Source organism: Sciurus vulgaris, assembly GCF_902686455.1.
Source record: "Sciurus vulgaris genome assembly, chromosome: 14".
NCBI classification, from domain to species: domain Eukaryota; kingdom Metazoa; phylum Chordata; class Mammalia; order Rodentia; family Sciuridae; genus Sciurus; species Sciurus vulgaris.
In genome coordinates this window covers 32,935,133-34,088,565 of record NC_136475.1, presented here as the reverse complement: position 1 = coordinate 34,088,565, position 1,153,433 = coordinate 32,935,133, and the positions used below count along the sequence as shown (strand labels likewise).

The 1,153,433-nt window shown below is 34.0% G+C and overlaps 1 protein-coding gene and 1 long non-coding RNA gene across 6 annotated transcripts; one reads left to right on the top strand and one right to left on the bottom strand.

The window, feature by feature from the left end:
- The first annotated feature begins 187,689 nt into the window (after nt 1-187,689).
- On the top strand, nt 187,690-975,594 carry LRRTM4 (leucine rich repeat transmembrane neuronal 4). Of its 5 annotated transcripts, none has more exons than XM_079110896.1 (4): nt 187,690-187,950; nt 188,215-188,365; nt 190,191-191,737; nt 974,659-975,594. In XM_079110896.1, exons 2-4 carry the CDS (start codon nt 188,362-188,364, stop codon nt 974,878-974,880), a joined length of 1,773 nt encoding a protein of 590 aa, XP_078967022.1. In that variant the 5' UTR covers nt 187,690-187,950; nt 188,215-188,361; the 3' UTR covers nt 974,881-975,594. The 5 variants fall into 5 exon arrangements, with proteins under 5 accessions (XP_078967022.1, XP_078967023.1, XP_078967025.1 ...); XM_079110897.1 differs by lacking the exons at nt 188,215-188,365; nt 974,659-975,594 and adding exons at nt 204,778-204,875; nt 206,868-207,234; XM_079110899.1 differs by lacking the exons at nt 188,215-188,365; nt 974,659-975,594 and adding exons at nt 204,819-204,875; nt 206,868-206,892.
- Nucleotides 551,710-554,549, bottom strand: LOC306644209. Its single transcript, XR_013759202.1, has 3 exons — nt 554,288-554,549; nt 553,581-553,664; nt 551,710-552,030 (listed from the first exon to the last, which is right to left on the bottom strand). It is a non-coding gene; the product is annotated as an uncharacterized lncRNA (long non-coding RNA).
- Nucleotides 975,595-1,153,433: the final 177,839 nt, after the last annotated feature.

Genomic DNA, 1,153,433 nt, shown 5'->3' with positions numbered 1-1,153,433 from the left:
CAGAAGACAGCTGCTCTAGGAGCCCACCCAAACAAGTTGCAGGAGTCTGTCTCCTAAAACACAGACAGATTAGTGTTGGAACAGTTCAGAGACCAAACAGGAAAGAACCAGCAAATTAGCAAAAACTGCTGATAATCTTTACAACAATTATTATACAGCCATATGATGGAGTGAATGACATATAGCTATGCATATTATATAAAAAAAGCTTGTAAATATTTGAGATATATTTAAAATCCATATTAAAGCACTTTATACTCTTAGAAAATATGATTTGAATATTATTTGTTTATTTTTTAAAAAGTCATATTACCCTTCTTCTACACCCTCCCTCAAAAACTAATAAAATAAATGGTTGGGTACATACTTGAATCAACACCATGTACAACCATAGAAATGAAATGATGTATTCCATTTGTGTACAATGAATCAAAATGCAGTCAGTAAAATAATTTTAAAAAGAATAATAATAAAATTTAAATAAATAATAACAAATAAGGCAGTTTTATTTTGCTGTATATTGATAAATGTAGAGGGTGTTGTTTAAATGGAATTGACAGGAGCTATGTATCCTCAACACATATAACAACATACTTGATTAGAAGTTTTCAGCAATTGACAAGGAGAAAATATCTTCAAAATAAAACTAGCAAGTATGTTGATTTAGCATGTTCAAAGCATTAGACATTAGGTTAAAATAAACCTTTCAATTTGAATTTGAAGGTTTTGTCAATACAAAATTTAGGAGACTATGAAATTTGGACTTTATCCTTTCAGAGACTTAGGAATCTGCATAATTTTTAAATGGATTCAGCAAGACAAACCTGTGCTCTTGAAAGTTCATATTGGTTGACTTGAAGGTGGAAGAGCAATGGGAATAATGAACACATTCTCATCATTGTGTGGTGTGCTTATGGACAAAAGATCAAGAGTTCATTATGAAAACTGCAGAAGGAGGGAAAAGATAGGAGTCCGTGGCTGAGCTGGCTTAAAAGGGATCCCTGATAAATGCAGAACAGTGGTGAGGAAGTCAGTCCCTCTGTTTAAAAAATATTTTCTCGAAGTTTTATTGTGTGAAAACACTGAAACTGTTTCAACATGTTTATCAGTACCATTTTCAAAGAGTTTTTTTAGAAATGTTTTAATGTACCATAATGTCATCTTCCCATACCTGCCCTGCCTGAATGCCAGGGAATCTCCTCTTACCTACCCATTCCACTAATCCTGAGTACCATGAAGACTCCTGTTCCTGATACTCACAAAGCCCTTCTCCTTAAGGGTTTTTGATGATTCTCTGGGCACAAGACAACCTGTACCTTTATGTGCAAGGGTTGTGTCCTCTCAGCCCCTCACTGGTGATCAGTTCCTTTCTTATTGCAGTGGACTTTTAAATAGATCTTTTAAATTATCTACTAAAGTTTTTGAATTCTGAATCTGTGGCCTTAGTTTCCATAATAGTGATAATAAATAAACTTGGAGAAGGGGCAATAAGATAATGTGTTCATATTCTGACATATCAAATTTGGTTATTTTAAAGAAATAGCCAAGTGGAAATATCTTGTTTGAAAATGCAGATATAGAAGTAGTTCCGATTTTTAAATCTCTGACGGTGAAGGTTGGTTCAACAGTGTCATAAAGATTGTGTGAAATAATTCCAAATTTCTGATGGCTGTTAAAAAGTACATTAGATTCTAATTTGCCTCAAGACATTTGAGTCTTGTTCATTAAAACAAAAAAAAAAAAAAAGAAGAAAAACAGTGAAATGTGTTTGTACCATCCCAATCATTGCTAAAAAGAAATCTATAAGAAGGAATAGCACATGTACACAGCACACTGAAATCTGCTTTGTACTACAAACTATAAAATATTACAAATTTATCCAATATGTTTTCTTATAGAGATAAAATTTTTGAAATTTTTTTTCTGATTGGATGCAGAAGCAGCGTTTTCATCTTAAGTTCTAGGATATATGAAGTGGAATAAATATCAATTGTTCTCAAATAAAATCTTTAATTGGTCTGACGTTAAAAGAAGCAATCCCACAAATTTTTACTGAGGCAAAAAAGAATACTTTTAAAAGCCATAAAGCTATCTGGACAAACAGATGGCTCATTTTGTTTGTGTGAAAATTGTCATCACTTTGACTTTTTAGAGAATTTGACATCTTCAATATATGTAATTTTAAGTTATAAATTAATGAATGAACATACTCTTTTTATAATGTTCTATATTACTTTTTCTGTTTATAGATATTTTTGAGGAAGGAATTAAATTAGCGCTCACCTTCCTGTTGTAAACCTCTGTCCTTACCAGAAGTGACATAAATGTATTTTTCTGCATGCTATGAAAATATAAAGAAATCAAAACATTTCATTTTCTACTTTTAATCTGCATACAAGGCAAATACATTTTCATATATGGTATATGATTGGATTCTATTTGGTTAAATTAATTAAATGTTTTGATGGAAACAACTTTATGACACATCTAAATAATGAACATTTTGTTGTTGAGATGTAACTGGTCTTTCTAGATTGTACACCTGTAGGTTTCTGCATTTCTTTTGTATTTATCCCCTGACCTTTCATTTTTCCTAACGTTTTTATTTAGGCAATGCCAGGCACTAAGTGACACAAAATATGTAGCACTGCAAATTTGACTTTTATATCTCAATTGGTTGCTATAAACAAAATTGATATAAGGAATACCTTATAATTGCTATGTAACCTAATATTTACTGGCTTAAAACTTTTTTAAAGTTATAAAATATATAGAAGTTTTAAAATAAATACAAACCTTGAATTTGGGCTATATGCTAGTAAAAATAATTTTTTTTTTAAAAAAATAACTGCCTGGATTTTGTATGGACCAAATTTATTCAATATTTGAATACAATTAAGTTGTAAAACATGACTTGGTTTTGTTTTGGTGTGAAAAATTTTAAATCAATATATTACAAAATTCTAATAAGCATTTATACTTACCTAAGAAATTTCAAGTAAAAATAACAGTGAAAAGAATAATGCTTCACTTAACACATACATTCTGGAAAATGCATTGATAGGCAATTTCATGCAAACATGACAGAGTATAGTGAGAGAAATTTTAGATGGTATGGTCTAATACATACGTAGGCTATATATTATAGCCAACTGCTCCTAGGCCACAAGCCTATGTAGCATGTAACTGTGCTGAATAGTTTAAGCAACTGTAACCCAATGGTAAGTATTTGTATCTAGACATAGAAAAATTACAGTATAAAAAGTAAAAACCTGGTACATCTCTACAGGGCACTTTCCTTGAAGGAAACTTGCAGGACTAGAAGTTGCTCTGTGTGTATCACTGAGGGAGAGGTGAGTTAATGTGAGGGCCTGGGACTACAGTGCTGCAGACTTCATGCACATGGTTTAATTAGGGTATGCTAAATTGATTTAAAAATTATTCTTGCCTTAGTTATAAATTCACCTTAGCTTACTATGATGTTTTTCTTTGTAAACTTTTAGACTTTTAAAGCTTTTTGATGTTTTTAATAATACTTAGCTTAAAACAAAAATGGGATAGCTATACAAAAATACTTTTAAAAATCTTTATTCTATGAGCTGTTTTTTTTTTTAAATTTTAAATATTTTTATCTATAAAATTTTGTTTAAGAACTAAGACACAAACACACATATTAGCCTAGGCCTCTGCAAGATCAGGAGCACCACTGTCACTGTCTTCCCCCTTCCCCTCTTAACCAACTGGAAGGGCTTCAGGGGCAGTATCACACATGAATCTGTCACTTCCTATGGTAACACCACCATCTTTTGCAATATCTTCTTAGAGAGCTGCCCAAAGTTCTTTTTAAGGAGGTATCACTCTTTTCAGAAAATATCCATGGTGGTTTGCTTGTTTTTGTTTGTTTTATGTCATAGATTGTCTTATAAACAAGGAGTACACCATGAATTCTCTATTAAAGAAAAGATAGCCTCTTCAACAAATGGTGCTGGGAGAATTGGAAATCCATATGCAACAGAATGAAACTAAACCCATATCTCTCACCATGCACGAAACTAAACTCAAAATGGATTAAGGACCTCGGAATCAGACCAGAGACCCTGCATCTTATAGAAGAAAAAGTAGGTCCAAATCTTCACCTTATTGGTCTAGGATCAGACTTCCTTAACAGGACTCCCATAGCACAAGAAATAAAAGCTAGAATCAACCACTGGGATAGATTCAAACTAAAAAGCTTTCTCTCAGCAAAGGAAACTATCAGCAATGCGAAGAAAGAGCCTACAGAGTGGGAGAATATCTTTGCCAATCATACTTCAGATAGAGCGCTAATCTCCAGAATCTATAAAGAACTCAAAAAAACTCTACACGAAGAATACAAATAACCCAATCAACAAATGGGCTAAGGAAATGAATAGACACTTCACAGAAGAAGATCTACAGGCAATCAACAAACATATGGAAAAATGTTCAACATCTCTAGTAATAAGAGAAATGCAAATCAAAACTACCCTAAGATTCCATCTCACCCCAATTAGAATGGCGATTATCAAGAATATAAGCAACAACAGATGTTGGCGAGGATGTGGGGAGAAAGGTACACTCTTACATTGCTGGTGGGGCTGCAAATTAGTGCAGCCACTCTGGAAAGCAGTGTGGAGATTCCTTAGAAAACTCGGAATGGACCCTCCATTTGACCCAGCTATCCCACTCCTTGGCCTATACCCAAAGGACTTAAAATCAGCATACTACAGAGATACAGCCACATCAATGTTCATAGCTGCTCAATTCACAATAGCCAGACTGTGGAACCAACCTAGATGCCCTTCAACTGATGAGTGGATAAAGAAACTGTGGTATATATATACAATGGAATATTACTCAGCCATAAAGAATGATAAAATTATGGCATTTGCCGGCAAATGGATGAAATTGGAGAATATCATGCTAAGTGAGATAAGCCAATCTCAAAAAGCCAAGGGACGAATGATATCGCTAATAAGTGGAGGATGACACATAATGGGGGGGGAGGGAAGGGTTAGTGTTAGGGTTAGAGTTAGGGTTAGGGAGGGGGGCAAGTATGGAGGAAGGAAGGACTGTATAGAGGGTAAAGAGGGGTGGGAGGGGTGGGGGGAAGGGAAAAAATAACAGAATGAATCAAACAACATTACTCTATGTAAATTTATGATTACACAAATGGTATGCCTTTACGCCATGTACAAACAGAGAAACAACATGTATCCCATTTGTTTACAATAAAAAAAAATAAAAAATAAATAAATAAATAAAAAAAAAAAAAAAAAAAAAAAAAAAAAAAAAAAAAAAGAAAATCTTTTGGTACTGATGTCCATATTTTCAAAACTTTTAAGGCATTTGCCAACTTGTACAAAAGCTTCTGCTAAACCTTTTAATGTGAATTTTTTTTGTGTGGTTCTTCTGAGTTTCCTTGTCTCCCATCTCTTCTTCAACTGTGCTGGCAATAGGAATTTTCAATTCCTTTATAATCTTTGTATGTGATCGCTTGTTGACTGAAACACTGTTACAGGGCATGACTATAGGTGTTGCTATGTATTTCTTTTGTAAACTATTTGAAAAAATGATTTATAATTAAAATGAAAATGTTTGGAGAAACATCAGAAAGCTTTTCCCTGGTCTATATGGCACTATGTGATCTGATAGTTAACTTCCTTTAAAATTTTATCACATTACCTCACCCTGCCCCACAAATACTGGTCATCTTCATGTCCTTTCAACATGTCAGGCTCATTTCTATCACCAGGTCAAAATTACATGTGATAGTGTGGGTGAAATTACACTTTGTCTCATAGTCTAGTATTAATTCTAGAATAAAAATAACTGTTTTCTCATTGTTCAACTATGGCTATATATGGTCACCCACAAATATATATACATTAATCATTCACACATGTATTCACTCATGCAAATACTTTAGATTTAATAATTCCTAAGTTCTTCATACAACTGTTTGTAATAAAAATAAATTATCTGCCTAGTTTCATATTTATCAAGAGTTTTTTTAAGTTCACAGATAAATGATTTAAGAAGTAGGAAAGTAGTATTAAATAGGAAAATATATTACTGACAGAGGATATGTTTGAGAACTCCATTGGACACCAGATTTTTTAAATTCTTTATGTAAAATAACAGTATTTTTTATAACACATGCACATCCTCCCATATAGGTAAATTAAATGATCTCTAGATAGCATGATACCTAATACAATGTAAATGCTTTGCAAGTAGCTGTTACACTGTAATTTTTAGAGAATAATAGCAAGAAAAATATCTGAACATCTGCAGTACAAACACAATTTTAATGCCCAAATATTTTTAATTCAAGCTTGGTTGAATCAGTGGAGGTGGAGCCACATAGAGAGGAAGGGCCAACTGTGTAAAAAAATGATTCATTTTATTATCACTGAGTGACATAATAAATTGTACATGTTAAAATATTTTAACTTAATATTTATATAATTTGATTAATACAGATTGATATTTAAATTTTGGTATTATCATGCCAGTGAAAATAGTGTTTTCTAGATTTTATGTCACGATACTAATATTAGTGCTGTTAGTAATGAGATACCCAAAGTTTAAATTATTACATCACTAAATATTTTATTCATATAAATAAGTTCCCAGGCTTAAAAATGAAATGGAGCATTAAAAAATGTTTTTACAACATTTTACAATGCTAATATACAAAATCCTGATAACAGTGCAGTGGAGAAAGATGTAGGCTCATAATTTATAGAATATAGGTTTACAAACAGCAATATGTTTGAATAAATGTTATTAAAGAGTGTATTAACAAAATAATTTATCATGCTTGAAACATAAAATATCTTAGGAATTCACAGTGAGATCAATAGTAGAAAGTATAGTAATTCAACCACTCAGTAAATATTTTTATTGAGTACCTGCTTGTGCTTTGCACAATTATATGCCCTTTGGACATTGCAGATAAAACAATTATCTTTCCTCCTTGGATCCTCATTTTAGATAAGGGAGAAAAAAAAATGATCTTAAGCACAATATTTAAGTTAAAAAGTAGGCTAGCAGGTTATAGTGCCTTAAAAAGAGATGGATTGGAACTATTCACATTTCTCAACTTGAGAATCTAAGTATGAATATTGATATATTCAGTTCAAGAAAACATAGCAAAAGGAATTTTAAAGATGAGATATTTATATCAAGAAGAGAAAATACTGGTATAACAGGAATAAAAGGATAGTTTTCTATCATGAAAATGTCTCTACCTATAATTACTATCAATAGAATTGTATACTTTTTGTCTTGACAGTTTTTAACATTTCTTTGTACATTGTGATAAGCTTGGATTGAACACCTGTTCTCTGTTAGCTGGAATAATTTTTCTACCTTTACATTTTCAATCTTGTATTCACATGTGATGAGGGAGTGGTAGAATGCAAATTAAGAGGGAGAACAGGGAGACATTTTGCACAAGTCCTTGTGTGTTATTGTATGGATTTTTTCTTTTACCTTGAGCAGGATTCAAAATTATTGGATGATTTTAAATGAAGAAAAAATAAAATCAGGCTTTTATGTTAAAAGAGTCACTCTCTTATTTTCACTCATGGATCAAAGGATAATGAAAATATTTTATTGCAAAAACTACCTGACATAATTGGTGGGAAGTATCAAGATATTAATTATGTTCCCAAAAAGTAATAGATTCTAAATAGCGAAGGTAGATCAAGAAGGATTTCTTGCAATATTGGATTTGATATGGAAGAGCAAATGATCAAGACTGAGCTGTAACAGTTAGAATAAGTTGTCATCAGCTCAGAGGGGTAGATTGTATATGAAGGAAAGTCGGGAGGCAATGCTTCAAATAAGTCAATACTTAAAATTAACCACTCAGTGAAGCAGCTACAGACTTGCCAATGTCCTCAACATGAAGAGTGGAATGGTGAAAGCAAAAGCTTGATTTGAAAGGGTCTAGGAGATAATTAGCATAGAGATATTAGAGACAATCAGTAAAGATAATTCTGTTATGGAATTTGCTCTAGAAAGGAGCAAAGAAATGCATATAACCTGGTAGGCAAGTGGAGAAATAATAGCATGCTAATTCATTATAAAATTGAAAAAGTAACAATGTATTCCTATGTTGATGGGAATAATGAAATAAAAGGGAGGATTTACAGAACAGGAGACAGGAAGGGTCATTGAGGCCACTTCTTTAAGTAAGTGAGAAGGGATGAGCTGTATATAAGTGGAGATATTGGCTTCACATAAAGCACAGATGGCTCACTATAGTAACAGGTGGGAAGGTAGAAAGTTAGATGCAGATGGTGGAGGGTTGGTAAATGAAATTGTGGGAGTTTGTGGACTTTTGCTTCATTCTTTCAGTGAAGTAGGAAGAGTTCATCAGCTGAGATTGAGGATGGGACAATGTGTGTTATAAGGTTTTAGGATAGTGAACAGGTTAGAAATGTCCAGGGAAATATCACAGTATTTAGTAAGAGAACTGAAGTGTAATCTGTGTTCATTTGGTTACCACTTCATGATCATGGTCATGATTTAAAGAGACTTGTCAATAGTTTTATTTATTTCTCCCTATGACCACATTCTGTTGCCTGGGTGTGGGTGTAGAGTGGGCTGAATTATATTTAATCAGAGTTGTGATTTCAGAAAATGAGCATGATGATACAAGAGTCTATCTGAGCTTGGGGAAAATGAGGATTTTTGCAAGGAAGTAATTATGGTGCTGGACCATGAAATTTAAACTAAGTAAATAGAAAAGAATCAGGGTAGGGAAAGCATGGTGAAATAAAATATTGAATATGGTATTAGGCAAAGGACTATGGAGTTAGGGTAGAAGAGGGTATGAGAAGGATACACAAGGATTTTGTAGCCAGGAGCAAGATCCACCAAATGAAACTTATGAAGGACTATAGCTACTGGAAAATGATTGTATTGTATAACTGGGAGACTGCATGGTGAAGCCTGTGATGAACAAAACCACTGAAGGAAAATGAGAAGGTAGAGAGTTGGAAGGAATATTCATTTGAAGATCCAAATCACTGAGAATTAAGACATGATTTAGATTGGAAAGATTATCAGTGACCCAGAAAAAGAAATCATTCACAGATTGGGAGAACGCATCAGAGGTAAAGAATAGCAACAACATAGGGTATGCTACCCTCTTGGACTGAAGGCTATGCAAGTTTTAGTGGAATTATTATTGTAGGAGAAAATGCCCCACCCCCTATTCCTCACTATCTTACTATTTCTTTAATAGCATTTTTTTTTTAAACTGAAGGTTGAACCCAGGGGTGCTTATCCACTGCCAAATCGTGCTTGTTCCTTTTCATTTTTTTTTTTTTTTATTTTGAGACAGGGCCTTGCCAAGTTGCTGAGTCTGACTTTGAACTTGCAATCCTCCTGCCTCAACCTCCCAATTCCCTGGGATTACAGATGTGGGCCACCATGCCTGCCTGCAATAGCATTCTTTTAACATCCTTTTCATCTTCCTTTCTCTCCCTATTTGTTATTTCAAAAATAAACACCATGGTTTATGTATTCCCTCCATGTAGTGTAGGATCTTCTGGATTACTTTCTGCTTTTAATGTTTGAATACATTATTATAGATTATTAATGTAAGTCCGTGCATGTTAAAGATTTTGAGTATGCTTGTAGATACTTAGGTACATAATCACATTTGAAGGGTGATCTGAATACATATAGAATCACAGAATTAGTTTGTTTTTTCTTTGCACACTTTAACGTCATTTCATCATTTTCAAATTACATTGAATATTACATTAGTGTAATATTCAAACATAATGATCTGGATTTTGTTCTTTTCTAGTGGACATGTATTTTTCCTTTAAACTTACAAGAAAATGTGTCTCTATAATCTCTCAGTGTATTTAAATGCATCTCGGTTGAATTTTGCCTTATTTCTTATTAGTACCTCTATGCACACATTCAATCTGTGGTTTTCCATGTGTTTTGAATTTTGAGAAATTTATCATCATTATATCTTCAGCTATCTATATTTTAATTTAAAATTTTTCTACTGAGATAGTGATTATCTACATAATATCACTGTTACATTGTAGTGATTTTTAGAAATATATTTTGATTCCTTTATTATATCACCTATTTTGTTTATACACTCACTTTTTGTATGCAGGCAATAAAATTAACTGTAAACAAATGTGATATTTTTTTCCTTTCCTGACCTTTCGTGCACTACTTATTGTCTATATTTTAGCCATTGGCTTGTAACCCCTAGAAATTGCTTTATAAAATAAATTGTATAAGCCAGTTTACTCCTAGAATTTGAAAAATTCTATTATTATCTTTCTGTTTTTGTGAGCTTTTAATATTGGGAACATGGTAAAACATGTTCTAATACCTAATCTTTAGATATGTGAGGTAAATCTAAGTTAATCTTGACATATTTTGAATATACACTTCTGTGTCAAAATTTCCAAAATTTTTCTACAATTATACATTCCTTATGGAAAATGTTCTGAATCATTACTAGACCCAAGTCACTCAGTCCCTAAGTACTGGAAATGCCTGCTGTTAAGAGTTCAGGTAGACTCCTCTATGCATATGGATTGCATATGGGATATGTTAGCTGTTTCTCTTAAAATTACATCCCACTGGGAAAAGCTTGCAGTGACCAGGATACTGAGCTATAGTTCCTTTTTCTTGGTGTCCCTCAACTCCAAGGGAACTTCTTTGCTCTACAGTAAACCATAGGATTATCTAATAGTCAAGTCTTTCTACACTGATCCTGCAACAGTAATTTCTTACAAATATTATCCGAGGGCTTCTTTTGTTCCCCAAAATTACCATATTGATACAAATTTGGGAAAAGTATAAATTTTAAAAAGGGATATGGAATTTACATCATGTCTCTTGCTGAATGTTATCAGTGCATTGAATGAAAATGTATGGGTGATTAATCGCCAATTTAAGGTGATATGTGACAACCAGATTTTCATCTGCAGACTGAGGACAAAAAAGCCAAGGATTGACTTCAGGGATTCAGTAGCTTAATTCCTGAGAGTTCAAATTCCAGTCTTGCCATGTGTGCTATACCAATGTCAAGGCCACTGGAGAGCAGAGTACCCAGAGAGATTGGGTGGGGATATCTGGGTTGGTTCCATCCAGTATCTTAGGTGCCAATACATGGTGGAATCCTCTCAACCATATGTTCCATAGAAATGGTCCAGATCCCTCTAGTAAAAGCTCATACTCACTCATTACTTGAAAATTGCACAGAAACCTCTCCCTTATTATATATATAATTATTAATATTATATAATATTTTTGTTTATAAAATTCTTAAATATTTATTTATATATATATATATATATATATATATATATATATAAATCCATCCTCAACACATTTATCTCTTATTTTTTTTCCAACTTTTTTTTTTTACCAGGGGTTGTTCTTAGGGGCACTTGACCACTAAGACACATTCCTGGCCCTATTTTGTATTTTATTTAGAGACAGGGTCTCACTGAGTTGCTTAGTGCCTCACCATTGGGGAGACTGGATTTGAACTCGCTGTCCTCGTGCCTCAGCCTCCTCAGCTGCTGGGATTACAAAGTTTGCACCACCACATTGTGTCCAATTTTTTTCCCCTGTGTTATTTATTAAATAATTTCTTCATGTTTACATCCTAATTTGCTAATTCTGTATTTGATTTACATTTTCTTTTTAAATAACTTACTAGTTTTAAATTTCAAAGTAGTTTAAGATCTGCATTTATTTCATATTTTCTTGTTTTTATAGATTCTAATGATTTACTGGTATTTTAGCCCACCTTTCCTTTTATTAACTTTTATATATGTTCATTTTCATTTTTTAAACTAAGCTATTTAAGTTTCCATTTCAGATTTTTTTATTTGTTCATAGACTGATGTTTCCCTTTTCGTTTCTTTACTCAGGGATCTATGTTCTCCTTTGGGTAATCTGACAAATCTTGGGTAAGGCTGTATTCCTCCAGAGAGAATTTGCAGTTGCTTCTGCTTATTGACCAGGAGGAATATCAACATGGGACTACTTTAAAATGGTTTCTGGAGTGGACTTCAGATCACAGAAATAATGTATGTTTAAGTTGTCAATAGACTCCCAAGACAGTGGTTACAAATTCTTGTAGAAAATTACTTTTATTTTCCTTTCACATGTATAGCTGAGAAAATAGGATTCTTCCAGAAAGAAGGTGTTTTCTAACCTTCTCTTCCATTGTGCATTGAAGGCATGGCAATTTTGTCACCCCTCCTATCGTTGGGCTACAGATTTTTGTCAGCAAATATATTTGGGATAACTGGTTTTATGTGAAGTTTGCACTGAGGTGGGGTAACTCTGGTTTTATGTGAAGTTTGCACTGGCTGGTCACTTTCTACACTCTCAAGAACTGAGTCTTTGTGTTGGTGTGGAAGGAGAGATCTGTGTGTATTATTCAGTATTTTCAGATGTTCTATAGCTAGCAAAGTTTCCAGAATTTATAGTATGCTATTTTTCTGGGGTGTATAAATCCCACTGATGTCTGATTTTTAGTATTGTGGATGAGAAGTTGATTCTTATGCTGATTTTTTCATATATATATATGTATATATAACTTTTTTTATACATAAACTTTTCTCTCTTCTATATATTTTCCTTTATCAGATAAGTTCATAAATTTCACCAAGATACAGGGGATTTTTTTTTTTAAAGTTAGTATATCTGACACTCAAACTTTTTAATCTGAAAACCTAAGTTTGTCATGTGGGGGACTTTATTCCCTTACTTATTTCTTCTATTTTTTTTTAACTTCTTTTCTATCTAATCAATTAATTTCTTCAAGAACTATTTATTTTAAAATACTATTTTTTATTCTATTCAAATAATCTCTGTCTCTAGCAACTGCTCACTTGCGGTTTTCATATCTTCTATGCTGATCCTTCATTTTTAAAATATTTGATCTTTGATCTCAGACATACCTTTTGGTTAGTCATTATTTTGATTTTCACTAGATCTATTCTGCTATCTCATTGCCTTTGTGGAATTCCCATGACATCTTCTAGAAGATAATGTTTCCAAGACACATTCTTCTGTGTCTTCCCAGAAGACTTTCCTTTCCTGTTTCTGCCATGTTCATTTCTATGACCCTGGGATCTGATTGCTCTACTTTTATTTTAATTCATTAAATTAATTTGCTACTTGATGATTGCAACCATCAGGTTAGTTTTTAGTGTTGAAATAATTTTCTCCCAGTGACCCTCTGTTTCCCAGAAATGGAAACTTCTTTACTTCCACTGCCTGTTTTGTTTTTATTGTTATACTGGTGGTGGTGGTTTAATATTCTCAGTGAATCAAATATTTTTTTTAAATCTGATTAAAATCATATACTTCGTTATATTTGCTCCTATCAGAGCTTCCAAAATAGTAGCTTTGGGTCCTAACAATCAGACAGCTTGAGAACAGCACTGTGTCTTGGAGGAAGAAGTCCTTCTGTAAGAGGGTGAAAGGGGTTAGTCCGGGGACAGGCATAAGAAAAGTGAATTCTGGCTCCCTCTCAAGAGCCTCTGAAACTCAGTTTCCTTAGCAGTGCAGTACCGAGTTCTCTGGATGCTTCAGCATGTGTGTAAGCAGTATAGTTATAAGTAATCCTTTATATTTTTGCAAGTAGTTTGTTTTATGAAATGCTAACTTAATGGGTCTTTCTTAGCATACAGAACTAATATCAAGCTTTTGCTATTGATTTAACATTTTGATATAGTTTGATGAGTTTTGTAGAAGATTATTTCATATTCCTAATAAATTCATCAAGATTTTCACTAGAATTTTGGAGGGACCATACTGGGGACAACCATTCAGATGCCCTTTGTGGAAAAGTTATTGTTGTGTGTGCATGTGTGTACATGTATATGTATATGCTTGTGTGTGTGTGTATGTGATGTGTGTGTGTGTATGTGTGCATATATAATAAGATATACCTTAAATCTAAAATTCGATTGCCTCATTTGGGGATTGAATTTCATAACTTTTATTTCCTCTTACATTTCTTAAATGTCTATTTTTATAATGCTTGAAGTAGTTTGTGTTTAAAAGTCAATATATTTCTCATAGGTAGGAGCCAAATAGATAGACTTTGTTTGAAAGAAAAATTAACATAAGAATACCAAATACATTTTAGTGAAACACAGGGATAGATGTCAGAGATATTTGACTAATTTTCAAGATATGATGTTTAGAAGTCCTGAAGGTAATATAATATTTCAATTATATCTTTAGAATTTTTATTTTCTAGAGTAAAAGTGAAATATCAAAAATTAGTCCCACACTTTTCTCCTGCAAAGCAAGGTTTGTTTGGTTGTTTCCAAAAGTAAAAATGGTGAAAATGGTGGAAAGGGAGAGTAGATATAGATGGGGGAATGAAAATGCATTATGCTTCTTTGTTAGAATTCTGTCAACCTCATTTTATAATTCAACTGTGATTTTACGAAACACATTTGGAGCAACTACTCTTCCTTTATTCTCTCTTGTCAATTCCATGTAGTTTCTGAGGCTGGAATTAAGCCATTTTTAAGAGTAGACTACAATGATAGTCCTGTATTTGTGTAGGTGTAAATGTATTCAAAACAAAATAAAAACAAAAGAAGCATCAGTAATGTCTTTAAGACGTGAAAGGGTTGCTTAGACACTGACTGTTGTTCTCTTCTCATTCTTTCCACTGCTTAACAGTCAGAGATGCAGACTACATGCCAGAAGATTTTGCTTAACTGGCAGGCAGTCATAAAAGTTAAAAATGAAAACAGTGAATTTTTGAAAGTTTAGAGAAGTTAAAATCTAGTGAGACTAATATTGTGTTTTGGATTTAAATTAACTCATGAATAAAATGAATAAAATCAATATATAGCACAGACATACATTATCCATATACACGTATACATGAGTGTGTACACACATGCACACCCACCAACACACATGCACACCCACCATATTTGTTCTTTAGGGAGATTTTGATAGGTAGTTGGAGTTGTTGAATTGTGTTACTGTCATTTTAGGCACAGTATTCCTTCATTCTTAATCCACTATTCTTTATTTAATGGCAAAACAAGTTCTTATCAATTTCAAAACAAGTTCTTAAAAGAAATTCATAATGATCATAAAATAGAATGATATTAATATAACTTAACAGTGTAGTCACAAGGACACAAGATAATTGTTTCAGAATCTGCAATATTTTGAATCATTAAATGCAGAATAGAACCTGCATCATGATTGTTATGAAGTACTCAGATAATAATCCTACTCCTATTATTGAGCATCTGATCAGTGATCTTACCAAATGCATTGGATGTCGAATTATGTTCCAGTTATTTATTGCATCATAATAACTGTGCCCAAACTTAGTGGCCTAAAACAATAATCACATTATTTTATATCATTGATTTGTGGCTTTTGAATGAGAGCTTGATTCTGTAGGAAATCTTTTTATTCCAACCTAAGGATCACTCTTTGTTGGTCTAGGTTGTCCTAGAAGTTTCCATTTGTGTCTGGTAATTAGTAGTGATGATGGGAAGACTGGGATCAGCTGGGCCCTTCTTTTTCTCCTTGTTTTCCCTGGATCTCTCGTATGCTCTCTACAATAGGATAGCTGTACTTCTTAAATAGTATCTGAGGACACCAAGAACAGATGTTCCCAGAAAACCAAGTGGGAGCTACATTCTTCATGTGCCCCAACCTCAGAAGTCTCGTAATATTGCTGCATTATACTGGTCAAGCAAGTCTTCAAGGCTGGGCCAGGCTAAGACAAGGAACTTTCAAATTCACTTTTAGTAGAAGGGGCAGTGAATTTGAGGCCACCTTCAGTCTGATACACCTGTGTGCTTAGGTTTTATCTAAGATATCCTAGAAATGTAAATATTTTTACATTTCTAATAGCAACTGTTTTTAAAAATTGATATTTTTTAGAAAAGAACTCCTGGTGCCACTTCTCAGAATCAACAGAATACATGAAGTTAAATATATAACCTTTCCTTTGAGGGTGAGAACATTATTAGGCAAAGCAATGAGAATTCTAAATTATGAGGTGGAAGAAACTGGAGAAGAAGTGAATAAAAAAACAGTTGTCATGGTGAATCTGAAATACATAATGGAAGGAGAGAGTGAAGAGGTAAATTAAAATATCATGAGATTAAACTCAGCAGTAGCAGAAAATTAGATCCAAACCTACTCATCTGCTGCTTGGAAACTGTAGCCAATTCATTTTTCAAAAGTAAGAATTGCTTTCATAAGCAGGACCCAGAATCGTAGAGCTTGGTTACAGTTAGGCTATTATCTGTTAATAATAATGTAATTGTGCACATTTTACTTAAAGGCTTAGTATTTTTTAGTCATAATTTATATCATTTTAGTAACAGCAAAACTAGTTTATGGCTGGAGAAGTTGACAGAGCCACGTATAGGTTGCAGCTTCTAGGCCCAACGTCGTATAGAAAGGGTGTTGTCCACCCAGGACAGAATATGGTGTGTATATAACATAGTAGGCTGTAAGGGTCAGAGCAGAGTGAGATATGACGGTCAAAAAAGAAATCATTTGAAGCCCGCAGCTTCTAGGAAATGGGATATTAGCCAGCTTCAGAAATCATTTACATTTATGTAGCTGTTTGGCTATCAGGAATATCCAATTCTAAAGGGGAAATGAAATGCAGGTTCCTGTAAACCTCAAAAGTCATGTCTTCTTCACTAAAATTTCTGTCCCCATATCCTATGCCTAAATTGTTGTTTCTTTATTTATCAATATGTAGACAACTGGAGGCCGAAAGAAGTGAACTGGAAACTCCAATTTATTGACCCACAGATAGAACACAAAGCCAAAGACAGAGGCACTTAATTTCACTATAGTATACCTAGATTACCAGGACAGATTGTAAAATTTTTGTGATTGGAGGAGTTAAGAAACTAAATTCTTAAGTGTATATTTCTAGCCAGTATATAAAAGAATTAGGACACTGCATGAGAGATTTACTAATGTATATTCTTAATTATTAATTTGGGTAAAATATTTCTGGATAAAATCTTAATATTTAGTTGATGTATGTATCATGCATCAAGTTCCATACTAGGTACCATGTACTGGATTTGATTTACATAGCTTGCATCCTAGTCAATGAAATTGTTCTTAAACAAGAATTGACTTCATTGGGTCTATGAACACGAACTAAATAAAGCATGAAAAAGCAGAACTTTTAGTGTTTCATTAAAGGCATTTCATGTAACAGTTGTCAAAAGACTGTTTTGAATTTTGAAGGAACTTGGAAAATATTGTTGAATAATAGTCATATAAAGATTAAGAATCACCATGTAGATGACACAAATCACAAAATAAGGAATTTGTCGAAAATAGCATTTTAATGATACTATGTGAAAATTTTCTTTATGAGCCATAATATTCCATTTATTAAATTCTTCAGAAGTGTTAAGCAGGAGATAGTTGTCTTACTCAGGAAATTAATTTTCTTATCAGCAATAAATCATATCACTATCTTAAATTTCTTTAATAATTTATAATTTAAATTTTTTACATGATGCCTCTTAACATATTCAAAAGTCTTTTAATAGATACTTCCAATTTCATAGATGAGGAAACAGACACAGAAAATACAGGTTCTGTTTAATATCACAGAGATGGACTTCAGATACATCAGACATAAAGTTAGACATATTTTAGCAAGAGACAGGAGCTTATGAGCTCACCATCTGATATTTAACACTACATTCCACTGTCCATATAACAAATTCCTTTATAAGTTTTGCCACTTGTTTAGATAAATAGAAATTTGTATAGTCTGGCTAGGAGAACAGAAATACAGTTCAGAAATATCTTTCTAACATTTCAGAGTTATCTTTCAAAATGCTTTGCCAAATAATCTAATAGGAGTTGAAACCCAGCAGCTAACACAGATCCATTCAGATATGCATATTTTCTTCAAAAGATATTGATTTTAACGTGTTCAGGCAAAGTGGCACATGCCTGTAATCTCAGCAGCTAGGGAGGCTGAGGCAGGAGGATCACAATTTCAAGACCAGCCTCAGCAACTTAGTGAGGTCCTAAGCAACTTAGTGAGAACCTGTCTCAAAATTAAAAAATTAAAAAATAGTCTGAGGAGGTGGCTTAGTAGTTATGCACCCCTGGGTTCAATCCCTGGTATCAAAAAAAAAAAAAAAAAAAAAGACTAATAAGAGTTATTGTTACTTTTTTGAGGGATGAAAGTACAAGTGGGTAAAGTAATATTAGAACTAAAAGCTCAGGTCTTTTGAAATGAATTGAAATAGCTGTGGAGTCTTTTCATCTGGAGCTGAGTCTGGAAGAAAGGGCTGTACAAGGGGTCTCAAACTACACCGATTATGTAGCCAGCACCTGAGATTCAGTCTCAGAGAGTGAGAGCATGAAGTTACTGTCTTCTAGACTATTACCAGTGCTTCCTGTTTATAAAATCAAGGTAAGAGAGAATGTGCAAAGAGAAGTAAATTTAGTTTGCAGGAACATGTGGTAGAATAGAGGAAGTATGCTTAATGAATATGAGACCAAATAAGCATACAGGGTAGATGATTATATATGATGTAAAAGTCAAACCCATTGTCTAACAAGCAGTCATGACTAGAATTTCATTTATTGTGAAGGAGTTATTTAGTGTTTTGAGCAATCAATTGATTTTACTTGATTTAATTACATTTCACACTTCATATTTATATAAGAATTAGATCATAAAGAATGAATCACTGTATTAAGAGATAACCATATAGCTAAAATCTGGTTTTGTTGCTTAGCTATAACTTAGGTCCTTACTCAACAGTTCATCAATGGATGTTTGGTACTTTCAGGATAAGGAAAGAAGTTATAATCTTTTATAATGCTTTCTCTTTTACTCACAGTGAATTATGCCACTCTTCAGTGAGAAGGAGAGAAAAAGAGAAAATAAAAAGCTCTAGAGATTGAGATTATTACTTGGGAATATCTAAAGTGCAACATATGGAAAATCAGTGCCAAAATAAGACCATGATAACAGGAGTATGTTGATGATTTTGGAAGATCAAGATCTGGCAAGATAATGGCCATAGAATTTAAATTGAAATACCACATCTAAAGTTATATTGATTGCCTTGATTATAGAAGGACATCTTTGCTCTCACATTATAGAAGGGATAAAGGTAAGTGAAGGGAAAGCAAGGCATAAACATCCACTGGTCATTGTTTCCCTCTCTCATCATTAAGATCTCACCTTAGGATGCTTGTTCTTTTCTTACTGCTTATACAATATCCAGAGGAAGAAAAATACATTTTTACTGTACTGTAGTCTATCAATATTAACTCCTATGTATTCTGTGCTAATGAAGTTGTCCTTTCTTTCGAATGGTCATTGAAATCAGTGCATGCTTTTTTCCCCTGCAATCCTCAAAATTTTCTTTTTAGCTACCATCTGCTTTACTGTAATGTGTATAGTCATGGAGTCTTCATCCATTTTAGGGAAGATAGTGTTTTGCTTAACAGAGGTGTTTTATGGAAGATCTAAGATGCCACCATAGTCGAATTCCCTTTCCAAGGCTTCTAATTATTCTGTTTGGACCCAGCAACACATGGCCTTTAAATCATGGGATATGAAACTGATAGTTGAACACAACTGAGCTTGGCAGAGGAATTGAAATGGTGCAGTCATGAATAAATTTTGGTAGATAAAGGAGAAACTACATTTCAGTGTGTTTCAAACCATCTGGCAATAACAGAATGGCAACCTCACACCAGTTGAAATTCCTCAAGGAAGTCTTCAAAAGAGCAGAATGTTATCTGAGAATAGTGACATTCATCGATGTCATAACATAAACTGAACTGAGATTAGAACCAACAACAACAAAAACTCATACAAATAGGTAATTAAAAATAGTTGTTAAAATGAATGGGGAGAAAGTGATGGAAATCAGGTCTAATTGTCAAACTCTCACTAAATTTAAATTACTTCTTCTAAACTAATCTCATTAATTCAGTTTTTGAAAGTATCAGCTCAGTTCAGTACTGAGCACATTCTATAACCTAACCCCAATAGGCATACCTTTTCAAACACTTTCTCATCCAAAAATTGGGTATTAAGTAAATGAAGGTTTTTATCTTTTTCTTTTTTCCCTCCTAAGGAGAGGGGAAAATTGAAGGTCATATTTCTAGATTTTCATTTATAGTGAAAAGTTCAATTAACAGAAAATTATTCTTCTTTACACACTAGTTTAGTTTCCAACTTAATTATTAAAAGATAATGTAAGCTGGTCTGTAGTAGTTTCTACTGAGAAAGGTGTTTTGAAGAAAGATTAGATATTGGGTGAAATGATCTATCAGATTGGAATAGATGAGGATTATTTTATGCATGCAGCATTTAGGATAACACCTCAAAGGTACATTTTAAATTCATATTTGAAGCCTGAATTTTATGTCCCATAATAAATTTTTCACAAGTTAGAAAAATAGGATATGTAAGGAATTTGTGATTGAATATTTTGGCCTTTAAGATAGAGTTACAGTGAGTGAAATGAGACAATTCCTAAGAGTTGTGTTCAGTCCTATGTAAATGTTTTAATTGAGACATAAGTGAGTTAGGATGTATTCCAAAAAGAGGAAGTAGTAGCGTAAAGACACTCAAGATTGTATACATATAAGATGTTATATAACTGGGGTGCTCCTCTTCTAGAATAGATGAATAAACAAACAATGCATGACTATAGATGCTTAGGAAAGAGCCTGCAAGAAAGAAAACAAATTCTTTGTGGCTCCAGATTGCAAGTAAGAATGAGAGACTAGAAGTTACAGAGCATACACTTCTACTGAATTAAAGGAGGAACTATATAACAATAAATAAATAAAAAATTATAATGCATCTTTGGTGAATTGCTTAGAAAGAATATAAACACATGTTTAGGTGCTACCGGGAGAAAGAAACAATAGACAGATAACTAACACTAGACAATGGTTAATTTCTTCACCTCTCTTTCTATACTTTGGGGAAATGACATACTCAAAGATACAACTTCACTTATTTATGAAAAACTAAGGATAGAAAATTTAGACAAAACTCTTATACATAGCATATTTTATATGATTTTTAACCTATAGGTTGTAAATTATTAATAATCATGAAACCAACTTAGTAGATCAGAAAAGCATTTTCAAATGAATGAGGTGTAATAGATTAAATGTGATAAATGGAGAATTTTCATTTCATTTTCATTTATAAAGAGAAAGTTTTGCTTTGGAAAACAATTTGTGTGTGTGTGTGTGTGTGTACGTGTGCGAGAGAGAGAGAGAGAGAGAGAGAGAGAGAGAGAGAGAGAGAGAGAGACTGAGATTGTTTGTACTGTCTCATGACACATATTTTGCTCTGGACCATGTTATACCACTTTTGGAAAACCCTCACAGACCATCTCTCTCCATATATAATTTGCACAATTTGAATTAAAATTTAAAAATGAAGTAATAGGTAGATTATTATATAAACAAGTGACTACTTGCCTGATTTTTGTTAATACATTAGTTTATTCAACTTACTATTACCATAATTCTATATTAGTAGATTTCTCCTATAGTGTCTTCCTTTTGAATGTTACCACAATTTCTTTGAAATGAGATGAAGATTCTCTCCATCAAAGGAATGCTTGGGGACCAGTGTCCAAGGTAAGAAAAATTAAATGCCTGGACCTATATGCTCTTTTTATTTTGAGATTTGATGCAAACTCAAATAAAGAAGAATTGGTAGGAACATAAGCTACAGAACCTGGTCTACTTGGATTCAGATATTAATTAGCTCTTGCATATTATTTAATCTTTTTTTTTTTATTGTAAACAAATGGGATACATGTTGTTTCTCTGTTTGTACATGGCATACCATTTGTGTAATCATAAATTTACATAGAGTAATGTTGTTTGATTCATTCTGTTATTTTTTCCCTTCCCCCCACCCCTCCCACCCCTCTTTACCCTCGATACAGTACTTCCTTCCTCCATACTTGCCCCCCTCCCTAACCCTAACTCTAACCCTAACACTAACCCTTCCCTCCCCCCCATTATGTGTCATCCTCCACTTATTAGTGATATCATTCGTCCTTTGGCTTTTTGAGATTGGCTTATCTCACTTAGCATGATATTCTCCAATTTCATCCATTTGCCTGCAAATGCCATAATTTTATCATTCTTTATGGTTGAGTAATATTCCATTTTATATATATACCACAGTTTCTTGATCCACTCATCAATTGAAGGGCATCTAGGTTGGTTCCACAATCTGGCTATTGTGAACTGAGCAGCTATGAACATTGATGTGGCTGTATCTCTGTAGTATGCAGATTTTAAGTCCTTTGGGTATAGGCCAAGGAGTGGGATAGCTGGGTCAAATGGCGGGTCCATTCCAAGTTTTCTAAGGAATCTCCACACTGCTTTCCAGAGTGGCTGCACTAATTTGCAGCCCCACCAGCAGTGTATGAGTGTACCTTTCTCCCCACATCCTCGCCAACACCTGTTGTTGCTCGTATTCTTGATAATCGCCATTCTAATTGGGGTGAGATGGAATCTTAGGGTGGTTTTGATTTGCATTTCTCTTATTACTAGAGATGTTGAACATTTTTCCATATGTTTGTTGATTGCTTGTAGATCTTCTTCTGTGAAGTGTCTATTCATTTCCTTAGCCCATTTGTCGACTGGATTATTTGAATTCTTGGAGTAGAGTTTTTTGAGTTCTTTATAGATTCTGGAGATTAGTGCTCTATCTGAAGTATGATTGGCAAAGATATTCTCCCACTCTGTAGGCTCTTTCTTCGCATTGCTGATAGTTTCCTTTGCTGAGAGAAAGCTTTTTAGTTTGAATCTATCCCAGTGGTTGATTCTAGCTTTTATTTCTTGTGCTATGGGAGTCCTGTTAAGGAAGTCTGATCCTAGACCAACAAGGTGAAGATTTGGACCTACTTTTTCTTCTATAATCTGCAGGGTCTCTGGTCTGATTCCGAGGTCCTTAATCCATTTTGAGTTTAGTTTCGTGCATGGTGAGAGATATGGGTTTAGTTTCATTCTGTTGCATATGGATTTCCAATTCTCCCAGCACCATTTGTTGAAGAGGCTATCTTTTCTCCATTGCATATTTTTGGCCCCTTTGTCTAGTATGAGAAAATTGTATTTATTTGGGTTTGTGTCTGTGTCCTCTATTCTGTACCATTGATCTACCTTTCTATTTTGGTACCAATACCATGCCGTTTTTGTTACTATTGCTTTGTAGTAGAGTTGAAGATCTGGTATTGCAATACCCCCTGTTTCACTCTTCCTGCTAAGGATTGCTTTAGCTATTCTGGGTTTCTTATTCTTCCAGATGAATTTCATAATTGCTTGCTCTATTTCTGTAAGGTACGTCATTGGGATTTTAATTGGAATTGCATTGAATTTGTATAGCACTTTAGGTAGTATGGCCATTTTGACAATATTAATTCTTCCTATTCAAGAACATGGCTAATATCATTCTAAATGGTGAAAAACTGAAAGCATTCCCCCTAAAAACGGGAACAAGGCAGGGATGCCCTCTTTCACCACTTCTATTCAACATCGTTCTTGAGACTCTGGCCAGAGCAATTAGACAAACCAAAGAAATTAAAGGGATACGAATTGGAAAAGAAGAACTCAAACTATCCCTGTTCGCTGATGACATGATTATATATTTAGAGGAACCTGGAAATTCCACCAGAAAACTCTTAGAACTCATAAGTGATTTCAGTAAAGTAGCAGGTTACAAGATCAATGCCCATAAATCCAACGCATTTTTATACATAAGTGATGAATCTTCAGAAAGAGAAATTAGGAAAACTACCCCATTCACAATAGCCTCGAAAAAAATAAAATACTTGGGAATCAATCTCACAAAAGAGGTGAAAGACCTCTACAATGAGAACTATACAACACTAAAGAAATATTATTGAATCTTGAGCCTATTATTACACCTTTCAGATTCCCAACTTCCTACTTATATGATGAAGATACTTCTTTCAGAGTTTGAGTTTTATATTATGTTCCTTCCCTAATCTAACTCCATAGTAGATATTTCTGTCACAGAGAACACAGAAGCCATGACACTTTACGGTGGAGTCTTCAGAAAAATAAATGGAGTGAAAATTCCTTCCATCTGAGGTCTGTTACCTCATTTCTCATAGAGGAAAATGCATCTATGTAAATAGCAAACCCTCTCCTTCACATGAGTATTTGAATCCAAAATAAGAACAGGTAGAAAGGAACCAAAGAGAAACTTGTTTTATACCAAGAATTTTATTGAGGTAAATGGGGTATTTGCCAGTGGTTTTCCCACAGCATTCCAAGGTAGTATGCCAGCTAGAAATTTCAAACAGAAAGGTTCATCTAAGAATTAAGAGTATTATTTTGACAAATGAGAGCCATATCATGTCTCTTCAGTGATCCCAAATGTAGTTACAAGTGGCAATAAGCTGTGGAGATTTGGAAATTCAGTGTTCTGGGTCTTGAGAACAATTTCCTAAAACTAGGCATGAAGCACTAAAAATACCATTTGCAAAGTCACATTTATTTTAATCTTGACTATCAGGTTAAACGTAGATAGTTGGTATTTATAAACCTTAAGGCTGATTACCCCATTTTAATTACAATAGTGTAACTTCAATAAGACATGTGCACAAATACATGTATACGTTAAAGGGTATAGTAGCATTTAATAGCACATAGGCACAAACTTGAAATTGTTCATAGGAACCATTCTTTAAATTTTTTAGGAACTTTAAGTATGGTTGTAAAACAGTCATTTTTAAAAATTAAATTGCATAAATGCACATTTTAGTCATTTTTAATGACATAATCCCTCAACATTATCAGACACATCACTTTTAATTATTTCATTACATTTTATTATTATCTTTTACTTTAGTGGTTATTTCAACTGTTTCAGTATATTGTAATTTTTATAAAATATAATAGTATAATATTCCACATCTTTCCCTAATGATCAGTGGTATCATGCTACATAGATATTGTTGGTAATATTTGTATCACAGAAATTGACAAGCATTTAAATATAAAAACCAGGGCTTTTTTACAGGAGGTTTTACACAATTATCATCTAAGAAATGAATTTTCTCAAAATATTTCAAAAGAATTGGTGGGTAATCCTTGTCTGGGAGGCACCAAATCCTGAATTTCTGGCTATTTTAATTTCACTAGTACACTCTACTTCACTAGTACACTCTACTTCCCCTCCTCAGTTAACTCCAGGAACACCCGCCCTGGGAGGTCTGAGGACTCTTATAGGACTGCTAAAGGCTCAGATATATGCATCTCACCCAATGTACTGTTTGAGAGCCACTGCAGGAAGAGTTGCTCTTCTCTCAGATCAGAAAAAGAAGAACCTGAAACATCATTCTTGAGTATGAAACATTTTTTTTTCATTTTGAAGTAATTACTGTTTTCTGTTAAAATGATTTTTGTTTTGCCACATGGCAAGTAATTAGCTCTTTTACAAATATAGTTTGAAATTCAAATAGACATGGAATGGAAAGGAGATTTCCATTAGCTTACCACTGCAACATGGTTGATCTGTGAAAATGCATTGCCTTTCACTCATCCACTCTTCACGCAAATTTTCACTCCAAACAACTTTGTCCTAATATTGAAATTCAACAAAAAGACTAATGTATGATTACATAAGAAAATCTTGATTCAGTAATGGGGACCCTACATAAAGCTACCTAACCAAGAACATTGATCTTTATGCCAGCTAGAGTTCTAATGTTGCATCAAAAGGGAGTCCATGTATGGGGGATTTCTGTCTATTGATATGGATGTATAAATCTGCACTACTGAAATACAGTGAAAAGAGCATTTTGTTTTGTTCTCCAGGGTGCAGGATGAAATGAAAATCAGTGTGTTAGTTGAGGAAGTAAGAGTCTTTGGCAAACTGCCTGTCATGTCCTCTGTGGAGACAGCTCTTAATGCAGTTTATTATTATCATTTATTTGGAAAAAATATATTATCTGAGGTGTAAGAGATTCAAAGATTCATGATATTCAGTTGTTCAATTCTAGTAGATGAACATCTTTTTCTCCGTTAATATGCACAGTTTGTTGTCTTCCCAGGGATACCATCAGGATAATACTTTTCCATTAACATAATTTTTAGACAAGTTCTGATTTACATTGTAGAGTAGAAGTTGTAGATTTCTCATAATCCACTGCCTCCACACAAGGATAACTCCTCTTATTTTAAACATCCCCTATCAGAGGGTGTTTTTTGTTTTTTGTTTTTTTGGTTTTTTGGGTTTTTTTTTTACAACTGACGAACCTGCATTGACATACCCTTATCACTCAAAGCCTATAGTTCACATTAGGTTCATTCTTGGTTGACAGTCCATACTATGGATTTTTTAAATATTATAATGCTTTATAAACTCTGCTTCTAAAAAAAAAAAAAATAGGCCAGATTATTTTGGGCACACTCTACTGTGAGATATATCACAAAGACTGAATTTAAAATTTTACTAAGCTCACCAAGAAATCGATTTATCACCTAATCTTGTCCCTGTATGTTATAGCCGTAAAACATTCAAAATGTGGCAGGGGCTTCAGCACTTTTTCAGAAGTGAAAAATGTCAGTAAAATAGTTATTTATGCTTAGTTAAAATGAATGTAGTTTGAAGCACTCTGTAAGGAGTTATAGATGGATTAGAAGTCTTTGCATATAGGGGATGTCTTAATACATTTTTTTGTTGTTGTTGCTGTGACTGAAAGATGCAATAAGAACAATTAGAAAAGGAAAAATTTATTTGGGAGCTCGTGGTTTCAGAGGTCTTAGTCCATAGATGGCCAACTCCATTCTTTGGAGCCTGAGGTGAGGCAGACATTATGGTGGAAGAGTGTGGTGGACGAAAGTGGCTTAAGACATGGCACCAGGAAACAGACAGAAAGAGAACCCCCCTCCTACAAACAAAATATATACCCCAAAGACACCTCCCAGAGACCCACCTTCACCATCCACACCCTCCCAGCCTATAGTTACCACCCAGTTAATCCCTATCGGTGAATTAATGCACTGATTGGGTTAAGACTCTTGCAACCCAATTATTTCACCTCTAAACTGTCTTGCATTGCCTCACACATGAACTTTGGGGGGACACCTCATCTCTGAACCATAACAGATGATAAGAGTCAGGACATTCACAAGCAGTGTTCTCCAGACATTTAAATTCATTTTCCCTTTCACATCTGCATGCCTTTTCATTGCTCCTTAGTTTCTATCATGAATTTTGGTATGTTGTATAAATCATTCTTTTTGTACAAATATTAATTGAAGACTGAAGTTTTGGAAGGATCTGAAGCTCAAGTCTACATCACGATAACATTTCATAACCCTGTAGTTTGAATATATATTTGCAATGGGAAGGGAAGGTGAAGTTATTCCAAATTAGCATAATCATTGAGAAAGTAACATTTTTCATCTCTAAGTTTTGTTATTAATAAGTTAATATGAAGATCATTTGTTTCAAATGTATTTGTTTTAAATTAATTTAATTTTAAAATTTCTTCTGTGGTGATGGATCAAACCTAGGGCCTCATACTTGCTAGAGAAGTGCTCTACAATTGTGCTATATCCCCAGGTCTGTTTTAAATTTAGATACATTTTGCTTTAGTTTTGTAATCTTCGTAGTAGACATATAAAGTGTATTCTCTGAGGAGAATACAAGGGTTAAATCTGAAAGTCTGAGATATAGATTCTACTCAGTAGAAATACCTTTTTGTTCCTATTACATTTCTGTTACATTCCTTTTTTTTGACTGGATAATATTTCATGATATCTATGCCCCACCTTTTTCTTATCCATTCACTCATCAGTAGATACTCTGTGGCTTCTACATTGCAACTTCTGTGACTAATGCTTCTGTGGACATTGGTATACAGATATCTATTACAACTCTACTGTCAATTTTTGAGTTTATAGATCTGCCCAGAAGTGGAAGTGATGAATCATACAGTAATTCTGTTTTAAAATTTTAAAGGAAATAGTATTTATATTATTTTGTATTCCCAGCAGTTGTGTATAATTTTATATGAATTTTATAATAGAATTTTCTATTTAAGAAAAATAAAATCATTGAGATTTTATTGTTCTCTTCTCATTTCCTTTTGTGCATATTCTATGGTATTTTATTATTGGTTGCTATATAGAATAATTTGTCCCAAATTAATTTGAATTTATAGAGACTTGTCTTCAATAGCATACCAAAATTCTGGTCCTTTCCTCTTTCATTTTTCTCATGCTTTTGAAAGTTTTATTATAACCTATATCACTGTGTACCTCTTTGATCTCATTCTATTGAAATTCTGTTGCTCTTCTTAGATATTCATGCTCATATCTTCTATCAAATTTCAGAAATTTTTACTGAGTTCCTCCTCAAATATTCTCATTGCCCTGTTCTCTTTCTTTTCCTTCTGGGAATTACATAATGAATATATTGATCAAAATTATAGTGTCACGTTGGTCCATGAAGCCCTATTCATATTTATTCAATTATTTTTGTTTCATATTGATAATTTCAATCTTTAAGTTACTATTTTTATGCCTTTTCAAATGTATCTTTGGATCTCAAATGGTGAACTTTTAACTTTATTTTAATTTTCAGCTATAGAATTTCATTTTATATTTTTAATCTTTGTATTCATGTTTTCAGTTCATGAATTAATTTTTATTCTCCATTGTTTTCTTGACCTTTTCTTCATATTCCCTTAGTTCTTCCTTAAAATATTTTTCTCTAGTAGATCTTCCTTCAGGTATTTCTCAGGGATAGTTTCCGTTGGCTGTCTTTTTTATTTTTCCTTTGAATAAACCATATTGTTCTGTTTCTTTGTAAGCTTTGTGATTTTTGTGAAAAGTGATCATTTTAATTTCACGATATAGTACACCTAAAAATTAGATTTTCTGCTGAACTAAGAATTTGCTGATATTTTTGTTAAGTTTTTGATTACTGGAGTCTATCTTTGACCTGATATATAAACATAAGGTCTTTCTTAAAATCTTTTTTAAATTTTTATTTTTTACAGACTGCATTTTGATTCATTGTATACAAATGGGGTACATCATTTTGTTTCTATGGTTGTACACAATGTAGATTCATACCATTCTTATAATCATACATGTACATAGGATAATGATGTCTGTCTCAATCCACCATTTTTCATATCCCCCCTCCTCCCTCTCATTTCTCTCTATGTAATCTAAAGTTCTTCCATTCTTCTCTCACCCCCACCCCCACTCCCATTATATATCATCATCCACTTATCAGGAAAAATATTTGGCCTTTGGTTTTTCGGGATTGGTTTATTTCACTTAGCATAATATTCTCCAGTTCCATCCATTTATCTGCAAATGCCCTAATATTATTCTTCTTTATGGCTGAATAATATTCCATTGTGTATATGTACCACAGTTTCTTTATCTATAAGGTCTTTGAGAATATTTTCTGAATTTTTCTCTGAGTATGGATGATGACTCTGATTCTTCCCAGATATGTGGTTAATTTTGAATGTCCAAACTTTAATATATATCTCCCAAAAGGGGAAAAAGAAAAAAAAAAAAAAAAGTGTATCAAAAGGCACTCATTCTTTAAATCATCTGGAAGCTACCTTGGTTGGAGGAGGAGGGACACATAATAATGGAGGGAGATGCAACAGTGCAGCTGCCTTACTGAGTGTGCATCTCCATGATCACAAGCACAAAATAATGACCAGAACATAGATTCCTGATACCAGGAGATCAGTTTCATTAAGGTTCATCATGGCTCCTGAAAGCTTAGTGCAAACCTCTCCAGGAACAGATGCACAGCTGCCTGCCTTGAGACTTCAGTGTGTGGATGTCTGTACAGGAATGATAGGCAGTGTCAAGCTAGGAGTTAAAATTTACAAAAATTAGCCTCGATTTACCGTCCATTCCTTCCTCTGAAAGTTTCAAGTCCTCACTGGATTTCAGTGTCCCAAAAGAGTTACATCAGATGACTCTGCCAATGTTAATATTATCTTGATTAAAATATAGCTTTCTAATGCTTCCCTTTCCCCATCTTTCCATAACCTTTTGGGCTTTAACTGTTTATTTCTCAATTTATCATATAGGTAAATAGATGGCAGAAAATCATATGTACATATGTCTTATTATAAATATTTATTGTCTTAGAATTTTAAAAAATATATGCACAAAGGATTATAATGTAAAACAGTATTCTCATGATCCAACCTCTGCCCCATCGGTCTGCCATCACAGAGACAAACTGACAGGTATTTCTAATTGTATTGCAACTATTAATTAAACCTGTGTCTCTAAATAAAGTTTTGAAAATATAATTCTTACTTCATTACCTTTATGCATTATCTATTCTTTTTTGACATTGAGGATTTGTATATTTGATTTTCTCCATTACCCTCTATTATGCCCTGCATATTCTTTTCCAGGAACTTCTAGAGTCTATATACTAGATGTGACTATAAAACATATTAACTTTTCTTTGGACTTGGTTTCACTGTCTACTGATATCTGTGACTTTACCTTTGTTTTCAAATTGTTTTGCATTAGGTAGCATGAATGAATGGCAAAAGATCATACTAAATAAATCAGCTCAGATACAAAGGACTGTGCCATCACTTCATTTATGACATTTTAGGAAAGGCAAAACTATATAAAGGCCAGAAAACAGATTGGTACTTGACATTGATTACAAGTGGAAAGGCAATTAACTTCAGAGTGCTCTATGTGAATATCTGAGGTGATAAGTGTATTCCATATTTTTCTTTTGGTGGTGATGATAAAATAATAACTGTATACATATGCCAAGATTTATTTAATAGTATCATTGAAAAAGATGGATTTTTATATATTATTAATATCTGAGCTTCAGGTAACTAGTGTTTTTTAAAGTGCTGTCTTATTTCTTGTGTCATTTCAGATATTATTACAAATGTCCCCAAGTCACCAATATCTTAAACAAAAGAGATATTTATTTTGTTTCTTGCAAAGTCCAAATTGGTATAGGAAGCACCACCTGCTATCCCAGCCTTTCATGGTTGAATATGACTGCTCTAGCATCTGCAATGCTGTGTTATGCCTTATTTTAATCATTAGCAAAGGGTTGGGTTTCAGAAAAAACCCAATCTATTTCTTCTGAGGCAAAAATTAGCATTTTACTTGACATTTCCTATTGACCAGAATGAGGAAATAAGCAAAGATAACCTAAATGAGAACAAACATAGGATATTTATTCAGAGGTTACAAGGGAGTTAACCACCAATACTTTCATTTAGATTCAAAGACAGGTAGTGCAGGGAGCCACCTATGACTCATGGGAGAACTAGGCTATTACCCAGGAATATCTGGCCTCAGGAACTCACTGTCGGATATTGACTGTTGGAGAATGCGAGTCACTTGGTATTCTGCATTAGCTCACTGCTCAGGGTCCAGCACAAACATTGGAGATGGGAGAGTCCTGCTAGAGCCAAATGACCTGCTTACCTCCATCCCCTATCCTGTTTTACTCAAGTTCCTATCAGTCGCCTTTGATCTGTACCACTATAAACAAAGCAAGCATAGCCTCCTTCCTTTGTTAGAAACAGCCCCTTCTGGATGGCTCAACTGGTCTCTTAAGATAAATTTACCTTCTGTCTTTATTTCTGATAAATAAATTTCATAGCTTTTATTTCATAGCCTGCCCATTCCTCTGATTGAAACCCTTTCCCTTGCCCACATGGGACATGGTAGGAACTGAGAAGAATTTCCAGTGAAAAGAAGGAAAGATTCAGATAAAATCTCATTGTTTCTTTCTAGCATTGGAATATTAAAGACAGGCTAACTAGATATAGGCATCTTATTTATATAGAGACTGACTATTTTTGTTGTTCATCTTGACTTAGATTTAAAGACAAATTTAGGGAAACTGGCAATTGTTGATGGAGCCCTGATTTTTCTTTCCCAGTAGCTACAGACTTAGTGACTTAATTTCCTAAGGTGTTTGCTACAGATTTTTTGCATCAGATTTCTTCTGTTTTTCATATGTTGACTGGTCATGTATAAATTTGTATATTAAGCCTACCAAAAAATTGATTACATGGTAACATTCTGATAAAAAGGATACTGTGCAATATAGTTTGCTTTTTGTCTGGGTGGAAATTGTCCAGGTAAAATTATATATCTGCCTAAAATGAGAAGTTCCACAGTCAGTCATTCTGCACATTCAAATATCTGTCCATATTCTTTCTTCTTATGTTCAGATGACACTCAAACCAACCCTAAGGGAGATCATCTCAAAGTACAAACCAGTAACTACTTACAATGGAGTCTCTCCTATCTTTCACTTATATGTTTGTTTGTTTGTTTGTTTGTTTCTTTTACAGGACCATACATAATTTCTTCTTGGTGAAGAAATCCATAAACCAAACTCATCCAACATAAGTGAGTTAAAGCAAACATGCAGTAGTTGAGTTAAAGCAAACTTATTTCAGCTAAAATTCCTTTAAGAGAATGAGAAATACATAATTGTCACCATTGAAGGACATGATCAAGTCCTCTAATGAAGAAATTTCCAGTAACAACTATTTCAGAAATAGAATAAATTTCTTGGTTAGCACATCTAGTTGCCACTGATTATGTTCACTTGCTGTTAGGACTGCAATCATTTTTTCCTCTGGTTCCTAGCTTACTCAAATGCAGAGTAATTCTTTGTACCTAATTTTTTCTGGCTTATCCAAAGTGAACATTGGAAAACATCTTTTGACAATTTTAGCCAATTTTCAAGTTACTATTCAATCTTTGGGCCTCTTTGTTGTTATTTTAGGGATCCTACAATCAAAGTCCTTCTCAAGCAAAACTAGTAATTTCTTTAAAACATTATTAGGATTCCATTTGGTTCTGCACAATTTTAAGGCAGTGATATTTAGGAATAGTTCCTAAGCCTAAAATCTATGGTGTTTTATATACTAGTTCTGTGATCTTTTTATCACAGTCTCTTTCAGTTTAATCACACATAACTTGGGGCCATTGGAAACAATAGGTTTCAGTGAAAGGAAAAGACCTTTATTCCGTTTATGGTGCTTGATTGTCTCTTTATCTGGTAGAAAACAATTACTAGGATAAGTTTCAAAAAGCTTAAGGGCATAATCTTATTTCTGGAGAGCCATCATCAGCTTCCGTATAGAGCTAGTCCCCCCTCCCCCATTTCTGTGGACCTCAGTCATCTTGAAGTTCAAACTGCAGGCAAAAGGGCATCCTTAACAGAACTGTTAGCATAATGGCTTACATAAGGGCTAGATTTAGACTACATTCATTCCTAATTTAAAGAACTTTTGTACAGAGAAAAGAAATCATGCACAATTAAAATATTTTCCAGTCATTTCCCCTCTAGTTATAGATTTTATTGGCTCCTATTCTATCTTTAAGATAAACCAGGTATCACAGGCTCGCTAGTAATCAACAGGCTTCTACACTGTGTCCTCAATGACCACCATTCTATGTCACATATTTTAAGTTTTGCTATATAACAGCATTCTATTTTAGGTACTCAATTTTATATTGGTTAAGGTATCATTTCAGTTGACATAGAAGAAATTCAAATTTTACGATGTAATTAAAATAGCTGCATATTTTTTATATAAAAATTGAAGCTCATAGGTTAAATTTCCATGTTGGAATTTGATGTGGTTCTAGACTTTCTCTAGTTTTTTGCTTTTCTGTTCTTAAGATGGGGCTTTTGTTTCACGGTACGTGATGACCACTCCTGTGTTTACTCCACTCCAACTGGTTGGGAAGAAGAAAAGTCAAGAACTGGCCTTGACCCATCATATTGAGGGCACAGAGATTGTGTAGTAGCTAGATTTGCTGATATGTCTAAACTTGTCTGGAAGTTAGTTGAAAAGTTTTCATCTTTATTGTACCATAGAAGTTTTATTGCACATCATCTAAAACCACACAAGCATATTTACCAGGCAAAATGTAAATGATACTATATTGACACAAAGAACATTAAAAATTAAGATAAGTAGAAATGGCAAATGCTCAGGCAAATACTTTTTATAAAACCTAATTTCTTGAAAAACAACTAAGTGCTGAAAGCCAAAATTAATAGTAACATGTTGTGAGATATAAGATATATGTAGAAATAAAATATATGAAAATTTTTTCTTAATGTAGGGTAAGATGCTAAAAAAATTATAATGTTATATATGGAATGACATTATAGTACTTCATTATGCAGAGTAGTTTAAAGAAGCATGTAAATCTTTACATCTATAGAAATAAGAAATAAATATATAACAAGTCAATAGATGAGATAGATAAAAATCAGTTATAAAATAATTAACTGATTCAAAAGGCAGATAAAAAAGAAACATTGCATGAATTTTTCACTTCTAAAAATGTTTGTTTTAAGGAAAGAGTCCAGCCAGTATCACAAGAAGTGGTTAAAAATCAAGAGGTTAAAAATCAAGAGGTTAAAAATCAAAAAATCTATTGTCTGTCTTACTCTAATCACCAGAGAATACAAATTAGGATGACTGCCACAGCTGGAAAGGAGGGAGATTTCCTTTAAAATAAAGCAGAAGGCTACTTCTTTCTTACCTGTGAACTAAGTCTAAATATTAGTCTGATCTGTTAAGTACATATGCCCAAGTAATATTCCAAGCAGCACTGCTGAATCTCACAGAACGGAATTTTTTGCTACTAACCACCATAAAAGAAACAGGTATTCTATTTCAAGGATATGCAAAATATTTTTCTATTAAAATAAGCACACAACAAATTAAAAAAAAAAAAACCCAGGAACTTCACAAAAAGCATAACACAATCCAGAATATCTATAATGTGTCATTCACAATGCCTAGTATGAAATCTAAAATTATTGAACATGTAAGAAAAAAAATATATATAACCCTGTCCTAGTCCTTTTGGACTACTCTAACAAAAATACTATAAGTGATATTAGCATATAAGAAAAAGAAGAAATTTATTTCTTATATTTTTGAAGGTTCAAAAGTCCATAATGTTTAAGGAGGTAGATGTTTTTAATCTGATTGAAACATTATGCAAGGTATTTGTGTACTGAAACATTATACAGTCCCCCATATGTTTATCAGTTAAAACTGGATCCTCCTCAAATTTTAAAAAAAGAACCAACAGGAAATTATAGACAAAATGTATAATTCTTGAAATTAAACACATTCGAGGACAACTGAAGAACAGATTGGAGAAGATAGGCGTGTTGAAAATATTCAACAAACTTAGAAGAAAAGAAATGAACTGATCTAAGAAACAAAGAATAATGGGAACAAATACCAAGTCTACCATACATGTTAGTTATGACCTAGAGGAGGAGGAAAATTTCTTTGGGAGCAATAATGTAGTCAAAGAATTAATGGGCAAAAAAAATTCCAAATATACTAAAAGACATACATTCATCAACTCCAGACACTCAGAAAATCATAGGGAAAACTGAACATTCAAGGCAGAGGGAAATATCTTGTAAGAACAGAGAAAACTTTGCATTGAATAAAGTGAATGGCATTATTAATTACTGTTGACTTCCTATAGGAAACAAAATGGACCAGACAGTAGGGAAATCAAATACTAATATGATGGGTATATTTCAAAATATATAAAAAATTATGCATAATGTAAAGGTATTCAACAATAGATGTATATAAAATGAGAGTTTGTGAAACTGTATAAAACAGTTATTTGTTGTTCACAAAAGATGTGAACAGCTTTAACTATGGCTAAAATTAAAAATAGGAATGAACTATGCAATACCATCTTTAGGAAACTAAGGTTGCTATATTAATAATGGACAAATGCACCCTAAGACAGAGAGTAATATCAGACAAAATTAATAGTTCTCTTTAGATAAAAACAGTAAATTCATTAAGGGATAATGCCAATGAAGTAAAATCAATAGATATTCAAAATACGTGATGTAGAAACTGGAAATTCACATATGCATTAAGAGATTTCTAGCATCCATTTCCCAGTAATTGGTTAAGACCAAAAAACTCAGTGAAGATAACACATTTAAACAATTTTAAATCTAAAGACAACTATGAGATATTATACTCAGGATTAAAAAAAAAACTTTTTAAAGCATAAACATATGGTCCAATGAGGTAGTATTCCACATACTGAATGACTTTTTAAAAATTCTAACAAAACTTTAAGATTTGAAAATTTTGCAGAATGTGCTCTCTCACTATAAGAACTTTAAATGGCAATTAAAAACAAAAGCATCTGGGGAAATTCTGGATATTTTTCAAATTAAATAATCATTTTTAACAACTCAAACAGGAAATCATGAGGACATTTGGAATATATTTCAAACTGAATGAGATTTTAAAACATTCTGTTAGATTATATGGGGTCCATGTGTTTAGAAGGAATTTCATAGTTTGAGTGTTTGTATTAGAAAAAAGGAAAAGTTTAAAATGTATCATTTAGATATTCACCTCATATTCTAGATATTATGTCCAAAGAAATAAAAGAAATAGTGAAGATATGAACATGAAAAAATTAAATAGAGACAGAAAAAGTATATCAAAGCAAAATATTGTACTTTGTAAAGATGAATAAAAAGGACATATCCCTAAATAACCTGATGGGAGAAAATGGAAGAAAAGACAAATCGGCAATGTCCTCTTTAGAGGGTACACCATAGTAGTTCCTGTCTAAACAGATAGACATCTCTAAATCAAGAGTTGACAAGTTCAGTCTTATAAAACATATCTTTTCTGCAGCCTGTTTTGTGAACAAAATTTCATTGGAATATAGCCATATATTCCAATTGTTCATATGGAATTAACAATATAACTGAAGAAATATACAAGCAGAATAATCTTATATGTATTGAGAATTTGAATTCATAATTTAAAATCTTCCTATAAAGAAAAAGCTAAACCTATTTTCCTGCAATGGTAAATTATATCAAAGATTTCAAGAAGAAATTATAATTTTATTCAAAATCTTAATAGTTGGAAAGAAAATACTTTCTAACTTGCTTTAAAAGTTTATCACCTTCATGCCTAATACTAAGTGCAGAAAAGATGGTAATATATTTAAAAATACAGGTACATGCCCTCTTAAATATAGATGCAATGATTCACTACAAAAGATTAAAGACTCGAATACAGAAAAAAAAGATTATCCAAGGAATGCAATGTTGACTTAACATTCAAAATCAGTTTCATGTAATTCTTTTTATTACTATAATAAATTTAAAAATTCTATGATCACTGTAAAAAATGTAGAAAAAGTTTGTGACACATTTATCCTTTGTAAATACTTTCAGAAGAATGTAAGTATTGAAATTATCTATAAAATTCCTATGGAATAATTTGTTTAATGGTGAAAAATGATTACTTTCTCCCTACCTTTAGGAAAAAGAAAATACATGTTTTCAATACTTCTACTTAATATTGTGAAATTGGTCCTAGATAGTGCAATCAAGCAAGAAAAATGAATTAAAACATACTGCTTGGAAATAAGCAAATATTTGCATTTGTTCACAAATAAAGTTTACATAGAAAATGCTAAGAAATCTAAAAAATTAGCACTAATATGAGGATTGAATATGGTGTCCAAATATCTAGTCAATATATAGAAATCTGTTATATATAATATTAATATATCTGAGAAGATGAAATTTAAAAAAAATTATTTAAAATCACATTTAAACTATAAAATATGTGGGGGTAAATTCTATACTAATGAGAACTTATCCTAGAAAACAAACATATAGAATTGAGTCTATGTATATTGGGATTGACATTGTAACTGGTATTTCCATTAGTTAATATCCATGTAGACTAGAATGATATTTTAAATTTTTATGTCAGAAAAAATGTGCTCATTGGAGGGTTATTCTGAAAACTCAAATTCCATGGTAACCATAGCTATTGTTTGTAAATTAAGGGGATAAGTATTTTCCCATATGATTATAAATGATAATATTAATCCAAATGACCATCCTACAGTTTTTAAATATGACACATTAATAATCTCTAGCAAAATTCCTGGAGCATTATTTATAGCACTACTTTTGAAGTTTCTGACATACACCTTCTCAGATCCTTCATCAGTTGCTCTAGAGTGAGAATTCACCTTCTCAAATGATGCAATACTATATTGACTGCACCAGACCTGGCAGCCCAGGGGACCCCACCTTGCACATTTGATGCTTCTCGTATTCTCTCATAAATCTGTTTCTCCTGTAATCTTCCTTTTTCATTTAAAAACAGCATTCCTCAATTGTTAACAAGGTGGGCACACACACACACTGATATAGGCTGATCAGAATTGGTTCTTATTTAATATTGTCAAATGAAAGTACACTGAAACTCAATATGATGTCAAATGTTCAATTTCACAAAGTTTATTATTGTTCTTTATATTCTTAATTTTTTTAAATGAATGAACATTAATAATTAACATTCACTAAGTGCCTACTATGGATCAGGCACTGCTCTGAGTTCTTTGTGTCTTCATGTGTGTGGGTGTCTGTGTGTACATTGTTTTTTACTAAAGAGAACTTTTCATAAGAGGCACTATTTTATTATCTCTGTTTTAAAAAAACAAGGACATTGATATACAGAGAGTTTATACATTTCCCAAGGCAAAAAAGTCAAGAATTATGGCACCAAATCCATTACAAGTCATTTGATGTCAGAGACTATATACTTGACTGTGTTATTTACCTATTGTTTTATAACAAATCACCCCAAAACTCAGAGCTGGAATCATCAAACATTTATTATTTGAAAGTTTCTCTAAGTCAGGAATCCAAGCCTTGTTTAATGGATGCCTGTGATTTAGAATCTCTCATGAGGCCACAATTAAGGTCTTCACTAGAATTATGATTTCCTCTAGTCTCCATCGGTGTATGCTCCTCTTCCAAGGTCACTTATTTGGCTGCTGGCTGTCCTTAGATTTTTTTTCTGGCAGTTAGCCAGAAACATCAACTCTTTGGCCCATGTGCCTTTCCACTGGGCTATACCTTGTTGCTCTTTCCAAAATAAAGGCCCTGTAGGAAAAGGAAAGCAAGACAGGATCTATTAGGGGAATAGTCACAAGCTTTTTATGATTAATTTTGGAAGTGACATCGCATTTGCCATTTTCTTTGCATTATGTGTGTCCCTTAGACTGGTCTAAGAAGAAGGGATTTTACCAGAATTTAGAGAATATATATAGCAGTAATCATTCTGGATGTATAGGTGAGTGAGTGAATGAATGAATGATATTTTGCAAGAAAAGTGGAATAATGTTCTATATAACAAGAATGCATTTGTATAATAATGGTTAAAGTTTTACTTATGAGTGTATATATGTCTTTAGTCCTAAATAACTTCCAGGAGTTGCAGGGTATATTATCTGTTGGTTTGTAGAAAGAGAGGGAAAAAAACAGTTTATTGATCATTTAGCTCTTAAGTCTTTTTTAGAAATCTAGGCATCTTTTATATATACATTGTAGATGTCACTGCCCATTATTTACAGTTGACTAAAAGTCAGTTAACTGTAAATGAGATTTGTTTATTGAACTCAGATTGGTATTGGTGCTCTTATAAGAGAGACATCAGAGAGCAAGGTAGCCCCCTTGGCCATGAGAGAATATAGAGAGAAGGCAGCGTCTCCCAGGAAGGAACCTATGCCAGATGCCAGATCTGCTTGTGCCTTAACTGTGGACTTCATACCCTCCAGAACTGTAAAAAATATGTTTCTTGTATATTAGTCACAAAATTTATAGCATTTTTGTTATAGAAGCCCAAATGGACTAAGAAAATATGCAAACAATTACAAAACAAAGTTTATTGTACTTGGAGATGGTTCATAATGAAAAACTTAAGGGGGAAAGTCACAGCACTGAAGCTTTTTAATACTGAATTATTAAATTTAGTCATGAACTACAGAATGTTGAGTTGAAATAGAGGTCCATTTTCTGATGTAAATTGGTTTTAAGAAAAAAAGATGTAAGGCAAAAGTTAAATTATTAATTTATGTGGGTAATACACTGTTTCTGAACCTATATAAAGCAGAGGGTAATTTCTGTGAATCCTTTCTTCAGAAATCTATAACACAACCACTAAAGGCAAAGTCTGTTGTAAATAAACTCTTGGGCACATTGAGTTCAACCTATTTGCCCTGCAGTACAAAAGTTAGTTAGAAGATATTTTCATAAACAAGGAAAGTATATTCCCTTTATTTGGAGAGGGGGACTGAGGCCTACTGTATTTAAGAAAAATACAGGCAACACAGGAAGAGGACCTTTGCCATGGTCATCAGTAGTGTCCTGAAAGAAGAGAAAGATGTTAAAGGATAGATGCTTTGTTATGTAAGAAGGTGTAGAAATTTAGGAATTTGACTGAAGAAAGATAAAAGTAGGAGAACTATCAGAGATCAAGTGAGGCCATAGGCTTGAACAGAAAGAATGTTTGGGACACACCTAATAAGACAGAAGAGTGAAGACTATTAGGTAGCTACTACTGCATAACATACTATTTCAAATCTTTGTATCTTACAGTAATAAACATTTATTATCTCATGGTTTCTGAAGGTTGGGAATTTAGGGTTGGCTTGACTGAGGACCTTTGAGAACTTCCTGAATTAGAGGCTGAATTGTCAGTTGGGATTATGTTCTTATCTAAAGATTCACTTCAAAGAGTGTATGTGAGGGATGATGTTCTGTGTTCACTCATGTGGTTGTTGGTAATCATCATGACCCTGTAGGTCATACCACAGGACAGTCTCAAGCAGAAGGAGGCCTCCTGCAGAGTGAGCCATTCAGGAGAGTCTGAGAGAGAAACTAAGATAGATATCACTGTCTCTTTATAAACTAAATTTGAAGGTAAAATTTTTTAAAAAATTCTTTAAAAACAAGTCAGTTAGTGTAGCTCACACATATTGGGAGGGTAGTATTGCTAAGGATGTGGATATTAGAAATTAGGGATAATTAGAGGCCATCTTAGAGACTATCAACCACAGAATGCTCTTAGCATTTTCCAACTAGTCTATTAATAAAATAACAGCTGGTATAAAATCAGAGATAACCAAGAAGACAAATCAATGTGCTAGAAAACAAGCACAAAGAAGAAACAGAAAAGTTACATTGGGTAGTGGAGTTTTTCAAAATACTAGTATTATTTTGTAGATAAAATATCAAAATATGAAAATTCCATTAAATAATTAGAAAATGTAAAGTTAGCATTTTAGATGCGAAAAAGAACTATACAGAATATCAACAAACACAATAGTGATTTGATAATGCACATAACAGACGAGAGCATTAATGTTCTATCAGATAGGTCAGATTAAGATACACAGAATCAAACATGACAGAGAAAGAAAGAAGATACACAAGATATAGTAGAAAAAGAGTCAATGAAAAATGTTACATAGTTAGAGGCTCAAGAAAGGAAAGCAAGAACAAGGATGATATATTTCTAAATGGATTAAATTATTAGCAGCAAGGAAACAATGAACCGAAAAAAGAAGTAAAAGAGAAAGCAGTTCAAGATCTGTTGACACAGAGAGGATCTTCAGAAACTCAGAGCAAAAGAAAAATTTCAACATTGGTCAAAGGAAGAATTACCTTCAAAAGAACAGACTTTATACTGTTAATTAATGTTTGAAAAGAAATAGCAGAAGCCAGAAGATAATGAAATTATAACTTCAGTGCGCTCACAGAAAATAGTTTACAGTTTACAATCCCATACACAGTGGAAATGGCCTTCACAAACAATGATATGAAAAACTATTTAGACTATTGAAAACTGAATTAACTCACCAATACAGAACCCACACTTGAGTTTGCATTTAAGAAAAAAATAAAACAGTACTATATGGTAGTTCATAGATCCAGGAAGTAGATAAGCAACAACATTATATCTATGAGTAAATTTAAATGTATATCTTATATATGAAACAATAATGATGTTATGAGAGTTTTGAACATATATTAAAATTTATTATGAAAATAGCAAAGGTATTGGGATGGACATAAATGGAGACAGAATTTTAGAAGGCCTTCATTTTTTTCTCAGTTAACCAAAATATCAAGTAATATTATAGTTTAAGTCAAGAATGCATTTTTTTATATTTTTAAATTTATTTTATATTTTTTCTGGTAGTGGGAATTGAACCTAGATCTCTGCACCTGCTAGGCAAGTGTGCTACCCCAGAACTACCGCCTCAGCCTTACGAATGCATATTTTTTAATGTTTCTGTGATTATAAATACAAAATAGGAAAGTAGAAATTTTCTGCCAACTAATGAAAAAGTAGAATAAAAAGAATAGATAATGAATAGAATAGAAAGTGCATAGGAAAGTAGTAGATTTAAATTGAATGTTAATTCAAACATATTTTGGGCATGTGGATGTATTCCTATAAGCTACATTTAATTATGTGGATTTTTAAAATTTTTGTTGCTCTTTTTTATTTCCCCAAATGATATGTAATTGTAAGAATTTTTAAGTCAAAATGGAAAATAATTATCAAGGAGGAGGAATAGGAGAGGCAGCAGAAACCACTTTGCAACTTTGATATAAAATTTATAATAATAGAAGATGCACAATGTAACATTTTCACTAAGAGAATTTTTAATTTATGCATGTTAACATCAAGAACTACATAGAGAAATTATGAGGAAAATCTATCAGGCAAGAGATAAATTTGATACACAAAACATTATTAATGTCATTGTTATTTTTAATTGTTCTATATAAATTAAAGGAAAATGTTATTGGGAAATTCAAGAAAGAAATAATGAACAGTCCAATACAAATTAAAAATATTTTAAGATTAAATTATATCACATATGGTCTACCTCAGCTCCAAGGTTTTGGATTTTTCCCTCTCTCTAATTCAGACTGACTTTTGTGAATCTGGTGAAAGAGGGCCTTCAGACATTGCACTTGAGTTGAAGCTGAAACAGACTTCCTGAGTGTCATTTAGCAACAATTCAAAAATCTTAAAAATAATTATATGTTCTATGGATCTCCAGTGCCGGCCAGCCCAGTGGGATAACTACAGGTTAGCCACTGTCACCAACTTGGGATGTGACTACTTACATTCAGGGACATCAGCCATGTCCTGAAAGACCATCACCAAGGGCCCTACAGGCTTGGTTGCATCTGAGGTATCCCTGCTAGGTGTACTAATAGCCACCATCTTGCTGGAGAGGGAGGAGAAGCCTTGCAAAGGGTTGGTGGGTGAGAAAAAGGTGTGAGGGTAACTTGATCATGGCTGGTCCAGACAACGAGCCCAGCACCCACTGGGATTGTAGAGAACTCGAGAATACTTGTTCAGACCCAATATCAGCCTAGTCCACGACTCCACTGAGCATCCAGTCCTGCTGGTTTGGCAAGCAACAGGGCCCTATGGCTCTTCAATCTTGTCTCCCAGTCATTCCCTGTCACCAAGTGACCCAGTGCCTGCAGTTATGTGGCTGGCACACAGATTTTAATGCCTGGTCCTGATTTGCCCAACACAGAACAGCTTTCTGAGATAGGTGCCTAAGTTCCTGCGCTCAGCCTTCAGGACCTCCAGGGAGAGAGGTTCCTGGTTGGAAAGTTGAAAGGGCAGGGGCAGGAGAGATACAATTTAAAAACTAAATTATAGCAGGAATTGTGGGGTCCACAAGTGCAGTAAGGGGCTAAGATCAGGATCCTGTGTCACACAAATGGATCCCAGAGGAGAGTCCTGGGGTGCAATCTTCCAGAAGGATTGGCAATTGTTATTCCCTGCCTCCAGGAGTCCAGCCTCCAGGTCTAATTTTCTCATATTAATAACTGTTATTACCCTGAGGGTGGAGTTACCAGCAAAAACCAGAAAACCCTGCCTATCAGAAGAGAAGGGAGGCAGAGAAGATATTAAACTGCAACAGAAACAATTGTTCAGTTTTCATTCTTTCCTTTTTTCTTTTCCCTTTTTTTTCATTTTTATATTTTTGTTTCCTGCTATCATATCACCATCATCTTTGAAATCAAGTACCTTTCATGCATCAGGCTATTGAAGACTCAGAGGTTTGAATAGTATATTACAGTATGATTGTAGGGTTTTTTAATATTAATATTTTATTTTTTTTATTTTTCTCACTCTTTTTTCCTCTTATTTATCTGTTTCCCTAGAGTCTCTTTCTCCCTTTTTCTCATAACAACTAGCTTCTTTTGATTCCATTCTCACTCTCCACATGATCTAGAACCTCTATATTCTCAATTCTTACCTCATTAACATTACCTCCTACACCCCTCCCCCATCCTCTGTGTCCACCATTAGAAATTGTAGACCTTATTGCAAACCTATTGCTTATGCTGTAGATAAAAATTGAACTTGTCATCTGTTTATTACAATACTGTTAACGTCTTAATTGGGGCTATTTGGTTTAAGACTGCATATTGTTTCTATTGGGTGCTGTTAATATTGATCTCCCCCTTAAAGGTGAGGTACTGGAAACCTGCAGGGACTCTATAAACTTATAGGGGGGAACTAATACCTTGTATCTGCACTGCTAGAGAGGAAGATGCACAAACAACATGAAAAAACAAGGGAAGAAATTGCTCCAAACAAATCAACATGCTATATTAATATAATCCATTGACAGCACAGTAGAAGAAATGTCAGTAGTTTAGAAAGTACATAATTAAAATGACTTGTGAGGTAAAGGATGATATAAGAGACCAAATAGAGGCAATGAATGATTACTTTGATAAAATGTTAAAAGAGTAAATGCAAGAAGCAAAAAGTTATTTCAATAAAAAGATACAGATTCTGGAAAAAAAAAAAAAACAGAAATCCTTGAAATGAAGGAAGCAATAAACCAAATTGAAAATTCAATAGAAAGTATCACCGACAGACTAGATCATTTGGCAGGCAGAATCTCAGACAATGAAGACAAAATATTTAATCTTGAAAATAAAGTTGAACACACAGAGAAGATGGTAAAAAATCATGAATGGAAACTCCAAGAATTGTGGGATATCATGAAAAGCCCAAATTTAAGGATTATTGGAATTGAGGAAGGCACAGAGCTATAAACCAAAGGAATGAACAATCTATTCAATGAAATAATATCAGAAAATTTCTCAAACCTGAAGAATGAAATGGAAAATCAAATACAAGAGGCTTACAGAACACCAAATACACAAAATTACAACCAAGGCACATTAAAATAAAAATGTCCAACATACAAAATAAAGGTAGAATTTTAAAGGTTATTAGAGAAAAGAATTAGATTACATATAGGGGGAAAACAATACAGATACCAGCAGATTTCTCAGCCCAGACCCTAAAAGCTAGGACGGCCTGGAACAACATACTTGCAGTTCTGAAAGAACAAGGGTACCAACCAAGAATCTTATACCCAGCAAAACTAACCTTCAGATTTGATGATGAAATAAAATCCTTCCATGGTAAACAAAAGTTAAAAGAAATTACAAATAGATTGCACTACAGAACATTCACAGCAAAATATTCCTTGAGGAATAAATGAATAATGGAAGTCAGCAAAGGGAGGAACTACCCTAAAGGAAAAGCCAATCAAAGGAGAAACCAAGTCAAGTTAAAAACCAAAAATAAACCAAACTGAATACAAATCATATCTCATTAATAACCCTGAGTGTTATTGGCCTAAACTCATCAATCAAAAGGCAGATTGGATTAAAAAAGGAAGACCCAACAATATACTGTCTTCAATGGACTCATCTCATAGAAAAAGACATCCACAGACCGAAGGTTAAAGGATGATACTCATTTAAAAAGCAGGGGTTTCCATCCTTAGACAAAGTGGACTTCAAGACAAAGTTAGTCATAAGGGATAAAGAAGAACATTTCATACTGCTTAAGGGAAACATAAATCAATAAAACATAACAATTGTTAATATTTATGCCCCAAACAATGGAGCATTTATGTATGTAAAACAAACCCTTCTCAATTTCAGGAATCAAATATACCACAACACAATAATATGGGGTGACTTTAAAACACCTCTCTTTCCACTGGATAGATATTCCAAACAAAAACCAAACAAAAAAACCTAGAACTCAATAATATAATCAGTAATTTAGATTTAACAGACATATGTAGAATATTTCATCTATCAATGAGCAAATACACTTTTTTCTCAGGAGCACACAGATCCTTCTCTAAAATAGACCATATTTTATGCCACAAAGCAACTCTTAGCAAACACACACACACAAAATTAGAGATACCACCTTGCATTCTATCAGATCTTAATGGAATGAAATAAGGAATCAATGATAAAATAAGAAATAGAAACTATGCCAACACCTGAAGACTAAATAATATACTATTGAATGATGCATTGATATCAGAAGACATCAGGGAAGAGAGAAAAAATTCTTAGAGGTAAATGAGAATGACGATTCAACACATTAAAAACTCTGGGACACTATGAAGGCAGTACTAAGAGGAAAATTCATTGCATTGAGCTCACTCAGTAAAAGAATAAAAAGTCAACAAATAAATGCCCTAACGTTACATCTCAAGGCCCTAGAAAAAGAACTGCTCAACATCAAAAGTAGTAGAAGAAAAGAAATAATTAAAACTAGAGCTAAAATCAACAAAATTGAAACAAAATAAATAATTGAAAAAACTGACAAAATAAAAAGTTGGCTCTTTGAAAAAATAAAATTAATAAAACCTTTGCCACACTAATGAAGAGAAGGAGAGAGAAATTCCAAATTACTGAAATTCATGATGAAAAATGAAATATCACGACAGACCCTATGAAATGCAAAACATAATAGCAGTTATTTTGAAAATCTATACTCCAAAAAGTAGAAAATCTTAAAGACATCGATAAATTTCTAGAGACATGTCATCCTCACAAACTGAATCAGGAGGACGTACACAATTTAAACACATCAATTTCAAGCAATGAAATAGAAGACACCATCAAAACCCTAGCAACCAAGAAAAGCCCAGGACCAGAGGGATTCTCAGCCTAGTTCTACAGGTCCTTCAAAGAAGAAGTAATACCAACACTCCTCAAATTATTCCATGAAATAGAAAAGGAGGAAACCCTTCCAAACTCGTTCTATGAAGTTAGTATCACCCTGATACTAAAAGCAAAGACACATCAAAGAAGGAAAATTTCAGATGAATATCCCTGATGAACATAGGTGCAAAAATTCTTAACAAAATTCTGGCAAATTGCATACAAAAATATATTAAAAATATAGTGCACCATGATCAAGTGTGGGTCTTTCCACAGATACAAGGTTGGTTTAACATCTGGAAATCAATAAATGTAATTCTTTGCATCAATAGACTTAAAGGTAAGAATCATATGATCATTTCAATAGGTGCAGAAAAATCATTTGACAAGATACAGCACCCCTTCATGCTCAAAAAACTAGACAGAATAGGGATAGTAGGAATATACCTCTATGTGGTAAAGCCTATCTGTGCTAAGTCAAAGGCCAACACCTTTTAAATGGAGAAGAATTGAAAGCATTCCCTCTTAAAACTGGAACAAGATGGGGATGCCGTCGTTTACCACTTCTATTCAATGTAGTTTTTGAAACTCTAGCCAGAACAATTAGAAAGACCAAAGAAATTAAAGGGAAATGAATAGGAAAAGAACAACTCAAACTATCACTATTTGCCAATGACATGATGCTATATTTAGAGGATCCAAAAAATACCACCTGATAACTTGTAGAACTGATAAATGAATTCAGCAAAGTAGTAAGATATAAAACCAACACTCATAAATCTAATGCACTTCTATTTATAAGGGATGAATCCTCGGAAAGATAAATTAGGGAAACTACCCCATTCACGAAAGTGTCAAAAAACATAAAATACTTGGGAATCAATCTAACAAAAGAGGTGAAAGACCTCTACAATGAAAACTACAGAACACTAAAGAAAGAGATTAAAGAAAACCTTAGAAGATGGAAAGATCTTCCATGTTCTTGGATAGGCAGAATTAATATTGTCAAAATGGTCATACTACAGAAAACATTATACAGATTCAATGCAATTTCAATTAAAATCTCAATGATGTACCTCATAGAAATAGAGAAAGCAATTACAAAATTCATTTGGAAAAAAAGAGACTTAGAATAGCCAAAGCAATTCTTAGCAGGAAGAGTGAAACAGGAGATATCACAATACCACACCTTAAACTACACTACAGAGCAAAAGTAAAAAAAAAACAGCATGGTATTGGCACCAAAATAGGCAGGGAGATCAATGGTATAGAATAGAAGACACAGAGACAAACCCACAAGTATCTCATACTAGACAAATGTGCCAAAAACATACAATGGTGAAAAGATAGCTTCTTCAACAAATGCTGCTGGAAAAACTAGAAACCATATGTAGGAAAATGAAATTAAACCTGTATCTCTCACCCTGCACAAAACTCAACTCAAAATGGATCAAGAACCTAGGAGTTAGTTCAAAGACCCTGCACCAAATAGAAGAAAAAGTAGACCCAAATCTTCATCATATCAGCTTAGAATCAGACTTCCTTAACAAGACTCCCAAAGCACACGAAATAAAAGCAAGAATCAATAAATTGGAGGGATTCACACTAAAAAGCTTCTTCTCAGCAAAGGAAATAGTCAATAATGTGAAAAGAGAGTCTACAGAGTGGGAGAAAATCTTTTCCTCATGCACTTCACAGAGAGCACTAATCTCCAGAATTTATAAAGAACACAACTTAACACCAAACAAATAACCCAATCAATAAATGGTCTAAGGAACTGAGTAGACACGTAACAGAAGTGTTGCCACCGGCGGCAACAATCTCGAGGTAATTTTTCGGAGGTGGACTGGAACTTGTTGAGAACAGGGTGATATCTGTGCAGCTAACTGTCTTAAGCACCAGGATGCAGGCAGTTGCGACCTCACCTTCAAGAGCCAATACAGCGCAAACAGGACTGCTGGGCCCCCGTGCTATTCGAGGTTGTTAAGAAATATTTGTCTGAGGAATGTGCAGCTGCCTAGAAACCTTATCTATCAAGGACAGGGGAGCCTAGCCCCGACTCATCTCATAGTTCACTATAGACTATTTTCTCATAGTTCACCCCTTCCCTCCTCCCTTCTTCCTCTAGGACCATTCAGTTCTGGTGGGACCCAATGAGAATCAAATAGATTGGCAGGACCCAACCAGAGGAGGACTAATGTTTAGCTGTTCAAATGTTAACCAATTAAAAAGAACACTGTAAAACTGTTTGCTTTTCATTATAAAAGGCCTGTTGAACAAAGGCTCAGGGCCTCTTAGCGTCACTGGTTACAGAGTGTGCGGAGGACCAGGCTGGAGCTTGCTAATAAATGATTCTTTGTTGCTTTCATTGATCGTGGTCTCTGGTGGTCTTTGTGGGGTCTTGAGCCACTGGGCACAACAAACTGAAGTACTTCTATTATCTTTATCTGGTAGGCTGCTTCCTTGCTTGCTTGCTTGTTTGCTAGTTTATAGAGGAAGAGATGGCTTTGCTTACTTTTAGTTTTAGAAGAAGAGAGGCTTTAGAGGAAGAAAGACTTTGCTTAGAGGAAAAGAGACTTTGCTTAATTTTAGAGAATGCTACTCTTTCAGAGAGGCTACACTTATCAAAGGTCTACTGCTTCTTAAAGCTAGGTCGCTTCTTGGAGGTGTGGCATGCGGCATGTGGCCTACGTCCTACAACCTGTGACCTAGAGTTGTCTGCTTAGTCCTGCATTCTGTGATCTTCATTTTGCAACCTAGCACCCTAGAGGTGTGTTCTTAGTTCTCCGTCATGCGATCTATCAGAGGTGCTGCTTATCAGAGGCGCTTCCTATAGGTACATGTCTTATATACCTAAGGCAGCCAATCAGGTTTAAGTAGCACAGTTGGAGCATGGGCCAAGGTATCAATTAAGAATGAATGAGGAACATCTGTTGACCACTAGCGCAGAGGAGACATTAACTAATCAGGCAAAAGTAGATCACGCCTATAAACACTAATTATGCACCACCTCTTGCTCAACGCCAGCCGCCATCTTAGGGTTACCCAAACATGTCTCTGCACAGAAGAACTACAATTTATCAAGAAATATATGAAAAACTGTTCAATATCTCTAATTAGAGAAATGAAAATCATAAGTACCCTAAGATTTTATCTCAGTCTAGTTAGAATGGCTATTACAAAGAAAACAAGAAAAAATAGGTATTATGAGTATGTGGGGGAAAAGTACACTTATGCATTGCTTGTGGGATTGCAAATTGGTGCAGCCACTCTGGAAAGCAGAATAGAGATTCCTCAGAAAACTTGAAATGGATCCACCATTTGATCCAGCTATCTACCTCCCCGGTTTATACCCAAAGGACTTAAAATCAGCATACTGCAGTGACACAGCCACATCAATGTTTATAGCAGCTCAAATTACAATTGCTAGATTGTGGGGCCAACCTAGATTCCCTTCAATAGATGAACAGATAAAGAAACTGTGGTATATACACACAGTGGAATATTACTTAGCCATAATGAAGAATAAAATTATGACATTTGCAGGTAAATGGATGGAGTTGGAGAATATCCTAAGTGAGATAAGCTAATCCCCAAAAAAACAGACTTAATGTTTTCTCTGAGAAGTGGTTGCTGATCCCTAAGGAGGAGTGTAGGGAGGTAAGGGAAGAATGAAGGAACTTTGGATTGTGTTGTACAGAGGGAAATGAGGTGGGAGGGGCAGTAGAAGGGAAGATTGTGGAATGAGACATTACCGTCTGCACTTGTATGATTACACGAATGGTGTGACTCACATTGCGTACAACCCAGAGAAGTGAAAAGTTGTACTCCATTTGTGTACAATGAATCAAAATGCATGTTGCTGTCATGTATAACTAAATAGAACAAAAAAATTAAAAAAATAATTATATATTCAACTCAATAAATTTCCTTTTTGTAATTTACCCTAAAGTAACAGGGATCGTGATCATAAAGATTTCTGTATGAGCATGCTTATTGACTTGTTTTATCAGAATTCTGAAACAGTGTAAAGACAGAGATGAGTCAAATATAAATAATAAAATCATTTGATTTTGTTCAATAGAGTTTCATTAAGTCTTGTGTGTATTTTTTGTCTGTTTGTTTTGTTGTTTTGGTACTGGGAAGAGAACCCAGGGTAGTTTGTTCCTGAGCTACATCCCCAGACCCCAACCCCCTTTTTCTCTTTTTTGACAGAGTCTTGCTATGTTCCTTCAACCTCGATAAATTGCTGAAGCTGGCTTTAAACTTGCTGTCCTCCTGCCTCAGCCTCCTAAGCAACTGGGATTACAGGTGTGTGCCACCATGAATGAGCAATCTTCTGTGTATTTTTAATGAATATGTAATAATTATAGAAAATGAAAACACTGTCAGTTAAATTCATAGAAATTCAAAGTGAAATAAATCAAATTTCAATTTTATAACTAATATGGATAAATATTTTAATTAAATGTAATGAATATAAGCAAATATGTAATGATCATACTTTGGGTGTTGGATTTATTACTAATTTTGTCTTTTGCTTGCATTTTACAGACTTTTAATTGAAGCTGTATAATTAATTATATAATGAATGTTCACTGACAATTATCACAATGCACTGTTGTTAAAACAAAGTGGTGCTCAGTCTGCTAAATAAATAATGTGTTGGAAATGATGTGTACTGGCTTCTGATAGAGTCCATTTGTGTGTTTTCTTCTGAAACTGCTTAGAGATGTCATATTGGTAGCTTAAAATTGGCCAGAGGGAATTTTTACACCATGGAAATCTGAAAACACTACAAATCTTAGCTTTTTTATTATGGAAGACTTGTTGTTAAACATTTACCATCACACTCTAGTGCTAGAAAAACCAAATAAAGATATTTCAGAAAATGTATCCTGTAAACAACTCACAATTCTCCTGAAGAGAGTTTGATGTCTGTACATTTATTTCTTCAAAAATAATAGCTTTCATATATAATAATAGTTAGCAGATATCTTCTTTCCACACTCTTATTCCATGGTGCTATATCATCTTACTTGCCACTTAAGTTATTATTTTCATTTATTCTTAAGTCATTTTTGTTTAATGTTTATCCTCATGTAATTATGCAAAAGAACCTGGTAAGATTCACACCTCTAGCAGTCAATATTTATGAAGTAAACAGGTCCTAGAGCAAGCTATAGATTTGGTTCCACATAATAACATCATAAAATAAGAGAGATATAAATATAACACATATTAATAAAACTACATCTTGCTGAGAGAAACCCAGGCTTTTTAAATCACGGGTGCTAATGAGACCATACCTGCTGAGAATGAGAGAAGCTGAACATTTTATGTAGATATATGGGTATAACAGACACTGTGAACTTTATACCACTGTCAGCCAGTTCTAGCAATGAAGATTCAAAAACCATACAGGGGAAAATTGTATGTTAATACTTAGTAACCATATGTTACTATGGTTTTAAAAATATTTGTGTAAATTTCTAATATCTACAGTTGTATAATTCTATAAAATTATGTTGTATAAAAAGAAGGCTTAGTTTTTTGCCTTGTAAATAATTAGTACTATAATACATTGTTGCACAAAGTGCAAGGATGAATAAGCATTCCCTAGGAGCTTGTTAGAAAGGTCACTTCTCAGGCCCAACCCAAACCTACTAAAATAGATCCTGTATTTTAATAAGGTGAACAGGAAGTACATATGTATATGAAAGTTTGTGAAGTAGCATGTTATTCAATACTCAATGTCATCTTTGTAATTTATTTTTACTTCTTTTAAGATTAACACGACTATTTTAAATAAATATGATTAATAATTACATTATTCACAACTTTATTTTATCACTGTAAAATTGTAAGGAATGATATAGCTCACATACTGTATATGAAACTATATTTAGCCAAATTGTTGTTGTGGACACTTCACATGTATTTTATACAATTACATTTATTATATTATTTGGAAAGTAAAAAAAGCTATGTCCTTTAGGGTAAGATTTCATTTGTATTATAGTACTAATGCTATTTAGGTATCTCTGTGTTTTGATTATAAATTATAGGAAACATTTCATATATTTTGAGGAAATTGAAGTGAACTTCTCAATAAAATCTGGTGACATATCAGTTTCTAGAAATCTGTTAATTTGATTCTACTAATATCTAAACTTCTGATACATCAGAAATCTTGGCCTTTCCTAATTCTCCAAGTCAATAAATATATTAGATGCATGTTTTGATAATTGAGAGCAATTGTAGAAAAAGTTAATTAGAACTATTATCTATAACGTGAGTCCTTTTAACCATACTACTAAAACAACAAGATGTTTCTATTAAACTTATGTGTTAGTTAGCTTTCCACTGCAGTGACTAAACTACCTGACAAGAACAACTTAGAGAAAAAAAAAAATTTTTACCCATGTATCCAGAGGTTTTATTCCGTAGTCAGCAGGCTCCATTGTTCAGGGCCTGAGGTGAGACAGAACATCATGATGGAAGGGTGTAGGACAGAAGCTTCTCAAGTATAGGAGCAGGTAAGCAGACAGAAAGAGGAAAGGGTCAGGGGGACAAAGTAGAGTCCCCAACATCACACCTCCTCCAACTAGGCCCCACCCACCTATAGTTTCTGTCACATTCTTGTAGTCCATTCATCTATCCATAGGCAGTCTTCCCCTGAGGTCCAAGTCCTCCAGTTGCTTCCCAAGTATCCCCCCTCAGGATCATTACTACACTGGAATCATGTCCTCAACACATAAACTTTTAGGATAATTTTCAGATACAAGCTGTAATAGTCTAAGAAAGAATGCTTCATTTGATCTGCTCACCCAAGAAGCTTTAGTTTCCATATGGAATTTTTCAAATGTTGAGTTATTTTGGATAGTATTTAAGGAAAAGAAAGCTATAGAACTTGAATCAAGTTTCAAGGGAATAACTACATTGCAGTGCTACAATATTATTATGATTTAAAAAATGTGAATACAAAGAATTATTGAATCTGATCCATAAATAATCTTGCAGACAAGTTCTTCTGGATTCTTTCTCTGCATATAAGATGTTTTGTTCACAGATTCTTGGGAGGTAGAAAGCAAGAGTATCTTAGATCTTGATTGTCTCTCCTACCATTTAAATTATAGGATGTTGTTTTTTTCTTAGTTTCTCTAACTTCAAGTCATATTTAAAATGTTCACCATGGGTTGTTTATAATAGGAAAAATTTAAACAATAGGAATCTTTAAATATCTCAGATATAAAAGTAAAATATTATATATTAACACATGATGGAAGTAACGAACTATGAAAATATAAATGCATATTTCCTTTTTTTTTTTTTTTTTTTTTTTTTTGTTTTGGTACTAGGGATTGAACTGAGGGCTGCTGGACCACTGAGCAACATCCCCAGCCCTTTTTTCACATTTTATTTAGAGACAGAGTCTCACTGAGTTTCTTCTTAACATAGCAACTTATTTACATTTTTATGTATTATTCTATCTAGAAGAATATAAAATCAAACTAATAAAAGAGGTGATCTCTGGTGAAAGGTAAATAATTTTTTTAAAGTTTTTAAACAATTTTTTCAAAGAATAAACTGATATCACAGATTCTATAAATTTTAGTTTAAAACAAAACCCAATTTTAAGTTTAAAACTTTTGGCAGATGAAAATATCACAAAAAAATTCCTAGGCTTAAATGTATTATCTGCACTCAGTATGAAAAAATGTCATTTGTTTACTGGTTAATAAAAGATAGTAAAAATACTTTAGAGTGTTACAACTTTCATTACAGTATGGATCAAAATCTTGGTCCTATATTCCTATGTGAGAAATGGTATTTAATCTCTTAAGAAAAAAAGTAGCTTTGATTCCTTTCTTTGTTGGAGTTTCTCTCATGTAATATCAATAGCTTAGGTATGCTTGATAACAAAAATAATAAAATAATAAATCAAGATAATGCATGGCAGAAAAGTGAGTTTAATTTTTCATAAGTAAACTTTTCCCTAATATAATGCTTTTATGAATTAACAAATTGTGAAATTGAATCTTACATGAAACTAGTAATTTTACATAGTGAATAAAATTAGTTATTATATATATTGAATATTACATATCAATGATAAATCAAAGAATGTTCACCCTTGATTTAATATTACTTCTGTGATTTGAAGAGAATAGGAAATAGTATTTGTGATTTGCACAACTGACAGAACTAATTTATTTGAACATTTGGAAAGGGGCTTATCCTTTTCAAATAACTTCTACAGAGCAAAGCGTATTTCTTCAGTAGAAATATATTTGAAAATAGTCATCAATTTTTATGCAAGTTCTACAAAATTCAAGTAGATCAAGATCTATTCTTATTTTATGAATATGTAATTTTCCAATTTTCACAAGGTCATACAGTCATTTAGTATTGTGGTAAATCTTACTCTCACACTTATGCTTTCATGTATCATATGCTTTCATATACATTATTTCTTATAGTCTTTTAATCTTTTTTCTATCACCCTCCAGAATATTCTAGTACAATACATATCACTTAATGGCATAACTTGGCATTTTAATGAACTGAGTGAATACTCACTGGGCAGTTAGTAGAAAAAATAATAATTGTCAGGACTATGATTCTCTAAATGAGAAAGAAAAATAATAGCAATCATATAAAGATGTTATTAAGCATTGAAAGACTACACAGGCAGCATATTATTAGTGTCTGTTATGGTTTACATATGAAGTGGCCCCCAAAAGGTCATGTGTGAGATAATGCAAGAATTTTCAGAGATGAAAGTATTAGATATGACAGGTATAACATTATAAGTGGATTAATTCACTTCTATGGATTAACTGGGTAGTAATTTTGCACAGTAGGATGTGGCTGGAGGTAATAGGTCACGGGTGTTTACCTTTGAGGTTTACATCTTGTCTCAGTGAGCAGAGCTTTCTCTCTGCTTTTCTATTATGTTCTCAACTGCTTTCCTCTACCACGCACTTCTGCCATGGTATTCTGCCTTGCCTTGGGCTCAGAACAGTGGAGTCAGATGTCTATTGACTGAGATCTTTGAAACCATAACCCAATTTAAACTTTTTCCTCAGTATGTCATTCATTGTCAGGTACATAGGTCACAGTGACACAAAACTGACTGAGAAAAATTGACTGGGCATGGTGGTACATGCCTGTAATCCCAGTGGCTCAGGAAGCTGAAGCAGAGGAATTGCAAGTTCAAAGCCAACCTCAAAAACTTAGTGAGGCCCTAAGCAATTCAGTGAGACCCTGTCTCTAAATAAAATACAAGAAAAAGGGCTGGGGATTTGGCTTAATGGTTAAGCATCCCTGGGTTCAATACCTGGTACCAAATTAAAAAAGAAATATTGGTACCAAGAAGTAGAGTCTTTGTTACTAATTTGATCATGCAGTTGGAAGCTTTTTAAAATTTCAGGAGAGGTTTTGAAAAGTTTAGGAATGCAGGCTGGAAAAGTGTTAGAATATTGTGAGCAGAGCTTAATGTATGATTTTGTTCAGAAGACCAGAATGCTGATAGTATTGTGGACAGTAAAGACTGGGCTCATAAGGTTTCAGAGAAGGAGGACTCATTGGAAATTGTACAAGAGGCCATTCATATTATGTTCTGGCAAAGAAGTTGCTTACATTTAGCCCATGACCTAAGACTTTTTGTGAGGTTGAATATTAAAGTGAGGGACTACATAATCCAGTGGAGGAAATGGAAAGGCAGCACAGCATTCAGGCAGTAGCATTGGTACTGCTTGCAGTTTTAGCCAAGTTTACCTTAATAATCCAGATCATAGAGCAAAGCAGAGAGATTACAAAAACTTGCAGTTTGCCCGAAAAGAAGGAGTAAAAATGGGTGTTTTAATCAGATATTTTTTGCTGCTGTGACCAAAATACCTGATAAGAACAATTTTTGATGAAGAAAAATTTAATTGGGCTTATAATGTCAGAGATCTCAGTCTGTAGATGGCCATCTCCATTGCTTGGGCCTAAGTGAGGCAAAACATCATGGTGTAAAGGTATGGAACCAGGAAAGAAAGAGAGAGAGAGGGAGAGAAAAAGAGACAGGGGAAGAGATATCCCCTCATCCCAGACAAAATACAAATCTCCAGGGCATGCCCTCAGTGATCCACCTCCTCCACTCCTACCCTGCATGCCTGCAGTTATGACCCAGCTAATCCTATCAGGGGATTAATGTGTTCATTAGGTTAATGCTCTCATAACCCAAGCATTTCATTTCTAAACTTTCTTGCATTGTCCCATATACGAGCTTTTTAGAGGATACATCATAACTAAACAATAACTACTAGGGATAAGGAAGGTATGGATAGGTAAGGAAATTATAGTCACTAAAGAAAGGCTAAGTATTTTACCCAGAAGTAATAGAAAATATGGCTTGAAGGCATCTTAGAGATTGGCAAGACTATACCCATCTCAGATTCAAGAGTGTAAAAATAAAAATTTATTTGAGTTGAGACCATTGGGCACAGGGGAGTCTAGCAAGTTGTTTCATTTAGCTCAACTGCTAGGAACTCAGAGGATGATTCAGCCATGTTTCCAGGAGACTTGGAAATTGCTTGATATGGTGGAAAGCCTTGGCATAAACTGCATGATTCTCTTTCTACAGTAGTGCAGGAGACTGGAGTCAAGGGAAGGAGGCTTCAGTGAAGATTTCAAAAAAAAGTCTGGGAGGCCTGGCAAAGGGTAGGAGGTTCAGAGTCCCACTGGGCTGCCCCTTAGAGGGTGATGCATGAAGATAGGAGAAAGAAGCCAAAACTGCAGTGGAGACCCCCAGGATTACTAGATGCCAATACCATGGGATGTCTTTCAAGGAAAGCTGAAGGAATACAGATTTAAAAAAAATCAAGAGTGGCTGTGTGGGCTGCAACCAACAAGGTCATAAGGGAGAAGCCACACCAGTCATTTGGAGCAGACTTTATGATGCACGTGCTCAAGATGCTGGACATGGTGGTCCATAACTTGTTTGCCTAGCTGGATTTCAGTCTTTCTATGTTAGCATTCCCTTTCTTTGCCCCTATTTTCCTCCTGTGGAATGGAAATATTTACTCTGTGCCATTATATATATTGGATATATGTCGCTTGTTTTGAATCTTTACAGGAGAGAACCATGCACGAGACTGCCTTGAGTCTCATATGAGATTTTGGACTGACTTTTGAGTAGTGCTAGAACTGTTAAGACTCTTGGAAATGGACAAAATTAATTTTGCATTCTGAGAAGGCATGAGCTTTTGGGGATCAGTGGCAGAATGTTATGGTTTAGTTACGTGGTATCCCCCAAAAGCTTGTATGTGAGAAGCACATGAATTTTCAGAGTGACATGATCAGATCATTAAAGGTGATTGTGATCTAATCAGTGAGTAAATCCACTGATAAGGATGTAATTGAATATAGGTAGTGTGTGGCTCAATGTAGTAGGTCACTGGGGATTTGTCTTGGAGGTTTACATTTTGTCCTTGGTGAGGACAGCGCTCTCTTTGTTCCTTTCCTAAGCTCCTTTCCTTCACCACACCCTTCTGCCACAATATTCTGGCTCATCTTGAGCCCAGAGCAATGGAGTTGGCCATCTATGAACTGAGATCTCTGAGGCTATAAGCCAAAATAAAATCATCATGCTGTGTTGTTCTCATTAAGTCTTTTGGTTAAAGCAAAATAAAATAAAATAAAATAAAATAAAACAAAAGTAAAAACCTGACTAAAATGGTGCCCTACATTTAATTCTAGTGCATAATTTCATTAGCAATACAAAGCATAAATTCTAAAATAAGTGTAGTAAAATGTAATTCAGTCATTCTTCTTTTATTCTTTTGTTTAAACATGTGGATTGAGCACAGTACTAAACATGTACAAGGACTTGTGGTTATCAATGTGTGCTATCAAGAACAAAACCATATCATTCACAAAATATTCACTGTGAAAACAAGACCTAAAGCAATTATAATGACCAAGATTTAGAATATTAAGTATTAGAAAAGAGAGAGAGATAGCTGGGGAGATAGCTCAGCTGATAGAGTGCTTGTCTCGCAAGCACAAGGCCCTGAGTTTGATTCCCAGTACCACAAAAAAAAAAAAAGAGAGAGAGAAATAAAATTATTGTAGTGGGCATTTGCAAGAGAAAATGGCTTTTTCCCTATGGAGAAGGGACAAAGTTTTAATAACACGAAGTTTTCCAACTGTGTAGGAAGACTCTAGAAGATGAGGAACGGAAATTTGTCTATGAAAAAGAAAGTATAAGAATCTCCACTGTTTTATAAAGCATCTAGTGACTTTTACATTTTGATTTCAAGAATCAGCTATGGCTTTTATAATTAGAGGATAAAATTATTTGTTGTATTGCTTGATTGCTAGATTCTAAATTGTAGGTCTCATCTGCCCAATTTAAAATGTTTTGTAATTAAAGCCCTTATGATGTCCCTGTATTGTGTATAATTGATTATAAATTCTACTCACAAAAGGTATAAAAATACGACTTTCTCAAAATTGAAATGTGTGCCTGCCACAGTAAAAAACTGTTCAGTGCATGAGGTTAAGGTTGATGTTAACTTTTCCACAAAGCTGGTCAACTGGGTTAATTGTGAAGATTGTGAGTGGTAGTTTCACTTAAAGGGAATTGTAACAACACTTTCTGAGTAAATGGACTAATGTTCTCAGTTGATTCAATGATAAAATAAAGCAAAGCCATAAAAATTGGTAATTTAAGAAATAGTGATTCATAAAAGTACACTTCAAATTCATACATTTTAGTGAAAACTTCATTGTTTAATTGAGAGATGGTCTAGAATTATCAATCATATTTGGCTTTTTTTATGATCAGAAAAATTGTAATATTTATGTTTTCTTCTTGCAATTAGTGGACAGTTGTAAACATCATTACTAGAAACAACAGATTTTGTTGAACATAAAGGAAAAGTATCCTGATTACAAAGTTACAAGTTTGAAATATACTAGTTACTAGTTGCTATTTTTCTTGTTCTCATATGGTTACTGGACATTTTCGATCTCATTTGATTTCAGAAATTCCTCAATAAAAATACCTGAATCATTCCAGCCCAGTATTTTCATCAACAATTGAATAGTATTTATTTTATTTAACATCAAAATAATTATAACTAGTTCCTGTCATCAAATAAATATGTGTATTAGGAAATAATTTTGGCATGCATTTGCATAGTAATAACAAAATTAAACAATATTAAAATATATAACTTTGCATATTGAAAATACTTGGTTTTCTTATAAAATCATTAACTTACAAGAATTTTGATATTTAAATAGGCTATATCTTGTTAAAAAACTACTATTATTGACCAACATGCTGGTTGTACCTTTTAGCTAGATTGGGAAGAGGATACATCCAAGATTTCAGTAGCCAGTGTGAAAATTTCAGAAAAAATTAACCACTAATCAAAGATGAAGTCTACAACAAAGGTCACTATCTCAAGTTCCATTCTTTTTTTTTTTTTTTTTTCAGAAAATGTAACATAGCATAAGAAGGTGAGATTTTCAGACTATTAGTTAGATGCTCCTTGATTCATTCCAGGAATGAAGGCAAGAAACCAAAGCTAAATTGCATTCCATAGCAGAAATGAGGATTTAGCCATGGTAACATCATTCTTTTAAATTCTTATTCAACTAGAAACTCTCTTAGATCCTTTTATTTCCCCCAGAAAATTGTTTTGTAATTGCCATGGATACATATTTAATATTTGGCAAATGAGTATTATTTATTACCTAGTTAATAAAAAAGAAAAGAAGGTGGCAATCTAAGACTTAACCAGAGAGAGGCCCTAGAATACATATAGGAACAGTTATTGAACCTATGTCTTTAACTTGGTAATCCAACATAAATTAGTTTGTTTAAAAAGAAGATTTTAAAAACAGGTAGTGTGAGGAATTGGTCAAAACAGAAAAATTCTTTAGTTATAGGAACAATGGATATTATTATGTGATTCTTTATGGCATAATTCCAGTTCTATAGTTTTTCTTAACCATATTTCTTCTACTTGGTGGCAAATATTTTATTTTTAATATATTCACTTTTTTCTATTAATGCCATTTGCATTGTAACAAAGCACAAAAGAAAAACACAAGCCAAATGCCATATATCAGATAAAGCTACAGTTAACAATTTGCTCATTTCATACACATTTTTCCTATTAATATGAAATATTGATGTTCATATGCATATGTGAGTACCCACACACACTGGGAGAACCCCTTTCTGATTTGCTATTTTTCTTCTTAAACTTATATAATATGACATGGCATCTCATTTTAGTGGCCTCACTGTTGCCCATTATGTAGAGGAAATATTATACTTAATAGAGGATTATCATCTTTTATACTTCCATGTTTTATTCCGATGAGTATAACTTTTATTTTTATTGCTTTTTAGGACTACTTAGTTGAAAAGTAATGGTTTAATTAAACAAAATGCACATTCTCAACTGTTTTTGAGAGCTGTCAAATAGACATCTGGAACGTTTGGCAGTTTTTATTACTTTCAAATATGAACATTTTTCCATGCCAGTTTATTATAGTCAATGCTGGGTATTGCAGCATATTTACTTTTGATTGTTGAAAGGAAAAATGTAATCCCCTGACATTTAAGAAATTCTATTAATTTGATAATTTACTGAAGTACAACTTTTCCTTAAGTGTCTATCACTCATTTATTTTATAAATTACTTTCCTGAATTTTTCCATTTTTGTACCATTTAATATTCTATTGGTTTGTAAGAACTCTTTATAAAATAGTAATATTGACCTTTTATCTATCATACATATTGCAAATATTTCTAAAATTCTTACTTGAATTTTAGTATTAATTGTTTCATATTGAAATATGTTCCATGAATAATTTTCTCCATTTTAAATATTACAAGTTCCTCTCCAGCCAAAATTTTATACATAAAATTTTGTACACATAGTAAATGCTGAAAGTTATAATAATTTTTCACCTGTCACATGTGTATATTTAGTCTAAACCAAATCTAGTTATTATATTTTAAACCTAATTTTAAGTATTTCCTATATATCCAGAAACATGTAAAATCATCCACTGAAATATATATTTTTATCTGCTTAAATTAAGATATTTTTAAATATTTTTGCATTATTCAACCAGAATGTATGTTAGGATTTTAATAAAATTTTGTCTACTCAATAAATTAGTGAACTTCCTTCTAGTAAAAACACCATGGTATCATTCTAATAGCAATAATAATAATACCAATAATGTTATTTTTATAATCACATTTTGCTTTGTATATTTGCCTCTTAAAAAAAACTTGCAACATAAGCCTACTATATGATCTTTTGGATTCTCAAACGAATATTCACATTGTCAGCAAATCGAATTATTTCTCTAATTTCAATTATTATATTATTTCTTTTTCCTCGTTTATTTCGGTTTTTATAATTTCCAAGAACAAAGCTCAAACGGTTGTTATGCCTTCAAGAATTGTGTTTCTATTCTAAATATTACTAAATATTAATATTATTCATTATGAAATAAAATTAATGCCTGCATGATATATGTTCACTTATATAAATGTGGTACAAATTTTGAAGTTTTAATCATCATCACAGCCACCATTAAGTTTTCCTATGTTTTATTCATAGAATGCATTTCATTAAAAAAAATTTCTGTAAGTTGAAATGTTCTTGACAGAAATCCATACGTAAAAGACCTAAGTAAATTCTTAATAGAATACTAATTTAATACATATGTATAGCCCCAAATATTACTAAATAACATCTTGTTCTGTTTTCTTCCTATTTAAATTGTAGTTGTTTCCTGTGGGTTTTTGTTTGTTTGTTTGTTTGTTTTTTGTTTTGTTTTGGGGGTTACAAGAGATTGAACTCACTGGTACTCAACCACTGAGCAACATCCCTAGTCCTTTTTTGTACACTTTATTTTGAGACAGGGTCTCACTGAGTCACTTAGCGCCTTATTTTGCTGAGGCTGGCTTTGAACTCATGAATCTCCTGCTGCTGACTCCTGAACTGCTGGAATTCCAGGCTTGTGCCACTGTGCTCAGTTGTTGTTTCCTATGTCCTATCAGACTTTGAATCATTAGGCGATTAAAATGTAATTGGAAACTTTATGTGATCTGAAACACATTAAATATCATGCTAAGTGAAATAAGTCAATCCCCAAAAACCCAAAGGCTGAATGTTTTCTCTGACATGCAGATGCTAACTCACAATAAGGAATAGCAGGGTAGGGAAGAATAGAGGGACTTTGGATTAGACAAAAGGGAATAAAGGGAAGGGAGAAGGAATGGGAATAGGAAAGACAGTAGGATGAATTGGACATCACTTACCTATGTGCATATAAGATTACATGACCATTGTAACCCTACCTCATGTATGATGAGAAGAATGAGAAGTTATACTCCATATGTATATAATTTGTCAAAATACATTCTACTATCATGTGTAACTAATAAGAACAAATAAAGAAAGAAAAAATATCACAAATTAGCTAATACTAGAATATTTGAATTTAAGGATTTCTGTTTTATTTTTATTTTATTTTACCTTTAATTGACACATGATTGTACATATTGTGGGGTAAATATGATGTTGCAATTGATTTATACATTGTATAATGATACAGTTGGGGTAGTTAGCATAATCATTACTTTAAATATCATTTTTTTGTGTTGAGAATATTAAAATAGTCTAAAAATATTCTAGCTATGTTGAAATATACAATGCAGTGTGTTAAACTATTGTTCGAAGGATCTTTTTGACATCTGGGATTCACATTTGTAACATACATATATTTATATATATACACATATATATAATATGCATCATATAGAAATATGTATGCACATACTGTCAAGCAGAAGTAGTTTAGCTCTTTTTCTCTTAAAGGAGTAAGTTGTTATATAGCAATTCCATTCATCCTGCCTTACCTCCTCTGCAAATGGCTGTTTCTCTTTCTGCTTCTCCTCCATATTGTGATGCAACCAGGGTTCCTTTTTAAATGATGGTGATATCCTCTGTTTTACTGTCCAGTCTTCAGAATCATGAGCTAAATATACCTTTTTAGTCTATAAAATTTCCAGCTTCATATATTTTGTTATAGTGACACAAAACGAGGAACACAAAGCAGACTGAGACAACCATTTTCGTTATTTTCATTTTCATAAGAATTTTATCATAGCTTTTCAGTTAATATTTAAAAGTCTACTTAAATTTTTATTGGGATTGTTTTAATAATACAGATAAATGTGAGGAAAAATTGATATCTTAAGAATATTCTTTCAATGTAGAAGCTAGATATCTTTTGATTTATTTAGGTCTTTTTAAATTTCTTTCACCAATATTTTGTATTTTTCTGTGAACAGATCTTTTACATATTTTGATAAATTCTTTTTTATATATTTCATATTTTTAATGCTATTACAAAATTCAGGTTGATACTTCTAGGAATTTATGCCAAGTTTTTAAATTATACAATTATTTGGCATATAATTGTTCACAGTAGTCTCAGAATCTATTTCTTTGGTATCTTCTCTTTTTTATTTATAACTTTCTTTGAGTTTTCTCTTTCTCTTTTTTTCTTGGTCTAGAACGTTGTCAATTTTGTCGATCTTTTCTGAAAACCAACTAATTTTATTGATTTTTTTGCTATTATTTTATTCATTTTTCCTCCATTCTTTATTATTTCCTTCCATCTGCTAAGTTTGAGCTTAGTTTGTTCTTCTAGTCTCTTCTGGTGAAAAGTTATTTAGTTGATAACTTCCTTTTTTAATGTAGATATTTACTACTACAAACTGTAATAGTACTGCTGTTGCTACAACTCATAAATTTTGGTGTTTCTATTTTTGTTTTATGTATGTTACAATATGTTTTCTAATTTCCCTTTTGATTTTTTTACCTATTAATTATTCAATAATTTTAAAAATATAATTTCTATATTTGTGACTTTTCTAGTCTTTGTCTACAAAGTTGTAGCCTTGTTCCATGTCAATCAGAAAAGACAATGATATAATTATTGGCTTCTTAATTTTTAAGACGTATTTTGTGGCCTGAGACATGATTTGCCTTGAAGAATGTTCTGTGTGCTTCTAAGAATATGTATCTATTGTTTTGAAGAATGTTCTTTATATGTCCATGTTAGGTTCAATTGGTCAATAGTATTATTTAAGTCTGCTGATACTTTGGATTATCTATCTGGTTATTCTATGCATTATTAGAATGGGGTATTGAAGAATCTCACTCATATTATCTTCTAGTCTAATTCTTCAGTTTTACAATATTAACCTTATATATTGGTGTGCTCTGATGTTGGATATATGTGTATTATATATAATGTCATGATAGCTTGATTGTTTTGTTCTTATATGTTGTTCTTCTTGTCTCTTGTGTAAGGTTTTGACCTAACATTTATTTTGTCTGATTTCATGATGGCTATACCTATTCTCTTTGGTTACCATTCACATGGAATATCTATGGCATTCTTTCATGTTCAGACTATCCATTGTCTTAAAAGGGCTTGTTTTTCTTTTTGTTATCTAGTTGACCATTTTATGATTTTTAATTGGAGAGTTTAATCTATTTACAGTAAAGTACTAACAGGGAACAATTTACTATTAACATTTTCTTAATTATTTTCTGCCTTTTTTGTAACCTTATTCCTTTTTCTCTCTTTTGTCTTTATATTTCATTAATAATTTGTGGTGATATACTTTGATTCCATTCTAATTTTCCATGTGTAAATTTTGTAGGTATTTTCCTTGTGGTTACCAGTGATTTTCCTTAAAACATCTTATGGTGATAACAAGCATGTAAGCTGATAAATGTCAACTGCATATTGAACTGCACTTTTACTTTTCCCTCACCCAGGTTATGTTATTGATATCACAAAATTTTTCTGCATTATTCTCATTAACATATTATTATAAGTATGGTAATTTTTGTACTTCTTTTTGACTCTAAACTATTAATGAAGGGACTTTACATATTACCATTCCAGGATACTATAATCTATATTTGTTTATACATTTGTTTGCTAGTAACTTTACAAATCAGCAATTCTTTTGTGATGTTTTTGAGTATGCCTGTGTTTCAACTTTAAAATTGCCATTTAGGATTCATGTAAGGCAGGTCTAATTATGTTGAACTCACCTTTTGTTTTTCCATGAAATTCTGTATTTCCACTTCATTTTTGAGAGATTTTTGCTAAATTTATTTCTTGACTGGAAATATTTTTTTTTCCTTTTAGTATTTGACTATACTATTCTACTCCCTTTTGACCTGGCAACTTTTAGTTTAAGATTTTGATGATCATCTTATAGAGGTCCCCTTGTATATGATAATAATTATCTCTCATGTCTTTCAAAATTATTGGTCTGACATTTGAAAATTTGAATGCAGTATACTTCTTTGTGTATAATTCTTCTCATATGTTCTAATTTCAGACAATTTGACTCTTGAATCTGCATACACATTTTCTTCCCCTGATTTAAGATTTTTTTTCTCTTTCAGCAATCAGTTCATCTGAATATTCTGGTTGTTTCTCAAACCTTTTGTGTAGATGCGCCTTAACTTATCTCTGGATTCCTTATATACAGTATTGGTTCATGTATTGCTGTTGAATTTGCATTTCATTGGTTGATGAGAATCTGAGACTTTCCATTCCATTATTTTGTGACTATTTCTACTATATAATTTCATTTTTAATGGTTGCTAGAAAACATGTAGAATGCAAAGAATATGTTTAAATGATTTTATAATGAGTAATTTATGTGAAATCATTTGTTCTAATATCTTTTGGTATATTTCGTAGTATATCTTAATAAAAAACAATTTTACTTCTTTCCTTGTAATCAATAACCTTTTAATACATTTGTTTGTCCTTTGGCACTCTCTGAAATAGCCTCTACTATGTTGAATAGACATAGTAAGAGAAGACATCTAGTTACCTTTGCCTTATTTCAAATCAGAAGTGAAAGGTGTTCAGACTTTCACCATTTTGCTCCTGCAAGATTAGGGCCATTAGTCTTGTGGAACCCATAGATATGTGATAGGAAACATAAAATCTCATATTGGTCATCGGGAGTGAGAACATAGTCTTATTAGTGACATAGCAACCTCCAATTATTTATAATCTGATAAACTCTATTATGAATTGGCACCATATTTCTTAGAATGTTTCCTCTGAAGTTGTGATGCATTTATACCTTCATAAAGCAGTTGAGATCAAATAAGATTTGAATAATCTAAAAATAATTCTCCAAAAAGATTTGATCTTTTCACATTATCATTTTCTTTTCATATTTTCACAATATATTATTTACTACAATAAAATGAAGAGGTCAGAGGAATTACCACATTTTTAACTTTTAAAAATGTCGAGATTTTTTATTAACCTCCATAGTTCTATATGGGTTCTGACATTGTTTGTAATTAACTGGGCGGGAGGATAATGTCTATCATAATAAATTTAACCTCAGAAGATAGTCATTATGAGTATTCTCCCAGATGGTCATGTAGCCAACATTAAAGAGAGTTGAAAGGCTGAAAATTCCTACATGTAATGTAGAAGAAGGATTCCAAAGATTCAGGGAGGTAAGAATGTTGCATTTGAATTACGGACCAGAGTTTGAACGAGGCGCAGGCCAGAAAACATGCTTTAAACTGCCACAGAATTAAGCCTGCCTTGTTTTAATGCGTTGTGTGAAATCAAAGAGAAAACAGGAACTGTTGACTTTCAGGGATGTGACCATTGATTTCACTGAAGAAGAGAGGGAATGCCTTCAGCCATTTCAGCAAAACTTATAAAGAGATGTGATATTAGAGAATTACAGAAACTTGGTCTTCCTGGCTGTTGAATGAAGAAAACCTACCTCTGGAAGCTTTCTGCTTAAAACTCCCTGCTTTCACTCAGGGCAGTGTCTCTCCTGTTTTTGGACCTGAGAAGAAATACGGTGCGATCCAAGATGGCGACTAGAGGGTGACTGCACCTCCAGTCATTCCAGAACCCAGGATCAAGAAGGGGAGGCATTGAGACACTCGGACTAAAATAGAGCCACGGGAGTCAGCCACAAGTCCCTGAGCCAGCGGAGAGCTCCGACCCGCAGCAGCATCTGGGACCAGGGCAGGGCAGTCAGAGACTTCTCCAGGCGGCCCTGCCCCCCTCTGGCTGCAGGCTCTTTCCACGGATTGATTCAAGATGGTGGACTAGAGGGTGACTGCATCTCCTGTTGCTCCAGAACCCAGGATTCAAGAAGGGGAGGCATTGAGAGACTCGGACTCAAATAGAGCCACAGGGTGAGTCTCCCCGACCCAGTGAAGCTCGGCCTAGGCCGCAGGCACGGATAGGGGCAGCTTATCAGAGCAGGGCAGGGCAGCTAGAGTCTTCCCCAGGTAGCCCTGCGCACTCCAGTGGTGGGCTGCTCCCACAGGGCCAGCTTCTTGGAGCAGGCCCCCGGGTGAGAGCCTTTCAGCACAGAGCCAGCTCCAAGCCCTGGAACCAGTACTGGGCTAGGGGCAGCTTTCTTTGGAAGCACTGCATTTTCAAGTTCCTCCAAGACTTCAGGCTACTAAAGGCTGTGAGGTGATACACTGGAAATCTACAGGGACACTATAAGCCAATAGAGGAAATCTGCAATATCTCAGAGTCACATTGACATCTGACCAATATGAGAATACAAGGGAAGAAAATGTCCCAAACAAGCCTAGATACTATATCAATAAAACCCAATAACAGCACAGCAGAAGAAATGTCAGAGAGGGAGTTCAGAATGTACATAATTAAAACAATCAGGGAAGCAAACGAGGAGATGAAAGAGCAAATGCAGGCATTGAAGGAAGAGACAAAAGAGCAAATATAGGCATTAAATGATTGCACCAATCACCAGTTAAAAGAGCAAATACGGGAAGGAAGAGATCATTTCAATAAAGAGTTAGAGATACTGAAAAAAAAAAAACGAAACAGAAATCCTTGAAATGAAGGAAACAATAAACCAAGTTAAAAACTCCACAGAAAGCATAACCAATAGGATAGAACACCTGGAAGACAGAACCTCAGACATTGAAGAAAAAATATTTAATCTTGAAAACAAAGTTGACCAAACAGAGAAGATGGTAAGAAATCATGAACAGAATCTACAAGAATTATGGGATATCATGAAAAGGCCAAATTGAAGAATTATTGGGATTGAGGAAGGCTTAGAGAAATAAACCAAAGGAATGAACAATCTATTCAATAAAATAATATCAGAAAATTTCCCAAATCTGAAGAATGAAATGGAAAATCAAGTGCAAGAAGCTTATAGGACTCCAAATAAACAAAATTACAACAGACCCACACCAAGGCACATTATTATGAAAATACCTAACATACAAAATAAAGACAGAATTTTAAAGGCCATGAGAGAAAAGAATCAAATTACATTCAGGGGGATACCAATAAGAATATCAGCCGATTTTTCAATCCAGACCCTAAAAGCTGGAAGGGCCTGGAACAACATTTACCAAGCCCTGAAAGAAAATGGATGCCAACCAAGAGTCTTATACCCAGCAAAACTTACTTTCAGATTTGACGACGAAATAAGATCCTTCCATGATAAACAAAAGTTAAAGGAATTTACAAAAAGAAAGCCAGCATTACAGAACATTCTCAGCAAAATATTCCATGAGGAAGAGATGAAAAATAACAATGCAAATCAGCAACGGGAGGAACTAGCCTAAAGGAATAGCCAAATACAAGAGAAACCAAATCATGTCAAAAAAAAAAAAAAAAAAAAAAAAAAAAAAAAAAAGACTCAAATGACTGGGAATACAAATCATATCACAATAATAACCCTGAATGTTAATGGCCTGAACTCATCAATCAAAAGACATGGACTGGCAGATTGGATTAAAAAGAAAAATTCAACAATATGCTGCCTGCAAGAGACTCATCTCATAGAAAGAGATACCCATAGACTAAAGGTGAAAGAATGGGAAAAAAACATACCATGCACACGGACAAGGCAAAAAAGCTGGAGTATCCATCCTCATTTCAGATAATGTGGAGTATCCATCCTCATTTCCGATAATGTGGACTTTAAGCCAAAACTAGTCAAAAGGGATAAAGAAGGACATTACATACTGCTTAAGGGAAGCATAAATCAGCAAGACATAACAATCATAAATATCTATGCCCCGAACATTGGCTCATCCATGTACATCAAACAAATCCTTCTCAATTCCAGAAATCAAATAGACCACAACACAGTAATACTAGGCGATTTTAACACACCTCTCTCACCACTGGATAGATCTTCCAAACAAAAATTGAATAAAGAAACCATACATCTCAATAACACAATCAACGAATATACCATCCAACAAAGAACGAATACACTTTCTTTTCAGCAGCACATGGATACTTCTCAAAAATAGACCACATTTTATGCCACAAAGCTACTGTTAGCAAATACAAGAAGATAGAGATACTACCTTGTACTCTATCAGATCATAATGGACTGACATTAGAAATAAATGACAGAATAAAAAACAGAAAATTCTCCAATACCTGGAGATTAAATAATACACTATTATATGATGAATGGATAACAGAAGACATCAGGAAGGAAATAAAAAAATTCTCAGAAGTAAACAAGAACAAAGACACATCCTATCAAAATCTCTGGGACACTATGAAAGCTGTACAAAGATTTATTTCATGGGGCACATTCAACAAAAGAAGTAGAAATCAACAAATAAATGACTTAACACTACAGCTCAAAGCCCTAGAAAAAGAAGAGCAGACCAACACCAAAAGTAGTAGAAGACAGGAAATAGTTAAAATCAGAGCCGAAATCAACAAAACTGAAACAAAAGAAACAATCGGAAAAATTAACAAAATAAATAGTTGGTTCTTTGAAAAAATAAACAAAATTGATAAACCCTTAGCCACACTAACAAAGAGAAAGAGCAAGAAAACACAAATTACTAAAATTCGGAATGAACAAGGAAATATCACAACAGACATGAGTGAAATACAAAACATATTGAGAAGCGATTTTGAAAATCTATACTCCAACAAAACAGAAAACCTTGAAGACATCAACAAGTTCCTAGAGACTTACAATTACCTAAACTGAACGAGGAGGACATACATGACTTCAATAAATCAAATTCAAGCAATGAAATAGAAGAAGTCATCAAAAGCCTACCAACAAATTAAAGTCCGGGACCAGATGGGTTCTCAGCTGAGTTCTACAAAACCTTTAAAGAAGAACTCATTCCAATACTCCTCAAAGTATTCCATGAAATAGAAGAGGAGGGAACCCTCCCAAACTCATTCTATGAAGCCAATATCACCCTGATACCTAAACCAGACAGAGACACATCGAGGAAAGAAAATTTCAGACCAATATCCTTAATGAACATCGACACAAAAATTCTCAACAAAATTTTATCAAATCACATACAAAAATATATTAAAAACATAGTACACCACGATCAAGGGGTTTTATCCCAGGGATGCAAGGTTGGTTCAACATCCGGAAATCAATAAATGTCATTCACCATATCAACAGACTTAAAGTTAAGAATCACATGATTATTTCAATAGATGCAGAAAAAGCATTCGATAAAATACAGCATCCCTTCATGCTGAAAACACTAGAAAAAATTGAGGTAGTGAGAACATTCCTAAACATTGTAAAGGCCATCTAAGCTAAGCCCATGGCCAATATCATTCTAAATGGGGAAAAACTGAAAGCATTCCCCCTAAAAACTGGAACAAGGCAGGGATGTCCTCTTTCACCACTTCTATTCAACATCGTTCTTGAGACTCTAGCCAGAGCAATTAGACAAACCAAAAAAATTAAAGGGATACAAATTGGAAAAGAAGAACTTAAACTATCCCTGTTCGCTGAGGACATGATTATTTATTTAGAGGAACCTGGACATTCCACCAGAAAACTTTTAGAACTCATAAGTGAATTCAGTAAAGTAGCAGGTTACAAGATCAATGCTCATAAATCCAATGCATTTTTATACATAAGTGATGAATCTTCAGAAAGAGAAATTAGGAAAACTACCCCATTCACAATAGCATCGAAAAAAATAAAAAACTTGGGAATCAATCTCAAAAAAGAGATGAAAGACCTCTACAATGAGAACTACAGAACACTAAAAGAAATTAAAGAAAACCTTAGAAGATGGAAAGATCTCCCATGTTCTCGGATAGGAAGAATTAATGTCAAAATGGCCATACTACCAAAAGTACTATACAGATTCAATGCAATCCCAATTAAAATCCCAATGACGTACCTTACAGAAATAGAGCAAGCAATCATGAAATTCATCTGGAAGAATAAGAAACCCAGAATAGCTAAAGCAATCCTCAGTAGAAAGAGCGAAGCAGGGGGTATCGCTATACCAGATCTTCAACTCTATTACAAAGCAATAGTAACAAAAACGGCATGGTATTGGTACCAAAATAGACAGATCAATGGTACAGAATAGAGGATATGGACACAAACCCAAATAAATACAATTTTCTCATACTAGACAAAGGTTCCAAAAATATGCAATGGAGAAAAGATAGCCACTTCAACAAATGGTGCTGGGAGAATTGGAAATCCATATGCAACAGAATGAAACTAAATCCCTATCTTTCACCCTGCACAAAACTCAACTCACAATGGAGCAAGGACCTCGGAATCAGACCAGAGACCCTGCATCTTATAGAAGAAAAAGTAGGTCCAAACCTTCATCTTGTTGGCTTAGGATCAGACTTCCTTAACAGGACTCCCATAGCACAAGAAATAAAAGCTAGAGTCAACCACTGGGATAGATTCAAACTAAAAAGCTTTCTTTCAGCAAAGGAAACTATCAGTAATGTGAAGAGAGAGCCTACAGAGTGGGAGAATATCTTTGCCACTAATACTTCAGATAGAGCACTAATTTCCAGAATCTATAAAGAACTCAAAAAACTCTACACCAAGAATACAAATAATCCAATCAACAAATGGGCTAAGGAAATGAACAGACACTTCACAGAAGAAGATGTACAAGCAATCAACAGATATATGAAAAAATGTTCAACATCTCTAGTAATAAGAGAAATGCAAATCAAAACTACCCTAAGATTTCATCTCACCCCAATTAGAAAGGCAATTATCAAGAACATAAGCAACAATAGGTGTTGGCGAGGATGTGGGGAAAAAGGTACACTCATACATTGCTGGTGGGGTTGCAAATTAGTGCAGCCGCTCTGGAAAGCAGTATGGAGATTCCTCAGAAAGCTTGGAATGGAACCACCATTTGACCCAGCTATCCCACTCCTTGGCCTATACCCAAAGGACTTAAAATCAGCATGCTACAGAGATACAGCCACATCAATGTTCATAGCTGCTCAATTCACCATAGCCAGATTGTGGAACCAACCTAGATGCCCTTTGGTTGATGAATGGATAAAGAAACTGTGGCATATATATATACAATGGAATATTACTCTGCCACGAAGAATGATAAAATGATGGCATTTGCAGGCAAATGGATGAAATTGGAGAATATCATGCTAAGTGAGATAAGCCAATCTCAAAAAACTAAACAACGAATGATCTCGCTGATAAGCGGATGAGGTCATATAATGGGGGGTAGGAGGGGTTAGCGTTAGGGTTAGGTTTAGGGTTAGCGATAAGGAGGGTGGTAAGAATGGAGGAAGGAAGGACTGTATAGAGGGAAAAGAGGGGTGGGTGTGGTGGGGGGAAAGGGGAAAAAAATAACAGTATGACTCAAACAACATTACCCTATGTAAATTTATGTTTACACAAATGGTATGCCTTGACTCCATGTACAAATAGAGAAACAACATGTATCCTGTTTGTTTAGAATAATAAAAAAAAGAATGTTGATTTTTTAAGAATTTTTTATTTGTTCTTTTTTAGTTGTAGATGTCAGTAGAATGTATTTTGACATAGTGTACACACATGTATAACTTCTCATATTGTACATGATGTTGAGTTACCCTGGTTACATATTCTTATATGAACATAGGAAAGTTATGTCTGATTTATCTTACTGGCTTTCCTATTTTCCATTCCCCCCTCCCTTCCCTTTATTCCCCTTTGTCTAATCCAGTGAAATTCTATTCTCCACCCCCCATGAATATTAGCTTCTGCATGTCAGAGAGAACATTTGGCCTTTGGTTTAGGGAAATTGGCTTATTTCATGTAGCATGATTGTCTCTAGTTCCATCCATTCACCAGCAAATGCCATAACTTCATTCTTCTTTATGACTGAGTAATATTTCATGGCACTGAAAGAATCCAATTATGCCCCATAAGAGAGCATGTCACATAATGTATTTGCCAAAGTTTAAGCAGTATATATTGTGTGGGTAGTATAGGTGTTGTTTCTATTACTGTTGAATATTTAGTTTTGGAGAAAATAACTAGAGGTTATTCATAAACTCGCTGGATTCTCTTTGAGACGAACCAAAAATAAAGATCCTTTTATTATTCCAACCCTCTTAACTTCCTACTTTAACCAATATACTGAAAAGATGTTCTGAGTCTATCAAAAATAGAGTTGACGATCTGGCAATTTTATTCTCCCTTAGGGCCCAGATACCATGTAAATAACCTCTGTTCAATTTGAGGCACACTAGAGGTATTTAAGAGTGAATAGGAAGAGGGTACTGCAGAGACATTCCTCATTATTATCAAGTTCCTTTTTTCATTGAAGAATATCCAGCACTGTGAACTAAATAAGATTAGAAATGAAATGAAAAGTGATGAATCTTCCCACTTAAACTTCCCTTGCCAGGATTATTTTGTTGTTGTTGTTATTATAGCTTTTTTTCTTTCCAATTATGGAGATGAGACTAGACCTTAAGAACTTTTCATGTATTTTCTATCCTAGGAATACAAAGAACAATTGACCACCAGCTTGTATTGCATCAATTTGGCCCATGGGGCCCACTGTATTGTATGATAACTGCTGAAGTCCTGGCCTTTAATTTCTGAAACCCTAGGTTCACATCTTCCCTGGAGAAATGAGGAAACCCATTGAAGTCATACAACTTCCCATTTATGACACAGACGAAAAGTAGTGGCCACTACAATTTTATCTCACCAAATCTTCAAGTATGAATTATCTTTCAAGTCCTTTTATGAAACTTAGCTAATTTTGAGTTGATTGGTCCACAGAATAAATAAAATCCAGCTTTCCTTAATATTTTGGACTCTATCCTCAGCATTAAAATTAAATTCCTGGCATCTCAATTTCTGTCAATATTGGCCACTGTGGAATCTAGGTTGTACTTTTCCAGTTGAGCAGAGATACAAGATTGTTCCTAACTGGTTTACCTAAAACACATATGCAGTACCTGATAAATATACCCTCTTGACAAATTTGACATGATCCAAAATTTCATTTCTTTAGTTTTAGTCTAGCATCTTTAAATCACATTTTGCATATATTTTGAGGTGGATCTGATAAATTTCAAGTAATTAAGTTCTATAAATGCCACATGCATAATCATTTCTGCTTTTAGATTCTCAGATTCCCAAGAAATTCCTTTACTTTTATATGGGAGATCTGAAAAGGCTGTAGGTTTGTCATAGTAGTTCAATAACTCACAGCCTCTGACTTGATCTGTGTTATGCCATTAATTCCTCATGCCTAAAAAATAAAGAAGTTGCTTTAAGGAAGTTATAGAGACTCTTTGGTTTTCTGATCATTCATGGAGACTTGCTATTACCTTACCATTTTTTAATTTAAGGTTTGATGACTATACCTAATCCACTTTCCAACCATGTATCCCTAGTTTTTACCATCATATCAACAGAGAATTCACTATCATTAAAGGGAAATTTTTTAATGATTCTTTTTTCTCTATGTGCCATGGTATAAAAAGCTGAATGAGTCAGTCATGTAAGTGGAATCTACATAAGCATTTCTATATTTCTCTATTTTTGTTTCTTAATTTTATATCAGTTTATTTTCTTATGAAACAAATCCTAACTGCCTACAGAGAAATTCAACCAAATACCTCATATTGGATTTTCTAAGTGGACATATTAGTGCATGAATTTTTACCTTAAATTGTTGAGTCCTTTATATAATAATCATTTAGCCGTTTGAGAAAATGTTATATATTACTGTTATGATTGGGTTTTGCTGCTGTCTTTATTGCTTTCCTTCTGTTTCTTCATTACTCTTTAAAAATTCCTTAATTATGCTTAAAAATGGCTATGACACTCCACTAATTTACCCATTCAATTGCCCAACAAATAATTACTGAAACAGGAAAATTAACAGACACAGACACACACACGTGTGTGTGTGTTTGTGTGTGTATGTGTGTGTGTGTATCAATGCCTGTAATAATGTTAAAATATTTAGAAGAATGTTATTGAATAATATGAGCATTTTTTAAATTTCTTGATGTATAGGAAATGCCATGAACAGCTGATAAAACTGCAGTTCCATACATCGTGTAAATCACAGTAAGACAAATAACCCAATCAATAAATGGGCTGGAAAGACACTTCACAGAAGAAGATATACAAAATATATGAAAAACATGTTTAACATCTCTAGCAATTAGAGAAATGCAAATCAAAACTACTCTGATTTCATCTCACTCCAATAAGAATATGGCAGTTATCAAGAATACAAGCAACAATAAATTTTGGTGAGGATGTGGGGAAAAAGGTGCACTCATACATTGCTGGTGGGACTGCAAATTGGTGCAACCATTATGGAAAGAAGTGTAGAGATTCAGATGAGAATATTGAGGTATACTCATAAAATGGATTTTTATTCAGCAATAAACTAAATACGCACCAGTGTGTTAGACTCTGAAAACATAAAATTGAGTGTACTATGGCCTACCTGAACAATGCGTAATACTTATTTTGATTTAAATTAACTTCCAAGAATCAAAATTAATTATCATCTTTATACATTTAAATGCACAAAGGGTGACAAAGCTCTTTCTCTTCCTCTCTGTCTCTTTCTCTGAATGAATAAAATGTCAGAAAAATAATACTTTAGATTAAGTAGAGTGGAATGAATTTTGCAAAGCAGCATGCAATGAGTAGGTTTTGTGTTTGGCAGTTTTCTTTCTTGACCTGCCTAGTGCTACATTGCTATTCACGTGATGATAACTCCTTTAACTGAACGATTTGATTTATGCACTTTGGGATTATGAGTATTTTATCTTATGATTAAAAAGAAAAGCATCAAAATATAATATTGCAAACTTCAAGTTAAATAGGACCATCATCAACCAAGAAGTGAGAAAGATAAAATATGTTTCAAAGAAAATGAGCTTTGAATTAGTAACTCTAGAGAGAACCAAAGGATTCTATAGAATTCAAACAAGACCAGTGGGATGGGAGTGTGTACTGAGAGAGAGAGAGAGAGAGAGAGAGAGAGAGAGAGAGAGAGAGAGAGAGAGAGAGATTAAGAAAGAATAAAAGCTCTTCAGAGTAGTTTTTTGAAAGTAAGTGTATAAGAATTAAAAAGTAAGCTGGGCACGGTGGCGCACACCTGTAATCCCAGCAGTTCTGGAGGCTAAGGCTGGAGAATTGCAAGTTCAAAGCCAGCTTCAGCAAAAAAAAGGTACTAAGCCACTCAGTGAGATCCTGTCTCTAAAAAAATACAAAATAGACCTGGGGATGTGGCTCAGTGGTCAAGTGCCCCTGAGTTCAATCCCCAGAATCCCTCCTAAAAAAAATTTAAAAAAAAAAAAATAACAGAATTATAAAGTATAATAGCAGAGATAGTTATCACACTAATCATGTGAAAAATCTGAGATGTCAAAAAAAATCCAATAAAATAGAAAGACAAAAATTATGAAAGAAATCTTGAAAGATCAACAGTTGATTCATTATTTCTGATATTCATTTTTTTTAGAAATCCTAAAAGAAGAAATTTGATACAACACATTTGTACTAATACAAAAGAAAAATTGAGTTTAATGCCCACAGAGATGGTGTGGCCATGCATGCCTCTGATCCCAGTCACGCAGGAGGCTGAGGCAGGAGGATCACAAGTTAAAAGCCAGCCTCAGCAATTTAGAGAGGCCCTGAGCAACTTAGCAAGACCCTATCTCAAAATAAAGAATAAAAAAGATCTGGGAATGTGATTCATTTGTTAATACCCCTGGGTTCAATCCACAGTACCAAGAAAAAAAAAAAAGGCATTAATGAAGAAAATGTGCCAAAACTTAAGAAAAGTTCATGGAAAGATACCAAAGTATGTAAAAAAAAAAAAAAAAAAAAAAAAAAAAAAAAAAAAAAAAAATTAACACAAAGTGAGATAAATACATTAACAAGAATAAAAATATTACACTCAAAAATAAATATGAAGTTACTCAGCATTCATCAATTTTCAGGGGAAAAGGGAATATTTTTACACAGGAATGAGTCATGGTTGTTTTCATACGGTTTACCTGAATTATATCATACTGATCACAGTAGATCATTGCTTTCAAATCCTAAGAGTAAATGTTTGAACTTAACATCCCATAGATTGCCAAACTTTTGATCAAGTAATATCCAAAAAAATACATTCGTGACAATTGAGGATTCATAAAGTTTATATCTCATATACCCATTGTGGGAAAAATATGTAAGAGACATGGATATAAGAAACACGAGGAAGAATGTTAAAAACTAAAGCACATAACTAAGTCTCAATAACCATAGAGGATTCATTTGAGAAACTTAAAGGAACTGTTAAAGATTCCAAATATAGAAAAGTCATGTTTGAATGAATGACTTCTTTTCTTCCCCCTAAAATATATAAACAGAGAAAGAAAAATGGCTGAGGCAATGTTGATAAAAGCAGTGAAACAAAGACAAATTTTAACATCACGTAATATTATTAAACTGAAATGATGATGACATTTTAACAAGATTTACAGTACAATCCAACAAGATTAAGAGCATAAGTCTCAATAAAATGAAAACATTGAACAATAACAATGAAAAATTATTAAACATAAAAAGAAAACAATCCTGTGGGCATACTTAATAATCCTCTTTCAAAACAGGCAGATCACGTCAACCAAATGAAGTCAGAACATCTATAGAAATTAAGAAAAGCAAAGTATATATGGATATATTTAGATGTACTTGGAGTTTTGTGAGTGAATCTACCAATGAAATGAAGTAATTTTTGTAACATATACTACAGCTCTTTACATACTCAAGACTGTCTCTTTCTTCTTGTTCTGCTCCAATGATTGATCTAATAATTTCTGAGACACTATCAAAATGGCTTTATCATTATGTCTTTAAAGTAGAAAATAGTGACCAAATATAAATTATTATTATTATTTTCCATTAAAACTTTCATTATTAGCTTTGCATCATTCTAACTCTGTTGAATACCTAAGGTGATGAAACTTGAGAGGAGGAGAACTTTATCTGTAAATAGCTAAACATAAGGAAGTGTTGATGGTGAAGTTAGTTGGGCCATCCATCCTTTCAACATGCTTTTTGCGTCTCAGTTCTCTCCTGTGTGTTTGTTTCTTATTTTACTCTGGATTATGAAGAGTTTTACCTTAACAGCAAACCTAATAAATTTGAGCCCGGAACTTCCTCCATTATGTGCCCTTTGTCAACATTCTTTCATCTGCCAGCTTTTCTCAGAAATGTGCTGAAAGTTCTTGTCCATTATTGCTCACCTCCACTGCCTCTTGTTCATACAGATTACTTCCCTTTGCAATCTTTTAAACAAAAGTAAGTGTAGTCAGTAGAAGTTGGAGCATGACCTTCTTTTTACATGTGGAATTAAATCTATATGTGTAGAAATATGCTTAATTTGTATTTTGTATTAGGAACCCAGTTGTGAAAATCTTGGTAGGAAAGTAACGCCAACTGATTTACTTAAGTGAATTTATTTTTATTTGGGTATATGTATGTGGATTGTGATTGGTTACCATATATACTATGAACAGTTTTGCTTTTATTTTTCTACTTGTTTTTCATTCTAATAAAGTGGTTTTAGAATTCCATATAGAAAACTGACAATCAGATGTACAGTTATTCCTTCTATAAAATACTATTAATGATGGTAAATTCTAAAATTATATTTCAAGAAATATTCCTGGAAAGACTTGTGATAATTGAACAAATGATCAAAAAAAATTTTCGTTTATAAACTATAATTATACATAGCATAAACATACTTATTATAATAAGTTTTTTAAGACCCTTTAAAAACTTATTATTCAATGAAGAGGATAGGGAATAGTCTCACTTAGGCATTGTCTAATCTCACTCTACTTACATCATTTAATTTAAACATTATCTGAAAAGGAGAATCTGAAGAAAAGAGAGGACCAAAGGCATTAGCTGGTCAGTGTTTGCGAAGGATGTAAAAGTGAATTCCTTTCATTAAAAACCTCCAGAAAATTCATTATTATTCCATTTTACCAGAACATAGGAAGAAAGGAACTGTAGTTTACTAGAAAATTGACTATGTAGTCAGTCAAAATTGAAATCATGGCTCTGGATCTTCCAGTTAGAAATTTTTTAAAAATGGACTAATTAATTAGCATGAACATGAAAATGGACATAGGTTAAATGTTGTCTCATGAAACTTATTTATTTCGTTCACAATATTCAATTATCCCAGTTAATTCAATGGAATCACAATGATTTCAAGGAAATGAATCCACTAGCCCTTTTACGCTTATCTGTGATAAAAAGGTCAAAAACAGACAATATCCATTAAGTAAAATGTAGCCAACTTTACTGATTGACTCTGTGACTATTTCTTATTCATGTAGCAATATGACACAAGATGAAATAATCTGGTGCAATTCATTGGAAAATATCTCAGTGATCTTTATGGTAAGAAAACTGGAAGACTTTTTATTGGTTGCTGCATGACTCTAGCACCACAAATGTTAAACTTCCTTTTCCTGTCCAATCTATACCATATGATCCTATTTATTCCTGGTCTAAGAGTATTCCTTCATTCTGCAGGGAATTTAGAAGACTTGCTAGACTACATATTCCCCACACTTAATTTATCTTACAGCTTCTTCACTACCTATATGCAGTCTTGCCACTTCATAGCTGCACCCAAGGTTATTTCCATGTGAAGGTTTTCTCATTTCTTTCATGCCTTTGTTTTCCCTTCTGGAAGTTCTGCAGTTATTGTCTATCACTCTCATTTGTTGAGATCCAATGCTATTTTTTTCTTTGTGTTATGTCTTCCCAGGCAAATCCTAAAATAAATAAATAAAGGCTGTGATTTAAACAGCCTATCCACCATGACACCTCATACAGTTCTGTACACAAGCAAAGCTTATGATACAAAATATAAAATGCAAATAAGCAAGATTTAAAACCAGGCATTTTCATTAAACATGGCACCTGCAAGTTTGGCTTACTTTATAACATCTGGTACATTTTCAGCTATAAAAATTCAGTGACATTTACATTTATAAATTCTCACTACTATCTCACAAAAATGTTATTCTTTTCTTCTCATATTTTTAAAATAATGAACTAAATAAGATTTGATTAGCATATGCTTTGATTTTTGAAAATCAGCATATTTCTTCAAAGCTGAGAGAACTATAATAAATCTATGAAGAGATTTGTAATACTATTTTTATTTCTTTCCCAGTCCATATTCTGAACATGATTGTACATAAATTTGATAAATTATTTCTATGACTTCAGTTTAGATGTAACCTGTGGTATTTAATGTAAACATCCATTTATTTATTCACCCATTTATTCATTGAACTTTTCAATTAACATCTATTGCTTTTATACTATGTATCAAGGCCACTAGTAAATTATAGGAATAAACTGTGATGTGATATCTACATTCATAATTCTTACAGCTGTATAGAGGAAAAATTATATAGTTACAGTGGAACTTCATAGGTTTGACAACGAAAGATATATGAGATCTTTAGTAACCTGAGTTTATATCATGTATCTGAGGCTGATTACCTCTGTAAGTAAGCCATTTTAGCTGAATCGTAAAGGAATTATTCCTTGGAAGAGAAGAAACTATGTAGACTCCAAATCTGCCAAGAATCTCAGAACTTTCATGAAAATAGAAATAATTTAACAGATCTGTAAGTGAAGAATGTGAAGGATGTCAAAATATGTGACTGGAAAAGCATCTTTGTAAGTCTTGCTAAGGTGTTTGGGGGTTATCCAGAAGGAAGCCAAAGACCACCAAACAGGACAAATCAGAGATTTCTGTGATTAAACTCATAGTGCAGTATGAATATACTGGTTCTGGAGCCAGCCTGCCTGTATTCCAATCTCAGCACTGCCACTGAGATGAATTAACTATGGCAAGTAACAACTTCTTTATGCCTCTGTTTGCTGATTGTGAAATTAGAGTAGTAACGCTAACAAGTTCTTAGACTCATTAGGAGGTTGAAATGAGTTAATATTTATGGTGAGAAAGTTTATGGTACTAAATTAATGTTAAATATTTTTACTATTTTTTGGAATATTTATTAGAGAATGGAGAGTAAGTTAGGATGCAGGAAACAGGAAACCTAGAAAAAAGAAGGATTAACTAAAACAATGTCAATGTCAACAAAGCAATAAAAATGTTGGTGGAGCCTCCGATTACTTCCTTTAAATTAGAAGTAGAGGCTGATCACTCCAGTCTCTTCATATCACTGATACAACAGATAATAAATGAGATTATGTGCTACCTGGGGTATTTTATCCTCATTATTATAGGGAAAGAGGATTATACTCTCTAAAAGAGAGTAGAAAGGGCTTTCAATAAGACCCATTTCAGAACTAGGGCATTTCCAACATTACTGTATCTAGTAATGACACTGATTTAGAAGTACGTAGTAAAATAATAACAAGTTTTAGATATTGGAACAACCACGTTTTGATTAGACTCACTACGTAGAGAATCCCAATGAATTAATTCTCCTGAGTAAGAAGAAATTATGAAATAGGTACTATGGAAGGGAATCATAAACCCAACAATGGTCTTGTAACTACTTGAAGAAATCAGGACTAAAGAGCTGCCTTTACAACTTTTCTTTATTAGCATATGTACATCTCTGTGTATAGCGAATAAACATAAATCTAGGTAGAGGCAGATGTACTCTAACTTATGTGCACATATATTAAACCATATGTATGATTCTGTAGTTAAATTATAAATATGTAATGTGTTTTTCCATTTGTTTTCTTTTTTATGATTTCACTTGGACATTGTAGGTCATAGTTAAAATTTACTTTGTGAATTATAAAATGTTAATATTGTGATGTGATTAAAGGAGAAAGCAAACAAGACAGAGATGCATGTAATAACACGTGAGACACGAGAGAATTATTTGTTTGAGGATACATTCCCACGTGCTGGAAGCAATAGTGCTGATGTGGTGGTGATGGAGGTTTATTTATCTGAAGGTGCATTTGGTGTGGGACAGCCAACCTGTGAGTGTAAAGGAATGCATTATTTGAGGATATTAATGAATATTTGCTATTTTAAAATTTCTGTAGATATGGGTATATCTAACCCAACTAGAGCCCAATACACTCAGATTTTCTCACAACACTAGTGCATTCATATAAGTAAGTTCTACCAATCTGGTACACATTTTCAAGGGTTGGGGTTCAAAGCAATATAAGTAATGAACGGGAATTGATCATTTGACAAGTGTCGTCAGTGTGGCAGTCAGGTCTTTGTGGGTAACAAAGTAAAAAAGGAATGGCGTTCTCCTAGTTGGATTTTGAAAGAATCGCTTTCTCTGTGTGTAAGTGAAAGGCTGCAAGAGGGGTAAGAGTTCATTTGTTTGGAACAATTAAAAATCATTTTAGTGCTAAAAAATCATTAAGTACTAATTTTATACACAAAAGACAGTGGTGATTTGGACTAGAATTGGGAAGGTAATCAGGCAGGGAAGTATGCTGATTGCAAAAGAGCTCAAAGATAAAGCTGGAAAAACTTTTCAAAGAACTACTAGGAATCACAGGTGAGGGCATGTAGGTGGAAATGATAAACCCCAAACCTAAGCTCAACTAAGTGGGTAACTCATGAAGTGATCAGTCCTATGAACAAATTTTACACTGCATTTTAAAACATTATAAGTGGACTTAAATGTACTGCCTGTGAATAACGAAATAGATATGAAAAATCTTTATGAAAATAATCTACAGTGAACAGTGGAAACATAATTGTTACAATGTGCTGGAAGTCCCCCCCCCCAAAACCAGTGACAGTGACAGTTCTTTTCCACCAAGTCTCCATGTAGATTCCTCTGAAATACTGTTGCTCTAAGAATCACTTTTAAAAACAGAGCCAAAAGCAAAGAAAAACAAAATATCATATATCATTTGTTTTTCAGAGTTTTTTTAATGGGTAATTTTTCATCTTTAAGTCAATTATTTTACTTTGAAATGAGTTATTTTCGTCAAGAAAGATGTTAATTTTGCCATTAAGAAATTAGCTAATTGACCAGATTTTTCAACGTCAGTAAGAATTTTAGTTCCTCTTCTCAACAGGATAAGCATAAAATAATTAAAAGAGAGATTATTAGAGCAGGTGCTGGCCTAGAGAAAGTCAAGTTGTCCACTCTTCTATGAATTTCAGAAATTAGTAATAATTATTTCTCCCTTTTTTGATACTTTTTTTTTTTCATGATTCAGTGTATGGGAAAATTACTTGTTTGTAGAGAAGATGAATTGTTGCTTTAACAGTAACTTCATTTGCATATTTCCCTGCTTAACAGGATTTTAGCTTTTTGCAAAGCGATTTTATTAGCAGTGTGTTTAAGAAAACTAAATACGATGGAAAATTTTAGTATGAAAAATAGAGATCTCTTTTCACAAAAGATCTTACCATTCACAAATAATACATAGCACATCCATATTTAAATCTAAGGAATTTGTTTTGATTATAAGATTCTATACAAATATTTGTTTTTTAATTTTAATATTTTCTGTATGTGATTACACTGATATATTCTTCATATGCATCTGCATAATCATTAGAAACTACATCTCACGCAATTATTGAATTTCAGTGTTTCAACTTATCATATATATTACAAATCCATTAAAACTGTATTTAAAAATTTAAATGCTATAAAATGGTTTTGTTTTGAATTGACTTGGTTTTGCCAAATAAAATGGTGTTCCAGCTTGGTTATTGTGTAAGTTTCAGTCCGTACCTTCTTGCTCTTCATTGTAAAAGCTCATTTTTGTAACTGTATGTTAAAATTCATACACAAAATTTGCATGTTCTCTACAAATGGCTTATGATAATTTATAAGATAATGTGTTCATTAAATCTGAGCACATTTAATGATAATTAAAAAGATGAACAAAATAATATCGTATTAAATTATTAATTTTAAAAGTTAATTTAAAGTGGTATAAAACTAATGTATGAATAGTGACTTTTAAGCCAAAATAACTGATACATTAATACTCTCTTAAAATTTAGGCAAAGTTTTATCAGTTATTAAAATAATAATATTACATGCCTCATCTTACCAAGTTTCTTTCTACTTTTATGTTCCTTTGTACCCCACTTTTCAATCTATTTCAAACTAGTACTGTTAGCATTGCAATAGATCTTGCTATCAGATTGAAAAAATGTCTTATGCTTTAAATATCTGTTCAATTATTTTCGAGAAATTTTTCAAAACTATTTCATTTCATCCAAATACAATATCTTTTTCATCTTGTTCTGCCGCAGTACATATATATATATGTGTATATATATATATAGAGAGAGAGAGAGAGAATATTACATGTTACATACATTATATGTTATATATATATATATATATATAAAATATGTTATGGGTGACTGTATGTCTATATATCTTTGGCACAAGATTTTAAGCCAATGTGGCTAATAGGCTATACATTGGTTTTTGCTCCAAAACATATTATTTAATGGAGGAATTAAATAATGACTTATAATACCAACATGTGTTCTATTCTCAGATTATCTTTATCAGTCTTACAATAGATGTCATGATTTGATATTTTGAGTTCATTTTGGATAAAAATAGGCTTGACCTGTCTAATCATATCTTCACTATTTCTAGCATGCTCCTGTGATTTTTCTTCACCTTCTGAGTGTTTGAGAAAAGAAAACTAACACTTCTGAAAAATAATTAACTATCTAAGATATTAAGACAAAATTCAAATGTCTATTTTAGCATTTTCAAATATGCAGTGCAGAATTGGGTTGTGGGGAGGAAGAAATCAGGGAAACCAGGAAGTAGAGAAATATTCTTGTCTAAGTGAAATGGGATTTGGAAGGCACCTGGATGTTGTTTCAGCCAATTTGGCATCTGTCAGAGAAAGTTTTCCCAATCACCAAGTGTGCTAATCATCTCAAGAGTAGCCCATTCATAGAACCTGAATCTAAAGCCAACCTTAATCTTGAATAATTTGAATAATTTGGGCAAGTCCTGCATTTAGTTTCCTTTACAGTAGGGACAAATATTTCAGATCATGAAATTGTAAGAGATGAATTAGAGTTTATAAATTGTGTAGGAATGGGTTCAGCAATTATTATTATTATATGAATTTCTGTGAGTCAGGATTAACAGCATGAACTCCATGACCTATCTTCAATTAGACTGTTCTTACCTGTGTTGTTTGTACAGACATAATCCAGGCACACAGCCTCACACCTTGGAAGTGAGTATGTGGATGTGGAAAGCAGCAGAAGGCAATGTGGGTATAGAAATGGAACTCTGGATACACCACTCAGGGTCATTTCTGATGCTTAATGTCCCTGATGTTTTACAATACCAACTTCCTTATCTCACACTTGGCTTGTTATTTGCCTAGATTGTTCTAATATTCCTCAGAACTGAACTAGCTGCTTCTGTGAATTTTCTATCTGACTCATTAGTATGTTAGTGCAACTAAAAATTAACATTTACATAGGGTTTCACAGTAATTAAAATTCTTCTAATTATTTCACTTTTACTTATCCTACCTCATATATAGACAACCTGATTCCAATAGAATCATTACCAAACTTTTCCATTATTTCTGAACTATGGTTATGAAGTTTTTTACTGTTTATTTTTTAAGCTCATCTTGATAACTTTTACTGAAAATTTAGGAAATAAAAATATAGTGACCTTTAAGTACAAGAAGTAAGATCAAGAACCAATAAATGGGATAGATTCAAACTAAAAAGCTTATTCTCAGCAATGGAAACAAAAGAAAGTCTTACATAATGGGAGAAAATCTTTACCACACACACTTCAGATAGAGCACTAATCTCCAGGACATATAAAGAACTAAAAACAATTTAACACCAAAAATAAAAATAATCCAATTAATAAATGAGTGAAGGAACTGGACACTTCACAGAGGAAATGCAATTGATTAATAAACCTATGAAACAATGTTCATCATCTCTTGAATAAAGAAATGCAAATCAAAACTACTCTAGGATTTCATCTCACTGTAGTCAGAATGGCAATTATTGAGGATATAAGCATTAAGTGTTGACCAGGATGTGGGGAAAAAGGTACACTCATACATTGCTGGTGGGACTGAAAATTGGTGCAGTCACTCTGGAAAGCAGTATGGAGATTCATCAGAAAACTTGGAATGGAATCATCATCTGACCCAGCTATCCCCCTCCCGGTTTATACTAAAGGACTTAAAATTAGCAGAGTACAGTGATATAGTCACATTAATGTTTATAGCAGTCAATCCACAATAGCTAAACTGTGGAACCAATCTAGATGCCCTTCAACAGATGAATGGATAAAGAAAAATGTGGCACATATACACAATGGAATATTACTCTACCTTAAAGAAGAATGAAATCATGGCATTTGCAGGTAAATGGATGGAGCTATAGAATATCATGATATGCAAAATAAGCCAAACCCCCTAAACCAAAAACAGAATGTTTTCTCTGATAAGCAGATGCTGATCCATAACTGGGGGTGTGGGGGACAGTGAAGAATGAAGAGATGAACATTATTACCCTATATATATGTACGATTACCCTACCAATGTGACTCTGCATCATGTACAGCCACAGGAATGAGAAGTTGTGCTCTATTTGTGTACAATGTGTCAAAATGCATTTTGCTGTTATGAATAATTAATTAGAACAAATTAACAAATTTAGAAAGACCTACCATTTTGTCACCATGCTATCAGCATACTTCTTAGCTTTTATGTCCAAACTATATTTTAGCCATTTTAAAATTACATTTTTACCAGTGAAAGCCACAATTTTGTTGCGCGTTAGACAGTTGAGTCAACAGCACTTACAGAATAATTTTATTACCTAGTTAAAACTTTAACATTTTCATAGTCAATATTAGAATATGCTTTCCTGACTTTAAAAAAAAATTCTCTTTTCCCAAAATTTACTTTAAATCTGGTGTCAGATAGTTTTAATTACTAATATGTAATGACTTATTTTAATAACTTAAAGAATAAGTATTCCTTGTGGCTCATCCAGTTTATATTTCTGGGAATTTCCCATATAAATAAATTTCTTTGTTATACAGGAAGCCTGTGAATATTTATTCATGCACAGGTATGTAAAGAGGGAGAGTTAGATAGGGAATAAAGTATTGAAGAGGATGTGGAACTGTTGGAACTCTTACATATTGGTGAAGAGAATGTAACATGGAGCAACACCTTAGGTAAATGTTTTGACATTTCTCCCTAAATCTAAATGTAGAATTCCCAGATAACCCAGCAATTCCATGCCTAGGTAGATACCCAAATAAAATGAGAACATACACATAGAAAAAAATTTACATATATGTTCATTGCCAGGTTGTTCGTAATGGCGAAATGGTGGAAACTGAAAGCACCCAGAAACCACTCTGGAAGCAGGAACTCATATAAGAGATTTTATTAAGCAGACAGGCAGAGCATCTGCCCACAGGGTGAGAAGGAGAGAGAGTGAGAGAGAGAAAAAAAGAAAATGGCAGGGGATCTGTTCTTAAGTAGTAGAATTGTGTGGGCTAATAGCAATTGGACCAATGGTTGGTGAGTAGTTTCACAGGCTAACAAACTGGAACAATGACTTGACTAGGAAGTTCGTGAGCTAGCAATCTAGGTTGTAAAATGGTGTGGGGGAGGGAAAATAATGGCAGCAGCAAAATAGCAATCTGATGCTAATATTCCTCCGTTTTTGTTTTTATAGATACCAGGGGTGGGATGCTGGTCTTTCTTCTGTAGCTTCTTCCTGCTGGTTAGGGGCAAAGAGTCTTATTCCTGTAAAATAAGGAAATTAGGAAGGGTTTAGATGGGAGCAGATTTTTTTGGAGCTGGAGGAGTCAATAGTGAATCACAGGTCTCGGCTTTGGGTGTAAGGAGCTGGTAGTCTTGAAGGAGAAGCAGTTGATTGACTGATTGGTTGGTGAAGTTGTGTGTGTCAGCCAGCTCCAGAACTTGTGTCTCTGATCTTGTAGGAACTTATGTAGGCAATTTAGCAGGCATGGGCCTGTTTAGGAAGATCTGTGGACCTTAAAACAACCCAAAATTTCTGACTCTGGCAGTTTTTCTTGATAGTTATCAGGCACTCCTGCCTAAGAATCTCTTTTGTAGCCTCCGATGTTACTTATTCTTGGGGCTAATACAAGTGTAGATCTTAATTTCCAATAAAGGAACTATTGTCTTTCCTTTTAAACTCTGTTATGGCTATATTTTGGTTATAACTAGTTTTGCTAGATGTTCAAGACCAAGCTGATCAAATTGACCTTGTTCCTATCTGCTATTAAGGGTCAGCTGAGTTCCCACAGGGGTTACTTGTGGAAAACTTGAGAGCAGCTTCTTAGCTGCCATTTACTAGGCAGGGTTTCCTTGATCAGGTGGCTTTCTTTGGAAGCATCAGGGATGTTTCCCTTTTTCAATGACTCTCCTCTTTGCAGCAGGTGCACTGACTGGCTTTTCATCCTGTCTCTCATAAATCGTCCTGATCAGGAGGTCGAGTGGCCCAGAGTTGCAAAGCTCCTTAGAGAACCCATTCCCTGGATTCAGGCTGACTCAGAAGGCAAGAGCCAAATACTGGTTTCTTGACCCTTTTGTGTTAATCTGGATCTTAAACTTGATCTTAAACATCCAGCAAGCCAGTCTCACCAGTCATAAGGTCAGAGTACTCAACTTTAACTCTAATGTTTATGACTTTACAGTTATTTACCCCCTTTTATTTAATCGGGGTCTGTATTATCTGTCCTATAGGTGATGACTTATTATCTCAAGTCAATTTAGATTGTTTGTCCTTTAAGCAGTACTTCTGCAAAACATTAATCAGGCAATACTTATGGAGTTTACAAGGAAAATACAAAATGGAATTAACAACAGCAAAACATTTAGTTTGTGAAATAACTATCTTGAATTTTGGCTGAGCTATACATTATATCCACTGTTTGAGATCACAGTAATTTTACAACAAAAAACAATCTTTTGAATATAACTCAAAATAAGTTGAAGTATGGCTTATTTTGGAGCCATTCTGACATGCTGCAGGGTGGGAAGGCAAAGTCTTATCTCAGGTAAGGCGGGTCTCTTAAATGTTAGGTAAAGTGTTCTAGTTCACAAGTTGATCTTTGCCTCCTCTTTAAACATTATTTTACAAAGTTTACCTGTATTGGTTCCTGAGTCTATGTGAATGTTAGTTAACACAATGACATTACATCCAAAACATAAATCAAGGAAAGGCTGAGAGAGCTTTTAACTTTCCTTTTGTGTGACAAAGTGGCAAAATGCTTTCAAGTCTCAGGATATTAACCTTTAAACAAATCAGTATTTAACAGGTCCTTTATAGAACATTAAATGATATAAATAAATCCCCAATACTATCTTATTGACACAAAAGGGGCAAGAGTGAAGAGAAGAGAAGGTTTGAATATAGGGAATCTCTACCTGCTTGCTGCTGTGGTGACAGAAGTTGTATAAGTCCCATTCTCTGGTCAAGAGGAGTCATTATCTAACTTATATTGGGTCAAACTGTGTTGCAATAGAAAATGAGCCTGCAAGGTTTGATCTGGAGTAAAATAGAGAGGCCGAATGTTTTTGAGGAGATAGCCAAGCAGGTGGGGGTAGATTGGGCAGAGAATTTTAGATTGGGCAGAGTCCATTGCTAAGAGTTCTCAGGAGCCCAGAGAAGGGAAACAGGAGAGGAAGGGGCATCCCTACAACCTGTCTGATTTCCCACGTAGGAGCAGACCATCAGTGAGGGTTGCCAACGTCCCTGACAGATCTGTGACTGAAGTTGAGGAAGACCCTGATCCAGTGCTGGGGTTTTCAGAGAGAGAGAGAGAGAGAGAGAGAGAGAGAGAGAGAGAGAGAGAGAGAGAGAGAGAGAGAGAGTTCAGGGCCATTGTAGAAAGAGTTCTGAGGACTAACCACCAGTAGGGGGAAGGCTGTCCAGAGTCTAATTCTCTGGTGGGTGAGGAGTCGGCAAAGGCAAGAGACAGAAACATCTTATGGTGCATTTTGGCCAGAGGAGAGGGCACAGTCAAGGCAGTTTGGATCCCTGAGAGGGGAGAGCCAGCAGGCAATGACCGTGGATCACATCCTGGGTTCCATCACAGAAAGATTTTCCTACCCAGAGACATTTTCATCTCTCTTCTACTAAATATATTTTTATATGTAGAATCTTTTATTTTTCTTTCTTATATGTTGACCGTTATTTATGTCAATTTTGTTATCATGTACATACATAGAAAACACAATATTAGACAATACAATATACACATAACACAAAAGCAAAGGCCTTGTAGCCTTTTATAGGTGAATCTCCATTGCAATATAACAGACATTCACAAATAACTCTAGAGTTGAATAAAAATAGAACTGATCAAAAAACCATTAACCTCAGTATGTAGGATCAAAATTATGAACTCAAAAAATATAGCATTTAAGAAAAACAAAAAAAATAAGAGACCTAGAAGAAAAAATGATAATGGCTGTTAATTATTTTAGTAAAATAGCATGAGAGCATGAGAAAGAGAAATGCAGAGAGAGGGAGGGAGAGGGAGAGAGAGAGAGAGAGAGAGAGAGAGAGAGAGAGAGAGAGAGAGAGAGAGAGAGAGAGAGAGAGAGAGAGGAAGAGAGAAAGTTTGGGTTTGCAGGAAAAGCAAAGGTCACAAGAAAGAGAAAACTTGAATGTAGGGAAATCTCTTTCCATTTCCCTGAGTACTCTCAGAAATTAAAAAGATCCCTAAAAATGTTGGAATTAAAGTGCTGTTTAATTTGAGGTCTGAGGTGAGGCAGAGGGACTCTTAAATTAACTAAGAGGCAACCCAGGGGGGTATGGGTGGGGATTGAGAGTGAGCTGCCCATTGTGAGAGAGGAATTGGTGAATATAGAAGTGAGGCATCCCCTGGCCCCCAGGGAATCACCCGAGTGAAGGACAAGTTATCCAAGGAGTTGTCACTACCACTAGATAAGCATCAAGACTAAACCCGTAGGGGTACCTGGGTGCCCAGTGCTGGGGCTTTCATAGAGACAAAAGTGTCATAGAGAGAACCCAGGACCGAAGTAGGTCTCACAAGAGACAGTCTTCTTAGGAAAGGGTCCCCTGTCAGCAATAATTGCTCCCCCAGCAATCAGTGTAGAGATTCAGCTGTAGGAATTGTGGCTAGGGATTCCCCTGACCTGTGGAGAGCCTCCAGGGTGACAGATGCTCGATGGTCATGTCTTCAGTCAGCAGAGGAGGGTTTAAGTCAACCTAGGGGAAAACTCACCAATCTGAAGCCGGTGGTGGATGTGGAGGAGAGTGTCCGGGCGAATGGAATGTGAGACCAGCATCTCAGGGACTGGGGTGGCAGATGGGATTCCACCCACCTAAGTAGCGGTAGAAGGGCCCATCTGAATCACAGCACCAATGAAAGCACCCAGAAACCACTCCGGATGCAGGAATTCACATAAGAGATTTTATTAAGCAGACAGGCAGAGTGTCTGCCCGCAGCGTGTGTGAGAGAGAGAAAGTGAGAGAGTGAGGGTAAGAATGAGGAGAAGAGAGAGAAAATGGTGGGGGAGCTATTCTTAAGTAGTGGAATTTCATGGACTAATAGCAATTGGACCAATGGCTGGCAAGGAATTTCACAGGCTAACAATCTGGACCAGTGACTTAACTAGGAAATTCAAGGGCTAGCAATCTAGGTTGTAGGATGGCATGGGGGAGGGAGAATAATGGCAGCAACAAAATAGCAGATTTGATGCCAATAGAAACCACCCAAATGTCCATCCAACTAATGAATAAACAAAACGTTGCCTCTCAATATAATGGAAGAGTATTTAGCCATAAAAAGAAAGGAAGTACTGATAACATGCTCTAAAATGAATTAACTAGGAAAATCTTACCCTGTCTTAATGAAGTCAGATGTAAAATATCACCAGGTATGATTCCATTTAGATGATATGTCCAGACTACACAAATGCAGAGACAGAAAGTAGATTAGTGGTTGCCAGGAGCTGTGGAGAGAATACTAATGGATATGATGGTGAGAAAAATATTCTGGATTATTAGTGATGATGGTTGCATTTCTTTGTGTGAAGATAATATAAATCATAGAATTTAACATAAAGAAATTAAAAATAAATGTATAAATTAGGAATTACACTTCCTTTTTAAGAATTAAGTCACTGTATGTATCATTGTATAACAAGGTAATTTCCCACACTGGTTTATCAATTCTTGCTGCATGAAAAATATCATCTTTGACATACTGACCCTACTAAATATTCCTTTGATTCCATAAATAATTAAAACAACTAATTTTATATATTTAAATTTAGTACTCAGTGGAGATTCTGCATGCTAAAAAAAGATCTAAGACAATATGGAAAATGTGGTATTGGCAGAGCACCATCTGGGCTCCCTGGGCAGATTTTTGAGGTGGTAGGTAGTTGTAGGCTGCAGGGAGAAAAAGAGCCAGATGTGCAAAGAGGATACATTTGGGGATTTCTTTCTTTTAAATGCAGAACATCCATTAATTTATACTATTCAGAGGCAGCATTGGAGAACTCTCCTAATTATAAATAAACCTCAAATTTGATATTGGCATAAATAATGAATGCCTGCTTTCTTCCCTTACATTGTCATTTAAATGTATAAAATGCATGCTCTGTCATACAGCTATTTCATGTTAGAACTGAGAGCCACTGTCCTTAGATTACTAAAAGAATGAGAGCACTACCATTAAATACCAACGTAAAGATGGTCAGTGAGTTGCTGACTTGAGAATTTTGGTTAAAATATTTATGTTTCCACCTTGAAAAAAAATCCCAGCATAAAATTTCCACAAAGCCACTGTTTTATGTCACATGTTGCATTTGGTGATAGCTCCTGGATGCATTAAGATGCATCATTGTAGCTTAGCTTCTGAGTTTATCATATGTATCAGTTGCAGCAGAGGAATGTATTCAATTTTTCACACTATCTGAGCAAGTTTTGAATATTAAAGAACAGACACAAAGAAGGACCACACTACTAGAACTGCTGACAGGGCTTTGGGTCCAGTTAATTGCTGTAAACAGAACGATTCCTAATGCTCTTTTTAGTTATGTGTCTGTGGCTGCCAGCAGTGCTCAATGGGGCCTTTATAAATTCCTTCTTTATCTGTGACTCCAGTTGATTGACAAGTGAACCGTGAGCTGGTGGTGTTTGAAGAAGTGCACTGGATTTCTATAAAGCTATGAATATTTCCTGAACCATACACAACCAGATCTAAATACTACAATTTCAACTATAATTCTCTGATGCCTGAAATCATTGGGCAGAAAACCCAGTAGAATAATTTTATGTCCAATTCATTCTTTTATTTATTGAAAATGCATTCAGTGAGTACAGAGTTGATGGTAGGGGGTTTATTATTCTGTATTTACTAACAAATCTTTTTACCAATTTGCCCATTTGTATTTTAATTTGTTAGGAGATGAATAATGTTTCTATTTTAATTTGTGTTCTCATTTTTAATTAATTGAAAATATTCTCAGTGTATTTTTTCTTAGTTTAAAATTATTAAGGTTAAAAATAAAGTCATTACTACTGATTTTGAAGAAATGCTGTGATTTTTTTTTTATAAAGAGGAGGTATAAAATTTCTGATTGTATTTGGTTAAAAAATACCAAATTAGAATATTTGTCTTTTTCTCTTTCCCTTCCTTCATTCCTTCATTCCTTCCTTCCTTCTGCTTCTCTTCCTTCTGTATTTTTCTGTACCTCTGTGTTAGCTCACTCTACTTAAATCAAGAAGAAATTTCAACTATGTATAATTCTGTGAAATGCTGGAATAATTCTATTTATAGGAATGGGAGTTTTAAAATCTATATTATGTATTTTGGCCTAAAATTATCCATCTTAAGTCTGTAGAAATATCTCATCTGAGAGAGCATAATTAAAAACTCTATTTTCTGTTGTAATAATCTCATTCAATCTTTCAAAAGAAAATTATGACAAGGTGTTCTACAATGTGGTTTACAAAGGTAAAAAATAAATTAGGTGGTACCACAGACTCTCTTTTACTGTGTAGATTGCAATGTTGTGTGGCTAAGCTTTTTGAAAAGCAACTTCAAAATACTTCTTAACAACTGTACCTTTACTTTTCTTCTGTTCCTTTGCAGTATAATTTTTCTTCTGCTTTTTGGTATTTAACCTTTTCATAGACTGATTAAGCATAAGTAGTTTTTAAGTGTCTGCAGTGAATGTGGACAACAAAGTAAAATAGTACTCTCCAACCATGGACTGATATTTGATATTTTCTTTCCTAAAAGAGCATAGATTCTGGGTATGGTTATAATTCATCTCATTGTATAAAACATTGTATGTTTTCTACATATTGTTTGGGGACTTAGGGTTCATTCCTTGATTTGGTCCAATCATTGGGCTAAACAGAAAATATTCTCAGAATTTAACTTACTACTCAAATGAAGTTAATATGAAACTTTTTAGCAGAACAAACTATATGGAACACAAACTTACTGATTCCAAGACCTCTTATTAGGTCAATTATGCATGATCACCACATGATGAAAGGTTTGCTGGTTGGTATCTCCAGGTCCCAAATTCAATGTAATATCTAAAATAATGTGTTAGAAAGCAACTACCTCAAAGAGCTTATTAGTCTGAAAGTACATGATTTTTCAAAATGTACTGAAATTTAGCATGCTAACTTTGTTAACTTTTTTCAAAATGGTGCATTATTGTTGTACATTAAAATAGAATTCATTGTGACAACTTTAAACAAGCACGTGACACAGTTTGGTTAATTTCCTTCTATTATTCTTCTGCTTTCTAATTCCTCTTCTATCCATCTTGTTCCCCCTTCCTCTATTCCACTGTACTCCCTTCTATTTTCATGAGATGCCCCCTCTATTTTTAGTTCATTCTTTCTCTCTAATTTCCACATATAAAACATTCAACCTTTGACTTTCTGAGTCTGGCTTATTTCTTTCAGCATGATATTCTTCACTTCAATTCATTTACCAGCAAGTGACATAATTTCATTCTTATTTATGGCTGAGTAGAACCTCATTGTGTATACATACCACATTTTGTCTATTCAATAGTCTACTGATGGACACCTAGGCTGGTTCATTGACTTGACTGTTTGCATTGTGCTGCTATAAACATTGAGAAGTGTGTTTCATGATAGTTTGTTGATTTTAGTTCTTTTGGATAAACACGAAGGAATGGTGGGATACACTGGGTTATATGATGGTTCCTTTCTTAGTATTTTGATTAATCTCTATATTGCTTTCCAAAGTGGTTATAATAATTTTCAGTCCCACCAGCAATGCGTACTGAATCATTTCCTGCCTATTTTTACCAGCATTTATTATTATTTGTATTTTTGGTGATTGCCATTCTATTTGAAGTAAGATGAAATCTTAGTGTAGTTTTGATTTGCATTTCCCCTATTGCAAGTTTGTTAAACATTTTTATTTCATATATTTGTTGGCCATTGCATTTATTCTTTGGAGAAATGTGTTCAGTTAATTATCCCATTTATTGATTGAGTTATTTGGGTTTTTTGTTTTGTTTTGCTTTGTTTTGGCATTAAGCTTCTGAGTTCTACATATATTCTGGATGTTAATTTCCCATCTAAAGAGTAGCTGGCAAAGATTTTCTCCCATTTTGTAGCTCTCTCTTTACAATATGAATTATTTCCTTTGCTGTGCAGAAGCTTTTTCATTAGAAGTCATCCCACTTACTGATTCTTGATTTTATTTATTGAGTTTGAGAAGTCCCAAATATGTTGGAGTATTGACCCAATTTCCTTCTAGCAGTTGCAGTGTTTTTGCACTAATTCCTAGGTCTTTGATATATTTTGAGTTAATTATTGTGCAGAGTGAGAGGAGGGGATCTAATTGTATTTTTCTGCATACAAACATCCAGTTTCCCTGGCACTATTTGTTTAAAATGCTATCTTTGTCAATGATTAAATAACTGCTTTTATGTGGATTTGTCCATGTGTTTTCTATCCTATTCCATTGGTCTGTATTTCTGTTTTTATGCCAATAGTACAGCATATTAATTTCTAAATGAGAGAGTTATCCTCATGTTACATAGTCATGTTGGATAGTAATATCTTTGCTTACTTTAATATTGTGATCATATCATACGAGGGTATTTTGAGACTTATTTCATAAGCCATCAGTTTCACAGGCACTAACAAAACAATGAGAATCTATTTAGCTATATGACAGTGATGGAAAAGTTATTGCATGCTGAAGACTAAAGGCTCTAGTCATGCCAAGGAATCTACAAAAGTAGTCCAAGAATACTTATGCTAATTTAACCTACACCTGTACTCTGAACCTCAGACCCTTAACTAGAAGGAAGCAGGCAAAAAAAATAAAGAGTAAACTTTTCATTTGGGAGTTTTATTGCAGTGTACTGCATCCAATCACATCATTAAACACTGTGAAAAGGAAATCCATATATGCATAAGAATTTCTGTATATGTTATATATATACACAAATTATATATATAATATGTATAAATATTATACATATGCACACACAAAATTACAAATATATACTCATGAATGCATGATTTATGTATAGATGTACATTTATAGATAAGGATACAATCATGCTGTCTACTTAAAGATTATTTGAAAAATGCATTTGCTCTTGATAAGCAAAAAGGCATACTATTGAGAGTCTGTAAAGAAAAGTACAAATGAATTTGATTAGATGAAAATAAATTAAATTTCAGGTTGTGAAAACATGGAAATTCTGAAAAATCAGCAAACAACCTGGTAGAATTTATTTGTAATATTTTTAAATCAATTGATTAGAATATAATTGCATAAATATTGCTTTCAAAGAAAATAGAAAGTATTCAGTCCCACCAAAAATAAAAAAGAGACCTCTCAAAGTTTACAAACTGTCATTAATATGGACATGAGTCAGTTAGTATAAGAGATAATGCAAATGATCTGTAATCTAAGTAAATGCATTAAAATATTCACTATCTCAAACAATCTCTGAGATACAAATTAAAAGACATGAGAAATTACTGTTTAAGACAAAAACACTTGATAATTATCCAGGTTATGGGAAGCACTCATTCCATAAATGATGTTGGAAGGTTAAACTGGAGCTGGTCTTTTGAATTATTTGGCTACCAGATATAAAATGCATGTCATTTGATCTACCACTTGCATTTCTTGTATTTATCAGAAATACTGGCACCAGAAAGCAAAGCTATACATAATGGCATCTGTCTTAACTTTTTTGTTGCTGTGAGTAAAAGGATCTGACAAGAACAATTTTAGGAGGAAAAGTTTATTTGAGGGCTCAAATGTTTTAGAGGTTTTAGTCTTTGTCCATAGATGGCCAGCTCTGTAACTCCGGGCTGGAAGTGAGGCTGAACATGGTGGCAGGAGGTGGGGACAGGAGAGGGTGGCAAAGGGAAAAGGCTTACATCACGGTGATCAGGAAGCAGAGAGACTCAACTCTATAAATACAAAATATATACCCCATAGCTAGGCCCCAATTCCCACCTGCTCCCACCACACCCTACCACTTTGGTTACCACTCAGTCAATCCCTATCAGGGGATTAAATCACTGATTGGGTTAAGACTTTTACGATCCAATCATTTCTTCTCTGAACCTTCTTGCATTGCCTTGCACATGAGTTTTGTGGGGACACTTCATATCTAAACCAAAACAGGCATCTAATATTGCTTATAATGAAGAAAATCTGAAAGAGTAAGGTCTATCACCCGGGAAAAAATTTTGACAGTATTCCAAATTACTTAAAAGAAAAATGATAGGTCTATTTTTTATACAGGGAAAGATATTTTTTTTGAACCAGGAATTGAACACAGGGGTGTTTAGCCACTGAGCCACATTCACATTTTTTTTATTTTTATTATTATCTTTTTAAATTTTGAGACAGGGTTTGGCTAAGTTGCTTAGGACCTCACTAAGTTGCTGAGGCTAACTTTGAACTTGAGATTCTCCTGCTTTAGTTTCCAGAGCTGCTGGGAGTAAAGGCAAGCACCACTACACCAGACCAGGAAAAGATTTCTAAGACACAATTTCCTTTATGTAAAATCAAAATCTAAGTAAAAAGTTATAAGTATGTGGTACATGGAAAATTATCTGGGAGGAAGCAGTTTCCAAAGTGTCATGGTCCTGGTTGGGGAACTCCTGGGAATATTTTAACTTTGAAAAACTTAAAATTTGGTATTATTTGAATATTTTGCCATTAGTAATCATAATATTAATTTTCAAAAATATTTTAAGACAATTCTTTAGTGGATAGTGCTATTGTTAGACTACACCAGTTTGTGCTTTAATATGTACTGACAGAGGTATTTATTTAATCTGTTTATATAAACTACTCTAAAACTATGATTATACATATAATCTGGTTAGCTGCTTAAGGCAAAGTCTTTATCTTTTCATTTTCATTAAGAAAGAATAACCTGGCACAGATAAATTTTGAGGTGCCAGAATTTTTTTTAAAAATCCACGATTTCTTAGGCTGTGAAGAAATGGCATGGTTATTTTCCATAAGTAACAAAACATCTGCAGAATCACACAGATAATATTGATAGACTATCTCAAATAAAAACAAACTTCTGTAAAATTGAAAGCTTCATCACTGTAGTAAACATAATATTGCACTTCTATTCCAATACCAATTACCTATATTCATATAAGTAAATGTTTAATGTCCGTAATTCTCAATTTATTTGATCATCATATTAGATGATAAGGAATACCTGCATTTTATTCCAGCTTTTGTTTCATATTTGTTCAACTTTGTTTTCCAGAAGTTCATTTAATGAAATCAAACCCTAATGGCCTCCTCAAATTCACAATCACACTTCCTTCTTATGTAGTAAGATGGGAGAAAAGTAATACAGAACCAATAAAAGATTAATACATAAAAGTGAAAAAACTGAGTCAAGCAGTAGGCATATTTTGAACTCAAATTTTAGTTCTAAATTGTCCTAAAAACCATGTACCAAATAATATTACAACATTGTAAAGAAACAATCTCTTCCTCTTTTGCTATCACTGAATGGTGCAGGATTATTTAAAAAGTTATTATAATCTGAAGATGATATCTGATTTTTAAAATTTTATGTCATAATTCCAAAATAAAACTAAATGAGTTTTAATACTAACTCTTGTATTTACTAGCTCTAATACAGAATATCTAGAAAATTGGACAGTTTCTTTTTTGGCCTCAACCAGTTAACACATAGAAGGAGAAAGTAATAGTGACTGATTCTAGTATGCTTGTGAGGACTGTAAGATAATTCAAATGCAGAATGTAGATAAAGTCTGGCTGAGTAACTGCTCAGTGTTTGTGGTGTGTATTATCATGAGTTCTGGTATCTGGGTTTACTGCTTTCCTTATAGTAGATTTCCAAATAGGTAATCAATAAATTCACAAAGAAATGTATTTTTGGTACTGTAATATATCTCCTAAAACCATTTAGAATGTAAACATGTGCATACCTGCAGGTTCCACAGTCATGAATTCAACAAACCCAGATCTATTAAAAAATAAAAACATGTATTTACTTCACATGTATAGATTTTGTTCTTGTCATCATTACCTAAGAATACAGTATAACTAACACCTATGTACACAACATTTACATTGTTGCTGTTTTTCTAAGTATCTAGAAATGACTTAAAGTGTAATGTAGGCTATAGCAAATACTAGGACATTTTATATTAGGATCTTGAGCATCTTTGGACTTTGGTATCCAGAGGGGATTCTAGAACAAATTCTCTGTGGATACTGAGGGATGACTATATTCTTTAATATGGTCTCAGGTAAGGATATATGTCTCTGCCCCAAAGGATGGATAGTCCATTTTTCCCACATTTATATTACATTTCCCCTTCAATATTTCCTAATAATTTCTATAGCTAAATGTATCTGCTCAATTTCTACTAATGAAAAAATTAGGGATCAGAATCATGAGAAAAAATTAGTATTAATTTATAATCTGCATCTGATATCTTAAGACTCAGATGTTGAGGGATAATGTCATAAGCTTCATATTATGAAATTTATGTTATTCCATTTAGCAGCACTGAAATATTAACTGTAAACATTTTTCACTGAAAAATTTTCTAACATGAATTTTCCTTCAGAGTAATGTTATTTTAGCTACTTCGATTATATCATGAACAATTTTAAAGGCAGCAAAAATTTAAACAGTGATTCTAAAAATATACCAAGGAATGTAACTAGAAGTTCAGTGTGGTTCTTAATGAAAAATTATGATAGAAGTTTTTTTGAATTTTCAGTTTTTTTGCACCATCTGTTTCTGTATACTTTTCCCATTAGATTGTGAATTTTGGATAGATACAAGAAATCTCATCATAATCTCTGTGCATAGTAGGTACTCAGTAAATGTTTACTGTTTTGAGATTACATATGCAGATTCTATTAGGATAAAATGCCCTGGATTAATCATAGTAGAATTACTTAAAATGTCTGCCTCATTGAAGTCAGAAGCATATAATAGACTGTAGATTCCTTCATCAATATTATCAATCAGAATTCTGGTATCTAAAAAAAACAATAGTTTTAAACAGAATTTTTGTGTGTCCTCACCACTAAAATATAGTCCTCTTTCTTCCTCATTTCAGCAAATGAAAACTTCATTCATAAGTAGCTGGGGTCAAATGTAGTGAAGTCATCTTTATCTCTATAATTATATATAAATTAATGTATTTATTTACATATAGAAATAGAATAAAAATATTATAATATTATAATAATAAAATAACAAATAAATGAAATGATAGGAAGTTAAAATGGATTAATAATAAAACAGTCCAACAACAAAACGAAGAAAAGTTTTTGAACAAATGAAACAAAGAGAAAAGAAGAAAGATTATGGTTGATTTAAATCTGATTATATCAATGGCTGCATTAAAACAAATAGTTTAAATATCCAATTAAAATTCAGATATTTATCAGCTATATAAAATATTGATGTGAAACTATATGCTGCTTAAAGCTAACAGTTGAAATAGGAAAATATCATGAATAGGTTAGAAGTAAGAGAATGGGATAATGCAAAAGATCTAAAATATGCACACCTTTTCACACTAAAAAAGACACAAAGAGATAAACCAGTAAGTACATAAAGTGCCTGAACAAATCTGTCAATCAATGTGACCTTATGTATACATATGTAACACTCCATGCAATAACACAGAATATTTACTGTGTTCAGGTGTATTTGAACCTTCACCTAGATAGATAATATTCTAGACAACGGAACAACCATCCATAAATTTAAGGCGATTGAAATTATAAAAACAAAAGCATTGTTTTGGGAAAAGGAAACTTAACTAAAAATCAATGTGAGATAATTTGTTCTTTGGACAAAAATAGTATCATCTTAAAGTTTCATAAGTCAAATAATCTCATATTTCCTTCTCAAAAATTTTTCTCCTCTTCTCTTGCTCAGAAAAATCTTTTGATAAATACTACAGTCTGTATTTTATGTGTTAGTTTGGGAGTAGTAAAATTTTGCAATGGAAAATTCCACAAATGTGTCAACTATTTTCACTTCGAATTTATCCCAAGACCTCCTTTTGGCACTACTCAGCAATAACAATATATTTCTCCCAAAGGCAATCGTTAGAGTGCCCAAAGATAATAATTTTATACCACTTTCTCTCTGTTCAAACTCACTCTCACTCCTCCACTCTTAGTGAATGACTGTGCATATTAAATTATTTAGGAAGCACAAGGTCTGAGACTTCAACTCCCTAAATGTCCTACCATAAAACAAATGAAATGATACTGTAATATTTATTGATGATATTTAATGTTAGAAAAGATAATTAATGCCTCCAATTATTTTTTAATTCATCTCTACATTGCAACCTAGAAATTTACATTATCAAACTAAAATTACAATATCTGGTTTATAAATTGCGTGTATGTTCAGCTTTAGTTTGGGTTTATTTTTATTCTGTTATGTTTTCATAAGGGACTTTATATAAAGAACTGAATTAAAAAAAAATTAGAATGTTAAATAGTTTTCTAAATTGCTTTCAACAAGTTGTACTCCAGTCAATGTGAATGAAAGTTCAAGTTGCTCTATGTTCTTGCTAGCGCTTGGTATCACCCTACTTTATTTCTGAACATTTTAGGTGAAAACATACACAGTCATGTGTCACTTGAAAATGGGAATACGTTGTGATAAGTCTATCAACAAGGCAATTTCACCACTGTGGGAACACTGTAAAACATACTTACATAAACTAATATTGCCATAATATCACTGTGCAATATAATCTTATGGAACCATCATCTTACATATGGTCCATCACCAACCAAAATATTGTTATGCAGCATATTTGTTTATTTATGTGTGTTTGCATGTGCATGTGTATATATAGTGTGTGTGTGGATATCTGTATCTTTGTCTATGAAATGATAACTCAAATTTTAGGTCATTTTCCTGATGGGTTTTCCTTTTTGTTTTCTATCTAGGTTTCTTTTCCATGTTTTGAACATAACTTTGTTCTTTTTATTTCAACATTTATGGACTAGCTACAAGATATGGGAGGAATGTGATGATATTCTTTGTATCCAGGAGCTCACAGTCTAATAGGAAAGAAAAAAACAAAACAAAACAAAACAAAACAATATAGATAGAACAAATTCTCTTTTGATGCTCAACAACTTTCTAGATCATTTTCACTAATTATCATTTCATACTCATGATTGCAGTTTATAAATTCCTTCATGCATCTGTGTAATATTATTTTTGTAAGATCCCTCCACTGAATTCCTAAAATTGATCATTGTTTCTTCCAGTTCTAGAAATGATACTTAGTTCCTTTAATTTTTAATGGTACCGAATACATATTTATGGGGTACAGCATGATATTTCAATCCATGTATGATGTGTAATGATTAAATCAGAGTAACTGGCATGCCCATCATCTTAAACATTCATCCTTCCTTTGTGATGAGAACATTCAAAAGCCTGTCTTCTAACTATTTAGAAATATAAAGTAAATTGTTGTTAACTATATTCACCCTACTGTGGTATGGAATGCTGAACTCCTTCTTCCTATCTAATTTTGTCCCCTTTAACTGACTTATCCCTACTCCCCCACCTCCTAACCTTTGTAGCCTCTTAAAATGATTCTTCTACCCTCTATTTATAGAAGTCAGCTGTTTGAACTTCCATTTAAGAGTGAGAACACGCAGAGATTCTCTTTGCTTTTGACATAATGTCCTTGGGGCTCAGCCATGTTACCCCAAATAACAGAATTTCATTCTCTTTTATAGTTGATTAATATTAATTGTGTGTACTACATTTTCTTAATAGATTTATCTGTTTATAGAAACTTTTAAAAATCAGTTATATTCATTTAATGGTTTATTTTATATGTGATAGGAGTCCATTAGAATGCTTTGAACAGGAAGCTATATCTTCTGACATACATTTTCAAGGAATTCATCTGGCTTCTATATGAAGTAAAATAACTAATATCAAAGGGAGTTTACTGTGTGCCAAGCACTCAATTAAAAGCTCCATATGAATTATTTAGTATTCACAATAACTCATGGATAGACAGTATGGCTGGCCTCATTTTTACAATGCAAGAAATTGACATATAACTAAGTAATTTTCCTAAAGATACACAATGCTGATTTGATAATAAAGAGGCTCTGGGATTGAAAACAGAGCTCTTGGTCAGGAGGCTATTATGATCATGCAAGCAAGAGATGATTGTGGCTTGCACTAGAGTGGTCCAAGTAAAACTTATGGCATGTGGTCAGACTCTAAATATATCTTGAAGATCCAATCTGATGAAAGACTGACCACAAAAAGTGTAAGTACCAAAATTTTTTAAAATGATGACATTATGGTTTTGTGCAATGGCAACTTAATGAATGTACCACTGTAGAAATGAAGGAGTATGGAGAAGAACAATTTGGGGGTAAAGGGAAGAATTATTTTTCGAACCTGTTAGGTTTCCAAAGTGTATTATGCATTCAAATCAGAATCATTAGGTCATTCACTAGGTTGAACCATTCAGAGAGCAGATAAACTGAACATGGGTTAATTAATCATTTTACACCTGGAGACCACTAAAAATCTCACTCAGTTAGTCACACAATTATGATAGATCTTATTTTTCCAAAGAAATAGGACATCCTTTTCCAACTGTTTGTTTTTTTTTTTTCCATTATAGGAAATTTTGTGCATTCTATGCCTTGCTTTGGAGGTCAATATACTGCAAAAACCATAGCCTAGGAGAGTGTTGAATGCAACTTCTCTGGTAAGGCATATTTAGCTCACCAAATTGAGCTGGATGAAGGAAAATAATATTAACACTGTCACCAATGCCCTTTTTATTTTCAAAAATTCTAAAAAGAGTTTACAGCATATTTTTTCTTAATTTGTTTGAATATATGGGGCAATAGTTCCTTTTTGCTGTTCTCTGCATTTTGCCACTAAATCATGTTGAGTACTAATCATTTTTAAGTATATAAAATATTTGTTTATTAAAAAACTCAACTCAGTTTAGATAAGCTATTATGGGAGAAATGACTTTATAATGTCTTACATTATAAAGATCATTTGTATATTTAAATAAAAGAGACGGGCACACTCATATGTTATAAGTGGAAGTGAACTCAAGGTCACCCCACATAATATCCTGCACAGCAGAGATGGCAACAGGCAAAATGACCTCCCAGGCTCTTGAACTGGAAATGGATGTTTGACAGGGTTGTTTTCTTGCTTTCTTTCTCATTACTTGAAAGACAACATTGAGTTTCTTTTGGGGAACTCCCTGCTAGGTGTTTGGATGCTGTCAGGTAGTATGGCAGGTATCAGATATGACAACATCATTGTCAGGCTTCACGAGCTAGATGCTGGTACCTAGAGGTGCTGTTTCTTAGCTGATGGTACCCTGTGCCTACCCTGTTGGTCAATCCCAGGCTTTTTTTTTTTTTTTTTTTTTATTGTATCCAAGAAGGCACTGAAAATGGTCCTATCTGATAGTCAAGGCAGTCTAAATTGTAATCAATTTGTGGAGGCCTCATTCTAAGAAGGACAGCTATTACACAAAATAGGTCAGATCCTAATACTACTGCTTACTGGAAGCTGTGATGCTAACCTGGCTTTTCCACTCGGGTCTCAATTTGCTTGTCCTTGGTGCTGTTGGAAATCAGATACTTCATGATAGTGTGAAAAGGCTTTTCTTCCTTCACCCTGTTTGTATAACCTAACAGTTGACTGACAGTATCTGGGAAGAGATTATGGGTTGCATTGGCCTTGTACAAAGCTTGCTGAAGAAGTTTAAGTTAGAGTAATAAGCAAAGGCCCTGAGTCAATGAGTAACACAGCCATCTTGCTCACCTGACTTTTCCCTTTCACTATGTCCTATGAAGTCAACTGGGTCATCACCAGTCCAGTTGTTTTCTTACTTTCTGGGATGACTATTGCAGTCCAACATATGAATGCAGTGTGAGGGGTCCACTAGGTTGTAGGAACAAATGGTCAGATCCCCAGTGGCAACTGTATCAAATCATTTCTTAATTAATTAAAAAAAGAAAAACATGAGGGGAGTGTTAAAATTTAGATGTGATGTGTCCCCCAAAAGCTTGTGTGTGAGACAATGCAAGAAAGTTTAGATGTGAAATGACTGGGTGATGAAAACCTTAATCTACTCAGTGGATTAATCTCCTAATAGGGATTAGCTGGATGGTAATTGAAGGCAGGTTCAGTGTATCCGGGGCAGGTGAGTCATTGGAGTTCTCTCTTTCTGCTTTCTAGTGTCATGTCCTGAGCTGCTCTCCTCCATCATCCTCTTCTACCACATTGTTCTGCTTCTCCTAGGGCCCCAAAGAATGGAGTTGGTTGATTATGGACTGAGACGTCTGAAAACTGTGAGCCCTAAAATTAATTTTTCTTCCCTAAAATTGTTCTTGTCAGGTCTTTTGGTCACAGCAACAAAAAAGCTAAAACAGAGTACATTAGTACAAGTATTATCTTTCTAGGTTTTTTTTTATTTTATTGCTGTTATTGTTTATTGGTTTGCTTTTAAAGTAAAAGTTCTCCAGGCAAGGGAGATTCAATGTCTTCACTTTTTTTCATAAGTTTTCAGGGCTTAAGGTTATCTAGAATCTCTGAGATTTTAAAGACATCACTTTTCCTATTGTTAATATCCTGATCATTCTCTGTTAATATCCTAAGTTTCACACTCACATGCGCATGCATGCATGCACACAAAAATAGGAAAAATAGTACAAAAGGGTGTATTTCACTGTTGCTATATATATATCCCAAATTTTGTGAAGTCATTTGCTGAATTAATAATTAGTAAACTTTTCTATATAGGTTTAAACACTTAGATATTTTTTCTGCCTGAGTCTTTGCATTTTATTCCATGCCTTGAGGCAAGAATTTAAGTTGGTACTTGTCATTCTCTCCCTTTAAATGTTGCTGTGAGTGATCTCCATTGGTGTAATAGGAAGGATAATGATCAAGTTTCCTAACAAAGGCCAAAATAGCAATGGCAGAACAAGATAGAATTTTAATGTTGTCTCCAGTGTCATCCAAGTATAAGTAGCCTCAGGCTGCTGTGGATGTTTCTCAGTGTAGCAATGACAACCTAAACTCTTGGAAACCATATTGTAGCCTAAAATTGCTCTTTCAGTTCCTTTCACCAAGTGTATTTTGTAATCATTGAATGTTTGGAAGAATAAGCAATGAGCATGCCCCTTTGCTTGAATGGCATGACCCAGAAGTGTGACATGCACTTCTGCTTAAGTACCATTGACTGGACATCAGAAATATGGCCACATCTAGCTGCAGATTAACAAGTACATGTAGTCTTTGGCTGATGAAATCCCCCAAAACATCTTGTGGATCTTAAAAAAATAATAGGAAAATGGGTTTAAAGGGAACAAAAAGTAATAATCTATCATAGTGGCATTATTCCCCTTTAAAATAAATTATTTCCACATGGACCCATTAATCCCATCTTTCTGTCAATGAATATGTGGATTTGAATTTCTGGTTCAATATTTGAATATCTGGTTCCCCAATATATCCTGCATAATGGTATGCCATCCAGAATATGTATATCAAGATTGCTGTATGTCATCTAATTTCTTTGTAATAATTATTTGTTAATTATTCCTCATTTCACTTGAAGTCATTGTTTTAGAGGTTTGGTCCATGGTTGGCCAACTTCATTGCTTTGGGCTTGAGGGGAGGCAGAAAATGACAGAAGGAAAAACTGCACAGCTCATGGAAGCCAGGAAGAGGTGGGGGGAGAGAGAGAGAGAGAGAGAGAGAGAGAGAGAGAGAGAGAGAGAGAGAGAGAGAGAGAGAGAGAGAGAGAGAGAGAGGTTGATTTTGTTTGGGGGAGAACAAGGAACAAAACATAAAGCTTACAACCTGAGTTACTTACTTCCTGCAGTCATGCCCCACCTGTCTAAAATTACAATGCTGTAATCCATCTAAATTCTTAATACATTAAATGGACTAATCCACTAATTAGGCCATAACATAATCACTTCACCTCTGAACATTCTTGCATTGTCTAACATGAACTTTTTGGGTATACCTCATCTCCAAACCATTGGAGAGTCCTTTGCTTACATGCTTCTTTCTTTATCCCATAGATTTATTTTTATGAAACAATAATCTATCTGGTTAACTAAATAAAAATAAAGGATATTATTGAAAAAAGAGTAAGTATCTCTCAGAACCAAAAGATGACAAGCAGCAAACACCAGAGGTATATTTTTTCTTACATTAATCCCAGTCATTCCTACCTTTCTCTTTTAAAGTTTTTTTTTTTTTTTTTTTGGTCTCGATTAAGAGCAATCAAATTCTTCTGTCATTATTTTATCCTCTAGTCTTTTGCCTAGGTATCTTATTCTCCTTGAATATAGTTTTATATCTTTAAAATAAGATTATCCTTTCCTTGTATGTTCCTTTGTGTTTCTACATTAGTTAATTGCTCTGATGCCAGTTTTATGTCTTTAACATATCAGTTTTGCACCTATTAAATTAATATGTATTACAGATTTATTTGCTTTTAGTTTTTCCATTTTTTCTTACCTTTCTGGCATATACACAAAATTGTTAACTCATTAAGATACCACATATTAAGTTTTTATTTTCTAAAAGCTTAATTCAGAGTTAAAAATTCATTTATCCTTCTATAAGTACTCATTCATGAATACATGCCTGCATTTAAGATTTTCAACTACCTTTGTTCTTCTAATTCCTCAAATTTAAAGGATAAGAAAGAAGAAACTAACTTTATAAAATATACATCCACAAATTTACAACCTGTATGTGTCAAGTAAAGTTGATTGTTCAAAGCTATGGAAAGGTTGACTATGTGGGGTTTTCAAGTTTTCACTGAATGAGATTCATTGAGAAAGTTTGTCCTGATGAATTAAGGTGCAGGCAAGGTTACGACATTATGAATGATTACTTAACAAAAGACCAGGCATCCCAAACTGCCCTGTGCAATGGGAAGTATTTGGAGAAATTGATGAAAGGTAAATTCTATTTCCTAAGGTCTGGGGTAGAACCCAAGATGATGCATTTTTAACAACCTATCAGCAATATGGATGCTGCTAGTCCACAAGCTGCACTTTGAATACAAATGTGATAAATGCTCTCTAATCAATTAGACCATTTCTCATAGAGAAGTTTCTTTAGCTTACATAAATAAATATTCATGCATGTATGTAACATGTATTTATTGACCCTTCACTATATACTGGGCAATTTTCTAAGTGTAGAAACACAGACATGATTAAAATGAGTCATGTCCTTGCCTTCACAGATCTTGTATATGTGTGTGTGTGTGTGTGTGTGTGTGTGTGTGTGTGTGTGTGGTTTTGTGTCTGTGTGTTTTTGTGTGAAAAAAAAAATGGGGGGAGAAAGAGACAAAAAGAGAGAGGACGAGCGGGGTAGGCCAGTGGAAGAAAAACAGTACAGAAAGAGAGAAGAATGTTAGAAATTAAACAAGACAATAAGTCCTTTAACAAAGCCCATCTTGCACTGGAGTATTTATTCCAACTTCCCTTATCAGTTTAGGAGCTAACCTCACCATTTGTTATTCATAAAATGAAAAAACTTAAGTTGTTCTTTAGCAAATATGATAGGCTGAAATGAGTAAAGAAAATATGAGGCATTCCTGAGATTTTTCCAGTCCAGGTAGCTCTACTTATTCTGCCTGATCTAAGTCATGATATGACAGCATGGATTTCAGTAGCAGGTGCTAGAACTTTAAATGGTCACACAGGTCAGCTGCACTAGAACAATCACTAGCCAGGTCCAGTGGCACATGACTGTAATCCTAGTGACTAGGGAGACTCAGACAGGAGGATCACAAGTTCAAAACCAGACTTAGTGAGGCCCTAAGCAACTTAACAGGACTCTGTCTCAAAATAAAAAATAAAAATCACTGAGTTCAATCACTGGTACAAAAAAAAAAAAAAAAAAAAAAATCACTAGCCCACTGAAGAGTCTAGACTTCCCACTGCAGAGATAAGCCAGCATGCAGGCAACATACAGCCACAGCTCACCATCCCTTTATATCATTATGATGAAAGTTCAGTAAAAATGTCACCACACTGCCACCATAGAAAACAGGAGGACTTCAGAAAAGTGGAAGAACAAAAGTGAGTGTTCAAACCTGAAAAGTGTCAAGACAGAAATTATGAAAAGGGACTATTTTAACCAGTGTGAAGAGAAGGACTATGGGTAGAATTAATATTTAAGGTAAAATAAAAATGATTAAGCTAGGAAAACTGAGATATTGTTAATTGGCAAGCCTAATGGTGTTTGTTAATCCTTAGAGTGTGGGAGCTGATAGGACTGATAGAGAAGTGGCAAAAAAGTTATAACTTTTTTATACATCTGATTGTAGTGTGGGGAAATTAATGATCACATTGTATAGCCACAGACTAATTCATTAAACCCTTCTCTTTGAGTCAGCCTCTACTGTAGAGTTCTTTTATAATATTATCACTCAATTGGACACTGATACTGTATAATGGTAACTTATGAGTCCAGGAGTTCAATACCAACCTGGGCAACATAGCAAGGCCCCATCTCAAACAAATTTTATATATCTTTATACACAAATACACTTTGCTCTTGGAAAAGGTGAAATGTTCTTTTATTTGACCATACTCCAACTAAAATCTAAAGATCTTCCTGAATCCATTGCATAAAAAGAAATTCAGTATAGTGGCTAGATGACTATGATTATTGGAAGTGGTTTCTTTAAGAGGCAGCAGCATCCTCTGATCTCATCCTCCCTTCCTGGGCTACATTATATCCTCATATCATATATGAGGTAACAGTACTAGGCAATTATTTTTTACCCATTTGATAGCCTTAGAAGGGTAAATGTTCTCAGAGAGTGTAGTAGTACACCTTCTTTTAAAATTAGAAATAAAAGTAGCATTTTTACCTAAATCATCCATATCTGAGTTACCTCATTATTCATAGCTTCAAGAACCCTTGTGGTGGGGTTTGTCATAAATCCCCATAACTTCAAAGGTCCATCCTAACATTGTATAACCTAGAGCAAAGTGAGATACTTCCTCTGAATGATTCCAGTCTTTAACCTGAAAACCAGGCACTCTTTCAACACTAAGTAATCAGTTTTCTAGCTAAAAGTAAAAGTTTCAGTTTACATTTTACTAAGCAATCCTTCAACTCAAGTCCTAATTTTTCCTTCTTTCTCCCTTCCTCCTTACCTACCTTCCTTCCTTTTCTTTTTTCCTGTTTTCATTGTACTGTGTACTGCTTAGATTAAAATAAAAATTATTTTAAAAACAAATGGTATAAATAAATGACTTGTAGCATATATATTTTCATTTTACAGGACTATATATACTGGCAGTTTGTAAAAATGAAAAACAAAAAACAAAAAACAAAAAACTTTCTCTCTATTCTGCCCTTTCCTTCATACCTATGAAAGTAGCTGTATTCTCTACATTATTTATTTTGCCTAGAGGAATGACATATAAGAGTCCCCCTGGCACAGACTACTTAGAAAAGGTGGTCAAGGCTAAACACTGTTCAAGGTAAAGCAGAATTCTTGAAAGGTTAAAAAAGAAGTAGGAAAATACACATTCTATTATTTATGTGAAAATAGATTTTTTTTATTCAAAGAGAAAAAGGAATTGGCCCTTAGGGCTTAAAGGAAATGTTAAACTCACAAAAGTCAAATGAATGTTTCTTCTAAAGTTTAAATAATATAATTATCAATCGTAAAAACAATCATAAAAGTCTCTACATTTAATATCCTATTATACTTTCTAAATGCTTTCCCAGATGTTTTCAAATAATTTTGTCCTCATAAATATCCTTGTAAAGGAGGGTGGGGAGTTATTAATTTTCTCCTTTATTCTCAGAGGCAGCCCCAAATCCTTGCTGAGTAGATTAAATATGCATAACTTCATTTTTCATTCCCTGACTGATTCCAGAGTCAATATCTTAATATTGCTAAAAGAAGTTGCCTTTCTTAAACTAAGGCCTCGGTGATACAGAGAGAATATTTATAAGGTAATAAGTAAGGCATTTTTATGAAGGGAAGCCCAAGTATTAAGAAAAAAACATATTTCCCCTTTATTATATAACTTTAATTATTGGAGGGGAAATGTTTCAACCAGGTGCCCAGGAATTTTTCCATAAAATAGTGATATAGACTTTTATTAAAATGCATTTTCTTTGAAAATAAATTTTTGTATGCTTTAAGATTTAACTCTTGCCCATGAGATAAAATTCTGAGTCTTGCAGATTCAGGAAAACTTTGCCTCACATATTAAGAATCTGTAAAAGAGAGCATCAAAAAGCTGGTGTCAGAAGTTATGGTTTCTCCTTGTGTACCAAGGCCTGGAACTGAAGTCAGGGATTCTGTAGAGGTAACAAGCTTCACAAACAAATAGAAGCCTAGAGGGAGGAGAGGAACTTTAACTTCATTGACATCCAGGTCAAAAGATATTAAAATAAACCAGGAAAAAATTGAGAAAATGATGATTTTTATATAAAACATGAATATAGACCTTCTGTCTAGGAAAAAGTTGTCTAAGTAAAAAAGAAGAAAATCCACATACATTTCTGCCAGAATTACTGTCTAGGACTCTCATAAAAATCACTCATCACTCAGTTAGTCAGAGGTGGGATTTACAGATTTGGTGCTGAACATGAATGTACATAAATATACATTACTTTCATATTTACTTGTCAATATCTAAATCTTTATCAGTCTATTCTATCCACATATCTAGGACAGGACTTGCAAGTAGAAATTAATTGTGAGCCACAAATGCGAGGAAATAGACAGTTTGAAGTTTCCAATGACCCAATTAAAAGTTTAAAAGAATCTCTTGAAATAAACCCCATTCGACCTATTATGTTCACAATAAAATGATTTTAAAACATGTAATAGAGTATATAGTTATATGTGATAATATGTATAGTCAAAATAAAATATAAGGAAACATTCTTGAGGAATGAGAATGGAACAAATGGGACAATGTGTGTGATTATTTCTGTTTCCTTGTTTATTTGTTTTCCTTCTAATAAAAAGGCCTATGCCTTTTGAACCTGGGAATGGAGACATCTTAATTCCATCAGTTATATTCATGTATTAGGAAAGAATGTGAAAATTCATTTTCCAATATTCCTTTGGGTAATTAATAATACCTGAAACACAAGTCGAAAAATAACAATATCCTTTTATCAGTCACAGAGAATTCCTTTGCAAAATTAAACAAATTAGATTAAATTTCCTCCATTTATGATGCAAATTATACTTGCTGATCATCTTTGTGACATGCCACTGACTGAAGGTGAATCAAAATATTTGAAAACATAAGTCATGTGAAAAGAAGAATTTACAAAGAAATAAAAGAATAGCTTTGACTAAGATGTCAGGCCACTCTCCTTTTCCTTCGTGTATTTGAGGGGGAAACGCATGCAGGACGCAATGGTTCAAAATTGAATATGTAACTGGGTAACTTTCAAGTGTCAACCTAGTGGAGTTCTATAAGACTTGAGTATGCTAGAGAAAAGAATAAAAAATGTCAAGCTCTCTCTAAAGGGTAGAGAGTCCTTATTAGGTCACAGATGCAGTCCCATACCTTTGTAGACTGTAATAAATAGATACGTTTGTGTGCATTCATGGTGGAGAAGAGGGTATAAAATCTGTCCTTTTCTCAATGTTTGGTATTCTGCCAAGCCCCTTTTTCCACCTCTAGAGACAGCATCTTTGTCTCAGTCGGGGTAAAAAAAGATAATCATCTGCATTAAAATATACAGAATCTCTACTCAATGCATTTTATTTTCCCAAATACAATAGTCTATGAATTATTTAATGATCATTAATGGAAGCAAGTTGTTATGACAAAATTATATGCAATGATTTTGGATGTAGTCATTGTGGGAAACTAGGTAACTGATTGTCACAACTTGTTTTTCTTCCCTTACTAGGAAATGTCACGTAACTATTGCAGTGCTATGACTCAGATGGTCAGAAACAAATCAGTTTCAGTCACACATTTGTTTGGACAGTGATCAGTCTAGATTTATTCTACCTTGTTCAAATTCAGAAATTAGAAGGCAGTCTATTAAAGTACCATAGAAGGAAAAGAAGGAAAGAAAGATCAGCATCAAAAAGACTTTGAATTGTTTAAAATAATTCACTTCAACCTCCAGAAGACGACTTGGGAATAATTAATAGACTCTTCATGAGCAAACTGAGATCAACCCTGTCAAAGTGGTTTTTAGGGGAAAAGGGTAAAATGTAAAGGAAGAAAGATAAACTACCAAGACAAGAAGATAGTATCCAATGTAGAATGGTGAGACAGGGGGGATCTTCTGCACACTGAAATGTTCACAAAAGTCATTTGTTGGTTAGGGAATTAATTTTTAAAAAAGTTTAGTCTTGCTTTTATGTTTTCTGAAAATCTGCACTGTATATGCAATAATTCATCAAACAAAATCTAAAAAATAACATGAAATACAAAGAAAAATTACAGAATTGAAAACACTCTTTTCAAAAGTGAGGCTCCACAGTTAATAATTTCACTTATTTCATGCAGACTATGAGAAAACAGACTATCCTAAACATGTTCAAATTACTCAAAAATGCTATTGCACAACCTAATGTACATTTTCCATCATGGTATCTTGTAACTGTAGCAGGACTGTCGCTTGTACACATAATTACAAGCATAAATTATAACCAAAGGTAACAACGATTAAAAAGTAAAAACATTATTTACTATAAACCTATACATAAAATATTAAATATGAGTAATTTAAACATTCTTAAATAATATTTCAAAATATTAATTATGTAAGATTTATTTAAGTAGCATCTTAATACTGGATATGGAATAAAATGTTTTCTTAATATAACCTCATTCTAGGTTACTATAGAACCAAAATGGAAGGATTGGAAAACCAATTCAAAAAAAGATAGTGTTTTGTTTCATTAAAATTTCTAAGTAGCTATGTCTTTCTTCCATCTGATAACTATGGGCTCTGCCCTATCTTTCTTAATGTTAATGCTAACTTTTTATCTTACTAACATGAACCAGACCTTCTGTAGTAATAGTAGCAGTAACATAGGCATTATTATCACAACACAATTTATAGTATTTTATATTTTGAGTAGTAACCATTTTTAAAATAGGCATTATGATGATAAAGTAGTAACTATTTTTAAAATAGGCATTATGATGATAAATGTTTCTATTTTACTTTTTCTTAAAAATATTATTTTATTCCATTAAATATCTGTATCACATTTTAAAATTAATATATATACACATATATACATGTATATATATATTTTAGGGTCTTTATACTTGATGAACTGTTTATAGAATTATCAATAATAATAGGAGAAACAAGCAAAGATAATAATTTAAAGATCTTTTATATCATAGTGCAAACTCTATATACATATTGTTTTTAATCTGCTGTCACAGTCCTATCAGAAGTATTATTAAACTTGTTATAACATTTCATGTCTTTGTTATGCTGTGTAAGATGGGAAGAGCTTTCCTTTTGTGATGCTTTGGTTGGGTGATTTTTCTTTTTGCCTTTGCTCTTTACTTATGGATCTCTCTCTCTCTCTCTCTCTCTCTCTCTCTCTCTCTCTCTCTCTCTCTCTTTCTCTCTCTTCTCTTTTCTCCTCTCACTCCATCCATCTGCCACTTTTCAGGAAGCTACACCATCCTCCTCCTTTGGAGCTGAAACTTCTACTTGCTTCAGAAGTTAAAACACATAGAGTCAATAAAAGATTGTATTTATCACTTTGACATTATAACTACTAGAGTATTCCTTTGTATAGGCAAACCATTTTTCTAGAGCAAATTTTTTATTGGCTCTTCTTGGTTACACATGACAGCAGAATCCATTTTGATAAAATTATACAAGCATGGAATGTATCTTATTCTAATCAGGACCCCATTCTTGTGGGTGGGCAGGATGGTTGGTTTCACTTAGGTATTTTCATATGTGTACATAGGAAAATTATGTTAGATTTATTCCACTGTCTTTCCTATTCCTATTCCGCCCCTTCCTTTTGTTCCCCTTTGTCTAATCTGAACTTCTTTTCTTCCCCTCTCCCCTTCATTGTGATTTAGCATCCACATATTAGCAAAAATATTAGACATTTGGTTTTGGGGAATGGCTTATTTCACTTACCATAATATGTGATTTTTGTCTTTCAGGTATGATCTTGGACTTCATTTTTGTCAAAAGTTTAGTGTTAAAACTAACACTATTAATATATTTGTATATGTTTAAAGGCAAACTCTTATTCTGTCTGAATTTTCATCTTTATTTTAAAACATAACAATTTTTATTATGAAAATATCTTCCAAGTAACTTAATATACTTACTACTTTATAACAGCAAATAAACTAGCTAACTACAAAATAAATAGTTACACATTATATCTTTGACACAGGGATGAATTATTAATGCTAGAGGAAAACTAAGGCACTATGATAGTAACTAACTGTGGAGAACAATCTTAAATCAAACCAGTTTTATTTTAGCCACTTTCCCCCTTTAAAAAATTCCCACAGAGGAAGGGAATGCAGAGCACTTGTCTAGCATGCAAGAGGTGCTGGGTTCAGTTCCATCACAATGAAAATATATAATTAAAATAAAAACAAAACAAAAAAAAAGCAAAACAAAAACCTACACTTCTAAACATTGTTTTCTGATTATAAATAATTAATCCTATAATTAATCCTCTGTTTCTGAAATGACTAATGCAAAACTCACAAGCACAATTATTGAACCCAATTTAAGTCCATGATTACAAATCATGAGTTCAACTTTGCTGCCTCCAGGCAACCATGCCATGAGTCCCCAACCCACTCACACTTTTATTTTTTCTTCCCTTTTCACAGATTTTTCACCCTTTTTCTCTATTCCTTAAGTCCAGTAAATCCTCCATCTTCATGCTCTGGCTTTGCCCTTGCTTTCTGCTTCACTGGAAATACAATTGAAGCCGAGGGGAAGGAAATCAGTCTCCTCCCCTCTCACCAACCCATCTACCACATGGTCTCACGCACCATTATCTCTCCCATGGCTTTCTATAAAGTCCTTCCAAATAGCTAGTTTCTCTGGTTTGTCCTCTACAGTTGATGCATCAGTTTCATGTGAAACTTGGTTTACTCTAAATAGGTCCCATGGTAGAGAACTAACATAGTGACTACATCAGAGCAGACTCCATGGGGTACCACACCTGTGGGTTCCGTTTTGTGAGTAAATCCTTGTGAAACTACAAGGATTGACATATAGAGTGTCTCAAAAAGACTGTGTGAGTCACTACAAGTGGGAAGAAAATAGCAAACTCCCCCAGGGTGATATGCAAGAAGCAAGTATGCTCACAGACTGTCACTTTAAGGCATTTGTCCTTGAGAGTCTCATTTGGACTCTTAATTCTCTCAGTGAGGTTTTGACAGTTTATAATCAATGGCCCTAGAACTGTAAAAGTTCCAGATGTGTCCAGGTTCCTAATATTTTGACACTTGAGCATGTGCCAAACCTATATCTGTCTTTCCAAGCTAACCTGCATCCATAAATCAAAATCCTAAATTAAATACATGCTATGTAGCAGATAGAGAAAATGTGCTTCTGAGTTTTATATATCCAAATTACCATGCTGACTGAAAAACAGGTCTTGTCCTGAGATAAGAAAAGGAGTACATTGTGGAAGAAAATGTACTTTATTATAATTGACTTTAAGTAAAAAATAAATAAATAAATAACATGACTCCTTAAGCTAGAAACTCATTGTAATTTTGTTTTTACATATATTTCCAAAAAGCATAAAAGACATTTTGAGTCAACCAATGCCAATTTCTTTGCTCTAAATTGAATGAAACCAGTAGACAGATTGCCATGTGTTTCAAACATGATTAATATTGCCATCATAAAATGTATCAATGTAATTCACCAATGGTATATTTAAACTCTTATCCTCCAAATCATGTTTTTATATGAACATTCCACTATGACATTATCAAGATGAGGTAGGCTTTGAAAAAATAATAACTAATTCTTTTTTAGACACAGTTTATGACAGCAAAGAAAAGAAATAGAGACATTGATCATGCTTTAATTGGTTGGCACATTTCTTTTGATCTCCGTTTTTCAAGGTGATGGAAATGCCCTTTCATTTTTGCTGATCTGTCGTATACTTTTTGAGTGTTGCAAATTGCTCAAAGGAATCTGATGTTTAAGAATATGATGAAAAATTATCTTTCATCTGAATGTAATGTTGCTACGATTTCAAACCCAACCTTTAAATAGTGCATTTAAATGCTTTAGACTGGAATCTGCATCACCCGTAACCTCTAAGCTAAGGAATACCCTGGTCAAGAGGGTCTGGAAAATTCCCAGAGTTTTTTATTCTTATATTTTGTTTTCTTTCTTCCTTTCTTTCTCTCTCCCTTATTTTTTTTTTTTTTTTTTTCATTTATCATTACAACTAAAGACATATGCCACCTTCACAGTTTAAGAGATTTCCTATCCTACAGTCTATGTGGAAGAACCCTCCAAAATGTACCTGCTGTGTCTGGTGACTCAGGGGACCTCGCTTGTTTCTTCACTCCATCATATCTCTTAGACATTCTTATTCAAGGTCATCCTCAACTTTGAGATTTGTTCTCATATGTGCATGTTCTCTCTAAATGTGGTTTCTGTTTCAATTCCAGATTTTGTTTTATGGACAAATTTTTGTCTTCCTGATCTGTATCCTGTCCTTCCCCAGGACTCATCCCTTATCTCCCTGGCTTTGCTTTAAAGGAGTGTGGGGAAAAAAAATGAAAGAAAATAAAATGAAACTTATATTAATAGCTTTTTCTTTGATATACTATAGAAAAGGAGGTGAAGTTCGGACTGCAGAAGCTTTTGAGATTAGGGCAGTAAATTTTAAAGTGATATTCCGTAAGTTTGACATGAGAGACATGTACAAAAGAGATTTAAGGAAAGAAAATGCTGGAAGGACAGAGCCCAATTAGGAAGCCATGTGATCTGTAAGTGTGCTTTAGAGTTAAGTGCTATCAGCAAGATAGACTACTTTTCTCCTTTTTGAAAAAATATACTGAATATTCCAAGTCCAGTACATAAAAGATAAATGAATAAGTTTTTAAGTCTTATGCTCTTGATTTAAAAATAATTAATGGATTTTCTTCAAGTTTATTTGATTTATATCTCTGTATTTGAAAGAAAGTACTGATTTCTTGAAAATTGTTTCCAGGGATTCAATCTGCACATCTATACCTACTGTACCTTGAATTTTCCAGCTTTATAGTCCTATGATTATTAATATAAATTTTGATAAGATATACTGCATGCAAATATTTTCTCTTCCCCCCTTAAAATTATTTTATGAAGATCCAATGATTAGAAAGTGATCTCTTTTGAGTACTTATAACGTTTTCTTACTTTGTTATGAATTATATATCTTATCCATCTTTAGGAAGTTTAAAAACTACTACAGATCAAAGGAAGCAATAAATTTGGTATCAAAGTGTCCATATGAAACATGATCAATTTTGTGCTCTGCTCTTTTGCTCAATGTGATAAAATAGGAAAAAATTGAACTTGGAGAGGAAGGTCAATATTTTGTTTTGTTTTGTTCTGTTTTCTGTACAACCACTAAGTCATTATGTTTCAGATATTATAAATGCTTTGCCAAGCAAAACCTTCCTAGTTACAGGCATATTACCAGAGAATATCTTTATAATTATAGTAGAGTAATATGGAAGTGTTCTATAATCTTACCATGTTTGAATATGAACTTGTGGCTCCTTATGTTTCAGGACTACTTTGTAATGAAATGTGTAATTTTCAAAAAGGGATGGAATGTGAGAGGAGCTTAGCAATCATCCATCCCAACAAGTTATTTTATTTTATAAGAGAGAAAGATAAAGATGAAAGATGTTATTTGCCCAATGTCAGCTGGACTTTTCATAACCAAACCAGAACCAAAGCTGAGGTCTCTCACCTCAGTCTACTTCAAATATCACTCAAGCTAGTCTAATTCATGTATGACATCCCTATGTTTTTTTCTGAAAAGTAGGGAAATAATTAGATATCTTTCAGTGTTTAAACATATCACCAACATGCAAGTTTTGACCATGCCTTGGCATAAATATTACCTTGAAAAAGACACCAATATGTTCTTCTCTCATACCACTACCTTACTGTGTGCTGTGTAAAATATTTCCATATTTCAAGTACTGTTGTTAATTATACTGTGATATAGCTATATAAATTTTTGCCTTATATATTGAAGTCTAATTTTCAAAACTCATTCTTTTTCATAAGGAAAATTTTTAAAAAGTTTAGACTTAATTTAAATAACATGACAAAGTAATGTTTAGCAAAATAATTCTGTATGTGTGTGTGTGTGTGTGCGCGCGCGTGCACATTTGCATATAAGAGGGGATTGAACCTAGGGGCACTTTACCACTTACCTACATCCCCAACCCTTTTTATTCTTTATTTTGAGACAAGAGTTTCACTAAGCTGTTGAGGGTCTGGGTAAGTTGCTGAGGCTGACCTCAAACTTTGATCCTCCTGCTTCAACCTCCCAAGTGTCTGGAATTATAGGCATGCATCACCACACCTGGTACAACATAATTATTTTTAATAATAAGTAATGGAAGCCAGGCCCAGTGATGTATGCCTATAATCCCAGTGACTCAGGAGGCTGAGGCAGGCGTATCACACTTTCAAAGCCAGCCTCAGTAACTTAGCAAGGCCCTAAGCAATTCAGTGAGACCATCTCTAAATAAAATACAAACAGAAACAACATGTATCCCATTTGTTTACAATAAAAATAAATTTTAAAAAATACAAAATAGGACTTGGGATGTGTCTCAGTGGTTGAGTGCCCCTGAGTTCAATCCCTTTTACCATCCCACCCAAAAAAGTAAGTAATGGAGTTTATTAATTTAGTGTTTTTAAAATAGGAAGATATATCCATGCTTTTGGATTTTATTCTAAAAAGTGTTGTCTATTCCAATATGCCAGCACATATTTTTTTAATTTGCAAAAATGGTTTCTATAATAAATAACTGTTATAGTGTTAACAGGGGTAGCTTTCCTTACTTTGGCTGTGGTTGTATGTGCAGACAAATGAAAGAGTATAAGACAAGACAATTATTACTAAAAATAAAATAAAAACACTAATTCAATTAATTTTCTAACTAACTCATGCAGTGTCAATATAATCTAATCTATATATTATGTGTTTTGAGAAGAGAGATTAATTTTTCCCAGCATTATTTACCTTGTTTAGTTTAAATATTATTGGTGAGATCAATATGTAAATACCTAAATACTCTTTCAAGTGATTTTATTCCAGGTCAAACTTTAAACATCATCTCTCTGCTCATAATTCCCACAATGATGATTGAAATGACCAAGTGTTCTCTCTCTTTTTCTTTCTCTCTCTTCATATCTCTTTGTTTCTCTCAGTGTTATGGGGCACAATTTAAGATCACCACTGAGAAGTCCAAATTTGAGAGTCTTTATTAAGCTGGCCGGCTGACTGTCTCACACAATGCCCCCCAACAAAGGGCTACTGGGAGAACAGCACCGACCACAGGGTTGTAGGGGTTCTTATACCAAAAATCACATCAATCATAAGTGTCTGTTGCTATGATTTTAAATTACAAACTAACATCATGAGATCATCGACATAGGGGGAAGTGTGTCACCTAGGTACAAACTAAAGAATGGTTACTAATAACCACACAATTACCGTTTACGTGTTACATTGGTTAGGAACAATAGGGATCAAAAGAGAGCAATTTTTTTATTACATAAGAATTGTCATTTTGTATTGTTAAACACATCACACTAAGTAACTGATGATGAGTACAGAGGTGGGGTGTTCCCATGGGAGAAACTTATTTCCTACATAACATGGAGTCTCAGAGCAAAATGGAGTCTGTTTAGTTATTTCCCTTAGAGTCTGGCCTATAACATTCTCATGGAGCCAAATCTGTCAGTCCATCACATCAGCTCTTACTAACTGCCTATTTCTTATGTTCACATGCCTGTCTAATTCAGGATTGCCAGATATTTTCTACAATGGGAAAACAGTAATTTCTACAGGTTTTGTGGACCATATATTGTCCCTTTCACATATTCTTTGATTTTCTATCAATTCTAACAAATGTAAAAACCACTTTTACCTCACAGGCCATATGAAAACAGGTCATAGTGTGCTGACTCTTGGTTCAAAAAGATTTGGTCTGATAAAATATGATGTGACCCATGAAAATTTTTAAATTTTCTTATTGTTCATTTTAACATTATAGGTAATTCTGTATATTCAGAATATTACTCCAACTTATAATTAGTATAAAATTTTTGTTTTGGTTTGGATGTGAGATGTCCCCCAAAAGATCACATGTGAGACAATGCAAGAGGTTTAGGGAGGAAATGATTGGATTATAGCCTTAACCTAATCATTGAATTAATCCCTGATGTGATTAACTGGGTGGTAACTGGAGGTGGGTAGGGTGTGGCGATTCATTCCGGGAGTGGCTATGGGGTATTATTTTGTATCTGGAGAGTAGAAACACTCTCTCTGCTTACTGATCACCATGTGAACTGCTTCCTTCTGCCACAATCTTCCTCCATGATGTCCTGCCTCACTTTGAGTCCTGAGGAGTGGAGCCTACTGTCTGTGGATTGAGACCCCTGAAACTGTGAACACTCAAATAAATCTTTCCTCCTCTACAGTTGTTCTGGTTGTGTCATTTATTCACAACAGCATGAAAGCTGACTAGAACAATTATTAACATGATATTTGAGATGCTTTATCTTCCTTTAATACTAGGTTTTTAAAATCCCTTGTACATTTTTTACTTGCTATCATTTTAATTTTGATTTTTCACATTTTGATTGCTCAAGAGCTACCTGTGATTAATGGCTGCTATATTGGACAGCTTAGGTTTAATCATGTGAAACATTGTGTCCAAAGCAGAATACTTGGATTTTCCCTATAAATTTGATTCATAGTTTCCCCTTACTCAATGGGGTGTATTCCTCCAAGTTACTCAGGCCCATTTGCTAAGTTTTATTATATCTCTTACCTTTTCTATTAATCTCTCAACCGATTCCTGCAGGAACTGACTCCCAGTAAAAAGCTCATCTACGTTTCCCAGCCTCCATTCCAGAACACTTGCTTAGTTTCAGTGACCATGCTTCTAAATCTGCTCTGATTGTTTCTCACTATCATGGTATAATTTATCTCTAAATCATACCATATCATCCCTCTGCTTTAAGCTTAAAAATAGTTCTAGCAAGCTTTTGTGCTGAGTCTTTAGGGATTTTTTGTAGATTGTGTTCATGTCATCAGCAGAAAAAAATTTGTTTCTTTCCTTTGACTTGGATGCTTTTCTCTTTCCTTGCTAATTGTTCTGGCTAGGGTTTTCAATATTATGTTGAATAGAAGAGGTAAGAGTGAGCATGTTTGCATAGTATGGGATTTTAGCAAGAAAGGCTTTCAGATTTTCCAGATTATGATGTTAGCTGTGGGCTTTTCATACATGGACTTTATTGTGTTGAAGTAAGTCCCATCAATGCCTACAAAAGATGGCAACTATTGGCAAGAATATGGAAAAAAGGGAATACTTGTACACTGTTGGTGAAAGTGTAAATTGGTATAATCACAGATAATAGTAAAAGATTTTTGATGAAATAAAAAATACAACTACCACATGATTCAGCAATCTTAGTTCTCAAATTTGTCCAAAGGAAAAGGATTTGATATCTTAAAAAGATATCAAATACATATCAAAATTACATATTAATTTTGACAAAGATATCAAAATTACATATTAATTTTGACATTGTTTACAATTACCAAAATATGGAAACAACTTAAGTGACTATTGATGAATGGATAAATACAGGATATCATTCCGTCTTAATAAAGGAGATGCTGCTATTTGTAGCAACATGGATTAATCTGGAAGACTTTATATGGAAAATAAGTCAGACACAAAAAGATACATACTACATTTTCTCATTTTGCATGGAATCTGAAAAAGTGACTTCATACAAACAAAGTAGAAAAGTGGTTATTAAGACTACAGGTAGGGGTGGGTATACACTGTATGCAGATATCAAAATATGAAGTTGTACAAAATGATCATATATATTATATATATTAGAAATACAAGTGTGTGATTTTATGTATAATGTATATACATATGCACATATATTTATGTATTTCCTACTTGTCAAATATACCTCCCTTAATAAACTTGAAAAAAACGTGAAACTCATCCTCATCAATCTTAAAATCCACCCTCCTTGTCATAGCATATAAGATCATATGTAATGTGGATTTCTTCCTTTATCACACAGTCTATGCCATAAATTAATTGTTGTAAAGATAAATTTACCTTCTGGACATACATAGTTATGAATTTTTATTTTTTTAATAATGGGATTGAACACAGGACATTCCACCAGTGAGCTATATCCCTAACACTTTATTTTAACTTTTTAATTTGTTCAAATTAGTTGTACATGTCAGTAGAATGCATTTATACATTTTGATGAATCCTACATAAATGGAGTGTAATTTCTCATTTTTCTGATTGTACATATTGTAGGATCACTTTGGTCATGTAGTCATATATGTACATGAGGTAATAATGTCTTTTTCAATCTACTGTCTTTCCTACCCCCAAACCCCCTCCCCTCTCTCCACTCCTCTCTACCTAATATAAAGCAACTCTATTCTTCCCTATATCCCCACTTATTGTGAATTAGCATTCACATATTAGAGAAAACATTCAGCCTTAGGTTTGGGGGATTTGACTTATTTTGCTTAGCATGATATTCTCTAACTCCATCCATTCACCAGCAAATGCCATAATTTCATTCTTCTTTAAAGTCAAAAGTCAAGTAATATTCCATCATTTATACACACACACACACACACACACACACACACACACACACACACACATATATATAAATATGTAATATTCTCCACATTTTTTTATCCATTTATCTGTTGAAGGGCATCTAGGTTGGTTCCATAGTTTAGCTATTGTTAGTTGAGGTGCTATAAACATTGATGTGGCTGCCTCACTGTAGTATGCTGATTTTAATTCCTTTGCGTATAAACCCAGGAGGTTGACAGCTGGGTCAAATGGTGGTTCCATTCCAAGATGTCTCAGGAATCTCCATACTGCTTTCCAGATTAATTGCACCAATTTGCAGTCCCACTAGCAATGTATGAGTGTACCTTTTTCCCCATATCCTTGCCAACATATATTGTTGCTTGTATTCTTGATTATTGCCATTCTGATTTGAGTAAGATGAAATCTTAGAGTAGTTTTGATTTGTATTTTGCTAATTGCTACAGATGTTGAACATTTTTTTCATATATTTGTCTATCAATTATATATCTTCTGTGAAGTGTTTGTACAGTTCCTTAGCCCATTTATTGATGGGGTGATTTGTTTTGTTTTTTTTGGTTTTTTTTTTTTTTTTTTGGTGTTAAGTTTTTTGAGTTCTTTATGTATCCTGGAGAGTAATGCTTTCTCTGAGATACATGTGGTAAAGATTTTCTCCTAATCTGTAGGCTTTCTTTTCACATTATTGGTTGTTTCTTTGGTGGAGTAGAAGCTTTTTAGTTTGAATACATTCCATTTGTTGATTCTCGTATTAACTTCTTGTACTTTAGGGGTCTTGTTAAGGAAGTCAGGTCCTGGGCCAATGAGGTGAAGATTTGGGCCTACTTTTTCTTCTAGTAGTCACAGGGTCTCTGTTCTAGTGCCTAAGTCTTTGATCCACATTGAGTTGAGTTTCAGGCAGGGTGAGAGAAAAATTTGTTTTCTTTTTTTTTTTTTTTTTTACATGTGGCTTTCTATTTTTCCCAGCACCATTTGTTGAATAGGTTTTCTTTTCTCAGTAAATGTTTTTGGCACCTTTTTCTAGTATGGGGTATCTGTATTTATGTGGGTTTGCTGCTCTAATTTTGTAACTTTTGGGTCCTGTAAGCCTCCTGTATTTGATTTTCCATTTCATTCTTTAGGTTTGGGAAATTTTCTGATATTAAGTCATTAAAAATATTGTGCATTCTTTTGGTTTGTATCTCTGCTCCTTCATCTCTCCTGATAATTCTTAAATTTGGTCTTTTCATGTTATCCCATAATTCTTGGAAGTTCTGTTCATGGATTCTTACCATCTTCTTTGCATGGTCAACTTTATTTTCAATATTAAATATTTTGTCTTCATTACCTAAAGTTTGTCTTCCAAATGGTCTAGTTTGTTGGTGATGCTTTCTATTGAATTTATAACTTGGTTTATTGATTCCTTCATTCTGAGGATTTCTGCTTGTTTTTTTTTTTTCACAATCTTTCTTTATTGAAGTGATCTTTTACTTCCTGTATTTTCTCTTTGATTTCACTCTTTATGCCATCCTTTGCTTCTCAGACCAGTTAAACTATGTACATTATAAACTCCTTCTTGGATATTTCTTCTACTCTATTGTCAGTAGACTCTCTTATTGGGTCATCTTAGTTTGTTTGGGTTGCTTTGTTCCCTTGTTTTTTCATGTTGCTTGTGTGTTTTCTCATCTAATTGTATGGATCTGAGCAGTATAGATTCTACCCTGTAGACCTATGTTGTCCCTGAAGATTTCCAGTATCCCACTTTTAAAAGGGAGACCACTATCAACAGCACCCAGTGTAAATAATATGTATCTTTAAATCTGATAGCTCCCGCCAAGGCATCTAGTGCTTTCTGGCTATACACAGTGTTCAATCACTGTCTACAAAATAAACAGAAAATTTGGTAAGGGTTTATAATTTCAAATAGTGGACAAAGAGTGAACAGAAATTGTGTAGGACATGATGCTCATGAGGGAGAAAGAAAGAAGCTAGAAGTAAAATTCACAGGAAGAATGAAAGAGGAACCAACAGAGATTGACTATTAGGTAGAGACAAGGTAGAAAGGGAAAACAGGAAAATGGACAAGTGAGAGGAATAATACATATAAAGAGAAAAATTAAAAATATAAGAATATACAGCAGAACTGCAAAATATAGATATATACACCATATATATACCCCTGTCCTCAGCAAACTTATACATGAAAAATACCTAACTATAAATAGGGTAGAGAGACATGTTAGAGAAGAAAAAAATAATATAAAATAAATCATGGTGGAAAATTGAACAGCTGTCTCTGTCAGTGTTCAAAGGTTTCTCAGCCCTGTCTCTTACTTCTCACAAGATTGCCTGACCCAGACTGGCCCTGGCAGACCCAGTAACTCTCTCACCAATCTGGACTTCAGATGTCCTGGGTTTGGCCATTGCAGTCCCCAGATCTCAATGACACTGGAATTTGGAGCGAGACTTGAACTTACTATTGATTTTCTATTTACACTGAGTTGTAATCATCCTTATTTGACTTTTTTACTTACCTGATTTTCTGGATATCATATCTGATCAATCCTGAGAAATAGTAACTACATGGTGGCAACCAGCACTCCCAGAAGGAAGCCCATGGGTGCAGTCAAATCTGCAGGCACCCTAACACTGAACCTCCAGGTCCTGGCCACTGTCCCCAGACAGGGGTGGCTGCACCCCAGGTGGCAGTGGCAGCGAACCCACTGGCCAGCATCTCAAGATGGTTGCAGCTGCATGCAACCAAACCTGGAGTCTCCCTGACAGGAGAACTCTGGGCGGTGGTGGAAACAGTAGTGGTGGTGGTCCCTGGCAGCAGGCAGGGAGTCAGCAGCAGTTGCCTTCATTGGTGGTGTTGGCAGCAGGTGGGGTCAGTGGTAGCAGCGGGAGTGGTGGTTGTGCAGTTGCAGCTGCACCCAGAGAGAAGACTTCCAGGTGATTTCTGGGAGGTGGCAGTGACTTTGGTGGCAGTGGTGTTTGTAGTGGTGGCTTCAGTGGCAGCAATGTAGATGGCAGCTATGCCCAGAGAAAAGAACTTTAGGTGTATGAGGCAACATCTAATGCGGCACAGTGCCTGGAGAAAACACCTCCAGCCATCTGCGGCAGCAGCCTTGGGGGCAGCTACGATGGGAGAGATGACCTCTGGGCCATGTCAGCGGCATCTCTTTGAGTCACTGTCTCCCTAAGTTGCCCTGTTGAATTGCTGAGGCTGACCTTCTTGAATTGATAAAGTTGACCTTGAATTTGTGATCCTCCTGCTTCAGGAGGGATTACAGGTGTGTGCAGTGATGCTCAGTCTAAAATTATTAAAGTGTACACTAATGCAATTTTTTTTCTTGCCCATAAATGAGAATCCTGTCTTACCTTTGGTGAGGGTAAAGTGTTAATGTCCATTTAATGGAATCATCTAAGATCTGATCTGAGGAAAACTCAAAAAGAACATGGAACAATAATGGACAATCCATATTTTTTTGAGAAGGGAAGCAGTAGAGGAAATTTTCAGCAGTATATTATTTAATGATATAGTAAAATTAATTCCTCAACACCTAAAACTCACTGATGGGAAACATTTGATTTTCAATATCACTTCTTTTTTAAACTTGGTGCTACTTCAATTCCAGAAACAATGTGAGTAGAGGAGCTTAAATATGATTTTCTTCTAAGCTTTGGACAGGAAAAGAAAAAAATTCACTGAAATTTCGTGAATATTCACATTATTTTATGGCATTGAACAGTTTAAAAATAACAATTTCATGTATTTCACATGACGTTAATATGTATCTGAAATTTAAATACAATTTAACACCACAGTTCATAAATATAAAAAAAAAAAAAATCCAGTAAAGTCTATTTGTCACTCAGAAAGAACTGTAGACTGGGGGATTCAGGTTAGTGACAGAGCATATGCCCAAGGTCTTAGTTTCAATACCAGAATCACAAACAAATAAGTAAATAACTAAAGAACATAACTGCAAATATTGATTAAGTTTTTGTATTATCATTGCAGACTCAGGTCAAAGACAAAATATCATCATACTTCTCAGATCTAATTTATCTAGTTTCATTAAAGAGAAGTTTTCTGTCTCAGTTATCAGACTCTAAAAGCCAATTAATAGCAAAATGTCTATTCAACTTTCTTGTTCTGCCTAATATAGGCACTACAAAGAATATATGGCCTTTGGTCAATCTGTTATGTAAAGCTATTTCACAATGATTATATTTAAGAAGGCATCAAAATATAATTTCAAATTTTAATGTATGATAGAACTTTGAAGATGAAGCTAGTTTTTAAGTATAAAGATTCATTATGTAATGTGTACTATTCACATATCTTTGGGAAATATCCAATTAATAGAAAAATTATTATGTTCACTCAAATATTTTAATTGTAATATGAAATAGTTTTATTAAAGTCAGCTTAGTTAAGCAATTGCCCTATTAACACAATAACATCACCAAGGAGTTTTACTACAATCCACATATGCCAGTTTTAATTACCACATAGTCTAAAGTGTTCTAAATGGTCAGTTTGTCCTTCTGATTATTAATGATTCTTTCTGTGATGGCTTTTTTACCTGTTTAATTACTACTCACAAATTTGAAAATAATAGGGATAACACATTAATTATGGGCAATAAAATATGATATCCAGAAAATTAGGTGGGTAAAAAAGTCAAACAAGGGTGAGTACAACTCAGTGTAAATAGAAAATGAATAGTAGGTTCAAGTTAATAAAGATATTCTGTGTGAAATTCAAGCATGTCACAAATTAATACCTCCGCAGTTGCATGCTTCTCCCACTAAGAAGGAAAATATAAAAGGAGCTTGTGTGAAATTTGGCTGTGCAGACTGTTATTGGCATGACTACCAAATATTTTAAAGATGAAGCAACATTGTGGTAAGATGTAGAAAAGTTCAAGAACTTAGTAATTTCACAGGATGAATTCTTTCTAAAATATGCCTTTATCATTAGAATTCAACTTTACTGCATGCATTTAATACAGTTTTTACATTTCTATAATGTTTGATAGTTTATAATTTATCAACTTTTACAGAATAGAAATAGTGGTTTAGAAAAGCAGTTAGGACTAGATGGCCCTTATTTATGAATATAAGCTGGTAAAAAAATCAAACCATTCTAATTCTAAATACCCTTTTCAGTAAATAATATAATTTGGTACAATCAATCTACTTAAGTATTTTTTAAATTCATCTTTTGTGGTGAGTTCTGATCTTTTTTGTTTTGAGTGTTGCTATGTCCCAATACTCTTCTTTCTCTTAGTGCTAGTGGCAACCCCGTGAAAATGATTATTGAGGAAAAGAATCATTACTAATAAGGACAGATTGCCCAAGAGCACCAAGGAATACATGGTAATTAATTTCAGGGTGTGCATACTATAAGAATATTAAAACAACTGTAAAACATCCAAGAGAACTTTGGATTTCTGGTTCCACATGTAAACAGTTTGTTCAAGTTTTAAAAATCATATTTTAAATGGAAAAATTAGTTTTTACATTTATGATTTATATCCTTAAAATTTAAAGTTTAAATGTAAAGAGTTTGTTTTAAGTTTTATTACCAAGAGTTTGTTAAGGATATTAATAATATATTTAGCAACATTCTTAAAACATCCAAGAGGACATTTTAGTTTCTGGTTCAATATATTGTTACTACCAAATGCACTACAAGAAAAAAAAATGAACAAACTGAAAATCAATATCACATTTTGTATTAATCAGAATTGAGGTCACAAGAAAAGCTGCTATTCTGAAACTCAGACATGTGAATACAGAGAATCAGAGCTGAGTGGGAGAACAGTTGAAGTCTGTTAGGAATGTTTAACATGTAGTTTGCAAATTCATAGACATTGAAAATAAAGAAACTTGGGAGATAAAAATTCATTACCACTCAGATTCAAGAGAGTCCTCAGATGTTTGCAGTACCTGTTGAAGCCCAACAGCTTCTCAGGTTGAAGACTGGTGGAAAAATTCCCTACTGCATTCATTTCTGCAGGAGATAGAGAAACTAAGCTATTCTGAAATACACCCAGAACTTTTCGTTCTCATTAGCAAAGACTCTCAAGAAAAGCATTTTACCACTCAGCCTAGCCAGCTTGGCTGATGGGAAATACCCAACTCTTGTCCCCTCTAGAAAAAGTATTGGTAACCTTGAAACCCCATAGTTGTGACTGGTGTCTGTAGTAAGAATAGTCCTATGAAATGGATCTTTAAATTTGTGGATTCTGACACATTCTGGTGTGTTTGTGTCAGAACTGCAAGAGCAGTATAAATTGTAGAGACCAAGTTAGTGTCCAAAGAATGAGTCACTGGTGATTTAAGGTAAAGCCATGGGGAGAAATAAGCCATGCTAACTTGAATCAAAAGATAATTTCAGAAAAGAACATATATAAGAACAAGAAAATTATCACAGACAAATTTTTATGATATTACATAATAATAAATTAAACTTTTTTCACAAAATGAAGGAAGCCTGAATGTGGATGCATCTAAATACAGAATGTCAAAAAAATTGTGAAACAATAACTGATAAAACTTCAAAAAGAAATAGATAAATCCACCCTTTCAACTGGAGAATTCTATATGCCATTATTAGTAATTTACAGATATAATAGGCAGAAAATCAGGGAAGGTAGTTGAATTAAATATCAAAATCACTCAACTGGATTTAGTTGACATGTATAAAATACCTGTGCAATAACATCAGTAGGATACACATTCTTCTAAATTGCAAATCAAATAGTCACAAAGCTAGACTATAGTCTGAATCATTGGGCACACTTCAACAAATTTAAAAGAATCAAAATCATATAAAATATACTGTCCAAACATAATGGAAATACACTAAAAATGTAATAACAACTGAAAAATTCTAAAATATCTGGAGATTAAATAACACAGTTATATATAACACATGGATGAAAGAGGAATTCTTGAGAAAAATTAAATAGTATTTTTAACAAAAAACAAAATGATAATATAATATCAAAATATGTAAGGTATAAAGAAGGTAGTTCTAAAAGGGATCATAACAATGACTAATATACATATATATTCATATGTATATGTGAAGTATATGAAATCAATAACATAAGCTTCTACCTTAGGAAACTAGAGAAAGAAGAATAATTTCAATGTAACAGGAGAGAACAAATAGTAAAAAGCAGAAGAAATTAATGGAATTGAAATCAGTAGAGAAAACCAATATAACCTAAAGATGATGCTTTTTATATGATTTTCAAAAACTAGTAAATTTCTTGCCAGGCTAATCAAGGAATAAAGAGAGAAGACACAAATTATTCGTTTCATAAGTAACAGAAGAGCTATCACTACTGATCCTATACATGTTAAAAATAATACAGAAATACTACGAACAACTCTATTTCCAAAATTGCATTAATTAGATGAAATGGACCCTTTTGTTCAAAGATACATGCTACTAAAACTCAACAAAAAGAAAAAATTTTCTGAATAGTCCTATGATGATTACAGAAATTTAATAATACCAAAATAGAAAACACCATATGAATTCTAACAGATAATGAAGAAACAATAACAATTTTGTTCCATAAAATGCTCTAATACTATAAGTAGACAAAGATATTAGAAGAAGAAAAAAAAAAAAACACAAGACCAGGATATTATGAGAAATCCTCAACAGTATATTAGCATTCTAAATTCAATAATATATAATTTTAAATCATATCTAAGAGGAGGTTTTTTTCCCAGATACTCAAGTTTGAGTCATCATTTGAAAATAAATTAATGTAATCCATAACATCAAAATAATAAAGAAAATCAAATGATCCTATTAGTACAGTAGAAATAGTGTAACAGTAGAATTATCAATAGTTGAAAAAGCATTTGACCATATCCAAGCTTCCTCCACCTGATAGACTAAAGATTGTAAAATGATACCCTAGGTACATGTTAGTTGATGTTGATTAAAAACTAGAGTTTTCTCTCCAAGACTGAGTATGATTGTCTATATAGAAAATCTATCCCAAATTAAAAAATATGCTAGAACTCATAAACCATGAAAGTGTTTACATGATTTAAAATTTACATTAAAATCTAATTACTTCCTAAAATGTTATAATTTGAAATTAAAAACAGGACTGGTTATAGTAAAAACAAAATAATGGAATACTTAAATGTAAATGTAACAAAATATATATGAGATATGTAAGAGGAAACCTCTGATTAAAGAAGAAACTAAAGATTTGATCTGTAAATGCATAAATATTTCATAGTGAAAGGTAGATTTGCGATTGTTAAAATATTAATTCTTGCTAATTTTATTTGTAGAAACAATGCAATTTCAATCAAAATCCTAGTAAGTTAATAATCTGTTTATATTGAGAAATTGATTTTACAGTTTGTATAAAAAGTAGAAGATTAAGAATAGCCATAAAGTATCAGCAACAAAAACAGCAAACAGAACCAGAAGAATAGGAGCACTGGATACTAGGAGACTTCAAGACTTACTAGATGGTTATGGTAATACAGATAGTATGATATTGGCAAAGAATCGACAAATATTATCAGGAGAACAGACCAGAGAGCCTGGAAATTGATCTACACAAATGTAATCAATCAACAGTTGAAAATGGAGCTAGATAATTCAGAAGAGAAAGAATAGTCTTTACATCAAATGGTTCCAGGACAACTGTGCATCCACATAGAAAAGAATATATTTTAAACAGACTTTACACCTCTCACAAAAACTAACTGAAAATGTGTGAGATATAAATGTGAAACATAAAACTATAAAAACTCTAGGACAGAAGATAATTTAAGAAAATCTAGGTAATTTGAGTTGGCAATGAGTTTCTAGATATAATACCAAGAGTAAGATCTATGAAATAAAGTTGAAATTCATTAAAATTAAAGTTTTCTCTGTGAAATACTGTTGAGAAAGTAAAAATACATGCCAAAAACTGGTAGAAAATATTTCTAGAGCATATATCTGATTAAGGACTGTTATAAAAAATGTGATACTTCATAAAAGATGTACAGATGGCAAATAATCATGTGAAAAAGAACTCTAAAATACAACAATGATATTCCATTACATATCTATTAGAATTGCTAAAATCCAAAGCACTAGCAACATTAAATGTTGGTAAGAATGTGAAACAATAGTAAATCTCATTCATTTGCTTGTATGAATGCAAAATGGTGCAGTCCCTTGGAAGAGTTTGACAATTTCTTCTAATTTCCAACACAAATTTAGCATGCAATCATATTCCTAGATGTTTTAGTCAGTTTTACATTACTGTGACCAAAAGACCTGAAGAGAACAATTCAGAAGAGAAAGTTTATTTTGGCCAACAGTTTCAGGGGTTCATCTATGTGGTTCCATAGATCTGAGTCCAACATGAAACAGAACATTATGGCAGAAATGTGTGGTGAAGGAAAGCAGCTCATGTCATGGAAACAAGAAAGCAGTTCCACCTACAAAATATAAATCCTGAAGGCACATTCATAGTGACCAATTTGCTCCATCCACTACCTACAGGCCTACAGTTACCACCCAGCTAATCCTTATTAATGAAGTAATCTGATTTTTAGGATACATGTCTAATTATCTAATCATTTCATCTCTTGCATTATGTTACACATGAGCTTTTGGAATGCAATTCTTATCTAACACATTCCATTTCACCCCTAGATCCCAACACTTGTGCCCATCTCACAATGCAACATATGTACTGTCCATTTTCAAGAGTTTTCGTATTCTTAATAGTCCTAGCATTATCCAAAAGTTCCAGTCCGAAATCTTATCTAATTGTCAAATTCATGGATATTTTCCCCTGTAAATAACAAAAGCAAGTCATATATATCCAATATATAATGGCACAAAGTAAACATTTCCATTCAACATTGGATATGTAGGGACATATGAAAAAGGGGAAGGGATAAAACAAGACTGAAAACCAGCTGGCCAAATAGGTCCTATAGCTCCACATCCTGAATCTGGGGCACATGCATAGTGATGTTTTCTCCAAAGGGCTTGCGTTCCACCATTATGGCTTTGCTACTTACAACTCATGTAGCTTCTCTCTTGAATGTCTTGTTCAAGTACTGCAACTTTCCTTAACAGTTGTCAATTCTCTTACTCTCAGGACTCTCTATGGCAGCTTTGGCTTCCTTCTTACATCTTCATGAATGACCCTTTCAGAGGCAGCCCAAAGGAATTCTGACCTTACTACACTTTGCCTCGTTCTACAGGCCTTCCTTTGAAATCTTAATGGAAGTTTCCATGAGCCCCTAACTCCAACATCCTTCATTCCTGCAGATCCATCATCACATGGTTGAAGCCTAGGTCTGCCTACTTCTTGAGCAGTAGCCAACACCCTAGTGCCATGACTACAATACCTTTGGATTGTCTGAGCAGCTGAGCATGGTAAAACAACTTCTAAGGCTCCCCTGTGCTAGTAGGTACTCCCATAGTCTCTTTTCAAATGAATTTTCATTTTTACACCATTGAACCTGTGATGGGTGCGATTTGTCAATTCCTGAGATGCCTTCAAGCCATCTTTTCTATTATCCATGGGTAAATAAATTAGCCCTTCTTTAGTGTCTGTAATCACTTTAAGAACCACAACTTCAATAACCCCAGTTTTATTCACACTTTTCTGATCAAACTGTGAGTTTATTAAACATCTCTGATTTGCTTTCTGCTCCTGATTATCAAAGTAAACTTGCAATTAAAATTGCATGCAATTGTAGCAATATTCAAGTCACCACCTGAATACTGGCTGCCTTGGAACTTCCACCACCAGATTAATTTAGTTCATCGTTTAAAAAAGATTTACACATTCGAATATGATTATTTATATAAATTCTAGAAAATGACAACTTATCTACAGTGAAATGCAAAATAGTGGTTTCTGGGGACCACTAAATAGTGGAATGGGGTGGCACAGAAAGGGATTTCTAATTGACAAAAATGTTTACCATTATGATTATGCAACTTGCAAAGGTATACACATATATCAAAACTTACCAAAATGTTCACTGTAAATCCATGGAGTTCATTGGATGTCAATGATAGCGCCCCAAAACTATTTTAAAATAACAATAAAATTAATGAATGAGTTTAACATCTTTTTTATTTGTTCTTTTTAAATATACATGATAGTAGGGTGTATTTTGACATATTATATGTACATGGACTATAACTTCCTAGTTTTGTTACTGTACATGATGTGGGCTAACACTGGTCATGTATTCACATATGAACATAGGAAAGTTACGTAGGATTTATTCTAATGTCTTTCCTATTTCCATCTCCCCTCCCTTCCCTTCATTCCCTTTTGTCTAGTCCAAAGAATTTCTATTCTCCCCCGCCCCTTACTGTTTGATAGCATTTGCATGTCAGAGAGAACATTCAGCCTTTGTTTTTTTGGATTGGCTTATTTCACTTAGCATGATGGTCTCCAATTCCATCTATTTACCAGAAAATGCCATAATTTCATTCTTCTTTATGGGTGATTACTATGCCATTGTATATATATACTGCATTTTCTTTATACATTCATCTACTGAAGGGTACCTAGGTTGAATCCATAGCTTGCCTATTGTAAAGAACTGTTATAAACATTGATGTAGTCATGTCATTATTGTACACTGATTTTAAATCCTTTGGGTATATGCCAAGGAGTGGGATAACTGGGACAAATAGTGGTTCCATTCCAAGCTTTCTGAGGACTCTAGTCCATCATTTTAAAATTCAGCCTCCCAAAAAGTTTCAGGACATGAACAAAACATAGACAACTTTTTTGCCAGATTTAACGCAAATGGCCTCTAGTTCAATTTCCAACAGAGTTCTCTTTCTTCTCTGGAATCTCATGAGCCCTGTCTTCACTGTCCACAGTCCTATCTGCATTCTGGTGTTTTGAGCTCCTTGCCCATTAATCTCCACACACAATATTCTAAAGATTTTACAGCTTGTATTTCTAAATGTTTCAAAATTCCTTCTACAAACTAACCACAAAGACTTCTGAACCATATGGTCAAGTTAGTCACAACAATGACCCCATTTCTGAATATCAATTTCTGTTTTAGTCACCTTCTGCATTGCTATGACCAATGTTCCTGGCAAGAAGAAATTAGAAGAGGAAAATTTTATTTTGGTTTATAATTTCAGAGGTTCAGTCCATGATTGGCTGACTCCATAATTCTTGGCCAATGTGAGGCAGAATATCATGGCAGAAGGGTGTGGTGGAGGAAAGCATCTCAGTACATGACAACATGCAAGAAAAGAGAGAGAGAGATAGAGAGAGAGAGAATTCTGCTTACCAGGGACAAAATGTAAATCCTTAATGTATATTCCCAGTGACCTGCTTCCTCCAGAAACACCCTACCTGACTGAATTTGCTACCGTGTTAATAGTGGAATTAATCCACTATTAAGGTTATGGCTTTGATAATCCAGTCATTTCATCTCTGAAAATTTTTGCATTGTCCCAAATGTGAATTTGTGATGAGGGCACCTCATATCTAAACCATAATGCTAGATATTTACCCAGATGAGTTATACATTTACATACATACAAAACCTATAAAGAAATATTTCTAGTGGTCTAGTTCATAATTGCCAAAATTGCAAGCAACCAAGATGTCCTTCAGTAAGGGAATGGATAAGCAAATTGTAGTATATTCCTAAAATGGAATATTATGCAGTGATAAAAATAAATGAGCTACTGAGTCACTAAAAGTCATATGGCAAATAAAATGCAAACAGTAAGCTTAAAATTTAATTGAGACAGATCCAAGATGGTGGACTAGAGGGAGGCTGTGATCCTTGACGCTCCGTAAAGCCGGATTCAAGCAGAGGATATCTGTTTCTCGGTGAGGCAGTTTTTACTGCTATCAATCCCCTGGTGTTTACCCCATTTGTCTGCTGTGATGACCTGCAATCTGCCAGCATATCAATGCCTTTTTTGAGCACAGATTGCTCACTGTCAGGTGTCTATCATCCGCTATTTGCCTGCCTCTCGCCTGTCCATCGCCTACCTTACCCCTATCCATCACCCAACGCTCGAGGTTCACCTCCCGATTGTCTGACAGCTGCCAGCAGATTGACCACAGACCGACAGTGGAGCACCAGCTGCCTGCTGTCGCCTAAAAGTTCACTGTCACAGTACCTGCAGGTTTGATTACACGTGGCTGCTGACATTTTGAGACAATAGCCAGGCCCCGTAGGAACCCTGGCCGAACTGACTGAGTCCCGTCTCCAGGATCCCTCAGCCCGACTGATCACTCCCTGCCTCTGGTGCCCTCACATCAACTGACTGCTCCCTGCCACCAGGACCCCCAGACCAACTGACTGCACCCTATCACCGGAATCCAGACCAACTGATTGCACCCGACCACCAGGATTCCACAACCACACCAAACACACCAGACCTGCAGAACCCCTGCCGGACCAACTGCATCCCGTCTCCAGGACCTCCAGCTGACCACGTCCACCCCTGAGCTGCAACTCCCCATTTGCCAACACATTTTGAAGCCAGAGTGGCCATCTTGGATAATCCTGGAAGCTTTAGCTCCGGTCTTTGGGTGGGGCAGATCCCATCCTGCGATGCCCGCTGGAGGCTTGAAGCTCCTTGTCAGGTACCTTTCATGCATGAGGCTACTGAACACTGGGAGGTTTCTTTAGTATATGACTGTTACACAGTAGATTTTCTTTTTTCTCCTTTTAAAAAAAAAAAAATTAAGTTTTTATTTCTTTACGCTTCTTGCTTTCTTATCCTTTTGTTTACCTGTTCCCTCAGAGTCTCTTTCTCCCTTTTTTGCATGCTAACATCTGATTTCCTTTGATTATACTCTCACCCTTTCTATTTTCTAGAACTTTTGTATATTCTTTCTTATCCCATTAACAGCCATATTCTACATTCCTCTGCATCCTCTTTGTCCTCCATTAGAAACTGCAGACCTTATTGCAAACCTGTTTGTTTTACTGAAGATAATATTTGAACTCACTCTGTTTATTATGACAATTTTGTTATTGTCCTCATAGGGGCTACTTGGTCTAGGATTGCATAGTGTCTGATTTGGGCACTGCTAATATTGATCTCCCCTTAAAGAAAGGATTTTGGAAACAAATAGGGCCACTATAAGCCTATAGGGGGAAATCTGCAATACCCCAGATCTGCACTGCTAGAGGGGAAGATACATGAACAGCATGAAAAAAAAGGGGAGAAAATGATCCAAACAAATCTAGATTCTATAGTAATAGAATCCAATGACAGAATGTTAGAAGAAATGTCAGAAAAGGACTTCAGATTATACATGATTAAGATGATTTGTGAAGTAAAGAATGAGATAAGAGAGCAAATGCAGGCAATGAATGATAATACCAATAAGCTGAAAGAGCACCTGCAGGAAGCAAAAGATCATTTCAAAAAAGAGATAGAGATTCTAAAAAAAACCCAAATGGAAATCGTTGAAATGAAGGAGACAATAAACCAAATAAAAAACTCAATGGAAAGCATCACCAACAGACTAGACCACTTGGAAGACAGAACCTCAGACAATGAAGACAAAATATTTAATCTTGAATGTAAAGTCGCCCAAACAGAGAAGATGGTAAGAAGTCATGAACAGAATCTCCAAGAACTATGGGACATCATGAAAAGACCAAATTTAAGAATTATTGGGATTGAGGAAGGCACAGAGATACAAACCAAAGGAATGAACAACCTATTCAATGAAATAATATCAGAAAATTTCCCAAACCTGAGGAATGAAATGGAAAATCAAATACAAGAGGCTTAGAGAACACCAAATGCACAGAATCACAACAGATCCACACCAAGGCACATTATAATGAAAATGCCTAACATTCAAAATAAAGATAGGATTTTGAAGGCCTCAAGAGAAAAACATCAGATTACATATAGGGGGAGACCAATACGGATAGCAGCCGACTTCTCAACCCAGACTGTAAAAACTAGAAGGGCCTGGACTAACATATTTCAAGCTCTAAAAGAATATGGTTGCCAACAAAGAATCCTATACCCAGCAAAACTAACCTTCAGATTTGAAGATGAAATAAAATCCTTCCATGATAAACAAAAGTTAAAAGAATTTACAAATAGAAAGCCTGCACTACAGAATGTTCTCAACAAAATATTCCATGAGGAGGAAATGAAAAATAACAATGGAAGTCAGCAAAGGGAGGAACTACCTTAGAGAAAAACCACTCAAAGGAGAAACCAAGCCAACTTAAAAACCAAAATTAAGCCAAATGACTGGGAATACAAACCATTTTTCAATAATAACCCTGAACGTTAATGGCCTAAACTCCTCAATCAAAAGACAAAGACTAGCAGAATGGATTAAAAAGAAAGACCCAACAATATGCTGCCTGCAAGAGACTCATCTCATAGAAAAAGACATCCACGGGGTTTTCAAGATGGCGGCCTAGAGGGTGGCTGCATTTCATGTTGCTCCAGGACTCAGGATTCAAAAGAGGAGATATTGAGACACTTGGGACCAACTCAAAGCAGCCAGGTGAGTCTCTCCCATTGGGGAGGCGTCCCGGATGGGACAGTGGTCCCGGAACGCAGGAAACTTTGTGAAGTAGAGCTGCCGGTGAGACGCCCCTCCCCCCGTTGGAGCAGTGAACTCGGACAACTAGGAGCGCCGAAAAGGAGGCCGCTCGGCACAGCGCTGGGACTCGGAGCAACCACTGGGGCTCCGGCGGCTGCCCAGGGGAGGAGTGGTGAGGAGAGCTGTGTGGACTCAGGACACCGGGGCCTGCCCTGAGGAGGAGGAGGAGGAGCGTGGCCGCTTGGATTCGGAGTGACTGCACCAGAGCTACAGGCGGTTGCCAGAAGAGAAGCTCCGCGGCGAGCTGTTTGGACTCAGAACGACGCTTCTGAACCCCGGGGCCTGCCCTGAGGACGAGGAGGAGGAAGAGGAACGCGGCCGCTTGGATTCGGGGTGAGTACACCAGAGCTTCAGGCGGTTGCCAGAGGAGAGGCTGCGTGGCGAGCTGTTTGGACTCTGACCACTTCTGAACCCCGGGGCCTGCCCGGAGGAGGAGGAGGAGAAGCGCGGCGGGTCCTTTGGACTCGCAGTGACTGCATTAGCGCTCCAGGCGGCTGCTCAGAGGAGAAGGCAAGTGGTGAGTTGTTTGGACGTAAAGTGACAGCGCCTGAACACAGGGGGGCTGCCTGGAGAGGAAGTGTGGTGGGTCGCTTGGTCTTGAGTGGCCGCACCAAGAGCTCCAGGCGGTTGCCTATAGGACCCGTGCAGCGGGTCACGTGGATTCAGAGCCACTCAGAGCGACCACTCCTGAACACTCGGGGGGTTATCTGGAGGAGGAGGAGGAACGGGGAGGGTCACTTCGACTCGGAGTGATTGATTGCCCAGGGCTACGGGTGGTTGGTGGGAGGGGGAGGCACGCAGTGAGTTTCTTGGACTCCTAGTGACCACACCAGAATACTGGGCAGCTGTCTGGAGGAAGAGGCGTGTGGCAGGTCTCTGGGACTCAGAGAGATTGTACGGGGCCCCAGGTGGCTGCTCAGAGGAGGGGCCGCATAGCCAGGCAATTAGGGGCAGAGCAGGGTCTCAGGATCTAGGAGGCTTCTGGGTGGAAGAGCCGCACAGAGACAGGCTTAGGGCGGAGCAAAGGTTCCAGGCCTGCGGGCATATTCTCTGAGGAGGGGCAGCCTAAGGAGATTCATCTGCGAAGGGTGAGGCTCCCAGGCCCAGGAGGTAGGGCCGGGCCCCTGAGAACTTTGCAGAGGAAGGCAGCCCAGCCCAGGCGGTAGCTGTAATTGAAGGGAACCTCTAGGAGGGTACTGACCAGCGAGACCTCCCCACCGGGTGAGTCTTCCCTGCCGGGTGAGGTTTCTCCACAAGGACGGTAAAACTAGAGACTCAGGCCCAAACAGGCCTTGCCTCAGCCCGCAGCCTAGGTCCCCTTTGGATGACCATTGGTCAACAAGTGGAGGCACCTCTGCCCACTAGCAGGGATTATACCCCTCCTGAAGGCCACCACTCCTAGAGAGGCAGCTTCCTTGTGGAGCTCCGCATTATCAACTTCCTCCAAGACTTCAGCCTACTGAAGGCTAAGGGGGGATATATATAGAAATCTTCAGGGACATTGTAAGTCAATAGAGGAAATCTGCAATATCTCAGCGGTCAACTGATACCTGAACAATATGAGAAAACAAGGAAAGAAAATGCTGCAAACAAATCTAGATGTTACATCAATAAAACCCAATGACAGCATGGCAGAAGAAATGACAGAAAAGGAGTTCAGAATGTACATAATTAAAATGATCAGAGAAACAAACGATGAGATGAAAGAGCAAATGCAAGCATTGAATGATCGCACCAATTGACAGTTAAAAGAGCAAATACAGGAAGCAAAAGATCATTTCAATAAAGAGTTAGAGATATTGAAAAAAAACCAAACAGAAATCCTTGACATGAAAGAAACAATAAACCAAATTAAGAACTCCATAGAAAGCATATCCAATAGGATAGAACACCTGGAAGACAGAACCTCAGACATTGAAGACAAAATATTTAACCTTGAAAACAAAGTTGAACAAACAGAGAAGATGGTAAGAAATCATGAACAGAATCTACAAGAACTATGGGATATCATGAAAAGGCCAAATTTAAGAATTATTGGGATTGAGGAAGGCCTAGAGAAACAAGCCAAAGGAATGAACAATTTATTCAATGAAATAGTATCAGAAAATTTCCCACATCTGAAGAATGAAATGGAAAATCAAGTTCAAGAGGCTTATAGGACTCCAAATACACAAAATTACAACAGACCCACACCAAGGCACATTATAATGAAAATACCTAACATACAAAATAAAGACAGAATTTTAAAAGCTGTGAGAGAAAAGAACCAAATTACATTCAGGGGGAAACCAATACGGATATCAGCAAACTTTTCAATCCAGACCCTAAAAGCTAGAAGGGCCTGGAACAACATTTTTCAAGCCCTGAAAGAAAATGGATGCCAATCAAGAATCTTATACCCAGCAAAACTTACCTTCAAATTTGACGATGAAATAAAATCCTTCCATGATAAACAAAAGCTAAAAGAATTTACAAAAAGAAAGCCAGCATTACAAAACATTCTCAGCAAAATATTCCATGAGGAAGAGATGAAAAACAAAGCAGCAAATCAGCAAAGGGAGGAATTATCCTAAAGGAATTGTCAAATAAAGGAGGAAACAAGTTGTGTCAAAGAAATAAATAAATAAAATTTAAAAAATGAACCAAATGACCGGGAAACCAAATCATATCTCTATAATAACCCTGAATGTTAATGGTCTGAATTCATCAATCAAAAGACATAGACTGGCAGATTGGATTAAAAAGAAAGATCCAACAATATGTTGCCTGCAAGAGACTCACCTCATAGAAAAAGATACCCATAGACTAAAGGTGAAAGGATGGGGAAAAACATACCATGCGCATGGACTCAGCAAAAAAGCTGGAGTATCCATCCTCATTTCCGATAGTGTGGACTTCAAGCCAAAGTTAGTCAGAAGGGATAAAGAAGGTCATTTCATACTGCTTAAGGGAAGCATAAATCAGCAAGATATAGCAATCATAAACATCTATGCCCCAAACAGTGGCTCATCCATGTATGTCAAACAAATCCTTCTCAATTTCAGAAAACAAATAGACCATAACACAATAATACTAGGTGATTTTAACACGCCTCTCTCACCACTGGACAGATCTTCCAGACAAAAATTGAACAAAGAAACCATAGATCTCAATAACACAATCAATAATTTAGACTTAACGGACATTTATAGAATATACCATCCAACCAAGAGCGAATATACTTTCTTCTCAGCAGCACATGGATCCTTCTCTAAAATAGACCATATATTATGCCACAAAGCTAATGTTAGCAAATACAAGAAGATAGAGACACTAGCATGTATTCTATCAGATCATAATGGATTGAAGTTAGAAATAAATGAAAGAGTAAAACACAGAAACTATTCCAACATCTGGAGATTAAACAATATGCTATTATATGATGAATGGATAACAGAAGATATTAGGAAGGAAATTAAAAAATTCTTAGAGGTAAATGAGAACAAAGAAACATCATATCAAAATCTCTGGGACACTATGAAAGCAGTACTTAGAGGGAAATTTATTTCATGGAGCGCATTTAATAAAAGAAGTAAAACTCAACAAATAAACGACCTAACGCTACAGCTCAAAGCCCTAGAAAAAGAAGAACAGACCAACACCAAAAGTAGTAGAAGACAGGAAATAGTTAAACTCAGAGCTGAAATCAATGAAATTGAAACAAAAGAAACAATACAAAAAATTGACAAAATAAATAGTTGGTTCTTCGAAAAAATAAACAAAATTGATAAACCTTTAGCCACACTAACAAAGAGAAGACGAGAGAAAACCCAAATCACTAAAATTCGGAATGAACAAGGAAATATCACAACAGACAGGATTGAAATACAAAACATAATTAGAAGCTATTTTGAAAATCTATACTCCAACAAAATAGAAAATTTCGAAGACATCAACAGGTTTCTAGAGACATATGAATTGCCTAAACTGAACGAGGAGGACATAAACAATTTAAATAGACCAATTTCAAGTACTGAAATAGAAGAAGTCATCAAAAGCCTTCCAACAAAGAAAAGTCCGGGACCAGATGGGTTCTCAGCCGAGTTCTACAAAACCTTTAAAGAAGAGCTCATTCCAATACTTCTCAAAGTATTCCATAAAATAGAAGAGGAGGGAACCCTCCCAAACTCAATCTATGAAGCCAATATCACACTGATACCTAAACCAGACAGAGACTCATCAAGGAAAGAAAATTTCAGACCAATATCCTTAATGAACATCGACGCAAAAATTCTCAACAAAATTTTAGCAAATCGCATACAAAAACATATTAAAAAGATAGTGCACCATGATCAAGTGGGCTTCATCCCAGGTATGCAAGGTTGGTTCAACATCAGGAAATCAATAAACGTAATTCACCATATTAATAGACTTAAAGGCAAGAATCACATAATTATTTCAATAGATGCAGAAAAAGCATTTGATAAAATACAGCACCCCTTCATGCTCAAAACACTAGGAAAAATAGGGATAGTGGGAACATTCCTTAACATTGTAAAGGCCATTTATGTTAAGCCCATGGCTAATATCATTCTAAATGGTGAAAAACTGAAAGCATTCCCCCTAAAAACTGGAACAAGGCAGGGATGCCCTCTTTCACCACTTCTATTCAACATCGTTCTTGAGACTCTGGCCAGAGCAATTAGACAAACCAAAGAAATTAAAGGGATACGAATTGGAAAAGAAGAACTCAAACTATCCCTGTTCGCTGATGACATGATTATATATTTAGAGGAACCTGGAAATTCCACCAGAAAACTCTTAGAACTCATAAGTGAATTCAGTAAAGTAGCAGGTTACAAGATCAATGCCCATAAATCCAACGCATTTTTATACATAAGTGATGAATCTTCGGAAAGAGAAATTAGGAAAACTACCCCATTCACTATAGCCTCGAAAAAAATAAAATACTTGGGAATCAATCTCACAAAAGAGGTGAAAGACCTCTACAATGAGAACTATACAACACTAAAGAAAGAAATTAAAGAACACCTTAGAAGATGGAAAGATCTTCCATGTTCTTGGATAGGAAGAATTAATATTGTCAAAATGGCCATACTACCTAAAGTGCTATACAAATTCAATGCAATTCCAATTAAAATCCCAATGACGTACCTTACAGAAATAGATCAAGCAATCATGAAATTCATCTGGAAGAATAAGAAACCCAGAATAGCTAAAGCAATCCTTAGCAGGAAGAGTGAAACAGGGGGTATTGCAATACCAGATCTTCAACTCTACTACAAAGCAATAGTAACAAAAACGGCATGGTATTGGTACCAAAATAGAAAGGTAGATCAATGGTACAGAATAGAGGACACGGACACAAACCCAAATAAATACAATTTTCTCATAGTAGACAAAGGTGCCAAAAATATGCAATGGAGAAAAGATAGCCTCTTCAACAAATGGTGCTGGGAGAATTGGAAATCCATATGCAACAGAATGAAACTAAACCCATATCTCTCACCATGCACGAAACTAAACTCAAAATGGATTAAAGACCTCGGAATCAGACTAGAGACCCTGCATCTTATAGAAGAAAAAGTAGGTCCAAATCTTCACCTTGTTGGTCTAGGATCAGACTTCCTTAACAGGACTCCCATAGCACAAGAAATAAAAGCTAGAATCAACCACTGGGATAGATTCAAACTAAAAAGCTTTCTCTCAGCAAAGGAAACTATCAGCAATGCGAAGAAAGAGCCTACAGAGTGGGAGAATATCTTTGCCAATCATACTTCAGATAGAGCGCTAATCTCCAGAATCTATAAAGAACTCAAAAAACTCTACACGAAGAATACAAAGAACCCAATCAACAAATGGGCTAAGGAAATGAATAGACACTTCACAGAAGAAGATCTACAGGCAATCAACAAACATATGGAAAAATGTTCAACATCTCTAGTAATAAGAGAAATGCAAATCAAAACTACCCTAAGATTCCATCTCACCCCAATTAGAATGGCGATTATCAAGAATACGAGCAACAACAGGTGTTGGAGAGGATGTGGGGAATAAGGTACACTCATACATTGCTGGTGGGATTGCAAATTAGTGCAGCCACTCTGGAAAGCAATGTGGAGATTCCTTAGAAAACTTGGAATTGGACCTACCATTTGACCCAGCTATCCCACTCCTCGGCCTATACCCAAAGGACTTAAAATCAGCATACTACAGAGATTCAGCCACATCAATATTCATAACAGCCTAATTCACAATAGCCAGACTATGGAACCAACCTAGATTCCCTTTAATGAATGAATGGATAAAGAAACTGTGGTATATATACACAATGGAATATTACTCAGCTATAAAGATTAATAAAATAATGGTATTTGCAGGCAAATGGATGAAATTGAAGAATATCATGTTAAGTGAGATAAGCCAATCTCAAAAATCCAAAAGAGGAATGATCTCACTGATAAGCGGATGATGACACCTAATGGGGGGTAGGAGGGGGACAAGAGTGGAGGAAGGAGGGACTGTATAGAGGGAAAAGAGTAGTGGGAGGGGTGGGGGGAAGGAAAAACATAACGGAATGAATCAAACATCATTACTCTATGTAAATATATGAATATGCAAATGGTATGCTGTTACTCCATGTACAAACAGAAACAACATGTATCCCATTCGTTTACAAAAAAAATTAATTGAAAAGGCTATATTTTGTATGATTATGTAATAAATGACATAATCAACATTATGATGTTCTGGAAAAAAAGTTCTTGAGAAGGTAAGATCCTAGTGATTTGTAGGTGTTTGAGGAGATGGAAAAAGGGAACAATGACTATGTGGAACCCTGTGGGTTTTTAGGGTGGTGAAATTACTCTCCAGTTGACTACAATGATGGACTCATGACATGCATTTGTCACAACTCATAGAACTCTAGAAAACAAAGAGTGAAACCTAATGTGAACTTCTAATTTTAAGTAATAACACCATACCCCTACTGGGATATTAATTATGGAGAATGTACCACACTAATGCAAGATGTTAATAACAGGGGAAAGTGTTGGCATGTGAAAGAGGAGGGGAGAATATATGGGAACTCTGTACTTTGTGCAAATTTTCTCTGCAAATCTAAAACTTTTCTGAAAGACAATGTCTACTAAAATTTGAAGATAAATGTATATTTAAATGTATATTTTTTAAAAAATCTAGGACATAAGCTAAACAAAGAAGCAGGACTCTCAAAGTGGCTTAAGGTCCTAAAACAAAGTCTCCTTATTTGCTCTTTGTATTTCTTTTTAAACTTCATCTTTATCTTGAAAATATCTAGAAAACTCTGATAAAAATGTCATTTAGAATCACGTATGAAGATAATAGTTCAATATATTTTCCAAGATTATGAAAGTCTTGTTTTCCTTATTATTCACTGTGAAAGAAGATACTGCTACTAAGATGATTCTAAGAGACAGATTATTTATATGACTTCATTTTAGTGCATGGAGGTGGAGGTTATAATGAAGAAAAATGTAAGATTGACATTTTCTTGAGTTTTTTAAATGTAACAATCAACTTTAAAAAAAACATCTAGACAATAGTAAAGAACAGAAAAATATTTACATTCACTTGGGTAGTGTTTGGTGGCAAAATTAAATAGTGCAACTTAATATGTAACTTTTCAATTGCTTGCTGTTTTCATATAAACAGAGTTAGAATGTGTGCTTTCCTTTTATAGCCTGTAAATTTGCTAAATGTAGTGCCATATATTCTCCTCTTAGTGTGTAATAATCTGTCAGTTAAGGGTCTGAACATTTCATTCATATCAACAGTTTCCATGTCATTTGCATATATTGTAGACAATTTTATTTCCCTTGGAGAAGAGGTACTCTTAAACACAATTACTCTTTGTAAAAGATATGCTGTTCCAGCATTCTGTGATACCGAAGTTTAAATCCACCATATAGCAAGCCTGGATTCCTTCTAAGAAACATTATGTAGATAAAATTATTAAAGTAATGAAAGCAAAATTCCACTAAGTTGCTATCTACACCTTGAGGAAAATATTGGAAGGGTATCCCTTCCACCAAATTTTTCTGACAATCTTCAAAGTGAATAGTCCTAACCAAACATCCCGTCCTTCTCAAAATGGTATGCTAACTAAATTGTCAATCTTCATGTTTCTACTATCATAAACATTTCTTCTTCCACTGATATATGCTCTTTTTTCGTTCCCTGTTAGATTTAGGATCCAGGTTAAAAGCTACATCCTGCCTTTTATAACTATGTTTTGCCAAGTCCACATACGCTTTTCTGAAGATTGAATTTATCACTATGATAAAATATTAATATTTTTTTAATCCTATACTGTTTAGTTCCTCTGTTATGTTCATAAATTAAATGATCAGCATAAAAGTGTGACCAGCCATAACTGTAGGAAGCATTATTGGCAAAACGAGGCTGGGAATTCTACGGTTCATGGGAGCATGTTCCAATGCATCTTGCAGCCCCTGTAATTGAATTTCACTGCCTGCAGTGTACAGCCTATCTTTAAATGATGAAGGTTCATTACCCCACAATGCATTTCCAACTTTAGCTATAGGATATCCTTATTAAAACTCATAATTGTGTGCTCGTTACACTATATACTTGAATGTTTATTATTGTAGTCAATGTTATGTCTTGTTCTGCAGCATGTCACATCCTATTTGCTCTTGGCAGCACCACATATCAATCAACTTAAAATGCTTATTTCCCATTGTATATTTCCTACTATGGTAATTTTTTAAATCTTGCATGTGAGTACCTTAATTACATATTGATTCTGTATTCCTTCTTAAACAAGTTTCCTAGACAAACTCTTGGCTTCAAAATTGAAAAAATCAAATCTATATAGGTTAATTTTGATCTCCCTGAAAAATTACACAAATAATATAATAAAATATGAATCATATCCTGGGTATATAATTCAACATTTTAAAAAAAGGAACTTCTGGTTGAAAAGATACACAAAACAATCATGCAACCAATTGGTGTTTCAAAAACACGTCATTTTTTTTTTTAAAAGTGCCTTCAGTTACCTAATAAGAAACTTTCTTATAAGTCTTTTAACATCTGTAGTACTTTCAGTTTTATTTAATGCCCTGGGAAATGTATGAATTCATAAATATTTGCCAGAACAGAGTTAAAAGTGTGTACAAATAACTTGCCATTTTGAAAACCTGAGTCATTTTAATAGGCACGAGAAGGACTTCTGGCTCTACAGCCAGACTGTCAAGATTTGTATCCTAACTCCACAGTTCCTACCTGCATGGCTGGGGTAAATAACATAATTGTTCTGTACCTCAGTATCCCTGTGTTCTGAAGCAATAGAAACTCAAGACCTATTGTAATGAAAACTGGTGTAACCCAGCGTTGTCTCCTAGAAGGCATTTTTCAGTTCCGCCCATGTGGCCATTGCCCATGGCTGTACCCCTTGGGTACTTTTCCCCATGGCTCATACTTGAACATTCTTCCAAGGAAAATCCTTAGGAAACGGAAGCTACCGAACACTAAGATGCTTGGGCCTTATACCTGGCCTTTGTTCCTCTTCTTCCACACCTCTTTAAAACCCTCTCCTTTGTGGGACTTATAAATTAAAAAATACAAAACCACAAAAACCTCCAGTCAATTACTGGACAGGAACAAAAGCTGTGTTTCTTTGATGCAAAGAAGGATTGAGGTTTTCGAGCAATTTACCAATAGAATCCCTTTGAGATGAAGTTTACTTAGATCTTCCTGAACCCATATTCTTGCATAAGCATAACATTTATTTTCCCTAATCCTGCTTTTCTCTTTTTCTTATTGGATATGCACAAACCTCTCCTGTAATAGAACACGTATTCACAAGGCTTGTTCTCAAGACCCGTTTCTGACGAACCCAATCTAAATGAGTTAACATTGAATCAATTAATTTAAAACATCTAAAACTCTTCCCGACATACTGTAAGCAAACGATAAATAGTCACCTGTATTTTAATGACTGATATGGTTTAAAGAGAAGAAAAATCATATATTATTTAAAAGGTTAGTTTAATTTAACCTGTAGGAGATGGTGAGGATGAAAATTATATACAAACAAATCTAGTGAAATGATTAATCTTAATGAATTATTAATGATTATTTTATTAAATAGCCAATTTCAAATATGTCCTAGTGAAAAGATTAATATTATTTCTCTTAAGGATTAACAAAAACTGGTGAAAAATAATAAAAACCAGTAGGTTACTGTCTGCAAAGAGTGTTAAGAGCTATAGGAAATAATTCTATTCAGAATGCACTGGCATGTAAACATTCAAGATTGTGCCATGTTAATTACACCACCATAAAAATGTGTACAAAGTTAAAAGTGTCTCTTCATATTCATATGATATAAAATGGGAAGAAAAATATAATGAAAGAAGAAATGATCATCTTTAGTTATTTCTGTGTTTTACACTGTGAAAGACTAGATAGGAAGGTATGCAGTGTGACGAGTTAGTAACCCAATGCCTTGAAAAAACTTGTCTATAGAAGTTTCAAGCATTTTTAATAGAATGCTATCCATCAGAATATCATTAACATTTTACCAACTTGCAATAGGTTTTAATGCCAGAACTGAGTCAATGAGCTCCATGGTTTGTGAAAGGCCAGAGGAAAGTCTGAAATTAGTCTCTTTTAGTACTGCCAAACTTCATAATTAAATAAATGATTTTACTTTGCATCAGCCAAATAGCAAAGTCAAAATCTCAGTGTGAAAATAATTAAGTATTACTAAATCAATATTTATTCACACAAGTAATTTGATTTTGTGCTATTATATTTTAAGGGCAAAATTTGTAGAAATGAAATCTTTTATATTTGATAAAAATCATATTTGATTGAATATAAGTTTCTTAGTTATGCTTGGTAACTATTCATTTTCCAAAAATAGTCATACACAAAATAAAATTGATAATAATCATAAAATATTATGCTACATAGATATAACTATAACAATCTTTTGTGTTGGACATTTCTCTAATAATTTGTTATGCATATATGCATTGTAAAAGATAGCATAACTGTATACTATTCATAACATAATTAAAAATTTTTTTGTATAAATATGAACAGCCTTTTGTATTGTTACATACAATCTGTTAAGAAAATGATTATAGTGTTCCTTGTTATGATGTCACTATTTCATTCAGACTTTTTGCTCACAATGGCTATTTGTTCTTTTCTTGATGTGTCATTTTTAAATTTTTCTGAGATGTTGATCTTTAGGTTTTGATGACCAAATCTTAAAGTCTCTGTGTTTTAATTCTGAGAATTTACTTATTTGTATTTATTTTCATAAATCTTTTATCTGAATATGCCACCTGCTCCTTTTTTGAAATGTTAAAGCTGTGTTTATAGAACATATGATCAATCATAAGTTGCATTACCCCATATAGCTTAAATAATTTTTATAATAAATTTCTCATTTTAGACAACTTTTAGATGTACATAAATGGACAGTATAAAACCAGGTACAGTGAGGTATGCCTGTAATCCCAGTGGCTTAGGAGGCTGAGGCAGGAGGACCGTAAATTTAGTCAACCTCAGCAATTTAGTGAGTCACTGAATGACTTAGGGAGACATTGTCTCAAAATAAAAATAAAATGAGCTGGGGATTTGACTTAGTGGTTTACTGACCCTGGGTTCAATTCCTGGTATTAAAAAAAAAAAAAAAAAGAGAGAGACAGAATTGATTCCACATCTATTTTCTTCCATTATTATTTCACCTTTACAATTAATGAACCAATATCATTGTTATTATTAATTAATGCCAGTATATTTTTCAGATTTCCTTAGTTTTTAACCTAATGATCTTTTTTTTTTTTTTTTTTTCTGTTCCAGGATTCCATCTAGACTCATTACCTTTTGTAACCATGTCTTATTAAGATCACTTTGGGACTGGGATTGTAGCTCAGTGGTAGAGCACTTGCTTAGTACATGTGAGGCAATGGGTTCGATCCTCAGCACCACATAAAAACATAAATAAACAAAAGGAAGGTATTGTGTCCATCTACAACTAAAAAAAAAAAAAATTTAAAAAAGATCATTGTGGCTGTTAGTTTCTCAGACTTTCATTGTTTTTCATGATCTTCATAGTTTTGAGGCATAGTGGCCAGATATTTGCAAAATGTCCTTTTTTGGTGTATTTCTCATTATTAGACTAGGCTATATGGTCTTGTGAAGAAGACCAACAGAGGTAAAGTGTCATTCTAATTGCATTCTATCAAGGGTGCATATTCATCAGTGTGATTAATCACTATTGACTTTGACCTGGATCATCTGATTTGTAGGTAGTATTTGTGAGGTATCTTTACTGTAAAGTTTATTTTTATTTCTCCCTCTCCTTATTGTACTTTTTAGAAGGAAGTCACTATTTTTTTTTCTTTTTAATTTTTGGTACGAGGGATTGAACCCAGGGAAGCTTACCCACTGAGCCACATACCCAGTCCCCTTTTATTTTATTTTTTTTTAACTTGTTATCTTGAGACAGTGTCACATTAATTTACATGGGGTACACTAAGTTGCTGAAGCTGACTTTGAATTGTAATCCACCTGCCTCATCCTTTAGAGTGAATTACAGGCATGTGCCACCATGCCCAGTTTGGGGAAGTCACTCTAGTGTGCTACCCACACTTGAAAAGTCGAGAATACTGATTTCAGAGTAGAATATATATATAAATTATTTGCAATTGTTCTGCATGGGAAATTTGTCTCCTACCACACTAATTTACTTAATCAATTACTTATTTATATAAGTTAGGAACTCATGGATATTTATATTATAGTTTGGGTTATAATCCAATATTATGTGACCGATACTGTTGTTCCAATCATTCCAGATTTCACTATTAGAATCTCTTACTTCGTTTCCTATGTCACTTTTACATACCCTACCACTGTGTTTTTGGTTCCACTGTTGTTGTTGCTATTATTATTTTGACTACTTCCCTAATTTCTAGCACTAGAAAATGTTTGCTTCATCTACAGATTTTCTATATAGCAGTTGTTTTTCCTTGGGACTCTGGTTCTACTTTCTGTGAAGCATTGTATCATAAACCAAGGTCTGAGTGTTAGCTACCTGTAAATCTTATGTCCTCTCAGAGCTTAGGAATGTGTGTACTGGCCTTTGTATATACATATATCTGTAAACTTATCTATGTATATCAATGTTATGTGAAACATGAGTTCATACTGATGACTTCAACTTTACTCTATTACCTCATCTGTCATGCCAGCATTTTCTGCTTATTTGTCTGTTACCTCTGACATTGAGAAACCCAGTTCCCACCATGTGCAACCCATGTACATTGTTTTTGAACTTTAACCTACATATATAGTGTTTCGAAACTACTAACCTATAGTTCCATGGAAACAAGCAAAAATCTTTCTTAACCAGTGTGTAGAGATTCCACATAGCTCATAAACAGGAACCTTAGCTTCTTCTCACTTGCAAAATTATTTAAGTTTCTTCAGTGAAGCTCTTTCATACATTTATAATACACTGAGATTTTTTTTTTTTTTTTTAATCACAGTCAGCCTTCTCTATCCTGGGATCCCATGACATCATGAATGATTTTTAAAATTGCCATAGGTTAAAGCTTTCTCTTTCTCATGTAAAGTTTTATGTGCTTTGTCAAATGTGTAATGCACTAAAATCAGTAGAGTTTCAAGATCCTAAAAATCTCCTACTATTTTCCTATTACACCCTTTCACATCCCTAAATCCACAGCAACCACTGATTTGCTTACCATCTAATATTTTTGATTTTCCAGGAATTTGTGTAAATGGATCATAAATCATGTAGTCTTTTAAGATTATTACCTGCATTCGTGCTTTCTTAATTGTTTCTTTTCAGCTATGATAAATTTTGTAATTTTTTTCCCCTTCCTTCAGAATGTCATTTGACTTTTAGTTAAATTACGTTTTTCAAATACTCATTTGAAACTCTTCTATGCGGAAGTCAATTTTAAACATAAATTAATTTTAAAATAAATAGGATCAATTTAAATCTACATAAAATAAAACTATATTTACCCTTTTCATTAGATTAAAAAGAAATTAACCCACTTTAATTTTCACATTTTTATCTTGTTTTATTTGCTTGATTTTTGTTTTGTGTTTGCAGCACTAGGCATTGAACCCAGGGTTTGGTGCATGCTATTTAAGTGCTCTGTCCCTGAGCTACATTCCAAGCCCTCTCTGTTTTAGTTGCATATGATAATGTAGACTATGTTTACATAATTTTATAAGATATTTTGCCGGTTACAATGTTAGTAATATTTTGTTACTAGTTAGCATATTAATTTTATACATATATAATTTCTAACTACCTATATACTCTTAAATGTTTTAAAGTTGTGTTCTTTTTAAGTCCTTTTAAGACAAATTTTAAAGTCTTTTGTAATTGTATCTTTCTTGTTTTTAACCAAAATGTTTTACAAGATTGTTTCCTGAATCCTTTGTTGAATTTGCTTTTTTTCACTGTTTATATATTGATTCTTCTCATTATTTTCAAATAATGTAAAATCATTCCACAGTCTATCCATGTCCAGAGATAATCATTTGCCAAAGATTAGTGTCTGCCTTCCACTGACTACAATACTGCCTATATTGAGATCCAGTTGCTACTACTTCAGCTACCAAATGTTAAGGGTTTGCTTTTATGTCCCTTTTCACCAAAAATAAGAGTGGAATTATTAGACATTCTATCAATTTGTCAACTTTAAAAATAGTTTTAAATTATGTGAGTGGTGAAGCATATTTTATGGTGATTTTCAGCATGGAAGCATCTCTTCTTTTTACTAAATTCTTTTAAAAACTTATATGAAAATTTGGAAGTTTAGAGTTCTACAACCCATGGGTTTACATTGCTCATTTTTACTTGAAATCAAAATACATTTTAATTTTATCTTCCTGAACCCTGATGAAATTTTATCTTTTTTTCCCCTGTCATTTTGTTTTAAAATTACATGCTTAAAGCATGTTTTAAAGAACAGAGGGTTGGCGATTTTTGATTAATTATTATCAGGAGCTCTGCACAAAATATTTAATTTGTATTTTTATCCTCTATATCCACTGTTCCTCTGCCAAACCCAAAAAGGAATTTGTGGTGTGCTACCAAACCTAATATTTGACCTGATGCTATTAGTTTAAGATAATTTATAGGGTGACATTCATTTTCTTGTTGTTTTGTTTTTTAAATACAACACTGGGAGAGAACAATATATTGTGTTTTATTTGTATATGACTAAAATAATGGGGTAAATTATAAAATAGAGAGGGATTTAAGAGATAAGAGCTTAAAATTAAAAGAGCTCCTCTGAGAGAAAAAAGAATCTGACACTGTTATAATGTTTAATAATATTGCATGATCTTTTTCAGCATTTCCACTTGAGGCTAAGAGACATTTGCATCACTAATATTTCACAAGTGTTTCTTTAAGGGATAATATTCCCCAATCTCAAAACAGATACTAGGATAAAAATTTGCTATGAAACACTAATTGGACCCATGGGTAAAAAAAATTTCCATCTGTTTTAAAAGGACATTTGTGTGTTAGCAGCAGAGTATTTAAACTATAAAAATATATTAATTCTAAGAAAGGTATAGATAGTAAAGTTCTAAATAACCATTCATAAATTGTCCAGAATTCTCTCTGGGCTAATTCTAAAATTCTTACCTCATTAAAAACTGATGATTAACATGATAATCCTGAAATGTACATGTGTTAGGCACTATAAAATAAAAATTATTAAAATATTTTGCGTATTAATCATAATGCATTATAAACATTCAGTGAAAAATGGGCCAAATATGTTGTATATCATGTATATCAAATTTCACTGAGAGAAAACTAGATCCATAATTTATTGAATTATAGAGTCATGACTTTAGCCAGTCCCATCTCTCCCCCCTCTCTGTCTCTCTCTCTCTCACACACACACACACACACACATACAGAAACACACAATACACATACACAAATATGCACATTTCATGATTTAATAAATTATTTGCAGATATTGTTTCCATTTTCATTGTAAAACCTATTTTCATATCCCATTATGTTCTCTTCTGACTTCCCTTTTCTGTTGTAACTTAGTGAAAATACTTGTCATGAAAGCAAATATAAATATATACATATATTTTACACTTTAACTTTTTACTACTTCCTATAGTGTCAAGAAAGTTCCCAAGAAAATTCAACTTTCATTGCATATTCGGTTTATTTTTATAAATCTTGGTCCTAAATTTTCTTTGTAAATTCTACCTGTTATCCTTGATTTTATAATGACTTTGAACATATCATAAATTTCAAGGAAGATAGAAATGTTCCAAAAAGTTTAATAAGTAAACTTCAACCTCAATTTCATCATCACAGAACTCTAATCAGCAAAATGATCAGATTTGTTTTCAATATATATGTTCATTTGCACTTTGTTCTACAAATGGATGCAGGCAAATTAAGCCTCCAAGTGAACTCCACTCATGGGTCTCACTTATAGATATCTCCACCCCTGATCCTGATCTCTCATTTCATAATAATGACTAAAGTTCTGTAAATTGGGTCAACCTAACTGTTTAAGCACAAAAAGTAGAGGAGAGTGCTTTGGACGTTCTAAAGCATGAGCCCCAGTTCCTTGACATATTTCCTGACTTCAACAGTTTCCTCAAAATCTGCTCATGCTTATGACTGCTTCTACCTCTATGTACTCAATGATGCTGTAACTCTCTAGGGTGGGACATAAAAGGAAAAGAGGCTTCTGCTTGTTCAATTAAAAAGCCTGTGATTAGATCCACCAGCTATTATATAAAATTAGCCCAAGTTGACTAAGCCAAGAGGGAGCCAAGCCACTCAGAGAAACTATGTTTGGTTCAAGAAGGTATTCACAGTGTTCAAGCCATCCAATCCCAGTTGCCAGATGGAGAGTGAACAGCCTTCACAGTCAACTGTTCCCATCCTATGTAGGGAGTTCTCAGCAGAAGTTCTGGAGATTGTAAAACAGAGAAAAGCCACCCCTGCTATGCCCTGTCCAAATTTCTGTCTCCAGAATCGATGAGTTCAACAAAGTAGGTGTTTGTGTTACTAAATTTCAGTCAATTTATTAAAAGGCAATAGTAGCGTTAGCAAATGCCATCTACCTACAGAACACTCTTAAAAATTCTTCAAAAATGTACTACACCCAGGTTGAGGAAAAGGCAAATTAACACCAGGATTCATTTAAAGTTCATTGTGGGATAAACAAAAGGGAAGCCAAGAAGAACTGTCCTGACACTGTTAGGACATCAGAATAACAGACAGAAGTTAGGAATGAAGGAGGGCTATAGACAGTGGGCATGGAATGATCATGCTGAAGTTTGAGAGGAGCAAATTTTAATGTTGCAATCTATTCCTGAATGGATAGTCTTCATCAGCACAAAGTAAGGCACTGTTTCCAACTTGCTTTGTATTGATCTGCACTTGCTGTAACAAAACAACCTTGTGCAAGCCTCTGATGAGTGAGGATTTGACTATTTGAGATGCAGTCAAGAGTCTGAACTCACCACACTCTTCTAAAGACATAACAAAGAAATATGTGAGCAGGCGTATCTTGTTTCTGACCTAAGATTACATTTGCACTGCCCTCTGAAGAAGGAGCTAGTCCAAAAGAGCATTCAACACAGGAATGACATGGTCTAGGTACATTTTAAAAATATCATTCTGGCCGTTTTACATAGGATAGAATGGAGAAAAACAAGAGTAGAATTGCAGAGGTTTCTTTCCATAGTTCAGGTGAGTGATCACAGTGCCTTAGATGAGATAGGTCCTAGGGGGTAGTGACGGTGAAAGGTTATTCTTTTCTGTGTATTTTTCATTAATCTTATTATTCATCAGGGAAAACTTTTTTCACAGTTGTTCTTTGAGTTGTTTTTGTGTGTGCTGACGTCTACATCTTTACTTTTCTTAAGTCATCTACCTTCTTTCAATGATGACTTTAACTTAATTTGACCCTTATTTATCTACTTGAATGAATGAACCCTCTTACTTTAATATACTTTGCAAACACTTTCCCTTCTTGTCGTGCTCTCGTTTACTTTTGTTTATAATGTTATTAAATTGCCATTATAGAGTGTAGACTTCATTCACAAGTGTTTGGCTTAACAAAATGTACCACATTAAACATGTTTTTATGTCTCTAATCTAAAGCTAAGTAACAAAGACCCGTATAGACCCTCTGAAATAATTATCCCCCGTCAAATTTCAATACATTTTAAGCAAGTTAACAGAAAATTGCTTACAGAATAATTTATAACATCAAAGGATTTGCCCAAGTGAACGTGTCTGGGTGTGAGGGTTCATGCTTATAAACCCAGGGACTCAGGAAGCTGGGGCAGGAGGAGTGCCAAGTCCAAAGCCAACTCCAGCAACCCCGTGAGGTTCCAAGCAGCTTAGTGAGACCCTGTCTTAAAATAAAAATTTTAAAAAGGGAGGGGAGTGCTGGGATGTGGCCCAGTGGTTAAGCACCCTGTTTACAATACCCAGTACCAAAACAAAATATTTAAAAAAATGAATTTGATTTCTGATTTTCCAAGAAATATTTCTACTACCAAAACATCAAATTGTTCGGAAGTCTTGACTCCAAGCATTTTTGGTTTTGCTTTGTTTTCCCCAAAACAACAAACCTCTATGTTTAACATCTGATAAGCTGTGTTAGAGTCCTTTTTCAATTATTCCATTCTCTGGATTTCTACATGGATAAAGGAAATGCAATGAATCTCAATGACTCCCTTTTATTTTCAACTGCGTTTGATAAATATGGACAAAGAACAAATCATGTCTTTTAGCAGAGCCCTTTCCAACTCCAAATTCTGAAGGAACAAATACTTCCACCCACACAAAGGGAAGAAATGATTTCATATTTCCTCGTACATGTCTCTATGATTTTTACCATCCCAGAGTGAGCTTTGACTCAGGAACTTGGTCAAGACATTGTCAATTTGCATATCTTGAGTGAATAGATGAGTCTTGTGTTGATTTAGATTTAGTTACGAAAGGACAGTTGTATGAATATTTGATTATTCAAAATTACACCAACTAATTATTAGTAAATGTCATTGGCTTGTTCAAAATGTGATTAATTAAGAAATCTTAGGGACCACATATATCATCAGCTATGTCTAGGAAAATATGATTTATCTCATGGCATAAGAACAAAGGGAAGAAATTTGAGAGTAGACTCATGTCTGTATTATTATGTGGAACTAATATTCATATCGACAGATATTTACTTATTTCTGAAAAAGCAAACAGAAAATGTATGGCTACCTGACACAGCAACCTCCCTCTTACTGTGTGTGGATCCACTCCACTGTTCCTTGCCTGGGACTCCCAGCTAGCTCTGGCTCTGAGTGAAGCAGATTTATTTCAAGGCAATGAGCCATGACAGAGCCCAGGCTGGCCTCCCTGGACAGGGGAGCACTCCCAGTGTTTGTTTACACACCCTGAGCTGCTGCAGCAGAATCAAGGTCATCTTAATTATCTTGGTTTAAAAAAACATCGAATATTTTCTTTGCTATATCACAATTTATTAATGGATTAAGGCAAGAAAACAGCATCCTTTCATATGTTTAATTATGCTATCAAAAAGTTAAAAAGTAATAGTGGAATACAGTTTGGGGCCATTCTTCTGATAAACATAGGGTGATGTGCATATGTATTTGTAATAACAAAACATTTATATGCAACTGAAACCATACTAAATCTAAACAAGAAAAATGTATAATCTTCATCTCTCTTATGTGACTATCTTTTCTTCTACCCTTCACAGACAATTTTATATAGCTATTACTATATAATGGCTGTTTATGTATAATTTGGTTGTTTTTTTTTCTTTAAAATTATTTCCCTTTTATTTTAAACCAGTTTTTACCTAAAATTGTTATTGCTACAGAGTGTTATTCAGTGCTAGTTAAAGATTGTATAGTATGTTATTATATTTTGATTGAAGCAATTAACCTAAGCACACATGAAATAATAGTTAAAAGATTAATTTCATCTTTAGATGATGTAGCAATGTGTATCTTCAACTTCCTGAAGTTTTTTCCTTACATTTAATTTTCACAAGAAAAGCCAATAAATCAAAAGTCACATATGGTTATTGATAAATTTTGTGAAATTCATTTCTAAGGTGTTATACTAATTTATATCTCTTACCAGAATGATTCTCCATTATATTAGTATTCACTGTTTTTTAATAATATTTTTTAGTTGTTGATGGACCTTTATTTTATTTATTTATTTATATGTGGGGCTGAGAATGGAACCCAATGCCTCACACATGCTAGGCAAGAGCTCTACCACTGAGCTACAACTCTAGCCCTAGTATTCACTGTGTTTTTACTACTTAAATTCATGACTGTTTTTCTTTTTTCAACTTTATTTGCATTTCGCAAAAGGTATATTTTCCCACTTTCAGAATTCTCAACTATATTTTGCACCTGAGAATTGTTTTTTCATGCCCATTGCTAGTATACCTACTGGGATATTGACATATATTTTGTCAATATTTAGAAGCTCTTTTCATAAAATATATTTATAAGTGTATCTCAAAATTACGTATTTGCTGCATATGTTTTTCCTTTAAATTTTTCTGATAGGGAAATTGCTTTTCATTTTGTGTACACAATTTAGTCATGATTTCTTTTATTCCTTGTGCCTGTGTGCCTAATAAATTCTATATATTTTTTATTTGAAACAAAGTTTTCAATACTTTTGTGTCTGTTTGTTTGTTTGTTTTGTGTCTATGTTTATTTTTATGTCCTAGGATAAAGTGTGATTTATTATAAAATAAAATTACATGCAAATTTTCAGGAATTTGTTTTTTTAAATGAAAAATCTACATATAATCCCAACCAAGAAATTGACAGAACTTGGGAATAAAAAGGTCTATAATCCTTCCTTTAAAAAATAATTTTCAACAATTATTTTTATCACAGAAGTGGTCACATTTCCTGGTTGTCACTGACACCGGTTTTCATTTGCAGAATACTGAAAGGCTGTGTGGAGTCTTTGGATCAGCAGAGAATAGCAAAATTTTGGTGGAATTAAGGCTTTTCTTTTTGAAAGTAAAAAGAAAGTAAGAACAGGCATAGTGGGAGATATTGCAAATTCAGTTCCAGACCATGAACATAAGCCTAATATTGAAATAAAGTGAGTCACGTGAATTTTTTGGTTTCCCAGTGAATATGAGTCATGTCTACACCATACTGAAGTTTATTAAGTGTGAAATAGCAGTGTAGCTAAAAAATGATGTAGATACCATAATTTAAAATATTTTACTGCTAAAATCTCCCAAGGAAAGCTGGAGTCTTCAATGTGCTGAAGGAATTTCTTGCCTTGATGTTGATGGCTCTTGATTGACCCACGTGGTAGTTGCTTAAGTTTGTTCTGACTATGTTCATTTCTTAACATTGGATAAATTATTTTGTTAAAAATTTCTCTGTAGCAAATGATGTTGCTTGATGGTATTTTATCCACAGTAGAATATTTTCACAAAGCTGGAGTCAGCCCTCTTACATTTTCCTACTTTCTTATCAACTACATTTATGTAATGTTCTAAGTAGCCACTATTCATTGTGATCATTCCAACAATATTCACAGTATCTTCTCCTGAAGTAGATTCCATCCAAAGAAACCACTTTCTTCATTCTATGGAAGGCATAGCCTTATGAAATTTATTCCCCAAGTAATAAGACTTGAAAGTCAAAATCACTACATAATCCATGTACTGCAGCATGCATTTTGTGTTATCAGGCATGAAAAACAAAATTAATTTCATTGAATGTCTCCACTGGAGTTCTTGGGTGCATTGTCAATGAGCAATAATATTTTCAAAGTTATTTTTTTCCTGAGAAATTCTCAGTAGGGCTTATAATATTCAATAAACCACATTGTAAACAGATGTGCTGCCATCCAGACTTTGTTGTTCCATTTATAAAGCACAGGCTGAGTCACATTAATATAATTTTTAAGGGCCCTACGGTTTTGGGGATGATAAATCAAGCATTGCTTCTACTAGAAATTACTAGCCTCATTTGCCTCTGAAAGAACATCCTGTTATAATGAAACCTTGAAACCAGGCATTGACTTTTCCTCTCTAGCTATGAATATCTCCAGCTAGGGCAACTACTTCAAATATGAAGTCATTTAAGATACACTGAAAATCTATTTTTTACTTTAATCCTCACCAGTTATCTTGGATATAGCTAAAACTTCCTTCAGCTTCTACATGAAACAGTAGTTACTGTTTCATCTAGCTCTTCTATATTTTGGAGCTGGTTTATTTTTATTTTTTTAATATTATAAACCAAATTCTACTAGCTTCAAATTTTCTGATGTGTCCTTGCCTCTCTCAGTCTACAGGAAATTGAAAAGACTAAGGGCCTTGTTCTAGATTAGGTGTTGGCTTGGGTAATGTTGTATCCCATTTGATCTTCTATACAGATCAGTAAAAACTTTCTGCGAATCAGCAATAACACTATTTCATTTTCTTATCATTCATTTATGAACTGGAGTAACAAATTTTATTTTTCCTCAAGAAATTTTCTTTTTCATTCATAGCTTGACTAATTATTTAGTACTATAGGCCTATATTCAGCCTATCTCAGCTTTGGGCATGTCTTCCTTGGTAAGCTTAATTGTGTCAAGCATTCTGTTGAAATTGAGAGATATGTGACTTCCTTTCACTTAAACACTTAGAGGTCATTAGGGATTTATTAGCTGACCTAATTTTAATATTGTTGTGTCTCAGAAAATAGGAAGAGACGAAGGGAGGGACAGAGACAGGCTGGGCAATATTGCAGTCAGAACACACACAACATTACTTGATTATGTTCACCATCCTTTATGGATGTGGTTTATGGCAACACCAAAGTTTACAATAGTAATAGCAAAGACCATTGGTTTCAGATATCCATAACTCATATAATAATAATAACAATGTTTGAATTATTGCAAGAAATTTCAAAATACAAAACAGACATGAAATGAGTGCATGCTGTTGAAAAAGTGCTGTGACAGACTTGCTTAACACAGGGTCACCAGGAAACATCAATTTGTGGAAAACACAATATCTGCAAAATGAAGTGAAGTGAGATAAAATGATGTATGTTTGTGTGCATTGTGGAGACATCGTAAAGTGGTGATTCCAAAGTGTGCATCCTGGGCCAGCCAAGCTACCATCACCTACTGCTAAAATTGCAGATTCCTGTAGTACTCTAGACCTATCCAATCAGAGGGTACAGGATTCTATAAATTGCGTATATTCCTTATTATCTTCTGAGGTTTCAGTAGGCACAACTTAAAATACCAGTGTTTTAAGTAACCTTATGGAAAGTGCTGGAATAAACTGAGGGTAGAGTTCTGCAGTCTCTGTGTTAGTAAACTTCTCAGGCCATTGTGATGCTTTAGTTTTAAAAACCAGAGAACTACTGGTACACAAAGCTGGACTTATTATATTTAGCTTAATAGACAAACAGATCTTTGTCATTTTCCATTTTCACATGCCTAAAGATATTTTATTGAATATTAACTTCTTGCCTGGGCATTCATTTTTATAAAAAATAACTCCTTTTACAAAACCATGATATTTTGAAAGACATTTAATTTAATCATTATTTGGTGTTTCAATGATAATGGTCCTTTTAAAATATAAAGTTAAATCTGTAAGCTTATTGCAATTTATAGGTTCACAAAGATATTATACAGTCTCTAACATGAAGGCATTTATAACAATAGAGAACCAAGGAGAGTCCAATTAAGTAGAATATTTTACTTGATAACAGGAATATGAATGATTATATGAGAGAAAAAAAGAGAAAGGAATGGAAAGGGAGTTTCTATGTGTTTTAAAACTTAGCACGTAGTACTCAAATCCATAGAGGCAGAAAAATTATTACATAAACACATAGAAAACAAACTATGCAATGTAATTCCTGTTATCCTTCTATATTAGAAGCTATTTTAAAAAGTTTTCAAATTTTATCAGAGTTCTGAGATTATAAAACAGATTTATGTGTGTGCATATATGTGTACATATTTAAATTACATCCTAGCTACTACATAAACATTTCTAGTAATATTCTGGAGACACTGCTAAGTGTCTTACTAAGTTTGTGTGAGGTTTAAATAATATTACATATGTAAACTTAATTATGGCAGGTCCTGACAGAAACACCAATGCATAAATGTTACCTATCATTATTGTACTAGCATTATTTCAAAAGTCATTTAGAGGAATGTGCATGACTAAAAGAGGTTTCTAAAACATATTTAAATAATATTAAAATCACAAAAAATGTGTATAGATGAAGAATATGTCAACTGAAATTTGATGGCTGCTGTGCCATCTCCTATTATTATTTATGTATAGTATTAGAGATATAATATTAGAGAGCCTTGGTTCCAATTGCCAAAGTCTTAATTATTTAATAAAAGTTTGAATATAATATATAACATAATAGAAGACATATAAATTTAATTTTAGAGGCATATTTTCATCCCATCTCAAACTCATTCCCTTGATGTTAAATTCTGGAAGCAGTTCATTGTTTGGATTCTTTCTCAAGAAACATCTGGAAAAGTAATGGCTATCTAAAGATGGTGTTTGCAAAATAATAAAAAGCACTGCTCAAAGCAACACTTGTATACCTAATTATCTTTAAGAGATAGAATATTGTGGAGAAACAGGATTCTATAAATTGCGTATATTCCTTATTATCTTCTGAGGTTTCAGTAGGCACAATTAAAATACCAGTGTTTTAAGTAAGTAACCTTATGGAAAGTGCTGGAATAAACTCAATTCATACACACATTATTTTGAAAAAACTATTGACTACCAACAAGACCTAGTCGGCTCCTAAAGATGCCATTTCTTCATGCTGTCCTCATGGAGGTTGGGGTTAGATTACGACATATGAATTCTGCTAGGGGGACTGGGGGCTGTATATTCAAGTCATAATAGTAAGGTTCACTTTCATTCTTTCGTATGTAAATAGTCAGTTTTCCCAGCCCCATTTATAGAAAAGACTATCCTTCCTCCAATGAATGGTCCTGGCATCTTTGTCAAAAATCACTTAACTATATATGCAAGGGCATATTTCTGGATTCTCTATGTTATTTCGCTGGTCTATATGTCAATAGCCACAATTCCTATGCATCTCTATGAAATAATTTCTTGACAATTTTGTATAAAATTTTAAGATTGATAGGATCTATGTAACTTTGTTGCATTGTATAATTAGTTCCTTGGAATAAATACTTAGAAGTCAAATTGTTGGGTGAAGGAGAATGTGTATTTATTAATTTTTCCAGATACTCTAATAATTACATTATTGTAGTGTAAAAGTCTGTTTTTGTTAAACTCTTATTTTCACTGAATATTAACTATTGAATGTTTTAACATTTGCCCCATTGCTATGTCATTTGACTTTTTCTGTTAGTAAATGTGTAAGTATATACTAATTTTATTAAATTGTAATTATCTACCTATTAGGAATATGTAATGCATGCTTGAAATTTTCTTTTAATAAAAATTCATAAATATTAGTAATAGAAAAAAATCACACAAGCATCATATTACTTATAATGGGTGCCAAAAGGAATCTGATTGGATTCAAGTTCCCCTTCATGTAGAAGGGAAAGAAAAGAATAATGCAAAATTTAAGGTGGAAAGATTATAACTGCATACTTGTAAGTTAAGGAAACCATCATTCTTCTCTAAGTTCCTCATAGAGGATTTTCTAACATGTGAGGACTCCTTTAGAATGCCACCCACACAACAATTCTGGAGATAGTACATAAGAATGTGAAATTAAAGAATAATAAAAAGCATAATGTGGTAAAAGGAAAGGACATAAGGCAACGGAGCTAGTAAAGCCTGGTTGTGTCTAACTGTAAATTAGAGTACAGAAAAATAAGTGTGTAACAGGTTAAATATGTCATAGAAAGTACAGTAATCAGAATCTGAAGCACATCATTTAATTATGATAAATTAGAAATGCCTATTTAAGTATAGCTTGCCCAAATTAATTCCAGTCTTCAAGAATGGTAAGCTTAAAAAAAGAAAATATAATCATCTGAGTCCAAGTGAAGAAGATTTGAAATGCACCTGTGGCCTACAAAGAAAGTGCAACCAGTTGCCAAAACTAAATGTTTATGTGAAGTATAAAGGGAAGTGATCAAAAAAGAATAATCAAGAATTGCATTTCTCCATCTCAAATTTTTGTGAATGCTATGTAATATAAATTAAAATGTGTTATTAATCTTTTTCCTTTCATAAAACAAAACAAATTTTGGTTTATCCTGGTATTTCAAATATCAGGACAAATTAAAATGTTAATAATAATGACATTTAAAATGTCACAATCGTTTTTGAGGGCTCAACTACAAAAAAACAACTCACAAACTTTTAGAGATGTTGTTACATGTGTATATGATAAATGAAAAAATACAAAATGTTTTTTATATATATTTGAAACTATTCAGTATATATTAAGCTCCAACAAATTTCTAATATTTTTCCAAAAGTTGAAAGACTGAACACCTTTTATCAGAATGAGTGAGGCATGAAATAATAACAATAAATTAAATAATTTTAATAAATGACAATTATTTTAAATAATTTTAATTAATAATATAATTACTATTAACTAAGTAATAATATTAATGATTTTTAATAGTTTTAATAAATGATAGTCATTTTAAATAATTTTATTAAAAATTAAATAATTAAAACTGAGGAAAAATTAAAATTGTATTTTAAAGAAATAAACATAACACAGTTAAGAAAACTTAAATGCCAAAGAGGAAATTAAAGTTAGATGATTATAAAAACACAAAAGAATAGCACAACATTCAAATGTATAGTTCTATTTAACAGTAAAAATATAGCTCAATACAAGGCACCCTTGAATATAATTCACCATACCAGTACTGCATATGGAAAGAAAATAATTTGGTTATCTCCATTGAGGCAAGATAATTTTAAAATTAAATTTTTTGCTTATTTCTTGGAAACTGATAGAAGTCTAAGGTCTAAGAATAATAAATAAAAGTTAATCCTACTAACCAATTGTTCAAACTCCAGGCCCCAAGCATACTGTTTCTGATCCCAAAGAAACAACTTGAAGGAATCATGGGAGAGATTTTTTATTACTTGCTCATGACGGGCTGCAGGCCAGGATTCAATGGAGGGCCATGCCATGCCTACAAGCTGGGGGAATATATAGGATAGATTGCATGTCCCCGCTGTGCAGGTGGCTCTTTTCAGATGATTTATGAGTATATTCCTTTATACAGAAAGTCACATTTAGATCCTCTCTCAAGAATTAGAGAGTGGCCAGTTCCCCGTCTCCATTTCCCTTGTTACCACATTCTTTAGAGACCCTATAATTGCTACAAGCTGTCCTAGGTGCTGATTAGTGTTTAAGCTAACACCAATATCATACTTAATGGAGGAGCATAAAAGTAGTTTTTAATACTCATTAACAAATGTTTAACATTTTTTTCTGTAATTTCTGATTGTTGGAATTGAAAACAAAATTATAAATGAGAGTAGAGATATTGAAAATCAAAAAGCTTTTCTGAAAATCACTTAAAATTTTAAAAAACAAAATTAAATATATTTTGGTATATTCCATTAAGAAAACAGTGTAGAAAAATACTTGTTGACATGAATATGAATATATATATATATACATATATATATTTGTAAAAATGTGTGATTCAAAAATACAGTTTAGCAACTTTAACATTTTTATAAATTATGTAGCTATGATTATCTGATCATGAGATACTTTTATATTTCTACTGAAGATATTGCTAATGGTTATCTGTAGTGGAGAGTATTATACAAAATGCATTTTTAAAAATTTTCAAATTGCATCTATTGAGTACTTGTTACTCAAAAAAAATGTCAAATGTTATAAAATAAAAGAAGATACGTTGCTAAAGTATATAAAGAGAGTTTCTTATCAATCAGAGGAAAGGAAACTGACTTAACATAGAATGATGTCAAAATTTGGTAAGTGAGCTCTTAAACATGACTTTTTTTCTTGGGATTTTGCTTCAACAGCTATGATTAAAAGAGAAGGTTTAAAATACAACATGTAGTTTCAGGCATTCCTTTTGTATTTGGAATCCCGATAGCTTATGGCATTATTTACTCAATTTATTAAAATTTGTAATTTGCTCATAATCTCTGAATTTTGTATCATTCAGGACTTTCCTTGGTCCTATTTTTCTTTCTCCTTCTTTTTTTTGTACAATTACTTTTTTTCTATTTTTTAATCTCTTTTTTCAGTCCAGTTTCTCTATTTCAATAGAGAACATTTCAGAGAATGACCATAAGTTCTATCAATGTTCCAATAATTAATAAATCTGGCTTGGTCATTTCTTGTCACTCCATGTATTGGCTCTACTTTATTGAAAGCCTGGATACAAACCTTGCCCTAAAGTTTAACAGTAGTAACAGAAACTGAACTCTGTATTAAGGTAAATGTTTTGAAGGCTTACTGAAAGTAGAAGAGAATTGTAGCCAGACCTGGTCATTACATGTTTGGTCTCCATTTGGTTTATATTCCATGGAGTCAAAACCTTACAGAGACACATCACTTTTAGCAGGTGAGAATGACTTCCAGGACTATCACATGTCCAGTCCACCATTCTAGCTGCCTACCTACTAGTATCCTTTAGTTTCCATCCCAATATCTGCAGTGATGTTGACTCTGTTGAGATTCTTATGACCTTGTACCTGGGGACTTCAGGACAATCTGTCAGAAAATAACAATCCCTATTTTTCACAACCATGCACTCAATTACTCAGAAATAATACATGTGAGGCATCAGCAAAATAGTCCATACTTATCTTTTGCATCTCTCAATCTATTGTCCGAGAGTATGAAATAAAATGTTCTTCTTCATCTCCACTGTGCTCTGGTTCAGATCCCTTGTGTTTTACTACCTGGACATAGCACTTTCCAAAATAATGAATGATTTTCACAATCTAATAATAGAGGTGAAAGGCCTCTACAATTAAACTACAGAACACTAAAGAAAGAAATTGAGGAAGACCTTGGAAGATGAAAATACCACCCATGTTCTTGGATAGGCAGAATTTATATTGTCAAAATGACCATATTACCAAAAGCAGTGTATAGATTCAATGTAATTCCAATCAAAATTCCAATGATGATTTTCATGGAAATAGAGAAAGCACTCATGAAGTTCATTTGGAAACATAAGATACCCAGAATAGCCAAAACAGTCCTTAGAAAAATAAAGCTGGAAGCATCACAATACCAGACCCTAAATTATACTACAGAACTGTAGTAACAAAAATACCATGGTGTTGACACAAAAACAGGAAAGAAGACACATGGATCAGTTTAGAAGACAAAGAGATGAACTCACAAAAGTAGAGTTACCTCATTACTAGACAAAGGTGCCAAAAACATACATTGGAGGAAAGATAGCCTCTTCAACAAATGGTGCTGGAAAAACTTGAAATCCATATGTAACAGGATGAAATTGAACTCCTATCTCTCACCCTGAACAAAGCTCAAAGTGAATTATAAACCTAGGTATTACACCAGAAACCCTGCACCTCCTAGAAGAAAATATAGGCCAAACTCTTTAACACACTGACTCAAGAAATGACTGTCTTAAGACTCCTAAAGTACAAGAGGTAAAATAAAAAAATTAATAAGTGGGATGTCACCAAACTAAAAAGCTTTTTCACAGCAAAGAAAGCAATCAAGAGCATGAAGAGAGAGCCTACAGAATGGGAGAAAATCTTTGCCCTCTGTACCTCAGATAGAGCATTAATTTATATATAAAGGATATATAAAGAACTCAAAACTTAACAGCTAATAAAGCAAATAACCCAATCAATAAATGGGTAAAGGAACCGAACATATACTTCACAGAAGAAGAAATATGAATGGTCAACCAATATATGAAAAAAGATTGAACATTTCTAGCACTTAGAGAAATGCAAATTCAAACTGCACTGAGATTCCATTTCACTCCAGTCAGAATGCAGTCATCAAGGATACAAATAACAATAAACGTTGGGAGGATGTAGGGAAAGAGTATGCACTCATACATTTCTGCAAATTGGTACTACCACTTGGAAAGCAGTTTGGAGATTCCTCAAAAAAACTAGGAATGAAACCACCATATGACCCAGCTATTCCACTACCTTGCATATAGTCAAAGAGTTAAAATGAGCACACTAGATTGATGCAGTTACTATAGTGATTGCAGCTCAACTCACAATAGCTAAGCTATGGAACCAACCTAGGTGCCCTTCAACAGTGAATGGAAAGAAAATTTGGTATATACATAGACACACACACACACACACACACACACACACACAAAATGAAGTATTAATTAGCCATAAGGAAGAATGACTTCATGACATTTGTCAGTAAGTGAATGAATCTGAAGACTGTCATGCTATGTGAAATAAACCAATCCAAAAAAGCCAAAAAGTTTCAATGTTTTCTCTGATATGTTGAAGCTAACCCATAATAAAGAATGTGGGGGAAGAATAGAAGTTCAGTAGATTAGTAATAGGGAATGGAAGAAAGGAAGGAGGAATAGGAAAAGAAAAGACAGTGAAATGAATGTGGCATAATTTTTCCCATGTCTATATGTGAAAACAACACAGTGAATCCCACCATTATGTATATACAGAAGAATAGGGTCTTAAACAGAATAAGATATTTTCCATTCCTGTATTAAAGTAACAAAATGGATTCTACAGATATGTATACCTACAAAGAATCAATGATTAAAAAGAATGATTTTCAGAAGAAGTGCAGTCTAACTCAAATATTGGTAATAAATAATATTGGTAATAAGAAAAAGGTAATAAATATGCATCCTTTATAGCCATACAGTAGCCATGACTTTCTCCATGAAGTGCCGAAAGTTGTGTCATCCAGAGCACCATTAATGAACACACGTGCTTTCTATTATTTGAGATCTTTAATGGCTTTAGTTTTATGTAAAAGTTGTAGAACAAAGCTTTTGAGCACTTAAATGCTACTGAGAATTAAAATAAATATACCAACCAATGTTTTTCCTTTTGAAATTTAGCCTATGTGTGATATGTTTATTATTTCCCCACCTGCCAATCTCAACTTGAATATGTGGATAAAGGCAGCCTTAGGGTTAACATCTCATTTTAAATGAATGGTGCAATAAGGCATCTATCAGCACCCCACAGCAAGAAAACACACAGATAGTGTGTGGCTATTCTGTCTGAGTAATTCCTGAATGGCTTGAGGTGGTTGCAATTCCTTATTGTTTTTTGAAACAGTTCTATTTAGAGAAATCTAAGGCAACACCCAGGGAGAACAGCATGAGGCTTATCAGTGGGTCTGTGGTACATCACAGACATGTTTAGTAAATCTTGTCTTGATTTACAAATTGACACATCTTGGCTTCCAGAAATGCCAGAAGTTTCATTTTCTACTCCACAGCATAAAGGAGCACATGCTAATGAAGTAATTGAATACTGCATATCTCATATGTTTCCTTCCTAATAGTATTAGGAATAAGGATAAGTGCTTTCTTAGCCTATTGAATTGTTCTGAGGCTGACACAAATTATAGAGTTTAAATTTATTAAGAATTGCCAAGTTTGAATTATTTTTATGGCACTCTAGACACAATTAACTAACTCTGGGCTGATCTTTAATATAAATGATAATTTCTACAGTATAAGAAGAGAATGGAGTTTGTGCTGGTAAATGTGAGTCGTTGTTAGTATCATTTTATTTAAAGACAATGTTTAATTAAAACTCTAGCAATAAAACAATGTTTCTGATTTTGTTGTAACTGTGTTTACTGATTTCAAGAAAAGAGTGATTAGTTATACTAATAACTAAATTAGTGTCTGCTCATCTTTTTAATACTATTCATGTGCTTTATTGGAATAGCCAAATAAGATCTTTTATTTAAGATATATTTTCCCTCAATTAATTTTCCATTTTAAGTTATTGGTAACTAAAGAATGCCACCATTGATAATGTGAGAAATAATTCATTCTCAAAATGTCAGTCATTTTCAGAAACAAAATTATGCCAATCTTCCATTTTGAAAATTTTACAAGATAGACTTTGAGTGTCTAATAATTTAGGACCAAATGAAATTGTTAAGAACAGCAGTGTTTGCACGTATTATGTTTTCCTAACTAGGAAACTCAAATTATTTAAACCTGTATGACTAAGTAACTTATTTTCCACCTAAACTTGATTGACTTTTGAAAGTATATATGTTTTTAAACATTTAGGCTAATTATTTTAGCATAATAAAACACAATGACTTAAATTCTTCAGTATAATTTATATTCAATATTGTTTCCTGTGCCCCAAGAGCTTTCTAGAAAAATTCTTGTGCTAAGATCCTGCCTTTGTTTTGTTGTCTCTAAATTTCTTTAGACTTATTTATGTACATAAGAAGGAGAAATGGAGTGTATTTTAATAACAGGGAATAATTAGTATTATTTGCAGACATATTGGGTGGTTGTAATCAGTGTGGGGAGCTCTTACTTTTAACTAGTGAGTAGAGTTAGGGTGGAGCTAAATAGTGCAATGTACGAAACACCTCTTACGGAATTATCTGGTCCAGAATGTCAATAGTGCCAATCTAGAGAAAACTTCTACTCAAGTATTAGTGTGTGTTCACCAAAAATCTAATCTTAAACATGAACCCACAGAATTTCCTATAAAGGCTACCCCCCAGAATTTAGACATCTTTGGTGAAGGCTATTTCCAATAAGAGGGTTTAAGTGTTACATTTAATCAAATCATTTAACTTAATGAGTCAATCAACCACATTTCACAAATCAATGATAAAATCATTAGTTCCAACATTTTCTCAAAGGAATACTTTTCAAATTATGTAAGTATAAATAATGCCATGTATGTGCAGGTATTAGGAGGTAAAAACAGAACTCTGAAAATATGCAATTTTGTTGTTTTGGAAATATTAAACATATTGTTTATTAATCAAAAACACTTTTACTCTGTAATTTATCCATAGGTTTTTGCATTGTTAAAAAATGGAGTTTGTGCTTGCCCACTAAAACTTACAAGCATATTAAGATACCAGATGTTACTTAATATAGCACTTTCTCACAAACATAATTTTTTGAAAATATAATGAATGATTTCTTCTTCAAATAATATCCACTTTTTTGTAGAATAATATATATAATATATATTCTATACCATATATATGTATATGTATACATGGTCATAAATGTATGCATCCATATTAGTATAAAAAGGCAATATCATGCAAAAACTTTCTCAAGACTCAAATTAGAAGTTAATATTGAGTAGAAATTTATCAAATTAAAGCTCAGGTGTTTCCTCTACATAGTGATTACTTCTGTGAAAATTTGACCTAAAAGAACAGCCTAAGTAAAGATTGAATTGTTATGCAGCCTAAGAAGACTTACATTAGGAGAGTTTTGCTGACATTTCTGTTGACAGACAAATGGCTTCTAGCCTTACAAATTTGTTCTCTGTCAAAAGTTGCAGGAGCCACAGGGTAATTCATAACATTCATATTCTACACTTTCAATACTTGGTTTATCACACTCCTTTGTAGGCTTTTGAGCATGATATTAATCTATCTTAAAATTTACAAATTATTTCTTTTAGAAAGAGAATTCCTTGAAATTTTAATATGTATCATATTTATTTGTATTCTCAATCCTAATGCCATTCATTTAAATAATGAATAATGAACATTATTAATAATAATGAACAAATAATAATGAACAAATAATAATGGCAAATAATAATGAACATTCATAAATGTTCGGTCATGGAGTAACATATTCTTACCTTTACTAGTCCACCTTGTAGTCAATGAATTACATTTACACAGATATGTAACTAGAAAGAGAATTATTGAACTTGAGATCAAAAAGAGAAGTTTCTCCTAAGTCTTAGTTTTACCTTTAGTTCAGTTGCTTGATTTAAAATGGGCATGTGTGTGTGTATATATATAATTTTTATCATATATACACATATATATGTGTGTGTGTGAGTGTATACATGTATATATATGATAAAAATTCTGTTAGCCCTCAGTCCAACAAACTTTCCATCATTTGGTCTTGCACCTCCAGTTTCTGCATAAATGACTCTATTTTCTCCAGTTCCTGAAACTACCTTTAGAAGCAGCTCAGCATCCTCCATTGTTTCCCTGAAGGAACTAAACTGGTCTTAGCCCACACAAACTCAGTGTTCAGGGGTCGATGTCCAGAGATTATTGCTCTCATTCTTTTTTTTTTTTTTTTTTTTGGCTCAGATTGAGTTAAATGCCTAATGAACTTGTATGTTTGCCATTGTCTATACAACTTTAGTGTAAAGGACAAACCTAAACAGGGCTGAATCTACCCTCCATTGTGGATGGGGATTTATATCCTTGCCTGTGTTCTCTCACACCCTCAGGATGAACTAGTCTAGGACATTCTGTGATAAAGGTAAAAGGTGTGGACATTGGAATCCAACTGCCAGGGGTATGATGCTGGCTTCATCCCATATTGTCTGTGTAATGCTCAGAAATTGACTGAAAAATCTGTGCCTTAGTTTTACCACCTGTAAAAGAAAAATAATAACAGTATATGTCACATATGTTGTTAAAAATAAATTGTTTTAGAGCAGTGACTGGCACAAGGAAACAAAGAGATTTTAGTTTTTACTTTTATTATAATGATTACTATGAAATCTGATTTTGTAGCCTATCACAGGCAGAGGACCGACTGCTCTTCCATATGCTCCCTCTTTCAGTTGTACTGCACATCTGAATAGGTCCAACAAGCCATTTTGGTGTCCTAGCATCTATGTTGAACATACATCCCACCCAGACCATTTGTCTTTGAAACAAATTCTCAGGTCCTAAAGCCAAAGTGAGGTACTCAGAGTGGGAAATCTGTTTGGATCCCCCTTGAATGGGGCATATCACCTGCTAAAATAAATCCTCTCCCTTAAATTTACAACACAAGTCATAATCTTTAGAGAAGCTTCTTAGTTGGGAAAGTTTCCAGGTCCATGTACTTTAATCTACCAATACTTATTCACTTCATCCACCATGTTTATTAAATATGTTACAATTTATAAGATATAGGCTATGTACAATTTATGTGGTCCTGAGTTGTGAAAGAGAGAGGGGAAATTTAGACTCTGAAGAACACTAAAAGCTTAGAATCACATCACTATGGCACAGCCTTTCAAGTTACTATCTTAATTTCTGGTGACATCAAAATTCCATAATGGTTATTTCCTAATAGCAATGACCAATTATAGGTGTTAGATGTGAATGATATTAATTGGAAAAAGTATTTTCAATACAAGTATATTTTCCTGGGACATAATTTATGATAAATAAAAATTGTACAAGACATTCTAAATATTTGTATGAGTGTGTGTGTGCATGTGTGTGTGTGTGTTTCTGTGTTATGTGCACACATTATATGAAAAATCAGCATTTCTAGTTCAGAATTATTTCCTGGTAGAATACATGTTTTGGGATATCTGGAGAGTTCTTATTTCCATTCTAATAATGTGTTAGCCCTTGTACTCTGTGGAGATGGGAATTACAGTGATAAGCATCTAAGTCCATGTTGCCTTGTTATTTATGCTCCTGCATAATGGAATAAACTCTACTCTCTCGTGTACTCTTTGTTGATGAAGTATGTTCGTTCTGTTCCATTTACTATTGCCATTATTAACTGCATGCTGCCTGCTTTATAAGACAATGACTTGGTGATTTGGGGACCTTGTGAAATCAACTTATATATCTTACTACCCTGAACACATTCAATGCTAACTCTGAAGCTGTTACAAACTAGGTATAAAATCCACTTTTAAGTTGTTATGTTTCATTTGGGCCCTATATCTTTGCAAATAAAGAGAGTTTACATTTGAGATATTTAAGTTTATTTATTTTTTCCTATGGAAGGGTTTTCTTTAAAAAAGGAGGGGTAATTTGTAGAGTCACCAATTGACTTATAAACGTGTCTCAATCTGAACAGAGGTCAATTTAAGTTTTATAATGTACTAAAAAGCGATCATTTAATATTTTCATTATTATTTTATATTGTACATAAAATGAAGGGATTTTTAATAACTTTTGGAATAACCCATGATAAATCCAAATTTTTCAAAGTTTATAATAACAAGAAAGCAAGAAGCAGAGTAACCATTGATTACTTGAACTTTTCTGATAGAAATATTACATTTCTTTATTATAATTCACATAGTATGTATTAATTAGAGACTATTTACATATCAAAAATGCCCTCATTTATAGAGAAGGAGGGAAATCAGCTAAATTGAAATGTTTCTAAGGTCATTTTCCACAGTGCTAGTTGAGCTTGGATCATATACACCAGGATGTTATTGCCCATGATATAAGACACATTTGACTAAAGGTCTTGAACAGGCCTGGTGATTACTAGCAGGGTTAGTCAATAAAAAAGAAATATAACACATTTTTCTTTCAAGTAAAATTGATAGGAAAAACTTCAAAAATATATACAGACCGGCTGTGTCAAATATGATTAAATCTATCCGGGAAGAAACTGAACATGAATTAAATAAATACAACTGTATTGATTCATTTATCATAATGGAACTGATATGAAAATTGTTTTAGTTTTTTTATCTCTGTGATCAAAGTTCCTGTCAAAGCAACTTAGAGGAGGAAAAGTTTATTTTTGCTTGTGGTTTCAGAGTTTCAATCCATGGGCCCAAGGTGAAGCCTTCCATCAAAGTGGAAGGGCGTGGCAGAGGACTGGGGCTCCTCAGGACAGGACAAACAGGACACAGAGCAAGAGCTCTGTTCACCAGAGACAAAATACGAACCCCAAATGCACACCCACAGTAACCTAATTCTTGTAGTTTACTCAACCTGCTTACAGTTACCACCCAGTTAAGCCATATCAGTGGAAAAATCTACTAGTTAGATTACCCATCTCTTTGTCAAATCATTTCACCTTTGAAAATTCTTGTGTTGTCTCACAAATACGGTTTGGGGGAACACTAAAATATTATATTTGCACTAAACATTTTTGCTGTTAAATATATATTTTTTCCAATTATTTGTTTAGTCCTCAATGTCTCTATTATATAAATTTGTGTCACCATTCCCTTGCTGATAGAAGATAAACATAATATGTAAAGTATAAGGAGATTTATCAGCCTGGTTCACATACGAAAGTAAGATTATATTGAAAAATACCTACTCTAACGAATTACCTGCCTCCAGCAGATGTCTAATCGAAGGTGTATTTCATCAGAAAAGGCATTTACAGTTATTCAAAAGAGTATTCTAGATAATTCTTTAATAAAGTCAGGAATGTGGACTTATAAAATCTTAAATAATTTGCTGTAATTTAGGGTATAATCTGTTTTCTTCCATCTATCTGATTCAAAGTGGTCGTAGAAGGAGAATTTTACATACAGAAAGTATCCAAAGAGTTATAAATTTCTCCAATAAATATTTTTCTGTTATTTTACTGCTTTTTTTTGTATATATTTTTACATGGTTGTAATCATTAGATGAATAACATTTTACTTTCCAATTTTTGCCTTTGTCTTAAAAATTACTTCTATATTTTAGTTGGTATTCATTAAAGGATATATCATACTTCAGTAAAATATTCTGTGTTGTAAACTTAATGACAGTTTTTTCTTTTTCTTTCTAGTAATTCTAGATAATATTCTTGTATATTATACAAGAATATAAAATTACACATTCTTTTGCCAAAGTTCCCTCTTGGTAATAAAATTTTCTGTCAAAATTGGTTATAAAATAAAGAGTTGCCCATGTATATATAAACAACATAATGTCATTGACCATGCATAATTTTCTATTTATAGCTCTAATACTAAATATTTGTGAGACATTTAGAAAGTTGATTTTCTTAACTCTAGATTCTGTGTCTGTATATTTATATAATTATTTATGCTACATACGCTGAGAGATTGTTCAAATACATAGTTATCAGTATGCTGTTGAATAAAATTAAAGCATAGAAACATCAGGGAAGTGTTGGTTTATGAAAAGTATTGTCAATTCAATGAAATATATTCCTTTCTGTACATGATGGCGAAAATATATGTATAGATATGCATATTAAAACCCCACTAAACTACATTTTATACCCTATTGTCTTATCTGGTTTAGTAAGAAATTCTATTGACTGTCCAATTTCCATTTAAATCTGTATTTAGAGTAATTGATTTCAGTTGCTGTGTTTGTAGGCCTAGAATTCTGATCTGATTTTTGTTTTCATATTCTACTTCTCTGCTGAATTTATCTATATTGTAATATATTTTTTTTGTCATAATAGTAATAGTCATTTTCAAATCTTTCTGATAATTCCATTTTTTAATCATCTGGGAGTCTATTTCTATAGTTTTTTTTTTTCTTTGAACACACCAACCAGTCATCTCTCTCATTGTTTTCTCTGCTATATAAATCTCTTTGCTAATTTTTTTTCCTGTTTCACACCTGGTTATTCTACAGATCACACAAATATTGGTAAATTTTCAGTCCACAAATGTAGGAGAGTCATTTATACGAATGACCCTTAAAATATGATTTTTCAAAGACCCCTTTCCTCATGTTTTGATATGAATTACGTCTCACTATTGTTTTATAACATCCTCTATTTTTTACTAACATTTTTCATAGCATCTAAATTATATCATTCTTGTTTTTGTTGGTTTTGATTCTAATTTCCACCCACCATAATCTCTACTGAGCTGTGGGATATTTATCACAAGTACACTATCATTATCAACTCATTAATATCCTAGCATGTATGATCAAATTTTTATTCGATAAATTAATTTACTGATTAAGAAAATGAGACAAAGAATCAATTTTTATGTGTCTGCATTTCAGTAGTTTTTGTTGTGACTATATTAACAATATGAACATGAATTGTCTTAATTAAAATACACTTGGAGATTACAGGTTTTGAATATGAATATCAGTATTCCAAAATACAGCTGAACACTTAATAAAATTTTACTTTTTTTCAAATTTTTACAAGTTAAGTAATTATTACTGTTGTTAGAAATGAGAAGTCAATAAATTATGATGAGTAAATTGAAAAGGTGTAAAGGGCATTCATTTTGCAAAAGATGATTTGAGATTCTTCTCGCTGATGAAACTGAATTATGTACATAATTAAATGAGTCTTAAATATTTTTTAAGCATGAGCATATATGATGTGGGTTTAAGTGTATGTTTATCTGTTGGGGGGCAGCAAAAATATTAGTTATGTCCATTTACCATTTGAAGATTGAAGTGAGGGGTTTCAGAGGTATGTAGTAATGCAGAATAAGGAGAATTTTAAGTATGAGAGTAAGGAAAGAAGAAGCACCATGTAGATATGATATCAGGGTTGAGCAAGAAGACAAGAAGGGTACTAGGGATTGTAATTCTCAGTTATTTTTTTCCTTGGTTTTGCTCTTTTAACGTAATTGTTTCTGTTTGGTTGGTTTGTAATTTATTTGCATGATATATACATATATGTGCATACACACACACACACACGTTTTTTCTCAGGCATTGTCCATTATTATCCATTATCCCATCTTTACTAGTAATAGAAAAAAATCCGCTAAATTTAGTAGTGTAATAGGGCTATAAAGTTCTTAGCTTTAACCAGAGAAAGAAGAAAGAGAATCTTTTGAACCATCTTGCTTCATAGTCCATGGATAAGAATTAGTTACATGGTTCACACAGGGTATGACCCTGGCAGGGCAGTCATTTTTTAATGATTACTTTCTCCTAGGGATAGAACCGGGGCACTTTACCACTGAGGTACATTCACAGTCATTTTTTTGTTGTTTTATTTTGAGACAGGTTCTTGCTAAGTTGCTGAGGTTGGCCTTGATCTTGTGATTCTCCTGCCTCAGCCTCCCGAGTCACTGAGATTACAGGTATGTGCCACCATTCCAGACCAGTCTTTTTTTTTGAAACTATTTCTCACACTAACCTTGGAGAAGAATCCATAAGCTTTAAGTAAACCACCCAGAAAATCTCATTTGGCTGGACATGAAAATTCATTTGAGGGTGGGGGAGTACTAAAAGGCCCCATTAGGGTTACTACATGCAATGAGTTGTGCATTTGTTCTTCTGAATCTAGATATATATGGAAATGAAACTACTAGAGATATCTTGAAACTAGAATTGATTGGAAATGACACATTTGGAAGTTAGGTCTAATAAATAAAACCAAGGTAACTGTATACCATGATGTACTTAGTACTTGATCAAGCTATATTGAGTATGGAATTTTTAATTACATAGGATAAAATAATTTTTCATTTTACTTTTAGTTTGAGTTGAGATTTCTTTCACTCATAACTTCAAATTTGTTAATTGACACAGAATTTTTGTCTTTTATTGGGGAGAACTAATACTATTTTGAGAAAGAAAGTATTGAAGCTATAGAAGATGACATTGATAACAATAATAACAACTGATTACTTGATCAGTTGATTGATGGTTGCCAAGATACTTGATTAACTGATTGACTAATTCATTCATTTTAAAAACATTTTATGGGCATCTACAATTTGGCAATGTCATGTTAAGTGTAAAATGTTTGTGTACAAAAGAGAAATCTCACATGATGCTACCAAAATATTATTAAAATGTTAGAAATACATACATATTTGAATGTTCTTGATATTTCAGGTGTTTAATAGAAAGTAAAATGTAAGCATGAAGGGGCAGAGTTGAAAAGAAGTCGCATATTGATCACATGTAATAAATGTTTTAATGTATTTCTCATGTAATAAGTGTTTTAGTGGATTTGTTTTTCCTTTAATACTACATTGAGTAGTATTAATACTACATTGATAGACGTAGATTCCTCAAACCAGTTCAGCATCTGCAAGTAGTTGTTAAAACTACTTCACATTTGGAGTAATACATATATAAACCTTAGGTGCAGGGGTGTGCCAGTAAATGTTTACCAACTGACTCTGAATAAAATCACAACATGAGTATTTTTTGTCTTATATTAATAAGACAAAAGTGACATGATGTAGAGACATGTTGAAACTTCATTTCCTATTGATGATGTGAATGACTTATTTGCTCAACCAGCAGATAGTTTTCAAATATTGGAAAACTATTTCTATATTTTTGTGATATCTACAATTAAATAGCTACAGACTTAGTACACTATTTTCTTTTTTAAAATGTTTTTATTTGTTCTAATGCATTGTACATGACAATAGAATGCATTTATACGTTTTGATAGATCATACATGGAGTGTAATCTGTCATTTTTCTGCTTATACATATTTAGGATCACATGGGTCATGCAGTCATACATGAGGTAATAATGTCTGTTTCACTCTACTATCCTTCCTACCCCCATACCCCTTTCCCTCCTTTCACAGACACAGTATGCTTTTAGGTTGAGTTTGTTATTAATATTTTCTTGATCACTTTCTCAAATCTGAAAGCGTAACCATACAATAAATTACATATTTGCTGATTTCTATGTTAGAAATACTCTCACTGTGATCAATTTCAAGTTACCAAGTTGAGGTCACTGAATTCTTTATGAGGTAACAAAAATTGTGTTATTTCCTTAGTTCATAAATTCTCAAGTCAGTAAAAGCAAATATTAGTTCCACTATATTAGTCAACTTTATACTTCATGTAAATCTTGATTATTTTTCCCCTAGCCCTCAGATAGGACCAGTTGCTGGTGGGCCTGTGCTACCAAGGAGAAAGGAGGAAGGTAGAGTCAGCTTCTCTCATTCTTGCTTCTTACCTCCATACATATAAACTGCTATTTCTGACCTTCCCATGAGACTTCTGGACTGATTGAAACTATTGTGAAAAGGATTTGTGAGATCTCTGAACTCAGAGATATTGAAAGGTATTTTTTTTCCCTTGGATGCTCTGATAGACCCTTAACAACACCATTAACAAAAATGGTCAAAGATGATACATTTTTCTTCATCTTTCTGGTGCCTGTTCACACTTGATTGGTTTCTGTTTGTGTTTTGTGCTTGCTTTGGCAGTGCAATCATAGATGCTTCCTGCTGGGGAGTCTTGTCAAGATTTAAAAGGGCTCCAAGCTGACTTACTACACAGCCATCTTCTCTTTCATGAAAAGCATATGTACATATGTTTTTCCAGACAAATTCTGAAAGTGAAAGCCAATTCCAACACAACACTTAACTTTCCTTCATTCTGGAGAACCCATTTATTTTTCTTTTGAATTGTCCCAACAGGAATCACTTTTTCTGCCTGGTGGACTCATTGTTGGAGCCCCTGTCTCTACACTTAGGCAGAGACGCTGACATACCTGCCTCTTTTCCTTAGGTTAAGGTTGTGTATGCGTGTGTGTGTGTGTGTGTGTGTGTGTGTGCAGGTGATGTAGGGACAAAAGAGATACCAGCACAGCTCTTTTCAAACACATTTCCCAGACAAAATTCTCTGCCACTCTCAGTTCTCTTTACCCAACTATATCCTCACAGTATGTTCAAGACATCTGAAACCAATTTAGGTCTATATTGTTTGTAAAATAATACATATTATCTAATATTACCAGACCCAAACCCACCTCTTTGTCACTAAAAAACCAACAGATGGAGAGGAAAGTTGGGAGGAAGGAAACCGGGTTTATTTAAACTCTGGGTTCTAGGAAGATGGCAGAGTGTTATCTCTGTAAAAAAAATCCACAGAGCTGAAGTGACCTCAGCAACTGGTTGCTGTGATCTGTCAGCAAGGATTTCAAATAGGTGGCACAGAGTTACAAGCAGGAGTTTATTAGAAAGAAAGTGAGATAAGCACACAGTGCAGGCACTGAGTGGACATCTCTGGAGAGAATGACACAACTCTTACAGAGTCTGGGTTTATAAAGGAATCTTGGTCCCTCTGTTCTTGCCTTAGTTTCTCATACCCCTTTAAGTGTTATATTGCCTTTTGTATAACCGTTAGCAAATTTTCTTTTTGAGATTCCTGATGACCTGGTTACAAGGAGTGGCTGTGGCAGGGTGTCAGTGATGACGTGGTTACAAGAGATAGTTGTAACATGGGTCTTGAAACAACAGTTGCCATAAGGGGTTATAATCAACTCTACTGTGGCAGGGAGAGGGGTTGACATTCCAATTTCCATTTTCCAGATATTTGTCCCTTTAGATCAAGTTTTCTGCTGTCTAGTTTTGTGACTTATGGGCTCTCATTGATGAATATGTCTGATGTCCTCCCTGTGAATTACTGTCCTTCATCATCCACTCCCTATGAACCTGCTCATGGCTGACTATCTACCCAATTCTTTCTTTCTGAACAAAGGCCATCTTAGGAAACTCAACTGCTGAAAGGGGCTTTTATAGAGAAGGAAGGTTGGTAGTGGGATAATAGAAAGACTGCATGAGGAGGGTTGCATCCAGATTCAGGAACCTTCTTCATCACTCAGGGAATGTTTTCCTTTCTTTTGCTGACAGTGTGATAATAACTGACCATTATCTTCTAGGCCAGTCCCCATAATTCTTTATCTTTCCCCACAATTCTTTAAACAAGCACATATCTCCCCACAGTTTAAACATAGTTCCACTTTTAATTAAATAACAGGATTGGCAAATGCTTGGCTTGCACTTTTATGCTATTTGAAGACTATCAGATATTCCAAATTCTGAAAAACGAAAGATTATGGATTAGGAGGTCCTGGGACCATGGTTTTTCTAGTTCCTTTCCTGCAATAGCTAAAGGTTGCAGTTAGCCTCTCAGTCACTTAAAGGCTTACAAAATGTGGGTCACAGGGGCAAAATGAAGAATAACTTTACCAGGGGCAATTTGCAAAGTAAAACTAATCTAGAATAGGGTAACATAAGACACATGGCATTGCCAATATCACTGTTATAGTAGTGCCTACATTGGAATTCAGTCTCTTTCTTGATATCTCACACAAAACTTGCATTTTACCCCATTATTACACTATAAACATGAAGATGATGGTTATCATCTTCAAATGTTTTTTAGTCTACTTTAAAAGCTATTCTCATATCTCAATATTTTTCTGCTATCTAAAGAAAACTTATACTCACATGTGGATATAAAACTATCATGCATACAATATGTTTGTTATACTTAGAAAAAGAGACAAAGTATTTTTAATAGGCAAAATCAAATATATCCTGGTTAAATCTTCCAGAAAAATCATCTCTGAACATTTTATTTTACCCTCATGCAAATGAAACTATGAATATAGATAACCAGATTCTTCATCTTCTAGTTACTTGAGTTTTCTGTCTCTGTCCTCCTTACTTTCTACATGGTGGTCATACTTTTCCTGTTGGCCAATTCAAAACTTTATTGTAATTTCAATGGTGGCATCCACTCCTTTTCATTTTTCATGAATATATATATATATATATATATTTGCTTAACTAATCAATCATCTACTATTGAATATTTGGGTGAAATTTGTTTCTATGTAAACTGCAGTACTTTGAACAAATTATATGTGTATCATTTATATTGATTTATTTCCTTTCAGTAACCACAATAATATTGCCTCTTGTGGTGTGCATTTGCATTTTAATAGGTATTAAGCCTTAAGCCAAAGGCACACATTTCTAAAATAGAAATTCAGGTATCAGTTAATGGGAAAAGGATATATTTGAGGGACATGTTATCCCTTTCTGTTCCTGGAGAAATCTTAGTAATTAGACAATTGCCTGTGACTGCCTACTCATGAATCTCAGTCAAATTATGTGTGTTATTCATTTGATAAGCCTCTTTTAATTATTAATATTTTGGCAAATAATCTAAAACCAAGCTATTTCTAAAAATATTCATTTGCAATGATCCACAGCAATTCTAGGTGCTTATGTAAAATTCATTTAAAGTTCTCATATCTGTTGAATTAGGTTAGCAATCTTACTTAATAATCTCTCTTCTGCATTCCATTGGTTTATTCTCTTGGATTATTCCAAAAAGTTGTTATCTCCCAGAGAATTACGTATTAAAGTAGTAAAAATAGGGAACAAAATGCAGGTGGTACATTATATTATTAGGATTTTAATAGTCCTTAGAATTTTAAGAAAATCATAGATTTTTTAAGTTACCTGTCCCAATTCTGAGGATTTTTAGAAATTTTAGAGAAATAACATAATAATATAGGATGGAAGTGCTTTTATTTCACTGGAATTGCACATTACAATAAATCACTTGCATAAGAAAAAAGTGAATGAGTTTAAGAATGTTACACTAAGAATTCTGAGGTGAAATTGTACTCTTGTCAAACTTTTAATCTCTTAGTTAATGTTCACTTACGGTAAAAAAGTGTATATGACAATTGCCTTGAAACTAACTTTTACAAAGTCACATTCTACACTGTTCAATAAAATGCACAAAATTAGAAAATGTATGTTATTGTTGAGTGCTGAGAATTTTTAATTAGACTTTAATTTTTTAAATGTAACTATCTTCACAATTGATCAAATTGCATCTCCCCCTGCAATAAGAATGCTTTTATGTGGTTAGTTTAAAAATGTAAATAATTACAAACCAATGACAATATTAAATAAAACTCAAGTTATTTCTGTCATTGAAGAAATGATGATAAATCACCTGTGATGTGAAGGAAAAAAAATTGGGGTCAAGACAACTTTGTAAAAAGGACTGTGTAATATTTAGAGAAGCAGTATCCTGCTTAATATTTGCAGTCACTAGAAGGAACCCTTTGGCATAAATCTTTCATAATTTATATTATTGGAAAGGGAAAAAAGTGATCCTGTACCTTTAATTTCCCTTTCTGAGCAAGGGAAGGCTGCACACCACTGACAAGCTCACTTGTTCCTGTCTTTAATGTGCAATCTGTTTTCTCCAGCGGAGGGCACTCAGTGTATCACAAACTCAAGCATTAGCACCAACAAGCTCTGAGCATCATCAGTCTCTGGAAAGCCTTCTGAATTAGACAAGGGCTGCCTCTCAGCACAGCTACAAAACACTTTAAACCTGACCAGCTAAATGGATAAACCTAGCCTGCATAGCTTTTAAACTGGGGTCTCATACAGCACAGGAGGCCTGCTTGCTTCAAGAACTGAAAATCCAGAGGATGAATTGCTTTATCTGGGAATGGCAAAAGCCAGCACAATAAGGAATGCCAGGTATTCTGAAGATTTTATTTTTTTCCTCTCATTTCACAGAGAAGTTGGTTACCTCCGAAATGGGCTGTAGCTCTTTTGCACAGATTGCCAATTACTGCTGATGGGTCTCTGGTGAATTACACAATGGTCCTCAGAGCCTAGAGGCCCTCCCCCCTCGCCCCCCCCCACAACGCTTCCTCCTCCCTGCCCCTTCATCCCACCCCGTGCTGATTTTTTAAAATATATATGTATATATATATTTTTTGCCTGTCTTCTCCGGGGAAGTTTGTATGGGGCTACTAGCTCACATGCGGGATCAGAATGGTGTGAATGACAGCCGCACTGTGTCATGAAGGTGGTGGTGATTTCAGCAAGAGAGACCAAATAAGAAGAAAGCTGAGAGAGGGGGGAAACGTTTTTGGATGACAAAGGATGGGTAAGTGAACTTTTGTTGTTTCCTTCTTAGCAAAGCTGATCCTCTAGCTTTCCTCTCCTCAGTCCTGGCATTAGCTGATAAAAGACGTGGAAACAGGCAAAAAGCGGCAGCCTTGAGTTTGCCAGTTGACTCACTATAGTTGCTATTATATTTTTAGATCATTTTCCTTTTTGCAGTGTTTTTTGTTTAATCTATAAATGCATAACGCGGACTTAAACAGACTCCTGAGAAATATCTTTAAGACCGTCTCTGCCGCCTGCGTATCCACAGCTTGGGAATTGAGCATGAGATAAATATTGTGTTTGCTTCTGTTCCTTGTTAATATTAGCCACACTTGTATTTCTGGTTGCTGTCAGGAAGATTGTTAACACTTTACTGTGTGTGTGTGTGTGTGTGTGTGTGTGTGTGTGTGTGTTGGGGTGGGGTCCTTACTTTATCAAAGGTTGCACAAGGGCTTGTCTTATCTTTGAAGCTGTATCCTGAACACAGCTTCCAAATTTCCAGCAGTCATTTGCCAGTCTTATTTTTTCAAGTGTGACTGGCTCCCCCCACCCCCCTTTCTACTGTCTGGGAGAGCTGGAATGTATTTCAATGAGTCTGTAGCTGGCAAAAGGACAGAGCAAGATCGAGTTTTAAATTTAAAAAAAAAAAAAAAAAAAAAACTTAACTGTTTGAGAAGAAGGAGGGTTTTTAGATTAGGGGTTTGGCTGAATGCCTCTCAGTTAAAATATGAATATTAAAGAGAGAGAAAAAAACTGCAGCACACGGTAGTTTTTTTTTTTTTTTTTTTTTTCTCACCGTTAAGAAATAATAAATCTACTGTCGACAGAGGAAAGAAGTCCCTTAACATGCAATGACTTGGAAATGCAGCATAAGTGCCAATAGATTGCAACTTTGCAGGCTTTCTGAAGTTAATGGAGGCAGGGGGAAAAAAAAAAGTCAGTGAGAAATGTGAGCAGGTCCGGATGGTGGGGAGGGGGTCGGTAGTCTGCTGTTTCTTTCCTTGTTTATCCCTTAAAATTTGCAAAAGTGACTCTGAAAAATAACAGCAAACTAATATGCACAAGATTATTTTGCATTTTATGCAAATATTTAGTAAGATTTTGACAGTCTTAACTTTGGAGTGTTGTCTGATAGGGGTACATCTGTCTCCTAGCTCATGTGTCACTGGGGTTGGAGTCACAGTACGCAACAATATATGCTTATTAACAAATTGAGAGTACCTCCTGCTGTTATTAGTCTTCATACCATGCTTCATGGGCTGCCTATGCTAGACCCAATGCCATTTTTCAGAGCTCATATCTTTCCATCCCATTACGCAATAAGTGTACGAATTCAGGCAGGACAAACTTGGATTACCTTGACAGCTTCCTGAAGCTCGTTTGCTAAATCACAGGCTCTTTGCTCAACTAGGAAAGATGTGCAAGTACTGGGTTTACCAAGTCACAGTTTCGCAGTAGTACATTTCTTTTTGGTACTGTTATTCAACACAGTAACTAGTCAAATTTTATTGTTATTAAAATGTCAGCTTTCAGTGAAGAGAAAGGCTCTGTGCTCTTCTGTGTTGAGATACGCAGGAACTCCTGAAACTCGGAAAGCCTTTTCTTAGTTCTACAGCTCTGTGGTGATTTGAAGATCAAGGAAGAAAGAATGAAACCTAAACAGCAAATATGCAACACTGAAGAAAATGAGGCTTTAGTTAAATGTGTTATTAAATCAACTGTCCCATTACTGCCCTAGACAAAATGCCCTGATATGAGTAAGCTGGTGGTGCTGTATTTTAATAGCTTCACAATGTGCATCTGTCTTCTTTTTAATATTGTAGGTTTCCATTTAATTACGCAGCTGAAAGGCATGAGTGTGGTTCTGGTGCTACTTCCTACACTGCTGCTTGTTGTGCTCACGGGGGCTCAGAGAGCTTGCCCGAAGAACTGCAGATGTGATGGCAAAATTGTGTACTGTGAGTCTCATGCTTTCGCAGATATTCCTGAGAACATTTCTGGAGGGTCACAAGGCTTATCATTAAGGTTCAACAGCATTCAGAAGCTCAAATCCAATCAGTTTGCCGGCCTTAACCAGCTTATATGGCTTTATCTCGACCATAATTACATTAGCTCAGTGGATGAAGATGCATTTCAAGGGATCCGTCGACTCAAAGAATTAATTTTAAGCTCCAACAAAATTACCTATCTGCACAATAAAACATTTCACCCAGTTCCCAATCTCCGCAATCTGGACCTCTCCTACAATAAACTTCAGACGTTGCAATCTGAACAATTTAAAGGCCTTCGGAAACTCATCATTTTGCACTTGAGATCTAACTCACTCAAGACTGTGCCGATAAGAGTTTTTCAAGACTGTCGGAATCTTGACTTTCTGGATTTGGGGTACAATCGTCTTAGAAGCCTATCCCGAAATGCTTTTGCTGGGCTTTTGAAATTAAAGGAGCTCCACTTGGAGCACAACCAGTTTTCCAAGATCAACTTTGCTCATTTTCCACGTCTCTTCAACCTCCGTTCGATTTACTTACAGTGGAACAGGATTCGCTCCATTAGCCAAGGCTTGACATGGACTTGGAGTTCCTTACACAACTTGGATTTATCAGGGAATGACATCCAAGGAATTGAACCGGGCACATTTAAATGCCTCCCCAATTTGCAGAAATTGAATTTGGATTCCAATAAGCTCACCAACATCTCACAGGAAACTGTGAACGCGTGGATATCATTAATATCCATTACCTTGTCTGGAAATATGTGGGAATGCAGTCGGAGCATCTGTCCTCTATATTACTGGCTTAAGAATTTCAAAGGTAATAAAGAAAGCACCATGATATGTGCAGGACCTAAGCACATCCAGGGCGAAAAGGTTAGTGATGCAGTGGAAACATATAACATCTGTTCTGAAGTCCAGGTGGTCAACACAGAGAGATCGCACCTGATGCCCCAAACTCCCCACAAGCCTCTGGTTATCCCTAAACCTACCATCTTTAAACCAGATGCCACCCAACTCACCCTTGAAACACCAAGCCCTTCACCAGGCTTCCAAATTCCTGGCACAGAGCAAGAGTATGAGCATGTTTCATTTCACAAAATTATTGCAGGGAGTGTGGCTCTGTTTCTCTCGGTGGCCATGATCCTCTTGGTAATCTATGTGTCTTGGAAACGCTATCCAGCCAGCATGAAACAACTCCAGCAACACTCTCTTATGAAGAGGCGGCGGAAAAAGGCCAGAGAGTCTGAAAGACAAATGAATTCCCCTTTACAGGAGTATTATGTGGACTACAAGCCTACAAACTCTGAGACCATGGATATATCGGTCAATGGATCTGGGCCGTGCACATATACCATCTCTGGCTCCAGGGAATGTGAGGTATGAACCATGATCCTCCTAAAAGCATTTCTACTTCGGGGAAGGAGAGGTAAATGTTTGAAGCTCTAGAGGTGTCTCTAATCACTAGAAAGATTAATGACCCTTTTGCTTTTGGGTTTTGCTCAGTGTGAAAGGTTACTTAATTAAATTACAACCACCAGGAAATTGACTGCTTTTTTTTTTTTTTAATGGTTGAAACTTGAAGGAAGTTCATTCAAGGATGAGATTAAGTTGGAATAAAGCATTATGTTGAAACACCTGTTTTTTTTTTTTTTTTTTTAACAGTTTGTATACAGGGGTTGGACTTAAACACACACACACAAATGAAACTCTTTATATTCTGAAATTTATGTCTGGTTCTTGGTATTTGACTTTTGTAATGAAGTAAAGAAGGAGGGACCAGCTTAATTTAAAAACAAAGTAAGATTACCAAAATTTCAGGAGGTAACAAAGAAGATTTAAACCAAAGAGCACTTTACCCAAGGGTTGATTTTGTTGTAAATTTTCAGTTTTAATTAAAGCATGCAACAGGGATCTCATAGCCCTGCCACTTGTCATTTAGTTATTATACCAGCATAGAGAATGTCAGAGGCCTACTGTGTAATTGTATCAAGCTTTTAAGGATCCTTCCTTCCTTCCGTCTCTCCTTCCTTCCCTTCTTCCATCTTTCCTTCCTTCCTTCTTTCCTTCCTTTCACCCCTTTTTGTTATTATTTTTTAAATTACTGGGACATAAATCACTTTTCAAAGGCTTTCCCCCCCACTGCTGGCTATTTGAGTGTAATGAGAATGAAACTTCAATTCCATGTTTTGGCTTTGTCCCTGGTAACTAATATCAGGAACAGTGTTGTGGATGATTTAGCAATAACATAATGACAGGCATAATAGGTACTGTTTGTCAGTTTTGCTGTCATCCCCAAAAGAAATGACATGTTTTCTTCTTAATCTTACCCAAAATTAAGTGATGCAAATATTTGCAAATAAAAGGAGTAAGGTTTGTTCTGGGCATTCTCCCTTTCTGTAGCAGCCTTGAACAAGGGTATGCATTTCGTGATATGCTATTTTCATATACAGGAGAGTAAATTTGGAGTCAGTTTCTGATTATTATTTAATTTTAAAAATCACTTATAGGAATGTGTTAATGATTAGAAAAGTAGTAACAAGCTTCTGATTGTCAATAAGTGACACTGGATGTAATTGCTCTTTTCTTGGTAAAACTGATCATAATGTTGAAAAGACTGTGACTGCCCAGGCCTTGTTGCTGGAATAAACTAGTGAAGAGAGGTTGTGCTCTGGCAAAATGCTCTTTTAGAATCTGATTTTAGATGATTACTTTTTCAGAAGAGTTTTAATGAGCATTTAAAGACTTTGCCCTTTCTAATATTAGTTATAACAGTTGGAAAACATGATTTTCTCTTTGATAATATATATTCAATTTTTTCCATAATCCTATATACAGATGCTATTGAAAATGTTTTCAGACAGAGCACTGAATTTGAAACAATATCCAACTCAGTACAATTTGAACTATTGAACTGTTCTCCATAGAGTCTATTTTCTCCTTTTTTTGTGTATCAGTGAAGAGACGGAATCTCAGATAATAAATCCCTGAAAAAAATCTGTATAAGCAATTGCCCTTAAAAATAAAGGAAATAAAATATTTCTATAAAAGTCTAATAAAGCTTGATGTTTTTCTTGCAGGCCCACATGGATATAATGTGAATATAAGTAACACAAAGTCATACTGTTTTATTCTGGGTTCTTCTTATATTTGTGTTCCTCTTAGAGGATAGTAACATATAAAACAAAAGGAAAATCCAGGTCTCTTCATTCACTTACTCTTGACTTCTGGAATAGAATGGTAATCTTTGTGTAGTAAAATCACCAAGAAGGTAGAAAGATTCTCAACAAATTAGGGCCTAAAAACAGGTGTTCTAAAAGTTTTCCAATGTTTAAATAATATAGGTTATTCCTGTAAGACTCTAGGCATTACCAGGATAGGAAAAAAAGAAAAAAAAAAAAACAAAAAAAAAACAAAAACCAAACCTGGTACTCTGTGTATTGCATAGGTGGAGTATAAGTTTGTGAAATTGCTCTAGCATTGTTGAGAATTAAGTGGTTATTAAGGCATTAAACAATTAATAATTCTGTTAACTATTGTAATGATGCTGTTGAGTCAAAATGACAATGACTAGGGCAGATCAAACTCTCCATGCCTTAAAAAGTGGAAAATGGTAGGCTATCCATTTAACCCCATTGCATTCACTTGGGAAGGTACAGGATGCCCTAAAAGCTATACGTAGATGAATATTAACTTGTTTTTTTAAACATACACACATTAAAGCAAGCAATGCCAACAACCATCGCAGTTATAGGTGGAAAAAGAATAAGGAAAAGCAAATTCTAAGAAATTGTTATTACAGAAATCCCCAGTTTATCCTGACTTATTTGTTGACCCAGCGAAAAATTACTCCTATTGAGAAATATCCCTGTAGAGAAAACTTTTCTACAAAATGGAATCAAGAAAGAAGAATGATTTTCCTAAGTTTAAAATTATTTTAGGAAGAGTAAATGTATGTTGAATTTGAACTCTGCATTGTTTGCATAAATTTCAAACACTGACAGTTTAGAAGCTAAAGAACAATTAATCCAATGTAACATGATTTTATGAGATAGTTTTTAGAATTTAAACTCAAATTCTACCCAATAACACCATAAGTATTTTACTAGAAATCATAGCAACAAATGTTAATTTTCTAAGATTGTGCCATGAAGAAAAAAATTGTATTAAATTGAAAATTTCACTTTCTACTTAATTTTGTATTCAGTTATGATATCCTAAATGGAGTTAAAATATTCATTGTAACTATTTCTTTAAAATTAGAGGTGTTAAATTTCTTTATTGAAATGACATCTGTAAGCAACTGCATACAAATAGCATGCAATTTTCAAATTAAATAATTTTAATTATTTAAAACTTGGCAGGTTTTAATTTTGAAAAGCCCATGTGCACATATCATACTGATAAATTGAGAAAGAATCTTATAATAACTTAGCAGTAAAAGTTCTTGTATCTATAAAACAGGAATAGAGGAAGATAGTTATGAATAATTAATATGATTAATGGAATGAGTACAAGAGACACATACATCTCAATCATCATACTCTGAGTGGATCAGTGTGCTTGGTTGAACTGAATCATTTAATTTGTCCTCAGTAAGTACTCAGAAAAGAAAACTGAAGACCCACAGGATACCTCTTGGCTTAAAACTTAGGTGTGTTATTTAAAATAGCGAAAATTGAAATATTTACTTTGAAAGTAGCTTATGAAATTATAATTTTGATTATAATTATATCTCATTAAAATGTTCATAGATTATGAAATTACAAAAATCTGTACACCAAATTTTCCCTTACATGTTATAAAGAATAAATTGTAAAATTAGCCAGTGTGAATACAGGACAAAAAAAGACATTTCTAGTTTTACTTTTACATTTGAAAAGAAATACAAATGGTGAAATGTTAAATCAAAGTAGTCTCTAAAGAGATTCTCCACCCAAATTGTGTTAGATATTCAATAATCAAAATGTAATATTTTATTTTCCCATAATACAGACAGCATGGCTAATGAGAAAATAGTAATATAGGTGATAATTTAGGTACATATTTTACAAATATTTGACATTTTGATTTCACTCTTCAAAGTAAGTATGGTAAAGGAACATATTTGTTGACAGGCTTGAACTTTTTAGTATTACTTTCACTGCTCCAGTGGGTGGTATAGGCCAATTCACATTTATATTTATTGAAGGCATTACATCAAGTTCAAATTACTGATTTAATTGTAATATTAACTTCTTTTGACACCTTAAAAGTTGTCATTTTACAGTGTACTTGATGACTTTCCAAGGACTCTAAGGCACATTCTATGTTAAAAGAGGATTCTGAGTGGAACAGGTCCAGTATTGAATTTAATTAATGCTATAGAAAGTGAGCTTTATTTAGGTGGTTGAATATTGTGTCACCATAGAATGTTATAATTGAAACCATACTTTATATATTCCTATAGGATATATTTGTACATGTGTAGATGTATGATTTGTATGTGAGTTTGTATTTATATTCACATATGTATTTGGGGCAGGGGATACAAGATGAGAAAGAGAAATATAAATTGTTTTCATTAGAATTAGTGTCCACTTTGAATCTTTGGAAATATTAGTAAAAAAAAAAATCTTGGGTTACAAAAAAACCAGGATTTGTTAGTTAGGACTATACTTAAGTTAAACATTTTATTATCTTAAATACTATTTTTCATCTTCACAGTCTACAATTCTTTTTTAAAATAATTAATGGTAGTTAATTCTGTACCTATACTGCATATTGGCATTGTTGTTGCAACTTTGGGTTAATTACTTAATTTCTCTTTGACCAGTCACTCAATGAGTGTCTGTAGAAGACTAGGACTGTATTTTTCCAACCCAAAGCAATCCTTAGGTTAGTAAATTTTTAAAAATTTCTCTATTCATTTTCAGGACTAAAAAAAGTGAGATGAGGTATTGAGGAAAAATGAGCTATTTATGTTCATTTGGTAATGAGAATAGAAAGAGCTTCTTGAGTTGTTAAAAATTGGTGTGTTGAGGTGAATAGTCATATACTTTATCCATGCTTCAGAGGAATATGTAACATGCACACACAGTGCACCTGAGCACATGTGTGTGTGCTCACACATACTTGTCTCTTAAATTCTGCCAAGTAGCTACTTGTTGGGAAAGCACTTAAAACTATAACTGCTTTTAAAAAATTGGTTGTCAGAATTTGATCCAATTAAAATCTCTTTTTGAATAGCGTTTTCATTAGAATTTGCAAATGGTAGTGGTGAAGAATGATAGCTGCCAAAAAGGTCTGACATGGCTAAATTAGGAAAGATTTTCATACTGACTAAAACTGGTTCAATTAGTTTTTCTAGAATTAGCTGGTATTTGCATCTCGTGGGCAGAGTTTGAATAATTGGTTGCTCTCTAAAGATTCTAAACTGTGAAATCTGACTACCATCTTAGGAATGTACAACTTTTGAGAAAACTCTATAATCTCCACGTGATTATAGAACTTTAATTCATGGAGACTTTTCTACACTCAAGAACTGCATTACAGACAGTGTTAAACTTTAGAAGCTGTTCGGTAATATTATTGGGTACTTGGGTGACTCATTTGAATTTTCATTTGAGTTTTTCATGATTCACTAAATCAATGTGAAAGAGTGGCAACCTGTGTGTATCTGAAGACACTAGAAGTTTTAAAAACTAGGTCGTCTTTTGACCAGTGAAAAGCATGAAGTGCTGTTGAATATATTTTAAAAATTAAAATTGCTTTTTATAGTACCAGAAGAACCATCATTCATGGAGTCAGTTTAATAAAAATCTCAATATTCGTAAGAGGGAAGAGAAATTATGGGGCTATTTTTCGCATGCTCTCCATAAGCCATTAAAATTTTAATTGTAAGTTGAGGAAGGTTGAGTAAAACACAGTATTTCCTATGGTATCAAAAACCATTGGTTTTTAAATGAATATCTGCTTGATACAGCTAGATAGGTACAAAGCCCATGTATTTAAACTCCTGCTCCAGGGTTTAAATACTATCAAGAGAAATTAAGATCTAGATAAATGCAAAATGAGCCCTTTGAAAAAATATTTGACTTCATCAACTATATTGCAATATTTACAAATACAAGATTTGCAAGTGAAATGACAGCAAAGTTTATACACATTAAGAAAAGGTGGGAAAATGATGAAAATTTAAAAATCTTCAGATATATCTTGTACAAAACTTATAAAGAAGCATGACTAAAAGAAAAACATATATTAAAACTGATGCCTGGCTTATCAAATCAAACAATAAAAAACACAGGCATAACCAAGGTTGTATTTAGAAATATTGTTTTCACATGAAAATGATTATCCTAATATCTTAATGTTACATAAATGATACCCTTCAACACAAATATAAAAGTAACTGAAATATTATTGTGTTTAAAGGGACACATCAAACTAAACACCCACGTCTTATGTAACTATTTCTAAAATGCTGAAATATATAAAATCAGTAGAGTAATACATATTTGATTTTTGAATAAACCTAGCTCTATACTAACTTGTCAGGTTTATATGATTTGTATACAAAGCAAATCCTTTGACTAGATATATATGAAAAAAGGAATTTAAAGTCATAAATTGTTTTTTTGTTGGCTCTGTCATTGCCTCAGTTCAGTCTGTTTTCTGAATTTTGGGATCTCTACACTTACATCTCTTAGAAGGTTGTATTTTCTGCTTTAACAGCTTTTACTGAATTCTCAGACCTCAAAGATAGGGTCAAAGAATTATTCATCAAATCTAGCAAGAAAGATCATCTTATTCCTTGCCTTATTTATTGAAAACACTTTTTTTCTTATAAAAATTAGTTACAGTACAGATTTTAGTCAGGTTTTAAAACAAAATTCTAAGTTGAAGAAAGAAAGTATAAATTCAAAACCTCTAGCACGCATGTTTAATTTTCATTTTTATCCAATATTTCAATTATTAGAATCTTCAAATCTCATGGAACTTAAAAATGGAAAAAAAATTCATTATATTTGAATGTTTATTTGAACAGCAAATTTGTTTCAGAGCATACAAAGTTGAATATTGATAGGCTAAGAGAAGTTATTCTTTAGGATCTAGGTAAGCAATGAAATTACAGTGATTTTATTAAAACAAACAAACAATATTTTTCAATTTTTCCCTCTTTCTTCAAGTCACATTTACTGACTCATTGGTTCTTTCTTCTGCTCCTCGACATCTACATAATTGAGCTATTGAGAATTAAAGGTGTGATTTATTATTTCTTGTAATAATTTAATAAATGTATGAAGTACATTTGTGTTCAAATGAAGTCCTAAATACATCATTTGTTTATTACATCTTCATTTTGATCATGATGCATCTATTAAAATATTTGATATTTATAAATTTAAATTGATATCAATAGTCATAGAGTATTTCTAAAGGACTAGGAAAAAATGAAAATATGAATTAATGATGCCTAAGCCTTTTTTTGGTCATCTTAGATGAAAAATTGATATTCTCTTCTGTGTTTATAGATCTATAAAAGTAATAGCAGAGAGGTCAGCCTTGAAGGCCTTCAGGTTGATGGTCTAACCACAACATGGACTGATATTGCATTGGTCCAGTGGTTGGATCAAGGGTGAAACAGAGGTCTCAGGTTTGAAACTGATTCACTTTACTTCTCTAATATTGGACAAGTAAATATATATCTGACCTTTCTTTGATATAAATTTTTCTATCTATTGAACTGGGATAATAACTTTCCAAGTAACTTGCTGAAATGATTAATGAGGTATTATTTGAAAAACCACTCTAAACTCCTTCATAAAAGAGTCAGTGTAAATATAAATGATTATTAACTATATGCCCTATGTCTACTGAAAAATGCAAAAATTCAATGTGGCTGTATTATTTTCATTGTTATTACTAGTTATAATGATGCTTATAATCCTCCCTGATGTAGAAACAAGTATTGTGGTTACATTTTTACTGAAGTGAAAAATAAACCTGACCTTTCAGTCCCTTGTCTGAGCTGTAATTTAGTTTGGGTACCTGACACAGTAATATTTAATAATACCCCAAGATTTGTAAAATATTCCCTTGACTGAACATTTTATTCACCTTTCTCAGGAAGCAAAACTTATAATTCTTTTATTGTTACTAACTCTGAAGATGAAATGGGTTATAGAAACAACTTATAAGTTTCCAATCTCATCAAGTATTGCTCTTTCAGTTCATTTTCTTAACAAGTGAAGGAAGTTTGAATCCTCCAAATGTTTATGCATCACAAATAGGAACTTTCAACAATATATGGAATATCCCTTATGGATTAAAAAGTTAATAACTAATTTCAAGAACTGACAATTCTGAAGCATACACATACACGATCATTGCTTAAAAACAGGGACATGTTCTGAGAAATGCTTCTTAATGGGGATTTTTCATTTCATCATTGTGTGAGCATTGTAGAGTACCCTTACACAAACTAAGATGGCTAAACTGTCACTGGGGAATGTCATCCTATGGACCACCGTCATATACACAGTACTGCATTAACTGAGACATTGATATGTAGCATACAGCTCTGTGCCTGTGCACACATATACATATACATATATAATACACATTTAATGCTTTGATGTGTGTAATTATTAATAGTAATCAGTTCTTATTTTTTGCAGAAACACATATTGCATTGTTCTTATTTTTGTGTCCTTTTAAGTTGACATACATTTCTAAGTTTCCTTGTGGATTATTTCCTGTGATACCCTTGTGTGGTATTAAATAGAGAGGGCAACACTGGGAAAGGTCCTTAGCAAATTCAAACTCCATACAAGCAGAGCAAAAAGACAAAAGAAGACTCCTCTCTTTGCTAGAGAAGAAAAATGGTTTGCTTTGTGACTGGAAAAGCAGATTATTCCAATATGGGGAATTCTGTTTGTTGATATGACTATTATAATTTGATTTTATGGAACTGAGGAAATAACCACAGGATGGCTTCAGGGACCCACAACTTACTGTGAGATGTACATGAACTAAATCTCCAGTCATCACCTGACCTCCTTAAGTTTTTTCTCTGACTGGAGGATCACAGTGATGTTTTGCATCATCAGATGTTAGTGTCACTTCAATAATTGTCCAGTGAGTCCCCAAATCTGTTTATTTCACATTCCTCAATGCACAGTCACCTTGGTAAACTGCTGCAGATCCCTATGAGGTGAAATTGGAGAAAGGAACACTATAATTTTGGTAGAGTAGCAGATCATTTGCTGAAGGTGATCTGGTCTCGGTTTCATTCAATGTATTGTGTGTTTGTAAACTGGCTCATGTCTGGGACTAGCTTGTAGAGTTGTGATTCTCTCTTGGTGATTCAAGTTAGAATTCAGTTACTTCAACCTGGAATTCTTGTGCTTATACAAACCAAGTAAGAATTTAGTAGACTGCCCATGCACTTCTTTTCTAGGGACAATGTGGTCCACTAGCCAACATCTTATGTCTCTTGTGAACCAGGCTATTCTTATGGCTTTGTTGTCATCCTGGTAACTATGCCTACCTTGTCTATGGTAATGAAGAGCTCAGCCAGGACTCTGCAACCCTGGATCCCCTTGTTTCCATTACATTTAAGGATCCCAAATGCACCTGTTCCCACTGCAATTTCTGAACCAAAGAGACCAACCACAGAACTGCTAACCCTAAACCTTCTTTATGCAAATATTTTTTCTCCCCATCTTGGGTCATGGGCTTTAGTGATTTAGTCAGAATTTTTTTTCATTCTAATTTTTATTTAATTTTGAGAAACATTGCTTAAGCCAGGCAGTGTGGTGCACACCTGTAATCCCAGTGACTTGGGAATCTGAGACAGGAGGATCCCAAATTCAAGACCAGCCTCTTCAATTCGGCAAGACCCTATGTCAAAATTAAAAAAAAAAAAAAAAAAAAAAAAAAATAGGATTGGACATGGAGCTCAGTGGTAGAACACCCCTGGATTCAATTCTTAGTACCAAAACAAACAACAATAACAAAATACTGTCTAGATCCCAACCTTGTAACTTGTAACAGATTGTAAACTTTAAATATAAAATTTTCACCTTTTGCAAATTACAATTCCTTTTGCTGTCTGTCCACGATGATGTTCTTTTCTCAAATGATTGGAAGGTAAGAGATGATTCAAAATCAGTTTCCCAATATGTTTCCCCTTCAATTTTGGTATAACATCTTTCTTGGGAATAAATACATACAAACATGTACATATGTGATTCTTCAACAAAAAATGAAGATTCACAAAGATTATTGGAAAAGAAAATAATTTCTCTTTCTCATTGAAATTTTTCTGAAACTTTATTGAAACCTGGTGATTAATTTTATAAGCAAATATATCATTGTGTCATACAACATTATCAAACTAATTTTTACCGTACTTATAAAAACACTTAGAAAGATAGTTTATTCTGAAATGTGGACACATAATTTTGTGGATTGACAATGGGTTTTATCTTCCATTGTTTTCTACTTATAAAATAAATGAATGCATCCATACAAAATTTTGAAGTATTGAAAACATGAAATTATTTATAAATGAAACAAAACTGTTATTAAAAAAACATTATATGCAAAGATAATACTTTAGAAATTCTGGTGTATTTTCTTCTCTTATACGCACAGGTATGTGAGTATGGGAATTATACAAAATTTTCTGATATTGGAAATTATGTAAGTTTGTATACTGCTTCTTTAAAATTCACATTTTGTGACATAGAGGAGTATTTATTAAAATTCTTTAAAAATTTTAACGCTAAAATGTGCCATATTTTACTTAAGCTTTTTTTTTTTCCAGTGGACAGTTATGATTCTGTTTCATGGTCATACCTATATCTTAAATAAACTCCTCATGAAGATACATTCCTCGAAGGGAAAAACTTGACCAAAAGCAATGAAAGTTAATCATGTTGCCAAACTGCTTTTAAAAAATGTACCTTTTTGTATTACCCCATGTTTTACAAGAGTTTTCATTTTTCAGCATATATTGCCAATAATATTTATCCATTTTATAACAAGTTAACAGGTTATTTATTTATTTGCAGTACTGAGGATCAAATCCAAGGTCTCATGCATGCTAAGCATATACTTTACCACTGAGCTATTTTCCCAGCTGGATAGATTATTTTTTGGTGTTTATATCTTTGAATCTAAGACAGTAGAATTTTTTAAAAAAATTTGTGTTATGTGATTACTTATTTTGACATACAGCATATGAACAGTCCTTGAAATCCAGTATAATAAGTTTTCATTATAATTTGTTAAATTGCTTTTATTTTCTAAAAGACCTTTCCCATCATGGGTATAACAAACATACATTATGCTTTGATAATTTCCTCTACAAGTTTATTTTTTTACATATAATTCACGCTCTATTTAAAATTTACTTTGTATATGATACAAAATAGAGAATTAACTTGTTTTTCCCACTAAATAATTATAATTTTTCAAGGATGTTTTATATGACAGTAATACAAAATTTTCATATACCCAAATCATTTTTGCATTTTCAATATCTTCTTATGGATACACTCTCTACTATTGTGTCATTCCCATATCCTTAAACAGCATTAAAGTTTTACAATATATTTTAAATTTTATAAACAGTTGTCCTTGATACAACCAGCAAATTATACACATTTTAAATTGTTTTAGGGTTATCTTTTGCATTTTATTTGAGATAAAATTTTGTATCTCTCTATTGTACCTTCCATGTACACACACGTTATTTTATTTAGGGTTATATAAGCATATGAATTCATTTTTAAGTGATGGAAATCTTTACCATTGTTCTAAAGAATCTTTAATAATAGTATAAAAATGGGCATAGAGCTCCATTTGTATCATTCTCATGAATCCAGAGTTGATTTGCTTTATTTTTAAATTCTAAGAGATATAATGTATACTTATATAGGTATAGATAGTTATCAATATTTTGATTATAACTATTAATTTTAGTAGATTTAAGTTAATGCTTTTGAAATTTCTAGTTCAAAAATACTTTGTAATATAGAAAATATAAAATTATAGCACTTAACTTTCATTTTTTTATAGTTCCATATTCTATTAACTAAAGGTTTTAGAATAATATTACATAATTATTATGATGTGGTGGAGCAACTATTTTTATTCTTAATGAAATGACCTATTGTATTTCATTCATTTTATCTTTCTTCTTCCTTTTTTTTTTTGGTACTGGGGACTGAATCCAGGGGTGCTTAACCATCGAGCAATATCCCAGCCACTTTTTGTGTGTCTTCATTTAGAGACAGGGTCTCCCTGAGTTTCTTAGGACCTTGTTAAGTTGCTGATGCTCACTTTGAACTTGGGATCCTCCTGTCTCAACCTCTTGAACCACTGGAATTACAGGCATGTGCCACGGCACGCAGCTCATTTTGTCTTTCTCTTTATTCATTCACTTATACATAAAAATATATGTTTACCTATATTAGTATTCAGTAACATTGGACTTAATGCTATTTTCACAATAATGGAAAAAAATCACTTTGTTTAGTCATATCTAATTTATTACAATTATCATAAATAAAATCATTTATAAAATACATATTTACCAGAAAGGACACTGAATTTTATTAAAGGAATTTTTGTCATCCTGGTGGCTTTTTTTTTTTTTTTTTTTTTTGGTGAGGCATATCTTTTTATCACATACTATAATTTTTACAGTATGAATTGTTATGTTTTTATTTTATAATATCAAGTGTTATTTGAATTTCTAAAATAACATGGTCATTAATTTGTTGCATTATTTTCCAGATTAACTCTCATTGAGTTTACTTTTATTTGGAATTTTTATTATTCAAATAAGGCAATCAATATTACATTCTCTTTATCAGTGAATAATATATAGTTGTTTGTCTTTTTCTGGCTTTGAAATGGTTAAAATAGTACGCAAATTATTTTTCCTTGAAATATGTAAAATATACACCAAAAACTGTCTTTGTAAAGTTCCTTATTGAATATATTGAGCAAATATTATAAATTTTATATCAAAATTACTGTTTCTTAAACACCTTTTCTTATTTGTTTGTTCATGAAATCTTATGGACCACTATACTGAAAACTGTAAATGAGACTCAATGAACTCCTTGTATCTGTACACACACAATCCCAAATAAGATTCTTGGCTCATTAAATATATTTTTTTCTTTAAAGTGGTAGATTCCTTCAAAATGTATTTTCCTTTAGTCTTGCTTTCTGCATATCAATTTTGTTCATTTAATCTTGTTTATAATTGCTAATGATGTTCAGATTTGTAGAGTTCTTTTTAAAGACCCTGAGGAGAATAGTCTTCAAATTATAGGTAGTTTTATCTGTGTACTACTTCCAAGAGTTTAATACTACCCATGTCTGAATGACTCCTATAATACTCTCTTACTTTCTAGGCAATTTTACCCTACTGCTTACTTCTCTGTTTCTTATATAGCCAAGACATTTCTTTGATCTGGAGCAGAAGTCAGCAAACTCTTTCTGAAAAGACAAGGTAGTAAATATGTTAGACATTATGGGCTATATAGTCTAGAGCACACCAACTTTGCCATTGTAGCATGAATGAAGACATGAAAAATGTATAAATAATGAGTATATCTGTGTACAAATATAAAGGCTTATTTTAAAAAAAGGCTGAATTTGGCACATGTGCTAGAGTTTGCTGACTCTAATTTAAGTTTGCTTTCATAATTGAGTCTCACCTTTCAAAAATGAGGCACAGATTTTTCTCCCAACCTGAACTCCTATTCTCCTCTTTCCCTATCCTTTTTCTCCATTTCCCAGAAAATCATTCCAGAAGATTGTCTCCAGTCTACTTTTCCCCATCAATTTCTCAATCTCAATTTCTTTAACCCAATACAATCTATCATCAGAAACTATCAAGCAATCAAAACAGTACTCGCTAAGCTTACCACTGATTTCATCACCATTAAATTCGATAAACTTTTTATACTTTGTTTTATTTTGATATTTCAATAATATTCAACACTGAATATGTTCTTCTTTCTTCATATGTTCTCCTCTTGGGGCCTCTAAATGTGAGATAATTCCTTTCCATTTCCTTTATAACCTTAAATTCCTCTAAGTATTATGTTTTCCTTATTGCTGTTTATTTTCTCTCTCCTCTTAGACTACTAAATCATGTCTCTCCCCCTCTTTCTTAGTCTTTCTTATTTGCACATATGGAAAAGATTGCAATTTATTTACTAATGATAGAGTATTTATCGACTTCTTCTCTATGGTCCCCACATGTATGCCAATTTCTTATTTACAAATTCAAATATTTGTATTCAAATATTTTAGCGGCCCCTAAAGTCCCTTTCCAAAAGCAAACTATGATCTTTCTTTCCAAACGTGTTTTTCTTCCCATGTTTCTCGTCTTTCAAGTGAAGCTGCCAATTTAGGTAAGTTGGTTATAGGAATTTATCCTTGACCCCATCCTTGCTCTCCCACTCCTAAAGTAACTGCATCCAGTTGATTTTTAACTCCTGAATCTCTCTCCACTCCCTTCATTTCTCTTTACCTTTACTAGTGCTACCTTGTTGGGCTGTTTATTCTAACTCAATTTTTGTTCCATCAGATTTGCTATCTATACTGCAGATAGGGTACAGTCTTTCGAAACAAATGCTTAGTCTCTTCCTTCTCCTTTATTTATTTAAAGACTTTTAGTGGAACCTTTTAGAATGAGAATCTAAACCATTAAATAACCTAAAAAACAAAAACAACACCAAAAACTCAGAATAACCTGGCTCTACCTTCCCAGACATTCACATCACTCTCTCTTTGCTCTCAATTCTCCATTTAAGGAGTTCTCTGCCCTCTGCACTGACCACCTTTCTTGTACCTCCTATTTGTAATACTGCTTACTTAGATATCTTGGTATAAGCCCCACTCCAGAATAATACTCACCTCCTCCCCATACTTTCCATTCATCACCTCCCAAGGAAGATATTGCTGAAATCCTCATGTGTTTAAGCTTCCTTCCCTGTTTCCTTCTTATTCTCTGCCATCTAATTATCATGTATCATACATGTACAAATGATTTCTTTAATATTTGACATTCTTACTTAAATCTAATCTACCAAAGGAAGATAACATGACGTTTATGTTGAACTTTAAAACTCCAGTGACTTACTCCATGTCCTATATATAACAGGACTTTAATAAATATTTAATAAATGGATAAGTAAATGCATTCCCAAATTTTAACTTCTGTGTCATTTTTCAACATTTTAAACATAATTATATTCACTTCTTTAAAAATTTCTTGATAAAATTTGTCTAGAAATTTAGTAAGTTTACTTCATTTTCTAAAGTACAAAACTATAGATTAACTAATTTTGATTTGGTCAATTTTTAATAAACATATTTATCACAAACTATTCTTGCTAATATAACTTTTTAATAAAAGTATATGTTCAAAATGAGAAAATGCACAAAAGTAAAAGTGAAAAATACCTTTATATAATTTTTCTTATTTTCCTAGTATATGTGTATGCATTATTATTGCCCCCAAATAATGTAAGTATCCACTTTTATTTACTATTTTGTGAGCATATTTCTGTATCAATAAGCATTCATGTGCATATAATCTTAGTGAATAATGTTACTTTACATGGGTTCTAGTTCTATTTTGTTGGGTATGAAACTATTTGGGGAACAAAAACATGTAATATGATAATCTCTTGAGCTTATATTTTTCCAAAGCACTTAATGATTTATCACTTGTACTGATATTTTAATTCATCTTCTCAATTTAATATTTTTAGTTGTTTTTACTTTTTGGTGATGTTTTCCAGTCAAGCTCATATGTATTTTCCTATTCTTTTGATATTGGCCATGTTGATTACTAATGAAACATAAAACTACTTTTTATATTGTATATTATAATTTCTGTAATTTATATTCATTTTCTTTGCCTGTTCACAATTTTATTGACTAATAATAGAATTTAAAATAGTTTATTAATTCTTTTGTTTCAGTAAACAATGAATTGTTTTTGTTTTGGGTGGAATTTTTACTGTATAGTCAAAGTTATTTTTATTTATTTAACCTATTCTATTTATGTTATTGTTTCTTTGTTGCATGATACCAAAGTTTTCTACAGAAAATATTAAATAAATATTCACTTTTATTTTCATTTGATAGTTTCATGATGGTTGCTTTTTATTTATCATTTTAGCATGAAAATCATTAATTCATCTGACTAACTTTTAAACATTTCTCTTATTCTCCAAACTCATTTGTCATTTAATTACAATGATTAAATATTTACTAATTTATAAAGCTCTAAGTAGCTACTTATAGATTTTGTACATATATGTTTATGTAGTATGAATATGGATTATGTTTTCATATATGTATTCTACATATATACAAATATGTAAGAAGACTTCGTTTTCTATTAAATTTTCTAATTTGCTGATGGTTTTGTCATATTGTTCAGTTAATCCAGGAGATTAAGTTATATTTCATTGTTATTATTTAAAGATTTTTTTGGCTATAATTTTCAGCCAATCATTGACAAATATAAACATACACACGGGGCTCATTCCTACTCGATTGCCTTTCATCTTCTCTAAATCATAATCTAGAAATATGTAATCTAGCAACAAATCAGTGTTGATACTGTATTTGGTGTTCTTCTGAATAGTTTCTATGAATCCATTTTTCTTTTCTAATAATATTATATTAGCTATATTCATCTACTTCCTGTTTGTCTATATGCTTTTATTTCCCATATTATACTTTGGACTTTTTCCCATGACAGTAAACAGAGACTTATCTCTTTGTTTTTAACTTACTAAAATAATTCTCTAGTGGTTGACAAGTGAGATGTTTGAGGACATAAAGATGATCTTTACAATTATGTCAGCAATCTAATAAAATGTCTGTAATATATTTGTTTGAATTGTTTTATTTTTAAAGAACATTCTAGAGTGAATTTCTAATGTTCATATTCTAAATCTTTCACCTTAGTATATGACAAAACTATGTGAATTTCTATTTATGAGTAAAATATGTAGTAAAACACTAAAATGCTATGCATATTGGAGAAATTTTATTTTTAAATATGTTGCATATTTTTATGACTTTTGTTCATAATATAATATAATGCATTTCTTTTTCAATAATTTTTTGTATTTTTCTATAATGCAAATTTTGTGTGTATGTATTTGCATGTTATATTAATAATGTGCATATTACAACCAAAAATAGTAATATACCAATATTAATTTCAATTGTGCTTCAAATTATTTTCTTTCTTTAATAAACAATACAGTCCTTGTCCCTGTCTCCCAACCCATTCCCATCAATTAAATTCACATTCTTTATTTAATTTCATTGTCAAACTGTTGAAATGGTGTTGATCAATTAGAAGCTCTGAGGCTCCTCACCAACTTCCCCTTCTGTTGCTTCCACAACTGGTCTTAGAAGGAAAAGCATTACTGTGGATTATTTGGGTCAAGAACATGGAACATTCTAAGCTATGGAAGAGTCTTTACAACATATAACAAGACTCCTCTGCAAGAAGAGGATGCAATGAGGTGGTTTGGCAGTAATTCCCAATTAAGTGTCCCTACCCTGGGGAAATAGAATTAGAGAAGTTGCTCTGAACTATATAGAGAAATATCTTTCCTTCTTTATTATATTTCACTAGGGTTCCTCCAGCTCTTATTGTCTCTGGAGTAGTGAGAACATGAAAGCCAAAATAAGCATGTGAGTTTAGGAGAAATTATTAGGTATGTGCTCTGTTTAATTTTGACTATAGATTACTTTTAATTAAGCCTAGGCAAACTTATATGTGTTCAAGGGTAAGAGAGGTAAGTAACACACATGGTACACAAAGTGGCAATGTATAAATAATAAGGATTATTACTCAGTGTGGACCATGGAGACCTACAGTTTGCATTGTGTCTATAAAGACAACCAAAATGTAAATACATACTGAGTAAAGAAAATAGGTTTAATTGAAAGTTCTTTTGTGACTGTCTACTTACAGTGACTGCCTCTAGGCTATAAAGGGATGAAAGCAGTCTGAGTCACATGTTGTCCACTCTAATTTTCCAAAAATATGGTTAGGAATAAAAATAATAACAGAACTAGATAGCTAATGAAGTTTATTTTTAATCCTTTTTAAAATTTTTTTTTTTTTTTTTACCTCACCTTTGTCTTTTTGCATCCCAGAAACAGGATTAACATCTGGCATAGCTGGACAGGTTCAGGTAAGTGTGTAGAGAACTGAGACCAGGAAAATATTTCATTCCCTCCGAGACTTAGAAATGTCAAGTCAGCTTTTCTTCTACCTACATTCCCATACAAAAAAATAAAACTGCTAAAATAGGAAAGGACCTACTGAAAGGTTCTTAACACTGTTGACATTTCAGTCTAGAAAATTGGTGAGGAGTGGGAGTGAATACTGTAGGCCACATGCCTGGCCTCTGGATTCCAGTATCAATCCTCATTCTTTAATAGTGACAACTGTGTTGCCAGATCTTGCAAAATGACCCATCAGGGAAGCAAAAGCAAAACAACCATGATGGAGAACAACAGAGGTAGTACATATGTGGTCTTGAAGAGACTTAGAATGTATTTCATTAGCCTAGGAAGTCTCACTGTGAATCCTGAATCTTCAAAAGTCAGATGTCATACATACTGATCAAGGTATAATCTGTACAGGGATAGGTAGGTATCTCTAAAGTTAACCGAGACCCAATTCAACCTGTGTGTAAGTATTTCACTAATTGATATCAGAATTTTGCTAATAATATAATATTGTTCACTTATCAAGGTTGAAGGATTGAGAAGTTTCTGCAGATGACAGACAATATAGTATTCAAGTCCCAGGAAAGAAGGAAAATAAATAAATGACTTTTTTGTTACCATCTTGGTATTATAGTCATAGAGAAATCAGAATGAGTATCAACGTAGGGTATAGTACATGGTAGAACTTTCTGCAGGATTTGGAAAATACAAATAGTATCCTCCAGCTTTGAGAATCCTTAATGTGTAGCTAGGAATCAGTGAATTTAGGAATATGTCTTTACTTGCTTACCTATTATATGCATGGAAAGGGAAGAGAGCTGAGTGAGAGAGTACCTGCACTCAGTTAGACCTTAGAAACTCTGCAGAGAGCAAGAGTAAGGGGAAAATTAAAAAGGAAATAAATGGTTTTGAGCACAGTGAATGAAAATGTGCAGGAGGAAACTAGCCTCTGGGAAAAAAAAATTTGGAATCTGGCAAGACACTTCTGTAATTTTCTACACTCTAAGAAGAGTTTTTCAGATGACATGCTCTATTGGAGGAAGCAATTTTCACGGATGGTAGAATTTTCTCCTATTATATGGAAGAGATATGGTTAAACTCTTGATGAAAGATTTCTTCCAATTGAGTTTGAGGCTAACAGGTAATGAAATCTGAACAAATCTGAACAAATGCCACAGACTGACATGGAGAGGCTAAAATTAAAAAGAAAATACTGTTTTTTTTTTTTTTTTTTTCCCCTTCTTTCTTTAGAAGAAACCTAGGACTCAAATACTAGCCTTGCGATATTTAGCTCTGGGATCATGGACAGATTATGTTTTTTTTTATCTATAAAATAATGATTCTCTTTGTCCTACAGGGTGATATGAAGACATCAGGTAGTAAAGAGCATTACATAACATAATCTTTGGTACATAATGACTTTTGGTACATAATGACAAATGATAGCAATTATTGCCATGTGTTATTCTTCTTGTGATATCCAAACTTACAACCTTAAACATCACTAATTTTGGGTGATATCTATTAGTGTTAACAGTAATTTGAGCCTAGAATACCATATGCGGTATAAAAATTGCAAAACATTATATATGTGTATGTATATATGTGTATACATGAATACACTCTGTGTGAATGTAGAGATAGACTTAAACTTAAGATATTTGTTCTCTTAAATTCTTGAGACTATAGAAAGATGTGATATGCAGGAGACATGGAAGAAGATCATGACTACAGGCTCTGAAAAAAAATAAAATCACTACCATAAAGGGAAATTTATAGCAATATTTGCCTATATGAGATAAAAAAGAGATGTCTCAAATCAAATTACTAAGTTTCTACTTTAATAAATTTATAAAAGAAGAGTAGCTCAAACCCAAAGTAAACAGAACATAGTCAATAAAGAAAAAGTTGAAATTTATCAAATAAAAAGCAGAAAGATACAAATAAAGTGATGAAATTAAAGACATTCTTTGAGAAATCAATACAATTGAGAAACATCTAATTAGGTCCGCAAAAATTTAAGACATGTACACAAGTTATCAATAAATGGAATGAGAGAGGTGAGATCTCACACTTCAAAGCGTAACATGGAATAATGAAAACATGTTTTCCCAATGAATCTGATAATTTAGATAAAATATACCAATCACTTCAAAGACACAAGTTACCAAAGTTTATGAAAAAATGATTACCTGAGTATCCCTATGTCTTTTTTAAAAATTAAGTATGTACTTGTAGAACTTCCATAAGTAAAAATCCATGTGTTGGTAGGATTACTGGTAAATTGTACCAAACAAAAAAAAATAATACAAGTTCTACACAAAATTAAGAAGACTGATGAGAAAATTGAAAAAAAAACAAAAGTTCCAACCCACTTAAAAAGAACTCATTATACTAACATCAAAAGAAGTCACATAGATTACAGAAAAAAAAAAAAAAAAACTATAGGAAAATGCACCTCATGAATATATGTGCAAAAATTCCATACACATTTTAGCAAATCATACTCAAAAGTATATAATCATGACCAAGAAAGATTTATCCCAGAAATGGAGTGTTGAAATAGCATCCCCAAATCCATGTAATTCTTCATATAATTTGAATATAATCATCTCAATATATGCAGATAAAACACTGAACAAAATCTAACATATATTTCTAATAAAAATTCGGCAAACTAGGAGCTCTAGGAAGCTCTTTATGTCTAATTTTGAAAATCTGTGAAAAATGATTATTAATATTATAGATAAAGGAACTAACTGATGTTTTTCACCAAAGATCAGGAACAAGTCATAGGTATTTGTTATCACCATCTATTTAACATTATGTAAAAGTTTTAGCCAGTGGAATAAGTTGGGAAAAAGAAATAAAAGAACTATGATTTAGATAAAAAATATATAAACTAATTTTATTTTAAGATGATATGACCATTGATTAGAGAATATAATGAAATCTACAAAACTACAACTAAAATTACAAATATTAGTAAGTTTATAGAGTACAGATTATTAAGAAAACAATTTTATTTCTGTGTTAATAGCAATCAAAAATGGAAGCTGGGCCGGCAATATAGCTCAGTTGGAAGAGTGTTTGCCTCACATGCACAAGGCCCTGGGTTCAATCCCCAGCACCACACAAATAAATAAATAAATAGAATTAAATTAAAAATGAAAATAAAAGCAATACCATTTACAATGACATCAAAATATAAAATACATACAGATAAATGTAACAAAAATGTCTAAAATTTGTCTCTGAAAGCTACAAAATATTGCTGAAATAAATTAAGAAAGACATAAATAATGTTCAAGATGGATTGGGAATATTTAGTGTTGTTAGGATGAAAATTTTCTCAGATTGATCTATAGATTCAATAAGTCCCAAACAAAATCCCAGCAGACTCCTCTTATGAAAATTAATGCATTTTAAAGTAATGAAATTCATCCTGAACTTTGAAAGACCAAGAATATCCAAAACAAATTTGTAAAGAAGGAAGTAATTTGAAGGGATAAGACATCTGTATTTCCAGTCTTGCAAATCCTTATTACCTGACACACTTTAAAACTGACATCAAGATAAACAAGTAGATCATTGAAACAGGATACAGTCCAGAAATAAACTCTCACATACATACAATTGGCCTTTGAAAATAGTGCAATGCAGTTCAAGGGAGAAAGCAAAATCTTTTCAATAAATGATTGACATCCATACATCAAACAACAAAAAATCACCCTACACTCAAATCAATTTGATTCTATGTATTATAGACCTAAATGAGAAATCTAAAGCCATAACACACATAGACCTAAATGAAAAATGTAAAACCATAACACCTACATAACAAAGAATGGGAGAAAATCTTTAAAAACTTGTCTTAGGTAAAAATATCTTAGATATGACAACAAAGGCCCAATTCATGAACAAAGTAAAACTGGACATAATTAAAATTAAATCTGATATTTTAAAGGCATTATTAAGAGAAAGAAAATATAAGGTACAAAGAGTAGTAGGTAAAATGGAAATTATGGATTACAACAAAAAATTGACAAAGGTATGAAAGAGTTAGGGCTTTCATACATTGTTCATGGAAATATAAAGTTGTAAAATCATTTTCAAAATGTATTCGAGAGTTTTTTAAAACGTCAAATGTGAATGCAGTCATGTAACCTAGACATTCTACTTTAGGTATTTAATGGAGATAAGGAAAGTGTATGCCCTAAAAAGACTGTACACAAAAATATAGTGGCTTTATTTCTAATATCCAACTGGAAATAATCCAAATGGCCATCATCAAGTTAATTAATAAATTATGGTGTCCCCACGTAATGGGACACTACTCAATGATTTAAAAAATAACATAGTCTTGAAACTATGATATAGTTTAATCTCAAAATATGCATGCTGAATGGAAGAAGCCAAATGAAAAAGAAAAACTTCTACACAGCTCCAAACAATTTCTAGTAAAACCCTAGGATATGCAAATTGACTTATAGTGATAGAAGATGAGTTGTGTTCTGGTAAAGAAGGAGACTAGTGATAAGAGAACTAAATAGGGGTGCAAAGAATGTTCTCAGGGAGGTGACTACATTACCAGTTGTGATTATGTTATTGGTTTCATCAGTGCATACACTTTGCCAGCCATCAAACTGTGCACTTTAAATATGTACAGCATATCCTATGTCAATTATGTCTTCATAAATTGTTTAAAAAATTCAACCAGTCTTGAAGAAGAACCTCTGGATGGACTCAGCAAAATAAAAAGGAAAATAGGAAAGGCAGTATACAGCCCTGGAGATTTTTCTGTGGCAAGACCTTAGAGCAGCAAAAGCAACAGGGGACGAAGCAACCTCATTTTCCATCCCCTTTCACTCTTTAATCTGAGGGCCTTTCTGATCCAAAGATTTCAGCCGATGGAATAGAGAGAGAAATTTAAACGGTGAGCTATGGACTGAGGGACCAAGCATTACCCATCGCCCACCAGTGTGTAGGACATCATGTGCAGCAGTAAGCAAGATCAAGGATGATTTGGTTACAGAACTAGGGAGTGGATTGCCTGGGGAGGGACAAAAACGAAACTAGAAGAGGTTTTTTGAAAGCTTATGGTTCTTCATTTTTAAAAATTTTAGTTTATTTTTCTTCTTTTGTGTTTCCAACCTCAGAGGCAGAAGTTTGGTTGATCATTATATACAACAATAGCAGTTGATTTGGCTGTAATCTTGTTTACCATATCAAACACACACTCTATGGCCATCAATTTATGATTTTCGAAGAAATACATACTAAAGTTCATTGCCTTGTTATGCCACATCGATGGAGATGATTTCTTTTCACTCAATAAAGTAGACTTATTTTATGAGGTGTCCTAATTTTCAACCATCATTGTCTTACTACTAGAAACTAGGCTTAGAAATTTTATTTCTATTTCATGAAGCATAATGGAAATATACAACTGAAGTAAATTGGTTATAAAATATTAAGTATCTGTACCAATAACTCTAAAGAAAGCAAGTTAACATTTTTGCCATTTTTATTACTGAAATTAAACATGATTTTAAAATTATATTGCAAAGCTTTTGGTTATTTTCAAATCCTGCTCTATTTTAAACTATTTAAAAATGGAAATAATTCCTTGATTTTATCTTTATAATTCTTCAATACCATAATTTTTGAGAGGAGATACATTCTTAATCATTTTTATGTAACTTCTATGGTCCTGAATCTATTGAAATAATCCTTCTCTTCCTGAAATACTATTGAAAATATCTATCTTTCAGAAATGAATCACTTTTAAGAAATTCAACATTACAATAAAATTAGTCTTTCTATTTACAGTCTTATAAATAGTTTAATTTTCTTCGGTTTCATATCTTTCTTAAGTGCTGGTGTAAAACTTGACACATTGGCACACACCTGTAACCCTAGAGACTGGGGAGGATGCAGCAGGAGGATCACAGACTCAGCCATTTAGCAATACCCTGTCTCAAAATAAAAAGGACTAGGGATGCAGTAAATCACCCCTGGCTTCAATCCCCAGCACCAAAACAAAAATACAAACAAAAACGCTGATGTCAAATATATATATTTACATGAACATACACACATTCCTTCTTTCTTGATTTTGCTTTTTGTTTGCATGTATGTATTCTTGTTTCAAAAATGACTCAGAGAGGTATTTACTGAATATACTATGTCTCCTGATTTCTTATTACGAACTCATTTTCCCTATTTAATAAGTTGTATCTTCTAAATATTTATTCTTATAACATTTATATTACTAAAGTTTACATTTTAAAATATCCTTTCTTGTACGATAATGAAAGTATATAAGGTCACACTCTCAAATTCTAATGGGTACAGTTCTGATCATTGATTATTTCCAAATTGATTTTTATTTGCTGCTTGGTTTTCTAGTTTGGTCCTGCATTTATTAAGGAGAATGCTATGATTTTGCCTGTTTGTTTGTGTTGATTTATAAAACTTTTGAAAGCAATGTATTTTCTAGTTTTTTTTAACATTAATTTATTTTTACTTGTGAGATAGATATGTATCTAGTTGACTAATGTACAGACACTTTAAGTATCACTAGCTCTAAGAATGAAAATTTATTATTTATTTTTGTGGCACAACTTTCAATACATAAACCCTCCTAATAGTGCTTAAATGGTATAATTTCTCCTTCCTTCTTGCTTATTGATCTCCCCAAACTGAGAACTATGTGTTGGTTTTGTAAATAATCCATATACCTCGATCTTTAATATAATAATAAATTCTTACATCTGATCCTTTCCTTTTTTAGGGTGGTTAGGTTTGTGTATATAGCAATGAAACTTTGTATTATTTCAACTGTAAAATTTCAGCAAGTTATATGTCTCTTCAGAATACTATTAGAAATAAATACTGTGACATTTTTGTATGTGAAAATAATCTTTAAGTGCTATTTCAATTGCATTTTAAATTTGTTATCTTGACTTTCAAAAAATTTCCAAATATATTTCCCTAACATATTTTTAATATTATGGCTATTATTTTTAAATGTGGAGTTTCTTCCAACTTAAGGTATATAAAATATTTAGATTTATATATAATTGAATTGGATTTTAAGGACCACTAGAAATTATTCTTACATACAATGAACTCATGTTTTAAAATATATTTATATGCCTTCTATCTTCAGCCTTTCTTTTTCTTTCTTTTGTTATCTAATTTTGCACATCAACTATATAACCTTAGTCTCATCCTCTTTACTATTTTACAAGGTATAAATACCTTGTTTTGTGATTTTCAACAAAGAGTTCTTTTTATTTAATAAAGGGATTTTTAAAAAACATTTTATTTCTGTAATTATGTGAGTAAAACCCAAAGAAATACAAATTATTTTATGCCCACTACCTGAGATGAAGAATTTAATAGTCTTCAATCTTTCCCTCCTCTTCAAAAATATATTTTTGTGATATTATTAAATCTAATTTTGTTACTCTTATTATCACATAAACTTCAAATTATTTTTCATAATGCATTTTATTTTTGTTTTCCTTTGGAATATTGTGAATTGAACAACAGTGCTTTCCTTTTTTTTTTTTTTTTCATTTTGAACTAATCCTTGCAACCTATTTTATTATCACAACTTAGCATTTGAAGTTGCTCATTCCAAACATGATAATGTTTGGAATGTGATGAGTCACCAGTATGCCCTACTAACAAGAATGTAAGTATCTGTAGAGATATTATACTTCTTCTTTTCCATGTTATTTTCCTTTTAAATTTTGCTTTAACTTTATTCCCTATTTATGAATAAACACTTAACTCAAATATGCAATATACTGTCAGCGCTCCCTTTTTTTTACTTTATTACACAATTCTTCATTTTTTGGTTTTGTTTCAAGTCTTATTGGATACACTCAATCTTTGAGTAATTGTTTAAAGGACTGCACAGATATAAAGGATGAAACATTTGGATTTTTTTTATGTAGAATGTCTTTCTGTTACCTTCATACTCAAGTTATCAAGACTGAGTCCAAAGTAATTTTTAGTCACACACCATTCTACTTCTGATATTTGGTCTTGCAGATATGTAACATGTGTGAGAATCATAAATGAGAGTTCACTGGCTAGTTTTCTTTGTGGTGTAGTTTCTGAGTCTCTGAGAACAATGGTGGAAAGTGAGAAAGGGATTTAATGTTTGTCTGGTTATTTATGGGACTAGTATTTCATGACACAAAATATATTCCATAATATAAACCTGTATATAATAGTCTCACTCTGGCTCCAGTGTCTAAGGGTTTCAGAAAAACATCTAATATCTGCAAAAAGATGATTTTGGTCCTTGCTTTCAATCCTATTTTAAATCTTCATAATTTATGTCCGTGTATATTTGGATGATAAGTTGGGAGAACATGTATCAGAGACTGCTAGCCATATGCCATTTTATATTTACAAAAAAGCTCATGCGTGTAATTTTATATCTACAAATATCACATTCAAGTGTTATTAGTTTCTTTGGTCTGACCTACCATTTTTAAAGTAAACTAATTGAACAAGGTACTAAATTAGGTATGACATCTTCTCTAATATAATATGTTTATATAACAATTGAATTATTTCAAATTTTATTTAATCTGAACATATCTAAAAAATCAGGATAGACAGCATATTCTCTAACAAGAATCTGATCTCCTCCATTTTACAAGTCTGTAATTGTTCTTTAAATATCAACAATACCAAGGCAGATAATAGATGGGGGAATTACATGAAAGAAGTTAGAACTAAAAGACCTAGGCATCTGTGGACTATTCTTATCATATTAGTCCATCTATCTACAATTCATACATGTTGTTTTCTTAGAAAAATGAATTTATTTTGGCATGTTCCAAAGCTTACTATAATTATTTCTCAGGCAAAATATTTCATGTTGTCCAAATAAAGAAAAATCTTATAGTTGCATGTTGTTGTAAATGTTTAATGTTTCTTGTAACATGCTTATGAAAACAAGGAAATAGTTTGTTTTCATAAACAAGCTATTCTTGGTATATTTCCGTTGATTTGTGCACCCATACTTCAGAGTCTATTTTAGGAATGGTGGTTTAAATATTTTGATTATCAGAAGCCAATACAAATCACAGTAATAAGCAGACTTCTAATGAAGTGGTAAATAAGTAGCAAATATGTTACAGTTTTGTGTAAATAAAATTTTTGAACCAGCAATTGAACTCAGAAGGACTCAAACACTGAACCAAAACCCCAGCCCTATTTGTAATTTTTTATTTAGAGATAGAGATAGGCACTGAATTACTTAGTGCCTCACTTTTGCAGAGGCTAGCTTTGAACTCGAGATCCTTCGGTCTCAGCCTTCTGAGGTTCTCCTGGGCATTGTAGTGCCCCGTCTCTAAATAAAAATTTTAAAGAGTACCTATGGAAATAACTTGTGTGCTATTTGCTCCCAAAGAGTGATATTTTCACAGGTTTAGACAGATTTATAGTCTACTGGACAAGAGACAATTTGAAGATATCAAAAGTAAATATCATAGTATTACTGAAAAAATAAACAATGTATAGAAAAATCATTTGGTCATCGTTGTATTTATTACTTACCTATATGCTTGTTAGAGTAGTAAGCTTTGAGTAACGGCGTATTATAATTAATAGTGTCAGAAGTTGATATGGACCATCAAAGTCCACCTCCTACCACATAGTTCAGTGCCTTATGTAAGACCCTTTTAGTACCAGGTGCCAATTTGATAAAGATTGTAAGCAAGTAAATAAAAAGAGAAGATGTAGGTCATTACTAGTAATTATAACATTGATTATGCTATAGTATTAAAATTAATTCATATTTGTTTATACTTTGTACTAAAAAAGAATCTGTTAGTTTGCTTACAAAACAAAGGTCTGAAAATATGTCACTTAAATTTCCATTAAAGTTCCAACATGTTGCTCTTTCCATTAAATTTTTAGATTTTCGTTAATTAACTGACATACATGAAATTAAAATGATCTTTTGATGGGCTTTGAATTATTTGTACACATAGGCATATTTAGCTATTTAATTTTGTATTCTTCCCGCATGCTAAGTTATCTCCGACATGCTGCATGAATTCGAATGAGAGGAGGTCATTCCTACTATAAATCTGATATTCTTAGATCTTTATCACAATAGTTATAACTGGGCAATAACATCATTCTGAAACAACAAATGGCATATGTCTTTGTTCATTGACTTATTTCTTCATTTCAGTGCAATTTTGTAAACTGTATATGGGGCAGTAATTAATCCCAAAACATGTAAGACAGAGTAGCTTATAGTAATTTTTCTTATATACCTAAGTATTAACTAAATTTATAATAATATTTGCATTTATCATGTGTAATTAAAACTGATATGTCCTATGTTTGAATTTTTAATCTAATTATATAAAAATAGAAATTGTACATATTAATCAGGTACAATGTGATATATCAAAACATTTATACGTTGTGTAATACATAAGGTTTAACATAACTGTCTTTTCAAGAACTTATAATTTATTTTTGGTATAAACATTCAAAATCCTTACTTCTAGCTTTCAAAATGCAAAGTATATGATTGGTATTTAGAGTCACTCTTTTAAGCAATTGCATATGAGAGCTTCTTATTTCTACCCGGAGGTAATTTAGGACCTACTGACTGACCTTCCTTACTCCTGCCTGGTACTCTCTACAGCCTTGGTAACCACCATTCTGCTCAAAACCTCTGTGAGATCAATTTTTTTTTCGATTCCACATATGAGTGAGATTATTTAGTACTTTCTTTCTGGACCTGGCATGTTTCATTTAACATAATGATCCCCTTCTCCATTTGTGTTGTCACAAATGACAGGATTTCATTGTGTGTTTTTGGCTGAATAGTATTTCATTGTGCAAATGTACCACATTTTCTTTATCCATTCATGGGTTGATAGACACTCAGGTTGTTTCCATTTCTTGGCTATTGTGAATGGAGCTGCAATGACCAAGAGAGCACAGTTGCCTCTTCAACATTCAGATTTCATTTCCTTTGTTCCCTGTTTCATTTCCCCAGTAGTATGATTACTGGAACCAATGGTAGCTCTATAGTTTTTTGAAGCACCTCTATGCTATTTTTCCATAGTAGCTGTACTAATTTATATTCCACAAACAATGTGCAAAGCTCTTTTTTTTTCCACATTCTCATCAGTAGTTGTTATCTTTAGTCTTTTTGATAATAGTCTTTCTTACTGGTTTGAATTGGTGTATCATTGCTGTTTAAAATTTCATTTCCCTGATAAGTACTGATGAACAGTTTTCAAATATTTGTTTGTCATTTGTATGTCTTCTTTTGAAAAAATGTCCAGTTTGGTCTAGAGTCCTTTTGAATTGGGTTATTTCTGGGGGTTTGTGGAAGGGGGTTGTTTTTTATTTTTGCTATTGAGATTTTAGATTTCTATATGTATTTTAGATATAAATGTCTTGTTAGATGTGCAAATATCTTCTCCCATTCTGTAGGCTCTCCTTTCACTGGTTTTTGTTTCTTCTGCTATGCAGAGGCATTTAGTTTAAGATAATCATATTTGTCTATTTTTGGTTTTGTTTACTATGCTTTTGGAGTATTGTCCAAAGAAATATTGCCCATTGTAATACCCTGCAACACTTCCCTTGTGTTTACTTCTGGTAGCTTCATTCAGCTGCATGTGCATTTGTAAGAAAGAATGTTGCTTCTACAATTTGGGTTCCTAGCACCTTTGTTGAAACTCATGTGACTACAGATGTGTGGGTTCACTTCTAGGCTCTCTATTCTTTTCTAAAGATCTATATGTCTATATTTATGCCAAAGTCATGCTACCTTGATTGCTATAACTTTGTAATACACTTTGATGTCAGGTAGTGTGATTGCTCCCATTTTGTTATTCTTTCCTAAAGACGGCTTTGGCTGTTTAAGATTTTTTTCCATACAAATTTTAGGATTTCTTTTTTTCCTAGCTCCATGAAGAATGGTTTGGTGTTGTTACAAAGATTGCCTGAGTCTATAGATTGTTTTAGGTAGTATAATCATTTTAAATATATTATCTTTTTTTCAATTCTTGAACGGGGGATTTCTTTTTGTATTTTTTTTTTTTTTTTTGGTCTTCTTCAATTTTTACCATCAATATTTCATATTTTTCATTATAGAGATCTTAGATATTTTATCTTTGTTTATTTTATCATAGGTACTTTAGTTTTTATAGTTATTGTAAATGCTTTTCAGGTTTTTATTTCAGATAATAATTTCTATTGGCATATAGTAATGTTCCTAATTTTGTATGGTGATATTTTATCCTAAAAGTTTGCTGAATAATTTATTAGTTCTATTTTTTTGTGTGCAGTCTTTGGTGCCTTCCCCATAGGATATGTCATCTAAAAACAGTGACAATTGACTTCCTCTTTTCCATTTTGGATGCGCTTTATTCTTTCTCTTTCCTTATTGTTCTAGCTAGGATTACTACTATTGTAGTGAATAAAAATGGTGAATGTGGGCATCCTCAATTACTCCAAATCTCAGAAAACTTCCAGAGTTTCCTCATTTGACATAATGTTCGTGTCTTATTATCAATGACTTTTATTCTTTCTATTCCAAATTCATTCAGTGATTGTCTTTATTGTAAACAAATGGGATACTTGTTGTTTCTCTGTACATGGAGTAAGGCACACCATTTGTGTAAACATAAATTTACATAGGGTAATGTTGTTTGATTCATTCTGTTATTTTTTCCCCTTTTCCCCCACCTCTCCCACCCCTTTTTTCCTGCTATACAGATTTCCTTCCTCCATTCTTGCCTCTCCCTAACCCTAACCCTAACAATAACCCCTCCCACCCCTCTTTATGTGTCATCATCTGCTTATCAGTGAGATCATTTGTCCTTTGGTTTTTTGAGATTGGCTTATCTCACTTAGCATGATATTCTCCAATTTCATCCATTTGCCTGCAAATGCCATAATTTTATCATTCTTTATGGCGGAGTAATATTCAATTGTATACATATACCACAGTTTCTTTATCCATTCATCAATTGAAGGACATCTAGGTTGATTCCACAATCTTGCTATTGTGAATTGAGCAGCTATGAACATTGATGTGGCTGTATCTCTGTAGTATGCTGATTAAGTCCTTTGGGTATAGGCCAGGAGTGGGATAGCTGGGTCAAATGGTGGCTCCATTCCAAGCTTTCTGAGGAATCTCCACACTGCTTTCCAGAGTGGCTGCACTAATTTACAACCCAACCTGCAATGTATGAGTGTACCTTTTTCCCCACATCCTCGCCAACACCTATTGTTGCTTGTGTTCTTGATAATCACCATTCTAATAGATGGAATCTTAGGGTAGTTTTGATTTGCATTTCTCTTTTACTAGAGATGTTGAATAGTTTTTCATATATCTGTTGATTGATTATACATCTTCTGTGAAGTGTCTGTTCATTTCCTTAGCCCATTTGTTGATTGGATTATTTGTATTCTTGGTGTAGAGTTTTTTGAGTTCTTTATAGATTCTGGAAATTAGCACTCTATCTGAAGTATGGGTGGCAAAGATTTTCTCCCACTCTGTAGGCTCTCTCTTCACTTTACTGTTAGTTTTCTTTGCTGAGAGAAAGCTTTTTAGTTTGGATCTATCCCAATTGCTGATTCTTGCTTTTATTTCTTGTGCTATGGGAGTCCTGTTAAGGAAGTCTGATCCTAAGCCAACATGTGGAAGATTTGGACCTACTATTTCTTCTATAAGATGCAGGGTCGCTGGTCTGATTTCGAAGTCCTTGCTCCATTGTGAGTTGAGTTTTGTGCAGTGTGAGAGATAGGGGTTTAGTTTCATTCTGTTGCATATGGATTTCCAGTTATCCCAACACCTTTTGTTGAAAAGGCTATTTTTCTCCATTGCATATTTTTGGCCCCTTTGTCTAGTATGAGAAAATTGTATTTATTTGGGTTTGTGTCCATGTCCTCTATTCTGTACCATTGATCTACCTGTCTATTTTGGTACCAATACCATGCCGTTTTTGTTACTATTGCTTTGTTGTAGAGTTGAAGATCTGGTATAGCAGATCTATAGAAGATCTGCTTCGCTCTTTCTGCTAAGGATTGCTTTAGCTATTCTGGGTTTCTTATTCTTCTAGATGAATTTCATAAGTGCTTGCTCTATTTCTGTAAGGTACATCATTGGGATTTTAATTGAAATTGCACTGAATCTGTATAGCACTTTTGGTAGTATAGCCATTTTGACAATATTAATTCTGCCTATCTAAAAACATGGGAGATCTTTCCATCTTCTAAGATTTTCATTAATTTCTTTCTTTAATGTTCTGTAGTTCTCATTGTAGAGGTCTTTCACCTCTTTTGTGAGATTGATTCCCAAGTATTTTATTTTTTTTTGAAGCTATTGTGAATTGGGGTAGTTTTCCTAACTTCTCTTTCTGAAGATTCATCACTTATGTATAAGAATGCCTTGGTCTTATTATTATTTAATATTGTAGGATTATTCTTTAAACCACTTGTATCTTTAGTATAAAGATTAAATAAAACAATTAAATACATAAATGCATTTAGCTATAAGCAATAAAGAAATAATTTTTAAAAAATGATTATCAGTGATTAAAATGAACAATATACCATCAAGTATATGGTCTTATAACCTGCTACTTTACTGAATTCACTTGTGAGTTCTAAAAGTTTTCTGGTGAATTTCCGGGTTCCTCTAAATATATAATCATGTCATCAGCAAACAGGGATAGTTTGAGTTCTTCTTTTCCTATTCGTATCCCTTTAATTTATTTGGTTTGTCTAATTGCTCTGGCTAGAGTCTCAAGGATGATGTTGAATAGAAGTGGTGAAAGAGAGCATCCCTGCCTTGTTCCAGTTTTTAGGGGGAATGCTTTCAGTTATTCACCATTTAGAATGATATTGGCCATGGGCTTAGTGTAGATGGCCTTTACAATGTTAAGGAATGTTTCCACTATCCCTATTTTTTCTAGTTTTTTGAGCATAAAGGGATGCTCTATTTAATTGAATGCTTTTTCTGCAACTATCGAAATAATCATGTGATTCTTAACTTTAAGTCTGTTGATATGGTGAGTGATATTTATTGATTTCCAGATGTTGAACCAACCTTGCATCCCTGGGATAAAACCCACTTGATCGTGGTGCACTATCTTTTTAATATATTTTTGTATGTGATTTGATAAAATTTTGTTGAGAATTTTTACGTTGATGTTCATCAAGGATATTGGTCTGAAATTTTCTTTCCTCAATGTGTCTCTGTCTGGTTTAGGTATCAGGGTGATATTGGCTTCATAGAATGAGTTTGGGAGGGTTTTCTCCTATTTCATGGAATACTTTGAGGAGTACTGGAATGAGCTCTTCTTTAAAGGTTTTGTAGAACCCGGCTGAGAACCTATCTGGTCCCAGACTTTTCTTTGGTGGTAGGCTTTTAATGACTTCTTCTATTTCATTTCTTGAAATTCATTTACTTAAGTTGTGTATGTCCTCCTTGTTCAGTTTAGGTATTTCATATGTCTCTAAAAACTTGTTGATGTCTTCGAGGTTTTCTGTTTTGTTGGAATATAGATTTTCAAAATAGCTTCTAATTATGTTTTGTATTTCACTCGTGTCTGTAGTGATATTTCCTTGTTCATTCTGAATTTTAGTAATTTGTGTTTTCTCGCTCTTTCTCTTTGTTAGTGTCGCTAAGGGTTTATCAATTTTGTTTATTTTCTCAAAGAACCAACACTTTATTTTGTTAATTTTTTCGATTGTTTCTTTTGTTTCAGTTTCGTTCAGCTCTGATTTTAACTATTTTCTGTCTTCTACTACTTTTGGTGTTGGTCTGCTCTTATTTTTCTAGGGCTTTGAGCTGTAGTGTTAAGTTGTTTATTTGTTGATTATTTCTTCTTTTGTTGAATGCACTCCATGAAATAAATCTTCCTCTAAGTACTGCTTTCATAGTGTCCCAGAGATTTTGATATGATGTGTCTTTTTTCTCGTTTACTTCTAAGAAGTTTTTTTATTTCCCTCCTGATGTCTTCTGTTATCCATTCATCATATAATAGCGTATTATTTAATCTCCAGGTATTGGAGAAGTTTCTGTTTTTTATTCTGTCATTTATTTCTAATTTCAATCCATCATTATCTGGTGGAATACAAGGCAGTATCTCTATCTTCTCGTATTTGCTAACAGTAGCTTTGTGGCATAAAATATGCTCTATTTTAGAGAATGATCCATGTGCTGCTGAGAAGAAAGTGTATTCGTTCTTTGTTGGATGGTACATTCTAAATATCCGTTAAATCTAAATTGTTGATTGTGTTATTGAGATCTATGGTTTCTTTATTCAATTTGTGTTTGGAAGATCTATCCAGTGGTGAGAGAGGTGTGTTAAAATAGCCTAGTATTATTGTTTTGTGGTCTATTTGATTTCTGGAATTGAGAAGGATTTGTTTGAGGTACATGGATGAGCCAATGTTCGGGGCATAGATATTTATGATTGTTATGTCTTGCTGATTTATGCTTCCCTTAAGCAGAATGTAATGTCCTTCTTTATCCCTTCTGACTAGTTTTGGCGTGAAGTCCACATTATCTGAAATGAGGATGGATACTCCAGCTTTTTGCTGTGTCTGTGTGCATGTTTTTTTTTTTTTTTTTTTTTTTTTTTTTTCCCATCCTTTCACCTTTAGTCTGTGGGTACCTCTTTCTATAAGATGAGTCTCTTGCAGGCAGCATATTGTTGGATTTTTCTTTTTAATCCAATCTGCTAGTCTATGTCTTTTGATTGATGAGTTTAGGCCATTTACATTCAGGGTTATTATTGTGATATGATTTGTATTCCCAGTCATTTGACTCATTTTTGTTTTTTGACATGATTTGGTTTCTCCTTTATTTGGCTATTCCTTTAGGCTAGTTCTTCCCGTTGCTGATTTGCATCATTGTTTTTCATTTCTTCCTCATGGAATATTTTACTGAGAATGTTCTGTAATGCTGGCTTTCTTTTTGTAAATTCTTTTAGCTCTTGTTTATAATGGAGGATTTTATTGTCAAATCTGAAAGTAAGTTTGGCTGGGTATAAGATTCTTGGTTGGCATCCGTTCTCTTTCAGGTCTTGGTAAATGTTGTTCCAGGCCTTTCTAGCTTTTAGGATCTGGATTGAAAAATCTGCTGATATTGTTATTGGTTTCCCCCTGAATGTAATTTGATTCTTTCCTCTTGCAGCCTTTAAAATTCTCTCTTTATTTTGTATATTAGGTATTTTTATAATAATGTGCCTTGGTGTGGGTCTGTTTTAATTTTGTGTATTTGGAGTCCTATAAGCCTCTTGTACCTGGTTTTCCATTTCATTCTTCAGATTTGGGAAATTTTCTGATATTATTTCATTGAATAGATTTTTAATTCCTTTGGTTTATTTCACTAAGCCTTCCTCAGTCACAATAATTCTTAAATTTGCCTTTTATGATATCCCATAATTCCTGTAGATTCTGTTCATGATTTCTTACCATCTTCTCTGTTTGGTCAATTTTGTTTTCAAGATTAAATATTTTGTCTTCAGTGTCTGAGTTTCTGTCTTCCACTTGTTCTATGCTATTGGTTATGCTTTCTATGGAGTTTTTAACTTGGCTTATTGTTTCCTTCATTTCACAGATTTCTGTTTTTTTTTTTTCAGTATCTCTAACTCTTTATTGAAATGATCTTTTTCTTCCCATATTTGCTCTTTTAACTGTTGATTGGTGCGATCATTTAATGCCTGCATTTGCTCTTTCATCTCTTCCTTCAATTCCTGCATTTGCTCTTTCATCTCCTTGTTTGCTTCCCTGATTGTTTTAACTGTGTACATTCCGAACTCCCTTTCTGACATTTCTTCTGCTGTGCTGTCATTGGGTTTTATTGATATAGTATCTAGGTTTGTTTGGGACATTTTCTTCCCTTGTATTCTCATATTGGTCAGATATCAGTGGGACCCTGAGATATTGCAGATTTCCTCTATTGGCTTATAGTGTCCCTGTAGATTTCCAGTATATCACCTCCCAGCCTTCAGTAGCCTGAAGTCTTGGAGGACCTTGATAATGCAGTGCTTCCAAAGAAAGCTGCCCCTAGCCCACTACTGGGTCCAGGCCTCGGGGGCTGGTTCTGTGTGGAAATCCTCTCACTGGGCGGCCCTGCTCCTAGAAGCTGGCTATAGACAGAGCCTACCGCCGCCTGAGGGAGCCAGGCTGCTAGGGGAAAGCCTCTCCCTGTCCTGCCTTGGTCCGCAGCTGGATCCGGGCTTGGGGTTGGCTGTGTGCGGAAAAGCTCTCACTGGGCGGGCCTGCTCCTAGAAGCTGGCTGTGGTCAAGCCTGCTGTGGAAGGGAGGCGGGCTGCTTGGGGAAGTCTCTCGCTGCCCTGCCCTGTTCTGAGAAGCTGCCCACTGTCCCAGCCTGCCGCCGGGGCCGAGCTTCACCCAGTGGGAGAGATTCGCCCCACGGCTCTCTGTTGGTCTGAGTCTCTCAATGCCTCCCCTTCTTGAATCCTGAGTTCTGGAGTGACAGGAGATGCAGTCACCCTCTAGTCCACCATCTTTGATCTCCCCATTCAGTGATTTTTTAATCATAAAGGGAGGTTGAATTTTATCCATTGTCTCTTCTGTATCTACTGAGATGATCATATGGTTTTTGTCCATTCTGTTGATATTTCATATCACATTAATTGATTTCCATATATCAAACCATTCTTGTATCCCTAAAATGAATCCTCTTGAACATGTTGAGTATTTTCTCAGCTCTTAGATTTTATTTGCTGGTATTCTGTTGAGAAGTTTTGTCTCAATGTTCATTGAGGATATCGAGCTGTAGCTTTCTTTTTCTTTTTTTTCTTTGTTTTTGTTGTTGTATTCTTATTTGGTACTAAGGTATTTCAGGTCTCATAGAATATGCTTAGAAGAATTCCTTCCTTTTCTATTTCTTTGAATAATTTAAGAACAATTGGCATTAGTTTTTTTCTTTAAATGCTTGGTAGAACTTAGCAGTGAATTTGTTTGGTACTGGTCATTTCTTTAATGGGAGACTTTTATTACTGATTTGATGTTGGTACTTGTTATTGGTGTATTCAGGTTTTCTATTTTTTCATGATTCAGTGTTGGAAGGTGAACACATACAGAAGTTTATCCTTTACTTCTAGGTAATAAAACTTGATGGCATATTGTTCATTTTAATCACTGATAATCATTTTTTAAAAATTATTTATTTATTGCCTATAGCTAAATGTATTTATGTAGTTATTTAATTGTTTTATTTAATATTTATACTAAAGATACAAGTGGTTTAAAGAATAATCCTACAATATTAAAGCTGTCTTAATTTGTATAGTTACTCTTATCAGTGAGATTTAAATCTGCTGCTGTTTCCTTCTAACTCATTTCTCTCTCTTTCTACTTGAAAAACTACCTTGAGCATTTCTTGTCAGACAGGTTTAGTGGATATATTCACTCAGATTTTAGTTGGAAATATTTTCATCTTCCCTCCATTTCTAATGATTAGCTTTGGTGTGTACAATATTATCTGTTGGAAGTTTTTTTCCTTTCAGTACTGTGAAAAATCTTATGCCACTCATCTGTCCTGTTAGGTTTCTGCTCAGAAGTCTACTGTCAGGTCAGTTGCACACCCTGAAGTGTTGTGTCTTTTCTCTTGCTACCTTGAGAATTTTCTCTTTATCTTTCACCTTTTGGAAGGTGAATATATGCTTGGGGTATAACTGGTTGAATTGAATCTGACTGGTGTCTTCAGGCCATATTGTTCCTATTTGTATCATTCTCTAGGTTTGCTAAACGCTATTGTTATTCTTTTAAATAAGCATTTTACTTCTTTTGCATTTACAAGGACCTCTTGAACCTCAACAAACCAAATATTTGTTCTTTTAATCCTGTTCCAAATTTTCCAGAAGCTTTCATTCATCTTTATTCCTTTGTCTTTGTTCTTCTCTTTATATTTTGAAATAAACTGTCATAGTGGTTATTAATTTTTTGCTTATTTGTTTGAGCTCTCCCACTATTAATGCCTTCTGTCCATTTTTAATATCACTTAGGATACTTTTTCACCTCAAGGATTTCTGGTTTTTTTAATTAATACTTCCATCTCTTTGTTAAGCTTCTCTTTTGGAATATTGAATCACTTCCTTTTTTATTATTTTTTTTCTCACCAAGTTTCTTTAAAATTGATGTTTTTAATTCTCCATCTGTGAGTTCTCTTATATTGTTTACTATAAAGTCATTTTCTGGTACCTTATTTTGAATAGTAGGTGAAGTCAGGGTTACCTGAGAGCTCTTGATGCTGGTGTGCAATGTTTATGCATTGAAGAATTAAGAATTTATTCCAGTTTTCCTTATTTGGTTTGGTTTGTGTTTGAATTTCCAGAAATTCTAAGCAGGCTGCTTATTTTCTCTAAGTCTAGTATAGCTTCCATTATTTCATCTCTGAATGGGATCCAATTTAAGTTTGCAACTAGTCAGCTGTTTATGTGTTGTCACTGCAGCAGACTAAATGTTGATGCAACCCAAATTTGTCCCAAATCTACAGTTTTGTTGTTCAGAATGAACCAAGAGAGTACCTATAAAGCATAATCAATTTTCAGAAGCCTCTCTCTGGGACTGGTGTAGGTCCATGCACCTTATCCACAGTCACTGTCCTGTTTCCAGACACTGTGATATTCTCCACCATGGATGGACCAGCCCAAGGTTATATCACATCCTGAGCCCACAGCTTGACAAAACCAGTGTAGCACTGGGGTAGGACCAAGACCCATGCTGCTATGGTGTGCCTACTGCTGAAGTGAACGCATGGCCAAGATCATTATCATCAACCACAAGTAAAAACAAAAGAATAGACGCCTTCTCTTCTGGTCACAATAGACTGCATGTTTCTCCCAGCCACTGGGGCTGTTTCAGGGGCTCCACTTATAGGCATGCCTGGGAATTGGGACTGTCAGGATCTGCGCATGTTAGTTAGGTTTCACCAACTTGACACTATTCTGGGCAACATTCTGTGCTTGCTACTCTTTCCAGCCCCCAAAGAATGGGAACACGTTCCATGCTATGCTCCATAATTTGGAGAAGTGTTGGTGAAGGCATTGTTGTGTCCAACTAGGCTGAGGCTGAACTATTGCACCTAAGTCTCATAGTTGCAAGGACATGCACACTTCAGGCACATGCCAAGGCTCATGCCAAGTCCCATCATGATTTTATTGTATCAGATTATAGATCACTGCTTGGTGCCAGGGCAGGTTTTTACCTCTGTCTTTGAGCACTTACCTGACTATAGCTGTGCTGTGCTGCCTGAGGTTAGAGAATGGGTGATAGATACAGACACTTTATCACCCAAACTGATGCAAAACCTAGGTCATACCTGAGGCTCTCAGACACAAAGACCTACACAGTCTTAGGTGGTATCTTCCCAGGCCAACTCTAAGGCTGCCAATGCTGGAAGCCAAAACTCAAGTCTGTCTTATGAGTTTGCCCGTCTGCCTGATGCCGGTGCACACCCAGAAGTTCCATCTGTCATCTCTGGCCCATGCACAGTGTTCTTGGTTTCTACCTTGTGTTGGGTCACCTCTCCTGAATTCAGAGGTGAAATTCAAGACAAAATTTTGTGCTAGCTTTCTTGTCCTGATTCATAGCAAGTTAGTGTCCTGTTTGCCTCTCTGCCCCTCAAGGCTGAGGGTAGTCTCTGCTGCATGGTTACCAAAGTTCTAACAATTTGGTGGTAGGGGTGATGTGGTTCTACCCAGTAGTAGGTTTCACTTAGTGGCCTGGTATTTGTTTTAAAATCTCGTCTGAACTTAAATCCCTCTCCCTTCCCCATTTCTATATCAGATGATGTCTCTCTCGAGGCTGCGTTGCCTGGAGTTGGGATAGGGTGACACAGGCAATTCTTCCTTCCTGACTTCATGGATGTATCTTTTCAGTTTGTGATACTAAGAGCAGACATTATGATCTGTCACCCAATTTCTGTAGCTCTTTTGCAGGTAGTTTGATATGTGAATATTTGTTTATCTCATTTCTGTTCAAAGACAAACTCTAGATAGACGGTCTTAGCCATCTTGCTTCTCCAAAGAATTAATTTTTGTAACTTGGTTAATACTATAGCCTATTTCTTATAAGAAATATATGATTATGTTGGACCCATCTTTACAGTCCATAATTTTTAATTATGCCATTTCAATGTTATTTTTAAAAGAAGTACATTCTGGTTTCTTATATAAATTCTACTTGAAAGTATGTGATAAAAACATTATTTTTTTCCAAGAGAGAAATATGAAAAATGGAAATCAATATTCTTTCTCCTATTCTTTTTTAATTAGGGAGAGAAAGGGAGCCTAATAAATTGCTGAAATTTATTTCCAAAATCTTGTCCCACCCTGACTTGTATACCTTGGCTCTCTTGATCTTCCTCTAACATCCACACTCCCAGTCTCTTTATAACATGATTTCTAACCTGTTCTCTTCATTAAAGTCCTGTTAATATTCATTTTTAAGTATTATTTTTCTTTGCAGCAGGAGCTCATTGGTCCACAATTATACAGGAATATTAAAATTTTCTTCACTCACTTTTTTTTCATAGTTTCCTCTTGATGTAGATTACAGTGTCCTATTTTGTCTACTTGCAAAATCACTGTCATTTTAGATCCAGCTTATTTTATCTTTGATCCTCTAACATTTGGTTCCCTTTTATGTTTTCCCAAAGTTCCCTTGTTTTCTCTCTCCCTTAATTATATGACCAACTCTATAAAGTTTTGTTTACATACCACTCTTTGCATTTGAATTTGAGCTTCTTATATTCATGCTCTGTTATATTTTATATCTAAGAGTCTAGTAAATTTTTCTGTCTCATGTAAGCTTGTCCACGATAAATTTTAAAAGTAAACATCTTTTCATAAATATTTCAACTCATTAAACAATCCAATTCTGGAACTTGTAATTCTACTTGAGGTCTTGATTCATTGAGCATTTTTTTTTTTACCCTTAGTGTTTACATTCTTGGTGCAAAGATTTGATATCTAGATATTCCTTGGTGCCATTTATTAATGAACATGCTATTAACTCCTACTTGTGCTTGGGGAACCATGAGTTACAGTAATTAAATTCAGTGATCCCATGATTATTCTTTATAAACTCTTAAAAACAATAAAGGGAAAGTGAGTTTATCAATAAAGAACAGAAAACACACAACCCCTGAAAATATTTTTAACATAATAATTTGTATTTAATCTTATAAAAATTATTCTGAAGTTAGTTATATTTTCTAGAGTTATAAATCACTTTGTGGATGTCTAGAGCATGCATTTCACATGCTAACAATAAGAAATGAAAGCAAATTTTATTACAATTGCTAATGCTTTAACCCTAGGCATTATCTGTGACCTTGACAAAGAGGTACTTAAAAAAAATTATAAAATTTGAAAGACAGGAAACTAATTATACCATAGTCTAACACTGAATCTGTGGCCACCACTTTTCATCTCACATCTGTCTAAAATACAGTAAGTCACTCAAATACAGACAGTAAACCTTCTGAAAGTATGTAAATAATTTCATGATGTAGTATCATGTGATCTGCCACAAAATACAGTGGAAAATTGCCAGGGGAACAAAATAGAGCATAGAGAATGTATCAAAAACTAGCATTAGATTGTAAAAAGTTTTAAATTAGACATAAATTCTTGATTATGCTGTGGCCAAAAGTCCTGATTTGGTGCCTCAAACACTCACATTGTCTATCTATAAATGACACATTTCTTTTTTAAATTTATTTTTATTTTTAATTTTTTTTAGATATAAATAACAGTAGAGTATATTTTCACATATACATACATGGAACATAACTTCTCATTCTTGTGGTTGTACATGATGTGGAGTTACACTGGTCATGCATTCATATATGAACATAGGAAAGTTATGTCCAATTCTCAGTGACACAATTCTTAGCCTAGACTCCCTTTGGTTTGACTCAAACAAGTCAAATAAATGAGGCCCATTTGTACTTCACTATGCTGTGGTTTATTGGTAATGCAACATATATGATTTGTGATCTTAGAAGAACTTTTAGAATCAAATTACTAGTGATGAAAATAAAACACCCACTTTGAAGTGTGAAGATAGAGTTTCTATATCAAATGATAGACAGAATCTCTGAGATAAAATAGGTGAGCAATAAATTCAAGCTATTTTAAAGATAATTACCATCCAGCTATACTTAGATGATTAGCTTGCTATACTAATCACAGTTACTATTAGTACAAGTTATTAGATAGAAGTATTTTTCACATCAATCTCCCAACATTTTCTTAATCCCCATTTGTTTTTCAGATTTCAATTTACCCTGTATGTCATTTTTTTTCTCTAGCCAATTAGATTTTTCATAAAGAAAAACTCTACTCAGTTCTCTTTCCAAGATTTTGTCTCCCTTATATTCTATAATCACCATCTTCCAACTAAATTTTTTAAATTTCCTATAGTCTTCTAGATCTTCATCTAAGGTGAAGAACAAACTTATTTTACATAATTTGTTAGAGGACATACATTCATTGCTGCTTAGAACCTCAAGGCATTTAATCTAATAACATGAGGTTATATGCTAGCTGAAAAATATTTGGGGCATACAAATAAGTTTTATTTATTTTTCATTTAATAATAATTAGTTTAGTCTAAATATACAAATTGAGAAACTTTTAAAACCATCTTTTGATAAAAATTACCAGTTATTTGTATTAAAATTACAGATTGAGAAAATATATTTTGCCATGACATCATACATATAAAAATGTGTCAACCATTATATTATGGAATGACTTTAAACTTCTTTTAAATTTATCTGCAATTATTCTTTTCCTCTCTCAATCACTTCTTTGTGGGATCTGTGTAGTTTTATTTTCTAATGTATTTAAGTAGTTTAGAAAGTTAATCACAGGTAGATCCTGGTGTGTGTATGTGTGTGTGATTAAATATTACTATGGATGTTTTTACATTTAAAAATGCTTTATCTTTTATGGCAGTTTGTATCTCTTGGTTTTCTTTCTGTCTTTTCAGTTATTTCCTAAAGTCTCAAAAATCTCATGTAGGGTATTCGATTTATAATCCAATGCCTTGTAGGAAATCAAATGAGAAATGAAGTTTCCTCTTGTTCTCTCACAGTTGGAAAAACCATACTGAAAGGAAAAAACCCAGCAATGTCAAATTAGTGAGAATCATCTATGGTGGTTTAAAATATGATTATTCCATCTATTATTTTCTGTTTTAAGAAAGGTACTAATTCAATGTCAGGAAAAGTTTAGCCATTCATTGACCCGAAACATATAACATTTGATTTGAAATTTTATAACATTTTTTTATTACCTACATAGAACTTGTTAGAAAGTTTTAGTTCATAAAAATTACAGAAGAACTTTAAAGCAATCTATGCCTGCTGAGAAAACTGGTACATTTTATAGTTAGTATCAACTTCCAAAATAACAAGAAGGAAAAAAATAAACAACCTCTGCCCCATTCTTATGTTTGTTTTGTGAAACAAGTTAACACAGAACAGCAGTTTCCTTCATTCCTTGGAAAATTGTACTGTTTTTGCAATGGGACTTTCTATTTTGTGTATCCATAGAAAGAAACTGACAAGATGTTTCTAAGACAAATCCCAAGCATGTCCAATCTCACAGCCCCAAACTAAGAAGCAAAGCACTAGGAAGGGGAAACTAAGAGTGGCTTCTATAACTTGGGAAGGCCTGGGATGGTGGTTTCTCTGCCCTGGACATGTTTTTCCAGGGCTTCACCTAGATCCTAGGAGATGAGCAAGCTCAAATAGCTAAAGAACCACTAATTTTGCTCTTTTAGTATTATAAATCCTCCATATTTGTGTTCTTGGGCAAAGACAGAATCCACCTACATTAGTCTGCTCATTCTGCAATGTGCAAAAGGGAGGGGAAAGTAATGGATTTTCATGCCAAAGCCAATCCATTAGTTTCCCCCTCCTTTGATAATGTTCATGGTTAGGAAAGCATCGTCTGCAACCAGATTGCTGCATTTGAAGTTCAGTTTTGCCATGCCCCAGATCTATGATCCTAGTCAGGTTATTTTACTCCTCTGATCCTCAATTTTCTTCACTGTAAAGTGGACATAACAATAGACCCTGCCTCAAAGAACTATAGTAAGAATTCAATGGGTTAACATGTGTCAGTTTAGAACAATGCTTGACATAGGAAAAGTGGTTAATACGTTTAGTTAATATTTCTAATAGGTTCAATCAAGTGAGGTAAGAATGAGTAAGTCTAGTGGAAGAGTTGGGAATTACTATATGGAGAACCTGAAAAGGTTGTTCAGCACTGTCTTTCCACACAGGTCATATCTGAGAAACTGTCTATCAGTTCAAAGCTTTGTCAGATGTGGCAGTTTGGGACGTGTTGAACGACTCAGTCATGTTCTGCTCATTTGCATGCAGTATCCAATTGTAAAGGAAAAGAAAAAGGAAATAAAAACTTATATAAGAGCTAATCCAATAGTTGTCTCCCTGTCTCTCTCATACATATACACCTAAAAAAAACACATATAGCAAATATTCCTTGTGTGTCAATGTTGGAGAGCGATGCTGAATGACTCACATGGGTGTTTGTTCACTCTGAGCTTTTATGCTTGCACTTTCTTTTTGCCTCCTGCTGCTAGCAGTGCTTAATTTGCCTGCTTCATTAATAGTGGCAGTATGGAGTAGGCAGAAAGGGATCTATCTACGAATTGAAATGATACATTAATCGATTTGCTTAAGCCTGCTTCTCTTCACAATTTGAGTTGAACAATTGTCCAATAAGCAGATTGCCCTTAACCCTGGGTGAGGCAGTTGCTAATTTTCCACAGGCTGTGCTGTCTTCTCTTTGCATTGCTAACTCATTTATATTAGAAGTAGCAAACCATTCCATTGGGAAAGGGACAGGAATTGGCACTAAACATCTCTAAAGAAGACTGAACGCTTTCTGAATCAGTTGAAAATCTGCTGGCAGACAACAGTGCTGGGGATATTTTGCAAGGCCTTTGCCTCTTCTCTTCTGTGGCTCCTTAAACGTGGCAATCTTCTTGTCAAGGTAAAAATCCACAAACATCGACTTTACCGATTAGGCAGGATTTGCTGAGGTGGAAAATGGGAGGCAGCGTAGCTTCATGGAAAGAGCACTGGCTGAGTCAAACCCCATGTCTTCCTTACACCAAATCTCAATCTTGCCAAATCTGACTGAGCACTCTAATTCTGGGAAGTATGCTTTCTTCTTTTGGTTGTTGATGGCATCACCATGATATGCCAGATCAGACTAGGTAGGGATTAGGGTGAAATAAGACCTTAGAAGGAAATACCTAGTATGGTATGTTAAGTACTACTTGAATTCAATATATTTCTTTTTTCCTAAGCCTTTAGCCTTTTCCTGTTTCTGTATCACTTGAATAACATATGGTTGAAGATGAAGTGTGCAATCGTTCTGAAGGGCGTGAGGAGCCAGGGACATGAGAGGGAGAGAGGGCAGGAAATGACATGTAGGACTGGCGGGATTCTTCCCTTAACCCTGAGAACCACTGTGGCTCAGGATGACTTGCAGGGCAGTAATGTACTGTGTACTTCCCGCGGGTCACATTGCTTTCCCAATCAAAGTCACCTGTCTGTTAGTTATCTTTGTTTAGGAGTCTGGAGAGATTAGCATCCTGCTAAGGTGCACACTGTCCAGTAAGCCCTGAGGACTTGCTTTTTGAAACCTCCAGAGCTTTTACAAAGTGGACTGCCTATTTGATCTCTTTTTTGTCAGTTGTACTTTGTTAACAGAAAAATATTCATTTCTGGAGTATCAGACTTTCTATACAGTCTTATGATGAGTGCTACAGAGCCTATTAAGAGACTTTCACATTTACCTTCATGGGAAAAATTAGACTTTGACATTAATGAAAAGGTCAACAAGGAAGTTCAATTACTTATGAGACAGAAAAGTTCTTATATAAAAATAAATACTGAATTACATAAAGATCCTTCACCGTAGAGGATGGCTCAAGACTAACACTTTTTTTTTTTCCTTTTTAAAAAGATAAAACTTGTCAACTCCTATGTTGCAATTATAGCAGCCACTGTCTTCACATCAGACACCAGTTACATCTCTATAGAAGTAATTGCCTCTAAAATGACATGAACAAATAAAACTTCATTTTATCTAATTGAAAATCTTGAAAGCACAGATTGCTTTCCAGGAAAGGCATTAGTGTATAAGTGTCAGTAAATGCGTACAGAAGAGTGTCTCTGAATCAGCAGCCATTTGTGCAAAGTTTGAAAGTTGATCAACGCTAAATTGTTTGCAAACACAAAGTTTCTCCCTTTAAGAAATCCAGTAGAAAGAAAGAAATATTTAAAATACTAACTAGCTGCTCATCTAGGGAACTATATGCTTAGATATGTAAACTTAACTAAATAATCTGAGAACTATAATAAAGAGGAGACTACAGAATAAGGAATGCATATTGGTCCTGAATGAGTGAAACCAGAACTGTGTTTTTAAAGATAAGTAGTATTTGCATAGATACAAAGTTAAAATTGCAATTAAAAAATTTTATCTTAGATCACATTTTGGGTATACAATAAAAAAATGAAGGTTTTCCATGAATAAAGTTTGAAATGTGGTTTCCATTGTCTCCATGGAAGTCCTAATGAAGGTTGATAATATGTGAGATACAAAAGAAAATAGTGGGGAAGGAAAATATTGAAAGGGCAGCAAGTAATAACAAAAACAGTAGCTTCTAAGGCTGCTGAAACTGGAATTTAACTAATCTACTAATTCAGAATTTTTGTAAGCTTAAAGAAGATACTAAACATATTTGAATGTGAATCTCTCATTCATAAGATGAAATTATATTTCTTGCTTCATGTAATTGTTTAAAACAACTACAAAACATCAACTATAATTTCCAATGCTATATAACTTTGATACAGATGCATTTCAAGATAGTTTTTTTTTTTTTTTCCAAAATGGAAGGAAACAGGAACATAATTGTTCATTTATACCTATAGAAAACTTTGAGATAGTGTTATTTTTTTAGAATGGAGTCAATGCTTTAACAAATCTCATTTTAGGCTTTCCTATGAGGACGAGTATTTTTAATTCAGAAATATATTGTTTTGACATGGAAATAGGAATTTTTCAGAAGCATTGTATTATGTACTTTTATTTTCTGTGATGGTTCCTGATTTTCTCACAATTGTTTTCATAAATCCTCTGTGAGTCTTTTTTAATGTCAGTGTTGGATTACGTGACTTTCTGTCTTCCTCTATATCTCTCTCCTATACAGGCTTTTATCAACATTTCCCTTTTCCTGTTTCTGGGGAAGAACACTGAAGGTCTAGTAAACCATCCCTATGAAGGATAATATTAACACACTCCTTCATTTGTGAGATAAAACACTTACATGCATACCCCTCTCTTAAAAATCATTATTCCGTAAATTCCTGAATTTATTTTTGTGTCTTTTAAGGGTGATGCTGTTAGATGATAAATTAATATTGTTTACCAGGAGGAAAAAAGAGTGAATCATCTGTAACTTCATCCCGTCATTTGCTTATTTTTCTGGTAAAATAGGCTACAATGAATTTTTTAGTCTATTAATTTTCAAAACTTAGGCAATTGCTATTAATAATGCTTATAACTGGCTTTCACAAAGCAATCGTTACATTCAGGAAATATTGTATTATAACATTATTTGATGATTGAATGTTTTTCCAAAATAAATAAGGTTTTGATTATCAATTGAATTTAACTCAGGGTTTCTAAACTTTTCATTATAGTTTGAGGGTTTTGTAGATATTTGTTTTGGATTCATTTCTCTTTTGTGCAAATTATTAAGAATGCTTATTTTTAAACTGTGAAGATTTGTTTGCCACTAAAATTAATGTGTGGCTTTTGTTGCATTATGAGCAAATGATTTGATTTATATATTAACTGGTTTGAACTTTCTGTACTTATTTACTTTTATTAATTTTGCAAATATTCTAGGAGTATATAAGAAAATGTCCTCTCTGTATTACACATATTTCTAAAATAAATCTGTCAACTATATTATTTGAGTTTTGAAAAATTCACTTATATTTAACAATTTTAATATGTCAAGTACTCCCCCTCTCAAAGAGTAGAGAAATTAAAAATTTGAATTAAAGGTAATAAATTTATGTGTCGTACACATATGCACCAACAATTTTTTCTCTGTGAGAAGTAGGCTAATAGTTTAATTATTTTAGTTTAAAAAGAAGTAATTTATTCACAGTACAAAAATAATGCTTTACTTAATAAATGGACATATGAAAATACATGATATTCTGAAAGAAATAGGAAGTGTACAAGTAGATATTTAGATGACATCATTGGAAAGAATATTAGAGTTTGAGCATGGAAGAGATAACATCAAAGAAAGGAGCTCTTTTTCACTCTCATAGTCCATTAATGGGCTCAGGTGGTTCATGAGTCTTTTTGACCTGTAGAAAACATTTTTCTGGGTACATTTTTCCTTGAGAAAAGACTTCATTACTTTAATAAGATTTCAAGTATGTCTACGTTAGAAAAGGTCATCATTGATCAGTGGGGGAATAGAAAAGTTTACTTTCTCTTTGCATAATCAAACCTTCAGCAAAATCATGAAAGAGAATATGTAGAATAATATGGTGAAAAAATAAGTTTATTAAATAGAAAAAGTGGACCTACAGATAAAATTATCAATGATACAGTATCAAATATATTAAATAAAAATGGGCAAAGAATATGAACAGGCAAACAAAAAAAAAGTTGGCAATGTTTGTAAAAATACCTATATTCAAATGTATATAAAAGACATTCAAATTATATACTAAATACATCAAAGTTAATTAACTTTTTTTATCTTGGCAGAATTAATAAATGTTTTAAAATTATCACTCTAATATTGGTATGAACATGAGAATATATATGTTCATAACATGTAGAAGGCAATTTAGAAATATAAAATACTTTAAAAATGTGTATATTTTTAAATTTAAAAGGATATATCTGACACATTGGCTCAACAGTGGGAAAAAAATCTATAAAGAGGGAAAAAAATTCTAGATGAGTTTGCTGTATATTCTTTCAATAAAATACTACTACCATTTTAAATAGATGATATGTTTGTAAAAATTACTTTAGTCATTGTTAATCATTTTAGTAACTTGCAATGTCTAGCAGTATGCACGGGCAATAAAAGTAATATGGGCTACTTGTTCAAGTTTGAAGCTTAAAGTTGTTGTACCCCCCACCCCATTAGGAAGAATATTCTCCGAAATTAAAGCTCAAGTGCCCATGAATAAATGGAGTTATAAACCCAGAACCTCCTATGCTTCCCATGGACAATGTATTTGAATCGCTTTAACTGTATAATACATTTGCTCTATTAGGGAAAGAACAATTTTTCATCTTGTATACATTTTGGAGGAAAATTGGTGGTCTCAAATTTTTTTTGATACCAGTTTTTCTGACTTTCAAGAAATCAATTGTCTATAATATACTGTCTCCCCCTGTCCATTATTTTAAACTTATTTTAAAAAGTGGAATTTGAACTTTTCGGTATTGCCTTTAATAAAAAAAATTGTATGTTATCCCACTGAGATGTTGCCTGGCAGTCAATGACTGGGTTGTGAAAACATTAGAGCTATTCCTTTCACAAAAGTGGGTATTGATTATTTGAACATTCCATCATAGTGTACCTTTATTACTTTATAAGAAGTGCAAGGGAAAAGAGTTGCTGATCCCACAAACAACATAAATGACTCATAGGTGATCATTGCTCCGAACACTGGAAATAGACTTTAATCCTTGGTTATGAACATGTTTTATTAAGAGGCTCAGATATGGGTTCATTATAAAGGTAAAAGAAAAAAACAACTAAAGGGTAATTAGTATTTTGTAATTTTATTTTAACAGTTTGATATTAGATTTCTTAAAAGATTTATTTGAATTATGGTCATTTTATTGTCTAGATTTAATTATGTTTTTTGTTAAACCAAATCTAACTACTGTGTTGATACTGTTGCAAACTTAGCCTTTACATTGTTGTAGCAACTCTATTGAGAAGTAGTCACTGAATAGTCATCCTTGGCCACTGTATATAAAGATACAGTAAGTCATCTAAGAATTGGTAGTTCTCAACTCATTTAGAAAGCCATATGTATAGGTCAACAAAGCAAGAAATGAGATTGATAATTTATGTTAAAAAATCTTACCACAGTAGTAGATCTCGAAATCTACTAAATCTCCTTTGTTTTTCTCTTCTTAGCTGCTACCACCCTCTTTACCACATGCTCCTTCCTCCCTCCCTCCTTTCTTTTGTGTTAGACAGTTCATCCACATGCTAATTTTTAAAGCGACTTCCTTATTTTTCTATGAAAAAAGAGAAAAAAAATTAATGATCTTCAATGTCATTGTTAATATATATTATGTATTATTGACCCAGAAATAACCAAAAGAAAACACATTTCTGATTTAAAAAAATCAGAAATAACAAAAAATTAGATTTCCAGTTTAAGCTATAATGGATGATAACTAAATAGGAACAAAGCTTACATCCACCTGGCTCACATTCTAAGCAGGGAGTAACAATCAACATATTCTAAATTGTTAGGACTAATTGAGTAAATGATTACTTGCAGGGGGTGAGTGGGGGTTGGGAGATGTACAGGCAGGTTTGGCAAGGCTGTTGCAGAGCTTAAAATTCCACCTGCTAAAGAAAGTGGAGAAAACCCACAATGGAAGGAAATTTCCTTTTCATTTCTTTATTAGTGTCACATATACTAGTGCCAATAAAGCTGTCAGGCAGATGTTTTGGCTTAAATACCCCTGGCAGTAACTTTATTGAAAATCAACACAAATCATGGTCAACTATCAGTTCTTACTCCCTAAAGAAACAATTAAGTCAAAGTGACAGCTCAGAAGCCCTCATGAGGCAAAAACCAAAGCTGAAGTTGGCGTAGAAGCTGCTCTGTGTCACAGTTGTCAGGTAGCAGTTAGGTCAACGGCCCTCTCTTTATTTGATTTTACTTATACTCCAGTCTCACTCATTTCTAGAAAGAAAAAAAGAAAGGCTAATAGAGCTATCAGGTGAGCACTGTGCATAAAAGCAATCTCATTAGCCAGAAGGAAAGCAAAACTCTTTTGTCTGAGTGATGCTGATTTGTGTGTGTGTCTTTGGTTTCACATGATTTCTTGTTATGTCAACAGGCTTGTATATTTTAAAACTGCCTCCCTCTGACTTCCTTGATAAATAGTGGTTCTAAACTATTAGAAGAATGCTTAATGCTGAGTAATGGTTTTGCATGATTTGAATACATCAATAATTAGTCATTTTCAAATTGCTTTTATATTCCTGTACTTCTTGTTTGCTTTGACAATTCAGGAAAGTGGGCAGGGAAGATTTGTTTATCACAGTGTTCCCTAAATTCCAGAAAAATGTATCCTGAGACTGGAGTAAATTTCAGATTTTCTGACTCTATTTCCTTGATCTGCAATTTCCTCTCAGCTCCTTTTAGGTTTTGATTAATCTCTGCATATATCTACTTAGCATTTGAATTTATGAATAATAATAAATCTTCATATCACAATTTGTTTTATAACAAGTGATATAGACTTGTCTCTGATGAAAAGATGATAAATTCAGATTGTAATTATATATACTTAAAATTGAACGAATTGTTATTTCATTCATTCATTTATCCCTTCTTTCGTATCATTTACCTGGAACATAACTTCATCATGAACAGTCCTACAATAGTTAGGAAACCCAAAACACTGCCTGTTCCACATCTTACTACTGACAATTACCACTGTGTGACCTTAAGCAAGTGTTCACTTCCCTGTTATAAGCTTCTTCATATTTAAATGCATGCAATAGCCCTACAACATTGTATTTCTGGAAAGATTAAATTATATAATCATGTATTATTATTACTACTGAACTTCATTCCAGACTCAGGTCCTGTGTTTATGGAGTGTCCTACAATCTAGAAAGGTTATAACAAACAAAAATAAGCTAATATAGTAGTTGAATCTCATGTCCTATAAAGTAATCCACAAACAGAATTAGCACATGCTAAACCGATGATCCCAAGAGAAACACAGGGTAAGTCCCTGTGAGCCTCTTGTCACAATACTTTCGGGAACCCATCAGTATATAACTTTTTTAATACGTGCTTCTGTTTAAAGACACCTTATTTAATATATGTTGTTGTTTGACTGACATTGAACTCACAGGCAGCATTACTCTAACTCATGCCTAAACAATGCTCATCCAACATACATATTTTCTCTGTAGGACATAACAGTTTTCTTACACTTTGTAACACTAGACAGCACTTCAGTGCTACATTTGGGGGTAATAAACAATAAAATTAACAATAAAGTTACCAGCAAAAGAGCACAAAAATGCAAAGAATATGGTACAAAATAGACCATGGAAAGGACCCTTGTTTACCATCAAAGTTGAAAAGTGAAGACAGAGTCTCCTTGCCCTACTCTCAACTGGGAATGACGCCCCAGGTGATGCAAATTTCTCCTAGCTCCCTGAATGCCTGAAGTGACCGCGAAAGCACCGTATTACATTTGGTTTTACACATACATTTTAGTGAGGAAGCAGATCTTTGAATACGGAATTTACGAATGATTGACAGATTATTTGTATGTGTGTGTATCTAAAGTATACTCGGTGGTAAAAAGTATTGTAGAAGAAAATAAAACAGGGCAAAGGGGTCAGGCGTTGCAGCTGGTCGTGAGGATGAGTGTGTAGATGTAACTAGGGTGGTTAGAAAAGACTTCTATGAAAAGCTGGTTTTGGAAGAAAGAACTTCAGAAAATTAGGGAGGATGCCAAGTGGGTATTTGTTAGAAATGACTTCTGGGCAAAGAAAGACAAGGAGAATGACTTGAGTCAGTATCTTAATGGGCTCATTGGAGGATGAGCAAGAAAGCAAGTGGACTGAGGTGAAGGAAGTGGGATTATAAAGGAGATTGGGTCAGAGAGGTTGCCAAGGGGCAGGTCATGTGAGGCATTAGAGAAGGAAATCACAAATCAATCAAGGAAGGCTTGAGAAAATGAATGACATAATCACTTGTACTTAAAATGGATCACCTGGCTTTTGTGGAGAAGAGAGAGAAGCATTCTAAAGGGCAAAGTCTTCGCTTAGGGAACTATTAGAATTCTGGATTTTTCTGAGGTTGTTTGGCTGAGAGGCGATGATACTTTGGATCAGGATGATCAGGAGTAGTCAGAGTTAGGATTATGTTGGAAAATAGAGTTAATAGGATTTATCAATGGTGTAAAATTTATAGGAATAGAAGAATTTATGTTAAGTATAACTTTCTGAGTAGCTGGGAAAATGGAATTTCATTAATGAGAGATAGAAGCTGTGTGAAGAGTGATTTATGGGAAAGGATAATAATCTGGTTTTGTATATGTCACGTTTCAGATGATATACATACATACAAAAATATATGTATATATGCACACACATTTATCTTAGGAATTGGCAAGATATGAAAAGTTTTTAAAGCCAAGGAACTAAAGGGATTACTAAGTATAAGCGTTGTAAGAGACCCTAAAAGTGAATCCTACACATTAAATCAATATATTTATGGTTTTAATAAATGTTTATAACTGCTGTATTGGTATTAATTTAGTCCCACAAAATTCCTATGGTTTTTGAGTCAAATGCCATGATTCTGTTGTAGCCTAATTCTTATCATATAAATTGAGAAGAAAAGTTGTCCTTTGGGGGAAAAAAATCAGGTTCTGTTTTAAAGACTGCACAGTGTAATTCTGTGTTCTGTAGCTGCAAACGTACAACCTTCAGAAAAACATCCTTAAAAATAAGGTGAAGTGTTAGCTCTGATCAGAATCCACCCTATGGTGCTGGGGTGCATTTAGATGAGCTATCAACAACCAAAATTTGTGGTTGAACCTGAAACATTCTTATGTTACTTGATGCTACAGTGCTTGGTTCCATCTAAACCATATACATCTGATCTAGATTCACCTTTATACTCATTGTAGCTTTTTTGGGTAGCAAACCAAATGCCTTTTTGTAGGTTAGTATTTTAGTTATTCTAAAAATATGTTCTCATGTCTTCCTTTTCAAAACTATTCCATGCTTTCGAACACTTGCTTTGTGTTATTTGGTCTCTGTTTTATGTGATTTTCAACAGATTTGGCATCAACTTGGTGTGCCTTCCAAAATTCTTATGTCCATCCATCTGCTTGTCCATATGCCAAAACTAGGATATATGGCTCTTAATCCTTAGCTCTTAAGGGGAAAATTGGATTCCTTAGGATGAATTACTCTACCTTGCTATATGATGTGTGATCATGAATGACATACCTAACAAACTTGTTTAATATTATACATTTTAAAATGCTTTTTTCCTAGTCTCAAACATGTGGTCTCATTGTCCTGTAGTATTTTGTATCAGTTCTAAGAAACTATGCTTTATGGAGCCAATGCAAATAGTGAATGACTTTTATTTCTTACCTTTCATGAACAAACAATACCTTTCAAATCAGTTTATTATTTTACATTTCCAAGAATATAAATTTATTGTGATTAACTGCACTTCTAAAAATAGGAAAATTTTGTTATAATCAATTAATATACTAAACTAATCAGCACTTAAAAATGAGATAATCATATCTACCTTATCTGCCCTCAAGAGCTGCGTAAAAACATTATAAAGAGTATAAAGTGCTTTAGAAAAAGATGATTTTGCTTGAAAATGTATGAATTATAATACAGAATATATTTATGGAAATATATGAATTCATATATGTGTTTCAAATACATACATTATATACATATATAAGGATTTAATCATCTCTCTTTTTCCGAGGGAGATTGATATCTTTAGTTTGCTGCAATTCATCATCTCTCTTTCTTAAAATCTTTTTATATATTCATCAAAATTAGGGCCTTTATTCTAGAATCAGATGGAAATGAAATAAAGTCTTTGGCTTTCTCATTTGCATAATTGCAAAATTTTGATTTATGTGTTAACCTGGCACTAATTCCCATCTACTTCTTGGCAGTGTCTTTACTGTTAGCAGCAAGCTTATTTTTTCAGTACATTAGCTCTCTATTACTGAATTTCAGTTTGAATTCTTTGCAGGATTTTTTTCCCTGCCCCCTGACACATTCTCCTTCTCCATCAAACAGGCTTCTGTTTTAGGAGTTTATTAGTTGCCTTCTGTGAAATAAAGGCGCTTCTGTGTGGACTGTGGTTTGCCTGCTGCCTTTGCTTTCAGAGGCAAACCCTTGCTGCTTCTTTTGCCCAGGCATATTCTACAATTTTAGAGATCTACAGCGCAGTCTTAACTACTTGCCTCAAACGTAAATGCTTAGGCACCAGGCAGGCCAGCAGAGCCCTGTCTTGTATTCTGCTCTTCACTCACTTCTGTCTTTCCCTAAGAAAGCAGCTAAAGTTGGGAGCTATGGTGCAATTCTTACCTGAGACACCATCTACACAGGGCACAGTTTGGCCACTCCTAAGTAAAAAGCTAGATTTGTTTTCAATTTCAGCAGCAATGTGGCAAAAGCAGGCAGCATACTAAGCATTTCTAAGTCATTAAAATCTCAGGGTGGCCTCCTTTCAACAGATGTTTTCTGTCATGTCCTCTTTGTACTGCTAAGATGAGAGAAAGGAAAAATGATCAATTTGGAACTTAGAGTAGTGGATTGTATGGGGGTGGGTGTCATGTCATTAAGCAACGCACTGGAAGTAGAAAGAAAGGCATGGTAGTAGGTGAAATCATCCAGAGTCCGCCAGTCAGAATGAATGTCTCCAAGCCTGGGCTAAGAGCAAGGAGGATGGCACCAGAGCTCTGTCCCAGAGATTATTCCTGGACACATTGTCTTCCCCTTTGGACTCTAAGAACAATGTGGATGTGGTGCTAGATATCTCAGTATTTGAAGATTTTCAATATTTGAGGTATAAATAAAAACTACTTCAAAAGCACTTTAATTTTACATTCATTTTATAGCACATTGTAATACAATGCTCAATTTGCCTGACTTTGGTCTACCTGTGCAAAAGATGTGTATAATGTATCTTTGCATTCTAACTAAATGACTCTGAGTTCATAAGATTCCATGGAGCACAACATAATACTAAGCTCCTAGTGAAAATTAAATATTTGTCACACAAGGACACAAATAGAAGAATGAAAAACATCATCATCATTATTATTTGTTATAGTCAAGCATATATATAATGTAGTTTTTTTGGAAGGGTGGTATTGGGAATCTTAGGGAAAGACAGAAGTGGGTGAAGAGGGCTAGGGTGCTTCACCTCTGAGTTACATACCTAGACCTATTACTTTTTTTTTTTTCTTTGAGACAGAGTCTTGCTAAGTTACCAAGGCTGGCCTCTCTCTACCTTACCATCCTCCTGCCTCAGCCTCCCAAGTTGCTATAGCTTTGATGAAGGAGTTCTCTGCTGTTCTCTTATCCTTTGGTATTTATTCTGTGGAGAAGCAAAAAAGGAGGGGTATAAAATGGATACTACTGTCACTGGCAGGTTATTCCATGGTGGATATTGATAATACAATAGATATTTTGATGAAAGCAATTAAAATATAATAAAACAAAAAATAGAAATAAATAAACATGACACAAGTGACATGGCTTTGTTTCAACCCCTTGACTGGCACAGAGAACTGTATAAGTGCCTTTGATTGAAACTCCAGAAGTAAACAGGAATAAGGGAGAAAAGGAAATCAATAAATAACTTCTAACATTGAGTCAAAATATTTTTTTCAGAGTTGACACATTGATTTTATGGCACACAAAATGTAGATTTTTTTTCATAAATGTCTTATCATTTTTCTCTACCATCTAAAATCATCATCATTTTGTCTAATTTTTTTCTTAAAATATATGATGTTTAGAACAAAATTTCCTTTTTGAATGTGTCTAAAGACACTGCTGCATTATAAATACACTCAGTCTCAGATTAACTAATAATCAGCTTGTTGTCCTTGGTCTTATTATTATTTTTATTTTTTTTTTTACATTTGTCATTCTTAGAATATGTTCAAAAGACTTTTCCTCACTGTCCTGGTAGTTAAAAATGCAAGTATACAATTCTATACATACACACATGCACCCATACCTGTGTGAATTAATGTGTGTAGAATCCTGGTCCATCTGCATTTCATCTAAGCAGTCATACCCTTAAAGGAATATGAAAATAACTAGCCAGCTTGAGTCATTCATAACAGTCCCTGAGAGGTAAGAAGCAGAGCAACAACAGCATGACTTTTGTCCTTTCTGAATTCCATACAATAGGGATGTCATAGCTGGAAGAGGACTTAGTCTTGCTGTCACCCATGAGGGTGGTCATTCCAAACTCAGAATACTTGGAAAAGAGAAAATCAATGTGCTGATTGCTAGGCTCAATGAAAAACCCAGGGGTCGGAGAGGTCAATGACATAATATCTTCTATCGCACGGACTATACTCCTCTCCTTAACCAAAAAGTCAGAACAACAACAAAAACAAACTTATTAATATAAAAGCATACAACATTTAATCTTTAGTTTTGGTAACAATAATGAGTTTACAAAAAGAAAGTCAATTTGCTATGGTTTGGAAGTTTCCTTTATCTAGCATCAAATATATTATTGGAGATAGAGTCTTCCAGAAACAAAGGATAAGATAAAGGAATTCTGTTGGGCTTTTGTCTTAAATACCAGAATTTGCTGAATTTTAACAAATAAAATCAATGATGTAAATGCGTATTATCACTTAAGTGTTAACAATAATATAAAGCGAAAGAATGTTTTTAAAATGAACCAGTAGATGGATGCTATTGTTTATTAAGCGACTTTAGTAAATCGCATCAACACCTTCACTTCCTTGTATAAAGGCATTTCTCTCAGACCATTAACCTCATCTTTGAAGTTATAAAATTCAAAATACTTATACTTAGCTGCCAGATATTCTCATTATTTTATTTTTCCTTGCTCAGTGGTAGCCAAGACAAATTTAATTCAGACTCCCCTGAAGTAATTAATTTGGGGTCTTTTAAAAATCAGAATTCTGCAGAAGCAGGGTTCTTTCCACTTTCTTTCAATTAAATTCACAAGCCTTTAGTGTCCCCATATGCCCCTTTCTGATAAGCTTTGTTCAGAATTGAAACTCTGTGGAGAGCTGATCTGAATTTAATTCTATTGTTTCTAAGAAATGTATCCCATAGTTAAAGTCTTGTTGTTTTTCTCCAAAACAAAGATCTTCTCCTTACATAAAAAGAGTCATGGTTGCTTAGGGCCAGAGTTAGACAAGTTTTATGTTCTGTGAATGGATTATAATCGCTAAGCAAAATAAAATCACAATGGAAAATAGTCCGTCCTACATTTGAGAAGCCTGCTGTTTTTACCATTACCTTAGGTGCCAGCTGCCTGTACGTTATTGTTCTGTAACACCAGTCTAATCAGTGCAGAGACCAGAAACACAATGTCTGTGAAAACCAGAGAAATTTTGCTTAAAACAATAAATCCAAACAGAAACTATAACTTTGGAACTGCTGCATTCTGAAAGAAAATGCTATTCAGGATCACTTTTTTTCCTTTGGAAAAAGCAAATGTGTTATTATTTTGAACCAAGTTTAAGTGCATGGGAGAATGGTAGCAACCTAGCTATATAATAAAATTGGAGGGAATTTGCCTTGTCCTCCACCATTGTCACCAGGCAGAATAACAACTATTAGAGCAACATCTTATAGACTGAAAAGGATCTCATTGAGTATTTGCTAGTAAAATGCAAATCGGTTTGGGGAGAGAAAATATAGCACGTTCTTTAACACTATTGATGTTATGTACTTTTTTCCCTCACAAGAAAAATGGACAAGCAGTGGGGAAAGGTGTGTTGAATAAAGTACATATACTCAATTCTCATTCATACAATCTTTCAGGATACATATTATGTTCGATTTATGGATTATTAGAAATAACTTGGGATACTTGGAAATAGTCCACTCAGGAAAAAATTCCATTCATTCATAAATCAAATCTCTGTTAGAGAATTTCAATTTCTGAGACGAGATGTTCCATTATTTTTTCCTTCACTGTTCTTCCTTTCAAGGGAAACAGAGATTAGAAGTGATTTGATGATAAAATGTTAATGGTTTCATGTAGTATCTCTCCTTATACTATTTGTTTATTTGGAGAGCATATTCTTTTTTAAAATTTTTTTTATTTTTTATTTTTTTATTGTAAACAAATGGGATACATGTTGTTTCTCTGTTTGTACATGGAGTAAGGCATACCATTTGTGTAATCATAAATTTACATAGGGTAATATTGTTTGATTCATCCTATTTTTTTTCCCTTCCCCCCCACCCCTCCCACCCTTCTTTTCTCTCTATACAGTCCTTCCTTCCTCCATTCTTACCACCCTCCCTAACCCTAACTCTAATCCTAACACTAACCCCTCCCTCCCCCCATTATGTGTCATCATCTGCTTATCAGCGAGATCATTCGTCCTTTGGTTTTTTGAGATTGGCTTATCTCACTTAGCATGATATTCTCCAATTTCATCCATTTGCCTGCAAATGCCATAATTTTATCATTCTTTATGGCAGAGTAATATTCTATTGTATATATATGCCACAGCATATTCCTAAGTAAATTTTTTTGATCACTACATAAAAATTGCCAGGTTAGGATTTTTTTCAGTTGCAGTTTTTAATGCCAAATTCAGAGTTTCTGATTTAATCACCTATGATAGAAGATGATTTAGTAAGCATTTGAGATGATTCTAATGAAGGTGATCTATTGGCCATACTTTGAGGAGAAAATCACCCCAAAGAATTGATAATTAACATTGGTTACCAACCTTGATACCAGTCCCCAGAAGTAAAGACTCTGAAGAATAAAAGATCAGTTCATATTTAAGAACTGCTCTAACAATTCTTGTGAAGTTGGAGCCCTGAAAGTGTGTGTACTCAAATTGAGGTGGGCTGAAAGTACAAAACTCACACTGGATTTTGAAAAGTTCCTATGAAAAAAGAGAAGTTACATAGCTCAGTGAGAATCCTTTTTTATATTTTTAGGATGCTACTAGAAATTAAAATTCTATATGTGGCTCATGTTTTCTTTCTATTGAACTGTGCTACTTTAAATATAAATGCTTATTCACTTGAAAAAATAATCTGTGGAAAGCAATATCACTGTTATCTTGAACTTGTTTCCCAAGGTCAAATTACTACATCATAGGTTATTTTCTTGATTCTTGCTTGGTCTTACCCACATCTCCTGGCTATAAGGTCAAGTGCTCTCTGCCCTTGCTAGGTTCTGTATTGGCCTACCTACAGGTCATGTGTCTTGTCTTTCCTTCTGAACAAGAATACATCTCAAGTATTTGGCAGTCCTACTATTTCATCAAGTTTAATTCCAATCCCATCTTCTCTCAGAAATAGTTCTAATTTGCCTGTACTTATATAACTATGTATTCACTAATTCATTAATTAACTAAAATGTTATTCATCAGTCACATGGTACTAGTAACTGTGGAAGACACTGTTGTATAATGGTGCAGTGGTAATATTTCTCATCATTGTGTAACCAGCCACATAGTGTAACAGCCATGCAGTGTACAGAGGAGCTGTGCAATCACCAGCTCCACTAATATTGTAAACTATGTCACTGGAGCTGGTGCTATATTACCACTACAATAAAATATGTACATTAACTTTATTACTCATTATTACATGCATTTCAAAGGGGTTCAAACAGGATTAATATGACAAGGTCTGTGAATGAATACAATCTTAGAATCACTTTCAGGACTTTAAAATGTGTAATAACTTATTATTTATATAAAATGTGGTCACTGTTCTCTGGTGGGCTAATTCCAATCACAAAGATGCACTTGGAAGCTCTGAACATTTTCTATGGTGTTGCGTTATAATGTCAGTATTTTTATGCTACTGTGAATTTTGCAATTATGAACATGTGGGAGATTTTGATATATTGCTTAAAGAGAATATTTCTATTCATGCATGATATTTAAGGTTTGCAGTGTACATTTTATTTATACAAATACTTGGACACAGAAACAGAGGTTTGTTATTTATTTACTAGAATGACAAAAATCAAACAATAATTTGATTCTTTATGGTTTCTTAATCATCTCTTCTTTGAGCCTATTATAGTGTTTGCCTAGAGTGTTCTTTATTAATTCATGTTGTCCTTGCTCCTCAACCCCAATGCACACACATACCAGCACAATGAGTCCTTTCCAAGTGTTCTCTTAAAATAAAAAAGGTTGCCCTAGTCTCGCAATTTTAAGAACCATGTGTGCACTGATTTCTGCACAGGTAGGCAATTTGTGATTTTATTTTTCCTTATGCTGATTGCTAATTAGGGTGGATGCAAGACCTGTTTTGTTTCCATTTAAAAGACTTAGCCTGGGAGTATTTCATCATCTGCAAATCCAGCAACAGCATGAATATCAAAGAGAGAGCTGTTGGTAGATCTTCCTGCCACCTGTTTTTATTTTTTTATTTTTTTCCTGGTGAAATGGTCGTGAATTTCTATATGCTAGAACATTTCCTTATAAGGGTTCCTTATTTTCAAGGCAGGCAGTTTATTGACTGGTTAGTGAAAAAGAGGATGAAGAACAGGATTGTATAAAGAAGAGTGAGGACAAACCTGGGCTCTTAATAATCCTTGTTGCCCTTTTCTGCTGAGTTTATGCGAATTTCTCCAAGGGCAGAGTGGTTAAACCCCCATAATTCCTATGTAGAGGAAAACTCCTCAAAGGATTTGACTGATTACCTTTTTGGCAGTGAAATTAATTATCTTGGGAGATTTGGTTGGTTTTATTTCATTTGGTTGTTTTCTGGTGCAGGGCCTTGTGCTCTACCACTGAGCTCCATTCCCAGCCCACTTGGTTTTGTCTTGACAATGTCTTCTCTCTGTCAGATGCTTGAAAGTTCTACTGGGAAAGCAATTCACAAACTGTGGTTTTCACAATACCGAAAGCAATAGTGAACAAACTAAACTTTACAATAGGTCACAGTAAATATTTTGGTGCAAGAGTCATTGTTGGAACAGAGTATATATGAAGCATTTAAGCTTGACTTTCCAAAGAAAGTGTCAATTGAGCTGCTGGGTTTAATGAATAGATGATTAGGGGAATAGGAGACAAGATGCTCTCAATTTCAGTTTGCTCTCAAAAAGAAGAGAATTCAAGATACTTTTTATTTAAATGCTCAAGGGTTTTGAACTGACTAATGTTAATTAATATGTACATAATGGCAAAAACTACCAATAACATTATACCAAAAGAAAGCAGAAAAATAAAAGAAGCCATACGAGAAAGGAATAGCAGTTAAGTCAGCCATTTGAAGCAATTGATTGGAAAATCATTCTCTTGATTGCTCAATATAATTCAATACCCTCAAGTTGAGTGGCCAAAATCAGCCAGAGCAGGACAAGTTCAGTGTAAAGTCTCTAATGTTCCTAAATCCTCAGAATAAATCAGATTATCAATGAAGAAGTTACTTAAATTTCTATAAAGGAGCATTATGCATGAAATTTTTTTAATAACTTTATTTTATTTGGTTTTGTATGTGGTGCCAAGGATTGAACCCAGTGCCTCACACAAGCTAGGCAAGCACATACCACCACTGAGCCATAATCCCAGCCCATGCATGTAATTTTTTGAAAAAGTTATTTGTTATTTCAGAAATATCATAAAAATACTTCTCATTAGAAAAAATGATATCTTTTATGATTATTGTACAGTAGTATACTATATTTGTGTCTCATTCCATAAAGGTAATTGGAAACATTTTAATCCATATGACTTCTGAAGTTCTTAAACACTGCCAGGATAGGAAGCTGTGTTCATCCAGTTACAAATATGAGAAGATATTGAACCAACACTCAAAAGAGCAGAGCCAGGGAAATCCAAATACCGGCATTGCCTGACAATACTGAATCGGAATAAATTTTTCTACACTTGAGGATAGGCACAATAATCAAAAAATTAAATACCTGTAGCAATGCATAACTCTGGGTGATTCTTAATCTGTTCATCATGTGACCTCAACAAATAAACCACCTGGGGTAACTTTTTTTCTTGGGCTGGGTCAAATGGACATGCAAAAGATATTTATCAACATCATCTTCAGATTAGTAGCTATAAAGTCTTCCCTTTTACTGATAACAGAAAGCTAAGAGTACTTAAGTAATTTAACCAGAATTATAGTTAACAAGGGTGAAAATTCAGCCATTTTAGTCCAGGAGTTATACTTCTTCTACCACACATAATTAAATGTGATCAATAATATATATTCTTTCAGAAAGACAAAATAAAACTGGACTTCAGTTTTAGGAAACAACCTAGGTTAACCTGAGTATGTAGGAGATATTCAGATTATCAGTATATTAAACATATACAGCAGCTATCTCAATATTTAGGCATTCAGTTAGTTTCCATATGTTTCCTTGTATTCCTCAGGGTATTGTTGGAGAATGTAGATGTGGAATTCTTTCAATTAGTTCACTCAAGTGGAAAGAGAAATGTGGTATTTTGATTATCGTTTTCATCATGATCTTAAGATAGATTGGGATTTGATGAAATGGTCATTATAAGAAGAATTATGTGTCTAAGCATCATACAAGGCAGAAGCCCATGGCTAGAAGGCAAGATTAATTCATGAGCATTCAAGATTCCATTATCATAAATGATTATTCAAAAGTCACATCATTTGAATGGTGAGGTTTTGCTTTTTTGGTTCTTTTTTTAAGTCAAATTCACTTGTACACTAACAGTATGAAGCTTTTAGAATGCATCTCTGAAAAGGAATTCACTTTTTTTTCCTCTGTTTTACCAAAATGTATTTCACTGGAGTTTCACCAGGGCGATGATCAAAGGCTAAAACCTAATTTAAAAAAAAATCCGAATTTGTATTTGTCAATAAGAGCTTTTGTGTGGCCGGGTGGGGGGGGTGGGGGGGGGGCGACGGGGAATTGGGGATTGAAGCCAAGGACTTGTCCTTGCAGACAATTCTCTGACATTGAGCTATACCCTCAACCCAACAAGAACTTTTAAATAAGGATCATGGGCGGACTCCCATTCTTAGTTGCTATATTTGTATATGTGATTTATTTATTTAAATATTGAAAATTATCCTAACTTTAATATGGTGGGTTGGGTTACACTGAAATTATCATCTTTTTTGGTGATAATTTATTTCTCCTCAAGTGATCTACAACTCAGTACTGAGTAACAAAGGTTAAGTCAAATAGGGCACACTATTCCCAAGAATGAGACTATAGAAAAGCTGAATTTTTTGAGGTGATGGATAATATTTCCTTCAAGTATTTGGAGTGGAGTGGGGGTTATTATTTTAGTGTTACTACAAGTTTTAGAGTTGCAAGACGAAGTGACTCTCTGAACTTTTGAAAAAATAAAAACAACACTGTGATATGTTCAAGATTTTTAAAGTAAGAACTCCAATATAATATTATAAACTTTTAAAAAATCCATGTAAAAGAGAATATAGTATGAGAAGCAATGAAGAATCAGAGGACATGGTGTCATGAACCCATGGAAAGCTACTACAACTTTCAATCACCCATGTATTTAAGATGTGTATTTTAAGATGGCCATTGGAGATCTTGTATTTAAATTTTCTTCCTTATGTTTAATTTCCACCAAATGACTGAATAATATAATAAAAGTGAAAATCCCTAACAATGTCAAAGACTAGGAGAGCACACAAATATGGAAAATTTTCTACAAAATAAATTGTAGACGTGAACATTATAAAAGGAAAGCCAACCATCCAAAGAATCTCTGCAAGGAAGGAGAACTCCACCCAGGTGATGTCCAGTGCAGGAGCTGTACTGTGGAATCTCCAACTAATTGTTCTCTGCCTTGCCACAGAGGAAGCCTGAGCCACGGGCAGCCTTTGAACAGTGGCTGAGAAGCAGGAATTGACCTCATTATTCCCTCCAGATTTATACCAAATGCTGGAGTGAGTTCCATAGGACAACCCTGCCATGGTGCTGCCTCCCAGGTTGCATTGGCATGTGTGGCATTTTAAATAAAGCAGGGCAGTGCTACAGCTGGCTCTGAATGAAGGATGTGGTGCCAGCTCTAAAGAGTGCCACTGACCCAGCTAATGCCTGCTGCTCTGAGAAATACAAAAAGAAACGGCTTGGCAGAAAGGTGAAGCACTATGTCTCTGCACTTTCTGGCTATAGCTCCCTTGCTGCTCCATCCTGGCAAGTGAAAATAGAGCAACTCTAAAACTTGTCCTTTATTCTTTTGTCTGGTCCTGAAATATTTGAACAGAGATCAACATAATCTCTGATAGATCTCATCTCAAATCCCAAAGCTGGAAAAGTACCATTGACTGTTTGTACTCTTGTAGGGGTGGAAAAATATTGGACATATGCAAGGATTAGGTTTTAGAAAGAGAGTTAATCTAAGGATTCAAACCAATGCTACCTATGAGGCAGATTTGGCATTTCTCTTACCTGGATAATTTTAACTGTCACCAAATTGCACCCCTAGCTTCTCATCTGTCTTCCTTTCTTGAAATCCCTAATGGGCACTGAAGCTGTGCCCGTTATAAAACTGTGGCAGGAATACAGGGTGATCCAGAAAGATCATCTCTTAATGAAAACTGCTGAGCTGAGGTAGGAGGAGCAGAAGAAGGTGCCAGGTGATGGTATTTTGGAAGACCCTTCTAGACAGTGGAGCCAAAAAGTTCAAAGCATTAATTCAGGAATAACATGTTCATGATAGAAGGACAAAAACAGGTACAGTGACTTCCTAGCACTGACAGAAGTGAAGAAGTTACAAAATGAATTCAGGGAATTAGCAACACAGCATTAGGAAAGTTTGTTAAGATATTTTAGTACATGATATTGAATGAGGACATTTTTAGAAAAATTTTTATTTGTTCTAATTAGTTGTACATGACAGTAGAATGCATTTATACATTTTGATAGATCATACATAAATGGAGTATAATTTCTCATTTTTCTTATTGTACATATTGTAGGATCACATGGGTCATACAGTCATATATGTACATGAGGTCATAATGTCTGTTTCACTCTACTATTCTTCCTACCCCCATACCCCTTCCCCTCCCTTCGCTCCCCTCTACTTAATATAAAATAACTTTATTCTTCCCTAGCCCACCACTTATTATGAATTAGCATCTGCATATCAGAGAAAACATTTGGCCTTTGGTTTTTTGGATTTTGCTTATTTAGCTTAGCATGATATTCTCCAACTCCATCCATTTACCAGAAATGCCATAATTTCATTCTTCTTTAAATCTGAATAATATTCCATCATATATATATGTATATATATATGTACATATATATATATATATCACATTTTCTTGATCCACTCATCTATTGAAGGGCAGAACTAGGACATTATAAAGGGCAATATGGAAAGCTGTTATCTGTTTCTAACTAAGAGACATAAATGATATGATTTATATTTTAAAATATTCTAGCTTCCATATAGAAAATGAATGAAGGTAGGGAAGTTGGTGTGGAAAAAGTTGTCACTGTAGTCCAGGTGAGCAGTGAAAGTGATTGAGTTGGAACTGAGGCTAGGAAGGGGGATGGTATAGAACAAAACTCCGGAGTTTGGGGATGTGTGTTAAGAGAGGGAGACAGTGAGGGAAACAAAAACATCAGGATGATGTTTAGCCTAGTCCACTCCCACTTACTAAGAAATGGAAATCTGAAGCAAAAACATGTTTTATGGTGAAGATGTGGAAATCAATGTGCTGATGACTTTTTAATTTTAAGATGTTATTAAAACTCTGTGAAGGAATGATTGGGATTGGGAATGTGGTTTTAAATGAATCAGTATACAGTGGGTATTTAAAAAACTACTGAGCAAAAAGAGAACCGAGGGAAAAGAACCAAAAAGTGCTTACCATGTGACCCCAGGGAGGAAAAAAAAAGGTTTCAGAAAATAAGGAGTCAGAAAAGATCAGTAGGGAGAGAGAACAAGAGAAGATGGAGGATGGTGTTACAGAAAGTTAGAGAAGGGAGTGAGCCAGTAGCAGGCTGTAAAATATTTGTGATCAATATTAAGCATGACAGATAAGACAAGATCAGGAAATATACCAGGGGTCTTGTGAATTGATGTCCCTGGTGGCCTGATAAGAACCTTTTCAATAGAGTAGAAGTTTTACTGAATAACACTGAAAAGCAGCCTGTTCTAAATTGGGGGGAGGGAACATTAGATTGAGGGGGGGGGTTACTTGAGATAAATGACATTAAAATGTATCTGTAGGTAGATGGGAATAATCCCATGGAAATAGAGAAATTGTAGATGTTGTAGGAAACAAGGATAATTTCATTCATAAAGTCAATGGGTAAATAAAAGTTTGGCGAACAGATTTCAGAGGGACGGGTTACCTCTATTATGAGCATGGACATGTAACCTACTTTAATATGAGAATGCAGAATATTTGTGGAAAGTAGTAGGCAGGCTTACCCAATAAGAGAAAAATAAAATACATCATCATTTTAACCATTTCTCTACAAATAATTAGGAAACATTAGTAGTTGAGAACATGATTCTGGGGAAAGGTATTAAAGATTTCAGTGAAGTTTCAGGGTGGAATAGTAAATAAAAAAATAGCAGACTGCAGTAGGATTTTCAGGATTGCTAAGTGCCTTCTTGAAATTTATAAGCACAACCATAAAGTGAATTCAGTCAGTAAGGGTTTGTGATTTTCTATAGCAATGTTCAGCTGATTGAGTATAATTGGTTCTGAGATTTTGACTACAGAGTTCAAGTTGGAAGAAGTGGAGGGAATCAAGTATGTTGACAGGCGTGTACACCAGTTGTAGAGAGTGTATGCCAAACGAGGTGTAGAGGGAAGTGGGGTCATAAAGGAGGTGCTGCTGATGAAAACAGTTGATTACAGGCAAGGGGATATTCAGTAATGCCATGAAAGCAAGTATCCTGGAGTAGGGGCGAGTGACATTTAAGAGTAGGTTATTCCAAATACAGATTGCATTGGAAGTGCAACTTCCAACTTAAAAAAAATAGCATATAGCAATACGAGTGGAAGGCTAATGCAAAGTGCTAAAAAAAGATAAGTGGGTTGCAAGAGATTCAGGAGCTAAGAGGCAATGCATGTGAGACCCATAGTACATAAATGAGAAAGAGTGACCAGCAATTCTGAGATAATGAGGGAGAAGGGTTAGAAAGGAAAACAGAAGTTTGAGAACAGTATGAAAGAAAAGGGTAAAATGGGAGTGAGGGGTGTATTTATCCTACCTTAGGTTAGAAGTGTGTGGTTTGTGGGGGACAGCCCATTTTAGAAAAGTCTGCAATGAAGGGTCATTGTGGGGCAATCAGATTTCAAGTTGGATAACATGAAGGAGGTTAAATACACAAAAATGTTACTGAAGACTCACTTGAAATTCTAGCCTCTTGTCTTTTGATTTTTGGAATGAACATTGAAATACTTATAAAAATTAGTATAAAAATTACATGGCAAGGTTGTAGGGGGAAAAGTACAATTGTATATAGTTGGTGGGACTACAGACTACTATAACCACTCAGGAAAGCAGTATGGAGATTTCTCAAAAACTAGGGATGTAACCACCATATGACCCAGCTATCCCACTTCTAAGTAATTCCTCAAAGATCTAAAACTGGCATATTATAGTGATACAGCCATCTTAATGTTTATAGTAGCACAATTCACAATACCTAAATTATGGAATCAACCCAAGTACCATCAATAGATGAATGGATTAAGAAATTGTGGTATATATATATATATATATATATACACACACACACACACACACACACACACACACACACACACACACACACACAATGGAGTTCTATTCAGCCCTAAAGAAGAATGAAATTATGGCATTTTCTGGTAAATGGATGGAAATGGAGAATATCATGCTGAAAGAAATAAGCCAGACTCAGAAAGTCAAAGGATGAATTTTTTTCTCCTATGCAAAAGCTAGAGTAAAATAAGGGAAAGGGGGAAGGAAAGCTAGGACAAAACAAAGATAAAGGGAAGATCGGTAATATAGAAGAAGGAGATCAAGAGGCATAGCAGAGGAATAGGTAAGGGGGGAAATGCATAATGTGTTCTTTAAAAATCATGTTATTTACATATATAAATACCACAGGAATGTCAGCTTTCTGCATTAGGAGGAATTCTAGTATAGTAGGAGAAGAACAGAAGATTGGAGAGAAAAGGGGGATCATGAAAAGAAATAAAAATTCATCATGTATGAATTTGTTGGGATGAACCCAACTACTATGTATAACTATAAAGATCTAATTTTAAAACAATTACATGCTCATCTAGCATCATTTTAAAAGTATAATAAAATTGTTAGGTATGGACTTTATTGCTCAGGATTAAATAAAAGTTCAGCTCATTCAGAAGAGAAAGTATTTGGAGCTTTTGGTGAAAAGAAAACAAGAAAACTTGTCGTTTATTCATTCCATCTTATGTGTGAAAGATTATTTATATGTCCAATACTAACCTGCATGCTGGTGATACATTATAGAGCAACACAAAAATGTTTTCTAACTTTACTTAACAAATCATCTAGCATTTCTAAACTTTTGTAATTTAAATCACTCACAAAATAAAAACAACAAACAAATAAAACCCTTTTCTCTCTTTAACGTTTACTAGACTGTGATAGCACTCTGAATAATAGCAATTAGTTGCTACTCAAGTATATACCAAGAATTTCTGATGCAAGGAGTCCATTGAGCTTATTTCAAAGTGTGTTGTTCTGTCATTCTTGATTTGTAATGATACAATTTAGTTAAATATTCTCCAAACCTTGGAAATTGTTTATTCTATGAAAACAAACATTAATTTGTTAAGATATGTGGTTAGCAGAGATCACTACGATCCTCTGCCATATGGAATTAGATGTGATTAGGACAGTTCTAAATGACTGAATAAAAGCTGTAAAAATGAGGACCCTCTTCTCATATTCCCTGGCCAGTGTGGATAAGTTACTCTACCTCTTCTTTAAGAAAAAGAGGTGGAACTCCATCCAAATATAAATGAAACTACATTTATAGATTTTAATTTAAAACTTTAAAAGCAAGTTTTGTTTATATTATTTGATGAATATTTGCTTTAACCGGTTTTATAGAGTAATCAACCAGTTACGATTTCCAATTCCCAACTGTAATTAATCAAACATGTAATTGCAAATTATAACACCGTATTTTATAAAAGCCTGATATGTTGCAAGAAGAAAAAACTAAGGGAGGGGTCATTTCTGTGAGGTATGAAGAGAAACTTGGTGTTGAAAATGAGTTCTAAGCACATGCTAACCAGGTGAATCAGAAGGGACATTGCTCTGGAGAATCAGAATACTGAGAAAATTTAATCACTATGGAAATGCTAGTGAGAAAATAAGAGCAAAACAAAAGAAAAAAAAGTAAGTAATATCATGAAAGTATAAATATAGCTATCAAAATAAATGTGCATAGATTAAAGAATATACAGGAAAATAATTCAACAATTTGCATCTTGCAAAAAACTACACCCAAGACAAAATACCACAGAACAATCAAAGACAGAAGGATAAAAAAATTTGACAAGCTGGAGACATGCAAAAGATAATATGGATTTAGATAGATATATTGATATTAAGAAAATTAGAATCCAAGACTAAAAGAAGTTATCAAATAGCATTGATAACTATTTAACAAGGATCAAATGTATCATTTATAAGTTAAGATAGACCACAAGGGAATCTTCAAAAAATCAATGCTTTAAAATCAACATTTGCAGAGAAGGTAAAAATTTAAGAAGTTGACAAAATAAAATTGTACTGGATTATTTTACAAAGTTATCTACCTTTGACATATCATAAAAATGACAAAATGTAGATTTACAAGATTTAAACAATATTAGTAATAAATTTGGATTAGTATTTCTATATCAAAATGTCTATACTATATCAGAAAATGTTTCAAAATGTGCATGGAATGTTTGCATAAAAGACCATATAATTACGTAGAAATTATCAACAGATTTGGCTTAGACACTTGGAAGCAGTTGATCTTATGAAAAATAGCACTGAATAAAGACTTAAAAGGTGAAAATGTAAATCTTTGCTCTCCTCCAGTGACTCTTGGTACACTGAATCAGAGTTATAAAATCTTGGCTTAAGAAACTACTGTCAATTCATGCCCTAAATTTACTTTCTCTTCTTGAGCATGACTCTCTGCAGGACTCACTGCAAAATGGAAATGCAGGACCTCTTCTTAAAAAAATTGTGAGAATTTTGAGGAATACTATAGCTGGATCATATAGTGATTCCATTCTTAGTCTTTTGAGTAACCCCCATACGGATTTCTATAGTGGTTGTTCTAATTTATGTTCCCAAGAACAACATATAAGAGTTCCTTTTTCTTCACATCTTTGCCAGCATTTATTGTTATTTTATTCTTAATGACTGGCATTCTAACTGAAGTAAGAATAAATCTCATTGTAGTTTTGATTGCATTTCCCTGATTGCTGAAGATGTTGAACATTTTTTTTCATATATTTGTCAGTCATTTATATTTGTTCTTTTGAGAATGTCAGTTTAGTTTATTTGCCCATTAATCCAACAGGTTATTGGCTTTTTTAGTGTTAAATTTTTTGAGTTCTTTATATATTCTGGATATTATTCCTCTTTTGGAAGAGTAGCTAGCAGAGATTTTCTTCCATCTTTAAGCTCTTTCTTCACACTAGTGTTTTCTAAACAAAGGATTTTTAAGTTGATGTTATCCTATTTATTAAAACTTAGTACTATTTTCTGGGTTATAGGAATGCTATTGAAGAAGTCATTGCCTGCATCTGTATGTTGGGGTGTTTTCCATATGTTTTCTTCTAACAGTTGCAAAAGAATTTTACATTAGGGACAGCAAAGTTTTAACCAAAAAAATGGTCCTTGTGAGCATGGGGACTATGTCACTGTGCAGATTTCACAGCTAGTCTCCCTTAAAGCACTTTTGTCTGCCTCCTAACCTCAGTTAAAAGGAGTTAAAATGATTTTACCCTGTTTTCTTGCTGTGGATTTTGTATACCGGTCCTGAACTTTCCATTACAAATACAAAATATCTTCATTTTTAGAAATGTCATTAAGGTAAGCCCATGACATATCCATTTTCAAAGTCTCAAAATTCTGTTATGTATCTAAGAATAAGATCCAAAGTCCTTACTAAGCCATCAGAACTTGGCATTGATTTCATTCTTGTCCTTTACTTCCCACATATAGCCTGTTAGCGAGTTCTACAGGTTCTACCACCCACAATAGTGTAAATTTGTCAGCTTCACAACTCCACTGCTATCCTCCTATTCCATGCTACATTGGGACCACTACAGTAGCTTAGAAGATGGTATCCTTGGATCAGATTATGCAGACTGCACAACTAGTCTCCCTTTTCATTTTTAAGTAAACCCTTTTTGACACAATTGTAAAGTAAATTTTTAAAACTGTAATTAAAATCAAAAGATGCCTTTCATTAAAGCCTTTGGTGGATTTTCATTGCATGTAACGTAAAATCTGAGTCCATCCCATGTCTCCTCTTTCCCATGCTTCCACCTCTTCAATCCTGCTTCTCTGTCCTTCCAGTAGCCTGTAAGTAAAGTTTACTAGAACATCAGAAATTCTACTTTTAACCACCTGGCACTCATTAAGGACTCAAGCCTCTCAATTTTTATACATCCCTTTGCCTGAAGTGCTTCCCAGAGTCCACAGGTAGCTCCTTCTCACTTTATCTGTCTCAGTTCAGGATCTTATCAATAGATGTCACACCTCAAATGACCTTTTATTTCACAGCCCCATGGATTGTACTCAAAGCAATTGTTGCCATCTGAAATTCCCTCATGTATTCATTTTTTAGTAATTAGTTAGTTAGATGAAGAGTTGTTATGCTTCCAACTATTTTAAAGATCTATGAAAAAAAGCATCTTCTCAGCTCTTAGTGTAGTACCTTGAACGTAGGGAAACTGCAAGGAGAAACAGTGCAAGTTTCATTCTCTAACTCCTGTCAGAAAATTAAAAATTAAGCATTAAAAGAATGAGCAAGCATATGCAAGTGTTTTCCCCACATCCAAAATAAGATGCATGTCTGATTTCGTATTCTGATTCTCATCTCTAATCAAGTTCACTGAACCTCCATGTTTCATTTTCCAGCTCATCAGGAAGAACAGCACTGATGCTCGATTGCATCTAGAAATCAATTGACAGATACTTATTGATTGCCTCTTTTAGTCATTGAGCAGGATTAGGTGATGTGGGAAATTAAAAAGTATAACAATATTTATTCCACCTATTATAGGGGACTAGATGCTATCTAATGTCACCGATGGGACACAATAAAAAAATAACAAAATTCATGAGAAGGAGATTGGAGTGACCAGGGATGACTTCAGGAAGAACTAGTCTTCAGATTCTCTGGACTGGGTTTTAAGAACAAGACTTGCAAATGAAGATATAAACTTCCTTAAAGGGATTTTGTGCCACAGTGTATGAATATTTTTTTTTTAATTGAAAAGTTTACATGAAGAATCCATGAAAAAGAAATTGGAGATTTATGTTTAAATTGTGGAGCTGCTTCAATGTTAAATCCATTTAAAAGTCAAAATGCAGGCAATGAAGATCCATAAATCTTTTTTGGTATGGGTGTAATATTAGGGAAAGTGATACATTAGAATTTAATCTACAGAAATTTGTAGACTAGGCAGGAACTTGGAGTTGGTAATAAAAGTTAGATTATAATTGTCTAGATATAAGATGCTAAGTGCTTCAACTTATATGTTTACAGGGGAGGATAAAAATAGCAAACTTTTGGTACATGACCAATTACAGTTTCTTTTGAAAGGACAGAAATCAAATGTTTGGTTATTGTTTCAACTCTCTGTGATCTGAAGATGAACAATAGATGGAAGCTCCTAGTATAACTTGATTTCTGCTTTCCTAGATAGATATGCTTCAATTTTTTGAAGTTTCTTAAAGTCCTGTCCAGGGCCAGTGCTGATTGTAGGCAGTTAGGTGAAGGATAATACACTTGTCTACTTTATTAAGTTTTATTACCAAAGTGTTCAGTTTAAAACGGAATCAAAAAATGAATAAAGCTGTTCTCTTCTTTTGTTCCTGACTTTAATTGAAATTCAGATTTAAGTCCAAAACAGATAGACCAGGGTAATGCAGTCCCTGATTAATGATAATTTTTATTAGGGCTTCTGTAATGTTTTACCTAAAGGAGGTATGTGTGTGTGTGTGTGTGTGTGTGTGTGTGTGTGGTTTATTATAACTCCCAAACTATTGATTAACTTCTTTCTAAATTAATTATGAAACCACCAAGTGGTGTTAGATGTCATTAAAATATTATATCAAACATGTTTAATAATGATTTTTATACCAAGAAACAATTTTTATGACTAAATTTTATCTGACAAATATGTTTGAAATAATAATGGCAAGCCTTTATCTGTTGAGCATTCATTTAGTGCCCACTCTATGCTAGTCTGACCTAGGTGCTAGGAATGTAATGCTGACCAAGTCCTACACGATTCCTGATTTCTTGGAGTTAATATTCACTGTTACTATATACTTGGTACTGCTTAAGTATTTAACATGTGGTGGGAGTCAAGGTTATTCCCAAAGAAAGAGAAACTGACTGAAAGTTTTCAGTAGGATTAGAATTCATTAACAGTGGAGATGGAAAGAGAGGATTTGAAGTGACATTGCCAGTAGCGTTGTCCAAATTCATGTCAAAAGAAATGATCCAGTGAAGCAACACTGGTTGCATGTGGCACCAAAGGCTGAAGCTGGCAACACCAACCCCACCAGCCTAGCTCACTGGACCCTAGAACTGCCACTTCTGGGAGTAGATGTTGTTGTCACAGTGGCTGCTGCTTTCCACCATAGATTCTCTACAGTCCCTGCTGCTTTATATCCTTGGCTTTTCTTTCCAGGTTGGGGAGGATGCATCAACTGGCAGAGTCTAGTCAACTGAATATGCCCTAGTAATGAGGGAGTCTGAGAAAGGAGGCTGACAACCCAGCTTCTACAATTTCAGGAATGCTTTGCCTCCTGAGGTGGAAGATCTACTAAGTAGAAGATGTTTCACGATTCTGAGATGGCAAAGAAACAAAAACATCAAACTTCAACTGTTAACGAGTTATCTAATTAAGACTTGCCACAACACCAATATTATAATTATTTTTAAATAACATAATTGGTTGGCAAATATTAAAATTAATAAGCGGAAAAGCCAACCTTTGAACTAGTCTAACTATTCTAACTTCTATTGCAGTGAACCTGTGTTGCAAAACTTTTATAAATTTACCAATTTGTAGACTTTTTTCTCTCCTTTATATTTACAAGCTCTGCCATAGACATGTTTCTTAACTCTCCTAAATCTTGATCTCATCATTTTTACAGAGACAGGGAAAGAACATTGGTCTAAATTTGACTGTTAGGTTTCTTTTTTCATTTTTAAATGTAAATTAAAATATTAAAAATGACCTTAAGCCTTTAGCCTGTATTCTGAGTCACTGAAATCATCAGAATTCATAAGATTCTAAACTTTTTATTAATGCAAAATTTCTGACAGGAAAGGACCATACGAACTTACAGAATAATTTGTTTCTCAACTCAGTTCACTGCTCTTACTTATATTAGTGATGTATGTCACATAAATACAGAAGAAATTGTAAAAATAATTCGAATTTACCTATGTTCAAGATGATTACATTTCAAATATGCCGATATCTGTTGCAAATACATTAAAATGGCTTAACCATGCTACTTTTCATAAGTATGTGAGGATCATTGCCTTGATATTGTTAAATTTGAATAGTCTGCTAAAAATTAAAATATATATTCTCAACTTCATTAGACACACTAAGAAATAATGTCCTGTTTTGATTCTTGGCAAAGATCATTCACCTTTTAAAAATATAGCATGCTATACTGTGGGTCACTGTACAACCTAGTTTTCTACTTTTAAAATTGCATCTCAAAGAAATTCTTGCTCATGTACTCACACGAGTATAGAAATACCATTCATAATAGCCCAAACTGGAAATCTTAAAGACATCTATTAATAGAAGAATGAAAAATTGATTTTTGCTTTATAGAATAGAATACTATAGAGCAGGAAAAACATTTTATTTTTACTGCATTTTATATGATATTTTATTTATATTGCAGCTGCATACAACAACATGAAAGAACTTCAAGGATATAAAATTAGGTGAAAGGAGCAACTCACAAAAATCTAAACACTCAGCAGGTTTCAATTTATATAAATTTTGAAATCAAGAAAAATCTAATAGAATCTTATTTTTATGTATCAATAATTGGAAAATTATTAAAGAAAAGATTTATTTAAAAATTACATAGAGTTTTTTGAGTTCTTTATAGATTCTGGAGATTAGTGCTCTATGTGAAGTATGATTGGCAAAGATTTTCTCCCACTCTATAGGCTCTTTCTTCGCATTGCTGATAGTTTCCTTTGCTGAGAGAAAGCTTTTTAGTTTGAATATATCCCAGTTATTGATTCTTGCCTTTATTTCTTGTGCTATGGGATATACAGCCACATCAATGTTCATAGCTGCTCAATTCACGATAGCCAGATTGTGGAACCAACCTAGATGCCCTTCAATTGATGAATGGATAAAGAAACTGTGGTATATATATACAATGGAATATTACTCAGCCATAAAGAATGATAGAATTATGGCAATTACAGGCAAATGGATGCAACTGGAGAATATCATGCTAAGTGAGATAAGCCAATCTCAAAAAAACAAAGATTGAATGATCTCTCTGATAAGCGGATGATGACACATAATGGGGGGTGGGAGGGGTTAGTGTTAGGGTTAGAGTTAGGGTTAGGGAGGGGGGCATGAAGGGAGGAAGGAAGGACTGTACAGAGGGAAAAGAGGGGTGGGAGGAGTGAGGGGGAAGGGAAAAAATAACAGAATGAATCAAACAACATTGCCCTATGTAAATTATGATTGCGCGGATGGTGTGCCTTTGCTCCATGTACAAACAGAGATACAACATGTATCCCATTTGTTTACAATAATAAAAAATGAATAAATTTAAAAAAATTTTGTGCAGAGTTGCAGTAGCAGGTAGAAATAAGATAGTCTCAGAAACTAGTACAGAGGGGGTCTCGAAGGTACTAGCAATGCTTAATTTTTTAATCTGGGTAAATGCTATTATTCCATTTATGGAGTAAATACAGGTGTTATACACTATTATCTACATAATATAGTCACATTTGAGGAAAAAATGACAAAGAAAGGTAACTGGCATATAATTCTTTGTACCAAAATTCAAAATCTTAAAATCTTTGATAGTAGGTAATAGCTTTGGAGAACCATGAATGCTATTCTTACTGATTCTATGCAGAGTATTTGGGAATGAACATGTAACTTTAAAAATTCTACCCTTTCTACCTCCAACCCACTGCCACCTTTTCCTGACATGAAACACAATGCATATCCTTTATTGTTGTCCCTCACTCCCTGTCTGCCAAGATATTCATTTCTTCTCTTTGTGCCATACAGCGATCAATTAGTCACAAGCAACAGTGCTTATTTCTGACCTTCCTTTTCCTATCTCTCATATAATATTTTATTAATATTTTACTGTCTTTTAGTTTCTAAGAAGAATAGGTTAATTCAGGTAGTATACACATTTGTTCATGTATCAGCACTATTTTATTAATTAAAGTCATAATTGTTACATTTATAATCAGGTAGTTATTTATGAGCTCTTTTTGATACAAGAAGGAATATCCATCATTTTAATGAGTTTTTTTTTCTGAAAACAAAGTACTTTATAATTTTTTTTGACAATTTAGGTCAAAATGATTTAAATTTGGCTCTAAGAATGTTTTATTAGCATGCCAGTTACTACCAACCCTGTCACTATTCTTCTTATTCATCATATGGTTCTGCTTAGACATGATTCACCTGACTCTTATGTTCAGAAAAGACTTAGAATGATAATTACAATGAGTTTAATATTTGTGCATGTGGATGATCATTATATAAAGAATTAAAAGAATTAATATAAAGCAAAACAGTTCAACCAAAGAAATTTAGACCCAGGATAATGAACCTACCTTTACCTTGTCAAGTTAATCAGGATAAAAAAAAAAAAAAAAAAAAAAAAAAAAAACTATAGTTTTTATTATGGATTAGATATAAGGTATCCCCCAAAGGTTCATATGTGAGACAATGCACAAATTTTCAGAGGTGAAATGATTAGATTATGAGAGGTCAAACTTAATTGGATTAGTCCACCAACATGGATTAACTGGGCAGTAACTATAGGTTGGTAGGATGTGGCTGAAGGAAGTAGGTCACTAGGGGTGTTCCTTGATGGTTTGTATTTTATCCTCGTTGAATGGAGTTCCCTATGCTTCCTGGTTGCCATGTTCTGATCTGCTTCCTTGTGCCAAGCCTTGCCACCATGACATTCTGTCTCTCCTTGCGCCCAGAGCTATGGTGTCAGCTAACTATGGACTGAACCTCTGAAACTGTGAGCCAAAATAAACTTTTCCTCCTCTGTGTTGCTCTTGTCAAATCTTCCAATCACAGTGATGCAAAGCTGACTAAGACAGTGATAGTATGTATACACACATGCAGACACACACACACACACTTTTAAATACACAAGTAATTGTTTTGTGTACCCCCCACTATCCTGTTGAATCATTTAGATGATGCTATCCTGTGTGTTCAGCATGATCTCTCATTTTTCTGTTTTTCCTTCAACTCAGAGGTGCATACTGCAAAATATGGGCCACATATGGTTTACGAAGATGTTCTGTTTGGTTAGTTATGCTATTTAAAAATCTTTGAATTAGTTATCAACCCTTAAAAACTGGAGAACTTCACATAAATATTAGGATATCCAGTGTTACATTCGAGTGTTGCATTCAACTGGTACATTGAACCCAATGTGCTGCATTTCATCCTGGATGAATGTATTCCTCCCCAAGTCTGAAGTCCCACATAGCCTTCATGACCAATCAACAAATATTATCATCTATAACTTCAGACTGCCTTTCAATGCTATTTACCTTCCCTACCCCCAGAGCATTGCCACTGCTTTTGATGTTGATATCTTTGTTGATTGGCTGTACTATATCCAGAGATCTCTATTTTCCTGCTTACAGTCCCTCCTCATTCCCATCAAATGTGTAAGTATTCCCCTACAGGACAGGTTTTTAATTGTAGTACATTGAATCTAAAACAAACCTTAGATTGCTATCTCATAGAGGACAGTTACATTCATTATGGACGAGCCTAATTTCAGAGCCTCTTCTACCACCTCATTCTCCCACATGTGATTCCATCTTGCAGCTCCCTCTCTCTCTCTCTCTCTCTCTCTGCACACATTCTCTCTCTCTCTCTCTCTCTCTCTCTCTCTCAGTCTGAATATTTCATCACTCTTACCTCTGTATTCTCCTAATTAAGCCTTAGGGAATTTTCACTACTTTACTTGTCCCTGTGTCTATGAAGCTTTCCCTAACCTCCACTGTGGCGTTATGTCCCCTTCCTCTTTGGTCTTTCAAGCATTGTGTGCATTTTTCTTCAATCATATGGATTATTGTCTTATTTATTCCTTATTTTAACTACCTTAACATCTTTTTTCAATTGTGAAATCCTTAATTGCAAAGATGATTTTCTAGCTATCTCCCTAATCTTTAGTAAACCTAGAGAAAATGCATCTCAAGTTAATTTTCACCCCCAAGGGGATCAGTGAGCTAAATTCATGGAAATCACTGAGCATTTGATCCCAGTGTCAAACATGCTTAGCAAAAATCTCTGGAAGTGGGTCTCTGAATAACTTCTTTACTCATTGAAATGGAAGAAACACAGACCTAAATAAATATTTGTTGAGTGTTTCTGTTTCAGTCCATTTAGACTAAACTTAATTCTGTGTTTAAGTCTACATTCCAGTTGTATAGTCTACATTAGATTGTATATCTATTTTTTTTATAAAATATGTTTAGCAATCTTTAGCATCGAACTTAACGACCAACAGCTTCAGAACTCTATAGAGGGGCATTCCTCCTAGACAGGAAGACTGAAATTGCAAAGGAAACATGAAAAGCTTTGTAAAGAACAAATCTCATGCCCAGCACTAAAAAGTGAATCTAACCAGTTAGAAGTTTTCCTTAACTAAAAATTTTTGAACTGATTTTAAGTCATTAAGTTCTATGAAAGTATTACATATTTGATCAACTTTGTTTGAGATCTGGTGAAAATAGTTTTGAATTATTGCTTAATATACACAGGCATGTGACCTGTGCCACCCTATCAAATTTATTTACTCAGAATCCTTAAGAAAATTAAAAGTGAAATGGAACTATTTGTGTCCATTGATACATATCAGCTACCTCCTACACATTTATCCATAATCCCCATCCTCCTAAAAGTAAAATAAATATTTTTTATAATGTCACTGTTTAAGTTCATGACTAAAATGCAAGGTATTTCATAATGATAAGAAAAGGAAAGTTTGGTATAACAAGTACTGAAGTTTGATAATTATTAAGGATGTGATTTTAATTCCGCTGAAGTACATTATATCCAAGCACATAGAAATTTACAATATGTCCTCATGTCTCATTTCCTCAGGGTTTCTAAAGAAGTCACATGTACAGCAAGAATAAAAGGAGAATCAGAAAAGTTCTTGGTAAACCTCAGTTCTCAGTTAAGATGAAAGTGCTAGAAAAGTCAGAGTCAGAGCAAACTGTTTGGAATTGAGGTTTATGTAGGTATCCTCGATCCTCCATTTCTAGATTTTAGGATACCTGTGCTCAGTTGTGTCTGTGGGGACTCGAAGATGGCCTTATCTCAAGCTATGATTTTGGTCACATGAAATCGGAAAGACAGGGGTGTGTCCACTTCTTGAAGGTGTGAGTCCTTGTTGTTGGGGAGACTGAGTAAAGTCGTCATCAGTATCTTCCCAGTCATGCAGATCTGGGTTGGTAAACAGAAAGAGACTTAGAAGATCCCATGTTGGAAGCAAGGAACATGAGGTGAGAGAATGAGGAGATATGGGCCAGGCATGGTTTCTTGTATTTTAAGGCAACTAGTAGTAATCATGGCTCAGTCAGGGTCAACTAACTGATGAGCAACTTCCCCTCCCTTGAGGAAGAATGTAGACAGGGGTAGAAGGAAACTAGGATGGAGTAGGCAAGCACACACAACTTCCCCGAATCCTTTACCCTGGCTTCCTCTTCCTCCTCCAGTTTTCTTTTTTCTCTTGACCCTTTGAAAGTAATGGACAGGTAGGAGAAATGAGGCTCTCCACTGGGACTTTGCCACAGAGGAGACTAGAAACTGAATGGGAGTCAGGCAGTGTTGTGTGGGGTACTGTTATTACTCAAGTGCTTAACAGAATTTCTTTATAGTCAGTGCAAGCCCCTGAGGAAGCCAAGACTATATCCCTAAATTCTCCACCTCAAAAATTCACCCTGAATTTATTTCCCATCTCAAATAATTCACACTTGTTATTGTGCAGTCAGACTCTCCAAAGATGATATGATGAGTCCTCCATAAGAACACGGTTCAAATAATGAAGAAACATCTTACAGTTGAGCAATATGGGGTCCTACAACATTCATTAAGCCCAAAGAAATATAAAACATCAACTAGAATTTTCTTTTCCTCTCTCCAATATAGTGTCCCAAAGAAGTTGAAGTCCCCAACTGTGATCATAATAAACTCAGCATAACTTCACATTCATGAGACTCAGGATAACAGCCTAGCAAATGATGGGAAGCATGGTTTCTTTGGCAAATCACTTAACTGCTCTGTGCTTCTATTCTCCCACCTGTGAAGCATGGGTATTACTAAAGTAAGGACATAGTGAATGAATACATGTGAGATGCTTGGATATCCCTAGTATGTACTAAGCGATTACTATCATTACTCTTGGCTTTAAATAATCAAATTAGCAAATACTGCCTTTCTTCTACCCTATGTGAGACAAAGGAAGAAAGAAGAGGGAGTGGAACCAGTACTGGAAGAGAGTGGAAGCTTTTCACACTCCACAGCTGTGATGTCATTTACTCCAAGCCCCACAATTTTCTATTGTTAATACAAAGTACAAAGGCAGTGCAGTTAGCAAAAACATATCCAGCTGGTCACATTTACTTTGTTATATTGATATGTGTGTGTGTGTGTGCGTGTATTCAAAAGAATGTTACTTCCATTTCTTATGGAAAAAATGGACCTAAAGAAGGAAGACAGTGAGAACAAGAATCATTTTTATGACCTCCTCAGTGCTTTCCCCATTAGAACAGTCCAGAAAATGTTAATTTCAAAATTCAGTCTACAGAGAAGACCAAGAATTCTTGAAAAAGAAATTTGATATTTTTGATAGCACAATTAGAATGATAACAGATGCAAAACTTTAAATTATTTTTCCCTAGAAGTTTAGTTATTGTGCTTGTAGACAAAAGAATAGCTTAAAGTTGAGCCTGGGAGAAGTATTATGTGTATGATGAACAATGATTTCATCACTTTTGTGAAGTGCTGACCTCTAACAGAAGCCTGGTAGGCTCAGAACCTGCCAGCTATCTCCTGGTGTCCACAGTTACACTACAGCCCCGGACAGGAGGTCAGAACTTGCTGAGCTATCCTCATCAGGACAGCTGATTCATATGCAAAATTATACTGACACTGACAAAAGAGCTAATGCCACCTTCTGTGTAGTATGGCACATGTCTTACTTTTTAACCCCTTTAGAGTAAGAAATTAATTATAGAATGATTAATAAAAAGGGATATTTTCATAGTTTGTTTTCTTTTGTATCTTTCTCTTCTTTTCCCCTATGGTTCATGCATCCAATTTTTTCTTTAAATAAACAATGACTTTTCTGCTTCTTATGTAAAAAGGGAAATGTATAAAAAATAAGTTGTACTAATACAATGCTAAAATTCCACATTCGACATTCATTACTAAAACCTTTACGTGGTAACAGTGAACTAAATCCAGCAATACTAAGAATGTTTGCCAACTCTGTCTCGTCCAGCGGGTACAACGAAGACTCGGCTCTCAGATGGAGTTTTAAGGTCTTTATTTTTATGGGAGAGCTTCTGAGCCGAGTGCCTGGTTCTTCTTCCTCCACCGCCGTCTTCTTCTTCTTCTCGCCATGCAGCTCTCTCTCTTCTTCTTCTCTCTCCCCCAGCTGCTGCTTCTCTCTTCTCGTGGCGCAGCTGCTGCCCCTCTCTGCCGGGAAAAGTACGCAGCTTTATGGGATGTAACACCCAATCACCTAACGGGTCAGGCGTTTGGCTCGTGGACACTTAATGGTGGGTAATGAGGACATGTACTGATCACGAGCTAAGCACAGACGCGGAAGAGATCAGCCAATAGAAAGCACTTCCTTAAAGCTGTTTTTCTTTGACGTTGGGATTCTCGGCGCCATCTTAGGGCGAGGCCAGCTACCACTGCGGGCCCTACAGGGCAGCGGCCTCCAACACAACTCATTAAACTACATTTGGGTCTTCTGTAACATGACATATGTGTTCCTAAAAAAAATTGAGCTATGCAAAATTGTGCAATAAAATTCATAGGGCTGGTGAGAAAATGAAGTTAAAGGCATAACACTCTAAAACTTTATCAATGACAAGTAAAAAACAAATGTATGAACCTAATAAAATTATAGCACACCTTTAATGCGTATTACATGGTTAAGAAATACAGAACTAGGCACAGTGGCACATGACTGTAATCTCAGTAACTCAGAAAGCTGGAGCAGGAAGATTGCCAGTTTAAGGCCAGCCTCAGCAAGGTTGTGAGCCCCTTTCTGAAAATAACATAAATAAATAAATGAATTATAATAAAAGACTGGGAAGGCAGTTCAGTGGTCAGTGATAGAATGAACCTGATTTCAATCTCCAGTACAGGAACAAGGAAAGAAAGGCAGGCAGATTACAATAATAATGGCACATAGCCTTACTTGTGGAAATGAAAGAATAATTAAAGTCTGTGAGTTATTATAAAGTGTCAGAAGGAAGGTTATTGAAATTGCACACAAAATATGGATGGATGTGGCTCAGATTAACTGATAGATATTTATTTGAAGTTTAAGTGTTTTCTACTTGGCTGCGTTCAGCCAAGTACAGTTTTCTGTGTCTGTTTAGTGTTTTTGAGGACACAATTGCACATAAGCAAATATACTTATATATGTGAAATAAATACCCTTGTAGATATGCTTGCCTTCTAATTAATTACCATGGAACAAATTTGCATTTCCAAAGCAAGTGTTATAACTTACCATATTTGGAGTTATTCAGGTATTGATGATAGATTCTTCTCCCATAAATATCCACATATACACTTATGCATTCATGCATATTATACTTGCAATAAATACCCATTTCTTATCTCTGTTTCTTGTAGCATTTTTCTGAAAATTTCTTTTGCACCATTTGATTATGTACTCCCTTCACTTTTACTTTGTACTTACTAATCAAAGTTTGGCAGTTTGGAAACTGTCTAATGGAAAACACTTATTTAGTCAAAGAAGTTTCAAGTTCATTCTCAAACATGTTTCCATAACTATAGACACTTTTGTGATCTTGAAAGCCTGAGTTGCTATTTATATTACTTTTATATCCTCTTAGATAGAAGTGGTAACTTCACCAAACATGGGTTAAAGAGATTCCCAGGATATTCTTTAGGGAGAAAAAAAAAGATATTTACTTGAGTAGTATGCATAGGCAGGTGGTTATACTTTTATAGGATTTATATTTAAAGTGTTATTTTGTCATGGATAAATTCCAACCACTGATTCTGGTTTACATCAATAAAATGAAAGAGTAAAATCAGTATGGTTGATGTGAAATCTTAATAGAGAAATAAAGGTGTGGGTTTACATTGGAACTAGACAAAATTACACTCCACAAAGGGCTAATTATTGCAGATCATTGATGGTACTGTTAATCATAAGGATAAACTATTTTTTAGTATTCGATGTAATTATATTGTGTTGAAGATACATCACTTCAGATCAATATAAAGCAATTGTTCTCAACCAGAGATAATTTTTACTGCCCAGAGATTTTTGGCAACTTGTGGAGACATTGTTCCAACTGGGTAGAAGGTTGGGCAATTGGTGTCTAGTGGTAAGAGACTGGAGATGCTGCTAAATAGGTTATAGGTCACAGAACAGCTCCCCACAAGAAATGAATTATATGATCCAAAATGTCAGTAGTGTCAAGGTGGAAAAACCATAACGTAAAGGAAATACACCATTTTATTTATTCAATTAAACTATAATTCATGTTGAGTGGAACATTTAATAAAATATTGGCCTGTGCTCCCTATAAAGATTATGTGATGATGATGTTGTTTTGAAATGCTTTTATTATGTATCAGCCTCCAGCCCATCTCAAAGAAATGCAGAACATGCATTATGTTTTCACCTTATTGATTACATCTTATATGGCAAAATAAAATTAATAAAAATATTAATAACACCAATAAATAACCTTCACTGTTTAACATGTGCTACACAGTTTTGAATATTTTTACAAGTTTTATTTTGTTTAGATCTTATAACAGTCTATGAGATAGGTGTTTTTATTACTGCTTTGTACATAAGGAAACTGAGAAGTTAAATACCCAAGTACACAGCCTGCCACCAAAGAACTAAGAAATGGGGAATTAGGATTTACTTATGAAACTATTTTTTGTAAATCTGGAACTTAAGAATCTCAACTTTATTGCAACTGTGCCAAATTGTATTTTGTTTGGGAGTGTGAAACTGGTTGTTGAGATCCTGAGCATATTCAGGATATATCTAAATGTGTTTCTTTGATGCTTAGAAAAGGAATAAACTGTAATTGCTCACTTTCATCCCTTTATCACATAGAGATTTAGAAATCATTTGAAGATTCAGAGGAAAATATGGTTAAATGAATGAAAAAATAAAAGACAGGAAAGGAGAAAGAAAAGGAATAACAAAATATGGTGGACATTTGATGTGCCAGTGGTGCAAGAAAGGCACACCAGTTTTAAGAATTGAGAAGGAAGCTTCCCCAGAGACCAAGAAAACAAAAACTGTTATCTCCTAGATATCAAGCTTTCTTCCAAGTATGTTACATTTGTTAATTCACATAATTCTCACAATATCCCTCTGGGATGTGTGTATATATTGCTCTTATTTTAAAAATAAGAAAGCTGAGGCACAAAGAGATTAACTAGCTTGTTCAGGTCATGCAGATCAAGCAACTGTGACCTCACTGGAACCTGGGCACTAAGGTATTACCATCCCTGTTTACAATCACACTCGGAGAAAATGTTCAAGACCCAAACAGGAAATATCAGGGTTTAGGATATCTGGACAATTTTTAAGCATAAATCAATTAGATATTATCCCTTTCCGTTGATCATCGGTCTGTGTATGTGTGTGTGTGTGTGTGGGTGGGGTGTATGCACACATGCAATGCCTTTGTGTCTAAGAGGATAGAGGTAGTGCAGCTGTCTACGTACTGCATAGTTATATACTTAGATCTCACTTCCAATAGAATCGTAGGGGTAAATGGCATGAAGATGTTTAAGACTGACGTGTTTTCTGGTATTTTTCACAGATAGAAAGCTGAAGCTCGAAGTAATTTATGAAGGAAATTGTTCAATATGCTGTTAATTTGAGTCTAGAAATGATCAGATTTGGTACCTACTGATATTAAAATACCCTTACATTTTTAATTTACTTTATTGACTTGATGTTTCCCAACTTTAAAGTATATTTAACTAGCAATATATGCCTATTTTATGAAGCAAAATAATAAGGACAAAGAGATATATGTAAAGGGAACTCCATCACACATATCTCCTCATTGATGTTCTCACCCCAGAAATAAACAATTTTGTCAACCTGGAGTATGTCCTTCCACATAATTCCTTCACAAAAATAACACAAAAATGCATCCACAATCTTAATGGTAAGTGATTATATCACTACCATGAGAGGTTAAACTTCAAATATGAATTCCTGAGGAAATGGTCTCTTAGAAACTTTATGACTATATGAGCTGGTTGGTGTGCACCCACATCCTCTGCAGATGGACAATATATTAAATATCTATCTGTGAGCAACGAGCTGTTATATAAATCTTGGAGTAATTGTGTATTGTTAAGAAATAATTATAATTCCTAACTATCATCTTCTTAAAAGTCCCTGAATTTTGTTATGCTAACCTTCTTATAGAAGTATCTAGTTAACTCTTATTTACCTGTTCAAGTGGCCTTCCCAGTCATTTCCTAACTGAATTTAAGTCCTTAAAATGAAGATTTTATGTTATGATTAAGTTGTGATCAGTTGGCTCTTGTCCCTGTATCTTTTGTCAAGCTTCCCTCTTTCCACCTACTTATTACTCTTTTTTTACCTTTTTCCTAGAATTCAACCCAAGAGTTTTATTGTCATGGATGTGGGGTTATCTGATACTGCTATACCTATGGAAAAATTAGGTGAAAACATTTAATTTAGAAAAGAATCAATCTATAATTTCATACCAAATGTCTATATTAGGAAAGTTGTTAAACTTTATATAAAATATTAAGAGATCCTCCGGGGCTGTGAAAAAGGTATATTTTTTATGTTGCATGGTTTTCTTCCACTGAACTCAGAATAATCCACAGATGTATGTTTTATCATTCCCATGTTTCATTTAGCTGAGAATACTAGTAAATATAATAGAACAACTTGTTAGCATTTATTGAGTGTCAGACATTCTGGGACTAGAATTTCATTTATAATAATACCCATTTTAAGGAAAAGGTGCACAATTTTCAAAGTCTGCTAAAATAATAAAATGTTTATTGACTACTCTATGGGTGTTTTATCCTCTATGGCATCATCCTTTTCTCTGAATAGCCAATACCAAAACCACTAATTGATAAATCTGAATCTGGTGTGACTCCTTTCCAGTCCCTGTGGCTCACTGAAGCAGGAAGCATCTTTCAAACACACAAATTTGGTCAGTTTATCTTTATTCTCCCCTTTAAAAACCTTTTTTTGAATAATAATAATAATAATAATAATAACAATAATAAAAAGCATAAAAAGCACAGAATACGCCTGGCTAGATTGGCTTCCACCTGTACTTTCTAGCTCATCTTACAACATTTTCTTCTTTTTCTACTTGAGCAACACTGCATTTCTTGTTAACCAAAATCTCTGATGGCACAGAGCTTTGAGTATGTTGTATTTCTGCTTTTAATAATACTACTAATACAAATATCACTTACTGAATGAGCCTTTACTTTGTTCCAGGTGCATACAAAGGTTCTAAACATGAATTGGGTCATTTAGTCATAATGGATATGAGTGACACATAAATGCTTAAGAAGATCTCACTCCACAGTGTTAAAATCTTTTTTCTCATTCAGAATTCCACCCAAGGGCCACTTCTTCAGGAATATCTTTCAGCTAATATAGATGTCATAATACAGGGTGCTTTCTCCACATAAATTTGAGCACGAGATGCTGAGTAAGAAAAGCGTCTTTGATGGCTCCTATTGAATTTTCAGTTTCCCATAGGGTCTAGAATATAGATGGCTACTCCAAATATTTGCTTTACCAACAATATATATTTTACATGAAGTGTCAAAAAAAAAAAAATGGGACACATCCTCAGACTTCCTGATGTCTTCAACTGACATTGTTAAGAGAAGAGCTTGGTGCTCATGCAGCTTTGAGGGAAGTCATACTGAAGGTGATAATGGAACCACTATACTACTTGGTTGGTGGTATCAGTGATAAAATTCTTATTTCTAGAAGAAAGAGCAGTTTTGAGTTGTAGTACATAAAATTTCTTCTTACATTAATTCAAATGTCCTGAAAACACTATTACATTTTAGGAAATCTGAAATGCTATCAATTGTGAGACTCACCATTGTTTTATATACTCCTTAGAATGATACATAACTGCCAGTAGAAATACAGCATGGTGCTCACTTGTTTGAGTCTTGTATATTTCACTAATGAAATAATATTTCATACTCATTTTTAATGAAATGGACATCGATAAAAGGAAAACACAAATAAATTGGTCAAGACATTTCTGAAGGCTCTTTACATTAAAAGCCCTTCTCTTTATCAGATTGTAAGCTAGAGTCCTCTGTGACCATGTCTTCCCACACAATACTGTTCTTTAAGATGTTGAGAAGGTTGCTGGTCAGGAATTTCTGTCTCTGTTTTTTTGTTTGGTTGTGTTTTTGCACTGTCTTCTTTTACCTCTACAAATTGATGATTTCTAATCTGCACATTTCATCACTTTACTTAACAGAAAATTAGAAGACTTCTAGCCAGTAATCAGTGCTTATAACCTATGTGAAATATTCTTTAAATTGTTTCTTGACTAGATTAATGTGAAATCACAATTGTGCAGCTACACAACCAGAAATAACAGTTAGACAGTATTCAAATAAGGAAGACTACCCTGCTTCCATTTGGGTTGACCATGATTATAAGATGGAAAAAAAATGTGCTGTGAAGGTTCATTGAAATTTCACTTGTTTAGTTTTTCTATATATCAACTATATGTCTACATGGTGATAAATATTTAAACTACTTGGGTTTTCATCATTATTTCTCACAACTCAGGCCAGATAAGCTTAGTATCTCCATTGTAAACATGAGGAAACAAAGGCTCACACAGAGAAAAAGTTCATAAAATAACTAGTAAAAAATTAATTCAGAATCCCTTTTCTGTAAATGTGGAACAGCAAAAATATGAACTAATTTGGTGATTGTAAGTTTTAAATAAGGTAATATACTTAAAATGTTTAATGTGATACTTTAAAAATAGTAGCTATCTAATAAATATTAGCAATTTTACATCATTCATTTATTTGTTAGGCAAGTACTTTTTGAGCACCCACATGGAACCAATTATTATCCTAAGCATTAGGCAGATAGCATTAAAAATATTTTAAAAAGCAAACAAATAATAATAAAAAAATAGTCACTCTCCTAGTGGACTATTAATGAATATGTAGTTTTTTAAAATATGTAATTTTTAAAAATATGTAATTTTTTAAAAAAATGCTAAGGCTTTTGTGAGATTGCGAGACAGCAATATAGGAGCATTTAGACATTAGACTTTCCACAGATATATTAAATGTTATACAAATTTATTAACAAATCTGCTCTTAGGCCATTTCAGCAGATTTAGTTCATTGTGGGAATGATTTCTATAAGAGTAAATAAAACTCTAACAAATACAACTTTCATAGTAATGAGACTTCCTCCTTATACATGGGAGAGGACCTCAATTTAAATATGAAATGGTCAATCAAAATTGTTCTATTAAACTATTACATGCATTCCTGCAAAATCAAATCTGTATGGCTAAAGAAGTAAAATGTATCTAAATTTTCCTAGGGCATCTGAATTTTTCCAGTGTATATTTACTTAAAGAAAATTTCTTTGTGAGCAATTTGGTGTTTTGAAGAATATTATTTTATATAAGACACCACAGTCATTAAAAATAAATTATATTTGCACTTCCTTTGTGAGAATCACTTCAGCATCAGTTAATTAATTCATAACCACTGAATTGGTACTGATTTGCAAGCTTTAAAGAAGCTGCTGAGTTTTCGTTTATTTGTCATTAACATTCTGAGAGATCAATATCTAAAATAAAATGATTTTCACAGCAAACATTTAATTTGTTATTAAACACTTTAAGAGAAATATATTTCTAGTTTTTTTCCCCTGTAGATCACGATTCCATAAAGTATTCTCTTTAGCACATGATTTTTGTTACATTCTTCAGCCTGTTTGAAGAATATTCAGTTTCATCCATTAAAAACAGTTTTTATTGTTATTTTAATTATTATATGTTGAATGCATTTTATTATTTCATAGGGCAGATGTAATTTTTTGTATTTATATATGCAGTATAGTCTTCAAGGGCACTATCTATGGGGTCTACCAGCTTGGTTCATTTTGTACTAGTTGTAACATTTAAAATAATACTCAAATTTTTCCTTTCTCAATTGATTCACTTATGTAATGACAAAAATATTGCCTTCTAAATAGTTTTGTTCTGAGGATTAAATAACACTGGTAAAATAAAACAGCAATGGTTTTTAGATTTGGCAAGGTAAGTAGTATCAGCTATAATTATTATTGGTTGATTCAAGCAAGTTCATATGTTTCTTAACATATTAACATTATTAATGTCTAAATATAAACCTGTTTGGTTTCTGATTGCTATTGTGCTAAATTTAGACATTAATACTGGGAAAACAGGAGTCCTTAAAATAACATGTTTTAGAATAATTTGTTAGAAAACAGAAAAACATTTTACACCCATGACTATGCACACACATATATATAATATGTATATAAAATATATGTATATATATATATATAAATAGATACATATGATTTTCTTTGGTCATATTTGGCTTTATTCCATGACTTGAAATTATGATAGAAGGAGGAGAAGAAAAATGAAGGAAAGCAAAAATAGAGGAAAGAAGAAGAGTATGTTATTTAAGCCTTAAAAAATCATTTGATATAGGCCTACTAGGAACTTTAAGTGGAAAATTATCTATTTTTTTTACAACGTTCTTAATTTGCTCTGAGTTTCATTTCCTTTTTTTGCAGAGGGTTATAGAATCTTAGACTTAAAAAGAATAACTTCTTCAGTTTTACATCACTTTAGCATGAATCCAAACACCGTGAACCGAACACTGCTCTGTCTTGGTTTCTTCCTTTCTAAAGAGCCCAGAAGGGCATTTTGAGTTATTCTGTCTTTAGTCACTTGCAGGAGTGTTCTTTACCTTGGAAAGGGCAAGGTAGTGTGGTTTGCCTTTGTTGTTAAGTTCTGGTTCTATTGCAGCTAATCCGCAAAACAGCACTTGTATGGTTTACACTTGTGATTAAGTTTTGAGGTTGTATTTATGCTGAAAATGAGACTTCATTTGGTAAAGTAGTCTAAGTTTCACAAATGGGTGTATATTAGATAATACCTTGGCTTGTCTTTTGTGCTTTGTATTTTCTAATTTTCATTATCAAAAGCAAAAAGTAACGTTTTCATTTCAACTTGTTTGACATATACTTTACTTCCACTCTCCCAACAAAATATTTTTTCAAATATAAAATCTGAGTTTAAAAACCATGTTATTATTCTGTTGATTTCTGTATTATATAACCTATGTCAAGATTAATGTTTTTATTTTATTCAATTCTGCAATCTGATTTGCTACTTTAGTTAAAACCATAACTTTAGTACATTTCATAGTTTGGCAAGGTAGTCTGTATATATTTTATTCATACTTTATAAATGATGTTTTACAAGCTCTTCAATGACTTAGCTATCTGTGACCAAGCTCTTCTGTGACCTAGCTATCTTCATTTTAAGAAATTCAGCACAAGATGCCATTTATACAATAATTTTACCATCAGTTACAAGACTTTAAATTTTTGTAACAACTTGATAATAATCTTGCTAAAAACATATAGAAAAACTATGCTTTATGCTTAAATGCCTAGTGCTAATTGTTTATTATTATTTAGTCATACCTCCCTATTGCTTCTCCCCTCCCATGTGGATTAAAATTAAAGAAAATTGTATTTTACAAACACTGGGTAAATATGTGTTTAATTATTTCTTTACACAGGGAAGAAAAATATTCAAAACAGGATGGATATAATATTAAATCCCAGAAGAAAACAATCTAAAACATTTATTCATTAAATAGTGTGCCTTATATTTTCTATCAAACATTATTTAATTAATTTTTGTAATATACCCTTTATGTTCTCCTTAATCACTTTGGTAACTTTTACAAGGGCAGTATTAATGTTTTACATTTATCGAGTGAGTTAAATGTCCTCCTAGTATACTACTTTCTAATTCAATGAGTTTCCATTCTTTTATGTGAAAAGGTTATGCCCCAATTTTCTCAAAGCAACTTGGTTATTTTTAATATATTTTATTCTAAATATGGGGTGTAATAGCTCTCACACTATGGCTTAAAAAAGTCAGTGGGGTTGATCTAATGCAATTACCTTGTATTCTTGCGTGAGTCAACAAATAGAGTTCATTAGATGGTTCAGTCTCTGTATAATATGAAGCTGTTGTGAAATGCAAAGCATATTTAAAATTTCTTATGCTTGCCTGCTCAGAATGGCATATGTAATAAGCTAAACTTTTCATGTTTAGAAATATTTCTGAAGTTTTAACCATATTAAACATTTTGCTTGATCAAAAATTCATAAAAATCATATATTTTGCCAACAGTGAATGTAACAGGCCAGTATTATTGAAAGGTCATTTTAATTAAAAGAGATATACTTAGCAAATTTATTATATCTGGGTTCTCTCCAGTCAGATCACTGTCAAAGCAGATAATCATGATTCTTTTTCTCATCCAACAAACTAGATATTTGTTATTATTATAGATTAATTATGTCTATTAATATTTAAGTTGGCACATATTGTGCAGATTTTCAATTGATAAAAATATTCTTTATTGTAGATTTATCTAGAACAGACTATAATTACATAAAGCCCATCTCCTTAAACTTTGTTTGATATTTTAAGAATTTAGAGAAGGGATTGACAGGAAGATTTGTTTGCACAAATAAAATATCTCTGTTACATGCAGAAAACAAGTGAGTATTATTTATCATTGTAGAACTAATAGAAAAGAATAAAGTATTGGTATATCGAAGTTACATATTTTTATTTTCTTTCCACTTTTTAATACATTTTATCACCTGAAGATTGTATATTGTGAATTAATACCCATTTCAAACCTTTATAGCTTTCTAAATTTTTTTTTGTTAAAGTGCATGCCATTTCTGGAAGTACTGAATAATATGATAACTTAATCTTTCTTCCATTGGTCCTACATTTGCTTTCTCTTAACATCAAGCTACGACTAATTTTAACTTCATTTTTTATATCATGAAATCAATTATAGTGTGTAATGTCATAAGCAAAATTATATAGATATCTAATTAATGTAATTGAACTTGTAATTATTTAACAATCTTAGCATTGATCTTCAAAGACAGATGATTTCCTATTCTTTAGATTCTAGCCATCATTAGCTAGGCATCACCAGAAGACCAGGGTATATGTCCTGTGCTTTAATTTCACCACATTGTTTAAAGTTGATAATGTAATTTCAGCTCTTCTTTGAGCATTCTTTCTTACAATAGTTCATAAAAATATACAGTATGTTTCCATGGAGTAACTTTTCAGTAATCTTTGTACTGCTTTTAATATATTTTCTTACAATACTCTGTCTTGCTTAAGATTATCGATGTCTCCTAATCATATATATTTCTACATAATGGAGAATCAAAACTATCAAGGGTTGGATGCTCATATTGAGCAAATAAAGGGAATAAAACTGAGTGAAGTCATGAATCAAACATCTCTGCGATCATAGTATTGATCTTTGATTTCTTTTTCCCTGTGTTTATAGAGTAGGTAAATGTAGCCTTTGTCTTCTGGTTTTGTTGTTAAAAAAGCTTTGTGTTTTTTGCTTAATTTTATCATCACAATTTTATTTTATAAGGCAGATACAATGATCATTCTTTAAGAAGTGAGAGACTGTACACAGATAATTGACCTAAGAATTTTCCGCTAAGTAATAAAGCAATTTGATCAATAGTTGAGTAAGAAACTTGAAAATATCTGAAGATGCAGTGTCTTTCCATGAATTGTAGATGTGCCTTTAACTCTTCTAATTACTTGAAATCAAGTCTTCAACATTAGCTATGAAATTGACAGAAATCTGAAAACTTGAATCTGAATGGTTGGTAAATATCCATTTATTTGAGTGGCCTTCAGTCACTTTAAGTGCAATCTATTGGTTCTCAACCAAGGGCTCCTTTTCTTCCCAGGAGACATTTGTTAATGTGTACAGACATTGCTGTGGCAAGTGGCGATAGGGGTTCCACTGGCATCTAATGGGTAGGGGCTCAGGATGCTGCTAAACATCCTACAATGCATAGGGCAGCTCATCAGAAAAAAGTTATGCATCCCAAAATGTCAGTAGTGACAATACTAAAAAATCTCTAAAACTGGAATAATCTGATGCACTAAAGTAGAAATGAACAGAAAACCTTCAAAATAGCTTTCATATTCTCACTCACCAATATCCCTGTCCCTCCTTCTTTTTATAAGTATGAGGTATAGTTTTCAGGAAAAGAATAATTGTTGTGAGTATATTTGGGTTTTATTCTTAATTCAACTGCCTGTTGGCATGGTAACCTTGGGCAAGTCACTATATTTTTAAAATAGGAATGTTGCAGTAACAATTTCTCACTTATGAGGTTGTTTTGAGGATAATATAATGCATGTAAAGTACTGAATACCAAACCTGGAGAGTAAGTGCTCAAAAACTTATAGCTGTTACATTAATCTTAGTTTCTTTCTTTTCTTTTCTTTTCTTTCTTTCTTTCTTTCTTTCTTTCTTTCTTTCTTTCGAGAACTTGGTAGCATCTCTCTCTTTATTAAAATTATTTATTTATTTTTAAATTTTTACAGACTGCATTTTGATTCATTGTACATAAATGAGGTACTTCATTTCATTTATATGATTGTACATGATGTAGATTCATACCATTCCTGTAATCATACATGTACATAGGGTAATGATGTCTGTCTCATTTCACCATTTTTCATACCCCCCTCCCTCTCATTTCCTTCTACATAATCTAAAATTTCTCCATTCTTCTCTCACTCCCCACATCACCACCCCCATTATATATCATTCTCCACTTATCAGGGAAAACATTCAGCCTTTGGTTTTTTGGGATTGGCTTATTTCACTTAATATGATATTCTCCATTTCCATCCATTTATTTGACAATTCCATAATATTATTATTCTTTATGGCTGAATAATATTCTATTGCATATATATACCACAGTTTCTTTATCCATTCATCTATTGAAGGGTATCTAAGTTGGTTCCACCATCTAGCTATTGTGAATTGAGCTGCTATAATCATTGATGTGGCTGTATTACTGTACTATGCTGATTTTAAGTCCTTTGGGTATAAACCGATAAGTGGGATAACTGGGTCAAAAGGTGGGTCTATTCCAAATTTTCCGAGGATTCTCCACACTTCTTTCCAGAGTGGCTGCACCAATTTGCAACTCCACCAGCAATGTAAAAGTGTGCCTTTCCCCCACATCCACACCAACATTGATTATTGCTTTTGTTCTTGATAATAGCCATTTTAATTGGAGTAAAATGAAATCTTAGCATTGTTAGTTTCTTAACATATTAAAGATTGTATGTTTTCCCTTTATTTCCAAGCTTGCATGTAAGTTTCTGACTCACATCAAAACATTTGAAAGGTCCTAGGTTCTTGGTGACCATTGGTCCATTTTATGTCTTTAACAGCTTTTTTATTCCCCTGGTTTCCATTTATCAAGAGCTATACTGCTTTGGCATTAGGAAGATACTCTTTTTTTTTTTTTTTCAGTCTGGGTTCTGACCAAGGGCCTACACACTTCACTCTGTTTGTCTTATAGCTTGAATGTGACATTCTCTGCAGCTATATATCCTCTTCAGAGAACCTATTAGATATTACCATTTTGTCTCTGTAGGAAACTCAGTAGGGCATTCTCATATGCAAACACAATGGTCATGTATGTCCATTTTATTGCCACAATATACTCACATACAGGGAAATCTAGAACCTTGTTCTTTTTGCAAACCCATGAAACTGTCTAAGGTGTCCTTTGCTCTGGGATCCCCAAACTTACCTACATATGCTCTTGTTCCCTTTGGTAGGAAGCTCAGAAAGAGGTGTAAATATAAGATAGAAAGCTGTTCCTCAGATGCCTGCTCCAAAGTCAACTTAATTCATTTGTTCTTCTCCCTGATGGTTCCCATGTCTCAGCAAATGAAGAGGTATATCTGTTATTACAACCATCTCAATATCTTTGAAACGTTCTTCCACTTCTGTTGTTTTTGTTAGGACTTCAGGTTTTTAAAGCTCAAAGTCAAGAAAACTTTTGTTTTGTTTTTTTTTTCCTCCAAGTCTGCTATTGCTTCCCAAATTAATTTATGGCAACGTGGCTAAACATCTTATAGCAGTAAAGAATTATTACATTAGGTAAACATACCAAAGTATATAATAAGTATATCATTATACCTTACTATCCATTCTACTTAATAATAAACATACTTTACAGTGTTTGATTTTTAGAAATCTAGGCATTGTTCCATCTAACATCAGTGCAACATTGAGATGGAAAATAAGCTTCCTTTTAACTTAGCAACCTATTTTGAGTAGTTTTGTGATTCAGTTTGATCTTTCCCATTTCTGTTTTCCACAAAATATAATATGTTAGCCTCCCAGAGAGTCTAACCTTTCTCATACTGTACCTGTAACTTTCTGTTCATCTCTTCTCTACCGTTACCATCTTTAAGGAATAAGTGATCTGTTCTCCCTGAGGCCTTCTTCAGGGCAGTGGTCCAAACAATCAGATTCTTTCCTCCAGGTACAGGAAGATGTCTCAGGGGTTACAAAGGCATGCTTAGAATTAAGGGATTTCATTTCAAGATCCACATGTACTATTTCTAAACAAACCCAAGTGAGAAATGTCTGAAGGCTGCAGATTTTCCTTCCCACTTTCCCTTTCACGGTTGCCCTTCTACCATTTTACAGAAGAAAGATGTAACTCTTACTCAGCTACTATTTTTCCACTGGCAAGAAATGTAAACGTCTCCAGGGAACCAAACAGAGAGGCAATTGGAGAATGTTTTGTTTTTGAAGGATAGTCTCAAGAGCAAAGCAAAGAAAGTGTTAGGAAGAAGTATTGAAAGGGGCAGTCTTATTGAAGCCTAGTTACATACTTCTTGTTTACAGGTAGAATGAAATTATATTCTGCCTCTTTTAATACTTCTTGTCAACACTTTCTTGGGTTTTAGTGCGTGTTTGTGTATGTCCATTTCTGTATACAAAATGCACACATATCACTACCTTTACCTTTCTACGTATTTATGCACATATATACTTATATTTACATTTATCTCAATCTATCTTTATATTTCTATCTATGACAGGATTAGTATTCAATAGTGAAAAGATCATCACAAGAGTATATGCCATATGTTGATTTTCATTAAAACATATATAGTCTTCCTTTTTCTATGGAAAAGAAGTCAAAGTTGGATGAATTATTTGATGATGAGAACTGGCTTTTGCCAATGCAGAGATTTTTGTTAAATTGAATGAGATAAATCTACTCCACCAAAGTTTAATAAAAGGCACATTTTGGAAGGGTATACACATGCAATTTGTCAAAGATAATACATGTCTCATAATTTGAAATAATCCTAATGCTATGGTATGAAAATTTGGATTTCTCAAGATTCATATGTTGAAACCTAATTACAATGTGATAATGTGGAGATGAGGGTTCCTAGGGAATCCACAGGCATCCTATTCCAACTCATAAGAACTGCTGCAGGTACTGCACCCAACACAGTTAGAGGGATAGGGTTCTCTGGAGTTTGGGGACACAACCCCATCTCCATGTGTCTTGAAGAGAGGACATAGAGACAAAGGAGATCATTCTCAAGACTTAAGAGGTAATGTTGTTGGTCCTGTTGGGTTTTCAATTTACTTGGAACCAGTTACCTTTTTCTTCCTTTTCATTTCTCCCTTTTGGAATGGGAATATCTATACTATGCCATTCTCACCACTGTATTTTGGAATCACATAAGTTATTTATTTTTGTATATATCCATTTGGAAAGCAATTGACTTCAGAATGAGTAGTACTTGAAGTCTCATATCTGATTTAGATGATGTCTATGTAAGACTCTGGATTTTAGACTTTTGAATTACTGTTGGAATGAGTAAGAATTTGGGGGCTTTGGGGATGGAATGAGTATTCATATGTGAAAAGCACATGAATTTGTGGGAGGAGCAAGGTGCATAATTCTGTAGTCTGAATATTTCCTTTAAAATTCATATTTTGAAATCCAATCCCCAGTGTGCTAGTACTGAGATTGGGCCTTTGGGAGGTAATTATGACCTTGAATTCTTCATGAATGGGGTCAAGCATTTAGAAAAGTGATCTTAGGAAGATTGTTCATTCTTTCTGTCATTTGAGAACACAGAAGCTTCCACCTTTGAGGTGGAGAGAGCCTTTGACAGACGCTGAATACACTGGCATCTTGATCTTGTACTTCTCAGACTCCAGAATAGTGAGAAATAAGTTTCTAATTTTATCAATTACTCACATAATTAGTAAGAATTCTCCAGAGATATAGAAGCAGTAGGATGTATGAAAAGATAGATAGTTACATACATACATACATACAGACAGACAGACAGACAGAAAGACACACATACATGAATGAGTGGCAATTTATTAGAAGAATTTATTCAAACAATTATGGAGACTGCAAGTTGGAGATCCAGAAAGAAAAGTGTATAATTCTCAGTCTAAGACCATGGGCTCTGTTGAAACCATTGGAATCCAAAGAATGGAGAACCAGGAGTTCCGATGTTCAAAGCAGAAGAAAGATGTTCTAGCTCCAGAAGAGATAGATTTGTCTTTCTTCTATCTTTTTACTAGATCAGGGATCCTGAAAAATTGGATGGTGCTCACCAGTCCATGGATTCACATGCCAATCTCCTCTGGAAAAACCCTCACAGACAAACCAGAAAAGATACTTCATCATCTACATAGTTATCTCTTAATCCAGTTAAGTGGACATCTTAAATTCCATCATACAAGTCTAAAATATTTTCTTATAGCTTACCCATTGACCTAGACATATGCTAACATAAATAGGACATGAAGTTACCTAGTTTTCAAATTCTTATATAGCACAAAAGAACAATTTTTCTAAAATGGACAGATAATGTTGTATGTATTTATTGTGTACCGTATGATGTAATCACATACACATGTAGAATGACTAAGCATAGGTAATTAACATGTGTGGTTTTACATTGTTATATTTTTATGGTAAGAACACTTAACATGTACTCTCTTACATTTATAAAGGATATCACATGGTATCAGCTGTGAGAAATATTTTATTACATTAGGCAATTTTGCTTTTGTGTGAATATCAGAGTGTACTTAGGAAAATCAAGACCTCTACAACTTCACTAGGTGATATACTCTTATGAGACTACTGCCATATATGTAGATTGCTAAAGCTTCACTATGCTATAATTGAACTGTCTGTTGAACTTAATCATCCTATTGAGTTTAAATTTTGCATTCTGTGATTAATATATCTCCCATCCTCTCTCCCCACCCCCAGTTCCTGGTAACATCAATCTTTTCTAGTTCGATAAGTTCAACTACTTTACATTCCACATAAAAGTGAGATTATATGGCATATTTCTTTCTATGCCTTATTTCCCTTAGCATAGCATTCTCCAGGTTCATCCATATTGCCACAAATGACTGGATTTCCTTCTTTGTAGAGGCTGAATATCATTTCATTATAAATATATACCACATTGTCTTTATTCATTCATCTGTTATTGGACCCTTAAGTTGATTCTGTATCTTAGAATCAACTATTGGCTACTGTAAATAATGCTGCAATGAACAATGAAGGATATCTATCTTTTTGACATATTGATATCATTTCATTTGAAAAATTCTCTCACACACACACACACACACACACACACACACACACACACACACACCTCCACTACCAGGATTGCTTTTTTAATGAAAGATCATAATGTGATTCTTAGATCATTTTCCTGGATCATAAATGATACTGCATTATCTATCATTCTATATCTAGAATTGTTCTTTAAATGCTTTGTTTCACACTTGCCCACACTGGAGCTCAATTGCTATTTGTCTTACCCTGCAGAGCTTCATGAGTTCTTCCTGCACTTTACTCCTACTGACTCAGCATTCCTTTGCTTAAAAGATTTTACATAGTTCGCTGTGTACTCCCACTTTTAGGTTATTTATAAAAATCTTTAAATAAAATGACTGTCAAACCTAGGGAATGACATTGTTAAACTTTCCCACCCAGTACAGATTTAATTTAGTTCTGTTCTTTTTCTTCTAATTGTGTCTACTTCTTATCCACTAATCAGTATGCATTCGTTAAGCAGCACACTATGTGCTTAAAAACATACCTGAGTCTCAGGGCATTCTGATGAATTCTAAGACATTCAAGGAATTCTGCTTAATCACAAGGCAATTAAACTGTCTTTGATTTTATAAACAGTCTCAGTAGTGAAACTTTGCTTAACAGCATGTGTTAGTTATGTCCACCATTTACTGTTCTGCTTCTTCCATTAATGAATGGTTTTATCTGTGTTTCCTACTGACAAAACACGAGCTGACTTAATTTTCCTTCTCAGTTTTGAACATTTATGCCATCAATACTAAAATTATTTGGAATCTGTAACTGAATGATGTGGACCAATTCTTAGAAATATTATAATATTACAAAGAATGGCAAAAGTCAATATTTTGTCTGGCAAAAGTCTTTCATTATATGAATGATTCCCAAATGTCAAATTGTGGGTCAGGGAAAGTTTTCTGATGGTGGTTTTGCCAGGCCAATGTGAAATGATAAAAATACGGAGATTCGTCATAGCTTAACAAGATAGTTCAACATTTAATTAATCAAAAAACTATTCTTATATAATTTTGATTATTTTTGTATTTATATACATTTGATGATTATTTTTATGTATTTTTATACACAAACATTGTTACAGGATGGGGAATATGGGCATTTTTAATGTGTAAGGTGGTAGGTAAATGATATAGTTTTCAAATTTATGCCTGTTTTCTCCCTCACTTCTTGTAATGTTTTATGGTATATGGATTCTAAATATTATTAATATTTATTTATACAAAATACACAAAGAATTTTATCTATTCAGCTGAGCCTTGGTTTCAAGATCTAAGTAAAGATTTTATATTCCAAAACTACAGTGTTATTCCCAATATTCTGTCTGCGTGGCAGTCTGACAGTCAAATCACATAATCTAAGGTGAAAATATATGTTATATCAATGAGTCAGCTATGTAACTACTTCACACAGAAGACTTATCCTTAACACATGGATTAATTAACTCTTATTGCTCTAAGAATTTTGTTTTCAAACTACACATAAAATAGAATTTTCTCTGTATTATGTGTTAATAGATCATTGTTGCGTGTGTTTGTGCATGAATGCAAATTTATGTCTATTTTCACTTTGGCAAGCATGTTATCAAGGAGAAAGTAGTTGATTTAACTTGCTAAATACATTTGTAATACATACAATATATATTGACAATATATTATTTTATACATACATATATGAAAGAAGAAAGAATCAATGTAAAGATATTTGACTTGAAAGTATTTGTTATGTTTTACAAATTTCTTTCAGCACTAACAAGTTGCAGCAAGTAACTTGGAACTTTTTTAGTGCTAAAAATAGACTGATGGACTAAACTAATGACAAACTGAGAACTGTATAAAGTCAGAAAGAGCTCTTACAAAAATTTGTCTATGAGCTGTGAGATCTTTAATTTAGTCTCTACTTTTCAGATGCTGTGTTATTTTGAACAAGTAAAACCAAGAAGAAAAACTGCAAAACTATATATGAAAAGTGTTGAAGATTATTAAATACTAAATTTCTCACTTTATAAATCTATTTTTATTTAGCATATTTTCGTAATTGGAATAGGTTTTTAATAGACACCATGCTTAATCATCTTCAAGAACCTGCAACTGTGATTCAAAAATGTTTTATTATTGCACTTAAAATACCAAGCATCTAAAATAAAAAGAATGTATTAGTTTTCATCCTGGAGATTTGTGGTAATAACTAACACTAGAAATGGACTTATTAGCACTTGCCTCTGCTGTCAACAGGCAATCCTGCATCTATTGTCACATAAAGTCTGACTTCCATCAGATGGGTGCTATGTGATTAAAGCTAGGCTTTTCTTACATTTAAAGTAAGTGTACAAAGTACTTGTTAGTTCTGGTGCATTTTTTGTTGAATAATCTCCAGAAATTCATGTCAACAAAGATGAAAATGTATATAATCATCATTTAGATGTTACTTGATGGGTTCTAGAAATGTTCTTTTGCTAAAATATTTCACCTATCAGAAAGTTGCTAACAGAGACATCACATAGTGAAATACATTTTCCATTGGGATAAGGATTTGGTTTCACTAAGATTAAAACATTCCAGGGAAGAGTGATGAATTACTTGATGTTTATTATTAATACTTTAGTAGTAAAGCATTTATAAAATATTTTCCAAAGCAACTGTGAGCTAATTTTAGCTCACTGCATAATGAGATATATTATGAAGAACTTTTGAAGGCCAAAAAGTAGAATGCATTATCTAGAGCTAAAGCATTCTCCATGGTAGATGGATGAAAAAAAGTCATCTCAAAATTTTTTTCAAATCAAATTTTCCAGTGATCAGTTATTTTATCCACAACAACAATAAGCTAAAATGTACAGAATGATTGCCATGTAACCAGGGTGTGTCAGGTTTGCACGATTGCTAAGAACTCAAGCATTATACAAGACCAGGCATTTTAACTTAATATTATGAATTTACAGCTCTCTCATTCATTGTAGAATCTGCCACACACACACAATTGTTGACATAAATTGTTTAAAAATACATTAATACATAATAGGGCAATGATAAAACACATGAATAGATCATTTTTTAAAAAATGTAGTGAAATTAATAAATATACAAAACAAATTTAACCTCATTGACAGCTCAATAAATTTAACTTAAAACAATATAAAATTATGTATAAGTATTTGATGGATTGTGAACAATAATTCCAAAGATTGGTTGTCTTTCATTATATTGTAATTTGTAATCATGCCTCAGGTATTGTGGATTAGCTTACTTGGTGTCCATTCTCTACTATCCAATCTCTTTTATGGAGACCAAAAAAATGAAACTTCATATTTTCCTACACAATTTCTAATTAAGCATGATCTTGCAAAACAATTCCAACTGATAAGAAATCGAACAAGTTTTCCAGTATTGACTTGTCTATCCTCAGGCAAGGATGAACCTTTGAAAACAGATTTTGTCTCTTCCACCCTAATCTAGTCTGGTCCCTAGATATAGTGTACTTCAGCAACCAACTACCACCAAAAAAAAGTCTGTGAATATGGCAGAATCTCATAGGAACAGAAGGAAGATGTTACTGACAACATTGTACTACCCCTGTCCTAACCCCAGCCTTTTTTGTTATCTGAGACAAACAAAATGTTTATTGGTTAGGTAATTGTTAAAAGAGATTCAATTCTTTGTAGCCAAATGCTTTCTTAATCTCTACAGAGAGTGATTGGTCTTTATTTCTCAGTAATCTTTAGAATGATGAGACCTTATATTCAGTAATTTAAATTCTGGGAATTACTCCAAGGAGATGGATTTACACAAGACCTTTATGCCCTAAAATCAATGAATTTGGATAATAAATTATATTATATGCAAAATGTGTTTGTTTTGGCACTATTTATAATACTGAAAAGTAGAAAAAATTAAATGGCAAGTAGGAGATGAATAGTAAATTAAACAAGTCATATTTATTTAGTAGACCATTATCTAGCAATAAAATGACTCTGGAAAATGAGTAATGCTAAAATAAAACTTATTTTAATATAAATAGAAAGTAAAAATTTAACATTTAAAATTATATATAGTATGATTAAAATACTATATTAGAGCAACTATAATGCTAGGGTTTGTGTGAGTTGATATAAGTTATGGAATATTTTGTTTCTATTTCATTATTTGCTTTTTATTAATATAGCTATAGTAATAATTCAGTAGGAAATTGTAAACTTTTAAAACTTCTATTGCAGGAAATTTCAAAAGCACATAAAAGTAGAATGCTATAATGTTTCCATAGTATTATGATTTAGATATGAGGTATCCCCCAAAACCTCATGTGTGAGATAATGAAAGAAAGTTCAGAGGAATAATTGGGTTATGAGAGGTGTAACCTAATCCATGGCTTAATCCACTGATATGTATTAGCTGGCTGGCAATGGTGGGCAGATAGGGTGTGGCTGGAGGTGGTAGGTGAGATATGTTATTAGTCATCATTAAGAAGTCAATGGTTTTAAGTGTCATTTATGTCAGTTACTGTTTCTACTTATGCTCACATTTTCTTAGATTTGATATGTGTGAGCGTCTTCATGTTGTTTCCTCAATTCATTTGGCACATATGAATTTCTGCTGTAGAAAGTTCTTCCCAGCTAATTTTGTATCTTTCCTGCCCTGGTCATTATTTCTCCAAGAGTCCATGATACATTTTGTAGGAAACAGAATTTAGACAAAACTCAACTCAAAATGGATCAAGGACCTCGGAATCAGACCAGAGACCCTGCATCTTGTAGAAGAAAAAGTAGGTCCAAACCTTCAACTTGTTGGCTTAGGATCAGACTTCCTTAACAGGACTCCCATAGCACAAGAAATAAAAGCAAGAATCAACAACTGGGATAGATTCAAACTAAATAGCTTTCTCTCAGCAAAGGAAACTATCAGTAATGTGAAGAGAAAGCCTATAGAGTGGGAGGATATCTTTGCCACTCATACTTCAGATAGAGCGCTAATTTCCAGAATCTATAAAGAACTCAAAAAACTCTACACCAAGAATACAAATAATCCAATCAACAAATGGGCTAAGGAAATGAACAGACACTTCACAGAAGAAGATGTACAAGCAGTCAACAGATATATGAAAAAATGTTCAACATCTCTAGTAATAAGAGAAATGCAAATCAAAACTACCCTAAGATTTCATATTACCCCAATTAGAATGGTGATCATCAAGAACACAAGCAACAATAAGTGTTGGCGAAGATGTGGGGAAAAAGGTACACTCATAGATTGCTGGTGGGGTTGCAAATTAGTGCATCCACTCTGGAAAGCAGTATGGAGATTCCTCAGAAAGCTTGGAATGGAACCACCATTTGACCCAGCTATCCCACTCCTTGGCCTATACCCAAAGGACTTAAAATCAGCATACTACAGAGGTACAGCCACATCAATGTTCATAGCTGCTGAATTCACCATAGCCAGATTGTGGAACCAACCTAGATGCCCTTTGGTTGATGAATGGATAAAGAAACTGTGGCATATATATATACAATGGAATATTACTTCGCCATGAAGGATGATAAAATTATGGCATTTGCAGGCAAATGGATGAAATTGGAGAATATCATGCTAAGTGAGATAAGCCAATCTCAAAAAACTAAAGGACGAATGAGCTCGCTGATAAGCGGATGAGGACATATAATGGGGGGTGGGAGGGGTTAGCGTTAGGGTTAGGGTTAGGTTTAGGGTTAAGCATAAGGAGGGTGGTAAGAATGGAGGAAGGAAGGACTGTATAGAGGGAAAAGAGGGGTGGGAGGGGTGGGGGGGAAGGGAAAAATAACAGAATGAATCAAACAACATTGTCCTATGTAAATTTATGATTTTTAATTAAAAAAAAGAAAAAAAAAGAATTGAGAGAACAGTCTGGGTGACTGAAGTGCTCATTAACTTTTACATCTTATGGGTCAACAAAAATAGAAAATATATGTGCGCATGCACACACACACACACACACACACCTATACACCCATGGATTCACACTTCCAGTTAAGTTTCAGGACTATGGGAATGCATACTAGTCTTTAACCTTACAGCTGTATCTCCTTCATCCCACTGTTGCACATTCTAAAATCTCATGATATCAGTGTAGTTACTAATTTGCTTTATATTCATGTTAGGCAGACTTTACAGTTGCCCTGACACCCCCACCTCCTGGTAGTCAAGCCCTAGTTTAATCCCATTTTCTTGAGTGTGGGCTGGAGATAGTGACTCACTTAAAAATGAACACAATTTGGAAAAAGTGATGGGTGGTCTGCTCCTAGATCAGGTTGCAAAGTGTGACTTCTGTCTTGCCAGTTGGATCAAGTTCTATCACTGATTTGCTCTGAGGTAATCCATGTGATTATTTGCCCTCTGGTGACACCCATAGGGCTGGAACCTTCAGCCACAGAAGAACTGAGGCCCTCAGACCAACAACCCCTAAAGAATCAAACCCTGCCAACCAGCATCTGAGTGAGCTAAAAAACGGATTCTTTCGCAGTTGATCTCTGAGTTGATTCCAAAGACTGAAACTATAACAGAAACCATCTTTTCACCATCTCTGGAGTAACCTCAAAAACAGACACCCAATTCAGATGCATCCAGATTCCCCATCTTGAGAAACTGTAAGAAAATAAATGTCTATTGCTTTACATTACAAACTTCTGGGTGCTGTTGCAATAGATAACTAATATAATAGCCTAACACACAAGACCTTTTCTCATAAGAAATTATGCATATCACCCTTGCTGTCAACAATATGAATATTTAAATGTTTAAATTAGTTAAGATTTTTTTGGGTCATTAATTTTGTATGTAAATTACTAGGGATGGACAGTTACTGTATTTTAAACTCAATTTAATTTCTATCTATGTGACTATGCTTAATACCAAATTAGGTTCACTGTTTCTCATTATAAATTTAGCTTTATTGTATAATTATGACAATATTTATATTGTAAAACATCAAATACATAAGCAAGGAATAGTTTTTAAATTTTAAAATTTTGACCCTGTCCCCTCCATTTCATTTTATCTAAATCCCATGGATAACTTTTTAAGGAAATAAAAACTAAATAAGTTCAGATATTTATACCCTGTCTTAGGAATACAAGGTAAATCATAGCTTACCATATTCATAGTTCTTCCTCTTGCTTTTCCTCACTTGTCAACACATTCTAGATCAGAATTTGTCTATTTTGGCAGTCTTTACATTACAAACCATATAATTCTTTTGCTGTGAGGACGGTTTCATATCATAGGATGTTTATCACCCTCACTTGCCTCTACATCATAGGTGACAGTAGCATCTACCCCCAAGTCATAACATCAAACATGTCTCCAAACACTGCAAAAGTCCTCTGGGGGAATAATATCACTCTATTTTCAGAAGTACTGTGTTAGACATAGATATACTTCAGTCCTTTTTTACAACTGCATACTATTCATTTGTGTGCGTATAAGGTAGCTTATAACCAGTGTTCTTTGATTCACATATTGATCTTTTACAGGTGTTTGGTGTTACACATAGACTTGTATTGAGTAATTTTGAGATAGTCTCTGTATATATTTTTGAAAATATATCATTGGGCTAGATTCTTAAGAGCAGGATTGCTACATGAGAACATAAATACATCTGTACTTTTGCAAGATGCAGGTAAATTCTGCTCCTGGATGATAGGAATTGAACCATTTTACCTTCCTACCAGCAGAAGGAATGTTTCCTTCTGGTTTTACCACAGAATACATTGCCAAACTTTATTGCCAGTCTCACCAGGGGAGTAAGGGAACCACAAGGTCATTTCACTTCCGTATTTCTTATAATGAGCAAGACTCAGCAACCTTTCTTGCATTTGATGTTCATTCCCCCTCCCTTTTTTCTGTGAATTATCTGATCATATCCATTGCCCACTTCCTATCTGTTGTTTCACTTCTTTTTCCTCCTTTGGAGATCTTTACACATTAGTTCTACAAAGAATTTGTTGTATAGGTAGAAAATATTTTTCAAATTATCCATTTTATTGTACTTGTTATTGATGTTTTTGTATTCTTTTTAAAATTGTGCTCATATATTCATTTATTGTATCAGAATTTTGAACTGCAGTCCATAGAACCTCCCTATATCCAAAATAGGAGGGGGATTCATCCATGTTTTTCCCTAGTAATTGTACAGTTTCTGAATCATTTTATATTCATTCTGTTGTACAGTAAGAGGAACAATTTTATCTTTTTCAAGGTGACTATGAAGTTATTCTAATATCACTATTTTCAAAAGTTTATTTTTCAAACTGATTGGAGTAAGTGTTATTATCATATACTACATTTCCAAATATTTTGGGTCTGTCTGGATTTTAAATTCCATTTTTTAGCAGCTTTATTGAGGTATCATTTAAATACCATGGAATTTGCTTGTTTTAAGGCAACATCTAAATAACTGATAGCAAAGTTGCAGCAGCATGCAACCATTATGAAATTCAAGTTTAATTTCCATCATGCCAGAAGTCTCTCATTTTCTTTTCCCATGATTGCCCATTCCCATCTCTAGCACAGAGAAATGCTGATCTTCTATTTGTCTTCAAAGATATTCTGCTTCTGAAAATTTTATGTAAATACATTCATACAGCATTCAATATTTAAGTCTAGCTTCTTTTACCTAAGCATAGTGGATATTTTTCAGTCCATCAATTTATTAGCATGCATTTTTCATTTTTATTGCCAACTAATATTCCATGTAGGTATACCACACTTTCAATTCATTTATCAATTTATGAATGTTTAGGTTAGATTCAGTTTTCAGCTACTGTGAATAATGCTGCCATCAACATTCACATGCAAGTCTGGACATACATTTTTATTTATCTTAGATGCATAGCTAGGAGCAGAATTTTTGAATCATATGTTAAACTTAGGTTAAACTTTAAAAATATTCCAAACGGTTTTTTTTGAATTTTCTAATCTTTAACTTTGGTTTGTCTCTGAGCTAAAATCATTCTAATTTTACTATAGAAAGTACATCTTCTAATATCTGAAAGGCTAGATTTCCTCCTCCATAAGGTAATTCTTGGATATTCTTGCTCTTGTACTTTAGTTTGAAAAATGGTAATTTATGAAAGATTCTATTAAATGTGACAATAACAGACAGTACTATGATATTAAGTTTCTGCTTCAAGAATGAGGTATAACATTCCATTGGTTCAGCTCTGGTCTTGCATTTTTAAACAGAATTTTGTTTTAGGCTTTTCTTGAAAGTCTTTTCCTGAATTTCTTTTGCTTTATAAACTATTTCAAAAGTAGTTTTCTCTTCCATTATGTCTTGTGAGAGATTTTTTTGTTTTCTTACGAAGGCCATTGATTTTTGTGTTGATTTTATAATTTTCTACTTTCCTCAAATATCTTGTTCTTTATAGTACATTTCTCATTGACTCTTGGGCTTTCCAGATCTATAATAATATCATCTGAAAATTATAAAAAAGGAGTTTTATATCTATCTTTTCAATTCTTAAACCTCTTATTGCATTTTCTTTTCTAATTGGATTGGATAATATCTCCAATAAAATCTAAGCAATAGTGGAAATAGTGAGTATTCTTGCTTCATCTGCAAAATTATCATAAAATGCTCTATAATTTCCCATTAAGAAAAATGTCATTTAGGAACTGAAGTATTTATCAATTTTTATATTATGAAGACAATTCTCCTATGGGACCAGCTGGAGATAGGCTTTTGTTTGGTTTAGTGCTCCATTTAAAAAGTTATTTCTTACATGTTAACTGATCGTTTTAGACCTTTGTCTTTATTGGGGGCAATTTTGTATTTTTCTACCAATTTATTTCTAGAAATTATGTTTTTCATCTAGATTTTCAGCATAATTTCTTTTCTTAAAATTTTAGTTATTAACTGATTCAATAGTTATTTTATGCTTATCATTTTTTTCCCGTTTCTCTGAGACTTCTTCCATTAAGGTGTATCTACTTCTCCTCACCCTATAATTGGAATGGTTAAAACTTGGTGTATTTTGGAATGGTTAAAACTCTGTGTGTTTTAATTGTTATTTTTTCAATGCTTTTATTAGTGTTCATTGTAGTTCTACATATAGTTTTTTTGTTGTTTTTGTTATACAAAATATTGGGGTTCATTTTGACATCATTATACCTGAATGGAATATAATTTGCTCCATTTCAATCCCTAGGACTTCCTCTTTCCCTTCCCTCCTACCTCCTTCTGTTCCCCTTCCTCTACTTTCCTAGTTTTCCTTCCATTTATTTATATTTTTAATTGGTACCTTATAGATATACATAAATATGGAATTCACTGTGACATATTTACATGTATGCATAGCATGATTTCATTGTTATTGTCAAAGATGTTATTTTTGTATTTGTTGGTTTTACTAAATTTTCTGTTTTGGTGTGATGTATTAACAAATAAAATCACTGAACATGAGAGATGAACAAAACCTAGAAATTATATGATCAGTCAGAGAAGACACGAACAGAAACATTTGATCAGGGATTCACATTAAAGGGGTATTTTATCAGTATTTAGAAGAAATTTTTGCAAGGAGGGGAAATAGGATGAGGCATTGATATATGTGTTGCTTATAACTTGAATTAATCATCTTTCATTTTATTTAATTCAGAGGATAAAACCAAGGATGAAATATTAAAAGTACCTTATTGGTTGCATTTAAATTATTTACATAAATATATATCTATATATATTTTTAAAAAAGCAGAATGGAAGAAAACCCAGTAAGTCTGTTTTTCTGAGCATCATTTGTAAGTTGAAAGTTGAAATAACTATTTCCCTTTCTCATAACATCTACTTAGTACAGTATTTAGGCAATCTATAACACTACTTCTAAGCTGTGGTAAAAATCCCAGCTCTTGGCTATAGATAGTGACAACAAATAGAGGGGAAGCTGTCATGAACAACTTTGTTCAAGAACTTATACTAGAAAGGATCAGCCAGATGTTTAGTCCAGAGGAGGGAATTGTTCCTCCTCCTCCTCCTCCTCCATTTTTTTTTTTTTTTTGTAATGATGAACTTCAAAAATGCATCCTACCACTGAGCTACACCCCTGTCCCTGTAATTACCATTTTTCAATTAAATCTTAAATAAAGGTGAAGAATCCTTAATTTTACATTAGTCACCTAAATATACAAAGTGATAATTTGAAATGATTAATTACTTCAAAAATTAAGCAAAACCCACTGCTGGCCCAAACTTTTGGAAACCAAGAGAAATGGAGCCAGAATTGCCAGAAACCCAACCATGAGCAGAGGGAACTCAGGTGAGGACACAGGGAGCCTCCCACCTTCTCTCACATTATCATGCATCCTCTTTCCACAGTTTAATTTGAAGATGCTATTGTTGGTGTTTGTCCTGACCCCCAAATTGCTGGTTTGGAATCTATTATAAAATTTTCATGTGCTATGGTTCTCTAGCTTTGGCACAATGAATAAGCAAGTCCAGAGACAGAGTAGTCAGATTTATTGACCTATTCACTTGAGCAACAAATATTTGTTTCTACTAATTACAGATACACCTCAACTGATGATGATGTCATACCCTGATAAATTGCAAATATTGTAAATTGAAATGTATTTAACATACTTAGTCTATAGAACATCATAGTTCGCCAACTCAGTATACTGGAGAGTTTTGGTTGTTTACCCTCCTGGTTGCTTCTTTGGAAGCTGTGCCTTAGTATGGAGCATCATAAGAAAGTATCTTACCAACAATTGCTATCCCAGGAAAAGATCAAATGCCAAAGTAGGGCTTTCACTGAATTCATTTTGCTTTCACACCATTATTAAGTCAAAAAATTCTTCATTTTAAACATTTTAAACATTTTAAGTCAGGAGTCATCTATATCCTTTACTATTTTAAGTATTCAATGCACACCAGTGAACAAAGTAGACTGAAAAATGGCAAGAACAAAAATCACACTCTCATGGTGCTGGGGGCAGTGGTGAATGCCTGTAATTCCAGCAATTCTGGAGGCTGAGGCAGGACCATTGCAAGTTCTAGGTCAGCCTTAGCAACTCAGCCATAACCAAGCCCTAAGCAACTTAGTGAGACCCTATACCCTCCAAAAAAGCAGAGGGCGCTAGGAATGAAGCTCAGTGGTAAAAGCACCTCTGGGTTCAATGTCCAGTATGAAAACAAAACAAAACCTCATACCCTCATTGAACTTGAAATCTATTAAGAAGCCAAAATAAATATAATAAATGAGGAAATGTTGGAAGTTAGGGAACTCATGGGCCAACTTAAGAGTCTGTCGACTATAGTAAATAAATGGCATCATATTTTGAGAGGTGGCAAAAGTTACTACAATACAATAGAATGGAACATAAGAAGTACACATATGCTGGTAGGTTTAAATTGAAACTAGATGGATATTGATGATTCTTTTAACAAGGACATTTTATGCACAGTCATGTGTATGACTTAGGAGAAGAACCAACCAGGCTGTGAGAACAGAAAACTCAAAGATTTGAGGCAGGTGTGTACCTCCTATGGCCCCTGAACAGCAAGGCATTCATGTGGCAGAGACAGAGTAAAGGAAAAGTGACAGAGGTGCTGAGGGGTACCTGGCTTGTCCTAGGTCACACATGCAGAAGAGGATTTTTTTTTTTTTCTTTTTTGTGTTCAAACTGGAGAGGCCTTGTACATTTGGGGGCAGAGAAGTTAGGACAAGAGAGGTCATACTTCAACCTACACTTTTAAGAGGAAGCCAAGAGCATATCCTTCAGTAGGGAAAAAGAAATTTTTCAGGAGAGGGATCATTGCCTAATAATTTTCTAACATGACCCCAAATATCTTTGATTTAAAAAAAAAAAACATAATGGATTCTCAGATTGATGTGTCTAAAAATTCTTGAAAAGACTGAAATGGATGAAAATATATCAATCAACCAGATCATGTTGCATATTATTTTTAAAAATCATCAGAAATGCTATCGCTAACATTACTGTTGTTTCTAGATTACAGAACCTGTTCAAAAGCTGCTCAAGTCCACATTATTAGTGTTCTAAAACATACCACATTTTTAGTTAGGGTCTAAACTAAGAATCCTTTGACACAGGAATAGCTGGATTTGGGTCTTCTTATTGACCAAAGATTTCCCAGCTGGAAGTTCACACCTTCAGATGTTATCCTGCACCAATGAACTAATTTCCAGTTAGTAATCACATAACTAATGCAGGTGTGTTCTCTTTTTGGTCACTTCTCTCCCAGAATCCTTGTAATTCAGAGTAGATAGCAGTACATCTGTTGTTGTTTATTAAGTTTTCATTCTTACTTTGTATTAACCTAAAATTTTGTTCAGTGTTTGTGTTCACTTGAACTACCACAACAAAATATCATAAGCTGGGTGACTTAAACAACAGAAAAGTATTTTTCACAATTCTGCAGGCTGGAAGTTGAAGATTAGAGTGCTAGCATGGTTGGCTTCTAACAGGGTTCAGTTTCTGGCAAGACTTCTCTCCAGACTTACTGACAGCTGCCTTCTCAATATGTTCACGCGTGGCACAGATTCTTCGTTTTCTTAGAAGACCACCAATGTTATCAAATTAGGATCTCATCCCTATAAGCACATTTAATCTTAATTACAATCTAAATCCCCTATCTTCAAATATAGTCCCATTGAAGGTTGGATATTTAAAATATGAATTTCTGCATACTTCAGTCCAACAGAAAAGTTGTTTAAAACAAGATTATTGTTGGTACTTCAGACCACAAATTGTATTTGAACATTTGTTTGTTTTGTTCTTCTCATTGCCTTTTTAAGTATGTACATATACATATGTATATGTGTGGTATGTATGTATGTGTATACATATGGATATATGTGTGGATATATCACATATATATCATATGCAATCACAAGTGTATGTATGTATACCTGTATATATGTACATACCTATACACATACTTTCCAAATCATTTCTTTATAAGAGTTTCTTTAAGAATTTAAATGTTTTCTTTTTTCATAGCATTATTTTATTTTATTGACACCTTATAATTTTACTACATGCTTATGATGTACGGTGTAATGACTCAATATATATTATAATGTGTAATGATCAAAGCATTTCCACCTTCTTGTCACTCTATTTCTTTATATAATAGGTGCAGCTAATAGGTGCTTGCAAACTTTAGCTACCCTAGTGTGTTGTAGAACACTAGCATTTATTTCTCCTAACTGTACTTTGCTACCTGTTACTCAGTGTAACTTTAGTTCTCTTTCCCTCTGACATGCTATCTTCTGATAATCATGCTTCTAGTCTCTCTCTCTCTCTTTCTCTGTCTCTCTCAGATCAACCTTTTTTGCTTCCGCATATTGTATGAGGCCCTGAGACATTGATCCTTCTGTGTCTGATTTTTCTTACTTAATACAATGTCCTTTAGAACTGTTTATTTTTCTACACATGATGGAATTTCCTTCTTTTTAATGGTTGAATAATGTTCCATCGTATATATGTACCACGTTTTTAAATTTTTACATCTGCTAATAAACACCTAAGTTGAGTCCATTTCTTAGCTGTGTAAAATCACGGGAGTACAGGTACTTCCTTCATGCAGATTTCATTTCCTTAAAATTCTTTCCTACTAAATTGTCTTCAGAAAAAATTTACCTATTGTTATTTGTCATGTCAATCACTATTTTGCAAACAACTGACTCCCCTAAACAAATAGTAAACTTCCTTGTCTACTCCTAGTATTCCAGTTATACTATTTCAACCTTCACTTTGAGTGTGTGTCTTGAGTGCAGGGAATTAGGAGGTACTTACACAGCAAGAGAAGGGATTTTTTTTTTTTTTCCCCTGTAGATAAAGTGAATGGACTTCAGAGTAGAGTCTCTTTCTGGGACATACTAGAAGTTACTAGTTCTCAGTCTTTCACATGAGATGGAAAAGTAGGTCTCTTCCTGTTACATGATAGAGAAGTAATTTCACACTTTAACAGAGCCCTTAGAAGGTGAACACAGCAGAAAGACTAGCAATATTTTTTTATATGTCAGTCTAAGGTGCAGACAGAAGCAATTCATCCTAGTGTCGAGAGACATCCTGGACCAGCAGGTATCCAACAGGTACATTCCATGGGTTCCTACATGCAAAGATACCTGAGAATAAAAAATTGACATGTGTGCATCCCTTCGGACAGAAGACACTTTCTTTTCCTCCTTTCCCATTCATATCTATTAATGTTTGAAAATTATGTTAAAATAATATATTCTATTATATCCAACAGGATGTAGTACAGTAGAAACAAAATCCTCCTATGATTATTAGCCCTGCAAGTCACGACTCTAAATATCACTTTGATTTTATTTTTTCTTCCATCATTGTCTTTCAGGGATCAAAAATCCATCTCAATTTTTTAAAACTTATATTCATACATCTTGTGCTCTTGTTTTATTTTCTTTTTAAAAATAGGTTTAACAATCTAATAAATGTTAATTTAGCAATAATTCTCTGTCTTGGTGTTTATGCAGTTCTCTTCTAGGTATAATTGAATAAATAATGGAATTGAAAGAGACTTCTTGACCTTCACAAGTTTATTATATAGTTAGAAGTTCAGGCATGATTGAATAAACAGAGATAATTAAAGTAAGCCTAGGATAACATCCTTGCTGACTTTGATATAAAGTCCTATGGAAATACAAAATAGTAGTCGTCAGAATGAATTTAAAATTCACTGGGAGATTTATCGGAGATGTCTTAAAGCAGTTTTAAAGGATATGGTGAATGCAATGAATGCAAGGGAGTGAAATTGTTATCCTAGACTATGTAAAATAATTATATATATATATATATGTATGTATGAAAATGGATATAAGTGCAAGGGATGATTAGAGGACTCTGAAGAAAGCCAAGCCAGAGATAGTTTAGTTGGCATAACTAAACATAAAGTAAATATTTGCTTTAAGATGCATACACACACACACACACACACACACACACTCACACACATTTAGTAAATAATTTGTAATTGACTCAACACAGTTCATACTCACCTTATAAGTGCTAAACATTTTTGTTTCATTGGTAATTATCAGATTTTTACAATGTGATTAGTTGTGCTATGGGAAAATACATTATGTCAATATATTCTATTTTCTGATTTAACCAGAATGTCAGTATAGGAACAGTATAAGACATTGAATGAGAACTCCACACCAGTTTTACTACTGTAGCCTTGGATAAAATCGGTGGGGTAAATTGGGTAGGATTTTCTTAGCAATATAAGGTCAGGTCTTTATGGGAAATATTCTGCAACACAGAAGTGATACAAATACATCATCTGAAAGAGGATCAGCCAAGAGTTTTAGTGGATGCCTGATGGAAATTAGTTGAGCCTAACACTGTATAAACTGTTGACGGCTTTGTCCAAAACCAGGAAAAAAAACAATTGAAAAGGCAGATTGCTTTCTCATGATCCTCCTTGCATTGACTTAGAAACTCTAGTGAAGTCTTAACATTTCTATTTAAATAAAATGGTGAAATTATATTAAAATTGGTAAATCAGTGAAATGCAATTTCTGAAACAGGTTCTGAGGGTGGTTCACTTTGGAGTATGAACTACTTACCTGAAGGTCTCAGCTAGTTTTTTAAAAAAGGGGGCTGCATGGCATGCATGCACACAAATTATAAAAGGGACTCTGAATAAGAATATCTAATCTTTAAATCATGTGATTTAAATGTCAGATTATTGTTTCATCCTAAAGATGACAGATTTTATTTTTTAAATTGAAAAAATTGTATGCATTTTTGTGCTTAACATGATGCTTTGAAGTACATGTACACTGTGAAATGATTAAATTGAGTTACTTCACAAATTCATTATCTCATATAGCCATTTTTATGGTTAGGAAACTTTATAATAATTCTTAGCATTTTTCAAGAATACAATTTATTGGTTTTTTTTTGTTTGTTTTTTTTTTTGTTGTTGTTGTTGCTGTTGTTGTTGTTTTGCCAAGGGTGCTTTATCACTGAGCTACATGAGCAGCTCTTTTTATACATTGTTTTGAGAAAGGGTCTTCTTATGTTGTGGAGGCTGGTCTCAAACTTGTGATCCTCCTGTCTCAGTCTCCAAGTTGCTGGGATTAGAAGTATACACCACTGTGCCTGTCAAGTTTATAACAATACTGTTCATAAAAGCCAAGACAGCAAATCAACCTAAGTGTCCCATCAACAAAGAAATGGATAAAGTGTGTAGTACACACACACACAAAATGGTAGGTATCTCCTTCAGCCATATAATGATGAATTAAAAAATTATTTTGAAATGTTTGCTTTATAGTAAAACCAACAAATGGCAGAATAATAGCTTGCTCACTCACATGTTTAAAGTGAAATAAAATACATAATTAAAATGCCTCTTAGAAGATCAAAGTACTTGTACATGTTATTTTTAAAGGCTTACTTCTTATCATATTTTCAAGTTCCATGTCTATTGTTTTAGAAACACATATTCTTGGAGAATCTCTAGTGGATTAAGGCATATTTGCAGAGTATTTACAAATAAAATTTAATATAAATTCTTTCCTAAGCATAAGCAAAATTTAATATTTTTCAACTACTGAAAATTTAAGAACATTGCCCATTGATTTTAGAAAATATTTTTGAAAATGCCTTTTCAGTAATGTAGGCTACTTAAGTTGTATTAGAAGAAAAAACATATTTTACACATTCAATATAATTTATTAGGGCATGAAAAAAATGCATCTGATGTTAGTTAGTGCCCTGTTTCCTTGAAAGCTCTATGTCCTATGGTGAATAAAATAGAAATTTAATACCTGAGTGTTTACTGCCCCAGTTTGCTTCACTAATGTATTTAATGAGCAAGAATTGCTTTCATTGCATTTATATTGTATTAGGCATTCTAAAAAGAAGTATTATCACTTCTCAATTTTTAAAAACTTTTTAATATAAAAATTGTGAAAAAACCCTATGCCTCCCCCAAATATTCTTTGATTGGTGAATTAAGTAATTGAGGAGGGAATTAGCTATGGCAAATTTATAGTTTCGTCAATATTGCTCACTGATCCACATCTAGCACCTCCAGCCACACTTATGTTAATATATGTTAATGTATGTTAATGTAGGTAGATCAGTGGTGAAATGATTAAATTATGAGATCTGTAACCTAACTAGTCTACCCTAGTTTAAATGAACTAACTAGTCCACCCAAGTTTGAATGAGTGAACTCTAGGGTAACTGTAAGCATGTGGGATGTGGCTAGGAGAGATGGGTCACTGGGGTCATGCTCTGGAAGAATTCATATTCTCAGTGACCCCTTTCCCTTTCTCTCTCTACTTCCTGACTGCTTTCCTCAACCACATCTTCTACCATGATGTTCTGCCTCCCTCATGCCCAAAGCAATGGAGTCACCCAAAGCAATGGAGTCAGCTTGAACCTCTGAAACCATGAGCCTAAATAAACTTTCCCTTTTCTAAGTTGTTCTTGTCAGGCATTTTAGTCAGTGTCGCAAAGCTAACTAACACAGGCACAGAAGAAGTCCTTGAAAAGTGTCTGCTGAATAAATGAATAAATAAATAATGTCATGAATAGTGACCATAAGCATGTGCGTTGCAATTTAATTATTAAGGAATAGGATGTGATGGCTAACGAGCTTATATTTTAATAGACTTTTTTTTAGATGTGTGGTCCTGGGGATTTAACTCAGGAGTGCTCTACCACTGGGCTGTATCTCCCAACCCTTTTTGCTTATTTGTTTTGAATCAGGTGTCACGAAGTTGCCGAGGCTTCTTGTGACCCTCCTGCCAAAACCTCCCATGTCAAGGGGATTACAGGCATGCTCCACTGTGCCTGGTTTAGAGAGCTTTTAAAGTACTTTTTATAAGTAGGTTTCAAGAAAAACGAAATATTATAGTATTTTAATGATTGATAACTCTTTGTTTTGGAGACCCATTTATTCAGTTGTCATATTAACTTTTTATCTCATTTTTCTCTTGCTCTTTCTTCCATCTTTCTATTATATATACCCCTTTTTACTGAAGATGGGATGTATAGTTCTAATCTATAGTTTTGTCCAAAGTAGTATGTTTTCACTAAGTTGACTTTCATGAATGTCGATAGTTTATTTTTAGGATGTGTCTCTTTATTGAGGATGAGTATGTGCCCATTTTGGTGTTGGCCAATTATAAATCTTTGTAAGAGGTAGGATATATTTATGAACAAATTTCAAAGCATTAAATAGAATTATTTACAAATGTGTTTTAGTGCATACCACAAGGTATATATAATTTCATACACACACAAAAAAGTGGGATGAATAATCCATGTTACCAAGGAATAATATTTATAACTAAAAACCAAGAAGTGTAATAGCATTGGGCTTTCTCATTTGTAGGTCCCTCATGAACCTACAAAATCACCTCATAGAGGTCAATAAATTTTAGTTGCTCTTTGTTATTCATTTTGCAGTCATGATTTGTTAGGTCCACAATATTTAGAAGGTATAATGAAGGACATATTTTTCTGCACTGCAATAAAGCAGGTTGGAAAAACAGAACCACCATACAAAAGGAAAATGGCAAATCAAGTTTTTTTTAAAGAAAAAGAGATGTGATATAGTCTAGGGAAGAAAATAATTGTATATTCTCATATGACATCTTGATTTTAAATTATAAATTAAGGGAAACATTAGGCAATTATATAGATTTTCTCCTGAGAATTTCAGTCAAAATCTAGTAATCAAAATTAATTATGTTTAGCTTTAGTTAATATACTTGTTAATTACATGTTAATGACATTTATTTATTTGTTATCTACTTATATATGTTACAATATCTTAGAAATACTATGTATCAAACACTGTATTAAGGTCTGTGGTACAGAAACTGGTTTTGCTATCATGGAATTAAGTCTGGAAGTATACACATAAATAGATAGGAATCCACAATGCAAAATATTTGGAAAAATTTTAAAAGGTAACCTATAGCACGGATGTTAGAGGGTCTCCTCAAAAAATTGACACTTGGGATGAAGCTAAATGCTGAAAGAATTGTCCACACACATTTGTGGGGAGATGAAATGTCCCATGCGAACAGAATAGTATGGGCTAAATTCTCATGGGGAGTCCAGGGGTATGTATTTTGAAAGAACAAAATGGTTGGCACATGGAAGGTCAAATTGCAACGTCACCAAAAATCTTGATAGCTGCAAATCGACAAAGAATAAATTGAGGGATTAACATGCTCTTGCACCTTAAAAAATGAAACACAACTTTCCATTGGCAGATATAAAGTGGAGACTTTAATATAATGAATAAAAGGAACAAGGCTTAGCATGAAGAAATGCACTTCCCTGATCAAAGTCTGGTATCTACAGTCTAGATGTAGTCATTCTTTCATTATTAGAATTGTGTATATCAGTATGATTCTCCTAAATACATTCTCCCAGAAAGGAAACATTATCAAGCATTTGAGTAAAGTGGGCAGGCTTGAATCTTCCTTAGTGATTTTTCAGGGAATTTGATTTGCAATGCACTGGAGTGCAAACATAGCATTACAATTTAAAATCATAATCAATATTTGCTTCTTCCTAAATCGCTACCATCAAATCTTTGTAAAGCCTGTTTTGGAATAATTGGATTTCAATAGGACATTAGAGACTATCTTGTCTAACTTCTTCATACTATAGATGTCAGTGCAGAAGAAAATAAAAAAGCCTTTGGAAAATGTCAAAATCTACCTTTGATTTTAATCTATGTGCTTGTACTTGATTTTTCCAACAAGGTAACACAGGGATTGGAAATGAATTATTGCTACTGGATAAGTGTGAAGGGCAAAAGAGTAGAGCAGTTATTTGGGAAGGACAGAGATATTGCTCATAGGTCACTTGGACTAGTAAACAAATATCCTGCATAGATATTAGACTACCGTATACTGTTGGTGTTTCTCAATAGTCTTTGTTTTGCTGAGAAAGTATGTTTGGGTCAGAACAATCCCTCATCAGTGTAAGAAACTGCAGGAAAAAGTACATCCTCTACTGATAGCAAATTATACTTAAAATCCTGTCCTTGTGGAATTCATAGCCTTTAATTGGTTTTGTTGCTGGTTGTGACTGTGGTTGGCCAAGAATTAAAGAGACAATTAAAACGATCTAAGATAAACAGAATTATGAGCAGGGCTCCTTGGGAGCACAGATCACTAACTCAAGGCACAGTTTGGGGAAAGTGAAGGGGAAGGCTTCTTGTGGACAATCGAAGTTAGTACATAAGTTGTCCATAGAGCACTCAGTATTTCTTTTTATAACAGAATTTATTAGACTAAATTATAACTATCTGTGTACTAGTGTGTTTTGCTATTAAGACAAGGAGCTGGCTTATTCACATTTATTTCAGCCCTTAGTACAATGCTTAGCACTTAGGAAGCCTTCAGTATTTGTTTTTGAACTAAAAGAAGATTAGAGATAGAGAGAAAAAAGTATGGAAACAAACAAACAAACAAACAAAAACTGACAAAAATCATTTGAGATTAGGAGCATTTTAATTTCAGGTAGCAATACCTTCTTCTTCTCCCAACCCTCAAGGGCTTTGTCAGTAGGGAGTGTTGCAAAGATATTCTCATTTCCACTGTGTAATGAAACATATTTGCAGTAAACACTACTTAGGGCAAACTCTCCATTGACTTTTTGGAGCAAGTTGCTTACCAACTTAGGATCTGGGACCCCAGCTATCCACAGTTCAGATATCTCTGAGGGGATTAACATAACCCTGCAGGGAGGTAAAAACTGCTATTGATGTTTGCCTGGAGTGCTGCATTTATAAAGCTGGCATCCACATGTATTCACAAAATCTTACTTCAGGAGGTGATTGTGTGCATTGGGAGGAAGGATGGAGGAGAGCCCTGAATGGCCATTTGTGTTTTGCTTCTCAACAACAACTGTCTTTCTTTTGGAAACACTTTGCCATATCTCCTGTGAGAATCCACCCTGCCATTCTCATGTCCTGGTGGAATATTCTCCATCTACTGCATGGTCTTCAGCCCCTTGGAACTGCCATCTCCTGATTAATAATGATTGGTTCAGAATAGACAAGTAATCCATTAAATCAAAGGAGAGCAACGAGGCACAACTGGGCTTTTGAAAAGAAAAACCTTTCTGTCTTTGAAAACCTTAGTTTGAGTTTAAGAAACTGAAGCAACTACAGTCATTTGGCTACATGAACAGAGACAGCTTGATGATGAGACCAACTCACAGGAAGCGGCCCTGAGGCCAGGATCTCAGTGACCTAGTTTGAAGCCTAGCTCCAACAATAGGTTTTCAGGTTTATAAGGCAATATATTTCTTTTTTTATTTAATGCAGTTTGCATCAGTACTTCTGCCAAAAATAATCCCAAAGACCTTTAATGATGCAAAAAGCGAACTAAGAATAATGATAATATTATTGCTATCATTATTAGGAAAACTAATATTTCATTTAGTGAAATGGAAGTATGGTCCACTTGCAGCAGGCCCTCCCAAGAGATGAAGCAGCTGGGGTTTCCCACATTCTGGGCTTTTATATTTGATCCGAGAACCTCTCTCCTACAGTACAATGTACTTAGGACATTACTGCACTTTTCAGGTCATGGCTTATTGTGTATGAACTGATTTCAGCACGTTGGAAAATTTACAAATTGTCTAAGCAAAACAGGCTTTTAAAGTCATAATGCGAATTACCATGATTCGAGATCCCCCAAATAACTGTATTTTGTCATTTTCTCTGTGCGTGTTTTGAAGTTGTGAAGTCCTTTCAGCTGGTGACATTAGGTTCTTCTAGTTGAAGAAGGTAGGCTCTATCCCTGAGGGCGGTGGGCCAATGGGTGGGGATTTTTGTCGCCTGAGGCGGAGTAATCTTGTGTCACACCCAATGGAGTGAGTCCTATTTTCCTTCCCCCATCCCTTCATGTCTAACAGCCTCCTCTAGCATTCCCTGTCTCAAGGACTCCGAAGGGTCCGGGGAATCTTTCCCCGGGTGATCCAATGCAGGTAAAAATGGCAACAAGGCTTCAGGCATGATAGGTTGATAATCCCCAGCAAACTTCAAGGATATCTGCAGGTTGGTGGCCTGTGGGTAGAAGAGTGAACAGTGAGGAGATTTAGCAAACAGGGACCAACCCGAAGAAAAAGTAGAACTGAGGGTAATGGTCCCATAAAGGCGAAGCCAGGAGGTTAGGGGATCAAAGAATAGCAACATCGATATTTGAGTCTTGGTCTTGCCATGCCTCCACTTGGGACCAAGTTAACTCTACAAATGAGAAAACTAACTCCGAAACAAACAAACAAACAAAAACCAGAAATCTTTCCTGCCTAGTGATTTATTCAGAGTCTCAGCAGAGATCATGCATACGAAAGCACTTTTTAAGTTGTAAATTGATAAACAACCTTAAATGGGTATTATTAGTACCTCAGGGGCATTAGGTAAGATGAATATTACTTTTTTCCTTCTTACCAAGAGTCAAACTGATGTCCAAAAGCTAGATAGCAGAAGACTAAATGAGGAGATTTAAACTTTCTATCCAAATCTATGTCCACCTTACACTGCTTATTTTATTTTTATATATTTCAAGATAATGGCTCTCAATCTTAGTTATTAATATGGGATGATTTTCAAAATTATATTCCAATAATGATGGTAAATTCAGATTAATTTCTACATACTTCCCTGGTAGCATTCTTTTGGCGAAAGTCATGCTTATAAGTTTTATTGCACCAACGTGACCTTGTGCTTCAGTGTTGTCATATCTTCAGTTACAGGCAGACATGATTTGAAGCAGCCAATTTTCTTTTTTACAACAAATAATTCACATTTAGGCTGTTGGAAATACTCTAGAGGTTTGCACATCAAGAAGGCATTATCCCAGGATTAAACACTGGTGACTGCTTGCAAAATGCTTGCAAATACAGAATATTTACTAGGTGACTGAACAGTTGCAATTATAGTATGCTGTAGAGAATTAGGGAATCTTTAAGAGTGGGATATATTAGGAGATAATGTTTCCTTCAACTGTGTGCTAGTCTTTGTTCACAGTAAATTTCTTTCAAATGACATCCTGTTAGAAATTTGGCTCTGCTGCAATCTAAAATACTGTCCCTAGATTCACTATCTATGCCTCATGTCCTTGTCTATTTCACTCACCTACTCTCATTCCTGAAACTGAGGAGATTATTTATATTGGAGGTACTTTGGGGTCCCTAAGAATAATGCACTGCAGAGGCAGACCTCAGTCTGTGAAATTCAGGACCAGGTGGTCAGCCCTTAGGGTATCAAGTAAAATTCATGTAAAATCACAACAGAATTGGCTTCCTACTCTTGGGGTTAGTCTCATTTCCCAAAATATTAGTTATGCTTAGGGAAAGACAAGGGATGAAGCAGGGCTGATATCACAGAATCGCATTTATAAAATAAAGTTAGAGAAGTCAGAGTACAGCTTGGCCTCAGAACCCAAAACTGAGATCTCATTATCAGCAGTTTCTATGTTCCTCAAGGCTAGGGTTGAGGTGTTATGCAGTCTCGTCTTTCAGAGCCAAGGACATTAATTTCTGTTAGTGAACCTCCTGTAAATTTGCTATGTAAATGCATTGGTTTAGAGGTAGGGTTACATCTATGATAGAATCCCAAGGCTCTGGAATCAAATGCTTGGGTAGCCAATTTGGGGACAAAATATGTCACTTGAATCTAACCAGCCATCTCATGTTTTGTTGATAAGTACCTCATTACCTTAGGCCTAGTATAGCTTGGGGACACAAAGAAGACCAAGATTAGGTGACAGACTGCCAGTAGACTCCTTTGCGGGGGATGGGAATCAGGGGAACAATGGAGTGTAGAGAGATGAGGAAGGGTCAAAACACATGTTCCAGGAAGGTTTTATTGGATGTTCCCTTTATAGGTAATATTCTCCTCTACATTTTCTTTGTTGAATTTTAGAGTATCTTACGTATTATGCCTTGTGTTTTGAATGCTCATGATTTGTTGTTTCTGGTAGTTATATTCTTGAAAATAAGATTCAACTCTTATGTTTGCATTACCTGACCTCTGTGCCTTCAAGTTTTTAATGAATATTTGTTGAGCAGGATTGAGCCCAAGGTGGTTAACTTGCTTACATTTTATGGCATTAGTGTATATAACAGAATCACCTAGAGAGTTTCAAAAACATGCAGACCTAGTCTACTCAATAGAGATTGTGATGCATTCAGTCAATTTTAGAGTTGTGCATGTGATTTTTTTATCACCCCACCTTCCCAGATGTTTTTGACTTACATCCCTGGTCAAGAATCACTACTTTAGTGAGTAGAAAAGAAAAGAATGTTGATTTCAATACTTGCACCCCTAGGATAAATTTCAATTTGGCCAAATTTTCCTTAGCATCCTGCTTTCTCAGTCAGGGTTCCTCTTCTCCTTATATGCACCCCATCCTCAATGGACTTTCCCGTAGGACCTATCTCACTTAATTAGCTGTCTGCCAGTTCGGAAAGCAATCCCTGATCAGGTGTTAGCCAGTACTTCCTATGGTGTTACATCCTGTAAAGCAATTTCAATTTAATAGGGAAATGCAAGGACCAAAATCTTTAGGGCTTAAGATATCTAATAGGGGTTTTAAGCATCACTGTGGGAGCTATTTCAGTGAAGGGAGGTCTTTAAAATAGACCTTAAAATTCACAATAGACCTGGCTCCCTGCTCAAGTTTCTGGTCCCATTTTCCCAAATATCAGACCCCAGTTTTACCTGACATGAAAAAATTTCAAGAAATTGCCTTCTATTGAATTCTGAAGTCCTGATGTTAGAAAATACTTATTTGTAGATTGTCCTTTTGTATATTTTATTTTAAATTCTACAAGACTTGTTTGTTTTGCATTCTGAAACAGACAGATCCATGCAGATATGGATACATACATTTAAAAACAAACAAACTATTCTTCCAGAATATCCAGGAAATGCCTCATAGAGCAAGTTCAGTGGGGACAGATTGATTAATTCAAACCATCTCCTTTTAAGAACCAAGTAAAGATTCTTGTAAAGATTGTCTACTCTCCACATCAAGAAGTTGAGATATAAGGGGTAAACTTTCCAGAATTTACACTAGCAGAGAAGAGCAGAACTTAATGTTCATCACACACAAACACACACACACACACACACACACACACACACACATGCACACACACTTTCAGTGGAAGAATGCTACTTGCATGATGATATGAAAATAACTATATTTTCCCTACAGTTGTTGACTCATTTATGAAATGTCCTCAATAGGTACAAACTGTTAGCATTAGTAGAGAACATGCACATGTGACTCATTATAATTTTCTTAATTGACTGTTTAATTGGTATTCATTTTTTATTGAAATATTTATTAAACAGATACTCTTACACCTCTACTAGACACTAGAGATTCAATATGTGCACAATTTCATCTTATGAAGAGTGTTAGTCTAATGGGTGGATACATACACATAAAAAAGCAATTATAAAACAGAGTGACAAAGGCCACAATGGGGAACCAGAGCTTGACAGAGGAGGGGCACCTATCCCTGGCAGGAGGGTTTGCAGGCTTCTGGAAACATGCAGGGCTCATTGGTAATTTGGATGAATACAGCAGTCAGGGGTCCAGTGGCTGCAATTTCTTATTTTTATGAGAAAACACACAATAAGAATTATTTGTGAACAGAATTTCAGCAAATTAAGAATTGATTTTATATTACATTTCTTAGAGATTTAAATTCTAAACTCAGCAGATATACGAAAGTCCTAATTAGTGGCAGCATCTTTTAATGACTTATTGCAGATTGGGGTTTACAACCTAATTCAAAATCCATTTTTGTCTATGAAAGTTATGTCTGAATAAATATTTCAAACCATGATAAATACTGAGCTATTAGGATTCTGAATGTTTTCACTGTGAAGAAACCATAAATGTTTGAGGTGATAGATATATTCACCCTGTTTTAAACATTATACAGTGTATTTATGTATCAAATCATTACACGGTGCCCCATAAATATGAACATTTTTTTGTTTTATGTATAGTTAAAGTAAAATTTAAATAAAAAGTGTTGAGCTATTAACAAAAAAAATCACTAAATTTGGAGGCAAATTTAGTCGTACATATGCTATGTACAAATAGGAACAAATGTCATAAACATGTCACTGGTCATCCACTTATAAAGAAAAATGTAGACAGGAAAAAAATTATTCCCACTGGAAAACATGGTTAAAAGATAGGATTTGAGCCCAGCATCGTGGTGTCCTCCTACCAACTATTCGGGAGACTGAGGCAGAAGGATTGCAAGTTTGAGGCCAGCTGGGGCAACTTAGAGAGATCTTGTCTCAAAACAAAATATAAATGACTGGGGTGTAGTTCAGTAACAGAACACTGGCATAGAATGTACGAGACCCTGAGTTTGATCCCCAGTAAAACAAAGAAAAAAAAATGTATTTGAAAATGTCAGTGCTAAAAACTGATTCTAAAACTGGAAAATAGTGATGAGAAATTGACTTTCCTTGCAAGGATTAGTACATTTTCTGAATATAGCAATAAAAATTCCTATATGCGTGCACTTATAGACTTTTATAAAAAAATTTAACAAACTTTATTATATATGTTTGAGATTGACAATACGATCTTATGGAATACATATAGATGGTAGAATAATTACTGCAGTGAAACCTATTAACATATCTATCATCTCACATAGTTTTTATTTTGTGACAAGAACATCTAAAATCTAGTTATATAACAAAAATCTCTAATATGATAAAATTTATTAATGATATGTCTCATGTTGTACATTAGATCTTTAAACTTGTTCACCATAAATATCTAATAACTACATAGTTCCTATCCTTTAACTGACATTTCTCTGCTTCTTCCCCTATTCTTCACCCTTCATAACTAATGCTTCATTTTCTCTCTATATATATTTTCTTGTTTCTGGTTAGTATTTTTGACTTTTTGTTTTGACAAAAAATTAGTGACTGCGATATTTTTTTCTTTGTGTGTGTTTGGCTTATTTCACTTAGCATAATGTCTTCCGGGTTCACATATGCTGTGGTTAATGGCAGGATCTATTTCCTTTTTAAGTTTGACTAATATTCTAGTATGTTCGTGTATGTGTGTGTGTGTGTGTGTGTGTATGCATGTGTGCCTCACATTTCTCTTTACCATTTGTCCTTCAATAGACTTTTAGATTGTTTCCATATCTTGTGTGCCTCTAGATTAATTTGTTAATTTTCTCCTAAAACTTATCAGTTATATAAAGACAGTTTATGAGTTTGGACCAAAGGAACATAAGTTAGGCATTTGTGAATATTTTCTGTGAAAAAAAAAATCATTATTTTTTCAGAAGCTTGAAGGAGAAATCATTCAAAGGAATTTGAAAAAGTCTTGTGCAAGACTGTTTAAAGACAATTTTAGAGGCACCTAGATAGCCCTAAAAAGATAGGTAGGGTTAAAAATTGAAGTTCTTAAACTGCATATGTATGATATTTACCATGATTCTTGCTATCAAGATTTACCAATGACCTGTAACTACTAAAGCAACAAAAGACAGACTAACAATAAACTCAAAATAAAAACAAAACATACACTCAAAAATCGATACTATTTAGTCCAAAACTAAAGTTTATTCTCTAGGGTATGTTCATGAATAATTTACACAAAAATTCATCTGTAATGATGTTCATTCAGTAATTATACCTCACCTACTTAAAAATATTTCAGAGCACATTCTTTACCTAATACAAAGGTAAATTTACTTGATTTATATACATTTTGTTTTCTCCTAGGCAAATTACTTTCCTTGTGCCTGTCTTAAATTGTTCTCAGATGAGGACATGGAAAAACAGCCCATAGGTGTAAATTCCTCTGCTTGATTAATAACACAAAGAAAACAGGCAAATATCATTTTCTTTCATGAGAGCTTTTCTTGGCAAGATTTAGTTTTAATTACACGTGAACTCAATAATCTAAGCCCAAGGAATAAATTATTTCTCTACAGTTAGAAATTATTCATTTAAAAGATAGGCTTTATTGACCAACTTAACAGTGGTTAACTTTGTGGGATATGCATCAGCAGCCTGCTGAAGAACTTATTTCTCCCCCAGTATTAAGCAATATATTTCCCCAGTTACTTTCTATTAAAATGAAAAACTATATATTTTTGGTAGTCATATTTTCTTAAGATAAAATATTGCTATATGTTTTTCTTTTTATTTGTAGATTTGGAGAATGAGAAAAATATTTTTATTATATTTATTTGTGTTTATTGGGGCATTTTAATTATCCAGAAGAGTGGGATTCATTATGCTATATTCATACATGCACATATATAGCATATATATGCTATATTCATACATAACATAATTCAATCAATCTCATTCCCCAGTACCTTCTCTCTTCCCTCCCACTGTGTTTCTTTATATGAAATGGGCATAGTCTTTCCCTGCATTGATGGAACATATTTACATTCAATCCATAAACTGGGCAAAGTGGCCTGAGACCCATCATATATATAGTAACAATCATATTATTGTTTTAACATAAAATATTTATTTCTACCAATGTAAACTAATGTTAGCAAGAGAAGTAATATGTGTAAAAATCCCTACTGCAAAACACATTGTATATAATTGGTTGCTTAGATTAGTAGTTGTTTGATAAATTGTCTCAGTTTGATTTCTTGGTCTAAACTCGAGTCAGCAATTTCCATGAATGTCCTCTTTTCTCACTTCTTTGATTTATTCTCTTTCCACTCCTCTTCACCACTGAAGGAAGAAAGGATATTATCGTAAATATCTAGTCTATTAAAACATGAATGACAATATTGCCATAGTTTGTTCATTAATAAATTCTTTCATTTCTTCATCTAGTATCTACTGGTAACATACAGGGTGCTCGGCTTTGATATAAAGACAAAGAAAAGGAAGATGAAGTTGTGGTTTTAAGACAAGTTTTAGTGTAAGAGTCAGACTTGTGAATGCACAAAAATGGCAAAGAGAAATGGAAATTATGGAACCAATGGAGGAATACTTTACAAGTCTGAGAAGAGTCTAAGCGAACCTCCTCCCCCATCCCCAAGTGTAGTAAGGCAGAAATTAATCCAGGGGACATAAGGCAAGAATGCTCTCAGTAGACATGAGACAGCTAGATATATAAAGAGCTGATTCTTAGACCTCAAATTCCACTTCATTCAAGCCCACTGACCAATTATTCCTGCCAATACCTTTCCCCCAACCCTGAGGACCCCTGTTGCTAAATTTATTACAGATGATTAGAACAGAATTCCTGGGAGGATATGTGTTTGGATTTAATATGGAACACAAATAGGTTTTAGCTACATGAAGTGTGAAAGGTGGACAGGGGAAGAAATGACATTGGGGAGGAGAGATGGTATAAAAGAAAAAAGGAACACCTCCTTCTCTTATGCTGAACGGAAGTCATATTCAAAGTCTGAGAGATTTATCATGTTTAGGGATGTCCATGTTGTTCCACAGAATAGAAACCAGTTTTTAAAGGGTTACAGTGGCAAGAGTTGGGCCACTTCATGGATATCAAAGGTCTTCCACATGTTTAGGAACTTCCGCCAACGCCTTCCTCACAATTTGGATGGGTGAAGAACTTAACAGTACTGCTGGGCTTTGTATAATTCCCAAAAGGGCCTGAAGTCAAAATTAGCATTTTGCCCATAAATCAAAGTAAATAGTATTAATTTGGTTGCAATTAGAGTGAGACTGATAAGTGGAAGCTTTCAACTCAAACATCTGTGGAAGCTGAGTTTTTTATATTAGACTTTTAAAATTACATTATAAGAGTAATTTAAATCATGGCTTACACCTGCTATTTGGGAAAGCTGATTGCAGAGTGTTTAATAAGTTTATAAATTTACCTTAAAAAGTGACATTATCGCATTTACCAATAATGTGAAAATTCAATGATTTGAAAAGGAGAGGGGGAGGGGTTCATGTAAAACATTGGAAACATTAAATGCCAGATGTTCAATAATTCCTGTTGCTTAACTAAATGTGATTTTTTAAAACTTTTACTCCATGCCACTACCCATTTAGAAGTTCCCTGCAGCCACTTTAATTAGCTTTCCCACTTTTCCTGTGAGATAGGCAGATAGCATAATGTGTTGAGTTAACTCAGTCTGGCTGTGGTTTAGCTATTTTTTCATAGAAATCTGGGGGAGTTGTGATACGGTTGAAAGATACCTTCAATCTTCTAAGTTCATTTGTCATTAAGCAGAGGTAATCAGAGGTCAAAATATAACTTTGATGACTATGGCAGTCAGAATATTTAGTCACTATGTTATTCCTGCATTTCTTCTTCTTCTAAAGATTTCATTTGCCACTTTAACTTTGCATAAAGGCAAATGTTTTTCTTGCTCTTTAGAGACTGAAGCATGTCATTTTCTGAAATGTAATGCCTGAGAAAGACCATTGTTATAATTTTTAAAAATTAAAGTATTTCAATATTATCATAGTAAAATGGTGATATATCAAATTGAACACAACTCTGTATTAAGTAGCAGCCAGTTGAAAAATGATGATCGGAAAATTAGAGATAGTCACAACTAAGAAGTGTTTTTTTTCCCCCAGCATACAATTACACCAATTTCAAATTCGCTTTTCATTTCTATAAATTTGTTATGTGACCATATTGTAAAATAGAGTGACTTGCTAAATCATAAACCTGAACATCATCATGCAACATTACCATAATAAGAACTGATCTAAGGACTATTGTGATACATAGAACAATAAACTATAATAGAAATAGTATTGTCTTATTTATCCAGGCAAGACAAGTTAATGATTCCAATGGACTCATGCTGAATGCAAAGATGGGTTCTTTAAAACTATAATAATAAAGTGTATTGTTATATTTAACTATGATGCATTATTTTTAAAAAAATCTCTCAAAATTTCCTTTCCTGAAATATATATCTGTTTCTCATTTAAATGGAGGAAAATGACATACTGGTCTAATTTTAAAAAGTCAAACTAAAAATTAACCATATTTAGCTTTGGCTATTGCAGGGTAGAATCAGGATTAGCTTTGTATTAGGTCTCAAGATGGGATGGGAGTAGCAAAGTGTGACATACATATCTGAGACCAGATAGAGAACAAGGCTTGAAGGTGGAAGTTATCTAAGCCCACTAAAACCTATCAAGTCACAGCCCTACTACTAAAGTTAGAAAACATTCCTTAAATACTTATTCAGTCAAGCAAAATTAAAGAAATAAAAGCGTCTATGTATTTTAAAAGTGTATAAAATCACAAATTTCCATTATTTCTCATTCATTCTTTCATTCATTCATCCTTTATTGATAAACATAGCACCTACATTATATTAAGAACTGCACTGAATTAAGTCCTGATATACAACTGGAACAACACATAGATCCTTACCTCAATCATATGGACATTATAAGGAAAAGGCAGGGGATGACCATAATTATCAATATCTATCAATAAAATCATAGATGATATTCAAATGAGTTCAGTAGGATTGAAATCCTGAAATGGAAATGGCTGTGGAGGTTCTTTTGTTTGTTTCATCTTGTTTGTAGTGGGTAGAAAAGGGGGGGAATATGCATTAGGACTTTGGGATAGAAAGGCATTGAGAGTTTGTACCAATCAAGTTAGGGACTTTAATCTTTTCCTAAGATTAACAAGGAGTTATTGTTAAAAGATTTTCTGCATATTTGTAAAGTGTTTCCTAAAAGTTCTTATGTGAGATAACACAAGAAGGTTTAGAGGAGAAATGATTGAGTATGAGAGCCTTAACCTAATCAGTGGATTAACTCTCTAATGAGATTAATTGAGTAGTGACTGAAGGCAGGTAGGGTGTGCTAGAGGAGGTGGGTCATTGGGGTCATAACTTTGGGGTATATATTTTGTATCTGACAAGTAGAGTCTCTCTCTCTCTGTCTCTCTGTCTCTATCTTTCTGTCTCTCTATCTTTCTGTCTCTCTATCTTTCTCTCTCTCTCTGTCTCTTTCTCCCCCTCCTTCTCCCTCTCTCTCTCTGTCTCTGTCTCTCTCTCTCTGTCTTTCCCTTTCCCTCTCTCTCCCCCCCCCCCAAATCCCTCTCCCTCTCTCTCTCTTTCTCTGCTTCCTGAACATAATGTGAGCTGCTTCCCTCCTCCACACTCTTCGACCATGATGTTCTGCCTCACCTCAAGCCCTGAGGAATGGAGCTCACTATCTATGGACTGAAACCTCTGAAACTGTGAGCCCTTGAAAAACTCTTCCTCTTCTACAATTGTTATTGTAGGTCTTTTATTCGCAGTAGCAAAAAAGCTGACTAAAACACTGCACATACACAAACTCTTATGATAAGACTTGTACTTTAGCAGGACTTTTATGCTTCAGTATATAGAATGGCTTAATGGAGTTAAAACAAAATGCTTATAAGAACCCAAGAAATTTAATCACAAGGTGATCAATGGGCAGTAGAAAAGTATATACACATTTTCTTGAGGAAAGTTCTTATTTATCCCTTTGTAAATATTTATAAACATCCATGAAAAAAAAACAAAGTAGGAATTTTTGAAAATTCCAGTTTGGGGATCTAAATTGAAAACTAAAGTTTAAGCTATAGCAATCAAAATCACATTGATGAGGTTCAGGGTGGAAATTTGATTCAGGCAGAATGATGTTGCAAGAGATTAGGCCATTGCCCAGATGTGAATACATGGTAAAACAGAAGAACAGGTGTAAACAAAACTAAGAAAAGAGACAATATTGACTATCAAAAGAACAATGACCAAATCATCATTCAGGAGGAAAGACAGCAAAAATTTAGGTCACATTGAAGACAGAAGTAACAATGAACAAGTCTGTTTTACTAGATCCTTATGGTCAACCCCAGAGTGTGCATGGTAGATTAAAGAAATATTGTAATTCTTACAGATATTCCTCAATTTAGGTGGGATTATGTTCTGATAAAACCATTGTATGTTAAAAATATCATAAGTCAAAAGTATATTTAATACACCTAACCTACTGAATGTTATAACTTAGCACCAACCACACTTTGTCTCATGATCATGTCAGTGACTAGGAGCTGCTGCTCACTGCCACTGTCCAGCATCACATACCACATACCACATACCACATATCGCTAGCTCAAGAAAAAGTTGAAATTCAAAATTCCAGCTACAATGTCTACTCATTGCTTATCACTTCCACACAATTGTAAAGTCAAAAAAATTGTAAGTCAAACTACCTATAAGTCAGGTACACTCAGTGGATGGAACAATAAAAATTTAGAGTCAATCACTGATCAGTAGAGCATTTTGGTTAAATACATATTTTTTTATTTAAAATTATCTTGACATTAAGAGAACACCTCCTTTTATAAGCATATATGTTCAAAATGTTCCTATGTGCAAAAAATTTAGAAAAATCTCTTTATAAGCAATAAGCATTCTAAAACAATAGCCATTTGAATACCTAACAAATAATGGAATTCTCCAGAGATTTTCAGATTGTGAGCATTTTCTTTAATACACAGCATTATAACTTGAATTTCTGAATTCCCCTAAAAGATACAGATTATATAGTTTTATAAGTATTGCTAGACTGGTCTCTTCTGGCTATTGAAATATATAACTTATTTAGAAAGTCAATAATCAGGAAGATTATTTTAATTTTATCCTGGTGGCAGAATAGGGGGAGAAAAAAAATGACCATACTTTCAGAAAGAGGTATAGCTATCTAGATAATATAAATTAAAACAATTTATTTATACCTTCATTCATGAACAGATATTTAACACCTCCTGTATGTCAGGCATTGTCCCATGTGCTAAGAATAGAACCATGAACATGACAGTTAAGTCTATGACTTATGTCACAGTGAGGGAAGGAAGAAAATAAACAATATAAGCAAATTATATTTAATGTAATATTACATAGTGATATATGATATGAAGGGAAAAAAAAGCCTAAAATCAGAGAAGCAATTTTAAATAGCCTGAATAATAAAGATTACCAAGAAGCTGGATTACAGAAATGCTAAGATATTTAGGTATTAAAATATTCTAGAGTGTTGGTTCTCAAATATTAGCATGCATCAGATTTCCCCAGAGGACTTGATAGAATGCAGACTGCTGGAGTTTCCACCAGATTTTCTAATTTAGAAAGTGTTTGGTGGGGACCAAGGATTTACCATTTTTATACGTTCCCTAGTGACACTGATGTCAAGTGCCGTACGCTGAGAACTATTGTAGAATAAAGAGTTAAGCAAACATTTTCTATGAAGGTCCAGATGATAAATATTTAGACTTTGTAAGTCATACAATCTCTGTTGAAACTATTCATCCACACTGTTGTTGTGCAAAAGTAGCCATAGTAAATATATAAGTACATGAGCAAATGAAACTACTTATAGACAGACACTATTTTAGTTAACTTTTGCATTGCTGTAAACAAAAGACCTGACAAGAACAATTTAGAAATGGAAAAGTTTATTTTCACAGTTTCAGAGGGTCAACAGATTCCATAGCTCTGGAGCCAAGGTGAAGGCAAACATCATGACAGAATGGTATGACAGGAGAAAGCAACTCAGAACATGGCCAACAGGAAACAGAGAGAGTTCCCCGCACTAGGAACAAAATATAACCCCCTGGGGCCCCCAGTGACCTACATCCTCTGTCACACCCCACCTGTCTGTACTTATTACCCAGTTAATCCATATCAGTGTATTAATCCACAGATTAGGCTACACCTCTCATAATCTAATTATTTCACCTCTGAACATGCTTGCATGATATCACACATAAGCTTTTGGAGAACACCTCATATTTAAACCATAACAGACACTCAAATTTGAATTTTTTATAATTCCATATGTAATAAAATACTATCCCTCCTTAGTTTTCAAGCATTTAAACATTTAAAAACCAACTTTATCTAATGGACCTTGCAAAAAACAGATACGGTCCAGGAAGTTTGAAGACTTTATTCAAGAAGTAAACAAAATGATAAAAATTCCTGAGGCAGGCTCATATTTGGTGTGTTCTAGGAAAGAAAAAAAAGATGAAGAGGCTGCTGAATTGGAGCACCCCTCCAAGGTACGAGATCTTACAAAAGCTTCATGGGTTGTATTTAAGTAAGTAAATAACTTTTTAGGTTTTCAGCAGGAAAATGGCACCCTTTGTCACATTTTGATGTCCCTTTATGGTTGATTATATTATCATGAGACTAAATTGTGGAGAAAAGAATAAGACGAGAGGCAGGAAGACTTATTAGGAGCCTCTCCCAGTTAGCCAGGTAAATCTTCTGGTTTGAACTCAGTTCATGGAATAGAAGTAGTAGAAGAAAGGTTTTTTTGAGCCTGTAAACCACCTACACATGCTGATAGATGTGCTGTGGGACAAAAGACAAAGTCGGAGACAGTTCTGAATCTTTCAGTCTTGGGAACTGAATTGTAGGGTCAATTACTCAGCAGTAGTTATTAGAGTAAATTGTAGAGCCAATTACTCAGCTGTAGGCAATAGATTGAAAAAAAAAAAACACAACACAATAATTGTGAAAGGGAAGAATAGCCACTTAGGAGGAAAATAAAAGCATATGGCAAATATGGCATCATGTCACCAAGAAAATATTTCAAGAACAATGGTGCCCAAATGGGCAGATATTGGAAGCTGAGGCAAAGATAAAGATGGATAATTGGCCACTGCCATAATATTGGAAGTTTCTATAGAAATGAGATGCTAAATTGTAAAATCATGCATAAGAGTTAAGAGATGAGAGCTATATATAAGAAATAGTGTTTCTAGATTGTTCTAGAAGACTTTTCCTATCACAGAAAACATGGATAAGTAAGGGGATAAAAAGATGTGGAGAAAGATAATACTAGCAACAGGTTTTATGGATTGTTCTTTCTGAAAGACTTGCTAACAAGAACAAGAGTGGGGAAGGGGCTAGAAAGGTATGAAGATAATTTCCTTCACATACATCATGTGGTGAAGATTGGAAATATTGCAGCATGTTTATATGCTCATATAAATTATCCAATCAAGAGGAAAAACTTGATGGAGGGGAATAGATTGTGAAAAATGGCTGATTTAGATTATTCTTGAATTGGTTAGAAAAGGATGACTTTTTGTTCATGTTTGGAGGGTTACTACCATAGAGAGGAACATTTCACATAGTGAAACAGAAGAGAAGTAGGAGTAATTCATGAAGATGGGGATAAAAGTGATATGGGGTACATTAGTCAAGGTTCATCAGAGGAACAGAACCAATGGGATATATATAATATAAGATGGGATCAAATTTACTTATAGTCAGAGACTGAATAGTCTCATGATGGCCAAATATAGACTGGAGAAATAGGTAAACTGGTAGTTGTTCAATCCCTGAAGCAAGAAACTTCAGAACAAGAGGTACCAAGGAAGCAGTTCCAGTCTGAGGCTGAAGGTCTGGAAGGCTCTGGAGAGTTGCAAATGTGACTTTGAATTCAAAGCCTGAAGGACTCAAAGTCTGCAATCCATGAGTGACAGTAGCAGCAGCAAAAAGCAAAGCAAAACCAAGCCAAACCTGCATGCATGTAAAACCTTCACTTCTTCCACCTTTTCGTTCCATCCAGGTCCCCGCCTATTCCATGGCCCCACACTGTTTAGGGTGGGACTCCCCCATTCAGTGTGCTAACTGGAGGCTAATCTACTCTGGAAACACCCTCACAGACACACCCAGAAATATGCTTACCTATTTTTAGCCACCTCTCAATCTGGTCAAGTTGACAACCAAGATTAACCATTACTTGGGGAGAGTATAGACACATTCTTTTCAGATTGCTTCCATTTTTTGTGAAGTAGAAGTGACAAGGTAAACCCTTACATACTTCCACATCACCTGTGAATTGGGGTGAGAGAAAATAAAGAAACGAAGGACTTGAAATGAAGCTTCCTGAAAAGTTTTCTGAAGAATTCATTAAAAGGGAATCTGATCTGAAGAAGATATTGAGAGAAAATCTTGAAAGAATCTCTTGATGAAGACATTCTGAGATCCAGTGCAAATTGGACAGAGGCTCAGGTTAGGTTATGTACAGTATATAAAGTGAGATGTGTGCAAGTACAAACTGTTGCTTTTTTTTGAGCCTGGGTGTGTAATAACTGGTGATATGGGAATGTTGGAGAAGAATGATCCTCACTAGGAGAAGTGAGACTTTTGTGGCTCTAAGTCCAGTGTTTTGAAATCAGTAATAAGGCACCCCTGCACACTACCTGGTTCTGTCAAGCCATGGCAGGGCCAACCCCACGTCCATGTGGAGGGTCTCGGGTGCTAGGGGAGCGGCAGAGGGCTCCTGGCTCCTCACCCCAGGGACGAGTCAGGCACAGCTGCTTTGGCCAGGGAGTGTGGGTGCCCCAGTTTTCTCTTTTGGGGACAGGTTGAGATGCAAAATGAGCCTGTGGGCTTCTTGTTAGACTCTGCAAAGGCCGGTGCCCAGATACCGGAGGGTAATTTATGAATATACCCTCTGCTGAGTCATAGAACATTATCTCATTGACTTACCTTAACATAATAAATCATAATACAATTAGAAAAACATGATTTGCATCGATGGAAGGTTTTGCACTGGTGTATTTAGGCAGAGACAAAAGAATTAAAAGTTTGAAATAGCACACAGTGTAAAGGATAGCTCCTCTGGGTCAGGCCAGGGAGTTAACTCCTTTGGAGGCTGAATGAGTAAGTAGCATGACATATAGGGATTTGCTGCATTTCAGAGTCTGGTCTCAAGCCTTGCACCCTCAGATCTCTGTGACAATGGATGTGTCATTTGAAATCTGACTTGATTTAATGAAGCTTGTGAGGTTGAGGTGTAAACTATTATGCCAACCTTGTAATTTCCAGTGGAAACCATCACTGCCAATGGATTTCTTTATCCTTAATGTCTTTCTATAGGTGAAGATGTAGAAAGCCAAATCATACTAAAAATGACAGCTTAAAATTTATTGATAAAGGGAGGACTGAAAACAGAATTAATCACTGTGCAATACAGAATCAGAGGATCTGAGTTCCTGATTGTATAGCTTATTCAGAGATTCAGAGATAGGAGTAATTACTGCCCCTGTTGCACACATTAACTATAGTTATGGCCTTACCCACTTGTATTGATAATCAACTAAACAACACATACTAAAAGACATATGGGGGAAAATTGTGTTTAAAATACATGTATCATTGTTAGATCACAGTATATATTGCATACTGTCTATACTTAGTATACATTTGTTGAATTAATAAAGAAATCAAAGAATTAATCCATTTATCAATTCTTGAGTCCTACCCTATTTGAGCCAAAGTTCAAAGATTCTTGTTATTCATAATCTACCTAAGGGTAAAGTGAAGAATCACAATAAGAGAAGATAAGAGCAATATGCTATCCTCAATGTATAAATAGTCTTCTTTTAAGAAACATATATTCAGACTTTGATTTTAATTGACCTTGTTGCTCAACACTGGAGCAGCTACAATGCCAGTTAATCACTTCACTGTTCTCCATGTTGTTTAGGAAAACATCCGTTGTGCAGGTTGCCTGGTCTGACTAATGAATAGCTTCTTTTGTCAGTCATGTCTTGGAAGCATGTACCTCTGACTCCGTTTATCCTCAGATTCTCCTGATCTACTTTGTATTGCTTCTGTTTGTCAGAGTCGGGGGCTTGAATCTATCTTGACCTTTAGGGCGTTTTGAGTTTGCTCCTTATCACCAGGGAAAGACCAAACCACCCATACTATGTTCTGCACCTTATAGATAATCCTACAGTGATGTGGAGTGAACCAGAGGTAGACAACACCTTGGCGTGCCTCTCTATCTAGAATACTTCAAGAGATCACTGTATATACATCATAAAAATCTCTTTACTTATCCAATTATTTGAATACTGAATAGTCAATGCTCTTTGACGTAGTCTTGCATTCTTTAGCAATTGGGAAGTGTTCTGAGAAAAGCATTGGTAGGTAATGTTGGCCAAGTGCAAACATCATAGAGGGTATGAAAATTAAATTAGGATGACTGTGACATCAATGGAACAAGTAATTTTATCAGTCCTGTTGTGTAAGCAGTTTGATGTTGACTGAGCTGTGTATTGTGGTGTAATGTGGTGTATGACTGTATTAGATTTTTGTTATGCCACAAGTTGAGATAAACATTGAGGGAATAAAGTGTTAAAGGAGAGAAGACATGGATACTAAAATGTTAAATATAAAACTACCATTTAAAATTGTATAACACATGTAAGGACTTCAGTATTCAATGGTGCTGAATAAGAGTTGTTTTCTTCCTTATTTATATTAACTTATTAAGTCTTTTAACAGTATCATGTCTATAGATAAATTTGTTTGCACATGCTAATATATTTATATTCACAAAATAATGTGGTGTTTGACTTTTTGTGCTCACATGACACAAGAAACAGCTATTTTTTAGCACTAGATACTAATAAGAAGTAAAACCAACAATAATTAATATTGTATTATTTTATTCAATATTAAAAGTTAATCTACCTAGTATAAAATAATGCCATTTTACAGAAGAGATAACTGAGACACAGTTTAAGTGACTTGTTCCAGATCTCACAGCCTGTCAGTGACAGTCTGGACCCAAACTCTGATCAGTTCCACTGAGGTCCAGAAGAGAAACCAAGCCGTTAAGCGGCCCAGACACTTACATATGTGCAAATCTAAGATGATTTTCTAGCTATTTGAAATACATGCTACCAGGAAACTTGTCATTATTAGATGCAAAACTTTGAGCACATTTTTAATAAGTAGTGATCAATTTTATCTGCAAGCTTCAATATTTTGCTTTTCTTTCATAGAAAAGTGGAAAGTTATTTTAACTACATAGGATTTAGTTCAGATTGTTTACATTCATTCTGATTAAATAATTGTAAAGAATGTAATTTAGCTCCTCAAGAGACTATATGCCCAGAACAGGTTTAACACTGGCAATTGCCTCTAAGTGTAGGAAATTTCAAACCGTTGTTTCATTGTCTCTCACGTATCTACATACTGAAACAGGACTTGAAATGCCTTTGCTTCTTTTTTGAAAATTTATTGATTTATTTTTATTTGTTCTAATTAGTTATACATGACAATAGAGGGCATTTTGGCACATCATACATAAATGGAGTGTAACTTCTCATTCTTCTGGTTGTACATGATGTAGAATCACACCAGTTGTGTAGCCATATGCACATAGGGTAATAATGTCCCATTCGTTCTACTATCCTTTGTACCCCCTACCTCCACTTCTCCCTTCACTCAACTCTGCCTAGTCCAAAGTACCTCTATTTTTCCCTAGCCACCCACTTATTTTGAATTAGCATCTGCATAGACCTTTTGTTTTGGGATTGGTTTATTTTGCTTAGCATGATATTCTCCAGCTCTATCCATTTACCTGCAAATGCCATAATTTCATTCTTCTTTAAGCTTTTGCTTCTTGATATGAGTATAGTTTGGGGGGGCAACATCCATTTGGACAGTCATTTTCTGTTTATCTTTTAGAAAATTAATAGAAATAGCAAGTATTAAACTTTTAAAAATAACTAATTCAATTGCCCTTCTAAATATCCCCCCCAAACTAAGTATCAGGCAGATAACCAAGTAGAGGAAACTTTCTTATCCACTAATAATTCCTAATATTCAAAAGATATCTGAAAATTGAACTTTCACATTCTCTCTGGCCACAAAGGGAACTTTCTCTGTGTCATGTTTTGCTTTTAAGGAATAATGTTTTGAATCTCTACGAGGACATTTCTTCCCAGGACACCAATATGGTTTTCTCCCTTACAGTGACAATACACTGAGAAACACTGTGGCTTAACAATGTGAGCACCCAGGTATTAAAAAGTCATTTTATTCAAGGTTGATCCCAAGCTTGTAGTAATTGTGCTATATTCTATCCAGTAAAAAGAAAGTACCAGCCTGTGATTTCCATGTTTGTTGACAATACTGACATAAGAATAATTTAACTTAGATTGTTAATAAATGTTAAGAATATCAATTAAATAAACTTGTGGACTTTTCCCTATTAACTTCAGTGCAAAATATGCTTTCACTTTTATGTGGCAGAATATGTTTTAGGAAACTTTTCTTTCCTTTTAAGCATGCACATTTTTCAAAATTCTGAATGAAATTCAAGCAGTACCTTGTCTTTTCAGCTATTCAAATAATTAGCTGTCTACAGTAAATTTTTATAATGTATGCTATTGTTTTACTTCATTCTATCTTCATTTTCTTTCCCTTTTCTGTTAAAGGAATTATACAGATTTATTTGTTTTTATCACTGAAAGAGGAAAATGGTCTTTGATGGCTTTACTTTGAGCTCAAAATGTGGTGAGAAAGTACTTTGGAGTGCTTCACTATCAACAAATCTATTTGTAGAATTTCTTTTGGAAGTCTTGATGTAGCAGGTGACTGACGTAAGTTTCTTTAGTTAGGTCAGTGACCTAAAAACCTGAGTGAGGATTGCCATGGGCGATCCCAGTAGGAGGACTTTGAAGCTCCACTGCTTCTTCTCCATGTTGTTTAAATCTATCCTCTGGAGTCCTGCCGCAGGAAGTGCCCTGCTCTGCCTCCTCCTCTGTGTCACTGAGAGCAGCATCAAGAGAGGTCTGTTGTATCAGGGGACATCCTGACCACACAAGAAACAGAACTGATTTCAGCTTAGTGTAGCCACGCCTTAGGCTTGCTCTCAAACCAACTGGTTCAGCAGCATTTAATTTTTTAATTTTTATTTTTTTTAAATTTGAGATGGCCAAAGGATTTTCTATTAGAAAAGTTCTATTTTTCCCACTCCAGATCTTGTGTTTGAAAATTCAGAAGAGTTCTTTTGACTTACTCTCCATGTAATTAGCAGTACCTTGTCTTTTCAGGAAGTATGATTGGCCTTCAATTAGGTTCCATTTCATTTGAATTAAGCAGAGAGCCCTAAAAGACTTCAATAGGTGGATGTCTTCTCTTTTCCCTTTCCACAAGGTGGAGGCAAATTTTCTCTATCTCAATACACCTTTGTTCATTCAGGTCAAATTTTAACATAGAAGAGAAGGGTAGTTTTAGTTGCCAATTCGGAGGCCTTTAGCATTGTCTGCATAACCTCCTTATAATAAGCTTTTGAACATGGCATTCATAGACTATTCAGTTAAGTTGTTATATCAGGAACTGATAAAGTTATGCTTCACTGGATAATATAGGATTGTATAATCAGAAAGCAGGATAATAAATCTTAAGTATTTTCTATTTTCATCTAAAATCTCTTTTTCACCTCACATCTGTGGTAGAAGATGACAGTCTATTGATAAAAAAAAATAATTTAAGATTTGGGAAGTAAAATATATCAGTAAGAAATTAAAGTAAGGTCTGGGAGAAAGCTTTTATAAAGACTGGATTTACTACATTTTGATTAGAAAAATTTCTAGTCTGAGAGATCAAATAAGCAAAATTTACTTTTTCTGTCATTCATTTAACAACATTTAACAAGCACTCACAGTATGCAAAGCTGTGTGTAGGCACTGTGGGAAATATAAAGATGAATTAAACACAGTGCCTACCTGTAAAAACCTTAGGGGAAACAAAAATATGCATAAATAGCTAGAATACAAGCTGGAAAGATGATAAATGCCTTCAGGGGAGCATAAAGTCTATTGAGTTCAGCAGCTTGTAAAGATTACTTTCTTGCTGAAATAAAATGCAGAATACATATGCATAGATTTAAGCATGTATGTGAACACACATACACATGGATCACATATGTATGTGGGTGGTTCTGTTATATGTCACTCAGTCTTTGAAATGAATAATTGTTTGGTGACTTTAATATGAAACCAATAAAATTAAGCATGTCCAAAGGACAGCATCTAAGTGATTCAAAACATGATCCTGCTCTTAATGTTTAAAGAAATGTTTCAGAACAAATTTCAATTATAAGACAAGAAACATATGAAATGACTACTAATAAGAAAAACTAACACTTTGGTAAATGTTAAATAGAATCACAACCTTTTATATCTAATTTTTTCAAAACTTGCAAAACCTGTACCATCAAAAAAAAAAAAAAAAGCTAAGGGGAATAATTGATATAATACTAAAGTGAATATTAGTAAATGCAAATTCATATAAATTATTTGTGTTTTGAATAATTTGAAATAAGACCTCTGTCCAATGGACTCAGAGTATAGAGGTTTCAAAAATAACCCTGGCAATTTCTGCACATAGAGAGCAGAAATAATTTAATTATAGCAAGACAGGCTCAAGTTAGATTTGTAAATTTTCAGAGAACAAATTCAATATGAAGAAAGCATCAGAACAATTTGCTCAGAATTGAGAATTTATAAAATCCTACAGATTGACCAAACAGGTTTGAGTGAAGTTGTGGATGAGGCTATCTCTTGAAAGCAATGGATCTGTTGACATGGCCAGAACTAAGTACAATTATCCAGTACTTTTGGGTCTTGTTTGGTGAATTCTGAACGTTTTTAATCTTCCCAGGCCACTTTACAAAGTAGATATCTGAAAGTCTAGATAAAATTAACATCTGCCCCATTAATAGTTTTTAAAAAAATAAATGAGTTTGGACACATGTGGCTTAAGAATAATATCATCTCAGAAATTAGCTCTCAATAACTAACTCCTCCCCACAAACAAAAACAGAACCCAACAGCAGGGGACAGAGAAAGAAACCACTGACATGGGAAAGTGGAAAGTAATTAATCCTAATGCTATCATAGTTCTTTACTTTCCTGAATGAAAATTTTAAGAAGTCAGGAATTTTATAACAAAATAAAAATAATTGCATTGAATTTTTAAATTCAATTTATTATTTTTATACAATTGGTTTTACTTTCCTCCAGTTCTTTCTGGCCCTAAATTTGCTTTTTGTGGTATAATCTATTTTGCTAACTGTTGCATAAAAAGTTCTCATCATTATGGGGTAACATGCAATGTTTTGCTGTATGTTTACATTGTGTAATATGTAAATGAAGTTAAGCATACCTATCTCATCAAGCATTTCTAATTTTTTTAAGGTGAAGACTTTCAGAATCCTTTCTTCTAGGTTTTTGAAATACACAAACATTATTGAAATTTATGTGACATACATAAACATTATTGTAATTACTTTGCAATGATGCCCCAGAACTTCTTGCTCTCCATTTAATGGTAAGCTTGCCCATCCATCTCACCCCTACCCACCAACTGTCCTGGCCTCTGTTACATGAATTCCACTCTCAACTTCTATGAGATCTGATTTTCTCGATTTAAAGTTGAGTTGTAGTAAATAAAATATAAAGCTTTATCTGCATTATAAGATGGAGGGACTCCTGAATGTTGCAAAACTTCAGGTACTATATTTGATACTTCAACTGTGATACATTTGCCAGGTTAACTACAGGGCACAAGATTAAATTTGAATTTCAAATAAACAAGGAGGATTTTTTGGGCAGGTGTATTTTATTCTGAATTTTACATGGAACATTTTTATACTAATAAATTATTCCCTATTAACCTGAAATTCAAATGTAATGGCGCATCCCGTATTTTCATTTCCTAAGTATAATAATCTTAGGCTGTAGGAAATCCACACATCTGCATATGCCAAAACCTAAACAAACCAAGGAGTAGTTTATCTATTAATCCATTCATCTTTGTCCTCCTCTTCCCCACTCCTTCCTTTAGACCATAATTATTCTGACCTAAGTAATTTCAACAGCCTACCAACTGCCTCTGACTTTATTTGCTCCCTTCAACACCCTGTAGTAAAATGATTATTCTACAACACAAACTAGATCAAGGTGATTTGCATACAAAATCTTGTTAATGGCTCTCCGGTGTCCACAAGAGAAAATGTAAACTCCTTAGTAAATAATGTTAAGCTCTAGATGGTCTGGGTCTGTCTTCCTCTTGCTTTGGTTGTAAATTAAACTCTGCCACAATTAGCCTCATCCAGTCCTGATTTCTTTGCCTGGAAAGATCTCAACCTTTTCCCATTTTCTCCCCTGGAGAACTACTGAACACCAACCTAGGCTTTTGTGCCTGGCACCCTGGCACCTGCCTTGTTTCTTATTTTATCTTCTAGTGTTCCAATTTTAGCATTTTATAGCAAGTATCCAATAGTACTTCCATTGCCTCTTCACTCCTCAGTCTCCCCAGTAGACTCTGTGCTTGGGAGGGAAGGGATTGACTTTTTTTTTTTTTTTAACTTTAATACACACTGTTTGACACATTTTATTAAAAAGTTGCATTGAAGGAAGGAGAAGATTTTTAGGTTAATAATATATCAGGGCTGTGGGAAGATGTAATAAGAGCATTTTTAAAACAATAAAGCAGCAAAAATAAAGCAAGACTTTTAAACAGTTCTCATGTTTTTCTTTGATTAGTCATTAGTGACATGGAATTTTTAAATATAAAAATAAAATGATGTTTATATATAAATCCATATACACATATATATAGACATATAATATAGATAGATAGATTATGAAATGGCCAAATCAAACTATTTAACATATGGATTTCCCCACATATTTACAGGGATTTTTTTTTTGTCTTTTTATGTTGAGAACAATTAAAATCTACAATCTTAGAAATTTTCAAATATGCCATAAATTGTTTTTAGCTATAGTCACCAAGAAGTACAACAGATTTCTTGGACTTTTTCCTAACAGAAATTTTATGTTCTGACTAACATCCCCTCAATTTCCCCAGACCCTAGATTCAAGTGAGTATTATACACTGTTTCTATGACTACAACTTTTTTACATTCTACATGTAAGTGAGAACGTGAAGTCTGTGTCTTTCTGTGACTTGCTTATATTATATCACTTAGCATAATATCTGAGGTTCATCTACATTGCCACAAACGGCACGATTCCTTTTTAAGGTTAAATAGTATCCCTTTGTGTATGTATACCACATTTTCCTTATCCATTTTTCCAAGGATGGATGATTAGGTTCATTTGTATCTTGACTTTAGTGAATAGTGCTACAATGAATATAGGAACAGGCTTGACACAGTTCTTGCATGCTAGGTAAATAGCTTCTGATTATTTATTTAAATATTGTATATAGTTATAAACTATAGTGTCCCATTTTGATAAGTATTAAAGATAGATGTGAACTGAGTAATATGCCCTAAGAAAGAATTTCCCTACTTCTAATTGGAATTTTTTAAAAATTTGATATAAAACAGATTTTAATAGGTAATGCATAGAAACTATTCAAAAAGTACCTAAGGCACCCAGTCCTACCCTTCCAACCACTTACATTCTGTCCCTGTATAAACATCTTCAGAACTCCTCAAGTGCCTTCCACAGACTGTTTATTCAAATATGAGCAAATATGCAAATAGAAGCACACATACATTTCCATTGTTTCTATGGGTAATTAAATCTTTAACTAGTAAAGAATATAAAGTTGGAAAGCTTTCATCTGACCTACTCAAGCAGTTATTTCATAAGAAAAAAATTTTTTTGCTTGGTTTCACTATTTTGATCAGTAATTAAGTAATTAAATATTCATTAATGAAGAATTTGTAATGTCCTGATTGCAAATTTTAAGTGGGTCATGCTCCACAAAAATATGCTCCTTTTCATTGTCTTGAGGTTTTAAAGATTTAAATAGACAGCTTCTCTGAATATAATATATTCCCTTCTTTACCAGTTTTTTCCCCTGTATTAAATTGTTGAACTGTTTCTCAAGTTCATTTCTACTTCTCTAATCCTTTTATACATTCTCAATGCTGAAAAGAATTAAAATTTAAAATACTATTATTCACTAATCATACAATGTTAGATATAGTTTCATCAAAATAAAAGTGAAAGTAAATAAAAATATTTACCTCCAAAACATTATTTTTCTCCAAAATATTCAATAGTACATATTGTAATTTGTCACCCTCTCAATTTTAATTATAGAAATAAAAATTTTAAATCACATTTGTGGATAGATAATTTCATTTAGCAGTATGTAAAGTTAAGCTTACACATATATGTAGTAATAAAGCTGTGTAATTTTAACTTTCAAGAATGTAGAGAATATTCTGGATGCTAATGTTAAGAACAGTGACTATTCTTCACATGTATGATGTCTAAACCAAATATACACACTTAGCAGTAATATGAGTCACTTCATAGTACAAAATGCTTTGGGGTTGCTATGTGAAACTTCCATGAACATTTCAAGAATGTATGGGCAGCTCTGGAGCACAAAATGGAATAAGAAAAGAATATAGATGCCTCACAATTCTGAAAAATTATTTTTTACTATGTCAGAATCTATTGCCTTCATGGTAACTGTACAAGTAAATTCATGTATGTTCTCTTTTCTAAACCCATTCCATGTTAAAATTCTGCATGTAGCATCAAAAGCACTATTTAACTTCCAATGCATTACAATATACAGATTTTTCAGAATTCAGATAAAGTTGCCTTTGGTTTAAAGAGAATGGGGCAAAACCGTGGAAATGTTTCCCTGGAATATGAACAGTGTCAAGGTAAAAGTAGTTGCTTCAAGATTAAGTATTACACTGAACCTGAATGATGAATTCTGAGCAATGAGGTGTCAGTGTGTTCTTTACTGCACATGTTGTAAGAGTCTGTGATACATCAAAGTCCCTGGACTCAATACAGAGGCCCCCATTGCCTGGTTTTAATGGTAGTAGTGATACGATTATCTGGTTGTCTGCTATCCTTACTAATGGCTTCCATGAATGTTCCCCACTGGAGTCACAAAACCTAGCACAGTGTCTGGCACATATTGGGCGCTCAAGAAATAAGGTACAAAGGAAGGGAGGGAAAAAGGAAGGAGTGAGAGAGGAAGGAATGAAAAAATGTAGGAAAGTAGGAAGGCTAAAGCACATTATATGTACATATAGATAGATATTGATATAGATATATTTCAATGAATGACAATGACATAAAACATTCTCATTGCATTGCACACCTATAATTCTAGTGACTCAGGGGGCTTAGGTAGGAAGAACATAGTTCCAGGATGGCCTCGACAATTTAGCAAGACCCTATCTCAGTGGTAGACTGCCCCTGGGTTTAATCTCCTGTACTGAAAAACAAACAAACAAAAACAAACAAAAAAAGCTCCAAACATAATCTCCAATATGGCTGCTGCTGTTTAGTCAGCTTTTTGAGTCATTCTGAACAAAAGACCAGACCAAAATAACTTAGAGAAGGAAAAGTTTACTTGGTGCTCACAGTTTCAGAGTTCTTTGTTAATAAATGACCAATTCCATTGCTTTGGACCTGAGATGAAGCAAAACATCATGGCAGAAGTTTGTGGATGAATGGAGGAGGAAAGCAGCTCAGAACATGGCAATCAGGAAGCAGGGGCATGTAAGGAAGCACACTTTATGTACTGGGGACAAAATATAGACCCAAAGGCATGGCTCCAGTAACCTATCTCCTCCAGTCATGCCCTGCCTGTCTTCCGTTATTACTATCAATTACTAATGCACTGATTGAGTTACATCTCTCATCATCTATAATCATTTCACCTTGGAACCTTGCATTGTCTCATACATGAACTTTGGGGAACACCTCATGTCTAAACCACAAATAGCTGCCTTGGGAAATATTGAAAAAAGACTCATACAAAACAATCAACAAAGTTGAAAACTTCAAGTACAATTAACACTAAACTATTCACTGCTTTATTATAAGTAGAATTCTATTACGTGTGCTATGAATGACTTGATGTGTTAATAATTATATTAAAAATAGAAAGTTTATGACTTATCCTAAGAAGGAAAGGATAGTTATAAATTTCCAAATTGCTTATATTCCATCTGACTATAAGACAACTGCATGAGAGAAAAATAATGTAATGGCCACACTAAAATGAAGGAAAGAAACAACAAAAAAGAGATTTCTTGTATTTATTTCCCCCCAAATCAATTAAACTGCGACTGCACATTCCTTCAACATTGCTGTCACAGTTTTGAATGTCTGATGGGGATAAATAATATGCTGGCCTTGTAGTTGTGAGATCTGTGTGCCACCCACTGCACAGTATGACCTTGGAGAGTGACCAAGCCTCCCTCCATTTGGACTGGATGATATTTATGGTCCATTCCAGCTCCAGCATTCTATATCTCAGCTAATCCTCCCTGTGAAGTTTCATTTCGTTCACTTCTTTACACACTGAACTGAAATAACTGTTCACTTGCAGGAACCCTTGCTTTTCCCCTTCTTATTTTATTTATTTATCTTTTTAAAGATTGAAGTTACTAATCTGACTTTTCCTTTGCCAATGATGGTCATGTCCCTCAGTCTTCCGCTATAAGTGTCAGGTAAATCAATTTACCATGCAGTGACAAGACCCTCATCCAGCCAGTAGCATACAGCCTGCATCAAAAGAAGGATTTGAGCAGGAAAAGAGGAAGGACCTCAAGTAATCCCTGGTCATGTGAAAACATAGAGAACAAATTTAAATATCCTGTGACATATTTTTTTGCACTGTTTTTGAATTAAGATGTAAGGAAGTTTGAGGACATTTTAAGTAGTATGATCCTTATTCAAAGAATGTAACAAAGAGGTTAGGGATGTAGCTCAGTGGTAGAGCACTTACCTAACATGCTGGAGGCCCTGAGTTCAATTCCCAGTACCATAAAAAGAACAGCAAAAACCCAAAAAAACCAAACGACAACAAAACATAACACAGTGAAGAGTTTTATTAACTCCTAGCTATATGCTTTACGACTCACTACCATTTTCTTAGTTTTCACATAATTTTCATCAACAGGGGAATGATTTCTCTTTAGGTCAAGAATCATGAAAGGTGTTAGGCTGCCTGGAAGCTCACAAGTTAGCCTGGCCGTATGTTCACAGAAGTGGGAAGAAGGTTCAGGAAGATTCTATGCACAGGAGGTAGTAGAGTTTCATGTTCCTGAGTTCCTTTTGCCCACCTTCAAGCCCCAAAGGTGATGCAGAGTCATCCAATCTGATGTTGCACATAAAGTGTGTTTGTGAGGCTATTTAGAAACTTCATGCGTAGGGAACCCCAGTTTTTAAAGAGGGCTGCTAGTAAAATGGCCGGACTTTGCCCCTGTAGGGAGGCATCCTGGAAAGCGAGTGATTCTCCCCTTTGTTCAGAAGACATGCAGGGAAACAGAAAAATGGAAAAATTATCTCCCAGTAGTTCTCAACAAACAAACAAATATCAAAAGCAAGAACTTAGAAAATTCACTTGGATATGTAAAGCAGCATGCATGTGAATCAGGATGTCCACTTTCGTGAGGAAGAAATAAGAGACACCGTAATCAAACAAATTTAGTCATGCCTAACATCTATAAATACCTGTCGAACACCAGCCATTTTCAAAACTTCTTCTACTCTAATTCTAAAGCAACTCAATGAAGAATTTTACACTATTCTCCATTGCACAGGTAAGAAAACTAATGTTCCTACAAGGAATATTTCCTGGTTGTTGATCCTAGAACCATTCATAGTAGCACTAGGATTCACATTCCATAAAGAGCATTGAGAAACGATCATTATAAAGTCTGAAAGTTGAGGGAAAGTGATAAAGAGGTTTTCAATACAATGTTTCTCTTTGTTTTATTCACTTTGTAGATGCACTGAATATGTGTAATCCAGTTGTTAGGAAGTAATGTTACAGGGCTGGGACCTTCTGAGAAACTGAGGCAGCATGAAAACCCCCTTTCAAACTTCAATTACTTGTGATCAGGTCAGAAAGATTTCAGGCATGTTGCTCAAAGTAACAGGTGTGAGGTTATTGAAGAGACAGCAAAAAGGAAAGGGCACACTCTCAAGCGAGAAGGTATGTCCTCTCAGACAGGAGAGGGACAGTGTTTCTCTTGCACTCCAGTTTTATTGATGATCCTAGAGAAGTTTGCACTCCAGTTTTATTGATGATCCTAGAGAAGTTTCCCATTGATCTCTTGATTTTCGATTGACAGCAGGATCAGACATCAGACTTTCAGGTCCCCTCTTGCATGACAGTGCCAGGTACCTTTGGTCCATGTTGGCCAGTTCTAATTGGATTCTTGACTATGAATTCTTATGGATTTTATGGTTAGAAGGAATTATCTTTATCTCCCTGAATTCTGTGATCTGTTTGTGAAAAGCATCACAAAAGTCTCCCCCTTCAGGGTAACTTGTGTTTCTCTTATTGACATTATTTTTCCAGCCTGTATTTCTTCTGCAGAAAACAGGTAGTTTGCTAAGGAACATAACATATCCTGTCCACTAAAGTCAGGCAGGGTGCAGGTAAATTGCTTCTTGGGAAAGAAAGCATGCAGGGGTCTGCAGAGTGGGCCCATTTTATAGAATTATTCCGTTAACCTTGTATTCCTACAACTCATATGTCTATCCTTTATCAGTAGTAATTATCATTTTATAAATACATTTATAAAATTTGTCACTCATGGGTTAGAAAGCTTATTTGTATAATTTCTCCAATATACTTTTTCTTCTCTTCCTCTTCTTATTCTTCTCCTCTTCTTCTTTTTATCTCCCTCTTTCTCTTTTGGGCCTCTTATTCTTAAAATACAGTTATGACAAATTGGGATCAATGACAACCAATGACATAACAAATTTTCTCTTAGAAATAAACTATTCATCCTCCATATCATAACCTATCACACCTAAAATTTACCAGATTTAAGTATATTCCAGACCTTTATTTTTTTATTAAAAAAAGAAAAAATAAAGAAGAGGAGCGTTTATTTATTATTAACTTAGTGCTATAGGTATTAATGGAGTGAGAGTTTGAAGTTTATGATTTCCAAAGCATATTCTCATGTTTTAAAGTAAACTTTTTGAGCATTTTAAGAATATTAGGAGTTGTGATTTTTCAATCTGAAGTTTCTTGTTGTTGCAGTTGTTAGAAAACTGCTGTTTTAAATCTCGTCTGTGTCAGAACACAACTGCCCGTTCAGTCAGTGAGTGGGTTAATGGCAGAGCAAAGAATTGCAGTACATAAATATTATCAGAGCCAACAGCAGCTAAGAGGATTTGTTCTTACCAGTGAATCTGCTTGGGAAAGCTCTTTGGAACCACAGTAAACAGAATTCTATTCTCTTGCTTATTGTTAATGTAGTTGTTAGTTGACTTAATTTTGACTAAGCCCCAAGGATAAAAGGTTGAAAAATGTACAGCTAGAATTATTAATGGAATTTATAAAACCAAATGGGTCATTAGAGTGCAATCTACTGCAGATCCCTTTTGAAAGATTCTATTTTCCATTATCTTTAGATCTGTTTCCAGGACTCCAGGTTTAGCCTAGGAGATCCTGCTGTGATTATTAACCTCTTAAGAAGGCATTACCCAGCATTGTTAGTGTCTTACCTCACAGTGTCCCCATTCTCCCCTTCTCCTTTCCTGTACATGCACTTTGACTTGGCACTTGAAGATGAAAAGAAATTCAGCATAACCAAGAGATTATTGGCTTTTTGTCAACACCTACTACTTCAGGATTTTCATGGTCACATTTTGCCGAAGCCTGTCTACGTAACGTGAAATTTGTCTTTAATAGAGCTGGATATCGGTTTACAGCAAGATAAGTCCATATGTGTTAACTTTAAACCTGAGCTTGTTCCATTTTTCCATCATTTCCTTCATAAATTTGTGGTCCCATCAACACTGGTTTATTCACTTTATTCACTTTCCCAGAAATATTATTTCAAAATCTGTTTTTTTTTTTTTTCTCCTATTTCTTCTTTTGCACCAGAAGATGAATACAGAAATTACCCAGTTTAGGTCCCATCTTTTAAACTTTTCTTACACATCCCAGTCTTCGACGATTTTTCAGTTTTTTTTTTAACTTCTAAATACTTTTGTTTTTCTTTTCATTAAGATCTTAATAAAACTTCCTACTGCTAGTGGTAATACTACCACTATTGTTAATAATAACATCTAGTATAATAGCCAGGGAAGTAGTGATGACTAATAAACATTTTTTGGTAGCTTACTATACATTATATGTTTTAAAATATATTTTTCTCATTTAATTTTCCTAATAATCTAAGAACTAAGTACTTTAAGGAAGTTAAGATAGTAAGTCCTTGAATAGTGAGACAACTTACATAAAGTCTCACAGCTAATCAATGTGGAAACTGGTAATCAAATTTAGTTTTGCAAATTCAAGACCGCACTTTCTAAATCATCAAACTTTGTGATTTTAGTGATCCCTTTAAAAAAATTGTCCTTAGATTGCAAGTTCTTTGAGGGAGAGGATAATGTTTTGTACATTTCTGCCTCCCCCAATGAGCCTAATTTCTTGCAAGCCAGAAGTTCTTAATAGGAAGTCACTAACTGAACATTGATCTAGTGAATTATAAAGTCAGTTGTTTAAAAAACACAAATATCAAGAGAAATAATAAGATAGTTTACTCATTTAAGAATGTCTCTGCCTTTGGTTTCTATCCAGCTCTATATTAAACATCTAAACAGCAGACCTTGGTGCAGTGGGTCTTACACTTAAACTTGCATCAAAATTATTTGGAGGTCTTATTCAAGTACAGATTCTGAGACATTCCTCCAAAGTGTCTAATTCAACAGATCTGGGGTCTTGGAGAATCATTAGTGGCTGAAAAATCATAAGTGAATAACTAAAATCCCAGCACTGAAACTTATGAGCTGTGTGAACTTAAGTAGATCTCAGACTCTTCATATAAAGCAAACATTAGAACTTCTGTATGAATTTGATGAGAAAGTACATGTAAATTGTTTAGAATAGTGGCTGGCATATAAGTAAGTGCTCAATAATTACTTCATTTACTTTTTCCTTACTAAAAATAATAACTAAATTGTGAACATCTGTATCATCAACTTATTACTAGGCTGCCTTTTGTGTTGGAAAGCAAAAATCAAGCATTGAAAAGGAGACACTGAGTTGAGATATTCATATCCAAAACAATTGACAAAGAAATCAGAGAGCCCCATTAGAAAAAAAAATGTATCAATAACAAGAAGGAGAAAGCAAGATGATTTAAAAAGGGAAAGAGCAGAAGTCAAGAAAATTTTAGATAAAAAAAGGATCCATCTGAAATGGACAAAATGAAAGATGAATTTTCCTAACCATAACATTGTCATGATTTCGTGAATAATCACATGATGCATATTTTTCCCAATCATATGTTTAAAAAACATAAAACAAATGTATTTTCTAAAACTTAATTTGGTACAAATGTATATCAACTCTTCTATTATCTGTGAATATGCTAACAATAAAAATCAAAACTGGGGGAATTTTGCAATATGCTGCTCCTAATGTAGAATCCCAGAAACTCTTTGAATCTGCATTTTTTATTAACCAAAGAATATGCTTTACTAGGCTTTCACGCAAGTCAGGTTTTAAACAGCCAAGGTAACTACAACATGGCATAATACCCAAAGATATGAAGAAAATACTTTTCAGTATGGCTAATACTCTACCATTTGGCCCAGTTTTAGATTTGACCATTATATTAATTCTTCAATTTCACTTTTATTTTCAATTCAGTTGAAGGAAAACAATTAAAAATTATTTTTAATTTTTACTGTTTTTAAGACGATTAATTTATTCTTAGAAAATAAAGCAGCAGCATGATTTCTTACTTAACAATTTTAGGTAAAATGGCATTCTGTGGCCATTGTTGTGAGAATAGTTTCATAATTTTTTTTTTTTTTTTTTTTTTTTGCATTTCCATGAAGCAGACAACAGGGAACAGGGAAATAAAAGCAGATTAACATTGCCAAGAGCAGGTAAATGACTGATACTTCCTTTGGATTTCCTGTGAGTGTAGTCTTGACATACTTGCCCAGAATCAAACAAGATGTTTATAAATTTCTGAATATTTGATCACTCATTTGTAACCTATGGAGGTAGACACATGATTGATCACTGTATAAGTAAAATGGGCAATTTTATTTTTTACAGAGCATGTAGTTATCTGATGTTGCTGAATTCAGATTTCCTGGGAAAAATAATATGCTTCAAAAAATTACATTTTCTTCCTTGCTATGGTTTGAACATGGGTTGTCATTCATAGATTGAAATGCTAAAGACTTGGTTACCAATGTAGTGGAGTTAAAGTGGCATCTGGTGTGAGTTTATTAGGTCTTTAAGAAGAACTCATACTTTTCTCAAATGAATGCATTCTCATTGGAAGTCCCCTGAGATTGCAGTGTTATAAAAAACACCAAGCTTGGCCCCATCCCAGTTTCTTGCTTTCTCTCTCATCACATCATCTTTTCCAAATGGGTTCCTCCCATCGTGGTGCCAATCACCATGAGGCACTCATTAGGGATGAGCAGATGCTGGTGCCATGCTCTTGAACCTCCAGGGTCATGAGTTAAATAAACCTTTTTCTCCACAAGATGCTCAGTTTCAGGTATTTTGCTATAAAAACACAAAAAGGACTAATACGTCCCTTTACGTTAGGGAAGTATTCAAAAATATTAAGTCCATTAATCAGTGATAATAGATCAGATGAGAAAATAAAGCACATAATAAACAAGATTTTTATTTTATATTTAGCTCATAGTGTGCTGCCATATTTTTATGCATGCCAAAGATTCAACACAGAAAAATACTCATGTATTTGAGACTTTACCATGAATTAAAAGACAAAAGAAAATTTCTAGTAATCTATCTTCACGTGCATTTTCACCCTGAAATATCTAAGTAGATATTTATTTTGTATGATTACCATGCAGATGAACATTGTATAACTCATTTATTAGTATTTTGAGAAATTAAAATATTTCACATACTTGTTATTTATTCTGTTACACAGTAAATTAGCATTCATATTTTTCTTTTCCAAAATTCTATCATCCTGTCATTGCAAAATATGACTGGATTTTAATACAAAATGTATAAGAATAGATACCACAAATACCTTGGTGTGAATTTACTGGATGCTATTTTTCAAAATAACACTAAATCATTTTTCTAAAAGATTATAACAACTTCTACTTTCATTAAAACATTAAAAGAACCAAATGCTTGTCTAAATTCTCATCCATAGTCACTATTAATGCATTTTTCATCTATACCTAAAATATGGAGAGAAATAGTACTGTTTATTGCAATTTGTATTTGTTTAATTGTGGCTAAGATTGCAGATTTTTATACTTATTCACTGTTTAGATACTCTTTGGTCAATTCTCCACCTGGGTCTGTTTGATCTTTTATTACTGATTTGTAAGAAGAATTTTGAGTTAAAACAGTTTCCCTCTTGCTCTCAAGTGGTTACCATGTTATTCTGGTTTGTCATTTATCTTTTGATTTACTTTATGATATTGTCTACATATGAGATTTAAAATTTTGCAGAATAAAATTCACTAATATTTTCATTTTTGCCTTTGGTATTTGTAAATGTCTAGAAATATTATCTTTCATATTTCTCTAAGACTTAAATCTCTTGCTTAAAACTTCCATTTCTTTGGTGTTTTCAATATGTTAATAATACTAATAATTTATGCTAAATATTAAAAACATCTAGTTTATGTCTAGTATTATTATATTCCTTGTGTTTCTTCATAAGGCTAATTCTTGTAAAAAGTTTAGAAAATTTATAAAAGAAAAATTAAAATTATTAAAATGTTCATACCAAAATACTGAAACTGGTGTTAGTTCATGTATTATAATTTATCATCTATTAACATTTTAATCCATTAATTTTGACCATATTATTATACCATTTATCATATCATTTTATAAAGAAATTTTTTTAAATGACCTATCTCGTTTCACCTGAGGTTTCTTAGAAACATTACTTTGATAGCTATATAAGGACTTAATCATATAGTTACACTGTAAGTATTAAGCATGCTACTACAATGTTAAGTTTTTGCTATTTTACTAAAATTGTGTTGAATATCCTTTTACATAGTCCTCTGAAGAAAATGATTGTTATGAAAAGTTGAATTCCTAGGTCAAATTATTGAATAAATTTTTGTCTTGTTTCATATGTTGTCAAATTGCCCCAAGAGAGGTTTTATTGATTGTTATTTCATAAACTGTGCCTCAGCTTTTCTATTTAAATGGAAACTTATCATTTGTTAGTGATTTTTTAAATCAAACACAAACAAATCAAAAACTAAAAACAATAAAATATTTGAAAATTTAATATGCAGAAGGTGTTTTTAAGTGCAATTATTGATTTCTATGCAACATTTGTTCCCACTGTTAAGTAAGTATATTATTTAATCAATCATAAGGTAAATGATCTATCCTATTTGAGATCATTGCTAAGAATTATAGCCTCACTGCCTACTGGTTAAAAAGTATTACTTAATTAAATGTGAGCCACAGACTTCTTTTTTTGCCTCCTTATTAGAAATACATGTAGCCTTATGAAACTACAGATAACCAAACACTAAATGAAAAACTTAAAAGTGGGCACATATCAGAAATAGGTCAACCACAAATTAACAACAGTGAGACTGAGGGCATACCTCTCAACCTCAACAAGAAAGACCAGCAAAGAGTAAAGTCATATTTTTAACTTGTTAAGAAAAATAACTTGCAGTCTTCTGACTCACATGCACTACTATTGAAAAAAGATGGGCACATAAAATATAAGACAAGATAAAAATTACTCATAAGCCCTTTTTCTACAGAACTATTGCAAAGTAATATTTCAAGAAGGAAAAAATCAGTAGAAAGCATGGGGGAAAAACAGTAGAAAGTACAGGAAAATAACAATGAACAAAGAAATTGATAGTCACATAAGGGAAATCTCATAATTAAACTATAAATATCAATATTAATATCAGTGTCTGGTGTGATGTAAAGGGAAAAATACAGGCAAAATAAACGACGGCAATGGCATGCGTGTGTGAGAAAAGCCACTGGAGTTAAACTAATCTAACTGCCAGATATTGTTGAAAATGAGAGAGAAGCTGTATATTTTCTTTATATACTGCCATGCCAAATATTCATCTTAAAATATACACATAAATATTAATATTACATAAATACAACGTATCATTTCCAATCCAGTGGAAAGATACAGAAGGAAAAAAACTAATAAAGAAAATTCCATGAAGGAATAGATGACTGGAAATAAGAGAAAGGGGGGAAAAATCCCTGGCAATAAAATCTCAAAATAAAACAAAAATAAATCCAAAACATATTAGTAATTAAAATAGGAAATCTACTCTGAAAAGAATAATATTGAACTTAGAAAGACATTTCTTTGAAATAAACACCTCTGAAACATAAAATATATACAAAGTTTTAAAGGGAAAAATGAAAAATTATACTAAGCAACTATTTGCAAATGAGAACACTTGACAAAATGAACACAAAGAGCATCATTATGCATAATGACAAAAAGAGGAGTTTTCCAGGAGGACATAGTATCTATGAGCCCTTGCATTGTGAAAAGGCAAACACTCTAACTCCTCAACACAGGTAAGCCCTGGGAGCTCCACACACAACCATTTGTTCAACACTTACCATAAAGAGATAGGAGGGTTCACTGCACACATGAAGATACTGCAGTGGGTGTTAACTACTGTGCCCTGCCCCTCCTGAATGCACACATCTAGCCAAGGGTAAGGGTAAATGTGTACCTTGTAAGACTGGCTTCAAAGTCTGGGCAGCCATGGGTAAGGGTAAATGTGCACCTTGTAAGACTGGCTTCAAAGTCTGGGCAGCCATGGGTAAGGGTAAATGTGCACCTTGTAAGACTGGCTTCAAAGGCTGGGCAGCCATGGGTAAGGGTAAATGTGCAACCACATTTACCCTTCAAAGGTTACCACCAATACAACAGGAGGCTTTTACCTTAGAGGGGAAAAAATACACATTGTGTCCAAGTTCCTGGAAACTTTTAACATACCTGCTCATATCTCAGAGTAAAAAGAAAGTCTCAGACATACCTGGTAGTAGAAAACACTCAGAGCAAGTTCTCAATGTTCCTAGTTAATTATGCATACAAGTATATGATCCTCTCAAAATATTTTATATAGATTTTAAATACACACATCCACATATACACCCCTTAGAAAAGAAATAGTTCTGACTCATAACTAAAATATAATGTGCATTTAAACAACAAAAATACCACATATCTAAACATATGCAATAAATTCAAAGTAGACTTTAAAATAAATAGTATTGACTTAAATATATTAGTAGGTAGGTAAAAAATCAGTTAATTTTACTTATCATAAGGAAACTTAGAGGGAATACCTTTCAAGCAAGAAAAAAATATGTAAAAGTAGATTAATGAGAGAGAAAATGAAATATGTATGGTGAATATATATAAATATATATATATATATATATAATATGCCAAAACGCATCATTTGAAAAGTAAAATAAAGCAAATATTTAACAAGAGCACAAAAAAGGGATATATTGAAAGTTCAACAAAGTACTATTTAATTGGAATAGATAATATAATTACAGAAATATTTAAAAGGAGGATATTATTAATAATTATAAACCAATAATTCTAAAAATGAGCAAAATGAACTTTTCTTGAATATAAATTATCAAAATATTTTTTAAATACATAAACTTGATAGGACTATGAATATTAAAGAAATTAAATTGATTTTGAAAAGATTAATAGGTAGATTTTCTTTAAGGAAAAGATACAAAATGGCAAAATAACATGTTACCATGTACTATGGAAGAATGGAAAACTAAATGTCTTCAGTTTATCTCAGACACTGAAAGATCTTGTAGTACTCAGAAATATATTCCTATAATTTATTATATAAACTACTTAGAGATTTAAAAATTATATTCTTTTGTAGAGATTTTTGCAATCTTATAACAACATTCAGTATCTAGTTTTTTAGCATTTTTAAGATGGATTACTTATTTAACCTGATAAGTAGTATTATCACATGGTTATTGGAAATATCATACCTATTAACAAGAAGAATTAGAACATTCATGTGAAGTCAGATACAAAAACAAGATACCACCATTTAATAATGTCCTGGAGATTTCATTCTAATACACAACAATAACAATAAAGGATATATGTTTTGTAATGAAGAAATAAAATTGTGAAAGAATATGATAATCCCTATGGAACATTCAACTATTTCCTACAGAATATTACATGTAACATTTTGGAATTAAAATTGACAGTTTTAAGATAAATAAACAATAGATGGTAGTGATCTTGCATATTATAAATAAAAAAGCAAGTACAATTTTTTAAATGTTTGGCCACACAGTATCCTACCCTTGATTTCTAATACCGTTCTCTAAGAAAAGGAACTAGAGTTCCTTTTTGAAATGATTGATTCTAGGACTAGGAAAGAAAATGTACAAGATTACCCTGGAGTATCTTCACAGTTCCAGAAAGTGAAAAAAAAAAAAAAAAAGGCTCAACCCACAACATGGTGACCCTCAATGGCACACAGGAGACAATCTAAAAGAACTCTCAGTTGTCAAAGCTGGAATGATTTGAACAACAAAGTAAATAACATATTACATCATTACCATATTATGCTATATAAAGCAAATGAGTCCCTACTGACATAAATAATTCATTGAATAAATAAATATAAATATATGGAGAAAAAGACAAGTCCCCACTACAAAAGAATTGCAAATATTTGTTGTAGTAGATTGTTCTTCCACTCCACGGAAAAGAAGTTAAATTCTATATTCCTTGAGGTTGGGATGTTCTGGTGACTTGCTTCCAAAGAGAAAAGTGGTAGACGATGTGGAAACGTAGATTTACAGTGGAGAGACCAAACACACCACCTCAGCCAGGGAATCAAGGCTGTCATCACAAGATAAATCTTGCTGATAGTGAGTTGAAAAATCATGAAAACAGCACTTTATGTCTTTGATTTATTTCCACAAAATCTATAACCTCGGTCTCATCATAAGAAAAGTACATAATCAAGGAATATTCTAAGATATCACTGACTAATTCTCAAACTGTCTTCACAATCAAAGAAAATCTGAGATACTCTCACAGATCAAAGGCTAAGTAGACAGAAGAATCAAATGCAATGTGGTACCTTGATTAGTATTAGGGATGAAAAAGAAAAAAAAAAAAAAAAAGAGGGAAAAACTAGTGAAATCAGTATCCACTGTGCAGTTTAGGTAATAGTAAGGTAGCAATGTTGATTTCTTACTTGGGACAAATGCAACACAGCATCATAGGAAGGTATCATTAGGGGAAACCAGGTGAGTGCTACCTGAAACTGTACTATCTTTGCTAGTTTTTACAAGTCTAAAACTGTTCTAATATGAAAAGTTTATTTTAAAAAATTTAAAAGAGAGAATTTCTTATAAAGAGAAAACCCTCAAAGTGCCTAGGACTAAATCTAACAAGAGGGACAGTTTTCAAACAAACAAACAAAAAAAAATTTGAAGCACACGAAGATCTGAATACTACAGACATAGATTGTTTTATTCAATGAGAAGAAATAATATCACAAAATTGTTACTATCCCAAAATTTTTAGAGTAATTGTCAAAAAACCTTGTCCCATAGTCCCAATCCATCCTATGGTGCATGAATTTGCAGGGTTCATTTGGTTTTGCATTTTTAAAGAATTGAGGGAGGAAGAAGTAGCAAGAGAAAGAAAGGGAGAGAAGGAAGGAATAAAGAATTAAAAAAAGGCCTTAGGAAATTCAAAATATCTACTATTCAAGTCTTTACAGAAAACATTTGTAATAATAGTAAGGATAACAGCTTTTAACCATACAGAGCACTTACTAGGTGCCTTGCAAATTGCTAAGGACTTGACTTTTCTTCACTTTTTGTTTCTGGTGTACACTCTTCATGTATCAATAGTTTTCCCATTGACAGAAAAAGAAATAAAAGTGCAGGCTGGGCATGGTGGCGCACTCCTATAATGCCAGTGGTTTGGGAGGTTGAGGCAGGAAGATCAGGAATTCAAAGCCAGCCTCAGCAACAGTGAGGTGCTAGGCAATTCAGTGAGACCCTGTCTCTAAATAAAATATAAAATAGGGCTGGAGATGTGGCTAGTGGTTGAGTGCTCCTGAGTTCAATCCTAGGTACCCCCCACCCCACCAAAAAAAACAAACAAAACAAAACAAAAAAAAAAAAAAAAAAAAAAAAGAAGAAGAAGAAAGAAATCAAGGTACAGAACCAGAAGCCAACTTTCCAAAATTATATAGTCAGCAAGCAGCAAGGAAATAATTCCAACTCAAGTTGTCTTCATCCAATGTTCATACTTTCTCAGCACTGGTTAGGACAATCACACCAACTTTAGGACAGTGGCTATGTCTGGGGTTGGAGAAGGGAAGAAAGCTTGGAAGCCAGAGACTTGCCTATAATTATAAGGTGCTCTTTAGATTCTCCCTTTTTTGGATTCTTAATTCGTGTCCTTTCCTTCAGAGAAAGCTGAAGGTAACTGAAGAAAAATACTAGCAGCTTCTATTATCTAATAACAACTATAGCCAGCCACAAAAAGAGAGAGAGAGAGAGAGAGAGAGAGAGAGAGAGAGAGAGAGAGAGAGAGAGAGAGAGAGAGAGAGAGAGAGAGACAAAGAGAGAAAGAGAGAAAAGAAAAAAGAAGAGACAGAAAGAAAAAGAAGAAGAAACAGAAAAAAAAATCAGCATTCCATGATTCCATTTGGAAGAATTACCTAAAATACCCAAATACAAACAGAAAGGGGAGGAATGTTGACTACTGGGATCTGGGGAGAAGGGAAAATAGGGGAATTGTTCTTCAGTGGGTATGAAGTTCTCGTTATGAAAGATGACTACTTTCTAGAGTTCTACTGTACAGCATTCTGCCTATAGTTAACAATACTATCTGTGCCCTTAAAAATTCACCAGTGTCAAGTGTTGTATTGCAAAATGAAACAACCAACAAGAAGGGACTAAAGAAAATTTTCATTATGCATATGTCCAAACTCATCCAGTGCATAAGATAAACATGTAGCTTTTGTTCATATTATTATAAGTTCTTAATTTAAAGAAGGGGGTTTCATGTTAAGTGCTCTTATCGCAATCTTGAAAACAAATTTGTTTTAAAAAATAAGTGAAATATTCTCCTGAGTTTGAAAAAGTGGCAATCTGCAATTTGTAGTACCTGAACCCTCGAAGGAGGAGGAGGAGGAGGAGGAGGAGGAGGAGGAGGAGGAGGAGGAGGAGGAGGAGCAGGAGGAGGAGGAGGAGGAGGAGGAGGAGGAGGAGGAGGAGAAGAAAATAGGGTGAAAGGAAGAAAAGAGTAAGTCGAAATGGAACTTCTATAAAGTGTATTTAAAAATGTATGGTCAGATTCAGAAGAAACTTAGGGAAAAGGAAAGCTAGGAAGTTTAGAGGATTAGAAGAAATGCAGGAAAGTGAGAGATGAGTAGGATCCTCTGGTAGTCTCTGCAGAAGGTTCATCTAGAAAGTGGAAGCTCATAGTAGAAAAAGAAAAATAGTACTTTTCTTGCCTTTCCTAAAAACAGACTGGCTTTTAAATTTTGTTTTTGTTTTCTTGTACTCCAAAATGACCTTTGAAATTTTAAATTTAACCACAAGACAAAATCATGGTACAACCACAGAATGCTTGGTACCACATCTGCAAACTAGATATAGATAAATCTTTGGGACCAGATGGTCTCCAGTCAAGAGTTTTGAAGGCAATTAAGGCTGACATCAATGAATTTAATCAGCCATTGTGAGTAATCACTCTGCGGGACCATCCTAGCCAGGGGAGTGGGTAGACCAACCGCCCTACACAAATAACTTCTCACTGTGAACCCTAGAATTATCATCTAGTGAGCTTTGCTTCCATATTAGAAATGATTAGAATCTATGCAAAAATAGTGGTATCACTCACATTTAAACAAATATTTTTGAGAAGAGTAGTGTGTGGTTTCTATGAAAAACCTTATCTGCCTAATATGGAAATCATAGTGAAATGGGCATTAGGTGTTGATACGTATAATATCCTTTAACATCTTGGTAAATTATGGAGGGAAGAAGCAAACCGCCTAATTTCATTATACTCTCTGCAAGTTAGTTTCATTTCCTGCCTTCAATATATTTATTTCCATCAGCTTTGAAATTCTTTCTTAGCTCCTCAACCTCATGTATCATTAGAGGTGATCCACTTTTAATTTCAGTGTGTTCTTTCTTTCTTGCATTGCCTCTTCCTGTACTCTTGATAATGTCAACCTTCATGAAATTTTGTATTTTAACTTAGCAGTAGAAACTGTGGATTGAACATAAGCTTGGCCTCTAACTTCAGATCTTAGCCAATAGAAGAGTGGATGTCAAAACCTCCCTGTCTGGTCTCTCTCTTCATTGTTTGTTTTACTCTGTAATTGGGCAAGTCCATCTCTATTTTCCACTCCATGGTTTTCTGGTACTGTCAACTAAAGGGCACAAGAAAAAAGAATGCAGACTTTTCATTGTGCAGCAATCTTGGCTGTTTTCTTAGTCCTGCCTAGACTTTTCTAGTGCTATTTTAACAGGCATGTACACCATACTAGGCACCCTGGTTTTTCCTCCCACCCCAGACCTACTTCATTTCATTGTTCTTTATTGTCTGTGAGCTTTATATCTGAATATAGTTTTAAAAATAAAAGGGGAAGCAAGAGAAGTGATGAAATCCAAATAAGAGCTGAAGTTTTGTTGTTTGTGTATAATACCAAAGTCAAATTCCTGTTTTTGATATTCTGGGTTTATATAAGATATTTTCATTGAGAGATATTAAGTACAGGGTTCCTAAGAACTCTCCATTTTTTTGCAACCTCTGATGAATCTGATTTTTTGAAAATAAAAAATAAAAATAAATGAAAGGGGAGGGTACATGAGGTTGTGTCCCAATAACCTCAAAATGAAGTATGAAAAGTATGAAAATTATGTCCCTTTGTAGAAGGACATCTGTCTCATTTTAAGTTTTATACCAACCTTGGGTTTCTGAGTGTGGTGGCAGAACAGCAATTTAAAAGAAAAGTTTTTCTAATTTTTTTTCCTCAAGTTTTATTACAGAAAGAAAATCCTGGTTTTTTTTATAAAGTAACAACTAACATATTATTTGTTTATTTTCTCATAATCCATTGTAATATTCTTGTAGTTAATAAAAGTCTTCAAAGATTCTAATTATAAATTTCCAACATCTTTTATTTCATACTTTCAGTTTTTGGTTGTTTTATTATTTTACTTATTTATTTATTTTTGTCATTGTCTTCAGGACTGGGAAAAGTTGTATCAGGGTCTATAAACAGATGCCCTTTTAAGCCAAAAGTGTCCTAAATCTGGTTGGTTGGTATTCTTTATGACCCTTTTTAGCAAGCATTTTTTTTTTTTTTTTAGAAATCATTAAGTTTGTTTCTGTGAGCAAGTAAATTGTGTTTGACCAGCTGTTCTATTGCACTCATTTCCAGAAGAATTAAATTTGCCTCTGAACTCTGAACTCCAAATAGCTAAACTTGGCAAATATGTTTTCTTATCCCTACCCCAAAAGACCATGCATACACAGTTATTTAATAAAATGTGATTTTGACTGTTGGCTGAAAATGAAATGGAGGCTTAGAGCAACTGCAATATTGTATTTTCCATGACGCTCCATTTGTATATCTTATAGAGTGAAGAAAACAGTGCTAATGCTGAAATATTATTTGCAATTTATTCTTCTTTATTGGATCAATACTAATATATGTGGAGATATTTTACCAGATCTCAATGCTTAGTGACCTTTCAGCAGTTTATAATGAAATGACTGTATATGATTTATGATTTATAATTAAGGGCTTTTAAAAATCACCAGTATTCTTGAAATGTGTTATGAGATTCATTGTGTCTATTAAAGAATTCCATAGGATTCTTTAAGTCTGGTAGCATGCTCTCCACCTAGCAAAATGTTTCACATATAGATAACTATCAGCAGGCTTTTTTAAAAAATTAATAAAAATACAAATAAATGACAGGCAACCTATTAAAGAATAATTCTCTATGGCATTTTTACATGTCTTGGGCAGTTTTTGTTCAGATTATCTTTTCAAGGATGTTTCTATAACAAAATACCTTGGAAGATACAGATAGAATCTCCCTCAAGGACACAGGGCAAGTTTGTTCCTGAGCAGAATAACAAAGATAATGTCCTCATCTTGCATACTGTTGGACAAGTTTGCCAGCAGTTTATTTTGATATTGGAGTTTTCCTAAGGGTTGGTGCTTCCTTGGCTGTAACACAAACCCACTGTGTGCACAGCAACCTCCTGTGCTAATCACACCACTGCTCTGGGACCTACAGGTCATAGGAAACTAATGTAAAGATAAAGCTCATGCTTCTTGTCCCACAGGTAATAAAGTCCACTTTCTCTCACCCATGAGTTATGTGTGTTCTGCCTCTATGTATCAAACTGTGGCAGACAAGCTTGTTAGCCTTCAGATACAGGAATATCTCGTTCCCTTCAAGATTCCTGACACAACCATTTAACATGAAGCACAATAAGACTTTGTTGGTAGATAAAGAGAACATGGGGCACAGAGAAGGTCACTGAAACTTGAAGGATGGGGCTGAGAGGGGTGAGCCAGCAGAAAAGGAGATTCTGAAGATTTGTAAAAGAGTTCATGTTGAAAGAGTCAGGTTCTAGAGATGAACTCACAGGAGAAACTCCAAGGCACAAAGAATGGAGGGTAGCTTAGAGCAGGAGGAAGGTGACTTCACCCTGTGTGGCTGGGAAAAGGTTTGAAGGATAGCTACCACAGTAGCAAGTAGAATAAAGAGGTGGAAAGTTGAGGGAAATCAACCCTGGGAGACACAATTTTGTGGGTAGTCATGCTATCTGAGGGGAGGAAGCTGGGTGGAAATTAAGCATAAAGAACATTTTAGGGAAAGGAATGGTTCTGAAATAGTCAGAAAGAGAATGGGAGAGGTAGCTGACAAAATGCAGATAATGGAAAGGGCAGGTGGTGCTGAGAGCCCAGCTAAGTTCAGAAAATATAAATTGGAACAGTCTTTAAGGCTCATGGTTGCATTATGGTCTCTGGTGGAATTAAGTTGCTCTGAAGTAGGAGATAAAGCTAAATTTAGAAGTGTACTTTCTTAATAAGGAGAAGGAATAATATTCATTACTGAATACCTTGGGATAAACCTGTCAATCCCAGGTCCTAACTAACTATAAATTCATATACATAGCTGACCAATGAGATATGGATGAGTAACTCACCCTTTGATTCTCAAAAGTTGAGACTGAAAATGTTCCAACACTTTTCTACTACTTGAGTTAGTCCTCCCTTGTACGACTAACCATATTATAGTTTAAATCCACCTTCTTTTGAAATCATATATTAATGAGGGGCCTTGGGCATGAAACTAGTACTAATTTGCATGAATACCTCAGTTCCTTTTGTTTTTGAAGTCTGGCCAGACCATGTCACCAAGGAGCTATGAGTGATGGGGAGCTTCAATGAAGCACTTGGCAAATGCATGTCAGAGAAATTCTTAATAATAATAAATCCTCTGACAAGACAAGAGCACTTAAGTCTGATGGTGACAGTTTAGTTTACAGAAATAAAGCCAATGTACTCTGCTCCATCTTCGGGGTCTGAATGGTTTTAATCATGCTGTTTGGCAGATAGCTACATCAATCCATCTTGTCATATCTAAATTCTGCCATCTTTGGCTAGTCATCCATAGACATATTTCTAAATTTCAAAAACAAATCAAACCTGTTTTTGTCTTTTTGTTCATCAGTCATAGAAATAGTCACTCATTTACAATGTGAAAATGAATGAAGCATTGAGAAATGAAACAATGCTCTATTTTCCCCAAATTAGGAGCAGGAAGATTACTGTCAAATTAATCTTCTGCAAAGATTTATATTTTCAAAAAGTAGCATTGGCTAAGGCAGTAGCTGTTGTACTTAGACTCTTAACTTGATGGATCTATCAACTTACACAGGATTTGTCCCTGTTTTCTGCCCTTGCCCTGATTTCCTCAACCAAGGTCAATGTCTTCCTTTGTTTCTCTCTGGGCTTCATTAGCCTCAGGGAGAGAATATTTCTATGGAAATGGCACGTGATAAACAAGCAGACCAGTATCTGACCCACAATATCTATAGGTCTCAACTCCAGTCTGCTGAACTATTTCTAATAACTTCCTTATGCTGGTCAAAACTTTTGTTTTGCCTATTATCCCAGACATTTGCTGGGATAACCGTACATTATGCAAACAGCCTTACCTCTATATTTTTAATCTCTGTTCCTTTCCTATAACTTGACCCACAATGGATTAAAACTATAACTAAGCACCAAACCTTATTCATTCTTTTACTTAGTTTCTATCTCACCCTTGCACCTTACAAACACTAGAGCAATAAATATGGAAATATAATATAAATTTGAATCTGTGGTCTGCTATTTTTATTGAGTTCAGGGACCCTAAAATTTTCTCATAGGTAAATAAAAATTAGAATGTATCTCTTTGCTTATTATAAGATTTACTTAAAGGCTAATTGAGATAGATTGTATTTTTAAAGATGATAGTTATATTTCAGGATTCAGGGGTAACTCATCCTAAGAACAAATATAAAAAAGTTACTGAAAGCAAAACTGGATAGAATACAACTATGGCTTTCTTTTCTCTTCTCATTACTAATTTATGACACATGTTCTTTCTTTGTTTCCTGAAGTCTGTTCTCCTGCATCTCCAAACCATATAGTAGAATTCTATAGCTGAGTCACCTGGCAAACAAATCACATTTCTCTCCTTCAGTCCAAATTCCAAATTCCTTAGGAAGTTACAAGTTTCCCTAGCTTGGGCACCTGCTCACACTTTTTCCTGCATGAGGGAGAAAGAGAATCCTTCAGGACCATACAAAAGAAAGTTTGTCATTCTAAGTCAAAACTGACACTATGTGGATCAGAAGATAAAACTAGTTTGTAGGCAGAAAGAATCAAGATTTTACCACTGCAGAGTTTATGTATTAAAACACATTGTGGAATGAATGACATTGTTTAATGGAGCTTTACATGATGATGGAAAAGAATACCTAAAATATAATCATGGCAAAGAAATGAATATTTGATTTTAATTAACTTAAAGAGCCATATGTGACTACTGGCTATTGCATTGGACAATGTAGCCATCAAATCTTGTAGTTGTCAAGTGGAAACTGTTAGTGTGAAATAATCTATAATTGTTTAATGAGTGTGTGAAAGACTCACTGAAAGGACAAACCTTTTCTAATACAGACTTTGAAGGCCATAGAGCAGACTGACCTACTATCTCTTACTCAAAAATGGAACAAACTAATCCTGTAATTTTTATATTACATATAATTACTGCTTTTTAAAACTAGTTGAAAATAGAAGTTTCCTGGGGGTGGTATTGCTCTGAACAAGTAGACATAACTGAAGGCTGCGCTGAAAGATCTTCAAGGATGAGAGGAATTGCTAGAAGTTGGAGAGTAGAACCAAAAAAGAGAGAATAAATGTGTTAACAGTCTTTGCCTATCCTATAGTCTCACTTGAGAAACACTAGAGCACAGAGGTCCTTTGGGCACAACTTTCAATTCCAATCAGGTTATAACTTCAAGTAGAAAATGAACTACTTACATTTTCTCTTGTACTTGTTCTTGTGCTAATAACTGGAGTTGCAGTCATGAAGAAAAACAGCATCTTGCTTTCATAAAGCTTATTGTCCAGTAGGTAAAAAAAAATTAAATAATGCCATCAATAAGTGTAAGTGCCGTGGAAACATTATGTTATGGTTTGGATGTGAGGTGTCCCCCAAAAGTTCGCCTGTGAACAATACGAGAAAATTTGGAAGAGAAAGGATTGGGTATAGCCTTAACCTAATCAGTGAGTCCAATCTCTGATGGAATTAACTGAGTGGTAACTGGAGGCAGGTGGTGGAGTGTGGGGAGGAAGTGGTTCACTGGAGGTGTGACTATGGGGCATTTTATTTTATTTTTTTATCTGGAGAGTGGAGTCTCTCTGCTTCTCAATTATTCTGTGAGCTACTTCCCTTGGCCACTGTTCTGCCATGATGTTCTGCTTCACCTTAAGCCCCAAGGAATGGAGCCAGCCTCCTATGGACTAAGACCTCTGAAACTGTGAGCTCTCAAATAAACTTTTCCACCTCTACAATAGTTTTGGTTGGGTCCTTTAGTCACAGCAGGGAAAGAAACTGACTAACAGACTTTATAAGGGGAAGGAAGGAGTATTTACCCAGTTTGGTAGGACAAGAAGCTTTCTTAAGGGATCTAAAGTTTAACTGAGAACTACAAGAGGAATACAGGATAATTAGGCAAAAGACAAGGATGATCAAGCAGAGATATCGACATCCTCAAATTGTTTATGGAGAGCACAGAGAATATGTGGGGGCACACACCCAGGGTGAATGGAATGGAAGCACAGAGTGACAGGGGCAGTGGGAGGAGAGAAAGAAGTGCTACTATGATGTCAAAGAGTTCAGCCTCATAAAAGAGCAATGGGAATTCATTTAAGAAGAAGAGAAAGAATTGATGATGTAGCTAGATTCATGATTTTTAAAAGTTCTTTGAGAAGATAGATGGGGGCTATGGGACCATTGAAATGACTAATACGTTATCTGACTCAGAGATGATGATAATTTAACCCAGAATGTTAGTAGTGACAGAAAGAAATTGAGGTATATGAATGATATGCGGCAAGTAGAATTTTTGGGATTAGAGAGGATTATTAGATATTGGAGATAAATATGAGATAAACAACATTGATGATTGTTGGATGCCTCATTTATACAGTTGCATGGACATTTGTACATTTTATCAAGAGAAGAGACTTGGGGGAGGTAGAAATGACTATAAGTTTACTTTTGATGAGGATAGCCTTGGGACATTTAAATTAGACATCAAGTAGAAAGTATGATTTCCTAAAGTTTATAGAAGTAAAAATAGAGAAGTGAATTGGTAAGTCATGTGCTTATTGGAGCAAGAAAGACAGGACAGAAATGAGACAACCAAGGAAAGAAGGAAGGATACCACTTAGAAATAGTTCTTGAAAAATTTGAGTTGTCAATGATTGGGCAGGTGGTTATATTGCTGCAAAGACAAAGAATCTATAACTAGAAAAAGACCAGGTCAAACACATTATTGAAAAACAAGGGAAAATGGGTTTCAAAAAGAAGGAATGGTCTAGTTGGAAATTAAGTAAAACAAGTACTCTGACATGAGTGTCACATCTGGGGGTTTTGGTGAAAGTTGTTACCAGGAAAGAGAGTAGAAAACTCATACTGAATTGGATAAATATGTGAGGGTAGGGATACCAATGGAAGCAGTAAGCATGAATGATTCTTTTAACAAAGTTGGCTTCAAAACAATGTATTATATCTTCATTTATATTATGAACTTAACTTTCAAAGAAACACATCAATCTGATACATTTTATTTCTCTTTTATATATCTGAGTCCATGATCATTGTTTTATCAATAAGTACATAATTATTATTCAGAGTTTTAAAAAATATATAAAGAAAATAAAGATTATAAAATTATGGCATTTGCAGGCAAATGGATGAAATTGGAGAATATCATGCTAAGTGAGATAAGCCAATCTCAAAAAACTAAAGAACGAATGATCTCGCTGATAAGCGGATGAGGACATATAATGTGGGGTAGGAGGGGTTAATGTTAGGGTTAGGGTTAGGTTTAGGATTAGGGATAAGGAGGGTGGTAAGAATGGAGGAAGGAAGGACTGTATAGAGGGAAAAGAGGGGTGGGAGGGGTGGGGGGGAAGGGAAAAATAACAGAATGAATCAAACAATATTACCCTATGTAAATTTATGATTTTTAATTAAAAAAATAAATAATAAAAATTAAAAAAAAAGAAATCAACTATACCACATGGTGGCTATAGTTAACAATTATATGTTGTATACGTGAAAAAAAAATTAAATGTTTACAATTCCAACACCCTCATACATTATTGGTACTTTTATTCTCTGCTTCTAGAGTAGAAGTTTACATCAAATTTGTAGTTAGGGTATTCTGAAAATATAATCGTAGTTTAAGTTTATATTCACTTAATATTATACATTTTATCTTATTATAATAAAATGTATTAAGTATTTTAATGACAGCATAATATTCCATCAGGTTGATTAGGTCATAATTTAGAAAAATGACGAAAATTAGCTGTATATATAAAACACAAACATTTTATTTGCTATAATTAATAGGTAGTATTTGCATGAATATATATTAATTAAGTTACTTAAGCCAATTATTCTTATTGATTTACAATCCTATTTATATAAAGGTCTTACAAATTATTTTAGAGAGATGCAAACTCTTAAACTATTTACTAGTTATTAAAAAATAACTGTACCAAGAGGAAAAAGCCATGAGAGATTTTCAGATTGCTTGATCACTGACTAACTCTTTATTAATATTTTTTAATGTAATTAAAAAGATGTAAGCATTTTACAGAGTTGGGATACAGGCTTAACAATAAGTAATTAAAAGTTATATTCTAGAGAAGGGGCTGAACTTCGTGGTATTTGGAATGTAAGCAAGTGGTTAAGATTCTCTTCATTGAGTACAGCATTTCTCCGAAAACATCAGTATTCAGTAAACATATTTTGGGTAACTCTGATTCTACTTAAGGATATTTTTTATGTGTAAGAGTCAAAATACAGTTCAAGATTCTACCTGTGGAAAGAGAATACATTATTCTTTTCTTTCTTTCCTTGTAAACATTATTAGTTCTTACATCTTGCTAATGTTCAACTTGTGCCCTAAGAATAAAAAATTTAGTAAGTAGAGGTTTGGGCCTGAATGTGTTGTTGGAATCTATCAAAGTAGTATGTGCCTTGCTAGAAGGATCAATGTTGGTTTTAAAAGTTTGATTTAAATGAACGTTGTTTGTTATCTGCTAAGAGGAGGGATTATATGATTATTGAGGATTTGTTCTACTCTGATGAAACTAAAAACAGCACTTTTCCCACACAATTTACAACAATGATAGTAACAAAAATGACAGAGGCAGTTCTGGTTGTGGTGTTGACTCCGAGGAATCTAGGCATATTTGCTATTCCCGCCTTATTATTAGGACACCTGTTTATTGGGATGGATGCAATCAGGCATCTTGCTTCTGCAGCTACAGGCTGCATTAGACCTATCGACTCTCCGAGGGTAAGGCAGCCCCCAGGAGATGGAGGTCGTAGCAAGAGGAGAGAGTGAGAGGGCAAGGTGGGAATTACAGAGGACAATAGGATTTTAGCCAGCCCTATAAATTCAGGGAGAGTTATATCCGATTTTCATTATGGCTGCTAGGCTGTTAGAATTGTCCTTTTAAAATATGTCCAGATATTTTGTCTTTTAAGTGAACATTTTGTCCTCTACTGGTAACATATCCTTTCTTATTTGAACTTGAATCCAAAATTTCTTATAATTCTCTAAGTCCTTTAAAATTGAATCAAATTTGTAACTTTCTCCAAATACAGTGTGTATGTGTGTCTTTGATATATATCTCTATCAGTTAAAGAATCATTTAAAGACTCCATTTTTAGAGGGATTTTATAAACAAATACATGCTGAGGAGCAGAAGGTAAACACTCTCGTGATCAGAGCCACCCACCCTGCTATGATGTGGCAGGTGTGCTCATGCTGAATGCAAATGTTCACAAACAGAAGAGTAAATAACAGCTTCTTTTTTTTTTTTTTTTTTTTCCAGTCATCCATGACATTCTCTGCTTTTAAATACACAGTTGAGAAGAGAGCCTTTACCAAGCAAAATTTTCCTTTTGGGATTCAAATTTAGATGTGTTGAGAGGGAACACGTGCAGCTCATTTACCTTTAGTAATTTAGTAACTGTGTTAAATGTGTCAGTCTTATGTGGAATTATATATCACTTGTAATTAAAGCTTTCCATTATGCCAAAAGGTATTTTAGTTCGATTACTTTAAAGGGTTCTTTTTATTTTTGAACTCAGAGTTACATATTATGTTTAGTTAAAATTCCAAAGCATTCCTCCTAATACTGTCTTGAAATGAAGGAGATAAATAATATATATGTAATCTCTATTCACTTAGAGCTGTGGTCCACATATAGGGGATACAGCTATTTATGGCAAATTTGCCTTCTTTTATTGAGGATCTTATGTTAATGAGACAGCATTTTGAAGAGCACATTCATTAGTCATTTACTATTTATGTCACAATTCTGAGTCAGAATGGAATTTGGGGTTGGATTCAAAGCTCAGTAAACCATATCAGGATGACAAGCCACAGAATACATGAAATCATGCATGGCCTTGATTCCTTAAAGGACATAAGGGAAATTACCACCACCACTCCTATTCAGCAAGATGACAGTAATAATACTGGGCTTTGTTAGATTCCATTGCATTGCTGCTGTTAGACATGATGTTGGAGTCTGTCACTTTAAGGCTGTATTCCTGGGAGGACATTTTTTCTCTTCCTGTGCTTTCCTAACTCTACAATTTCTTTATTTTTCTTCCTGGTTTCCCATGTTTTCTTTCTGTTTAACATTCAGTTTGAAGAACTGAAAATATGTGTATAGCCAGTCACAATGACATCATATAAAATGTAGACGTATACTATAATTTTTATAAGCCATGGTAAAGTTTCCAGTGGATTTTAATTGTGAATGTAGTATAAATTCTAAAGGTACAAAATAACATTGTGGTTAAGAACACGGATTCCAGGGATAAACTATCTGGCTTCAAATTCTCATCTTGCCATATACATATTCTTAGGCAAGGTACTTAACATCTTAGGGCCAGGATTTTCTCATCTGTACAATGGTGAGCAATAATAGTATCCACATGGATTCTTGTGAAGATTCATGATTACATAAATTGTACCTTCATCATTAAATTTAAAAAAATGTTTTACTTTTTGAATTGAGAAATAGGTTAATATTGACTCTACATCAGCTTGAGTTTTTATAGCCTCACTGTTCTAGTTCATCCTAAAACCCTTTTTGTCTTACCTAAGAAATCTGTAAATCATACACTTGAAAATAGGACTCATTTATTTGGTTGATGGGGACAAAAAGTAAAGAAAGAGAGTAGCAGACATAGTCTTCTATCTTATGGCTGCAGTGGCAGGACACAGCCAGCCCAACTGTGTTGCTGTCCATCACTAATATTTACTCTCCATTAGACTGATTTCTTTGGGCCAACAGATAAATTCCACCAGTCCCCATATTACTCTTCATGGGAGAGAAGGAGGAACAGGGTCAATTTTAAGGTGATAGGTGAATGGATTTGGGTGACCATGGACCATACCACCCACCTGTGACTAAGTTCAATCTTTCTCTAATATCTGTTCTAAGTTATTATCTTTTTGGGGGGTTGGGATACTGGGGATTGAACTCAGTGGCACTTGTTCACTGAGCCACATCCCCTGCCCTATTTTGTATTTTATTTAAAGACAGGTTTTCACGTTTTCTCACTGAGTTGCTTAGTGCCTCACTTTTGCTGAGGCTGACTTTCAACTTGCAATCCTCCTGTCTCAGCCTCCCGAGCTGCTGGGATTTTGGGTGCACACCACGGTGCCCAGCTTAAGCTATTATCTTTTAAAGCAGCTTTCTTCAATAAAGTTGTTACATTAGAAGTGTTAGATTGTGTTAGATTGTTCTCTGATTTTTTTTTTTTTTTATATTTTCCCAGTGAGAGTTATGTAGAAGTTCAGTTATGTTTATCTTACTTGGGCAGTGCAGTCTAATATACTAGAAGCTTCTCTCTAGTTAGGAAATACTGAACATATGGGAAAGGAGGGAATTTGTGATGAAATAAGGCTTGAACTCCAGAGTTGCTTCCACCTGAAATTAGTTTTTGAATAGGCTGCAAGTTATCCTTCTGGATCTCCCTTTTCTTGCCTGTAAAATGTCAATTGCTTTTGTGATAGAGAAAGAGATGATTTTCATACATATATTAAAGAGGTAAAATATTAAATATCAATGGGGCTCTGATCTAAGGTGGCATCAGACTTTAACTTATATCAATGATCTTTCATTTTCAAAATTGTGGCCAGTTTTGTCTGTTCATGTTATCTTTAATAGGGAGTCTAATGGACCATTTTTAGCATGGTTACTACATTGAAAAGATAAATGGCACGTTTTCCAGAAAATCCTTTCTAGTAGTATAGCTGTAAAGAGGATCCATAGGATTTCAGTGAGCAGAAGTTGTAGATTTGAGGGAACATTTTCATTAAGGTTGAGATAAAATTGAACATTATTATTTGTCTAAAATATTACAAGAAAAAGAAAGAAAACAATGAGATTGGAGAGCTTGAAGTTGATTGCAATAGCATGCCCAAGCAGGCAACAGGAAAGGAAGCCTGGAAAACCAGGTGGATGTTAACTTGGAGAGGATACTTCATCTAAAATGGAAGGGAAAGATGGAAGAGTTAGATGTATTGCCCGTAGCAAACCAGGGAAGGTTAAAAAGTTCTTACCAATGGCCACCCGCTACTTTTCGTTCAGTGAAGAAGTAAAAGAAAAGATTGAAGAGGTTTGAGGAAAGGAGGCATATGGGAATGGAGGGAAGAAATCAAGATTTAGAAGATTTCCTAGAAGAGTTGATAAAGAACTAACTAGTTAATTAAAAGAAAAAGCTGGTATGGATTTTAACACATTGAATCACTAACACTTCTTTTTCTCAAATGTGTATACATATCCTGATATATATATTTCTCTAGGATCTCCCTGTGAGAGAGCAGCAGAGAAAACTGGAGCTCAGAGTTCTAGAGCCCAATATTTCAAGTCGTTGAGATATACATGGGAGGATAATCCATATTCTATCACAATAAATAATTTAGAGACCATAAATATTTAAATATTAGTAGTGTCTTTTTAACTAGAAATTGACCATATTATGCCTTAAGTTAATTTATTCAATCAAATAAAAGTATAAAGAAATATACAAAATAAGCATTACATTTGGGGCAACTGGCATGTCTTCTCTCTCAATATATATAACAATCATTTGAAAAAAGTGTGGTTACACAATTTTATAGATAAAAAAGACAAGTTTAGCTCAATTGCATATAGCAGCAGCTCCAGGATCTAGGTCTGGCCAATAAAATATATGTGCCTCAAATTCTGAACTTTTCCAACTACATTGCTCTTAATTTTCAGAAAGATATAAGAAGCTTTCTTAATATTATAATGCCTAGAATATTGTGTACACTCTCATTTTTCATTCTTAATAAAAATGAAATTTACAACAGTCTATTTCATAAAACCTGAGCATATTATATAGAAACACTGCTATATTTTTCCCTAATTGAAAAAAAAAGCTCACCAAATTATATTATTATATTGTGTGCATGTGCAAATATGTAACAACAAACCCAGCCATTATATACACAGAAAATACACCAATAGAAAATGTGGAAACAAAAAAAAAAAAAAAGACTCAGAATAATGAGGAAACTAAGGAAGGGAATTAGGGAGATATTAGATGATACAAGTATAAATTGTAACAGCATAGTGTGGTATTAGTGAAAAATAAAAAATGAAAAAAATACTCAAAAGGATATTCCATTGCTTAAAGAACTTTATGTATACCATTTTATACCACAAAATAAATGATTGATTACATTAAAAAAATCTCCTTTGAATAGTTAATTTGGATTGGGGAGAGAATCTAGAAGTCTCTTGCCTCAAAACATACTGCAAAAAGAATTTCCTTTTGGGAAAGATTTGGGTAACTATATAGTGATAAATGCAATGGTTTTTTGACATAAAACAGTAAAGTATCATGTTTTGGGGAAAGATTAAGAAAAAGATTTCAGTATATGTGAAGTAGGGGAAAGTTTGAGTCTAGAATATAAAGATGCTAATTTTGTCTCTGTATGTATATACATACATATATTCCACACACACACACACACACACACACACACATATCCTGTATCTAAAAATCTGTATCCTAATGTAGATATTGGAATATGTGTGTATTCCAAAACTTTATTTTTTTTTTGTTCTGACCCAACTCCATTTTATTTTATTTTATTTATTTATTTATTTATTTATTTATTTTTAGCATTTTTTAAAATTGTAAACAAATGGGATACATGTTGTTTCTCTGTTTGTACATGGCGTAAAGGCATACCATTTGTGTAATCATACATTTACATAGGGTAATGTTGTTTGATTCATTCTGTTATTTTTTCCCTTCCCCCCACCCCTCCCACCCTTCTTTTCTCTCTATACAGTCCTTCCTTCCTCCATTCTTACCCCCCTCCCTAACCCTAACTCTAATCCTAACACTAACCCCTCCCTCCCCCCATTATGTGCCCTCATCCACTTATTAGCGATAGCAGTCTCTTGGAGTGGTGAGTGAATTTCTCTTATTATTATTATTTTTTTATGTTTGGCACCATTAGTGTTTCTCCAGTCCCTATGATAAGCACTTATTACTTTTAAAATGTTGTGTGGGTGCTAATTTTTTGTGTATTAAAATTACAAGTTATTCTTAAATATATAAAGTTGTGTAATAATGTCAGTCATATGTCATTCTTATCAAAGATGTATGGAACTTTTAGTTAAATTCCAAGTTTGCTGTGATAACACCCTGTCTTTTAAATGCCTTTGTCCTAACACCTAATACAGCTCCAGGCATAGAATGAACAGTCAAATTTGGTTTGGCAAATGAATGAAGTTTATATTTATATGCATAACTCTTGGGAAGATTTGAAGCAGATATTTAGCCTAACTAGATGTTTTCCATTTAATTAGTATTCAGAAGAACAAAGAATATTGGGGAAGGATTTTTGTAAGCAATGATTAAAATACCAAAGTAGAATCAAATATGTGGCTATGATGCTCCATTTTCTATAGAATATTCCAGCTGTGCTAATTTATATTGTGCTGTGGGAAACAAGAAAAGGTCAGAATTATCTTTGCTCATTTTGCAACACTATAATGACACTTTGAAAAATGTTATTCTTATTTTAGTTTTCATTTTATTTGTTTTTCTTCTTCAAAGACTTTTGAAATTAGCCTTCACTTCCATTCTCTAAACAAAAAATAGAATCAGTTTAAACATTTTGAAATTAGAGAAAAGAAATGTGAATGTCATGCCTACACATAATAAAATATCTCAGGCAACGCATAATTTAATCTGATTCTAGTTCATAACCATGAAACTCAAGAGAATATAAAGTACATCATCTAAATAGTTTCAGTCACTGACAACTTAGTATGTGACTGCAACTTCTTCAAACTGATTGGAGGAAGGCATAGTGAATTTCCAAGGATAAGTACTTTGTAATTTTGATAGGCAAATGACACATTATACCCTTTCAAAAAATTTCAAATGTGTTAATTAATTTGACCTTTGAAGGAATTAAAAAGCCTAGAATATTGTGCACACTCTCATTTTTCAGGTAAGAAAATTGACATACCCAGTGCTTAAACAATAAGTCTAAAGTCTCACAATCAGCCCTAATACTCACACTGGATTTCAGGTATATGTTTTCATAATTACTTCAGGTGGACATTGGCACTTAGCATTGTCCACTAACTCCGCTGGTCATTATACACAATTATGTAACTCTATATTCTAAAATGACAGCACAGTCATAACAAACATAGAGATGAAACATTTTTGATTCCTTTTAAGCAAATTGATCCTTATTCTCAATTCTAATCAACTTGAAGACCCCTTTTGACTTTTGTGTGATTTTTGATAATACAGTAGTTTCTAGAAATGTTTTCTTTCCTTGTTTGAGGTTTGGAATGCCTGTGTGATCTTTGAAGCTCCCTTCTCTTAGGTTCTTCCATCTTCATAAGCTTTCAATTATTATTTTCCTTCGAGTTATCCATTCTCCTGTGGAAACATCACTGACACATAGTTACATTAGACTTGCAACCTCATGACTAGAATACTTCTAAAATCTCCAAATGGTCATCTTTCCTTTTGGAAAGCTATACAAATAGTATCTACTAAATATTTTATAAAAAATGTTGCTATGGTCATGATATCCCCCTGATATAAAATTTTTGATATTTCAATTAATCTATGACTTAATTAAAAAGAACATGCTATCCTGGCATTCCAGGCCTGCCTTTAATTTTTTTCCAATATAAGCCCAAAGAAGAGTTGCCATAAATTCCACTGCACTTCTGCGGAAGAATCAAATGGCCATTCCCTCAGCAGACAATGCATGTATTGCCTTTTCATTTTGGCTCTCACAGACTAATTTACCCATTGACAGGGTTATGATGCATTTTTTAAAGTTTATACTTTTTATTTGAAGAATTCTATACTGAGAAAAGCAAATCAAATCCATGTTCTCTTTGTGATTTTTCTAAATATATGCTTTTTAACCCAATTGCCATTGTTATGGCAATCTGGAGCCTTACAAATAACCAGGAGCCAGCAAGAAGTGAGAATGAATAATGTTACATAGAAAAGAATTTTTCAACATAGATACTCTTAAGTGGTAGGAAACACTTAAAGAGACACTCTGGAGACAGAAAGCAAAGAATACCACATTACTTTCTATAATCCAATGTAAGTTATGGAGAAGACAAAGTTTGATGCTGTATTATTCATCCTTAACTTAAAAAGCAGTATCCCAATTGCTAATCTGAAATGAACTGGAATTAGGCAGGGAAATTTCCAAAAGATGCTCTCCCACATTATTTACCTACAACATCATGTAGGATAATAAAAAGCACTTTCCTTTTATTCTTTAGAACAAAACATAGTAAACTTTAGATGCAAGTTACTAGGCATTGTTTGTAATACAAAATGCACACATGAGATGATCAGATTTTTTCTTATATTCAACAGTCCATTTCCATGAAGGGAACTTGTAAAGAAAGGAAAAATTATTGGTTTAAGTTGCTTTTATTTCCTTGTATTTTTATTTCCATGTGTGTTTAAAACAAATATAAGTCAATTGAGGAGATACTTAGGAAGACATATCTAATGAAGGACAGAGAGACCTGGGCATTGTCTGTGGGCCACTAGCTGGCTGTGCATCTGTGACTCTGTTGTGAGCAAGGCCACTTTACCTGTCAGTGAAAAGAGGAAGAAGAATTGTTGGGAGTATATTCTGCCCACTTGTAGAAGGCCCTTCCCCAGTGGCTGACCAGTGTGGAGCTGAAAGTAACTCAGCATAATTCACATCCTGGAGACCCACACGGTATCTGGCTAAAGCAAGACCTGCCTAAAATCCCACCAGTGCTTGTCTGTTTCTTCTGGACCTGCTTCTCTAGTTCTCTTACTAGGGTATTCCAGGAGCACTTCCTTTAATATGCTTGACTTGATGACTGACTTCAGGGTTCACTTCTGGAAAATTCAACAAGTTGCATAGTTGATTAGGACAGTTGAATATTATGCTATTCAAACCAAGATCAGCGGCATTTCCTGGAAGTTTATTAGAAATGCAAATTCTGCTGCCCCCCCATAAGCCCCAAAATAAAATTTCTAATAGAAACATGTTTTTAAAACGATCTCAAAATAAATTTTACACATGCTAAAGTGTAAGAACTATTTGTCTGAACACACGTCTTCTTATTTCTTGATTCCTGAGCTTTTAAAATCTTGGTTTCTCTCCTCTACCCATATCTTTCTGCCAAGAATTCTTTTCCCATATTCCTTCCTTCATTCATTCTTTCCCTTCCTTCTGTCTTTCTTTCCTTTTCTTTCTTTTTTCTTTCCTTTTCTATTTTTTCCTCATATATCATCTAGCATTTATATTTTTAAATTATTATTTTATTTGACAAATTCTATGTATTTATCATGATGTTTTGAATTATTTATACATGCAGAATAGTTAAATCTAACGTGTATTACCTCACATGGTTATCTTTTTTGTGGTCCCAGTATTCAACATCTGCTTTCAGAATGGATACAACGTTAAGATACAGTTTTAAAGTAGAGTATAATTATAGTCACCATGCTGTACACTAGATTCCTTGAAATGATTTCTCCTATATAACTGTAATTTTATATCTTATAGCCAACAATTCCCAAACTGCTTTTGCCTTGGGAATTTGAGTGTCATTTAGAGAGCCATTTGTAAAAGTTTGGCCCCTAGAATGGCAGTATAGGAAAGTATTGTGCACCTGTAACAAATGGGACTTAGTAGGAGGTCCATATATCTTTGGAGGCACACCTCCAAAAGAGATTGTAAGAGCTGACTCTCTCTTTTTGCTTCTTGACTTGGGCTGTGATAGAGCATTCCAACAAATGATCCCACCTAACAACCTCACTAGAGGCCCAAACCATTAAGATTGTCTGTTCTTCGCCTGAACCTTTAAAACTATGAAATAAATTATACATTTTTCTTCATTAAGTTAATTGCTTCAGGTATTTCATTGTAGTAACGTGAAGCTAAGACACTCATATTCCCCCCTGTACCATTTCTTATTTTCAAACACCTAGCTAGCAAGTTAAATAAAGAAATTCACTAAATTATATTAGGACATGTAGACCATGATTTCATTTAGATAATTAACCTGTATTAGTACACCAAAAAAGTCAAAAGGTAAAAAGTAATGTATAAAATAACTATATAAAAATACAAGTATTTTATAATTTCAGCATGCTGTCATTATCTCTCTATATACTATTCAAAACAAATATATGTAGGAGCATTATTTTTACAGTTTTTTTGTGAAATAACGAAAAAGTTGAATCCATCTGAATGTCTAATAATATATTACGTGTGTTTTATATTATATTTTAGTCATACAAGAAAAAATAGTTTTCAAGCATAGAATTGAAGAGTTTATAAAAATATAAATATAAATATAAAATGAGCAGAAAAGAATACTCATATTTTAATTTTATTTTTTGCAAGGAAAAAAAGAAAAAGTCTTAAAATATATATATATACCATACATCTATTAAGTGAAAGAGATGTAACTATAGTGATTTTATTTTCACCTTTAAATCTTTACTTTGAATTTTTGTCTTTCTAATATTACTACTTATAACGTTTATGCTGTGATATAAATGAGTACTTTTAAAATGAAACTAATTAAATTCCTTTTTTGTGCATTTATTAAACTTCTGGTGCACAAAAATAAAAATTCAGTATTTTATAATGCTTAATTTAAATTCACAACTCAAACTCATACAATAAAATTAGTTGTGAATTTCAATTATTTAAAATTATTCATAAGAGCAAATACATAAAATTAATTATAGCTACTTGTCTGGATTCATGTAATATTACCAATTACACTCTTAATCTTCATGTGTTTGTTTTGTTTGTTCTTTTGTTTCTCTATCAGTTAACTTTACCTAAAAGGCATTTATAATAGCTTGTACCCCAAAACAACAACATTCAATTATTCTTTCTTATCCTTCATAACCTAGAATTTTCAATGCATGTTGTAAAAAAAATCTTGTCTTGATTTGGAAAATGGAATTGTAGGGTTTAAGGGATCTCCGCACTGGCACATTTAGACTGATAGCTCACATTAAATATAGCTCTATATTCAGAAGCAAACTTGGTCTCTTCTCAAATGTAAACACCTGGAAAAATAAGAACTGGTTATAACTCAGTTCCAAGCAATGTCCTGGGATAGTGAGTATTTTAAGTAAGACAGGCATGCATAAAATTAATTGATATTCCTAGAGTTCACAAAATGATTCAAGGGTGATGCAGATCACTTAATAATTGCCAGAATAATCTGTTTTGAGTGTTTTAGATCACTGAAGGAGAGGTACAATTTATTCTTCATTGAAATCAAATGTAGGAAACTTACAAATTTTTCTCAGGTGGGTCATACATCAAATCGATAATATGACTTTAATCCTAAAATCTAGTTATTATTCCAACATTGATAAGATCTAAACAGCTAAGTTAAATTGTTCTTAAGTAAAGTGGAAGATCAAACTCAGCATCAAGCAGAGAGAAAATATCTTCTCACGAATTCTAAACAGAAGAAAAGTTGTAGTAGACGCTGCACTTATTGCCAACTGATGATCATGTGATTGACAAGGGAGTATGATGTGCTTATGCACTTTGGTGCTCACTTGCTCATTGTGATTTACATTACCAGGCAATTCACATATGATGAAGGTGACTTCGTTACTCAAGTTGTACAGAACTGAAGCAATATATTCAGAGAAATGTAGGCCAGAAATATCAAACATTTCTAAATTTTTTTTGTAATTATTCTTATTCGCGCTTAAAATATTTCTACAAACATAAACTGCACTTGCACTCACACATACCAATTTTTATATGTACTTTTTCATTGCCTTTCTTTTCTCCCTGATGTGTAATGTGATACGTAGTGTGATCCTTTTGTTCTTCATTTTGCTTGGTTCCTGCCTCACATATTAATGATCCAGGAGTCTGTTTTAATGAATAAATATGAATCCTTTTATATTTTTCTGTACACTCATGCCATTGTATAAAAGTACGTGTGTATAAATTATCTCATATAAGCATACATGAATAGGGGTTTGTCATTTTTTCACAGAAGCATATTATTTTTGTGTCTTGCTTTATCATTTGGAGTAGTTCACAGAAATTTTTCTAAAACATTTGCTACATTTCTGCTTATTCTTTAATAGTCAATGCAATAAGGTTATTAGCCCTCATTCTACTAAAGGGGAATCAATTTATTTCATGCCTTTTATGTTATATTGTTGCAAATACTGCAATAAATACTTTGTACTTACACCTTCAAATATAGTTGCTATCTTTTATGAAATAAAATACTTGAATTTGGAATATTGTGTCCAAGATATTTATTTATAATTACATCTAACACAAGCATAAATGCTGGAGACATCAGAACAGAGATCTGAAGGTAGCATTCATTCATGTACATATGTTTTATTGTTTGTTTTATTTAATTATATATGACAGCAGAATGCATTTTGATTCATTGTACAAAATAGAGTCCAACTACATGAACATACGGTAATGATGTTTGTTTCTTTTCACTATCTTTCCTTTCCCCTCTCCCCTCCTTCCCCACTACATGATCTAATATTCCTCCATCCTTCTCTTATCCCCTCCCCCAACCCCAGTTATGTATCAGTGTCCACTTATCAGAGAAAACATTCAGTCTTTGGTTTTAGGGAATTGGCTTATTTCACTTAGCATGATATTTTCCAACACCATCCATTTATCTGCAAATGCCATAATTTTATTCTTCTTTTTGACTGAGTAATAGTCCATTGAGTATATATGCCACAGTTTCTTTATCCATTCATCTACTGAAGATAGATATCTAGGTTGTTTTCACAATCTAGCTATTGTGAATTGAGCTGTTATGAACATTGATGTTACTGCATCATTGTAGTATGCTGATTTTAAGTCCTTTGTGTATAGACCAAGGAATATGAAAGCTGGGTAAAATGGTGGTTCCAATCCAAGTTTTTTGAGAAATTTCCATACTGCCTTCCAGAGTGGCTGCACCAATTTGCAATCCCACCAGTAATGTATGAGTGTAGCTTTTCCCCCCACATCCTCACCTATTGTTGCTTGTGTTCTTGATAATAGTCATTCTAATTGGAGTGAGATAAAATCTTAGGGTAGTTTTGATTTGCATTTCTCTTATTACTAGAGATGTTGAACATTTTTTTTATATATTTGCTGATCATTTGGATATCTTTTGTCATGTGTCAGTGATAGATTTAGATTGGTATTTCACTATATTAGAATACTTCAGCAGCCTGTTCCTGTGCCTTGATAAGTCTGAACAAAATTTTATATGATTTTTGGACTGAATCTGTTCCACTGTGATTACCAATTCATATCCTTTATTCTTGTTCCTTTGGATGGTTTGTCCTAATTTAGTCAGTTTATAAATGTTGGCTTTTATAGAGAAAAATTTTCAGTTGCTAATGGAAATAAACTTTTCCAACTATATTCATTTGTCAGTTTACCTTGTCTATAGTACTGCTAAAAACTGCTTTAAATTATTTTTATTTTTAAACATTGCTTCACTTTTTTTTGCGTGGTTTTTGAAATTGTAGTCTTTATTTCAAAGACACACCTAAACAGTGATTAAACATATTATTTCAGAGTAATTCTTAAAGAGACTTTAGAAAGTTATTTATTTATTTATTTCAAATGCATTATTTTTTTTCTCAAATTCTTGTAAATTCATTCACTAACATGTCAGCATCAAGTCTTATGTGAGAAAAATTTGTGAGGGAAAATTTTAAAGTTTTTTATAAGTTACACCCCCCCATTGTTTAACCCATTGTTAAAGATTAGTTCTGTTATCAGGGGACTAATTTGAACTTATAATTATAGATAGTATAAGATGTGGATATTTTTAAGTGCTCCAGTTTACTAGGTATATGTATAACCCTAAGTAACTTATAATTCATTATGTACATGCTGCAATGGAAGAGTACAACAATACAGCTTTCATAATTTATATTTTCAAGTACATTGGAGATTTATTTTTATGGTCTTCTCATTCTAGTCCATTGACTCATTATGTTTTATAACTTTAATATAGATGTGTTTGAAGTATGAGTTTTCCAATATAAATTAAAACATGTATCCTCTTTTTCCATTATTCTTTAGGAGAAAGAAAATGTCTTTTTTTTACACATCTATTTTTTCTTAAAACTTGAAAGATACATTAACACTTAACCCCAACAATAAAAAACATCAATAACAACAAAATTCTCACAAGTGTTTTTCTTCATAATTATATTAAATTTGTGGAAATATTGTGGAAATAAACCTGATCCAGAGCACAGAATCACAGAATCTCTTCCCATTTAAAACAAATTTTATTTCATTGAAAAAGCAAAAAGATGTTAAGATTTTGTCATCATTTCTTCTGGAAAAATTTTCTGAAATTCATTCATACTTTTATATATACATGTATATTTTTTGTGGTTACAAATAAAAGCTTTTTTTTTAAGTTTGTCTAGTTTTCTAGGACACTATTGGTGAAAGAGAGGGAAGCTAGGGTTTTGTTTTAAATGTATTTATCTTATAAATAGCCTATGTACAAAAAAGTAAATCATTGGTTTTAACGGGTCTTCACTAATCTCAAATGTCCCTAAAAACAGAGTATTATCTCTACTTTTCTGATGTTATTTCATTTCTTATTGCATTCACTAGATCCTCCAATACATTTTTTATTTTAAAAAAATGGAGCAAGCCTGCATCCTTGTCCAAGTTCTGATATTACTGGAAATGCTTTTAGAGGTTTGACATTTATAATCATATTTTCTGTCAGTTTTAATGGTCTTCTATTTTTGTTTTCTTTAGAGTTTTTAATATAAGTGGCTGCTGTACTTTATCAAATGCCTTTTCATTTAATTTTATCATTAATTTATAGATGCAAGATTATGGTGATAGAATTTTTATTTTATGTCTAACTCTCTCTGCATTCAGGAAATTAGCTCCACTTGGATTCATCCATTTTTTATTCTTTTCTTCTATTAGCTATTATTTTTTGTAAATTTTTTATGAATGTTTGTAAATAAGATGGTGCTATAATTTACATGTGAGGTATCCCCCAAAAGCTCTTTAGTGAAATAATGGAAGGCATTTCAGAGGCACAATGATCGGGTTATGAGTGTCTTAAGTTAATCAGTGCATTTGTTCCCTCATAGGGATTAACTGGGTGGTAACTGTAGGTGTGTGGATGTATGTAGCTGGAGAAGGTAGGTCACTACAGGCATGACTTTGGGACTTTTATTTTTTTCCTGTGGGGCAGTTTTCTCTCTCTCTGCTTCCTTGTTGTCATGCCCTGAGCTGCTTTTCTCCACCCCACCCTCCTACTCTCCTGCCTTGATGTTCTGACTGACTTGGGACGAGAGCAATGGAATTGGCTGTCCCTGAACTGAGACCCTGGAAACTGGGAGCCCCAAATAAACCTTTCCTCCTCTATGCTCTTCTCAGGCAAAAATAGGTGACTAAAATAGATGGGATTATAATATTTTTGTGTGTTTATTTGTTCATTTAAAAATATAAGCTCAATGAGGATATGATTATATATAAGCAAAAAGATAATATAGAAAAATTATAATTCCTTTGAAAGATATAATTTTAACATAATGTTTTTTAATAATATTCCAGATATATACAGTCTTTTAAATATGGCATTTCACTTTATTTATAAGTTCTATAACATCTAACAAATATTTTGTATCTTTTCATGACATTTATATGTGTGTGTGTGTGTGTGTGTGTGTACAGCATTTTATTTTAGAGTCTATATTATTTTCCATTAAATTTTTATTAAGACATTTGGGCTGGGGTCATGGCTCAGTGGTAGAGTTCTTGCCTAGCACGTGTGAGGCACTGGGTTTGATTCTCAGTGCCACATATAAATAAATAAATTAAATAAAAGTCCATCAATTACTAAAAAAATGTTAAAAAAAATTTATCAAGACATTTATTAAACTTTTTTTTTTTGTTGTTTTAATTTTGGTTTGGATCTTTCCTTGATGTTTTTTTAAATTTTCTTCTCTTATGAAATGGTGTTGTTTAATTATCATGTTGAAAGTATATTCATTTAAACATTTAGATATTTTATGCCTAATTTGCATTTCCCAGGTAATATATGAAATAATTTATCTTCTGAAACTTCAGAAGCAAAAAATACATATATGTGCATGTGCGTATGTGCATGTGTGCATGTGCATGTTTTGTATTTTGCTGTCTGATCTTTTAAGAAGTGCTCATTTAACAAATATTTATTGGGTACCTAATGAGTTACAAGATTCTGGTTAAGCATCATTACATATATACACACACACGTATAAAAGTAGATGCATAAATGTATGTTAAATAAGGATAATTATTTAGGTCTTGATATACAAATAGATATAGATATACATAACACATTATTCATGACTGACTTACTCATAGTTTAGACAAGAACTACCAAGAATATGATCTGTAAATTGATGTAAGCTCACAAATCACACAGACATTGAAATCAAATATTTATAAACATTTATAGCAATTTCACACTGCACATATGGAATTAAAATATAAAATGTGTCCACATGTATTTGTACATTTAAAAAAATTTTTGTTTTCTGCTATTTATTAACATTTTGTTTTACAAAACTCTATATTCATGACTGATTTAAAAACTAAACTAATATTATTGTAGAAAATTCATTTATTATGTTTATTTATTTTAGCAAATTGTTGTTTCCTTATAACTATAATAATATAATTACAAAATTCACATACACATATAAATAAATGGTGTCTACATTTACTAAAAATGTGAGACATAAAGAAATAGTGTTCTACATAAAAGTTTAATATAAATAATAAATTGTGGTCCAAAAATGATCCGAATAGTCTGATACTATTTTTGTGGAGGTATTGTTCAGGGCACTGGCAAACAATACCATTAATTAAAATGAAGTAATTAAAGACAGAGTTTTTAGCAAAGGTACTACTTATAAAAGCACAGAGGGATAATAACAAAATGTACTGAAAACTTCTGTACTGTGTAAGTGTGAAGCCATCATCAATCCTGGGTCTGAATAGAAAGCAGTGATTGTTGGAAATTCATAGAACTATAGCTTTAGGCTTTATTTTATTTATTTATTTATTTATTTATTTTTATTTCTTCTTTTTAGATATACATGACAGTAGAGTGCATTTTGACATATACATACATGGAGTGTAACTTATCCTAATTAGGATCCCATTCTTGTGGTTAACCACTTGATAGGATTATGGCCTTTCATCAAAGCAGATGACCAGGACCAAATAACAGACAATAAGGAGAAAGCTGAATAATAAATATTTTCAATATCTTCCTACCCTTCTATTCTGATAGTGCCCTATTGTGCCTAAACCAACCAGAAACCAGGGTGCAAGGGAGGATCATTGCTACCCTAGGGAAGGAAGGAGAGATTACAGAGTGCATATATAGAGGGAGTGGAAGATATATAGCATGATATATATATTTGTATTCTTTTGGTTGGGGCACAATTAAGGAATATTGATTATCAAAATATTGCAAGCCATCCTTTTTTTTCTGTAACCAGTTTTTAAAAATGTATTGTGATTATTTCTACCCAAGTAACTATTTTTTCATAATTATATCTGTGGCTACTAAGATTATTATTTTCATCATTATTATTAAGGAAACCCTTAATCATATTTCTTAAATAAGTCAATAATATAAGTCACTCTACAATTAAAAAGTCCATTAATGTACTTTTGTCTATATCCATGATTATTCCCTTATTTGACTTCTAAAGGCAGTCAAAGTTTTTGAAGAAATGTTAAGAATTACAGTACAATTCAAATTTTCTGCTCATAGTGTATATGAATATTTATTTTCCCATACCCTAGTTTCCCATGTTTCCATGTAAGTACATAGACCCAAACACAGGCATGAGTGTACTGACATATACATATTTCCATCTGACATTTTTTTGAAAATATAATTTTCATGCTTCTTAAACATATGTTTATTTGACAGTGAGATGAAACAGTTTTCATATGAGCTCTTTATGCAGTTTTCTATGAATTAATTACCTTAACATGAATTTACCCATTTTTATATTTGTATGATTTAAAAAAAATTGGCAAGAACTTTTATAAACTATGGTTAATATACTTCATGGATATGTGCATACCAAAATGTCCCCCCCAATATAATCTGCTTTCATATCTTACATTTATTTATGAAAAGTTAATTTTCTAACACAATTTCTGCCTTTGAATGTATATTTTAAAAACTCAACTATAATTGTTTCCACACTCTTTACAGTTTTTCATTATTATAAAAATTAACTTTTTGTTGCTGTTTACCACTGTGTGCATTTTAATATATAGTTGCATTAATGCAACCACCTTGGCAATTTCAATATACAGTATTTCTTCATCCTACCAAGTACAACTTATTTATTTCAAACTCTATTTTTAAACCATAGGTTAGGCAAATAATTGAACTGTTATCCATTTTCAGATATCATATAAAGGGATCATTCATTATGGTGTATGTCATATTAATAATGACTTATTTTTACTATTCATAGTAACTTTAAAAGGCATAATGTTATGTGCACATATTGCTCATCACTCTTCTCCACTTTTGATATGTAGTGCGGTGGTAAGATGCATAATATTTATTTATACATTCAGTTGATAAAAGATATTTAGAGTACCTTCATTTTTTGTGATTATAAATGTATATACTATAAATAGCATGTATGAGTTTTGTCTGAATATAAGATTTCATTTCTGTTGAGTAAATATCTAATAGTGAGATCACAAATTCTAGTGACAAATATTTAACTTTAAAGTAAACTGCTAAACTGCTTCCAGAGTAACTTTATCATTTTTGATTCCCAAACTGTGAGAATACCAAATGATGTACATACTTGCCAGAAGTAGGTATTGTCACAGTGCTAGCATGGTAATTATATTATCCTAGTAGATATGTGGTGTATTTCATTATGGTCTTAGTTGGTATTATCCTAATGGTAAAGGAGGTTGGACATTTTTTAATGTGATTATTAGTCATCTACATATTTTCTTTGAAGAGGTATCTGTTCAAATCTTTTACACATTCTTTTTTTTCCATTTGGTTGTTACTTAATATTGAGTGTTTAGTTTTCTTTACATATTTAGTCCCAGCCCCCATTTATTTATTTATTTTTATTTTTTTATTTGTCTATTTGAAACAGGGTCTTGCTAAGTTGATTAGGGCCTTTCTAAATTGCTGAGTCTGGTTTTGAACTCCAGTTCTCCTGCCTTCGCCTCCCAAGCCGCTAGGATTACAGGTGTGCAATATCAGGCCTGACAGAAATCCTTAAGATATGTGATTTGAAAATATTTTTCCCAGATTTGGCTTGCTGCTGCTTCTTTTACTATGTTGCTCAGATCATAAATTTTAACCATTATAAAGTTTGTTTTATTTCTTTTGAAAATATATTTTGATTATCTCTTTTTAATGTTTAATTAGTTTCATTACATCATTTGCATTTAGTATGATTATTGATAATGTTTTCTTATGTCTGCCACTTTATTGGCTTTTCTCGTTTCCTTCTGTTCTTTTGTTTATTTTCTTCTTTGAATTACTTGTTCATTTTTATAATTTAACTTTCAATTAGTGTTTTACCATCTATTTGCATGATTATTTTAGTAGTTGTTTTAGAATTTTCTGTGTGTTGTTTTTAGGAGTTTGATGAGGATGTATATTAGCATGAATGTTTTTAATTTACCTGATTTGGGGTCTTTTGAGTTTCTTCAATTTATAAATCTAAAACTTTAAACAAATTTCAGAGTTTCCAATCATTAATTAACCTTGATTTTCTGCACCACACTTTTCCTTCAATATGATAGCAATGCAAAAATTAAACTGTTGGCACTTCCCTACAAGACCCTAAGACTCTGTGTTCATTTTTCCCCAATCTTTTTTCTCCCTTTATAACCAGGTAATTTCTATTGATATGTCTTAAAGTTTACTGATATTTTCCATGTAATTTCCATTTTTTCTATAAGTCCTATTCAATTATTTTAAGTTCTAAAATTTCCCTTTAGTAATCTTTTGAATATCCTACTTTTCTACTTGGACTTGCTAAACTCCCTATTTATTTAAAAGCATTTACCCTTATTTTATGGACTATGGTTACAGTCATTCTCAGACTTTTACCTTCTATATGGTCTCAGAATTTTTTGGTATCTATTAATTATCTATTTTTTTGTTCTTTTTAATATAATTTTGTCTTTGGCTTAAGTCTTGGATTCTTAAATATAATGTAATGGAAATCTAGGTAATGTTTGCATAATACAGAAAATGATGATTTATTTTCTTATTTGTTTATTTTTTTATCAAGCTTGGATGGGTAACATTTAGTGGCAAGACTAGGACAAATATTATGTAGATTTATTTTTTTTGTCCTCTCTTTCATGCCATATTTAAGTCTTCTTATCTTTCTTTCCATTTCTTTACTGCAATAGTCTAATTTCCTGGGGACTATTATACCAAATAAAAATTTCCTGGAATGCTCTCCCAGAAATTCTATTTGCATATCTTCTCTACTTTCATATAAGTTTAATATTCCTTCTTCAGAAAAACCTTGACTGATCACTTGCATAATACATGTGTATACATACACATAAATATATTGTAATCTCTTGTTCTTATAATACAAACCATAATGGGTTTTGCTTAGCTATTATATTTCTTTGCAATTGATATAAACAGATCAGTCCCTTTGCAATAGTAGCTGGCACATTGTGGGTGCTCAATAAGCAAGTATTTCTTTTTTTTTTTTTATTTTGAAAAGTATATTTTTAATTAAAGCAGATGAAATGGTCCCAAATTTAATAAGAATAAAAAAGAAGAAAAATTAAAAGAGAACATTTCCAATGAAAGATGAGTAACTGTTGATTGCTCAGGTCCAAGAATCAATGCTGATTAATGTTATACAATTTAGCAAATTTAATAAGAAAGTATTTACTGAGTAAGCAAATCTGTTAAATATACCTTCTTCTATCTATGTTATATAATAATCACAGTCATATTTTCAATTTGCTTAATTAATTGTTTACTTTCTTGGGAAAGTCAGTATTGGTTACTTAAGGATAACAAGTCAGGTGTGATTAAAATTAGAAACTATGTTGGAAAAAATTGTTGGAAAAACAATATGTTAGAAAAATTGTTAGAAAAAATGTTGGAAAAACTATATGGAAAAAATTGTATTGATAACTACTTGTTTAGAGCAACCAGTCTTGAGGGGGTGGCTAAGGAAGAGTAGGGTTACTTTAGATTAGGTAGAGGGGAGTGGAGGGAAGGGAGGGGATCGGGGTGGGGGGGAGAATAGTAGAATGAATCAAACATTATTATCCTGTGTACATGTATATCATATGAGTGGTGGGGTTCTACATCATGTATGACCAGAAGAATGATAAATTATACTCCATGTACGTATGATGTAATGAAGCATATTCTACTATCATGTATAACTAATTAGAACAAATAAAAGAAAGCTAGCACAGTGGATGAAATCCAAAACATAAATTTAGGTTTGGGAAACTAACATTGTATTTCACTAATACGATGCCTTATTATTTGTGAAGCATTTTAATATTTCCTATAGGCAATCTGTTTTATGGCACCATTAAATTAGATTCCTAGGAAAAACCCTATTAACCCTATGATAGTGTATGTTAGCACACATGAGAATTCTCCATTTTCTGCCAAAAAGTAATTGTACCTGTGTTTGTTAGGACTCCTGTCATCTCAAGTGACAAATGAACTAGCTAAAAAAAAAAAAAAAAAAAAAAAAAAAAAAAAAAAAAATAGAGGATGTGCTGACTCTACTTACCTCAAATGACAGCAAGAGTTGGCTTTGAAGATGAGTAAACAGAGGGCTTCACATAGTCTCACTAGTTGCATGTCTCATACTTTCTCTCCTCTCAGTGCCACCTTCAAACATTCTAACTGTAAATGATCTTGATTCATATCCAGGACAACTTTATCACAGCCTTGACAAGGTAAAGATAGTATTATTTTTTGCTCTGTTCAGAATTTTTGAGAAAGGCACCAGTGCTACAGTTTGAAGCATCTACCCAGTCTCAGGATTCTAACTGTGGCTAGCAGCATAAAGTACTAAATTTGAGCCAGTCTGGGTACATTCTACCGGTGTGTTCATGAAATAAATATGTCTGGAGCAAGCAATTCTGCTTTCCTAATAAAAGGAGAGTGAATAGGGCTCTTGGGAAAAACCAAACCAAAAACACCAACACCATCTAGCTACTACACTATTTATTTATTCAGTGACTGTTCTGTGACAGATATTTCACTTCACAATTTTATACATATTACCCTTCTTAACATAATGTTAACCTTCAGATTAAGTGATTTCATTCCTGCTTTTCCAGTGAAACACCTGAGGTCAAGATACATTGAAAGTGATTTGTTTAATATTTAACAACTAAGCAGCAAAATAGACACTTCAGAACTTGTCTTAATCCACAGCTCTTGCTCTTTCCACTCTTAGGGTTTCTTAGCTTTAATGGTATTGATATTTTGGGTTGAATAATTATTTGTTGTGGAGATTGTCCTGTGCTTTGTAGGATGTTTGACATCAACTCTAGCCTCTGCCTACTATAAATGAGTTAACTACCCCAGACCTACACAGCTATGATGACCCAAAATATACCAATGTCCTCTGGGGGCAAATCATCCTTGTTGGGAACTACTGAACTAAACCATTGATTCCCAACATCTTCTCTGTGTATCTCAACACCTGAAGAAGCTCTGTCTCGAAAAAAAAAAAAAAAAAAAAAAAAAAGGGAGAGCTCTGTAAGCAAGCTTTAAAAGTCTCCATATACACTGTAACAAAAAGGTAAACTGCATAGATATATTACACTGGTATTAAAAATGGCTCTGAAAATTCTTACAATAATAAAATCTATTCAAATTCATTTTACTTTATGTTCCTGTGTGTCTGAACCACCAATTAACTGATATAGAACCTCTGTTTCACCACAATGCTTCACCAACTATCTCAGAGCAATTGCATATGCAATTAAACTTTGTATAATTTGTACATCCAAAATGAATATTCTCTACAAAAATCTTCTGTATTGGTCAAATATTTTTTTTCCTATAAATGCTCTTCTCCTTCACTCTGGTCTGTGTGGGAAATTCCTGTTCATGTCTACAAGAGTCATATAAAAAAGTCACTACTCAATGTAGACTTTCTTTTTTTATATATTGTGTACTGGTTTATTTTTCCAAATGAGCAATAGGCTATTTAAAAATAAACAGATCTCCAATAACATGTATTAAAATGGCCAGCCAATGAAATCTAAATGAAAAAAAAATTATTAAGACACATTTGATCTCTGAGTTAAAAATAAACTTTCTGGTGTATTAACAGAGTCTTTTAACTTTTGTCCCCCAAACACATGAGCAACAAAATTGTCTAAGAACACTTAATATTTATTAAAGCAGAAATATAAAAAATAAGGAGGACCAATGCAAACGTTCTAAACTTTCCCAAATATAAACTATTTTTTTCTTACAGATATCTCTCAGAGTCCAACTCAATTTGTGAGGTGGCATTCATTCTTTTTCATTTATCCAATGGATACTTACTGAATACAAAGTATTGTGCTAAATAGCAACATATATGGTTGTTATTCTCATAGGGCATATAAGCCAATAGGAGAAAAGAAGTTACTATGTAATTATTAATGAGAATGTGATAAACACTGTACTAGAATAAATATGGATTTTCATATAGCAGCTGACATAACCTAGTACAGCAGCTATGGAAGGGTTTAAATGAAGGAGTAATATTGGAACAGAAATCTCAAAGCTAAGGAGTATTCACCAAGAAAACAAAAATTTAGATAGATGGGGGCGGCAAGAATGAAATCATGAACCAAACCTCATAGGCAAAGGGAGTGTGGTCCTTTCACATAAAAAAAGAACAGCAGCCTAAAAGAACCAATTGAAGATTGGGGCACAAGAAGAGTCTAATGCAAATGGGAATGCATTTTTTCCACCTGGGTAGTTCATCCAGACAGTGAGGACTGTGAGTTTTAGGTGTGCGCCCAGTGACTAACAAGAGTTTCTGACCCATGTTGGTTATTAAAGAAATGTTTTTGAGAAAATGAACTCTTAAATTCTAGAAAATCCATGGAATCATGAGAGATAGCTACTGTATGCCATTGTGTCCATAGAAGATTTCACTTCCCTAGTTGACGGTCTGAAATTGTAATTGCAAAGTGCCATATATCAGGGTTTACACTGCTTGAATCTCCTCTAAGAAGTATATTTATGACATTGTGTGATATGCACTGTTAAATTCCCACTCTGTAGTATCACTGATTTTTTTTATAAAAATAAATCTTTACTTTGAAATGTAGATCATGTTCACTAAGCAAGGTCCATATTTTTATTCTATTAAACAACTTGTAGTGTCAAGTGCCGATGAAGAATATTGAAAATCATGAATTATGAAAGGTCAATTAAAATCATTTCTGATGCTCAATAAATGATAAATCAAGAGAATACAAACACAGCGTCACCATAAATTATTTTATTTCTATATTAACTTGAATTCTCAACTCATAATTTCATCCCTAGTAATTTTTTTCCATTCCTCTTCCTCAGCATATGATAATGAGTGTTCAAAAGGTCAACAATGCATTGTGAGATTTATTATAGTTAATTTGTTGATATTTCAGCATTTAAGTTTATATTTAGTGCCTTGAATGTGAATACCTAAACTTTAGTGAAGACAATATGCCAGTTAGTATATTAAACTCCTCAGATATATTAAAGTCATGCAACCTTCAGAATAGTACTACATGGTAGATTTTATTACTATCTAATTTTTATAATTAAAGATACCAAATTAGAATGGTGATTTTTATCCCAAATCTGTGAGCTCATAAATCATATGGACTTTTGAACTAAGCCAAGTTCTCAGTCATTACTCAATGCTGTCGCTCCTAGCAATTCATGATTGAGACTGTGTGTATGTAAACATATATATATATATATATATGAATATATATGTGGAAATATACATATTAGTAAAACCAAACATATGCATACTATTTCTTCATAACAATAAAATTTTCTTCTTTCTTCTTGCCATCTTTCCTTGAGAATTGCATTGATAATGTGTCATCAGCATTTTAAAAATATAGCAGAATGTGGTACATCCTATTTCTCATGCCATCTGTTTACAACAACATCCTTCAAATGCATGTCAACTCTTTCACATGCAGAATGTGGATTTATGACCTTTAAGTGTTTGCCCACATCTTTGGTCACAGACATCAATGTGCATTATTCTCGTTAGGACATTAACCGACAGGCATTGGAGAGGATAAATCAGGCGTGAGAGTTAAACCTATGTACAAGCTTCCCATGACAATCGACTCTGCTCAGGAGAGGGAGCCTGTTCTCCTTCACTCAACATCACATCATCCATCCTCAGCCTTTGATACTGGAGGCAAGACTCTATCCTCTTATCTTCCACCGAGTCCTCATAGACCTGCAGCCAATCCATTATATATGGCAGAGGTGGGGTGTGGGACATAAGAGAGTGGGAGGTGTTAAAAACTAAGAACCTTAGAAATTTTAGCAATTATGGTCTTCACCACGTTGTTTATTCTTCAAGAGTTTCAGTTTCCTCATCTCTAATTGGGGAAACTCATACCTGCATTACAAATAGTCAGGATTTATTTAGTTATTCATTTAAAACATATTTATTGAACACCTCCTCCATGCCAGGTACTAATTTGAACACCAGAGAAACCTTTGGTTTGGTCTTGCTTCCCTTATGAAATGACATGGGGAAGACATATACTTAAAAAATGTAAAAAATATAAAACATACTACCAAGTTGTGATAGTTATTTGGGGGATGGGGATACCAGGGATTGAAGTCAGGGTCATGCTACCACTGAACCACATCACCAGCCCTAGTTTGTATTTTATTTAGAGATAGGAGTCTCACTGAGTTGCTTAGCACCTCACATTTATTAAGGCTGACTTTGAACTCAAGATCCTCCTGCCTCAGGCTCTTGAGCCACTGGATGACAGGTGTGCACCACTGTGCACAGGTAATTATTTTTGAGAAAATAAAAAAAAAAATGAATAGAACATGCCAGGGAGTCAGAAAACAATATGCTGGACACTGGTCAGAAAGATTTTCCCAAGAAATTGGCATTTGAATGAGGCACAAATGAAATGGTAGAGCAAGCCATGGCTTTCTGAACTGTGAAGTGCTATGTTAATATTTGATTTTGTGAATGTAAATCTCTTCACATTACTGAGAGTGCAGATCTCAAAGGAAAGAAACAGGCCAATTTCTTGGAATAATGAGATAGGTAAGACAGAGAACAACCATGGAATGAGAAATGCCTGTCAGAAAATTCTAGTTCATCTAACTAGGTGCACAGGGCTCTCTGAGGCCTTCAAATCATTGTGAGGTCTAGATGAATATAGCTGTGTGAACAATTAGGCTTTTATATGCTGGCAGCATAATAAAATTTTGGTGTGTCAAATTAATTCACAAAGTCATTTTAAGTTAGTGCCTTACACTAAAGAAATGTTTAAGAAATAGTTAAATGTTAACTATTTCTTAAGAGGCTACAACCTAAAAGGAGTATGAAATGGAGGTGTAAAGTGTCTGCATGGTCACAAAATTTCTATAGTTTCCATTAAATAAAAGTGTGACTTCAAAAAATTAGGCTAGTTTCAAATAATGTCAACTTATAATCACATAGAAGATATATGACATTCTTCTTTGACTTAGATGTAAACGTTTCAGTAAGAGAACACTTTTTTTTAAGCTCAGTTACGTAAGTTCAAGTTTTAAAACAAGGAGAGTAGATACACTGGCCTTGAGTGCAGTTGCATGCAGGAATGGATGGATCATGAAAGACCCTTGGCTGTACCAAAGTTATGGTTTCAATATGAGTTGTCCCCAAAAGCTCCTATATTAACACAGGAATGCTTGGATGTGAAGTGTTGGATTTTGAGAGTTGGAATCCTAATCAGTCCTTCCAGTTTCAATGGGCAGGGTGGTAACTGTTCAGGTAGGTTATAGCTGGAGTTGGGTCAGTGGGGGTATACCAGGAAGGATGAATCTTTCCTGTAGCCCCTTCCCACTTCTTTCTCCCTCTTTGCTTCCTGTCTGCCACTAGCTGAGCAGCTTTCCTCCCCTGACCCTTCTACTGTGGTGTACTGCCTCAGCATGTGCCCAGAGCAAGGGGATCAGCCTTCTATGGGTTGAGACCTCTGAAACTGTGAGGCTCAAGTAAACATTTCTAAGTTGTCCTTATTTGTTATTGTTGTCACAGCAATGTAAAACCTGACTAAAAACAACCCCTAAACAAGGATCAGTCACCTTCAATGACCTCCAATCTGGGAAGCGGAGCTTAGTGGTAGAGCACTTATCTACCATGCAAGAGGGCCTGCGTTCAATCCAATCCCTAGCACTACAAAAAAAAAATTTTTTATAAAAGGTGGTAGTAATGAATTCTAAACTCCAATTTGCTGATGGCAGAAGGAGAGAAAAAATAAAATGTGTTCTACTCTTATTGAATTTCAGGAAAGATAATTGCTTTAAATTATGTTTAACAGATTTTTCAGAAAGTGATTTGAAGGAATTTTTGAGAATACATAAATATACCTTAAAGGAATTTCAGGAAAAATATAATAGTTTTTATTTAAAAAGCATTTATGAATTGGCTGTTGAAAGAGAAAGGCTGTCAAAGTTGATGGGGAGGGCATTTCTTCTCTCTCTCTCTCTTGTTCTTCCTTGCAACCATTTCATGGAAGGATCAGTAAAACTTCTAGGTCAGGAGTCAGCAAACTCTGACTTAAAGACCAAATATAACTGCCTGCTTCTGTAAGTAAAATTTATTAGAATTCAGACACTCCTATTCATTTATGCATTGTTTACAGCTTCTATTGTTCTGTAACAGCTGAGTTGAGTGGTTGTGACAAAGGCTGTAGGGTCTAGAAGCCTACAATATTTGCTATCTACCCCTTTATAGAAAATTTTTCTGGCCCCTGCACTCAACTCTAACTTGTCAAGTTTAAGAACTATTAGGCATGACAGATTAACAAAGAATCCTTTATAAGTAGCTCCAAAATAACTTCTATCTGAAAAATACGACTGCATTAAAGATACAAATTCAATTTTGGAGGATGTGCCAAGGGGAGAATATGGACCTATTCGCTGCATCTCACAAAGTTAGATCAAAAATGCCCCTTTATGCCAACAAAATATTCACAGCATTGCCGTCTAGGGAGCATCACACTCACTAGGGAATTTATCACAGTACCTCATAAAATCACATGAGGAAAGTACTATTTTATCTTAAAGATTCAAAAACTGATGCTTACAGTATTTGAGACCAATATTAGTGTCAGGATTTGTATAATTACCCAACCCTGCCAGACCCCAAAGTCCAGTCTCTTTATAATCTTAGTATTAACCAATACTGTCTCCAGTGAAATATATTTTCACATATTATAAAAAATTATATAAATATGTTAATAGTCTCCAATATAAATAAATTTATCTATAATAAAAGTAGATACTTATTATATAATAGTAATTTAAGTATGTTAGGGATGCAAAGAGAAAAACATTTGAATTATTTATGTTAATATGTATTGAAAGTACAGTGGGGAGGAAGGATTTCTACTTAACCTTCTTTAGAAGGCATCCAGATCTATATAAGTAAATACTGAAAGCAAACTCACCTCATCACTAAATAGAGATGTTAGACTTTCCAAAATTTTTTAGGAATACAGGCTTAAATAATAAAAATTAGGAGAACAAATATATGACTGAGGGTTAATATATTCATGATTTCAAGAGTGTTGAGTACCAGCTATGAGTCAGGCAACAGAGATTTATCAATGTTCAAAATATGTTTAAAATCCTGCCCTCATGTAGCTTAATCTATGAGAACAACAAATATGATAGATATGCAAATTAAATGACTTTCAATTGAGAAATATAAGAAGTAACTTATTTGTATATATAGGAATTTTTAAAATACAGATAAGTGAGGATGCTAGTCAAGGTACAGTCTAAATATGAGAAAGTTGGGCCTCTCTGAGCAGGTACAATTTGAGCAAATACTTAAAGATAAGCATTTGACTATGAAAAAAATATGATGCGTGTGCATTTTTGGTAGGGGAGGAAGCCAGAGAAAAGACCCTGAGGAAGAAGAATGCTTGTTAAAGAATAAGCAAGGAAGATCTGACTGGCCTGAAGTGGACTGAACAAGAGCTATACTCACAGGAGCAGAGATCATAAAATCATAGGATCAGCATGGAAAACAGATCATTCCTTGTTTTTAGCCATTTCAAGATAATGGATTTTATACTGATGTGGGAATGATTTGAAGGTTTGGGTAAGATATTTTATGCAGATTAAAACTATAAAAAATACAACAGAAGCCTTGATTCTATTTTGGGTCAACTTATAGATTTTAAAAGAAGGCAAATTATCATACAAAATGCAAATTGATATAAGCTATTAGCAAAAGGTGAACTATAAGAATTTAGAGCCAGTAAGATTAGAAAGTAAAAGAAATAATCTAAAAATAGAACTGTATAGAAGGGAAATGAGAGTGTTTTAATTAGAAACTTGAATTTGCTAAATGTACCGTGTTTGTTAGGCATACTAGCATCTTAGCTGTATTATTGGCTGAAACACAAATGCAAGAGAGTGTTTTTATTTTGAAGATGAGGCAACTGCCCAATATAATCTTATGTCTAAATAAACAAAATAAACTGCAACATTTAATGATACTTATGATTGAGATTTGGAAACTGAAAGAAGATAGAAAGACTATCAGTGTATTTTAACTAACACATACGTGATCCCTAACAGAATATCATACTACAAGAAAGATGGAGACAAATTACAAAGAATAAAGATGAATATTCCAAGGAGGAATATAAGAAACCAAAGGTTGGGGCTTCCAAAAATTAAAATGTGCACAACTATAAGTGTAAAAGTTTAAAAGTTTGCAATTATATGGTATAGGTGTGAAATACAATGCTAGTAACTATCCCATTCTGCAAATGAGTAAAAATCCAAGTTAAGTGTTAAAAAGATTAATGTATTTAGGGATGAAGGGACATTTAATTATTGTTACAGAGGAAAATATTTAGAGCTATAACCTGATCCTTCTGTAGTTAATTTATAAGGACAAATGGTTAACAAAATTTCCTTGAAGTTCATTTTTTTTAAAAAGTCAAGCACAATTTGATATTCAATATGGTCAAGAAAACCTTATGATCAAATTGTATATTATTACTACGCATACACCAGTTTGCTAGTTCACTATGTTTTTAAAATACATTAGTGCAAAATCAGGTTCATAATAATGGAGGACTGTTCTACAATGGACTAATTATGCAGCTCCTGTTTCCTTTCATTTTGGGAAAGAAAATCAATAAAGGAATTTAGAGTTTAAAATATGAAATAGATTTTCCTGGAAAACTTGAAATGAAAGTTCTTCCTAGGAAACATTGACATTTATATGATTCATGACAATATTTGTCACTTTGCCTTGATATTGAAATTGATTTTAATTAATTAAAATATATTTTTCTTGTATATAGCAATACATTTATAGGATTCAGAGAATTGCCATAAAATAATTTAATTATGTATATCCACTCACTTTGTAAGTAGTTATCCCACTTCAATTCCATATATTTTTGCCATTTTACACAAGAATTAGATTGTCAAATTATACTTGTAAAGTTAGAGATTTTAGCCAATTTCCACTATTGTTAAAATCTAAGAATGCAAGTAAGCATAAAATATGATCAAGAATGGAGAAATCTAAGATCTCAGACAACCTTTCCCACGTCCTTGCTCACAATGTCAGGCCTTCCTTCAGGTTTAGAAGGTTTCTAAACAACATCTGGTTTGGGAAGAAGGGAAGGGAATAGACCACCGCGACTCTCCATTTGCACTCACGTGTATTCATAACCTGTATACGCTGTCTTTTCCAACCCAACTTGGGGACAGATTGCAGGACTGCTACTTAACCATGTACCTCAGCTTTCAATTTGCAGAGGTTTTCACTCAGAGTTGCCTTGATCCTGATTGTTCACTGCTCTATGAGCCTAGTAATGATGCCTACTCTGATGAAGGTATTTAAACCAAACAGGGCCGTACCTAGGATTTATTTATTTATTTATTTTTTACCCAATTTTGTTTTGTTTCCTTACTAGAATGTTACACCTGTACCAGGAAAAGAATACAAGCCTGAAGTAAGAGAGATTAATTCTAACCTGAAGAAAAAAGCAAGGAAATCAAATGAAACAAAAAAAAAGAGAATACTGTTGGATTAAAAAAATAGATCCCTAAAGTTATATTTTCTTTGTATCTCTAGGTCCATCTACCAGTGGCACATTTTTTTAAATAATAGAAATCATTTTTGAACAGATTATTTTCACTTGCAAACAAAGAGTCATAATGAATCAAAATATATACAGAGAAATCTTAAACTGAGTCACACATCTTATTTCTATAATGGATAAAATGGCATTTTGATGTTTGACAACTTAATCATTTCTTTTTCCCATAATATAAAAATGTTATGAAATGCCCTGAAATTCATTTGAACACTGAGAAGAATGAGATTCATGAAACTTTCTGTATTTTATTTTATTTTTTTCAAATATATGATTTTACTGACTGAAAATTGAAACAGGTTTTTGTTGACAACATAGATGAGTAGAAACACAAAGAAGAAACCACCCATTATGCAAAAGAAAGCAACTAACATATTGACATCTTTCCTTAATATTTATAGGTAACATATATATATATATATAAACAAGTACATATGCATACAAAATACCATTTATCATACTATAAAATGCAATTTACTCACTTAATTTCACTGTGGAAATTTCCTAACATCAATAAAATTATTTTAAAGTTTTAGAGAGCAGATTATCAGCTTATTATTGTTTTGTTAGCCTGGGATAAAACTCACTGAAGGATTTCTTCTCTCATCACTCAACAAAATATAAACAACTAGTAATATTTTAAATATCCCTATTTTGATTGCAATCAGTACTATTCAATACAGCATTATTAATTGGATACATGTCAGCTCCTTTTGTGGGTAGTTAGCAAGTAATCTGAACCATGTGGGCACATTACAAATAACCAAAATTAGGTAATCAACAATTAAATAACAAAATAACTCCTAATCTGTACTGAGAAAGTGATTCTCCACCTACAGTCCTGTCACTTCAAATCACCCCCCCTCCAAGTGACATTAATTTACCAAGCGACATTTTTAAAATACAAATCAGAGTCATTTACTCTATCACCCCAGATTTCAACAAAATCAGGTTCACTGCTTAGAGAGAAAGGAGCTGTCATAGTGTGAATCTGCCCTCTTTGCCTCTCTTGCCACCCCTCGCCCCTCTCCTGCTCCCTCATGCCCAGGTCAGCGCCTTTGTTCAGCTCCTGACCATTCCATGACTAAATAAATTCACACCTTCCAACTGAGCAAGTAACTCAGTTTATTATTAAAACAATAGGATTATTATCTACCCCTGTAACATCTTCAGCCTAGTCAGTTCAGTCATCTAGAAAAGTCCTGTACAACCCGGAAGCCCCAAAACAAATGCTGTCCCCTGTGTGAGGCTTTCCATCACTTTTCACCTCTCACACATATTCTGGTCTTAGGTAAACATCCTCCACTTCCTCCCACATGCCCCTGTGCCTCCTGCTTTCAGGGCATTTAAGCCCTTGTGACATATTCGTCGACCTGACCTGACAGATACCTTCACTAATCTGAGTACCTTCAAAGGGCTGTGATATGAACCTTTTTATAGTCTTCGTAAAAATACAGTAGAGGAGGCCCTCCCAGCTTTGTTTAAATTTCTGTTTTTTGGTTTTTTTTTTTTTTTTTTTTTTTAAGCATTTAGCAGTGTTAAACATACTCTGGATATGGCTACTCTAGTTTCTTGGGGCCTATTTTGGTTTGTTTTAAATGGCTGGTCACCCCCTATGGAATGAACATTTCCTGAACATAAGATTTTGTTTTTAGTGTACTTGTATTCCTCATCAAAAAGAATTACTAGTCCATCTCATGTAAGCCACTTATTAAATACATTCTGAATGAAGATCAGTGTTTGGTTAGAAAGTCGGAGGGCACAGATGATAGACGTATGATTTTATATGAATAACTATTCAGACATCTTGGGCTGAATTCTGAGAATTTATTCATAGCTGAGTGTACCATAACTAGTCACTGGAGCACTGTGGACTCCTGTGTGATGAGCAGGCTGCTGTCCTACGGTGAGTCTTATCTTGGGACAACCTGTCTTGAGTGTGATAACCTCAGGGGAAGACACTCTGTTGATAATGTTCGGCAGCCCTCTCAGCTGGGATTCATGAAATCCTAACTATTCCTTACATTTGACAGGTGAGAAAACTCAGCACAAAAATGTAGGTAGGGGTAAAGTGAAATTTCCCCTCTACCCTATGAATTTTCACTGGAATAAACTGACAACTTCAGATTAAATAGAACAGGCAAAGAGATATTAATGTATAAAAGAGGGAAAAAATCTCAGGAGCTGGGAAATCAGGAGAGTGTGATTATCCACTAGGGCCAACATTATTCAGGCATTTATATTTGTATGGGGAATGAAGGCAATTTTAGGGGTCTATTAAATGATTTTTGGGGGACCTCAGTGGGTTTGGAAAATATACTACAATTGCCTGGGACAATGTCTGTTTGACCCACAGACAATGGTTTATACATGACTCTTTTGGGGGCTGAAATAGAGGACAATGTTGTGTGACAAAAATCTGCCCAGGGGAGTTGATAAATTTCAATCTTTCTTCCTGCAATATGAGTGTAGTTCTTGAAAACTCATGGAAGCCACCAGAGGTAATTGGTTCTTCAGCTAGTCCAGAGGCAGATAAGGGAAATTTGCAGAAAGCCTGTGTGTGTGCTGGGAGGGGGAGGAACAAGGAAAGGTCAAAGGGACCTTGATTCTGAGGTAGAAACAAAGGCCTCAGACTGTCAGAGCACCATGTATTGTGGGGTATGATTTTCTAAGTCCCAACTGAAAGTTGCCACACTCAGCTCTCAGAGATCTCTGCTCCAAGGGATTCTGTACTCAGAGCACAAGGCAGTACCTTTATGAGATATCAGGACTGAAGTATAGAAACCATTCGTCAGCTTGTTTCAATTTATGTGCCTAGAGTGCAGCCTGAAATCCCTAAACAGGAATAAATCACCTGCCGAGTTCTCTGAAGAGTCCCGTGTAACTTCTCCCAACGACAGCACTTGTAAACCATAGATCATAGCTCACTGCACTCTCCCCCAGGGCTTCACAGTTTGCTCTTGAATGTATAATATATTGAGGAAGTTATAGTTTTAGTAACTGTCATTGTAAAGCTCTAATCCTTATATCCTCAAACTATGGTCTGAAAATGTTCTAATGAGTCAGTTGTGATCAGTGAAAGAGGACAAGAAAAGAAGGAGTGGGAAAGAAAGAAGGGAGAGAGCGAGAAAGGAAGATGACATCTGCCCTTCTATTACTGAAATTTTCCCTTTTCAACTACACAGTTGTAAAAATGTCAACCCAAACAGCAAGCTTCAGGATTCTCCATGGAAAAATCAGTGAACTCTCTGTCAGGGATTGCAGCTGAAACTGGTGAGGTTGCTATGACTGCCAGAGCAGGGGTTTTATGTGGTTGGGATTTTGCAGAGCTATTATTCAGTTAGACCTAATAGCTACAACCTTCACCCACACCTTTGAGCTCACTTGGACTTTAAATTTAACTTAATCTCAGGTTATATCAAGCGGGCTATGAAGTTAATGGATAAAACCAATTTGCTGAAATTATAACTTTTATTACTAAAAATAGGAGGTCACCTAGGGTTTAGCACAATATGTAATAAGAATGCAATACCATGTCTCTCAGTACATGTGTTTTGATAAAGGCAGATTCCAGCTATAAATCTGTACAATGGCAAATCTACTAAGCCACCTATTTCTCCCTACATGTTTTTACTCTCTTGTGGTTTGTTCTCTTCCTCCTTTTTCTATTCCCATGACTTCCCTGACCTCCCTTTTATAAATCTTTTCTCTCTTTCATCCTTTCTTGGCTTCTTTTTCTTTTTTTCATCCTCACCCCCCTTTTCTTTTTTTACTAATTTACATTTGCATACTTTCTCATATGTTCCATCTATATCCAGGAACTATTGTGATTGGGCTTAAGCCCAATCAAATCCAATCTCTGTAATATCATAGAGTCCCCCGTCCTCCTTGGTTCCCCCCAAAAAAATATGCTGCCTAGGAAATGTAGAACTGTCTATAATTAAATTGAGGGAAAGTACAAGGTGGATAATGAATGTCATCAGTCCTAACCACTGTAATTATGTGGAGGATTAAGGGACATCACCTCTCCTCTTTCTTTCCTTCCTACCTACCCAATTTATGACACTTTGTTCTTCTTTCTCTTACCTATAGAGCATTTAAATTATTTCATTAAATAATAAATGTACCATGAAGAAGAACCAATTTTACACAACAATCTTTATTACATATAGCCAAATAGCTCTTCATTGCTATTGTTACTGATATGTTACTAATTACCCTGGGGATAAAAGGACTCTAAACCACCTAAGTGGTATGTAATATTGGGAAACTGCAGGAGCTAAGGATTCTAAAATGATATATTTCTATATACAATAGTATCACATTCTTGGGTTTGTTCATCTTTTTCAACTTTTATAGCTTTTTTGTGTGATTAGACCCACAAATTATTTGGAATCATACAACATTATGCTTGAGTTCCAGAGAACATATACATTGTTTTGTACAAATAATTAGCTCGATTGCCATCCTTCTGTCCAGATGATGAGCTATCCTCCACATTTAATTCAGGAAGAATATATTTCCCCATTTTGTTACTATATCTGTCTCAGAAGAGACAACTGCAGATTTAAAAACAAATGAAACCAAACAAACTTCCTTTTTGCCTGTAACATGTTCAGCAGCAAAGCCATCTCAGGCCCTGTTGTAGGAAGTCTTTGAATTCTGAAATTAAAACAAGCATAAGAGGGAAATAGAAGCACATCAGCAGAATCGCGGAGAAATTTATTGTCACATGATGTTTTCTGACATGCATGTCATAAGCATGATGTGTTGTGACTAGCTAGTAATGGAGAAGGGAAAGTGATCCAGCTTCATTCACACATTAACTTTCCATGCTTTGACTAGAAATAAGGTTAGATTCTATAGATCCTATTAAAATTAGAGATGAGGAGAGGTGTGATATATTTTAATTATAAAGAGATGTAGGTTAGAAAAAAAAAATTTCACCATTGCTAGGTTTATGACTGATTCCTTTATAACAAAAGGCAGATTAACAAGATAAACACATATAAATTTACTTAATATAAGTATTACAAAACATGGTAGCTTCATAATTAAACTAATAAAAAGCTGAAAAATTATTCGATATAATTTCTGAAGGAGTTTCCTTGTGCAAACCAATCAAAAGGGTAGATATACCAAATGAGAAAAGGAAAGTGTCCTCAAGAAGAAAGTACAGAGTATTCTGTAAGCAAATGTCTCACTGGCAATTGCATATCTATGAAGGAAGCTTTGACTTGTTTCTCATGTATTTTCCTCTCATTCTTATGCTGCATTTATTTACTTTTTATGATAACTATACAATCTAACTTCGTTCCTCTCTGAAATTCAGAACCCTATGTATTAAATAATGAGTTGGCATCTCTAATTGTTTACCCCTCATAAAGGTCTTAAACCCAATATATGCCAACTTGAATGCAAATCTTTCATGAGCTCTACCTCCAGAACTCATGAAGTTTACTTTGGCCAAAAGACTGAGAATCATCCTGTAACTCGTTTGTCTTTTATCAACCTTCTTATTTACTATTTCAGACTCCCTAGAAACAGAGACTGAGACTGGGATTTAAGTACACAAGTTATTGTATATAAATTAGGATAGTCCTTTAGAGTTCTCCATCATTGGCTGGGGTTGTGAGTCTGAGGAATGAAGAATGAAGTATCAGTTCCTAGATGTATCTTCTAATTCTCTGGAGAAGGGATAACTTGTGAGCCTAGGAGCCAACTTTAACACTAAGTGTTTCAATAATGAGGATGTGAGTGAATACCACAGCATCTATTCTTTTAACTATTTCTAGTTTATCATTAAATGTTATTAATTCAATTTATTAAGTAATCATTGATCCAGCTACTTGCATTTATCATTTTGCCATTACCCTTGTTCAAGGTATTATTGCTGAAGACAAATAAAATAACCCATTAATTGTTCTTTGCAAATCTGCTCGTATGCTTATCTAATTAATTTTTCCAAAAGAGTCATTGGCTTCTTTAAAAGATAAAATAAATTCATATCACTGACTTGCTTAAAAAACTCTTGGGATGAATAGCCAAATTTATAAAATGACCTATAAAATGCAGAATGATATTCATGTCAACCTCCCCAGCAACTATCTTAACTATGTATTTCATACTTCAATATTCTTTCTACTGAGTATGTTAGAGAATGCTTATGTTTGCTACTCTGTCTTCCTTCTCCAAAACTTCTTAAGACAAAGTAAGCTCTCAACAAATATTTGTTAAGGAAGAAAAATCACTACAGTGAAATGAACATAGGGTAAGGAGGGAAAACTAGAGATATTCCAGTCAATGTAATCAGAGTTCTGTGAAAACCCCATGTTACCATCTTTATTTGATTCCATTAATAAACATTGGTGATGTGCCTGAAGGATTTGTATTCTATTAGTTTGAAAACATAAATACAAGCCTTGTGATTATAAAAAAGTCTAATATTGTGTGATTTATGTTCTAAGGGTAATTTTCTAAGCACTTTCTATGTATTAGTTTCTTTAGTCTGAATATAAATCAGAGACTATCATTTCTACAAATTTATGGTTGAAGAACTTGAGACTCAACAAAGTTAAGCAACTTTCCCAAGACAACACATCTAGTAATGGTGAAGTCAATGTTCAATCCCATTGTCTCATTCAGGATGTTTATACTATAAATTTTAAGAGTGTGTGTTCTATAATCAGGAAGGCTCAGATTGAATAGTAAACTCTGATTTCTTTTAGATGTGTGATCTTAAAGAAGTCTTTTAACCTCACTGAATCTAGTCCCTTATCTTTAGACCAAGGCAATAAAAACTTCTGGCAAATCCATCCTTTGGAGAGCACTCCAAAGGAGCCATTGGGATTATGGATATTCATTTTTAAGCAGCAGGAAACCTAAATTAAACTGGTGTTAGAAATAATAGGAAGTGGTTGGCCCATGCAACTGAAATTCCACATGTAGGGTGGACTCCTGGCAAAGAATACAGTTTAACAATATTCCCCAGGGTTTAGGTTATTTCCGGCTCTGTTCTTTGGCAGTAGCAGCCTTATCAAAGGCCAGCTCCTATTATGATCTCAAGATGGTAGCAAACAATGAAATCCTGGCTTCTTTCCAGTTTCAGTTTGACCACTGAAAAAATTCTGAGAAAAGAAGTTCTGGGGTTTATTCTGCTTGAACTAACTTTTGTCTTCAAGTAATTCTAGTAGACAGGAGATTGTTATGAGACAAATCAAAGGTCTGGGTCACTGTTTACTGGGACAAAAGGAATAGAAAAAGAAACTGGTGTATGATCATCAGAGCTATCCCCAGAGGCCAATCCCAAATCTTGTGTCTATGACATGGTGAATAAAGGGTGATAGCCCCAAGGAAATTTTGTATACTTTTGAGACACAATGGATATTGGATGGACAAAAAATGAATTTTGACTAAAATTTATTATTATTACAATGCTTTGTCACTAATATAAAAGGCAGCATGACAGATACTTAATGCTAATATTTCTATTGTACAATTGATTACTGTAATAAACTGGAAGAGAAAGAAAGATATTAGGTAATCCTAATATCTCAAACTCAAACCTCAATTTGGTATGTGTGTGTGTGTGTGTGTGTGTGTGTGTGTGTATACATATATATATATATATGATGTATTTTAAAAAATTGTGTGGAATCTAGACATTTCACTTTTTTAGCTACTTGGTACTTGTTTGATAATGATACCTTACAGATATTAGAGAATGTGAAGATAAGCTTTTATGACAAAAGCAGTTTTGTCCTGAAGCTATGACAAACCCTTATTTTCACCTTTGCCTACAGAATTTATATGAATCCCTTTTTCTTCCCATTGGATTCAGAAATTTTCAACACTTGGAGTAGTGTCTGTTGGATAACTGTTCCATTTACCTTGTCATTTAGTGAAAGCAGAATCCTTTTTTAGTTTAAGTGTAATTCAAAATCACATCTTGAATCCCTGAGAGTTTGTCTTCAAAGTGGTTAAAAGAGCCAGATATGGAGTATACATTATTAATGTCAATGATTTTACTTACAGAGTTATATTTGCAACATACTCGAGGGAGTGGCAAAGTAGCATCATAATGTGGTTTAGAGGAGGTTACCTACATGTAGGGAAAATTGAATTCACCCTCATATACCTACCCCCAATTCTCAAAACAAAAAAAAAGTATACTAGTAAAATTGAGAGACTTCTTTATGAAGTTAAAAAAAATGCCTTTGGAAACAAATGGTTGAATTTAAATGCCAGCTCCATATTTCTACCTGTGCAACTTGACTTTACCTTGATTCTCTTTGAAACTCAATTTCTCCGTATGAAATAGGCAGGGGTGTTAGTTTTGGAGAAAATAAAAAAATATTTTACCCTGCTACAGCTCATAATTTCATATTTTTAATATCAATTTGAAATCATCTATTTCAATCATCTCCAGAAAATGGGTTCTACTGAATTTACAACAAAGCTAAGTAGTAATAGTGAATTTCTTTGTTCTGTTTTTAAAATCCATTAGGTCAAATGCTCATACTAACACTTTTTTAAACCTAGAATTAATACTTTGCCACAACTTTGAAAATCTAAAAATAAAAAAATCTACATTTATTCTTTGCATGATATTTTATTAAAAATAAAAAACATTACTTTTCCCTTGCTAATGTTAAATTTGCACATCAAATTTTGGCATGGTTAAAAATAATATATCTAATGAATATAAAACATGAGGATATTTGCCTCCAGTTTGATCTTATTTTACATCAAGTCATAGTAATTTATTCATCTTTTCCTTCTGTTATTCAGTCAACATATATCTACCGTTTGCTAAAATCAGGCAACAACCTGGGGTAGTTAAAAAACTTCAATTTAGATTTTGTAATGTTCCCTAGGAGGGAGGACTCTGTACTTCCTGAACTAACATCTGCCTTCTGGTTATATAAGATGGATTTAGATCAGAAAATACTCTTATTTATATACCTAAGATTTCCAATAAAAGACAAGCTGAAAAATTGATTTCCTTTGCACGCACACACACATAAACTAAAACATTTTACCAATAAAATCCACCTCCTGCTTCTCTAGGCTTGTAACTTCAATATGCAGAGGGAAATCTGCACAGGCATGCAAGAGAGAAACATTTTTCTATTCTCTTATCAAAGGATCTCAAGATAGACAGATTGAAAATGCATCCATTTCCACTAGCCAGCAGATGGTGCTTTTAGTAATAAGGTTGCAAGAGTTTACCTGAATATCCTTTCCACAGAGTTTTAGTTTTAAAACTAACCAGAGATGAGACAAAGTGGTATTTTGCAATGACATGAAGCTAAATCTGTGCTTTTTATTGTTATTAGCATGTGTTCTTACAGAACTCAGTATAGTTTTTCCAACATCACCATTAGGTACTTGTGAAACAGTGAAAGATGCAAATACCAAAGAAGATGTAGTATAACTAGTGTATCCTAATAACTTACTTAAAAGTAAGTATGTTTACATAGTTGGAATTATTTAACTGTCAGCTAGTTCCTATTCACGCATAAATTCGCATCTACCATCTTAACACTGGTTAGTTTGATAACTTATTCTCTTTGTGTGTGTAATATATTGGAAGAGTAGAAATCAAACATTTTGAATAACTTATATAGGTAAAATTACCATCAGAGTAAGATTCTTGATCTCTTTTAACAACTGTATTAGCATTACCTCCAGATTTATTTGGTTTCCTTCTCTGGTTCTAGCCTTCATCCCACTTATATCAACATAATTGTGTAATACTCTTTTGGTTAGCCAGTTTAAATACATTTGAGATAGACTTTGGTTGAAAGTAAATATTTAAGTAACATTAGGCAGTATTTTGATAATAATTATAATTTCAAATATGCTTCTCAAAGTGATTCGAGAAGAACTTCATGTTGATTTAATTTTCACAGAAGATTTATGCAGAGCACACCTGAGATTGTCACAGTGTGATGGATGAAAAGCTATATTGTACTGTCCAAGAAGAGTTCCATTCCACTTCCATGGCCAGCGTCTATGAGGTGGACTTTCCTTGCATGAAATGAAGGGTGCTGGTGGGGCACCCTACAACTTCTTTTCACTAGCTGAAACATGGGAAACTAGGATTGCTTTTATTATTATTGTTTTTACCCTTCAGGGGATAATAAAGTGAATGGGGATCCTGAAGTACTGAAACACAGGATGGGAGTTGTATTTTTACAATCTTCAGTGAAAGTTCATGAAAAAGAAATGTGCATTCTTATCAGGCAATGCTCAAAATGATGTTCTGTAGTGATGTTCATAAAAATCATCCAATTATACAAGCCTAGATTCTGAATCCCAAATGTGTGTGTATGTGTATATATATGGGTGCATATATATATATATATATACACTTATATATGTATATATGTGTGCATATATACATGTGTGTATATATATATTTATTTAAAAATATAGGTGTCATCTAGGTATTGTGGTGCACACTTGCAATCCCAGTGTCTCAGGAAGCTGAGACAGGGGAATCACAAGTTCAAAGGCAGCCTCAACAAATTGTCAAAGGCCTAATAAACTTAGCAAGACCCTGTATCAAAACAAATAAATAAATAAAATAAATAAATAAATGGCTGGGAATGTGGCTTAGTGGCAATGCACTCCTGAGTTCAATCCCTGGTGTGTGTGTGTGTGTGTGTGTGTGTGTGTGTGTCTTTAGTCTTTAGTTTTAAAGTCAATTAGAATTTGTATTGAAAGTGATGAACTTGTATGACTTTCACTCATATTTGAGCACTTTCATAAGTCTTTCCACCAGAAAGTTGGACATGTTTACTCTCTGAAAATCCCAAATTGCTTTATTCCCCATGATCTAAGAGAAAGAGAGAAAACAAACGAACACCAAGGTGAAAGTTGTAGAGAATTTCTCCAGTCTTTGAGCCACATTGACTCATTGCCTTAGCCTTCATGCCAGGAACTATCTCACCTGAAGGGCAGAATGACAGATGGTTAAGTGGAATCAAGTAGGAGATGGATTTTACTGAAGTTACTGTTTATTGGTACCTGTGGCTTTAACCCTGTAGCAACACACGTGTGTTCGAATGTCCACCCACTATAATTAACTCTAGTCCCTGAGTCACACTGTGAGAAATACTCTCCCCAGTTACAAAACATGAGCTGTGTCCAGCAACCCCTGGCTATCTTATCTGAAAGACAGAAACTGCACTTTCAGTGTACCTCTTTAGGTTGGATGGGAGGGACTTCTTCCATAATTAAGAATGATAGTAATATTTATGATGTTTACAGATTTTTAATTTACCCGAATGTCCATTTTTCACATTCCATTTGAAGCTTGATGAAATATTTTTGAAAATAGGTTCTGTTTCTCCCAGCTACCCACTTAGCCATTTCAGATCTCTCAAATTCAATATCAGATCTTCATCTTTAATATGTACATGGTTATTAATATATTTCTTAGAATTGCCATACACTAATGTCAAAACATTAGTCACATTAATTTATCCATGACTTTAATTTACATGTTTCTGATAAACTGAATTATACATATCCTAGTAGCTTTTGTCTTCCATCAAAATCCCAAATAGTAAAACAGAGATTTTGTTCTCGAAAAAGGCAACATTCTGTTTTTGTTTTTGTTTTGTTTGTATAGTGCTCTCATTTTTAGCATAATAGAAAAGCATCAATACTTAACGGCTTGGCATTCAAAATAAGAGGAATTAACTTCTGAAAGCAAGCCCGATTTTTCTTAATAATAATTTTCCTTTGAGGTGAATTACTGTGAACATTTTAGAATTACATTCTAATTCACTTGCCTGCTCTTACCTGGAGGGAATCCCAAGAGTATAACCTATCCTAAAAAGCAAGGATGTGATTAGTTAGAATAATATCACATAACCCCTTAGTGAAATGAACCGAGAATCCCTTCTTGTTCTTTTCAAAACAGTACTTCAATGTATCAGATAAACACTGGTCAGGGGATATTTACAGAATGACCAGTGTCATTGAATGTGTTAAAATCATAACAGAAGAAAAAAAATTAAAGGAATTGTCACAGACTGAGGAGCCTGAGGTGATGCTGGGTTGGATATTGGATCAGAAATACATGCTAGTGGTCAGAGGAAAAAAATACAAATAGTAACTATGAATCAATTAAAAGCATTTCAGCATGTGATTTCCTGGTTTTTATCATTGTTCTATTGTTTTTGTAGGCCGTAAACATTAGAGGAAGTTGGACAAAAGTGTAAAGGAATCCTATTATTTTTGCAAATTTTCATAATTCTTTTTTCAAAACAGAAAGTAAAAAAAAAAAAAAAGAAGAAGAAAATACATATTTACAAGACCATGACACTCAGATTACCACAGAAGTCCATCATATTTACCTTAGGTTTCAAATGTTCACTTTCTCAAATTTTTGTATTAGTCTAGCTTCAAATGATAATCTGTTTTTGCCAAGTATTTCATCATCCTTTAAGAAGTTACCCATTCTAAAATGATAATTATCACTTTTGTATGCAAAAATAAATAAATAAAACAAAATACATGACACATTAAGGAATCGATTCTGCCTCTCCCTTTACCCAAATTAGATAAATTATCCTATTTCAAGCCACAATGATATTAAGTCAGGAGGTTATTAGATTTGGGCTCTGTTCCTTGGAAAGGGTGGTTCTATTTTCCAGGTGTCATTTTAATTTCCAACCAGAAGATAATATGATATGCGGCAGGTCACTGGAAGTTTCAGGTCTGAGTTTGTTTTCTCATGGTGCCTTCAAATCCATAACTTCTTAGTTATAGAGCTTCCAAAGTTTCTCCACAGAAGTCATATCTCACCTCTTAAACCTGTCCCATTTATGTCACCTGATTTACCATATAAGTATGTTTAAAATAAATACAAGAGTGTTAAGAATTTAAAGGAAAATATTGGTTTAGAGACAAAAGCAATATTACAATATTTTTATAACTTCTAAGCAAATAAAATCTTCCATAGGAGTCTTTGCTAACATCCTTACTGAACTGTGTTGATTTCAGGATATTTTGATTGTTCTTAGATGCGAAGTGTTTTTTTTGTTTGTTTTGTTTTGTTTTTTGGTTTGCTTTTAATCAATAGACAATACACCCTTAGTGACATGTTTTGTCTTTGTAGGAGAGAAATAAACCAATAAATCACATGTATTCATTTTGAATAAACCAGATTGCCCTCCAGGCTCTCTCAAATTCTCATCTTATGGTCAAAGTGACCATAGTTTACCTGTTTTGTAGGAACAACATCAAATAGAATTATTTAATCTAGTAATACCACTCAACACCTAATATGTAGAAAATGTACAAGGAAGAGAAAAGTCTGTTTAGGGTGTGAAACTGTCTTGAAATCATAAAACATACTGGGAACTATTATATTTGTTCAGAGATAATTTACTAGAAGTCCATAGAAAGAAGTTAATAGTTCATACAAATAAAGTCAAAATCAGTAAAAGAAAGCTATAAGAAGTGTCAAAAGAGAAGACAACCAATAATATAACAAAATTTTTATTTAATTCCCTTGTTTAGAAAATGAACTAAAGGAAAATATTATCGCTTTTTAACCAGAGAAGATTTACCAGACATGGTTACTTTGATCATTTCAACATGTTTTTGTGATTAGTTGTAAAATGGCAGAAAACTATAAAGTTTATAATTACATTTAATGTTTTCTATTATGCTTTTTGGACCACTAACTATCTTCCTTGATACAGAATATGTGGATGGAAATATATGAAAAGTGTTCTCTTTTTTTCACTTTCTATTTTATCACAGACATTTCTCACACTATAAAATGTTCTGAAGTATGATACTAAATGTTTATGTAGTATGTTTCCTAGTGTAGTTGCCCTATTTATTTTCTATGATTTCTTACATCAATTCAAAATTTTCATTATTAAACTAAAGCTAATTTGAAAATCTCTGAGTAATAGTTAGCAATGTAGAAATGTTTCTAAGCTTTAAAAGTAGAATGTTAGGTAGGTATAACTTAAAGAAGTTTGAGATCTATTGACAGAGCACCCTGCAGAAAAACAACAACAATTTCCATTTCCATTCCTGGAAGGAATAACCTGTTTGCAGTTTAGACAAATGGAGGGAACTATTAACACCTTTTTTTGTCACTTACAGTAACCTTCAATATCCAAAGAAAATGATTGTTAGCAACAACTATAAATAATTTTAACAAGTATATTTTACTTTAAAAATAGTAAATTTTATAAGCACTAGCAATCTACAGTTTGTTATAAAAATGAGAAAACACTCGTTAAAAAAACCCTTTATTTACACTAGCTATTTATTCATATTATTCAAATAAGTTACTTTTCTAATTAGTAATGTTTTAAATATCATTTCCTATACTTCTACACTATTACTCAAAATTTTTACTTGACATTATATCAGTTTTATAATTTAAGAACATCCTGCATTTCATACAGAGTTTTTTCTAGCCTAAGAGTAAAAATGTGTGTACCCACATACTATACTGGAAAAAAAGAATCAATTTGCATAATAATAAGATTATATTAATACTTAATAATATATCTTATTTTATGGAATGTACTATATATTATAGGTACTTTGGTTTTAATTCTCTAAAGATTTCTAAGGGGAAGGTATTATTTTCATCTGTGTTTTTCAGATAAGAAAATTTAATCACAAAGGCAATAAGTTGCCACCTTAAGGTCACAGAGTTAGTAAGTGATCTTGCAAAATAACTTTTAATTAGTAAACCTGCCAAGCTTAGATTATATAAGTGACCAATGCTGATTTAAAAAGTGGTAAATATGTATGACCCTATTCTTAGAAAATGAGTGCAGATGTGTGTATAAAATATATAAAAGGCTATAATCCAGGATCTGAACTATGCTTAACTGTTGAAAGCATGAATTTAATTTTCTATTTTTGTTAATCAGTATCTTAGCATGAATTGCATTTATAGTATAATTTATAATATCATACATAATATATGAGATGTCATGTATATTATATATGTATATTTATATTTATTATATATGTATGTTATATGTGTATATTTAAACTTATTTCACTGAACACTAAAACACAGAAAAAGTATATGAAACAAGTACATCCAGAATATAAGGAGGACTATAAATATAGATATTCCCATTATATATTTTAAGTATTTGAACACGTAAGAGACTCAAATAAATATAAACATAGGTACTTTTAATACTATAAATAAGCTTTTTCTAAAACATGTGAAACTTTGTTCTCTCCAATTGTCTGAAATCTAGATGTCTCTAGACCTGCAAATTGCCTCTTTAGCCACAGAGGATATTATAAGTTGCATTACAAACATTTTGGCAAATAACAAGGAAACTTGCTTCAAACTTGTATGTACCAATTCTAATTCAGATTATCTGGGTGACCTTCCTAGTGACAAAAGGAAAGAAAACAACTTCAAGAGAAGGTACTTACTTTTATAATAACTGCAATCATTCTAACTCCTGTTGTGCATCATTGTTTTTCTGGAGCTTTCCCTTGCATTCCCAGGACTGTGTTCAAAAAAAAGTGTCTTTCCTAACAACTCATTTGACCTTATTTTGTGCCTGCAAAATCTTCTCATTGTCCTCCCTAAGCATTTTGTGACTCTAGAAAGTGTATATCACATCTCTGTCATTGCTAGAATTATTTGAATTGATAGCTGATTGTTTTAATTTCTTCCAGTGAAAATCAGTCTTATTGGATGACAGATTTTCCTTGAATTAATTAGGATTTTAGAAAAACAATGTTTTATTTACCATTTGAAAGAAGAAGGGTGTGTGCATGTTTTAAGAACCATACAGGTAATTATGCAGGCTGAATTAATTAAACCATAGGTTTTAAAAACCAAAGAGAAATAAATGAAATGATATTTATACATTAATTAATGAAGTGTAAATTTGAAAAAATTATTTTTGACTTCAAATTTTGGATTTTTTCTTTCCCTTTTTTTTTGTACTGAAGATCGAACCGAGAGCCTCACACATGCTAACCATGTATTCTATCACTAAACTACAACCCCAGCTTCTAATTTTTTTGATTTTTAAATTGAGATTCAAAGTAGATAATTGAGGAACTGAGGTTAGTGGAAGAGCACTTGTCTAGCATGTGTGAGGCACTGGGTTTGATCCTCAGCACCATGTATAAATAAATACATATAATAAATAAATAAATAAATAAATAAATAAAGGTCCATTGACAACTAAAAATATTTTTTTAAAAAGTAGATAATTGAAGCTGAGTCTCCCAAACTAAAATTACCTAACAATGACAGCAAAATAAAATTGCATTGTGTTGATACCTTGTTTATGTAACTGAATAAGATCCAACATTTTTTACTGATTGAAGCAATGAAAGTCCAGAAGTTGAAATGCAACATGAATAAGCAGGTCAACTGTTGTACATCATTAGGAAGATTTAAGTGACACCTAATTAATACTGAGAAATTATACATTTTGATAGAACAGATATACTGTTGAGTAATAGATGGGAGAAATTGATATTAGTGACAGGGTTGTGTGGGTAGTGATATGTACGAAGTCAAATAATTTTTGAAAAAAACAAAAAAACACATTTCAATAGTTTGCAAGCCCATGATCAGGATGTGGGCTGTGGGTGGAGGTTATGAGAATTCATCAATACTGTAAAATTGAGGGATGACAAAGGGAAATATATGCTACATCTGCTAGTCATTTGTGAAATAATACAGAAAAAAATTAGAGTCCAATGTGTTCAACACATTTTGCTTCAATTCCATCTAGAACAACCAGAGTTAGAATAAATTCAAATTTCTGTCTATTTAATATAAGACTCTGTTACTTTTTCATGCAATTTAATTTGCTAATAATGTTAAAATTCTCAATGATCTGTGTCTTCTGGATTTTTCCTTTGTTTTTAATCTGTGTCTGACCTATGCCTCCTGCTTTCAAGTACATGTCTTGCTGCTCTAAGTACTTCTTCATTGTTGCTGTCTCCCTTTGGTGGCTTTACAATGGAGACGTGTTATGGCATCTCAAATCAGCATCACATCTGTCACCATTTATTTAACCAATATATACAGTCTTTGATATATGCCATTTATTGTGCAAAACATTTTCTAAATATTAACCCATTTGATTATCAAAACAATCTGAGAAGGGAGACAGGCAGCTGTGTAACCATCAATACTTTAAAGATGTGCAAAATGAGTGCTTGGAACATCCCAATTTTCCAAAGGCAGCAAGCAGGATTCAATCTCAAGTGTTTTCTGACTACAAAGATTAAGCTCTTCACCCAGATAATCTGGTTTCTTCCCTATTAACACTCCTCCCTGGGGTACCCTAGATTAGTAATTCCTCCTGAGCACCAGATTTCAGGCATATGCCTCATTGAAACCAGCAAAAATTAAGTGTTAGTAAACAAAACAATAGCATACAGAGAAGAACGTAATAAAATTCTCAGGCTTTTCAAATGCAGCACATTTCTATCTTACATTCTAATTCATTAACCTAGGAAAATCTTTTACAGATGCATTTAAATTTGACAGATCTTTTTTCTAAAACAAACAGCAACAAGAAAATAAAAAACTCAGGACCCACAAACAATTGGGAACATTCTGTAAGCACATTTGCAAACCTCTGTCTGTCTGCCAAAGTAAAGCAAACTATAGTCCAAAGCTTAAGTTTATACTGAAAATGAAAGCACAAATTTTACATGAGATAAGTCTTTCAAAAAAACATTTTTGTATTCTTTCTTTAAGAGTCTATATTAGGTCAAATGGTAGGCTAAACCCTTACACATATATAATATTCTCTCTCTCTTTTCATCTATCAATTTATCTATCCATCCATTGTTATGCCACTTTACAGTTTGCTGCCAGGGTTATTACTCTTAATTCCACAATGCTATTACTAAAAGCATAATTAATCATGGTGGTCTGATTCAGGTATTGACATATTGGTTGTAGCTGTCTGATCTTTTCTCCTATAACAGCTGCTAGACTCCCAGATTGAGCGAAGCCTTTGCTGCCACATCAGACAATAGTTTTGTGACAGATGTTCCATGTTCGATTGAAGGAGCACAGATGAAAATAACATTCTTTCCATGCTTGTGAGACCACAGTTGAAAATGAGCAGTTGTCCCCCGTCCAGACAACTGCTATCAAACTCATGGAACCTTGAAATAATTTGCAGCCTGCCCTGCACTCGGATGAGGCTCACATAGTCCTTGAGGCTGGCAAGTCCCACTCTACTGAAACCCAAGACCTGTCTTTTTGTTTCTTTTCTGAAAAATTCAGCTGTTATGATTGTCTGCAACCCATGATAAAAACTGCCTCCATGATTTTATTCATTTTCTACTTTAAAATATATTTTTTGGTAGTATTAGTAACATATTTTTATGAATCAATTAAAAAGCAATATAATGTCAAAATGAAATCATTAACAATCCTAGTAGTCAAGATAGCCAATGTTAACATGATGGTATTTATTCTTCCCCATACATACAGACATGCATGTGCACAAACACAAACAGATTTACAATTACAAATATAAAAGCTTAATATACGTAGTTTTGTAGCTTGTTTTCTCACTCAGTACTAGCTAATGACAATGTTTCTGAGTCAAATCTACCTTTTTCTTATTCAAGGAAAGAAAACATTTCTAAAAAGGGCAAAATAGGAAATATTTCAAACTTCGTTGGCTAGATGATCTCTGTCACAAGTAAGAAGCTTTGCCATTGTGTCATAAAAACAGCCATAACAAACAGGTTTTAAAAATGGGTGTGGCCATGTCCCAGTAAAACTTTATTTAAAAAAAGAGGAAGAGTGCCAGAATTGATCTGTGGGTCATAATAGCTCAATACTGCTATTTTAATAGCTGCATAAACTTCTACACTATGGATATGACATGGTTTATTTAAACCTTTTGTGCCCCTAAGGAATTCTTCTATTTCCAGCCTTTTGTTATTTTAAAAAACCCTACCTGCCAAGAATTCTACTACGTGTTGCTCATCGTGGTGCCTGTTATCTCTGGGGGCTAGCATTATCAACTCTTTCCACCTGACTGGACTTCTAGGCTTTCCCCTTCCCAGACAGAAGGCCTCAATGAGCTGTGGATTACTTCCACTATTTGTCTTAAGTGTACACCATGTTATCAGAGAGATGGATTACAGCACATCCTTTGATAGGTGTGCTATTTCATTATGGCCATATCTGCACCTCATTTCACAGACATTCTGCAAAATATCTGTGAAAGTTTATTTTCCATGGTTTCACATTTGCTAAATCTTAAAGATAGGAGGACAAGTCAGATATTTATCAGTCTTTCCTTCCTGGAAAACCCTTCAGTATGTTAGTCCATGTTGCTATTCCAATGTATTTAAAAGTGCTTTATTTGAACTCTGCTCCAACTTTTGCCATTCTACATTAGAAAGGATAGGTAAAGAATAATCATAAAATGACTTCATTTCTGCTTCCTCATTCCCTATAACTTGCATTAAACTTTTTCCTAAATAGATTAATGGTAACAATTATGTTCAATTATCCTTCCTTATGTGGACATTTCTATTTGGTTTTTTTTTTTTTTTTTAATTTTTATTACCCATGCCAAGAGATTCTGAGTTTGAATCTGAGTTTGAGACTATGAATTTACAGTTAATATTTTTGTTTACTTGTTTATTTATTGGAGTTATGGTTTATGCATTCCACAGATTTAGAATTTGCTTAGCTGACCTCACCCCCACCCTCATACCAAATAAAGCATAATATAATAGATACTTCTACCAAGAAAAGTTGGCCTAAAAAAAAAAAATAGGTGTTTCATCAAACCTTATCAAAGTAAATGCATTGCTATGATAATAGATATTAGGATATGAGGATAATGGAATATATTTATGTAATGTAATCGCATTTGTTACCTCACCTGGTGTGGATTAAGATCCATCATCTCAAGATGACCGAACAATAAATAGATGCTTAAGTTAATAACGATAAATATAGAAAAGAAATACCTATGTCTAAAATTCATAGGAGGAAGGCAAATATGAACCAAATTCCTCAAATTAACATATGAACTAAATTCCCCTTTTTACTAATTGAGGCTTAAAATCAAGAAACTGATTTTAAATCCATTTATACTTAGAGTATAACTAATATGATTACAATAGTGTTGAAGTAGTTCTCTAAGGATTGGGAATTACAAACTAAAAGGTGAGGTATTTGTGTCCTTTAGTTCTTATTTTATATTATATTTTACCATTTGATTTTTTCATTGTGAATGTGAGTTGCATTTTATCAATAATAAATGATTCATTCCATTTCACACAAAGTATTTCATTATTTTTGTTCATTTGTTTAAATCCTTTCTTTACACAGAAACAAACAAAATGCCAAATATACATGTTTATATATAACATTGTATTATTAAATTTTACAAATAAGTATAAATCATAAACATTGCATATGATATGCAAAAAAATCCAACAACCTGTTAATGAACGTGTAAAGTCTTGAAACCAAGAATAGTGAATGGATAAACATAATAAGAAGCCCAGCTGAGAAGCAAAAGTGATGAGTAATTCATATTTCAAGTTGGTTTCTAATTCACTTAGATTTTAGTGCTCAAAGTAAAATAAAAAAATACAGAAAAGCAGAATATAGATACTAGTTTTTTTAAAGTAATTGGAATAATAGATACTATTTAGTTTTACTTTTAAATGATTTAAAACATTGTTCACCATTTAAATTTGTTTCTTCCATTTTATCACTTTATAACCTGATTGAGAAAAACCAAAACACAATTGTTTTTTTTTTTTTTTTTTTTAGAAAATCAATGTCATCATATTAAACCCTTCTCCACATACATTTTTTACTCGTATTCTGACTTGGAAAGCCATCCACATCACAGAAAATTGCATCAACTTTATCACTAATTGCTCTCAGGTTAACTGCTTTGGGGAGGAGAGAAGGAAAGAGATATTAAGGATTTATCAGCTGCAAAAGCTGAATAGTAATTTGAATACTAGTGGTGTAACATTTGCATAACATTTTGGGATATGTTAGCTTCTAATGCCTCAGGTGTGACTTAATGGAAACTATCAAATTTAAGGTTTTTGCATGATGGGGTCAATCAGCAATATCCAAAAGCCATGGTAAATTGCAGTACAGTTATTGCAAGGAGCTTAGAGTCCCAACCTGATATGAGTCACTGTCACTACTTCCTGTCAAGTTGCATTGTTCAGGTGTTTGCAGATCTGTCAGGTACTACAGGATGCAAAAGGGCACAAAATTTGATTTGTTTTTTATACATAACAAAAGCAATGCATATTGAAATTTCTTTACAGAAAACGTACCTTTGACCTGAAATTCCACTTAAAATGTTTTCACTTCTCCACTTAATGAGAAAATTGCAAAATTAATAAAAATATTGAAAAATTGAACTTAATTATATCCAAATATCAAGAATTGCATACATAAATTTAGTGCATCCATACATTTAAGAATATGCAAATGTGGATACTTGGATACATGGTTAAATTTAAGTAAAATAAGGAATTCAAAATGATGTGACTCAATTTATACCCAAAATATCCAAACATAACATTATTGCAATTTATATACATTTTCAAAATAATCAATATGATTCAAATGATTCAGTTATAATGAATTTATTAATATATTTTGGAAGCTTAAGATATATAGGCTTACTATTTTATTGTGAAGACAGAAAGTAGGTGATTCTGATTATACTACTAGGTATATCACTTTGCACATTTTTCAGAAAACACAATATCCACATTTTTTTCTTTTAAGTATCATATCAAAAAGTTATTAGGCCAACTTTTAGTAGCATAACAAAGCAATGATTTTAAAAGCTTGGCAGTAACACATGGATATGTAATGAAAATTTTAAAACGTGCATTGACTTTTAGGACTATGCTTGTTGAATATTAAACACCTGCAATTGCTAGTGCCCAAAGCACCTCTTTCAACATAATGTGTACAAACTTTGGAAGTATTTTAAAGTGCCGGTTTTAATAAATGAATAGCAAGATTGAAAAGAAAAAGTTTATTATAAATATTTTGCTGTATAATCAATTATGTTAGCTACCTGGACTAAAACTTTGTTTCACTATGTGAAGTTAGAAAAATTGTTGTGAGATTAGTATTTTCGAAATCTTGAAAATTTAAATGACTCTCAAGTATACTTTTTAACATGTTCCTAAGGTTCTCAGAACTGTTTGCAATTCAATTTTTATGAAATGCACACTTAGTATTTGTAACATAGAAAAAATAATGGATTTGACAATGCAGGTGTAATTTAAAAAGAAAGCTTGATAATTGATGTTACATTGGTGTTGAATTAATTAGTTTTGAGTTTAGAAAACAATGATTAAATAATAATCCCAAATAATTAAGTTTTGTGTCTTTTCTACGTACCTTGCATAGCCCAACATTCTCAGAAATTGATGTGCGTTCAAGATGTTCCCTTTCTTTCACACAGACATGTGACAGTACATTCTATGAAGAACTAATGTACAATACATAAATGAAAAGATCAGCTATCTAGACTGCATAATTGTTGGTATATTATAAAGGAACCTTGAATGACATTGCTTAAACAAAACTAAATATATTATGATATTTTAAGAAGCTTTGAAGTCAGAAAAGTATGAATTTGAACTGGCCTCACTGTGGGCTAACTGTGTGATTTTAGAAAATGTTAATCACTACAAACCTAAGTTTATTTATACATAAAATCAACATAATACAAATTCAACATGTTTATTTTAAACAGTAAAGGAGATAGCATATACAAAGTATTGAGCATGATGACTGATTACATACTAATAGCTCAGTACCTAGTAGTCAATTCGTTAATTCAATTATTAGTTTTTCTTTAGTATATAAAGTCTGACAGCCATTATAGTAGAACATATTAAGAAACCCTCTGGTTTTCCTGTCTGATTTTATTCAAAAGTCTCAGGTATTTTTTTTTCAGATGTTTCAGTCCGCTTTTGCATTGCTGTGACCAAAATAACCAATAAGAAACATTTAGAGGAGGAAATGTTTATTTGGGGCTCACAGATTTAGAGGTCTCAGTCCATAGGAAACAGACTCCTTTACTCTGGGCCCAAGTACAGCAGCACATCACAGGGGAAGGCACCAGCAGAAAAAAGCTGCTTAGCTCATGATAGGCTCAGGAAGTAGAGAAAAAGAGGGGAGAAGGGACCACAGGGAAGGTGCACCCTTCCTGGGTATACCTCCAGTGCTGCTCCTCCTCCAGCCATATCCCACCTGCCTCCAGTTTCTATCTAGTCAATCCAATGAAACTAGCATTGACCGATTCATTTATAGCTCTCACAATCTATCTTTTTACCTCTGAATATTTCTGTATTAACAGGAGCTTTGGTGGTGGGACACCTCATAATCAAACCATAACATTAATATGCCATTTGATTATTTTCTGCCATTTATTTTCAGTCATTTCATGGTTGAGAGAAGTTTCTTTAAGTAACCTATATGAAAGACCTCTTGCTACTAAACTCCATATCACTTCTTCTGGATTCAGGAACCTGGAATTTACTTCTCGTTATGAAAGTTCCATTCTTTCATTCAACAAAGCTTTGTAGAGTGTATACCACATGACAAGCACTGCTAGGAAGCATTGAGGATGGAGTGGTGTGCCTTTTGGGAGATTAAGGTGTATTTGATCACTTACACAAATAATGCCTGTTCTTCATTGCTTTTCCCTCTTTCTTATCAAAAGAAGTGTGTAGAACTTCTTATCTTGTTAAAAATATAAATTATAACCACCTACTCTGTTAAAATCTTCAACTGTAGTCACATCTACTCTCAAATACATACCAACCTCTGAGAGTTACATTTTATTCTGAAGAGAAAAATAAGAGTTTCAAGCAGGTGATCATCAGTGTATTTTAGAAAGATTTCTCTGGGGCCTCATAGAAAGGGACAGATATGTTGCACTGGAATCATCGAGTAAAAGAAACCAGGGCTTGAATAATGGAAAGCCCAGTATATGTACCCTACCCTAAACAGCAAATCCTTCAGCCTACTGTGCCAAATTGTCTTCTTCCCTCACTTCTTACCACTTTTGTGCTAGGGATTGAACCAGGGTCTCCTTCATGGTAAGCACTTATTCTACTGCTGGCTTATATCTCCATCCCTTTTTTTCTTCTTCTTACTCCCATCCATGCCAAACAGAATGCCTTTCAACCAAATGCTAGATTGTATTGACAGACAACATCATCCTAACATAATCTTCACATAAAGTAGCCCTGTCCTCTTCCTTCCTTAGTATCCCTCTGATAGCAGTTCCCCCATATTCATTTCACAATCTCAGGAAAGTATGTGTGTTAATAGACACATTAGTAGAAACTACTGCAGAAGGCACATCGAGGGTGTTAGTAGATTGAGTAGCTACACCTATTATTGCTGGCACAAATACCCATGCTGAAAGAATTCTCCTGGGATGTTATAAATCAGAGAAGGTGTGAGCTAATATCTGTTGAAAGTACTTCCCCACTCCCATAGAGACTATGGTGTTTATTTATTTTATCTAATCCCCACAACACTGTTGGGTATATTCTGACTTCAACCCTGTGGAATTTTTAGTATGATTATTATATCCACTGTGTCAGAGGAACTCCTGTGTCCCGTGATTAATGTTTTTTGAAAGCCATTTGCAAGGAAATCAGTATCTGAATTACAAGGTTCAGTGATTAAAACTAAACGTATTATACATTTTATATAAATTTTAATTTGAAAAACAAAAAGTAGAATTTATTATTTCTTGAAATAAATAAAAATAACTAGAAATGGTATCGTGGTGAATCAAGACTGAGTAGTTCTGTGACTCAATTCTTTATTTTTGTATTAGTTGTATAGTTTATTGCTTGAAATTTGGAACTCATTTCGGAATATTTTGATGGAAATTTTACTGCCCTAATGTGAGTTTCCCGTGATGACTAGAAAAGTAAGTCTTTATTTCTATCTATTCCTCTACTGCTTCTCTGATGCATGGAAAATGAGCTTATTTCTGCTTAGCTCTCTCTTTCTACCTAGATGGCATAGAAACTAAAAAAATAAGTCTAAAATAGTTTTCAAATGATTTCGCCTTTTCTCATTCCTGGTAACTCTTCCATGACTTTCATATTTTGAGGTGTTGCTAGGCAATAACTTAACTTTCCTTTATTTTTTACAATTCCTTAACTTGTTTCTGTTACTGATAAGTTGTGAGTAGAGGTCATAGACACACAATATGTAATATCACCCCTGTGTTTGAAATCTTTCTATGGTCCAAGAATAACCAAGTTTAATATGAAGGTAATGGGACACTATTCATTTACAGTTCTATTAGCAAAACTTCAGCCCATAATTCAAACATAGGGAGAAATATAATTATACAAGTGAATTGCCAGCTGCCTCCCACATTCCTCTTATGTCTCATGGGGCAGAATAAAAGTGACTGCAATTATAGTTTAAATCTCAGAGGGATATTAATGTGATAGTTTTAGCAATAGCTTTTTTATTTTTTATCAAGTCATGTTAATAAAGAGGATGGCTCTGGTAATTTGTGCAATATTACATTTTGTTAGTAGTAATTACTATTTAATATAGTCTCTGTGACATAATGACATAAAAAAAAAAAATCCTAGAACATACACCATCCCAGGGTAAAACATCATGAAATGCTATCTTACTTCTAAAATACTTATTGATAATATTTTATGTTGGCAGTGCCTAGTGCCTACTTAAATTCTCTTTTGAAGTAATTTATTTCAGTTACTATGCTGTTGTTACATTTTCAAATTTAATTGTTTTATTATATAAACTCAAAATTAGAAATTCAACATTCATGGTTATAAAATTAGGAAGATGAAATTTATTCACTTTCTTAAAAAAACCTGTAGTAAAATGCAAAGTTAAACAGAAAAGCAACATTAAATATTTCATGATGCTTCTGTTATACAGTATAGTGAAAACATGTAAAGGGTATTTTTTCTGATAGGTTCATATTCAGACTGTTGACCCTAAACAAACTGAAAAATCTGAACGGCTTTAAAAGAGATACACTATGGATACACTATGGCTTTGTTATCCTATTAAAAAAAAAAAAAAGGTAAAAAAGGAAGAGTTGATCTATTTAAAGTTATTTAAAGTACTTCTTCTTTGATTACAACTAGAATTTTATTATGATTTTCATCTTCCTTTAACATAGACTATGTTGTAATCTATGACTATAAAGGAAGAGAACTCACAGTATACTGCTCAGTGCAAGTTGCCATTCTAGTCCAATACAGAGGATAATGGATAAGCAGGAGGTAAACCTACTATGCACATGCGTATTATCTATATGCCTCAGTTCCTTTCCTAAGAAGTACTAACTGATCAGTACATGAGGACATGCCTGCATAGATCTGATTTATAGCAGCAATAGCTGCTATTCATCAAGGGCTTCCTATGTGCTAGATCCTCTATTGAATGACATGTGTACTTATTATAATTTTTCCTTCTTTACAATCATACATGCTATTTATTATAAATCCCATATCATAAATGAAAAATTAAGCCACTCACTAAGCAATTAGCACAAAATGATACATCTAGTCTTTGTTACAACTTGGTCATGATCCTAACTTGTAATGGTGAAGACCATTAACTCAATTATTTTGTGTTCTTCTAGAAGTCTAACCAAAGTTTAAATTTTTTGTTTATATTTAAATAGTAGTATCAAATGATTAGTATAAAATTTCTAGCTATGACAACAGTTCTGGTTAAAGAAAATGAGTGGTGAATAATCATTTCATTAAATTAAATATAAAGTAGTACCATATTTTCTAGAGAACATCACTTTCATAGACTCATAGACTATGTGGTCTTCAAGTAAACCTCTAAAAAATCATCATTATCTACATCTTGTCCCCCCTGTCAGTGAAAATGTGCTGCTGTATTTCTAATAATTTATCAACTTTGCTTTGAAAGGTTAGAAGTGTTTCTTTTCAGTAGCCTATAATGCATAAACTCCTTTAAATTTTTGCCCACTTTTTAAGACTCTCAGTGTCTTGTGAAGAATAATGTTCTGTTTTTTCTCAGACAAGCTTTTGTTTTTCCTGCACTCTGTTTTGGAAATAGATGGCTTGAACAAAATATTCTTCTAACACAGAAGGAAAACTACCTCTTGGTTCTTAGAGGCTGAATTTTGAAGAGTCAATTATTTAGTCCAGAAACCTTCTGTGAATTGTTTCCAAGTTGAATTAATTATCCTTCACTACTCATAATGTAGTAATGAAGGAAACAAATAAGCCCAATTAGGAAAGATCATTTGGCTACAAATGTGTGGGTTGTATCCTTTGGGTGAATTGCATGATATGTGAATTATATCTCAACAGAGCTGTTTTTCAGAAAAACTGATTGTGATATCTACATACATATATCATGAGAAGTAAGAACCATTCTGTATTTATCTTCCTTCTTCACAGTTGATCTGAATTTTTACAAATGACCAAGTAGAATGTCATATTAAAAATGTGCTGCTGGTATGCAGACCAGTTTTAGTACTGGTAATCCAACAGAGACTTACCAGAATGGTTATGTCAGCACTCAGCAATATGGAAGTAATGTTCCAAATAGGCACAATGTTATGAACAAACAGGCATATGGATATCCTGCTACTGCAGCTGCACCTATGATTCACTGTCCAATGCCAACAGGATATTCTCAATAAGACATTAGAAGTATATGTAAATGTCTGTTTTTCATAATTGCTCTTCATATTGTGTGTTATCAGATGATAGTTATTTAAGAAACATGGGAAATGCAGAAATGACTGCAGTGCAGCAGTCATTATGGTGCACTTTTTTGCTATTTAAGTTGGATATTTCTCTACATTCCTGAATTTTTTTTTTGTACTAGAAAATGCAAAACTTTTTGTACTTTGCACAAAAGTAACTGTACAGTGATTTGAAATACAATAAATGGAGGCAATGCATGGCCTTCCAATAAAAGATATTTGAAGACTGAAAAAAAATCCATTAATCCTTTTAGTTTATAAATTGGCAAGATTGAAAACCTTCCACTGTTTTATTGAAAGATGAAAAATTTTCTGTGATATATGAATATTCTTGTGCCAATGTTTTGTCTAATGTTTTATAGGAACAGTTTATTTTATCATCTCTTATATATCTAAAAATTGTGTTAGGTGTTTTGAGTGATCTTCACCACTAATAACCATCACTAATATAACAGAGTTCAAATGAATAATAAAATAAGATTAAAATTCAATTATATGTTGGAAAACGAAATGAAAGAGGGATTATTTTTATTCAGGTTATATTTTTTCTTTCCAATGAGAACAGCAGGATGTTTTCTGGTGAATGCAATTATTAAGTAGTTGCAAATTTCAAGAGCTAAATTGAGGAGAGGATTGACCAGTTGCATTGTTAGTTTGTAATTTTGTTTGATGAACTTTCACACTGATGTTCAACTGTGGTGGGACAGTTACTTTCAACTCTGGTGGGACATAAAAATTGCTCCTAGAACTTTCATACAACATCAGTGCTTGGGTTGCACTATTAGAAAGTGATTGAGTAAATCTGGTGTTATATCTGGAAATTGATTTTAAACTTGCCTTTAGTCATTGTTATATGAAATAATTTTTAGAACCACCTGTTTATCTTAGATTCTTTTTAATAACAGAGATGCACAGAGCAGTAGGCCACTTGTCTCTTGATGGCTTAGTGAAAGACAGAATTTATTCTTCTCTTTTTGAGTTTCTTGTAGATCATATGTTCATCCATCATACTTAAGTCCCCAGTATACTGTGTATAATTGGAAATTTAAACCATATAGAATCCTTTTGGGAATGATGCAAGATATCTAGATAGATATCAAAAGATATATATGTATCTTTTCATTGGATAAACCTATCTTGATATGATCTTCAGTCAGTCCTGAAGAAGCAATGTGTTCACAAGGATTACCAATGTGGATTGTTTGAAACCTTAACTGATGAAATAAGAACAGGAGAGCCACCAAAAAGGAAAACCTGTGACAATATATTGCTTTAATTTAAAGTCCTGATCTCTTGATTCTTTCACTAAAGTGAAAAATCTAAAAAATACTGGGACCGCTGCCCTAAGAAACAGTGACTCCTGGCTGCAGAAGCAGTAAAACTTGGCTTGTTAGGAGAAGAAATCTGAGGTACAGAACAGACCAGAAAACATTCCAGATTTAGTTAATCCTTCAATCCCTGGCATAGGAAGGAAAAAGAAAACAGTAACTAGTTTGTGCATGAGGAGGATCTCTAGAAGATCTCTCTAAAATACATTTGTAGTGTTCTCTTTCACCAACCCTCCCTTCTTAGCTACTATTCCTAAATAAGAGACAGTGGCTTCATCAGTGCACAATTGCAATGACTATGGAATGTTCTCTATAAGTCAAATAAAAAAATATCTAATTAAGTATTAGCTAACTTTTATAGACCTGCAAGGGTCAAATAGTCTATTGTTTTATTATGATATGAAATTCATGTAAAGGAGAATTTTTTAATATATATAGAAATAGTAAAATACACAGATGGGGCTTCTACAGCCCCCTTGTGGCATGTGAAATGATTGAAGAAAACTTCCATAATGATTCAAAACACAAGAAGCAGTTGAAAAGACAACAAACGAGAAACCAATAACAGAATTTACTAATGCCAGAATACTGAGGCATCCCTTTTTAGTACTTCATGGGACTGTGATGAGGGCATGAACCCTCTCTCCCATCCTTAGTCCAGGTCTCACCAGATGACACAGAACCACAGTGAGAGCACAGAAGCTCAGCCTTTGCCACACTGTGCAACTTGACTGAGAGCTGGAAAGTGAATAGGCATTCCTTCAGCAAACTGGTGTGCCACTCTGAGGCCTAGAGTGTCCCCAGCCCCACTTTCTCTATATCCATGTGAGAAAAAGCAGCACTCAGGACACAGGCAAGTAAGAAGGAATTGTCAGTGAGGTGGCCAGCTCACCGTAGGGAGTGTAAGCCCTGAAGCAAAGCACTTCACTTCGGGCAGGCAAAAATCCGACTTGTAAATAATGATATTGATATCATAAGAAGATGCAAAATCCAATTGTATCTTCTTTACTTGTCCAAAATTAGTATGTGCATTTTTATATAAATTAACCACGCCACCAAATCAACTAAATATTGTAGAAAAATGTTTTGTTTTTTAAATCTAGTACATTACTTTCAAAAATTGTATAGGAATAGCGTACCCTAAATAAAATTAAAAGGTATACAATAAACCCTGGAAAATACTTTCACATATTTTATTACAAATATCGTAGTACATAATTACAAATAACAAATTGAGGAAAAACAATAGAAGAAAAGATTGAGCTGATCATTTCCCCAGAAAAGAAAGAGAAATTATTGATATAAAAATAATTTAATACATTTAGTATTTTAGAATTACAAATTGAATTAATAATATACTGTTTTATTTCCCTAATAGAAGAGATAGAAGAGGTAATAATGATGATAATAATGTGTGTGTGGGGGCGGGGGCGAGGTGAGGCGGGTCAATCACAGGGTCTTTTGAATTGTAGGCAAGTGCTCTAAAACTGAGATACATTCCCAACCTCCCAAATGTTGATTTAATAAAAATATCTAATCATTAGTATTAGAAAAGATATTTACAAAAGTTTCCTCTAATATATCCACAAAAATCTATGTATTCTCAGGTTGAGACTTTTTCAACAAACACAAAGGTTAACAAACTGTTTACATTTTTTAATTCATGTTGAGTGAAACAATCTAAGAAATAGTTAAGTTTTTCTATCAACACTTAACTACAAAGATGTTTATAAAGAAAATAAATAAAGATATTTACTATAGAATTTGTAGAAAAATAAGAGCACTGGAAACAAATATTTCAAACATGTATTATGAAATTAAATGATTGTTATAGGCTGAATTGTGTCCCCCCAAAATAATTGACCCTAACCCCAAATAACTCAGCAAGTGACTGTGTTTCAAAGTAGGGTCTCTAAAGACAAAAAATTTTGTACACAACAGATACAGAATGAAGTCCATGTGACCATCAGTGTGAAAGGGAAAAGGCTATGGTGTTTAAGTCCAGCCTTGACCACACCGCAGTGCTACAACATCCCAGCCTTAGAAGGAATCAGCCCTGCTAACACCTTCATTTTGGACCTCTAAGCCTCCAGAAGCATGAGAAAACACATTTCTGTTGTGTAAGACACACAATCTGCAGTAGTTGTAACGACAGCTTTAGCAAACTAATACAATAATGGTCAAGTTATAGAACTGGAGATGATAATTTGTCAATATTCTTTGTCTCAAGAAATATAAAAGGGTATTATAAGTTTGCCATTTAATGGGTGAAAGAAAAAAAAACCCATGCTTGCCTTAAATTTAATACTTAAAAAGAATGACCACATTTTCAATTCTGGAAAGTTTATTAAATTCGTAACAAATGACAGTAATATAAGCGTTATGGCTAGAAACGCTAGCATTATTGCAAAAGTGTAAAGTTGCTCTACTCTGGAAATGAGATGATTTTGATTCACCTGGAGTCATTTTAATGTTATACATTTTCATGATGATCACTTAGATATACTTTATGTTACAATATTTAAATATCACTTAAATGCAACAACACAGGGGTTAAAGAAAATAATCATATATATTGAATGTTTGTTTTAATTTTTCCAGTTTTAAAATATAGGTAGTGATGGAATATAAATCTCATGTACCTTATCCATTGCAACTGAGTTCAATTCTTTTCCAGTGTCATTTCAAGTTCCCTGTTGCCATAGTTGCTGCTAAGAAAATGCATTTTTCTAAAAGATTTATAAATAATGATTGCAATGTTTTTAGCTCTTTGTAGTGAAATACAATATCCAATGCCTCTGAGAGGAATATAAATCCAAGCACCAGGGAGCCATTCAGGTCACACTTGAGTCTTGTTACAAGTAGGGCAAGAAAAGTGTCTCAGTGGTATCCATTAATGTATACTCTCCTGCCCACTCAAAAGATAAATCCTATGTAGTTAGGTTCTGAAGCCATGTATAAGACCCTTTTTAAGCTGTATATCTGCTTTTGATACTCCAATATGTTGTCAAACATGAAGGGATTGCGATTCATTACTGTTCCTTTTTTTGATATTGCCTATTTCCATATTAAATTAAAATGCTTAATTTATATGAACATGTTTGGCCAAATGCATGCATTCTTACTCTTTCTGAACGTTTTGTAAATCATAATTTTTAACAGGGAAAGAGAAGTATCTAAGGTCGATAATCTGATTTTAGTTATGGTTCTTTCTTTTTTTTTTTTTTTTGGTGCTGGGGATAGAATCCAGGGCCTTGTGCTTATAAGGCAAGCACTCTACCGACTGAGCTATCCCCCCAGCCCCAGTTATGGTTCTTGATATAATCAGAATATAAAAATCCAAGACTCATTTCACTCCATATTTTTTTTCCTCAAACACCAGTCCCTTTAGTACTGATTGAATACTTGATTATGTTATTCTACATTTACTGCATGCCATCTGGCATAGAAAATGCACCCTCAAGATGTCCAAATGAGAAAAAGAAAGTAACATGTGTGTCTACCATCTAGAGATGAGAAAACTGAGGTATATGCACTCATATATATACAAGCGCACACACATAAACATGCAGTATACATATATGTTTGCACACACATCTATTGCATGGATATGATGCAGTAAGAAAATAATTTTTCAGTGATATAAAACAACAGAGGCTTATTTCTCACTCATATTTTTATTCAACACTGTTCAGTGAAATTCTTTGCCCCTTTAGTCACAGAGACCAAAATTCTGCTCATTTCATCATAAGGTATCAGCCATTGTTGGACAGGGGAGGAGATGACTGGAGCTCCCAGGTCCCACAAAAGCAATGAAACGTTTTGTCCTTAGCCCATCAGCGCACACCACAGGAGGATGATACAGCCATTAAAAAACACTGGAAGGACCAACCACAGTGTTCTTCCACACAAGTATTTAGTCTCTTTCCTACCTTTTCTTATTTTGTTCCTCTTAAAAATGTGCACACTTCTTTATGGCTGAGTAATAGTCCATTGTGTATATATACCACAGTTTCTTTATCTATTCATCTGTTGAGGGCATCTAGGTTGGTTCCACAATCTAGCTATTGTGAGTTGAGCGGCTATAAACATTGATGTGACTGTGTCACTGTAGTATGCTGATTTTAAGTCCTTTGGGTATAAACCAAGGAGTGGGATACTGGGTCAATAAGTCAAATCCGAAAAACCAAAGACTGAATGTTTCCCCTGATAAATGGATGATGATATACAATGGGGGTGAGGTTGAGGGTGAGAGAAGAATGGAGGAGCTTTAGATTACGTAGAGGGAAATGACAGGGAGGTGGGTATGAAAAATGGTGAAATGAGACAGACATCATTACCCTATGTACATGTGTGATTACACAAATGGTATGAATCTACATTGTGTACAACCATAGAAATGAAATGATGTACCCCATTTGTGTACAATGAATCAAAATGCGGCCTATAAAAATTTTAAAAAATTAAAAAAACGTGCATACTATCTCTGTCCTCACATAATATTAGCCTTTATTTTGTGGCCTGATAAAAAGAGGGTACTTACATGGAGATTGAATGGAGTGGAATTATAATTTTTTATTCATTTAAGAATACACTAACAGCTGTAGTTAAGACTTATTCATAGAAAAATAAGTACCAGGGTGCTAAAATATAATGGCCTCTTCATTACATACTTGCTTTTTAATTTTTCTCTTCTCAGTCTCTCTTGTTGAGATATCCAAACAATTTTGGCTTATCTGAAAACCTGAAGCATACAGAAATTCTGTTAAACATTAGTATGTGAATATTGTATTACTTTGAAGCTTTTCTTCTTTACAGGCAATATTTAAGGTGATATCACTCAAAGTAAATAAGACACAACTATGTAAATGCAAAAGAACTTAAAATACTTCTTCTAAAAAGTTAAATTGTGCTTTTCAATTAAGGATGTGTAAAACAGAGCAGAATTTGAGGAACAAAGAGTTTAATACTAAAATCTTTGCTGACGTTCCTTTGTCCAATTCTTTTGACACAGTTTACTTGAAAAACTTTTCTTCTATTTCTTTTCCCTCACAAAACTCCACTTCTTGTTCCAAATCAGTTTGAGTTCTGTCACAATTTTTGTTAAAACCAATATTTTTACCAGAGAAGTGTAATAAACTTACCTTTATTAACATAACTATGGTTTACTCCCATCTCTAACCTATGAACTAAAATAAAAAATGTTTCAGGTATTAAGAACATCTATGAGAGCTACTAAATATTACCAACCCACTGTGAACGGAATGTAAAATAAAAGATCACTTTCTCTCCCTTACTCAGTTGGATAGAAAGTGGAGTCATCTATGGGTTGTGACAACAAGAAAAGGACACATAGCCCCAGCATTATCACCCTGTATGAATTTTGCCTACCATGAGAAAGAAAGATGCCTGAACTGACAAATCACGGGGGACTCAGGAGATACAAGTAAGTCAGGGAACAGATGCAGCAAGGAGGAACACAAATTCCAAGAACTCTAAGTAACTTGGTGTGACTGGAGCATTAAAAAATTCTGAAACTGTAGGAAGGTGAGAGGAAAAGGAAGCTAGAAGGGGTTTGATGCTAATCCTAGAGGTTGAACTTTGAAGGTGATGAGACACAACTGATTGGAAGCATTCAAAGAAAACCACTTCTTCTAAATAAATGCATTCGGTAACTGGAAAGGCTCTCAGTCAATAATTAACATCCTCTTAACCACATTAGGGTCCACATTAATATGGACTTGACTTTTTATCTCCTATGATGTGTTTAATGAATCTCAGTTTAAGGTTTTCCTTCTGATATTATAATGTTTTCATTCATTTTCAACTTGTTTAAGCCCAAGAAATATTTCATTACTTATAAAATATTATTTTTTTAAAAAATGCAACTGATAAAGAAGTCAAAGTATCCATAACACCATAATCAGATGCTACTTCCTCCTGGATAATTTTTATCAATTTTACTTCTGGGAATGAAGAACTAAATTGAGAGACAGGGGCCAAGAAAAACTATAAAGGGACATTATTTTGAGAAATATGGAAATGAAAAAAAGAGATAAATGACAAGTGGTTCTTTGTGTTAAAAAGATTTCACCTCAGAGTTTTTAAACATGAAAAGGTTTCTTTTTAATAATAGAATTGAAAAAAAATCTTATTGCATAATCCTTGGATACTAAATTCAATGATCTTGCCTACTTTAGAGGTAGAAGTAGATCTTCAGTATAAGCCTAGGGTTCAAATTATCAATAGAAACTCAGCCTAAGCTCCAGAAAATAGTTCCTAAAAACACAAATTACCTTCTTGATCCCACATGTGTTATTATTGGCTTGAGATGAAATAACAGGGTTCATTGTCAGTTGTGCATTATGAAGCCAGTGGTTCATATAAATGCTAATCAGGGTCATGAGAGTAGCTCCAGAGATTATGATAATTGTGTAGCAGGTAAAGCAAACATGGATTTGTCAATTCAACTGTAAATATGTAGTTAATGAAAGATAGCATCACTTAAACTGTTTCCGTACTCATAGATTTAGAAATTTTGGGAATATAAATCCATTAGATTTCAGATTTTCCTTCTGCAAAGAATAGTTCTTATTTCATACTAATGCCTAAATTAAGATATGCTATTGGGATAAGAAAAAAGATAAAGGACTTTATCAAGAAAGGAGGTTAAAAAAATATGAGTATTACTACCACTGTGTAAACTCTTTTCATATATTGTTGATGATAGGCAAGGTACAGTTCATTACAGCCATCTATATGGACTTGAGACCCCTCTTAATAAACATAAACACTAATTTGCATATCACACAACTATTCATTTTCAAAGTATTTTAAATGTCAAACATTTTTACATTTTGTGAATGTATAGTACACTAATTGACAAAGATAAATGTAAAATGGTGCCTGTTCCCATCTCCCTGGTGCTATCTTGTAGGTGGCTGTCCTGGGGACTGGAGGTGGGGCAGCAGCTGGTAGTATACACAGTGTGGAGGCATAGTGGCAGGATGGGAGTCCAGCAAATTATAGCCAGAACCAGGGGACCATCATCATGTCCTCATTGACAGAAGTGGTCACCAATCTTCTAGTAGGCATACTTAGACTCTACTGAGATATATTGGCTCCCTGGACATCATACTCAGAGGTACTCATTGGCCTCTCTGGTTTCAAGGCAATAGGGGAGAGAGAGAGAGAGAGTGGAAAAGCACAAAAGCATTGACAAGCTACCACCTTTAAAGGATCATATGAGGACAAGCCATTGGAAAGAGCAAGATATTCTCTTCCTGTTTCCAATGAGAGCTGTCCAAAGGCAAGGATCAGAATCCAATCCAAATGAGAATTCCAAAGAAACTGATCTCAAAGCCAGAAACCACATTGCTAGATCAGAATAATAGTTCAATTCAGATGAGGGAAAATGTAGGTAGAGGAAAATCATTTCCAAAGACAGCAGCTAAGTTAAAACATGAAACTCTCCAGGAAGAGAGTTCAGTTTGAATTTGGAAAAGAGACAAAAGTCCTAGTATGCTGGACAGAGGAGCAAAATTGATAAGATTCACGGTGCCTGCCAAAGAATACCCTTGTGTGCTACCAGTGGACATAACAAGCAGCCCAGAACCTGGGACTGAGGAAATAAGCAACTACTTCAAAACAGCCTTGTGACTTCCCTTAGTGCACTATCTGAGGCAGTTAATCAAGATACAGCCCAGGTGCAGGCTCAGCAAGTATATTCCCTGCTGACCTGTGAGCAGCTGAGTTTGTCCAGCTATGGGGATCTCTGTGGTTACCCAGATAGCCTGTGTCCACTGATTTCTAGCTTGTCCCAGTCCTAATATCTGTCTCCCCACAACGTATCCTGGAATCTCAGAATTTCCTAGAAAGGAGTCAAGTCCACCCTGACCCTGGTCAGGAGATAACTAATATAGTCAATGGATTGCAGTTTTCCCGACCCTGGAACCATATAACTCTTATTAACAGATTAGAACTTCTGGTATTATAGGCAAATACCCAATACCCCTTGGAGACCTACAACTTCCTTCATTCTTCTAGGTGACTTGTTTGGATGATTTTAGACATGATGTGTAAATGAATAACAGAGCACAAGACAGTCATAGGAAAGGAACTTAATATATTCAGAATTATGAAGTAGGTGTTTTATTGTGGATTAAGATTAATTGTTAAATTTCATATAAAAAAGGTAAAGTGGTCACAGTCCAATAACTGAATTTTTGTGGTTACACCCCAGCTAAATTATCCTGAGTTACCACTGAGGAAACCCTGACACAAGAGTACTCTTAACTTCAAGGAAGGCTGAGAAGTTGACAAGCAGGATAATAATGAGTTTGAACCAATTATTGTATTTATTTCTTAAAAATTATGTAATTACTCTTTCATTTTCTTCTAAAAATTAAGTTTTGCAATATAAAACTTTGAATTCAAACAAATCTTAATTCTTTTGTATGTAGTTTTTTATTATTTATTTATTTTTTAATTTTTTACAGACTGCATTTTGATTCGTTCTACACAAATAGGATATATCATTTCATTTCTATGGCTGTACACGATGTAGCTTCATACCATTTGTGTAATCATACATGTACATAGGGTAATGATGTCTGTCTCATTCCACCATTTTTCATACCCCCTTTTCTCTCATTTCCTTTTACAGAATCCAAAGTTCCTCCATTCTTCTCTCACTCCCCACACCCCCCACCCCCATTTTATTCTTCCTAACATATGAACTTAGGGATTGCATATTTATAATCTAAAAAAAATTACAATGGTATGTGTGTTTATTGGGCACATTACTTGGAAAATAAGAAATACAGTGAGCCAGGATATTTAATCTTTTTCATACTTCATGGATATTCTCTTCTATATTGGCATTGGATTTTTCCTTTTGTTCTTTATTTTTCATAAGTTAGAAATGTACTTGTTTTGAAGCAAGTTTGTTTCTCACACCATTATTCTAAAACATTATTATTTATCTATTGCTCCAAAATATGGTAATTCATTGTTTACTTTTTATTGTTTACTTTTTGTTGTTGTTCATTGTTTACTATTTCTCCTTTCAATGGCTACTTTATAAGTTTATTATTTTGCCTGCCTTTTAGTCTGTGTTTACCATGCACCCTCTGCTTCTGATTCTTACAGGCATGCTCTATTGTCACCTATTTGCTATGCCCCTTTACCATTTTTGTCTTTTAAATCTTCTTTTTGGTCACCTTTGCTTTTATGTTGCTTTTAATTTTCTTTCTTTTTTATTGACTTTTTAGTTATACATTATATTAGGATTCATTTTTATATAAATATAAAAGCATGAAATACCATTTGTTCTGATTCAGTTCCTAGGACTTCCCCTTCCCCACCCTTCCTCCACATCCTGTGCCCTTTCTTCAACTCTACTGAGCTTTCTGCTATTTACTTAGTTTTATTTTTTTAATTAGTGTCTTGTGGATAAACAGGATGGTGAGATTCACTGTGGTATGTTCAGATACTAAGAAAAATTAGGTCAGATTCATTTCATGGTCTTTCCCTATCCCATCTCTCCCCCCTTCCCTTCATTCCCCTTTGTCTAATCTACTGATCTTTCTTCTATTATTTTTTTACCCTACCCCTTATTTTGGATTAGCTTCCAGCTATGAGAGAAAACATTTGACCTTAAACTTTGGGGGACTGTATTATTTTAATTAGCATGATAGTGTATGGTTCCATCCGTTTACCAGCAAATGCAATAATTTCATTTTTCTTTAAGGCTGAGTGATATGCCATTGTATATATATGCCACATTTTCTTTATCTATTGATCTGTGGAAGGGCACCTTGGTTGGCTCCATAGCTTAGCTGCTATAAACATTGATGTGGCTGCATTTAATTTACATTGATGTGATGTGATTAAAACAGTAAAATGATTGTATTTTTTCATTATTATTTTTATTTTTGCAGCCTGTATTTTGATTTATTGTACACAAATGGGGTACAGATTTTTGTTTCTATGGTTGTATACCATGTAGATTCATACCATTCGTGTAATCATACATGTACATAGGGTAATGATGTCTGTCTCATTCCACCATCTTTCATACCCCCATCCCCTCCTCCCTCTCATTTCCCTCTATGTAATATAAATTTCCTCCATCTCACTGAGTTGCTTTGCGCCTCACTTTTGCTAAGTCTGGCTTTGAACTTGGCGATCCTCCTGCCTCAGCATACTGAGCCGCTGGGATTATAGGCATATACCACTGTACTGGGCTTGATTTTGCTTCTTGCATTTTAGGAGTCTTGTTAAGAAAGTCAGTTCCTAAGCCAATATGTTGAAATGTTGGGCCTACATTTTCTTCTAGTAGGTGCAGGGTTTCTGGTCTAATTCTTAGGTATTGATGTACTTTGAAATGAGTTTTGTGTAGGATGAGAGATGGGGTTTAATTTTTTTCTACTACATATGGATTTCCAATTTTTCCAGCACCATTTGTTAAAAAGGCTATCTTTTCTCCAATGTATGTTTTTGGCACCTTTATCAAGTAAGCAATAAGTCTTTATGTTTATCTGTCTCTGTGACTTCTATTCTCTTCCATTTGTCTTCAGGCCTGTTTTTTGTGTCAATACCATGCTGTTTTTGTTACTTTAGCTCTGTAGCATAATGTAAGGTCTGGTATTGTTTTCTGCATCACTTTTCTTGCTAAAAATTGCTTAAGCTATTCTGGGCCTCTTATTTTTACTAATGAATTTCATGACTGTTTTTTGTATTTCTATGAAGAACATCATTGGAATTTTAATGGGAATTGCATTGAGCACTTTTGGAAGTTTGGCCATTTTGACAATATTAATTCTGCCTATCTAAGAACATGGGCAGTCTTTCCATATTCTAGAGTCTTCTTCAATTTCTTTCTTTAGTGTTCTTTGATTTTCTTTGTAGACGTCCTTCATCTCTTTTGTTAGATTCCCATTATTTTTTTTTTTTTTTGAGGCTATTGTAAATGGGATAGTTTCCCAAATTTCTTTTTCAGCAAATTCATCATTAGTGTATGGGAGCATGATTGATTTATGGGTGTTGATCTTGTATCCTGTTACTTTGCTGAATTCATTTATGAGCTCTAGATGTTGTCTATTGGACTTTATTGCAAAATGCTTTTCCTGCATTTATTGATATAATCATGTGATTCTTGTCATTAAGTCTATTTATATGATGAATTACATTTATTGATTTCTATATGTTAAATCAACCTTGTATCCCTGAGATGTAACCCACTTGATTATGGTGCACAATTTTTTAAATGTGTTTTCGTATGTGTTTGCTAATATTTTATTAAAAATTTTTGCATCTATGTTCTTCAAGTCTGATGAACATTGGTTTGATGGTTTCTTTCTTTGATGTGTCTTTGTCTGGTTTCGGTATCAGGGTAATACTAGCTTCACAGAATAAATTTGGAAGGATTTCCTCCTTTCCCATTTCATGGAATAATTTGAGGAAGATTGGCATTACTTCTTCCTTAAAAGTATGGGGGAACTTGACTGAGGATCCATCTGGTCTTGGACTGCTTTTTGTTAGAAGGTGTTGATAGTTACTTCAATTTCATTACTTGAAATTGACTTGTTTAAGTTTTCTATATCCTCCTAGTTTAATTCGGGTAGATCATATTGCTCTAGGATTTTGTCAATACCTTCAAGATTTTCTATTTTATTGGAGTACACATTTTCAAAATGGTTTTTGATGATCCTCTGGTTTTCAGTAGTGTGTGTGGTGATATTTCCTTTTTCATCTTGGATTTTGACATTTTGAGTTTTTTCTTGATTTTGGTTAGTTTGGTTAAGGGTTTATCAATTTTCTTTATCATTTCCAAAAGCAACCTCTTATTTTGTTGGTCTTTAGTATCAATTTGTTAATCTCAATTTCACTGATTTTACCTCTGTTTTAATTATTTCCTGTCTTCTACTGATTTTTGGTGTGGGTTTGTTCTTCCTTTTCTATGTCCTTGAGATGTAGTTTTAGGTTATTTATTTGGCATATTCCTATTTTTTTTTTTTCATGTATGAGCTAAATGCTATGAACTTTCCTCTTAGAACTGCTTTGATATTGTCTTAGAGAATTGGGTATGTTGTATTATTATTCTCATTTACTTCTAAAAGTGTTTGTACTTCTCCCTTGATTTCTTCTGATATTCATTCATCATTCAAAAGTGTATCATTTAATCTTCATGTGTTAGAGTGGTGTCTGTTTTTTATCTTATTATTGATTTCTAATTTTGTTCCATTATGATATGATAGAATGAAAGGTATTTTCTCTATTTTTTTGTATTTGCTAAGATTTGCTTTGTGAACTAAAATATGAGCTGTTTCAGAAAATGTTTCATGTCCTGCTGAAAAGAAAGTTAATTCTGTCATTGATGTATGAAATAGTCTATGGAAGTTTGTTAGGTACAAATTATTAATTGCAGTTTTTAGTTATATATAATCTTTACTTAGTTTTTGTTTAGATAATCTATTCATTGGTGACAGAGGTGTGTTAAGTCACCTGGTATTGCATTATGTTATATTTGATTCTTAATATTAAGAAGAGTTTGTTTGATGTTCTTAGATGCCTCATGATTTGGGTCATAAATACAATCATTACATCTTGTTAATGTATGATTCCCTTAAGCAATATGAAGTGACCTTCTTTGTCTCTTCTTGTGAATCTTGACTCAAAGTCTACTTTATCTGATATGAGAATAGCAATCCTTTATATTAACAAGTTGTATGTGAATAGTATGTTTTGTTTTTCCTATTCTTTCACCTTTGGTCTGTGGATTTCTTTGCCTGTGAGCTGAGTCTTGCCCACAGCATATTTTGGTCTTGTTTCTTAATCCAGTCTGCCAGCCTACGTCTTTTGATTGAAGACTTTGGACCATTTACATTCAGTGTTATTATTGAGAGATGATTTTTATTTCCTATCATTTTGATTTATTTTTAATGTTTACATTGGTCTTGTTTCACCTTTAATTGACTATTATTCTAGTGTTATTCCTTTCTATACTGTTTTTTGTTTTCATTTTCCATTCCTTATTCATAAAATATTTTATTGAATATGTTTTGTAGTGCAGGTTTTCTAGTTATGAATCCTTTTAGATTCTGTTTATCCCAGAAGGTTTTTATTTCATCTTCAATTCTGAAGCTTAATTTTTCTGGGTATGTATTTTTGATTGGCATCCATTTTATTTCAGAGCTTGTTATATATTATTACAAGCCTTCCTGGCTTTTAGTATCTGAGTAGAGAAATCAGTTGAAATGGGATTTGTTTACCTATAAATGTGACCAGTCATTTTTATATTGCAGTTTTTAAAATTTCATTCTTAATCTGTATATTAGACATTTTCATAATAACGTGTCTTGGAGTGGATCTATTGTGATTTTGTGTATTTGGAGTTGTATATGACTCTTCTATTTGAATTTCCATCCCATTCTTAAGGTTTGGGAATTTTTCTGATTTTTTTTCTTGAAAAGATTGTTCATCTTTTAGTTTGTATTTCAGAGATTTCATTTATTCCAATGACTCTTAAATTTGGCCTTGAAATGGCCAGATTTCTTGAATATTCTCCTCATGATATTGTAACAACTTTTCTTTGTAGTTGACTCTATTTTCAATTTTATATACTTTGTCTCTGAATCTTGAAAATAAGTTCTCATAGTGGTCTAATCTATTGGTGATGCTTTCCATTGAATTTTTAATTTGTTTATTCTCTCTTTTGAGGATTTCCACTTGGTTCTTTTTCAGAATATCCAGCTCTTCATTGAAGTGATCTGTCATTTTCTGTATTTTTTCTCTTATTTCGCTCCTTACATCAATTTTTGGCTCAACAGTTTAACTATGAACTTTCTGTTTTTATTTCTCTTTCTTTTTATTTGTTCTAATTGGTTACACATGACAGCAGAATGCATTTTGACACACTGTATACAAATGGAGTACAACTTCTCATTCCTCTGACTGTACACAATCCAGAGTCATACTGGTCATGCAATCATACATGTACTCAGGGTAATAATATCTGTCTTATTCCATCATCCTTCCCACCACCATCCCCTCCCCTCCCTTCGCTCCCCTCTGCCCTATCCAAATTTCTTTCATTCTTCCCTAGCCCTTCCCCCCATTATGGTCACTATCCACATATCAGAGAAAACATTCAGCCTTTGGTTATTTTGGGTTAGCTTATTTCACACAGCATGATATTCTCCAGCTTCATCCATTTACCTGCAAATGCCATAATTTCATTCTTCTTTAAGGCTGAGTAGTATTCCATTGTATGTGTGTGTGTATACACACACACACACACACACACACATATATATATATACATATATATATATATCACATTTTCTTTATCCATTTATCTGTTGAAGGGTATCTAGGTCTCACTATGAACTTTCTAGATTCCTTTTCTGGCATGTCCTTCACTATGGTGTCAACAGTCTGTTGTTGTCACATTATGGAATGTTTGAAATGGTTTGTTCTCTTGTCTTTTTATATTGTTTGCAGGTTGATAATATTTGAAATCAATGTGTGACCTCTGCTGTTCCCAATATCAGCACTAATTTAAGAGATGCCACTCAGTCCTATTGACTATAATCACTTCAGAGACAAGTCTCAAATTTGTTGCAATTTTTCTCTATGCTTCCTCAAATTTGGGTATAAACCTATAATAAGGTTCTGGAATAGGTCAACAATTAGTGATTAAATTTAGTAATCTTAGTATGATCTTAAGTGAGGGCTAAAGAGGGGGTGGGAGAAAGATGGGGCAAAAAGGAGAGGAAGAAGGAGGAAGAGCGCAAGAGAGAGAAAGAGGAGAGAGAGAAAATATATAAAAAATAATTTAAACCAAGGTAGAAAAAAAAGCTAAGTAAATAGTTGATATTTGAGGTAGTAGCAGAGAATGCAAGAGGGTAAGTAGAGGGTAAGTGGAACAAAACTGAAGCCCGGAAAACAGAGATAGACTGATTAGTGTTTTAAGCCATTCAATGAAATACATTCAAATGGGTTAAAGGTATAATGTTGGCTATGAGGCTAACAATTATCTTTCAAGTTATAGATTTACTTAAATGATCAAAGTTGACATTGGAGTTCTTTATAGTAAAACATGTCAAGTGTAGAAAATTCTTGTGGAATCTTGATTTAGATTTCATTGGGGTTTGGGCATTTGGCAAATGTCCATCAGTCTTTGTGGATCTCTCCCAAGTTGCAGGGACACAAGAGCCAATTTCCTAGTTGCTATGAACATCCTGCCAGCAACTTCTAGTTTTTCATCTCAAAGGCCTGCAACTAACTGCTCAGAGGATGCCATGTTGTAGTTTGGCTGTTTGTATTGTCTGTAGTATGCACTTCAGGATGTAGGCTCTGAAGTGTCCCTGAGATTACTGTGGGTCACCATGTGCCCACTCCCTTCTACAGGATCTTTTTTACACTAGTGAAGATCTGGGTGCAAGAACTCTGTTTGTAGCTGGGTGTGGTGGCATACACCTGTTATACCAGCAAATTGAGAAGCTGAAGCAGAAGTATCATGAATTAAAAGCCAGCCTCAACAACTTAGAAAGACACTAAGCAGCTCAGTGAGACCCTGTCTCTACAAGAACAACAACAACAACAAAAAGAGGGGGTCTGGGGATGTGGCTCAGTGGTTAAGCATTCCTGGGTTCAATCCTTGGTACCAAAAAAAAAAAAAAAGGAACTCTGGTTGTGGATTTTCCATGGAAGGTCCGTGATGAACAGGTAGTCCCCTGGCTGGCGCCACTTTCCAAGGTATTGTCATGAAGGGTCTCAGGTGGTTCATCTGCACTCTAGTGTCCACTGGCCCAATTGTGAATGGCCCCAGGTTGCAAATAGTGGGCACTGATTCCCTCTGTTTCCTAGGATACAATGTCCTACAAATATCCGAGTAATGCCTTTTTACTTGCCAGTTGTGATCACAGGCTGTGCGCCAGTTAATGATTGGCCCATCCCCTTCTTGCTGTATAGACACTACTAATTTTCTGCCAGGTCTCTATTTTACTGGATATTCAGCCAGCTTCACTCCGACAAGGTTTCTTGACCCCAGGAACAGTCCCTAGGTTTCCTATGGTACCTCCCGCAATATCAGTGATCAGAGCCTGGTGGATTGCTTTCCTCAGTTAGGGGCTAAAGCTGCTTTGTGGCTGTCTCTGTTTGAGTCCTGCAAGCAGACACTGCACAGAGCTTTCTGCCCTTGCTTGCATCACAGATGCTGAGCAGAGATAGGTGCAATTTCCAACACAGGTCCCCACCAACCCTCTTCATTCCCCTGTTCACTGTTAGGGAGATGGAGAGGAGCTTTCAGAGATTTTTGGCCAGTAGTGGTCCTTCAAGAAATACTTTGTGGTCAGATTCTTAAGAAGTCACACTTTGGGGGACGTCCCTCTGGTTTAATTTGCAGCTGTCTGGGTATGGGAAGACACTGTCCTTTTTAAGTGGTGACTGGTCAGCCAAGGACTCCACCAGATGGCTGCAGACCCTAGCTCAGTTTTCTTTTCACAGTTTGGTTTTAAGTTGTTTTTTCCATTTAATGGACCCTTCTGATACTGTTACACTTTAAATTTTGTCTGTCTTTCCAAATGTTTTTAAGTGGTTAAGCTTAAGACATTTTCTACCTGCCATTCTTTTTCTCTCTGTGTTGCCCTCTCCCTTCTCATCCACAGGTTTGGGTTTGGGGTTAGGGAACCCTGAATTTTTTTCTACTCTGGTAACCTATCTTCCATTCTCTCCAGATCTCTGATTTTGAATCTTGGAGTATTTATTTTCTTGTCTGATGCTTAGCTCTTAATTATGACCTTTTTGTATGACTTTCTTCTGGAGAATATATATATTTCATAATGATATATAAATGTATATTATATTATAAGATTTCAGAGCAGTGGGTGAGTAGAAATGAAGAGCTTCCAATCTGAAGTAGGTCTTCACTGTAATTCCTTTGTTCTAGGATGGTGTGATTCTCCTTTACATACTGCCTGATTTTCTACATGCTAAAATAATGCAGTGTGAAACAAATAAGCTAAAAATAAATTAGGTCTAGGTACCCCCTTCCTGAATTTCTCTTATACCTTCCCTTTCACCCTTGTCTGCAATAATCTGCATGGGCTTGTCTGTGCATAACCTGTACTAACTCACCCAGTGAGAACAGTCTTGCTGGGCTTGAACACAGCATTATCCTTGATATTCTGTATAAATTCTCCCCATTTGCATAAAGAAAAAAATGATACGATTGGGTAGGAAAAAAGCAATTTTATTCTCCTATACTGTGAAAGGAAAGAAGGATAATTTAAATATGTCACTATCTTTTCCTTCTGGGGAGAGGGTGGAGTTCATGGAGCATTTTCCTAACTTTTATTAAGGAAATCTAAAGTATTTAACAAGATTAATTTTGAATATGTTTTCCTTCGTGTAACAGTGATCTTTAATTGAGGGGTTTTTCCTCCTAAAAAACATGGCAATAACTGGATAGTTTTAGTTATCATTTTCCATTTGTTACTTTTATAGAATCTGGACTATATTGTTGGGGCATATCAAGAAACAATTTAAAATAAAAATCCTCTTCTTAGTTTCTTGTTTGGTTGAATATTAATGTAATTTCTACAATGTGATTTTCTTCTTTGCTAGAAATTTTTTTTACATATAATTTTTGGTGATGACGTATGATGAAAGAAAAATTGCCAATTGTGAAAAAAGTCATTTACATTTTACAAGTCAAAAATAACAGATGCTTAAAGCTCAAATGCTAGTTAACATTTAATGTGTTTTAATCAACTAGGTTCATTTTATAATGTGTGTAACATTTTAAATATTTTTGTTAAATAAAAACACAAGATTATTAGTAATTATAAGTTTAAATAGCCTCTATATTGAAAATCAATATAAAAATGAGAGAATGATTTGTTAACTAAACCTTGACTACTACCTTGTATTTCTCTATATTTAAAAGCATGTTCTAATTTTACTGAACTCTTTACTAAAGTAAGTATGAAGAATAAAGTCTTAATCTGTCCAAAAATCCAGAGTTGGATCGATATATGCCAGTGAAATTCACAAAACAGAAGCAATTATTCAAATCGACTAGCCCATAGAATTCTTTCAACCTGTAAATAACAGGAAACATGGAAGTTTGCCATTCGCTCACAAGTTTTATTACATGATAATTTTCCCATCAGTCAGATCAACTGCAGTTTGAATGCCATGAACCAAAAAGGTCAACATCTATATTTATGTGTTAGAAAACATCATTTATGTTTAATGAAAATATTTTGCTAAATCACTTTGCACATGTGGACTTTTTATAGTAAATCTTGAGGTTTAGATTTATATTATTTTATTAATCTTATCTACCAGTATGTATTATCCTATTCTATATTGTGACCACAGAGATAAACCAAATTGGAAAAATTTAAAAGGATACTGAAAGTGTGCATTGATTGTCCTGTTTTATTTTATATTATCAGCATCTATTTTTAATATTTCTCTTCCATATGAGATTTCTGTTTGCTTGCAATTTCTCATACTATTAAATTTTTTACTGTTTCTATTATTCACATAACATTTTTCTATTTTGTGTTGGGATAAGATTGAATTTACATAGATTTAATTATACAGAACAATTATTTAACCTGGGTACTAACATTTCTTTTCACTGCAAGTTGAATACATCTCCATTGCTTTTAAAAGAAAATTTGTGCTAGAATGCTTTCAGATACTACTGGATTTGTTTCTATTGCAAGAAAATTTAAAAGGCAAGGGAAAAAAGCACAGAATGCTATTAGAATAAAGTTTCCAACCCAGTTTTGCAGATATCAGAGGTTTATATCATTTGACCTTTAGTTAAATTTCTTAGCCTCCAGGATTAAAGACTCTACAGTAGCATTAAGTATTATTGCTCTTATCTTCATCATCTAAATGCAATCTTTAGACTACTTAAGATTCACCTCTCACTGCTGGGCACTTTCTTTAATACCTCTGTAATTGTAAAGAGGGCTTTGATGAGTGTTTTAAGGTTTCCCTAGCTTCTGAGTGAATTGCCTGTTTAGTAGTAGATAAGCAGACTTCAAGCACTGTTGAGATTATCAACATCCGTTTCCTTTGATTTCTTCATTTTCCAATTTCTTTAAAATATACGTTTTCCACACTACTGTGAAATCACACAAGCAAGCACGGTGTTAAGGTGGAAGGAACACAGAAGAACTTAGGAAATGTAAATTGCATTTTTAACTCCATCATTAACTTCTAGTTAGAGCCTGAGAAAATTACTAAAATTACTTGCAGATCAGAGAAACAGCATCAGAAACCATTTTACTTGGAAATATTAGGATTATTCAAGAATATATTTAGTGCCTACTGTGTATTCTTTTCGTTGATTCATGGACCCCTAATGTGAGTAAATATATCACCTGTCCAATGAAATTTTTAGTCCAATTGTCTTTTTTTTTTTTAACTACTTTCTATGTTTAAGGAAAAGACTTTTTTAAATCTAAATATTTTACACATGAAATAAAATGTAACTTCCCAGCCCTTTAGATAAATGTGTACATCTGTATATGTTATATCATCTAACTTTAAGAGCGAGTAACAGAGTATCATTTTCTGTGACAATGAGTAAGTGCACTTTGAGAATCGTCACTAACAGACCATAGCACATGCCCATGGTCAGAGGCACATATTCTTCCCACATGAAATTTATCACAGGGAAAGGCATGGGATGGAAGGACCTGTTAAGTTCTAACTCCCAAATGAGAGTGAGTTTCACTTGTTCAACAAAGAAATGAAAACAGCAGCAGAACTTGAGGATCCATCCAAGGATCCAAAGAATTAATTTTAGATTTGCAGAGGATAGCAGAGGGACAAGGTACTCTCAATAAAAACAAACAAACAATAAATAAAAGTAAAAGTATAAATTAAATTTCTTTATCATTCACAGTGGGAAAGATATTTGTCACCTATATCCTAATTATTTTATGTATATGACAAAACTGGGTGGTCAAGTTTTCTCTTCACATATTCTTTCTGTTCTTGACTGTTTTAAATAACATGTTTTTCTTAACACCTTTATCCAAGTCAGGTCTTTTGTTTCAACCCTTGACATGTACCTTCCTACTCTTCAAAGGCTGAAGGTATTTAATATAACATATGCTATGCCCATATTTTTAAAGAAGTTAGCAGTTGAGAACATTTGAAAATTGCCAGCCCTGTTATCTAAAGCACAAATCATATCAATCTTAATTCTACCATTAAAACTGAGCCATATGTGGAAATGATATGTACCTTCACATTTTTTTTAAAAAATTGCCTTTATCATTTGTCTAAGAAATAAATTGCTATTTAAGACATGATCACTATTCATTCTTTATTAGATGTTTAGAGATAGCAAGCAAGAGAGGGCAGTAGCCAGTTCTCAGTATCCACAGATTCTGAATTCACACATTCAACCAACCATGAATCAAAAATACTTACAGGAAAAAAAGTATTGAACATGTACCATTTTTTTTCTTGTTATTCCATAAACAATACAGTATAACAACTATTCACATACCATGTACCTTTTGTTAGGTATTATACATAGTCTAAAGATGATTTAAAATATATGGGAGGATATGTATAGGTTGTGTACAAATCCTATACCATTTTAGGTGGGGTCCTTGAGCATCCACAAATTTTGGTTTGTGCAGAAGGTGCTAGAATTACATCCACATGGATACCAAGGGATAACTGTATGGGCCATATTATCATGGTATCCAGAGATCATCAAGAATTAGGAGTCTGGAAACTTAAGAGTAAAATTTGTTGGACTGCAAGTGTCTTGTAGAAATTTACAACACCTTATTGCACAAGCAGCATCTAAGCATGGTTCCTGAATGAAACAACAGAGAGAATGGAGAGACATTGGTCAAACATTAGCCAAATGAGATTGATATTGATTTCAGATGAAATTCTTGAACCAATTATAAACAAACTTATTAGTGAGTACCTGAAAGAAGGAACAGATACCACGCTTCAATAAGGGTTCACAAGGAGTAGGCCATGTCAGACTAATTCAATTTTTCCTTTTAATAGGGTTAGTAGCTTAATAGATCAAGGGATATTAGAGAGACTTCAGACCGTTCTGGATTTCAGCCAGGCATGATAAGTTTTCTGATGTTTTCTGTGTTGATAAGATAATTAAAATGAACTGAATTTAGAAACAATTTCTCCTCCAGGAAAAGTGTATGGTAAAGTGTAAATAATTTTAAAGTATCAAAATAATTTTAAAATATTAAAATAGGTGGCAAGAGTTTATAAATAATGATGCAATTCTTATATTTAATTCTCCATTATAGGACAGAATACTAAGGAATATGTTTTTTTTTTCCTTTACATAAACATTTGGCCTAAGTTTGCTAGTGCAATTTCTAGATTAATAAGTCTTGCTTAAAATCTCGTGTTCTTTCTCTATCACCTAGAGTTACTATTCAACCAACTTCATGGCTTATAAGACACGTAATGGCCTTTAAGTTGAAAATCATGAAGTTGGGTGATAGATATTTGAGGAGGTTATTGTATTAGTTTACCTTTACATAAATTTAATATATTTTATATATATTTATATATATTTAATGTTTCCATAATAAAAGTTTAAAAAGGGACCCAGGGATTTTATTAGAATGTATGATTTTTTTAATATTATTAAAGAAGCCTAATTGTTCATGTAATGTCTTCTAAATTAGTAGAATAGTAATATATACCACAAGAGAACACACTGTCTCATGATACAATGATTAAAAAACAATTGAACAATGATACACTATTTTGATAGCACAATGGAAAGAAATATAGACAAATGGGCACACATTCATAGGAGAGGAGCTGAAATGATGCATGAGGAGCAATATATAATAAACTTAGTGAGGAAATAATATTTAACTTGTCCAAAAACCAAAAGGGAGGGGATGGTGTATGCTGAAATATTATTTATGTCTGAAGAATCTACATGGTAAAAAGAAGTTGTTTTTTTCCCCTTCCTCATCCTTGATGAGACCAGTCTTTAGTAAGTCTATGGAAACCATTTCCTGATACTATAAATCACTGGAGTTTTCCAGTGAATAAAGAATTGTCTTGAAATGAAATTAGTTGAATGACCCATGAAATAGGACATAAATGCCTTTTTTTTTTTTTTTTTCTTTTCCTAGACTTTAAATGTTTATAGTTTGTTTGAGGAGGAGTTAACTGGGGATTGAATGCAGGGGCATTCTACCACTGAATTTCATTCTAAGACCTTTATTAATTTTATTTTAAGACAAGGTGCCACAAAGTTGCTGAGTTTGGCCTCAAACTTTCCATCTCTCTGTCTCAGCCTCCCAAATCACTGGGCATGCACCACCATGGCCAGCTTTAAATGTTTATAGTTTCTTCTAACTCAAAGTTCTTAAAATTTGGTAAGGGATAAATCTTTGCCCTTTCTGTACAAATCATCCGTAAAACCATGTTCGATGCTCTACATGGTTTCCATTTACAGTCATTCTTACTTATTGTAACCATGCTAAACTACTAGGCCAGTGAAATCTCATTTCTTGGAGTCAACTTACCAAGAGGCATACTATGCATGTTTCTTAACTGAGGACCATTGAGATGCATTTGTAGGTACTAAACTATATAGCTCATGAGGGTTGTCACTGCAGGGAAAACCAGTACCTGCCAAATGATAATGTAGCAGAACCTCCAGAAAGTGGTGGAGTCCATAGGACATTTTTTAACTTTCTAACTTGTAAAATAAGATGTTGTGGATGGGGTATCTATATCTCACACATATATCCTTTCTCTTCAACTGTATTAGGATAAATGTCCCCTTGGATCACTCTAGATGAGTCCTGAAATTTGGAAGTTTTGGTCATTAATTTTTCTTGCCAATTCTTCCCACGCCAAATTAGTTTGAGGAAAATATTTTTTCAAGTGACATTAGGCACTCCATCACCATTATTCTCAGACAACCCCAGTCTCTTATCTATTGTCATAAAATGCTTGATGAATGAAAAGCATACCTCAGAGGTATCAATCAAGCATGCACAGACATATGTACGGTAAATTTTGAAGTTCCTCCCAGCTGTTATAGACATTGTTCCATGCAAAAATTCTTTTTAACTTGAGTGGTTTTTTTTAACTTATTTGTGTGTAAGTTTACCTTTGCTAAATGTATAGATTCAATAGGCTTAATCTCTTATGGTATTTATGTGAACTACAAAAAAAAGAAAAGAAAAGAAAATAGATGATGAGGAAACTGAAATCCATCTCCTTTGCCCAAGGTCACATTACTGTTTAGAGGTGAACAGGTCTGAAGAGGTGCTAGACAGAGAAGAACCTGGCTTTGAACCTGAGACTTCTAATTATAAGTTCAGTGCTCTTTCTACTATGCCATGTAACCTTTCCAAGTAAAATGCCACATCTTTCCAACATGGCAATTAGTTTTCAGTGTGACTTTGAGGCAGTGATTCTTTTGGGAACGGGGCAAGAGAGACAGAGAGACAGGAAGAGAGAATTTAAAAACAAAATCCCAAGTGAAATGCTCCAGTTAACCCTAGCAAATGAATTTGATTTATTTTCCTTATGGAACAAATCAGGGTTAGACTTAATTTGAAATGAATAGCTTCAGCTTTCACATCTTTGGTGTGCCATTCAGAGCTACTTTTAAAAGTACTCAGTGACATTTTAGAGTAAATATGACAAGCAAATGTAAATGTAATTATACAACTCATATATGGTGTGAGTCATTTGTAAAGTTCACTACCAATGAGCTATACTGCACAGAATCCATTTGTCACTTAAGAAAATGAGATCATCTGCTTTTACATTTGAAAGGAGAATTTAACAGTGCACTAAGCTCTGTAGAAGTCAGAAAAAATATAATTTTTCCAGTGACTTCATTTCAAATAATCTAACTATTAGACTATTCTCCATTTAGTCCTGTCTTAATGAATGCTGGTAAAGAAAGGAAAAGCAAATCTGAAGGTGTATGTTATTTTGGTATTTTGGGGTCAAAAGAGTATTTAAATAAAGAAAGGTTCATATCTCTGGTATTTAGCCTCTTAATTATTTAAAAACTGTTCAGCCTAAATTTTGGAAATACAGAAGTTCTGATTTTCTCTAAGATACCATGCAATAGTCAATACACAAACAATTATTTCCTATGTGACATAACTGGGAAGTCAAAGAGAAAAATGTTAAACTGAACTAAATAAAACCAACTCCATTGCTTCATAAAGTATTAGCACTGGAAATATTAAAATTTATATTCCCAGAAAGTATGCTCTGTGCATTTCTGTCAATAACTATCTGCAATGGGTCTTGAAAATAACTGTTTTCAAAAAGTAAAGTATAAAGATTTGAGGTATGTGCTACGCTATAGAAAATCATTTCAAAATGTACACGTTGGATTGTTCCTTCTGCCCTGACATGTACTCTGTAGTTGTAAGTCACCGACCTTGCTAGTACTTTTTAAAGATTGAACATACAGGAGCACAGAATACTGATAGAGGATATGAAGCCATTATCTCAAGGACAAAGTAAAATGTATCTACTAAGATGTGTATCCACACCTTACCCTCTTTCCCTGAACTGAAAATTTGGCCTCTACCCTAGATTATTTTCATTTGGGGTTGTTTTGTTAAGGGGGATCCCCTTAGCCTTAAACAGAGAAAGAACTCCTATCTCTTAAATGCTGGAAGAAAAGGATTGTTCCAATACTCGTTGCTCTTGTTCCTAAGCTTTTTTTCCTCCATACATTATTCTCACACCTAGGATTGAGATAAGGACTCCACTGTTTTCACACTAATGTTCATCTTTTGGTCCTTAGTGAACCACATATTTCCTGATTCATGCTGATACCCATGTTATACCAAACCCTTTAGTTTCTTCTCCATCTACACATCCTGTCCACACACATGGGTTCTGATATTTTAGTAAAGAAGGAAGAACTTAATGATGGTTTAGTTTACTCTTCTGTGGTTCCCTGTATCTCCATAGATACAAGGACTTTAGTGGATATTCGGAATGAGTCATGAAGTAAAACCTAAACGTTATTATGCTATAGTAATATGTATTTTCAAAAATCCTTCAAACTGTCCAGACTTACAGTTATTTTTGTTTGTTTTATTTTTGTTTTGTTTTCCAGTGTTGTGGAGCAAATGAGGCATTTTTTGCAAGTTAGGCAAGCACTCTACCACTGAGCTAACTCCAGCCTAAGAGCATACATTTTAAAACAGCAATAATAGCTGTTTTTTTTTTTTTTTTTTTTTTTTTTGTCAAAACCTTTTGACACATTCTAATTTGATGGATCTAATGTCACTTGGAAATTACTCATGGACTAACACCATTGTTGTCTTTTAGTACACTGGGGAAAAAGAAAAGCTAGAGGGTTCTAAAATATTTTCCAACACAACATTAAAAGCATTTTGTTGATTTTTAATCAAATATTATTCTCCCAACTGCACAGTATGTTTAATAAGATAAGCAGATTTATTACCCAAATGCTATGACCTTTATTACACCTGAGGTTGCTCCACGTTCCTCTGAAGTTTAAGACATTTCTCCACAGGTAAGGATACAATGGAATGCTAAGGTATATTTAAACATAAAAACAACCAAATGAATTTTCAAATCCTTGGGTTGTACCACCTCTAGATACTCACTAACCTTTTGGTGATACATCATTTGGTAACTTAATATATAGAATGGATAACAGAAAAAGTTCCCTCTTGGTTGCTAAAGGCATAGTGTTGTATGTATGTGTGTGGAGGGTCTTGTGTGCAAAAGCACATACAAGAGAGACAGCAGTGAATGGATCATGGGAGTGAGGGCTTTGGAAATATAAAACATGGCATTATTTTCAGAGTGGGCATGAATGCTTCTAGGGTAATTAAATAAATGAAGCATTGTTAGAGTTTATTTTTAGGAAAGACTCAAAACATTTTGTGAGAGTCATTTCCTAAGCATTTTCTAATTACTAAAGAAATATGAATATTGCACTCACCAATAAGAAAAAGAAATTGCTTGTTACAGAACACTAGGATATATAACCAGCCCCAAAATTTGCAAATTCCATCAATACATGATAAACATATTATCAATAGTTTAAGGAGCTCACAAGTTGCATCTGCTTCTAAATGCCTTCAGATGTCAAAAGCAAAACAAAAAACTGCAAATACTTCCTTCTGCTGGTTTTACACATTTCCCTTTTTATGTTCTTCCAATGGGGAAGTATTACATTTCAAGATAGCATTGTGCATTTATCCCCTTTAAATATTTTAAAAGTCTGAAATCTTATTCTCATAAACTTCTAAATTTCGGGTTCATCTCATTATTATGGTTTGCTAAATAAATACTTCCACTTTACATGTATCCAAACCCTTGGGTTATTTTTTGAAAGTGTCATCCACATGGGTTTGAACATTAGCTTATCATCCTTCAAATGCTAAATCCATATCAAAATAAAAATAGGATTTTAGCAATTAATTTTTTTGCTACAGTGATTATAAAATTAAGGTAATAGATAATATAAGGTAGAGGTCTGTCTGTTCACTGCATGAAAGAACCTAAACTGTTGAAAGTAAAACAGATGCTTTGAAAATTATGGGACTTGCATTTAATTTATGCCATTTTCCCATTAATAGCATTATCTATTTAACACATCCATTACATATCCTCAGTGTTAATTTAGACAGAAAAAATGTAGCAACTTCAAAAGGAAATCTTCCATTAAATTAAGGATATTGACTTTAATGGATGTCCCAAATAGACATGGAAATTAACAGGATGAAAAAACAAGTTGATTAAAAGTGGTCCCATTATAATTTGTTATGCTGCATAGAATGAAAATATTAAGATGGAAATCACTAAAAAAAACTTCCATTGAAAGCTCTTTGTACTCAAAATACATGACTTTAAAAACTGTTAAATCACTGAATCATATGTAAAAATGACTTTTCACAATTCTAAAAGATCAGTATCTTAGGGAAAAAAAATCCACCTTAATATTTAGAAGGTTAACTTTTTGTGATCATCAAGGAATTAGAAATGATGATCAATACACTTGTTTAATGACTTCATTTTGAGCAATTTCTGCACCTTCTCAGTCATGGTGAATTGCTGATGCTTCCATTCCCCCTTCTCTCCTCTCCCCATATCCCACTCATTCACAAATAACCATTATCACATTCAATATATTTCTTCAAATTTCCTGTCTAGTGATTCATTCTTTAACCTTAAAATGTTTTTTCCAAGATACCCTAAGAAAGTGCCAATATGTCTGAGTCATCAAGTCATAGCTCAATGAAAATCACAGGTGTCGAGGATCATCCAACAAATTCCACAAATTATCCATCAAATCTCTATAATATGTCATGCATTGATAAAAGTATGAAGAAAATAATAAGGTTACAGTGAAAGTGATAACTGTGCTTATTGAGAAGTGGGGAGGGATGGGATGGAGAGTTTCAAAAAGGAATTGGAACATGAGTCATTAACCAAAAAAAGTGGCAGCTAAAAATGGAAGGAGGGGCAAATGAATAATCAGATTGATGATATAGAAGCTTCAGACTAAGTAGCAACTTGACAAATGAATAAAAGGAAGGGTAGCAGTCAGGAAGACCTTTCAGGAGGTTAATGCATACTCTACTCTAGCTACCTATCAAGACTTGAACTAAGAAAGGGAGAGTGTAGACTGTGTAAGAAATTTGAGTGGTGAAATTATAAGGAAAAAACGCAAGAGGGGTTATGTAAAGAAGATCCTTGAGTTGCAGGCTCATGAAGGGGAACAGGTGTGCTTTCTAGAAAATGTCCTCATTGATATTAATTCTACGGGGTTATTTGCCATTTATTTATTTTGACATCTAATTAGAATTATCTTTTTTCACCAGAGAGAGTATTTGGAAGAGAATGATCTTATTTCCACACCAGTAATCATGGGGAGACCTCAGGTCTAAATAATCTCCTTTGAGTGAGCATAGAGAAAGGGCAAAGGGATGGAATTTCACAACTTTCCTTGCCAAAGCTGGAGCAAGACCTATTACCTTTTCAATTTTTTCCTTGCAATTAAGTCCTAACTTTTCAATTTTCTAGGTCACTTTTCTAAGCTGTCCCTTTCTTTCTTGAAATCAGTGACCCAAATACATAACTTATTAAGATAGAGGGTTTTACTTTTGCCCAGGCTTTTGCAGAGGGATGCAAATGTACAAGTGCTGCCTTATCAGTCAATCCAGACATTTTGTCACAGTTCAGATCTTAAGTAATCATGTTTCCACTTTAGCATGCTCCTGTGACCAGATGACCTCATCTTCTGTGTCTGCCAGCAATCCCAGGTAGGAAAGGCACAGCTAAGTTGGTGCTGAAAGCATCTGTCCTCCAGGAAGCACCCATGTTGCTTGGTTACCAGGCAACATAATTCAGAATGTAGGGAACCACGGAGCCTGGAGTTTAGTTCAAGCTCTTTCAACCAAATCTCTGTTCCCAAGGATAAAACATGTAACCATTCACTCTATTATTATTTGATTTCTGTTGAATATTATAAGACTTTTTTATGTGAGGTATATGCAAGACAAACATATTGAACAAAGCTCTTTATACACTGAGCAAAAGAAATCAGGACAAACACAGCAAAGGTCCTTGTTTATAAGTGAGCTCTCTGTCATATCTTGTATAACTAAATGCCTTTTTTCTTTTATAAAGTAATTATTGATTACCAGCAATTTTTGTTTGAATTTTATTTGAATTTGTTAATGGCACTGGCTTAGAGTGTTTGGAAGACACTTTGATTCATCATGTTTCATAAAATGACATATAATCAATTGCCTTAAATTCATGAATGCTTGTCATTAAAAACATAGCATGCTAATTGATTTCCTTTATCATGTATTTCTGTCACTATTTTAGCTCTATATTTAACATATTCATAGCAAAATAATAATATTTATTGAGCATCATTTATGGGCCACCATCCTGGATAAATTTTGAGTCAATCTAACCAGGTCACAGTCTTCCTAATTTCTAATAACTAATGAAGAAAATAGACCTTTCTATGAGTAATCAGAAAATAGCTAAAACATTTTAATAGTTTGAAACCAAATGCACAAAACTATGACAGTTTAGGACAAGAGAATATAAACTAGACATAGGGAAAGATAGGAGTTCAGAGAAAATGTCCCAGAAAAATAAAATTTGAGCTCAGATCTGGAAACTGATTAGAAAGTATGTATGAATAAAGGAGGAAAAGGTGAAGAAATCAGAATGTGCAATGGTTCATTCGTTCTCTGCTTTAAAGTATACCAGAATCACCTGAAAGGCTTTTAAAAACACATTTCTGGGTCTCGTGTAGAGGGATTAGGGTACACGTATTTGTAGAAATCACATTTCTAGCAGGTTCCCAGGTGCTGCTCCTGTGGTTCGTCCAGGGAACACACTTGGAAAACCACTGAATTAAAGGTATTAATGAAAGATAATTATGGGCAGTCTTGTTTAGCTATGGTTATAAACGAATAAGCAGGCAAAATGTAGGGAGAAGATGGATTATTAAAAATGCAAAAACATTTTATTTTCATGTTTGAAGAGGAGTGGGATGACTTTTTTGGGTGTGGTCACATCTGGTTTATAAAAAGATCACTTGGCATGTGTTGTGTAGAATGGATCAAAGGGGAGACAAGAATACATAGTCTAAGAGTAAAATACATAGTCTAAGAGTAGTTTGAAGACTTCCAGGAATTCAGGTGAGAGCACTGCCAGGTTGTAGGAGTGATGATACCAAGATTTAAGATAGGCAAGGAGGATTCGGTGACCAATTATATAATAGTGAGGTGACAAAAATGACTCATAAGAATTTTGCTATGCAATTTAGTAGACCCAGGAAAGAAAATTCCTGGAAGAAGGTCAGGTTGTCAGAGATGATGGTGATGAAAGAAAGAAAGAAAGAAGCATGATATTTATTTAGGTGCTTGAAGGTTTTTTTGATTGTTTGTTTTTGTTTTTTCTTTGGAAAAAAGTAAAATGGGCATTTAGATATATTTGGAACTGAGCTGAATTGAAAAATATGTGCTAAAACAAACAAAAAACAAACAAATTTAAATGTCATGACCTATTGATAGAATTTGAAGTTTATGGATATGGACCAAATCATCTAAGAATATAGAATGTGAACATAAATTAGTTTCTGGAAGAAAAACTAGACAGCAAACAAAGTGAGCTGTTAAAGGAAGCTGAGAGGTAGCTAGAGATATTGAAGGAAAAAAGTTGCTGTTAACATGACAAATCATTTTCCTAGGAAACTTATTTTGTGCTGTTTTACCTGTTTTGAGAATGTTTAGGATCTTCTATTTAACCTCAATGTTCTGGCACTTCACCAGAATATTCTGAAATGTTCTCATTTTAATTTTTTATACTCTCTCTCTTTTTTTAAGAAATTCTAATTGTCTGATATGATTATATAATTCATAGTTCAAACTAGGACATTTTAAAATCAAAAGGAAAATTAAAAATATGCAGGAAAAGCAGTTCTAAACAGGAATATAAAGGGACAATGGTTTGAGTATTTTTGTTCCCTCCAAAACTCATGTTGAAACTTAATCCTCAATGCAACAGTGTTGGGAAGTGGGACCTCATGGGACATGTTTAGCATTTTTCCTTCACAAATGAATTAGTGCCACTATAAGTAGGGGTTTCAGGAGTGACTTTTCTCTCTTCTGCTCTCTGCCGTGTGAGGACAGTGTTCTTTCCATCAGGAGGACACAGTGTTGTACGTTTACAGCACCATCTTGGAAGCAGTTACTAAGTAACTTGCAGGCTGACTTGGACTCCCCAGTTATGGTAATTGACTATCTGTCACTGTAACTATATACCTGAGTTAAGCAATTTAAAAGGAAGAAAGGTTTATTCTAGCTCATAGTTTCAAGGGTTTCAGTTCATGGTTAGTTGGCCTTGTTGCTTTGAACCTGTGGCAGCCCTGTAGATCATGATGGGAACACATGGCAGAGGAGGCATGTTTATCTCATGGATGATAGGAAGCAAAGACAGATAGGAAGGACCCAGAGAGGGCTTCAATATCCTCTTCAAGGGCACAACTACAATAAATTAACATCCTCCTACCAGACCTCACCTCCCAAAGCTCTGTCACCTCTTGGTTTGCAGACGGAATAAAAAGTCTTTAACACGTGACTTTGGGGGATATTCAAGATCCAAACCATAGCATCAGCCTATATCCAGAACTATGAGTAATACATTTCTTCTTTTTATAAATTATCCTGTCTGTGGTATTTTGTTACAGTAGCACAAACTGGACAAAGATAAATGACCTCCCTAAATTAGTCATATATTAGAACTTCGGGATTAATTACTTAAATATTCTATTTTTCTCTTCTTTCAATCACTTCATTTTCTTCTTTCTGAGATATTCCTTCATATAATAATTGAAATACTAAAGAGAATATGGAAAATTTATTTAGAGACATGTTCCTGGGGCTTTGTAGTACAGAAAACATGAGGAAAATTGGGTGTTTTTGTTTGTTGTTTTTGTTTTTTGATCTTTTTGTGTGAGAGGTCACCTCTGACCAAATGTCAACACTTTAATGCTTTTACTTATTTGTTTGCTTGTGCAGTTCATTTGGCAAACTTTCAGTCTCTGACTTATTTACAGGAAGTAGGTTGGGTGAAGAGGGGACTATCTCTGAGTTCATCTAAATGTTGACCCTCACCTGCCCTTTGTCTTTGCCTGAAGCCTCATTCTTACATTTCACTGTGCCTACGTTCCTCCACATCTGAATCCTCAGCCTGTCTGTGATCTAGAGAATAGTATTCCTGCTTCCTACAGTCAGAAGAACTAGGACTTCAGACATCTTTTAGCACCCTCTATCCACTATCCTAACTGCTGTACTCTCAGGAGATTAGTGGAGCTAATACACTTTTTTCTCATCTGTGTTCCTTCTGCAGTCTCTTGGTGTGCACCCTTTCACTCTATTAAATTATTTCTTTTTCTTTTTTTTTATTTTTAAATTATTTTACTTGTTCTTTTTTGTTACACATGACAGTAAAATATATTTTGACATATTTATACAAACATGAAGTATATCTTATGCTAATTAGGAATTTGACAACCCAGTCTTGGTTGTATATGATGTGGAGATTCCACTGTTGTGTACTGATAATGTACATCTTCTTTCTTTTCCAAAGAGTTAAAATATGTTTGTCCAGATGTCTGTTCCTCCCCTTCTTTTCTTCCTCCCTTTCTTGTTTTCTCCTCCTCCTCCTTCTTCTCCTTCCTCTTCTTCTTAATTCATTTCAATTTTAGTACCTTTTAGGTTGATACTCATATTTTTTCATATTTTGGAAAGAAGACACTCTGTGCTCATGATTTTGTTGTTTTCCATCCCATGATTATTCCACTTAACAATTGCCCTTTGATTTTGTCTAATTGGCTGAGTTTTAAATGCAGAATTTTTACATATAACACAGCCAAGGCATCTGTTATTCCTGTATGGTGTTTACCTTTCTGTCATGTTTTAAAAGGTTTTCTCTTACTTCTAGATCAGGAATGAGCAAACATACCTGAAAAAAAATAATTCTTTTAGACTCTATAGGCCATTGTCCTCTGTCATAACTACTCATCTTTATTATTACAGCACTAAAGAAACTATGGACAATGTATATATGAATGGGTCAAAACTGTGTCCCAACAAATCTTCATTTACAAGAACAGGTGACTGACTGGCTGTTGCCTGTGGTTTGTAGTTTTCCAACTTCTGCTTTAGAAACACTTTTTAACAAGTAGTGTTATGTTTATATTTTTTAATTTCAATTGTATTCTATCTAAAATTCTTGATGGAATATAACCATTAGGTAATCTTGCTGAATTTTTCTTTCCAAATAATTCATCAACTGTTCTAATATAATATATTTTATCACCCATCATTTTAATATCGATTAAGGATTCTACCCTTATTACATATTAAAGGCTTTAATATACTCGCTTTGGCTTGAAAAGCCTTTTCTCCAACTTTTGCATATATTAAATTGAACAAATTTAAATATGAAGTCATGTAGCACACTTCTTTGAACATGTTACTAAAATAACAGATATTACTGTACTTTTTTCTCAAATAGATAATTACAACTTTACAAATTCACAAAACAATATTTTATCTCAAATAGATAATTGCAACTTTATAATGGTACTAAACAAGTAGATTATTAGAAGGCAAAACAATTTTTATATTACTCTTTCCTTTTTTCCTCTCCAGTTGGAGTAGAGCCTTCCTTTTGTCCTTCTCTTAGCATACTTTGTTGACAAAACTTCCCTTTTAATTTTAAAGCTTTCTAAACTTACAAAAGCCATTCACCGAGACTTCTCTTGGTGAATGGCTCATTATAATTTCCAAGACCCTGTTGTTTTACCATCTTTGAAAACAAATAAAAGTGACACTTCTAAACACTCAACTAAAACAAACTAGATTTATTCTGAAGAGTTCAGTAACAGCATTTTGAATGAGATCCATAATGGGCTTTTTAATTAAATGAATATAGTCATTTCATAGAGGCAATTCTCATTAGTTGAGCAGTATTGAGATGACCATTTCATTCTAATTGTGCTGTGTGTTTATATAAGAGGCCTCATTTTAGGGTTGGTTTGAGGAGATTTATATCTCATCATGTCATGACACCTAATGCAAATTTGAAAGGTAAATATTATAGCTATCCCAAAAGCAAATAATCTCAATAAAAACATTTTTTTTTTGCTAGTAATTTATTGTCCTTTAATTTCTGGTAGGATAGAGATGTCACATGTTGCCCTCTATTAATTCTTTTGGTTGACTTAGATTTCTTTACCTTCTGTTATGGGCTGAATATCTCCAGAATTCACATGTTGAAGCCATAACCCTTGGTGTGGCTCTATTTAGACATGGAACCTCTCAGGAATTAATTAAGGTAAAATGAGGTTTTAAGGGTGAAGCCTTGATTTGACAGAATTAGTATCCTTATAAGAAGAAGCAACAGAGAGCATACTCTCTCCCTCCTCTCTCTCCCTCCCACCAATCTCTCTTCTGTCTCTCTCTCTTTCTCTCTCTCTTTCCATGTACACACAGAGAAGAAAAGTCATAAGAGGACATAGGGGAAAGGCCACCAAGGCAAGAGAGTCCTTACCAGAATCTGACTGACCTTGAAATTCCAACCCCAAAACAGAGAGAAAATAAACTTCTGTTCCTTAAGCACCCATTCAGTGGTTTTTAGTTATGGCAGTTTGATCTGAAAAATACACTTTCCAATATGCAATTATGAAAATGCAAGATTCTGAGTCTCTGTGAGAGATGCACAAGTTTTCAATGGAATTCCACAGGAAAAACTTGAAGAAACCCAAGTTTAATTTTCTATAACAAGTTATGACCTTTAGCATTTGAAGGTCTTCCTTTGTATGGAAGCCAATATGAAAAGAAACTAAGAAGTATTGAATCACTGTGCAAGCGGAGAATGAGACTCTACTCAGAATGGTTGGACCAGGAGATGTCTGGGTATAAGAATCTGTATGCAAATAGATTACTTTTATGAGGTATAGTATGGAAAGTTTGGAAAAGTGCAACTTTGCAGAGGGAGAAAGTTAACAAACACTACTTAGCCATGTGATTAAGGATAATAAGCATTATCAATGATAAGTTATTTTAATAATATGTACATATATACTTGGGTAGGGAGGACTATTTTCCCATACTATACTCTCAATCCTCATTTAATACTTCACTTTAGACTCTAGTTGTGTGGATTTTCTTCCCATGCTCATCAATTCTCTGACGGGGGCCAAGGGTCCTACAATTCAGTGCAATTCTGAAACTATCTTCTTGGAGACAGTGCAGGATTCCACAAGTTATGTACTCAGTCCTACGAGAGTGCCCCCACTTCAGATATGAAAGAAAAGTAGTAGGTCCCCAGGTTACCTATAAATTCTAAACAACTTTGCTACAAATTGAAAAACCCCATGCCTGCTTTTTGGGTTTCATTATTTCCTTCTAGTGACTCACACAACTCAAGAAAATAGTTTACTTTAGTAGATGACTGGTTAATTTAAGTGGACATACTAGGAATAAACGCATAGGAAAGGAGTACAGAGCATCCATTCCTTCTCTGTGGGCTTCATCTTCTGCATGTTCAACAACCCAGCCTCATCCTTTGGGGGTTTAGTGAGGCTTCATTAGCTAGGTATGTTTGATTGAATCATTGTCCACTGTTGGTTAACATAATCTCCTGCCCCTATTCCCTCCTGAAGGACTGGTGAGGGGCTCAAAGTGGTTTCTAAAGCTCCTGGGGTCAAATAGTTCTTCTGCCAGCCTCTCTACTACAAATGCCGCTACTCTCCTGAATCTAACCCCTTATCTTTATCTTTAGGGCTTTTCAAATGTTATCTCATTAGCATAACTCAAGTGCTGTTAGAAGGGGCTTATTATGAATAATAAAAGATTATGAATAATAAAAGATTTTCCATTTATCTTTATCATTCTTATCACTGAGAAAATTCTCAGGGCTTTAGGAGATCTGTGTCAGGAATGGAACAAATATGTTCCTTTTTATAAATCCCAATCAGACAGTATCCTTGGTATGATGTGTTATTACTGCTCCAAACCCATAACCTCAATCTAATCATGAGAAAAAATATTATGCAAATTCATATTGAAAGACAGTTTAAAAATATAAGACCAATACTTTGCTAACTTATAAGGAACATCAAAAACAAAGAAAGTCTGAAAAACTGTTATAACCTATCAGAATCTAAGAAGACTTGAAAATCTAAGAATACCATAAAATGACATGGTATTTTTGATGGGATCCTGGAACAAGAAAAAGGACATTAGGTAGAAAGTAAAAAAATGAAAATAAAGTATGGAACATAGTTAACAATTGGTTCATTAATTACAGAAAATGTATGTTACTAATGTGAGATGTTAATAATATTGGGGGAAACTTGGTAAGGAGTGTATAGAAACTCTATTGTGATTTTTAGTAAAACTGAGAGTACTCAGAAATGAAAAGTTTAAATATGCATGTAAGGGATAATTTGTTTATTGTTATAGTTTATTTCTTATCCAAAGTCAATAAGACTCACAGAGAAGGATAGAGAATCGTCTCTCTCCACAGTCAGTAGGTCTAATGTTGTCAATTATTCTGAAAGGACTTGCTCATCAGTGTTGGATCTTAGAACCCTTTTGCCAGTTCTATGCATATTAGTCAGGAAAGCTAAGTTTAGTGATTAGACAGAGAGAAAAAAAGGAAGTAATGAAAGAAAGAGAGAGACAGATGGGGGAAGGAGGCAAGGAAGAAGGAAGAAAGGAAAAAAGGAAAGAAGGAAGGGAAGAGGAGGAAGGAAGTGAGGACAAGTGGCTTAAAGCAACCCAGGTTTATTTCTTTCTCATGTTTAATTTCCAGCTTGGTACACCAAGGTGTCTTCTTACTCAGGGACCAAGGCTAATGGTAGTATCACATGATACCCACATCTCAAACAAGGTTCTCATTTCATCAGAACAAGGAAAGATAGCCTGAATAATTACATATGGGCTTTTCACTGCCTGTGTCCAAAACAGTGCACCGTGCTTCCCCTCCCAGTCCATGCATAGAGTATGTCCTACAATCAGAACTAACTGCAAGAGCACTGAGAAATGTAGACAGAAAAAAAAATTGCAATATTTGTTGAGCAATAAGTTCACCACACATTATTATTTTCTCCTTCTTTATCACCCCTCACCTTCTTCTACCCAATTTATTTGTTATTGTTAGTAATTTACTTTCAAAATATTTGAGAATTGTGCTTAACATTCTGTATTCACAACAGTCTGAGCCTCTTCTCGGGAGGAATGATGAACACAGATCTCGATTTCCCACCATAACTAAACAGAGTACTCAGGCTTCCTTCCATTTATGCCTGCTCATGACTTATCAATGAAAAAAGTAATAAGATATTTGAAATTAGTGAATCATGACTATTATTTTTAAGTTATTGCCTAGTGATAAGGAAAAGTTTGATTTATACTGTATTTCATCTGAAATCACCATAAGATCATCTCCAATCCTAGTGTCATAAATCCATAAGCTTCCAAGTTGTATTTCAGTCAGACTTGGTGAAGCTTTATTTTCATAAGAAAATTGTGCACTTGCCTTCTAAACTGGATAATTGCAATTCTAACAATCTGATTCAAACATAAATACCCAATCGCCTATGAAAATGTTATGTTTTGACATTCATTTATTGCATGTGTGCCTATAAGTATAGTTGAATTAGCTTTTGCATCCAGTTAGCAAACTTGTTTTATATTTACCTTTCTTAATTACAGCAAGAACTAAAATGATGTGATTGGAATATCTTTCATGATGTTGTAGTAGTAAATGGCTATTAGAAAAATGTGTGGGTAAATTGTGGCAAGGAATAGTTTTTTATACATTTTTGTAGTGGTGTTGTGTTACATACAAATCTCATTTGACAACTGATAGCAGCCATGTCTCTACATACACACACACACACACACACACACACACACACACACACACACACACCATTTCTTGGTGTTTCCAGTGTCTTTAATGTTTGTTGAAGCAGTAAATGTAGGAAGCCTGCAAAACTCTTACCATGCACTTCTGCTCTGTTCATGTTCCTATCATATTGACCTCTTCTAAGAAATGTCAGATGATGTTTTTACCCAGGTAACCTGTGTCCTGACCACATCTTTGTAAAGCTGGATATTGTGTAAATTCAAGAAATATTATTTCTTAAAAAAATGTACCGGTTTTCTACGTTCTGTTCAGACAGAACTATCTCCTGGTAGTTGCAAAAAGGAACCTTATGCTCTATTGAACTACTTCAATTAATTCACATCTTGAACCTCCTGACACTAAGCTTTTTCTTGCTTCAGACTCTCCAAATAGAATGCTTTCTCCTTTCTTTTCTGTTTCATTATCCACAGTAGTCAATGGAAGTGTCACGACTTTGTTTTGACCTGCAAGTCTTTTGACATGGGTGGTTCCATTAGACCACTCTGTCCATCAAACAGGTAGCTGGTACACATGGAAGGAATGAAAAATAAGCAGATTTTTATCAACATTATAAGAGTTATTTATTTCCTCTCAGCCTTGAGTATGGTGTGTCCTTTGTATTGAGTCATGTTTCCTACTACCATAGCCCACTCCTCTCCATTCCTGGGTCTTCACTAAGGTCACTCTTACTTATTTTTCATTCATAGTCTTAGGGATCACTTTTTCAAGAAGTACGCTCACACCTTTTAATACTGGGTCAGGTTTCTTACATGTTGACCTCCATGTTCCCTATACTTTCTGTGCGGGAGGATCTCACCACATCATAGCTACTTGTTCTTTGGTCTGTATTCTTCTTAGATTGCCCAGGGAAGTAAATATGCCTTGGTTATCATTGCTTCTCCAATGTGGTGGTACATGGTCCTTGAAGCAGGTGACTCTCAAAAGATAGTTGAATTAATTAAAAATTCAATAATGATGATTATGATTGATGATCTATATTGAGAATTTTTCAGGTCTCATTGTCATGGTTAATGCTATTTTTCAAGGCAGTATTGTAATTCTCATAGGTATTTGAGAGATGTTTTTTGAGAGGCTAAATCCCTTTTTTGTTTTGTTTTGTTTTGTTTGTTTTTCAACATCACACAGTCAGTTAGTGCAACAGTCAGAGATTTATATTTAAGTGAGCTTGATTCCTAAGCCCAGAATAGTCTGTCACTGCTCTTAGTACTTTAGAAAGCACTTAATTCTCTTAAGCTTTATTTTTTGTACTTTCTGCATAAACTCTGTGTTAAATTCTGGTCAATAATATACAAATTTAGTTATTTTAGTTTTATATATTTTGATGTATTTGGCAAAAGTTCACTTCCTGAACTCCTCCAGGCTGCTTTGTCCACTTCTCTGTGGTTATACATCTTTATTTTTTTATATAGTGTTATTTTCACCTCTGCCCAGTATCTTCTTGGAAATATTATCCATATTATTCTGGGTGAAATTTATTAGAACTTAGACTCCTTCCAACGCAGGTCCCATTGAGATTTTTATTTGAGATGAAGGTAGTGGGGACAGGTAGGCATTTATTTGTCTTACTTTAAAGATTTAAATAGTTGTATCAACACAATATAAGCAAAAATTTAATAGGAACAAATAAGGTTTACTCTCCTACTGTTCTTTATTTAACTATTTTGATCACTTTTTTTGTTGTTGTTGCTAAATTTTACTGTGAAATAAATAAAAATGTATAGGAAGTTGTCAGAGAGCACATAGTGTTCTCAAGTACCATTTATTCAGGTTCCCTTATGGATTACATCTATTTCTTTTCTTCTTCTTTTATTTATTTATTTTTTGGCACTATTTGGATTTCTTTTGTTTATTTCCAGAAAAACTTTTAAAATGTTTCTTAGTGGCACAAGATATTTTGTTATAAATTTTGAATTATTTAAAAAAAATTTTGATTGACATAATATCTGTACATATTATGAGATGTTTTATTCATATTTACATTGTGTAGTGATCAATTCAGGGTAATTAGTATATTTGTTATCTTATACTTCTGTCATTTCTTGATGATGAGTACACTCAAGTTCCTCTCTTCTATTTTGATATATATAATGCATTATTGTTAATTATATTCATCATACTGTGCCATACATCTTTACCTACTATAGTATATTAGGGAAACAAGAAAATTGATATTATAAAACATGATCATAGTCCTATGTCATTTTATTGCATGAGGATATTTATGAAATCACCACTACAATATACAATTGGGATACGGAAGTATTTCTTCACTATAAATTACTGATCCCATTGTGCAATTGATCTGGTGTATGGTAATGTCTGCTTAGCTATTTAGGAAACTGCCAAGCTATTTTCCATAGTAAATCTGCCATATTGCATTCCCATTAGCAATTATGAGAAATTGAATTTCATCACACTTACATCAGCATTTAGTGGTGTCAGTATTTTAACTTTTAGTTATTCCAATATATGCATAGTGATGTCATGGTCTTCCCCTAATGTACATTCCCCTAATGGGTACTGACATTGAATTTCTTCTCACGTTTTCTTGGCACTTATGTATCATCCTCACTAAAATGTCATTTCATGTTTTTGCCTATTTTCCAATTGAATGTCTTTACTCAGTTTTGTGAATTTGTTCTAAATTCCTGACTTAAGTCCTTTATTAGGGTTGCAACTTGCAAATATTTTCTCCCACTCTATCACTTATTTTTTATTCTCTCTACAAAGACTTTTATAAATCAAGTAGTTATAATGAACTCAAATTTATTATTTTTTCTTTATGAGTTGTCCTTTTAATATCATGTTTAAGAACTCTTCACCAAGCCCAAGGTGTAAAACATTTTCTTCTATATTTTCAAAAAGTTTTGTGGTTTTACAAATTATGGTCTATTTTATAGTATGCCTCTTTGTAAAAATTTTAAAGTATTTGCTTTAAGTATTTGTAAAATGTGTGTGGGAGGGGAGAAAGAGGGAGAGGGAGGAAGACAGAGAAAAACTTTTCCCCAAAATCTTCTAGGGTCAATATTTTGCCAGTTGAAATGCCAAGTAGGAAATTATTCTCCTTTTATATTTTGTTGTCCTTCAATTGTAACATGATTGTCTGCTGCAACCTGCATGGCCAAACCTGAGAAACTGAAAAGCTGCAACAGGGGATTAAGAAAGACACACAAACATTTAGAGAAAATGCTAGAATCAGGTGGGGCTTTGATCTCCTGTGAAGAAGCAGTGATACAGAGCTGGTGCAACACGCTTATTTTTTAGGGTCTCATAATCAGGAAGTTAGACTATACAGGCATTGTTCTTTGTGTACTAGAAAGTTACAGGGCCAGAAACATTCTTGTAGCTATTTCACTGATGCAAAACTAGGAGTTTCCTATGGCACCCAGGAAGCCCACTGTCCAAAGTTTCTATTAAGCAGGCAGGCTTAAAGGTTATAGCACTGGTGAAACATTGTAGTTATCTCCCTATGTTCAAAATCCTCTATCTTTGGGAGCTGGCATCTGAGGTCTAGGTCAAGATCTGACTGGCTCTGGGGCTAGCACAGAACCCCCTATCAAGCAGGGCGTCACCATAGCAACCGGTACCTCAAACTGAGAGTATTCCAACAGGGGCATCCCCTCTGTCACAGGACAGTTTGAAACTCAATTCAGTTGCCACTCCAGACAATTGTCTTATATATTTTCTGGACATTTATTGGGAACCACATTAGACAGTATTATCATTTTCACTTCAACCATAAGAAAGAAACTTAAGAGAAAAGAAGTCTGGATTCTTTACTCCTATTTTTTTGTTTTCTGTCGTTCCATTTTCCTTCTGATGTTCCAAGATTCGTTTTTTTATCATTTTTTTTTTTTTCTTTCTGTTTAGAGAACTTCCCAAAGCCATTGTGCTAGGGTAGGTTTTTGGACAGAAGTTCTCTTTTGTTTTTGTTTCTCTTATTTTCCTTCATCTGAGTATAGTTATGTTTTCTTTATTGTTGAAAGTTATTTTTGCTGAATATAGATTCTGAGGTGACAGTTCTTTTACCTTAGCATTTAAAAATATTAGATCACTTCTGTTTTGCCTTGATGGTTTCTTAGGCGAAATCTACTGTCATTAGACATTTTTCCCTCTTTAGGGAAGAAGTCATTTCTCCCTGTCTCTTTTCAAAACATCTTTTTCTTATTCCTTAATTTCAGAATTTTATTATTCTGTGTGTCAGGTATGATTTCATATATGACATATACATACATATATATGTTACATATATATATTATTTTGAAATTTGCTTTTCTTGAATTTTCAACTCTTGTCTTGAAAATTTTGGAAAGTGTTCAAGTTTTGTTTCTTTGACTACTTTCCAACACTTCTCTTGTTCCTCCTCCCAGAACTCTTCATGACATGAATGTCAGATATTCTGTAATAGTCCCAGAAGTTCGTAAGGCTCTGTTTTTTTTTTTTTTTCCCAGTCTATGTACTTTTGGTTTGCATAATTTTGTTGGCTCCCTCTTTCCCTCTTTACATTTCTTTTTGCAAGTTCTATTTCTTCACTGACTTCTTTTATTCTATATTTGTACCAAGTGTGTTCATAATTGCTTATTGAAACAATTTTATGCTATATGATTTAATATTATAAGATACTTTTAACATCTGTATCATCTTAATGTTGGTATCTGATGATTGTCTTTTCTAATTTGTTGAGATTTTCTTGGTATTTTCTACGTCAAGGGTTTTATTTTATTATTAAATCCTGGATAACCAGGGATCATGTATGAGATTCTGAATCTCACTTAAAGATTATTTTTCTTCATCTTCTCTGGAACTTCTCTGGTGGGGAAAAGGAAGTTTGATCGCTATCAGATAAGTGTTGAATCCCAGATTTTCAATGTCCTTTGTTGACAACTGGAGTGCAGGTGGGGATCTTCTTTGATATTAGGCAATGATAAATTCCTGATTGGAACTGTGTCCCTTCTGACACATCATAGCTGAGAAGGGAGGAGTAGCTAATGAGTCTCAGGTAGGGATGTATGCACAGGAATGGACTGTGGTCTCCATTGACACTGAATCAAAGGGAGAGATCTAATGTTCACCCAACAAGAATTCAAGTCCTGGTTCACTACTCAATCTTTTCTGATCCATGTTTATGGGGTGAGAGGAGCTGAGCAGTTTTTTGTAGCAAGCAGAGTGTAGAAATCTAGACTTGACAATACGGACTTACTGATATAGACGGAGGTTGAACCAAAGGTTTTTCCCATAAAGTTAGGATGAAGTTAAATGGCTCATTTCTAAAATCTATTTTATGTGTTAGAGATGTTGCTCAGTGGCGTAGTATTTATCTAGCATGCAAAAAGTACTGGGTTCGATTTTCAGTACTGAAAAATAAGGTTTTCTATTTTACTTGGATACTTCTTTTCTGGTCAGCTTATTAGAGAGGAGTAGGGTTTTGTTAGCATCATTTTTATTTTTATTTTCTTTATTTTTGGCTCTGCCCATTAGTATTTCCAGTTTGTTGACTTTTCCAACACACCAAATTTGGAATAGAAGAAAACCCAGAGGACACCCCACTGTCATTCCCTAGACACCCATATCTCTTTCCAGTCTGCCTTCTTTTCTGGTGTTTTCAATTATACTTAGCAGGTAAGGTAGAGAAAATTACTTCTACTCTATCTTTCCAGAAACAGATTTTACTTATTTTCTTTTTTTATTCTTTTTTTAAATTCATTTTTATTGTAAACAAATGGGATACATCTTGTTTCTCTGTTTCATTCTATCTATTGCCAATGTTTTATTGGATTAATTTCTTAGTTATCTGGAGAACATTTTTCAAAGTTTTTGTTGTTGTTTGTTATATGGAATTTTAAAATTCTTGTATTTCTGACAATGTCCTTCCGGTGCTATTATTCATGTCGTAGAAATTGAAAGAAGTAAAGAAAGAAAGAGATATAGACACTCATCTATATTGGTATATGTAGGTCCCTTCCCTGCAAATTGTGTTGATACAATTGTGCTATAGCTCTCTCACATTACTAACATGGGAGAAAAGTCCATCTCCAATATGAAAGGTTTTTCATTATGGATTTGGTATGCCTTTGTTTCTCTGTAAGTGCTCACAAACTTACAAACTTTTTGGGTTGTTGTCCTTGAAAATGAAGACTTCCTGCAGCATAAACACAATGATGACTCTCTCTTTACATTTATGTTGCCTGGGAGTTTTTTAAGCAATTTTAATCTTAAAACTCAAGTGTTCCTTCCACACAGAAAGATACATTTCATTACTTCTTGACAATTAATTTTCTCTTTGCTCTTCCCCCAATCTAGACCACTAATTGTATTTCAGGTTACTCTTAGGTACCTTCCTTTCTCTCAGAATTTATGACTCCTTTTTCTTGCCCTTTGGTATTTTCTCAGATTTCTTAAAGTTGACATCTAATTTACTCTTGCGGCTTATACACATGTTCTGTACACTCCCCCATTAGAGTTTTTACATCAGTTATTATATTTTTCCTCTGAGGTGAAAAAGTTGCTTCTCTGAACAGCTGGCATAAGAATTTCATGAAAAAAATATTTTATTTGTGGATGTGAATCTAAGGGAATAGTCAGGAAATGAAGGCTGACTATTGGATAGTGATTTGTGAAAGAAGGGAGGTGTAGAAAATTGTGGAGGTGATGGAGAACACTGAGGCATTCGACATGAAGACCTTGGGGGACTCCAGCACATTTTCAGTGTATGGATGTTTAATCAACCAATTTTTGTAACTTTTGTATGTGTGGTTGACAATGGGATGACTAAGTGCCATGGTTTATGGTAAAACCAACTTATTAGGGATAGAGAGTAATGAAGGAGACAGGGAGGGTAAGGAGACTATAATTGGTCAGGTATTGATAGAGCTGCTCAGGAAACCACTGGCTTTCAGAAGCTATGGAAGTCAGAGGGCAGTGCAGGAGCACAGAAAGAATTCAAAGAATTCAATCGTACATAGATTTTAAAGGCAGAGATGCAACAACATAGAGGAGACCACATAAAGGCACAGGGAGAAGACCACCATTTGTAAGCCATAGGAGACCTCAGAAGAAGCAGTTCCGAAAACACCTTGATCTTGAACTTTTAGTCTCCAGAATTCCAGGAGAACAATTTTCTGTGGTTTAAGTGACATGCTTTCTTTCCCCAAAGCCAGGGGTGTCTGTATGAGATGTGAGTATCTTCTTTCCTGGGTCACAGTTTTTCCTTCCCCATGGTTGCCTGCCTTCTTCTCTAGAGGATCCCTACCCTGAGTCATCCATCACTCAGGCATCTGGTGTCCTTTCCCAAGGCTATTGTTGAATCAAGATTTACACTTCCTAGGAACCTCCCTATCTGTGGACCAAGACATTCTGAAACAAGATCTATTGGAATCTGTTCTGCATATTTATGAGGTCAACTCTTGCCTTGAATTTGATGAATGATAGGTTTGTTAGCCTTTCATTGGGTCCAGTTCTTTCTGTATTATATTTTGCCTAAAGTCCTCAAGTTTCTTGCAACCGTGTGGGAATATTGATAGTTCTCTGCAAGTGTATGGGAATATTGATGTTATTTAAATTTTGTTTTAAATTAACATAATTATGCCTCTGAGCCCCCATTCAATAGGCTGGCAGAAAATTCAATCTGAGAAATTCTCATCCTCTAACAACTGTTACCCACACAAATACCATCATCCTCAGGAAGACAAATATCTGGGGCTTTATTTATGCAATCACAAGGAAGACTGCTAACAAGAATACCCAGTAAGTGAAGCCTAGAATCTCATGTGGACATTAGCAGTGAAAGAATTCAGTGAGTGAGTGCAGGGGCAGTAGAATCAAGTATTTCTGAGTCAAATAATATCTCTGCTATTAGGAATGTGGCCTTGATATATCGTATCACCTGTCTTTGCCTCCGTTTTTTCATCGGCACAGTGTAAACCCTCATTCTTAATATCTAAAGATTTTTGTGAGGATTTAGAGAATAAACACAGGGGAGGTTTACAGAGCACTTCCTTGCACACAGCTAGCTCAAGAAAGTAGTTAATATTATGCCCCTAGGGTTTTGCCTGCTTCCTGGAGTGGGTTCTGAGGACATTTTTATTAGTTCCCTTCTCAATCTCAGTCTCCTTTCCATACAAGACTTTTAATTTTCCTTTCTTCTCCATTTCCCTGGAACTCCTAGGAATCCACTTTGTTGAGCTTAAAATTTCACCAAAGAGAGTGAATGCCTTTATCTTCTGGTTATTCAAAATCTGCATCATAAAACCTAAAAGACCAAATACTTTCTGGAGCTGGTAAAATGTAAACACTTAAGGATAATATGAATATTTTATTTTTCTCTGCTTCACACAATCTATGACTTTGATTACATTACAGGTAATATTGGAGAAATTAAATTCTTGTGCTACGCCTTTACCTTTCTGAAAAGCTTTCATTTATTAAATCTATTTTTTTTGCAGCCGCAGAACTAGAAGATTTATGTATTCTCCTAAATTACATATAAATTTCTTTTACTAGTTGTGTATTACTATAATGTCAATAAAATTATAATAATACAGAACTGACAAGAGGGCATGATCCCTTTTGTTTGTCACCAATGAAGAAAATATACAAAGTATGCAATCAACTCATTTGAAGCAAAACAACATCATTAAGCTTTTCACCATGGGTTTACTAATTCACTGTTAAATATCTATGATTTCATATTATTTCTGAATTTTGAGGAATGATATTCATAGATTTCCACAAAATTGAACCTTCTAACTTACTTTAGACTGTCAGGATCAAATTGATTTTCTATGAAATTCTTAACATAGAAATTTATCATTTTTATTCTAGTGGGATAGAGATTTATAATTATTATTTGGTTTCATTATTTTCTCTCCAGACTTTACATAAAATATATAAACATTTACTGTTTTATGTCCATATTTTGATTTGCAAGTAAATGTGTATCATTTATACAGATATATATTCACATATACACAATTTCTTTGTGTTCATATTTCATTCTGACAATAAATACTTATCTATAAATTGACATATTAATTAAAACAACAGAATCAGTAATGTACCTATAAATGCATTCACAAATGTATATTAATTGACATATTATAATATATAAAATATTTCAAAATATTTTTTAGTGCTTCATACTTTAAGTTCACAAAATAATTGAGCCAAAGTTAACAGAGAATCCCATGTTTTCCTTGCCCCAATACATATATAGCCTGCCTAGTTTTGAACATCATCCACCAGTGTGATAAATTAGCCAGAATTGATGAGTCTACACTCACACATCATTATCAAAGTTCATAGTTTATATTCAGATTCACTCTTGGTGGTGTACTCTGTTCTAACAAATTTAAAATGACATGTATCCACCAGTACACTGTCAACAATGTTGCTGCTCTGGAAATTCTCTGTGCTCTACTTTTATGTCCCTCCTTTTCCTAAAACTTGTAGCAACGGCTGATCATTTTGCTATCTTCATGATTTTGCCTTTTCCAAAATGTCCTATAGCTGGAATGACACAGTATGTAGACTTTTCAGACTGATTTCCTTTAGTTAGTAATATACATGTTAGTTTTCTCTGTGTCTTTTCAGGACTTGATAACTCACTTCTTTTTGCATTAAATAATATTTCACTGTATGGATATGCCAGTTTCAGTTGAAGAACACTTGCTTCCAAGTTTTGCCAGATTCAAATAAAACTGTTAAAGCCTCTTTGTGCAGATTTTTGTGTGTATGTAATTTCAACTCCTGTGGGTAAATATCAAGGAGGATAAATACTATGAATATGGTTTGGTTCCTTCTCATAGGAAACAGCCAGATCCTCTTCCAAGGAGACTGTACAACATTACATTTCCACCAGCAATGAGAGATTTCTTGTTGCTGCCCATCCTTCCACTATTTGGTAATGTCAGTTGTCTCAACTTGGGCCACTGTAATAAGAGTTGTTTTAATTATTTGTTTTTCTGATAACACAAGATTTGGAGCACATTTTCATATGCTTATTTGTCATCTGAATATCATTTTTTTTGTTTTTGTTGCTGTTACAGCATCTGTTAAGATTTGTGACCCATTTTGCAATAGTTTTCTTATTGTTGAGTTCTAAAAGTTCACTGTATTTCAGACATGTCCTTTGCAGATATTTTATCCCAATGTTTTCTTTCTGTTCTCGTTCTTTTGGTAGTATTCTTGGCAAAACAAAAATATTTAATTTATATTAATTTCAGCTTATCAAATATTTGTATTGTAGGTCGTGACTGTAGTGTTGTATCTCATGTTGTTGTTAAACCCTTGGTCAATTATTTATATTTTCTCCTGTTATCCTATTAAAGTAATATATTTTTTCTTTAATATAAACCTATGATTCATTCTGCATTTAGTTTTCTAAAAAGCACAAGATCTATGTTTAGATTCATTCTTTTGCGTATGAATATCCATTTGTTTCAACACCATTTCTTGGAAAGATGGCATTTTTCCATTGTATCTTCTTAGCTCCGTTTCCACAACAGTTGATTATACTTATGTGAACCTATTACAAAACTCCCATTTCCATGTTATTGATCTCTGTTTATTCTTTTAGTACCATATTGTCCCTATTACTATTGTAACTTCAAAATAAATCTTGAGATTGGGCACAGTGTCACTTTTCCGATTTTGTCCCTCTCCTTCAACATTATTTTGGTTATTCTGGTCTTTTGACTCTTCAGAAGTTTGTTAGCATCTGTTTCTTGATCTCCAAAAGATAACTTTCTGAGATTTTGATCAGGATTCTTGCATTGAAAATATACATCGAACTAAGAAAACTGATAATTTTATAATACTGAGTGGGTCTTTTTATCCATAATCATGGAATATTTCCCTATTTCTTTGATTCCTGGATTAATTTCATCAGAGTTTTGTGGTTTTTCTCATATTTTGCACATATTTTGTTAGATATATACCTGTTTTAGAGTATACTGTTTTTGTGTTGATATAATAATTTTAAAATGAATATATATGCACCTACATATGCATTTATAAATTACTTGTCTGTATTTATTTTGCAAATTAATGTACAAATTCATCTCTCTCTCTCTATATATGTATACATATATATATATATGTACACACACACATATATACAGATAGATTTTGTTGTCCTAGAGTAACCAACTTGCAAAGAAAAACAGTTCTAAAGTTAAAGTAAAAACTAATTAAAGTAAATATATTATATATTAACATACTTAATTGGTATTATTTGGCATACAATTGACCAATATTAATAGAAATAATGTCATATTATTACAATGACCAATCGCTTTTATGAATTAGTGCATATACTACATGTAAAAGCACCATTTCAAAATATCAATTAATCTTTGTTTCCGTGGACTTTTTCATATTGTAGATGTAATCCTAATACATTGTCTTTAATATTCCTCAAACATAGATTATTTTAAGAAGATCTGATTCTGATATTTTTGTGTTGCTCAAAATTTTCTCTCCCACCTCTTACCCACAAAATTTTGGCAGAATAACAAAAGCAAAAAGAGATGTGTTGAGTAACTAGGTTATGAAAAATAACATACCTCTTAGAATTCTTATGTGGTTTGTCACTTTCAGGCTCACTGTCTTCAAAACAGCAATGGATTTGGCAAAGTAGTTCTGAGTGTTATATATGAAGAAAAAATAGGCCTAGTAATCCTACAGTACTAAGAGACATTATTGCTAGCAACTAGAATATAGGAGAAGTTTTTCATGTACATAAATAAAAAAAATAAATGCTTCATTTATTCATATATTGGTGTGGTTTTGTCACCACTGAACTCCATATACCAAGTTTTAAGTAAATAGAAATTGCACATACACAGTTTTATATATTAAATATTTTCCATTCCTTGTGAAGCTGTGTATTTTTTTTAAATTTTGCATTAACTGTTCATATTTCATTCATTTGAAAAGATTGCTGTACTGTCAAGTGGTAATTATGCTATTCAAAAAACAACCTATAATACACTTCTGTACATTGTTAAATGTGATGTTAAATGACACTAATCAATATAATTAACAAACAAACCACCTCCATGAAGTAAAAAACACATAGATCACAGTGAAGGTGTGATTTAAAATTTTTTTCAAATACAATAATTTATGAAGGTCCACAAAATATCACATATTGTAATTGTTTTTATATGAACTGGCATATTTTCTTCTGAGAATGATCTTATAAATTCACCCAGAAGTGTCATGTTTTGAATGATAAGAAATGAAAACAATGATGACAATGTCCTTATCTATGAAGAAGTTTTACACCCATTATCAGTTGATCTTCATATCTATATAGGTATGGAATTTCACATTTTTCAAGGTGGGAAAAATCAAAGATGATAATACCTAGAAAATCTTTGTTCAGTAAAAACAATAGAACTGTCTGTGATGATGGAAATGTTCAATATTTGTTCTGTCTAATTCAATAGCCACATGTGGCTATTGAGTACTTAATATATGTTTAATGTGACTGAGGAATGAAATATTTAATTTTATTATAGTTGCAATGCTAATGTTAACATATTCCACTTATGAGCAATGTAGATACACAACATAGCTTATTTATACAATGATCCACTTATTTACCTTTATAGTGTGGATAAATGGAAGAAATGTTGCCAGAATAAGAACAGTGACTTCAAAGGTGTGCTATCAACCCGATCACACTTGAAGCCAGTGAACCTCCTTGCCCAATCTCAAGTTTATGGAGTAGCAGAGATTAGAAAGCACATTCAGATGGAGATGTCCTCTAATTGCTTAGTAATTAGATAGGAGAATATAAAATGTTGATCAGGCACTGAATCTAGTGAAATAAATTATTCTGTCACTTGTAAATGTTTATATCTAGAATCGCACACAGTTTGAATTAAAGGAAGCTTTGCCTAATCAACAGTAAAGTTGGCTATTTAAACCAGGACTGGAAAAACAAAGAGAAGATAAATAATGCAGCTAAGGATTTACAGAGTATTTAGTGGCATTTAAAATTAATGGACCTGCCTGATCATGTTATGTGGCGGACCAGTGTAGATTCCTGGTAATTAGCAAGGACTGGATTTTTCTTTCATAAGGTTTCATAAATATAATTCACATAGTCCAAATATCACTTCACAGTCCCAGACTTCACTCTGAACTGGAGAAGGAATAACCAGGTGAAATTATCTCTACCAATGATTGAGAATGTTATTTCAATCCTTTCCATTCTTGTCCATTCCACAACCTAAAAAACAAAACACACATGCTATAAATAGACATAAAAATAATCTCTGTTTTCATAAACTAAATTGAGAGCTAGTTTCTGAAAATTGAGAGCTAGTTTTCCCTAAAGAAGAGGAAGTGCAGGCTGCTTCAGGTTGACTTGAGAAACTATTACAATAATGTGCTTAAAATAAATTTGAGTTGTTTTTGTTGTTGTTGTTTTCCTCAGAAAATATAATTCTGAGAAATCAGTAATTTATAACTTTAGGAATACACTTAGACATATGTTTAGGGAATCATTTGTGTTTCTCTGTGCCTTTGGAGATTACTGCTACCTTTTAACTTTTCCTTAATGCTTAAGAATCATTTTTTCCCCTATCTTGCTCAGTAGCTTTTGTCATATATTAATTACTGATTTGGGAATAAGACAACACAGTGAAAAGCAATGGTTTATAAGGCCATTGTCTCACTTGTAGGTCAAGTGTCAGGAGTCAGAGCTTGACTTGCATGTGTTCTCTAGTTCTCAGGGTCTCTCCTAAGACTTCAGCTAGGTTGTTGGCCAGGGCATTCCATCAGGGCTCTGCTGAGAACGGGTCCCCATCTAAGGTTACTCATGCATATTGGCAGGATTCGTTTCTTAATGGGCTTTGGGCTGATGGTCTTGATTTCTTGGTTGACTGCTAGCCAGAGGCTTCACTCATTTTTTTTCCTGGGAGCTTCTTCATAGGTTAATTAAAAACATCATTGTGCCTTGCTTCAACCAAGTAAGGGGTGGGTGGTACTAATGGATTGTGATAGAATCTGCACAAAAGGAATGACAATGAAAGGCAGGTATCAGTATTTTCTTACCTAATCTAAAAATGACATCCCATCCTTTTTGCCATATTGAATTTATTTTGAGTTTAAGGACTATTAGGTTTAACCCACATTTGGAAGGGGAGGATAGAATTAGGACATGCATGTCAGGATAAACCCCACTTTGGAGTCATTTCTAAAGTTGCCTACCATAATCTCTGTTTTTAGGTATCTATCAATATCAAACATTTTCTTTCCTTTTTGTGCTACAAATTTTCTATAAAACACCTAGACATAGGTATCTATTATTGATGATAAAGACCTTAGAACACCATTAAACAAAACTGAAAAGTAATGCAAATATATTATTTCAAGGGGTATAATTTCAATTGTCCCTTTTTAAAAGTAAATGTTTAATTTGTTAAAATACACGTAACACAAAAATTTACCCATTTAACCATTTTTAAGTTTGCAATTCAGTACACTCATCCTTCAGAAACTCATTAATGTTTTGAGCTGAATTGCTGAATTCTTACTTACTAAGGGCACTTTCTGTCTTTTCTCTCTGGGGCTCTGCAATAAGTTAGTTAGCATTTGCAAACCATAGGTTCTTTGATTTCAGGCTACTTGTGACCCTTTGATCTTCAGTATTCTGTGCTGAAAAATAAGTTATAATTTTGGTTATCTCTCTGATTTTTTTCTGTTTGTTTGAGAGTTTGGTCTTTCTAATTCTGAATCTTATATGGAAGCAGAACTCCAGCATCTGTGTTATACCCACCTACCACCATTAACAGTGAAAGGTTTTTTTTGTTGTTGTTGTTTTTTTAGGTATATTCATCCAGCAGTGTACAATTAAAGTTGAGAACCTCAGAAACTCAAGCAACATGCATGTCTTCTAATGTGTAATTTTCAACCCTGGACGCCAATAAGAATCACCTTGGGACACTTTAAAAAATATCAATGTCCAAGTTCCATCCAACAGAGATTCTTAAACAATTGTTCTAAGCAGAGCCTTAGGCAGGGGTATTTTTAAAAACTCTACCCAGGTGATTCTAATGTACATTCAATGTGAAGAATTTCTGCTCCGATCATTCTAAATGGTCCAATAAATCTGAACAATGTGTAGAATAACAAATCTCAGCATGTGAACCATGATATTTTTAAATATATCATAATCATACATTTATTTGAAGATTTTTTTTGAAACCTACCTCCTAAAATGAAACCAACCAAGACCACATTTTTTATACTTGTAGACCCATATTATACCAGAGGCCACATCTGAACTGTAGTCACAGATTATTTGAAATCATTGCAGTGATTTGGTTTTGTGAGCTGAGGAGAGAAAGTATCTTTTCTGAGATGTTAAATCAGCCCCCTTAGGCTTTTCTATTTTCATGGTTGAGTAGTCTATCAATGTAGATTCCTTTAAATGGACTGCACAGCACATTAGGAAAAAGGAGGATGTTCAGCAAAACAAGGACATATATCTCTTTGGTATGACCAGGTTTCTCATGACCTGATTCAATCCAACTATATTGACAGATATATCATGTACTACATACCTGGATATACTTACATTTAAAATGGAATTGAATAATATGTGAATTTCCTATTGAATAAAAACATTAAATTTCTACAGTGAAACTATAAGGACAGAAAAACTTGAAATACAGAAATTCTGATGTAGAAAATTAAAGACTGGGCTGGGGATATAGCTCAGTTGGTAGAGGGCTTGTCTCATATGCACAAGGCCCTGAGTTCAATCCGCAGCACCACACACATACAAAAAAAAAAAAGAAAAAAAAGGAAGAAAGAAAATTAAAGACCACCAAAATAAAGACCACCAAAATAACAATATAAACCAAAAAAAGTTTTCCTTGAAAACTTTGAACAAAAGGATAATCTGAACAGAAGCAAAAGGTATGTAAAAAGCAAACTTTTGAATTAAGTATTTAAAATGGCAGCTTAATAAACATGAGAACTCAGAAAATAGGGTTCCATTCAGGATAGGTTTAAATTATTAGCTTGCTGTATAAAAAAGTTAAAATAACTAACTTTAGAGTCATGAGTTTGCATAATGTTCTACACTATCATATATGATTTATTTGTTCATAGGTTTATGTCAACATTATTTAGTATCTCCTTTTCACACTGTGAGTTCTACAAGGGGGACCTAAAAGTGTTCCTGCAACATAGTATCGCTCAATAATTATTCACGGAAGGAATAAGTGAGTGTATAAATTAATTTCTCCTCTGTATATGAGTTGAAAAACTTCCATAAAAGAACAGATAACAATTAATTTAAGATTTATGGGTCACATTAGATTAGTGCATATTCTTACTTATAAATTAAAATACAAAATATAGTTTAATATGGAAAACATATTATAATACACTTTATACATTAAAAATGTATAGAACCATTCTTAGCTGAAGGGCTATACAAAAACCAAGCCATGGAACAGATTTAACCCCAATGGGTAGTTTGTTGATTCCTGCTCTATATAGTAAGTGGATCTTAATTTTATTTCTAAGGTTCCTTCTAGCAACATTGCACGTCAGTCCTGTGTGTGTGTGTGTGTGTGTGTGCGCTCGTGCACCCACATAGGTGCACATGTGTTTGGTAGGCTTATTTATTAGCATTTTTTAAAAAATAAAAATAGAAACTGTATTTAGAGTTGCCGGATAAAATTCAGGAAGCCCAGTTAAATCAAAATTTTCAGCAAAAATAAAAAATTTTAAAACATAATTATGTGACCTCAAAATTTAGATCATAGATAGAAAATTATTTATTGTTTATCTAAAATTCATATTTAAGGGACATTGTTTTTGGTTTTTGATTTTTTTGCTAAACTTGGCAGTTCTACCTGCATTAATTAGAAAACGTGTGGGTAATACTGACAACAATGACCATTTTAAAGTAAAAGTTATTTTTGTCTATATTTTCAAAAATGTTTTATTATATTTTCTTCTTATTAAAGAAATAACAATTTCTTTAACTTTAAAAATATATTAAAGATAAAATGTTATTCTGTGTTTACATCAATCATATTGTTCATTCAGTTAATGTTATCATGTTTAAGATGCATAAAACCCTGGTACAGATGAGCAAACTAAGAATCAGAGAATTAAAAACCAAACATCAACATAAGTTTTAGGGAACAATGCCAAACATCTTATAATTATAAAGTGATGGGATTGCTATATTTTTCTTAATCTTTTTTCATGTTGAAATTATATCAAGACCCTGTTCAATTGCCAATTATGCAGTGCAGCTTTATGTTACTGCCCTTTGCCCATCTGGCAGTCATTTTTTCCTGTGGAACATTCTTAGATTATTTTCTATTTTTTTTCCTCTGATGATGCTTACTAATTTATATAGTGTTTTTGAGAAGAACACTAGTGTCTTATTAATATGTACATGGTCTATGTCCAACAGTATTTAGCAGAGTCTCATACTTTCAAGGACTTAAAAGTATATTTGTTGAATAATTTTATTAGCATTGAATGATTAATAATTAGTGATGTGGTTGTATATGCATTTAGTATATGCCTTAAACAGATGCAAAGAATTTGACTCTTAAAATCTTCTGTTTTGAAACTAAAATTAACTGTAAGGGACTGAGAATTCCAAGAGGAATATCTTTAAGGGGACCAATAAATGGAGTGCTAGGCCCTGAAAAATTAGAGGAAGATAAGAATAACATAACCTCTTTCTCTTGCACTGTATTTTTTCCCCTAGGAAAGACAGACAACAGTAAGCAATGACAGATATAACATGCAATGATAAATTCAATGAGGAATTGTGAAATAAGATGAGTACATATTAAGATATTGTAGAGGAGGTCATATTTTCTATGAGAAGTTTTTAAAATGGCAACTGTGATAAGGTGATCTGTGATCAGAAAATTTGTAACAAAGTGATAGAGCAAGCCACTCAGTTATTTATGACACTAACATTTCAGGGAGAGGAACATCTAGTAACAAAACCCTGAGGAGCATGCGCACTCAGGCTGTCAACAGCCCCAACAGAACTGGAGAGTGAAGGTCAGATTCTGGATATATTTCAGGAGAATTGTCAACTTAATTTGTTGGTGTTTTAAATGTGAGATAATAGAGAAATAAAGGGGGAAAAATGGTGAAAAATTACTATTTTCCAGAAAACTGTAGCTGCTATTTAAAGGTGTTGAGAAGGAGAGAGTAGTTAAGAGTTGTACAAATTTAAACTTATTAAACTTGCAGTTCTAATTAGTGACCTATGTGAAGATTTCCTTATAGATCAAGGAAGATTAAAATTTATTTGCAACAGACTCTTTTATAAAGTTGAACAATTGATTGAATAAAAAACTATATGACTTAGGAATGTGAGGTTGGAAATGCAAAGTGGCTACTCATTGATTATGGGTGATACTTTAAGTCATGAAACAAGGTGTGGTTATCTGGGGATTGAGTATAGAGGACTATAGAAAAGATCCAAGAGCCAAGACACTTTAACTTTATAATTTATGGATTCAAGTACAATTCAACAAAGAAGGATCAGGAGTAAGACAGAAAAACAATCCAATGTGTGGTATTCTGGAAACCAATTAAGTAAAGCTTTCGAAGAATGGAGAAGACAATCTATGCTGTCTAATGCTCCTCCTAGGATAGTGATATAATGATAGGGAAATAATCACTTGGTTTGAAACCATGGAAGAGATGCTGGAAAGTTATTGATTTTCATTAAAAATGGGGAAGGTGTTGGAATCTCAAAAGTCATATCCACTAGTCCACTAAGAGGAGAAGTAACAGCTGGGTAGAACCCCTGAAGCATACTTATCCTAAGGTAATTCCAAGAGACTAATGGGAGTGGACATCAGATACCAAGTGAATGTGACTCCTACCTTCCAGAATTTTATATTGCTGTAAGAAAGTACAAGCTCTTTCCCTGATAAGAACAAGGACAGGACACAATAGAAGCACATTGTGACAGAATCTTGGCGGCAGTCCAGTTCTGCTAATTCAGCTTTAATGGTTGGTAGAAGCACCATCACTCTCCCTAGGGTGATCAGTGGGCAAGAGTCCAAGTCTTGAGCTTATAGCTGTGGGATGTAGATTGCTGACAACAAGGCTCCCTGCATGCAGAAGGATACACAGCTGGAGGAACATCAGACCATCCTCTGATACAATCCAATGACTGAATCTCAGCTTTGGGTGTGGTTAGGATTGAATGAGCTATTCACCCATCTTTATCAAGATTTCATGGAGCTTTGCATAAGACCTGTACCTTTTCTGAGTGGCCAGTCTACAAGAGATCAGTGAAGAACAAGAAGGTCAACTCTTCTCTCAAGGTGGAACAAAACCAGAATAAAATGGGCTCAAGAGAACAGGGGAGGGCGGGAAGTAGAATTAAAGAGTATAAATCATACCAATGTAAACATAAAATTATTATGTGGAATATAATACAGTTTGTTGGAAAAATCATGAATTTGAACAGCACTTACTGTAATTCAAATCTTAGATCTGTTGTGAAACTTCAAAAAAAATTGAATTCCTTTAATTCTCAGTTTCTTCAATGTTTTCTCTGCCCAGGCTTGTATTGTGATATAGGAAAATCGTTATTGCATCCTGTTTCAAAAACAAGTTAATGTTAACTTTAATAATATTTCTGTGCCCCTTGTATTTTCTTTTATTTTTCCAAAAAAGTCCTAGATGATATGTTTTTGATGTTTCTATTACAATTTAAATGGTAGCACTAAGAAGAAACAGAATAGTCATAACTCAATTTATAAGAAGAAAGTAATAATGTTGGCATATTCATATGTAAAAATTGAAAAATGAAACTATACTTTAAAGACTACAAAATATGCTCCTTTAAACAATCCTTGTCATAAAGTAATAACTGTTTTTAAAGGACAAACTTTGTTGGGTAATAATTAATGCCCAACAGTTGTTGGCATAATTCATAAATCTAACTGTGAAAATTAGATATCAGACTACATGATATAAAGTCTATTCAAATGTTGTGAAATAAGAGGGAAGTCAAAATCAGTGAGGAAACAGCAGTTATAAACCCTACTATGTGCTAGGCCCTCCTAGATTAGTTCAATCAAGTAACTGGTCCAGAAATGTTTATAATTAAATTGACCTAACTTTGTCATTGTACAACTATATCTTTCTGATACTGGAAAGAAACAAGGACTTCATTGATAATGTAACAATCATAATTGCTTTCACTTATATATTTTTTGTTCCTTTGTTTTCTCATGGTTTTCCTCCTGCTCAGTGACTCTTTGGCCTCCTAGAGTCAATTTTGTAGAGATTACATTGAATCATTTATTAAATTGTGGTTTTAAACTTTCAAAATATGCTCATTAGTGTTGAATTTATTTCACTCCATAAAACCCATTGTCAGTAATATTAAAATAAAATCAACACTGAGTGCGAGCTATGACAATTTGGAAAGCCATAATAGTGCAATTTTCTTTCCTTTTGTTTCTTGGAAGCACTATGTTTAATTCTTAAAGCAGATTGTTGTTAATGTTCTCAAAACTGAGGTTAAGGGCAGAAAAAGTGATGGAAGCTCTATTCCTGCATAATGGATCAACAACTGGCTTTGAGAAATTGAAGACCAGATAGTGATGGTATTAACCCAATTTCACTTTGCCCCAAGATATGACTGGGATGACTATTATCAGAAAACACTTTTCACTAACTTTCCATCTAGCAGAGTATAAGGGAATACATTGGAAAAAAACGGTAAGACAAGGAAAGAGATATTGAATATTGAAATGGAGGACTTAGTTCATATCTTACAGGTGATGTGTATGCATGCTGCCTAAAACTATCATCTATCTAAAGTCACTTAACTATTAATACATCCTCTCTTGTTTCTGTGCAAAACATTCTATTTCCAGAATAATAGCGCCCAACTGTTTTCTTTTTTTAGGAATTCAAAGTATGTCAAAGAGAGGTTTATAGGATGTATGTTTGCTTTGAGCAGTAAATCAAACACTTAAAAACAAGTATTTAAGTTTTAAGCTCAATATAATTTATTTGTTTAATTTTTGAGAAAACATTACATCACATGACAAAAAACAACAAAGTGCAAGAATTGTTTCTGGCACCAAGAAAATGTATAATATTTATTCTTTAACAAACATATTAGTAAAAAATAGAGGAAGAAATATGAATGATAGCAGGATTGTGTGTTTTTTTATCTTTTAGTTGGGAATATGGAACCTAAACACACCTTTAAATATTCCTGTGCTCTACTTTGCAAGTACTTTGAACTACAATTATAATTATTAAAGAGAAATAGAAACTATGGCCAACATTTCTTAATTTTTGTTTTTGCTTTGTTATCACTAATGACTGCTTCCCACAGTCATTTTACTCAGGGTGGGAAAGTGAAAGAATTTTCTGGTAGATATGGGTTAAAGGTATTGCCACTTTCAAAACATTTTAAATGAAATGTTGTATAGATGAATCAGAGTTGTTTTTGTTAATTTTGTTCTTGTATAAGTTTAAGAGTTGTCTAATTCATAATAAATGTTTTTTTCTAAAAAAAATAAAAATATTTTTAAAACAATAGTAATTATAAAATTTATAGCTATACATTTTATTAAATAAATATTTAAAATATTAAATGAAATATGTATACTTTTTTATTCTTCATTTTTACTCCCATGCAGTAAGAATGAATTACTTATCAGATATAATTGCTACTTACTATTCATTTCCAAACATAACTGTTTGATGTCATTTCTGTGTACAAATAAGAATATCTATCATGTTTTCCCTCTAAAATATTATATTTGCACATGCTAATTTGTACCAAAAGCAAAGATAAAATTGCTAGACAATTCAAGTCAGTTTTCATATGCATTTTAATTTTAATTTTGGATAAATTTAATGTATTTAAGGACATGGTTATAATGTGCACTTCCTGTGTATTCACCATGGCATACATAGGCCTCAGCAAATGGAAAACACTTGTTTTCATATAAAGTATAATTAAAATGCGAACATACATTATTAATTAACCCAATAAGAATTAATGAAGACTCCTCAGAATGACACCATCCCAAAGACTGTAAGTTTCCATTTTTTACCTAACAAATTACTCAATAAATATTTGTTAAGGAAGAGAAAGAAGGGGAAATGACTTACTATATAGATTTAGAATGTGGTGCACACCATGGACACTTGGGAAATATTAACTGCTGTTACTGTCATTGAAATGACTTCCCAGAAATCATGGTCTCTCAAATCCTTGTGTTCTTTTCTGCAAAATTACACATTCCATCATGTCCTCATCCTGAGATGAATAAATGTCAGGGTAGTATGTGTTAATGGTGTTCCCAGCACTATCATAGAGCTGAAAAATACTCATTTCTTCTCAGAATTTCTCAGCACTGTGAATAAGAGCAGGGGATACTGTTTACCATCTGTACCCACTTGCTAAATATGTTCCTTTTTTCTTTCCCTATGGGCTTCTTGAATGTGAGGAATCTAGATTTATAAGGTAAATGGCTTGAGAATTTCTGGTATTTTTTATTTTAGTGATTCAACAGACCATGCTCCTTGGTCAACAGTCCAGACAGTGACCAGTATAAATTCCTTAAATAGTTTGCAAAGTAGATACAAAGAGAAACCGATGGTGCAAATCTTGTTTCTCTGTGGTTCTCCAGTTGTTTTTTATCATGATATTGGGTCTCCCAAAGCCACACATACAGACTAATATACATCTGGAACTTTTACCCATCCAAGGAATTCTACAAAGGGTCAAGCTAAGATTGTAGGATTGCTATTGATTATCTTTCAATAAAGAGGAATCAATTTAACTATGCTTAGTTATTTATCAAGAAGTCTGTAGTAAAAATATGATTTTAACACCGTTCACAACAACTTTAATACCGTTGTTCTCTAGAACTCTAGCAAATGCACAGAATGTATCATGACATACAATGTTTTATTTGTTTAAACAGTTCTGCAAAATTCACCTTAACTAAACTTCAGTCGTTGCTCATGTGAAGCTGGGAATGCAGAATTGAATGCCTAGGGGACTATATTTGGAGGAAATATTTGATAATACCACCAAAGGAGGATTATGGATCCTGTACCTTCAAATATTTAAAAGAAAATCCCCAAGTCTTTGTCAAAACTTGTGGAAACTGTTTGCCTTTCATTAAGTATGAACCTTAAAATCATTCACAGTATCATAGGACCAAAATTAGAAAAAAATTAAAAACTTTACAGGAAACACAGAGTGGAGATATATCACATTAGAAAATATTTAATTTCTGGATAAGATACAGACAATTTTTCTCCACTCTTCTTGATCCTTTTTTACAGAAAACACACTGAAGATAAAAGATCTGAAATAAAATATGTTATAAGTGTCCAAAATAAGTCAATTCTGATCAATAGCTTTCAGGAAAAATAGAGGTCAATTTTATTTAATGAATATTATTGAAACCTTTCCCGTATTACATGCTGCACAATGATTATAGTTGTCAACAAAGCAGGCAACGTCTTTTGATACAATGAGGATTGCACCCTATTTATTTGGGAATCAAGGTGTGTAAGATTTGTATGTTCCATTTCCTCAGGAACAATCAAGGATATAGCAGGCTACTATGAGAAAATGAAACTGGGACAGACAATGCTAAGGGAATTAGATTTTAGTTATTGTAGACAGAAAGACTTATGATTTATCTGCAATTGAGATACAACCACTTAGGAAAGAAAGAATGTCAAAATAGAAGTGATGGGACATGTAGCAAAGAACAGCAGAACAGCAAAAGGAACAAAAGCAACATGACTCAAAACCAATCACTGTTTTCCTCAGCACTTCCAGCTCTAGTGTAAGTGAGGAATAATCTGAACCCAGTTTTGGAAACACAATGTATCTTATTGGCAAATTTTCTTCAAGTTAAATCCTAAATAAATACACACAGTTCATCCTGTGATTTAGCTCAAGTCATCCCCAAATTATGTGATTATACTAATGAGTAAACGGAAGTTAGTTAGGCAAAATTCTATATTTATATCTCCAATTCTGATGTCTCGAATAAGAAGAGTAGGTTAACAGGACTCTCTAGAGAAGAATAAAATGATTGACATCAATTTTATGAATCAAAGTCACCAGAAGAATGTTTAAGGAGAGAGAAATCAATGCCTGGATACCAGTCCCGAAAGATCCCTGAAATCCTGATTCAATGGACTGAGATGAGCCTTTTCAGTTTTTCAAAGTCTAAGTGATCAGGCTGCATATCTAAATGTGAAAATCTCAGAAATGTGCCCTCCTTAAAAGTCTTATTCCTATGCATCTGTCACATATTATCATTTCAAATAGAAAACATACATTTAGGAGGATTCACTTTTACCTGCATAGATGAACAAGTTATCTTCAAGGAAGAAATTTTATTTACATGCTGCTATTTACATCATGTATTTCTTAAAGTAAGTGCATTATTATTTTTGAAAGAAGCACTTTATTAGCCAGGCATTCACATTACTCTAAGCAAAAGAAGTTATAAATTCTCATTTATCATAAAATACCTGGGATGCTTTTTAAACCAGGTCAATCCTAGTTTTGCATTTTGGCAATTGCATCAAGCAGGTTTCACCTTGCCATTTTTCCAGGAAGCTTTCCTTTATACTTTTGTTACCCCTGCAATGCTTTAAAATACTTTTTTTGGTTGTCCAAGTCCTAGTTGCTTTGCTGTAGTAGGAGTTCTTTTCAAAACATCCTAATTCAGTTTTTCCACAAAAAGAGAAGTTTCTGAACTTCTTATGACAGCCCTGACAGTCTTCATGCAGTGCAGCAAGACAAGAGAGCAAGGATCAAATGATGTAATCGGGAGGGAAGCTCTTGTAGTTGACCCATAATTTGTCAATGGTGCCATTAACAATAATAATTATGAAGAAAAAATAATGCTTGTAAACATTTACCCATTACTTTAAATTTTCCACTAATTAAGATGGCATGAGAGAAGTTAAACTCTCTGAAGTTTTATTATAATTGACATTGTTCAGCAGTGGCAATTAAAATCAGTCGTTCCAAAGAAACTAGACAAACCCAAGTTCAATTAAACTTTAATAGAAAGGAAAATCTGGCTGTTTAGTCAGTTCTGAAGCAGCTCACTATCATGATGAATAAAATAGTGGCTCATAGTCACTTCAAATGGAATTGATAGAAACCAAGATCAAAATTTCACCCCAAAAGTAAAGCTTCAATTCAGTTTTGCTCTAAGTATGATGGAATTAGGCAATTTGGCTCTAATGAGGGGTTATCAAGAATAAAGAAAAAATAGGTCATAATTCTACCCTGTTAAAGTTATAGTGTTAAACTACCTCCTAATTAGCCCATGATATTTTCTTAAAGGCAAGTGAGGCATTTGAGCAGGGAAGTGTCCAATTGCACCATGTAACTTTGATATGTATTTTAGGACAAGCAACACTTCTCATTAAGGAAGCATCTCAAACACCTTCCTAGTAAGCAAAAGTTACAGGTTTTAAGGGTAACTTGCTTGTTCTCTGACTTCATTCCCTTCAAAATCTTCTGAATCACGTTCCCTTTCTTTCTATCTCACTAGCATTATTTTTCTCTCTTAAAATATGTCTTTCTGTCATCACTTTACTAATTGCAGCTGAAACTGAAGGGTCTTATACTTTTTAATAAAGAAAGCTGTTTGTTAAATCATAAGATTTGCTTAAGTTATTTGATAGTCAATGTAGGAGCCATCCTAAATTGATTATATTAAGCCATATGTGGAATATATACATAGTCCACATCAGCTTGCTAAAAAGAGACGATTGGAAAATTACTAAATATAAGCCAATTAAATTATACAGGAACTTAGATTTTAGTCATTTCAAATAAAGAATGCCCTAGATAATTTTTTAAAAATTACTATATTACCTCAAAGAAAACTGTGTCATTCCAGAATAAAGATAAGAAATCGCCTCTTTAGGAAGCCAAATACCAGAACATCTGTTTAATTCAAGGAAGGACTATATTCTGCTTGAATTATAAATAAATCTTTTTGAGAGAAAAGTTAACAGATGGCTGGAGATGATTGTCCATATTAGCAAGTTCACAATGGTAAAAATGAGCTATATGGAAATTAGTAATTTTGCCACTTATCTCTTTTTCAAATTGTACTTAAGGTTACATGCACAGACATTGCATGTAACATGAATAAATCCAAACTGAATATATTAAATCATCTCGTAACTCTGTTTTAATTGAAAATATCAAAATAATTTAGCATACTGTGGTCGATTTAAGGAGGCCTAAGTAAAGTTCTACTATTGCATGGAATAATTGTCATTGCACTGAAAACATAAACTCAGAAAGTAACAATAGCCTCATTTATTGTGATCATGCTGTGCATCTGGCACAGAGCTGGGCATCACATATGGTATGCTATTTAATAATGCTAACAATTATATAAAGAAATATTATCATCCCTATTGTAAAAATAAATTAAAATGGGAAGACATAGAGTATGAACACAGGTTTCTTTTGTTCTCAAGCTAAACTTTGTCTCATGAATCTTTTTTCTTTTGGGGGGGGGGTCCCTATTTCTATTGCCTCACTTACATGTTAGAATAATATTGGAATTTTGCTTCTACATAAGAATTAACTCAAAAAGTAAAGGCAAAACTTACTGAATTCATTATTGCTTGAACAGAGTCAGGTTTTTGCTTAGATTCAGTATACAAGTTCAGTAGGAAGTCTAGATAATCCCACAGGAGAATTCTGAGGTCCTACATTGCTGTTTCCTCTAAGGCTCAGGATATAGTTTTTCACTGCAGAAGGCGTGTAGCTAATTAACATTTTTCTTCCACTCTCTTCCTTATCTACCATACTACTGAGATAGGTGAAATGAAGTACTATTTTTTTTTTTTTCTACTGAAGTTCCATCAAAGGATCAATAAAATCTTCTTAGGGATCCCCTAGTTGCTCTTGTATGCATCTCTGGACAGGGATCTGGCATACAAAAGATAACTCAACCTATCCCAGTATTATCACCTGGGTTGCTGATAGTGCTGAGGTGGAATATTATATACTTCCACTCTTACTGGGAAAAAATAGCTCACAGAGAAGTAAGGATGTTTTTCTTGTTTCTTGCTGTGGAAAATAATGTTAAGAACCTGTTTTCAAATTCTTACATAGAGCAATGGTAGCAGCTAATATTATGGAAAGTGCACTGTGTGGCAGGCACTTTCCTGTATCACACATATACATATAAATTCATTTCTTTTTAATAATAACCTTGGGAGTGACTATTATTACCATGACCATTTTATAGATGCAGAAGCTCAGGCTCACAGAGGTTTACTGACGTGACCAAGTGTCACAGTAAGTTGAGACGCTGGTAGAGATTCAAATCTAGTTTATCTGACTCCAGAGTTTCTGCTTTTGAACACTAGTCTGCCCTACCCTTTGCTGTCAAAATAGCAATGTCCCCAGAGATCTGACAAGAGAACATCTTCTCTAATTTACAAGCTAACTAGAGCTATGTTTCATGCTGACTGTATTTAAAGCAAGATGAAAATTATATTTAAGAATGTTATTCTTGAATAATGACCTACCAGTGTCTTTTGTTTCCTGGTAAAATTTGCTGGTGTTAAAATGTCTATAAGAATTGCTACACCACTAATTCAAAACAAATAATTTATGTTTGATGGGAAGATCAATTTACAACCTTGAAACAAAATTTTGATGGATAAAAGTCTTTAAAGGGCATATACTCTGTATTTTAAACAAGGTACAATAAAGTTCACTATGTGATCAGTAGGGAACAAAGTAATACATTTTCATGCACAGAAACCATATCCTATTCCTAAAGGGTCTCAGTTAGTCTCAAAGACTACATGCATGAATAAATGCACTACCTTTCATCAATAAAGAGATCATATAAACAATTATACTAGAAGTAAATTATATCTGATACAATTTATACACTAACTACTGCAGAAGTATTGTATCAGATACAGCATGGTATAAAGTGAGGAGTCAATATTTTTATATCAGATTGAGATTCTCAAACAAGTTCTGGGATTTGGAATTTATATGATGTAAGCATGTTTGATTAAATTGCTTTGCCTTCCCTTTTTCTGGTCCATTAACTAGTAATACACGTGTTTTTCACATGAATTAACTATGAGGATTAAATAAAAATTAATATGAACCACCTGGTATTCATTAAGCAATAGTTCCACAATTCAATAGTGGATTTTCATTTCAAAGAAACTCTTCTGTTTAAATGTGTTATTATCATTATAGTAATTATTAGTATTTTTCTTATACAATCAACCTAATATAATACTTTTTTTTCTAAACATATGAAACCCAGAAATGATATTCTGTACTTTTAGTAATGTTTTATGATGTCCTTTTTATTTTGTACATTTAGGTGATCTCCCATATATCCTATTAGTTTTAATGTATGTGTATGATAAGAAAAGAAGGTATTTTTTTAAACTATGAAATCTTTTACTATGTGCGTAGCATTGATCAGATGCCAATGGAACTAACAGGCATATCACTTATTGTTCCTATCCATGAAGAGCTTATTACTAAGTTGGAAAGAAAATATTCATGAAGAATTAATGAACATTATGGTACGCAATAAAATTTTAATTGCATTAAGACATGGAGCTGCATACACTAACATAAGAATTAAGTTTTATTCATAGGGCATCTAATATAAAATAAAGATCATTGAAAGATTCGAATAGCCTAGAGAATATCTAAGACATCTTTAACAGAGAAGTCTCTTTTAGTAGGCTTTAAACTATCAAGATAAAGCTGTGTGGATGGAGTCTTTTCTGATGGCTTCACTGGCATTAAATTGAACCTGACTAGTCAAAATGAATGCATCTTCCTGGCATGGATTTGCTGAAAAAGATAGAGGTGGTAGTAGAAGGATCATTGTTATACTAATAATTAGAGTCAACAAGAAATATATACTTTTATATATTACTGCATAAGGATAAAAAGCCTTTGACTTTCTTTAAAAATACTTTTTTCTCAGAATCAAGTCATGTGGACTGGAGATTGGACCAATGACTTGCCTATTTTCTCTCAAATCAATTTCCCTTGCTGTTTCCTTGCCAGCAGCTATCAGTTTTAATGAATGTAGGCAGCCACAGGACACTGAGGGTAGAAGCAAGGGGAAAGCTTCTCATCTTCTCTTCCTGCTTGGGTGATGATACAAGCTCTCTCTACCTCTCTTTCATGTTTCCAGTTATCTACTGGTTTCCCTCTTCTCTGTCTTTCCACTTTCACAAGATGGCCTTAGCATTAGTTTTTGGTAGCAATGACCTCTATTTGTCTTTCTACTCCGAAAGCTGAGGGACTTTCTACAGTTGTTATCTTTGCTTTGCCCCATCTCTCCTAGTGTTCAGCTTTTGCAATGATTCTATTTCTAGTTGACCACATTGAATCATTGTATGGAGTTATTTGCGTTCTGTTTTCCCAGATAGATCCTAAGTACAACAGGGAGTCAAAGGGATTCCTGATGGAGTTATTAGTGGGTGATGACTTTACAACCACTAAACATTACATGAATGAGTGGTCTACCACCTCTATCTTCTCTTCCATTGCTGAGGTACAGTTTCCTGTACCTACATCACAGTAGAGATAATTCACTTTGCCCCTTTCCGTACTCCAGATCTGTTCCTTTCATTTCTACAAATTTGGTGAATGAGGTGAACTTGCCTGATAGAAAAAGATGCCTCTTTTATTTGGGAGGGTGATTAACAGAAGGTCCTCAGGTAGAACCTTTAAACGTGATCTCAATTTCTGTAGCTACTTCAAAATCATCACCAGATGCTGAAAATACAGAGGGAAAATAGTGTATATAAGATTATGAGTCAAACTGAACTTGATTAGAGTTTTATTACCACTATGAGCCAGCTGTGTGACCTAAGGTTATGAGGAGGGAGTCAGGTAAAGACTCTGGGATGAGACTTAATTGCATACATTTAGAAAATCACTCATGAATATGACAAAAAGATGAAATCAGGAAAACACAGTAGTGATGTGTGCTTTGTAAGAGTGGCGAATTGATTTAAAAAATCATTTTCATTTCTTAAACTGTTTTTAATGTTGCTTCATGACTTTTTCTAAGATTTTTAATTTATTTTAAAGGATTATGTTATTTTCAACTGTTAGCTAGCTGAAGGAAAGCTTTATGTTGGCAAGGGGAAGGAAATACAGAAAATGGGGGAAACTTTTAGGAACAGTTTATAGAAAAGGCAGAAAGGGTTTTTGTTTTTGTGAGATAAGAAGCAGAGATGCTACTTACAATGGATTTTAAAAAGGACATTAGGAGGCCTGGAGGAAGCAATGAAAAAGTTTGTTATTTTGCTGTTGGTTTCTCCTTCAAATGCCTAGTCAATCCCTTGGGGTGTCAGAAATTGTCATCAATGTTACTAATTCTTTCTGTAAATAAGATAGATCTTGAGATAGTTGCAATGTATATATACATCCTGATGAAAGTATAATGCTCAGATAAGCTGGAAAGAAGCCTATATGATTGCATTCTGGGTCAAGAACACAAATATTTGAACTCAGGAGTCAAAGAGTTACTTTCAGCATAAGGAAGAACTGTAGAATGAGAGGTAGATTTAATAGGCCTTTGCTGTTGTGGTCCTGCTGAGTTACTATTATCTGACACACACAAAAGCTGTTTTCACCTTTTTCACAGTTTTTCCTAATGGCTTTTTCCAGATAAAAGTATTTTCAATATGTGATTATTAAGGTCAGAACATTGTTTCAATGTAATTGTTTTTGTGTTGCCTTTTATGCCTTTTAGAAAATCACATAAGAAAATTACAGTTCACTGGAACTCTCTTTTTAAAATTTTTTTGTGCTAAATAAATTATGTGCAGGTAAGTGGTCAGATTGACAACATGTTTGAATATTCCAACAAATGAACTTTATTTAAATTGTACTATTGTTGATAATACCTAGCTATGCAATATTATCTATGATTTAAAGGACATTGATCCTGCCATTGCAAAAAAAAAGTAACAATTGCAATTTTTGTGTTTTTGCAGTTTGACTGATATTAAGTTGGTTAGTGATTTTTTTTCTTCCACACAAAAGTTGCTCAAACACAGTACTTTTCTCAGTGCCAGCTACGTTCTAACAGTGTGGTTGATAAGTCTGTGCACTAAAATCACCTTTGGAATTTTCCCAAAAAAACTTTGCCCTGTCTCCATTTCCTGGATATTCTAATTTATTGTTTATCATGAAGCCTGGGAATTAGTATGTTCTGACATGGAACTTACTTGGGAATTCAACTAAAAGGGTATCAATAATAATAATAATAACAATAATAAGGAAATGTTTTCCTCTAAATATTGTTTCACGATATTGATAATGAGATAACCCATGTCTTAAGTTCTTAAGTTCTATAAAAAATTGGAGAGGAAGGAGCCTGTGAGGAGACAGGGCTGGTAATAGGGCAGGTTGGGCATTCTCCACAAAGGAGGGATTTTGAAGGCTGAGTGGAGATTAGATATGAGGTGAAATTTAAGCTGAAAAAAATGAGCATTTATAAGCTAGTACTGAATCAAAGAATCAATGACATCTCTAAGACATGCTGGAATTTTTTACACTTTGATTTATTTTCCTGTGTGGTACAAATAGCCAACTGGGTTAATTCACCCACAAATATATTATTTTGGTATATATCATAAATACAATTATTTTTTCTCCTCCCATCAGAACTGCCAGGACTTTGACCTCATCATTTTCTGACAAATTCTTAATTTGCCTGTGACTTCATTTTCTCATCTAGACTTTTGGCTTCTCAGTTCCCACAAGGAGTTCTCCTTTTCAAATCCTTTAACTCGACTCCTTCTCCAAAGACCTAACATCATAACTTCTGAAGTCATTGTGACCATTGCAACTCTTTCTCCAACAGCTGACCAACATCTCTGTCTACAACCTTTTCCTTCTTCCCTTCATAGAAGTAACATTCTTCCTCCAATCTTCACATCCGCACTGGACCCCAACTCTTCCTGAATCCTTATGTATAGAAGGGATTTATTCTTCACATAATAATTATGCTTTTCTTTTCAAAGTCTTGTGCTTCACCTCAGAAGAGAAGGTTTTCCATTTTGAATGTGGCAGAAAGAGAGGAGAAGGGGTACAAATCTCTATAGCACCCAGTTCCCATATACTACATTTAATGGATGATTCAATTAGTGGTCTTCCCCACTTTGTTCTATAACCCTTCAGAGAAGCCACATTGTCTTATACCAGTATACAAAACAATACAGCAGGGAACAGAGTATGCAAAAACAATTTATCTATGCAGGAAAGAATAAATTATTTATTTTTAAACAAGTGATGGAGCATATAATTCATAGTTTATTTCTGAGTTGAATATATGAAAGAGAACCTAGAGATCTGCTAAAATCTCTGCACTACCCAGAATAGTCAGTGATTATTATAGGCATTTAAAGTTAATGGCATAATGAGACATCAAAGAGACCTACTTATGAAGCTTTGTATGAATTTATAACAAATGGCCAAATGCTGTGAGCTCAACTCTGCAGTGGACAATCAGTCACAAGCAGGTTGAAAGTCAGCATCAATTATAATCTCATTCTGATGACTTTACACGGAGGCCTAACAGTAACATTGAAGTGTGTCCCAGAAGTTTTCTGGTGAGAAAACAAAATGAAATCAGGGAAAACATAACATTTTTAGTTTCTTGAATCTGAATTTCAATTGGTTGTAAACAAAGGAAAAAATGGTAAGTCACATTTTGCAAGGAATGTTTTGGGCTCTAAAGGGACATCATGGGAAATTATCCATGAATAACCTCACTGCCCCTGTGAGATGATTTGAGTGTTGGTGCAACATAAATGAGTTACTGTAGGAGACTTTTCTATACTTTGGTAATTTTGGGTCTCAGTTTAAATTAGCTGTCTTTGATGTGAAATGTGACCCACACTGCCTTAATTAAGGCTGTTTTTATTGATCTGTCAACAAAATCATTTGGGGAATGTTGGAGAATAGAGAACAATTACACTAAAATGTTCATCCAGAATGATTTTGAAATCATTATGTAGTATTGAAAAAGAGGCAAAATCTCTAGCAACATCATTATTAATGATGTCTGAAGTTTATATAGACTTTGTTCATTCAGTTCATAACAGAATGGGTACATTCTCCTTATAATAGCCATGATGTGTTTTTTTAAATAACTTAAATGTGCTGACAAAATGAATGGGCTCCATTGGAATCAGAATAACATCTAGATTGCCTTTGTGCTCAAAATTCAGAGTCTGAACATTACTCCTTCTCTGACCTCATCTCACTCCATTCTCCTTCATTTTCCTCCAGTCTCCTCTGTTCTCCTGGTTCTTTGCACAGGCATACACACGCCCTTCTGACAGTCTTTACTAATGTCATTTTTTTTTAACCTGGAATAATAATGGTGTCCTCCTAGTTCTTTGTGGAGCTGGCGACTCTCATCACCTTTATCTGAAATTAACAAAAAAAAAAAAAAAAAAAAAAAACAAAACATATTTCCTCAGAGAGGCTTTCTTTGACCATCTAATGTAAAAGAGCCCAAACCATTACCTCCTAGTACTTTATATCCATTACCCAATATCATTTCTTCCATGGTACTTTTAAATATCTGATATTAATTTGCTTGTTTTCTTATTTTTTCTCTCTTCCTCTCCATATCTTCATGAAAACAAATGACTATATTTACTTGTATATTTACAATGGCATGCCCAATTCCTAGGATAACAGGTATTTAAATAACTGCCATTTGAAAGAACAAATGAGTACCATAATATCTGCATGTATGCATTATTACAGGACTGAAATATACTTATACCCTCTCAGTGAATAAGAAGTCAACCTTTGGATTTCTAAACACTCAGAATTATAAAACTCCCCAATTCTTTCTAATATTGTGTGATATCAACAACCTTAAACTTCCACTGCAAAATAAATTTACATGAACTATAGGAGAAAAAATTATCACACCACTTCTGGAAGCTGCTGGTTTTATATAAGAAGAATTTATTTATGGCACTCTTAACCAAGTTGATGAGTAGTTAGTTATACTATGACAATTGATTTAATTTATTCCACTGGTGTTTATTGAGCATTCCTATTTCCAGTGCTCTGCTTGTTAGGGGGAATAAATTGAAAGGTCTTCAATTTTCATGGAGTTTACAGGTTTTTGAGGGACAGACCAGAAATTAAACAGTTCCTCACAACGACTAGGGCTATGAAAAGGGAATGAAAGAATGTCTTGGACACATGAAAAGTTAAGAGCACCTGACTCAATTTAGGATGTGAGAGAGGACCTCCAGAAGAAGTGACATCCAGGTGGAGCTGGAAGAATAGGTAAGAGTTAGTCAGGAGATGTCATGTGTCCACGTGGCCTGACCTCCAAGTAGAATAACTGGTAGAATCCAATCTTCAAAATGCTTCATTCCATGAAGTATTGAAAAAATGGTTTTCTTCCAGCAGAGTCCATCTAGTTGTTGCCATTATCATCACCATCACCATCACTATCACCATGATCATCATCATTTATGGAAGAGCTACTTTTGTTTCTTTTGGTTCTAGGGATTGAACCCAGGGTTTTGTGCATGCTAGGCAAGCACTCTACCAACTGAGCTATATCCCCAGCCCTGAAGAGTTTTAAACAATTTATATGGTTTAATCAAGTTAGTTTATAATGACCCTAATAGTAGATATCTATTTTTATATTTACCTTATACATGAGTATTTAACCCCAGTTCTCCTGGCTAGTCCATACCATGTGTTTCTGTTCTCCATATTGTTATATTTGGATTGTTCAGAAGATGACTTCATTGGTTTGTAACATTGGTCAAATGTTGACAAAGGGTGTCCTGTGCTGCAGGCCTGACACTGACCTTATGAATTACAGGTTGTTTCAGGTAATAGTACCAGATACTTAGAATGTAGCTTCTTTTCAGTCTTGGGTTGCTATAGTGACTTACTCTGCGACCCAGAAAGAGGCAAAATGCATTCTACCTCAGGCTACCAGACAAAATATCATTGAAGTCTTCAGTTTCAAGTCTCCCATAGGTATTTTGGAGAAACAACATGTTTTTAATTTAACCTTATAGTAGCAACTTCTGAGCATAAAGTTTCTGGATAGATCACTATACTGGCTGTATCTGGAACTTCCCTCAGTCTTTCAACTAACAGCAATGGCTGATATTTTACTCCACCAGTATTCATCCAGAATATCAGAGCCAGTTAAAGATTCTGAATAACATTCCTTACATTAACATCACCTTGTAATATGAATCTTAAGCAAACCTCATCCTTATTTCTTGGGCCCAGTCTTGCTAGAGAAATAATTATCCAAATTCCAATATAAAATTGTCACCTATTTTGGTTAAACACTGAGAGATAATTGAAAACTGTGGACTTTTAAAGATGTGTACATGAATGTTTGTAGTATAACACTTAAGTGATCTTTGTACTACTGTTAATGATAATAATAATTGATAGTAAAATTATCAGTTTTCAGACTTGAAAATGTGAAGGCCAAACTCTCCAGATTGACATGTCTGAGATATTTTCCTATTTCAACTAATCTGATTAGTACTTCACTTCACCTTCTATGTAAAGAAAGTGTCATCAGCAGCAGAAGTAGTGGTTTTAAAGCATAGCCAGAGGAAAAAATGAAATATCCAGGATTCCCAGAGAGATTTCATAGATTTACAAAAGTCACTGTCCCCAATATCTGGGTCCATTTCTATTTCTAGCACCCTTTAACTTTTTCAGACAACATCCTCTGAACTGAATAATTTACCTTATCACCTAACATCAGCTATCATTATAGAAATTTGCCAAGCCAATTCAGAGAGCTTCTGCACAATGGGGGGACTTAAACTTTTAACAACCTTCAAGAAAGCCAGTTTCATCAACACCTTTTGTCAGCTTGTACATGAGCTCATCTTTAGTTACAAAAAGTTGGCTGATTAGAAGATTATATATGACAGATTTGAAATAGCATGGATGACACCCTTCCCCAGTAGTACCTCTGATAAGAAGAATAATGAAAGATTATATTTAGAAATTCAATAAGTACTTTACAAATTGAAGGCGGTTAGGTTCCTAACTATTTATAATTTATTTATTTATTTTTTTGTCTGAAATAAAAGTCTTAGAAAGTTATAACTTTCTAATCTTACAAGGACATTTCTAAAAAATGCTTTGGAATGTTGCTCCTTCTTGGAACTTATTAGATGCTTTGTTCCTACAATCTAATTCATTTATTTTACAAGGAAGATTGGAAAGAAACTAATCTTTTCTTTTGTGTATAGCCCTGTGTACTTAAACAATTTTCTCTGCATTCTATTTCTTAAGTTTGATTATACTAACCTGTGTATATACTGATATTGTACAATGCACATTTTTGTCACATGGTCTGAAAAAAATTTATCTACCAAATTATAATTTTTAAGTGATAAAAATTTACATTTTCAGAATTTCCAAAATTTCAAGTAATTTAATACACATGAAACCTCCAATTTCCAGAGATCATTTTCACATATCCAAAGCATGTATATAGGCTTAAACTAAGTCCAAACAAAAGCCAAGAAATGCAGTTGTTGGTTTCTCTGGGATACTTTTATGATAGGGAACTCCCATTTTGATTTTTGAGACTCTAAAATACAGTTTCCAGATCAGTTTTAAGAGCTGTATAGTTAACTTCTAAGAATCCAGGTTATGAAGTACTATACCAAAATCCTATTTGAAGGGTCTTAAATTTCTTTTTTACTTTTCCTTTACTATGCGTTGTTTATACTTTGAATATTTTCTGTTTTCCATTCTTCCTTTGTAAGTCATAGATTTTAAGGCATAATAATATAAAGGATAATTCTCAAATCATTGTTTTGAGGAAAGGCAATGCTGTTGTGTATTTACATTGTGACATATTATGATTTTCACTTGCCTTGAACACATAGGAGGGACTTGATCTGAGGCGTTCGATTACATGCCATAGATACTTTGGGTTAGCTGGTGCGAGAGGGAAGATAGTTGTGGCAGGTGGAGTTTGAGTCTCAAACTTACATTTTGTAAGCAGAAAGTCATAAACACCTTAGATTCTATCTAGCAGCCCTTTACCAGTTTAATGAGGTAAAAAGAACAGTCATGGTATTAAATTATGTCAGTTTTTCTAGGAACAGGTGATAGAACAAATCATTTCAATCTCCCTCATTCCACATTCTGAGAATCCAAAGAGGACTGGAACTGCTGGCCTTCTTAGCACTGAGCTGAAACTTGAAAAAAAGAAAGACTAAAGATTATATTTCACTGAACATTTTTATCCAATCCAAAATGATACTTAAAACAACCCACCCTGATAAAATCTTCTAAGAACACGTATCTTTCATAAAAGAGAGTGTTTAATAGGAATACTTATATTTTTCATAACATTTTAGAAAGTGAATCGCTGTGTCCAAATCTTACTTGAGGAAGGGTTGGTATACACATACATAAAGGGTTTGTGTGTATGTGCATGTATGTGTAAAATCAAACAACTGTGCATTTACATATACATACACACATATTTACATTTAATTGTTTTTCTCAGTGAACAACTACATTAGGTCAGAGAGAAAAATTTTTATCAGAAAATTATATTAAGAGAGCTAAAATCTTGTGTTTCTTTCAATCTCCTAGAATATTTACAATAAGCTCACTATTTTTTAATTTCTTATTTTATGCTGTCTTAGTTTGAAGTCAGCATTCCAGTTTCCTAGGGATGTTTCAGGGAACATTAATTGCACAAGATACTTCATAAAACAAATAGGTGTTCTATGGCCCCATAAATTTGGAAATACTATTGTTCCCTTCAAGAGAAGCATGTGATTTCATCATCATAGTGAAGCTTCTAAGAAATTAATGTTAAAGTAGATTTGATGTTAATCTAAGCTGGGCACAGTGGCACACACCTGTAATCTCAGTGGCTGGGGAGGCTGAGGTAGGAGAATCACAAATTCAAAGGCAGTTTTAGCAACTTAGTGAGGCTGTAAGCCATTTAATAAGACCCTATCTCAAAAATAAATAAAAAGGGGTAGGGATGTGGCTCAGTGGTTAAGAGCCTCTAGATTCAATCCCTGGTAGAAAACAAAACATAGTAAAACAAAACAAAACATTAATCTAGCATTCCTCACACATTTGAGTTTTGAAATTAAGATTCTGTGTCTACCTGTGTTTTTGTCAGGTTTTTCGTCACTGTCACCAAAAGACCTGGCAAGAACAACTTAGAGGAGGAAGTTTATTTGTGGCTCACAGTCTCCAAGTCAACTCCATTGCTCTGGGTCTGAGGTGAGGCAGAATACCATGAAGAAAGAGTGCGGAGAAGGAAAATAGCTTAGAACAAGGACAAGGAATCAGAGTGAGAGACAGTTCTCATCATGGACAAAATACATGCTCCAAAGGCACACCTGTGGTGATTTACCTCCTCCAACCACTTCCACCTGCCTACAGTTATCCCCCTGACCCCTGTTAATCCACATCAGTGAATTAATCCACTGAATAGGTTAAAAATCTCACACTTCAACCTTTCCACCTCCAAACATTTCTGCATTGTCCCACACATGAGCTTTTGGGTTAAGCTTCATGTCTAAACCATAACAACCTTCTTCTTAGAGATATAAAAGTACTGAAAAAAATTAATAAAATTTTTGAACTTTTCAGGAATATTTATGTTCCATTTATGAGTGTTTCCTTCCAATAATCCTTTTGCTTTGTATCTTTATTTTTAGTGTAGTATTCTTGAAATTAACATTTACTATTAATTTTCATGAGTAAACCTTCCTTATTAACATCATACTATAATTGTTCTTTGTCTTTGAATTATAATAATATGACAGCATAAGATATTGTAAGTGAAATTTGTATCACTGCTGTCAGCTATATTTAGAAGAGATTATGAAGATACTTATTTCTAAAAGTTCACAACTTAGAAATAACTCCCTAACAAGATTTTTGGACTCCTGAAATAAAAAGTGGAATGTAGCATTTGGTCTCAATTTTTTTTTTTTTTTTTCTTTTTTACAGAAGGGAAACAAAACAAGCAAAAAAAAAAAAAAAAAAAAAAAAAGAAAGAAAGAAAGAAAAAAAAGAAAAAGAAAAAAAACTAGTTCAAAATTAGAAACCTAAGTTAAAATAGAATTTACCAATAATGAGGCATATACACAGTGGTTAAGAGCACAGGCTCTGGAGCCAGCCAGTCTGGGGTCAAGTCCTTGTACTTCCAGTTATTAGCCATTTGATCTCAAGCAAATTGCTTGCCCTCTGCATTTTTAATTCCCTCATGTGTAAAATGAGCATAATAATAATACCTGCCTCAAAAAAATGCTTGTTTTGGGCCAAGTGAGTTCAAATATGCAAATTTTATTACCTGGTGTATAGCAAGAGCTAGAAAAGAATTTGCTATTATTATTATTACTATTAAAATCCAAACCTCTGATTTGTAACTAAGGTTCTTTAGATGAAAATTTGTTCAATGCCTCTATAAGAAGCATTTCATAATAAAATGAATTATCATTCAATATACTGTTGGAAGAACATAGAAAGCTTTATTATCAAAACTGCAAAATGTCAAAGCATAGTTACAGATACCAAGAACACAGGAATTCAGAAATTGGCACATCAATCACTGTGTGGGTGGGTTCCAAAGATACATGGGACAATGGGGTAGTTGGATCCTTGACTGTGCAACATTTACAGTCTAAGGAAGGTGCTGGTCACAAGTAATTTGAAAAATAATGTATGTGGGAAATACAATGAGAACTAAAAAGGGAGTAATCAGAGTGGTTAGAAAGAGATTGCTTTGGACTTATTTTTGACTACAGTCAAGGAAGACTAGATTCAAAGAAGGCTTTGAGAAGGGGATAAATTTGTCCTGGTACTAAAGACTGAAGGTTATCTATCAGCTGGGGAAGTACCAGTGATTGGAAGCAAATAATTAAATGAAGGACTTTTGTAGCTATATGATTTTTTTTTTCAAAAGTGTAGTTTATGAATTCTCGGACCAGATACAGGTTTTTTATGCTTTTTAAATTTTCATACCTTTATCTCTAAATAATACATTTTTTATTTGGTTGGATCACAAATGACCTTAATTAAAACACTCTTTCTGATGAAAGGACCAGAATCATTCGACCAGCACAATCATGTTTCACCTGAAGCTAGTGGATACAAACATATTCATGATTTCTGAGCTAATGAGATTGCTCACGTGAGACTTTAGAGATGCTACCTGATACCCACGTCTTCTCCCTCTGACCACAATGAGGAAGGGTCAAACTCCCCACACCACTGTGGTGAGGTGGGGCTCTATTCCTTCTAACCAAGGAATGTGACATGTGCCATACCCAGAGTCTTGGATCATTTGTGAAGAGCCCTCTAGAGACCCCTTTCCACTGAGGCAAAAGTGGAAACATCAGGGTGCTATACCAAAGCCTCAAGTAGCTTTAGCGAACACTCAGTGATCAAAGCAACCCTTGCATCATTTTATCAAAATGGATTCTACTATCATGTAAAACTAAGAAGAACCAATAAAAAAATAAAAAAGCAACCCTCAATGAAGAAGTTGCATGAGTAAGAAACAAACATTTTTGTTTAAGCTCTTGAGATATGGAGCAACATAACCTAGCCTAACCTAACTGATATTTATCCCTCAACATAAAATCATGTAATAGTGTGTGTGTGTGTGTGTGTGTGTGTGTGTGTGTGTGTTTCTTTTTCTTTTAAGAGTGGAAAAGAAAACTTAAATGAGAAAGAATAGAATCCAAATAATATTTTCCCTGGTTGATATAATGCATGAAAAGAGAAAGAATTGATATCTTCTCTAAGTCTTTGCATGGTAGTAAGTTTTCAATAAATGAAGGATCAAGAATCTCATAGCATTCCATCATTTCTTATCATAGCATGTTATATAAATTAACAAGGGGAGTTGGTCTTGACACAAGACAACCTCACTGTACAGAAAGAAGACCTGAAGTTTAGCTATGATGGTTAGTTTCTCAATGTCTCACAGAAAAATAGATGCAAAATAATGAAAATATGCCTCATTGATCCCAGTCCAGTGTGTCCTCCCTACTCATTCACACTTTCAACATGTGATTTATTGTATAAAAATGTACAGAACAGTATTTCAGGAGTATAATAAATTGACCCCAACTATTTCAAATACTAGTTCATTGTATTAGTTATATTTATATGATGGAACAGATAGTTGTAAGACAGGTATTTTTCTTTAAACCAAATAACTTCTAAAGTTAATATCCTGAAATCACAGTAATGGATGCTGTCTCTCATTTCTAATAATACAGATTTATGGAAAATTTAATGATAATTTTACCATTCTACTTTATTTTAGTGATATGTGTAGATTGCGAGTTTTACTTTAAAATAAGTAACATTAATCATGTGTTGGGGTCACCTTCTTATTTTCTTGTGTTTCCTTAATATTCTCAAAAGTAATTTCCCAGGAACACACTTACTTTAGGAAACCTTAATCTATTCCCATTACTTCATGGAAAAAAATGCAGGAATACCATTAAGATTAGGAAAAAGGCAAGAATATCTACTATTTATAGTGCTGTTCAATGTTGTAATAGAGATACAAATTTAGGATGCCTTAAATTAAAATAGATAACTCTACTGAAATCAAGGCAGAAAAATATGCCAAATTTGCTACAGATTTAGTAACCAGAACTCTTGAAGCCAACATGAGGAGACCAAAAAAGTTACAGGATATTACAACTAGAATAAAGAACTCAGGGTTCTGGAGCTATCTGTTAAGTAATCCTAGTATCTCAACTGATTATTTAAAATTAATTCTTCCTATATTTTTACTGTTATTATACTTATATTAATATACATATTTTACTTACAGATTGAATTTAATATCTAGATTCAACTTACATAAGTTGATTAAATAGTAAAGAGTTTTTTATTTACTTCTCTATCCTAATTTGATGGCCTGAGGTACTCTTCTACTCCCCTTTAATTTTCTAAGATTTCTATTTAATTCTGTACAGATTTAATCCCTTTATTAAAATATACATTTATCTTCACTGTCATTGAAATCTTAATAAGTGATAGCAACTAAAGAAAAGTGCTATTATTTGTAAATTATTTTAAAAATGTTGAACATCTTCATCATTCAATATAATGGAAAAATGGGAGGGGCATAAAAGAAGGATTGGTTTCTTTTTGTCCTGGAAGATGAATTTATTTTCTACATGTTTGAATGTTTTTCTATGTAGAGTCAATCTCCAAAATCCATTGCGGCTGCTACCCCTTGTAAGAAACCATGTCCTATCCACCATGATCATATATCATTGTTTCAACCTCAGGATTCACCATGATTGACATCACCCAATATTATCTCTAAGCAGATTCTCATGGCCTCTTTGAATGATCAACAACATGATCTCATACCAAAGAAGTAAGAAAATCTGAATAAAAATTAATATTTTTGTATAATCACATTATACTGTTAATCTTTGCATTTTAGAATCTATAGTAGTCTTTCCATTCAGGGTTTTGCTTTCCATGATTTCAGTTATCCATGGTCAATCACTGTCCAGAATTATTTAGTAGGATATTTCAGAAATAAACAATTTATACATTTTAGATATCACAAGCTGTTTGGAGTAGTGTGAGTAAATCTCACTCCATTCTGCACCTTCTTCTGGGGATGCAAATCATCCCTTTTTGTAGAATATGTGTCTGAATGCACAAGTGTCCATTAGACTCATTGTCACGATCATGGATATTACATTGACTGTTGCAGTATCTTAGTGCTTGTGTTCAAGTGACCCTTACATAGTAGCCTAAAGCTGCATCATAATGTCCACATGATTTTGATTTCATCTTATCACATAAGCATTGTGTTATGGTTTAGATATGAGGTGTCACCCAGAAGTTCATGTGTGAGAGAATGCAAGAAAGTTCAGAGACAAACTGATTAGATTATGAGAGTGTAAACTAATAATGGATTAAACCACTGATATGGATTAAGTGGGTGGTAACCGTAAGCAGGTAGGGTGTGGCTCCAGGAAGTTGGTCTCTGGGGGCATGCCTTTGTAGTTTTTATTTTGTCCCTGATGAGTGGAGCGCTCACTCTCTGTTTCTTGACTCTCATGTCTTGAGCTACTTTCCTCTGTCACTCTCTTCTGCCATGATGTTCTATCTCAACTGCATCCCAGAGCAAGAGTTAGACAAATGCGGACTGAACCTCCAAAACCCCGTGAGCCAAAATCAACTTTTCCTCCTCTAATTGTTCTTGTCAGGGTTTTTGTTTGCAGAAACACAAAGCTGACTAAAACACAGTGTATCATCTCATATCATCTCAAGAAGTAGAGAGAACAATGAGAGTTAGAGAAACAACATACACACAACTTAAAGTACATTGTTATAACATTTCTGTTATTAGGTACTGTTGTTAATCTTACTGTGGACTGATAATTTAAAAAATCAAACTTTTATTTAGTTATTCACATATATCAAAAATATAGTATATATAGGATTTGGTATTATCTGCTGTTTCAGACATTCACTGGAGGTCTTATAAAAATTTATAAATTTTTTTTATAAATCATCTCTTTAGAAATAACTTGCTGTATATTTCTATGGAACAGTGTCAAATAAAATATCTATGGAAACATTTTATTAAAATTTATTAAGCACTTTCAAGTTGTAAATCAATCCTAATGTACTTCCACTGGCATACCACTTTCTCAAAAACAAAGTTAATCAGTTTAATTCTTTGCACCCAATAAACTTCTTAAATTATATAATACATGTTTATTTTAAATAATTCAAAAATATAAATTGATACATAGTAAATATAAGAAAGCACATGTATATCTTTGAATTTACTGTTTGAAAATTTTTGCTATAGAAACTATCAAACATTTTAATAGTGTCAGCATGTCTTATGTAAAGAAAACAATGGGTATTTCAAGATTTTGATTTTATAACTACATTCAAACTGCCATTCTTAAAAAATACATTTTTTCTCTTTAATATGAATGCATCTAGTGTTTTGATATGGGTATTTAGAGCTGTAATTAAAAAAGAAAACATAAATACATTGGCTTGTTGGTAGTCAATTTAACATCATGATAGCACTTACTCTCTCATAGACTCTTCCATGGTTGCCGAAGAGCGAACATCCAGTACATGATAATAACAATTATGTTCCCCAGAATTTAAAGGTCAGAATGCTATTGATTTTCTCCATTTGGTTCTCTTCAACTGCAAGACATAGGTGGCCCTCTGTTCCCATGGGTTCTGCATCCATGGATTCAATAGACGATGGATCAAAAGTTTTTGAGGAAAGAAAAATTGTTCCCAGGTTGAACACTTATGGACCTTTCTTCTTGCCACTGTTCCTTAAACAAGACTTTTTACATAGCATTTATATTTTATTAAGTATAATAAATCTAGAGCTAATTTAAAGTACCTGTGAGAAGTGTTTGTTGTTCACACACAAATGGTTATGTGTCATTTTATTTAAGGGACTTGAGCGCCTGCACATTTTGGTATCCACCTGGCTTCTAGAACCCATCCCCTGTGGATGCTAAGAATGACTGTGTTGCCATATTATCTTAGACTGGCTCCTCACCTGAGTACCACTCTAAGACCTGGGCAAAAGGTATCCTATTGCATACCAACACTCAGCTCCAGGGAACATTCCTCTACATCCCTCATCTTAACAATCAAAACAAAATGTGACCACAGTTGATTGCCTGCAAGATGTGTGGGTGGTGCTGCTATCCCTTTCAGAACTATGAAACTGCAAGCAACAGTTAAAAGAGAAAGAAATGAATTGACTTGTAAAAAAATTCTTTTCTTAGAATAGGCCCCAAAGATTCTGGCATAATCTCTTACCAACTAGGAACTAGTTTCCATTTTCTTGTTTCTCCATGTTCTCCTAATATACATCTAGGTTAATGATACCCAAAATAACTGAAATATTTGTAATGTTAATTTTTTTCTCAAATGTGTATATATTTAGTTTTAATAACAAGAGTAAGACATGATACTGATTGTTTCACTGCAAATAGATTCTTAAATACAAAATTATGATATTATTTTATAAAATATTTAACATTTAAGTGATTTACCCAAAATTAAGTTTGTGTGTTAGATACACAAGTCAGAATTCTAACTGAAAATTAGAAGTCTTCTTTTTTCCAAATACTTTCCATAGCTTCCTGAAATGTTACTGTGCTAATACCAAAGATGTTATTTGGAGAAATTCAAATATTACACATGATACTTTCTGAATCACCCAAAGATGAAATACCTTATGATATATACAATAAAGTTAAACTTAAGACCCACTTAGACACCCAATGATAATGCCATCTAAATTCTGTAAAACTTTGATATAATATAGAATACAAAATGTACTAGAAACAAATTGTTATTTTTGGTAGAAAATCAAATTAACTTTCAACTTGTGCTAGCTTAAGATTTTGGAAGTGATTTAAAAACAATGAACATATTTTACTTGGTTATTTTGCTTTGGAAAAGTTCAATTTAGTTTAAATGTATGCATTTTCTAAATTTTGAAAAAATGACTTAGTAAATATTTTGTTGTTATTTCCAGATTATTTTCTTCTCTTTTTTTGGGAGGTGGGGGGGAATAACATGCTATAGTAAAATTTTAGAAAAAGAAGAACTAAAAAGCCCCATTACATTACTTTTTGATGAGAAAGTAACAATTATCATGAATATATTATCAATTTATGATGGAGTTAAAAAGTAAACAAGAACTACAATGACTTGGGATTTTCTAATTTAATGTCATTGTCATTAAAATGTATTTATGGTAAAATCTTGACTCTAATGACCTTACTTGTGATTTTGCTGAAATGGAAGTAAGAATAATAAATGTTTGAAATAATATACATGTGTTTCTTTTAAAAATACAGCTTTTATTTTTTTATTCTTACAAATATTCCAGCTTATGAATGCTCAGAATGCTTAATGGTAATTAAATTCAACTGTCATTCATATTTTTCAACTTCTAGTAAAATGACAGTTTAGTTTCACACATATATTTGGGAAGTTTATTTGTTGTGGGGAAGAGGCATACTACATCTTATTTGCCAGTTGGGTATCTCTTTTTATCTTTTCAGTATTTAAATGTATAGTATGTGGAGCCTGATCTGGATTCTTGTTGCTGTCCAGTCAAGGGAAAGAGTGGGACTGTCCTTTATAATAATGATTATAACATTAAGATCATTTATAGTTAGTAGAGATTTAGAAAAAGTCCTATTTACTAATACAAAATTTTTTTCTTAGATTTTCTCAATAGATCTTCTACATGGCAATTTATTTATTCATGTTTACTCTTTCTTCCTGTAACAAATTGTACTTTACTAAAATATTTCCCATTGAATATACATTTTAAATCGTGTGTGTGTGTGTGTGTGTGTGTTTAGACAGAGATAGAAATAGTCTCAAAAAAAAGGAAGAAATCATCTCATAATTTCAATATTTTTCATATAGAGGATAAGGGTTTTAATTTTTAATTTCCATTGGTCTTTATTATGTTTATCTTAGTGAAATTGGGAAAAATCATATTTCAATATGTTTATTTGTAATTATATTGACTATTTCTTTTTTTATTTTTATTTATTTAATTTTTTTGCAGTGCTGGGGATTGAACCCAGGGCCTTGTGCTTGTGAGGCAAGCACTCTACCAACTGAGTTATCCCCCCAGTCCTATATTTATTATTTCTATCATTTTAAATTTCAGATTCTATCTTTATATTATCTTCTGCATTACAAAGTTTTCTAAAAATAATGTTTGAGAGATAAATATTCAGATTTTTTCTTCATTCTTGAATAATACACTTTATTTTCATATAAATATTCATCAGGTTAGAGCTTTGATGGTATTTTGTAAATTTTCATATGCTGTGTTCTTCATGTTCTTGATTTATTAATAGTTTTATTTTACATTTTATTTCCTTATGGATTAAGAAATTACCTAGAAGTGTTTTTGATAGAAAAAGTTCTGAATTGTTTGATTTTTTGTTGTTGTTGTTGTGTACTTCAATTTGCATTGCTCCTTTTCATTTACAGTGTTTGAAGTACATGTCCTATATGTACATTTGGAAATGTACTGGGATTTCCTTTCCACAAAGGAAAATCTAAATAGCAATGTTGAGTACAGAAAGATTTTAATTTGGCAGAACACTGTCAATTTGAACTGAATTTGAATTTGCCACCTTCTATTAATTAGCTGTTTGAAGTTGTAAGGCCCCCAAAAAGGAAACCCCAACTCTGTCCCATGGATGGACGGCAACCCCAATCAACCGCAGGAGGCGTCACTTGATGTAAACCGCAAGAGGTGTTTATTCCAGCGCACTGGGACCCAACTCGAGGAGTCGAGTCCCTAGCAGAAAATCTTGTAGGTTTATAAAGGCAGAAACCACACATCGGGAGGGGTCGCACATGAAAGGGAAAAGGGGGACAAAGCTGCCGGGAAATTTCAAAGGGGGTCTGGGTTTGCTGATAACATACAACATGTTTCACAATGTTTTACAACAGGGCGTAGATTCTGGTCAATAGTTTCTGGTAATCATTCTGTTTGATCACTATCTGGCTATCTGGCTCAATTTACCCTTTTATTCTCTGTTTGGGGCTGTTTCTTGGAACAGCTTTAAGGGCTTTGTTCCCATTCCTGGGAGGGTGACCTTAGGGAGTTGAGATGACTGGGAGGGTGACCTCAGACAGCTTAAAAAAATGTCCATTCTTTCAAAGTCTGCTTCCATTTTCATGAAATGAAGAAGATGAGACAGGATGGGTAATTGGGATAAGGAAGCTCATAATAGTGATAGAAATAAGATGAATTCAAGACACATTTTGGAAATACAAATGGTAGAACTTACTGATGGATTGGAATGGGAGGGAGAAGACAAGGACTATGCTTTTGGTTTTAACCTGTAGTCGATTGCAAACTGCAAGAGCACAGCAAAGGAGAGGGCAAAGGGCTCCTTTTATTGCCAACTCATTTATGAGTTGATATGATAATATGTCATGATCTCTGTCCCACTAGGTAGTGGCCATCCCTGAGGTGTGAGTGACTGACAGAGAAGTTTTCAATGTGGATAGATCATGTGTGCAACATTGGTCGGGCATCTAAGGGAGGATGCTAATAAATAGCTGGATATTTGGGTTTAGTGCAGGCTGAACTAGAGATGTATATTTATAAGGTGCAAACAGGAATAAGAACCACAGGATTCTTTGTATAAGTGACCAAATATTTAGGGGAAAATCAGGAATAAATTATGTCCCTGAAACTAAGAACAGAGCTAAGTGTCTGAAAAAGGAACTGACCAGGTGACATGAAATGAGTAGAGAGATAGCAAATTAAGCAGAAGAACCTCTGGATCAGGGAGAATTTCATTGTGAAGTGCATTGCTCATAGACAGGAAACATCATGGAAATAGTCATTATAGATTGAAATTGTATAAGAAAAGAAATAGATGAGTGTAGTCCCTAAGAAGGTAAGAAGTAATGAAGCTCAGTACTTGTGGAGACCGTGGTCTTCTATAAGAAAGATCCACCCCCACCCCCCTTTTTTTTTTTTTTTTTTGTCACAGTAAAGAAGAACATTGGTTTTACAATCAGGTTAAGAGTTTCATGGAATAGTCAATTTATTCAGCTATCAGACCAACATTTGTAAGAAATAAAAGCTGAATGTAAAATTTTCTATGCAATACAATTTACATCCAATAAAACAACTTGAAAAGACATGGAAAATAAAGAAAAATATTTGTAGAAAATATAGTACTTGCAAGAGCTATTTTAAAAATAACTATATTCAGATATTTTCATAGGAGGCATGGATTACCATTTTATCAGAAGAGAGCATTTTAATATGATTCACTTTTTTCCCTGTTGATTTTCTCTAACAGTTTCCAATTTGCATGCTTGTATGGAAAGCATTTTTTTTTCCAGTTCATTGATGAGACTTAAAAAATTTGAAGTGTTTACTTGTTAAAGGATGGAGGTATTTTACAAAAATAAAGATAAATAACTAAAAGAAATGGTCAATACAGGTATCTTTGAATATGACTTTAATATAGACAAGCTCTGAGAAGTCTGTGCTGTGAAAAAGATTTACTGAAGAAGTGTTATCAGGAGAAGAGTCTGTGATCTGTTGAAGTCATGGGATAAGACAGGGGAAGGAACCAAGCAAAGATATGGTTTTGCTGAAAACAAGGTTAAACCTGGTCTCAAAAGCAACTCTAGAATAACAAAAGCACCACAATAGTCCTACCTCGGAGCAAGGGAACTAGGCTCTTAGTACCTCCTAGTCAATCAGATATGGACTACAGATCTGCCACCCACCCATTCTGATTATGGAAGCTCCTTGTGTAGAAAGAATATAACACTGAGCCTTTTATCAGCCATTGAAAAGTTCATCTGCTACAGGATATGCATCTTCTGAGATATCTATACTTTGACTTACAGTGGATAATGGGAAAAGTCCTTTCCTTAGGAGTCAGAAGAATTCGTATCTAGTTCTGTTTCTGCTTTTAATCAGTACAAAAAACATATTTTTCATCTTTATCACAATGCAATTATTTTTTGAGCATCATCTGTCTGATGACTCCAAAACTTAATTAGTAGTGCTTGGGATTTTTCTAAGAGACTTAGCAATAAAATGGGAAATTTAGACTTTTGGCTCACAGCTAGACACTAAGCACCAAGTATTAATTTCCCAGTATAAATCTCTCTATGAAATAGTTGGAAAAAATCACATAACTGATGACCAAATATAATAAAAGCATAACTTGGGTGGGAAGTTACTGCATATCAACTCATTTTCATCCTAGAGAATTATTTCTTACATAAGTACTAAGGCATGTTAATTGAACTGAACTGGCATTGTTTCCACAATTTTATGTCAATTTTTTTTAAAGAAATTCAATGTGAATATTGGTAGGTTCACTAAATTTTTTTAAACTTGGCGAACAAGTGTTAAATGCTAATTCTATGTAAGATAATGAACTAAATGAAGAAGTCAGACACAGATCTCCCTATCCACTAACATAAAATCCAGTGAGATGATTTGACATTTTCCCAGTTCAAAGTGACTCACGGAAATCTCTGAGTAACCACATGAGAGGTGCTTGCTAAATTTGTTAATGGAAGAGCAGGTAACTGCTGATGACCCAAAAGAGATTCATGGAGGAATAAATACAGCATTGAAAAGTTGATCAGAAGGTTTAATAGTAATTACTAGAGTCAGGGAAGTGTTGTGAAGGGCATTAAAGGGAGCCTGCATGACAGGTACCCAAACATAGATAGAAGCAGTAACTCTAGTGTTAGCTGTTATGTATTTTATAAACAACTAAAAATGAGGAGTTCAAAGGCTCCAAACACAAACTAATGACAAGGAGTAGAAATGTTAATTGCCCTGATTTGATCATTATACATTCTATCCATGTATCAAAGTATCAGACTGTGATCTATAAATAGATACAAAGAAAGTAATGATAATTTTTAAAGTACTGATAAATAGCAATGAAGAACAGAAAGATGGATGTGACTATCTCATGACACAGAATTGAATGTACAAAGGAAGCAATTAAATGTCTAGGAACTAATTTGACTGAAGTTCACAGGAACAAAAGTGAGTGTAGTATTGAAGGTATTTACAAACAAGGTATATTATCCCCAATCTGTCACTTTGTAGTCTTGTGATATAGCCCATTTTCTTTATCAGGTCTTCATTTAAAAAATAGTGATGTTAGTGAATATCAGTTGACTACTACGTGCCAAATGCTGAAATGTTCACAAACATAATATCACATAAACCTCATGTCAAATTCAAAGTGAACCCTTACTTTCTGGAGGAGCAAAGGAAACTTGGACAGGTTCATTCACTGTCTGAAAGTCAGATCACCAGTGAACAGCTGAACAAGAATTCACACAGGCGGGTTTGACTTCTATTTCCATGCATTAACTATAGCACTGTACTACCAACAAACTGCTGTGCTTAACTCACAGGGACAGGTTAAGTTAAGAAAATGCATGTGGGTTATGACCACCTACTAATCTTTGATAAGGGACAATCTTATTGTATATTTTAAAGTCTGTTCCTATACATATTTTGGTTTGACTTCACCTCTTTCTCCAACCCTGAACCTCACAATCACTCTGAAAATACATACACTAGCCTGGTGCGGTGGTGCACGCCTGTAATTCCAGTGACTTGGGAGACTGAGACAGGAGAATCAAAAGTTCAAAGCCAGCCTCAACAAAATCAAGGCACTCAGCAACTCAGTGAGATCCTGTCTCTAAATAAAATACAAAACAGGGCTGGGGATGTGGCTCAGTGGTTGAGTGCCCCTGAGTTCCATCCCTGTACCACTCCTACCAAAAAAAAAATGCACACAGTATGCTTGGTGTATGAGTTTGATCACTTAACTTACCTGATTCTCTGCTGTGAAGGTAAAGTAAGATTTAAGTTATCCTCTTGGAGTTTTGTGGGAGGAGGATGATAGGTAAATAATGAAGCCTCTTATTTCCAGATCCAATAGAGTGATAAGTGCAACCATTGACACTGATCCAACCATTTTGAAAGTGACTTTAGATCTATGGCCAACTGGGCTTACTAATGATTCATTTCATGGGCAGCATTACATAACAATGAAGTCTCCCTACTAGGGGTGACTCCCTTACCACAAGACAGAACAGACCAGAACAGGTGGTATGTAATTAAGCTGGCATCTCCAGATGCTGCTGCTGTGTTGAGCATGCTTAGTTCCTTCTCCAAAGATTGCTGAATGAATAATTCATTTCTTCTCCCATAAGAGAGAATGAGTGATGGGAGAAATAGGGATGGACAAAATTCAAAAGTTTTAGTTTAGAACCATGATTCTTTTCCCTGGCTATACTATGCAATTCATAGAATCTACCAGTAAATAACTGTGGCTTGGGTACCAGTAATTTTTCCACACAGAAATAAAATTTAAAAAAATACTGTGAACAAATGTTTCACCCAATCAATTCTCTTATTTCTTAATATATTGACCTATAAGAAACATAAAATATCTTCCTGGGTTTCAATTTTATTAGCATGGAAGAGAATATCAGAATATTTCTCTCTCTGAAAATAACATTTTCACTTTTATATGAGCACATACAAATTTAACATTTATGTGTAAATCAATATCTCCCAGTTGTGCTTGTTTTATTTATGGCTGGGATTAGAGAGGCATAGAGTGACATGGAATTATGGCCCAGAACAATTCCAAGGACAAACTTTGCATGGAATTCCTTTAGGAAAGGTTTTATGTATGATTTTAAGAATCAGAGCATTATTTCAGATTGCCCAGATATGGCAGTGACATTTAGGGAGCAAGGCAAGAACAATAATTCTACTTCCTTTGTAATTTTTAGTAACATGCTCAAGATATGCTCACTGGAATATCATTTTTATAAGGAATCAAGTTTTCAATGATCTGTCTCTGGGTATTTTGTAAGACATGAGGCATGAGCATAAATCCCAGTTCTGCTGCTTTCTTCCTCAGGAGGCCCAGGGCAAGTTAGGATTGTCCTTTCTATGACTGTATTTTCTCATTTTAGAAAAGATGATAATATTAAGGAAAGACATTGTGAATATTAATCAAAGAGATTCACATGAAGCTGCATGGGAGTGTGTGTGTTCATGTGTATGTTGTGGGGGGCGTGGAGGGAAAGGATCTGAACAAGATGAATCTGAATAACATATGGGTCTAAGGATCTAAAAGACTTTTGGATCGTAACTCTCTATCTCCAAGGAAAATCAGAATTTTTTTTTCATACAAGTAAAATGAGGTACAATATATTAATAAGACATGTAAATATTGTAGGAAAATATTGAAACCCCCCAGGCATTAATACAATTTTAATACTTCATTAGACTGCAGTTGTGGAAGGGACTTTAATTTTTTCTTTTAGTGTATAATTTATTTTAATATATTTTTAGAATAATTTTCATTAAAATTTTAATGAAATGTTTTGTGATGGAAGGAAAATTAAAAACGGAGAAAAGAAAAATAACAATTAACTATAAAACCTTTGCTTATGTAGCCACATATATTTTTGGTGATCAAAACTGTATTTATTTATTTATTTATTTTGTTTGTTTTTTAATAATGTATTTTTATTGTAAACAAATGGGATACATGTTGTTTCTCTGTACATGGCGTAAAGGCATACCATTTGTGTAAATCATAAATTTACATAGAGTAATGTTGTTTGATTCATTCTGTTATTTTTTCCTTTCCCCCCACCCCTCTCACCCCTCTTTTCCCTCTATACAGTCCTTCCTTCCTCCATACTTGCCCCCCTCCCTAACCCTAACTCTAACCTTAACACTAACCCTTCCCTCCCCCCATTATATGTGATCATCCACTTATTAGCGATATCATTCGTCCTTTGGCTTTTTGAGATTGGCTTATCTCACTTAGCGTGATATTCTCCAATTTCATCCATTTGCCTGCAAATGCCATAATTTTATCATTCTTTATGGCTGAGTAATATTCCATTGTATATATATACCACAGTTTCTTTATCCACTCATCAATTGAAGGGCATCTAGGTTGGTTCCACAGTCTGGCTATTGTGAATTGAGCAGCTATGAACATTGATGTGGCTGTTATCTCTGTAGTATGCTGATTTTAAGTCGTTTGGGTATAGGCCAAGGAGTGGGATAGCTGGGTCAAATGGTGGTTCCATTCCAAGTTTTCTAAGGAATCTCCACACTGCTTTCCAGAGTGGCTGCACTAATTTGCAGCCCCACCAGCAATGTATGAGTGTACCTTTCTCCCCACATCCTCGCCAACACCTGTTGTTGCTTGTATTCTTGATAATCACCATTCTAATTGGGGTGAGATGGAATCTTAGGGTGGTTTTGATTTGCATTTCTCTTATTACTAGAGATGTTAAACATTTTTCCATATGTTTGTTGATTGCTTGTAGATCTTCTTCTGTGAAGTGTCTATTCATTTCCTTAGCCCATTTGTCGACTGGATTATTTGTATTCTTGGAGTAGAGTTTTTTGAGTTCTTTATAGATTCTGGAGATTAGCGCTCTATCTGAAGTATGATTGGCAAAGATATTCTCCCACTCTGTAGGCTCTTTCTTCGCATTGCTGATAGTGTCCTTTGCTGAGAGAAAGCTTTTTAGTTTGAATCTATCCCAGTTATTGATTCTTGCTTTTATTTCTTGTGCTATGGGAGTCCTGTTAAGGAAGTCTGGTCCTAAGCCGACATGTTGAAGATCTGGACCTACTTTTTCTTCTATAGTCTCTGTCTGATTCCGAGGTCCTTAATCCATTTTGAGTTTAGTTTCATGCATGGTGAAAACTGGAACAAGGCAGGGATGCCCTCTTTCACCACTTCTATTCAACATCGTTCTTGAGACTCTAGCCAGAGCAATTAGACAAACCAAAGAAATTAAAGGGATACGAATTGGAAAAGAAGAATTCAAAACTGTATTTAAAATGATATAGTCTTTTTTACAGTTGTTTCATTTGTGGTTTCAAAATAAACTATGATTGGTATTTCAAATTTTATTCTAATTATTTCACCTTTTAAAAATATTTTTTTGAATTCAATTAACTTGGTTAATTAATTCACAACAGCAGAGAAGTGAGATATTTTTACCTTTTCTTGATTTTAATGAGACACTACCATTATTTAGGATTTCAGTTATTTTGGTAATAATTAATCATTATTATGTTAATAATTTATCCTTTAATTTCTATTTAGTAGGAATTTTGTATTTACATAAAAAATATGCATTGAACTTTATGAAATGCTTTTTGGAATCATTGCTCCAGATTATATCTTTTTTCATTTTCTTATTTTCTTTTTCATTTTCAACCTCTTATTGTAATGAATTTTTATCACATTTCCTCACAGACAATTTTCAGAATTTGGGGGTTAACATATTTTTGTTTTCTCGTCTGCTGTCTCCTTTGGTGATTGTTAGATTATTATCATATTTGATAAAAGAAAAAATGCAAAACTAATTATTTATACTGAAAACATAGGTAAAACAGACATTGGCTTTTCCTTTGTAAAATGAGAACTGTTTGCCAAGTTTTACTTCCGCCATCCTTACCCATTATATTTCTCCCACCATTTAAACATAGCATAGTCATATTAAAAAGAAACCATAGTCATATTAAAAATAAACCATTGACTTTAGCTCTAGATGTTTATGGCTTTTAAACAAAATGTCTTTTACTTACTCATGTCCCAAATGAATCCATTTCTACTTAATATAATAATAAATATTATATTATTATATGGTTTGCAACAGTGTCACTAGTAATGATGTTAAATATGTGTATAATTGGTTTTATTTTTCATAGCTTTTTCTAACATATTGCATGCTATACTTTGATATCAAACTGATAAATTTTATCTTATGAACTTTCCTTATTTGCTAGTGTGTATTGATAAGTTTTGTTAGTGTATCCACTGGTACTGTGCTTTTTGAGATTTTACATTGTACCATACAGTAACTTGTTCCTATACTGTTAATTTTTTAACTGTGCTGGTTTAAAAAAAATTGGCTAGTTTTCTAGATAGAACTTTGATTGTATTTCTGTGTGCACTTTGAAATAATCTTGTTAAATCATACCTCTGAAAGATATTGCTTTTTATTGCATCATGTTAAATTTATTAGTTATCATAGGGAGAGTTCATATTTGTGTATTTACTCATAATCTGTATCCTGTGTTATTTGTGTTCATATTAGCATTCATATTTTTAAATGTATGCCTAGCTAATTAACTTTTTCTTGTACTTATTGTTTGCTGTTTTTGTACTTATAAGCTTGTATTGTTTTTCTCAACGTGTTGGCAGAATTGTAGTTATTCTTTCCTGGCCAGTACCACTGCCCTTCCTTTTAATCCATTTTAAGATATTGTTACCTTTGCTCCACCAGCTATTCAAATACAAATCCTTGGACATTGGGATAGGAATGTGTTGTGCAGTCTCTGATACCTGGGCTACTTTTCTAAGTCTTTAAGATATGAAGATTTAAGAAGTTCAACTCCCCTTCATTCCTCTTTCCCCATGTACTTCACCTTCCAACATCAAATTAAGATTGTCCATAGGTCGTGGTCACTGTTCCTATTATACACATGGGCTTTTTCTTCAAGCAGCAAGTCATGGATGCTGCCCTTAACCCAGTCTAACCTGCAGTGAAAAATGTCTTAGGTTTATGGTATCCTGTGCTAGAATTCATTTCTACTCATTATTATATTTCTTTGGAAAAGTCATTTAGGATTGATCTATGGGCTCAAATCATAGTCTCCATTCTCCCTCAAGTCTATTTATTCTTCTAAATCTTTTAAGAAAAAAGATTAGAGAGCTTTATTAGAGTGAAATATAAAGCTATAGAGAGTAGAATTTATATAACAAATGTATGTGTACTGAGATGTCACATAATTCAATGCCTATTATTCATGCCTGATTCTTAGAGTATGTACACAATGTCTAAAGAGATTAGAATGGAGTGTTCCATAACCTTCTGGATTCACTGGTTTTTTTTTATTTTTTTATTTTTTCCAAATGGTTTTTGTGATACTCATTTGAAAGCTTTCATGACAAATAGATATCATCAATTCATAATATAGAGACATAGATGAGGCAGTCAGAATTTTCTTCCAAATACAAATGAAAGTGAAATTGGTATATATTCAACATTATAATATTAAAAATAATTTTCATGATTTTTCACAAACTTTCTGGAAAAAGAAAATGATGATTACAATTTATTGGAGTGAGGTTTTTGAATGAATATCTCAATAAGTCTATGAGATAGGAAGAAATGAGTCTCTCTTTTATTTTTGTAACAAATGAAACAAAAAGAAGTTAAATTAACTATGTAAGTCATACAAATAGTGAGTGAGTGAGACAGGATCCACACCCAGGTCATGAGACTTTATAACTTCATGAGTATTGCTTCTGTGGATACAAAATAGAGAAGAAAGGAGAGAGTAATGGAGAGAAGATGAGAGAGAGAGAGTAGGCCAGTGGAATTCCATATATTTGCCATGTGGTTTATTCTGCCACATACGATTATTCTCCATTCTTGAAAGATAGTTCTCCTGGAACTTAAAATTACACTCAGATCAGGGTCTTATCATTGCTCTCTGTGGCTGTGAAAGCTATAATTCTTAAGTTTTACAAGAGATTATGGTAGTCTAGCAAGTTTCTGAGCAAATTCTTTTTATATATTTAAATTGCTTCTGATGTGTTTTCTGATGCTAACTTCCTATTCTTTGATGGACAATAGCAAATATAATCTTTTAATCAATGTTAATAAACTGTCTTGTTTTCTTTTGCTCCTTACTTTCAAATAATAGTAATTTTACTCAGTTCTCCACTATGTCTTTGGAAAACTTTTAAAATTTTGTTATAACTTTATGCAACATATTCAGATGTTTCTGAAAAATGATTTTGCTCATCGGTTAAGTTTTACTTTTGTTTCTCTAAACAACCAAGAAACTAGCAATTTAAAAGAATTCACTGTCTAAGACTAAGGTCAAAATACTTTTCATTTTGACTGCATTGAGACCAGGATCCTGGATATGAGCTGATTATGCTGATAAGAAATCAGTCTTGTCCTACTAATAAAAAGAGTTGGCTCTTATTCTCATTTTTTTTTTTTCTCTCCTCTAGCTGCAGCCCGAATCATCCTTATTAGGACAGTTTTATGGTCTAATTTTTTTAATAGAGTAAAGCCTGACATAAATCAATGGAAAATCGAACTTTAAACCCCTAAACCTTAAATGACTTTACTCTCAACTTAACCACAGAGTCTTTCAGAAATACTGATGAATGACAAGTAATTACTTACTCAATGTAATGCTTGTCAATCAACTGAATGAACAATTATAAAACCTAACATAATATTATTCAGCAAAACCCCGAACAACACACAAGGGGACAAGATAAATGTTTCGAAAACTACTGACTCAGAACATCTGTAACTACATGATTATAACTTTGTTCATTGACTTTTTCTACTTATTTTAGGTGCAATGCCAAATTAGATTTCCTAAAATAGAATGATCCTAGTGCTACTTCTATATTTCAAGAAATGGACTTACTAACATGTTAATTCTGTTTGATGAAATTGTGAATGTTCCAGGCTTGGCATTCAAAGACTTAGGTTTTGTTTCTTCACCACTTGAGGGCTGGGTCATCCATAGGTTTGCTGTAGCACTTTTGTGACATAATTACATTTGTACTATCATCATCACTGAGTTTAAAAGATTTTTTGAATTATGCAAAATCGTTATTTAAAGAATGTTTAAAATAAGATTTAGAAAAGCCAAAATACAATATTTAACAAAGATTAAGTCAATAAATACATAAATCTACCATTCAGCTATCTGCAGACATTTATAAATATTTGAGAGCATGTGGGAAAATTCTCACTCTTGGCGTGAATGAAATTGGCCACATCTTCTTTAAGAGTAGTTTTCTTTTCTTTTTTTTTTTTTTTTTTGTACTGGGGATTGAACTCAGGGATGCTTAACCACAAAGCCACATCCCCAGCCCTTTTTTGTATTTTATTTAGAGACAGGGTCATGCTGAGTTGCTTAGGGCCCTCATTAAGTTCTGAGACTGGGTTTGAACTCTTGATCCTCCTGCCTCAGCTCCCAAGCCACTGGGATTACAGATGTGCACCACTGCGCCCAGCTTTAAGAGGGTTTTTATGATATGGATCCTTTTGCCCCAAATTTTCCCGCAGAATTTGATCTTAAGGAACTGATTAACACTTTGCTGAAAAGTTTAGGTAAAAGAATGTCAATGACAAAATTGGTTTAGAATAATGAAAGGTTAGAAACAATTTATGTACATTATTAAAGGCTACATTAATAATACCATATTCATAACTACATGAGAAAAGACTGCAGTTATTAAATGAAAATATGAAATAATGAAACAGAAAAAAGTTTTAAGATTCATGTATAACATGATTTTACATATAGATATTATTCACTAATTGTTGAAAATCATCAAACCTGAGCTGAATAAGTCTAGATAATTTATACATTTTGTAATGCAGTTTAACCATTTACATAAGAAAGCATTTACTCATTACAATATAGTATTAAGATATAGCAGTTAATAATTGTTGACATCTTTGAGCACTTGTTATGTGCCTGTCACTTCTCCAAGTGCTTTACAAGAATTAACTTACTAGTATGAATGAGTTTATTGTTGAAATAGCAATACACAAGCAAATATAAGCATATGAAAAAGGTCTTTCTCTTTTAGGACTCTCATAGCAGTAAAGCTCTACAAAAGGAATTCTGTTACTTATCATCAACTGCAAATCTTCTGAGGCGTTTTGGAGACTTTTGATAAGTAGGAAGCAAACAAACAAACAAAAAAAGGTATTAAAAGTGTGAGAGTAACAGTGTAGTCAACTGACTTCAGATGATCACAGGGAGTAATTCATGGAGACTACAGCTGAAATTTGTCTAAATGAATCAAGTCCTTAAGAAATCCTTTACTCCCAATGTCACCTGAGTTCTGGGGTGCTTATTTGAAAATGTGGATTCTGTTCTTCAAAATTTTTAGGCAGCAGAGGTCATAGAAAGGATTCTGCAAGGTTTTGGCAAGTTTAATTGAGAATCTCTTCATGGGAATAGCCAGACAGCAGAAAAAAAATGCTTCACTTATATTTAGTAGATCTCTGCACCTTTAGAAATTTTAAAGAGATTGGAGGAAACCTTGAAGCACATCGAAGGTAGAAGTCACTTTGGAAAAAACATAGTGAGAACTGGAAAAGTAACCTGGGGAGCAAATCCATGCAGTTCTTTCTCACATTTTGGACAAAGAAAATGCTTTTGCTTTCTAAGTATAGCCATAAGAAACGATTCTGAGAGACATGATATTGTAGTCCACTTTTTTGTTGCTGTGACTAAAAGTCCTGATAAGAACAATGTTAAGAAGGAAAAGTTTATTTGAGGGCTCATGGTTTCACTGGTCTCCGTCCATACAAGTCCTTACTGGTCTCAGTCTATACAATTTCATTCCTTAGGGTTTGAAGTGAAGTAGAACATCATGGTGGAAGAGTGTGGCGCAGGGAAGCACTTCACATGATGATCAGAAAGCAGAGAGATTCCACTTGCCAGATACCAAATATATACCCCAAAGATATGCACCCAGTTCCCATCTCCTCCAGCCACACCCTACTCACCTTCAGTTACCACTCAGTTAATTCCATCAGGGGAAAAATTCACTGATCGTGTTAAGGCACTCATAACCCAATCATTTATCCTCTAAATTTTCTTGCCTTTGCTTTTGGGGGACACCTCACATTCAAACCATAACACAACCTAAATAATTTTCTATTGTTACTTCAGCATGAATTTAATGTAAATGACTTTCACAGGGATGGGTGGATTAGTGGAATGCCGGAAATATCATAAAACCAATAGATAAAATCAGTCTTCTAAATCCCTCAATTCATAACATAGTAGGCAAACCCACCTATTTTTTAAAACACATTGGTCCTGACAGTCTAACTGCAAATGATCAACATTTTTTCTCCTGCCTTCAGCTTCTTGTTATGGGACCTATTGATTTGATCATTAGCATATGTTCTAGAGGAATTGCAAAGAAAAGAGAAAGAGTTCAAAACCAGATGTAGAAGCATTTGTTTTCCTGTGATGGTTGTTAACCACCAGAGAATTGTGTACATTGTAAGGTCACTGACTTGTCCCTATTTGAGCAGAACTCTCTTAGTTTTAATGTAGAATGTCATGTGCCAAGGGAGCCTTCTCAGTCTCAGGCAAACCAGAAGTACCTTAATTTTGCAATCTGTATATATACCTTAACCAAGGTCAAGGATTATAGCTGGAGTGATGGGTGACAAATGTGAAGAGGCATTGATAAACTGGATAGTTCTCACTAGTCTGGAAATATTAACCTGATAGCTGACTTTAAACATCTGAGAAAAGTTCATATCAAAGAGAGAGAACGCAATATGTCACTAAAACAGAGTACTCAGCGGCAGAACAGTGAGCTTGATTTTTAGCTTAAGGCAATAAATACCATTCAAATCACACCATCTGCCAAGCACCCACTATGCTTAAGCTTGAAGGCTCAGGTAGACAACTTCCTCTTATTAAAGTGAGATTCCCTAGCAGAGGCTAAATATATGTCTGGGAATTATAGAAGATTTTAGAATTGTGAGTCTAAGATCCTTTCTAACTCTGACATTCACATTATGAGGGGATCAGAAAGAAGAAAGTCAAATGGATGCATTCTTTTCCTTCACATTTAAACAGACGAAACTTTGTAATGGCCTATTATTCATTTCTCATTCATTCACCGAATCAGTTTGGAATCTTTAGGATCTGGCAGAAGTAAATGAAATCAGACACCAAGTTCAATTTCAGGTTGTGTAAGTTCAATTGGAACTCTGCCTATTGATCTCTGGATTTATTTATGTGTATTTCCACATTAATCCCTTCACTCTAGCTAATCAAGATTATATCTTCCTTTTTATGGTATTGTCCCTTATTGAAAAACTGGCCTATCACTGACAAGAGATCATATCATACTTTGCTTTATAGAAATTTTTAAGAACCCCAGTACTTGCGAAATCTTGACCAAAATTTATACTGATTTTCATTCATTTGCATTCTCTCTGCCTTTAGAACATTCATTCCCCTCTGCCTTTCATACATTGAACTCTCCTTCATCCAGAGAAAAAAAAGAGTTCAACTTCATATTAATGTTCCGGCTACCTACGATACTGCTTTCTACTCGATCAACTAAAAGGTGTATTGATTGAGCAGCAAATACTTCAAGGAATGCAAAGTCAGAAAAGATGATACATACGTATATTCTGATTCCTCTTTGTTTGAAAGCTCTCCAATTGCTGTCCCTCCCTATAGATCTCTTGGTAAGCAAGATACATGACACATTCATAGATAAAAGTATGTTTAAGTTTCTTCATGCACAAACATATGAAATGGTAATTGTTTTAGTCAACTTTTCACTGCTAAGACTAAAAGATCTGACAAGAACAATTTTAGAGGAAGAAATGTTAATGTGGCTCAAAGGTCTCAGTCTATAGATGGCCAGCTCCATAGCTCTGGGCCCAAGACAAAGCAGAACACTGTGGTGGAAGAGTGTGGAGGAGGAAAGCAGCTCAGGACATGACAATCAGAAAGCAGAGAGAGTTGAAGCTCTGGCTCACCAGAAACAAAATATATACACCAAAGGCTTGTCCCCTGGGACTCCCTCTTCCAGCCACACCCTACCTGCTTATACCCCCAGTTAATCCCTATCAGTGGATTAATCCACTGATTAGTTTAAGGCTCTCATAATCTTTTCACTTCTGAACGTTTTTGCATTGTCTCATATGTATGCCATAACAATACTATTTTCTTTTCTTTTCATAGAAAATTGGATCTGTCTGTTGTGTAATAGAAATGGAGACAGATGAAGGGCAGGGAGGAGGTCAGAGAAGAGGAAATGGTTGATAGGAAATGGTCCATGGCTGAAGATTTAGCAAGGCACTCCAATTGCTGAAGAATATTGCTTATATTACTTAAAAACAAACACTATGGTAGCATTATATTTCTTCAAGAACACTGTTCTCATCTCTTTTCAAACCCTATTGTGTTGCACAAGTATGAAAGATGTGAAGTGTAGAACTAGTTTGTAGAATATGTTTTAACCAGGCATTGAAAATACCCAAGCATCTTCTTTACTCTAGAAAACAACTGTCTAATATAATGTCACTTATGGCCCTTTTTTATTTTTCTTTCTTTTCAGCTTAAATAGTGAATTTTCATTAAATACTCAAGTCTATTCTTAAGGTTTTGTGATATTTTTACCAAATTTATTCAGAAGACTTTACATTTGTTAAATTACTTATCTCAGATAAACTTTAATAAGAAGAAAATAGGACATCAAATAAATGATCAATTGGTCTTATTTCTTGGGCAATTTTTGAGAATTTGAAATATCTTAGTACATTGTTTCTGCAAAAACTTTGAGGAAATAACTCAAGTGGCAATGTTTGCAATTTTACTTAATAATCATGGGGAGAGAGAAAGGAAAATAAATCATGTATTAAGAGAGCAGAAGAGCAGAGAAGCTTAATCATATTGTAACACCTATCAGCAAAAAAATGTATGTAGGCTCATAAGCATAATCTTGATTTTGAATAGAATAGCTGAAAGTAACATAATAAAATTACGAAAATACACATGATAACAAATTACATTAGGTAGAAACATCTAATGTACCTTTTGTTTTACTGCCTTGATTATATAACTTGCAAAACCCTAATTTCTATCATCTGTTACTATGGTAAACATCACTGCCATCATGGATATCTGGCTCCCTCATACATTTGAGAATATCTAAACATCAGATTCCCCAACCCTTGGAATTAGGCATTGCAATGTGGCTTTTGATCTGGCCAATGAAGTACGGAGAGAAGTGACTTATTAAATCAGAGGTAGTGCACACCTGTAATCCCAGGGACTCCAGAGGCTGGAGTTCAAAGCGAGCCTTAGTAAAGATGTAAGTTCCTAAGCAAATTAGTGAGACCCTGTCTCAAAATAAAAAATAAAAAGGGCTGGGTATGTGGCTCTTGTGATTAAGTGCCCTGAGTTCATTCCTTTGGGCAAAACAAATAAACAAACGACAACAAAAACCAATTATAAGCCAGAAGTACCATTTCCATTTTTCTGTATCCATTCTTTATTTTCTTTTCCTTTCTGTTGTCCAGATTGTTAATGTTCTAGAAAATGAAATAGTCTCTGTCAGCCTGGTTCCCAAAGTGAGGAAAACATGGTTCAGAAAACTTCTTCTAATGCATATGAAAATAAACTGACTTAGAAATAAATCTTTCTTATTTTTGAGCTGCTGTGTTGGGGGTTTATTTGTTACTGAACCATAATCCTACATATCTTCACTGATTCATCATAGGGGGATCATGACTGAGCTAGTATAGAAAAAATATCAGAGAGATCACTTCTGAGAATTTTTCTGTCTACATTTTTGGGAGAAAGTAAGCATATTTTTGTTGGGTAATAGATAGTTACATCAAATTCAGTGAAAGAATACTATTATTTGTTGCAGTTTAGATATTTCAAAGGCAGAAGGTGTACATCCATACTGCATGAGCCCTTCTGAATGACACACTTGTAGCTGTGACTTTGACTTTGAGGTGCTCTAGCCCTTACAATGGTTATACCGTTCTATAATTTTCTATATTAAAACCTTCCTACTTGGAATAACTACAGTGGTCTTTATTTTCCTGACTTAATTATATTAAGACCAATGACCTTTATACTTTTTCTTTCTTTAAAAAAATATTGCAATGGCTTATTTTAAAAACACAGAAAAATGGAAATGGTACTTAACTTCTTCACCCAAACTTAATAAATATTAGTGCATTTTTTCATCTTTGTGTATGTTTTAACTCAAAAAAGAAATAAAAATATAATATATAGGAAAAATGTGTTGGAAATGAACAATGTAGGAGATGATTTATTGCTATAAATTTTCCTATTATAAAATTTCTGAAAATACTCACTAAAACATGCATATGTTTATCAAATATTTATATGCATAACTAAGCTATCAAAAATGTACAGGAAATGCTCGGATTCATAAACATGATTCTGACCAAGCAAGCCACCTTGCTAAATCTAGTTGCTTTGCTTTTGATAGGGGGGCCAAGCTTTGTTCTATGCAAGATAGTTTGGTAGATAAAGTGTTTTATAGGTAATATCTCAGTTTTAGACAGATCACTTGAATTCAATTAGAATTAAAGCACACACATGTCTTGCAAGCACACACACAGTGAAGATAATTGCAAAAGCTAATGAATACAGAATTATTTTTAAATCAGCCAAAGAGAGAAAACAAAAACAAACAAAAAAACAGAAACAGAGTACTCACAAAGAAACAATGTTTTACTGGTAGTTGATAACTGTTTTCTGAAATACTTAGCAAATGTCAACAGAGAATTAATTAAATTCAAAGAATTTTTACCATCAGACTTGATTACTCCATGAAATAATATTTTAACAAAGAAAAAAATTGCTAGTCATTTCAGAGAAAAAGTAAATAAACCCTGAGAATTTACTACCTGTGGAAACTCTCTAAAATATTAATGCAGGTTATACTTCTAAAGAAGAAATCTAATTCTACAAGAAAATATTTGGATCACAAAAATGAGTAGTTTACATATAAAATAATAAAGTGTTGTTAAATTTGACATAATGATTATGAAAATAATAGTATAAAGTTTTATTTAGTGTTTAAAATATAAATTGTATTATGGAGAAGCAAGTATATAAATAAACAAGAGTTAGAGAAGAAAGTATTGTGAAATGTTTGTATTTTGCAAAAGGCAGGTGATAATTCATTTTATATATAATTAGCTAATTTAAAGTCAAATATTTATGCTAAATTTTTCTATGTTTTACAAGAATAGAAATAGAATGTGTACTTTTTGCACTTTTAATAGGCTAAATAGAAAGGAGATGAAGAAAAAAATTCCTTCCATTGAAAAGCAAGAAGGGGAGAAAAATAGTAGGAAAAACAGAAAACACAAAATAAGAGCAGATGCGAATTCAAACATACCCCAAACTATAGTAATAATGAATGGACTAAATGCTTACCTTAAAAGGAAAAATTACCAGAATGTGGGAAAATTCAGTCTAATATTTGATTTCTAATGCATATCTGAAACTTGAGAAAACACAAATGTTGTAATAAAAAGATAAGAGGTAAGACATACCAATGAAATGTGTTAAGAAACAACTGCTGCCCCTATTCAATATGATGCAAAATAAGGTTTGAAATGATTTTGAAACATTCAGGATATAATTATAAGGTGTTTATTTCACCAAGAAGATAAAATAATTAAAAAAAAAATAACATAGTTTTAAAGTCAGTAATATAAAGTTTATTATATTTCTAAGGAGAAATTGAGACATCCTTTCTCTAGGTGTGAGATTAAAGCATACATCTATTTTACAAACATTTTGTAGTAAACTAAGAGAAACAGAAAGTTATACAGAAGAAGCATACAACTAAGTTAATTATTATAAGGTGAATAGCATTTGAACCGCCACCTGGGTCTTGAAATTGAACAATGAGAAGTCCCCAATGTCCTCTCTTTGTGCTGCCTCCCATGGACAGCCCCTCCCTCCCTCTTTCTAAAGGCAATCAATATTTTGACTTTATAGAAAATTCCCTTGTGTTTCTTTATGGCTGATTCACCCAGTGCACATCCCTGGACACTATTGTTTACTATTGTTTAGTGTTTCTTTTTTTTTTTTTTATAAACAAGATATCTTTTAAGTCTCTTTTACTTCCTCTCTCCATTCCTCTCTTTTTCGTGTTATTTATCTGTTGAAAAAACCAACCCATCTGACCTGTAGAGTATCCCAGTCTGAATTTTGCTGAAGGCATATGCATAGCACAGATCTCCATAATTTTTTGTCTGCTCAGACTCATATCAATCCTTTAGCAAGACACCAGGTGGTGGGGGTTCTTCCTTCAGGAGCACAAAAACCAATCTTCTAATGATAGATAGAGGAAGTAGACAAAAATTCCATAAGAAGCAGAGGAATTTTATATCTTAGATATATCTCTAGTCAGATATAGAATGTTATTTTCACTCTCTTACTACAAATATGTCAAGCTATATATCAGTATCAAAAGATAACTATTCTTACACATTTGGAAAAAGATTATCTTTTAAAAATCTATCAAACATCATATACTCTGATGGGATAGAAACATGAATTCTAAAGTTGAGAGCAAGATTTTAAAAAGCCAAAAAATCATGATTTATAAACAAAATGAAATGTCCATGTGCTGTTACTTTTTAAAAATTATGTTGTTGTTTTTTCCTTCTGCATTTTTATTCATGCATTATGGTTGCGCATAATGATGGGATTTGTTATTATACGTACACACCTGTACACAATACAATAGAACAATACAATTTAGCCAATATCACTCCCTAGCAATTTCCCCTCCTTCCCCACCTCCCACCCTTTGATCTCTTTCCTTTACTTATCTCCCTTTGATTTTCATGGGAATCTTCTTGGTCTTCAGAAAACATCCATGTACTTTTTAAAAATTTTTAATTTTTTAAATTTTTTAGGTTTTATAGACTGCATTTTGATTAATTGTACACAAATGGGGTATATCATTTAGTTTCTATGGTTGTGCACTCCACAATAGATTATTATCCATTTACTTTTGAGTATGTACTAGCATGGTTCTTTGCCCGGTTCTAGACATATTATTTAGATGACACTTTCCATAATTAGCTTCTTTTTAATTCTACCTCCCACAAATACCTATGAAGATTTTACTATGTAAAAGTTTAGACCTTGTTATGAAACTGGGAACATGATAAACATTGCCTGTAAGTAGGCATTGAATCATTTTTATTTTAATGAAATAATGTGTTGAACTTATATTGCTAGATATGTCAATGTTAAGTAATCCCCTCTTGGATATATCCTTTTGGCTATTGAAATTATATTTTGAAAATACTAAATTGTTGTTTAGCCTTGCATAATAACTTTTAAAAAGTTATGGGGAGTACTTCAAAATTAGGAAAAACAAAAATAAAATATTAGGCCAGATGCAGAGGTGCATGCCTGTAACTACAGTGACTCAGGAGTTAAGGCAGGATAATTGCAAATTCAAGGCCAACCTCAGCAATTGAGTGAAACTCTTTTTCAAAATAAAAATAAATAAATAAATAAAAAATAAAGAAGACTGGGGATGTGGCTCAGTGGTAGAGTTCCCTCAGGTTCAATGCCTAGTACCAAAATAATTATTACTACTACTACTACTAATAATAATAATAAGTTAAAGAGTAATTTGAGAGGAAACAGAAAGCATTAGTATGAAGTTAAAGGTTTCATTGTATATCGCCCTTCAAATCATATCTTATCTCTAACTGAATTTCATGTTTAAATTTATTTCTTTGCACTGATACTGCATGTTTCTAAATTATATATAACGTAGTTATGCATGTTTTTTAATCTTATTGGTGTAGTTCTGTATATGTCTTTTGTATCATTTTAGTTGTCTTTTAAACTAAATGCCCATTTGAAACTGTAAACTCTTCTTCATCTTTCAATTCTATCCAAATTTCCATGTTTGAATATGTTATAGTTTATTAACTATTTTCTTCTGGTTGATTCCTGATTTCAGAGACTTAGTTTTCCAGCTTATTTATATAAATTATCTTTTCAATTCTGTTTTCTCTTTTGTGTGGTGTCTTTTCTCTCTCTCTTTGACATTTCTTTAATTATTTTAAATTCTTATAGCTTTTGTTCTATTATTTTGTAATCATGTTCCTATTTCCTACCCTTCTCTCTTGTGGTACATTGTTTTGTTTTTATGTTGTTAATAAATTACAATTGTTTTTAAGTGAGTGCTCTTATTTAATGTAGCTCTCCCCAGTTTTCTACATAAAGCACCTTTGGGAGTCCTTGATGCCATAAGGAGGTATCCTGGGGTTCCTTTTCTTAAGAAGTTAAGATTCTTATAGCTAATAGGAACAGTGTTCTTCTATTCCATTTTTCAAAGATGGATCTGCCCATTGAAACTTTGGGCTTCACAAGAGGGGTTCAATTCCAGCTCCCACCTTCCCTCGTGGGAGTCTCCAACCAGGGCACGTGAGCCAAGGGCAAATAGAGCACCTTAGTTTCAGGGCCCACATTTGTACTCCCTTTGAGTTATTTTTCTATTCCTAGCACTTGAGAAGGTCTTTTTCCCCCATAATAGTAATATATTTATAGTTATGTATGTATATATAAATGTGTATATATTATATATACAGAAATATATCTAGTAGTATTCAAATTTTATATGTTCATAGCAGAATTTGGAATCTCTTTGATTCATCACAATACCTGTGTTGTCCAAAAACTTTACAAATATTTTATCATTTATTAGACTCTATTCCAAGTCATTTCTCATATCATTTAACTGCAGTCAGATTAAGAGTTATATACTTTATCTTTTAGTTATTTCAGTATAATTTGGCACAATTAAAGATTCTATTTTTCTTTAAAATCCAATGACTTCTACCTTTGGCATTATATATGAATTAACGTAGACTAATATTATTCTTTTTTAGCTGTAAAAATTAAAGAGTTGTGTGTGATTGTGGAAAAGTTGTAATGTAAAAATACAATATAAAGTGAACATGAAGGATTTTTCATTCCATTTCACTATTTATATTTAAAATAAGATTGTACTTACATAGGTCTTTGCTGCCATGTAGATGTTCAATTTTGTTAGATGTAGCAACTTACGAATTATGGCCTATATCATTTGACATAGTTTTGCCTGATCATTATTATTCCTTGTGTAGAAAAGTGTAGTTAGACTTTGAAAGTTAATAGTGCCAGCTCCAACACAAATCATATCTTCTTTAGTTCTCAGAATAACCCTCTGATGAAGATACCACTATTATTCCTACTTCAAAGGGTCAAAAACAGTTTCAGAATGGTTTAGGAAGTTCCACAATTAAATAGTACTAGAGAATTTCAAAGTCAGAAAATAAAACAGACTCTCTGACTCCAAAACCCGTACATCCTCTGTCATTATCTTGTGCAGAGCCTCATTCAACATCCATATAAATAATCTCCTATTCTTTAATATGTGTATTTTCATGTTTTGCATTTTATTTTTGCCATCATAAACAATGATATACTTAATATTCTTAAGTACAAATGTAAATTGCTTTGATAAATATATCCGATATCTCAGTATAAATTCTGCTATGTGGAAGCGTTGGATTGATGGGTATTCTTATTGCTTTTCATTCGTTTTGTCAACCTTCTATATTTTACCTCTGTACATATGTCTGTGCCTGTACTAGTTATGATCACCCTTTTTCCTCTTTGTCAATTGTCAAGTGCATAGTCAAAATCCAGAAACCAGTACATGTTTTCTTCAAATGTTTAATTGCATTTTATGAATAATTTTCTTTTCATGAAGGGATACACAGAAAATTGAGTAGGTAAAGAAAGAAATTTTAAGATGGACTATAAGATATATTTAATTGAAGTCTAAAGTTGTTAGACATGGAATGAGACAAAGAAGAAACTAAATGGCTTTCCCAATGTCATGACTTTCATAGGAATGCGTCTACAACCCAATTTTCACAAAGTCAAACCAGGACATTTTGTGCTATACTACAACTTCTCTGTATCTGGGCTTGATTGATAATGATCATGTTTAGTAACTGAAGAATACTGAGAACAATAAAAATTTATTCTACTTTCCTGTGAAATAATTCTTAAAGTTGCAAGGTAGTTTAAACATAGTGTCTTACAACATATTTAGTGATTAAATAAATTAGATGGTAACTGTGGACCACTATAAACTTCTAGTAATTAAATGCTTCCTTTGTCACTTGGGACAAAAATGCACTCTTTAAATCAAGAGGATAATTATTTTTCCTGACAAGATTTCACAGTGCTTGATTGAGATTTTCAGATGCATACATATGAGTTGACAGTTTACATTTGCTATTTTCCCTTAGGTAAATTCTAAAAGCATTCATGGGGTTTAGAATTAATGTGAATAGAGCCCGTTAACCCTAAAATGCCTTTCTGCTCAAAGGAGTAATCCACCTGGAAAGTTATATAAAATATTTCTTATCATGATAAGCAAACCTGGCTTTTTGAATAAGCCATGGGGCTCTTTAAGTTGAGAAATAATAAAAGAAAGCAATTCTGCATCCCTGTTCATGGTGTTGACTGTATTTATCTTGCCTTTTAAAGAGAAAAAATGACACATTTTAATTTTTACATTAAATTGACATGTGTTAGTATGTCTTGTAATTTTCAAATTGGGATATGTGGGAAAGACTCAGAGAGCTAATTTCATTAAAGGTTTGATGTACCTGGGAAGCAAGGCAGCCTTACCTGTAAGCACATGACCAACTATAACAGAAAAGGTGGGCAGGGAGGCATTCCCCCCATTCCCAGGAAACCTAGATGAAACATACCAGTGGCCATGAAACCTCATGTACATGTATGACTGCATGATGAATGTGTTCCTGCAATATGTATAATCAGAAAAATGAGAGAATACAATATTTTTGTATGATCTGTCAAGGTGTATAAATGCATTCTACTGCATGTATAACTAATTAGAACAAATAAAATTTAAAAATTAAAAAAAAAGAGTATAGCACTAATTTGCCACACCTCAGCACTTATTTCTCTGGAAGTTTCAGCATTGGTTTTGAATGGAGAGTAAGTCACTTGACAGCATTAAAGGTTCTAATGAATTGGTGCAAAATGGAAGGCAGAAGAAATATTGCCATAGATATCAATAAAGAAGGTTGAAATGTGAATACAAGAAAAATAATAAGTAGTAACTACTGAGTGATTATACACCTTACATGTGCTTCCTATGTACTAACTCCATTAGTTTACATAGGAAACCCTTGAATGATGATTTTTCTCTACTTTAAGAATGAATGAATTAAGATACAGAAATTTGAAGCAGTATATCCAAATTGTCATGTCAAGTGTGTGTTGTACCTTAGTAATGTAGCTCCAGCTCTTACTGCCATTCTCCCTGCCCTCTGGTGGGGTTAAATGGCAGGTCCAATATGATTTGTATGAGGACACTTGTTGGGGTCATTTGGCCAAAATTAGACAACTTTTGCAAATTTCTTTGGCAAGTCCCAGAAGAAATTATGTGAAAAAGTGACCAAAAGTCAGGCCAATTAATTAAGGAATTTAAGTAGAGAAACCTGAACTACATCAAATTTCTATTTTTCTTCTCTGCGTTTTTATAAATGTTGGTTAAACTTTCCATCTGTCATGTCTTGTGACATGTTTATCCACTGAGACACAAATCGGTAGCATTTCATTAAAAGCAAGTGCATTCTTGATATAAAACTCTTCACATTTAAAAAAATTAAAAGGTGTATAAAAGAAAACATGAATATAAGAAAAACAGTAAGTGGAATACAGGATTTTTAAAAAATTTATTTCATCTGTATAATAATGAACAAAGAAAGTTCTCTTTGTTCTCTAAATTTACTTACAATGCACAAATGCATTCCAATGTGTTTTTCATTAAAGCATATTTTTCAAAGTTTATGAATGCTATATTTGTCCTGCTTTGATTGAGTTAATTACTGAGCATGTTTTCCTTGGTTTATTCATATCACAAATAACAGGATTTCCCTCTTCTAGTTAAGGCCAAGTAATATTCTATTGCATATTTATACCATATTTTCCATCCACATATTTAATGATGAACCCTTGCATTACTTTCATGTCCTCAATACTATGACTAATGCAGAAAACAACAGAAATGTAGAGACATGTCTTTGAGGATCCTTATTTCAATTATTTTGACCTGTAGCCAGATGCAGAATTGCTGAATAACATTGCAATAAATTCACCTATATGAGGAAGCATCATAGTCAAACATATAGAAATATGGAATACAATAGTGATTTTTCTGGGGCTTCAGGGTAGGGTAAAAATGGTATAAAGTTTCAGAAATCCTAGATAAATATATTCTAAGGATTAACTGTATTACTTAGTACTCATAGTTAATATTGAACACAATATTGTACACTCTCAAACTTAAGAGGGTAGATAACATGTTAAGTATTTCTAACATAGGCACATACACATGCAGACATATGGAGCACAAGGAAATTTTGGAAGATGTCAGATATATCTATTACCTTGATTATTGTGATGGTATCATGGGTGCCTATGACCAAACATTAAACTATGCATACTAAAAGCATGTGTTTTTGTGTATCAATTATGCTTCAATAAAACTTTTTAAAAGGTGCTTGAATGTGTTTAGCCTGAGGAATAAGTGAAAATGAGAGAGAAAGAAAAATAACTTTGAGAAAATGAAGAAAGACTCCCAGAAATAACGATTATGGTGAAGGAGGATGATGAAATAATTGTGGTGGTGGCAGGGAAGACTGACACAGTGGTTCAACTTTGAAAATGAAATTGTATTTTCTAATAACAAAAGCACATTGTACACAGTGAAAATTGACAATAAGCAATTCATCTATCTCTGGGCATACAGGCTTTTTTTTTTTTTAACAGATGAACAGATGATCACTATAGTTAGTTCCTCAATTATACAGAAAAAACATATGTGACATATATGATACATATGTTTCAACATATATATGGTAGTTATGTAATGAAAAAGCATAGTTCATTTAAATGAGGTCTTAAAAAGCATTGGGGGCTTCTGGATCATTCTCATACATACAGCTGCTCAGTAAGAAAGTCAATCTGTCTGTCTCTCCCCAATTAAGTTCCCATTATAAAACAGATTTAACAGGATTGAAGATTCATTATTTCATTATGAATTTATTTTTTAAATCTTCATTTTTTTGAAAACAATTCTGTTCATTTAGGAAATAAAAAGTTGAAAAGAGGGGAAGTCTAAAATGGTAGAGACCATGTTTGTGTGATAGCACTGTGGAAGACTGGAATTTTTGCACCTTATTTTGAAGGGTAGAAACCCATGCAAAAAGAAAAGTGAATTCTATTGCTTTATTATTTCTCTAACTCTGTCCTAGTATTCCTATTTCCTAGCCTAATGTACTCCCATCAGGAGAATTTTTCTTCCAATTTTTCAAAAGGTTTACCAAAAATGAGACCTCCAATGCATTATTTAAGCTTCAGATTCTCTAAAAGCTCTTACTCCTCTACTTTCTACTTAACAGATGATGTCTAAGAAGCAGAAAGGAAAAGTATTAATGTTAATATCATTGTGGAAAACATACAAATTTCACCCTGTTTTACACACACAAAAAAAATCCTTAGAACATCATATCAATTGTCTTCAAGTCTGCAATACACATAAGTGAAGCTAGTGGACTCCTGAATGGATGCAAGGAGAGAGCACCCTCAAAGCAGGAAGGAAAGTGAGAGGCAGAAAATGACTTGCATGGTCGCCTTGAAGTCCAAGATCAAGGAGGTGTGAGAACCTGGCAAGTGGACACTAGATGCCCACCAAGGAGGCATGCAGCTCTAATGAGTATGTGTCCCCACCAAGTCACATTCAGAAGTTCTCATATGCCTCTTCCTTCTCACAGAGATTTTCCCTGAAAAGTGCAAATTCTCTCAGAAAAGTCTGACATATTAGAAACCCATCTTAAGTCTTTGACAAAAATTCACACAGATTTTTAAAACCCTGACAAAGTGGTTTACACATTTTTCACAGATTTGATATGCTCAGCATGTACTTTTTTAAAAAAACTTAAGTACTTTGGTTTTGTATCCATGATAGCACATACCTCTAGAAGAACTATTTCTTCACATTAAGAAACCCTATGAGTTTCTGGTTCCTGTTCTGTAATAGACCGTGGCATCTGTGAAATAAATGAAAATTCTAGATGACAGTTGTCCAATAGAAGTATAATGGGAGACAAATGTGAGTTGTGTATAGAATTTAAAATTTTTTGTCCATCACAATGAAAAATAAAATAGAATAAAATTTAGAGCTGGTCGTGGAGGGGCACACCAGTAATCCTAGCAGCTCTGGAGGCTGAGGCAGGTGGATTGAGAGTTCAAAGCCAGCCTCAGCAAAAGTGAGGCATTAAGCAACTCAGTGAGACAGAGTCTCTAAATAAAATACAAAATAGTAGTGGGGATGTGACTCAGTGGCCAAGTGTCCCTGAGTCTGATCCCTGGGACCAAAAAAAATTAGTATTTTATTTGGCCCAATGTATCTTAAATATGGTATTTTATCATGTAATCAGTAAAAAGGTATTACTATAATATCTTTATGTTCAGTTTTTAAAATCCAGTATTCTTTCACTTATATCGCCATTCAGACAAGTCATAGTCCACATGTTCACTAGATACAGTATTTTCTAATATAAATCTTGACTTGGTCAGAGAAACATGATGTGACTAAATACAAAGGCAATTTTGCATAACATTTCAGGGTGTCTTGGACTCTAAGATTTCCTACGTGTATAATTAGGATTTCTTTTAAAAACATGTTTATGCTAGGGATTAAAGAAATACCTTTAAGGGATAATAGATAAAAATTTGTGAAATATAGGCACTCTATAGGCCTATAAAAAATAAAGGCAAGCAGTATTAGGAATTCCTGTTATAAATCTACCATCTTTTATTTCCTAATTTTTGTTTCTTCATTGGATTATGAATATACTCAATATTTCCAAACAGCTTGTGAATCAGTATAATTACCCAAATAAACCTGCTTCTTCAACTATTGATTGTAGGTATTTTCTACACACTTTTTCCCTCTTCCCTTCTCTTCTCTGTCACACTTGTGTCTGTATTCGCCTAACTTGTGTGACAGCAGGTGCATTTCCACGGTTCAGATACAATAGAACTATCATTCATAAAAGTCAATCAGCTGGTGGGGTGGGGGTTGTGTTTTGGACAATGCTAACTCATTATATATCTAGCCTTAGGAAAAAAGAGAGTGACAGATAAAGTAGAAGTTAAACTCCTCCCTTCCTTAGCATAACAGTTTAGATAAAATTCTCTGACTCAATTGAGGCCTCACAATAGTTCTCCTATTTATCTCCCCATTCATTTCCCACTAAAATTTCATAGTATGCCAAGATGATTTTCATTTTGCAAGGCATCCAAGGCATTCACAGAGTACATTTGCCAGACTGAAATGAATAGCAACCCAAGAAATAGCTAATTACACATGTTCGTGAGATACAAGTTAGAAAGGAAGTCACTGAAAAGTAAGTGGTAGCATGCCAAGAGGTGGAGGTATAGATTTGGATGCCAAGATATGTTAGCCATATTGTAAAAATGGCTAATAAAAACCACTTACACTGATTACAGAAAATATTGAAATAATATAAAGTAGGTGGAATCTTCCATCATCACAACATTTGCAAATCTTATTCTATTGCTACTAAAACTTGAATTATTTATCATGTATTTAAGAGCTGAATGAGATAAACTTCATTTAACTAATATTGAAAACCCCTCAATGTTTAAAAACATTAAAAGTTCAATAACCTTTATATCTGTAAAGCAGATTAATCTTCTTACTTTATTTATATATTAGGCATAATGTCTAGTCTATACTTCTTTGTGAATCAACCCAATTCATATCACTACTCTTTTTTAAATAATTTACCTCCTCAGATTATATTTTTGTTAGTTTTCAATTAAGTCAAGAGGGATAATTAACTAAAAATGTCAAAGCTTTCAAATATCTTTGTGTGTGTGTGTGTGTGTGTGTGTGTGTGTAATATTTTTAGCAGTACAATAGAGTAATTAGCTAGAATTTAGGGGGAAAAACAATTTCAGTTTTAGATGAGAAAATATAAAAGTCAGGAAATAAAACCTTCTTTATGGATAGGAATGGGAACATAAGTTTTTTTAAAAGTGTCTTGGTAAAAGGACAGAAATGTGATGGCATAGTATATACTATACTCAAGTAATATTCGCTTGAGGAAGACACTGAAGTAGAGTCAAGGCTCCAAGTGGAATTTCCCATTCCTAAGTGATGGCGTCATGAGTACATCAAATCTAAGGACACTGTTCAGGTAATGAAACAGATTCCATAACATATGCATGTCATGTTTGGATGTTTAAAGTCACCCCAAAAGTGCATGTGTTAGGTAATGAATGAATGTTCAGAGGTGAAAAGATTAGATTATGAAAACTATAATCTCATCAATTGATCAATACACTTGATGGATTGAAAAATTCACTACTAGGTGGTCTTACTGTAAGCAGGTGGGGTGTGCTTGGGGAATTCAGTCACTGGGAACATGCCCATGAGGACTGTATCTAGTCCCTGGGTCCTCTCTGCTTCCTGGCTGTCATGAACTCTGAGAGGCTCTCTTACTCCCATTATTCCACCATGGTGTTTGCCTCACCTCACACTCGGATCAGTAGAGTCAGAACCTCTGAAACCATGAACTCAAATAATCTTTTTCTTTTCTAGCTTGTTCTTGTCAGGCATTTGGTCACAATGTTAAAAAGTTGACTAAGATATCATGATAGACCTTTTCTAATCACATGAAGCCCACTCCTTGAAGCTCACACAAAAACACTGTGCTGCTAATTTTGTTCTGCTATTGTGTGCACCAAGAGTTCCTGTCCTAATTAAATGTGCTCCTGGAACATATGCTTTATTGTCTGAGCTGTGTCATTAGACTTAATATACTCATGACTCCTGTCACTAGGAATGGAAAATCCCTCTTGGAGGTCGATATCTGTTTGGGTGTCTCCTTCAAGTAAAGTAAAGAGCAGATCTAAATAAAAAAAAAAAATTGAAATTATGCTTTTGAACTTAGACTATTTATAGGTTTTGTGGAAAATAAATGTATATAAAGGAAATAAATCAGCTTTAGTCCACTCATCCTTAACTTTATGAAGTACTCCTATTTTTCTTTGGGAAAGTCATATCATTTTAAAATTTAAAATGCTATTAAAATTTTGAAATCAGATCTTGCCAGTTAAAGATGACTGTTCTTATTCTAAATTAGTTTGAATTCGTGAAACAAATTAGATTCCTCTAAATTCCTTTTCTGTATCAAAAAATACTGTTTAAGTAATTTTTGATAAGAAAGGAGAATGACAGAAAGAGGAGAAATTTTTAATCCTTTACATTATCTGAACAAGTTGTTTTTCTCAGTAAATAATAATATTTAAAATTGATTAAATGCTTGGGATTTGATTTATTCCCCCATACATTAAATGTAATGTTTCCATAAGGAAGAAATAGAAAAATATTCTGAAGCTTGTTTTTTTTTTTTTTTTTTTTTTTTTTTTCTGGAACCTCTCAATTCTAACTCATAGAAATCTCTGACTTGTAAAGAAAATAAAAAGTCATGTGGCAGCAATGGAAACAAGTTTCAATTCTTGTTACCTATGGTCTAAAATATCAAAGCTTTCATTGTTTTCTAATTTTCAAAGACCCTCAGTTGAAACAGCACCCTTTATTTCATAGATTTACTTATACTGCAATACTTAACCTTAGTACAACTTTTCAGTTCTAAAGGCTAAAATAGGATGAGCCCAGGATGAAATACCTTTTAGTAATGTTGGCAATAGCACAAGAGAATAGTAACTAGACAGAATTTGTGAAAAAAAATCAAAAGAGCTTCAATGGTAGATGGAAAAGCATAGAAGTCATGATAACACCTTTTCGTGTGCATGAAACTACACACCCAAGTTAAGAGTGTCCTGGTAACAAGACAGATATTTTCCGTATACTTCTTATGTGTTATGTTTCCACATAATTAATGGTAGGCTAACTAACTGATCTTGAAAAAATTTACAGTCAGGGTTGAAATTAAGAATGTGGAAAACACCTGGCATTAAGAGTTTTGTAAATAATCTTGCTATAATTACCCACAATACCCTTAGCTACCATAATTCTGCTCTCAGACCTTAGATTCTCAAATTGGTATGGAATAATATGAAGAACAAGACCTTACTCCTCCAGGGACGAGAATGTTCAGTATTACAGTGTATGAACATTAATTCTAAAAGTAGGGTCTAAAAGAAAATACAAATAAATGTACACTGAAACAAGAAGTTAAATATATGTCATCATCAGAGAGGGTCTGAATATAGATTTTAAAAGGCCAAAATTTTAATGTTGTTTACACAATTTCAAGCAGATGGAGGACTATAGATTAAAGGTGACATATTGAATGAACTATTCCAGCAATGGGATTTGAAAACTGTGATCTTAAATTTTCTTGACAGAAGAATAATCTTTGAAACACAATGCTAAGAATGTATAAAATGCCCTCAAGCAATACTGCTTTCTTTCACTCAAGTACACAGGTGAATCTTTATAAGAAAAACTCTGATTAAATCTAAGATTTTAATTCCTTCAAATATTTTCTCTGTGTAGCATTTGCTATTTTTGCCATGAAATTAACACATGTATCAGTATCAAAATTATAATAAAAATATAGAATAGGGAAACAAAGTCCAAGCTTCTTCGTGTCAACTTTTATTTTTATTCTTAGTATTTCTTTAATTAATGTTTCTCTCATTAGCTCCATTCTATATTTTCAGAGTTTCAATTCCATGAATGTGGTATTTGTCCTACCTTATTTCGTGTGTTGTCTTCCTGTTAAAATTCTTTCATGCTGAATTTAATACATTTGAAGTTGCTTTTAAGTCCATAAATTGGTTTTCTATGTTTCCCATTATTTAGCATTATTTTACTGTTAAAATTTTCTCTGCATATTTATATATATATATACACATATACATTTCAAATCTCACTCTCTCCTTAGTTTATAAACGCAATATCCTCTCAGATCTTGTGAAAAGTACGAACTCTCAAGTGTTCCTCACATCAACTCAGTTGTGTTGTGATGCATTAGTTCTTTTTCTTCAAATACGTTCTTTTATTTGAAATCACTGAATTTCTTCACATGATTGTTTAATTTCTTTTCTCTTTGATTATCATTCCACAGGATAGTCACACAATTAGAGAGCTAAGAGAAATTCTAACACATTTTTTACTCCCTCCTCTAATAGATCATATTTGCATAAAAAGGGATAGGAACAATTTAGCTCTTTTGGAGTTTTATTTTTCTAACACTGAGGTGGTGTGGTCTCTGTCAATCAGCACAGTAGAGTAGAGCTACAGATGGAGGCAGCGGTGGCAGAAGCTTCATCTCCAGGCCTGTGAGTCTTTCTTCCAAGGCGATCACAGCTGATTCTACATTCCCTTGTGTATTCAGTAGGACTATTGTCATCAGAAAATGGTTTTATTTTGGTTCCCACTAAATATAGTAATTTTGTCGTGGCCTGAGTCACTGTGAACACTGTGAAGTATTTACAGATCTCCCTTCATGGAAGGATCTGTAGCTTTTTTTGTTGGGAATGTGGTCAGCAGACAGCCTTCAGATATCAGTCCTTTTAGAAATGACCTTAATTATGAAGAGTGATGAGGAACAAAGCCACAGGTCTTCCAGGAACACCCACATTCAGTGACTAATTGCCATGTGATCGAAAAGGCCTGGCCATCTTGACTTACCATGGGACAACTCACGGATTTCAGTCACAGAGCTTCCTATAGGTTTGAGCCAATCTATAACCCGGTCTTCATTCTGGCACAACTTCTCCCTCTGCAGAAATTGCTGTCCTTCTCATTCCTTCCCCAGAAGTTTTCCTCAAATAGCATTTCCTAATAAATATCCTACACATTAGGCTGTCTCTGAATTTGCTTCCAGGGGATCTGACCCTGCAGTAGTAACTTATGTGCAATGTCACAGGGTATTTCATCTGTGTGTGAACTCATTAACTTAGTGAATTTACAGAAGACACATGCAGTATCTAGAAGTGGCCCCAAATAATTGACCCAAGTCTCTCTTGCCAGCAGTTGGCACTGATAACTCCTTAGTGATCTTGCCATTCATTTGACTGTTGAACTTTTACTATATTGTAAATAATGAATAGATAGGCCTTTCTTCAATCTAACCTCTCCTTTACGCACATCTTGCAGAAATTCTCACATGCTTTTGGTTGGGGATGATACAATTTTCCTAGTTTCTCACATTTTTACTACTCTCTTTATTTTTTGTATACCATTGAGCATTTTCACAAAAATTCTGGAGAAACAAGGAAATCTGTAAGGATGGGCACAAGGATGGAAATTTATAAAGATGTATCACAATCTTGAAGCTTAAAACCCTGACACATTCTTGATATTAAAATAAATATTTTAAACAATACCAAGAAAGAAAGTAAAATGGAACACTGAAATTCATTTTTAAACAAATGAAAAAATATTGGAGTGTTTTTTCTTACAACATTTGAAGGTGAAATAAAAATAAAATTATTATCTTAAAATGACTTTTAATATAAAGATCTTTTAGTTAAAATAAGAGAAAATTTGTCCCAGATTTTCTAAGTAAGGTTACTCAAATCAGAATAGTTATAATTGGAATTAAAAGTCCAGATTTAAAGATCATTCCTTCTGAATTTGAATCCTGAATCCCTCACATACTTGTCTTAATATTTACATCTGTAAACTGGAGAGTAGAGTAAACTTATGGGATTATAATAAAGGTTATAGGGGAAAAATGCAAGTAAAGCTTTTAACCCAGCCTGTGATACAAGTATTTGATAAATGATGTGTGTTGCTAATGTTATTAATGTGTTATTATTGTTGGTGTTGCTTTTGTTTAAGTGTAGGGACATAAAACTGAAATATAGGGAGAAGGTAATCTTTTATTGCAACATAATTCCCTGACTGAAAACTTAGACTCATGTGTGGCTTTTTCACAAGAGGAGTGACCTTGAGACATGTTATTAACAGTTCTGTTGCTCAGTTTTCTTATCTTTAAGTGCAAATTAGAAACAGACAAACAAACTGGTGTAATACAATGTTCAGACACTATATGTTAGGGGAATCAAATTAAAGATAAAGGTGAAACTGTCTTGAAAACATTTTAGTTTTGTAAACAGATAAGAGATCATCTCTATCATTCTCTTTCTCAGTGTCCTCTCTTAAAGATGGTAGAAGGTTTTCACCATGCGAATGGTCTTGTTATCATATTGATTTTCCTGGATTATTTATCAGTGGGAGACATATGTAATGTGATAGAAACTAATTTGGATTCAAGGGTTAATTATGAACCTATTTGGAATACTAAATTAAAATATCTTATGTTCATCTAATCAATAGAACTGTCAATTTTTCCCCTAATCAGTGAAACTTAGAGATGTGTGTGTGTGTGTGTGTGTGTGTGTGTGTGTGTGTGTGTAGATGGTAACAAGCAGCAATAAAAAAGAGAATGGCTCATTAGGTTTTCAATCTAGTCTAGTCCTTGGACTGAGCCTCCCAGGAAACCATGGAAACAAGAACAAGAACTCAGTCACAGGGAATGAGAGGATTTTCGATCTGCTAAAAAATGTTCTTAAATTATACTTTTTTGTGGTGAACAAAATGCAAAACAATTTGATATTGCAAATGTCCTAATACATTTTCAAGGATATTAATTCCAAATGTTTGAATTATGAGGACTTCTAGAATCCACTTTTCAGAAATGATGAACCTGTGGCCAACTATAAAATCTAAAATCTATAATCTTTGATTGAGGCACTCTTACTCCCTGTGTTCTGCCTGTATTTCAATGTCTTTGTAGCTGGAGGTTTTTCAGTCTACTTTAGCCTCTGGCTCTAGTACAGCTTGTAAACATGATTTTGAGAGGTAAATGTAATAATCCAAAAGGAAAAGAATTGCGATGAAGGTGTGAGACTCTGGAGTTGAAACCCTGGGCTAATACTGACCCTATTTATTACCAACTTGTAGTGTGATTTCTGTAAACTTCAATATCCTCAACTCTCTGGTGATGCTTATTATATCCTTATGATTTTTATGCCATAATGTAAATAACTTGGTGACATATATAGTGGTCAAAAATAAAGGTTTGTAATAATAATGAAAGCAATATTGGCATTCAGTAGCAAATATCAGATTAGTTTGGCAACTCATTCTAGAAAATAAAATTTCTGGAGGTCTCTTCCTAGACTGATTTTATAACAGTTTGATATGTTAAAATTTTTTAAATAATTTTCCAAGTTCTGTATTATGGTATTAATGTTTAAGACTATTTTGATAATAGTTTATAAAGCAATATTTTGAATATTTTAAATTATGAATAGAACTATAAAATAGAAGGAAATAAACATTTATGTACTCATTTTTCTACTTTAATACTTTTTCAGTTGGTTTGCTATTTATTTCCTTGTAGTTTTCACATTTGTAGTGATTATTTTCAAAAGCCTACCTTCTAAATTATTTTTATAGCCTTCAAAAGTAATGTTGCAAATAAAATTCAACAATATCACAATAGTAGACCTCCTTATAATCAATTTTTTATTGAGAATTTTCAGACAATCTCAGTAGTGTTTGGTTTCATGAGGGATATGTGGTAAGTTTTAAGATGATATGATGCATAGTACTTAGAATGAGTCATTACTGTAAATATAGAATTTGTTTGCTAGATCAAGTTCTTCCATCACATTATGTATTTATACACATCTGTATTTATGTGTATACATTCAAATATACACATTCATATATCAAATACACACACATACACACATATATGTATTTATCACTGTTACTGATTATATTATTTTCTAATCCAGAAACTGCAAGTGTCTTTGTGATCCCAGGACATCCTAAGTAACTCTGGAAAGAATTGATTCTCTTTAGAATAAATAGATTGGAGACTCTTCACTGATGACTTTGAACCCTGATAATAATGAGGACAAAAATGAGAAGACTTGTGCCTTTTAATGTAACAAGCAGGGAATGCCTCATTTTACATATGAAATGCCACATGCAAGAAAACTCTGAGTCATTTAACACCATCACACTGTGGTTAGTGATCTAAGTTCCACATCCTGGGCAGTGCCTGGAGGCATCTGATTCTATTGAGGGAATTCTGATCTGATGCACAGTTTTCAAAATTTGGGTTGGATGTGTTTACCATTCCGTTTGTAATGATGAAAGAAAGGCATTGGTTGTGTTATGTCAGAGGAAGTGTTATCAATATTTACCTCATTTACTGCTGAGCTGGCCTGTCTCTCTCTTAGATATTTGTAAAGCTGCCAACACTAGCTTAACTGCATTTCTAAACAAACAAAACACAATGAAGACATAATTTAAATCCAAAATTCTTACTGTGGCCTAGGCTATGCTCAATAACTTGAAGTCGATTTTCTGTGAAGCTGCAACATTTACTCTAGGATTGGTTGAGTTGTGACAGATGTTTTCCAGAGAATAGATGAACACAAGCAGATAAATGGCTGGCAGTAGTATATCAGTGTTGATTCTAAGCTGCATTTAGTCCTTCATCCTCCTTCTTCCTTCTAAACTTCCTCCACCTCCTTTTTTTCTTCCTCTTTTGTCTCCTTTTCTCTTTTCTCTTAAAAATTATGCTTCTGTATCTGCTATGGTCTGAATGTCCCCCAAACGTCACATGTTCAAATTTATTTGTCATCGTGACAGCTTAAAGTGGAGACAATTAAGTCATAAGGGCAAAGCCTTCATGTACAGAATAAAGGCTCTCAGAAAAGAGGCTTCACACAGCCTACAACCCACTTTGTTCTTCTGTCCTTCTCCCATGTGAAGACACCAAGTTCAAGACTCCATCTTGGAAGCAGAAATCATGACTTTGTCAAACACAGGAGTTACCAAGACTTTGATCTTGTAATTCCCATCTCCCAGAAGTGTGAGAAATAAATTTATGTCTATAAATTATCCAATCTACAGTATTTTGTTTTAGCAACACAAATATTCTAAGAGCAAGTCCTTCAGTGATGTTTCCTCCTAAGTATTAACCAGTCAGAAACATTCACAGAAACATCATTGAAAATGTGAGCCTTTTAGATCTTGCTGTTGGAAACATTATTCTTTTCTTTAAGCCTCTGAGTCATCAATATCCTTTAATAGTGTAAAATCCAGATTAGACTGATCTTTGATTAAATTAACTAATAGAGAAGTTGGTGTTTGGTCTTTTCTCACTTCCCTGTGTAATATACCACCCAAATAAATAATAGTCTGACAACATACAACATATTATGAATTAAAATGTTGGTTAAGATCCTAAACACATGTGTTTTAGGAAGTTTTTTATCATGATGACCAAAACACCTAACAAGAACAACTTAGAAGAGGAAAGGTTTATTTTGGTTCACAGTTTCAAAGGATTCATGGTCTACTTGATCCAAGATGGAAACATCATGTTTGAAGGGCATTGGCAGAGGAGCGTTGCTCGACTCAAAGCATCTGAGGAACAAAGAGAAAGAGAGCAGGGCAAAGGACCAGGAAGAAATAAATCTTTCCAGGGCATGCACCTACTTGACTTCCTCCAACCAAGACCTGCATGCCAGTAGTCCGTCCAGCTATCAATGGGTTAATCCATCAAATGTCTTAATCCACTGTGGGTTAGAGCCCCCATGATCCATCATTACCAAAAAGACTTGTCTTCATAACCTGCCGCATTGGAGACCTTACTTTCAATATATGAACCTTTTTAGGGAACATTACAGATTCAAACTATAACAACATGCATTTATATTACTGAGCAAAAAGCAGGCCAACTCCATCAGTTCTCTTTTATGCATTTAATATACCTGAATATAACAGCCAATTCATCAGTGATAGAAACACTGGTACTTAAAAGGGCTGAAATTTCAGTAGAACTGATTTCTATTCCAGATTTCATATTATATTCTAAATCCTCTTAATTAGTTTAACCTGAGTCCTGATTTCCCTGTTAAAAAAAAAAAAAAATGAGAACAACACTAATACCCACCACAGTTTTCTGTGATGATTAAATATCTGTAAAATCACTGGCTTGACGCTTTATGAACACACATTCAGACCTAAGATTTCTCCCTTTATGTGATACACATGGAAATAAGATAATAAAAAACAAAACATACACACTTATGTACAATATAGTACCTGACACTCAAAATAATAACTGATATTAATTTTACTAAGAAAATGTCTTCAGTACTTTCCACATTATACAGATAATACAGAACATAAAACACAAACAGAACTCTTAGTCTGACACAGTTTTATATAATCTAATTTATGACATGGAATATTAGTAATGTTTTATCATCCTTCAGAAAAGGGTGTTGACCTCCAAACCTGGATCAAGTAAATGATGCCAACTTGTAAATAAAATTGTATTTGCACAGAGTAAAAGATATACTCAATTGTACCTATTTGTGTGTGTGTGTGTGAAATTCAGTTTCTTTCCCTCTAACTTTCATAGTAATAAATCCATTACAAAGCACTGATGCACATTAAAAACACCTATGACAAATAAATCATGTTTTTGGCCCTAAGCCACACACTTCAAACATCTTTGTTCTTCTCCATAGTCTTTGAATAGTAAACAAGAAATAAGTCTAGTATGTCACAGACTGAAAGCTGCATTGAGCAGAATTTCTAGGCATAGAATAAAAGCTACTCAAGAGGGAAAAAAAAAAAAGAAAAAACTGGAAGCTTGTTTTTATTGATGTTTTATAGGCATGTCACTCACACCCAAACACACACACACACCCCACACAATATGCACACAGAAACTCAACACATCTTTCTGAATATGAATGGGTAAACATCTCTCTCATTTTTCTTAACGACTTATTTTCTGCACTTCTGAAGTCATATCTTTTCCAGGGAGAGAGTCAGATTAAATGATAATGAAGTAGCTATGGAGATTGGGAAGCAGAGACTGTTGTTGTTTTTTTTTTTTAATTTTTTTTTTTTTTTTTTTTTTAGTTGTTGACTGACCTTTCTTTAACTTATTTATTTATATGCAATGTTGAGAATTGAATCCAGTGCCTTACACACACTAGGGAAAGCACTCTACCATTGAGCTACAAACCCAGCCCCAGAGATTAAGGGAAATTTTACTGTGAACACATGTTTGGGTCTGAAGTGGATGAGTAGAAAAGTTTCTAGATTTTTTTTTTTAAAAACAAATGTAATTGAAGACCTCTTTATCAAAGCATCTGAGCTATGTTTCTCATTAATATTGTTCTCATTTGTTAACTAGTGGCAACCATCTTGATTACACTGGAAAATAATGTACATTTACTAACAAAAATAACATGTGGCACTTAAACTCACTGATGAGGATAAAATGAAACATTTATGAAAAAAATCTTCTAACTCACCTTTATACAGGAAAAGTGCTTAGTAGATTCAAAGACTTGTAAAAATACTGAAAAACAAGACATATCCTAATGAATAAGAACCTCTAACATGTAATGTGATGTTAATAAATTTATTTTCAAAGACCATATATACATGATAGGTCTATCTAACCCTAATACCTGCAACTTACCTTGGTTGTTAATTTGAATTCTAACCCTAACATTTCAGGAAGTTATTGATGAACACTATGGGTTGTCTTAGTCAGCTATTTTCACTGTTGCTATGAAAAGATCTGGCTGGAACAACTGTAGAAGAGAAAAAGTTTATTTAAGGGCTCATGGTTTCAGAGGTCTCAGTCTATAAGTGGCTGGCTCCACAATAAGCACACAACAGCACAACAGGACATCATGGCGGAGGAGTGTGGCAGAAGGAACCAGCTCACTTAATGATCAAGAAGCAGAGAAAGAACTTCATTCACCAGATAGAAATATATACCCTAAATTCATGCCCCAATTCCCGCTTCCTCCAGCACACCCTACTACTTCAATTACCACCCAGTTAATTCAATCAGGGGGATCAATTCACTGATTAAGACTCTTATAACCCTCTGAACCTTCTTGCATTGTCTCACACATGAGCTTTTGGGGGACACCTCACATCCAAATCATAACAGATTGCTAATAGTTGCTTTGGCAATTCCTTACCCCAGGGAAAACCAGCAGATATATATAGTTGACAGTGATGATTCTGTGGATAACCTAGGGTAGCACAGATGCCGTACCATATAAATAGCTACTTATCTGACACATGTATGGGGCCATGGTGCTGCACACCATATGACTTTCCTAGGAGCTTTATGTAACTAGAATCATGCTTTCTGTGGAGGACAGTACGTTCTTCTTACCTAAGACTGTGTTTGGCAAACCTTGACTCTCATTGCCAAGGAACAACCAGAGCACTTTTTTGAGGTATGGCAAACAAGTGAGAAATTCAATTAAGGTCAAATAGGGTATAGAGCAGACACATTTTATTAGACAGAGCAAAAGCTGGAAACAACTATTTAGATATGAAGAAAAAAAGATGTTAAAATAAAAAAAGAAAAAACGAACAACAATAGAAGCTTGCATCCACTCATTCAGAGGAGCTTCGTGAGGCAAATTGTTTTACATTTTCACAGTCCCAAATCTAATCGATCTGTTTCTTCTTCCTAGTAGGAGTTATTTTGTCCTTTGGAATAGTCATCTGTATTTTAAAAGCACTTATTTTTTTATAGAGGTTATAGAAGTATTGTTCTTCCCTCAAGCTTTGCTGTAAGAGGGTTTGGTATCAGAAATCAGTGGAAAGCCTTGTGGGTCCATGATGAGACCCCTGGGGAATTGAGAGATCAGTCAGTCCTGTGGCTGTAGAAAGGACAGCACTATTCTTTTTTTTTTTTTTTTTTTTCCTGTTTTTTTCACTGCAAGTGTTGTCTCTAGTTGAAATAAATGTTCTCAGGCCATGGCAATGGAGTTGGATCTCTGAAAACATTTCGTAAAAAAGAGAAGCCCAAGAAAATTAAATGCATTCAGAGAAAGAAATAAGTTTTCTTCTGTTGGGAGCCCTTGTTTGCATGGTCACAATGGAAAAATCAAATGACATAAATAAAAATATGAAAAATAAAAATACAATTCAAGATGAAAAATACCTGTGCAATTCTCCTTTCTTTTAACATCCAGCAAAATCTTTCTTTTGACTGTAAGAGGAAAACTTAGAGTTGGCATGGTTTTACCTGATGGAAGTTTTTGGAAAGATTACTTTACTTAGGATTCATTCATTGCTTCTTGTGTCGGATTGTTATAAATACAGAGCCCCAGGTATATCAGTGGGAAAAGATTTAGTCTTAAATTTGAAGGCACTTTTTTTATTATTATTTTGGGTACTAGAGATTGAACTCAGGGGCATTCGGACCATTGAGTCACATCCTCAGCCCTATTTTTTAAAAAATTTTATTTAGAGACAGAGTCTCATTGATTGGCTTAGTGCCTCACTTTAGCTAAGGCTGGCTTTGAACTCTTAATACTCCTGCCTCAGCCTCCAGAGCTGCTGAGATTACAGGCATGTGCCACCGCACCCAGCTTGAAGGCACATTTCTTGACTTGTATCTTTAACTTGTAAAGTTTCAGATTTTAGGCCCTTTCTTGGTTATCTTGTATCTCCTATACTCAAATATAACTGCAGAAGAAGAAAACTTCCAAACATTAGCACTTGCTTAAAAGTGGCATTTATTATACACAGGGACTGTTTGATTTTTGGTTTTCCTCCCAAATATTGAATTTGTATTGTTCCATAACTTAGCAGCTTAAAAAACAAATATTTGCCTCATATATTTTCTGAGAACCAGGAGTGTAGGTGCTTCTGGCTCAATGTCTCTCCCGAAGTAGTCTTTAAACTCTTGGTCAGGAATACCATTGTCTTTGGGAACTCAATGTTGGAGTGTTAGTCCCATGTGAATTTTTTGAAGGAGACTTCTGTTCTTGTCATGTGGGCGATTTCAATGATAGTTTATAATATTTCTTCTTCCACAGTAAGTGGTCAGAGAGAATGATACCCAGAGAGAAAGAATGAACAGTCACCAATAACCTAATCTTAAGTGTGACACACTATCATTTTACAATATTCTAAAGGTCACAAATACCAATTCTGGCAAAGAGAGGAAAAAGAATACAAACATTGTGAATACCAAAAGTCAAAGATCACTATTTTGGAAGTTAGCTACACACAGCATTTATTAGTTTATTGATTCATATGATCTATGCAATTAGATTGAAATACTTTTTATTAATTATTAACTGAGTATCTGTTAAGTACATACCACGAGCCTTATGGAACTTGAAGAGAGTCATGTAACAGGATATTTAAAAGTATTTGAGAAAAATTACAGCTGGGTGGGGCTCAGGATTCTGTGAGACCACCAGAGCACGGATGACCAGGGGAGACAGACATCTGCACCCATAACATCTAAACTGAGGAAGAGGGGAATAAAACAAGCATCTCAGGTGAAGAGACCACAGCATATTGTGTGAGCTTTTCAATATATTTAGAGGACAATAAAAATTAAGGGTAAGAAGGGGGAAGGATGTATTTGTGGATAAAGGAAGTATAGAAACCTTCCAGAAGCCAGTAACGGAATCAAAAATAAATCCAGAACCTCTCACAAATCCTTGGTTTTGCATAATATAATTCTCAGCTGCCCTCAGAGAAGTAGAAAAAAAATATGGGTAAATATCCTCAAACTCAAAGGAGTTCAGTTCTCCATTAGAACAAGTTTGGGATGCAAACACCTTGCAAGGATTTGAATGCCCGATTTTTCTCTTATCATACCGAAAACCTTCATCTACTTTGTTCTTCCAATACTAGGTGTTACTAAATCAGCTCCCTGAGGATCCCCTCGATGGCTCTAAACTTTTCTAGGAATGACCTCACAAGACCCCTATGTCATTTCACATTTCTGTCTACATCCCACATTTCACTTGTAGGATAAGAGAAATCCATATAAAGTGAGTTTGGAGAATTGATTTCCCATGAAAAGAATCTATCTTTCTTACTTAAATAGCCTCTCTTGTAATGGAATCACCATTTTACCTACCTTTAGGACACTGGATGCAGAACCTTTTTCCTTTCATTGCCACAGGGAGAAATATAGCACACTAGAGGCGAGGGGAAGATACAATAAATGATACCAAAACCTAGAACATCAAACCTTTTCTCTGCTTCTCTTCATTTTATACCCTATAGTCCCAATATAAAATCTCTATATTTATTTCCTCATTAACCTGTCACTGTTAAGGATATTTATGTATTTGTCTTTTTCTCCAACTTTTATTTTATCTTTAGAATTCTATTCCCTAATACATTCCTTTATTAGATTATATCACCAAATATAAAAATAAATATAATAAATTAATAAAGTGTAATCAAGGAATGTTAACTTTAAAACATAAAAGTATAATTTGTTTTAGAAAAAAAAACAATTGAATAGAGATAAACAACTAAGAAGTTCACAAACTGATTTTCTTGAGACTTTAGCATAGTTATTTTATCCCTTAATGCAGATAATTCATCCATTCATTTTTTATCCAGGACAGACATATTATGTGTATGTATACATAACCCAGAACATATGTATGTGTGTGTATAGTGTATCTAATACACAAATATGAACACAGACATACACACACATATTTACACATATGCCCACACACAAGCACAAATGTGTGTATTTGATATGTAATTCTCTACTCACTGGATTTAGAGCTGTGTTGCTAATTTCAAAAGAAATTTCTATTATGCACAAATCATATAAGCTAGTGATGGTGATCTAAATTTCTTAGTGTGGAGGTTAATAACTTCCTATCTTTATCCTTTTTTAATCACACATAACTACACATTCAGACACATGCACACACCCATTAGGAGCATGAAAGAATGTACTTAAATTTTATTTGTTGGGCAAATAAAAAATAATAGTAGATATCAAAGAATGGATATTCTACAAAACATTTAAAGGTGACAAACTCATTAGCTCAGGACAGGGCAGTCCTAATTCAAATCTGTTGCCTCAGTACCCCTCAGCCTAATGTTATAGGAAGTTTGACTTGGGTTTTTGGATAGGAATGAATAGCAAAATGGAAGCAAAACCTGCTGATCTCTCACTATCCAAGGAGACTGATGAGAAAGTTCCTCTGGGGGGATCTGTACTTGCATGCTCCTCTGTCTCTTATGAAACCATTTCCAAAATATCTTCTTCATCAGATGTTATGTAAACATACAGAAAGAGAAACTGTAAACAGCATCTTAGGACCCAGGACTACTGTTTCACAGACAACATACAAAATATGGTTTTCTTTTGTGTAGAAAAAAATCTTGTGATACACCAAGACAGCCGCCAAAACTTCAGCAGACTTATGTGACCAGAAATTTTGGGAAAATATCCTACAAATGTCAATCCAACTATTTTATATCATTTTTAAATAGTTTCATATGTTAATAAAAGTAGTCATTTATTTTTGAGTTTTATGGAACTCTGACTAGGAAAATAAAGAAAGAAGCAACCAGCAGGGTATTACAGTTCATTCAAAATGTATCTTGTCCAACCAGGCTCAGGACACAACCAAAAGCTACACATCTTTTTTTGCTGATCGCCATTCCCTGAGGACACATCTGTAAGACATGCAGGACAATAGACATGCTTTTGAAAAGTCAGCACAATGTTATGTATCGACCTGAAGAAGATGGATGTCATGAACTACATCACATCCCCAAACACTACCGTCAGCAGAATATCTTGCTGCCATGTTCTATTGCCTGGAAAACATGCTACATAAATCTGGGCTGATGGCTAGAGGAGTATAAAACTGAATAAAAAAAATATTAGCATTTCCTTCAGGGATCTAGAAACTTGGAGAATGACTCCAATATTTTCAATTGAATGGAGGTTGACAAGGATTTACACAGGTAGTACAGATCTTCTAGTTGTTTTGTGACATGGATACAAAAGCAGCAGCTACCCTACCTTGTTGGTGGCTTTCACTGTAAAAAGTGTCTCATTGACACCGTTTTTAAAAATCTCCTGAACTAGTGTTTCTTCCTGACAAAATGTATGAAAAGTCTTGCCTTGAAGAAGGGGGACTTCAAACACTAACCTTCATGTGTCTTCAATGTCATAACCTAAAGAGCCACAGCCTCATTCTGCTTTGACACAGTCTTGAATATGTTTAACTCGCTCCTATTTTCATAGTTCTGTATAAGCCCTAGGCCACACACAAGTCCCATCTCTTTCATTACTCCTTTCTTCCTTCTTGCTATGATGTTCTGATTCTCTTTGCCTTATCCCAGATTTTCCAAATATCAGACACTGATTTGAATTAGACTATTCATCCTTAGGGCAAGTCCTGCCCCTGAGCTCTGCCTGTGACTTTATTTTCTTAGATGTCAGACATACCTGGGACTATATCCTAGACTGTTGGGTAAATCCTTAGTGCAAATGCTAATAGCATTCCTGGTGCACACTCTACATTAGCCCATGGTGTTGACTCACCGACTTCAGCATATCCTTAATTCCCATTGTCATACAGCTTGAAATGCCACATAAAATGTGCTATCTTCTTATTGCCACACAATAGTGCTGAATGACACACTTAGCGTACTGTTACTCACTGTTGAGGCCCAGGATAAAGAGTTAAGTTCCATGTTAGTACAGTTTTCTCTTTGGGGTTTAACGGAAATACTGGTGTGTATGCCATAAGTATCATTTGTAGTGCTACTCAACATGCATTAATGTAGTTCATAGCATCTACTGATGTGAAAACAAAATTTTAAAAACTGTAATTTGTGTTAAGCAGAAAATGGTTTCTGTCATCATTCTTTTAGGAAACAAAAAATAAAATGAGAGGAAATCAGGAACATCCAAAACAGACCAAAATAAATAAAAGTTTCCTTACACAAATGTCACTCTAAAAGTATTTTTAATTTTCATTATGTTTTTCTTTGAAAACATGATATTTAAGGTCAAAGAATAGATAGTAGATTGGTAAATCTGTGTGATTACGGATACTTTTTGCCCTCATGTTTTTCTCAATATCATTGTTGTTTAAAAAGGCATAGTCCCACAAGAAATGCAGATAAATTAATGAACGTGGTGGAAATACTTTAACGATCCCATTTAGTTTCTACATAGTTCAATTAGGTTTTTTTTTTTTTTTTCCCTCAGTTACTTGAGTCTGTAAGCCAGCAAAGAGAAAAGCAAAAAAGGATTATGAAACAGAGTTCAACAGGAAAGTTAATTTACTTTAGTGTGAGGATATGAAAAACATGCCAAAACAGCAAGTTAAAAGATTAATTATGAAAACATTCACCTCTCCCCATGTGTGAGATTGGACTGGCACATAAGAAGGATGTTTTGGAGGGAGGGTGTTGCTTATGTTTTATTTTATCCCCTTCACTCATCATTTGTTTCCATGATGATTTCCACTGTGAAAATCAGTTTGAATTTTCAATGTTGGAAAAATAAGGAAACATTTTTTCACATACAGAAACTGATTCAAATCCATTTTTCTTTGTTCTCAACACATTGAGCAATGCCAGTGGATTTTTTTGTATAGGGTCTCATCATTTTTTGACTCTTGGAGTAGATGTGTATGAAACTTGACATACTCTAAATAAATAAAAGCCTCAAGGTACTAGGAGGGGCTGCTGAATCACTTGGAGTGATAAACTAATACTGTTAATACATTAAAGTTAAATTATTTCTCACTCATCACGGATGGCTGGATTTTCTGAGTTATACCTCTCCTGAGCTTATTGTCCCTTACATTTTGACAGAAACTTTTTATTTGAATGATTGTCATATATTCTGATAACTTGGTGAACAGGCAGTCTCAAGGGGAAACGTACATTTATGGTGAGTGGCAGAGCTTCACAATGTTAACATCCAATATTGAACTTTCTGAGCCATGTTTGCAGATTCTAAGAATGGTATGTAGCAGTCCAAAATATGTACTTTCCAAAATTATGTGTTTGTGTCTATGTATATGTGTATGTGATGTAAATCTACTAGATTCAACATGATGGTGTTCTTGATCTTAAGTAAGATCCTTAAAAAGGAAACAAAACACACAATGTACCATATAACTCATTATACTTATTTTCACTCTTCCAAAATAGTTTTCAGGTACTTGATGTTGAACGAAGGTTCATGATCTGATTCATGCATAGTACTGGACTAAAATAGTTCTCATGAACTGAATTTAGTAATTTTATAAATTGTTCAGTTTTCTTGCATGACAATTATCTGTAGCTGCTAGTATAAACTTTGTTAAAGCAAATCTCTTTCATGTTTACTGATATATAAAATAATATGTATTTTATGGAGTATATGCTTATCTATAAATATTGTATATGTCTGTCCTTTCTAAAACAACAGTAGCAGTGTCAACATGTTAAGTAATTACTGATAATGATACTACAAATCTTTACCAAGTTACACAACAATTTTCAGAATTCTGTATTATTCCAAAACAGAAATTTTAATCAGATTGTTACATCCGAAGATTCCATATTTCAAAGAGAAAGGAAACCTAGAGAAGTGGTAGGCCAATGTCATCTACTCAGGAAAACTGGCCTAAAACCAACACTCGGATTAAGGGGAAAACCCTCAGTCATCTTGGATCCCTGCTTAGTAGATAACACCTTGGTCATGTTTGTGGAAGTTCATTTGCACACAAATCTTTCATCTTCTGAAATTCAACATACTTACTTATGGTATAAAAATCATCAATATCGGTAAGCAGTAACTGTCCATCTTGTAAACTCAATTTTTTTTGCAGTTTCTTGTAGCAAGCAGGTTCATTTGATAATCTCACATATGTGATTTTTCAATGTGAAGCATTAAAAAAAAGAGTGTGAGCACTTTTCTTTTTTGCTTTATATTGGGGACAGTTCATTTATTGTGCTATGTTCTTGTCTAAGTAAAGTTCAAATTTAAGAGAATAGGACTGGGGATATAGTTCAATTGGTAAAGCGTTTGCTTTGTATGCACAAGGCCCTGGGTTCAATCCAGCGCCAAAAAAAAAGAAAGAAAAAAAATTAAGAGAATATTGATATTGATGTTATTTTATACAGAAGGAGCTGATGATTAAAATTATTATATATAGTTTAGTTTCTAAAATTAAGGTATTTTCTCTCATGTAAAATAAAATTTAGACAAATACAGTGCTTAGAAACATTAGATGAAGTGGCAAGTTTCTAATTTGCCTATCACTTTTTTCTCCTACTTTCAAAAAACCAAGTTTTTCATTCAGATTTAAGTGTTTGACACTGAAACTTCATTTCTTGTCTTATTTATCCTCCCTGTCATTATCTTCCAAAAAGTATACCTGCCCCTACCCACCCACACACAAACACCCCCACGTAAATCTCCTGTTATTTTTTTTCTTTTTGAAATCGCTTTAAAATTATTCTGAACACTTGAGGTTCTGCACTGAAGAACTGTAGACTGCTGTTACAAAGCCAAATTAAATTACATGTTCTCAGATTGTCAGAGAACAAGAAATGTTGATAGGAAAAAGTTTTCCTCCACTGACACAAATATCATGCATCAGTGAAGTGAGTGTGCTGTTTGGCTGTATTAGAGATGCCAAAGATATTCTTTGAATGTGCAGATTTTGTTTTCCTACCAAGATAAATATTGTCCTTTATATAAAAAAACAAAAACAAAAACAAAAACATTTTTTTAGGCACTTTCAAGGCATTTCTCAGTGGACTTAAGTCTAAGAAAGTGAACGTATAAAAGAAAGAAGCTTCAGTCTGGCTTTGAAAATGAAGCACAGGAAGCATGAAATTATTTTATTGACCTAGAAAATTAGTGATGTATTTGAAATCCCTATTTATCTGAATCCCTTAAAATAGCCCATTCTAATATCATTCCGTTTATATTTTTGAGCTAATATTGGGGAAGAGCTCTTCCTTAAGTAATTTAATAACTTTCCTTCTGAAACCCTGTTTCTTCATTCTTGAAGGAAGCATATCTTTGGAAATTCACCACACTTCACCTCAGTTTCGACTTAAGTCCTAGGAATTTAACTAATAGTATATCTCCTTGTGGCCAACATCCAGTGACAATGTCCTAAATATCTTGCAAAATCATTGTAGAAAATTCTAGACTCATGGGGATGAAACATCTTCTATTTCTTGTATAACTATATGGTTGTCTATGTATTTCAACCCTCTTAAAAAATGCCCTGGATCAATGGTGTTTTAGTGCTTTTTCACTGCTGTGACTAAAAGATCTGACCAAAACAACTGTAAAGGAGGAAAAGTTTATTTGAGGGCTTATAGTTTTAGAGGTCTTAGTTCATAGAAGGCCAGCTCCAATCCTTGGGACTTAAGGAGAGGAAGGACTTCATGGTGGAGTATGTGGCAGAGTAAAGTAGCTCACATGAGATCAGGAAGAAGAGAGACTCCCCTGACCAGATCCAAATATATTCCCATAACCACTCCTCAATTCCCACCTCCTCCAATCACACCCTAACACTTCAGTTACCACTCAGTTAATCCCTTTCAGAGGATTAAATCACTGATTGGGTTAAGACTCTTACAACTCAATCATTTCTCCTCTGAACCTCCTTGTACTGTCTCACATATGAACTTTTGGGGGACACCTTACATCCAAACCATAACAAATGAGTTATATGCAGAAAAGATGTGAATCCTATACACCTTACATCCAAACCATAACAAATGAGTTATATGCAGAAAAGATGTGAATCCTACCTGGACTAACATTCAAAACCCATTTTTCAATCTTCTGGAACCTCTCTTCTTTTTTGGTGATCATTATGTAGTAATGGTTTGTTTTGTTGATAGAAATATCCGGGATCACCCAATCACTATTTTGAAGCAATTATAGAAAAGTACTCAGTACATGTAGTACCAGTAGGTGTCCATGAGCAAAAAGAGGGCACTTATTTGTTAAGCACTGAGATTTAGTTTGGGTAGTTGGTTATGTATTATTTCATCATAAATGTGGTTTATCCATACTAATATAATTAGGTTCCACTTCTTCATATGTACTAGGTCTTAGACCAAGGAATCCAGAATTTCTTTATACTTCAATTCCAGTCATGATACAAAGAGCAGGAAATAAACACAAGAAATAAGAATAAATACAAGAAATAAGTTACCCAGAGGAATAATATTTAAAACTCTGTTTAAGTCAAGCTTCATGTGAAACTTTTGCAACAGAAGCAAACCTTTGTCATCAATATTTTCTGAGCAATTCTGTTTCTACTTGAGTATAGTTTTTAGGAAGTAAACTACAAGAAGGAGGAATGATCTCTTCATTGCTCTATCTATGACATTTGCCCCAGTGCTTGGAGTACAGAAGGCACAAAAGGTAATTTGCTAGCTATGTATGCCTATGAGTAAAGTCCTTGGGACCATGGTTGGATTGAATTTTATCTTGGTTGCTTTTAGATACTTGGACACAGCCAACTTCCTTAATATCTAAAGAATAGATATCTGCTCCCAAAATTTAATGTGAAGAAACTTACTCAAGTAGAAGAAATTGTTAAGGAACAATTTCTTGGAGAAAGTTCAACACTCTTTTAAGTCTCATAAATCTACAACTTGATTAAGAAGTGTCTATGGATGAAAAAGAAACAGACAGGAAAAGGAAGAAATTAGACTGAAGGAGAGACTGACAAAGGAAGTGGGAGGCAAAGTGGAGATATGGTGTAGATGGTTGATGGTAAGTAGTCACTAACTAAAGGGAGAATGTATTGTATAGACAGCAGGATCAGTGAGTTCATTGAAATGATGAGTTCTTCATGAGAGATTAGAAGGGGAATAGAACTTCAAAAAAAAGAGGATATGTAAAAATTTGTAAAAACAGGATGCGTATCCCTTATCTAAAAGACTCAGGACTGAAAATGCTTTGGATTCCATAATTTTTTAAATTTTCAAATATTTTCATAATACATAATTATATATCTTGGGAATAGGACTCAAGTCTAAACACTAAATTCACTTATGTTTTATACACAGTATATACACACAGGATGAAAATCATTTTAAACAATGATTTTAACAATTTTGTGTGTGAAACAAAGTTTCGTGGTGTAAAATCTTCCTCTGTGTCATGTTGGTGCTTAAAAAGTTGTGATTTTGAAGAATTTGAGATTTTGAATTTTCAGATTCATGAAGTTCCACTGTAACACTAATCTCTTACACTGATTCACACTTACTAGGTGGCAAGTATGGTGCTAAGTTTGTTTTACAGAGTAATAATTTGGCAGGCTTGTTTAGTCCATCTTGATTTTTGTATGTTATCCCAGTATGATTCCTAATACCTCCCTTTCTTCAAGTGTCCAAATGAGTAGAGACAGTTATATGTGATCTATTTGGTCCATCTATCCTTATGATATTTTCTCATTTGATCTTCAAAGAATTTGTAGCTGCTGATATTCCTATTACTTGAAAGGAGAGAAAACTGATGGCTAAAAATTTGACTAACCTATCCCTACCTCTCAGATTATTAATAAATAATGGATCAGGTAGTATGGCTCCGTAATGCATCCTCTTAACCACAAACTCTTACCATTTTCCTTTTTCCAGGAACATGTCAATTGCCTTCTGGGATGAACATTCATTTTCTTTGATTCAACTTTACTAGATTCAAAAATTACACATTATCAAAAGCTGAAGAGTCTCAGAAAAAACCCAATGTCATGATGCTTCTGCAATGATGCATGTTCTATCCACATGGAAGATCTTGAACTTTAAGAATGAGCAAGCATGATAGAAGAAAACTATGCATCTGTTTACAGGACATAGCTAATAAATGAGGAGCTAGTAACTTTTCAGCTGCAGCAATATCACTAAGGACTATATAGCCTTCCTTCATGAAAATAGTAGAACTACTCTGACTGACCTGCACTTTTTTCTGACCATAGCAATATTAGCATTCAATATTCCTAAGCCAATGCTATGACTTAATAAAAATGGGAAGTATACTTTTCACGTTAGTTTTAAAGGCTATCTTATCAGTGTGTGTTTGTGTGTGTGTGTTTGGGTATATGTGTCTGTGTTCCTTTGCCAAGAAGGTGGCATAAAAGGAGCTTACCTCCCAGTGGCAGCCTGTCTACAAAATCTACCAGTTTCTAGCAGTGACAGGGTTTGACAAAACCTCTGACCTTACGTAAGTAAATCAGGTCAGTGTGATGAGGAGGGAGATTTCCTGAGGACAACAAATTTACTCCTTGTTACAGTATGCATTTCCAAATTCAATGAATGCAGGAAATGATGATTTACTTGTGAAATAAACTATAGATTCCAGCTGTCAGCAGTTTGCTGTGTAGCTCCACTGTGAGGACTGCATTCTGAGAATGGAGGCCAAGTTCCTCTAATGTGCTGGAATTGCATCTCCTCTCACAGCACACAGATAAATACCGCCAATTAACTCTTGAAATCTTAAAGCTGAAATAAGCTCCAGCATCTAGAGCAATCAAGTCTCTATGAATGTTTTTAGGATGTTTGAATAAATTAAGCCTTTTATGGGGTTTTTAAAATTAAAATGTATGGGTCTTTGTGTGTGTCTGTGTGTGGATACAATATGAATTTCCCACACGATTAAAACTTTTTTATAACTTGGATTAGCTGGGCTTATTTTTTGCACCGATTTAATTGCATAAATAAGTGTTGGTTTGCAGTGTTATTTATTTATTTGGTCATTGCTGACATACAGAAAAATTATTTTTTTTACAGAATTACCATGGCTATATGGAGCAGTTTATCATTAAAAGGGAGGAAAAAAATGACATAGGAAATTATGATTGCTTATTATACATAAAGTATTCCTCAATTCTCATGAAGAAAAGCAGACACATATATTATTACAACGTGTTAGAGATGATATGTAATTAACTTTTTCAAGTTTTACAATGAAAAGAACATTTTTATTTTTTGCCCTCATTTGATTCATCCTAAATTTCCTATTTCCGTGTTTTTTTTTTCTCTTATTTTTCATTAATTAAAACTACACAGATATTAGCAAACATGCATCATAATTGCTAATAGATAAATAAATCCCTTGGTATTCAGAGGTAAAGTATAGAATAAAATACAGTCATTGATTTAATGGAATGAGATTTGCATGCAAGGTGTTACAAGGGTGAACCTTGAAAACAGTGCGCTTACTAAAGGAAGACAGAGATAAAAGATCATGTATTATTGACCTCCTTTATAGGATTTACCAGAAAAAGCAAATCTAAGATGACCAAAGACTGCTGCCTGAGGCATGTATGTTTACATATACTATGGGCCTATTCATAGTTACTGCCTATGAGGAATTTTACAGGGGTGATGAAAATATGCTAAAATTCACAGGGATTGTTGCACAACTTGGTACATTTATTAAAACATCATTGAGCTGCACTTGTGAGTTGGAATGGGTAGCTTACATGGTACGTAGACATTGATTGTTTTGAAAGGGAGATTGTTTGATTACGTAGGGGAGCGGAAAAAAAGCCTTTACCTTCACAATAAGAAAGAAATTTCTTGTTAGGCTTTGAAGGACTGTTCTTAACCAGTGAATTTCTCCCAATAATCTGAAATAAAGTTAGCTTGTCATGCTGTGCTATATAATGGCTAAAAAAAATAAAGCATAGATGACTATTTTTCTCATGGTTAGAAAATAACTGGATAGCAATGCTAAATGCAAAATATTAGTTGGCTAAAAATAACCTTTAAGCTTTTAGTAGCTCTCCCTCAACTGCAATAATTATATACATGCAGTAATTACACATTCAATAAATCCTTAGGTTGCCTTTTCTTTTATGTTTCTCTACAAGAAATGTTTTGGTATTAATTTTGAGTTTATTCTTATTCTTCTGCTGTTGGAAATACTGCAGGATAAATCCAGCATTCTATGTTGACTATGTTACCTGAGATTCTTTTGAATTTCCTAAATTCATTGCCCTCCATGATTTAAAGACTGACATCTTCCAATCTGTGGAAGAACTCATATTTCTTCTGATTCTCACTGTGTAGTGGGACTTTTACTTTTTTGCAAAGTACCTTCACAGGATATCAAAGTCATCTGAGTTCTCAGACCCATATCATGTTGTCGAGTAGAAATTTCCTCAGAAAAATTTTGCTAGAACTGCTTCTTTTAGGTTTCTTTCTGTGTTAAAAACCTTCACAAGAAATTCTCAAATGTTGTACTTTAAAATCAATAAAATCATTTGTATAACATTGAACATCTATTACAGATTCATTAATTGAAAATGCCATATAAGAGAGGAAATAGCTGTTTATTTCCAAGCACAACTTTTCAATATGTTATTTATGCCTAGAGTTGCATTAATATGTAGTGTCATTTAAAGTAAATATCATAATAAGAAACCACATTTTTTTTGCCACTTATAGTTCCAGTAGAAACTCGTTCCTGACTTTCTTTCTTGGTCTCTCAAGAAAATAAATAGCAAGCTACAAATTTCATTTGAAAGGAAAACATAAATAAAAATTAAATAGTAGTAATCATCTAAGATATCACCAAAAGGCAATTTTTATAAATTATTTTATAGACCTCTGGATATTTTATCATATGTTGAGAATAGACAGAATGTACCTGTTGCCTTAGAAACTGCCATGGATTCCCAGGGGCTTCTCTTCCCTTTTCCAACCTCCTGTTTCACACATTTTTTAAAATTAAAATTGTGAGTCTAGAAGTAGAGGTTCAACATAGAAGTCTTTTCTGTAGTACCTTTCACTCATGAGCTAACCAAATCAGGTCTTTCATGCTGTTTTCTGAATTCTGTTTTTTCCTTCCAACTTTCAAAAACTTAGTCACATTCATGTCTAAAGATAACATTTATTTATTTATTTAGGGTACCAGGAATTGAAGTCAAGGACACTTAACCACTGAGCCACATTCCCAGCCCTACTTTGTGTTTTATTCAAAGACAGGGTTTTACTGAGTTGTTTAGCATCTCTCTTTTGCTGAGGCTGGCATTGAACTCTCTATCCTCCTGCCTCAGCCTCCTGAGTCACTGGGATTACAGGTGTGTGCCACTGTAGCTGGCTAGCATTTATTTTTAATAATCTGTAATGCAAAGCAAAATCTTTTTGTAGAAACATTCTAAAAGTACTGTCAAGCACAAAAGGAAGTTTTAAAGGATTTTAAACTGCTAGAGATAACTGATCTTAATGTTTTGGGGGTGTATCTCCAGTACAATTTCAATAAAATTATAATCAAGATTTATATAAGCATGAATTGCTTTTGAAATTAATATAACTTAGAAAACTATCCATGTTTTTAGACAGAAGTTTTTATATACTAATATTCACTATGGCATGTTTTAACATTTTATGGTATGTTTAGCACTTCATTTTTGTGTGGGGTCAAAAATATTTTTTATTTTAATGTCATAAAAGTAAATAAATAGATATTATGATAAAATATTTGCAAATATAAAAAATGTTAGGATAAGAATTGTAGTTAAAGAATTCCTGACACACAGAGAAGGCACACTTTTAAAAATTATAAGATATAGAAGCCAATTTCTGTTTTTATCAATTCAAACTTCCATTGACAGTCTTTACCAACGAAATATGTTTCTTTTCCTACATAAATAACATCTTATAATTAAGCAATATTGTCAAAATGTTTTGATTTTTATCTGTTTGAAGATTGCTTTTAATTTATATTGTTATTTCATTGGTTTTCATACAATAGTTGAGTTGGTTATAAATTCTGAGTTGCCAGCTATTTTCTTCCATTCCAACTGCAAGGCTTCTTGCCTTTTCTTTAGAAGTGCTTAGTTTTTTCCCCCCTAATTAAGCCACTCATGGTTTAGATGTGCTGGAGACCCACTCCAAGGAAATTAAGTGTGGAGTTCACTGTATCTTGCTTAGATTTTCCTGTGATGTTTATATTTGAGCAATTGTGATTTTTATCAAGTATGAGAAATGTGAAGCCATAATTCTTCTCATTTATCTATTTCATATTTTCTGTACTGCTTTTTTCTTAAATTAGAAATATATATTTCCCTTTCTTTTATAATTTTAATTTCATAGCTGTTTCTGATACACAGAGGGCAATTTCTTCATATTTATCTTTCAGCTCCCTAATTCTTTAGGTCTTTAAGACATTTGTTTTTATTTTTAGTACAACGGTTTTCATTTATAAAAGTTAATAGCATCGTATTTTCAAATTGTCATAATCTTCTTTTATGCTTTCATTTTTGAGTCTTCTTTCCTGTCTTCAAACATTCTATACTTTAACATTTTATGCTCAGTTTATATTCTCTATCTGATAATCTGCTTATCTGAAGTTTCCCTGTTCTATTCTGCTTTTCTGTTGACCACCTTGTCTTATATTCACAATGATTGATTTTCTTATTTGTTTTTATATTTTTTACTCTAAGTGGATACTTCATCTGACATTGTTAGAACGTGTCTCATAAGATAGAATTTCCTTTCGATTTTGTGACATATCTGGAATGCTCTCAGTCGATAACTGCTTTGTCAATTGTGAGATTGGGAATTCTTTTTCTGTGTAGTTTACACAAATTCAAACACTAAATCAACATACACGAGGTCCAAGGCTATTATCTCGCAGGCGTCTTGCACATGTCCTCTGTGGGCAAGAGAAAGGGTTCCCATAGTGGGCAGGCTGTGAAATAAAAGCTTATATATATATATATATATATCAGAAATAAAGACAAAAAGGCAAGACTTTTTTTAAAGCAGGGGCATGGATTGAGCCATCCAGAAGGGTCTGACTATAACAAAAGAAGAAGCCCGGGCTTGCTTTATTTATAGCGGTGCAGATCAAAGGCAATTGGTAGGAACTTCTTTGAGAAAAACAGGATGCTGGGGTGGAGGTAAGCAGGTCAATTGACTCTAGTGGTTCACTCCCATATCCCATGTTTGTATCTGAACTTGAGCTGTGAGCTAATGCAGGATACCATGTAACTGTGAGTTCCTGAGGTCAGATATTCCTGGTCAATGGCCCCAACTGCACTTGATTCTCATAGGAGTCATGGATGGCTTCCCACACAGGAGAAACTTTTAATATTACCAAGAATCTAGAAGAAGGCAATACTTTTTCCCTTTAAATTCTTTATACCCTTACAGATTATTTTCTAATTCAAAGTTCAATTTAAGAGGGGTCCTAGTCTTGTAATTGCTTTTTATTAAAAATTTGCAGTACTCTACCTGATGTAGTTTAAGGCCTTGTCTCTCAAACTTGCAGTTATTAAAGTCAAAAAATTTTAAGTACTTTGTTTACCATTATGGCTAAAAAAACCACCCCAAACACATGTCCAATAATATATCCATGTACATTATGACTTTGATTTGTTATTTGAAAAATTCTCTTTTATTTTTCAGTGGTTGCTTCAGCATTACCTATAAAAATTTCAATTTATTTTAATGCACATATTTTTGCATAAATTATTTTTATATTTAAGGTAACTAATATAAATTATCTTTTGCATTAAGATCTGCCATAGTACATTAATTAAAATGTTAACTGGTTTTACTTTGGGTGTTTTCCAGTATTATGAAGTCTGTGGAGAGATTTTTGTCCTTTTATATTTTATTATATAGTGTGTTCATGTTCCTTTAAAAATTAAATAGCTCTTTCCTAAAATAGTCTAGAACCATGTGCCTGTACTTAACCAGTTCTTTGAGAAATGAAAAAATATATAAATTCTATAATCATTGCAGTTCATTTTTAATTGACTATTCAAATATTCATAAAGCACTGTCCATTGCATTAATATTCTAAATTTTTAAACAGTAATGGGAACATTTCTTATAAAATAATGTATTATTTTTGAAGAGTGATAAAACTCCTACTCTTTCTTCTCCTCCTTCCCTGTCTCCTCCCTAACCTCCTCTTTCTTCTTTTCCTTCTTTCCTTTTCTCTCTCCTTCTTGAATTTCTTTTTCTTATCCTTTGCCAATAGGGAACACATATGAATTATATTTTGCCTCTTTAGTATCTCAGTAATGGTATTTTTGTTGTTGCTGTTCTTTGCAGTGAACTTGTCTCTTCAGGTTCCTGTTCAGTTGCTCTTTCTCTTTTCCCATTTCCCTCTGATTTAGTATTTTTTCCCCCAATCCTTCCTTCTACCTTCTTCCACTGGATGTACTTTCTGTGTTGTTTTTCACTGTATTTAATGTGCAATAAATTTGATTTCCTTTATTAATTTTGAGACCTATCTCCATACCCACGAAGAGTTTTCTGAGAAAAATATCATCATATCTAACATTTAGTGGAGAATTCCCCCCTGTTATTTCCTAAACAATTTGTAATTGCAGGTTCTTTGCTTTTGAACCAAGAGCAATTTGGAATAGTTTTAAGTCCCCCGTTACATTTTAATCTCCTGCTATTTATGTTCAGTATGGTCATAGAATATGGGCTATTGCTTTTCTATATTTTGGAACATATTGTGGTTTTATTTTTGTCATGTCTAGAAAAAAGTATGTAGATATATTTGAAAAATATATTCTCCTTTTTTAAACAAAAAGAATTCTTTCACATTCTCCCTAAATATATATTTCTTAACACCTACACATAGCTTAATCAAGCAATTTTTGTAATGTATAAAAACGCTGGTTTATTGTTCTTTTTCTTATTGTGCCAAAACCAAAGGAGAGTTTTTAAAATATCTATTTATAAATGTAATCTATATAGAGATACAACTCACATTCAAAGGAGAGTTATTAAATGTGGTTTCCTTTTTTAAATTGTAGGTTTCTTCTCATAATTGTTTTCTTTATTTGAATGAATGCAAATTGGATACATTTTTCTTTTTTTCCTTTTATGATTTATTTTTAACTGACACCTAAAAACATTAAAATTATACATATTTGTGAGACAACCATGGGGTGTTTTGGTACACATATACATTGTGCGATATTTCAATCAGGTTAAACACATCTAAGTCCTCACTTTTTATTTTTTTCTGATGAAAGCATTCAGAACTCTTTCTTCTAGCTTTTGAAACATATATATATATACTATAATTTTACTGTTTCACTTTGGTTAATTATATAATATCTTCACACAGTCTATTAGTCTGGATATTTAAATTTCTAAACAATGTTACCACATTAGTGTCCTTTAGAAGTAAGAAATTTACTAGCTAGAGTTCTCTCTTACTCACTTTTTAAAAATTCAGTTGCTCGTGAAATGATACTAATATTTATATCTAAGTTATTATTCTTGAAAATATTTTATTTATCTTTCAAGATTTGATGCAGTATCCAGCAGACAGTGTAGAAGGAAGCTACTAAGGAAACTGAGGCAGGAGGATCACAAGTTTGGGGACAGTCTTGGCAACCTCGTGAGACTGTGTCAAAATTCAAAAAATAAATAAATAAATAAATAAAAGGTCAGGGAATGTAGCACAGTGGTAGAACAGCTCTGGGTTCAATCCCCAGTACCAAAAAAAAAAAAAAAAAAAAAAAATAGATCTGATGCACTGCTTTATGACTATACTGCAATATCACAAAAGTCATTAGAAAAATCTACATTGTATTGCTTGTATCTCTCACAAATATTAATTTTCACACATCTTTCTTTTCTATTTGTTATCAGATAGATACACATATCTTTTGTTATCAGATAGATACATACACATCTACTTCTGAGTCTGTACATATCTATGAATCTCTTTCTGCTACCCAGACTAACATAGCTGTGTTTAGAATTTTAGGGGAAAAATGGTGTATTTTTCAAATTCTTCAGGTATTTTAGACTTGCTTTCTGTGGCCACTGCTTCTGCTATTGTTGTTGTTGTTGTTGTTATTGTTATTATCATTATTATTATTTTTGAGGCTTAGAAGATTTTTGACAACTTGTTTTGGCATCTACCTCCTTTACAGATTATGTATTTTGTTTTATTTTTTAGTGCTTTACAATTCTAAATAAATTATTTAAAGTTAGATATTTCCTGGCCTTATAACTCTAATATATCAACTACTTTGTCACATCTACCTTTAACATCTAAGTCCCCATGCCTTTCTTATCTTCATAAAGTTTTTTTATCTTCATTAAGTGTGTTTCTTTTCTCTATGTTATTTTTCCCCAGTAGTTCTCTGGCTCAATGATATACTAGTCAAACCAACAAGAAAAAAGATGAGGAGGCAATGTGAAAGAACACAGAAATCATAGAAGATTTTAAACAAGTAAAATAAGTGATTCGTGTTCATTAAGTGGAGTCCACAAGGACTATGTAGCAAATGTTATTCTTGGTTCTAGAAATGCCACTTCAATGGGACCCACAGATCTCTTTTCTAACTATGAGGAGAAAGACTAAAAACCAATCCATATATTTCAAGGAGATAGTTGCACAGAACAGAGATATTCATGTGAAAATAATTTAGATTATCATGATGAGAATGTTTACAAATGTAATTTAAATTAAGAGGTCAAGGAAAACCTCTTTAAGAGATGTTTAAGGTGAAATATTAATTACAAAAAAGAGTCCTTTGCTACAGAGACTAGGAAATCACTGAGAGAAACAGAAAGCCAATGTGAAGGTCTTGTGATTGAATCAAGACAAAGAATACAAAGGAGGTGAGTGTGGTTGGAGACGGGACTACATGGAAAGTGATTCAGAGTTATTGGAAAGCATGAGAGGGACAAAGAGTGAGAAATTATAAACTAAGGATTGTTTTCCATTTTGATATTCTTAAAAAATAATTTATCATGTAGGATATCAAAATTATACATAGAATAGTGTAATGAATTCTCATGCACCATTATCTACTTTAAAGAATTATCAAAATATGGACATTTTTATTACATCTGTGCTCATCCACAATTCCTCTTTTTAGTTTACTTTGAAGGAAATCACAGGTTTTTTTTTTTTTTCATTATTTCTGTAAATATTTTTAGTATCTGTTTCTATAAGGTCTGGATTCTTCTTTAATAACTAAAATCACACATAAAATCATCACACATAAAAACCAAGAATGCCTCAATATCCACAAATACCCAGTCAGTGCTATCTACAACTATAATTTTTTTTAAGGATGTGTTGTTTATTTTTAAAGTCAGCATACAAATAAGATCCACCTCTTGTGATCTATTAACTGGTGACATATTTCACTTTTTTCTTAATCTAAAGATTTCCCCCTCCACACCTTGCCCCTGGAGCTGTCTTCCATTTTTTTTTTTTTTTTAGCTCATTTAAAATTTCCCTAACTTTTCGGAGGACAGGATGGCTCAGAGTTTCTCTTCTTCAACTCTCCCTCTTGTCACTTTTTGAAATGTTTAATAATGCTGTAGGTTGAATCAGTCTGGCTTCCCTCTCTGCTTTTATTTACCTCATTTTCTCTCCACGGGTCCAGCCCATGTTTGCATTCTGGGTCCTTCAGCGTCACTCAGTGTGGGCCTGTCTGAAGGAACAGCAGCTGGTAGAGACCTTCCCTTTTACACGGGTACTCAGGTCTGAATCAGAGTGCATGAAGAAAACATCTTTTTTTGGCTGGTGTCCTCAAATTGGCTTGACCCTGCTTTCCAGGGTCAACTTCTTGATAATTTGGGTTTTCTCTCTTCAGGTGTCACAGATCCTGTGGTTTCCTCTATAGAAACACTAGTATACCTGTTTCTGTAGCTCCTCTTAGTGATCATTCATCATCTGGTCAACTTTTTTTCATCATAGATATTGCACATGGGTGTAAGGTTTTGCTCTCTTAGTCCTGTTTTTTCTAAAGTGTTTTTAATTGGAGCATTATAATTATACATCCTAGTGGGATTTATTATACTGTATTTGTACATCCACATAACATGATCAGATTGATCTCATTCCTGGTACCTTCCCTTCCCCTCTCTTCCTCCCTCCACTTATCTGCTTTCTCTATTCATCTCCCTTCTATAATCGTTATTATTCTTATTTCAATTAGTGCATCATGGTTTTATATAGGAGCAGAATTCATTGTAGTATATTAAAACACAGGCCTAGTATGATTTGGAATATTTGAGAGTATCTCTGAAAATTAAAATCTGTATCACTACTGCCTTCAAAGTCCTGCATTGAATTGTAAACTAAGGGAAGCCATTTGAAGACTCTAGTGGGAGAGCGGCATTATCTGATTCATATTTGGAAAGATCACTCTGATGTCCCTGTGGAGAGTGGGGACAGCAGTGGGGGCCAGGAGACTGACAATGAGTTTTTCACCTCTGTTCAGGTGAGAGACAATGCTAACCAGAACCACTGAGCCACAGGCAGAGTCAACAACAGAAGATGAGGGAGGCTTAGAGGTAAATGAAGGCAAGATGGGCTGAGGACTTCTCACTGAGTTCAAGGGAATAAAAAAGTCAATGCCTCTTAGATTTTGGCTTTGAGTATCTGAAGGAAGGTGATGGTAACTACATGAGAAGACTGTATGTGGGGGAGGTTTTAGAAACAGAAATAAAGAATTTTATCTGCATCCTGTTAAGTTCATAATGCCTATTATATTTAAGTGCAATTGACAAATGAGCAGTTGGATATTTGTGTCTAAGTTCCAGGGACAAATAAGGACTGAAATCTATCTGAATGTCTTCTCTCTGTCCTCTTAGAGTACTTTTTTTTCTAAATTCTGGAATTACTTAAATCAATTCATTAAGTTTCCCATAGTTTGTGATCTGCTGTTTACTGCCTCCACTGTATTTTTAAACAAGACAATGTTTCCATATAAATCAAATTTCTTTGTCTTAGACTATCTCCTTTTCCAAACTGCCTCTTCTGTTATTTTATATATGTATATATTTATTCTACTGTTACATTGACAGTACCAATTAAAAATGCCATAAAATTTTAGCTTTTCACAACATAAATTTATTTCTAAGAGAACACTCATACAGAGAGTTTAATGATTGGTCCCCTTTTCCAACTGCTAAATCTATTCACATGCCCAGTGAACAAGTACTTTCTTACTCTTACAGAGTGATGGCTATTTTTTGCACTATAGGGAATTCTCTTAGAGATTGTGTTGAGTTGTTTAAATCTTTCATGACAAGAGAGATGGAAAAAAGTTTAGATTCACTTTGCCAATTTAAATCTTCAATTGCCTGTGCAATCTCTCTCATATCTATTGTATCTCGAGAGGCCAAAGTGTTTCCTCTGTTTTCTGTGGTAACTGAATATTTTTTCTTTCTCTTTTTCTAGTGTTATTTTTCTTCTCCAAATTTCCTGACCTCCCTTGTGGTCAGCTTCTTATGTCTAATGCCTCAATCTCTACCATGTAGCCATAAACAAAGACTAGAGTGAATGTTATGATGCAATGTCTTAACTGTGTGAATTTTTGCACCTAGCATAATATTGCAAATTAATATTGAGTTTAACGCTTGTTTAGTACAAAAGGTATCATATTTACCCTTCCATCTAGTATTTTTTATAAACTCCCAGCTAGTAAATGATTTAGGTTTTTCATGCAACTTGTTCTCTCTCACTGTTATTCACTTGTCCTTATGGTACAAAAGCAGCTATGGATAATGCGTTTTAAAAAGTGGGTGTGACTATGTTTCAATAAAACTTTATTTTCAAAGCAAACATCAACCTCATTTATCGCACCAGTTTTAGTTTATGGACCCCTGTGGTGTAAGTATACTGAGATTCCACTGGAAGCATTTCTTTAAATACAGGGTTTCCTGAATTAACCTGAGAAGTACAGATTTTCTTGTTCTTATCCTTTCCTTTAGTCTTTTTCTTCCACTTAAAATCTTGCAGAAGAGTTTTTGTTGTTAGGGAATTATAGTATTTCCCACCTACCCCATTCCAGTATTAAATTCCTTTTACCATTCTAAAAACAATTTCACCTAATAGGAGATTTAAATATGTGCGAAGATCCTCATTTTGAAACATTTTTCACTCAGGTCTAGTCAGATGAACAGTTGAAATGTTTCCAACAAAGAGAATTTGATATTGGATGTTTGAAAAAGACAGAAAAAAGGAACTTTGAAGGAACCTGGAGAGTCCTCACTAGAGGAAACAGAAATCATCTCTAGAGTCTATAAAAGAAGTGGGAAAAGATGGGATTGATAAAACTCAGGAGCAGCAAGATGGGCAACCATAAGTACAGTGCTTTGATGTGGAAGCAGGCACAGGGTCAATGAGTAAGAGGTGCTTGGGCTTCTGAGGAGGGAGTAGGGCCTGACTGGTACCTGGGCACGGTAGGTGCCAAAGCCTAGTGTGTGGCAGACTGCAGTGTGACTGATACTCTATTTATTGAGAAAATGTGGTTAGAGAAAATGTGGTTAACCAGGGGTTCAAGTGCCGAAAAGAGCTATGAGCAGGACCCAGTTGTCTTCTGATGCTGGAAGAACAGACAGAAACTAGGAAGCAGGAAGAAAGATCCTTTGCTTGTTCCATAATCTCCACTCAACTCCTGCCATTAGATAAAGGCATGGAATACCAAATGTGGGAAATGGAATTTGCAGAATTGCATAAAAAGGAAATCTTAAAGTAGATAGGCTTTGAACTATAAGACAACAGGTAAAGGATCAGCACAGCCTGAATGTAGATCTCTTTACCTTTATTTTTAGTGGCTAACTATAGTGTTAACTTTTGGAGTACAGAAATAGGGAACATGTCTATTTAGAAATATTGCTATCGAAATACAAGCAGAATCTTAAAAGTTTACTATTGGGCTACCTTCATTATTCAGTTTTGATGGTACTTTCTGGATCTCTTTATTTTCTATGTATTGTGTTTTGGGAAAATCCCTAGTTTTATATACAGGGTGTTTCTGATATTAAGAATGTCTTTATTCCCTGGTCTTTAAGAAGATATGTATGTATATATGTGTGTATACATAAAAGAGCTATCAAGATAATTTCCTCCATTAGTTTATTTGAATATTTTTCAGGGTCATCTGTGTACATACCATTGTGCTCAAACCTAAAGAGATCTAAAAAATTTTATACTTGCGATGAACAAATAAAGTTTCTAGATGATAACATTATCTAAAAGAAGCAGAGTTAATTTGGTAGAAGCTTATAGCAAATCCCAAATTTGCATATATTTCAGTATTATCTGTTAGTTCTAACAATACTTTTGAGAAATTCCGTGCCATTATTTCATTTGACAAAACAAAAAAATCTTACTGTCATTTAAAGCTAATCCTTATTGTCCTTTTCCGATTGCCTCTATGATTTTTTTTCTAACACTTGATTTATTCTAAGCCAATTGAAACATGCAGCGTATTTCATTGTTAAATTTGTTAAGAAGTTAAGAAATCTCACCATTTGGATTGGGGGTAACAGTGGTAGAGTGTTTGTCTAACATGCACAAAGTCCTGCCTTCAGTCACCAGTAGGATAAGAAAATACTTCACTGTTTATTTTTTGCAATAATTATTGTTGAAAAACTAGGTCATGTGTCCTGTAGAACTTCCATCATTCTGAGTTTGTCAATTGCTTTTATGTGGTGAGGTGTCACTTGGTCTTCTATCCTGCTATTAGATAGAGCTAAAGGTATGACTTGACTCACAATGGTTTGGTATCAAGAATACTACAGCTTCTCGGAGGAAGGCTGCCCAGTGAGATGCTTCAGCACAGGGTGAGGCCTGGCCTAGGAGTTAGGTCCAGACCCCTGGGAACATTGCAGAGGAGGACTGCCCAGCCCAGGCGGTAGTTCTTGACCAAAGGGAACTACTAGGAGGGGAGCTGACCAGCCAGATTTCCCTGCCAGGCGAGGCTTTCCCACCAGGGTGGTAGAATCAGAGACACAGGCCCAGACCAGCTATGCCCCAGCCTGCAGTCTAGTCCCCCTTTGGCTGACCATCGGTCAACAAGTTGAGGTGCCTCTGCCCACTAGCAGGGAATATACCCCACCTGAAGGCAACCACCCATAGAGGGACGGCTTTCTTCTGGAGCACTGCATTATCAAGTTCCTCCAAAATTTCAGGCTACTGAAGGATAGGAGGTGAAATATTAGAAATCTACAGGAACACTATAAGTCAATAGAGGAAATCTGCAATATCTCAGAGTTTCACTGATACCTGACCAATATGAGAAAACAAGGGAAGAAAATGTCCCAAAAAACCTAGATGCTACATCAATAAAATCCAATGACAGCATGGCAGAAAAAATGTCAGAAAGGGAGTTCAGAGTGTACATAATTAAAATGATCAGAGAAACAAATGATGAGATGAAAGAGCAAATGCAGGCTTTGAATGATCGCACCAATCAACAGTTAAAAGAGAAAATGCGGGAAGCAAAAGATCATTTCAATAAAGAGTCAGAGATACTGAAAGAAAAAAAACAGAAATCCTTGAAATGAAGGAAACAATAAACTAAATTAAAAACTCCATAGAAAGCATAACCAATAGGATAGAACACCTGGAAGACAGAACCTCAGACACTGAAGACAAAATATTTAATCTTGAAAACAAAATTAACCAAACAGAGAAGATGGTAAGAAATCATGAACAGAATCTACAAGAATTATGGGATATCATGAAAAGGCCAAATTTAAGAATTATTGGGATTGAGGAAGGCACAGAGAAACAAACCAAAGGAATGAAAAATCTATTCAATGAAATAATATCAGAAAATTTCCCAAATCTGAAGAATGAAAAGGAAAATCAAGTACAAGAGGCTTATACGACTCCAAATATACAAAATTACAACAGACCCACACCAAGGCACATTATAATGAAAATACCTAACATACAAAATAAAGACAGAATTTTAAAGACTGTGAGCAAAACAAATCAAATTACATTCAGGGGGAAACCAATATGGATAACAACAGATTTTTCAACCCAGACCCTAAAAGCTAAAATGGCCTCGGACAACATTTTTCAAGCTCTGAAAGAAAATAGATGCCAATCAAGAATCTTATACCCAGCAAAGCTTACCTTCAGATTTGATGACAAAATAAAATCCTTCCACGATAAACAAAAGCTAAAAGAATTTACAAAAAGAAAGCTGGCACTACAGAACATTCTCAACAAAATATTCCATGAGGAAGAGATGAAAAAAAAAAAAACAATGTAAATCAGCAAATGGATGAACTATTCTAAAGGAATAGCCAAACAAAGGAGAAACCAAGTGGTGTGAAAAAAAAAAAAAAAATGAGCCAAATGACTGGGAATACAAATCATATCTCAATAATAACCTTGAATGTTAATGGCCTGATCTCATCAATCAAAAGACATAGACTGGCAGATTGGATTAAAAAGAAAGATCCAAAAATATGCTTCCTGAAAGAGACTCATCTCATAGAAAGAGATACCCACAGATTCAAGGTGAAAGGATGGGAAAAAACATACCATGCACATGGACACAGCTAAAAAGCTGGAGTATCCACCCTCATATCAGATAATGTGGACTTCAAGCCAAAGTTAGTCAGAAGGGATAAAGAAGGACATTTCATACTGCTTAAGGGAAGCATCAATCAGCAAGACATAACAATCATAAATATCTATGCCCCAAACAGTGGTTCATCCATGTACCTCAAACAAATCCATCTCAATTCCAGGGATCAAATAGACCACAACACAATAATACTAGGTGAATTTAACACACCTCTCTCCCCACTGGATAGACCTTCCAAAAAAATTAAACAAGGAAACCATAGATCTCAATAATACAATCAATAATTTAGACTTAACAGACAATTATAGAACATACCATCCAACAAAGAGCGAATACACTTTCTTTTTAGCAGCACATGGATTCTTCTCTAAAATAGACCATATATTATGCCACAAAGCTACTGTTAGCAAATACAAGAAGATAGAGATACTACCTTGTATTCTATCAGATCATAATGATTTGAAATTAGAAATGAATAACAGAATAAAAACCAGAAACTACTCCAATACCTGAAGACTAAATAATACGCTATTGAATGATGAATGGATAAAAGAAGACATCAGAGGGCTGGGGACATAACTTAGCTGTTACAGTGCTTGTCTTGCAAGCACAAGGCCCTGGGTTCAGTCTCCAGCATTGAAAAAAAAAAAAAAAAAAAAAAAAAGAAGACATCAAGAGGGAAATAAAAAATTCTTACAGGTAAATGAGAACAAAGATACATCATATCAAAATCTCTGGGACACTACGAAAGCAGTTCTTAGAGGAAAATTTATTTCGTGGAGCTCATTCAATAAAAGAAGAAAAAATTAACAAATAAACGACCAAACACTACAGCTCAAAGCCCTAGAAAAAGAAGAATAGAGCAACACCAAAAGTAGTAGAAGACAGGAAATAGCTAAAATCAGAGCTGAAATCAATGAAAATGAAACGAAAGAAACAATCAAAAAATATGACAAAATAAAAAGTTGGTTCTTTAAAAAAATAAACAAAATTGACAAACCCTTAGCCGCAATAAAGAGGAGAGAGAAAACTCAAATTACTGAAATTCAGAATGAACAAGGAAATATCACAACAGACACGATTGAAATACAAAACATAATTAGAAACTATTTTGAAAATCTATATTCCAACAAAATAGAAAATCTGAACCACAAAGATATACACAATTTAAAAGATCATTTTCAAACAATGTACTTGAAGAAGTCATCAAAAACCTACCAACAAAGAAAAGTCCAGGACCAGATTTTGAGTTCTACAAAATCTTTAAAGAAGAGCTCATTCCAATACTCCTCAAAGTTTTCCATGAAATGGAAGAGGAAGGAACCCTTCCAAACTCATTCTATGAAGCCAGTATCACCCTGATACCTAAACCACACAGAGACACATAGAGGAAAGAAAATTTCAGGCCAATATCCTTAATGAACATTGATGCAAAAATTCTCAACAAAATTATAAAGGCTATCTATGCTAAGCCCATGGCCAATATCATTCTAAATGGTGAAAAACTGAAAGCATTCCCCCTAAAAACTGGAACAAGACAGGGATGCCCTCTTTCACCACTTCTATTCAACATTGTCCTTGAAACTCTAGCCAGAGCAATTAGACAGATCAAAGAAATTAAAGGGATATGAATAGAAAAAGAAGAACTCAAACTATCCCTATTTGCTGATGACATGATTATATATAGAGAGGAACCAGGAAATTCCACTAGAAAACTTTTAGAACTCATAAATAATTTCAGTAAAGTAGCAGAATATAAGATCAATGCTCATAAATCTAATGCATTTTGATACATAAGTGATGAATTCTCAGAAAGAGAAAACTACCCCATTCACAATAACCTCAAAAAAAATAAAATACTTCGGAATCAATCTAACAAAAGAGGTGAAAGACCTCCACAGTGACAACTACAGAACACTAAACAAAGAGATTAAAGAAAACCTTAGAAGATGGAAAGATCTCCTATGTTCTTGGATAGGCAGAATTAATATTATCAAAATGACCATACTACCAAAAGTGATATACAGATTCAATGCAATTCCAGTTAAAATCCCAATGATGTTCCTCACAGAAATAGAGCAAGCAATCATTAAATTCATCTGGAAGAATGAGAAACCCAGAATAGCTAAAGCAATCCTTAGCAGGAAGAGTGAAGCAGAGGGTATGGCAATACCAGAACTTCAACTATACTACAAAGCAATAGTAACAAAAATGATATGGTATTGGCACCAAAATAGACAGGTGGATCAATGGTACAGAATAGAGGACATGGTGACAAACCCAAATAAATACAATTTTCTCATACTATACAAAGATGTCAAAGATACACAATGGAGAAAAGATAACCTCTTCAACAAATTGTGCTGGGAAAACTGGAAATCCATATGGAGCAGAATGAAACTAAATCCCAATCTCTCACCCTGCACAAAACTCAACTCAAAATGGATCCAGTACCTTGAAATCAGACCAGAGACCCTGCATCTTATAGAAGAAAAAGTAGGTCCAAATCTTCAACATGTCAACTTAGGATCAGACTTCCTTAACAGGACTCTGATAGCATAAGAAATAAAAGCAAGAATCAATAACTGGGATAGATTCAAACTAAAAAGCTTTCTCACAGCAAAGGAAACTATCAGCAATGTGAAAAGAGAGCCTACAGAGTGAGAGAAAATCTTTGCCACACATATTTCAGATAGGGCAATAATTTCCAGAATATATAAAGAACTCAAAAAACTGTACACCAAGAATACAAATAGCCCAATCAACAAATGGGCTAACGAAATGAACAGATACTTCACAGAAGATCTACAAGCAATCAACAGATATATGAAAAAAATGTTTGACATCTCTAGTAATAAGAGAAATGCAAATCAAAACTACCCTAAGATTCCATCTATCCCCAGTTAGAATGGCGATTATCAAGAATACAAGCAACAATAGGTGTTGGCGAGGATGTGGGTAAAAAGTACATTCACACATTGCTGGTGGGGTTGCAAATTAGTGCAGCCACTCTGGAAAGCAGTGTGGAGATTCCTCAGAAAACTTGGAATGGAACCACCATTTGACCTAGCTATCCCACTCCTTGGCCTATACCCAAAGGACTTAAAATCAGCATACTGCAGTGATGCAGCCACATCAATGTTCATAGCTGCTCAATTCACAATAGCCAGATTGTGGAACCAACCTAGATGCCCCTTGATTGATGAATGGATAAAGAAACTGTGAGATATATAACCTAGATGCCCTTGATTGATGAATGGATAAAGAAACTGTGAGATATATATATATATATATATATATATATATATATATATATATATATAAAATGAAATATTACTCAACCATAAAGAATAATAAAATTATGACATTTGCAGGCAAATGAATGATTTTGGAGAATATCATGTTAAATGAGACAAACCAATCTCAAAAAACCAAAGGATGAATGATCTCCCTGGTAAGTGTATGATGCTACATAATGGGAGCTGGGAGGGAGGCAAGAATGGAGGAAGGAGGGACTTTATAGAGGGAAAAGAGGGGTGGGGGGAGAGGAAAAAAACAACAGAATGAATCAAACACCATTCCCCTATGTAAATGTGTGATTACATAAATGGTATGCTTCTACTTCATATACAAACAGAGAAACAAGATGTACCCCATTTGTTTATAATAAAAATAAATTTAAAAATAGAATACTACAATAGTGCTATAAATTTCCTATTATGATATATAAAATTTTTGCAATATTTTGTGGAAATTCAGCATGAAATTTAAATTTTGGAGAGGTATGTCTTGGTATTTTACTGTATGTTCTGATGAAATGCCTAATGATACAAAATAAATTTCTCAGCCTAAGATGACTCAAATTCTTGAAAAAGCGATGGTTATTCCCTCTTCTATCAACAGTCAATATTATTAATGCAAATGTGTCAAAATAATGAATTGAGGCTGTCAAGAAGGTTAATGTGTAAATGATGCTGAAATGACAGAAAGCATGTAGCATAGTTGTAAAGAACCAAAAGGACATCCAAGAAGAGAAAAATTTATCAGCTGCTTAGAGAAATAAAGGAATAATCTGAAGAAAAAGAATCAGCTATTATAAAATGATTGTTATTTTTACAATTTTTTATGAACTGCAGAAAGTTTGCATCTGCATTCTGTAATTCACATTCATGAAAACCACATAAGAGACAGTAACTACTTATTATTTCAATTGATGTCAAAAATTAAGTAAAGATCATTAAATTTAAGTGAATTTTTATAACCACCAGCATGTAAGGGATTTTTTTTCAACTATTTGCCATCATTTGACATTATCTAACCATTGTATTATCTCTAACTTAGTAGGCATGACAAAAATGTCTCATTGTGGTTTTAATGCTAATTTCCCTATCAGTTTGATTTAAAAGTTTCTCCTTTATTTGGTTCTTTCAGTTTTCTCCTCATGAATAACCCCTTTAGACTTTTTGATTATTTCCTACTGATCTGCTGTTATTTTATGATTCGTAAGTCATCTTGACCTCTATTGGAAACTCGTTTTTTTATGTGTAATATATTATATACATAGAGCATTTAGTTAGCAATTTATATTTTCATTTATTATATAGTCATTTGAGTTATATGTTTATAACTTCAGCATGGCTAATTTTATCAATCTTTCTTATTTGTGGTTTGTATTCTTTTTTGTCTTATTCAAGTGAAATTTCATTACTAAAGAAGTCTTATGAATAAGCTCTTATATTTATTTCTACCCACTTTAAAGTTTTATTTTTTATATTTAGATCTTCAAACTGTAACTGTAAATTATGTCTCTGGTAAGAATTAGATAACTTTATTTTTTTCCCAGGTGAATATTCTTTTCCCTGTCATTTTTAAATAACCCATCTTATACTGAGTGATATTAAATGTCATCTAGGTTACATATTAAGCTTCTGTACCTCAAGATTATTCTTTTTTCTGAACTCTCAATTACTCTCCTCTACTCTATTTGTCTATCTCAATATCAAAACCACATAAATAATTACTATACGGTCATAGTTATATCTGATGAGGTTGTTCTCCCAAGCCATTCTTTAAATTTATCTTAGATAATAGTGACTGTTCCTCCACAAATATTTTAGACTTCTGTTCTAGATGTTCAATCAAGTTTCTACTTTTTAGTAACAAATTTTTTTAATTTATTTTATTTTTAGACACTTATTTCTTAAGTGTCCACTTTGAGTCTTCAAATATATTTTCACAATAATAAATAGTCCCTATTTAAGTAGAATTTTTCTCTTGGGTCTGTAATTTTTTTACCTTTTTATACTTATCTTCTTCATTTGTTTTTTCTTTAACATACAAATAACCTTGAGTGCTTGTAGGTATTAATAATCTTTGTAAATAATCACTGTCTTTAATGATCCTCTGTCTTGTATCTTATTTTCTATTTCATTGATTACTTCTTCTATCTTCATTATTTTTAAAAGTATTTTTGGATCACACTGTTCTTTTTAATCCCTTTACTCACATGCTTGGATAATTAGTTTTCACACTTTGCTTTTTCCAAAAAGAAATTTTTATGAGTTGAAAATTTCCTCACAATACCACATTCACTTAACTTATGAATTTTTATTATACTTGTTATTATATTTTAGTTTCACTTCCTAATTCTCAATACAATTTTTCTTTCAATCCATAACTTTAGAAACATGATCAATTGTTCTACTGTTTTCAATGATCTTTTTATTAATTTCTATGTGTTATAGCTTAGTCCATGAACTAACTCTATGACATGAAATCTTGAAATTTGTTGAACAATGCTTTTTCGCTTTGTACACACACAAAAACAACATATAATTTTGGAAGAATAGATGCAAAGTTCTGTAAATGTCCCAGAACAAATTGTCATCATCAGATTATTCAAGATTTTATTAGACTTAAAAATTATTTGAATCTCATATGCTTGATTTTAAATTTATTTTTAGCCAATACACCAAAAACATAAAAATCATACATATTTATGGGGTACCAGACAAGTTTTGATACACATATACATTATGTTTAAATCATTAAATATTTGTGTGCATCACATACACACACATCATCATCATCATCATCATCATCAAAGAGTTGTCATTTCTTTATGGTAATAACATTGAAAATCCTTTCTTCTAGCTTTGTAAAAAATATATTATCTGCCTACATTATCATTTTCTATAGCCACCCTCTATGCAGACCCTTACTAGTATCCATTGTCTAATGTCTCCTCATTCTTTCCTATCTCTTCCTCTCCTCACCCTCTGTCAACCAATGACATTTTAGATTCCACATATGTAGGAAATCATATGGTACTTGTCTTTCTGTTATTTCATTTAGCAAAATAATCTCTAGTTCCATCTCTGACATCACAAACATCAGGATTTCATCCTTTTTATAGCTGCATAGTGTTTCATCGTGTATATGTACCTTATTTTCTTTATTTGTTCTCTGGTAGATGGACCTTTAGGCCCTTTCCATTTCTTGGTTATTGTGAAAAGTGTTGTCGTAAACATGGTAGTGCACATATCTCTTCAAGCATCTAAGTTCATTTTCTTTGGATCTCGAACAATAACGGGATTTGCGGATCACAGGTATTTCTCTTTTTATTTTTTTATTTTTTGAGGAAACCCCGTACTATTTTCCATAATGGCTGTACTAATTTATATTCCCCAAGTGTGCAAGAGTTTCCTTTCCTTCACATCCTCACTCAGACTTGGTTATCATTGGTCTTTTTGATAACAGACATTCTAATACAAGGGAAGTTATATCCATTGTTCTCTAAATCTGCACTACCTGCATGAGTAGAAACATCAGGAATGTTTTCATACCTATGATTGTCATTTACATTTCTTTTCTTTGAAAAAAGGTCTATTTAGTTTCTTCATCCATTTCTTTTAACTGAGTTACTTCTTTTCTTGCTCTTGAGTTGTTAGAGTTCCTTAAATACATTTTGGAGTCATATCAAAAAAAAAAACAAAAACAAAAATAACAAACAAATCATTCCCCAGACCAAAATGTCATGGTACTTACCCCTGGTGTTTTCTGCTAATTTATACTTAACAGTTCTAACATTTAGTTTTTATTCATTTTTGTGGTTCAAGATATAAGTCCAGTTTCATTGTTCAGCATGCAAATATCCAGTCTTTCCAGAACTACTTATTAAAGGATTGTCCTTAACCCATTGTGTGTTCAGAATTAATTGTTCAAATTTAATGACCATGAATATTTGAGTTTACTTCTAGATTTTCTATCCTGTTTCATTGGTCAGTGTGTCTGTTTCTATACCTGTGCCATACTATCTTGATTATAAAATTCAAATTTTCAAGATTACGAACTCAGGAGTGTCATGTCCCCACCTTTATTCTTTTTGCTCAGGATTGTTTTACTTATTCAGAGTCCTTCCTGGTTCCATAGAAATTTTAGGACTTTATATCTCTTTCTGTGAAAAATGACATTAGAATTTTGACAGGAACTGCATTGAATCTTTAGATCACTTTGAGTAGTCTAGATATTCTAACAATTCTTCCAGTCAATGAACCTAGGATAGCTTTCAATTTATTTGTAACATCCGTAATTTATTTCATTCATGTTGTATAGGCTTCAGTGTATATAACTATCACCATCTTGGTTAAATTTCTTCCATAGTATTTCATTGTATCTGATACAATGTTATAATGGAATTTTTGTTATAATGGAATTTTTTCTTAACTTTTTCAGATGGATGGTTATTAGTATATAGAAGCAGTACTAGTTTTTGTGTATCAGTTTTAAAGCCTACAATTTCATTGCATATTTGTCATTTCTAGCAGTTTTTTGGTAGAGTTAGGCTACTTTCTATATATAATATGTCACTATCCAATGGAAACAATTTCACTTATTTCCTTTCCTATGTGAATGCTAAATAGATACTATATTGTCTCATACCTCAAAAGCAACTAGAAGCTCTTGGTCAAAGGCAAGAGGCATATAGTGCAGGCCTATAGTTAATGCAATGGGTTAATTCATTTGGTTGCAAGAGGGCCTAGAAGCAGAGGTCCCAGAAGACACCTTGGCCTAATGGTGGTTACAGGGGCCCAAACTCTATCAACAGTTCTACTCTGCCATCCTAGAGCCTGGCTGATCTACTTGATTTCACCCAGACAGTCTCTAAATATAGGAAGATAAACACTTAGAGTGTAAATTTTGACCAACGGGAGAAGAAATGCAGTAATGAAGATCAAGTCTCATCTCTGTTCTGGCAAGATCATTCTCTCTGACGTGAAGCTGTGTACTAGCTAACTCGGCAGCACATTCAGCACCCTCTCTTTGTGTTTGTCGTCTCCACTTCCCTGCTTACTTCCTTTCTCTATCCCCTCATGTTTCTGAGGCATTGCACTCCCCAATAGAGTGCTGGTATACGATCTTTTCTTTCTGGAGAAAGGAAACCTTGGCAAAGAGATATATTTTCATTACGTCATTTTCTGCACATTTATCTCTCCATTCATTGGATCTCTCTCCTGGATTACCTGCTTTAGCACATCAACTGAGGTTACTTCCTCAATTCAGTAATACATTATTCCTTTGTAAATGTTCTATTTATTTTTCTTATCTCCCAATTCTCTTTTATTACTACTATATACTTTTCTGTTGTTTTCAATGGCATTTTAAACATGTTAATTTTAATATTCCTGCAATTTAGCACCTGTTTTTTTAATCTGATATTTATTTTCTTTATGCTGCTGGATTTAAGTTCTAGTACTTTTGTTTCTGATGATTCTCACTTATTGTGACTTGTTCTTATGTACCGGATAATTTTAAATGGTGAGCTCAAGCTTTGCGAGATTTAATCTGTAAGACCTGTATGAAGATGAGTTGAATGTCTGTACCTCAAGAGTATATTTGGGCTTAGTTCAGCCAGGCATTGTAAGTTACTGTCAACCTGGGAAAATTTTAAGTGAACTTATTGCTGGGCATTTTCTCCTAGACCACATAGAAATTGCAAAATAAAATTCCTAACTGCTGAGAACAGACTATGCTTTGTACTTTTTATGGAAGTGATTTTTTTTTTTTTCCTGACCAGGTTCTAGGCCAAAGGTAGGCAAATTTGCTTGGTTCTTAAATTTTCCAGATGGAAGAATTTTTTTGGTCCGACAAATCAGTCAGGAATGTAGGCTTTTGACAGCATTCAACTTGAGGGGTATATGTGTGTGTGTGTGTGTGTGTGTGTGTGTGTGTGTGTGTGTGTGTGTGTGTGTGTGGGTGGGTGTGTGTGTATCCACCTCCTTGATCCTGTGTGCTGGTTTCTAATATTCTGATTTATAATTCTGTTTTCTTTTGTGCCTCTGGTAATTCTACTGTTATGATGGGAGCTCTGCTACAACATTTAAAAGGTTGTATTTTTATATTTAACCCAGAATGTCTAGATGTGCTTTGTCAGTTGTTTCTTCAGGTTATTTAGATAATATTACTGCCAGAAACTGAAGTCTGTTCTCTGACATTGAATTGTGGTGTTAATTCACTGTTCTTGGGTTTAATAGCTTTGTACCTACTTGTATTTTAAATTATTACATATGGCCTCAAAACATAATTTCTTAAAAACAAACAAACATGAAAAATATTTTAAAAATGACAAAAACAGCAACATTTAAGAGGCCATAGTATGTTGGTGGAAAGCATAAACTTTGGAGGCAGGCAGCCTGAGCTTGTTTTCTGGATGTATTTCTCCTGTGATGTTAGACTCTGGGCCAGTGGCCAGCCTCCTTGACTTTCTTTTATCATCTAGAAATGTATGTGTAAATTACAGCATCTACTTCATTGGATGTGGCTAGATGGCTAAGTGAAATAGCATAAAGAGTACATGTAGAACTGCCCCCTCATGTTAAAATAGTCTGTTTTTTTTTTTTTTTTCCAATTATTCTTAAGGTTCTATACAGTTCACCTTTATCCCAATTCTGAATTACTTAATATGATTGAGGCAGTCTTCCACGGGATACTTTTCTGAACCAAATTTAAATCACCTGCTCTCTCCCTATCCCCATCTCAAAAATCAACTTATTTTATAGTGTAATAACAATAACATTTGTTCTTTTCGACTCCTCATTATTCACATAAGTTCTGTAAGGATAGGAATACTCATGCAAACAGGAAATCTTGAAAAGCTTTAGGAACTGAGAACATTTAGAAACCACTTTAGCTCCATATATTTTACCTTGGGTAATCAGTTTGTGATAACAAGTCATATTTAAATTAGCAGAAAAATCACTAGATGATGTAGCAAATGCCAAAAATAGAATAAGATATCACTTTTGAAATAGAAAACTCTTTGAGTGTTCTGTTAGGTTGAGCATATTTTTTCCTGATAAAAATTAAAGGAATTGTGTCAGACAGAAATTTGTATTTCATATACAATTTGCTGAAAATGAATAAATGGCATACAGGCAGTTAGTTTTTCCTTAGAATGCAAGGTCACACTATTATTCTTTCTAAATATATCTTCTGTCTCAAAGGGAATAAGGAATTAAATTTTTAATAATTTTTGGTTTGTTAATCTACCTTTTACTTGGAGATATACTATCAGACTAAAAAGCCTCCAAAAATATACAAATCATATTCTTAGACAGGTAGAGAGAGTAGTAAGAAAACCTCGGAAGGGTATTTTCATTAAAATCTTAAAACAGTGTATTTTAAGCAATTGTTAGCACATCACTTGTAGGTAAATAATTGTCCACAAAGAAAAGATTGTCTGTGAAAATATTTTTCTGCATAACTGAAAAAATGATGTATTTAGGATATATATATATACACACACACTTATGTATATAGAAATTGGTATTAAAATAGTCTTATAAAATATTTCTTTATAAGATTCTCAAACATAGCTGAACTAGCAACACAAAAACATGTATTTTCCAACTATAGAAAGATTTGTATTTAAAATATCCTATTGAAAGGATATCAGATTCACTTGATATATAGACATTCTTTATTATATTATAAACATTTGAAATTTTTTTCTTTATAACAAAGATAACACCTTTGACTTTTCCAGTATTTATTGTGGAATTTAAAATTTATTTTATGTATGTATGTGTATATAAATTATCATAATAATTTAAAATATTAACCTATGTAATCTTCAAGTTCCTTTTACCCACTCATAACTGGAAAAATGTAAGTGTAATTTTGTGTATGCCTGTATACCTATAAATTTTTAGTTCTTACAGTATGTTCTAAACTATATTATGTCCTGTATACAATATCTAAATATTTTCTCAAGCTAATGATATGAGATAATAGGTACTATTATAATAACTTTTTTGATTAAATCAATTGATACTTAGAAAGTTTAAATAATTTAAAAAGCTTTCACATCTAAGAAGTAGAAGGCTAAAGTCTGTCAAACTCCAGAGCCAATCCCCTTAACCATTATTAGAGGTGCACAATAGAGAGTGGTTACATTTTTTATTACAATTGGTTAAACAACCATGATATTAAAAATTGGAACTAAGTGACTCTCCAAGAATAATATCAGGATAAGTCTGGAAATGCTGAATATGGTAGAATTACATGGGACTCTGAGAGAGAACAGCATATTACATACCACTAAACAAGAGAGGCACTCTTATCCCTCATAGCATTCTGGAGGCTTATAGGAAAACTGTTCACAAAGCCCTGAGATGTAGGCTGATTTCATCTCACTACCCTCCAGTCGCAGGGTACAATCTCTATCTTCAGAGTTCCAAATTGTTAGTAACCTAGCCATCGCATCCCAATTTACAAGTGTCAGAACTTAGGACTAACAAAAGATGGGAAAAGGCAAAGTCAATTATCTTAAATAATGTTCTTGAGAAGCTCCCCAAGACATTCCTTTGTCTGTATATCATTGTTAAGATCTTAGTCACATTTCTTATTCAAAATGAAAAAGGATTCTGTGTACAGTTAAAAATTGAGGAGTTCTGTTTCTATGGAAGAAAGGGAGAGTAGCTACTAAGGTATTACAAAAGCTCTTGTCAGACTAATAAGGAATTAGAGTCATTGTTCTTTACTAAATGGTCATTAGGCAGTAGAAATAGGAAAGCAACCTACTTTTTTTTGATATTTGAATATCATATATTTGCCAGGACTATCCTCCAATTCCATGTGGCTACTTTATTCTTTTTGGCTAGCTTAATGATTTCCAATGCTAATATGAATGGTTGATGGAATATATGGATGAATTTCTACTGGCTACAGCTTCTGAACTAAATTCTTTGAAACTTCTTATGTTGTTTCAATGCTTTTGCAGGCAAAACCTTCAGAGTCCCTTAGGATGCGGAATCTCAGCAAGTATAAAGAGTCTTCAAGGCCCCTTGCATGTAGCATATTCCACAGCCTCTGATTGAAAAGGTTCTGTGCTCCATGGGACTGCTCATTTGGATTTGGGAAACTGAGCCATTACCCTATGTGTGTGTTAGCTTTTCATCACTGAGACCAAAATACCTGATGTTTTAGTCTGACAAGAATTACATAGGGTAGGAAAAGATTTCAGAGGTTCAGTCCATTGTTAATGAACTTCATAGTCCTGGGCTCAAGGTGAAGCAAAACATCATAGGGGAACAACACGGTGGAGAAAAGCAGCTCAGGATATGGCAAGTAGGAAGGAAAAAGAGAGTTCTGCTCATGGGGGACAAAATATAAGCCCTAAAGGCACACTCCTTGTGGCCTACTTCATCCTTCCACATCCTACCTGCCTATAGTTATCACTCAGTTAACCATCTCAGTGGATTAATCCACTGATTAGATTAAAGCTCTCCCAATGTATATATCTGATCTCTGAGCATTCTTGCATTCCCATACATTGAGTTTTGGGGAGACACCTCATAGTTAAACTATAACATCTCTTTTAGTCACCTTTTTTCACTGGTGTGACTAAAAGACCCAACCAGAACAATTGTAGAGGAGGAAAAGTTTATTTGAAGCTCACGGATTCAGAGGTCTTAGTCCACAGAAGGCAGGCTCCATTCCCCAGGGCTTGAGATGAGGCAGAACATTGTAGTGGAAGAGTGTGGCAGAGGAAAGCACCTTATATGATGATCAGGAAGCAGAGACAGAGAGACTCCACTCTCCAGCTACAAAATATATACCCCATAGCCACACCCTTAATAAACTACTTCTTCCAGCCACATCCTGCCTGCCTCCAGTTACCACTCAGTTAATCCCATCAGTGATTAATTCATTGATTAAGTTAAGGCTATAACCCAATCATTGCTCCTCCACAACACCTTGCACTGTCTCACACATGAGCTTTTGGTGACACCTCACATCCAAACCATAACAGCAACTAAAAATAATAACTTAGAGGAAAGTTTTTTTTTGATTCAGTTTCAGGGTCTCCCAAGGTCTGTTCTCCAAGGCAGAAATATCATGGCAGAAGGACATGGCAGAGGGAAATTATCAGCTTATGGCAGTTGGGAAGCAAAGAGAGAGGAGAAGGGAAGGGGCCATGACAGATAAAATCTCTAAGGCCACACACCCAGTGACCTCCTTCCTCTAGCCACACCCTACCTACCTTTAGTTACTACCCAGTAGTTCATTCAAATTAATGATTCATGAAGTGGATTAACCCACTGATGAGCTTACAGTCCTCATAAGATCCTTAAAGCCCTACATCTGAAACTTGATATATTATGTGCCATGATTTCAATACATGAATTTTCTGGGGGATTTTTCAGATCTAAACCATAATTCTCTGCTACATTTTGTGGGCTTCTGTGTTCCATGGAATTTACACCATGCTGACTTTCAACTTATGGAAAATTAAAGACTTGGCATTTTCCAAGTCTTCCCAATAATGAAGAAATTTGGAAATATTAACTCCAAAACTCAGTGACTGTCACTAATGGAATATTGCTTCCAGGGATGAGTGTATCTGATTGGTCTGGGAGGATGTTTAGTCGACTCAGCAATCACCCAAGGCAAGAAAGTTGAACCACTTTTCAATGTACAGTATTATCAGAAAATTATGTCTAGAACATTTTAAAAACTTATCCAGGAGGTGTTTCTAAACTGATAAACTGTCACTGAAATGTCAGATTTGGAAAAAATATACCAGATCCCGAACTTGAAAATATATTTGCCATTTATTGAAGAGAAACATTTCTCTACAGTAAAACTTCTGAAAGTGATGAACACCGGATTTCTTCTAGTGTGAACAAGAGGTAGACATCTTTGTCTGTATGTGCACATGTATATGTTTCTTTCTTATGAATATATGTTTACATATACATACATTTACATATACACATATATACTATTGTGAGGTAATATTTGAGGTACCCATGGAAAAAGATGAAGATTATTCTCTTTATGAGGTTGATCAATCAGAAAGACAAATAATACAAAAAAAAATCACAAAGCAGATTCTAGACTATAACAGCAGATACCAAATGCAATGATCAGTACCAAATACAAAGTAGGATGAGGAAGATCAGTTAAAAGAGCAGTGTGAAAGTTATTGAGAAGCAAAGAAACATTTGAGGGATTCACCAAGCATGAACCTGAGGATGCAGGCATTTATTGGTCAGTAGGGATGCGGGCAGAGAAAAAAGCAAGCAGGAAAGCCCCAGTGCTGAATAAATCTTCCTGTTATGGTAGAACTTTGCACAGGTGGTGTGGTTGAGAGGAGCAAAACAGGAGCAAAGTTATACTAGACTGAGGGTTAACAGGGGCTGTCACATAAGGTGTTACAGGCATTATAAGTACCTTGAGAGCAAGAGGGGAAGATGGTGCAACACTAGTTATTTTGCTTGTAAAGTTTGTTATGCTTAAGTTTTGTACACAAATTGAAGATAGAGTTATTACGGTTTGTTAAAATGAAGTGTTAGACAATGAGGAGTCAAGGATGACTTCAGAGATTCACTTACACAACTGGAAACATAGTTTCCACTGTTGACCTTGAATGAATGCTGGAAGAGTCAATCTGGAATAGAGGAATGGTCAGCAGTTCAATTTGATAGGCAGGTTAAATTTCAGATGTCCATTAGACTCCCAAGTAGAGACGTCCAAAAGGAAATAAATATAGGACTGGTATTCCAGAATGACCTAAGGATATGGTAAGACAGGTATGAGGTGTGCACAAGTGAGTGTAGATTAAGAATAGTTTAGTGAAACAGACATTATTACCTCATGTACATATGTGACTGCATGACAGATGTGATCCTGCAATATGTACAATCAGAAAAATGAGAAATCACACTCCATTTGTGTATGATTTATCAAAATGTATAAATACATTCTACTATCATGTACAACTAATTAGAACAAGTGAAAAAACTTAAAAAAAAAAAAAAAAAGAAATGATATCAAGGAGAGAGTCCAAAGGCAATTGGCTATTCATAGGAGGTTGGGAAGTCAAGGAAAAGTCAGCAGAAGAGATTAAAACAAGCATCTAGTTATGTAGGAGGAAAATCGATGTGGATGGAATCCTAGAAGGCAAATGTCAAAAAAATTTCAAGGAGAGAGGAGTGATCAACCCTTTCAAATGTTGCTAAGAGTTCAGGTGAAAGAAGTGAGAATTAAATATTGAAATGAACAATGCAGGTGCATGGAAGACTTTTATGAGAAAGATTTTAACATTTCTGTGATGGTGAAATCCTGAAAACATTCAAAAAGAATGAGAATTAAAGAATTAGAGACAAGTGAACATAAATAACTCTTTCAAGGAATATTTTTATATGTTTATTAGTACATTGTAGATATACCAAATATGTACAGAATCATACATGCATGGAATATAGTTTGCTCCACTTCAGTTCCCAGTATATGCTCCTTCTGTAACCTCCCCATGTCCCCTGTTCCCTTGCTTCTACTTCACTGGTCTTCCTTCTATTTATTTAGAGTTTTTTTTTTTTTTTTTTTTTTAATCAGTGCTTTAGAGCTATACATGAAGATGAAATTCACTATGGTATAGTCATATATTTACACAGGATAATTTGATCAACTTAATTCCACATTTTCTCACTTTCCTTTCTCTCCTTCCTCTTCCTCAATCCTCTTTCTCTACTCCACTAATAGCCCTTCTGTTTTCATGGGATTTCCTCCCCAGTCTTTTCCCTTATTTTGGTCTAACTTCCACATATGAGAGAAAACATTCTACTCTTTACTGTCTTGGTCTGGTTTGTTTCATTTAGCATGATGTTCTCTAGTTCCATTTATCCATTAGCTAATGACAAAATTTCATTCTTCTTTATAGCTGAGAAAAACTCCACACTTCCTTTATTCATTCATCTGTTGATAGGCTTCTGGGCTAGTTCCATAACTTTGATATTATAAATTGTTCTGTTATAAACATTGACGTGCCTATATCACCATAGTATGCTGATTTATTTTTTATTCTTAAGTTTTTTTAAGTTTTCATTGAATTTGTTATTTATTTATTTATTTATTTATTTATTTATTTATTTATTTATTTATTTATACTGCGGATTGAACCCAGAGACACTGAGCCACATTCTGGGTCCTTTTAATTGTTTATTTTGAGACAGGGTCTCACTGAATTGCTTATGGCCTCACTAAATTGCTGAGGCTGACTTTAAACTTGCAATTCTCCTGCTTCAGCCTCCCAAATTGCTGGGATTATAGGTGTGTACCACAATGCCCAGCTAGTATGGAGATTTTAGTTTTTCAGGATACCAAGGAGTGGTACAGCTGGGTCATATGCTGGTTACATTGATCTAACAGGAATCCCTCTTCAATTCCTTCCAGAGAGATTACTGAGACAATCCATTTCTGAGGTATTCTCTCTGATTTTATTTGTTGCTTTCTGAAAGTGAGGAGAAGCTGTGTTGATCTCATTTATTTGAGGCAGGCTGGCTTGTTGAGGGCTCTACAAAATGACTGCCCTACCCAGCACAAATTTCAGTCCACAATTTGGGTTTAATTGTTTGATCTCCTCCGCTGTCTTTGCTCTTCTGGTTGTTCAAACCTGCTCTGTTTTTCTTTTCCACTGTCGCTAAGGAAGTAAGCTGTGGGTTTTTTCTCTTCCTCTTTCTCTGTTTGTAACACCTCCTCCCTGACCACAGGTTAGCTGCTTCCTTTCTGGGGTGTGGAATGATTGAGAGTTGCTGCCTAGATCGGCTCTACCATTTTGAAAAATCTTTTATGAGGTATTTTGTTAAAAAAGAGAGCAAAAAAACTGGAGATGGTGGCATATGCCTGCAATTCCAGTAACTCAGGAAGTTGAGAAAAATAAAAAGGGCTGAGGATTTACTCAGTAGTAGAAGATCCAGTACTGGGGGGTGGGGGAGTGGGGGGAGGGAAGTAAGCAAACAGATATAATTTTAAAATGCTTTTAAAAATATATTCCTATTATGAAATAAATATTTAAAATGAAACTAAATTAAAACTATATTGTCTATGATATGAATTATATGTGAACATTTCAAAGAATTAGAATACACAGAAAACTAGAAAGAAGAAAAGGGAAGAACAGAAATTAAAATCACCATTATGCTATCATTTAATGAATAGTACTTGCCTAACTTTTAATTAATATTTATCTTGCTTTATGAAACAGCAAGACCCAAATTCAGAATACCTTTTCAAATAAGGAGCACATAGTAAATCCTTTAGGCTTGAAAATCGTAAGATCTCTGTCCTAACTGTTCAACATGGCAATTGTATAGTGATAGCAGCCACTCAGTATGTAAATCAATAGGCAAAGGTGTGTTTCAATAAAATTGCATATACAAAGACAGACACTGATCCCAATTTTTCCTGTAGCCCATAGCTCACTGATCTCCATGCAAAGATATGGCATTCAAGATTCCTTAAATTTAACTCTATAAAATTTTTTGAAAATGTTTGGTATGCATAAATCTCAAATCCATTACTGATAGAAAAGACAGATTTCAATGATTTTATATTTACTCAGAATATATTTGCTATGATCTGAATATCTGTATCTCCAAAACTCATATTTTGAAGTCTTCACTCTTGGTGCAGTGGTATTAGGATGCAATTAGGTCATGAGGACTGAATTTTCAAAAATGGTTTTAAGACATTTATAAAACATTCCCAATGGAGCTCGCCTCACCTTACCACCAAGTGAGACAATGTCAAGAAGGCACCATCTATGAGATAGGAAGAGGGCACTCAGGGAAATCAGAATCTGCTAGAGCCTGGATCTTGGACTTCCCAGCCTCCAGAACTTTGAGAAATCAATTTTTATTATGAATAAGCTATTCATTCTGTGCTCTGTTACATCAGCTTGAATGGCTGAAAATCATTTTGATAAGTTTTTCTCCAATGAAAAGGCAATTTTACAGAAGCCTTTACTTATTTTCCACAGTCTTTTGCTTATTATACAAGGTTTGTATGTGGTATGGTATGTGTTATCTGATAATCAGAGTTTTGCCAAAGTCCCTAAAAGTCAGCCTATCTACAACATCATGGCAGTTGTTCTACATAAATGATTCAAGTTTAAGCATAGAAAGACGTTTTGTGTTAATAAAATATTGCTTTAAAATATGTAGTCTATATTCAATAAAAATCAAGGTCACGTCAGTTACATTGCTATATTTTTAATTCTTTGCTTATAACTCTCCTGTCATTGACTGGATTACAGAATAGGTTACCAGAATATGTGTGTGTGCGCGTGCGTGCGTGTGTGTGTGTGCGTGTGTGTGTGCATGCATGTGTCTTTGTATGTATTTCAATAGTAGCATATCCCTGAATGTGTTATTGTTTTAGGAAATAAAAGAATGGGTATGAAAAGAAAATGATGACAAGAGAAACTAACAGAACCAAATTCAACACTTCTAGTCCTTACAGAATTTTTTATAGCATATATTTAGATGCAAAATGACAGAATTCTGTTTTTAGAGCTATACCACTTCTTGACATTAATCCTAAAGAATTAAAGTCCTCATACTGTAGTGATACATTCATACCCATATCTATAGTAGCACTACTCACAATAGCCAGACTATGGAACCAGCTTAGATATACTATTCAATAGATAATGGATAAAGAAAATGTGTATATATATATATACAATGGAGTTTTAGTCAGCCACAGAGATGACAGAATTCTTAATGAAATCTCAGGTTACTCATGGGAAGGATATATAAAAAGTTAATGGCAATGTTACTTATTGCCTCAGATAAAAACACAAAAACAAAATAGTCACAAAGAATGTTTTGCTTGCAGAGATAAAAGACTAGTTAAGTATTTCAGAAAGAAAGAGAAGTCTGGAGTTCACTGCCAAGAAGTATTGGGAAACTGAAATTAGAAAAGATTCTGATGGAAATTCAAGGAAGCACATTATTTTGCTTCATTGTGTCTGTCTTTCTTCCCTTAAAAATATAATGCTCCCTTTGTTGCAGGGGCCTATGAAGATTAATTGTCTGACATGTACCAAGTACAATGGATGTGTTCCATGTAACTTTCTCATTAATCAAAATGTAAACTCCTTCAATCTTGATCAATGTATTGTTTTTAGAAGTTGCTGCTAAGTAAGTATATTCTACACATGCGAAAAGCAACCATGTAAGGTTTGTGGTGTTTTGGGGGTTTTTCCCATCCAGTTCCTATAACCTCATAAGACCCCTGTTTTTGCTACTAGACATCCTTGCAGGTCTTGTGAACTGGAATTGTCTCAGCAGTTACTAAACTGCAACTGGGGAACCCTGCTGAGAATCGTAGAGGACAGCCCTACTTAACTTGGTTTTCCACTGTGGTCCACAGGTAGCTCTGGAGAGTTAACAAAATTTATAAATGCTTGCAGGTGATATATTCACATCAGAATTTTCTAAAATTTCTTACCTAATTCTAAATGGTTTCTGGAAAAACTAAAAAATATCTCTGACATGCCTGATGCATAGGTCTCTTAGGATGCAGTAAGACTTAGATTCCTAGATGGAAGTAAGTAATACTGGTCCTGCTGTAAGATTAAGTTTCCTTATCTTATATCTTCTGATTGATAATAGTTATTCAAGAGATATACAGATAAGATACTTAGTGAAATCTTTGGCACAATTTATTGATACTTCTGTTATAAGTGATAAGATAACTTGATACATGAAAAGAAGTTCCTATATCATGATCATGAATCAATATGTAAGTTATTTGCTGTTCCATTTCTATGCAAATTTTTCATGTGGTGAGATACTATATCTACATACTAATGCAAAGGGAGGAAAATGTGTTGAATATGAGACCATCTATGTACTGCCCAACAAATAAGCTATCGAAGAAGATAGGTTACAAAGGTTGCAATTTCTGTCCTAGAATCTGTGCTTTTCTTTGTTTAATGTAATTATTGTTAGCATAAGCAGAGAAGAGAAGGGGGAAATTTTTGATAAAGGGATAAACTGATGCAGATTTGGGTACTTATAAATCCAGCACAGATGAAGTAATAAAGTTCTCACATTTTTTTGTTGTTTTGAAGACTGCTTTTGCAAATAAACTGACATCCATGGGTAGTTTGGACAATGAAGGAGTTATCTTATTATCATGCAATGTGAAACTAAAGAATGTGGGGGACATAAGTATCTTGTTCATTTGCATGACTTTTATCCCATCATTTCTACTAATGTAATATTTTAGGGTCATTTAGACACACATTCAATGACATTACCCATGCTTCATTTCAATGTAGCAAAAGGAATTAATCCTATTCCCCAAAGAAACACAAGAAGATGGTTATGCTCATTTGTTATAAATAAGCAAAAAACGGTGCAGTGTATCCTTTTTATAATCATGGCAGTTGTTACTGTAATATCTGTTTTTATGCACTGCTTATTTTATTCTCCAGCTATACTTTCAGCATGAGGAGAGTGACAGGGACTGAAACTGTTATCCCATTTTTCAACCTGTGAACTAAATTACATTACATAAGGGATTCATTTGGTGTAATATTCTTTAAAGTATTTAAAATATGCAAATACATTGCAGCCTGTGCATAATATGTATCCCTACAAATTAGAGTAGTTAACTTCTCAAGTTAAACCCAAGCACTGAAGGAATTTTTCTATCTTCCAAGGACAGCATAAGTTCTGCTAAGTATTGTAACTCAGTGACAAGCCATTTATGTTAGATGTGCTTCTAATTAATGTTTTCCCTAGCTGCAGCATCTTTCTCTTCGAAGAATAGCTCCAAGAGAATGAAAATGCCTTTTTGCTTTATGTAAATGTCAAAAGCCGCACTGATCAACATAGTGCTAGAAAAAAGTACTGAAATAAATGGAAACAGTTTTGGGAAGCAAGTCTGTATCAAACTTTAGAATGGCCCTATAACAAACCAGTTTAACTCTTCATCCCACTTTATTTAAAATAAAATTGAAAATTAGTTTTGAGTTTTGATCCTGATTATTGATGATTATCACATTTGGATACTATTTGTGTGCGTGAAGTATATAGAACTTATTTCTATGGCAACTTTATAAGGGTATCTTAAGTAGTAATGTTATTGTCACCCCCACTTTTCCTCCAAATTACAGTGAAGCAATTTGCAAATTTTTGTGACATATAAAGCTAAGGCACTACTTAGTTGGGAGCAATTTAAAACAATTTAATTTCTGATTTCCTTCCCAGTAAGGAAACAGACACAAAATTCCACTTAATTAGTGATTAAGTCTAAGTTTTCCAATTAAAGAAATGACAATCAAAAAATTAGCCCTTAAAAAACGAAATTATTCCTTCAAAAATCCACTTTCAATATATGAAAATACTCAGTCTATATTCTATGTTAATCTATTTCAACTTTATGTTTTACAGGTATTAACAGAAGCATCTCACTTACTAAATACTATGTATAAAAACATCATTATGCTAATAAAATACAATAAAATAAATCTTTAATTTTGATGCAGCAATGTTGGTCTGCTTCCATGATTCAGGAGTATTTTGGGGTTTGATTGGCAAATAGGTATGAAACTGGATATGTTAACAACATCTCCCTTGAAATTCATACTAAAATAAAAGAGCAAAATCTCATTAGACGCTGAAAAACAAAAGTAAAATTTAAGACAAATCTTTGCCAATGTATCTAATTTCCTTCAAGTCATAACTTATTGGAATTTATTTGATTACCTAAAATTCTGGCCCACCTTTGCAGTTCTAACTGCATTCTCAGCGTTCTCTGTCTGTTAGTTTGGGAAGTCCAGATCTGCAACCGTTGATCTGCCGTTATTCTAGATGTTTAGAACTAATTTGCAAAGCAGCTCTCCTTCCCTGTTCCAAATCGGCACCTTTCTTTCTACTTACAGTTGATAATGTAACCCACAATGATAAATCCAATCAGCAAGGGGTGTGTGTGTGTGTGTGTGTGTGTGTGTGTGTGTGTGTGTGTGTGAATAAATCTGGGTAGGAAAAATTCAGGATTGTGAAACCTGGAAATGTAGTCATCAGAAAGATGAACATAAATTTAGTAATAGCGGCAAATCAAGAGCAGCGAATACTTAACCTTGAGCTTCCATAATTCCAAGCAGTAGAGGAAAAAAAAGATGTTATCTTATTACTGCTAATTCCCAAACGATAAAGTCTATGTCAACAGTGGGAACTCTTCAGGGGATTAAGGGCAAAAATGTACTTTCTGCCTGCAGATATGAACATGTTTATCAGCTGGTCCCAAGAAGAAAGGTTGAATGAACCAAGGTAACCACATACCTGTACTATCACAAAGGTTGATTAATATCTATGTTCAATGAACTATTTCTATGCTTGAGGACAAGTATACAAATTTAGATAAGACAATAGAACAAAATTAAAGGGGAACTATTTAAAGATGAACTCAGGCAGTTACAATAAATACCATTAGAAACTGTAAAATTGCATAAAGTAAGGTTGTGCAATACTAAATCACTGACATAAAAGGCAGACTTCTAAAGGCTTTCAGAAGGCAGACAAAAAAGTACAAATGTGCATAATGATAATGATATTCATAAGAAAACAATGTAAAGCATTAGGAATGCATTCATCACAAGTACAAACAGTAAAGATCATATATCTTGAATAAAATGCCCTCAGCTAAATTAAGACAGGAATATACAAATCAAAAAAAGAGTTTACCACATTCCTAGAAAAATGTTTGTAGATCACCTATTTAGCCGTGGTGAATTTTTAATTATTGTTAAAAGAAATACATATATTTGTTTGTGTGTGTGTGTAAATATCCAGACAGAAAAATGCTCTATCTACAATAGGAGAATCAGACCATACCTTTATAATATACAACTAGACTCTGGCCTATATTTTCCATAATACTTATTCCTCAGATTCAACTTTTTCCCTCATACTCATCTTTTAAAATATATTTACCATAAATTTATAAAATAAATGTACTATAAATACATTATGGTATAAAATGGTTATAAAGGAAATTTAAATAGACTTTCTGTAATCTATTTTTTTATTATCTTCTCTCTGACTATTAGGGTTGAAATCAGCACAAATATTTTTGTCATAACAATCTATCAGTTTCCAAACCTTCTATAGTGATCTGATATAAGCAGTTAGATTACTGAGAAAATCTTAAATTTAATGATTGCAGGAAGGATTGAAAAGGCAGTCTGGGATGAGTCAGGGTGATATGATAAAATCTTAATTAATCATATGTTCAAAATTTGAATTCATCTATTTTTAAATCAAATATATATATAAAATATATATATGTGTGTGCGTGTGTATTTACACCATCATTTTTTCATCAATTCTGATGAAAAACTTGTTGAATAGTTAGTTTATAATTACACACACATGAGTTAGCTAAGTAGGTAGCTAAAGACCATCAATTTTGTAGAGATTAACCTATAATTTTATACATAGTTAGCATTGTAATTAGTTGACTTATTTTTTCCCATTGTTATGCTGTTCACAGAAGCCATTAGTTCTCAATCTGGTGTTTATAAACTGACAGCAGGAAATGCAAAAGTTTGAATATTTAATAATATTTTTATAACCGTGTTTTCCGGATTGATGTCATTTTAATGTTTCTATATAGATATGTCATTAATAATGCATATTTCCCTATAAGGTAATATCAATGAGAATTTTTAGGGTTAGGAAGAGTAGTAAAATAAATTTTATAGTTCATGGCTATAAACTAACATGAGAGCAGCTAATCAAGTCAAAAAATTTCAGTTTTCATAATTTATACTACCAATTGCCTGATGTTATCTAAGCTTTTCTGTAGGTGGTAGTTAGTTAAAACTTGCACACTTTGTTCTCAACATTCTTTTACAAATGTTGGATTTTGGATTTTATTTGAAAAATTCATCAACAACAGATACTGTATGTTTTTCATGAATTTTACTATTTGTAAAAGACTAGAGCATGCTTCCCCAGAGATAGGAACAGGTTCTATAGTTGATTGATATTAAACATAACAAAACAACTAATTTTGGATTTTTTGTTACATATTCATAATTGCATATGGTTAGAACTTCAGATTTTAACAGATTCATGTTCTGTCAGCTTGTGTTTAGAAGGGTAACTCTCTGCTCTTTTCTTGCCACTGCAGGTCACAATTGATTGCTTCTTGTTCGTCTTCTTGTCTTGGGGAGAGATCAGGAAGAACATTTTAGCTTATTAAACTTCATCACACTTAAAATATTGAGGGTTTGGGCATGGTGGTTCAAAAGTATTTAAAATACAAGAGCAATATTCTTGTCATATATGAATATTAAATTTTCATTGAATTTCATTAAAATAATGCATATTGCAAATTTAATAATAATATGTAGATTCCTGGAAAATTGCAACAATATATAGATATATCAGCAACAGTTTGAGTTTGGGAACTTCTTATGGTTGGAACATTCTTATCCACACACAAAAAGAAGTTCAAGATATGCAATTACTGTATACAAAGCAAAATTCATAGTAGTATTTTATGTGTCATGTTTACATGCTTTGTAAAGATTTGGATGATTTGTTTTTTGGCCTTCGAAGTGTGGATTTCAAAACTTTTTAAAAAATATTCCTTATTTTCCTGTGTTTATCTGTGTGTACTTCTCCCAAAGGATATGTGATGTCTGGGGTTAAAAAAGAGAGTAAATTTTTGGGAAGGAACAGAAAGTAATGTTGAACATAGAATTAAAACTCCAAGATTCTAAAGAAACACAGTCATTGAATTTTAAAATGATAATTTCAAAACTCATTTCCAACTAATACAATAAAAAGATGTAATTTTATTATTTTCTAGACTATCCAGAAAGAAAAACAGAAAGATGAAAAGAAATAAAAACTGTTAACCAATTTTTTACTGTTAAAGAGTAGTATTGTTTTAGCTTGCTATTCTGCATAGTAGTGAACATTTTTAATGGGTAATTTTGTAATTTACATTTTATATTTAAAACATTCTCTGGAGAGTGACACCAATGAAAATGGAAGAGAAAGGATCTACAGAAAGTTATCCCTCTCTAAAATCCACTCAGAAACTGGCAAAAGTTTTCAGAAGCAAGTTTTCCTGACTGTTGAAACTAGCCAAAGGTCAGAAGCCACCTGTGGAACATTTATTCAAGAAAAATAGTTGAGTTTCCGTAGGAACCATAACTTTCATGGCATTTTATTTTATCTATCCTGGTCCCTCTCCAAGTTCCCTGCCCTGTCCTCAAGCCCATCACTATCCTTGGTAAAAAGTAGCTTGCATTTTAGGTACTAGAAGGAGCAGAACAGAGGAAGAGCCTTTCATAACCTCTTTTCCAAGAATTGCCCTTATCTGATCTGTCAGGTCATTACCTGGAAGTCTCTCCTAAAAAGCTTGCTTTTATTTGATCTGACGGAAGCTTGCCAGATCTAAAAGCTTCTCAAAGGGTTGTTTTTCAAATCATTCAGCAGCATCTTTTTTAAAATTTTCAACTTCCCAAGGCAACGGACACAATAGACAAGCCAAAAATTGGGCAAAGAATAGACTAACCAAAAGGTTTAAAAGAAAAGCTGAAGAATGTGACTTCCTAAGTTCTCTGAAAAACTTCTGATATATTCCTGGTACTCTAGAAAGAAACTTGTATGTGTAAGGCTGATAACATGCTCAAGAAAGTATTAAGAAGGCTCTAGTCCCTCACAACTGGATACAAAACTTTACAAAAACCAGGAAGAGGAAGCTAAAGCAGATTTAAAAATAGCTGGCTGAGTGTTGAGGTCAGGTGAGGAAACACAAGAACCCATTCTCACAGATTGGGAAACGGATTGGTTATAGGCATTTGGGAAAACTGTAACCTATCATTAACTAATGAATACACTAAGACAGAGAAGTTAATGGTTTCACATGATGTGTAAATGCAGATTTTACAGAATTAGTGTTTAATTCATTAAACAAAAAACACCACCAAGTAATAACAACAATAATTCATGTCATATTTAAAAGAAAATAATAATGAATACATAGTCACTTACTCCCAAAGCCCCAAAATATTGGAAGCAAAAGCTCAGAACTGATATAAGGAAATAAATGATTAAACAATATGGTTGGAGACTTCATTAGTTCACTCTCAACAATGAAAAGTACTTCTAGATTGAAAATTAACAGGAAAAGAGAAAACTTCACCAATATGGTAGACCAACTGAACTTGATAAACATATATAGAACACTTAAAGTCAATAAAAGCAGAATGTGCAATCTTCTCAAGAAAAAATGGTACATACTCCAAGGTTTGTTTATCCATAAAGCAAACTTCAATAAATTTGAAAAGACTGAAACCATACAAAGTATGTCCTCTAAACACAATGAAATAAAATTAGAAATCAATAACTTAAGGATACTTGGAAAATTCACAGAAATACGAGACAAGTAAACACAAAGCAAGTTAATAAATAGGTCAAAAAATAATCAGAAAAAGAATTAGAAAATAATTTGAAGTAAATGAAAATGGAAAACAAAATTTTAGAGGCTGCACAATTGTATTACTTAGTATAAAATTTATAAGTGCTTACTTTCCAAAAGTTTCTCCCTAAAAAAATTGAAAATTGATAACTTAATCTTTCAGCTTAAGAAGCTTGAAAAATAATGGCACCTGCCCCCTGCAAGATAAGCAAGCACCAAAGAAAAGAAGAAAGAAGAAAGAAAGAAAGAAAGAAAGAAAGAAGAACGAAAGAAGAAGAAAGAAAGAAAGAAAGAAAGAAAGAAAGAGAGGAAGGAAGGGAGGGAGGGAGGGAGGAAGGGAGGGAGGAAGGGAGGGAAGAAGGGAGGAAGGAAGAAAGAAAGAAAAGAAGGAAGAAGGAAGAAATGTTAGAAACACACTCACACACACACACACACTCATATGGAAGAGAGAAATATTATTGAGAATCAGCAAACCCTAAAATTTGCTTCTTTGAAAATATCAATCTAATTTACAAAACTTCGGCTGGACTAACAAAAAAAGAGAGGTAAGTTTCTAATTACTAAAAAAGGATAAGAGGATATAACTATAATCTTAGAGAAATACTACAGTATAAAAAATACTATGAACATCTGGATACTAACAAACTAGGTAGCCTGGTCAAAAAGAAAAATCCTCTAGAAGTCATGGACCACTATTGCCACTACATGAAATAATAGAAAAAATAAGTAGACAAGGAAATGGAAGAAGTTAGTAATTAGAAGACTTCCCAAAATTAAAGGTTCAGAGTCAGATGGCCTTACTGGAATATTCTACAGTAAGTTTAAAGAACTGCCACCCTGACATCAATCCTTCTCAACCTCCTCTTAGGAAAAAAAAAAATGATGATGTTGATGATAAGAGGAACACTTTCTAACTTAACTTTCAAACTCATTCTATAAGCTCCACATTGCCCTTAAACCCAAACCAGAAAAGGAAATCATGAAAAATACAGACCAATATCTTTTATGAGCGTAAGTGTAAAATTCACAAATTCATAAAAGTGCACTAGCAGACCAAATCCAGTAGCAGAAAAGAAAGGCTCATATAGCATGACCAAGTGAGATTTATCCCACGAAAGCAAAATTTGTTGCATGCAAAAACTAAACCATGTAATATACCATATTAATAGAATACAGAACAAAAGCACATGATCATCACAACAGACTCAAGAAAATTACTTAACAAAATCCAATAACCTCTCTATTTTTGTTTTATTTTTAAATACTCAAAAACCTAGGAATGGATCTTAACCTGATAAAGTACACTTTCAAAAACAGCCAGTTTTACACTTAATGGTAAAAAGATAGGATGTTTTCCCCCGAGATCAGTTGGCATAACAACAATGTCAAATTTTGCCACTTCTAATTTGTGGTGGAGTTCCTAGCCAGGTAATTAGGTAAGAAAATAAAATAGAAATCCAGCTTGGAATGTAAGAGATAAAACTCTATGTGGAGATAATATGATCTCATATAGAAGAAAACCGGAAGAATTCACAAACATACAAAAACACACGTACAATCATTAAATCAAATAAATATGTCCAAGAAAACTGTAGATTGTAAGAACAGTATGCAAAAATAATTTGTATTTATATACAACTGACAATGAATAATCTGAAAATGAATTGAATTAATGATGTAATTTACGGTAGCATCTGAAGAGTTGTAATAGTAAATAAAATCAAACAAGTACAAGACTTGCTCATTGAGAAAAAAATCATGTTGAAATAAAGACTTATATACATGGAAAGACATCTATGTTCATAGACTTAATAACTATAAAGTAAAACACTCCCTAAAATTATCTACAAATTCAATGTAATAACTAACAAAACTCCCACTGCTTTGTGAATAGTCAATATGGTCCTACAATTTACATGGAAATATAAGAGTATAGTATAACAAAAGCAATGTTGAAACATATGAACAACTTTGGAGGTCTCACCCTTCCTGATATCATTATCTGGTGCAAAATTACGGTAATCAAGAAAGGAAAATATTTGCTGATCATGTATTTAATAAATGCCTAATATTCAAAATATTTTGAGAACAACTAAAATGCAATGATAATAATAAAGGATAAACGATAGAAAAATGGGCAAACAATTTGAAAATATGTTTATATAAAGAAGAAATGCAAATGTCCAATAAACATATGAAAACCTGGTTAACATCATTAACAATTAGAGAAGGATATCAACACTGCAAATTGGTAATATATCACCTGTCACATAAAGGGGTGAGCAAACTTTTATAGTCTTAACTATTGACCTGGATGTTTTTCCTTTACCCCAATTCATTCCTTACATGTAGGCTCAATCCTTGCAGTATTTGGATAACTTATTTAATATAAGCCAGGAAAATAACTTTGTACTAATCACATTGTTACCCAAGAGTATATTGTTTGCTTTATTGCAAATACTGGTGAACAGAGATCAAAAAATGTTTTAAATTCCTAAGGGGGAAAAGAAACAAAACAAAACAAACAAAAACACCTCTGAACCAAGTTGGGCGTGGGAGCACATGCCTGTAATCCCAAGCTACTCAGGAGTATGAGGCAGGAGGATCATTCCTTCAAAGCCAGCCTCAGCAAAAGAAAGGGGCTAAGCAACTCAGTGAGACCCTGTCTCTAAATAAAATACAAAATAGGAATGGGAGTATGTCTCAGGGGCCATGTGCCCCTGAGTTCAATCCCCAGTACTCCCTCCCCACCCCCACAAAAAATCCGCTCAGTAGTAAAACTTACTTCTGGTTCACAAATGTTTCCCTCTTTTTGATTCTGTAGGTCATTTTTAATTTCTTTAGAAAACATGAAGTTATATTTTTAAATAATTGTAATACATGGTTTTTATTTTCATAACAGATTATACCCTAATAAACCAGTCTTTATATTTCTAAAATATAAACAATTCTACATAGATCTTTTTTATATTTTACCTCTAGTGTTTATATATTTGTATTAATGAAAATGTGTTAATCTGTAAAAAATTTTTATATTGAAGATCACATATTACAGTGTCATCTTCTTTTCAATTTTTATTCTTTAAAATGCATAAGTTTATTATTACTTTCCCTTTTTGTTTTCAATGCACATCAATATTAGTATATATTTATATTTATAGTTGTGTATTAATTTTGACTGCACTCAGTAAGAAATTTTCTCTTTAAAGTCAGCTTCTCTTTTGACTTTGTGTGTTAGTTTTTAGTTAGTGTGAAAAGATCCCTGAGATAATCAATATATAAAAAGGAAATGCTAATTTGGACTCATGGTTTCAGAGGTTTCAGTCCATGGTCACTTGATCTTGTTGCTCCAGGCCTGTGGTGGCTCAGTATGTCACGGTGGGAGTTTTTGTAGAGGAGACCTGTTTACCTCACAGTGACCAGGGAACAAAGACAGAAAAAGGAAAGTGATAGGTCCCAATATCCCCTTGAAGAGCATGCCCTCATGACCTGGCCCCTTCCACCAGGTCCCCCTCCTAGGGCTCCCACTACCTACCAATACTGCTTCACAGGTGGGGAAACCGCCTCCTGCACATGGGCCTTTGGAGGATGTTCAAGATGCAAATGGGAGCACTCAGAGAAGATGTCTCTTATTCTATAGTAGATTATTGCTTCCCCAACTTGTTTTCTTCATTCTTTCTGAAATTGCTATTCCACATTTATGTATCTTTGAAAGTCAAACATCCTACTTATTTTTCTGTGATTTTTCATAATACTTATCTCCTCTCCTATTTTCCCTGAGTTCTGGAGAAATTCTTGTTCTTATCTTACCATCATTGACCTGTTTTGTATAGTATTCTGTCTCACCTTCCAAATATGCTTTTAAATTTTGTTACTTGTATCAAGATTTTAGGCCATTTCCTCCTTAGATTCTCCTCACCCTCCCATGGTCTGCACTGAGGGTCTCCTTTTCAGTTAGTACCCAGTGATCCTAATCAGAAATTGGTGGTGAACTTAGTGCTAGGTTTTATTATCTGGGAATACTTTCCTTTAATTTGCAATATATTGTGAGACTTTCAGTCCTTTCTGCCTTCCTGTCTCATCTGTATTTTCTCTGATATAATTTTCTCCAGTTTTCAGAATTTTATCCTAAAATCTGAAAATTATTTATAAGTTCACTATTATTATGGTTTAGATATTAGGTGTCCCACAAAAGCTCCTGTATGAAACAATTCAAGAAAGTTTAGAGGTGAAATGATTGGACTGTGAGAATTTTTACCTAATCAGTGCATTAATCGCCTGATAAGGACTGAGTGGTGGCAGGAGGCAGGTAGGGTGTGGCTGGACAAGCTAGATCTCTGGGGGTGTGCCTTTGGGGTATATATTTTGTCTGTGATCAGGAAATACTCTCTCTCTCTCTCTCCCTCTCTCTCTCTCCTTCCTGGTGCCATGTTCCCAACTACTTTCCTCTGCCCCACTTCCGCCACGAAGTTCTGTCTAACCTCAGCCCCCAAAGTGAAGTCGGCCATATTTGGACTAAGACCTCTGAAACTGTGAGCCCCCAAATTAACTTTTCCTCCTATAATTGTTCTTGCTTTGGTCACAGCAGTGAGAAAGCTGACTAAGACAACTATCGTTGCTTCTTTCACTTCAAGAGGAATTAGGAAAAAATAGTGCTAAGTTCAAATTGTCTCCTGTAAGACATCAACTTGGCTTATCCCACATTGGGCTGTAATAGATGGTATAAAGCAACTAGAATTAAAAATACTTCCAGTTCTATTAACAGGAAATATGGTAAATTTCAATTATAATGGGGAATCAGAATGTCTCCCCTTCTGATCCACTTATTTTTCTTTGAATAATTGGAGTTTGGTACACCCCTCACCTCAGTAACACAGAGGTAAGATTCATGGATTTGTGATCAGCTGAAATTCAGTCGCCACTTGCCCTGTCCTGCATATGGCAATGGTCATACATGTACAACATTATAGGCACTGAGAAAATGTCTAGTGGTGCTTCCAGATTCATACTAAAGGTTTAATTCACTTTTTATAAAATGACGATCTTCATTATTTTCATATTTTCTCATTTTTGAATCACTTTTATATGTAACTATACATTTATGTATGTATACATGGGTGCTTGTCTCCCTAGCAACCCCCTATGACATGAATGGCCTACTAGTTTTTTCCTCATGTTGGCTTTGAATCACACTAGATGCTCAAATAAAGGGAAACTCTTGAACTTTCACATGACATTCCTCAAATCCCATCTATTAATATACCTCAATGTGCATTAGAGACTGCTGCAGAGTGGCTTGAACTTTAAAAAAATGAATCAAGTTAGAGAACTTGAACTTCAAAGGATGATTCTGTTACCACAGATGGCAGTGTCTGCAAAGATAATACCCATTAGTTTTCTGTTTTCCTGGAGTTTACCACATGCAATGAAAATTCTGAGTCCTTCTCTTATTTTATATATACTTAGCAGGTCCAGAATTACTACTATTAACCCAGTTTGTTAGGCAGAAGAACGGAGACATATAAAAACTTAAATAACATGTGGAAGGTCACAAAATAGTGATTGATAAAGCCTGGGATTGGAAAAAGCAATCTAGCTCAGCATCTGAACCCTTAACCAGTACATTGTCTTGTCTCTTAGGAAGACAAACTCTTGATTTTTGCTATGTGGAATTTGAGAGAAAAAAGTAAAATAAACCTTTATTATTATGCTTTGAGAAAGTATAGCTTCTTTTTTTATGGCATCCTAGATTTATCCTATAGAAATTATCAGGGCATAGACAAAGGTTAGTTTTTAAATCTCACTTTAAAAGAACATGTATTAAGCACCAATTGTGTTCTTAGTCTCATTAAACACCAAATGGGTTCAATAGTCAACTATTGCACACATACTACCTCATTTAATATGATCTTCTTTAATATCATACATCCACTAGCCTCATTCTTTTTTATATCAATTTAAAAATTGAATCTTAGTGCTTGAATCAACCATACAAATGTTTGACTGGTAAATTAGAAATAAATCCCATTCTATTACCTAATGGGAAGAAAATCAAATGATATGATTAACAGAGGTTTCTGGCTTGGAACAGGAATGCACTGAGCCTCAGCCAAAAATATTTTGTTCCTGGTATATGCCCATGCTTAATATAAAGAATATTTCTCCAGAAACACAGTGCAAGGTTTTTCAGTGTTACAAGAAATTTCATTTCATATAATCCAGAATGTTACTCTGTCAGACTATGTTGTTAAAAAGTGTGATTTAGTAGCATATGGTAGTATTTATCCACTCTTTGAGTAAACATGCATTAGCATCCTCTATGAGAAAATTGAGAAGCTGAATAAAAGAAGACCCAATAACAAAAGGTCAAAAAGAGAAGGACTTAAATCAATTTTCCATTGTATTCTAAATACATTTTTCATAAGTGATCTCTATTATTGCAATGTGAGTTTTCTGAGGTTAATGACTGTCTTTGATCTGCATTGCTTCTAACTCTATTGGTGAGAATCTGCTCAAATACTGGAAAAATTTCATCACTCTGGTCTGACAAATCTGAGTGAAATAACTGTTCTGCCACTTAATTAGCAGTAGGCATATTAAATTCCTCATTTATCAAAGTAGTAGTACTTGAATGGATTTTGATGAGAATTAAATGAAATAATACTTACGAATTGTCAATCATATACTTGGCACATAATAGTTTTTCAATAAAACATTAATATTAATTATTAGAATTTTGGATTAATATGTGTTGAACAATCCCATAGTGGAGTGCAATAGGTCCTATAATCAACAAAACACAATTAATTACAAAATTTTATCAAATCATATATCATCTAGAAACCAGTTGTGCCAAATTGGACAGGTTACAGGGCAGAAGGAAAGGAATATCCAAAAAGCTCAACCCAGACAGATTATTCCAAAATCCCCCTGTCCGTGACAATTTCTTTCCTAAGATGCTGGATAACTTCATGAGCTTAAGTTCTTAATATAACTTCATATTATATTCTTCATAAGAAAAGGTGTCATGCAAATCTAAGTTGCTTTTTATCTTAAGGGAGAAATGGGAATTTGATGCAGTTCTGGACTGCATGACAGATGTTACCTTACCTGAAGATAAATCGGGGCCCCTCTAAGATGTGCACACATCTCCCGAGCCTGAAGAATGTAGCTGTTGACTGTGCTGTGAAAGTATTTTTGACAGGTGCCTTTTAATGCATTTTTATGTATGTCTTCTATAACAATTTGCCTGAAATGCTCAATGAGACTATCTTGTCAACTTCAAAATCTACATTTAAATTAAATTATTGAGATATCATTTCTTCCTCTGTAACTCTCAGTACTTTATCTCTACTGTATGTACTGTGGTAAATGAGGTAATTATCAGGTGGTCCACTGCAGTTCTATTTTAAGTGATGCATAATCATAATGCTGCAACACATCATTTTATAGTTATAACTCCCTTAATCTTTAAGTAATATTATCTAAGTTGGGTACTGAAAGATAAAATTAGAATTCCTTCCCCTCCCCCCGTGTTTTTCAACCAATACTGAATCAATTTTGAAATAAAAAATGTTAACTTTTCCCCCAACATATTTCTTTTAAACTATGTTTCTACACTGCATGAATATATTAAGAAAAGTAATGAACAACTTGTAAAAGTTTTTTGGTTTTTAAAATTCAGGCTATAAGTATGCACGCAGGCATAACCCAATTTAATATTTACTCCCACATATGTATTTCCTTTTGAATCTATTTTTCTAATTATCCTTTGTCTCTTAAAAGAAGTATAGGCCATCAGTATTTTTTATTTTAGTTATGTGCTAGACTTCCAAAAAAGGTAGAGCACTGATTGATTGAATTAGAGGAAAACACGAAGAAAAAGGCATTATTATAATGAAGAATTTTTAGTTTATTATAGTTTTTTAGTTTATTATAATAAGCATTTGGCATTATGAGTAGTATTTAAAAGGAAGTGTTTTTAAACTGGTAAATTTAATTTTGACTGACAATAGCCAATTTTTAATGTTATTGAATTTAGGGAGTTATAAAATGAGTTTATGTGATTTTGAACTTGAATCACTTTGCCTTTTATGTATTCTATCAAATTTTAGACTCTGGAAAAGAACACATAATTTGTAAAATACCACACACATCTTCTGTTGACAAACAATTGTTACCACAAATAGAAGCTCTATTTTCCTGTTTTATATATTTTTTCTTCCCAAGACAATAATTGTATATATAATTTAGTGGAAACAGAGACATATGATATAATGGCCGTGATTAGGAAATGCACAAGGCTAAGGAGGCAGCATTACATTATTGTAAATAGAATTATCTCAACAGATGTAAAACAAGTCTTTAGAGATCTAACTATGATATAAAATCTGAACACACAATGATGACCAGTAGGTTATGATTCCATAAAAGGACAAGGGAAACTAAACACAGAAGTAAAATACCAAAAGAAGGTCTGAGTCCTGCAATTTGCACTGACAAGAGTTAAGACCCACCTCTGCTTTTCTGCATCCCTACTGCAGGATGCTGTATCCTGTGCCAACATCACAGAATGCTGAGGAGTGATTAAGCTTTGGAGATCCATAAGCCACCTGTCTCAGCTGCACTTTACTGAAGACAAGAATAAGACATCTTGAAAGATATTAGGTTTTCTGAGGAAAGAGAAAGACAGAGCATAGAATACCTGCATTACCACCTGAGTTTTGCCTCTACTGTTGGGATTTAAAGTATCAGCACAAAAACATATGCACACTGAGAAGTCGGAAGTACTGGTTTGTTTCCCAGATAAGCTTTTCCTGAGTTGGAAAACCTGCCACAAATACCAGATCAAAATACTCATCTGTTTAAACTCTGCTTGAAATTATTATTAACCTCAAATTTATCACATAACATTATGTTAGTTACTATCCCAAGTCCTTAATTTTATCATTTTCCTACAGGGACTGTTATGTAGGCATCTATCATTTTAAATGAATCGCATTTTCACTTAACATTCCACTTTTCTCCCTGCCATGTGCTCTTTGATTAATCTAGTTTATGAGCTAAAATAAACTACAAATACTGGTGTTTCCATCTTATTTAGATCTTAGAGTTAATGTTGGTGCAAGAGGGAATTAACAGTCTGAAGGCAAGTCCAGTAACACAAATTTGCAGAGACTAATTCAGGGAAAAAAAAAAAAAAAAAAGATTATTTTTTTCCAAGGGTTAATTCAAGTCAAAGGTTTTAAATGAAGCAACTGTTTTGGCCATCCTGTTAACCTCTCCATGCCCCTCATACACCTGCCACAGGCATATACTGGAACACTAGTTATTTTCATTGTGCTATGCTTTATAGGATCAATTGTGCTTTACACACCCTCAAGGAGACTGCATAAAATATTTTGTTTAATTGGCTCATTAAAAGCTATCAACTATTAAGAGTGTGTAGATGACTTTGAAAGTCATCTTGGGTTCAATTTTTCATCAGACAATGATAATACAGTGGCTAGTTCTTTGTGTTTGTGTGTGTGTGTATGTGTGTGTGTGTGTGTGTGTATGTGTGTAGAGGAAGAGAGAGAATGAGAGGGGAGAGAAGAGAGATGGTTCTAGTAACTCACAATTGTTCACACAAATGAATCATAGTTTCACAGAAATTAATGAATAGCAATTGTGTAGTAACATATATACATAGAATTTTCTACTAACCTGAAAATTAATGGTGTTACAAACAAAGCAGTGCTGATCATTCCCATCTAGCCACCATGCTCTATGCTGAACTTTCTTCCCGAGATCTGAATAATTTGTAATAAACCCTAAGGCTGATGTACTAGACCAGCCTAAAGAGGGACTGATCTCATTTTAAAAGCTTCTGCATCAAATTGAGTGCAGAAGTAATTAATGTGCGGGCTCTCAGTATCTCAGCAGATTTAGGAAGTATTTTGATTTTTGAAGACTACTTTTTTCAGGTTCTGGTGGACTAGAGTAAATTAAGAAACTGTTAAGGGCAGCCTTAAAATAAAAATTTGAATTACTGGCATTAGTGACATAAGTGAACTTTTCAGATCTGCCAAATATACTCATGATAATAAAAATTAGTACCACTATTTATAATAAAGAATATGCCATTATTTAATTGACTTCTTACAATATCATTGTGAAAAAAGGACACCTAATAGGTATTCATTTTATACATGTAAAGAAATCAAGTTTTTGAAAATATTTGAATGTTTTCTCAATGTTATAAATCAAGGATATGGCAAAATTAGGTCTTGAAACATTTTTTTAACACCAAATGCATTTAGTAGTACTTTAGTAAAATAGTTTTTATTTTTTACTGGTAAAATTTCCTATCATTTTAATTTATACTTAAATTCAAAAAGAAGTTATACATGTTCATAGAATAAATTCACATAAATTGTGATCAAGTAGTAATTAAACACTCATGGTCCAATATTGTGTTAAAATCTTTCCATGCATTTTCCCATGTAGTCCTTGAAATGCTCTGATTAAGAAATACTATATTTTTCTTCATTTTGGAAAAAAAAACTAATGTGCCTTAGATAAATCATACTTACAGAAGTTAAGGACTATAAAGTAGGAGAAGCCACATTTTGAATTATAAACAAACTCCAGATCTAGAGCTATTTGGCACAACACAACAGTGTGTTTTTCATATGTACATATTCCCTTGTCTTAATATTAGATTTTCTGTATTTTTCAATTAATTCAAAATAATTGTTAAGTCTTCCAATTTAATCATGTTTCATTCTTAACTTTCCCAAATGATTTGAATTCTTTTAATAAAAATAAGTAATTTTACAACTAAATTTCCTTTGATTAATATTGTTCAATTTCCAAAACATAAATAAGAACCTAAATTTCCTTTCTCACACATGCTAATTCATTCTTCACAGAGGTATTTATTCTGAATTGTGCCAATATTTACTATTTAATTTGAAGAACACCTTTACAATACAGAGAGAGAGAGAGAGAGAGAGAGAGAGAGAGAGAGAGAGAGAGAGAGAAAGTTTGTTTATGCTCACTCAAAAAAAATCCCATAGAAAAAGGAAAAGGTTATAATTTTTCTACCCTATATTATCTATTGTTAACATTTAGGCGTACGCCTTTATGAATTTTTTGGTACAAATTATAAGGAACGTACAGTATAGAAATTGTGTATAATTGGCTCAAGGTCATTTAGTAAAACAAAAATGGAATCCAAACACACTGATGCCAATTGTTCCCCACCATCAGACTGATTGCAAAATTTTATCCATAGAAAACACAGCTGGCTGGTGACACACAACTAGATGGTCATATTGAGCCTGCAGGTTATAGTTTATCAGTCCCTGTTATTGACTGCTCCTCTACCCTGCCTCTAAAAACATACACACAAAACAAAAACAAACAAAAATCCAATCAAACAAGCAAAAGAACTAAGTGTTTTATTTTGACTGTGTTGTTTCTCATGGTAGAAGTCTGCATGTCAACCAATGGGAGCTAAGTCTGGTGCTCTGGAGAGGAATTAGAAATATTATTTGGGATATAACAGACTAATGAATCAAGCAAAGTACACTTAATAGAAAAAGTGGATTCAAATGTTGGTGAACTACCTTTTGCTTTACCCTTCAATCCTCCTTAAAGTGGCCAAGCAAAGATCATGAAGCAAATATATTTTTTTTTCTTTTATGATTGCCCACTGTCCTGCCACTCTGTGTGGGGTAATTACTTGTTACAGAGCAGGCCCAGAAGAGAGGGTTGTTCAAGTCTAAGGGATCCCCTGCAACTCATTTGAAAAGAAAACAAAATTATCAAGTATCTTGCCAGGGACGTAATTCTAAACAAATTATTCTGGTCAGGTATATGGAATGTATTCCAAATGATGATTGAGAAGGAACTGGCACCTCACTTTCAGAGCTTGCATTGCTGATTCTAGGCCAAAACATAAGCCATTATGCTTAGTTTCTTGCTATTTCATTTCAATATTTAAGTGCTAAAGCAACCTAAGTGAATCAAGTAAAAAAAAGAAAAAGAAAAAAGAAAGGAAAAGACTTGGGAATTTTTAGACAACTCTACTGAAGTGTTATCCACTATGACAAGATAATAGTTTATTACTGAAAGACAAATGGTCTTCCAAATCCAAAGATATTTGTCAAGAAATAAATAAATAAAAAAAAAAAGAATGAAGCAAACACTATTTATTTTGAAGTACATTCTTTTAGGTTGATAGTCTGGTTTCCTTTATTCGAGTATGCTAAATAACCAAGTATAAAAGAATAAATTTAGCTGCAGATTCTGAAAACCATTGCCAAGTTTAGCAATAAAAAAACCAGACTAAAAAGTTAAGAGAGAGAAGAAAAAGTCTTTGTTTTGGAAATGACTTTTTGACTATTCTAAGTAATAAAGAAGTTTACAAAAGTTTCTTAAAAATGCTGATTGTAATAATTATTAAATTTTCATTCCTAAATTTATTTATAGGTATTCAATGAAAATAGTCAAGTAGTAAAGCTGCAACTGTACAACTGACCAACTGAGATTCAAAGGAACCAATTATTCAATATTACCCTTATTGAACTGATAATGAGAATCCTATTTAAAATGATTATCTAAATAAGTAAGATTAATTGGGTCTTTTGACTAATGTTGAGATGCAGAAAACAAAAATCTAACTTTGGTGTTTTATACTATATCTTCATAGTGTGTTTTAACTTTTTAAAATTTCATTGTTTAATAACATGGTTTCTGGTTTTAATCAGGAAAACTATATATTGAAATATATTAGAAACACAAAGATGACTACTGAGTATTTAAGTTTCTTGCAAGAGAACAAAATAGTAAAAGAGATGAAATTAGAGAAAGAGAAAATAATGAGTGAAGAAGAAAAGAAACAAGAAAGAAGACCTGATGATGCTAGAAATAGGGGAGATTGGGACTATAGGTTGAAATGGGATGATAAAGATTCGTATCACAGTGACTTTGTGAGGGGCCTGCCTCTCCTGCTTGTCCCCTGCAGAAAGCTGACTCACCCACAGACTTGGCCTTCATGGTCAGGAGTTATCACTGACATTAACTGGCCTTGCTCCAGCCCTAGTACTATTTATTCTTTTTCAACTAGAAGCACTTGCTATATAACCAAAGACAGGTGACTTAAAAAATGACCACTCACTAATGACTTCTGCTCTGTTACATACAAAATGCCATCAAATATGTACAACATACTCAAACAGATGTGTTTTTCCTTGTGGTTTTATTTTTTATTTATTTATTTTTTTTTTGCTTTTTTTTTTTCTGGTTACATTGTTTAAACCAGGAAACCAAAGGACTTAGAGATGGAATAATTAAAAAGTTACCACAACATGTCATCATAAGGTGGAATGAATGCCAAAAGTCCATAAAAAATTCAAATTATTGCCAAAAACTTACGAAGGAACAGAAGAAACCAGCAGAAGTCAGTTGATAACAGGCTATGGAAAAGTTGAGTCAGTGAATGAGGTTGAGTCACATTTGTACGTACATATTCTTTTGCTGAACTTTCCTCAGTTCTAGGTTCCATGAATTCTGGGTTACTATGAATTACATTTATAGCTTTCCAATGAAATTCATCTCCCCACTTTATGCCCATCCTTAATATAGGTCTCCACTTGTGTATACGTCTGTGTGTGTGTGTGTGTGTGTGTGTGTGTGTGTGTGTGTGTATGTATATATTTATTCATTTATTTTAATAGCCCAGTTTTTTCTTGACCCTGGCTGCCCATTAGAAGTGTTTGGGGAGCTAATTGCCAAGAAGTTCACATTTAGTGGGTCTGGAAAGTGGTAAGGAGGCTGGCATTTGGTTTGCAAGCAAGCTCCTCCAGTGATTCTCATTGCAATAAAAGGATGTAGAACTACTGGACTAGTGTAGCTGTTCTCATTTCCTTGAAATGCAGAAAGTCAGGCTAAAAACTATGTTATTAATAGTAAGAAAAGGTAAAATTAACCACTGCTGCACTGTGATTTAACAAGTAAATTATATGTTACTCTATTGTGAACTAATTATTCCTTTAATTAATGGTCTTGTGGCTAATGATAATTCAGTTAATTTTCATCGCTTGTTCCAGGTCTCAGAGCATTTTCATACATATTTTGCAATTTCTTTTAATTGAAAATACCAATTATATTGTTATCCTACTCTTTTCCACAAATTTTTGACATATATATACATATATATATACACATATGTATATATGTACACATGTATACATATATATACATATGTATATACATATATAGGTTTCATAATAATATATCACAGTGTATAGACTTTATCAACTATTTTATAGGATAGCCTCCCAAAATTATTTCATATCTTTATAGGAAGCATAAATATGTTATCATTTTTCTGAATCATTACATATCTTTTGGATCAAGATCAGGGGTCTTGATAATCAGGGGTAATCAGGGGTCAGCAAAGTTTTTCTACAAAAAGTTAAGTAACAAATATTTAAAGCTTTGTAGACCACACAGTCTCTGTTGCAATTATGCCATCATTGTAGTGTAAAAGTAGCCATCCAAATACAGCATGCAAAATGTGGACATGGCTGTGGCACAAGAAAACTTTATTCACCAGAACAGGAAGTGAATCTAATTTGGCACATCAGCTGTAATTTGCCATTCCCTGTACTGCGTGAACTGTAAGTTAGTTATATAAACAATTCTTGTGCTCTAATCATTATCTTTTAAAACTGTGCAGATGTTGGATCTTGTATTTAGACATTTAAGGTATGAAGGGCAATTAGATAAATGGAATTTTCCCTCAAATAAGCAATCTTTTTAGGGAGGAGGACATTATGATGCATCATTAATTTTCTCTCCTATAGTTTTAAAATTAAAACCTGAGCCAAGAATACATGTAGGTATAGATAATTTTACCTGTTAGAAGTAATGTTAAATCTTAAACATTTCTTTGGCACATTACATCTTATGTACAAATTTCCTTAACAGTGTTTTCACTGTTTTAATCCTTTTTTTTCTAATCACTTTCATTTCTTCGTTCTTTTCCATTGACCATGAGCTTTGATTTCCCATTTATTCTGTTCTCTGCTGTAGGGAATCTGCTCCCTGTTGCCGCATTTGTATATTAGATTTATGTTAGTCTTATTCTTGCTATTGTCCTTGATGGCAGACCATGATCATTTCATTTCTACCAGTTTTTGATATATGGAGATGCTCCACTTTTGAAAATAGTGGGAAATATAAGTAAGACTTTACAAAGATGTCTAATTTCTTTATTGTCTTCCTGTCTTCTTGCCTTCTTTCTTATTTATTTATTTATTTATTTATTATCTATCTATCTATCTATCTATCTATCTATCTATCTATCTATCTATCTATTACTGTGCTAAGGACCAATCCTAGAGCCTCACAGATGCTAATATTCTACCATTGAGCTACATCTCTAGTCTTCCATTTTCTAGAACAGAGTTTATTTCTTAGATTCTTAGTACATTTTCTTCACTGTGAAAAAATATCTGAGGATGCAAAAATCTTAAAGGAAAAAAGGTTTATTTGTGGTTCACAGTTTCTGAAATTTCAGTCTATGATCATTTGATTCCATTGTTTTAGGGCCTGTGGTGAAGCTGAACATCATGGTGGGGTGTGTGTGGTGGAGCAAAGCTGCTCCCTTCATGGCAGTTAAGCAGTGTGTGGGGTGGACAAGTGCCAGAGGCAAAACGTACCCTTGAAACACATGCTCCCAGTGATTTACATCCTTCAACTTGTTTTGACCCTTAAAGTTTTCATCACTTCTCACTAGACTATGAAACTATGAATTCATCAATGGACTAATCCATTGTTGATATTAGAGCCCTTGATAATCCAGTCACCTCCTTCCTCTGAAGGCTGTTGCATAGGAGACCAAGACTTCAACACACAAGCTTTTGGCGGATATTTTAGATACTAACCATAACACATATGAGAGTTCATATGCTTTGACTGGTTTTCTTCTCTTGAATTTCTTCATCTTTTCATATAACACATGGTTATTCTCAGGTTGGGATTATACCTAAGAGATGGATGTATGCCCAGAAAGGGCAAGGCTAATTTCTACCAGCACCTGGCTGTGTTTTCCCTTGAGTGTCAAAAATTCAGTCACAGAGAAAAGGAGTAATTTAAATGTTGTGTTTTTTTAATGTTGTTCCCTCTGGTATTCAGTAGCCTAGGGAAGACAGGGGGAGAAGTCAGTAGGAGGTAAGGGTAGCCCCTTCTTTCTGGATAGCTCCTTTTCTGGTTGTCCTGGAAAGTCTAAGCTAACTGATTCAGTACCTCAGCCTCTGCTAGCATTCTTTCTTCGATGGGAGCCAGCTGTCACAAGGTGTGGCTTTTGGACCAGGTTTGCCATTGCATTGCAGCAAGAATAAATGCAGTCGTGGAATTCTTGCTCTGTGGGAAGCAGACGATCTGGTTATAAATAAATTGTTTGAGGAAAAAGGTTGCAAATGAGTAAGTCAAAAACAAACTTGTTGAAATGATAAATTGGTCAAAAATGAATTTTTCCAGTCACTGATTTTGCAATTTTTCCAGTCACTGATGCCTGCTTTATTTTTAAAAACAGCAATTACTCAAACTAAAGAAAGAGTAGTATGACTGTTTCTACTTTTAAAAACAGTGGTCAGCCACTGGCAAGCCCTTCAGTTTCGTAAACCACTATTCTTCATACTAAGCATGTAGCCCTTTCTAATTAGAAATGTGTGCAATTAAGGCAAAGGTTGTAATAATGCCTACACTTATTAGTGCTGTCAAATTAATGAGAAATAATCTAGATTAGGAATTTTTCTCTAAATAGCACCTACTTTAGCTATTTAACTGTATTTATTCCATTTACTCTACATGGTTTTTTAGTTCTCTAATTAACTAATTAGCTTTGATAAAGTCTTTCTCATAAAATGCCACTTGAAGCAAAAAGAATGGCTACTATTTTTATTGTGAGAAATATCTGTCTAGCATCCCCTTCATTGATCATACTAGGAGACAGCCTCTATCACTTTGACCAATTATTTACAAAGCAAGAGTGAATGCCTCCGTAAAAGTGTTTTAAAATTAGTAATTGAACATATTCACATTCCATTCATTTGTTATAGGGACAAGGTACATTTTTTCCAACCATTATGTAGTCAGGAGTTTACTGGGGATTCTTCCTTGTAGCTCCTAACCACTTAACAATTTGGATAGAAACTTAAAGCTATGTAGGCATCTTTTACCCATGCCCACCATTCCTGTAGCTGGCCTGCTTATGGATGCCTCAGAAAGAAACCAGTATCTTAGGTAGATATGGCCTTCTCCTCATGTTTTAGATGGGAAAACTGAGGCAAAGTTTCTCAGCTAACCACTAGGCAAAGCCAGTTTCCATTTTAGGCATGCTGACTCAGGGACAGAACTCTTATTATTCTCTAACAATACTTACCAAGGAAGATGTCTTTAAAATGTTACAAAGTGCATTCCTAACTCATAATCATTTACTATTTTATTTATCTACCATTCATATAAACACTGATTGTTTGAAGATTCTCCAGTAAATTTTACTGATTTTCTTTGGCTGTTGTTTTGGTATCATGTCTATTTAACAGACAAGTTACATGAAAGTAATATTATTGAAATTTACTTTATCTCAAAATTTTAATTTAGTTTTCCCTTAGTTTTTTTTTTTTTTTCACTTTCATATTGTGACCTAATTGTGTACTCAGTGTTCCTGTTATGTTTGGCAATGATACTCATTAATTCTATTACTTCTAGCAGGATAAAAGGGGAATTTTGAAATGGCTAGCAGCTACAGATCAATACCTTAACTCAATAGAGATAATTATTGGAATCACTAGGAGACTAGCAAGCTGTCAGCTGAAAGCAATCATCTTAGGCCTGGGATAAATCTGCAGAAAACACAAAGCAAATTTTAAGCATGTTATTTTGAAATTGAGAGTATTAACCTACGAATATTTCTCTGTTATTTATTTCTACAGATCTGTTATCATTAGATCCTGATGATATATATTGATTTTTAAATACTTTGGTCTACTAAGTTTCATACTGAAACTTAATTGGGATATTTACTTTATTTCCCACCTACTATTCCTGCTTTTTTGTCTTATTAAACTATAACATTTTCTTATTTACTTGATATTTTTAAACATATGCAAGTTATTTGGATTCAGCAATAAACACATATGGAAAAGTAAGAGAAAGAGTATTCATCTATTGACAAATGGAGGCAAAATTTTCCATAAGCACAGTGTTTCTGCCATATCTGTATTTTGTTTTAGTGATGAATTTTAATTTGTCTCCCAATTATGGGTTTTGGAACCAGTGAGATTATAGTTATGATCAAAGATTTATTTCTTTCTAAGATTTGACAAAGCTTTGTTTATTCTTAAAGTGTGATAATAAAAAATCCTTTTCTCTTCATTTGAAAGTCTTTTATTTTTTAACTTATATCCTGGGATTCCTAGCTCCCTTTTGGAAAATTATTGACTGGAGCCTGAAAACCTATTATATTCGTGAATTCAGATGGAAAGCTATTCTATTGTACATCCCCTGAAGAAAATCAATGAAGCTAAGCTTTACATCAAGCACATATTTCACTTTTGATTTGAATTTCTGTGTCAGCACCCTTGGTATAGTAAGAAAATAATTAAATGGAAAATTAACAGAATCATTTACAAGGATTTTACACACACACACACACACACACACACACACACACTTCCCTAATATAGAGTAGTAAATGCAATGTTATGAAAGTGCTAGAACAAAGCTTTTTGTGATGATTCTAACATGTTATCATTATAAAACATTATATGGCATGACTTTGTCATTCTGATCTATAAGAAATAGATGAGGTAAAAGGATTAGATGAGTAATCTATAAATAAATAATACCTTCTATAAGTTTGATTATTTTCCATGCTAAGGAAGATGAAATCTTGTCTTTGTTTCTTCCTGAATTCCATTCCTCAGATTGTGAGTTCTCTTTCTTTTCCCAATCTTCAAAATCTTCTTCTTCGAAGTTAAAAATGTCTCCAAACCCAACCTCTCACTTACAAAATATATATTTCTTAAAAGTTACATATAAACAAGGCCTTGAGAGACAAATGGAAATGAAAGCCTTTAAGACCCAAAAACCAAACATGTTTCTTAAAACCATAGCATACTGGAGGAAAACGGATGGTTGATTTCCAAAGATGCTTCCGTGGTCAAGAAAACCAACAACTATTTTTATAGTGTCCTATTTGACAAGGTGAGATGAAGAGTTGAAGCAATGGGGGAAAAAAAAAAGAAAGAAAAGAAAAGAAGTATATATCCAGGTGCTCAGGTTGCAAATTTGATTATCAATTTAGTCTTTAAGTAAATAGTTAATGCTAACAGATGATGATTTTACACAAAATCTGGTTTTATAGACATCTATGGACCTTTAAAAGTTTGGTGTATTATCTATCCCAGAGGAAAAGTGTGAAAAGTAGTTTCAAACTATGACATTCCATGTATTAATTTTAGAAGTAGACTTGTACACATGGCTAGTGATCCACTGGAAGAATTCATTTATTTTGGTTTCAACTGTTTAGTCTTAGGTATTAAAATGATGGATTTATCCTGACCCTAGAAGCTTTCCTTTGAAAGTCAAACTTTTGTTTTCCAAAGGAGAGCCCTTAATTCATCTGACAATGAGAACTACTTCTTTAAGAAGTATGTAGTGAAAATGGAAACAGTTCTCTCATTCTCAGTCTTCTTGTAGACATAAATTTTCCCACCTTCAGAATAGTATTTCTTTAATTTATGGTAATAAATATCTCTATTGGTTTAGACTGAACACTTTTCTTTTTTTGGTAAGGAGCTGTTCTTTACATTGTAGAATGTTCAGCAGGATGCCTGGTTTTTACCCACTAGGTGACAATTGCATCCATCTCTAGTCCTGACAATCAGAAATGTCTGTAGATTTTACCAAATGGGGGAAAAACACTCAGAGTTAAGAACCATTGCTCTAACATTTAGTATTGTCTATTATTTGATTTCCAGGATCTGGTTGACCTAGATACACAAAGCTGAAGTTAACTACCAATGTGTTTCAGTCATTTGAAAATATAAAACATTGGCATGATTATTTAAAGAATAGATGTTTGGAATATAAACCTATTTGTTAAGAGAAAATATTTCAAAAGTATTTACTCCAGCAAACATGATTCTAGGCACTTAATGTGTATTTATTTATCTAATGCTCACTTAAGCCTATGAAATAAACACAATTACTTTTTTGTCTTACAGAAGTGGGAAGTGTGGTTTGGAGAGTTAAGTAATGTCAAGATTACATAGCTAGCAAAAGAAGTAGGTGTGCATATAAATAGCTTTGCAACACTCAACATAGAAGTTTAGATCACAAACTACTTTGTTTCCAATGGCACCAAGTAGATGCAATAACCTTTGTCAAAGGTGTGAATAAATAGATTTTTGCAGGTGCAGGTCTTTGATGTTCTACTTTATTGTTTAATTCCTTACAGAAGTTTCCAATAATTTCCAATAATTTCAAACCTAGTTTCCAATAATGTCAGTTTTAAGTCAAGATGATGAACCCATAAGCTGTTTACAGGTCATGAAATTGAAGGGATTGGAACTAATTTAAAACAAACAAAAACCCACACAAACATAAATACCATTTATAGAGAGTATAAAGCAGTGGTTGGGCCAGTAGCCAACTGCAGAAGACCTGCTAAGCCAAAAGAGTGGCAATATTTTAGCATTGGCAGATGGTTGTCATGCAGAAATATGAAGCCAGGGATTCTGGATCTGTTGATTTCAAAACATAAGTAGGAATCCTACCTTCTTGCATAAAATCTTCTGATTTTATTACTTGTAAGATTTAAAACAAAGAAAAGAACAAAAGTCATCTACAGAAAAGTATAGTTCATTTGGAATTGGTTTGGATGTCTGCTTCAAATGGTAAGAATCAATGTGTTAGGGCATATCATGGAGTTCATTCTTTTTTATGATACACGAACAAACAAGAAAGAAATTCTATTTTTACACCAGTTCGATTCCTGGCCATTTTTGGCCATTAAACTGCTTCTTTGATCACATTGAGAAGAATCAAAATTCTACCAAACACTTCTTTTATAATGTTATCACATTAAATTTTCAGAATACTTTTGCAAACTGAGAGAATATTATGCTTATTTTAAAGAAAAGAAACCTACAGAGTTAAAAGCTTTATTCAACTCATATAAATATGTTATGTTCCTGAGAGGAGAACTGCTTGGATAACAAATACTGAGACAATTGTCAAAACAATGTCTATATATATTCTTTTTGTTTTTTGTATCTTCTCAGGGCAAACTAGGAATATTATACTTCTGCCATCAAAATTTACTAAGATATGTCCTTAAAAAGACTTTAAAAACAAATGTATATGGAGGTTTTCTTTTCTTTCAAATCAGTGTTCATTTAGATCTGTCATTCAAAACAGTTTTAATCCTGTACATAAAGACATTTTTTAATTATAAGTTTATTTTTAGATGATTATATTAAGATGCTCTAACACAAGTTAATTTTGTTGCCTACTTATAAAAAGTGGTCTATCTATAATGGCAGTTGAAGCATTTTTAATAAAATGATGTATGCTAAAATATAGTCACAATACACAGATACATATATCATTCCACTTCTCTTGATTCACTTGGTATAAATGCCAGTTTCTTGCCAGTATTTTAGCAGGACCATGTGAATACACCCTTATGCTCATAGAGAAACATGTATATATATCTGTATAAAATCATTATTATTTTGTGCATAAACAGAAGCATCTATTGATTTGTTCCTCTCTTCTTAACACAGTATCTTCTATTGCTAAACCTGACTTTATTTTCAATTCATTTTTATGAAAGATTAAAATAAAAATTCAGAGGGATGCTAGATAATACAATCATAAGTTGTGTTTTGAATCAAAATATGTGTATCTAAAAATGAAAATAATGACCTTATTTAACAAAACCGCAAATGTGGTACATTGAAAAAGTTAATTCCCTGCTATTGCCAAAAGAAATAGCTTATGTTTTCCAATTCTGGTGGATATATAAAAATAACTAGAAAGCTGTCTAATAATTCAGTGACTCTGCACTGGTGGTATACTTTCACCTACACCCATCCCCAAGGTAAAATTTTGCAAAGGGGATATTTGTATACAACATACACACATCAGAGGACATTATGTAAGGATGATAGCAGAGATCTGGGTGATGTTTCTACAAGTCAATGAACACTTAGTATTATCAGAAAACCTTAAGAAGTAAGGGAGTAGTCATGGCCAGTTTCTTCCAGATTCTTCCTCTCATTCTTTAGAAGGAACCAGTCCTACTAGATCCACCTTGATCTAGCCTCTGCAACTCTAGGACAATAAACATTTGTGGTTGAAGCCACTGAGTTTGTGATTCTTTATCTTAGCAGCCCTAGCAAACATATACACTGTTTTTAAAATTTCTCTACTATGTATTCAGGCTACTTAGGGATTCTACTCAGGAACAGATGTGGAAAAATAATAATAATAACAATAAACCATTCTGGAGATGACTAAGGCTCAGTTCATTTAGCACTGCACTCATCTAATTAAATTCAATGTTTTGTTTGAAACCAAGACAAAGACAAACAAATACTTTGCCTAAGGTGTGCCAAGATGCATTACAGATGCCAAGAACAAGCACTTCTTGTAAAGTTTCCTCCCTGGCTGAGATAGAACATATTTCTGACCACTAACCACATTTTTGTTCCCAAATCATGAGAAAATGTGGTTTGATTCTTGGACATTTTCTCCAAGATAGGAGCAGGATATTCTCCTGCAGAACAAAGTAGCAATCAAAATAGTTGCATTTCTAAATATCAGGGTTCTGCTTCCCCTTCTCTAAGGCAGTCGAAGTTTCCTGGTTTTGGTTCGTTAATTGCACTGTGAATGCTTCAATTTCTTAAGTCACCTTGTCATTGTGCATGTGTGTGTGTTTGTGTGTGTGTGTGTGTGTGTGTGTGTGTGTGTGTGCTAGCACTCACAGATATACACATGTATATTGTATACTGTAAACACATGTACTGGGAGCAGACTTACTTCTGCTTTTTCCCCTCATGTGTTGTTTTTATCTTATATCTTACCATTTTTTCTCAGTGTGAATATGGTAAATATTTCCTGGGAAGAAAATGGATTGTTCAGCACTGCCACATCAAGGGTGCATGTGCCAGAACATCAGTGTCTCCCTCCTGAGCAGTATCCACTCTAACCACTTTGCTGAAGGCTTCTCCAGGGATAGCATCACTGAGACTGTCAGCCAGGACTCCTTGTCATTCAAATATCAGATTATTTTCAATAGTACTATTTTGTGGGGTGATGGAACATAATAGTTGCTGGCATCAAAACTCCTTTTGCCAAAGATTTGTACTTATTTTCCTGAAAAAAAGAAAAATCTACCCTTTGCAAATCTTGTAGATTGGTTGACTTAGTGCCTTAGTTTGTTAAAAATTGTTCCCAGGAATAGAATTTACAGTCTAGTGTAAAAAAGGATAATGGATCTTGAGGTAAAGAGCATGAGTTTTGGAATCAGATAACCTTTCTTCTATGCTTCTTGGTCTGAAGTTAGAGTAATGCATGGAAAATAGGACCAACTTTGAAGCATATTTTCCTAAACAGTTTATCACAATCAAGTCTGTTCAGGTGATGCATCACCTGAACAAGAAACTAACTTCCTTCCTTCCTTCCTTCCTTCCTTCCTTCCTTCCCTCTTTCTTTCCTTCCTTCCTTCCCTCTTTCTTTCCTTCCTTCCTTCCCTCTTTCTTTCCTTCCTTCCTTCCTTCCATTCCCTCTCTCTCTCTCTCTCTCTCTCTCTGTCTGTCTCTCTCTCTCTCTCTCTTTTTGGAACCAAGGATTGAACCCAAGTGTGCTTAACAACTGAGCCACAACCCCAGACTGTTTTTTTGTTTGTTTGTTTAATTTCAAGACTGGGTCATGCCGAGTTGTTTAGGGCCTCTTTAAGTTGCCAAGGTTTGCTGTGAACTTGTGTTTCTCCTGCCTCAGCCTCTGGAACCACTGGGATCACAGGCGTGCACCAACATGCCTGGTCAGAGACATGTTCTTATATGTCAGTAAAAGAAATCAAGCATCCAAATCCAGAATGTGGAACATTCTACAGGACAACTAATCTGGTTTCTATAACAAGTCAATGAAGCACTAAAAGAAATAAGAAGGAAATCATACTATATTACATAGATTTAAGAGACATAAATAAAAATGCACCACATCAATTACATCTGTATTCAAATCAAGGATGAAAAAATATTTCTAAAGCTGTCAGGAAATTTTGATATATATAAAATTTGACTTTTACATATGAATCAAATATATAATATGAATACTCACATATGTATATGTAAACACTATACATACACACAATGTGTATGCATATTGTATGTTTTGATATGAGTTTACATGTGTAAACATGTAAACATGTGTGTATCGTTCATACATTTGTGTGTATATATATCAGCAGGTGTGTGCATATATGTACATATATTCAAAAGAGCATTATGCAGGAAAAGATTAAATCATTTTCACTCCCATCAAATCCATACTTTCCACAAATAAGTGTGTGCATACACTCAACATACATTTAATATTACCATTTGTTTAGCAAAACACATTACCATTAGTAGCATTTTGAATGTCAACTTAAATAGCATGGTTTTTTTCTTTTTTATAGTAGCTCCCTTTTCAAAGAAATAAGATCAAGGTGAGCATTTTTGAACTTTCCATAGGCAGTAATGTTTAGACTCTTTGATGTAATTTTTAGAATTTTGAATAAACATAAGCACCATATTTATGCAGATAATTTTAGCTGAATTGTTTTATTTAAGTAGTATATGTTTAATTCCATTAAATAACATTTGTGTATTTTATATTCAATTGGGTTCCTGGAACACAATTATAAAATGACAATATGATCTTTAAAATGTATTCCCATATTGTGAGGCTTGAGTTATACTAATGCATGTAAAAGTCATTGAAAATACCTACTGGACCCTCCCTAGAAGTTGTAATACATTTATGATTTCTGTCTTCATCTTTTAATCTGGGAACATCTTCCCAAGAGCACACAAAAATGAAGGAGAAACTGAGGAAATCCTCCTTATACAAATAAGTGGGAGGAGTCCCCTTAGTTGGGATACACAATAACATTGTGCCTCAGATACGTGCTGAAAACTGTTTTTGCCTGTTTTCAGGCTGCAGAATTGACCATTTTGCTATTTTAATTGCAAATAAATTATAATTGATTTCTTTCTTACCTGATGTATAGAGCTTAACACCCATTAGTTATTATTCCTGTAGAAATCCTTCATCACTTTAAGATGAAGGATGTTTGCAAGAGAAATGCTGCCAGATTATAGGATCATTAGACTGGTCCTGATTCATCATCCTTCATAAAGTTTGGCTGTAATCTGCACATTTATATGATAATATCCCAGTTATGATTAAATGTTCCCATATTATACTTTTTGAGTAAGACTGTACTTCCTTAACTCTTTCTGTTTCTTCTCTCATGCAGTGCCACTGTTGATTATGACTCGAATTTTATTTCAGTCAACTACATAAATTGAACTCAGTGATATTCATTTAGGCATCTTAAAAACCCTTGTGTAAGCATTACAGGAATGCCCTCCAGGGAATTAGAAATTTCTCAGAAGTGTTTCTTGTTGCAATATTATATGCTGTGTTAGAGAATGATAACAGTTGTTGGGAAGCCAATGCCTGAATCTTCATTTTCTACCATCCTGTAGACAACACTTCTGCCAGGTAGTGGGAAAAATTTAAGCACACAGAAGAGCAGGGATCAATTACAACATATCCTAGACCTGAACACCTAGATCAGAGGCAGGCTCTGATCCACAATCAAAATTGAAACAGTGGCCTCTTTTTCTCCCAGAACTGCATCTACTTATGTGCAACTAATGATGAAATTAGAAATTTGGATTTAACAAGAGTATTTCTAATGATGGAAGGGTAAAGACATGATAATGACCCCCGTGATCTCAAGGAATGGTGTTTCTTTCCACCCACTCCCATATTTGAATGGGCTGCAGTGGTTGTGGACAGTACAAGAGACAAATCAGCAAAGATGAGAAAGCAAAACATTCTTCCTAAGTACAAGGGCAGAGCTGACAAGACAAAACCACAAAGGAATATGCCTATTGCCTCAATAACTCAAGAGACCCAGGACTTCTCCTGGGAGAAAAGACAGAGCCCCAAGAAGACACCAGAGCTTGCGTCCCCCCATTTCCCAGACCAACAACACCAGATAGTTTTAATCTCCTGATTGCTTGGCACAGGGAAGTCCTTTCCACCATCACTGTAGCGCATTGAAATATGGGGGTGGGTGGAGAAGATCACCATTCCTTGAGGTCACAGGAGTCACTAGAAATACTCTCTATAAATCCAAGTTTCTAAACATTCCATTAGTAATAATAATTCATAATAATAGCCACATGAATCATTTACATTTCTTTATGGAGATTATAAAAAGTTAGATATTTTATTAAAATACTTTATGATGAAAAGATCTATTTTATTCCCATATAATAAAATCTCCATAATTATATTCTGGATGCTATTTATACACATAAATTACAGTTCTACTATAATTCTTATTTGGTTTAATACCTTTAATAAGTATGTTACTTAATTTTTTATTACTATTTATTTTGATATATAATAAAATGTCTTTCTAATAAAGACATTATACATCAAATTAAATTTCATAAAGACAGATAATCTCATTAATAACTTTAGTACTTTTTAACTTTTTATGTTGATGTAATTTGAGTTGCACAAAACATCCAATGATGAACATAGACATTGCATAGATCCTTCACCCTTATGTTCATCAAATGTTAACATTTTGTCATATTTCTTTATTGTTTTCCTTTTTACTATTTTCTTAAAACTACCTGAAAGTAGTTGCATGAATAATGTTCCTTCATCCCTAAATATGTCAGCATGTATTTCCTAGAAAACAAAGTTACTCTCTCACATACTGACAGCATAACTGTTAACATTAGGAAATTAGAAGTGATGCAGTACTATTATCTAAACCACAAACCTTACTCAGAATTTTTCACTTGTTCCAATAACAGCCCTGTCATGGAAAATTAGTTAATTAACTGAAGGTTTAAAAATCTCTGGTTACAAATTACATTTTTAAGTTTCTTTGATCCTTTAAATATTTTGAAACATTTCTCAATTTGAATATGCAAGTAAAGAAAATGGACTCACACCATTTGTCTTTTCTATGATGTTAAAATTGAGTGATGGGTTAGCTTCCTAATCTTTGCTCCTTTGGCTTCATAAGTTCATTCTTGGTCCAACATAATACGTCCCCTATCCTGCCATGTGTACTCAAAAATGTATTTGAGCATTTAACTTCTGCAGCTGCCATAATGAGGATTCACAGCATTTTGCTCCACTGATTAGTCCACCATTATTAGCACTTCTACGTAGGTCTACCAAGTCATAGGTATGATGACTTTTTTGCTCACTTTACTGAGTTTACTGAGAATGAGTTGAAATTTGTCAATTTGACAATTTATTTCAGCTTCAGATGATACAACCTTATTCAAGCTTCATTTAGAGATTCAGTAGATTAAACAAGACCTGTTTATTTTTAGTTATTCCGTGTGTAGCATTTATCAAAATCTCTTCAAGCATTTAGCAAATGAAGACTTATGCTTGCACACATCACCATTATACATGAGGTAAAGAATATAAGGGAGATTCAAGATAGGTCTTGTTTTAACAATATTTTAGTAATTTATGAAAACATGGAAAATCTCTATAGTTTCTTAAGGTCTCATAGATGTAGAATACAATGAAATTTATAGCAGTATCCATCAGACTATGGTTTTGTTTCATTCTACCTGCAAACTTGTTCTGTAATGTTAAGACTTGCATCAAGATAATCTGATTTAGTCAACAACATATGACAAAATTACTACTACTTTTCTTCATAAAGAGAGTTTACTATAATTTTAAATAATCAATACCTAAGGGATAATAATTTTAAAAGTTTTTATTGACAATTTCTGCCAAAAATTATTTGAGTCTTGCTCCTTCTGCAGTATTATTCTATATTAAAATAAAGAAAACCTTTCCTTTTGAGAGCTCAATGCCATTCTTTTTTTTTTATTGTAAATAAATGGGATGCATGTTGTTTCTCAGTTTGTACATGGAGTAAAGGCATACCATTTGTGTAATCATAAATTTACATAGGGTAATGTTGTTTGATTCATTCTGTTATTTTTCCCCTTCCCCCCACCCCTCCCACCCTTCTTTTCTCTCTATACAGTCCTTCCTTCCTCCATTCTTGCCCACTCCCACCCCCCATTATGTGTCTTCAACCGCTTATCTGTGAGATCATTCGTCCTTTGGTTTTTTGAGATCGGCTTATCTCACTTAGCATATTCTCCAACTGCATCCATTTGCCTGCAAACGCCATAATTTTATCATTCTTTATGGCTGAGTAATATTCCACTGTGTATATATGTGTGTGTGTGTGTGTGTATATATATATATATATATATATATATATATATATATCTCACAGTTACTTTATCCATTCATCAATTGAAGGACATCTAGGTTGGTTCCACAATCTGGCTATTGTGAATTGAGCAGCTATGAACATTGTTGTGGCTATATTTCTGTAGTATGCTGATTTTAAGTCCTTCGGGTATAGGCCAAGGAGTGGGATAGCTGGGTCAAATAGTGGTTCCATTCCAAGCTTTCTGAGGAATCTCCATACTGCTTTCCAGAGTGGATGCACTAATTTGCAACCCCACCAGCAATATATGAGTGTACCTTTTTCCCCACATCCTTGCCAACAACTATTGTTGCTTGTGTTCTTGATAATCGCCATTCTAATTGGGGTGAGATGGAATCTTAGGGTAGTTTTGATTTGCATTTCTCTTATTACTAGAGATGTTGAACATTTTTTCATATATCTGTTGATTGCTTGTAGATCTTCTTCTGTGAAGTGTCTGTTCATCTCCTTAGCCCATTTGTTGATTGGATTATTTGTATTCTTGGTATAGAGTTTTTTGAGTTCTTTATAGATTCTGGAAATTAGTGCTCTATCTGAAGTATGAGTGGCAAAGATATTCTCCCACTCTGTAGGCTCTCTCTTCACATTGCTGATAGTTTCCTTTGCTGAGAGAAAGCTTTTTGGTTTGAATCTGTCTTTTCTCAATTCCATTCTATTTATGTCATACTAGTGTTTTACTTTCTGAGAAGACCAAGGGGGGAAAAAGAATCAGTATTTCTTAGAAATGACTGACCTGGAAAAGAGGGAATATTCTAATATAAGAACCTAATCTTTCATGTAAACGAACACAAGACAGCATTAAATATTCATATTTACATGTTACAAAAAATTGATTTTTTCATTATTTTATAATAGTATAATTTTATAACACGTAGAAGATTGTTTGGTGGGGGGTTGCTCTATAACCTAACTTCAAAATTGTTTCTCAATGTTAATTCTGTGTCTTCCAAATTTAAATAGAATTACTCAGGATGATGGTGATGACAGAATGTGAAGACAGATATACACCATTGATCCTGAAGAAACTGACATTAATCAAAATATACACAACTCACTGGGTTCACTGGTGCATACCTGTAATCTCAGCTATTCAGGAGGCTGAGGCAGGAAGATTGCAAGTTCCAGACCAGCCTAAACAACTTATCAAGGCCCTAAATAATGTAGTGAGATCCTGTCTCAAAATAAAAGATTAAAAAAAATAGGAGCTATAGCTCAGTGATTAAACGTCCCTGTGTTCAATCCCTTGTACCAAAATAATACTAATCATCATCATCATCATCATCATCCAGAGCTTGATTGAATCAAGCATACCTAAATGTCACTTCATATTATCCTCTAACTTTCCTTAATTAAAAAAGGAATTATAAAAATTTGATACAGGTTTTGGATTCATTTCACTGTATGTTTCCTGATTCAGATTTACATTCTACATCAAAGAGTAAACGTAGCCACCCCCAGTTTCTCACCTTCAGAAGCTGTTCTGTGTTCCCCTTGTTCTAAGAGGACAGAAGTATTCAGTCTTAAATATGCCATTTCTTAGATTTCTTTACCCTTTTATAAATTAATTACTTCCTTTGTTCTATTTGAGCAAGAAAAGATTTTGATTGATTTTTTCCCATTAATTCTACTCATTGTTAGACAGGAATATATAGCCTTGTTCTGTTTTCTTATGAACAAATGGGGGTTTTAGGAATCTATGGATCTTTACTGGACCTCTAAAATTGAAACTTCTATGTTATTCATTGTATACATATTTTTAAAACTACCTCATGATAGGGGCACTATCACATGTATAATATAGTTCCCAAGCTTGATTACATGTAGGCTGATATGGGAGTCAGCTATATGATAAAATAAAATTCAGCATGCATTGGAAAGAATTGTATACAGTAGTTTAAGAAAGAGGAAAATGATTTCTTATTAGCATTATGTTGCATAACAAGTTGAATCAACAAGAAAACAATTGATTGCATTTCAAAGATAATTTCTTGAGATCTGGCTTTGTAAAGAAAAAAGGACACTAAAACTAAGAAACCGGTAAGAAACCGTTGTGATACAGCTCACTTCTCTTAGTGGCATGAATTTTATAAACACGCAGGTGCTGGTAGGCATAAAGAAAGAAATTAAATTGAACAGAAACCAGAATTCGCATCTTTTCGATATTTGGCATATGAAATTTATAATGCTAAATTACTACTTCATAGAGTCTGAATGATACTTCATATTTTTTTCTAAAATAAAAATTCAGGCATTAAAATACAAAAGGAAACTTATGAAAAACAAACCAGGTCAAACCAAACCCAAACAAAAGCAGATGCTATTTTAGGACAGAAGTTAGCTTAACATGCCTAAGGTCAAGTGAATCCTAATCACAAAGCTGTGCCTGACTCTGTAAGCCAAATAATAATCTATTAGGCAAATTTCAAATGCTGAATTTTTAATGCAATATGGTGATTCAAATAGTCTTCATTTTCCTTTTTCTAAAGTACTTGTAAAGAATCATTGAAAATCACACTAAAAAGTATTTGATTAGTTCTTGCAGTTTTAATAGTCAAAGGTCCATAGAGATTTTCTGTGAAAATGTAGTAGATATTCATTAATAAATATAAGTGGTCTTAAAAAAAAAAAAAAACAAAAAAAACAAAAAACAGTACTTCCCTGGGGAGAAAAATCTGCTTATTTAATATTATATGAATACTTTGAGGACCACTAATTCTGTTCGACTTCCACAAAGAGTATGAGCATGTGGGTTCTACTGGTCACTGTCCTCTTCTCAGGCATATTTCACTCCAAGAGAGTGGACCAGATAAATGTGTACTTTCTACCAAGTGATTTAATAAGAAACCAATTGGATTGTGAAATTAACATTACAGGAGCACTTGCAATCTATAATTATTTGATTATGTATAAAAAAAATCTAGTTGTAGATGTTACAAGCCGAAAACAAACAAAACCAATATAGAGAGTTAAGCAAATCGTATGCTTTAAACACGTTTAAAATAATCCTTCTCATGATTAGAGTTTCCACATTTTAAAAAATGGAGATCTGTGTATCTTATTTGCATGAGATATTTTAAATGTATGTGAGACTTTGGCTGATTTAGTCATAAAGAAAAGACTGGCAAGAGACTTTTTGGACTTTTTTACATGTGCAAGCTAAATGCTTTAATCATTGAGACAAACAGAGCACTTAGAGTTGTATAATGCTAGACATTTCATGAAAGGAAGAATTGAACAATCATCATTGAGGGAAATATTATGGACCTCTGAGATTTTGGTGATTTAGTTTCTTATAAATTGAATCACACATACACACACACGCATGCACACACGCACAACCACAAGACACCCAAAGATTAGAGGAAGCCATACTCTTTAATAGCCAATATGAACTTTATCTCTAACATGGTTTGTAAAAATTATATTAATGCTCATTGAAATGGATGAAGACTTTTATTGGGAAATCATGATCTGTGAAGCCCACATTCTTTCTCTTTATGTAGTGGAGATAATAAGAGTGAATTTACACCCCTGGCTGCTTAGATAATTATAGTCTATCAAAGAAATTCTATCCCATTGCCTCAGTGACATGGTTTGGGTGAGAGGCAAATGGTGAAATTGTTTCCCTCAGTTCTATTCCCTCAGTTCTATTGAGGGGCCACCCAGAGCAATATCAAGTGATCAGTAGGGGGCCTTTAGAATACTAATCATCTGAGTAAGCTCTAATTGCTGCAGAAATAACTAGGAACTCAATCACTTGTGGACACTTTTAGAGTATTGCCCTACAACCTAAGATTTGTAAGGAATTTTTATGCCGTGCATGAGCAATAGAAGATTTATTTAGAAATTACTACGTTGTCATGAGAGACAACTGGATAAAACTTCTCTCACCACCTTCTTACTCCAGTCACTATTACCCAGTTGGTTAGAGAAGACATCCTTCTCCCAGACACTCAGCAATATCTGGTTGACAAGTCAAGAGCCACTTCTTTTCGATACAAAATATATACTCTTTGAAAGTCTTTTTACTTGATGTTTAGAAGAGTATAAATAAACAGAATCAATGTTTCATAGAATATATGACAATTAAAAAATAATACATTTTAAGGTGAAAAAACATTAAAAGAGAATGCTGAGAAGTAAATAAATAGCTAGAATTGCAGAAACCTACAAATTGGTAGAAAATTAATTTATCTGGACTGGTCAGGAGTACCTCTACTGAGAATGAGATACCTAGGCAGGATTCTGAAAATTTAATCTCTAAGAGTCAGAGTTTTATTTGCTGGAAAAATTCAGGATGTTCCAGGGATTGAAAACCATACCAAGACAATGATGCTCGGTCCATGACATGGTGAAATCTCTAAATAGAATTGTGGGGAAAGTCAGAAATGCTACTTCCCATAAGATGAACTCTATTTTGCAATTGTTTTACTTTTCTATATTTTCTGACATCCACAAGTTTCCCTCACTTTTTTTTTTTCACACACCAACATAAATGTTTTTCTCTGACATTTCTGTTTTATGGTCTACAGTATTTCTTTAAGCAGGTGATCTATTGCCACTCATGCATATGAATAAACTATCAATTTGTAGTCTTTTGCTTTTATGTGGCAACATCCATATCACTGTGGGAATCATATGTCTTAATTAATTACAGGTCCAAACTAATTCTTGGAGAGTGAGGCACTCTAGCACCCTAGAGAGACAGTTAAAGTCTGGAATTCAAAAACCATTAGGCTGCTCCTCAGAGCTTAATCAGATCTAATTCTAAAGGGACAGAGACTTAAAAAACCCCTGATAATGATTAAATGCCATTACTTATTAAATTTGTAGAACTGTCAATAGCAGTCAAAATTTTTGCAAAGTGTAAAACACTTATATAATTCCATAGCTAAAGCATTTCAGAGAGTATTGTGTTATACTTTGCTGCAAAAATAGCACTGGACTGTGGATACGGTAAGCTAGAATTTAGCTTCTTTTCTGCTACACTATCTAGTAGTGTCTCTCTTATGAGAAGGAAAGATATTATCTGGTCTATTTAATTCAAAAAGGTTTCTTGAGGATTAGAGGACTACAAGTATAAAGTTGGACCTTCTAAGTTATATTATTTTTTAAATCCCATATTTTCAATCCTTCAATCACTCTTCAATTCATTCCATATTTAGCTTCTAAAAAAAAAAAAAAAAAAAGTCCACCATTGGTATAGAATAAAATGTCCTTTAAAACTAATAAAATAGATTGAAAATAATGTTCTCCCTGTCTCACAAAATTGCTCTTCCAAGGTCATCAGTAATCTCCACGTGGCTAAATCCAACTGACATTTGTCTGTTTACATCTTACCCCGCGTGGCCTTCAACAAAATTGACATTTCCTTCTTTGGAACACCTTCTTTCTTGTTGATCCCAGGACATCCCAAGATTCTGGATGTTCTCTTGTATACTGGAAATCAATTCTGAACTTCTTTTGCTATTCCATCTACCCTATGGACTAACTTCAAATGGACTTCTAACTTATCAGGAGAAGAGATGCCTTCTCAAATTTCATTCTTTTTCTCTTTCTTATCCCTATTTCTTTTAAATTTATTTTTATTATAAACAAATGGGATACATGTTGTTTCAGTTTGTACATGGAGTAACAGCATACCATTTGCATATTCATATATTTACATAGAGTAATGATGTTTGATCCCTATTTTTTTGATCAATCACATTTTAAAATATTGGGTGATTTATTAACATACTAATGTTTCTAAATAACTAGAAACATCTTTTTTAAAAATTTCTTTTGTAGTTGTAAATGAGCAGCATGCCCTTATTTGTTTGTTTCTTTTTCTTCAATGTGGTGCTAAGAATCAAACCTAGTGCCTCACACATGCTAGGCAAGTGCTCTGCCACTGAGCTACAACCCCAGTACTAAAATCTTCTCATTGATTCATCAAATTATATACATATTTACTGAAACTCTTTTGTGGGCCAGCCTCATGGTAGAATGTGGGAAATGAAATGGTGGAAGAAGCAGGTTATATTTGGGTCTCAAGGTGACATCCAGGATGGACACATTCAATCATCTTTTTTTGTGTGTGTGAGATTGTGAATTCCCTCCATTGACTGATGCAGTGCAGATATAAACCTGATTAGTGTTAGACATCTAAACAGAAGCTAGGCAAGGTAACAAATAAGTCTAATGCTTTTTCAAGTATTTCCATATATTTCCAAGTATTTCTTTTATATTATTATCTTAATTTATATAACTATACATATGATTTATATATATAAATATATTTATATATACATATAAATTTTTACATGCTAGCGTGCTATTCCTTCATGTACTGAGCTCTGATTTCCTTTTTAGTGCATTTCTTTTATCCATCCAATATGCAAACAATATTCCATTCTGAAAAATACATGAGCAACATGAAAATTGAAATTTTCTGCTCAGTCTCAGCCTTTTGTTAATGTCAACCCATATCGACCATGAAGCAGCTCCTATTCCTTCTCTGACTTGCTCTTAGATGAACCCTCATTTCCTTCTCTTTAGTTCACAATAACTCTTAACTGTGTATAATGTGTTTGTTGTCTTTTGTTTTTCGTGACACATTGAAGAAATAAAGTTCTTGGTTCATAGTTAAATGTATTTTTACTTCCTTCAGTTCAATTTCAGATGTTTCAAAATATTTTTAAATTATCTTGAGAAATATCCTTATTTCAAGATTACTTTTTTTATTTCCTGAAATTTATAGGGTAGTATACCAATGATGGTAAATCATAAATTTCCCCCACTTCCCCACGCTCTGAAACCCTACCCTTCATCTGTCTCTCCCTCACAGGCGAGTACCCTTTCTGGAAATCACATGTCAAGATGCATATAATTCTTGTACTTTTCTTTTTCTTCCTGGAGAAATTATGTGAGAAAGAGTTAGCTAAAGAAGAAAGGTTGCTTATTTTCCGTGGAGAAATGAAGGGCAATTTTAGGGTAGTATGGAAGGCATGTTAAAATTTAATTATCTTGGTTATTTTGAGGAATGTGGTAATAAGTATTTTAAGATACTGAAGTTTGATTTAAAATCCAGAAATAATATTTATTAGAAGACTAGGTGACATGACAATCCTCATGCATGAACACCCAAATTCAATTAGTTAGAGAAATAAAATCTTCAGGCTTCAGTATAGACTTTTTAGAAGATGATTAGGCATCAGAATCCCAAAGAGTTAATAAATGTTTCCTGCAAAGCATACGTGGGCCAGTTTTTGAATTGATACTGAACCTGAAAACATTTCACGTGACCTTATCGTCTGGGATAATTTGATAGCAAATGGTCTGGAATCAGGTCTATAGGCTTTGGAAGAGCATAATATTAATAAGTTCTCAACATTAATCAACCTGCTCTTTTTCTAGAATTTTTTTTTTTAGTGGAGGAGAAACTGTTTGAAATAGAACCAAAATTGAGTAGGACAAGGGGAATGGAAGTGGAGAAAAAATAAAAGTCAGAAAAGGGAAAAGCCAGAAGACCTAAGAAATTAAGATACACTTGCAAACACTGCAGAAAAATACTAGGAAAAGGAGCAATACCAGGTCAGAATAATTATCCTGAATAACTCCTTATTAAGGTTGAGAAAAATTTCAAAATCCCCACAAGATACATTTACCGTAATGATTATAGAAAACTGATTCAAATTAAGATAATACACATTAAGATTAAAATGTACAATGTGAAAGAACAAAATAAACAAGAATTAGAAAACCTTAGAGCAATTAGATGAGCTCAGAAAAGAATTAAAATTTGACACAAAAACTCATTTGAGAAATGAAATGAAACTAGAAGAAACACAAATTATAAACCATACAAATATTGTCTTAAGAGAAATGTAAGATAAAGAACAATGATTTAACATTCCAGAAAAGATAAAGAGAAGTTTAAAATGATCAAGACAACATGAAAAATAGTTATGAGGTAAAAAGATGAATACAGCATGTGGAGAATAGCATTCAAAATCAAAAACCATGCCACATACTTGAGAGTAGTGACCCCAAACTACCGATAACCAGAGATTTCCAATGAAATTACTGGACTTTGAAAAAGAATGGAGAGTGCTTGCGGGTGGTGGCATGCCTATAATTCCAGGGGCTCCAGAAACCGAGGCAAGACAATCTTGAGTTCAAAGCCAGCTTCAGCAAAAGTGTGGTGCTAAGCAACTCAGTGAGACCCTGTCTCTAAATAAAATACCAAATAGAGCTGGGGATGTGGCTCAGTGGTTGGTGCCCCTGAGTTCAATCCCTGGTACAAAAACAAAAACAAACAAAAAAGAATGGGGAGGAGGAGGAAGAGAAATAGAAGAGGAAGGAAGAAGAAAGAAAAGAGAAAAAAAAAAACATTTGTGTATGCAGGCATTATGAAAATGATTTTATGAAAAAGGAAGAGATTATTAACAAATTTTCAAAATCAATGATTTATCCTATGATAAACCCAATTTACCTGAGTGTGGTGGCCCACGCATGTAATTCCAGCAAATCAGGAGGCAGAAACAGGAGAATTACAAGTTTGAGGCCAGCTTCAGCAATTTTGCAAGAACTTTTGTAAAAATAAATTATGAAAAGGGCTGGGGATATATCTCAGTAGTGAAGCATGCCTGGGTTGAATCCCTAGTACCAAAAAGGCGGGGGGGGGGGGGGGGGGTAATACATGTTTAAAACAATGAAGAAATCTGAGCAAAGAATTTTATAGCTACCTACTTCAACATTCAAATATAAAGAGTACAAATAATTCAAATATAAAGAGTACAAATACGTAATCAATGCCAGAACTCAGAAAATATTATTCCATGAAGAATTTATGAAGAATTCACTACAGAACAAGCATCAGCTGGCTATAATTATTATAGAGAAAATGCAAACATGAGAAAAACAGTGACTTACAGACTTAAGACTAAATGAGAGAATATTAAATAACACTGAATCCAGCAGACTATTAGTCATGTCAAAATAAGCCAGTACACAAGAGGGCCTCTAATGATGAAAACTGCAGGGCTTAGAATTTCATTATAAAGATAATAATTGATTCAAGTCCTTTAATACAATTAAATCAATTATAATATTTTTTAAAAGTTGAATTGTCTTTTTTTTGAGAAGACTGCCTAGACCTATTTTAACCCGTTCTTTCCACTAATTGCAACAAAAATACATGGAAATTATATATAAAACAAATGTAAGAAATAATTCAAAAGTGGAAAAAAGGACAGTAGAGTGAAACAGACATTATTACCTCATGTACATATATGTCTGCATGACCAATGTGATCCTACAATATGTACAATCAGAAAAATGAGAAATTATACTCCATTTATGATTTATCAAAATGCATAAATGCATTCTACTGTAATGTATTATTAATCAGAACAAATAAAAAAATTTTAAAAAGGTGGAAAAAAGAAGGCTCACAAGCTTGAGGTCTTGGGACTTGAACAACATGATGGTGAGTCCTCTGAATTTGGTTTTGGACTTTTTGATAGATGTATCCCAGAATTGAAAATAAAAAAGCCAGTAACCCATAAATGCCAAAATGCACAAAGAAAAGAAATATCCAAAAAAGTCAGTTCTCTCAATACAAAGCAAAATTCAATAAGATGAAAATTATTTACATAAAAACAGTTCTGCATCCAAACTTCAATTGTAGGGGGAAAAATCATAGCCCCACTACCACCCACTTCAGCAACAACTGAGTGGATAGAATATACTTCCATCCTTTTGAGGATGTAACAAGGCATTCCAATCCTCCCATAAAGGTAGTGATCAGAGAAAGCAGAAGATGAGTCCAACTTCACTGTTAGCATGAACAAGATGCTCTACATCACATTGGCAGTGGAAACCAAATAGGCATTCTAAACTTTTACCTTCACCAAGCATAATTAGGGCCCCTTCACCCTCCTTACTTGATAATATTAGTGAAGACCAATGTAGAGTCATGAGTTTTACCAAACTCAGTAGTCATGACCAGGGTATCAGTAGAGACCACAGGAGAAGCTGGAACATTCACCTCCAACTGGCAATAAGGTAGAGCCACATTCCTTTAGGTATCAGTAGAGACAAAAAAGGAAATCTTAGAGTATAATATCCTTCCGAAGAAGAGGTATCTTACTCCTCTTCCTTTGCTGTAAAGGTGTCATAATAAGTCAGTTAAAATGGAAAATTCAAATAAGGTCCAGGATTTCATAACATAATATAAAAGTTCATGTTTTGATTGAAAACCACTTACCTCCCAAGAACACAAAAGATATCGGACTAAATGAAAAAATGACAGAAGACACCACAATGAGATGACAGAATTATTATAACTGTCTGACATAGATTGTAGATAAGTCATGATAAAAATGATTTAATAAACAGTCATGTGTGTACTTGAAATAGATGATAAACTAGAAAGCCTCAATAAAGAAATATATATATATATATATCCTAAAGAAAATACTTAGCATTAAAAACAACTGAGCAAATAGGTTCAGTAGACATAGGTTGGTTGGGAACAGAGGAAATAATCAGTGAGTGGGAAGATACAATAACATAAACAATCCAGTCCCAATACATGGATAAATACAATGAAAATCAAAATTAATAAAGACTCAGCTACCTGAAGTATTATAATAAATGTTCCCATATTATTGGATTCTTGGACAAACAAAGAGGATGAGTTGAAAAAGTACTCAAAGAAATAATGATTGCAAACTTTCCAAATTAGGTCTAAAATATAAAATTACATATTAAAGAATATAACTAAATTCCAAATAGAATAAACTCAATAAAAACATGACAAGAAGCATTACATTTCAATGTTACATATCAAAGAAAAACTCCTGAAAGCATTCAGAGGAAAATAACAGAATTCCTGTCAGGAAAAATTGACTTGAATTATAGTGGATTTTTCCTCGGAATTTGTACAATATCTTTCAAGTGCTGAAAGAAAAGAGATTAACCCAGGATTCTATACCCACTGAAAATATCCTTCAGAAATGTAGAGGACATAAAGATAGTCTCAGATAAAGGGACAAAGAATTCTTCAACAGTAGATCTACAGTAAATGAATTACCAGAGGAAATCCCATGAACAGAAAGTTAACAATGAAGGAAAAAGGTTTGAATATCAGGAAAGAAAAAAAAATTACTTCGTAAGCAAAAATATGGGTCAATGCAATCAGCTTTCCTTCTCTTGAGCTTTCTCAATTAAACTTGATGGTTGAAACAAAAAATATATATAGTATAATATGGTTCTAACCATATGTAGAAAAATATATTGCATTATTACATTAGAAATGGGGAAAGGTTAAGTTAACATTAAGTGAAGCAAGATTTGTATACTTCACTCAAACTGGTAAAATAATAACATCAATAGACTGATTTTTATGTATATACATATATGCATACATATCTATCTATCTGCATACATACATTTATTTGTATAAATAAAATGCAATTCTTTAAAATTCACTAAAATATATATACTCAAAAACATTTTATAAGTCATTGAAAATGAAATCCTAAAATTGTTTAAACCGAAGGGAGGCACAGAAAAGATAAAAAGGAAAAACAGAAAACTCAAAACTAAAAACTAAAATGAAAGACTTAATCATTAACATACAAATAATTACATAAATGTAAATGTTCTAAATACTCCAATTAAAAGGTTGAAAGTAAAAAGATGAAAAAAGATATATTATGCAAATGTTTTTGAGGTGAATCAGGAGTAGGTACATTAATATGAAAAAATTAACTTCAGATACATAAAATAAGCAGAAACAGAAATGAAAATTTTAACAAAATAATCATTTTTACCAAAAACATGGCAATTCTAAATATGCAGACAGTAAACAATGGATCTGTAAGATTTACAATATAAAGACATTATATATTTAAAAAAGAAAAAGAGAAAACTCCAATTATAATTTGATCATCAATACCTGCTCTCAATAACTGATTCAATAAACAGAAAGTCAGCTAAGACAAACAAAACTCAACAACAAGACTGATAAATGGGCTCTAATTGGCATTTATAAAACATTAAACTCATAATACATAATGCACATTTAATTAAGTGCACATTGAACATTTAAGAAGGTAGATCATTAAACAAATCTCAAAAGATTCAAAAGAAAGTCACTAACAGCGTGATCTATAACACAATGAAATTAAAACTTAATAACAGCTAACAGGAAAACAACATGATTTTGAAAAATTATTGTATGAAAAACAATGTCTCAAGAGAAATCATAAAGTGTGTTTAACTGAAAATGAAAATAGTGGAAGTTTTATGGGACATAGAGAAAGCAGTGTTAAAGTGGAAATTTATAACACTGAATGCATACATAAGAAAAAATCTCAAATTGTTAATCTAATCTTGGTCCTTGAACTTAGAAACTAGAAGAAAAAAGAAAGCAAAGAGAAGGAATTAGTAAAAATAGGATAAGAAATCAATAAAACTAAAGACAAAGCAATAAAGAAACTTGATGAAACAAAAAAGTAGTTCTTTGATCTCTGGACAGAGTTCTCAAATTTGACACAGAAAACATGAACCATAAAAGGATTAAAAATAATAGACTTCATTGAAATTAAACACTTTTTGACCTGTAAAATTTATTATTGAAGTGAAAACAGGAAGAATTATGGAGTAAGAGAAAACATTTACAAATCATTCATTGAAAAGGACTAGTGTATAGAATATATAGAGAATTCCCCAAACTCAACAGAAAACAAAACAAAACAAAAAAAAACAAAACAAAAAAACAAAGGACAATTTAGTCAGTGGCCAATTGAATCCATGGACAAACATAAAGAGGCATGTCACTGCAGTAGATATATAGATTACAAAAAACCCAGGGAAAGATGTTTAATGCTATTAGCTATTATAGAAACTCAAATTAAAACTTCAATGAAATATCATTTCACATCTATCAGAATGGCTTCCACTAATATTAATGAAAACCCCAAATGTTGGAGAAGACATAGAGAAACTGGAACACTGGTATATTACTAGTGAGAATGTAAAATGATACAGCCACATTAGAAAAAAGATTGTCAGTTTCTTAAAAAATATACAACTCTCATACAAACCATCCATTTCACTCCTAACATTTTATCCCAAGTAAATGAAGATGCCTATTCATATCAAACCCGTGCACATTGCAAGTCCTTATTCATACAATTTGGATGAGCTGGGCAAGAGTTATACACTGGATGTCTATTTTTGTTGTAAATGTTTATGAATCTACAATTATGTAAAAATAAAAATTAAGAGATTAAACTTAAAAAATCATATTATACTGTTCTTTCACCATAAACATGATTTTTAATTCCTAATGTTCTTTAAAATTCTAGAATGATATAAAACTACACTTTGATGTTGCCAAACTAACTTAGACATACTTGGTAGATGCAGAATGACTTTTAAGGTAACTACTTCATTTATAATAACTAAAAACAAGAATCAACTCAGAAGTCCTTCGACTGGTGACTTATTAAAGAAGTTGTAGGACATCATAACTACTCAGAAATAAGAAGGACTGTTGATAAGTGCAACAACCTAGGTGTCCAGAGAATTATGTTAAATTTTAAAAAAATTAATTCTAAAAAGTTTCTTATTGAGTAATTCCATTTAAATGAAATTCTTGAAACAACAACATTATAAAAATTGTAAACAGATTAGTGTTGCTTGACATTATGAAGGGGCTGGGAGTGTGAAAGAAATAACTGTGGACTTAAAAAGAAGTATTTTGTAATGATGGAAATGTTCTGTGTGTTTTCTTTACCAGACAATAACAAGTTTTCTTTATCAAACAATAACAAGTTTGTAATATTACCTTCAGTTTTTCAAGATATTGCCTTTAAGGAAAACTGAGCCAAGAATTCATGAGATTCGTTTTTATTATTTGTTATCATTGTGTGTGTATTTACAAGGAAATTAAAATAATGTTTTATGTCTACTTAACTTCAGAATGGTAGCAAACAAATACATTTCCTTGAAAAGTCACCAATAATGGGCAAAGCAACCCACTTTTACTCTGTGTAACACTATGTAAACTAGTGACAGATGAGTGAAAGTCTGCTTTTATAGAATTATTCTTGCTAACAAATGAAAAATAAAATTACAAGTAGAATCTCACCATTTTATTTATTTTTTAAAACTTTTGTCATTGCTTGACTTTTTATTTTTTTCTTTTTTTTAAATTAAAAATCATAAATTTACATAGGGCAATATTGTTTGATTCATTCTGTTATGTTTTTTCCCTTCCCCCCACCCCTCCCACCCCTCTTTTCCCTCTATACAGTCCTTCCTTCCTCCATTCTTACCACCCTCCTTATCCCTAACCCTAAACCTAACCCTAACCCTAACGCTAACCCCTCCTACCCCCATTATATGTCCTCATATGCTTATCAGCGAGATCATTCATCCTTTAGTTTTTTGAGATTGGTTTATCTGACTTAGCATGATATTCTCCAATTTCATCTATTTACCTACAAATGCCATAATTTTATCATTCTTCATGGCGGAGTAATATTCTGTTGTATATATATATATATATATATGCCACAGTTTCTTTATCCATTCATCAACTGAAGGGCATCTAGGTTGGTTCCACAATCTGGCTATAGTGAATTGAGCAGCTATGAACATTGATGTGCCTGTATCTCTGTAGTATGCTGATTTTAAGTCATTTGGGTATAGGCCAAGGAGTGGGATAGATGGGTCAAATGGTGGTTCCATTCCAAGCTTTCTGAGGAATCTCCATACTGCTTTCCAGAGTGGATGCACTAATTTGCAACCCCACCAGCAATACATGAGTGTACCTTTTTCCCCACATCCTCCCAACACCTATTTTTGCTTGTGTTCTTGATAATCGCCATTCTAATTGGGGTGAGATGGAATCTTAGGGTGGTTTTGATTTGCATTTCTCTTATTACTAGAGATGTTGAACATTTTTTCATATATCTGTTGATTGCTTGTAGATCTTCTTCTGTGAAGTGTCTGTTCATTTCCTTAGCCCATTTGTTGATTGGATTATTTGTATTCTGGGTGTAGAGTTTTTTGAGTTCTTTATAGATTCTGGAAATTAGCGCTCTATCGGAAGTATGAGTGGCAAAGATATTCTCCCACTCTGTAGGCTCTCTCTTCACATTACTGATAGTTTCCTTTGCTGAGAGAAAGCTATTTAGTTTGAATCTATCCCAGTGGTTGATTCTAGCTTTTATTTCTTGTGCTATGGGAGTCCTGTTAAGGAAGTCTGATCCTAAGCCAACAAGTTGAAGGTTTGGACCTACTTTTTCTTCTATAAGATGCAGGGTCTCTGGTCTGATTCCGAGGTCCTTGATCCATTTTGAGTTGAGTTTTGTGCAGGGTGAGAGATAGGGATTTAGTTTCATAGAATCTCACCATTTTATAATCCTCACAAAAATAACAAACACAGGTGCTGTATTTCAGTGGTTGCAGCCTCACCACAATACATACAAGCAGACCTGATATGCTTTGGGATGAAAAACAGCAAATGGAGACTTTACAAAATGATCAAGGCTGAAGACTGAGCTGCCTATTGTCAGGACACACCAGAAACAGAGGGACACGTACAACTGCACCATGATTATGAAATCAACATAATCCAGTCTGTGAGTTCCTCAAAGGCATTTATATGAAATGGTAAGAGAACAAAACATAGAAAGATCTGCAGATTGAAAAGAGACTTGAAAGACATTACATTTTCAAAAAAAAATGAGTAAGATTAAACTATCATGTCTAGGAATGTACACTTTGATATTAAAACTAGGAAAACTGACAAGAAAGATATTGCTATGTGAGTCAGAAAGTAGTTTAATTTTTCAGGAAAGGTGTGGGTTGTGATTGAGCTGAGACACTTATGCAATAAGACTTATAGAGGTCTAGCCAAGTTCTGTTTCCTCACTTGGATGTTCACCTTATAATTCTTTAAACTCTGAATGTATTTTCTGTTTTTATTAATTAAAGAGTTAATAAATAATCTTATAATGAAAAATTTCCAAATTTGATAAATGCTTTGAAATCTTTATTTAAAAGTTTTATTATATACTGATGGTCTCTAATAGGCTGGTTTCATTTAATTTTTCAAATTTTCTGACTTTACAATGGTGCAAAAGCAGTATGCGTTCAATAAGAACTGGATTTCTGGTTTTGATTTCTGGCATATTCCTGGGCTAGTGACAGGGGTAGGATAGTTTCATGTGCTGCTGAGCAGTGACAATAGAGGTATAACTCCCAGGCAGCCATGAGATCAAGAGAATGAGCAACTAATACTCCATAATGTACCATGTTGCTGGGCTCTGATATTTGATAGGTCCAGTGTGCTAAAGGTACATTCAACTCACTGTATTTTCAACTTGGTTTGGCTTTCTTTAGAGGTAATCCTACCTTTAGATGAGGAACATCTCTAACATTTCAAGATAAACAAAATTTATGTATAATGATTTGTGATAGGATTGTTGATACAGCTAGTTTTTAGTTATCAAGAATGGTAAGACTACTTTCTATTGAGAGATATGGAAATTTGTTTGTATTATGGTTTCAGCTCCAGGTATTCTGCTTCTCTGCCTTTATATTTCCCAAATTAAGGGAAATAAAAGACTGTGACAGCCTGAACAATTTCAGTGTGTCCTTAACACTTAAATAATTGATCTTCTTCTTTATAAATTTGTTATTTTTTGGCAATAGCCCTCTGCTTTAGTGAGCTCTTTCATGGCTGTGATTGAAAAATTGACAGAAGCAATTTCGTTTTATTTATTCTTTTACTTTTTATTTGTTCTTTTAGTTATACATTACAGTAGAATGTATTTTGATGCATTATACATACATGGAGTATAACTTCCCATTCTTGTGGTTGTACATGATATGAAGATGCACTAGTCATGTATTCATATATGAAAATAGGAAAGTAATGTCTGACTTATTCTACTCTCTTTTCTATCTCCCTCCCTTCCCTTCACTCCCCTTTGTCTAATGTAAAGTACTTCTATTCTTCCCTACCCACCTCCCACTATTGTGTGTTAGCAGCTGGATATCAGAAAAAAACATTTGACCTTTGATTTTTTGAGATGGGTTTTTTTCACTTAGCATGGTAGTATTCAGTTCTATTCATATATCAGCAAATGCCATAATTTCATTCTTCTTTACGGCTGAGTAATATTCTATTGTGTATATATACCACAATTTTTTTATCCATTTATCTGTTGAAAGGCACCTATTGGTTCCATAATCAAGCTATTGTGAATTGAACTGTAATAAATGTTGATGTGGCTGTGTCACTGTAGCATGCTGATTTTGAATCCTTTGGGTATAAACTGAGGAGTGAGATAGCTGGGTCAAATGGTGGTTCCATTCCAAGTTTTCTGAGGAATCTCCATAGTGTTTTCCAAAATGGTTGCACCAATTTGAAGTCTCACCAGCAACATGTGAGTGTACCTATTTCCCCACATCCTTGCCAACATTTATTGTTGCTTTTATTCTTGATGATTGACATTCTGGAGTGAGATGAAATCTTTGTTTTGATTTACAGTTCTCTAATTGCTACCAATGTTGAACATGTTTTTCATGTATTTGTTGATCGATCATATTTCTTCTGTGAAATGTCTGTTCAGTTCCTTTTCCTATTTATTCATTGGAGTTTTTTTTGTGTGTGTGTGTGTGTGTGTGTGTGTGTGTGTTAAGTTTTTTGTGTTCTTTATATATTCTGGAGATTAATGTTCCATCTGAGGTGCACGTGGTAGAGATTTTCTCCCAGTCTATAGGCTCTTACAAGAGCAATTTTATTGGAGGAAAATTTTATTTGAGGATCATGGTTTCATAGGTCTTAACCTGCAGAAGGCTGACTGCATTGCTCAGAACCCAAGATGAAGCAGAAAATTATGGCAGAAATGTGTAGTGGAGGAAAGCAGGTATGGATTTGGCCACCAGGAAGCAGAGAGAATGGGAAAGATTCCCTCATCACAGAGAAAATATAAACTCCTAAGGCACACCCGCAATGGCCCACCTCCTCCAGACACCACCTACCTGCCTACAGTTATCAGTCAGTTATTCCCTATCAGGGAATTAATTCACTGATCAGTTTGAGGCTCTCAAGACCCAATCATTTCACCTCTAAACTTTCTTACATTTTCTCATACATGAACTTTAGGGGGATACTTCATATCTAAACCATAACACTCCCTTAATAAATCATTTAACTTTGGGGAGTTAGGAAAGCAAATATGTATTATAAAAGTAATTAACTTTATTAAATTTTAAAAACAAAGTACAAATGAAAAGAGTAAGTTCTATCTCTACTGATAACTTTTGCATAGCTTGGATTGTTATCATTCCTTCAAACCAAGTGTGAAGAATTATTGTCTACTCTCAGATCCCAAAAGAGAGGCACTTGTGGATTGCTGGTGGAAGAATCCTTAGAATATTCTGTTTTAGAAATATCTCTTTCTTCAATGAAATTGATATTCAGTACACAGGGAAATGACGATTTAATTTGTCAATATTATTAACAGCTCCATGACCAATATTATATACAATATTAATATTATAAGAATAAGAAAACCAATTATGCATTTATTACTTACATAATTATGAACTAATTACACTACTAATGGAAAATGTCTTCCGTCGCTGTTAGACTTCAATGAAGATATTTTTTATAATCTTTACTTGGCATTTAGTGTGCAATAAATGTCTTCATAAATATAAAGTCAATGCTTTCTTGAGAGAGCCCATTTAAAATAATAAATGCATGTGACAATGATCTTGTTTAGAAAATATGAGTTTTAAATACTGAATAGATTACAGCCCATGTTGGTTCCCAGGAATTATTGTTCTTTGTAGCTAAGTTTAAAAGCAATCTCTCCTGGAGATATTATTTCTGCAGTAGCTTTTCAGCTACTTTTTCAACTTAAAAATACCAGGTAAACATGGGTCGTATTTTTTCAAAAGATCTTTCATCTTTTCATCGGCGTGCTATTCTTTTGAGAATTCAAACATAATTATTAAGGATGAAATGTGCCATAAGTGGATAGCTCTAATTTAGTAAAATCAGTAGAACCGTGTTCTATGATATAATAGGCAATTAAAAACCAGCAAGAAAGAAAGCTTGCACATTGCAAAGTCCCATAAAATCAATATGACAAAAAATGGTGGTAAATACAAATGAGCAATTACAAACATCGTTATTGAAACATAATTACTATAAATAAGTGCTATTTATACATTAGAGAAATTTAAAGTAGAATTGAACAAGTAAAACTTAAGTTTCTAATGCAACACTTTGGAACATATTAGGTAATAACACACAGACACATAACTATAAAACACATATTAATGATCAATTTCTCCCCTTTCCCTAAATTCACACCTTTAGGGAAAAAGTTGATTAAAACAGTACCACACAGATTTTAATGAGTTAAGCCTTCTTTCATTTATTCAATTATTTATTTATTCATTCAGCAAATATATTATACTCATACTACATGCCAAATTCTATCCTGACATATGGCGATTGAACAAAACTAATTATGTGCAATCATGAAATTTATAATCTAATAGAAAAAGAAAGACAATAATAATGAAACAGATCTAGAATAATTCCATGGTAAATGTTGCAAAGAAAACTGGTTAAGTAATAGGACTGGATGGAGTACTATTTTATATGAGATTATTAGACCAACCTCTCTGACATGGAAAAAATCAAACAGGAACTTGATGTAAATGAAGGAGTTATCTGTGGGGCAATTTCAGGGAACTTTTTCAGAAACAAGGAAATGTTAAGTATGGAATGTTTTTTAGTACTGAAGAACTGGAGGTCAAATGCAGCTGCAGTAGTGGCTGACAAGGCTAGAGAAGGATGGTTCATACAGAGCATATTAGGATATGCTAAGGAAGTTGGATTTCACTCATCAAGATCAGCTGGGTGCATTGCGCACACCTGTAATGCCAGTGACCAGGGCAGCTGAGGCAGGAGGATAACAAGTTTCAGGCCACACTCATCAAAAAGTGAGACCCTGTCTTAGAGTAAAAAGGGCTGTGGATGTAACTCAGTGGTAAAATACCCTGGGCTCAATCCCCAGTATATATTAAAAAAAAAAAAAAAAAAAGAGGAAACTACAAGAAATTTTGGAAGAGAAAGTACAAATTAAAATTTCATTCTGGCTTCTAGGTGGCAAAATAAATGGAATCGGTGATCAAATGTAGGGGTGAAGGCGGAGGAGATACTTTTGAGAAGCCAAATAAAATATTCCAGATCCAAAGTGATGGTGGTTTTCATAACATCTGTTGTAGAGGAGGCAAAAAGACATTATATTCTTGGTATCTTTTTATTTTAAAAGTATTTTGATTTGCTAAGGTTTGAGATGTGGTGATTAGAAGAAAGAGGATTTGATAGTCATGCTAAGATTCGGGACTTGAGCAATCAGAAGATTAGAGATGCTGTAGAGATATGGACAAGAAGGAAAGGAAGATAGATGTTCAGGTAAGGATTTCAGATAGGCAGATAAACATCTTTAAATTTAATTCTTATTAAAAATGTATTAATCGAACATATCTCTCTCTCTCACACACAAGCACATTGCAGATACTAAGAAATAAGATAGTGTTTGTTATTATTAGACATAGGTGATATTTAAAACCATGTTCCTGCATAAAATCACTGACATAAACATGACCTGAAAAAAGATTTGGGAACTAAACCTTAAGACTCTAAAATGTATTCTGCATTCTGAGAAACCTATGATTCATAAACATTCATAATTTTTCCAGAGCCTTTACTTTAACAAAACTTAGTTGTAACCATATGCAAAAATATTTTTTCAAACTTGGCCTTAAGACATTGGTGATTCACATGGAAAAGGATGTTAAAGCTCTGCCTCAGATTTTACAACAAACTACATTTTGTATAGATTAAATTATTATATGAAAATGTAAAGCCATAGGACAGCTATAGAAAAATACTTGATCTCAAAAGTGGTGAAAAAATTTGAAAGTCTACTTTAACAGAAAAAAAATGATAAATTAAGGCCTGGTAGACTTAGCCACCTTTTTGATCAAAGCAGCAAATATTTGGTATGTCAAGAAACATTAAAAACAAGAAATAATAAAAACAAATGGCTAATTTAGAAATGTAAAAAATGTATGCTTTATAATATGAGTACTAACTTCTACATGTATGTGGTATATAACATAACTATAAATTGCAGTTGCAACACTAGAACAAAACATAATTTAATAGAAATATGAGAAAAGAGCATTAATAATTTATTCACAAAGAGAGAAATACCTATTACAACCCATTAAATATCTTTAAATATGTACATCATTAATTATCAAGACATTGCAAATGAACAGATACTCAACTAAAAAAGTAAGAATATTAGAACCTGCATAGAATCTAAACTTTGATAGGATAGGAAAAACAGTTTCGTTTAAACTGTGGGAAGAGGAAGGTCGGTGTAATTTTCTGATAGATAATTTGTTGGTACTTGTCAAAACTTTGAACAAAACCAATAATTTTAGCCTAGAAATCACCTTTGCGGACCCTACTACAAGGAAATAGTGACTTGCTTTTCATGTTGGCATTTGCCTCATCTAATTTTGTTTTTATAATATAATTTTTCATTATCAAGTAGTTATCTTGTTTGGTTGTTATTCTTTGTCACACTTTAAAAATGTTTTAATATATAGACTCAGGGTTTCATTTTTAAATTTTTTATTTAGTTTTTTAAATTTTACTTATTTATTTTTTTCTTTAGGTACTCAGCATTGAACTCAGAGCTGCTTTACTACTGAGTCATATCCACTGTCTTTTTTTTTTTTATCATTTTGATTTTTGAGACAGGTCTTACTAAGTTATGTAGTGCCTCACTAAATTGCTGAGGCTGACCTCAAAACTGTAATCCTTCAGTCACAGCCTCCTGTGACTCTTGGATTATAGGTATACGCCATTGGGCCCAGCTAGACTCAGTCTTTTTCTCATCCTCTACAAACTGGAAAGTATAAATTCTGTTTAAAATATTCACATTCCTCATCTTTAAAGTTTCATAAATTTAGAATTAAATTCTAAAATGTGTATTAAAGATTCCTTTTTACTTTTTTTAAAAAAAAATTTAGTTGCCCATGGACCTTTATTTTATTTATTTATGTGCAGTGCTGAGACTCCAACCCAGTGCTTCACCTGTGCTAGACAAGTGTTCTGTCACTGAGCGACAACCACAGCCCTGCTTCTTTTATTATTTACAATTTTATTGCTTTGCTTTTGTTGTTAAATATGTGATATTTGACCCTGTGTAGGAGTGCTTATTGTTTCACATTTCATTTTTAATGAATCAAATAAAAAGACTAAAGTAAAAATAAAATTTAAGTTTAGGATCGAATTATGAATATACTTACAAATTCCTCATGCTATATCCTATGATATTTTACATGAGATTATTAGAGTAACCTCTCTGATATAAAGAGAATGTACTAATTGCTGCAATGCCCAATTAGATGTTTTATTATATAGTGCTACACTATATTGCTACCACTCTTGAGTTCATTTTAGTCTTCTGATTTTTTTTGTATGCATTTTCCTCCTGAGTCTGTGGGATTCTTGGTCAACATGGACACCTGTTTTATCTTGTGGTCTGTTGTTCATTGCACTGGGTTTTATTTCTAATATCTCAAGGATGATGATGATTCCTTTTATTCAGAAACAAATAAATCTTTCTTCTACTCAAAAGTGCTTCATATTACTTATATCTTTTATTATTTCTTATTTACCTTTTATTTACTTTCTTCTTTGGAATCTCTAATAATTATATGTAAGATTTCTGTTTTCTCTTCTCTTTATCAAATGATCTCTTTTTTGAGTTTTTGTCTCTGAGTCACCTCTAAATATCTGGCTTGTCAAACATGTGCAAAGATAGATTCTTCTTCAGTAGATTGTATGGTTTATGAGTATTTCAGTTCTCTGTGGCTTGCTTTTAGTCTTTCTTGATATCATCTTCATCTTCCTATGGTGTTCATTTCTTTGCTTTCTTTTAACCAACATTAGAGTCATTTTTGTTCTATCTTTGATACTTTGCTTTGTTCTCAAAACTTATATTTCCTCCTTGTCATTGAAATCACAGAAATGATAAGTTGACTGTATGCTTCTTCTAACTTTTTTCAGTAAGGTCCCATAGAACCTAATACTCGAGTGAAATTTTTGAGACTTCAGTCATTCAGACAATCCTTTTTCATATCTTTATATTCCTGTGGGCTTTTCCAGAAGGATTTTAATGGATTGGGGGAAGGTTAGAAAGTTGATCTTAACGCAACATTTTTCCTGGAAATTCTCTGATTAATGTTTTTAAGTGCTTTCTGACACTTGATTTCCATTCATGCTTTTGGCTCCTAATGTTCTACTTCTATATCATTGAACACTCTCCAACTTTCTTAATCTATGTACCTTTCATTTCTCAGTGAGTCATCTGCTAACTTCTGGTACCTCTTCTTTCCTCCGATCTTACTTTTGAATTTAGAAACCAGTGTACTTGCCTTTCCTTTTCCTGCTGAATTCTAAACAGAGCTAACATTCTTTTTATCCATGAGGAGTGTAATAAAAGGTAGCATCATGAATAATTGTTATGCATTTTTAATATGAGCAAAGGCTTATCAAACTAATATGAATATGGAGTGAAAAGTACTTAATTTTTCATATTTTACATTATGATAAGAATGTGTTTCTTTTTAAAAATTTGGAGACAGTTATTAAAACATGAGCAAATGAAAAAATCTTTTAAATTATTTTACCATTAATTGTATTGATAATTTTTATTCCGTCTATGAGCAACATCAATGCTTCTCAAATAATATTTTAGTGAATGAATCCTTTTTTTTAATTTTAGTTAAGAATCATAAATTTACACAGGCCAATGTTGTTTGATTCATTCTGTTATTTTTTCCCTTCCTCCCCACCCCTCCCACCCCTCTGTTATCTCTATACAGTCTTTCTTTCCTCCTTTCTTACCACCCTTCTTATCCCTAACCCTAAACCTAACCCTAACCCTAACGCTAACCCCTCCTACCCCCATTATATGTCCTCATCTGCTTATCAACGAGATCATTCGTCCTTTAGTTTTTTGAGATTGGCTTATCTCACTTAGCATGATATCCTCCAATTTCATCCATTTGCCTGCAAATGCCATAACTTTATCATTCTTCTTGGCGGAGTAATATACCATTGTATATATATATGCCACAGTTTCTTTATCCATTCCTCAATTGAAGGGCATCTAGGTTGGTTCCACAATCTGGCTATAGTGAATTGAGCAGCTAGGAACATTGATGTGGCTGTATCTCTGTAGTATGCTGATATTAAGTCCTTTGGGTATAGGCCAAGGAGTGGGATAGTTGGGTCAAATGGTGGTTCCATTCCAAGCTTTCTGAGGAATCTCCATACTGCTTTCCAGAGTGGATGCACTAATTTGCAACCCCACCAGCAATATATGAGTGTACCTTTTTCCCCACATCCTCCCAACACCTATTGTTGCTTGTGTTCTTGATAATCGCCATTCTAATTGGGGTGAGATGAAATCTTAGGGTGGTTTTGATTTGCATTTCTCTTATTACTAGAGATGTTGAACATTTTTTCATATATCTGTTGATTGCTTGTAGATCTTCTTCTGTGAAGTGTCTGTTCATTTCCTTAGCCCATTTGTTGATTGGATTATTTGTATTCTTGGTGTAGAGTTTTTTGAGTTCTTTATAGATTCTGGAAATTAGCGCTCTATCGGAAGTATGAGTGGCAAAGATATTCTCCTGCCCTGTAGGCTCTCTCTTCACATTACTGATAGTTTCCTTTGCTGAGAGAAAGCTTTTTAGTTTGAATCTAACCCAGTGGTTGATTCTAGCTTTTATTTCTTGTGCTATGGGAGTCCTGTTAAGGAAGTCTGATCCTAAGCCAACAAGTTGAAGGTTTGGACCTACTTTTTCTTCTATAAGATGCAGGGTCTCTGATCTGATTCCGAGGACCTTGATCCATTTTGTGTTGAGTTTTGTGCAGGGTGATGGATAGGGATTTAGTTTCATTCTGTTGCATATGGATTTCCAGTTTTCCCAGCACCATTTGTTGAAGAGGCTATCTTTTCTCCATTGCATATTTTTGGCCCCTTTGTCTAGTATGAGAAAATTGTATTTATTTGGGTTTGTGTCCGTGTCCTCTATTCTGCCTTTCTATTTTGGTACCAATACCATGTCATTTTTGTTACTATTGCTTTGTAGTAGAGTTGAAGATCTGGTATTGCAATACCCCCTGTTTCACTCTTCCTGCTAAGGATTTGGGTTTGTGTCTGTACCATTGATCCACCTGTCTATTTTGGTGCCAATACCATGCCATTTTTGTTACTATTGCTTTGTAGTAGAGTTGAAGATCTGGTATTGCGATACCCCCTGCTTCGCTCTTTCTGCTGAGGATTGCTTTAGCGATTCTGGGTTTCTTATTCTTCCAGATGAACTTCATAATTGCTTGCTCTATTTCTGTAAGGTACACCTTTGGGATTTTAATTGGAATTGCATTGAATTTGTATAGCACTTTTGGTAGTATGGCCATTTTGACAATATTAATTCTGCCTATCCAAGAACATGGGAGATCTTTCCATCTTCAAAGGTTTTCTTTTTTTCTTCTTTTTTAATTTATTTTTATTGTTAACAAATGGGATACATGTTGTTTCTCTGTTTGTACATGGCGTAAAGGCATACCATTTGTGTAATCATAAATTTACCTAGAACAATGTTGTTTGATTCATTCTATTATTTTTTCCCTTCCCCCCACCCTCCCACCCCTCTTTTCCCTCTATACAGTAATTCCTTCCTCCATACTTGCCCCCCTCCCTAACCCTAACTCTAACCCTAACACTAACACTTCCCTCCCCCCCATTATGTGTCATCATCCACTTATTAGTGATATCATTCGTCCTTTGGCTTTTTGAGATTGGCTTATCTCACTTAGCATGATATTCTCCAATTTCATCCATTTGCCTGCAAATGCCATAATTTTATCATTCTTTATGGCTGAGTAATATTCCAATGTATATATATACCACAGCTTCTTTATCCACTCATCAATTGAAGGGCATCTAGGTTGGTTCCACAGTCTGGCTATTGTGAATTGAGCAGCTGTGAACATTGATGTGGCTGTATCTCTGTAGTATGCAGATTTTAAGTCCTTTGGGTATAGGCCAAGGAGTGGGATAGCTGGGTCAAATGGAGGGTCCATTCCAAGTTTTCTAAGGAATCTCCACACTGCTTTCCAGAGTGGCTGCACTAATTTGCAGCCCCACCAGCAATGTATGAGTGTACCTTTCTCCCCACATCCTCGCCAACACCTGTTGTTGCTCGTATTCTTGATAATCGCCATTCTAATTGGGGTGAGATGGAATCTTAGGGTGGTTTTGATTTGCATTTCTCTAATTACTAGAGATGTTGAACATTTTTCCATATGTTTGTTGATTGCTTGTAGATCTTCTTCTGTGAAGCGTCTATTCATTTCCTTAGCCCATTTGTCGACTGGATTATTTGAATTCTTGGAGTAGAGTTTTTTGAGTTCTTTATAGATTCTGGAGATTAGTGCTCTGTCTGAAGTATGATTGGCAAAGATATTCTCCCACTCTGTAGGCTCTTTCTTCACATTGCTGATACTTTCCTTTGTTGAGAGAAAGCTTTTTAGTTTGAATCTATCCAAGTTATTGATTCTTGCTTTTATTTCTTGTGCTATGGGAGTCCTGTTAAGGAAGTCTGGTCCTAAGCCGACATGTTGAAGATCTGGACCTACTTTTTCTTCTATAATATGCAGGGTCTCTGGTCTGATTCCGAGGTCCTTAATCCATTTTGAGTTTAGTTTCGTGCATGGTGAGAGAAATGGGTTTAGTTTCATTCTGTTGCATATGGATTTCCAATTCTCCCAGCACCATTTGTTGAAGAGGCTATCTTTTCTCCATTGCATATTTTTGGCCCCTTTGTCTAGTATGAGAAAATTGTATTTTTATGGGTTTGTGTCCGTGTCCTCTATTCTGCCTTTCTATTTTGGTACCAATACCATGTCATTTTTGTTACTATTGCTTTGTAGTAGAGTTGAAGATCTGGTATTGCAATACCCCCTGTTTCACTCTTCCTGCTAAGGATTGCTTTAGCTATTCTGGGTTTCTTATTCTTCCAGATGAATTTCATAATTGCTTGCTCTATTTCTGTAAGGTACGTCATTGGGATTTTAATTGGAATTGCATTGAATTTGTATAGCACTTTAGGTAGTATGGCCATTTTGACAATATTAATTCTTCCTATCCAAGAACATGGAAATCTTTCCATCTTCTAAGGTGTTCTTTAATTTCTTTCTTTAGTGTTGTATAGTTCTCATTGTAGAGGTCTTTCACCTCTTTTGTGAGATTGATTCCCAAGTATTTTATTTTTTTCGATGCTATTGTGAATGGGGTAGTTTTCCTAATTTCTCTTTCTGAAGATTCATCACTTTTGTATAAAAATGCGTTGGATTTATGGGCATTGATCTTGTAACCTGGTACTTTACTGAATTCACTTACGAGTTCTAAGAGTTTTCTGATGGAATTTCCAGGTTCCTCTAAATATATAATCATGTCATCAGCGAACAGGGATAGTTTGAGTTCTTCTTTTCCAATTCGTATCTCTTTAATGTCTTTGGTTTACTCTGACCAGAGTCTCAAGAACGATGTTGAATAGAAGTGGTGAAAGAGGGCATCCCTGCCTTGTTCCAGTTTTTAGGGAGAATGCTTTCAGTTTTTTACCATTTAGAATGATATTAGCCATGGGCTTAGCATAAATGGCCTTTACAATGTTAAGGAATGTTCCCACTATCCCTATTTTTTCTAGTGTTTTGAGCATGAAGGGGTGCTGTATTTTATCAAATGCTTTTTCTGCATCTATTGAAATAATCATGTGATTCTTGACTTTAAGTCTATTGATATGGTGAATTATATTTATTGATTTCCTGATGTTGAACCAACCTTGCATCCCTGGGATGAAACCCACTTGATCATGGTGCACTATCTTTTTAATATGTTTTTGTATGCGATTTGCTAAAATTTTGTTGAGAATTTTTGCGTCGATGTTCATTAAGGATACTGGTCTGAAATTTTCTTTCCTTGATGAGTCTCTGTCTGGTTTAGGTATCAGTGTGATAATGGCTTCATAGAATGAGTTTGGGAGGGTTCCATCCTCTTCTATTTTATGGAATACTTTGAGAATTATTGGAATGAGCTCTTCTTTAAAGGTTTTGTAGAACTCAGCTGAGAACCCATCTGGTCCCGGACTTTTCTTTGTTGGTAGGCTTTTGATGACTTCTTCTATTTCAGTACTTGAAATTGGTCTATTTAAATTGTGTATGTCCTCCTCGTTCAGTTTAGGCAATTCATATGTCTCTAGAAACCTGTTGATGTCTTCGAAATTTTCTATTTTGTTGTAGTATAGATTTTCAAAATAGCTTCTAATTATGTATTGTATTTCACTCGTGTCTGTTGTGATATTTCCTTGTTCATTCCGAATTTTAGTGATTTGGGTTTTCTCTCGTCTTCTCTTTGTTAGTGTGGCTAAAGGTTTATCAATTTTGTTTATTTTTTCGAAGAACCAACTATTTATTTTGTCAATTTTTTGTATTGTTTCCTTTGTTTCAATTTCATTGATTTCAGCTCTGAGTTTAACTATTTCCTGTCTTCTACTACTTTTGGTGCTGGTCTGTTCTTCTTTTTCTAGGGCTTTGAGCTGTAGTGTTGGGTCGTTTATTTGTTGAGTTTTACTTCTTTTATTAAATGAGCTCCATGAAATAAATTTCCCTCTAAGTACTGCTTTCATAGTGTCCCAGAGATTTTGATATGATATTTCTTTGTTCTCATTTACCTCTAAGAATTTTTTAATTTCCTTCCTAATATCTTCTGTTATCCATTCATCATATAATAGCATATTGTTTAATCTCCAGATGTTGGAATAGTTTCTGTGTTTTACTCTTTCATTTATTTCTAACTTCAATCCATTATGATCTGATAGAATACATGGTAGTGTCTCTATCTTCTTGTATTTGCTAACATAAGCTTTGTGGCATAATATGTGGTCAATTTTAGAGAAGGATCCATGTGCTGCTGAGAAGAAAGTGTATTCGCTCTTGGTTGAATGGTATATTCTACAAATGTCCGTTAAGTCTAAATTATTGATTGTGTTATTGAGATCTATGGTTTCTTTGTTCAATTTTTTTCTGGAAGATCTGTCCAGTGGTGAGAGAGGCGTGTTAAAATCACCTAGTATTATTGTGTTATGGTCTATTTGGTTTCTGAAATTGAGAAGGATTTGTTTGATGTACATGGATGAGCCACTGTTTGGGGCATAGATGTTTATGATTGTTATGTCTTGCTGATTTATGCTTCCCTTAAGCAGTATGAAATGACCTTCTTTATCCCTTCTGACTAACTTTGGCTTGAAGTCCACATTATCTGAAATGAGGATGGATACTCCAGCTTTTTTGCTGAGTCCATGTGCATGGTATGTTTTTCCCCATCCTTTCACCTTTAGACTATGGGTATCTTTTTCTATGAGGTGAGTCTCTTGTAGGCAACATATTGTTGGATCTTTCTTTTTAATCCAATCTGCCAGTCTATGTCTTTTGATTGATGAATTCAGGCCATTAACATTCAGGGTTATTATTGAGATATGATTTGGTTTCCCGGTCATTTGGTTCATTTTTAAATTTTATTTATTTATTTGTTTGACACAACTTGTTTCCTCCTTTATTTGACAATTCCTTTAGGATGATTCCTCCCTTTGCTGATTTGCTTCTTTGTTTTTCATCTCTTCCTCATGGAATATTTTGCTGAGAATGTTCTGTAATGCTAGCTTTCTTTTTGTAAATTCTTTTAGCTTTTGTGTTTCATGGAAGGATTTTATTTCATCGTCAAATTTGAAGGTAAGTTTTGCTGGGTATAAGATTCTTGGTTGGCATCCATTTTCTTTCAGGGCTTGAAAAATGTTGTTCCAGGCCCTTCTAGCTTTTAGGGTCTGGATTGAAAAATCTGCTGATATCTGTATTGGTTTCCCCCTGAATGTAATTTGGTTCTTTTCTCTCACAGCCTTTAAAATTCTGTCTTTATTTTGTATGTTAGGTATTTTCATTATAATGTGCCTTAGTGTGGGTCTGTTGTAATTTTGTGTATTTGGAGTCCTATAAGCCTCTTGAACTTGATTTTCCATTTCATTCTTCAGATTTGGGAAATTTTCTGATATTATTTCATTGAATAGATTGTTCATTCCTTTGTTTTGTTTCTCTAAGCCTTCCTCAATCCCAATAATTCTTAAATTTGGCCTTTTCATGATATCCCATAATTCTTGTAGATTCTGTTCATGATTTCTTACCATCTTTTCTGTTTGGTCAACTTTGTTTTCAAGGTTAAATATTTTGTCTTCAGTGTCTGAGGTTCTGTCTTCCAGGTGTTCTATCCTATTGGTTATGCTTTCTATGGAGTTTTTAACTTGGTTTATTGTTTCCTTCATTTCAAGGATTTCTGTTTGTTTGTTTTTTTTCAATATCTCTAACTCTTTATTGAAATGATCTCTTGCTTTCCGTATTTGCTCCTTTAACTGTTGATTGGTGTGATCATTTAATGCCTGCTTTTGCTCTTTCATCTCCTCCTTCAATGCCTGCATTTGCTCTTTCATCTCCTCATTTGCTTCCCTGATTGTTTTAATTATGTACATTCTGAACTCCCTTTCTGACATTTCTTCTGCTGTAATGTCATTGGGTTTTATTGATATAGTATCTAGGTTTGTTTGGGACATTTTCTTCCCTTGTTTTCTCATATTGGTCAGATGTCAGTGGAACTTTGTGATATTGCAGCATTCTTCTATTGGTTTATAGTGTCCCTGTAGATTTCCAGTGTATCACCTTCCTGCCTTCAGTAGCCTGAAGTCTTGGAGTAACTTGTTAATGCAGTGCTTCCAAGGAAAGCTCCCCCTAGTCCTTTACTGGTTCCAGGACTTGGAGCTGGCTCTGTGTGGAAAGGCTCTCACTGGGGGGTCTGCTCTGAGAAGCTAGCCTGAAAAGGCGCTTCCCGCCGGATGGGGCCGGGCTGCAGGCTGCTTGGGGAAGTCCCTGGTTGCCCTGTCCTGGTCCTTGAAGCAACCTGTGGGCAGGAACTCGTCGCCCTGGTTCAGGGACTTGAAGCTTGGTTCTGAGCAGAATGGCTCTCACTGGGGGACCTGCTCTGAGATGCGGGAGAATCTGGCCCTGTGGGAGGAGCGCACCGCTGGAGTGCGCAGGGCCGCCTGGGGAGGACTCTAGCTGCTCTGCCCTACTCTAATAAGCCACCCGAATCTGGGCTTGCCGCCCTGGCAGCGCTTCACCGGGTGGGGGGGACTCACCCCGAGGCTCTATTTTAGTCCGAGTTTCTCAATGCCTCCCCTTCTTGAATCCTGGTTTCTGGAGCAACTGGAGATGCAGTCACCATCTAGTCCGCCATCTTGGATCGCCCCATGGAAAAAGCCTTCGGCTGGGGGGCCGGGGGGTGGGGCGCAGGTCCACCTGGAGAGGTCTCTGGCTTCCTTGCCCTGGTCCCAGAGGCTGCTTGTGGGCCGGAGGTCACCGCTGGCTTGGGGACTTGTGACTGGCTCTGTGTGGAAAGGCTCTCACTGGGTGGTCTGCTCTGAGAAGCTAGCCTGGAAAGGCGCTTCCTGCTGGAGGGGGCCGGGCTGTGGGCTGCTTGGGGAAGTCCCTGGCTTCCCTGTGCTGGTCCTGAAGCAACCTGCGGGTAGGAACTTGCTGCCCTGATTCAGGGCAGAACGGCTTTCCTGCTCTGAGATGCTGGAGAATCTGGCTCTGTGGGAGGAGCCCACTGCCAGAATGTGCAGGGCCGCCTGGGGAGGACTCTAGCTGCTCTGCCTTACTCTAATAAGCCACCGGAATCCGGGTCTGCTGCCTGGGCAGCGCTTCACCGGATAGGGGAGACTCACCCTGATGCTCTATTTTAGTTCAAGTCTCTCAATGCCTCCCCTTCTTGAATCCTGGGTTCTGGAGCGACTGGAGATGCAGTCACCCTCTAGTCCGCCGTCTTGGATCCACCGAATGAATCCTTTTGTACATTGAAAATAATCACAGAATGAATTGCATGAACATGTTAAAATAAAGGCAATGCACCTTATATTCAAATATCTTAAAATTTGCAATATTTATCTTAAGATGTTATTATAAAAGACATACAGTTGGGCTGAGAATGTGACTCAGTAGTACAACACTTGCCCAATATGCACAAGGGCCTGGGTTCAATCCCCAATACTACAGACAATAAATGATTAAGCAAGAGGAATGACTGTTGACAAGTTATGACTGACTATAATCTTAGTGATTCAGAAGCATGTGCACTGATGTTCCACTGGTAGGGTTGGTACTGTCATGCCATTTGTTAAAATAATAAAATACTTCTGCACTGTTGGTAAGTAGTTTTTACCATGAGCCCCCTGGGTGCATACCCATCTATTCTATCCTAGCCACCTGGCTACTAAGATTAGAAGCACTTCATTGCTCCTAAACCCTTCAAATCATTGAAGCATGCATGCACTGCAAATTAATTTCAGCATGCTGTGACTATTCAGTCTACCGCATAGGCTATTTTTAAAAGCATTTATTATTTCCTTCCTATATTTATCTCTTCAAATTTTATAACCTTAAAATAAAAAAAAATCACACCTCAGGTTAAAGAGTATTTCCCTATTAAAACTTGAATCTTGCTCTTACATAGTACTTTTTTGGTTTGAGTTTGCATGAGACTAAAAAGGGAAGGCTTTACATCACCTGTGTCAGAAAAGGAACATCACATCTAGTGGTGAAGGTAATGCATAAATAATTTACAGGAGAAAGTGAGGAAGATGTGAACTGGGAGGTATGCTGTAATCTCAATGAGCAGTAGGGCAGGAATCAGAAGACCAATGTGGTAGATGGAAAAACTCACATTCTGTTCCAGAACTGTAACAAATATAGCAAATACATTTCTTTGCCTACCTTGTATTTAGTTCCTATGTTTTCCTTCAAAGAAACATGTTCTAGAATATTCTGCTAAAAATTCAGACACATTTAACATTTATTTGCATTGAATTTCTAGATATTGAAGTCCTCTTTTGAATACACCTGTATGCCTGAAGTTCAATATTATAGGTTTCTTCAAAAGCATAGCTTTATTCCAGAAAGAAGATACTAAAACAAATTTAGGTTAATATGTGTGTGTGTGTGTGTGTGTGTGTGTGTGTGTGTGTATGTGTGTTATGTGCAAACAAAATACAAATTATTCTTTTTTATTTATATATGACAATAAACTGCTTTTTAGATTTATTTGTATATTGTATAATAGTTTAAAATATAGTCTGGTATCAAAATTTTAAAAAATATACAGGTTATTCACTTATGATTACTTTGGCTATAATTATGCAATATAATTTAAAGACAATACAAATTTACTTTCAGTTATTTTGATACTTCAATTTTTTGTTAACATATGTGAGACAACTACTCTCATGATCATTATATTGGTCAAGGACTAATTATTTAGGATCTGACAGCTATGTAGTTGATTCTTAGCTCCACCTTCCAAATTGCAAAAGACTTAATTTCTCTGAGCCTCATTTCCCTTATCTACAAAATCAGGGAAATATAACATCTACACCCTGGGGTTTTAGTGATGATTGATGGAGATGATGCATGTTATATACTCAAACAACCCTCGGAATCTAGATGCTATTATTATCCTAGTTGTAATAAATCAAAAGATTATTTTTCCTGTGGTGCTAATTACAAGAGAACATTTCCTGGAGTATGCTCTGGTATCATTTAATCCCCAGTAAAATTACTTATCCAAGGCAAAGAAAATGTCATTTTAGTTTAGTCGATGTTTATAATGCATGACTTTTAGAGCCATGAACTCACTGCTGGCCTTTTGCATATTCTATATTTTGATTCAAAAAGGAGGCATATGCAGTCATTTCCATGGCTTGTTTATTTAACAGCATAATTTTTCAATATTTGAAAGAAGTAGCCATTGATTTCGATGTGCTTGGAACACTGAAATGATTAGGAAATTTTGCTGAACATATGTGGGAAGATCTCTCCATAAATTGACGTCCAAAACAAGGAATAAGAGTCATGAACCTTGTTCGTGAGGTGGAAGTGGTTAAGATTTCATATTATGTTTCTCCCTTGGTCAATATTCTCTGGAGGCTCCATCCCTAGCCTATCTAGTTTTGTCATCACCCCCCTTCACCTTGATCCTTTTCATTTAGTCACTCACCAAATTACTACATAACAGAGAGGAGGGAACAGATCCCAGTCTCTTGGCATCCAATAACGATCATATTATGAAAAATATAATACTTTGAAATATTGGTGCTATTCATTTGCATTCATATCGGTGAGCAAAAAGAAACACATTTTAGAACGTTAATAAGAGGAAAGAGGAGGAAGAGGGGCAGGAGAATAAAAATCTCCCATTTCTATCAACTGCATTGTTATAAATGAAGAAGAGATTAATACTCACCAATCAGGAAATTGGGACAAGTACTGTGTTTCCTACATCTCATCATAGGGAAGACCTCTTCCAGAATTTTTCCTGCGTTTATTAAAGATAGAAAGACCTAGCGACATTCAGGTAGGAAAGATTGGCTATTGTAAATAGCAGAGAAGGGGAATTGGATCTGGTACTCATGTCAATAAAAAAGATCCCTACTTCATTCATTTATCAGCAAACTATCAAATTTGTAAATCTTAACATTGAACATAAAATGTTCAAAATATAAAACATTTTTTCAGAGTCATTCATAGTTATCACCTCATTTAATCCTCAAGAGGGAAAAATGTTATGTGACTGAAACAGGTTTTATTATTCTCTGAAAGAGAAAAAACATAAAAACAAAACCAGAAGACGTTGTATGACTTTCTTGCAGGCATCCCATTAATTAGGAACAAAAACATTGCTTTTTCCACTTTTTCATTTTCTTTTCTTCTTTCTGTATATAGGACTTGGATTTTCTCAATCTTTTTATTATTTTTGTAGCCAGTGGCATGCATTTGTGAGGTAGGGTGCTGGAATGTTATTCCACTGGAAAAAAACAAAACAAACAAAAAAAAGGAAGTCCTGCCCTTTTTAACAACATGGATAAATGATTCTGGAGGACATTATGCTAAGTGCAATAAACCAGACACACAAGGACAAATAATATATGACCCAAATTATATGTAGAATCTCAAAAAAACAAACTCAGAGAAACAAAGTAAAAAAATGGTGACCAGGGTCTTGTGGGTAGGGGAACTGAGGAGATGCTGGCCATAGAGGACAAAACTAGAGCTTTAAGATGAGAATGGATCTAAGGTCCTTCATGGGTGGTGATGGATATATTAATTAATTGGATTTTGAACATTATTATGCAATGTGTATGTATATTGTCATCACAGTATATATCATAAATATATGCTTTAAAAGTTTAAAGTTTCGGTATTTTCATTGATTATCTATTGTTGTGCAATCACTACCAAAATTTAGATGCCTGAAAAAAAAAACTGAAAAATATATATATTTTTTGTTTTTGTTTTTAGCTTAGTGAGTTGGAAGAAATTTTCTTCTGATAATCCCACCTGGATTAGCAGAAGAACTTATAAAACTATATTTATCAGGCAGTTTGGTTACAAACTGGGCTTTGTTGGAGTGACTGGAATAACTAAGGACTCTTGCAAAAAGTGTGATCTTTTCTTAGCACAGTGACAATTGGCAAGCCCGATTATATTATGTAAAACTTATATTTTTCTTTGTGGCATGTGTGCTAATGCCCCTTCTGTCCAGATGTTAACATGAAAAGGCAACCTCAATGCATGTATGCCAGATGGAGTGATTGATTGGGGATTACAAAAAAATAATGTTATCCTGGAGCTTTTTGACTCCAGTTATTAATATTTCCCCTGTCTATACAATACCCTCACAATCTCTCAACACACCCAATATCTTCATCAAGACTTTGCACTAGTCTTAAAATTCACAATGTTTTTACCCTCTGTCAGTTCTAGATAGATAAGGTCTCTTGCCTGTGTTTTCTTGATTGTGTACTTAAGGTTCTAGGAACTACTCACATACTAAAAAGACAAGTCATACACCTTATATAATGATGAGTCAGGTAGAGGATAGCTACAATAGAAACTCCCATTATATGGTGGGGAGTCAGCCATTGGTCTTATAGTAATTGCAAAATCATTTTGTATGTGCTCTCAGGACTCCCAACTCCAATGACAGGGAATGTTGTTCGATTCTCAAATTCTTTGTTTGTGTGGACTTGTGACTCTGCCCTGTGAAATGTCTTTCCTTTTCTATAAGAAATGGCTACTGTTTGAAGCTGTGCCTTCTCAATCTTTTTAGGTTGTTTCATGATCATAGACACTTATGTGCAAAAAAGGTTATTTTTTCAGTCTGAATGTCCTGCCCCTTATAAACACTGTGGGCTCCACATGCATGTAATTGGTGTTTACTCCATGCCCCAAAGCCATGTCTACTATTATTTCTGAAATATATTTCTCTCTAAATTGGGTAGAGAATTAGGAAGAAAAACTTTAGGATTCTTTGAAACCATTTTGTATAGTAGGTGGGATCTTTTAGGTAGCTCCATCCATCTTTCTAGAGTATTAACAGAATCTTACAACCACATGAGGTTAAATCCTTACGGTGAGGCCTTTTCTTACTTGGAAATTGTGTTGCTGGATAGAAAGACTGGGGAAAATGGTTTTCTTTTTGGTTCAAATGAGTTCTACATCATTTATATCTTACTTAATACTATCTGTAAACTGAAATTTTCTGTCTTTGTACATCTTTCTCTCTGTATATAACTTATTATATACAACAGAAAAAGCAAATTTGCACTAAGGACCTAGAAATCCCCTTTGATTCATAGTTAAATAACTTTTATGTTTCCCAAGTAACTCAGGAGAGAGATTGTCCGTTGTTTCACTACCAAAGTACACACAGATCGCCATTCTATTCAACCTGCAGTAATGAGGAATTCACTTGTTTTCCAGCCTCACTCCTCTCTTTCTATCATCCTTCAACCTTCAGCAGCAGTCTTCTTGCCACTTTCTAGCCTTTCCCACCATGTATTTCCAAACCTTGTGCTCCTTGTTTTTCAGTGTTTGCATTCAAGCCTCATTTCTAATAAAAATTTCTGGCCTAATTATCTATTACTGTATAATGAGTACCATTGATATGATAATCTGTTATTGTAGAAAGTTTATTTCTCTTGATATCAATGTAGATATATCATAACAAGAATTTGACTTTATCCCCAACTGATGTAAATTTTATCCCTCACCTGACAGTGTATACACATGCTAACCCTTCTGGACAATTACTGTGTCCCTGACATTGTGCTAAGGGTTCAAATCTATTTCCTCTTTATATCTTCATGGTAGCTCTTACAATGAGATTGACAGTATTATGTAACCTTCACAAGGTCACAGAAAAAGTAAGAAATTTAGGATTACTATTCTGACTTCAGAGACAGTATTTGCTCTTAAATACTCCACAACAGTGTCTGTAATGTTGCACAGCTGGCATTAAGGCCTTTGGAGACTTCATATTGACAAAGGATATCAATAGGCAGGGTCAATACACTCTGTCTCCTTTAGTTGTAGAACAGGAACAACCTTTGTATCCAATAGTATGTTCTTGAATAAATCCCATTTTGTAAAATTCAATACTATCTATTTGTTAAAGAAGCTACATTCTGACTCCCTATAACAAGCCTAAAAATTGAGTTCCATATTCCATTCATTAAGTTTTTCACATAGCACTGTAAAGTGAGCAGCAGGTTGGAGCCTTCCAAGGCGTGAGATGGGAGATTGGAACTGTGAATTCACTAAAATTCTGTTGCAAGGTATTTCTTTTTTTTCATTTATTTATTTATTTATTTATTTTTTTGAGACTGAGATGGTGAACTAAATGAAAATGATCAAAATTTGGAATATTTAAAACATTACGTTGCAGAACATGCCAATGCAAACCAACTTTAAAACTGGACACAATTTTCACTACACCTTAGAAGTCCTTGAGAACTTGTTTTCATGAAAGAAAGATAATTATAACGAACATGTCACTTTAAAAATATAGACGTTATATATTTTTAATTTCATCAGACGACATAAATATTTTAAAAGTCTTTAAATTTTGCTCTAACAATCATATTTAGTATATTTAGTTAGCAATTTTTTGGGGGGTAGGGTCAACCTTCAGCCTAACTTCTGAACTATTAGCAATTTAGAATTTAACTCAAAGAAAGAAAAGTCCATTTATCATTTATCCTAACAAAATCTAATGACACCAGAAATTGGCCGGGGTGCTGTTGTTATCACAAGGAATGGAAGAGATTGAATTCTGCCTCTGCTCAAAAGAATGCTGTAAGAAGTCTGAGTCAATAGCCACAGCCATCCTGAGGTAATCCATACACAGCAGTCAAGCCAGCAAGGCTATCCAAACACTGATATGATATGGCAGCTACACGGTTTGTTCTCTGAAAGGATGTAAATGAGAAAATTCCAGCCATCAACAAATGAAAGAAGCCTTAGGGGTCCTTCTGGTATCAAAGAGGGCTTTACACCCCTCCTGTTCTCCTGTCACCTGCTCACAGTCGGAAAAAGAGCAAAGACAAAAAAACAAAAGCAACTGAGAGCTTGGAACTCTATGCTAAGTGAAATGCACTTTTGAACAAAGGAAACAGAAGTGTTTTTCTTTAGGGAACCTATTTTTCATCTTATAACACAAATTAAACGTTTGAAATGGAAACTAGATTTCAAAAACATCAAAAGGCAAATAGTTCTTTCAACTGTTTCCTACACTAAACAATTTTTGTAGCGTATTTACAAATAAGTCAAATACATATTGATCTAAACATGCATATAGATGAACCAGATATTTAGATTAATTATACATAAACTGTATTTATGTAGTAACATGTCCTTACGATCATTTGTGTACATCTTATCTCTTTCAAACCCCCAAATTTCTTGTTTTAAATAAAAACATTCCCGATACATACTGTTCTGATAATGCATACTTGCTAAATATAAGTGCATGAGATCCTCATATTCTAAAAACTTGTAAAAAGCTAATTAATTAATGAGGAAACTATTCATAATTGTTCTGAAAATTATCTTTGAAATCCTGTTCCCAATTATCTTTCTTTTTAGATATTTTAGTAACTACCCTGGGTAGTGAGGAGAGGAGCAGGAGGAGAAGAGTTATTTATATGGTTGATGTGTTTGGTTTAAGTCCATGATTTTATCTAGGTCTGACAAAACCCTCCTTACAGGTAGGTTATTTCTTCTCACACATGAGTGTGTGGGATAAGTACACCACTTTCATTTAGCTTTAGCTTACCTGTATTTACGGATCTTACGAAACATAGGTAATGGAGAGGATATATTATGAAGAACAGATTCTTTTATACTTCCTCAAAATTAGAAAAAAAAGGATCAGTAAAAGCAGTAAAGGCAATAAAGTATCAGTTCTATAAAAAGAGCTTCTAATATCATTATTTTTAGTAGGTAATTCCCAAGTAGTTTTACAAGTGAAATGGGGAATAATTTATAAGTGACTTTAGAGAATACATGAATTATCCAATGGGGCAGCGTGGCTGAGCACAAGGAAAGCAAGCCTTGGTTAATACTCTCATTTCTGCTTGGGATAAGACACTTCATTTCTGGGGCTTCAGAGTCCTCATCTTTGATGATCCTTGTCCTGGAAGAATTCATTTTGTTGACATTTAGGGGATATCAAACTAAGGGCAGAGTGCCTACAACCTATTGTTGCTTCTCTTCCCTCAGGCCTTTAAAATGAGTAACACCCAATATATTTTAGCTGAGTGTAATTGAAAAGAAACCTTGGAGTATTCCTGGTCCCTTACTATGAAATAACAAAAACAAGATACGACCCTAACTACAGTCGAATAGAAAGCTCTACTACGCATTTCTCTGCTGGCTATGTGTCCTTTATTTAAAAAAAAAAAAAAAAAAAGTCAATACAGTATCATTTCAAATCTCCAATTGGCCTTGCTTCCTAATCAGTTTCTGCAGCCAGAGGCAGCAAATGGTGAACAAGGCAATAGGTGAGAATGTGAAGTTCCCAGAAATAGCAAGTGTAATTCTAATATGTGATTCACTAGAGGAAACACTTCAAGGCCTCCATTTATCATTTTTGATCAGGGGGCCTCCGTGGGGGGAGGTTTATTTGCATTTCCAGGGGCAAAATGTTCTGCCTTTTTTTCAGAAATAGCACAAAAGGAGAGAGGCCAGTGGTGAATGGATGTGGAGCGCTCCCCAGCCGCAGTGACGCATCAGCAGAATGGCCGCGCTCCAGACTCGTGCCACGAGGAAAATCTCACTCCTGTTATGCTGACCCTCTGCACTTGACAAATTTGCTCTATTCGTCCATCAGAGCTTATTTCCTTTTCCCATCTCCCTCACTCTTCTATCCTCGCTCCCAAAGGCAAGGCTGGTTATCAGGGGTAGCAGTCATCTCGCTCTTTATATTTCTCTTGACATTTTAGATCTAGTATTTACATATATTTCCTGAGAAACTTCAATTTCCAAGCTTTTTTTTAAGAAAGATTTCTGTTTTCGTTGTTTGTTTTCTTCTTCAGGCACTTCATGCATTCTCTAGTCAGATGAGCTTTTTGTGGTTATTTGATTCCCATACTGTGTGGTAAGTTTATTTCTAAAATGTAAACCTTCCTCTCTGTGTGGGTCAGGGAAGCAGAATCAGTAGATGGAGAGTAAGGGATTTAGTGTGAGGAACTGGCTTATTGAAGGGACTAGCCAGGAAAGACTGAAATTTGTCAAGTTGGTTGCTGGAAGGGCAGACTGGAACTTCAGACACAAGAGGAGCTGCTGCCCACAGGGAAAGTTTTCATCGGGGAAGCCTCTGCTCTGCTCTTTAGGTCTTCCAGTTTCAATCACATTAGATCCACCCAGATTATCCAGGATACTCTCCTGCCAACTGATTATAGTGATGTTTAATCACATCCACAAAATACCTTCACAGCAACAGCTGGGTGACTGCTGATTGAATAACTAGAGATGGACCAAAAAATCATCATACTCTAATACAAAGCCGATCCCCCGCCCTTTCAGGAGCAGCCATTTTCCCCGCCTCCCAACTACTTGTCAATCTGTGATAAAGTTGCTTCAGCCGCCTTTTACTTTGCAGGAATCTCCGGCCTACTCTACAGCCATTTCCTGCTTCCCATGTTACATCCTAGATTGTCAGTCTGAACATGCTAGCTATGGATTCATCAGTCAGCTTGCAAGTATTCTCCGCCACTATTGGTTCCTTCCAGCTTGGGAGATTCCTATATCTGGGAGAAGCATCCACGCCATCTTTCTCTTTCCCTTCTTTTCCAATCCCAGAGCAGATGCGCTAGTCATCCGCATAATAAAGTCTCTTCCGTGATGCCCTGTGTCCATCATGGATTCCTGAGACCAGGCATAAGGAGCACCAGTTCCGTTGGAGGGGCTGGAGCTACTGTGAGTCCTGAGCAGAGCTGCATTTTTTCTTACACTCTCAATAAAAATGCTGTTTGAAACAAATGAAAAAATCAATTATGTTACCATATCTGTTCAGATATTATATGATCACTGTCACATAGTTTCTAGAAGTAAGGTTTGTAGAAGTTTTAAGGAAAAGGTACATGTGCTTCTTCTGCATTGATATTGATAGAAGGGATAGTTAATTAGATGTGTTTAACTATCTAGAAGATCTTGGTAGGGAATGAAACTATCTAGAAGATCTCGGTAGATAATGAATCACTTTATGGGAGGAATAGAGACCAAAGTATGATAATATTGGAGGTGAATATAACTGCTTCAAATTTTCATTTTCTGAGCTGTTTCTCACTTTCTATTTGTTTCTCATTCAGTTCTTCTGTCAGGGAGGATATATAAATTTATTGAGAAAAATGTAGTGACCAGCTTTCAGGTTGGGCATTGATCTCTTGCCCATGTTGCCACCACTAGTAACAAGTGAGAGGATGACGTACTTAATTCTGTTTTTTCAGCACAGGCTGTAAATGTAATTTGGAAGGTCTGAGCTATCTACCCATCCACATTATATCCTATCCAGTTCATCTTTTATAACTCTTTGAGTCCTCTCAGTTCTGGACGCAGCTTTCATTTTTTTCCAGCTGACCCTGCCATGCTCACTACAAAGACACTTTCTCTTCATGGTGGATCTCACAGGCAAGCTGGATAGAGATTCCTCTTCCATAGTGCCGGGAAGTTTCAGGGAAATGGCAAGCACTTTCTGTGGCTCTGCCTGTGACAAAACATGGCACAACACCATATCTGCTCTGTGCAGTCAACTGGTAAGAGCAGAAGAGATAAACTGAAATCAAGGCATAAATCTCCTGCTCTCTGCTTCTACCTCAAGTGTTCTGAATGGTTCTCTTCCGATTGAGATGATTTCCAAAGATGAGTGTAGTGATAATTTTCATTGAGAAAACTTAGAGAAAAAAAGACAAACAGCAAGAATGCTGGAAAATGTGAAGAAGATAATGCATTCATTCATGTGTAATATCATTCATGCTATATCCTATATAATTTTGTTTGAATTAAGGAAGTACCTCTTGCATAGTTACCTTTTCCTTGCTGGTATGTGCCATAAACCTACCAGTTACCTAATATGTCACATGCCCATGATATAGAAATTTATTAAGAGCATTGTGGAAGTAATTATAAGTAGATATTACATAGCTTTTGGTGAGTTAGCAATCTTTGTTTATTTTTTAGTAATCTTATCTAATTTTTTTTTTATAGTACTGGGAATTGAATCTAGAGTCCTGCATATGCTAAACAAGTGTTCTACCACATCCCCAGCTCTTCTTATTTGATTTTCTTATTTTATTATGGTTGTATTATTTCAGATCTCTGAAAAGCAGAGTCCTGCTTTTGCTGAACTGCTGCATGCTTTGGGTGTCACTCAATTCATGTTTCTGGGTCTCAGTTCCTTTTCCGGAGATTCAACTTGATAATATGAAAAATGATTTCCAGTTCTAAAAGCCAATGATACTCTTACTCTGAACATTCCATTAGAACTTTGACTTCAAATGCAATTAACATTAATCAATCCCGCCCGGACTTTGCAGGTGTGATTCTTTATATTCGTTGATATCTCTGCAGTTAAATGATTTTGTTTGGTGCTTATACTTTGAATTAAAAAAAAAAAGAGAAGAACCAGAGTAAGGGGAAATATACCCATATAAACTGTATAGGCATTAATTTATCAATGCAAAAGCTGATTTCTAACTACAAGAGACTTTGTTAGAACATCTGACAGTACTTATAATTACCTGAGCATCTCCTCTATCTATTTATGGTGTATTTATACTTTATCAGTTTAGAAAAGCTGAAGTGGAATTTCCCAGAATTCAGTCCTTGTGTGGTTTAGAATTTATACTGGACACAACATTTTGCAAGAGTTATGGAAGGCAGAAGTAAATCAACAGTCACGCTATTATGCTTTCAACTTTGAGGCAAAGCTTCAAGGCTGCATGCTGTCATTGATCTGTTCGCTCACCTTGTAGATGTGGGATAGCATCTGAACTTGTACCTTCCACACCTCTCAACAGTTCTCTTTCTTTGGCAACTCCTGAGGGTGGACCATGGCAGAAGCACCAACTTCTCCTGTAAGTCATTATATCTAGCTAGAGACAGTGAGAAATTTAGATGTGTTACAGTTTTCCCTGTGCCTTCCACGTGTTCTTTATTCTTGTCCATAAAAAACATTTTCTCCACATTTGTAAGTCTGACCTATAGAGTTATTAGGCTGAACACCCAACACAGAACTTAAACCTTGCATAGCCTCTTCCGTAAATCTGTAATAAGTATTGGCGTGGATGTGGGGGAAAAGGCACACTCATACATTGCTCGTAATTATGTAAGTTCTAACTTCGAAAATGCATCTCTCACTCTAGGTCCTTTCTGTCCAATGTGATAACTACTAGCACATGTGGCTGGTTACTTTAGTGCAACCAGTCTAAATTCAGATGTGTTAACCTAGATGTCAAAACTATAATGTGATTACAAAAAGAATGTAAGTTATCTGATGATATTGATGTGAGTATATGTTGAAACATTATTTTTTAAAATACTAGGCTATATAAAATGAAATTAAATTATTTTCAGGGTTGGGAGCAAACAATCTTAGTGGCAAAGTATAAGGCCCTGAGTTTAATCTCTAGTACCATAAAATAATTAATTTCACACCTTTCTTTGTATTTTTTAAAAACAGAACTATTAGAAAAAAGTATAAATCCACATATGGCTCCCATTGATGGCTCACATTATGTTCTTGCTAGTCTAGAACATTCATAGTAGTTTTATCACTTATCAATAATAATTCAGGCTAGGCACAGTGGTACATACCTATAATCCCAGTGACTCTGGAGGCTGAGGCAGGAGGATCCCATATTCAAAGCCAGGCTCAATCTAGTGAGGCCCTAAGCAACTTATCAAGAACATGTCTCAAAATTTTACAAGATAATAAAAAAAATATGGGACTGGGGATGTAGCTCAGTGGCAAAGCACCCCTGAGTTCAATCCCCAATTTAAAAAACATTCTAATCTTCATCCACTTTTAGAGCTTCTGCCCCTTCATGGAAGAGTACTATTAGAGAAAATCCTGAAAATAACATTTGATGTCCAGCTCATTAATTTTGTTTCAGTGTTTCTTTTCACATGGTTGTGCAGTGAGAAGGGTGAAGTATCTTTAGCTTCCATGTCCTCAAAACACAGCCAGTCTCAATTTTAAAAATTGTCTGTACATAAGACTTAAGTTAACTAATCTCTTTCCAGTCAATAGGTTCATTCATTTGTTCATTCATTCAACAAATATTATTTTTCATGTACCACTTTAAGTATCTTTCACTTTTCTAGGTCCTGGGTGTATGGAGGGAAGGCAGGTATAACTTTAAACAAGAGACAAAAGAGTCCTACTGTACATGAAATCAGTATGTCAAAGAGACATCTGTACTTTCATGATCATGGAAGGATTATTCAGAGTAAGCAAGATACAGAATCAACATGTGTGCATCAACAGATAATGGATAAAGACAATGATGGGTATATGCACAGTGGAATTATATTTAGCCTTTAAAACGAAGGAAATCCTGTCATTTTTGACATTGTAGATCAACTCGAAAGATATTATATTAAGTAAAATAAGCCAGGCATAGAAAGACAAATATTACATAATCTTACTATATGTGGAGTTAAAAAGTTGAGCTAATAGAACAAAATGCTGATTGTCAGAGACAGGAGAGGAGAGAGTTGGAAAATGTTAGTTTCAAAGAACACCAAGCTTAAGTTAGAAAGAAGGAAAAATTCAAGAGATTTTTGAACCTCATACTGACCACAATTTCTAACACACAGTGTATTTGGAGAATTGCTAAGAGTAGATTTTAAGAGTTCTTACCACAAAAGAATGATAAATATGTGAGGAAATACACATATTATATAGCTTGATTTAGTCATTCAACAGTTTATTCACTCATAAAAGTATCATGTTGTACACCATAAATTTATACAATTTTTACTTTTGAATTTAAAACAAAAGAAATGAATTTCTTTTTAAAAGAGGTCTGGCCCTGAAGAGTTTTGAGCTTAATGAAGGGAGAAAGATGATAAACTGTTTTGAACAAAATAAGAAAGAGAAGTATGATAGCAAGTGGAACAAAATAAAATAGCATAGAAAAGAATTTTTTTCCCATGTTATGAAGAGATAGCAATTTATATTGTTATAGAAGACACAAGTTTATTGATAAAAAAAAGTTTATTTAGTGTAATAAATTATTTCAATTTTGTATATTTGAAGCAACAAAGGGGAAAATTATAGAAAACTATGAATATGGAAATAGAGTTGACAGCTGTTGATAAGGAAGATGTGCCTGCTGAGCTGTTAGACCTGGCACATTCAAGTTTAATGCTACAATTGCAAGGCTTACCAGAATCCTAGATGTATTTTGAATTGTAGGCAGGAAGAAGGGGATCAATTACAGTTTTATTGGCAAGCATGAAAGAGTCATACCTCTTGGAACTTTTAAATGTGTTTATTAATATTTAATGTGTCCATAGGATGCTTTGAAGGATATAGTTTATACAAGTAGAACATTTAAGAGGGATGAGTCATAGTACATAAATCATGTTTATAATCTCTTGAAATTCAATATCACTAGCAGAATTCCAAAATGCATGCTCAAGTTCTAAGGAAAAGTGCAAGAGGAAAAACTTCCCAGGATAAAGAAAATAATGCCACAGAACACACTTCAGAGGAAAAGAGCATTCTATTTTTCTTGTAGACTTCAGTGTTGAAATCATACAGTAACTGCACAGAAAGAATTCACTGGATCCGACGTTTTTACTTTGGGTTGGTCCAAGAGTTGTCAATGAATTGTGTCAGCTTTCTACTCGTGCTGAAAATGTACAGTGGTTCAGTTTTGACAAACTTTTTCAGTGTTGTCTATTCTCATGATGGTGGGCTCTCAGCATTTGTCTTTGAATTTCAAATGATAGTAAAACTCCAGGGGTTCACACTCTGTGAATGAAAGAAGACAACAAGATGTCAGCAAAACTGTTTAACTGCATTTTGTCACTTTTTTTTTTTCCTTCTTGGCTGGACCCTGGCTTAAAACCGGGCATACTGTATAACAACAGTAAAGTGTTAGACAGAAAGTGCTAACCCAGTCAGAAACAGTGAATCCTACTAGGAGAAAGTAATAAGCCACAGGAAAGGCAACACAGATGCCCTGTCATGCCTTCAGGCTTAAAAAACAATTATAAAAATGGTATACTTGGAATTCACTGTGTCCTAGGCAGAAGGAATAAATTGAGTAAGTTAATGGACATGATTTGACTACTGATAGCAGCATAAGCTGTATGGCAAACACACCTCAGCAAGAAGGACAAACGTTAGTCTGATCTCCAGATGTATTTCTAATATACAGCTGTTAGGCCTTGGATTCCCAAAATTTAGTGAATTTACTTCTTCCCGCCCCTACATTATGTGTTCATGATGACAAAAGTGGCAATGCTATTCATAAAGCTTAACCAATATCACATCAGAGCTGAAGTCAAACTGTCCACATATATGGGATCTTTTGAGTAGAGCTGCATTGTTTTGGAACATAGGGATCTGAACCTTGTATTCTATGATACTTCTGTGATTCTGCTTTTAGGAATGATTGAGTTTTTGAAAAATGCAATGTAGAAAATATTGGACATTTATAAGGGAAACAAAAGTTAGAGGTTTTACATATTAGCTCTCACTTAGTGTGCTGGGATAAACATAAATGTGGATATGACCAATGCATGTAGATTTGCTTTAGTCATTCAGATTTCAAAGTAAAGAATGCCATTGAGTACTACATTAACTTACATTAACAGCACACCACATTTGAGGTTTTCATTTTTTCATTGGTTTTTTTTTTTTTCATTTTCTCCCTCATCAGGACATATGACCAAACATGCTAAATGGTCAGCTAAACAACAGGATTCCACAATTATTCATGTGGATGTGGTTTACATTTAACTTCTATATTTCAGTTTTGTGAAGTGGAGATTAATACTTCAGATAATATATCTGGTACACAGAAAAAGTGTGTATTTTTAGTGAATGACTTGATTCACTGAAGGAACAATGAAGCTATAGGAACATTATCTTGGATGTAGGACAAAATCACTTAACCTCTGCCATGTCTTTTGCAGGAGGGTGTATGTTATGGATTCGCACCCAGGAGCTGATTTCCAGGAGAGTAATTAGGAAAAGAGCCAATTTTCTATTCACAGAACTCCCTCTGAAACAGCATAAAAGAAATGCAAGCTTTCTTTTCCACTGACCCGTTGCAAAAGCACTCTAAATAACTTGTTTTATTCTGTCCTTTTAAGGGAGATTTACTTGGTAAGATAAAGTTGCAGTAATATTCACTAATAATATGCTTGTGTTTCCTACACGTTCACCCAGCAGAATAAAATTTTCTAGAGGTTTTACACTTAGAATGATAATATTCTAAGGTAATGCTTTTCAACTTTCTTTGCATTTACCCATATATGTTTGGTTCTAGATCTACAACAGGGAAGGGACTATGGCAGACCAATACTGTCTCAGACCTCAGAATCAGTTTTTCCTTCTACAGATGAAAATGACTATTTCTATTTATAGATGTCCCTTCTTTCTAAATATATTCTTTCACATGGGAATGGAATTTTATATTATAGCAGTATATTGTAGCAGATTTTACATGCATGCCTGCTATCTCCCAATTGATCTTTTTAAATTGCTATAATATTTTGCACAGTGTCTACAGGTGTTCAGTGTTTCTTTTAATATAATACACAAGGGAGAATAGATATTCACCTTCTCTTTTCACACACAATCCTCTGCATTTCCTAATCTTCTCTTAGATAATAGAATTGAAAATATGCACACATTTCATCTTGTATGTGAAAAAATTTAATATGTTACTCTTTATTTCTTATTTTTTAAAGAAGCTTGAATTTTCTTGAGTTTTTTTTTTTTTTTTTCAACCTTCCTCAGTCTGAATTGGATCTCTCTGTTTAACTCAAACTTCTCCTAATTAAAGGTAATCAAAAGTTTAAAAAATATACTTGAATAATCTTAGTGGGAGAATATATAATTTAACTTTTGCCCTTTGTGAACTTGGATGCAAGGGAGGGGTTTGCATTGAGGGTGTTTGACTAGAAACACATTTAATATACTTCTGTCTTTAGGAGATTTACCTGGTTTGAAAGGATTCAGATCTACCCTGGTGTCTTCCTTGATGTCAAGGTCTGGTGTCCATCCAAGGTTTGGCAAGTCCTATCTGTTCCTTCTAAGTGGCCTGTTGCCATCTGCCATAGACCAGGGTCAAAAAAGTCCAACTTTGTAATCCATATATTCTGACCCCACACATTTCTAATCTTTCAGTGCTCATCAGGTATTCTATGATATTCTTGCAGATTTCAGTGTATTTTTCTGCATCATGTTGGTGCCCTTACTCTGAGTGGGGTGGGGTGCTCTGCACTTAATTAACTCAGATATCTTCCTTAGTTGGTAAATGTTTCTATGGCTCAGAATACTATGACCAATAAAAAAACCTTGAAGGTGCAATCATTGTTGGTCTTAGTGTTCTAATTTTTTTCTCTTTTCTACCTCTTCATACAGCAATATAAAATTTTCTGAAAGCTTTACTTTAGGAAGGATATTTCAGGTACTATTTTTCAAATATTTCTTTGTCATTGCCCAGTGACTATTTCTTTGTTTCTAAATGTAGAAAAAAATGAGCTTTGGAATTCAGAAAAATCATTTTCTCAGCAAGGTCTAGGTTTAAAGTTACTGTAATTCATGGATTCAAAAAATGTTAAGTTTAAGATAAAAAAAGATCAGTAACGTTTTTATTCAAGGTCATATTATCTCCCCTGGAGGAATAGATGCCCTTTGTATAGAAGCTAGAAATTCTTGGAAGGATCTATATGATAAAATATTTAAAATATATATATATATAAACATACAACATATTTAAATATTATGTTATATATTGTTCATATACATATACTTAAAATGTATATGTTCAAAATGACTATATATTTACATATATTATTATATTCATAATACAATAACGTATTGTCAGTATACTTATATAGAGATATTTATTAAATATAATCATATTTATTTATATATATTTCATATGTATTTAAATACATATTCATATGTGTGTGCATATATATGTATATATAAATAAAATATATGTATATAAAAATCTTGTATATATAATACACACATATATATGTGTATATATATATATATATATATATATATATAAAATCTTTGTTCTATATTTATTTAAGTGCTTGGATTCTGGATTCCTAACTATGCAGATCTGAACTTAAATCTTGGCTTCTATATTTACTGTCTACATGATTATGAGTCTTACTTATACTTTTGTCCTTTTATATCACTATATTTAAAATAAGAATAATAGTAATAGCTATGTAAACAAGCACAAGGATATTAGTAGTTGGATTAATATATGGCAAGTAATAGAATATTTCTTTGCATATTATAGGTTCTATATAAATATTATAAAATAATGATATTGCCAATGATAATAGGAAAAAATAATGAACTATACTACAATTCCAAAAACACTAATTGAAGTTGTAACTTAAGGGACTCTCAGAAAAGAGAAATTTGATACCATCTTATTGCTAAGTAAAGGTTCAATATTTTACAAATTTAAGTGAACAAAAGTTATAGTGAGTACCCACTATGTGCCCAATCTTGTTCCAGGCATTGGGGTTACCACTACAAACAAGACAGGCTATTTTCTTGCTCTAAGTAGAATATATTTTTGTTGTGAGTGAAAAAGCTGTCAAACAAATAAAACTGAATGGAATAGACTAAAATATTGATTTAAAAAACCTAAATGAATAGAAAAGATTGAAGTGATAAAGAGCATGCAGGAAGAGGGAGCATTTGGATGGAGTGCTCCAGGGCACCTCTGAAAAGGGACCTTTATAGAAAGACCTACATGATGGGAAGAAGCCAATCTTGGGAGGGTGTGAGAGTTGTGTGAACCAGGACACCAAGGGATCAGCAAAGGCCAGTGAAAGAATGAGCTTTGTGTTTCCAGGAAGTTTAAAGGGCACTGTGAAGTGAAGCCTTGGGAGTTTGAGCAGAAGAGTGGCATACTGTGCTTACATTTTAAAATAATGGTCCGCTGCAATGAAAGGAATGGGGGCTCGTATGGAAGCACCAATGCGAATTAGGAGTAAATAGTAATAGTTCAAACGAGTGATGCATTCAGGCTGGACAGTCAACAATGGCTATTATGGGAAAAAAGGCTTAGGTATTATGAATTTAAAAATTTGGAATTTGTCATTTGTCAAATATCTTCTTGCAGGAAAAAATCATCTCTCCTGCTAAGGGTTGGGCCTCCACACTTCTCTCATTAACACACCATTTTTCTAAATTCTTTTTTATACATGGGTGGCACTCTGACTCTGGAGAGACTTTGGAATACCTAGTTTGTGGATATGAAAAGAGGCCAAGTGTGCATTTGAGAACAAGGGGAAATAAAATATATACTTAAGAAGAACACCGAGTTTGACATTGAAGACCTACAAAGACATCATGATGTTGATTCTAAGAGAACGAAATATTAGCGTGTATTTTTACATTGTGTGGAAGAAAATCAATCAAGTTTAAATAAGCTTTTATTGAAAATGCCAGTCATGAGAAGGCCTCCAAGCAGCACTATTTTTTTCTAGAATAAAGCAATTTAATTGTGGAGAAGATTTAAAATAGCCACGGTTAAAGATCTGATGACTATTCACAATTGATAAGGAAATTTTGTTATTTTTCTAGCCTATAATATTTTAACATTAAAATTATCATGGCTAACATACCAGAACATACCTGATTTCTAGGAATGACATACAATTTTAGAACACATATTAATAATGCATTTAATAAGTATGTGTCTTGAGTTTCCAGGGGCCATCAGGAAATCCTAAATTTAGTAGTAGAACAAAAGGATTTAATTTTAGAATTACATTTAGTGAAGTTTGTCAAGAATATCAAAAGGTTGAAATAATTAAAAAGGATAATTAGGAAGTATAACTGAGATGAAAAAAACTTTTTTAAGTAAAAACCTTTCACAATGTCCTATTCAGAGCAGGTCAGTGCTCCAAGAAAACTGTCATTTTAACACTGGGGATATTTTGTATCAATGCTCAATCTCCAGAAAACATGTTTTTTTCTAATTTGATCACACATAAAATCTTCCACAAGATCCACTCTTTCCTAAAACACTTTTACAACTTCCTTTGCTTTCAACATCTTGCTCAAACCTTTCTTTGTACTATACTACTTTTTCCTGTCTGGGAAAAACTACAATTGTTTTAGGGACATAAAATTATTTTGCACTCCTCAACGTATCCTCATATTCTATAACTTCCTTATAAAATACCTAATTTTCCTCACACTTAAAGTTTCCTTATTTTTTTAGTTTTGATTATTACTACTGGGTAATTATGAAATAGCATTCCATAAGCTGAAACTAGTATTTTCTTAGAAAATAGATGCTTTCTCAACACAATTTTTGAAGGTAGAAACAGATTCATATATAATATATTAGCTTTAAACTTATGCTTAATGATTGATGTTCTGGTGTTTTAAACTTATTTAGATACAATGTAGACATATAATGAACATATTATTCACTTAGTATAATATAATCTTATAATTTAAGAACACTAAGAGATTTCATGTACAAATGCTTATTCCATTTACATGTATATAATTTGTTTATTAAAAATTATGTGTGAGTTGTTCATGGAAATTTTAAGAGGTATTGACCAAAACTAGCTAGTCACCATCTCAAATTATTACCCTGGTAACCTTTTTCACAGCATGTGGATCTTCCATAGTATTTGCCCAAGCAAATATTTTAAAGTTAAAAACATGGGTATTATGTTCAACTGATGATACGGCTGCTTTCTTACTAAATCAACAATATTAAACTCATCTTATTTACTTAAGATTTTCCTAAGTTATATAATTTTGAAAAGCATTTGTATGCATGCTATTTAATTTATGAACATTAATTTATTTTTAATTCAATTTGGTACCATTTGGGCAATATATAAATATGTGTATAAATGTAAGTATACATGTAGACATAATATAGAATACACATGTACACATATATACATAAGAATTCAGACAGAAACAAGGATATTAGAGCTTTCAGATTCTTGATTTTCTAGATTTTAAATAGTTTACTTGTTTTAGACTATCAATTTTTTGATTATTTGTTCTATCGTCTCAAAGTTTCCATAGCAAGTAAACCCTAAATTTGTATTTACAAAGGTATGTCTACTTAGATGAAACAAAGAAGAACATTTACATTTCAAAGAAGCAAAACAGCATTATTTATTGAAACAAAGAAGGGTATAGGTTAAGGCCCAGCTCAGATAAAATGGTCAAGGTCGAGACTTGTTATTAAAATCTAAGCTCTTTCTTCATTGCTCAATTGGCCATTCCCTGATATAAGAAAGATTCCTTTACGGATGTAAATGTCTTTTACAGGAGTTTCAAAATAGCTCAGAAATTATGTTTTGGGGACTTAGGTGGTTGATAGACTTACGTCCTTCTAATCTAATTTTTTCCCTAATCAGACCACTGACTTTGGGCATAGACCTTCAGTGGACAGGTCAAAGAGCATTTTATATGCTCACCCTGCCTTCAAGAGTACCTGGAAGAGCTTCCTCAAAGTGTTCTAAATTAGCTTTAGCTTCCTGTTTTAATTTCTTACAGTGTGGAGAGCAGGATGTGCCCTCTCTGCGTGCAGTTTTCAGGTTATGCCCAACCCTGAGTTATTCCATTCTATAAACTGAAGTTTGTACTGAGATCCCTCACTTTAAGTACCAGTGGTAAAGTAGAATTGCTTAGAAACTTGTCTAGGCAATAGATAACCATGAGATTTTGAATAAACAGAACTTACTGAAAAGAATAACTCCTACTTATATAGCAAAATCATAAGGCACAAACTGATAAATTAATCTTGCTAATAAAAAGTTAACCACCTGTGAACTTTATCAAATTGGAGGTCCAGGGACACATGGGCATATTAAACCCATATTGGAGAAACCAGGACTGTAAACTTATTGAACACACCACGTCAAAGAATGAAGAAACTGCTTTTTACCTAAAACACATAAATGAAGGGACATCTACCTGGTATGGTGTCACATGCTCACCTGCATGTGTATATATGATCTCAGCAACTCAAGAGACTGAAACAGGAGAATTGCAAGTTCAAGTTCAGCCTCAACAACTTAGAACAGTTTCAGTGGTTCAGTACATGGTTAGCTGAGGTGAGGCAAAAGGGCATGTTGGAGGAAAACTGCTCAGCTCATGGCAGCCAGAAAGCAGAGAGCAGAACTTTCTTAATTGGCGAAGGAGGGGGAGATATTTTGCAAGGAGCTTTAGGAGAAGGGGTGAGCTGAATGAAGTCTGGCTAGTTTCAGAACTAATTGGAAAGGAAGGAATTGTTAGTGAAGATCACCAGCTAGTGTTTGGGAAATATGGTTTTGTCAAGAATAGTTGGACTAGAGCAGTTAGGAGGTGAGATCATGTACAAGAGATGGAGGGAGAAGCAGCGGTCAGGGCAAATAAATGGAAAGCACTTTGGAAAATGATTTTGTCCTTCAGTGTCTCTTGTAATTGAATTTTAGTTTGTAGGACACATTATATGGTCTGACTTGGGTATAGAGAGGCCAATTTTGGAGTAAGTATAGGCATAGGGAAGTGACTATGAGGGTAAAAGAAAGAAGGCTCAAAGTCAGTGCCTTAAATTTGTGGCTATGCATTGAGGCTCTTCTTAGCTCCTATCCACAAAATATTTATGGGATTTCAATGGGGGATGTTTGATCCAGTAAACTCCATGCTGCATGAAACAATTGGCTTAGGAGTACTGAAGTGCATTTTGATAAGGTTGTCCTGTGAGGCTGCAGGGAAAATCACATTCCTGGAATTGGGACCCAGACTCAATGAATTTACCTGTAATTCCAGATCCCCTGTCGATTACTCAAGAAAAAGTAAAACCAACTCAGAACTCTTAAGGTATGCCTAAATTATGCTGAAGAAGAGGTATCCTCTCTCTTTGGGTCTCACTCCTTAGAAGGCTGATATAACACCTATGACAGACCAGGAAATCAGTCCTTTGATGGAGCTGTGCCTATTGGTTCAGAGAACAAGGCAGAACAACATTTGCTAGCTAATTTATATATACTGGGCAGATCTTTTTGTTATCATTTGGGCTTGGGAAGAGCATGTTGTTTTGTGACTTTGATTTTTTATTGCTTTAATGTCTCAGGCTTTTATGCTCTTAGATATAAGGTGGCTTCTCTCAGAATAAAGTGTTAAAGAGGCACCATGCCATTTCAATGGCAAAGAGATTTCTAGTGAATAATAATTAGGATGCCTCTATGTCAAACTTCCTTCCACTGCCCCATGGAAGGACAAGTGATTGACTAAGAGGGGGAAAAAAATCAATGTTTTCAGAGATAGGAACAGAACCTAAATAATGACTGTGAAAAAAACAAAAACAAAAACAAAAACAACAACAACAACAAAAAAAAACCAGGAAGATGCAAGAATTGCCAAAGCAATGTTAGTTATTCTACTAAGATATTCTACCAAGTTTCTAGGACAACTCAAAACATGTGCTTCTCTTTTGCCTCCTATTCCAACAATTTACAAAATAATGGGACAGCAAAGTGCTGGCTTCTACCTCTTCTCATTAAGGTCATCTACTTCTGCTCCTTTACAGCTCACTGTTCCTTGGAATCATTAATAATGCTAAAAGTTACAGGTTGCTTAGTGGTCCTTCTTTCTTCCATGTCAGATATGGAGACCCAAAGCAGAGCAATCCTCAACCTTTCCGTGAGCAGATTTGCATAGTAAACCTGAATCTCCCAAGCTATCATTTAGTATAACCTTTGAAACTTGTAATGTCAGCATCTTTGTTGTGGAAAAGACCACACAATTAGTATTACTTTATTTCTCCTGGAAATCCTTTAAGGCTGAAAAAGAGATAGACTGTACAGTCCTAAAGAGGAAATTGCTCCTTAATGGGGGTAAATCATGCTCTTGTGCTGCAGCTGCCCCTGCAGGCTCATTCACAGTTTTGATTCAGGGTCATGCCTGTCCACCTGTGGATGTACTTTCCCAGTCTTCCTCTATTCAGCCATTATCAGAAGCTTTTGTCAATTCATCAAGTTAAATGAGGCTAAGAAACGAAAAACTCGTGTGGTTATATTTTTCAGTCTACCTTCAGTAAAGTGTAGAGAAGAATGATCCATTGTACGATTTTCTGGCTGAAAGAAACTATTATCATTGTCCATTTGCTTCTCTCTATAGTATATAGGGCTGTCACACCGTCCTGGACACTTTTAAATCGTAACAACTTAGTTTTAAAGTACAATAGAAGCAATCTAAAAATGGCATGTTGAAGCATTTTTATAAAAGTTTGGAATCTATATTATATAATTCTTCAAAATGATTTCTTATGGGAGATCGTAAGACAAATGGAAAATAGGTACAGGTATGGAAATTCTAGAGGGTGTGTTATGGAAGACAAACTTCATCCAGTATTAGCTGAATGAAGAAAACTTGATGATCCAGATATATGCAGATTGTTTCTATTGTACTCACAGCTCAAATGATTGAAGTTCTAAATCCTGAAAGGCAGAAAGAGTAGGGAAACTTAAATGTCCTTCTGTTGTTCTCATGACTCAAAACAGGATAGCTGTATTTTATCCTGCCTTGCCTAAATTCCTGTTGATTTTAGAAAATTGAGAGAAACTGTTTATGTAGCACACATTACCACTTGCAGACTCCTCACCAGCCATCTCACCCCCCAACCTCCTTTCTTGCTTTGTGTTTTCTTTCTTGGATTTAAGTATATTTTATGGCTGTCTGATTGGTCCCCCAAGACCCGTAAGTCATAGCCATTTCTACTGTGCACCAGTTGCTCAAGTACATCTTAGATTCTATCAAGATATTTTCTGAAACAGTTCACTGGAGAATTGTATGTACTCCCAGGATAGGAAATAGAAAGAAACACATGTTAGGGCAAGTCTTTACAGTTCTTATCCTGTTGAGTAATATTCTTTATGATAGTGATTTAATTACATTGATTTATTGATTTTGCTGCAGTTGTTTGAAAGTGCTTGGGATGAGTCACAACCACAAAGGGACTATAAGTCATGACTGACTGAACGAAACTTTAACTTTCGCCTGATGGTAAGAACAAAATGAGGAAAAACAAAGAAAAAACTGAGAAAAGGATAAGCAGGGACTGTGGCAATGACTTTCTTTTTCACATTTTTTTTTCCTCCAAAGGGACACCCATATATTTTATAACTGTGGATGTCAGACTGCAATGTGTACAAAAATCACCAGGGACTTCTTACTAATTGTGCAGACCCCACAATCTCCACCTAAGGAATGTAATGCAGCTGAATGTTAGAGCACTTGCTTAGCATGTGGGAGGCCCTGGGTTGGATCTCCAGGATAGCAAATAAATAAATAAATGAGTAATAAAGTCTTCTGACTACACAGTTTGTGGTTATTGCTTTTATTGTGTGTGCATGTGTGTGTGCTCATGTGATGAATCTATAGGCTGAATTCACACTCAAATTGATTCTGATATAGATAATAGAGGAAACTCACATTAACATTAACCTCACCCATAGGAGCCCAGGAATATACAGGGTACCAGTTGTTAAAATGATCCAGGTCCCTCTGCTCTATTGTTGGACTGAGGATAAAGCCTTCTAAACCTATGCCGAAAATAGAAAAAGATTAGTCCGGACAATCTACATAAGATTCCAAGCATAGGTAACTGTGTGGAGTAGATATTCCACAAAATATGAGTTCAATTTCTTCTAGCCATGTGACAAGCCACATATCCTTAAATATGACTCATGGGTTCTTCCTTGGTTAGACAGACATTGTTTAAATTAGTGGAGGAAGTCAACAAATGGGCAACTCCTGGTCTCAAGGAAGTCTGATTTGGACTCTGCTGAATCTCATGAGGTAGTACTTTAATTTGGCCCCATCATCACAGGATCTCAGATACATATTGTATCAGTGTTCCAAGGTGATGAGGTTTGAACTGGAGGAACAAATCAGGTAAAGAAAACATCCAAGAAAAGCTAAGGTAATTAAGTTTGTTAAATCTTCAAATACAGTGAGAAATGAAATACACTGGCAGATACACCAAGGTACTTAGGATCAATGAACTCTCCCCATATTCAAACGGAATGGGAACCAATGGGGAAAAATTTTCAGGACTGCAAGTAATAATTCATTGCTAGAAATCACTGTCAAAGATATCATAAATATTTGAGTTCCATTTGATTGAGCTTGATAGAGTGATAGTTGCTTTGGGAGCATGGAATCAGAAGGAGGGAAATTAGGTTAATTAAAATTTTACTGGCTTCAGAATAAGACATTCTGAGAAAGCCATCAAAAAAAAAAAAAAAAAAACCCACAAAAACAGTCCAGTTCTTTATAAATACTCAAAATAACTTGATATCTCTTTGTCCTTTAGCTTTGGTTCCTTTTCTGTTGAAAAGTTGCCAAGTTTGATATGTGGTCTTGATTGTTTTCTGAGTAGAGTTAAACACTGACAAGTCCCAGCAAATTATCTGTAGAAGTGTCTCTAAGAAAATTATTGCAATAGGTGTGGCTCTTAAAACAATAACTCAGTTATGATATACATGTATATATATATATAATTTTACTTTGTATAGCTGTACTTAATTTTATTTCTACATGAAATAAAATTGGGCAGGTTGTCAAGAAAGACAAAAGATTGTCAAGATTGTCATTAGTGATTAGCATCCTTGCACATTTACTCCTAAAGAAAATTACCAGAGCTATTTTCCTCTTAACCCCTATTGTGGTCATAAGTACTTAGGATGTTTTTCCACTTTGTCAGGCAAGAAATCATTTCTAATAAGATGGAACTTAAGACTTAGTAAAGCTTTATAGTCATCCTTGTTTTCTTCCTCTTAATTTTCAGTGACATATGTTATTAAGTGAAATTTTACTTTATCTTATGCAATCATTAAGATTTGGCTTCTCTCTATAATTCGAGGAAGTAGCTTCACTTTATTATTTTCCTTTGAAATGGTTCTTTTCTGTTTTGGGAAACTGGAAAAAAGGACACATTACACTAAGCAAAATTATGCAGGTTAACACAACTTAGACTTGTAGGGCACTGAAAATTTCTCATGATTAGTTATTTCTTTTGTGATTGACCAATGGGAGGGTTGGTGAGGTTTGATTCAGATCCATGAGTTTTCAAAACCATGCTCATCTGAATCAACAAAATGTCTCTAAGCAACTTAGTTTTTGTTCTGATGGTATACTGATATTATAGAAATGTTGCACTGAAGAAAAACTCAGTCTCAAGGTCTGCATTCTGTCAGGAACCATGAAGGAAATATTATTGAAGATGTTGAGTCAACTATTAATAAAGTATCAAGTCCACACAGAATGTCTTTAATGACACATCTTCACTTAATTGTGAAATTTCCATGCCTGGCCCTGTAGCCCCTCTCCCACCTCACTCTTGCCTAAGACCATGGATGATGAAATAAATAGAGTCTGAATTTGACAATATGTGAATACATTTAAGCTGTTAATAATAAATATTTACAAGATACAATCCATACCATCTTTTATTAATAGGGTTCTTAGAAATGAAAATAATCACTATCTCACCCTTGAACAGGCCACATCTTAGAAGATATGCAGAATTCATGACTTCAAGTGCCTCCCCCAACTCTTCTCTAGGAGGGAGCTAAAGAACTACTAAGTTCCAATAAATTCTCTTTCTTTTTTCTTCTTCCTATCTGTGCCACCATACCTTTGTAGCTTTGAGTTAAGGCCATCCTAAACATCTCCATAGAAATATCTATAATGGAATTCGTTACCAGTCTCCATGCTCAAGTACAACCCAAACCTCAGAAGTACACATTACACATGCCCTATTTTTCCCTTCCTGGGGTTCAGAATTCTCTTACATGAACCCTAATAGCTCCTGTTACATCCACACTATATATAACTCATGAGCATTTGTAAGTGAAGTACCAGCCACTGTTCCCTAGAAAGCATCCCACATCTTTGCAAATGGCATTTTAGGAGCCCCTCTCACTGTACTCACTTGACTTTGTAGAGAAATGGAATAATATTCCTCATGAATTCTCAACAATGAAGAATTTCTCAACTTCAGTACTTTAGAGGTTCACTGGCAGGCAGCAGTTTAGCACAGGGGACCAAATTTGATCTGAAAACTTGCTGGGTGTTGCTGTCTCTCAGTTACTGTAAATAGTTTAAGAATGCCCAGCATGGTAGCACATGCCTGGAATCCCAGCAGCTTGGGAGGCTGAGGCAGGAGGATGTCCAGATCAAAGTCAGTCTTAGCAATGGTGAGGTGCTAAATAACTCAGTGAGACCTATCTCTAAATAAAACAGCAAAATAGGGCTGGGGATGTGGCTCAGTGGTTCAGTGCCCCTGAGTTCAATCCCTGGGTGGTGGGGGGAGGTTTAAGAATAATTGACACTTTACCTTTTCTTCATCTCAGGACATTGGCTAACGACTCTCAGCACCTAGCACCCTGCTTGGCATTTATTTAGCACTAACTAGATATATATTAAATAAATCACTAAATCTCACTCAATGCCTTTTTATACATGCTTAATTTTGTATTTTTCTATAAATGTCTGAGGTGATTTATGGTATCTATTGATCTTTTTCTTGAACAAGACAATGGCCTTTTCATGCATTAATCTCTAAGCTCCCCATCCACAGTCCATGTTATCGTTATTTAGCATTTTGAATCTATCTTGTAAAAACACACACAAATGCATTTTTCATTGTTTTAGGTTCCCTCGGCTCCTAGCCCCACAGCACTCCATGTGGAGTCACATTTCTTAAGAATTAACTATGTCTTTATTAGTTAGCTTGTGAGCATTTGTTCACACCAAAAACTTCTAATATTTGAAGTCAGAAGTTTAAAGCAGATGTACAAACAGTGGTTTATGTCAGTGTAAAATTACAAGGCTATTATTATTTTCTCTCAGACTTTTGAAAAAAAGGCTTGGTGGTCTTTGGCAGTTATAGTTGAAAGGATATTGGACTCCTTTAGTTATTGTGATCACTGTCTAGGTATTTGTCTTTAAATAATTGCTTTTACCCTGGTTTATTGGCAGTCTTCCTGTGTTTAGGTGGGTGCTAATTCTTTAAAAACCCGTCCTCTTCAATGCTCATATCTGCTGTTTCGTGTCTTTTCATTGATACACAAAACAACTTAGTCATTCTTCATTTAAAGATTGCCTCTCTACCACTTTCTCTTTTATTCTTTAGAGTATTCCTTTATTTATGAGTCAAAAAATTTGAAACTACCTTTTATTTCTCTTATTTCTTTTTTTCTGTTTCATTCTTACTATTTCCTCATCATCACATTATAGTTTAATAATTTTCTCTATTTCTGAAGCCCATCTGAAATTTATCTCAATTATTTATTTTTCATGATAACATTTTTAATTTCCAGGATTTCTAACTAGTACTTTTATGTCTCAACTAATTCCTGATTTATATCTAAATATGTATTGTTCCATAATTTCCTGCTTATGATTTATGATTGTTATTTCTTCCTTTATGATTCTGAATATTTGAAGGAGATTTATCTATAATGTTTTTCACAAAACTATGTCAAAACTATGCCAATTCTCTCTTTTTTCTTGAAAAGTTTGTTTTTTCATGTGAATAGATCTTGGGGATTGTTGTTGACAGTAAGAGGAAATAAGTTTCACATGTTCATTGACATAGAAGATGATACACTTGTATATAGTCCTTTGCTGAAGAGCCATGTTTATAACATAAAGAATTCGATCTTCCATCTATCAATTGAAAATTATTTAAAAATTTCCTTTAGCTTTGGTGTTTCTTTTGAGACTAATATTTCATAACACTTTTAAGTTAAAAGGTTTTCTTTGTGCTTTAGACCTTAATACTTAGACCAATTTATCTTGAATAGGTTGTGTGTACATGAGCACATATTTACTTTCTACTTCCTGTGCTCACCTATCTTTGTCTAGTGGTGTTCATCCTGAAAACTAGCATTTATATTGGAGTTTCAAGGTTCTAATCCCATGGAGATACCAAAATTGTAGTTCCTGAATTGATGGTTTACCCTAGTCTTAGCCCTAGTCCCCCATGCTTATTCTTGAGTAGAAAGTGCTGACAGTGATCGTAGCTTTTCACATCTACTTTTGTGAGAGAGCCAAGATTTCAGCATGCCCCTTGCTAGCTGCCACAGCCTGGATAGTTTGGTACCTCTTGCTTTGATGAAGTCAACCCCCAACTGCCTCCACCAGCTTTTGATTCAAGAACTTTTGTTATCAGCTCTCATTTATTCTTGTGGGTTCCAGTTGCATTTTTATTTCATTGGGATGATCATACATTATAAGAAAACTTTAACTAAAATGCAAAGTTTTGGGGAAGAAGGCGGGGAGTGATTCCCTCATAAAGTCACAGCAATATCTTGACCAGAATTCACAAGCATAAACATTCTGCATTCACAGTTCTTGTGATACCAATTCAAAGGCAGAAACAAAGAAATAAACAAAAGATAAATATATGATATATTTCAGTAAATTGTGCTATCTTTCAAGTATGAGTGAACTTAACTCATGAGAAATATTAAAATAAGGAATTATCTATGTAGCCATTTCAATTCAAAATTATTCTATGCCTTTCTTTCTGTCTCTTTTATGTATTTTTGAGCTGTATATCCATATAGCAAACTCTAAAATTGAAAAAAGTTTAGTTTACTAGGTTATATATTTCCTTACAGTCACAGGTCTTATAGTAAGAAAGACTTGTCAGCTATCAGATTCAACTCTGAGCTCTACCCTTAGAAACTTCCTCTTGATTTAGACCAGAATGTCAGGAGGAGATTGAGTACATATTTTATTTTCTTAGTTGGAGAAGGTAATCATTTAACTCGGATGAAATGCCATAAAATAGTTTCCTAACTTGTTCTGAATATAAGTTTTTTTCATTGTTGTTGATAGGAGGAGGAAATCAATTTTACATGTTCATCAATATAGCAGGGAACACACTTTCAACAACATGGCAGATAATATACATTTATGTATCGCTTTGTTAGTTTTCTTTCATTATGAGTGCAATGCTCATAAAATAATGAATCAAATCTTCAGTGTGTCAAAATTTAAAATTATTAAAAAAATTCTTTAGCTTTAGTGTTTCTTAGGAAACTGATATTTTACAGTATCTTTTTTGGAATTAAACTATGTCCAGAACTGTGCAGCCTCTGAAATTCTACTTACAAGCAAATATGTTAGCCCACCACAGTTTTAAGGATGTTGGCAAAGATTGTGAGATTCCTGGGTCAAAGACAAATGATCATATTACTCATGGCAACAGCAGTAAACAGAGCTTCCTGTGGGTTTCATCAGTTCTCTAGGACTCCCTGCAACTCATTCCTACAAGGGAAATGGAAAGGTCCCTTCTTAGATGCTTAAACATGAAATTGGTTATGTTATAGAATAGGAACTCTGCTTTGACGAGTCACCACTTTTTTAAAAAGGAAAAGTAAGCCTGCAATTTGTCTCATTGAAACAGCAGATGGTAAAGGGGGATGGGGTATTATCAAATCTATCAAGGTTGTACTACAAATGCAACCCTGATAAATGGCCCTTGTAATGAGCTATTAGGGCATTGGTTTCTAGGTTTGTCCAGAAAGAACTTGCAGGGCTGTATAGGAAGTGTCTCTCCTCAAAAGAAATAGGAACAATAATTGTATTTCATTTACTAACCAATGATTATTAATTATTGTGTTAGATACTTTATCTACTTTATCAAAATTAGATTTCATCATTACCCCCTTGTACTTTAATCACTCCTTTCTGAAAAAATAAAATAAAATAAAATAAAGTCTTAGATATTTTAAGCCTGCCCAAGAGAAGTACAGGCCGATAAAAGGGAAAGTTAGAGGCATCTTCAGAATGATTTTTACAAAATAAACATAAGAGAATATACTTGAATCATTATAATGTAAGCTCTTACATGGCAGATCTAGGTGATTTTTAAATTGAATCCTCCATTATTCCCATTTTGTAATTCAGGATACTGAGACCTAGGAAGGTTAAGTACTGTGAAAGAAATCTGAAAATTGTCAGAATTAATTAAATGTATTGTTAATGTCAACCCTAATCAAAAAAAAAAAAAAAAAAAAAGCAAAGCTGGAAGGTTATAAAATAAGGATCCCTTACATAAATTTCCTGACAGTAACTGTCACAAAACCACAAAACATGCACAGAGGCCATCATAACCTTATACCCAAAACATTTCTACAAGAACATCTGTCCAGCAACTGTCTATTCCACCTCTGACTGACATCATTCTTATCATTAGTCATTATGGCCAAGGATTGTAGTTTCAAATAATTTCATATAATCCTCATTCTTTTCTTGAAAAGCTTCTCCTTGTCACAATCTGGGTATACCACAGTTTATGGCATTTGTCTTCACATTGCCATGTTCTGCTATTCCCAAATAATTGTCACTATTTTTTGAAGAATCTCTTTCCCTGATAGTTTTTATTTAAATTGACAAAGCTAAAGTTTTTATTTACCTTGTCTAAGCTAAATAGCAACTATAAAGACAAGGAAAGATTGCTCCTAAACATTCATTCTTAAGCCATTTGTTTCACTGTCTCTCAAAAGATAACTGCAGCTTCCTATTAACTAACATATTCTTTTTTCTACTATACCCAAAATGTCAATCTCATTTTTTGTGGTACTGGGGATTGAACTCAGGGGTACTTGACTTCTGAACCACATACTCAGCCCTGTTTTCTATTTTACTTAGAGACAGGGTCTCACTAAGTTGCTTAGTGCCTCACTTTTTTTGAGGATGGCTTTGAACTTGCAATCCTCCTGCCTTAGCCTCCCAAACTGAGCTGCTGGGATTACAGGCATGCGTCCTTGAGCCCAGCTTCAATCTTTTTTTATGCTATTCTTACGTAGCTGCAGATCCAAAAATTTCATTAATTTCTCTATACTGGAGCACAGATACACTGTTCTGTTTCAAATTATGAGGTAATTAATAAGAAAATCTCTTTGTTAGGGAGTCCATCTCTGACCACCAATGCTTGTTTTGGAAAGATCTTTCTTGGTAACATATCAAATAAATTATTATATTTTGAATCTAATCTTCTACTCTGCTACTTAATCACTTTTTTTCAGGGATAGGGAGGTGTAGGTCCAAGATTGGTAATAACAAAAGTATTTCAGAAGTGAAGAGAAAAATGAAAATGGAAACTTAACTGTGTATGTAATACTACATAAAAATTACATTACATTTGCCATGCTGACTTTAGTTGCCTATGATAAAAAGCAATATCAAATTAGCCAAAGGAAAAGAAGAAATGTATCGCTCTTTATAGCTGCAAAGTTCAAGGAGTAAAACTTGTTCCAAGTGTGGCTGGATCCTGGAGTGCAAACAACATCATGAGAGATATACTGTCTTTTCTCCATCTTTTGACTCTGTTTTTCTCTCTGTTAGTTTCATTTTCAAGCAAACTTTTTTTATATGCCAGAAAAGCTGTGTCAGTTAGTTCTGGCTTTCAGGATCTTCAACTACTGAGATTTCAAAACCAAGAGATAAGTTTCATATTTCCACCCATCAAGGTTATTCAGATTGGCCACATCAGATTATGCATCTTCTCCTGTGACATACAGCACACAAAAAAACACAGATACCAAAAGACTGTTTTCTTTGTAGAAGGAGCAACCTTCCAAGAGGAAAAGACACAAGTTACAGGGGATGCTATGAGTGTCACAGGATGAGATCCATCCTCTGAACTGAAGCACCATGTCTATGACCACTGGTTCTTGCATTATTTCCTGAAGAAATTCAAGTGAGTTGCACATAGTAGCAGGCATAATTTATTAGAAGGGAAAGGAAAATGGAAAATGACCCTCTTAAGGGAGAAACGGAGAGAGTCCTTTCAGAGAGAAGGAGAGCATGTCCCTTTTCCTCTTCAGTGTTATTGGGAGTATTGACTTTAAACCAGGCAGGGCCAGAGTGGTCATTGGTAAATTGCTTTTTAAAAGAAGGCATGTGGGGATCAGCACATTGGGATGAGTCTATAGAATTATCCTCTTAACCTCATGTTCCCACTGCTTGTTTCTGTCTACTTCCTACAATAAGAACTTTTGATTGTGTGACATTAAAAACAATCTGAGTGGAATGAGCAGGAATATACTGGTGAAACTTTAACTAACAAAAGAAAAAGGGGTAGAGGGGCTTCACCTTCAGATGGAGGGCACATCCATGACTAATAGAGAAGTCAAAACTGCTCAGGAGCCAGGTGTGGTGGTACATGCCTGTAATCCCAGCAGTTCAGGAGGCTGAAGCAGGAGGATCACCAGTTGAAAGCCAGCATCAGCAGCATCAGCAACTTATCCAGGCCCCAAGCAACTCAGTGAGAACTTGTCTCTGAATAAAATATTTAAAAAGGGGGATGTGGCTCAGTGGTAAGCTACCTCTGGGTTCAATCCCTAGTACGAAAAGAAGAAGAAAAAAAAAAAAAAAAAAACTACCTAGGAATAAAAGAATGATCCAACCCTTTTATTGGGTTTAGTAGAGTGTGGTACTTTTATGATTATTTCTTTAAAGGGGGTCTCTTGGCACTGGGTTACACCTGGCTTTTATGTTTGATCTGATTAAGAATAAGAGGAAGGAAAAGCAAGCTTCATACATTGTAAGAATGAGAGAGTAGAAAGAGAATTTTAGTAACACATGACAAATTAAGGTCTGAGAGTTTATCTGCCCTTTTTCCCTGTAGTGGTCCCCGGCAGTCTCACAAGTTGGCTAGAAATGGAAGAATCTGCCACATGTATAGACTGTCTCTGATCTAGGTCTTGCATCCCATCTTAGTGATACCGGGGCACAAACCAGGGGCTTAAATCTTGGATCCTGAATGTTTGAATTCAATCTTATGCCCCTATCAGGAATTTAAAAAACAATATAACAAGAAAAAATGAATTTAAATGCAGTTTGATCAAAACTGAGAAGACAACAAATCCACCTTCCCCCTAACCCACAGAAGCAGTATCGATTATAGAAGAGACAATTCATGAAGAACTAACTAAAGCTAAGAAATATTCAGCCAGGCTGTTGGTCCACAAATCTACTGGAGAGGTATGTTGCAATTCTGACTTTCTGGGTTCTGTTGCACCCTACTAGTTTTGGAGCCCAAGGCTTTGGGGCCAGTTTCGGCTACTGTTTTCAACATGAGCTGACTACACATAGGAAGCTGGGGTGGGAAAAATAGCATAAAGAACAAGTTAGTAGTAAAATGACTGGAACTAAAAACAAGAAAAAACAATTTGAGACTTCTTTGAAAATTCCTTATTTTGTAGGAGCCCATTACTCTAGGGCCACCGAAGTGACGGATTGTAAATTGAGAGTTCAGAGGTTCAGAGGGTGAATTATTATTATTTTTTTTTTTCAGCTCTTTGGAATTTCTAGGTGAGTGTGTGAGTGCAGGGTGGGGGAGAAGAGAGGATTCATTCTTTCTTGTGCGTTTATTAATGGTCCATACTGTCTTTCATAATTTTTCTTTGTCATTAAAAATGATGAGCATGTGGTCTGTTAATAGAGCTGCTGATACAAACTAAGACGATGCCATTTAAAGAAGTTAGTTTTTGATTAAAAATAATAATAAAAGGCATTTGATTTCATTCGTTTTCTGATCGCCTCTCACATGTAACTCAGAAGCTTCCAGCTTCCTTAATAAAAACTTCAATTCATGCGGCAAGACTTTTGACATAACAGAACTTTCACTAACATCCTTTCAGCAGTTGGCAACTTTTGTCTCAGGAGGAAATATTTCATCGTGTGTTGGGTTATTAAAGCTAATTAAAGTGATGACCCTGGTTGCCTTACTGTCACTCAAGGTCTCTGGAAGGGGCATCCTATTCCTTATTGTTTCTGCCTTCCTTTCCTGTGATATTGGCAGAAGAAAGAAAGAAACTGCAATCCCACTGGGGCTCTAAGCTGAATGCAAGATCTGTGAATAGTTATTTTTCTACAGAGAAATGAATTTCTCAATTTGCTCTTCAGGAAACATTATCCCCCCAATTAATTCACAGCTGGGGGCTTGTTTAACTATACAAAACTTTTACAAGTTTTCAATACAAACTCTCTGATCAAATTTTCTAATGGAGAAGGCTTTTTTTTTTTTCTTTTAGACAAAATAACTTTAAACAAAAATTTAAAGGTTTTCCTCAGGAGCACCAATGTTTTGAGAAAAGGTGAAGAAATCCTTTTATCAAAAGAGAAAAGATATAAGAGGAATCAACTGGATTTATGGAATTTTAAGATTCAAGGACAACTCATGCTTTAGAAAGACTTTCTCTGTGTGTTGATTATAATAGTGAAATTTTAATCCCTGCTTCCTACAAGTTCCAGAAAATAACCTATACAATACTTTGTCCAATCTCCCTTTTACTATCTACTGATGCATATCTGAATACATTATGTTCATTTCAATCCTATAATCATGGTAACCTGAGAGCGAATGGTCTAGTTAGGAATGCTTGAGTTTATACGAGTAGGAGGTTTCCCCCATAACAACAAATCCTGACATGAGCAGTTTGATATAGTCAGTGGCCCCACCAAGTCCCCAACATGTCAGACTTCTGCTGATTTTCTGACTCAGCAGTCTCAGGGTGTCCCTTGGCCTCAGGTTGTCAGCAGCCTTTGCCAACTTCAGCATCATACTCCAGCTTAGAGCAGGAAGACAAGAGTAGTACAAAAGGCCTGTGCCCTGCAGCCACTTTCTTCTTCAGGTTTATAGGCCAAAATTTTTCCATATGATCACTCACACACATCAGTAAACTCAGAGAAAGTTTGATTCTGGGTGTAAAACAATGAAACCATTCAACAATATGTGCCTTCAAGTCTGCTCTTGTACTTTGAGATAAATGTGAAAATTTCAAATGTGTGTTTTTAAAGTTTTAAAAGCTTTTGTGGTACTATTAAATAGTGAGGTTCTACCACTGAGCTACATACCCAGGCATTTTTATTTATTTATTTGCATTTTTGAGACAGGGTCTCCCTAAAGTGCTAAGACTGACCTCAAACTTGTGATCCTCCTGCCTCAACCTCCAGAGTAGCTGGGATGACAGCTATGCACCACAAGCACAGCATTTTTCAATTCTGTCAGGGAATATTCCACACATTTTTTAAAAATATCGAAACATGCCTGAATTTAAAAGTAAATCTCAATGTATACTGATATTAAATATATACTCAAAGTAGTTGTTATAAAAATTGTAGTATTTCTCAGGGATATGAAAAGATGACTTGAATCAGGTGTATATATTCTTGGTCATATGATCCTTTCATGTTACGTGTGTGTATTTTCTAAAATAAGATAACTAATACTGTAAAATGCAAGTTTCACTAAACTTTTAAATAATTCATAACCCTTTAGGTAACCACATAGTGAATATTAATTCAGAGAATGATGGCAAATATCCTGTACCTAGATAGTCACACTGGGAATTGCCCCGTTTGCTTTCAAATGGGTATTTGTTCAAATTTTGATAGGCTTGGTCTCAAAAAAAGTGTACCAAAAAAAAAAAAAAAAAAAAAAAATGTCTCTGAGAGCACAGCTCTCTTGTGGCCTGATATCACTTATTCATTTGGAGTTTTTTTCCATGTGTTTGATCATTATGAAGGTAAATGAAATTCAAAATATTTTAAGTCCTTATCTTTTTTCATCTCACTAAAATGATTTGCAGAGTTGAAGTATAAGATGATTGGAAATGATCCCCAGATCATTTCCTTTCCAATCTAGTATATGATTGTGAAGGACAGAGTCAAATTAAGAAACATTTCTGTTTAATAATGTGTGACTTACTGCCCAGGAAAAAAGATGTGGAACTTAAGATCAGTTGAGACCCTTGCACCTTATTCTAATTATATCATTACCTTGCATATATACATTTATTAAAATATTACTGAATAGTGCTATGAATTTATACCAATAGAAGTGAACAGTATTTATCAATTTTACAATATACTGGAACTAAAACACTATTTAACATGTGCGTGTAAACAATACAACAAATTTATAGTGAAAGCAATTAAATGTGTGTCCTTATTCCATGTAAGACCTTGAGTAAACCATATTATGACCAGAGCTGCAAATTTCTTATCTGTCATCTGGACATAAGAAAAAGTGTTTTAAGAGATGCTTTTCTGCCAGGTACAGTGGTGCATGCCTGTAACTCTAATGATTCAGGAGGCTGAGGCAAGAGAATTGAAATTTGAGACCAGCCTCAGCAACTTAGTGAGGCCCTAAGCAACTTAATAAGACCCTATCTCAAAATAAAAAATAAAATGGGCTGGGGATATGGCTCAGTGGTTCAGTATCCCTGAGTTGGATCCCATGTACCAAAATAAATAAATAAATAAATAAATAAATAAATAAATAAATAAATAAATAAATAAAATGCTTTTCTGCTGGAGTGCTTGCCTAGTATGTACAAGACCAAGAGTTCAATTCTCATGTCACCACTCCCCACGCACACACAGAAAAAGCTTTTCTGCTTGTGACAAAAGAGTCATAGCTGGAGAATAATTTTAAATAAAAACAAAAATGGTAACTTTTCTCCTTATTCCTTTTAATTTGCATGTTTACATGTAAATCTTATTTTCTGCAAATCTATTGAAATGCAGCCATTTATATTTTCATTGCTGTTTGTTTTACACCTGACATCCTTTCATCCTTTAGTACTTTCAGACTCTCTCTATGACTCTAGAGTTGACCCAGGTCACCATCTGTGTCTTTGGAACTGCTTTTGGTCCCAACATCAGGATAAGTCACATTCAACTCCTGAGTTCTCTACTCCAGGCACAAGTTCTTTCACCTCCAGTATCCACTGATCTCACCCATAGGGAATCATCATGCTTGGAAAAATATAAAGAATCATGAAAATTTACCTTTTTATTTTTATTCTTAAAATGAGGGTAACATAGTTCAAATACTTCTTTTCTTTCCACTTAATTTGTGCCCCAAGAAAGAGCCTGTTTGCTTGAGGTCAATTCTGTACAACGTTCTAAGATATTTTCCACTTCACATCACTGGGATTGTTAGAGTGACATTGTATAATATTTTTGGTATGGTTTTGAAACTTCCTGGGAATTTGTTTTATTTTGATGAATTTCATACTCGGTTTGTTACTTTTTGTGTTCAAATGCAAGAAGACTGAATAAATAAATCTAAGTTAATGGCAGATGTACTTTTCAAGAAATAACTAGAGAAGTAGAAGAAATATAATAATTGGCAAATGAAACTATATTCATGGCCATATACTGGAGCAAGACATTGGACAGTTGAAGTCATAAAAGAAAATAGAGATTCATGGAGCACAATGCCCTTGTTAAGAAATATGTTTCCATTGTTTTAAACAATTGCTCTTCTACCAAGGAGTTAATAAGCCTACTCCAAGGCAGTTTAATTTTAAATCAAGAAAACTTGAGATTCCTCAAACTTATTAAGTTGTATATACATATTTGTCCACTATGACAAAATTCACATCATCAGTCCCATTGCTCTACATAGAAGCCTAAATCTTTTCTTAGTAGCTATTGTTGTTTATACATTTCCAAACACATATTTTGCTTATTATATTTCCAAATAGTGCTAATATTAAATTTCTACAATAAAATAGTTTTAAATTTGCAAAGCCCAGCTGGTTGCACCATGGCAGAATGATTTCTGTTGATGGTGCCTAATTGCTGTTCCAAACTATGAACTTCTGAGTGAGAGGTAGTCAAGAAATTATTTCCTTTCTGTTTCACTACTTCCTGCATTTCTCTTTAAAGACAAAGGAGATGAATTTTACAATTTCACATCTCCATATTTCTCACATATAACCAGAAAGTGTTGTCTAAAATAATGTTAGTAAGTACTGACTAGCAAGTGAATTGGCATTATCATTGTTAATATCAACAGGATAAACAATGATTATATTTATTCATTGCATATGAATATTTTTATAATTATGCATTATGTGTCCAGGAATTGCAATTGAGCTAAACACCATTTAATAACTATATTGACCTGTTTTTCCTAATTTTGCCCCAAAGAAATTGAAGGCCAATGTTAAAGAACTGGTCATCTGTATTCACTAGATTTATAAGAATATGTACCTAGCAATGTGCACCTAACTATATAGGACACTTAATGCTCCAATTTCCATTGAATTTTCAAGATTTATAAGAAATAAAATGTAATACAGAAATATTCATCAATTTCTTCCAATCCTCTCATAGTGTATTTATTCAATCGCTATCTCTGGCATTGGTTTAGAGCTAATCTGCAAACTTTAAGATCTTCTCTCATGGTCAGAAAAGGTTGGCTGTGCTCACTTTTGGAGGCATTACTCTGGAGGCTCAACAAGGTGCTTCCTTAAGAAGTGCCTCCTGGTTTTCATTAGCTTGCCAACAAATCAGGTAGGAATTTAATATCTTATTCTCCCTTATGCCAACAGCAAGTCTTCTAAGAGAGAAGAGGTGGCTTCTTTCCATCCGGGTCTGTACTCTCTTTTATTGAATCTTTCTGCAATCAGCACATAGGTCAATAGCAGTATTTCATCTTTTTCCTCTGCCATGCATGATTTTCTTAAAAACATAATATACTGGAAAAAATTTCAACAACCCAGCTTTATTGTTTAGGACCATTTTGTTTTGCGAATATAAGATGCTACACTCCAATTAGCTTGAACCTGAGGTATGATCTGATATTAAGCTATAGAAGATGCTCATGAAAATCAAGGATATGGTGTCTAGACCTAAAATAACTCATCCACCTAGGATCTACACTGTCATTAGGATATTTTCCCCATGTGCCATTGGTGCTACTCTCTGGATATATATGATACTAGTCTTCCTTGCTGAAAACTGGCTTTCTGTAATCTTCAGTCTACATAGCAGGGCATGGTTACCCTGTTTTATGTGGGTTCACATACTATAATTTGAGTTACTGTGTTAGTCTGTTTTCTGTTGCTGGGACAAAATACCTACACATACACTGATAAAATACCTATAAAAATAGCTACAACTTAGAGGAGGGAAGATTTATTTTGGCTCATGATTTGAGGCTTCTCAATCTATGGTCTTCTGGTTCCATTGCTTTGGGCCTGAGAACCCCAAAGAAATAAAATGTGTTATGAAAAAAGACCAGAGGTAAGCTGATGGCCTTATGTTATGGCAGCTAGGAAGGAGAGAGAGAGAGAGAGAGAGAGAGAGAGAGAGAGAGAGAGAGAGATCAGAGATAAGATATAATCTTCCAAAGTCATGCCCTCAGTGAGAGAGAGAGAGAGAGAGAGAGAGGAGATCAGAGATAAGATATAATCTTCCAAAGTCATGCCCTCAGTGACCTGCTTTAGCATGCTAGGTCTGACAATCCATAGTCTTGCCCACCTTCCAATAATGCCATTTAGTCATGGAACTCTCAATGAATTAAACTACGAGATTAGAAACCTCATAATCCAATCACTTCCCCAAAGTTCCACTTGAACATTGCTGCATTGGGAATCAAGTCTTCAACACATGAACTTTTGAAGAACATTTCAGATCTAAACCATTACTGTTACCTAGAGAGAACCTGTTCTCACTCTCTGTCATCTGAAAGCCAGAGAAAGACATGAAGGGCTTAACAAAGATCAGAAGGTTCCCTCCCACTATGAATCAATCATCTGTGGCCAGGGACTCTGAAGGTAGCTGTCTGGATAGTATGGAGTTATTTGAATCAGACAGTTTCTTCCCAGCAGAAAGGGTGAGAAGGGAAGGAAGTTAGCATAATAAGTAAAATAAGTGGCAGGTAATGAGACAGGAACCTAGACTCTGCTTCATGAATCCACTATTTTCATGTATTGCCATGTTGTTGTATAAGCTGAAATATCTTCAGTCATCTCTTCAAGAACTTTCCATGTCTCATATATTGTTTGTGCCCTAATTGAAAGCTGTGCTACAAATAGAATGAAACTCTTTGAAGTCCATGAATATAGAATGTCTTGCTATGCTCCTTACTGTAGTGCCTTTTATGCTTCACCTATTTTTATTTCCCCCACTTTATCTATCAAAATGTCATCTTTCCATTTGGGATTCACTACCTATCCTCTGTACTCCCACATAACCCAACCTGAGTTATCTCTCACAGCCTCTTACACTAGGTTGTACTTACTTCTTTATCTGTCTAGCATATGAGCAACATGGACTCATTTAATTCAAACACCTCCTTTACACGCCAAGTACCTAAAATCCAAATTATCCCTTGAGAGGAGATCTGTTTTCCTAGACTTCAATAGTATGTAAGTAAAAGTGAGGTCAAATTAATAACAGTAGCTGAAATTTCGCTTGTTCTTGCTTGCAGCTACTCATACAGAATCTAAAAGTGGCCTCCAAGGAGTCCCTAAAGGATGCCGGATGTGTGGCCCTATGCATATCTAATAATACTGCAATTTGATATTACTCACTAAATACAGACTAGGTATCATCACTGACCATGACACATTCTGTTCTCTCTGACCCTTTTCTGATTGATGAAGGGGACATAAAGACTCTCTGTGTCATTTCCTACTGTCTAGAGATGTAAGGATTTCAGGGTGTTATATTAGGCTAGATGAAAATAGCTTCTGCAGTTTTCCTTCATTTCTGTCACCTCAGACCCCAGCCCCAATTCATGCTGCATGATAAGAGAGGATACTATATTTTCCTGCACCATCCCCCATCCCAGTCTCAATCTCCTGATGCCAACATTCCTCAATTTCTCCTTCACCTTCTTCCAAAATAAATAAGTTTTCATGCAAACCACTTACTTGAGGATAGGATTATCAGTTCTCTAGGCACATCCAGGAAAGTCTGAACCTCAATTTCTGTTGAAAGTGGCAAATCTTAGAGATAGGCCTTTTATAAATATATGTTGATTGAATAAATGACAAAATGAATGAAAGAATGATTAAGAGCACAGCGGTATCTACCCAGTTTTATTTTTATTCTGTATCTCTCTATCTCAACTATTGCTTAGAAAGCAAGTGCCTTAAGCTAGAGGCAATATAGTTAGAGAGCATTTGGATTGCAGAAAATAAATGTGAAAGCAGAACACTGAAAAAAAAAAACAACATACTTTTATGTTATACAACAAAAAAAATGACTACAGCCATTACCATTCATCACACCAACATAACAAAGCAATAAAATCCTCCAACTTAAGCCAAGCTTGTTCCTTCTTCTTCTTCTTCTTCTTTTTTTTTTTTTTTCTCATTTCTAAATATCAAATAGCCAAATGATTTCGAAGGCAACATCTTAGGAAAGCATCACTTTTCTGTAGTTGATGGAAAGAAACTTGCCTTCTGAGTCATTCATGCTGAACTGGTTGTTGGAGGAGTGAATCTGTTTGTAGGCCAAGGGGGAGAATAGTTTGGGAAGGCTCATAAAAGAAAGAAAACTATGAGAAGGCTAATGGTTGCCATCAGAATATAATTTGTGTGAGAAGAGCCAGATAAAGTATTAACCTTCCCCATAGACCCATAAGCCATAGGTTTGACCATATGGAAGCTCACATTCACACTGAGTGAATGTAAATAAAGGTTTTCAACTCCAGTGCTATCAAAGCCATTTATGTTTCTGGCTCAGCAAGCCTTTCAATTCTTTTCTCTACATAGTTAGCATAAAAGGGCATCCCACTGTTTCCACTACATTTGGATGAAAAAAAAAAGTTTATGCCCTAATCCTTATTTGTTTTCTTCTAATAGGTTTTTGAAAGAGAAAACACATTTCCTATGCTTTATATTGCTCCTTCGTGACTGAAATATAATAAAGAATCACCAATTGACAACCATTACGCCCAGGAGAATGAAATGTCGCATTTTCTTAGTCTAACCATTATCAATATTCTAAAAGAAATAAAGCCTTACTGTGGGTTGTGTCTGTGGGGACCTAGAACTCCAGTAACAGTCTGTGATCATTACTGCATTAACGCCTTGGGCATTGAGAGGCAGACTCCTGCACTGCAGAAATCAACAGGCTACCGGTTCACGTATGAATGACTGAAGTGGCGTAATGCTCTACCAGCCATCTGAAATTTTAGTTTCACATTTTGAAGAAGTCAACACTTGTAGTTTCTAAGAGTTTGCTTGCAATGAAATATCGTCATGCTGTCTGTACTCTGCAAGAATTATAATTTCTGCCAGATGGATAAGTTTTGGGATGTTTGCACTTCAATAGGTAAAATATTAAGGGTCACATATTATTCCTAGGAGAAGATCTGAGCAAGAGCTAGCAATTGGGAAGGGGTACAAAAATTCAGTATAACATCTAGGTGTTTTGTTAAAAAAAATAATGGAATTAGTTGCTGGTGTGATGAAGTAGATTAGGGCATATGGAGTCAAGGGTTTATTTAATTTTGGATATATTAATATGGATTACAAAAACCCAAAGGAATGGATGATGTTGCTAGATGAAAGGAAAATTTTCCATCGAAGTTAAGGAGAAATGACACGTGAACATACATTGTCATGGGTACAACAAGGACACACAGTGTGATATACATCAACATTCTGAAGCCTTTTCATGCCATAGAAATGAATGCTTGATAAGGGGTGTGGAGAAGTAAAGAAATGAAATTCTTTGAGTCTGAGCCACATTAGCATTTGGAGGACTAGTACAGAAGAAGAAATCCTAAGAGGACCTAACAAGTGAGACTAGGGAGCTGTCTAGGAACCAAGGGAGCAAGTAACTACTGATAAATAATCTAATTATTTTTTATAATTAATATTTACCTTAGTCAGCCTTATTATTCATGTGTTTTTGTATGATTTCCCCCCTAAGTCAATGTTTTCATTATATAAAATAGTCCTCATCTAAATACAGGATTTTTTGTATCAAGCCCAATATGTTCTGCTTTCCATAGATGGTGGGTATACATAGAACATATTATTATTTTATTTATTCTCTTGATATTACTATCCTCAGTGTATTTCAGTATGAACACATTGTGTTATTACTGATGGGCTCTTTAAATTGTTAGTGGCATGATAAGAAAGCAAATGTAAAAATTCGACCCCATCACTTATGCATGCAAAGCCAGTCACAGGATTATAGTGTGTGCTTGTAAATAGGTTGGAAACTATCCTATATAAAATGTGTACAAACCAGTTTTCAAAAGAAGGACCATATTTGTTATAAGGAAAGCTGTAATTCGATGGAAAGAAATACTATTTCCCCAAAGAATTAGAAGTAAAGAATAAAATGCACACGCATCCCATGACTGACCAAGAATGAAATCTACTTATTTCGTTAGAAAGAAAAGAGAAATAAGAAGTCAGCTCTTCTCAAAATGATTTACTAGAATGCTTCTAATTACTTTTCTAAACTATTAAAACAATTACTTGATTAGCAACAAATTAAGCAAATAAATGAAAGAGAGAGATCCACTTGACTTGCTACCTATGAAGTTGGCCAGTTGTTGTGACATCATGAACAGCTCAGGGCTTTTGATAAAGGACTCTGCCCCAATGGTCCAATGACAAGCCTTCACAGCTGTTTAAGGTTTTCTGCTTAGCAACTTTCTTCCACCACATGCTTCACAACCATCTTTTTGATTTTTAGTGGAGGTCTGGTTCTATTTTCAACCTATGAAAACTAAGATGAAGGTATGGTACATAAAGTGTTCCAAATATTAAGAAATATGAGGGATGACAGGAATATAGCAGAGAAGTGATTTCTTTAACATCAGTGTTTGTCTCTTCTGTGAAAAACCTCCTTCTACTCCAAGATTCTCCCTAGAAAAAAAGAGAATGAACTTTATGTATTATGTTGTGTCCTCAAATCCCTAATGAGCAAGTGGAAGTGGATCCTTCTTGCCTATATTTGGTATTAAGCACTAATGTATTTGGTTTCTCCCTATATGTGGTGGCAAAGAAGAGTCCTATTATGGAAATCACCCTGTGCTAATCAGCCATTGTTGTTATTAAACATTTATTAGTATATCACGCTACCTTTCTAATGTGATATTTAAAAATAGCCAGCCACACTTCCAAGAGTCATGTAATTTACCAAATTTTGATTGTCTGAAAACAGGGAAAACATAGAAATGTTTAAAAAAGAGAAAAAATCATTTTAAAAGATACATGCCAGGATGAATATTATTGTGCCTATTTATGCATGTCTATCATGAGTTCCTTAGATTAAAGAAAAAAGAGTGCCATGGTTTGAAAAGAGAAAAAGAAGATAAGCAAGAATGTAAATTTTAAAAAGTTTTGAAATGTATTGTTGATTCTTCTCCAGAAAAATTTTTTGGAGAATTAAATTGATAATACTAGTATATTAGAACATTAATTTGACTTGATTCTCCCAAATATAACTAGTTTTCCCCAAATCCAAGCACAATTTACTGAAAAATATATCCTTTGTACTGACTTGAAATTTCACTTTTGAGACTAAACTGGATGCATGTGCTTGGATAATTTCTCGGATTTTCTTCATTTCTTATTACCATCATAATTGTAAGAACATGATTTTTATTTACTACAAGTTTACAGTTATAATAAGGTTTTAATTAATACTTTACAATACACCATATATTGTAATAATAATGTAATCATTATTTTGAACCTTTCTAATATTCTCAAGATAAATATTATCAAATAAAAAACATTGCTTTTATAATTTTGGTATTGATAAATCCAAATATGTTTAAAATTGTTATTAGTATTGATGAATCAGGTATCAAAAAATCACATACCCACACACTCATATACATATATGTGAGTGTGTGCATACACAAGTATATATAGGTATATTTTGAAGTATATAACATTTGCTATATTAGAGCAAGTGTATTATAATTATATGATGCAGCATTAGGAACTGTGCATTTATCTGAACAGGTGGTGAAACCTTTCTCTAAGGAAGGGGAAATTATTATCCTTAAGTACTATGTTCCTGGCAGTACTACTTTTTCAAAAAGGAGATGGACAGGACATTTTCCTCCATCTTGAAAATGTGAAAAATGACAAGCAATACCAGTTCCATTTTTTTCTGAACATGCATTTCATCGATCCTTTATTTAAAGAAAGGTGAGAAGTAACTTTCCATCATATTTATCCCATGACACATAATTTCAACTTCGAGAATTAGTAAGAGAATGAATGACAAATGATGGAGAAGAATTGACAGATGCAAGTAATTGTATGCGCTACCTTGGTTATTCTGTTCTGTCCAGACTTATGTATTTCATTTTTTCATCCTTTATACATTAAGCTCACTCATCCATCTTCTAGAAAGATGGAAAATTGCATAAATGGGTTATTCCGTTGTATTAGCACTGATAGAATAGAAATGAGCATTATCGTCAAAAGTATGTATTAGAGCTCATCAGAAGTGATACGGTTTGCAATACCCCTTATCATAGGAAAGGCAGTATTTTCTTGGGCAGAATGCTCCAAAGACTGAGAAAGTGTTCTGTCCTTCTGAAAACTTAACAGGGAACCGAGACAGCATGTCTGCCTTCAGAATATATATGCCAAATGTAATACAACAGTTGGTTGAAATGCTCTTGTTTAGTAATATTAAAAAAATAAATAAAAATTCAGTAATTTAATTCACATAGAAGCTTGAACTCTAAAATTTTATAAACATAATAAAATGATAGAAAATTACTTTATAGTGTGACATAGAACTCTGTGTAACTACTGCTGTTAAGACATTTGAAGAACACAGAAATCACATTGGAATCATTCTAATTCAGTGTCAGTGATCTTGCAACACTTTATTGTCAGTCATCAAAGTCTTCTTGCAACTACCATCAAATATAGCCCTTTTGTGCCATAAAATTAGTTAATATCTCATAAATAATGATTTCCATTCACTTCAAGGAGTCAAAGCCTGATTTTATTGTATAGTAGAATACACTTTCCTTGAATAAAACACAGTATAATCTTTTGAAATGTTTGTAGGAAAAAAAAAAAAAACTTTATACAATACTCTGGCCTGCCTTTAAAATAAAATACAGGAATAGGAAACACAGAATTAATTCCAGCAAATTTTTTCCATTATACTTAATCCATGATTTCACTTGGCTAATATTCTGCATGGGAAATAATATGAAGAATGACAGTCTGCTCCCATGAATTTCAAATGCCATGAGGGTAAGGACATCAACAATTTTATTTAGGGATATGCCCAGGCCACCACATGGCAAAAAGAGGAGTCAAAAAAGTGTTCCATGAATGAATAACCCATGATGTATATACAAGGCAGAGCATAAAAAGTGGTGCTAGAGGTGTCCCCTAAAAGCTTATGTGTGAGACAATGCAAGAATATTCAAAGTTGAGTGAGCTGGAACACTGGATTTGGGTTTTCTGCAGGTGTTAGGGGAACTATCACCTAATCAGTGGATTAATTCACTGATATGAATTAACTGGGTGGTAACTGTAGGCATGTAGGGTGTGACTGGAGGAGGTGGGTCACTGGGGCGCATGACTTTGGGGTTTATATTTTGTCCTTTGTGAGGTGAGCTCTCTCTCTCTCTCTCTCTCTGATACCTGTTTGCCATGTCCTTAGCTACTTTCTTAAGCATGCCATTCTGCCATGATGTTCTGCCTCACCTTCACCCAGAGCTAAGGAGTCTGCTAACCATGGACTGAACTTCTGAACTGGGTGGTAACTGTAGGCAGTAGGGTTTGGTTGGAACCAAAATAAACTTTTCCTCCTGTAAGATTTTCTTGTTGGGTATTTTGGTCACAGCAACACAGAGATAACTAAAACAGGTGGCTTCAAAGTACTGTTAGTTAGCAGCTTGCATACATTTGAGGAAGAAAAGATTTTGTTCTCTGCCGGGAGGCTCACTATGTTTGCCATACAAACATGCCTAGTGACTTCCTCTCATCTCATCCTCCTCAGTCCTCTCACTTCTAATTAGAAGAGCAGATTTGACCAGGATTTCTTAGAGAAGTACTGTGGGGTTCCTTCTTTTCACTAAGAACGATTTTTCTGTGGAGACATCAGTTGAGAATGACTAAGTTTTTACAAGAGTAGATGTGATCTGCTAAAGTGCTAGAATGATACCCAGATTCTAGTGCTGCATTTTAACTGAAGCCCATAAAAAGAAGAATAACAATGGCACCACATAAAAGTTTCTGTTCCCCTACAATTCAATGAAACAGCATGATTTGTGGGATAAAATATAACAGTATCAACAGGATCATCAATCTTCATTTTATAGAAAAGTAAATAACCATTAAAAGTTTCCTTTATAATTTAAATTCTATTGATTTTTTTTTCAGTTTTGTCCATATATTTTAGGAAGGAGTCAGGAGAGGCTATTGTTTTCTGTTTTTCTCTTTTACTGTTTTTCAATGGAATTTTGAAAAAAATAAAACATAACAGTTACTAATTAAATTTATTAATACAATTAAATAAAATTACTACAACCCTGTCTCTGTGTTTCGATTCCAAGCTGATTCCTTATTCCCTTTTATCATTCAGGCTGTTTCCAACATTATTCCAACAAGGGGCCAGACGTAGATCTATTCTGGAATTGAAGCTTAGCCCAAACCTGAGGTTTGAGCCTTGTCACCCTTGGTTTCACAGACACCCCAAATGTGATCTCTCCTAATGTCCCTGATGACCCTCCCAATGCAAATGACCTCCTTTTGGGGATCTAGAGCCTCCTACTTATCTGCTTGCCTCTCACAAACTGTCTGACTCCAAACTTCAGAGGTAGACAATTATCAAACTTGAATGTGCATTAAGAATTCCCTAGGAGCTAGTCAGAGGTATATTCTTCCAGGAACCTAACTAAATGCTTCCTGATGTGGGTAGGTTTGACTAAGCAATGAACATTTTTAACAAACACAGAGGCTGATGCAGACACAAATGATTCCCAGAACAGACTTTCTTATGTCCTATTTTAAAGATCTGCTTTACCTGTCCAGGAAGATTTTGCTCACCACAGGCAGATGTGCCCTGCTCTGCAGAGCATCCAACCTGCCACAACTAGTATCACTGAAGTATCAGTCTCAGGAATCGGAATGTTTCCGATTACCTACTCAATTTACCTCTGCTGTATACTGTCATCACGTTTTCTTTCCTGTAAGTTCTAGAGATTGTTTGAGTAGAAAAGCAGGAATGGAAGAGCAAATAAACCCATGCCCTCATGACCTTTGGATGTCACTTCCATCTCAATGGCAATTCCTTCACACTGTTCTTATCTCCAAGTCATTCCCTGAAACTGTGAAATTAATTGTAACTCAACTTTTCCAACCTCTAACCAGGACATTTTAGCATAATGAGCAAAACATATCACAGAACACCTTCCAATGAAATCAGTATATTCAGTTGTAAAATAGAAATCTAATTACATTGCTATAGCTCTAGGCTGTGAGGTTCAGCTTTATATAACTTCTAGCAGAACATATGTAAAGATGGTGTGAAATTGCTTCAGGGTATTTTCCTTTTATGAGAAATTACAAGTTTCATAATGCAAACCGATTATTTTTCTGGGGTTATTAAGCTAAGGGTAATAGTTATTCTATAACATTTATAATATTCATATGATATGCAACAAATATTGCTGAACTTACATAACTTCTCATGAACCAATAATATACTTGTAGAGTTAAGTACCCAAACCAATATGCTTAGCACTTTAATAGGAAAGAAACCAACAAGGGGCTTCACGAGAATTTTCAATGAAGTAAAAATGATTTCTCACTATTTACAGTAGTATTAGTTGTCTTGAGCACCTGGAGAAGAAAAGATTGAGTATTCTGTAAGATGCTTCATTTCCTCTATCAACAAAATTGGCACCTGATGTACTATGTTGATTGTATAGTTCGGACTCAGAGATTTTAAATATTCTCTGCTTTTCACCTTACATGCTTATTCACAGTTGTTCAAACTGTAAGTCCTAATTTTTTGGAGCTATTTTAGATGTCATGGAAGGAAGACTGTATTTTGTGTCTGGAGATTCAATTTTGAAGTCTGCTTCAAAGCATACCTGTTGAGTGAGGATGGACATATCATTTAACTCTGTGGGTTTCAATTTGTTTCCTCTAAAATAAATGATCAGGACCATGTTGTCGCTAAAATCATTTTGACTTGAAGTTACATGAAAATTTCCAGAATTCTCAGCAAAATAAAGGTTTTTAGAAGGTTTGAGACTTTGGATCATTACTAACTTTTTTTTTTTTTTTTTTTTTTTTTTTTTTTTCAGTGCTAGGGATTGAGCACAGGACCTTGTGCTTGCGAGGAAAGCACTCTACTAACTGAACTATATTCCCAGCCCCATTACTAATTATTTTCAATTCTCATTTTCTTATTTGTTATCTTTTGTCCTAGAAAGGAAGACATATGGATTCCTGCTTTTGTGATCTTTGTGAGGCTTCATGAAGATAGCATAAGTAGAGCAAATGGCAAGGAGTTCATGATGTATTTTAAATGTAGTAGAAACTCAAACTCATTACGAATATCATCATTGTCACAACCATCAATGTTACTGACATTTTAAAAATTATTTTGTTGGAATTTTTTTACTATTAGAAAGTCTTTATGGAAATGCAAAACTTGGTTCAGCATGTAAATCTTCTTTGTCTATCTGGATAAGTACTCGAATGACCTAACTTTCTTTATCTTTCAAGCTGCACTCAAAGCTTTTCCACATCTGTCTTTCTTAGAGAAATTCAAGGATATGTATATCTGGAGGAAAATATTAAAATCAGAATCCTTTGCATTTTTGCATCTCTATATCTGGTACCAGCTAGAAACAGGAAGGGCAGAAAATGAAAAATTAAATAGATGAAATGTTACTAGAAAGTCTTCAAGTCAGAATAACATTTAGTTTGCAGAATGACTAGGCAAATGACAAAGTCTATGCTACTGTTCCTTTGGTGCATGACTTATGCTGAGAAGAGGCTAATTACCTGGGTAGTGGAATGCTAACATGAAAATAATTTATTTTTAAGAAGGACCAAACTGGGCATGGTGGCACATACCTGTAATCTAAGCAGCTGGGGTGGCCGAGGCAGTAGGACCACAGGTTTGACGCCAGCCTCAGCAACTTAGCGAGACCCTAAACAATTTAATGCAACCCTGTGTCAAGATAAAAAATGAAAAGGACTGGGGATGTGGTTCAGTGGTTAAGTGCCCCTGGTTTCAAAAAAAAGGACTGAAAGTTGCTACTTAAACATTTTTTTTTTCCTGAGTTCCAAAAGATTAGATTTCTTCAATTTTACAAAGTGAAATAGACAGTAATAAAACCTTGGATGTACTACATAGATGAAGGCAAAGCCCTTTGGGGGAGTCATAAGAGCAGTGGTCTCCTTATTTTACTTATTTTATAATTAGCAAAAACTAAATGATACAAGATAATTGTCAGCTCCTAAGCACTGACTGAAGCAGCAAAGTTTTCACTTAATACATTGACAGCAACGTTCTGGGATTGTGAAGTCTTTAAAGGAAGCCACAAATCAATGAGAATAGGGATCCACTTTAAATGCTTTGCTGAGCAGAAGTCTTTGAACTCTGAAAGACTGGCCTGGAGCCTGGACGGAGAGAAGGACAGTTTCACAAGGCGAGGATTCATACCAGGCAGTGTGGATTTGCCAGACATCTTGTGCACATTTATCTTTTATCCCTTAATTGTTCCTATTTTTCTTCTACCATACTCTCTTATGCCTTTCTTCCTCTGACAAACCTAAAATAGAAGAGTTAGCTAAAAGGAAAATTAGGTAAGGGTTAAAAGAAAAGCTACCAAGGAAGACTAGGTTGGATGTAGATGAATAAATATTTTTGAAAGTTTCACCTGGGTATATCTCTGTCAAGTATTAGAATTCAAATAGGTAGATGAATGTAAGCATGCATAGATAGATAGACAGATAGATAAATAGATAGAGAGATAGATAGATAGATAGATAGATAGATAAGACAAAAGGGAGAATACAAAATTAAGAGATTAAATTACTTTGATTTTGTATACTTTATAGACTTTTACATTTTTAGCAGCCCTATGTATCATGAGATCCTGGGTTCCTTGAAAGATTTGTTTTTCCTTTTAAAAGAGTTCCCAATATTGTTTTGATTAACAATAATTTGTTTATGATTACTGAATTAACCATTTTTATATATGTATTGTGAGCTGCTTTTATTCTTGTGCAGGTTTGCATAAATGAATGCCTAAGGTACATCAAAACTTTAGTAACATACAGATCTGAGTGGTGCAATCATAGTCTGATTTTTTTCATTTTTGCTAACTTTCATCTTTAATCTTTTAATCATCCATCCTTGTGTTAAATCAGATAAATACATGAACAAAGATGTGTGAGTCCTCAGTCAACATTCATTTGTCTTTGTATTTGTTAAACTACTTTAATGCAACAGACTCTGAGCCAGTTGCTGAGAATAGAGATACAGCAAGATAGTGTCCCTTTCGCTTGGAGACCCTTGGCCAAGGAGAGAGTGCAATCTGTGTTGTAACATCGGTGTTCAGAGGTGTTATTAAAAAAGACAGAAAAAGAATTGTGAGCTTCAAAGGATTTATAGGATTTTGACAAAACAATATAAGCAGTTGAGGAAAAAGAGGCATTCCAACAAGAGGAATCATCATGGTCAAAGGTATAAGGTTTTATGAATGTGGACAATTTGATGAATTACAATTATTTTGTTTGGTGAAATGGAGCAATAGGTAGAAAGGTTATCTGAAGAGACTTTTAAAAGGGAACATACACAGTTCGTTAAAAGATTGCATGTCCACATTTTAACAATACCCAAAAGATTATAATTGGTTCTATAGTCAAGGGGAGTCCAGTGAACGACTGTACATTAGAAGTGACATTATCAAAGTGCAACACAGAAATACCAAATCAATTGACTTGTGTAAGGTGAATTGGTGGGTGTACCTATATATGGTGTTATTAGAATCTGAATTGATAGTGACTATGCAATTAATAAGGAATGGATTACAGATATATTTAGGAGACAAAAAATCTGTAACATTTTCTGATTAATTGAATTTGGAACATGATAGGGAGGGAGAAATTTGGAAGATTTCTGCTAAGAATAAAAAACAGTGCATGGGTAAACATACATTCTGAGAGAGCGTGTGTGAGGGCATAACAGGTGGCAATAGCTAGAAGACAGTAAAGGTGTAGGTTATCAGATTCACAGATGATATGAGGTAGAAATACTGACTTAGGAGCTAGTAAATAAATTTACAAATTCCTTGGTTTGAATATAGGTGGGTTGGTAGCTACAAAAACTAAAAACATAATGATATCATTATTCATGTAAATACAGGAAGCAAAATTGGAGAGGGCTAAATGAATATCTTGGAGATATATTTAGGGTCCCTGAAGAAACAAAGCACCCAGTGAAGGCAACCTGAAAAGTTGTCAGAGAAATGGAAGGAATACCAGCAGGGAATGCTTTCAAGGATCCCCATAGAGGATTAATTGACAGTCAAACACTGTAAAATGTTGTGCAAGAATGGAAACATAGCATATTAGAATTGGTAATAAAATTGTCATTAAAAGCATGATGCTATTATTTTCTGTAGAGGAAGTTTGATAGACAAGATTGTAATAAGATGTGGAGTTGGGCACAGTGGCGCTCACCTGTAATCCAAGCAACTTGAGAGGGAAGGATGGCAAGTTTGAGGCTAGCCTGGGCAATTGAGCAAGATCCTTTCTCAAAATAAAAAACAAAAAGGGCCAGGAATGATATAGCTGAGTGTTAAAATGCCCCTGACTTCCATCCTTGGTTAAAAAGAAGAAAAGAAAAAGAAAAAAAAAAAAAAAAAGAGAGAGAGAGAAAAATGAAAAGAAAGAATGGAAGGAGAGAAAGTACAAATTTTCTAAGGAAATTAATTTCCAAAGGAAGAAATAAAACAATTTCAAAAGGGGAATACAGAATTTAGGAACTTTTGTTGTGGTGGTTGCTTGTGTTCTTTTGCTTATGTGTTTATTTATTATTTCCTTAGAGGATGAAAAGGCATATGCATGCTTGAAAGCTTATGAGAAGAATCCAGTGATTTTTTTTTTTCCCTGTGTTACCAAGTAAACTATAAACATGAGGGCACAATATGGAAAAAAGACCAAAACAGACACAAAGATGCATGCAAGTCATCCCAATCCAACCCCTTCTTTTTTTGATCTACCACCTCCACCTTCTACTCCACCTCTTTCTTGTCCTCCTGCTCCTCCTCCTTTTCCTCCTTCTATACCTTCTTCTTTTTCACCTGCTGTTTCTATTCTTCTTACCAACCGATTCTTCTCCCCCTTTCTCTTTCCATTTTGTTTGTAACTCAAATTTATGTTGCAAAATTCAAAATATTTATTGCCACTGGTTATAAGCCCTGTAAAGAGAACTTGGTTTTGGAAATATTTCCAGTGCTTTGGGAAAGCTTTGCCTATCTTTACAGAGATTTCAACTTTCTAAAACTATTGTTGTGTACACAGCAGTTACTTGAATCCAAGTCTTACCACCAGAGTAGCTCCTGGGAAATCTCTTTGTACTTTGGTTTTAAAACTGACTTCAACCATCCCCCAAAACACAATATGATGGGCATGTATAAAGGCAATATTAGATACACTATGTTATTTTATTTATGTTCCTATGGGAACATGATAAATGTAAAATAAATACTTTTATTTGCCCAGTTTATTATCATCTTAAATGAGCAAGATTAATTTATGTAACAACATTTAATCAGATATTTTCACTTAAAACAAATTTGTTTTCAAGTACTATGCATTTTACATTTATAATGTTGCAGTATTTATTTGAAATGCTTAATTAAAAAGTTTAATAGGGCCAAGCATTACTCAAATGTGGATGCAACTATAAATGAGCTAACTCAATTCTGAATAATGATTTTCTATTTATGAACTGTGATAATTCTAAGAGTTAAATATGCAAATCTACACTTATTCTGGTCCTAAAACAGGAAATCATCTTTTATTATGTAACCCCAAGATAAATATTTACAAACTAAAGATACTTCTACTCCTACTTTATACCAATTGTTATTAGCCCATGATTTTTCTTCTTTATGCAGTTGATGTGGTAGATGACACTAATTTTTGAAAACTGCATAACAGAATAAATTCACTTGTTCAAGGAGTATAATTCTTTGCATATAAGTAAGTTGTTGAATTTGCTATATTAACTTTTTAGTTTAAATGAGGATTTTTTTTTTTTTTTTTTTTTTTGGTACCAGGTGTTGAACCCAGGGATGCTTAACCACTGAGCTACATTTCCAATCTTTTTATTTTTTAAAAATTTGAGACAGGGTCTTGCTAACTTGCTTACAGCCTTACTAAGTTGCTGAAGCTGGTTTTGAACTTGTAAGCCTCCTGCCTCAGCCTTCTCAGCCCCTGGGATTACAGGTGTGTGCCACTACATCTGGCTAACCTTGAGAACTTTTGTATCTATTTTCATGAGTGATATTGATGTGTTGTTATGTTTTTCTCTTTTTTAATTCCTTAATTTGATTTTGGTGTGAGAGTGATACTTGCCTCAGAATGAATTAAGAAATGTTCCCTTTGCATCTAAATGTATGGTAGAATTTCCCAATGAAACTAGCTGGGTTCAATTCTTCACTTTTTAGAAATTTATTAATTGTAAATTGAATTTTTAAGGGATATAGGTCAATTTAAATAATCTAATTTTCTTTGCTTGGATTTTGGTAGTTTGTGTAGACTCATTTCCTCTAAATTATTGAATTCATAGAAATAGAGTTGCTTATAATATTCCTTTAGAATTTTCTTACTGTCCATAGGATAAGTATAGAAGTTTTTTTTTTTTCCCATTTCTCTTATTGGCAAATTTTGTCTTCACTTTTTCTTTATCTTTTTCCCATTATCACTCATATCTGTTCTAATTTGCTTCCCTTTTTCTGTTTAATTTATGCTTACAATGCTCTGCCTTCTCTTACTTTTTAAAGTGGAAGCTTAGATTACTAAGTTTAGGTCTTTCACTTTCTCCAACAAATTGCCTTACTCATACCATTCTAAAAAATAATGATTTTAGTTTTCAATTTATTAATGTAAATATATGGCAGGTGGTACAGATGCCTGTGGAATTATCTGAATTTTATTTGAGCACAAGAGAAGTTGTTAAATTTCAATACTCTTGTTGGAAGGTGTTGCAGAAGTATCAGAGAGATATTTCAGATGATCTGAGTTTTCATTTGGTTGTTTTCTTTCAGATTCTTCACTAGAAACTATGTATGTGCAGTGATACCAAAGTCCTATTCAAGCTGTTGGCTTAAAAATGTGTTCTTGTTTACACAAACGGTTGTTCCCTCCAACCATAAGCAAAGTTATAGTAGAGACTCCATTAGTAACTATAGGATTTGTGGTTGACATTTGGTTATCATCAATGTATATGAGTTATATTGAGAAGAAAATTCTCAGAGAACCAGAAATATTATACCCAGAGTGTGAAAGGACTTCACTGGGGAGATATGTAATTGCAAAAATGACCCATGTTAAATGGGGGCTATTGTCTTTAATCTTAAGATTTAACAAAAATTTGAGGATTCGTAAAGCAAAAATTTACAATATATTACTGAATTAAAGTTTACCAAGTCACGTACATTTGTATATCATGTATCACCCAGAACTTGAGAGTTAAAATATATTTTTGTCTGTTTTTATTATGACCCCTCACTTTAGAAGTGAAGAAACAGATTTAGGAATGTGATATGACTTCATTAATATAAATTTACCAGTTACACTGCAGCCCTGAGAATCTAACACATTTCCTAAAGATTGTGGGTCTAATCTCCATTCCCCTTATAAGGTTTCTCTGTTGAGATACTTAGATTACCCTGAATGTTTCTTATTTGAACTATTCTAGTGAAAGTAGAAAGAAGAAAATATAAAATGAGTATCTGAAAGTTCATTTAAGGTATCCATTCCAGTAATGTAAGTATTCCTTACCTTGGCAGAGACAAAAGTCTGGAATGACATAGTTCTTTTCTTGATATACAAAAATGTTGGCAAGCTAACAGATTTGTGAAATTCCACCTCTGATATTTCAACTAAGTCATATTGTACCATTTGAGAATTTTAATTCTACAAAAACGAGAGGCATACAAATCTTTCATGTTTGGGCAACATCTCTTCTCAGTGCCCAAAGATTTCCAATTATATTAAACAAATATTTATTCACTTATGACAACTGATAATAAATTCCATTGTCTACAACATTATTGATCAGAAAAGGAAGTACCATCCAATAAGGGGAAATGTTTTTACCCAGCAGTCATAACAAAAATGAAAATAGATAATATGTTAATAGATTTACATCATGGATGCTGATAGGTAACTTAACATAGTATTTTTTGTTTTCTCTCGTCTTTCACAAGCATTGATTACAAAATCACATTGAAAAAAGAAATCTTATAGTATCACTTTTCTATCCCTCACAACCTTAGCACAGTATATTATGAATAGTCATTATTCAATAAAAATGGTGAGCATGTATTGTCTGTTTATAACAACATGCTAAACAGTTCCCTAAACACTCGACATATGTCTTTCATTTAGAACCTCATAAAAATGGTATAAGGTAAGTTAAGATATTTAAGTGATCAGATGAAAAGCCTTAAGGTTTTTATTTAGGAAAAAAAAACATATCACACAAGAAATGACAGGTTTAAAACTTACATCATGTGATTGTAGTGTCCCTTTAATTTTCACATCATATTGATCTTCAGGATAATATTGTTGAATGATTAGTATTGAAAAGGGTATCTGATATATGTGTGCATATATGTGCATGTGTATATACCTGGGGCATGCATTTGTAAGATTCTGTGATTAAAAAAAAAAGAAAAGAAAAGAAAAGAAAATCACATGCACCAGGCAGAGGTCTTGCAGTGGCTTTTTTGTTTCTGCTTTTGTTTCATTCTTTTCTTTTTATTATATAGCTTTGAGAACGCTATGTAATGTTTCTGTAGATGGAAAAATATACACTTTTAAATTTTAAGTTTTCTTATTTTAATGATAATAATACTTGTTTTATGAACTTAAAGACATAAAGCATAATACAGAAAAATGAAAATTACATGTAATCCCCCTCAGGCTTTCTACCCTTTACCAAATATTTTCTAAGCAACAAACAAACAAACCACAAAACAAACAAACAAAAATAAAGCAAAAAAAAAAAACTCCATAATTTAAAAAAGAAACCCAGAGTTTTAAAAATTTGTCCAGTAAGTTACTTACTTAGGCAGTGAATGAGTGGTATGAGTGGAGGATAATTCAAGATTAAAAATCAGAAATATTCCATACTCTACCTTCTTACTATGCCTGTTTTTTTTCTTTTATTTAATATCTGTCATTATCCTATAGGACTACTGGTCCAGAGAACATCATTTCAGAAAGACTATTCAGCTGTTTCAAGTCATGGATTGTATGCTGAACTCTAAATTAGGCTCCATGGGATAAACATGGAGGCAAAAACAATTGAAGGCAATTGTAAGCTCACATTCCAATTGAAGGCAATTTGTTGAAGGCAAACAGGAGGCAAAAGGAAGAGATTGTGTGTGGAGTATCCTTTAAATCATTTTCCAACTTTTTTTTTTTTTTTTTTCTGTATCTATTTGGGATTCTTTGGCTTGCCTCTCTGAGGTCGGTCTTTTCATTGGTCAGAACAGAGAGAGAGAGAGAGATCCTCAGGATGTGTGTGCATGAACTAAATGTCACCCAGACTAAATACCACAAGGGGTATGAGAACTATTTATTTACAGTGACAACTCGGTAGGACATGGTTAGCAGCATCTGTATTACTTCAACAACTTGCATTTGCCTCTGTGTCTGTTTATCACAACAGAATAATCCTTAAGACCTTAGGATCTTTACATGGTCCCAAAGCATATGACATGATTTCTGGCAGTTATGCATACCAAATTGCAATATTAGGGAAGTAGGAGTGTGAGGACTGCAGTTCTAGCAGCATCTCTAGTAATTCTTACACTTGCTAAGGTTTCAGAACCATTGACCTAAATTATCAAAACAGGCTTATGATTTAACTGGTTCTTCAGATCTCGCTTGAGTTTTCCGCCTGAAAGGGATATTTTCACACTACCTTTGCCTTCTGCTTTACTGAAATGAACTGTCAGATCAAGTAGCTTAAGTAAAGATGAAAAAGTGACAGCTATAAAGACCTGGTCAGAAAGAGACAGAATTTTTCAGGGTCAGATTTGAACTCTGAAACCCAGAGAAGAAAAGCAGAAAGGGACTTGACCTATGATTGAGTGGTAAAGTTTCCTCAGCCTCCATTACCTGATCCAGAAAATTAGAACCAGGCCTTTGAGGTCTCAATTTAGGACTCAGAAAACTCTGTCCTGAAGGTTAAATCCATTCCACAGTCTGTTTTAGTAAATATATTTTACTTCAAACACAACCATGCACTTTCATTTTATTTATTGTCTATGGTTGCTTTTACACTACAATGGCAGATGCAAGAATATTTGAGAGAAACCATCAGGTCAGAAAAGAGTAAAATATTTACTGACTGGTTCTACACACACACACCACACACACACACACACACACACACACATTGCCAACCATAATCCAGGACAATTTTGATCTATGGAAAATATCGGTTTAGTGAGTTAGCTTGATCTTATATATTCAGTGAAACATGAAAGTTGTCCAAGATCTATTTGCTTGAACAAAGAACATGAGTGAACTCCAAGAGTTCTGGAAAGTGAACATGGGAGGTGGTATGAGACTACACAGCCTCCTTGTAAGACATAAATATCTTGTCTGAAGTAGATACTAAGTCTACTCTTCCAGAGTACCTAACATTTTGAAACCTATCCAACCCCCTGAACTAAGAGTTCAAAAGGGCTCTTAGTTGGCATATTCAATCATCACACTAAGTTTCTCTGTGTGTCTAAGTGGGTCATAACAGGGGTTTCCCGTTCAGATGATTATGGACTTTCAGATGATTAGGCTGTTCACTTTTTGAGTTGGAAATTCCAACAAAAACCAATAGCAGAGAGTCACAGAAGAGACAACTTTCAGCAATCAAGAGATTCTGTCAAATTTTTTCTTAGATTGCAGTCTAGTTCCTGTAACAGATTGTGGAAGGAAAAGTTGACATTTTGGTGATGACATGGCCCTCTTCCTAGCCACTGTTTGACAAGTGGTTAACTTTTCTGTAAATATTTGATGTCATACTAAAGGAAATGGTGGAGGAGTGTTTCTTCCTACAGAATTTTGTAGAAAATAAAATTTCTGTCTGCAATCTCTGAGTTACGTCAAGGGTTAAAGTGATCTTATTCTTAAAACAATGCCTAAGGCTGATAGCAAAGAAGAGGTGAAATTGAAACCAATTACAGCAGAAAACTTGATCTTAATTAAAATAAAAAAGTATATCTCTTGAGAGACTGCTTGTCTGGTTGAGTTATGTAAGTTGAAACCATGAGTGCGTACCATTGTGAGAAACTTAAGTTATTATTTATCATAGTAATGTCTTATATCCTATTGATAGAAATTAATGTGTGGTTATTTTCTTCCTGAGATTGCTTTCTAATAGGACTCCCTGAGGTACTATTAAATAAATTTAAGATTATCATGAAATTACAGTCAAATATGATAATACAAGTTTGCCAAAGACTGAAAATGAATTTTAGTGTTGAAAATAAAGATTACTCTTGAAATTGTTGAAGTTAAATTCAAAATTTGAATTCAACCCCCTATAAATTTAATACATTTGTATATCATTTTAAAAGGTAAAGCACAGTAAAATAGTATTTCTTACCTTGAAATTTTTTTTTTTAAACTTGGTAAAAGTATCTTAGTCTATGTTCTTAACAAATTTTTATGTGTTCAATAAAAATATTAACTCTATAAGCCATGTTTCAGAGCGTATCTCTAGATCTTGTTCATTTTTACAAGGCTAAAACTTCATACTCACTAAAGAACAGTTTTCCATTCCTCCATCCCTCCATTCCCTGGCAAAAACTCCTCCTCTTCCTGCTTCTAAGAATCTGATTACTTCAGATATCCCCTAGAAATAGGGTCATATCTTATTTACCTTTATGAGACTGGCTTGTTTTGTTTGGTATGATGTCCTTAAGGGCCATTCATATTGTAGCAGATAATAGGATATTTTATTATGGCAGAATAAGATTCCACTGCAGCGTATCCTCATTTTCTTTATCTGTTGAAGAACACTCAGGAAGTTTCTACTTCTTGATTATTGGGAATAATGCTGGAATAGACATGAATTTGTTGTTGTTCTTGCTGTCGGAGTCTTTGATTTATTATTCAGTCACCTTAGTAGTTATAATTCTGTTCAGATTTTATTTTTCTGTATGCTTCAGTCTTGTTAGTTTGAATATTTCTAGGAATTTATCCACTTCCTCTTGATTATCAAATTAGTTGGCATGGAATTGTTCATAGTAGTCTCTTATGACCTTTTCTATTGCTTTCTTCTTCTTCTCCTTCATTTTTTTTTTTTTTTTTTTTTTAATACAGGGAGTAAACCCAGGGTCACTCAACCACTAAACCACATCCCAAGTCCTTTTTATTTTTTATTTAGAGATAGAATCCCGCTAAGTTGCTATCGCTGGCCTGAAACATGTGATCCTCCTGCCTCAGTCTCCTGAGACACTGGGAGTACAGGCATGCAGCAACTAGGCCCAGCCAACCCTTTGTCTGACTGTGTATTGATGGCAATGTCTGCTTTTTCACTTCTTTTTATTTTTATTTTTTTAATATGATTTTGGGTTTTTTTTGGGGGGCGGGTAGTACACTAAAGATTTATCAATTTTGTTGACTTTTTTAAAAAGTTATTCTCAGTTTTATTGGTCTTTTCTATTACTTTATTTTAAATTCTCTATATTTTATTTTCCTATGATTTAGTCTTTTCTTGTTTTCCTCCCTCTGGTAACTTTAGGTTTATCATTTTTTAGTTTCTTGAGATGAAATGTAGATTGTTTATTCAACATATTTATTCTTTCCTAACACAGGCATTTACTGCTATAAACTTTCCTCTCAGTACAACTTTTGCTTTATCTCAATGGTTTTGGTATATTGCTTTTTGTCCCCCCACAAGATATTTTCTAATATCCTGTTTGATTTTTTTTCCTTGTATTATTGGTTGTTCGACTGTGTTGTTTAATTTTCACTGACTTACGAATTTTCCAGTTTACCTTTTCATCCCTAAACTTCACAATTTTCGAACATTATTTCTTTAAATGTGTTTTTGGTCCCTCTTCTCTTGCCTCCACTTTCTGAAATCACATATTGGCTCATTTGATGATGGTCCATGGGTTCCTTAGACTTTCTTCACTCATTTTCTTTTTTTTTTTTTTCTTTTTGCTTATTTTTCTTTTAATTCTGACCCTTTCCTCTGCTTGATCAAATCTTCAGTTAGGCATGTCTAGTGAATTTTTCAATTAAGCTGTTGTGTTCATCTCCAAAATTTTTGTTCAGTTCTTTTAAATTTTTCTTTTTTATTGATATTCTTATTTTGTTCATACATTGTTTTTCTTATATTTAAAAAATCTTTTTGATGTTCATAATTCATATACATAATTCATATGCACGTTACATTATTTATATACATCTGCTTCTTTAGATTCCACTTCTGGAAGTTTATCTTGTTACTTTATTTGGACCATGTTTCCATGTTTCTTTGTGAGACTTGTAACTTTGTGCTAGGACCCACCCAGTTGAAAAATGTCTCATATGTGGAAAGCTAGGAGCTTACTCCATATTGTCCTGAGTGGTATTCAGTAGTATTAGGGTTTTCTGGTGCTGCCATCATCTGTTGAACTTTTCTTTAGTCTCTGGTGACCCCCGGCATTCAAAGTATGCCAGTTCCCTGTCAGCACACCAGATCAGTCCCTTAAAGGAGTGAATGTCAGATGTATGTTCCAGTCTTCCCTTTCCCTCCAAAGGGGCATTCATGAGTTGATTTTTTCTTTCTGTAATGAATATTGTGGCTTGAAGGAGGGGTTAAATTGGTTGCAATAAAAGACCTTTTTTTTTTTAACTCATTTGAAAATGACCATTCATAAAGATTTATCCTACCACATATTGTTGTTAAATCCATGTTCTTGTGGAAGATAAAATGTTCTAGACTTTTCTATTATATTATTTTGCTGACATCACTGTCCTTCTCTTACTTTTACTTTTTTATTAGATTAAAAAAAGATATTAAAAACATCATTTGGAACAAAAATGAGAAGTGTGATTCAGTGACCTGTTTTTTATAATTAACAGAGGAAATATTTTCTTATTATGGAGAGTAGAATTGAAATTATAAGTTAGCAAACTGATCTTTTCCTTTAAGGGAGAAAAATTCTTCTTTTTCTTTTTGAGGTGTGTGTGTTTGTGTGTTACTGGGATTCAACCCCAGAGTTTTGCACATGCTAGGCAAGTCCTCTACTACTGAGCTGAATTTCCAATCCAAGACAGAGAACGTTAGTAATGGAAAGATTGAGAGAACTGAAACAAATGAGTAGAAGAGAGGCTGCACTTAAAAATAACAGACAACATATCCTTATCTTCATACTTCTTACATATTTGCCATTAAATTATGTGCATGTTGATCAGCAGAATCAGGGTCTATTAATCACTTCAGTTTTATTACTTCATGCTTGTAGAATTAATTTTAAAATTTAAAACAAGTGGAAGAATTTCTTTGTGTGCATTTTCATTTACTTATTTTTTCCAACTATTATTCAAAGAACAGATAATCTATCATCTGACTTTTGTCATTTGACTATGCATAAAACTATCATTAAATTAAATGTGATATGCTAATTATATTTATTTCTTCCTTAATATAGAAAATATTAATATGTAGTTCTATTCTTAAATTGCATTGATGTATTCCTCCTCCAAAGTGTTGAAATGAAATTTAACAGGATACACATGAATGCATTTGTCTGGTGTATTTGGGGACATATTGTCAGGAAAACAATGAGGCTTTCCTGACATCTGGGAAACTCAAGTTCATTTTATCTTCATTAATGATGCACATTTAGATATTGGGCAAAACAGTTCCTAAATAACTCAATTATGCTACGTATTCGTGGTCATAGCAGAGTCCTTTCCAGGAAGGCAAAAGAATATGCCATTATTATCCCAGTAATAGCTTGAATTGGAATAGTTTCCATTCAAACAGACTAATGTACTTCCAGAGAGCATTTTATTAATTCCTAATCAATAAACCATTAACAATACAGGGGACATTATTATTAAATAATCCGAACCTTTTATTTCCATGTGAATTTTATTGCTTTTTTCTTGTGATAAACTTTATAATTATCCAGAAATTGAAGAGCTAAACTATATTCTATTTCAGTAAAGATACAAACGTATGATGCAATCAATTAGGAAATAGTCTTTTCCATTCAAACATAAACACCAACCTGTTAGGAAATAGTTTTTTTTTTTTTTTTTTTGCATTCAAACATAAATAAAAATTTTGGAAACAATAAGTTAATGCTTTATGGCTTTCAGTGGTATGAAATCATCATATTGTTTTATCACTAAAAGCTTATTTTATGAAAGACTAACATTAACACATTTAAACTAGTTTGCTTTTCTTATATTTACTTTGATACAAGGCAAGTAATTCTCAGGCACAAATTATGGAATTACAATAAAATTTAGGAGTATAATGGGAGGGGTTTTTTTTAGTATTTTGAAAGGGATGAATGATGCTCAGATGTTTGTTTTTTGGAAATAATTGCAAACTTACTTTGAGTTCAATTTTTCATGTGTGGCTATTCTCAGAATGTTTTGTCTATACTTCAGCAAACACAAAAATTATTGGCCATGAGCAAATGAGAAGTGAAATAAAATTTCCAGTTCCATATGATTTAGAATTTGGTCTTAATATGGCAGAAATGTCTTTTGGAACAAACATCCAACTGCAAGTGCTCTTAAGAATGTTTCATTTTTAGTAAGAGTTTGATCAAATTTCGATTCTTCCTCTTTGTTAACACTAAAAGTACTTTTATAGAAGGACTAACAACAATATAAAGTATTTAGTGTTATGTGAAATTGTTTATAACATATTTTATTTGAACGTTTGAACAGCAATCTGTTCTAGTCAAACATTAAATTAAGCAGATGAGTCAATATTGCATTGATCCACCAGTGACTCAGTCTTTGCAACCTTTTCAATTGAGATACAATAATCACTTTTTTTTTTTTTTTCTTTCTCAAAGTGAATATAATTTTCTTACACAGCTCCCTTTACTTGGCATTCTACAGTTTGGAAACTATAAGCAGAAATGATTTTCTGCCATATGGTTTGTTAGGTTGAGCTTTGTAAGTGTGAGGTTTTATTTTATTTGTGACCAGCTCCACTCCATACCTTAAGTGCCCTCATGCATATGCCTCCAAGGATAGATGAGGTAAAATTCTCTTATACCATAAATAACTTTGAGGTAAAACTCTTATGATTCTAGATTTTTATTCAAAAGTAGGGGCTGCTCTTTCTCTTTCTTGGCAAAGCGGTTCAAGCATTACCAAGTTCCCACACATATGCTCTGAAGTCTGTTTAGGAAGCTTGCTTATCTCTTCTTCCTATGGATTTCCATTACAAGTCTCATTTTCATAATTTGTAAATCCACTTTTCTAGGTTTGTATCATGGTTCTTTCTCTCAATTGCTTGTATCCATACTTACACCTCTTGACCTTTCACTTTTCACCAATTTTATGTTTTTTTTTTCTTCTATCTTATCTCTCATTTTTCCTACATCCTACTTTTTTTGCACAACTCTTAATTTTGGCTATGATGGGTTTAGCCTATGTTCTTGACCCGTCAATGGTAAATGCTGCTTACCTGTTATCTACTAGAACAATCATTGTATTTTCTATATTTTACTATCATTAAAAATATTTGCATACCCACCTCAATTATAATGTCTTTACAATATCACAAGAGATTTTAAACATCTTGATGTGTTTGACAAGGTAGATTCTAGTAGATATGAGCAAATTAACACAATTATTGGGACATTTTACATTTAACAAATTTTTCAGTGAAACAGAGAAACTGAATATCAGAGGAAAATGAAACTTTTCCATGGCACCTTGTGGCCATAGAGCATCACCATTTCTCTTTTAATATTTTTGGCACATTTTCCATGCTACCCTCAGCAACTGAAATTTCTCATATCCATCAAGTCTGGCTGAAAGCTTTGTATCTTTATGAAGCATTCTGTAAAGTGTTCAGGCAGAAGTAATTGTTCCCTCCTGAGGTACTTTATTCTATTCCCTAGTGGAGCCGGTTTTACATTTTATTGTATTGAGTTGTATGTGGACCTGCATCTACTTTATTGGGAATTTCAAGAGAGTGAGCAGCCTGGCTCCTTTATATTTGTTTCCCTAGTGTTTAATACTGAGCCTAAAACAAAATAACTATTCATTTATCTGAACACTTTTTTTTTTTATAAATTTCACCCAGATTCAATATTGAGAATGTTTCCAATAACTGAAGTTGTTAAGCAGTAGAGAATTGGATATTAATCTACTTTTGTTAGCTAAAGCACTGTTTATTTCCCTCAAAGCACTCCATTACTCTTAATTGTATGAAGTGGTTGGGTACAAATATGAAATATTCACCAGGGGGAATTAAACCTGTCAATCACAACAAAATGGTTTATGTAAAGACATAATCACCAAAGTCTCCAAATATCACACATGCAGCATAATCAAAATATGTAAAATATTTTAAATCAAATCCACTAAATATCATAAATTTCTTACCATAAAATGAACAAATCTAGTCATGATTAATAGTATTATTATAAGTTCCAAATCTCATTATCAAGTACTGCTGAATTTACTTACAGTTCAATGTTTAAATGTAGTAAGATTAAAACTATTCAATGAGTTCTTATAACTTGTGGCAAATCATTATTACTTCTTTCAATTGCTATTGTAATATTATTAATCATAATGAATTCCTTTGAAATTCAGTGGAGCAGCAATATATTATTCCATATGCATTTCCCCTCTAAATTAGCTCCAGTGACTTAACTGTCTAAGAACTATTATTAAGTTAGCATATAACACCTGCAGAATCATAATCAGACCAAGGCATTGATTGCAAATGAAATTACTCTGACCAGTTCTACTGGAAATGGAAATCAGATAAATGCAAAAAGACGAGACATCCTAAAATAAAGTATTTCTAAATAGTGTAAGATTATTAAATTTCCTTTGCAAATAGGTCCAATAGATTTCAATGAGAAAAAATTAAAATGCAAAGACATTTGTCTTCACTTGACAAAATTCAAGTGAATTCAGTTATGTAGGTAACACACATCTTCAGTCTAATTAAATGAAGAACAGGATTTATGGGGACAATAAAATCTTGGCTCCAATGTATATTTATCATTGCCTCTATCAGTGAAGTTTCCTGCTCACAACAATAACAGTGATAACTTCAGGAAGAAATAAATACAATCTTGTCCCCTCTTGTCAGTGAATGAATTTGTGATGTTGAATACTTCTGTCATGCATCTTGCAACACTCACAGTATTTGGGAATCTCTATCTTGAACTAAAACTTCATTTCTATACTCTTATAAATAAATAAATTGAGGAATTGTGGAGAGAGAAAACTGTAGAAACAAGGTGATAATGTACAATTTTAAAAAAGATTCTCCAGTATGATGCATAAAGCAGAAGATGGGAGTATCTGGGCAGTTTCTAATTTTGATTTGAAGAGTCATCTTGCAATTTCCTTCCTTTGTATGGTATCTGTTAAGAATCTGGTGTAAATGTGCCTCTTCCTTCAAATATAAGAAGAAATATTTTTTTTCAAAGTCAAGCATAAATGACATTGTGGTTAATGGTGTATTGTATTACCTATACTGCTACCTACTTCTAAAGAGTAGCAGTCTTCTAGAGCAGTTTATCAAGAGTAACATGCATGTTGTAGCTATGTGTATTTGTCCATATCTGCATCACATGTATGTAAAAATGTCTATTCATCTGTGTCTGTGTAAAAAAAAGTCTTATTTGAAGTTCTATCTATTAATTGGTTTCTTGAACATACAAAAATTAGATAAATTTGGATATACAGACACACACGTATATAAATGAGTACCAAGACTAAGTTACCTTAATATTTCATAATTAATATGATATTGATAATTAGAGCTTCACAAAACAATTAAAAATTTCTCCAATATTGTATTCAGTTTATAATGACTACTGTTTAGAAGAATCTGGTTTCAAACTCAAGTCTGTTCACTATTGGCTTTATTATTCTGGGCATGTTACATAGCCTATCTAATCTAGTTCTTAACTTTCTCATCTCTATAATGGAGAGAGAATTAGTAATAGGCTATTATGAGACTCAAATGAGAAAAGGTCTGTACCATCCCAGTGTAGCCTCAGGATTATTGAGTACATTCAAATAAATATTAGTTCTACTTCTCTTGATGCTTATTATTACCAACTTATCGCTTCATTATTCCTTCTGTTGATTTGCAATTGACAAGGGCACTTAGCATTTTAATAGTTTCTTCTTTCTATCTCAAACCTCAATACTTCCTAGAAATTCCAAGAGCAGAAAGGTTTTAAAATCTCTCCTTCTGCATCCAAAACTGGTGCTTGCATTATATTCATGAATTAGGCTTTGTTTATTATTCAATAATTGTCCTCTTCTTTCAGGCCTTCCTTGTTAACACTGAAATCCTTTTAAAGAAAGGGACTTGATCTTTTGTTTTCTTCGCCACCTGTGTGTGGCAGGTGTACCTCATTTGCCAGAGAAGACGTAATGTGAATAATGGTGCATAAATAAATTCATGTGTTTTGAATGATGTTTTTCGAATAATATTTAAAAGTTCAATAAAACTTTACAGGAAAAAATAACTTCCCCTTTTTATGTTGGGAAATTTGAAAGATTATAGAGCAAATTCTTACCCTAAGTGTGAGGTGGGAAAACACTTAACAGTTTTCACATGCCTACAAGGTTGTTGAACCTGGCCAGGTTTTGCATGTTCAGTTCCACTTATTCCTTTAATGAAGCTAGGAATGCAAAAATGATTGTATCAATGTTAAAGGTGAAAAATCAAAGTTCAAAAACAATAAGTTCATTCAGTATTTGGAGGTGACTGAATGGCCCAATGTGCATGACCTGTTAGCATTTCTTTTTAACTGCTTCACTACTTTAAGTTTTCATCAAACTCCAAGTCTTGATTTTACATCAAGTTGATAACCTAATTTTATGGCACAAAAAGCACTGTACATCTTCTTTCCAAGCAAGCAGGAATATTCATATTTATTATATATTTTTTCTTGCTTGAATTTGACTTTGTAGATATAAATTAGTATAAAGAGGGATGTCAGTAACATGTTGAGATAGGAAGATTATGATTTTGTATGTGTGTGTGTGTGTGTGTGTGTGTTTGTGTGTGTTCATGTGTGTGTGACCACACTCATTTAGAACAATTAAGGATGTTATTTCTTTGGAATATTTTCTCCCCAGAAGACCTTCTACCATCTTTCAGGAAATCATTCATGTTGAGGAAAAATATTTACTTCTAAGTCATTTATTATCCCTAGAGATAAGACACAATGTCCTGTACTTAAAACCTTGACAAAATGCTGTACTTTAATGATGCTACATTGGAAATTTCAGGTAGAACTTTAAAAGGATAAAATACCCTACTGTTATAACAGAAACCCCCTTTTCTTAAAGAGAAATTGAGTGGACAACAAGCTTAAGAATGGATACACAGATTTCTTACTGGAATTTCTTAATCATAGATATGATTTTGTAGTTAAATAAATTCAAGTTTCAGAAGCCAATTTCACTGTTGTGATTACAAGAATCTACTTTTCTTAAATGCCTTTTTGCAAAACAGTTACATATGTACACATACACATGCATGTATATGGCTGTATATCTTTACTCACTCAAACTGTGATTGCTTGATGTATTTCATTTTCCTTCTCAAATTGTTTTCCACCTGCACTTTCCAACATTTTTCTATTCTCTTTGTTTTTGAGTTCCAGTACAAAACCTTTAAAAATAATTTTATTGTAGATATGCAGATCTTTTCTCAGTGTCTAATAGATATTTAGATTAAAAATGTCTTTTTAATCAAAACGCTGCTTCGTATTTCAGACTCTCAATGTTACCACCAAATCTTTCTGCCACCAACTGCATTCCACATTTGCTGTAGTTACTCTTCCCCTTCATCAATATTGCCCCATGCCTTATAGAGCCATTTTCAATCTGCTAAAATAAACATGACACATTTTATGGTGGTGGCATTTTCACAGCAAATGTTTCTATGCTGAAAAAAGTTGTTTACTCTGAGACCAATAAATATACATTAAAGTGAATCTCTTTCTCCTCAGGAAAATATAAAAAGTGTCATTTAGGTATATTAGTTGCTTTATTTTATGAACGATTTCCCTGGAGTTGAGGTTACTTGAATGGCCTGTCTTCTCTTTACAAAATTAAAAGGAAAACTCTTAAGTGATTACATTGGGCAAGATTCCTGTTAGAGTTCTCATATTTGGTTTGTAATCATCAACATGCTATAATATCCTGGCTTGTGCTATATCCATGACAATGGCTAAAACATGCACCTGTCCCAGTCCTTAATTAAGATTTTCAAATCTTCATTTCTGGGTCAAAACTTCCAGCATTTTCTCCATGTTCAACAAACCAACTAGCATCTTAAAACAGTCCTGGAATCCTAAAAAGAAAACTTACATGCATACTCTGTACAAACTCCATAATTTGTCATTTCCCTTCTTATACCTGAACTGAAGAACACATTAAATATTCATTAGTCAAAAGTTTTCATCTTTACAAAGGGATTATCTTGATTGTTTCTTATTTCATTGTGAGAATCTTTTCATTTGCCTTTGGTCCATTTCCTCGCCATTCCTATAAACTCTGAAGGGAAAATTCTTGGTTTCCCAACTGAATGTCTAGTAATCCAAGTTTTCAGAGAAATGAACATTATTATGCTTTTAGGGCAAAATTGAAGACAAGGACATTATACTTTTGTGATTTTCTTTTGCCTCCTGCCCCTCCCCTCTAATTCCTACTTGGAGATGAATCTCCCCATACCTGCTTCATGGTAAGGTGTTTCCCTTTTTGTCCCCAAACAATATGTTCACCCTCTGCGTATTGATTCACCAAGCTTTTGTGAGTGATTAGTACTTCCCAAGCACTGAGAAATTCACTGGAAAAACAGCTGGGAACAAAGCCAATGTGTCCCACCAGAGAGCTTTCTGTATTTTTGAGTAAATAAGCAAGTAGAGAATTAAATGTGATATTTTAAGTGCTGTGATGAGAGAAACACAGAGGCATAAGAGTCCCTAAGAAGACATTTCTTCCATATTTGAGTGTGGGGAAGACTGTAGGAAGGACAGGGTCTGAGAACATGAGTATGGAGTAGAAGGGAAGGAAATTAGGAAAGTGTGATTTAAAAAGTGGTTCCAACAAAGAGGTAAACAAGAGCATGATGCTGAGAAAGAATGAAATCAGGAAGACCAAGGAGGAAGTTATGGAAATAGTATAGCAAAATGGGAAAATGGCACTAGGGTAGTGGCCCTGAGTATGGAAGGACATGAATAAATGCAGAAGGTGCACAAGGAAGAATGTGGGGCTTTCTGGGATAGAGGATTACTTGTGAAGGAAGAAGACAGACAAGACATTAAGGCCAATGCTCATGTTTCTGGCTTAAACAATACAGTGAATTATAGCACCCTTCATGAAATGCACAATAGAGAAAGTGGATTTTAGGCAAATGTAATAAAGTTACATTGTAGTGTTCTGACAGAGTCAAGCAGAGTACACAATTGAAGTCATTCAGTATGCAGTAGGATATGAGGGTATGGATCTCACAAAAAATGGCAGTCAAGTCGTCATTGACAATGAAATAAATGGTAATGAGAACTATACAAAGTATACAACATAGACGTGGACATCTCTTGATGGCATGTTTACTGTTTCCCAGAGAATCTTTGGATTAAGTGAGGTTCAAACCTGTTTGCATATTAATCATCAAAGGAAATTTTGAGAGCTAATATTCTAGTCCTCTCATCAAAAGATTAAATCACATTTTGATGATTTGGCCATTTCAGGCCTCAAGGAGTGTCATTTTTAACAGCTTTCTGGGAAGGGATGAAAGCTATGGTTATAAAGTCCATCTCCAGATAATCATCTTATGGTATCCAAAATCCCACAGTGTGTCTGTATTTATGAGTCTTACAGCTTATTGGCTCATCTTCTTTTTTATGTAAGGGAAAAAAACAGAAAACATAGTTTATGACTTAATAATATAGAATTACTAATTGCAACATGCAAATCATAATCTTTGCAATATATTATCTACCTTTACAAAAGGTCATGTTATTTCATGGATACTTTTATCTTGGAATTAGAAGCCATAAAATAGGAATTAGCATATATTTAGTACTCTGTATTCCTGAGACTCTTATAGAATTTTATAGAAATTAAATCATACACTAATATATTTGAAACTGATATCTACTCTATAAAGGATAAAACCAAACAAAAAGCTCTGAATCCTAGAAGTCGATTACTTGTACAAAGTGCCATTACAAATCCACTATAGACCTAGTCTTCAAAAAGTTGGGGTTGAACCTATGGACATATCATATTTGTAATAAAAATTTGCACATTTCATTTTTTATCTGGCTAAAACTCTGTTTGAGAATGTTTTTGTTGCAAAGCAAAATTAGCCCAGAGGTTTAAGCATCAGGAATACATATTCTTTTATCTGTTCTCCTCAAGGGACAAAACACCAATTATCTCTAAATCTTAATACTCTATCATCTGACTCTTCCTTGAATGCAGTTAGAGTCTATTTAATACAAATAGCTATATTTTTTAACCTGGGAATTAATCAAATATGACCCAATGTATAAAAGATAATGAGTGTGCATCTTACTAGGAATGCTGCTTATAACATAGTTTTTTCTCTTTGCTTTTTTTCACATTTTTAGGTCTCAGCTCTGAAATAATATGGAAAATGTCATTTTTCATAATACTTTATAATTTACCACAATACTTTTGCTTTTCCTTCATTGGCCCTACCTTCTTTTTCATTCCTTTCTTATCTCCCTTTGACAATCAAATTTCAGTCACAAAATCACAGAAATAAAGCAATCATTTGATTGGCTTTATTGTGAGAATTAACCTCAATTTGAAAGAAAACAAAAGTGGTTCAAAATAAATAAGGTTTGAAGTTCTGTGTAAAGTTCGACTTCTTAGTTCTGCAGAATAGGAAAGAAAGAGGACCCTAAGAGGGTGATTTCTGCTAAAGCTAAAGTAGTGGCCTTAAATTCTGAGGATAGAAGAGAGTTTTGGTAGATGCCCTGTAAGGAGGGTAAGGGGAGACCTAATTGCATACTTCCAGAATTTCTTTCTAAGGTTTAAATAGTGGAGTAGAGAATCTGGGATCTGCCCATCATAAAAAACAAAGAGTATGTGGAGCAAGCCAACCTCTTTCTGACTTATAAGAATCAATAATAATCACTAAAATATTCATTTGAACACAGCACCAAAGTGGTAATAACAGAGAGAACTCTGGGAAATTCTCCAAGACATTTACTTTTCTAAAATTCCTGGAAATGAAAAGCATTTGAGATGATCTGTGGCCAGTTAGAAAACAGCTAATATTGATTACCCAAAATAATTTCACTTAAAAATCAAATCAACTAAGACTATTGGAATTTTCTACAGTAATTTTGGATAAAAATTGTTCTGCTAATTTGGGGTCAGAAGAAAATTTATTATTATCATAGTCAAAAGATGAAACTGGTATTTATCAGAATGATGAGATATTAGTTCTGTTCTTTCAATACCCAGACTGGCAAATAGGTACCAAAATGTGGCTTTACATTCCATAGTATGAATGTATCACTGAGAGGGAGTCCTCCAAGAAAGAGCTCCCTCCCTGGCTTCCTACTTAATCTGGCAAGACTACAGGACTGCTTTCAACAGTGAAATGTGAACAGAAGGATGCATGTCATTTTCCAATTTTATTATGGAACATGCATGCCCTCACTACTGTTTCTCTCACTTGATATTAAATGTAGTGGATTCCAAGCCCTTAGGGAGTAGTGGAGTTACAAGATAAAGGGAATCCAAGTCTGTGCACCTTCCATGCAGAAGAAAGACTCAGGAAATCTGCACTGAGATGTTATTTGAATGAGAAATAAATTCTATTGGGTTAACCACCTAAAGTTTGAGGTTTGCCTGTTATAGGAACAAATATTGCCCTAAAATATAATTAACAAATTTTATTCAATAGCAAGTATTCATTTAAAACACGGAAGTTTTTGGAGTTGAATATTTATCTAAAAATTGGTCCCAGGCAAGGTGGCACCCACCTGTAATCCCAGTGGCTCAGAAAGCTGAGCAAGAGGATTGTGAGTTCATTGTCAGCCTCAGCAACTAGCAGGCACTAAGCAACTCAGTGAGACCCTGTTTCTAAATAAACCATTAAAAAAGGGCTGGGGATATGCCTCAGTAGTTAAGTGCCACTGGGTTCAATCCTGATACAAAAATAAATAAAATAAATAAATAAATAAAATAAAAAGTAGAATATGCGGGTAGTTTCTAGATTCTCCTAATTTCTTCATGAACCAACAACCACAAACCTTATAATAACTTTGCAGACCCGGTATCTTCTTTCTCATTGACATTTCCTGACTTCTGTTCATGGCAGACCACTCCTCTGTTGTCATTTACCCTATCAGTATTGATGTTTTATCGTTTGTGGGTTTTGTTTACTTTTTACCTTTTGAACTTTAACCTCCTTTTGATCAACTTCCAATGCTTCTACACTAATGGAATAAAATATGTAAAAATAATAAAACTCTCCATGAGGATCTGTGAACCATGAGCCTGATGAAAGTTTGATGAGAGTGCCTAGACCTACAATCGCTGAAATCTCCCTTAAGTCTTGGAGCAAATTTCCTCAGGAAGATGTAAATATAGAAACACCAAGGAAGGAAAATTTCATTTTTTGTTTCCATGTGGACCTAACCCTCAGACGCTGGTGAATGAACCTGAACTACCCAGATGCAAAAAATGGAGATGTACATAGATGTGTAAACCCTGTCTTGTATTGAGAAGATAGCCCAAGACCTATATTCTGACAGTATAATGTTTTCCTTATCATTCTTCTCTATATTTGATCTAGAAAATTATCTTACAGTTTAGATGTCAAGAAAATTTAGACAAAATTTTTTAAAAGTACATAATTTTTTAATATTTAGTATAATGTCGGCTGCAGCCCCAGGTGATTTGGTTATCCCATATTCCAACTAGGAAAGAGAAAATGACATAAAATCAAAAAAAAATAAACTATATCTGCACAAGCTCTCCACCTAGTTTGTAATACAGTTTAATGTTTTTGATTTTGACTCAATGTTACCAATGGTTCTACTTTAGTGATAAACAGACTCAGGGAAAGATATGGCTAGGATTAAGGATTTCTACTTTTGGGTGGAGGATGTACCTCAGTGAGAGAGTGATTGCCTAGTATACAGGAGGCCCTGGGTTCAGTCCTCAGCACTGAAATACAAAAACTAAAACAAGAAATATAAGAACCTGGAGTTCTTTATAGAAGTCAACAGGTATCACACAATGATGATAAAATGAATATCATTATTACTGTAATGATGAATAATGTTAACTATAGATTTTATGTATTCCTTTTTATTACATTTTATTTTTTATTTGTTCTAATTAGTTATACATGACAGTAGCATGCATTTTGACACATCAATATAAATGGAATATAACTTCTCATTCTCTGGTTGTACATGATTAGAATCACACCAGTTGTGTAATAATATTTGTATAGAGGGAAATAATGTCTGATTCATTCTACTATCATTCCTACCCCTATATCCCTTCCCCTCCCTTCCCTCATCCCTGCCAAATGCAGAGTACCTCTATTTTCCCTAGCCCCCACCCTTATTGTGAATTAGCATCTACATATCAGAGAAAACATTCAGCATTTAGCTTTTTGGAATTGGCTTATTTCGCTTAACATGATATTCTCCAGCTCCAACCATTTACCTGCAAATGCCATAATTTCATTCTTCTTTAAGACTAAGTAATATCCCATTGTTTATATATACCATGTTTTCTCCATCTGTTCATCCATTGAAAGGCAACTAGGTTGGTTCCATAGTAACTATTCCAACTTAACTATTGTGAGATAAGTTGCTATGAACATCAATGTGTCAGCGTCACTGTAAGTCTGACAATTTTAAGTCTTTTGGGTATAAACCAAGGAATGGGTTAGCTGGGTCAAATCCCTATATGTGGTGGCAAAGAAGTCCTATTATGGAAATCACCCTGTGCTAATCAGCCATTGTTGTTATTAAACATTTATTAGTATATCACGCTACCTTTCTAATGTGATATTAAAAATAGCCAGCCACACTTCCAAGAGTCATGTAATTTACCAAATTTTGATTGTCTGAAAACAGGGAAAACATAGAAATGTTTAAAAAAGAGAAAAAATCATTTTAAAAGATACATGCCAGGATGAATATTATTGTGCCTATTTATGCATGTCTATCATGAGTTCCTTAGATTAAAGAAAAAAGAGTGCCATGGTTTGAAAAGAGAAAAAGAAGATAAGCAAGAATGTAAATTTTAAAAAGTTTTGAAATGTATTGTTGATTCTTCTCCAGAAAAATTTTTTGGAGAATTAAATTGATAATACTAGTATATTAGAACATTAATTTGACTTGATTCTCCCAAATATAACTAGTTTTCCCCAAATCCAAGCACAATTTACTGAAAAATATATCCTTTGTACTGACTTGAAATTTCACTTTTGAGACTAAACTGGATGCATGTGCTTGGATAATTTCTCGGATTTTCTTCATTTCTTATTACCATCATAATGTAAGAACATGATTTTTATTTACTACAAGTTTACAGTTATAATAAGGTTTTAATTAATACTTTACAATACACCATATATTGTAATAATAATGTAATCATTATTTTGAACCTTTCTAATATTCTCAAGATAAATATTATCAAATAAAAAACATTGCTTTTATAATTTTGGTATTGATAAATCCAAATATGTTTAAAATTGTTATTAGTATTGATGAATCAGGTATCAAAAAATCACATACCCACACACTCATATACATATATGTGAGTGTGTGCATACACAAGTATATATAGGTATATTTTGAAGTATATAACATTTGCTATATTAGAGCAAGTGTATTATAATTATATGATGCAGCATTAGGAACTGTGCATTTATCTGAACAGGTGGTGAAACCTTTCTCTAAGGAAGGGGAAATTATTATCCTTAAGTACTATGTTCCTGCCTGGCAGTACTACTTTTTCAAAAAGGAGATGGACAGGACATTTTCCTCCATCTTGAAAATGTGAAAAATGACAAGCAATACCAGTTCCATTTTTTTCTGAACATGCATTTCATCGATCCTTTATTTAAAGAAAGGTGAGAAGTAACTTTCCATCATATTTATCCCATGACACATAATTTCAACTTCGAGAATTAGTAAGAGAATGAATGACAAATGATGGAGAAGAATTGACAGATGCAAGTAATTGTATGCGCTACCTTGGTTATTCTGTTCTGTCCAGACTTATGTATTTCATTTTTTCATCCTTTATACATTAAGCTCACTCATCCATCTTCTAGAAAGATGGAAAATTGCATAAATGGGTTATTCCGTTGTATTAGCACTGATAGAAAGAAATGAGCATTATCGTCAAAAGTATGTATTAGAGCTCATCAGAAGTGATACGGTTTGCAATACCCCTTATCATAGGAAAGGCAGTATTTTCTTGGGCAGAATGCTCCAAAGACTGAGAAAGTGTTCTGTCCTTCTGAAAACTTAACAGGGAACCGAGACAGCATGTCTGCCTTCAGAATATATATGCCAAATGTAATACAACAGTTGGTTGAAATGCTCTTGTTTAGTAATATTAAAAAAATAAATAAAAATTCAGTAATTTAATTCACATAGAAGCTTGAACTCTAAAATTTTATAAACATAATAAAATGATAGAAAATTACTTTATAGTGTGACATAGAACTCTGTGTAACTACTGCTGTTAAGACATTTGAAGAACACAGAAATCACATTGGAATCATTCTAATTCAATGTCAGTGATCTTGCAACACTTTATTGTCAGTCATCAAAGTCTTCTTGCAACTACCATCAAATATAGCCCTTTTGTGCCATAAAATTAGTTAATATCTCATAAATAATGATTTCCATTCACTTCAAGGAGTCAAAGCCTGATTTTATTGTATAGTAGAATACATTTTCCTTGAATAAAACACAGTATAATCTTTTGAAATGTTTGTAGGAAAAAAAAAAAAAACTTTATACAATACTCTGGCCTGCCTTTAAAATAAAATACAGGAATAGGAAACACAGAATTAATTCCAGCAAATTTTTTCCATTATACTTAATCCATGATTCCACTTGGCTAATATTCTGGATGGGAAATAATATGAAGAATGACAGTCTGCTCCCATGAATTTCAAATGCCATGAGGGTAAGGACATCAACAATTTTATTTAGGGATATGCCCAGGCCACCACATGGCAAAAAGAGGAGTCAAAAAAGTGTTCCATGAATGAATAACCCATGATGTATATACAAGGCAGAGCATAAAAAGTGGTGCTAGAGGTGTCCCCTAAAAGCTTATGTGTGAGACAATGCAAGAATATTCAAAGTTGAGTGAGCTGGAACACTGGATTTGGGTTTTCTGCAGGTGTTAGGGGAACTATCACCTAATCAGTGGATTAATTCACTGATATGAATTAACTGGGTGGTAACTGTAGGCATGTAGGGTGTGACTGGAGGAGGTGGGTCACTGGGGCGCATGACTTTGGGGTTTATATTTTGTCCTTTGTGAGGTGAGCTCTCTCTCTCTCTCTCTCTCTCTGATACCTGTTTGCCATGTCCTTAGCTACTTTCTTAAGCATGCCATTCTGCCATGATGTTCTGCCTCACCTTCACCCAGAGCTAAGGAGTCTGCTAACCATGGACTGAACTTCTGAACTGGGTGGTAACTGTAGGCAGTAGGGTGTGGTTGGAACCAAAATAAACTTTTCCTCCTGTAAGATTTTCTTGTTGGGTATTTTGGTCACAGCAACACAGAGATAACTAAAACAGGTGGCTTCAAAGTACTGTTAGTTAGCAGCTTGCATACATTTGAGGAAGAAAAGATTTTGTTCTCTGCCGGGAGGCTCACTATGTTTGCCATACAAACATGCCTAGTGACTTCCTCTCATCTCATCCTCCTCAGTCCTCTCACTTCTAATTAGAAGAGCAGATTTGACCAGGATTTCTTAGAGAAGTACTGTGGGGTTCCTTCTTTTCACTAAGAACGATTTTTCTGTGGAGACATCAGTTGAGAATGACTAAGTTTTTACAAGAGTAGATGTGATCTGCTAAAGTGCTAGAATGATACCCAGATTCTAGTGCTGCATTTTAACTGAAGCCCATAAAAAGAAGAATAACAATGGCACCACATAAAAGTTTCTGTTCCCCTACAATCAATGAAACAGCATGATTTGTGGGATAAAATTAACAGTATCAACAGGATCATCAATCTTCATTTTATAGAAAAGTAAATAACCATTAAAAGTTTCCTTTATAATTTAAATTCTATTGATTTTTTTTTCAGTTTTGTCCATATATTTTAGGAAGGAGTCAGGAGAGGCTATTGTTTTCTGTTTTTCTCTTTTACTGTTTTTCAATGGAATTTTGAAAAAAATAAAACATAACAGTTACTAATTAAATTTATTAATACAATTAAATAAAATTACTACAACCCTGTCTCTGTTTCGATTCCAAGCTGATTCCTTATTCCCTTTTATCATTCAGGCTGTTTCCAACATTATTCCAACAAGGGGCCAGACGTAGATCTATTCTGGAATTGAAGCTTAGCCCAAACCTGAGGTTTGAGCCTTGTCACCCTTGGTTTCACAGACACCCCAAATGTGATCTCTCCTAATGTCCCTGATGACCCTCCCAATGCAAATGACCTCCTTTTGGGGATCTAGAGCCTCCTACTTATCTGCTTGCCTCTCACAAACTGTCTGACTCCAAACTTCAGAGGTAGACAATTATCAAACTTGAATGTGCATTAAGAATTCCCTAGGAGCTAGTCAGAGGTATATTCTTCCAGGAACCTAACTAAATGCTTCCTGATGTGGGTAGGTTTGACTAAGCAATGAACATTTTTAACAAACACAGAGGCTGATGCAGACACAAATGATTCCCAGAACAGACTTTCTTATGTCCTATTTTAAAGATCTGCTTTACCTGTCCAGGAAGATTTTGCTCACCACAGGCAGATGTGCCCTGCTCTGCAGAGCATCCAACCTGCCACAACTAGTATCACTGAAGTATCAGTCTCAGGAATCGGAATGTTTCCGATTACCTACTCAATTTACCTCTGCTGTATACTGTCATCACGTTTTCTTTCCTGTAAGTTCTAGAGATTGTTTGAGTAGAAAAGCAGGAATGGAAGAGCAAATAAACCCATGCCCTCATGACCTTTGGATGTCACTTCCATCTCAATGGCAATTCCTTCACACTGTTCTTATCTCCAAGTCATTCCCTGAAACTGTGAAATTAATTGTAACTCAACTTTTCCAACCTCTAACCAGGACATTTTAGCATAATGAGCAAAACATATCACAGAACACCTTCCAATGAAATCAGTATATTCAGTTGTAAAATAGAAATCTAATTACATTGCTATAGCTCTAGGCTGTGAGGTTCAGCTTTATATAACTTCTAGCAGAACATATGTAAAGATGGTGTGAAATTGCTTCAGGGTATTTTCCTTTTATGAGAAATTACAAGTTTCATAATGCAAACCGATTATTTTTCTGGGGTTATTAAGCTAAGGGTAATAGTTATTCTATAACATTTATAATATTCATATGATATGCAACAAATATTGCTGAACTTACATAACTTCTCATGAACCAATAATATACTTGTAGAGTTAAGTACCCAAACCAATATGCTTAGCACTTTAATAGGAAAGAAACCAACAAGGGGCTTCACGAGAATTTTCAATGAAGTAAAAATGATTTCTCACTATTTACAGTAGTATTAGTTGTCTGAGCACCTGGAGAAGAAAAGATTGAGTATTCTGTAAGATGCTTCATTTCCTCTATCAACAAAATTGGCACCTGATGTACTATGTTGATTGTATAGTTCGGACTCAGAGATTTTAAATATTCTCTGCTTTTCACCTTACATGCTTATTCACAGTTGTTCAAACTGTAAGTCCTAATTTTTTGGAGCTATTTTAGATGTCATGGAAGGAAGACTGTATTTTGTGTCTGGATATTCAATTTTGAAGTCTGCTTCAAAGCATACCTGTTGAGTGAGGATGGACATATCATTTAACTCTGTGGGTTTCAATTTGTTTCCTCTAAAATAAATGATCAGGACCATGTTGTCGCTAAAATCATTTTGACTTGAAGTTACATGAAAATTTCCAGAATTCTCAGCAAAATAAAGGTTTTTAGAAGGTTTGAGACTTTGGATCATTACTAACTTTTTTTTTTTTTTTTTTTTTTTTTTCAGTGCTAGGGATTGAGCACAGGACCTTGTGCTTGCGGAAAAGCACTCTACTAACTGAACTATATTCCCAGCCCCATTACTAATTATTTTCAATTCTCATTTTCTTATTTGTTATCTTTTGTCCTAGAAAGGAAGACATATGGATTCCTGCTTTTGTGATCTTTGTGAGGCTTCATGAAGATAGCATAAGTAGAGCAAATGGCAAGGAGTCATGATGTATTTTAAATGTAGTAGAAACTCAAACTCATTACGAATATCATCATTGTCACAACCATCAATGTTACTGACATTTTAAAAATTATTTTGTTGGAATTTTTTTACTATTAGAAAGTCTTTATGAAATGCAAAACTTGGTTCAGCATGTAAATCTTCTTTGTCTATCTGGATAAGTACTCGAATGACCTAACTTTCTTTATCTTTCAAGCTGCACTCAAAGCTTTTCCACATCTGTCTTTCTTAGAGAAATTCAAGGATATGTATATCTGGAGGAAAATATTAAAATCAGAATCCTTTGCATTTTTGCATCTCTATATCTGGTACCAGCTAGAAACAGGAAGGGCAGAAAATGAAAAATTAAATAGATGAAATGTTACTAGAAAGTCTTCAAGACAGAATAACATTTAGTTTGCAGAATGACTAGGCAAATGACAAAGTCTATGCTACTGTTCCTTTGGTGCATGACTTATGCTGAGAAGAGGCTAATTACCTGGGTAGTGGAATGCTAACATGAAAATAATTTATTTTTAAGAAGGACCAAACTGGGCATGGTGGCACATACCTGTAATCTAAGCAGCTGGGGTGGCCGAGGCAGTAGGACCACAGGTTTGACGCCAGCCTCAGCAACTTAGCGAGACCCTAAACAATTTAATGCAACCCTGTGTCAAGATAAAAAATGAAAAGGACTGGGGATGTGGTTCAGTGGTTAAGTGCCCCTGGTTTCAAAAAAAAAGGACTGAAAGTTGCTACTTAAACATTTTTTTTTCCTGAGTTCCAAAAGATTAGATTTCTTCAATTTTACAAAGTGAAATAGACAGTAATAAAACCTTGGATGTACTACATAGATGAAGGCAAAGCCCTTTGGGGGAGTCATAAGAGCAGTGGTCTCCTTATTTACTTATTTTATAATTAGCAAAAACTAAATGATACAAGATAATTGTCAGCTCCTAAGCACTGACTGAAGCAGCAAAGTTTTCACTTAATACATTGACAGCAACGTTCTGGGATTGTGAAGTCTTTAAAGGAAGCCACAAATCAATGAGAATAGGGATCCACTTTAAATGCTTTGCTGAGCAGAAGTCTTTGAACTCTGAAAGACTGGCCTGGAGCCTGGACGGAGAGAAGGACAGTTTCACAAGGCGAGGATTCATACCAGGCAGTGTGGATTGCCAGACATCTTGTGCACATTTATCTTTTATCCCTTAATTTTCTATTTTTCTTCTACCATACTCTCTTATGCCTTTCTTCCTCTGACAAACCTAAAATAGAAGAGTTAGCTAAAAGGAAAATTAGGTAAGGGTTAAAAGAAAAGCTACCAAGGAAGACTAGGTTGGATGTAGATGAATAAATATTTTTGAAAGTTTCACCTGGGTATATCTCTGTCAAGTATTAGAATTCAAATAGGTAGATGAATGTAAGCATGCATAGATAGATAGATAGATAGATAGATAGATAGATAGATAAGACAAAAGGGAGAATACAAAATAAAGAGATTAAATTACTTTGATTTTGTATACTTTATAGACTTTTACATTTTTACCAGCCCTATGTATCATGAGATCCTGGGTTCCTTGAAAGATTTGTTTTTCCTTTTAAAAGAGTTCCCAATATTGTTTTGATTAACAATAATTTGTTTATGATTACTGAATTAACCATTTTTATATATGTATTGTGAGCTGCTTTTATTCTTGTGCAGGTTTGCATAAATGAATGCTAAGGTACATCAAAACTTTAGTAACATACAGATCTGAGTGGTGCAATCATAGTCTGATTTTTTTCATTTTTGCTAACTTTCATCTTTAATCTTTTAATCATCCATCCTTGTGTTAAATCAGATAAATACATGAACAAAGATGTGTGAGTCCTCAGTCAACATTCATTTGTCTTTGTATTTGTTAAACTACTTTAATGCAACAGACTCTGAGCCAGTTGCTGAGAATAGAGATACAGCAAGATAGTGTCCCTTTCGCTTGGAGACCCTTGGCCAAGGAGAGAGTGCAATCTGTGTTGTAACATCGTGTTCAGAGGTGTTATTAAAAAAGACAGAAAAAGAATTGTGAGCTTCAAAGGATTTATAGGATTTTGACAAAACATATAAGCAGTTGAGGAAAAAGAGGCATTCCAACAAGAGGAATCATCATGGTCAAAGGTATAAGGTTTTATGAATGTGGACAATTTGATGAATTACAATTATTTTGTTTGGTGAAATGGAGCAATAGGTAGAAAGGTTATCTGAAGAGACTTTTAAAAGGGAACATACACAGTTCGTTAAAAGATTGCATGTCCACATTTTAACAATACCCAAAAGATTATAATTGGTTCTATAGTCAAGGGGAGTCCAGTGAACGACTGTACATTAGAAGTGACATTATCAAAGTGCAACACAGAAATACCAAATCAATTGACTTGTGTAAGGTGAATTGGTGGGTGTACCTATATATGGTGTTATTAGAATCTGAATTGATAGTGACTATGCAATTAATAAGGAATGGATTACAGATATATTTAGGAGACAAAAAATCTGTAACATTTTCTGATTAATTGAATTTGGAACATGATAGGGAGGGAGAAATTTGGAAGATTTCTGCTAAGAATAAAAAACAGTGCATGGGTAAACATACATTCTGAGAGAGCGTGTGTGAGGGCATAACAGGTGGCAATAGCTAGAAGACAGTAAAGGTGTAGGTTATCAGATTCACAGATGATATGAGGTAGAAATACTGACTTAGGAGCTAGTAAATAAATTTACAAATTCCTTGGTTTGAATATAGGTGGGTTGGTAGCTACAAAAACTAAAAACATAATGATATCATTATTCATGTAAATACAGGAAGCAAAATTGGAGAGGGCTAAATGAATATCTTGGAGATATATTTAGGGTCCCTGAAGAAACAAAGCAACCCAGTGAAGGCAACCTGAAAAGTTGTCAGAGAAATGGAAGGAATACCAGCAGGGAATGCTTTCAAGGATCCCCATAGAGGATTAATTGACAGTCAAACACTGTAAAATGTTGTGCAAGAATGGAAACATAGCATATTAGAATTGGTAATAAAATTGTCATTAAAAGCATGATGCTATTATTTTCTGTAGAGGAAGTTTGATAGACAAGATTGTAATAAGATGTGGAGTTGGGCACAGTGGCGCTCACCTGTAATCCAAGCAACTTGAGAGGGAAGGATGGCAAGTTTGAGGCTAGCCTGGGCAATTGAGCAAGATCCTTTCTCAAAATAAAAAAAAAAAGGGCCAGGAATGATATAGCTGAGTGTTAAAATGCCCCTGACTTCCATCCTTGGTTAAAAAGAAAGAAAAAGAAAAAAAAAAAAAAAAAAAAGAGAGAGAGAGAAAATGAAAAGAAAGAATGGAAGGAGAGAAAGTACAAATTTTCTAAGGAAATTAATTTCCAAAGGAAGAAATAAAACAATTTCAAAAGGGGAATACAGAATTTAGGAACTTTTGTTGTGGTGGTTGCTTGTGTTCTTTTGCTTATGTGTTTATTTATTATTTCCTTAGAGGATGAAAAGGCATATGCATGCTTGAAAGCTATGAGAAGAATCCAGTGTTTTTTTTTTCCCTGTGTTACCAAGTAAACTATAAACATGAGGGCACAATATGGAAAAAAGACCAAAACAGACACAAAGATGCATGCAAGTCATCCCAATCCAACCCCTTCTTTTTTGATCTACCACCTCCACCTTTACTCCACCTCTTTCTTGTCCTCCTGCTCCTCCTCCTTTCCTCCTTCTATACCTTCTTCTTTTTCACCTGCTGTTTCTATTCTTCTTACCAACCGATTCTTCTCCCCCTTTCTCTTTCCATTTTGTTTGTAACTCAAATTTATGTTGCAAAATTCAAAATATTTATTGCCACTGGTTATAAGCCCTGTAAAGAGAACTTGGTTTTGGAAATATTTCCAGTGCTTTGGGAAAGCTTTGCCTATCTTTACAGAGATTTCAACTTTCTAAAACTATTGTTGTGTACACAGCAGTTACTTGAATCCAAGTCTTACCACCAGAGTAGCTCCTGGGAAATCTCTTTGTACTTTGGTTTTAAAACTGACTTCAACCATCCCCCAAAACACAATATGATGGGCATGTATAAAGGCAATATTAGATACACTATGTTATTTTATTTATGTTCCTATGGGAACATGATAAATGTAAAATAAATACTTTTATTTGCCCAGTTTATTATCAGCTTAATGAGCAAGATTATTTGTAACAACATTTAATCAGATATTTTCACATTAAAACAAATTGTTTTCAGTACTATGCATTTTACATTATAATGTTGCAGTATTTATTTGAAATGCTTAATTAAAAAGTTTAATAGGGCCAAGCATTACTCAATGTGGATGCAACTATAAATGAGCTAACTTCAATTCGAATAATGATTTTCTATTTATGAACTGTGATAATTCTAAGAGTTAAAATATGCAAATCTACACTTATTCTGGTCCTAAAACAGGAAATCCCTCTTTTATTATGTAACCCCAAGATAAATATTACAAACGAAGAATACTTCTACTCCTACTTTATACCAATTGTTATTAGCCCATGATTTTTCTTCTTTATGCAGTTTGATGTGGTAGATGACACTAATTTTTTGAAAACTGCATAACAGAATAAATTACTTGTTCAGGAGTATAATTCTTTGCATATAGTAAGTTGTTGAATTTGCTATATTACTTTTTAGTTAAATGAGGATTTTTTTTTTTTTTTTTTTTTTTGGTACCAGGTGTTGAAACCCAGGGATGCTTAACCACTGAGCTACATTTCCAATCTTTTTATTTTTAAAAATTTGAGACAAGGGTCTTGCTAACTTGCTTACAGCCTTACTAAGTTGCTGAAGCTGTTTTGGAACTTGTAAGCCTCCTGCCTCAGCCTTCTCAGCCCCTGGGATTACAGGTGTGTGCCACTACATCTGGCTAACCTTGAGAACTTTTGTATCTATTTTCATGAGTGATATTGATGTGTTGTTATGTTTTTCTCTTTTTTAATTCCTTAATTTGATTTGGTGTGAGAGGTGATACTTGCCTCAGAATGAATTAGAAATGTTCCCTTTGCATCTAAATGTATGGTAGAATTTCCAATGAAACTAGCTGGGTTCAAATTCTTCACTTTTTAGAAATTTATTAATTGTAATTGAATTTTTAGGGATATAGGTCAATTTAAATAATCTAATTTTCTTTGCTTGGATTTTGTAGTTTGTGTAGACTCATTTCCTCTAAATTATTGAATTCATAGAAATAGAGTTGCTTATAATATTCCTTTAGAATTTTCTTACTGTCCATAGGATAAGTATAGAAGTTTTTTTTTTTTTCCCCATTTCTCTTATTGGCAAATTTTGTCTTCACTTTTTCTTTATCTTTTTCCCATTATCACTCATATCTGTTCTAATTTGCTTCCCTTTTTCTGTTTAATTTATGCTTACATGCTCTGCCTTCGCCTTACTTTTTAAAGTGGAAGCTTGATTACTAAGTTTTAGGTCTTTCACTTTCTCCAACAAATTGCCTTACTCATACCATTCTAAAAAATAATGATTTAGTTTTCAATTTATTAATGTAAATATATGGCAGGTGGTACAGATGCCTGTGGAATTATCTGAATTTTATTTGCGCACAAGAGAAGATTGTTAAATTTCAATACTCTTGTTGGAAGGTGGTTGCAGAAGTATCAGAGAGATTTTCCAGATGATCTGAGTTTTCATTTGGTTGTTTTCTTTCAGATTCTTCACTAGAAACTATGTATGTGCAGTGATACCAAAGTCCTATTCAAGCTGTTGGCTTAAAAATGTGTTCTTGTTTACACAAACGGTTGTTCCCTCCAACCATAAGCAAAGTTATAGAGAGACTCCATTAGTAACTATAGGATTTGTGGTTGACATTTGGTTATCATCAATGTATATGAGTTATATTGAGAAGAAAATTCTCAGAGACCAGAAATATTATACCCAGAGTGTGAAAGGACTTCCACTGGGGAGATATGTAATTGCAAAAATGACCCATGTTAAATGGGGGCTATTGTCTTTAATCTTAAGATTTAACAAAATTTGAGGATTCGTAAAGCAAAAATTTACAATATATTACTGAATTAAAGTTTACCAAGTCACGTACATTTGTATATCATGTATCACCCAGACTTGAGAGGTAAAATATATTTTTGTCTGTTTTTATTATGACCCCTCACTTTAGAAAGTGAAGAAACAGATTTAGGAATGTGATATGACTTCATTAATATAAATTTACCAGTTACACTGCAAGCCCTGAGAATCTAACACATTTCCTAAAGATTGTGGGTCAATCTCCATTCCCCTTATAAGGTTTCTCTGTTGAGATACTTAGATTACCCTGAATGTTTCTTATTTGAACTATTCTAGTGAAAGTAGAAAGAAGAAAATATAAAATGAGTATCTGAAAGTTCATTTAAGGTATCCATTCCAGTAATGTAAGTATTCCTTACCTTGGCAGAGACAAAAGTCTGGAATGACATAGTTCTTTTCTTGATATACAAAAAATGTTGGCAAGCTAACAGATTTGTGAAATTCCACCTCTGATATTTCAACTAAGTCATATTGTACCATTTGAGAATTTTAATTCTACAAAAACGAGAGGCATACATCTTCATGTTTGGGCAACATCTCTTCTCAGTGCCCAAAGATTTCCAATTATATAAACAAATATTTATTCACTTATGACAACTGATAATAAATTCCATTGTCTACAACATTATTGATCAGAAAAGGAAGTACCATCCAATAAGGGGAAATGTTTTTACCCAGCAGTCATAACAAAAATGAAAATAGATTAATATGTTATAGATTTACATCATGGATGCTGATAGGTACTTAACATAGTATTTTTGTTTTCTCTCGTCTTCACAAGCATTGATTACAAAATCACATTGAAAAAGAAATCTTATAGTATCACTTTTCTATCCCTCACAACCTTAGCACAGTATATTATGAATAGTCATTATTCAATAAAAATGGTGAGCATGTATTGTCTGTTTATAACAACATGCTACAACAGTTCCCTAAACACTCGACATATGTCTTTCATTAGAACCTCATAAAATGGTATAAGGTAAGTTAAGATATTGAAGTGATCAGATGAAAGCCTTAAGGTTTTATTTAGGAAAAAAAAACATATCACACAAGAAATGACAGGTTTAAAACTTACATCATGTGATTGTAGTGTCCCTTTAATTTTCACAATCATATTGATCTTCAGGATAATATTGTTGAATGATTAGTATTGAAAAGGGTATCTGATATATGTGTGCATATATGTGCATGTGTATATACCTGGGGCATGCATTTGTAAGATTCTGTGATTAAAAAAAAAAGAAAAGAAAAGAAAAGAAAATCACATGCACCAGGCAGAAGGTCTTGCAGTGGCTTTTTTTGTTTCTGCTTTTGTTTCATTCTTTTCTTTTATTATATAGCTTTGAGAACGCTATGTAATGTTTCTGTAGATGGAAAAATATACACTTTTAAATTTTAAGTTTTCTTATTTTAATGATAATAATACTTGTTTTATGAACTTAAAGACATAAAGCATAATACAGAAAAATGAAATTACATGTAATCCCCCTCAGGCTTTCTACCCTTTACCAAATATTTTCTAAGCAAACAAACAAACAAACCACAAAACAAAACAAACAAAAATAAGCAAAAAAAAAAACTCCATAATTTAAAAAAGAAACCCAGAGTTTAAAAATTTGTCCAGTAAGTTACTTACTTAGGCAGTGAATGAGTGGTATGAGTGGAGGATAATTCAAGATTAAAAATCAGAAATATTCCATACTCTACCTTCTTACTATGCCTGTTTTTTTATCTTTTATTTAATATCTGTCATTATCCTATAGGACTACTGGTCCAGAGACATCATTTCAGAAAGACTATTCAGCTGTTTCAAGTCATGGATTGTATGCTGAACTCTAAATTAGGCTCCATGGGATAAACATGGAGGCAAAAACAATTGAAGGCAATTGTAAGCTCACATTCCAATTGAAGGCAATTTGTTGAAGGCAAACAGGAGGCAAAAGGAAGAGATTGTGTGTGGAGTATCCTTTAAATCATTTTCCAACTTTTTTTTTTTTTTTTTCTGTATCTATTTGGGATTCTTTGGCTTGCCTCTCTGAGGTCGGTCTTTTCATTGCGCAGAACAGAGAGAGAGAGAGAGATCCTCAGGATGTGTGTGCATGAACTAAATGTCACCCAGACTAAATACCACAAGGGGTATGAGAAACTATTTATTTACAGTGACAACTCGGTAGGACATGGTTAGCAGCATCTGTATTACTTCAACAACTTGCATTTTGCCTCTGTGTCTGTTTATCACAACAGAATAATCCTTAAGACCTTAGGATCTTTACATGGTCCCAAAGCATATGACATGATGTCTGGCAGTTATGCATACCAATTGCAATATTAGGGAAGTAGGAGTGTGAGGACTGCAGTTCTAGCAGCATCTCTAGTAATTCTTACACTTGCTAAGGTTTCAGAACCATTGACCTAATTATCAAAACAGGCTTATGATTTAACTGGTTCTTCAGATCTCGCTTGAGTTTTCTCCGCCTGAAAGGGATATTTTCACACTACCTTTGCCTTCTGCTTTACTGAAATGAACTGTCAGATCAAGTAGCTTAAGTAAAGATGAAAAAGTGACAGCTATAAAGACCTGGTCAGAAAGAGACAGAATTTTTCAGGGTCAGATTTGAACTCTGAAACCCAGAGAAGAAAAGCAGAAAGGGACTTGACCTATGATTGAGTGGTAAAGTTTCCTCAGCCTCCATTACCTGATCCAGAAAATTAGAACCAGGCCTTTGAGGTCTCAATTTAGGACTCAGAAAACTCTGTCCTGAAGGTTAAATCCATTCCACAGTCTGTTTTAGTAAATATATTTTACTTCAAACACAACCATGCACTTTCATTTATTTATTGTCTATGGTTGCTTTTACACTACATGGCAGATGCAAGAATATTTGAGAGAAACCATCAGGTCAGAAAAGAGTAAAATATTTACTGACTGGTTCTACACACACACACACCACACACACACACACAACACACACACACATTGCCAACCATAATCCAGGACAATTTGATCTATGGAAAATATCGGTTTAGTGAGTTAGCTTGATCTATATATTCAGTGAAACATGAAAGTTGTCCAAGATCTATTTGCTTGAACAAAGAACATGAGTGAACTCCAAGAGTTCTGGAAAGTGAACATGGGAGGTGGTATGAGACTACACAGCCTCCTTGTAAGACATAAATATCTTGTCTGAAGTAGATACTAAGTCTACTCTTCCAGAGTACCTAACCATTTTGAAACCTATCCAACCCCCTGAACTAAGAGTTCAAAGGGCTCTTAGTTGGCATATTCAATCATCACACTAAGTTTCTCTGTGTGTCTAGAGTGGGTCATAACAGGGGTTTTCCCGTTCAGATGATTATGGACTTTCAGATGATTAGGCTGTTCACTTTTTGAGTTGGAAATTCCAACAAAAACCAATAGCAGAGAGTCACAGAAGAGACAACTTTCAGCAATCAAGAGATTCTGTCAAATTTTTCTTAGATTGCAGTCTAGTTCCTGTAACAGATTGTGGAAGGAAAAGTTGACATTTTGGTGATGACATGGCCCTCTTCCTAGCCACTGTTTGACAAGTGGTTAACTTTTCTGTAAATATTTGATGTCATACTAAAGGAAATGGTGGAGGAGTGTTTCTTCTCCTACAGAATTTTGTAGAAAATAAAATTTCTGTCTGCAATCTCTGAGTTACGTCAAGGGTTAAAGTGATCTTATTCTTAAAACAATGCCTAAGGCTGATAGCAAAGAAGAGGTGGAAATTGAAACCAATTACAGCAGAAAACTTGATCTTAATTAAAATAAAAAAGTATATCTCTTGAGAGACTGCTTGTCTGGTTGAGTTATGTAAGTTGAAACCATGAGTGCGTACCATTGTGAGAAAACTTAAGTTATTATTTATCATAGTAATGTCTTATATCCTATTGATAGAAATTAATGTGTGGTTATTTTCTTCCTGAGATTGCTTCTAATAGGACTCCCTGAGGTACTATTAAATAATTTAAGATTATCATGAAATTACAGTCAAATATGATAATACAAGTTTGCCAAAGACTGAAAATGAATTTTAGTGTTGAAAATAAAGATTACTCTTGAAATTGTTGAAGTTAAATTCAAAATTTGAATTCAACCCCCTATAAATTTAATACATTTGTATATCATTTTAAAAGGTAAAGCACAGTAAAATAGTATTTCTTACCTTGAAATTTTTTTTTTTAAACTTGGTAAAAGTATCTTAGTCTATGTTCTTACAAATTTTTATGTGTTCAATAAAATATTAACTCTATAAGCCATGTTTCAGAGCGTATCTCTAGATCTTGTTCATTTTTACAAGGCTAAAACTTCATACTCACTAAAGAACAGTTTTCCATTCCTCCATCCCTCCATTCCCTGGCAAAAACTCCTCCTCTTCCTGCTTCTAAGATCTGATTACTTCAGATATCCCCTAGAAATAGGGTCATATCTTATTTACCTTTATGAGACTGGCTTGTTTTTGTTTGGTATGATGTCCTTAAGGGCCATTCATATTGTAGCAGATAATAGGATATTTTATTATGGCAGAATAAGATTCCACTGCAGCGTATCCTCATTTTCTTTATCTGTTGAAGAACACTCAGGAAGTTTCTACTTCTTGATTATTGGGAATAATGCTGGAATAGACATGAATTTGTTGTTGTTCTTGCTGTCGGAGTCTTTGATTTATTATTCAGTCACCTTAGTAGTTATAATTCTGTTCAGATTTTATTTTCTGTATGCTTCAGTCTTGTTAGTTTGAATATTTCTAGGAATTTATCCACTTCCTCTTGATTATCAAATTAGTTGGCATGGAATTGTTCATAGTAGTCTCTTATGACCTTTTCTATTGCTTCTTCTTCTTCTCCTTCATTTTTTTTTTTTTTTTTTTTTAATACAGGGAGTAAACCCAGGGTCACTCAACCACTAAACCACATCCCAAGTCCTTTTTATTTTTTATTTAGAGATAGAATCCCGCTAAGTTGCTATCGCTGGCCTGAAACATGTGATCCTCCTGCCTCAGTCTCCTGAGACACTGGGAGTACAGGCATGCAGCAACTAGGCCCAGCCAACCCTTTGTCTGACTGTGTATTGATGGCAATGTCTGCTTTTTCACTTCTTTTTATTTTTATTTTTTTAATATGATTTGGGTTTTTTTTGGGGGGCGGGTAGTACACTAAAGATTTATCAATTTTGTTGACTTTTTTAAAAAGTTATTCTCAGTTTTATTGGTCTTTTCTATTACTTTATTTTAAATTCTCTATATTTTATTTTCCTATGATTTAGTCTTTTCTTGTTTTCCTCCCTCTGGTAACTTTAGGTTTATCATTTTTTAGTTTCTTGAGATGAAATGTAGATTGTTTATTCAACATATTTATTCTTTCCTAACACAGGCATTTACTGCTATAACTTTCCTCTCAGTACAACTTTTGCTTTATCTCAATGGTTTTGGTATATTGCTTTTTGTCCCCCCACAAGATATTTTCTAATATCCTGTTTGATTTTTTTTCCTTGTATTATTGGTTGTTCGACTGTGTTGTTTAATTTTCACTGACTTACGAATTTTCCAGTTTACCTTTTCATCCCTAAACTTCACAATTTTCGAACATTATTTCTTTAAATGTGTTTTTGGTCCCTCTTCTCTTGCCTCCACTTTCTGAAATCACATATTGGCTCATTTGATGATGGTCCATGGGTTCCTTAGACTTTCTTCACTCATTTTCTTTTTTTTTTTTTTCTTTTTGCTTATTTTTCTTTAATTCTGACCCTTTCCTCTGCTTGATCAAATCTTCAGTTAGGCATGTCTAGTGAATTTTTCAATTAAGCTGTTGTGTTCATCTCCAAAAATTTTTGTTCAGTTCTTTTAAATTTTTCTTTTTTATTGATATTCTTATTTTGTTCATACATTGTTTTTCTTATATTTAAAAAATCTTTTTGATGTTCATAATTCATATACATAATTCATATGCACGTTACATTATTATATACATCTGCTTCTTTAGATTCCACTTCTGGAAGTTTATCTTGTTACTTTATTTGGACCATGTTTCCATGTTTCTTTGTGAGACTTGTAACTTTGTGCTAGGACCCACCCAGTTGAAAAATGTCTCATATGTGGAAAGCTAGGAGCTTACTCCATATTGTCCTGAGTGGTATTCAGTAGTATTAGGGTTTTCTGGTGCTGCCATCATCTGTTGAACTTTCTTTAGTCTCTGGTGACCCCCGGCATTCAAAGTATGCCAGTTCCCTGTCAGCACACCAGATCAGTCCCTTAAAGGAGTGAATGTCAGATGTATGTTCCAGTCTTCCCTTTCCCTCCAAAGGGGCATTCATGAGTTGATTTTTTCTTTCTGTAATGAATATTGTGGCTTGAAGGAGGGGTTAAATTGGTTGCAATAAAAGACCTTTTTTTTTTTTAACTCATTTGAAAATGACCATTCATAAAGATTTATCCTACCACATATTGTTGTTAAATCCATGTTCTTGTGGAAGATAAAATGTTCTAGACTTTTCTATTATATTATTTTGCTGACATCACTGTCCTTCTCTTACTTTTACTTTTTTTATTAGATTAAAAAAAGATATTAAAAACATCATTTGGAACAAAAATGAGAAGTGTGATTCAGTGACCTGTTTTTATAATTAACAGAGGAAATATTTTCTTATTATGGAGAGTAGAATTGAAATTATAAGTTAGCAAACTGATCTTTTCCTTTAAGGGAGAAAAATTCTTCTTTTTCTTTTTGAGGTGTGTGTGTTTGTGTGTTACTGGGATTCAACCCCAGAGTTTTGCACATGCTAGGCAAGTCCTCTACTACTGAGCTGAATTTCCAATCCAAGACAGAGAACGTTAGTAATGGAAAGATTGAGAGAACTGAAACAAATGAGTAGAAGAGAGGCTGCACTTAAAAATAACAGACAACATATCCTTATCTTCATACTTCTTACATATTTGCCATTAAATTATGTGCATGTTGATCAGCAGAATCAGGGTCTATTAATCACTTCAGTTTTATTACTTCATGCTTGTAGAATTAATTTTAAAATTTAAAACAAGTGGAAGAATTTCTTTGTGTGCATTTTCATTTACTTATTTTTTCCAACTATTATTCAAAGAACAGATAATCTATCATCTGACTTTTGTCATTTGACTATGCATAAAACTATCATTAAATTAAATGTGATATGCTAATTATATTTATTTCTTCCTTAATATAGAAAATATTAATATGTAGTTCTATTCTTAAATTGCATTGATGTATTCCTCCTCCAAAGTGTTGAAATGAAATTTAACAGGATACACATGAATGCATTTGTCTGGTGTATTTGGGGACATATTGTCAGGAAAACAATGAGGCTTTCCTGACATCTGGGAAACTCAAGTTCATTTTATCTTCATTAATGATGCACATTTAGATATTGGGCAAAACAGTTCCTAAATAACTCAATTATGCTACGTATTCGTGGTCATAGCAGAGTCCTTTCCAGGAAGGCAAAAGAATATGCCATTATTATCCCAGTAATAGCTTGAATTGGAATAGTTTCCATTCAAACAGACTAATGTACTTCCAGAGAGCATTTTATTAATTCCTAATCAATAAACCATTAACAATACAGGGGACATTATTATTAAATAATCCGAACCTTTTATTTCCATGTGAATTTTATTGCTTTTTTCTTGTGATAAACTTATAATTATCCAGAAATTGAAGAGCTAAACTATATTCTATTTCAGTAAAGATACAAACGTATGATGCAATCAATTAGGAAATAGTCTTTTCCATTCAAACATAAACACCAACCTGTTAGGAAATAGTTTTTTTTTTTTTTTTTTTTGCATTCAAACATAAATAAAAATTTTGGAAACAATAAGTTAATGCTTTATGGCTTTCAGTGGTATGAAATCATCATATTGTTTTATCACTAAAAGCTTATTTTATGAAAGACTAACATTAACACATTTAAACTAGTTTGCTTTTCTTATATTTACTTTGATACAAGGCAAGTAATTCTCAGGCACAAATTATGGAATTACAATAAAATTTAGGAGTATAATGGGAGGGGTTTTTTTTAGTATTTGAAAGGGATGAATGATGCTCAGATGTTTGTTTTTTGGAAATAATTGCAAACTTACTTTGAGTTCAATTTTTCATGTGTGGCTATTCTCAGAATGTTTTGTCTATACTTCAGCAAACACAAAAATTATTGGCCATGAGCAAATGAGAAGTGAAATAAAATTTCCAGTTCCATATGATTTAGAATTTGGTCTTAATATGGCAGAAATGTCTTTTGGAACAAACATCCAACTGCAAGTGCTCTTAAGAATGTTTCATTTTTAGTAAGAGTTTGATCAAATTTCGATTCTTCCTCTTTGTTAACACTAAAGTACTTTTATAGAAGGACTAACAACAATATAAAGTATTTAGTGTTATGTGAAATTGTTTATAACATATTTTATTTGAACGTTTGAACAGCAATCTGTTCTAGTCAAACATTAAATTAAGCAGATGAGTCAATATTGCATTGATCCACCAGTGACTCAGTCTTTGCAACCTTTTCAATTGAGATACAATAATCACTTTTTTTTTTTTTTTCTTTCTCAAAGTGAATATAATTTTCTTACACAGCTCCCTTTACTTGGCATTCTACAGTTTGGAAACTATAAGCAGAAATGATTTCTGCCATATGGTTTGTTAGGTTGAGCTTTGTAAGTGTGAGGTTTTATTTTATTTGTGACCAGCTCCACTCCATACCTTAAGTGCCCTCATGCATATGCCTCCAAGGATAGATGAGGTAAAATTCTCTTATACCATAAATAACTTTGAGGTAAAACTCTTATGATTCTAGATTTTTATTCAAAGTAGGGGCTGCTCTTTCTCTTTCTTGGCAAAGCGGTTCAAGCATTACCAAGTTCCCACACATATGCTCTGAAGTCTGTTTAGGAAGCTTGCTTATCTCTTCTTCCTATGGATTTCCATTACAAGTCTCATTTTCATAATTTGTAAATCCACTTTTCTAGGTTTGTATCATGGTTCTTTCTCTCAATTGCTTGTATCCATACTTACACCTCTTGACCTTTCACTTTTCACCAATTTTATGTTTTTTTTTTCTTCTATCTTATCTCTCATTTTTCCTACATCCTACTTTTTTTGCACAACTCTTAATTTTGGCTATGATGGGTTTAGCCTATGTTCTTGACCCGTCAATGGTAAATGCTGCTTACCTGTTATCTACTAGAACAATCATTGTATTTTCTATATTTTACTATCATTAAAAATATTTGCATACCCACCTCAATTATAATGTCTTTACAATATCACAAGAGATTTTAAACATCTTGATGTGTTTGACAAGGTAGATTCTAGTAGATATGAGCAAATTAACACAATTATTGGGACATTTTACATTTAACAAATTTTTCAGTGAAACAGAGAAACTGAATATCAGAGGAAAATGAAACTTTTCCATGGCACCTTGTGGCCATAGAGCATCACCATTTCTCTTTTAATATTTTTGGCACATTTTCCATGCTACCCTCAGCAACTGAAATTTCTCATATCCATCAAGTCTGGCTGAAAGCTTTGTATCTTTATGAAGCATTCTGTAAAGTGTTCAGGCAGAAGTAATTGTTCCCTCCTGAGGTACTTTATTCTATTCCCTAGTGGAGCCGGTTTTACATTTTATTGTATTGAGTTGTATGTGGACCTGCATCTACTTTATTGGGAATTTCAAGAGAGTGAGCAGCCTGGCTCCTTTATATTTGTTTCCCTAGTGTTTAATACTGAGCCTAAAACAAAATAACTATTCATTTATCTGAACACTTTTTTTTTTTTATAAATTTCACCCAGATTCAATATTGAGAATGTTTCCAATAACTGAAGTTGTTAAGCAGTAGAGAATTGGATATTAATCTACTTTTGTTAGCTAAAGCACTGTTTATTTCCCTCAAAGCACTCCATTACTCTTAATTGTATGAAGTGGTTGGGTACAAATATGAAATATTCACCAGGGGGAATTAAACCTGTCAATCACAACAAAATGGTTTATGTAAAGACATAATCACCAAAGTCTCCAAATATCACACATGCAGCATAATCAAAATATGTAAAATATTTTAAATCAAATCCACTAAATATCATAAATTTCTTACCATAAAATGAACAAATCTAGTCATGATTAATAGTATTATTATAAGTTCCAAATCTCATTATCAAGTACTGCTGAATTTACTTACAGTTCAATGTTTAAATGTAGTAAGATTAAAACTATTCAATGAGTTCTTATAACTTGTGGCAAATCATTATTACTTCTTTCAATTGCTATTGTAATATTATTAATCATAATGAATTCCTTTGAAATTCAGTGGAGCAGCAATATATTATTCCATATGCATTTCCCCTCTAAATTAGCTCCAGTGACTTAACTGTCTAAGAACTATTATTAAGTTAGCATATAACACCTGCAGAATCATAATCAGACCAAGGCATTGATTGCAAATGAAATTACTCTGACCAGTTCTACTGGAAATGGAAATCAGATAAATGCAAAAAGACGAGACATCCTAAAATAAAGTATTTCTAAATAGTGTAAGATTATTAAATTTCCTTTGCAAATAGGTCCAATAGATTCAATGAGAAAAAATTAAAATGCAAAGACATTTGTCTTCACTTGACAAAATTCAAGTGAATTCAGTTATGTAGGTAACACACATCTTCAGTCTAATTAAATGAAGAACAGGATTTATGGGGACAATAAAATCTTGGCTCCAATGTATATTTATCATTGCCTCTATCAGTGAAGTTTCCTGCTCACAACAATAACAGTGATAACTTCAGGAAGAAATAAATACAATCTTGTCCCCTCTTGTCAGTGAATGAATTTGTGATGTTGAATACTTCTGTCATGCATCTTGCAACACTCACAGTATTTGGGAATCTCTATCTTGAACTAAAACTTCATTTTCTATACTCTTATAAATAAAATAAATTGAGGAATTGTGGAGAGAGAAAACTGTAGAAACAAGGTGATAATGTACAATTTTAAAAAAGATTCTCCAGTATGATGCATAAAGCAGAAGATGGGAGTATCTGGGCAGTTTCTAATTTTGATTTGAAGAGTCATCTTGCAATTTCCTTCCTTTGTATGGTATCTGTTAAGAATCTGGTGTAAATGTGCCTCTTCCTTCAAATATAAGAAGAAATATTTTTTTTCAAAGTCAAGCATAAATGACATTGTGGTTAATGGTGTATTGTATTACCTATACTGCTACCTACTTCTAAAGAGTAGCAGTCTTCTAGAGCAGTTTATCAAGAGTAACATGCATGTTGTAGCTATGTGTATTTGTCCATATCTGCATCACATGTATGTAAAAATGTCTATTCATCTGTGTCTGTGTAAAAAAAAGTCTTATTTGAAGTTCTATCTATTAATTGGTTTCTTGAACATACAAAAATTAGATAAATTTGGATATACAGACACACACGTATATAAATGAGTACCAAGACTAAGTTACCTTAATATTTCATAATTAATATGATATTGATAATTAGAGCTTCACAAAACAATTAAAAATTTCTCCAATATTGTATTCAGTTTATAATGACTACTGTTTAGAAGAATCTGGTTTCAAACTCAAGTCTGTTCACTATTGGCTTTATTATTCTGGGCATGTTACATAGCCTATCTAATCTAGTTCTTAACTTTCTCATCTCTATAATGGAGAGAGAATTAGTAATAGGCTATTATGAGACTCAAATGAGAAAAGGTCTGTACCATCCCAGTGTAGCCTCAGGATTATTGAGTACATTCAAATAAATATTAGTTCTACTTCTCTTGATGCTTATTATTACCAACTTATCGCTTCATTATTCCTTCTGTTGATTTGCAATTGACAAGGGCACTTAGCATTTTAATAGTTTCTTCTTTCTATCTCAAACCTCAATACTTCCTAGAAATTCCAAGAGCAGAAAGGTTTTAAAATCTCTCCTTCTGCATCCAAAACTGGTGCTTGCATTATATTCATGAATTAGGCTTTGTTTATTATTCAATAATTGTCCTCTTCTTTCAGGCCTTCCTTGTTAACACTGAAATCCTTTTAAAGAAAGGGACTTGATCTTTTGTTTTCTTCGCCACCTGTGTGTGGCAGGTGTACCTCATTTGCCAGAGAAGACGTAATGTGAATAATGGTGCATAAATAAATTCATGTGTTTTGAATGATGTTTTTCGAATAATATTTAAAAGTTCAATAAAACTTTACAGGAAAAAATAACTTCCCCTTTTTATGTTGGGAAATTTGAAAGATTATAGAGCAAATTCTTACCCTAAGTGTGAGGTGGGAAAACACTTAACAGTTTTCACATGCCTACAAGGTTGTTGAACCTGGCCAGGTTTTGCATGTTCAGTTCCACTTATTCCTTTAATGAAGCTAGGAATGCAAAAATGATTGTATCAATGTTAAAGGTGAAAAATCAAAGTTCAAAAACAATAAGTTCATTCAGTATTTGGAGGTGACTGAATGGCCCAATGTGCATGACCTGTTAGCATTTCTTTTTAACTGCTTCACTACTTTAAGTTTTCATCAAACTCCAAGTCTTGATTTTACATCAAGTTGATAACCTAATTTTATGGCACAAAAAGCACTGTACATCTTCTTTCCAAGCAAGCAGGAATATTCATATTTATTATATATTTTTTCTTGCTTGAATTTGACTTTGTAGATATAAATTAGTATAAAGAGGGATGTCAGTAACATGTTGAGATAGGAAGATTATGATTTTGTATGTGTGTGTGTGTGTGTGTGTGTGTTTGTGTGTGTTCATGTGTGTGTGACCACACTCATTTAGAACAATTAAGGATGTTATTTCTTTGGAATATTTTCTCCCCAGAAGACCTTCTACCATCTTTCAGGAAATCATTCATGTTGAGGAAAAATATTTACTTCTAAGTCATTTATTATCCCTAGAGATAAGACACAATGTTCCTGTACTTAAAACCTTGACAAAATGCTGTACTTTAATGATGCTACATTGGAAATTTCAGGTAGAACTTTAAAAGGATAAAATACCCTACTGTTATAACAGAAACCCCCTTTTCTTAAAGAGAAATTGAGTGGACAACAAGCTTAAGAATGGATACACAGATTTCTTACTGGAATTTCTTAATCATAGATATGATTTTGTAGTTAAATAAATTCAAGTTTCAGAAGCCAATTTCACTGTTGTGATTACAAGAATCTACTTTTCTTAAATGCCTTTTTGCAAAACAGTTACATATGTACACATACACATGCATGTATATGGCTGTATATCTTTACTCACTCAAACTGTGATTGCTTGATGTATTTCATTTTCCTTCTCAAATTGTTTTCCACCTGCACTTTCCAACATTTTTCTATTCTCTTTGTTTTTGAGTTCCAGTACAAAACCTTTAAAAAATAATTTTATTGTAGATATGCAGATCTTTTCTCAGTGTCTAATAGATATTTAGATTAAAAATGTCTTTTTAATCAAAACGCTGCTTCGTATTTCAGACTCTCAATGTTACCACCAAATCTTTCTGCCACCAACTGCATTCCACATTTGCTGTAGTTACTCTTCCCCTTCATCAATATTGCCCCATGCCTTATAGAGCCATTTTCAATCTGCTAAAATAAAACATGACACATTTTATGGTGGTGGCATTTTCACAGCAAATGTTTCTATGCTGAAAAAGTTGTTACTCTGAGACCAATAAATATACATTAAAGTGAATCTCTTTCTCCTCAGGAAAATATAAAAAGTGTCATTTAGGTATATTAGTTGCTTTATTTTATGAACGATTTCCCTGGAGTTGAGGTTACTTGAATGGCCTGTCTTCTCTTTACAAAATTAAAAGGAAAACTCTTAAGTGATTACATTGGGCAAGATTCCTGTTAGGTTCTCATATTTGGTTTGTAATCATCAACATGCTATAATATCCTGGCTTGTGCTATATCCATGACAATGGCTAAAACATGCACCTGTCCCAGTCCTTAATTAAGATTTTCAAATCTTCATTTCTGGGTCAAAACTTCCCAGCATTTTCTCCATGTTCAACAAACCAACTAGCATCTTAAAACAGTCCTGGAATCCTAAAAAGAAAACTTTACATGCATACTCTGTACAAACTCCATAATTTGTCATTTCCCTTCTTATACCTGAACTGAAGAACACATTAAATATTCATTAGTCAAAAAGTTTTCATCTTTACAAAGGGATTATCTTGATTGTTTCTTATTTCATTGTGAGAATCTTTTCATTTGCCTTTGGTCCATTTCCTCGCCATTCCTATAAACTCTGAAGGGAAAATTCTTGGTTTCCCAACTGAATGTCTAGTAATCCAAGTTTTCAGAGAAATGAACATTATTATGCTTTTAGGGCAAAATTGAAGACAAGGACATTATACTTTTGTGATTTTCTTTTGCCTCCTGCCCCTCCCCTCTAATTCCTACTTGGAGATGAATCTCCCCATACCTGCTTCATGGTAAGGTGTTTCCCTTTTTGTCCCCAAACAATATGTTCACCTCTGCGTATTGATTCACCAAGCTTTTGTGAGTGATTAGTACTTCCCAAGCACTGAGAAATTCACTGGAAAAACAGCTGGGAACAAAGCCAATGTGTCCCACCAGAGAGCTTTCTGTATTTTTGAGTAAATAAGCAAGTAGAGAATTAAATGTGATATTTTAAGTGCTGTGATGAGAGAAACACAGAGGCATAAGAGTCCCTAAGAAGACATTTCTTCCATATTTGAGTGTTGGGGAAGACTGTAGGAAGGACAGGGTCTGAGAACATGAGTCTGGAGTAGAAGGGAAGGAAATTAGGAAAGTGTGATTTAAAAAGTGGTTCCAACAAAGAGGTAAACAAGAGCATGATGCTGAGAAAGAATGAAATCAGGAAGACCAAGGAGGAAGTTATGGAAATAGTATAGCAAAATGGGAAAATGGCACTAGGGTAGTGGCCCTGAGTATGGAAGGACATGAATAAATGCAGAAGGTGCACAAGGAAGAATGTGGGGCTTTCTGGGATAGAGGATTACTTGTGAAGGAAGAAGACAGACAAGACATTAAGGCCAATGCTCATGTTTCTGGCTTAAACAATACAGTGAATTATAGCACCCTTCATTGAAATGCACAATAGAGAAAGTGGATTTTAGGCAAATGTAATAAAGTTACATTGTAGTGTTCTGACAGAGTCAAGCAGAGTACACAATTGAAGTCATTCAGTATGCAGTAGGATATGAGGGTATGGATCTCACAAAAATGGCAGTCAAGTCGTCATTGACAATGAAATAAATGGTAATGAGAACTATACAAAGTATACAACATAGACGTGGACATCTCTTGATGGCATGTTTACTGTTTCCAGAGAATCTTTGGATTAAGTGAGGTTCAAACCTGTTTGCATATTAATCATCAAAGGAAATTTTGAGAGCTAATATTCTAGTCCTCTCATCAAAAGATTAAATCACATTTTGATGATTTGGCCATTTCAGGCCTCAAGGAGTGTCATTTTTAACAGCTTTCTGGGAAGGGATGAAAGCTATGGTTATAAAGTCCATCTCCAGATAATCATCTTATGGTATCCAAAATCCCACAGTGTGTCTGTATTTATGAGTCTTACAGTCTTATTGCTCATCTTCTTTTTTTATGTAAGGGAAAAAAACAGAAAACATAGTTTATGACTTAATAATATATAGAATTACTTAATTGCAACATGCAAATCATAATCTTTGCAAATATATTATCTACCTTTACAAAAGGTCATGTTATTTCATGGATACTTTTATCTTGGAATTAGAAGCCATAAAATAGGAATTAGCATATATTTAGTACTCTGTATTCCTGAGACTCTTATTAGAATTTTATAGAAATTAAATCATACACTAATATATTTGAAACTGATATCTACTCTATAAAGGATAAAAACCAAAACAAAAAGCTCTGAATCCTAGAAGTCGATTACTTGTACAAAGTGCCATTACAAATCCACTAATAGACCTAGTCTTCAAAAAGTTGGGGTTGAACCATATGGACATATCATATTTGTAATAAAAATTTGCACATTTCATTTTTTATCTGGCTAAAACTCTGTTTGAGAATGTTTTTGTTGCAAAGCAAAATTAGCCCAGAGGTTTAAGCATCAGGAATACATATTCTTTTATCTGTTCTCCTCAAGGGACAAAACACCAATTATCTCTAAATCTTAATACTCTATCATCTGACTCTTCCTTGAATGCAGTTAGAGTCTATTTAATACAAATAGCTATATTTTTTAACCTGGGAATTAATCAAATATGACCCAATGTATAAAAGATAATGAGTGTGCATCTTACTAGGAAATGCTGCTTATAACATAGTTTTTCTCTTTGCTTTTTTTCACATTTTTAGGTCTCAGCTCTGAAATAATATGGAAAATGTCATTTTTCATAATACTTTATAATTTACCACAATACTTTTGCTTTTCCTTCATTGTGCCCTACCTTCTTTTTCATTCCTTTCTTATCTCCCTTTGACAATCAAATTTCAGTCACAAAATCACAGAAATAAAGCAATCATTTGATTGGCTTTTATTGTGAGAATTAACCTCAATTTGAAAGAAAACAAAAGTGGTTCAAAATAAATAAGGTTTGAAGTTCTGTGTAAAGTTCGACTTCTTAGTTCTGCAGAATAGGAAAGAAAGAGGACCCTAAGAGGGTGATTTCTGCTAAAGCTAAAGTAGTGGCCTTAAATTCTGAGGATAAGAAGAGAGTTTTGGTAGATGCCCTGTAAGGAGGGTAAGGGGAGACCTAATTTGCATACTTCCAGAACTTTCTTTCTAAGGTTTAAATAGTGAGTAGAATCTGGGATCTGCCCATCATAAAAAACAAAGAGTATGTGAGCAGCCAACCTCTTTCTGACTTATAAGAATCAATAATAATCACTAACATATTCATTTGAACACAGCACAAAGTGGTAATAACAGAGAGAACTCTGGGAAAATTCTCCAAGACATTTACTTTTCTAAAATTCCTGGAAAATGAAAAGCATTTGAGATGATCTGTGGCCAGTTAGAAAACAGCTAATATTGATTACCCAAAATAATTTCACTTAAAAATCAAATCAACTAAGACTATTGGAATTTTCTACAGTAATTTTGGATAAAAATTGTTCTGCTAATTTGGGGTCAGAAGAAAATTTATTATTTATCATAGTCAAAAGATGAAAACTGGTATTTATCAGAATGATGAGATATTAGTTCTGTTCTTTCAATACCCAGACTGGCAAATAGGTACCAAAAATGTGCTTTACATTCCATAGTATGAATGTATCACTGAGAGGGAGTCCTCCAAGAAAGAGCTCCCTCCCTGGCTTCCTCTTAATTCTGGCAAGACTACAGGACTGCTTTCAACAGTGAAATGTGAACAGAAGGATGCATGTCATTTTCCAATTTTTATTATGGAACATGCATGCCCTCACTACTGTTTCTCTCACTTGATATTAAATGTAGTGGATTCCAAGCCCTTAGGGAGTAGTGGAGTTACAAGATAAAGGGAATCCAAGTCTGTGCACCTTCATGCAGAAGAAAGACTCAGGAAATCTGCACTGAGATGTTATTTGAATGAGAAATAAATTCTATTGGGTTAACCACCTAAAGTTTGAGGTTTGCCTGTTATAGGAACAAATATTGCCCTAAAATATAATTAACAAATTTTATTCAATAGCAAGTATTAATTTAAAACACGGAAGTTTTTGGAGTTTGAATATTTATCTAAAAATTGGTCCCAGGCAAGGTGGCACCCACCTGTAATCCCAGTGGCTCAGAAAGCTGAGCAAGAGGATTGTGAGTTCATTGTCAGCCTCAGCAACTTAGCAGGCACTAAGCAACTCAGTGAGACCCTGTTTCTAAATAAACCATTAAAAAGGGCTGGGGATATGCCTCAGTAGTTAAGTGCCACTGGGTTCAATTCCTGATACAAAAATAAAATAAAATAAATAAATAAATAAAATAAAAAGTAGAATATGCGGGTAGTTTTCTAGATTCTCCTAATTTCTTCATGACCAACAACCACAAACCTTATAAATAACTTTGCAGACCCGGTATCTTCTTTCTCATTGACATTTCCTGACTTCTGTTCATGGCAGACCACTCCTCTGTTGTCATTTACCCTATCAAGTATTGATGTTTATCGTTTGTGGGTTTTGTTTTACTTTTTACCTTTTGAACTTTAACCTCCTTTTTGATCAACTTCCAATGACTTCTACACTAATGGAATAAAATATGTAAAATAATAAAAACTCTCCATGAGGATCTGTGAACCATGAGCCTGATGAAAAGTTTGATGAGAGTGCCTAGACCTACAATCGCTGAAATCTCCCTTAAGTCTTGGAGCAAATTTCCTCAGGAAGATGTAAATATAGAAACACCAAGGAAGGAAAATTTCATTTTTTGTTTCCATGTGGACCTAACCCTCAGACGCTGGTGAATGAACCTGAACTACCCAGATGCAAAAAATGGAGATGTACATAGATGTGTAAACCCTGTCTTGTATTGAGAAGATAGCCCAAGACCTATATTCTGACAAGTATAATGTTTTCCTTATCATTCTTCTCTATATTTGATCTAGAAAATTATCTTACAGTTTAGATGTCAAGAAAATTTAGACAAAATTTTTTAAAAGTACATAATTTTTTAATATTTAGTATAATGTCGGCTGCAGCCCCAGGTGATTTGGTTATCCCATATTCCAACTAGGAAAGAGAAAATGACATAAAATCAAAAAAAAAATAAACTATATCTGCACAAGCTCTCCACCTAGTTTTGTAATACAGTTTAATGTTTTTGATTTTGACTCAATGTTACCAATGGTTCTACTTTAGTGATAAACAGACTCAGGGAAAGATATGGCTAGGATTAAGGATTTCTACTTTTGGGTGGAGGATGTACCTCAGTGAGAGAGTGATTGCCTAGTATACAGGAGGCCCTGGGTTCAGTCCTCAGCACTGAAATACAAAAACTAAAACAAGAAATATAAGAACCTGGAGTTCTTTATAGAAGTCAACAGGTATCACACAATGATGATAAAATGAGTATCATTATTACTGTAATGATGAATAATGTTAACTATAGATTTTATGTATTCCTTTTTTATTACATTTTATTTTTTATTTGTTCTAATTAGTTATACATGACAGTAGCATGCATTTTGACACATCATATATAAATGGAATATAACTTCTCATTCTCTGGTTGTACATGATTAGAATCACACCAGTTGTGTAATAATATTTGTATAGAGGGAAATAATGTCTGATTCATTCTACTATCATTCCTACCCCTATATCCCTTCCCCTCCCTTCCCTCATCCCTGCCAAATGCAGAGTACCTCTATTTTCCCTAGCCCCCCACCCTTATTGTGAATTAGCATCTACATATCAGAGAAAACATTCAGCATTTAGCTTTTTGGAATTGGCTTATTTCGCTTAACATGATATTCTCCAGCTCCAACCATTTACCTGCAAATGCCATAATTTCATTCTTCTTTAAGACTAAGTAATATCCCATTGTTTATATATACCATGTTTTCTCCATCTGTTCATCCATTGAAAGGCAACTAGGTTGGTTCCATAGTAACTATTCCAACTTAACTATTGTGAGATAAGTTGCTATGAACATCAATGTGTCAGCGTCACTGTAAGTCTGACAATTTTAAGTCTTTTGGGTATAAACCAAGGAATGGGTTAGCTGGGTCAAATGGTGGTTCCATTCCAAGTTTTCTGAGGAATCTCCATACTGCTTTCCATAATGGTTGCACTAATTTGCAATCCCACCAGCAATGTATGAGTGTACTTTTCCCCCCACATCCTCACCAATATTTATTGTTGCTTGCATTCTTCATACTTGCCATTCTGACTGGAGTGAGATGAAATCTTAGGGTAGTTTTGATTTGAATTTCTCTAATTGCTAGAGATGTTGAGCATTTTTTCATATACTTGATGATTAATTGTACATCTTCTTCTATGAGGTATCCATTTAGTTCCTTAGTTCATTTATTGATCAGGCTATTTGTTTTTATGGTTTTTTAAAGTTCTTTATGTATCCTAGAGATTAATGATTTATCTGAGGTGAATGTAGTAAAGATTTTCTTCCATTCTGCAGGTTCTCTCTTCATGTTACTGATTGTTTCCTTTGCTGAGAAAAAATTTTTTTAGTTTGAATCCATTCTGTTTATTGATTCTTGATTTTACCTCCTAGCACTCTAGGAGTCTTGTTAAGGAAGTCAGTTCCTTTGGGCCTACTTTTTCTTCTACTAGATGTGGGGTCTTTGTTTTAGGTCTAAGTCTTTGATCAACTTTGAGTTGAGTCTTGTGCAAAGTGAGAAGGGTTTGATTTCCTTTCGTTACATGGGGCTTTCCATTTTTCCCAGTACCATTTGTTGAAGAGGCTATCTTTTCTCAAGTGAATATTTCTGGAGCCTTTGTCTACTATAACATAACTGTATTTATGTGGGTTTGTCTCTGTGTCTTCTATTCTGTACCATTGGTCTACATGTCTGTTTTGGTGTCAATACCATGCTTTTTTTGTTACTGTAGCTCTGTACTATAGTTTAAGGTCTGGTATTATGATGCCTCCTGCTTCACTCTTCTCGCTAAGGATTGCTTTATCTATCCTAAGGCTCTTATTTTATGTTCTCTTTATGAAGTAGACACTATACTTAAAGATAAAAGTACATTACTGCTAGTGAAGAACGTGTGTACAATGAAGCCAGAAGTATTCTGTGCTCAATGCCTGCAATATTTGCATTTGTAACTATTATAAATTTTAATATGTAGAAGGTATTATACATTTCACAATTCTCCAAGGTTCATGCCTATTTAGGTAGAATTCCAAAAAATACAAAACAAGTAAAAATATTACTTCATCTATGTATGTCTTTCTATGTATTATTATGTGTACATTTGCATAGACACCCTCACATGTAGAGTATAATGTAAACTAATTTTCAAATATTTAATCCTAGAGTTAAAATAAATACATGAAACACAAATTATGGTTGAATATTAGTATTTTTCAAGTCAATGTTAGCATGACTTTAAATACATTCCTCAATGAACCTCCAGAAGATTCAATATTGCATGAAACTCATAAGTGAAAATGATTTTCCATATTGTGTACTATATGATTTATACATAAATAAACTGAGGACAAGAGGTTAATGTATACACAAAAACATACATACAGAAAAAGACACCAATCTCAATATTCCCAGCCAAGTGCTTTTTCAAGAACACTTAAATATAAAATAGATATATTAGGTAACCCAATTATTCCATGAAGAAAAGTGGAACATGAATCTTCCAAGTATTTTGGTCTTTTGTGAATAATTTGATTTTTATAATATCAAAAATGTGGTTTTAGGCATACTCTTTTCTTTCTTAAAAACAAAACATATTATATCCTCATTAATATAAGATTTACTTAGGAAGTATTTTTCTTTTCTTTCTTTCTTTTTTTTTTTTTTTTTTAACTTCAAGATGCCTTAGAAAGCCCTTTACCTCAGAACTTACATGCCAATTCCATACTGACATAAGGCAGCAATTCATCAATTCTATGGGTATTCTGGAAATATGTGAACAGTCATCAGTAGAAACCCTGTAGTACTCTCAGACTATCATCAATGTTCTTGATGATGCAAGAGTAACACCCATACTTCAGTGCTCCTCTGGTGATGTATTTAACTTTAGTAGAGTTAGCCTGCCTAACAGAAACAGATTTCCTTGTCTTTGTCTGTGGTCCACATGTCCTATTCACACCAGCTCTTGGCTTCACACTCTCATCCCATTACCCTCTTATTCTATTTCATACTGTTACTCTTTGAATTTTAAGTTCTGACTCAGTACCTCAAAACTTCAAGTTTCCTTTCATACTAGCTCTATATTCTTTAGCCTGGATGCATATTTAGGACAGATAGTCTCTTGCTAATGTGGCTCATGTAGCTAAATTTTAGTGAATTATTTTGCTCAGAAGACTCCATTCCCACTAGAAGTGAGGATGAAAAGGCACCATGGGAATGAATGAAGTGCAAAACCAGCCATCATTTCTTTCTTTGTTAAAGATCATGTAGGTTAATTCCAAGTTTTCATTATGATACTCTGTTGTTTTAAAGCTCATGTAGGTTAATTCCAAGTTTTCATCATGATACTCTGTTGTTTCCGTTCTTAGAATAATAGACAAGTGTCATCTTCATGGTGTCTCTTATACAAATAACATTTTATAGCAAGTGTGTCAAAGGTGTACTTTAAGAACAGTTAATGTGAAGAGAAGCCCTGACCCTACTCTATAGGCACAGAAGGATCTACAGAAAATAACTTTGCTACAGAGAATAATTTTGCCACATATACATAGAATAAAAAAACTATTGAATACTAAATCCAGTGTTGTACCATCTTTTTCCCTAGGCGTTTTCCTGCTGGGATACCCTGAAAGACAGACTTGATTCATAATATTGTAAGACTGGTTTATAAGTGTATATACACAATGTAAATTTAGCAGGAACACCTGATGAAAATAGGACTTTTAAAATGTGAACAATCTAAACATTTTTCTCTTTTGCTTTTCCTATTCAGTATATTTTTTCAGATATGCTATGAAGAACAGTATCGTAAAAAATAGTCTTCCATAGTATAGTTCCTGCTTGCATATAATTATGACCAAACAATTACAGAACATCATGCCAGGACCTCTTTCTGAAAAAAAATTGCTTAGTTTTTAAATGTAAAGTTTTTTAACAATATGAGAGAAAATTGGTCTCTCAAAATGTAATATCTCAGCTGGTCATGCTGGTGCACACTGGCTTGTAATTCAGCTGCTCAGAAGACTGAGGCAGGAGGATTGAAAGTTTGAGGCCAACCTCAGTAACTAGTGAGGCCCTAAGCAAGTTAGCAAACTCCTGTCTCAAAATAAAAAAGTAAAAAGGGTGGGGATCTGGCTCAGTGGTTAAGCATACTTGGGATAAAAAAAATAAAAAGCAATATTTCATTTTGTTCAATGGAGCTCATTATAATACAGTTCATTAGTCTACATAGGCAAGCACACTAAATGTCAAATTACATCTTCCAAAACATGGCTACAGTGGCTCCCAAGAAGGAGAAGCAACATGAAGAAGCCCTTTCTAATAAGATTATGGAATACATCATTGGTAAAACTGGTAGGAAAATATCATAATAGTTTGAGATAGAAATTTTATAATAATTTATATTCTTTTGTTTGGGAAATTAAGGTATCTCATAGTGGTTTTATCATAACTTCTAAAATATGATCAGTATGATACTCTTGACTGGATGCTTAACTTTATAAGACAGTTAGGGCCAAATGAAGCATGTTTCATTAGTCTGAGACATCAAGACTAATCTTCATAATCTAACTCTTTCTGCACTTGTCAATTAGATGGGCTTGGAACTGAGAAATGTGAGGCAAAAAAGAAAAACTGTTGAACTGATATCATGTAACTACCAGTAGATATAAAAACATTTTATCAAAGACTATTTTATCAAATAATACAAAGAGGAAGGAAAAGTTCATTATTGGATATTTGTAAAATATTGAGGAGGAAAAAATCTTGGGAGAATATTAAAGAAGTAAAGTCAATAAAACAAAAGCCTTCACATTTTAAATAAAATTAACATGTTTTCTTTAGCTTCTTTTTACTCATAAGTGATAATTTTATTGAAGAATATACTATTTAAGTGTATTATTAAGGCGATGTATTTCAAAAATATGTAGGATTTAATAATGACCAATATCCTCTTATATAATATCATCTTATAAAATAACATCCTTTTATATATATATATATAAAATACTCTCTTATGTAATAAATTTTTGTTTTGTTAAAACACAAGTATGATTTGCTGCATAAGCAAATTTGAGTTTAAAATTACTAGAAAGTTTCATCTAAGATTCAAAAATGATTGATCTCATATGGATTCTGTTGCACATTTTTTTTCACAGCATGATAGAGAAAAGAGCTGTCAAAACATTGCACTGACTTGTAGAACTATGTACAACCCCATTTTCCTCTTAGTATTATTATGGAAAAAACTCAGATTTGGGTTTACATCTGATAATAATCTTCATGAATAATTTTGCCCTGTATACTGAATTGACAGCTAAAGGCTTTGGGGTTAAATTTTGATTTATAAGCAAGGAGGCACCATTTGCAATGTGTGCTGAGTAAAATTTTCACGTGGGGTTGGGCAATGAAATGACCATGCTGAACACTATGTGTTTGGGTTTCTGTCAGCCTTTATTCTCACACCACACTTACTGAGGCCTGACTATAACTTCCTTGTGTCATTGATATCAAGGATCTATTGACAAAATATGTTTTCATATGTAATTAATTGAATCTTTGAATTGGAAATTCACCAGTGAATATACAGTAGACAACTTGACCTGAAAAAAATAGTTCCCATTACTTCTATTTGGATTGTAGCTACTAGATGCCATTTTTTATCTTTTATCTTTCATGTTCTTGAATGCTGATGAGTTTGTACAGAGACCATTACATTAATTTTATTATTCTTACTTTCATTTTTTAAAAATTTTTGTTGAAATAATACTAAATTGAGACTGTTCAATAGCCAGCATATATAAGTAAATGTCTCATCTTAGTCATCTCCTTTTTCTTTTCACCTAAGAATATAGAATTGAGAAGGAAAAATCTCTATTTTCCAGAATGTTATTTTGACCACAAATTAGCTTTAGAGTTTTCTGTTTCTATTAAGCTGATAAACTAATAAATACATTCTTCATTTTTGCAATCCTTGAAAAATGTCCAAAGAATTCTTTCACATATAAATTCATTCCATAATGATTTAGTGAGTATTTGCTATGTGTGAGCTACACTACAGAGTATTACCACTTGTGTTTTCCAGAGGGGGCAGCACTATGCTTGAAGCAACTTGTGCCAGTTTATGCAAACTGATTCTGCACCTATTCCCAATTTCATATTCATTGACATTACATTGATCCCTTAAAATTGGCCATGGTGGGAATATGAATCACTGCGGATTGACCACTATGATCAGGGCATGTTCTTACCTGGAGAAATGGTCGTTACATGTTTACTAGCACATTCATAAATGGAAAGCCTTGTAAAACCTATCTAAGAAAAGGTAATTTGTGTTTACAACTTATAGTTGATCTGAAATACAGTAATCCAAAATTTTCAAATAAGACATACAAGATTCCAAAAATTATAATTGCCAGGTCCCTATTCACATAACTGTCATAAATACAATTGGATCTAAATGCAGGTCAGGAGCCTCTAATTCAATTACGTTTTCACCCTTTAATGTAGTTATACCATGTCACTGAAAATTTGTCTTCCATTCTAGTTCATATCTCTAATAATGTTATACATATGGGCATATACTCAATTTTGTTATTGTACTTAACATTATAATTAAGTTGTAGTGAAATTTCTGAAGAAATCTTGTAGGTGACAAGGACAGATATCCAGGTTTATTTACATCCTTGGGAGATGTTCTGCAGAGGAGAGTTCTTCATTTACATTTCATGCAGACTCCTGCCATGAGAACTGGAGCCCCAGTGGAAAGTGGACACTGCTAAATCAATGTGAATGCTATCGACATCTTAGCCACTCACTTGAAGATGTTATTTCTCAGCATGGAAGTGTCTGCATAAGGCAGACCACTCTTAATACATTTTAAATCTCTACCTTTAATGCTTGAGTCAAATAAGAAAAGAAAGCATGTAAGTTTGGGGTGAAGGTAAATTTTTCATCAACTTTCCCACAAATGTCATGGATGCCTCTGAAGCTAGTGTTTGTAGGTGCTAATAAATGCCCAGCAGGAATAATTCATTGATTCTGACACTAATGCTGTGCTCAGAAATTTCTCCCTCTTTATTTATTTAAACCATCACTCTCTGATTCAGTCGACACCTTGTAACTGAGGAGATTTATCTGGGCAGCTTTCAATCAATGTAATAGGTACTGCTAGTACACCAATGGATCAAAAACCCTGCATACTATTATTTCAAAACATGATCTTCTGGAAGGAAGGCAATTAGTAATAAACGAGGCTAATTTTAGTAATACATTCTAAAAATTAATAAGTACTCCTTCACATTTTCACACCTCAATTCTATTTATCATCCATTAATTACTCCACACAGTTAAGTTTGTAAAATTTGATTCTTACACCAGTGTTCAATAATGATCCACCTCTTTGAGCAAGTAGCTATCACTATGGCCACATGAGCATAAAAAGATTGCCTATTATGAGGCACAGGAAAAACATATTTGTTTAAAATTGGTGCGTATTAATGATACAGAATAGTGAGGTTTTGTGGCATATGAATACATGCATATAACATTATGTGATCAATTTCCCTACATAATACTTCCCCTCCCTTCCCCTCCCCTCCTCTTTCCTCATGATGTCCTTCTTCTACCCTAGAGGTATCTTTTCTATTTTCATGAGATCTTTTTTTTTTTCCCCTGGTTTTCCCCCTTCATCTTCCATATGTGAAATCAAACATATGACATTTGTCTTTCTGAGTTTGACTTATTATGTTCTCCAATTCCATTCATTTTCCTGCATATGACATAATTTCATTCTTCTTTATGACTAAATAAACTTCTATTGTATGTGTATCACATTTTATTTATCCATTCATCAGTAGACACCTAGGCTGATTTCATAGCTACTGTGAATTGTGCTTCAATAAATATGGGTATGCTGTATCTCTATATTATGCTGACTTTAATTCTTCTGAATAAATGCCAAGAAGTGGTATAGCTAAATCATATGGTAGTTTGATATCCACAGTGACTGTGCCAATTTACATGCCACTAATATTGTATAAGTGTTCCTTTTTTTCAGCATCTTTCTTAGCATTTATTGTTATATGTATTCTTGATGATTGTCATTTTGACTACAGTGTGATAGAATCTCAATGTATTCTGATTTGCATTTGCCCATGGCCAAAAATGTTAAGCTTTTTTTTTTTCATTTAATTGACTGTTTGTACTTCTTCTTCCAGAAGTGTCTGTTAGCTTATTCTTCCATTTATTGAATAGGTTATGTTTTTAAGTGCCGATTTTTTTTAGTTCTTTATATATTCTGCATATTAATCCCCTGTGAGAGAATAACTGGCAAAGAAATTCTCTCAATCTGTAGGTTTTCTCTTCCCTTTGCTAATTGTTTCTTTTGCTGTGCAGAAGCTTTTAAATTTGATACCATCCTATCTATCTGTTCTTAGAATTATTTCCTGAGCTATGAGATTCTTATCGAGGAAATTGTTGCCTGTGCCTATAATGGGGAAGGGTTTCTCCTGTTTTCTTCTGGAAGTTTCTATATTTGCAGTCTTATATCTAGGTCTTCACTCTATTTTGAGCTGACTTTTGGGCAGACTGAGAGGTGGGGATTTAGCTTTGTTCTTCTACATACGGATATCCAGTTTGGAAAAAAGGTTCAATATGTAGTAATTGGCAGCTCATATAGTAGAATGGGATAACTATACATATGTTGTTTGAGATAGCATATTTCTCTTACTAATTATCTACTGATTACTTTGATGAGATTCGGATGAAACGAATTGATGGTATATCATGAAGTTTTGAAGTATGAAAAGTCGGTATTTTTATTTTCATTGTAAGTGTAATTAGTGTTGCATTCGAGGCTCAAAGTCCAGTCACTTGGGATGTGCTCACCTCTGAATGTGACAGCCCAGTGCTCATAATGCCTATTTCTGCCTCAGCCACTATGCCCTATGAAATAGAAGTATGGTAAATGCAGAAGTCAATGTGATTATAGTGATCATTTCCCAGGTCAAAGTCCTAAAGTCTGAGATGCATTTTTGAGGCTTAAGACACTAACTTTTACCCACTAACCTCTCTGCTCTGTCCATCCTCTTTTCTTCTCAATTTAATGAAAACTACCTTGATATTGAAGTTGTCGGAATTTTCAGGGTGCTAAATGATCAGACCTCTCCTCCTTAGTGGTTCTTAATATTCTGAAAAGTAAAACAAGAGTAAGATAGGTATCAAATATATAATTTCTATTTGGCAAACCTGGATAGAGGGAAGTGCAGTATCTTCTGATCATGTGCGGTTTTATAAGGCATTAGGTGATGAGTACCGAGATGGAGAGAGAATAATCAGGCTCCTTGTGGGCATAGCAGGGAACCTGGTCCCACACTCATCAATCAGTGCAGACATAACAAGAAAAATCAAGGATAGGCATACAATAAGAACCAAGCCAAGGAATAATGTGGAGAATAAGGAAATGTGTTCCCTTCCCTATTTCCTTTATTTTATGACAGTGATTTTAACATAATGTCAATATCCATGGACATTATTTTTTTATTTTTATCTCTCATTTCTCCCTCTCTTTCCTCTTCTCTCTCAGCCCCAGTCTTTCTCTCCCATTACTTTTATTTCATGATCTTATAGCTGTTTACTTACATGGGTAAGATACTACTACAAAATAAATTTCAAACAAGTCTAATACCTCAAAAATCATATCAGATCAATAAGTGTCAATCAGTGACAAAAGGGATGTAAATATCACTAGATAAAGGGTCAAAGAGATTCCTTTGGATGATAAAAAATGATTCAGATATCATTAATAAAAGTGTGAGGAAAATAAAATTATTGTGATTTATTTTTACATATTGCTTCATTGTTTTTGAGTTTTTTAATGTTTTCTCATTCATTGAAGCACCTGTTAGGCATCTTTGATAATAATTTATCATTATTTTATAGAGACTGAGGTTAGGAAGAATGCTTGACTCTTTCTAGTGAGGAAACCTAGCCAGACTTCTAAATCTGGCACTCTGATTCCACATCTCTTGCTCTTTCCACTACAGCATGCTGAAGTCACTAGTGAAAAAGCACTCCATATGTCACACAACATGCCATAAGATTGTCCAACTATTTTGAAGAAAATCTCCCAGAGAAATCAATGACCAGGAGAGAATTGCAGAAAGCAGATGGTGTCATCAGCACACTTCTGGTGCGGCATCTGCGGTTACTTCTGTGCCTCTAGATTGGATTGTACTTACACCGAAAAAGCCAATATGTGCAAAAGAAAAAAAGTAATGATAAAATCAGGAAAAAAAAAAAAAAACGCATAGTACAGACACATTTGGTAACTACAGAATTGCTGATGGATAATTACTATGCTGCATTTGTGAATGTGTGTGCACACGTGTGTGTGTAAACACACACTTGAGCATTTTCTGATGCTTCTCTAATGCTCAGTGAATGCCGCGGAGCTTGGAGACCCAGAGGCCAAAGGGGCCCTGAGAGACTCACCTAGACATCACAGTAATAGAGTTGCAGTGGAAACCCCCTACCTAATTACAGATGGTGCTCAAGGCAAATCCCATTAAGACAAGTTTTATGGGTTTGTTGCGGATTGGCTGTTAGAAATTACACCATTAGTACCCAGAGCCTGAAGTCAAACTGTACTGATCTCCAGACTTTCTGCAGAGAGGTAATAAATGAAAGCAAAACAAAACAAAACAAAAAACAAAATACCAAAACCACCAAACATAATTTTTCAACTCACACTGGATTCCATTCTAAGAAAATTTCCTAGAACACAAATTAAAACAAACACACACACACAAACACACACACACAAACACACACACACACCCTAATTGTATCCAACAACTCTTTAGAGCTTTACTACAAGACACATTCACCTACTTTGTTTGTCCTATTTGATTTTGAAAACAAGCTATAAAGGCAGAATATGTGAGATGGCTTTGTTTTCTCCTCAAAGCAATGTTCCTTGCCAGTCACATGACTGATGAGGACATGTGGTGTTGATCTTGAGCCCTCCACCTAACTTTCTCTTAGGGATGGATGTGGTTCATATACCCTAGTTTATGGAACATTTGGGTGCACACTACCTCTACCAAATGAATAAACAAAACAAAACCTCATCCTTCATTCCAATAATATATCAGATCCTCAAATTCATGGCCTTATTTGGTTTCATTTTCTTGAAACATTCCAGAGCTCCTCCAAAGAGGTTGAGCTAGTAAGTTTGAACTTGAGATTAAAATATATAGTCCTCAGAGCCAAGGGCATAGCTCAGCAGTGGAACACATGCTTATTACATATGAGGCTTTTGGGTTCAATCCCTAGATCATAGATAATATGTAGTTACCAGTTATCATTCAGAGTTGTCTACTAATAGAAAACAAATCCTATATTTTGTTCATTTGCTTACCTTTGTATGTACAAGTGTTCATAAAAATCATATTTAATTCACTTTAAAGTAAGAGCTGTAATGTTCATGTAGAAGTCAATACGGTAACAAATAACCAATCAAAGGAAACATATTTGGTATGTTTTAGTATTACAAATGACTTACCACATGCTTACCTTTTATACTCCTTGTTTAATTTTACGTGGTATAAATTAAGGAACAGATGAAAGAAAATGATCACAAATAACGCAGCAATTTTGACAATTGTTTTATTCCTTGAGTTGATCAATGGAACCTCAGTTAGGCTGAAAAGACTCAGAAGTCGCTTTTATGGGCCATTGTGTTCCCATTCATCTAAAGAGAAGGTATGTTGGATTCCTTACCATATTGAGATGGAAAGGAATCCCAGCTCCCTAGCACCAGCAGCTTCATCCCGTGCCCTGAAATTATTTAAGGCATGACTGCCTTTAAAATGCATGAACCCATATTTGCCCTCAATGTTCCAGCCTTTGATCTTTCACCACTGATTGTTCCACATCATCAAAAATCCTCAAAGCTCCTCTGTGAACAGTGGTCAGGCCCATAGGCACACTGCAGAATTTAATCTAGAAACCACAAAATTGAAAGTCTTTACATCTCAGCCTCTAGTCCTGCACTTGTTTAAACATATTCATAACACTTCAGAATGGCTTTTGCTGTTATTCAGTCAATTATACATGATACCCGTTTTAATGTTTTAAACGAGAGAACTGACAGTCAAAATAGAGAATTCCAATTAACACTGAATTTTTATTTTATCAATATTTTAAAGGATTTTAAGCATCAGATATGAAGTGTGATTCTAAAGTGTGACTTTCATCACAAACCCAAATTTCCACATCCACATGGCTCCTGTCCTTCTTTTCAACTCAACAAACATTTATTATGTGACTATTACATGTCTGATGGAAAGCCATAGAAATATTGGAAAAGGACATTCTCTGTCTTACAAGAGCAGGAAATTTAAAATGACAATTGGGACATGTATTTCACAAAATTAGTAAGTTTATTTGAATCATTTCTGTTTAATTTCTCTTTAAGAACAAGGTCTCTGAAATAAGCTGCATGAGAAAATAAATCATATTTCTTTCTGGTTAGAGGAAAGTTGGACCCTGGACATAGCATCATTTTTACCTTCCTTTACCTCATGGTCTCCTGTCCCAAATGTTGAGAACCCTACAGAGAGACACCAGTGCTTTTAAATAGAGATATCACTATGAAATCAAAACTTTACTAAATTTATTAATTGAGGAAGGGTAAAGCAGAACTTAAGAAGCTCAATAATATGTTTATTTATCTGAAACCTCTCAGCTTAATAATCAGGATCCCATTGCTTATAAGTGACAGAAACCCATGTAAATTAGTGGAAAGGAACAGAGGAAAACATTGATTCTTGAAATATGTGACAATTGGAAAACCAAACTATGGGAAAGGCAGACACTCCAAGAACTCTGCCATGAAGCTTTTTCCAGTTACTCTGCTATCTCCATTTCTCTCTGGCATTTGCTTCATTATTTCTCATTCTTGACCTGTAGGAATCATGACTATCCAATAGCACAAAGGCCTACCTTTTAGTATTTTTATATTAACAAGAACTTTATTTATTTCTTAATCACCTCATGTTCTAAATCCCAGGGAAGAAATTGAATGCCTCATCTTGGGTCTTATCCCTATTTCAAAGTAAGTCAACTATGCAAATAATTCCAAAGGCGGTTTTGTAGGATCTGGTATTTCCTATGGTGATATACTATGTGGGTGTAGCAAAGGGAGGCTCCTCCAAGAGGGTTAGATGATCATTGACAAAGCCCTCTGTAGGGACCTTCTGCAAAAACATGAGCATAAGTTTTCCAAATGTCCTAAACTCATCATAAACTATTACTTATTTGTAACTTGAATGAAGAAATAAATTAAGCAGATGTAATATAGTCTGTTCCCATTTATCTCTTTATACATTTTTCTATGACTTTTACTTGTAGTGTAACCAGAAATTTTGTATTTATGTGAGTTTTGCTAACACAAGTTTCAGGGAATTTTGGAATAAGAAATGGATGCAGGTTTTATAACAGAATTATAGAGACTGAGTGAGTTACAATGAGGAGAAATTCATTAATTCATAGTTCTGAAGTTTGGAAATTCCAACATCAAGAGGTAAGCATCTGACAAGGGCACTCTTACTGTATCATCCCATGGCAGAAGGGAGAAGAAAGGATAAAAGAGAGAAAGCAAGAAGGAGCTAAACTCAATATTTTATAAAGACCCCATTCCTGTCATAATGACCCCACTGCAAGTATTATGGTATTAATCTTTTTATGAGTGCTGAGCCCTCTTGACCTAATCACCTCTCATTAGGCCCACTTCCTAATATTGTTGCATTGGTAATTACGTTTCCAACACATGCTTTTGGGGGGACACATTCAAACCATCAGCATTCCAACCCTGGTACCCAAAATGTATGTCTTTTTCATATGGGAAGTATATTCCATTCCAATATTCACAGTCTTATTCCAGCACCCAAATTCAAAAGAACTGAAACTCATTTAAATCAGGTACAAGTAACTCTCAAAGTAGTACTCATCTTCCAGCAAGTTTCCTTCAGCTGCGAACCTATGAAATCAAAACAAATTTTCTACTTCTTAAATGCAGTGGTAAAATATGCATAGAATTGACACAGGTAAAGGGCATTTCTTTTCTTGATGAAAACCCATTATTGTAGTAGTTGGAGCAATCTCATATCAACTATAACTTGGTTCTATTTTACTCTTTAATAATAGACAACCAATGTCTTTCATTAGAAAGCAGGAATCAAAGAAGTAATGTGTTTAAAATTTATTGGATCTAATATAGACTGATTTGGTGCTACTGCTGATTGGTAAATGGTATAGCTTCCTTTAAAGAGTTTTCCTTAGTAAGAATTTTTGTTATAGATTTATTTTATTTGTATTTGAAAAACATTTTTTTGGCAGTCCTGGGGGTTGAACCCAGGGGCTCTCTACTTTGCTACTGACTCACACTCCCAGCCCCTTTTATTTTATTTTGAGACAAGGACTCACTAAGTTGCTAAGGTTGACCTCCATTGAACAATCTTCTTGCTTCATCCTCCCTTGTTGCTAGGATTATAGGTGGGCACCACCATGCACAACTAAAAGGAAGTTCTTCTAAGATCTTGGTTAATCCTATACAAAATTACTGTTTCATACACTCCACATTTAGCTCATTCTTCTAACTACCAAACAAAAAATTATTTAAAGTCAAAGAAGGAAGCAAATTGATTTCTCAAATTATGAAAGGTAGAAATAGAATAAATCCACCTAAGGGTTAACGGTTCCTAAAAGAAGTGTCAGAGTGACCTCCTGTTTATAAGGATAGACATTGGAAAAAAACCCTCTTCACAACCCAGTTTTATCTTCAGAGTCCTTATTAACTATTTATTACTTTAAAATAACATAGATGAGGGTCAACATGACAATTATATTGAATACTATTAGAAAAAGATGCTACTCTTTATAGGATAAAAATACTTGTGCAAGACTTTCTCCACACACCTTCTGTGAATATAGCTGGTTTTATACTACTTACATATGTATTTCTAAAAATCACTTTGCTGTACATAATTGCACAGAAAAATCATCAGGGCCTATGGGGAAAAGAGATTAGATCATAACAATACATTTTTTTTTTATCAGAGACATTTGAGAAAAGATAAGACTCATATACTTCTACACAAAGTGAATGATTAGGAAATACATGAATACTATCAAGGTGGCACTCTGCTTGAGAAAGACTCAAAATTTGTAAATATGGGTAACAGAAAGTCTATTGGTTTTGTTCTTGATACTTCACAAATTACAACAAATTTGGTAGCTTGAAACAACACTCATTTTCTGTCTTGAAGTTCCTTAGGTCATAAGGCAGGTGGAATCCACGTGGCTCTTCTGTTCTCTCAGTCTGCAATCAAGGTGTCAGCTGAGGCTATCATGTCTGATAAAGCTCCAGTCCTCCTCTAAGATCATTCAAGTTATTGGCAGAATAGACTTTGGATTACAGGGTGGAATCCCTCAGCAACTCCCACGATGGACAGTTCATAGCCCAGCTAATGCCTTTTCACAAACAGCAGGAAACCATATAACCTCTTCCATCTCTGACCTCTAGTCCTTCCTTTAAAGGGCTCACCTGATTAGGTGAACATCATTCTGAAGAGCATACCTTTAAAATTAACTGTCTTTGAATTTTCTTCACCTTTGTCATACAATGTGTCTTAAACATAGGTGAGATATTCCATCACCTCTGCCATGTTTCATTGTGTAAAAGCAAGTTACAAATCTCTCAAGAGCAAGGGATAAGGCAAAGCAATGAGTCACTGTAGGTCATCTTAGAATTCTGCTCAAGACAGGAGCTCTCCAACTTTTGAGTTATTGTGAAGAGGTAGAAGTAGAGCTATATGAAATTGGATGGAAAATTTTAACATGAGAGGTAGCTCACTGGGGCTTATAACACATTCTGTGAACTGAGGCAAGTTGTAGATGCTTACCGTGTGTATTTTATATATTCCTATGTGGTAGCTCAATTCAGCTGGGTGCAGTATTCTGAATTCAGCTTGTGTTTTCTCACAGATGAAATCATGCATAAGCAAATGTAAATTTTGTATTATGCTCAAATTGTTCCCTAATAGATCAGTAGCATTGAAACCAATGTGCATTTTTAAAACAATCATTATAGCAGAGTGAACTATATGTATTTATCTTTCTACCATCTTTAATGTATGTTGGCATATAGTGGAAGTTTAGTAATGTCTTTTAAATTGAATAGAATTGAAATAGACTTTTGAATTTGGGATAGATATGTGAATGGGCTTTAGTTAAATCCATCAAGTCATTGCTGAATTGTGTTCATGGCTTCAACGAACCAAACAAAGATAAAGGGATTTTATCTTTGCATATCATTTATCTTTGCAATCACATAGAGCTCATAGGAACAAAAAGAAGAGAGTTGAGGAAAATATGTATTTTAAAGATAGTAGGAGGCAATTTGAATGCCTGAGTTCTAATTTAAAGATTGTCATTATGATTTCTATTATACGCATTTTGCTTTGGTTTTAAAATATGTGATTTTGGACAAGGGAGTTTCAAAAGTAGATGATTTTCTATAATAGAAATAGAAAGTTTGCCTTTATTTATCACTTGAGCTCTTTATGAAATGCTGTCCAGGTAATCAAAGCTCCACTATAATTAGGACATTTCAGCACATATCCTCGGTAGAGTTTCCTCCATTGGAGGGAATCATTAGGAATTTAAATGAAAACAAGCTGAGTATCAAAAAACATTTTAATGCATACAAAAGCAATATTAAGGATGTCTTTTGAGTATATTACCTTTTATGACTGTTTTAAGAATTTGGAAAAGGCAATAGAATATTGTCTTTGAAGACAATGATTTCTGACCACATACTTCATTCAAGTTACCACCTGAATTATAATTGAAATAACTAACAGTACATAAAATAAGCTTTCTTCTTAGCCTTTGTGATGCATAGTAAGAAAATAGCCTCAAGCAAATATAAAATGTGAGAATTTTCTGCAAAATACCAATGCAATGGGATTTGACTAAATTCCCAAACAACCCATAATTCCATAAGGGCACAGAAAAGTTTCTTAAAATATAAGGGTTACACATGAAGCTGAGAATAAAGTCTTGTTTGAAATAGAAAAAAGTAGGAAAAGAAATTAAAGGCAGTGGCTAAAAATACAGGTAAACATGAAAATAAAGTCATGCTCAACAGCTATAGTAATAAAAGTGAATTTTTTAAAATGTTCTCAATGAAAGTCAGTGAATCCCAAACATGCTGTTTTTGAAAGCTTATCTTAAAACAAATGCCACTGAAAGAAAACAACAGAGGTCTGGGTAAAGTTTCAGTAAGCAAATATAAACAAACAAAAAAAAAAGTCAGAGACAATTTAGATAATAACAGACAAAGTCCAATTCTAGTACATGCATGGTTCATTCCACAATGTTAAGTAGGGTCCACTAGAGTCAGAAAGGTTGCTGGGTGTTTCATCTATCAGGTCAGACAATAGACTTTATGATTTTAGCAGTTCCCAGTCAGGCTTTAGCCAGTGGTCTTGTGGCCAGGCTTTATGTCTCCACTAGGCACTCAATGTTTCTGCCCTGTTGGTCATGGAGCTGTACCATAAGAAGAGGAAACTGTAATTAAGGATTCATGTAATGTGCTAATTTAGAAATTTCATTGTTTTCTTTGACAAACGCTGAAGAGGTAAGCCCATGAAAGGATAGTTTAGGCGCCTGACCAGCACCATAATACTCCGCTGGGTCATACTAATGCTACTGTGAAATTTATGGAGTTTTTAAGTTTAGAGGAGAAGAAAAAATAATCAACTTTAAATACAAGATAATTAGTGCTATTTTAATGCTGAGGGTTTATGAAATTATAGGATGATTTTTTTTTTTCAATTTTGATAATGACATTGTGGTTTTGTTAAAGAAATGGTTTCTCTTTTGGAGACTCTACATTTACAATGATAATGTGGTATAGAGAACTTTGAGAGAAGAGCATAGGAGAGTAGATGCAGTGAGATTTTCCTTTGTTGATAATTGTTGAAATGAAGTATAGGAATTTACAGGATTCATTAATTTTTCAACTTTTGTGCATATTTGAATTTCTCCATGAAGCAAATAAAATGAATCCAGTAGCAGTGGGCACATCCAACATCCAAATCTTAGTTTCCTCTTATCATTAGCATTTATCATGTTTTCAACATAATTACTTAATTGTAAATTTATGTACTTTTAAACAATGGTTTTGTTTAATAACCAGCTTAAAAACTTTCTAGAAATTTAACAACTGGTTCCAGCAAGCTTATACAAGCTAGCTCTAGGACACCACTGGATACAAAAGGGTTCATAAACTGAATAAAAGTTCAACATAATACTATTGCATTTCCTCCAAGTAAAGTCAGTTAATAGGTAAATGAATGGTATCAGGAACTTGTTAATATTTTTCAAAAATTTTGTTTTTCAGTCTTTATAATATTTCAAGATTTTCAAAAACTTTTTTCTAACTAGGGTAAGAAGATTGTTCTAGCTTTGTCTCAGTCTTGCTTTCCTTCCAGCTTCCATTATCATTATATCCTCACATCATGGCTGTAGTATATGTTGGTGTCAGACAACCCATCAAAAGAAAATGTTCCTGAACAAGATCCTAAGATTTGTTCTGATTGGAGAGATTTAAACCACATGGTCACCTCTGAAGCTAAGAGTGAAGTATTTCTTCCAAGTTTACTGAGATGTCATTGACAAAGATTGTGAATATTTAAGGTATATAGCATGATGTTTTGATATACTCCTGCATTGTGAAATCATTAGCATAATACTTAACACTGCCTCCTCAAAACTGAAAGTCAACAAAAATAAAGTACGAGATACTATCAGAGTGAAGAAAGAGGCATAATGACTAAATTTAATGTTATATCCTGAATAGGATCCAGGACTAGAGAAAAATGGACATTAGATGAAAACTGAGGATATCTGATCCAATTATGGAGTTAAGTTGTTAAAAATGTACCAAGACTGGTTTCTTAGTTTGGATAAATGAAACAAAGTAATGTAATATCTTAAAAATGGGGGAAAGAAGGTGGGGGCATTTGGGAACTATTTATTGTCACTGCAACTTGTCTACAAATCCAAAACTATTTTAAAAGATTTTAGACAGATTTATCTAACTAGAAAAAAATAGAAATGAGGAGAAATATTTTTTAAATTATTTAAATAGAACGTGGTAGAGGACTGGGGTTGTAGCTCAGTGGTATAGTGCTTGCCTAGCATATGTGAGGCACTGGGTTCAATTCTCAGCACCACATAAAAATAAATAAAATAAAGGCAACTAAAAATATTTACAAAAAAACATGGTAAAGGTTAGGCCTAGAACAATGTTGTGCTAGCAAATGAAGTATAAGACAGAAGACCATTTGTTGAGAGGCTGTAACGGGTGATTCCTCTCACATACTATACTTCATTTATTGCTGTCTCGTTATTCTACATTTAGAAATACAAGAAAACACCCCTAAACTAACAAACTACCTGCAAATGTCTACAAGCCAAATTTCACAAATAGAAATATTTCAAATTAACAACTTTTGAATGCCATTACAACCAATGCAACATCCAATGTGATGAGTATGAAAATGAGGTCCACTTCAGGTTCTAAAATAAATTATCAAATTCTCAATGTCATTTTTTCAAAACCAAAATATTTGGGCCTAGAGATTATAACAGAGACCTAAAATCTAAAATTATGCTGAAGAACACAGGTATGCAGAAGACAAGATTTTGGAACATTAGGTTCTAAAGTAGCACATCTAAATTACCAGAGGTTTATGTCAAAGTTTATCCTTTTGGGGTAAAATATTTTTATTTCTATTAAAATAGAAAAAAGAAAAGAAAAATGAACAATGGTTATAAATTAACTACTTTCCTTAAGGTTACAATGACATGAATATCTTCTTCAGAGTAATTTTTATCACCTGTAAGTTGCAAAAAAAAGTCCCCCCACTGTTTGTTGAAAGAATTACATTGCACAATCTCTTTGGAAACTGTTCTAACTAGAATCCAGATTGAACATACAATATATGTTTTGAATGTTCACTCTGCAAAATACTGAACTAAGTTAGTGGAAGTAAAAATAGTCTTCAAGAACACATAAATGAGCCAGGTGCAGAGGTGCATACCTGAAAGCAAATGAAAGAGAATACAAAAAGAAAAAGTTGGGGAGTAAGATCCCAAAGATCATCAATGCTTTATTAAGCATCAAAGGGGCACATTTTCAAGAGGGATAATGGTGACAGGCTACAACCAGGGTCTGAGTTTTATAGGGTTTAGAAGAGCCAGGTCATGGGATGAGTTGGTCAATTACTTTTGAAGGGCTTACTTTCAGTATGATTGTGAGCTCCCTTTTTCCTTGAGGGTTTTGTATGTCTCCATTTCCTTCATTCCAGACATTTAAAAGAGGTATAATGAGTTGGGACTACATCATCATATCTGGCTACTTCCTGATAAGAAGGGGAGTCACTGGGACATCTTCTAGAGTCTGAAAGAGGAACAAAGCTTTCACATGTTCTTGGGTGGCAGCCCTGGAGATGGCAGAGGCAAGTTCTGTTAGAAACCTCTGGAAAAGTTTTTTAACATGCAAGAAGGGAGAGAAATAAGATAATCAGGAGAAATGGGATCATAATTGGTCAAATTCCAAGGAAGAGGCAGAGACTACCTTGTGCAGTAAGAAGATCCAGGCCCAAAAGATTTTGCAGGACACCAGATGCCAAGGATTCCTATTGATTTGATAAAGTTAGTACCAAATTGGCAAGCTGGTGGATATCTTCAATAACCTGTACTGGCAGTTTTTTATACGAGTGAATACAGGTTCCCAATATCACTGTCCTGTGCCAATCCTGGCAGATATTTCTAGCCCTATGAGTAAGGGAATAAACTGGAGGGCCCTCTTGTGTCTGGTGTGTGCCATTATCAGGATAGGCAAACTTTGGTTTTTAGGTATAATGTCAATTTGAGGAGTAAGGAATATGAAGGTGCAGAGGCCAGTCCAATTTTTGGTAGGCAAGTGTAAATATGAGCCTCTCAAAGAAAAAAAAATCCTTCAGAATTTGTGGGGCACCAGGACTGTGGGGCTGACACAAATGTACTTCTTAACTCTTCCATTACAAGAACTATTGTCTTTTCTATTAAATGTTCAGGTATGTCTGTACTTTGTTTATAACTGTTTGTGCTAGATGTTTAAGACTAAGCTGGTCAAATTGACCTTGTTCCTATCTATTGTTAAGAGTCAGTTAAGTTCCCCCAGGGGTTCACTCTTGGGAAATTATTAAAAGCCTTTTAGCTTCATAAGTATAATCTGCCAGGATGGGTCAGGGTCTCCTTGACATGTAGCTTCCCTTGGAAACATTAGGGATGATTCATTCTCCAGTACAACATGTGCACTGGTTGGTTTTCTGTTCTCCAGGGTCTCATTAATCTGCCTGATCAGGAGGTCATGAGGCCCAGAGTCACACAGGCCTTAGAGAAGTCCCCTTATTTCCTGGGTTCAAGTTGACCTCGGAGGGAAGGAGTCATATATTGGCAATTTACCTTTTGGCCCTTTTCCCCCCTTAAGTTTAGTCTCCAAGTTTTGGTCTTAAACATCCAACAAGCCACTTTCACCAGTCTTAAAGTAACAGCACTGGGTTTTACTTTTAATGTCTACAACTTAACAGTTATTTACCCCTCCTGTATATTTAGGGTCAATGTTAGTGCTGTAAGCTATCCTTATATACTGTCTGACCTATAGATGATGGACTATTATCTCAAATAAGCTTACGTGTTATATTAGGGGTTGTATTTTGTAAGGTCCTAACAGGTAATAAAGTTTATAAGAAAAGTACAAAATGAAATTAACAAGTGTAAAAACTTTCAGTTTATATAATAGCCATGAACTAGTAAATGTAATTTTTATAATTCCAAATCCTTAACAATTCTTTATCCAGAGTTCTACGAACCTTAATTTCATTAAGACTAATTTCTGTAAATAATAAAACTTAACAGACACAAGAAATTATCTTGATAGATAAAAGCAGATTAATGTTTTAAGAAATTCTTGTTACTTGAACCTATAAAGGATTAAACTTTGGTGTACATCAGTACATTACTATTTGACCTTAGCAAAAAGCCCTAAATAATTTTAATTGATTATGCTAATTATATATAACCAATTTAGTTACTTGCAAACTTTTTGTGATTTACCCTCCACAAATCTTCTGCTAATTACTTAGACACTCTACAATTTTTTACTTTAGCATACAAAAGCCAGAAAACCAGAAACATTTATTTTTCCTTCTACTTTCATACTAAAACATATTTCTATACCTAGGACCTTCTTATATCTGTTTCCTAGTTGTTGATCCCTTTTTAAAATCACACTCTGAAAGAATCCTTATGGAATTTCTGATTTTTTTCAAATTACTCCTCTTAAAAAGATTAATACTTTATGCTATTTACAGTACTTTAATTGAAACACAGCTAAAACTTTTCAGACTCTTTGCATATTGAATTATGCCTGTTAGAACTTTAACTCTTAGCTTGCTTTAGTGAAGACCCAGAAACAAAGTAACCTTAAACTCTTTTTCTCCACTTATAAAAACAGATTTAATGTTTAAATATATTTCCTTGTAGAATGTAACAAGTCAAAAGTACTTGATTTTATATTTAGCAGTTGATGTTTTAGTACTTTAACTTAATAAATTAATCATGTCTTCTGTAACGAACACATTTATGATTAATCACATTGAAGTTGATGTTAAATTTAATTTATTAATTTTTAACTATAAAAGCCAAGATATCAGACAAGTGTAGTTAACAGTACTAGCTGTCTCTTCCCAACTGGAGAAAAATCCTAGAAATGATGGATATTACTTTCTGAAAGCCATCACTCTATTAATTGTCTGACCACCTAGAAAAATATGTGTTAGTAATTTTAAGACGTCTTTACTCTCTTCTGTTTACCTAATTTAAAATGAACTTTTTAAGTCTCATCAACTGAAAGATATTTGGATCCATTTCTCTTTTAATTTATGAGCACTCATTTATCTATATGCCAATTTGTGACCATGGACATGATATACGAACAGAGCATATATATAGACACAGCACCACAATACACAGGTGTGCACATATATGTAATATAGACAGGAAACAGAGGTCTTGCTGCTGTTTCTATATAGACAGCAATGCTACAGATGTTTATTAAAGCATCTATTAGATTTAGGATGTTAGAAATCAAAGTAGGCTTATTGGACTTTCCTATTACGGATTTATGATGTATTTCCTTAAACAACAGAGACCTGTGCAGCTGGAAATGCTAGGTTTAAAGTATAACAGCCATGGAGGACACTGAGATCAAAGTCTCAGGTGCCACTTGTCCTCAATGAACTATCAGATCTATTCCCAACATCACTATGTCTATGCCCTTTTTCAAGTTTTTATAAAAGGAGACTCCAGTGTATTTGAGAGCTTAACCTTGAAAATTTGTCCTCTGAACAAAGACAAAGTGTAAAATTCTCTACAGAGTGATATAATAAGTCTTCCCAGGAAATATTTTAATTTAGGCATCCTGGATCAAATACGAATTCACCAAAAAACTATGAGCTCAAAAATACAGAATTTTAAAAAACAGGAGTTCTAAAAATAAATAACACTACCATAATTAGTAAAGGAGAATGCAGAACATATTTATCAGATCAGACTGCACTTTTTTTATCAGGTTAGAGTCAGTTCAGATATTGAAAGCATGGGAGAGCCCTGAAATCTTTAGTAAAGATTCTCATGGTAAAGAAGATTTATATATATGAGAACATTTCATCTTCCCTCCTTGTGCTGTAGTGTTTAGGAAGGACCTTGTTAAGAAAGCAGTATGATAGACTGCTAAGAAAAGATAATATGGGCAACCATTTAGGTCCCACAAGGGGCTTGGATTTAAAAGTGCCACTTTCTTTTCTTTGGTCTCAACCAGTTCTCTTGCAAGCCTTGTAAATCTTGAAAGCTCTGCAGGTTCTGTAAGCCTTGGAGTAAGAAAAGCTGCTGTTTGGAGCAGAACCTAATGAATAGGGCATTTTAACCAGTTTTCATTTCCCCAGTTAGTAATCTGGCCAGGTTTGGATGCAGAAAATTATTAGGCATCTCCTTAATCTCAACTGTGGTTTGGTCTTTCCCTACCATTAAATTTGAGATTGAGGATCCACTCTGAACAACAAATAACAACAAAATGAAAGAGAGCAGAACGTGGGCTCCTGTATCAAAAAAATTGTGTCTTTAGCTAGAAGACACAACCCCAACCACAGAGCCTCTAGGGGTCAGCAGTTTGTTCCTTTCCTTCCATGACTCTGGATGGGGCCTCATTCAGAATGGAGGGAACTAATTTTTTAATAATTATTTTCAATTAAGGGAGGATATTGCTAGTTAGTTGTGCTCTTTAAATTTCTTACATGTTCCCTTTGTCCTTTAGGAATCTCATACTCACAGGGCCATGATTTCATATTTTGCTTCTCAATTTGAGGCAAGCCTATTACTGTTCTGGGTGTTATCTCCACTACAGAAAATAAATAATGTGGATTCCTGAACTAGGACAGATGAGAGGTAGTTTTACTCTAATTAAATGAGACAGATTATCTGGTCTTTTCCCTGCCAGATGAGGGTGGTACAGAAGACAATGTGTCTTATGAGAGTCTAGAGAAGTTACTCTAATTTTAAAAGTAGGGGAGCTCTATCTTAATCTCTCATAATGGGTCCCTGTTTAAGAGGAAGTCAGTGTGGACAGATGGAGAGATTGCTTGGCTCATACTCTGGGAATTAATGGGTCACCTCTTTCCCAAAGACCTCAGATCAGACTGAGATTTCATCTCAGGATCCAAGATTCATTGGGTGAGGGTGCTTTCCACCATCAGGCCAAGTCAATCAGAAAGACAAATAGTGGTAGATACTTGGTACCCCAGAGGGCTGTCAGGGTCAGCATTGGGACATAAGACATTCATGAAGCACCAGGGAGTGGCCCAGGCCTGCTGCCTTCAGTGGTCTCAAGCCTTCTTCTGTCCCTCTGTCCCGTGCACCAAATTTCTCCCACAGAAAAGAAACCAAAGCAAGCCAGAACTGACATTCCCAAGGGTGAGGGGGATCCAACACACCTCTTGACTTCTGACTACAGCAGGGTGACTTCAGACTTTCAAGTTCCCACTATCATGGTGATTCTAGGTCATCTTGGTCCATGTTGACCAGTTCTAATTGGATTCCTAACCATACATTCTTACAGATTGATGGCTAGCAGGAACTACCCTTATCTCCCAGTTTCAAGATCTGCTCACAAAAGCCTCCAAATTCAGGGTACCTCGTGTTCCTCTTATCAACATTATTTTAGGCCTGAATTTCTCTTGCAGTGAACAGGTAGTTTGCTAGGAATGTGACATATCCTGTCTACAGAGGCCAGGCAGGGCCACAGGTAAATTGCTTCTTGTACAATGAAGCAGGTGGGGGTCAGCAAAGTGGGCCCATTTGATAGAATTATTATACACAATATTTTGTAATATTGTAGATGTCCTCATGAGCTGTAGTTAAGATGTCTAATGACTTTTGATTTTTGCAAAATACCTTTCTTCTGGCATTGCCTCTATGTTTAGTAGAGATCTCTTTATCTCTGTCAATTATGGCTTTTATGTGCCGCATTACCTCTTTTAGACCAATATAAGGGATCAATATTGGGGCTTGATAATCATACTAGCAAACACAGAAACAGATCAAGCCTGCCTATGGAGGATGTTAGGACGATTTGTACATCTCAAATTGATTTAGAAAAAAGCCTGTGACTCTGACAGTCTCTTATGATAGGTATTAGGCACTCCCATCTGTAAAACTTTGCTTTATGACCTCCAGTTTTACTTACTTTGTGTAGAGGTTCATCTACTATTTCAGGGGCAGTAACAAAGAGGTGGGCAGGTGGTTAGGATATGACCTAAGGGGCTTATGGAGCAGGGCGTCAGTGAGAATTGACTGTGGAACAGAGAAAGGTTGGTATAATGAGGACCTTGAGCTAAAGTAAAAGAAAGTTTGGAGGTAAGGAATCTCAGGCCATTTGTCATTTCATTGTAAGAAATTGTGTATGTTTTGGAGGATTTGGGGGTCAAAGGTCCTGCATTTCAAATTTGGGCCATTGACTGAGGTTGCCTAATTTACACTGTGGCCAGATCTGTGTACTCAGCCTAATAAGGCATTTGCTTTTGAGATCAGATTGGAGGTAGGGGATTTTGAAATTTTTAATGAGACAACCTAAGGGGGAGCCCATGGAATGGACTGCTGAGCCCCCATTTTGGAGAGGTTTGACTGGGGTAGTGGTCACGATCAAATCATCCCTTGATGTTTCCCATAACCAGACAGAGTTCCACAGGAGAATGAGAAAGTGTTGCCTACTTCAATCCCAATGGTGGAGGACCCTGGGGGTCTGGATGAGCCAAAAAGAGAGGTCTCAGGCAGGGCACCTCTGTGAGAGACCAGAAAATATTACCTCTCTGAAGAATGAGACGACCAATGTTTTATGTGGGAACAAAATGGCAGACTTCAATCTGGAAGTCTGAATATGTAAGAGAAGGAAGGAATTCAAGAGGATAGGGTTAGAAGGAGCATGCCTCCAATACCAATAAAGGACACAATACGTGTCCTTGCTCCATCCAAGAGGCAATAAGGCAGCAAAAGTCTAGCTCAGATTTGGGGTTGATCTCTGGTTGCATACTAGCTACCCTTGAACTATCGTGGTCTTGGAGGGTGTGAAGGGCCTCTTTCTATAAGGAGAAAAGAAGTAAAGAAATGAAAGGGAGATGAAAAAAGACAGTAGAGGTTAATTAGGATGGGGAGGGATAGAGCCCCAAACCCCACCATGGGTTTTGGCAGGAAAACAACTGAAAGAGAATACAAAAAGAAAAAAGATCAGTGATGCTTTATTAAACAGCAGGGGGGCACATTTTCAAGACAGAAAGGGTGACTGGCTACAAGAAGTGTCTGAATTTTATAGGATTTAGCAGGACCTGGTCAGGGGACAAGTTCTTCAGTTACTTTTGGCAAGCTGGCTTTTAGGAGGCAGGGGGATTTGGGAAGATAAGGGAGATTGTGACAGGTCAGATTCCTGAGTTTCCTTTTGACCTGACAGTTTTGTATGTCTCCATTGCCTTCAATGACCATTATCCCAAAAACTGGGGAGACTGAGTCAGAAAAATTGCAAGTTCAAGATCAGCTTCAGCAATGTAGTGAGACATCAACAACTTAGCAATATGCTATCTCAAAAAAAAAAAAGAATATAAAGGGCTGAGGTGTAGCTCAGTGGAAGAGCAACCCTGGGTTCAATCTCAAGTATCAGGGGAAAAAAAGAATACATAATATTATCAGAATTTTATACTTGTTAGAAATAGCAATTGGGATATGATAGCTACTTAATGTTGGAAATAAGACAGGGAAATGACAGGAAAAGAAGACAACCTTTGTCCTATCTATAATTCATTCTAAGATCCAATTTTATCAGAATCTATATATTTTTAACCTTCTAAATTTTGTTATATGTCACGCTGTGCATTACATACTAGAATGCTTAATATTCGTTTCACCAAACAAAAGAGAAAAACCAAATAAAATGGATTAAATAATAAAACTTCTTAATATATTTCACATACAGAGTTCTCAACTAGGTAGTTCAGAAGCAATAAATCAAGTTTAAAAATGTCTAGGCCAGCTTCTTCCATCTCTCAACTTTCCCCTTATAATCATAGGAAGCAGAGTACAGCCCCAAACATCCTGCCCTCTCAGATGTGTGCAGGAAAGGTTTAAGGCAGAAGGTCTGCATTGTTTTAGCCCTGCACATCCCCAAGAAGGGTTTGTCTTTAGGGATGGCCCTTGGCTGGCTCCTGGGAGATCATCTGAGCTCTTAGAATATTCTGCCTGTTTTTTTTCTTTTTAATTTTGTAACTTTGTTTTATATTTCTAAAGTAGTTGTTGACTATGAGGTAGCAGTTTGGCAGTGCGTTTATGGTAGCAGTGTGATTTTTGGTGAATGCCTGTTTGTGCTTTGTGGAATGGGAGTCTGAAGAGCTGAGCTGTGTAGCAGAAGTGCTGCATACCTACATGACTATCCCCCCCACCCCACCCACAGACACTGAACTTGAAGACTCTAGTGAGCTGCCCTGGTTGGTAACACTTGCATGTGTGAACACACTGCTGCCAGGAGCATTTAACAGGTCCATGCTACTCCACTGCAGGGGTATGTGTGTCACCCAGAAACTTGCATCTGGTCTCTCCTGAAGTTAATCCAATCTACTTGTTCCATTCCTGATTTTAATCTATATCTACTGCTGTAATAAAACATAACAATGAGAGTATCAATTATTCTGGATGCTATGAGTCTTTCAGAGAGTGAGCCTAAGGGAGATGGGGTCCCTGGCAAACATAGTCAGAAGTAGGAAGCAATGAGGCCATCATTAGTACTTACATCTTCTTAGCACAGAGGGAACACTTTCCCAGAATTGCCACCAAAGACTTCTTAATTTTTATTGGCCACCCCCACATCACAGGGACATCTAGTAAGATGTAACTGAGGCTAAATTGAGAATGTAGCAGATTTTAGCTTCTATTATAAGAGGTAGGCTATTATTAAGGAAAATAGGGCAAGGAAATGGGTGATTTTTATGCCATCAAGAATGGTGACAGATGATTTCTGTCTTCTCCATATTTTCATAGTCTTTTTCTTCCCATTTGTGTCTCACCTATTGTTTTTTTACACTTTTGCATGGGAAAAAGTCTCATATTCCACATTTCTATGGCTTATATGGTAAGTTAAATATATTCCGAGAAAAGAGTTAAAACTAATGGGCAAATGGGACTTAATGGTAAAACTTAACTTCCCAACCAAATAATTCATATGACTACACAATTATACATTGAAGATTTAATCTAAATCTGAATTGATAGATAATATTGTTTGTACCTTCCATACAAACCCTTGCACATTAAATTAAATTTTAAAACTTAACTTTTTATTTTCTGTAAGTTATTTGCTAAACTGTGATTTGAATCCTTGCTCAAGCTACATGAGGAAATTTCATAAATGGATTAGGAGAGTAGACATTTTTCATAAAAGTGAATTTCTTGTATGCTGCTACATTGTTATATTTTTTAATATTCACTCTTTTGTTAACATACAATTATTATAGTTCTGCAAAAAAATGATATATGAAGAATTAACACTGAAAACTATCTAGTACCTTGAGATAACAAATGATGTGTTCATCCCTATTTCTTGACTTAATGGGGGAAAAATACCAGATTTTTGCCTGTTATAGTAAAGACTGATGAAAAGCAATACACAGAAATGATTTCAAAGCATGTTTTACTTCCTGGAACATGATTAGCATAAAAAAATCCAAGGAGTGGGGAACACTAGTTAAAAGAAATGTTTAAAAGAAGAATAAAAATAGAGGAAGAAGAGGGAATAAAAAGGAATGCATAGTTTATTGACATCCTGCCCTACCAGAAACACAAGGGTATCTTATGTCAGGGACACAGGACTGGACAGGACTGTTAGGGGCATGATTAAAAATGACCATGCATTGGAAAGGAGAGCAAATGTGGAGCTCAATCATTTTGATTGATAGTACTCTATAGCCTTGTAAGAATGGGCACCTGTAGATGTATGTACAATTAAGAACCCCAAACATCTTCCTGAGTTTTCTATATAGGCAAACGGTCTGGAAGAAGATCCCATGCTTTTTCATGATTCTGAAAGAAACAGAGCGCTTAAGAAAAAGAGTGAACTCAGTGGAGATGAGGATGCATGTACCTCTGTTCAGAAAACAAGCCACTCTTTAAGAACAACAGTGCTCAAGATATTTGTGTACTCTTCCAAAACAAGAGCAACAAACAAAACCAAAATGGTGCTAGGAAACCGATTGTAAAGGTAATTTTAAATCATGTATAATTTAGGAAGAGTTCTGGGAACTTTGTGTACCACTGTTCAGCAAACTACAATTCATGAATGAAATGAGGCCTACTCTCTGTTTTTGTAAATCAGGACTTAATAGAATATAGCTATGTTTATAAAATTTGCATATCTTCCATGGCTACTTTCATATTTTGGTGACAAAGTCCTGAGTTGCAACAAGAGTATTGGCTCATGCAGTCTAAAATACTTACTCTCTGGCCCTTTTAAGAAAATCTTGGCCAAAGCCTGGTCTACACAAAAAGAACATGTTAACAAAAAGCACATATATATGACACACTCTGATAAGAAGGATCAGGGGCACCAACTCTTAGATGCTATAAATATCTTACTGTGATTTTAGAGTCAATGAAGTGAACAAAAGAACTCAAGTATGGGCTTTTATTTGAAACATGGGTTTATAGATATCTTCACTGGAATTAGCAGGACTTAAATTAACTAGAAATAACTAGATGAGTTTTCCTGCTAAGAAGCAGGTTGGGCTTCCCAGTGAGATATTAAAGATAGTTCTAGAAACATAATTGTATTCTTGCACATTTGAGTTTTGTGGATTTAAAATTTTTAGGTCATGATATTTTTACCTCAAAAACTGTAGCTTTGAAATTAGTGAAGGCATAGTTACTTTTAACATTTAAATTGCCCATTTGATTGTTTTACCTTACACCAGGCCTTCCAAATATATTTTGGATTCCAACTAAAGAGTTTGTTTTATTTTTAAAAAACATTGTTGTGATCAGATGCTAGTAATTTTTCACTGTTCTTTTACAACTTGTGATCACATTATTCTACCACCACTATTGTTAAATTACCATAATCCCTCTCTGTTTTATTATTCCTCCTGAAATTCATATTATACATCCACTTTATCTCCTACATCTGCTTTACATGCCATCTCCCCCCAGTATTACTGCCTTGTCATTTTTAACCTTTGATTGCTTCATTTGTCTTCAGTTATATTCACTGGGCTTTTTCAGTAATTAATCTATGTCTGCTATCAGAGTGCCTTTAAATATGCAAAGATTACTTTTTTTTCCCCCAATAAGCATTTCCTCAGTAAAGTTCATTGCTCATTATTTAAAATACTCTACTTGTGTGGAAACAGTGTTATTGAACCTTGATAAGGATATTAGAGAAATATTTTATAGTTTTTTTCCCTTTCTTATAATAGCTTTTTATTATACAAAGAGAAAATATATTTTTGATGATTGCATGACACTTATCCCCCAGATCCATACCAGTTCACATTTCTTGCTATATTTTCTTAAGAATTTGGAAGGTATACAATGAATCATAAGTCAAGGTATATAATGGACTTCATCATCAATGAAAAGGGATGTTATTCAATTTTTATTTCATGTGCATAACTAAAATTTCCTTTTTGCTTTTCCTAAACTCAAATTGCTCTGCAATTTATAATCTTTGCTCTTTATTAATAGTGCATCTGTATCACAGAAATAAGTCATATGATGGTAAGAAAATTAGTTAAACTTGGAAATAAATCTGTTTTGTGATTAAATGAATATGCTTAGATTAAATAAATTAAAAGAGAGAATTAAATAAAATTAAACACACTAAGAATTCAATTGAGCATTTTAAAAACAAAAATTAAAATTTTGGGTATCAGAGCACAGTTTCATATATTAAAACGTAATTATCTGCCTTTCATCTTAATGTACCGTTCAGTTTGTTTGAAGTTGACACATAAATGATATAAAATTTTCAGTAAGAGTTTAATAATCAGTAAGAGTTTACATAATAAAGATAAAATTTACCATAAAATTTACAGTGTTGCAAATACAAAGAAAAGTGGAAGGAATTCTGTATACATTCTTTATTCACAATACAATTTAGTACAAAAATAATAGAAGATTAAAGAAATAAAAAGAAATCAATCCTCTTGCAAAGGAAACAAATGAAAAATGACATAACTAGAAGGAAATTAATTAAATATGAAGAAAAATTAATGAAGGAAATTAATTAAATAATCATATATTGTATATATATAATTCTGTACTAATACTAGAAATCACTGATATAATGAATGGCATATTATGCAAATGTTAATTAAACTCAACAACCAAACCACCACCAGTACCACAAATAAAATAGAATAGAATAGAAATTTCAGGGAAAATAGGCTGTTGAAGTATAATTGCAAGGAAGGATAATTTTATGAATGAATATTTTCGAACTTGACTCTGAAAAAATTTGTTACTACACTTTTCAGATATATTTTGAAAATTTAATTTTTCATTTAGTTTTTTTTAATATTAAAGATGTATGTATTTCTAAACAATTTTGAAGCTTAGTTGCTCCGTTAGTTTTTCATCACTGCAACAACACATCTGATATAGTCAACTTATATGTGGAAACGATTTATTTTGACTCATGGTTGCAGAGGTTTCTGCTCATGGTTGTATGGTGCTATTGCTTTGGGCCTCTGGTGAACCACAATATCATGGTGGAAGTGTGTGATCAAGTCCTGTTTACATATGGTGTCTGGAAAGCCTAAGAGAGAGAAGGGTAGGATTCCAGTATCTCCTTCAAGGGCAACCTCTAATGTCCTAGATTCCTTCCACTGGGCCTCACCTCTTAAAGTTTCCACCATTTATTTCCCAGTAGCACCACAGACTGGTGTCCAAGTCTTTTGGCATATGAGCTTTGGGGAACATTTAAGATTCAAACCATAATAAAGGCAAAAGGCTAGAGTGTACCCTGAAGTTAATACTTTAATATATTATTTAATATATATTTAATATATATTAATACTTTAATATGACTATCAGTTTACACATTTTTAGTACTTCTAGTCAATACATTGAAAATAATTGATGTAGGACCTATGAGGACTGGTGAGTAGATAGAAAAGTTGTCCTCACTTATAAATATGAAAATTGTCTAACTGAAAAAAATCATATTCAGTTTAAAGGATTTTGATTAACCAGAGGACTTGGTAAGATATTCAATTAAATAAATTAACAAACACTAATGATTCTGTATCATAATAGCCCTACAGTCACAATCATTAAAAAAAAAATAGCATTCACTTTAGAAAAAATATATATAACAAACCAACTAATATTATTTAAATGAAACACTACACAAAGGGAAAATGCATTGCTAAATTTTCTTGTTTCAAACATACCTAGACCTATTACAAAATCAATAAATAGAACAAATATTCAAAAGAAAAAAATGTGCCCAGATCATCAATAAGCAAAGCATGTAAGACATAAATGTAAAGACATGTTCAATATGAATAGCAATATTGCTGACAAAGTAAATTATTATTTTTAATTTGCAAAGATTAGACCATATCATGAATATCAGTGTTTCCCAAGGTAAGAAAATGGAGCTTTATGATATCAAAGACTTTTTTAGTCAAATATAAATTAGCATAAGCTTTCTTAATGATACTGTCCCTGTTTTAGTTATTTTGGAATTATGCAGTACCAACTGCTTGTAATTTTGCTCATAGGAATTAATCCTAAGAAAATAATTAAGAATAGATGAAATTTTTATACCCTCAAGAGATTCATCATAGCATTATTTATAATGGCTAAATGATGAGAAGAAATCTAATGGAAAAAAAGTTTTTTTATACCATTTTTGCAGAAGTATATTTATTGACATGAAATAAGAGTTCTCATAAAGTAAATGAAAAAATCTTATAAAATTTTGCAAATAATATGTTTTCTTTTATTATATGCACATTCCTAATTTAAAAGTCCTATATTACTGACTTTCTAGTTCATAGTTGTAGAGTTATGGACAATTTCAAGCTACACATACATAAACACACATATCCTTTATCTCCTTTTCCTCCTCCTCTACCTGGTTATTTTCTCATTTTCTCTCTGGTCTTCACTTAGTGTGAATATTATGTGTTATCAGAAAAAGTGATAAGCTCTTTCCACTTTTACTGCCTTTCCTTTCTCTTTTTATCCTACCTTTTAATCTTTTTCTCTCTTTCTTCCTCATTACCTCTCCTCCCTGACTTTCTGATCTGTCTCCTATATTCAGTTTCTCCTCTTTGAATGCGTATACCAAAGTCTCATAATGATCCATTCAAGGACACAAGTGATTCACAGCCCACTGCCATTAACTTGAACCACAGGAAAGCTGTCGGTCTTAAGTACAGATTTAAAATTTTTAAAACTCTTGATAAGATTACAAAAATGGAGAGATGTTCACAGGTTTGATGTAATCATTTCTTGAATTATAATCTGTCATAGCATTTGCTCTTTGTCTCAAGGAAACATTTTTTTATTTTTATTTTCAAGAAAACTTTAGTGAACTTAAAATAATTGCAAAAATTCTACTAATTGTGATTTAATTAGCAAAAGTTGTGATGAAATGATCACTTTTTTCTTCACTGGTTTCTCAGTATATTTATCTATAAAAATTCCTACCAAAAGATTCATTTGCAAATTTAAGACCAGAATGACCAATACTCCACGATTTCAGAAAAATTAGTTCTTCCTAAATGATTTATTATTAAGTAATAGATACATTTTAAGACATTTCTTTTCCACTTTATTCTCTAAATAAAATGTACAAATACTATAGATCAAAATGAAACATCTTGTATTCAACAGTTTTGCTTTCTTTGGATTATTTCTTTGCATTATAGCAATTCACATCTTCCTTTGAATAAAGGCATTTTATGTAGATGAATTAATTACTCAGTATCATCAAGATAATTAGCATCCTAGTACTTTTTAGCCTTTATGTAGAATTCACAAGAATGATCAGAAAAGACTGAATGTGCCTAATGGGAGAAGCAAAGTATATTCTGATGTAGGGAGACAACTGACATAAAAGGGAAGGAGAAAATAAAAAGAGACCAATTAGCATTTTACACCACAGATGTTTTCACATTAAAAGTGTTTTTGTGAATTAAGCCACCCTCCAGCATCTTGGTAGTTATTTCATTGCAAAGACCTCTTCATATAACCATAGAGTTGTTATGAACAGTGGTAAGTAAAGAATTTAATACTAGTTCTATTCTTGGTTGAGTACATATATTCTTCAAGAGGAGCATTCCATCAAACCATGACATACGAGAAATTGAGAAATATTTATTCCTAATAATAGTGCTCCAAGAATGAAGTCTCTTCGCCACACTTTTGACAAGTGTGTGGCTCATGTGATTTTCACCATAACATTTCCTGGTGGGTAATTTTACATCTTATTGAAATTTTTTTCAAGTATTTGATATTTGATGTTGCCTTTGGTCACAATACTTGCTGAGAGTGTATGGAGTTCAAGAATAAATTTTCTAATTTCAAAGTCAATGTTCTTTCCATTGTGCCAACAACCTTCTAAGATACTGATGCAGATTCCTTATGTCTCAGACATAAGACCTATGATCCTTTAAGGGTACTCAAGGTCTTCAATATTCTCACAAATATTTACATTAACACTATTGAAATATGCATAATGTTCCAATAGCTACATCATCATTATTAACATTCTGAGCCTTATATATTATTACTTGTAATTCCATGATTGGTAAAAAAAAAAAAAAAAAAAAAAATGAATGTTCTAATTACAATAACAATATAATCATTATGGTTTTGAGAAAAGATGAGTGATTTGTCTTGTTTTCATTTCACAATCAATACTTTGATATTATTTGACAGAATGCTAAATGCTGAATTGTTGACAATGTATAGTCTTAGAGGCAGATACCTGTGTTCCTCTCAATTTTATTTGTTTCTATCAAATATATTTGGGCTTGCATTTTAAACTATGAGTCTTAAGTTGTTTCCATATGCAACATATGGCTTATATAAACAATCTTGTGGTGTGAACATAAAGATCTAAAATACATGAAAATGCTTGATATTTGCTAGGTATAAAATAAAAGCTCATTTGTCTTTTGCTGTGTTCTCCTTTCATAAAGATGGAATGCCAGGTTATCCCAAATCAACTCAATTTTGCCATTTGTTGTTCTGTTCTGTTCTCTTTCTTTTTTTTTGCCATAAATAATCTTTCATTTCATATTCTCTATAGGCAAATAGTTCTTCCTCTCTCTTACGTTCTTCCCCAAATGAGTTTCCCAAGAAAACTAATTTTGTTCTCAATAAAATATCAAAATGCCATTAGACAAATAGTTAACACAGCTTAACTGAGAGACAGGAAGGTCTGCTAACATTGTCCAATCATTCAATAAAAGATAACCCATGGCTTCAAGCTGCATGCTGCTCTCCTCAAGGCACTGTAATGGAGTAGGAGTATGGACTTGAAGGGTTGTGTTTGAATTCTGATTTTATCAGTCTGTGTCAACCCAGCAAAGGAATTCCATGCCTCTTCCTTCCAGTTCTTCTAAGTAGGTAGGAAACAGACCTACCACCACTATTGCTGCAAAGATTACTTTAGATGGAACGTGCAGCACTCAGCATTCAACATTTTTGTTAAGTTGGATTCATGTACTGAAGAATAGTCATAATCTTGATGCTGACACATTTGACAGATATCATTTACATTTTAAAACATTTGAATTATCAGTGAACAGACTTTTTTCCCAGTATAATGGGAAAAATTACATAATTAAGAAAAGAAGTATACCCCATCTCCTGGCCTAAGCTTTCTGTAATTAGCTTGTTAGTAAGCACTCGAAATATAGGAAAGGTACCATTTCTGTTATTTATTTGTAATGAAAATTGTTTACAGATGTTTCTCTATTTATCCTACTTACAAGAATATCAGCTTATTTAAGTAGTGTGACTCAAAGTTCTAATTTCTCTAGGCAACAATGTCATCAACAAACATTATCAAATTTAGATAAAGTAAGCTTTTGTAGTTTTAAAGAAATATTTATGAAAGATAAGCAAAATAATTCAACATATTAATGAGCTAAAAACTGTGGAATATGATTTTCAGTTAACAATTACATTTACCCTTGACCCACTCAGTGTATTAGTTTATTATTGAAAAAGTCAGTTGGGGTTCCTGGAAATAGAGCTAATTAAGAGATACCAAAAAATGGTAAGAACTCAAATGAACATGATAATATTTTCAAAAACTCCCTTTGAATGCACCAGGGAGATCTATCAATTTGGGTCTATCTGATGAACAATTCAATAGACTATTTTAAAATTAGGACAGTTTGATTCTAGATAAGTATGCAGTGAAAAATAAAGCAGTGGTATATAACAGAACTTAATACAGAGAACAAGTCCAAGTCAAACTGAAAAAAAGGCAGTTTCTTAAATGAACCAAAATCTCAGCCAGGTATGCCCTCTTGTGTTATCCTTAGGGACCTAATTTTAGCCCTTGGTCTTAATAAGCTGTTACTCATACCTGTTATCTTTTAGCTCCACTTTGATATTCCAAACTTTCAAGTTTTCTCTCTGTCATCAATCCACATGTCTCATGTTGTTTTCTTCAAAAGCCCCTGGTTAATGAAAAGTAACTCAATATACAAATTCTTGCTAAACCATGAATGTGGATTATTGCTAAAAATACATTACATTGTTTCAAACATGATTGAATAGGGGATAGATAATTAATCAAAAACAAGCCTGGTTATTTAATTTTATGCAAGGTTGATTAATAAGGGAGAAATATAATTTACTTCTGGCCTATTTATAATGCAGCAGGTAGGAACAGAAATACTTGAGTGTAGCCAAAGTGGCCTGGAAACTCTAGAAGTTAGAGACTATGTATTTTTTTAAAGACTCGGAGATTGACCTTTAATTTTTTTTAGTCAGGTTATTTTCTCATAGATAAATTCACATTTTTGCTACTTTTCCTTGTACCTTGGCTGTAAAGAGTCAGCAATTAAAAAAACCTTTGCCATCTGGGAATATTTTCTATAAATCTTCTTGCTTTTTCTCATGGGCAGAATACAGAGACACATATCTTAACCTTGAAACCTGTAATCTTTTAGGCTATATGGTCAAGGAATAAAGATTACATGTGGAATTCAGGTTATTAATCAACTGTAATAGAGAGATAATTCTAGATTTTTCAAGTGGACCCACAAGGGTCCTTCTAAATGGAAGAAGCAGGAAAAAGAAAAACAGTAATATGTGACTATAGAAGAATGGTTAGAGAGAGACAGTGCTGACTTTGAAAATGAATGAGCCATTAGCCAAAAATGCAAGAAATGCAGGCAGCGCCTGAAAGACAGAGGAGCCAAGAAAATGCATTCTACCCTAGAACTTCCAGAAGGGAGCACAGCACTGCTGACATCTTAATTTTAGCCTGTTAAGAAGATCCATGCCTAATTCTTGAACCACAGCTCTGCAAGATAATAAATTTTTGTTTTTATAAGCTGCCAAGTTTTTGACAATTTGTTACAAGAACAATCAAAAGAGAGAATCTTCACATACTCAGTGCATACCTTTTTCTCCATCCATATGGTACCTAATTATCAGCTAAATTATCTATAGGGTACCTACTCCTATGAGCTGTTACTACCACAAGTAGAGTATTGTGTGTGTGTGTGTGTGTGTGTGTGTGTGTGTGTGTGTGTGTATGAATTTTTATGGATGGATTAGTAAATTTTGAAGAATCCAGGGTCCTCACTGAATAAATAAAAGAGATAGTTAAAAAGTATTAACCTAAAGTCAAAGGTATTGTTTTTCTGACCCCAGATTTTTTTTTTTTTTTTTTTTTTTTTTTTTAAGTCACATCCAGAGTGATATGACACTCTGGGCTTTGAGAGTTTCTTCCAGATTACAAACCAGAAAAATCTCTTAAATGTTGGTTTGTTTTGTTTCTTTCTTTTCTTTTCTTTTTTTTTTTTTTTTCCATCCTACTCAGAGATATCCTAAAGAGATATCCTCCTAAAGGGTTTTCCACAGGCCTTCCATGGTGGCAACGTGGGAATGAGCATGAGGGTTCAGGAATGAGGACTCTGTGCCTCTGGTGTGCTCTCCTCTCACTGTCCCCCCTGCAACTCATACACCTCCATTTAAAGTATATGTATGCACGTCGGCTTCTGATGAAACATTTGCTTTAGTAAAAGAATTTGTTTCCAAAAGAAAAAAGAAAGAAAATAAAGATTCAAAATTGTGGGGATTTGTGTAGATTTATGTCTCCCACAATACTAAAATCTAGTATTTCTATTCAATATGATTGGATTCAACAAGTGTCAATTGAATGTCAGAGGATTTGGCATTGTACTATTTTTATGTAGCAAGCTGCAGGACCATTTTCTCATAATGGTAAATATCAAATGTTCTCTGTACAGATAATTCTTGTGATATTCTCTCAAACAGATGTCACAATTGTTAACCATTACTTTGATTTTATAAACGTAAGGTTATCTGGATTTTTTACATTTTATTTACAAGAATGATCATTTCAGTAATCCTTGTAAATAAATCTTTGACCACATTCCTTATTTCAAATGGATTATTCGGTAGAGGATAAATTATTCATTTTTAAAGAAATATGTATAGAAGTTTATGACATAATAGTAACTATTTTATGATGCAGTATACAGGAAAGAACCAAACAAAAGCATTGCCCTAGTAGACATAGTGTAAGTAAATAAATGTGTAATTTAATGTCAGGAATGACTATTGTTTTGAAAATAATTAAGGAAGTTTGGAGGACAAAGATAATCATAAATCAGTATGAAGTTTTAAAATCCATGATATTGTGATCTAATTCTTTAAAAACTCACACTGTGCAGCTACTAAAAATTGTATGTCAATAACTTTCAGTCTGCATTTCTACCAAGATATTTTAAGTCATTAAACAATATTCAAGATGGATTTAGCATAGTCATCATATAAAAAACACTGCCCTAAGAAATGTTGATTTCCCCAATGAGGGAAGTTGTCATAGTGCTTGCTATCTAGTAGATTGTCTTTTGCTATAATTCTTACCAATAGTTAACCTGCTTGGTTTTTTCTCTTTAATTTGTCTTTAATGTTTAATGTTTAATGTTTAATGTTCAGAAGTGGTCAGGCACATGGTAAGAAAATCTATAATATTTTTGATAAGTTCATTCATAGTTTTAATAAATTTTCAATTACTCTCTCTTTCCAGCTACACTAATTTCCTATTTTTTTAAGACATCAAGTATGAGTTTACATTAGTGTCCTTTGCAATTGCTGTATCCTCCACATATGACATTTCCCTCCAGAGATCAGTAGAGTTTATTTCTTGCCTTCTTGTTTTGTTCAAATATCACCTTCTCCATATGGGTTACCATGAGCAGTCTATTTACAATTCTTAAAGCATCTTTTCTCTCAATAATATTTATCATATTCTATCATAAAACATAATTTAGATATAAATGTTAATTAGTCTTTCTCCCCTCCTGACAGAATTCAAGCTTCATAAGGCGGATATTTCTGTGGTTCTTTTCACCTCTTCATCTCAGAATCTCTCTGTGTGTTTGTTGAATAAATTATTGAATTTCTTTTCTATCTTGAGGTATATAAACATACATCTATAGTTCATTTTAATTTTTAGTTTGATCTTTTAATGAGCCCATTATTCACTAGACTGTAAGGAGTAGGGTAAAACTTTCATATTTCTTCAATTGTGCAAATAACTGAGTTTTACAACACTGTAAGCTCATAAAATTTTCACTGCTGATTTCTGAATACAAGTTAATCAAAAAATACATTCTCATATAAATTAAGTTCTGCCTTTGGAAAATTCAACTTTTCAAAATATTTCAACTGCTAAATGAAAAATTAGACAATTTGTCTATAATATAATATGTGAGAGATTATAAGTAAATATATGTATGTATATGTTATATTTCTATTAGCACATGCTAGTTATTTTTCAACCTAGTAACCATCTTCTGTAAGGTTCAATATGTGTAGATTCTGTTTGCTCAGAAAACTCTTCATGGGTGTGAAAAATAAAAATATTAATGCAGATTTGAACAGGAGACATTATTTTGTACCACCACCCACCACTGTACTGACTTTTCAGAATGTTTTCAAATTATCCTGTTATATAGAAGTAAAATGTTGATTTGCAACATGTAAGCAAAATTATTTCAATGGATCTTTAATATATGTGAAATAGTTATATAATCTGCTGATTTCCAAATGTTTTTCAGTCAGAAAAAATGCCAGTTAGAATTGCTAATTGCTAAAATATTAAAACAGTGATTTGGCTGAAGCACACTTACTTATTTTAAAAGAAAATAGTGATTTGGCTGAAGCACACTTACTTATTTTAAAAGAAAATAATAGTCCCCACATAATGAATATTTATTTTATTTTTTACTAATTGAAAAGCAGAAAAAAAATGTATTAAAATGTATGGGTGACTCTCAAGACCATCTTTAAAATACATAGGAATATTATTTATAAGGGAACAGAGTTTTCTTGGAGTTTTTACATTTCTTTTGGGTAAATTTTCTCACACCAGAAGACATCCACTCATGCCCTGTCCTTCATTTCATTCCATTTCTAAAAAGAAATTATGAAGGAGACTATGGACATAGGAATAATCTAGACCATTTTGTTAGGGGCCAGAGTTTACATCTGGCAAAATTAGGCGATTAAAATATTTTTACTATGTCAAATTTCCACTATTTTGAATACTTTCTTGTTTATGGCTTAATTCTTCCCATACAGAAAGTCTGTACAGTTGTTCCTCCCTCTGTGGAGTCAATGGACTGCTGTTATTGATTGAGGTGGGGTTCACGGAACATGGAATTGTATGTGCAAGTTAATATAGGGGGAACAACTGCTTTACTCTATTCAACAAAGATCTCAGGGTTTGAGATTCCATCTCACTCTTTTTTTTTTTTTTTTATTTTTTTATTTTTTGCGGTGCTAGGGATTGAACCCAGGGTCTTGTACTTGCAAGGTAAGCACTCTACCGACTGAGCTATCTCCCAGCCCTCTCTTTCTATTTTCATTCCACACATCTAATATTATGTCTATTTACTACAGATCAATAATAGACAAATCAGTTTTGATGTCACACAAGTCTACAGAGCTTACAATAAGATAAATAGTCTGTAAGAGAATTCAGAACATTAAAATTGATACACTTTTCTTTCCTTTGTGCCTAAGAGAGTACTAATAACAATGACTATTCTTTACACACAGGTCTTATTTTTATTTTAGATAAAAATGAAATATCATAGGTGTTGTGTGATCACATTTCTTTCTTCTATCCTCTCATGAGTATAATTTCCACGAACTACGTTTTCTCTAAATATAGGATGGAAGGTGACTGCATTCTCAGGCAGGGTCTATTCTGCACTGCATAAGCTAAAATTCAGCTCAGAGCTATCCTCCTCATTTCAGGTTCTCAAGTATGTGGGTTGCTTTTAGACTCAGTGGAGCTATGACAGCAGTTGTTAAGCAACCACCTCCTTTCTGAAATTAAAATAACCTAAGAATGTGCATCTTAGTTAAATATGCTGGGCATCCTCATCAAAATACTCTCTTTCCCAAATTCAGTACCATTGACAGTAATTGTTCTGGATTTTTTTCTAATGTCTCTGTTTCAAAAATTTGTAGAATTTCTTTTACTTTGATAGAAAGTTTTTTTTATATAGTTATTTATCATGTTTGTGCATGTGCAGTGTTGCCAAATAATGGGCTTCTGGTACAAGGAACATCCTGTAAATCTGTGCAGCCTTCAGTGAAGATATTTAAAAATCAGACTGACTTAAAAATTTAATTAGATGATAGCTTAATTAATTAATCAAAATTTAAGATCATAATTTTGAGTAAAGTGCCCCTCTTTTGGGAAGACTAAAATGACATGTGACTTGTAACAATCCAAACATATAAACTTTGTCCAATTATAATATTTGTACTGTTTTGAAACTTCTATGCCTCATGAAAATTTGTCTCTGAGAAAAGCCATGTTAATATTTTGGTTTTGTTTTTTGTTTGTTTTGTTTGTTGATAGAATGGCACATAATTTGTAGTACTTTGGACCACTGTGAGGAAGAAATTAAAACATGTGCCTATCTGATGAATAGTCATCTTTGTATTCAAGCTAATCCACATTTCTTCACCCTATTTTGTTCTTTGAACCACTACTACATAGGTTAGAATGTTTATTATCTAAAGTGTTTTTCAAGTAATCGTCTTGATACAATTCATGAAAAAAATGTTTGCTAAAAAATAAAGTGAAGTGTATGAGTGTGTATGCAATGGAAATTCCAAATAGTATAAATATTGACTTTTCAATAACTACTTTTATTTTAAATTTTCCCACGAAGGATAGATAGTTCATGGTGTTCATGTACGAAAGAGACAAGGATGTTAAACATCTATGAGACAAGGCAAAGTGCTTTTCCAAGGACAGAGACTTGACTTGGCACACATTCGCACCTGTATTCACACACACGGCAGCACAGGAGCCTGCTGAGTGCTTTTATTCACCATGTAAACCTAACAGATGTGATCCCAGTGAGGTTCCACCATCTTCCACAGCTGAATGGAGCCCATATGTTATTGAGAAGAGAAAAAGAAAAGAAAGAGATTAATTCAGTTGTCAATGTAAGTAATTGGGGTTGTGTTGCCACCCTCCACAGACTGTGTGGAAGTTAGCCATTTCTCTTAATTATTTATTTATTTTTTTAAAAGAAAAACAGCACTGGGCTCAACACCACTGGTACATTTTTCACTATATATTTACCCCTGTGGCTCTTTACATTCCAATCAGATGGAGTGCTGAAGGCACAAATTATTGTTTTAATCATTCAACATAAAGAGTTTGCTGGATTAATGGATAGATAGTGGACAGAACTAGAGTTTAAAATTAACAGTAAAGAAATACTTAAATCTCTGACAGTCTGTTTGGTTCTTTTTGTCAGAAGTCATGACTGGGAAGGATAAGTCATTCTGAGGTCTATACTTTGAGTACTATGCGCACTGGCTTGGAGGATAAATCAGTTTAGCTTAATTTATCATTCAAGTGTGCTTTTGTTCTGAGAATAACAAATTTAAATACTTGTGCACTTGACTGATAATTGTACAGGCTACACAACTTGATACGAGATATTTTTTTATAATGACCACATTGTATCTTTGATGGCTTAAGTAGTACAGCAATTTGACAGTATACATACTAGTAAAGAATTTAAAGGTGTTCTATCTTTATGAAGCTTATTTAAATATGAAGTATTTTTATCCATAGAAAATCAGTCTACCATCTTCCACAAGTGTTATAGAAATAGATTTGGAAATTAACACAGAATTCTATAAAAAGTAGATAAGTTACAAATAGAAATGCAAATGATGTGCTAAAATTTTATAACAGGAAAATATCTACTTAGGATTGTTCTTTAAGTCTGGCTCTTTTATATTTTAAACAATAGTGTTTTTTGCCAAAGTGTTTTCCTTTGTTTCATTTAAAAATGAAATGTCATTCCCCAATATTTGGAAAATTACTTTTCTAAAGAAGTGAAACATGTAATATTATAATTTATTATTATAATACTTTATAATGACAAATTAATTTATTGAATCATTATTTTTAACTACATATGTAGCTAGGTGCACGAATTTGCAACCTAAATTGTGTATAAACAATGTGTATAGGTGTATACATATATATGTATATATGTGCAAACACACATACATAACATGTATGTGTATCATGTACCCACATTAATGTTTATATATATGGTGATCAGGTTTAGAATCAAGTGATTAAAACTGTTTTGCTGAGTTGAAGAGTCAGTTTATTTTAAAAAGTCACTCAAGCTATTTTCAAAAAATTTTTAACTGATTTTATTTAAAATAAATCACCAAATACAGTTTAGAACCTTACAAATAGTTAATGCTTTGCTCATACTAAAAACTGGAACATTAACATAACTTTCCAAAGTAATATCATATGATTAAAAGCATCATGTAGAAAAATCAGCTCACCTATCTCTAGCTATTAAATCAATCCAACAGTTTAATTTTTTGTTTTGTTTTGTTTTTTGGTGCTGGATATCAAACCCAGGGCCTCACATTCTGAGGTTAGCACTGTACCACTGAGCTACATCACTAGGATATTCTAATCAGTTATAAACAAGATAATTGATAAGATGGATTAAGTGTATTCAAAACTGATCATTTTAGATATGCTAAGTAGACAAAACCTCTCTATTTACATGTAATGAATAATATGACAGTATGTTGTGCAAATAAGAATCAAAGCTTTTTGAAATCCCAGGTCCAGTGAGACCTATAGTAATACTGTCTGATTTCTCACCAGCACTTGAATTCTTGTTAATTCATTATTATTGTTATCACAAATCTTCTAGCATGTGTATGAATGCCTTCAGTAACAGATTGCTTACTGACTTCTGAGGAATCTTATTTCATTGTAAGAGAGATTTAATCTTAGAGAACAGAGATTTTGAATAGCTGAAGTATATCTTCTGTAAATCCCATCTACTGTTTATCTGTGTTTATTTTTAATAAAATATTTTGATAAAGCCCATGATAATATTAAATTACTTATCTGAATTTTTCAGCATGATATGCATATTTGAATGTATCTAATTGGGAGAGTTACTTCTAGATCATTGAACCAGCTATTCTATAAACTTGTTTGAGTAAGGCCATCAAAAATCGATCAAAAATCTCACAGAGGACAAATCTATTCAGATTTGGGAGGGAAAATCTATGGACCCTGGTTCACCTCTAAATAAGGAGAAATCTACAGTTAAAGAGATGAGAATATCCTAAAAAGGTGTGGACTACTGAGATTGTTAGGCTGTATTTACTCCATTAATTTCAATGGGTAATTAATGTATGACTTTATATGGTTGGTTTTTCCTTAAATTTTTTATGATTATATTTTTGTGCTTTGTTTACTTCTGATAGTCATGCCTTCTTCTCTGAGGTTCAGATTAATTAATAGTCCTCTAATTATGGTTCCAAACATCTTTATGTACTTTTAGGTCTTGGAATAATTTAGTAGGAAAGACTTAAAAATCCCAAAACATTCAGTGGAACTGTGTTTCAATGTTTCTTATCACATTTCCTTTTCAGTCAATATTTCCCAAAGAAATTTCTGAGGAACAGCAGTACTTTAAGATGCTCCTTGAAAAATGGTGTGGGATATAAATATGTTTGGGAAATGCTATCGAATTCGTTCCCTTCTTGTAGGGCAATGATGAATATTAAAAATGTTGTGACTTCCCCAGTTTGAAATGAAAATTAATCATCATCTTTTCCTAGATGTATTTCATTTTCAATCTTACTTTGGCCACTATTTTCCCTTTTCAGATTAAACCTATTAACAATCTGTGGCTCCTTGGAACATGTTTTGGGAACTCTCAGTATGCATCGCTGTCCTTAGGTTTGCTGGAAAAAAAGATTGCAGTTTACACTGATAATTTTTCAGAAGACCTAAAATGGAAGAAAACATACATTCAGGCATAAAAGCTTTTCCAAAACTCTGCTCTAGAATCTTCACAAATGAGATGAGTATTAATCACATTTATATCATGGACCTGACAGGAAATTTGGTAGCAGAGTGCAATAGCTAGGGCCTGTGACATGGATTGTCTCTGCTGCCTTTCTTAACCAGACAACTAGGAAGTGCTGTTCAAGATCTAAACATGGAAAAGAAATTTACCAAATGAAATATTTATAAGCAAAATTTATGACCAGTTTATAATTTTGTATCAGAAAGGATAGAGTTAGACTGAGAGAGGTAACCAAAGAAACATTGTACCTGAACAGAGAGGTGAACTAGTGGGTGGGATCCATAGTTAGAGAATTGAACTATTTATCTCTAAGTCTACTGCATCATGAGCTCATAATTCCATACCCTTTCTCTATTGAGAGAGTCAATGATGATATGTCAGAGGTTACAAATATTCTGTGGAAGTCTATTTTTCTTTAGATCTTCCCACAAGTACAATTCTTTAAGATCCACATGAAGTCCTTTAGAGTGGAAAGTTCGGAGACTGACGATTTGTTTTATTTTGGATTGTGTTGGTTAGAATATATATATAATTATGTTATGTATAATGGGCAGCTATGATAGTTAAAATAATTATATTTGACTAGGTTTTGAATGTTACATGCACAAATTTACATAATTTCTTCTTTGTGGTCTTCTCACTGAAAGCAAGTGCCAAAATGGAACTTTCAGAGTCTTCTATATGTTTTCCAATGACCAACCAATATTTAGAAATGAAATGACCTATGGCTTTTGAGAGGATCATGATAAAGGGCTGAGGAAGTATTTTTAAAGTTCATGATGATGACTATATAACACATTTTTTTGAATTGCACACTATCCAGCTAAATATCTGTATACAATTTGTCCATTCATTATTGACTTCCATCTATATTCCAGAATAAGATAGCACTTTTTAATCAATAAAGTACATAAATTTTTCTACTGTCATGTATAACTAATTAGAACAAATTTAAAAATTTTAAAAATGAAGTAGTTAAGTAAGATAAAGATTGTTATTTGAACTAGGGAAAGATTAGAAAAACAAGATACATAGTTTCTAAATCATTTAGAGTTTGGGAAAGAGGTGCTGCATCACCTCTGAACAGCTTCCCTAGATAGAAGAGGGATGCTAGTTAGGCACAGGTGGAAGCCACATGAGATAATTAACTTTCTAAAATGTCCATGAAATGATGAAATAGGATTTGGGAACAGATTTTCCAGACACTAGTGTCTTGACAAAAATGTTGAAATTTGAGATGCTTATGATCATCATAGAGCCAGCTCACTAAAGTCTGACATAAGTCTAGTCTCACCTCAACTCATCATTTCTCTGAATCAGGTGTTCTGATCATCGAAAATTTCTTAAGTACAAAATTCTCAATTGATTTCTGAGGCTGGTACATGGAAAGTGATATTGATGGATAATGATTAGAAGTTGAGATTCCAGGATTGAATCCTGAGAATCATAAAAAGCAATGTGAAGTTGAAGTTACTCAGCAACACCTTTTTTTATTTTTTCAGTTTCCTCATATGTAAAAAAAGATAATGGCTTAGAGAAGGTAATATGAGGAAACTACATAAAACAGTGCTAGCACACATTTAGTTTTCTAAAATAATAACAATTTTATTGTTGTTTATATCATCATCAGTACTATAAGTTTAAAGACATGTAAGTTTTGCATCATTTTGCATAAATATGTATGAGTTAAATTGATGGATAATTGTATATATGCCCAGGGTATGTATATGTTTAGACAATAATAATCAAAGGGCCAAATATGTTGCAGTCTTCCCTAATGGATCTAGTTTCTTACTATTCAAAAATGATCAGCAAGAGATGACACAGGTAATTTAACAGTCCTACAAAAGTGTTAAACTGTTCCATTTTTAAAAATTGTTACCTGAATTCCTCATATAATAACTTAGAATAGATTTAAATTGTTTTTAATTTTTCTAGTGTTTAAAATAACTAAAATCAGGGCAAATTTAGCAATGTAATAGCACCATGAGAGTTACTTATTTTCTAAACTGCACATCAAATGTAGGCTACTCTGCAATTTATTTATTTTTTATTTATCCATCCCCATGTAATATTTTAGTTCTTAATATATTAAATTCTTTTTAAATCTGTGGCATATGATGCAAGTATTTTCTCCTTAATTATCTTTTTTTAATTTTACCTTTGTTAATTGTGGGCTATTTTGGTGAAAATTTTTATCAAATTAATATCTTTTCCTTTATTGCATCTTGATTTTGAAACAGAATTTTAAAAAACCCTCCATTTTCAGTTTATAAATTATCTATATTTTCTTCTATTATAGTTGTCCCTAGGTATCTACAGGATGTTGATTTCATGATCCCAATGGATACCAATAATCTACTGATGCTCAAGTCTCATATAAAAAGTCATGTCACTTGCATGTAACTTACATACATTATCCCGATGTATTTTGAAACATCTCTAGATTATTACAATACCAAATACAATATGAATGCTGTTTAAGAAGTTGTTGTACTACATTGTTCAGGAAATAATGGTAAGAAAAAGAAGTCTGCACAGGTGCAGTACAAGTGCAATCCTCTTTTCAGGTATTTTTGATTTGCAGTTGATTGCATCCACAGATTCAGAATGTGGAGGACATGCTGTATTTGTATACCTTCATATGTTATTTTATATATCTTGTTCAGTTTTTATTCTGATATGAGTTATTAATCCAACTTTATTGTTTTTGACTTTTTAATTGCCTTATACTTTTTATGCAAAACGTCCATATTTTCCCCAGTGATTTGGAAAGACACGTTTATCGTATGATAACGTCCACTTATATTATTTTTCCTCATATCAATTTGAGAACTTTTTATTGGTATTCCATTTTTTTCTGTTATTATAATTTGGATTTAGTTCTCTATTTTTCTAACTAGGTTTTTTTCATATGTAAAGATTATTAAATTTTGCCTTTTCATTTTGTGCTCTGCCACCTTAATGACATGTTACTGATTGTGTTAATCTTATCATAGGGCTGAGGTAATACACTTTTGCTTAAGGAGCTATTGCCAGTCACAAGTCAACTCTGTTGTGTACTGCAAAAGCAGACATAGATAATACACAAATGAATGAACATGGCTATTCTTCAATAAAACTTTATTTATAAAGCAGATGGCCAGTGGAGGAGCTAGAGTTTGCTCACCTCTTCTGTACCATCTGGAAAGATGTGTTTTTAGTTTGTGTTCGATTATTATAACTCTACTTGTTGGGGTTTGTGTGTGTGTGTGTGTGTGTGTTGTGTTTTGTTTTGTTGTCCTCTAAATATATTCGTTAACACCTCCAAGGTAATTCTAAAAGTTAGTGGAGATATTGAGCAACCTAGCCTTTTATATAGTCTTAGTAGGAATGTATCTAGTATTTTCCTATTGAGTGAAAAGCTGGGTCTAGTTCTAAGGTATAAATGTTTTTCTGTGCAAAGCAAGAATCCACCATTTCTACTTTATGAAGTGTTTTTATCAGGGATAAGTGTTGGATTTTTATAAAAACCCTCCTTAGTTTCTGCAGAAATAATCATCATCTTTCTGTTTAGGTCTATGAATATAAATTATATCAAAGGATCAAATATTAACATTCTTAGAATAAATTTCACTTGATCATCATGCATTGTTTTGTCACACTTAAAACATTTTTGATAATATTTTATTTAGAAATTTTACATAATATGTATAAATGATTGATAATTGTGTATGTGTAGAAATGGTGTAGGTAAATGTTTAGACAATAATGTTAACTTTCATTAATCTAAAGAATCTGGGTGTTTTTCTACTTTCTTTATCCTCTGTGAAGATATAAAATAATATTGTATTAATGGTTGTATTTGGTAGAGTTCCCTTGTAAAACCTTAGGGGAGTAGAAATTGTTTGAATAAGTGGATCTGTGAGAATGTTCTCCATTCCAATACCCAACAGATGAAATACATTGATTTTCTTTCTTTTAAAGTAAGTTTGTAAGGGTGTTGCCTGCTCCTTTGTTTACCTTGAGATTCCTTTTTTTTTTTTTTTTTTTTTTTTTTGACCAAAAATAACAGGTGATTCTTTTCAAGCAGGAGTGAGCTACATTTCTTTAAGAGTTTTCCCTTGTTATACTCAAGGGATGATGTCTTTGTTCTTTTTTTTTTTTTTTTTTTTTTTTTTCTTTAGCAAACTTCTTGGAGGGTGATGTTGGGAAAGTATTGGCATGTCTTTTGACTTTGTGATTCTCTTTCCTTTATGCAGAATCTTTAATTTTCTTCTTGTCCATACCGAGCAGCCTTTAAATGATGCCTCCTCTTTTCAGTTCATTCTTCTTTCATGGATGTGGGACTTTGGGACTGTTACTGTCCTTCCCTTGAAATTCCCAAACCTCTGGTTGCCTTGTTAGTAATCATCCTACGACTCCAGTCACAGATCTGTTCCGCCATCAATGTGCCCTTCTTTCTCTCTGGGGTGATCTTCTCTCTTTCTGGGAGTTCTGCCACCATTAGTCCCCTGCAGCCCTCTTTTTTTCCTGTGATGGCTCTGTGTAACCATCTCTTTTGGCACAATAGTCAAAGATGAATGCCAGTTTGAAGTGGTCATTTCCCCATTTCTATATGAACTCAAGGTGTGGCACTCTCTTTCTATAATTATATTTTAGGTATGAATTATGATCAATTCTATTTTCTATTTTGTTAATATATCTGATTTTTGGAAAGTTAGGTTGGTTCACTGCTAAACTGAGGATACTAAAGAAACATGATGTTCTATTTTATTATTTATACCATGGCTTGTAATACAGTTTACATATAAATATATATAAGCATATATAAAGCATATGATGTAGAAACATGTTTATATGTTATATAAACATATATAATGTGTTTACGTTCTTATTTATGTACATATAAACACAAATATGTAATTATATATAAACACATATGTAAATTATACACATACACACACACACATATATATAAAATGATATTGTTATGGTTTGGATGTGAGGTGTTCCCCAAAAGCAAAGGGACAATGTAAGAAGTTTGAGCTGTGAGAGTCTTAACCCAGTCAGTGAATCAACACCTGATGGATTAACTGAGATGGGATTAACTGAGTAGTAACTGGAGGCAGGTGGGGGTGTGGCTGGAGGAAGTAGTCAATTGGGGGTGTGGCTATGGGGTATATATTTTGTATCTGGAGAGTAGGCTCTTTCTCTGTGCTTTCTGATTACCATGTAAGTGCTTTGCTCTGACACACCCACCGTTTTGTTCCTGTCTCACCTGGAGCCCTGAAGAATGGAGCTGGCTTTCTATGGATTAAGACTTCTGAAACTGTGAGCCCTCAAATAAACTTTTCTTCCCTAAAATTGTTCTGGTTAGATCCTTTAGTCACAGCAGTGAAATAGCTGACTAAAACACATATATATGAGATTATATATAAGCAGCCTTTTTTGCTTTTCTTATTTAGTTAAGGTTTAAATTTCAATGTTCACTAACAAAAATTCTTAATTTTTTGAGTCTGAGGAAATATCAATATGAAATAATCTAAAAAACATAATCGACATTGACAAGATCCAATATGATCCCTTAGTCTCTGAGGCAGTTTTTGATAATTACATAAATTATATTTAGCCACGATGATAAAACTTGTAGAGCCAAATATTAAAATGGTCAGGACATAATATCATTTGCTGTGAAGTTCAACACTTTTCTGTTTGGAATTTTTATTTGTGGGGACTAAATATAAAAAGTACTTTTGGATCTAGAATCATGAGACTGGACTCTAATTGTTATTCAGTGCTTGGGAGCTGGCTGGGTGGCCTTTCACAACCATAATCCCATCCTTCTCGGCATAGAATCATTGTGGTGAGATGATGAAATCCAGCTCCAGGACCTAAGATTCCATCTTGCTTTTGATAGCATGTGTGCTACAGGTATTTCTTTTCTTTGACCCTGGATAGGACATTCATTGGCAAATGACCTTAGATCCTTTTTTCTTGACAGAATAGCAGTACCCCCTGAATATCTGTGGAATCATTTATCTAAGACCAGGTCACAGAACAGAATACCTGCAGATGAGCACCGGTTCAATACCTCCAGCTATGGCTTGGGAGTTCTTGAATGTTTGCTCTTGTAATCATTCTATTTCAATCACATTCCCCTGTTTTTCTCTTCTCTCTTCTCTTTCATTTTATCTCCTTCTCTTCTCTTTTGTCTATTTTCCTCTCCTGCATGAAATAAAATACAAAGAAAGATAGAAGCAAGTATAATTTTTCTTCTAGATCACTTACACATTCTCTGAGAATATGCTGGGGCAGTGTTTCAGGTTGAATCACAATCTTTTGCTTGCCTGCCTCTTTGCTAATTGGATCATCAGTTAACTTGATCTTCCATTTGCTTCAATCAGTATCCTTGGATCTTTGGAGCCAAATTATTATTATGTGCATGTTGCCAAGTTTCCGTTCTATTATCATCACCTTCATTACTTAAATTCACATAAATCCAATACTGAACACTAATAATCTTTAAGATTCATGAAAATATCAAAAGAAGTGATGGTTGATTTTTACTTTAATCTCACTGAGAATGAAAGACATAGTTCAAACAAAAGAACTTTTCATTTCTTTCTGTAAGACTATAGAAACAGAAAGCTATATTTTGAAGTATATATAAAAGCATTTATTCCTCACAATCAATACCCGGTTTTTTAAACTGCCTCTAGCTAGGAGGTTTGTGGTATGAAGCATTTTCAAACTAAAATCGAAAATGTAATTTATAAACAGATGAGTACAATGTTGATTAAGATGATGTCATGAATTTTACATTCATTGCAGTTAATCTAAAGACAGAAATGTTCATCATCTTACCTGCCTACAGGAAAAGACTAATAAATTAAATGTTTCAAATTAAATTTTTCCTTTTTTTTTTTATGATATCGCCATTCTAGTTCTGAGTTTAAATAGAAATAGTGCCCTGGCATATTTAGCTACATTGGTTTTATAGACAAAAAAACAAACAAACAAACAAAAAAACACACACAAAAATAAACAAAAAAAAAAAACTATTGAAATATGTCTGTTTTATATAGGTTTTTAGGTTTATGACATGTCTTAACAGAAAAATTTAGTCTTATATTTGTCATAAAAGAGAAAAAATGTATCAACTAAGTTAACTACTTATTAAATATTTTATAGCTACAAACTTGAGTTAATGAACAGTTATAAAAATAAAAGAAATATCCTTCTCCTTGGATATGGTAACAGGTATTAGGTACTGAAAATTGAATACTATGTCTCCATGGTAGAATAAAACAAATTTTAACACACTTCACATGCACACACATGCACGTGCACGCACACGCACACTCAGAGCAGTGGTCCAAACTAGAATTTGGAAAAAAGTCTATTGGATAATTAAAATAAATTCTGAATAGAACTCAATACCAAGGTAATGCTTTTGAATGAGAAGAATAATTCAGGATCCATGTTATCAAATTAATTTTTGCTTAAAGGGAGCTATGTTTTAGTTTTTAATATATTTTATTGATACTAAAAAATATGCCTGGATACTGCATTTAAAAAAAAAAAGTTAACAAGGAAATACATTGCCATCCATCATCCATAGAAAATAACTGTTAAACTTTGGAATATGACTTCTATGATCCTTGTATATTTGTGTAAAACAATATATATACATATATGTATAAAATCTTTATACATATCATTTTGCATTGTATAACTATATGTGTGTGCACATATAAAAACACTTCATGTCAATAAGTATACTTCTATACTACTATAACATAGTTATAATTAACAATGATTATACCATTAGAGAAAATTTCATTGTTCATGTAGTATCTGATATTGAACTTGAAGACTACTTTTTATAATTTATTATTTCAGTGATATAACCAAAGAATATCTTCCTTAAAATCATATATGAATATATATTGACACACAAAAACACATACATACATAAATATTCATGTGTGATTTTACTACGTGCATATACACATATACATGCATATATAGAATGTATGTCTGTATATGTATATATGCATGTACATGTTCATATGTATATATATATGTGCTTGTGTATATATTATCTATGTATAATCTTTAAGGAAGAAGTGCTTCAGTTGTATTTATAACAAAGTATATACATATGTATATTTGTGTATGTGTACACAGACATTAGTAATATATTACATACATAAATATGAAATATTCAAGTCAAATTTCATATACTTCTTTTTTTTATTGTAAACAAATTGGATACATGTTGTTTCTCTGTACATGGCATAAAGGCATACCATTTGTGTAATCATAAATTTACATAGGGTAATGTTGTTTGATACATTCTGTTATTTTTTCCCTTCCCCCAACCCTCCCACCCCCCTTTTCCCTCTAAACAGTCCTTCCTTCCTCCATTCTTGCCCCCCTCCCTAACGCTAACTCTAACTTTAACACTAACCCCTCCCACCCCCCATTATGTGTCATCATCCACTTATTAGCGATATCATTCGTCCTTTGGTTTTTTGAGATTGGCTTATCTCACTTAGCATGATATTCTCCAATTTCATCCATTTGCCTGCAAATGCCATAATTTTATTAGTCTTTATGGCTGAGTAATATTCCATTGTATATATATACCACAGTTTCTTTATCCATTCATCAATTGAAGGACATCTAGGTTGGTTCCACAATCTGGCTATTGTGAATTGAGCAGCTATGAACATTGATGTGGCTGTATCTCTGTAGTATGCTGATTTTAAGTCCTTTGGGTATAGGCCAAGGAGTGGGATAGCTGGGTCAAATGGTGGTTCCATTCCAAGTTTTCTAAGAAATCTCCACACTGCTTTCCAGAGTGGATGCACTAATTTGCAGCCCCACCAGCAATGTATGAGTGTACCTTTCTCCCCACATCCTCGCCAACACCTGTTGTTGCTTGTGTTCTTGATAATCACCATTCTAATTGGGGTGAGATGGAATCTTTGATTTGCATTTCTCTTATTACTAGAGATGTTGAACATTTTCCCATATGTTTGTTGATTGCTTATAGATCTTCTTCTGTGAAGTGTCTATTCATTTCCTTAGCCCATTTGTTGACTGGACTATTTGAATTCTTGGAGTAGAGTTTTTTGAGTTCTTTATAGATACTGGAGATTAGTGCTCTATCTGAAGTATGAGTGGCAAAGATATTCTCCCACTCTGTAGGCTCTTTCTTCGCATTGCTGATAGTTTCCTTTGCTGAGAGAAAGCTTTTTAGTTTGAATCTATCCCACTTGCTGATTCTTGCTTTCATTTCTTGTGTTGAGTCCTGTTGAGGAAGTCTGGTCCTAAGCCGACATGTTGAAGATCTGGACCTACTTTTTCTTCTATAATCTGCAGGGTCTTTGGTCTGATTCTGAGGTCCTTAATCCATTTTGAGTTTAGTTTCGTGCATGGTGAGAGATATGGGTTTAGTTTCATTCTGTTGCATATGGATTTCCAGTTTTCCCAGCACCATTTGTTGAAGAGGCTATGTTTTCTCCATTGCATATTTTTGGCCCCTTTGTCTAGTATGAGAAAATTGTATTTTTATGGGTTTGTGTCCGTGTCCTCTATTCTGTACCATTGATCTACCTTTCTATTTTGGTACCAATACCATGCCGTTTTTGTTACTATTGCTTTGTAGTAGAGTTGAAGATCTGGTATTGTGATACCCCCTGCTTCGCTCTTTCTGCTAAAGATTGCTTTAGCTATTCTGGGTTTCTTATTCTTCCAGATGAATTTCATAATTGCTTGCTCTATTTCTGTAAGGTACATCATTTGGATTTTAATTGCAATTGCATTGAATCTATATAGCACTTCAGGTAGTATGGCCATTTTGACAATGTTAATTCTTCCTATCCAAGAACATGGGAGATCTTTCCATCTTCTAAGGTGTTCTTTAATTTCTTTCTTTAGTGTTCTGTAGTTCTCATTGTAGAGGTCTTTCACCTCTTTTGTGAGATTGATTCCCAAGTGTTTTATTTTTTTCGAGGCTATTGTGAATGGGGTAGTTTTCCTAATTATTCTTTCCAAAGATTCATCACTTATGTATAAAAATGTATTAGATTTATGTGCATTGATCTTATATCCTGCTACTTTACTGAATTCACTTATGAGTTCTAAAAGTTTTCTGGTGGAATTTCCTGGTTCCTCTAAGTATATAATCATGTCATCAGCGAACAGGGCAAGTTTGAGTTCTTCTTTTCCTCCTTGTATCTCTTTAATTTCTTTGGTCTGTCTAATTGCTCTGGCTAGAGTTTCAAGGACGATATTGAATAGAAGTGGTAAAAGAGGGTATCCCTGCCTTGTTCCAGTTTTTAGGGGGAATGCTTTCAGTTTTTCACCATTTAGAATGATATTGGCCATGGGCTTAGCGTAGATGGCCTTTACAATGTTAACGAATGTTCCCACTATCCCTATTTTTTCTAGCGTTTTGAGCATGAAGGGGTGCTGTATTTTATCAAATGCTTTTTCTGCATCTACTGAAATAATCATGTGATTCTTGACTTTAAGTCTATTGATATGGTGAATTACATTTATTGATTTCCTGATGTTGAACCAAACTTGTATCCCTGGGATGAAACCCACTTGATCATGGTGCACTATCTTTTTAATATGTTTTTGTATGCAATTTGCTAAAATTTTATTGAGAATTTTTGCATCGATGTTCATTAAGGATATTGGTCTGAAATTTTCTTTCCTTGATGTGTCTCTGTCTGGTTTAGGTATCAGGGTGATATTGGCTTCATAGAATGAGTTTTGGAGGGTTCTCTCCTCTTCTATTTTATGGAATACTTTGAGAATTATTGGAATGAGCTCTTCTTTAAAGGTTTTGTAGAACTCAGCTGAGAACCCATCTGGTCCCGGACTTTTCTTTGTTGGTAGGCTTTTGATGATTTCTTCTATTTCAGTACTTGAAATTGGTCTATTTAAATTGTGTATGTCCTCCTCGTTCAGTTTAGGCAATTCATATGTCTCTAGAAACCTGTTGATGTCTTTGAAATTTCTATTTTGTTGGAGTATAGATTTTCAAAATAGCTTCTATTTATGTTTTGTATTTCAATCCTGTCTGTTGTGATATTTCCTTTTCATTCTGAAATTTAGTGATTTGGGTTTACTCTCGACTTCTCTTTGTTAGTGTGGCTAAAGGTTTATCAATTTTGTTTATTTTTTCGAAGAACCAACTATTTATTTTGTCAATTTTTTGTATTGTTTCTTTTGTTTCAATTTCATTGATTTCGGCTCTGAGTTAAACTATTTCCTGTCTTCTATTACTTTTGGTGCTGGTCTGTTCTTTTTCTAGGGCTTTGAGCTGTAGTGTTAGGTCGTTTATTTGTTGAGTTTTACTTCTTTTATTAAATGTGCTCCATGAAATAAATTTTCCTCTAAGTACTGCTTTCATAGTGTCCCAGAGATTTTGATATGATGTTTCTTTGTTCTCATTTACCTCTAAGAATTTTTTAATTTCCTTCCTTATATCTTCTGTTATCCATTCATCATATAATAGCATATTGTTTAATCTCCATTTGTTGGAGTAGTTTCTGTTTTTTACTCTTTCATTTATTTCTAACTAACTTCAATCCATTATGATCTGATAGAATACAAGGTAGTGTCTCTATCTTCTTGTTTTTGCTAACATTAACTTTGTGGCATAATATATGGTCTATTTTAGAGAAGGATCCATGTGCTGCTGAGAAGAAAGTGTATTTGCTCTTGGTTGGATGGTATACTCTATAAATGTCTGTTAAGTCTAAATTATTGATTGTGTTATTGAGATCTATGGTTTCTTTCTTCAATTTTTGTTTGGAAGATCAGTCCAGTGGTGAGAGAGGTGTGTTAAAATTACCTAGTATGATTGTGTTATGGTCTATTTGGTTTCTGAAATTGAGAAGGATTTGTTTGACATACGTGGATGAACCACTGTTTGGGGCATAGATGTTTATGATTGTTATATCTTGCTGATTTATGCTTCCCTTAAGCAGTATGAAATGTCCTTCTTTATCCCTTCTGACTAACTTTGGCTTGAAGTCCACATTATCTTAAATGAGGATGGATACTCCAGCTTTTTTGCTGTGTCCATGTGCATGGTATGTTTTTCCCCATCCTTTCATCTTTAGTCTATGGGTATCTTTTTCTATGAGGTGAGTCTCTTGCAGGCAATATATTGTTGAATCTTTCTTTTTAATCTAATCTGCCAGTCTATTTCTTTTGATTGATAAATTCAGGCCATTAACATTCGGGGTTATTATTGAAATATGATTTGTATTCCTGGTCATTTGATTCATTTATTTTATTTTATTTATTTATTTATTTATTTATTTGTCATGACTTGGTTCCTCCTTTATTTGACAATTCCTTTAGGATAATTCCTCCCTTTGCTGATTTGCTTCTTTGTTTTTCATCTCTTCCTCATGGAATATTTTGTTGAGAATGTTCTGTAATGGTGGCTTTCTTGTTGTAAATTCTTTTAGCTTTTGTTTATCATGGAAGTATTTTATTTCATTGTCAAATTTGAACGTAAGTTTTGCTGGGTATAATATTCTTGGTTGGCATCCATTTTCTTTCAGGGCTTGAAAAATGTTGTTCCAGGCCCTTCTAGCTTTTAGGGTCTGGATTAAAAAATCTGCTGATATCCGTATTGGTTTCCCCCAAAAGTAATTTGGTTCTTTTCTCTCACAGCCTTTAAAATTCTATCTTTATTTTGTATGTTAGGTATTTTCATTATAATGCGCCTTGGTGTAGGACTGTTGTAATTTTGTGTATTTGGAGTCCTATAAGTCTCTTGAGCTTGATTTTCCATTTCATTCTTCAGATTTTGGAAATTTTCTGATATTATTTCATTGAATAGATTGTTCATTCCTTTGTTTTGTTTCTCTAAGCCTTCCTCAATCCCAATAATTCTTAAATTTGACCTTTTCATGATATCCCATAGTTCTTGTAGATTGTGTTCATGATTTCTTACCATCTTCTCTGTTTGTTCAACTTTGTTTTCAATATTAAATATTTTGTCTTCAATGTCTGAGGTTCTGTCTTTCAGGTGTTCTATCCTATTGGATATGCTTTCTATGGAGTTCTTAATCTGGTTTATTGTTTCCTTCATTTCAAGGATTTCTGTTTGTTTTTTTTTTTAAATATCTCTATCTCTTTGTTGAAACAATCTTTTGCTTTCGGTATTTGCTTTTTTAACTGTCGATTGGTGCGATCATTCAATACCTGCATTTGCTCTTTCATCTCATCATTCAGTGCCTGCATTTGCTCTTTCCAAAGCTTTTAATAAACATCAGCAAGGTCAGATCCAAGAAAATTGTGCTATTTTATCTACTAAGAAGAATATTAGGACTCCCACTTTATAACTTAAGCATTACCTTCTTTCTCTACAGCATTTTGACAACTGGACAGCCAGAGAAGTAGTAAGTCAATATTTTGGATCACAATCTATTGACTTCTAGGTAATTTAATTGTTTTGTTTTTTCATGCATTCCCCAGTCATTTAGATTTTAAAACTTTTAATAGTGTACATATTTTTTTATTTTAGTCAGCTCTGTGTTTCTCTTTGACATATACACATACATGTACATATATAAAATATATTATGAATACACATGTGTATGCTATATATATATATATATATATATATATATATACACATACATATTTTTTAATTAAGGGCTTTGCATGTTTCAGTTTTTGCCAGTGTTTACTGATTTTGATTGGTGGTTCTATTTTTCTTTTACTTCTAACTTTTTAATATTTTCATTGGCATCAGTGTGAGGTTTAGGAAAAATTCTTGCTGTATACTTGCAGGAAATATCAAATTAAAAATTACTTTAAATTTTTGAACACTTTTTACTCTTCTTTTCATTTTTACCCTCTTGAATTTATTTTGGCATAAACTTGACTCATTACTGCTTAAAGAGTTAAGCAGTTAATTTAAAACCAATTTTAAATACTTTATATTTTCCATGTATCACTTTGTTTTTTAATTTATTTTGTAATCTTTCTGTGCATTCTGGCATTAGCATCACAGTTTTAAACATGAACAATTGTGATGCAATGATAAAGTGTTGCAAGTTCTTTTTTATTCTCATTCTTCAATATATTCTGAGCTACACATTTAGATTTATAGATGAATGTGAAAAAAAATCAATGTATTACACTCAAAAAATTTCCCTGAAACTATAGATTAATTTTGATGGAATCAATGCCTTTCTTGTATTGGCTTTTCTGTTTATTATTTCTTGTTGAATAATGACAGAGAATTAATTTTATTATTTTAAATCTATAGAATATGTCTTTGGTTTCATTGTAAATGTTCTACACATATGGTTTTCAATAATTTTCAAGGTATTGAATTTTTGGTCAATTTTTTTAAAACCATCTCATTTCTAAAAGTTTATTTAGAGTTCCTAGGAAAGTTATTTTTATTTTGTAACCCATAATTTAAGCAAATACTTTTATTAAATCTATTGTTTTTTTCAATTTATTTCCTTTGGTTTTTCCAGGTAGTAAAATATGTCATCGTCAAGTAAGAATATATCTTTTTCCTCCATATTCACTCATATTATTGTCTTTGCTGTTTGTATTACATCACATACAAGAAAGTTTTATAAAGGAACTGGTCATGTGAATCCTTATTGATTCTTGGCTTTAAAAGTTAGATTTCTAAAATAGAGGTCATTATCCTCAGTTTGATCAGTATTTAAGAGTGTTAGACAATTATGTACACATGAATATGCCACAATAAACTCCCATTCTGTGTAGCTAATATGCACCCATAAAAGTAAATCCATGTTCTCCAAATATTAAATTAAAATATTATTTGTGCAAGTTTAAACATGTCTAATATCATTAAGGATAAATTCTCCAAAGAGTTGTTAACCAAATAGTCAAAGACTATTGATCATTTTTATATATAACTTTGCTGTTTATTTGGGATATGTATGTTTTATTACATTAAGAAAAAAATACTTAAAAAGTTTTAATGTCATTTCTCCCTAAAATTTCTTAATGTTTGTTTTACTTTGCTTTCCTATTGAGGATGTTAGTTTTTTCAAATACTTGCAGTTTAATCTTTGATATGATAAATAATATTGAAGAATTTTGTATAAATGTTAGAAATGGATTTTTTATAGTTGACAATCCCCTGAGTTGTTATAGTATCTTCTGCATTTAGGGACTATTTTTTATCATGATTTTCTTTTTGAACCATTTCTAGTTTATTCAAATGAATTTAAAAAACCTGTCATTTTAACAATATGGAAATGTTTACATACAAAATCATTATTTATTAGTCTTTATTAGTCATAGGCATATATGGATTTTCCATAAAAATCCCACAGTATGATGACAATTTTTAGTTTCTTTTTTTTTAAGTACATTATTGAAAAGGTTTATTTCCTGTTTAGCTGTCAACTCAAATCTTGTACATCTTTTTATTGGCGATATTCATTCTGCTAGCATTTATGGACCACAGAGTTGTAGGCAATGGGAATTGAAGTATATCTAAAGCAGTGTTCCTCACTATTATAATTTACAATCTAACAGGGAAGTATCTTACTCTGCAAGTCACCATTTAAATATCTTTTAAAATTTATTTATCATTTTTATTAAGGAATGTTTGGAAGTTAGAGCAGTTTATGTTATTTTAAGTAAAAATAATATATGATGATACTAGAAAAAAAATTATAGGATGTAGAAAGTGATAAAGAAGAAAATCATTCATTTTCTTACTCCCCAGGAAGTACTATTAACATGTTGGCATATTTATTTTATGTATGCTCATATTTCATGATAATATCATGCATACAACTTTGTATAATGTAATTCTGCTTTCTGTTATTTTGAAGTACTATTTTGTTGTCATCAAAAACATTTTGAAGGCATACTGAATATATAAAATTATTATCGTATATGTGTAAAATAATTTTCTTGGAAGTACCCACTTGGACATTTAAGTGGTTTACTTTTTTCCATTTTAGTGAATTTTTTTATTCATAAGTATTTATTCACTGATTACTCTTTCATAACGGATTGTAAGAAATGTAACTAAGTTAAAAGTTTCAACATTTTAAAAGCCTTTAGAACATATTGTAAAAGGACAAAACTATTTTACTGGTTCTTGTTCCTTTTACTCCTCCATACCCGACATACTGTTTTTGTTTTAAATCAGATATATAATTGTAATCATAATTTGTATACAATTTTTCATTCTAATTATTTAGTCTAACAAAAAAAATTGGCTTGTATTCACACACTGTGTATAAACCTTAAATACATGCATAAGTCTTTGGATATAATTATAGATTGATTAAACCTTTGCCTATTGTGGGGTTTATTCTTTGTTTCAATTTTCAGCTTTAAACACTATGTGATTTTTGTGCATAAAGTAGACCTTATAGTAGTTATGATACGAGCTTTGAGAGTTGGCTTTGAATTCCCTGCTCAGTTTTAATTAGCTCTATGACTTGGGCAAGATACTTCACTTCCTTAATCCCCTTTCTTCTTTCCAAAAAAAGGTTATAATTTTAGAAATATGTACTTTGTGCGTTGTGAAAATTCAATGAGTTAATATAACAAAGTCTAGCACAATGCCGATTATAAAATGCTCAATAACAATAGAATTCAAAGGCATTTTAAATAATCACATTTCCCTTACTTGGTTTGCTTAATTTAAATCAGTTACCAATAAAACTTCCTAATCTTGATAAGGCTAGGATGAGTGTAACAGACCTTCACAATCACTTAGAGCTCATCTACAGGGATCAACTTCTGTTCTCCCAAACCAGGAGAACTGAGATGACTGATGAAATATTTTTCAACAAGAGTTTTAGTGACTGAACTCTTCTCCAACTTCTGCAGTTCCTGAGGAAAAAAAATCTTCAGGCAAAGTGGGCCTGAAGCAAAGAGTAGGGTATATTGAGATATTTTTAACTTTTGTTTGCTAATAGGGATCTCCTCATCTCCTCTTGTTCCCATCCCCATTCCCCAAACATGCATATCCCATTGGGGTAATTTGATAAGCTTTCTGGTTTGACTCATATGAATCAGCCTCTCAAACCATAGCTTGTCCAGCTACAGAATTTTCCTGTAAGCTTGGCACTGAAGTGCTTTGCTCTTATGTGAATATGTTAGACTGCTACTAAAACGTGGTGATCCTGAAAGGACTGGTTCTATCTGACTCCTCTGTCAAAGTGACTGATTTGTCACCATAGAAGAGAGGCTTGTGGAAAGACTCATAAGAGCTGAGAAGATGGACTTGACAAATGCAGCACAGATCAGGATACAGGGTACACAGCAGTCACAAGGTATCCTGGTTTTCAGTCTCTGTGACCATAATAAAAACATGAGATTTTACTAGGTCAACAAAGGGAGCACCGGATCAAAGAGGGTAATACTGGAAGCCAAGAGACTAGGCTTGGGAAGTAGGTCTATGCAGGAGGAAAGGACAGAGGGGAGTCCTGCCTGGCAGCTCTGTAGTAATAATCCCGCCCTATTTCTGATTTGGGGGACCTGAGAGCTAATAACCTGTTTTAGAGAAAATAAACTTCCTCCTGAAAGGTTTCCAGCAAACTCCCCCAGCCCCATTTTCAACAACTATTGTTTTCCCAATCAGGAGACAAGTTTCCAGTAACTGCACTTCTATTTCTGGCCTCAGCTTTCCGACAACTGGAAACAGCTGGCCACTAATAGTCAAGACCATGGCCTCCTAAGCTCTTTTGGTGGCAGACCTCTTTAAATCCATCTTGCTAATTCACATTATTTTCAAGATAATAATCTCATTCCTATAGAATTAAATTGACTCAGTAAAATGTTATAATATGCCCCTATATTACCATTTTTATTTCCTTTTTTACATTTTTAACTTAAAGTAGGATGATGAGTACTCTCATTTTCTTCATATCATTTTAATATTATAATATATTAATTAGTAAATGAATTTTTCATTAAAATTTAATGGAAATGGTGTAAGAGCCCAGATGACTCCTCCGTATACAGAAATAATAGTCTTCATAACCAAAAAAGCAAACACATACACACAATATGAAAAAGAAATTACTAATATTTTGAGAAATTTGACTTTGTTCAGGCTTCTCAATCTCAAATTCTGAGGCACAGCAATGCATGCCAAGTGCTGTGGAAGAAGGGATTTTTACTAGGAATTCAATTTTAAATCAAGTTGTGATTTATAGAGATGTCTATCAAAAGGTATGTAAGGAATGAATATGGATTTAACTGAGTACCACTTTCACACACAGAGGAACACTAATGGGGTTCATAATATATTTTTAACATAAAAATACAATTGGCAATACTTGTAACCTCTTCCAGTTGGAATTACTTGTAAATAACTAAGCTATATTACGATGAAATATACAATTAAAATATTGTTAAGGTTTTAAAGAAGCATATATAAAAATTAAAATATGCTGGAACAAAAATGAGAGAGCAAAAATTTAAAAATGCCTTATATGAAAGACATGTAGACATGTTTGCTTTTTTTTTTTTTTTTTCATCTTGAATAACAAGGACTAAATGTGTTCCATTCATTTCTGATAATGGATACTAGGGGACAAAGGGAGCGGGGGCAAACTTTGTTTCCTAAGAGTGAATCCAGAAGAATTTAAAACAAAATGTTAAGATTTCTAAAACAGTAAAATTAGCGTCATTAAGTATTTCTGGTGAAAAAAAGAAAAAAAGAAACACAAAGCAAAAAAGACAGCAAGAAAACAATTAAAAGAAAATAATGAAATCAAGTCTCTCATCTCAGAAAACTCATATTCTTAGGAAATAGCTGAAATTGCAAACATGTATTAGAATTATAAAGGTAAATGAAAACAATTCCACCTGAAAAAAGGAAGAAACGGATAGACCACATGCCTGGAGGTGTTTCATTGTGTCTTCACACTTGATTCTAATGAGGCCCTGCAGAATTCTGGGTTCGAACAGGCTGTGCTCAAGATGATAAAGATGTTCTTCCACTCTTCATAGTCACTAATGAAAAATCAAATGCCAATTGGGTTCTCATTCACTTGGGACTAGGCTGTGGCTGCTTGTTCTTCTGGTGTGGCTGTGACTGTTGTTTCTATCTCAGAAAAATTCAGTTCCCTCTCTAGTCATGAACTTGTCACTCTCCAGGTTCCAGCACCCAGGGATCTGACCAATTTGAAGCAATTGACTTCTGTGGCCCCTAGCAGTTCTTTGTCAGTACTCTTTGGATCATTGACTTTCCTCCTTTTCTTTCTTTGTTTAAGTTCTTTTCTGGAATATCTGATAGACAGATGTCGGATTTGCTTCAATGATTCACCATGTCTTTTAAAGGCATTTCCCTTGAATCTTCATCCCTGTAACTTTTCATTCCATCTTACAAAAAGTTATTCTTCGACTCTCAAACAGCAATTTCATTTTCATAAAAGTTAAAATTTACATTGAATTGAATCTTCAGTGACGACAAACATGAGAAAAATAAAATTTCTAAAAGCAACAAATGGACATGCAATTTTTAAAATTTTATATTCTTAAACTCAGAAATAATTATATTCTAATTTAATATTAAAATATAAAGCACAAAGATAAGATATTTTCATTTTAACCATTGTGCATTGATTTAAAATTCCAATTATCATAGGCATTATTTTATACTTCACCCTAAGTGCACTAAATAGCAGGCAATTATGATGTAATGATCTATTAGTTGATTAACCATTGTTCCTAAAAGCAAAATAGTCCTTTTTTCTGAAAAAGGAAAAAGAAAAACTTAGAAATACCAATATCGAGTAATTTAAAAGTAAACTAGTTGTCTATAAAATGCATGTTTTTTTTACTTTTTAAATTACTCTAAGTCACAAAAATATGGATATACTAAGCAATGAAAAATGATTTTTCAATAAATGGTTTTTCAGATTCTATATTTTTTTATTTTAAACAAATGGGGTATAACTCGTTCCTCTGATTGTACATGAAGTAGAAGCATACCATTTGTGTAATTATACATTTACATAGGGGAATGGTGTTTCATTCACTGTTATTTTTTCCTTCCCCCCACCCCTCCTACCCCTTTTTTCCCTCTATAAAGTCCCTCCTTCCTCCATTCTTGCCTCCCTCCCACACCCCATTATGTATCATCATCACTTTTTCAGTGAGATCATTCCTCCTTTAGTTTTTTGAGATTGGCTTATCTCACTTAGCATGATATTCTCCAATTTCATCCATTTGCCTGCAAATGCCGTAATTTTATTATTCTTTGTTCACTCATCAATTGAAGAACATCTAGGTTGGTTCCACAATCTGGTTATTGAGAATAGAGCAGCTATGAACATTCATGTGACTGCATCTCTGTAGTATGCTGATTTTAAGTCCTTTGGGTATAGGCCAAGGAGTGGGATAGCTGGGTCAAATGATGGTTCCATTCCAAGCTTTTTAAGGAATCTCCACACTGCTTTCCAGAGTGGCTGCACTAATTTGCAATCACATCAGCAATGTATGACTGTACCTTTCTCCCCACATCCTTGCCAACACCTGTTGTTGCTTGTATTCTTGATAATCACAATTCTAATTTGGGTGAGATGGAATCTTAGGGTAGTTTTGATTTGCATTTCTCTTATTACTAGAGATGTTGAACATTTTTCATCTATCTGTTGATTGCTTGTAGATCTTCTTCTATGAAGTGTCTGTTCCTTAGCCCATTTGTTGATTGGTTTATTTGTATTCTTGGTGTAAAATTTTTTGTGTTCTTTATATATTCTGGAAATTAGTGCTCTATCTTAAGTATGAGTGGCAAAGATTTTCTCCAACTCTGTAGGCTCTCTTTTCACATTACTGATAGTTTCCTTTGTTGAAAGAAAGCTTTTTAGTTTGAATCTATCCCAGTTGTTGATTCTTGCTTTTATTTCTTGTGCTATGGAAGTCCTGTTAAGGAAGTCTGATCCTAAGCCAACATGATGAACATTTGGACCTACTTTTTCTTCTGTAAGATGCAGGGTCTCTGGTCTTATTTCAAGGTGCTTGATCCATTTGAGTTGAGTTTTGTGCAGGATGAGAGATAAGGGTTTAGTTTCATTATGCTGAATATGGATTTCCAGTTTTCCCAGCACCATTTGTTGAACAGGATGTCTTTTCTTCATTGTATGTTTTTGGCACCTTTTTTCTAGTATGAGAAAACTGTATTTATTTGGGTTTGTCTCTTTGTCCTCTATTCTGTACCATTGATCTACCTGTCTATTTTGGTGCCAATACCATGCTGTTTTTGTTACTATTGCTTTGTAGTATAGTTGAAGTTCTGGTATTGCGATACTCCCTGCTTCACTCTTCCTGCTAAGGATTGCTTTAGCTATTCTGGATTTCTTATTCTTCCAGATGAATTTCATGATTGCTTGCTCTATTTATGTGAGGAACATCATTGGGATTTTAATTGACATTGCATTCAATCTGAATGGCACTTTTGGTAGTATGGTCATTTTGACAATATTAATTCTGCCTATCCAACAACATGAGAGATCTTTCCATCTTCTAAGGTTTTCTTTAAGTTCTTTCTTTAGTGTTCTGTAGTTCTCATTGTAGAGGACTTTCACCTCTTTTGTTATATTGATTCCCAAGTATTTCATTTTTTTCAAGGCTGTTGTGAATGGGGGTAGTTTTCCTAACTTCTCTTTCTGAGGATTCATAACTTATAAATAAAAATGCTTTAGATTTATGAGCATTGATCGTATATCCTGCTTCTTTACTGAATTCACTTATGAGTTCTAAAAGTTTTCTGGTGGAATTTCCTGGTTACTCTAAATATATAATCATGTCATCAGCAAATAGGGCTGTATTTTACCAAATGCTTTTTCTTCATCTATGGAAATAATCATGTGATTCTTGACTAAAAGTCTGTTGATATGGTGATTTATAATTTATTGATTTCCGGATGTTGAACCAACCTTGCATCCCTGGGATAAAACCTACTTGATCATGCCGTACTAACTTTTTAATATATTTTTGTATGCGATTTGCTAAACTTTTGTTGAGAATTTTTGCATCAATGTTCATTAAAGATATTGGTCTGAAATTTTCTTTCCTCAATGTGTCTCTGTCTGGTTTATGTATCAGGGTGATACAGGTTTCATAGAATGAGTTTGGAAGTGTTCCCTCCTCTTCTATTTCATGGAATAGTTTGAAGAGTATTGGAATGAGCTCTTCTTTAAAGGTTTTGTAGAACTCAGCTGAGAATCCATCTGATCCCAGACTTTTCTTTGTTGGTAGGCTTTTGATGACTTCTTCTTTTTCATTACTTGAAATTGATCTGTTTAAATTCTGTATGTCCTCCTAATTCATTTAGGTAAATCATATGTCTCAAGAAAACTGTTGATGTCTTTGTGATTTTCTATTTTGTTGGAGTATAGATTTTCAGAATAGTTTCTAATTATATTTTGTATTTCAATCATGTCTGTTGTGATATTTCCTTGTTCATTCTGAATTTTAGTAATTTGAGTTTCCTCTCTCCTCTTTGTTAGTGTGGCTAAGGGTTTATCCCATTTTGTTTGTTTTTCAAAGAACCACCTTTTATTTGTCAATTTTTTTGATTGTTTATTTTGTTTCAATTTCATTGATTTCAGCTCTGATTTTAACTATTTCCTGTCTTCTATTACTTTTGGTGTTGCTCTGTTCTTATTTTTCTAGGGCTTTGAGCTGTAGTGTTAGGTTGTTTATTCATTGGTTTTTTTCTTCTTTTATTGAATACACTCCATGAAATAAATTTTCCTCTAAGTACTGCTTTCATAATGTCCCAGAGATTCTGATATGTTTGATCTTTGTTCTCCTTTACCTTTAAGAATTTTTAAATTTCCCTCCTGATGTCTTCTGTTATCCATTTATCATTCAATAACGTATTTTTTAATCTACAGGTGTTGAAGTAGTTTTTTTATTTATTCTGTCATTTATTTCTAATTTCAATCCATTACGATCTGATAGAATACAAGGTAGTATCTCTATCTTCTTGTATTTGCTAACAGTAGCTTTGTTTGCATAATATATGGTTTATTTTAGAGAAGGATCCATGTGCTGCTGAGAAGAAAGTTTATTTACTTTTTGTTTGATGGTATATTCTATATATGTTTGTTAAGTCTAAATTGTTGATTGTGTTATTGAGATCTATGATTTCTTTGTTCAATTTCTGTTTGGAAGCTCTGTCCAGTGGGGAGAGAGCTGTGTTAAAGTCACCTAGTATTATTGTTTTGTGGTCTATTTGATTTCTGGAATTGAGAAGGATTTGTTTGATGTACATGAATGAGCTACTGTTTGGGGCATAGATATTTATTATTGTTATGTCTTGCTGATTTATGCTTCCTTAAGCAGTATGAAATATCCTTCTTTATCCCTTCTGACTAACTTTGGCTTGAAGTCCACAATATCTCATATGAGGATGGATACTCTGGGTTTTTGTAGAGTTCATATGCATGGTATGTTTTTTCCTATTCTTTCACCTTTAGTCTGCGGGTATCTGTTTCTATGAGATGAGTCTCTTGCAGGGAGCGTATTGTTGGATCTTTCTTTTTAATCCAATCTGCCAGTCTATGTCTTTTGATTGAAGAGTTCAGGCCATTAACATTTAGGCTTATTATTGAGATATGATTTGTATTTCTGGCCATTTGGCTGATTTTTTTTTACATGACTTGGTTTCTCTTTATTTGCTGTTTCTTTAAGGTATAGCCTCCCTTTGCTGATTTACATCATTGTATTTCATCTCTTCTTCATGGAATATTTTGTTGAGAATATTCTGTAGTGGCCAGATTTCTTTTGTAAATTCTTTTATCTTTTGTTTATCATGGAAGGATTTTATTTCGTCATCATATCTGAAGGTAAGTTTTGCTAGGTATAAGATTCTTGGCTGGCATCCATTTTCTTTCACAGCTTGAAAAATGTTGTTTCAGGCCCTTCTAGCTTTTAGGGTCTGGGTTGAAAAACCTGCTGATATCCATATTGATTTCCCCCTGAATGTAATTTGATTTTTTTCTCTCGCAGCCTTTAAAATTCTGTCTCTATTTTGTATGTTATGTATTTTCATTAAAATGTGCCTTGGTGTGGGTTTGTGGTATATTTGTATATTTGGAGTCCTATAAGCCTCTTGTATTTGATTTTCCATTTCATTCTTCAGATGTGGGAAATTTTCTTTTTTTTAATTATTTATTTATTTTAATTAAAAATAATAAATTTACATAGGGCAATATTGTTTGATTCATTCTGTTATTTTTTCCCTTCCCCCCACCACTCCCACCACTCTTTTCCCTCTATACAGTCCTTCCTTTCTCCATTCTTACCACCCTCCTTATCCCTAAACCTAAACCTAACCCTAACCCTAACGCTAACCCCTCATACCCCCCCTTATATGTCTTCATCTGCTTATCAGCGAGATCATTCGTCCTTTAGTTTTTTGAGATTGGCTTATCTCACTTAGCATGATATCCTCCAATTTCATCCATTTGCCTGCAAAAGCCATAATTTTATCATTCTTCATGGCGGAGTAATATTTCATTGTATATATACGCCACAGTTTCTTTATCCCTCCATCAACTGAAGGGCATCTAGGTTGGTTCCACAATCTGGCTATAGTGAATTGAGCAGCTATGAACATTGATGTGGCTATATCTCTGTAGTATGCTGATTTTAAGTCGTTTGGGTATAGGCCAAGGAGTGGGATAGCTGGGTCAAATGGTTGTTCCATTCCAAGCTTTCTGAGGAATCTCCATACTACTTTCCAGAGTGGCTGCACTAATTTGCAACCCCACCAGCAATGTATGAGTGTACCTTTTTCCCCACATCCTCCCAACACCTATTGTTGCTTGTGTTCTTGATAATCGCCATTCTAATTGGGGTGAGATGAAATCTTAGGGTGGTTTTGATTTGCATTTCTCTTATTACTAGAGATGTTGAACATTTTTTCATATATCTGTTGATTGCTTGTAGATCTTCTTCTGTGAAGTGTCTATTCATTTCCTTAGCCCATTTGTTGATTGGATTATTTGTATTCTTGGTGTAGAGTTTTTTTGAGTTCTTTATAGATTCTGGAAATTAGCGCTCTATCTGAAGTATGAGTGGCAAAGATACTCTTCCACTCTGTAGGCTCTCTCTTCACATTACTGATAGTTTCCTTTGCTGAGAGAAAGCTTTTTAGTTTGAATCTATCTCAGTGGTTGATTCTTGCTTTTATTTCTTGTGCTATGGGAGTTCTGTTAAGGAAGTCTGATCCTAAGCCAACAAGTTGAAGGTTTGGACCTACTTTTTCTTCTATAATCTGCAGGGTCTCTGATCTGATTCTGAGGTCCTTGATCCATTTTGTGTTGAGTTTTGTGCAGGGTGAGGGATAGGGATTTAGTTTCATTCTGTTGCATATGGATTTCCAGTTTTCCCAGCACCATTTGTTGAAGAGGCTATCTTTTCTCCATTGTATATTTCAATATCGTTCTTGAGACTCTAGCCAGAACAATTAGACAAACCAAAGAAATTAAAGGGATACGAATTGGAAAAGAAGAACTCAAACTATCCCTGTTCGCTGATGACATGATTATATATTTAGAGGAACCTGGAAATTCCACCAGAAAACTCTTAGAACTCATAAGTGAATTCAGTAAAGTAGCAGGTTACAAGATCAATGCTCATAAATCCAATGCATTTTTATACATAAGTGATGAATCTTCAGAAAGAGAAATTAGGAAAACTACCCCATTCACAATAGCATCAAAAAAAATAAAATACTTGTGAATCAATCTCACAAAAGAGGTGAAAGACTTCTACAATGAGAACTACAGTACACTAAAGAAAGAAATTAAAGAAAACCTTAGAAGATGGAAAGATCTCCCATGTTCTTGTATAGGCAGAATTAATATTGTCAAAATGGCCATACTCCCAAAAGTGCTATACAGATTCAATGCAATCCCAATTAAAATCCCAATGATGTACCTTACAGAAATAGAGCAAGCAATTATGAAATTCATCTGGAAGAATAAGAAACCCAGAATAGCTAAAGCAATCCTTAGTAGAAAGAGTGAAGCAGGGGGTATCGCAATACCAGATCTTCAACTCTATTACAAAGCAATAGTAACAAAAACGGCATGGTATTGGTACCAAAATAGACAGGTAGATCAATTGTACAGAATAGAGGACATGGACACAAACCCAGATGTGGGAAATTTTCTGATGTTATTTCATTGAATAGATTGTTCATTCCTTTGGCTTTTTTCTCTGTGCCTTCCTCAATCCCAATAATTCTTAAATTTGGCCTTTTCATGATATCCCATGATTCTTGTAGATTCTGTTCATGATTTCTTACCATCTTCTCTGTTAGTTCAACATTTTTTTCAAGATTAAATATTTTGTCTTCAATATCTGAGGTTCTGTCTTCCAGGTTTTCTATCCTATTGGTTATGCTTTCCATGGAGTTTTTAATTTGGTTTATTGTTTCCTTCATTTCAAGGATTTCTGTTTAATTTTTTTCAGTATCTCTACCTCTATTGAAATGGTCTTTTTCTTCCCCATTTTCTCTTTTAACTTGGTCGGTGCGATCATTCAAAGCCTGCATTTGCTCTCTCATCTCATCGTTTGCTTCTCTGATCTTTTTAATTATGTACATTCTGAACTCCCTTTCTGACATTTCTTCTGCCATTCTGTCATTGGATTTTATTGATGTAGTTTCTAAGGTTTGTTTGGGACATTTTCTTCCCTTGTTTTCTCATATTGCTTAGTACTTCCCCTCTAGTAGTGAAACTCTGAGATTTTGCGGATTTCCTCTATTGACTTATAGTGTCCCTATAGATTTCCAATAACTTACCTCCTAGCCTTCAGTACCCTGAAGTCTTGGAGGAACTTGATAATGCAGTGCTCCACAAGAAGCTTCCCCTCTAGGAATGGTGGACTTCAGGTGGTGTATGTTCCCTGCTAGTGGGCAGAGGTGCCTCCACTTGTGGACTGATGGTCAGCCAAAGGGAGACTAGACTGTGGGCTGGGGCATGGCTAATCTGGGCCTGAGTCTCTGGTTCTACTGCCCCAGTGGGAAAGCCTCACATGGATGGGAAGACACCTGGTGGGGAAGTCTCGCTGGGCTGCTCTCTGAGAAGTTCTCTGCATTTCGGAGCTACTGCCTGGGACAGGTAGCCTCGTTCTGCGAGTGAGTGTCTCACTAGGCAGCCCTCCTCTGTGAGGTTTCTTGTGGGCCAGATATACTACCCGGTCCAGGAAGCCTCACTCTGCAGGGAAGTCTCTTGCTGGTCAGCCCTCCTCTGTGACGCTCCCAGCTGTCTGGGTTCATCTCTCCAGTGAGGGAGTCTCACTGGGCAACTCTTCTGCATGAAGTTCCCTGCATTCCGGGACTACCGCCCTGGCTGGGGAGCCTCACCAGCGGGATAGACTCACCTGGCAACTCTGAGTTGGTCCCGAGTTTCTCAATACCTCCTCTTTTTGAATCCTGAGTCCTGGAGCAACATGGAATGCAGTCACCCTCTAGTCTGCCATCTTGTAATTCGCCTCAGATTCTTTAATTCAAAAGAAACGAAAATAATGGAAAAATTTTGCTAATAAAGCAGAGCAAAAAGAAACTGCTCAAAACACAATGAAATGTATTAGTAGTTTACAAAACCTTTCAAAATGCTACCAAAGATCCTTCTACATTAAATATCAAAAAATCTTGATTTTTATTATTATCATCTTTTTCTTTTTTCTTTCTTTTCTTTTTTTTTTTGTTTTTGATGGTACTGGGGATTAAGCCCATATGTCCTCTACATCTTCAGTACTCTGTTTTACTTTGAGACACCATATTGCTAAGTTGTGGAGGCTGGCCTGGAAATTGAATCCTCCTGACTGAGCCTCCACAGTTACTGGGATAAGAGACATGACCATCATACCTAACTGAAAGTCTTGATCCTTCAAATTTCCCTCAATTCACAAAATTTTCTTATTTTAAAGTATACTCTATCAAATGCAAACTTAAAGACACTAACATTTTAATATTTAGAAAACCAGAGATTAAAAGCTCTGCTAAGTGAAATAAGCCAAACCCAAAAAAACCAAAGGCCAAATGTTTTCTCTTATACTCAGAAGCTAACTCACAATAAGTGTGGTGGGGTGCAGCAGGTAGGGAAGAATAGATACTTTATATTAGGTAGAGGGGAGGCAAGTGAACAGAAGAAGTATGGGGGAAGGAATGATAGTAGAGTGAAACAGACATTATTACCTCATATACATGTATGACTGCATGACCTATGTGATCCTGCAATATTTTCAATCAGAAAAATGAGAGATTATCCTCTATTTATGTATGATCTGTCAAAATGTATAAATGCATTCTACTGTCATGTACAACTAATTAGAACAAATAAAATTTAAAAAACCTCTTATTTGGAAAGCTTTAACAATGTGAACTTCATGTACTATTATCTCTTTCCAATCATTTCATTATCAATTTATATTTATTACCATTTATCAAGTTAGAGTAAATTTTCTATTGCTAAGCAACAAGTTTTGTGTCTGTACACCTATGAGCATGTGCACACACACACACACACACACACACACACAATTAGCTAGAGCTAAAGTGCAAGAGGATAAGTAAGAATACTATATCCAATTTTTTAAGGCATGTATAACCAGCTTGTATATAAAAATATGGACCAAAGATAGCCAAAATTCATAATGTAGTGCCTATCACTTAAGAAGAAAGGATCCAGAATATGATAAAGGAAGAAAACAACAGAGCATAAAGGATAATGTTCAATTTTGTGTGTAAGAACTTGTTAACAAACAGTGCCTAAGGCAAATATGAAAAATCATAGACATATATTAATGTGGGCTAGTGGGTTTACAGGTATTCATTATATTATCCTTTGTAGTTTTCTATATTTTTACCTAAGGAACATGAAAATTAAATTTCTCTTATAACACAATGCCTTAACAGAGATACTTCAGTAAAAATAATATTAATTTAAACATATTTGACAAACCTTTAAACTACCAAAAACTCTGTAATAATTTTTTAATCTTAATGAAACAATGCACGTTTCAGGAAGTTTTTGCTTCTTGAACCCAGCATTAAAATTGATACATTGTTCACTTTTTGAGTGTATTTTAAAGTAAGAGATATTGTGAAAGAACATTATTTTTACATAAATTTAAGAGAATTTAATTCAAATTTCAGTGATTTATAAAAAAAATCACTTCCCTTTCCCTCTAAAATCTTTCAGCACACTTAATTCTTTTCTGTGTGTATATAACTCTTACCTCCAGGGAAAACACCAATTAGACTTGATTAGAGAGTAGAATCCTTGGGGACAACTGGAGAAAAGCACATTAAATTCAATTATTGTAAAGATGGCAACAAGTTAAAGGATGATTTCTTCTGTAACTGGCATTTTGAGTCAATAGCTACTCTTACTCAGTCTGTGTTCCCAGGTTCATACCCCTATAAGGAAAGATGCATCTTTAGCCACTCCATAATAAAATTCAGCTGCAGTAAGAGTCATCTGTCCCAACACCCTATCCCAAAATTTGTTGATTTCTTTGGAAGAATAGTTTTAGTTGAGGACATTGAAGCATCCAGACAGATGTGTCAATTAATAGGAAGAAACCAGTCCTTAAATGTATAAATACATCAAATTTTTCACATTAGGAATGATTATTCAATGGTAGTAGATAATTAGGTATTAAAGAATGTTTTAGAAACTAAAGAGAAACAAGCAAAGTTCACAGTCTTTTTCTCCTGTAAGTTTTACCAGTTATTAGAATTCAACTTTCCTATTCCCTCATATCCCCACTCTCCACAATGGCAATGAGGATCTTAAAATCGTAACTGATGTATTTATTCACTCACACTCACACATAACTTACTCCTTTTCCAATAGCCATTGTCAATAAAATATATCAGAAATGGAGTAAACATGAGACTACAAAGGTGACCTCCCGGGAATTTAGAGGATTAAAACCAAATCAGTGTATAATCTAAAAGCAATACAATGAGTACATATGGAGAATGTGCAAATCATGGAGAAGCATTAACAAAGAGGTATTGTTGGGCAGTATTAAAGAGGGAAGTTTCCTGACATTAGAATTTTGTAGGATTTAGCTGATATCTAGTGCAGACACATCCTTTACCTCCTCAAGTTTTACCACAGAAACATTTATCTACCTAAAATAAGTCAAATACAGACTTTTTATCCTTTAATGAGCCCGTGGCTATTTTTACTCATAGGCTCCTTTGCCTCATGCAGAACCTTCTAATTTCTGTCATTGTGGAGTAAAATATATGAACATAAAGACAATTTTAAAATTTAAATACTGCTCCAGTAGTAAAATAGAACAGAGATATTGGCATATAAATCTGGAAATGAGAAATTCCAAAAATGATAAGAGATGAAAATGATTATAATCAATATCTAACATACATAAAAATGGAATGTTCAACCTCCATCAGGCAATTTTAAGAGAAGAGCTGACTTTGTTACCTACAAAGTAAGCAAAATTAAAAAAAAAAAATCTGTTAACAAAAGTAATCTGGCAGTAATAGCAAGAACTTTAAAAGTATTCTATTTCTAGGAATTCATTCTGAGCAAATCATCAGAAATAGAGATTAGGATTCTATTACAAAGTTGACTATTGAATTGTTACGTAAAATAGCAAAGCATTAGATATAATAGCAATGTTCAACAACAAAACCAAACTTTCTAAATAAAAAAAAAAGTTTATTCATGTGATAGGATATCACATACCTATTCGAAATCAAATTTTCATTATTTAACCACTTTAAGTATACTCATAATGTGTATCAATTCATGTCTTTCATTCATCCCTGTCGTTTACCAATATCTAACACTATTTTACCATATAGCTAGTGTCGCACCTGTTTTAGGAGTACAGCGGTAAGTGAGACCTTGTCTTTTCTCTCATTAGAATTAAAGTCTAGCCACAGAAGTATGCAAAGATTCAAGCACATTAAATGTCTTATGCATGTGTACTGAGAGCAAGGTACTTAGGGAATGCATAGAAAGTTTGACAAAGCAATTCTTGTTTCGTCAAAGTCAGTTTGCACTTTCTTAAGTGTTAAGATTAGAAAAGAAGGATGAACAGGATTTAGGTAGCAAACACTGTTTAGAAAAAATTTCAGCTAGAAGGAAAATTACATACAATATTCAGAAGGAAAACAGCAAACCAAATGGAAATTGTCCAATGTGGACTGAGATTTCTGCAAAATACTCCGATTTGACAGTTGCCTGAACTAAGAAGGATGCTCTGAGAGAGGGAGAATTTTGGTTAATATCAACATTTTTTTCTAGATTCTAAAATTTTTATTAAATGTTATTTACAATAAATATGATTTGCTGTTAAGTTAGGAAACATTAACCTTATAAATTTTCAAGAGATTCAAATTATCAGAGGAGACTGACCTTCAAAAGAAGTAATCAATACTTAAATTTATTCTCTACACCATTCATGAGTTCTCTTGTGTTTAAGTACATTAGCATCAGAATTGGGATATCAATCTGTCAACCAGCTTCACGTGATTCACCTATTAAAAATTTTGACTTCCAGGAACAAAGCATGGTTATTAACAATAAGGTCATATGGTAAAATGTTATCCAGAAGCATACACGTTAATCTCATATGTGCTGGGGTTACCAGGCAATCACACAACTCAAACATGATGCAAAACATTAGTCTAATTACCTAGCTGAATGGCAAAAAAGAAATCAATAATTGCTCAGAGGATCTCGCTGTCTTTTATTTCCCCCAGAACTGGTTCACAGTCAGGCTATTTATATAGAGATGACTGACTAAGTGGCAGGAAATGAAGTTGTGCCAGTGAATACGTTAGGCCTGAAAATAAGAGCTGAATTACCTAATTTCGTACTGCTAGACCACAAATGGATTTTCTCATGTCTTGAAAACTTTTGATATTTGAACTATCTTCTTATATAGAAAGTACATAAATGATTTATGTGTCCAAAATTGGCAGCATCCTCAACAAACCCGGTTTACCTTCTCTGTCATATATTATGTTACACTGTTGTTAGAAAATGAGAAAAGGCATTATATATGCCCTTAGGAAATTTGGGACCACTAAGAAAATTCAAGACCATATTAAGAAGACAAGATATGCCTAGGTACATTGTAATACTTAAAGCAGTACCAATACTATATCTTAAGTACCACATAAATGACACGATCAGTTCTTAATAGAGGGCAAATGAAAACAAAACCAAATATGGACCCTGGAGGTCAGAAATGGCTTCCTGGAAGTATCACCCAAGCTTTGATTCAAAGAAGTGGAAGATATAGGCAAATAGTAACATGGAGAGAACAACTTCATTGTGAGCAAAGACATTTTCCCATGTAATAACATTTTTTCCTTAATTAATGTCATTTTCATTATTGCTCTTACAGGTTCACTGTGGTAGTATTGATTTGTGACTTTAAGGGAGATTTCACAATTATGACTTTTATCTATCTTTAAAATTAAGAAAACTTTAATGTTCCTATATGATAGATACATTTTCTTGATTTACTCTGAATACTATGCACTGATATTTCATTCAGAAACAAATTTTGTAATTTCTCTATTGGGGCATAACAAATTATCACAAATTGAGTAACTTAAAACAACACATATTCATACTTCACAGTTTCTGAGTTCAGGCATGGCTTAGTTAAGACTTCTACTTAGGGGTCGCCATAATGTTGCATCAAGGTTCTGCCCTATGTTGATGTTTCATATGAGGAAGAATTCTCTTTTTCATGCTCATTCTATGCAGGACTCAGTTCCTTGCTGTGAGATTGGGGCAATAAGTTCCTTGCTGAGTGTCAAAGGTAGCCCTCCATTTCTTGCCAGGTGGAGTCTCTATAGTGCAGTTCATCGCATGGAAGACAGCTGTCTTCATTAAAGTCAATAAGGAAGATAGTCTATCAGCAAAACCAAAGTTATAACGATCTATAATTTAACCACAGAAAGGAATCTCATCAACTTTGCTCTGTTCTCTTGGTTAGAATCAAGCAACAGCTTTTGATCCTTCAGTGAAAGGGAATTGGACCAGAGTTTGAGACTGGGAGGGAGAGATCTTTGGGGATCATCTCAAAGTCTGTATACACACAAATTAGCTTTGAATACAAAAGTTATGGCAAAAACAAGGTTTTTAATTCAACACCTGTGACAACTTAACATTTCCTTGACCAGAAAATGTGGTAAAGTTACTTAGATTGCTACACTAGTTCCTGGTTAAAGTAGACTGCAGTCTGTTCTCTAGGTGTATAGTAACTACTATGCAATATTGATCAAATCCTCAGTCTCTCCCGGACGCCCAGTTCCATTATCTGTAATATCAGGAGCTTGAACTAGAAATTTTCTAAGGTTAATATTTTATGAATATGCCAGACATAATCATTTGAAGCTTTAAGTTTGGGGAAAGGTTTTATATTGTTTTCTAAGTGGAAGTTTATTTAGTTATTTTTTGTTCTACCTAGGCATCTCTGTGTATGGAAATTGGGACAATGTTTGTTCTCTACCAAACAAAGTATTCCATTTTAATATATGGGTGACCATGCTGATGCTGTATTGATTTTTTTCAAAGATTTTATAATCAACACAGTACTGTGTGTTGCAGCCTAATTGTGTGGTTTGTAAGATGTAGAACTTCTAAGCATAGTTAAAAGCAGTGCCCTGGATTCACTCAGAGAACAAATCTTAGTACAAAGGAGATGTGATTAAAGTGTGGATTATTAGGGATCTAATAACCCCTATGTGTCCAGGCATTTCTATGTGTAGTTTCCTGCCATCTCACCATTTAACAGTCCGCACTCATGTGAGCCTTGGGTGTGGTGATTACATTTACTACATAATAAACATGAGGCCACTTCAGGAGCATCCCATTTCTATGGCATTACAAATAATATTGACAAGCCCTGCTTTCACTGAATCTCATGTCTTGTCCTACCAAAAAAAAAATCACTTGGAAAGGGGAAATATTTAGCATTCCATAAAGTTAAGATGCATAGGGATAGAGGAAAATAAACGCCTACAAGATATTCAGAAAGGAATAGGCCTGGTACTCTGTTTAACACAGGAATCAAAGATAACTATAAAGAGTTAGCTGCAGAGTTCACTCTCCTACCATATGCCTCCACTTGCCAAAAATATCATTTCCTAAAACCTTTATGGTTTTTTTTTTTTTTTCTTTTTCTTTTGGAAGGAAAAATTATTTTTTGTTTTCAAAAGGTTTCAGTTCAACTTTTGGGAAACCCTCAAAGTGGAATTGGAGTTCAGAGTGTTGTGACCCTACCCACAGAATCATTATTCAATAAGATGGGATTTGGAGAGAGATTGCCAGGGAGGGTTGTTTATCACACAACAGGTTCTGTTCATAGAACAGAACCCTGTCAGATTCTCCCAGAAACTCAACAGATCCAAATGCAAACTGTATATTCTTCCTGGAGAAGATACAAATATGAAAAAATGCTGAGCAAACAGGAAAACCCTGTAGAACTCGCATATATCTTTCTGGTGAGAAATAAAGGATCCTATCTACTAGTGAGTAGTAAAGATCCTGGATAATCTACATGAGACAGGACTATTCATCTTTGTGTTTTGACAATATTCCAACTTGGGTAATTGTTTTCTGCCTTCCTAAATTTCTTCCCTTTACATTTATGTTGAAAATGTCTCCTTCTATCCTAATTGAATCATGTTATCATTCACTCAGAAAGGCATATTATAAGAAAGCAAGTATAAAAATTTATTGTACAAAAGGCAAAATATTTTGTGAGTTTATTGTTATCATCACTACCATTTTTGACTTCGTATATTGTTATTTCCTGGAATATTTTCTCGTACTTGGGTATTGTTTTCTTTCTATGGCTTTCTCTCAAGTTCTCATACAATCTTGTAAGTACAAATTCTCAATCCTATTTCCTAGATTAAATAAATTCATTTTGCCTCTGGTTATATTGTATTTCGATTTTAATAGCATAAGTTAACTTCCATTGCACATAATGCCAGCCATGTTTTTAAGTATACATCTAGAGTTGGCAGATATTTTTTAAAGTTCCCCCTAAAGGTCTGACCTTTATAAAAAAAAAAAATCAATCATATACCCTTTCCCACCTCCCATTCATTTTTCAAATCAGCCTCAGAATAAGCCAAGCTGTATCCCCTGAGATTTCTTGGTTTTGCCAGTCTGCATTTTAAATTTAAGGTGAATCTAATGAAAGAAATATTACAAAACTGGTGGCCATTCTGTTATACAACCTGAAAGGCAAAGAGAAAGCTCAGCTATTTCATCATGACACATGAACTTCTTTGCCTCACCTTACTGTTATACTGGATTTTAAAACATAAAACCTCAGGGAGGTAAAGTTGCTAACATTAGAAAAAAATATAGGGTTAAGTAGATTCCATATCCTTTCTTGAAAATAATTTTAATAAGGTGGTTAAGGAAGGTATGAGAACACAGATACTCAAGAAGAGAAAGGCACAAAGGGTAATTTAATGGGGTGTAAAATTTAAAAAGACTGTCCAGAAAAGTTCTCAGAACAATCATAGACCTACTTCATACCCTTTCATCTGAGTCTGACTCAGTTTAAGTTTTTTATACTTCTTTTTATTAAGTGACCAGGCTCCCACCTACATGTCACCCGCTGCAAATCCACTGGATATTTTTTTTTATTATGTTCTTAGCAATATTTCCACATAGATGTAGACAATATAAAAATAACTTGAACTTCCTTAAGTTGAAGGAAGCCTCCACAAGGCTTTTTTATTCTGCTAAATCTTTTCTCTAATATAATCTTAAAATAGCCCCATGAAATTGCTGATATATCCGTGGGAGTTTAACACGGGTATTCAAGGGAAAAATTAACCATGTACAGTGTACAAAGAACATTCTGATTGAAAGGTGCTATATAAACGACAGATATTTTTTCTTTTCCTTTTCACACTCAAAAAAAAAACATTGTTGAAAACTGACCATAACATATGTCTATAGATAGAAGATATGGGAATTTTAATACATGTGATTCAGACTTGTGTAGGAGTATATAGACTGGGACTTAAATTGGGCACCTTCCTGAGCTATTAAATTTATCAGTCAATAATGATAATAATAATAATAATAATAATAAATAAAATCTAACTTTGTTTTGAGAATTTTTTGGTTGAGAATATCTTCAGTATTACTAAGGATGGACTGACTTCAGTTTACAAAATATCCTCAGTTCCATCTGATGACTTTACATTCTTTTCCTGACTCAGCCTTTGATACATTAGCCAGATCCTCATGTCTTGTATGGGAACAGAACATCTGAGTAAACAGGAAATGCCACTATAGTGGAATTGATTCAGTAGGGCTTGCTTGGTTAACGTGGCAATAGTAATCAATAAGTTCTCTAGAAAATTCCAAATGATATCAAAAGTCAATAAAATCTCAGTCTGATGTGTTATAGAATACAAGTGAGTTTCTTTTCCTAATTGGAATGAGAAGAAATATGGATACACAGACGGGCTTTCTCCGAAATATATTCTATTTTAGGAAACATACGGCCCTAAAACTGTGAAGCCACAAGAGTGACCTATTTCACAAGGTGAAGCCAGTGGTTAGACCTTAAAACAGCATTAACAAGTGGGAGGGCCTGTACACAGTGATGGGAATGTATTGTCTGCGGTTTTAGGATCACTGTAGCATCAGTTACACATTAAGCTAACGGCAAATATCTCTTCAACTGAAAGGTCCCTGAAGGATTTATTACAGCAGCTAACTTCCAGCATTCATAAAAAGGAAGAAACAAAAAATTAAAACAAACACATTTAGATTCACATCAATTATACCCAGAGGAAATGAGCAGAAAAGGTATTTCCAGGGTTTTGGCTGTATTCCAGTTATTGTAACTTTATGTCTTTTATATTTGGACTTATCTGTGTTCAATTTGGTTTGCAAACACGATTTGAAGGCTTTCATATTTGTATTCAGTGGAAGAATTTGTTGTAAAGTCTCAAAGAAAGCCATGCAACAAGCCTCACCCTGCATCCTAATGCCTCTTGTTCAGTTCAGTCCATCATTCTCACTTGCTTGTTGACTGGTACAATGCTAGGAGACAGGAGTTACCTAAAGTGATGTGACACAACATGACACATCAATCAAGGATTGTTTGCAAAAGGATACAGTCTAGAGTTTTCAAAGTTTTTGCTTTTTGCAAGGAAAAGGTTTTACATTTGTTTTGGGAAAAAAAAAATGAAAAGCCAATCCAAAACTGAAGGAGGAAAAAATACAGTATCGATCCAAATGCTGCTTGCTGAGTCATAAGGAAATTGAAATTGCTCTAAGGAAAGAAAGGTAACCAGGGATGAAAACCCTGAGGAAAATGTTCAAAATGAGATCACTGCATCATAATCATTTCATCTTGGCGCTCTCTTCAAGATTTGAAAGAGAGAGATGGAGAGAACTGAGGCTGCTGCTCCGTGGCAGAACGTACAGATAGGTTCCAATTAACCTCTGAAATCTTTAGTGGCCCCAAAGAGACTCAGTTCTTTAACGTAGGATGGTTCTGGAAGAGAGGTTAGATAAGGGGAGTTTTCCATGGCCAGAGTACCATCCTACCCTGAAAGGAATATTGCCACATTACTCTATTTTGTTTCCCTTCAGGGATGGGATTTAGAACAGGACCAAGAGTCATCCCTGCCTACTCCTTTCACTCTGGCTAACAAGCGAAATCAGATGTAGGGTTCTGACTGATCGCTCAACTAGTAATATGTCTCTTCTTCATAATACTTTTAATCATGCCAACATGGAAATTTGGTTATTCAAAACATTTGTAAAAATGTGAAGTGATATTCTGGATTTTCTCCTTTATCTTCAAAAAGAGTAGTATTTCTTTCTTAAAATATGCAACATGGCACTCCTAACCCATTCTTCTTCTATATACGAAATAGGGCCATCACATGATAACAATCCTCTCTCCTTTGTTTAGATGTACAGTTTTCAACTTTTATTCCATCAGTATCTATGTTTCAAACAAGTGTATTACTATCTGATTTATTCCTTTGAAGTAGGGAAATCTGGGCTGTGGATTTGCCTAGTGTGCATGAGTCCTTGGATTCAATACTCAGCACCGGCAAAAAAAAGAAAAGAACGGTGTAAGATAGCTCCTTTATTCTAAAATATCACTTAAATCTAAACTTTTAGCAATCGGAGAACTCAAAATCATCTGAGTTCAGATGTTCAATGAGAAGTTAAGTGAATATCTAGAAAAATATAAGTCTTAACTTAGGGATAAACATTGGATGAAAAGATAATACTTTGTCTGATAGAGTGAGAGGTTTGGATAGAAACTGCATAAGAAATTTACAATATTGCCCTAGAAGGAACTTTCTTGAAGTCTATAAACTTAAGATGACCATGGAGGGAGCAGGTCACATAGACCTAATGATGTTGTGGGCCTCAAGTTTACATGGGCCTTTTACTCTATTCTCATTCCCTAGAAACATCCAAAAATGGCTTCTGAATGGAAATTCAAAAAAATCATTGATCAATCAATAAATTGTTTTAGTCAGCTTTTTTGCTGTTGTGACTCATCATCCTGACAAGAACAACATAGAAGAGGAAAAGTTTATTAGGGCCCACATTTCAAAGCTCTTGTCCACAGACTCCTGGCTCCATTCCTCAGGACTCCAGGTGAGGTAGGGCATCCTGGCTCAAAAGTCTGGCAGAGGGAAGCAGCTCACATGATGATCAGAAAACAGGGAGACTGTACTCTCCATGTTCAAAATATGTACTCCAAACACATGCCCCACCTCCCTGCCCACCTCCTCTAACCGCACCCTACCTGCCTTCAGTTACCACTCAATCACATCAGAGAATTTTTTTATTTCTTCTTTATAGATACACATGATAGTAGAGTGTATTTTGACATATTGTATATATATATATATATATATATATATATACACACACACATATATATATATGGAGTATAACTTATTCTAATTAGGACCCCATTCTTGCAGTTGTACATGATGTGGAGTTACACTTGTCATGTATTCATATATAAAGTTAGGAACGTTATCTCGATTTATTCTACTGTCTTTCCTATTCCTATCCCCCTCACTTCTCTTCATTACCCTTTGTCTAGTCCAATGAACTTCTAATCTTCCCCTCCCTACCCTTTCTTGTCGTGGGTTAGCATCCACATATCAGAAAGAACATTCAGACTTTGTTTTTTTGAGATTGGCTTATTTCACTTAGCAGGATATTCTCTAGTTTATCCATTTGCTGGCAAATGCTGTAGTTTCTTTCTTCTTTATGTGAGTAATATTTCATTGTGAATATATACTGCATTTTCTTTATTCATTCATCTGTTGTTGGGCATTTAGATTTGTTCCATAGCTTGGCTATGGACATTGATATGGCTGCTTCTATGTAGTATGCTGATTTTAAGTCCTTTGGGTATAAACCTAGGATTTGAATAACTGGGTCAAATGGTGATTCCATTCCAAGTTTTCTGAGGAATCTCCATATTGCTCTCCAGAGTGGTTGCACCAATTTGCAATCCTATCAACCATGTATGAGTGTACCTTTTTCCCCACATCCTCACCAACGTTTATTGTTGCTTGTATTCTTGATAATTGCCATTCTCATGGGAGATTCAATCTCATTGTAGTTTTCATTTGCATTTCTCTAAATGCTAGAGATTTCAAACGTGTCATCATATAGTTTTGACCATTCATAATTATTCATCTATGAAGTTCCTGTTCAGTTTCTTTACCCATTTAATTAATTGGTTTATTCTTTTTTTGGTATTAAGTTTTTAAAAAATTTTTATATATTCTGGAGATTAATGCTCTATCTGAGGTGCAGGTAGGTGGTAAAGATTTTCTCTAAAGATTTTTCTCCCATTCTGTAGGCTCTTTGTTCACATTCTTGATTGTTTCCTTTGCTGTGAAGAAACATTTTAGTTTGCTACAATCCCATTTATTGATTCTTGATTTTACTTCTTGTGCTTTAGTAGTATTATTGAGGAAGTCAGTTCCCAAGTTGACATGATGGAGAGTTGGGTTTACTTTTTCTTCTAGTAAGTGCAGGGTCTCTGGTCTAATGCTTTGGTCCTTGATCCACTTGATCAAGAATTGAGAGATAGGTGTTTAATTTCATTCTGCTCCATATGTTTTCCAGCTTTCCCAGCACCATTTGTTAAAGAGGCTATCTTTTCTCCAACGTATGTTTATGGCACTTAGTCTACCTAGTATTTGAGATAAATGTATTTATGTGGGTATGTCCTTGGGCCTTCTTTTCTGTTCAATTGGTCTTCGTGTCTATTTTGGTGCCTATACCATGCCATTTTTGTTAATATAGCTCTGTAGTATATTTTAAGGTCTGGTATTTTTATGCCTCCTGCATCACTTTTCTTGGTAAGGATTGCTTTGCCTATTCTGGGTCTCTTATTTTTCCAAATTAATTTCATGACTGCTTTTTCTATTTCTATGAAGAATGTCATTGGAATTTTAGTAGTAATTGCATTAAGTAAGTATTGCACTTTTGATAATCACATCAGGGAATTAATTCACTGATTGGGTTAAGACTCTCATAACCCAATCATTCCTCCTCTGAATGTACTTGCATTTTCTCACACATAGGTTTTTGGGGAAAATATAAGTATTTCTTGATTATCTCCTCCAGGAAGGTGAGTGAAGAGTGGGTATCAAAAGGGGCATAGCCCACCCATGGAGTTCACCGGGAACAAATGAAAAGAATGAACACACAATGCTAAATAAGTTCTTAAAACAATCCATAATTGAAGTTCATTCATTGTGCCATTAGACAGTATAGTGAGGCAACCTAACCTACTCAGAAATGAGAGTATTATAGTGAAAATATTCCTATTTTTAATTCCCAATGATAATTTTATCATAACAATACAAGAAGTAAATAATCGTAATGAAGAAAGGTGATGTGGAAATAAAATCTGCTTGAGGTCATAAGTAAGAATGGAGATTGTAAAGGGATCAAACCTTTCCAGTATTTGATGCTGGAATCAGATCATTCAAATTCTCGACAAATAGCTTTTACATATATGCATAAATAATTCTAGGGTTGAGAAAGTTTCCATCTCCTAAGTATTTCTATTCCATCTTTGGATAACATAGTTTCACATTGAGAGGTAATTAGTCTATTCCATATTCTACCTTTTGACTTGAATTCCACCACTTAAAAGAAAAATACAATCAGTTTAATTCTTGTTCCACATAACTATGTTATCAAATTAAAGATAAATATAGAACCCCCTACCTGAAAAGTATGTTAAAAACAATGTCAAATGTATGTCAAGCAGTTCAGGGTTCATTTCCTATATCTATTACTTAAGCTATGTGATCTTGGGAACATTAATAACCTCTGAATTTAGACTTCCTGACATAGAAAAATACACACATTTAGTTATCCTCTTTTACCAGGACTTCATCACAATAATTGAATTATTATATGGAAGTGTATGGATCTTTGAAGCTAGATGTTCTTTCTCCCCAGAATTTTGGAGATTGGGGAGATAGACGAGTTTGCAAATGCTAGAAAAGTTTCAGTGAAAACCATGGGCATATGTGAGGTAAAAATGTCCAGTGCAGCCAGGTGTGGTGGCACTCACCTGTGATTTGGGAGACTGAGGCAGGAGGATTCAGAGCTTAAAACCAGCCTCAGCAAAAAAGCGAGGTGCTAAGCAACTGACTAAGCAACTGTCTCTAAATAAAATATAAAAATGGGTTGGGGATGTGGTTCAGGGGTTAAGCACCCCTGAGTTCAATCCCTGGTACCAAAAAAATATATTAAAAAAAAGTCCAGTGGAGCATATATATAAGTTGCAGGTAATATGCTTCCAATTTTGATGTGATGGTATGTGATTTTAAATTTTATTCTCACAAAATAACTTAATTAAAGGACATAAAAACAATTTGGAAATAAGACCTGTTTTGTGTTACAAAAATGCTTATACAGGTAGCATTACCCTTAACAAAAGGATGTCCTGTAAATAAGAAAGCATCTTGCCAGCTAGGTGTCTTCATTTATTAAAGATGCACTTTCCTATTTAGTTGTAATTCTCTTTCAAAGTCAATACATATATGTGAATAAGATTCTCATTTTCAGTTCTTAGATTGTTCAAACATGATTCAACAGAGTTCAGTTTAACAGAGAAATTGCATTTATAGAGCATCCCTTGATATTATCATAGATTTATTTTATGCACCTCTCTATATATTTGTATTTATATGTGTGTATTTTCCTCTCCTTCTCAAAGTACAACCTTCTCTATCTCTCTCAGTCAGGAAGGTCATGCTGCTACTATCTATTGTTATCGTATCTAGTCTAGAGTAATGACCTTAGGAATCATCTTCTCAAGACAACAGCATTTCTCAACATTTATCTCTCACCTGAGAAGTGGTAGCTGACTTTTTGACCCTTTCTATACACCTCTCTGAAGGAGGAACAAATCTCATAGCAATTGTAGGTAAAATCAGCAAATGACAGGTGATTGCTAGGTCTTGAAGATAGCATTTTCAATGTGATGCTATGAATTGTCATTTAACCAAGTCTTCCTCATCTCACAAGGACATGTTTTTACCCTGACAGGGACTGTGCTCCAGGAGTACAAGCACCTACTACCTGCAGACCTATTGATAAAAAACAAAGGCACTAAATGATACCAGTGCTGCTGATATGTGCCCATGATAGTCCTTTTTTTCTTGATTTTAATGTAGTTGAAAGAGTGGTGCAAGCATCATTACTTACAGCAATGCAAAAAATTAAAAGCCTGTCTTTTTAAAAAATGCCTAAATGAGCAAGAGTCTATACCTGTGTCTCAAGATGAATATGATTATACTAAGCATAGGGACAGCCCAGAGATTGTCAGAAAGACTATTCTAGCCAATGAGTGCTTTATTTGATATAAGAATACATTAATTGCTTCAGGCTCTAGAAAGGCCCACACTAAAACTCTGGGTTTTATTGATGTATTTCATATTTCATATATGTCTGTTATTTTATATAAATGTCATTATAGGGATAAAGCAGACATTCTTTTATAGCCTGAGAAATTCAAAGCCAGCATCATGCTTCTTAACTCAAATTCTCATCTCATGCTTTTGTCTGAAATTACACATATTAAGAAACTTTATTACCATTGATTAATATAAATCACTATATTATATAAAGATTCCTAAAAAGAGGAAAACGAAGAAATGCTTTTCTCAAACAAGCAAGTGAGTATTCTATCATTCTGGCAGATTGCAATGCTTATGTCAAGATTAAACACCAGTCAAGACTCATGCAAATTTCCTAAGAAAGGACAGAGATTGTGCCTGTTGCAAAGATTGTTGACAACTGAACTGAGAAAGCCAATACACCCAATAGATCATTAGCAAGAAATCAAAACTGTGAATGAATCAGACCACTCTGATGGAGAAGTGAAACAACTCCACTTCTCTTGGAGATTAGTGACATGTAGTTTATACATGGGAAGAAAAATCAAATTTCTCAGTGAAGATACACAGGAGGAATTTTATTCTGGCAATTCCTAACAGCAACAACAAAAAAGAATACAAAATAGGGATGCTTTATGTGTTCATGGGCTTCATAGTCTCCTACAGTCTTGCAATTTAGGATATGAGAATGAATACACAAAACAGAAGTTAAATCATTGAATGGTTAAATTGTTAGAAGTGAAACAAACAATCTAAAAAAAAAAAATACAACTTGTCTAAACTTAGACATAGGAAATCAAACCTAACAGAGGCCAAATAACTTGCCAAAATGCATCTATTATTCAAATACTAAGTACATCTTCCTATTTTAATCTCAAAAACTAGAGGGGAAATTTCTCGAAAAACTAGATCAACTCTGAGCCAGTTGCCTTGATCTATTTCACTTGTGCTCACTGTCAGTGTCTCTATAGTAAAACCAGGAATTTTTTCTTCTTTCCTCCCTCCCTCCCTCCCTCCCTCCCTTCCTCCCTCCCTCCCTTTCTTCCTTCCCTCCTTCCTTCCTTTCTTCCTTCCTTCCTCTCTCCCTGCCTCCCTCCCCTCCTCCTTTTCTTACTTTCTTTCTTTATTTCATACTGGGTATTGAACCCAGGAGCCCTTAACCACTGAGCCACACCCCCAGTTCTTTCCATATTTTATTTTGAGACAGGGTCTTGCAAAGTTACTTAGGGCTGGTTAAGTTGCTGAGACTGCCCTTGAAATTCCAATCCTCCTGCCTGCACCTCCAGAGCTGCTGGGATTACAGGCAGGCGCCACCACACCTGGTGGGGCTTTCTTCTTTTAGCATGCTTTATTTTCCTAATCTTACTGTATATTATACAAATCCTCCATTCCGTCTGTATGTCTGTATTCATTACTCTCTTGATATCTCTTCTTCTAATCCTTAATTCTTTTTTTATCACAATATTCTAAATCTGGGGAAATATATTTATAACTCTGGAGGTTATAGAAAGAAGTATTATATTTAAATCACTATGTAAATCCCTCTTTAATCACTAAAGTCTAGTTGTTTCTCTTTTACAAAAAAAAGGAGTGGACAAATAGAATATGCCTGAAGATTCAGAAAAACATAATTGAGCTCCACTATTATAGGGGCTTCCTAAGCAAAGCTATAGTGACAGACACACACACACACACACACACACACACACACACACACACACACTTACCTTAAGTAAAAGGTAAACTTTTGTCTAACCCACTCTAATTGAGTGTCTGATGTGTACTCAGCAGTATTCAATGTGTCTAACAGGTACATATTTCTCAAAACAACCCTACAATTAGGTGACATCATTAGCTCTGTCTTATAAATGGAGAACTGAGGGAAAGGAAAATAAATGAATTGCAGAACAAAATAGCAAGTGATAGAAGTGGATTCACTCATCTTATTCCAATGTGCTTGCACTCAACCAGTATCCTCCAACCCCCTCGCTAAGCTACAGATACTTGGCTGCCCTCTTGCTTATGACTTAAAAAAATAAATAAATAAAGTACAAGCTTGGCATGTGGCACAAGCCTGTGAAACCAGAAAGCCAGGGCATGAGGCAAAGAGAATCTCAAGTTCAAAGCCAGCCTCAGCAATTTAGTGAGGCACCTAAGCAATTTAACAAGACCCTGTCTCAAAATAAAAAATAAAAATGCTGAGGGTATGACTCAGTGGTTAAGTGCTCTTGGGTTCAATCCCCAGCACACCCTGAAAAATAATTGAAGTACAAATAAGGTAAAAATATGGGAAATTGCTTTGGAAAATATAGCCATGTTTTAAGTGTAAATTCAGTAGCATGTGTTCTTCTATATGTTGGTATGAAGGAACTCTATCATGTGGTCTTTTGCCTGAGAAGAGACAACTGACTCTAAGATATTCTCTTGGAGACTGTATCAGAATTTTGAAGGTACAGCTATCTGAATTATTTAGTGTCTGCTAGGGATTTAGGATCTTAAAAATTGACACATATAAATTCAATTAGCAAGAAACAAAGTTCTAAACAATTCAAGAAATATTCACAAAATTGCAATATTAAATACAATATTTAAGATAATACAGATTCATGTTCTCTGACCAGTAGTACAATCTTCCTATAATTTGAAATTGCCGTGGAAGAACTGCTTGCTATCAAAGAGTAGTTAACAGAGTAAAAATGTCATGAATTACTTGACATATCTATTGTCACTAAAGGAATAAGTCTGCTACAGTGATGAAGCTGTTTACCTTTTGCCAAATAATGGGGAACACTTCAGAATTGGACAGACAGTGTACTAGTCGGCATTCTCCAAAGAAACAAACCTAACAGAGTCAGTAAAATTAGAATTTGGTCTATGCAATTATGGAGGCTGATGCATCTCAAAATCTTCAGGTTGAGTCCAAATACTAGAGCCCCAAGAAAGCTTGTTATATATGGATCCAATCAGAATCCAAAGACAAGAGAAGCAGAAGGAGCAATGCTGTGGTTTCAGCTGGAAGGATGGCAGCTAGACCCATGAAGAAGCAGTGTCTCAGTTTGTACTCAGAATGGAAAAGACTAAGTTCTAGTTTAAAAGCAGTCAAGCAGGAGGAATTCTCCTTTACTTGAGGGAAGATCAGGCTTTTGTTTTATGCAGGCTTTTACTGGGTTGGATGAGGCCCATAAACATTAGGGAGGGCAATCTGCTTTACTATGCTTTCTGAGTCTAGCAAATCAAATATTCATCTGACCCAAAACACCCTCATAGAAACAATCAACATTTATTTAGCCAAAGATGAGGCACCCTTTTGTCCTGTTGACACATAAAATCAATCACCACAATGTCAATGGCCCTTTTAATTTTTCATACAAATGTCATTATCAATTTTCTATTAATGGCTATATAAAACTTTTTACATAATAAAATCATACACATGTTAATAGTCCCAAGAATTACCTGAGGCTGCATTGTGGTACATTATTGGAGAAACCTCCCCAGTTGCTCATTTATATCTTGTTTTTTTCATAATATTCTTCTCAAAAGTCATTTACTTCTTTATTAATGTGGTGTTTTGCTGGTTGATTCCTCTAATATCTAAAGTGTATGCTTGTCTTCCCATTAGAAGAGATCAAACAATATTATTGAATTAAAAGGCATCAATTAAAACATATTTACAAGAGCATATTTTCATAAAAACCAAGGAAAGAGGCAGAACTGCTGACATGAAAAGATGTTGCTAAAAGTGTAATGGTTTCCTTAATCAGTACAGACAAAAATGTAGGACATTTAATTGGTAATTAAAATACAAAAGACTACTTTGCCCAAGCATGTTTTCACTCTTGAATACCAAAATTCCATCTATGATACTTCTAAATAAATGTGTCTCAAATAAAAAGAATTATGAAATCATTTAATATTCATAAAATCCCAAATTTCATAGTTTATAACATATATCTAGATTAATTTATGTAAGAAAAAAGAAATATTTTTGATTTATTTGATATATATATATTGTTTTTCATGGCAACAAATCATTTAATTAATTTTAAGCAGTACTTTAAATGTTAACTTATATTAAGTATTTAGGCTACTTTTTTCCTAGTAAAAGAAACTTTGCAGATAATTTTTTATAACATTATGCAGGATTAAATCCCATAACTGAAATCCCTAGAAAGCAGAGCTGAGATTTGATGCATGTGGGCTACTCTCTCTCTTAGTAACACGTCTATTTCAGTATTTTCATTTACATATACAAAAGGCTGTCTTTACAGATACTTCAATCAAATTGCATATTTTACCTTACATAACATTAACTGGACAATATGAATTGATAACAATAACATCATTTTTTTGCAAATTTATATTTCTTCAGTTGCTGGAGTGATTGATAACCAAAGTGATATGTGTAATTCTTGTATAATTTGCTTATTTCAGTCCTCCACATTAAACACACATCTACATCAGGCTTTATCTAAACGAGTTACACAATGTCTACTTACTCTTCGAATAGTGGCATTCTTATGTGTTCTCCTGCCACCCACCCCAACACAACCCAACCTGGATGAGAGCTGTTATGAACCTCTCCTAGATCTATGCACCAGCACTTACGGAACCAAGCCAACAGGAGGGTGATTTGTCCTCCTCCAAGAGAATGCCCTTAGACCCACTTTCTAGACTCATCTGAATTACTTGCTTTCAGAATATATTTTTACATTTTTGGCATGCTAATGGTCTCACTTGCTAGTTTTTATTCTAATTTTTATTAGAAATCATCTGCCTTTTTATATGCTTTTAGTGGTTTCATTAAAGAGAGGATCAAGGGCAAAGAAGCAGGCTTGTGGAAGTGAAGTGTATTTTCTCCAGCACTAATCTCTTCCCGGAATTTGTTTTATAATTTGGCTTGGTTTTAAAGGAAATTTGATAAAGTATTTGATATGATTCTATTATTTGTCAAACAAGAGAAAAAAAAATCAGAGTTTATGTTTTCTTTTATAGCAAAGTGGGAAATTTATAAAGTTTTGGTAGCTTGGACTCTGTCGGTTAAGAGGGAAAAAAAATTTCTTTTCTGCTGGAATATTTTGAGTCCTAAGGGGAAATTGATCTCATAGAGCAAGAATTAGTGTTAAAGATTGTCAAAAGGGATGAGGCAGGGCATTCATAACTGTCAGTCTTTGTCCTAGATATGAGTCAGTGATTCCCATTAGTTATTTGAGCAATAATGTTCACTGATGACCTTCAAGGGCTCCATGAGCCTATGGTTGATGCCTCTTTTATCCTCTCCCCTTGCTCACTTGGTTCCTGATGGCTCCTGCAGGCCACTGAAGCCCTTGACCAAGAGCATTAGCTTGGCAATTCCCTCTGCTTGTAGTGGTCTTCTTCCAGGCCCAGATGTGGTTAGATATCTCCTCTCTTTCACAATTTTTTTTTCGCATGTACCTGACTCAACATATCATATCTACTCCCATTTAAATTTACTGCAATTTTCCTTCTCAGGTCACTGGACTGTCTTTTATTTACCCTGTTCCTGCTTTTCTTTCTGTGTTTTTAAATAAGGCTTAATAATTTCTAAAAATATAATGTAACATAATGTCTATTATTCTGATTGTTGTTTGTCTTTCTCTTCTGAATTTCAGCTCCAGGAAAGCAGAGATACTCTTTTTTCTAGTTTGCATCCTGACACATCCCAAATGCTTTTAATAGTTTTTAGAGTGTGGTATGTGCTCAATAAATATTTCATTAATAAAGCAATAAATGACATTTTAATATAGATAGTATAGAGAAAGAGCAGCAGGTCATTTTTGTCAAAAGGTACCTGGCAGTGGTGTGCTGGATGACCAGTGATTAGTAGATTTTACTGAGCTTTAAGAAAGTCTTTATACCATCATAACTGGCAAATCATAATGAATCAGGACATTATTTTTTTTTTTCCTCAGAGAGTGATTTCTATGCACATCTAAGGATCCAGGGGTTTTACTCCTTTTGTTTGACTAGTCTTCTCAAACTGCATTTTGGTCACTCTGTTTGGTACTTTAGACTGAAAAAAGACTGCCACTTCAGTGGGTACCTTGCCACCATGTAAAGATTTGTGTGTATGACGAGGGAAAGAGGCAGCAGACTCTCAACATACTAACTCCTTTACCAGACAGTCAAAATCCTCCAAGGGGCCTCCTAAAATATTAATGCTCACCTCTCATTGGTCCATTTTTATCACAGGATCATCTATCAGTTAGTTGCACAAAGAACTTCAAAAGTAAATGTCTAACAATAGAAAATGTTCTTCCACTGTTGGCTGAGAGTAATCATAGCACATCTCTGGGGAATGAAATTGCATTCCTGAAGGAAATCAAGAATTAGTTGCCAGGAGAGAAGGGGAATGTGAAAGCTACAAGATTGCTACTCAGAGTGGCAGCTACTATAGACAGAAACTGCAATGAGAGATCAGACTTTTGTTCAGTATTAGAAACTTCTAAGGAACAAAAACATAAGCATCTACAATTTTGAGGAGAAGCAGATGCATATGAATTTTAAATGGTATCCACAACAGGAAAGAAAAGTCAACTACATTTTTTGACATTGAGAAAACAAAGTCCCTTTGATATTATGTATGGTAGATTAGCATCACGTAAGATCAGAGGTAGTACTGCTATTGCATTTGTTCTTGCAGAAAACCAACACAATTATTTTGCATTTTTTGTTTCTTTGCCCTCTGGAAAATGACTTAATCTGGGATTTAACACTTTTTGTAATGCTTTTTACTCTTCGTATACACTGTGAAAGAGAGTTTAACATTCTGTTTTCAAGATCTTTCTTCTTTAGGATTAACACCTTTTTTCTACGCAGAAATACATGCCACTTAACCTATTTTAAGTAGTACCATGGAGAGGTAATTTAAAATACGTGTCCTGGATCATTTCCTAGTAAATCATCTACAACTTAGCAGTTTTTCATTCAAAAATAATTTTAACCTCTAAAGGGCAAGGACCAATTTCTTTTGTTTAAAAAAGAAAAGAAAAAGAGCAAGAAAGCAATTGAGTTCTATTTAGATGGTGACAGGTGCTCTCAACAATTTGGATGTTGAAATAAAGGCAGACTTGTATTAAAAATAAAAAAAATAGAAAAATAAAACAATCTGGAGAGACCAGAGTCTATCTCAATTCAATTCTGTTTTGCTGATTATATTTCTTGAACGTCTCTTGAATCAATTTTTTAACCTCTCTTTCTTCACCGCATCTGTACTAGTGACAATAGCCTCCTTCCTAATTCATCAGCCACATTGTACTCAGCCTTATCTCTCTAACACCAGATCTGATCGCATCAAACCTCTGCTGTTCCCAAAACAAAACTGAAAAACCTGTAGTGTCTCCTAATATCAGGATAAACTTTTTCAGCAAAGCATAAAACAGCTTACAGCAGACAGGTACCTAGTCAGGAACCCAGTCCTCTCTCTCACTGGAACTTGCTCTGCAACACTGGCCCATATCCTTTTCCCAGAATAATCCATACTTCTGTTTTATATGTGTTGCTTTGTCAACTAGCAAAATTCTCCCCTGTTTAAAAAAAAAGTCACTTTTTCAATGATTTGTAGTTTTTTTCATTGATAGGTATTATAATTTATCATCCTTGCCACAAACCATTTCCATCCACATCTATTCTTTTTTTTTTTTTTTGCCGGGGGCAGGTACCAGGGACTGAACTCAGGGACACTGAATTACTGAGCCACATCCCCAGCCCTATTTTCTGTTTTATTTAGAGGCAAGGTCTCACTGAGTTGCTTAGCACCTCACTTTTGCTAAGGCTGACTTTGAACTCTCGATCCTCCTTCCTCAGCCTTTTAACTGCTGGGATTACAGGTGTGCACCACTGCATCTGGCTCTACAACTATTCTTATAATGACATATAAGCCAACTTTAGTCATTAATTGGATTATAAAGTATTTTAGTTTATTTGTTTTAGGTGTATGTAAACCCTTCTTACACTTTGAGTTCCAAAATGGTTAAGAATGTCTTATCATATTTAAATATTTCAGGATTATGAAAGTCAGATTTTTTTGTTGAATTAACAGCCTAGTAGGAAATTGTTATAAAGTACTAATTGATCAGAAAAAAATAAACTTTTTCAAGAAGAAACTTATAGGCTAATACTAATTTAATAAATAATAACATAAAGGAACAGGAAATTGTCTTAGAGGGATAATAGACGAAAGGCACTATATCAGAAAAGTGAGTAAATAAAATCTGAAATTTTCATTTAAATTTACTGAAGGGTGTTGGAACCTCATTTGTACCTTGACAGTTCTAAATTTTGCACAGCCAGAGGAAGATTGAAAAAAAATGTTTAGGAGTGAAGGACAACAGTGTCAGAAAGCAGGAATGACTTTGAAGGTGTAATGAAGCTGCAGCCTAGTAGAAGCCTAAGTTGAGTGGCACTTCCAGTGTGGGTGATGATGAGGGGTGGAGTCAATAGAAAAGTTGTTATTAAATGATGCTACATTTAGAATTAGAAGACGAGTTGGAATCTAAATCCTCCTTTCTCATCCTGTGACCTTCAGCAGGGCTGTTGTAATAGCATTCAGTAATGCAGTTAAAACTCACCAGCACATTGGAAAGCAGTTAGAAAGTGGTCAAAGTTACTAATTATATCTGAACAAGATTAGAAAAAAAATGAAGTTTCCTCGAGTTTTTAATGTATGTGCAATATGATTCAATTTTATGTAAAAGTGAGCTATATTTAAACTCAAGAATCATAAAAGTAGTTATTTTCCTTCTTCCTTTTCCCTGTAATCACAGGAATTGTTTCCTCTGTGACAAGCAAATAGGGTCAAAATTTTAACATAATTCAGGATCAGAAACTTATGTTTAACTCTGGAGAAGACAGTGTTGCTTTAAGAGACAAGTTTCTTATGGTGACATGGAAAGAGTTTCAAAAACTTAATCAATTAATTAAAAAATCTAAGCATGCCAGTTTCCTTGGAAGAGAACATTTCTGGACTTTGAAGGAACATGAAGATCATCTACTGCAACTCTGTCAAATCATTGTTTAAAAAAGAAAAACTGAATCTGGTTAGATGAAGCAACTATCTAAATGTAGTTAGTCTACCAGATGGCTTCCAGAGTAAATGTCCATGATCTCTAAGCCAGTACTTTCCTCTCATTGGGTCTAGGTGGACATTTGTCTGTAATAGGAAGGTCAGGCCTGTGTCTTTATCTTTAGATCTTTTAGGTAACTCATGTGTGCTCAATGCAAACCCAATTTTAAGGCATGAAGAGATGCCCAGACAAAAACCCAAATTACATTTGCAGCAAACCCCTGCTATTTCAGTACATTAGCTACAGATTCAATAAAGGCAAAGTGGTTGTTAAGCTTTTCAGCTTGAATGGCATCATTTTTTTTATTGCACTTGGAAGAAAAATGTGGTGGCACCCACCCAAAATCATAAAACCAGAGCATCTAACAAAAGATGCTGTGAGCCTTGAGCTCCATTATAATTTCAGATTTGGTGTGCTTCCCACTCTGTAAATCACCTGAAATTTACAGCTGCACCTGCAAACCCAAGCAAGAGGCTGAACTCTTAGATAAATAGAATTGCTCACGGTGTTCCCTGAATGTGCACTGTTAGCAAAACTGGGCCCTCAGCCCAAGTGGGGCTCCAGATACACCCAAACTGGCTGCTTCTATTTAACCAAAATCAATTTGTTCCTTGGGGATTAAATATATTTAGAAATAGTGTCAATCTCTTAGACGTCCTAAAGGAGTCTATAGTAAGACATGTTGGAAATTAAATTGATATGTCATAAATCTTAGTTGTGATATTTGATCCTTTCATAATTTTCTCTGTTTTCCACTTTCCCTATAATTAGCAAGGATTAACCGATTTTAAGAACCAGTCAAGTATGAGCAGAATATTTAGAGAGAAAATACTGTATATAACACTGGACCAGTTTCTATGAAGCATAGGCATGAACACAAGTTTCTAATGTCATTGGGACATTGTCTCTTCAGATGAGCAGAGGAGAGGGATGAGAGTGACATCTGTTAAGTGCCTACTATGTTCATAGTGTTGAATCCATAATGGACAAATATGCATAATAAAATTCATTTTTATATCTCTTATATGTCTTCCTTAAACATAGCACTTAATACCTGAAGTAACTGTAGATGCACAATTATTTTCACACTCAATTATCAAAGTGGAGGATCAGAAGTTTTGTTAGTCTGCACAACATCTCTGAATTATTAATAGAATTAAGATTTGAATCAATTTTCTTAGTTCCAATCCACAATCTTCCTATGTTTCATGTTCTCTTATGTTCACTGCATAACTTTTCCCTCCTTCACTGAGATTCTAGTACATGCATCCCTTACTGGGGAACACTGACCTTTAACTAGGACTTGGAAGGTAGAAAAGATGTGAACAGCTGAAAAGGAGAGAAAAAATGAGGCATGAAAATCTGAAGGGCAGAAAGGGTTTATCCAGGATGGGAAACCTTGTTTGGAGACAGTGGTATGTTTAACTTGAAAACTTGTGAGACAGAAAAAGTTTGAAGAACTGAATCTAAGTTGAAATGGTTCTAAAGGGTTGAGGGTCAAAAAATGAAACATAAATAATGATCTATTGTTACTGAAAGACTGCCACTTGTGGGCAGGAAGAATGGTTCTCCCCACATTCATACCCTTGTCTCAGGACTGTACTCTTTTCTCCATCCACCGCCAATTAACTACTACGTTTTTGTTTGAATAAGATGAAAAAATAGAAATATAAATCAGTTCTTTGTATGAAAGGAAATTAACATTGGCATTCCTTTTTAAAACTTTTTTGTCTTCAACTTTTAAGGGATTAGTTAGTATTCTTTTAAACAGTAGGAAAAAACTTTCAGTTATAAAATACACACCACTCAAGAGATCGCTTTCTCATTATAATCTTTTTTATAATTTTTTTTTTCAGTGCCTGGAATCGAACCCAATGCTGCCTACATGCTAGGAAAGCACTCTTTCACTGGGCTACAGCCCTGGCCATAAAATACAGATTCAAATACAAGAAGATTATGATCTAGTGTCAAGCATTTGTTGTTAAAGTGTTTCAGTTTGATATTAATGTTAGCAAAGTTTGTTTTTTCTTTTGTGCAGTAGGAAGAATTTGACAGAATTTTTTTCTTTGAACAAATAGATTTTCTTTTTAAAGTTCTCTTCTATGGAAGCATAATTGGGGACATAATCATTTTATGTAGTCTTTTTGCCCCATCATTATTATTAGAAATGTGTAGAGTATTTTGGATAATTTTTTTTCCAAGGGACTATATTTTAAGTCAGAGATATTCCAGCTTTGTAGTTTCAGTTTTACACAGTTATCATAGTGGAGAATTTTTCATTTTTTCCAAGAGTAAGGCTGTGCTGTCCCAAGAAAAGGTGGAAGAGAATCATATTGATAATGCTGAATTTCTTGAGCACAAAAGCTGGAAACCTGGAAGAAGAGAAATAATTCTCCAGATGATTGATTTTCCTTGATTCAAACTACTCTCTTCTCTGCACTATCATTCCCACATCACTTTCCAAACAAGCAACTATCGGCCTTTATTGAAACCCTGTGCTGTCATCTAACCCAGAAAAAAATCTTATTTTCATGCTCTTTTGAAGGACAGAAGAACACCTGGGAGGGGATAGAGTGGAGAATATAGATCTATATGAATCTGTATAAATATAGATTTGTATGACCTGCTACCAGTTAATATTTGGAAATAAGGACTCCTCAAAGTGTTTGGCATAGACCATGCCTGTCAATAAGAATTCTCTCATGAAATAAGTTTCCTGAATTCTGTATACGCCACCATTAAAAATAAGGCAACAGGGCTGGGGTTGTGGCTCAGTGATAGAGCGCTTGCCTGTGAGGCCCTGGGTTTGATCTTCAGTGCCGCATATGAATAAATTAATTAAATAAAGGTCCATTGAAAAATAAAAAAAAATTTAAAAAATAAGGCAACAATCAATATGTAAAGTTTCTATTGTTCCACAGATTCTTTAGGGAATTAACTTTATAATTGCTTTAAGCACATTTCCCAAATATTTGTTGAGCTGATAAAACCTTCCTTTTTCTGTAATTGTTTATTAATTCTCACACATCACAACATAGTTAAGAAATGCCTGTCATAAATTAGGCATAGATTATAATAAATTTATTCCAAGTAGAATAAAATGGTAATGACAATACATTTTAAAACAGTTATGAATAAGAAATTTTGAGAAGAAAATTCATAAATTTGCTTAAGAAAAGAAAGATAATTTATATGTGGTAAATGAGGTACTTTTTTCTAGATATTAAACTTGAAATTACAACTTAAGACAAATCAAACAGGAAAAATAATTTGAATTAGTAACAGGTTTTGTATAATGGCAATTTCCAAGATAGAAATGTATAAGTAAATATTGTTATAACATCAACAAACAGTAACAAAGAATCATATCATAGGGAAAAAATACCACTTCTCATGAAAAAGAAAACCTAAGTGGAAAAATTTTCAGAAAGAGAGAGAGAAGGAAGAAAGGACAGAGCATGCATACAGAGCTTTCTGGAAACATAACAACAATAAATTTCTTCTAAGATACATTGAAAATCAATCCTTTTGATCTCTGCTATTCATTTATGGCTGAAAAATAGATCTCACATTTCTTATCCAAGTGTTTCATAGGGAACACACACACACACAAGTCTAGAATGGTTGGGCACCTGGACAGATGAATGTTTTCTAAGTCTTTCATGAATGTTTTACTTGTTTATGAAAACATGAAGATTTAAAATATCAATTTTAACATCAATCAACTCAAAATACTTCTGAAAGTTCATTAAACAGTCAAATGGGATTTTTTTTAAATTTATAAAGGTTAATATACATAATAAAAATTTCTTACAAAGACAACAAAAAATGGGCACACGTAGACTAAATACAAATAAACAACAATATCAGTATACCTGAAAACGTTCACTTTGTAATAATCCATTGACATTTTTCTTCTTCATTTTCAAGGAGAAATTTTCTGATCATAAATAATTCGGTAAATAAGTAAGAAGTAAGTGTTCAGAAGAGCTCAGAATGTTCTGCTGCCCATCTCTTTCTTTTTTTTTTTTTTTTTATTATCATCTTTTTTTTTTTTTATTGTAAACAAATGGGATACATGTTGTTTCTCTGTTTGTACATGGCGTAAAGGCATACCATTTGTGTAATCATAAATTTACATAGAGCAATGTTGTTTGATTCATTCTGTTATTTTTTCCCTTCCCCCCACCCCATCCACCCCTCTTTACCCTCTATACAGTAGTTCCTTCCTCCATACTTGCCCCCCTCCCTAACCCTAACTCTAACCCTTCCCTCCCCCCCATTATGTGTCATCCTCCAATTATCAGCGATATCATTCGTCCTTTGGCTTTTTGAGATCGGCCTATCTCACTTAGCATGATATTCTCCAATTTCATCCATTTGCCTGCAAATGTCATAATTTTATCATTCTTTATGGCTGAGTAATATTCCATTGTATATATATACCACAGTTTCTTTATCCACTCATCAATTGAAGGGCATCTAGGTTGGTTCCACAGTCTGGCTATTGTGAATTGAGCAGCTATGAACATTGATGTGGCTGTATTTCTGTAGTATGCAGATTTGAAGTCATTTGGGTATAGGCCAAGGAGTGGGATAGCTGGGTCAAATGGTGGTTCCATTCCAAGTTTTCTAAGGAATCTCCACACTGCTTTCCAGAGTGGCTGCACTAATTTGCAGCCCCACCAGCAGTGTATGAGTGTACCTTTCTCCCCACATCCTCGCCAACACCTGTTGTTGCTCGTATTCTTGATAATCGCCATTCTAATTGGGGTGAGATGGAATCTTAGGGTGGTTTTGATTTGCATTTCTCTTATTACTAGAGATGTTCAACATTTTTCCATATGTTTGTTGATTGCTTGTAGATCTTCTTCTGTGAAGTGTCTACTCATTTCCTTAGCCCATTTGTTGACTGGACTATTTGAATTCTTGGAGTAGAGTTTTTTGAGTTCTTTATAGATTCTGGAGATTAGTGCTCTATCTGAAGTATGATTGGCAAAGATATTCTCCCACTCTGTAGGCTCTTTCTTCGCATTGCTGATAGTTTCCTTTGCTGAGAGAAAGCTTTTTAGTTTGAATCTATCCCAGTGGTTGATTCTAGCTTTTATTTCTTGTGCTATGGGAGTCCTGTTAAGGAAGTCTGGTCCTAGACCAACAAGGTGAAGATTTGGACCTACTTTTTCTTCTATAATCTGCAGGGTCTCTGGTCTGATTCCGAGGTCCTTAATCCATTTTGAGTTTAGTTTCGTGCATGGTGAGAGATATGGGTTTAGTTTCATTCTGTTGCATATGGATTTCCAATTCTCCCAGCACCATTTGTTGAAGAGGCTATCTTTTCTCCATTGCATATTTTTGGCCCCTTTGTCTAGTATGAGAAAATTGTATTTATTTGGGTTTGTGTCTGTGTCCTCTATTCTGTACCATTGATCTACCTTTCTATTTTGGTACCAATACCATGCCGTTTTTGTTACTATTGCTTTGTAGTAGAGTTGAAGATCTGGTATTGCAATACCCCCTGTTTCACTCTTCCTGCTAAGGATTGCTTTAGCAATTCTGGGTTTCTTATTCTTCCAGATGAATTTCATAATTGCTTGCTCTATTTCTGTAAGGTACACAATTGGGATTTTAATTGGAATTGCATTGAATTTGTATAGCACTTTAGGTAGTATGGCCATTTTGACAATATTAATTCTTCCTATCCAAGAACATGGAAGATCTTTCCATCTTCTAAGGTGTTCTTTAATTTCTTTCTTTAGTGTTGTATAGTTCTCATTGTAGAGGTCTTTCACCTCTTTTGTGAGATTGATTCCCAAGTATTTTATTTTTTTCGAGGCTATTGTGAATGAGGTAGTTTTCCTAATTTCTCTTTCTGAAGATTCATCACTTATGTATAAAAATGCGTTGGATTTATGGGCATTGATCTTGTAACCTGCTACTTTACTGAAATCACTTATGAGTTCTAAGAGTTTTCTGGTGGAATTTCCTGGTTCCTCTAAATATATAATCATGTCATCAGCGAACAGGGATAGTTTGAGTTCTTCTTTTCCAATTCGTATCCCTTTAATTTCTTTGGTTTGTCTAATTGCTCTGGCCAGAGTCTCAAGAACGATGTTGAATAGAAGTGGTGAAAGAGGGCATCCCTGCCTTGTTCCAGTTTTTAGGGGGAATGCTTTCAGTTTTTCACCATTTAGAATGATATTAGCCATGGGCTTAGCATAAATGGCCTTTACAATGTTAAGGAATGTTCCCACTATCCCTATTTTTTCTAGTGTTTTGACCATCTCTTTCTTAATCACAGAATTTACTCTGGTAAACTAATAGGAGAACATCTACATGAAAAAGGGGGCAGAGGAAGAAAAGATAATGACAAGAAGGAAAGGCACTGGTCCATGCAAAGGTTATTAAATGCAAAAAATATTTCTTTTAACTTTTTAAAAATTTCTTCAAAATCTTTCTAGTATTATATTCATAAAAATTGCTGCAGAAAAAATATTTTTTGGTTGAATAGTATGTTCCAAATAAAATATATTCTGTGCAATGCAATTTCCAACACAACCTCTGTGTTTGTGGAAGGATTAAGTATATTGGGAGGGCAGATCATGGAGGAATGGACGGCCAAAAGTATACTATTTTAGAAAACTTGCAACATTCCCTGACCCAGTTGTCCAGAATTAGATAATTGTTTCTTCATACTTTTGAAAGACCACCTGAAAATGGATGGTTCCTAGTTGATTTTTTGGTATCTAATCTACAAGGAGAACATTGGCCTAATAAATAATTACCTGTTTGACTTTCAAAATCTAACTCAAATGTCATTTTCTTCAGAAAATCTTCCCTGAATCCCACCCTCAGAAAGATTGTTTTTATTTCCTTTCAAATCTAAGGGCTATTTATTTGCATTTATCATGAGAACTTTTTATAATACCATTTTTACTTTTATCTTTATCCTACCAGATGGGGGCTATATTCAGGAATATTTCCAGGTAGATTCAACTTTACAGTTCTTAATTACAATAATGTTCTTAGTATATAGTTGTGGAAAGAAATGTGATTGTTTATGAAGATTTGTATGTATGCTGGGAGTGATTGCACACACCTGTAATCCCAGTGACTGGGGAGGCTGAGGCAGGAAGAATCTGAGTTCAAAGCCAGCCTCAGCAACACTGAGGCGCTAATCAACTCAGTGAGACCTTGTCTCTAAATAAAATACAAAATAGGGCTAAGGATATGGCTCAGTGGTTGGGTGCCCCTGAGTTCAATCCCTGGTAAAGCCCCATCAAAAAAAAAAAAAAAAAAAAAGAGAGAGATTTGTACACAATAGTACAAAATAGGAAAACCAATTGAATATGCTAACTATCCCAAAGCATTCGTGATTAAAAGAATCTTTTTTTTGTCTCTCCACGACAAATTCTTTAACATTACTGGATACCTTTTCTGATAGGTAACAGAAATTCCTAGCTAGCAGTTAGATAGATGGATATATGGATAGATATTTGACAAATATTTATATAATGAGTATATAGAAACATGCACATGTATAAAATGATAACCTGATAAATTCTAAAATTGTATCTATTTTAACATTGTGTTTGTGATTATTCAGAACATGTAATATTATTTGTGAGCAATATATCTTCTGTGAAGTTTGCTTAAGGTGCCTGGACCAGGTCAACATGAGGAATCTGAGGTACTTAGGACATGAACAGTAAGCAGGTTCTCAACAGGTTCAAGTACCCGGCAAACCTCTAAGTGTGAGTGCCTCTTTGAAATTTGCACCCTAGGCATCTCATTCACATCATCCTGGTCTCAAAACACACCCCTTCTGGAATCGTTTCCAATTTTATAAACTTATTTGCAGACATCTAGAGCCTTCTCACTATTACTTATGCTTCTAGATAGGGCATTGGTTTAGTTAGCTTTGCATTGCTGTGACCAAAAGATTCAGTGAAAACAATGTAGAGCAGAGAATAACTATTCTTCCTTACGGCTTCAAAGGTCTCAGTCTTTAGACTGCCAATTCCACAGCGCTAAGCCCAATATGAGGAAGAACATCATGACAGAAAGGCATGGTGGAGGAAATAATCAGGAATGACAACCAGGAAGCAGAGAAAGAGCTCCGTTTACAGGAGACGAAATATAAAACATAAAGTCACCCCCAGTGACCTACTCCCTGTAGTCACACCTTACCTGCCTACAATTACTGTCCAGATAATACATCGGTGCATTAATACATTGATTAGGTCATACCTTCCATAATCTTAGCGTTCCATCTCTGAACATTCTTACATTGTCTCACACATGAGCTTTTAGCGAACATCTCAATCTAAACCATAACAGGCACTGAACCAGAATCGTGTTTAGAAGCCTCTCTTTCTTGCTTCCTTCTCAAAGTTCTATCATTTCTGCGCGATTCATATGAAGAACACTCATGCTATAGATGTGTTTATAAATAGCCTTTTCATTTTGAAGTGAAAAAGACTGAAAATATTTCATGTTGGGTTCCCTAGTGGTATCTGCATTTTATTGAAAATGGCTTAGTAGAAAAATATTTATTTTTAGTGTCCTCAATGCTTCCTTCTACCTGCCTGCTTCTGCTTCTAGGTCCTGCCCCCAGGTCCCCTGCAGCCTCTGTTCAGTCATGCCACCTGGGAGAGTCTTTCTGCGGAGGTCCAACAGAGAGCTGCCAATGTATCCCTGGTCTCCACCACACCCTGTTTCGGTTCCGGCTACTCATTTGCATTTTCTTGTTTACTATTACTGTTTAGCAGCAGCGCTATGTACATTGATTTATTGTACTGATTGTCTTAGTTTCTTGAAAGTCAGATTCTGCATTTAGACTTTTTAATAAATCTAAAAGTAATTGTTCTTGGGCCTAAAAGCAGACAAATAGGATAAAGGAAAGTGGGTTTGGGGAGTGATAATTCACTAAAATGAATTCACATTTGCAACTCCGTCACACTTAAGCTTAAAAGAGGCCCAGTGAATGTACTTTTCAATCCTTCTTAATGCCTCCTAATTGGTAATTTAAAAAAAAATCCCACTTTATTTTTCAAAATGAAGAGAACATACTGTGTTTTAAAAGCAATGATTTATCCAACTCTAAGTTGATATCCAAACAATATGTAAGGGTTTGGTGACATTATGCCATAATTCTCTATTAAAAATCTCTAGGCAACAGTGATCCATCATTAAGTAAGACATGTAATAACTTCAGAAGGGGCGATTAAAAGACAAAATTGTCAATATGAAATTTTAGCATGAGCCTCAGTAATTCTAGACTACATTACTTGAAAATGATATATTGTTTATTTGTTTTGTCAAACTTTAGTTTAAAGGAAATAATTATATACTAGCAGTTCAATAAATGTTTCGTTTAACTTTTGCTAACACAGATTTTAAAAAATGTAAGAGAAAATATCAGCTCCCCCTAAAACAGAAATGGTGACTCTTATTCAAGTAAATATTTATAAAGAAATGATTTGAGTGTTTTAAAGCATGAACTTTGGAGAAAGGCCTAGAATCAAAGTTGTTTTAATGTTTTATAAAGAACATACACATAAGCAGTATTATATAATAAATGTGACTACCATCTAGTCTCAGTTACCCTCAACTCTGGCCCACCCTCAATAACTATCTACCCTGCTTCCAAATTATTTGGATTATGTCCCAGAAAACATATTATTTATCTGATTATATTTTAATATGTGATTCCAAAAACAGAAGCTAATTTTGTTAATATAACTACATTATTATCAGATGTCAAAATTTCAAAATGTTTAATTATTATCAAATATTCTGTCAACTTCGAAATTTCTTATATGTGAAAACTAGTATTTGAGTCCTACTTTTTCACTTACTGTGTGGCATCTCCTTCACCTATATAATAAACTTGAAAAACTCAAGTGAAAAGTTTTCTGTGAGAATTAAATCAGATGGGCATCTGTGTATGTACATATACATTTTTATTTATAATAAGCACATATGCCTAAGAATGAATCCAGACTATTATAATTCATTGAAAAATTTTAAAAGGATATTTTCAGAGAACAATTTTAGATGTATTTGGGATATAGATTAAACGTAAATTCTCAGAAAATTTTCAGGTAAAAATAATAAGAATCGACCTTGACACACTACATACTGTACACTCTGACCATCGACTGATTCCTCTCATTTCCTCTTCTCTTCCTGCTCTGTGTCCTATGATGTTCTTCTACAACTAGGGGTGTGGTGTCATCCAGACCCACTACTCTCACTTCTCCTTACTTAAATTTACCTATTTGTGTCAAATAGGAAGCAGGCCATCAACAGTTGTCACTTGGAGACTACATTATAATGTTGTAGTTACTATTTTTAAAAAGAGTCACCATGTGTAACTTTCCATTTACATCAGAACTTAACTTTGGGATTTGGGGACAATTTTTAAGATGAAGAAAATTCTCTAATGTCTCTGAACCCAAAATGGGAATTACTGACTCCAACCATATATTTATAAATAGTTGATCTTCTTTCCTAATACAGATGAATCTCAGCAATATATCCTAATCACTTTGTACTCCTAAGAAAATAGAACAAGCCCCTCCTCTATTTTTATTGGGCACTAATATAGAATATCACTTACTTCGCTGTTACTTCAAATGAAATCCAAGGATGTTAAATATAACAAGTTAAAGTTCAAATAAAATTTTGATGTGCCAGGGATTCAACTCAGGACCCTAAATATGCTAAGCAAGCATTCTACCAACAAGCTAATTCCCTCAGCTACAAATAATTTTTTAATGATAGATATAATGCTCAATTTTCCATAAGGATAGAACGTATTGGAATGTGCTTATTGGGGTTCTTCAAAGAAACAAATAATGAATGGTGTGTGTGTGTGTGTGTTTGTGAAGATTTTGAAACATTGCCTCACTCAGTGTTGAAGCCCTGAGAATCAGAAAGTCAATGGCACAGGCTCCAATCCATGTCTGAAGTTCTAGGAAACAGGTGTCTTAAGGGTAGGAGAAGATGGAATCCTACAAGCTTAGCTAATTAGGCAGAATCAACATTCTTCTATTTTTTGTTCTATCCAGGATTTCACTTGTACAGGGTCATCTGCTTTGCTCAGTCCTCCTAATTCAAATTCTGATCTCTTCTAGAAATGCCCTCACAGACATACCCAGAAATAATGATTGACCTGCTCTCTGAGCATCCTATGTCCCAGTCAAGTAAATATATCAAATTGACATCAGAAAAATTATCTAAATTTTGCCTCCTATGAGTAGCATGTATTTGATCCCTTTGTCTCACAGCCTTGGTAATGTTCCTTATCAAATTTTCCCCATTTGATATGTGAAAATAACACCTTTTTTAAAAAGTTGTACTCCTTTCATTTCTAGTGTATTTTAATATTTGATTATATTTTATTTACCTTTTATTTTATTCCTTTTATATTTTTATATCTTTTCATACTTTTTATAACTTTCCATTGAAAATATAATAAGTATATTCACAGGGTAGATTTCATCATTTTCTCCAAGTTGCCACCTGACTCTTGGCCTTCTATATATTTGATGGACCTCACAATTATATGGCATTGAGCAGTTGAGGATTTCAAAGTATTTCATTGTAATGAATTCCCAACACACCCTAGTGTTACAAATGCCTTTAAAACACAGTAAATTAAAAGTGACATTTTCCTGGATATATGATCAGAGACGGTACATTTATGATTAAAAACAAGAATTCAGTTATCAATACTAACTCCATCAACCATCTTTTTTTTTCTTCTCTATTTTCATGCAAAACTGAGAAACTATACCTACTCAGGGCTTATGTGAAAATACATCTTCTTCTTTTGGCTATCATTTTGGTTTTGTTTACTTTATGATCTTGTTTTCTGTATGTTAGGATTAGCAAGTAGAACTTGTATACTCACTTCTATGGCTCCATGACTTCCTAACTTCCTGACTTCATCAAGGACACATAAGCACCTGTTAGGTGCCTAGGAATGTGTTTTGAAATTACAAAAGAAGGGAAGGAGCAACTTTGTCCTCCAAAAGGCTGGGCTTGTGGATAATTTCTGAAAAAATGCCTTTGCCCAAATGATTAGGAGGTCCTTTTGGAATTACCTTCAGAACCTGTTTGACTTTCATTAGTTTTATTTAAACTATGTTTTTTTTATTTTGTTTTCCTCTAAAACTTTATTCAAAATTAAGTTCTCTTTCCTTGTCATCACCAAATACCACTTTATGAGGAAATTCATTTTTAAAGGAAAAGCAAAGATTTATCATTATCAATGATATTCAAGAGTAAAGTGTGATTAAGACCCTGAAAGCAAAGCTAATGGAGATCTCTTCTGCTGTAGAAGCAATATTTGATCTGTAGATCCTACCTCATTCGTCTCGGTATCTCCAGGTCTGGTTCAGTGCCTAATATGTAGTAGACTCTCAACAACTATTACTAAGCAAGTAGAAGAAAAATTCTAGAACCATTTGGTAAAGCAAGAATTTCCTAATGTAAACTAAACTTGAATGTACTCCTCATGCCAAAGGCACGAATATCACCGTTATGCATTTTTCTGAGATTTAATATTTTAAAATATAATATTTAGAAATTACCCAAATTCTTCAAAAATTGTAGGTAAAATATTATTTTATAAAGAAATATAAGATATATTCAAACATATGCTTATGAATATTATCATCTACTTCATTAGATAGTAAATTTGTGTTGGAATAATAATGTTTCAATAACACTATTTTCATGACGCTTCCAGAATAATTATCTCCACTTAAAAGCATGATAGTTGGAAATGGCAGGATCAAAATGATCTAGCAGGATGACTTGATGTGCAACTAAGGCTTCAATGTTAAAAATAAAATTAATCACTTAATTATAAATAAAAATGGTCATTGTTGGCAAAGTTATTATATAGTATTATTAAGTTATTAGGCAGGAAAAGTAGTCTATTGGTTTCTTATTACTTTAAAATCACCATTTGAGAATTTAAGGGCAATAAAATGCTTTCAGTTGTAAAATTTAAGTGAGCATTTTTTCCACTTTCCCCTGTGAGTCTTGTCTCCTCTGACACCTGACTGGGAATGCTAGTACAATCTAGTGTTCATGCTTTGAGACTTTTCCTTTCAGAAATTGTCATTTGAGGATAAAATGTCTGTATCTCTCTTCCTCATTGACTTCCCATCTGTTGTCAACAATAATTGGAAAGCATTTCTTATTTTTCTCACGTACTCTTTTAATTTCTTTTTCTCTGTTTAACCGTTTTATAGTTAACACTGTATTGTGGTAAATATCCTTGGGAAAATGCTACAGAAATATTTCAATGAAGAATATTTGTGTTACAGAGGACATGGGATAATCTGGCTCCCTTAATGGTAGCCCAAATCCTTTTCTTTCTATTATGGGACGGGGCATTTCATAACAATAATTGTTAGTAAGTACAAAATAATTGCATAAATTAAAACAAGTTAGGAGGAAAATTTGCTTTCTGAACAAGAGAATAAGAATACCTAAATAACTGATTATTAACTTAGTATCACTTTTGAATTTTTGAAATTTTCCTAGATCCATTTCAAAGGTATATTGAGTTTACTTAGCTCTTTAAATTCATCTATGAGTCCTTATTTACACCTTCCATGTTAATTGTCAAACTGAGAATATAATTTCACTCTGATATCACCAATTCTTTAAAATTGCATTTTATGAATTTGCGGATGTTATTCCAGTTGTGATTCAAAGAAGAAACTGTAACATTTCAGAACTCAGTTAAGTGTTAATAGCAGCTTCAAGTAGAGAGTGACATTTTGGCTCCTCTAAGAGTGATACAGAATAGAGGAGGAGTGGAAAAATGGAAAGTGGGTTCTAAACCTAATTTGCAAAGACACTTGAGGTAAGAAAATCAGAATAAGTTGCTGCAAGTTGAAGTCTTTTTGCGCTATCATTAAGGATAGTAGGGTAGCACCTGAAATTTTTCATTAGTTGTCCCTCCTCAATAATTTATCATTCTTATTTTAGGGATAGATATTAAATGTCTTGCAAAAATCTTCTTAAATGAATTAATTATTGTCCTAGAGAGAGAAAAACTACTATTGTACAGAGTAAAAGAGTTCAAATATGCTTTTGGATTACTCAACCAAAATCATTCCCTACAGTGATATAAACTGAATGATCAAGGTGATTAGGTGTCTCTTTTATGTTAATTAGCTGACTCACAAATACAAATAGTACTAAAATAACTTGAACATCTCCAGTATTTTCTTCTGTTTCCATTCCTCAGTACTTTATTTCTTAGAGGCCAAAGATGACAGATCATCCCAAGTTAACTTTCATCTCACCTGTACACAACTTTGAGAAAATCCTCTGATTTCCTGATATTGTGAATTACTTTGATTAATAGTGGTAGTAGAATTTAAAGTGTTCTTGGAACAGAGGGGAAAAGAAAAGAACAGTTCATCTTAGACCTACATAAACAATTCGTAGTCTAAACTAAACCTTAGTACCCATTTGCAGTTTTCTCTCTGCCCCTACTAGGCTTTGGGAAATATATTGAACATTGAGTTGACAAGATCTTAGGAGCAAAACATTTGAATTTGAATCCCAGACCTGCTACTCACTAACTGTGCAACCTTGGAGAAAATACTTAATGCTTCTGAATCTTTTTACTCCTTCACAGTTCTTATTGTATGGAATTGTAATCAGAATTAAATGATATGTACAGAAAGCATTGAACACAGTTTCTCATGAATATTCAATCTTCATTAGTTTAATTTTTATTGATATTGTCTTCACCAATGTCTTTATAACTAAAAATAAATTGAAGGGACAAGAGGAGAAAGAACGGTGGGAAAAATGTGTGGAAATAAATGAAGATTAGAAACAAGACACGGAGGTACACACAATGCCCTGGAGTAGCGACTTACAAACTTTGGCCTGCACACGATCAAAGACAACAAGGAAGCCATTGTATTGACTAAGCAACAGGAGTTCCACTTAGAGCTTTGGAAAATATCCATCTCCACAAGTAATCAGCTCATGAAACCTGATTAGATATTAACACGTCTTTCCATTGATGACAAAATTCAGTCTTAGCAAAGGTTTTTGGTTGAAATCAACGTCACAAAGATAATATAATATCCACAAGGAGAAATTACATTACTTTACATTTTTTTAGTTATACATGACAGTCAAATGTATTTTGCCATATTATACATACATGGAGTATAACTTCCCATCCTTGTGGTTGTACATGATGTCGAGATGCACTGGTCATATATTCATATATGAGCACAGGAAGGTTATGTCCCAGTCATTCTACTGTCCTTCCTATTTGCATTGACCCCTCCCTTCCTTTCAACCCTCTTTGTCTAATCCAATGACTTCTCTTCTCTGCCCAACCTTGTTTTTTATAACTAAAAAAATGTAATGTAATTTCTCCTTGTGGGTATTATATTATCTTTGTGACGTTGATTTCAACCAAAAACCTTTGCTAAGACTGAATTTTATCATCAACGGAAAGACGTGTTAATATCTAATCAGGTTTCATGAGCTGATTACTTGTGGAGATGGATATTTTCCAAAGCTCTAGGTGGAACTCCTGCTGCTTAGTCAATCCAACGGCTTCCTTGTTGTCTTTATGTGCAGGCCAAAGTCTGTGTTATCATCTGCATATCAGAGAGAAGAGTCTTGTTTATTTTTACTATTATTTTTATTATTTTGATTCATTGTACACAAATGGTGGACAACTTTCATTTCTCTGTACATGAAGTAGAGTCACATTTGTGTAATCATACATGTGCATAGGGTAATGATGGTTATCTCATTCTCTTTCCTTCCCCCACCCTCATTTTCCTCTATACAATCCATCCTTCCTCCCTCCATTCTTGCCTCCCCCTGCCCCATTATGTATCATTATCCACTTATCAGAGAAATCATTTGGCCTTTAGTTTTTTGGGGATTGGCTTGTTTCACTTAGCATGATGTTCTCTAACTCCATCCATTTACCTTCAAATGCCATAGTTTTATTCTTCTTTATGGTTGAATAATATTCCATTATGTATATATACCACATTTTCTTTATCCATTCATCTACTGAAAGGCATCTAGGTTGGTACACAATCTAGCTATTGTGAAATGAGCTGCTATAAACATTGATGTAGCTGCATCACTGTAGTATGCTGCTTTTAAGTCCTTTGGATATAGGACAAGGAGTGAGATAGCTGGGTCGAATGGTGGTTCCATTCCAAGTTTTCTAAACAATCTCCATACTGCTTTACAGAGTAGTTGCACCAATTTGCAACTCCACCAGCAATGAATGAGTGTACCTTTTTCTTCACATCCTTGCCAACACCTATTGTTGCTTGTATTCTTAATAATAGACATTCTAATTGGGGTGAGATGGGTGAGACGAAATCTAAGGATAATTTTGATTTGCATTTCTCTTATTACTAGATATGTTGAAAATTTTTTTCATATATCTGTTGATTGCTTGTAGATCTTCTTCAGTGAAGTGTCTACACATATCCTTAGCCCATTTATTGACTGGGTTATTTCTATTCCTGGTGTAAAGTTTTTTGAGTTCTTTATAAATTCTGGAGATTAGTGCACTATCTGAAGTGCATGTGGCAAAGATTTTCCTCCTACTCTGTAGGCTCTCTCTTCACATTGTTGATTGTTTCTTTTGCTGAGAAAAAACTTTTTAGTTTGAATCTATCCTATGTATTGATTCTTGTTTTAATTTCTTGTGCTTTGGGAGTCATGTTAGGGCACTCTGGTCCTAGGCCAACCTGATGAAGATTTGGACTTACTTTTTCTTCTGTTTGGTGCAGTGTCTCTGGTCTAATTCCTAGGTCCTTGATCCATTTTGAGTTGAGTTTTGTGCAGGGTGAGAGATAGGGGTTTAGTTTCATTTTGCAGCATATGGATTTACAGTTTTTCCAGCACCATGTTTTAAAGAAACTATCTTTTCTCCACTGTATGTTTTTGGCACATTTGTCTAGTATGAGATAACTGCATTTATGTGGATTTGTCTCCGTGTCCTCTATTCTGTACCATTGATCTACCTGTCTAATTTGGTACCAATATCATGCCATTTTTGTTACAATGTCCTATAGTAGAGTTTACATTCTGGTATTGTGATACCTCCTGCATCACACTTCCTGTTCAGGATTGCATTGGCTATCCTGGGTCTTTTGTTCTTCCACATGGATTTCATGATTGCTTTCTCTATTTCTATGAGAAATGTCACTGGGATTTTAATTGGAATTGTGTTAAATATATATAATGCCTTTGGAAGTTCTGCCTATTCATGAACACAGGAGATCTTTCCATCTTCTAAGGTTTTCTTTAATTTCTTTCTTCAGTGTTCTGTAGTTTTCATTGTAGAGGTCTTTCACCACTTTTGTTAGATTGATTCCCAAGAATTTTATTTTTTTGAGGCTATTGCAAATGGGACAGTTTTCCTAATTTCTCTTTCAGAGAACTCATCATTTATGAATACAAATGCACTAGATTTAAGAGTGTTGATTTTATATCCTGCTACTTTACTGAATTCATTTATGAGTTCTAGAAGTTTTCTGGTCGAATTTTTTGGATCCTATAAATATATAATCATGTCATTGGCAAATAGTGATAGCTTGAGTTCTTCTTTTCCCATTCATATCCCTTTAATTTGGTCTGTCTGATTGCTCTGGCTAGAGTTTCAAGGATAATATTGAATAGAAGTGTTGAAAGATGGCATCCCTGCCTTGTTCCAACATTTAGAGTGAACGTTTTCAGTTTTTCTCCATTTAGAATGATGTTTGCTGTTGTCTTAGCATAGATAAGTATGAAGCATAGATAAGTACACACAGATGAAGTATGTTCCTACCATCCCTATTTTTTCTAGTGTTTTGAGCATGATGGGGTGCTGTATTTTATCAAAAGCTTTTTCTGCTGAAATAATCATATGATTCTTAATTTTAAGTCTGTCGATGTGGTGAGTTACATTTATTGATTTCCAGATGTTGAGCCAACCTTGCACTTCTGGGATGAAACCCACTTGATCATGGTGCACTATCTTTTTAATATGTATTTGTATGCGATTTGCTCAAATTTTGCTAAGAATTTTTGCATCTATGTTCATTAGGAATATTTGTATGAAGTTTTCTTTCCTCGATGTTTCTTTTTCTGGTTTTGGTATCAGGGTGATACTAGCTTCATAGAATGAGCTTGGAAGGGTCCTCCTTTACCATTTCATGGAATACGTTGAGAAGTATTGGAATGAGTTCTTATTTGAAGGTCTTGTGGGACTCGACTGAGAGTCCATCTGTTCCCGGACTTACCTTGGTATGATTTTGTTGGCTTCTTCTATTTCATTGCTTGAAATTGGTCTATTGAAATTGTGTATGTCCTCTAGATTCAATTTGGGTGGATCATATGTCTCTAGAAGTTTGTCAATGTCTTTGAGATTTTCTATTTTGTTGAGTATATATTTTCAAAATAGCTTCTACTTTTGTATTTCCATAGTGTCTGTCATGATATTTCCTTTTTTATCATAAATTTTAGTAATTTGAGTTTTCTCACTCCTCTTCATTATTGTGGTTAAGGTTTTATCGATTTTTTTTATTTTTTCAAAGAACCAACTTTTTGTTTTGTCAATTTTTTGAATTGTTTCTTTTGTTTCAATTTTATTGATTTCAGCTCTGATTTTAAATATTTCCTGTCTTCTACTACTTTTGGTGTTGAACTGGTCTTCTTTTTCTGGGACTTTGTGCTGTAATATTAGGTCATTTCTTTGTTGGCTTTTTCTTCTTTTATTGAATGCACTCCATGTAATGAATTTTACTCTTAGTACTGCTTTCATAGCATCCCAGAGATTTTGATATATTATATGATTGTTCTCATTTACTTCTAAGAACTTTTTCATCTCCTCCTTGATGTCTTCTGCTATCCATGCATCATTAAATAGCATATTATATAGTCTCCAGGTTTTAGAGTAATTTTTTAAATTTTATAATTGATTTCTAATTCTGTTCCATTTGATCTGATAGAATACAAGGTAGAATCTCTATTTTTTTGTATTTGCTAAGAGTAGATGTGGGCTTTACATTTTAGATGGTCTATTTTAGAGAAGGATCACTGTGCTGCTGAGAAGAAAGTGAATTGGATCCTTGATGAATGGAATATTCTATATATGTCTGTTAAGTCTAAACTATTGATTGTGTAATTGAGTTCTATGGTTTCTTTGTTCAATTTTGTTTGGAAGATCTCTCCAATGGTGAGAGAGGTATGTTAAAGTCACCTGGTATTTTCATGTTGTCATCTATTTGGTTCCTGGAATTGAGAAGGATTTGTTTGATGTGCATGGATGTGCCATTGTTTAGGGCATAAATATTTATTATTGCTATGTCTTACTGATTTATGCTTCCCTTAAGCAGTACAAAATGTCCTCATTTATCCCTTCTGACTAACTTGGGCTTGAAGTCTGCTTTATCTGATATGAGAATGGAAACCCCTGCTTTTTCACTGCCTATGTGTGTGGTATGTTTTTTTCCCATCCTTTCGCCTTTAGTCTGTGAGTATGTTTTTCTATGAGATGAGTCTCTTGAAGGCAGTATATTGTTGGGTCTTTCTTTTTAATCCAACCTGCCAGTCTGTGTCTTTTGATTGATGAGTTTAGACCATTAACATTCAGGGTTATTATTGAGATGACTTGTAGTCACAGTCATTTTGGTTTATTTTTGTTTTTGAACTTGACTTGGTTTCTCCTTTAATTGGTTTTTCCTTTAGGGTCGTTTCTCCCTTTTCTGACATACATTGCTGTTTTTCATTTCTTCCTCATGGAATATTTTACTGAGAATGTTCTATGGTACAAACTTTCTGTTTGTAAACTCTTTTAACTTTTCATTATCATGGAAGTATTTTATTTTATCCTCAAATCTGAAGGTAAGTTTCGCTGGGTATAAGATTCTTGGGTGGCTCCCACTTTCTTTCAGAGCTTGAAATATGTTGTTCCAGGCCCTTATGGCTTTTATGATCTGGGCTGAGAAATCTGCTGATATCTGTATTGGTTTCCCCCTGAATGTAATCTGATTTTTTTCTCTCACAGTCTTTAAAATTTTATCTTTATTTTTTATGTTAGGTATTTTCATTATAATGTGCCTTGGTGTGGATCTGTTACAATTTTGTACATTTGTTTTCTTATAAGCTTTTTGTATTTGATTTTCCATTTCATTTTTCAGATTTTGGAAATTTTCTGATATTATTTCTTTGAATAGATCATTCATTCCTTTGGTTTTTTATCTCTGTTCCTTCCTCAATCCCAATAATTCAAAAATTTGGTCTTTTCATGATATTCCATAATTCTTGGAAGTTCTGTTCATGTTTTCTTACCATCTGTTTTTGTTTTCAAGATTAAATATTTTGTCTTCATTGTCTCAGCTTCTATCTTACAAGTGATCTAGTCTGTTGGTGATGCTTATTATTGAGTTTTTAATTTGGTTTACTGTTTTCTTCATTTCAAGAATTTCTGGGTTTTTTTTCTTTTTTTCAAAATCTCTCTTTATTGAAATGATCGTTTTGCTTCCTGCATTTGCTCCTTTAACTGTTTATTGGTGTGATCATTCATTGCCTGCATTCGTGCTCTTATCTCATCCTTTACTTCTTGGATCATTTTAATTATGTACATTCTGAACTCCTTTTCTGATATTTCTTTTACTATGATCTCATTGGATTCTATTGATATAGCATCTAGGTTTGTTTGGGACACTTTCTTCCCTTGTTTTTTTCATGTTGTTTGTGGATCTTTCCCTCTAGCAGTGCAAATCTGAGATATTGCAGTTTTTCCACTACAGACTTATAGTGTCCTTGCAGGTTTTCAATACCTCACCTTAAAATGGGATGTCAATATTAGCAGCACACAACACAAACAATATGCATCCTTAATCCAAATAGTCCCTATTAAGATATTAACACTATTGTCTTAATAAACAGAGATGATGAGTTCAATTATTATCTACAGCATAAACAATAGGCTTGTAATGCGGTCCACAATTTCTAATGGTGGACAAAGAGGATGGGGAGGGGTGTAGGAAGTAATGTTAATGAGATAAGAAATGAGTCTATAGAGGTACTATATCATTGGAATAGTGAAAGCAGAATCAAGAGAAATTGGTAGTAGCATGAGAAAAGGGAGAGTCTTCAAGGAAATAGATAAGAGGAAAATAGAGTGAGAAAAATAATTTTAAAAAGAAAAGAAGGAATAATAGTAATAACACTATTAATAAGAAAAAATTATACAATAAAACTATACTGTACTGTTTAAACCTCCTAACCTGCAGAAGCCTGATGCCTAAGAGATACTTGATAATGTGGTGTCCCAAGACAGGAGCTTCCCCACTAGGGATGGTGGCTTTCAGGTTGGGAATAATCCATGATAGTGGCAGAGGCAACCACGCGTGATATCCAGTTGCAGCATGGGCACTAGACCATGCAGGGTGGGGGCTTTAGACTGTGGGCTGGGCCTGGGTTTTGCTAGGGACCAGGGGCAGTGGGCCTGGGCTGGGGCACATTGCTGGAGTTGCACACAAGCAGTGGCTCGGTCTTTGCGTTTTGGGGGGATTGGCTTATTTCACTTAGCATGATAGTCTCCAGTCCCATTCATTTACCAGCAAATGTCATAATTTCATTCTTCTTTATAACTGAGTAATATTCCTTATTCCTTGTGTGTGTGTGTGTGTGTGTGTGTGTATAGCACATTTTCTTTATTTGCTCAACTTTTGAAGGTCACTTAGATTAGTTCCATAACTTAGCTATTCTGAATTGAGCTGTTATAAACATCAATGTGGCAATTTGCTATAGTATGCTGATTGTAAGTAATTTGGGTATATACTGAGGAGTGGGCTAACTGGGTCAAATTGTAGTTCTACCCCAAGTTTTCTGAGGAATTTCAAATGCCCTTTATCTGAAATGTTTAGAACCAGAAGTGTTTCAGATGTTGCATTATTTCCATGTGCATCTATAGACTTCATAGAGATAAGATCAAAGGTTAAATAAAAAATCTATTTATAGATGTGTACCATACACACATAGCCTGAAGATAATTTTATATAATATTTTAAATATTTTTTGCATGAAACAAAGTTTCATGTTGTGAAATTTTTTCCATGTAGCATATGTTACCAGTCAGTTTTGAATTTGGGTACATTTTGGATTTCATATTTACAGATTAGGAATTTTCAAAAATCAGATATTTTGAGCAATTTTTCATATTTTTATTTTTTTAACCACATAGCTTTATAATTGAACACTAGAAAATTGCCTTTAAATGTATCTTCAAAAACTAGGACAGGAATAAGTTCATCATTGATATTCTGATCTATTTGTCTTTCCTCAGGTTCTCTCCAACCTTATACAATCTAATTTTCTTGATACTAAGAAAGAAAAACAAATATTCCCTTGCATTTAGGATATTCTGCAGTGATCTAGAAATTCAAAGACATTGCTAAATTATAAGTTGGTCTTGTCCATTTCTGATTGTGTGATTAACCAATCCAAATGTTTTCAACTCCTTTCAAACCCATATTAATCATCTATTTTCTGATGAAATTTATTTCTCTAGTCATGGCTTAGGTTACAGTTATAAATAGAAACTGTCCTTATGTGACCTTATCAAAGATGTTGTGAATGCATAAACAAACATGTACCCACACAGAGGTGCGAATTGCCAGGTTGTATGATAAGCTTTTTACTGCTTTTCTCATTGTGCTTTTTGTCAGGGGAATACCAGAGACTGAGCTCAGGGGCACTCAACCACTGAGCCACATCCCCAGTCATGTTTGTATTTTATTTATAGACAGGGTCTCACTAAGTTGCTTAGCTGCTCACTGTTGCTGAGGCTGGCTTTGAACTTGGAGTCCTCCTACCTCAGCCTCCTGAGCTGCTGGTATTACAGGCATGCTCCATCATGCCCGGCTTCTCATTGTACATTTTGACTACCAGAAAACACTCTCATAATTGAAACCAATCCCATTTTTATTTTCATTTAATATTAGAATACTTCTTTTTTTGTCTTTAATAATTAAAGCTTAGTAATATTAGTACAAGACTAAAAAGAGTATGAGTGAGACTTTTCAGTCAGAAAGTTCACTTCCTTACTATGTTTTTAAACAAGAATTAGAGATCCTCATAAAAAAAGTCATGTCTGTGTTTAACTCTACCATTTATTAAGAATTTAAGAAAATCTAAATTAGTATTTTTAGGTAGACACCAAGTACTTCTCGCTTCATAAACCTATGCACATGTTAGAAAACAACCACCCACATTTTTTTTACATTAACTGCCCCACCAGGGCTATCTTTTTCAGTTTTATTGTAATATAAATGAAGACCAAACACTTAGCATGTGCAATTTGATCAGTTATTTTCATTGTACTTTAAAGAATAAAATCAACCTAAGGATTTACATGGCTTGGCCAATACAGATGAAGTTCTGAATCTATGGATATATTATACAAAGGATAAATTAGACACTAAAGACTTACTCTTTTAAGCTAATTTAGAGTATTATTGGTGTCTTACATACTACTCATCATGTTACCACAGGAATGATTCCTTTGGATAGAATATGTGCTTGAGACTAGCATTAGTCTATGAGTATCTAGAAGTAACTATCTCCTCCAAATCATCTAACTTTCTAAAATTGAAATAACTTAGTAACTTAACAGTTTATTCTTCCTATCGTTAACTTTTTACAAATAAAGGGAAGAACAGAACTTTATGGTCTTCCAAATACCTATTCTTGACCACAATCTACTGTGGAATAAGTGACTTCAGCTTTGTCTGAAATTATTCATTTGGCATTTCTTCAAGTACTGCCATGTAATAAAATATGCACTATTGTTAGCCTACTCTTATTTAGAGCATTTTATGTACAAATCACCTTTCCAAACAGTACACATTTCATATATAGATTTCACATCTCTATCAGAAGTATATAAATGAAAAAACTAGAGATATTGATGTTTATGCAAATTTCTCCAAGAAGGAGAACATTTAAATTGTTATGATTTAAGATAGTCTCTATTTTCAAGTGTTTTGTAATTAACATGTAAACATTTTGTAATCATAAGATTTACTTTAGGAGATAATTATGATGAAGTTAAACAGCTGTGAAGACTAGCAATTTAAAACTACATTAATAATAACTTTTATTATATTTGTTTTATTTCTTAAAAATACATCATATTTATAAATATTGATTTGCAAATGGATATGTCCATATACAGTTAGAAGGAAAAGATCAACCATTGGTTGTTCTCCACTACTTTTAATAATGATCACATCCTCACACATTTGAAAACTGTATTGTACAGAAGGAAAGCTTGTGTATTTTAAGTTTTTTTTAAATACCTTATATCTCCAGATCACAGATAAAATATGTTGAGTATAGACATATTGATGAATTAGACTACTCTGACCCATTTAAAATATCTATACGAAGTAAGAAGAGGTGGCGTATTTACAATCAGAGTTTGTTGCAGGGATGTGGATGGATAAGTCACAGAGAATTCTTTTAAAGGAAAATAGAAGCTTTCAAATAAAACTCCTCACCCTTTGTGATCACTCCCTTGCAGAGTTCATTTACTTTTATGGTTTCAACCATTATTTCTATGTTAAAAAATTCCCAACTTTGTATTTCCAACCATGATCACTCACGCCAATTCTGAATTCACATTTCACATTTAGGTTCATGTAGATATCAGTCATCACAAACTCCAAACAGTCGCGATCATGCCTCCTGAGTAATGGGCATGTTCTAACTTTCCAACATTCCTAATAGTATCACCAAGTGTCTGGAGTACCACATGCACCCTCATCTCTCGACAGGATCCATCTGGTCATGTCTTCATTCCTATGGGTCTTTAGCTCCTGGTTCCATCACTTCATCTTATATTACTGGTTCTTTTTCCCCTAATCCTCCATAACTTTCCATTGAAACCCTAGAGCACAAAACTGGCTTCATCATGTTATATCATATCATAACTATAAATTTTCAGATGTTTTTGTTCTAAGCATAATAGAAGCATCATCTATGGCTTTTAATTATCCTTCCTGCCTCAACCCCAAAACTGTAGTTAGATGAAATGGCAAGACTTTGGAATTAGAATGCTATTTAAATTCAGTCTTCATGCAGTCTTCGTGTGTTCAGTGAATTCAGTCTAACACATCTTTGTATAAGAAACTGGATTTGTAAAATAAATTGGACATGTGTTGAAATAATTTAAACCTTAATAACAAAGGTAAAATATTCCTTCACACTTCAACAAATATTTATCCAGGACCTAAGTGAATCTTAGTCTTCTCTGTCCTATTAAGCAGTGTGGAAAGAAGAATTACTTCAAGGTTGCACTGAAACAGTTAGAAAATGAACTGCAGTAAATCATGAGATGTGGAAACCAGTTGGTGGTCAGGCAAGTGTTTGTGTGTGTGTGTGTGTGTGTGTGTGTGTGTGTGTGTGTGAGATTGCTGCTTTAATCAACTAGAATACATGTGTAAAACACCTGCTTCACATTCACCATAATATAGGCTCAATAAAGAAACATCAAAGTCTAAGATAAACTTCCAAATTACTTATAATCAAATTGGTTATAGGAAATAAAGACATGCTAAACAAAGGCAAATGAAATAAAACAGAATACAGTCATTTCTAAGTGTTAAAATCTAAATTATACCTAGCAGTGTATAATAGAGCAAATTTTCAGAATGTGGGAGCCTGCATACCTTATTGTGAATGGCAAAAAATTCAAGGGTTCCCATGGTAAGCAAACCCCCAGACATATTCCTTGAAATTACTAAAACATTTTTAACCACCCATATAAAATTTTTTCAAGGGTTTCTGAAGAATGTAATGCTTTTAAGACACCACTTATCAAGTTGTGTAATATTTAATGAGCCAAAATTGTTGTGTTTGTGAGCAGAACACAAAGATAACACAAAGATGTTGATTGTGTTTTCTCTCTATACTGCAACAAACAAATATATACTAGTATGCATTTTTTTAAAGAAGAAAAGCAGAGAAAATATCAAAGATTGCCTTTAAATTGAACCCAGTGTGGTAGTGTCCACAGAACTTGTTAGATGCAACACTGAGGCCTATGACAGGCTACGTTCTCAGAAAGGGTGGGGGAGAGTTTAATGACAACAACAGAGGGCTTGAACTGAGATGTTAGCATTCTAATATCCTTTCTCCCAGATGTCAACATGTTCACTGGTGTGTGAACATATTCATTATAGCAGGATTTCAATTTAGATTGTGAATTTTGGATAAACCATTTTGCAAGTCATTATAGTAAATGTTGAAATATTGAATGATCAGGTATCAAGGGATACATCTTTTTATTAGCCACCGGATTATGTGTTTCAGATTATATATGCTACAAAATAAGACAGATGAGAGTTAATGGCAAAACTAGAATAAACAGGAAACATATAAGGAAGAGGTTATTTAAGTAGATACCAAACAAAAGATAAAACCTTCCTAAATATGCATAGAGCAGAAGGGCAGAGATGCAGTGAGGGTGATTATTTTAAGGGACAATTATGTGCTTATGCACACACATCAAATAAAGTACAGAGGAAAAAATTAGTTTAAAAATAGCTTCCGTATTGGCAAACCAATTTCAGAAAGTTGTAACATATATTTACTATATTCACTATATATCTGTGTATGTTTCTCCATTTTATCTATCTATAGCATAATATATATTTTTGACATGTGTAAGATATGTACGTTTATAAATGCATGTACTTAGACCAACACAACTCTCTATGTTGTTAACCATGATTTGCCTAGATATTTGAAATTATGGGTACAATTAAAAAGAAAAACCTTCAGTAGTATCATCACCTTTAAACAAGTTAGGAGGTAAAATGTCATTAACTTTGTAAAAGCAAATTAAAATGTTCCTAAAATTAAGTAATTTGCTAAATATTAAAACTGAGTTATGCTAAATTGTAACTACATGAAATCATTCTATTTTAGAAAGGTGACCATAATTAGAACTATAGTATTGTTTAGATTTTTATATTTTGTTTGTTAGGTCAGAGGTAAATATTCAAAGCAGACTTTGTGACTTAAAAAGAAAACTAGATCAACATTATGTGTACAACTTAGTTCACTGTACTTTAAATATGTTTTTTAAAAACAATGTTACCTACTTTTAAATCAGCACTTTTTTCAATTTTTCTGCAATGTTTGTTGATAATAACATTTTAAAAACATTTTAATAATGTAATGATTAATTTTAAATTTAGAAATAGAATCTAACGTTTATATGGCACAAAATTGAAAACATACAATTTCAGAATCTAAAAGATACAAACATTCTACTTACATTCCATTATTATGTTCCTTGGGGCATTAGAACACTCATGCATAAACACACACACACACATACACACACTCAAAAGCACACACAGTCACATGCTGACAACTTATTTTAAAAGATTTAGAAAAATGCAGGCAGAGATAAAATATATTTACTTTCTTACTCTTTACCACTCCTTGCCAGAATAAAAATAAAATCCCAGAAGTTAGAAAATAAAGGTTCAAAACTAAATAACCCATCAATAAACAAGCAAAAAACACACAGACTCTTAACAAATACTTAACAAAATGTTCAACATTCTAGGGAAATGCAAACCCAAACTACATTGAGATTTGGTCTCACTCCAGTCAGAATGGCAATCATCAAGAATACAAATAATAATAAATGCTGGTGAGGATGTAGCAAAAAACATACACTCATACATTGTTGGTGGGACTGCAAACTAGCACAACCATACTGCTTTTTTTTTTTTTTTTTTTTTTTTTTGAGATTCCTCAAAAAGTCTTTTGAGAAATGAAGGAATGAAACCAACACATGGCTCATTTATCCCACTCCTACGTATTTATACTATGCAGAATATTTATATGTATTTATAATATGCAGAACTAAAATTAGCATATTATAGTGATAGAACCTCTTCCATGTTTATAGTAGTGCAGTTCCCAAGAGCCCACTTAGGGAAGCTGCCCAGTTCCCATGGAATGGATGAAGGAAATATACATACACGATGAAGCTTCATTGTGACACAAAGAAGAATATAGCATCTGCTGGTAAATGGATCCACTGGAGAACATCATGCTAAGAGAAATAAGACACACTCAGACATTCAAAGGTCAAATGTTGTCTGTTATATTCAGAAGCTAAACCAAAATAAGCGGAAAAAAATTGGGGGAAAGAGTAGACAAAAGGAAGAAATATGGAATGAAATTGACTAAATTATGCTATGTACCTATGTAAATATGCACAGTGAATTTCACCTTTATGTGTATCTATAAAGTATCAATCTAAAACAACAAAACTGTAAATGAGTAGAAGGAATACAAGGAGAGTAAAAGAAAGGAAATGGGGAGAAGAAGGGGAGGAAAAGAGGCAATATGGGAACTCAAGTGGGGTAAATTATATTATACACATGTATGATTGTGCCAAAATGGACCTCAGTATTATATATAACTATGACGAAGTAATAAAAACATAAAACCATATTAGTGCCAATTACTGAAATTAAAAAGTTCAAATATTTAAAGGAAAGGTCTACAGTTAAAAGGATAAAAGTAGGATAGAAATATCTGACTTACATGTAAGATTTTATCGTTGTGTAGTATTTGAGGACTTTGGTGATGGTAAGGAAAACATGGCAAATAGCACACTAGATGTGGGAGAATTCAGAGTCACAAGCTTTACCTGTAAAAGCAATAGTTCTCATAATCAGGTTACTGTTACGTACAACATATAACATGATGAGATTTTTTTTTTCTCTTCTGAGAGGTTTATATTATAAATCAGTCATGTTAAAGCTGCTCAGCGTCCTGTAATACATGCTGTTGGAAGTCTAAGGTTAATTGGATGAACAATTAGTCTTTGGTCATCTGTCAAGGATGCTGTGGATTCCTGCCAGAAAAAGGTGGATGAAACTAAATGACAATTCATGATTCTTCATTCCCTGCAATTTTATTATTTTAAAAATAAATTTGGTCAAGATATATAGTGAAAGTTATAAAGTCTCCAATCTCGATCAATTAAAATGCAAGGCTGAGATACAATACTTCGAGAAAGGCAAGAAGCTGTTAAAACACCAGAATACATTGCATTTACTTTCTGAAGGCACATTAATAATATGAACAACTCAAGGAAAAATGAAAGAGAGAAGTAGATTAATATAAATCTTGCTCTCTATATACATTTATCTAACAACAAGGTACTGAGTGAAATTAATCTATGCATAGCAATAGATTTCTAAGCAGTCAAAAAAAAAATCCTAGTTTACATGTTATTACAGTGGGCGGGGGAGCCTAACCAATAGAAGAGCAATGACATAATAGTATCTGATCAAGATCAGATTATGGTGCAGATTTTAAGAACTCCAGGGTGATAAGTGACCAGCTTCTCTGTGAAATGAAATGATCAGTAAAGTTAGTTTTGGTAGGATTAAGCTGAATCTTTTAGCTCCGAATAATCATGGGTTAGGAGTGAAAGACAAATGACTACACCTAGCCTGCATCCTGGTGCTCCTCTTTCCTTATTCTTGGGCTGGGGATATATCTCAAGGACTAGGGATATTGCTCAGTTGGTAGCGTGCTGGCCTAACATGCACAAGGCCCAGGGTTCAATCCCCAGCACCACCCCCCAAAAAAAAGAGAGGGACTTCTTGTTATTCCTGTCCGTGAGAAGCCTATGCACATTTATATGGACCCTCCCAAGGTAGGATTTAGGCTCTTCTTAGGGATATCGCTATGCAACTAGTATTTGTTGGTCAACTATACCTTATGTCTGTATGCCCATCTCCAAGGGAACTACTTTGGGATCATTTCAATAGTAATGTGAGATCTTGGTTTCTAAGAATGTAGGCTTACAAAACTGCATAGGTATTGAATAGGGGCATTCCCCTGTCTCCATAGACCCTTTGGCACACAAGAAGGGTCCCAACTGGAATAAGGGGCAATATAGGCTCTTCCAAGCAGATGGGTCTTGGGAAGAATTCAATAAGCACATTTTATGATATGAAATTGCAGAAGGATCTCAAGGTCTAATCACTGATTAGATATTAGAGACTAGGATTTAAAAGAATAATTTACAGGGTACATCGAAAGTGGGAATCACAAAAGAAGATTGAAAAGGTGAATTGGGGTTATTAATAAGTTTAGTGCTATGCATATTAAATGCGTTTCATTTTTACAGAGCTACAGGGTAAAAAGAAACTGGGAGCTAAAAGACAAATTTACTTTCAGGTATTAGGAAAAGGCAGTAGGCACTGTGCTCTCAGGAGCTCAAATTAGTTAAAGTGTCTTTGGAGAGTAAAGAATCAAGGTCTAATGTTTTTGAAAACACAAAGGAGAATTCAATCATACCTAGCATTTATGTCACCCACAACTTGATAGCTGTAGTAAGAAATTGTTAATTCTCTAATGGATCTGTACACTTCCCTTTTGTCTTCTCTCAACGGGCAGCATTACACTAATATTTGAGAAGAAATTTTTCAGCTTCTTCATAAGTGTCATCATTTCATTCTCTGAACACTTCAAAGCACACAAAGTTAAGTGAACTAGCACTGAATCTCTTTGAAATATGCATTACAATGATATTGCTTCCACTTCATGTTACTAGTGGCTCCATTTTTAGACACTATGCATATAGGATTTGAGCCTAAATAAGAGGCAATTATGAAAGAGTTGAAATGGAGGAGGTCTTTGCTCTTGAACTTCTAAGAGCTTTCCTCATTTACTGCAGTTTTGGAAGGAGCAGCAACCCTTTAGAAAACTCAATAGTGCCCTAAATGACATGCTTAGGCAGTCAGGTGGTCACTTTCCATCAGGTCGCTTAACGTTAAGGAGAAACACAGGAGATCATGCTAATTCAAAAATTGGTAGTAATGAAAATAATTCTTCTTTTTATTAAATCCAAACACTCAAGCATAAGCAAGACTAGTCTAACATAGGCAACAAATCTTTTACTCACTACTTAATCAATATATGGTACTTTTTTCCTGTATTCTGAAAGTAACATTTAATTTGTCTATTGTCTTCTTCATCTGAACAGTTAATTTTAAAATGAATACCTGTGCAAATGGAAATTATCATTCTTGATAAATAACAACAATAAAACTTATCTTATTATAAGTAAATATCTAGTTCCCACAGAGAGATAGCTTCTAAATCATGCATGATGGGATAGAAAAACAGGCATAGCACCTTCTATATTGATAGGTATTGGGACTGCCTCAAATTAAGCAACAGATTTGCAATATTATTAGTACTCAATATGTTGACCTCAAATACACAATTAAAGAAAAATAGAATAAGTTGACTGATTTTGTTTTAATATAAATATTTTTACATGGATCTGCAAATTGGTCATTTAAGTTGCTCATTTCAAAAATAAATAAAATCTGTTTCAAAGCTATGAAATACATGCAATCAATTCATCAAGGTATACTACTTATAGTGTGCAGTGTACAGTATGGTCCTAACGGTTTAGCCTAAACCATGCAGTACTATGGGGCTTTTGTTTTAATGAAGACTTATAGTCAGTAACCATTAGGACAAAACCACTGGATAACAAGTTAAATAAGTCTGTTTTGCAATTTGTCTACATTTATCCCCTTCAATTCTAAAAATTTTACAAGTGCTTTAACATCATCCAAAATACTAAATTTGAAAATAGTACAACAAATAAATTATAAGCAAAGTACTCAGGAATTTGATCCTTCTCTTTCAAGACTCAAAACTTTTCTCTTTGAGTGTACAAGAATAATTAGGTCCTAAGAGACTAAACCTTGCTAACTAAAATGCTCATATTACTCAGCCACATACCAACTTTTGTGTTTATTATTTCACAATGGAAAAATAGGTCATAAGGACCAGAAACACTGTCAATGTGACCAGCATATTATCTCCTCTATATTTCAACACTCTAGGAAGTCAAATAAAAATCAGAAACCACTTTATTGATTTACCATGAGTAGTAATGGTCTCAGGAGAGAAAATTACTCAAAAGTCCAGTACATCAGTGCATTCTCCTTAAGAGATGAATGTGCACAAGAATCTGAAGGTGGCATAGTGAGTACTGAAGCAAAGCAAGGGAGCTGGCTGAATCAAAGCTGAAAGCTTCCGAGATGGCTGGAAGCCACTTGTGATTGTGATGAGTCTCCCTTCAGACTAGAAATATCCCATCCCGTTGGCTACTAAACTTTCTACTCCACGAATGACTTTTCCTTGAACAGATATTTTGAGGCCATGATTAATGTGCACTCTTTGCTACATGGTACTTGAATCAGTGGGACAAGCATTTTCCCTGGTGACTTTTCTTTTATCTTTGCTCTTATGACTGACTGAACTCTTCTTCTGGATGGTACAACATAATTTTTAAGTATTTTAATGCAGTTTGTTTTAAGTGTTGCTATATCCTTCTGGATTTTTAGTTATTTTATTTCTTATGGGTAAATATCAAAACTCTCAAAAGGTGTGTATATGTGTGTATAGATATAATATAAATACATATACATATATATGTATTTTAAATTTTTTTCTGTATCACAGTTTATATTTTAGAGACAATCCAGTCAGTCACCTTTTATTCCAAAATATTGGGCATACATCCTGCAGGTCTTAATATTGCAAAGTTTATTCTTTTTCCTCTTATACATGATTAGATGATGTTTAAAGGGTTTATGTAACTTATTTAAGATTACACATCTATTGTGAAATGATGCCTAGATTCAAAGCCATCTGTTTCTCATTCCTAATACTAAATTCTTTGCTACTTTATTAAAGTATGTGTTTCTTTCCTTCCATCTTTTCCTTTTGTTTTTCTAAGATCTTTGTGTGATTCACAAATTCATTTTATTATAATCTTGGATATTTAATATTAAGAAAAAAATGTTTCCATGTGGATTCCATGACACTTCTCTGTCCTATTTGTAGTAAACTTTGTAGACAGACATGCTTATATATTCTCTCATCTTAATTCTCATTGTCTCCTCATCTATTCTATGAGGACAACTATCTATTTAACTATAGTGAAACTACTTTTATCAGAGCCATCCATCACTCTTTGGCAGCAAATCCAATATTCATTTCTTTGATTTTGTTTGAACATATTCAGAAAAGTTGAATATGTCTTTTGTAAAAATAACGTCTGCTCTTGGAAGCTGCACACCCGTAATCTTTTGGTTTTCCTATCTTCCTGCCTGGTCCTTCTCATTCTTCTTATTTGGAATTTTCTCTGTGACTTAACCTTTGAATATTTTAATGCTCTGGGCTCTTTTTCAGATGGCTCAGCCTCTACGCTCTCTCCCTATATATCCTCCTTCAGTCTCATGAATTTAAACACAGTGTATATGCTCAAGTTTGTATTTCTAGCTCTGATCTGTCCCTAGCACTTCAGACAATATATTCAAAAGCCTACTTGACAACTCTATTTAGATGTCTATCTATCATCTTATACTTAATGCATACCAAATGGACTTTTTAACTTGCTTCCCTAACCATCACCCAGAGAAACCCTTGCTCTGCACCTTAGTCTCTTCCATGTCAGAAAAGGCACCCATCTGCACAAATACTCAAGTAAATTAGCTAGAAGTCTTTAGTAATATCTTTCACTCTCCACTACATTCAGTCTTTGGTATATTAAGTCACTCTGTTTTTAGAATGTATCTTGAATCAGACTGTTTTCTTATACTTCCACAACTACCCCTTCACTTCTTTAAACCACTACTACTGTCAGAATATTTGAATCAGTCATTGCCCCTTAACTATCCTCTCTGATTTAATGGGTACTCGTGCAATCCAATTCTCTACCCATCAATTAGGATGGCTTTTTAAAAATGTAAAGCAGATTTTTTTTTTCTCCTTAAGTTTTTCCATTTTCTTCCACTCTCCATCATATAACATTTAGCATTAAATAACAAATGTTTTATCCTTTGTTTTACTAGAATTATGACCAATGGAATCACTTGAGCTTATATCACTGTATTGTAGCACCTAGAAAATTGTCTAGCATATTACTATGCTTAGCAAATATGGACAAATAAAGTAAACAATGAATAAAGTGCTTCTTGACTGGAAGAATCAGGTACATTGGAATATTTGAAATCTGTCCTGATTGCTTTTGTTCCCACCACTTCTCTTTTCTGGAAGTAGTCCATCATTTCTTCCACCCACTCAAACTCTGCTCATTCTTGTAAGTCCGTCAAATCCACTCCCAATTCCTACTCTGCCATTAGAAACTTCCTATGACCCATCACCTTTATTAACCTCTGAAATGTCCTGGAATAATGCTAACACTCCTTTGGTACTTTAAAATCAATATTAAATGGTTGTTCTTTCAGCAATTACTCACAAATGCCAAATATGTACAAATAATAATGCACAGTATAAGTCCCCAATAAGAATCTAACATTTTTTTAGGGCTGGTGTCATGTCTTATTATTGTCAGTTTACTTTTGCCTTAGTATGACAATCATAACCAATACTCAAAAAAAGCAGCATACTAATTAATTTCATGAGATGAGAACATAGGTGCTACCTAGAATAAAAAATTATCAAATGGCTTACAATGTGTTGATTGAACAGGAAAATACCCCAAGGAGATTCTGGAAACATTCTATTTATATGTGATCTGTAGCCATCATGCATATAAAAATAAATACATACTCAAAATTATATTATACACACACATTTATAAGGGAAAAAAGCAAGTGTTATAACTACTCAAAAAATGATAATACAAAGAACACACATTTAAAAAACAATAATAATGAATAGAGGCAAATGGAAGTGCCACTTGTTGATTCCACGACAAACAGGTTGTTGGAAAAAGTCAATTGAAACTCTACCAGGGAAGACAAAACTAGCACGTCTAAAGATAAAAATTATTTTTGCATTATTATGAGTTATCTAAAACTCTCAGAGTTTTTGTGACATAGTTCTAAGAAAATGAAATATGAGAATAAGATACCCCATAGGGATGTACTGTAGACCACATATGTTGTAATAATCCATTTTGTGTTATTATAATGAAATATCTGAGGCAGGCTAACTTTATATTTTTTTAAAAAAAGGTTTATCTAGCTCCAAGCTTTGGATATTGAAAGCTACATGATAACATATCCTGGCAAGGGTTCCCCTTGGCTGCATTATCTCACGGTGCATAAAAATTATAGGAGTATATGTGAGGGGAGGAGATTTCCTTTGAAACAGGAAGCCAGAGAGAGTTTGCAGACCCAAAGTCCCTTCTAAGAACACAATACCAAGTTACCTAAGGAAATCCCAATAAGCTCCACCTCTAAAAGATCCCGCCTCCCAACATTACCACACTGTGGACTAACTTTTCAACCCTTGACCCTTTGAAGAATACAAGTAGCCCATATTCAAACCTTAGCACATGGTTTTGCATTGGAGCACACATTTTTCTCTAGTCACTGAATAAAGACCTTTCTATGTAAGTAAAGCTTACTAGTTGATAGAGTATTCACAAAAGCACAAGAAATTCATCATGTATTACATCATATTTAGTAAGTAAAATATATGTGTTTACATGCTTTTGCTGATTTTTCTAAGTAATATTTTATATAAGTTTCAAAGCATACATTTTCCAAATATTCTGTTCTGTTGTTTAATTTTTTATGTGTTTGAGAGATGGAAGTTTTAAGTTTTGTATAATTAATCTCCACACTTATACTTTTATTTTGCTTATTATTAAGCTTTTGAGGTCTCGTTCCTCATGAATGAAGGAATATTTGTCTTTCTTTTTGTTTGCTAAATGTTTTACTCTATAACATATGATGCCACGATTCATTTGGCTCTTATTTTAATGTAAGAAATGATCTAGGGATCAAATTGTATATTTTCTTGGTAGTTAACCATATGTTCTCCAACAAATTACTTAATTCATCCTTTTCACAGGAACAAAAATGAAATGTTGCTTATGCATTTGTAGGAATAGTTCACTGTTTTACTTTGTTCATGTGTGTGTGTGTGTGTGTGTGTTGTGTGGTAGCTATGAATAATGAACAGTGAACTTACTTAATTTTAGACTTTCATAATTTCTATATGAATATGTAATCATAGATGTTTACTTCCATATGAATTCATTTAAATAATTGTTTAAAATAGATCTATATGAATATGTATTTACACCTATTTGGTTTCCACAAATATTTTCATTTTAATAATTATTTAAAATAGAACAAAAGAAGATAAATCTTTATTTTTTATTTTATTTGTTATAAAGAGAGAGTAGAGTTGCATTGTTCTGCAAAATATTTGTTGAGCCAGGCACCATGTCACATACCTCTAATCCCAGCAGCTCTGGAGACTGAGGCAGGAGGATCACAAGTTCAAAGCCAACCTCAGAAATTTAGCAAGGCCCTAAGGCAACTTAGCAAGATTATGTCTCAAAAATAAAAAATAAATAAAAAGTGCTGAGAATGTGGCTCAGTGGTTAATTGCCCCTGGGTTCAGTTCCTGGTAATAATAATAATATTAATAGTAATAATAATAATTGTTGAATTTAATCACATATCCAATTGATATTAATATGTATCTACACCTGCATTTGCTAAGCTCTTATACTGATTTTTTCTGTCCCTTTGTATTAAGATTGATTATTAAAGATAGAATACTGTCATTTTGAAACATATGTTTATAGGTTATAGTGTATTAGTTATACATTGCTACATAACCAATTATTCTAAGATTCAGCATTTCAAATCAGCCGATATCTATCATTGCGTGATTTCTCTGGGTTAGGAATTCACAGCTGCTACGCCGGGTAATCTGACTCAGCTTTCTTCATGATTCCATAAAAGTTACCAGGTGTGGCAGTCACCTAGCTCCACTGGGGTGGGATGCCCCCTGAGAAGAAGTTTCTCTCTGTGGACAGAAGACAGAGTTCATTCCTACATGGCCTCTCCATAGACTGATTTAAGTGCACTTATGACAGGGCACTCATGTTCTGCCAGAGCCAGAGTCCAAGCAAATGCAGGTTATGAGGAAGCACATGACATCCAGGGTTTGTTCTTTTTTTTTTTTTTTTATTGTAAACAAATGGGATACATGTTGTTTCTCTGTTTGTACATGGCGTAAAGGCATACCATTTGTGTAATCATAAATTTACATAGAGTAATGTTTGATTCATTCTGTTATTTTTTCCCTTCCCCCCACCTCTCCCACCCCTCTTTTCCCTCTATACAGTGCTTCCTTCCTCCATACTTGCTCCCCTCCCTAACCCTATCTCTAACCCTAACACTAACCCTTCCCTCCCCCCATTATGTGTCATCATCCACTTATTAGCGATATCATTCTTCCTTTGATTTTTGAGATTGGCTTATCTCACTTAGCATGATATTCTCCAATTTCATCCATTTGCCTGCAAATGCCATAATTTTACATTCTTTATGGCTGAGTAATATTCCATTGTATATATATACCACAGCTTCTTTATCCACTCATCAATTGAAGGGCATCTAGGTTGGTTCCACAGTCTGACTATTGTGAATTGAGCAGCTATGAACATTGATGTGGCTGTATCTCTGTAGTATGCTGATTTTAAGTCCTTTGGGTATAGGCCAAGGAGTGGGATAGCTGGGTCAAATGGAGGGTCCATTCTAAGTTTTCTAAGGAATCTCCACACTGCTTTCCAGAGTGGCTGCACTAATTTGCAGCCCCACCAGCAATGTATGAGTGTACCTTTCTCCCCACATCCTCACCAACACCTGTTGTTGCTCGTATTCTTGATAATCGCCATTCTAATTGGGGTGAGATGGAATCTTAGGGTGGGTGGTTTTGATTTGCATTTCTCTTATTAGTAATAAGAGATGTCGAACATTTTTCCATATGTTTGTTGATTGCTTGTAGATCTTCTTCTGTGAAGTGTCTATTCATTTCCTTAGCCCATTTGTCGACTGGATTATTTGAATTCTTGGAGTAGAGTTTTTTGAGTTCTTTATAGATTCTGGAGATTAGTGCTCTATCTGAAGTATGATTGGCAAAGATATTCTCCCACTCTGTAGGCTCTTTCTTTACATTGCTGATAGTTTCCTTTGCTGAGAGAAAGCTTTTTAGTTTGAATCTATCCCAGTTATTGATTCTTGCTTTTATTTCTTGTGCTATGGGAGTCCTGTTGAGGAAGTGTGGTCCTAAGCCGACATGTTGAAGATCTGGACCTACTTTTTCTTCTATAATCTGCAGGGTCTCTGGTCTGATTCCGAGGTCCTTAATCCATTTTGAGTTTAGTTTCGTGCATGGTGAGAGATATGGGTTTAGTTTCATTCTGTTGCATATGGATTTCCAATTCTCCCAGCACCATTTGTTGAAGAGGCTATCTTTTCTCCATTGCATATTTTTGGCCCCTTTGTCTAGTATGAGAAAATTGTATTTATTTGGGTTTGTGTCTATGTCCTCTATTCTGTACCATTGATCTACCTTTCTATTTTGGTACCAATACCATGCCGTTTTTGTTACTATTGCTTTGTAGTAGAGTTGAAGATCTGGTATTGCAATACCCCCTGTTTCACTCTTCCTGCTAAGGATTGCTTTAGCTATTCTGGGTTTCTTATTCTTCCAGATGAATTTCATAATTGCTTGCTCTATTTCTGTAAGGTACGTCATTGGGATTTTAATTGGAATTGCATTGAATTTGTATAGCACTTTAGGTAGTATGGCCATTTTGACAATATTAATTCTTCCTATCCAAGAACATGGAAGATCTTTCCATCTTCTAAGGTGTTCTTTAATTTCTTTCTTTAGTGTTGTATAGTTCTCATTGTAGAGGTCTTTCACCTCTTTTGTGAGATTGATTCCCAAGTATTTTGTTTTTTTGTTTTTGATGTCACACTGTTACACTGTCTTATTCTAGTAGAGGTGAGTTTTTAAGTCCAGTCAACAACAACAAAAAAAAAAAAAAAAAAAAAAAAAGAGAGAGAGAGAGAGAGAGAGGAACTAGGTTTCACCTTTGGAAAGTGGAATACTAGAGAGTTTGCCAATATATTTTCAAATGGTCACATTTACTGGATTTGATAATCTTTTGTTTTAATTTCAGATATTAGCAAATTTAGTTACTATAGATGTTTCTGCATGTTTTGCTTGCTTCTAATTTTTCATCTTAATTTTTTCTGATGTTTCTTTTTCTGATTTGATATATTTTCCCATCTTTTCATTTAAAAATCTCTAGAGATCGGTATGGTATCCAGCTTATTTTCAGTTCTACCATGGTAAAGTTTTCTTGAATATGTTCATATTGTTTATTTTTAATTTTTTGTAGTTGTAGATAGACAGCATGTCTTGATTTTATTTGTTTATTTATTTTCTTTTTTTTTTTAATGTGGTGCTAAGGATTAAACCCAGTCCCTCACACATACAAGGCAAGCACTCTTCCACAGAGCTATAGCCTCAGCCCCAAACTCATATTCTAATTGTGACATTAAGATACGTACATGGTCTTTTCATTCCATGTAAAAATCAATAAAATAAACTGTTTTAATTTCATCACATTTCTGCTTCTCTCACTTTTGAATTATTGTGGATTTCTCCTGTCATTTTTGAACATGATTTGTAATTTTTAAATGTTATTTTTGAAAGTGTAGTACCTTTAGTGCTTTAGAAATATTTTATGAGTATTGTTTCTCACTGTCTCAGAGATAACTGGAGGAATTTTATTATTTTTATAACAGTGAACTATTGGCTAGAGAAAGCGTTCTGTGGAGTTGAATATTTACTTCAAATACCCTTTGGCCAGTGGCCAGCTGTGTGTTATAAAATCTTCATCTCTGACATGAGTTGGACAGAGGACCATGCTTTCCCTCCCTTCTCCACTTCATAGCTATTATTTGCCTTAACTTCAGAGTTAAGTGATTAGTTTTCATTTCCTGAAGAGTTATGGTTAGTGCTGTTTTATTTTTTCTTCCTTGAGATGTCAAAGGTTTCTGTACCTGTTGGTTTCACTCCCTTGTGGAAGGTAGTGAGCACTCTGCCTCCAAAGGTTCCAGGTGTTCACGTAAAGAAGGTAACGTGTCTCTCTTTCTTCCCTATTACTTATTTTATGATGAGTCACTACACTGTTACTAATCTCTTCTTTTAGGAAACAGTTTTCTCCATTTTTAGTATCTGTCCACTTTTTAATAGCTAATGAGTTCTTAGTTGGATTCAGTATTAGAATTATTCAGTTCAATCTGCTATGTTCATTTCTACTTTTCCTGCCTTAGTGTCATTTTCAATTCTGCTATAACATTGTAGTTTATTTGTAAATGAATAAATATTACAATATATAATTGACTTTTTATTCCTGCCTTTTCTTAGTCATAGTCTCCCCATGAATTCAGGTCTTATCATCCTGTTTTCAGTTCTAATGCCATAAAGTCTATGTTTTATTTCATTTATTTTTGAAAGTTCTAAGCATATGCAATTTAATAAAGAAAAGTATCCTTTAGGGTATTTTTTTCCCTGGGTTATGATCTTTGTTTGACACTACAATATCATATTTTCATACTATCAAAATTTTAGTGAATACTCTTATAAACCAAATTTAGTTTGTTTTACTTTGCTTAGTTATCAAGAATTTATTTAAACTCACTTTATCCCCATAAAATCAGGAATAGATTAGTTTTCTTAGGATTCCCTCAAAAGAAGTCATGAGAGTCTGTGCCAACACTTTCTGGGGAATATTCTATGTTATAGTGTGGCCCAGAAGGCACAAAGGAGTAGGGAGGGTGAAATTATGAGAGAGTTCCTTTGTGCCAGTTTTGATAAACTGGTTGTATTTTCTTCATGGCCAATTTTTATAAGGTGGAGAGAAACTCCACCAATTTATTCTACATACTAGGATTGGTATTTGCTAAGTCCATTGTCTACTAATTAATACCGAAGAGCCAGTGAAGTCACAGGAGGTGTTGCAAGCCATTCACTGCAAAGTAATGTCAATATTTGTGATTTGTTTTTATTATACTCTTTCCTGATTTCCATTGAAATGCATGTTCTCTCTGGGGTTTTGAGTCAATTCAGTTCTGTAAATTTAACATCTAAAAGAATGCCTTTAAATTTTCTCTGGTGTTTCAGAAATGATGATGGTCTTGTCTTTTAAAAATATAGTAATTATGCTAGAATCAAGGAGAAAAGGAGCTAACCATCCATCGTCAGTTGTACCTAAAACCTAGAGAAGTGTGCAATCTTCCTTCTCTTTTGAACATAATCCCTCTTGGAGGGGAGAGGGGCAGACATATGCATTGTCTTACTCACTTTTAATGATTTTATCAAGTTTTCCTTTGCAGTTTCGGTATATATTTAAACATGTGCTGCCATAAAAGTTTTGGCATTATGTTTCTGTGTGATTATATGTGCCATGTTTTGTTGTGGGAGCAATTCATTTTTTCTGAGCCCTGGTCAAAGACTGTTTAAAAGCATTTACTTATTTCTGATTCATTAATATTTATCCATGTATTTTTTATTCCAAGTATCAGGGGAGTATATACTCCTACTCAGTTTACTGACATAACCCGTGATTTTATAGCAAGACCTGTATTTAATCAGGTTATTTTTAGTGCAAATGCTGAATGTGCTAAATGCATTAGGCAATATCCTACCAGTTTGCCCTAATTTTCTCAGTATCCAGAGAACTGAGGAAATGGAGAATTAAGATACTGAAGCTGCTTCCAGTTCCTTTTGTGCCTCAGTGATTTTCAATTTTATTAGTGTAATAACGGCATTCACAGTTTTATATAATATGAAATTATAAATATGTATCATCGATATCACCACTTTGATATTTAAGCTTACTTTTCTATTATTTTTAATCAGAAGAACTTCAGTCTCTTATTAATTTTATGACAATTGATGTGTTGTAAGAAATTCTCTATAGACAAAAAAATCAGTAAAAACAATTATGTGCAGTTGGGTAGTGATATCTGTCTAATTCCTTCAAGAAAAGTACATCTAAAACTGAATCTATTTTTACCACAAAGTTCTTTTAGTGATACAAATTCTCAGGGCTTAAGACTAAAATGAAAACAATGGTTTATTCTAGAATCCTAATTTTTCACTGCTATTTCCATAATAACATGGAGTAAAATTTAACTGTCCATTCATCTACAAACTAGCACTGCTTTATTTCTGGACCTAATCTAGCCCGAGTCTTGTCTTTTCTAATGTGATACGGTGAGGCGTTAGAGAACGTAAAACAGAAGAGAAAATGAGAAGTCCCAAGACAGAAAAATGAGGAGTGCTAATATTAAGAAGCGAAATTTAAAAGATAAATAAATAAATAATTCTCCGAAGGTTGAAAGAGGCCAAGCAAAATGACAACTTATAAAACATCAGTTAAATTTAATAACAATTAAATAACAATTTCATTATAGTGGCATGACCCAAATCTTGGACTGAATAGAATGGGAATTGAGGAAATACAGCACGTTCAATTTCTCTGTAAAATAAAAAAAAAAATTAAAACTTGACAAAGAGTAACGGGCATGTGGAGGGACATGTGGGAGTGGAAAACCTTTCTTGTTATTGTCACTGTCACGAAAAGGGGTTCTGTGAGAAAGGGACAGAGAGGTTAAAGATTCAGATCACCGAGTGCTGTACAGATGAGTTAGAATGCCTGAAAAAGTGAAAAGTTGATGGATTCGATTTTCATGGTAGGACTCTTGAAATCAGAAGAAGGATGGATGAGTGCACATGAAAGCATAATTTTAATATGACTCTGGGATGTGAATCATATATCCCAACAAGATCCGTATGATATCATTTGTTTTCTCACTTAAAATTCTAGTCACAATGATAGTTTGAAAATAACTAAGAAGATTGAAAACAATGCCAAAGTATCACTATTGCTATGATAAAGTCTTTGATTTCTTATTCTACTTGAAATAGTTTTTATTTTTTTTTAAATTACAGAGTGAGAAAGTGTTTTAGTCAGCTTTTGATCGCTATGACCAAATTTCCTAAGAAGAACAATTTACAGAAGGAAAGATTTATTTGGACTCACAGTTTCAGAGGTTTGAATCCAAGGTCATCTGGTCTCATTTTTCTGGGCCTGAAGTGAGGCAAAACCTCACCCAGGGTGACATGGCAGAGGAAGGCAGGTCAGCCCATGATAGCTGAGAGAGCAAGAGCAGCACACAAGAATGAAGGCAAACTCCTTCAGGGCACAGCCCAGTGACCTAATTCTCTCACCTACATTCCAACTCCCAGAATCCATTCAACTACCAAATAGATTAAGCCACTGATGAGGCCAGAACCCTCATGATCCAATCATAGATTAAAAACCCCACCTCTGAACTGTGCCGCATTAGGCACCATGCTTTTAACACATGAGCTTTGGGGGAAACATTCCAGATCCAGACCATACAGAAAGCACCACTATTATTATTTAAGAAATAGCAAAAGGAAAGACTGGTTACCATGCTGCTTTCCACTGACACTATGTTCTCATGTTAACACTCATTTTCTCTAGCAGTGGGGCTTGAGGGATCATTTTAGTTCAGATTTCATGTCCCATAATGTGATGAGTCAGTGGGTTGTCACTATGAGGAAAAGAGTTTCCATGCATTTTATTATTTTTTCTACTTTTATTTCTCTTGAGGAGAGATTTGATATTATGATATTACTTTAGAAGACTATGTCCTATTAAGTTCCTACCTACTAGTCACTCACTAAGTGTACGCATGAAATCAATGACACATTATTTTCAAAATAAATTGAAAGAAAACATTTATGTTAAGCAATGTTTAATTTGTCCTTTGTTGTTTATGAAATAAAAAAGTTGAAGCATAAATATATATTACAAATAATATGCAGTGTAGTTATTTTTCCCTTGGACTGAAAGGCACAAACCACAACATCCAAGCTCAGGTTGCCATCTGCATTCTCATTAGGTTTTAAAAGAACATGCTCTGAATTTTTATTCCCTCAGAGTTTAAGAGAACATGAAACCCCTTAGTGTTTTGTCTAACATAATCATGTTTTATGAATAATAATATTCTCCATGCTAAATACCACACCTCTTCTTCCAAGAGAAGAAAACCAGTCTTTTAATGTGAAAGACTGGCATATCTAAAGCAAGATATGTGGCTCAGATTCATTAACACAAATTTGATAGGATCATTAGAAATATCTCTTGTTCAAAGAGCACTTAAGTACATTCTAAAGCACTTTTCATTTTAAAGTGATACTAAAGGAAGTTTTCCAAGGTAGTTGTAAGGGCATGGCCTTATTTCCTGGTTGCAATTCTGACTGTTCCCAGGACTTTCTAGTGCTAAGCACAGAATTATGGAATGAATCTCACCAATTTACTAGCTATGTGACTTCCAATAAGTTTCTTAACCTTTCCAAGGCTATTATTTATCACTAAAAAAACAGTTGTATTTTTGTGAAAAAAAAAAAAAAAAAAAAAAAAAAAAAAAAGAAGTACTCTTCTCTCAGTTCCCAGGTCACATAACTAGAACATGTTAGCTAATTACTCCATCTCCAACATCCCAACCCTAACTCCACTTTGCACCACTTTGATCCTCCACCTTTTATTTGTATAATAATCATGTCAACTACAATACTAATGAAAGCTTTGGCTCAGCAACAACTGAAATCAAATGCACAGTCTGATCCTGCACTGTGATGACATATCATGAGAATACATTATCCAACTATTGACCCCACTTGCTCATTGATACTAGAAACAACCAGCCCTGCTCTTGGCACAGACCATAGTTTTCAGGCTGTTCCTTCCATATGGAATTTTCTTCCTTTCTCTCTCCTTGGTTTGAGTCTATTAAGTCCTCAGAGAATAAGTCCCACCTCCTTCTTAAGATTTTTTGACCCTTGCAAATAAATCTATTACATATCACAATTTTAGGATTTAATAAAGTAATCTGGCTTAATCTGGATGTAGAGGGCACAATTACATGGCCGTCTCATTGTTTCTATGGACTGCATTTTGATGTGGGGACAATTCCCTCAAACCTGCAAAGTCATTCTGTTTCTTATTTGATTTTTATATGAAAGAGCATAAATGTCCTTAAAGTACTAGAAAACTCGTTACTTCTAAGTAAAAGCAGAGTTCAGATAATCCAATGGCAAATCCGAAGAAAGTCACAAATCCGAAGAAAGGAGAACAGTATATAAAAGGGAGGGCTATAGACTTTCAGATTAATGTCACCAGGTGACTTTCATGAGTTTCCACAGTGTTGACTCAGCTTATGAAATATGGACCTGGCTGGGAAATAATTATTGAAACAGTATACAAGAGTGACTATCATTCAAGTTATATTGGAGTCTTTTTAAAAATATAGATTATTATTTGCTATAATGGTTCCATGTGAATATCTCTTTTCCTTGGCAATGCTTAGATACATCTGATCAGTAGCCAGCTTGAGAACACTGTGTTTGGATAGAGGTCACTAATTTTGTGGCAGATTTCTGCAGATCCACAGTCAAAGCAGTCACTGCAGCACTGGGGGACCATGATCTGAAACCTGCTGTAGCTGATGGGGTAGGGTCTTCTAGTGATTTATGCTGCCATGTGTCTTTTTAATGAACCCCTATACATAAAGTATTTTCTGTCTCCAGTTCTGTCTAATACAAGCAAGGTCACCTTTTCCAGGCAGACAGAAGAAAGTTGTAGGGAGGAGATAGTTGCTGAATTTTGACCTTAATCTCTCCATGTTGTTTTGGTTATTCTGGAAGGTTTTAATAGAGACAGGTGATTAAGAAACTCTACCCCCGAAATCAATAAGAATAGCAACAAATGACAATAAACAAAATGGAATATATTATTATTTTTAGAGAAAAAATAGTATAATTTCAGAAGCTTTCAAAGAGCCCCACTAGTTATTGGCAGAAGCTGAAATAAGCAAAATATAAAAATTCATTTCTTTCTATCAACATTCTATTCTGTTCCACATCTTTCCATTTTATCCCATTCATCTTTGATATATATTACTTTATACATACCTCCAAAATCAGTTTTTACTGTAACCTCTAATGCAGTCCATGATTTTATATAAGTTCTACTTTTTTGGGTTCCTCAAACATTTCATTGTCTTCAAAATAATCCACTCATATAAATGCATTAACAAAAATAACTATATAACTATTTTTTAAAATTACTATTCCTCCTATTACTAACTGCACAGCACTATTTGCCAAATTGTGTTCTATGCCATTACATATATTCAGTCATTTAAACTGAGACATATTAATAAGTTTAACATCTGTTTCAGCTGGCAACAACCATACTCCCAGCCTTGTGGACTTGCAAAGGGCAACATAATTTAGAGACAGATATAGGATATGCTTGTTAAACATTGAGTCCCTGGCTTCTGAAGGCAGGCCCATAACCTAAGCAATGCAGCAGTCCTTTTACCTAAGCTCTTTGAGTTAGATTTCTGTTGATTGCAGACAATAGACTCCTAATTTACAGAACTGATCCAACCTTAAGTGTGACATGGGCATATAGTGGCATTCTTTTTGTTTGAAGACTCATTCAAATATAATTATTTAACTTATGTATTGCTTTATTTATTTTAAATAAATATAACTGTGTGTTTCAAAAGGCAGAAAGTTAACAGGAAATAAACACAATGAACTTATCAACTATTCATGTCCCCATCTCCCTAGCTTCTACCTCTCCACACTTCTCCATCACTCACCATTAGTTTTTTTAAGGGCCTTTCCAGATTACAAGCAAATGCTCTGCATATATTCTTTATTTTTCTAATTTTTTATACAACCAGTAGTGTATTAAAAACCATACTTTGGTACCACAGTCAAATTTTTACCCAATATTTTTACCTTGGATATATTTTCCTCATAGAAATCTTCCTCATTTTAAAAAAACAATTATTGTAGTCCATTTTATAGATATATATGTTTTACTTAGCCCAACTTACCCTGTGAAGATTCAGGCTATTTAACATATTTTACTAATATAAAGCATGTACCATTGATAATAGTTTGCATTTGTTATTTGACACATGAGAATATTTTTATGGAATTAATTCCTAGAAACAAAATTACTGAATCAAAAGGCATATGCATTTTGAGAGTTAGGCAAGTTGTCCTTATTTGTGGGAAGGGCATATGTGAGAAATATCTCTACCTTCCACTCAGTGTTTCTGTGAATTCCAAACTGGTCTAAAAATAAAGTCTATTAAATTTGTTTCAAAATAAAACAAAAACCTACATGAACAAATAATATTTATTGGGTACTTACTTTGTACTGTATTGTCAACATCTGTGCCCAGAGGTAGTTTAAAGATCAATCCCAGGGAACAAACACCATACGTATGATCATTTTTCTATGTTTTAGGTCTAAAATTCTTCAATTAATGATTTCTTTGAAGTAAGCATTTCTTGCTCTGGAGTCTTATTGAAAAACATAAATACCATTGGGAAAAATAAAACCCTAAGGAGTTATACCTACAATGCTGCTCTAATCATACTGGATCACAACTATTTATGTATCTACCTCTCCTAGACTGTGCTGATTTCCATGATGCCCATGACTAACATGGAATTGCCACTCCATAAAAGTTTGCCAAATGGAATTAAGTAATGAATAAAAAAAAAATTGGGTGATTTAGTCAAATGTGTTAAGTAACAAGTTAAACCATGAGGTATTCAGTTCATTGGTTTATAAGATGCTTACCCTAATGACAGGTGAGGCCAAATCAGCATTCAGAACACTGAGTGTCATGGGCTGAGATTTCTGCTGAAATACAAGAAAAAGAAAGCAGGAAAGAAGAAATGCTTTCAAAAACAGATTTGATGCACTTTACAATCCCATCTACCATTAAGTCATAATAATCATTTACCTGGTGCTACCAACACCAGAGATTTCCTACATCTGACTCAGAACTTGGACCTTAGAAATTGCTTATTCCTTGTTTCCATTACTTTTTATTAACAACATAAATATACTATTTTTCAACCTAAAATCTAATCACAGATATGGGAAATGGTTAATATTCCCAAAATTTGCCTGAGAACATTCTCTCACAGTTAGTATTCTCATTATTTGTAACACATATGAAATACTAGGTATTGGGCAAAGATGTTGCCACCTCTCCTCATCAGCAACTGAATAGCTTTCTTTGATGTGAAGAAGCAGGATTTGAGACTCATCCTTCACTAAAATCTGCCCATGACCTTTGATCAGAGGACTTGTGATTATACTGAAAAATATGTATTTCTGGACTGGCGATTTAGCTTACCCAGCACGTGTGAGGCCCTGGGTTGACTCCCCAATACCACAAAAAAAGTTTACAAAAACATTTCTTTGGATTTTGAAGTCTTTTCAGTACTGATGTTGTCATAATGCCAGATAAATATCAAACTATACTGTAAGTCCAAAATTAAATAAATATTGAGTCACACTAATATTATTAAATAAAAAGAAGAAGGAGAATAGAAAAATCTCCAGTGCAAAATAATTCCAGGAAAGTCATATGAATACTAATCCTTCAAAGGGGTGAAACATAAATGCCCTTTCCTTAAGTGACTTCCTTCCAACTACTGCAATGTGGAAAACAGGTGAAAGAAGGGTAATTTTACAATGAATGAAACTAAAACCTTCCAGTTCAAACAGGTGATCAATCAAAATTAGTATCATCAGTGATATACCATGCTGATAATATGCACCACAGATATATTTTATGAAAATGACACCTTACCAAGACTCATAATTTGAGAAGAACCATGACAAAAACATCAGATAAATCCCCGTTTATGACAGGTTACAAAACACCTGAGCAATTTTCAAAATTTCAAAGTCAGTGCTGTAGCCTGGATATGAAATATCCTCCAAAGGTCTATGTATGAAAGGCTTGGTCCCTAGGAAGGACTTTTTGGGAGGGGATAGACCTTTAAGAGGCAGGGCCTAAGGAAAGGTCTTCAGGTTATTGGACGTGTGCCCTGGAATGGAATAGTGGGACTCCAGTCCCTTCCTCTTTCTCTTTAGCATCTCAGCTATAGGATGAGTGGTTTTGCTTCACTACATGCTGCCACCATGATGTACTGCCTTACCACAGGCCCAAAGTAACCAAGCCAATGAATTATGAAATGAAACCTCCAATGTTGTGAACCAAAATATGTTTTTCCCCTTTGTAAGTTGATTCTCAGATACTTGTTAGAGTAATGGAAAGTTGACAAATACAGATATCAGATATAAGGAAAGTATAAGACACTGTCACAACACAGAGCAGGTTAAGGAGACAAAAAAGATCATATGTATGGGGAATACTGAAATAGGAAATCAACATCCAGTAATGACTAAAAAGATCTGAATCAACTTTGGATAATAATAATGTGCTAATTTGGTTCAATGGTGACGACGTAATACTAATGCAATGGTAATATGAGGTCTTAAGAGTAAGCAAAACTGCGTGCAGTATGTGGGAACTCTTCATACTATTTTCAGTTTTTGTATGAATCTAAAACCATGTTTAAAAAGTTCATTAAACAAAAAGAAGACTCCATTCTTCTTATCTACCCTATCCCACCCCCACAGAGGAAATAAACCTAAATCCTGTCAATCAGTCCCAAGCCACAACTCAGGAAAAAAGTATTGTACCAAAAGTTAACTAGTTCTATTTTATATTTTTTTGCTGAGTGAGATAATTTTATTTACAGTTTATATACATTTTATTTTTGTTTAAAATGCATGAATTATATTTTTAATAAAGTTTAAATGAAAATAGAAAGAATATGAGACATAAAGAGCAAAGTAGCAATAGAAAATTTTGTCCCCTGTATCTTCAGGACTTCTTGTCGAGAAGTTATCTGCAGACCTGGGTTTTCATATTTCTCTGACACAAGACAAAATCAAGAAAGCCCAGGGTTGATAAAGGACATCTGATGAGACAATTGATGAGAAATGGTCCTTGTCTGACAGCCACAAGATTATACCATTCATGATGATTTAGGTCAAGAAAAATTGTTCCTATAAACAATTCCCCAGTGGGATGATGTTCTGTATACCTTTCTGTATGAAATATGTATACATATTCCCCCTTTAGGAGGTCTGAGGAATTGTTTAGCAGAAAAAGAAGCAAACTTTCTTTAAATCTGACTTTTGAAACCCCTTTTTTAACATATAAGTTCAGTGTAGCCACCGATCAAGATTAGATATTCCATTTTCAGTCTAGGTACAAAAACACTCCTTTCTTGCAAAACAGCTTCTTTGTAACAGTCTCCTTCATAGAAATGCATTAGGGCTAGAAGAGACCTGTATACACTAAAGCCAATAATAACACTAAATTAAGTGTCTCTTGGTGATATCAGCTCTTATCAAACTCATGCTGAGCCTGTTAAATCTCATTGCAATACTAACAAATATTCCCAATCAATTTAGAGTTTAGCAAGCTCCCACCTTCCCACCTGTGTCTTCATAGTGGAGAATTTACTGTCTAAGCCCTTATACCTATCAGCATTCGTTAACCAGTATTCCTTCCCAGACAGCATTTCATTGGTTAGCAGCCAGGAAAACACTCAATGAACTTTTCATTCTGTCGGTTCTTCCATAGTACCAGGCATATACATAATATAATTAAATGTCAAAGAAGTTTATGTGGTGTTTAAGTGACTAGAATGGATCCTAGATCTGAAAATTGGATTAGATATATGAGATGGGAGGAAATATACATTGTTTCATTCCTCCTTCCAGACCTCAAAGACTTCCACTAGCTATGTTTATTATTCAGTTACACTATAAATTTCTTCTTAGTGCTTTATGAAGTTCAAATAACTCCATTTATCAAAAGAAGTATAAGTTATTTTAATGCTTTATTGCTGCTGGAAAAAAAATAAGCTCAGTATTTGAAATACAATTCTTATGAAACACACTTGGTAAAATAGGAGTGAGGAAAATGGGAGATGAGCATAAAAAAAGTAAATGAGTAAACTTATTATATAATAAAAGCAATGAATGAGACCAAAGAATGCAGAAATGCAGTATTGTGGGTCTTCCCATCCTGTGTTCCTGCAAGTTCCTACTTTACAAATCAATTAATGGTTTATTGTCAACCACTGAGGACTTGGATTCTACTTGGCTGTCTCACTGGTGTTTGGGACGGGTGAAATGAAAATGTGAGGATTTTGTTCAAAGATTATTTAACAGCGCAAGCATGGGGCCTTTCTTGGGATGGGTTTGCACATGATGTCAGTTCTGTTGTTGTGTACAGCTGTCACATATTGGCCTTTCTCAGCTACATAGACCCACTCATCTTTTAGACATAAGCATGACAGAAACAAAGGCAGATGCGCTGACTTAAATGAAAACCAGAAAGTTGAAAGCCAACTTTAGATGGGTGGGTGGCCTTAGGCAAACTTACCATGTAGGGGAGAGTGGCTGAGTGGCTGGTGTACTGTTCCCACTGAGCTCTTGGGTGAAATGCTTTCCTCCCTGCGAGTATTCATTGTCACTTTTGTGCCTTCTAGATGCTCAATAGTCCTTCACAGTGTTGTTTGACCCTCACATGTCTTCGCAATGTCTATTCATCTGTCTTTAAACCTCTGCAAGCAGCTTTGTGTCAAGTACAGATTTGGAAAAAATAGATAGGTGAAGGCAATATGAGGTGCTAATGCTTATTTTCCTCTCATAACATTAATTCATTCATACACAAAACAGTTTGTTGGAGGGCTTACAAGATGTGAAGAACTCTGTATTTAAGTGTGTTAGTGACAGCCTTTTGGAATACAGCCTTTACAGAAAGAAATGACTCTGGAAAAGAAGGGTTCCTGTCTGACACATCAAGATAAAGAGGAAGCAAGGGTGGAGATGGAGTGGAGTGGGAGGACATTGTCTCAATTAAGTGGACTGACCATTTCCATTTTTATTTCAAATCAGTCAAATCCAAATAGCTCCTGATTCATTTTCAGTGGATCTCATTGTTAATCTTTTCAAGATGTTATAATATTATCAGATGTACTACTGAATAGAGAAGTACTTCTAAAAATAACTAGATGGATATGTAAATGGTAAGAGAGTATATAATGTTGATTAACAACTAGGACTAAGTCTCATGGATTTTTTTTTTCTTTCAGAAGACACATTCAAACCTAATCAGCATGTCTTTTATGTTTATCCATTGATCTCAAAGCATAGTTTTCTTTAGAAGTAAGAATGTTAATATTTCAGTGAAAAAATTTGAAAAGGAAACCTAGGAAAGGAAGTTCCTGCAGACTGTAAATACAAGGTGTTTTTTTTTTTTAACATTTAAAATATAATTTTCACATATTTTAAGACTTCTTGGCAAATCAATTTAACATGGGCAGCATTTTTTAAAAAAACTCCTGACCTGTATTGATTGTTCCACTATATAGCAAAATATTTATATAAATGACATTGAAGTAATTTTATAGTACCTAAAATGTGAAAATAAGCACCTAACCTCATAAGCAAGTGCAGAATATAAAAGAAAAAATCAAAAGTCAGGGCAGATAAGATTATAGAAAAAGAATTATTCATTTTTGGTGGAAACGAATTAGAATAATCTGCGATTTATGATAATCATAGAGTGCTCAAAAAATAAAGTATTAATTACTGTTAAGTCATGATACAAATGAGAAACATCATTCATATGGAATTAAAAAATTATTTAAGGAGAATGGTTAAATCAATTGATTTGTGTTACTCACTTTCAGGGTATTAGAAACATAGTGATTAAAAAAAAAAACTGATAATGTATCTTCATTCAGCTTACACCCTGGAGGGAATGGAAGATAAACAAAATGAGTACATCAATAATATGACATAGTATCAGCTGGTGATCAATGCTTGAAGAAACACTAAACAGAATGTGGAAGAAGAAATCACAGGTGATGATTTTCTTAACAGTTTGGTCAAAGAAAAGTCTCTGAGGTGGTGACATTTGGACAGGAACTATATGAAGTGAGAAAAGGTGTATGAAATGAGCCACAGGGAGTTTAGGGAGGTGTCTTAGAGCAGAGCAAACAGAAAGTACAAAGTCCCTCAGAAGCAAGCTTGGCATGCTCAAGGTTCATTAAAATAGCAGCTGGGGCTGGAGCCAAGTGAGAGAGAAGAGAGAATAGGTCAAAGGGCAGCACAGGGCAATCATCTAGGTTCTCATGAGCTAAGGCGCATGGTTTGGGTTTAATTTTCAGTGTATGGGTTCTAAGCAGAGTATTACATGGTCTATCTTACATTTGACCTAAGGTAGGGATGGCAGATTAAAAGAAAGGTTTCCCTCATAAGATCAGAAAAGAGAAAAAAATTGTGATTGCTGGCTAAGGGATTAGCAGTAGAAGGTCCTAGGAATCATGCAGGTTATGAGTATAATTACTATTTTATTATTTTTCTATATCTTTTGTAAAATTCTTAAGATTTTCTGATGTTTGCATGTGGGTTGTGAGAAAGAATTCATGAAAGAGTCTAACGTGAGGCCTTTGCAATTGAAGGATAGAGCTGACATACTGATAAGTGGACACCAGGGAAGGAGCAGGTGGTGGTGAGCTGGTAGCAGTGGACTGCAAACATTGAAATCTGTGCTTTGCAAGCACACTTAATAAAATCGGAAACTATTAAAGCTATGTTACCAGGCATAAAGCTATGAAACAAGACATATGATAAGATTTATTTATGTATACATATATAGGAAACTAACCAGAGCTAAAAAGATGTTAATATTATTTATCACTGGTTGGTGCAATTATAGCCAACTCTGATTTTCTTTGTCATTTCATTCTCTATTTTCTATTTTTTTTTTTTTTTTTTTTTTTTTTTACTATAAACATGTGTATTGAATCAAGGGGAAAATCATTTGAGATAACTTTTAGGATCATGGAGAAAGATAATTGGGGTAAAATATGGTTGAAAAAGCCCCAGCTGTTTGAAAATCACTTGAAACATCTGACAAACACAAAACACAGCTGGCTTGGAGGACAGAGATATTATATAATTTGAATTCTTTATATTTCTGCTAAAATGGAAAAGAAATGGAAGAAAACATCTCCTTACAATAAGAAGATTGCCATCTATTTTCTGAGTTGAACTAAAAAAGTAATCCAGAATAAAATTCTCAGCTATTTATATTGTTTGTGAATTTCCTAACAACAGTGAATGTGGAAAAGGGTGCTGGTCACACAAACTATATTCTACATCAATGAGGCAGGTTAAAGCACATTCCAAAAATAACCTGTGCCAGTTCTAGGAATTTGGAAGCGGACTTCAGGATCCTTTTCAGGAAAATAAAACTGTATACCAAAATAACATCAACAGTATTTATGCATATTTAAAAATAGCATTGGTGGTGGTGGTGGTGGTGGTGTGTGTGTGTGTGTGTGTGTGTGTGTGAGTGCATGTGCATCAAGAGATAAAAGCAAGTGCAAATTCTAAATGTGACTCTTTCTTCAAGGTAATGAGAGTTTGGTAGCATCTTTCTCTTTTCTGTGGCTTTATATATTGTTTGGTGCTTTTTCAAAAGTAATGTACTGGAGCTGGTGAGAAGGTTTAATGATACAACAGTTGCCAAGTACACATGAGACCCTGGGTTTGATTCCCAGAACTGCAAAACAAACAAAAAAATGTACATATATTGTTTATGTTTTGAGAAATATCTTATTAGAAAGCAATAATCTGAACATTATAGATAATTTAGAATGAAAATAAAAGAGTATATGTTGGAATAAATTAAAAACTTTGAAAATAAAAAATCAAAACATGATTATGTCATACAAAAAATATGGTAAAGATTTTATTTTCTAGCTTATATATGTATATCATATATATTTTATAGTGTGAATATACATTGCATATATATGTACATGTGTATGTACTGGCATATCTATATAGGCCACTATGAAGTTTATAATACATATTCTGGGAACATATTTATCTATTCCATATAATTACAGATTCATTTACTATAAAGTATGCAGTATTTGCACAGTGGCAAATGATGTGGTTATACTACAATTCATTTAGTTTTTCCTCGTAGTTGAATTTTGTTGTTCATCAAAGTATTTCAGAGAGCATTTCCATAGATAAACAGTGCACATTATTTCCTTTGACTCAGTGCCTTGAAATAGAATTGCTAGCTGTCTCAGTATGCTTTAATTCCATACTGCAAGTGGATTTGTGTTAGTTTTCACATTCTTATAAAGTGGCAGTTCCTTTGCCAACATTGCAGTACATCTTATGAGTGTGTTTTTATAATTTTTCTCCACTAACACTGGATGTGATGGCACGTGCCTATAATCCCAGCAACTCAAGAAGCTAAGGCAGGAGGATTGAAAGTTTGAGGCCATCCTCAGGCACTTATCAAGGTTTATGCAAATTAGTGAGACCCTGACTCAAAATAATATGTGAAATGGGCTGGTAACTTAACTCAATGGTAAAGCACCGCTGAGTTCAATCCTATTACCAAAAAAATAAAAATAAAAAAATGCAATGAAGCTTTCTCCACTGATATTTCAAGTTTTATTATTTTTAAATTTACATTTCTATGTTTACATTTGTCATTGGTATATCCTCATTTATGAAATACATTCTTTCTTTTTATAAGTGTCTAATTATTTATGAATAAAGTGCTTTCCCACTCATTTGAAGTATACAGCTCATTGAAAACTAAGTTCTTAGGTATATTTAAATATGCATCCTGATTTTTTTTTTTTGTTCTGCTTCCGATCATTTGCTTTGCTCTATATGAACATCTTAATTTTATTTATTCTTACAGTAGCAGGTGTAAGGTGTAAGTAGTACCATATCAGTACTAATTCTTGAAACCTGTAAGTGTCATCTTAGGAAAATGGGTTTTGCATATATGATTACATTAAGGATCTTGAGCTGAAGAGATTATCCTATCTTTTCTGTGTGGGCCCTAAATAAAATTATAAGTACCCCTATGATGGATAAACAAGGGGAGATTTGACCTCACACAGAAGAGAAATTAATGTGAAGACAGAGCAGAGATTTTTTTTGATGTTGGTATTGGAGTATAGAGTGATGTGACCACAAACCAAGAAATGCTGGCAGCTACCAAAATCTAGGAGACACAGAGAATTAATTCTCCCTTTGGGATCCAGAAGAACAAGACTCAGATATCACCTTAATTTCAGCCCAATGAGAATGATTTTCAACTTCTGGCCTGTAGAACTTATGAAAACAGACATGTCTGTTGCCTTAAGCCATTATGTTCATGCTAATTGGTTAAAGTGTTAAAACATTTATTTTCTAATAATCCCAGATAAGTTTTGGATTCATATTGCTATGTTTTCATTCTTATTCATTTCATATCTATTTGTTGATGGCCTTTCCATGACCACAAATGATGCATATTTTTATTTTTACAAGTTCTGGAAAAAAGTTCCTATAGAATTTTTCATATACCCTGTGAAATATTCAAGGTAAGCTATTAGTTAAAGGGGATCATACATATTAAAATATGTTTGCGTATTCAGGAATCTTTATTTTATTTGTAATATTGCATGTTCTCAAGTAAATTTAAATTTTTCTTCTAATAGATTGGGTAATATTTATAACTGAATTTATTTCAATGTTTGAAATAGTTATCATGGATATTATACATAGAAATAGTCAAAAGACTCATTTTTAGTTAAGTAATTTAACCTGTAGTTAAATTACTAAACCTAAATTTGGACACTCTGAACAACAACAACAACAAATATATAAGGTTCTAGGGGCTAAAACCCCAAAAGTAATAAAGATCATATATCTATATGATCATTGGTTCACTTTTTTACTCTTTTATGTAGCAGAAAGAAAGAGGGCTTTGGCCATTTAGGAAAGTAGTCTGGACTTTGAGATGTTACTATTTCCCTACAACTCATTTGGAGGCAATGAAGGATTAATATGATAAAAATGCTACTTAATTTTGTAGATGGTGAACCAGAAATTCATGAAAACCATGACAGGGAAAAGAAAGCTAAGAGTACCACACAGACTATCAACATATCTAAGTAGGAAGCAGAATTAAAAAACACACTTTCAGTACTTAAAATATAATCACAGTCAAAGTTCCTAACTGGGAAGTATCTGTTTATTAATTCTAAAGGAACTTATAGTCTTTTAGATGAAATAGATGTAAACTTACTTTATGTAAATCCAAAAATCAATATTTGAACTGCAAAGGTAATGAAAAAGGTGTGCAAATACCCAGGTGGAGTGTGTGTGGGAGACAAATTTTCTTAGGGTAGAACCAAAACTGAGTTGGCATCAATTTCTCTGCCAAAACCAGTGAAAAACAAGAGATAATGGAAGAAAATCATCTTTTAAAGAAAAGCACTTACCTAAATAAGTTGTTTTCCTACAGAAGAGTGACATAGGATATTCTAAAATAAGGGCTAAGATAATATACATGTAAACATACTGAAATGTATTTAAAGTGATCAAATATTTAGCAAAATCAGAAATAGTTTAGATAGGACAATAAAATATATACGATAGTAAGTTGGCACATGTCTAACTGAATGGGTATTTTAATTAGCATTTCTGGGGATTTTTCTCACAGGTGGATCTTTGTCAGGATATTCTCCATCTATTGAGATTAGAAAGCATTGAACCTCAAAAGGAAAAGTTAGAGCTTTGATTCCTGTTCTTCTATGAGGCTTCTAATCTTGTTTAAAAATTTACCTTACACTTTCAAAAGGTTTTGATAACAGCTTTTCTCAGGCAAAAGAGTCATGGTAAATCCTTTCATTATGACAATGGTTGTCTATTCACTTTTGTTGGCATGAATGACAAACAACTCAAATATTTAGGAAATTTGACAAGTTCTGTTCTTTGTTTATGTCGTGGTTGGCATCGACTTAGATTAACTAGTGGTGGGCTTAAGAAATGTTTCTAACACACCAAACCATAATCACTTTGGCAAAGTGTTTTTCTCTTAAACAATTTTTCATAGCATGATGGTATAGTGTATATGTATGTGCAGCATCTTATATGGATATATTCAGTAGAAATGATCAAATATTTTAACAAGGCATTAAGAAGGGCATAAGTCAATAAAAATAAGTACTACAAAACCAGACATACCTGCAAATCAGAACAGGAATATGGCTGATACCTGGAAGTGTCATGACTTATTTACCTAGTATTGTATTGATGGTCAGTATCCAGTTTTTCATAGTTATGAGTCATATTTCAAAATTGTGTGTTTGTGTGTGCGCTCATGTTATTTTTCTTATGTAAAATTTCAGTCAACACAGTAACTTAATCAAAGGGTATACATATAATAAGTTTTGTTATGTAGTGCCAAATGAGTCTCCAGAAGTAATGAAACAATTAAAATTCTCACAAGAATTTGCCTATTTCTATATTCTGTATTTCATCATATAATCATCACAGATTTTATTCCAATTTTGTTTTTGCAAAAACCAGAGTACAAACATCATGTGAAGCTGTTTTTAAAGGAATATTGTGCCAGTATTATTTAAAAGTCATTCATTACTCAACTGTCTTCTGTGCAAGGTTAGGATAAAAAGAATACTCATGAATATACATTAAAAATGAATAATCCAAATCATCATACATCATTTCTTTGCAATAGTTTAGGGAATATTTTTCCAGTCTAGGAAAAGAAAGTTAACTCATTAGTTCTTACTGATTTGTGCATTATAGTCAAACACAATTATTCTTGAGAAAATTTACTACAGTATTGCAGAGTATGGACTTAACAAAATTTAGTTTGTCCAAAGATTCCACAAAACTGTCATAGGTTTTGTTATCTGATGTGCCGTCCTTAGCACCACTCATAAAAGAAGTGTTTACTGTTAGTACAGCAGCACTCTAAACAAATCATTCAAGTCAGTTTTCAGAAATATACTAGATGCACATGCTAGAATTCTAGGCTCAAGGTTCACAGTTCTTGAGAAGACAAATGTGCATCCATATGCCACTGGTGAATGCATTGCTGCTCTGTTTACCTTTAAAGCATCATGACAGAAAGAATTATACCATGTGAAGACTACAGGATAAAAGGTTATAAACCAGTTTTGGGACTGAAACAACAGGGTGTGAAAAGTATGCTTGGGCAATGATTATATGGTAAAATATGGTAATATGGACAAAATTATCCTTTTATGTTAAAGGTACCTCAGGTCACCTCCTGGTTTAGTAGGAGGACTTCCAGGACTCAGCGTTTGCTTTTAGTCTATGACTTATCACAGCAAAATGATACAAAGCAAAATCAGAAAAGGGAAAGTTTACATGGAGCAAGTTGAAGGAAACAAAGTACAAGCTTGTAAGAATCCTCTCCCAAAGGGATCTCACAGGACTTCCTTAATTCCTCAAGCAGTGCATTATGACAACATGTATGAAATGTCATCTATGAGGAAAGCTCATTAAAGACTCATGATCAACCTTTTCACTGAAAAATAGGAAAACATCCTCTGCTTGGCACATAACAAAATTCTGGGTACCAAGAAGAAAAGCAGGTTTTCAGCATAGAATTTATCTGCACAAATCTTTGAGGCATGGTGAACCACTCTATCAGTTATTTGGTGGAAACATTTCCAATATGCCAGTTATGAGATGCCATCCAAAGTGTCAGAAGTGCAAGCAGGCCTTTCTGAGGGTAGCATTCTTAGGTCTGCTACATTCATTGTTTCCTACAATATACTCTTTGGAAAGCTTTTCCCTGATCTTATTTCCTTTGTATTTACCTAGGTAATGATGCTGCTGGATCACATGGCACACTATCTTCTATAACTACACTACTTTATATTCCCACCAACAGGTGAAAACTGTCCTTTTCTCCACATCCTTTCCAAACTTGTCTTTCCTCCTTCCATGAATAGCCATTAAACAGATGTTAGGTGGTACCTTGGGACTTTTATTTGTATTTCTCTGATGACCAATGACTTGATAATTTTTCATGTACCTGTTAGCCGTTCATATGTCTGCTTTTGAGAAATATCTATTCTGATTCTTTGCCTATTTTCAATCAGATCAGTTGTTTTCTTACTACTGAGTTGTTTGAGCTCCTTACATATTTTGGATATTAACTTTTTATCAGATATATGGTTTTCAAGTTTCTCTAACAATTTGGTAGGTAGTGTCTTCACTATTGATTATTTTCTTGACTGTACATAAGATTTTATTTCTTGGCCCTCTATTCTTTTCCACTGGTCCACTCTTAATTCAGTGCAGAACTGTTTTGACTACTATAGCTTTGTAGTGTTCTCTTGCTCAAGATCATTTTGACTTTTCATGGTCTTTTATACTTCCATAAAAATTTTGTGCTTTTTTTTTTTCTACTTCTATGAAAAACATCACTGAAATTTTGATTTCAGTGGCTATGTAGATTACTTTGGTTGTACGGCCATCTTAAGAGTATTTTTTCCTCCAATCAATAAACATAGGATCTTTTCATTTATTTGCATCTTTCTCAATTTCTTTCATCATTGATTTGTAGTTTTCAGTAAACAAATCTTACCATTTTGGGTTACATTTATACCTTAGGAATTGTCCTTTTTTTTCATTTTCTTGAAATAGTTCATGTTTATTGTATAGAAATTAAAGTAATTTTTGTATGTTGATTTTATATTCTTCAATATTACTGATTTTTCTTTCTTTCTTTCTTTTTTTTTTTTTTTTTTTTTTTTGCTAGCTCAAACAATCTTCCAATCAGACCTTCTGGAATTTCTACATACAGATGCTCTTCCACTTATTTTAGGGTTATATTCTTTTTTTATTATTATTATTTAGAGACAGGGTCTCACTAAGTTACTTAGTGCCTCACTTTTGCTGAGGCTGGATTTGAACTCAAGATCCTCCTGTCTCAGCCACTGGAATTACAGGTGTGTGCCACCACATCTGGCTGATGGGGTTATATTCTCTTATACCATTTATAAGTTGAAAATACCATAGATAAAAATGTGCTTAGCATACCTAACTTACAAAATATCATTACCTAGCAAAACATCATACTACAGAATATTGGTTTCTTAGTCCCTGTGATGGCATAGTGAATAGGAAACTGTGACTTGGCCCCATTGCCCATCATCATAAGACAGACTCATACTGCAATTTCCTAGGGAAGGAAAAGATAAAAACTCAAATTATGATTTCTACTGAATGTGTACCACTTTCACCATTGTATAGACAAAAGATGGTAAGCTGCACCACTGTAAATTGGGGACTGTCTCTATGAGGTCAAATCATATGCAAATAGGTAAATTTAACTTTTTTATATCAATTTCCAGGTAGGACGCCTTCTGTTTCTTTCTCTTGTCTGATTGGTATAGCTTTGACTTTATGTACTATGTTAAGTTAAAGTGATGAGATGGGTATCCCTTCCTTGTTCTTGCTCTTGGAGGAAAATATTTCAGTTTTTCGCAATCAAGTTTGTTGTTAGCTGTGGATTTATCATATAAGGACTTTATTGTGTTGAAGTACATTTCTTCTATGCCTCATTTGTTGAGACTTTTTATCATGAAAATATTTTAAATATCCTCAAATCTCTTTCTGCACGGATTGAGATGATCACATTTTCATCCTTATTCTGCTAATATGGTATATTACATTCAAAGATTTGTATATATTTTATACCTGCAGTGTATTCCACTTGATCTTGCCAAATGAGATTCTATTGTTCTGTTGAATTGGGTTTGCTAATATTGTGTTTAGATCTTTGCATCTATGTTCATCAGGGATATTGGCCTGTAATTTTTTTTTCTTGTTGTGTCCTTCTTTGGCTTTGGTGTCAGAGTGGTGCTGGACTCATAAAATATGTGTTCAAAGGTAATGAAATCAGTATGTCAAAGAAATATCTGTATTCTCTAGTTCACTGCAGCATTATTCATAAATACAGAAATATTCCAAGTGTCTATCAGTGGATGAATGGATCAAAACAATGTAGTTAATGTACACAACTAAATACTATTCAGGTTTGAAAAAGAAGGAAATCCTGTTATTTGTGACCAATGAATGAATGAACCCGAAGGATATTATATTAAATTAAATAAGCCAGGTACAGAAAGACAACTATGGCATGATTTCATTTATACTAAGAATCTGAAAAAGTTTAATTAACACAAATTGAGGCAGAATGCTTTATCAAAGTCTAGGAATGGTGGCTTGGAGAAACATTGATCTAAGGATACAAATTTTCAGTTAAAAGGAATAAGTTCAAGATATATATATATTATATAAATGATGAATATGCACAATTTTTATCTATTAAAAGAATTGTTAAAATGTAAAAAAATTCTTCTTTTAATTTATTTATTAGTGGATGTGAGTACTTTTTCATATGTTTATTTGTCATGGCTTATTAATGTGTTTGTTCAGTTTAATATTACTGTTGTAAGAGTACTGTGTATTGAATATATTATCACTCTATCTGCATGCATGTCAAAACTTTTTTCCTTAGCTATCTTCCATGTAGAAAATACTATATTTTTGAAATAAAATCTGGTGATATCTTCTTTTATGGTTTTTAGTGAAGTCATACCACTCTTAGATTACTAAGACATTCTTCTATAAATCTCTATAACTTTTTATTTAAATTTAACATTGAAATCTGAATTCTTTTGATTCGTGCATTATACTTGTGCATAATAGTAGCATTTGTTGTGCCGTGCTCACACATACACATGGCGCATTTTATCAATCTCTTTCCCTAATTTCTCCACTTTCTCTCCTCCCTCCTGCCCCTTACTCTGCACTATTGGTCTCCCTTCTATTATTATTATTTTTTTAATTCATGCATTATAATTATACAAGTAGGATTCATTGTGGTATACTCAGACATAGCATAACTCTTCTAGTTGTGATTTTCAATTAGGACAATTTTGCCACTCTGGGAGGATATTTGATAATGTCCAGTGACATTTTGGTTGTCACATTCGGAGTATGAATACCATGACATCTAGTTGGTAGAGGTTGTGAGGCTGCTAAACATCCTATAAGGCACAAGAGAGCACCCCATATTTAAGAAAGCCAGTTAAAAATATCAATAGACCAAGTTGAAAAATCTTGTAAAAAAATAAAACTTAAATATAGGGAAAAGAGATAAACAAACAGCATAGGGCCCTGGTTAGCAAAATCAATAAAAATCATCTAGAGTTAATAAATCAATTTAATTAGGCTAAATAAAAGAACTAGGGGGGGCTATTTTATGTCAGTGATAAGCAACTTTAACAAACAAAAACTTTTCATTCAAAATTATAACAAACTAAATAAGATGCCTGGTAAAGCAGACATCTCATATTTTGGTAACATTTAGAGATTTTGGTGTACAATCTATCCTCAGGTGTACAATCTATCCCTGGGGCTCACTTTCTTCCTTTGAGATCTGGCTTCCTTTCAGACTAATGCAGGTATTACTTACGTCTGCTCTAAAGATAGGGCTCTTTCTTCAGACTATAAGAAATATTCAGATAATTTAACAAGGTCAGTCTCAATAAGCTACCCCTTACATAGTGATCTCTGCTTACTTTTAAGTGATATCACCTCTGGTCCTATCAATCACTCTGTAAGACCAGATCTTCTTCACTCCAAGTAGTGTTGCTCAGGAGACAGACAACGGCTTTGCAATTCTTAGTCCCTAAAGGGACTTCTCTAGAACTCAATATAAATCCCAATTTTGGCTCACACAGGTTACTATTTGATAGCAATTTTTAAATCCTCTCCAAAATATAAGTGGAGTATTGCTGCACTAGCATTTTGAGAATTCAGAAACCTTTGCTCTGGACAATACGAAGAATCATCACTCAACTAATATTTTAATGGGACATGTAAATTGAGTCTGTGACTTTTTCACAGGTTTGCAGCAATGCAAATATTTCTCAGAGGACTGTTTTCTTAACCTCAATCAGCACTTTGCCTCCTACATCTCAATCTGCTGTTTATAAGTTTGTATTGGTTGTCAGTGTCCCAGAATATGATGAAATGAAAGATACTCTGTTCAGGCTTGCAATCCCCAAGTCATTGACTCTTCATTTACAACAGTTTATTTTATCTCTCCTGCTTCATCCCCTGAGAGTGCCGTCAAAATTTACCAACAGCACAAGGAGAAGAAGAACACCTACCAGGGACTTCTCGTATCAAAATATGGTATAACTTTTCAATATCTAGGCATTGACCACAAGTAAATCAACAAAATATGATTTGTCTTAGATAAAAATAAAATGGTTAGAGAAAATGATGTCTGAATTTCTTCTTGATTCCTTTTCTCTAGGAATTGCTAAACTATTTATATAGAGAAATAGTAAACAGTTGTCTCTTGGTATTCATGAAAAACTGGTTCCATGACCCCATAACTACCCAAATCTAAGGATGTTTAAGTCCTTTATATAAAATGGTATAGTATCACATATATTCTATACCCAACTTCCTATGCATTTTAAATTATTTCTAGGAGACTTAGAACTCCTAGCATAATGTAGGTTATGTAAATAGTTTTTATACTATATTGTTTAAGGAATAATAACAAGTAAAAAAGGTCTGTACATGTTCAATATGGACATGATTTAATAACAATTATAGATACATGTATGTGTGTATGTATGTATCTGCAATTGGTTGAATTCTTTGTGCAGAAACCTCAAATATAGAGGGCTGATTGAAGTTTAGACTTTAAACTCTAAATAGTCTCTGCCATATCTACTCAAGTGTGTTGTAGTTGAAAAGCAGCCAGAGATAATTGTTGGCCAACCTGTGATCCATGCCTTTGGTATCTAACCGTCTTTGATGGTGAGGAAGAGTCAAAGAACAGTAAACCAGTATGAAGAATACTAACAGAGGAGGGTAAATGGCATAAATAATTCTCCCTATTCAAGGGACCTCTAGATCCCACTTGCCTGGAGACTTAAGTGGGAATACTAACTCATACTTCCAGGTTCTATGAAAAAATTCAAAAAGTTATTCAATACTGCTAAAGCTCCACTTTTAGAACCAGAAAATGGGCTTTTTTATTTATTTATTTATTTTTAGTTTTAAAGTGTCAATAAAGATGTTCACTCTTCATGAGGATGGAACAGCAGGCACAAGATTCATTAAAAAAAAAAAACTCAAAAATTATGAAATAAAGGCTTTTCAGACAATAGACATTAAGCAATGCAAGACACTGATCCAAGATAGACAGGAAGCAAATAAAGTGAGCACTCTGATTGTTCCAGGTTACTTATTTGAATGTGTTTCCCAGCTGCCATGCATGAGGAATTCAGGCAGAGCCAAGTTATCATCCTTATCTGAAGAGGCAAGTCAGAACTGAGAAGTCCATTGATCTGTAGAAGGTACCCACCACATATTTATCCGATGACTGATCATTGGCAGCAGAAGCATTATTATGCATAAGACAGTTTCTGTCATCTGAAATGCTGTTTTTTCCCTAATAGTTACTAGAAATTTAACATAACTTACCCTGTGTCACAGGTATAGGGTTTAATAGGACACCCACACATAAACACACACAAACACACCAAACCTCTGGATATGTCTTTCTGTCTTTAGATTATGCATGGTTCCTAGCAGAGTGTTTTGGAAATGAATATCTGTCATCTTTCCTGGACTGAATATTGGTATTCTATAATTGCATTACTCCATTTCCACATATTCCTGGTCTGTAGGGGTTAATATTTTACTTAATGTTTAATGTAAGAGTTTCTGACTTTCTTTTTGTACCATGATTTTAAGTAGATTTAACCTGTATTTTTTATAGTGGTACATAAGAAGGAGTATTGTATAAAAAAGCGTTCATATGATCTTTTCCAACTCTGCAAGCTCTCTCTCTTTCTCTTTATAACTGGGAAACACCATTTCTCTAAATATGGACATTTATAGTTTAGATATTCTGCCTGCCTCCAGGTTTGTATGCTTAGATAAACAAGAGCTAACTTTCTTTCTGAAATAGAATGATATAATAGAGAAAACTGGGAAGTAATGAAATTTATGACCCAGATCTGATACAGAAACATGAGAGGGTGATACACTAAACTACTTAAGAATTCTTTGTTTGGTTTTTGTATTTTGCTCTTCCTCAACAATTCTCCGGGGTTTGCAAGTCCATTTCATATTGAAAACTAGCTTATTACAATGTTTTGACTTGATTTCCTATGACAAATATTGTTGGCAAAATAAATAAGTATAGCTCTGAAGCCTGCAGTGCTTATCTACTGTGTATCTGTGGTCTGTGCAGCTCCACATGCGTGATTCTTTCACCGATTTGCATGATGATACTTTTCTGTATGAGAACATAATAGGCACTGAAATTGTGTCTTTAGTTGGTCCTCTCAACTCTAGAAAGTTGTGCATAAAATTCAGCAGCATTTGCTGTTTTTCTAATACTATTGTGCTTCCCCATATATCTAGTAGATAGGATTCGTTATTCTCTGAGCACTTATGCTCAAGTACAAGCCTCCCATTTCTTCCTGAAACATCTGAGCCCTTTTTCTTCCTTGATGTTTCAATATGCACGTGATACTCTCATTTACCTTTCTGTAAATTCTTTGATGCATCTCTTGCTGTAAGATTGGTATTCCAATTCTGCAGTCAAAAATATTTTCATTGTTTCAAAATTGGCAGTAAGTATCAGTAGGTTTGAATGAGGAATTTTGTTATTGCAAACAGACAAGACTTTGCAGAATTGTTGAAATAATCACAGTAGAGAGTGGGAAAGGGTTCTGCCCCTTTGAAGATTGGCAACTCTTAATATGTCAGGTCTTCTTGGAAGACCAAAAAATAAGGTACCAGAAACAGAAGAACCCAGGAATGCCCTGCAGAGTTGAAAGGCAAGCATCACAATATGGCCAGTAAGGCAGAGCCTTACTCCTGGCCTAAGAAAGGAAGTCTTGTGAACTCAGCTTGACTTTTCAGTTTCTCCTTCCTTCAGTCTGGAAAATCTGCTTTGGTACTTCTAAGAGCAAGTCAAAACGTCTGATGCAACAAAATATCTCCTGCAGTAATGAAAAGATGAACATAGCCATGGAGAATGCATAAGCAAGGGAAAGCACCTGCCCGATTCCCTCCAGCAGGGCCGTCAAAAAAGAGCTCCCAGTACTTTATCCAAGAAGAAGACTCTTGATTCTGGAAACTGAAAAGGAGAACAAGACCATCTGGAAGTGAGATAATGAAGAGCTGAAGATAAGAGAGTTTGCAATTATTCTAAATAAAAGAGTTTCCACTACTACCAGGAAACAGAAAAAAGATAAGAATAGCAAGAGATTATCACTTTGTTCTGCATGAAATGAATTCCATCCCTTCAAAGCATTTATCCATAATAGAGAGCACAGAATGTGACTCTTCTGGCTCAGTCCTGGAGTCTTCTTGATTGTGACTCATATGCAAGGACAAATGGGGCATGGCATGAATGAAGGAGGTACCACAAAGTCCTCCTGAAACAAACACCCTCTTATCATAAGCCACTGGAACTTAGAAACCAAGTCTAATTATCTTCTGAAATTTACCTCTTTATCTATCGATATGGTAAGACAGACCCTCCCAAAGAAGACCTATGTGTCACTCATGCAATTATCCTTTGCAAATTATTTTTTTTCTTGGAAGAGGGAAATGATTATTCTAGAGCTGAGAGCAGAAATGGGTGGTGAGGACAAGAGACTAAGGAGCAACTGTAATGATATAAAACAGGAAGATTAGATTCCTAAAGGCGAATCTCATATACTGGGTCACTTTTTCCTGTGTTCTCTCTGTGGTTGGTATCCCCTTTGATTGCTGCCATTGTTAACACACACGGTGGCTTGTTATGAATATAGACAGTTTGCATTTCTTCTGGATGGTTGCAGCTCAACTCCAGGGTGCTTTCCTGAAGATAGGGAAGGTCAGTGAAATGTGGGCTGGAGTTGAATTATCTCATCTCTATGGCTGGGTGATGTGTAAAGGGCACAACCTGGTACACTTTATGAAGTTGAGGGTCATTGATAAAAAAATTTGTCGATACTCTAGGTATGCAACTTAAAACAACAGCTCATTCTGAATTCAAGGAAAAACTGGAATTTGGGGTCCTATGCAATGAAGACAGTCAAGATCTACGCTTATACTATACAACATTTGGGTGATCATTAACATTATTGAAATTATAGAGTTTCAGCACTGCCCTTATTTACAACTTCACTTTCTGTAGTTTCAGTTAACTATGATTGACCCTGGTCTTAAAAGATCAAATGGAGAATTCTGATAATAATAAACAACACTTTTGTTTTAAAATTGTGTGCTATGCAGAATAGAATGATGTAATCTCATACTATCCCACTTTACCCTGCCCAGAGTGTATCATTTCTTTGTCTGTATCCATACTATATGCTACCTATGGATTAGTCACTTAGTGGCCATTTAGGTTTTCATAGCTACTATAATAGTAGTGTTTACATATATACTAAGATTCTGTATGATCTGTGGTTTCAGGTATCCATTGGGAATCTTGGAATGTATCCTCTATGGATACTACATATGGGGTTGTTTCCTTGAGAATCCTGTGCCATTCATTAAAATTTGCAATAAATATGTCTTAGATGGTAGAAACTAAAGTGAATATAACAGTTTTGGGATAAACCATTAGAATATATATAATTATTTATAATCCTCACATATCATTGTATGGGTGTGGGAAAGGCAGGAGAAAAGCTTGCTTTCTTTCTTGGCCTAATTGGATCCTTGATTATCCACCTTTGTAATTCTCCTGGAATTTAAAGAAAATGAAGATTAATGTCATAGCTCACCCTTCTAATTCTAATTCTCAAACCTATCTTTTTCCTAAATGGGTTCACAGCCCTGAATGTCATGACCCCTTGGATCTCCTAAGTACAGCATAAGGTTATTTCTTTTTTTTTTGTTGCTGTTGGTATCAGAGATTGAACTCAGGGGCACTCAACTACTCAGCCGCCTCCCCCACCATATTTTGTATTTTACTTAGAGACGGGGTCTCACTGAGCTGCTTAGTGTCTCTCTGTTGCTGAGTCCGACTTTGAACTGGCAATTCTCCTGCCTCAGTCTCCCGAGTTGCTGGGATTATAGGCATGTGCCACTGTGCCTGGCAGGTTATTTCTTTATTGAGAAGCAATTGGCAATAGAAAAAAAGGCACAAAATTGCTGAACCAGAAAGGCAGGGTGCCAAGTATTAGTTGTGTAAAAAAACTTTATTTCTCTGAGACTAAAGGTTTTCATCTTTAAAATATGAGAAAATCTCTGTTGCAATTATATTTGGGAAGTAGAGGAAATACTACATGTAGAAACTATTTTGGAAACTATAAGCACAATAGAATAAAAACATTTATCATTATTAAATATTTAAACATGATAAATGATGAAATCATCTATCAATATTATCACAGATTTTGGTATAAACATTTCCTTGTTTTTAAGAGTCCTCAATATAAAACAACATTAGTAGTCCCTTCCCCAAATTCCCTGGCTCTTTTTGTTGAGGTTATATTGATAGTGAAAGTATAAAATGACATTGAACAGAGATCTCAGTAGTACAAAATTGTATTACTACTTTTCTCACTTATGTGATTACCTTTAAAAAGTCAGCATTAAATTTTGATCTGAACTTAACCTTGATTTATAAGCTTCCTTGCACTTATTTTGAAATTATCTCTCTCATTTTTCCTTGGCTATCATTAATCTCAAACACTGCTAAGTCCACATGGGTTAAGTAGAGAACATTACACTTTGTGTCTCTGCCGACTTTCTAGTACTAGTAAATGTGACCTTGTGTTCAAGCTCATTTTCTTTCTGATTGAGTAAAAAAGAGCTTATTCACTCATTGCCTTTATCCTGATTCTGTGTTTAAAACTCTAATATCTGATTATAGTTATTCATCAGGGATATCTGGGGCAAATAATATGATTAGTTAACTCCTTTACTAATCTCTCAAATGTTGCTCCCACTGCACATTTTTTCTCTTGACCGTAAGCCACAGTCAATTGCTGTTCTCTCCACATTTCTACAGGACCTTGTACTTACCTCAATTATGTTTCTTAACACACTGTATTGGAACTACTTATTTACTTGATTCTTTCACTAAACTCTGACCTTCTTTGGTTGTAATCATGCCCATATCCAGGCATTTAGAATCAAGAATGCTTTCTTATAACAATAGCAACAACTGCAAAGTTAATTCATCTTTACCTATACCAGGCAATTCTCAGTGTTTTTACCCATATTAACTCTGTTATAGAAAGCATTTTTAAAATGATAAAATCATGAATCTCTTGGAGATGCAAGCGAACATGTGCTGAGGCTCCCACATAATTCATAATGAAGTTACCAGGAAGATGTTACAATTAGTTCAAAAAAGAAGTCAAAGAAGCACAAATTTATATAGAGAGTAAAAGCCTGGTGATACGAATCTGCAACTAGACAAAAACTGGATTTTTCCATTGAGAGCAAGGGAAAGCAACTGAAGTTCCACCTGACAGAATAGATTTGTTATTTGTAGGTAAGAATAACTTTTTGTGGTTGAAAAATAACTTCCTTGGATCAGAATCAGATGTTCTAGAAAAGTATGCTCTAGACAATGCAGACTTTTCCACTGACACACAAGTATTTCCTACAACTCTTAATCTTCACAAAAAAGAGCAATACTGTTCATTGTGATCCATGCACTATATTTTCCCATTAACTCCATAGACTCTCTCTTTATCTTCCTTTTCCCTGTTTTTAATCCCATTCTCCATTTTTAACAGCACACTTAATTATTAAGTGTTTGATATTTACCTCAATAGACAATGAGCTTCCCATTTGATAATCTTGAGCTCCGGAAGTGTTTGAAACACTAGAAAATAATACATGAGAAGATACAGAGCAGACTATGCCTATTAATACAGAGGGCAAAAGAGACAAAAACAATTATGGACTGGAAATTGCCAGTAAAGGCAGGCTATGTTGTTAATACAAATTTGAACCTTGGGCCAGTTGTGCCCTTGTGTTAGGCAGATTTCTGTTTCTAAAATAAATACCTGGGGTAATCAGTTTATGAAGAGAAACAGATTATTTTGTCCATTTTTGTCCTCATTACTTTGAATTTGTGGCGAGTCAGCACATGAAGGAAAGAAGCTCATGGTGGAGGAACAGAGAGAGAGGGAAAGAGGAAGGGGCTGGGGTCCCTATTACCCTACTGTCCTCTTCAAAGAAACACCCCCAGCAACCTGAAGATCTCTATCTCACTAGGCCCCACTTCTTAAAGGTTACACCACCTCCCAACAGTACCACCCTGGGGAATAGAACTTTATCACAAGGACCGTTGAGGAAAAGTTAAAATCCAAACTATAACGTAACTCTGACTCATCTCTGGAGTAAACTTTCTCCATCCAATCATCATGTTTTCCAGAACTATTTTTCCTTTATTCATATTTGTTCTTTTTAGATAAACATGACAGTAGAATGTATTCTGACATATTATACATACATGGAGTATAACTATTCTAACTAAGATTCCAGTCTTCTTCTTGTACATGATGTGGAGTTTCACTGGTTGTGTGTTCATATAGGAATACAGGAAAGTTATGTCCAATTCATTCTACGGTCTTTCCTATTCCCATTCCTGCTCCCCTCCCTTCATTCCCTTTTATCTAATCCAATGAACTTCTATTCTTATTTTCTACTTTTTCTTTTTTTATAGTAAAGAGTTTCCTTTTCTGTCTGAAAGTTCACTGCTTCCTTTACCACATACTCACTGACCCTCCATTTGCTTTGCCAGGTACTAACTTTCTTCAGATATGGGCACTCCTATAGCCTTCCCTTAGATACGCCTTAGGTTGGTTCCCCAAGTCACTGAGTCAAAAAGTTTGAAAAAAAAAAAAAAAAAAGGCATTTAAATTGTTTTTTCTCCTCAACAACGTTTCATTGTGTTCAGCCAATCGCAGTGTCAGAAATTTGCTGATTGGGGTGGCTTTGACTTTGATGCTATCAACATGAAGAAAAGAAACAGCAAGGGAAGCAATATGAAAATCCATTTGGCTCTGAATTTGTTCAGCAAACTATTTTTGGCTTGTCAACCAAGAAAATGATGTGTTCCTTTGCAACGATCTCATAGCCTGTTGACACCAGATAAAGAAATTGAAAGGGGGCCACTTAAAGAGCCGGAATCAGAGAAGTGGGAATATTGTCTGCATTAATCTGTACCTCCTCCAGATATTTTTAAAACCAAATTACTCCTCTGCTCTTAGTTCTCTTGTTATTTTGCTCCTCTGTAGATTTAAATGCAGAAAAGGTAATGGGAAATTGAATCAGACAACTCCCTCAAGGACTAAAAGAGCTGCATGACATATATTTATAATTTTCATTAGATTCAATGAGAGCTACTTTTAAGTTTAGAGTATTATAATAATGAAATCCACGACTGAATTGAAAATGACTGAATTTGTTGCTAAACAAATGTTGGAAATCTTGGAAAATCAGATAATAGTTTACCTATTCATCATCTGTGTTTTCTCAAATTTCTTCCATGGAAATTTATCAATTTTCTTAACCAAGGAAATCTTTTTGATTCATAATTTAAGAAAAGTTGATTGACTATAAAACATCATTTTATGTGTGGCTTATTTTTAATGGTTCATGATTCGTTTAAGAAGATAGGTTAGAATTATTTTTTTCCCTCTAACAATAGGAAAGAATCATTGTTGTTTCTTCCCCAAACAATTAGGGCAGGTTTCTAGATGCAGTTGAATTTGAGGTGAAAGTTGAAGATGTAACTTTCCAACATACTTTTATTTTCTGGACTCACAAACTATTAAAAAAATAGAAGCAGTGAGGTTTCACTCAGCTGAAGTGCATAATGTTGCAGGATTTGGTCAAGTTTATCACTGATTAACTTATGCTACAGATATTTCTGCCCTGAGCTCATTTTATTCTTGGTTTATCCACAGACAAGACTTTCTCTTCCTCCAGCAACTCTGTAGATTCTTTGTCTTTTAATATCATTCATAAATAAAACCTAGAACATTATGGCGTGAAGCTGAGCTATCGGGTTAAATAAGAATTTGTTAAGCTTCTTGTGCATCAGAATCAATTTCATTTACCACTAGTTATTTACAACCTCTCAATATATAAATATGAGAAAATAATTTTCTTACTTTAATACCTAAACATCTGCCATGTAATAATTTATCCTTTGTATGGTCTTTTGTGAAAAAGTTTATTAAAAACATGTTCAAATGAAATTATTTATAGATAATGTGAACATTATAAATACAATCTAATTAAGTAGACAAAGATCCTTCCTGGATTGTCACACAAAAGGTGATTGTTGCTAAAGTAGTCCAAAGATATCAAAACATCTTCTTTTTCTGTTCTTAACCAAAATTCACTCTCGTGAATTCTCCTGAGCCACTTATATATGGTATTAATACATTTGACCTTATAAATTATATCATTATAAATTGGTGCTATATTTTGATTAATCCTTCTATTAGTGTTATGAGTTTCATATGCTTAATTTGAGAAAGAAAATGGTAGAACCTCCACCATTTGAGGAAAACTTTCATTTAAAATACAGCCAACCTAGATGCCCTTCAACAGATGAATGGATAAAGAATCTGTGGTATATATACACAAAGGAATATTATTCAGCTATAAGGAAGAATGATATTATGGCATTTGCAAATAAATGGATGGAATTGGAGAATATCATGCTAAGTGAAGTAAGCCAATCCTAAAAAACCAAAGGCCGAATGTTTTCCCTGATAAGTGGATGACGATATATAATGGGGTTGGGGGGTTGGGGAGTGAGAAAAGAATAGAGGAACTTAGGATTATGTAGATGGAAATGAGGAGGGGGTATGAAAAATGGTGGCATGAGACAGACATCATTACCCTATGTACATGAATGATTACATGAATAGTATGAATCTACATCGTACACAACCATAGAAACGAAATGATGTACCCCATTTGTGTACAATGAACCAAAATGCAGTCTGTAAAAAATAAATAAATAATTTTTAAAAATAAATAAAAATTAAAATAGAAAAAACAAAACTAAGATAAAATAAAATACAGCACATCAATCATCACAGAAGTTTTCATTCCCAAATTTTATGCTGAGAATTCAAAAAGCAGATGCTGATATCAACAAGATTACGAGTTTCAATCAATTATCCTTCATTCTTTGATAAAGTATGCAGCAAGACATCTTTAAGAACTGACATCTAAATAGTTAATTTTCTAAACTATTAGGAAATTGAGTGTTAATTGCAGACATATTATAAAAGTGACAACTACAGAAAATTGTCTATAGGGAATTTGGATAGGATAAAATAAAACAAAAATCCCTAGTTCTGTGGTGTAAGCTAGATTGCAAACTGGCACTCAGTTCATCATAAGCCTCTATTTAAATTGAATCGCTAAAATACATGATGAGAAAGGAAATACCAAAACAAACACAACTGAAATACAGAAGATAATTAGAAACTATTTTGAAAATTGTTAGTCAAATAAAATAGAAAATATTGAAGATGTTGACAAATTTCTAGAGACATATGACTTACCTAAACTGAATGAGGAAATCATACACAATTTAAACAGAACAATTTCAAATAATGAAACAGAAAATGCCATCAAAAGTCTATCAACCAAGAAAAGACCAGGACCAGATAAATTCTCAGCTGAGTTTTAGAAGACCTTCAAGAAGAATTAACACCAACACTCCTCAAAATATTCCATGAAATAGAAGAGGAGGGAACCCTTTCAAACTCATCAAGGATGCTAATATCACCCTGATACCAAAACCAGACAGAGACACATCAAGGAAAGAAAACTTCAGGCCAATATCCCTGATGAACATAGATGAAAACATTCTCAATAAAATTCTGGCAAATCGAATGCAAAAACATATTAAAACAATAGTACACCATGAGCCAGTGGGTTTCATCCCAGGGATGCAGGGTTAGTTCAACATATGGAAATCAATAAATGTAATTCATCACATCAATATACTTAAAGACAAGAATCATATGATCATCTCGATAGATGCAGAAAAAGCATTTGACAAAATACAGTACTTCTTCATGTTCAAAACAGTAAAAAAAATCTAGGGATAGTAGGAATATACCTCAACATTGTTAAAGCCATATATGTTAAATCCAAGGTCAACATAATTCTAAGCAGAGAAAAATTGAAAGCATTCCCTCTAAAAATTGGAATAAGACAAGGATGCCCTCTTTCACCACTTTTATTCACCATTCTTGAAACTCTAGCCAGAGTAATTAGAAGAAAGAAATTAAATATATACAAATTGGTAAAGAATTCAAACAACCACTATTTGGTGATGACATGGTTCTATATTTAGAAGATTCAAAAAATTATACCAAAAACTTCTAGAATTAATAAATGAATTCATCAAAGTAGCAGGATATAAAATCAATGCCTGTAAATCAAATGCATTTCTATATATCAGTAATGAATTTACTGAAAAATTAAGAAAACTACCCCCTTCACAGTAAACTCAAAAACAAAAATACTTGGGAATCAATGTAACAATAGAGGCAAAAGACTTCTACAATAAAAACTACAGAACACTAGAGAAAGAAATTGAAGAAGATCTTAGAAAATGGAAAGACCTCCCATGCTCCTGGATAGGCAGAATTAATGTTGTCAAAATGACCATACTACCAAAAACTTTATACAATTTAATGCAATTCTTATTGAAATCCCAATGACATTCTTCATAGAACCAGAAAAAGCAATCTTGAAATTCATTTGGAAAAATAAGAGACCCAGAATAGTCAAATTAATCCTTATCAAGAAAAGTGAAGCAGGAGGCATCACAATACCACACCTCAAACTATACTCAGAGATATAGTAATAAAAGCAGCATGGTATCAGCACCAAAACAGACATATAGACCAATGGTACAGAATAGAAGACACAGAGACAAACCCACATAAATACAGTTACCTCATAATAGACAAAGGCAGCAAAAACATTCACTGGAGAAAATAGCCTATTCAACAAATGGTGCTGATAAAATGGAAAGCCACATGTAACAAAATTAAATTAAACCTTTATCTCTCACCCTACACAAAACTCAACTCAAAGTGGATCAAAGACTTAGGCAGACTTAGAACAGAGACCCTACAACTACAAGATAAAAAAGAATGTCCAAATTTTCACCCTGCAGTCCTAGGATCTGACTTCCTTAACAAGACCCCAAAACTCATGAAAATAAATCAAGACTCAATAAATGGGATGGATTCAAATGAAAAGCTTCTTCTCAGCAAAAGAAACAATAATGTGAAGAGAGAGCCTACAGATTGGGAGAAGATCTTTACCACATGCACCTCAGATAAAGCATTAATCTGTAGGATATATAAAGAACTCAAAAACATTGACACCAAAAAATCAAATAACCCAATCAATAAATGGAGTATGGAACTGAACAAACACTTCACAGAAGAAGATATACAATCAATTAACAAATATATGAAAAAATGCTCAACATCTCTAGCAATTAGAGAAATGCAAATCAAAACTAGTCTAAGATTCCATCTCACCCCAACCTGAATGGCAATTATCAAGAACAGAAGCAACAATAAATGTTGGGGAGGATGTGAGGGAAAAGATACACTCATACATTGCTGGTGACCCACAAATTGGAGCAACCATCATGGAAATCAGTATGGAGATTTTTCAGAATACTTGGAATGGAACCACCATTTGACTCAGCTGTCACCCTCCTGGGTTTATAACCAAAGGACTTAAAATCACCGTACTACAGTGATGCAGCCACATCAATATTTATTGCAGCTCAACTCACAATAGCTAAACTATGGAACCAATCTAGGTGTCCTTCAACAGATGAATGGATAAAGAAAATATGTATATATACATATATATATATGTATATATACACACAATGGAATATTACTCAGCCATAAGGAAGAATGAAATTATGGCACCTGCTGGTAAATGGATGAAGTTGGAGAATATCATGCTAAGTGAAATAAGCCAAAACTGAATGTTTTTTCCAAAGTACTAATTCACTATAAGGTGTTGCAGAGTGGCACTAGTGAAGAACAGAGTTACTTTACATTAGGTAGAGGGTAAAGAAGGGAAGGGAGGGGATATGGGGGTAGGAAGGACACTAGAGTGAAACAGACATTAGTACCTCATGTACACATATGACTGCATGACTGATGTGATCCTACAATATGTACAATCAGAAAAATGAGAAATTATACTCCATTTATGTAGGATTTATCAAAATGCATGAAGGCATTCTATTGTCATATATAACTAATTAGAACACATAAAAATTGAATTAGTTTTGTGCAAAATAACTGATTATAGAATCAGCATTCATGATGTTCTGGGGCTAAGCGAATAGTTTTCTTTAAGGCATATTTACTTAACTCTCTTTACAGAATTTAATTTTTGTGAAACTAAGTAAAACAAAATCACACAGATATTCATTCTTAACAAAATAACTGCCCAGCACTCTTGTGATACTTTAAAAGCTGTGTAGTAGAAGGAATAGTAATAGATCACAGGAAGCAATTCATGAATGAAATAAAGAGAATATTACATTCATTATCTGAAAAGCAATACAGTTCAGTAATAAATACTACTTAAGTGAATACAATTAGAGTGAATATCTAATTTTGAAAATAAAGCACTTTAAAATTTTGTATAGTAATACAAGCAGAAGAACCTAAATATCAGTTTTCTCTCATTGCCCAATTAAAAACACAGCATTCACATATCATTCATTTATCTATCTATATATCGGATGCATTTTAATGGGAACTTGGCCTGCAGTTATCATCACACCATACATATGGAAAATTTTTAACGCATTACATATGCTTTTTCATAAGAATTTTCAAAGTTTGCATAGAATTACAACACATGAATTAAAGTGTTATTAGTTTTTTATCTGAATAATGCAATGAACTGGAGAAACTGAATTATTTTTCAAAAGCATTAATCGAGAGATATCTATGCTTCTTTGTTGTGATACAACTATAGCCAGGATTAAATGTCAACTCATATAAATATGAATATATCATGAATTTTGTAGTTGTTTTAGTTCAAAATAGGAAATTTTATTTGGAAATTAATTTCCCAAATTAATCATTTACATTTTCTCACCTTCAAAATTATTTTAAATAGAGACAATTTAAGTAGCAACCTTATTTAAAATTCAAAAATAGCTTGTTAACCCTTCAGTTGTACATTTTTTCCTAATGAACAGTCTAGATATTACTGAGCATTTTTGTTATGTTTTTATACCATAAATTAATTTATAATTAATGAAATGTTCTTAATTGAGGTTTCAGTTAAAATACAGAGTGCCAATGAATTTATTTTCCCTTTATTTGATCTCAGATAAGCAACTGATTTGCAATGTACATCCAAGTAGAGTAATAGGTTTGTATGGGAAATAGTGTTGTCAAATGGTAGTTTGAAATACGCAATGTAGTGGCCAAATTTTTAATCCTGGTTTTACTGCTAATAACACTACAGACAACCTCAGCTAAACCATCTGTAAATGTAATGAAAATACTCACAGTCATTGTAAATTAGAGAAGAAATGGACAGAAGGTCTAATGCGTGTCATACAATTGTCACTCGTAAAAGGTAGTTAATTTTATCATAATTTAATTCCCTAGTGTAGTGTTCCTGAGAGACTTTCACATTAGCATTTTCTTCAAACTCTGCACTACATAGTTGCTTGCCAGGAGCAAGAGGGAGTATAAAAGGGAGCTATCATTTGATGGATACCATGTTTCAATTTGGGGAGAGAAAAAGTTCTGGGGGTGAACTGTGATGTTATTGTGATTGTTCTTAATGTATTGAGTTGTAAGATTTAAAAATGACTAAAAAGGCAGTTTAAAAAATATATATATATATATTTTAACCACAATTTATGAACATTTAAAATACACTAAAATAAGGTAAATAAGATAACTCTTTCAGTGGTTATTTGTCTTAATTTAAATATGTTTGAAAATAACATAGCTTCTTCTGTGCAGTCACCTCCCCGCATATCACCAGCATAGCCTGATGATAATAAGACAAGTCTAAGCCAATTGCTTGCTGTGGAATAGGACTTTGAACAGGAAGGAAACGGGGAGGTAGGTTTATTGAGGAGTCAAAATTTCATTTAATGTGGTATTTCCACACAGAGTCTGTATCAGGCTTGTGTATCACCCCACAACAGTTTAAAATTGGTAGAAAGGGTGAGAGCATTTTCAGGTCAGGGATTCAAAGAATCTTAAGGTGAAAATTGCCTGTTGGTGTCTCCTTTTGAATCAGCAGTTTACTTGACTGATCCAAAGACTCTTGCAGCAGGAGAGCTATGCCAATGAAGCAATGGAATAATAAAGACAGGATGATTTGAGATTAGATTGTGTGTGTGGTAGGAGAGAAGAGGGAGGAAGAGTCAAGTACCTTCAGTCATCAGGGTCCAAATTGTGTTTAGGATAGACAGTTGTGGTTCTCACCCCCTACGTTCCCATGTTCACATGCGCATGGTAGAAAAAGAAATAATTTAAGTTGAAGTCCAAGTCCCTGAACTTTAAAAGTCCTTCTGTATCTCATCCCCTACCTCTACTTAACCCCCAGTCTCTTCCCTGTCTCTGTCTCTCTCCCACACACACAGACACAGAACTGCTTTCACCATGGATGACTTTCAGTACCTCAAAAATGTTTTGTGTTCACCTGCCTCCTACCTTTGCCAGAAAGGTCATCTTTCCCAATTTGACTCCTTTATTTGGTATATAATATCAGAGTTCCAGATTAGGAGTGTCTGTCTGCCTTCTCACGATCCTGCCAGGACTTCTTAGCATAACCAATGTGCTGTCTCTCTTCTCCAACAGACCATGAACTAAGACAGGGACCTTGTCTGTCTTGTCTGCTGTGCATCTCCTAGGGCCTGACTTAGTGACAAGTGAAATTAAATACTGATAAATGAATGTGTCTCAGCAAAAAAAAAAATTATAATATATAAATAAAAAGAAGAAAAATGCATGCATCATATTTTATACATATTTTCAGAGAGTGATTTAAGTGATTCATACAATATTATGACTATTTTTCCTTTTATTCAATCTAATAATTTGTTAAAATCTCTTAAGAAAATCTCTTAAAATCTCCCCTACAAATTTACTTTATTTTCCTGTTTGTTTTATTTTCTTGAAACAATGGTTAGTATACTTATGTGCATTTTTCCTGTCTAAAACTAAAACAAAAAAAAAATCTAGGTTCCAGATTTTCCTCTAAATGACAAAAATGTGATGTATTTCGTTCATTCTATGATGGTAGAACATCTTGTAAATAATGCTTCTCTGAATACTCTCGTACATAAAACTTGCACTTAACCAAGAATATAGTTAAGATACTGCATATATGTTATAAAAGAACAAAAAGAATAAAAGCTAAAGGCCATCTTTAAAGGAATCTATAATCTCTGAATAAAGGTTTAAAATTTTTGCTATATGGTCTATTCTTTTAAGATAACTGTCTGTCCAATTTAGTTTCCCCAAGGAATAATTTACAGTCTCTGAAACCAGTGGTTTAAAGCCAATGTATTGTGCTTCTCTTTATACTACTATTTTTTTCCATTTATCTATAACAACATTAGATTGAAGATATATTTTGTATTAATGGAATTAGGAATTCAATCAATATGTCTAATATATAAAATATATTGAATTCAAGACTAAACTTCCTATATTCTTCTTCATAATTATTCAGGTTTTTTTTTTATTTCCAGTTGTCCATTTTTTTCTAAAATATTTTTGCATTTATATATTTCATTATATGTTCTATATTTGTGTAAAGAACACATCTTTGAGAATTATTTAACTTAAATTTTTAATATTTCATTTGCTTTTAATTATTCCTTTGTTTGGAATCTACTTCATTAGAAATTAATACTTTTTCATTCAAATCAGCTTCTGGAATGAAGCCATATTTTTATGTGAAAGGTGATGAAACATGTCTGATTTGACGTGTCCATGTATATTCTCCACAATATACTAGGTTGCTGTAACAAAGAAGTCCACTGACTGAGTGACTTTAAATTTATTTCTTATTGATCTGGAGTCTGAAAAATCCAATCTCAAGGTAGATCTGGTGTCCTCGGAGGACCCCTTCTTGGTTCACAGATGGCTATATTCACACAGTATCCTTATGTGCTGAGAGAGCAGAGTGAGAGAGTACCTGGGATCACTTCTATAAAACACTAATTCCATCATGACTGATCTACCCTGATGACTGAACTATTCCCATAGGGCCCTCCTCCTAATATCATCTCAGTGGGGGTTAATATCTCAGCATACAAATGGGGTGTGAGAACATGTCATCTATAACTCCATTCCTATATAATCCCCTATAAATATTTGCATTTGTCTTATGCCTGTACCCTATATTTTATTTTGTCCTTTTTACCCTCTTTTTTGATGAGATAAGGGAAATCCTAGGCAGCATCTTTTATCAAAATAACCTGGATGGGTTTTCCTCAAATCTTCTATTGTTCATATGGAGACAGTTAAAGACCTTCTCAGTGTGACAGTAAAGAGCTGCTAATAAAACAGAATTTCAGATTTCAGATCAGGAGGGACAACAGAAGTTACCAGGCTCTGGTGCATCATAAGAGAAAGATATTTGTGTGAAGTTTGGACTTACCTATATGCTTGGTCCACATGAAGCACATTGGAAAGCTGTTCGTAGATTGAACTGTTTTTCAGTTGGCATTGATTCCAGGGACAGCATGCAGCCTTCTTGCTGCTTCAGGAGAGTGTTCTAGACAAAGCTGTTCTAAGTGACAGGCTGGGCCTCAGATCTCCCAGGCAGCTATTTAGGAATGCTGTGGAAGCACAGTGGTTAAAAGGATTCCACGTGGAGACCTTTCTGCTGTCCCACTTCACCTCCATTCTTCATTCTTACAAATAAGGTCATTTTAGTGGGATTTTGCCACATCTCATCTAAATCAGACTGAGTGTTCTGAGTCAGCCATTGTTTTGTTTCTTGTCTGGTTCCTGCTGCATTAAATCTCACAAAGATCCTCTAAGGTCATGGCAAGTGGATGGTACTTTGCACTGTGTCCAAATAGCTGATACAGTGATTCCAACCCCGTATCCCTTCTCCTATTTTTTTTTTTTCTTTCTTTGATCATTTCTGTACATTGGAAGTGAGAGGAGATGAAGGTTAAAAATCAATAATCATAATGCTATATATTTAACAATGTCACTTTAATAAAAATTCTTTTAGGATTAAAACTGGATCAGAAGCCAACCTGGAAGAAGAGGAAATAAATATTAAGGAGCCAAGAATATCATTGTCAATCAGGCCTCTAATAGCTGCATTTGGCAGTCAAATAGTCACATTTTTCTTATGATTTTTTTCCCCTAAAACTGTATAAAGGAATAACTTGTGCAAGCACTCTATTTTGTGAGTGTTACAGAGTCAAGACTATCTTGAACTAACTAGAACATGTAATGTAGCACAGTATGAGTACTTTGTTGACCTAGAAACGCTCTCCAAGGGACCTAGAAGCAATTAGAAATTTAAATGCATGAAAATGGAGACATATTTTATGTTATGTCAAAAGTTTCAATTGTACTACAGGGGGGTAAAAGACCTTCTATGACTTTAAATTTTTTTCTAATGCTTAATATATAAAAGGAGAGGTACTAAATATTGCTTGCTTTGAAACAAAATATCTCAAAACGATCTTACAGACAATGTTTGGTCTTTAAAAAAACAGAATGAACTAGAATAAAACATCGAAGTATAACTCGGCACAAATGGACTTTTCAATCCCAAACAAAAACATTAACATCTAAGCCAACATATATTAGGTATCAATGATGTCACAGATATTGTCTTAGATGCCTGGGAGTTACAAAGATGAAAGACACAATCCCTACTCTCCTACCCCTGATAAAGTAATTCTCCTGTCATACCTGGTGACAATTATTGAAAGTAAAAACCATGACATGGTCAGTACAGATAATGGAAGTGGGTAGTCAAAACAGCAAAAAGGTACCTTATTAGGGAATAGGTTCCCCAAAGGAGATGGTATTTTGTGAGATTTGAAAGACAAGGATTTATGAAGTCGAAGAAAATATAGTAACTGTCATCTAGTCCACATATATTATCAGCAATTTTCACAAGGAAAAAGTCCATTTTCCCTTTCAGTTCCATTTTGGAATGTCTATTTTCTGCTTGTTTGATAACTTCAGATCCCGCTGTGCAACCATGCTCTGTGTGGAGTCATCTTTTGGGCTTATGCAAATATAGATGCCTGGGCCTCAAACTCAGAGATTTGGGATGAGGTGCAATAATTTGTATTTTGAACATATTAATAGTTGATACTATTACTATTTGTATGAAAGAAGCATTTGTCAGTTATAAAAATTTATATCACTTTTGGTTTTAGTGCAGTTCCATCTAGGCATGGTGGTGGAAACTCAGGGATGCAAATCAGTGTAAATACCATTGCCATTCTGGTAGATGATTACTGCCAAATGATTGATCTGTGAAGCCGTGCTTCACAAAGTTTTATAGAAACATGAGTCACCTAGGAGTCTTGTCCAGATGTTGATTCAGATTCAGTGTGTTTGGGGTGAGATCTGAGGTTCTGCATTTCTGTCAAGGTCTGCTCTGTAGGCTACACTTGGAGAAGCAAGGTGCTGGAGGACCTCGGGTATTGCAACCTGAGAACCTTGAGACTGGGGTTTCTTCTCAGTTGCAAATAGGTTTCTTTACAGGGGAATCTCAAATCCCAAGGTCATCTCTTTACTTATACAATTAAGTTAAATTATCATGTCAAGTATCCATAACAGAAAGGATTTTGTATTTACACAAAACGCAGAACACAGAAAGCATCATCATAATTCATTCCTTCATTTTACTTATCAGGATATTTTCCTACTCTTGCATCTGAGTGGGAATAAGAAAAACATGGTTGTAATCATTGGATACCTCATTATCTGTGTGCATTTTTGTGTACGTTTTTTAGGGGTAGACTTAGTCTAACTTAAAGGGGTTCCATGAGTAGCAGTCACAGATTAAGAACCCAAGAAGTAGGATGTCCCTTCTCACTCCATTATAAAGTTAATGACCTTCACCTACCTCTTTTATGGCTATGAAATGAAGTACATACTTTATAGTCCCAAGCTAACTTGGATTAGGAGGAGGTCCTCAAAGAAACATGTACCATTTCTTAAACAGTACCACAAGATTCTTCATTCAATAACTCTAACATTAATTAGAGTGATATACACATCTAGAGAAAATATTTCTACATGTCACTTTCATGAGAATTTCAATATTATGCATCCCCAGTACATTCCATATTCTACAAAGAATGAGCAATATAATTAATTTACTCCCCCAATTTTTAAAACCCTGAAGAGTATTAGGAAGAAGAAATCTAACCCTGATTTCTTTGAAGTTTCTGAAATAACAAGGGAGACTATTCTTGTTCATATCCTACAAGTGAGATATTTCCAGAAAAAAAAAAAATCATCATGAACAAATAGAGTGTTTATTTTCTTAATATTTAAAGGTATCCTTTTACAAATACAGGAAGAGAATGCTGGACTCTGCTCTCAACTATTCATAGAAATTAAAGACATTTTCCCCTGGAAAATGACTCATGTATCTTTAGAAAGTGTATTTAAACTTCCTTAATGAAACTGTCAATTCTAGGTAGTTCTTTTACATGTTACAAAATTTGAACTGACCTAATGAACAGCCAATATTCATTCTAAAACAAAATCTTTTTTCACTTTTCCACCAACGCTTTCATTTATCATAGTGTCAGCCACACTCAGCTTTTGATATTAAGTATTTTAATAGATATTTATTGTGAAAAATGGATGGAAGAATTTGCTGTCTTTAGGTTTGTTGCACGTGAAGCAATAACTGTACTTTTATTGTATGTCATAATTCTTTAGAAAAGAGGAACTATTGCTTTCAAAACTCAACTTTTTATGTTTTCAAACCAAAGCCCTTACATAAATTATATCACTTTGTCTTTTAAAAAGCTTCCTACTGCTCTATAATATGCACATCAATTAAAACCTGTTTTTTCTGTATTGTCTAAATATAGTCTTTATTAATCAATTGATTATATGTTATGAATTTCTTATGAAATCGGCTTATATTGTCATATCAAGTCACTGGCATTTGGAAAACTACTGTTTAAATGATTTTATGTCTAACATTTCATTACATCCCAGGAATAGGCTTAATTAATATTTCATGCATAATGTTATATTGCAAAATTTAATATTCTGTTCCTGATGGTTTGAGTGCTACTCTCAATAAAAACTGAACCTAGGACATTCTAATATTTAGATTCCAGAAGCAAATGTAACTTTTGGAAAAACGGGCAAGGCAAAGAGAGGAAAGAGTAGAAGTACAGAGGCATGCAAGAATAAAGGGAAAGGAGAAGCCAAAAGTAAAAGGGAAGGACAGGAGGTAGGAAGAAGTTAAGGACAGAGAAAAAAGGAAGGTGGGCACAAAACTCTGGTGTGGAATACCATCAAAAGTGGCCCCAGATGCCAGTCTGAAAATTTGCCACTGATTTCTATTTCATTGACTAACTGGAGTCATCTACAGCTCTCTGTATCTGGAGATGTTATAGAGTGCCTATTTGAGGTGATGGCTAAGTCTGATGGTCAAGAGCCAGCTTCAGTATGTGACCTCCTGCACGACATTTCACTCCTATGCCTTAATTTTACCCTTTTTAAGAGGAATCAGATTAGCACCCAAATCACAGAACTCTTGTGAACATTAGGTAAGTTAGTTTTCATCAAGCATATATAAAGATGGGAGGCAGAGAAACGTCCTCAATAAATGCTTGCACTTAGGACTAGTGAAAGACTTTGCCATTCCACCTCTAATTTAAACAATCTGAACATAATGTGAAATGTCAACTACTGTATATGGACCTAAATTTCACATCAGCTAGACTCCCAGAAAGACTGCAGCCTCAAGAGTTTTAACCAAAGAGAGTTCAATGAAGGGAATTTTATAGAAATGAGAGCTGAGTTGAGTAAGGATTTTCAAGGGTTTATAGAAAATCCCAATACAAACAGAAAGAGTTCTTTCCCATCTTCTCCAGCACGACCTGAGGAGCAAAGTGAACATACCATCTTGCTAGATGTAGAAGGAGCTACAGATATGAAGGCTACTGATAATTTTAGAAGATTTATCTAGTAGGAATTATTCTTTACATATCTTTGTAATATAGATGTATGGAGAGAGGAGGAGAGAGAAAGAGGAAGAAGACAGCATGCCCACAGAATTGTTCAACAGTAGTATTTTTGACCTTTTAGACCTGATGATTCTGTGTTGTTGGGTGGGGTATCTCGCACATTGCAGCATGTTTAATAGTATTTCTGGCCTCTACCAACTAGATGCTAGAAAAATCCTCAACTTCACAATCTAAAATGCTTCCCAACATTGCCAAAAGTTCCCTGGGAAGCAAAACTGTCCCATATTGGCAAACACTGCTGTAGCAGAAACCAGACATTCCAGAAACATAGAAAGTCAGTAAATATCTTGACATCTGCCTCCTGTTACTGCTGAGCATATCATATTTAGCAAAGGCAGAGAACAAGGTGGAGGAATCAAGGTAAGAAATGAGTTTCCATGGTACAAGGCAAGGCAGCAGAGAATGGGCAAAGGATCTGAGGAAGCAAAAGGAGAGTAACAAATATACTGCATATTTTTACATGTTTACACTGCATAAACACATGCATTGTGTTACACTACGTGGACACCTTTACACTAGTCATGATCCTTTACAGTGACATAAAAAAGGTAAGGAGCACTGTGGCTTGTAGGACCTTAAGAAACTGTATTAATTTCATAGTACTCGACTGGACAACAAGGGCAACAGAACCTATACAGAGATCTGTAATGTCTCCAGCTTGAATTTTCAATGTTCATTTAAAAAAAAAATAGGCATAAGGAAGAAAATTTTAAAACCCACTCATGTATAACCCCTCACAGCTTCAGCCTCATTTAAAAACTATCAAAAACAGCATTGAGAAGTGGATGATGGGGAAGATGTTTGTTTTAGTCAGCTACTTCACCACTGTGACTAAAAGACCTAACCAGAACAATTGTAGAGGAGATAAAGTTTATTAGAGGGCTCGTGACTTCAGAGGTCTTGGTCCATAGAAGGCTGGCTCCATCCCTTGGGGCTCCAAGTGAGGCAGAACATCATGGTTAAAGAATGTGGCAAAGGGAAGCAGCTCACATGATGGTCAGGAAGCAGAGAGAGAGGTCTCCACTTGCCAGATACAACTATATACCCCATTATAAAGTTACAGGATTTCAATAATCCCTCTTTTAAGAAAGGGTCCCTTGACAACTGCAGAAGTAACAATACTTTCTCACAAAACGTTTTATCAGTTGTAATAACATTTCTTCCACCTTTGTGAAGTCATCCACATGTCTTCACACAAAACTTCAGCACACCATGGTGATGGTGCCCATATACATTTACTTATGCCACCATATCAAAATACTACAGGCTGGGTGACTTAAGCAATAGAAATTGATTTCCGTTATGTGGGCGGAAGTCCAAGATCAAGGTACCAGCAGTGTTGGTACTGTAACACTTAAAAAACAGAGTGCTAACCCAAACTCTTCCTTTATACAGCGAAGGGACCTTCATTCTGAGGTCTCTTCTCTTGGTGTGTAGACTGCAGCCATATTACTGCATGCTCATATAACTTATTCTTTCTTCCTCTTGTGGGTACAAAAAAAAAAAGAGAGACACAAAGACAAAAGTAGATTTGTCTGGTGTCTTTTCTGGTAAAGGACACTAATGTTATTGGTTCAGTGCCCCAAATTTATGGTCTTGCTTAGTTTTAATTTCTTTATTAGAGTCTTTATATCCAAATATAACCATCCTTGTGGTTCAGGTTTCAATATATGAATTTGGGGAGGATACAGCATTCAGTAATTATGTTTTGCTCCTGATCATCCAAAATTCATGTCCTTCCTGCATACAAAATGCCATTTACTCTATTCTCATAGTCTTCAATATCTTAACTTATTCTTGTATCAACTCTAAAATCCAAAGTCTTTCCCAAATATCACTAAATTCATATACAAGAGGAAAATGAAGGTATGATTAATCCTGAGGCAAAATTCTTCTGGAACTCTGAAACTGAGAAATCACAGAAACTATGTGCTTCCATAATACAATGGTGTGACATGCATGGGATGGACATTCCCATTCCAAAAACAAAAGAGAAATTAGAAGGAAGAAAAGGGTAATGAGTCTCAAGCAAGTTCAGGGCCTGGCAAAACATATTCCATTAGATCTTAAGGATCAGGAACAATCTTCCGTCTGATACCCCACCTTACAAGCCCACTGGATTGGCATTCCCTTCCTGACCAGCTGAAGTAGTGCTCTTACCTCCAGGGCCTTAGATGGCAGTTCCACCCACTTAGATCTAGTAGTCAGAGGCCTTTCCCCAAAGCTCCAGGAAGCAATGGTGTGGCATGTGGACATCAATCAGGAATAAGCCTTTGCCTTGGAAGATGTGGAAGAAGTCTCAGTTCTGATAATCCCTAAGTCACCTCAGGCCCATTATTTCCTTTTCTTGAGAGATAACCATGTTTGCTGCTGGATAGTTCTGTTGTCCTCTCCTATAGAATCCCAGAAGTGCAGCAACCTTCCTTCTCTTCCATTTTTTTCTGTCTCCTTTAGTTCAAATTTATACTGTTTCTGCTCATGTAATTCCACAATCTCTTTACCAAATGATTGTTCTGCTATGACTTTCTCAGTTTTTATAATTAAGGACAGGCTGACAATCTTCCAAATATTTAAGTATTGTTTCCTTTCTGCTTAACAATTCTTTCTTCAATTCGTCTCTCTTCTCTCACATTTTACTGTAGGCAGCCAGGAGAACCCAGGATGCATCTCCAATATTTTGCATTAAATCTTTTCACCAACTATAACACAGTTCTTTGTTACCTTTAACAAGGACCCTATCATTTCCAAACACCAGCTCCTCATTTCTATTTGAGACGTCATCAGAATGAAATTTGAAAACCATATGTTTACCAACAATGTCTTCATAGAAACATTGGCTTTTTCTAGCATGTACCTCAAAATTCATCTGGCTTCTATCACCTAGTTCCAATGTTATGGCCACATTTTAAAGTATTAGTTACTCACATCATAGTATGAAAATCTATGTTAGTTTGGGTTGCCATAACAAGTCAGAGCAAGTTGGGTAGCTTAAAAAGCAGAAATGTACTTATTTATTTATTTATTTATTATTTATTTATTTATCTATCTATCTATCTTATAATTCTGGAGTCCAGAAGCCCAAGATTAAGGTAACATCAAGGCTGATTAAATCTGAGGATCCTTCCTTTCTGTGTGTTCATGAGTTCTTTGTGCAATGACAAAAAGATAAGGAGGAAAAAAGAGAGGATAAAAGTCCTCTGTCACCTCTTATAAGGATACTATACCCATCAGATCAGGAGACATTTTTATGACAGCATTTTACCTTAATTACTTCCTTAGAGGTTCCATAATCTCATATAGTCACACTGGGACTTAGGGTTTCAATATATAAATTTTGGGACAATGCAACATTCAATCCATAATAGTGTTCCACCATAAAATTGCCACTAACTAGATCAAGGATATGAGCTCTGCTCTTCTCCAGAAAAAAGGAATAATGTGCTCTTTGGCAAATGTATGAAGTTTTTACACTCAGTGTGTCACAAATCTTTTATGAACCTTTTCATTAACTTCTGATCTACACAGCCCTATGACCAAAGGCAACAGATAGTAAGGGGATGCCTTTCCAGTATCTCTTTTATCCTCATTTTCTCCAGTTCCTTCTTGCACACCTGCATTATCAGTCAGATTATATAAACTTTTTACCAATCAAGGGGGAATAGATGGGAAACAGCATTGTCTACATACTCTGGTAGTTTAATAATGCTTAGGTTAGTTAAATATAAATTTCCATGTTTTTAGTACACAAAATACTAATTGGGCACATGGCCATTTGGAAGGCACAGAAAATTAAATCTATCCAAGATATTTTGAATTCTTTCTTTAGTAATATCCCAATACTAATGTTGGTCCCAAGAGGTGTTCTTTGGGTTTAACTTCATAAAAAAAAATAAACTTATTTGAAATCATTTAATAAAGAATAAAGTTACTTAAATAACTTAAAAGCATTTATAACTTTTTATGATAAATAACACTATTTTTGTCATAAACCAGCAAACCACAATTCAGTTGGCATTGCAAAAAACTAGTTGTTCCATTGAGCATTCTTTTTTTTTTTTTTTTTTTCTTTGCAGTGCTGGGGATTGAATCCAAGGCTTTATGCTTGAGAGGCAAGCACTCTACCAACTAAGCTATATCCCCAGCCCCAGCCCAAGCATTCTTAATAATACATATTAAACCTTGCTGCTGAAAGACTACGGCACATCTGTGTTAAAATACAATTCAGAAATAAGAACTACCAAATCAAAAGAGCAGTAGAAGATAATAACGTAGGCTAGGTACACTGATGGGTTAAATAGCCATAGTTCAGGATCCATAAGAAACATGTAGATCTAGAATATGTCAGATGACAAATGGCCTGCTTCCATGGTCAAAAGTACAGGGTATCTGAATCATGATAAATAGCTGAGGAAGCTATACGTATTCATTGACTTGGTTTGGAATGAAGGGTATTTAGTGATGGAACTAGAGTTTAAGTGGTCAGGAAGGGATTTGGGGTGGGAAAACTAGAAATGTAGAAAGAAGAAGGAAGAGTATAGTAATGGTATAGAGGGGTACAGATGCCCAGAAAAGGTTTTATTTGGGGTGTTGGTCAAGAAAGACAGTGAAATGTAGCATGGTAGAATTTTCCACTTCTCTGGAGTATTGTCAAACAATCTAGCTACTCGATTTAGCTTCATTCTGAAATAAGGGTTAAGGGAGTCTGTAAAGCCAGCTCTGTAATGGTGTGGAACTCTAAGCATGTTGAGATACAAATAAATAAACCCTGTGAACTTGGGAGGACCAGCTGGAACTAGGGGTAGTGGTAGAGGATGGAAAATCAACTCCTTCAAGCTGCTCTCTGTAGTCTTGCACATACAGATAATTCCTTCCTATGATTTATTACCACAGATGGCTAATTTCATCAATTAAGTGTTGACTCTTATTATTGCCAGTGTCAGAGGACATCCTTTTATAGCCCCCTATGTGTATGAGCATCAGGTTGCTTTAAAGCAAAGATGAATTTAATGATCCTTCCCTAAGTTTCTCCTTGTCATTATTGCTTACTTGCTAACACTTTGGAGTTTTAATTCTTTTTCTTTTCTTTTAAATTTATCGCTTGATGGAAATAATTGGAAGGTTTGAATATTTTTCAACAGTGGGAGTCTTTATTAGCTTTTAAGTAGATAAAAATATCCTTTCTTCCCCATAGTGCAAAGTGGAATGGGCTATTACTACCATCCCAGTAAATTAAATTACTTTAAAAAAAATAAAAGGAGTGGATTGTGAAAATGTTTAGCCAAAGGAGTTCTCCAGCTGACTGAACATTTATGGGCACTTCTCTACTAAGGCAAGGTAAATTCACCTACAAGCAGCTATTTAGAAAACAAGTGTATAATGATAGTTGTTCAATTTACCCAGCTGAATTAGCCCAAACTTCAGAAAAAAAAGTAGAGTATATACATAACCAAATTGATGATAACTAAAAAGATGGCAGTATAATCACTGACAAGAATATGAATGGGACCAAGTGAATAAGCCAAATTGGTGAGACAAAATAAAATCAGTAGTGACGAACTGAACTTATGAAAAAGGATAGTTTAATTGGGAAATCAAAAACACACACATGCACACCATGTTTGTTGGCGTCTGATTAGAAAGTAGTCTGCTTTGTTTTAAGTCAAGCAGTCTCCTGGCAGGAATAGGGAATTAGGTAAATCATAGCTGGTGCTCCCTGCTGGGCTTACATCTTTAAGCCACAGCAACCTAAATTTAACAATAACCACTGCTGTCAACCTTGGATGCACATTTGAATCACCAGGGATACTTTATAAAAATAGAATAGCCTAGCCATACCCAACAAATTCTGATTTAATTGATATGAAATAGGGACTAGAAAAAAGTAGTTTTAAGATCACTACAGATGTGTCAAAGTTGCATCTAGGGCTGATAACCGCTGCTTTAAGGGCAGTTTTCATGGTTGAAAAAAAATCCCAAATGGCAAATAAAAGGAAGGTGAAGTATTGCATTTCTCTCTGTTTCTGAATTAGGGGTGGCAGGCAGGAATTGATTGTTTTGAGTTTCAGAAGCAGCAGAGAAAGCAGCTGTAGCAGGGTCTTGCCCTTCCACATTGGGGTAGTGGTCAGTCTCTACTGCTCATTATAACTTAGGAATGATTTTCTTTGCAACAGACTAAGGCCATTTGGAGTTGAGAGTTGAGGATGATATCTGAAAAGATCAAGGGTGTGGAATTCACTTTGTACCAGGGCAACTTGTGGATGAATTGGATGGAGTACTAAGATTTGTAGGAGTAACCTCATGGTATACCCCATGGTACATATGCAGCCATGCCTCAATGACTGACCCAGAGTACTGCCTGTGTTCAGAAGCTTTGTGTTTACCAGACTTTCTCTTGGTGATTTCACAGCAATCTTCAGTAATCATCCCATCCCCTTGGTTTTTCACATTCCTCCAGTGTGGCATTTTATAGCATAAAATTCTGCTCACGTTTGTCTTCTATATCAGGTTATAGGTTTAAAAAAAAAAAAAAAAAAAACTTAAGGTCATGGAGAGCTTTGATAATTCTAATGTCTTTAGCTCTCATGACAATGCCATGCATGTAAGTATTTGTAGATTAAATATGTTTGAGTGTGATCCTAGACCTCCTATTTAAATTCATAGCTGAGAACGCGTGGGAGACAGTAGAAAGGAAAAAGGAGAGGGAGCAGCTTACAGTTTTGGGGGCATTTCTCTTTGAAATGAAACACAGTCCTCTACCAAATACCTCTTATACACTTACACATTCTTTTAGCACATGTTTATTGAAGGGTTTTAGGCAGACAATAGCAGACAAGTCAGAAACTGACATCATGAGGCTAACACTGGGGAAAACAGAGAGTAAAGGAGAAAAGACACACATTGTCAAGAATATTCAACATTTTGATAAATGCTGAGCAGAAAATAAACAGGGAATTGAGACAGGATTGACCTATATATGTAAATGGAGGTGGGATGGCATTTTAGGCAAGGTGGTTAGAGAGGGCCTCTCTGAAACATGACATTTAAGTTGAGACTCAAAAGATTAGCATAAACCCACTGAAGGAAAAAAAAAAAAAAAAAAAAACAAGGAAATCCCATGCAAAGAGAATGGTAAGTACAAAGACCCAGGTGCAGGAATAGGTTTAGTGAGATCAAAAAATAGAAAGGTTTATTTTTAACTTCTCCACAAGAAAAAGCGTGGGTGGGAGGAATCAGTTTATGATTAGATGACCCCTGAACTTAACCTCTTTTACAAAATCACCAAAGTGCTCTTGGGTCCTGATGAGCCATCATATACTTGAGGGCAGGTTCACTGGCTTAAGAGTGTCCTGTAAGATCTTTGCTAAAAGGTCACTGGGCTTTTATCCTGCCAGAGCACATCTGATTTAAATGACCTGAATGGTGACCTCAGACTCCCACCTGGAGGTTCAAGTCTGACTTCCAAGTACCAAGGTTGTGTGAGTTCCACTCTTTGTATGGGAGCCACTGAGAGCTTTATTCTGGAGAAGAATTGGATCTTCAGTGGAAATCTGTAATGCTAGGAGTGCTTTTCTTTCTGTGTTTCACTGATATGGATCATGTGGTCTAAAACACAGGGAAGCATAATCATGTTCATCTCACTCTGTCAGTTGTTAATAAGCGCCAACGTTGATAGTACTTACTCTTCTGTATGTATCTAGAACCTAACACAATGCCTAGCTCACAGATAAATGAACCTTGAGTTAAATGGTTAATGCTTTTTAATGGTTAAAAAAAATTGAAAGATTAATTTTGTAACATAAAAATCTTTAATGAAATTCAAATTTCAGTGTACATAAAGTTTTATTGAAACAGTCATGCTTATTCATTCACATTTTGCCTAAGTTTACTTTCACAGCATAAAAGTAGAGTTAAGTAGTTGTTGCAGAGTTCAGTACTTATAGTAGATACTGCATGGGTCACCAGTCTAAAACACTTAACTGCTGGCTCTTTATAAAAAAAGGTTTTGCCAAGCCCTATGGTAAGTATTTGTCATGTGAATAAATGAATGAACACATAAATACATGAACTATGATGGCAAATTCACTTTGATATAATTACTCCTTAATAGTATAGACCCCATGGCAGAGATCCAGGCATTGACCTAGACCTTTAGACATTTCATAAGAAGTATGAAAGCACTATTATTTATGAATCACTGTTATGCTTTTCTAATATATATTCAATCAGAATAAAAATTTTAATTGCTTTTCCTTAAAGGGCATCTTCTATTTTTATAATTAAACATACATCTCAAGATTTTTTTCCATTGGAAACAGCCAATCTCCCAAGAAATCCCATTTAAATGGTATCAGGGTAGTCATTTCATTCTATCAATTGTGTTAAACCTTCTGGGACTTTCCTCCTTCTGTGTCTATCAATTGGTTTTAAAGCTCTACCCTGGGTTATGCAATTTTGTTTTACAAAGATATATGCCTGGAAGAAACTCAATCATCTCCCTTATATGAGAATTTCATTTCAATTTTATGTTTGTTAAATAATTTCTAACTTTAAATGTGTGCCCACTACATTGTTAGATTAGAGTCACAAAGTGAATATGTCTTCAAAGGGAAAATATATCAGTTACATTCTGGTTTGTCAATAGGCATATTCTTATATAAAACCAATTTATGGCAGATAAACTGTTTAACATGAATCCAAGTAGAATACTATGCAAATTCATATGGAGAATAGAAAAGGCTCCTCTGCACATTGAAGAAAGTGAGAAGGGTCTTGGTTTCAAAGTGTCTCCAATGTTGATAGTACTTCCCTAGTGCAGATATTCCTGCTTTCATTTCCTTTTCCAAATTGCCAGAAGGGATTAAAACAAAATTATCTTAAATTGAATTAATTGCATGTGCTGGTAAATTTTGGTTTTGTTTGTTTACTTTTGTATGCATTTAATTTTCCAGGAAGGAATCTAGATCCACATAAGGATCACCATTTTAGGAAAAAACTTGTGTTTTGTGCATCATCCTTTATTACTGAAACTTCTACATTTGTTTTTCCACAGAGGAGAAAAATAATGTGATCTGAAATGTCATCCTCTTCATTTTTATTTAAATAATTTGTAAGCAAACAATGTAGATATATTTAGATAGGATATTTGCTTCCAATACACTATCGGGAAGATCTTCCTCTTCCTGTTTCAGAGGCCAGGACTATAGCAGGAAAATTTAGAAATTAATACCAGGTAATTAATCCAGCTCATTAGCCCAAAACCTCACTGAATGCTGAGAGGGCTGCTAATGTAATAAGCTTCCCCGTTAATGGAGTCAAAGCTAACTTCAAAGAACAGCTAGTACCTCATTCATTAACTTAATCAACTCTCTGGACACCTCATAGACAACAGATCCTAGTAGGAGAGCAATAAAGATGTAAGTGGATGTTCTTGTTCTGATATCCCACCACTGACTTGAAAGCTAAAATTTGGACAACCGTGAGTGCACAAATAGTACACATTTTCACCCTTGAATAAAAACAGAACAAGTAAAACAAGTTCTACATAGCAACTTTTGTCAGCACTTAAGTTGAAAATGGTCTGAATAGTCCAGGCAAAGTAAAAAGCCAAATCAATCGTATTTAGCATTGTGCATTTCACATGCTAGAGCTCCCATATACATTTTAGCTCATGAACAAAGTAGAAGTAAATCAGTTATCAATTTGTACTTTATCTGTTTTGTTTTCCTTTGAAGATATTTTTTAAACCAAGGTCAATAAATATAATGAATTATTTTTAATTTTTATGATAGTTTTCATATTTATTACTTATGTAATCTTTAAAACAAAATGTCCCAAGAAAGAATAAGACTTTTATGGTTCCTTAACTTGACAAATAAGTGACTACCCATAATATATCAAAGAAATGTTTTAGTTGACAAATTTCAATAATAATGCAATTCACATTACTTCTCTTTTTATTTATTCTTAGTAAATCTTGCCCTTTGCTGTAATCTCTTGGATTTATCATCTTTTAAATTCTTGAATCTTTTTGAATCTTTCTTATTTCTTGAGATTCTTTTCTATTATAGCTACTTCTTGAGGCAGGTCTCCATGTGCATCAAGTATTAAGATGTCAGGAATGGCATAGTACTCTTCTTAAAGAGGTTTCATTCAATATCATTAACTAATTGGTTGTGTGGTTGGCCAAGAGAAAACGAAGAGTTGTTGGTGAAGGCAAGAAATTTGTGAACAGCAAGAAATAAAATGGAAGAGCCATTCACGGTGGCAAATGTCTATAATCCTAGCAGCTAAGGAGGCTACGGCAGGAGAATTGTGAGTACAAAGCAAGTCTCAGCAACTTAGCAAGGCCCTGCCTCAAAATTAAAACATAATAAGAACCATGGATGTGAGTCAGTGGTAAAGTGCCCCTGGGTCCATAAATAAATAAATAAATAAATAAATAAATAAATAAATAAATAAATAAATAAATAGAAATGGCAGATACAGAGATTTTATAAGTGGAAGTTCTAGTATTCTGGTTTGGGCATTGTCCTTCCTTAGTGTTCTGGTGTGAGTTCTAGAAGTGAGACCTAGGTCCTCTTTCTTCTGTACCTCTAATATTCTCCTTGATTTTAATTTGCCAGGAAACACTTCAGTCTTCTTGTCTTTCCTCTCCAGTACAAAAACATCACATGGATGAGGGGTTCATACTTCTGGAAAGGAACTCTCTGCAGCCCAAACCAGCTTTCCCTACAGCCTTATTGAATTATATGATAGTAGTTTTTTAAACACTCTACTCTCTACCTTGTAGAGGTTTCTTGGAGTTCTGACTTAGTGGTGGCAAAAATCAAAAACTAAAAATGAGAAATCCCCTTTAAGTAAAATAACCTTTGTTTATTTGAATGGTAAATTAGAGAGCTAGTACTCAAAGGTCAGGGCTCAAATTTCCATCCAGATATAGAAGAACAGTTACTAACTTTTGAGTTCAAAATAATTTTTCAAAGTAATGTCATAAAATAAGCTTTCTAACAAACATTTTATACATAATGCCATGCTCTTTTGAAAGTTTTACTTTTAAATGAACAGGAACTCATGCTTAGATTGTTGATGTTGTCCAATTGAGAAGCCTGCATTTAAAAAAAAAAAAAATAAGAAGAGTGTTATATGGTAAATGGGATCAAATGATGTGGTATGATAAAATGGTTTGGTATTCATCACTTATCTTGGTTGAATACACAAAAGTTAGGAACTGTGATAGTCTTGAGTTCAGTCAGGTGTAGGAAGTTATTTGGTAATCAGGGTATGAAGACATTAGGCACGTTTGATGGAGAAAAATCTGGTGAAGTCTGTGTTTTTGTTACTCAGTGGTGCCTTTGTTCACCCTTCAAATTAATTATTAAATCCATTCTTGTAGTCTATGAGCCAACTCAGCGTCACTTTTATTCAAATGACTTAATTGAGTTGAGATTCTATCAGCTTCAATCAAAATTCCTAAAAAAAATAAATAAATAAATAAATATCCAAACTTGTTTACATGTACTTATTCCTTTTCCATTCTTGTCACATACTCATTGGAGTAAAGTTTAAGTTATATATTCATTTAGCTATTGCCCTTCATTTTTAATCAATTTTATTTCCAATAAACCAAGTGTCTGTCTTCATTAAGCAATTCAACTGTATTGAATTCTTCATCTGGATTTATATGATGGTACTTTTTAAATGGTCTGAATAGTCAGACACTATCCTTTACTTCTGGAAATTAGAGACCAAATGTCATTTAGGAAATTGAAAATCAACTTTTTATGACTTCAATTGAAAGAACTCATACTGAAATGTGAACAATGTTCATGAAAAGTTAATAAATAAGACTAATGATAGTCCACAGTAATTTAAGAACGATCAGACTCTTAAACTACTTACAACTAATGCTAATACATTTGAGAAAAGAGGTTAACAATGTTGGAATTTCATGCTCATAACAAAACTGAACTTCAAAAGCCTTTGCTCAAATATATCAAGAATCCATTTCATATTTCTCTCACATTTACTACTCATTCATTTCTCGTTTTAAATATAATCATTATAGATGCAAAATTATGGGATCCAAGTCAATTTGCAGATTTTGAAGGTGTACATGAGTATAATTTCAGTCTTCATCCCAGATTTAAAAATATTCCCTTTTCCTGACTTCTCTCTTTAAATCACTAGCAGTATAAGCCCCAGTATTTGAGAGGATTGTGTCAGTTTTTCACTCCCTTCAGTGCATTGGAAGGAAAACATATCCTGGCAAAGGGTAAATGATGCTTTCAGAAAACCAGAACACACATGGAGGTTTCCAGCTTCTTAGTGAACAAAGTAGAACTGAAAGCTCTGGATAATGAGCCACTCTCTGACCCTCATGGCCTGTATCTCTCTGAATGGAAACTTAAGACAAAAGACAGGGCACATTTCCAGAAAAGATACTATCAGTGTTGAATTAAAAAAAAAAATGTAGGAATGTGTCTTTTCGGTGTATTTTTTTTTTTCTTTTTTAAAAGTCAGGAAGGACATTCAGGGTCATCTGAAATTTATTATAGAGGTAAATGAGATATCCTTATTATCCCACTTTTCAGAAGATTCACATGAAACTCGAAATTTGAGCTAAAGTGACTTATAATTAGTCATAATTATGGCTCATCCACTTTGCAACCTATTTCAATGTAGTTATAAAATATGCCTCTGTAGATGTTTAAATGTGATTCATATTAAAGTGCTCATTTACTTCAGATAAGTGAATGACAGAATTACAATATAATATAATATATTCTCTCAATGTGATTCTTTAATTCTGTGGCCCATACCCATTGTCTGTAAGTAAAGTGTAGCTGCCAAGGCAGCCAACGGGTAATCAAGTGTGGGAATTAGGACATCTTTAAATAGCGGTGTTCTGCTGAGCAATTGGGTGGAGCACATCAGAGAACTTATGGAGCACTGGGACCCTTTGGAAAAGCTCTGAGAACACATTTACAAAAATACCAAAACTGCATTCAGGGAAGCTTAAGGATACTTTATTTTGACTACTGGAAAGGAAACAATGATACACAGAGGGACCCAGGTGGTTAATGTACTGTTCATTATTACTGTAAAGTACAAGACCTCCGTCTCTCAGCTGCTCAGAAACCACAAATTCCGTTGATTACAAATGCCCTACAGAATAGACTTTTAGAATAAATGAACAAACATTGTGCTATCTTTTCAAAGCTTGCCATTTCACTTGGCTTTTGAATTTTTGCCATTGGTCAGTTTTGCAGAGGGCAACTTTATAATGGCTTCTAGTCTTGCAAGAGGTTCTAAGCCTGTCTAAAATACAATAAGGAAAATGGAATGAACCCTTGTATATTGCAAAAATAAAATCAACAAAACCAGTCCAACTGTTATAGCAAAATAAATTTCAGGATTATATAATATTCAGAAATTATATAATATATGACCCTAAAAATTCTGTAATTAATGCAGCTCCCTTGACAGTTGAGTCCACTTAATTTGAAGACAAATAGGATTTCTTAGCTATGAAATTGTTAATTCTCGTTTGAAATTTGATGTTGTTCAGCTATGAGCTACTGTTGCACAGAAGGGTCTAGAAGACTGAATTCCTGTCATATTCACTCCTAATACATGTTTGTGATTCAAGTATATGTTCATTGAAATGACTGGAGAAAGACCATTTGCAGTGTTACAAGACCTTGATAGAAGCATGAGTCAGACTCAATGTTAATGTTTTTTTTTTTTTTTTTTAAGTAATTTGGCTAATTTGGATAAAATCAGTATTCCTTTAAGAGAAATTGTGGAACAAATGTCTAACACCTGGTGAATATTTGTGTCATTTGGAAATGATGTGTTGAATTTTTTATGTTTTCAAGCTATGCCTCTCTGCCTATTAATAACAACAAAAAAAAAGAGTGGATTATGTTACTCTTAGGTAGGTCTTCTTCAAAATATTTATCTTGTCTAGAATGCCAGAACAAGGTCTCTGCTTCCATTGCTGTGCTTTGTCAGAGTTGTAGTGACCTATGACACCAATTGGGCATATCTCTTCCTATCTGACACACTTCAAAAATCCTATGAGATTTCCCAAGATAGAACTTGCTGACAAACATTTCATGTCTGAACCTGTACAGATACGTAGAGGGAGGTCTAATTAAATAAGAAATAATAATATCAAAATCACAGATTTGTGGTCAGGTAGTTTAGACCTAACTTTATATTTACTATCTAGTAATTTAGACCTGTTACCTTTAAGTCTGTTCTCTGATCTTTCTGTCAGCACAAAAATAAATGTCTAAAGTCTACAATATCTCTATGTCAATCACAATTAACCTAGCATGTATTTTTTTTCAAAACCTCCTGTTTTTGAGAATGGATTTGTATATTCAAGATTACATCAACCATATGATGAGGAATTCTATATTATTTCTGATTTATTACTATTTCTTAAACCTTGCTTAAAATAATGTTTGCTTTCCTTAGAAGTCAATGTGCCTCATCACAAAAGTAAACTATATCTATCTATATGTATAATTTCCCACCTCATCATGAAAAATGTTGAATTATATACATTAAGAAGGAATAGTAAAAGCAGGGTGGGAATTTATCTGAGTTATTGCAATGACTTAAACTGTAATCTGAATATGTGATTTGAACAAGTATTCTTCGGAAACATCTTTAACTGTGATCTCCAGATTTTAAAAATGCACAATGTGACTAGTACACACACAAATTTGCATGCATGTAAATGTGAAACTCTAATGGAACAATATACCCTTACTTTATTCTGATATTTTCTGCTCTAGTTAAACAACATAGTCCAGTTAGGAGCCATATCAGTTATTTTAACAAGTAAGTTTAATTAAGGGCTAACATTATATACAGAGTTATTAACTAATGAAAATACTAGGATACTGCTAAGGTATCACAGAGACAAGTTCAGGAAATAGCCAGCACTCCTTCCTCATGTTGAAAGAACAAAAGGAAAATGTTGAAGCCACTAAACTTAAAAGTTTGGAGAAGGGGCTATGAGGAGATGACCCTCAGACTTCTCTAGTATTGGTATCTGGTGTGTATGATGGGGTGGGAGCAGGAGGGGTGTTATGTATAATAAGACCAAATGTTCATATGCTGCAAATATTAGTAAGACTGAACACAGGCATCACCTGCTATATGGGAATGAACTGAAACAGACAAAATGGAAGTAGTATTGTTGGATGAATCCCTACAGAAGGAAGAGAGACAGCCTACACTGAGAGCAGTTACTCTCTTTCTTTTAAGCCTTGCCATTCTTAAAACAGGTAAAAGGGATGCAGTCTACAAAGCTCCAACTCCAGGATCATAAATACCATGACAAAAGTGGAACTGGAGCTGAGAGACAGGAGTTTAAAATCTGCCACAACTTCTAACTTCACAGGGCAGTGATGCATTTGCACTTCTACCATCTTTGGATCCTTAATCAACAGTGTCAGAATCTAACGGGTTATGACAACTGTTCTAGAAGGAGATCAAGAATTGAGCAATCATCAGATTTCCTTTTCTAACACTGGAATACATTTTTCTTTATCAGAAATTTGTGGTTTAATAAAAAAACTGCAGAGCAAATCAAATCAATAGTACTATAATATTTTCAGGTTCTCCTATTAAAGGAGTTTCTATAGACCATCTTTGTATTTATTAGACTATCAGTAGACACACATTTAGCTTCTCGGCTTGAACATAAATAATAACATTACATGTTATGAACACAAAGATATGTCTTCTTCCATGATTCCAGAGTTCCTTGGAATAATATTTTAAGTAATGAATTATTAGAAATAATTTATGGGATTATCATTTAAGTTTAATTGAAAGTTATACATTCCCATTATAAAGATTTGAAATACATGAAAAAAGTACAAGTGAAAATAAAACCTATTTATAATACATATGTAAGTAAAATATGTACATGCTTAATTTTTTTACAGAAAATGAACCATACTGTACATTCTTTTGCACCTTAATTTCACTGTACTTTTCACTGTCTTGCCATATTAAAACACAAATATCCTCCCCATACTTGTAATGTCTGCTTGTCCGCATTTGAATGCACAGAAGTACCTAATGTTTTAAAATTGCCTGTTGATGGACATTTAGGTTGTTTCTGACCTTCTGTAATGGGGATATGGCAATGGCTACCATGCTAGATGATAGTGCATTGTACATTTTTTGTATATTGTTGTATATGCAAAGCATATATAAATTAGGCTAAATGAAAGAAATCATTTCTTTCCTAAATAATGTTTATTAGTAGTTCCATCCATACTTGATGACTTGAAACAGCAAGGAGAACAAAAATATAATCTTCAGAGTATTGTCTTACCTTTCTGAAGCATTCCTGTGATCAACTGGTCTTTCCATCTCTCACATACAGATTCCACACCACGTGAAGCCCTTGCCCTACTACAGCTATGACCAGCCAGTGATTGGTTACTGCCAGGCTCACCAGCCGCTGCACGTCAACAAGGGCTACGAGACAGTGTCTCCAGAGCAAGACGAAAGCCCCAGCCTGGAGCTCGGGCGAGACCACAGCTTCATCGCCACCATCGCCAGGTCGGCTGCACCTGCCATTTACCTGGAGAGAATAACAAACTAGAGCTGAAGCCAACTCCTCATGGGGGACATCGCCGGGGGGAGGGAGGGCTTTCATCCTAAAGGAGAACGGGTGTCCAAACCCGCTCAATCAAGCAAGCTCATCGTTCCTGTTAAAACAAACAAAAAACAAACAACAACAACAAAAAAAACATAAATGGCATAGAGAAAAGAAAAACCAAAACTGCTTACAGAAGGCAGCGGATGCACCTGCAGCATAACCGGGAGAACTACCAAACTTTCTTTGCTTTAAAATATAAAACAAACAAAAATGCTCCCGGATGTAAATAGTCCAGAGTGTCAAGTTCTTATAAAAATAGATTTCACCCTAGCTATCTATAGGTTTGTTTGTATATTTGATTTTTCTACACTGCATGGTTCCTGGGTTGGAGAACCACAGGGGGCAGGTAAACGGTGGGTGGGAAGTTGGGGAAAGAATATGGTTTTCCTTGTTAGTTGTGTGTAGCGCTCACAGACTTTATTTCAATTGCTTTCTTTTTATTTTTCCTTTAAAAATACTATGTTCTTGTTTGGTTGGTTTAATTTTTTTTCCTGGTCAAGTGATTCTGGTTTTGATTCTAAACATGGGCATTAATGCTTATGTTGTACCAAAAGAAAATTTGCTTTACCATAGACTACTAATAAAGTTGGCCACAAAGTTTGATAAAACCACTGGAATGAAAATTCAATAAATCTAAGTGAATGTTCCTTCAAGACACACATTGTACACAATATTAGGAGTTTTTGTTTTGTTTTGTTTTGTTTTGTTTTCCCATTGGCAGCCCTCACTGTAGGAAGTCTGAAAGAGACTTGTGAAGATCTTGGAATGGGAAGACCAGCAGAATTATTCCCACAGGGACTAAAGGTAGATGCCAACAATGGCCATGTGGTCAATGAGTGAAACTGCCGACCTGACCAATTTCTAAACACAACATGATGTGTAACATTGCTTTTTAAATTGATGATCAATTAGCTTTTGTGTAGTTTTTATCAATAAAAGAAAAATATGTTGAAAAATAAATATATTATTTTGTGGTTGGTATACCACAGTTCACATAAGGTTGAGTGCTTTATATTTGTGTAATGTTTCTAGCCTACGTCAGGGCAATTCATTAAGAATTAGTAGGTATCTACTAAGTGCCTTCTGTATGTTTCATGGCAAGATAGGGAGGTCCTAAAAGGTATAAAACAGAACAAGATGTGGTTCATGAGCTAACATATTTCACAATTCTTTTTATAGACATGTGGCCTTCCTCTAATAAAATCATGTAACATAAGAAAAAATTAAGTATCTATAGAAGTTATAGGTCTGTGATCTTAAAGGAGGGAAAGATCTGTGTAAAATTTACCACTAATTAGATAAAAGAAAAATGCACATTCATATTTCTTTAACAAAGAAGATAATTCTCATGTCAGTTGAATCATTTTCTCTTGACTTCCTTAGCATTGTGATGCTGTTTCATACTTCCGAAACTCACGGTGGACATTCTTTTGATGTACTCACTGCTCTGATTGGCTTACTTTCATTTTTAAACAAAATGAAACAATGAAATTCATGCCATAATTTATTAGAGCAAGTTTTACATTCTAAAGGGTGCTAACATATTGTGGTACTACTGGATGTTCTTAAGAACCAAATTAATAGTTGCTATTAATTTAATTCCAAATTTTATTAAAGCAATAGTCAAAGATGTTTTTAAATACCCTCATATAAAACTATTTAAAATAATTTGCATATGTCAGAACAAGTTTACGCAGAGCTTTGGAAATCTATTGATGATTAAAATGAAAACGCAAAAAAAAAAAAAAAAAAAAATTCAAACAGAGATTTTTACCTGAGTAGGCTTGAGAAAGCCCTGTTTTGAAAAATGCAGGCATGACATTTTATGAGGGGTCATCAGGTTTTCAGAGAAAACAACATTTTTTTAAAAAGTTAGCACTATTTCAATAGAGGACTTAAGAATCTAATATGGGATTATCGATCCTTTAAGCCCAAAAGTCAATCATTTTTATACTGAAAACCTGATGTAACTAAGGAGAATGCAAGGCTTCTGCATTTAGTCACCACTCAAGCTAAATGATTGTCTGGGTCTCTAAACAATAGGAAGCAAACTTTTCTATGCAGGTCACTTTCATTCCATTTCAGGTCTATTCATGTGCTTAGCTGTGCAAAATGATTTCCCCAGAGTTCTTCTTTCTCCCTCATCATGGAAGAATGTTTATAATTCCGAATTGTGACCCTAGCTAATATAAAAACTTTGCACTGTCTTCTAGAAGACAGGAATGATGTTGATTCTATTTATTGTTCATGTTGAAATGTTAAAGAGCCCTCTTAAAGAAAGTTATGCCCTATTTCAATAGTCTCCTAATTAGAAATTTGATTTTATACTATAATGTTTATTGAACCTCTGAAGGATATGCAGGTTCTAATTTCAAAATTGAGGAGACTCATGGAGTATTTATAGAGGAAGGGCATTAAAACCATGCCTAAAAGCAATTATGAATGTGACACAGTACAGATTATATAAGCATTTTGATTAACTTTTTTCATAAATATTCTTAGTAATGCTGAGTTTGCTTTTACTTATTGTATCAAGCCATAAGTAAATATCTGAAGTCAGCAGCTTGATGGATATGTGTATAGGAGTAACTGTGCTTTACATTTTCATACCCTTGTAGCTCTAACTCATCATATTTCATGTATGACCTTCTGTAACGGAGGATATAAATAATAAGAGACACTTGCAGGATGCCAAAAAACCCAAGTACTTTCTAAAATAAAAAGTACATAAAATTATAATATTTCAAGTAGTTTTATTTAATAATGAGGCAGTGTGGGTGGAAGGAGGGCTCTAGGGAGATGCCCCCAGCATCTCTCCTGGGCTTCAGGCCACACTTTCATCAGTAGCTTGAGTGCAGCAGAGGCAAACATACACTACATAATCATGGAGGCCATACAACTGGAGAAAAGAAGAAAATGTATTATTCTAGTCTGTAAACCTTTGTCTATTATCAGCAGTTATGCATTTTAATTAAATTTGGGGATTTGGGTTGACAGATAAATTAATATTACTCAATAATTTAACAAGACCACTAAAGAAAAACAGATCATAGAGGTGCACCAAATAAGGAATATCATTTTTTCACATCTAAACCCAGCTGGTCAAAACACACTTGGAGTTTAGTGGTGGTATCAAACTTCCAAGACATAGCTGTAAGTATAGTAATCAGAACACAGAAAGTCAATGCATTCCATATATCCATGCTTATTGAAGAGCTGGAAGCAGGATTATTTTCTGGCTGAAGACATTAATTTACTCTGTTCCATAGGCCCATGACATCCAACCAGTGTTGATAGTTTATTTTCTGAGGAATCCAAGGCTCTTATGGCATTAGCTTGCCCAGGTCCTTGTTAAACTCCCCTACTCTACATCTAATTTCTGATGCCGCATGGTCTCTTATTAATGCATATTTGCCATTATGTAAATGTTATGTAACCTTTAATTACCTTTAATTCAGAACAGCATAAAAAGTGAAAGTTCAGAAGACTGGGTTACACATCATTAAAACTAAGTTGTTTATTTGGTCGGTTCGATTTTGTACTAGGGATTGAACTCAAGTGTGCTTAATCACTGAGTCACATCCCCAGACCATTCTATATTGTGACACAGGATCTCAATAAGTTGCTTAAGGCCTTACCAAGTTGCTGAGACTGGCTTTGAACTTGGGATCCTCCTGCTTCAGCCTTCTGGGCTGCTGGAATTACAGCAGTGCACCACTTCACGGGTCAAAAGTACATTTTAAAGTCATCCATTCCAAATACCCACATATATAGTGACATTGTCTCAGCATTGTTCCTATAACAAAATGTGTTGCCTACTATTTTGTTCCCTGAAGTTCTGAGTTCCTCCTGCCCCGATGAGCCTCTAGATCCCGGTTCTTCTAAGACTGCATACCATGTTTCTCTTGTCTATATTACCAAGACAGTTCCTGTGAATTCCAGTTATTTGTTATCAAACCTCTGCTTATGACCATCAACACCCACTGTGCTTTCCTGGGCCAGCCTTCGCTGCTGCCCTCAGACATATGCTGTATTCTCTTGCCCTGCTCACTAACTGACTCTTGTCTTAGCCACTCTGCCGGAGCTTGACTAGTTCAGAGGTAAAAGGTCTTACAAAAGTACCCAATCTACTCCATGACTAAGGTTTGAGTCATCACTCATATTCTAATATGCAAAATTAGTAGTTATCAAATACTTGCATCTGTTAAATTACCTGAAAGACTTTTGAAAACAGATTAGTGTGTCCCACACCAACATGTCTAATTCCCTTGGTCTGAAATGAGGTCTGAGAAGATTCCTTTAAAAGTAGTCTCCGGAAGAGGCTGATGCTGCTGACAAACTGCATTGAAGGATGCCTCAAAGCACAGATAGTTACCTTACATATAACCCTGCATAAAGAAAAGCTGGAAGCTCTTTATCCATCCATGGAGCAGAGTGAATTTGCTGCCATTTGCTTCTCTCCATGGCTTGATTACATGTATTACTTTAATGTTTTCAGCCAGCAAATAATTCTTCTTTAGATTGATGAGTGTGGACATTCAAAGTTTGTATTTTATATTTTCCTAGTGTTTCACATGAAATGAATCTTTAAAATAAAAATAAATTAAAAACAAATAATAACACTCTAATATCATGCAACACGAAAGCCCAAACATTTCCACAAAGAGCATTTTCTAAAATATGCTGTACAATATTAATAGGTGATATTCTCCATGAGAGCAAAGAAACAAAAAATAAATATTAGCAAATTTAACATTTCAATATCAGAAATATTGCAGTAAAAATTATTAACTTTTCTAAATATATCCAAACAAAACCCTTCTTTATTTAATGCCTAACAAAAAAACCTGAAGAAGTAATTTTCTATAGAACCCATTTGGGAAATGTTGATTTAAGGCCCACCAAGAAAAGCATGTACCTTTGCTGATAACTACGTATACATTTGCAAATGACACAATGTATTCTTATTTCTGAGATGCATAGAGGCTTTTTTCTTTTTTTTTTTTTTAATCAGGGACTCAATATATTTTAATCTCTCTAATAATAAAGTAAATGTCAAGCCCATCTGGATTAAATGAGAATGAATAATTAAAATGATGAGAACCTGGTATCATGAATGGGAAATAGATCTCTCCATATCCGACATTCTTCTTTTCTTGGAAGAGATTAGGCTCATTGTTTCTACTGTGTAAATCAAAATCGTAATAAATCATCAAAGAACATATGGAGATGTGGAGAGCTTTTATCATGTGAGTTGACAGTCCCTGATCAGTCAGTCACCAGGCTCTGGTGATGTCACTCATTCCTCTGATTTCCAGGCCAGCATTTCTGGGAATAGGAATGCTGGTGGAAAAGGGAGATGAGAGGATAAGGCATGTGCCTGACCTTATCCTATCCAGGTCATTTTCTTATAGGTTCAGGGAGCTGATTGCAGGGTCAGAATGAATTTAGCCTTTCTATATCCATTACTGTTTGTTTTTCAAAATCATAAAAAAATTAAAATGACGTTCACGCTCAGATTTTTCAAATTTAAGAAAAAGCTATCCTGCTGGTAATAATGGAAGAATTATATGACTATTATTCTGGGATCAAAAATGTTCATATTATCCACATTCTTGAGCTTAGTTGTGTGTATCCCTTTAGAGATATACACATTTGATTTTAGATAGTAATGGGAATCCACCAGAATTATACTGGAGGTGAGGATGAATAAGGTAAATGTATGCCTACTTCGCTATAACGAAACACCAAAACAAAACGCCATAATCTTAAACAACGAAGATATGTTTTCTCACAATCTGGAGGTAGAAAATCTAAGACTGAGGTTTCAGCAGTTTGGTTTCTGATCCAGTTTTCTAATTAGGGCTCTCTTCCTGGCTTGCCCCTGCCTTCTCTTTGTGTTCTCACCTGCAGATAGGAAGTGAGCTCTGCCCTGTCTCCTCTCAGAAAATCACTAATCCTATTGAATTACTTCCCCACCCTTGGAAACTCATTTAACCTTAATTACCTCCTTATAGGCCCTATCTCCCAAATAGGCCATGTTGGAGATTAGGTCTTTGCCATATAAATTTTAGGGGGATACAATTTAGTTCACAGCAGGCAGGAAATCAAAAACAGACAACTGCACAATATCTATGAGAGTATCCATCTGATTTCAGAGAGAAGAAATATGCATAATAGAAAGAGCCAGTTTATTCTAGCAGAACTATAAATGTATTAATAAGGAGACTATATGACTTACTTTCCATATTAGATACATGGAGTATTAAAATATTTCTTAATAAGGTCTTTGAAGTAGTTAATTAACCAAGTTTTATATAGTATCTTAATTTTTTAAGGAGATCTATTACTTAGAAAAAACATTTCCCAAACTGATTTTGCACAAAAAGGGTTACAAGGTCAAGAAACCCTAAGAGAAAGCTGCATATTTTATTGACTCTCAGTGCACATTAATATATTAAAAGCTTTGAGAATTTCTATAGTAAAGAAGTCTTTTTAATTCAGTATTTCCCAACTTTATTAGATTGTGGAACACTTTTTACTGAAATAAAAGCTATTGAGAACCTGTAGAGTTAGTTTTCCACAGGGCACATTTTAGAACACATTTTATATCTGTTAAAGAGCTTACCTAGGGAAGAGAGAAAGGAATACTTAGTGTGTGTGTAGAGTTCTAAAACCTATCAATGTCATTTTCTGGAAGATTCCATTTTTTAAAAAAAACGTATTTAATTTTTGATCAAAGTATATCATGAAAAAATGCATAGAGCATTGATTCTTATACAAGAAGATCATCTTAATTCTCAATATTATGGTTTGATGAAGAGTAGGAGACTGTTTACTTGCACTTTGAAGTTCACCTACGGTGTGGTGAGTAGATTTAGCGAGATGTTGAAAATCATACAAGAATTGTTGGATGAATTAGAGAAATTTAGACTCTCTAAGAAATTCAATGAGGGCAAAAAGTTTCTGTCATAAAAAATTGAGATGATTTTAACATAAGAATGAGGAACCTGTTTATTTCTTTTTCCAGATGCAAAAAGAAAAAAACCCAAAAAAGAAAAACAGCAACAACAACAAAGAGTGTGCAGTGGCAGGTTTCAACTAAATGCATTTATTTATGAAGTGAATATTTAATAAGTATTACTATGTATCAGCCACTCATCTTTGTCATATTAGAGATTATATCATCTTAGAATATTTTTTAGATAAGAAAATTAGCAACTGTATTCCAATTCACAGGAGCCACAGTAAGAAGAAAGGATCAGAATTGAAACACATATTAGAGTCACATAATTAGTAAGATTGGAAGTATTGCATGTAGGACTGATGAGGTGAAAAGTATTTCAAAAAGGGAAGTTTCTCAGTGATCAGAAAAAACATGAATAATTGAAGGAACCAAACACAATAAGTAAGGGAAGAAGTGGTACAAAGTGAAGTTGGAGAGATAATCAGGAGATAGATCATGTGATGTAGTAGGGACTGTGTCAAGGAGTTTGGACTTGAATTTAAGGAGTATGGAAATTATGCTAGTAATAACCAGGAGCTTATAAATGAATGTTAGCAATACAATAAACATATTTTGGATTCGATGAAGCCTGAATGGAAGATCATAGATCAGAACTGTGGAGATGAGTTAGTAGTTACTGTTATACAGCACTGGAAAAATGGCAAAGAACTTATCTAAAAAAATTCCAATGAGAATTGAAAGCAGAAACAAATGGAGAAGACAGTTAAGATTCGTAAATTGTTTTTAATCTAGCATGCATAGATTCAAGAATTTCATGTTTAATAACCCACAACAATACTTTGAGGTAAGGATTTTGAAATTATTGTTAATCACATCTTGTAAATGAGGATGCAGTCAACAGAGAGGTTAAGGTAGTAAGTGATACAACCGTGACTCAAAGCCAAAATGTCTCAAGAGAGGGGAGCTCTTAGCATGTATGCAATGACCCTTCTTAAGATTCCATATGAGAGCTATTTAGGAAGTAGAAGCAGCAAGGTGAGGCATTAGAAGCAGGCAAGATTTTGAAGAAATGGGAGGAAGTTTAGAAGGACAGTGCCCATATTTCTGTCTTGAGCAACTGACGCATGTTGATGTTATTCTTTGAGATAGCAGTCACAGAAGGGATGACTTGGTTTGTGGCATGAAACAATAAATTCTCATTTGGACATGTTGAGTTTTAAGGGCTTATGAACTTTCAAGTGGTATGATTCAGGAGCTGATGAGATATGTAGACCTGAAACTCAAAAGAAAGATGGTGCTGTATATATTAGATTTTGAAGGTGAGTCTTGGGAATCACATAAATAAACTATGGACAGTGTTGTAGATTGATAAGGGAATGGGGACCACATTAGAACCCTGGATAACAACAAAAGTGCCATAAAAAGAGACTCAAGAAGATTATCCAGAAAAATACCATAACAAGAATGATAGATTTCCTTCAAGTTAAGGTAAGTCAGTTTTTCCACTTTTACAAATAATATAAGAGGCTGTCTTGGCAAGTAGTAAAAATCTGTTACTGGAAGTATTGTCATGGATGTCTGAGGATCAGCTTCAGAGATAATATACAAAGTGGTTTGCATTCATTAGGAATTTAAACCAGATGAAATCTGAACTCTTTCTAATGACAAGAATTTATGATTCTCAACATTTTTCCATTCCATTATATGTTGAATTATATATATCTACAAAGCCCCAAACTATGTGATTACTTTAGTATTTGAGAACGTTTTTTTAAAAAATACAGCCAGGAGTTTAATTTTTTTCTTTCTCCATATCTGCCAATTTCTGACTTGGTAGTTGTAGTTGATATCAGACATAAGAACACACTATCTATTTGTTGAATTATCCAATCCATAAATCAAATATTGAATGATGGTCAGTGTTATGGTTTGAATGTGAGGTGTTCCCCAAAAGCTCACATATGAGACAGTGCAAGAAGGTTCAGAGGAGAAATGATTGGGTTTTAAGAGTCTTAACCCAATCCATGAATTAATTCCTGATGGGATTAATTGAAGTGGTAGGGTATGGCTGGAGGAGATTGGAATTGGGTGTAACTTTGGGGTATATAATTTGTATCTGGAGAGTGGGGACTTCATTCTCTCTGCTTTCTGATCACCATGCTGTGAGCTGCTTCCCTCTGCAGCTATCTCCTGCCATGACGTTCAGCTTCACCTCGAGCCAAAAGGAATGGAGCCAGCTTTCTATGGACTAAGACCTCTGAAACTGTGAGCCCTCAAATAAACCTTTTCTCTTCTATAGTTGTGCTGGTCAGATCCATTAGTCACAGCAGCGAAATAGTTGACTGAAACATCCAGGAAGCTATTTCTGGAATTGCTTCAAATTGCCAATGAACTACTCACAAGAGCCTGGTATACAGTTGGTATTCAATAAAAATTAATAAAATACAGTTGTGGTTGACAGGGGCTGGAGGAAGGAGCAATTAAGAATTGTTAATTAATGGGTATAAAATTTCAGTTGTGCAAGACCAAAGAATTCAAGAGATTTGCTGTACTACATTGTGCCTATACAAAACAATATTGTATTATACACTTACAAAAATCTCAAGTGGTATACAAAGAAAATTTTTTTAAAAAATTTAAAAATCGACTGGGTGAATTAGCATGGTATACCTGTTATACCAGTGACTTGAGAGACTGAAGAAGGATTTCAAGTTTGAAACCAGTCCCAGGAACTTAATGAGGCCCTGTCTCATAAGAAAGAAAGAAGGCTGGGAATGTGGTTCAGTGATTAAGCATCCCTGATTCAAAGCCCAGTGGAAAAAAATAATTAATTAATTAATTAATTAAAAATCCGTGGTGATTTCAAATAATTTCTTTCTTGAAATTACTGTGAGAATACTGATTTTTAATACAACTTTTCAGTTTTCTAGTTCCAGAATTCATTCCAATGGTTATTCTTGGAGTGTTTTTACCCCAAGGACAGTCAAGGAACCTGCCAGACAAAAATAGAAAAATTATCATATATTTCTGTAATTTTTATTTGTTAATAATAGGATCTGTGCATGTAAAAGTTTTGAAAAATTGAGGAATCTTGTCAGATCATGAAAATTAAGCTGTCCCATTTTTATTAATATTCATAATTGTTCCAATGCACAAGTCCAGTTTAAAATATTGAAACAGTAGAATTTTCTGGGTGGTTTATATAATGAGACTAAAATAAACTCCAAACAAGATCCAGAAATACTTACAAAGTATGACCCCTATCTAACTTTGACTGATACCAATTTCAAGTCTCATGCCTTAACTTTCCCCCTTTTTCCTACACCCGGGTGAGCTGATGAGAAACTTGAGTGCGCTCCCCTTTGGGGTCAATGGGAAGTTCAAACTGTGCAAGTCCCATCTGTGCCTAGGAATCCACAGCCAGTCTCCTTTCCTTCTTCCTTACAGAACCATTATGGACAAGCTTGGGAGCCTATCCTGTTCTTCTGAGAAAGCCCTATAATATGAGTAATAAACCTTTCCATACACTCTTGGTGCATGTCAGATGTCATCAGTCTCAACATATGGATCCTTCAAAACAAAACAAAACAAAACAAAACAAAACAGAATGAGCATTATTTGATAGTTCTATCAATTATCTAACATTTAACACTGATTTCTCTGACAGAACTTGGCAATGGTCACATTTTTAAAACTGGTACATTGAAGAATCAGCATTTTTTTTTTCCTTTTAGAAAGATTTTCATCTTATCTTCTTCCCTACTATATTCTTCCTTGATAAGCTTACATATCTCAAATTATGTAGATCTTCTTTCTTTTGTTATGTAAACAAATTAATCAACTTATAAATGACCCAGAGAAGCCTTCTTTATATATTTGCAAAGTTTTATCAAAAAAATACAAAATATATGTGCATACACATCACTCATGTACATGTCTTTACCCTACTCCCTCTGTATAAATTTGGGAAATGGTGACTAGTTGCTCTATGAATGTGATAAGTTTTCTTTTCAAATGTATATTTGTAAAAGCTTTTGGTAACTCATCTAACTGTTCATATGTTCCCGAAAGTATAGTGGTAAAAACTATGCTACTCATTCATCAGATCATTTTCCTCTTTCGTATAGGACACAGGAAGATTACCATTACAGTATCATTGATGGGTAGATTTAAGATTCCTGGTTGTATTCTTACCAGTACAAAAGTGATCTGTCAATTGTAGCCTAAGGCAGTCAAAAGCAGGTGGGAATTTTTCATACTTTCTTTCCTGTTCATGTAGCTGGTACAAATCCTGGCTCCCTGAGTTACTATTAAGGAAAAGGTTCCAGATGCAGCCAGTTAAACAAACTTAACAGTGCTGGTGATTAGAATGTTGTGCTAAGCTACTGAGATTTCAGGGTTTTTGTTACTCCTGAAAAGCACAATTTATGCCTAAAAATAAGCAATTCCAAAATATCCATAAACAACAGTTTATCAATTAAATGTCTCCATGACCTTAAAATATCTTTTGATGTCAGTGAAACAAATCACAAAAATGTTCAATGATACCTGCTAACGTATGGTAAATGGTACGCCTTTACTCCATGTACAAACAGAGAAACAACATGTATCCCATTTGTTTACAATAAAAAAAAAAAAAAGAATCATCGCGGTAGGCATAGGGGTCACTGCAGGTGAGTTTAGCATGTGGGAGAGAGACTGGACTCAACTTAGTACAGCATTGGCAGGTGGGAGTGTACAGTCAAGGAGCAAAGCCAGTCTCAGTGGATAGAAAATCACCAAGAGGAACTAACAAGGGTTAGGGGATTCTGACTAAACCAACCTACCAGGATTCTTATTGAGCACCAGTCAGGGTGATCAAACATCACCTGAGAGATGATAAAAATTGGGGAACATGATCGGACATTGAAGTTGAACAGATATCCCAGATGGGGAATTTTGCTAAACTGCCTTAGCAGAATTCTTTCCCAAACCTGGATATTTACAAGGAAGTAGATAAAGGGCTAAAAGAAGGTTAAGATCCTAACTGAAGTTTGGACCAGCAGAAAAATATTTGTTATTATTCAATGTAGTAGTATTTTTAGTGCTCTTTTCCACAATAATCTTTTTAAATATTCTACTCTCAAAATCTATTGATTGCTCTTACCCATTCCAAGGTCACACTTACTTTTCTCTATTTTATTGTTCAATTCTTTTCAAGCCCTTTTTCTTGTTTATCTGTCTTTGATGTTATCTTTTCAAAGAACACCTTAGCCTTTTGGAATCTGCCTCCTTAAAAATGAATGTATCAAAAGGGACAGCACACCAGTTCCCTTCCTGGCACTAGATATTATCCCCTGAGCAATCACAGAAGCCACTTAATAATATGCCATCAAAGGTAAGATAAATTACTTTTCCTGGAGTATTTCTTTAATTTATATATGTCTGTTCTCAAGGTCCTATCACTTATTTGAGAGAGAAGTAAGTTACCTACATGTATGCTAATAAACTAGCTGTTTGAAATCATTATTTCTTTACAGTCATTAGCACTGTTGTATCCCTGAGGATCTAACTCTTGCTGGCTAAATGTAGTTTTATCCTACTCTCTGTAGAAAAGTAAAAATTTTGGAAATATTGACTAGCAGCTGCATGGATACAATAATTTTCCTTTTCAAGTATATCTTCTTTGTAAAAATATATCATCAGGCTTTTATAACCCTTCATTTTCAATCTCTTGTTAAAAGAGAATAGCACAAATACACCAAAAATTTTGAGACATCAACCCAAATATTAATGTGATTCTTCAAGGTCTGGACAAGCAAATAATGAAATATAATGCTCTGTTAAGTTATATGGGTAGATGCTTAAATAAGTTTTAATTTGGTTGTAATTACCTTATGAAGCTAGAATTATGGATGGTTTATAAATGTCTTTTTCAAGAAATTGTGGTGTTTCATTGATGAAACCGATACATTTGGGTATTGCAAACGTGTAAATAATTTCCAGAGATATGACTTCTATAACTTTTTAGATTGAATTATAAATCAGCAGTAGTCTTTTCTGTTACTTTGTTTAAATTGAGACTCTAAGTGCAAAAATAGATTTGTGTTGAAGATTCTTTTCTTCCTCTAAAGTATTATTATTTGTTTTGTATTGCTTATTTGGAACTTAGACATGAACTTGTAGGCCTCTTTCTTATTATCTCACATTTTTACTAATTCCACCTTATTACTTAGCATTATTTGTTTGTAACTCTTGATTCTCCACCTAAATAATACAGCAATCGGAAATGTTCAATACCATATAAAGCCTATTGCATAGTAAAATTCTTAAAAATTGTCTCCTAAAATATACAGTCACCCTTTCTCAGACTTATATAGTACTATAAATCAATAGGAACACTCAAAACGTATATTATAATTCCCCCTTACTAAGGTTTACTTTATATAGTCCCATTACTGAAGATCAACAGTGAAAAAATTTCAAATGGAAATTTCCTGAAATACACAATTCGTAAGTTTTTAGTTACACACCGTGCTAAGGAGCTTGATGAAATCTTACAGTCTTGCTTATCTTTCCTGAGACTCCAATCATTCCTTTATTCGGTGTATCCACATTGTATGCATTATCTACCCATTTGTGACTTAATAGTCATCTTAGTTACCAGATCAAGTGCTGTGCTATTGCAGCACTTCTGTTCATGAAAACCTTATGGTACTTAATAATGACCAAAAGGTATCAGAGTAGTGGTGTTGGCAATTTGGACAGATCAAATAGAAGCTTGATAGTACTTCCTCTAAATGAAAAAGTAAAATTTCTCAACTTAAATAAAAATGTTTCTAAAACGTTGTCTGGTGAGGTTGCTAACATAGACAGTAAGAATGAATTTAAAAATGCAAAAATATTTAGGGTTCAGTACTATCCTGGGTTTCAGGTATCCGCTGGGGGTCTTGGTATATATTCTCCTTGGATAAGGGGAACTACTCTATATCTGCATGGCCTTGTCCATATTGATCACAATTAGGTCATGATGCCAGGAATATTAATTAAAATCTTAAAATGTGTTAGAACAGCATTATTTACAACTATTCCCTCTTAAAATTGTACAGAGTATCTAAGCATTTATTTATTGAATTAATTTTTAAGACACTTCTAGGTGAAGAAGACATCCCATGACGAAGTGACAGAAATTATTCCAGGATGGCCTAGCTACAGTGGGGAGCAGGCTATTTCATCAGACATTTTTGGTTCCCAGAATCTAAATAGAGGGAATTAATAACTGTAGAAACTGGTAATGGTCCATCACCCGTCAGCTGGCTTGTGAAATGGTGAATGTCTTAATGAGAGAAAGATGATTTTTCATGGTACCCATGACAAAGTGGTACTTGCTGTGCTGCAAAGTTCACGATGATTGACTGGTAGATTAGCAATTAGGAAGGACAGCTTTATAAATTTTTACATTTGAGATTGAAATAAATTCTATTGCATGACTTACAAGTAACAGAGAATATTTTTAAATATCATTTTGATGTAATAAGATTTTTTCCTCTACGTAAGTGACTAGCAATAATACTTAACAGATTTTATCTGTGACTGTAATGTGTGCATATATACCATATCTATGAATCCAAATACACACACACAGACACACACACACATGATCTTTGCCTTGGTTTCTGGCACAGAGCTTAAGAACTCTTGGAATTTTCTGAGTGTTTTGCTCTGCTAATGACATGACATAGGCTAGGACCCTAGGTAGCTTTAGGACTGAGTTTGATTGCCTGAAAATCCAACTAATTTCAGCCCCACCCCCCTGCCGACCTTTGAGGATGGGAAAAAGATCTAGATATTGAGTTCAATCACCAATAACCAATGTTTTAATCAATCATGCCTAAGTAATAAAGCCTCCTTAAACTCTTGAAAAATTAGGTTTGGGGAGCTTATCAGTTGGAGAACACATAATAAGCCCATTGATGAGTAGGGAAGCTGAAGCACCCAGAGGAGGCATGGAAACAGTGCCAATGCCCGCCCGAGCACCTTGCCCATGTACCTATTTCACATGACTATTCTTGAATAGAGTTTTTGATAATAAAACCATAAGCATAAGCATAGTGATTTCTTGAGTCCTCTGAATTATTCTAGTGAATTATTGAACCTGAAGAGGAGTTATGGGAAACCCTGAAATTGAAGCCAAGTTGAACAGAAGAATAGGTACACTGCACACCCCAAATTACAGCTGGCAATTGATCTTTCTTTCAGAAGTAGGGGCAGTCTTATGAGACTGCAATTCTAACCTGTGTAATAACTGGCACTAACTCCAGGTAGTTAAGACTCAGAATTGAATTGAAATGTAGAACATTTAGAGAATTGTTGTTGGAAAAACAGAAGCATAGCAAATAAGTGGTATGTGACCCGTCATGTTTTCTCTACCACATGTAGCGTGATTACCTTTTCACTTATATTATCTTTTATGATTCCTAAAACAAGTAAATAAGATATTTCAGGTCAAAATCAGCAGAATTTAAAAAATTTCCCCTCTAATTAGAAGATTATTATTATTGAAATACAGAACATATGTAAAATGGGGGGGGGAGAATATAAAGAAAAATTCTTTATAATCTCAATGGTCCAAAAACAAAACCTATTTTCAAGATTTGTGTCTGTATGTGTGTGTGCATGTACCCATAATATAAAAATATTTTTATATTTTCTAATTATTTGATTACTGACTTTGACTTGCTTTGATTTTTATTTTTTATGATTATTTTTAGTTTTATTTTTTTATTTTTAATGATGTGCTATGTCAATAATAGTGTTCTAGAATGTTCTTTTATAGTCACAGGTCATCAAGGAAGGAGTTCATATTTCACCATTCTGGTCAGTATTTCAAGACCACGTTTCTAGAGTTATTGTTCTCTTAAATCCCCAAAATGCTGAAAAGAAGCCTGGAATCAAAACAATTGTAAGCTATGTATATGTGTAATATAGAAGCATTTTTTGTTTTTAATATTTAATTTTTATGTATAAATTTGATTTGGTTTTATGCCTATCTAATCTCTTGGATCATATGCACATATGATAACATCTGCTTATTGGGGGCTTAATTTTATGTCTAAAATTCATCCGGAATTTTCTTTGACTTACAACTATTTGGTGAGACTTTACTTCTGAAGTCAGAGAGATCTCAGATGTTTGATGGTTTCCTCAATTTCTGCGAACCTCTGTTTCTTCATTTACAAAGTGGGGAAGTTTATGACTCATCTCTTAGGATTTCTGCGAACACTAAATCAAATATTGAAAGTATCAGTTTAGAACAATACCTAGCAAACATTCAATAAATATTAACTACCCTTCATGTATATTTTTTTCTTTTCTTGGTTATCTAAAAATAAGTTATGAGATAATTATTTGTGTGCTGGGAATGTAATTTGGTTGTTGAAATATAATCTCCATGATTAAAAATAAATTATTTACCATGCAATGCGAAGTTAAATAACATAGTGGAGGCTGTGCATGATGCCCCATGCCTGTAAATCCCAATGATTCTGAAGGCTGAGGCAGGAAGATTATAAATTCAAGGTCAGCCTCAACAATGTAGGGAGGCCCTAAGCAACTTAACAAGATCCTGTGGCAAAATAAAATAATAAAAAAGAATGGGGATGTGGCTCACTGGTTAAACACCCATGGGTTCAATCACCAGTAATTCTCACCAGTACCACCCCAATATTTATTTATTTAAAATAAGACAATGCTGTGAAGATATTTTCTTATCTAGAGATTTTATAAACTATAGTAGGGATAATCATGGATATATTCAGATCATTGTAAATAAATTTATCAATTTCTCCAAGACCTGATTCAAACTCTGTCTAGTTCTTGGCTAGTAACACCTACTACATGATATGCACAAAGGAAAGAAATTTAGGAAAAGGTGCATGGGACATTGAAAAAAGAAGTGAGAATCAGGAAATACAATGGAGTCTAGAAGATTTGTATTGATTTTTGCCTCTTTTCTTTGTTATTTTCTTCCCTTCCCTTCCCTTCCCTTCCTTTCTCTCCTCTTCTCTCTTTTTTTATTTCCACAGTGGAAATGGAACTAGGGAGCTCTACCACTGAGCTCCATCCCCAGTCCTTTTCAGTTTTTATTTTTTATTTTGAAATAAGGTCTTACTAAATTGCTGAGGCTGGCCTCAAACTTGTGATCCTTTTGCCTCAGTGTCCCAAGTAGCTGAAAAATCACAGTGCACATGGCCATGCCCAGCTTGAGTGTTTCTTTTGGATCCTCCAGAACACCCCCCAATTCCATAGACCAGAGTGCTGAGTGTCTGTTCTGATGCATGTCCACTGAATGTCAGTTATACTTAAACATAAAAGTTAGTGCTCTTGTCTAGACATTTCTGAAGGTACAAAGTTCTACTGAGTGTCACCCAGGAGTAGCACCCACATCAGAAAAAAAACTGCTTAGTTTTACTACATTGTTTGTAAAGTTCTCTCTAAAATTAAAGGGAGACTTTTACTTAAAGGGAAGAAGAGTGTCCTTTTTTCCCCTTGGAATCTAACTTAGTTTCAGATTAGAAAGCACAGAGCCATGAGAACTGGCCCTGCAGATGTGGTCAACCTTGATGCAGAGTGACACCAAGAAAGGCATGTTTCAAATAGGTGAATGGGTGAATTTAAAGATGACCTGAGTCCTGCACAGAGCCACAAATACCAGTGGAGTATCTTAGAATTAAATTCCCCATGAATAATCACCCCCAAATATGACCTCCTGCAATACTCAAAACACAATGCTTGCAAATTAGCATCCCACTTAGGATCTTGCCACTAGAAATACAGGACTATTTACATTCCAAGGATTTCAAGCAATCAAGAAGGGATCATTTAAAACACCAGGCCATCATTAAACGAACAAACAAAAAAAGGCACTCCAGTTGCAACCCTAACTCTTGAGAAAACAGAAGCACCAGGAAGCTGGTTGCTGATGTGGAGATGACACAGTGCTCCCAGAGATTCCCCTCTGCAAGTTCAGTCTGAAGAGGGAAATGAGAGAGTTGTAGGGGAGAAGTAAAACTTTGAGTCACATATGCTACTGATATTTCTTTTTAAGGAACCTCATGTTTTTCAATATGGGATTAGACCAAGATAACATTGAAAGAATAGATAGGACAAGAGGAAATAAGCTTTCAGTTCTGTTTTGGTTTGAACCTTAAATATCCTCCAAAGGGTCATATGTTAAAGGCTTGGTCACCAGTCTATGGTACTGTTGGGAGGAGGTGGAACCTTCAGGAGGTGGGGCCTTATGGGAGGAAGTGAGAGCATCAGAGTGTGTCCTTGAAGGGAATATTGGAACCACACTTCCTCTCCACCTTTTTGCCTCTTCCTAACATGAGATGACAGAGTTTTCCTCTGCCTCAGACTCTTGCGGTTCACATACTATTCAACTGCAGACCAACGATGGGGCAAGCAATTATGGGCTAAAACCTCTGCAACTACAAGCCAAAGTAAACCATTTCCTTCTTTTGAGTTGATTTATCTCAGGTGTTGGTCACAGAGAAAGAAAACTGACAAACACAAGTTGCTAGCAATTTTGGAAAATTAAAAGCATATCATGTCTAAACTGCAAAAATAAAACATTTATGTATATTATTATATCTGGCCATAGACTTTTAGTCAATTTTATTTGATTACATCAACATTGGTAACAGAGAACAAGCTTACTTGAATCATTATAGATTTGTTGCATGATAAATCTATATATTCTTATCATCATTACTATTCATTTGAAAGATATTTAGGCCAGTGGCCCTCGAAGGGTAGTTTCCATCTCAGTAGCAGAAACCTTGTCTGGAAATGTGTCAGAAACAAGAATTGCATGGGTTTTACTCCAGAATTTATGAATCAGAAATTCTAGTTGGGGTGAGTAATGGAAATTTATGTTTTGACAAACACTTTGGGTGATTCTGACACATGTTAAGGGATGAAAACCACTGTTACAAGCTCTTCTCTATTTGTTTTTGAATGTTCTGTACTTGCTTATTCATTCACCTTCATGTTAATTATAATTCCACTTTGTATCAGCCTAGGAGAGGATAGACTTGATGCAGGAACTAATAACTCCCAAATCTCAGTGGTGCAAATGGCACAGGTTTATTTCTTATTCATGTTACATGCTCACTGTGGGCTGACAGAGCACTCTGCTAATCATTAGGTACTAAGGGATTTGAAATGATGGAACAGTCACCATACCAGGCAATGCTGGTTGTCTTGTCAGAGCTAAAACCCAAAACCTTCCATAACTCCTTAGAATGGAAGAAGATCAAGAGAGTCACAAATATGAAGCAGCAGCTCTGCATGTGGTAGAGCTCTCAGAGCAAATGATGTGTCTGCCTTCCTACTTGTAGCACAGCTCAGAACTGCCTTATGTTCAACATACATGAGTGTCTGCAGAAACCCAATATAGTATTATGCTTTCCAAGTCCTGTTTATCACAGATTCATCAGTATGGCATCATGAATCTCAAAAAAGAAGTGTTACGACAGATTTACTGCTTTTGGCCCTGAAAATCACATTTAACCACATTTTCAATTTGCAGCATGTACATTTATAGACATGCTACTACAGAAGAATTAGTTACTAGCAAGTTTTAGATCATCCCTGTCAATACAGGTAAAATGGCTGAGACCTTGCCATACACTGAATCTTAGGCAGCCTCAAATCCATTTGGCATCAGTTTTTATATGATGTAAAATTCTTTGACCCAAGATAAAATAATGCAATGAGCATTATATATAACATTTTGAGTTTCATTTGCTGGTTCCTTCCAGTGATTTAAGTAATCCAAATATATACAACAAACCAATGAACATATTCACATATACTTCAAATATTCCAGGGGATAGTATCTGATTCAAACTCATTAAGACAACCATATGGTTTCCAAATCCTATAGTTGTTATCTAAAGCACTTAGAAAGGTACCTGGCATATAACAGCTGACTGTTAGTATTTTTATTCTCTTCCATACCAGAGTCAATGTTAATAACTGATTGGACACCTCCTAGATTCTCAAAATTGAATGGGGTTATTTTGAAAGAGCAATAGCAATCAGAAAATAGTGACATGCTGAAGACCTGCAGCATTTTTTATTGGCTCTGCCCCCCTGCTGAATGAAGAGATGGTCTGGTTTTGTTTGTTTGTTTGTTTGTTTTGTTTTGTTTTGTTTTGTTTTGTTTTGTTTTGATTTGTTTTCTATTGTGACACAATCCTCGGGACTGGTGCTATAATATGAAGGTGGTACTACAATAAGTATGCTATAACATCTAAAGAAGACTGTGGGATGAAATAGTGACTGCTGAACCTACAATGACTTGTCACTCTAAAGGTTCTGAGGATAGGGCTGTTAATAAAATATTCAGGGAGTGGGATGACCCTTGTTCAGACCTCTGCTAAACTACTGTTGTTTCAATGGTGAAGTTAATGTGGAAATTCTGCAGTTGTCAAGATGTGTATACCAGCAAGTATGGTAAATAAGGAAACCTGATATTGACTTCTAAGTAAAACGAGCTTAGATGTTGGTGCATCTGTGGCAGCCCCAGTGTATACTAAAATCTAGATGCCCTACCTAGTTTAGCATTGATTCGGCCAATATGATGGTAAAAAATTATACAGTATGTCCTCTTCAAAATGAAACCAACAATCGACCCACTGGAGTTGTATCAAGATTGCTTCCTGAATAAACCAGCTTAGCTGATATCTGATGAAAGTTCTGCTGTGGCAATCCCTTCAAGAGAATTCCAAAAATCCTTCTTGGGTGTCACTGAAGAAAAACAGGAAGGAATTTTCCTAGAGATCAGAACCTGGTCTGATAGCCACGTCCCCCCAAGTAGTTTGCTTAATTGCTAAGGAAATATGGCTATTATACTCTTAGTTTTATCACATAGCTTGGTCATTCCTATATGCTGGGCCTTGCAACTGGGAACATTCCTTCAGGGTTTAAGTGGGAACAAAGGCTTAAGGTATGGCGTTGCCTTGTTGATTCTGCCTTTTTTCTTTTTCTTCAGTTATCATACTTTGCAACCATTGTCAGTGTTTAAGAATTACGAAACTTCAGAGTTGAAACTAGTACCTGCACATTAAAACCTATGAGTAAATAAAAGTAGGACGAAACAGTTACTGCAAGTAAACAGAGCTAAGTTTGGTAGATAGCGATAGATGTGAAGTCAAGGTGCATAATCCAAAGTGGGTGAGGGGTTCTTGGGAGAAGGACGGGAAGAGCAGGAGGATGAGGTCCTGTTGGAGAGAGGTGGCAGGTGAAAGAATGGGAAGAACAGATTTTAATTTCATATGTGTCACATCCCTGATTTATTTTAATGAAGACTCTGTACTTAAAATGAAACAAACTCTCTTCCTACCTTTGTCTGGAAACCTGGCTAATTGAGATTATGCTCTTAAAAATGAAGGGACTTGATTAGATCTATTTGTTTTCTGCTATTTCTGTTGAAAATTATCCCATTTAATAGGATGGTCTGACTTTAAAGTGTCATAGTATATGGAAACAACACAATAAAAATTGTATCATTGCCTGGGGTCTATTTCATTTACGCATGTGAAATAAGTGTAAAAAATTAAGTATTTGTAACTTGACCCCAACCGTGTTTGTGTCTCTACATAAAAATCTATGAAGACTTTTTCATTTAGAATATTTGTTTGAGATTATTTTATATTTAGAACAAATAAGGAGCATTGGTAACAATCTTTATCCACAGCTAAAATTTAACTTCTGTGGAAGTAAATACCATTTTGTTCCCGGTTATATCTCTGGCTTCGAACGTGCTCTTATGGAATGAATGAATGCATGAACAAATGGATGAAATGTTTTTAACTAAATTCTATGTATTGCTCTTTAAAATGGAAATTTAAATGTTATGTGCCAATAATTAATTTTTATTGAAACATAATATTTGTGCATCTCTATTTATGGGGTACATATTGATAATTGAATACATGTATACAATGTGTAATAACCAAATCAAGGAGGTAAATACATCTATCTTTTAAAATATTAGTCATTTCTATGTGTTGGGAATTTTGTGGTCTTCTTTTGGTTATTTTGAAATACATTATAGATTTGCTGTACCCTACTGTGCTGTAAAAATCAGAGCTAATTCCTCCTTTAACTGTGTGTTGGTGCTCCTTATTGAACTTCCCTCTGTCTCTCCTCCCTACTTCCCTTCTCAGTCTCTAGTGACCACTATTCTACTCTATCTTTCAGACCTCTTAGTATCTAGCCATGAGTGAGAACATGTCGTTTTTGTCTTTCTGTGGCTGAAGTGTTTCACTTAACACGTTGACCTGCAGTTCCCACCATGTTGCTTCAGATGACATGCTTTCATTTCTTTTATTGGCTGGAAAATATTCTATTGTGTATATAGCTGCTGCTTCTGAATAATATTACCCTACTTCACAAAAGGGGTCTATGGATAGATAATAAGGCAACAGAGAATACATCCTCATTTTTTATGACCACAGAAAGTACAAAAAACGCCAAGTCAGAATTCCTCAGGTGAGCAGTGACATGAGGTCCAGCTTGGGACAGCACATCACTGCATGCTGCAGAGGCCTTGAGGAGCACAACATTCTCTGGGACTGGTGAACTGAGCGAGAGGGAAGATGCCACCAGAGGGATCGCAGAATGACCTACGGTGTGGGCTCCCTTTGAATTTCTTTTCCTATGTCTTCAGAAATTTCTCCCATTTAATTATCTGCACATGTGGAACTATGGTTCTCAACTCAAATGATCCCTGCTTTCCTTCAGGTTACAAATATAATATCTGAGAACATTTTTAATTGTCATAAATGATATGTAGTGTTATAACTCACATGTGGTGATTAAAGGTAAAAGGTGCTGTTAACCATCTTGTAACATATAGGAAAACCCTCCACAACAAAAATTATTTAGTACAAAATGTTAGTAATGTTACTGCTGAGAAACCCCAGTAGAGTGTTTTGATTGGATCAAACACCTATGAATTAATGAGGTTGGTACTAAACTGAATAAAACTGAACCAAAGGCTGGGAAACTCTGCTGTGGACATAGATGGGATCAAAAGTAATTCACCCCAGGGTGACCACAGAGAGATCCCGAGCAAAAAAACTACAGCAAATAAACTGAAGAAATTCATTAGCTCTCAGAGAAAATTGCATTAGTTGTTAAGGACATGTTATTAGATCTTGTAAGGAAGAAGCCTCCTAGAAAAGTGTTTTTCAAACTGCAAATTCGGACCCATCACTTCTGACCCACTAGTAATACCAATTTGGAGGATCACTTGTGACATTATAAAAATTAAATACAAGAGAAAAGGGAATAGAAAGTACTAAAATGTGTATCATTACTATGAAATTATGACACTTTAAAATTATATGTATATTTGCTGACAATGAAAAAAGTCTTAATATGTAAAAATGCTACCAAAAAACCCACCACTTATCACTAGTTATAATTTGTATTTCCTCAGAAGCATTTTTATTTTACTAATTAACACTTGTCCAGTCAATAACCTGTTCTCAAGTCTTCAAGTAAACCTAAAGTGGGAAGCCATCTGCAAAAGTGCATGAGAATATAAATTTGTTAAAAAAGATTACAAAATGGAAGATATCTGTCCAAGTTATGGTGATACATATTTCTGAGGGTTGTATTTGCTTATTTTTATTTTCCTGTACTGTTCAAAATTCTATCATTGTAGAACTTTTACATTTCTGTTACCTTTCTAATCAGAAGACATACACATATCCACAAGAAATACTGCTATCATTTGAGAAAGCTATCACTGGTGGAAGAATGATAAGCATAGGTTCGAGTGGGTTTAGAAAGAAATGATGTAATAAAGAGGAGAGTCATTTGGAAGTGAAGAGGATAACATATTAAATGGATATTAAAGGGAAGAGAGAGAATTTTTTGTTTCATTTTTAAATAATTATCTGAATTTGTGAGAAAACTCCATTTCAAGTTTATGGAGATGCCAACTGCAAAAGAAATCTTTGAAAGAGATTTTGAAATAGTAACTTTTTTTTTGTAATGTAGGTCAGTCTCTGAAAATACTATTTTGAAAATTGACTTTCATTTAATTTAATAAATTATTTTTTATTATTTAAATAGGCATTTTCTCCATTAGAAATCACATCACCTAAATAACTACACAACTGTAAATATATATGCAATTGTTCTCATGAAAGCAAAACCCTGCAAAGCCTTGTTGCTATTCTTCTCACAGCAAACTAGGATAGATCACTTCAGAGCTTATAGCTTTAAATGAATTTCCAGGAATTCAAATATTTATGGTAAACATCAGATCATAAGTGTGTGCTAATGTATAAATCACAAATTATTTATGGACTATTATAAGAGATGAATTGTTTGCAAATATTTACAAACTATTTACAAGGCACACTAACCTTTTGAAATGATTTATCATGTAACAGAATACATAAAATTATGACAGGTAACAAATCCCTTGTAAAATATTTACAACACATCAGTTGCACTAATATTAATTAGTATACTCATTATTTCAAGTAATTGGTAAGTGATTTACAAGTTAGTTCTCAGTGAGGCAGATGAAGCTTTACAGATTGAAACAAATATATCCTTAGAGAATAGGGGAACCATATTTTATATCTTCCTTAGATTTCCTGCTAGAAACTGAGTGCACTATTATTAATTTGGGCATTAGCAAAACTATAATGGGAATTAGTCAACTGAGTAAAATTTGGTAAACGGGTAAAAATTAAGAAGGCTTAAGAATTCCAGTAAAGGCATTGAAACTCCAAAATAAGTTAATTTCTAGCTCCTTTTAGGAAGCTCTCCTGGGTTTCTGCTTCTTTTGGTTCTCCCACCACTATGTACAAATTGTAAGGAGAATCACTGATGGACTTCACTTTTTCCAAGTCTGTTCATTATGCAAACATTTCTGAAAAGGGAGTTCAGAATAATGTCCATCAATGACTCTGCTAGAAAGATGTGCATAATTCTGAGTCAATCATAGAGATTTATCTCCCTAAAGAAGCAGAAACCCTCTAGAGCTTCACAAAAGAACCTAGAAATTAACTTATGTTGTGATTTGGGGGCATTCAATAATACTTTACTGGAATTCTTAAGAATTTTTCAAAGTAGATATTCTAAAACATGATGCTGATGTTCCTCATCTGTGCTATGAGTAATTAGTTTTTGCCTGATCTAGGAGTCTTGTGTTCTGTCTGTTCTACAGCACAGTGGGTGGTTAAATTGCTAGCTTCTAAATAGGGTAAATCTCAGACTCTTCCTAATTTTTTCATAGTTCCATGTTTTACTGTAAGGAACAGGCTCATGTAGTAACCTTTCTGTGGAAAATTATTGAAGAACTTAATAACTAATTAAATAACTATCAAATTTTCTACCTGGAAGGAAATATTGTTTCTTTTCATAGTATAACAACTAAAGCAGGATTTCCCAATTTTGATACTACTGACTTTTGGACTAGATTATTCTTTGTTATGAGGGATCATCCTATGTACCATTGACCAATTTAAAGTGATAACTCTTCTCTATTGTCATGACAACCAAAAATGTCTCCAGATATTAACAAATGTCCCCTTGTGGCAAAATTGTTCCTGACTGAGAATCATGAACTTTGACCTAAAAAACTCTCATGGCTAGACCTGATTTCTACAGGAGAAAGATACATAAACCTTGCCTTGGGAAGGGCATTACAGGGAAAGGCACTAATTATGGATGAAGACTAACTCAGGTAAATAAAGGGACCACTGATATTGTCAACAATATGGTTAGTAGAAGATGTTTGATCTTACCTAGTTTTAGCTAACTCAATAATTACGTGAAAGTTTTTGCTCAGTGGAAACTGTCTTTCCCTTGTCTTAAAAGACTCCAAGTAGAGTATTGTGCACACTGCTAAATATTCTCACTGGTGAAGCGAAACTGTAAAGTTTCTTCGCCATCCTCTTCTTTCTTTATCTGGAATAAAAAGTAGAGAAAGTATCTCCCATAGTTTTTGATTAACCTCAACTATCAATAGAGGACAGGTATAAACATTGTTTAGTGAAGACAAGCAAGCAGAAAATGCTAGAAACTTCAAAGAAATTGAACGATTTGAGGAATTAGAGCCATTATCAGGAAATACAGAGAGAGTTAAAAGATAAAACTTAGGGAGAAAAGTTTCTGGAAATTAAATATACATATAATCCACATGTTGTTCTACCATGAAGGTAAATGACAATGAATTTACCAAGAAGCTAACTGGACTGTTAACTTCAAGTTTCCACATTTTCATGGACGCTCCCTCAGGGTCCAGTTTAAAAATTTGACCACATTATCATTTATTTTTTGTAAAATTTGCAGAAGTTATTGCTCCATTGGTGCAATAACTCAATATGGTGAGTTATTGCTCACCATATTGCTCCATTACCATGATCCTTTTGTTACTCTTCCTTTTCCAGTGGTATTCGCATGGCAATTGGCAACTTGAATGTCTTAGGGTCTTAACATATGTGTCAATGGATAGAAATCAGAGAGCACAGGTGAATTTTTTGGGAAAAGTACATGTCTATGATCAATTACTTATTATTTTATTTATTTATGAGTGCAGACAATAAGCCATAGGTAACTTGCAATACTTGTGATTATTTTTTCAATAATAGGCATTTCCTACATTATATAATATCACAGGATTTTAATAACCATCTCATAATATCAATTATCACTCGTGAAATCATGGAAATTATATTTTGTAACAATATAATAATAAAGGCATTTTACTATACCTACTATTCTATGCCAATATTTCCATACAATTATTTATTTTAATGTGTTATTTTATGCATTTATTACTCTGAAAAGACTATATGCTGCAAATTGCCAAAGAGGTCCATGGAAACACCAAAAAGATAAGGAATTCTTAGACAAAGAGGACATTTTGTACACTTAGTTGGGGTTTAGAGGGCATATTCATGCATTTAGTAGTCACCGTTTTGTATAATTGTTATAGTTCCCTGCTCCAGAGTATTAATGGCTTCCAAAAATCATCCTACTGCCCATTTGCTGACTCATTCACAGCTGAGCATGTAGGGCCAGTGGTCAAATCACTAAGCAAACTTGTCTTGTTGGCACCTGGCATTAGAATCATGTGGAATAGTGGAGAAAAATAAATAAATATTGAAACATATGGAGCCAGCTGCTAATCAGTGCTAAATATTTCTAATTATCAGATCCATAAAACTATGCAAAAGATTTGGTTCTCATGGCATCTAATTAAAAGGTTTTGCTTCTGTCAGAATGTACTTGAAAATACCATATGTACAGATATAATTTCTTTCTATTCTATGGGAATTAACCAACATAAAATTGATCATAAATAGGATATCTGTAAAGCACAATTCCACAGGAATACAAGTAAAGAGTATAACTTTTGAGATGCATGCATTTGTACCCATGTGATGCTAGACTTCACTTTGTGCATTTTTATCCTATTGGTACTGGGGTTCCACCTGTGCAACAAAAGAGCCTGAATAAACAAATATTCCTATAATAAATCTCCATTCACATTAATCAATAAGTCAACAAATTCAATGCACGTGGTTTAAAACTAATCTGATTACACAATCACCTAGCTCAGTACAACAGCATGCTAATTTTGAAATACATTTTGATTGTTCCTATGTGTGTTCATTTTAATTACTATCTTTGGAGCTATTAATCATAAAACTCAGACACAATGAACAAGAAGAATGTTGGTGTACAATGAACATGTGAACTGAAAGGAAGAAGTCAGGCAGAAGTTATGACACAGCAAAACAATGGCATATATAAAATAAGCCATATTGTTGGCAGTTGTCTAGGAAGAGAAAGGAATTATGTATAGTCACAGAGATAAAGAAACTGTATATGGAAAATGCAATATGCTAATATACTACAATGTATTTGAGAAAATATATATAAGGACAAATGTATATAAATACATGATCCATTTCATATATGTCCCTATTATGAGGTAACAGTGTCACTGCTGAGAACAATGAATGGGTACCTGGAAATCAGGACACAGAAATGTTTATTTTTTAAAATATGTCATGATGTACCTTTTGAATTTTATAACATTTCAGAAGGTTTTTTTAAATAAATGCATTTATAAGTAAATTTAGTTGCAATATAATTCTCAAAGACAAGGGAAAAACAAATTGTCTACATGGTGATTATGGATACCTTATCAAAAAATAACTCTAAAGAGATTAGCAAAAACATATTGGGCAAAACTATATTACAAACTAAAACTAATGGATAAGAAATTAGATAAAGATTATATTATTTGGATTAAACATTCACTTCAAAATGAATATGTTTTGTCCCAATATTTATACAAGTAGATATACAACATCCAAATACAGAAGATATTGCTCTAACCCCAATTTTACTGGAAAATTTTGATTTAGCTGTTAGACTGAAATTTACAAGAAAATAAAAAAACAGGCATGGGATATTTTGATTAATAACAATGATGCTGTAATGGTTTCATATAAAGTGTTGTACCCTACTGAAAATATGTCCTGTTTTTGAATGTCTATGAACATTTCTTAAAAGTTAGATTACAAAGTATATCTTATGAAGATTACATTATCTGACGTCTACGAGATGATTTCAGAAATTAATAATAAATAAACCAAAATAATCAAACTACTTGGAAACTAAAAGCACTATACTTAATAACTTTAGGGTCAAAGAGAAATCAAGATTGCAATTACAGGCTTAATAGAAAAAACAAAGTTGACAAGACTATATATCAGAGTATATGAGATGCAACAAGGTAAAATCTGAAGAAAAATAGAAGCAACATACTTTTATTATGAAACAGGAAAAACAATAACGAATGAAGTCAGCATTTAATTAAATAAGTGAGAAAAAAGAGCATGCTCTGTATTCATAAAGACTGTAACTAAAATTACAGTGGGGGAAGATTTAAAGTAAAAGGATGAATGAAAGCAAAATGAATGGATTAAAAATATAAACATTTAAGAATGAAAAAAAAATAATCATGGCACTGGTTATTTGAAAAGATCGATAGAACAAATAGCCCTCTGACAATGGTATTCAGAAAACACCAATTCAAAGGACAAATAATTAGAAATGTTATATAACCTCAGAGAGCTGTGACTTGTGATGACATGCGAAAATTGTTTTTTTTTTTTTTAAGATGGGAGAAACTTGAGTGTTCCTAAATTTGAGGGTTAGAAGCCCCTAGATAGAAATTTATTGAAGAAGCACAAGAGGGGAAATCAATAGGGCAAGTTCTTCAAGAAAACAGGAGCACTGGTGGAGAAATAAGCTGCAAGAAGAATGGATAACTCATCTATTATAAAGCAATAGGTGGAAGCAGACTCAGATAAATTGGTAAGATGATGTGATCGGAAGCCAAGGAGTTAAGAGAATAATGGAGTCTCTCTTGTCTTCCCGAAGTAGGCTACAGATCATCTGCTGAAGAGGGGAAGTGAAAGGGTCTGAAGTCCAAAAATAAAGGCAGCGGATATAGTCACTGTGAAAACTCTCCAGGGAAACACCACCTAATGGCTGAGCAAAGGCAAAAGAAGCAGGAGATACCATCTCTGTGAGAGTCAGAATCTCCACTGAGCATTTGCCCTTGCCAGGTTGCCATCCACGGTTCTGCAAAGGAGTTCTGCAAAGATGGAGGGCAAGTCAGGCTTGCTGAGTTGCTTCAAGATTTACTGCCTGGGAAGGCTGTCCAATGTCCAGCCAGTATGACTGAGAAACACTCTTCCCAGTTAGATTTGGAGTAGTGAAAGGGATTAGGGAACCTTAAAATGGTCCCAATTGCTAAGAAATAGTGGGGTGAGGAGAGAGCATGCAACTTATGAAATACCTAGAAATTCCCCTAACAAGAAAGGTAAAAGACTTGTAGGAAAGCTGGGTCACATATCACATGCAAGACAAAAGATGTGAATAAAAGGAGAAGTATTAGAGATTAGAAAGTGAGAGAGTTGGCACTGTACTAATGTTCTCTCCAAAATGATTTATAAAATTAATATTATTTTATTTGCCAGAACAGTGGGACTTCATATTGTTGAAAATCACAAATCACACAGATTCAATAATGTGTGATAATAGGAATAAGATATTGAAAAAGAAGGATAATGGAGGAAAAATTGTATCTTCAAAAGTTAAAAATGCACTTAAACTTTAATAGTTAAAAAAAAAAAAAGAGGTCACATGGTGGCTCAAAAATCATTCACATAAAACCCAAAACTCCAGAAAGAGACCCAACAACCTAAGTATTCATGAGTATATATGCATATCTTGAGATGCATATTTAATATAGTATTTTATAATGTTGCTTTTTACAAACAAGAGACAACTAAGCCCAGCACTGTGGTGCAGATCTGTAATTCCAGTGACTTGGGAGGCTGAGGCAGGAAGATTGCAAGTTTGAGATCAGCCTCAGCAAGAACAAAACAATGGCTAGGTGTAAAGTGCCCCTGGGTTTTATCTCAAGTACCAAAAATACTGCTACTACTACTACTACTACTACTACTACTACTACTATCACCAGTATTACTATAACAATATAAAATAGATGAATGATGTTAGAAAAAATACTAAAAGCAGATGCCATAAAAATGATACATTTTATTAAATTAAACATGAAACTGTATAAGAAAAAATCTCAATCACCACTGAAAAAAACAGGTGGTTCATAAAAATAATTAGCAACCTAGAAATTATCACAGCTATATAATAACCTTAATATGCAAAAGATTCTCACCATATTACTGATCAAAGTCAATATTCTGGTTTTTATGTTGTGCTACAGCTATAAAAAATACAAGTATAAGGAAAGAATAAGGTGCTGTTATACAGGAAGCATTTGCACTATTTTTGCAACTTCCCATGAACCTATAATTATCTCCAAATAAAAAGTTTACAAAGCAAATTGCATACAATATGTCAGGAAAATTGTCAAAAGATTTATAAATATCCATTTTAGTCAGAGTACTCATAAGTACACACATATCATGTTTTACCCATCAGTAATCAATTCATTCTAATAAAAACAGTAAAGGTAAACTTTTTTTTTTTTTTAATTAAGTTGGCTACAAAAATATCCTCTGGTGTGAAAGTGAAGACATTTGTTCATGCTACTGCTGGAAGTTTACATTCTAAAAAATTAAACATTAGATATTAAAATCTGAATTGCATATCTTTCATCTAAGCAATTCCTTTTTGTTATTTATAAGGGAATATTAAAGGAAGTCTTCATATATGTAATATCAAGATTATATATAAAAGTATAATTTATAAAAGCTAAAAACTGCAAAAATCTCCAAATACACATTGATAGAGAATTGGTGGAATGAATATCCAACATCCCTTAAAATGGTCACTTATAAATAACAATGGTCCATATTTTTTGGTAAAAAGTATCAGTCAAAGTTGTAGAAAATTATACATATTATTGTATCTGAAAATACATATATGAACTTATTTGAGGACAGAAGTGTTAGTAATTTGGATTTTTCCATTTTATCAATAATCATCTTATTTATGGACTTAAAATGACTTGTTTATTATCTTAAGAAAAATAAGTACTTTGTCTATTTTAAATTGGATTTAAAATTTACAGTGATTTAAAAATTCAAGTGATTCTAAAAGTCCCACTTTCAAACTACATTCATAACTTTCTGTTTCACAAACCAACAGACTTTTTTTGGGTATGATATAATATGATATTAGCAATTTTATACATACAAATGCATAAATGTGACACTGAACATTGTCATTTATTTTAACCTTCAGTAACTGCTTCAAAGATTTGCTGGGTTTTCATTTGCAGAATTTAGTTGTGCTGTTTTGTATTTCTAGGAAAAAAGTGTAACTTTCCATCTATTCTGGTCTGGAACAACATCGTCAATCTAGTTAACGGTGAATAAGAATATTAGAGACGTATGTGACAATTGATGTGGAAAAATTAGGTTCCTGCTGGCAATTACCCATCATGAACAGATTGACTGATTGCCAGAGTTAAAACACATGCAAACCGTCAGCCATCATAACAGGACAAATATCCCAGAACCTTGGTGCAGCGTCAGGTAGAAATTCAGTTTTCACTGCAGGGAACCTGCCCTCGATGCCACACATTCATAATCTCCTCCCATCAAGCCAGGTCTACACACTCAGAGACGTCCATCATTCCAACAGTCAAATATATGTCCTGTCAAATACATTCAATGGCTCTTATGATAGGTTGGACGAGAAGTGACATGCTACACATGATTGAGTAGAAGGGGCATATCGTATACAATTCCTGCTGTCATACTTTGTCATTCTATTTCTATATCTAGGTGAGAGACTTAACCTTGACATTTCCTAAGTTTAGATATTGTAGCCAATGAATGGAAAATACAAGTGTAAAAAATATTTTAATAAGTTGCCTATAAAAGAGGACTACATGATAAAGTAGTTAAGTCAAATAATAAAATTAATTTATTCTCTTGGTGATATATACCAAGATTTGTTGATTTTGTGTGCTGAAAACAAGTGTATTGCAATTCAGTAAGAAGAATCCAAACAGGAAGCAAGTGAAACTGAACTTCAGCTTTTACCTATATTGCCAAAGGAGTCCTTCAGATTCTGCCCTGTGCTGATGTCTTACAAGGTATTATCTCCTTTATTCTGAGGATGTGTTTCTCATTATACAAATGAAATATCTATATTTCAACAGTGTATTCAGAAAAGCATTCATTGAGATCTGACTTTGAGCCAAATCCAAGGCTAGAGAAAACAAACTGATCTGCCTGTGACAGATAACATATTCTAAAATTCCAGGAAACTTTGACCATGAGGAGTAAGTGGGCTAATATTTTTTTTCACCTTCATTTTTTAAAAAGATTTTAATCAGTGGAACTAAGTTAGTATGGTTACACCAGCTTCTCCAGTTGAAACTTCTTTTCCCCTCCAGTTCAAGGACATGAGAAAAGAGAAAAGACATGCCTGGTCTCCCTCTGAACTAACTACATTTTAAAAAATCATATTGTATTAGTAAAAGAAAACAGGTTCTTCCTTTTAACATTCATACAGTTTTAATGTGTTTCCTCTAAAATTCAGGTGTTCCAACTTAGCGCCAATGAGATTGGATTAACAAGTAGGAGCTTTATAAAGAAGGTGTAATGAACCCTTTCGCTAGTTTTTTTTTTTTTTTCCCACCTCTGTCACATAAAAATATAATATTGCTTTCCCTCAGGAGGATGTTGCCTTCAGTAAAACACTGCATTTGAGATTGGCTTTGAGATCATATCTGTAACTTAAACCAATATGATTGTGACGTATTTGTTATGATTTGCATCTGGAGAGTGTGCCAAATTCTCATGTGTTTAGAGGTGGGGCTTTTGGGAAGAGATTGGGTAGTGAGGATTCTGTCCTGATTTCTGTGGAGTAGTCCATAGATGGTTGAATGCATTACTGAGATGTGGGACCTAGCTGGAGGAAGTAGGTCAATGGAGGTGTGACCTGAGCTTATCATCTCTCTCCAACCATCCATCTCTCTCTCTCTCTCTCTCTCTCTCTCTCTCTCTCTCTCTGCCTCTGCTTCTGAAACCATTAGTTGAGCAGCTTTACTCTGCCGCACCCTTCCACCAATGATGCTTTCTGCCTTGAGCCAAATGACCATGGACTGAACACCCTATAACCATGAACTTACAAACTTCTTTGCTCCACTAAGTTGTTTTTATCAGGTATTTTGTTCTCAGTGACAAAGCTGACTAGCACACCACTGCTTTTGTAGTTGTTGAGTTGTAGGAGTGATTTATAAGTTCTGGACAATAGTCCCTTAGCAGAAACATGTATCTGTTGCATAATTGCAAGTATTTCCTCCCATGCTATGGGATGTTTCTTTGTATTCCAAATTTATTTTCCTGTGGAAAAAAATCAAAATTGTATTATAATTTTGATAAAGTTCATTTTGTCTTTTTCTATTGTTTCTGCTTGTGCACTTTGTTTTATATCTAAGACATAGTTGGCAAATTCAAAATTCAATGCTGTGAAAATTTCCCACTGTTTTTTTTTAAAGAGTTTTACAGTTTTAGATTCTGCATTTAGGTTTTGATTCATTTTGAATTAATCTTTTATATAGTGCTAGGTAATGGTCTAATTTGATTTTGTCTATATTCTTGTATCTTTGGAGCAATTCTCTCTTCCTTTGAATGAAAATCATTTTGTTCCACTATCAGTTTTATGTTATTTTAATTAGTATGACTAACCACATACACATATATACACATTAGATTAGGTAGTCCAAATCGTATTGAATGTGTTTCACAATTCCATGAAGGAGTTTTTAATACAATGAATGCTAATCTTCAACCGCAGAGTTTCTGATTCAGCAAGGGTTATGGAACCTTAAAAATTATATTTCTAACAAGTTCTGAATGATGTTCATATGAACCACTTGTCTAAGACATTCCTTCTTCAAAATACAATGTATAATAATCAAGAAAAAATGGGTCATATTTCTTTAATTAAATCATATTAATTCTTCCTTTTTTCTATTGTAAACAAATGGAGTACAACTTGTTTGTCTGTACATGAAGTAGAGGCATACCTTTTGTGTAATCATACATTTACATAGGGAAATGGTGTTTGATTCATTCTGTTATTTTTTCCTTCCCCCCACTCCTCCCACCATTCTTTTACCTCTATAGAGTCCCTCCTTCCTCCATTCTCACCTCCCTCCCAACCCCATTATGTACCATCATCCACTTATCAGCGAGATCATTCATCCTTTCATTGTTTGAGATTGGCTTATCTTCTCCAATTTCATCCATTTGCCTGCAAATGTCATAATTTTATTAGTCTTTATGGCTGAGTAATATTCCATTGTGTGTGTGTGTGTGTGTATATATATATATATATATATACCACAGTTTCTTTATCCATTCATCAATTGAGGGACATCTAGGTTGGTTCCACAATCTGGCTATTGTGAATTGAGCAGCTGTGAACATTGATGTGGCTGTATCTCTGTAGTATGCTGATTTTAAGTCCTTTGGGGATAGGCCAAAGAGTGGGATAGCTGAGTCAAATGGTGGTTCCATTCCAAGTTTTCTAAGGAATTGCCACACTGCTTTCCAGAGTGGTTGCACTAATTTGCAACCCCACCAGCAATGTATGAGTGTAACTATTTCCCCACATCCTCGCCAACAACTATTGTTGCTTGTATTCTTGATAATCGCCATTCTAATTGGGGATAGATGGAATCTTAGGGTAGTTTTGATTTGCATTTCTCTTATTACTAGAGATGCTGAACATTTTTTCATATATCTGTTGATTGCTTGCAGATCTTCTGTGAAGTGTCTGCTCATTTCCTTAGCCCACTTATTGATTGGGTTATTTGTATTCTTGATATAGAGTTTTTTGAGTTCTTTATATATTCTGCAAATCAGTGCTCTATCTGAAGTATGAGTGGCAAAGATTTTCTCCCACTCTGTAGGCCCTCTCTTCACATTGCTGATAGTATCCTTTGCTGAGAGAAAGCTTTTTTAGTTTGAATCTATCCCAGTTATTGATTCTTGCTTTAATTTCTTGTGCTATTGGAGTCCTGTTAAGGAAGTCTGATACCAAACCAACATGTTGAAGATTTGGACCTACTTTTTCTTCTATAAGGTGCAGGGTTTTCTGGTCTGATTCCAAGGTCCTTGATCCATTTTGAGTTGAGTTTTGTGCAGGGTGAGAGATAGGGGTTTAGTTTCATTATGCTGCATATGGATTTCCAGTTTTCCCAGCACCATTTGTTGAACAGGATGTCTTTTCTCCATTGTATGTTTTTGGCACCTTTGTCTAGTAGGAGAAAACTGTATTTATTTGGGTTTGTGTCTGTGTCCTCTATTCTGTACCATTGATCCACCTGTCTATTTTGGTCCCAATACCATGCTGTTTTTGTTACTATTGCTTTTTAGTATCGTTGAAGGTCTGGTATTGTGATACCCACTGCTCACTCTTCCTGCTAAGGATTGCTTTAGCTATTCTGGGTTTCTTATTCTTCCAGATGAAGAATAATATTTCTGTGAGGTACATCATTGGGATTTTAATTGGAATTGCATTGAATCTGTATAACACTTTTGGTAGTATGGCCATTTGGACAATATTAACTCTGCCTATCCAAGAACATGGGAGATCTTTCCATCTTCTAAGGTTTTCTTTAATTGCTATCCTTAATGTTCTGTTGTTCTCATTGTAGAGGTCTTTCACCTCTTTTTTAGATTGATTCCCAAGTATTTTATTTTTTTCATGGTTATTGTGAATGGGATAGTTTTCTTAACTTCTCTTTCTGAGAATTCATCACTTATGTATAAAAATGCATTAGATTTATGAGCATTGATCTTATATCCTGCTACTTTACTGAATTCACTTATGAGTTCTAAAAGTTTTCTGGTGGAATTTCCTGGTTCCTCTAAATATATAATCATGTCATCAGCAAATAGGGATAGTTTGAGTTCTTCTTTTCCTATTAATTTATTTGGTCTGTCTAATTACTCTGGCTAGAGTTTCAAGGACAATGTTGAATAGAAGTGGTGAAAGAGGTCACCCCTGCCTTGTTCCAGTTTTTAGGGGGGATGCTTTCAGTTTCTCACCATTTAGAATGATATTGGCCATGGACTTAGCATAGATAGCCTTTACAATATTAAGGAATGTTCCCACTATCCTTATTTTTTCTCCTGATCTCCCACAGATCAAATCAGTGTATGGCTTTTTGTCTCACTGATGGGATGGTTAATAGAGAATCTCAGGTTGGCAGGCACAATCTACATTCAAATCCTAGTTTCTGACATATTTCCAGATTACATTAGGTTCTCTGTGTGCACAGATCAAATGTTTCTTTTACACATTACTTGTTTCCTTTTCTAAACCAAGTTAATATATTAATGATTATTACATTAATGATTATATTACTAAAATAGATATTTTTATTTCTACCCTTCAGTCATGTTTTCTTGCACACCCAGCATTGGATTTGTTATAGAGAGCACCCCAACCCTACCTCCAAATCCACTCTAGTTACATCCACTCAATTCGTCCTGGAATTTGATATTTCTACTAGCTTATGAGTAAATAAGAGAAAGCAGGATTAAGGACCTTGATGTATAGGAGTAATATTCTGACACCTTTATTACAAAATATCTGGGCAAAATAATAAACATAAAAAAAATAAAACAGAGAAAACTTCATGATACAAACCCAGGATCTTTGAGATTACAGTAGATGGAGAGAAACTGACAAATGCCTGCTACCTTGCTGGATGGAAAGATTCAACAGGTGCTCTTCCAGTAAGTACAATCACTTTGGGGATTCCTGGGATGAGTTCTTTGGGATGCCTGCTAGTCTTAGAGCTTGAGGTTTTTGTAACTCCTTCTCCCACTTCCATGGATAATTTACTGAGAAGTAGGGGAGGGGAGGAAACAGGAAGAGTTCCAGACTGATATCATTTTCAACCAGAGATTCATTCAAGTCCAGTCCTTTCATAACGGAAGCCACTTCCAATGATTAGAAACTACCCAAAACTGGACAAATAAACTGAACTTTGTTAAATAAGATCTTATAATTAGTACAAATGTATAAATCACTTATTGACAAAGAACTAGTTTGTTCACATTAAAATAGCTTTTGTTAAACTTTTTCAATAGTTTCATCAGTCACTTTTTAAACAGTTATCAATAAACAAGAAACCATGAAGAGCGTTTTCAGAACAAGCAGAAATTTAAAACTAAGACACAGATTTTATCTGTTTCACCCACTGGGATACTAGTCAAGCAAATCAAACAAATATTAAAAACAGTTCCCAAATTTAGTGGTGATAATAACATGCCTAATATAGTTTTTAAAGGAAATGCAATTTATTTAACAAAACATTAATGTTAACCGTTGAATTTACCTTCACCAAGAAATGTAAAATTGGGGAAAGGTAGGGTAATGTCTTATAGTCTAAGCATTTTTTTCTAAACTTAACTAATTGCTCATTTTTAGGCTTTTTCATAAATGAATCATGACCTCCTGAATGGTGACAGGGAAAAAAAATCTACTGAAAGAATATTTATGAGACAGGTGTACAAGATTTGCTTTTCATTCTTAAGTATAAAATGTTTTAATAATGTTTACTTCTTAATCATGGCTCACTTATCCCAACAGACTTTTTTCAATGGGATTTCAAGAATCATCTCAGAACTAGGCCACAGAGAAGGTTCAGAAATCAAAATAATTTTTTGAGAGTTGGAGACAACCGACACTTATTGTATAGTTACAGTTTTTCTTCTGTATTCTAAGTAAACATAAGATTCTGAAAAATGAGGTCCAAATGGACCTGCTAGTCTCTACAGAAAAAGATGAGGTATCAGTGTCATTTTCTGTTTAGAAGATGATAGTGACCTCCCCTCAGAACCTGACACTTGCTTTCCAAGTGTTTCATTGTTTTAAAGTTTATATGCTTTATTTCAAATTTTACCTCATATAAACTACAGATTTGAGCTGTGTGTTATTTTGTTTTTTTAAATATTCAACTTGGCTATCTGACATATAGAATGGCAATTCATTAGCTAAAGTAAAAGTTATTACCCTCCCAAGATCAAAAACAGAACAAAAATGTCCCTTCTCATCACTGATATCCAATAAATGGTGCTTGACAAAATTCAATTTCCATATGAAAGAGAGAACCTAGATCCTGATTTTATACCTCTTATGAAAATTAATCCAAATTGTCAATATATGTAAACGTCACTTGCAAGATTAAAATTTCTAAAAGATATCCAAAAAGAAAATCTGAATTTCAGTTTGATGATGAAATTTTAGATAAAACACCAGTTATGGTCCTTAAAACAAAGATTACTTGGATTATATTTAAATTAAAAATTTCTGTTCTACCAAACATACTGTTAAAAGAATGAAAAGACAAGTCACACACTAGTAGAAAATAAGACAGTCCCCAACTAATAATTTACTATTCTTTATGGTGGATTTTTGGGGGGACGTAATCCCATAGTAAGTTGAAGAACATTAGTATTTATAAAAATTTATTTGCTAAGCCACTAGTACCCAAATATCTCCAAAATTCAAACCCCAGTTAAAAGTGGGTGAAAGAATTCCACTGATACCCACCAAAGAACATATTACAGAAGACAGATAAGGATTTGAAAGATGATTTATATCATATGCATTAGGGAATTGATTGAAAATTAAAACAGTCATGAGATACAGCTACATACTTATTGGAATAACTAAAATCCAAAAACCAGGCAGCACTAAGTGCTGGTAAGGACAAAGATGAGCTCTCATTCATTGCTAGAGGGGATGCAAAAGGGAACAGTTTCTTTGGAAATGTGTGCCAGTTTCTTACAAAGCTAAACATAATCCTATTTATATAAACCAGCAAGCATGCTGATAGAAAAACATATCTCCTCATAAAAATCTACACAGACATATTTATAGCAACTTCACTCATAATCATGAAAAAAAATGAAATCAACTAAGATTTTCTTCAATAGGTGAGTGTGTAAACAAATTGAAACATGTGATAAAAAGAAATGATTGCTCTGATCTGGCTATAAAACCACATGAATCTCAAATGCATAGTGCTTAGGGCAAGAATCCATTTCAAAGAGATCACATTATTATATGCCTGCCTATTGCATGAATTCTGAAAAAGGCAAAACCAGAGAGATATTAAAAAGATTTGTGGTTGCCAGGAATTTAGGGATGGGTTTTGGGATCACTGAATATGTGAAGCAGAAGGGATATCTTTAGGCCAGTGAAACTTTTGTGTTTTTGTATATGACACGGTGTAATTGTGGATAAATAACATGGTGCACATGTGAAAATCCATAGACATAGCAATCTAAGAATGAATCTTTAAGCAAAAAAAAAAAAAATTAATATAGTTGGCAATAAGTTTATGAGCTAAATGCTGTTATTTTCTTCACTTTCAGGTGGAACTAAGTTGTAGAGAAAATTAACACCTTCTGCAAAATCACAGAATTATCAAATGGTCCAAGTCAGGTTTAAAAATCTTCAGCGAATTCAAGAGACTTAGGGTTTGAAAGATGACAGTTTTCTTAAAGATTTAATGCTTTATGGTCTAAAACTGTAGAGTATTTTATAAATTACTTGCAGAGAATTTATGGGGGTAAATCAATATGATAGCAATAGTATGGCAGCATGCAAGAAGTGGATATGATTTTATTTAAATTACTTGTAGTGGAATATTATCTCCCACACTTGTTGTATGAACAAACAAAAATTTTCAATTTAGAATAAATCTCTAAAAGTATTTTTCTTCAACTATAGTCTCATTCTTATAAATACTCTTTAGTTGACCAGTTGACCAATCTTTAATAAATTCCAGACAGGTGACTGAATTATCACTTTTTAAACATTTCTAGGAAAGAGGAGGGTGGAAAGGAATAAATTGTGTGTGTGTGTGTGTGTGTGTGTGTGTGTGTGTGTGTGTGTGAGTAGATTTGCCAGTGTTTGTGTGCAAGTCTTTCAAAACAAAGAACCAAGAAAGGAAAATGAAAAATAATACTACCATTCAAATAACGTAGAAGTACTGAAATAAGAATGACAATTTGGTAAATTCAGAAGACAAAGAAAAATGTAATAAATACAAAAGGTGTCAAAAAGGAGAAATGAATGGATAATTGAGGGATGAAGAAAGGGAGAGAGTAAAACAAGGTGCAGAGATAGAAGGAGTTCAAATGTGTGAATGGAACAGACCAAGGAAAAATAGTGGATCATGGACAGAATTGACAAAAGGGAAACTGGGATGACATGTGTTTCAAATGTTCAAATTAAAAGTTGCCAGGAAAGGCAGTGGAATGAATCTGACATAACTTTCCTATGTACAAATATGAATACACCATAAAGAATCTCCACATCACATACAACCACAAGACTGGGATCCTAATTAGAATAAGACATATTCCATGTTTGTATAACTATGTCAAAATTGACTCTACCATCATTTATAATTAAAAAGAACTAATAAAAATAAATTAAAAATTAAGGAACAATAATATACAAATATTCCTTGAACAGCATCAGGTAAGTTGTAAAATGAAATATAGGATTTCCACTATTTTTGAAAATGAAAATTTTACATTTTCCTTTACGTAATTAAAATTCAGTTATTTTTACTATCAATTTTTGTCACTCATGTATTGGCTCCAAAATGCAATAATTGAGGCAATAATTGAAAATTTTTAAAAAATTATATGCATTTATGTATATGTCAAAATAGAACCTTTATAATTATGGTATTATGTATAACTACAATAAGCAAACAAAGACATTTTTTAAAAGATGAAAGGGAAAAAGTTCATAGGTGAAGATAAAAGAAAAATACTTAAAGATAGGAAGTTAGAAATATACCTTCAAGGCTTTGTGTTACAAATAAATCTCACACATACTCGGGTCTAGTACTATGTGATCAGACCCTGGTTGATGAGAACATGTTTTCAAAATTATTTAAAATATTTGTAACAGAATCAGATACAGAAGAGTGTTGTATCACTGATATGGATTTATTTATGGCCATGCCTTAATGTGTGGATGTAATAAACAACCAAGAAGTATTTGAAAACAGAAACTTAATGACATTTAAAATTTCCATGATTTATGGAATCACTACGAGAAAGTATTCAAATGTAGGTTATAGAGATTATACCAAATAATATTAACAGATTTTATTTTCAATTTTAAGCTTTTTGATTTTCATAACTATTGCTACATTTGTTTCTGTTCTTTTAAAATATTGACTCGAAGCTGGGCACAGTGGTTCACATCTGTAATTCTAGCTACTCTGGAGACTGAAGCAGGAAGATTGAAAGTTCTAGGCCAGATTGGGCAACTTAATAAAAACTTATTTCAAAATAAAATGTAAAGGACTGGGAATCTAGCTCGGTGGTAGAGTACTCCTAGTTTCAACCCCCAGTACCACCAGATAAATAACTTCATAGTGACAAACAAGCAATTAAACAGGCTGTTCGAACAGTGGGATCAAAATACTGCAATATTCAGTTAGTCTGACTTTGCTAAAGCAGTCATCCCAAAAAATGCAAGGGAAAAAGAAAAGGGCTGGTATTCTGAATCCATGCTGCCTAACTGCTGTATTAAAATAATGCTGAAAACAGTATTATTTTAATTAAAAGGTAAGTACTGAACGATAATGTACTCCACTCTCTACTATACCGATGTTAGCAAATAATGTTTAACTGTCATTGTCTCAGCCCATTAGCTTCTCCATCTGGTTATCTTATTATAGTGGCTCAGTAAATTAGTCAATGTTCTTATAACCTCCAGGAAACCCAGAACAGGTCATGTCTTTTGCTAGATTGACTGGAAATTGCTATCATTAGGTGACGGTGTCTGTATTCTCTCCAAGAGCTAATGGGCACCACTGTAGAGTGCGTCTGGGCCTGCAGCATGGTTGTTTTTCTCTTTCTTTGTGTAGACCCTGGAGCGATGCAAAGATGGATCACTGAGGCTTTTACAGGTTTATTCCTGAAAGTACTCCATTAGCCCCAACAGTTCTAACTTTATCTTAACACTGAATTGCACTTGTCCATTAATATAAAACCTTTAGTGCCTTGATTCTGGGATGCTGTGTGATGTGTAAATGCTTAGAAAAGACCCTCTAAAAGTCCATATCATTAGGAGCTGCCATGTGGCTCTGGGTGATGTCATTTGGGATCAGAATACTAATGACCTTTAAATTGTTCTGTGACTTTTCTTCTTTATTTCTGAGCTGATGTCTATTATATTATATCATTTCCAATAACTGCCATGAACTGTGATTTTTGATAAGAATATTTCTTTACTTTTTAGCTACCTACCCTGTATGCTAACCACAAAAAGAGTAGAAAACTAAAATCTCCAGGACACTTAATAAATTGTGAACTATAAGAGAGAGACACAAACGAAATTTGTACAAATCTGAGTTAAAAATCAAAATGTATACCTTGCAAGATTTTTTTTTTTTGTATTATGATAACCTTACAGAATACCTAGCTCAAAAGTTAAAACACACAGAGGTAAGAATAAAATAAAGTGACAGAAAAGGAGAATTAGGGAAGAAGAATGTACATGACCAAACGTTGCGAAAAGGCTGGAAACTATTAAATTTGAGGAGGCAATAAAATCAAATCCATGTTTTGAAAGAAATCCATGTTTTATTATCTAGAGATAATAAAACTCATTTTTTTGTTTTGTTTTGTTTGGTGAACCTGAGAAGGTGTTACTATGTAACGTTAAAATATAATTCACCTGGCAAATATAGTGCAAAAGCGCTAAGGAAGATGTCTTTATGTAAGTATCAGTCACATTTGAAATTACAATATGACTTTTTTCTCAAATTAGAGTATATTTACAGAAGAAGAAACTATAATTGAAAGAGAATATAGTATCTAAACTATCTTCAAATGTACCATTTTCTGCCACAGTATTTCTAGATTTGCCTGCAGTTAGGAAAACCTGCCACTTACAAAACAACTAATCTTCATGTGGACACATATATTTGGGGAACAAAAAATGCTCTGATTTGTGTTTGAAATATTAACGTCTATCTACTAATTCTATTTATTTCTTTGCAACAGAACTTTATTTTAACTGTATTGTGTAGAAGGCATGCTTTTTTGTGAATATAAGTCAATATTTTATTGATGAGTTTATTTATATAAAAGTTTATGAGAGAAATGCAGATCTATCTTTTACAAAATGAATTAGAAAAGAAGGAAAAATAATACAAAATAAAATGAGCCATGTTGTTAAGACCTGATGGGTTTCATATTCTGAAACATTAAGAGAGGGAAGAGTTTGCTTTGTTTTATCAAATTGTGTCAAGTAGTTCTGCTTCTCAGAGGCAGCTCCCTCTGGTGTGTAGGATACAGTAGCAGCAGCCTAATGTGCCAGAGCAGCATGGAATAAGCACAGGGTCAGCCAAACCTGGTAACAATGCCAGCAGGGAAAAAAATCACCTCAACTCAAGGAGAATTCATTTAACTATAGCAATAGCTGTGCTTTAGGTTGTGATTTCTGAACCTATGCATTGACATAATTCCTTTGAGTTTTATTTTATATTTGTGTATTTTGTTGCTACTCAGATCTGTGGTGTTTCATCCACATCATCGGGTGCGGTTTACCTAGCAGTTGTAGTGCAGAGCACCCAAAGAAGGCCTGGTAGAGCAGAGGACTGAAGTGAGGAGCTGAATACCATGTAAACACGCACTTCCTCAAGTCTCCCAGGCCCTGAAAATGCGTGTAGAGAAGGCAGCCAGAGTAAAAACAAATGCGGTGGATCTTCCTACATGCTCTCTGAGTGTTCTTTAGATTCTGTGCACATATTCTGTGTTTTTCAGATTTTTTTATTCTGAAAAGTTATAAATTCAAACTAGCACTAAGTGAACAATGGAAAGATGTCAGACACAGGGACCACTTGTCATCTAAAATAGAATGCATATCAATTCTAGGAAAGATCATCATTTTTCATTTGTGAAGAAAATCATACATACGCGTCTATATAGATATAGATATAGATATAGAGAGACAGCATGGATTTTTATTTTGGTTGATTACCTTTACTTCACATGAAAAACTTTAAAAAATAATAATTATCAGTACTGAATATCCCATATGTACTAAACATTGTACTCAGGACTTTATTCATTTCTCACTTCGATCCTAAAAATACCAATAAATATTTTACTTGAAGTAATTAAATATTAAAATGAAAACCTTTAAAATAAAAATATTTCATAAATTTATTTGTACATATTTATATCATATATAAATAAACACACACATACAAACACACAAAGACTAAGTATCCATCAGTTTTTCACTGCTGTGACCAAAATATCCAAAGATAACAATTTAGAGGAGGGAAAGTTTATTTGGGGTTCACAATTTCAGAGGTCTCAGTTCATGGTTGGCCAACTCCATTTCTCTGGGCCAGAGATAAGCCAATACATTGTGGGGAAAGGGTCCAGCAGAGGAAAGCTGCTGAGTTCATGGCAGGGTCAGGAAGCACATAAGGAGAAGGAGGGAAGGTGCTTCTGGGAAGATGCACCCTTCCAGGGCATAGCCCCAGTGACCCATCTCCTCTAACAATGTCCCACCTGCCTACACTTACTCAGTCCATTAAAAATAGGATGGAATGATTAAGTTGAAACTCTCACAATCTTACTGTTTCACCTCTAAATATTCCCAATTAACAGGTGCCTCAAATCCATTCCATACAATTCACCCCAGCCCCCAAACTCATGTCCATTTTATAATGAAAATTACATTCAGTTCATCTTTAAGAATTTTATACTCTTAACAATTTTAATATTGTCCCAAAATCCAAGTCCAAAGTCTCCTTGAGATTCAAGGCAAACTCTTGGTTATTAGCTCATGTAAAAATGAAGAATAAGTTTACTATATCCAATATACAGTGACATAGGGCATATTTTCCCATTCCAAAAGGGAGAAAAAGGGGCATAAAAAGAAGGGATGAGACCAAAGAAAACCCAAAACCCAGCCAGAGAAACAGGTCCTAAAATTCTTGCTGTAACTTCAGACAGCATCTGAGACACATGGCCTTGTGTTGTGTTCTCCAAAAGGCTCAGGCAGACCCACTCCTTTGGCCTTGCCAATTATAATATACATGCACACATTTTAGCTCAGCTTGTTCCATAACCAGCAGTTTCTCTTGGTAAAAAAAATCAACATTACAAGCATCTCTTAATTTATGGGGTCTCCATTTCAGCACTGATTTCACCTTCACTGCTTCACATATCAAACTCTCAAGAGAAGTCTGTGGGGACTCCAACCTTGCTACACTTTGCCTGGCTTCCAAGGCCTTCCTCTAAAATTCCCCTGGAAGACTTGATGATCTTTTAACTAAAGCTTCCTGCATTCTTTCAGAACCAGTACCACATGGATGACCCTAAGGTCTGGTGTCATCTTAAGCAATACCTGTTTTCCCTGGAATCACTATCACAATGGTTTCTGAGTGACTGCATGGCTTAACATGTTGAAACAACTTCCTAGATGCCCTGTGCAAGGAGAGCATCACCATGATTTCTTCTCAAAGGAATTATCTCTTCTGTACCCTGGAGCCTGTAGAAGGTGCAGTCTTAGAAATTCCTGAGACGCCCTCAAGCTATGTTTACTATTGTCTTTGTGCAAAGTACTTAATATCTCTTTAGGAGTTGTATTCTCTTCAACATGCACATCTTTTCTTTGTTCCCAGGTTTACAACTACTTTTTGGCCAAACTGCAAGTTTCAAACATTCTTTAGCTGTTTTCTATTCCTGATTTTCACAGTAAACCTGGCTAAAATCTTCCAGTAATATCCATACTATTTAGTGAATGCTGTGCTGCTTTGAAATCTCTTCTACCAGATTAATGAGTCCAACATGTTTAAGTCACCTTACACAAAGCCTCAGGACATAGGCAAAATGTAGCCATGTTTTTTGCCAGAATATAAAGGGAATGGCCTCTAGTCCAATTCCCAAAAGAATCCTAGTTACCCTCTGAAATATCCTGACCATGATCTGCATTCCTATAGGCATTCTGGTCATTGAAGTTCCCACCAGAATCACCCATTAAGATCCGTTTACAATATTCTAAGGCTTTTCCAGCCTGTGTTTCTAAAATTTTCAAAATTCCTTCTACAAACCATTTCTAAATGCTTCTGAACTACATGGTTGAGTTATTCACAATGACGTCACCACTGGTACCAATTTCTGTTTTAGTCAGCTTCATTGTTGTGACCAGAATATCTGACTAAAAAAAAATAAAACCTTAGTGGTGGAGGAATGGGAGGCATTATGGTCACCTGACTCCATTGTTGTTCTGGGCTTCAGATGAGGCAGCACATCATGTGGCAAAAGTCCAGAAGAGTAATGCTGCTCAGCTTGTGATGGGATCAGGAGGCAGAGAGAATGTGGAGTTGTGGAAGGGAAAGAAAGAGAGAAGGAGTTGCAGGGAAGACATACTCTTTCCGTGCATGTTCCCAGTGATAAACCTCATCTAGCTAGACCCTACCTGTCTATAGTCACCACTCAGTCAGTCCATTCAAACTAGGATGAATTGATTAAGTTACAGCTCTCACAAACTAATCTTTTCACATCTAAATATTCCTGCATTAAGAGAAACATTCAAAGGATACCTCATATTCAAACTATAGCACATCCCTAACCTGAAAATCAAAAAATTAAAATGCTCCAAAATGAAAAATTTTTGACTGCTAACATGATGTCCCAAGTGGAAAATTTCATGCCTGACTTCAGGTTATGATTTTCAGTCAAAGTGCAGGCACACTAAAAGTATTGTAAAAAGTGACCTCTAGATCATGGGTGTAGATGCATACAATGTAAGTGAATTTCATGTTTTTATTTGTGTTCCATCTCTAACATATATCATTATGTGTACATAAATATTGCATAATAAAAAAATGAATACACAAAGCACTTTTGGTCTAAGTATTTACAATAAGGCATACTTAACCTGTAAAAAAATGCAATATATATTAACATTAACTTTTAAATTTTCTTCTCTTTTCCAAGTTCCCTTCAATTTCCTATTTCTTTTTTGCTTTTTATCAGACTTTAAAATTTATGTCTAAGCTTATCTTCATGTATTTTTTATCCTTAGTTTTTCTGTTTCTATTTAGAATTAAATGCACTACACACACACACACACACACACACACACACACACAGATGTGAGATTCTCTGAAAGATTATCTCTTTGGCTTTTGCTGTGGTCTGTTTAATATTAATTTTCTCAGGTCTTTCTTCTGGGGCTAATCAGATTCCTCAAAGAGGATCTTTCCAATATGTTGCTGGGAGAGGGTAGATCTGGCTGAGGACACTGTGGTAGGAAGGGGTGAAAGAGAGTTGGTTGTCTCACTGTTTGGTTCACACTCAATTCATTTTTTGATGAAGGTATCCATGTATCAACTGTGATTTCTGTATTCATTCTCTGGCTTATTATGCCTGGAAAAGACAGAATTGGGAAAGTATCTTAGAGTTAGAATACCCATATTTTTATATAGCCATTTCCTGCTACCTTTCCTATTATCTTATTCCAGTTTCGTTCTAAACTGGTACTTTTCTGTTTTTAGCCTCATTTTCAACCTAATTTCTAGAGGACCCATTGGTGACAATTTCTAAGACATTTTGATAATTTCTCAACTTTTCCCACTTTGGCTACATAATATGCTAAGTCAATAGGTACCACACATGGACTTTTTGCTCTGATTTTTTATGAAATTATACCCATATAATCCATTTACTGATATTTATATGGGGTTTTAAGAGGAACATAACACTAATCTGATGGTTTTCACTGAAATTTATATGAAAAATATCAAAAATTCATAATAGTACAATAATTTTTCCAAAAGAAAAGATAGAATTTCTAAAAATTAGATGATAGCACCTGGTCTGTGCAAAATGTATATTTCCTTTTAGGATTTAGGCAACCTAATATAGGGTCTCAAATTGTAAGGCAACATAATTCATAAAGGTAGAATCCTTGGAGAGGAAGCCTTGGTGGAGTTAGGGCTTGATTTCCAAGGACAGGAAAATATTACTGCAGAACTTCAGTGGAAAAATTTTACTTTGAGGGTACTGTGGTCTACTATGTCACCTCTGAACACCACCCCATCAAATTCATAAGTTGAAATCCTGATTACTAAGGTGATGATCTTAGGCGATGCGCCTTTTGGAAGCTTATTAGGTCATGGAGTTTGAGCTCTCAGAATGGGATTTGTGTCGTTATAGAAAAGGTCCTAGAGAACTCCTGTAACACTGCACCATGTTAGGTTAGAGTGAGAAGATGTCTCTATATAAGGAAGAGAACCTTCAATGGACAATGAGTCAGTCAGTTCCTTGATGCCGAACTTCCAATCTTCAGTCCTGCAACACATTTCTGTAGCTAATGAACCCACCATTATATAGTACTGAATTATGTCAGCTCCAACAGACTAAGACAGAGGGTTCACATATCATTGCTGGCGTTGTGTGAGTAACTGACATGTTAAACTCAGAAATAACAAAATTGAGTCATAAGGTGTAGTAAAAATATTGAGATTGAAATAATGAATACTGTCTTTGGAGTTACAAACTCTCAAAGCCAAGGCTTTTGAGAAAAGTCCTTAATTAAAAGCGACAGGTCGAGGAAGAAACATCAGAAACAGCACTGGAATATGAAAGCATTGGAGATGTTCCCAAGCAAGAGAATTGGGGCAGTGATGTTACCTATTCAAATTATGGGGACACTAATAATGAAGAGAATTAAGAATGTATCCCTCAGGCAAAGCCCACACTCAATCTGGCATGAAAATGGCAGAAAGAAAAGCCACAAGGGGAAATAAAAGCTTTTAAACAAGAGAAATGAACAGAATAATGAATGATATATCCTCAAGACAGCCATTAGTAAACTAGGTCTAAGATTTGATCAGATTTTAGAATTCCTGGGAGCACAAGGATGACACCCTGATATTTGCTTATGATATGTGTCTTGTTAATTCACTGAAACTTCTGAAACGTGGAAGTCAAGCGATTTTGTATTAGAGTGATCACTTATTAGGGAAGGAGCAGCAATGTTTCTATTGGAAACAGACCAAAGAGGATTGAATATTGGCCCTTGTGTGAAAACTGGCTTTAAAGAGAAAGGTGAGGATGAAGAGTTAATTTGGACTTGTATTATAACTTTCATTTCTCTAGGCAAAGAAAAGACTCTTGAGATAGTGAAGGCCAGCCTAGTGCATTCATTGTCATATTTGGGATATATTGTTATTTGTTTGATATTAACTGATGAATGTAGATAATTCAGATAAGCATTATTAAGACAGGAGAAAATAGGGTTTTTTAATCTATAAATGTAATTTTTATATCATGTCTTAAGTTACATAATTTGAAGATAATAGCATAGTGCTTATAAGAATGTACGTCAGTCAGTAAAACTTGGCCTTAAAATCCCTATTTTAAGGAATCATGTAATTTAAAATATCCCTGTCACAATTTTCTCATATATTAAGTGGGAATAAGAATTTTCTTTATCATAGAGAGGTTTTTTTCTTTTGAAGGTTAACAGAGATAATAACTTAAAAATATTAGCTAGGCACAGTGGCACACACCTGTAAATCCCAGTTATTTGGGTGACTGAGACAGGAGGATCACAAGTTAGAGGCCAGTCTCAGCAACTTAGAGAGACCCTAAGCTTTAGGGCCACACTGATCTTGGTTCTTGTTTTCTGCTACCTGGCATGATTTGAGAGGGAATTTATGATGCTTTCTATAATGGTAAAAAGCAAATAGCCTAAAGGAACCCCTCTCATCTAGGGTTGCAAATGCCAAAAGCAATAAACAAAAAGATGTGCAGTTAAATTTGAATTTCAGACAAACAGTAAATAAGTTAAGAAAAATCTTCTCTGTAATATTTGGGAAAAGTTTGAAACTACCTAAGCATGTTTCATTGTTTCTGGGTGATTGGGTATCCATGAGGAGGAGGATCTGATGTGTTCAGTTGAGTAAATGGTCAGTCTCTCCCCTTAAAGTAAAAGTATCTGTGGTTTTCTTTACTCAATACCATAGGAATGAAGCAAGGTTTAATTAAAGTACATTGTAAGTCATACTTGATACTGCCCTGACTGACCACAGCATCTCAGCCATAGTTCAATTGTTTCTGCAAACCACCTCAGCCATACTGTATTGCACAAGAAAGCCACATGAGTGAAGGTGTTGGTTGGTTGGTCATTGGTTGGACTTACTTCCTTCAGTGTCTTATCTCACACATCTCTGCCCAACATGAGTCATGCTTGGCTAGAGCATTTCTTTAGTTCTCATTAACCCTTCAATTGAAGAATTTCACCTTCAACTTAAGAAGTTTCTTCCTACTGAAGGAAGAGTTGTTTTCTGAATTTTCTGACTGTCGTTTCTTGATTTTTCATATTGTCTGGGAAGTTTGTGAAATTTTTCCTTCTTTGTGCTCTAGCAGTCTGCTTCTTCTGTCCCTCAGCACTTTAACATTGTGCCTGAGAAAGATAATGAAGGCAACAGATTGGCAGCAAAAACATATGCTAGACACACGAAGACAGTGCTATGGTTTAGATGTGAGGTGTCTCCCAAAATCTCCTGTGTAAGACAATCAAGAAAGTTTGGAGGTGAAATGATTGGGTTATGAGAGCCTTAACTTAACTCGTCTGTTTATCTGGTTGATAGGGATTAACTGGGTGGTAACTGTAGGCAAATAGGGTGAGGTTGGAGGAGGTGGATCATTGAGAGTGTGCCTTTGGAGGTTTTAATCTCTCTTTGGTAAGTTGAGTGTCTCTCAGCTTCCTGGTTCCATGTCCCGAGCTGCTTTCCTCAACCACACCCTTCCACCATGATGTTCTGCCTCTCTTGGGCCCACAGCAATGGAGTCAGCTGTCTGTGGATTGAGATCTCTGAAACCATAAACCCCAAATAAACTTTTCTCCTCTAAAATTGTTCTTGTCATGTCTTTTGGTCACAGAGATGAGAGTTGACTGAAACAGGGAGTGTAAGAAGGATTTTGTAGACATTACCTCATTTGATCTCACAAAAAACAGATGAGAAAACTGAGACTTAGAAATGTTAAAAAGTATTCACCTGAGGCATACATCCATTGGATATCAGAATCTGAAGGTGATCTCAAGTTTTCTTTCTTTCATTTTCCACACCTCAGTACAGAGGAAAGAACCCAAGGGAACTCTACCCCCAGCCCTTTTAAATTTTTATTTTGAGACAGGATCTCATTGAGTTGCCACTTCTGGCCTTGAACTTCAGATCCTCCTGCTACAGCCTCCCAAGTTGCTAGGATTACATGCATGTGCCACCACACCTGACTGATTTCAGATTTTCGGAATCTGGAAATCATACTGCTCACTACTATAGCATGTTGCCCTTCAATGATAAAATAAGCCTATTTTATTTAGCTGCTATTTTGATATGTGAAGTATATTTCACAAACATTTAATCAATGCGTTCTATAAGCAAGGCAGGGTGTTGGACTCTGAATGTAAGATGAATAAGAGGTGGTCCTATCTTTCCCTGCATGATAGCACAAAACCAGCATGTATTAGGTGCTCCTAAAATATTAAGAGAATGCCCTTCAATATCAGTATATAATGGATTCCAATGTTATTAAAATAGTGTATAAGGCTATAAAATGCATATATGACAATTTAATGTATAATTTTTGCAAATAATACTTAATAAAATTTACAAAGGTTCTCATTGAGTGATATATTTCCTTTATGATGTTCTCTGAATTGTGAAACAATTATAAAAGGCTGGATGATAAGCTTGGAACCCAGAATATCAGTGGATTAAAAAGTACAGATATGACAAAACTGACCTGTTAACTATACCACTGGGTTAGAAGAAGCAGGAGAGTCTGAAATTAGAGAAAAACTATCCAGTAATCAGATTTCAGGGAAAGGCACCTCAACATGGAAGAAAAAAAGAAAAAAGAAAAACAAAAAATCATGATGGAATATATTGTTCTAAAAATTTACATCTGGCCCACAAGGAAAAGTGCAATTTCCATTGAGGTGGAAAAGGGACTATGAATAATTTTCTTTTCAAAATTCTGAAGGGCAATAGCACATGTACAGTGCCTATTTTGTAGCAGAATTGTGAAAGAGACGAAGGAGAAAACACTTACTGGAACATCTGCTGTGCAAACCACTTCAAGAAAAATAAGCAGGAGACAGAATGAGCACATCTGTCCGATGTTCAGCACATGCAGTAAAGATATGGCATAATAAGAAAGGCTCTGGAAGACACGTGTGTCCTTCAGATTTCCCCAGAGCTTTGGAGGGAGAAATTGAAGAAGGGTTAATCATCTAGAGGGTGCTTTAAGATAGGGAGACACTCCTCTCAATCTGGCCACCACATGGAGAGCTGTCTGTGTAGGAAATGTAATCACAGCAGCCAAAACCTAAGAGCAGACTTCAGAGTCAATTGATCACTGTATGTGTGGAAATTGGCATAAAACCAGGTAGCCCAGAAGCTCCCTCTGCTTAAGAGTGTAAGTCTCTCTGATGAACCACGACATGCCCAAGCCCATCAGAGACCATAGAACATCACTGGGGGCTTCTATGACATAGTAAAATGAACACTTACATGGAAGTCTCAAGGCCCAGGCTTTTCAAATTGAGCATTCTAACATTTTAAATATCAACAAATTTAGGGGACAGTGCCAAGGAGCAAGATTAACTACAGAACAATACTGAAATATCACTGGACATTTCCTGGGCAACATTTTAGCTGTAATTGATGGCCCCACCTTTTCCTGAAAAGGTGAGGCATCCCCCAAAAGCTCATGTGTGAGACAAAACAAGGTGTCCCCCGATAGTTCAAGTGTGAGACAACACAAGAAGGTTCAGAGAAGAAATAATTGGTTTATATCCTTAATCTAATCAGTAAATTAATCCCTTATGGGATTAACTAAGTTATAACTGGAGGCAGGTGGGGTATGGCTGGAGGAAGTGGTTTGTTGTGGGTGGGTATGGGGTATGTATTTGTATCTGGATAGTGGAGACTCTCTGATCAACATGTGACTTTCTTCCCTCTGCCACAGTGTTCTGCCCTGATGTTCAGCCTCACCTCAAGCCCTGAGGAATGGAGCTAGCCTTCTATGGACTAAGACCTCTGAAACCATGAGTCCACAAACTTTTCTTCCTCTATAGTTGCTCTGGTTGGGTCTTTCAGTCACAGCAGTGAAAAAACCGACCCAAACAGGGAGACTTTGAGATTTCATAAATTCCAGTTAAAACTTGTCTCAGAAAATGAAGTAAAATCCATGCTAAAGTCTAAATGACAGATTAATCAAGTGACTTCTGAGTTTTTTTTTTTTTTTTCTGACTGTCCTTTGCAGAATTTCATGCTTGTCAACATCCTAACTTTTGCAATATAGGAATATGTTACTTTATATAGCAAAAGGAACTTTACAGATATAATTTAGTTAAAGGCCAAACATGACTAATTCTCCACAGTCTCTGTCAGAACAAAGAGGAGGTAATACTTCTTTGAGACCAATATTACCTAATACCAAAACCAAAAAACTAAAGTAGAAGAAAAACTAAAGACTGATATCTCTTAAGAAATTAGATATGAACATCCTTAACAAGGTATTAGCAAATTGAATTCAATGATATGTAAAAATAATTATACATGAAGATAAGTGGAATTTATCCCAAGTGCATAATGCTATTCAACATTCAAATATAATTAATGTAATCACATTTACAGACTGAAAAAACCACAAAATCATAATAAATAGAAGCATTTTCAAAAGTCCAATGTTATATGATAAAACATGCAGTAAACTAGAAATAGAGTGTAACAACTTCAACTCGACAAAAAATATCTACGAAACACCCACAGTTATTATCATACATACTGGTAAGTAACCAATTGCTTTCATATCAAGACTGGGAATGAGGAAAATGTGTCCTTGTTCACCACTACTTTTCAATATTGTATTGGAAAGTCCTAGTTAATGCAATAAGACAAGAAAAGAAAAGAAAAGGTATCATATTGGGAAAGAAAAAAATAAAACTGTCTTGGTTCATAGATGACATTATTATCCATGTAGAAAATCTGAAAGAAGTGCCAAAAAAAAAAACCCTTAAAACTAATAATCAGAGCAAGATTTCCTGATACAAAGCTAACATGCAAAAAGCAACATTTACCTATATACCAGCAATGAACAAATGGAATTTGAAATTAAAAGCACTATGTCATTTATATTACTACCTCCCCAAATTAAGTACTTAGGTATAAATCTTACAAAATGTATTCAAATTCTTTATAAGGTAAATTACAAAAATCAGAAAAAAAGAAATTGAAGATTTAAATAAATGGATATATATTACATAGTCAGATAGGAAGATACTTGTTAACATTTCAGTTCTCAGTTTTATCTATAGCTTCAGTATAATCCCAAATTTAAAAATATCGACAAATCATTTTTTGCATAGTTGTGAACTAAATCTAAAGTTTATATGGAGAAGCAAAAGACTAGAATTGCCAACACAATAATGTAGATGAGCAAAACAAACAAACAAAAAACTCAAAAAACAAAAACAAACAAACAAAAAAAAACAGGGCTGGAACACTGAAATTACCTGACTTCAAGACTAGAAAGCGACATGAATCAAGATAGTGTGGTATTGGTGACGGTATAAACAAATAGAACGGAGATAGGTAATGGATTGTCTAAAATAGATCTGCATAAATATATTGTACTTATATTTAACAAAGGAACAAAGTTTTCTTTATATCCTTTTCAAAAAAATAGATGTTGGAACAATTGGATACCCCCAAGCAAAAAATAAAATAAAATAAACAGATTTTATATTCCTCACAAAAATTAGTAGACTTAAGTGTAAATGTGAAACTGTAAAATTCTCAGGAATTTTAAAATTCCTGAGAATTTTACAGAAAATTCTAAATAACTTTCAGCTCACATAAAGTTTTAGTATACAACACTGAAGCATGATCCATGAGAGAGAGAATTGATAAGCCAGCCAATTAAAATTTAAAGGTTCTATTGTATGTAAGATGCTGTCAGGAGAGTAAAGGAAAAGTCAAAACTGGAGGTAAATATTTGCAAACAAAATATGGGATAACAGACTTTATCCAAAATTCACAAAGAACACTTAAAATCCTATAATAAGGAACCAAATAACTTAATTTTTTTAATGGGGTCAACAACCTTGACACACAACTCACAAAGAAGGCATACAGTTGGAAAATAAATATATTAAAAGATACTCCAAATCACATGTCGTCAAGGAAATTAAAATTAAAATGACATTGTCACAGAACTATAAGTGTGTTAGAATGGCCCAAATGCAGAATACTATCAAAAGCAGTCGGTTAAGATGTAGACCAACCAGAGCTTTCATTCATTGCTTGTAGTATTGAAAAGTTGTATAGGTACTAAGTAAGGATGGAAGGCGGTTTGATCATTTCTTATAAATGTTCAACATACCCTCACTGTATCACCTAGTAATTGCACTTCTTGATATTTACCAAAAAAAAAAAAAAAAAAAAAAACTGAAAAATTAAACGGCACAAAATGTTTACAGCAGCTTTATTCATAACTACCAAGTTAGAAGCAACCAAGTTGCTTTCAGGAAGCAAATTGGTAAGCTGTGAGATATCCAGACAATGGAATATTGTTCAAAACTAAAAAGAAATGAGTTATCAAGTCAAAAGACATGCAGGAAACTTAAATGCATATTACTAAGTGAAAGAAGTCAATATGTAAAGGTCACACATCATGCAGTTCTCACTATGTCATTCTAGAAAAGGCAAATTCAGAGATAATAAAGAAATAGCACATGTTAGAGGTTATGGGGAAGGTGGAATGAATAGGAGGAGAAAAGAATTTTAGGATAGTGAACCTACTTTGTCTGATACTACAATGGTGGATACATATCATTATAAATTTGTCCAAACTCTTAGAAGGTACAACACTTAGAGTGAAACCTAATACATACTATGAACTTTGAATGATAATGATTTGTCATACCACAATAATCTGTCATAGCCTCATCATTTTTATATATCATGTATTACATATTCATATGATGGGGAAGACTGTGTGTGTGGTGGCAGAAAGATATTGAAAAACCTCTGTACTTTCTGCTTAGTTTTCCTGTGAATCTAAACTGCTCTAAAAAGTAAAGTTTATTAAAAAAGAAAAAGTTTGAATATTTAGCTAATTAAAAACATATAATTATTTTCTTCCAACTTCTGAATTTACAGAAGCAATTTCACCGCAGACATACAACTCTCAAACAATTCTTGGAAATTTGGAAAAACTTAGTCCTATGAATTCCAACATAAATTATCCAAAAAGTGGGAATGGAGAGAGTAAAAATTCTGCAATGGTAATGGAATTGGTTTTACCTAAATGCCAAACACTGAAAATTTCTCTCAAATGTAATATAAATTGGACACAATATGAAGAAAAATGAGGATGAAATAACATTCTCTGGCTCTCTCCACTATCTGAACTGGCCCCTCCAGAGGTCAGATCCATTGCTGTTGAAATGCCTCCTTTTTCTGACTCCTTTCTTTGTGGCTTGGTTACATATTTTAATATGCTTGCTATTCTTCTACACATCTCAATAAAGTTAAAATCTCCACTCTATGTCATCATTTAAATGTGTCAACTGAAAAAAAATAAAAATTCAATAATGAAATGCTGCAAAAAAGTATAAAAGACATGTAAACAAAATCACTCTAGTTGTCACAACATTAAAATAAAAGTGGAATTCAAGTTTAAAATCAATATTTGAAATGAAAAATCTAACTCATTTATGACATTTACAATCTGCACATGACAGAACTGTCATGAGGTTTTCATTTTTTTTAATGATGCTTATAAACAAAGATTTGAAAATCACATGAAAAATAATGGACAGAAAGTCAGAAACTTAAGTACAATTTTTTAGACCCTAGAGTAGCAGAAACGTAATGAATACATAAATATACAAAAATTAAACAATTTTCCCTATTCCCAGAATATTAATTTATTATGTTATCTTAACCCACTCCTTTTATGTGACCTTAAGTAAACTTTGCTCATTATAATGCTAAATTCTCCAACCAGAGGTATTATTTCTATCTGCCATTTTTTGAATGTGTGATATATGAAGAAGCAGGTCTATAAAATCATACTGAAGAATATGCTCACTTCTGCATGTGATGATGAGTTTTCTTTAGTGAATTTGTATGCATTTCCCCAATAGAAGCCCCTTGCTTTCTTTGCTTGGGAAGACAATGCTTTCTTCGATTCGAATCTCCTTCTTGTGCTTCTTGGTTTTGCACTCACCAAAAAGCAAACCCACTATGTTCAGTTACAATAGCCATGGTGATTGCATCAGTGTCCAATTGATAGCTTTAGAAAAATGTAGGATCCAGGTCATTTGTTATACTTATGCATGTTAGACCTTGAACTGCATTGGAGTTATAGCCCTCTGGATCCTCCTTTTGAATTGGTCCACCAACCGTTCATGGTGGGAGTGTTTTGCAGCACCATTCTCATTTTCACTCATTTTCACTGTGTTTGCTCAGAACTTCTAGAAACAGATCCATTTGCATGAGTGATTAATTGAGGGAATACACTTGAGAAGGAAATAAAGGAAGCAAATTAGAATGGGAAAAGACTTAGCAAGAAGTAGCCTATACCTAAGGCGAGTTTTAGCTTTGCAGAGAAGTATGGGGCATCAACTGCCTTAATGCCCTCATGTTAATTAGTTATTGTCTGTTACTTTTTTCTGGGGAGAAAGATGCTCTAACCTCCAGGGTGAGGCAGTCACCATTGACCAAAACCAAATGTTATGGCAAAGCAAGGAGTTATGAGTCAGTACAGCTGCTGGAGCATGGTGAATTGACTAGTAAGGGGAAAGAATGTGACAAGTCACCAACACCATCCATCAGGTGACACATTCAGATTCTAGTCTGTTGTGCTGTTTCTTAAGATGATTTATAAACAGATAATGTCCTGTATTACATATATTCCTATTGCTTGAAAGAGTGTTAGTAGTTTTCATTATGCACGACTAAATCCTAAGAAAGTCATGAAAAATATTTGTGAAAAAGAAATAGAATTTTCCAACAAAATTATTTAGGTTGCTTATTTAACCTCGTTAATAATCAAATAGTGCAAATGAAAATGCATGAATGACATTTTCCCTATATGATGAAGAGAGATGGAAAGGGAATATTTGGGTTTACTAAGGTGTAGAGATTGAATTTTCCAATAGTTGCTGGTAGTAGCTTAAATTTGTATGGCTTTTATGGAAGGGAACTTGACAATAAATCAAATCTTTAGAAATGCGCATCTCCATTCTCTGTGACCTATCAATTCTGCTTCTAAGAATTCTAAAAAATTAATTTCAATAATTCATAAAATTTATTTTAAAAGTTAGATATAACAGATAATCAATCACAAAAATATTTATAATAGCAAAATATTGGAAATAACACACATTATGTAATATAGTCTGGAATATAGTACTTATTATAGGTACTATTAGAAGAAAGGGAGAATGCAGTAGGAATAATCATTATGCATATATATATATACATATAAACTGTAGTATGTATGTTACATGTGCAAATAAGCTATATATTTATCAAAATCATAAAAGTTTAATAAAGTTGTCAAAAATATATGTGAAAAAGCAACTTTTGAAAGAGTGAGGAAAAACAAATCTACCTTAGTCTTGCCACCATAGACATGGGAATATAGAAAAGTGCCAGGAAGCTGGGCATGGTGGCGCCGCACACTTATAATCCAAGCAACTTGGGAGAATGAGGCAGGAGGATCACAAGTTCAAAGCCAGACTCAACAAGTTAGTCCGTCCCCAAGCAAATTAGAGACACTCTGTCTCAAAATTTAAAAAATAAATAAATAAATAAAAAGGGCTGGGGATATGGTTCAATGGTTAAGTGTACCTGGGTTCAATCCCTGGTACCAAAAAAAAAAAAAAAAAAAAAAAAGAAAGAAAAGAAAAATACCAGGAAGAACCAGTATTAATCAGAAACCTCTAAGAAGTAGAATTGTGGGCAATTTCTGTTTCATTCCTTTTTGCTTATCTTTATTTCCTATTTCACTATGATAATTCTATATTACTCATGTGATTTAAAAAAGGCATAAGGTTTAAAAATCAGAGACCATCAAATTATTAGAACAATCCTGGTAATTTCAGGACTCAGGTAAATGTGCCATCTATCAACCAAAATATGATGTGGCTTTGAACTCTTTCCTCCCAACCCCTGTTCCTTAGTTTTCTAAATTTGACACAAAAGACTTGTCAATGTTTTTTTTTTTTTTTTTTTTTTCATACTTCTTCAGATAGACTATTCACACCTAAGGCTGTGGTGCTTATCTATCCATTGGACCCAGAGAAACACTGTCAGGAAAATACAGTGCTGTGAAAGGGTGTGATGATTCAGGGGATAGAAATCTTTAGCATCTATCAATACACTGGCAGTTCAGAGAACCAGGTAGCCTTCAGATTGTGACAGGAATATGAGCCAAGAGTTACATCCCTGTGTTCTGTTTGACTAGCTCTTTGAGGATGAATGGAACAACGGATGAGAATTAGCCCCCACCACACCTCCCCGCCCCATATTGTAATTTTAACCTTGTTCACTGCACCAGCTATTTCCTGTGGTTGATTCAAGGCGCAACCAAACTGTGGATTCATACTACATAAATTCATAGTCTCCAAACTCATGCAGCTATTCTGGAACATTCTGCAGGGTTGTCTTTTGTTATGACCTGCTGTAAAACCTGATGGTGTGTGTACTGTAAACATAGAAAGGTCTAGCTAACAAATGGTTCTCTAGTCATTTTTAAAAAGCCATTCCTACTTTAAGATATTTTACTTGTGTGCTGGAGCATGCACTTTATTTATAAGTTCCTTTATTATTATTTTTAGGATTTTAAAATTATTTTCTTCTCAAATGTCACAGAATGTCTTAGCACCCATCTGCTCAAAAGGCATAATTATGAAACTGACAGTCTTTTTCGACACCTCCCTGAAGTGGGAGGGATGAACACATTTTCATTCAGTTTGGGAACTCAAATTTTTGGCTTTCTTCTTTTATAGGATTGAGTCTTTTGAACAGGATTTGCATTACATAAGTATTTGCAAGATGTGTTAGAAAACAAGGAGTCTTTGCAGGACATTTGCCTTATTGACAAGCTTAACCATTTAAGCCACAAAGGAAAATTGTCATTTCAGCCCCAAATTGGCTTATTCCAGCTATTAAGGCAAGAATTACAAAGTTCCCTATACTTTTGCTTCTTCAGATCAATGTAGGTAATAAATGACACTTTAGTAGTTGTTAGGTCTAGCAATAAATAATAATATTTATGTACTGTCTTATAATACATGAAAAATATGAGAATCAATATTCACTTAAACATACTAAGCTATCATTGGTTCTTATCTATTTTAAAAGAACAATATAAAATTTTATCTATTGAAGGCACTGTACATTTGTAGATTCTCATCTCATTTATTTATTTAATTTTTTGGGGGGGGACTTGATACTGGGGATTGAACTCAGGGAGGGGCACTCAACCACTGAGCCCATCTCCATTTTATTTAGAGACACGGTCTCACTGAGTTGCTTAATGCCTTGCCATTGCTGAGGCTGGTTTTGAACCTATGATCCTCCTGCCTCAGACACCAGAGCTGCTGGGATCACAGGTATGTGCCACTGCACCTGGCTCATTTATTTTTGAAACAGTCTTTATTAGGACACTTGACATGTGTCAGCCACTTAAAACTCATTGTGGGACAGCCTGAAGTATAATCACGATAAGCTGATCCCATTCAGTATGGCCTTTGGTCACCTATGACAAGGTGATAATTCTAAAAGTGACATTTCAGCACCAGTAAATCAGATTTTTTGTGACTAAGCATCATTTCAGAAATAGCTATTTTTGTAACATTGGACAGATTTCAATTCTGGTAGCAAGAGCTCTAAGTAACAAGTTATCTATTTATATAAAAAGTCTTATTTAAAGAATATACCAAAAAATAAAATTGAATCAATAAAAAGACAAACAGAAATAAGGGCATAAAGAATTATTTTGGAACTTAAACATGTTACAGTTATTCAAGGGTGCATCTTATTCTAACACCTTTGATGTCAGGTTAGATCAATCTAAACCTACAGTGTGATACGCTGTAAGCATGGAACATAAGTCTTGCTTGGCCCCTGGCATAAACCCCAGTTCCCAGTTTATAATGTCACTGAGAAAACATAAATATGTGAAAAATATAGGGATTGCATGAAGGTTTAAAATTGCAAATGTTTGGAAGAGGAAAGGTTGTCAGTTGGTTTCATCAGTGAAGGTTCAGCTCTGCCTTTAGAGCATCCTAGGAGGAGTTGAGTCAACACATGTTCCTCTAAGGCATCTACTCTTCCCATTAAAAGAGCCCTAGGCAAAGTCCTATCTAAATATCTGCCCCAGAACATCATCAGAAATATGACCAGGTCAGCCCAATGCACCAGTAAGACGTATCAAGAGCTTGAATGAGAAGGATGACAACAGATGGGAAGGAATTAGTGGTCACTTTCTCTACCAGTGTAGAGTTGTTCAGATGAAGAAACTGAGAGCAATGAGAGAATGTCACATATAGACTTAGGGTGTGGCAAGATTTATTGGGTCTGATTACATCATGATTCCCTTGAGGAAATATGATTGTCATAGAAGAATAAGTAAGACATAGAGACATTTTAGGTATCAGGGATGATATTAAAAGTAAAAAATAACATAATACCATTTTTTAGTCAGCTTTTTCACAAATTAGAACAATTAGAGGAAAAGTACATTTTGAGACTCATGGTTTCAGAGGTCTTACTCTGCAGGTGACTGGCTCTGCTCCTTGGGACCTGAGGTGAGGCAAGACTTCATGGCAAAAGAGTATGGCCAAGGAAAGCAACTGGAAACTGGGAAGGGGGCACCTGGAATCACAGAGAGAGCGCCACTCAACAAGGGAATAATAAAATATGGCATTTGCAGGCAGATGGATGAAATTGGAGAATATCATGCTAAGTGAGAAAAGCCAATCTCAAAAAACCAAAGGACAAATGAGCTTGCTGATAAGCGGATGATGACACTTAGTAGGGGGTGGGAGGGGGCAAGAATGGAGAAAGGAGGGACTGTATAGAGGGAAAAGAGGGGTGGGAGGGGTGGGGGGGAGGAAAAATAACAGAATGAATCAAACACTATTACCCTATGTAAATGTATGATTACACAAATGGTATGCCTCTACTTCATGTACAAACAGAGAAACAATATGTATCCCATTTGTTTGCAATAAAAATAAATTAAAAAAAAAAAACAGAACAAAGACAAAAGTCATGCCTCCAGGGTGCCACCTCCTCCTGCCACACCCTACCTGTCTACAGTTACCACCCAGTTAATTCCTATCAAGCGATTAATGTACTGATTAATATACTGAGAGGTTAAAGCTCTCATAACCAAATCATTTCACCTCTTAAGCTTTCTTTTTTCTTTTCTGGTACTGAGGATTGAACTCAGGGGCACTTGACCACTGAGCCACATCTCCAGTCCTATTTTGTATTTTATTTAGAAACACAGTCTCACGGAGTTGCTTAGAACCTCGCTTTTGCTGAGGGTGGCTTTTGTTATGGGGTGCAACTTAAGAACAGACCGATCACCACTGAGAAGTCCAAATTTGAGAGTCTTAATTAAGCTGGCCAGCTGACTGTCTTACACAATGCCCCAAAAAATGGCTGTTGGGAGAACAGCCCCGACCACAGGGTTGTAGCGGTTCTTATACCAAAAATCACATTAATCATAAGTGTCTGTTGCTATGATCCGAAATTACACATTAGCATCATGAGATCATCTACAGAGGGGGAAGTGGGTCAGAATTACCCTTACCTAGGTACAAACTAAAGAATGGTTGCTAACATCCACACAATCACTGTTCACATGGTACATTGTTTAGGAACAATAGGAATCAAAAGAGAGCAATTCTTTACTACACAGGAGTTGCCATTGTATATTATTGAACATGTCACACCAAGTAACTGATGATGGGCACAGAGGCGGGGTGTTCCCATGGGTGAAGCTTATTTCCTACATAACATGGAGTCTCAGAGCAAAATGGAGTCTGTTTAGTCATTTCCCTTAGAGTCTGGCCTTTAACATTCTCATGGAGCCAGATCTGTCAGCCCATCACAGCTTTGAACTCACAATCCTACTGTCTCAGCCTCCCAAGCCACTGGTACTACAGGCTGAGCCACTGAGCCTGGCTCTTAAGCTTTCTTGCATTGTCTCACAGATAAACTTTTGGGGGACACCTAATCTAAACCACAACATACTGTAAACTGAAGAATGGGAATGTTAGTCGTGGTGACAGTTTTGGTTTTAAGCAAACTATTGCATTTTGATTGGGGGGAAGTAGTTGATTTACAATAAGAGCGACAAAACATATGTGCTTTAATGATGTGTGTGTGTGTGTGTGTGTGTGTGTGTGTGTGCACGCAAATATGTGTTTTATGCCCTTAATCTCATTCTTAATGTTGGCAGGAAACTAAAAGTAGTCTCCAAGTGATCTACCCTGATGTCAAAGAGTTTTATAATAAGCCACTTTCTTGAGCTACTGTGATATTTTTAATTCCAAAATAATTCCTCCGTGTTTTCCATTTGGTGTGTGCAAGAAGGAGATAAAAGAATATGGGTCATAGCTTAAATCATTCCATAAATACGGTTTGATATCAAGGACATAGCAATCTCATTGGAGTACAGTATGACTGTGTGAATCAGAATGTAGTAGTTGCAGTTGAAACTAGCTCTTCAAAACGTGAAGATATTTAATCCTGGGAATTAGGAGCCCATTCAAATTACTGAAAGGGCTGACTGAGATGTGTAGAAGGACATTAGATACAAACTCCATAGAACTGACCCCACCAAAAGTAGTGACAATTCTTCTATAATCCAGAATCTTAGAAATGGGGGAGCTATTGTCCCAGCTCTTTGAGTTTTGATTATGGGATAGGAAGTTACTGCCATGGTGATTAGCCCCAGAGCCCTGCTGTAACTGCTTAGTATGCAACAGCAAAATGGATGTTTCAAGGGCTATTGCCTGTCTCACAACTTAACTTAATTACAGACTCATTTAGGCATGGTGGGTCTTAAATTACATCTTGAACTGCAGGTGCAAGGGAGTCTGGGAAATGTAATATTTAATTGTCTACTCTCTGCAATAAAAGAAGGTTCCCTAAAAGAAATTTAGAACAGATGGTGAACAAGGCAACATAGCCTATCTACCACAACAGACAAGCACGTACCCCTCCAGAATTTCTCTAATGCATGCTACTGAGTAAAAAGGAGAAGCTGGTGGACAACTCATAGCCACCATCAGGTACATACAATGAGAAAAGTAATGATTAGTGAGCTCTGAGTCATCTTGCAAGACATTAGCACAATGAGAAAGACATAAGAATTGGGGATTTCATATCACCTGCATTAAACACTTGGAGTCTTCATCCCCATTCTTTCTAAGATTCCTTTAGTGAATTGATACATTGCCAGAAATGAGACTATCTCAGACCAAGGCCAGGTATTTTCTGGAAGGTACTCTTTTTTTTCTTCTGCATAAGTAACAAAGGTGAAGAACTCCATTAAAGAGATTGAGTGAATTGATCCTAGAACCACAAGGATGAAGTTTATTTCAACTGATCTTTCCAAATCCAATTGTGCTGTATGTTCTCTGTGTACTTGGAAAATGATCATTCCATATGATAAATTCATACTGCAAATCCTTGTAATGTGCCAAATGAGCTTTTATGTGACACAGTAACTTTTAAAGCTTGCCAAAACTTTGAAATGTTGGAAAAGGTGTTGCTAGCTTTCAACATGTGCTAATTGGGTTTGCCTACCCAGATGGCATAAAAAGAGGGGGGAAAGAAAGGTTACAGTTTCTAAACTGTTCTATTCAAGGAAAAGAATAAGGATAAACCATACAAAACAAATCATTTAATCTCCTTGTTTACACTGGTAAAAAAATAGGGGAATTTAATTTTATTTATCATGTTTTGAGGAATTTGTGTGTAGAGTTACTATTTAGGGTAAAAAATAGAACCACAATAGCATAAAATAAATAACTGAGCTCCTGCAAGATTCTGAGCACAGTTCTCAGAATCTCTAACTTAAAGTGAACCATCCAAATTTTATGATTATATAAATGGATCTAGTGTAGATGTTTAAACAGAATTGCGTCTATGTGAGAAAATTGGTAGGATTTCTTCTTTCTCTGTAAGATTTCTATACTAAGTTTTATACCAATACTCTTTCTTGTTGTTGTTTTTAGTCTGGAATTCATACTATGCTTGAAATCTACTGAAACTGAGATCTAACTAATTTGTCATGTATAAATGGCTAAGAATCGTTATCTGAAGAGAACTTGTTGTTTTCCTTTTTGAAATCTGTTCTTGATTTTCTTATTGACCTAATATTATGTACTTCACTATTATTACTACACTATTGTGTGAGCAGCTTACATATGGTCAGATATTTTTATATAATTTAGTAACCAGATTTTTAATAATAATTTTCTGCCAAATCGTTTACCAGGCCAATAAAGCTACTTCATATCCCATTGTTCCCTCTTTCTGATATAATCTGATATTTGATTCTGTCAGAAGGACTAGCCATCTGATACAGAACTTACAACTAAGGGGATATGACATTCTTGGAAGTTAGTGAATGATTGATTTGGAAAATAAGATACTTCATTTAAGCCAATGACAGTGATGATAAAAATTTATATTTAAAAATGAGGTGAAATTGTCATTTTGATGAGAAATTAGAAGAATGTTATCAATGATGTAACTATGCTTTCTTGAAGGTCATAATACTGAAATATTATAGTATGATTCGCAAAAAGCCCTCCTGGTGAAAGAAATACAGCATTACAGGAATCTAGTAGAGAAGGATATTACAAAAACAAAACCTCATTCATGTTCAGCCATTTGAAATCAAAAACTAGAGAGTGTACTATGCCCTGGTATAAAAAAAATGCATTTTGCCAGAAGAAATTGTGTGAAATAGTTTAAGGAAAAGGCTGTAACGGAGAGCAGGCCTTCATCACAATATAACTCTTCTCAGATATTGTAGTAGAAGATTAAATGCAATCTATTTTCAAAATATTTTCTAGATGGATGCAAGAAATACATGTAAAATAATTATTTTTTAAAAAGGCCTAACCCTAATCCATGATGGTGACATTTTCTTTTTAATTACATAATTCAAGGCACAACACATACAACAAATTGACAGTTGTAGGTATGTAGCAAGATAAGTTAATACATCTTTAAATAGGACTATATTAGTACAGTTGGTTAAAAATCTTCAAAGACTAATGAAAAGGAAGTATGTATTGGAAGAAATATAAGTTAGCATATTTCAAATATAAAGAGCACTTACAAATCAATAAAAAATGTTCCTAATTATTTCTATAACCTTAAGAAAAGTAATTTATAATGACTGAGGCTTTATTTCTTATTTCAAAAAGAAGATAATAAAATAACTGTTAGGTAAATTATGTAAAACTCACTTCAATATTGCCTAGATAGTAACCATTCAATAACTGTTGTATTGAAAGATTACTTAGACCCTGTTTGATTATAATGTCTTTATTCTACTCTTATGGTTTGAATGTGAGATGTCCTCCAAAAGCTCATGTGTAAGACAATGCAAGAGGTGAAAGCTTTAATCAGTGAATCAGTCCCTGATGGGATTAACTGAGTGGTGACTGGAGGTAGGTGGGGTATGACTGGAGGAGGTGGGGCTTGGGGGCCTGGTTTTGGGGTGTATATTTTGTATCAGGAGAATGGAGATCTTTCTGTTTCTTGCATCATGTGAGCTGCTTCTCTTTGTCACACTTTTCCTCTATAATATTCAGCCTCACCTTGAACCCCAAGGAATGGAGTCTGCAGCCTATGGATTGAAACCTCAGAAACCATGAGCCCTTAAATAAACTTTTCCTCCCCTGAAATTGTTCTGGCCAGATCTTTTAGTCACAGCAGGGGAAAAAAGTTGACTAAAACTCCTGCTCTGTCAAGTCCTACGTGTTTCAACCCTTACATATCCCATTGCATTCTGCCTACTAGGGACTCTGCACTGGCTGTTCTGTTGTTGATGTTGTTGCTTGGCAAAATATGGCTGGTTCCTGCTTATCATTCAGGTTTTAGCTCAGTGGAAACTTCCCAGAGAAGTATCCTGGTCAATATATCTGATGTAGGCCTCTCAACCTCTCTGATTACTCTGTCATAAAAATTGAGATTCAAACCTTCCTTTTTTCTTTAGTGTAGTAGTGAATTCAATTGTGTCCCGTCCTCCCAGGAAAAGGTATGTTTAAGTCCTAAGTCCCAACATTTGTGTCTATATAACCTTATGTGGAAATAGAGGCTTTACAGATGAAATTCAGTTAAAATGAGGTACTACTGGATTAGGGTGGACCCTAATTCCAATGAGTGGTGTCTTCCAGAGAGATATCTAGATTCAGAAACACAGGGGATATATATGAAGAAAAGAAGATACACAAAGAGATTAGAGTACTAAACCACAAGCTAAGTAACGCCTGGTACCACCAGAAGGTGGAAGAGGAAGAAAGAATTCTCCCCAGAGACTTTTGACACAGTATGGACCTGGAGACACACCGAGTTCAGATTTGTAGCCCTCAGAACTCTGATAGAACAATATCTGGTTATTTTCATTCATCTAGTTTGTGATCATTTGTTACAGCAGCTCTAGGAAACACACACACACTTACCTTTGATGTTCCGCTTATCTTCTCTCTCCCTGCAGGAGCGAGTGTGTCTCAAGAGCACAGAAGTTTGTCTTCTTCGCCACCATATTTCCAGTAATTGGAAGGACATGCCAAGAGCACAGAAGGTATGTATTAAGTGAATGAACAAATGAATACAATAAAAAAGTAAAGCCACTACAGTAAAAAGTAAGGTTACTACAGATTGTCAACAATGACATTGAAATTTGTTCCACTTAATAATCCAGAACCTACAGTTAAATAAAAGTGAGACTAAAATCTTTAATCCAATCACTTGGTAAGTGTTTAAAAGTGTCTACAATAGACACTGTCAGCAATGACAGAAAAATAAACAATTTCATATTACTGCTAATAGGCATAATATTTTTACAACTGTTTGGGCAAAAGAATTTAGTAATACATATTGTTTGACTTTTTCCATTAATTTTTTCTTAAAAAAACCATCATAGAGGTTGATTGCATTTTGTTTTCTATAATTATGTTCTTGTTAGGGTTTTTCTCAATAGTTTAAACACTTGAAATAAGAAAAATAACAATAGAGTATTGACTATATTGAGGAAAGAAATGTTGGTATATTAAGAATTTTATGTCCACACAAGTAACTACTTGTAAAATCTTTTACTATTAAACAACCTGCTTCTGATTTATTTCTAAGTGAAAAAAACCAATCCATTAACACTAGTACTATTTGTCCCTTAACCATTAGTACTATTGTCCTAATTTTATGAACATATAAATTTATTTGCACACTTACGTTGGAAGACTATGTGGCAATAGTAATTATCTCGATTTGTGGAATTCAAACAGTTTTATTTTCTTCTTTGTGGCTTTCTATCTTTCTACATTTTTTCCAATGAATAGTTATTACATTTATAATCAGAAAAAATAATTATGAGTAGAATTGAAGAAATAATTATTTTATAGCTCAGCTATCACATGCCCTTGAATAATGATAAGGTACATTTTGTAAATGATAGACTTGTATTTTTGTCGATAATACATTTAAGTCTAAAGACTTTCTATAGCTAATGATGTACCACAAAAAAATAATAAGCCAATTTACAAGTCAGAGTTCATTTACACTTCTCTTAGGAGGCCTAATAATGTGTTACCTTAAACTGTACCTGGGTTGTACCACAGTTTGATAAAGTATGTAACAGAAAACAAGCCACTAGAAACACAACCATGAGGAGCTCAAACGTATTTTCTATGCTATGGAAGAGTTATGGCTTTAATGAATGCTGAAGAGTTGTTCTAAAATTATTTTCCTTCGGGGGGAAAATCATGGCACAATTAATGAATTTATTGCTAATATTTCTTCTCCTGTGGTCGTTATGTTTGAAAAATATGATTAAATAAAGAAAAAAAAATCACTGCATTGAGGAACTCAGGGTTTCATGTTAAAATGTGAGATTCCTGGCCCCATCGAAAGACCCCATGGGAAAGGTCCCATGTTCGGAGTAAACGCAGAGGACGTAGTCAGCAAATTCGCTGCTCTGGAATGACTAGAAGACAATGCTTTTTCCTTTCATCCCCAACCCCAATCCTCTGTGATAGAAAGGTAACTACAGGCCCATGGGGAGCCCCAGCCGGGTCCAGCTGCCTGGAAGAAAGCCAAGCCTGCATGCCAATGCGACCTCTGCCAGTGCTAGCTCTACAATTCTGAAATATTTATCTAACTTCTAAGAATCCTTTTCTCATTCTTAAACTAGTATAATATATGAACACATTATCTGAAGATTTTCTTTGGTACCTAATAAGTGCTTTGAAATTTTGCAGTGATTTCCCTTCCCCATGAGAAAAATGGGCCAATTTGTATTTAAGGCTTCAAAAGGTTTTTTTTTTTTTTTTTTTTTTTTTCATTATTCTGGCATAGAAACACACCCATCATTCTTGGAAGAGTTCACTGAACTCTGATCAATTTACCAGGACATCTCTTCCTGTTCTTCTGTTGAAGTTGGCAGACAGTCTGACTTCCCCACTGATACCTCAGGCTTTGTAAGGTTGAGACAACACCTTGTTGACCTATGTCTGCTGTAAATACCATCCAAGAAACACAGACCTCCCCAGTTAGAGTGGAGGGGAAGCCAGAGAACCCACCTTTTCCTATAATCTGTGGGCTAGTGGTTGTAGCTAGTTCTGAGTGATTCTACCAAGCCAAATTTACTGCTCCCCTGTATTTTTGCCATCTCTTGGGCTTAAGCCATTGGTTGTCTGAAACAGTCCACTTGGTGTTTCTCAAACTGTTTTAAAACATAGGTACTTAGTGAGCTATTATTTGATGATTCCACGTTAACACAAAATTGAAAAATGAAGCATTCATTACTTATATTTATGTTATTGGTTTTTCTTGCAACACGTTCCGATCTTATTTGCATTAAAATTCAGCTATATTCAAGCATATCTCATTTCATTTGCATTTTACTTTATTGCCCTTCACAGATACTATGCTTTTGTTTTTGATTCTTGTACAAACACAAGCACCCCCATGTGAAGCAAGTCTATAATAGGGTGCTATTTTTCCATTTCTACTAAAATGATTATTAGCAACCTTTAGCAACAAAATATTTTTAAGTTATGTACTTTTTTTTTAGACATAAAGATATTTAATAGGCTATGGTATAGTATAAATATACTTTTATATGCACTGGGAAACCAAAAGTAATTCATATCGATAATGTTATTGTGATATTTGCTTTCTTGCAGTGGTCTTCATCTGAAGCCATAAAATCTGAGGCATACCTATCATTATATCAAATATGTATTTAATATATGTGATAAATACTAAATGTACACTAAAATTAAATATAAATTTAGTATGAAAATTCAGTATAAATATATACTAAATACTAAATATATACTAAATATTAAATATATGCTAAATATATTTAATACTGTATGACATTAATTTCTCAAACAAAACCATGATTTCACATGGTCGAATGAAAAAAATTGTAGTGTTTTGAGACTTTTCGACATCATTGGACTGTAAATCTTATCTTTCCATTCTTCTTTAACCCCTTTATTTTGGCAAGGCAAAAATTATTTATTGATGACTTCTTTGATTTTGGTTTAGCATTTGAAGTTTAGCGTGTTGAGCTATGTAAGAACAAAGTACACCCAAACACTCTGAGTCCCTAACACATTTGTTATTCAATAGCTTTTATTGATTAGACAAATAAATAAGTGAAATACTGCATCAGTGACAGTCATGTCTTAGACTTTGTTTCAGGTATGGTGAAATAATTTAAAAATTATTAGAATGATCATTGTACAAGTAAAACCTTTGTTTCTCCTATTGCAAGATGCTTGTGCACATGTTAAAGAAAAAAGAAAAATAATGGCTTCCATGCTCTTTTGCAAGCTTTGGTGAAGGTACTTTAGTGAAGTAAGAGCTCACTTAAAAATATACCTGTAGTCCATCCATCAGCATAGTGCACGAGTCCCAAAGGGCATTCAGAAAATGTTCCTTCCTAGTTGTTTTTAAACTTTATTTTACTTTCTGTCTCTCAGACATACCAAAATGAACACAGAGAAATGAGAGTCATACGTGTAGCTTTCATTTGACAGTTTTATTAGTTGTGCCTTTCACCTAGATACTTTCCCCCAAATCATTGTATACCTTAGAGTTAATGTGCATACATCGCCAAGATTACTTGTTTGAATACACTTCAGTTTAGAGACAAAGTTATATAAGGAAGAAAATAAACAAATTTAAAAAGCTTCACTAAATGAACTGTTAAAATGAGACTTTAAAGATACCAAGACAAATAGTTCAGCATCATTTTTTGTTTGTTTTTATTGAATGATTTTTGTTTGTTTTTATTGAATGATAACCATTTTTAAAATGCATTTTGATTAGTTGGAGGTGAAGAATGCTTGCTTTTCTCTTGTTCATTTGTTTATATTTTGCATAAATCAAGTGTAGTGATTCTATGATCTTTAATTTGAGCTACCTCTCATTGGAATCTGTACTTAGCAGTTTAACCCCAAGCAGACTGATTCAAGTTGTGGTGAAAATATTAGGAACATGTGACATGATATGGTCAATTTCAGTGGCAGGAGAGCAGTATTAGAACAGTATTTTAAACATATGCATATGCAAAGCACTATTTAAGGAAAATAGCATGATACATCATCTCCAGTGAAGGATATACTGCTACTTTCTATTGTATATCCTGAACTTTAATCACCTTTTAAAGGCCAGGGCTTCCTCCTTTCAGATATTTGCAGTCACTAAGTTTCTAAATTAGTCTGTGATCAGAGTAAAGGGACAAAGGAATTCAATTGCCTTTTGAGCTGTGGGAAGTTATTGTTCTTTCCATCCTCACTTTTAATAGGAATATGCTTTGGCTCTTACACAAATTAAAGTGAAATTTTAAAATAATTGCAGTTTGTTCTAATAGATCGACAAGTGAGAATGCTGCTGCAAATGTTCTCTTGTGCACCTGCACAAAACACATTACATGATTGCAGTAGTGTAGAAAATATTTCATTTATACCCAATATATAGAGAAACACTTAGGAATATGGCAAAGTGTGAATATGAAGGCTATTAAAAGATCAGTTCGATATCTTCTTGCTGAAAACTCACTGCTGTGTTGGCCTTGACATGACCTATAGAATTTTGCGTTGGCAGGAAACCAACTTTGAAATTTGCTCTATAGCAAATCATCGTGGCAATATAGTTCCAGGAATTAAACCCTTTACATCGTGTGGCAGTGTTGCCAAAGAGCGTGTAGGGTCTCTTCTGATAGGAACCACGAAGGAGTCTTTGGCCAGAAATTCAAAGCCATATGTTAGTCCTGTCAAAAATGATATGGATCTGCTTACAAAAACCTTGCTCAGTGGCTCTGCCAGGAACCCTGTGGCTGTGTCCTGCCGGAAAGCCATTGCATGCGTTATCATTGCCAGAAATTGATGCTGCCCTGGGATGGTCTCACAGCACTAAAAACTCAACCTCTGGGTTTCTATTGCCAGACTCTAACTATTAACAGAGCTGTGAGTGTATTACAGGGAAGCAAGGCCTCTCTAGGGTGAGGGTGGGCAATCCTGTTGGTTTCCAATTTTTGAAACTAATTAGCTCTTTGGAAAAGATTCTGTCTGAGATTATATTAGTTATTTGTTTCCTAAAGTGCGTGAACTCTAGCTAACATTTTTTCAAGAATATACTTGAATAATCGTTTTATTTATAGAGGAGAAATGGAAAGATAAAAGTAAAAGTCAATATATTTTGTCTATAGAGAGCAGTTAGTATATTACAAAGGGTACTAAAAATCAATTTGGCTTTTACTATATAAAACCTAGAGTAATCACAAAGTTCCTAGCTTTGACCTGTGGTTCAAAATCAGATGATGGAAATTAAGTCCCATATTATGGAGTATAATCATTATTACATAAGACTTTATTATGATAAGTATCTACCATAGGGTAAAATATGACAAATAAACCATGTACATATTTAGCATATTTGGGCTTTGAGTTTTTAAAAATGCATTTCATTTTTTAATTGAAACTCCTTATCAAAATTGCACAAAACTATGATCTGCAAAGTATGGTCCACAGGCTTGTGTCAGTTTCTTAAGTACTTATAATTGGTTCACAAACAGATGAGTACAGATCAAGGCACATACTTAGAAAAATTATAGCTATTTTATATGGTTGAAAATATTTCCTTGTGTTTTGTAATACATGAACTTTTGACAGATTGGAATTTGAACAACAAAAATCAATCTACACCACAGGAAGTTTGCAGAGTGTTTTCTCTAGAAATGGCACATTTGTCACCGTTCCCTAATCTTCTCTTCATGCAGACATTGCTAATCAATCATGGACTGATTTAGCTTTTCCTTTGTCACAGTTTTTTATAGGTTTTGTCATTTTTCTATTATGAATTAGCTCTATTTTAAAATCTGTGTATATTGATATTTGGGTGCCTCTGAATTCCTGTACAGAAATGCTGTTCGCTTATGCAGTGACTTTAATGTGAGCCCCTTCTCTTTCTTGTCCAGATCCATCCTGGGGAACCAAAAGAAAAAAAAATAGCATTATAATCTTTATTAAAGCATTTTTATTCAAATGTAACATTCTTGTCTACTACTTTCTTTGTCTCTATAGCTAATGCTCGGTTGAAAAAAACAATATGTAATTTCTCTACATTAGTTGTAAAAATAAATTATTTCATAAAACTTATTTTGGCCTTTAATTTGTTCAAAGATGTAGGTTCATATGATTTAATAATAAGTTTTCATAATTAACTGTTTTATCACCCATTATCTTCATGACTCCTTTTTTATAGATTTTTTTGCTTTTTTTGTTTTTTGCAATAGTGGGGTTTGAACCTCAGACATCTCACATTCTATGCAAGTACTCATCACATAGCTACATCCCAGCCTTCCACTTGTGTTCTTAACACATCCAGACTTCAAATTTTACTTCTGGTTCCTACAGATTACATGTGGTCTCCATTTTGTTTTCAAAATGAGGTATGCTAAAGCATCTAGTCCACCTCTAACTTTTACCCAGAAAATATATCAGATATTTTAATGTTAGCTGGGCCCTGGGATCAAAAAAGGAGACACAGTGGATACTGTCCCTACTGTCAGGGCACCTTGCAAGAGAGAAAAATGTTAGTGTAATTGCCCAAGTTACTATACAGATGCAAACCCAGGAACAGGGGTAGATTGCGTGAAATTTTATTTAAGTCATTCAATGTTATTTTGCATGTTAAAATAACCTTTTTTTTTTTTTTTTTTTTGAGATCAGAAACATTTCCAGAATATTATTTGGAGAAAAGCAGATTATCAGAATAACATACATAAAAAGTAAAAAAAGTTTTAGTCAGCTATTTCGCTGCTGTGACTAAAAGATCTGACCAGAATAATTGCAGAGGAAGAAAAGTTCATTTGAGAGTCAGGGTTTCAGAGGTCTCAGTCCGTAGAAGGCTGGCTCCATTCCTCTGAATGTCATGGCAGAAGAAGGTGGGGGAGGGAAGCAGCTCACATCATGGGGATGAGGAAGCAGAAAGAGTCCATTCTCCAGATACAAAATATATACCCCATAGTCATGCCCCCAATTAACCACTTCCTCCAGCCACACCCCACATGCCTCCAGGTACCACTCAGTTAATCCCATGAGGAATTAACTGGATTGGGTTGAGACTCTCACAAAGCAATCATTTCTCCTCTGAACCTTTTTGCATTGTCTCACATGTGAGTTTTTGGGAGACACCTCACATTCAAACCATAACAAAGAATATGCTTACAATTTTATGTGTTTCAATGCAGAGAATACAATATTTGAAAAAATATTTATCAAAATGCTTGCTATGGGAAAATCTGTGTGGGAAAGTTTGGGAGTGACGTTTCTTTTATTTTTCGTACTTTTCTGAATTGTTCTGATGTTTTATAAGACTTGAGTTCTGTAAAAAAAAGAACAAAGGTTTATTTTGAATGTAATGTTTTTGTCTAATTCTTTATCTTTTATTTATTGTGTTTTAGATGATAGAACTCTTTAATTCATCAACAATTTCATTTCTCATTGCTCCCATAGGTATCTTGTATTAAAAGCCCTTCTCTAGATTACATACTATGTTCATATTTATATTCTAATTATATTTTGCTCTCATGGTTTATTATTAATTCTTTACTTATTTTGGAATTATTTTGATGCCTAAAGTAAGATAAGCATTTTCCCTTCCCCTCCCATGTTGATCAATTATTTTGCCATTACTTTTGAATGACTTGTATACTTATTGCTAATTTAAAAAAAGTAACATCTTACTCATATTAAGTATACTCCGATTTATTTCTGGACTTTCCATCCAGCTTACTTATCTATGTAATCAGTAACCAGTTTCATATTATTTAAATTTTGTTGACTAAGTAATTTTGATATCTACTATTGGCCTCCATGTAATCTTTAGAGTTTGCTTCCATTTATTCAAGTATAAATTTTCCCTGGAATAAATAATGAACAATTATTTAAAGAAAGATTATATTTTTATATTGAAATTGGAGAAATTTTAGAATATTTAAAAATAGTTTACTAAATAAAAAAGATCAGGATTTTTATTCAAATTGAATTAAATATCAACTAATTTAAGAATCATTACATATTTAGATCATTCAGTCTTTCTCTTCTCCTGTATGATTAAACAGTATCCATCAAGTTATTGAAATCAATACAACTGATTTTATTTGGTCTGACCCATGTATTACTGTGATATTCCCCTGTATTTTACATTTTTTTATTATATTACTTAGAATTCTCTTCTATCCATTAATCTCTTATATAAATGTTATTAAATTATCCATCAGGATTGGGTGACAAGAATACACTAGTTAAATATTAAAATGCTTTGACTATTCACATTGCTTTACTCTGAAAAAGTTAATCTAGCAAAATCCTTTCTCTTCCTCATCTTTCTTTTATCTTTCTCTAGTTTGAGTGTCTCATCCTTTAAACATTGGTACCTGACTATCTCCTTTTCTGCTCTTACTCCAGCTTTAGATGTGTGGTTTCACATTTGATCTATTGTTCTTTCATCCCTCAAGCCATTTTATCTCTCTGCAAGGAGCCAAAGGAAAAAATGTTCTTGTTTCCCCTTTGAGCACAGGCTTTAAAAATTAGATAAACCATTATTAACAAAATCTCACAGCATGGGACTGGATGGGGTGGCCCTGTATTTAATAGATAAGTCCAAATTAGTTCAAAGCCTTAGGAACAGGTCTCCAAATGTGGAAAATGTTGAGAAATATAATTGAAGCTTAAATTGTTTTATTGTTTTAATAAAAGTCGCTTCTATACTGAGATTACTGAAGTTGTCAAGAACTCACATGGAATATGTTTGTATACCATGCCCAAGGTAGTTTTGTTGTTCTTGTTGTTTTGTTTTGTTTCTTGTGGTTCTGTGTACCAAACCCAAGGCCCCAACCACATGCTAGGCAGGCACTCTACCATTGAGTCACATCCCGAGCCCTAGGGGTAGTTTTCTATTTGTTTCCTCAAGAACCTGATGTGTATAAATGGCAATGAACCTTCTGAAAATGTAGTGCAACATCCTAGCAATTCCAAAACCTAAGTAGTTAGAAATTAAGTGATTTAATTTTGCTTTGAATTTCTGCTTCTTGAAAATCAGGTGCATTATTCTAACACTGTGTTAGCAGTTTCATTACATAAATGTTTTTGATATTTTACTGGGTGCCAAGAACTGTTCCTATTACTAGAGTGGCTGTTACACCAAAATCATAGGCTAATACAGTTTATATTTGGAATACGGATAAAATACACACACATATGAATATTTTTGGATAATGATAAGTGTTTCTAAAATCATAAAACAAGGCAGGGAGTCGGAGTGAATGACAGGTGGGATATTGTTGTATTTTAACTTAAGACTATTAGATGATGGCCTTCAAGGTAAATGCTAAGAAGACAGTCATGCAAATGGTGTTCAGAGAGAAGACAGAATAAATGCAAAGAACCCAAGGACAATTTATGCTTGACCTCCTCCAGACACTGGGAAAGAGACTTGTCTTTCTGAAACACAGTGAAGAGGAAGGAATTGACAGGAAATGAGCTCAGAGAGTCAGGCAGGGCCTTGTCCACAGTGTAGAAGAGCATTGAGTTTGAATGTTGGTCTCCCTCACAAACACTGCACCTGATACATCTTTGTATCCTCTTGTGTACCTCAGTGCTTGATATGTGCTCTGTAAGTGTGACTTGAAATAAATATGGACTTTCAAAAGGAGAATGCATAATTATAGTTATTATTTCAAAATATAAACATAAAAACTAAAGCTGAAAGTTGATTATGAGTATTATTTTCTTTCCTGTTGTAAAACATATGGCTCAGAAGCTGCCTTTTCCCCTCTTTTCTTTTCTTACAAATTCTAGAAATGAAATATAATTAACTTTCAATAAGAGTTTTCCATTTGGTTGGAGGAAAACACTGACAAACAAAATTAAATTTCCTTTGAAAACTAATTGTTTCATAAAGGAAAACCCAAACATTATGGAGTGTTCCTATTTTCAAAAATAATGAGTCATTTTTTTTATTCTGTTCAAAAATATTGAACAACTGTAGGGCTTTGAAATTTCAAGGACATCATTTGCATTCAATTTATGATTTTCTTTCTTTTTACCCTACTCCCATTGTAAGTGGAGTGTTTTTTCTTAACTTCTCTTAGCAAGAGTCCTTTAATATTTTTGGATGATTTGCCTCTTTTTCTTATCTATACTAAGGGACTACCACAGGCACCAGATCCACGCTCACCACCTCCTTTAATACCGCTTGTTCCTGTGACGGGCTGTTAACCACCTATTACACTGAATCTGTTCCAGTTGTTACCATTGTCATACTAGAGCATGGTTTTGTAAAACATGGCTTCTCTGGAACTCCCCACATTGCCCCAGATGCTCCAGCTCTCTGTGCCAGAACCCCAAGAACCTGCTCCAGCATAAAATCCTAATTTTCCTCTGATCAATTAGTGACTATGATAAGTTGCTATAAAAAAAAATTAAATGTTACTTCTGTTTCTATGAATCAGTCTCTCATAGTGGTAGACAATGTGATAAACCCTTTAACCCATTTACCTTATTACAAGAGAAAAGCCTACTACTTCCCTGAGTAGTTGGTATTATCTCCATTTTAACAAGTGGGGAAACTGGAGCTCCAAGGTTATTATGTGACTTGCCCAAGACCACACTGTGGGCCACAGGCCTGGTAAGAAGTGATCCAGGTCCATCTGATTCTAAAACACTTACAACGAAAACCAGGGGTCATGTTTATCTGGTATTGGAAGTTATATGGGTATCTTGAATGAATCCTTTAACATGAGATTAAAGGAAAGATAATCTATTTTTACCAGCCTGAAATCTACTATGTTTGGGAGGGACTTTCTGGAGAAGCCTGATATTCTCTTGGGGAAGCATTTCAACTTTCTGAGGTGGCAACATGTCCTTTTATGATTAGCCTCAAATCTGTTGGTGCAAAATATTTGCTTCCCATTTATAATCTGTTTAGAGATTTTAATATTAAGGGGAGAAATATTTTCACTAGGGACACAAGAGTATTTTATTTGAGTTGGAAGTTGAATAGCTTTGACATTTTGTATTGATGATATTTGGAAAATACTAATGCTAGTTGTTAGTCCTGAATCCCTTCTATTTTCTCCCTACTTCTTGGCAAGCCAGCGGTTGAGGGCATTGATTTGGGCATGCCTGGTGGCAGTGGTAGGGGTGTCTGGAGCTGCAGTGCTGCGTGGAGAGGGTGTCTGCACTAAGTCAGGGTGAGTGGTGGTGGGATGACAGGTAGGTGGGCCTTGGCTCACCTGAGGTGCAGGCCCACCTACCCTCAGGCCCTCCTGCTGGCCCAGGCCCATGCCCCTATGCTCTGCTACTGTTTCTTAGCAGGTGACCAATGGGCTGGCTGTGAGGGAGTTATGTTAGTGGCATCCTGTTTCCTGTCCTTCAGTGCCAGTGGAGCAAACAAAAACATTCAGTATTCATTGACAACAATAGTGAAACTAAACTGGGGGATTTAAATTAAGAGGGAAGGAGCCTTTATCATTCATGGACACGGGAATAGTAGAATAAAGCAATAGTAGGTAGATCTCATAGTTTATAAACACCATAGATGCTGCCTCCTTTCCAACACTGATCTCAAAGGACACTTGGTGATTCTGTTAGCCAATTAATATTCTTTCAGTAAATTCTATCATTTGCTATTAGAAATGATAAAATGTTGGATTTTTCTGTTGAATGTGTTTGGTCATTTCAGGGAAGATGTGGCAGGAGTGTATCATAGACTGATTTTCAAGATGGGCAGAGAACTTCTGTTATTTTCTCACTTTGAATTTTTAATTGGAACTCCAAATGCATCATTAATGCATACTCAAGAGAAATATGACAGTCTCCAGCTAAAGTTGAAAAGTCAATTCTGATAACATGTAACCAGTATAGACTGTTGTATTTTTTTTTCCAGAATTCATGAATGATTAAAGCTCTTTCCCTCTTAATTTAAGTTCCCTAGTTTAGTTTCAAATAACATCCTGGTGAAAACAACTTCTACTCTTATAGAGTTGAGGCCTCCAGTTATAATGAAGCTGATTTTTAGTGTGTACAGTGGAAGTTTCCAATTAATGAGATTAAAGAATCTGAGTTTTCACCTCTTTCTCTTAAGTATATCTCACAATGATTTTTAAAGGTTAACTCATGACTGCTTCAGAGATCCATGCCTCCGATCCATTGTGGTCTCATTACTGAAGTAGATTTCAGTGTATCCAGACTCATTATGGTTCAAAAATGCTAGGCTGTCTTTAGCCCTTTCTCAAAAGTTGATGGTGCTATACTTGTTCATTAAACAGGTTGTCTCTAAGAAGCTTGCACTTCATGAAGTAGCCCCATTAATCTCCTGTGTGGAGCTCTGAAAATTTTTATATTATTGACCTTGCTTTTCCTGTTATATATTTTCAGTAATTTGTACCCACAATTATTGCATGGTCACAAAATTCTACATTATTGTTTTGATACCTGAGATCTTTCTACAAGGAAATATTTTCAACCTATCATTAGGCCTTTACATTGTTTCAAAAATAAATGCCTGTACTTCCAATTTCTGGTCTGACATACATAGAGCTTGAAAGTTGTCACTGAGTCCTAACAAGTAAGAAGGTAAACAAACTGAAAAAATCAACAGATCTTCTTATATTAATTAAAAGTGTCAGGTTTCAGGGCACAGCATAGCTCCTAAAAATAGAGAGACAGACAGGTAAGTATGGAGAATCATAACTTATCAGAGTAGAAACCAGTGAGTATAAACCTCTGTGAAAGCAGTTGCCAGGGTAGGAATACTCAAACTTCAATTGACAAATGACTGGAAACGGAAAGTGGAGAGTCAAAATTTAGGGGAATGCTACCTTTGGGGTGTCAGCCCCCACATTTTAAGAGTTTTACATCCAGGAGTTTGTGGATTCTCACAATTAAAAGAAATCCTCTTCTGCTTGCATGAAAGAGAGAGGAAAAGGTACCATTTTGAAATATACCTGAATTTTCTATTATTTTTGTAAAAGGTCTGAGTAAACTATGTAAGCTGTAGGGGGTTTATCAGAGCCTGGGTGACCTAGTGAAAAAGAAATCTGCAACTTTAAACAATTCTTCCTACCCAGCCTTATCTAAGGCTGAGAAGAGAACTGAGGAGCACTTGTAAGGAGACACAGGATCATTGAAGACATGATATGGGAATGTGGGATGCATCCCATTTCCCACTATTTACCAACACATTACTAAAGGTATAGTTAGAACAGGTCCTTTTACCCCACATATCAGGTTTATCTATTAAAATAATTTGAAGCCAAAAAAAAAAAAAAAAAAACAGAAAAGACAGTTTGAGGAGGCAGAACAAGAGGTAGAAATGTCAGAGATGTAGGAATGATCAGACTATGAATTTAAAACAATTATAATGCATATGCTAAGGGTTAGATATTGTTTGAATGTGTCTCCCAAAGCCTGTGTGTTGGCAAATTAATCCCCAATGCAATGGTACTGAGAAGTGAGTCCCTTAAGCAGCGGTTAGGTCATGGATTAAGTCAGATGGTCTAGTTAGAATGGAGGTGTACTTTTCATAAAAGTGAGTTTGCTCCTCTCTAGCTTTATCTTTTGCGCTCTTGCCATGTGATGCTTTCCACCAAGTTATGACACAACAATAAGGCATTCACACAGCAAATGCAGTCCCTGGATCTTGGACATCAACAGTTTCCAGAATCATGAGCCAAAATCATTTTTTTTTCTCTACAAATTGCCATGTCTGTAGTTTTCTGTTATAGTAACACAATATGACCATAATAGAACTCCAATGGATAAACAAAGTGGCATGCAGGAATCGATGGGGAGGACAAGTACATTCTAAGACTAAAAAAAGTAAAGAAAAATGACTCTGATGATTTAATTACTAAGCTGGATATATCTGAGGAAATAATCTATGATCTTGAGGATTTATCATAGAAATTTTCAAAACAGAAGACAATGATGAAGGACTGAAAATGAAGGAATATTCAAGAATTTTGGTACAACTACCAAAAATGCTGCATTACCTATGATGGTAACATAAAAAGAGGAAAAAGAGATGAAATGTTTGAAGCAATAATGATGAAGAATTTTTTCAAATTAATGTCAAATATAAAACTGTACATCCAGGAAGCTCAAAGAACACCAAAATTGATAAATGCAAAAATAAAATAAAATGACACCTAGGCATATTCAAATATTAAAATTGTATAAAAGCAAAGACAAAGAAATCTGGCAGCCTCTTTGTAGGGTCACTCCTTTGTGTGAGCGCATCCCTGGTGGTCTCTCTGCAAGTTGAAAAGGCACTGAGATCTTAGGACTGCAGAAAGGCAGAGCCTGGGAAAGCTGAAGCCCAACTCCATCAGATTGTAGCTGGGTTTCCATGGGCCAGTCTGGGTCTGGCAAGACTGTGAAAAGTCAGAGACTAGGGGTAGTTCCTGGCGGGAGCACATGTTGGAGAAACTGGAGAAAACTGGCTCTCTCCAGCTCCGTGAGTCATGAGGTGTGCAGGGATGGAAGGGGACAGCTACAAAGGGTGGGAAGATTGCAGGAGGGTGTGAGGGCGTCTTGCTATCTGCTCACCCACCCAACCAGTCTGGCATCCACCAAACTGGAGCTAACACCAAACTACAGAAAATCCCACCTATCAGCAGATGAGGGAAGCTGAGAAAATTTTTGAAAACCAACAGAAATCATTCAATTTTCCATTGAGACTTTCCCTTTTTTGGCCCTTTCACACCTCTACCATCTTTAAATCCAAATATTATTCATGCATCAATTTATTGAGGAATGGGATGCCTGAATAGTACAGGACAGTTTTGTCATGTATTCTTTTTTTTTCCTTTTTATTTTTATTTTTTTATTTTTACAGACTGCATTTTGATTCACTGTACACAAATGGGGTACAATTTTTTGTTTCTATGGTTGTACAAGATATAGATTCACAACATTCATGTAATCATATGTGTACACAGGGTAATGATGTCTGCCTCATTCCACTGTCTTTCATATCCCTGCCCCCTTCCCTTCTCATTTCCCTCTACATAATCCAAAGTTCCTCCATTCTTCTCTTACCACCTCTCCATCCCCATTATGTATCATCATTCACTTATGAGAGAAAACATTTGGCCTTTGTTATTTTAGGATTGGATTATTTTACTAAGCAGGATATTCTCCAACTCCCTCCACGTACCTACAAATGTTATAATTTTATTCTTCTTTATGATTGAATAATATTCCATTGTGTATACATATCACAGTTTCTTTATCCATTCATCTATTGAAGGTCGTCTAGGTTGGTCATCTAGCTATTGTGAATTGAGCAGCTATAAACATTGATGTGGCTGCGTTATTGTAGTATGCTGATTTTAAGTCCTTTGGGTGTAAACCAAGGAGTGGAATAATTGTGTCAAAAGGTGAGTCCATTCCAAGCATTCTGAAGAATCTCCATACAGCTTTCCAGAGTGGCTGCACTAATTTGCAACTCCACCAGTAATATATAAGTGTGCCTTTTTCCCCACATCCACACCAACACCTATTATTGCTTGTGTTCTTTATAACAGTCATTCTAATTGGAGTAAGATGAAATATTTGGGTGGTTTTAATAAGCATTTCTCTAATTAATAGAGATGTTGAACACTTTTTCATATATTTATTAATTGTCTGTACATCTTCTTCTGTAAACTGTCTACTCCAGTTCCTTAGCCCATTTATTGATTGGGTTCTTTGTATTTTTGGTTTAAAGTTTTGTAAGTTCTTTATAAATTTTGGAGATACTTTATCTAAAGTGCATGTGGAAAAGATTTTATCCCACTCGGAGGCTTTCTCCTCACATTATTGATTGTATCCTTTGCTGAGAAAAAGCTTTTTAGTTTGAATCCATCATATTTTTTGATCCTTGCTTTCAGTTTTTGCACTTTAGGAGTTTTGTTAAGAAGTCTGGTCCTAAGCCAATATGATGAAGATTCCGACCTACTTTTTCTTCTATTTGGTGCAGTGTCTCTTGTCTAATTTCTAGGTCCTTGATCCATTTTGAGTTGAGTTTTGTGCAGAGTGAGAGATAGAGGTTTAATTTTATTTTACTGCATATCGATTTCCAGTTTTGCCAGCACCATTTGTTGAACAAGCTATCTTTTCTCTATTGTATGTTTTTGGCTCCTTTGTCTAGTATGAGGTAACTGTGTTTATGTGGGTTTGTCTCTGTGTATTCTATTCTGTGCCATTGGTCTACTTGTCTATTTTGGTGCCAATACCGTGCTGTTTTTGTTACTATTGCTCTGTAGTATAGTTTAAGTTCTGGTATTGTGATACTTCCTGCTTCACTTTTCTTTCTCAGGATTGCTTTGTCTATTCGAGGTCTCTTATTCTTCCAGATGAATTTCATAATTGCTTTCTCTATATCTAGGAGAAATATCATTGGGATTTTAATTGGAATTGCATTTGATTCGTATATTGTCTTTGGTAGCATGGCCATTTTGACAATATTAATTCTGCCTATCCAAGAACATGGAAGATCTTTCCATCTCCTAAGATTTTCTTTAATTTCCTTCTTTAGTGTTCTGTAGTATTCATTGTCAAGGTCTTTCACCTCTTTTGTTAGATTAATTCCCCGGTATGTTATTTTATTTTTTTGAGACTATTGTGAATGGAGTGATTTTTCTAGTTTCCCTTTCAGAGGATTAATCACTTATGAATAGAAATGTGCTAGATTTATGTGTATAGATTTTAATACTCTGCTACTTTGCCGAATTCATTTATTAATTCTAGAAGGGTTCTGGTGGAATTTTTTGGATCCTCTAAATATGGAATCATGTCATTGACAAATAGCGATAGCTTGAGTTCTTCTTTTCCTACTTGTGTCCCTTTAATTTCTTTGGTGTGTCTAATTGCTCTGGCTAGTGTTTCAAGGATGATATTAAAAAGAAGTGGTGAAAGAGGGCACCCCTCCCTTGTTCAAGTTTTTAGAGGAAATGCTTTCAGTTATTTTCCATTTAGAATAATGTTGGCCATGGGCTTAGCAAGTATAGCCTTTATAATATTAAGGTATGTTCCTGCTATCCCTATTTTTTTCTAGTATTTTGAGCATAAAGGGGTACTGTAATTTATCAAATGCTTTCTCAGCATCTATTGAAATAATCATATGATTCTTAACTTTAACTCTATTGATGTGATGAATTACGTTTATTGACTTCTGTATGTTGAACCAACCTTGTTAAACCCCACTTTATCATGGTGCACTATCTTTTAAATATGTTTTTGTATGTGATTTGCCAGAGTTTTGTTAAGGATTTTTGCATCTATGTTCATCGGGGATATTGGTCTAAAGTTTTCATTCCTTGATGCATCTTTGTCTGGTTTTGGTATCAGAGTGATACTAGCTTCATAGAATGAGTTTGGAAGGGTTCCCTCCTTTTCCATTTCAAGGAATACTTTGAGGCGTATTGGTATTAGTTCTTTAAAGGTCTTATAGAACTCGACTGGGAATCCATCTGGTCCTGGGCTTTCCTTGGTTGGTAGACTTTCAATGGCTTCTTCTATTTCAGAGCTTGAAACTGATCTGTTTAAATTGTTTATGTCCTCCTGATTCAGTTTGGGAGGATCACATGTCTCTAAAAATTTGTCAATGTCTTCAATATTTTCTATTTTTTTGGAGTATAGATTTTCAAAATTTTCAAAGCAGTTTCTAATTATGTTGTGTATTTCAATGATGTCTCTCATGATATTTCCTTTTTCATCACAAATTCTAGTAATTTGAGTTTTCTCTCTCCTTTTCTTCATTAGTGTGGCTAGTGTTTATCAATTTTGTTTACTTTTTCAAAGGACCAACTTTGTGTTTTGTCAATTTTTTGAATTGTTTCTTTTGTTGCAATTTCATTGATTTCAGCTCTGATTTTAATTATTTCTTGTCTTCTGTTACTTTTGGTGTTGATCTGTTCTTCTTTTTCTAGGACTTTTAGATGTAATGTTAGGTCGTTTAGTTGTTGATTTTTTATTCTTTTAAAGTAGGAGCTCAATATAGTGAACTTTCCTCTAAGTATTGCTTTCAGAGTGTCTCAGAGATTTTTATATGTTGAATCATCTTTCATGTTTATAGCTAAGAATTTTTTTATTCCTTCCTGATGTCTTATGTTATCATTGCATCATTCAATAGCATATTATTTAGTCCTCAAGTGTTGGAGTAGTTTCTGTTTTTTATTTTATTTTTGATTTCTAATTCATTCTATTATGATCTGATAGAATCCAAGGTAGTATCTCTATTTTTTTATATTCACTAATGGCTGCTTTGTGGCATAGCGTATGACCTATTTTAGAAAAGGATTAATGAGCTGTTGAGAAGAAAGTGTATTCACTAGATGATGGATGAAATATTCTATATATGACTATGAAGTCTAAATCATCGATTATATTATTTAATTCTATAGTTTCTTTGTTCAGTTTTTGTTTGGAGGATCTAGCCAGTGGTGAGAGCAGTGTGTTAAAGTCATCTGGTATTATTATTTTGTGATCTATTTTTTCTCTGGAATTGAGAAGGATTTGTTTGATGTACATGTTTGAGGCATAAATATTTACAATTGTTTGTCTTGTTGACTTATGGTTCCTTTCAGCAGTATGAAATATCCTTCTTTATCCTTCTGACTAACTTAGACTTGAAGTCAACTTTATATGATATGAGGATGGAGACCCCTGTTTTTTTACTGAGTCTGCATGCATGGTATGATTTTTAGCATCCTTTCACCTTTAGTCTGTAGATGTCTTTTTCTATGAGATGAGTATCTTGAAGGCAGCATATTGTTGGATCTTTCTTTTCAATCTAATCTGCCAATCCATGTATTTTGATTAATGAGTTTAGGCTATTAACACTCATAGTTATTACTCAGACATGATATGTATTCCTGGTCATTTTGGCTTATTTTTGGTTTTTAACTTGACTTGGTTTCTCCTTTATTTGGCTTTTCCTTTAAGGTAGTTCCTCCCTTTGCTGACTTTTTGTTTTTCACTTCTTCCTCAAGAAATATTTTGCTGAGAATGTTTTGTAGTGCAGACTTTCTAATTGTAAATTCTTTTAATTTTTGTTTATCACTGAAAGATTTTATTTCATCATCAAATCTGAAGGTTATTTTTGCTGGGTATAAGATTCTTGGTTGGCATCCATGTTCTTTCAGAGTTTGAAATATGTTGTTCTAGGCCCTTCTAGATTTTAGAGTCTGGGCTGAGAAATCTGCAAATATCCATATTGGTTTCCCCCTGCATATAATCTGATTCTTTTCTCTTGCAGTCTTTAAAATCCTATCTTTATTTTGTATGTTAGGCATTTTCATTATAATGTGCCTTGGTTTGGATCTGTTGTAATTTTATGCATTTGGTGTTTGTGTATTCTTAAATTTTTACTTTTTAAAAAAATCTGTAAGCATTTTTGCTCACCCATCTGCCTCCCTGGATTCTCTTTGTCACATTTCTCATATTATCAGTCAATCACTATTAATTCCTCCCACTTTTACTATAAATTTTACCCCTATCTTCTCTCTCATAAACATCACATCTTATACTACTTCTCTTCCCTTCATTATTTATCATTGTAAATGGTAAACCATTTTAGCAAACTTATCAATAATCGAGCAAATCATCTCTTTATTGCAACAAAACTGTAAGTGACCTAGTAGGAGCCATTGGTTCAAGGTCGTATATTGTTTGCAATTGGGTGCTATTAATACTGGTCTCCCCCGGTTATGGTTTGGATGTGAGGTTTTTCCAAAAATCTCATGTGTTAGACAATGCAAGAAGGTTCAGAGGAGAAACTGATTGAGTTATAAGAGTTTTAACCCAATCAGTGAATTAATTCTTGATGGTATTAATTGAATTGGCAGGGCATGGTGGGAGTAGGTGGGGATTGGGACATGGCTATGGGGTATATATTTTGCATCTGGAGAATGGAATCTCTCTCTCTGCTTCCTGAAATCATGTGAGCTGCTTCCATCTACCACATATTCCACCATGATATTCAGCCTCATTTCAAGCCCCGGAATGGAGCTGGTCTTCTATGGACTAAGATCTCTGAAATTGTGATACCTCAAATAAACTTTTCCTACTCTATAATTGTGCTGATCAGATCATTTAGTCATAGCAGTTAAAAAGCTTACTAAAACACCCCCTTAAAGGTAAGGTACTGGAAGCCTTCAGAGACACTATAAGACTACAGGGTAGAAATTGTACTGTGTCTGATCCATACCACTAGCTGAGAAGACACACAAACAACATGAAAAAATAAGGGAACAAAGCACCTCAAACAAACCAAGGTGTTTCTACAATAGAATACATAGACAATGCAGTAGAAGAAATGTCAGGGAAGGAGTTAAGAAACTACATAGTTAGAGTTATCTTCCAAATAAAGGCTAGTATCAGAGAGAAAATACAGGAAGTGAAAGATCATTTCGATAGGCAGAGATAAAAACGAATCAAGCAGGGATCCTTGAAATGAAAGAAGGAATAAACCAAATTAAAAATTCAATAGAAAGTATTACCAACAGACTAGACCACTTAGAAGGCATAACCACAGACAATAAAGACAAAATACATACTCCTGAAAATAAAGTTGACCGCACAGAGAAAATGGTAAGAAATCATGAACAGAACTTCCAAGAAATACAGATAACATGAAAAGACCAAATTTAAGGTTTATTGGTATAGACAAAGGCATGGATATTCCCAAACAAAGGAGTGCATCATCTTTTCAAAGACATAGCATCAGAAAACTTCCCAAATCTAAAGAATTAAATGAATAATCAACTACAAGATGTTCACAGGACCCCAAATGTACAAAATCACAGAAAACCCAAACCAAGGCACATTATAATGGGAATGACTAACATACAGAATAAGGACAAAATTTAAAAGACTGTGAGAGAGAAAAATCAAATTACATATAGAGAAACCAATTTGAATTTCAGCCAATTTGTCAATCCAGACCCTCAATGACAGTAGGTCCTTGAATAACATATATTGTTCTCTGAAAGAAAATGCATGTCAACCAAGAATTTTATATCCAGCAAAATTAAGCTTTGTATTTGAAGATGAAATAAAAACTTTCCCTGATAAACAAAAGTTAAAAGAATTCACAACTAGAAAGCCTGCACTAAGGAATATTATCAGCAAAATACTTCAAGAGGAGGAAACAAGAACCAAAACAAAACCAAAAAAAAAAAAAAAAAAAAAAAAACAGTAAAAGGGGGAACTACACTAAAGGAAAGGTCAATCAATGTAGAAACTAGTCAAGCTAAGAACCAAAATAACCCCCAAATGGCTGTGAATACAAATCGTAGGCCTTGAATGTCAATGGCCTAAACTCATCAATCAAAAGACATGGACTGGAAGATTGAATTGAAATAAAAGACTCAACAATATGCTGTCATCAAGAGACTTAACTCCTAGGAAAAGACATCCACAGACTGAAGGTGAAAGGCTGGGAAAAAACATATCACTCACATGGACTGCATAAACAAGCAGGGGTTTTTCTATCTTCTTATCAGACAAAGTGGACTTGAATCCAAAGTTAGTCAGATGAGATAAAGAAGGAGATTTGATATTATTCAATGGAATCATGTATCAACTAAACATAACAATCCTACATATATATACTCCAAACAATGGAGCATCTACCTACATTAAACAAACCCTTCCAAAATTCAAGAATCAAAAAGACCACAACACAATAATCCTAGGTGAGTTTAACACCACTCTCATCACTGCATAGATATTCCAAAAAAACCTAAACAACAAAACTGTAGAATTAAAAGATATAATCAATGATTTAGATTTAAAAGATATATAGAGAATATTTTTTCCATCATTGAGCAAACTTTCTTCTCAGCAGCACATGGGTCCTTCTCTAAAATAGACCATAGGTTATGCCACAGAGCAACTCTCAGCGAATACAAAATAAAAAAAAAAAAAAAATAGAAATACTACCTTGCATTTTATCAGATCATAATGGACTGAAATTAGAAATCAACAATAAAATAAAAAATAAAAGGTACTCCAACACCTGGAAATTAAATAGCATGCTATTGAATGACAAACAGATAGCAGAAGAAATCAGGGAGGAAATAAAAAAAAAAATACTTAGAGGTAAATGAGAATACCAATACAATATACCAAAATCTCTGGGACAATGTGAAGGCAGTGTAAGAGGAAAGTTCATTGCATTGAGCTCATACATTAAAAGAACAAAAAATCAACAACTAAATGACCTAACATTACATCTCAAAGTCCTAGAAAAAGAACAGAGCAACACCAAAAGTAACAGAAGATAAAAAATAATTAAAATCAGAGCTGAAATCAATGAAATTGTGACAAGTTGTGACAGTTGAAAAAATTGACAAAAGACAAAGTTGGTTCTTTAAAAAAGTAAATGAAATTGACAAACACTTAGCTATAGTAATGAAGAGAGAGAAAATGCAAATTACTAAAATTTGTGATGAAAAAAAGAAATATCACAATGGACACTACTAAGATACAGAAGATACTTAGAAACTATTTTGAAAATTTTTACTCAAATAAAATAGAAAATCTTGAATACTTTGACAAATTTCTAGAGACATACAATCTATCCAAACTGAGGCAGGAGTTTATACATAATTTAAACAGATCAATTTCAAGCACTGAAATGGAAGAAGCCACCAAAAGTCTACCAAGCAAGGATGAGACAAATTCTCAGCCAAGTTCTACAAGACCTTCAAAGAAGAATTAACACCAATACTCTTCAAAGTACTACAATAAATACAAAAGGAGGAAACCCTTCAAAACTCATTCTGTGTGGCTAGTATCACTCTGCTACCAAAACCAGACAAAGACGCACCAGGAAAGAAAACTTCAGACCCACATCCCTGATGAACATAGATGTAAAAATTCTCAATAAAATTCTGGCAAATCACATACACAAACATATTAAAAAGATACTGCACCGCAATGAAGTGGGGTTTTTCCCAGGGATGCCAGGTTCGTTCAACATATGGAAGTCAATAAATGTAATACATCACATCAATAGACTTGAAGACAAGAATCATATGATCATATGATCAATAGATGCAGAAAAAGCATTTGACAAAATGCAGCACTTCTTCATGCTCAAAACACAAGAAAAACTACAGATAATAGGAATGTACCTCAACATTGTAAAAGTTTTCTGTATGAAACCCAAGGTCAACATCATTCTAAATGCAGAAAAGTTGAAAGCATTCCCTCTAAAAACTGGACCAGGAAAAGGATGCCTCTGACACTTCTATTCAACATTGTCCTTGAAACTCTAGCCAAAGTAATCAAACAGATGGAATAAATTAAAGGGATACAAAAAGGAAAAGAAGAATTCAACCTATAACTCTTTGCTGATAACACAATTCTATATTTAGAAGATCCAAAAATTTCACCAGAAAACTTCCAGAACTCAGAAATGAATTCAGCACAGTGGTAGGATATAAAATCAATACCCGTAAATCAAATGCATTCCTATATATAAACAATGAATCCACTGCAAGAGAAGTTAGGAAAACTACCCCATTCACAATAACCTCAAAAAAATACCATACTTGAGAGTCAATCTAACAAAAGAGATTAAAGACCTCTACAATCAAAAACACAGAACACTAAAGAAATTGAAGAAGACCTTAGAAGATGGAAAGACCTCCCATACTCCTGAATAGGCAGAACTGATATTGTCAAAATAGCAATACTACCAAAAATGTTATGCAGATTTAATGCAATTCCTATTAAAATCTCAATGACATTCATAATAGTACTAGAGAGAGCCATCATGAAATTCACTTGGAAAAATAAGAGACCCTGAACAGGCAAAGTGATCCTTAGCAAGAGAAGTGAAGCAGGAGGCATCACAATACCAAACCTCAAACTATACTATAGAGCAATGGTAACAAAAATGGCATGGTTGGCACCAAAATAGACATGCAGACCAATGGTACAGAATAGAATACACAGACAAAACCACATAAATATGGTTATCTCATACTAGACAAATGTGCCAAAGACATACATTGGAGAAAAGATAGCCTATTCAACAAATGGTGCTGGGAAAAATGGAAATCCACACGTAACAAAATGAAATTAAACCTTTATCTTTCACCCCACATGAAGTTCAACTCAAAGTGGATCAAAGACTTAAGCACTAGAACAACAGACCTGCGACTATTAGAAGAAAAAGTAGGCCAAATCGTCATCATGTTGGCCTAGGATCTGACTTCCTTAACAAGACCCCTAAAGAAGATAAATCAAAAATCAATAAATGGGATGGATTCAAGCTTAAAAGTTTCTTCTCAGCAAAGGAAACAATCAATAATAAGAAGAGAAATGGAGAAAATCTTTACCACATGCACCTCAGATAAATCTCTATGATATATAGAGAACTCAAAAAACTTAACACCAAAAAACCAAATAACCCAATCAGTAGCGAACTAAACAGTTACTTCACAGAAGAAGAAATATAAACAATAAACAAATATATGAAAAAATGTTCAACATCTCTAGCAATTAGAGAAATGCAAATCAAATCTACTCCAGGATTTCATCCCACTCCAGTCACATTGGCAATTATCAAGAATAAAAGCAATAATAAATGTTGTCCAGGATGTTGGGAAAAAGGTATATTCATACATTGCTGGTGAGACTACAGATTGTTGCAACCACTATAGAAAGCATTATGGAGATTCCTCAGAATATTTTGAATGCAACCACCATTTGACCCAGTTATCCCACTCCTCAGTTTATATCCCAAGACTTAAAATCAGCATGCTACAATGACACAGCCACATCAATGTTATTAGCAGTTGAATTCACAGCTATGGAACCAACCTAGATGCCCTTCCACAGATGAATGGATAAAAGAAAATGTGACACATGTACACAATGAATTTTACTTAGCCTTAAAGAAGAATGGAATTATGGCATTTGCAGGTAAATGGATGGAACTAGAGAATATCATGCTAAGTGAAATAAGACAATCCCAAAAAACACAGGCCAAATTTTTTCTCTGATAAGCGGATTCTGATTCATAGTGTGTATGTGTGGGGGGCAGGGTTGGGATGAATGAAGGAACTTTGGATTGTGCAGAGGGAAGAGAGGGGAGGGTTGGGATGGTGGAGATGGAAAGGTCAGTAGAATGGGACACACATTATTATCCTATATACACCTATAATTACAATACTGGTGTAACTCGGTACCATGTACAGCCAGAGGAATGAGAAGTTATGCTCTATTTGTGTACGATGTGTCAAAATGCTTTCCACTCTCATATATAACCAATTAAAACAAATTAAAAAATAATTAAAACTAAAAAAATAATTTAGAGCAAATAAAAAGTGCAGTAAGCAGAAATCTGTATTAAATATTTAAGAATAGTTATATAAATAATCAGTGTACATGCAATTGTCTAAATACACCACTAAGACACAAACTGGATAAAACAATATTACCAAACTCTATGTCGTCTGTGAATATAAAACACAAATTAAAAGTAAATGGATGGAAAAAGTTAAACCATACTAACACTAATCAAAAGAAAGTAAAAGTAGCTTTATTAATTTCAGACTGAACCGATTTCAAAAGAAAGAAGTTATTGTAAGAAAGGAGTGAATTCTCTAAAAAGACATAGCAATTTTCATATGCATATGACTAACAATAGAACATCAAAATATGTAGATAAAAGGAATAAAAGTAAAATTCACAAGTCACGAAAACTAAGCAATAAAGGAGATTCCCAGTTAAAAATGTCATATAAGAAAAAACACAATCAATTCAGATCTTATAGGCATTAAAAAGATAATAAAAGAATACTATAAATATTTCTGTGCCCACTCATATAATAACACAGATGAAGTGCACCAATTCTTTGAAGAAGCAATCTGCTAAATCTCACATGAAGAAATACACTATCTAAGTAGACCTGGGGGGGGTCTCTCGCTAAAGAATATTTAACATCTCTAGTAATAAAAGAAATGCAAATCAAAACTACCCTAAGATTTCCATCTCACCCCAATTAGAATGGTGATAATCAAGAATACAAGCAAAAATAGGTGTTGATGAGGATGTGAGGAAAAAGGTACACTCATACATTGCTGTTGGGGTTGCAAATTAGTGCAGCCACTCTGGAAAGCAGTGTGGAGATTCCTTAGAAAACTTGGAATAGAACCACCATTTGACTCAGCTATCCCACTCCTTGGCCTATACCCAAAGGACTCAAAATCAGCATACTACAGAGATACAGCCACATCAATGTTCATTGCTACTCAATTCACCATAGCCAGATTGTGAAACCAACCTAGATGTCCTTCAATTGATGAATGGATAAAGAAACTATGGTATATATACACAATGGAATATTACTCAGCCATAAAGAATAATAAAATTATGGCATTTGCAGGCAAATGGATGCAGTTGGAGAGTATCATGCTAAGTAAGTTAAGCCAATCCCAAAAAACCAAAGGATGAATGATCTTTCTTGATAAGCAAATGATAGTACATAATGGGGGGTGGGAGGGAGGCAAGAATGGAGGAAGGAGGGACTGTATAGAGGGAAAAGAGGGGTGGGAAGGGTGGGGGGAAAGGAAAAAATAACAGAATGAATCAAACACCATTACCCTATGTAAATGTATGATTACACAAATGGTATGCCTCTACTTCATGTACCACCAGAGAAACAAGTTGTACCCCATTTGTTTACATTAAAAAAATAAAAATAATAAATAAATAAATAGACCTGTAAATATTAAAGTATTGAATCAATAATTAATAGCATTTCAGTATAGAAAGTTCGACAATGGAATATTAATATCATTAACATTTGTAATATTTGTGAGTTCCACAAAATATTTAAGAAAAAATTAAACCTATTCTATGCAATCTCTCTTGGAAAGGTGGATGTAGAGGGAATACTTTCTAACTCATTCTATGTGGCCAACATTACCCTAATATCAAAACAAGACAAACATAACACAAAAATCTATGAATCAAATCTTTCAGGAATATAGATGAAAAATACTCAATAAAATGTTACCAAGTTCAACCTAACAGTGTATAAAATGATTTACACACTACAACCAATTAGAATTTTTTCTACGTATTTAACGCTGTTCCAACGTTTGAGAAACAATGTAATCCATCGTATCAATAGCCTAAAGAAGAAAAACATACAGAATCATTTCAATAAATTCTTATGAAAGCCTTTGGAAAAATTCAACAAGTTACAAGAAACAGAGTTAAATTTTCTTATATCGATAAAGAGTGGGCACAAAAATATCTATAACTGACCTTATACTTAATGATGAGAAAATGAAGCTCACCAAGATCAATAGAAAACCAAGGATGCCCCTCTCATCATACATTTTCAACACCATGCTGAATGTCCTAGCTAATACAATAAGACAAGAATATAAATAAAAGGTATCAGATTGGGAAGAAAGAAAACAGACTGTGTTTGCAGATGATTCAATTAACTTTGTTGAAAGTGCTAAAGCATTGACAAACAGATCTTAGGACCTCATAAGCAATTACAACAAGTTTGCATGATACAAGGTTACAGAAATCAATTACTGTCAAGTTTGCTTCTGCTTCAGCAATAAACAATGAATTTAAATAGAAACTTTACGTCTGTGCAAAAAAATTAAATAGTTAGGTATAAATATATTATATTATGTATAATGTATACACATATAAATATAAAATCTACATGATGAACATTACAGAACTCATTAAAGATTTCAAAGTAGAAATAAATAAATGGAAAGATATTCTATGTTTATGGGTAGGAAGACTCAACATTGTCAAGATGTTTTTCCCAATTTGATCTATAAATTTAAAGCAATATTTATCAATATCCCAAGAAACATATTTTTAAGTATTGACAAACTGATATAATGTTTCTATGGAGAAGCGAAAGACCTAGAGTAGCCAACACAGCATTGAAGGACAGTGAAGTGTTGCTACTCAACTTCGTACCTGACTATAAAGTTATGGTATTGGGGGAAATGCAGATAAATAGACCAATTGAACAGAATCTCATTCTAAAACTGCTTTATCACCCCAGAAGGAAACCTTATAACCAGTCATTCCCTATTCCCCCTTCCTTCGTCCCCTGGCAAACACCATCTGTTTTTTCTTTACTTCAATTTTTAGATATTCTGATATTCCATGTAAATAGTGTCATATAATCTGTGGTTTTGTTTCACTTCTTTCACTTAATGTAGTATTTTTAAGGTACATGTAAATAGCATATATCACTTTTTTCCTTTTCATGGATGAAACCATTCCATTAAAAATATGTAACACATTTATTCATTCACCTGTTGGTAGACATTCAGGTTGTTCCAACTTTTGAGTATCATGAGTCATGCTGCTATGAACTTTCATGGAAAACTAACTGCTTGCTTATCTGTTTTCAATTATTTAGGGTATATATAAAGGAATAGAATCAGTGAGCCAAATGGTAATTCTGTATTTAACTTTTTGAATAATTATCAAACTGCTTTCTAAGTGGCCAAACCATTTCCTTTCATCAATGTGCAATGATACTGATTATATCCTCACACACTTGTTATTTTCTTTTCTCTTGTTTTGTTTTTGTTACATCCATTCTAGTAGGTGTGAAGTGATATCTCATTGTGGTTTTGATTTGCATTCCCTTGATGACTAAAAATTTTGAGCATTTTTTCCCCACATGCTTACTGAATATTTGTTTATCTTCCTTGGAGAAATGTTTTTTTTTTCCCCCATTTAAAAAATCAGATTGTTTGGTTTCTATTGTTGAATTATGTGTTATATTTGCATTGCTATGACCCAAATATAGAACTAGAACAATTCAGAGAAAGAAAAGTTTGCATTGGGCTCGTGATTTCACATATATCATGGTTCAGCCAGCTCCATTGCTGTGGACCCAAGGTGAGGCAGGATATCATAGCAGAAAGGCATGGTTGAGAAACACTCCTGTAGTCATGGTAGCCTGGACGCATAGAGAAGAGGGAAAAGGGACAACAGGGAAAATGGACCCTTCTACAGCATGCCACCAGCAACCCACTTCCCCAAATCCTGTTCCACCTGCCTTCAGCTACCATCCAGTTAGTCCATTCAACCTAGCGTAGATGCATTAGGTTATACTTTTCATAATGTAATGATTTCAGCTCTGGCTATTCCTGCATTAACACAGAAGCTTCTGGGGGACATCTCATATCCAAATCATAACAAGTTATAAGAATTCCATATGTATTCCAAATATTGCATCTGTATCAAATATATCATTTGTAAATATATTTTCCCATTCTTTATCTGTGAAACCAGAGTTTCTCTGCTTCTACTGGTAGGTGGGTCTGCACAAGCTGTAGATCTCTGTCACCAAGAAGAGTTGCAGTTCTTAATAGTGAGCCATACCCTCAGGTGTTGCAGTAGACTCCAGGAGTTCATTTTTAATTCCTTCTTTCTGAGTTCTCATCTCATGTATTTGAATAATGAAATAAACAGATAAGTATGTGTGAGTGTAAGAGCAGGATTTATTGAAGAATAGAAACTGAAGGCGATCCAAGATGGCGGACTAGAGGGTGACTGACTGCATCTCCAGTTGCTCCAGAACCCAGGATTCAAAAGGGGAGGCATTGAGAGACTCAGACTAAAATAGAGCCATGGGGTGAGTCTTGTCCACCTGGTGAAGCTCTGCCCGGGCGGCAGGCCCGGATTCAGGCAGCTTATTAGAGTAGGGCAGGGCAGCTAGAGTCTTCCCCAGGCAGCCCTGCACACTCTGGTGGTGGGCTCATCCCACAGGGCCAGATTCTCCAGCTTCTCGGAGCAGGCCCCCCAGTGAGAGCCTTTCTGCACAGAACCAAGCTCCAAGTCCCTGAGGCAGCGCGGCCAGTTCCTGCCCTCAGGTTGCTTCAGGGACAAGGACAGGGCAGCTAGGGACTTTCCCAGGCAGTCTGTCTCCCTCCAGCAGGAAGCGCCTTTCCAGGCTAGCTTCTCAGAGCAGGCCCCCCAGTGAGAGCCTTTCCACACAGAGCCAGCTCCAAGTCCTGGAACCAGTAGAGGACTAGGGGCAGCTTTCCTTGGAAGCACTGCATTATCAAGTTACTCCAAGACTTCAGGCTACTGAAGGCAGGAAGGTGATACACTGGAAATCTACAGGGACACTATAAGCCAATAGAAGAATTCTGCAATATCACAAAATCCCACTGACATCTGACCAATATGAGAAAACAAGGGAAGAAAAGTCCCAAACAAACATAGATACTATATCAATAAAAGCCAATGACAGCACAGCAGAAGAAATGTCAGAAAGGGAGTTCAGAATGTACATAATTAAAACAATCAGGGAAGCAAATGAGGAGATGAAAGAGAAAATGCAGGAATTGAAGGAGGAGATGAAAGTGCAAATGCAGGCATTAAATGATCACACCAATCAACAGTTAAAGGAGCAAATACGGAAAGCAAGAGATCATTTCAATAAAGAGTTAGAGATATTGAAAAAAAACTAAACAGAAATCCTTGAATGAAGGAAATAATAAACCAAGTTAAAAAACTCCATAGAAAGCATAATCAATAGGATAGAACACCTGGAAGACAGAACCTCAGATATCGAAGACAAAATATTTAATCTTGAAAACAAAGTTGACCAAACAGAAAAGATGGTAAGAAATCAAGAAGAGAATCTACAAGAATTATGGGATATCATTAAAAGGCCAAATTTAAGAATTATTGGGATTGAGGAAAGCTTAGAGAAACAAACCAAAGGAATGAACAATCTATTCAATGAAATAATATCAGAAAATTTCCCAAATCTGAAGAATGAAATGGAAAACCAAGTACAAGAGGCTTATGGGACTCCAAATATACAAAATTACAACAGACCCACACCAAGGCACATTATAATGAAAATACCTAACATACAAAATAAAGAGAACTTTAAAGGCTATGAGAGAAAAGAACCAAATTACATTCAGGGGGAAACCAATAAGAATATCAGCAGATTTTTCAATCCAGACCCTAAAAGCTAGAAGGGCCTGGGACAACATTTACCAAGCCTTGAAAGAAAATGGATGCCAACCATGAATCTTATACCCAGCAAAACTTACTTTCAGATTTGACGAAGAAATAAGATCCTTCCATGATAAACAAGAGCTAAAGGAATTTACAAAAAGAAAGCCAGCATTACAGAAAATTCTCAGCAAAATATTCCATGAGGAAGAGATGAAAAACAACGATGCAAATCAATGGGAGGAACTAGCCTAAAGGAATAGCCAAATAAAGGAGAAACCAAATCATGTCAAAAAACAAAAATGAGTCAAATGACTGGGAATACAAATCATATCACAATAATAACCTGAATGTTAATGACCTGAACTCATCAATCAAAAGACATAGACTGGCAGAGTGGATTAAAAAGAAAAATCCAACAATTTGCTGCCTGCAAGAGACTCATCTCATAAAACAGATACCCATAGACTAAAGGTAAAAAGGATGGGCAAAACCATACCAGACACACAGACACAGCAAAAAAGCTGGAGTATCCATCCTCATTTCAGATAATGTGGACTTCAAGCCAAAAGTAGTCAGAAGGGATAAAGAAGGACATGACATACTGCTTAAGGGAAGCATAAATCAGCAAGACATAACAATCATAAATATGCATGAACCAAACAGTGGCTCATCCATGTACGTCAAACAAATCCTTCTCAATTCCAGAAATCAAATAGACCACAACACAATAATACTTGGCCATTTTAACACACCTCTCTCACTGCTGGATAGATCGTCCAAACAAAAATTGAATAAAGAAACCAGAGATCTCAATACCACAATCAACAATTTAGACTTAACCGACTTATACAGAATATATCATCCAACAAAGAACGAATACACTTTATTCTCAGCAGCACATGGATCCTTCTCTAAAATAGACCATGTCTTATGCTACAAAGCTACCGTTAGCAAATACAAGAAGATAGAAATACTACCTTGTACTCTATCAGATCATAATGGATTGAAATTAGAAATAAATGACAGAATAAAAAACAGAAACTTCTCCAATACCTGGAGATTAAATAATACACTATTATATGATGAATGGATAACAGAAGAAATCAGGAGGGAAATTAAAAAATTCTTAGAAGTAAACAGGAACAAAGACACCTCATATCAAAACCTCTGGGACACTATGAAAGCAGTACTTAGAGGAAGATTTATTTCATGGGGCGCATTCAACAAAAGAAGTAGAAATCAACAAATAAACGACTTAACACTACAGCTCAAAGCCCTAGAAAAAGAAGAGCAGACCAACACCAAAAGTAGTAGAAGACAGGAAATAGTTAAAATCAGAGCCAAAATCAATGAAATTGAAACAAAAGAAACAATCAGAAAAGTTAACAAAATATATAGTTGGTTCCTTGAAAAAATAAACAAAATTGATAAACCCTTAGCCACACTAACAAAGAGAAAGCGGGAGAAAACTCAAATTACTAAAATTCGGAATGAACAAGGAAATATCACAACAGATACGAGTGAAATACAAAACATAATTAGAAGCTATTTTGAAAATCTATACTCCAACAAAACAAAAAACTTAGAAGACATCAACAAGTTTCTAGAGACTTATGGATTACCTAAACTGAACCAGGAGGATACACAACTTAAATCAATCAATATCAAGCAATGAAATAGAAGAGGTCATCAAAAGCCTAACAACAAAGAAAAGTCCGGGACCAGATGGGTTCTCAGCCGAGTTCTACAAAACCTTTAAAGAAGAGCTCATTCCAATACTTCTCAAAGTATTCCATAAAATAGAAGAGGAGGGAACCCTCCCAAACTCATTCTATGAAGCCAATATCACCCTGATACCTAAACCAGATAGAGACACATCAAGGAAAGAAAATTTCAGATCAATATCCTTAATGAACATTGATGCAAAAATTCTCAATAAAATTTTAGCAAATCACATACAAAAATATATTATAAAGATAGTGCACCACGATCAAGTGGGTTTTATCCCAGGGATGCAAGGTTGGCTCAACATCCAGAAATCAATAAATGTCATTCACCATATCAACAGACTAAAAGTTAAGAATCACATGATTATTTCAATAGATGCTGAAAAAGCATTTGATAAAATACAGCATCCCTTCATGCTGAAAACACTAGAAAAAATTGGGGTAGTGGGAACATTCCTGAACATTGTAAAGGCCATCTACGTTAAGCCCATGGCCAATATCATTCTAAATGGTGAAAAACTGAAAGCATTCCCCCTAAAATCTGGAACAAGGCAGGGATGCCCTCTTTCACCACTTCTATTCAACATTGTTCTTGAGACTCTAGCCAGAGCAATTAGACAAACCAAAGAAATTAAAGGGATAAGAATTGGAAAAGAAGAACTCAAACTTGCCCTGTTCGCTGATGACATGATTATATATTTAGAGGAACCTGGAAATTCCACCAGAAAACTCTTAGAACTCATAAGTGAATTCAGTAAAGTAGCAGGTTACAAGATCAATGCTCATAAATCTAATGCATTTTTATACATAAGTGATGAATTTTCAGAAAGAGAAATTAGGAAAACTACCCCATTCACAATAGCATTGAAAAAAATAAAATACTTGGGAATCAATCTCACAAAAGAGGTGAAAGACCTCTACAATGAGAACTACAGAACACTAAAGAAAGAAATTAAAGAAAACCTTAGAAGATGGAAAGATCTCCCATGTTCTTGGATAGGCAGAATTAATATTGTCAAAATGACCATACTACCAAAAGTGCTATACAGATTCAATGCAATTCCAATTAAAATCCTAATGATGTACCTTACAGAAATAGAGCAAGCAATCATGAAATTCATCTGGAAGAATAAGAAACCCAGAATAGCTAAAGCAATCCTCAGTAGAAAGAGCGAAGCAGGGGGTATCGCAGTACCAGATCTTCAACTCTACTACAAAGCAATAGTAACAAAAACAGCATGGTATTGGTACCAAAATAGAAAGGTAGATCAATGGTACAGAATAGAGGACATGGACACAAACCCAAATAAATACAATGTTCTCATACTAGACAAAGGTGCCAAAAGTATGCAATGGAGAAAAGATAGCCTCTTCAACAAATGGTGCTGGGAAAACTGGAAATCCCTAAGCAACAGAATGAAATTAATCCCTATCTCTCATCCTGCACCAAACTCAACTCAAAATGGATCAAGGACCTCAGAATCAGACCAGAGACCCTGCATCTTGTAGAAGAAAAAGTAGGTCAAACCTTCAACTTGTTGGCTTAGGATCAGACTTCCTTAACAGGACTCCCATAGCACAAGAAATAAAAGCTAGAATCAACCACTGGGATAGATTCAAACTAAAAAGCTTTCTCTCAGCAAAGGAAACTATCAGTAATGTGAAGAGAGAGCCTACAGAGTGGGAGAAAATCTTTGCCACTCATACTTCAGATAGAGCGCTAATTTCCAGAATCTATAAAGAACTCAAAAAACTCTACACCAAGAATACAAATAATCCAATCAACAAATGGGCTAAGGAAATGAACAGACACTTCACAGAAGAAGATGCACAAGCAATCAACAGATATATGAAAAAATGTTCAACATCTCTAGTAATAAGGAAAATGCAAATCAAAACTACCCTAAGATTTCATCTCACCCCAATTAGAATGGCGATTGTCAAGAACACAAGTAACAATAAGTGTTGGCGAGGATGTGAGGAAAAAGGTACACTCATACATTGCTGGTGGGGTTGCAAATTAGTGCAGCCACTCTAGAAAGCAGTATGGAGATTCCTCAGAAATCTTGGAATGGAACCACCATTTGACCCAGCTATCCCACTCCTTGGCCTATACCCAAACAACTTAAAATCAGCATACTACAGAGATACAGCCACATCAATGTTCATAGCTGCTCAATTCACCATAGCCAGATTGTGGAACCAACCTAGATGCCCTTCAGTTGATGAATGGATAAAGAAACTGTGGCATATATATACAATGGAATATTACCCTGCCATGAAGAATGATAAAATTATGGCATTTGCAGACAAATGGATGAAATTGGAGAATATCATGCTAAGTGAGATAAGCCAATCTCAGAAAACTAAAGGACAAATGATCTCGCTGATAAGTGGATGAGGACATATAATGAGGGGTAGTTGGGGTTAGCGTTAGGGTTAGGGTTAGGTTTAGGGTTAGGGATAAGGAGGGTGGTAAAATAGGAGAACGAAGGACTGTATAGAGGTAAACGAGGGGTGGGAGGGGTGGGGGGGAAGGGAAAAAAATAACACAATGAATCAAACAATATTGCCCTATATAAATTTATGATTTTTAATTAAAAAAATAATAAAGAAAAAAGGAATGACTGGGCAGACCTGCTCCCACCACGCCCCCCGCTAAAAAAAAAAAAAAAAAAGAAACTGATACAGAACACTTGTCCTGCAAGAGGAAAATCAATACCTGGGTTTCCCACTGAGTATGCTATTCTAGAGAATTATATAGCGCATGTGGGTCAATGCTATTGGTCCAAATTTATGCTAATCAGGGTTAGAAAAAAGTACCAATACTATGGATCCCAACTAATGCTAATTAGGGTTTGGAAAAGTGCTAATGCTATTGATTCAAATTTATGGTAATTATGGTTTGGAAAAGTACTAATGCCATTGGTCAACCCTCAAGTCTGAACTTACACTAGGGTCTGTTCCACTTCCATTTACTCCCTGTAGATCAGAAAGGGGAGGTTGAGGTTGTCCAATGATCTACACTGGCAGGTTCTGGGCTGCAGTGCTGCATGGAGCAGATTTGCGGGAGCAGAATTCTACAGCAGGTATCTGCATCATAGTGGGGCCTGGCCCCCAAGGGGACGGCAGGTCAGTGCATTGGCTTGCATTGCTTCAGACCCACCTCACCTCAGGCCCACCACACAGGCATGTTGGACTCTGTGTGCCTGTGGCTGGCGCTTGTCGCCTGCACGCCAATCCTCCACCACTACAACCACTTCCCACCCCCCCACCCTCCCCCCCGCCCCCTGCTTCTTCTTGGCAGGGACCAATAGGCTGGCTGTGCAGGCAGTTATCTTCTCAATTTCTTAATAAAATCATTTGCCGGACAAAAGGTGTTTTGTATTTTTTGTTTGATTGTTTGTTTTTTTTTGATGATGTTTTAAAGTCAAATTTTACTTTTGCTGCTCATGTCTCTGGTGTTGTTCCTCTAAGAATTCATTGTCAAATCCAAAAACATGACAATTTACCCCCTGTGTTTTCTTCTAAAACAATAGTAATCAAATCAGGAAAAGAGCCACAAACTAAGACTGTCCCAAGCAAACTGAAAGATAAACCCCAAGAAATTTGGGTCACATTGGTGAGAGCATTGTCTCCTGTTGTTATTGTACTTCCTGTCATGTACAGAGTTTTATAACAACTTAGAGATTTCTGAATTTAAAAGCTGGATCTAGGGTGGCAAAAGCATGAGTATCAAATCCTTTGATCTGCTGTACGGAATCCAAAGTATTGTTTAGACTTAAATTAGTTCATAAGAATCTGGAACTTAACACAAAGCCCAGTGAAGGAAAAGTCCATGTCACAATGGTTAAGCTACAGAACCAAGGTCATTTTTATTACCACAAAAGAGGATCTGTTAAAAATATGGCCAAATGCAATAAATTACTTTAAAAAAATTAGTTTGGTGTTTGCTGTAACTTGAGTAATTTGTTTTATGTAAATTGTATTAGGTATAAATCTTGCTTCATTCTTATTCATCTTAGAAAATCTTACTCTTCTCTTCATTTTATTTTTATATTTATTTATTTATTTATTGGGAGAGGCAACTGGGATTGGAACCAGGGATCCTTAGCCATGGAGCCATATCACCAGGCCCTTTTTCATATTTTTTTTTAAATTTTGAGACAGGGTCTCACTAAGTTGTTTGGGCCTTGCTAAGTTGCTGAGGCTGTCCTCAAACTTGGAATCCTCCTACCTCAGCCTCCTGAGTAGCTGGTATTACATGTGTCAACAACCAACCCAGCTTCCTCTTCATTTTTGAAGGAAAGTATAGCTAGTTTTTTGTTGTTGTTATTGTTGTTTTTTTTTTCAACAACTAAAACATTGTATAACTCTATTCTGGTCTCCATGGTTTATGAAGAGAAATTAGTTGTAAATCTTACTGACAATACCTTTTGTATGATGAACCAGTTCTTTCCTGTTGATTCCAAGATTGTCTTTAAGTGTTGATTTTCAGACATTAAGTAATAATGGATCTCTATTTAGATCTTTTTGGAATTTATCCTTCTTAGAGTTTCTTGAATTTCTCAGATAAGTAATCATGAATTTTATCAGATTTTGGAAGTTTTCAGTCATTATTTCTTCATGCATTTTTCTTCCCCTTTTCTGTCTCTCCATTTGAAACTCCTCTGCTACACATTTCATAAAATTAATGATATCCCCCTATCTCTCAGGTTCTGTTAACTTTTCTTTATAATCTATATTTCTACTCCTCAGACTGGACACTTTCTATTGACTTATCTTAAAGTTCACTGAATCATCTGCTTGCTCAAAACTTCTATTGAAACAGTTTCCTGAATTTTTTCATTTCATTTATACTTTTCACACCAGAAGTTCTGTTTGTTTCCTGTTCATATCTTTTATCTGTTGATATTCTCTATTAGTTCATACATTGTTCTACTGTTTTCCATGAACTCTTTGTCCATCATTCCCTTTAATTCTTGTAGTGTATTTTAGATAATTAAGGCCTTTGCCTAGTAAATCCAATGCTTGCACTTTCTCAGGGATAATTTTTTTGTTTTAATTTTTTCTTTGAATAAGCTGCACTTTTATTTTTTCCTAATCCTGCTTTCTGTGAGAGTTAAGTAGCTTAAATAGACATGAGCAAGGAAGATGGAAAAAGAGAATTCAGGCTCTGCCCCCGAGTGTTACCCAATTTATCATAACACTGCCCTGGTGACTTCCCTCTTATGGTAGATAGCTTCCTGTCAATCTGGAGTAGATGGATACAGTGGTTAGTGCTCTATATAAGAAAAATTCCCCACATGGCAAAATTGGAAAAGGCACATTGGACCATGGCAGGAAACTGTGTAACTGCCCTCAAATGCAAAATGCACAGAGGGAGGTTCAAAGACCAAATATAAAACCTCACCACATGTAATATCCCAAGCCATTTCCTCTCATGGATGTGGCCCTCTCTAAGTTGGGGTATACTTCCATCTCACTAAATAAATTCTTTATGCTTTTTTTCTTACTCATGTCTCTCAACTGAAGTCTTTCTTTGGGCAAGATGAGAACTAAGGAATTCTTCACTTGCTAACACTTCCTATTTGTTGAAAACCAAATATTTGCATGATTTGCTACAATAACTCAAGAAATGAGGTGTTCTCCCATCTTTAGGGTTTGCTCTTTTTCTTTGCTGTTGACATTAGCTGTTTTTCTATTTAGTGACATTTCCACATTATTTTTATAAAGTCTGTGTTCAGACATGTTCATGTAGGAATTGTGAGCTATAAAAGCAGAGTATTCACAGGCCTTTTCTGAGCATGTGCCATGCCCTCAGCATGCCCATGACTTTATAAATTCTCCAGTATACATGGGCACTTTTGGATTTCCAAATTAAATAACTAGAATCTTTAGTACTCAGTAAATTGTTCATCTGCCCTTCAACATTTTTGAGAAATGCTCACAAATTTTTCATTCGCAATGAATTCAAGTTAGACAAAACAAAACCAACCAAGCATCTTGTTCTCAAGAGGTTACAGACATATTAAAAGAGCCAAATACAAATCTTTGAGAATCAAGTCCACCCTGCTCCTTCTGGAAGCAGGGACCACAATTCCGTGCTGAGAAGCAGGCTGCCACCTTCAAGCCTGCTGCCAAGAGAGGATGGAACAAAGAACCACTAAAATTTTTCTACTGCTTAAAAATTGCATTTCTTTTGATTTGGTGTTTGCTTAATTGCTGAAAACATTTGGCTGTTTTCTCCAGTTCTGATGAAGTTGATTCTAATGGTTGTTGCTTGAGCTTTCAGTGTTCTTGTGGAGGAACGGATCTTTGAAGCTACCTATTTTGCCGTCCCCTTCCAAAATAGTATTTTAATAACCAAACACATTTATTTGAATGTTATTTGAACTATGTTATAGGTAATAAATACTTAAGTTCCCCCATTTAGGTAATTTATTTTTTTTCCCCTTGGTACTAGGAATTGAACCCAGATGCACTTGACCACTGACCCACAGTCCTAGCCCTTTTTATTTTTGATTTTGAGACAGGGTCTCATTCAGTTGCTTAGGACCGTTTTTAGTTGCTAAAGTTGGCCTCAAACTTGTAACCCTCCTGCCCCAGCCTCATGAGCCACTGGGATTACAGGCATGCACCAGATAACTTCTAATTTTCTAAGAATTGCATAGGAAAGCTGTTCTGACATGTCCACATTGAAAGGCTTGTTCATCCACTTCTGCTTCATTTAATAGTGGAACTTCATTTTGCTTAGTTGTTTCTACCCAAGCATAGAAACATACTACAGCATGGGTGTGTGGGGAAAGAGTCCTTTCAGACTCTCACAGATGTCACCCCAAGGTAGTATAAGTCAGTGATTACCTAAATTTTGATGGTTTTAAGACCTGGATTTATGAGATATAGACATGTAGAGTAGGTATTGTATATCTTCAAGGTGACCATATAGTTTACCCTCAATTTGGGATGTATTTGTCAACATTTCATTTTAAAATTTATTAAAACATACAACCCCAGGACACTGAAAGTAAAAGCAGATTGACTTTGGCAAATTAAAGGACAAATGCTCATACTACATAGGAACTAGTGGTTGGATGTTGGTTTTCTCAGTCCAGCTTTATAAATCAAGTGCCTAGCATTCAGCTGGCAAACAATCTCAATTTCTGCTGGAAGGGGATGTACTTACACAGTTAATTTTGTCATGAGATGATTAGAGGCTACAAGATATTTACAACTATAAGTCATTCCTCTCTTAACATATATGTTAATGTGCAAAGTTACATTATGCTTCAACATATATTTTGCCTCTTTTGGGGCACCCCTTTCTATAGATACCCTCCCTTAGGAATAGATTTCCAGTATTCTTGGTCTCAAGTGTGAACACAGTACATGCTTTGGCCAATCACTTGCAAGGGCTATTTAATAGACTGAGCATAAAATGCTGACTCATTTCCCACAAATTCTTTCTGCATTAGATCCAACTTACATTCTCTCTAGGAGTCGGCTAATGTCCTAGATAAGGGCTTCTCTGTAAACCTGAATACTGGAGCAAGATAACATGAAACAGAGTCAGAGCCAATTTATGATAAAAATATATAAGAAAAAATATATTTGTTGTTGTGAGTTCCTAAAATTTTGGTGTTGTTTGTTATAGTATCATAACAGACCCTAAACTGACAGCCTACTCAAGAAATAGCTTAACCAATGCATGCAGTATAAAAATAGGTTTGGGTATTATCCCTAATTTGAAAAATTCTTAATTTATTTGCCCTTATCTCTTTTTCACTTAACTCATTACTCTTGATTAGATCTATTTCAATTATGTATCCCATTTTTATTCTTAATATATGCACAATTAAGGATAAAATGTCCTACTTATTAAGGGTTCATAAAATATAGCTCCAAACTGGGTACAGTTCTGTTATGATTTGAACCTAGAATGTAACCCAAAAGAACTCATGCATTAATCCCCAATGCAGCAATGTTCAGAGGTAGGGATTTGGGGATGTGATTGGATCATAAGGGATCTGACCTCATTGGTGGGTTAATTCATTGATACCTGAATGGACTAATGGTAGGTAGTGGGGCATTATTGAAGGAAGTAGGTCACCTGGAGCATGGCTTTGAGGACTGCATCCTGTCCCTGGCTTCTCTCTCTCTCTCTCTCTCTCTCTCTCTCTCTCTCTCTCTCTCTCTCTCTCTCTCTCTGTGTGTGTGTGTGTGTGTGTGTGTGTGTGTGTGTGTGTGTGTCTTCCCAGCTTCCATGAGCTGATAACTTTCCTCTACCATGCCCTTCTACTATGGTGTTCTTCCTTACTCCATGCTTCTAGCAATAGCACTATGTACTAAAATCTTTGAAATTATAAGTCAAAATAAACTTTTCCTCCTTTTAATTGTTCATTTTAGGTCATTTAGTCACAGCATTAAGGCTAACTAACACTAGTACATAAAGACAGGTTCCATGTCTGGACTAAATGTTCCACACATGGGAAAATTTGGATAAGGATATCTCAACTCCTCTTGGAGACCATGATAATTTCTCTAGTGGTTCCATTCATACCAAATTTTACTTCAATCTAGATGCCCTGGAAAAAAGTTTCAAAGAACACTTTTATTCTATAGCTCTTAAATATGAAGTCCAAAAGAAAAATCTTAGAGTGGGAATTAAAGAAGTGAATATATAACAGAACAAAATCATCTAAGTGAATAATTTGAATAGGTCCTTGAAGTTTGAAGGCAAAAGGATAAGAAATCTATTTCAAAATACAAAACTTCTCAGTTTACCTTTACCTAAAACCTGCCCAGAGGTAAAATTTACCTGACTTTATCATAAGAGGCATGCATTACACTTGCAAACCTAAGGTAGGATATCTCTACTCTATCCCCTCTCGTATGTATTCTTACATAGGGTGAAATAGACTAGCCTTACAAAAACCTGTACCAGTTGAGTTGGGTGTTTTAGGACCCTAACAAAGGATAATTCCACAAACATAAAAATTGACAATACAAATTGATTTCACTGACTTTCAAAAGCATTTTTCAATCTTAAATTACTTCTACAAGCTACCAGATGATGCTTAGAAATGTTCTATTGGAATTTTTGATGTGATTTCATGGAAAGAACACTAAATTGAAAATTAGATAATTTGATTTTCAATCCTGGTCTGCTACACTTAATGTTTCTGTATTTTACTTTGAGTTTTTGTGAAATGAAATGATTGAGTAAAATTTTCACGTGCTGTTCTATCTAGCAAATTCCACACAGAACTCTGGATACATCAAACTCTTCATCTCTCCATAAAGTCAAATGTTTGGTTTAGTTTCTAAATTAGAATTGCTAATTTAGAAAAAAGATTCAAGGGGTCACCTCATTTAATATTCTAACTTGAGTGATGAAATCAAGCCTTGATCCAAAGGATTGTAAATTTGATAACAGAGAAAGTGTCACAGCTCAGTCCTAGACTAGAGGATGCTTAAAACCATGGCTGCTATAACTGGTTTTATTAGTTGATTTCTAATAAAGCCAGAACACTGATATTTTCTCCATTCACTTTCTTGCGCTTGGATGCCAGACCCAGCTTCTTTCATGAAATATAATGCCTTCTTGGAAAAAGGAGGAGTGCAAGGAAGACTTGTGAAACAGTCACAGACACTGGCAGCAGCAACTCTGCTGGCAACTGGAAAGAAGGAGGGGGCCGGGAAACAAGTCAGCGCTCACAGCTCCAGTGAATGGTAACTGAACATATGCAAGCTTGCACCATTTCTTGTTACTTAGAGGAGAGATGGTGGATTCAAGTAAACTCAAGCTGTCTCTTTCAGGTAGAGGGGGAGAATATTTATATAACAAAGGAAAGTGCTGGTTGCATTTGTTAAGGCTTAGAATATGAGGCAGGGACCATTGCACATATATTACTTTTGGCTAAACTTCTGGAAAGCTGTAGGAAGTATTATAAGGCTAAGCTTCCTTAGGCTACTTAGGCTCTAGTTCTTAGAGATTTCAGTTTGTGTACTTCTCAGTACAGTAATACAATACAGGATACAAATTATGAGACAGAAAGAGAAATAATGAAAGGGAAAGGAGGTATGTAATTAAACACAGGTTTCCTTAAGTTTGATTTGATACTTTAAAATATATAAGATTTGTATTGAAAGACAGTCTTATTACTGACAACAAATGTGTCTTAGTGTGAAGCGGGTCTGTTAGTAAAGATTTGTCAGGCAACTGACTCAGAATTCTTTAGAAGAAAGCAGGGCAAAGCCAAATCTCTCCTTCTCATCAAAGTTCTTTTATTGGAAATCTTAAGGTTCATATATCTTGGAGGCCATCAGATGTGGTATTTTCTTGAAAATATAACAGTTTTAGCTTTGACTTTAACAAAGGAAATATTTTTAACAAGACAGAAGATGGGCAGGATTACATATGAATTCCTTCTAACTGTAGGAATTTCTTGTGATTAGATAATTTAACATTTTTATGAATAGTTAAGTAATTTTAAACACATCATTTAATTTAGTAAATATTTGCTGAGCACCCTCTTTGAGTTAAGTATTGTGCCAGGTTCATCTTTCCACACAATAATGGCCCAGACTAGGATAGACAAAAATAGGTAATAAGAACAAACACAGGCAATATTAAGTACTTACTATGGGCCAGGCAGCTTTCAGTTTATTTGCATATTTTTCATGTGTTACTTTATTTGCTCAACAACTTAATGAAATAAGCATTTATTATGAATCTTAACTCTTCTCACAAGAAAATTTAGGTGTTAATTACAGCTCTTTTTCTCAGTATCAACGAGTAAGTGAATGCCACAACTGTGACATAAACCAGGATTTGAGTTAACAAATACACTGTAGAACGATCATTTTAAAAATGCATGCTGTGATTCATTTAGATAATTCATCCTCTTTTACCCAGCATACTGTCATTCAACCCAGTGTTAGTGAGGTTGTGTCTGAGACACAGCAGGCTGAGCAAGCATACTTATATCCAAGAGACCAGGATCCCCCTGGCACTAGTCCTTGGATTTTATGCCCGCAGTAGCTGACTGGATTCACCTGACTGCTCCTTGTCTCTCTCTTCCTGATCCTTTTCTCTTCTCATCTGAATTACTAGTCTCCTTGGACTTGCTGGTCAAGCAAACTTCCTACAACTGTATTTCTTCCTGTATTTTTCAGGGAGCAAAAATCAGGTTTGGAGGGAAGGTTAAGGCTGGGATTTCTATCCCCCCCCAATTAGATTTATATATATTACAGAAATTTTAAAAAAAATGGATGTTAAAAATATTATTAAATATAAATTATATTATTTATTCTTTATTAAGGATAGAATAAATCATTTTTGAGACCCAAACTAGAGTTTAGAACCCAATATGCAAAAAATCCAATTTAGCCAGGCACAGTAGCACACGCTGTAACCCCAGCAACTTGGGAAACTGAGGCAGGAGGATTAGGAGTTCAAAGCCAATCTCAGCAGATTAGCAAGGCACTTAGCAACCCAGTGTGACACTGTCTCTAAATAAAATTTTAAAAAAGGATTGGGGATGTGGTTCAGTAGCTAAGTGCTCCTGGGTATAATCCCCAGTGGGAAAAAAAAAAAAGAAAATTTGATTTAATATTTTTAAAAATTTAAATAGAAAAACAAAATATATGAAGCCTATGAAAATATGAAAGTGGAGTACAGTCAATGACTTTTAATAAGTGCCATTCAAAATAATTAAAAACTCAAATAATTAAAAACTCTAGGAGGAGTTATAATGAGGTACTTCACCCTAGGAGTTCTGGAACAAACTCTCACCTTAAATACTGATTTCATCTTTTACCTTCTGTATAACCACGGACAAACTACTTCTTCTATTTTCTTCATAAATGAAAATGGGACCAGATTAGTGTGTTTCTCAGGTTAGTGGTGTGAAGATTATATAAACTCTTGCAGTCCCTGGTAAAGAATAATAGATAAACAGAAAATAAACCAAAACTGATAGAGGAAGTTGTGGTGAATTACCATGGACATATTGTAGACAAAGGACGTGAGATATTTTTAGCACCTCTAACCAGTTTTTTAGCACCTCTTACCAGAGAGTGTTTACTACTCTAGTTGAAAGCTATTCCTGTGCCTCCCTTTAAAACAAACAAACAACAGCAGCAACAACTAAGTAATTCCTACATCTTAAACCAAAGCCTGCTAACTTTTGACTGCCCCCACAGTTTTCACAGGGCATGTTATCAGAATCCTATTGAAAGCGACAACTTTTAAATTTCAGTCTTATCATGGTCCACTTGAAAGGAACACCAGACTATTTCTAATTATATTTGTTCAGCACTTTACCATGTCAAGCTGCTTCCCAGCAGTTCTATAAGCACCTGTCGTTATCCACTAGAGATGACATGTCGGTGATGCTCAGTCCAACCTGAACCCACACCATTCCACCCCAAATCCTTTGTTTCTTGAACTTGCCTGTTCTATATGGAAATATTTTAAAAAATCAATATAGTTTCAAGTAAGTGATTTAGCTAATGTGATGATGACTCCTCAGAGGATGCATTGAAGGCATGTTCCATGTCCATTCAAGCAGTGTTTTAAAGCCTCAGTTGCATTCAACATGATACTATTAGGTTTCTCTAATGTGCAAACCTGACTCATTTATTTATTTGCCCCTCATCTCCTTTATAAGTAGCCAGCTGAGGGCAATTGGGTATAGTAGTGGTTACATCTTGCCAAGAGAATGCAGAAATTCTGAGAGTTCATGCACAATCAATCATGCAAATATAACATATGTCCATATGCCCAGGGACTGGGAGACATCACACCACACGTTGAGCATGCCACATATTCTCACTAAATATTTATTCTTGATTGATGAATTGCTTAAAATATGACCAGGTCACTGGGAAATCAGGCAGGGAGCCAGTCAGAATTTTAATGAGCCTGGCATTCTTCCCACTTCTATCATAATCCATGCCCTTCTTTCCCCACTAACATTTGAGGTTGTAAAGCACAACCTGTCGTCTCATTCTTTCTCCATTTAACTTTTTTTTTTTTTTTTTTTTTTTTGCTTATACTGAATTTGTAAATAAATTCAGTTATATTGGCTCTTGCAAGTGGCTTTAAAACTATAGTGCACATAAAAGTCACCTTGGGGAGCTTGTTAAAAATGCAAATTTCCTGCCTGGTTTCTCCTCAGAGATCTGGAGTGAGGAAAAAAAAAGTGTGCTTTTAGCAAGCACTCCTCATGTGCATTGTCAGGGCCATGTTATACAAGAAGAGATGTGATAGAGATTCCTTATATTTGGTTTTGAAAGAGACAGAGACGCAGGTTCATACTGTTTGTTTTGGTAAAGAAAACTAACCTTTATATATACATATATATGTTTATAGATTTAGCAACATTAGCATGCTAATTATCCTCAATTCCACTAGATCTTTGATGATGATTAATATCATCAGGTAGTTTATTCATCAGTTACAGCACTACCCTCTCTGAAAGTCTGACCTACAAAATTGTTGTTGGGTTCATGTCAAGGATAATAATCAACCTTGGTCATCCTTAATAATAGAATTGGGCCTTTTAACACAGGAAATAAACAATTTTACTAATTAATTTTGTACATATCCCATAATGGATCATGATTTTTTATAAATATTAAATGTATCTTTTCTATGAATCCTACATAAACAAAAACAAAGGACAAGGTAGGGAAAAATAAGACAGAAATTTTATGATTTAATAAGCATACTAGAAGTTGATTTTAAATAAAGTACAATGGCACTTAGTGATCTGGTGATAATATTGAGATTCATTTTTTGGCCATCATATTTGAATATAGCAGCCACTTATGAATCTCAACATTATCATCTGATGGAATTTGAATATGTATTTGGCTATGAAAATGAATATAACAAAGTATCTTCTATCAGGATACTGTTTTTGCCTGTACCAGTATTAGCAATGGTGTGTCAAATTTGTTTTCTCTTCTATTTCCCTTTCTATTTTAAATTAAGGTTTAATACATATGTTTGTAATTGACTGTGGTATTTTCATAGAAATTTTTGTTTGATTCAAGTTACTTATATATCAGAATATATCAAGATGTTGTCTATAGAAATCCCTTAGTACATTGTAGTCACTTAAGAGAGGGGTCTGTATAAATTTTTCCCAGGTATTTCTCAGCACCCTTGAAGGACTGGTGCATTTTTCTGCCTTACAATTCCATCTTTAATCCTCTATACTTTTTTTCGTTAAAACAACCAGAGTAATCCTTTAAAAATGTAAAATGTGTAGTTCCTTTGACCTAAACCCTGAGACACTTACCCCTTTCACTCATTGAATGTGTAATTCATGTCAGTGATCTACAAAACTAAAGAGCTTGCAAATCACCCATATAATACACCCCACTACTCTAACATGAGCCTTACAAAATTTTGATTTGCACTGACTCATCACATATGGTGACTTTAGGTAAATCTACAAAGTTGTCTAAATCTCAGTTAACTCATCTGTGATGAGACTAATATCTGCTCTACTAAATTCACGGAATCCTTTGCAAGATCAAAATTGGGACTATATACAAGAGTACTACATATATATAAACTATAAGTATCAAAAAGTAACAGATTTTGAACTTTGGTATTCAAATAATTGGATTATGTAGATTATGGATGAAGAAAGAGTATCAATTTAGTTTTCCTGCTCACTAAATTATTAGAGTCCCTTAAAACTATTCAACATGTAAGAGAATTTGAGGGGAATATGAAGGAATTTATAGCATGGGTTAGGCATGAATCCAGAAAACACACAATCATATATCTATCTGTTGTATATAACCTGAGTATCAATTTGTTGATTTAATATGAAAATATACAGAACAAAGTACATATTAAGGTATACAAATCAGTTTATTCACTTTTGTGGATAGGATGAAAGGAAATATAAGGTAATCTCAAGGGAGTTTTCTTTCTATTTAAATATGTAGGAAGTCATTTCCTTAACTCATTTATTGATTGGATTTTTTGTATTCTTTTTTTTTTTTCTTTCTTTTTTTTTTGTAAGCCAATGGGATACATGTTGTTTCTCTGTTTGTACATGGCATAAAGGCATACCATTTGTGTAATCATAAATTTACATAGGGTAATGTTGTTTGATTCATTCTGTTTTTTTCCCCCTTCCCCCCACCCCTCCCACCCTTCTTTTCCCTCTATACAGTCCTTCCTTCCTTCATTCTTGCCCCCCTCCCTTAACCCTAATTCTAACCCTAACACTAACCCTTCCCTCCCCCCATTATGTGTCATCATCATCCACTTATCAGCGATATCATTCGTCCTTTGGTTTTTTGAGATTGGCTTATTTCACTTAGCACCTAGATGTCCTTCAATTGATGAATGGATAAAGAAACTGGTATATATATATATATATATATATATATATATATATATATATATATAATGGAATATTATTCCGCCATAAAGAATGATAAAATTATGGCATTTGCAGGCAAATGAATGAAACTGGATTTTTTGTATTCTTGATATAAAGTTTTTTGAGTTCTTTATAGATTTTGGAGATTAGTGCTTTATCTGAAGTGTGTGTGGCCACAATTCTCTCCCACTCTGTAGGCTTTCTCTTCACATTGTTGATAGTTTCCTTTGCTGAGAAAAAGATTTTTAGTTTGACTCTACCCAAATATTGATTCCTGTTTCTATTTCTTGTGCTTTGGGAGTCATGTTAAGTAAGTCTGGTCCTAAGCTGTCATGATGAAGATTTGGACCTACTTTTTCTTCTATAAGGTGCAGGGTCTCTGTCTAATTCATAGGTCCTTGATCCATTTTGAGTTGAGTTTTGTGCAGGGTGAGAGATAGGGGTTTAGTTTCATTTTGCTGCATATGGATTTCCAGTTTTCCCAGTACCATTTGTTGAAGAGGTTATCTTTTCTCCATTATATGTTTTTGGCACCTTTGTCTAGTATGAGAAAACTGTATTTATGTGGGTTTGTCTCTGTGTCCTCTATTCTGTACCATTGATCTACCTATTTTGGTGCCAATACCATGCAGTTTTTGTTACTATTGCTCTGTAGTATAGTTGAAGTTTTGGTATTGTGATACTCCCTGCTTCACTCTTCCTGCTAAGGATTGCTTTATCTATTCTGGGTCTCTTATTCTTCCAAATGAATTTCATGATTGCTTGCTGTGTTTCTTTGAGTTACATCATTGGGATTTTAATTGGAATTCCACTGAATTTGTAAAGCACTTTTGGTAGTATGATCTATCAAAAAACTTGGGAAATCTTTCTATATACTAAGATTTTCTTTAATTTCTTTCTTTAGTGTTCTGTAGTTCTCAATGTAAAGATTTTTAACTTCTTTTGTTAGATTAATTCCCTTTAGATTATGTAGCAGGAAATGAGAGGGAGGAGGGGGCAGAGGTATGAAAGATGGTGGAATGAGACAGGCATTACTTTATATACATGTATGATTACACGAATGGTATGCATCTACATGTGCGCAACCCTAGAAATGAAAAGTTGTACCCAATTTTTGTGCAATGAATCAAAATGCAGTCTGTAAAAATAAAAAATAAATTAATAAATTATAAAAAAAGAATAGAATTTAGAATCTTTGTTGCTTTGGGGCTAAAACAACAAAACCTATTTAATGCCCTCCCTCTGGCATTTTATAACTAATTTATAAAATGTTTCTAAAGCTAATACTTCCTCTTTGTCTGCTTGCATCTACTCACCTAAATACAGTGGACTTGGTGTGGGAAAACTGATACTTGGGGGATGTCAGCGTGGTCAGCCAGCTATCTGAATTAGAACCTGTCCAATTTTTTAGGACTTTCTAGGTCTACCTCAGGGGTTTACACTTGCATTAACTTCTCCTACATAAATCAGTGATCTTGAATAATTACTAGGAAATTCACACCAATCTTTTTCTTTAGGTCAGAACCCCTCTTTGGCATTGGTGTCTGAAATGGCCTTCAATTCCCCATAACATTATTCATACTAAGATTTGCCTGATGTTTTGTCACCACCTCTGTCCTGAGTAGTTGCTTCATGTTCTTCCCGGGTTTAGTACTTACTCGCTTGTGCATCATATAGCTTGGAAAGTCTTTGGATACTAACATTCTGTTGGGTATCAAAAACGTCTCTTCTGCAAGAACTTAGAAAAGACTCATAGGAGGGGTTCTCATTGTCTGTTATGCATCATAAATATTTGTAAAATTATAAAAAATCAAAATGAAAGAAAAGGAGAATAAAATTAAATCAACATGTTGTGGATTAATTAATTTCTGAATAAATATTCTGTTTCATTTGGTCTGGGTGGAAACTACATATTCTTATTATTATCCAAAGCCCACAAAATGTTTCTGGTTAACTGTCAAGTTTGAGAACTTCAAAAACCAGGTTATGTAGTTTAACTTCTTACTTTCAAGAAGGAGATGAGATAGACTTGAGTGGAGTCTCATAGTGAGAGACAGAAGTAGTGAACAGAACTTCTCTCTCAGACTAAAGTGTTATCTGTCTCTAAATTCTTTGCTTCAATTACTTGACTCAAATAATTTCATAACAATTAATACATATCTCCTTGTGAAACCTAACTCATAAGTTCTTCCATTCCAGTGGATCAATAAGTGTTAGAACCATATGCTACCACCTATTGCTCAACCAGACTTGATGACTGCAATATTTAATAAAACCTTATAAACATCAAAGCTGGTTGTAGGCAGAATAACAGCAACTATTTATGTAATCAACCAAATGTGCACAGCTAAAGCTTTTTTGGGCAGCCAATAAATATCATAACATGGACTCAAGAGTGCAAATGCCCCTTTTATTCAGTGTTTAGGAGTTTGGACTGCTAACAAATGTCTGCTAAGCATTATCCCAACCTGTTTGAAAAGATGTTACACCATTCATGATTATGGAACTATCTTCACACCAGATGACAAGAATCTGTCTGCAACCTGTTATGTTAGTTTTGAACCTCTTGTGAGATTATGCTAATAACATTGATTGCAAATTTACCTCAGTGTGATTCTTTATTTTTGTATTTAAGCATGATAGCTACCATCATATCCCAGACTTTTTTTTCTTTGTATGAAGTTAGCATTTAAAACTACTTGGCTCTGTGCAGTACTTCCTCTTATTGGTGAGAAAGCACAACTCACCTAATAAAACCCTGCCTTATGCCAGTGTTCAGCCCATTAACTTACATCACAGAAGTGTGCCATATTGTGCTGTGGACAAGTGTCCTTAGATGACCCAATAAGTCAATCTACTTGACAATCCTTTTAGTTCTTTATCTTGACAGAGATGTCCTGACCTGAAATGTGCTTTATTCTGTGACTTTCTCTATTCAATGTAGGTTCCAACTGGATTAGGTTGTCCTCTATTATTTGCTATGAAATTGAGAATTCCTGTTCTGTATGATTAATTTCATCAGGGTATTCTGGGATATTTCAGTTACTACTTAATTCTGTGGAAAACACTTGAGGCAATCTATAAAAGATGCTGACTTGAGCATAGTCATTTATTCTTCCCCCAATTCCACTTTTTAAATTAAATTTATAGAAATATGTGTGCATTTATGTGTGCATGTGTGTATATTACTACATAGATAACTAGATACTTGTGTGTGCATGTGCGCGCCCATGCGCGCGCGCGCGTGTGTGTGTGTGTGTGTGTGTGTGTGTAATCTAGATTGGCAGGGTGGTCTTAACAATGAAAACTCAGAATAGTAATTGGGTGGCATGAAATTGAATAGTTTTGATGAGGTTTTAGTACAGTGATATAGAGAATGAAGAATGACTTACAAATCCCTAACCGAGAAAGTTGTGCAAGAGTTACAGAAAATAATTAGAGGAAATCCTGGCAGGAGATCACTCTTACACTATAATTTGGAGTGTTGCCTAAGGGGACACAAAGGGAGCATCCAGTTTATCATTAAGTTGGCTGAGATTAAACGTTTCAGGAGGAGCCGAACTACGACGCTCAGATATGTAAAATAACAAGAAGAAACAAAAAAATAAAATAAAATGAAATGACTCCAATGAGATGGTTTCCTCTGATAGGAATTTTGACATCCTGGGATGAATTTGGGAACAACATAACATAGATTTTGAGGGGCAGCTTCATTAAAACACAAAGGAGTGGACCCATGTTGGTACAGTTAATTTCCTGAGATTATTTTTGCCCAGCTCTTCTATTTGATTATCAAGGACTTATTAATTTGTATCAACCTCCTTTGTCCTCCAGTTTCTGGTATAGCATGTAATATAATAATAATAGATTTACAAAAACAAACATAAAACTAAAAACACAAGCTCAGTCAACTGAAAATTAACAACTCTTAGATTTATGACAGAACTGAGGTCACAGAACACTTCCCCAAAACTGGAGAGAAAGACAGGCAGATTCAGAGTCACAAATTACCTGAGTAGAAACCCTCAAGCAAGTACCTCCCTGGGAACCAGTATAATGGTTTGGAGTTGTACATTCTAAATGGTGAATTGCTGGAGGCTTCATGTTGACATTTTGAGAATTAAAAACTATATGGGGGTTCTCTTCTGTTTCACAAAACAAGTTATAATAGATATCCTTCTAATCAATAATTGAATAAGGACTTGGAATCTATAAACAAAATCTCAAGTCTACAAAAATATGTTGCCATCCTAAAGAAAGGTAAGTATAACACTTAACAGGGATAAAAGTAATATACATTTACTTTCCATAATACTTAATGAAATCTGTAATCAATGAAATAGTAAATAAAATTTAAGATAAAGATGGGAAGACTATGTTAAGAAGAAAGTAAAAAGAGAGGAAAAGATTAAAAGAAGTTTGTACAGTGAAGGAAAGTTTAAAGTGAACTAAAGCTCATGGAATGAAATATTTCACTGGAATCACGGACAAGGAAAATAAATTATATTCAATCCCCAATACTAAGAAGGAGAAGGAGAAGAAGATGACAACAAATTGTAGACTCTGTATCAGAATACTGAGGAAAAGGGACGAAAAAGGAAAAACAAAGACCATTGTAAGAGACTAGAGAAAGAGGACAATGGACATGAGATATATTCATGATGGAGATTGTGAAGATGAGACCAAAACAAGAGAAACAGAAGCAAACAGCGATACATATGCTTTGATAAGGACTACCATCACTTGACAGATCGATAAAAATAAATTATGCACTCATGTCACTCATAGGTAGATTATAAAATGTTGAACCAGTAGAAGTTAAGATTGCTGAGGACTAGGAAAGGTCCAGTTAATGAGTGGGTACTGAGTTAAGTTAGAAAGAAGCGAGAAGTTCAGGTGTGCTATTGTGCAGCAGCAGCAGGGTGATTATAGATAATGATCATATACTTTATATCTCAGAAAGCTATGAGAAAGAATTGTGAATGTTTGCAACATAAAGAAATGTTAAATGTCTGAGACGAAATGGTCAACCCAGTTTAAACATTAAACAGTGTGTCCATATGTCAAAATAACACATGGAACCTCCTAAATGTGTAATTTTTAATGTATCAACTAAAACAATCTAATTTAAGCCAGACACAGTGGTGTGCATCTGTAATCCCAGCAACTCAGGAGACTGAGGCAGGAAAATCTTGAATTCAAAGCCAGCCTCAGCAAAAGCGATGCGCTAAGCAATTCAGTGAGATCCTGTCTCTTAAATAAAATATAAAATAGGGCTGGGATGTGACTCAGTGGCCAAGTGCCCCTGAGTTCAATCCCTGGTACTCTCCCCCACAAAAGTCGAATTTAATTCTTAAAAAACTTATGCATTAATGGAAAAGTAATGACTTAAGAACTAGACTTTTAAAAATCCTTAAATACAGCATAGTCCAAATAACTTCTAAATATGGATATAAAAGAATATATAGGGACTGGAGTTGTGGTTCAGTGGTAGAGCGTTTGCCTAGCATGTGTGAAGCACTGGGTTCCATCCTCAGTCATATAAAAATAAATAAATAAAATAAAGGTTAAAAAATGCTTTAAAAAAGAATATATACTATTTTGGGAATGCCATACTTTATGTGAAAAATTAATAACAAATGAGGACAAAGATAATAGATTATTAACATTATAAAGCCTTCCTCAGGGAGATTGAGGTCCACTAATGTTATAGAAATTTTTGTTTATTCCTTTCTCAGAGAAGTGATTTGCTAAGAGCTGTTTCATCTTAAATTCTCAAATTAGATACTCCTAATCCCAAATATTTAAAAATTCTTGACATTAATTTCAGCTGGAATTAAAGGAATACTAAGAATGTAGAGGCTCCATCAGAGGACAATGCTGCTATAAGATAAATAGGACTTAGTGAAGAGAGAATATTCAATCTAGAGGTATTAAATGATGTTTATTAAAAATATCAATGTCCAAAGAAAACATATCTACACTTACATTATTCCTGGAGCCAACTAAGTAACCAAAGACAGTGACGTGGGAAATAAATGTGAAAGGCAAAGGACAGAAAAGGAAAAAAATTATATATTAAAAATAAAAAAGTGCATGTGTGTATGTGCAGTAAAAAGAAGATCATGAAAATAAATGTAGATGCTTTTGTTTACATTTATGAAAGCTCTATTAAAAGACATTTCATATGGAAAACTATAATGTAAGTTCAAGCCTCCCTTATCTGTGCACAGTAATCACACTAGGACACAACAATGGCATAGCCAGGTCTTGGGAGGCACATAGAGGCTGTTGAAGTCTTGACCTTAGGTATGAGCATCACCCAGGAGAATCACCCACTATGCTGCCACTGGTTGAGTTCTCCTTTTGTTTGGTCTTCACGGCATTCCTTAATTTCTACTGTTTTCAAGAAAATTTCCCTTAGTATGTTATCTCTCTGTAACCTGTATTTCTAAAAATCTCGCTTGTCCTAGTTTCTTCCAGGTAGTTTAGTCTTTAGTTCCCACTATGTATTAATTGTTCAAGTGTTTGTGATCTCTGCTTAAATTTGGACTCTCTGAGGACAGGAGGAACCATGCCTTCAACTTCCTATTGATTATGCATGATTTTGAGCAACAGTTTTGAAATGAGCAACAAATAAGCAATTAGTTAATTGATTATCATACTTGAATGTAACAAAGTTTTCACTTTTTATGTAAAGGAAAAAATAATTGAGAACACCCTTTCCTGCATTATCTGCTCTGATATTTTGAAAAGCAATTATTGATTTTTCATTGTGTCTGGATATACCAGTGGGACCATTTGATACAGTAATATTTCTATGTCCCATAAGATGCCAGGTAGTGTGGAATATTCAAAATAGAATTAAAATTTGACATTAACTTGCAGGTCTTTAATCAAACTAAAATGTACATTTAGTATACAAGTAACCTTGGAAACTACATTAAAGATGATGTGTTAGTAAAATCAAATTGACCTATTTGTACCTTATCAGATGTTTCAGAAGTGACCCAATAGTTATTTTTAATTTAATGTAGATATTGGACAATTGAATGTGTCACTGCAATCCTGCAAACTGGCAGGCTTGTCCTGTAACTCACCAACCACAGTTGACAAATTGAGAAAGACAGGAAAGTCAGTTAATAAAATCCCCATACTTTAAGATGAGTAGCTGACAAGGGAGCCAAGCAGGGATGGCAATAACTATATGAAATATTTTTTCTGACTTTATTTAGATGCTGTAGTTCACTATTAAAATAAAAGTCTCTTTCTGGAGACAATCTCAAGAAAAAGAGAAACTTGTGCTAAAGGGAATATTTAGTATTAGAACAAATGGTTTGCTTTATGCTGGCAATTTATATCTGCAGGTTTTCTAAAAGAAAGGAAACATTTCAAACCATTTTCAGCTGTAAGGTAGAGGAGTGTGTTCAGTGGTATTTCAAGCTTTCCTGGGGTCACTGGGGAGATCCAAGATCTGAAAGTCAATTTGATGACATAGAAGGGAAGCAATCTGGGGGAAACAATGGATAATCAAATATAAAAGATTCTTAATATGTAGAGTTTGATATTCATATACATTTTAGTCTAGTTCTAACTTTAATAAACTACAAACATGAAACATCCTACATATGCTAATATTAGTACAGGATAGTATATAAGATACTAGAAAGCAGTAGAGAAATAATTTCCCAAAACTATATTTGAACTTACAAGGTTCTTAATTATATATCTTCAAAGGAATTTTAAATGAAATGAATATGTCTTATAATTGATTCTAATACATGATAATGTAACTAAAGTTGATTTTATTAAATAAGCTAAATAAACCGAAAACTGATTTTTATAATACAAATCCATTTTTTTCTCCACTAACTTTTACACCATGTAGGTAGTTTCCAAGAACAGATTTGAAAAGTTTGGGTTGTAATGAGTTAAGATTAAAATGAACATTGTGTATTCTTTTACAATGGAAAATTATATCAGCCACTAATATAATAATATACTCATGATTTCCTTTTCCTTCCTTTCCTGTCTCCGGGTTGTGATCTGAAATAGAAGGTTGACAGCAAAAATTGATGGGAGTTTGCTAATGATCAGTATCAAACAACAAGTACATGATGGGCTCGGTTGAGAATGCTAGAACTAGAACACTGAATGGTTCCCAAGTTGGATTACCCAGATGTTAATGGGAGGTGCCATAAATTGGGAATAGAAGAGAGGAAGTTCAGAAGCTGGGGATTCAGTAATATTGGCCACAGATGAGAGAAGTGAAGCTAATATTGATTTGGCTGGACAGCATTACTCTCTCCAAACAAATTGGTATATTCATCCTTTATCTTTTAACAAACACTTACCTGTGCTTGTTCTTACATCTCAGTAGCTTAAATAAGAAAGACTCACAACCTGTGGAACCAAGTGTGTACTGACATTCATTTAATGAGCATGAACCTGAAAAAGATTTTCCTGGGTATGCAATATCCAAGGTTTAACTGGAAAGCAAGGGGGCCCTTGGGAGCAATGAATGAACCTGACATTCATGCTAGGAAACCTTAATCCCCATCTGGTCAAAAAGCTTATTTTAAAATGTTACTGCATGTGGCTTTGTGTTGGTCACATGAGTAAAGATTTACCTAAATTATTGGTACTAAGCTAGAATGAAAAACATCAATGGATTGAGATGTGAAAATATAGAAGAAAGAGCTGACAATCATTCTGCTTATGCTATCAATCTCTATAAATCACAAGGTCAGAGGAGTTTGTTAAATTTAGGTATATTTCAGGTGTTTCTATTTGTCAACATAGATGTGATACTGAGGTCAAGAGTAAATAAAAAAGGGCAGCAAGAGGATGGAGTTGTTGGAATAGATGATGGGAATAAAAACTGGTGGGTAATTAGCTATTATGATTCCATTTAAAATGCTAAGCTGTTGAAGAAAAAAATAAACAGAACTAATACAAATATAGTCAAGGAAACTCAGTAGAGCTTTGAACATCAAGAATGAGAAGAGAACACCTAACTACTCAGGAGAAGTTGAGAGGTTTCACTGGAGAAGAACACACTGAGGGTAATGCTTGAAGTGGTTGAGAAATGGGAAGAGACTCCCAAGTGGAGAAATAGCAGGTCAAAGGAAAATATGTGGAGACCAAAGAAAGAATGACCAAACTGAGATTGGGAAATTAAATGCAGTTGGAGTCTGGAAGCAAATGAGGAGATGCTCATATAAGGAAAATGTAGTAGAAAAGGTAGGAAATGAAGGAGAGCATGCTATACTTGGTCCCATAGAACTAATTTCATAAATAAGGTTTATATACAGGAAGGTTTAAGTAGATAAATCTTAGGGTTATATTCGCACAGATAGTAAGAGTGGTTCTCAACCTGGAACCCAACTATGAAGCAATTCCAAAAGTTTAGGTGGGAAATGAGGATTTGAGCAAAGGTAGTGATAATCTTATTCATTCATTAATGAGAAATGTAAAACAAATGATGAAAAGGAAAGGAATATCAAAATGTAGAGGAAGAAATACAGGAATTGGACAAGGTGACCCACTGAGTGGGGAAGAGATAGGTGTCTAGCATTCAGCCATTTTAATGACTTGGTTGCAAATAGCCAGGTTCTGGGTACAATAAGAGAAATGAATTTGTATTTTCAGAGACAATTTTGAACTTTAAGAGATAGAACTCATTTGAAAGCACACATTTGAGCTTCAATAATAGCTAATTACATTATATCATAGTTTATCTCAGATAGCCTAAAGAGCTTAAAGAGACATTTCTGAAATTTTCTTTTTCAGCTTCTAAGTGTAAACTGCAGTGTGTGTATACATACACACATGTATACGAAATTAAATCCTACATAGATATACATAGGTATCATGAAAGAGAGAGGATTATTAACTAGGTTTGCATTAGTGTAGAAGAAAAAAGATATATTTTCTATTTCTCCAAAGACTTGATAATATCTGGGATCACAGTAATCATGAAACCTCCAAGGGGGAGATGAGATTCTGAAAACCAAATGTGTTACTTTCAATTTGCATTATTGCCATATGGGGAATCCCCAAGAACCTTAGAAAGGGCCCTGTTGCAGAGGAGTAAGGGAGAGCTTACAGCTGCCTTTAGGAACCTGACCAGCAGGAATCCTTCAACTGCTACTCATAGGCAAATATCTGCTGTGCTTTAAATCTCTACCACCTCCTCAGGAAAGCATTTCCAAAACTCCTCTACAGCACGTTCTACATCTTCCTGTCAGTAATTATCTCATTGGCATACAATTTTCTGATTAAAAATCTGGTCTCTCTCCTCTATTTAGCTCAAATATCCTCTGTACTGGGAACATTGTCTCAAATGCCTTTAGTATTGGTAGCTTCTAGCTGAATGTCCAGTAAACATTTTAATTATTTTAATATTAATATACTATTTTAAAATTAATATTAGTATATTATTTAACAAATTAATTATTTGAATATTCAAATAATTCTTGAAATTGTGTTCAGCTAGTGAATGGGGTGTGAAATCCAAACCAAAACTATAGGTAGAATTCCACCTGCCTTTGAGGAGAACACACTGCTTATGGGGTCATATTGGTATGGAAAGATCACCCCACACTCCAAATATCATTTTCTTACATATCAAAGGTGAAACAGAATATTTTTCTCAAAGGCTTATTTTGGTATTAATTAAAATCATGTATTCCATGCATGTGGTAGATAGCAACAATGCAATAAAATGTAATTCTTTTTCGTTTTCCTATTCTTCTATCTTTCAGATTCTCAATTTCAATTCTAGATGTGGATTCATGATCTTAAATGTATGTGTGTAGTTTGAAAACTTGTAAATCGGCTTTTGTCTTTTAATAGTTTTTCCTCTGTCCTTGCTGACATAGATAATTTTGAAGCAGAATAAAAAAAATAAAAGAAGAATTATAATGATCTCCAAAATGATGATTCCCTGGGTGACTCATGTGAGAAAGATTCTAACATTATAGATAAATGGATAAATTATGAAAAATAAAAATGACAGAGGAAGCCATATTAAGTGCAATATTCAAGCAATGACCATAGATTGTCCTAAATAATGTTCAAGGATCTCATGGAAGAAAGTTGAAATTACTATGCTGTTACATGAACCATTATTAAGAGCCTACCAGAAACCTGTTGCCACTTTGATCAGTATATTGTTTTGTTTTCCTTGTTTTCTTAAATGACAGTGAGTCAAAATCTCACATATCAAAAGAATAGCAATACACACAGACTCAGAATATTGTTCAATTACCAGATAGCTTCCAAAGGCAAATTACTTAGTTCTTACCTAGGACTTCTACTTCCTGAATGTGAATCCTAGGGTACCTAAGCAAGCTTTTGTTTTCCCAGGAATTAAATGAATAAAATAATTCTTTCTAGGGAAACTTTTTGTTACAAGAAAGTAAGATAGCACATTTAAAGAGGAACTGCCATATAGGTAGAGATTAATAATACACCTCTATCATATCAATATTATGTTGAACTTTACATATACCTCATTGTCTCCCTTTTTCATGAATTAATATATTATGTATATTGATTCATGTTAATATTCTTCCATAATGGAATTCTAACTTCTGCATGCTATTTTATACTGCACAACATAACTTACCTATCCAATACCCTATTATTTAGCATTTATATTTTTTCCACTTTATCAATCATATACAGTAATCTATATAAAACACTTTTATGAACATCTTTTTATGCACATCTTTGCACACATCCTTCAAAATTTTCTTAGAATAAATTTATAGAATATGAATTAGTAGGGAAGAAAGTATAAATATTGTCAGGATATTTAATAACCTCTGGCAAATTGCTTCATAAAAGTGCCAAATTTGCTCTCCAAGCAGGAATTCCTTCCTTTTTTTTTTTTTTTTTTCTTTTTCTATGAAACGGTACCAGGCACTCTTGGGCATATATTCATTACTGTTTTGAGTAGGATTTCATCACACTCATTTATAAGATGATTATTGCAGTACATATATTGAATAGCTCTTCAATTTATATTTTGTCTAGTTAACTTATTGACCTGTGTTGTTATTACAGTTACAAAATGCAATCAATTGCTTGTTTCTGATAAGTGTAAGTGTAACCTGAATATCTTTCAGATATAAACACTTAGAAATGTTGTCTGAGATTTAAAAGAGATGTTCAGGCATAGAAGAATTTACAAAGACCAAAAAGCAAAACAAAATTAAAAATCAAACAAAACCCTCAGATAATAGAAATGAGAAATTACTGCAATTTTGAATTAGAATAATGTTAGACAGGATTATCGATTCTGTTAATTTAACAGCTTAACTTTAACAGTGATAGAGGTAAAGAAAATGATGAGAATATCATGCTAAGTGAAATAAGCCAATCCCAAAAAACCAAAGACAGAATGATCTCTCTGATAAGTGGATGATGATGCATAACGGGGGCTTGGGGGAGGCAAGATTGGAGGAAGGATGAATTGTTTAGAGGGAAATGAGGGGTGGGGGGAAGGAAAAATAATAAAATGAGACAAACATCATTACTCTATGTACATATATGATTATGCAAATGGTGTGACTCTACTTTGTGTACAATCAGAGAAATGAAAGTTGTGCCCCATTTGTGTACAATGAATCAAAATTAAAAAAAAAAAAAAGAAGAAAGAAAATGATGCTTTCAAACTGAGTCAGTAGAATGACTGGAATGAAGGTCCCATATTGGTTTGGACTATCAAAATCCTGCATACTCTCTGTAAGAAAAGGTGATGTTAAAAAAAATCCACGTACCCTTACTGGGAAAATGTGGTATTATAGAGAAAATATTTTGATTTTTCTACATGGCTAGGGCTTTTTGAACAAGAAACTTGAAGTGTGAGTTAAAAGATAGCATTTGGAAGATAAAAAATGATTTAGATATCTCTAAAAGACAGATTTTAATTTCTTGAGGTATGCATTTATATGTCAAAAGAAACACAGACTTAAAATCATTTAAATTCCAGAATTATTTGCATTGGAAAGCAGAGGATTCTTCTCCCACTTAGAGGAGAGGAAGGACTCCTGTGAAATTTGCAAACCCAAGCACAATCTTAAAAGCAATAGATTAAAAAAGAAACAGATACAAGAAGTTATTGGGTATAAATTTAATCTAGAGTCATAGAAATCCTGGAGCTGGAGAGGTGGGTAGATTCACTGAAAGCAATATAGGAAACTTTATGGGTTGATGGACATTCTGGTACCTTGATTATCAAAACCCATTACATAGTGTGTTCAAAATGGCTTCATTTTGCTGTCTATAAATTACAGCAAGGAAATACCAATGCAAATATCAATGAAACAACAATTGTACCAATCAGGATAATAAACTAATGGTAGAGATAACAGAACTCTGTTTTGACAGTATCTACTTAATGCTGAAGTTGCACATATTGTAAAATTCTCACATGTATTCTAAATGGAAGCTTTGGAGAAATTCTTGTGTGTGGTCACAAGGAGACTTGAGCAATGATAATTATTATTCAGGTCCCTTGACAGAAGAATGGAAAATCATTCATGCCATAATTATGCAATAAATTAGCTATATTATTAATATAAATAAGTGGTTTCACTATGAAAACATGAATAAGTCTTAAAAGTTAAATGCGGTGTAAACAATTTTACATATGAAAGCAAAAATTCTGCCAGGCATGGCAGCTCATATCTGTAATCCCAACGACTCTGGAGGATGAGGCAGGAGGATCTCAAGTTCAAAGCCAGCCTCACTAAGTTACTGAGGCCCTAAGCAACTTAGTGAAAGCAAGTCTCAAAATTTTAAAAAAAATTAAAAATTTTAAAAAAGGGCAATGGATATGGCTCAGTGTTTAACCATGTCTGAATTCAATTCCTGATACAAGAAAAAAAGAAAAAAAAAACGCAAAAAAATCTATGGTTTGAATTGTTGATAAGATATACATACATGTAGGAAAATATTATAAATAGGTATAAGAAATAATTGAATTTCAAGAAGGTAATAGTAACTTGAAGTGGGGAGGAAGGAATAAGTAAGCAAGAAATAGAATGTTCTCTATTATTATTTTAGATTTCCTAATTCTCCTTTATTTGTTGTGATGGAGAGTCATTCCAATAATATTTATTGAGTAATTAATGTAAAATGCATATTATTATAGTCACTGGAGATAAAATCATATAAAAAATATGCAAGATCTCTCTTCTATACATTCTTATTCATATAATATATTCTATCAGCTTCTTTCTTAATATTGGAGCTTTCCATTCTGAGAATAAATCTCATAGTACTTTTTTCTAATGAATTTACAATTTTTTGCTTTATGGGCAAAACTAAAATGTGTAATATTGTTTGTAAATTTTCTTTACATGTCTTTGTTCTTTTCCATGTAATTCAAAAATTATATAATAATTTGAGAGACTTCTAAAATATCTAAAATTATCATGCAGTTAGAATACAAATTAATTTTGGGCCTGGACTATAATTTGGTGGTAGAGTTCTTCTCTAGCACATGCAAGGTCTTGGGTTTGATTCTCAGCATAGGAAAAAGAAGAGAAAAGAAAAGAAGTATATTTTCATAAAACCAGGAATTAAAATAATTTGCATGAGATACCTCTTTTCTAGTTAGTTTTTTAAAAATGGTTTTATTTGTTCTAATTAGTTGTACATGACAACAGGATGCATTTACACATTTTGATAAATCATACATAAATGGAGTGTAATTTCCCATTTTTCTGATTTTACTTACTCTAGGATCACATCAATTATGCAGTCATTTAAGTACATGAAGTAATAATGTCTGTTTCACTCTACTATCCTTCCTATACCCATACTCCTTCACTCCCTTCACTTCCCTCTATCCAATATAATGTAACTCTAGCCTTCCCACCTTATTGTGAATTAGCATTGGCGTATCAGAGAAAACATTCAGCCTTTGGTTTTTTGGGTTTGACTTACTTCACTTAGCATGATATTCTCCAACTCCATCCATTTAACAGTGAATGCCATAATTTCATTCTTCTTTAAAGCTGGGTAATATTCCATTGAATGCATGCATGCATGTGTGTATGTGTGTGTGTGCGTGTGTGTGGTGGTGTATCACATTTTCTTTATCTATTCCTCTGTTGAAGGACACATAGGTTGGTTCCATAGTTTAGCTATTGTGAATTCAGCTGCTAATAACATTGATGTGGTTGAGTCACTGTAGTATGCTGATTTTAAGTCCTTTGGGAATAAACCAAAGAGTGGGATAACTGGGCCAAATGGTGGTTCCATTCAAAGTTTTCTGAGGACTCTACAACTTTCCATAAGGGTAACACCATTTTGCATTCCTACCAGAAATGTATGAGTGTACCTTTTGCCCCACATCCTTACCAACATTTATTGTTGTTTGTATTTTTGATAATTGCCATTCTGACTAGAGTATGATGGAATCCTAGAGCAGATTTGATTTGCATTTCTCTAATTGCTAGAGATGATATTTGTTTATTGATTGTATTTCTTCTGTGAAGTCTCTGTTCAGTTCCCTAGTCCATTTATTGATTGGGTTATTCGTTTTTTGGTTTTTTTTTTTGTTTGTTTGTTTTTTTTTTTTTTGGTATTTTAAGTATTTTGAGTTCTTTATATATCATAGAGATTAATGCTTTATCTGAGGTGCATGTGGTAAAGATTTGGTCCCCATAGGCTCTCTCTTCACATTATTAATTGTTTACTGAGAAGAAATTTTTTAGTTGGAATTCATTTCATTTATTGATTCTTCATTTATCTTCTTGTACTTTAGGGGTCTTGTTAAGGAAGTCAGATCCTAGGCCAACATGGTCAAATTTGGGTCCACTTTTTCTTCTAGTAATAGCAGGATCTCTGTAATAATGCCTAAAATTTTGATCCACCTTGAGTTGAGTTTGGTGCAGAATAAGAGATAAAGGTTTAAATTCATTTTGCTACATGTGACTTTCCATTTTACCAGCACCACATGTTAAATAGGCTATTTTTTCTCCAGTGAATGTTTTTGGTTCCTTTGTCTAATATGAGATAACTGTATTTATGTGGGTTTGTCTCTGTGACTTCTATTCTGTGCCAGTCTATGTGTCTGCTTTGGTGCCAGTACCATGCTGTTGTTATTACTATAGCTTTGTACTATAGTTTGAGGTATGGTATTGTGATTTCTCCTGTTTCAATCTTCTTGCTAAGGATTGCTTTAGTTATTCTGGATCTCTTATTTTTCCACAGGAATATCAGTATTGCTTTTTTAGATCTATGAAGAATATCCTTGGGATTTTAATAGGAATTGCATTAAATTCGTATAACGCTTTTGGTAGTATGGCCATTTTGACAACATCAGTTCTGCCTACCTAGGAGCATGGGAGGTCTTTTCATCTTCTAAGGTCTTCTTCAAATTCTTTCTTTGTGTTCTGTAGTTTTTACTGTAGAGGATTTTCACCTCTTCTGTTAGTTTGATTCCCAAGTATTCTACTCTTTTTTTGAGTCTACTGTGATTGTGGTAATTTTCTTTATTTCTCTTTCAGTGGATTGATTACTGATCTATAGGAATGCATTTGATTTATGTGTATAGGTTTTATATTATGCTACTTTGCTGAATTCACTTATTAGTTCGAAGTTTTTTGGTGGAATATTTTTGATCTTCTAAATATAAATGTCACGAGCAAATAGTGATGCTTCATGTTCTTCTTTATCTATTTGTATACATTTAATTTCTTTCTTCTGTCTAATTGCTCTGGCTAGAGTTTCAAGGACAATGTTAAAGAAAAGCGGTGGAAGAGGGCATCCCTGTCTCCATTTAGTTTTGAGAGGGAATGCTTTCAATTTTTCTCCATTTAGAATGATGTTGGTCTTGGATTTAGCTTAGGTAACTTTTACAATGCTGAGGTATGTTTCTACTATCCATAGTTTTCTAGTGTTTTGAACACGAAGGGGTGCTGTGTTTTGTCAAATGCTTTTCTGCATCTATTGAGATGATTGTGTGATTCTAGTTTTTAAGTCTATTGATATGATGAATTATGATTATTGGTTTTCATACGTTGTACCAAACCTGCATCATTGGGATGAACCCCACTTGATCATCGTGCACTATCTTTTAATATGTTTTTGTATGTGATTTGCCAGGATTTTGTTGAGAATTTTTATATCTATATTCATCAGGGATATTGGTCTGAAGTTTTTATTTCCTTGATGTGTTTCTGTCTGCTTTTGGTATCAGGATGATATTTGTTGCCTAGAATGAGTTTTTATTTCATGGAATACTTTGAGGAATATTGGTGTTAATTCTTCTTTGAAGGTCTTGTAGAACTCAGCTGAGAATCTCTCTGGTACTGGGCTTTTCTTAATTGGTAAACTTTTGATGGTGTTTTCTATTTCATTACTTGAAATAGTTGTGTTTAAACTGTGTATGTCCTCCTGCCTCAGTTTGGGTAGATTGTATGTCACTAGAAATTTGTTGATATCTTCAATATTTTCTATTTTGTCAAAGTACAGATTTTCAAAATAGTTTCTAATTATATTCTATATTTCAATTGTGTCTGTTATGATGTTTCCTTTTTCATCATGTATTTTAAGAATTTTGGTTTGCTCTCTTTTTCCTCTTCATTAGTGTGGCTAGGGGTTTTTCAATTCTATTGATTTTTTTCAAAGAACTGACTTTTTGTTTTTGTCAATTTTTCCAATTGTTTCTTTCTTTCCAACTTCATTGATTTCAATGATTTTAATTATTTCCTGTCTTCTACACTTTTGATGTTAATTTATCTTTCTTTTTCTAGGACTTTGAGATGTAATGTTAGGTCATTTATTTGTTGACTTTTTATTCTTTTAAAATGGAAATGGATGGAAACCCCTGCTTGCTCACACAATCCATATGAGTGATATGTTTTTCCCCATCCTTTCATCTTCAGTCTGTGGATGTCTTTGCCTATGAGATGAGTGAGTCTCTTGGGGACAGCATATCGTTGGGTCTTGTTTTTTTTTAACTCAATCTGCAAGTCTATCTTTTGAGTAATGAGTTTAGGTCATTAAAATTCAAGGTTAGTCTCTAGATATGATTTGTATTCCCCATCTTTTGAGTTTATTTCTGGCTTTTAATTTGATCTAGTTTCTCCTTTGACTATTTCTTTAGTGTACTTCCTCCTTTTGCTGGCTTTCACTTTTTTTTTTCACTTCATTCTCATAGAATATTTCAATTAGACTGTTTTGTAGTGCATGCTTTCCAATTGTGGATTCTTTTAACTTTTGTTTACCATGAAAGGTTTTCATTTCATCTTCAAACATGAAAAAATTTTGCTGGATATAAAATTCTTAGTTGACATCCATTTTCTTTCAGAGCTTGAAATATGTTGTTCCATGACCTCCTAGCTTTAAGAATCTTGATTGAGAAATCAGTTGAGATTCAGTCGTTTCCCCCATATGTATTTTGCATTTTTTTTCCTCTCAAGGCCTTTATATTTTATCCTAATTTTATATTTTAATCATTCTCATTATAATGTGTCTTCACGTGGATCTGCTGTAATTTTGTACATTTGGGGTCCTTTAAACATCCTGTATTTGATATTTTGTCTTTACTGTATGAGGTTCTGTCTTCCAAATGGGCTAGTTTGTTGGTGATGCTTTCTATTGAATTTATAATTTGGTTAATTTATTCCTACATTTTGAGAGTTTCTGCTTGTTTTTTTTTTTTTTTATACACTCTATTGAAGTTATCTTTCACTTATTGTATTTTCTCTTTCATTTCATTCTTTATATCTTCTTTTACCTTGCAGATCAGTTTAACTACGTACATTCTAAACTCCTTCTTGGACATTTCTTCTACTGTGTTGTCAGTGGACTCTCTTATTAGTGCCTCTTGGTTTGTTTGGTGCATTTTGCTATCTTGTTTTTTCATGTTGCTTTTATGTTTTCCCATCTAGTTTTATGGATCTAAGGCAGTACAGATTCTAGCCTGTATACCTATATTGTCCCTGAAGATTTCCAGTATTCCACCTTTAAGAGAGAGAATAATATCAACAGCCCCCAGTGCAAACAATATACAACCTCAAATCTAATAACCCCCAGCAAGGGGTCCACTGCCCTCTCACTGTAAACAGCAATGATGAATCACTCTCCACAATACAAACATAAAATTTGCCAAAAAGATTTACAATCTCAAATAGTGGACGAAGACAGAACAGAAATGGTACAGGAAATGATGTTCATCAGAGAGAAAGAGAGAAGCCAGATGCAAAAATTCACAGGAAGAGTAGAAAGGGAACCAACAGGAATTGGCTATTAAGTGGAGAAAAGATAGAAAGGGAATTCAGGAACACAGACAAAAGAACAGAAGAATACCCATAATGAGGGAAAAAATAAAAAATATAAGAATATACAGCAGAACTGCAAAACACTAAGCATATATCACATGAATTACACCCTGCTCCAAATGTGGTGGAGAGAGATGCCAGAAAATAAAATAAAATAAAAAAATAAAATAAAATAAAATAAAAAAATAAAATAAAATAAATAAATCTTGTTGGAAAATTGACCAGCTATCTCTGCTGGCATCCAAAAGCCTTTTCAGTCCTGTCTCTGACTTACCACAAGACTGCCTGGCCCAGACTAGCCCTGGCAGATCCATTCACTATCCCATCAACCTGGGCCTCAGATGTCCTTGGTTCAGCCATGTTGCAGTCCCATGATTTCAATGCCACTGGAACTTTGGAAAGAGACCACCAGTGATGAGCAAGCCTGATAAACAGTGAGTAGATGGCGACAACCAGCACTCCCAGGAGGAAGACGCCAGGAGCTGCCAAACCTGGAGGTACACAACACTGAACCTCCAGGTCCTGGCCAGTGTCCTGCAGACAGAGGCTCCTGCACCCCAAGATGATGGTGGTGTTGTCTTCTAGATACTACCAAATACTTAGTATAGATTTATGGACAAATTACTTAAACTCTTATACTCAATTTTATTATTTGTAAAATTGAAAGAAAAGTACCTAATGTATATAATTTGGTGAGAATTTTAAAGGAGAAAAAGAAGTATGCACCACATATATTTAATTTAGAATATCTGACATGGAAAATTCAATTTAAAAATTCCTTCTTAGAACTCCTAACATAGTGTCTGGAACATAGTGGCAAATTAAATATCTATTAGATTAATGAATGAATGATTTCCCAATTATTGGACTTTTAAGTTACTTTGAACAAATTCCATAATTATTCCTCTAGTTAATAATGTGTATATCAATATTAATAGCTTATTGTTAATTCTAGAGGAAAAATTAAAACATTGCCACGATTATGTATCCCTAATTGATTTCCAGAATGTTATTAACTTAATATTCTCATCAGCATCCCAGGACAATTCTCAATTCATTGAAGATTATCACTTTTAAAACTCTTCTATACAAGTAAATAGGAATATCTTTAAAGTAATCATTTTCTATTAAGGTTAAACTTTTTTTTTTCTCCGAAATGTCTACTAGCCACGCATATTTATTTTAAGTAAATATTTCAGGCCCTACTTTACCCTTTTTTGAGATATTTAATTTTATATATGGGAACGATTTTTGTATTGCAAGAATATTTATTCACTGTTTTTCATAAATACTACAAATCACATTTTTCCTAGTTTATTATTTCCTCTTTTTATCATTAAAAGCCCTATACTATTCATATAAAACATAATTATAAATCATGTATATTTAAGAAGTAGCACTATAACCCAAGTATATTTTTACTGCCTTTGTAAAGGAAACATTTCACACAATTGCCAGAAATGGGTTTCTTGCTGAATATTATATTTATATCAGTGTTAATGTCCTCTAGGTTGCTCCCATGCCGTGGTCTGGACCATGATCACAGTTGAAATCATTTATGCTTTTAGAGTATCTGGAACTTATACAAGTTCAGTTCAGACATGAAGCTTTATCTACCCACCCAGTGCCTGAGCCATTATTATCTCTTACTGGGACCATCAAGTATATGTTAAAGTGTTCTAAACTTAGCTCAGCTAATTTAAGCTCCATTAAGATGTAGCCTGCATGTGAAGTCTGTTTCTCTTTAGGTATAGTCATCAATGCCAAAGATTATTAGCAGATAAGGGCACAGACTTTTCCTCTGGTCACAGATGGTGAGGACAGAGAAATACCTGTGATGTATGGAATTTTTGAATCTATAGTCAAAAAGGCTGTCTCTCAAAGGATCCTTCCTCTGGCAGGCAAGGTAACTGCTGAAAGCTTCAAGGTGGGCAATATCTTTCTTTGATTCTACCTGAATTAATGCCCTGAAGTGAGGCAGGTCACTTACTTGTATGCGTGAGCACTTAAGGCTTAAAGCTTTGAAACAGAAAATAGTACCCATGTTTTAGAGACTTTTATTAAGAATTACAAGTCTTGTTTTCTTCACATCTGCTGAAAATAAAATCTTCTAATACATAAAAATGTGATATTATGGCACCAAAGAGAAATCCAGAAAAGATTTAAAATGTTAATAAAAAAATTAATTAAAAGGTCAAAGACCTAAGTTATTGTTGAAACAATTGACCTCATTCTGAATGAAAAAAGAATGAAATTGAAAGTGTTTTCATGAGCCTTTTATGAGTGTTTTATCTTTTATTCTGTGTTCATTTTGAAGACAGAAGACTAGTTCTTTTCTAATCATGCTAGTTGAAGAATAACTCTTTGTCTCAATTCTCTTTCTCCAAAAAAAGTTGCAAATGAGTTTTGTGCAGAACATTCTTAAATATATAATCTCCAAATTCATTCAACAATGCAACTTGAGTGCCTACTCTGTGCAAACCTTTCATATATTAGAGTTAAAATTTATGTGTAAAACATGTAAGAGTAATGGAAAGTGAAATGACTTGAATTCATGGGGTTGAGATTGACTTTCTTTTGACTTGCAATTCATTCCTGTGAATGCCTTCATCTGTTTAGATGTGTCAGGTCAGAGCCCTCAAACTCAAAACCATAAAGAAACAGGTAACAAGTTACCTATTATGCCCTCACTGAAAAAGAAACTTTGCTAGCTGGCTCCCAAATCTCCATCACTTTACAGAGACTCTGTTAAGTATGTAAACTGGGGTTAGCTGGAACAATGAATGCCACAACCCTGATTTGGAGAAGCTACCTAAGATTTTGTACAATGGAATCTTGATAAATTGATAATATAAATATGTTTCTCAATTGTATGAACTGTAACAGTTTTAACCAAATAACATTATCATTCTTAATAGTGAAATAATATGAGCATTCTTATAGAGACTAGACACCTTGGCTGGTGTCACCTCTTATATTTAACATGATTTGAGAAATGTTAGCTAAGGAATAAGAAAAGAAAAAGAAATTTGAAGTATTTCATTCATAGCAATCTGATCTTTGTTTTAGTTGATATGAGTTTATAGCTGGAAAACTAAAGAGAATTATGTAGCAACAAATAACTCGTCCAGATACCATAAGTGTATATATATATATATATATATAATATATATATATGTGTGTGTACACACTCTAAAGACAGCCCATTCAAAATGCAGGGTAGACACACACATAGACACATACACACACATATGAAAATTTCCAACCAAGATACATTATAATAACTCTTATTAATTACTTTATGAAGATATAGATAGGAAAAATTGCAATGACCCACACAAATGGACAAGTAATGAAAATAAAATAGGATGAGATAAAATAGGTATTTTATACCATTTTGGATTGTTCACAGTATTTTGAAGAGTAGTTTTATCAATACATAACACAATTCATTTAAATATTCATGTCTTTATTACTCTGTGCGTATATGATTGCATTATCAGTGTGATTCTACATCATATACAACCAGAAGAATGAGAGTTATACTCCATTTATGTACGAGGTGTCCAATTGCATTCTACTGTCATGTATAACTAGAACAAGTAAAAATACATGGGACTTCTTTGTATTATTGCTTACAACTATATATGAATTCATAATTATCTCATTGAAATTTTATTTTTATTAAAAAACTAATAAATATTCATCTTTATTTACCACATAATACTGCTGGTCAGTGCATGTCTTAAAAAATTAAAGATATGTGCAGTATCTTTACCACATGGAACTTTATGTCTCAACTGAGAAAAGGAAGTAACAAGGATATCTAATAGAAGAGACTGATCAAATGTATTACTGGATTTCAGTAAAATGAAGCCTGATGCAATATTAGATCTCGGATTGCAATAAGAATCTTATTGCTATGGAAATAGTACCACATATTTAAAGTGAAAAAAATAAAGTATATAGTAGGATCTATGTAACTTCTGTTCAGAGATGGTACGTGAGGCAGATAGTTGATTATCTAATAAGCATTCCAAGCATAAAGTCACTGAAATAATAGAGAAGTTAGCTTCCAAAATCTGTTCTACCCTTTTCCATAGTAACTAAACTCCTGACTTTTAGCTGGTCACAGAATGATCAGCTAAAGACTGCGTAACCCTGTCTCCCTTGTAGAAATGAGTTATGTTCCTGTTACTCAGATCTGGATATTGGTATACATGTGGAAGTGATGCGTGTAAATTCCAAGTCACTACTTCTCTTTTTTTCTTCTTTCTTATTTTGTGGTAATTGAAGATCATCTAAAAACATTTTCAAAGAGGACAGAGCAAAGATAAACAAATTCCTATTCCCCAATGCTATGGAGCACATAAGTCAAAAATTCTCAGATTTTCACAGTACAGCGTGTAGCATTTATCAATATATCACACCTTCCTTCAAATTCACCTCTCTGTGGTAAAGGATTTGTACCCTGTAAATATTTATTTGCCAACCAACGCAATGTTAACTCTTAGTAGAGGACACTAAAGGAACACTTGGATGACTTGTTTTCTGGTTTTGTTTTCTGAACAGGTACCAGTACTATATTGTATCTTCTGTACTCAGGGACCAACAGGTTCCCAAAAACCACAAAATTGTGGATTCTAAGCAAGTGTAGTATGATCAGAAGACACCACTAATGAGATGGGCTCTTGATTTCAGTTGAATTGATGAAATCCAGGAGTAGCAGAGGCCATGTAGCAACATTTAACCACAAAAGACAAGATGAACATATTTACTTAAAAAGGGAACCAGGGATAAACCTCTATTCCACCTGGCTTGGTCTACATATATATTTGGCAGTGGCTGATCAATCATGTTGTTTGTAATTAAATATTTGGGCAACCTACCCAAGTACTACTTGATAAATAGAACAGGAAAAACTCTAGATCTGGTAGCAAAAAATATGACTTGAATCATCATAGTACAGAGTTATGGTCTCTTATCTATTCTCTGCTTTAACTCAATTAGCAGACACTATGTTGAAGTTTTGGTCAATTTGAGGAAGAAACTTTCACTAACTGCCAAATGTACCCATCATAATTCTTCCACAAAATATTTCCTACAAAATCTATTTTTTAAATGACTATAAATAGATAAAATGTAAAAATGGTAAAAACGTGAAAAAAAAGGTAAAATTTATATGATTAAACAGGTTAAAAAATAATCAAGCCAGACATTTCAGTTTCACTCAAGATTGGCTCTGAAATGCTGCTCGTATGCCTGCATCCAAAATGTCACTGTGTTCCAGTGAGATCTGTTAAAGAATTACATGATGAACCTTTCAGAAATGTTGCAGAATGTAAAGGTGTTGGTGTTCCATTGTGAATACCCATCACATGCATGTGAAACTCTTAATAATCAAGTGGAGAAAATAATATTTCTCTTCTCTGGTAACTTTGAACTCCTCTGATTTGGACTTCTTAGTTCTCCAAAGCAGACTGCTTTGACTGTATTATCAAAAAATATCCAGAATCCAATTATGTCTCATTGTATCCTGTGTAGATATCTGTCTCTCCCCACCGTCCCCAGAGCTTGCTCACATTCCCATTAACAATCAAGTCACTGTGGCAGAGTTGGAAGCCACATAATCAGCTCAACAACATGATTTTTCCTCACTGGGGCTGCCATGGACAATGTTACTGCTAGATACCTAATCTGACAATAGGGCAGCCATTCCTGATATGGCACCACGTCCTGGGAATATCAGCCGACTATCTTTTAGCAGGTGAATTACTTTGGAATATTCTACCTTGGGGTAGATACACATTGTGGACATAGATTTGCCTTTACTGAAACTGGTGCTTCTGCCAGCACCACCACCCATAGTTTCATAGAATATTCCCGATCATGTTACTTCTAATAATGGCTTTGCTTTAGAAAGGAAGTGCAGCATTGGGCTCAGAGCCATAGAATTAATTGCTTGACCACGTTCCCCACCTCTTTGAAGGAGCTATTCTAATGAATGGTGAAATGTATCCACAAAGACTCAGTGGTGGCTTCAGTTGGGAAACATACACTGAAAAGATGGAATTCTATCTCACATAAATAAGTACATGTTTTGAGTCAGTCACATTGATATTGCACTTTCCCTTCCATAGTCAGAATATAGGAATTCAGTAGTCAATCGTCACTCACATGGAAGTGGCTCCTTTAACTAATATACCTAGAAACCAAATCAGAATATTTCTCTTCTCTGGTAACCTTGAACTCCTCCGATTTGGACTTCTTAGTTGTCCAAAGCAGACTGCTTTGATTGTATTATTAAAAAATATCCAGAATCCAATTATCTCTCATTGTATCCATTACTATTACTTTGGCCCAAACTACAAAATTTTCTTGACTGAACCTTATCACTAATTGACCCAGTGGTGCTTCTAGTCTACCCGTATGGAAAACAGTTATTTTAAAAAATACAAATCAGATCATTGAATGCTTTTCAGTGACTTTTCCTCTCATTCATTCAAAGTAAGCTTCGTCATGCTTAACAACACATTACATGAGTTGCTTGCCATTTATCTCCTGACCTCATTTCCTATCAATTACTCTTCCATATGATGTTGGCATAGCAACATCCTTACACTTCTTTAAACATACAAAATACATTCCTTCTTGAGATGTCTGGGTATGCTTCTCCTCTATGCAGCATACTCTGTCCAGACAGCCCCATGATTATCTCCTCCTCTGATGTATGTTTGCTCAGAAAATAACCCCCTTCAGGGAATATTACAGTTTACCCTATAATCCCTTATTATCAATTCTACCTATGAAGAGTTATTTTCTATTTATCTTACATATTTGTTTGTTTGTTTTATTGTCTTCAATATCCATGAAAGCAGAGAATCTTGATACTAGGAGTTTCTTATGCATTTTATGAACCAGCCTGTCTTTGAGTCACTAGATATCAGCAGCAGTCAAATGCCCAGTAATTATAACCAAAATGATCTCCAGACTTGGCTAAATGTTCCATAAGGGCAAAGGTGGCTTTGAATGAGAGACATGTAGATCAATTGGTTGGACCAAATTACATCTGAATAATGAATGAATTAATTAGTTAAGATATGCATGTATGTGCAGAAGAAAGATTGAATTAATGTGTACTGAAATGTTATTTGTGCAGAGATTATTTGTGCACATGTGGTTTTTGTATCCAGGGTCATTTTATTACTTTTGCAGAGAAAAAAAATCCTGTTAAATCTTGGAACGGGCTCCTTTGTTCCATTCCTCCAGACTCTGTTTAACTCTTCTCTGGCCTAAAAGATACTTTGGCTGAAAATTTTGTTCTCAAACAGACATAGACAACATGACCTCTTTCTTTGTGCTCATGAAATTCTTCTAATCAAATATTCCAGTTTTTCTCAGTTCATTTTATTCTTATTCTCCTAGAGAAGGTCACGGAAAATTCTATATATTTGAAAAGTATATGACCATTGTTTTTACCGTTAATGGTTATAAAAAGCCAAAGGTAACTTGGTAAAAATCATATAACAAGGCAACTAAGCATTAATATTTACAGAACTAGAGTCCTTTGGCTTTCTTAATGATAAATCTTCTCAATCAAGGAAAATACAGAATACAGCAATGAGATGATGAATTTGAGCATTACAAGGTGCTGAAATAGATAATGAATGGAACTGTATGTGCTACCCTTTAGTCTTTATTTTCCTTTAGAAATATGACTGGTCATTGCCATATTCTTATGAACTATGTTAAAAGCTTATTTTTTCATGTTAAAATATTCAAGTATACCTGTTAAAATGTTTATTTAACATTTAAAATGACTTCAACACTTAACTATATTTCCTCGTATATCTTATATTCAAACAAAGTATATACTTATGTTCTCATATCCTTCTCGATATTCAGGTTTGAAATCTATCTGCCATCAATCTCTGATACTCAAGAGCAGTGATGACCATATTCTTCCTTATGTCCTTTACATGACATAGTTGACTGTCCTGTGCATTTTCCTGCAGTTACTATCTTCATTCAACACTACATTTACTATGGCAACTTGAGAAGGATTCTTCCTAATTTCAAAGTATTTTTTGTTCTAATCACAGCACGATATGCTAGATGTCCCTCCCTAAAGCAGAACTCAGTTTACTGTCTTCTCAGAATGTCAATTAGAGTCAATTGTGAAGTAAGTAGAATCAACTCTTTAATCCAGTTTCCGAAGGTCTCCAATACCACACTCAGGATATAGTTCTTTGCATACTCCACACACAAACATGTCCCTAGACCTTAGAATTGTAATGTTAGCTAAAGTATCTCCACTGAAAATGTTCTTCATGTGACCATAGGTTACATCTTGTGCCTAATCATGTATCTAAATTCTACCATTACTTAAAGCTACATTCTAAAATGTCCTTTTCCCTGATGCTTTTGATGAATTTCATAATGTGCAAGCAATGTCTCTGTTTTCTGAATTTCTGAAATAATTTCATCCCCATATATCTTATGGCAATTACTAATTTTCACTTTAGAGTATAGGTATTTGCAAATGTCTTATCTATTCTGCTCCTGCCCTTAATCTTATGAAAATTTGAACTTTTTTTGTTTTCTTTCCATAATCTTGACCACAATAAGTTCTTCATAGATATGTTTTTATAAATAGAATCTATTTAAAGATCCCAGTAACTATTAAGATCTTATTAAAATTTCTTCCTGTGAATTCAAATTGGCATATCTTTCCTTTACTCAATCATAAATAGGCTTACTTTGAATTCCATTTGGCTACAATTATCACCTTAAAGCTCAAAGAATCTAAAGACCAAAAGAGAATTTAACCCAGAGAAAACCTTATTGTATTAAAATGGAAAAATTCTACTTGATAATGCCATTTCCAACCTTAAAATTCTAAAAACACCACTCTTTTTCTATCTGAAATAATATTTCAGTTTATTCCTCTGTTTCTCTTACTGAGACCTAATACATATTTACTTGGACTAGAAAAATCTCCAAACTTCTCAGCTAGACATATCCTTGTGTCATTTGTACCCTGTGGTTGCTATGATGGTCTTGTACATTTAAAAATATTTCTCATGTCTTTAGTGATTAAGTTCTTGAGTATATTTTTATTCTTCCCTTTTTACCTTTTTCCTTTTCTTTTCTTTTTTTTTTTTTTTTGGTACCAGGGATTGAACCAAGGGGAGTTTAACCACTGAATCATGTCATGTCCATGTCTCTAGATCCTTTTAATACTTTTAATTTTTTTTTTTTTTTTATTGCTAAGATATGGTCTCATTAAGTTGCCAAGGCTGGTTTTGAACTTGCAATTCTCCTGCCTTAGCCTCCCAAGCCACTGGGATTATAGGTATGTGCCACCACACTCGATTATGTTTTACAACTTTCTGTATAATCTAATGATCTTTAAATAAAATACTTTTAATTCAAAGGGATGTTCTGTATTTTTAAAGGGTCAGGCAATAGTTGTTTGCTTCAGATAATTTTTCTTTTTGATATACTGCCATGTGTACACGTTTTCCCCTTATACTTTCATTGTAAAACACTTTTATCAGAACACATATGGCAGCAAACTATTTAAAAAATTAACCTGCACTAAATATATTGTCCATCCCAAACCACCACTGATGTTCTTCTAAGAACTTAACAATGATTCCCATAAGTAAAATACATCTTTTTACAAATGTTGGAACTAAATTGATTTCTCATTGAATTGTGAGGAAATTGACACACATCTTAATCAGGAGCTTTCCAGGGTTTTCTTTAGAAACTGTGATTGCACATGGAGTCATGACTGAACTTTGAGTTTCAGATTCAGACTCTAAGAGCTAGGTCTTGGAGGAAGCAGTGCTATCAGTGAGCAGCACATACTCTGGCTACATTTTCATTTATGCCAACCTCTTCCAAATTTTCATTGAAATAAAGAATATAAAAATAAGAAAAAGAAACACTTGTTTTACATAAAAATATAAGAGGAGTATTATGTATAGACTTTAAATATGTTGAGTTTTTGCATATTAATGTAAGCAAGATAAAATTAAAGTGAAGATACAGAACACACAAGTTAACATATATAAATGTATTGCATGCTTGTTCAGAGAATAAACAAGCATATCGTTCTACGAGTAGAAATCCTCAGTCTTTCTCCACTGGGAGAGGAACTTGGCAACATAGATTTGTTGCCAAGGAGAGAATTGCTTTAGGTATCTACACCATGCTGTTATTGATAGAGATGAGCAGGTAAGGAAAGAAAAAGCATCAACAGGGTTTGTTCTCACTAAGGCCAAAAGTTGTCTCAGTGAGCGAACAATTGAATTTCTCTAGTTGAATGTCCAAGTATTAAAAACTAATATGTATATAAAAATTAAACTAATAGATCTAAAATATCTCATCGGAGAGGCAACTGTTCACCAAAATGCATGCCCCCCTATTTCATTCTTTTTTATTTAATCTCTATTTTTTGGTACCAGGTATTGAGCCCAGAGGTGCTTTTCCACTGAGCCACATCCCCAGCCCTTTTAACTTTTATTTTGAGACAGAGTCTCCCTATGTTGCATAGGCCTCAGTAAGTTTCTGAGGCTGGACTTGAACTGGCAATCCTCCTGTGTGAGTCTCCTCAGTCACTGAAATTACAGGTGTGTGCCACCATATCCAGTCCCATATTTCATTTATGGAGTTATTGCTGACTATATTCTTCCCAGACTAAAACTATATCCTTTAATTTATCTTCTTATGTGGGGCCACATGATTAATATGCTCCTATTTAATGTGGAAAAAATTCAATTCTGGGTTTAGGAATTTAAGCAGGGTATGTTCCTTTCTCATTTCTTTGTTTTTCTTTTCTTTTTCTCTTTGTTTTGTTTTATTTTTGTTTTTGTTTGTTTTTTGATTTTTGGTATTAGGGATTGAATCCAAGACCTCACACTGGCACATGAAAGTCAAGCACTGAGCTAAATCTCAAGCCCTCTTATAAATTTTATTTTGAGACAGGATATCATGAAGTTCCCCAGGTTTACTGCCAATTTACAATTTTCCTGCCTTACCTTCCCAGTAGCTAGGATTATAAGCATGTACCACTGTGCTTTACCCTTTTTTAAAACTAAACAAATAACTGACAAATAAAAATTGTATATATTTATTTTGTACAACAAATTTTTTGAAATATGTATACATTATAAAATGACTAAAATGATCTAATTAACATGTGCATTATCTCACATACTTATACTGTGATGATAGCATTAAAATCTAATGTCTTAGCGATTTTCAAGAAAACACATTAAAACAAATTAACTATGGTCACCATATTTTCATCAGAATTCTTTTACTTGTTCCTTCTCTCTAACTGAAATGTTCTTTCTTTTTTGTTGTTGTTGAGAAAAAAATGCTTTAATCAAGCTTAGAAAAGACTAGCCATGATGCATCAGAAAGGAAGAGTGTTCTAGGAGAAAAGACCAGTAAATGGAAATCCACAGACCTATGGAATATCACATTCAGGAAACTTCAAGAAGTTCACTTTCATTGGAAGAGAAAATATAAACCGGAACCAGTAAAACATAAAATTGGTAAGAGAAGCAGGAACCAGATCATGAAAGGTCATACAAGCTATCCAGAGAAGCTTGATTCTTATCATGCAGTGGGTAGGGAACCTTTGAGGACTGAAGAGTAGACAATAACAAGATCCAACGACTGCATGGTTACTAGTTTGATCTTATTTGTGAGATCCTTGAAATGTTCTCTTTTGATCAATATACCTGAATATTCATCCTAGTAAGCTCCTGATAACCCCATCCTACTTCCTACTTTCATGAGTCAAACTCTTTGTACACTAAATATCTGTGAGATCTGTGCCTTATTTCCCTGAGTATAATGTATTCTAGGTTCATGCATGTTGTCACAATATGCTAAATTTTTATTCATCTTCCTTTAATGCTAAATAATATTTAACTGGTATATTTGCTGTATATTTCTTACTTTAAGACAAAATATTTCATTTTATTTAGCATATATATATATATATATATGCTAAATTTTATTTATCTATTCATCTGTTGATGGGCACTTAGACTGATTCCATAACTTCATTATTGTGAATACAGCTGCAGTGAACAGGGCAGAGGAGAAATCTCTTTGAGATCCAATTCCATTTCTGATGGCGGTATACCCAGTAGTGCAATTGCTTGATCAGGCAGGAGTCCTATTTATAATTTTTGGAGGAACCACCATATTTTTTCCCCAATTACCATAATAACTTACATTCCAACCAACGGTGTGAAAGTGTTCCTATTTCTCCATATCCTGTTTAGCACTCATTATCTTTTTTTTCATCACAACAAAGTGGTGTGAAGTAATGTCCCATGGTGCTTTTAATTTGCATTTCCCTGATTAATAGTTCCTTTTTTTTTTTTTTTGAACAATTTTTCCCATTCCTGTTGACAATTTCCATGTCTTGTGTTAAGAAATGCCCACTTAGATCATTTGCCCATTTTTAATCAGGTTGTTTTCTCACATTAAGTCTGTGTTTCTTATCTGAATATAGACCTTTTATAAGATGGTTTATGAATAGTCTCTCCCATTCTGTAAGTGACTTTTCACTCTGTTGATTGCCTCCTTGGTTAAACAGAAGTTCTTTGCTTTGTTGTTTTGTTTTTTAGTACTATTTGTCTATTTGCTCTTTTTTTGCTGGTGCTTTTTGAGGTCCTGTCTAAAAAAATTCATTACCCACATCAATGTAGTGGAGTTTTCTTCTAATAGTTTTACATGTTCATGTTTTATATATTTAATCCATTTTGAATGGCGTTTTGTATATAGTGTGAGTCTAATTTCATTATTCTGCATGTGGATATCCAGTTTTCCTAACACCATTTATTTAAGAAATTGTCTCTTCCCCACATATGTTTTTGGTACTTCTGACAAAAGTCCATTGATTGTAAATGTGAGACTTCATTTCTGGTTTCTGTATTTTCTTCTGTATGTTTATATATCTGTGTACATAGCAGTTGCTTGCTGCTTTTATTACTTATAGCTTTGTAGGACACACTTCAAGTCATGTAAAGAGATGCCACCAAATTCAATGCAATTTCAATTAAAACTCCAATGATGTACCTCATAGAAATATAGCAAGCAATCATGAAATTCATTTGGAAGAATAACAGATCCAGAATAACTAAAGCAATCCTTAGGAGGAAGAGTGAAGCAGTGGCTATCACAATACCAGACCTTCAACTATACTACAGAGCAATAGTAACAAAAACTGCATGGTATTGGCACCAAAATAGGTAGATCAATGGTACAGAATAGAGGACACAGAGACAAACCCACGTAAATACAGTTTTCTCATACTAGACAAAGGTGCCAAAAATATACAATGGAGAAAAGATAGTCTCTTCAACAAATGGTGCTGGGAAAACTAGAAATCCATATGCAGCAGAATAAAACTAAACCCCTATCTCTCACCCTGCACAAAACTAACTCAAAATGGATCAAGGACCTATGAATTAGACAGAGACCCTGCACCTTATAGAAGAAAAAGTAGGTCCAAATCTTCATCATGTTGGCTTAGAACCAGACTTACTTCCTTAACATGACTCCCAAAGCACAAGAAATAAAAACAGGAATCAAAAAATGGAATAGATTCAAACTATAAAGCTTTCTCTCAGCAAAGGAAATAATCAACAATGTGAAGACAGAGCCTACAGAGTAGAAGAAAATCTTTGCCACTACACTTCAGATAAAGCACTAATCTCCAGAATCTATAAAGAACTCAAAAAACTTTACAACAAGAATACAAATAATCCAATCAATAAGTGGGTTAAGAAAATGAGCAGACACTTCACAGAAGATCTACAAGCAACCAACAGATATATAAAAGAATGTTCAACATCTCTAGTAATAAGAGAAATGCAAATCAAAACTACCCTAAGATTCCATCTCACCCCAATTAGAATGGCGATTATCAAGAATACAAGCAACAATGGGTGTTGGAGAGAATGTGGGGAAAAAAGTACACTCATACATTGCTGTTGGGGTTGCAAATTAGTGCAGCCACTCTGGAAAGCAGTGTGGAGATTCCTTAAAAACTTGGAATGGAACGACCATTTGACCCAGCTATCCCACTCCTTGGCCTATACCCAAAGGACTTAAAATCAGCATACTACTGTGATGCAGCCACATCAATGTTCATAACTACTCAGTTCACAATAGCCAGATTGTGTAAACAACCTAGATACCCCTCAATTGATGAATGGATAAAGAAACAGTGGTATATATACACAATGGAATGTTACTCAGCCATAAAGAATAATAAAATAATGGGATTTGCCGGTAAATGGATGCAGTTGGAGAATATCATGCTAAGTGAGATAAGTCAATCCCAAAAAAACAAAGACCGAATGGAATGATCTCTCTGATAAAGGGATGATGATACATAACGGGAGGTGAGAGGGAGGCAAGAATGGAGGAAAGATGGTTTGTATAGTGGAAAAAGAGGGGTGGAGTGTGGGTCTGGGAGAGGAAAAATAACAGAATGAGACAAACATCATTACCCTATGTACATGTGTGATAAAGCAAATGGTACGACTCTACTTCGTGTACAACCAGAAAAACAACAGTCGTACCCCATTTGTGCACATGAATCAAAATAAATAAATAAATGATAAATAAGAGAAAAGCATAAAGAAAAAGAGAGAGAGAGATGCCACCAACTTGGTTCATTCTGCTCAAAATCACATTGGCTATTTGGAGTATTTCATGGGTGTCCCCTTTCTTCCTTTCATCTCTATCTGTGTCCCTTTGCTAGCTACCCACTAAATCAAAGAGGGCAGTTTTCCCTCCTAGGGGTAAAACATAATTTGGTCAACATCATGAAAGTAGTTGTGCTTTCCTGTTAAAGATCCAAGCAAGCTCTCAGATTCCTTTTTAACTTGATTGCCCTCCATCTGCTGCCCAGATGCAGAGAACTGTGCTGGGGGCAGAACCAAAAACGAGGGGATCCAAATTTCCTAAACTATCATCAAAATAAAGTCTTTTGCTGACACTTGTATTGGCCCCAAATAGAAATCCACTTATTTTGTATTAAGATATGAAAATATTTTATTGTATTTGTTTTATAAATCACAATTATTTCTCGATGACTAGGAAGCTTTTGACATGGCTAAGTTAATCTATAGTAATTCTTAATTCTAAATTAAATAGTAATATCACAGGGACTCATTGGTGATTTCTGTCTTACCTGTTAGGCCAGTCATTCTTAGCATATTGTTGAAAAACCAAATAGACAAATACCAGAAATGTAACACTAAAAGTAAGCTAAGAAGTATAGATTATTCTTGCTAAAAGTTCTTGGAATATAAAAGTAGGACCATATTTTACTTTATCAGAAAACTTTCTAAAAATTGCTTATGCATGCCACTCCTGATATCTACTCTTCACATGGCAATGATCTTATCTCACCTCTCTCTTACTGACCTATCTCTCTTTGACTACTTTGCTCCCTGCCTTTCTTTAACCATGAGTTTCTTTTCACTTTTCTCAAGCTTGACACCATTGGAATTTTTGACTTTTAGATAATATAACTCAGACTGGACTTGTAGGGTGGGTACAATCACTTTGCTGTGAAGTTCTGTTCTGTGCATTGTAGGAGGTACATCAACATCTGTGTTCTCTACCCTCTAGAAGCCAGTGGCCTTCCCCAGTGTGAAAACCAAAATGTCTCTAGACATTGCCAAAATCTGCCTAGCATACCAAATAGCCTCGTCCCATTAGGCAAAGCATATTAAACCTCTGGCCTTTTCTCTCCTCCTTGTCAAACTATTCTCTACTCCACATCCCCATTCATCAACAAGGGTTTTCATTGTTCTCAGAATATATCTTTGTTCTGGAAATGAAAGGATCATAAGCTCAAATAATCCAAGATGAAAGTCAACTCAGTCTTCAAAAACACAATATCACACACACACACACACACAAACACAAATGCACGCGCACACACGCACACACACATGCACACACACAAAATTGTGATATATTTACATATCATAATAAATATGAGATATAAAACAAAATCAAGTATACAAAAAAGTGCTGGACATGTGAAAATACATATAAAATGAGAGATCAATTGAGGGAAATAAGTAGAAAAGTTTACTTACAAATAAAACTTACTAAAAAAAAAAACAAATAAAAACTCAGAAAGGCACTAATCTATAGGATTAAAAAAATTCATTTATGACATAAGGCCAGAAGTTACATTGTGAGATTGGTGGTCCTGAAGTATCTTTACATAGTCATTTATTTATTTATTTATTTATTTATTTATTTTTGTGGTGCTGGGTTTGACTCCAGGACCTTGTGATTGACAGGCAAGCACTCTACAAACTCAGTTATATCCCCAGACCTACATAGTTATTTTGATGCAGGCAGTGGATTAGAAATAGAAAAAAAAAGATGAGAGTCAAGATTGAAACAAAAGATACACATCTGTTAATGTCACCACATAGGACGATTTAATATAAAATAATCTATACATTGAAAATTTTTGGATTGAAAAATGAGGAATATGAAAAATATACAAAGAAAAAATACTTAAGGAAAGAGAGAAAATAAAGAAGTTGAGAAGGAAATGATGTCACTTCAATGTATCACTATATGTTGTAATCAAAACATCTTTTTCTTTGAGAAAGTTACAAAGAAAGCAAATTTTAGTTCCAATCCCATACCATTTCCCTGCCCCCACTGCAAAGATAATTTTAAACTAAGCATGTGCCCCTTGCCTTAATTTTTCTATTTTTTTCTTACATTGAACAAAGGTGTATGTTTTAGTTATCTTTTTCACTGCTGAGACCAAAAGACCTGACAACAATAATGACAAGAATTAATTTTTTATTTTTTATTTGTCCTTTTTAGATATATATGTCAGTAGAGTGTATTTTGACATGTTATATATACCAGGAGGGTAACTTATTCTAATTAGGATCCCATTCTTGCAGTTTTATATGATGTGAGTTTCACTGGTCATGTATTTACATATGATCTTAGGAAAGTTATGTCTGATTCATTCCTCTGTCTTTCCTATTCCCATTCCCTGTCCCCTCCCTTCATTTCCCTTTGTCTAATCCAACAAATTTCCCTTCTTCTCTACCCTCACCCCTATTGTGTGTTAGCATCCCATATCACAGAGAACATTTGGCCTTTGGTGTTTTAGAATTGGCTTATTTCACTTACATGATAGTCTCCAGTTCCATCCATTTACTGGCAAATGCCATAATTTAATTCTTCTTTATGGCTGAGTAACATTCTGTTGTTTATATATACTGAATTTTCTTTATCTATTCCTCTGTTGAAGGGCACAGAGGTTGGTTCCATCATCTAGTTACTATGAATTGAGCTGCTATGAACATTGATGTGGTCATGTCACTGCAGGTTGCTGATTTTAAGTCTTTGGGATATATACCAAAGTGGTAGGATAACTGAGTCAAATACAAATGACCAACAAACATATGAAAAATAATTCAATATCTCTATTAATTACAGAACTACAAATTAAAACTGCAATGAGATTCCATCTCTCGCCAGCCAGAATGACAAGTATCAAGAATAGTCGTAACAATAAATGTTGGCAAGGATGTGGAGAAAAAGGTACACTCATACTCTGCTGGTCAACTGCAAATTGGTGCAAACCCTCTGCAAAGCAGCATGGAGATTCCTCAGAAAACAAGAACAATTTTAGAGGAGGAAAAACTTTTTGGGGACTCATGGTTTCAGAGGTATCAGTTCATAGACAGCTGACACGATTGCTCTAGTCCTAAGGGTATGGCAGAACATCAGGGCAGAAGGGTGTGATAGAGAAGAGCAGTGCAGATGGTGATAATCAGGGAGTGGAGATCTAGCTCCCCTCACCATGGACAAAATATAAATTCCAAAGGTGGCAACCTCAGCAGTTCATCTCCCTAGCCACACCCTACCCACCTATAGTTGCCACCCAGTTAAGCCATTCAAGTGGATTAATTCACTGATTAGATTAAGCCTCTCATTACCCAATCATTTTACCTCTAAACTTTCTTGCATTTTCTCACTCATGAACTTTGGGGGACACCTCATATCTAAATCACAACAGTATGATTAGGGCTAAATCATGATAGTGAGCTCATTATAGTTCTTCCAGATCAAAAGAATACACTTCTCCCTTGCTGGCCTCTTGTTTTTCACTCACGAGTGGACATTTATTCCTTACCTCTGTTTCTTTGTGCTGGCTTAGTTAAATGCTAGCATATTGATACATATTGATATTTAAAACTGCTTATTTCTACATTTAAGTCTCCTGGAATCTTGCATTTCCTTTATTACACCTCCCTGGTTTTCATTCTTGACTGAGTGATTTAAAAAAAAAAAAACAAAGAAATTTCCTCAGCTCTGGTTTCCTCAACCATAAAATGAGAATGATAATAAAGCTTGTTTAACAGTTTTGTTTTATCAGTCTCTTATAATAATTCTTTGTAAAATACTACACAAATAGTTATTTTTAGTATGTCAGAATATCTTGGTATATTCTGCCCTGTGATTACCCGGCACAATCACCAAGCTATTATCAATAAATTACCAACAACAATTCAATACAGCTCTCAAGTTTCACCTGAATAGTTTTCAAATTATAAAACATTTAGAAATTTATAAGGGAGAAAATAAAATCCTGAATGATACCAAAGAATCACTCAACTTTAGGTGTATATCTGCACCTCATATGAAAGCAAATCAGTTGTTACCTCAATTCCAGAGATCTTGTCTGCATTTATACATGTTCAAGTTGCTAGAGAGTAAATATAGCATAGTACCAAATATTATCTCTATATACCATGGACAAAATTTTTGCATTTTAAAATAAGATAGGTAACCAGATTATGGCTTTATCTACTCTACTGATGAACCTAACCTTGAATATACCACTGATCCACTATAAGGGTATGTGTGTGCGTGCGCACACGCATAGGGGGCTAAAGGATACCTGGTTGGAGTTAAAATCATAGAAAGGGGACTACCTAGCAGGAGATGGACTCACAACCAATACTCTGTTAAAAGCAATGAAAGACAATAGAAAAACTCACGTTACCTTTTTCTTGCCCCTTCATTTCTTCATTATCCCTTCAATGCCTCCAATATACCCCACCTGACTGAATTCCAGATGGTAAAGGAGCCTGGGCATTTACTTCGGGGAAAGTCAGTTACTTATGTTAAAAAAAAAACACACCAGGTTGGCGAGATAGCTCAGTCGAGTTGATAGAGTGCTTGCCTTGCAAGCATCAAGGCTCTGGGTTCAATCCCCAGCACTGCAAAAAAAAAAAAAAAAAAAAATAGTAAGATGGACTCTCAAACCCTGAGATCTATATTAACTTGCACACACAATGTTCCATGTTCCATGAACCCCACCTCAATCAACACCAAAAAAAAAAAAAAAAAAAAAAAAAAAAAAAACCAGAAGGGTACCGGAAAAACAGGCCAGTGGAGTCTTAGAGCAATAGGGACTGACAGAGGGCCTCCATAGAAGAGGGCACAACGGAGGTAGGAAATCAAGGCTGTTTCAGTCTGTTTTTTCACTCCTGTGACCAAAAGACCTGAAAAGAACAATTTCAGAGGAAGAAGAATTTATTTGGGGGCTAGTGGTTTCATAAGTCTCAATTCATAGAGGGCCAGCTCCATTCCTCAGGCCTGAGGCGAGGTTAACCTTCAGGGTAGAAGAATGCAGTGGAGGCAAGCAGTTGCAGACCTAATACCAGGAAGTAGAGAGACTCCACAAGTCAGACAAAATATATACCCCAAAGGCACACCGTACCTGCCCCCAGTAACCACTCAGTTAATTCCTCTCGAACCCACTGATTGGGTTAAGGTTCTCATTTCACCTTGAAACCTTCCTGCATTATCTCACACATGAGCTTTTGGGGGACACCTAATATTTAAACCTAACAGAGGTATAAATAATAAATAATAAAGTGAATGATAAGCCTTTCATAGACTGTCTACCCGTGCACCATGAACTGAGTGACTTCATGATCTGAGATAAGTGATAAGAGGAATGTAGTATTACAAATGATAAAAATAGCAGTGAAATGAAAACTCATAAAAGTTTTCAAATTTGCCAGTGTGCTATAATACATAATTAATTATTTTAAATATGATCTGTGGGAGATCTGAGAAGTAATTATTCTGCATTTTCATAAATCCACAGTATATCCATAACATCACATTATTTCTGGTGAGCATAGACTCAACTCAAGATAAATGTACAATTTCAGGGACTTGGATGATAAAATTAGTTTGACATTTTGAAAAACTTAATCATTTCTCTGAAGGAAGGAAAATATCAGAACCCAGATATTTAATTGCCTAAAGATTAAAAAAAATGGTAAAAGATAAACACATACCTTGCTCAGTAGCAGTCAGGTCCCACCTTGTGTGTATTTACTTATTTATTTGTCTCAACTGCCCTATGAGGGATGTACTGGTATGAGGAAATTGAGGAACAGAATGGTTAAAACATGGCCTACATCACACTTTTAAGTGGTAAACTCAGAATTTGAACTCACGCATTCACCCTCTATATAAAGCGAGTTAAATACAAAATTTAACAACTGATAAGTGACTTTTGTTCTTCTAAATTTGACCTCATCTTTTCTCCAAATTAATTGCCTTGATCATATTCCAGAAGATCTAAGAATATTTTTCTCTCTTGGCTTAGGCTGGAACCAATCTGGTCTTTATCCGTCTATACCTGGGGTCCTGTGTGACTTCCCAATGGAAGGGGTGCCCTGGCCACAGTTGAGGGAGGCTCTAAACAGGTCATGCCTCAGTCTATGGGTGACACTGGGGTTCAAGATATATCTGACAGAACACAGGTTACTTACTTCACATTCATATATTCATATGTATTTCCTTTATCTTTTCACCAAAACCATTAAGTCCCACAAGCACCTATCTTTGTCACTTGTCATTCTATTTGTTTCCTTTATGTCTATTAGGTGGTAACTTTATTTGAAATGCCTTGAAGGTGAATACCCTTTGTTTGAAGGAAATGAGCTGTGGAAACAAAGCTATCCTAATATCAAAACATCCATTATTATACATGTATCTGAATGACAAAAACAATGGACTAATAAGGTTAAAGTCAATTAATTGTTTAAAAAGAAATTGAAATATCCACCTTTTCAGTATTTGTTAATGATTATATGGTTGTCTATGACACACTGAACTTTAACAAGCTTGGTCTTCATTCAGCTATAGATGTGTTCTTTTGATTAATTTATAGTGATTACAGGCTGAACTTTTCAGTGAATCTAAACTTTACTTGCTTCTGTTTTGGATTATTCTAAGCAGGAAGGTAATGCCCTTGTACAAAAAAGAATCATTCTGCAAAGAAGCACAAGATTTAGTTCTACATCAGTTTTTCAGGAGAAAAAAATCTGCATGGTCCTCCTCTGATTTCAGGATCTCCTTCTCACGCTTTATTCAATGGCAGTAATTCAGCCTTTGAATTTCTTGAGGAAAATAAAAGTTTTAAATGTCAGGATCAAGATAAGCAATTAAGAAGAGGTGAGGCCAAGGTGAAGAATCTTAAATCCCCTAAAACAAGTTTCTATATAATCAAAATGTAACAGAATTCCGAAAGGACTTTGTTTTTGGGGGAGATTTTAAGTTGTCAAGATGATGATAAATAGAAAACATAGCAGTGCTGTTCTCCGATTCCTTTGCTTGTCAGTAGTGTGTATCACAACTGAAATAGCAGAGGTGGCATTGGCAGAAAGATGGTCAGTGTGAATAAGTCTCTCAGGTGTGCACCCAGAGAAACAGGCAGCCATCCTGCTGGGCACACATGGTGCTACCATATGAAAACTCACTCCTCAAATACATACATATATAGTGAATGAAACCTTACCCCTAATGTGAAGATACAAGGAGATAAGATCTTTAGGAGTTGATTAGGTCAGGAGGGTGGAGCCCTTACCAATGGGATTAGTGGCCTTATAAGGGGCTGAAGAGAGTTCTTACTTTCTGCTATATGAGGACACACAAAAGGGAACCTTTCATTAGTTAGGAATGGAACCCCACAAGCTATTGAATCTCCCAGGTTCTAGAACTGTGATAAATGAATTTCTATTGCTTATAAGCTATAGAGTTTATGGTCTTCTGTTAAAATGGTTGGAGTATTGACAGTATAAGTCTGAGAGGAAAGGAGGAGGGGCTAGAAAAGGTTCATCACACACAATTGCAATTCCAGATTTTATCTCAAAAAATATTTTCTCCTCCCAGGTCTTTACAAACATCACTGCTGTATGTGATCACTCAGTTACTATTAGTATTAGATTACTAAATTATTTCTTGTACATTTATCTTCAAATAAGAAAAGGGTAAGTTAAATGTCCAACAAAGAAGCAAATCTAAGTTTCACAGAATAGCAGCTCAATGAATTTGCCTTTCCACCTATGGGATCTATTTTCCTTTCATCTGTACCATCAATCTATGCTGACAGTATTAACAAGTGCTCCTAAACAGGCTTTAACAGACCCTTTTCCCATTGCATAAACACCTTGTCTTTAAAGTTACTTCAGGCGGATTCAAGATGGCGGACTAGAGGGTGGCTGCGTTTCGTGTTGCTCCAGGACTCAGGACTCAAGAAGAGGAGATATAGAGAGACTTGGGACCAACTCAAAGCAGCTGGGTGAGTGTCTCCCATTGTGGAGGCGTCCCGGATGGGGCGGTAGCCCCGAAAGCAGGGAACTTTGTGAAGTAGAGCTGCCGGCGAGACGCCCCTCCCCCCGCTGGAGCAGTGAACGCAGACAACTGGGAGCATTGGAGAGGTGGCTGCTCACCATAGCACCTGGACTCGGCGCAACCCACCCGGGCTCTGGGAGGCTGCCCAAAGGAGAAGGTGCTTGGTGAGCTGTTTGGACTGAAAGTGACCACCCCTGAACACAGGGGGCTGCCCAGAGAAGAAGGAGAAATACGGGCTCGACACGTCACTTGGACTTGGAGCAGCTGCGCCAGGGCTCTGGGTGGCTATCCGGTGGAACAGCTTGGTGAGTGGTTTGGACCCAGAGCATCTGCTCCTGAACACAGGGGGGTTGTCTGGAGAAGGAGGAGGAGAGGCGAGGTGCTTGGGCTCGAAGGGACTGCACCAGGGCTACGGGTGGCAGTCGGGACGAGAAGGTGCACAGTGAGTTCCTGGGACTCGTGACGCACCAGATCTCTGGGTGACTGCCTGGTGGAGAAGGAGGTGCGTGGTGGGTCACTTGGACTTAGAGCGACCACACGGAACACCAGGTGGCTGCCAGAAGGAAAGGCATGTGGCAGGTCACTGGGACTCAGAGCGATTGTAAGGGGCTCCAGGTGGCTACTCAGAGGAGGGGCTGCATAGCCAGGCGAAAAGTGCAGAGCAGGGTCCCAGGGCTTAGGCGGCTTCTTGGTGGAAGAGCACCACAGACAAACTGAGGGGCGGAGCAAAGGCTCCAGGACTGCAGGCAGCTTCTCTGAGGAGAGGCAGCCTAAGGAGATTCATCTGCAAAGGGCGAGGCTTCCAGGCCCAGGAGGTAGGTCCGGGTCCCTGGGAACATTGCAGAAGAAGGCTGCCCAGCCCAGGCGGTAGTTGTGAATTGAACGGAACCTCTGGGAGGGAATCCGACCAGCGAGACCTCCCCACTGGGTGAGTCCTCCCTGTCGGGTGAGGTTCTCCCAAAAGGACTGTAAAATCAGAGACACAGACCCAAACTGGCCTTGCATCAGCCCACATCCTACTTCCCCTTTGGATGACCATTCATCAGCAACTGAAGGTACCTCTGCCCACTAGCAGGGAATATACCCCACCAGAAGGCCACCTCACCTAGGGAGTCAGCTTCCTTGTGGAGCACCGCATTATCAACTTCCTCCAAGACTTCAGGCTACTGAAGGCTAAGAGGGGATATACTAGAAAGCTTCAGGGATATTATAAGACAATAGAGGAAATCTGCAGTATCACAGTGGTCAACTGATACCTGAACAATATGAGAAAACAAGGAAAGAAAATGCTGCAAACAAATGTAGATGTTACATCAATGAAACCCAATGACAGCATGGCAGAAGAAATGACAGAAAGGGAGTTCAGAATGTACATAATTAAAATGATCAGGGAAGCAAATGACGAGACGCAAGAGCAAATGCAGGCACTGAATGATCGCACCAATCGACAGTTAAAAGAGCAAATACAGGAAGCAAAAGATCATTTCAATAAAGAGTTAGAGATATTGGAAAAAAAACAAACAGAAATCCTTGAAATGAAGGAAACAATAAACCAAATTAAGAACTCCATAGAAAGCATAACCAATAGAATAGAACACCTGGAAGACAGAACATCAGACATTAAAGATAAAATATTTAACTTTGAAAACAAAGTTGAACAAACAGAGAAGATGGTAAGAAATCATGAACAGAATCTCCAAGAACTATGGGATATCATGAAAAGGCCAAATTTAAGAATTATTGGGATTGAGGAAGGCTTAGAGAAACGGACCAAAGGAATGAACAATCTATTCAATGAAATAATATCAGAAAATTTCCCAAATCTGAAGAATGAAATGGAAGATCAAGTACAAGAGGCTTATAGGACTCCAAATATACAAAATTACAACAGACCCACACCAAGGCACATTATAATGAAAATACCTAACATACAAAATAAAGACAGAATTTTAAAGGCCGCAAGAGAGAGGAATCAAATTACATTCAGGGGGAAACCAATACGGATATCAGCAGATTTTTCAATCCAGACCCTAAAAGCTAGAAGGGCCTGGAACAACATTTTTCAAGCCCTGAAAGAAAATGGATGCCAACCAAGAATCTTATACCCAGCCAAACTTACCTTCAAATTTGATGATGAAATAAAATCCTTCCATGATAAACAAAAGCTAAAAGAATTTACAACAAGAAAGCCAGCATTACAGAACATTCTCAGCAAAATATTCCACGAGGAAGAGATGAAAAACAAAGAAACAAATCAGCAATGGGAGGAACTATCCTAAAGGAATTGTCAAATAAAGGAAGAACCAAGTCGTCTCAAAATAAATAAATAAATAAATAAAATGAACCAAATGACCGGGAATACTAATCTTATCTCAATAATAACCCTGAATATTAATGGCCTGAACTCATCAATCAAAAGACATAGACTGGCAGATTGGATCAAAAAGAAAGATCCAACAGTATGTTGCCTGCAAGTGACTCACCTCGTAGAAAGAGATACCCATAGACTAAAGGTGAAAGGATGGGGGAAAACATACCATGCACATGGACACAGCAAAAAAGCTGGGGTATCCATCCTCATTTCAGATAATGTGGACTTCAAGCCAAAAGTAGTCAGAAGGGATAAAGAAGGACATTACATACTGCTTAAGGGAACCATAAATCAGCAAGACATAACAATCATAAACATCTATGCCCCAAACAGTGGCTCATCCATGTATGTCAAACAAATCCTTCTCAATTTCAGAAACCAAATAGACCATAACACAATAATACTAGGTGATTTTAACACGCCTCTCTCACCACTGGACAGATCTTCCAGACAAAAATTGAACAAAGAAAGCATAGATCTCAATAACACAATCAATAATTTAGACTTATGGACATTTATAGAATATACCATCCAACCAAGAGCGAATACACTTTCTTCTCAGCAGCACATGGATCCTTCTCTAAAATAGACCATATATTATGCCACAAAGCTAATGTAAGCAAATACAAGAAGATAGAGACACTACCTTGTATTCTATCAGATCATAATGGATTGAAGTTAGAAATAAATGAAAGAGTAAAAAACAGAAGCTACTCCAACACCTGGAGATTAAATAATATGCTATTACATGATGAATGGATAACAGAAGATATTAGGAAGGAAATTAAAAAATTCTTAGAGGTAAATGAGAACAAAGAAACATCATATCAAAATCTTTGGGACACTATGAAAGCAGTACTTAGAGGAAAATTTATTTCATGGAGCGCATTCAATAAAAGAAGTAAAAATCAACAAATAAACAACCTAACACTACAGCTCAAAGCCCTAGAAAAAGAAGAACAGACCAACACCAAAAGTAGTAGAAGACAGGAAATAGTTAAACTCGGAGCTGAAATCAACGAAATTGAAACAAAAGAAACAATACAAAAAATTGACAAAATAAATAGTTGGTTCTTTGAAAAAATAAACAAAACTGATAAACCCTTAGCCACTCTAACAAAGAGAAGACGAGAGAAAACCAAAATCACTAAAATTCGGAATGAACAAGGAAATATCACAACAGACAGGATTGAAATACAAAACATAATTAGAAGCTATTTTGAAAATCTATATTCTAACAAAATAGAAAATTTCGAAGACATCAACAGGTTTCTAGAGACATATGAATTGCCTAAATGGAACGAGGAGGACATACACAATTTAAATAGAACAATTTCAAGTAATGAAGTAGAAGAGGTCATCAAAAGCCTACCAACAAAGAAAAGTCCAGGACCAGATGGGTTCTCAGCCGAGTTCTACAAAATCTTTAAAGAAGAGCTCATTCCAATACTTCTCAAAGTATTCCATGAAATAGAAGAGGAGGGTACCCTCCCAAACTCATTCTATGAAACCAATATTACCCTGTTACCCAAGCCAGACAGAGACAAATCGAGGAAAGAAAATTTCAGACCAATATCATTAATGAACATTGACGCAAAAATTCTCAATAAAATTTTAGCAAATCGCATACAAAAATATATTAAAAAGATAGTGCACCACGATCAAGTGGGTTTTATCCCAGGGATGCAAGGTTGGTTCAACATCCGGAAATCAATAAATGTAATTCACCATATCAATAGACTTAAAGTCAAGAATCACATGATTATTTCAATAGATGCAGAAAAAGCATTTGATAAAATACAACACCCATTCATGCTCAAAACACTAGAAAAAATAGGGATAGTGGGAACATTCCTTAACATTGTAAAGGCCCTCTATGCTAAGCCCATGGCTAATATCATTCTAAATGGTGAAAAACTGAAAGCATTCCCCCTAAAAACTGGAACAAGACAGGGATGCCCTCTTTCACCACTCCTATTCAATATCGTTCTTGAGACTCTAGCCAGAGCAATTAGACAGACCAAGGAAATTAAAGGAATACGAATAGGAAAAGAAGAACTCAAACTATCCCTCTTTGTGGATGATATGATTATATACTTAGAGGAACCAGGAAATTCCACCAGAAAACTGTTAGAACTCATAAGTGAATTCAGTAAAGTGGCAGGTTACAAGATCAATGTTCATAAATCCAATGCATTTTTATACATAAGTGATGAATCCTCAGAAAGAGAAATTATGAAAACTACCCCATTCACGATAGCATTGAAAAAAATAAAATACTTGGGAATCAATCTCACAAAAGAGGTGAAAGACCTCTACAATGAGAACTACAGAACACTAAAGAAAGATATTAAAGAAAACCTTAGAAGATGGAAAGATCTCTCATGTTCTTGGATAGGCCGAATTAATATTGTCAAAATGGCCATACTACCAAAAGTGCTATACAGATTCAAGGCAATCCCAATTAAAATCCCAATGACGTACCTTACAGAAATAGAGCAAGCAATCATGAAATTCATCTGGAAGAATAAGAAACCCAGAATAGCTAAAGCAATCCTTCGCAGGAAAAATGAAGCAGGGGTATCGCAATACCCGAACTTCAACTTTATTACAAAGCAATAGTAACAAAGACGGCATGGTACTGGTACCAAAATAGACAGGTAGATCAATGGTACAGAATAGAGGACACGGACACAAACCCAAATAAATACAACTTTCTAATACTAGACAAAGGCGCCAAAAATATGCAATGGAGAAAAGATAGACTCTTCAACAAATGGTGCTGGGAGAATTGGAAATCCATATGCAACAGAATGAAACTAAACCCATATCTCTCACCCTGCACAAAACTCAACTCAAAATGGATTAAGGACCTTGGAATCAGACCAGAGACTCTGCAGATTATGGAAGAAAAAGTAGGTCCCGATCTTCAACATGTCGGCCTAGGACCAGACTTCCTCAACAAGACTCCCATAGCACAAGAAATAAAAGCAAGAATCAATAACTGGGATAGATTCAAACTAAAAAGCTTTCTCTCAGCAAAGAAAACTATCAGTAATGTGAAGAAAGAGCCTACAGAGTGGGAGAATATCTTTGCCAATCATACTTCAGATAGAGCACTAATCTCCAGAATCTATAAAGAACTCAAAAAACTCTACACTAATAATACAAATAATCCAATTGACAAATGGGCTAAGGAAATGAACAGACACTTCACAGAAGAAGATGTACAAGCAATCAAAAAACATAAGAAAAAATGCTCAACATCTCTAGTAATAAGAGAAATGCAAATCAAAACCACCCTAAGATTCCATCTCACCCCAATTAGAATGGTGATTATCAAAAATACAAGCAACAGGTGTTGGCGAGGTTGTGGGGAGAAAGGTACACTCATACATTGCTGGTGGGGCTGCAAATTAGTGCAACCACTCTGGAAAGCAGTGTGGAGATTCCTTAGAAAACTTGGAATGGAACCACCATTTGACCCAGCTATCCCACTCCTTGGTCTATACCCAAAGGACCTAAAATCAGCATACTACAGATATGCAGCCACATCAATGTTCATAGCTGCTCAATTCACAATAGCCAGATTGTGGAACCAACCTAGGTGTCCTTCAATTGATGAGTGGATAAAGAAACTGTGATATATATATACAATGGAATATTACTCTGCCATAAAGAATGATAAAATTATGGCAGTTACAGGCAAATGGATGAAATTGGAGACCATCATGCTAAGTGAGATAAGCCAATCTCAAAAAATTAAAGGATGACTATCTCGCTGATAAGCAGATGATGACACATAAGGGGGAGGATGGGGGGAGTTAGTGTTAGGGTTAGGGTTAGGGTTAGAGTTAGGGAGGGGGACAAGAATGGAGGAAGAAAGGACTGTTTAGAGGGAAAAGAAGGGTGGGAGGGGGGGAAAGGGAAAAATAATAGAATGAATCAAACAACATTATTATATGTAAATTTATGATTATACAAATGATATGCCTTTAACCCACGTACAGACAAACAACATGTATCCCATTTGTTTACAATAAATAAAAAAAGAAAAAAAGAAAAGACCATATTATCAGCAAATAACAGTTTAAAAAAATAAATAAATAAAGTTACTTCAATTACTCATGTAATAATATATTTAACAATTATAAGATGCTTATTTTAATGTTATGCACACGTGCATTTATAAGCATGTACACACACACACACAGGTATATTCATAAATTGGTATCTGTATAAAATGTGGTACTGTGCATTTTTTACTTCATGTTATATTATCAATATTTTTCATGATGTCAAATGTTTCTTGACATCATGAAAAATATAAATCACTATTTATAGCTTTCTTAATATATCATTATATAGATGTAGCACAGTCTATTTAACTAAGGCCCTAATACTGAACATGTCCATTTCTTCCTTAGGTCACTTATATCTAATTTGTGATATAAAATTGTAAGAACCCTTTCTCTAATATGTAATTGTCAGTCTAATATGGATGAGTTGTTTTCCAGTTTTACATTTACAAAAGTAACTGAAGAGTTCACCTCTAGGCAAAAATCCAATGTGTGATTTTTTTTTTTTTTTTTTTTTTTTTAGGTCTGACTTCATTCAGGCAATTGTAAGATTTCACCTGGAAGATCACAAGGTGGAATTCTACACCCCTTCCTACAGCAGATTTGGTGCAGAGCAGGGGGAAGAAGTGTTCTGGATGGTTGGAGTCAGTGTTCAGGGCTTAACTGGTCACATTGCTCATATGTAGATCTGCATTCCTAACCCAGGATACCCCACACAGACATCCCTAGCAGGAGCTGCTTTGGCCAATCTGATTCAGTGCTTTTCCACTCTGGTCTCTCCCCTCCTCCTACTCTGCACCTTAGCACCCTGTGTTCAGAAAAGGATAGGAGCCTTCCCTTTAGTGTTCCTCGGTCATGGGACAATCTCCTCTGTGCACACTGCATATACACTGTGTGCCTCCTGACCCTGCCATTGCTGTTCCATGAGGAAAACGGAATATCAAGAAGCCTGAGTTTATTTTTGCCTCTTGATTAGATCACAGTAAGTGGATAAAGGCGGCCTTATTACTTTCAGTTAGGCTCATGGTCTCCTTTGAGGACCTTAACACCTGGCAGCTAGACACTGAAAAATATTTTTCATTTTTCTATCTTTCAGATTTACAGTTGAAGACACAGCTCTGTCTGACCTTTTATTTCTATTTCTTCCAATCTCTGGAAGGAAAAGAGGAAAACCAAGTAAAATAAAAGTAAAAAATGAATGGAATAAAATTAATATTTGTGAAGTAATTTGTCTTTGGGAAGAACTGATCCAGTCCATTTTCACCTGCATATCAAATTCAATTTACATTTATTTTCTCATGTAGCCTGCACAAGTATGTTGTTAAGGGAGATTTTATCTATCTATGTCACAGGTTGGAAAATTCAGATGCCATTCAAATTAATTACCTCTTGAAAATATTCAACTTTCTCTCTATAGTAATGAAACAAAAAAAAAATTCTATTGGTGGGCAGAAAGTTCTGTTTCTGGAATAGGTGAAGTCTGTATTTCTCATTATATTTAAAGACAGTATGAACAAACAAATACTGAAGATAAACATACATCTGTTTTGAGTTCACTGTGCCAAGTAAAACATCGTTCGCCTGGATGTTTCCTCAGAAATATGTTTGTGCCCTTGGGGAGACAAGATTTCTAAAGGGAAGTAAAAGAAAAATTCTGACTTTCATTCTTACACTCTGTTCCCTCCTCTGGTTAGAAATGATTGTCAGGAGAACTTTATTCCTCACAGGAAATAAAGCATATTTAATTCCTGTCAAGTTGAACTCAAAAGCTGGCAACTATGGAAAAGAACATTGCAGAGCAACCAGAGCAACGTAAGATATGCACCTGCTTCCTGGTCTCCAGTGCGTTGCCATTTTCAATTATTTACCCAGTGGAAAATAAAATGCCAATAAGAAGATGTAACTTTATTATGCCAGAGGGGAAAAAGAAAGGCAAAATAAGACACGATTCCCATCCCTTTACCTTTAGAAAATACTTTAAAAAGGCAAAACTAAAATTTGAAGCCTGAGTTTTGAAGAGACCAGTGAGAAAATATAAAATAGATGAATTAATTATGGGCAGACATGTTTACTAGTCTGCAGCTCTAACAAATGTTCATTTGTGTGCTGCATCTTTAGGCTCGTTCTTCTATTTTAGAGATTTATAGTTGATAGAGTCTCAGAAAAATGACATAGAAAATGATTTTTAAAACTATTACTGAAGGGAAATCAGTGGAGACACATAAATTAGACATGTGCCTTATATTTTATTATGATTAAATAAGTTTCTTTGCTTATCAGTGATAGTTTTAGTTTGCTTTATTTAAGTGTATGTTAGACATTTCAGGATCTTACAAGACCAACTAATTTATCTATTCTTCATTTTTTTTTTTTTTAATCAGCATTAGGTGCATATTAAGCTAATTTCTGGGATTCATCTAGCAATTAGAGTGTATGGGGAGAAGCTAACCTCTAGCAACTGGATTAGTATGTAAAATCAAGCATTAAAGCAGATAGCAAAAAAAAATAAGAAAGAGAAGTCAATGTTTTTAACTTTTCAGAATAGCCTGCTGTGGATTAAAATATGGCAAAATCAAGAGTGTATAGATAAGAAAATAGAACTTGGAAAAAGTAAAATGGTATGAAACAAGAAGAACCATCTTCAACATACTTTCTTGACATGGAGACATTTAGAAGTCATTTATCATGAAATCTATATTTGATGCTTAAAGATAAAATGTTAGTTTTATCTGTAATAAATGACACAAAACTGCTTATAGCTGTAATATTAAGGTTCATTATGTTGTATTACAAATATGCTTACAAATGCACTGGTTAATAAAATGTTTTGAATTCTCATGAGTGCATTTGCATTACACATATTTTATACTTCATTGGAAGGACTGTTGCTCAGTCAGAATGATATATGCTGATATTTGAAATTGATAATGCTTGAATGTGATATTGATTACAAAATGTTGTCAACATGAGCTTCATTTATAAACACTAACTCCATAGTGTGATCTGGTGATTTTTAATGAATACAGGCATTTTAGAGGAAATATGAGGGGAAAATCAATTAATATAGATAACACTTTATTATTTCTTCTAATGTCCACATAAAGTTCTAAGGTAAAATATCTCATAAATTGAATGTTCTTTCTCAGTCACAAGTAGCAGTGATACTTCTATGGGTCTTGGTTATATTGATCTTTGTTTTTTTGTTACTGGGATTATTTTTATAATAAGTGCCTGGGATTCCTGGTGGTTCTTAAGTCTTCTTTGACAAAGACAGATATTCCTTTTAGCATAGCCTGTCCCTGACTAACAGAAGCTTGTTTTAGGACAAGGAGTCCTAAAATTCAAAATAGAGTGATTGATCATATGGCCCTGACTCAAAGCCATCGCATAAAAGATGGAATCTTTTTCTTCAATAGTTTATTTTTTTTCCAGATATATAGTTAGAATAGAAAGGAGTTTAGCCTAATGACCTAAATTGAAGTAGGGATATTTTCATAATACTATAAATTAAAATATTTTAATATTGAAATTATGCCAATTAGTACACCATTATCTTACCCAAGAGTATATTTTATACTAGTTTAACATTTGATGCGGTCTATTCTATTTTACATAGCAGAAAATTCATGTGTGTTGAGAAAATACTCAAAACATGGGCTTTCAGATTTTCAACCACAAATTAGTCAAAACATTTTTGGTATAAATTAACACTTAGATATAAATTATTTCAAAAATGCATGCGTTTCTTCATTGCATGAATGAACAAAAGATATTAAACACCAGATAAACGAATGGTGGTCAAATTATATGACTAGTTAAATAGCATGATTTTTCACAAAGGAAGTTTCAGAAAAGAATATTCTTAGAACTACCAACAGAAATGAAGAACTTCAAAACATCTGAAGGCATCAAAGCTTCTAAAATTTTTCAAGAAGAGCAGTTAAAAATTGGTAAGAGTAATTTTATTGCTATTAGATGTCTTTATATCTCTTATACTCTTTGATAGTGCGAATGTATAAAATGTATTGTAATTTAGCTGTTATTGATATCATGCTGAACATGTTAAATATAAGAATTATTAGGAAAATTTAAGAAACTTTTTTTTTTTTTACTTTTAGGTGAAAACTAAAAATATCATTATGTGTACCTATGCATGACAGTTTGTGTTATCTTCCCTTTTTAAATGGATTTTCTTTATATTTTGCTCCATTCCTACTCTTCTGCATCTCTAGATAAAAACAGAAATTTGATATTATGTCATAATAATTCTGGGACTTCTTATTGAGTCTTTAATTTTTTTAACTATTATTATTAAGATTATAACTTCCATCACTTATTTGCCTTGTATGTGTATTGCAAAGATGAATGATATGTTGCTATCACACTTGGTAAAATTACAATTATTAAAAGTTCCTGTGCTCTTAGAAGATAAAAGCAATAAAAATATTTTGTTAGTCTTTCTTATTACCAATGTCACTAAAATTGGAATTGAGAGGCATAATCACTATTAAAAGAGATGCCACTTCTGTGTGGATGAAATTCCTCTTGCAAAATATTACTCTAAGATAAAATTATTCTTAACTGCAAAAATGATCACCTAGAATCTCCTATATTTTATTATTTTTATTACTTTTATTCATTTATGAAGTGAGGATCAGCTATGTGTTTTATTTTTTATGATACTTTAGTTTATCAAGCATAATATAAATTTCAAATATTTACTAATAGCATTAATATGAACCTTTTAAAGATGAAAATACTTTATATCATATATTCCTGTAAGGTCATCAGTCAGTTTTATGCTATAGTGAAATAATCTTCCTGGTATGTTGCCTGAAAAGTGAACTCTCTTTTAAATCATCTCAATTTAGATTTTCTCCCCCCTCCCTCCCTCCCTCTGGAATGCATTTTATATCAGCAACAAATAAATAGTAATGATTTGTGCATTTGTTTTGCATGCAAATCTTATATGTGACACAGAGAAGAAAGAATTCTAATGATTCATCACAACATATTCAGAGAGATACAAATGTTCACAACAGTCCTAATCTATAGTATTGACTCACAGAGAAATCACTAGAAGAGTAAAACTTGGCTTTAAAAAAGAAGAAAGCTGAACTGTAATGCAGAGAATCACTTTGTAGTAGTGATGGGAAGGAGAAGGGACAAGAGTCCATATTGAACATTTATTGAGTGAGAAACAGAATCACACAGATCAATTTCAAGACTACAGTAGAGGAAAGAAGTGTGATGAAAGAATAATTTAAATGGCAAAGCAAAACCCCATTAACATGCAAATTATTATTATGGAACCAAAGTGTATAAAATCAGAGGATGGGAGAAGAGACAGGAAGAAAAAGTATTAGTACATTGATTTCATAATTCCATGGCAAGAAGTTTGTATAAAAATAGTGGAAATTAATTAGTTTATAATTAATTAATTATAATTAATTAAAATCATTAATTATATATATTTATATATTATTAATTATTATATAACTAATTATTAATTATATAATAAGGCACAATTAATAATAGTGCCTTATTAATTGATATATCATTTCCTACACTTAACTCTTATTGAATACCATACTAAAAACTACTAAGTAGTCAAAATAAGGTATTAATTTTTAGTTACCTAGTTCCCACTAGGCTGCTACTTTTGGCATTTCAAAGGAAGTTCTATATTTCATTTATCACTGAGAAATGCAGAAAAATAAAGCATACATTGTTTAAAAATGTTAATAATTTTAACAATGAAATGAAAATATAAATTAATAAATTGGTGAAAATTACTAAGCATAGAAAACATGTTTAAATACAATTATTACAGTTATAAGTTAGAAGAAAATAATAGAATAAATATTATCAGTATTTTCCCTTCTAACTCAAAAGATACTCATACCTGTGGCACATTCTAAAGTGTCCTCTTTTTCTTTTCAATCATGGAAAATACATCTAACATTTCTGACTTAGTTTCATAGTGACAAGATAATATTCAAGAAATTTTTTTTTTTAATTTATTTCACCTCTTTCCAAAATTCCATTGCTCTCAAAGAAGGTGATCATGTTTTTTTTCTGTAATTAATATCATTGAAGACAAAACATATAATAATAAATCCACTTTTTAGTGTGTTTTCAATGTGCCTATCTCCTTTTGCTAGATATAATGAGAGTACCCGTGCACATTCTTCAGTAGCTGCTTCCAGCATCCTAGTAGAAGAAAAGATCTCTGTGAATAGTCAGCTGAATGCATAAAAGGGCTTTGAACTTTTAGAACAGGATTTTTTGTTGTTGCGCTCTTGTCCCTTGCTTCAACTTGAAGCTATTCTGTGCACTTTTTAGACTATTAGAAAGTTTCAATATGCTGTAGTAGAAAGTGAATTTCAGAGGCCTTAATGGAGATCATACATGATGATACATGGAAATGCAGTTTAAGTACCAAAGAACTGTAGGACAGCCATTAAAAACCATTGATAACTGGATGAGAACACATCCTAGTATTTACTGCAAGCTAGGAAAGAGGGGCAGGGAGACCTGTGTGCCTAACCATACAAAAAAGATTTTTTCTTAAAAAATGAAAGCATGAAAAAAATACATTAGAATGCAATCAGGAAAAATAAATAAGGAATGAGTAGTCTGAGCAATATAGTGAAAAATGTTCAATGTCCACCTAATATTGTGCCAAATACTCTCAGATTAACATGATTTCACTTAATCCATTGCCTTTTCAGTTGCTTCCAAGCTGGGAGAATTCAACAGTCCTGAAGGACGGAATGAAATCTCCAGAGTAGATTAAGTAGGGATTATCCAGAAGCAGCTTGGAAACTGGATCCTGCCTGTGTGGTCCAGGAAGGGAGTGAGACTGATGGAAGAGCCTCAGATCTTCTTCCGTTGGCTCTCATAACCTTACCCCCTCACCCTGACACTTTTCTGTTTCCAAGACCCAGCTGCTCTCCTCTTTTCTGTATTTTTGCTTTTTAATGATTAAAAATCGTTTGCAATTATCTGAAATCACATTTTGCTTCTTCCCATAAGTGCTCAGACATCTAGAAATTTCTTGGTGTCTAGAACGGTGGCTTAGGAGAGTCCTCCTGTGGAGTGTAAGTAACACCCAGAAAGTGACTGCATGCAAAGGGTGGTATGGACTATTGACTGCATAGTCAAAATGTTGGAATGAACAGTGGGGGTATGGATTGACCAGGAGGACCATGAATGCTGGGAATGTACCTTCACATGCAATATGTCTCAATCTATACAGGTGTTCATTTATTTATTGCTATTTATTTAATTTTTGTTAACATTTTGGGATTGAACTCAGGGTACTTAGCCACTGAGCCACATCCCCAGCCTTTTTATTTTTTGAGACATGGCCTCGTTATGCTGCTTGAGGACTCTCTAAATTGCTGAAGTTGGCTTTGAACTTGCAGTCCTCCAGTCTCACCCTCCAGAGCTGCAGGGATTACAGGCATGCATTACTGCTTATTCAGGTTTTTAAATGAACAAAATTTAAAATGATTACAAGAGTTCAACACCTATTATCCTGTTCCTTAAGGGGGAAAAATAGTTATCTTTATTCCTATCAGATAAGAAAATGGGACGTGGACAGTCCAAGGGAACTTTCAGAAGATAATAAAAATTTTGGGAGCTAAAGCTGAGATTTCCAACAAAATATTCACATCAATTCTCCTTTATACCTAATGCTATTTCATTATAACTTATGCTTCAATTACATAGTTTATTTTGAGTAATAATTTTTAAGTTCTTTGCAGCCAAAGATAACATGCATGTTTTCTGCATCACAACGTCTACAGGGCAAAGAACAGGAGGTGGATTCTCAAAGATAATACCTTAGTGCTTGTTTTCTTGCAATATCCAAACTGAAGAATCTACACATAATGAAAACATTCAAAAAGCAGTGAGATAAGCCAGTCTCAAAAAACCAAAGGATGAATGATCTCGCTGATAAGCGGATGATGACATATAATGGGGGGTGGGAGGGACTAGTGTTAGGGTTAGGGTTAGGTTTAGGGTTAGGGTTAGGGAGGGGGGCAAGAATGGAGGAAGGAAGGACTGTAGAGAGGGAAAAGAGGGGTGGGTGGGGTGGGGGGAAGGGGAAAAAATGACAGAATGAATCAAACAACATTGCCCTGTGTAAATTTATGATTACACAAATGGTATGCCTTTACTCCATGTACAGAGAATCAAAATGTATCCTATTTAAAAAAAAAAGCAAAACTCTTAACAAATTATTTTTATCTTCAGTTTTATTTCTGTTATAACAATCTGTAAAAGAAAAAGTAAAGAATGAAAGGAAAGGAAAAGCAATTCTGTATTTAATTGGAGTGAAAGTGAAGTTAAATGAGTTAAAAATTGGGGTTTTATATGCTTTGTTCTTTCATGTTCAAATCTGAATCCTAGTGACCAACCTAACTTCTGATAAAGAAGATATTGATTAAATCAACATATATGTTACTTTAAAAAATTTAAACTGAAGAATATCAAGAAATTAAATTAGAATAATGCTTAATAAATTAGGTCAGCACAATTATGTATATTTATGTTTTCCCCCACCCATCTTAGGTATCACAAAGTAATATCACATTTTAGCTAAATTTCAGTGCAAGGAAAAAACCTTAAGATGGAGTTTATCATCAAAAATCAATTGGCAACAGCTAGATGAACACCAGCTACCTTGTATTGGGGAGTAATAAACAAGGCTGTGTGAAGAATGAATCATGTCAGATTAATCTAATTTCCTTATATGTCAGAGTGACTTAGGAGATCAAGGAGAAGCAATAGATTAAATATATCTTGATGTTAACAAGATTTTCAATGCTGATCCATTTAGCACCATCAATCATTAACAAACAAGGAAAAATGTGACTGAATTTGGACTTAATAGATGAGTTGGCACATATTTGCAAGGTGTTCGACATAATGTCAATGGTGGTAGGGATGGGACGCTGAGGACATGCCAATTCCTACTCTACTCCATGATGGCCTAACAGGAGGCAGAAGTCTTGAATGGGTTGTTTTTCTTAGTAGATCATACATTGGTGAAATAATTAAAGATCATATAGAATGCTCATCTCAGTGCTTGGCATATAGCAACACTGCAAGAAATGGTAACTTCTACAACCGATGTTAATATTATGTCTATCAGTATAAACATATATAACCTGAAGGTTTTAAAACATACAATTTTTTTTGCATGTTCTGTTCACTTTGTTCACTGGGCCACCTGTATGATGGTTCCATTTTATATTGTTTAGAAAGCTAAGAGTGGAGAAAAACTCAGCATCGGTATATTATTACAAAAAATAACCCATAAAAGGTTTATACATTTAAACTGCACATTGAAATACAGTTTTAAAAAATTAAAAACTAAAAATAAAAGAGTTAAAATTTTACATATAAAGTTTTACATATAATTTTGAAGAAAATTATATTGATTTGGTCCTAATTCTAATAAGGTTTATCCTTCCTCTATCAATAAGAATTGTTTCATAGGTTTGTATTTCTGGATACACATGCATCTTGTTAATATTTAATCTAATTTTCTTTAAGTAATCATATTACTTATTTTAATTAAAAACTCTAGAACATAAAATAATTTCAGTTCATAATTTGTTTGAAATTAACCCACACAAATTTTTTTCTTCTTTCTTAACCTAATTTCAACCTCAATATCTTTGTAAATGCATATAATATAATGCTATTATTAATGAGGGTAAATTATTTAATATGAATTCATTTTGTATATGTTGGGGGCTGTGCCATGTTGATCACATCGGCAGCGAGGAGGTTAATTGACATAAGCACACTCAGGTGATTTTCTCGTCCACGCACACAATGTATGCGCATGTGTTCTCGAGCACTAATTTCCTGCTCCGAGCGACTTGCCTAATCTTTGCGTAAGAGGTGTGGCCCTGCTCTCCGCCTCCTGGAGGTGATATAAGCCTAGGCAGAGCGAGACAGACACAGCAGCCATTAGCAGAAAAGCAGCTAGAAGAAAACACACGGAAGCAGCTAGGACACATGCGCGGCAGCGGCCAGAGGGAAAAACATGAGGCAGTAGCTAGTAGGGACATACGCAACAGCAGCCATTAGCAGAAAAACAGCAGCAGAAGACACGCGTGCAAGCAGCTAGTAGGGACATACGAACAACAGCCATTAGCAGAAAAGCAGTAGAAGAAGACTCAAACACGAAAGCAGCTAGGAAACGCGCGACGGCAGCTAGTAGGGAAAAGCGGGCGCGGCAGCAGGCAGCGGTGGAAGGCAGATCGCAGAACGGAGAACTGAGACGCATCACTAAACCACCTTAGGTAGACATACCCTTAGTTCACAGGATGCAGGACGCACCAGTGGGAAGCAGCAGAACTTAAGTGAGGCGTAGCAAGTCTCTCTTCCTCTAAGCTCTAAGCAAAGCCTGTCCTTCTCTCAAAGTCTCTCTTAAGCAAAGTCTCTTTCTCTCTGATAAGCAAAGTCTCTCTCTCTCTCCTCTCAAAGCAAGTAAACCTCATTTCCTCTATCCTCTATGAACAAGCAAGAAAGCAATGCACTAAAGAGAAAGATAGAAGTGCCTCAGTTTCCAGTCCACCACCCATAAGACCCGTGCAAGTTGTTGCTGCAAGCGGTGACAAATATCCACAGATTTTGTACCGCAAAGAGCCAGCGACAAATGGTGGCCCGTCCGGGGATGTATATACATACTTTTCTTTTTTAATAACATACTTAAGTGAAAATAGCTATAATTTAAATATGTTCATAGATTCAAGGAACCAATATACAAAATTTCTTTGTATATTTTCTGTAGTGAATTTGTGTCTTACTCCATTCAAATTGCTATAATAAGATACCACAAACTGGGTGACTTATAAACAATGGAATTTATTTCTCACAGTTGTAGAGTTTGGAATTCCAAAATCAAGGTGCCAGCAGACTTGGTGTCCATTGAAGGTCAGCTTCCTGATAGATAATCATCTTCTCGCTCTAGCCTGAAATGGTAGAAGGCGTGAGGGAGTTCTCTAGGACCTCTCTTTATAAAGCCAAGAATTCCAGAAGGCCCCACCTCCACAATTTCATCACTTACCAAAAGGTTGTGGACCTAATAATATCATCACCTTGGGAGTCAAGATGTCAACATATGAATTTGGGGGGTGAAACATTCAGATCATAGCACCCTCCAAGCCAGATTCTCTTACCAAAATTCTGCAGGTTATGTTTCCCTCATCCTGGAAATGAAGCTCTAGTTTCACCAAGGTTTCCTCTCTATGGAGGACTTTGCCTGCATGGGTTCAGCTACCTTGCCACAAGTTTACCCAAAATCCTAAAATAAAATCCTCTTCCTACCAGATCAGATTCTATCTTCTAATTTCTTCCATGGCATATGAGATTGTGTCAGCAAGAAGGGCAGTTAGTCTTAATAGAATTTTCAATTTCAGGAGAAACTTTTCCAACTTCAAAGCAAATAATTTGTCTTCATCAAAGCAAGGCCCAATACCATATCAACAGATTTTGAAATCATTGCCACTTGTTCAGGGTTTCAGTCTATTGCTTACACTCTTAATCCACTAAGTCATATAAGACCCTGTGGGGTTGGGGAAATAATCTTAAAACTGAAGCTGAAACTATAATTAACTAAAATGTTATATTTTAATACCATTAATATTCCAACATGGAATTGAGGCATTATGAAAATTATTATAGAGATATGAAGAATTTTTTATATCTACTGGTAAAAATGATAGAATGCTACCATTGTATGGACTAACATTTGGCTGACAAAATCAAGTCACATAGCCAAGTCCAAATTTCACAATGAGGACACCGAAAGAATATGGATACACAACTTTCAAATATGTCAGTGATAAATTAACACCAATAATTCAATTTCTCACCTAGTATTTGGTGAGACCTTGGAAACTAGAGGCAATACTGAAAAGTACCATATTAGTTCATTTTGTTACTATAATTTAATGCCAAAAGCAAATTACTCTATAATGAGAAGAGGAATATTTTGGCTCACAGTTATAGAGTTCCAGGAAGTTAACTCTGGAGTTAAGAAAGTGCATTTGGTGATGGCCCTCTTGTTGGCAGAGTCTTAAGGTGGTGCAGGTTGTCATATGGCAAGAAATAATGTGCTTGTGTATGTGTATGTCCCTTTTTCTCTTTCTCCTTCTCCTTATAAAGTCACCAACTTTTTAATCATGGATAATTCACCCTAATGACCTATCTATCCTAACCACCTCCCAAAGACTTCACCCCTAAACACCATAGACAAATTAGTCCCCACTCTCTTTAATACCTCAAATGAATAATACTAAATTTTAACACATGAATACTTCAGGGGTTCAGACCATGTCTAAATCATATCAAGTTCACAAGAGCATTGACAGGTATTTAATCCTTCTATCCTACTTTCTTCTTTTTGCATTCACCATAGAATTCTAGAATCACTTCCTCACAAGCAACTTCCACTCTTGTTTGCTATTCATACCAACTCTCCCTTAGGGTGACTCCAGCTACAAACCTTTTACTTTATTGCTCGTCACACTGTCATCTATTTATATTGAATTCCTTTCCAGTTGGACAAGAAAACTACAGAAATTAATCCTTACACAAGTGTGAATCACCAGTAAAAACTTCTAATATTCTTGCTCAGGATATTGGTATTGTGCCCGACCACTCAAAGATTTTGTTACATGATGTCAGCTGAAAACAATTTTGGACATTTTACTTTGGTTTGGAAATGTAGTTTGTGGAAGAGCATTTCTTCAGTTTATTGTCTGTTTTTAATTCTCATCCACTTGATGAATTTAATTAACATATACAAGTCATGTATTTGTTCACAATTCCTTGTCAGCTACCAAAATCTTCATTTTTTTCTTTCCCTGGGAGGAGTGAGAGTAAACCTGTGAAGATCAATACCAGGGATTTTTTTTTTTTTTCAGTTCAAAATAAGCATGTTGCCAAAAGAGCAATCACTGAAATATGTTTTAAGTGTGAGTTTCATTTATTTTTCCCAAAGATAATAAGGGACCAAAAGTCGCAATTCTTGAACTCCCATCTCGACTATGAAATATATGAAGTTATTTGCTTTTAATGACTTTAAGAAATCAGTGATGCAGATAAGACATTAGTTTTCAGATGAATAAAAATTAGTGAAGTGACTTGGTCTAAATGTCTTTGTTAATGGTTGAGGGAGGTTTGACTCCACATCATGTCCTCTTTCCATTATGCTCTGCTAATTCCTCATGATCGTGGCAGATAATCAGTAAAAGGTAATCCATTTATGGGTAATTGGTGTCTTTAAATTCTTTTAATTATTACA

Excerpts from the sequence above, each read along its gene's own strand:
- LRRTM4 (XM_079110895.1), top strand. Across the intron at positions 191,738-974,658 it reads CTGGCTCCAGGGAATGTGAG|ATTCCACACCACGTGAAGCC; the intron begins GTATGAACCATG and ends TCTCACATACAG.